Below are 1,146,030 nucleotides of genomic sequence, written 5' to 3' on the forward strand. Positions count from 1 at the left end.
TCGTCGTTGGGCTACTCGTCGCGTTCGTGGGTAGCATTCCTTCGTCCCATTTGGCGATTACTTCGGAGATAGCCTACCTACTTCAGTATAACAATCCCCTGCCCATTTTCAAAAAAAAAGATTCGGAAACAAATGACCTGTCGTTTGACTAGCGCCACTCAACCACAAGTTTAGCGGTTTACGTTTCCGCTGCAGGCCTGGGTGTTCTAGAGAATAGATATCGTTTCGTGTGTGGGATGGAAATATTGTCCGAATTATGCATGGTGGTCATCTTCCAGGAATGAACAATTAAAGGGTTAATATTTGTGCTAGTCAGTTGGGTTTGGGAGGGCATTCTTCCCACATCTTTAAAGATTATCTTCTGTAGGAATTTATGAATTTCCTGTTTTGAGGAATGCGTTTTTCAGGTATAAGTTGGGTCCATCTGGTTCTGTCTTCGTCGAGGACCATTAGGAATTACGATTTATGTTTATGGTTTTGAGCTGAAAGTATGAAATGCTTGATATTATCTGACAGTGAAAAAGAGACCACTCGGACGGTGTGTAGGCCAGACTGAATCGAGTTTCAAATAGGATTTCCTCTTGGTTGATTTTTCCCATATAATGTTGGATCGATGAGAGACTAACGCCGTCTCGTTTCTTATATGCGAAACGATTTATTGCTTATTTTAAATATCATTAACTTTAACTAAATTTAATTTAATATCTAATTAAATATAATATTTTGCTCGAAATATCCGAAGGCTAGATATTTAATTCCCCTTCATTAGAGATTAAGGCTGGAAATAATTTTGACGTTAGATGGTTGTATGAACAAATGTTTTTGACTGTGACGTCAATTTTTTTACCTCATTCAAAAACAAGAATGCGAAAATCATGTAGTTTTTCGATAGCGCTAAACTAATTTTGCTATTTATGCCTGATTTAGGATCATTTCATGATAATTCAGGAGATAATATCGCTGATTTCATGAGGTTTATCCTAAAAAATTAATATTTGAAATTCAACTTGACCAATGATCGTAATTAAACATTTCGGAATATAAAAATGAAGTATACGCATTTTTTAATAATTTTATTTAGCTTTTTCATATTTTGGGTTTGATAGTATATTAAAAAATGTATTTTCAAATGCGGTAAACGTTACACATTATAAACCAGTCTTTCTATTATATACATCAAGAAAATTCAAAATCAGTACTTCATTAAGTATAAATCAGTCTGATATTTTGTAAATAATTTCGTGGGCGCGTGTTTACACTGGTCAGTCGTCATTTATCTTATAAATGCCACCATTGCCACGCACTGTGAGGTCACAAGTGCCTTACTTAAAGTTCATTGGCTTTATTAAAGTTCGGGGTTAAACATCATCTTCGACCCATCCAATTATTTTATTATCCCAACCAGGTAATATATCATCGTCATGTAAAACCTGACAATGACAAAAAAGAAAAAAAAATACTTATTAATGACTAATTAATAGTTTAAATTAGTTTTTCGAAACATACCTCTTCTTTTACCATTCCATAGTCGGGGTCTAACGTTTTAAAATGGAATCGAAATTGCCCAGGTCGATCAAACAATATTTTAAAGTCTCTTAACGTTACATCTCCGATTCTGTTAATTGATTTAAAGAAAGGTTAATCATTAAGATTAGATTTAGATATTCAATCGTTAGTTTATTAGTGAAGGAATAGAATTGGTTACTTCTTAGGTACGGTGGTTATGAAAGGGGTAGTAGATTTATTGAAAAAGTAAATGACTTTGGTGTGTCTTTCGATGTACGTCCGAGACTGACCACCTACGCTACTTGCTCCATAAACAGAACCCTCTGAAGTAAAATAGTATATTTAGTTCTAAATCAATTTCTTTTTATTTTAATGTTTAAAATTGGGATTATTTACCGCTGGTTGGACTAGTAGGGTTTCTTCTGGCGTGTTTTGAATCCATGTATAACCATTCTTTCGGGGATGTCCCATCCATGTCCATCTTAAGTAAGATTAGGTTTGAAACTCAACTGTTAAAAATTAACTAATAAGGATAAAATACTTGAAATGAGTTGTTTGCAATGGCTTCGGCTATCGAGACCCGCTCTAATAGGGTTGCCATGCTTTGTTCAATGGTGTCCAGCGTGTGCTGATTTGAATCGGTTGAGGAGAAACACTTTCTCAAACTGGAAAGGGCGTCTCTGACTATGAGTAATTGGGAATCTTGATGACCCTGCATGTGAAAATTGATTTAGAGATAAAGAATTGTCCGTTTCTTGGATGGCGTCCCATTTCTTACTCGCGATCGATAGGGTAAAGGTAGTAGGACATCTTGACTCTCTGCGGCGTCTTTCTTTTGTTCGTCTTCGCCTTCGTCTTCAACTCTCAGTCCATCTGCCTCCTCGTGATGAGGAGAAGTTGTCTGTAAGGTAACCTGGATTTTAATGGGGTTTCGTTCGAACTTTATTTACAAATGGGGCTAATCACTCTTGGATTACACTTAAGGATTACATGTAATCATTTTAGTACAGGCTGAGTGATTGGCCCCTCGACTCGAAAGTTATTATATTTCCTAACTCCATTTTGGATCCCAGTCTTCTGATTGGTTTTCGTTTTAGTTTCACCTCCTTTATAATCTTCTAATTTCTCCTCTAGTAATTGAATTTCGTCCTGTGCAATGGCAAGAATGGTTAAATCCATTATAAAACTACTTGAGTCCCTTAGAAAAAGCAATTTCTTACCCTTAATATTGCAATTTGACTTTCTTTCGTTTCCACTTGTTTCGAGAGAGTTTCCTACAAGATGCGTTGCAATTTTGTAGAATTAATAGAGAAACATGGCTCCATTTAAGCAAGTTAATTTTACTTACGTTTTCAAACCTCAGTCTTTCGTTTTCTTCTAAAATATCGGCAATGTGAAAGTTATCGTCTAATTTCAGTGATTTTATACCCTGCGATAATTAGAGAAATATTAATTAAATGATAAAGAAATAGATTGGTCAGTGAGTGTAATTTGAAATTACCATCCGCTCTGATCCTGATATGTTTTTAACTTTTTCGTCCACACGTATTCTTCCAGGGTGTCGATCATGGGGTCCTTTATAACCACGCATAAGCTACGAATAAAATATATGTTAATTACTTTTCATAAATCATAAATAATTAAAATTCAGGTATTGAAGAAATAATTTCGAAATATCTCCACGTAAATTAAGATCGTCAGAAGTTAAAAAAAAATAAAATAATAAAAAACTAAAAATTTATTGGATAATTATAATATTCAAGAGAATATTTTTTTCTCTAAAGTGATAAACCGGTCCTAACTCCCTAAATACTAGTTTTTTTCAAATTGAACACGAAAATGAAAGTAGTTTAAACAAGCTTCTTAAATCTATAAAACACCCACGAATAAATTTTTGAACATTTCTGTTTTTCTTCTTTATAGTTTAACAGACGTCCGGTGTGGTATTAACTGCTTAAATGCCAAAAAAAAAAAATGCTTGTCAGAAGTTAGGCGCGACTTTATAGATTGGGATTTCAAATGTTTCAAGTGTGACAAGGCGCGTCCGTTTTAAATTTGAAACGTTCAAACTATATACTCAAAAGGAAGAACTGCCCAAAAATAATAGAAATTATTTTTTTTAGGGGGGCATTTTGATTCAAAGTGGAATGTGGGTCAACCACTTCATTTCCCATCATCAGATTAATATGGAAAATCAAATTATATTTAATAGCCTCATGAATTATATAATTATATATCAGATATTAATATATTGAAGTAAATTATAGTCAATCCATTTTTATAAAGGCTGTTTTCAACGCGCTATATATAGTAAATTTTATATCTTTGACATAATGATTTTTCAGTAAAAATTCAATAATGACAAATGTACCATCCAACTTATGCACTTCGCAATGTAGAATTAATGAATTATAAATTATTAGACGGTATACTCAACATTAAGTTTCCCCTTACCTTGTACGCTAAATGATGCATGACTTCTGTTTCTTTTCTTTCTTTTTTTAATCCAAGATATATTAAGAATTTTCAGTTAAAATTTCCTGATTTTGTTGATATAGAGTGAGCACGTTGGTATGGCACCACACTGGGATCTTATTTGTAATTTTATATAATTTTTTCATTCACCACTTTTTAGTCATGGAATTGCATACGCGAACTATGCAATCACTCTACACGAACGATCGGGTTAATTTAAATTAACACATCTCTTCACTACAAAATTCTCTTATCTAGGTAATTTTCCTATCGCTTTCCCATTTATCCACGCTAATGAGATAGCCTCTGGGTTGTTGGCGATCGGTTTAAGACTCGAAATGGGTCGTTTTCTGGCTAAGAACCGAGCCAAACTAAGACCCAAACCAAACTCTGGCGTCGTCCGTACCGTTTTTGGAGTAATGCCAGAGTATTGTTTGGAAACTTTTGGGGTTGGTTAGCTTAAAATTTCCGCTACGTAACATCCCATTTAACCGTTTAGTTAATATTGAAACCCGAGACCCATATAGCGCGGGTAAAAACGGGATTTTATTACATACTATATCGGAAAAACTTGAATTTTAGTTTTTTTTCCCGCCCGACTTTGGTATATACCTTTACCTTACTAAACTCGGCAATGGCTTGAACATAAGGAACCTTTATCGACGATAAAGTCGATGTTTGATACACCGAAGCAACGTCTGCCGTGTATAAGAACCGAATGGACTTTGAAATAACTGATAACGAAATGATAAAAATACAAAATACAAAATAAAATCTGCTCGAGTGAACTTCCTCGATGGGTGAAGAGTTTTTAGTCGCCCCAAAGCTCTTAACATCAACGTTTGTGTATTACGTCAAATTATGAGGATTCTCATTGGTTTAGAACAGAGACATGTAGGGGAAAGTTTAAAGTCATCATACCGTTATTCGAATTAGAAATAATAGGGGAAACGGTGGTTTTGGGGGATAATATAAAGGTATACGGAAGCTTCAGGTGCATTAGCTGTTATTTTTAAACACTTCATTCACCCTGTGTACGGTCGAACGCACGCGCCTCATTGTTTTAGATTTAATTTATAAGGTATGCTCAGAATTCAATAGAGGCAAAGGTGGGATAGTGTATCGATGTAGTTTTATACTCGAAGCAAACTGCGATTGATTTGATTTATATCCAAAGTTTTAGTTCAATAAAAGGTCGAGGCACTTTTACACGCTCTTAAACTTGTAATGATGCTACAAAATAGGTCTAAGTATAATACTATATTAAAGTTAGGGATTGTTAGGTCATTAGTAGATTGTGGTTGATTATTTATTTCATGATCCCTGGGTTGGATAATGCTTAAAATGGCGAGAAAAAGCATCAGTGCGTGACAGATAACCTTGGTTTTTCACAAGATGTGAAATTGCTGGGAAAAGTATATAAAATTTATAAATTTTCCCACCTGTTTCTTAGATGGATCTCTTAATTTTTGAAGTTATAATGGGAAATTTTCAGCTTGGTTTTTTGTATGATATGAACACTAAGAGCTTTACAGATGATTATTTTATGGGGCTTTAATCCTTTTGTGGTTATAGCTTTTGCAATGTACAACCGTCCGTAAACACCACGCTTGACTGATTCGTTCAAAATATTGAAATATTTTGATCGCTTTATGTAAGTGTTTTGGCCCTTAAGTTTAAAATGAATAATACAAATTTTGCAACACATCTACTATTAACAAATATTAAGCCTTGTCAGTATTATAATTGCAAATGCAACCTGATGCAGGCGTTACTGTTAAAATGATGAAATGGTTTGTGTGTTTTTTATTTTTTTTTGTTTTTTCCTGAAACACCTGGTCTGTAAAACCTCTTCGCATTCAACTGTCGTTTATATTGGGACACGTGGACATTTCTATTAGCCATTAGAATATATATTTGGTTTAATTTAAAGGGAATTTTAATGAGGTATTTATTCAATGACCTACTAATCAGGCATTATAAAACTTTCTTGGACATCATGTCAAAAATAAAAAAATAAATATCTAAGAGTAAAAGGAAGAGATGGGAGCCATTGTGTTTAAACCAGTTTGGTACTTAATTTTTATGAGAATGGTTTAATATGTTTTTATTTTCAGGTTTAGTAATAAACCTCTACATTGTATTTTGAAAGCAAGCTCAGGTGACGTAAATTGTTTGTAAAAGTCATGAGTGCAGGATTATAAGTTAATTTTTGAATTATTCCAGACAAAAATCATACCCTTAAAAAATCTATCTTTGGGCTTATGAAATTATAAAATCTAAATTCTGCCAACTTTCGTAAATAAAAATATAGGCCTAATTTTTATTTTTAAAAAAAGGAAAAAATCAGGTTTTCGTTAAGTACTGATTAGTTTCTATCTATACCTGTTTTTAAAAGAAAAATTCTAAAAACTCCCCCAATATCGTAAAAATATACCCAAGAATGCGGATGAGATTTCTAGATTCCTGCTTGTATCATAAACTATAACCATCCTTAAATTCGCATTTTCTGTTTCTCACCCTCTTCTCATGTAGAAAACACAATGAAAATGAAAGTATAATTTACTCGAAAAGTTATAAGGGGAATATAAAAATATAACCGGTTTTCAGATATATTTTAGCGATAACGAAGAATATCTATGCGCCTTACCAGGATTTTACATAACTTTTAATATAATACTCCTCATTCGAGTAAAAAGAAAAAAGGATCACCTTAGATAATAGCGTTTAATTTCTTCCTGAAGGGATATATATTTCCTCCCTCCTTAGAAGATTTCTCACGTGGTTTCGAGTTAAGAATTATTTAATTTTCTTGAGGGGTAGATTACGGGATAAGAAAACTTGTTGGTTAAGGGTCGACAAGTTTTTTTTTCTTTCTTCTTCTCCATAATAATGGATAATAATACGGATTTTGTAAAATGAGAAAATCACGCTTGTTACATAAATTGATGATTATCTCGTGACAATCGGATTTAAACTTACTAGGCTAATCGAAAAGGAGGAATTGATTTTTTTAAAGTAGGCCTATATACCATATTTCAATAATTTTCTATGGGTCACACTCACACAGTCCAATAAAATTAACCCCGTGGTCTCGGTTGTCTTTCTCTGGGGCCTGCTCAATTTTATCTGGCGACTCGATCAATTTTTCCCTGTTAAGTTAAATTTTCCCTCCGCATCGATCATCTTTCCCTGCATCTCAGTCATTTTTCCCTTGATCTTTATCATCTTTCCCCCTTGATCTTTATCATCTTTCCCCCTTGATCTTTATCATCTTTCCCCCTTGATCTTTATCATTTTCCCCTTGATTTTAATCATCTTTCCCTGCATCTCACTAATATTCCCTTGGTCTTATACATATTTAATATACATTATCTTCGTCTGCATTAATTTAACAGCAAACCCCGACTGACTTACTCGTTACCATTACTCTCAATTCTGAATGGGAATCATTCCACACGGATCATATCCTTCAGAATAATGGGTGTATAAACCTCGAAACTAGTTCTTAAATATTATATATCTTCCGTTGAATTGTTTAGACCGTGCATGTCAGTCTCTTAATGACGCGTGATTGTAGAATCATAGTGAGAAGGTCAGTATGCTTCTATAACTATTGTATAACAGAACTTAATCTATAATACCGGGAAGTTTTCCCTCGAGAAAATGTATTATCAAGCGTCCAAAACCCCTTTTATAAATCGCTTAGCACACATGATGCACTCCTTCTCAATCTTTGTACATACAAGACCTTTATAATTTATCGTACCGTGGAACGGAGTCAAGTTCAATTACTAGCGCCGCTTTAAAAGCCAAACAGCCACCGAGTTCAACGCTCCGTTTGCCTCGTGATTAAAAGGTAGACCTCCGTATTTGAAAAAAATAAAACTGAATTTTCCACTCCGAATAACATTTACTTTAAAAACCCAGACTAAACTGATAAAAATGTTTTAGAAAAATATTTGACTAGACCCTACCGTAACTTTGAAATATGTTAATATGTCGCCATTTCCTTTACAAGTTATGGAAACGCTCTAAATATTAACAGGGGGAAACAAAAATTTGCATATACGACAAACGAAGGTGACTAAAAATATATAAATATTTCGCTTTTCGCTTTCGGTTTACGGTAAATGCTTTTACGTTTTATAATACGGGCGATTGCGCTTCATCGAGCTTGTCCTATTTATAATTGTCACACCCGCCATGGTTGATGATAAAAGGGGGTATTTAAAATTTATACTGGACTTACCACGTCTCGTAAATAGAGCAGTTGTTTCCTAGCTTTGACAACATCTTCGGCGATGGACTTTCTCTCTTCTTCCCAAATTTTTTCTTGATTCGAGTTGGTTGTTTTGACACTCAGGGTAGAACCTGTTACGAGATGAGAGACGAATAATGTTTAAAAATAGCGGTTCAATCATAAGGAAAGAATCGAAAGAGATAATACCGTTTGCTTTGGAATGTTTTCCTCCGTTTAAGAGGCGACAGCAGTTCATGTCCCGTTCTTGGGATGATGGGGTTGAATTTCCGTTCCGGATAACTTGAGCGGCCGGATCGCGTCCATCAATTTCCGAACTTGTTGAGCTATCTTTTTCGTTTAGTAGTGAAGTAGTACTCCTTTCTTCTAACACGAGTGGAGTAACGGCTCGGCTCTTGGGCGGGGTTACCTTACAGCTAGTAACTCGTATGACGGTGGAGCTTTTCTGACTTATTGCAATATCGCCGCTAAAATTTTCGTTCGACTCGCTACGCTCACCACCAGGGTTGGAGAGAATTGGAGAACATATTGAAAGAGAAACGAAGTTATTTCACTTAAAACTCGTCCGTCGTTACTTAGTTCGCTATGCGTTTCGATTTGAAAATGAAACAGTCGCCGCTTTTTCTCCTAAGATTGATGTAAACTTTTCTTTATCCTTTAACATTTCGAAACCGGTTTCGACACACGTATTACATGGGCAAAATCGCTGAGCGAGAACAGTATTAAAGGTCGATTTACCGAAAGCTCTCCTTACCCCATTACCCCTCCTCTAGACTTTTATTACAACAGAAGCACATCAAACCGAAAGCCATCTCCGTCTTACCCATTAATACCCAAAAAATGTTTAACCATACATCCAATGGGCATGACGCGAGAGTTTCATTAAATGTTTAGTACTTCACGCTCATTCACTTTTGACTAAACAAAATTCGAGAGGTAAAAGCAAATACTCTAACACACATTCGTTCGCATTCCAGTCATGTATTTTCCACTTCACTACCACCCTCTTGTTTTGATTAATCGTTTCACGTGACCAAGTCAAGAATATGATGGTTTTTAAAGCCTAAATCACGATGAAAATGATTATAACAATTTTTAAAGAAATCCTACCCGGTCTGGTTGGTGTTGTTGTTGTTGACTTTGTTGACGACCCCGACCGGAAGTCGTTGTTGGGCCCTGAAGACTCCGTTAGGCTTTTCCGGTTGAACCTTTATGTTCGATTCTTGATTGGCGTTCCAGACGTTGTTGGGATTGATCTTCTTTTGTACGCTGCTGGGCTTGAAATGCGCTGCCACCGCGTGAATTAGTTGAAGTACTCGTCTCAAGTCTCCCTCTAATATACCTTTAATTCCCAGCGGATGATGAGAACTAGTTTTTTACCATAAATTATTCGAGGGTCATTTTAAATAACACTTACCCGCGGCTGAAGCTTCGGGGATATTCACTTTACTGTTCGTTAAATGGAGTATCAATCGTTCCACATTTTTTCGTCTGGCCAGTAACGTGCAGGGAGCTTCCTCGAGATCTGGTACTTTCTTACCCCCTAAAAAATATAATGATTCACCGTATATTCGAGAGATTTTAGAATTAATTTTTTCATTGTTATCCCCGGGTATGTTTCAATTATTGCAATTAAAGTTAAAGAGAGAAACCGGAAGAACGACTTACCAAGGATTTCGACTAATTGCGCTAGGGCAACTCCGTCCTGTAAATCCGTTCTCAAATCTAAAACTCTTCTGTAACCCGCTTTTTTGCGCAACTGAGAGTTCATCCAGGATATATAGGCTTGCAGAAGAGCCTGTGGAAGATACGTCATTGGTGCCTGCGCCTGTGTTTTACTATTATTACTCGAAACGCGAGAGAAGCCTGAATTATATTCCATTATGATATTTTATGGAGTGCTTAAAAGAGGCCTGCATGCTTAGGCTACAACGTTAAGGAAGGAAATCGTCCAATTACCGTCCATTCCTGCCACGACATTGTACAGGTTGCAGCCCCGTTTCCCGTCGCCTCCACAGCAACGTTACTCGGACTATTTTCCCCTTCTCGCATTTCTTCTTTTGGGAACCTTGACAAAAAACACCTGCTTGCTTTCGAAACAATGACAAACGAAGAAAAAAAGAAATCAAACAAGAATTCGGTATTAAACGGCGTCGTTGTAAATAAAATCTTGACACCCCTATAGCCAGAAACTCCTTGTTATTTCCTTTTGGCGCGAATCACTAGCTGGTACTATCGTTTAACGTAAACAAACGTCTGTCTCAATGACAATTTAATAGAGGAAAGTTTCCGCACTATATTTTCACGGTTAGGTTAGTACGTTTGGTAATATTTAAAAGAGTTCTAGGTCTTTTTTTAATAAAAACTATCATTGAAATCTCAATTTATGTCATATTTGACATGAACTGCAGGGCCATTGACATATTTACTTTCACCGTGGAGCATATTTCCGTTAGTTCGGATTAATCAAAACTTCTTCGTTAGAGTACCGTCTTTGCCATTTGAAGAATCGTCTTCAAACTAAGAACATATCATGCAGAAATGAGAATATGAACTTACTTGAAATGGAGCTCTTTTCAAACTGAACAATTAACTCGAATGTCTCTCTCAATTGGTATTTAACCGATTCAGTCCAACGCGCCGCGACTCTTAATCATAACGCACCACGAAACAATGAAAGCACGTTTGAAAAAAATCAGCCACTCATTAAATGGCAATGAAGTATTAAAGACCAAATAGCGTACGATATCGTTTAAACGTCTTCGGTAGCTGAGAGAGAAATGTTTTTAATTTTTCCCTCTTTGTAATTGACCCGTTATTCCACTTTGCTCCGGATAAAAAATGGAAGAAAACTCGTCCAATCTTCAGTCTTCAGGGTACTTGATGCTCTTCTTAAATGAAGAATCGTTTCTTATCTTTCGCCTCGGGATTATTTAAGTTCCGTTTCCAATGTATAAATACCGGTATTAATTATTGTTTTTAATTGCCAGTGTTTATGGTTTAGATTCCCGCATCTAATTCCCCCATAGCGGTAGGGCAATAACTAAAAATATCCCGTTTGTCTTAAGGTTATCACGTTAGAAAATCAAGGCATTCGCGCGTTTTACCGTTCTTGTCTATTCCCTAGAGCTACCGTGTCTTCGCACTCTTAGCTTCTGGAATAGAAGATGGGTTTGAGGATTGGAAAAGAAAAATGTCTTAGGCGATCCGACTTAATCGACGGTAGCACGCGAACGTTGCACCGTTTCCTCCTGACCGTAGTAGTAGTGTTTTTCTTTATATTATAGTTAAGTTTCATGGGATAGATTCTGAAAAGAAGGGAGGGTAACGTCATAAGTAATTCGACTCGGTTTCTTATTCGTAAATCGTTCATTCGCTCTCCTACACAAAAAGTAACGCGCTGTAAGTTTCAAGGTATAGAGTCTACACGCAACTTGAAGCCAAAAAAAAAAAATAGAAATTAGGTTTTGAGGAAGATACGGTTCAGTCCACCATCCGTGTACCGTGAAGTCCTTTTTTTCTTTACAGAACTTTTTTTATTTGAAATTTACTCTCCGTGGTGAGTTTAATCGAGCTGCGACGATATTTTTCAGTTTAAGTTTTGAGTACTGGTCAAAGTTATGTCGTATGGTTTATTTTATCTGATTGAAATTGTATAAGGAATACCTGGCGGCGTGACACAAGCTTAGATGTGTTTTTACTTATACCATAGTGGGTGGTAGTTCATTACGTACCGTAAGAATCCGTGGGGTAAGTTTGGATAGCTTTGGGAACCACCCAACTATATAGTATACTGTCGCGATTTCAAACAATGCATTAAGATGGTCTCTTACTACAAATCCTTGCGTATGAGAAGCCGGACGTCTTGACGTGCCGTTTTTAATATAAGGAAAAAATATTGTATTTTATTCAATGAAGACAATATAATTTGGTATCATTAGACGCCCATATATTAATGTAAAACATTCGCGAAGAATTTCTGGTACATGTTGTACAAGACGGCTAAGGTGACGCGCCTACATTGTAGTACACCAATACATGGCCTTCTGTTACTCATTACTTAAAAATCATAGAAACAATTTTTTTTTTTAAATTAAACCTTTATTTGAAATCCATTGTTTCGTAAATTGTCACAATTTTTCAAGAAAGTAATTTACGAGGAAACAAGCTTATTCGTGAAAAATAATTTAACGTTGTTGTGGGTGGAATGATGATAGATAGAACATAGACGCTACTGGGCGTTGCGCTTCACTTGCTCTTGACTTTGAACAGGAGGATTAAGTAAACAAGACACTTGGTGACAATAATCAGCGTTAGTATGCACGTAATGTCTCTGTACACATTTTCCTGTTCAGATAATGGACAAATATGGTTATTTAGTAATGGTTTCTCTTGTTCTCGGCTGATTATTCTATATACTTCGTAAGAATATTGTTTTAAAATATCTCTTCCGTTTTTGAAACACGTGGATGAGTCTGATGCTTCGCATTCTGTAAAAATGTTTAAGGCGTGTTAGAAAGGCTTTGTTTTGCTCGCAATAGGCATAAGATCATAAAATATGTTCGATAAGTTTGTCACTGGTTACTACTGAGAGCTTGTCATGAAGTGAAGTAAGTCATAAATTCGAGGTAAAGCGACGCCTGGTGAGGCGCTGTCAAAGGCTTAATACAGACTAAATAGGACCTAGATGGACTGCAAAATTAACAGGGTGTAGTCAATTCTCGGTTCCGTCGTTCTCGAACTAGCTCGAGCTGTAAGTCTCTAGCATTACGACGTATATGTAGCGTCATACTTATGGAACATATCTTATAAACTTATGATAATATTAACTGACTTATTGCCTGAACATCACTCCATTGGTTGACCATAATAGATTCAACAGCGTAAAATACGGGAAATAGGTATTTTGTCCAGGAGATATACCACGGAAATGAACTGAAAGGTCAAATTATTAATGATTCCATTCTCTATCCCAATTTTCTGAACTGTACCTGAACTTGATTGAATATCCAGTAACGACTCTTTGGTAGTTAAAAAACAGGCTGGCAGTTACGTTAAAAGCTCGGATTCCAGGAAACAGTGACCTTAAAAGATCGCCTGTTTCCAACGTGCAATTACAATATTACGCGTTATATAAAAGTCAACGCATTTAAATGGAGGCGCTTACCAGCTGCGGAACCCGCGAAGTTAGACAAAAATAGAACTACCACGAAGAACACGTGCTTTTCAAACGTTTCTTGAAGCCCTGATTTAAAAATTGATCTAATTTTTAGTCTATTTCGAGGGTGGTTAGTAGGTGTTTATACCTATACTCCAATAGATAATTGAGGTGAGAATTAGAGTATCAAAGGCGCAATAAAGTGCCTGAAAGCAATATAAATTAACTTATATAAACTGAAGTATTAGAAGAACAAATCATATTTTACTTTACATCAATAATGGTTTTAGTAATCATGTACGATGAAATATTGTAGAGTCTTGCCTTGTGATCGCTTATAATGACGGCTTCATCAAAGCCCTGAAATTGTTTAAAATTATTACTTTTTCTAACGCGAGTTTTTATTCAAATTTTCAGTCTTACGAAGCCAGAAATGATTGAAAATTGACTTCCCAATGTTCTGGCTACTTCACCGACGGCTCCTACTAGGTTTTTAGCACCAATATCCGTTAATTGTTGGTTCCAAAAGAGGCAACTCATACTCAGTGCGAGAGCCTATAACGAAACATATTTTAGTTCCTATTAATTTAAATTAACATCAAACTATCAAGCTTTGATCAGATGCTTAACCAGTGATCGATAGGAGTTTTTGAACATGTATTTAGGCGATCGAAATGTTAGGAGAAGCTCCTTCCACGTGAGGACTCGTATTTGGTTGAAAGTTGGCGTGAAACATTTCATTCTGAAGGAGATGTAGTGGTTGTTTTTTCTCTCATTAGTTTGATAGTAAACAAACTGCTTATGTAGACATACGTACTTCTCGTAGTAGTTCTCCTGTTCCATTGTTTTCACTGTCGTTTCAAATGAGTTAATCAGGTTTTGATATTCGTCACATATCATCTCGACTCTGTCTTTGGTCGCGACTTCATTTTCATTGCAATAACTCGTGTGTTTTAATAGAAAGTCACACGGGTTGAAACCGTTTGGACATCTCAACCCAAATCTACCAAACAAATTTAACGTTTTATTCTGTCTAATTTTCATTTCTTTCGTTGTTACCTTTCTTCAAAGAATCTCAAAGCTAACGGTATTTTTCCTTGGTACGCTACTCTCCCTAAAGGCGTTAATAGCAGGATTTCGTCGAGATAATTGAGAACAGTCGATGAAGGTTGGTGAATGCTACAGATTGCGCAAATATTCCTGTTTTTAACTAATTTCTTGAGGATTGAGACGCATTCTTTGGCGGCGAAACCATCTAGACCCGTCGTAGGTTCGTCCAAGAATAGGAACTTTGTATCGCCCAAAATCTGTTAAGACAAAAACGATGTTAGGCTAAAATCAAATATTAAATGATTGATGCTTCATTACCTCACTGGCAAAAATCAACCTTCTCATTTCGCCACCGGAAAGTGTTTTCGTGATACCATTCTCGCCAATTTTAGTGTTTTGAACGTGTAGTAAACCAATCTCTTCCAATAGGCTTGCCACGGAGTCGTTTAGATCCATATTTCCTAACTTGTTTTTGGGTACTCTCAGCGAAAACTATTTGTAATTGGTTTAAACAGAAGTTAATAGTATTTAAGATAACGAAAGTAGCGCTCTAAGTAGGGTATAACTACTCACTTGGTACCACAAGTACTCTTTGACTGTCATTTGCGGGATCAACTTTTTGTATTGTTTTAAAAAGGACGAGTTATTCCGAAGAATTTTTTTACCATCTTTTCCATTAACGGTAATGATCCCCTTTACGGAGTAACGTTTATTGATTGTCCTGGACAGGGCTTCCAATAGCGTTGTCTTTCCTGATCCACTTGAGCCAACCACGGCTAACAGTTTCCCAGATCTCGCTTCTCCACTAACTTAAATGTGGCATATTTTGTCTTAATCTGTGTTTGTCGTTGTTAAGGAAACTTATTGCCGACTTACCTTTATCAAGAATGATCTTTTTAACGTTATCTTTCTTAAAAATTGATCGACTTTTCAATGTAACCTGTACTTCAATATTTTTCCACGCGAGGATGTCTCCCTTTTCATTAACTAGCATAATGTTTTGTATCCTATCTCCACCGAGTTTTCCCGTCGAATGCCAATCTATTTACCTGTATGCTCTAGAGTGAAAGTTCTTCATACTCCTACATAGATGTGAGATCAAGCTACTGCTACCTATAAGCGCGGAAGACCTACTTTCACTTTTATTTTGAAAACTCTCATACGGCAGTCTTAAACGATAAATTACTTGAATTTTAGAATAATTTTAATATTAAAAATAATACTTCAATTCTTTTTATATTAAAAATTATATTTCAATTCTTCTATTATTGAAAAGTATGCTTCAATTCTTTTGATATTAAAAATTATGCTTCAATTCTTTTAATATTAAAAATAATACTACAATTATTTTAATATTAAAAATAATAATACAATTCTTTTAATATTAAAAATAATAATTCAATTCTTTTAATATTAAAAATGATACTACAATTCTTTAATGTTAAAAATTATACTACAATTCTTTTAATATTAAAAATGATACTACAATTCTTTTAATATTAAATTGCATTCTATATTTATTAATGTACAAGGTTTTTTTTTTAAATTCAGGTACTTTTAACTAAAAACGGGTGCAAACGACATGGCGCCAAATATTATTTGATTACTTAGTTGCCTTTATAAACAAAATATAAACTAACATTTTCCCGCACAAAAGTAGAGCACAACAACATTCAATATCGAAGTACAGATGTTTCTAAATTCACAAAATTTTAGAATTATTGGTCGTTTCCCTAATTTATTTTTAATTAATATTTAAACTCATGACTTACACCATCGAATGAAAATTTTCTTAAAATATCTGGACCACTCTTAAAACACAAACTATCAATTTTCTGTTCGCAACCTGAAATAAATTTTAATTAGTTTTTTATTATTTTTCTTAATTAATGAGAAATTTATTAATTTAAAATTACTCAATGATTTAATATCATTCCATTGATTTATCATGACGGCCTCGGTAGAGTAGTATATGTAAAATAGGTATTTTAGCCATGAAATATAAGGGGGAATTGAGCTGAGGGAAAAGAATAATGCATATTAAAAATATTGGATCAAAATTCAATTTGTTAATTAAATATTAAATTGAATAACTTGCCTTAATTCGATATAAAATCCATTGTATATTCGAGTGAAATATCCGCTGAATAATGTCAATTCTACAAAATGAGGGATATTTGGTGCTACCATCCGAAATAATTCTCCTGAAGCAATACGAATCATGAATTAAACTTTTAAAAACATGAATCATTTTGCGTTTACCTGTGGTGCTAGCGGTTATATTGGATAACACAATTATTCCTATGAATCTGGCCCATTTTTCAGCAGTTTGATCAAGACCTTAAAAATAGAAGTAAATTATTATATTTATTATTTGCGGTTTTAAGAACAAGTGTTACCAATGGCAAAGTAAATTGCGGTTGCTAGTACAACCGTATCCAAAATGCAATAGCTAATCTGTAGAAGAAAAAAAGGAATCCAATACATTTCGTAAGTTGGCAACTTGGTTGACATTTGCATATATTTACCTCGATGATTCCCCTTGAAATCATGTAGGAGTGGATAGAATATAATCTGGCTTTATGATCGTGTAATACTTTAACTTTATCGAGTCCCTAAAATGAGAAGAAAAAATCAACATTATGCAAAACGGTTTTTATGTAAAGTATTTCTTACAAATCCGCCGTTAAACATGTGTTGTAAAGCCAGTAGTCTGACTATTTCGCTGATTGCACCAGTTAGATTGTGAGCTCCCACGCTACTCAATGTCTGCTGCCAGAATATGCAACAAAAAGACAGTACAACCATCTTCATAGGAAATTAAAAATAAAGTCAAGTTGTGCCCTATTCCGAATAATACAAGTGAGATACTTAACAATAGTTCTGTTAGATTTTTTCCAAATGTCATTTGGAAATCGAAGGAACCATAGAAATTCCATCCATAACAATACTTTAATCTGGTTGATTGTCGACGTGGCATACTTCATTCCGTCCTTTTTCAAAAAGGCCGGGATCACGTTTGGTTCTGCACGACTATCTCCTTCATGTTTAAGAGTTTTTTCATACTCTCGACAGATAAGCTGATTAACAATTAAGAAATATTTACTAGTTAGTTACATTATCAAGTTAATTTCAAATTAACCATGCCTCCAATCTTCTAGAGGATTCCAAGTCTTTTCCATTCAGACTGATGTGTTTAAGAAAGAAATCGCAAGGGTTATAATTGTCAGGACATTCCAACCCGAATCTGTGACAAATTAGAACATTCTTGATATTTACTTCAGGGAAATGTTTTCCCCAAGTACCCTTACCCTTTGAAAAAGATCAGCGCTGATTGAACGTCTCCTTGAAAGGCTGGCTTTCCCAATGGCGTCATCAGTATTAGTTGGTCAAAATACATCAATGTCGAAGATGATGGCTGATGGATTGTACACAGAGCGCAGATATTTCTACTCGCGACTAGACGCTTTAAAATTGCGACGCATTCGTTGGCACCGAAACTGTCCAATCCCGTGGTTGGTTCGTCGAGGAATAAAAACTTCGGGTCTCCTAAAATCTAAAACAAAATTAACTCTAAAGACAACAACAATTGCCATCAAACACTAACTTCGCTCGCGAATGAGATTCTACGAATTTCACCACCTGACAAGGCTTTCACTTTGTCGTTGTTGCCTATGACAGTATTTTGAACACTTGTTAAACCAAGCTATAAAATAGGTAACATTTTTATCATCAGAAACTATCGCGCTACCGCACATTTACTTACTTCTTGTAGAAGGGTTTCAATTGTTCTGTTAGCATGGTCATCATCATCCCGTTTCGAAACTCGGAGGGAAAACTGTAGGATGGATATGTCCCTTAGGACCCTTACGATTTGAAAAATCCAAAAATCTTTATATTTACCTGGTACCACAAGTACTCTTTGACGGTCAGTTGAGGAATCAATGACGTAAATTGTCTTAAGTAGGAAGATTTGTTTTGAACTATTCTTTTCCCTTTATGTCCGTTAACAGTTATGGTCCCTGATACCGAATAACCTTTTGGAATTGTCCCTGATAGGGCTTCCAATAAGGATGTCTTCCCAGAACCACTACAACCAATTACAGCCACCATTTCCCCCGATTTAACTCGTCCATTGACTATTAAGATTTATGATTATAGTTTAGATACAACCGTCTTACTTTATAATATAAATTACCTTGGTTCAAAATAATTTTATTAATGTGACCATTGGTACTGTTTGTCCAGAAAAAGGACTTTTTGATTGGAGCCTTGACGGTTAATTCGTTCCAGCTTAGATCGTAGTTGTACCTTGTAGTCATTTCCTACCGTTTAATGTACAAATGGTAGTAAAACATGGAGATGATAAATGTACTAAAGTACACGTGAAGGTTTTCATTCTAAAATCCTTTCATTACCGCAGTGTAGTAGTACTAAATTTCAGTATCTCTGAGATCTAAATTACCCACATCTCTCCCGCCAATTCTTTCAAAACGGACAGGTTTTTTGTGCATGCATATAGCGCTCTCTGTTTATTATTACCAACAGAGTGTACTATTATTAAGATTAAAGTTATTATTAACTTAATTTGCGAAAGATACTGTAACGTCTGATTTAAGTTAAAAGAGAATAAGTTAAATATCGGAAAAATTAAAGAAAATTAATCGGAGCAAATAGATGTAGCTTTATACTTCTCGTTTTATCGATATTCTCTCAGCAGCGGTAAATTTGAAGTTTCCCTTGGGTTTTCGCTAAGTTCGGTCTAATAACTTGGGTCCGTTGGTGAAATTGAATTAAAAACAGTAATAATTTTGAGTTTAAAAGCTTTTATTTCCAACTCGACTTGAGGTTTAAACAGAACTCGTAACACTGGATGAAAAATTTAATAAAACGATGTTTAGTTCTAGACAGAAATGTAAATGTAATGTTTTTAGTGGTTAAACACAAGCTAAGTAGAGGAAATAGCTTTCATATTCGTAATATATGAGTTAGGAAAAGTCTGCCGTGTAGGTTGCAATGTAATTGTATCACAGATAGAAGAAAAGGGTAACCCACGCTGGATTTTGATTTAATGCTTGCGTACTATAGGGGGAAAGGAAATTGTTTTTCGTTGTTTGGCGTGGCTTTAGAAGAATTAGCGAACTATTTGACCAGTGATAATCGAAGTTCGAAACAGGATGGCGCCGTCTTTGACGTAACTTTGAAGTCTTTCAAGCGATACGAAAACGGCGAAACCGCAAGCGTTTTCATTTTGCACGTCCCTAGGTTTATCGAAGGCGTGTGGCGGACATCTCGAGTTACGAGGGTCGATGGTTTTGACCAGGTCAGTCCCGCTGTACGTCTGATCGACAAGGGTCATGAGAATAGTATGGGGGAAAGGCCATCGTAGGATCTCGTCAAATTTCCCTTTGAATATGGTGACGTACAGACCAACTACGAATTCTTCTTTGTGATTGGCTAAACTGTGTAACGGAGGGGCGATGGTATTGAGAGCGAGACTGACCCGGATGGCGTATCCCTGATTACTCGTGTAGAATAAGGGGCTCTCGATTTTCATTAGTTCTTTGGCTTTGAGCAAATCTATTCTATCAATGACGTCGTGAACTAACCACGAGTATTCCGCCGCTATGGCGTTTTGGTGGAAATTAATGGAAGCAACTTGAGGCGCGAGTTCCTTCAAAAAGACGGTGATTTTGACGCGTACACCACCATTCTTCTTGTACCCGCGCGTATTTAGCGTCTCGTGGCTGATCATTCTCCCTTCGCCGCAACTCCATTCGGCTAGTTCTTGTTCTGGTTTAGTAAAGGCCACTTCCGGGCATCCGCTGGACGCGGTTGAAGGATACGTGATCCTGGAGATGTCCAAACGCGGTTTCTTCTCGCTCTGGTCAACCATCGTTAACTGATATTTATACTTGAAAGGCCATTGTAAGGATTTGTCGTAGGCTCCTTTCGTCAAGACTGCGTAAAGACCGATGTATCCGTATGATTTCTCGGGATACAATCTGAGCATCATACGATAGCCGTTGTTCGTTACATAGAATTTTTCACTATCTATAAATTGAATTTCGCCCTTTCGCGCCCTGGCGATATGGTCATCGATATCTTCCAGTGTCCATTCATACGTGGATACCACGTGGTCGTCCTCTACCGTTAAGGTCCCGAAACGAGGAGGGTTAATTTCTTCTAAAAATATGGTCACTTTGACCAGGAGTGCCCCGTAGCGAATGTATTTTCTAGTGTATAAAGTTTCGTAGCTGACGGTTGAAGCAGAACCACATGCGTCGTTTCTACCAACTGGCCTCCAAAAAGACCCCACGCACGCGTCGTTCGTGATATAAGGGTTTCTAGGGTCGACCGAGAGCACTATGTCTTTTCCATCTCCGCTGGGTTGCTGGTCTATGAATTTCAGCTCGAATTTCTTAACGAATGGCCATTCCTGTAAGGAATCGTACTCGCCTTCCAGTAGCGTCAAATACAAGCCCAAGTGTCCCGTCGTAACATTTTGAAACTTTAACTGCAGTTGCATTAAATACCCCTGATGGTTGCTGTAGAAACGCTCGCTGAGAATGTTGTTCATCTTGCCCGTTTTGCCCAATTGAATTTTTCTCTCGATGTTGGGCACTCTCCAAGTATATTCGCCCACTAGATGTCCATCTTTGGCTCCGACGGCGGCGAAATTTGGCATCTGATCGAGAATGGCCGCGAATCTGACTAGAAGGTTGCCGTTCTTCTTGAAATTTCTCGATTCCAGCTGATGGAAACTCAGCAAGCGTCTGAAACCGCAAGGAACGTTTGGCTGATACTGAGGTTTCGTGAACGAATTCAACGAACAGATTCCAGAATTGGGGTCCACGAGACCTTTTCGGTCGAAAGTCAAATAACCGGGGGACTGATCCGCGATGGACAGTTCGAAGTTGTAAGCGAAGGGCCATTCTAGAGTGTCATCGAAGTCGCCCGGCACTAAGGTTGCGAAAAGACCCAAGTGTTCTTCCTCCGGATGGATAGATAACTGCAATACCATCAAATAGCTTTCGCTGTTGACGTAAAAGAGATCGCTGGTGATTGTGGAGAGAAAACCCTCCTTGGCTTGCTTGATTTTGATATCAATATCTTCGATTTCCCACAAGAATTCCGAGACGAGTTGATGACCCCTCATGTAAGCTTTCGCTCGTTTCGGGATTGCACCGCGATCCTCGAGGAAGACCGTGACGCGAATAAGAGCGCTACCGTTAAGGATAAACTTTCCTTCGTTCAATAAGCGATTGTGCGGCACGAAGAAAGCTTTCCCGCAACCGTCACCTTCCCTTTTTCTAGTTTTTGGTCGCAGGAACTGCTTTAGTAATCTACAAATGGCCGTCATTGGGTTCATGGACAAGTGAATATTGTCCTCTTCGGGGCTGTTGGACTGATCCACCAGGGTGACATTGAACTTATACTGGAATGGCCATTCGACCACGTCGTCGAATTTGCCACGAACCAAGGTGAACCAAACACCCATGTATTGCAGTCCGTCCGCGGGGTTGATTCGCCCGACTGTCACACCCATTCGAACTTTGTAGCCGGGTTGACCCGTGTAGAATTCGGGCCCCGGAATGGTCTCGCCCGCCGGTGAATGAGCGTTTTCTAAGATGTTGTGCATATTCGGGATCACCCATTGAAATTCCGAGACCAGAGTTCCGTTGCCCACTTCCTTTAAGAGGGCGTAATGGTCCGTGTCTTCTGTAAAAGTAAAAGTCGAAACAAAACATTAGCAACCTTTTAAAGAATTTTAATCTTGGGGGAATTATGTACATTAAATTTCAACTATAGTAACAATTTTTCAACGGGTATCTCTCATAAACTCGTTTATTATCTAGTTTACTTCCAAAACCCGGAAAAAGCTCGTTTGTTTTGAGGCTTGGAAGTTTATCTTAAGAAAAAAAAAGTGATTTAGTAAATGACCGGAATCAGAAAAAGTGGCCAAACTAGGCTCGATTCACTCGTGGCCTTACGTAATAAACAATAGAGTAATTGTTTAAGGAGAGAACCCAGTTTTCGCAATTAACTATTAGGTCATTATTTTTCGTTTAAAACGGGTTCAAAATTAATTTATTTTTTTTACCGCGGGGGGAACAAAGCATCTGGGAATTTTCCAAGACTTCTTTCTCCATCCTCTCTTTCTCTCTTTCCTCTCGCCTTTTCTTTAAATTCGCGTGCCAAATTTAAATTAACCGAAATTTTAATCAAAGGAAACAATTTACTTTGGTCTTCAACGACCCTAAAATTTAACACCCCAGGAAGGAAACTAGTAAATCTGGTTGTTGTTATTGAGCGAGAAATAATTTTAGATTTAAATATCGTACTGTGAAATTTTTATTTTTAATTAAACCTAATCGTAGTTAACGCGAATTCTTGAATAATTTCAAAGAAATATTTTCCCCTTGTTATTCCTTAAGACAAATTAATACTCCCATGAATATTGAATTGTAATTTAGCTGATAAACTGAATAAGTAGCTATTTAATGCTCGACTTAACACAAGGAGATATTTAAATTTATTCGTGTTGAGACTTTATGGAAAATAGTAGGCCTCTAATCATTTAAAAAAAAATAAAATAAATTGGAATAGGTTTTCCAAATACCGCTGGAGTCCTATACCACGTACAATTAAATATCTTCTTTTTCTGGGTAGTTTCAGTTTAAACAAATGTACAGTTAGATCTCTAAGAACGATATATCTCCGGTACCATGACCTAGATTATCTTATTTGGCGCTTTCGATTAGTTCACCAGTAAGGTATTTCGCCTCTTAAGAACTTAAGATTCCGATATACCGGTCTCAGTCTTAAGACGTCTTGTCTTGTCAGGGAAAAGAAAAATAATTTTATAGATGGACGCAACGGAAGAAAGTTAATTTTTCTTTGGGTAATTTTTCTTTTTTTATAAAGCAACCTTGACAATGCGAACCCACCCACTTTTTTAAAATATACAACATACACCAGTTACTCGTAACTAAAAACAAAGGCGAATATGGGATATACTTTCCTACGTTATTTTCTCGAGTTATATGGAAGACAAATTAAATCTCTTATTTCTTTGAAATTTTGATTTGTAAAGGTGTAGGCTATTGTAAATGAAGGACATTTTTTGCTGGGTGGACTCAGAGCAACTAGAGTCTCTCGACGTCATGTATTTTGCTACTTTTTTATAATTTTGCCTTGTTTCATTTTTGGAAACCATATCATCGGGTGTGGTCTATCATGATTATTTTAACTTAAATACGGAAATAGACAAGAGACAGGGGCGTGCCAACCTTTATACGGGAGCGGGGGCAAAATCCCACACTGGTAGGGAAAGTTGTGCAAAAAATTTTGCACTTGTGTAAACAATTTTGAGCCACCTTAACCTCTTTCCAAACTCATACAAGAGCAAAAATTATTTTGCAGTACTTCAATGTTGTTCCAAATGATCTAAGGCTATACAGTATCTCGCATGCACTATAAGTTACGAAGAGGTGCGCATGAACGTGAGAATTAATGCCTGACCAATTCAATACTCGTGGGATATAGTGGCTACGATTCTATAAAGTGCCATTTCTAGTTGAGCATACATTTTTCTCTTCTCGTACATCGTAGAAAATAGTAAAAATGCAAAGAAAATATGTCTTCTGCCTACCTATTCTTTCCAAATATGATAATACAATAATTTGAAGCGCTATCGGCTATACACCCTTTCTCTCTTGAAGCTGGCAGTTAATCAGCTCTATGATTAGCCACGTACGGTTATATGCGAAATAATTGCAACACTATACTGTATACAAAACCGTGGTTGCTATAGCTATTATGTCTATACAGTATGTGTAAACAAAAACTGGTGGAAGTCAGGTACGATATATTCTCGAGACTATCAAACAATGCTAAATTCTTCATTTCCAGGACTAGTTCAAAAATGATTCTACATTTTTACAATCTCTTAGGATATGTTTCACAATTCTTTTTACAACCTGAGCTTTATACTGAACTTCAAAAACGTCCTCGAGCACGATTATTGAACTATCAAAGCTGGCACTTTTACCAATCCCATTTACGATTGCAATATATATTTATAGAATTACGTGCACTGTCTAATCGCATGCATCACACTTAATAACTGGGACTCCATTGGTTATTACATAACTATGCGGAGTAAAAATTGAAGAACTCCAAATATATTTATAAATATTACGAACATGTTAATGATTAAGACCTGTATTTTCTTAATCACTTCCAAAAACTGACTTCCTCTCACAACAATTGTACACTGGGTAATGAAAATTTCACCTTCAATGAAATTTTTTACTATTTAGACTCAGTCACCAGAGCGGGGGCGGTGCCCCCGCTGTAAAATTAGAGCGGGGGCCTTTGCCCCCGCTGCCCCCGTGGTTGGCACGCCCCTGACAAGAGATGCCTAATTGCGATGCAAATTGTTCGCGTCTTAGTAGAAGGTAGACTGTTGAACAATGTCGCGTACTCGCGTCAATAACAGCTGCTGTTTTGGACTTGAATTGAAATGTCGTTCGTGTTTGTCGTAGTTTTGAATTAAATTTCGGGAATTGCGACATGCCGGTCCGAGTTCGTAGTAATATCTTCAGTTGAAAATTAATTTAAAACGTTTCAAATTTTAACAATTTTGCATCGCATTGCAGGGATTCTTTTTTAGAGTGTAATTTTATGAGCCTTAATATTTGAATTGCGTTTGTATATATATACCTTGAGAAACAATTGCCGTTTCGACGTATAAAACTGTCAGTTGAAGCAACCAAAATAACGAATAAATGCGTAGCTTTCTCGCCATGGCATCTCCTGCAGTGTTTGAGTTGCTCCGAAGATCTTTTTAAGCTCATTTTTTTTAATCCAGACAAATTTTCCAGACCAGCTCCTGCTCCCTTCCGCTTCTCTTCAGCAAAGTGTTTCCCATTAAAACCTATTCCAGGCCCAAAGAGAAAAGAGAAAAAAGAGTAGAACTATTAGAATCATTCATTTTCATAAAATATACGTCTAAATTGCCTTAATAATAGGTAGAAATGGCCTTTTCCAGATTGAAATACACAAACACAAAAGGATAAAACTGCGACATTGTTTTATGATATTATTTTTTTTTTTAAATTTCTATTTCAGTAAAATTTAAATATTCATTGCAAAGACAACATCGCATTATTTAAACTACGATAAATATATGGTTTATGGGGTAAGGTTACGCAAAAATCCTTGATAAAAATTGAAACTCGGCCCATAATTCAGTAAAGAAACAGGTTAATTTTTCCAGCTGACCCATCGTTCAAGGGACTTTCTTTTCGACAAAAATCCCAAGTACCAGTTTTAATTTTTTTTTTCGAGTAGCTATTTTCAATTTGACCTAAAACCCTACAGATACGTCCGCCATGCACGCTTTCAACTTTAGAAAATATTATATGTTAAACCTTCTCAAAGCGATTGAATAACAATCGAAACTGGTTTTAGATTAGCCTCTCTCTTTCTCTCGTAGTTTAGAAAAATAAAATAATCGGGAATCAATCTACACTTAATAATAATGTTATGAATTTTAAATGGGTTTTCTATACTTGAAAAAAAAAAATGCGAGACTTATTCGCATTAGTATACTGCATTTATTTCAAACTTCAGTGATAGTCTAGTATAGTATTATTTATTATAATTATACTAAAACCATCCGTGTTTTCTTTTAACCAAAAAATCAGAAATTTGTTAAGGTCCTTTCCTTGTAAGTTTAGGACAAGAGGCGAGGCTGTTACTATTAATATCAATGTTTTTGGTCCCCCGCCCCCAAAAAAGAACCGGGAATACCATTACGTTCGTAAATAAAACTGACCGGGTTTTTGCAAATTGATAGATGTTTTAGTTTTTTTTTCTTGTATTGGAAATCGACTATAAAAAGACGAAATTTATTATTAAATTTACGCGATGGCTGTGGACAATTTCAACCCTTAGGGTATTTTATATTTTTATCCAACAGACGTCTACGTGGCTCAGAATTTTTTTTACTTGTTTAGACGGTGAATAAAAAATTATAATAAAAAACTAATCTTCTAAAGGTTTGTTTACGCATGAATTTATTCAATTATCATTTGAGAAATTTGGGATCGCGTGCGTTTAAGAACACACCCTTTAGTTGCGGAAGACTTATTATAAACGTTCAGTATAATCATCGTTATTCATGGAAGAATTTGAATTCTTCATTGTTTGAGGAAATTGGAAACCATACAGTGTTAGAGAAAAGGGAAGAAAGAACTTGGGTTTAGGTCTAAGCAAATGAGACTTTTGTCCACCTCTCCCCGGCCTTTTTTATCGCTAAGCCTACCCGTACAAAAATTTACGGCTGCATTTTTGCTGTTAATTAGATTTTTTAGAATCTGCAATATATTGCAAATAAACTGGAATATTCTGGAAAAATACTGGAATAAACCTGAAAAATGTTCAATTTCAGACAAAATTAAGGTGATTCCAGAGAGCAATGCAGAACATTTTAGACGTTTTGCAGAAAAAATATCTTCCGTTGGAAAACTCAGTACAACAGTATACAAAATTTAGCAACTCTAGAGCCATAAAATAGTTACCTTACAGCTAGAAAACAGAGGGGAAATAGTAACTCCCGTAAGAAATCAGGATGTTTGTAGGCTCATTACAAGTACTGTACCTTCCAAATATATTGTATGCATGTTACAGTCAGAAATTGCTAAGTTTGTAGGATAATTGCAGGCGTGTTTCGGATACTTTTTACGATAATTGCAGACGCGTTTCAGATACTTTTCAGGATCATCACAGGCGCGTTTCAGATACTTTTCAGGATCATCACAGACGCGTTTCAGATACTTTTCAGGATCATTACAGGCGCGTTTCAGATACTTTGTAGGAAAATTGCAGGAGCGTTTCATATAATTTTCAGGACCATTACAGGCGCGTTTCATATACTTTTCAGGATCATTGCCGGCGCGTTTCATATACTTTGTAGGAAAATTGCAGGCGCGTTTTAGATACTTTTTTGGATCATTGCAGGCGCGTTTCAGATACTTTGTAGGATAATTGCAGCCGCGTTTCAGATGATTTGCAGGATCATTGCAGCCGCGTTTCAGATAATTTTTAGGATAGTTGCAGGCGCATGTCAGATAATTTTTAGGATAGTTTCAGGCGCATGTCAGATACTTTGCAGGATAAATGCAGGCGCTTTTCATATATTTCGTAGGAAAATTGCAGGCGCGTTTCAGATACTTTTCAGGATCATTACTGGCGCGTTTCAGATACTTTTAAGGACCATTACAGGCGCGTTTCAGATACGTTTAAGGACCATTACAGGCGCGTTTCAGATACTTTTAAGGACCATTACAGGCGCGTTTCAGATACGATAATTACAGGTGCTTTTCAGATACTTTTTAGGATAATGGCAGGTGCTTTTCAGATAATTTTTAGGATAATTGTAGGCGCGTTTCAGATACTTTTTAGGATAATTACAGGCTCTTTTCATATACTTTGTAGGATAATTGCAGGCGCTTTTCATATACTTTGTAGGATAATTACAGGCGCGTTTCAGATACTTTGTAGGATAATTGCAGGTGCTTGTCAGATACCTTTCAGGATAATTGCAGGCGCATTTCAGATACTTTGCAGGGTCATTGCAGTCGCGTTTCAGATACTTTAAAGGATAATTGCAGCCGCGTTTCAAATACTTTGCAGGATCATTGCAGCCGTGTTTCAGATAATTTTTAGGATAGTTGCAGGCGCATGTCAGATACTTTGCAGGATAAATGCAGGCGCTTTTCATATACTTCGTAGGAAAATTGCAGGCGCGTTTCAGATACTTTTCAGGATCATTACTGGCGCGTTTCAGATACTTTTAAGGACCATTACAAGCGCGTTTCAGATACGTTTAAGGACCATTACAGGCGCGTTTCAGATACTTTTAAGGACCATTACAGGCGCGTTTCAGATACTTTTAAGGACCATTACAAGCGCGTTTCAGATACGTTTAAGGACCATTACAGGCGCGTTTCAGATACTTTTAAGGACCATTACAGGCGCGTTTCAGATACTTTTAAGGACCATTACAAGCGCGTTTCAGATACTTTTAAGGACCATTACAAGCGCGTTTCAGATACGTTTAAGGACCATTACAGGCGCGTTTCAGATACTTTTCAGGATCATCACAGGCGCGTTTCAGATACTTTTCAGGATCATCACAGACGCGTTTCAGATACTTTTCAGGATCATTACAGGCGCGTTTCAGATACTTTGTAGGAAAATTGCAGGAGCGTTTCATATAATTTTCAGGACCATTACAGGCGCGTTTCATATACTTTGTAGGAAAATTGCAGGCGCGTTTTAGATACTTTTTTGGATCATTGCAGGCGCGTTTCAGATACTTTGTAGGATAATTGCAGCCGCGTTTCAGATGATTTGCAGGATCATTGCAGCCGCGTTTCAGATAATTTTTAGGATAGTTGCAGGCGCATGTCAGATAATTTTTAGGATAGTTTCAGGCGCATGTCAGATACTTTGCAGGATAAATGCAGGCGCTTTTCATATACTTCGTAGGAAAATTGCAGGCGCGTTTCAGATACTTTTCAGGATCATTACTGGCGCGTTTCAGATACTTTTAAGGACCATTACAGGCGCGTTTCAGATACGTTTAAGGACCATTACAGGCGCGTTTCAGATACTTTTAAGGACCATTACAGGCGCGTTTCAGATACGATAATTACAGGTGCTTTTCAGATACTTTTTAGGATAATGGCAGGTGCTTTTCAGATAATTTTTAGGATAATTGTAGGCGCGTTTCAGATACTTTTTAGGATAATTACAGGCTCTTTTCATATACTTTGTAGGATAATTGCAGGCGCTTTTCATATACTTTGTAGGATAATTACAGGCGCGTTTCAGATACTTTGTAGGATAATTGCAGGTGCTTGTCAGATACCTTTCAGGATAATTGCAGGCGCATTTCAGATACTTTGCAGGGTCATTGCAGTCGCGTTTCAGATACTTTAAAGGATAATTGCAGCCGCGTTTCAAATACTTTGCAGGATCATTGCAGCCGTGTTTCAGATAATTTTTAGGATAGTTGCAGGCGCATGTCAGATAATTTTTAGGATAGTTGCAGGCGCATGTCAGATACTTTGCAGGATAAATGCAGGCGCTTTTCATATACTTTGTAGGAAAATAGCAGGCGCGTTTCAGATACTTTTCAGGATCATTACTGGCGCGTTTCAGATACTTTTTCGGACCATTACAGGCGCGTTTCAGATACTTTAATTTGTACGATAATTGCAGGTGCTTTTCAGATGCTTTTTAGGATAATTGCAGGCGCGTTTCAGATACGTTTTAGGATAATTGCAGGCTCTTTTCATATACTTTGTAGGATAATTGCAGTTGCTTTTCATATAATTTGTAGGATAATTACAGGCGCGTTTCAGATACTTTGTAGGATAATTGCAGGCGCATTTCAGACACTTTTCAGGATAATTTCAGGAGCGTTTCATATACTTTGTAGGAAAATTGCAGGCGCGTTCCAGATACTTTTTGAGGATAATGGCAGGTGCTTTTCAGATAATTTTTAGGTTCATTGCAGCCGCACTTCAGATACTTCGTAGGATAATTACAGGCGCGTTTCAGATACTTTGTAGGATAATTGCAGGTACTTTTCAGAAATTTTTAGGATAATTGCAGGAGCATTTCAGATACTTCGTAGGATAATTGCAGGCGCTTTTAATATACTTTGTAGGATAATTGCAGGCGCTTTTCATATATTTTGTAGGAATATTGCAGGCGCTTTTCATATACTTTTTTGGATCATTACAGGCGCGTTTCAGATACTTTTCAGGATCATTTCAGGCGTATTTCGGATACTTTTTAGATTAATTGAAGGCTCTTTTCATATACTTTGTAGGATAATTGCAGGTGCGTTTCAGATACTTTGTAGGATCATTGCAGCCGCGTTTCAGATACTTCGCAGGAGCATTTCAGATACTCTGTAGGATAATTGCAGGTGCGTTTCAGATACTTTGCAGGGTCATTGCAGCCGCGTTTCAGATTCTTTGTACGATCATTGCAGGCGCGTTTCAGTTACTTTGAAGGATAATTGCAGGCGCGATATAGATACTTTGTGGAATAATTGCAGACGCGTTTTAGATACTTCGCAGGATCATTGCAGGTGCATTTCAGATACATCGCAGGATCATTGCAGGTGGATTTCAGATTCTTTGTAGGGTCATTGCAGGTGCGTTTCAGATACTTTGTAGGATAATTGCAGGTGCATTTCAGATTCTTTGCAGGATCATTGCAGGCGCGTTTCATATGCTTTGCAGAGTCATTGCGGGTTTTCCTATCAATTATTGTGAATCAGTAGCCTTATATACCCTAAATTTCCAAAAAAAATTAAAGAGGCTTACGCTTGAGTTCAAACGTCAACAATAGCTATGTTTAAAATGATTTTAGGAATAAAGTTTCTTAAAACGATTTAACTAGAATTAAGGTAAATTAATGACGATTAAATTAATAAATATCATTTATATTTATTTAAATATTTAAAAATAGCCTCTAAATTGCGTCTCGACTTGGAGAGGTTTATTTTGGATTCCCAACTTGTACTCATCTCTTACAAAAATATTAAGCTGTAATTCATCTGAATACACGCTTTTCTGACTTGCTAAATTAATATCTGAGATGGTCCAACTGTTTAGGTACATGTACATTAAGTTCTCACCACATCTAGATAAGAAGGTCTTTTCGTCTATCTAACATCCACAACATACACACTCACAGAACGTAATCGAAAAATTCTTTCAAACTTATAGCTAAAAACCGATTACAACTGAAGGGAAGGGTCCCGACAGGCTTGTTTTACGTCTATCCGCAACCAGGAAAACTGCTGTAAACTTATATGATAGCGCTAAAGTACTTTGGTTCGCAATTTCCTTCAGATTTCGAGCGCCATGGTGATAGTAGATCTTGTCTTAATCGGTTTCTATCCACGCTTGTTTTTCGTGTACCCGGGGCCACAAACACACACATGCACACAAACACAGAAAGCTAGGTCTGGTCTCAAAAACTGGAATAAAATCACTAAAATAAACTGAAATTAATTTTATTTACTTTTTTTGGATGAAAAATTGTTTTTCTACGACTTTTTACCTCAAATAGAAGTAACTCTTATTTTATTAGGTTTTGAATCTATAGAACTTGACTGCCAACACCTTTGAAAGCTTGGAATCCTTATGTTGTTAGTATTGGATACACCTTAAACATAACTGCATAAGTTCGTAAGATGTGTTCCATAAGTTTGTCACTGGTTACTTCATGAAGTGGTGTAGGTGAAACGTCATATTCTCGTAAAGCGACGCCTGTTGAGCCATTGTCAAAGGCTTAATAAGGCTAAATAGGAAGTTGGACTGCAAAACCGAGTGTATTCAATTCTCGCGTCATTCTCGAACTAGCTCTCAGTAAGTCTCTAGCATTACGAAGTACAGGCAGTGTCATACTTATTGAAACATATCTGATAAACTTATGATAACTGTATATACAATACTGGCCCATTTATGATCAAAAAATGTTTCAATTTTCTATCTTTTATGGTGGTTTAAATATTTTTAGGATCGAGACGTGACAGTATTAGATCAAAAGATTTTATTAAGATGAATGAGTAAAGCTTTTTTAAGATGCCTTTTTAGGCCTAACCAATTCTTTATTCAAATTTTAGAAAAATAAAAGCAGTAATATTAATGCCTAACAGAAGCAGATAAAAATTTAGGGTGCGCTCGAAGTTGACTTCCCGTACAAAAATTTTAAGCTGTAATTCATCTGCATACGCGCATTTTTTAGCGCTACCACGCTGTAATAGGTATACATTAAGGCTACATTTCTGCAGCTCAAAAAACGGGAAAATTTCACAGAAATTCTAGAACTGCAAATTGACTGCCATTTCTTCATTTTCTGTTTGTTAACTGTTAACTGTCTAGCCTGGCAGAAATATGCAGCGCAATTCTGCAAACGCTAAGCAAAAGTAGACATGTTACAAGTCTGAAAAAGTGATGGAAAAGTAGAAATCCAGCTGCCAATTTAAAACTGTAATTTGACCATATTTATAGACATGTTACAAGTCTGAAAAAGTGATGGAAAAGTAGAAATCCAGCTGCCAATTTAAAACTGTAATTTGACCATATTTATAGACATGTTACAAGTCTGAAAAAGCGATGGAAAAGTAGAAATCCAGCTGCCTATTTAAAACTGTAATTTGACCATTTATATAGACATGTTACAGGTCTGCAAAAGTGATGGAAAAGTAGATATCCAGCTGCCAATTTAAAACTGCAATTTGACCACATTTATACACATGTTACAGGTCTGCAAAAGTTATGGGAAAGTTGAAATCTAGCTTCCAATTTAAAACTGTAACTATTCAACATTTATAGACATATTGCAGGTATTCAAAAGTAGAATTTCCTACTTTTGAATACCTGCAATATCTCTCTAAATGTGGTTAAATTACAGTTTTAAATTGGCAGCTGAATTTCTACTTTTCCATCACTTTTGCAGACCTGTAACATGTCTATAAAAATGGTCAATTTAGGTCAAATTAAAGTTTTAAATTGGCAGCTGTATTTCTACTTTTCTATCGCTTTTGCACACCTGTAACATGTCTATAAAAATGGTCAAATTACAGTTTTAAATTGGCAGCTGAATATCTACTTTTCCATCACTTTTGCAGACCTGTAACATGTCTTTATAAATGGTCAAATTACAGTTTTAAATAGGCAGCTGGATTTTGACTTTTCCATCGCTTTTTCAGACTTGTAACATGTCTATAAATATGGTCAAATTACAGTTTTAAATAGGCAGCTGGATTTCTACTTTTCCATCGCTTTTTCAGACTTGTAACATGTCTATACATGTAGTCAAATTACAGTTTTAAACTAGCATCTGGTATTTCTACTTTACTATCGCTTTTGCACACCTGTAACATGTCTATAAAAATGGTCAAATTACAGTTTTAAATTGGCAGCTGAATATCTACTTTTTCATCACTTTTGCAGACCTGTAACATGTCAATAAATATAGTCAAATTGCAGTTTTAAATTGGCAGCTGGATTTCTACTTTTTCATCGCTTTTTCAGACTTGTAACATGTCTATAAATATGGTCAAATTACAGTTTTAAATAGGCAGCTGGAATTCTACTTTTCCATCGCTTTTTCAGACTTGTAACATGTCTATAAATATGGTCAAATTACAGTTTTAAATTGACAGCTGGATTTCTACTTTTCCATCACTTTTTCAGACTTGTAACATGTCTATAAATATGGTCAAATTGCAGTTTTAAATTGGCAGCTGGATTTCTACTTTTCCATCACTTTTTCAGACTTGTAACATGTCTATACATGTAGTCAAATTACAGTTTTAAACTAGCATCTGGTATTTCTACTTTTCTATCGCTTTTGCACACCTGTAACATGTCTATAAAAATGGTCAAATTACAGTTTTAAATTGGCAGCTGAATATCTACTTTTCCATAAGTTTTGCAGACCTGTAACATGTCTATAAATATGGTCATATTACAGTTTTAAAATGGCATCTGGATTTCTACTTTTCCATCACATTTGCAGGCCTGTAACATGTCTATAAATGTGGTCAAGTTGCAGTTTTAAACTAGCAGCTGGTATTTCTACTTTTTCATCACTTTTGCAGACCTGTAACTTGTCAATAAATATAGTCAAATTGCAGTTTTAAATTGGCAGCTGGATTTCTACTTTTCCATCACTTTTGCAGAACTGTAACATGTCTATAACTGTGGTCAAATTACAGTTTTAAACTAGCAGCTGTTATTTCTACTTTTGCATCGCGTTTGCAGAATCGCGCTGCATATTTCTGCCAATACAGACAATTAACAGATAATAAACAGAAAATGTAGAAACGGCAGACAATTTGCAGTTCTGGAATTTCTGTGAAATTTTCGCGTTTTTCGAGCTGCAGAAAATGTAGCCTTAATTTATACCTATTACAGCGTGGTAGCGATAAAAAAGCGCGTATGCAGATGAATTACAGCTTAAAATTTTTGTACGGGTAACCAAAAATAATAGCGGTTGCCTAGGAAATTGAGGATAAAAGCGGGGCCTTCTTTTCTATCCGAGATTAAAATGGAAAATCATCCCTAGGGGAGGATGACACCGGCGCCGACAAAAGAAAAGATCCCAAAAGGGAGAGAAAAAGGATCGGAAGAAGCTGGATTTGAAAAAATGGGCGTTTAGTTTTTAATTTTTTCTAACTCCTTCCTATATTATTGTATTCTGTACTTAAAAGTGTCTAAAGGGCGTTATTAGCTTTTAACGTTCATGTAGCTTGTCTAATAACGCGTAATTCGGTGGGGGTTTCCTTCAAATACAAAATTACTTTGACAGAGTCGAGACTCGAGAGAGAGACCCTCCATTGTCCAAAAGTTGAAAGACTAAAAGCTTTTGTTCGCGGAACATAATGGAGATTTAAACGATCCAAGAAGCTTTAAAGTAAAATTTTTAAACTTGGACGATTAAGTTACATAGAAATTAAATTAATTTCTAAGACAGAAGAAAAACTGTATGTCGTTTGAATGAATTAAGCAATCAAGTTTCACCAAGGAATATTTGTTTCGCTTGACATAACAATTTAGCTCATGGCTAGATCTTTGTATAGATAAGGGTAAAGATTTCTTCCTTTAGGGTAGAAGAACTGCATGGTTTATGCTAATTTAAAAAAAAAGTTGAAAAGAAGATGTCTTTAAAGAAGATACAGACGTATACGGCTATCAACATAATTTATGGTGGAATCTTTTTTATTTAGAATCCCCCCTTAGGTTATTTTACGATAAGAAGTGAATCTTCTTTCATCTAAAAAAATCTAACCGGGCTATTAGATTACCAAGAAAACATTTCTAGGATTTAAAGGTATCTTAATCGCTAGCTTGTAACCGGGGATATGGTATTTCTTTTTTTCCTGTATTTTTACCAGAATTATATTTTATTGTCAAACTATTTCCAAGAACCAATTTTACGTTATACTCTAAAATTGGTTCTTGCCTTGATTTACAACCTAAACCGTACCGACGATACCTAAGTGCTCTGCCCAATTACCTCCCATAACTTTACACTTGGTCCCATATTCTAAATTGCTTTCTCATGGCCTTTCTTCAAAAGAGCCGAATGTCCCCACTCTTTTTCGCATCCTTTTGTATCGCCTATCGGTTGCTATCTTCAACTGTATGCTAAGATGTTTTAGTGTGCCACTTAAGGAGGGCATTGCTGGTATTCGGAGCCCAAGCTGCAAAGACGTCAAGTCTTTGGGCTCCCTGTTTCTTTAAATAAATAAAAGACTAAATATTAAACTAAGAAAGTGTCAGTTTCTTGACTAGGAACCTTAGTTTTAATTCCCCGGCTACATAATTGGTGGAGGCGCGGGGCAATCGCAATAGAGCCTTACTTGCGCCAGCGAACGACACGATATATATATTTATATATATATATATATATATATAAAAAGAAAAGAGAGAAATTTGAATTAGACAAATTCATTGCATTGACTTCGAGATTCATCGAGTTCGAGGCCAGACAATCTCGTGGAAAACGTAACGAGATAACTATCTTCGAAGCTACCAGTGACCGTCGAAATCGGCTGTCTCAGAAATTTATCAACTTCGAAGTTCTCAGTGACCGCGAAAATCGGCTGTCCCAGAACTTATATTATTGGACAAGTTGATAGAAGGGAAGAAAAGAAAATCCATCCAGTGGATTATTCAGTGCTTTTACTTCAGACTGCTGCTCCGCTAGACCTCAGACTCACCGCTGAAGAAACGAACGCTACGGTTGGGATCCGGACAGTTTAATTCAAACTATACGCATCTTAGGACATCTTCAGCGAAAATTCGCATTCTTTCTGAACATTAATCCATAGAAAGCAAACTTTCTGAACAATTATTAACCGAATTCATAACCGCGTACGCCGAATTTCTGGTAATCAGTAAGTTGATAATTAAGTTTTCACTTTTATTGGACTAAAAGTCGTAGAGTTTAAGAGCCAATATGGCAAATAAAAAGGGTAAACGTAAAGTTGTTGAAGGGGAGGAATTAGACGAAGTGGCTTCGGGGAATGAATCTCCCGCTAATGACGAATTTATAGAAGCCAATGATCAGGAAAATCCAAACATGAATCTTTTACTAAATACCCTAACCACTCACATGACAAAAATGTTAAGAAGCGAGTTAGAAAAACAACGGGTCGAATCAGAAAAGCAGAGGCAAGCCGATAGGGCTCTAATTGAAAGTCTTAAGGAGAAAATCGATATCTCAGTCGCAGGTCCAAGTAATGTGCATTTTGAACAAGTTTCTCCACAAGCAGTGGAAACTCGTTCCGATAGTTCAGATACCTTATTATATGATTTGGGTAGAGACGGTCAGATTCTATCCGGGGGTGCCGCCCGCGGCGATTTATCCCTTACTAGAGAAAACGAGTCTTTGCCTAACCGAAACACAGGCACCCGTCCTACGGGCCCAGTTTCCTTTTCGAGCGACCATAGCCACTCAGCGACGTTCACACCATCTGAGTATCAAAACATTGCATTTCCCAGATTTAAACAGGGAAATGATCCCTTGGTTTTCTTAAACGAGGTTGAGCGCTACAAACGCCTACATAAATTATCGGCGTCGGATCTTTTTGCTAGGGTAGAACTTATGTTCGAAGGCGATGTTACCTTTTGGTGGGACCGTGTCGGTCCTTCTCTACGTGGTTGGAACGATTTTCGAGACAAGTTCTGCCGGGCCTTTGTTGGAGTAGATTATAAGAGACGTATTGATAGTAAAATCGCTGATCGTAGACAGACTCCTGATGAGACCGTTTTATCCTATTTATTGGAAAAAGAACGAATGTGCCGCCAGCTTGATCCAGACATGACTTCCACGGAAATAGCTAGTAGGCTTATGGATGGTTTAAACCCCCACTTGTTAGGAATTATGAAATTGCGCGAACAACCCTCATTAAATGAATTACACGAAGCCGCCCAGGATGCTGAACGTGTGCATGAACTCTGCAGAAGTTATCAAGGAGGTTACACTAACTATTCCAATAAACCGGGTAATAATGCTGCCAAAAGTAGGCAATGGGAAAACGATCCCCCTCCAAGACCCAATTTCAATAGGTCCTTCCCTTCGTCGTGGAGGGGAAACGGGCAGTATAGCGGCAGAGAGGGTACTAGCTCAGCGTACCCCCCCAATAGGCGAGCCACAGCTACTGGATCAGGTTCTTTCCCTACTCAAGACGCGAGATATAGCGAGAACGTTAGGGCAAATAGAGAACACAACAGATTCACAAACCCCACTCCCTCAGCTCCAGTTTGTGGTCAGTGTGGTCAAAAGGGTCATTCGGTTTCAAATTGTCCAGGTAGGACAAGGTCGGATACCAATAGTAGGTCTAATGTTAGACACATTAATGCACATGAAAAGGAAGACTCTACCGGGTTTCAGGAAAGTTTAGAGAGGTCCGAAATAGCAATACCCGATAATCAAGAGGACCATTCTTATGAAAGCATTTTGAATGCAATTAGTGTGGCCAATACCAAAGTTTCGGAGGAAACGGACGAATCTATCCGTTCTAGCGATAATTGGGAAATCATAACCGATCTTCCCCCAATCGAAACACCTGAAAAAAGGGCAAAATTAGACAGAAAGCGTCAGATTATAAATCAGGGACGGCCTAGGGTCCGAGCAAAAATAGGTGCGTGGGAAGGTATGGCAATAATAGACAGCGCGGCTGATGTATCAATTATTTCAAAAAATGTGTGGCTCGTAGCAAGGGGTAAAACAGAGTTGGAACCATGGTGCGGGCTAAGTGTCGGTGCCGCTAATGATAGTGAAATGAAGATGCTAGGCGAAGCGAAGCTTTCATTAAAAATAGAAAACAAATCTTGGAAGTTTCATTTTGGGATTACGGATAGATTAGGAATAGAGGCAATTTTGGGTTGGGATTTCGCCCTGTTTAGTGGCCTATACGTTATGGCACATAACCTATCTTATCGATTTGGTAGCGAGGAGAAAAGTTATCCCCTACTAGGGTTAGGAAACGAAGTTCAGAAGGACGACGAAATACAGACAAGAGAAATAAAAACTATTGCGAGTAATTCCAGCCTTAACGAAGCACTAAAGCTAACGCCTGAAATTCAGGCTATATGTGATGATTATCCCGAAGTTTTTACCGGCGAAGCAGGCCGAACTACTGTTGTCACTCACGAAATTCTCCTTTCAACCAAGGAACCTTTTAAATCCAGACCTTACCCCATGTCGCCTTTTAAGAAAACTATTGTTGATCAACAAATCAAAGATATGTTAGAAAAGGGTATAATAAGCAGGAGCCACTCTCCTTATGCTTCCCCCATTCTCGTAGTATCAAAGAAAGATGGAGGGTTTAGATTTTGCGGAGATTTCAGACGTCTTAATGAGATAACAATTACAGACGCGTACCCAATGCCAAATATTCGAGACCAAATAAACATGTTAGGGGGTGCGAACTATTTTAGCATTATAGATTTAAAGGATGGATTTTGGCAGATAGGATTAGAAGAAAAGTCAAAATCTTATACGGCCTTCGTTACTCACCAGGGTTTGTTCCAATTCAATGTGTTACCTTTCGGGTTGAAAAATGCACCCGCAACCTTTCAAAGGTGTATGGCCTTTGTTTTTCGCGAATGCCTGGGGAAATTCGTTTTAGTTTATATAGACGACATCCTTGTATTTTCGCGTACTTTGGAGGAACACCTAGAGCATCTACGGCTAGTTTTTAACCTTCTGAAAGGAGCGGGGCTCACGGTCAAGGCTTCAAAATGCAAATTTTTAAAGGATAAGCTACCCTTTTTGGGTCACATAGTAGGAGTAGACGGAATAACCGTCGATTCGGTCAAAGTGGAGGCTGTAAGACTTTTCCCTACACCTAAAACCCCGAAAGACGTTAGAGCATTTTTAGGGTTAGCTGGGTGGTACCGAGACCACGTTGAAAATTTTGCAGATATAGCTTTTCCGTTATTCGAATTGACTAAAAAGGGAGGTCAGTGGACTTGGACTGAAACGGCGAATGCGGCATTTGAGGCATTGAAGCTCAAATTAACAAGCGCGCCGGTTTTGCATTACCCGGACTTCAATTTGAAATTTGTGCTTCAAACTGACGCGAGTCAGGTGGGATTAGGAGCCGTCTTATACCAAGTAAATACCCAAGGGGAAGAATTGGTTATAGTTTATATGAGCAGAAAGCTCTCCGATGCTGAGACCCGCTACCACGCGACGGAAAGAGAACTTTTAGCTATCGTGTGGGCTTTGGGAAAAGTACGACAGTATGTCGAAGGTCTAGAGTTTACTCTAATAACCGACAATAGTTCCTTGACCTGGCTACGGCGAATGAAGGACTCTACGTCCAAACTTACTCGTTGGGCAATTCAACTGCAGGCATTCAACTTTTGCATTAAGCACAAGAAAGGGTCTGAAAATAAAGTCGCAGACGCGCTGTCAAGATATCCCGTAATTCAAATTGACGGAGATATGGATGACCCAACAAATGCCGAAAACTTTGAGTATTTAATGTGCCCTGATTTAAGTAGTAACGATAGACCGCATACTGATGCCGTAATAGCTGTGATTGGGGAACGAACTTCAAAGTGGGATAAATTAACCTTTCGAAACTGTGACCACTCCTTTGATAGGGACCTCTTTATTAAACAACAAGACGAGGATCTCGAAATAGGCGCATTAAAAAAATATTTGGCTGGTGGAGCCTTACCCACAATTAGTAAGCTAGCTAGAAAGATCAAGAAAAACGGTCACCGTTTTAGCTTGTCAGACGGTATACTTTACCGGTTGATAGAGACCAGACCTTGCCGACACGAAAACAAATTAGAACAACCAATAGCGTACAAACCAGTCATTCCCCCTACCCTGAGAAACGATATCCTTCGATTCTGTCATGATAATCCTACGGCGGCACATTTTGGTTTAGAAAAGACTTTGTGGAAACTAAAGTCTATCGCGTATTGGGACTGTTTATATTCGGATTGTGAAAAGTATGTTAAGTCGTGCGACGTCTGTCAGAAAGTAAAGGGGTGCAACCAAAGACCAGCGGGGCTCCTTCAAACGATTCCGCCGACAGAGCCTTTCGAGATCTTAGCGCTCGACCTAATGGGACCTTTCCCTAAAAGTTATCACCAAAACGAATACCTACTGGTTATAGTAGACCACTTCTCTAAATACGTGGAAATTTTTCCTTTACCGAAGGCTACTGCTTGGTCAATAGGAAAGAAACTCACGGAGGAGGTATTCTCACGATTTGGGGTACCAAGGGTTTTATTATGCGATAACGGTACTCAGATGCGTTCGCGAAACTTTCAAACACTATGCCTTGATTGGGGAGTTAAGATAAGGTATACCACTACTTATCATCCCCAATGTAATTATGTTGAGAGAGAAAATAAAACACTAAAAACGGCTATCGCTTGTTACGTCGAAGAAAACCACCGAAGGTGGGACGAGCGTTTGGTTTTATTGGCTATGGCCTTTCGATCTTTGCCGCAAAGTACGACGGGATATTCCCCACATTTCGTAATTACCGGAAGGAACATGAAAACCCCTTTGGATAGAATTTTGGCCGGGGGCGATCCGTCCAATGGCGTCAGCACCTCTGGTGACGTCATCGAGTATGTTGAATCTCTCAAAGAAAAAATAATACAAATAGAGAACAACGTCCAGAAAGCTAAACAGATTGCGTTTGAGAAGCAAAAGCTTCAATATGACAAAACCCATCGCGAAGTCACATTTAGTGAAGGGGATTTGGTCCTATTAAGAACGCACCCTGTCTCCTCGGCTGACAAATATTACACAAAAAAACTCGCAGAAAAATGGGAGGGACCCTACCGAATCTTGAAACAATTTTCGGAGGTGAACTACATAGTTGCAGACATCTCGAACGGGGCTATACAAAAAACCGTGCACGTTCAAAACGTTAAACCTTATTTTGAAAGACCTGATTATTTAGATAGGGCAATTGATGAAGGTAATACGAACCTGTCAACTTTTGTTTCTCGCGAAGATTCAGATATCGAGCCTCTTACTGAAGCTATAAGACCTCGCCGCTCTAGAAAAGAGCCCGTTAGGTACCCAAATTAAATAAGATGTTAATATTGTATACCTTTTACTTCTATAATTTTATATTTGTAACCTCATGAAAAAAAAAATGTGTATTTCAATTTGAAAAAAAAAAAAAAACCATTATCTAATTTCGCATGCATGCTTCATTTTGGTCGGGGGGAATTGTAACCGGGGATATGGTATTTCTTTTTTTCCTGTATTTTTACCAGAATTATATTTTATTGTCAAACTATTTCCAAGAACCAATTTTACGTTATACTCTAAAATTGGTTCTTGCCTTGATTTACAACCTAAACCGTACCGACGATACCTAAGTGCTCTGCCCAATTACCTCCCATAACTTTACACTTGGTCCCATATTCTAAATTGCTTTCTCATGGCCTTTCTTCAAAAGAGCCGAATGTCCCCACTCTTTTTCGCATCCTTTTGTATCGCCTATCGGTTGCTATCTTCAACTGTATGCTAAGATGTTTTAGTGTGCCACTTAAGGAGGGCATTGCTGGTATTCGGAGCCCAAGCTGCAAAGACGTCAAGTCTTTGGGCTCCCTGTTTCTTTAAATAAATAAAAGACTAAATATTAAACTAAGAAAGTGTCAGTTTCTTGACTAGGAACCTTAGTTTTAATTCCCCGGCTACAAGCTGCAAGGGTTGGGTTTTTTATTCGACCTTGGTTTTAACGAAAATTTCATCCCAAAAATCCTTGAAAAGGGTTATAATTTTTTTTTATTTATAAAATTTCGGCCTGTATCTATGAGAGCTCTAAGAAGAAGAATCTCACTTTTCTGCAGACTTTGCCTTTGGCATTTTTAAAAGTAAACCCCCATTAGTGAGTAGAGAGAGAAGAGGATGATACCAACGATATATACGCGAGATCATAATTTAGCTCGGGCCATTTTGCGTAGGAATTTAATGAGTTTATATATTATATTATTACGCACAGACATATAACAGAAATATATCAACATGACGTTATTAAATCTGTTTACATTAATGATAAGTATCTTATCTTTTAGAAAGCCTTGTGAGAAATGGAAAGCCAGTATCTTTAGGTTAATCTACTTTAGTATACATAGTTAGGAGATATCCTAGCCTTGCTTGGAATATATTCTCTATGGTATACAAGGAGAAGCGTCGCAAAATTAATTAAGACGTGCGAGGGATTCCAAACTACCTAAACTTTACTGCATATACCTATACATTGGTCATTATATCAGTTGGCAAGAAAAAAATTATATTAAACCCCATTTCAACCATGCAGGTAACCAAGCCGTCTAAGACGGGATCGTGAATGAAGTTTTCATACTCTCTCAGTTTGAATATTTTAGGCTAGGCTTTTCGATTCTCCTAAGGTCTATAACGGTCAATGTCCTTTCTTAGTACCCTCGGGAATTTAGTTCAAAATTACTCCATGGTCAAAACCAATTTTGTCTGCAGTTTATCAACAAATTCTAATGTTTCTGTAAAATTTCAGTTATTACTTATTGGGATTTTAGCTTCTAGTAAAGAGTTTACGAAAATGAGTCGATAACGTGTACAAAGCCGTATTATAGATCTTCATACTTTGTGCTTTTTATTATTCATTAATAATTAGGCTCGACTCGTGTATGCAAACTTCATCATTGAAATTTAAACTTAACAAAGTTAACCATCGAATGTCTAAGGATGCTTCACGTTTTCTTAAACTCCTTATTATAAGGTACAGAGAACAAGAAAAGTTAGATATTAAAACCAAATATTATTTAATTAAAAACCAATTGAACTAGCTCTCTTTAGGCCCCTACATGGACTTGACCATTCGCGAACTTTTAACTTATATTTTCGTAAAACTGTAAAATTAATTATTAACCTTGCACGAAGAACAACTTCAACTAAAACATTTTCACGACTTTTACCCAGAAGTTGTTTCGATCAAGGTTTTGTCTCTATACCCCCCCTCCCTGTTAATACCTCCCATCCTATATGTTTTTAAAAGAGGGATTATTATTGTTATTAAGTTCACGACAGCCTGGAACCTCTCATATAATCAGAGGCGCTTCCATAGGTAATTCTTCATTTATAATCAAGGATTTCTCTTTTGAAATTTTGGTAACAAAGACGATGATTTCGCTTCGGGCTAAGTGACCGATATTTTTCAGGGGACTAATTTTCATTAATTATTTTTGACGAGATAACGCTAACTTCCAATTTATACAATTATAAAATGAATATTGTATTGAAATACTTTAAGCTTTGCACTAATTGAAAGTTAAATATTCGTAGGAGAATTATTTTATTTCACGAGGGGCTAATCACGTCTCTTAGGTTCCTTATACACCCATTTCATTATGAACACTAATTTTGCAGAGTGGCTGGCCCCTCGTATATGGTATTGTTGTCCTCCATTCTCCAATAAGGCACCCATTATCTTTCTATCCCATCCAATTAAATCCACTTTTTTTAATTGCATTGTGTTTAAAAATTTTAACAGGTGGGATTTTTTTTTAATATCGTATTATTATTTTTTTCACGAATTAAATCACTTTGATTCCGGATAAAAGTTTTTCTTCTAATATTTCCCCTTGAGATCCGTCCTCGAAATGTCGTGTGACGCAGAAAGAATTCAGGGTAAACGGGCACACTATTAATCCGGAGAACTTTATTAACGAATGACAGAAATTTGACTCGTGGAAAAATTGGATTTTAACGATAAATATTCGAAATGATTTTTAAAATTTAATTTCCTTTCGGTTCCTTGGGGCGATTTTATTTTGAACATATATATATTTTAAAATAATGGGGAAAACTTTAAAAAACATTTAATTATTCATTATATATTATATATTAGATTTTAAGGGAAATCTTTAATTATTTATTGAAACATTACGATTTAATTACACCAACGTCCCTCGGGGCCACTTTAAGGTATTTATTTCGGGATTCAACCTAAATAATGAATAATAATATTCGATATAGTGACTGATAATCCTCATTATTGCACGCATTTAACGTAATTTTTCCTGCCCTTGTCCTAACCATATTTAAAAATATTTTGCTCCATATATTTTGCCTCCTATTTTTAGTCTATTTGTAACTTATCGATGCTAATCAAGACACTAATATACGCGTATCACTTTGGTTTTCCTCTTCGTGTTGCTATCATTATAAACTAAAGCGTTAAGTTACTTCACATTTTTATTTTTGATATATTTGGTTTTTAAAGAAAAGAAGAGATAATTTATCCATAATATTTTCCTCCTTTTGTTCCAGTGAATCTGTTTTCTATCGAAATTGCGTATTTATTTTAATCCCTATAGCTTTTCAATGGTAATAAATCACACTAAGATACTAGAATTCAATCGCACCTTGCGTAATCGCCTCCTAAATGTTTCTCTCTCATCTAAGTGGTCATGCTCAATACTGCATAGGTACTGCTGTACGAGAGAAGGGCTTTTTCAATCAGATTTATTGGGTCAGTGAAAAGGGTTTGACCCATAAAATGTTACGTAGTATAAGGAAAAAGTATAGACTCTATAGGAAAGTACCATCGTTACTTTTGCTTACAATTTCCGCAGATTTTAAACGATACACTTTCACTTTCTCTTACGCAATAATTATACAATACACAAAACTGTGCAGCATCTTGCGATATTAACCTATGGTTAGGTAATACTTCCAAAATCAATGCAGCAAACTTGTGAAATAAATATTGTAGTAGTTCAAAATAGTTCAATAATACTTAAAATCAACTCAACCGCGAAAAAACTACGCATTAAACTTTAATAATTCAACCTTCAACTTGTAAATGACTAAATTTACAAAGTGGGCGTATCCCTTATACACAATCTCACTCACTAAACATTCCTGTTTAATATTACTTTAAATATCACTGCCGAAATATTTCTTACGTTACGTTAAAACATATATAACCAGTTAGGACATTACTTAACAAAACATTCATTGTTTCACAGTATCAATGGCGTGAAGTGAATATAATTACCATAATCGTATAGAAAGAACAAAGTTTTGTTTTAGAAATTCGAGAAAAACTGGAATTTTTATATTCACTTAATGAAACATCTTCCGTTGACTTACCTTAACGGCTTCTTTCATTTCGAAGGAGATGGATGAGCGAACGAACGAACTTGAATCAATCTCGAACGAAGCCTTTTTATTTAGAGCCCCAAAATTGAAACAATTAACTCTTCTATTGTCCTTGATTGACGTATTCTTCGATCGCGCACCCCGTTTTAAGTAGATACTCCAATCAACGAGAGTTATATCAACGAGTGGTTATGTACCGTATAACGAAATTACGTCCGTCGTATCGAGATACTTAGGGGAGAAAGAATTGGAAAGAAAGCGAAGGTGATTCGGTCCTTCGTTTTCGTTAGGTAGCTAGCTCGCTACCTCCTCTCTAGTCTTTGCCCCTCGTGTGTATGTATATATTATTTTTAAGATAAAGCCAAATTCGCCACGACTAACTCTTCCGCCGATGACCCAAATAGACCCCCCATCATTTCTGAAAAACTATCGAGCCAAAAAGGATGTACTTTCCTGGATACAGCCCGTCAAAGACTAGTTTCTACTTCTTGTCTAGAAAGCTAAATCTCGTCCCCCGTTTGAATTATTTCACTCAAGTCGCACGTACACACCAACCGACAATTTAATGTTTTAAATACACACATTCCATTATTTCTCCTGGAAGTCTTTTAACTTTAGACTTCTTCTTCACCAAGCTGACTTGTCAAAGATCCATAAAGATCGAGCGACGTGTGTTGGAATGGGGACAAATTAGTATCCCGTTAATTGTCTTGTCACTACTGAGACACGCTGGCTGCCTTTTAAGAGGTCACCAGTATCACGGAACGTAGGAAGGAATTTATTCTTGACTTTTCACCTCTTTTAACCCGGTTTTTGTGACTTCACAGTTAGCCTACATCCATGAGGCTTATCTCGCCGTGGCTTCGTCGGTTTCTTTTTGTATAATCTTCGTATTTACCGCAACTTAGGAGTTAGGACCGGTACACCCCAGAAATTGATTGCTGTACGGCGTTATCTGAGACGATTTTTCAACTCTAAAATACTGACAAGCTATGTCCCATACTCATTCTAGTAATGATTTCACGGACCGATGGGTTTTGTTTTCTCATAGATTGTTCGCCGTTGATACTTGGGTTAAAAATCGTGCTAAGATGTAAATCGCGAATATTCGTTTGAAAATTACTCGGAGTCAGCTTCTGGTATGACGCATGAATAAGCTTCGATTGTTTATGCGTAGTTCTAAGGAAAATGACGCTTGTTACGGGTATAACTTTCACTAAGGCGGGGCAACTGAACACTGTATAAACCTACCTTAATTCAATTTTAAATGAAGTAGGCCTATGTTATTTGTGGTATCAAAATATACGCCTAACCTTGGTTGAAATGGTTATTGGTATTATTTAAACCGAAGAATCTGTGGTCGATTTTGGTGTTTATTGCTAATGGCTAGAACGTAACATTGTGTAATTTTTCATATAGGTTTTAATATTTTTCAGGGCTTTTATTGATAACTTTCCACCTTGTTAGACGTTACTTTTAATTTTTTTTAACAATATTAAATTTTAGGACAGGTTTATGTCGGCGCTGTAGGAAAATTTAAACTTTCACGAGGGGGAAATTTGGCCCAAAGCTCCGGGCTAGTTGAAAGAGAAACCAGTTTTGACGCCAAATCTTTAAGTTTAAAACTAAAGTTAATAATAAGGGAGGGGAGTCTATCTCCAAAGTTCTCTCTCTCTATGATTTTTCAAGCGATTTTCTTTTCGCTTAGCATTCTCTTTGGCTGTTTCCTTCGGGGGGTCACCATCTAGGGATGACCTCTCGGATGAATTTGGTGTACGCCCGCCACCACGTTTAAACGTGGTTTTACAGTTAAGCTTGTTTTGTTCTGTGCCCTTTTTGTTTTATTTATTTTTGTTTTAAAGGAAACCTTTTGTTCGAACCACTTTTAAAACGAGATTGTCACGCTAGTTCGTCTCGCTATAAGATTTCAATACACGCGTAGGTAAACGCTATACAATATTCAACCAAGGTGATTCCTTTAAGATGGGTATAGGGACTTTACTGGCTAAACAACTTGACACGAAATTTTATTTTTATTTTTCCGTTTTTAAATTTTATTTCTTTTTTACTTCCACTTGACGATCGAAGTAAGGGTGTTGTTTCACTTAATTCTTAAAATTTGGGAGCATTTAAGCAATCGCAAAAATAATATATGGAGGAATTCGTGGCGCCAATCACGTATCGCGGCTGATTCTCGGTCGTGATCTAGGTTAAAGGCTGGTTTTCGGACAAGGCCGCTCTCATTAAGTCCGAGATTTCTTAAAAAGTGCCCGTTCTCATTCTTCAAAATAAATATTACGGAATTTTCCTTTTTAAGTATTTTGACAAGGTATGTTAATCCAAACCCACTTTCGTAAAAAGTGAAAGTAGATTTAAAATTTTTTCTTTTCATAATTTAATCTTGTTTCTTTTCTTGTCTCATTTTAATCTCCATTAGTTAAAATTTATATTGACAGCTTAAACGGTTCCACGACTCGCTAAGTGGATTTATTAATCTACATCGCTATAACTTATCATTTAAAATTAACGCTAAAAGTTTTATTTACAAAATTTAGAAGTAAATCTGCAGAATGTTTAGGGGCTATTTTAATACAATGATAAGCCTATTTATTATTAAAAGAATGGCAGAAATAACTAGGTTACACCCCTTTAAATCGTCCAAGGTATTTTATAATCGAAACCCACACCACCACACCCCCCAAAAGAGATAGACACATGTCAGAAATTCACGTTTCCATGAAGTCACGCGTGAATAACCAGATAATAAAAACCAAAGGATAAATTTACGAGAGGTATAAATTTATTCCTTGAATTATTGATAAAAAATTTCGTATGCGTTATGTCTCGTTGGAGAAACGGGTCCGCCATTTCAAGGAGGATGTATAAAGGAGGAGAGGTAAAATAAAAACGAGGCAGATACTGCATGCAGTGACGCGCAAGCCTTTCTAGGAAACAAGGGATATTCATGAGGCTAGAGAAAGTAGGCTAGAACGCGTGCGCGAGAATGTACGCTCTCTTGCCGTGAGGGGGTAGCGGTAACCATGGCAACCGGCGAATGGCACAGTACCTTGTCAGGAACGAGGGACTACGTGCATTTTGTCTAACTCCGAGTCTCCCTTCTTATACATTCTCCTTGGCCATACGCTCGTTGTCTTACGTTATACCAGACCAGAAGTAAAATAATAATTTTATTTTTCTTCACGTTTTTAGCGGCCCATTAAAATTTTTAGGTTAGCTCTTAATATTAACGAAAGTTTGGACCTTGGCATTTTTAAAAATTGCTAGTTAAATATTATCCTCTTTCTCTTTCTCTCTCTCTCCCTCTGGTAATCGGGTTATATCAGCTATTATACAATCCTGAATATATAATACAGATTATACGTCATGAATATGTAATTATTACTGGATTGGTAGGTGGGGTATGTATGTACATTCTGTTAGTAATAATGGAAGCTGGTTTTATATCCCCCCAATTATTTTTATTGTGTGAAAAATTTATCTCGGGTAAAACGCGACTGGGAATCTCGTTGCAGCGTACTTCTCGGAAACGATAATTATATAATTATTATTAAATTGCAAATCGATAATTGAGATTAAATCGATTATCGCTGGTGAAAATAATGCCAAGGTGTATTGAAATATTCCTAGTAGAAAAAGCTAGTTTTTAATAAGAATATGGGACATTTTGATATGTTTATCATATACTAATTAAAAAATTAATCAAAGTTGTCGTGGTATTTAGATTAAACGATTTTTTTTTACAAAATTTTTAATTATAAATGGCCGGAAATGAGGTCGTAATCCATCAAAACGATTTATTAACTTTTTTAAAGCCAGCAGGCAATTTGAAATCGTATCGTTTTTACGTGATAAAACATTGTCAAATTAATTAATCGCAGACTGGTTGATTTTAATGTTAATTGACGACGCCCTGACACTCGTTTAACTCATTTATTTTTCTTTAGTTTGAATTCAAATCAAACTTTCGTTTTCACGATAAAGATTTACCGTAAGAAAATTCCCCTATAAGTTGATTTACAGTTTTTGCAAAAACTGTCTCGCCGTTTAAAAACGGATAGAGTGGGAGCAAAGGGATTAACGGTTCTCGTTTTTCTTATTGACGTATTACGTAGGAGCTGTCCGGGGAGGTGTTTCCAATTAATTCTTAGACAAAACGTTACGAAAGTCAACGCTGAAAACTTCCCCCAGTTTTCCATAAGAGAAAGAATAGAAATTGCGCATTTTTGTCACCACCAAAAGAGTCTAAAACAAAAAGAAAAGAAAGACGGAAAACGTTTGTTCGTAAATCATCCGGAAAAGGTGGCTCACGAAAGCCCGTGTCGCCTCTTTCGCGCCAATAAAAATGATAAATCTTATTCCATTCTCTAATGTTTTTGTCGCGTTTTCAACGTCCGCCATATTTTGATCGAACGCCAACCATTTACAATTTGCCACGCTAAAATACACCCCTAATCCCAAAAGGAAATCCACTAACTTAGGGTAAACTTCGATTGCCATCGAACCTTTCGTTTATCCAGAGAAAGAACCAGTAGAAACAAAGGCTAGAATGATAAATTTTGTATCGCATCCGATGCTTTCCAGTACATTGTTTCTAATTCAACGAACACCCTATATACACGTATCGGCTGCCTCAACGGGGATCCCTAGGAATTTGAAAAGTAATTCATTATAGATTTCCAGTATGAGAAATGAGTGAACGCGTAAAGACTACTAACTCTTATTTTAGTTAACCCAATGCTTTTAAGGTTTGTTTTTGCAAACTTTTCCTGATACGAAAAGGCTTAGCGGACAAGCAGGGATGGAAGAAATAAGGGCAGCTACTGTAGGAATTGGTAATTTTTCTTGTAGCGGGGGTATGTATGATTTACGAGGTACCAGGGGTCGGTCTTGCCTTACTCCGGAAATTGGGGATGGTCAGAAATACATTTTGACTACTACAGGAAGCTAGGAAGCTAGCTCGAAAAATATCACTGTCTAGTCCCGTATAGTCCGCCATGGTAACACTGTATACGCGTAATTGTTATACAATCTTTTACGATATGAAATATGTTTCTAATATATATTTATTCCCCATGCAGTAAAGGAAATGTAGTAACGCTTCGAGTCTCGTTGCGTTGTCACTTCCCTCGTTTCTTTCAATAAGTTATCACTAGGACACATTGTAACTGAAAACTAGCTTAAGATATTTCTTCAATTTTCGCTTCTGAATTTCTAAAAATTCTAAACCCTTTAAACCCCCTTTTTCAAATATTTCCTTTTTTTTTTAACTCTTACTAAGGTCGTGAAAAAATTTATTCTGAAAACAACAGAAACTTTTTAAATTACGGACATCAATCACTGACCTGTCGTCCGTTACTAGGGTAGACTCTCTCTGAAAAGTTACCAGAAAAATCAGACTAAAAAAAAATTTTAAGAGCGGGAATGACTAAAGATAAGGCAGCCTTTACTTTCTTCCTACATTCTTTTTTTTTTTCTTATTTTTGGGTTTAAACTTTAAAGGAACGAAGATTTGGGTTCCTATTAAATTACGTCATTCTAAATTGTCTCTTGGCTATTTATGTAAATTGCCTAAGTGTTTCGGCGGAATATTTTCACGCTTTCTTGGAGTTATAGAGTATTTAACGCGTTCGAAATACGTTTAAAATATGAATCTTTAAATACCATACGTTTAAATATTTATTGAAAAACTGCCTATATTTAATTAGTATTATTTTATTTTTAGATACGATGTGTTTGCGACGCATTCGAGTCAATTTTGATCGACATATCACATTCATTCACAACACTGATGTTTTTGAAGTTTCCGTGTAAACACACTGATAATGTAAGTTCCATACTTTATTTTTTTATATAGTATCAGCTTCTATAGCCATCAATCTGCTCCAAAAAGACACGCGATATACAAAATAACACAGTCGCCATCGTTTATTGAACTCCGATCAATATATACACTATATATATAATCGTTCAAAAACAGTATATAAAAAATATTAAAAGCTAGGATAGGATTTTATTTTTCATTTTCTATAGCGATATGGTGTGATTTTAACAATCGTTATTTATTTATTTTTTGCTGACGATAATAGCCCAATTCATTGCCTCCTTATACTGAAGGTAGATTACGATAATCTGAATCCGTATAGATTTATTTCTTCAAAGAAACTGTATTATAAAAGTATATTAACGCGAAGTGTTTTACGCATTTTATTTATTTTTTTTTTAATTTGGGATACAGGAAAGTCTATGCCTGAATACTTTTATAGGCTTGGATAACTTCGGGTTAAATTATATCTGAATCGAAGGAAATCTTGGGGGCATACGACGGAGTATTTCTCTTTTCTTGCTTTCTTGACGTGTATCGGGTTCACGTTATGGAAGATGCGACGGTAAAAACATATCCGAAAATACTTTCAGCTTTGGCACTTTGCACGTCGTCAAACGCATCTTCGATAATAACCATATAGTACACACTTTTCTGGTATTATACTACTTTCATTTTATTTCTTACGAGTTAGCTTAAAAAACGCTCGAGTTATTTTATACCTGAAAGTGTTTTTTAATCCTTTTATCGCTTCAAAAGCACCTTGACCCATCGGCGTTAACCTGTCCCTTTCTCAAAGCCCCTTAAATATCATCATCTCTCTCTCTCTCTCCTGTCTAAAAATCTCTGTCTCCCTAAAAATTGTTATGATTCCCATTTATAAAGGACAGGACCCTAAAAATAGCTCTAAACTTTAGCTCACTCGTCGTGTCTTCTAAGTTGTAATCGTAAAGTTATCAAATTTAAGTTGAGAGTTCTTGGTGCGTGGAGACATTGAAAAATTGAATTACGTCTAAAAGTAACGTCCGCGTAATTTGCTTCTGATGTTAGAATTTTTATAAACGAAGGTTTGAAGACTCGCGAGTAGGCGAGCAGGCGAGCACCGAGGCGAAACGTCGTCCGCTCCGATTCCTCCTCGTTTATTTATTTTTTAATATATATTTTTTTAGAAGCCTTCTTTCGCTCTCCTCATCCTCATCTTTTCGACTGTGTGTTAGGACTATGGAACTTTCTTAGTATATCGTTTTCCATTTAAAGAAAATATGATCGGGGCTTTCTCATATATACGGATTATTTTGAGCCGTTCGAGACTGAACTGATGCCAGTCGAGCTCTCCTCGCAACGCTACTCTAATAGCTTTTAGACTGAAATCCAATATTGGGAATTTGATTTCTTTTCAAACCGAGAAGGCCCAGCCCCATTCGGTGCGGTGACAGAATGGATTTTGAGATTTTCTCTGAAGAAGTATACGTATGAAATTTACTATTGGAAAAGGTATTTTAAACCCAGTTCAGTTCAGTGTTAAGTATAACAAATCTGAGCTCCTAAACTTATACACTATCCTATCTGCAAAACAAATATACCGTCTCTTCATTATGCGAAACTCCAATTTAAAAGTTATAAAATTCTAGTTACGCCTTCCAACATTTATTCGATTAACTGTCTATCCCTGAAACTTGTTTTAAAAAAATCTGAATTTGAAATAGGATCCTACAATTATTTATGCGTGAAGTACCTTCCTATCGAAATGAAATCTGCAGGGAGTTTCCGATTCTGAACAGGTAGTGAAAGAGACATTCTCGCAAAACTATGTAATCGGGGTATAGATCGACGAAGAGTGTTTTTGCCAGAAGATAGTTTAGTTGTTGAACTCAACGCGAATCAAGAAAAGGAATAGCAAACCCCCTTTCTCCGTTTCTTCTTTGTTTTCTGCTGAATTTCGGAATGTTGTGACCTCTTTCTACAGCGTATCTGTATTCTCTTTAATAATCTATAGAAGTCAGGCTGTCGCGAAGTCCCCTAGAAAGGTTTTCCCTGTATCATCTTTGTCAGGCCGCCCTTGTCTTCTTTCTCATACGTTATTTAGCAGTTTCGAGTCCCTGTCACGGTCGCGTGGACCTCCTAGATCCCAAACTTTTCGGAATTAGAATAAATCGGCTTCTCTTCTTTTTGCTTCGTGTCATGCAAAACAGTTTTACTTATTTTACGTAACAGAGTCATTACGGGAAAAGGAAGAAAATAAGGTAGAAGGGAGCTTGGAAAACACACCCCTCGTAACCTTTGTAGGCATTAACTAGGTATGGTTGAACAAAAAGTATTTTGGCGTCTCCGTGGAATATATTTACCTTTGAACTTAAGCCTAACTTTATCACAGCCTGATACTGAAAGTTTCATATACTTTTCATTATGTTTCTAAACTTGACGTTTCAAACTATGAACTTTTTATATGCTCAAAGGTAATCCTTTAATAATTTATAATGAAAAGAGAAAGCATTTTTTTTTTAAATCTTGGAGATCTTTCTAATGATAAACTAATTTTTGACTTGAACCTTTTTATTATTTTAAAATGTGTGAAGGGAATAGGAAGGGCTGTCAAATGATTGAGGGGAATGAAGCAGATGGTATAATTAGGTGATTATGATTAAATTTTACATTAATGACATAATTTAGCCTTTCTTCAATCGATACTGAACCTCGCTCGATCAGCTTCCATAATTTTTCTTAATTTCAAAATTTAAGCTATTAAGTAAGCCCGGGAAAAGATATTTAATGACTCCTTTGAAATTTAAATTTCCCTGCCCGTTTGTGAATTCTTTTCTTAGGAAATTTGAATAACTTTGTATTAGCATCGTTTCTTCTTAAACGTCTGAGCATCTTAATTCAGTGAAGATTTTAATGAATTGAATTACCTAAATGGAATGAGATCATCAAACTCGGCAAAATACCAGACTCAGCGAGTTCCGAAAGCATTTATTTTTAATCTAGTTTTTATTAAGATGTCTGGAGCTGACCGATAGTAGAAAAATATTTGTGATACACGACATTCCTTCCGCGGTATCTTGTATTAGCTTGTTCCAAGGTGTCCTCTTTTGGGGTTACTTTTTTTTACTTTTTCATATAGAACCGTGGGCGTTGCATCTCCTAAGGCGAGATATTATTTTGTGTTCAGAAAGATCCCTATTGTTCTGAACCGAGAAATTCCGGAATATATAAAAGTAAAAGAGAACCGGATATAATATATAAATAAGAAGATGCTGTATAGGCTAGAGTCCCTTTGGTCTTTTTGGGCGTCCTGTATAACCCGTCTTTTCTTTTAGGTTATTTCTTGGGGGGATGCTAGGCCGCGTTCGCTGTCGTGTCGGGTAAAGTTACAAATCCCATAGCGCCTTACGCTCTCAGCCTCATCCTTTTTTCCACTTTCGGGGATCTCTCGAGCTTCTTTTGGCTCGTGGTTACTCTTCTGCTTTCGAAAACACGTGTTTTTTTCTCGCTCCAGCGGCCCTTTATTTCCTTTGGTTCGCCTTGTTGGGTAGCGCGGTTAACGCAAAATTGTTGAGACAGATAACGCCACCAAGAATAGAAAAACGGAGGCTGTAGAGCGCGTGAAAAGAGCGAGAGAGAGCCCATCTTTTGTTATTACCCTGCACCATCCAAGGATGGAATCAACAAAAAAATACGAAGGAAATAAAAAGCTTTAACGTAGAGTAGGGCCACCGTGTACCCCCAAAAAAGGCTGCGAAATTCTTGACGTTCCTTTTATATTCTTACAGAGTGGCCTACTACTCTGGGGAATATTTTTGGCCCGTTTTATTCTCGTCTACCTTTTTCAAAAGAATTTTAAAAGGTATAGTTTTATTTTGGTTGGAAAAGGCTTACGAAGGAGTTGTATTACCTTACAGGTATTATATTGTGTCCAAAGAGCGTCGTATTAATATTTAATGAGCTGAATGTGGGTGTGTTGACGACCGATTCTTCATTATTTAAATACTCGTATTAAACTTCGTGTTATACGATGCCTTTATAAAGTATACGAGTTAAATTACAATTTTCCTTCCGATTTTAGCCTTAAAGCCTTAGAGTGCGAGGATAGATTTTCTCAGGCAATTATCATCTTGGTGGTGCGTTGAATATGAAGAAAGACAAAGGCTGATTTCCTCGCACTCTCTTTTAAGTTAATGTTAAGAGATGGGAAGCTTCCGTTGTCTTCGGGGTCTCGTGCATGGCGAGATAAGTGGTATGTCCGAATCAGGATAGACAGTGGAAGAAGAAAGAGAAGGGCTGTTTCGGTCCTATATCAACGTTCCCCATTTACTATCCAAGGTGCACCCTTTGTGGCCCGAGATCTCTACCATCTTAGACGACTACCCTCCTTTTTATAAGTGACTTATCAGTAACTGACTGCGAAGAGGCTTCTCCCCGATAGAAGCCTGAGGAGGAAATGGAGTAGCTTTTCTTCTGGAATCCTTCCACTGATAAGAAACTTCCCATCGTCTGATAGAGTTCGTCTTTCTCAGGGACCTTCCAGTTAACAGGGACTAGAATAGAATGGAAATGGACTCTTACTATTGTAGCAACAAAATGAGAACCTTTAGAAAGTTCTAGTCCGCATTTAGACTGAGATTCTTTGGAGATGCGCTGTGAAAATTGTGCTGATCACACGTATAAAGTCGTAAAAGTTATAAGAAATTAGGACGAAAGAGGGGAAATTGAATGGGGCTGTAATGGAACCCCCATGGCGATGTTTTTGGGCATAGAGTAAAGCCGTGATTGGATCACCACAGAATTACCCGAACTCAGACAGACTTCCCGTTGCGTTCTTTAAGTGGCTTCTCTCTTTGTTTTTCAAATCATCGTTCTTCCATTCTTATCTCACTTGAATTACGAGAGTTTTCTCGGTTTGTTTTCGCGCTACTCACGACACTTTAGGCATTGCAGCCTTAATTACTTTCAGCAAAATACTTTTATAGACCATCGTAAAATTGTTACCCAGACAATGAGAGCTAGCCTATATAGGCGTTTGTAGACCGAAAGCGAAATGAGGGCCCAATTTTGGTACCAAAATCCTTCTTCGGCATCCCTCGATTTGTAAGATTTAATGGGAGTTTTTTTTCTATCATCGAGTAAGGTTTAGTAGCCAGCGGTCATTTATCCTTTTAACTTGACCACGCGCCTAGTTTCCGGGGAAGGTTTAGAGTTGGAACCTATAATAATCGATCAGGGAATGTATGTTTGAGTTAGGAAACGTATATAACTTTCGTTCGGGGGTCCTGGTCTCGCCACCCAGGCTGCGCTGATTTTTTCTTTCCTCGTGTTAACCCTTTCTCTTGATTTTTTTTTTGTTTTCATTTTTTCGTTGGCTCGACGGTTGGATAAGAAATGAAAAAGACAGAAAACGGTTTTTCTACTTAATGAACCGTGTATCGGTGGCGAAAACCCTAAAAGATATATTTTTTTTCTTCTTATTTTTACTTTCTGCCAAGGAGAAAAAGCATTAGAGATCCGTGAAACTTGTCTCTCTGTAAACAGATAATAGGCGAACCGAAACATGTAAGTGGATTATACGCAAGAACGAAGCTTTTTCGCTCTCGGTTTGTATTAGAGAATTCCTAGTCTACTCTGACAGGAGAATCTCGCTGTTATTTTCGAACTATTTATATTTTAAGGAATGGTTTTTGGAAATTCATTCAAAAAGGCGAGAAAATGCCACTACTTAATACATTAATGCTCAGCGCGTGAAACATTTCTACAGGGGCAGATTGAAAATACATGGGGTTTAATCCGCCTAAATGTTGGCTTACCCCTTTAGCATTTGAGTGCAGCGAGTTAGACATTCTTAAAGGCGCTCATTTGCCCAAAGCCATTCCTATCATTTTTAGCAAACAATTTCATCCATTCAATAACTTTCAGAAATTATTGTTAATTCAATCTGCTATTGGACTTCCTTCTAGACAAGCCGTAATTGCTCTAGATATTTTTCTCGTTTTCTACCGCGGTATATTTCTTTGTTTATATCCCTTTGGTTATTGTCCATCAATTCCGCTTCATCCGTCCGAGTTGGCTGTGTTAGGATGCAATTTCGAGTGCAGCGACGACAGCCTGTAATGCTACTGCCAGGGAGGGAACGACTCCGTGTTATTTTTTTCACGAGGCTCTAACCTAATGGTAATTCCTTCTGACTCTACTCTGTCCCCACCAGTATAACACGTATTCTTTTATTGCCAAGGGTTAGGGAACTAGCGTGGTAGATCTAATGCTTTGGACTTCCACTAAGTTCGCTATTTTCTTATTTATAGGCTTCATTTGTAAGGTATAGAGAGATTCGAGAGACTTTTCTGATGCACTAGCTCCTCGAGATGCCAGGCCTAAAGGTCATTTTCTTACCGACTTACGTTTCTAGGAAGGGAAATAAGGGAAAAAAGGCATTCCTTGAGACCAAAGGAAAGAAGAAAATAAAGAAGGATATTGAAAAATGCGCTGGAAATGGAAATTTTTGAAAACGTATTTTTTTCCTCCCTACATCCTAGGGTTTTACTTCCGTTTTTCGGCAATTCGGTAAATCGATAGGACAATTTCTCCCGACATTGAAGTCGCAATTTTCTTTTCCGAGAAAACTCCCTCTCTATTTTATATTCTCAATGAAGAGATTTAAAAAGCTGCCCTATAGAAGAGATGTAAAGAAAGAAACCCAAATTTTCAGAGTTTACTTCGTTTTCCTTCGAAAGAATAAAGTTGTTTACATCAAGAGATGTCACAATTATAGTTAAATCCCATTTCAACTCACCGTTTTTCTACGTTCAGAATGTCAAACCTATACTTTAATCTTTAATTAAGAGACACTTTTATAAAATAACAAACTTTATTTGCAAGCAAAAATTAATTAATTTAACACAAAATAATATTATCCTTTACCCAAAGTAAATTAAAAAAGTACAGTGAGTAATTTTTTTCATGAGCTAAACGGAAAACGTATTTCAACCGCCAGCCATACAAAGCACCTGGCGTTACACGTTCACCAAAAGCTATACTAGGGTAATTTGCGAATGAGGGTCTTGCCTTTTCCACGGTATTACAAAGTTTTCCAGGAAATATCTGGAAAGAAATTGGGGATGCGAAGAGAGTTGAGAGGAAGATGGTCGAAGAAATCTTCAATTAAGCCGCAAACAAGCTCCCTACTTAACGGTGCGGAATACTGGAAAAACTCCCATCCGCAAAACTTCCATTTGGAAAGAAAAACAATGATTTTTGCTCCGTGCATGCTACTTCACCCCATCCTTTCTCTTCCATTCTTTCCCACTTCCATCTTTTCCGAGACTTTTTACGACGTTGCTCCGAATTAAGTTCATCTCTCTCTCTCTCTCTCTCGCTCTCTCTCTCCCTCTCTCTCTCTCGCTTTCCAAATCTTAGCCTATGCAAATGAAAAAAGGTGAATAAAGTGGATAGGTTAGTGTAATTTTTCTAAGAACAGAAACCTTCAAACTAACGTACTTAATTTTTCACGCTGAGATAACCTCGGATAACCGCCTTGCATACAATTAAATTGGAAATAGAATGATTATTTAATAACTTTACTTTATGGATTTCTGTTGCGTCTGGTAGTATAAGTCATCATTTCTTCTCTCAGCATGAACAAAGAGGTGGTACACGCGTGTATGTATGTCCCAGCATCCGGCTAATATAAATGTAAATAGTTTGCTAATGAGTTTGAGCCCGCGAGGTCCGGCTTTTCGGGATAAGTCTTTATTTAAACGTAGATGTAGGCGCGCGCGTATAAGGCAAAGTGGGAAAGCCTTTTTACTTTATTATTTTTTCTTAATCCATGCAGATCGAATATGACGACGAAACCGTGATACCAATCTATGTTATTCCATCGTACATTTTTTTCCCCTGCACTCTCTCAAAGTCCATTAATTTTTTATCACCTAGGCCTTTCCGTGAGTTCGCAATTTCCTAGGGGATAATATTAGCAGTTTAACGGAAAAGAAGGGTAGGCTTCTAGCGCTTTTTTGAGACTTTTATCGGCGAACTATATTTGCCATCAAGTGGGAGTAAATCATTGATGTTTAAATGAGTAGGGTCATACAGTACCCCCTTCTTCTCTCTCTCTCCCCTCTCTCTCTCTCTCTCTCTCTCTCTCTCTCTCTCTCTCTCTCTTTCTCTCTCTTTTGAAGTCTCGTGCCTGTAGGGTTATTTATCAACTGCAACGGAATTAAGAGCTAATAGATAATACTCCCTAGCTGCTCACGTATAATCTCAATAAGTGAATAACTTCGAATATCTCATTCGTCTCTGGTTGCGATGGAGATTGTAGACTGGCCCTGGAAAATTGTATAGTCATTTGCGTAAGCGACTATAGGCCATTTATTGAATTTAAATCTTAAGATTATTTAGTCTAGAAGATTGAGTAAACAGTATACATTAGATGTAATGAAACATTTCGAAATTATTCAGAAAGTATACAATGTTATTGATTGATATTATTTTCGTATATCGAATGGTCCTTTAGTTTCAACAGCTAATATAAGAAATTCTGTTAGGTTCTGTAATATCTATATATTGAGGAACCTTACTCGAGCCTTACTGGGAATCGACTTCGCACTTTGAACTTAGGTGGAAAATCGCCCTAGGACCTGGCGACAGATTCGCTCGTCGAAAGTTGAAAGAAGTTTTCTTTTCCACATCTTAACGTCATCATTTCTAATATCAACGAACCCTTAGGTGCTTCCTATACTATAGAAAGACTCCTTATATGATATTTTCGTTTGCGCTGCGCTTTTTCTTTGAAAGTAATACGTACGCTGTGTTTAAAGAAGGGATTTCGTTTCAATATTTCAGGACTGCTTTTTCTTATGAAAAATCGTCGAAAATTTTGAATAATAACAAATGACTCTATTACCTTATACTAAGGTTATAAGTATGAAGCTTCCCTCAAAAATGACTCCTCGCGGCCCTTTTAAGCCATTTGTTACTATTTCGGAAGCGATAGCTATTTCCGTCACCATGCCTCCGGGTTATTTATTCTTATCGAACAGAGAACGTAAAAAATTAGTCCTCGCTCTCCGAACAGGAAAATGGAAAACAGATTTCACTCAGCCTTTCTTCTCACATTTCAGAGCTATGAAGGGAAAATATCATATGTTTTATTTCCTCTCCGTTGTAGGTTAGATACAAAATAATTCGCCAGCCCGTGTTTGAAATTTTTGTTTACTATATTTTTACCGCCTTGATAAAGAGTAATCAATTTACGCAAGAGGAAAATTAGTAAACCGTAATCTACTAAAGTTTATGTTATACAGACAGGGTTGTGGAATAGATTGAACCAAGACTTATTTTGTCCGGATATACTACAGATTGACGGTATATATCGGTCCCTGACTCAATTTGGAAGAGTAAAACGAAGGTATTAGGGAGTAATCGCGCATGCAACTCCTAAATTTTAACGTGATTAAGCCCGGGTTCAGCAAAAGCCTCTGAAGTCGAAAGGTGTATAATAAAAATAAAGAGCTAGACAAATCTCGGAATTTTTCGGAAGCGATGGTGCGAAATGGAATTTGCTTCAATTTAAGCCTTGGACTAGCTAGGTCCGATAGTGCATGTTTGGACTACTCAGGCACCATTCCGGAAAATCGGAGAATTTTGCAATGTAATCAAAGAAGGTTAGCCCCTTTTATGTGCCACTTACAGTTAGCGACCTCGGATACTAAGTTTTGGCTCCAAATTCTGTAGGTAAAACCACCTACCTTTGTAAGTAAAAAATCATCGTTGGTATATGTACCACTTTTCTTCAGAAATAGCTTTAAGTTTTTCCTGGAAATTTTCCCTTGTTGACCGTTTAATCCTTCGTAAGCGAGTTAGTTTTAGAATATTGATTTAAATTTCATCCCAAGGGGATGCTCTCGGATGCTCTCAAAATTCGGGAACGGGAAATTGAGATGGAAATGCAAAAATCCAACTTTTCCGATTCAACGCGCCCTTATCCTCTTTCCCCTGGACTACAATTTCTCTCTCTCTCTCACTCTTCGTTTCGTCTCTTGGAGACGTATTCCTCAACATCTCCGTGTGAGAATCGTGGAATTTCTCTATCCTATTTTCTATTTTTCCAAGAGATGTCAAAAGCTGCTGTTTTCCCGCTGTGTTTTCTTTATAAGGGTGGATTTGCCTCTCTCTTGAATTTCTTCTTTTCATAGTCTTCCTCTTTTATTTCCTCTTTACTTCCATATATTTGAAAGTTCTTATAAGCAACGGGGGTGTAATATATCATTGTAAGAAACGCCTATAACAAGACTCTGATGTGTTATGTCCATCTTCTTTCTCAAAATTTTGATGATTTGATAAATATATTTGGCCTATTTCATGATAAGTTTCGATTTAATGATAAAACAATGTATAAGAGAAAATGTATAGAGAGAGAAATTTTTTTTTTCATTTTATGGATTTTTCCAAGCTGTTTAACTAAACGAAATGGGACCAAATTAGTTGATTTTAGGAGAGGGGAGTTTTTCCAAGAGCGTTGTCATTTGTTAACGAAGAATTTTTAAAGGCTATTTGCGCGTGAAACTTTGTAGTTACCCTGAAGACTGAAGAGGGAAGTGGATCGAGGAAGTGTTGCCAAAGGCGGGAAAAAGGGGGAAAGAATATACAGCTTTAGCCTTGGCAAGACGCGCGCGGTGCACCATGTCTTTCGTCCTGACTTTTAATTGAAATTATTCGAGAGAAACTCGGGCAATATCGTCGTCTCCACTTGGAAAGGGGGGATTTAGGAATTACTGAAGATAGTTGGCGCGAGAGGAAGGAGAACAGAGAGAGAGAGAGCTAATTAAATTTTACTCCCGAGTACTCCCCCCTCCTGCAGTCATTAAGTAATTTAATTATGAAAAATCGATATCGAACACCAACCCAATTGGAAAAACACACCCGGTACGTTTCTTCAATGTTATTTGAACCAATTAATCGGCCCCATCGTTTTTTCGTTCTCCTTCATATCCGCAAAGTTTTTCAAATCGTTTAACTTTAAATAAATATTGAATTTGAATTAAACTTTGCGTGCTGATACATTGTTCAAAGTGATGTGATATCCTTAATAAACTGAACTATTAATGTTAGAGAGTTTAAGAAACTGACCTAAAAACGTACTAAAACGTTAAGCCTAATTTTAAAACGAAAATGGAAGATATATCTCCCGCCATAATGGAAAAAGATACTTTCTCATGGGCGCTGCATTTTTTCGGTCAATTTATTAAATTCTCTAATGTTTTCGTATTATATTTTCGTTGACACGAAACGCTTCTATAGAATTTCTTTTCCCACCCCTAATCCCGTTAAATTTTAAAAGTATTTTCTGGTATCAATGTCAAAATCTAATCAAGAATATATCAGCGAATTTTGACATACCGTGTATGAGAAATATTTATGGGGCTAAAAATATATATATTTATAGGCTTCTAAACCTTTCGACGCGAAGAAAGAAATTGAGACGCTTGGATATGTCTCGGCGATATTCTCTCCCGGGAAATTTGCCTGGGAAGATTCTCCGTTCGTGATAGTATCCAATTTCTCGTTCTCAAAGCCTATTATACCACCGATCCACGCTTCTATCCGTGGAAGCATCTTTCCCTCCACCCCTCCCTTTTACCTCCCTTTTAAAATTCGACGCTTTCTGCTTCGCTATTCTTCATTTCCTCCCATCTTCTTCTTGCTTGAAATATTCATAATTCCGGAATAAGTAATAGCTTCTCGCATCCCTAAAAAAGAAAAAAAGAAAAAATACTTTTTTATTATTCCTTTTTCCTTAATACTTATGCTAAAAAAACAGACCTTAATGTACAAGAGGTTGGACACTTCTCATTAGTATTTCTAGACAATTTCCCTCAATAACTTTATTGGTAGAAAAAAAAAAGGTTGTCAATGTTTTAGGATGAAGTGGTTTGTGATTAGATTTATGTTTATTGTTTGTTTCACAGTTTAAAGGCCGACTTCCCGCGAAAAGGGTTCTAGCGAACTGAATTTTTGCTTTCCCCTGAAGGAAATTCTCTTACCCCAGCGGGGATTCGAAAATCGGCACGGTCGCTCCATTGTTAGTCTCGATGCTCGGTTTTCAGTTCGCTAGAACTCTTTTCGATGGAAGTCGGCCTTTAAGATGAAGTTGTTTTTAGAAACATAATGGGAGCGTTATATTCTTCTATTATTCAATGAGCGTGCGCTACATGTAATGTCAAAGGTGATTTATTAACTGCAATTTGTTATAATCCAATCAAAAAACAACCCTTATACATTAGAGGCAGTATGAAGCCTTATCTCAGGGAGCTACCTCTTCCTTAGAATTAAATATTTCTCTAAACATATTGCATGTAGGCCTATACAATCAAAGGCCCTCTATTTATTTTATATTAAAAAAATTAATAAATAAAATTATATAAATAATCGTTTCACTGCAAAATTTAATGATCGCAAAACTAAGTATCCAAACCCTCCTTAAAAACTCGAAAAAATAAGAGGGGGGTAGAATAACCTAAGGGGTTCGTTCATACGCACCTCTTTTCACGTCTGCAAAATCGTACTGTGTAAAAATCGAAAGATTTGGAGCGAAAAAAATATCTCTTTGAACTTCTATATTCTAGAATAGATTTCGGGAATATCACTTCAGTTTCCGGTGAAGAATTTCTTCCTCTACATTACCATTAATGTTTTTTTTTTTTTTTTTGGAATTTTTTTATTTTTAGGTTTCAAACGATGATACTCGTATTATATTGAACTCCGAAAGAACGTTTTTTCAAACCCTATGGAGTTCGTAAAGTAATTGGATATTCTCTTTGAACTTCCGACGCTCTCATCAGGTAAGTTTTTATATACCTTTTCATATTCGTAACAGAGAAAGCTTATAAATATTCTGGGGTTTTTTTTGCGAACTTAAAAGCTCAAAACACTGAGGTTTCTTACTTCTTAGTGGTTACTCGAATTGTTATTTTAATTTTAAAACATTCACCAAGGTTTAACTAATGCATGCATTGAAGCGCATTTATAACTTAATTCTCGCGTAACAGTTCCCGGTATTCCGGGGTTTAGCTTTTCTATAAATTACGGCCCCGTTGCTATGACAACCAACCATCCTTGATTAAAAACCTAAGGGCTTTCACGGCGATGAGCGTGACTCGAGCAACCTCTACAAAAATAAACTTTAAGCCTTGGTTAAATATTTCAACGACTCTCTTAGATTACATCCGTGATCCTTTTTGCATTCTCTTTTCCGCTAGACCCACGAAAATCTTGTTAAAATTCGAAAAATTTATGCTTGGGACGCGTTTCGCCTTTTAAAATTACAGTACTCTCGTAGAAAAGATGGGGTTTCATCTCTAAATTGAGACAAGTGGTCTCGTTTCTCCATGCTAATTTAGCTCAAACCCCCTCGTGAACGATGGCAACGTGCGAGTTGACCATAAATTTTAACTTTAGGCTTAGCGATACGCATGCAGTGAGGACCGTCCCAAACGATTTATACAAGGTTTTAGTTTTATTGCCGAGTTATTTTAATTTTTAAAAAAAGATTCCGGAGTTACATTTTCGTAAATGGCTTTTGTGTCTTAAAAACGTATGATGGAGAAAAATTAGGTACTTCATTTTATTTAATAGCCAGTCTATTAAGGAATCAGTGTAGTAGTACGCGTCAAGTAGAACGGATTTATTCCGTGGTTTAATGTATCTACCAATATTATTGACTTGTTGCGACTAAGTCGACGTAAACACGGCGAATAGGTTGTAGATCAAGGAACGAAAATAAAAATAACATCAAAGTTTGCTCTCCAAACAATCCCCGGCAAATAGAAAAGAAAATAAGTAGGGTTAAAAAAATTGCAGCTGTTGTTGTTGTACCTAACCCTAACTCTAACCTATAAGCTTTGATGCCAGTGGAAGCTTTTTCCCTTCAAAAACTTATTTATATATAGAAAAATCGTTATATACAAAAATTTCCAAGGAGCTACCTATTTCCAGGAACTTGGTAGGCCTAAAACTCGTATCGGTTATATTTTAATCATATTGATTCCGGGCTGGAAAATACACGCTAAGAGAATTTAGTTAATTATTCCGTGAATATTAAACTGATAAGCAGGGGAATGTGATTTTAATCTCGTAATTTTAGTGCATTAAAACGTTTAGTAGAAGACTTTCAATATTTATCGAGAAAATGAATAAATTCCGACTAACTTTCTGGTACAGCGCGAGAGGTTTAAATTTTCTAAAATATGCGAGCCCCGATACAACCGTATACTCCTAACACATTTACCGGTGGAAAATATGAGAAACAAAGTATTGATGTATAATTTATTTCTCTCCGAAACGCGAAGGTATACGTACGCACGTGAATATTACTATTCACTTTTCCGCGAAAACGGAACGTGCTTCACTCGATACGTGTTTACAAAACTATGAAGTGGAAACTGTCGCTTCTATACAGCGTACGAACAAACTCCTTTCTTATTCCATAGCTATATTCCCTCGACTTTAATAAACCAGGCGCGTTATCCAACCGTCGTCGGTAACTTGTTGAAGTTTTAGTCTCGGAGAAACATTTCCCGAAAGCCTATTAAGATAATGGAGGAAGCGAAGGAAAAGTTACAGAGATATACTTAGATACAGAGCGTTTCGTAATTTGTACGAAAACCCTACCCAAGAAGTAAACAGTGCAGGCTAAAGCGAAATTGTGAGATAAGACATATACACGTTTGTGAGCGTAGACGGTTGTAGAAGTTTTCAATTAGATTTGAACGTAATTAAGACGAGTGACAAAAAAAAAGTGTGGTGCTCATTTAACAAAAGGTTATTTCGGTTTCTATGTCGTTACTGGAAACAATAGCAGACATTTAGTCTTATTAAATCTTGAAGAAAGTATATAAAGGTCAGTTTCTGGCATTCAGGTCCGACTGTTGACAATTCCTTTATTTCCGAAATGTCTTTAAAACTACGTGTTTAGTGTTTAAATCGATTTCCCCATTGCGTTACCAACCAAACCTCTATTTTTCATTTTTTTCTCAACAAGTTCTTGCTAAAAGTTTTTATTATTTATTTTTTGGTTTATATCAACCCTGAAATATGTACGCGCAATTCTAATGATTTTCGATACGCTGCGCTGGAAAAGATCCTGCATGCAGCCAATATCGGGTATGGCGATAAATAATGCAATATAAGGCTCGAAATATTGCTTGCCCCTTAAGTAAATCAACACTGAGCAAATCCTTACTCAGTCCATGCACTCGGAGCAGGCGCCCAGAACAAATGGTTGATATCGTTTTCGCTCCGTGCCTGGACGGGTCTTACTCTCGACTCTGAGAGTCGAAAACCTTAGACGGGTTAAAGCCACGCTATTGAGCGGTTCAGTCTTGGAGCCGCTCTCCAAGTTTACTATATACACTCGCTGCTGAGATTCGAAGAACACCCATAAGAAAAAATAAAACCTTAGTGTCCAGAGTCGTCTCTTCTGATGTCTATATTGGAACATGGTTTCTACAATGAAAAGAAAACAGTAAGACAACCAAGTCTAGGAAAGAAAGAAGAAAATACTTCATACAAAGAAAACTGGACCTACGACAGGGACAGATTGTGAATTTCCCGACATTAGAAGCTTGAGAAGTTGGTCAGAAGAAGGAACCTTTTCTTTCATCCACGAACATATCATAGAAAACCCAAGATGAAAATCCATCGGAAAACATCATTAACGGAATCATAATATAACGATTCATTCTTGGAAACAACTCAATCAACCTCAAAAGGTAAGCCCAGATATTTTCGTACCATATATTGACATTTTTTCTCTCTCATGTAGTCTCTCTCGCTTTCAATATTCTGTTTATAATACGCGTTGATCATTAATTTATTAGTTTTAGTTTTAAAACTCGTAAGAAAGTTCATTATTACTCGGAGAACGTGTCTTTGAAATTGCTTTTAAAACTTTCGCGTTCGAAATTGCGGGTCAACTACAAGCTTTAATAAACGATTTAGGGTGTTTATGGCAAGTTTAAACTGAAACTTTGTAATTTAGAGAGGTCGTTTAATCCGCTTACATCGTATCGTAAACTAGAACCGGTACGAATCGATAGACATGGCTTTTACAGAATCAAATTAACCCGATATTATCAACTGGTTTTTACGTAAACATTCATCTCACAAAATAGGGTTGAATTTGGGGTGACAACTTCGAGTTAATATACTTTTTCTTAAAATGACGTTATGCTCTCTCGCGTCATAAATTCTAATAAACAGGAGTTTCCCTTCTTGTTACTTAACGGGAGATAAAGCTATCGTTGAAAACTCCATAGGCTAATCCAAAGATTAATTTCTCCATAAAAGGACGCGACTCTAATTAAAGGTTTATAAGTTTATTATTTTTTTTTTAAAGAAGAGCCGCGGGTGTTAGTGTTAACGCATTCTGAGTGAGATAGGTTTTTATTATTCAGAAAAGTTCTCTCCCTCTCTCTCTCTTTCTCTCTCATAAAAGGGGTCACTGAGTTTCTTTGTTTTCCAAAAAGAATGTGAGAGGATGGGTTGATTTATAAGCCGAATCCTCCCACTTTACTAAACCCTATCAGTCTCTATCCTTTTCCTCTCTCTCTCCCTCACTCTAACTCTCTCTCTCTCCTCTCTCTTTAATTAGGCTCGGAGTCCCTAGGTATTTTTGGAGAAAAGAAACATTCTCTCTGAGGTTTCTCTCGAACCTCCCTCTTTAGTCTTTGTTGAATCTTATTTTTGAAGGAAATTCTTTTGAAACTTCTTAATCCAAGTGTATAAAAATGGCTTTAATAATAGTAGCATACACCGTAAATATTTCCAGATCAGGTTAATGGGAGAATTTTTGTGAATAGAAGGAAAGATACATTGAAAACTTGAAAAATGAAGACCTTTCGTAGTTCCTTGTATGATCTTTTATAAACCAAGCCTCGCTTTGTCTGTAGCTTCTTTAATATTACGTTCATTTCCTTCTCTGCAACTAAACTATAGTTCAGATTTAATAATTATAAATTTCGTAATACAAATCTGGTAAATGTAAAGAAAATACAGTTATCTGTTTCTTACTCTAATTCCTCGAAGCTCTTAAAACACTTAACTACACAGACACACGCATAATGGAAGCTTATTTGTTAATTTGTTTCGTAGCTAAAAGCATTTATAAATTTTTAATGAGTCATACACTGACGATGGAGTAAATTTTCTCCGAAATTTTGAAACCTGTAGTTTGATTATTTTCGGTAAACAAAGTATATATATAATCTTTTTTAAATTACTTACTGAGCGAAGTTAAAAGTAATTTATAATTAAATATTCTACAAGAGTAAAGAAACATCATCTTATTTAAGAATAATTGAATATAAATTCTTAATTTGGTTCAGGCGCTCCGACGAAATTCGCCTTGTTATTCAATGTTCCGCCTTAAAATTTATTTCCCAAAGGTATTGTATCTTTTCTCGAGGCTAGAGTTTCTCTATCTCTTCTAATTAAATAAATAAATACACGACTCTCTATGGGGGGAAGCAAGGATATATGGTGTTTGAAAGCTATATAAACTTTCGATAAACTAGCTCGGTGATTTATGAGTTTACGCCAACTGGGAGGATTATTCCGTAGACGGTTTAGTCGTTCTTCTCTCCAAAACACAAACGCGGGGGATTTGCCAGTCGAATAATTACTCATTTGGTTGAAGGGGGAAATTAACGGAGGATTGCCGCGCGCTGCCGGGAAATGGGTATAGAGTCCATATTAGGAATGCTAATTGCGTTTGAACCCGTGCCCTGACCCCTTTTAAAACCGTTTCCCATGCGGGGAATTGGAGGAGAGAGGAAATTGGAATCCCTGTCGGTAGACCTCCGCGAGCGCCCCACGTTTTCGAAATGTAGAATTTTCCGACTTATCTTTACCCAGGTTCGTCCACGTTATGTTTAGCTAGTAGCTTGGGGTAAATAATAATCGAGTGTTTTAACTTAAGATGCCTCAGCTGGAAGGAAATGCGTTAAATTAGAAATGAATTAAACTATAAACCTTCGTAGTTTTTTACTCCAATGATTGTGGTAGCTTGAGCCCCCTCCCTTTCTCTTAGACGAGGTTTTTCAATTGAAATGAGGCGCCATCTCAGGATGTCCCTAACTGTCCTATAGTATTAGTGAATTATATCTCCTAGGCGTTAAGCTTTGTCAAACTATAAGCTTCCTAGACACCAAATTTCCAAACGAAAGGGCTAATTCAAATCAACCCGAGCTTTTCCTTATCCTCCCGTCCGATACAAATTCGTTTAGCAGTCGACAAATTTCATTAGTGACGTGGAATCCTCGTCGCGAACTCGCGATACGCCGAGCGATTTCCAAATCGGAGCTCCCTTCGAATTCAAAGAGAGAACCATTAATATTGAGCGACTACGGTGTGTAATGCGTAATCGATAGGGATTTTCCTACGAGTCCTCGGGACTATACTTGCAAAACTTTAATACCGTATTACGTATCACCTCCCCGCTCAAACCCATCCCGAAATCCATGTCCCTTTCCGTATGACGGTATATAAGGAAATTCTGTAATCTTGACTAGTAGAGGAAGCTAGAGCTTTGAAAAGGTTGTCGAATGTCGAGTACTTCCTGACTTTGCATCTCGAATTAATTCCAGTGTGGATCTTCCTTGCCTAGCAAGATTTAAATTTTAAAGTAAATTCCCCCGTATTATATAGACCATTTCGACAAAAGGTAACGCCAGACTTTGATCTCTACGTTCTGAGAACTAGAATCAAAGGCGAGAGAGAGATGTCTCTCGATTTCTCTCGAAATAGCTCATTCCCTTCCTGACGGATAGAGCTTGTTATTATCCGATGGGGATTGAATAACTTGAAGTGCATGGGATCCGATTTTTCATTGTTTTCCATTTTATAGAAGAGGACCTTAGTTTTGCTGAATTTATTTAAATGATGGGGTCACGGTTTAAATTTCAGTTTAGGGTTTTGTGATTTGAAAACTGATTTACAAGCGTAATTTCAGTGCACTTTGCAAGTATTTTCTCTTAGGCTGTTTTTGTTAGTAACGCATTTTCCAACGGTGCTTTTTTCGATATAACACGCTTCTACAAATGTTATATTCCATTTCCTTATAAATATATATATGTATCTCGCGGGTTTTCTTTTATGTTATTATTACAGAACGATTTTCTGAATCCCAAAATATCCGTAGTAAAGTGTATAAAAATAGTTTTTTATTTTCGCTAGCATATTTCTACCATTGCCGGGGATCAAAATCGTGCTTCGATTGCCATAAAACTCGCGCTAATATTGTATTTAATCGATGGCGCTCTTGTAGTAAAGCTCTTTTGTGGTTTTATAAATTGCGTTTCTTTTTTTTTCATCATCCCATTTTATTTTTTAAGAATGGTGGCCGCCTAAAAGAGCTTATTTCTTCTTGAATCTCCTCTCGGTTCGCGCCGTCTCTCCTAGTTCTCTGTTCACTACGTGACTCTAAAACATTTCGAGTCGTTTTCGGAATACCGAACAAGCAGTACCAACTCCAAACTAGCCTCTCTGAAAATTTCAACCTATCTAGTGAGAAAAGGACAGAAATATATATATTTCTCGCTAGAGGTTTCTAAAGAGCGTACGAGGGTTTATTTTTTAGTTCTCTTTTCTTTTCGCGGAGCATTTGGTCCTGAAATTACAGAAATCTCCCATGAATATTGAATTCTAAGCTTCCTGGCGACAAAGGACTCTTCTTTTACAAATATAATTCCGTATTCATGACATAAATGAATATATTATTGGGATGGGCTGTATACCCGGGTAGAGAATTTTTTTCTCTCTCTCTCTATCTTTAACTTCGTATTATATTTGTGGAATGAAGTAAAGTAAACGAAGACGCGTAAACATTTCACAAGAGAGGAAGAGACGCGATGAGGGTGGGATTTTAAGAGGAGAGAGAGAAAGAGACTAAGAGAGGATGAAGTATTCGTTCTTTTATTTAATTTTTCTCTGCCGTTTCCTGGAACTTTTTTGTGTGTGTCAGTCTTATGGGAGAGGGCACTAGGTTGGTTAGAACTTTAGTTTGAAAGAATCTACGGAGTAGAATTGCCCAATGAGATCTTTTACTGCCGTTTTTTTCCTATATATATTTTTCCGTTTCGCTAACGTTAGAACATTCTTTTGATGGTCTGGGAATGAAATTGGCCAGCAATTTCGAAAGAAAGTTTTCTACGTGATGATATTAAGCGTATCTTTTCTACGACTCAACAAATTCTTCTCAAAATTATTTTTTGTACAATCGCGAGAGAGAGAGAGATACTCCCGAGAGAAACAATGTCAAAGTTTTATCTTTTGTGAACTTCTCAGGATTTTCCTGGTTTTTAACTTTATATGATTTACTTGTTTAGGATCGAGTTCGTTGGTTTGAATGATTCAGCTAAAATGGTGGTCGCAGGTGTGGAGGATTGAAGAACGATCGAGGGAAGGAGGCCACTCTCTTCTATCTCCGGTGATTTTTAAAAGCTCGTTTTCCCACGAAGCTCTTCGCGTTATCTCCAATCGATTCACCGCCGACATCTTTGAATGGATGAAAACTTGGTTATTTCACCTCGAACATCAATTTTCGTTTGTGTAGAACGAGAACGCGGTTGGAGGTGACGCGCCCGGTCACCATGTCTGGTGAACGAAGGACGTTCGTGGTCGGGCCAGTAACCGCCACCCTTTTGCTCCACGGGCTGGTCATTTGCGCAGGATCTCTTTGGGAGATGTCCTGTCCTCACCTTTGCGTTTGCGTGGTGAAAGGATGGGAGTTTTTGAGGCTGGACGCCAAGACTATCAGTTGCGAGAATTTGACTTTTTCCTCCGTGCCCGAAAACATTTCGACCGAAGTGGAAGTGCTGAGTTTAAAAGCCAACGCCATCGGTCATTCTCACGACTACGCCCTGGTCGAGCTTCTTCACCTGCGAAGATTGATGATGCTGGACTTGAGTTGGAATCGTTTGCGAAATTTTCGGAGCGCCGGTAGTTTCTTAGAAAGTTTGCGTTACTTGAATCTGGGATACAATTGCCTGGTTCATGTCGAAACGGGCTCTTTTCGCAGTTTCGTCAATTTGGAATACCTGAGTTTACGTGGTAACCGTATCGGGGCCGTTTCTCCCATGGCGTTTGAATTACCTAAGCTGAAGACGATTGATTTGAGCGACAATAAATTGGCGGTGATAGCGTCGCACTTCTTCGCCGAGTTGACGGATTTGCGTCGCTTGCATCTGTCGGGTAATCACGTTAATAAATTGACGGAAGCTATTTTGACGCATATGAACGACGTCGAGCTGATTGATTTGGCGGAAAACAAGATTAGCCGAATCGAAAGCGAGGCTTTCCGCTTCGTGGAGAGAATCGGTGAGCTTCGGCTTTCCGATAACCATCTGCACGAAATTCCCCATCAGGCGTTAGAATCCGCGGCTTATCTCGGTCGTTTGGAAATTTGTCGCAATCCGCTTAGAATACTGAAACGAGGCTCATTCCGCAACGTCCGCGTCGAAGACGTCGTTGTTTGCTCCAACCGCGATCTCTCGGTCATCGAGAGAAACGCCTTCGAAGGGATGCCTCGCGTCCGCAATATCACCGTCTTCGACAATAGAAATCTAAAGTTCGTTGAACCGGAAGCCTTCGCTAATAATCCCTTCCTGGAATCCGTCAATTTATCGAACAATAGTCTTTACTCGCTTCGTGAAGACGCGGTTTCCGGTTATGACCGCTTGGATGCTCTCATTTTGAGCGGGAACCCGCTAAAGTGCGATTGCTCCTTACGATGGCTGCAAAACGTATTCGCGAACTCTTCTTCGTTAAGCAACCTCGACGAAATTCGTTGTTGGTTAGACGGTCAATATGTTTCTTTGGATTCTTTAGAACCATTTCCCGCAGTATGTCAGCCGACCGTCCTTCCTATCTTCCCGGAGACGGTCTCACTCTTACCCAGCACCAGTTTATCCGTTCACTGCTCCGCTTCGGGTCTCCCATATCCGACGGTGTTTTGGGTGGCCCGAAATGGCACCCCGGTAAAAAGTGAGGAATGTTGCTCGCGAATTTACTCCAAAAATAGTGTTCTTAACGTTCGCTACCTACACACGGAGGACAGCGGCGTTTACACTTGCGTGGCGGAAAATTCGTTGGGGATGGACACGAGGTCCTTTCTCTTAAACGTGAAAGACTTGAACGTTCGAATTATTCCAGTCACTGTTACTTCGACCTACGTGACCTTGTCGTGGAACTTATCGTCCGGTTTGGCCAATGATTTTGTTCTTCAGTACAAGACGCCGGAAGAGGACGTACTCTGCAACAAGACCATCTACGTGGGAATCAAAACGCACTCGTACACGTTGAGCGGTTTGCGACCGGGTCGGGTTTACACTATCTGGTTGGGCATCCAACGCGACGAATACGTCATACGACTGAGTAACGTCCGAGTGCGAACGAAAGAGCACGGCTTTCTATTGATGCTGGGAATCCGTACCAACTATTTGAGCATCGTTTTGGTGGCTGGATGCGCGGGAATGATCCTGACCACGTGTATCTGCGTGTGCGGGATACGAATCTTCAGATGGAAGATACGTAAACACACGGAAATGGTGTTAACCGATAACATGTCTCAGCGTGGTTTCGCCAAGAGCGAATCAGCCACTTCCGATCTAGCTTTTATGACATACGTTAATGTGGCTGACGAAGCCGTGCTAGTTGGCAACGACGATGAAAGTTACGAATGAAATATTCAATTAAACTTTTCGTATTTGATTAAAAATTCTAACGTTTATACGATTTCGCGTCGTGCTATGAATTTGCGTGATTCTCCCCATTTGGATAATGAGCTCTCTCGCAAAACCATTTTATCGATCCAGGTTTCTTTGTCATTAATACTAAAGAAGTTGAACACTGTCGAGAGAATTGAATAAATTCATAGTTATTGAGTGACGCGGGAGTGAATAGAAAATGGGAATTATTTTTATCACTCTGTACACATCGATTTTAGAGGTTACTGAACCTTGAATATACGATCAAACGTTTTAGCCCTCTCTCCCATCACACTTTAGAATAACGTACGTTTTTAAACCACATTCCAAAAATATACGAATGTAAAAAAAAACGACTGAAAAAATCACCGAACCTTAAATTTCACTTATTGACAGTAGAGTAAATCTTTTTTTACTTACACGAAAAAAAAGACAAGTTTAGAAATGACAGGAGACTGATATTCTTTGTATCTCGGTCGAGTAAGAAAAAAATGTATATATGATATGTATATATATATATAATACAGATTTCATTTCTCCTCTCCATGTATTTCAAATCTCAAATTAATTCATCGAAGCATCTTCAATTTAATATTTCTCAAAGATAAAACTTTCGCTTGTGTTGAATTTAAGCTCTCTACGAAATTGAAAAGCGAAAATAGAGACATTATTCCGCTAGGGCGTGAAAGGAAACGCGATAATGAGGTCGAGAATTTCGAAGAAGTCTTCGATAAAAGTGTTTGGCGGCCAAACAGAGGGCGGGGGGAGGGGAGGTTATGGCATGGTTCCGCTCTCTTCTGGAAGACTTGCCGCCGTTTTGAGATGATCCGTTGTTTTTAGATGAGCGTCTCTCTTTCTCTTTCATCTCTCTTCATCCTCCCCAACTCTTTGCCGAACGGTCCTTTGTAAAATAGATATCCCTGCTGGATAGAAAGTAGCCCCTTGAAAGCCGAATCTGTTTTCTATTTTGGTGGGAAAGCTCAACTATGGTACAAGCACGAACCTCTCGCGCCACTTGAAAGCCTTTTGCCCCTATCTTTAAGTCTGGAAAACTCCACGACTCCCTTTTCTAGAACCTACCCCTTCTTTTCATTCTTCTTCTCAACTCATCCACCCTTCTCGGAGGCTCGCGATCATTGATTTTAGGCAGCGATGACACCTTGATATGTCGTTCGTTTTAAGATCAAGTTGGTCCTATCCACTATTTTTACCGCCTTTTTTTATCTTCTAAGAAACTATCTATCCCCTATATTCGAACCGCGATTTATCTCTATCTGTTGAAATATCTTTATCTACCTCTGGAGAATTTGAAGATATTTTTTAAAATGGAGCACCACTCTTAAATTTGATAAAGAGTGGTGTGGAAATAATAATACCGCGTCTCTCTTTAAAACCGAATACGAATGTAAATCCCTTAAGCTTATTCGAAGGTGGAAAATCTTTTTATTCTAGAACCAATTTTAAAACCCTTCTAAACCAATTTCAAAGAGGCTTTTTTTACACCAGATAAATTGCTAAACAAAAATTTGTTAAGTACCGTCTAACGTGATGGAAAAAATAATAAAATTCTTTACGTTAAAACCCATTATTTTTTTTAAAAAAAAGGATTGGGAATGTAGAAAAGGGTTACGAAACTCGCATTAGCTCTCAAGGAAACGAGACTTACTTTATTGCAATGGAGAATGCGTTCAGCTTTTTGTTTAATAACTCATAAATTAACGCTAGCAAAAAATTGCCGAAACATTAACTCTGAAGAACACTTAAAGGCAATGTGAAGCAAAAATATTTATTTTGCTTATTTGATCCCACTTAAAGGAGTAGCGCTACTAAGAGTCCATAGATATTTTGCAAAGATAACATTGGATAGAAATTAATTTTAACGTTTCCTTTGGCATCTTCTCTACGATGTATTAAAAAGAAGAGCAACAGATTTAGTAGTAAGAATAGAAAAACGGAAGTTAATATTATTCCTTCCGCAAAGTTAGTTTCATTGATGAAAAACAAAATATGATTGATTGATCGTTAATGCGCAGCGTCATCTCTTCTAGACTCTCCTCCAAGCATACCTTATTTATAACGAAAATGTTTTTCTTTACCGCTCCATCTTCTGTAGATGATTTCCAGGGCCATTTTGGTCGCTACTCTCGCACTAGACCAATGGCTATTGTTTTATTTAGCCCTGACCCCTTCTCAGTCACCCTATTCCGGCGTAGAGTAGCGGTCTCTAACCCCTCCGGGTAGATGAGACAAAAAGTTTTCTATTTTCGGCCTCATCCTGAACACACACACTCTCTCTCTCTCCTCCTATTTATTCTCTTTGATCGAAAGAAGGGGAAACGGGGGAAGGGGATGAAGAAAAATCGCGACCAAATATTCGGTAATCAAGGAGAGCTAGGCTATCTTACGTATTGATCATTGTCATTGGTATTTTTCTCCTCTTGGAAACTCTTGTTCCTTTTTTCTTTTAGCGTTCTAACTACGCTCTCGGGCACCGCACCACTTCCGGATACATCGATTGGGCGCGTAATCACGTGAGTTATGACGAGATTCTGGTGATAACCATCAGGCTAGCCACACGATGAATAAAAGGAGAAGGGAGAGAGAAGTGACTGTTAGAGGCTGGAAGAGGATGGGAAACGGGGCAGAGAAAAATGTGCGTTGTCACGCTCCGTTCCGTTCCAGCGCCAATATTTTTCACCATCCTCGTCTTCCTTCTCTTTGCTTTCACCCTAGATACTGCATGGCAGTCTTTGAGAATTCTGCCCTCCAGCTTCGATAATAATTTTGACGAGTCGATCGCTTATGGCTCGCCGATTTCGCTCTTTCCTTCGTTTCTTCTTATTTTCATTTCATATCCTCATCATCTCAGACTTATGCCCTCTTACCCTTTCTCTTTGATAGATTTTTCTTTTTTTTTTCGCTCTGGGGTTGATTCGCGGTTGCTTTTTTTTCTTAACCACGTTCCCTTTTAATTTTTTCATTTTATTGTAATAACACCAGGGATTTCGTTTGTGGCGCACGTTTTTACCAATATGCAAAATTTGCATATATCTTTCAATCCCAAATTGCTCCATTTCTTTTAGTTTGCTTTTAAATAAAATTGAAATGTGTTTTTTTTTCTTCTAAAATTTCAATCGGTTTTCATTTCTGGTGTGTATTATCATGGGCTGGTACGTCACTTAGCAAAAATATCTTACTCTTTAATCAGTTTAATTTAATGATCACTTCTTTTGATAAGTAAGCGCTTTAATTGTTACGGATATGAGTTAATTAGGTCTTTCAGACTAATTACGGCTAAGTAAGGATTTTTTTTTTGGTTAAATTTTCATGTAGTAAAAATTACTGGCGTTTTTATAATTGTAATGTTTCTCAGTTCAAAACTTCAGACCTAAAGGTTGGTTATAGCTGGTGTCGAAAGGGTTCTCATTTTAGTTAAGCTCTTTAAGTCGTTTTTAAAAACAGTTGAAAGGCTAAGATACGACGGGAGCTCTCTTTTAGCTATAGAAACTTTCTTTCTTAATTAAAAGGAGGATTAAGCTTTAGAGAAAGTAAAGAAGACCAAGAGCATGCTTGGATGATGATGAGGGATGGAGAGAGATTGGAAGAGGAGAGGGTAGTAACGATTCTCGCAGACTGCAGTAACGAGCTAACTTTTTTCGATACTTTAAAGTATGCCTATTCAGCTTTAGAAATAAATTCAATCTATTCTTTTCACGAAGCTCGTTCATCTTTAATTGGTCCTTTTCTTTTCGTCTTCGAAAGGGATCATTAGAAAATCGGTTTTCAAAGATCAAAAGACTATGGAACTAAATTTACAAAATGAATCGATTTCTATATTTTTCTAAATTTCTATTGGTTCTAAATGATTTAGGACAACGTAACCTGTAATTTAGGTAGAATAGAATGTCTTTAATTTGACAATTAAGGTCACTCGAAATACGATAAATTCCAACCTCTACTTTCGACTTTTAATTTCCTCTCCAAACTGAAGTGTGATTGGATTAGTTTTCAAATGAGATTTAATCATTAAAATGTTTGCCCCTTTTACTGGAATTTAATTACGATCGATATTGATATCGGGAAAGATTAATCGGTCTGCTATAGATCGCGAGGCGTTGAAACTCTGTAATCCTTTAATAATTGGGAACACAATAGGCTTTTCTAAAACTACGGACGGAAATTGGAACATCCTCCCTGTTCAGTTTCGTGTTGTTTTATTATTTTCCCTTAGTCTTCCTCGCTTCCACTCCTGGGGGAAACTTTTGTTGATCTTATTCTTGGACAATCTTAGGCCTAACGACGCGATGGCGTGTGTTGCGTAGTTGGCTTGCCCAATCTCGGGTCTCAATCCAATTAAGGAACTCTCTTCATCTTACTCTTCTTCTAGTTTACTCTCAAAGAATCCTAGCTCCCTGTCTCTCTCTCTCTCTCTCTCTCCTCCGATAATCAAACAATCATTCAGTCCATTTCTTTTTGACGCCACTTTCCCCTTTGCCACCACCTTGCTGCGAATGACGTGATTTTCCTTCTGTATTGAGTAAATGGTCCTATTCAATTCCCCGGACGCGTGGCAGAACCGAACCAAAGCATCTTCTTTATTAAGTTGCCAAGGCCCAGATTCGTTTTATCCCTAAATCTGATATTTCCGGAGTAAATACTGACACCTAAGCCGTTCGCCTCTCTCCCAATTCTTATAGAATCCAGTGGAACTGTGTAAGAGGATCAATTCGTCAGTTGTCAGATTAAAGAAGGGGAAGTTATTTAAGCCTTATGTTTTCAATTATTTCAGATTAGTTGTTAATCAGTGTAAGATCAAAAATGTTCTTTGAAGAAAGTTATCTTTAGAGATTAATTTGTAAAAGTTTCATCTTGAAAGGTAAAGCAGTATCAGTTGAATTGTGACATGCAAAGTCTCTACACAAGAGGCTATGACACTGAATTCAGTCGCCAACGTTTTGAGTGAAGAAAATCAGTGAAAGTTAGCACTATATTTAACCTTCCTTTATATTGCGAATCCTTTTATACACACAAACCTCACATTCCTTCAAAAAGGTTGAAGAAAAAAAAAATCAAAATCGATCTTCATTGGTATTTCTCCCTGCACACATCTCTCTTTTTTTTTTCTTCTGACGTCCATGATGCGTTAACAATAAGCCGATCGGACCAAGCAAAAATATGTAGTAGGGGAGACTATAAAGGCCACCATACACTTCATTGATTCTCTCCGTTGCTCAATCTTTGCCCCATCCATGGAATGCGCTTATCCCGAAGTCCTGACAGTACTAAAGACTAAAAAAGACAGGGGGTATGTATTGGCTAACCCCAGTTCGACATAATTTGTCTACACGCCTCATATCGACCATCATATTGAAAAAGAATCCAGGGGGGAAAAATGTATTACGTGCGGTTCCTTCCTTAAGCTTCCTTCCTACTTTTAATGATGTATCAGATATGAATATATTTAATTATGAAATGAATATTCAAGTGATTTGAGAGCTGCAGATAACCATTGCTTATAAGTTATATTATACTAGATGATAAGGTGTGTTTGATTAAAACATTTTAAGGTCCATTTGGTAAGCGTTTCCTCTTAGCATTCAAATTCAATGACCACCCAATGTTAAATCTATTTTAAACTTTGATATCCCTGGCTCCGGTTGATACAGGTAAAATTACTTTTCACTGTTGAAGATTGGATAATTCACATGTTTTCTTTTATCTTTAAAACTACTACCTGCATCCCAAAGTATATTTTGCAATTATGAGCGGTAAATAATAATAGCTTTGTGTTTCAAAATACATTCTTCTAAATTTAGCTCGAATTCCTGTTAAATTTGAATAATTTCTAAGCTTGGTGATTAGTGTATTTAGCAATATTCCCGTTTGGCTAAAAATAGGGTATTCAAGAATTAATTAGGTCTCCCGCGGGTTTACAATTTTCTTTGTGTAATAGACCACTAGGCAAAGGATTCATTCCTCCCCCATCTCTCTAATGCAAATAATCGCGAAAGCCCGGATTTCCTTTAGTTTTACGAATATTCTAGCAGTAAACTTTAATGAAATCAAAGCTAAAAGCTTGTTAAATTGCACGGAATCTATTAAGGGATTTCCCCGTTTTAAACTCATCTCCTTAATTAAAGGTATAGCCACGAACGGATGTAAGGAGAACGATAGGGCAAAGGACGAACCATCCGCCTTCTCAGACTAATTAGGCTTCTTTTAATCGGATTTTTCCGTTTTTCCTCGCTAATTGCGACGACTCGTTTATTAACGAGTTGTTCGCCTCCGTCTTTCCGTTCCCCTTAGGCGGTATAATTATCAACAGCAGTACGCACTTCTTTACTATTTCGCGTCAGTTTCCAGCCTTCGTACTTCTTAAAATATTTTGTTGTTGTTAAGAATATTTATTTTCGACTTTCGCAAAGAAAACGTTAATTGGAGAAATGATCTTACTGAGCACCATACCTTCAACTATGGCATTTACAATTTTTCACGCTGAAGAATGATTTATTTTTAGATTAAATAATATTTTACTAAGTGATTATTGCGCAAAACAGAGTTAAAATAAGTGATCCAATGGGATTTTTTTCCGAGTCCCAGTTGCACAGTTTGTTTTGTGTATTTAGAAAGAGAGAGAGTCATTCCGTTTGAGTTGTTTTCAGTTCATGAAAGCTTTTTGGTCCCCCGTCTCTCAGTCTTTCAGTATTATCTTAACCTAAAAGGAAGAAATTGTTTGCTCTTTTAAAATCCCTTTAATATAGTTTTCTGTCTTAAGGGGATGTTTGGTTTCTTTTTTTCATTTTCTTTTGTTTGTTTCATGATGGCAGAAATCTCTAGAATAAAAAACAAATATATATGATTTCTGTGTGTATGTGTGTGTGGCTTTTGAAACGCGATTATGAAGAGAGTAGTTTTTGAACGATCAAGGAAGATGAAAAGTTAGGGTTAAGAAAAAATATATCTTTTCTCTCTCTCTTTGGTGATGTTGGAAAACAATGAAAATTGCGATTACATAAGGCGGATTCGATATGGCTTTTAAAAAGGAGGGCTTGATGAAAGAAATAAAGAAAGGTTTTGAAGGGGGTGCATGCTCGCAATCTGTCACTAAATGGGTGGAGACTTCTTTCTCTTTTTTTTTTATTTGGAAGAACTTTGCACGCGTATCCCACTTTCAGGAACCAGGAAACTTCCGATTTTTTTTCTTTGATTCCCCGACATTTCTTTCCCATCTTTTCTAGGACATTTTTTTTACTGTTCTTTAATAGAAAATAGTATATTTTTTTGGGGACATACAAAACCAACTGCCACCAAAGTTTTTTCTATATCTTATTTCTTCTTTTCTTTGAAAAATAGAAAATAATATACCTATAGTTTAAGGATGTCCCAAAGAAAAAAATTATATCTTTTTAAATTCCGAAGTAATGAAATGTGAAAGATTTCGTTATTTTTGATAACCTTAGTTTAATCAAATTCACTTCTTAAAATTTTAGAAAATGTGACATCAAAGAGGGGGAGTAGAGGGCTTAGCTGGAGTGTTCTCTCTTTGAAAATATTCCTCTAAGCTTCCGTTGTGCGCGCGCATCTTTCTCTGCTCTCTTATTGGTTGAAATGCAGTGAACCGAAATATTAGAAGGACAATGTAACAAATAAATAAAAAAGAAAGGCGAGAACTCCAAAAACGCCTTGTTAAAGTTGCTAACTTCAACTCCCCTTCTTTATACCCTCTTTGATGCCATAGATATTTCTGTTTTGCATGATGTTTACTAAGAGGAACTGACTTGAAAAATAAAATGCTCCATTGCGAAAGTATGTTCTGTAGATAAGGACATAAACTTTTCGTTCGTACATATCAAAAATCGGAAAGAAAATAAAAATTTAGTATTCCAATATCGTCTTCACAAAATTCTACTGGTCACAACACAAACCAATGAAACGTTTCCCTATACGATGTTTTTTTGAATACAGTAGTTTCCTAGTCCTCTCGAATTTAAAAAAAAATTCAGAGTAGAAAAAAAAATTTGAAGGATTTGTTGTATAAGTAAAAGCAGTATTTTTTTGTGAAAAAGGCGGTTACAGATGTGACTCGAAACTCAAACATGTCGGTAAGTTCCCTCCCTAAAAAACTTTTTCCTTCTTTCATTGTTTGATTTTTTGGTTAAAAAAAGGTCTACCGGCCCGAGAATTCTGAGAGTAAGAATGTCTTCACACTATATAAGAGTTGGTTCTTTTTTTCCTACGGCCTCTCCGGCTATGAAAGTCAGTCCACGATCGAAGCCTGAATAGAGTTACAACTACTATCTAGTGACACACTCTCTAACCAAGTCGACACTTTGATTCAATTCAGCCGAACTAAGAGAACGAATCGAGCGTGTAAAAAAACCAATTCTTATACTCCTTTGAATGTAGCAGCCGTAGAAGTGTTGGAAGAAATCCGAGGTGACCCCTGAACTCTGGCGGGATTTCGTTTTACAGGTATAAGAGGTCGAGGACCCTTTTTTTTTCTTCTCCTCTCCGCTCGAGAGCGCCTTCCTTCGCTTCGCTGCTTAAAAACAAATACGAAGGATTCCTGAGTCCAGGCGTGAGAGTCCCTTTTTTTTTGCTTCAGGTCCTAAGCCCGTAATATCGAGGGATTGACGGATCCGGCTCTGGGGTTAAATCTCTCTCGCTCTTTTTCTTTAAGAGATCTATATAGGAAAGACTCATCTTTCGGGACCTCCCGATCTCGGGATTGGCGCGCGAGCGACCCCTGGCATCTTTCTCTCACTCACTCCTCCTTCTCCATCTCGTTCATCATCCCACCTTCTTACAATCTTCCGTCTTGAGGAGATTTTTTCTTCTCTCTCTCTCTCTCTCTCTCCCTTTTACTGCTGGATATAAATCCCTAAAAATCCCCGCTTCCAAAAGAGAAATACATATAGAAACCAACAAAAGTATTCCGACCACCGAAATATGGACTAGTTCCCATCTGTTTTGTTTTGTTTATATATATCCTGTGTTGTTTTGTTTTTATGATCTATTCCTTTTCTACATACGTAAAAGGTTTTATGATTGGAGGGTATTTTTGGATCACTTGATACCATATACTTTGAAATATCGATACCTTCTCCATGTACTGAAAGTATGTCTCATAAAAATATTTGTTGTTTTATATCCCTGCATAGAGAAACATAACGAACGATGCTTGTTCGAATTTTTTACCGGATTTTATACTTCAAAACATTTATTTATTTTATTTATTTATTGGAATTGAGGGATAGGGTTGCTAAGCCAAATTGACTTATGTTTCTTCATTAATAACCCCCACCTATTTGTTTCTAATAAGCCTTTAATTTTAAATTGAAGAGAGAATTTGAACTAGATAGATTTTTTTAATTTAGTACCATGTAATATTTAAATAGTTTGTAGTTATATATTCATTAGTTTTGAACTTTACCTTTTTTATGAATAAATTAATAATTAAATGCGAACGGGACGTAATTGGACGTTGGTCCGGGCTCTCTAAGCGAGCAATATTCGTTCGTTTTAGTGGGTAAAAGTTTCCTTAGTACTCTCTTTTTTTCTTCCTGAGGGCATAGATCCTTCCTTATATACGTATTCCCTTCTCTCTCAGTTGGTCCTCTAGTCGTCTCAAAGATCGAGAGTGAAGAGGAAGATATTGGAAGGAACCCTTCTAAGTTCCTCATAATGGTAAAAAGGCGCGCAATTTCGGTTGGGGTCGCGACGAGGCTATGTTGGCACGAAATGGCCCCTAAAATGACGTGTCCGATCGTTCACCGCTCGCCTCGCGCGCGCCTACGACCAGACCCCTTCACGATAAGCGAGGTACCGTGGAACACGAGTCCCGCAACATCAATTACCTATTTTCCATCCCGCCTTCTCTCGGAGCTAGTCTTTCCCGGACTTCTATCATCTCTCCTCTTCCTCCACACGGTCTAGGAAACCAATAAAAATCTTTTAGGGAACGGGGTGGTATCGGTGTGATAAGTCCTTTTATTACATTGTCCTTTTTACTATCGATATTAGCCTCTTGGTTTATACCCGGATATTTATACCCTTTATTCACTTATATTATTTTATTTTGCATATGCAGTTTGGAGAAGCCGACAATTAGGGTGAAACTATCTAGTGTGTTTCTTAGCAGCGCCTGTTGAAATGTTTAACCCGCAATATAGTAATGTTTTGGGTGAAGCAACAATCCAGGGGTAACATACAGTTTTTATTTTAAAATTTTTGCTAAGTAAATAGAGACCATACAAAATTTTGCAATTAGGGAGCGAGGCAGGCTTAATATTGGTATGTAGGGTTCCATTTTGAGACACAGATTAGAAAGGAGCTCCTTCTATCTTCATAAATAAATACCCCTTTATTATTAGACTAAATTTAGGCCAGGACGTTTCTAGTTCACCCATATTTACTTATTTTATTTTTTTCCCCAATACATTTCTATTGATTTATTCATATTTTTCTTGACCTATTTTACGGAATTTATATCATTATAAATCGATTTATCTACTGACATGTACTTATTTCACCTTTATGGAGTATGTTCTCTTTTCAAATCAATGAAAACTATTGATTTTACTTCAAAACAGTAGTGGGCTCCATCTACACACCATCTACTCTCTACATTTTAAATCCAAAATGTTCCAAACCTCATGAATATTTAAATTAAATGTTAAATTAAAATTTGAGATTTTTCGTCTTTATGGAGAGACGATATGTAAATGAGATTTTGAGTTTATTATCGAAGCACCGTGCTTTAACCCTTTCGTCTCAAGGTTCAAAAATAATAATTAGAATGGCGAGGTTATTAATACCGTCAGCAGAAAAGTGTCTGTATTTTTAAAATTGGGCGTGGATCGTAAATATAAATCATTGTTGCCAAAATTCACTCCCTTTTACTAAACATAGACTGGTCAAACCCGGGAATGACCGCAACCCCATGAGACTATATTTAGACTGGGCTATGATAGATAAGATAGCTCTCAAATAATCATTATTTTTGTCACGATTCTTGGTGTAACTTTAGCTTTTAGTAAATTATTAAACCTAAAGGTCATTAAATGTTGGAGTTAGTTTAGACTCTAAGAGTTCTATTTTTCTTATTATACGGTACAAAGTTTTAAATTATATTCTAAGGCAAATTAAGCCATGAATTTATAAATTTCAACATGAATAATTACTAATTATTAATCCAGAAAACTTTAATGAAATAAATAATGGCTCTTTAATATATCTTGAAAGCTACAATAATCATGAATGAATTTAGTAAATTCTTTGTGAATTTATCATTTTTCCAAAACTTTGCTGTAACCAAGGTTAATCAATAGTTTCATACTGGCGAGCGAGACTTTGCATATTTCAGGTAAGCCTTTGTTCCTGACTTAGCTTGACTAGGTCTTTTACCCGCCCGCTAGGTTAATGATGTTTTACTAGAACATATTACTATTTAGTCTCACAAACTCTCTCCTCTCCTTTACAGAGCTTGTTATCGATTATATTTTTGGCTTAATTTTTTGATCGAAACAGCCATTATCTCTTCCATAAATCGTTTATTAACGATTATGGTTTTATATTTTCCACCGTAATTTAATCACTCTATCGTTATATTTCGTTGTTAGCGATCATTATCGTCTTCGTTTATAAATTATCTCTATTAAGAATGTCTATATTTGAAAGGTCAGGTACCGTTTATACGTAAGAATATCGCGTGATCGATTGTGAAAGGGGAAGTTCTCGAAGAAGGTTCGAAGTTTTTCTTTTTCTTATACATTTCTTTTTAATAATGCAAACGTTGAAGCCAATGTATAGAGAAGATCTAAGATGTTACGTTACATTCAGGTTACTGATGCGTTTTTATAAGGTCTGCCTCCAGAAGTAATGGTGATATAAGAGTAGTGGACTTAGATAATGGAGACAAAGAAAAGACGGTTAGACCTTTAAAGAGACGTGCACGAAGACTTATTGCTAATTATCTATCGGTTTTATCTAAATTCAATAGAAAGCGATAAAAATAATTATTGTAATTAAACGTAATGAATTGTTTGGTAAAATATTTACGTAGGTAATCGTGTCAGGAGTTTTAGTAACTTATAAGGCCCCGAACCAAAATATTTTCTCGGCAACTAGTACTTAAGTCTGTGGGTTAGCAGTGAATGGATTTCACAAATTTATATATTTTATATCAATATAATAACTTCTGCGTAGTTCGATTTTAGGTTTAGTCTTTATATAGGTTAATAAATAATTGACACAGTTACAATTTAACCTCTCGACATATAATAATGAACCTTTCAGGTTGTCCAAATCCAATTAATATTAGGACTTTAATTACCTTCTACATTATTCTCAACTGACTTCAAGGACATACCGTTTTGCATTTTCAGTCTGTCATTTCACCCTTCTGATTCTGACACCTTAAGCCTCCGCCTTCGCACGAAAGTTGCTAGGTCTAACTTTTCCCTCCCTTTAGGTTCTGGCCGATAATTTAAAGCTTGGCAATCATTTCATTTTCACGAGGGAAAATAATTAAACTTGTATAAGTTTCTCATTAACCTTGTGACTTTCACTCCTCCATAAACGACTTATGACTTACTATGAAAGAGTAGAGGCTATGATGATTTTTAGCCGGATTTAGATCATAAGGGACTGTTAAAAATTCACGCGTGATTAGAGAAGGTTAAGAAAGAAAGTATAGAGAAAAAAATATCGTTTCCGACCGGAACAGGAAGAGGAGGAACTTTGGAAAAGAAACGTGATATAGGGTCATGAATTTCAATGTTATCCTACACACAGTTAGTAATTAGGTTTCTAGGCGGGTCTATAATTGAACTCCCGCCCAAACCTTGAACTTTGTACTTTAGAAGTTGGTCACCTTTGACCTTTTTGGTCGTTAGATTGACCGGCTTAATATAAAATGCTTCCAAAAATAGAGAAACGAAAAGAGAAATCAGAAAGGAAAAAAATTAGGTAACTCCTTTTTCATATTCGACACTATACCGATTTTTATCTATTGATTCCAGGAATGTTTTTATTTATTCATAATACTTAAATGGATTTTTTATTATATTTATTTACTCGGTATAGACGATACCTTATAAATTTTTAGTATTTTTTTATTGTAGCAAGGGTTTACCTGGACTTGTAAATTCTTTATGGTTCTCTAAAGGCAAGCGCACACCTATCGTCATCGGACGGACCGCATGTATCGCACGCATCGGATTTTATTATTATTATCATTGTTTCAAATGAGAACGCGCTCATCTGTCCGCATCGTACGTATCGGATGTCGGCAATGCCGACGAGGATTCCCGATAGGGGCATACAATCCGTATGGTCCGTACGGAGCTAAGACAAAAATCGCTTTACGAATGCTCAGATTATGTGTTGATGAAACATAAAATGGCGCTCTTTTAAGATTAAGAAAATTTTCTAGGTTTACCACATTATTTCAAGTTGAAAGGTGTTTCCGGTTAGTAATTTAATCCGGGAAAAATCAGAAAAAATGCTTATTTTGCTAGAAAAAAAACACGCACAACTATAGCCACTATGTTAAGCCTAGTTTGAAATTTCGCGCATTTTGAAAATTCCTGAGTATTCCGCCGCGCATGCTCAATTGCTCATACGCACGTTCGGAAATCCGAATGCTCCGAATTTAGTGTGCGCAGTTGAAGAAAATTATCCGATGCGTGCGATCCGTGCGGTCCGTCCGATGACGTTAGGTGTGCGCTAGCCTTAACACCCAGATTCGAAATTTCGTTCTCATCAAAATTATTCACGGTTAATGATCAAGATTAATGGGATATTTATGTCGTTATTTAATTGTTTCGTACCCGCGATATACGGAAACGAACTCCATAAATTTAATTATGAATCATGCTTCATGTAGGATTAATGAATTTATGTAAGAAAAAGGTAAAGAATCACGACATGCAATAAATGCAATTACTCTCTTAATGCTGACAAAAACGTTAAGGGCACAGTAAAGTAAAACTAATTGTTCAGTCTAATCACTGAAAACTAACACGAAAACATTTTCACGGTAGAATAAAGCAAAATTAAGGCAACGCTTAGTTAGTTAAACTATTGTTTGGGTAAATACCGCGTCTATCCCGAACCTTGAAATTGAGATTGGGTCTTTGTTTACTTCATCGCTATTGTTTGAAGAAGGAAAATTAAGTTTCTCCCTCTAGCTACGCCCCTTCCACGTGACTCAATAATAACTCTTCGGAAAAATAAACACCATCGACGAATTATGAGTATACGCCGGTGACACTCGGTTGTCTTTCTCATAAAAATACCCAGTACTGGTGTCCGGTCCTAGACCTAATTCTAATAGAAACTACGCTTGGCAAAATGAAGTTCGATTTATTGGATTATGCTAAACAAACGTGAGACTCTCTCGCCGAGGTCAATTTTGTTTTGGAGAATAAACGACTCTCTTTATCAATCCCTTTTGCAATTCTTCATATTTTTTCCTTCCGAAAAGTAATTCAGATACGTGTTTATGGTAATCAGTCTTTCAAGGGAAACATGTATATATTCTTAGCAATAATCCTTCATTTTCTAGACAGATGTTCTCTATAATCTTATATTTCGTTTCCAGCAGAGTTTCGGGTGACTTTTAAGGTTTAGTTTTAGGTCATCTGGTTTAGGTAAGGTATTAATCTTACTTATCGTTCCCAATTTACGTGAAAATAGTGGATATAACGTAAAAATTATGTAACAACAAAAATCACGTGACAGTTGACTATTAAATGCAATTAAACCAAACGGGATATAACATAATTTAATAATAACAGGAATTACGTTAAACCCAAATGAACAAAACGGGATAAACGGTTTTTTTTTCTTCTAAAGTAAAGCAACTTCGACTTTTCCGACGTAGACTGAGCAGTTGAAACCATTACATGTCCATAACTATAATTATCAAACAAAATACGTGAAGTATTTTGTATATTTATATATATTTTACTCGAGGAATTAAGATCGACCGTGAAAATCCTTGAAAATAACTTGTGTAACTTACTTTGTTATGTGTTTCACCAAAGCCCTCAAGCGACTAGTTATTAACAAATGGCACGCTAAAGACTAATAATTGGTTTGACCACAGCACGTTATTATCTAAAAAGAAAAATGTAGCGCTAGTAATATTTAGCGTCTGATAAAGTTACAAGCGAAACTTGACCAAGCGCGAGATGCCGTTTATAGCTCGCCACTTTAAGCCGCCAAAATAGTTTTAATGAGTTTCATCGCGCGAATTGATTCATTTATGACTTTCGTCGAAATGAATATGTATTCTTAGAGTTGTCATTAATTATTAGGTCAATATTCAGAGGGTGTCTCAATAAATTCCTGACTTTAGCCTATGAGGAAATCATCTAAAATGAAAACTCTAATTAATGCACGTAAACAATTAATGTGAAAGCTATTGTAGAAGGTGGAGCTTTTTTCGCCTAATTTCCTTAAAAGTCAGTACAGGCCTAATGTTATTGACTTTATCAGTTTGTAGACAATTTTTTCTTTCATAAAATTTTATATCAATTCAGCACAAGTCTAGTAAATTTTCAAGTGTTGTTGTTATAACCTCGTGCGGTTGTTACAGCGTTTTCTTGGCTAAGGTAACAATCGATTGAGCGCGTTACAACTGGCACAAAGGAGCTCTCTCGACAATCTTTTATCCTGCGGGTGACAATTTTTCTTTTCAACACCTTTACGGGATTTTTAAATCAATCTCTATTATATATTTGTTTATTTATTTACCTATAGATACACCTCCTATAATAACTGAGTTGTCGTAATCCTTTCGTTCGCTGACAATTGTAATACAACATTTCACGCTTTACAAATCCATAGAAGGGCGATTCTTCTTACCATTATCTACAATCTGAAGCTTCATTCTTTCGTCGCTGAAATTTGAACTGGCAAACATAACCTTAATGGAAAGCACTCAACTCAAAGCGCTGTGTAAATAAAAATTAATCCAATAAGGGATTTCACCCTCTCTTTAATGACGTAACACAGTCATTCTAATCCCATTTTCTCTACATATACAAATGCAATACCGTCCTGGACAAGAAAATTTCGATATTTTCCATTTGCTAATTCTCCCTCGAAATAGACCTTTTAATGTATAGTAGACCTACGGAACATATTTAAATTTGCGTTGCACGTCATTCCGGTCATTTTCTCGTCGCGTGCATTGAGTGTAAATTCAAGGTTAGGAATGTCAAATGGGAGGAGTTTGATAAACTCCCATTTTCCGCCATTTTTGTTTATTTTGATGTTAATTATCTCGCGGCTATGGCTTCTCAAGGGGGGTTTTTAACATAGGACCGAATTGAGGTCGAGTTTCCTGTTGCCTCTTAGGGACTCGGACCCTGGCTTTTCACGGGAAAATTGAAAACGCTAGCCGTGAAAGATCAATAAAAATAGAGAATCTTATATGAAGAAGCTCTTCGCAGTTTATTTAAAAAATTCTACCTCTAGAAAAATATTTAAAACTCTGTGATCAATATCTTAGAATTCATCTGAATTGACGATCGTATCTTTTCAGCTACTTTTACTTAGTATGTTTTGAGAACTCCCTGGCAGTTCTTTAGTATAATTTTCCTTCTTGAAAATTAAGGGTTTTTAGAGTATGTTTTGGTGTGTTTCTGGGGTGTACGAAAATAAAAAGCAAGGTAGGGGTATACTCTCATATTGCAAATAGAAATGGCACGTCACGAACGGTAAACAAACTCTTATTTTTGTGTCGATTTCATTTAGCGGGAAAAGAAGGGGCGAGGGATTCTGTGGGAAGGGAAAAATTATGGCCGAAACGAACTCTATCTCTGACGTATTTCTATACTTAACGGTGTTATAATAAAATACACACACAAGGCGCTGTTAGAATCAATACGAAAACTCGCTTTTATTTTCGCGTATGCACCTTCTTTTTTTATCATGACATATATTTTACTATATATTTTTCTCTTTTACTTATATCGTACAATGCATAAACTAAAGTAAAAAGGAGGAAACGTTATTACAATAATTTACGGTATTTTTGGGTATTTTGAAAAACAGCTTATTTACAGGTGGACGGACATTTAAATTTTTGAAAAAATTTTAACGTTTAACGAGTTTTAAAATATTTTTATGTTTTATTTTATTTTGATTTTCTGGTAGACTATTTTATTTTGTACGCGTTCGCGAGTTACGCCGCGGGACATCGAACATTTAATGAAATCGCTCTTGGTTCGAGAGAGTCTTAAATACTGAAGTGACTGCACTGTCGCTGCTCGGACTCGAGGGTAATTGTCGATATGATCAGGAGGATAATTGGGATTCGATATCGCGATCTTCGTTAACCGAAGTCCTTTTATTTTCTTCCCCGGAGAAGAGCGGTTTCAATTTGCGCGGGACCGAATTCAACACTTGGGGTACCGAACTGTTACGGCGATAACTAAGTTGTTCTTGGGAGAGTATCAGTTGTCGCGATTTTAATTTGTTTAGCACTTTTTCCGCGCTCGTTTGGAGTAAATTATTATACGGATCTTCCTTTAAGGAAACGCTCGGCGATCGCTAGATAAGAATCCTTATTAGTTACTTAATTTTTTTGTTTGGGTTGGGTGGTTCAATTTGATTACCTCGTAATATAATGGCAATGTGCTCCTCTGTCGAGTGTATCTTCCATCACGAAGGGATTTGAGCGAGGGAGTCGAAGAGGAGAGAATGACCCCGGAAGAGTCTTGCTCGGGGTTGCTTTGAACTCTGTCCGGTTCGGGTTCGCTAACCACGACGTCGTCGAGCGTCGCGTTGACCGCTTCCTCTTCCAAGTCGCAAACGTATAAATCGCTGGTGGAACGAGACCTGCATGATTCCCAATAGAAAATAGCCATTTACAATGTTACGAAATTAACCGTATTGAAAGCCAAAAACCGTATCGTTTCGTACGGGTAAGTGGTATGTCGGAGAGTTTCTTTTTGGGCGGGAACTCGCATGCTAGTGCTCCATTTTTTTTTGTTATTTTCATTACTTTGGCTTGCAACTCGAAAACCCGTACAATCGAACACGCTTTTCTAATAATTTGCGAATGGCAGGGGAGAAGTCTTATTTAGCTAAAAGCCTAAAATACATGGAATATTGACTGCTATAGTTTATAAATACACGTAACTCAATTCATTTTATTAGTTATTGAATTTTATAGTTATTTTGACTATACATTAACTTATAGGTGATTCGTAACTTTTCAAACAGTAGCAGCTTCATTTATATGTATTGGAATTTTAACATTGAATTTCAATGCAATTTTTCGCAAACGACGACGCTTGGCGAAAAATGCCGTTTAGTATAGACTCTATTGTCAGAGATTCATAGAAACATACGAGAACCCGAAATTAAACCTAGGTCCAACTAAAAATAATGAAACCATATCCATGGTCAACGTTACCTCGTGATGACGTGAGTCCTGGCTCTGGTACTGCTCTTTTCGGGGTCGACACTACTATCGTCGGGAATATTGTCCAATTCCATGTCGGAATCGTGATTGTCCTCCTCATCGTCCAACAGAACCTCAACATCTTCCGCGTCACTCTCTCCGTGTCCTTCATCCTCTTCTTCTTCCAAATGTTGAATGTGGTCATTGTCATTAACGTCTCCTATCTCCGGGGTGCGCGAATCGGGTAATGTCACTACCATCGCCTAGGGTCACCATCCTCGTCGAGGTTCTCCATTCGAATAACGTCTCTCTTTGTCCCACTCGGCGGGGAACCTTTCAAACCCGCTGTTCAGAGGAATGCTCGCGGCCACCGGCTTCCGGTAATTTTTGGGTTAAACGCGTTAAACAGGGTGAGGTGACCGATCGTTAGTCCGGACTCGTTTACTGGCCGAAGCTTGAAGGCGACAACGCCGAATGGCTATCGTGGAACCCACTCTTCCACTGTCGCTATAGTCTCTCCGACGACGCGGATCGAATATTAAATTTTTTTCCAAAGTCCTTCCTTTTTCAAGGCTACCATAGGATTACCAAGTTTAGTATATTCGATCGGGCGTCTTCGTGTGTTTGAACGTCCCCGTTCCTCTATAATTTCAGTTCGCTCGGTACAGTCACTGCTTTATGATTCTTCCTTTTCCCCTCCAGGTTATGCTAATAACACCTGTCAGAGTACAGAAAGCTCCTACGGCTCTAGGCTACATTGAGAACGAGAAACACTAGATATTCCAGTAAGTGGGAAAATGAGGGAGAAGTAACCCTTATCGACCATTTTAACAGATCCTGTACGTTTTACGGCTCCATTTACCCAAGGGAGTCTTTAATTTTTTAATCTAAATGTTAAATTTAAGAATATAATTTTAAATTAGTCCTCGAATAAGAATTCCTAATTTTGCGTCGACACAAGAAGAAAAATTCAATTTTGAATTTCCCGCTTTGGCAAAAATCTCATAGATGGCGCCTAGTGCTTTAGCTGTGGAAAATTGACCTCGTGTTGTCACTTGTCAGCAGGCTGGGAAATAAGGATAATTTTTAAACTAGTCCTTTGGACCAGTGACCCCCTAGTGGCTGAAATCATTTACTGGTCTCCGGACTGGTCCCAGCCTTTGCTCTCCAATAGATTTGCAATTAATAAAAACTGGTCCCGAGGACCAGTAACCCCCACTTCTTGAATTTAAAAACTAGTCCAAGCAATTAATAAACTGGTTTTGGACCAGAGGAAGTGTGCTATTTCCCAGCCTGCTCGTGTTGTCACTTGTCAGCCATTTTTGTATTTTTTTCTTATTAGTTTCCATTAACTAAAATTAATTTTAATTAACCCATCAATTAAGTATTATTTAAGCCTAGCTATAATTTATTAACTAAAATAGGTGTAGTTTTAATTATGTATTTTCAAATAATAACAAAGACTTTTGATGTTAGCGGGAAATTTTATTTTTACAACCCAAATTTTGTCACCAAATACAAAGTAAGTTGTACATTTTATAACAATCTACTTCAGCTTCTTCTTTGGTCTCAAGTTGTTGGAGTGGCCACACTTCCGCTTGCGGCAGTTAGTTGCCTTTGGGTGCAAACGGGCATAACACCTGCAAATCAATGGATAATTTATAATTATCATGATTAAATAATTGTATCAGTTAATTTTTACTTACTTGCGGCAGATCATTTTGTCGCAGTTATATTTTTGGGCCAAAATTCTCAAACTAGGCTCAATAACACCACCTCTCAATCTCAAAACCAAGTGAAGGGTAGATTCTAGAATAATATTGATTAAGTTAATTATAATTCAACAATTTAATTAATGTTAGTCTCTCTAACCTTTCTGGATATTGTAATCAGAAAGAGTACGTCCATCTTCCAATTGTTTACCGGCAAAGATCAAACGTTGTTGATCCGGAGGGATGCCTATGAAATGAATTAATTAACATACATGATTTTAGTTTGGTTATGACTATGAGAGCAAAGTTTAATAGTTAATATACCTTCTTTATCTTGAATTTTAGCTTTAACATTCTCGATTGTATCAGAAGGTTCAACTTCTAGGGTAATGGTTTTACCAGTTAAGGTCTTTACGAAGATCTGCATCTTGGCTGTGAAAAAGAAATTTAACTTTTAATGAAATTCCTACCTAAGCCTTGGCTATTTAAGGCGGAATATCGAGTTCATTTTTATAAACCTTTATGATTTAAATTATATAGTCTAAAGTTATTTAAAAAAGTAGCCAGAGAAGTTCCCTCACTTATAATTTATTTAAAAAACTAATATCTATATTTAATATTAATTTAATGATCATAAAAATTGCTAAAAAAATTTACCAGTGCTCTTGCGGACACGCGGATGTAGAAAATGAGAGGGGGGTTGATGGGGAAGGGAACAAAATCTACGGGAGTTAAATATGTTAGATCAGGGGATGCGCTTGTAGCGCCATCTCTTCAATAGAGGTTTTGTTTATTCTTGTTAAATTTTAATAAATTTTATTGTTAAATTTATGGTTGAAAATATTTACTAGTATTTAAAAGTTTATTGAATTTAATATAAATGCGTTTATAATAATTTTATTAATTTTTATTTTTGGCACTTTCAGATTATGGAATATCGATTGGTGACGTCGGTTGTAAGCGGAGCTCGACCGCTAGAGGCGTCCGGTCGCGTTTCATTGGCTTTCGCGTTGCCGGCTTTCGCGAGGGAGAGTCGGAAGAAAATAATGTCGCCGACATTATTTCGGAAAGGCGAATGAATTTTTCTCGATAACGAAAAGGAAAATGTTCTGAGAAGGAGTTTTTCTCGAGTTTTACCGTTTCCGATAGTGATAAAATCGGTTTCTTCAATTCTAAATGCAGTGGACAAAGCGCGAATTAGGGACTACAGCGTATATTCTCTCGCGGTCGCTACAGTTTCGGTTCTACTAGGGAGAAGCCAGCTCGACGGGGCTTTTTCTGGTGCAAGGGAGCCGAAAGGGCTTTGCGGCTCGCGGACTACGCCTCCCCAAAGTCCGGCAAATGTGTACGGACATCGGTGACTCGCTCGCTCCACGGCGGATAACGATAAATTCTCAACGCCCGGTTTATCCCATCGAGATTAATTGCCCTTGATCATCGAAATTCGACGACACGCTGGATTTTGAGACACTGGAGAAGGAGCGGCGAACGTTTCGAATTTGGAACTCTAGATGAGATGATTTTGAAGAAATCATGCCAGCTGCTGGCTTTATTCTTATGTTTGTGGGCCTTCATTACAGGTAGGATTATCTTTTCAACCTCTTTATTATCCTCGGAAATCTCCTTTTAAGCCTTACCCCTTATTCAACCTTCCAAACGCTCTTTAACCCCATTTTCAGACCTCTCCTCTAACCGCCCCCGCCGTACCTTATTCCGGCTCCCCTAATCCTTAAGCCTACTTAGGTCTATTTTTGACCTATTTCTTTATAACTCGGTAGTATTTCGTATTGGTTCCATCGTATTTAACCGCAACTCAGTCGCATCATCACCTCATATGAAATGATTTTTTTCTTTCGATTTAAGCCTAAAAGGTGGTGGGAATAAGTTGCTATTTTCAAGGTGGTTTTTTCCACCAAAAACGATCGAAACTGTGGTTCTTACGTATTTTTAAATGGAAAAGCTCTCTCCGCTTGTCGCGGTAAACGCGCCGTGTACTGTCAAAAATTAGGCCTAGCTAGCTAGCTGCGGAACTGAGCCGCTGCGGCTCTGTAACTCTGATGTTGGCCCTCTTTGCCTGCCTTACCTCCTTTTCCTTCCTTCCTCTTCCAGACGATTCTCCTAAAAATCGATAGCTCCGCGAACATCGAAATGCCGCAGAAACTGAACTCCTTTTCTACAGATCCCAACCCCCGCAACCCCCACCCCGGTCCGAGCGTAAAGCCTCCTCGCTCCTTTCAAAAAAAAAAAATACAAGCGCGAAACAAACGGACTCCCCTTTCGCTACCGTAACCTCTATCAAGCAATTTACGTCGATAAAGGTTAAAACTAAGCATAATAACACCCCAAAAATAAATAGAACATCGAATAAAAAACTTATTTTAAACTAAAGTGGGATGGGAAGGGCGTTTTAAGGTCAGATGGAAGCCAATATCATATCAATATCTCTAGTTCAGTTGTAAATTGCTATAAAAATTGCGAGGCTTATTAAATTAAATGCCTGTAGGGAGCCAACACCAGGCAAGGGGGAAGAGATAGTCTGACGTCACACAGCCCCCCTCTGGTTGGCATTTTTGCGCGTAGAATACTGTTTCCAACCGTTAGGGGGGGATGAAACTCCAGTAAGAGATAGAAGGGTGTGACGTTTTAGGGTCAGAACTGTTAGCTCCCTATTAAATCGGATATTATGTTTGAACCCATAAAACGCAGGTTTACTTTAAAAATAATTAAATCTAAAAATTATCTGCAATCGGAAATTCTCTCTTAGAACATTTTTATGTCAGTAGCATCATGATCCATGTTTGGCACTGTATTTTTCATTTTTTTTGCTAGGCGAATTTTCATTCCCTTCTGCTGAAGTTTGGCCTCGACTGACCCGACGCGCTAACATTTTTTTCTTCTCTCTCTCTTCTTTTTCTTCTCAAGGTCTATTTAGCTTAGGTATACCTTTGATATGTGCCGGAGAAAGTTAAGGAACAATTTTTTTAAGGGGGAATTATAGGGGAGCGTGCATAAGATCGTAGAAGTACGCTGTGAGAGGGCGGGTACTTTTGCCCATGGCATTATTTTTTCCCATCATCCTGTAGAGCCGTTCTTGATTTCTTCGCGTAAAAATTTAGTGGGGGGAGGAGGGGGGCCTGAAAAACTGGTCTATATCATCGCTCGACTAAAAAAATATATATATAAAGTATATTTTTTTAAAGGAAGAGTTCTTGTTGCGAGTTTGAAATTTTAGACCGTGAGGGTGTAGTCTAGATTAGTAATTTAGGAAATTATGGAAGTTATCTGTAGACGTTACGGCTTAATATAATGTTTTTTTGGCTATAAATAGATTATACAATCAAGAAGTGATGTCTAGTTTATTAGGGAGAAGGTATAAATTCATTCATCCACATTTCTTGCTTTATCTCCAGTCCAAACGTATGGTAGGTCCGGAGTTAATCCCCGCCTCTAAATTACAACCAGCATCTCATTGGTTCTTGCGTATTTTTCGACTGAGGAGAGTGTAGCGAAATAGCCCGGCCTCCTTTTAGTCCCCCCTTGTATTTTAAAAAGGGGGGGGGGGACTGGGACTATGTCGAGCGAATACTTAGGCATCTTACACCTTCTCCCTAAGAAATTGGATATCACTTCTTGATTATACTGTTTATAAACCCGTGGACTGATAAACAATTTATTTAAAATTATAGAAATTCTTATAATTTATTTAATAAATATATTTTTTAAAATTTTATTATTATGAGACTTTTCCTTTGGGCGAGAGTATTTTGATTAGAAAAGAGAGCTCTATAAAACTCTTCGTTAAAAAAATCCGGCATATTTCCTTTATTTTTAACCTATAATACTAGTTCCATTGACCCTTATGTCGTTTAAATCGCATTTCGTTTATTAGGTATATCATAAGTTTATAAGATATGTTCCATAAGTGTGTCACTCGTTAATGAGAGCTTGTCATGAAGTGACGTAGGTGAAACGTCATGGATTCTCGTAAAACGACGCCTGGTGAGGCGCTGTCAAAGGCTTAGTACAGACTAAATAGGAGGATGGACTGCAAAACCGAGTATAGTCAATTCTCGCGTCGTTCTTGAACTAGCTCTCATTAAGCCTCTAGCATTACGAAGTATAGGTAGTGACATACTTATGGAACATATCTTATAAACTTATGGTATATATTATAGAAATAAAATATTAGTCCCCCATCCCATGGTCTTCCCTCATTAAGAAAAATATACACGCTAGATATGTAAGGATGGAGTCTTTCACCCATTATTTCCTGCCTTTTGTTTTCTACGGTATTTTTTATTATTATGTAAATTTCTAGTATTATTTTTTGATACAAAATAATAAGCTATCCCTAACATAATGTGTGGAATTATCAGGGTTCATAGAAACACCGGGAAAAAATGTGTAATTTTAAATGCATTTGAACTTGGAAATATCGAAGAAATTGGTTTGGGAATTTTTGTATGAACCCTAATGTTTATTTATTTATTTATTTATTTATTTATTTGAAAATTGAGCGAATGGAAATTAAAAGGTGTTGTGTCAGACAGTTTTAGCACCTTCTTACCTTTTAATATTATTATTAGGTACAAGTATTTACTATTAGGTGCCAATATGCTTTTCAGAGTTGTTGTCGGTATATGTGCCATTCTCTTTGATGTGGAATAACTTGGGAGGAATTTTTGTGTTTACATTTTTAAATAGTGTAAAGTTAAAGGAATGAATTGAAAGGAGGTGTTCGTTCACTTGTTCAAGGTGTTTGTAGGTTTAAGGGTTGCATGGGAGGAATGGGAAAAGGGCTAAGTTTTTCGTCACAGTCTGCTTATATCGTTTAGAACTCGCTTCCTTCTCGAATAATTCTCACGCAACGTTGCGAATTTTAGTCATGGTGGTTTTTAAAACTCTCACTCTCTTTATTTATTTAAAACCGGTTTATGTCTATTATGAAGGTTCGAGAAAGGAAAAGCTTCCCAGCTCGCCCAAATTGGGATTGTTTTCTAATTAATGAACGAGATAATGTGAGAGATTCAACGCTAATTATATTGAAGACCACCCACATTTTTGCACTTAAGATTTGCCAAAAATAACACTAATTTCTCACATAAATAGCGCTGATTTCACGGAGATTTTTCCCAAAAAACCACGGATTTTGCACATATTTATCCGATAAATAACACTGAATTCGCACATATTTATCCCATAAATAACACTGAATTCGCACATATTTATCCGATAAATAACACTGAATTCGCACATATTTATCCCATAAATAACACTGAATTCGCACATATTTATCCGATAAATAACACTGAATTCGCACATATTTATCTCATAAATAACACTGAATTCGCACATATTTATCCCATAAATAACACTGAATTCGCACATATTTATCCCATAAATAACACTGAATTCGCACACATTTATCCGATAAATAACACTGATTTTGCACATATTTATCCCAAAAATAACACTGATTTTGCACATATTTATCCCAAAAATAACACTGATTTTGCACATATTATCCCAAAAATAACACTGATTTTGCACATATTATCCCAAAAATAACACTGATTTTGCACATATTATCCCAAAAATAACACTGATTTTGCACATATTATCCCAAAAATAACACTGATTTTGCACATATTATCCCAAAAATAACACTGATTTGGCACATATTATCCCAAAAATAACACTGATTTGGCACATATTTATGAAAGGGTTTTAATAATTGAATTAAAATAGCACATTATTTTAAAACCCCAAATTTTATTTTCGGGTTAAACAATCAGTACACATTACATTTCCCGGGTTATTTAGTCCGTAACTAATTTTTAAATAATTACCAGTGTTTTTTACGGAATTTCTCTTAACAAAACGAAAATCCGAGAATTATTCTAGAACGTGAGAAACGATAAGCAGCACGCGATCACGAAATATTAGTACATAAAAGAGGCTTAACTATTCGTGAGGAATTTTTTCGTACCTTTCTCGCACGGAGAATTTTAAATTTAAAAAAAAGGGGGGGGGAGAGAAACAGACTCAGTAACTAAAGATCTAGCGATTGGAAGATGTTGGTTTTCCTGTTTTGCAAAATACTTGGGATTTTGAGGTTAAAGTTGTCGTGTTTTAAAGGCGTTTAAAGAGGTTATACGAATTTCAAAATATTTAAGTAATAGTTTTTTTGCAGCGCTTTTTATAGGCGTTTATTATTTTCTGTAAAAGTGGGTGGCTATTTCCGTTTGGTTTATGCAAGGAGCGATATCTAGTTTACTAGGGAGAAGGTATAAGATGCTTAAGTATTCGCGCGCCATAGTCCCAGTCCCCTTTCAAAATTCAAGGGGGGACGTAGAAGAAGGCCGGGCTATTTCGCATCTCCTCAGTAGGGAAAAACGTAATTTTCGTCATTCGCGTCGCGCTGACGTGCGTTTTCAAGAACCAATGAGATGCTGGTTGTAATTTAGAGGCGGGATTAAGTCCGGACCTACGTTTGGACTGGAGATAAAGCTAAAAATGTGGCGAATTTATAACTTCTCCCTAGTAAACTAGATATCGCTTCTTGGTTTATGTTTAAGTATACTTAAACCAAAGGGGTGTTGTTCTGTTTATTGCAAGCCATTCAAGGTGACTCAAGGTTGTTCTAGCGCGTGTCATTGAACGCTAATATATGTATTTAAATATTGAATTCTACACCCATTTCGTTATTTTTTGACTCTAGTTAATTCAAAATGAAAATGCGTGAACTTTATGCTGTATAAAGCTGGAGTGGAAAGATATGTTATGTATCTTCCAAGCACGTATATTTTCACGCGGGTAAACCAATCCATAACAGTTTCACTCTCTCTTTTTAAGTAAATCAAAGTTGTATTAAGAGGAAATGGAATGAATATTCGGCTTGTCCTTCTAGCTATACTTTTTATTGAAAGGTTCCATTATCGGAAATAAACAATCTGTTATACTTCCCACTTTTATTACGGAAATGGTATTTAGATATAAACACGAATTTTATCGAAACACGCCACCTTGACGTCCGCCAACTCTTGTTGTGGGCGTTTACGATTCAATTTCAACTTAAATCTTATGGCGCCAAAATTACGCGTTTTTTTTTACATTCACGTGGGCACGACGCATGCGCAGAGATACCCCCTTAATTGGAAAAACAATTTAAACATTTTAAATAGATCTGTAATCAAAATCAATCTTTCGTTAACTAATGTGGACTACGTCTTTTGACAAGTCAGTCGTTGAAATAAATACAGTTAATCTCAGTTAGAGGACTTTTAAGGCATAGGTTTTTTGTGTCTATAAAAATTAAAACCAGTTTACACAATTTTTTTATAGGTACTCTTTGAAAAGCCGGATTATATATATATATATATATATGTTTTTCGTCCCTGAAATTTTTTTTTGTCTGGTTTTAGTTTAGTGGCGGTGGTACGATAGTTAGTGTAATTGGTGTGAACCCCTTATTTTTTAAAAAAGTATCTTTATTATGAGCTCGCGTGAAGTTGAGTGTAAATATACCCATTGTATTTTTAAACCGTGCCAACGTTTCAATATAATAGATTTTAATATAATAAATTTTGTCATTTGAAATGAGGATGTCCTCGACCCTTCATCTTTATTTAGTTTTGTCAGTCACGATTATCGAATTGACAATAATGAGAGGAAAGAGTTGATACAGGAAAGTGTACGTCATTTCTCAGTCTGCAAGTTGAAGTGATTCCACCAACGTTTAACCTTAGTACTTAACTGTGGATTAGTGAGAGATAGCCTACACTATTGTTTATCGACTCTTACTGTACTCTTTACGAGATATACATTCAATATTTCCTGTGACATATTATTAAGTTAATGACAATTATTTATTCCTGGAATCAAAAATGGATGTCAAAAATGATAAATGATTTAAATTATTCGACCCTGAACTATATTGTTGGCAACAAATACCGTTGACAACTTAAGACCTATTTAGAACTGTACAAACAAATTGAACTGGACTCCTGAGAGATCGAAAAAAGGAGGCCACTTCAGAAGAACGTATATTGGTTCTAAAGGGTTATAGTTATCTCTCCTCTTCTTCTTTCTCCTCTCTTCTCGTCTATTGGATTCGATTGGCAGCCATTTTCGTCATTTGAATTGTCGATTGGGATAAAAACAAGGATAAGGGTAGAGGGAACGCGAGACGACAAGCTCTTGTCAATTGGGAAGTGTGCGTGTAGTAATGCTGTAAGGGTATGGAGTAGTTGGTTGGCCGGGTGAGGGGATTTAGTAATGGTGCCCATATCTGAAGGGAGACGCGCGCTCGCGAGAGGGGTACATGTCCAAAGGCTCCAATTCCTTTGTTAGCTTTAGCAGCTCGAGGTCTTGTCAGGGTAAGAAAGAGGGGGCAGCTATTATGTGGCAGAGGTGGAAGTGCGTGGCGTATACTCGCCCATCCAGAAGAGAATATTCTAACCGACCCCCGTGTCGACACCCAACTCGCCCAACCTAGCCAAGCCAATCCAATCCAAACTCTATATTGCCATAGTAATCTAAAATATATAGAACGATAAGAAATAATAGCGTAGTACTTCAGAGAGGAACGACAGTCCCGATATTTGTACTGGAGTTGGAACTTATGAGTATTCATTTTCTATTTTCATTAAATTTTGAATAACAAATGACAGAAATTGGCCGGTTGGGGAACTGGATATTTATTTCTGATAACTATGCGTTGATACCGGACGAGAAAGGAAAAGCCCTTGTATAGAGGTTCTTTTCTCTAGGTTTCCATTCTCGCGCCACCAAAGATTGTTCCTCCATGAAATATTCATAGGCTTCTTGGGTGCCGCCATTTTCCCTGTATGCCCAGTCCATGGCTCCGTACACACTCTGTCTCCACTTTTGCAGCGGGGCCTTATAGTCTTCCTCGTTACTTTATGGGGGCTTGAGTCCTTTTGGACGGTCTTCCTTAAGGGTTCCAGGCTAGGGGTCCCTTTTCGCCCACGCACCCTCGCTTTTGGGCCATCGCCCTATACTCTCCCCCTCACCCTTTATCCTCATTTTTTTCCGTGTTCCGATCTATTATCCTTTTCTCGTCGGCGCTCGATCACGCTTCTCCTCTCGCTAGATCAACGCCAGTTTGCATTGTTATCGAAGAGGAAAGGATTCTAGAATCCAGCAGCACCGCCGCCGCCTTTACAGAAAAGAACGACGATAGTCTTCATAGAAGAATGAACACCCTTCTTTCTAGAAAGAAGTTTCTTTTCACCAAGTTGCCGGTGCGTTCATGGTGTGTACTATACTTCTGCGCTCGCTAGCTCTATCGTATTAGTAATACCATCGAATTCTTTGTAAGATATTTAAGGTGCAACTTCCATCGAACTTGTCAAGTGCTCATGTACAATGTAGTCGAAGTTCAATGTAAACAAGGTTTTCATCCGGAATTAAGTAGAACGCGTATGTCCAAATATCTCTGATCGTACTGAGCCTTCAATCCTAGCTGAGGGGTGAAACAATTATACTAAACTTATTGTTTAATGAATTTCCAGGAATTCCCTAACGAATTAGGACCTTACTTCATTCCCTTGCGGTTTACTTGTCTCATTTCATGACAGAACTGGCATGATTTCATGAGATTTTCGTGAAGGTCGGTTGGACATCACCAACCTGAACAGTGTTTCATGGTTCCCTCCAAAAAATTAGTTAATTTACTTTCTACAATAGTGACTTACCTCTCAGCAACCCAGACAACATTATCATTCATTACAATTCCTTTCTACACCGAAAAATTAGTTCTCCACGCATTTTGATTATATTCTGAACGTACATGCAGAAAACAATTTAACACTCGATTCACTGAATTTCTTATCGGTCATTCTTCTTTGAAGGTTTTTTTCTTTTAGCAAAGATAAAAATAATATTATATGGTTTTGTAATGTATACCATGTAGCGCGCGATTATCCAGAAGCTAAGCTGACCACGCGGAACCTTTTTGGAAAGTATAATTTGAATTTTCTTTTAAGCTTGTTCGTGGGAAAATGGAGATTTTTCTTCAAGGAGCTATCAGACGTGCCGCTGTTTTTTAATAATATTATCGGTCATGCGTGGAAGGTTTTTTTATATAAAAAGCGCGCGTATACTTAGCCCGGAGAAAGGAGAAGATGAAATTAAGAATTATGTCGGTGAACTTTCTTTTGTGGATAAAATCGAGATGAGGATCAGTTGCCATATTTTGGTATTTTTCAATGTTTAAATCTGTAGAGTTTCCAGAGATTTTTTATGCTCACGTGTCACCCACCTCTGTTGATAACTTGATATGATACATTTCAGCTTACCAAGCAAGCAAGCAAGCTAGCTTTCTTTTTCTTTACTTAGGTTAAATTAAATTTAAAAAAATATTCCTGCTGAAAATGCATGGAATATAATAGCTTTTTCGAGGGTCAACTTTATTATTTTAAAGGATAGATAAATGACCATGTAAAGGTTGCAGTTTGGTTCCATGGTTCTCATGGCGGAATATACTGACCGCTGGCGAAAGTCCGGGCCCTGGTATGTTGTTGTATGAACCCTCCTGAATTTGTAACATTCTGTGAATGAATATCTCTCTATCTATCAGCAGATTCCATTGAGTTTAAAATTCTATAGTAATCCCTTTTTAAAGGGTTCAGACATTCTTTTCTTGGTTATTATCAGATTTCTTCTCACCTTTCATTTTCCCTTCTCCCATTTTCTTTTCCAATGTCATTCCGAGTTCTCTCAGTTTTTCTTTTTGTTCCAAGGGACGTACGCGATGACGATGCGAAAGATCCTTTATTTTAAAGCCATTTCGTACGCTGGTGGCTTCTCGAAAATGAACCCTGTAGTACCGTCATCGTAGAAGGTAAATCCCGTAGGAATTACCAACCACTCTCTGTAAGATGCTCCTCAGTCATCACACCTTTTTTTCTTCTCTTCTATATTTTTCTTCTTTGTACATCGTTCAAGGCGATACCTACCTTTACTTGGATGGGGAAAGTGTTGTAGTACGTTAGATTACCCTTGGCCTCCCCCCCTCCTCCGGAACCCTGTTTGCTGACCATTAAAAAATTTCCTTCCCCTCGATACTATCAGTATGGGATGGTTTCTGCAGCTATCTTGACTTTGCAGAACTGGAAAGTCTCTTCTTTTTATTTTTTTCTAGCAACTTCTTTTCCTCAAAAAAATCCATTTCTAAGTTATTTGTACCTTTAATCAGTTGTGTTGGAATGTCTGGAATTCCATGCCAGATTTTAATATTCTTTCTATTGAAGTGGGATATATTTTAAAGGGAGCGTGAAGTGTTGAAACAAGTTGATTTTGTCCGCTTTTAAGAATGGTGAATCTTTCTACAGTTCAGTTTGTTTATGATGCAGTTAATTTATTTCAAGACGAAGTGGGTTGATGAACTTGTCTTTGAACTTTGAACCCTCCTTCACGCTCCCTTTAAATACACATATTTTTTGGTGAGTCCTTAACATTCTCGGAATTTATACTCTAAGAGTCAAAGCGAGTGAAGAACGAAACAAAGTCGTTGCTTTGTTATTTTGACGCTGTTTCTTTATGTTAATCTATTTACGCGCATTTAAATAATGTCGAAAATTTAACAAGGAAATTCCATTGTTCAGTGCAATTCAACAAGGAAACAAGTAGACGTATTTCGTAATCCAAACATAATGGAGGCGTTTATTTCGAAGCGGAACCTTCACTGTTGAAATTGAATCAGTTAACGATTTTAATTATTATTATTATAGAAAGGCCCAAATTAGTTAAATTTATCATTAGTGTTTATTAACTGATATGGTATCGCTCGCGTTCGTGGAAAACCCGGATGTTTTGACTGCTTCTACGTGACGCGAATGATTCTTTTTGTTATTTACTTCACGCATGCCTTGGAACTAGTAGCAAAAAGGAAAAAACTTTAATAGGATTTCCTCCTCTGCTACTTTTTAACCCTAACTCGACCTTAAACCTGCCAGGCTTTTGAAGAATGAGTTTCTATTCTTAATTTTTATCTTAACGTTCAAAGGTAACGAATGCCTGTCGTGCTTGTAATGAAGTCGACCTTGCAGCTGCGTGTGTGTTGTACTGATTACGAAACCTTTCAAACGGTGCTATGCCATTTTTGACCCAAATATTGCTCAGGAATAATTTAAAAACCTATTTTTATACGCTTCCTTCAACGTAGTTTAAGGAACGCCACAATCTTCCTTTATTTGGCAAGGATATAAGTAGCCTTATACCATCCCTTAACTATGGTCGTTCTGAATCTAAAAGGATCGTTATATAATCGCGGAATATTTTTTTCCATGATGCAGAGTTGGAAATTTCCTATTCCCGCCTTTCTTGGCGTATAGTAAGAGTTAAGGACGCGCGTAGTAATCTGGATAGTAAAAAGTAGATCCCTTTTTTGGTATTTCTTATTTCCTTCTCTTTTCTATATCCGTATGCGAGCTCCTTATAACGTTTCCTTTTATATTATTTGCCCATTGGCCTCGACTTCTTGGACCCGCCATCATTTCTTCGAAGTTCAAAACGAAGTCGTTGGTTTCGTAGCGCAATTTCACATCTACCCATTTTCCAGTCGTTTCTTTGATGGGGTCGGATACTAAGAACGGTTTTAACCATACAGAAATGTAAATATTTCAGATGCAAAATCAAAACCAATGTTAAACAGTATAGTTTCAAATGATCCACTTTAGGAATGACTAGTTTCCCACCTCACGTCGTTTCTTATTTTTACTCCAGATGGTTTACTATTTTAGAAACATGAACCCTTGTACCCGTTTGTGCCTTGGCAGCGAAAGGTTATTCATTGGATGAAAATAAACGAGGGTTAGAATGTATATATATATTTTTTACCCTGCTGTTGAAATTTAATATACATAACGTATTGCATTGCATTGCGTGGTGGTGAAATTCTTGTTTATGTTTTTCATTGGAAACAATAGATTTTCTCACCTTTTCAACTGGTTTCTCTCATATTTGTTCAGGCCGATGTTAAACGTTATTTTTTTATAATAACTTTCTATTATCATTATTTTACATGCTTTTATTAAGGAGTAAGCATTCAGAAATTCAAATTCCTAATTCTATTATGTTATGTTATGCAAGATTTGTTTACATTGAAAATTAATTAAAACGCTTTTCATTGTACCGACGACAAATTTCTCGCAATGTAAAATCCAGAAATTCCTCCTCTTTCTATCACCAAGGCCTCTTAAATCCCTTTTACGTTCCGTTTATTTGAGGAAATTCGATAATTGCATTCGCCGCATAGCCACGTCTCTGTTTGTTCCACGCGATTGAAATTTAATCTTAAAACAAACACCACTAATTATTATACTCGCTTGACTTCCTTGAGCGATATTTTTTTTCATCCGATCCACTTTTTCCTTTGATGTTTTTCATCTCCCTCCCTCCCTCTTCTATCCATTTGGCGTCTCGATTTGATCGCTCTGCAGTCATTGATGTAACGTAAGCATAGGCATCCTCTTCTCTTCATCTCTCTCTCACACGGCTCGTCCTTTAGCGTCTTGGACTTCTTATGAGGGGACGCCTTTGAAGAGAGAGTTGAGCAGTGTTTGACGACACAAGTCTTATCCTTCGCCCCGCGGTCACTCGCTCGCTGATTCTGTTGACTGAGCCAATTGAGGAGAGGATCGTGCTAGTCTAGTCAGCCTCGCCTATAAGTTATCTCTTTCCTTTCATCTCCTCTTCATCCTCCTCGTCTAGCTTTTGCAGGAAAGAAATACCACCAAGTTCGAATTGGCATTGGTTTATATTATTGTTTATGTTGGTTTAATTTACGTTTGATTTCGTTACTTCAGTTATACTTCCTTTTACTGGATGGTTTAAATACAACTGATTAGTCCAATCCAGAAACCGATCTAGGCCTAGATGCAGTTTTAGAATTTGATCGAGTATTGTTACATATTCAAATTAAGCTGAATCCATGTTATTAATAGTAAACTTGAAACTTGGGTCAGGGTTCCACACTTATATTAACAATGTACGATGAAATGTCACATTTTTTTTGTGTCTCATTTCATTTTGGGAATCGCCCTGTTAAAATTATATCCTTCCGCGACCCATCCCATTTTACTCTGGCAAGCTCTGTGGAAAAATGCATTTGGCCCTGTCAGAATTTTAGGCCTACCGGCGACGGGCTGGGCTATCCGTGGAATAATATGGGTTTTAGGCGTTGTTTGATACGGATCGAACCCCGAGGCTTCGTCAGAGCCGTTGCTTATGCATGAGGGTATCAATTCTCTTCCGCTTGCCCTTTCCGCGTTCCTGGGAGGAAGAGAACTGAACGTTCGGGGTATCATCATCGGCTTTAGACTAGGGAGTAACGCTACCAAAAGGATACGCCTTGCTTATCCGCGCCTATTCTTCTCTCCTATAGCCTTACAATCCCTCGAAATGACGAGCTCTGTTGGATTGGGCTTATACCCGTGCACTAGTGCCATACCGTCACGCTGTACCGAGCAGCCAGCTCCCATTTTATATTTATATGTATATGTATAAAACTATACTTAAAATGTTTGACCTACATATTTGTATGAAAAATTGTTATTCAGTTGCAAACTCGATTCGAGCTTTTTCTGACGTTGAAAGCTAGGCAACTTTGTTTAGAATTTTAAATAAAATTTTGCAATCGCGAGACTTGATTTCAAAGTTATAGACGAGATGTGCACGGCGTATTAATGCAAAGGGAATATTGAGCAGGAGTATTTTTTAAATGTGATTGATGTATTCCTGGAATTTCTAGCTTCTGTTTAAGGACTACCATCAAAATTTTCGTCGTTTGCCAAAACCATTGTCCTATTTTAAAATCCATCTTGGTATAGACCTAATGATTTGTTTTCCTTATTATAGTTGAAGACGAGGTTCATTAAATGTGACCTTATCTGTTTATATAAATGAATAATTCAAAATAAATTCGCAGGTGTTTACCCGTCAAAACACCGCGTTGATGACGCGCTAACTCGTTCTTCAATCAAGTTCAATCAAGGATGGAAAAAATCCTATATTTATCCCCCATCCCCTAGGTTCTCCTGAGAAGTCGGTCCTCTTTTAAAATTTAGGAATTCGCGGCTAAATAGGCCGTGCCTAAAACTTTAAACTATCGGGGATGATGGTGGAAGGATGCTTAAGGCGAATTACCGTTTTAAAGGTCGGGGAAATCGCTTCCTCAAAGTTGAGGTGGTGGTGGGGGTGAGAGAGAAAGAGAGAGTGACGTGTGACATCATCATTAACCCTTTTCTCCAACCATCCCTCCGTCCGAAGCCAATCTTTTAAAACCGTTGCGGGGGCGACGACGAATTTAGAGCCTAACTTCTCCGCTATCCTTTCTCCGGCGCTGCTTTGCTTCTTTTAGCGCGCGCGAGGGTCAAGGGGGAAAAAACTGGTAATGATAAAGAGGGGCAATGATGAACCACAAAATATCTGGCCAGTCAAGGAAATGAGACACCCTTAATTCTTTTCCCTCCCCTCACCCTAATAGGCCGACGGTTCTCACCCCAAACCCTTTTATTATCTCTTCTCTTTCATCCCGCTCTTCTCTTTTTCGCTCTCCATCCTCCCTTCACGTGAAAGTGAGTCCGGGACGCACGCGCTAGGTCCCAACTTCTCTCTCTCTCTCTCTGCTCAATAACTTAAGCCTCGTATATGGCCAATTTTTTTTTTTTTTTTTTTTTTACTTCTCCTTCTCCGAAGATTTTAAACCTTTGAGCGTATTTTCTAATTATTTTTTTTTTGTCCTTTGGGAACTCTGAAGAATAACGATTTTTTTACAAGTATACTGGGTTAGAAATCCTTTTTGGCTTAGAGCCAAAAGACCGAGACAATGGCTATTCTATTGACAATAGGATTTTCGGGTGCGGAAAAGCTATACGGTGGGGGTTCCTAAAGCATCTCCATCTCGTGGAAGGAGGCGAAGCCAGTCCCGTTTTGGAAAAAGAAGGGATAAATAATATACTAGTCGATGGGTCAAATATCTCGTGTCTATAGTTTTATTAAACGGGTTTTGATGACCCCAATGTCTTTACAAACTATATAGTATCTACCAAGTTTTTAGGGTTTTATATTATTTTTTATTTTTTTCATCCATTACTTAGTAGCAAGGCATTTTTGAAGATAAAAGGGGTTGATGTTTAAGTTTTTCCAGGAACGTTTATACGTAGGAAAAGTATGCATGAGAAAAACGTCGAAGTTAATGGGGCGTATGTTCCCTTTAATATGGAGAAAGTCTTTTCTCGGGAGAGTTTATTTAATTCCGTGATGAATTTTGAATTGGTAACGGTATAACAATCGTAAACGTCCAACTGAAGGTATGCATTTAATTTTTCGGTAAACGAACGAATTGCTGCTGTCTAAAAGCAAGTTATTACGGTAATAGTTGCATCAAAATGCAAAAGTTTATAATCAAATCCGAAAGGCCATGTACAATCGCGGCTATTTAATGAGTATTCTTGGTTGCCTCGCCGGAATTCTGCATGAAAATGTATACCGTATTAAAATAAGGATATATCTTTTAAAGACCTCATTTTTTCGGTGTGGGTAGCGTACGCAAGTATGGCGTCGTTTTCGTTTCTCCAACGCAAGCTAGGCCGAGTTTACGCTAGATGCAGCAGCTAGAACTAGTGACTAGAACAGCCAAGGAGAGATAACGGGCCGAGGGATTCTCCATTGATTTTTAGGTCTTCTCTCTCTCACTCCTCTCTTTCACTATTATTCGTAGCATCATTTTTGCTTCGCACGTACTAAAGGCTAGTTCTGCGGGGGCTATAGCTATACCGTTCTCCTCGTTTCTGCCTTTACTTTTGACACTATAAAAGGCCGATCGAGTGTTTGCCGGAGGGAGGAGGGATTTCTCGTGCGATCCAGGAAAGAAAAGGGATGGAAGAGGATGCGGGAGAAGGATGATATACCGTATATATAGAAGAAGCATCGTGTTTCTCTCTTTTCTCCGAATTTCTCTCGGGCTAGCGCCTTAATTCCTTCTTTTTCGAGGTGCATGTGTGGCTCATCAACGAATTGCACAACATCCTTTGATATGTATTCCCCCCTCACCCTCTTTGGCCGGTTCTTTGTTATCACTATACGCCAATTATCGCGTCTTTTCATCTAAAAATATTTCGAATTCTAGTCTCGTAAAGCTTCTATTTTTCTTTTCTTTCTTCATCCTTATCTCATTCTTTCCTCCATCAGACTCGATCTGGCATCATCCAAACTTTTATTTATTTTATTTTTTTTTCTAAAGCCAAAAGTTGAGTTCATACAGAGGTCATTATGTTTTTAAGGACATGCTGGGAGTTTTCAGTGGTTAATTGTGCGCTGTTAAGACTTTAAACCTTGCTTTTAAACTTTTGCTTAGAGAAATACAGTGAATTAGTTGAATTGAGGTTCGAGCCCGGATATTCTTGAGACTTTGAAAAAAGGAAAACTCGGGTTCACGTGAATTATGGTTGGCTATAGTGGTGCGGCTTATTAATATCTGGCATGCGAGTACCGTGTTAAATTTGCTGCCGTAAACATCGTGTAGCTACTTTCACGAGATCAAAGAAACGTCGCGCGTGGCCCGATGCCATTATACACGCGATCGTAAAAAAGAAACGGGGGAGTAGCGACTCTGTAGCTTGAGCTCTGATTAGAGGTTTGCTCTATTCTCGCCACTCTGCCATCCGTTAAATTCTACCACTTTTTTTCCATATACAGTCATTATGAATTTACTTATTTCTACCCTTAATATCAATCAAGTAAACCTAAGTGTATTTTGCAAGGGTTATATTTCGTCTCAGTATTCGTGACAGAACTGATTAAATTCCTAACCGTACGATATATTGAGCTGCGGAAACGTATTGTATAAGAAACTAAAGTTTTTTAGCTATTTCTTTTATGAATAAAGGTTAACGCATAAATTGCCACCTGCTTCGTATATTTTGGGACTAAAAGAGAGAATTTATGGGTATGGTAAATACACAGTAGTATTTAGCGTGAGAAGAAAGTACTTTTCAAGGTGTATGGAAATAACGTAGCAACTTTGAGCGAAAAGAAAGAGAAAAAAAAAACACATCATTTATCAGGAAAAATTTAGGCGTTAAGCCTTTGTTCCAAGTTTCATAGACTCTAATTGATTGGTATTTTAACTGGGCGAAAATTGGCCTTTCGCGTTTGGCGCGAGACCAAAATCGCGCGGAGAGAGCCCGAGCTTATACATATATATAGAGAGAGAGAGAGAGAGAGAGAGAGAGAGAGAGAGAGAGAGAGAGAGAGAGAGAGAGAGAGAGAAGTATGTGCTTGATGCTGCACTCTTCGCGGAGAAGCCAAGAGTATATCGTTGCCGCAACTCGGAGAATGACCCAGAATATGTTTTGTCAAAATGGATAAAGAGAGAGGGAGAAAGAGAGAGGTCGCTAACTTTTTGCAGCCCCATATACCTGGGATATACCATGCAAGAAACGAGCGAATAGCGTGGCAACCAATTTTTTCTATACTACCGATCGAGATATACAGATTTTTTACCACTTTTCTTTCGCTGTACGCGTCCTGTTCCCTTTTTTTATTGAGTATTTAGGATTAGAACAAAAAGCTTTGATTTTCACGTGGTACGAAGTTGAATAATTCGAAGTTGTCATAACCCGAAACTTATTAACAATTAAGTGAAGCTAAATTAAATCTCCGGACAAGATTGACCTTAATCAACTTCTTTTGTGTTTAGAAAGAAAGGAAGTACGTCGTCCTGGGAAATATATTTAATGCTTAATTATATTTAAGTTAATTATGTCAAGGGGATATTGAAAGGCTATCTTAGAATTTAGGTAAACATTCGCGGTTGAAACATCTCTACACAAGTTTCCTGGAATTTTTTCTTTTCGACGTCATTTACATGATGGATTTTCTTTGGGAATAATATTTACATCCTTAGAAAATTACCCGTTAAAATAAACCATATACTTATAGGTTTCGATTCCGAGAAATTCGGGGAGTCTTAACTGGAATCTCCGTCAGCGCACCATGCTGCATTGAGAAATAGGGATATATATATATATTGGTTTATGGAACAGAAAATATAGTTTTAAGCCGCTTTGCCCCATTAAAAACCGTATACCTTCCATCACTTTCTGTCCATAGAGGATGAAAACTACTTCCCCTCCCTGGAGGAGAAATTCGTGGAGCGCAGGAAGTGACAGAGCTATAGGTCATATACCATCGAGTCGCGCTGTAATTTTTCAATGATGACTGCTACAAACACGGTGCGCCTGATAAGAAGAGGAAGCTATCCCTACGAAATGAATTATTAGGAAAAGGGAGGAATGGGTCATTGGTGTTCATTGTTTACGTGTTTCCTAACTTAACCGTTAGGTGGCGCGATAGATATTGAGTTACTTGTTTTTAAACTGGGGGTGATACCCCAAATGAACAGGGCGGGGGGAGGGAAGCGGTGTGTGCTTTTTTATTGATCGGCCCATTAGACAAGCAAACTTCATGGTGGTGCGTTGCTATAACTGAAATCGCCTATATATATATATATATATATATATATATATTTAGGATAGAAACCCTGGTTTGGGGGGGGGTGTCTAAATTATGGACCTTCAGTTTTGGAAGCGAGTAAGAAGCTACTTGATGGTTAAGCCCTGGAAAGGGTTAAGTTCCTAGCCGGGAAGAGATCCTAGAAGAAATGAAATGGTGGACGAAAATCATTCTATTTCTATTTCAGAGGTTAGTCCGCCACCTTAGACACGTATCTCTAGTAGAACCAGAGTTATGAGCCTCCAAAGTTGGGTGTAATTGCTGTTTCTATGGAGGGGGGTATGTTTGTGAACATTTTCCTCAATTACTTAGCCCCTGTTTACTCGATCCCCAAGTTGTTAGCATGGTTGGATGGCGGGCAAATAGGACTATGACATACTCAAAGGACATGCCCGTATCTCTAGTAGAACCACAGTTATGATCCTCCAAATCTGGGTGTAATGCTATTCCTATGGAGGGGGTATGTTTGGGAACATTTTTCTCATTTACCTGGCCCCTGTTTACTCGATTCCCAAGTTTTTAGTATGGTTGGATGGGGGCAAATAGGACTATAACATACTCAAAGGACATCCCCGTATCTGAGTAGAACTAGAGTTATGAACCTCCAAATTTGGGTGTAATGTAAACCTATGGAGGGTGTGTTTTATTGCACATTTTCCTTAATTACTTGGCCTTTTTCTACTCGATACCCAACTTTTTAGTATGGTTGGATGGGTAGCAAATAGGACTATAACATACTTTACTGAGCTCTTGACGTTTTTCTCTCTTTCCAAAACCTCTACTACTTATCCATAATCTAAAACCCCTTTGGAAACACTTGTGTGCAAGTTACTCCCATCTAAAATTTGTAATTGCTTACCCAGGGGGGTTTGTCCATTAAGTTTTAACGCGGGGGTGTAACCCGTCATGTAACATGCAGACTTAACTGTCCAAAATTTCCTCCATTCGTTACGGGATAAGTTATGGTGGTTTTGATATAAAAATTTAAATCTTCCCCCCTTCAGTTTTGCTAGCTCGTGGTTTGTATGAATTACAAAAAAGCTGGTAAAATTTTACTAGGCGTGTCAGTGTTCGTAGTGGCGCACTGTACATCACCGTATTAAAGCTATATCTGGATATTCAAGGGAAGGAGTCTTTTGACCCAACCCAAGAATCGACGAGCACGCTTGCGCCAGCCAGTAGTGTACCAAACTTCTGCATATAGTTTCCTTTTTTTGAAGGGTGTGTTGTCCATAGGCTACTGGGCGTGGGGGACTTGGACCCTCTAGCGACTATTAAGCTTCCGTACGTATGCAATGGGCAACGCCAAAAACTCTTACGAATACTATATCGCCGAGTCCATCAAAAATGACTAGACTGTCCTGAAATACTGTCGGTGTTTCTAATAAGTCTGCCGTGAATTAATTGGTGTGTAATTTGGGGTCAAACTTAGCGGATAGTGTCAAAGAACTTATAAGAGTCAACAAAATTTAGTTATAGATAGACATGGGCTCCCAAACATTGATTGGCCCCCCATGGTCACTCGTGTGGAGGAGGCTTCAATAGTCTTCCTTCAATAGTCTTCAATCTTAGAACGTTATTGAACCTTTATCTAGCGGAAGTGTTTATTATTACATGGGTGTAAGTGTGCTTTCGCTGGTAAAGTAACATGTGTGACTGTTTCCTTGTTTTACGGGCCAGTCAATGTTTGGGAGCCCAGAACCCATGCATGTTCTTCGATACTTTCCACTTAGTTTGACCCTAGAAACACACCCTTAAATTTTTGGCAGACTTACCAGTAACACCTTGTCTTCGGGTTTCGAGGATATAGAGGAATAACGGTTCTTAATACTGGTAAATATCCATTGCTTTAGGCAAAAACGGTGCATGGTGGTTCAGTTCAGTTAGGGTGGATCAATTCCGGGACCATCACGATTATGAAGCGTGACTTTTATCAAATTGTTATTTTTTATTCCTTTCCTAATGTCTCTTTTACTTTTCCATGGATCACTATAGCTTTCTAGAGAGCGAGCGGGTGTCGACCAGAATAAATTACCCGCGTTAATTACTGAGGGTTTATTACTGGCATAATCAATTTAAATTTTTATTAGACACGTTCCTTTCTCTGTCTCTCTCTTTTTTCACGTTTCGACCGTTGGTCCTTTGGCAAAAATGGACGGTCCGTACCGTACGCGAACTATGTATATTTAAATCGAATTTCGATACCTATATATGCCAATCGAAGATATTTGTTCATTTTTCTTTTGTGTGTGTGTCTAAGATGGTGTTATAATTTTATTACCCGTATAATAGAAGACTCGGGTTTATCCCAAGATAATAATGGGTAATTTTATAAATCAGATATATGGAATACCATTTATTACCTTCTGTTTACCCTGTTGTTACGACGTAAGCGTGCGAACTGTAATAACGCCGCTCCTTTCAGTGTAATTTTTAAAAAATTCTACACGCGAAAGGCGTTCTGCTTTTCTTCGATACGGGTTCGTATAAACGATTATCTTTTTGTCACGATAGTTATTGGGGACCGAGAAGTATTTCTCTACGCTAAACACTTTACAGCTGTAAAAAAAAAATAAAATAAAATGGAAAAATTTAAAATCGAAATTTTATACTCCCAATTTTACATATCATTAGAATATTATGCTAATTATGTTTGCCTATACCGTATTTTGTATGCAGTCCAAGCCTGAAATTTTCGTCAATATGAACTTCATATTCCGGATGAGGGAAGAGAAAACACTGAGAGAGAGGAAACCTATAACCTACTGCGCATGATCTTCCCAACTGAAAGGAGGTCATTCACTCTCTATCCCTAGTATATGGGATAATTCCCAATGCCCTCTCTTTTCATCCCCCGCCTTTGTAACACGCACGCTCCACTAGACATTTTTAAAAAGAAAAATTCCTGGAAATTTTATATGGGATATTATTCAAATTTATATTATACTAGTGTTGGGTTTTAATTACCGTAATATTATAGGGATCGTATCTTTTTTTGTATTTTTTATGACCTGTATCTCCTATAACTCTTTTTCTCCCTGGAGTAGGTAACTATGGTCGTAAAACGTTTCAATAGAGTACACGGGACATGTCCCGTAATGACAAGATGAGGTCCACTAAATTTACGACCTTTGACATCACTAAAAGGGACTCTGAGGCTATTTTTTCCTCTCTCTCTCTCTCTTGGATGACCGTCCTCCCCTATCTTCTTTCCGATTAGTTCATCCCTTCCCCAACTTTTTTGGTTATTTCCGGTCAGGGGTATCCTTTTTATGGACTGGTCGGTGAAGGTTTAGGAAACGTTGTATTTTATATTTATTTATAAGGGTTACCATTTTTGATATCAATCTTTGTCATTATGTAGTTTTTGGGGTCGCTGTTTACGATTTTTTGAGTTCCTTCCTTTGTCAGATGAAGTGATGGTAAATTGCAGATTACGTAATTTTACCTGGTAAATTACTAATCATTTTCAGAGCTCATGGCGTTACTGTTACTCTATATTTATAGTATACATTATATTGTTTCCCCAAAATTTGAATCGGCAAATTAGTTTTTAAACCTTACAAGATGCTTCAAAAAATAGTGCTAGGGTTAATCGTAGCAATATTGCACGTGCAATTTTTTGTAGAAAATCAATTTCGTTTTTGGAATTTCACCTGCACTCCGCCATTTTAAATGTGCAAATGAAAACAAATATTTACGTAAAAAAGAAGAGTGACGTGTTCATATATGGGCAGACAGTTCCACTTTCTAACAGTCTTTCCCGCGTTTTAAAAATTTTCCAGGCGACTTGAAGGATTCGGTGATATAGTTTTTCGCAAAATTTGATCGATCTGTTCATCTTTTACACTCTTATCTCTCTTACCTTGCGGATGCCACATATTTTTGCCTTACATCATGGTTTAGTTTTGAAATTATGATTTTCCGGGGATATGCGCGGGGGGTTCACGCCCGCTAGAAAATAATAATAATAAAAAAAGACTTTATTATATTTGCTTAAGATAGCGAAAAATACTGTTGCGGGTGGCTCATACGGACCTAGTCGAAGCCGAAGTAAAGAGCGAAGCGGTCACCTTTCTGCCTTTTTAATCCTTCACTTAATCCATTCGGTTATCAGCCAGTAAGGAAGGTATCTTCCTCCATTCTCTCTCTCTTTTTTATACTCTCTTCCTTTGCCTTCCTTTCCTGGGAGAAAGCCTCGGCTTTTCTTTGGTAATCCGCGGATATTCTCCTTAATATTTGGACGCGCTCTTCCATCTACTACAGCTTCTTTTCCTAGTTTGAACGAATATCAATGCCATATTTGGAGGAAGTAGATTACCTGAATCGTCGGAAACATTTGTTTTATAGAGACTGTTTGGAAAAGATCCACATTTATTTTCGTTATTTTTGTCAGCATGGAAATCTTTGTTTTGTAGACCTTTAAATAATAAAGTATCTCCTTTGATTTCACCGGTGATATTATTAAATTAGCAACTAAATTATTAATTATAGTGTATGGTATAACGCTTGAACGTTGCTTGGCTCGTAACTATTAATTTTATATTATGTAAAAATACTCATTTAAATGATAATTGATTGTTGAAACGAATTGTAGTGCTCCCTCTAAGTTTCATAGGTCTGCAGTTTAGTAAACGTATTTCTCCTCGGTGACGGTAGATCTCATCTGTTTCACAATTTATAGTAACAACTTCGGTTTTTACTTGCCACTTTACATTTCTCTTTAAATTTCAAAAGGGATACTTGCTCGCCTTGAGTTTCTCGACATAAATTGTAATAGGCGTCTATCCGCTTCGCTAGACGAAACTTTTCTTAAACCCGGGCCTTAAAAGTTGATTTTCCCCCCAAAGAAAAAAGGTCGCGCTGCAAACTCATTAACACTCCTTAATCCCCGAAAAAGCTCGTGTATTTTTGAAGAAAATGACGATTTTTTTTGCTGCGATGTACACGAGAAAGAGGCTCTATTAAGTTTTCTTAGTTTGGGAAAGGTTTCTTGGTGTTTTCTTTAGTACATATATAGTAGTTTTCACTCTTGCTTTAGTCCTTACTTCCCCTTTCGTATACTAAAAATTCAAAATGGATTCTTTTACGGTGGTAAATTGTGAGTCACCGCTGAGTGACATCGGTTAGCCAACCAACCTCGGTTTTGGGTCGATAGACAAAGCGAAAAGAAAACTGTCCCTAAAAACGCCATGTACCCCTTTTTTTTCTTTTCTCGCATACAGAGTCACAGTATTTTAGCCAGAATATTTTTTATTCTCTTTTCCCTTTTTTCCGAAGGGAAAACTAGGGAAAGAGATGGAGATTTGTCATTGTCTAGATCGCCTCATTCTCATTCTCATTCTCTACGAGATATTCTTTCTTTCTTTTTTATTTTTTTAAATATTATTGGGAATGGGTTCTTTTACCGGTTTTTGTTTTTTTTACTCTGACCAGGTTTTGCTGGAATTATTTAACTTTGTTCCTGTAAAAATGTTTAAACTGCTGTGCACTTGTGTTCTGGGTAATTCCCACGAAGGGTCCTTGCCATATTGGCGACAAGGAGGATACTGAACTTTGGCCTCTGTTGTACTGTAGTCTGTAATTGTTACCATTTCTGGTTTATATTAAAGAGAACTTATTTTAGACTAATCAGACGATTGTTTTTGGAACAAAAATGATTTCATAGTTCCAAAATCAAACTCCGGAAAAATACTCAGATACTAAAATTTAAAATCAGTGTTCTTTTGGATAAAATCCGAGTGGATAGTGTTGAAGACTATTGATTGGTTTTTATGATAAATTTATCCCAAACTTATTTTAAAATTTTTCCCGTACTTACAAATTTCCTCTCAAAAATACTTCATCCGAAAAATGAGAATTTTTTTTTTCTTACAATCCTATTAAGAACACCTGCATTTTTAAACAACTTACCCGTTAACTGATTTTTGCGCTCGTTGCGGGAAATATTTCCTTGGCATCCCGCTTCTCTATTTTAATAAGGTTGTCGTTACCTTAAAATACAGTTTAGATCTCTTCCCTAAGCTTAATGTCTCACGAAAGGCAGGCCCGAGTTACCTCATTACCCTTCCTTAACTCAATGCCTTTAATGAAACGTGAACGCCAGCTCTTCTATATAAAAATAGGATTTGTCAAAAGGTTTTTCGCTTCGTTTGGCACAAAGATACTTGTAATGGAATCGAGGAAAATGAGACCTGCCCGGGAGGGAGGGGGGCAAGGGGAGGACGGCGAACGGGATTATACATATCGGTCCTTTTAATTGAAATCTCTCTTTCTCTCGTTTGTTGATAATAGTTTGTATAAATTATCATCCGACGTTGTCGTTTTCCAGTCGAGGTATATAGAGCTGAAAACGGATTCCCCCTATATACCTAAAGGCCTGTCCAGACTGACACATTTTGCGAGTTCGCATCTTCGCTTTGCTTGTTTGAAAGATCGCGTTACTGTCCACATTGGGTTTTCGCTACTTTGCGTCCTCAACTCGCGAAGATACAAATTTCTTGCAACTAGGCCAAGAATTTCGCGCCTTCGCGAGAAAAGCACCAATCACAGACGAGAGGAAGGCAGGGCCGATTAGTTTCGTTCTTTTCTTTGGACAACGTCGATGGAGAAGGGCAGATGGCGCAATGATTGCTCAAACTTTATTGGCTCTCAGAATGGGAAAAGCAAATTTTTTGCGTGTATCAGAACAGAAGTGCAAATTTTTTTCGTGATCTGTTGCGAAGATGCGAATAGACGAAGGCGCGAACACGCGAACGCGAGTTCAATGTGGACAAAGCTTAAGACTCGAATCTAGTCAATACTCCCATGAATGTTGAATTGCTTTAGTTTTACCTTACGAGTAACGCTCATTTCTGTTTTAAATAAAAACAAAGGTTTTTATTTAGATTTATATACTTAAAAATATTGCCTTTTGTTATTTGATTGTTGTTAAAAAGAAATTACATCTAGCCCGCCCCCATTTTTATCGGTTGTTTTAAGCCTTACTATAACAGCTCTGATTGTAAGCTTTTCTCTCTGATAATTTAGCATCAACTGATATATAGACTTAGTTAATGTTATTACGAGTAAATAAACATAGATTTAAAACAATATTGATTAAATACCAAGAGCGAAAAATATGTATAAATAATTGTCTTTGTTTTCTCTGCTATTCAAAGGAAAATGGATTATATTCTGGCTGGCCTAGGGATATTATTGGTATTAGCTAAGACTAGATAGACTGGGATGGTTGGTCGAAAAGGGGAAGAGTGCTGCAGCAGCGTCAGCTATAGGGTTTTGGGAGGATGAATCGGTGTGTTTGAATGCGGAGGAAGATCCATAGTGAAGGGGCAGTCAGTTCAGCGGATAATAATGGAGGCTCTCGCTTGTCCGAAGCTGTTTTAATTAGCGGTCCGCGGTCATTTATTACCAGGCCATTATAATCGTTCGAGATGGAATTAGATTGTCCCCTATTCTCTCTCTCTCTCTCTCCCTCTTCCATCCTCGCTACTTTACACAATTCTGTCTCGACGCTTTTACAGACTTTAGTCTCATTTAGCTTGGCTTTTCGTTACCTCCCTCTCTTTCGCATTCAACATTCGCTGCTGGGTCTACCAGGCTGCTGTCCGCCGAAGCGTGTCTATTAAAGTAAAAAGTGAAAGCAATTATACGTAACATTTCGGAAGGTGCACGATGATGTTTGCCTTTACGTCTCGCCCTTTACCCCTTAAATCCTTATAAACCGGTTAGAATCTGTTCTTGAATTGCGATTGAGTGTGTGTATACGTAAGTCTCAGTTGAAGTAAATTAAACCAACGGTTTTAAGGTACCATCCACGCTTACAGCTCTATTTCTTGTAATGAAGGTCTAGTACTATTTATACTATATTTTTACCTTACACAGAAAGGGAAGTACGATGTCCACGACTCTTATAAACTCTACTGAGATATATGGGGGTAAAAATTAAAGAGTATTCGCCAAAAGAAAAAACGTTGGCCGAGTAATTACGGATTATACTGTGAAGATGAGGGGAAATATTACTCGTAGAAAAGCAAGCAGCTTCGGGTTATCGCCATATTCAAGGGGTTCCCAGGAACGTTGGAAAACGAGCGGCGTCATGCACCGGAGAGAGCTGGAAGAGAGATATTTACGATGCCAAAAACATTCCTCCTCATTATTATTATTTCGTCTCTCTCTCTCTCTCTCTCTCTCTCTCTCTCTCTCTCTCTCTCTCTCTCTCTCTCTCTCTCTCTCTCTCTCTCTCTCTCTCTCTCTCTCTCTCTCTCGTTCGCGTTTCGCTTTCTCTTATAAATTTTTTCCTCTTTCTTTATCACCGAGTCATTATTTCGCCCCTTTTGTGTTTTTAATCGCGTCGTTAATCCAAAAACGACGCGAAACAATTAACGCGTACCGGTTTAAGCTAAACCTTTGCCAGTCCTTTACCATACTCGAAATATTTTTTTTATAAAAATAGACGTTTCACCTTCGTTTGTAATTTAGGGAATTAGGATTCCAATCGCGTTTCGGATCTAAAGCTGTTAAAACTAAACTAGATTATCGTTATGAATATTTTAATAATAGTTTAAGTTATGTCTCTTAATTGAGAATTTTGGTGTTAACGAACTTAACTATCAAATGGAAACGGTTTCCCCGGCTTTAAGAATAACGTGCGGACACTTGTCACTAAATGATAGGCTCATTTTTAAAATAATTATAACGAAAGGAGAAAAAAAAATATCACTTCACGAAGAAAATTAAAAATAAATTTAAGGTCCTCTCTTAACCCTTTGAAGTGGAAAACGCTCGGCATCAGAGAATTTTCCAAGCAGTGTATTTTTATGTAAACAAGAGGTCATTTGCTCTCCACCGCGTCTTGCCTCGAGATCTCACTCAATATTTTAGTAAAGTGGCTCTAGTAAAATGTTCATCCTCGGATGATATTTTTTCTTTGTTGATTTCTTTAAAATTAGTGGCCGCTCAATTAAGCTTCTTTAAAGGTCGCCAGGCCGTCCTCCGGTCGTTAAGAAATACGTCCGAACTTTGTTGATAGCGAAAGGAAACGTCGTTGAGGGCGGGAGATCGTAATTAGCACCTTTAATGTCCCCTGTCGTCTTAAAACCCGCGACCAAGTCGGGACGGCCTACGGAATGTTTTACGACGTTGTAAAACTAACTAGGAAAATTGTCGTAATCGGCTTATACGATGCCAACAACAAACTTTCCTCTCTCCTTCTCTCACTTCCTCAAGTCGCGAGATCTTTCTTTGTACTTACTAGTGAAACTTTAAATCATCGGCCACCAAAATTTTCAAGGATATGCTGTAAAGATTCGCGACGTTTCAATTCTAAAAATGGCGGCCGTGTGTGTAGGGTAGCTGTTTTTCGTTGGTCGGTCGGTTGGGTTGGTTTAGTTTTTGGCTATATAGGCGAGTATTCTAGACAGTTAGACCGGTTGAAGGATGATTCGGTTCCGAGTTCGGGTCACTGCCGCTCTCACTCCTCTTTTCCCACGTTGGCATCCAGCCAAGAAGCCCGGGCCCCTCCCCCTCTCTCCCTTACAGAGTCAGACCATTCCTCTTTTGCCCCAGCTTCTCTTTCCAATGGAGAACATGCGTGGACTATCTTGCCCTAGTTACGGCGCGGTGGTCCCTGGTAGAGGAAATTTGCACCCGATCCTCGTCTCTCCCTCCCTCTTCTCTTCCTCTATAGACCTAAGATGTATTTACCAAAAGGCAGGAAGCGAGTTTTAAACCGATGGGGCTGTTTGGGGATCACTGCTACGGGCGATAAGAAGATATAAGCTTCTCCCTCTTCCACCGCACCTCTCTCTCTCTCTCTCTCTCTCTCTCTCTCTCTCTCTCTCTCTCCTACGTGTGTTCTATTACTATTCCGTATACAAATTGGAGAGCAAACTCCCCCCCCTAGCTCTGTCGCTTCGAATAAACATGCGACGGACGTGATTAAGACGCTTAAACAGTTTTTAAGTAGCCGGACCGTAATTTTAAAACAATAGCTGCTTGGATGCTTTTAATACGTTAGTTTTATCCATCTATAGTGATTTTCTTGCAACTCTCCTTACTCGTATGTAAATTAATCCGATGTTATTAAATGAATCTGTAGCTTCTCAAACTCATTAAACCCTTCTTATACTATATATATATATATATATATATATATTGAGACCATTATCTACTTCCGATCTGGTTAATTAGTCTCTCGCTATTTTTAAATAAACGAAAGACAAATATAATTTACGTCATTATTTGTGTGTTAAATTCTATTAGTGTTAGTTGAATTATTTATTTTCAATTGAATGAAAAAAGCTAATTAACGTAAAACGAACTTTTATCTGTGTACGAAGTATTTTTACTTCATTTAGTTTATATCAATCCTTTATGGTTAACTGGAATGGAAACATCCTCCGGTTTGGTTTGGTTTGGTTCGGGTGGAATGTTAGCTTAGAAACGCGCGGCTAACGATTGTGTACCGCCTTTTATAGTTCGAATGAAGTACACTTTGATTCAAGCTCCAAACCAGTACCACGCATCTCTCGCGCCTCCTATTCTTCCAAGAGAGCTCGTTTGTAGACGTAGGTAGATGTGAAATGCACGGGTTTTTCTTGGTTCTTTCTCTCTCTTTCGCTTCTGTAGATCTCGAGTCGTTGGAGCGAACCGTGTCGAAGCCCGTAATTCCGCCAGACTTCACTCTTATACTTTTACGCTAACCCCTCTCCTCTCCCCTTCACCTCTCTTTCCGGAATATTTTTTCCCTCCTTTTTTGGGGGCCCAAGCAATATCTCATCGAAAGTATAACATGCCACGAATAGATTCTACCCACTGAAGATGTCTTGCAAAATAGCTGTATTCTTTACTGTAACTGCGATGAATTTGAGAATTTTTGCTATTATCCCATGAGTATTACACGTTAAATATGCTCCCGTAACTTAAGCAACCATGGCTTTGTTTACAATTCAATATTCATGGATGATATAAATATTTCTTTTTTTTTACTCGGGGTAAATGGCTGGCTAGCTTGATCGAAGTTCAGTTCCTTACCTTCGCTGGTTTTAATCTATTAGGTATGTTTCTACCGTGTCACTTGGCTCTAAAGCCAGAAGCTACTTGAACCTCTTCTTTCATAGCCTATGAAGTCCACTATGTTTAAGACGTCTTTCCAAGGCACGCGTTTCGAATTCGGTCCTTCCGTAGGAAAGCTACTCTTCTTTCCAGGTTTTTCCCTACCACGATCACCCCTTTATTTTCTCTTAAAGCCCCTTTTTGCTAGTCTGGGGCTAAGATCCCCCGTAACCGTAACGTCTGGTACAAAGGAAAATCTTATTAAGTTATTAGGTTTTGTAGGTAACCCTTCTTGAATTTTGCGAGATTACTATATTCGTGATGTGGAGGCTCTTCTACCACGCGTCCTGTATAGAAAATCTTGTATGATCTAGAAACCCGGCTTGGGTAAAGCGAGGAGTTTCTTAATTTAATTACAGTTTAGGAGAGTAGCTCCACGCAAAAATGGAAGCATCCCCAGCATGGAAGGTTTAGTTTGACGGTAATTTTTAAAAGTGGAGGGAAAAGCGAATTCAAGTAAAGTTCAGTGTAGAAAATTATAAAGAATATATTTTATTAGTATAATTTTAAGGGAGGGAAATCTTCGTTAAAAATTGCATTTATTTTAAATGAATTATCTTAAATATCCATTTATTTTTACGCATTTTTAACTTTGTGAATGCGCCCTGCGTATCAAACGGGGAAGCTCACCACCAGGATGAAGCTCTTAACATTATTTTCCCATAGAACGCCTGTAGAAATGTTTACCCCGCAGAGCACCGCTGTTCAAGTGTAAACCACCGACCAGGGGCAATACTTTCAGATTTAATTTTTAATATCCTTTTTACGGATGAACTTTTTTTTTCATCATTGAAAACAGCTTATTTCAACCGAAAAAAAACAAGACAATGTTGCAATTGAATTCGAACTGTAACTATTTATCAGTGACCATGGTCGCTTTGATACCTATTTGATATTCAATCTAAACTGACTCCGAAAACAATTTTGGACCCGAGACTGATTTTCTTTGAATGAATTTTGAAGGTTCCGACCTCCACCTGTAAAAGTGAAGATATCTTTACCTTATTTTGCATGAAGGGAGACATTGCAAAGTCCCTCGAATCCGGAGTAATATTGTATAGGTATATAGTGTATATTGTGAAACAATTTCCCTTTTGTTATCTAGTATTATTTCGCCATGTTTTTTATTTATTTTGCTTTCCTTTCATCACTGGTGGCCAGCCGTTGTTAGTTTCTTTGTTCCTATCCGATCTTTTCGCTCAGTGTTCATCCCATCTTCTCCCATCCCTCCTACGGAGAAAGAGACGATAGGCGGAGACGAAGGTAGAGAAAACCAATTTTTTTTTTATTTTGTCGAAGCCTGGTCGACCTTGGCTCTATCCGTTTCATCCTATTCTTTAGATTCCACAGAGATTCTCCTTCTCTTCCACCAAAAAAGGGTTGGATGTAGAAAAATTGGGAGTTTGGGAATCCATGGTAGGCATAGATGGTCCTATACTCCCCCTATTTCTCTCTCTCTCTCTCGTCCCTATTCGCGCAGACTCAATTCGTACCACCACGCGTCTACCGATTCCAATGCAACCGTCTGACTCTGACCGTCTCTTGGTTTTGGGTAGTATAATATTTTGGCGCCCCCTTTCACTATAGCAACTATAGGAAAATATAACCGAGAAATTTAAGCATTCATTTTAATTATTTAACTTCCGTGATTTCTTTTAAGGATTGTATTATCAGAAAATTTGTTCGAAATTATTATTGTCGGTAAATGCGTTTATTATTTACTAGTACACTTATTTTAGGATTGGTGTGTATTTACTTATTGCGTCATAATTTGTTTATTTATACATACTTGGATTGGTGTAGTTACTCCTATAATTCGATTTTTCTATGGGAATGGGGGTCAGCTAGAAGATAAGGCCCTTGTTGTACCCCCCTTTTTTGGGGATCAAACCGGCCGGGTAGAGTCCGGATCAATATGAGAAAACGGGATGAGGATGGAGAGCGTGCGAGCGAGAGAGAGAAAGAGAGATGCTGTTTGTTCAACGGAGCCCCTTTCGCGCAGGTCTGTCGTTTTCTCTATCCCTCCTCTTTCATCCCTTCCTATAGTAGGTTCGGCTGCAATGCAGTTGTCAAATGAACACCCACTCCCTCTCGACTCGACGCTTCCTATTCTTATTATAAAGAGCTCGATACTGGCGTACATACAAGTCTATATACGGTTTTCTGTAAGGAGACTAGACAGGGTGTTTTAGCATCTTACCATGCGTATACACTCCCTGTTCTTGAACATAGCCGACTTGTATTAATAAATTATTACAAGTCGGCTATGTCTTGAAGTATGCGCTTCAGTTAGGGAAATAATGAATTCATTCATGAATTGAGATAGGTTTAGGGTTAAGATGTCGTCTGTAATTTATTTTAAATAGATTGATAGTTTAAAATCGAAACCCCGATAATAACGGTCGAGGAGGCTTATGAGGAATGGCTCTTATTTGAAGCTGGAATTCATTTTCACGGACAATCCTCCATCCTAAATTAAATTTATTTTCGTGTTTGAGACGATACGAGCGGGCGAAACAAACCCTTTTTGAAAGTGGACGGATCGATCGATTGAAGAATAGCGTGTTTATATTGTCAGAATTGACCGGGTATACATCTCTCTTTTCTCGTTGTATGAAATCATTTTTCCGTTCGTTTGCAAATTATTTTCTTTCGGAAACCCGCGTGGCGATTTTTGTTTCCCCTTCTGTAGCTTTATTGGTAATTCTTAAACCCCCCTCTCTCTTTCTCTCTCTCTCTCTTATCTGTCCGCGGGGCGTACACCCTTTTCTGATCGATTCCTCGTTATTGGCTATATACATCCGTGACGGTTCGACAAAGAGGACTCGTATAACGTACGTGTCTAAATGGCGAAATATCTTTTGCAACAGAAAGAGGCACCTACAAACATGGTATGGAACAAGAAAAGGGATTCGGTGTGAAAATGAATTAATGTATCGATATGTTCGTCTACCTACGACAAGGATAATATATTAAAGGAATAGGGGGTGGATATAATTCATACTTATATTCCTCGATGCATTTTCTATGATAGGTTACGTCAGTCGCTTTTTTCATTCCTTTCTTCCATGCCTATGTCTTTTCTCCATTGAGTTGTGCCCTACTGCGAGAGAGAGAGAAGGGGATCTAATAGGCTTTTGTTTGAACTTCGTTAAGACGTGGCCAACCTCCGAGTACCTACCAACCTACCTATATAGGCGCTCCTCGCCCCGTACCTTCATCCTTTTATATATCGCTTTTCTCTTAATGTAACTCGATCCTATTATAGGGCCAAGATGGGGGGTTCCTTCGGTGTACACCCAACGAATTCCGCCATCTGGAAATTTTTCGACGACGTTTCATCTTCATCCCCATCTTCTGGGAGGCGGCTGACTGTAGGCTATATAGGATTGAAGTCGATTTCTGCTCCATTTGCGCTTTCCCTTCGATAAGTTTTTAAAGAGATTAAAGGGTTTATAAATCCTTTCATTTCGACCTTAATAGCCCCCCCCCCCTACTGCTCTTCCCGCGCGCTCTACTTTTCGGTATGCCGCGTGGGCCTAGTAGCGCGCGCTTTTCAATTTTATTGATTTCTCATCTTTCTTTTCGTCTCTCTGTTCTCTAGACTAAATTATTTCTCGAGCCAGATTCGATTTGTTTATTCTTTTGGTGCGAATGAGACCCAGTTTAAAATTAGGGATACGAATGTAGGCTTCTTTATTCGCCAGGACATCGTCAAGAAGAATAAAAAATGGTGATGCCTCCATACAGCCCGCACCCGCCCTCGATAAAGAATTTAAAAATTCATCATCACTCTAAACGGGCAAAATGAAATGTCAAACGTAGTTGCGCTCTCTCTCTCTTCCGTCTCTTTTCCTCTCCAAGCCTTCTCTTCCTCACTATCTCTCTCTAATCTTTTCCTCCGCTGTAATTGATGTTCCATTTTTGGGCCCGCTTCGGCCTTTTTTTTTCCTTGCTTTCCACCCATCCATGGACGCCTTGTACCGTACGTGGTAACCTCAGAGTTCGTTCGCCAGTCCCGACCGACCGACCGAACGAACGCAATCAACGTGATTTAACGGAGGAGAACAAATTGGTTATTTTGAAAATGAGTCTAACTAGGCGCGTCACCTTTCTCCTATTTTCTATCTTTCCTTGTTAGTCACGCCATGAATTGATTCATTTTTCTCTATGAATACTGAATGTAAACTCTAATTGAATTTTACTTCCGCCTAGTGATCCCGAAAGCCTACTCGCTCCATATTCCTTAAGGTTTGAATAAATTCACGCTTACGGGAAAACCCTCCCGTAGAGAAAGGGTATACAGGGTGTTTGTGAAAGGTCCATCAATAATGAAAGGGCGTATTTATTGGGTCATTTTGAGTCGAAAATGTTCTATGACATTTTTCCGTCCGGGCCACTGTTTTCAAGTTATGATTGGAGTAATTTACGGATGACCCCCTTAAATTTAATTAAGAAATTGAAAGACAGCGCTAATTTAATGAAGGGGTCATCCCTAAAATATTCAAATCATAACTCGAAAACCGTGGGTCGGACGGCAAAATGTCATAGAACATTTTCGACTCAAAATGGCCCAATAAATACGCCCTTTCATTATTGATGGACTTTTCGAAAACACCCTGTATACGTGGGTAACCCCTCGAACCTGCCATGACCGTCTGCTGGTCTCATGCTCGCCCGGGAAATATTTTCCCCCGACGCGCAATTTCCGTTCGGACTAACGATTCTGTCTTTCCCAACGAATTTGAGTATGTATGACTCACCAAGCTATATAGGAATTCCATATTTTTTTTTTTCAAGACGACGCACCCTTCTCTGATCTAGCTAGCTTAGTTGTAAGGTACCGTTCGTCTTCTCTACCCGTTTAAGCCCTCTTTAGTGGTCCCCTTATTCGGGGTGGTGACCCCTTCGGTTTTTGAGGTCGTCGTCGGAGGAGGCCCGCCAAGAGCATTAATGCGGCTGGCTACAAACCAACCCTCATCTCCTCTTCAACCTTAAATGTATGGCAACCGATTGAGAGATCGTTCAAGAACAGGGAAGGAGTCCTCCTAAAATAGGGCTTTCCCCTCCCGTTTTTTTTTTTGCTCTTCTTCTCAATCCCATCTCCCTATACATCTCGCTCCGAATCATCGGCTAGCTAGAAACGTCTGCCAAAGATGGCCTAGGCTAAACTTTTCCTCCTCTTTCTTGATTTTTGATTTATTATCCTTTCCGAACTTTCAATTCCACCATGCACACTGTCACTAGAAGACCCTTTATTTTATAAATTTACCTAAACAAACTTGGTATGGACTTAAGGATTAATTTTTAGATCAAATTAGGCTTAGTATACCCTTAATTCTTTTAGCTATTCCTTTGGAAAATATTAACATTTGGTTACTTGAAACTGCAAGGGCCTCATTCTTCATTACGAATATTGTTCCTAAACTGTTACATGAACCATTTTTGAATGGACACGTTTAGTATTGCCAACTTTAGGGGACAACCTTCTCCATCTTTATATATATCTTTTTTTCTCATCTTTTTTTTTTTTTTTTTTTGTTCGGGGTGATCCTTTATTATCTATCTATACGGAGGGAAAAACGTCGAAGATCGCGTAGTGAGCTTATATATTTTTTTCAAAGGCTTTATATAGGAGTTGAAGGCGTTTTTGGCGGCGCAGTCTGTGACGCGTTGCTGACGTAAGGATATGAAGGCTTGTCTACGTTATTGATGAGCGAGCTAATGACCGTAGACCTTGACTAATGGCTCTTATCTCTTTCTCTCTCTTCTCTCTATCCTAACGCATCATCCTTCAGATTTTTCGCGAGTTTTCCGTAAAGCCGTGTGTATATGTGTGTGTCTATGTACGGGACACGGCTGCTAGCACCTGTTGTTGCGACTTCCTATAAAGCCCGCGTGCTGGACATCGTGCCTCCAATCACGAACAAAGGCTTAAAGCTAAATCCGCAGTTTTTTCCTCTCATAGATATCAGAAATAATATGTACCGAAATTTCAGCCTTAATACTTTCCACGTTTATGTTGTTTGCATGGTTAAGGAGATATTAGGGTTTAATTATAAATTAAACTTAAATCTAAAACTAGCATCCTCTAATGCCAAGCCTTGGACAACCCTTTCCCGTTGTGTCTCTTCTATCTTACCCTATGACTCCCTTCGATATATTTTTATATGCATCAACAAGATGTAGGTATGTACAAAAGAAGATGAAGAAGTACTGACGCGTTCTAGAATCTTCATTCAGTCTCGGCAAAAAATACGGCTTTAGAATATCGAACTTTAGCCTTGTTCAATTTATTTGAAACAATGAACTGATGGTGGGGAGGTTAGATAAAAGTTGCAGGAAGGTTTCTGGGAATCCCGCCCATTATAACGTCGTCAACATTGAACCAAGAACGATTGTCACAATCTAACTCTTTCGGGAATTTTGTCGCCTACACTTTTTTTGGGAAAGAAAAAATACTTCCCTAAAAGCATTCCCAAATATTGAGAATATATATGCGACCTAGAAGGAAAAAAAATGGTTTTCAGACGAAATAAAATTCATGGATGAGGAAAAGATAATCGAATTTGAAAGGATAACCTCTTCGCAGCATGCATGTGAAAAGAAATTTATAGATTTTTTGAAATGAAATTATAATTTTTATTTCTTTTCTTTGGCTTGGCATTCGTTAGTTAAAATTACAAATACATTTAGGACAATTAAAGCTTCGTTAGGCTTAGGTTGGCGTGGGTTAGATTTATATATTTATAAAAAAAATAGGCCAAAAATGTAGTAAATTGCATTCTCTGTGGTGGAAAGAAGATTTATCGGTGTCGTTTACACTGAACTGGGTTAAAGACAAGAAGCAAAAAAAAAAAAGGTTATATTTTTTTCTTTTCTAGTTGAAACCCATTGCTGTTTCTATAGCGACCAACCGAGTCTTCCTTATTTTCTGCACCGCGTTTATTTCAAGCTCAGTTTGCAATACAGCCAACCTAAATTTTCACAAGTTGAAAAAGGCCAAGGCTTAAGGTAGCATCCATGGAAAACTGAGATTGTTATTCTCTTTACCCAAAAAAAGTATCCTTAGAAAGCCAATAGTCCTGGGAAAGAAACCCCCTATCTTTTTGGAAAGTTTCCAATACATTATTGATGCCTTTGGACTCAATTGGCTCAGTTTTTCTAAACGAAATTTCTGTATATGTATAACCCCCCTCCTCCCCCTTTAATGTTCGTTTCTCTCGCTGCTGCATCCATTCAATTGCGAATTGTTTGGGGGTCATCAATGAATGCTTAACGTTTATATCATGACTCGCTTGTGATTGCGTTGAAACACCTTGGAAATAACCCGGGATTTTATTATTATTTTTTTTTAAGAAAAATACATCGACTATACTTAGCTGTGTAGTTTTCCGTAAAGAACGCGTGACCCATGGCAGTAATGATTTAGAAATTTTCACCAAAAATATATATATATTTTTGTGAAAGTAGATTAAACCGAAGTTACGCTAATCTTAAATACCAATTTCTAATAATTTATTTTCTAATCTGTGGTCGGGTTTATGTTCTCGAAATTTTAATCTTCATTAACTTCTGGATAATCCACTTCCCTCTGATTTTCTTCCCTTCTATATATAGAGAGAAAAAGCTTATGGATATTTAATGTTGCCTCCAATAATTCAGTCTATAAATATATACACGTATCACATGCTCTACCCTTTTTACTGGCGATTTTCATTAAAAAACTATTCTACACTTTTCATTTCATTTTTCGCTGAAAATTCTTGGATTTACCCATTCGAATACAATATATATATAAAGGAGACATTTTAAACTTCCGCTAGCACGCTACGGAACACTTAAAATTCTATTAGAAAGGTTGTCGATATCACAGCCATGTTGGGATGTTTATGGTTATGTTTACGTTTAGTATAGGGGTTTTCCCGAAAAACCGAAAACCAGTTGTCAGAGCATAATTGTTCTTCATAAATCAATTGTAGTTAAAACTGGTGGTGATGGTATAACATCACAACCAGGCCTTAACTATAGTTTAAGTTTTTGCTGTAAATTCTGTAATTTACGCCGTATTAGTGGAGATGTTATGGATTCGTACGTGGAAGAGCCGAAAATATGGTTTGTCAGAAGAGTGTTCCTATATAAAAACTTCTTGGCTATTTTCGTGTCAAAATACAGTTTGTTTCGGTATCAAACATATTTTTTTTTGCGCATCTCATTTCTTCCCTTGAACGATGGACGGCCTCAATATGAGTAATAATTTTTTCCTTCCGAAACTGAGAAGGATAGACCTTAAAGACTAAATTTTCCCGTTATGGCAGCTATTAAGCTTTATTTTTATATTATGTAAACAAGCAGCTGGCGTAAATTACGAAGCTGTTAAAATAAGCCACGATTTTTATACTCTTCAGTAAATTTAGGATATATTTATTTACATCACGAACTGTAATTTCACGAACTGTGAAAATACTATTGATGGATATTTGATAGACTTTGCGTCATATGATGACGAAATATCAATGATTTTTAATTATTTCTAACGTCAAGGTTCAATTGAAATAAATGGACGTGCGATGAGTCTTGTATGTATTACAGTAATAATATATAGTGTGGGGAAAATTTAGTGTTTTCTTACATTTCTTTTTGGAAATAGTTACTAATTACAGAAAATACCTAATTAGCAATAAGGGAACAACACTTGATTAACTTCAAGCGTTAACCCTTTGTTGTTAATCTTATATTATCTCTTAACTACTAATTAGATGATAATTTTTAACTATTGATGGATTGTAACCTGGCAAATTTACCATCTTGCTTATTTTTAATTGTACACGTAGTTTCATATATCGCGTTTTTCAGACAGTATAAGTATTCGGATCTGTATGTTTCTGTAAATTTTTCTAACTTCGTTGTTAATATAAAGCCAGGTGAATATTTCTGTACCCCTCGATGAATATTAATACTTAACAATTATCTTTTATTATCAATCAAGATGGACCGTCAGTCAATCGCGCATGCGTGGCTGAGTCTCCCTTAGCTTTCTTTTCTCCTAAAAGTCGTGAGTAATTTTTTGTAACGTGGCAGGTGTTACCATAGAGGCCTTTTATCTTAAATTTTGCCTGATAAGTTTAGGACTAGAGAAGTATAAGTCCCCGTTCTTTGCTTTCAAAAAATCTTGGATTTTTAATAACGCGCTTCGGGGAGGCGCGGTGAAACACTATTATTATATTCATTATATTTCTTCTCGACATATACATACATACATATATGTATGTACTCACTCTCCAGGGAAATTCGTGAAAAATTAATTTATAACGGAGTTGCAGGGGTTTTGAGAAGGAGTTTGGAAGAGAGAGAGAGAGAAGTAAAGGCTGGGAAAGATACGTGGATTAACTACTTCCCCAGGCTGCAAAAATGGAGGAGAAAAGATAAAAGTAGGCTTAACAAAACGCCCTTGAAACGTGTACAAATTTGCATTTTTTGGTATATACAGACTTAGCAGACGACGCGATTAAAACTTCCCGCGTAGGATGGGCTCAAACTTTGTACTCTATAATTAGGCCTAATAATGTAGCAGACGACGCGGAATAGAGGCCAACTAGAGATATAGGTTGCGTGAAATCGAAACTTACTGTTAAAAGTTTGTTTTTATTTTCCTCTCTTTTTCATTACTTTTAGGAACACGGGACATTAAAATGAATGGCTAAGCCTAAAACTAGTCCTTTGTGGGTGTTTTCTTTTTCTTTTGTTAAGCCTTGGCTCGGGTGTCCAGGGTATTGTTATTATTATGATCATTCCGTAGAAACTTAAACGTCCCAACAGAGTCGTACTAGGTATTTCTTTTTTTCTTTCTTTCTTTTCTTTAATATATCATTGGAGTGTTTTTCTTTCCATTCGGATGGGTTGTTAGGTTCGTTTTATTTCTTCTTCCTTTGAGGTCTCCTTATATATTTTCTAAACTGCTCCGGAATGGCTATAAAAAGTGCATCCGCTTCTCTCTCTCCGCGTGTCCATTCGGTCATAATGAATTGACCCTAAGTGCGGAATACAGGGAAAATATCAAAGGAGTTTCCACCTTTTACCGTATTCGTTCTTCCTTAGTGGATGAAAGTAAGCATTGTTATAGCGGGGGGAGGGACATCTATATGAAGTAGAGGAAAGCTTCTTGGACTATATCGTTAATTTCCTAAGGTTCTAGCTCTACTACTTGGAGGTGTTTTCGACAAAGGCATCAGTATTGCATGCTGCTGCTGCTAGTATAAGGGGGTGATTCCTCGAGCACTATAAACGGCCTTAATGCCGCCAAGTTCCACCTCATTTATAGCTCCATTATGTCTCCGAGCGGTACTCATTAGCCCAGGCTGGTCTTTTACTATATAACTTTTGCTTGGCTAAGCCTTGCCATCTTTTTTTCTAGCACCCGAAGCGTAAGGAAAAATATATACTATTTGGAACCATAGTATCTGCAGGAAGGCGTAAAAACCACTATGAAAGAATATTTGATCATTTGGGAGCTAACTAGTCGTATACCATCATCTTCTGGCCCTAACCCCCCTCTTGTAGTTATAGGTCAAGTTAAGTTAGGTGGCTTCCTAAGTTGAGAACGAGCTTCAGCATATTAAAACTTTATTTCCTTGAAGTCTTGGAAAACGTCAAGTTTAGCTGTAAGATCCTTGACAAGGCTTAACATCATGGTTAAATTTGGTAGAAGAGACTTTATACATGTACGGTTTCCCCTGATTAAATATACTAATGACTTTTAAAGTAATTAACGCTACATCACTTCCCTATAAATTCGCAGATCCCGAATTTTAAAATGAATAGCTATAAAATTTGTTTCTATATCGCCTTAGATGAGAGGGTACCGATATCCTATCCAGTAATTAAATTATCTAATCCAGTGAGGGCTCAATTCTCATAAGACTTTCTCGCGTTTTCCAAAACTTAATTGCGGGAAAAGGAAAAGAGGTGTAGGAGAGAGTGTGTGAGATGAAGGAAGGGATGGAGAGAGAGGTGAAAGAGTTCAATGGTAGAGTCGGAAAAGTCAGTCAGTTGGATTCCCTCCCCATTTGAGAGAAACATAGTTTTCCTCTCTTCGCCATCGTTTTCTCCTCCCCCATTTCGTTAATTAGATAGGGAAGCTTTGATATTTATTCTTAGCTTGGAGAGAGAGAGAGAGTAGCTTTGAGGCAAATGAGGGGAATCGCGCTTGTATATTTTTAAGCGACTTTCCTACGCGTATAAGTAGGCTTAGCTTCCTGTAAGCTCTGAGCAATTATTCTCGCTGGCTCTGGACCATTTCTTTAAATCGAAATAGTTTTCGCCGCGATGAACCTGCAGCATCCAACCTAGCAACTTGACCGTCTCCAACTAATATCGTGGTAGTTCAACCTGCAATGAAGTGATATTTGGGAACTGAGTTGAAAATATACGTATAGAGATTAGTTTTTATGTATTAACTCGGGTAGTCGGGACTGCTCTAATAAGAGGGATTAAAACTTTAGTCTCGTGAATGACTCCCAACGAATCATCGACGAGTTTATTTAATTCCAACAAGAATTACAGTCAAAGGCTATTCAATTCTTTCCGAGCTAGCTAGCTTTATATAGTTTTAAGGAAAATCTGTTAAATTCTTGTGGCTTTACTACACCACCCCCATGTCTTTGTTTGTGAAGTAACATTTGTATATATTACCACAAGTTTATAAGATATGTTACATAAGTATGACACTTCAATGAGAGCTAGTTCGAGAACTACAAGCGAGAATTGACTAAACTTGGTTTTGCAGTCCATCTTCCTATTTAGTCTGTCCTAAGCCTTTGACAGTGCCTCACCCACGTCACTTCGTGACAAGCCATCAGTAACCAGTTACAAACTTATGGAACATATCTTATGAACTTATGATATTTCGGAGAAAAGGTATACCCCGCTGTATTAAATCGTTCCTCGCGAATAAATTGCGCTAGCTTTTACTCTCGTAAATCGGATTGCATTCGTTGAAATTAGGAAAAGCTATTCTATACACCAAGCTCTATATCCTCAAAACCCAGGGCGCTCTTGTCTTATTTCGAATTAAAAGCGTGAGAGCAAGATGGGATGTGGGGCGCTCGTTAAGTCTCTCATCCGTTCCACCCTTTAAATGGAGAGCTCTTTCTCTCTTTTCTATGGAAAACGACACGTACATACTGTTTCCTAGAACGCCCAACTATCGAAGATTACATCTTTTCCAAGCTCTGATTATAGGGACGGACTAATTCTGTAGCGAGCGAGCGAGCGAGCGACTATAGTCATTCCCTCAAATTATTAATCGCTTTTAATTGAGCCAATTGTTCTTCCGTTTTCTCTTTTTAAAAAGCTAGTATACTTTTATAATTCTTGGAATTAATGAAATAGGGATGATGTAATTTAATTTGATTAACAGATTACGAGGAATTAAGGAAGCGGAGGAAATAAGGATATTATGTAATACGTCTCAATTTTATGACGTATCTGCATGGGAAAGAAAATATTCAGTAGATAGACTATAAACTGATCTACTTAGTGATAGATAAGACTTGTATGAAACATTTTCGAAAGTGTCCGCTTCCGGGGCCTCGGATTGGCCGACTTTGTTAAGGACAGGGGCGTCTTGAATTTTTCCCGTCAGTCTTTCAGATCTTTCTTTATATACGACAGAGTGACGTACGCTATAGAGTAAAAGAAACTATAGGAAATATATTCGGGAAATTCGTGGAAAATGTCGCTCATTTTTTCCCTTTTTTTTCTCCATCGTCTTTTCTCTAGATTATGATAAGCGAGCCGTTTCCTTTGAGCGTAAAAGCGTTATTTTGTCAGAAGGAATATAGGCTGGTCTAGGGATGGGGATGGGTCTATGAAGGAGAAGGCCCATATACGATTTTTGGAGTGGAGATAGACTGTGAGAAGAGAAGAAAGACAGAAGAAAAGAGGCCACATACATAAAACGATAGATTTATCCCGGGCCACGCTTCTATTCGGCCCCTCTCATGAATACATTCCATCCCCAAAAAAATATTGAAATATTCTAATATAATATACCCTTGGCGGTGTTAGGATCCCCAATTAAAGCCAGGTCATGCATGCAGTGATCCTCCCAAAGACATGTCCAGTTTTAGCATGGCCAGACCATTAGAGAACTTGTTCCTCTCTCTCTCTTACCCTACTTCAAGAAGTGATATCTAGTTCATTAGGGAGAAGATATAAGATGCATAAGTATTCGCGCGCCATAGTCCCAGTTTCCTTTCCGGGGAGGGGGGGGGGCGTAAAAAGAGGCCGGGCTATTTCGCCTCTCCTCAGTCGGAAAATACGTAATTTTCGTCATTCGCGTCGCTCTGACGTGAGTTTTCAAGAGCCAATGAGATGCTGGTGGTAATTTAGAGGCGGGGATTAACTCCGGACCTTCGTTTGGACTGGAGATAAAGCTGGAAATGTGGCGAATTTATACCTTCTCCTTAATAAACTAGATATAACTTCTTGCCTACTTTTATCCGGCCGCTCCGGCGCCTTCTTCGATTTTAGGATAAATATTCGTGAGAGAATTGAATAAATTTGGCTTCTACTCATACTCGTACGCAACGATGAGGGGAGTAGGCAGTCCACTTTTGCCTTTGCCTAGCTCGGAAAAGAATCTGAAAGCGAGAGAGAATTTCCGACAAAATTTCCGGAGACGAAGCGAACCATAAAATCGGGTTGTGTCGCGCGCTCGCTTTCCCGCCATAAGAAAAAGGGAACGAAAGTAGAATAAGAAAATGAAAAAAAAAAAAGAAAAAAGTAGTCCTTCTCTCGCTTGGCTCCGCGCGGAGTAAAGTCCATTCGACATTAACTCGGGAACCCCGCTAAAAGAATGGATTTACATCATTCATTCTCCTCTATCTTTCCTCTTCCACTTCTCTTGCCCCCCCTCCCCCTAAAATGTCCCGACTTCCCATCCCCTTCCATCATTCCGCGTCATCTTGAGCTTCCTTCATCCTTATTTCACATCCGCTCGCTTTTATCCACATTCTAGGTACTGGAAAGTACATTTTGTTATTTTATTTTAAAGCTATATGTTTATTTCAAAAATTGTTTAAATGGCGATACGTCTTGGGTAACAATTGTGAACCAATGTTATTTTTCTTTTTAACCTGCTAGTGATGTTGATGATTTTTTAAAGACTGAGAACAAAATACTCAAACAAAACATCCCCTTGCATTTAGAATTAAGTCATTTTGAATTAATTTAAATTTAAATTGGAGCTCTTGGTTTTACGCAAATTAAATATTTGAAAAGGCTTCTGTTTGCCACCATAAAACCAACCTTTTTATCAGAGTTAAATTTCAAAATTAACTTCTTCGATTAATACCACAGATGAAAATGCTTTCTTCGTTTTTAATTATGTTTACAAACATTTCAGACTTAACGTTTTTTTCTGAAACAATTTCCTCCCATCAAAAATCCTCTTAAAATTGAAGTAAAACCTTAATCTCTTTCCCCGATTAAGCCCAATCTTAAGAGTAGAATTATTAAGCCTTTTTCTTAATACTTTGTTTTTCTAAAACCATTTTTTTCTCTTTCTTTCTCTTTTGCAGGTAAGTCGTTTTGGAGTCCATTAAATCATCTTTAAAAAAAAAGGTCTCGTTTGTGGGTAAAGTGACCAAAGCTTTTTATTTATCTTGTTTTTCTCCATGAAAATAATCCATAGGTGTATTTTTAAGACGCAATGCCTCCTTCATTTTAAACTCCTCTATAAGCCTCTTTTTCAAGCTGATACCCCACAGAACTTAAAGTACTAAAAGCCATTTTAAGGTAACGGTATATTTGAAATTCTGCAAAGGTATCCTATAGGATCATTGTTCCTTAGGGATGTTAGCTTTTTGCAGGATCCTATATTGTATCCGTGTATTTGAAGCCCGACTGTATAGTCCAATAATGTTTTCTTGGTATTATTTCTTGAAAGATGTCAACATGGGTCCGTTTCTTCCTTGAGAATTTTAAGTGTTCAGATATTAACTGAATATATGCAGGTGAAAAATCGAGGGGTCGGTCATTCATGAAATCCCGTACGCTACCCGTGAAATCCAATTTATGAAATCCGAAATCAATGCTGATTTTGAAATCAAATAAAAAATCCGAAATCAGCAACGAAATCACAAAATCAGTAAAGAAATCATAAAATCAGTAAAAAAATCGCAAAATCAACGAAGAAATCATGAAATCAACATAGAAATCACGAAATCGAAGCGAAATCACGAAATCAGACGCAAAATCACAAAATCAGAAGCCAAATCAGTAAAGAAATCGTGAAATCCATTACAAAATTCACGAAATCCAAAATCAAAAGAAATCACAAAATCCGACGAAATCACGGGGAAAAATCTCAAATACCGAAGAAATCACGCGAAAAACCTCAAAATCCAACGAAATCAAGGGAAATATCGCAAAATCAGTCGAAATCACGGTAAAAATAGCACAATCCGACGGAATCACGGGAAAAATCTCAAAATTCGATGAAATCCATTGGATTTTATCAAATTCTGAAATCAATCAAAATCCGACTAAATCAAATGAAATCCGACTAAATCAAATGAAATCCGACGAAATCAAATGAAATCCGACGAAATCAAACGAAATCCGACGAAATCAAATTGGATTTCGAAATCCCGTACACTTTTTCCTAAACGTCCGACCCCTCGGGAAAAATGGATAAGCTTTATTGGCGGAATAATATGCCATGTTGAGGAAAAATAGTCTGGATTTTCTAGTAACCGAATTTTGCTTTCATACTTTGAAACGTTCAGAGTGGCTTAGATGTTCGATGCGTAAGGTTGTCCTACCCTTCAATAGGTATAATATGCTCAGCAACTTTCTTGTATTGAAGACTATTGAAGGCTGATATGTCTTACTCCACATGTGTTATTACTATTCCCTTGATTTAGGGGGCCAATCACAGTTTGGCAACCTATATATCCTTAATTAAGTGTTGTAGACCGCATGCATGTTCTTTGACACTTCTCACTCATTTTTAGACCCAAGAACACATGTTTTAGTTTAGACCTATCAGAAACGCCCTGTGTTGCTTTAAAGGTGAGAAAGTATCTCTTTCGAATAGCTAATCCATCCTGCGCAGAAAAAAGATGCTGGGAATGGTTTTAGTCCCAGTCCTCCGCGCGCAGTTTCTAAGTAAGATAGACAAGTAGCGTTGGAAAGAAACTTTATCCAAGTGCAGCGCGTGGAGATACTGAGATATGTTGGGTTTTTGTTGTGGCTTATTTTTATTTTTTCTCGCGCGTCCCTGGCCATCACCACTACCACCACCACCAGGGGAAGCGTGGTGTCTGGAAACGGATGCGGATGGGTTTTGGTTGTGTCACCATCGCCCCTATTAATCATTGCCTTGGCGAGATGGCCGACAGCTCCTCGTCTACTTGATATTCCGCCGCCACTGGCTCCATTATTTTACCATATAACCTTAGTCTATACTGTTTCTATTGCAGTATGCCTTAGTATATGCACGATATCAGCGACCACCCTTTTTCCAACAGTGCACCCAGTTAGAATATAAGTAAAAATCAATTTCCACCACCGCGTTTTGGAGTTTTTTTTTTTCGTTTCTCCCCTCCCACCCCTCTCTCTGCCTGCTGTTTTCACATGCACTCCTGCACAGTTTTAAGGACTAAGGTCCAGAAAAATGGCGTCTAAAGTCTAGACTTCCACTCCGTTGGGCGTAGGGAATTATCGTTTTTTTTTTCTTGGAAATTTCAACGGAATTCTGTATATACATTCTGAAAGAAAAAAAAAATGGAGCTTCAGTTTTCAATTATACTTCATTCCATGTAATGAATATATCTCCGATTGAGTATAGTTCTGGCTTATAATTAAAAGCGGATTAAATAAGAATCGTAATTATGCGCAAATTAAGATTTTCTCGAAAAAAGGTAAGGATGTTCAGTTAATCAATAAATTAAGGAGTTGATTAGGTTAGGTAACCCTGATCACTTTATAGAAAAATGTACTGTCGAAGGTACTTACTGTACTGTTAGTTAGGTTACGTTATAACGTGCTCAAAGCTGCATTAGCCATGGAACTAAAGTCGATTATGGTTAGAAAACTGGAAACCTTAAATAGAATCGAATTGAGGGTTGTTTTTTTTTTACATGAAACAGTAGCATTTTACCTACTTTAGTATATTTTCTACCTACCTGATGAGGTCATCGTTGCTGTAGGGGCGGGGTCACGTTGATTGGGAGGAGTTTTTCTACTCAACTTTTTCCCCCTGGTTTTTTTCCTTCTATATATGACGTACATATAGCAATTTTCATTTTCCCCACTAAAAGGTAATAGGGGATATATATATATATATATATATGGGAAAGCGTGTTAGGGTAAGGCGGAGATCCCGAAATTAATAATCCAACTTCGACCGCTTTTTATAACCGAAAAAACTTTTTCCAGTCCTTCCTTCTCCCAACACCCTACTTACTCAATGACCTTTTATCATTATTTAGGACTAGAATCGTGCCAAAAGTGCAAACCCTAGGTCCATGGAATCAATTTACCTACGAATGGAGTATTAAACCATTGGAACGTATGGATTCCAGTCCTAATACGGATTGTAGAGTCACTATATCTGAAATACCACTCCAATCGTGAGAGAAAAACGAAAGGAAAACCCCCTAAAGAAGTGGAGAAGAAGTAGAAATGGGAATGAAAGGAGGGAGACTCGAGGTATAAAAAAAGGGGAATGCTTTTCCGTTTGGATTAAAAACTCCGGACGGTATAGTTGAGAAGAAGGAATTGGTAGCTCTCTCTCTCTATTGAAGAGAGGTGGAAAACCCGGTTGTTTCTTCCCTTTGATTACGTATACTTTGGGTTTTTTCCTTTTTTCTTTTGCAACAAGGCGAGGCAATGATTTCCTTTTACCTATTATATACAACGAATACATTAATCACGGAATTTCACCCAATTTGAGAGAAGGTTATAATCTTACTCCGCTCAAGCTGCACTTGATAAATACTACTATGCGATTAACCTTGCGTTGCGTCCCATCAATTTACTAGGAAAAAAATTATAGCGTGGATGGCCCTTAATCAATCTCTAGGAATAAATGAAACCCTGTAATCTGACTGTCCAAATAAATAATGGCGGAAAGTAATTAAGACAGCTTTTAAGATGTGTTTATGTTATCTGCCCATTTTGTTTCTTTTTTTTTTTCGGATTCATTCAAATCTGATATCAATGTCAGTGCGGTTTTGTAATACCGATAAATCTTTGAATAACAAATCGTAAATTAAATTTATGTTCGATTAACTAAAAGTCAATCGGTGCTGCAGTCCATTAGCAAGGTTAAAGGTTATCATTTGTAGAGAAAGGTTTGCAATGTAGGGCTTCAGTTTGGGGATGACCAAAGATATACCTATATTAGTTATGGGAATTTCTCAAACCACAAATGATTAAACGCGTAAACGTAAACCGATTTAGGCCTAATATTTATTTGGTTTTATTAAGCCTAAATCTCATTGTAAGAACATTGTGGAATTTAGCAAATCTCATCTTTTTCTTTGATAATCTTTAAGAAAAATATTTGGATTACGCTTTTGAAGTTCCGGAGGAGAAGAAAAATAAATACGTTCTTTTTCTATGCCTTAGAGAATGAATAAGCCGCGAAAGAAAAAGGATATAGGCGTATAGAGTCTAGAGAAAAAGAATATGGAAAAGGGAAAAATACTTTTAAAGGGTGGGGTTAGTTTCCCCGCATTACCTTATAATAAAAATGATGGTTGCGACTCCTCCCATCTCGACCGGCCGACTCTCGTTCAATTTCGTTAAAATAATAGAGTTTGGCGTGAAAGATTGTAGTCACTGTTAATGATATCCCTCCCTTACATATTGTACGACTGCCGCCAAAGAATAATGGGAAATTCCAGATCCATTATTCTATATACGTTTTAATGGTAATTTTTTTGTTTCGATTTTATACCGCAGCAGGGAATGTATTTCTGGTTGTTTCGGTTTAATATACTTTTGTTTCGCAATTTTAGACTTATTTACGTAATCCTCTCGAGCTAAATTCCGTAAGTTTTAATTACGTTAGAATTCCTGAAATTTTGAAGTTGACTCTTTTTCGAGAAAAGCTCTTCCCTCGTAAAAGAATTGTTTGTTGCTGGGATAAATAGCTTGATTCCGTGTCTTTTGGCACTGGAGAAATTATCTAAGATTTGCCTCATTAGAAATAAAACCTCGGTGATATCCGCACTGACAACTGACTTTGTTAGCTTTGGATTTCTGAACCAGGGAGAAAAAAAGGGTCCATGCGGGAGATGAGAGAGCTCTTGGGGATTACGTTTTCTCTCTACCCTCCTGAATTTTCGTTTAGGTTTAAACGAGGAGCATGATGGGATGGAGGGGGGGAGGGAAAGGTTCCCCCCTCCTCGTTAAGTCTCATTAAGGTCTTATTCGTTTCATTATGAATTTACACGATACTCCGAAGAAAATTGGACTCTGCTTTAAATAACCTGATAAAAAAGAGATTGGATTGGATTAAATTATAAATATTTTACTATTCGTTGTGGAATCCGAGGCATTCGTAGTTTCCTACTCTCGGTGTTGGGTCGAAAGCTTCGGGATTTTCTGGCACTAATTGAATCCTAGAAATAAATATATTTCTGGAAAAGTTGGCTGCCCAGTGATGGGGGGCCAGTATCCCTAAAAGGAGAGGCGAAATAATTCTTTTTATCTCAGATTCGTTAGTTGTTTTTGGGGATGCTCTCTCATTAGCGCAAGGTGTTTCGTTAAGCGCGTCCGGCCGTAAATGAGCTATTATATTTCGCAATTATTATAATCTCATTAGTGGATGACGAATACTCGTGTTTAAACCCTTGTTTTCATCGCCACCGCACCGCGTGAAATTTAATCGCCAGTTTTGCGTGGATATGTTTATCTTAACAAAAGCTCCTAAGCCTTGGCAAAGGTATAGGGTTTCTATTTACGAGAAATACCAGGGGCGTGTCCTTATTTGCTAAAGGATGAAAGGTACCGCAGCCATGATTTTCAAAATTTTACCCGAAATTGTTTTGTTTGCCCAGCGTTTCAATTTTTAGGAAATTCGTGTGTTTATTCGTAAATATAAAGTAATTTCACTTAAAGCATAAATAGGTTTCCTTTTCAGTTCAGGATTTTTGAAGTTTCAGTTTTCCTTCAACCTCGCTCGCTCTCGCTTCGCATTGACCAGTTCGCCCGAAAACTTGAATATTAGATCGAAAACATGTTTGGGTTTTCCAATCCGTCTCCGATACTCGGACCTCCCGGGTTTCTTTCATCTTCGCAAACTTTTGCTTACCCCGCCCCCCCCCCCATTTTCTCTTTTCGCTAACCGGAAAAGAAGTATTCGCTATAACCCAATCAATACGCTGGAACGCGCAAGGCACTTACAGGAACCAAGGTTCCCTTGTACGCTATCATTCCATCTTTCTGAACGTACAAACTTCTAGAAGATGGAGATGGAAACGATCGGAGCTGCTCTAGGGCTTCTCTTATATTTCTCCCAACCGCTTTTCGATTCCAAACGTGCTCTGGACCACCCTGGAAATCTAAACTAACCACCTTATACTAGAAGTATATTATTTCAAAGTTTACTGTATAGTTTGTAACTGTTCGTAATCAGGTTACGTAAGTTTAACCCTTAAAGTATGGTTACTTCGAGTTAATACTGTTCTCCCTTATATAACTCCGTATAGGGCTTCTAACCAAAATTCAGTATATGTGTTTAGACGTCTGAGAAAGTTGACTTTATAAAGAGAGTTGTATGTACTTGGATTGTACATACTTATCCTGTCTAACCTTAGAATATGTTAAAATCCATAGGTAAAACCTGATTAGACTCGAGGGTTTCTGTTATATAAAGCTTTTTTGACGAGGGGCCATTCACTCTGTATCTTTAACTGTACTAAAAGTGTTCTGCTCAATCGGTATAAGGAGATTAACCCCCTCTCTTTTTATTAACATACGGTAAAGTATGCCAGAATCACGGACTATATATTATGTTTATTTCTACATCGATATTGAGATTACAAAATCAAATTACAATCTAATTTCTCTTCACCACCACCGTATATGAAATATTCATGATTGAAAATAGAGTTATAATATAGCAAGCCCAACTAAAAAAAACAAGAATAGAGTATAGTGTGCGGGTTTCCCTAATATAACGAACGCATTTACGAAGAAAGAAAAGTCGCCCTTCAAACTCTAATTTATAAAAAGAATCCTAATATACTTTGCTGCCCAAAAAGCTTGGGCCCATATGGAAGACAGTACGAGATGAGATGAAGGGAGAGAGAGAGAGATGGGGGATCGAAGAGAAACAGGGCCAACCCAAATGCAGTTTTCTAGTTTTCTCGGACCGTTATAGGCAAAAAACCCGGCAAGAGAACCCCCGAAAAATATAAAAAAAAATCCAGAAAAAAAAGAAGTCTTCCTTTTCTATACTTTTATAGTACTTTCTTCGCTTCTTTCTTCGCCGCTAGGAGGAGTGTAGCTGGCAGCATCATCTCTCTCTTTCTCTCTTTTTCTTCCATCCCATATACTCATCGTCCCTCGAAAGATTCCTTCCTTCGTAGGAGGCTGGAAGATAAAAATGTATTGACTAGAGGCCATCCGTGACAGCTTGCGTGTCGCGGGCTCTGGCTTTATCCATCGGGGACGCGTACGTCCGAGACATTACGCCTATAGCGCGCTACCATCACCTTCCTATATACGACAGTCCTGAAGGATTTTTACCAGAGTTCGAGTTAGTGTTTTATATAGATGTCCATATCTATGGGATAGGAAAATGCCAAACCCCCCCCCCCCTCTCTCTCTCTTCTTAGATTGACTTCTACTAGCTTCGAAGTAAGTCGAAGAGCCTTGGACTATATGGCAAAGGTTTCCGGACTTGCTCTAGTGTTAAGCTAGCCTACTCTTTAATTGGATAAAATAAACGGACAATTTGAACTTGACTGTAAATTAATAAGAAATAATTGCGAATGCCGAAGACGTTTCATATTTATTTTGTTTATTTACGCCCTTATTTATTTGTTGTTTATTTATTTATTTTTTTTCTTGGCAGTGCATGGTCAGAGAAGGACCTAAAGTTAATTATATTTGTGGGAAAGCCACTGGGATTCCTATATCCATAGCGGAATAAACACAGACACTCTAGAATCACAATCATGGACCTTGTCACTCACAGCGGTTAAGGAGAGTGCACACTTCCCTTGTACGTGACTTATTTCGACGAAATTCCATCCCCAGTAGTCGAGGAAATTCATCAAAAGACGATTCTATACTCCGAAACTGAAAATTCTCGGAATACAGATAGAGAAAAAGAAGACTTAGTGATCCATATAGTTCTTACTTATTTTTCAAAGCGACGAAACACTCTTATTTCTCTGAAATGTTTTGTTTTATTCAATTCTCCCTGGATTTTTAGGAAAAGCCAACAACCTGCGTTTTGATTCTAACATTAGTTTTCCATAGAACGCCTGTAGAAATGTTTTCCCTGCCGCATACCAGTGCTCAGGGTGAAGCGCTCCACCAGGAATCGATTTTTTTTAAATTTTTTAAATTCACCAGCGAGCTTCCAAGGAGGTTTTTCTCTATATAGTAATATTATGCTTATTAAATATTATAATATTCACGTAACAGTTTAATTGAAGCAAAGCAAAGTGAGTGAGCTTATCCGTTTTGGTATCGAGTCAAATTCACCGATGTTGTTAATGCTTTATCTTTAAATGACTTGATTGGTTTCGATAATTATTTTTAATTGTATTTAAAGACTTAAGGTCCGTGACGAAGACATATGGTAGGACCAAAATTATAGTAACAGTTTTGATTTAGCTGGAGAAGAAAATCAATTTTGTTTTTTAAAAGGGATGTGTCTTGGAAAACAAAATACTTTTTTTTTTAAACGAAGAGTATCGATCTTCCTTTGAATTTTTATCGGGACGCTAATTAGGGGGACACGTAAAGCTTTGTTTAGTTTGTTGTTGTTGTTGTTGTTGTTGTGCCTCCCGTCGTCTATCTTTTGATGTTCAGTGTTAAACGTTTGCCACCATGGCCCTTTTTTCCCATTTTGTACCTTATAAGGTCGTTTTATTGGTTGAAAGCTTGAATGAGAGGGAAAACTACAGAGAGAGAGAGAGAGAGAGAGAGAGAGAGAGAGAAAGAAAATGAAAATTGTTCTCGATCCATTTTCATTTTCATTCTCGAAAGACTCTCTTTCTGAGATTTCTTAAGCCTAATGGAAAAAAATTCGATTCTTGAAGTGACATTTTTTGGCCCGTTTTATACGTTCTTTGAAATCCAATATTATGCTTTTAAAAATTGATTTCCCGTAATGGCCTAACAAATATGAACTATTATTGTCCAACAATATCGGGGACCAAAATTATTAATAAATTTATAAGTATTTTTTTTTCTGTTGATAATGTTATAATCCAACCTTTTTCTATTTCTTGGGACAAACTGTAGATTTTTAGACCGATTTTGTTTGGTACGGATAAACGATTATTTTTCTTTTTCGAACTGTTTGTTTTGATAGAGAAAGGGTCCTTGGTCAAAAATAGATTCTTTAATTTTTTAACGTGTTTTATTTCCCTCCCTCTTCAAAGTTGTTTTTAACTTCTCTTTTTTTTTCTTTGGCTCGTAATGATCAGGAAGTTTCTCCTAGGCAAAAAAAAATAATATGGTGCTCGGCTTTCAAAAAAAAAAACGTTCAGTGAAATGATGACTCGGTTTTGCAATAAGCAAATTCCACTCTTGTTTTAATTGCGTTTCTTGTTTAGCAAGAATTCCTCGAATACTAAACAAGACTCTCGGATTTTTTTACGCCGCATATCCCTTAGATTTACACGTTTAGGAAGAGAAGTAGTAGTGGAGGAAGTCACTAACTTATTTGGTATTGTTTATTTTTCTTTTGTTTAACAACAACTGAAAACTGGTTTTAGTTTTACCTTATACTAATGTAAATAAGCTAATTACCTTATTGAAATTCGATTTAACTAAGATGATTGTGCCAGGTTAATATGCGGGTGGAACCCGTTTGTTCCTCCAGCTGCATGCAGAGCCGTTCCATAAAGTTAAGTCCCCCTAATCAACATTTCTTGTAGTTAACGTATTCCCTATATATACGTTTTCTCCCTTCTCTTTTGAAGTTATTAGGAAACGGAGGATTCTTTCAAACTCGTTTGAATATTAAATAGCTTTTTATCCCCGTTCTTTCTTCCGTTGCGAGAATTTTCTCTTCGCTTTCCCCCCCCCCCCGTTCCACTCCATCCCCTTCCTTTTCTCCTCCTTTCTATTTCTAAAGAACGCTCCGTACGTCTCTCTCCCTCGGACGCTCTCGCGACCTAACGTTAGGCTTAGCTGATCGATAACCTTAAAAGGCGTATGCTGGACGAACGGGGCCCTATAGCTGGTCTCTTCTAGGGTCGGACTTCCATTAAGTTTTCTCGGGGATTTTCTTGGCTACGAGATTCTCCGATGGTAATTTAATGTTTAGCGTCGCGTAAGCCACGCGTTCCGGAAATTGGACCAAGGCCTAGCCCCTTTTCGCGCGCCCGCGCCATCTTTTTCCTTCTTATAACTGAGACTAGCCATTACACCAAATTCGTTTTTATACGAGATGCGAGCTGCATGGCCCTTTTTCCTCATCTACTCGATCGACTTCGATTCGGTTACGCTTCCCAAAATATGATGAAGAGCCGTTCCCATTTGAATTTTTTGGCTTATCATACAAAATAGACCCTGTTGTAGGCATGGTTTGCAATGCCGAAACACACACCTATTGTTATTATTATTTGTTTTGCATCTGTTATTTTAGTTTTCTGTATCTTTTATACTAGAAGTTTCAGATTGTTTGTAGGTGTGAACGAGACGTTTAATTTGATTGGGACTTGGTTTGGGATGGCACATTTTTCCCCTTTCGTATATAACGCGTTTTCTCTCTTTCTCTTCTTGGCTCTCTATGTTCGTTTGGGATTCGTTAGAGCCGCTGCCGACTTTTAACCTTTTCCTTCTTATTTTTCTCAAAATTGGGAGAGCTAGGTTGGCCCCGGGAAGCTTCGTTAGTTTTGGAAACAACAATTTTTATCCTGTGCCGGTTTAAGCTCCGTTTGCTTCTTCCCCCCCCCCCGCCCTTTCCTGTGGAATTGGATATCTTTTTCTATTTCTTATATGGCACGGCTAACAACCTCTTAAAATATATTCAGTCACCATTGCAGAAGGAATAGGCTATACTATTTATTGAAATTTACTGGATGTTTTTATAGCTTTTCCGATTTTGAAATTGATAAATTGGGGATCTGATTTTTAGATCATTAATTTTTTGTTAGAATTCTTGCGTTATTTATATCCTAATTTGTCTGAAATGTTTCATCATCTTTGTTATAGTCCTTGTGATCTCATCTTTCTAAACCTTTGCACGTCCTTATATTTGAAGTTGATAAACTGTATCAACTGTATATCGTGATTGGGATTGCGTCCTTGCATCAATTGAGTTTCGAAACCACCCCTTTTCTTAAATTCCTAAAAATAAATCCTTAATAAAGATAAGATTTTCCAAATATCGTTCTTCACTTTTGAGGTACGTCTTCGAGAAAATATGTATTATAAACTCCTACACACGTTCAAGATCTACTTTACCTCGAGATACCGTATTCTGAAATCCAAAGCCGTCTTGAATTTTATTTTTATAAATTTCTTTTTCGACTGTACTTTCTTCGTGGTAGTCATCTTCTCTTTCACCGTCTTTATTTTGTCGGTATAAATATCTTTAGGGCCACTTTTTTGACAGGTTTTAAGTAGCCCTGGATAGGGGTAACCCAATTTTAATGTAAAGCCACCTAAAGCCTCTAAGGTAATCTTTACTCGCTTCTTCGTCTTCTTCTTATTTCTCATATTTTTTTATTTCTTTTTTTCTTTCTCCATCTTCTTCCATCCTCATCCCTGGCTCTTCCTTCCGACTTTAAAAAGATTTACAGAGTGCTATATCTTTTCCAGGCTAGCTTGAAAAAAAAGGGATAGGGACGTAATGGGGAGAGAGGTATGAAAAGTTGGAATTTAACTAAAAATAAAAAGAGAGAAAAATGAAATGGGGAAAAACTTTGCTAGAGTAAAATTCAAATTCAAGTCGTTGGTGCACGGTGCTGGCGTATTTAAAAGTGTGGAGGATGTAGAAGTATTCAGGATGAGAATGGGCATTCGGATGGACTTTGGAGAGAGATGATGAGGGGGGGGGGATAAGAAAGTTCAGACTTCAATTACTCAGTACTTCTAAGGCAAGGCTCTTATATTTAGTTCATCTGTTCATTCTTAAAAATGTAATCCCACTTTTCTTAAAAATCGGAATAATTTTAAAGTCTTGAGTGAAGTTTTAATTTTAAAGCAAAAATTCTCATTTATTAATTGCAGCCTTTGTTGCCGCAAATCCATTTCCGATTGCCGAAGAGCCGCAATGCCTTTTTAAATGGAATCGAAACATCATTAAAAATACTCTTGCAACATAGTATCTTATTGAATTACTTAGAAGTTACCCAAATGACAAGAAAAGAGCAATTTCTTTAATTTCCCAACGTTACAGTTAAGTATTCTCGTTTTCCCTTTGAAATCTCATTCGGGACTATCTACAGCTATCTAGTGATTTAAATCTACTGGGAGTTCCTGCGGGCAATCAACTAAGGATTAGTTTGAATGCAATCGTGGGACGAAATGAGCTAGGGTATATTCTTTAGATATTAGGTACCTCCTTCAAATTTTCTCCAAATTGGTCCTTTTTAGTTTTAGAAAAGCAATTAAAAGTGCACTTTCTTAAGTGCTGAAAAATGAAGTGAAAACCATATCGAAGAATGTATAAGAAACCGTATGGAAATACGTATAAATCTTGATAGGTCAATGGTCAAATTTCCACATCCTAACTACTATTCATTGAATTATAGAATATATTCGTGTATGTTCATACTGATTTATAGGATCCCATATAACCGTATAAAATCTTCTCTTCCAGAGAAATTTTTCTTGGTAAAATGGATTTATTGAGGTGTGGGAGAGAGAGAAAGAGAGAGGTTCGTTCTATTGTCTTATTGGTCGATACCCACCCTAATTCTTCTTCTCCTTTGAATCCCGAGTCCTAATAGTAACTTGAATAGGATAGAACAGGAGCAAGGACCTTTTACCGGTCAATAATTTCGCCTGGTTCAATTAAGGGTAAAGTTTCGGTATCCAACATACCGTGAAAAAAAAAAATAAAAAAAAAGAGTGGAAAATTCTATATCCCCGCCCTCCTAGAAAGAAGCCTGTCAATTTCTATTCAATGGGATCCTGGCGTATACGTTTATACCACGACAAAATAGCGAGCGCTACCAAAACAAAGGGTTTTAGGGTAAAGCGCTGAAAAAATACCCTTAAAATAGTATAGGATTCTCTCTCTCTCTCTCTCTCTCTCCTCGACCGACCATTCGTCGTCGTTTTTCAATATTTTTTTCTTCTCTCCTTTGTTTTATTTTTATATATTTCTTTTTTTCTTTTTCGGATAAAAAGGCCACTGTCGTAACCGACCCTATATATATTCTCTCTTCCTTCTCTCTCAGGCTTTCATTTCAAATTCGCATGCGAAGCTTATATTGGGTCTGGGATATTTTTATTTGACGTTGATTTTGCTTTTTTGAACGACAAATGGATAAAAATGCATTCTGCTCGCGTTCTTCTTTCTCCGAATATAGCCATCCATGAATTATGTCCATTTCTCTTGAATATTTAACGGGTTGCGCCACCATATGTCCTTGTTTGTTATATTTGTATTGTCGGCAAGGATTTATTGGATTAATACTAAGTATTTACGAGGAAGATTAATAATGGAATCAAACTCAGTCCAGATGTTGACCTGCATGATGTGGTTTTAGTTATTTAGACCGTGCTGGTGAAACTTTCGGACGTTCGTCGAAGTTTTGATCTGTGGAATTGGGACTTACCCTGGCCGCTCGGTTCCTGGCTACCATCCTGCCACCGCTCTTGGCCCTTTACGCGAACAGGTGGGGCCGAAATTGTCGTTAAAACCGATAATGAATTTTAAAAGCGGGCCGCCCACTCCGCGCAGTTTGTAGATGCCGTACTCTCTCTTAAACGATGATAATCTACGTTAAAAGTCTTCACTCCTCCTTCCCATACATATACTTGTTCCAGCTTTTCTATTTCAGGCCTCGCTGCTCGCTTAATTTTAAGAAAAGACTGAAGCTTGGTTGTCTTTTTCCACCCATGTATGTGTTTTAAACTAAGCTATAGGAAGAGAAAAAGAACAAATTGAAAGATTTTTATAGCTTGCCGTAACTATCTTTCTAGGTTGGAAAATTTTGCACCGCCATAAACGACTAGAAGGTTATTGAAGGTGGGGACCCCGCGTATACCTTCTAACCCTTTAATTTATGATTAATGAATACGGGGGGTTAGGGGGGGTAAAAGGGGGCTGTCCCGTGCGCCTTTAAAACGGGAGAGAGAGAATAGCCGCCGCCGAGGCCCGTCCGTAACTCTGTTATAATGTATAGAAAAGCGGCGTGCAAAAAGATGGCGATCATTAATGAGCCATTACGGCGATTAAGGAACAATTACGATTAAAAGCGCGCTGCATGCTTCGAACTGGGTGTGGTGGCTTCGACGCTGTCCCTCCCTTTTGGCTATAGCCTGTTTATTCAACGGGTGCCCTAACCAAGCCCAAATCGACGGGAGGGCCATGCACTAAAATGGATCCGTACCTGAATTTTATGAGGAAAATAATGTCCACCATGCACCACCTACGAAAAATGTTACGTTAACAGAGAGATCTCTCTCTCGCGTACATACATCAAGCGGGCGATTTAACCCTCGGGCGGATAAGGCTAAACGAAGGGTGGCGTAACGCTACTCTCCTGCGAGAGACTCGCTATAGCTTCTTTCATCTTCTTAGATCTACCCGGTCCCGTTCTGGAGAAGCTTGGAAAACTTTGGTGGCTCGCATCGGAGAACTCTTTAATTGGAAGCGAAGAGAGAGAACGGGAGAACCATGCAGTTAACTCCCTGCATTGACAAGCAACCCACCCTCTAGCGGAGCCGCCTTTATAGAAACACGCTAACTAGTTTCGGGTTTTTTATTTTCTTCTGTTCTTAAGACGGTTAAGCTTTCGTAATTAGCCGTATCGGTATACTCCTCCCCCTCCTCCTGGTAGTACACTAGCTTTTACACAGGATGTATTTGCTAGTTTTCTCCTTAGCTCCCTCAAGTGACCCAATGATGTACAATTCCCATCTTAAACCAAAGTTGGGAGGGCAACCGATAAATTACAGCGACTCCTAGCTCTAATAGCTAATCCACCCTTTATTGGGTAGGTCCCCTTCTTCCGAAACCGTGTATTTTATATTATGATATTCAGGCATTTTCGAGAAAAAATGTTTAAAAAACGCCGAATTTATTCATTTCTTTCGTCTAAAATTAACCAAGTTCAACAAGACTCTTTATACGAATGTGTATGAAAATTAGTTGGCATTACGAAAAACCTGAAATTGTTTGAAATTTTGTATTTTCTCATGTGAATTAAATAAATTCTTCTCATTGGAAGGTGAATACAGGCTGAATGATAAGAATTTTGGGGTTGCCCCGTATTTGAATTGAAATAGCTTTTGTGGCAATAAAAGGCTCGTGTGCGAGGGAATGAAAGAAAAAAATAATAAAGAAAATTCACGTGATTAAGGGGGTTGGTAAAAAGTGCAGTGAGTGGTAGCTCCAAGCTCCCTCTGTACCGACCGACCGACTGACTTCTTTCCTAGGGCTGATATAGCAGCTCCAAGCTCCCTCTGTACCGACCGACCGACTGACTTCTTTCCTAGGGCTGATATAGCAGCCTGATACGAGCTAGGAGGAGTGTGAAGGAGATAGTCAGCCAGTCCATTAAGCGAACTGTTCAACAATCTCTCATCTGAATGCCAAGCACGCTTAATCAAGTTTCCTGCTGCAGCGATTTGTTTTATAGAAGCAGCTGTTATCATCAAAGCCAAATTTTACCCGCTTTATTGGTTTTGGACCCTTTTCACCCCCCCCCCCCTTGAAAAGAATGAAGAAGCTCGGTCTCAGCTAGTTTCCGAGGTGTATATGATGAGAAAGGAACGCTTGATGCTGTACTAGCTTCCAGCGCTTCCCCTTATCAAATGTTCAACAAAAAAAGGAGAATAGCGCGAAACTGAAGTTGATTAATCCAAAAGTTTGGAATCGTGACACACATTCTCTCACCCCTGAGATTCTCAACCCGGAAGTGATAACCTACGTCACAAGAAACGAATGTTTTCGGTGTTTTGAAATATCGCGTCCACTTCAGATTCCTCTACTTTTGATATCTAGGAATAAATGAAAGGAGAGAAAGATTGCGAGAAATAGGGGAATGTACGTTCATCTATTGCTGCTTTTCATTCAATAGGTGTAAAGCTATGGGGATGTATTTCCAAACACATAGAACGGCAAGCCGCATTTTTCCTCATTCTCTATATATTACCTGATTCATAGCCAAAAGACAAGAACTATGAGTATGAGTTTCGTTTAATATAATATAAAGAAGTGAGATCTATGAATAGAAGTCTGTTTATAGATTTCCTCGTTTTGGTTTAGACAAAATAATTCTTCACGACGTTTCTAAAAAATAGTATACTGGCGTCGTCGTCATCGTGCTTTTCTCTTCATGGAGAAAATTCAATTCGCGTAAGCTATACTCTGGAACTTAGTAGAAAATTTAACTTATGGTATAAGCACACATCGGTTTATACTCGAACTTTACAAAGCCAATTCTACAACTAAATTACTATAAAGGAGGAGGCGACATGTATAATCGAATCTATCTCCATTAAGAGTGTCTCTCTCACTCTCTCTCTCCTCCGTTCTCTTCTACACCCTATGGCTCAAATTGAGGACAACGCCTCCCGCCAAATCTGCGCTTGGAATTCCAAATTCCAGCAGTATTCCAAAGCGTATCTAGTCTGGAAGAGAGATGAGTCGGCGGCCAGCTCAGTTGCGCGAATTATTGCAAGTGCAGGGGGAAATGCCGGTGATAGGATAAGGAAGGTGCGTATAGTACTGGCTGCTGCCGAGGAATCGATTCTATTTCTACACATCACCATATAGTTCCGACCGAACTTCCTTTCTTCAAATACCCGAAATTCGAAGCCTCGAAACCGGCCCGCCACTGTCCGATAGTCCGGTATAATCGCCTTTTCGTCGACTACATACGTTCTGCGTAATAATACCGGAAGTTTATCATTCAAAAGTCGACGCATTCTCTAAGCCTAATCGTAACTTATTAACTTCCATCAACTTATAATCGGAAATTGCTTCGTGTGAATGAAGTTATACGCGAAACCATGCAGCCACGGTGATGAAATAAGTTTCAACGATTTTTCCCCACTTTAATTGATGAACTTCGACCTATAATAATATATACGCGTATCGAGTTGGCGTTGTATATTCAGCGTCGGCGATGATCTCGAACTTGGAGCCTCAATTACCCATCCTCCGCACCCTCTTCTATCCATATTATAGCCACTCGGTTTCTCTCTGCACGTCCAATTCGCCGAAGTTGTCCTTATCCGTATATAGCTTTAGCATTCACGTTCATTGAAGGTACAATCGCGTTGTTTACCGTCGAGAGAAACAAACCGGGGGGTGGCCAGGGGAAGGGGGGGGGTTCGCTCTCTCGGAACTTGGGAAGCTCTGACCATTTCTCCTCTATATCCAATTTGTAGAGTATATCTGATGTTTTTGGAAATAATTAATCGAGGCCAAGATTCCCTAGCTTACTCTTCCCATCTGGATTTTGAGGAAATATAACGTAAAACGTGTGTTTACTCTTTAAAGAATTGATAAAATTACCCAATTGGTTTTAATTCTAGTTACGCGTCATTAAGCTCGAATTTATCTTTTAAGGTAGGGTATAATCCGCTCGAGTAATTTCGCCCTTTTCAAATTATTTCCGTTAAATTTGGATATAGGGTAAAGATAAACACGATCGAGGTATTTGCGACTTTCAAAGTTTCATTATTTGCTTAAAGTGTTATAGGAAACGTATACCGTGTGTAATTCTCGCGTATCTTCGTATTTGAATCTTTAAACGTCTTTTAAAGTTAGGGTTATCAAAGGTATTCGATTAAATATTTTGCGGAAAAATTTACTAGTAATTTAAACTCGTACGGATTCAGATATTTTTTGTTTAACCAATGTTTTTATTACTAAATTTGCAATAAACTTAATTTGTAAGCGTGGTTTTTGACAAACTTTGGTATCTTCAGTATAACAAAGAGGGAAACTTAGTGTTACACTTTAGTGGATAATGTTACATTTGCCTAGCTTTAACAACACGCATTGAAGCGAAACCTAGGGATTTTGCGTAAAGGTTGAAAGGGAGAATATCGACATATCCGTTGGCTCTTAGTTAAACCGAATCCTGGAGGTTGGGGTGGATTGAGCTCGATCTCTTTTAACCAACTAGTCGAAGCCTTCAATCGCCAACCAGAATGGGACTATATTTCTTTTACGTTTTTTTTTTTCAATCCCAAATTTTTTTCAAAGGTTTTTTATACTTTTTCTTTTTCTTTCCTTGGACCGTAGCATCCCATCACCGCGAGACTACTCGCAGCTGTGCCATCACTTAATCCCTCTTCCTTCGAATAAACTTACTACAAAGAGAAAAATCGAGTTTGTTTCCTTCTACTTACTTTCCTTTCTTTTTTTGTAGCGTACCAATCCCGCAGCGTACATGCACCCACTCTCGTTTTCTTTAAGACCCAATTCCTACGTTTTCTAGGCCTAAAAAGAAATAATAATAATAAAACTCATTCCTGCTTGGGCCGATTAAATTTAAAAAAAGAAAAATTAAAAATCCAGAGAAACTTTATGGCTATATATTTTGACCTAATTTGACAGGAATCGAGGTCAAACGATTTGCCAGATATTTTTTTTTTGTTTTCTGATCGATAACTTATATTACGAATGGGTTTTATTTTCGATATAAATTTCGTCTCTTCATGAATCAATCATTCTTTTAGGGGAATTAAATCAATTCTTCACAAAAAGTTTTTTAACAAAACTATACGAAGTCTTCATTTCTAAAGACTAGACGTTCTTTTGTCTCTAATTAATCGTTGAAACATCTCTAGCCTAATTAGTTTTTTTGTCTTGAAAATTATTTTGGTATGTCCCCTTGCGATTTTTGTAAACAACTCGAGTCTCGAAAGTGACCCTCGAAAATTAGATTGTGGGCTATAGAAAATGGACGCGGATGACGTAGAAGGATACATAATTAAAATTGAAGCTCTCATCGACCGCGTCGCGGCATGATTGAGTTTCTTAATTATTTTACGACGCGCGGTCTTTTCCAATACTTAACCTCGTCTAAATTTTTGATTAAGGGGATGCAACCAACCGATAGTTAGGCTTAGTTCAAGTGGCGTGTTTTTATCTAACAGAGAGTTTACTCATTATTCTAATGAACAAAGTGCGGTTGTTGTTATACCGAGCAATATTGTTTACAATGAAGATATGATCCAATATTCATGGAGGATTTAAAACACTCTTGTCTTTACTTTGAAGAAATTCACTTGGAATTTAATATCCTTTTCTTGCATATAAAACGCCATGGTTTGGGATAAAAAGGCCTAGCTGGCTTGTCACTTTTGCTAGCGCTCGCGCGCCACCGCGATATGTTTTTGCTGAAACGTTTTTCACCCTTCCCTTCCATCCTCCTGGCTAACCCTTGTCGCGAGAGCCAGCCAAGGCCCAACCTACCCGATTTCATTATCGAAATATTATTTTTTCGTAAGCCTTGGCAGTCTGATAATAAGGTAGGCTGACTGGATGCGGGTGAGTTTGGGGTCGGTCTCTTGATCGGAGATGTCGACATCCGGAGTAACGGATAGCTAGATATATAGGGACGTAAACACCCCCGTCCCCCCGAAAGATGAAAAGAGGGGGGGGGCGAGTAGAGGGTAGTTTATTTCCTCCCATATTTATTAAAGATAACATTGGATATATATATATTAAAAGTTGAATAGCGCGAAGTTACCACTCGATATTCTTTCCTTGAACTGCGTGGATAACCCGTTGTATCCATCCCATTTGGATTTCTCCTGCATGGGCCTATATTGGCTTCAATCTCATTAACTTCCGGGTATACTTGAAACTAAGCCTAACGTTTTCGCGTCGACGAAGGACGATTATACTTTGGAAGAAGGAAGGGGAAAATTTAGTGATGGAGGGGCTTTGGTTTTGGAAAACCTTCAATTTTGGAGGTTTTTGAGGGAAGAGACAAAAGCTCGACATCGCTTGGTGGGTTGCGCGTTTTCGCGGATGAGGAGCGTCTCCTTTCCTTCTAATAGACGTTTTGGGATGGAGGGGTTGTTCCCAGCCCTACGCCCCCGAATTTACTCGATCAATGTCAATCCGTAATTGAGAAGAAATTGTCCCCGATTAACTTTGTTATAGACCACCAGGCGCGGTGCTTTCGGTCGAGACGTCATCGTATCGTATCTTTTACTAACGCGTACCGAGTGATCCGCGACTTGAGAAGGAAGACAACGGAAATAGCTCCGATGATGTTCCACCCTTGTTTCTTCCTTTCCTTTCCTTTCCTTTCCTTTTTTTAGGGTGTGCTCTCGCTATCTTTCTTTACCTCTACATAGGACACTCCTCGCCAAACAACCAGGCAAAGTTTGACTTATAACTTGACGAATAAGTAAGCACTAAACAGAGAAAACAAATGGAGGTCCCACGTCTTAATTCTAGCTTGGGTATAAATTAGGGTTTAATTTACTTCAGACTTGAAATATCCTACACTATACTTTCCATTATTATCTTAACGGATCGATAAGAAACATTTCGATTGTGAAATGGGGATGGAGGAAACTCTGGGGTTAACAAAAAAATAAAAATATATAAAAAAAATTCAAAATCTTTATAGATCTCTCCATTTTCGCGAAAAACGATACTTCAAAAAAGACGTCTATTAGATGGCAAGCAGCCGATAAGCGCCCGGCAAATATAGAAAACCGTGAACGAGCAAAAGAAGGTAGAGAAAAAATACTACAATACTTCTCCATACAAACATTTCATAATACCAAAAGTATATTAACACTACGATGAGCGCAAGTCCACCTCAATATTTATTTAAAGAAAAAAATTAATTCCTATCATAGTTTGATAACCTCTGATTAATCTACTTTTTATAATACCCTAATATCGTTCTTTTTTCTCTATTTCTCTTTGCACTCGAGCTGGGATGGAAAAACGTAGAATAGGATAAAAACATAGAGATAGCAAAAAGGGATGAACAAAAAAAAAGTAAAAAAATCAACGTATGGCTTTTGCGATAGGAAGAGCTGCTAGAGAATGCGACGAAAAGGAGGGTATAAAACTTTTATTAATCATATTATTTAAGGGTACTCGCGTAGATAGGGTTTTCAATTTCACAATTTTCATTTTGATTCTCGCGTGCGGTTGAAACTGTAGAACCTCGAGGATCAGGAAACCCTTAGGAAGAGCGGGAATAGCGTATTCTACGCGCGACAAACTTCTTAATTTATTTTTATCGCCTTTTTTTTCACAGCCCCAATTTCTTTTTTATCAGGGTAAAGAGAAACTTCAATTCGACTCACGTTGTCCATCTTAAGTCGTAGATGAAGTTGATCGCCTCCTAGCTCTAGGGGCTCTTCCAATAAATATACTTTTTATGTATAGGGGGCCCATTCGTGGGCGTCAAGTTTCTTGTACGGCGAGTTAGGAGTGTAGCTCCCCTTTTAGTCGAAGTGCCATGGTTGGTACCCGCTGACCTTGCTTGTATCGAGAGGATAATCACCTTGCATTGTTGTAGTTCTAATCAATCGAAAGTAAACTAATTAAATGAAAGGTTTTTAATATTTCACATGATTCTTGCTCCCCTTGAGGACCGGCAAGTTGGCAATGGATAATTCGTTATTGTTTTAAATAAATACTGATCTCAACATAACCACTCATTCAAGCACTTTTTGGGCAAGGGGAAAAATCCGGGGCTCCTAGCTTTTCCGCACTCTTTAGTTGCTCACTCGCACTCTCTTCGGTCGGGGGCGAGAGTCGATTCTTTTTCTGTTTCTTTATGTCCACTATTTGGGGGTAGCTCGCCCCGCTCGGGTCCAGAATTCGTTTCGTTTCCTGCAACGGGGGTCTTAAACGAGTAGCCATTAAAGGGCGCCTTGTACTTTCGTGGGGGCCCTAATACTCTGGTGATCCCTAATACGCCTTCGATTCCGATCGCTCGACCCGTTATCGCGCCAAATCGCCTGCAGCGAATGACCACTCTCTTAGCTTCCTTACTAAGGCCCTGTACCCTTTCCTTTCTTCCTACACACTATCCCTCTTTATCTGTGGTACTTTTTTCACCGTCTCACCATCATATAGCCAGGGACTCCCTTATTTTTTGTCTGAGATCGGACGGGACTCCTCAGTTCTCACACGTGGCGGGAATGCTTGGACCCCCGTACTTTTTATTCCAAGCTGTCCCTCTTTTGAAGCTGCACGTACTAACGCCATAACTCTTTTTTTCTCTCTCTCTTACTTCCTTTCTTTCTTTCTTTTGGTTCCCCTTTTCTCTCTTTTTTCAAGGGGATCGCCATTAATCTAACTTGGAAATCCAATCTACGTCTCACTGTAACGAATACGTCTATGCGGAACTAATATATTTGCAATGTTTTTTTTTTCAGTTTCTGATAGGGCAGGTCACAATTTCACCTTTAAATAGGGAGTAACGTTTGTATCTTTTAAATTGTGAAAAGCAAACGATTTGAATAGCGAATTTCCAATTATGTGTTTATAGAAAAGCCAACATCAAGGGGGAAAATTCTCCGTGTATTTCCTATCGAATGAATGAATGAATGGTTTATTGACCCAATTTTTAAAAAAATCCCTTTTGAAACAGGGAGGAACCCTCAAAGGAGGGTTCACAGGTCCGGAAAAAAATGAAAAAAAACGAAACGGTGCAATATGCACTTTACAATGGCAAAAACTAATAAAAAAAAACTAATAACAAAACTATTTACAATACCACACGAGACTGAGTTACAATAATTAATCTATATACAGTGCTACCCTCTAAGAGGGCATGGGGCCATGGGAGCGCGCTTTTGCCCAATTTGCAAGAATACTTTTAGTGGTGTTAATAATGTCTATATTTGACCTATCTCCGAGAGACAAACTATCTGCTAGGGACACGGGCCCAAGCCTCTGGTACGGTGCTCTCGCTTTTTCTAGAGCCGGACAAAACAGCACTACGTGTTCGACGTCCTCTATTTCCGCCCCACAGAGGGGACAGGCACCCTCCTCATTACCTAGAATGCGTGAAAGACGGGCGGATGTTGCCAATGCCCCCGTTCGGGCCAGGAATAACAACCCACTGGCAAGGGAATTGTCGTAGAAAGGTTCTATGCCAGGGGTTTCCTTTAATGCGTAAAGTGTCAAGCTCGGATGGCCAGCAACATCCCTCCGCCATTGGGCTTGAGAATACTCAACAACAGCCTTATCTACCTTGGCATACCACTCATGTACCGATTCAACCGAGCTCCGGGACACTCCGGCACCATAGTTTTCGTGAAAAACCTCAACGCGCTTTAGCCAGGTAGTTTTCCTGGTCATTGCTCGAATATAGCAAAATACCCGCCGTGCAACGCGCTTTTCGTCCATGAACATCAACCGACCCAGGTAGCGGAGCTTACTTTTGGCCTCCCTCTCCTCGAAGGCAGACCAGGCCATTTCACCCTTCACAGCGGCGTAAGATGTAATAAAATTACCCCCCAACGCGGCCTTACCCACGTTAAATTGAGCCTGATTAAGTCGACGACTCGTAGTAGATGAGAAACACATAACCTCATTCGCGTAAGTTAACGCCGGAACCGCGACAGCCTTCCATAGTGTCCTCATAACACTGTACTTATTGTACGAGTGGTACCCCTTGTGCTTGATGGCACCAGCCAGACGGTTGGCCTTAGCCATCACACTACTTTCCTGGGGTTCCAAAAACTTCCCCCTATTCGATATCCTTACGCCTAGGTAGGTTACCTCAGTCACTTCCGCTAAAACGCAACCTTGCAGGAAAACAGAGGTGGACTCTCTTTCAAAAGGCAAACTATTTGCGAGGACTAAACATTTATCAGGGCTAAAAGTCAATCCATATTCCGCTGCGTAGGACCCACAAATATCCAAAATGGCTTGCAGCCCTACCCGCGATTCAGAAACAACAAAAATATCATCCGCAAAAAATCCACCCACTATCCGATAGTCCTGCGTCGCGCTGCCAGGGTAGCTAAGCGTAAAACCGAGGTTGGAAGCCCGTAGGGCCCTGTCTAGAGGTTCCAGATATAGTGCAAAAAGGAGAGGAGACAGAGGGCACCCCTGTTTTAAACCCACCCCACTGGACATGAAATCTGTAACCACATCCCCAAACCAATACCGGTACTTTACATCCTCATAAAGCCGAGCCAAGAGAGTAACAAAATGACCTGGAATGCCTAGGGTCACCAGTAACGCCCACAACCGAGCCCTACAGACGCTATCGTAAGCCTTTCGTAGGTCCAGAAAAGCGAATAACGCCGAACGTTGTTCAATTCGAGCAATGTCCAACAACTGGTATACTATAAATAGACTATCAGCCCCTCGCCTATCCCTCCTGAACCCGTTCTGTAACTCCCCTAAGATATTATTGTTCTCAACAAAATGTTCCAAGCGTGTTTTTAGAATTGCGACAAACACCTTAGAGACGCACTGTGATAGGGCAATTGGCCGGAACGAGCCCAGATCGGCGCCTGTAGAAATGTTTTACCTGCTGCACACCAGTGTTTAGGCAATGCAACCATCCAGGGGCAGAAAAGTGTAAAAAATAATATTGTTTATCGGAAACAGCTAGGAAGTAGTTTGAAGTTGCAGGCATTTCCGATACAAAACCATTTTCCCTCTCCCACTTTGACCACGTTCAAAAGACACTTTGCCGGCATATAAAGAGTAAATTTGTCCCTTTTTCTTTAGGCGTGCGCGTGATTGGTCTGCTGGTCTGCCGGGCGAGAGCTAAAACTGGATTTTTTTTATTTTTTTGATGCCACCGATTTCTAGGGCTAGGGTATCGGATCGTTAAATAGATTATGCTAGGAATTTAGGATGCGAGCTGCTGCCACGGACACATTTCGGTCATTCCAAATCGATGCGGCGTCACTGCCCTTATATTCCATCCCATCTCATCTCCATCCTCCCCCCCATCTTCTATGAAGAGCATCCGGACTCTGTCTATTCCCGTTTTCCGGTGGTTTGTATAATACAAAGTCCATCAGTCGAAGTAAAACGTGGCCTTTATTAAACCTAAATTAATTAACCCGCCCTCGCGAAAGTCGTTCAATCACATATTCCTCGATAAAGTATATACGATCAAGGCTGATTGGTTTAGAGCATGTAAGTAAGTTAAGTTTGAGGGATTTTAAACGTGGCCAAATTGTTCCCCCCTTGTTCTCGTATGGAATTACAAATATATCTACAACCATTAATGAACTTCGAAAGTTCAACGTCCCTATATTCCTGAATGGTCACCTTTTTGGGTGAAGAGAGGGGAGGACCAAAACAACCTCGGAATAGTTTGATCTATTAAATGTCAACCAGTACTAAATTTATTTCATCGCATTTTCGAATTGAGGGTAAGGTTCTTTTTTTTTCATTGGGTGCATGAGGCTTAGCCTAGGCGCAAGATAGGGTCCGGGATAACCTGTACATTTCTCAAACGTTTTTCCCGCCATTTTTGGTGGTAAAATTCCTGGTACCATGGCAGGTGAAACAATTTCGCATTCGTATCTATCATAGGTGGCTCGTTTTTTTTAAAGAATAGATGACCCTCTCTTGCAGGACAGGACCATTGCTTTTGGTGGGAACACAAAAGCGGTATGAAAAGAAAGGGACTCTTTTGTGGTGGGGGGGGAGAAGAGTAGAGGTTGCGCGGCCTGGCTAGAAATTCCCTGATTGATAATAGAAGAGCTCGTCGGGACTAGGAAAAAGCAATGTCCTTTACGAGTATTTTATAATGATCATTAACCATTCTTCGAAAGGACGGCTCGAGCCCCAAATTATCAGAGACACGATATTTTTTTGTTCTGATTCATTCTGTGGCCATTTTTATATAGGTGCCTTATTTTTCTTTTATTCCTATACTATATTTTAAAGGGAGAATGAAATTCCTTAAAACTGTGAATGGTTTTTCCGACATTAAGAATTTTTCCACGGGACTTAAAAATAGCTCGAACTAGGCCTATAGAATAGAATGAAAAAAAAAATCAATTTCTAAAAGTAATTTATAATCTAAAGGATCAAAAATCTAAGGTCCTCTTCTTCTTTTCTTATATATATATATTTTCTTCTCCTTATTCTTCTTTTTAGTTTCTCTCGCGTAGCCCGTAAAATATAGTTTGGCCAGCGACATTATATTTTTCCAACGATTTGTGACCTCTTTTCTTTCTGCCAGTATGAAACAATAAATCTTTTAGCGTTCTTAACTCGGTAGACGAACGCCGGCCCAGCTCTCTCTCTCTCTCTCTCTCTCTCTCCTTCTCTCCTCTTCTATCTTTGTCCTGACTCCCTCTCTCTCTCTCTCTCTTTGCTCACACGCCCGCGTTTTTTTGAAGAGCATCTTTTATACTAAACCTATCGGAGAAGCTGCGAGCAGAGTGAGAAACTTGGTCAGGGAAAAAAAGTATATATGGGAGCTGGCTGATGCAGCTCAAAGAATTTCAGGAAACCAGAGGATGGGGCCGATCAATAAATTCTCTTCATAAATGAGATTTATATCTCGTCTATTTTTTTTTTAAGAACTGGATGGAGCGGGTTATACTCCGTTGAACTTCGTGAGCCGCCCGTATGTGTGTACGGTATAGTAAAGATCAACTTACGTAAATGCAACAAATTTAACCTGAAAATCGTTTCTGTAAGAACGGATAGATGAACAGTAACGCTTCGATTTATGGCCTGGGTTCTTGTATATACCTTATTTAAAGTAATGTGAAAAAATATTTAAAATAAGCGTGGACTATTAAATAGAACACTTATAGCTACATGGAAACATTACATTTTTAATTTCAATTATTTCGAAACCTTTTCTATTTTAAGTAGAGTTGTTTTTGCAAGGTTCTTTCTTGTTTCTCTTAACTCCTTTTTCGACCATTAACGTTTTTGGGAAGGGTTATTTCGCCACTGAGAGAATCTAGAGGAGGGAAAACTGGCTCTTGCTTAGAGGATCGATGGCGACCTTTCTTTGGCCCCGTATAAACGTCACTCTTTGACGTCATGTTTCGAGGCGATGACGTCAAGACCACTGCGGGGAAGCTCATCTCCGGGCGGGCGCTGCTCTCTCTCTCTCTCTCGCACTCCCTGTGTTCGCTTTTCGGATCGCGTCTGTGCCAGCGTTTAAAATGAAGACCGGGATGGAGAAGAAGCCAGTTGAGATGGGATTGGAGTCCGGAAACGCTGGGACGGAGCGAAGGGACCCGATGGAAAAGATGCGAAAAGGAGCTAGCTATATAGGGTGGAGCGAAAGAGTTTATAGCTAGAGGAGGGGAAGCGTGGGGTGTAGAGAAATGAGATGGCTGTGAATCAACTTCTCGTTAATGGTGCTTTTCTCCCTGATATAAAGCCAACAACAGCGTGAACCCTTAGGAATATTTTTTATCATTCTTTTATTTTAACCCATTATTTTTTCCCTAACCCTTATTCTTGTATAGGGGGCAAAAAGAGCGTATCTGTTGCGAAAAGGATCAGTCCTCCCACATCGCTAAATTCGTCGCTTATATACTCTACTGCTTAAAAAGACCGTTGTAGATAATGCAACCCACGGTATAGCTTAAGCCTTGTTTTCAGTTTTCAAATATCACGTGCTTTTCGGATGCTCTAAATTTTCCTTAAGCCTTGGTTTCATATTTGAATTACTTAATTGTGAAAACAGGCACGTTTTAGACCAAACCGCGTCACTGTATAGGCGAAATTCTTACGTAATCTTCAGTCAAACTAGCAAATAAATACGCTTACATGATTATCTAAATGCTTGGGGTGGGGTTTTTAAACCTTCCTTCTGTTGCAGTCATAAAAATGCTAGATCATAATTTGGGCTTCAATCGAGAAAACGCCTAGCAATGCAATTTATGTCGATTGATTTTGGGGATAACCAATCGATAGCGTTAGAGCTCTATTGTTCGCAACGTGGGAGAAGAGGAAGGAGTTTGTCATGGGTGGGGAGAAGAGAGGATGAAAATTTGCATACAATCAAACGAGAATCTTTGACGCGACTGGAAAACGGGCCCGTTATATTATTATTTCCCTTTTTGGAGTTGGTTCTAGCTCTCGTACACGCGATATCGACTTTGGATGGAATGGAAGGAGAGGGGAGTGAAAACAAATCGGATTAAACCATTCGTTTATAATTTGATTTGATCATTTTCTGGTGTAATTTTAAGCGCCACCCCGATGTTCCTCCTTCGAATTGAGCGGGGAAAAGGGACGGATATATGAAACGTCTATATTTAATGAATGACGATCGAGAGCTGTTTTAATTTCAATCTCCCCCCCCCCACCCTATCTCCATCCATATCCAAAGTATTGGAATAAATTTTAGCGTTTTGAGCAGAATTAAAAGGATTTTAAGCTAAAGTAAACTCATCCCCGCATCAGCCCTCTCTGCTGCTGCGAATAAACCACCGCAGAAACCACGAAAGCTAGCTATAGCCGATTGTGAATTTAAAATGCAGACCTCAAAAATATCTCGCTAAATAATTCAAAAATGGAGAATCTTCAAACGACCGCATTTTGTACCATGGTTAATATAAAATAGAAGTTTTAGGCGTAATTAGTAGTAACTGAAATCTATTTTCTTGGTTTCAGACAACTATATCACTGTGATGCATGAAGTATACTTGCTTTTAGATACAGGGTGTTTGTAATAAGTCTGCCATAAATTAAAGGTTGCCTTCTTAGGGTCAAACTGAGTGGAAAGTGGAGATATGAGCTCCCAAACAATGACCGTCAAAAACAAGTAAATAGTTACAAATGTGACTATTTGGAGATCCCAAGTTTCTTAGCACTTGGATCTAAGAACGCATAATTTAGTTTATGGCAGACTTATCAGAAACACGCTGATTGTCTTTGAGAGATATATCTAGCTTTTGGCGTGCCATCGCGCGCTGTCACATATTCTTCTCCGGCAAATTGCTACTATTTCCGACTATAGCTTAGGACTAAGGAGAAGGGGGAACGTATGTTTTCCGGGGTTTTCCGTTTCAAATCTCTTTTTAGAGAAGGAAGGAGGCGAAGATAGACTTGTACGTATGACGTTTGTCTTCTTGAATGGTATCCAAAGCTAGAACGTTGCTCCTCCACTGGCGCTTGTTTAAGTAAATACATCGCGGGAATTTTTATTCTGTTTGCCCATTTTCTATCATTGGTTGGGGTAGTATCTCCCCTTATTTACCCCCGGAGTGTTTCCTTATGGTACATGTACAGCCCCTCTTTCGAGAGGTCGCCTACTTACCGAGTTTTTATATAAGTGGTAGACATTTAGAAAAAAATATAGCAAATTTGACAATTGTCCGACCAGTTTTCGATGTCTTCTGTCTGTCGTCCGTCAACGACTACCGGGAGTTAGAACCGAAGGTAATTAGGAGTTCTGTCTGCTTTACTGATGATTTTCAAGTTACCGTAGCTTATATAACCTAAATTGCTATTTTTAGATCATACCACATGCAATGTGCACTCTTTTCCAAGCATCAAAGGGACTCTAAAGTCTACTTTTTCCTTTCGTGATGTTAAACTTTAATTCTACAGGGCCGGTAGGCCCTTGTAGATATGACATGACACCCTTCCGTAATGTTAAAAGAAAATTCACAGTTTTTAGGGTTAGCGTCCCATAGAAAAAGCATTAAAAAATTTTCGGTTTTTTAAGGCAATTGTGGCAGGCCATACGGAAAAAGTATAGCGAAGTTAGTTTTCGGAATACTCCTAAATTAACAAGCATTTCTTAAATGGGAAACTTACGTGTTTCGATTTTTAATTAATGAATTCTAATTTTTGTAATTTAACTAATTAAGATAGTACGTCAAAAAATTACTTTTGGGTCAGAAGTCAGCCTAACCTTATAGCGCGCTTAAACCTATTTCTTCATTTCGTTCTCGTTGACAACTAGAAGGGCCTAGGTTTGTGGGTGCTAACAAGTTACGTTGACAAATTTCAAATGTTGGGTTTCTTGCTGATTTTCCTAATTTCTTAGCAGTAGACCCTAACCAATTACTTTGGTATTTCATCCGAGCTTGAGCACCTTTATATGTATTTTCTAATTAACTGTAGCACCCTTAATAAGAAATACGTCGTTATCAGGTCGAATTTTCGTCTAGAAAAGTAATTCAGGTAAATAATTACAGTTAATAGAGGTTTTTATATCATTTAAAGTAAGCTTTTCGACGTTCTTTACGGCCAAGGCTTAAGTTTTAGTTTGTCTATGTAATATAGTGTTTATAGTGTCTTTCCTTTTAAAGATTATAAGAAAGCTTATTTCCAGCACTGTTGTGGATTGGAAATTTGGAATTACAAAAATACGCAGTCTGCTTCGATTCATGCTACAAATCCTAACCCTAGGGCCTAGGTTACCGTTTTACGCTACGTAACTTAATACTGTATTCATCATGACTGTTTGTTGGCGCTTCAACATTCTCATTTGAGGACAGGTATACTCGGTTTCATTATTTGTTAATCTCACTAAAATGCTACTAATTGTGAAGGTGTGTGATATAATTCCTGAAACTAAACCAATGTAGAGGACCAGATTATTCGTTAAAACAATTTTGATCCTATTGAATCAGTCATACTGTGATGTTAGTCATGTTACGTTATCATTTTATAAACTATTTGTTACCAACAGTCGATTGTTTAATTAATAAGTAACAGTGGTACTGGTTAATGCAGGAGGAAAGTGTCGTTATATAATTTAATTAGTGAAATAATTTTCAGGTTTACAACACAGATTCTCTCAACGTAACCACGTTAGAAACGGAGGGTTACGTTGTTTGCTATTTCCACAGTCCACATTGCCGTTTCTTTATTGGTTTAAATTGCTATGAATTGTATAGGTATTTGATTTAATTACTGGTATTCAAGCTAAACTATAGAATAACATCATTCATTAACATATTGTATAGATAATCTTTACCACAAACCTAGCACAGGATAAAAATTGAACGCAATGTGTTGGAAATAATCAAAAACTCCTCTAAACATTAGAATTAAGGTGAATTAATTGTTGAAAGTCATTTTATAAGCTTAATGAGCACTGACGACAAGTTAATTTCAACGTAATTAAGTATAATTAACGTGAAATTAAACCCCAAATATACATTTTTTGGATGAAAACTCCGATAACTCTTAAATGATGTTCTTGATTAAGATTGTATCTACCCAAGCCGTTGGTAAAGCCCCATGTTTTCTCTTTCACACTCAATCTAATTTAAATTATCTCCAAAGTACCTTAATAGGCGCGAAATTCAAAAGTTTAGCGTAAAATGAGAATCGAAAACTCCACTAAAAATTGCAATTAAGGTGATGCATACATTTAAACTCATTTTATAACCTAAATGTACACTGCCAAAACACAATCCTACGTTAATTTTAACTCAATTTAATATAATTAACGTGAAATTAAACCAAAATATACATTTTTGGATAAAAGCTCAAATAACTTTTAAATAAACTGTTTAATTATGATTAAAACTACCCAAGCCATTGGTAAAGCCCAATATTTTCTATTTCACACTTAAGTTAATTTAAATTATCTTTAAAGTACATTAATTGCCGCGAAATTCAAAAGTTTAGGGTACCATAATGATGAATATATGGCAAAAATATTAAACTGCACTAAACATTGCAATTAGGGTAAAAAAATTCAAATAAATTTTAAGCTTAATCCACTCTCACGAACCACGCTCAAATTAAGATTAAAACCTCACAAGTTTTTCGTACAGCCACAGTAGTTTCCTATTTCACTTTCAAATTAATTTAAATGATCATTAAAATATATCAAAAGCGCATACTACTTGTATTATAAACTAAATCCACACTAGATTAACAAGATAAGCCGTTAAATTAAACTCGATCAAGTATAATTAATGTGAAATTAACCCAAAATACGAATGTTTTGGGTAAATTCATGGATACCTTATAATTAAACTAACAAATTAAAATTAAAACTACACTTATCTTTCACCCAGCCTCCACTTTCCTGTTTAATTCTTACGATTAATTAAATTGTCATTTAAAAGCATTTTTCCCCATTTTGAAAAGAGAGCCATTGAAAAGGAGCGATATTTAAAAGTTTTGGGGCAAAATAGTGATTGTTCCGCAAGAGTCAAACAGTCACGCCTCTAAAGTTTGCAGCTAGGGAGAATTTCTTGTTCAAACTCGTTTAATAAACAGAAATAAGACTAGTAAAAGAAGATAAGCCGTTAATTTCAACTTAATAACCATATTTAACGTGAAATTAATCGAAAACAATACGTTTTTTGGGTAACTTTAGATAAATCTTAACTGAAATAATAAAATAAGATCAAACTACGCGAGTTGTTCTTTCAGCCTAAATGTTTTCCTATTTAACACTAAAATTAATTACATTATCACTATAATACATTAATGGGCTCCAAATACAAAATTTTAGGGTAAGGAATGTGTCAAAATGAAACTTTTCCATTTAAATTTTAATTAGGCCTGTGCGAGTCCAGTTTTTTAGGGTTCGAGTCGAGTCTCGAGTCCTTAAAAAAGCTCTCATAGAATCTCGAGTCGAGTCTTTTAATTGGTATCGAGTCCTCGAGTCCTTAAGTCAGCTTAAGAACTAGGTTTCAAGTCCAGTGTCGAGTCCTGATAATTTATGGCAAGTATAATAATATAATATAATTTATGGCAAGTATAATTTAGTATGACATCTCCCGTTGGCAGTATTGGGGGTTTTACATATAGGAAGCTGTTGGTCTGATCTCGACCAGGCTTGGAAATAAGGTTTATTTCTGAACTAGTCCGCCGGACCAGTGACCCCTGATGTCTTAAATTTGAAACTGGTCCCGGAACCAGTGACCCTTCCCCTATTTATTTTTCTACTGGTCCCAGGACTTGTGGTCGTTCTCTCTTCTAAAAAAATCTCTCTCAGCTTAGGGTTGTATACACAACTGGACTCATGGAGTCAAAATTTATGTTAAAATGAAAATAATTAAAGAGGTCCCCATATCAATTTTTAATAAAAGTAGGAATTAATAAACTAGTCATTGGGACCAGTGACCCTCACGTTTTGAATAAAAAAAGTGGTCCAAGCTATTAATAAACTGGTTTTTGACCTGTAAACCTGTCTTATTTCCTAGCCTGGATCTCGACAACACTGTCCATATTTCAAATACCGTCGTTTTTAAACTTCTTTAATAAATAAAGTACAACATTATTTGCTTATCGAAATCAATGTTTTTGAATATAAGTTAAATGTAATTAACGATACTTAAGTACTTCTTTAAGCAATTAGAAATAGATCAACCCCAAATGTATGACGGTAAAGCAAAAATAAAATTATTCAAATTTTAATTACAAAAAGACTGAAGTGACAGATATTATAAAAAAACGTCTTGGTTTGGACCAAGGCCGAAAAAAACAAACGATATGTGTGAGGTTTATCATTTGACTGAAGTTTCAGATATTGCAATTGTTTTAGTTATTTTTATCCATTTAATCCTTAATCAATATTAAATTCAATCAAATGATTTTACTGTTAATCGATCTAGTCCCTCTAAATTAATTGAAAAAATTACATATCTACGCTTTTTCAAGAACAATTACATTTTCCGAAAACATTTTATCATGAAATTAATTATTTTGAAGGGATTTCGTGTCGTTGCTCACTAACTTGTAAGCACCTTGACGGGCATAGTTTTAATTGTTGCTGGCTTAACAAATTTTCAAGTTTGCACCAAAAAAGTTTAAATCTGTAGTAAGTTTCTGAGAAGACTGATTTTAGAGAAAATATGATAAAGAACTTTTTTTCTCAAACTAATGTCGTCTTCTTGAGACAAAGCAACAATGCTTATCCTGTGTGGTTTCGTTTAGTAGGTGGCTCTCTGTAGCACAGGAAAAATATGATATCGGCAATATCGGTATAAATATAACCAGCAGTAAGATAAGGGACTAGAATTAAAGTGCCCTAGCATTGGTAATAGAGCCTAGCACTAGTGAACAAATTTGACGATTTTATGCCGCTTCCATCACCAAGTGAAGAGTTTGATTACCTCGTTACTTCTAGTCCCTTCTGATATAACCAAAGGTAAGGGTAAAGATTACATAAAAAGAAATACTTCTCAGTACCAATGACTTGTTATATTCATTTCATGCGGAAATAATATGGGTATACACATTATTCATTACCAGTTATGCGAAGGTCACACTTTACTCCGACCCCCCTTCCTCTATTTTCCCAATATAAAAATTTTTAAAAGCACCAGTGGTTCAAGTGTATGGGTCATCTGAGCCGTCGCAACACACTCAGCCAATAATACCATATAGTTCGAAACCTTTTCACATTAGTGACTCTCCGGACTTGCCCGCCAACCTTAATAACCTAAAACTATAAAACATTCCTGTACATGAATGATTATGGTTGTGGCTTGTCACTCACTAGCGCCTGAAGGACCGATCACTCAGTGTAATTTGTGTACATTTGTAAGTAAGTAGACCATTTTAGAAATTACATACAGAGAAACTAAAACACAAGGGTGATGCCGCCATTGGGGTCTTCTCTCTCTCGCCTAGAAGCACCGCTATAGGCAGAGCGAATTGACTCCGTCTGGCGGTGACCCTTGGTGCGAGGGATAATACCCCAATGGTGGCCTCGCCCCTGTGTGTTTTCCGAAATGGTCTTTAAGCGTGCTAAAATGATTACGCGTAATACGTAACCGGTGTACAAGTAGCGCCAACAATGTAGAAAGGGGTGGTGACGTTTCAAATGAAGACTGAGTTATGACCAAGAAATTCTAAAGCACGGAGAGGAAAATTGCAGTGCAATGTTTTCTTCATAGAGGCGACAATAGAAATGTAGCATTTCGATTAAATTTTTACATTTTCCTTTCGAATTATGTCAAAGTTCGCTTGCTCTTTTTAGAAAGTCAATAGAATATTTCAAATATTCTATGTTGATAGCTCAACACGTACTCCCTTCAAAATAATTAATTTCATGATAAAATGTTTTCGGAAAATGTAATTGTTCTTGAAAAAGCGTAGATATGTAATTTTTTCAATTAATTTAGAGGGACTAGATCGATTAACAGTAAAATCATTTGATTGAATTTAATTCTACAGGGCCGGTAGGCCCTTGTAGATATGACATGACACCCTTCCGTAATGTTAAACAAAAAGTCACACCTTTTAGGGTTAGCGTCCCATAGAAAAAGCATTAAAAAAAATTCGGTTTTTTAAGGAAATTGAGACAGGCCATACGGAAAAACTATAGCGAAGTTAGTTTTAGGAATGCTTCTAAATTAACAAGCATTTCTTAAATGAGAAACTTACGTGTTTCGATTTTTAATTAATGAATTCTAATTTTTGTAATTTAACTAATTAAGATAGTACGTCAAAAATTTACTTTTGGGTCAGAAGTCAGCCTAACCTCCTAGCGCGTTTAAACTTATTTCCCCATTTTCGTTCTCATTGATAACTAGAACGGCCTAGCTTTTTGCGTGCTAACAAGTTACGTTGATAAATTTCAAACGTTTGCTTTTATGTGGAAAATTCCTAATTTCATAACAGACGACAGTAAGGCAACTAAAATTAATTACTTTGGTATTTCATCCGAGCTTGAACATTTTTATTTGGATTTGCTAATTATCTATAACACCCTTAAGAACAAATACTTTGTTATCAGGTCGAATTTTCATCTAAAAAATTAATTCAGGTAAATAATTACAGTTAATAGAGGTTTTTATATCTTTTGAAGTAAGTTTTTCGACGTTCTTTACGGCCAAGGCTTAGGTTGTATTTTAGTTAGTCTATGAAATTATAGTCTTTATAGTGTCTGTCCTCTTCAAAGATTATTAAAAAGGCTTATTTCCAGCTCTCATTTGTTTTGGAATTCTTTATATAGTCTGCTCCGTTTTATGCTAGAAACATTTCCTAACCAGGCTAACCCCAGGTTTTTTTTTTACTGTATTTACCATGTGCGCTTCCAATTTGAAGTAAAAAATGGCATATTTATTCAAATTATTAAGGTGTTGAAATAAAGATAGTGCTTTTCACCCTTTGAAAAGATCGAGAACTTCAAAATACTACTGGAAATGACAAAAAGTTCAATGTGTTTTCCTTACGGCAGTTTTAAGAGTCGTCGTGTTTACGTTAGCGCAGTTAATTCAACATTCTCATTTGAGGTATACAAGGTTTCATTATTTGTTAATCTCACTAAAATGCTACTAATTGTGAAGGTGTGTGATATAATTCCTGAAACTCAACCAACGTAGAGGACCAGATCATTCATTAAAACAATTTCTATACTATTGAACCAGTCAGTATGTTATGTTACGTTAATCATTTTAAAAACCATTTGTTACCAACAGTGGATTTTGTTAATTCATAAATATAACAGTGGTGCTGGTTAATCCAGGAGGACAGCGTCGTTATGTAATTTAATTAGTCAAATAATTTCCATGTTTACATCTGCGCAGATTTTTCAAACGTAACCACGTCAGCAACGGAGGGTTATGTTGTTCACTATTTCCACAGTTCACATTGCCGTTTGTTTATTTGACTAAATTGCTATGAATTGTTTAGGTATTTAATTTAATTACTGTTATTGAAGCCAAAGTTGCTAAACTATAGAATCACATCATTCATTAACATATGTTATAGATGATCTTTATGTTACCGAAAATTTAGCACGGGGTGTGATAAAAATTGAACGCAATGTGTTGGCAAGAATGAAAAAACTCTTCTGAACTTTACTGTAAAGGTAATTTGAAACTCATTTTATAAGCTAAATCAACACTGCCAAACCTCAATCCTTCATAAATTTAAACTTAATTAAGTATAATTAGCGTGAATTTAAAGATGAAATGTACATATTTTGGATGAGAACTCGAGTAACTTAAGATTTAAACTGGACAAGCTGTTGGTATAGCCCCATGTTTTCTATTTCACACTTAAGTTAATTTAAATTATCTTTAAAGTCCATTTATAGGCGCGAAATTCGAAAGTGTAGGGTAAAATAAGATTCAAAAGCTCCACTAAAAATTGCAATTAACGTGAAGTATATATTGAAAGTCATTTTATAACCTAAATGTACACTGCCGAAACACAATCCTACGTTAATTGTCACTCAATAAAATATAATTAACGTGAAATTAAACCAAATATATTCATTTTTTGGATAAAAACTCAAATAACTTTTAATCTTATTTAAAACTACCCAAGCCATTGGGAAATCCCAAGGTTTTCTATTTCACACTTAAGTTAATTTAAACTATCTTGAAAGTACATTAATTGGCGCGAAATTCAAAAGTTTTGGGTAAAATAATGACTGGCAAAAATGTTAAACTTCACTAAACGTTCCAATTAGGGTAAAAAATGCCAATAAATTATACTTTTAAGCTTAATCCACTCTCCCGAACCGCGCTCAAATTAAGATTAAAACATCACAAGTTTTTCGCACAGCCACAGATGTTTCCTATTTCACTTTCAAATTAATTTAATTCATCATTAAAATACATCGAAAGGTCTTACATATTTTAGGGTAATTGCAATTAAAGTTAATATTCTATCGAAACTTGTATCCACACTAGATAAACCGTTAAATTAAACTTAATCAAGTATAATTAATGTGAAATCAACCCAAAACACGAATGTTTTTGGGAAATTCATGGATTCCTTATAATTAATCTAACAAATTATAATTAAAACTACACTTATCTTACACTCAGGCTCCATTTTCCTGTTTAATTCTTACACGTAAATAAATTGTCATTTAAAAGCATTTTTCCCATATTGAAAAGAGAGCCATTGAAAAGGAGCGAAACTTAAAAGTTTGGGCGGGATGTTACAGTATTTGTGCCTTTTTAACAAGAGTATTGTTACAATTTTAACACTACCAGACTTAGAAATAGCACACGTCCACTGGTCCAAAACCAGTTTATTAATTGCTTGGACCAGTTTTTTAATTGAAAAAATTAATAATTAAGTTTTTTGATGGGAATTGAGGCGGGACCAGTTTAAAAATTCAAGCTTTCTTCCAATTTCTACTCTTAACTTTTCTCTTTCAAACACAACAAACCGTATCACTCTAGAGTTTAGACCCAAATGAAGGGCTTTGCCAAGTGGTACCAGGTTTTGGTAGTGGTATTAAGTTAGATTTAAAACTATACGGCAGTCGGCAGTCTCGGTACGATTGGAATTTTGAAGTCTCGCAGAGTCAATTTAGTCAAACCTATCATTTATGGTCAAACTACCTTGAACTTTCTCGCAAGTGGGCTAGCGCATATATATATCAACAAAAAACTTTACAATGGGACCAGTAGAAAGAATATTATGGTAAGAGTCACTGGTCCTAAGGACCAGTTTATTTTTTATAGACGTTAGGGGTCACTAATCCTGAGGACCAGTTTATAAGACCACGTATTTCTAAGCCTTAACAATACAGACCTTGTATTTCTAATGGGACCGGCAATACCGCAACACTGAGCCGAAAAACCAGGATGGTAATTGGTTGGGCCTATCGGGAGAGGACATTGAAGCACCAAAAACATACCGCGGTGTCACGTGTCGAAAGTCAAAGCAACCTTCACCACTATAAACCCCATGACCCGCTCAATCTGGCAATCTTTGAAAACTTTGAGGTACTTCCGGTCCCTTTTGATATACAGGGTCTTCAGTGTAGCAGCTAAGTAGTAGAATTATAGTAGTTAGTTTCGTTTCCTAGCAAAATGCCAACCTATTCAAACCAGGACAAATTGGACAAGATGTTTATTTTGGGTGAAGGTCGCAGTAACGTTCAACTAAAGGCAGTGCTTTATGCCGAACTGTTTCCACACCGACAACATCCGGTGCGAAGCACCTTTGCCGACATTGGCGAGCACCTTCGTGATTTCGGTAGTGCAAGATCGTGAATGTAGAAGAGACTGTATAGTCTGTAATGAGGATAGAGATTTTGACATCGTAGCACGTTTTGAAGCCAATTCATGCTAATAAGTAATAATAGAGCGGTGGAACAAGAAGTTGCACTATGCCTTTCTACTGTTTGTGCCAGTTTACAATGGCATCACTACCGGCATTATCATACCCCTTACATCATGCCTTAACGGACGAGGATTACCTAAGACGGCAATACCATTAGTCTTACCAGGCGTCATGAATTTACTGCTTGCAAATGTATTGCAAGACATGGACAGTCGTCTGCCTCAACCACAATGGTAGAAACGTCGAATATTTTCGTTGATGTGTTTACCAAACAGTTAAGAAGTTTTAATTTGAGGCCCACGTTCTAAGACCAATCGTAGGACTGTGCTTTAAAATATTTTGTTGTGTTCAGGCATATTCTCCAGTATTCTTTTTGTAACTTGTCACTAGCATATAATAATCATGAATTCCAGACATTTATTTACACGCTGTATAATTTAGTATGACATCAGCCGTTGGCAGTATTGGGGGTTGTACATAAAGGAAGGTGTTGGTCTGATCTCGACCACACTGTATATGTATAGAGTGTACGATACAAATAAACATTTTTATTCTATATTTTAAATATTGTAATTTTTAAACTTTATCTTAAATAAAGTACAAATTATATGCTTATCGAAATCTATGTTTTTTATATAAGTTAAATGTAATTAACGATACATAAGTTCTTCTTTCAACCCAAAATGTATGACGGTAGAGCTAACATAATTATTCAAAATTTAATTACATTAAGACTGAAGTGACAGATATTATAAAAAAACGTCTTGGTTTGGACCAAGGCCGAAAAAACAAACGATATGTGTGAGGTTTATCAATTGGCTGAAGTTTCAGATATTGCAATTTTTTTTAGTTATTTTTATCCATTTAATCCTTAAAAAGTATTAAATTCAATCAACTGATTTTACTGTTAATCGATCTATTCCCTCTAAATTAATTGAAAAAATTACATATCTACGCTTTTTCAAGAACAATTACATTTTCCGAAAACATTTTATCATGAAATTAATTATTTTGAAGGGAAGCACCTTGACGGACATAGATTTAATTGTTGCTGGCTTGACAAATTTTCAAATTTGCACCCAAAAATAGTTCAAATCTGTAAGTTGCTAAGAAGACTGATGTTCAAAAAAACATGATAATTTAAATTTATTTTGTTCAGACTAGTTAATAAACTAAATAACTTATGTCGTCTATTTAAGACAAAGCAACATCGTTTATCCTGTGTGGTTTCATTTAGTAGGTAGCTATCTGTAACACTGGACAAATATGATATCGGTATATAACCAAAGGTAAGGGTAAAGATTGCATAAAAAGAAATACGTTTCAGTTCCAAAGGCTTGTTATATTCATCTCCATTCATTACCAGTTAAACGAAGAAGGTCACACTTAACTTAACCCCCCCCCCTTCCTCCATTTCCCCAATATATAAAATTTTACAATTTTAATTGTATCTGAGCCGACGCAATACACCCAGCAAATATTACCATATAGGTCGAAACCTTTTCACGTGACATTAGTGAACGGTACATGACTCTTCGGACTTGCCCGCCAACCTTAATAACCTAAAACTATAAAACGTTCGTGTACAAGAATGATTATTGTTGTGGCTTGACACTCGCTAACGCCTGAAGGACCGATCACTCAGTCCAATCGGTGTACATTTGTAAGAGAGTAGACCATTTTAGAAATTACATAAAGAGAATTAAAACACAGGTGTGATGCCGCCATTAAGGTCCTCTCTCTCGCCTAGAAGCACCGCTATAGGCAGTGAAAGTTGACTAGCCTCCTGCCTGCAGTCAACTTTGTTACCGTCTGGCGGTGACCCTTGGTGCGAGGGAGAATACCCAATGGTGGCCTCGCCACTGTGTGTTTTCCGAAATGGTATTTACGCGTGCTAAAATGATTATGCGTAATACGTTACCGGTGTACAAGTAACGCCAACAATGTAGAAAGGGGTGGTGACGTTTCAAATTCTAAAGTACGAAGAGGGAAATTGCAGTGCAACCTTTACTTCATAGTCGCGACATTGGAAATGTAGCATTTCGTAGTACGAAATTAAATGTATGAATTCGTGCAACACCCTGCTTTGGAATCCACTTTTAAAAATTTACATTTTCCTTTCGAATTATGTCAAAGTTCACTTGGTCTTTTTATACAGAGTATTTCAAATATTCATTATTGATCCCTCAGCACGTACTCCCTTCAAAATAATTAATTTCATGATAAAATGTTTTCGGAAAATGTAATTGTTCTTGAAAAAGCGTAGATATGTAATTTTTTCAATTAATTTAGAGGGAATAGATCGATTAACAGTAAAATCAGTTGATTGAATTTAATATTTTTTAAGGATTAAATGGATAAAAATAACTAAAAAAAATTGCAATATCTGAAACTTCAGCCAATTGATAAACCTCACACATATCGTTTGTTTTTTCGGCCTTGGTCCAAACCAAGACGTTTTTTTATATACCGATATGGCTTTGCGGTTTAAAATAGATGCCCCTTTTAATTGGATTGGTTTAAGTTAAGGGGGTGTACTTGAAAGCTTATCAAAGTCACCGGTATTTCCTCTACCTTCGTATACTATACCTGGCACTTCGTGTTAATATTTCATAAACGCAATAAAGTCATGGCTGTAACCTGCCATTTCTCTTGTAACGTATATGCCCACCCTGAAAGTTCATTTCTCGTGACTATTTTAGGCGGCTTAACTATCTTTAATGGAGTGTATGCGGGGATGGTATAAATAATTCTGTACGCCCACTGACTTCTACAGTGGGACAGACCGAGGTAAAGGTATATTGATCCAAAATTTGCCCTCTGGTTTTAAAAATTTCCGTGGATACGGCTCCTAGTAACGGAGAATCTCTTCCGCCTGTATACCCTTGTCCGTAATTCTCAACTTAAAACTGGGCTTATCAGTTTTATAATGCAGAATTAATCATTTAATAATAGTAACAAATGATTGGAAGTTTTCCCTCTCTTTTAAAGTAGCCCAACTCCCCTTAAAATTTAATTACTATGAGAAAAAGCACCACGTTTTATTTATAGAACCGTATACCGTATAATTAATAATCATTTCTTCCTGAGCTTTCATTCTTCCCCGTAGCTTTTCCATTCACTCTTTATACGTCAGCTTGAAAAACAGAGCACGGAAATATTGGATTTGTATTAGATTGTTTACAAAAGGGTTGGGTTTTGATCGGTAACTAATTTGTAATCTAATGGAACGTTTATTAGCGGGAACTCGTTATTAATTCTTCCGTCGTATTTATTCATAAGTTCAAAACTTATAATTCGTAAGTGTGACACGTATAAATGTATTTTCCAGCAATTTCCTTGTAATAAACCAATCGTTAGTAACGCGAGTCTTACTGGAATACAAAATATAAAATCCGATACTTTAGTCCTCATTTAATTTTGACGTTCCTTTCGTCCGCTTCCTGGGATTTTAAATGAATCGTTTCTCTTCATCCGAATAAAGGAGGTTGGTTTTGGTCTTCTCGGTTCGGAGACGTTTGTTTGCATAGACGCCAGTCGAAATCTTACCGGTAACGCGTAATTAATTAAAATAGCTTCGTTCCCCTCGTCCTCCTCCATTTTCTAATTCGTAATTAATTTAGTTTCTGGGTCGTAATTACACGATAGGTCGTCAAGAACCCCTCCCCCGTCTCTTATGACGTTCTCTAGCTGGATTGCATTCGAATTGGGTCTCCTGGATGAGAGAGAGAGAGACACGAGGGAAGTACTGGTAAAAGATATTCGTAGAAGATGTACGTGACGCGCCTTCCGCCACTGGATTACTCCCTCCCCCCCTCTCTCTCTCCTTCTTTCTCGGACGAGGGTGTAATGACAATTTTGAGTGTATTCTTCTCCGTAACTTCGTATCAGGTGTAGAACGCTGCGTCGGACAAAGTTAGGGTTAAGTTCAGATAAGTCTTGTTGTAATCTGTAAGAAATAAGGGTGCGGCGTATGCTTAGCGTTGTTGAGGTCTTTAAAGTCCTTCAAAAGTAAATTATTTGAAGTGCAGCGTAATATAACCATTTGCGATCTCTATATTTATGCCCAAGGCTTAAGCAGTTTTTATCGGCGTGAAACTCGCGCATCCACAGATCGTTTCTTTTCTCAAGCTGCTTTAGATTTGGATTTAGAAACGTGGGAATAGAACTGTTTTATTTTAGGTTATGTATTTCTGTAGCGATGTGTCTAGTCCACTGAATCTTTTAAATGAAACGAACTGGTAGTCGTACGAATGTACTTCACTCTTCTCCGCATTCTAGTTGGCTCCCGTTATTTCGACGGTCACGTACCGGTAATTTTGACACTACGGAGCTCTTCAAAAGTTATATTTCACTGGCTAGTAGCTGGCACGAACCACGTGACTATAAGCTCGAAGCGTAGGGGTATAAAGGGGGTATTAGAGAAAGACCGCGCGTTCACTAGAGAGAATGTCGAGCGAAACGAACATCCTATCTCGAAAACCCATTTAGTAGATTAAATTGAAGTGGTTCCGTTTGGTTACACCTTTTCATCGGGCCGAATATTTCCTTCCCAGCAGATCCGCCCTACCTACCTACCTCGAGCACACTCTCCTTCAGCTAGGGACCTACTCCCGTACCTCTCTCTCTCTCTCTCTCTCTCTCTCTCTCTCTCTCTCTCACTCTTTTCCATACGAGGAGAGCTTCGAGTAATCCCTGGACGCGTCATTATTCGGAAGCTCTTGGGCGCGATATGCCTACTTTTCTAATACCCTTACAATATTTTTTTTTACTTCAACCGTAGCGGTATTTTTTTTATATATTCTCTGGTTATAGCATATACACTGTTACATAATACCGTATTACTCAAGGTCTAGTTGCTCGTAGTGTGATCGGGCATGTCTGTAAATAGTTCCTGGTTAGTGTATTGTATTTTATGAAATCTTTTAGCTACCTTTTGGTTTTTGGGTACATCCTAAGCCTTTGTCGCTTAATTTGTGTCTACAGTAAACGCGTACCGTTACGAGACGAGGTGAAAGATACCCGCTTAAAGGAAAATGAATGCTGATGGTAGAGGTACAAATCGAATGATTACGCCCAAGCTCTAAAGATATATCGTTGTCCAGAGTACTAGAAGATCGAAATGTTGGTCTACACTTCTCGTGCTCGGCTATTATAGGAAAACCGACTCGCGCACGAAGCCCGAAATCAATGGAAACGTAATTAGTAGAAGATGGTTGCGATATATATGTCCTTTATATATATTTTTCCGAATCAAAAGATCCGTTGCTTACACTACCCTATACAACTCCCATCGTTTTCAGGGAGGGTGGAAACAGGGCTTCCTAGATTAATAGCGCCCGAATGAGAATTCTGGCTGTTATTTCTCTCGTTAAGGCTTTGTTTCTCTCTCTTTAGCCCGCGTATTCGTTTATATATATATATAAGCTATAGAAGCTGCGAGCGAATATTAATCGTTTTCTAACACCCTCCTTTTAAAATTTTAATTCCAATACAAGATGTAATGAAAGAGAAAATGAGAAAATGACGTGGAATGGTAATTTTCATCGCATTTTGCTTTAGGGAAGCAAATTTTTCACTTGTCCGTGAAACGCAATTTTCCTGTTTCCCGCTCGACCACACAAATGCACTGTCAATCTAAGTAGACAATGAAGTTTATAACCTAAATGGTTCAGGCCTGTTTATCTTTTTCGTTCTTTGTTTAGGTCTACGTAAGGTAGAGAAGCGCGTATTGACGACGCGTGCATGAGAAGGCAGTTCAGTTCGACTCTTGAAAGTTTCATTAAAAATCAATTTCTTTTTGATGGTCCCATTGCTTTAGATATAAAAGGCACGGTAGTGCTAGCTTGGCAAGAGGCCCGAGAGATCCTCGGAGGAGAGAGAGAGAGAGAAAGAGAATGAGAGAAAGATCGTGGAAAAGAGAAATAGATGAAGGGGGACGCGGGAAGTAAGGGGGAGGAGGTCATCTGGCAACTGTGGCGATTTAAAGAGACGGCCAAAGATGGAAGAGATATTTTGCCACTCTATTTTTGGGTTTTGGAGGGGATTTCGAGCGGAGCCGCCCGCCACCGCTGATGGTGAGAAGCTAGAATGCTCCGACATTCGACTTTTCAGCCGCAGTGCGCGACCCGGACCTATAGCGGATGAGAGAGAGAGAGAGCTTCTCTCTTTCTCGTGGGGATGCTGCTGGAGCTTGGAGGATCGAAAGAGGCTGGGAAAGGAAAAAAGAATGGGAAGATGCGAGGCCATCTCGGTGTCGGTGTTTGCGGGAGGGGTAAAGGAGGAAGATGGGGAGGCCTGTCCAATTACTCGGCGCAGTGACAGGCATCAGCCAATTTTCGCGGAATTAGTTCTCGCTCTCGATAGGCCCGGCGCGGATTTGATGTGTCTGTGGAAGCGAATTTAAAGATAGCCAATTATTTTCGACGCTGTTTTTCCTTCTTTCCTTTTTTTTTCTAGTACCCCTTTTTTCCAGCTGTCTTTTACGCTATTTAGGGTGAAGAGGACTATCACGTCACCGGCCCAAAAAATAACCGCACCTTTTATTCTTCTTCTTTCTTCAAAATACCCGATCACGAGGTATATACCCATCCCCGAAAGAAGAATAAATAAATAAATAAATAAACAAAATAGTAAAATTGAGATATTTATTATTAAAAAGTATGCCCTGCACGGATTACCCTTAAAATATATATTTTTATATTATTATATTATAAAATATTCTTTAGTATTTTATTAATGCAGCGTATTAAGATGAATCTCTCCAACTGTTAGATGAATATTTAACTTTTGGGGGAATATATAATAGAAAGTCAAAAAGAGAATGAGTTTCCCAAGATACATTTCAGTATTCTGTAAAGAATGTTGCGAATTCTAGGGGATATTCTCTTCATCTCTCATCCCTGGCCCAGTTTTGTGACGCTTGGTCGAACTGGAACCGCTTTTGCTTTTCGTTTGTTGTCCCGGGAGATTCACGAACGCGTGCGATGCTCGAAACATTCGAACCAAGTTTGTGAATATCGCGAATGGGCTTGTTTTTCCGGTCTTCTTTTCAAAGGCTAAACTTTATTTATTCACTGTTCATTCGCGAACAGATTTTTCTCATCCCTCTTCTCTCTAAAAGCAGGGAAAGGGACGCGATCTCCAAATTTCCTTACTTGTATCTTGTGACTGGGGGAACTCTGGTGGTCTGGACTTAGAACCTCGCCCCTTTTTTTGCTGTATTGGATTAGAACGGCTTCCGAAAGCTAGTCCCCGAGTCCAGAGATCAAACCACCACCCTTATTTCTTCAAGGTCTTTTCGGGGAATAGATATACAGGGTGTTTTCTAAATAAAAGTCTGCTAGGTTTCGTATGGAACCTGTATAAGTTATAGAGATTTGCAAAATGATGGGAAAAGGTCAGGAATAAGTAAAATGACAGGGATTTCATTCTGTCTGTGGAGCAGCCCTTCAGGCAATGTTAACACGCTGATTAAGTGGGCCATGGTAAACATGCGGATTATCTGAAAAAGTCCAAATATTTCCTAGTACGAACCATACACAAATTGTTTTGATAAAAATCATTCAAAATCAATGAAATATCTTGGTTCTTTTCTGACATAGGATGACGCAAATTCTGGTCATTTATTTATTCAATCAATAGGGCAACATACCACCACACAGGAACACCCTGTATTGTAGCTGAGAGTTGGACAACGACTTCTTCAATACAATAATACTATTGTAACTTCCGCTGACCCTTGGGTCTCCTCCTGTCGAATATATCGAGTAGAGTTCGCCTTTTTCCGAGTCATTGCGTTTTCCCGACCCACGGATGTTTCTTAGTTTCGCCTACGCGAATCCACGCCAGTTCACTCGTCTCTAGCCATTCTACGTTGAGAATAATCCACTGTGAAAGACAGCGAATGGTCAAAAACGCTGTAAGAAATTTGTCGAATGTAGCTTTCGCTTTAGTATAAATTCTAAATGAAATTCCGTCCCCGACCACGAGACTTTCGGGTTATTGAAGCGCTTTTCTTCGACATGCCATACAGTCCGGTCACTACACTAACTTCTCCGCAATCTCAACCCCTAGAACTTCGTGTACGTTTATATGATAAACTGAATCTACGCATTTTTATAAGAAAATCTAGCCAAGGCCTGGCTATAATATTTTTTTCAATATCGACATTTTTTGGCATGGAATATCTTTCTGTTTTGTAGAAGGAAAGACACGTGGTGGCGCCGGGGTGCATGAATGGTTGGAAAATACTCGATCGGAATTGGCCCAGGTTTCTCCACAACAAAATCGCTGGAATTGTATTTTCTTAACCTTGCTGTTCTCCTTACAGCCTGAGGGGTTATAGAATTGAAAATGGAGGAATGAGAAGTAGCTGTGTGTATGTGTATATATAGGGTAAAAGGGGGTATCCTTGCGGAGAAATATGACTCTCGTAAACATTTCTGACGTATTTCTCTCTTATAACTTGCCCGTAAACGTTTCGTTTTTTTCTTTTTTAGAGAGAGAAGTTTTTCTTCTTTTCGCCGCTCTGTAATCCTTTCTTCTTGGTTGGGTTTTTTTAGACAAATAATTCCTCATAGAGGCAAACCAATATGAACCAAATACCGTGGAAACTAGCGTGTTTCTCGTTTCAGTTTCTAAACTATTAGTTTATGATAAAACTAATAGACACTGAAACTTACTCTTAAGCATACATGATCAAAATTACTCGGGGCGTGCAATGTTCTTATGAATGCATATAGTTTTTATTTTTTTTTTTCGCAAAAGCGCACCCTTTTCTATTGATTTTTCTATCTGAATCGAGTCTCTCTCTCTCTCTCTCTCTCTCTCTCTCTCTCTCTCTCTCTCTCTCTCTCTCTGTTCGTTCTTTCGTCGCGTGGGTGCTAGGGTAGCTTTGGGTCCAATAGATTCCTGATGGTAAGGAGAAAAACGGAGCGTGCCACCCTCACCAGAAGTTTATAGGGAAGGGCTGACTGCGGTTGCTTCAACTTTGGCCGTTATCGCCGCTCGCGCTAAGCGGAGCGTGCTCTAGAATTAATGTCGCGCGGCCAAAACAGCCCGAAGGGGTATTTAGAGTAAGAGGGACGCGTTGTACGCGGAAAGAAGCCTTATAAAAGTTCAGGGGACAAACCTCTCACAACCCGGACGACCATGGTTCCTTCTAAATCCTCCTCACAACTTTATATTATTCCTTGAACTCTTCTCTCTTCTTTTTTTGACAAAACGAATGTGTACTTATTCTCCATCGAGAAAAGTTTTTTTCTTTTAATGTAGCGAGTGTCAAAACAACCATTTCTACTCATATCCATATATATATATATATATGATTAAACAAACATACTAATTTCTAACCCAAACACTATTTACAATAGAACTAGCAAATGTGCACTTCGAGCTGTATTGTATTGCAAAGGAAAGAATGTTTATCGGAAGTTTATCAAGCGTCATTTTCTCTCAAAAATAAAAAAAAATCCAATATACTCAATCCATTCGCCAAGGCCTAACTGACTCTCATCCTTCTCCTTCCTTTAGTCTATTGTTATGCCTAGATAAAGTTTTTTTGGTATCGCGATAGATTCCTGAAAATTTACATAATGGTATTCTTGTCGGGGCTTAAGTAAAGACAAAAAGCGAAATCCCTTTACCTCCCATTTTCCGCCACCCCGGATTTACGTTTTTATATATATAATATAACTAGGAAGGAAGTCAACCTCGCTAAAGAAGATTTCTTCCTTTTTTATTTTTTCTGCTCTCTTCTGAAAGTCCAAGGAGGATGTAGGTATCCTTGGATAAGCTTCTTCGACGACTTATATATTCTCTCTTGTCTTCAAGGCGTTTCCTACTTCCACGGTATAACCCAACCCAACCGAGATAATGTATACGTAATATACTTGAATTATTTTCGCCTCTTTTCTCAGTACTATATATACCGTATATTGAGGTAGATCATGCTAGGTAATTATCCGAGACTCTTTCTTCCTAGACTATCAAGCGAGTAGTATGGTTATATTTAAAGGAAAGTGGCGCGATTTGATAAAGTGTCAATTTTCCCTTATATAAAAGCTTTTTAATCTAGATATATTACTTCCAAGGTTACTTTCGACTGTATTAATGTCGTATTTTCCCAATTTAAAGTTATTGAACTTTAAATTTGCCTTTAGTCAATATGATTTAAGAAATTGATTTGTATGAAAACTTCTAGAGAGCTCTTTATTAAATATAAGATCCATCAAATTCTTCTATGCATCTGCGAGTTAACTGTTACGTGTTTTTCGATTTTTGCCTTAAAATTAGGCTTAACGCCTAAAAGTTCTTGTGACCTTTGAACTTAACGTAAGTGCATACAAGTTTTTCTGGTATCTTATTAAAATTTCTTTATTTTTATCTCTACACGTCATAATTAATTAATAATAATCAAAAAATGAACCATGATCACATACTCTTAAGCCTCGGTTTTTGCTTTTAGGAGTATGCCAAGAACCTTTTTTTTTCCTTTTTTACCCTTCCGTATCCTGAAACTAGGCTTTATAAAAGCTGGCATCTTTTTACCCTACTGGGGATTGGAAGGCTTTTAAGTGTAATACGCGGGACTAAACCCGGTTTACACTGGAGTAACTTAAAACGGGTTCCATCTTTTTTTTTTTTTTTTACCTCTCTCTCTTATCCTCCTTTCTTTTCGTCAAATTTCTTTGAGGTTTTTAACGCGAATTTTTTTATATAGAAAATAGGCTTAAATTTGAGGTGGGTGGGATTTAATTTTTTTTCTACTCGCAAGAGGATGATGGGTTGAGAGCGGAAGGAGAGATTAAGACGCCTTTTTTTCTCGCTCCACTTGGTAATATTTAAAGGTACCCTAGAGGTTCTGAATGACCTGTTAAGAGATTTTTAATGTGTAGGGTTTATTCGCTTCATTCGTTTTCTTTTAAAGTTTGATTATAATTAAGTCCAACCAACATCTAACAAAAGTGATGTCTTGTCACCCAGAAAGCTAACATTTTCCTCGCACACTTGTGCTCAGCGGGTGAAACACTTCTACAGGGGCCGTACGAATAACATTGGGGTATTTCAGCCTAAATATTGGCTTCTCCGCAAAACGTAAATATTCGATTCTAACTCTAAACTGAAACGAGGGAGTAGGGTAGCTACTTCTTACGTACTTTGGTACTAGTTAAGTCTTCCTTATTTATTGCGGTACAAAGAGAAAAAATAAAATAAAAATAAAATGTAAAAGTAGTCAGGAAATCGTGTTCCTCGTAACAATGCGCGTATACCTTTTGATAGAGCTTTGGTTTTTATTCGTCTACCATGGCATATTGTACCTTTTTTCTTCTGCCCTTTTCCCATCCTTGGGGCTGGACGTTTTTTTAGCGTGGCGTTTGGTTACTAAGTACCTTTGGAAATGTCTTTTTTACGCTCTTTCTCCCCAATCCTAACGACTGGGCCTGGAGCCTTATTTCCCTTATTCACCTATTGTGGCCTGGGTTTTTTTTTCTATACCGTTGGATTCTTATTTCCAATTCCACTCGCATTTCCTAACCATTTTTATGGTGGCTTCGGGTTTTTTTGGCCAAAAACGTCAGCGTTTTGTTTTGTTTTTTTTCGGTTTTCTATGGAGCTCTTTGCATCTGTAGAATCAATAATAAAGGAAAGGAATCTTATTTAAAATCATCAACCCTTATGGTGTTGAGTTACGGTTGTTTATCATGTTTCACAAAAAAAGGGAGAATGAAGTAATGAAACATAATTGTCCAAGCTACTTGTTCAAAGCGAATTAATTGTATATTTTTAACAGCCGTTCTAATTAAGGTAGTTAAATATATTAGGTTTTTTTTATTATAGATAGGGTTAGAAACAGAGCCAGTTATTTCTTAGTTGACCTTATTTTCCGCTCGATTTGGGAATGATTCGCGCATCAGTTGATATGCCGTTTATAGAAAACGGACCATTTTCGCTATACTCGTTCCCCTCCTCCCGTGTCCGCGTCATAGCGTCATATAGAACAAGGTCTCTTCATCGATAGCCAGCCACCCTCTAGCTCGGTTGGCCGGGACCCCGGGAAGGTTATGGGCAAAGGCTTAGGAAGCCTAAAACCAAATAATAATACTTAGGGTAAGGGTGTATATACGCTTTTTGGTCCTCGTACAGTTGGTGGTGGTAGTGGCAATCGTGGCGGGGGGGGGGGACGACGCTAGCGAGATATTGCTTTGGCCTTCCCTCGGCCACCGTGATTGATGATTTCTGGCCCTTTCGGTCAACTCGGCCGGCAAAAGCGGGGCATCGTGCGTGCAGCCTCCTTCTTTTCACCCCTTTCTTTCCATCCCTCTAACGTCCCGAAAAAGTCTTCTGTACGACTTTGTTGGTCTTTTCTTTATCCAGCGTCGTCGTTTCGCGTCATATTTATATAGGAGTTATCCCGTTCCGCGCCTTCCCCCGCTGAGCCAAAAACCATTTTTATATTTCGTTTCTTTTTTGCCCTACATCTTTCGCGAGAATTTTTTTCCTTTTCTCCTCTTTTCTTAGGCTACTATTGATCTCTCTCGCTCTGCCTTCTCTGGATCTCTGCAGCAGCCAGCCGCATCTTCTTCCTCTTCTATTTTTCTCTCTTTCTAGTTGGCTTTCTAACCCGCTTCATTCGCCCGTACCTTCTCCATCTTCATCAATACACGCGTGGAACGCGCGCCGAAAAGAGAAGATACAATGTCCGTATGCCCCGCGCGTTCTGTTTTTCTTAGATATATATTTTATCATACTTTTTCTCTCACGGTATCGGATACTTTTAGGACCTACTACGAGAAACCGTGAACGTGGCCTAGTTATTGTCTCGTTTGTACCACGTGGAATCGACGATTTGAAACTGAGAGTATAAGAATAATGAAAGAGGATTGGGAGAGGCGAGTGGGGAGGTATCTTTTCTTAGCATTAGCCGCGACGGCTTTGTTTTACTTCGAGTTTTGTTTCCTGCCCTATATGAACCTAAATGGAATTCGGTCACGTCTCGACATCGCCACTACGTGCCAGCTTTTGATTGTTCTTTAATCAATTTGTGATTTTATAGCTTTACTTGCCTTCTTTTCCCCCTTCGATTTATGTTTGGGTAACTTCTCAGCTTCTAATGTATCTTATTACGAAAACCGGCTCAGTTCAGTTCAGATCAGTTCATTCAAAAAAGATAAGCTAGGAGAGATGGAAGTAAAATATTATACTAAATACGGATAACCCTTTTAAAGATAATAACAATCTCTACGTCGGGGTCGTTATAAGCTAAACTAGGCCTAGCTTTTTTTGAATTTTAAACGATAATAATTTTAAATAAGTTTAAGCGATCGAAAAGGGGATTTCAGTTCAATTTTATGGATGATACGATCGTCTTTTAACGTTTTTTTCTTTTCTCTTTTTCTGGATCACTTTTCTTCTCCATCACATCACATCGCATCACACCGGCAGGCGGATATTTTATTAAACTTTATCTATCGTTCATCCTATGTTTACTTTTGGCGGGGCTAAATTTTATTTCAACCGTTCTTTAATACTATCCAAAGGATTTACTTAAATTGCTTCTTTAAGATTACCTTCACAATTTTTGGAAGACCCAAAGAAATAAAATAAGAAAAGAGTACTATAGGATCTCTCTAGGTTTTTTTTTTTTGGAACTAGTGAGCCGACGGAAAAGTCCTTTTTTCTCCTTTCCTCTTTTATATATGAAAAACATCCTCACCCATTCTTTTGCCTCCACCATCTCGTTTCTAGGGAGCGTAGATTTTTCTCCGTTTTCCACGAATGCGCGGGGTTTCAACCGCAAGTATCGACCAAAGCTAGCTAGCTAGCTTGAGAAGTAGATGTGTTCTTATCCTTCCCCAAAAACTCTAGTTTCGGCTTCTGTATAGAAAAAGAGAGGATAAAATAAAAGCGGGTTTAGAGATAAAAAACAACTTAAATATTTTTACCCTTTTCAATTCGCTAGCAATCCCATCAAGGTTGGTTGTATACTAGAGTATTATTGGTCCACCCCCTCCATGAGTTTATTTCATTACAACGTGAATGTAAGAGTATTAATAATGCCGTAATAAGCTAACTGGATAACATTTTCCTGGGAAAAATCATTGCATTCTTACTCCTAGGTATAGAAGGATATGAGCTAATGCAATTTTTGCCGCCAGCTTTTTTTTTTTTTTTTTTCAATCTCCAATTTTCTCCGATTGCTTAAGTCGTATTTTGTCTATTTTTATTACCGTAATATTGTACCCGCACGGTCGTTACGAGCGACGTGTAACGAGGAAATCTATTGAAAGTTTTTTTTTTTTTTTGCACTATGCCCTTATAAAGTAAATTTTTCTGAAATCGTATGGTATAAATTACTTCTGATTTTCTGACGATTTTTATCAATTTTCTTTCCCTAAAAATAGGTCAGTTTTTTTTTTAACTTTTCAGAAATAAAATGGGGTGTTAGATGACTTTTCGATATATTTTTTTCGCTTATAAGGGTTAGGGTTGTTTCTGTTAATTTTTTTAGGTCTAAAATTGTACGGTCAAAATGATATTAGACATATGTAAAATAGAACTTAGATTCAATGTCTCTAACATTAGTTTCTTAGTCTTAGCAAGAAGTGATATCTAATTTATAAGGGAGAAGGTATAAGATGCCTAAGTACTCGGGCGCCATAGCCCCAGTCCCCCTTTCAAAATACAAGGGGACGTAAAAGGAGGCCGGGCTATTTCGCTTCTCCTCAGTCGGAAAATACCTAATTTTCCTCATTCGCGTCGCGCTGACGTGCGTTTTCAAGAACCAATGAGATGCTGGTTGTAATTTTGAGGCGGGGATTAACTCCAGACCTACGTCTGTACTGGTGATAAAGCTAGAAATGTGGCTAACTTATATCATCTACCTAGTAAACCAGATCTCGCTTCTTAGTCTTAGCTTATGTAAGAAATTTTCAAACCAATTTTAGGTTAACAACCCTTATGTCAAAAATAGCTTTTTTCTGTATTTTTACTGACTAATCCCTACTTTTGTCAGAAAACCACCCGAGAAATTGTTTTATCATCGCTTCAACGATAATATTTGCAAGCAAAGGACTTTCCACTAACTAAGTAACCGCTCGTTAAAGAAAGCAAGACGGGATTTTTTTTGCGTGGGAGGGGGTAAGAGTCTTCTAATTAGTTTCTGGGGCGATGGTTACTTGGCTGCTAGATATGATTTTGTTTTTTATTTGTTGTTATCCAATCCTCCACGATTTGAAAAACTATAGTCTCCCGTTAATTCCGAAGTCCCTTGTTTTTCGGAATCGTCATTTTATTTTTTCATTTTTTTGCAAACGCTTTTCGTTATATCTGGAGGGCTGGACTGTATAAGACGAGAATACCAACGGTCAAGGAGCGTAAAGTTCTATGGCCTGTAAGAGGATCGAGAATTTAGTAGTGGGTTTGAGTAGAAGAGAGAGAGAGAAAAAAAGGGTTGGAGAAGTGGTGGAAGTAAAAGATGCTTGTTTCGGATAATTTCGTTTGAGATCTTTCTTACGGTACGGGTGGGTCCTTGTAGAAACTTCCATAGCGGCCGAAAGAATAGCCTAAAGGACTCGAGAACGATTCTTTTTCATTCTTTCCTGGCTAACGCAGCGTTTTTCTTTCGAGATGAGAGGAAGAGAAATAAGTTAAACCCGAAGATATCAAGTTTATTACATTGATTGCTAGTTCGAAAAGGGGGTTTGAAGGGACGAACGAGATACATCTCTTAACTTTATAAAGTTATCTACTTTTAGAAAGAGGTTATTCCACTTTTTGGGCCACAAATTTCTGGTAGCTCTTGGAGAATGGAGTAGAGTTCTTCTTTCCTTCTATGGGGAATTGCGAATAAAAGGCGTAAAACCTGAGAACCTCCAGTTTTTAACGCGTCCTCTTGTCTCCCATAGAGGGAATTCTTTTTATCCCTTAGCAACGGTATTTTTTTTTCTTCTTTCTTCTTTTTTCGTTATGTAAGAACAGCTTCGAGCTCTTTTCCGTACTTCTATCCAACCCTCTTCCTCCATCCCGACCTTTTTCTGTGCAAGAGTACAGTGCAACAGCGCTCGCGCCAAATCGTCCGTGAGAAATGAAAATTAATCTCTAAGGCGTGTGCCTGAAACATACGCTGGCGTATGGCTTCGGCGGAGTTTCCTATCATTTCTCCATGTTATTTCGCTTTCTGTACCCTAGCCTTTTCCGTTACGGAGCGTGGGTCCATGGCAGGGTTTTTGCTCCCCATTTTCCGCTAACACCGAGATACGAACGTTTTTTTAAAAGGGGTGGGTTGATGCGACGGAAAATGCTAGGGTGTTTTGCGGATGGGACTCGGGTTGGTCTTGAAACGATAATGAATGGGAATTCTGGATTTTTGAGGTTTTTCTGACGTTTAGAACTGGGAAGCCAGGCATCTATTTCTACCATCGTTGTAGGTCAACTCGAAAAAGTTCTTATTTTGGCTTTTCCCTTTTAGCGACATGGTCATTTATTTATGTCACTTTGATAGGTGCTGAGAAAATTTGCTCCCAAGTCATTTAATTAGCAGCGAAGAACGACAAATGTCCAGCGCATAGATCAGTAACGAAAAGAGTGTTCAGGTTTTTAATTATCATAATTTTATTGGGTTTTCTCTACCTTTTTATGGTTCAATATTTTATTATTTAAATGCTTTTACCCACAAATAAGACTTTTCAAGGTTGAACGTTGAAGGAATGTGTTCCAAGTTTTAATTTTTGTTGTTGTTTTTCTGTTATTTTTGAAGGCTTCGTTCAGCAGGACCCGGTGTACGTGACCGCCATTCTGGGAGAAGACGTCATCTTGCCATGTGCCTTCGACTACCCGGAAGGAGTTCCGGTCCCTTACGTCATTCAATGGCAGAAGTTGGGCATCAAGATTCCGATCTACATCTGGTACGACGGTTACCCACCCCACGCGGGAGAGGGTTACGAAGGGCGCGTCTCCCTGGCCGACCAGGCTTCCCTCAACCTCACCGACACCAGGGAGTCAGACAGCGGCTGGTACGAGTGCAAAATCTACTTTCTTAATCGCCCCGTTTCCCCACCGAGAAATGGTACTTTTGTCCATCTCGACGTACACGGTAAGTTTAAAATATTTTCTTCTACCGTCATGGCCGCGAGTCCGTCCTGAATTCCCATACGTGTTTCTCACGTGACTCTGTGCGCCATACAGGCAAGAACACGCGTAACGGAATGTCGCCAAGGTAGTCCCAAGTCCCCATATATAACTAAAACGTCGTCTGCTAGAACATTTTAAAATCGATCAGTGTAGACTTCGAACCCATTACAGTCTATTTACAATTCTATTTCGCGAACGTAACTATAGCCGCAGGCGCTTCACTTTTTCACTCTCTCCGCCGTTTTCCCCAAAAATGTTTTTGGGTCCAAACCATTTTGGAATGTAAATATTTTAACCTATTCCCCCCTGGGACTCGTATATAGACGCTAAATTTTATTTTTACGAGGATGGCGTCGAAAAAGCGTAGCTATCCCGTCCGTTATCCATAATGCAGGACGACCCAAAAGGGGTATTACTTATAGGTCGATACCGTACTCTTCTCCCTTTTGTACTCTATCAAAATCTTTTACGATATAGTATACCGCTTGATATTTTTCACCTCTCCCTTAAACTCTTTTCTATACTATGCTCGAAATTTCCCGTTTCTATTTATACGAAACGAATGCCGATGTTATGGATCAAACAAAAAAAATCGAATTGTACATTCGGCTGTATAGCGAGAATTTACGCAATTCTATCCGTAATATTGAGCTATTAAAATACGAAAGACCCTGACTATATCTCTTAGTAAAGCTCTATGAGCTTTTTCAGTCCGGGCCACTGTTTTCGAGTTATAATTAAATTAGAAATCATTGCCATCCGTAAAATACTATGGATGCAATCTTTACTCGAAAACAGTGACCCGGACGGCAAAATGGAGATAGAAGTTACTTCATTTTCGACTCAAAATCGTGCACCCAAAGAACATCCGCCTTAATTTATGCTAGACTTATCAGAAAAACCCTGTTAAATGTTCATGAGAAAATTTTCTAAATTCAGGGAATGTGTAGGTAAGCTACAGCTATAGTAATCCCCAACATCTCCTTCGGCTGTTTTTTATATATACCTATATATATATTTTTCTTTGGGAAAACTAAATTTCGGATAAAAATCGACCAAGCGCATTTTCCAATACCTCAACATAAACAACTCCTCCTGGCATCTTTCATCCGCCTTTTCTCTCTCTCGTAAAATACTACTCCATACTCTGCCTTCCCTTTTTCTATACTCAATTTAAATTTATTTTAGTTAAAAAGGCAAAAATAAAACAATATATATTTTGTAATCAAAAAATCTTTAAAATTCCATCAAAGCCCCTTATTTCCCCGCTTCTCTCTTTCTCTCTTCTTCAGTTCTATTTGATTCCATTGTTTCTTGTACGTTTTCTTATTATAATATAATTAGACCCGGTGATATTTTATGTAGATGAGAAAGGCTAAATGTCAATCTTCCAGTAGCTCAACCAAACCTTAATTAATTAATTAATGCCATTTGGGAAATTTTAAAATTTTTATGTCATCTTGAATTAATAAAACTCTAGACCTAGTTTATTTCGCGAAATATGACTAATAGATGATGTCAATTAGCCAGAAGTAATCTTACTTGTTTTTTAAATTTATTTTCATTAAAAACCGACTACGTCTATATTTGGAGTTAGAGTTATGATATTAAATTTCAAGAAAAATCTCTATGATAACGTCGGAGTAATATATTTTGTTCTTCGTTGACTATTCTGGAAAATTCGACGATGTTTGCCTCGTATATGGATAAAATGGTGGTGTGTGCATGTATATATATACATATATATATAAGTTGGTATATAGTTTGTATAGGGAGTAATGTGTTTTGAGGAATAACCGTAAAAGGTGACTCTTTTCCGCTCGAATAAGAGTGTGTCGACTCTTTTCACACTCAAGCTCGCGAGCGATGTTTTGGGGCCCCGTAAGGATTTCCCCTGTAGAAGCGGAGGAACGTAGCTAGAAACTAGGAAAGTTGGGTGAAAGAGAAGGTGGGGATAGTTTCGCTAACTAATGGCCCAACGTACTCTAACAAGCCGAAGCTTTTCCATACTAATGGATACGGATTGTTCGGCCGCTCCAATGGCTCTTTTCCTTGGCCGATCTACCTGCCTACCTTTTCCTAGGATATACTTTTAGCTAGTCGCGTAACGGTTCTCTTTCACGGAAAAAGAGGAATTTTTCCTCTCCTTTTATAGTAGTAAGCGACCTAAGAATATTTTCGGATCTTCCTAGCTCTCGAAGTCGCGAAACCATAAATTATGAAGCCAGCTCGACAACTCTCGCCTTAAACCTCCAACCAACCTCTTCTGGATTTTCAGCTAGCTATACTCCACTGCGGAGATTTTTCTCTACAACAACTTTCTACTAAACTTTTAACTCTTCTCGCTTACTTTGCTCGTATTAAGGAGTCTTAGTGTGCGGAGGAGGATGTTTGCACCTTTAATCTGTACAGACTAGGCCCCTAGTACCAAAATCCTTTTACAGAGTCTTTCCCCTCCCCTATGGTTTGAGTCACCTTAATTCTTTTAAAAGTACTCGTTGACGATAGAAAACGTTACGGTTCCAACGGAACCTAATTCCTGGAAAAGCTCGTCCCCGCCCCGCCCCCTTTACTTACAAAACTATAATTAAATCTAGCTACAAAGGCGTAGGATTTAAGAAACACCATCTCTAAACAAATTGGGTGGCATTGTGTAATTACTTAGTGAACGCGAATTTTAACAGTATTTAAATAATAATATACACGGAGGAAAGTGATTTAAGCCTTTGCGAAACGGACAGAATTTAAGGAACGACCGAAAAACGTCGTGTAATAAGTCAATTTCTTGACGTTTTGAATAAAATTTAGAAGTACACGTGTTTTTCATCGAGTCATATAATTGAAAGCAACATCCATATAAGATGTACGTGGTTTTTGCCTTAATTTCTTAAATATTGTAATAGTTTCATTTATAGCTAAGAGTAATTAGGCTTATCAGTATAATCAATAATTAAACTCTTATAATTAAATGATAAAAAATCCCTTTAATTAATTAAAAAGGACTTTTACGTATTAGGAGGAGAATTTTTCGAAATTGAAGTACAATTTGCCTTCTTCCTTAATATAATCGCAATGTTTCGCTTCGTGTTTAATTTTCACGGAAAAAAAGAAAGCTCTGTTCTAAAGGATACATTTTCAATTTATAAGAGGAGCTACTGTACCACTACCACCACCAACTAGCCAATCTTTTTAAACCAACCATTTATTTTAATTTTAAAATTAATCGGTGCCTAGTTTTAATAAGAGGGGTGTGTGCAAAGTGGGCTGCGATGGAAAGAGTCATTCCTTTATTCCTAACCTAATTAGACACGTTCCTCTTGGCTCCGGAGAATGAATTTTCGAGTCACATTCGTGTACTAGAGGAGGACGTTACAAAGAGAGAGAGAGGGAGAGAGAGAGAGAGGAAGAGAGGACTAAGGAGAAAGGCCAAATATAATAATTCTAGTGTTGCGCGATAAGAGAAACGATTCTTTTGGTTTGTGTGTGCCATACTCTTGGAGTTCATGGGAGGGGGAAGAAGCGAAAAAAATGGAGTATAAGAACTATTTATTTTAATAAAAATATTTTTGGGCAAATCTCCAGATTAATTGGCTAAGCCTCTCTTTTTCGGGCCTTTTTCTCGCTTAAAGGTAAATGGTAAAAATGTCCTAGCATTGGACCTCGTACAGAAGTCACACAGGGTTCCACTGAACACGGTTAACCTATGGTATACTGTGGAACTGGAAGATAAAGTATATTTTAATTCCTTGCAGCAAAATTTTAGATTATCCCTTATGTTAACCCTTTCCGAGTTTATCTCTCTATCCGAGTATATTTCCACCATTGCTCTTGTTTCTGGAATTCAATTACATCGAGAAAGCGAGCCCGCTCGCTAAGAGAATTGTTTTTAAAAGGGGGAATGGCTGTAGCAATAGTAATAGCATCGTCTTAAAGAGAGATAAGAAGAAGGCAAGCTCAATATAAAGAAGAACAGCGTCTCCTTAATTACCTTCTTTTTTTTTAAGTTTTCTTTTTCTCTTAGTTTTAGCGATGTTTTTTGTCTTTTTAATCGTGACAAAAAGATCGAATTTTTCTTTTTACTTTCTTTTGTCGTCGTTTCGTGTACCACCACTACCACCACCGCCACTAATTTCTCGTTTCCCTTTTCCTCTTTCTCCATGGTTCCGAGTTTTCCTTTGTTTCTTTTCTGTTCTGTTATTCGAAGAATATATCTCCTTCAAGAAAAGGGAGGGGGAGGGGAAAGCGAGTATACGCCGAGCGTCGATTAATGAACGTTAGGGAATGATGAGAAACTGATTCGAATTAGGGTTAGCGAGTTATTAAGGAAATTGGCCCTTTCCAGACTGGCACGCGTATGCCGCGAACAATCGGGAATAATACTGGAAGGAATGTGTACGCAAAGTGCTAGTGAATGAACCGAGGCTTAGAAAAGAGAAGGTTGCCTTGTACTCGTTCACGAAACAACAGCGGATTCTAGAGAAGGGTGTAAAAAAAAAAGGATCAAGGCTCTCTCGCTTTGTTTTTGAAAGCGATGGCATGCATATACTCGGGCAAGGCTTCGCGTCGCTTTCTAAGGGTTGTCTTCCATATAGCTTATTATCCTTTTTTCTCGTCACCCCCTTACTTTTTTATGTACTATTATTCTTTCTTAATAAAAGCCCTTCCTGTGATCCCTCGTTATTCTTCTCGCATCCGCCATCTTCTTAGAAAACAGAGTATCCACCCTTCTTTTCGTGTGCTCATCTTCGTTTGGTCCAATACTAATTAAAAAGGCGCCAATTCTACCGCATTTCTATGTGTCGATTCGAATCGTCCGCCATGTTTTCAGTTCAGGATCTGTTTCTTTTATACTGTGTACCGAAGTGTTACGTGAGAGGCATGAGTATTTGAATTCGGTCAAGAGGGTTCATGGTATGAATGATTATAACTCTCGTTGTCCCTTCTATGTTGGGACCCTTAGTTTGGTTTGTCCCGCTTTAGGCCTTGGTGGAAGTGATGCACTGTTGTGTTTGTTAACAATAACAAATTCTGCTAAATAAGTTAAACACAGTTTATTGTCGTTTAGATTAAACTAATCCGCAGCTGTTACAAAAGTTTGCTTATATTTATACAATAATCTTACATAGTCTAGATTGGATAATATACCTAATAGCAGAAGTGAGGTGAGACTAGAAGTGAAGGGCTCTAGCATTGATAGTAGATCCTGGCACTAGTGAACAAATTTGAGGATTTTATGCCGCTTCCATCGCGCCTACGCCAGAGAGAAAAAAATTGGTCGAGTTCCAAAAACATTTCCTACCCCCTTCCCCTCAACCTAAAGCGGCCGAACACGGACGCGGCTCCTTGAATCTAGTTCGGCCGTCTACCACCGCGAGCGTCTCACGTTTTGGAGGGAAAATTCATAGCGATTTCCACTGACTGCACTAGAGCACTCTATGTGCACTCTCGGCGCGTTTTCGTCCGCCACTGGGAACACGAGTGCAACACTCGCCCAGAATCGCGTTTTCCACTGACCCCAAAAACTGCCCGAGAATTGCTCTTTGGTGCTCTGAAAAATTCGACGGAGCGACGGTGCTCGAGTATGACGTAATAAAATTAAAATGGCGAACCACGCGGTAGCTCATAGAAGACAGGCTCTCGCTTATGCTTATTTATTTCTGGAATCATCTTCTGAAAGTTCTGAAGATGAAGAATACGAGGTTTTATCATTACTTTAAAGATATTACGCCTCATCCTAAAACCAATAATTATATCAGAGACGTTGCCGATCATTACTCAAAATAGATTTTTTTTTGTAAATTAATTGGAATGTTAAATCTATTAATTGGTTTCAGCCCATTTGCGTCAAGATATACACACTTTATTACAATTTCGTCTCCGGCGCCAATTTTGATTATTCAGAGCGCGCTCGGACCTCTCGATCGTGTTCCACTGACGAAACTATTCTCTCCAAAACTCGCTGAGGGCAGTTACGTCATCCTAACCCTGAGAGCACTCTTTGGAGCAGTCAGTGGAAATCGCTATCAGAAACCGCTACTAGAAGGCCAACCGGTCTTGTGTTATCAAGAATATTCACTTTCGCCGAGTGAAGAATTTCGTTAGCTCAGTACTTCTGGTCTCATCTCACTTCTGCTAATAGTAGATCAGTTAGTATTTTATAAATCGAGTGCATAACATGCCCATACAAATTTGACAAACAGATTCTAAACGTTACAAGAGGGGTTGAACTCGACATCATGATTTATACCTTTCTTGGTTTGCACATAATACGAGGGCTAAATTCGGTCGTCCAAGACTCGTAGGACCGACAGTATTATTATATATTATATTTTAATAAAGTTTGGACGTCCAAAATTTTCCCTTAAAAAAAACATACACGGCCGGGGAGCTGACGACCTGACGTTGCCTTCGTACGTGTTTCATCCAGGAGTCGATTTTAATTCCAGCAAGACCTAAGCGCGCACGCTAATCTAGACTCTAATATTATGCAAATATTGAAAGAATGGGAGGAGGAGTATGTAGGAATAGTTCGGAATATAAAAATTCATTCCAAAATATGTAAGCCTAGTTTCCCCTCCCAAGTTCGATGTACTCCCTATACTCAGAAATTAATAACTCAAAGTAAAAATTTCTCCTTGGTTGGAAAAGGTATTGAGCGTGATGAATATTGGAAATTTATCTATCCACATTGTTGATGAAGATAAGAGCGCTTAAATTTGCTCAGGTGGTCCAATAAAATTTTATATCCCAAAATTTCCTTGTATCATCTTTAAAATAGCAGATAAACAATATAGTTCCGGTATCCAAAATATTCTTTACGCGGTTTCGAAAATAAGAAATATTCTAGTTTATCCTTTCCTTTTTAAATTTATTGGGGGTTTTACGCTATAGGGAAGGGAATTCTTAAGCCTACTTCGAGTGACGATCGTCTGCTATACGAAAATCTGTATCCATTTCGGCATGACGCCCTCTGGCCCTAAAACTCTGTTCTTTCAGAGTCTTTCGTAGCGAGATACCCCCTATCCTAGTTCACCCCCTTATTATTTTCCTTTTTGGCCATCATCGTCTCTCTTCCTCTCTTTCCTTTTGAAAGGTATAAAGGAATCTTCCTCCCCAATGGAAGGACTGTTTTGTAGAAAGAATGTTTTCCGAATTACATTGTCCGAAGTATTCTTATCGGGCGACTGGCTCGTGTTCTCGCATTTTTATCGCCAATCAATTTTTCTCATACTCTCTCTCTCTCTTTCTCTCTCTCACTCCTTTTTAGGCCTACTATCATTTCCTTCGTAAAAGAAAGAATAGAAAGAAGAGAGGAGGTTATAAACTTTCTCCTAACGACCGTATTTCGAGAGAAAATATCTTGATTCCTTTTTTTTGCACGCGCCTTTATGTATATCTGCACAGGAGTCGGTTGGGGCGTTAAGCCTATTTTCTATTTATTTTATTTTCTCTTCCTCCTTATTCTTCCACCTCTCCTCTTCCTCCGTTTCTGATATCATACTCCCAACTTTGATATTCCGATGGCTCTCTCTCTCGTCTTAGAACTTATAGGTGACGATCTATATTGAATGGAGGAAGTGAATAGTTTTAGATGGGTCTTGGCGGCGTGGGTTTCATATTTTCGTCCTTTTTACTGTCAGAAACGATTCAAAAATTTAATGTTTTTAAGCCTAAATTATTACCAATCCTTTCTGCAGTTAGTTTTTTTAATATAGAGTATAGAGTTTCTTCTGAGATTTTGTGAGTTTAGAAGATATTCCAGTGTGTGCTACACATTTATTTTTGATCAATTCTCTGTATGAGCCTATTTTCTTAACCAGAATACTTTAGTATGTACCGTCCACGATGGTAAAGATTTAGATCGTCCTAGTACTAGCGTAGGATCAAAATATCGCGACTGCGTAAAAGGATTTTTTGGAACGTTCGGCGCCCTTTTTTTTCTTGTTCTTTTTGCTTTCCGCTTGTTATATCCCTTTAGCCTCGCACGACCGTTTATTATTTTTTTCCCCTAGCTTCTTCCTTTCTCTCTTATACACTTCTTTTTTTCCCCAATCTCCTTTTCTATATGGATCTCTAAATCCATATAGATTCCTCTGAATTGGCCAGAGTCGAGGATGAAGGAGGCTGGAAATTCCTTTCGCTCTCTTCTCTATCGGCTTTACCGTCAAGACTTCATTCTCCTTTTCCTACGGACTTCATCTTCTTTTTCTTCTTTTCTTTTTTTTCATTGGATCTTTTTCTACTACTTCTTCACTTCTCTGGCTCTCTCACTCTCTAGCAGTTCGCAGTCGTCGTTTTTAGGCTCCGGATATGCGTCTTTTGGAACGATCCGAACATCCCCAGAACCATAAACCACCTACCTCGCTCTCTCTCTCTCTTCATCCTTCTTCGCCGCTGTCTCTTCCATTTTGTTTTTCTATCTTTGGTTTTTCCTTCCTCCCTTTTTTGATCCACCTACGCGCGTAACCCCTCCTACGCCATCAGATCTACTCGATCTTAAAGCCTACGCGGATATATTTCTCCCCTTGATGCGACGTTTTTTACCCCCCTATCCGATATTTGGCTTTCGAACGCGGAAACAGAAATGGAACGTAGTCTGACTTCTTTTTAGAGTTTGGGTGATGCGGTGGATCTGTGTCTTGTGTATAGATTTTCAGGGGAAAATATACATCAAGAGACGAGGAAAAAATATGTTTTGCCAAGGTTGGCTAGGTTCTGCGCTTCTAAATAAAAATAGGCCAAATTTGTTTGTAGAAGGTTTGACTCCGAAAATTTTTCTAGTATTAAATCTAGTTGGTCTACATTTCGAAGGTTTCTCCCTGTCGGTTTATTAATGTATTTTAAGTCCGTGTCACGGGGAGTGTACGTCGCTGTGAAACTATAGCTATCTTATATCAAATTAAAAGTACTACGCACTAGGGGGCTCTGTATTGCATCTAGAACATTTTTTTTTCTCTTAGTTTTTTCCCAAGCCAATTCTCTTCAGAACATTTTCCCCGTCATCTTATATCCCAACCCAAACTGTTTCGCCTGAGAGGATGCTAATTTAAATTTCATCATCTTAAGATGAAGAAGAGAGAAAGAGGAGAGGGAAGAGGTTACTGGAATGGGGATAAAAAAAATCAAACTAGAGACTTAGAGGAAGGATGTTGGGGACGAGGAAGATATGATGAAAATACGTCTTGAATAACCTTTAACCAATTCGTGCTCGCGGGGACATTCGTAACTTGAAACTCGTGCAGACCTATCTATATCGTCGAACCAAGAACTTATTCGGCTCTCGCTGGAGTGTACTTTTGATCCGTAACTCGAAACCTTACTGTGGGTTTTTCTACATCATACGAAGCCTCTGGGGCTGCCCCGCGTATCTATGATATGTTAACGTTTAAAGCGTAGATACTATATATTTTTAATGATAATGTCAATATTCACGAGCGGTCTGAATAATTCATGATTAATCTTTAGAATTTTGAACGAGGTTTAAAAATAACATACCGAGCTCTCTCTCTACTGATCTCTTATAAACCTCATACACCCTCCTTGACTTTTCATCATTCGATTCCATTGAACTTTACAGTCAGTAGCTCCGCGCGTTTTGTCGGGAATATGGCTTCCAACGATGATCGTTGATGGATTTTTCGTTTTCAAAGAGCCGAAAACCCGGAGAAATTGATGACGTTAGCCGAGTGGAGTAAAGAATAGAGGGTTGTTGGATTTAGAAGTGGAGGTGGGGACGGAGAAGGCTATACCCCGAATCGTTGTTATATTTGTACGGTCTTTTGATGTTCTCTCTTTTTCAAGAGCCAAAACGGAAGGAGAGGAGGTTTTAGAATGTTTATTGGAACGGTCGGTAAAGGGTGGTGCGTGGGTGAAAGTCTATATGGGTTATTTTCGCGACCATTTCAATATTTCCTTTCCGAATTGTTTGTCGCTTCCAGCGTAGCGCCCCTAGTTCCTATGTTTTTTCTTCCTCTCTCTTTTGATTTTTGGAATTTTTTCTTCGGAAACGTTTCGACGAAAAGGGGTAGTGCGTGCTGAGGAAGGTTGAAATTGCCCTTTTCCACACACACCCCAGGCCTCCCGATTTATTAGATTCGAGTTAAAATTTGTGTCCTGGTTTCTTTTCTGTCTCTCAGACATGGAAGTTTATACCCTATTTTCAACCTACCGTTTATTATTTCTGATAAAAACCATAATCCGAGTTCGTCATTATGATCCCACTGTTTCTCTTAATGGTAAATGTCAAAACGCTCCCTTCAGTCAATGAACATCGGAAATAGATCAGTATTTTTACCCCAAAAAAGCGTGTTAAAATTGAAGATGAACGTTTCGCGTTCTATTTTCAAATCAGTTGTATTCGCGAGCATCCTTTACATTGTTATACTTCTTGACTTTCTTCTCATGGAGAAACGTGACGGAATCGAGACTATTCGATTGAGGGAGAGTGAGAGAAAAGAAAACGGATGTTGACAAAGACTGTGCCAGTCAAAAGAAAACGGACGTGTAACATCCAGCGTTGCCGTTGCGTCCCTACAGCTCTATATCTCTCGGTCCACCCTCCCCCCGTTTCTTTCTTTCGGCGCAACCTCTTTAAGATTTTTTTTAAGAATATTTATTTTTTATTCTTAAGAATTTCGTCTTCTCTCTTCTTCGTATTCTTTATCGAATCGGTTGAGCTGAATTTGTTCGGAAAAAGGAAGATAGAAGGGTTGAATTCCGTAAGAAACACTTTCCCCATCGGGTGAAAACGCTTTTTCTCCGATGTTCCGCGCTAAAGACGATCAGATTTTTTTTTCTCTTTTTCCATCGCTGCAGTCTTTCGTCTTTCAAGGAAAATTTTAAAATGCAAACTCTTTTTCCTTTGATCACGTTTGAATGCCTGAACTCCTTTTCCCTCTCTTTCTCTCACTCTCTCGAACCTTTTCTTGCCTCGTTTTCGATTTCATCTTGGAACTAACACCTTGAAACGTGTGAAGATGCTCTTTTTCTTCTTTGCAATGGCCGATCGAAAGCTAAAGGTTTCCTTTTCTTATATAGCGTATATTTTTTTATTCGAACAATCCCTTTTTATTTTTTTTTTTTTGTGTGGGAGAAGAGATTGTTGAAGACCTTAACTAGTTTAGTTTAGGGGTTAGGCCAAGCGTCTATCGTTAGTAGTAGGCCTTGGTAAGGTTTTTTTTGAGATATTAAAAGCCAGGTGAAGACCTTTCCTCAATTCCTCTCTTTCTAGTGATCCGTTCAGGCCCCTTCAGGAAAGAAAGTGAGAAAGATGGTCGAGAATAAAAATAAAAAAATGGTCTGTTTTTCTATTTGCGTAGGAAAGGAGGGGGGTAGAACTTTCCTCTTTTTATTACTTTCTATCACCGTCGATTCCTCCCAAACGTCTACTTCTTCTCGAACATTTCGGGAGCCTGTCACTGTTTCTTTTCCTTTTCTAGTTCCTCTTCGTTCAGGCCGTCTTCTCTACACCCTTATATATAGGAAATAAAAATATATATTGGGAATCAGCGCCAAGTCGACTAAGTACAAAAGATCCGCTCAGGGCCCATCCTCACATACCGCTAGATCTCTTTAACTCGCCATTTCTTTTTTCTTTTTTTTTTCATCGTGATCTTTTTCTCCCGGGGCAATTCTCCTAGTGTTAGTGTATATTCCCTTAGCCGTTGTAAAAGGCAAAAGCGTAGCTCTCGGTGTTAGATCTCTGACTATAAGAACTGACAGGCTTTCGAGGCGTTTAATTCAATTTTTGTAACGCGAGCCTTGGCTGGATCCATAGCGTATAGCGCACCTGACATTTTGACCTTGGCCCGTTCGCACTACATTTAACCCATTCAAACTGACTGTAATCTAAGTTCATTCCAATATTAAATTTTTTGCTAACTAAAAATTCAGAACCCTGTTGGAAATTCTCCATCGGAAAAGTTTATTTATTTATTTTTTCACTGCTTCATCCCTAGATGCCAGTGAACGTTCACGCGACTTTCTTTTAGTAACGTAACAAATTGGATGTCCAATAAACTCCCCAATTATACAAATTTCCCAGCTGGATTTTAATTAGCAAAGTGGCGAGGATCAAAAATTTTACTCTCGTAACTCAATCCGGCGTGCATCTATTTGCGTCCCTCTTCCACCATCCCCTGTCACTGGTTTACTACTTTTCCCGACAACCAATCGACCAGGAATATTTTAACTTAACATTTTCCGATTATATATATATATATATATATAGTGTTGGGTGTGTGGAGTATGGTGGGGGACTAAATTGAAGTCAAAGGAGGAAAGAGAGCATCTTTTCGCGGTGGGGGAGAAAAGGACCTATGTAAAACTAAAATCCCCATTGGAATTGAGAATAACCAAAAGAAGAATGATCAATAAGGTCCTGCGCTGCGCGGCTAAACTTAACTAAAACCCCCCATTACCACCCTCGCTGCTTACAAGTTTCAATGCGCGCGAATAACATTTACCTAAGTTTCGATCTTTCGCGGAATCGAACGATCGAACATCCTTCTCCATCTCTCTTTTTTTTATCCAATACAGTCTCTTCCATCGTCTCTCTCTCTCTCTCTCTCTCTCTCTCTCTCTCTCTCTCTCTCTCTCTCTCTCTCTCTCTCTCTCTCTCTCTCGCTCTTCTTCGATTCTTTTTCCCGCGCCTTTCCTAACCAAGCGAGACCTTAGATTTATCATTTCAGTCGCACGCTTTTTTTATTGACTTTGGTAGGTTCTATAGAATAGTATACGGTACAACATCACTCGATCCACGCGCAGCATCCCAAACTAAAATTTTTGCCGATGAGGAAGCGCCCGGATGAAGTGAACCGAAAATCAACCATTCCCACCCCCTTTTCCTTCTCTATACTCTTTGGTTTTTGAGGACATTTGTTTTGGCTGTAGGATATCTGTATTTCAAGCTTAGTTTTCATCGTAGCCGAAGGGTATTCAGTGATCGTTCGTTCCCATCTTAAATCGCTTGGTAGATGAAGGTTTGGTTGGGGTTGCGCTCTTAGATGACTTTAGATTGTGTTTTCGTGTTCAGTGAAAATAGGACTTGGATGGGGAAATTTCTCCCTCATTCGCCGCTAGGCGTCTCTTCTTTTAATAGATCTTTTATATCCACGGACTCCGGTCGCGTAATTTCCCGCGCGTAACTGAATTTTCTTTGGTAGCCAGGGGTTTATCTCAATTTATTTAAAATCCTCCTCCCTTCATTTTGAGTATAGTACAGTTATATACGTTCATCCCTCCTTCCCACCGTCGTCTCTCCGTATAGAATTCCAGAGCCATCTCCCACGTGGATATTTTTCCGTTTTCTCCTCACTGTCTCTCTCTCTCACACTGGTTTCCTTGACTACCAACGACGGAGGCCGAGACGATTCCCGAAAGTTTTGGGAACCTCGGCGATAGAATGATGGTGGTGGTTCCTATAGGAGAGGATAAGAGGAGAACCGCGGGGAGAGGTTGGTGGGGAAAATGGAGAGATGGTCGCCCTAAAGGTCACCGTTTACGTTTACGTCACTAAAGCCTTATTGCGGACTGTAACTATATATTTAGAAACTTGGGACCAAGTTTCTAGCCCCTTGCTTGTTAGCGATTCTAGGGAAGGTGGACAGCCTACGCTTGCTTACTAATAAAGACGGAAAACACTGACCAATAACGCTTTAGAGGAAAAACATCGCATCAAGAACCATGTTGATATATTTCATGTGGGCTTTTCTAGCAGACAACATACGAATTAATGACCTTTAAAATGTATTATCTTTACCGTATGTGGGTCCCTGTAGATGCTATACTAGAAAAATAGCCACACACACACCCTGCTTCGAGTTTGAGTCTGAGATGCATTCGTATTGAAGATGGGAACGAGAGAAAACTAAATGTTGGTAGAAGCTTGGGAATGATAAGTAATTTTGCTGTCGAGAGTTTAAATTTCGGAGGGGTATTGGTAGAAAGGGGGTATACCCCATGGGTATAACTTCCAGAGAGCGATGGATGAAGAAGACCCAGGCTGGCTTCTATACATGTTGGGTGGCCGGGGGAGGGCACCGCCCGGAGAAAACGTTTTAACCGCTTACCAATCGGAGCTTGGGTTTTCCTATTCCTTCTATTTACTCTCTCTCCTTCTACTTACATCTCCCGCATTCCTCTTTCATCCTCGTTTTCATCTGGGAAAACGGAAAACACAATTTTTTATTTTGTTGCTCTTGCTTGGTCCTTCTTGCTTTTCCCAAATTCCAGGAACGGACTCGCTTTCTTTTTTAAAGTTATACGGTTTGCAGCTTATACGTGTACCTTAGATTGTTTTTTTAGTTACAATTTGAACTCGAACGTTTAGAGACTTCGAGGAGACTGAAATTGTTTACTAAAGTTTGTAGATTACTTGTAAAGTAGGACACGCGGTTTCAGGGTCTCTTTGTCGCCGTGTGAATTCGTTGTATTTCCGAATCTTTTGTTCACTTCAGTCCATTGGCGTATATATTGTTTGGGAATCCAGGTCTGGAACTAATTACCCCATAAAAGTTGAAGCTGTTCTTCCATCGGATAGAAAATAAAAACATGGAAACGCTATTAGGTTAGGTGTAATTTGACCAGTTTTAATTTTAAAGTACGTTTTTTACCGTGAAGTTCTTGAAATGCGCGTCTGATTCGTTGTCCCTGCGTACGATTTCCACTCCAGTACCTTTACTCTTCTTAATCTTTGGCGGATAATTCTTTGGAGTATCTATAGAGAAAGAGAGTAGAAGGGGTCAGACTAATGAATCGGTTTTCTTACTTATTCGGAACATCAAGAACTAATCCTCCTCTTTAATGGTAGTCGATAAGAAATTAGACGTTTAGGCCCATTTTTCATTCGGGAATTCCGCTTCTTCGAGGAAGATTTTTACGGCGGTGGCGAACGCTATCGCGGTTCTTCCCTGTAACTTATTCCGGAGCTTTTTCATCCTTAAGTGATTTTTCTTTTTTATCTTTTTTATGTACAGCTCCTCCGCATTTTAAGACTAAGCCTCCAGAGGTAGTGTACGTGAAAGTGGGAGAGTCCGTATCTCTACCCTGCGAAGCTGAGGGTACGCCAACGCCAGCCATAATTTGGTATAAGGTGAGTCTTCAATTTATTAGTCTCATATTTTCATTTATAGCCATAACGTTACGTTTGACGGGCATTATCGAACTGAAATATTCATAGCGCGATATATTGCCGGAGCGCAAACTAAAAAATACTATAGTTATATTAATATTTTAAATTAAAAATTAGAGAATTAAATAGATAAATGATAGATGACGAAATGCGGCGGTCTTTGAAAGGTAATTTTTGAAGCGTCAATCTAGAATAATTTCTCGCTCCATCGAGTTGATTCCGATGCTCGACGCCGAAAATTGGCAAATTAGGTTTGCGTATATTCTTGAATAAGGTAATTTATTCTTTTGGTAAAGGGTACGCTGTCCCGAAATGAATGGCGCTTCCGCCTAGTTAACCTTCTCTTATCGCTTCCTCCGAGACACCAATGCCAATGCTTATAGGTGAAAGTAGATTAGCTCTGAGATATCAGATCTTGGTGTATCAAGTCCCTTATATGAGGTGGAGAATATATTTGCTTTAACTTTCCGGTTAATATATTCTGTTTATATACGAGAGTGATAATTATTGTTCCTGGCCGCGGTTTGACGTCTTTCGTCTTTTGTCTTTGTTAGGATAACATGCCCTTGGAAGAAGGGACAAACCTTCATATCCTGCCGACGGAGTTACTGATGGCCAAAATCCAGACCACGGATATCGGCGATTACCTCTGTATGGCGAGAAACCGTGAAGGAAGCGTCACTGCCGTCTCCAAAGTGATAGTGGCAGGTATGTCTAGTCTAAACGCTGTATACTGGTAACTCTTACCCAACGCGACAGTGATTCATCTTCCCTCAAACCAAAACCACCATCGCGTTAACAGGAAGTTATACTTACCCCCCCCCTCCCACATCCACATCCCCTCGTCTGTCGCTCGCTATTCTCTTCAACAATATTATATACGCCATCATAAACTCAACCGCGTCCTTTAGTATATAAGTTTGTATTTCGTGACTTATTACCTTTTATTGGGCTGGCTCTATTGCCATATTTCTAATGACAAGTTCTCATTTTAATTAACGTAAAATTATGATGCCTTAATTCGCTCGTAAGTATATCCATTATTTTACCATGGAAGTTCTATTTTTTTTAACCTACCAGTTGTCGTCGAAAATTATGAACCGTTCCTATGCCTACCTGTCATGCAAAGTTTTCTAGCAAATTTTAATTGCCCAATTTTCCAAACGCTTGTCAACGCACGCCAAAATTTTACTCCTGGGTCTGTCCGTGGCAGTGCAAAGTTAATTTAGTAATCAGAAAAGGGAATGATTTAGTTTAATGGAAAAAAGTCAAACGTTTCGCGTAACCCAATATTTGCAATATGAATTTATCTTAATTTATGTAAACGTAATTTTTGCAAGGACCTCTTCAACCGCAGTGTCCTAATTTTCTCTTTCCCTATATAGTCACTCGCCGCCAACGGGATAGTTCAGCTTTTCGTGATTTCCTTACGCTCGAATTGGTATAACCACTTTAAAAAACCCTTCTTTTTTTACAAAGAACTGGTGGTGGCAATCCGTAAATATTTGCTCAGATTTCCCGAGGTCCACAATTTCCTCCGCGCAATTTCTCTCGCACCTCTTTTCTCTCGGCCATGTTTTCCGTAGCCCCTCGAGGATTAAGCTGTCTAGAGCTTAATAGATGATTTACTTAAGTTTAGGCGTTAGTTTTCCCGCCGAACTAGCTTTTGGCGGGGACATGGCTCTGATCTCGAAACGCGTTACGCGTTCACCGGACCTCGAATGACGCGCGAGAAGCCGTGAACTCCCGGAGGCGGATGCTGGATTTAATCTGCGGGAGTCGAGAAAGGTCAGAACGGCGTAATTTTATGCTAATACACCTTCAAACCCCAAAAACTTTTCATGGCAGGAAAGGCGGGTAACTTCGACCAGCGTTGATCCGCGATGAATTTATTCAGTTTCAATATTTATATTTGCTCGTTGTTTGAAACCCTAGGATTGTTTTAAGCAGCTTATCAATACTCGCGGGATGATCGTATACATTCGTGAACGTCCAGCTCGGTGTCAACATTTTATAGATGAAAATTGGGGCTCCGATTTGCTCCACCCATTCTCAATCTCCCTATGGGCCAACAACCTCGTTTTATATCATAGGACAACTCATCATCTTGAAAGTTAGGCTTCTATAAGCTGTTGCGTTTATTCTCTGGAAGGACCAAGTTTTGACATTGTCGGCAATGAGAGAGGAGAGAAGGGTGGTAGAAACTTAATCCTAACGTGGTACTTTTCCTAAAGAGTAGGAGTAAGCCTTAAATCTCCGGCGACTTTTGTGAAAAGCGGATTTTGAAACGCTCGTAAATTTTCCTTTTCTCCGTTAACTCCAGCAGAGGGCTCCGTTTATCCCCGGGGTCATCTCGGTCCCTCGGGCAGCGCCTTTCGGGTATTGCTTCCATTCCAAACCCGGAGTTTTAAAGCGAGGAAACGTCCGAAATTAAGTTATCAAGAGAAATTCTTTGACCGCGTGAGTCTCCTACGGTGATCTATTTAAACGTCGTCCAGATGCCCTTTCATTTCCTCTAAGACGAACGTAAGACGTCGTCTATTTTTAACCCCGCCCGATGACAATCTAGTCTTATTCTCCTATTTCTCTCTTCGGGCGACTCTTTTTGCGTCATTATTTATGTTTTCTAATTGAAGATGATTCTCCGCGTGCGAGCGAGCGTGATTAAGTAGGCTAATTTTAATTAAGCCCGTTCTAGGGCTACGTGAAAAATTTCCCTTTTCTCGGAATTCCGCTCCGATCCGTGTGGGTTTGAATTACCCTCACCAAACGCTCTGGGTTTTATTTTCAGTTATAGGGTTTATTGTAGTTCGTGGGTGGTGAATATTTTACTTTGATAACTCTTAGGACCAGCTGTGATTACCGTGCCTCCTCGAAACATCACGAAACTCGAAGGGGACAAAGCCGAGTTTATCTGCGAAGCGAAGGCGCTCCCTTCGAACGTATCGCATCGGTGGTTCCACAACGGAGTGGAAATTTCTCAGCTGTCTTGGCTGGAAACCAGGACGTTGGTGCGACGAGACGGGACGCTATTTATCAATCCGACGTCCTCCGAAGATTCAGGCCGATATACTTGCGAGGTTACCAACGGGATTGGCAACCCCGAAAGCGCGTCCGCCTATCTCAGTGTCGAATGTAAATATGCCAATAGGCTAACGAAACCAAGCTAATTGACGCGCGCTCAATAACCGTCCTTATACACAGACCCAGCTCGGGTGACGTACTCGCCGACTATCCAGTATCTTCCTCTGGGTTTGTCGGGAGTGGTGCGGTGCTACGTTCAGGCCAATCCTCCTTTTCAGTTCATCACGTGGACCAAAGACAGACGGCCTTTCGACCCTAATTCCACGCCCGGTGTGGTCACGCTCAATAACGGCTCTTTGCTCTTCCAAAGGGTCAGTCAGGAACACCAGGGCATGTACAGGTGCACCCCTTACAATATCCACGGAACTGCTGGTACTTCCAGCGTCATGGAAGTTCTCGTCAGAGGTCGGTACCATCCCGTCACGATTTTATCCGCCAAGAGATGCCTCACTCAATCAAATTGGTCTTTGTAGAACCCCCGATGTTCACAGTGAAGCCGAAAGATACCTACCAGGGAGCCATTAATAGCGAAGTGAAGATGCCGTGCGATGGAGTGGGACAACCGAAGCCAACTATCACGTGGAGACGAGTACGTATTCGTCTTATCTTAAACGTAACCTCCTTTAACGATGAAAACCTTACCAAAAAGGCCGATTTGGAGAAACTGCCTAAAGATCGAAGCCTACTGAGAGGAGGAAACCTGACGATAAAAGGTTTAAAGAAAGAGGACCATGGACGGTACGAATGTGTCCTCGAAAACGAAATTGCCACGCTGGTCACCAGCACCTTGCTCCTTGTCGAGAGTAAGTACCAATAATCACGTTCATTTCAGGTTTTAAACTAACGGATATTCACCCTAAGGTACGACTCCTCACGCACCTACGAATGTATCTGTCAACACCAGTGCCTTTGCTGCCACTGTGACCTGGCTTCCGGCCTACGACGGAGGCTACGAACAAAGCTACGTGGTTTGGTAAGTCTTAAGATGATATCAAACCAATATCGGGGCTTGGTTTTCAAATTACGGGGTGGGATAATCGCGGTAACAGGTACCGCCTAGCAGACCAGGGAGACAGTGAATGGCGAACGATCAAGGTGATTCCCGACGCTGCCACGACTATCACTTTATACAATCTTCAGCCAGATAGCGTCTACGAGTTCCAAGTGCTCTCAAAAAATGTCCTGGGCGATGGAATGTTCAGCGTCATAGTTAAAGCCAAAACTAAAAGTAAGAACCGCTCTTAAAAGAACAACCGTTTCTATCAATCAATAACCTTTTCCCATATTTCTTTCCAGCTTGGGATTTTCCTACAGACGCGCCCATCTATCCTACCGACGTCCACGGATCGACTTACATTCCAACTGTACAGAAGCCATCAGGTAAATCCATTATTTCTATACTAAACGCAACAAGTACCGTTGTCAAATAGACACTCGCAACTCTAAAAAAAAAAAAAAAAAAAAAAAAGTAAGTCAATTTGACAACAGAACTGTATTCAAAAAAAAAAAAAAATATTTTGGCCCACCCTATCCCGCACACGATCCAAACCACGCCGGAGAATGATGATTTGTTTTTGAAATTTATATTATTTATGTGTTTTTGACGAGTTGAGGCACGACGTTATGTTTGCTCTACAAAGTTTCAAAAATAAAACCAAACCACACGTTAATCCAAATACGTTTAAGGGTTTAAAGTTTGCGAGGCTCCTACTACCCTAATCCATGTCCCTTTCTTTGGTTATCATTTTGTCATGCATTCTTACGACTTTTTTTGCGTCCATCTTCAATAAGCCTTCTTTGTTTTTTATTTGAGTTAATGCTTTATTTTTTTCTATTTCTTTTCCGAGACTTTTGCCTCTTTTTTTTTAAACTAGAATTTACGTATTAAAACACAACTCGCTCTCATCTCTCATTTCTCGTCTGTATATATATATATATATATATATATAAACTTCTCGAAAATGAAACTTTAAAAATTGTCTTCGAGGCACAGGCAAAAAAAAAGTCTTTTTTGTTATTAGATTAGTGATCCCTTTTTTCTCTTATCTTAGGGTCTCTTTTTTGTTTCCTCCCTTCTCCCTCATAAGCAAAAAGAAAAAAAAATATATTTTTTGGTTCAGGAAAAATAAAGCCGCGGGAATAAAATGGAAATCAGCAAAATTAGTCTCTTTTTATAAGAGCATGGCTTCGTTTGAAATTTAATATTTTCAAGAATTTATTCAATTTTCCCAGGATTATTGTTAGCTAGCTTTATACAGTTGTAAGTTTTAGTTTCTGTCCACACGCGAGAAATTGGTAGACTAAACTCAAGTCCTATGAAACTCGGTGTTAAAATAGATCCAAACAAATCCTACATTAATTAGCCTTATTCCTGATCAGCGCCATCTACCCATAGCGGTGACTTTGAGAACTACTGTAAGCGGCAAGCCAATCAGATGTCGCTAAAATCTGGTGACGTCATTTTTGGTAAGACCCGAGAGTGCCAGTTAGTGACGTCACCAGATTTTAGCGACATCTGATTGGCTTGCCGCTTACAGTAGTTCTCAAAGTCGCCGCTATGGGTAGATGGCGCTGATCAGGAATAAGGCTAATTGCATTACATCACATGTAAGTACTCATTTAGATGATGACTGATAACTAATGGTGAATTCAAACTTCAAAGGAGTGTTTCGAATCGTATCCCTAATTATAGGCCTACATAAAATTTCGTAAGTCTGCGGTTTGGTATACCGATTTCTTCCGTCGGCAGTTTCGCGTTAAAGACATCTTTGGCATTGCGTATTCATGGGAAAATTGATTAAATATATGTGTTATTTTTTTCTTTCATTCATTATTATTATTATTATTATAATTTATTCTCAACAAAAGATTCTGATTCGGACAAAATGAGATCCCTTTCTGTAGAAATCAAATTGTAAAGAATTATATTCCCCGAGTTTTTTCCCTATCAACATCTTTGTTGTTAAGAAAAATAAAAAATAAAAAATTGGAGTTTACATTGTATTAAAAAATTGCTCAACGAAATACCCCGTGACTGAGTTTGCTTAAGAAAGATTAATATTTTGAGAAAACGGATTGGTCGAAGGAAAAACAAAATGGCTTCGCGAAATTAGAGTATGAGGCGGTTTTTAAGGATAAATAAAACGATGGGCGAGATTGTGTCGAATCTATCTCGGCGACAATGTCAGCCCGACATATCCCCCTTGTGTACAATGTAAACCGCAGGTACCTATGAGCCGTCTCCTACCGTCGTAGGACCGAAGCCCTCGCCTCCTCGCAATGTCACTATCATGAGAGAGAAAGAGGCTGTCAAGATTTCTTGGGCGCCACCTTTAAACATGACGGTGCCCGTCGCCTTTTACTACGTCGAGTGGCGGACCAGCGACAAATCTTGGAAAAGAGAAGGACCCATAAATGACGGCACTGAACACACTCGTAAGTTTAGCTTTTCACACTAAGGAGTTTCGAGTGGTTGGTCACCTCTCTAGAAATGATTTCGGTCCTTCCGTGTTGCAGTGAAAAAGTTGCCGGGAGGCAAATACGTGTTTCGAGTCTTTTCGTATTCCATATTATCGGTCGGCTCGGAATCAAAAGAAGTCACATTCGAAATCCCGGGTAGGTTTAAATTTCTAGGGTGTGTTTTTTTTTTATCTTCGAGAAAATTCGAACGAAGAACGGGGGTGAATATTTTACAGTAACGAATCACGAACAAAATAAAAGCAAAGCGATCACGGCAGGCGTTGTCGGTGGCATCCTCTTCTTCATCGCCGCTATCGTCTTATCTGTTTGCGCCGTCAAAATTTGCAATAAGCGAAAGCGGAGAAAAGCGGAAAAAGGTAACCCCCCCTTAAAATACACTTTCAATTATCTTTTGCAGTACTTTTACGATTTTGAAACTCTCTCGGTTCTTTTCTTTCCTCTTCATCCTTTTAAGCCTATATGATGGTGACGTGTCCTGTTCCTGATACTCGAAATGGAGGCCATTCCCATGGTGGAAGTCCCGTGCCTCTTAAAAAGTAAGCTTAGACTCTAGTTAAGCCTAAAATTCCCTTAGCACTCCAAAAAAAGAGATGATTTTGGTATAGACATTAGTTGAATAATTTAGAGACGGTACCGCACTAACCAGGGGAATGGGAGGATTTCGGCGTTCTTAAAGTAATTACCGCGTTAAGGTGTAGAATTGTAATTATTTGTGTCGTCGCTCCCTAAAAATGGGACACACAATTTGCCTCATTAAAGTCCTGGGCGAGCTCGAAAGAAAGATGGAGGAAAGCTTGGGAGAGGTGTAGGGTAGGGACAGAGTACGCGCTTTGGTAATTAATATTTGACCACTAGGGCGCACGAGACCTTAACAATTTGGGACTAAGGGGTTGTCGCGCCTCTGCGGGATGACCCTAATGACGCTTCCACTCGCGTTGAAATTTTTTATGAAAAATAATTATTCTTTCTCTTGATGGTGTTTGGGTCCTAAGTAATTTTATTATCTTTTAATTTTTGGGAACGTTGTTGAAATTTTATAATAATATTAATACGTTTTTTTATTCTTTCATTTTTCACTAACCGTGTATTTTTATCTTTTTTCTCTCTCTCCCTCTCTCCTTTGTATCTCTAATTCTTTCCTGACCCTTTATCACGCGCACCCAACAAAAACTACTATTTTTTTCTTGACCTTTGCTGTACCCTCTCGACCCCGCAACCACCTCAACCGTCGTTGCCGGTCACTTCACTCACTTAGGAGGAAAAAAGGTGATTGGGTCTTAATTTCTACCAAGTAACGTTTTAACGTGTCACCGCGACAATGTTTTATATTTCATTAAGCGTTTGTTTTTATCATTTGTATATTTTTCGCGAATGGCTTCTTAGATTTTAGTTTGTTGTCGATAGTTATAAATTTTTGGTTCGCGTTTTATACGTCTCACCCCGATGGTGTTTGTTCCCGAACCTTATAGAAATGCAAATGCTTCGCGAAAGACGCTAGATGAAGCGAACTTTTTTGACTCTTTAGGTGCAATACATTTATAATACTTTCGTTGTCAAACGTGATTTTTAATATATTTTGACCATATTTTTATTACAGTTTTCCCACTTACCGATTTTATATATTTTTAGTTGAATAAATTTATTTTCTTAGCCTTTTCAAGGTAGAAGATATTAATATGTATCTTTTTATTCATTTTCAAATAAGAAAATTTCTAATTTTCTCATGTTTTAATTATCTTTTTTTTTTTTTGCGCGCGCGCGAGTTTCTTTCGCTCTTTTTCTGTCTTCTTTCTCTCTCTCTCTCTGTTTAAGATTCTTTCCTCTTTCTTCTGGTAAAGGGTAACTCTTGTTTCTTCTTTTACTTCCTTATTTTCTTTCGCGAACACGCTGCAGCTCACGAGGAAAGTTGCGCAATAGGTAAGACCGTTTCTTTCCATTCCGGCTCCGTGAGAAACGTTTAAAACCAACTCTGGAAAAACTTGTTGTTTCCTTGCCTACCCAGAAGCCAATCCATATTTGTCAAAAACTCGACATACGAATTTTACAATAAAAAACGAAGTTTAAGACGCTAAATTCTCATTCGTGTTTTGATTGTTAAAACTCCGCGCGATCGAGGGAGACTCCACCCGTTGTGTAGAAAACAAAAGCAAAAAAAAAAAAAAAAAAGAAAAACATTGTCTCTATCTATCAATTCTCTATGATTCTGAATGCAAAATTAATCTTAAGAATGGCGTGGCAAGTGAAAGTCACCCGTAGACTGCCTACTTTTGGTTAAAAAACTGATTTAAGTAAACCCGAGTGGTAGAGCCCGGGTTGAATACTATTATACTCACTAATAACCCACAATATGTAGAGGCGTGCGAGTAGACAATCCGTTGACACCCTGTTCGCTCGTTTGCCTAGATTCCAGGAAGGCGGAATACCAGGTATAGTTTTCCCGAGACAAGTTCAACGAGTGGTTCGTCGTGTGGTTCGACTCCTGCGTTCTTCTTCCTCTTCGTCACCATCTTTGTCGGCCGCGCGATCGACCGCCGCCGTTGACCGTCAAAGGCCGAGCCGAAGTCGAAACGCGGACGGCTCGTCTTCTAGCGAATGGCCAACGCGCTCTTCGCCTTCCGCCCTCGCCCTCGTCGGCTGCCCCGGGCCTTCACCGCCCCGTAGTCGTCGCTTCCCCAAAGCCGTACGTTACAGCGTGGAAATGGAATATTCGCGACCGCTCGGTTGGATCAGTCGAGCGCCCGATGGGAAGTTTGTCGTACGCGGGGGTGGCGGAGGTCCCGCTAGAGAAAGCGCGGGGTTTTCGGCCAAGCAGCGAAGGCTGGCTACGGCCGAGTTTCCCAGAGATGCTCATCACCTCATTCCGTCCAGTCAGGCTTCCGCGGCAGGCGTCCGAAGCAGTCTTCGCAGCGAGGGCAGCGGTCAGAGCGCTCGTCAAGTCCTATACGCCTATCCTCATCCTCTAACTTTGGGAAGGATTTTGCCGGCCCGATCCGGCAACGGTCGTTGGGCGGGTCCCGCTCATCTCGCCAATCAAGTTTCCTTCAGCCCAGCATCGGCTGGTCACGCCGCCATTCCGACCGCCTACTCTCCTAGAGACCCTAGAATTAGAACGAGTAGCCCGGGACTCTTATCGACTGTCAGTCCCTTTGTTATCGAGGATCTGAGTTCCGTCAACATGCCTTCGTCGGTGGAAAGGTCTTTCCCGAGCACCGTGTCCAGCCCTTTCGTGCATAGCCTGAGCCCCACCAGATTAACGCACTCTTCGCGAGAGATCTCGTCGTCGAGAGCCTTTCAAGACCCACGCTTCCGCCATCAATTTCGACCCATTCAGCGCATCAACGCGGATGTGGGTCCCAAGAGACTGGCGGGAGTCGCGATTGGTCCTCAAATCGCTGGTCCCCAAACACCTCGAAGGCCGGCCGCTGATGTCACGCGAGAAGCTGAACTGGCTTCTTCGCGAGTTTATCTTCATCGTCCTCAATCGCGGGTCGGAGGAACGGGATCCGGAGACGCTCGTGTTTGGCGTGATGGTCGGCGTATTCATTTACCCGGCCACGTGCCCCTCCCGCCTAATTACGGGCCTCATCCGTCCAGAATGTCCCCCGACTCGCGAATAGCGGACGAAAGCGGCGACGACCCCCACCGACATTTGGAAGTTCCTCGCGTTTCGGCCATCCAAAAAGCTGCCATGACCCCTCGACAACGGGCGGTGTATCAGAGACTGCAAAAGCAAGAGCCTTCGCTCGGCTGGTACGAGAGACCTTTAGCAACTAGTAGCCCACCGAGAACGGACAGACGGGTAGCTCGCGTTCCGCCTTCCCCTGTAAAAAGCGCCGAAAGTCGAGCCTCAGCGGACGCGAAACCTAATCGTACAAGTGCCATAGACTCCACCCGACCGAAAACGGTGCGGGAAGACGGCGGCGGTAGCGAATCGAGTGGTAGCGACCATAGACCAATAACGTACACTCGAGATCGTTTAATCGGCGTCGTAGAAAGAGTGCGCAGCAGCGGGCTACATCATCAAGGTCGAAACGGCCAGCCCTTTCGGAACAGCGCTCCCGAACTGGCGACGGCAGCTCGGGAGCCGACCCAGTCTTCGCCGTCCCCAGTCACCCCATCACCTCGCGGTTCGCCGTTCCGCCGCGGAACAGACGGAATCACGCGTCACTCATCGGGCTCAAGTCCATCACGACGCCGCGGAACAGTCGCCTCCCGTACGCAATCGCCTCCACGACCACGGGCCTCGTCGGGACTGACGGAACCCGACTCGACCTACGCGAGCGACGACGCTCTTCGCGGTTTGGACCGTAGAACACTAAGCGCACCCTTCTCCGGACCGCGAAGTCGCGCCAGCGTGACCAGCGCCAGTTCCGGAAGAGGAAGTAGCGGTCGAGCTAGCAAGCTGTCTCACTCCAGAGGAGACAGTCTTCAGGGAGAGCTCGAGTTTACAAATAGAAGTAGTAGTAGCAGCGGGTTCGCTAGTCGAACCACGGCTCCGGGAGGTAATTCCGATCCTCAGTCTCCAAGGTTGGTAGATTCGGTCAGAGACGTTCGCGGCGCGGAAGAATTCTCTTTCGGCGGTCAAAGTGCCGCGTTAAACGATAGTCGGCCATCCGCTTTCCTAAATACCGTAACCGAACCAGAAACGTTAACTTTCCAGGCGTTGACCCCAGGTTCCATCGCGTCTCGTTTACCTCGCTCGCCACTCGACCTATCGGTGGACGAAAATTACGAGTTCGACTCCGCTAGTCCCCAACTTGAATGCCAGATCCTGGACAAATATACTCGACTTGATCCGGCTTCGTCCCGCCATTTTCGTCTTCCCTTTAATAACGAGAATCCCGTCGTTCGATCGAGTGGCGACCGTGGTCTTAGTGATAGCGAACTATACGCCGGTGTAACTTCGTATCCCAGACCTAAACGGCCTACTAAGTACACCAATACGGAAGCGCGTTGCGCCGCTCTTAAAGAGGAATTTTCGCGCTACCGTCGACGGCAACTCGATCTGGAAGATGGCAGCGACGAACTGGAGAGCGCTTGCTAACCATCGCCGCCGCCTTGCCTTCCCGAACGGACTCCTCACTCGAATTAAAAAAAAATAAAATGTAAGCGAGCGAATTGTTCTTCGCGTTTCATCGATAAACCAAACGCGTATTTTTATCGTCTCGAAATCCAAGACGCGTAATCCTTTTTCGAGAAATATTAGGACCCTTCGACCGGAAGTTAAAAATTCCTCTCCATCCTCTCTATATATCGCGGTTGTGGTTTGTTCCGGCGCCTCAAAAATTTATTCTCGACCGTCGCGGTTCCTATATAATCTTAAACCTCCGAAACATAAAAGCCCCTTATACAACTAATCAGTTTCCGTTTTCCGTTCGCGCGTGGCGTTGACTTTGATTTCGTAAAAACATTAACGAATTGAGTCTTCTCCGTGACGCTCCTCATTTATTCTTCGACGAACCACGCGATTATTGTCTCCGATAACGAACCGGTAGTTTCGTCAATCGTTTCTTCCGCCTCTTCTTCGCCCGGTATAAAAATAAAAAAAGGTATTAAACAGGAAACGCAAACCGCTAAACCTCTGTTAAAGGGAAACACAGCCGCCATATATTGCTCTCTTTCTATCTCTCTCGTATAATCGAATATCCACAGTTTCCCCAACCAACCGGCTTAAATTTTTAGTTAAAATCCACCGTGTAGCGAATATCTCTCTGTCAAGGATGAGAAACCGCGTGCTATAATGCTTCTGGTTAATTTTTCAAACCCCTACAGCTTCCTCAACCCAAAGCACTGATTCCCTTCATAGATAAAAGCGAAAACGTGGCTCCGATTTTCTCTCTAAAACCGTATCCCTATCCCAACTCCAAACTGATCCACAAAACCCCTCCGAAAAATAAAAAAAAATAAATCTCTTCACGCGCAACACACGTTCATATCAGTCTCAAGCTAATAAAAGAAGCTCAATTCATTTTCTATCTAATGATATAAAAAAATTTGAAAAAAAAAAACGTTTTCGACTCTTAAAAAAGTTATATTATAAAAAAAACGAAATTTAGCGACATTGGGACGCATTAATATATATGTTCACCGAAACAAGTACAACCCGTTTTTCTTATAGAATGTCAAATTTTAGATGTATTAATACAAACAAACGTGAAAAAAAAAATGCTTTTTTTTCTGTTTTCTATGATGGGGGTAAATATATAAATATATATAAAAATATCCGTAGAACTTTATAGAATCTCATTAAACCAAAAAAAAAACTGTGGTTCACTTCTAATTGAGTTTTTCAAAATTAAAGAGAGAAAAAAAAATGCGCGGCGGAAAATTGTGGTTCTCTATAAATTCAAATGGAGAAGAGGCAAAAAAAAAAACTAATGAGAGGGTAACTAATTAAAATAAAAACTTTAAATAAAAAAGCGAATAAAGCTCTCTGTTTTATATATACACTAAGTTTTTAGAAGTTTTTTCGTTTAGGAATATAAAGGTGTGTTATACGTTTCATTTTGCCTCGATCGTGAAAAATAATTAAAAATAATAAAATGGCGGATACAACAACAAACAGAGATAACAAATAAAAATAAAAAAAGGATCGTTCATTTTTTAACCGTTTTACTCCAAAAATTCTTTGTCTATGTAGCATGTGACTCCTTCAAAAATGGTCACTGCTTTTTTTCCAGTGCCAAAAACATAAAAAAAAGCGTAAATTTATCCGGAAACGGGCCTAGAAATAACGTTAGGCCTAAAAAATGGTGTCAAGATTACTATTAATTGAATACATAATTAATTAATTAAGAAAAACAAACTAATAAACACCTTGTATCTAAAAGCAAACAAGAAAACAAACAGTCTTTCGCGGGACCTTTGTGTAAACTAATTTACAGAAGAAAAAAAATATCGAAAAAGTGACCGTCAAATTCCAAAACCAAAAAAAAAAAAAAATAACCACAAAATAATTAACAATACGGTATATACATAAATATATATATATATATAAACAAATCAGTTTCTTTCTTCAAGAGTGCTTCTTCAAAAAAACAGAAATACAAAACAAACAAAAATACTCCCTGGTTTTCCCCCAAAACACGTAATATAGCGAAAGGGAGCCTTAGTAAATATAAAACTGCATTTCAACGGTATTATAGAAAAATTTCACGTTGAATAAAATTAGGTGTAATACATTTAAAGAAAAAAACAAATAATTTGTGGCGAGAAGAGAAAATAAATAACAACAAGAAAAACAAACAGTGATGTGGAGCAATAACTAAGTGTTGCTCAACCCTAATACGGATTTAAAAATAAAAAAATAAAAAAATATATATATAAAAATGGTAAATTCAAATTTAAATTGTTTTTTCATTCGAAAAAATTGGATTGAAATTAAAATAAAAATGACTGATGAATTAGGAAGAGTGAAAAACAAAAAAAAAAAAAGATTAAGATTTAAAAAAAAAATATACAAATTAAAAAAAAAACAAACGTAAATTTAAAATCGGGTTGATCGACTTCATGCTCATGTTAATCATCTGATAGATTTATTTTGCGAGTAGTTCGTAATCAAAGCGGTAATATTTGAATGAAGATGGATTGAAGAAACTAAGAAACCAAAATATGCATTAAATTCCTCTCCAAAAGAAAAAATAAATAAAGAAGTAAACATTCGGATGAAAATATTAATTAATTAATTAAAAAAATAATTAACACCTTCTCCCCGCCAAAAAGAAAAAAAAAAATATTGATATACCTCGTTTTGTAATTTATTTTTAATTTGCTCCTTTTCGTTTTGTTAATGTATATTTTATACAATCGGTTTAAAAAACTTTTTAACTAGAAACGAAGTGTACCAAGTGTTTTAACATAATTCAAAATTAATGTATGGTAGAAAATCGAGTTTTACATTCCATTTTTAAAATTAATATTGATAAATGTAATTTTATAAGTAATTTGTTATAATTGTTTGTTCCGTTTTGTTGAGTTTTTTTATTGACCTTATTTTGTATATATATTTTTTTATTCCATTTTAATCTTTTTTTTCAAAGTAGACTATAGGAGTTTGAAATTGAAAAAAAAAGAAAAATTCAAAAAGTGGTTTAGTACAAATATTTTTTTTTTTTTAAATTTCTAAAATACCGGTAGAAAAAAGATAACAATTATTTTGTTGAAACCAAAACGAATTATGGATGTTTTTTCGAGACTTAAGAATATCAACTTTTTATACAAATATATTTATTTTAACAACGGGTCTGTACACCGGTATTCTACGTATATTTATCTACTTCAATATTTCGTTGTTTTTGACAAATTTTTTTTGTTTTTTGTTAATTTCAAATCAAATCAAAGGGGAGAAGGCGATTTATGTATTTTATTTTGCTAAATTGGTTTTTTTCAAAAATAAAAAAAAAAATAAAATTATCCCTTCCCAGAAAAAAAAATGAAAATTGCTAAAAAAAAAATTAGGAGAATCTATATATAACGATGCCTGGTTCGAATGTATACTTGAAAGTTTAAAAAAAAAAATTATACTTGAGAGTTTTTCCAAAAACAATTATGGTTGGCGGCGTTGGTAAAAAAAATTTTTATTAGTGCCAGGACACGCAAAAAATAACACGTAAAAGAAATAAAAAAAAAAACACCGAAGATTTTTTTTCTAGCGGGGAAAACTCTTCGCCAATTTTATCGTAAAATTAAAAAGAACAATCAAAGATTCAAAGTTACGTGCATAGATATATAACGAGTTGTTTCTTCGTTTAATTTCGGATTTAAGAAAAGATCAAGAAAAAAAATATAAAAAAAAACCTCTAAAAATCTTTTTTAGGTTGTTTTAACGAGTCTGAACAGTTGTTAATTTAAAAAAGTCGTTTTTGAGTCCTTAAAAATCTTGTACAGAAACTACTATTGTTATATTGGCAAACGAATGCAAATAAAAAACCTGATCACTTTGAATAATTAATTTCTTTTTGTTTCGTTTCTATAGCGTTGCATAGGGAAGCCAACATCCAGGATGAAACTTTAGCATTGAATTCCCATAGAACGCCTGTAGAAATGTTTTTCCCGCTTTACATCAGTGTTCAAGGAGTAGACTAACCTATAATATAGAGTAATGGCAGCCCTCTGCCTTCGACTGTATTAATGTCTATGTGGAAATAACATGGGGTGCCATTAGTCTATAAGCCTAAGTCCTCGATCTTGCGCATGCGTCGTTATACGCGAACGTCGGGAAGGAAAATATACAAGGAGCATGCGTGATAGGCGGCCATATTTGTCTCGCTTTGTTGTCAATGAAAAGGGGCTCCCGTCTAAATTTAACACTAATTTTAACCCATTTCTTAGCGAATTCAACTAATTGGGTGAGTCTTATTTAATTTTTATTCATTAATATGTAGAAACAAATACAAATATCGTGGAAATAACTTCCGCTTGAAGATTCCCCTTTGTCCTTGCCGAGTTCATTATATTTGTAAGGGTGGAAGGCACCTACCATTTTTTATGGGGAAGGAAGGTAGTTGGGAACGTAACGTTACAGATGTTTTTACAAATGTCAAAAACAAACCGGACTGTTGTTGTACTTTAATATTCACTATTATATTTTTTAATTCTATTCAATAAAGGCGTTGGTAGGCTTATTTTTATTTTAGGCTTAACAATTGGTTAGGCAGCTTAGGTTTAATTGGGACGCGTACTATTTTATGGGCTAAGTATAAGTAGGCCTATGGCCTTCATCATCCATCTAAGTTAATAAGGTCAGGTCATTTTTTTGTCTTTTGAAATTAGGCCTATTACGTAAACGATCTTCAGTAATAGTAATCAATGTGATTGACGTACGTTTATACTGATTATAGTTTACAATGAATACACCAAAATAACTACTTTTATCGTGAAATGTCTAATTTGCCTGAACCATCGAGCCCCCAGTCTCCCACACATAGTAGATGGTCTAACCAAAATGTAGTTTACCATCATGTAAGTACTTAAACGCAATTTGAACCCCAACTAGTCTTATTCCAATCACAATTTAACAATTCATATCAGGTGGAGTTTGTTAGTGACAGCTCTGGTCGACCTCAATCGGGTTACAGCCCTGAGGAAGATCACGAGCATAGAGATGGACAGAGAGAGGAGCCCCATGAAACTAAATACGTTATCACTGAACATCCCTCAGAGCAACACGCTTCAATGGCATATCATCAAAGTTCACCTCCTAGTTACGTTATGGCAGAATCGAGTAATGCCTCTGATAATTACAGACAGGTATGTAGTCACGTTTTAAAGGAGAACCGTCACCAGAAAAAATTTGTTTAAAAACCATGAAAATATTTAGAGGACACCAAAAAATGGTTAATCTCCAATTTTCATCAGAATACGATAAAAATTTAATTAGGTAATTAACAACGAAAGATACAGTTTCACCCCCCCAAAAAAAGTTTAGTTTAGACCGCCAGAAAGAACCTACGTGTAGCGCCATCTCTTTCGCGTCGAGTTTCATTCCCGGTTTTCCGCTGACTGATCTAATTTCTATCATTCTATGGCGGCGGTCTTGTGGTATTAGGCCTCGGCTAATTTTTTCAATTATCCGTTATCGCTAGTTAATTACCTTTTGATCGAGATTTATTTTGCGATGCCTTACAATAAACGATGCGCGATTCTTGGATGTTCAAGTTGTTTAACAGAAAAAACTAACATAATCCGAAAAATTTCCCTTTACAAATCCTGTAAGCCTTGGCTAGACCCGCCGCGCACTCGCGGGAGCTACGGTCTACCTCCTAGAAATAAGCCGAAGTTACGATCAGCCGGCGTCGATAGTTACACTAAATTCCCTAGAGAGGCGCTGCACGTAGGTTAAACCTAGAATCTTTAAAATCTGAGCGGCTATCCTATACAATTTGAACTTTTTGTAATAACATTTTAAATAAATTTTTAATAATTAAATCCTTTAAGAGGGATAATATTTGATATAAAATCTATCACCCTGTACAGAAAACACGAATATTTTGATTCTGTTGACGGTGGTCCTTTAATTCAACCTTTCCTCTAACTTAATAAGAGCAAAAATTTCGTTAAAGATGGCTATACATTCTTACAATGGAGTTGATAGTGAGGCTGTTGCTAGTGGTTATTGCCAGTCTCCGGATAACAGTATGCGCCACTATAGTTTGAGGCAGGATAGTCACGCTAGCAGTAATTCTCCGGTTTCGTTAATAACACAAGTAAAGTATTTTTAATGACCATTAAAGGTAAAGGGTTTGAACGATATTAATATCGAGTTTTCAGGGTGCAGTTTCTCGCACACATTCACCAGCTTCATCTTCTCCACCTGATTCTGTGGCTCCTCACTCTTCAGTTTTGATCTCATCTCTGCAGAATGACGTCATGGATTCCCAAGAGATGGATGATGTTGGAATGGGTTCTTCCAGCTCCTTAGATAATCACCTGATTCTACATCCTTCGAGTTCTCATTTAGGAGGAATACCCATTGTTTTAGATCGTAATAGCTTAGCCACCTACATTGCCTCAGTTTCTCGTTCCGATCCCACCTTGGCTGGGTTAGACGCCAGTCTTCTTCATAGTCATAGACAATCTATTCCAGTGAGTGGAAGATGAAACGTTTGCTGCCATTTGTGACATTGAAACTAATTCAATGATGTTTGTCACTTAGATGCCTAGTCACCTTAATCTTTCTCAACGTAACTCTAACCTTCTTAGTGGTGGAGATCAGTCTCAGTTTCTCAGTAATGATACCAAAGCGGCCCTGAACCTAGCTCACTCCCTTCTTTCTCCTATCTTATCGCAACGAGATCTTCTATCACCATTAGTTACCTCGGCCCCTAGTACTTCCTCCGTTGTCACAAACAACATGCACAACATTCAACAGCAACAACAACAATCCCAAACGCAACAGGGGCAATCTCATCACAGTCATCATCAACCCCAATCCAGCCTCGTTTCTTCTTTCCCCATTCATCATAAACATATGTTGGCTCAAAAATACGCCGCCGAGTTGGAAGAAGGTCCTTCACCCGGAACTTCTTCTGATAACGATCAATCTCTTAGAGAGTCTCATCTTAGAAACATTGGTCATCGTCATCAAAGTCTTAGGGATCCCATTTTACAAGTGGTTCAAGATGATAATGATCTACGACAGCAACAAGAACAACAACAACAACAACACGAAGTTGAAATGGATTCTCACAGAGCTACTCCTTTTTCCGTGGCTTCGTCTTCGAATAATTTGATGGGTGCTGTCTCAATGTACATGGAACATCATGAAATGGTTGGAGTCTCTTCCGGGATTCCAACAAGTTGTACGCAAACTTTACCTATGGATGTTTATGGTTTGGAAAGAGGGGTAGCCCTTGTTAGCAGTACTCGAGATGGCCCTGATGATCTTATGGATGTAAATGATAAACGTGTTTTCGCGTGTATGAAAGATTTCTTATAAAAATAAAACTACTTTTCCTTAGCCATGCTTTTCCCAACAAGACGTTCAAAGATACAACTCTCCAATTCATAATCATAATCATCATCATCATCATCAAAACCCAGGAACTCCCGTTCATAGTTACGTTTCTTCAACCGAAGACTTACTCCCACAATCTATGAGTCGTAATCGCATCCACTTGGAACCTAAACTACACGGACAAGAGGAAGGAGTTGATAGCTCTGATAATTATCGACATCACGTTGATAACTCCGAGGAACTTCTTCATTCCACAACACAAGGGTTCATCAACAGTATCGAAGATTTGGAATCTCCCGAAGATGGTGCAAGTAGCACAGTGTTATCATCGCATTCTCAAATGGATTCCAGTCATGGAATGGTAGCTGGTAGTAGTGGCCATTTGATGTCTAACGCGCAGAGTTAGTTTCATATTAATGTATTATTTTTTGAATAAATGCGTGTTTTACGTTGTTTTTACGTTTTATTAGTGGAACACTCTGAAACCCTGGAAGATATACAATGTTGCGGCGTTGTTAGCAGCGCCTCACACCCTGATTCTGAAAGTATGCCAGAGGAGATAGAAATAATAGACGAGATGAAAATGGAGTTGGTAGCCATGCCGGGATCTTCTCAACAAAATGAAGATTCAAGACCCAGGAGAGATTTAAGAACTGGACGAACGTGTAATTTCAATTTTCCTTAATACTTCTTTTTTCTTTTTCTTATGAAAAAGATTACAAATTCATTTTTTCAAAATTGTTCAATAAGGGTGTGAAGATTGTGGCCAATTTTATGAAAAAGAATGTCCGCGACATCGAATACAGTTGATCTTTGATAAGCCAGTTCTTAGTAGAGCTTGGGCTAGTTTGCCAGCAACATACCTTTATGTTAACAAAATTGCTATCAGAGAAGAAGATGGAGAGCCCAGTTAGTGTTAAATCACTGTGTCTGAAAGAAACTTCTATTAATAAAAATGTACGCTCCCTTTTAGTTTATGGAGTTTTTGCCAAGAAAACTATACCTAAGAGAACTCAGTTTGGTCCAATTGAAGGTGCTTTAGTTAGAAGAATGGAAAAAGGGAAGGATGAATTCTTTCTAGTGGTAATTATCAACTTAATTGTTGTTAATTTTAAGTTCTAGGCCTAGTTAATTTGTTTGAAATTATCCTTTAGATTGATCAAGATGGAGAATCTTTTGTGTGTTTGGATACTTCGGATGAGAGTACTAGCAACTGGATGAGATTTGTTCGTCCAGCAGAAACATTCAAGGAACAAAATTTGATTCTGGTTCAACAAGGACAGCAACTCTTCTTCAATACCACCAAACCCATCAACCCCAAAACGGAACTTAGAGTCTGGTATTCGCAGGCTTATTCCGAAAAATGGAATTTAACAGTACTTGAACCTGATGGAGAAGAAAGAAAAGCTTTGGAGGAAAGGGATAACAGTTGGCCTTGCTTCGAATGTAACAAACGCTTTTCAACTTCGGTGGATCTTCAGAAACATTTAAATCAGCATGATGAAGAGGAAGAATCTGAAGATGGAAAAGCAAAATTAAAAGCTCGAGCTAAAAGTTTAAAGTTGGCCAAGGAAACTAAAGTTAAACCAACGCCTAAAGTAAATATGCTTCGTTTTAAACTTCATTTACTTTACTTTGTTTTAAACTTCATTTACTTTACTTTGTTTTAAACTTCATTTACTTTGCTTTGTTTTAAACTTCATTTACTTTGCTTTGTTTTAAACTTCATTTACTTTACTTTGTTTTACACTTTATTTACTTTACTTTGCTTTGTTTTAAACTTCATTTACTTTACTTTGCTTTGTTTTAAACTTCATTTACTTTTCTTTGCTTTGTTTTAAACTTCATTTACTTTACTTAATTTTTTTATCATTCCAGAGCGCTATTGAAGTTTTGAATGACGCGACACAAGCTGCGTTGGCGCGTAAATCTAAACCAAAACCAATCAATTTAGAAGTACGTATTGTCTTGGTATTTCCCCCCCCCCCCCTCTTTCTGTGGTTCTGGTTTAACACTTTCTATTCCCTCTCCTTTATTCCTGGGGCTAAATACTTTCGTTTCCTTATTTAATCATTAAGGAAGAGGAATCCTCAACCGAAATTAATGACTACACGGAAAATTCCAATTCCAATTCCTCTAACTCTAAAATTACGCGTAATAAAATCCTTAAACCTAATAAGGTATTACATTAAATGGGTTTCTTCCTAGCTTCTTTGAAAACCCTCTTAAAGGGAGGGTGAAGTAGAAAATCAAGTGATTTTTTTATTGATTCTTCTACTAATTATAAGACCAGTCTGCATAGTCAAACATTCAGGAAATACCAACTCCGAATGATTTTAAAATTCAAATTAGGTTCAGATTTTAAGGATAATTTTAAAGAAGGTCCTCCGACCAATCGCGTAACGCCTTGCCTTTTTATTAACAAAATTCTCGTGGCACGCTCTGTGTCTCGCGCCACGATTGTCACGTCGCGCGCGAATTTTATCAAATCTCGAGATAAATTTCATTCAACGCGGAACGTGCCACGAGAATTTTGTTAATAAAAAGGCAGGGCGTTACGCGATTGGTCGGAGGACCTTCTTTAAAATTATCCTTAAAATCTGAACCTAATTTGAATTTTAAAATCATTCGGAATTGGTATTTCCTGAATGTTTCACTATGCAGACTGGTCTTATAATTAGTAGAAGAATCGATAAAAAATCACTTGATTTTCTACTTCACCCTCCCTTTAAGCTTATCAAATTCAATGTTAATTATGACCCCCCCCCCTCCCTTTTACGTAATAGAGTGACTTGTCGCCTCCAAAAGAAGTATTTACTTGCGAGATATGCGCGAAAACTTTCCCCAGAAATTACAGTCTTCAACGTCACTTAATTCTACATTCTGGCGAGAAAAAATACAAGTGTCCCATCTGTAATATGGAATTTAGTCACGTTTATAATCGAAATAGACACGTACGTCGACACCGGCAAAGAGGGGAGAATGACAATGTGCAAAAAACAAAGTTGAAGAAAAAGAAACCAATTGTTTCTTGGAATTGTACCCAATGCAAATTAAGATTTAACGGAGCCATTATTATGCATCTTCACGCACTTTCTCATAAAACTGAAGATATTGGAGGTCTCCTTGGTGAAGAGGACTCCAAAACGCAGTCCAGTGTTAATGAAGAGAATATGGCGTCGCCCGAACCTCCCGCTTCTTGTACTAATGTTTATAAATGTCCCGAATGCGCGAATGTAAGAGATAAAAGAAATAATTAGGAAGTACTTATTAATTAAACTAACTCTTTTTAACAGGAATACACCAACAAAAGGCAATTAGTAGAACACGCGGGAAGTCACGGCATACCTAGAACAAAAGCTTTGACAACATTTCGAGGTGTTAGGGCAACATCGAGTTGTCCCCTTAAACCCTATAAATGCAATTTGTGTTATAAATCTTTCGCTACCGACGAACGATTGATTCGTCATTATATGGTGCACGGTAGCGAAGATACGAAACCTTTGCAGTGTAACATTTGTTCCAAGAGATTCCTTAATAATTCCGCTTTGGCTTGTCACATTAAAGTACATAGTGATGAAAAGAAGTTTTACGAGTGCCCAATTTGTAAAGATGGATTCCATCAGATTATCACGTTGAAAGAACATGTTCATAGCCATTGTAAGGATGGCATTTATACTTGTCCTCATTGCCAAAAAGTAAGGCGGGAAGGCGACTTTAAAAGAATTACAAGAGCCAGATATTTATAAACTATTAAACTTGTTTGACTTAACAGCCTTTTGAAGAATACAACCAAATTAGGAAACACATTCGAGCATTTCATTCCGATAGAAGATATCCATGTCCACTTTGTGAAAAACAATTTCCGAGACCTGACAAACTAAAATTGCATATGTTGAGACATTCTGATCATCGTGAATTTCTATGTTCGGATTGTGGCAAGCAATTTAAACGAAAGGATAAGTTAAAAGAACATATGAAAAGAATGCACGGACCTCAAAAAGAACCCAAAGTTGTCACTAGGCCTCATAAACCAGTTTCCTCCAAAAAATTCATTCCCAAAGTAAATAAAATGAACATTCAATTTTAATCCCAACTATTTTTCTAAGAAAATAACGCATCTTTAAGGTTTCTCCGACTGATTACCATCGTTTTATCTACAAATGCCACTCGTGTCTGCTTGGTTTTAAGAGAAGGGGAATGTTAGTTAATCATTTGGCTAAAAGACACCCCGATATTCGCCCTGATTCGGTGCCCGAGTTAAATTTGCCCATTCTTAAAACAACGCGCGATTATTACTGTCAATATTGCGAAAAGATTTACAAGTCAAGTTCAAAGAGGAAATCGCATATATTAAGAAACCATCCTGGTGCGGAATTACCCATGAGCAATAGAAGAAAGGCAAGCAAGGTTTAAATGATTTCCTTTAATGGAATTTAATAACTTTTATAGGTTTTTTTTTTTGTAACATTATACCCCTAATTTCGCTTTAATCAAAATAAAGTTAGGGGTGTGCGAGCCCTGAATTTTCAGTTTCGAGCCGAGCTCGAGCCTTGAAAAATTTTTCTTATCGAGCTTCGAGCCGAGCTTTGATTTTCTTATCGAGCTTCGAGCCGAGCTTTGATTTTCTTATCGAGCTCTCGAGCTTTAACGTTTAGTCAAAAATCGGGTTTCGAGCCTTATCGAGCTTTCAAGTTAATGAAAAATCGGATTTCGAGCCTTAAAAATGTTCTTCTCTTTAGATAAGGCGACTTTTGATTATTCTAGCTTGTTTCAGAAGGAACTCATTGCCTTTATTCTTGCTAAGACAGAATCACGAAAATAAATAAAAACAAGTATCAAACAGCCTTTAGTTTTTACAAAACTAAAGACTGTTTGATACTTGTTTTCGGCGGGAAAAATGGCGCCAATTTCCTCCAACAACGCGGCTAACGTTGGATGATGAAATAATTTCTTTGTTTTTAATCATGTTCATCATGCATGCTACGAACAGAACATGAACCTTCTATATTATGCTACGAATAACTCAAACTATAAGAGCCAATCAAAAGTCGTCTTATATATCGGACCTGGTTCTGTGTCACACCATTTCAAAAGCCAATAAGAATTAAGCTTAGATAAACCCCTGCGCAGATCGAAAAAGTAGGATTTCACGCAATCAGGGTTTTTGATAGATGGTTGGGAACTCAATTTTGGCTATCGAGCTTTGGGTCAAGGCTCGAAAACTTCTCGAGCTTTTCAAAAATCGCTTATCGAGCTTCGAGCCGAGTACTCGGCTCGAAGCTCGATCGAGTACTCGAACCTTTTCGAGTACTCGCACATGCCTAAATAAAGTACGATAAGGAATTATTTATTCCGGGTTTTTAGGGTGGAGTTCCCGAAGTACCTGGCATACCAAACCCTACATTCTCTCAAACAGTTGGAAGCGTAACTACGCATCCCCATCATTGCAATTGGTGTCATAAGCAATACGCCAGTAAAGCAAAGTTGTTGCAACATCAAAGGAAGAAGCATATGGACTTGCTGATGCAAAATAAGAATTTTGCAAAGAATAATGAAGAAAAGGAAAGGCAACAGCAACAAAAACCTGTATGTAGAGTGTGTCTCTGTGTGTGTGTGTGTGTGTTTCTTTCTATGTTGTTGTAAACATTTTGGTTTTAGGTTGAAGATCAACAAGAAGAAGCCCAAAATGATGATGATGAATTGAAATTAGGTTCATCATCCCAAATTATGTCGAGTTCTTTACAAAATTCGCAACAACAAGAAGTTTTGGCCCAACTTCCTGTACAAAATCTTTCTAATCGCATTACGGGTCCATTCCTAATTACCCAAACTTTACCCAGTGGGGGTTTAGCATCGGAAGGCACTGTAATCATCAATGGAATTAAGAGAAAAATACATTTTATCGAGAGAGATTCTTTAAATCCAACTATGGTAATTTATTTTTCAATGACGAAACTTACATTTCTAGGGACCATTTCTTTATTAATTTTATAAAATAGATTGCTAGTACCCAAGACAACCTTCCTTCCGCTGATCTTCTTACTCAGGCTATGTCAGCATTGACACATTCTGTGACTGAATTCGCAAATGGAGAGATTGTCACACGCATTAGTACCCAATCAGAAGCTGTTGTTGGTCTAATTCGAGCTTCCGCTCTTCCTGTTAATGATATGGTTGGACATCCCGAGTCGAATATACCGGTGGCATCTTCTAGTAGTTGCAATTCATCTACATCAGTTTCACATCAAGTCATGCAACCATTGACAACCAATGGAAGACCGCAACAAGTTGTGGCTACTGTCATTGACCAATCTGATCCCGAGTCTACAACTTTAGATCCTCATCAATTAAATCAGTTGTTAGCCCAATATCATCAACAACCACTTAGGTAAGTTTTCTTACTTAGATTTAAAGTTCCGTCACGTTTACTTTTGGGAATTCTCTTTCAGTCCTCAATCCTTAGCCACTGCAGTTACCACAAAGACACTAATTATGAGTAACGAGTCAAACTATTCGGATCGATGAGGGCTTTAGTAGTATAATTTGTAATTAATTTAATTTGCCCCCCTCAAAAACACTAATTACAAAGTGTTAAAAAGGGTGCCCCTGGGTTGGCTTTAGGGATATGGGAGAGAGATAGAACTTATTTTGTAAAAGTACAATCGCCCACCGTTATTTGTAGACTACTTCTGTGATATATTTTTGTATTTTGGAAAAAAGAGAAATTTAACCCAAAAAATTAAAGTTCGTGTATTCACCCTTACCTTCCCCCTCCCCCCCCCCCGCGCCCACAAAGTTTTAATTACACCATATTCATATTAATTACGGTATTTTGCATTTTTTAAACGCAAAAAAACTCTTTATATCGAAGGTCATTGTGCCATTTAGGAATAGTAATGTTCGCAAAAAGGTTTTTTTTTTAATGTGTGTGAAGGGGGTCATTTTGTATTCACCAAAGACACGTACTCGTTATATAAATTTTAATTAATTATTCATCATCGTTAGGTAATTTTATATCCCTTAGAAAATTGTGGAATGAGAGGTTTTGGTTGAGAAAGGGCGCGCATTTGGTACAGGGTACTTAAAAAAAATTTGGCTGAATATGTGGTTCATTTTTAGACGGTGAATTTAATTATTAAGTTGAATAGTTTATTTTTTGAATCAGGTATGAAATTTTTTTAGTTTTAAACGTGAATTAATGAATAATGATACTTTTTTAAAAGTTATTTTTGATACCACTTGGGAATGAAATGAATTAGTATAATTTGGAAGATTAATTAAATAATTAACTATAGAGTGAAAGACCTTTCCCGATGTTAATATTGATATAACTATGCATCATGGAATGAAAAATAATTTTTCATACGCTGGCTGGCGAGACAAATTTTATAATATTAAAATTATTGACATTAAATTAATAAGCTTGAAAAATCTTTAAAAATAAATGGGTTTTTTATAAACTGAATAATGTGCTAAAACAAGATGGTCTTAGGATGATATAAGACACAACTTTTGATCAAAGTTTTAGACAAAAAAATAAGAATCTGCCAACTTTAAAATTAAATCATGTAACTTGAAATTTTTTAAAATTAGAGGATTATTCACCAATCTTCTAGAATATTTCCGGTCAATAGAGAAAATTATATTAAGTCCAGTTTAGTTTTTAATTTAAAATATGAAATGAATACGTCACGTGTAAATACTAATAACTAATTTATAATAACAAATAGATAATAGTTTACCCCCCAACTCCGTTTTAAAGGTTTGTATTACCTTCTGAATGAATTTAAAAGGGTTCCTCAAGTGGGTTTCAGCTGCAATAAGCCAGCTTGCCGAAACCCTTTAATCCCATTTATACCGGTAAAAAGTACACATTGGCTTTGTTGTCAAAGGTAGGCAAGACAAACTTTTATATAATTATGTCTAAAAAAATCTTACATCCATCAACACTTTTGTAAGTGTATTGTTTAGAATATAGGGCTCATTTGAAGAGGAGCTATTTTTCTAAAATAAATATTAATTAATTAATTAGACTTGTAAAAATATTATAATAATATCATATTTTGGGGTAATATTTGATAGGATCCTGGTTAATAGAAGTGAAATTAAAAGAATGATGAAGGAAACAACAACATATCAAAGAAATAATTAGTTCAGCTTTGTAATATTAGAAGATTCCATTTTTTATTATTAGTAATTATTAATTACCCCTTTATTCAAAATTCTTTCAACTGGGACCAATAATTTATAATAGTTTTAATTAAATATTCCTGGTTTATGTTTAATTAATTTAGATTATTTTTGGGGGTCACTTATTTGTGCTAAAGAGTTTTTTTATGTCATTGTCGGAATAAATATAAAATTGATATGGTAAAAAAAAAATAATAATAAGCTTTAATATTGTATAATTAATTTAATTTAATTTAATTTAATACGATGATAAATAAGTAATAATTTTTTTCTGCTAATAACTAATTTCAATTAGGCCAATTAATAATTATAATTAATAACCTATAAAATTGTATATATGTTTTGTTTGTTTTGGCACAGGCTTTGTTCTGAAATTGTGATTGGTATCTTAATTAGTTTAATACCATTATTAATTATCTTTAATTAATTAACTTGTGTCCTGCAAAAGATTAATTTTTGGATTATTTCTGTTATTCAAGTTAAACTGTAGTTTGTTTGGGTAGTAAGGAGACGACTTTATATAAATCATCCCTTCTTTGCCTCCAGACTGGAATTTGCTCCCTAATTAAGTTTGATTCTTCTAGATCTGCGTAAATTTAGTTATTATTAATTATTAATTGAATTTAACTGTAATTAATTTTTAAAAAAAATTTACTTAGATCAACGAGGATTAATTTTTCTTCATGATCCGCTTGTGCCAAAATTTTTCCCCATGGATCAACAGCTAGGCTATGTCCATAGGCTATAAAAGAGCCACCTTCTTCACGAGCTGGTGATATGCAAGCCACAAAAACTTGATTATCCACAGCCCTGGCTCGACTCAAAAGTTCCCAGTGAAGCTCTCCCGTTGGTTTGGTGAAGGCACCAGGATAGATCAGAAAATCACAGTTTTCTTTTGATAATAAGAAGAAGAAAAGGTAAGTGAAAGTATGGAAAGATTTCTATGAGGGACAAAGGCTTAAGAATGCCTCCTTCCCCTTTTTCTCAAAATGGCAGAGAATGTTCTGTACTATGTACCCGGCTTTAAAAAAAACATTTCTATGTCATGGAGAGGACAAAGGCTTAAGAATGGCTCCTCCGCTTTTTCTCAAAATGGCGGAGAATGTTCTGTACTATGTACCCGGCTTTAAAAAAATTTCTATGTCATGGAGAGGACAAAGGCTTACGAATGGCTCCTCCCCCTTTTTTTTTCAAAATGGCGGAGAATGTTATGTACTATGTACCCGCTTTAAAAAAAATTTCTATGTCATGGAGAGGACAAAGGCTTACGAATGGCTCCTCCCCTTTTTCTCAAAATGGCGGGAGAATGTTCTGTACTATGTACCCAGCTTTAAAAAAACTTTCTATGTCATGGAGAGGACAAAGGCTTACGAATGGCTCCTCCCCTTTTTTTTTTCAAAATGGCGGAGATTGCTCTGTACTATGTACCAGGCTTTAAAAGACCCCCCCCCCCTTTACTTTCCCCTACATGGGAGAAGAGTTTTTAATACCTTGATGTGCGTAAACGTGAGCTAAGATGGGAAACCTGAGATCATAACAAATTCCAACACCAACTTTTCCATAAGCTGAAAATAAATTTCACATTAAATTCTTGACATTCATGACAAAAACATAGAAATAGGCTTTTAAAATGATGGAGATCTTTTAAGGATGACATACGAGTAACAAATGATCCTAATCTGTTCCCAGCAGTCAATGTTTCTGACTCTTTGAATGTAATTTTGTTTGGAATGTCAACATCAAAAAGATGATTCTAGAAACGCAACGGAAAATATTTGTGGGTTGATTTTGATAAGGATTTGTTTTTCGTAATTAGGTACTTTTCTATATTTCATAAGCATATTTCCATTTGGATCATAAGCAGTGGCAGTATTGTAAAGTTTGCCATTGTCAGACTCGGGGATTGTCCCTCCTAAGAGGTAGACTTTGTTGCTTTTTGCAGCTTCTGCTAAAGCTTTGGTAGTTTCTCCAGGAATACTCTCAGCGTAGTCAGGGAAATATTGATTTCCATATGGACTATTGAAACATTCCTTTGATAAAATTTTTAATATTCATCTTAAAACTAAATTTATGAGGGGGGAGATTATTTTAGAAATATTTTTTACAGGAAGGCAAATAAGTTGAGCCCCATCTTGAGCGGCTTTAGTTATCAGCTGACAAGCCTGAATAATAGGTTAGTTTAGGGGTTTAATCTTAGTTAAAATATAATCTTAAGTTCTTAACAACCTTTTGAATGTTAGCTTGTTTATCTTTGGTAACTGCAAGTTGCAAGAGAGCTAAGCGAAGCTCTAATTAAAAAATACAGGGGATTACTATATTTAGGCCTAGAGTAGTAATTATATAAGATTAATCTTAGACTTACTGGATATCTTTGACATTTTTGAAGAGTTTAATTTTGATTATTAATTAGATATTATTAAACTTCAGTTTACAGACTTTTCGCCTAATAAAAGTGACTGACAGGCTTTCGTTTACTAAGGAGTAAGGAGGAAACCTCTGAGATGCCAGATTGGGCGGGAAAACTGCCAATTGGGCTTGATTCGAAGATCAATTGCGTGGAAGATATGGCTTTGCCATGGCTGCATTTTGGCGGTTTTGAAATATTTTAGCCTTGGTGTGTGTTTTTTGGGCTACTTTGATAATCGGGTTGGCTCTAAAAATCAGTACCATAGACATAAGACATTAAAACTAATTGCTGCTCGTAGTCTCTCGACTGTCTCGTAGACGTAGATACTTCTTTTACGTTACAGAATATTATTTAATTTTTAAAATTTTAATTGTTTTTGACAGTCTGCGAGTAATTTTAATTGAAAACTTTAATGTTACGATGAATTCTTTGGAGAAAACCACCACGAAGCCGGTACCTAAAGATGACATATACGGGGATGACAGGTGGATGTGTATGGTAAGCCTTAGCTTGTAGGCTTAGGTTCATTTTCTGTCAAATCGGAAATCTCCAGTTTTAAATCGTAAAATTTTAAAATTTGAGTTGTAAATATAATATTTCAGCACAAAAGGTTTCTAATTGAGGCGAAAGTCAAAGAACCCGATGTTGTTTTTATCGGTGATTCTGTAGTTGCATTAGCCGCCCATTCAGATGTAACTTTTGTTTATGATTACCCTATTCCCAGTCCATCTTCAAAATTTTGCTAAAAGATGTGTATTTGCATATATAGATCTGGGAAAAATACTTCATTTCGATGCATTGTTTAAATTTTGGAATTAGCGAAGATAAAACCCAGAATGTCCTTTGGAGGATTGAAAATGGTGAATTAGATAACTGTTGCCCAAAGGTTGTAGTTTTGTCAGTTGGTAGTAATAATCACGAAGACAGTGTAGATAATATTGCGGATGGTATTATTGAATGTACCAAAGCAATAGTATCTCACCAGCCAACTGCAACTGTTGTAGTTTTGGTAGGTATCTATTATATTTAGCTTAACTTCTTAATACCACATGCCACATCTCTAATTATTATAATTATCTTTAGAAACTGCTCCCTTGTGGTTTATACCCTAATCCATTAAGAGAAAAATTTGCTAAAGTTAATGACAAGATAGATGCTGAATTAAGCGAAATTTCTTTAGTTCAACTATTAAATGTTGATCCTGGCTTTGTCAATCACGATCAAACAATCAGCCACCATGATTTGTACGATTATTTTCATTTAAGCCGTAATGCCTATGTCAGAGCATTTGAACCATTGGCTGACCTTTTACAAGAGCTTCTTGGTGGAGATCATTCTGAATCGGCTATAGCTAGAGCCTTAGATTAAAAAGACTGTGGTGTAACCATGGATAAAGGATGCGTGTGCGGAAATTTGTTTTCACGCTATAGGATCGGCAACTCCCTATCTCGAACGACAGAATATTCTGTATATACTCTGTTACAACGTCGGTTGTCAGCACGCGCAAAGCTATTTCTCTATGTAACGTAGCTTTGTCAAGAGACAAAAAACTTCAGGATCTTCAGGATTTAAAATATCCGCGAGTTTTTTAGCTCGAGTGCACGGACCTCTAGGCCTTAGTTTCAAATACGTGTGAAATTGCATACAGTCTACTACACGCATTTGAAACTAAGGCCTAGAGGTCCGTGCACTCGAGCTAAAAAACTCTCGGATATTTTAAATCCTAAAGATCCTGAAGTTTTTTGTCTCTTGTCATCACGTACAAAGCTACGTTACATAGAGAAATAGCTTTGCGCGTGCTGACAACCGACGTTGTAACAGAGTGTATACAGAATATTCTGTCGTTCGAGATAGGGAGTTGCCGATCCTGTAGAGTGAAAACAAATTTCCTCACGCGCATCCTTCATCCATGGTGTAACTGTCAAAACTATTAATTTTTGTTTTGTTTTTTTTTACACTAAAATCCTGTAAATATCTTATACTGTAAATATTACCCACAATTCAATTGTTGAGAACCAAAATGGAATAATAATAATAATAATAACCACTAGTTAATCTTTAAATTTATCATCAAGCCCGAGAAAAAGTCAAGCTTGATAATTCTCTTGTTTTTAACTCACAAAAATACAATCAAGGTCTGGTTATTATTATAAAATTTCAGTCGTCCATTAAATAAATGAATAAATAAATAAATAAATATTTAAATAATAAAAAAACAACGCTGTAGGCCTAATGAATGCATTATAAAAGGTGTGGAATATATATAATTTTTATACATGGCTTTGGAAAGAATTTACCCACCCAACCAATCATCACTCTTCAAAATGTTATAGGCCTAACAAAGGAACATTTTTTTTTTGTTCAGTTCAGTTCTCATTCTGAAAGTTCCTTATAGGCTAAAATTCCCTATTCCTTAAAACTATTTTTATGCCTAAAAAGGTCTTCAAAGAAACTTAATTAGGCCTAAAACTAATTGCATTATAAAAAGTGTGGAATATATATAATTTTTATACAAGGCTTTGGAAAGAATTTACCCACCCAACCAACCAATCATCACTCTTCAAAAATGTTATAGGCCTAACAATAGAACATTTTTTGGTTCAGTTCAGTTCTGATTCTGAAAGTTCCTTGTAGGCTAAAAATTCCCTATTTCTTATGCCTAAAAAGGTCTTCAAAGAAACTAAATTAGGCCTAAAACTAATCAAATATATTAAAAAACAAATTGAAATTAGGTTTAACTCATTTTTTTTTATCCATTTCTGTTTCAAAGTTATTTATTGATGTATCCACAGCCAAAGACTTTTGATTATTAAAATTGTGGAATTTCCATGTTTTTTTATTATGATTTATAAATGATTAATATAATCGTAATATGATATGATATATATGGATGGATGTGGGAGAGCGCTTTGCGTCTATGGGGATTGTCTTTTAGCACCATCAATTAGGGCGGGGGAGGAGCGTTTTCCCGCGAATCCCACCATTGGAAAGAAGCCCTTTCCCTTGTCAAAACATCGCCTTGCTTGCGGAAAAGGGCGGCTCAAGGGATAATGGGAATCCAGCCTTCTACATTGATTTCATATATATTAAATTATATATTGTATTGGGCCTTTTTCAAATTTAATCGCGTAACTAACGTAAATAATTAATTAATTACATCGTTCAAACGCGAATGCGATAAAAAAAATTTTATTAAGAATTCTTTTAATTTTTTTCAGGATCGGTTTCATCCCCGACGGTTCTCTTAACAACGTCAGCATGGGTGGGCCCTGATAGTTGTATCACGTGATACTCTGCAGGGCCGAGTAATGACGTCATATTAGAGGAGGAACGCCATTTTTGACGGACTTAAGGTAAGATGTCAATCAAACTAATTTTCATCCCTTTCTTTCCCTAAGAGTTTCAGTGGCGATAGGGATAACGATGTAACGCTTATCGCCATTACTTTCGAGAGATTAATTGAAAATATTAATTGATCGAAAGATTAAAACCATGGAAGTTCGATTGGTAGGCCTATAGAGCTATCTCAGAAGCCATAGTGTGACGTCACCCATGCTATTTTCCCGTAGAACCAAAGCGGTACCAAACATGGCCGCCCACTGTCAAAGCTAAGCCCCTGACGTTTTACCGAGGCACTGACGTCACAACTGAGATAGCTCTATTCTGTCCTGTTTTTTCATTGTTGTCAACTTGTGGGTTTTCCTTCCATTACTACCACGCTTTCCCAAGGGTGCTGGGCCTGTCCCGGACTCCCGGTGTGTAGTAGCGTAGCTTACCCGTAGTTTAGGCCGAGATTTGCCCGCGTAAAATATTATAACCAGTTATAACCACTTATGGGAGATTAATTTTATAGTTAATATGTAAATAAAGCTCTAAAGGAAGCCATTTTATGAAGCCTTTCAAGTTAAATTTTGTTTGAAGCCAATACACATATTATTACAGAGCACACACTCTTAGATTACATGACGCGAGTATGACTGCCTACCATAAAGGGTAATTAATAATTTAAAAACATCTGTAGGAAGTAATAAATAAATGCATTAAGACAATTAAAAAATCATTTGACCATACAGTAGAGTAGAATCCCCAAATCAGTTTTATTCATTTGTATAATTGGATAGCTTTAGAAAATGGTTTTGTTGAAACATAAGCTTGTCATACTAATTAGGTAAGCTTGTGTTGGGTATGTCAACCATTTAAAACAACCACACCCATTATTACAGGCATTGATTTACTTGGCGAGATTTGTTTTGAGGCACTAAATATTTAGATTCAGAAGAAACAGTGTCGCGATTTGAGGGTCTCTACATTAGGGGATTTTATAGAGTAATGGCACCTACTTGCCTTTGACTGTATTAAGCTCTATGGGTATTTAACATGGAGTGCCACTACTCTATTGTAGGTTCTGTTTCGATCATGCAAGAACCATCTCCTGGAAGCCCAGATACTGATTTTCACGACGACGACGAAGAAGAAGAAGATACAAATGAGGTGATGACGCAGTCAGCTGATAAAGACTCCGATGGGCAGGATGAATCTGATATAGTCATGGTGCCAACGGAGTTAAATTCTTTGGATGAGCCCTTAGATCCTCAGACTCAAGCGAGATTTGAGTCCGATAAAAGAGCAGTTTACAAGTAAGTAGACTTTAAATAAATTTGAAGACTTTAATTTTAGTAATAATGTACTAATGGTTTAATTTTAATTTTAATTTTAGGCATCCATTATTTCCATTACTGGCACTTCTCTTTGAAAAATGTGAGTACGCTACTCAGTGTGCTGAAATGTCTTCGTCAGAAAGCTTTAATCAAGACATTCAAGCCTTTGTTCAACATCAAGAAAGAGATGGGAAACCCATATTCAGTGACGATCCTGATGTAGATGGATTGGTAAGTTGACAGACTTTCACATTTTTGGTAGCACTAGTTGAAATTCTAATAGTCTGCTAAGTTTTGGCCAAGGCTTAAGGCGCTAGTTGAAATTTTAATAGTCTGCTAAGTTTTGGCCAAGGCTTAAGGCGCTAGTTGAAGCTCTAATAGTAGTCTGCTAAGTTTTGGCCAAGGCTTAAGGCGCTAGTTGAAGCTCTAATAGTAGTCTGCTAAGTTTTGGCCAAGGCTTAAGGCGCTAGTTGAAGCTCTAATAGTAGTCTGCTAAGTTTTGGCCAAGGCTTAAGGCGCTAGTTGAAGCTCTAATAGTAGTCTGCTAAGTTTTGGCCAAGGCTTAAGAAAGGTTGCGTATTTCAATTTCATTAGATGGTTAAAGCTATTCAAGTATTGAGAATCCATCTCTTGGAGTTGGAAAAAGTTCAAGAGCTTTGTAAAGACTTCTGTAATCGTTACATCACTTGTTTAAAAAACAAGATGCAAAGTGAAAATCTCTTGAGAACGGAATACCCTGGGATTCCTTCTAATGGAGATCCTTGTTCATCTCCATCTTCTAATAGCTCAAGCCCTCATTCCTTTTCGCCAGGAATGAATAGCAACAGTAATGGAAGCATTTCTCAGGTAAAAGAAATTATTAATTTAGTTAGGCTTAACAAGAATCAAAACTAATTCTTAATTATTGTTTTTTTTTCTTTTCAGGGAGGTGATAGCAACACTGGGAATAGTTTTGTTAATATTCAGCCTAGAACTACTCAAAGCCCTGTCAATTCAGTTTCCATGGCAACAGTGGGGCCTAATCAAATTGTCTCTGGATGCAAAGTTTATCAAATGGTTCAAACGCCCCAGGGAATAGTGGCTCAGCCTATACAGGTAAGCTTAATTGTTGTAATCATTTTGTTTTTATTTATTAATATAGATGTAATGTAGAAACGTGGGTTATGATTTAATTGAATTTTCCTTTTCTCTGACAAGGCTTAGGGTTTTTGACTAATTAAAATTCTTGGCACATTTCCCTCCACAATCACTCAAGCTTAAAAACAATTTTGATAAAATTCATTTGTCCTCTTGCGTCAGCGTTTTTAATTAATTAACTTTCCTTATTGGTGCCATTATCCATCCTTGGTCATACTTGTTTTCTGAGTTTGAATTTTAAGCGTAAGTTTGAATTATGGACGTTTTGTGACGTCATAGTGTCTCCCTACTATTATTGGCTATTAAAAAACGAATTTACTGACATCTATCATAATCCGGGAGAAGCTATGACAATGGTCACCATAGTGAATGTCTGACTATTACCGTTTTCATGACAATGTGATGTTGTTGGGAGAATCTATGTTAATCATAGTTAATTACTAAAGAAGCTATTAAAATAATTAGAAATATAGAATTAATATGTAATTCCATTCGTGTACAAGAGTTTATTTGACGTTTACCAATTGTTGTACTGTTTTTATTAGGATCCTTTGAATGAATACAAAAGTAGATAGGGGGGAAAGTAAAGCACTTGGAAGATCCCCGCGCCATGAAAACCTAGAAACCCTCTTTCCTCTCTCTCACAGTTCCTACCCCCTCGCGTAGGAGAGGCATTGCACATTGTCAGTGCCTATTTGCAACCGAAAAATAGTTCTGTAAACAGTTTTAAAAGGACTCCTACTAGCTAAGGCTTAACAAGATTGCATACGGATATAGGGTAAAGCAACATCTGTGAGTGGAAACGTTAAAATTAATAAATGACGATCTTTTTACCACGGACGATACTGGAAGTAGAATTAGAATATTTAACTGTATGAAAGGTAATGGATCCATGAATGAACTGTTATATGATATGATTTGTGATCTTCTTAAGTCAAAACATGAAGAAGATAGTAGTGGTTATTCTGCATTTCTTTTTGCCTGGACTATTAAAGGATAAAAATCAGCGCCCCGAATTTTTAAACGATGTAACACTTGGTTGATTTGAATTTTCCTTTAGAGCAGACAATGTCACCGGCTACTGTCCCGGGGCGCTGCCGTCGCTATGAACTACCTCTCAAAAAAAATCGATAAGGGGTTGGGGTGTTTTCTCGAACGTCATTGGCTAACTCGCATAGGAGGTAAGGGAGAGGAGAGAGAGCTTCTAAACTTAGAGGAAACCCACAGTCAAAGGTGGGGAACCATCCTCGAGCTTTACTTTCCCCCTATCTACTTTTGATGAATATGACCCGTTTCTTCAATGTTAGGTTTAACTCTGCTCTTTGAACTAATGTCGTGACATCTATCGTAATGCGGGAGAAGCGTGGTGGCTCTCTCACCATTACCGTTTTCATTGCAATGTTGCGGATGAAACGTGTTGCAAGGACAATCTAAGTTAATCACAGTTAAATCCTAAAGAAGCTATTAAAATAATTAGAAATATGGAATTAATATGTAATTCCAATCGTGTACTCTAGTTTATTTGTTGTTTGCCACTTGTAGTCGGTTTCATTGCAATGTGGTGCATGCAACGTGTTGTTAGAACAATCCAAGTTAATCACAGTTAAAACTAAAGAAGTTATTAAAATACTTAGAAATATGGAATTAATATGTAATTCCAATTGTGTACTCGAGTTTATTTGACTTTTGCCACTTGTAGTACTTTCTTTATTATGGATCTTGTGAATGAGTGTGTGACTCGTTTCTTCAACGTTAGGCTTAGCTCTGTCCTTTGTTCTAAGGATATGGAAGCCATTTCATACTTATATATATTTATCCGAATCAAATGTTAGTTCATCTTGAACGCGAAGTACAGTTATCCAATCCCTAAGTTTTCTTGATTAGTAATGAAATATTGATTAAGGATATGTCATACACTAAACTTTGTCGATTTTTAGATTAGGGTTAACTCAAGAAACAATTAAAAGAGTATTGATTTACCTGGAAGGTGTTTGTTTCGTTTTAGATTCAAACATCTGGAATACAGCCTCAATTAAGTGCTCATGTTGTACATGGTAGTACGCCATTATCTCAAATAGGGTCCACTGTGCCTCCTCTAGCCTCCAATAACCAGAGGATACAACCAATTGGTACTTGAAGAATATATAGTTTTTTTTTTTTTTTGCCCAAGATGGAGGAAGTGGTTTTATTGACACCTTAAGGGTTTTAACAGCTCCGCGAACTGCTTCATTGTTAGGTAGTGGAGACGAAGATGACGAAGACAATCTTAGTAAAAACAAGAAACAAAAACGAGGGGTTCTGCCAAAACACGCCACGAGTATCATGAAGTCTTGGTTGTTTCAGCATTTAGTGGTAAGTTGTTATATATGGTGACCCAATCCAATGACCATGAACAGGGTTCGTACACGACCTGGAAAAGTCAGGGAAATTGAAAATGGGCCTAAAAGGTCAGGGAAAAGTCAGGGAAATTGAAAATGGGCCTAAAAGGTCAGGGAAATTGAAAATGGGCCTAAAAGGTCAGGGAAATTGAAAATGGGCCTAAAAGGTCAGGGAAATTGAAAATGGGCTTAAAAGGTCAGGGAAAAGTCAGGGAAATTGAAAATAGGCCTACAAAGTCAGGGAAATGTCAGAGAAAAATATATTGGTGGGAAATTGATAGTCTGGATAACAGTATAAGGGTGACCAAAAAAAGTGTTGTCTGAGACTTGAGCAGAGCCCCAAATTCGCGGAGCTCGCTTCGCTCGCTCCGGTTATTTATGATTTACTTATGGTTAAATTTAAACGAATTAATTGACTTATCTTTATAACAATGACAACTCGTGCAAAAATGATTCGAGTGAATTTAGATTGGTTTTCATATATTTACGCCTCGTAAGTTATTACATATGGTCAGGGAAATTTGTGGAATTTAGTCAGGGAAAACCTGGAAAAGTCAGGGAATTTCATTCCAAAATTTTTGTACGAACCCTGATGAAGATAGTGGGGGTCCAGTAATTAAGCAAGTGTCAAGCCCCTTGTTCCTTGACTTCCTTCAATTCTGTTGATAATTTACTCCTTATTTGCATCGAGAAACGTTTTTGACCACTGGTTCTTTGTATTCCCCCTCCTCCCTTTTCCCCTCATGTTAACAGCATCCTTATCCAACGGAAGATGAGAAACGGCAATTGGCCACTCAAACCAATTTAACGCTGTTGCAAGTCAATAACTGGTTCATCAACGCGCGTAGACGAATTTTGCAACCAATGTTGGATTCAAGCAGCAACGAATCTAGCCATAAAGCCAAAAAACCCAAGAATCAGTCGAGTCGTTGCGTCCAAAGGTTTTGGCCCGAATCCATCGCCTCCATTCAACCTCAAGTCCCATCCAGCGCTTCTTCCGCCGCCTCCGTCACCGCCTCGGCTTCCTCCACCACAGCCAACGCCAATGCCTCAACAGCCAAAAAGACCAAACATACCAACGAAAGCGGTGAGTCGATAAACCTTTCATTTCTAAGCATGCCTATTTTTATCCGCGTGTTTTCTGCACGTAATTGCCTGAAATGGGGCTTTTTGAATGCAACTGTTTAGTTCAATATAGAGTGCTGTCAGTTGTGACGTCAGATCCAAGGTTAAACGTCACGAGTTTGCCTTTAGCAATGGGCGGCCATGACAGTTACCGTTTTTTTTCTTTATGGGAAAACAGCATGGGTGACGTCACACCGGCGCTTCTGACAGCACTACATTGATTTGAAATTTGAATTATTATTGCGCAAAAACCAGTTTTATTCCATGCATTTTTGCACGTAATTGCCTGAAATGGGGCTTTTTCAATGCACTTGTTTAGTTCAATATTGATTTGCAATTTGAATTATTATTGTGCAAAAACCAGTTTTATGCATGGTTAAATAGGGTTAATTTTGCAAAAACCCAATATAGTACACGGTTTTGCACTGATTTTATTAACTGCAACATGTTACACACACTTATGAAGTGTTTACACTTGGGTACTACCATTTCTAGCATTTCTTTAGGTAGTTTTGTTTGTGCTTGACTTATATTGTCAAAGTTGCAAATATTTTCATAGTAATTGTGCTACATTGTACTTATTTCGGACGCTTGCGTTTTGGTTGCAAAAATTTTGGTTTGTGGATGACGTTTGCGGGTTGAACTCACTCTCTCTCTCTGTCGCTCTTGAATGACAAAATGTTATGGCACTTTTTTTTTTTTTGGTTGTTTCATTTGAAAGACTTTGTTAGTTTTTGCAAAACTTAGTTGGGCTTTCTTTCTTTCCTGGCTGCTTGCTAAATATTCCAATAAGGTTAAATTACTTAGCTCAGTCTGTCAATGTTATATCCGCAGAGGACAGGTTTATCGACCATTGTAGCTCTGACGGTGCCATACTATTGGACTCAAATTGTAGCCTTAGCCCGGCGAGTACTGATCCTGGTAGCGACGAATCATTGAGCTTCAATGATACCAATAAGTGATGCTGAGTCTGTACTCGTTAAGAAATTCTATCCGTTATGTCTTATCAACTTTTTTCACTATCTTCTAAAAAAACGAAAACACCTCTTAGAACTTTTCTCTTTTTTCCTGATCGATTCTTCTCTAATCTCATTCCTTAATAAATAAAAGTTTTTTAAACTTTGTAAATAATTATGTATTATAAATACATCTCACGGTTTTAGCGAATATTGAATTCCATTTCGTAATTAAACTAAAAACACACACACGCAACCTCATGTTTTTTTTATTTTTTTTTTAAACTAAAGCAAAATTAATCAACGTAAGCAAATCTTTTAGTGGATTTAAAATCTGCAATTAGATTATTAAACTGAGGCGAAACTAGGCCACACTCCCGAATTTTTCAGACTTTTCAAATATTTGAATTTGAAAGAAAATGATGCCTGTACTTAATTAATAAGCAATAATTTTCTTATTTAATTAGCCATATGCCTGATCAGCGCACATGGGCATAGCGGCCAAAATTGGAACTATCATAAGGATGAGCTTAAAGTAGTGGCACTCTATGTTAACTCCCTATAGGGCATAATAATAAGTCAAACCCTCGGAGATGCCATTACTCCATTTTATACGAGCTTAGAGCAGAAAAACGTATTTTATAAATTTTACATCTGTAAAATCTTTTAAAAAACACTTGGAACTTGTATTTCTACTTACTTTCGAGGAAATACCACCGTTTTCTGAAGGTAAGAGTCTTTTTTTATACATTTATTAGTAATAAAAACATTTAAGGCGAGCTAAGCCTTGGTCTTGTAAAACACGGCAGATTAGCGATTCACTCTATGTGCAAATCTGCATTATGGCCATGACCAAGGCTTAGCTCGCCTTAAATGTTTTTATTACTAATAAATGTATAAAAAAAGACTCTTACCTTCAGAAAACGGTGGTATTTCCTCGAACGTAAGTAGAAATACAAGTTCCAAGTGTTTTTTAAAAGATTTTACAGGTGTAAAATTTATAAAATACGTTTTTCCGCTCTTAGCTCGTATAAAATGGAGTAATGGCATCTCCGAGGGTTTGACTTATTATGCCCTATAGGGAGTTAAAATAGAGTGCCACTACTTCAAGCTCATCCTTATGATAGTTCCAATTTTGGCCGCTATGCCCATGTGCGCTGATCAGGCATATGGCTAATTAAATTAGTACACAGTGAGAATGTGTACTTATTTTTCGTACATTAAGCAATAACAATATTCATATCAACGTCTTTCACGATTTTTTGGTACTGAAATGATATATTTAGAGTTTAATCAACTTTATTACGTGGCCGGTTTTGTCCTCAATAAAATATTAATATCAGAACACAGGGACACGTATCTTTTAATAGAAGGAAGGAATAAATTAGCTAGCACGATTGTCCAGTTCTGTTCAGTTCCGATTTCTCCTGAACTTAGGGACCAGAACAAGTGGATTAGAGGTAAAGGTTAAAAAAATTTCGAATTTATTCCTTCCTTTCTATTTTATGATATGATTCCCTGACAAGGCTATAGATATAGAGCAAAATATTACAAAAGTAGGCCAAATTATTGCCAATTTTTTCATCATCACGAAATTCTATATAAAAAATACCTGGTTTTTTTTTTCCTGTTAAACTGAACAGATGATCTTTTTCCAAACTGTGCAATACAGTGATTGTACATTGTATATTATTACATTGTACAAATTAACATAATAAAACCATTTGTTGAACCAATTTTAATTTAGCTTTTCGGGTTAGTTTACTTGTGTCATTTATATCACTGAGAGAGATTGAGAGCGGGGGTCTATTTGCAAACGTTTTCCACATCCAATCATGATTTTTCAATCCAATATTCAAGCCTTTTTAATTTAATCCATAGTGAGGGGTAAAATAATAAACGACGTATTTCGTGACCCTTAACGGTTCTGCGATCTTCATAACCTTTTTTTTTTTAACCTAATGGTTATATACAGCGACTTCCGGTCCCTAACCTGACTTGATTCCATTTGGAAATCGAAACGAAAAAGCGCAACATTTTTTGACGCGACCATGTTATAAAAGCTTTGTACTCAATTTCTTAATGTCGATTAATTATAGCTTCCTGGGAAGTGGTTAAAGAGAACCGCGGGAACCTTTCCTTATAGCTAAGAGAAGAAAAAAATCGCTTCCTCTATAAGGAACCTCTATTTTTTCTTCCTTAATTCTCAGTATTATCACGCTATTTCTTAATCTTGGTAATAAGCCAGGGTTTTTTATTTAGTCTCCTGGTGGTGACATAAAATAAGGGAAGGAACACTTACTTATTTTTCCGTGTGATATTTAGATTTAAAGGCGTTACTGTAAAGGTTCTTTCCGACCCCTTACCAATCTTAACCAAAATAGTCAAACTTGACTCAATGTATCAGTATATTCTTGTATAGTTTTAGAAACGTAGTAACGCTTTTGCGTCTGAATCCATTAGTGGTAAAAGATTTCAATCTTGTATCGCCACTTTTATTACAAGTGGAGTTAAACAATCAAGGTTTGAAAATCAATTATCGTACTCTCAGCGAAGTATCCGTTTCATAACGGTTTATCTTTTGTATTTGGAAATTACTTTTGTCCAAGATTTGGTATTCAGTTCTTATTTTTTTCCAACCCGCATAATTTTCAGTGTCTTTCCGCAACCAAAATAATATATCAACAGGACACTATGACAGTTATTAAGTTTTTTCATGCGTGTAATTTTAAATTATTCCCAGTGGAGTGTAGAATTGTTTGTTTACAAAATGCGAAAATGTTTTGTTTCGTTTCTTTTTTCATTTTCGTCAACTCATTTCAATTTAGAAAACATAATGAGAAAAATCGTAAAATGAGTTGTCTCAAAACAGAACATGTTTTCCGACCTAGCTATATGTTGCGCAATAACCCTATAATGAATAAGTAAGTTTGCTGCTTATTCCGTTGGGCTTACATAGTATCGGTATTGTCCCTTGCGACACAAATTAGACTGCTACTGCGCCGTGTTCGTTGAAATGTTGCTCCGTCAAAGTGGAACGGAATAGAGGCGCGGCGTATTGTGAACATAATCTTACCTTCTAAGTTCACTACGAGAAATGACTCCTATTATAATCAAATATCTTTTCAAACCATACTTACCTAGGGTATGGTATAGGTTTATGGTAGCACTTGTTGCTGAATACTGACATTTATATCTGCAATTTCCCCTTTCGTTCGACCTCACTCACTCCTCGCAAATCGTTAAAATTATATACGTTTTATCTCCATAGTGACGTAACTTCATTCGCGGGGAAAATATAATACAACGTCCCGATCGGTTTCTCGGCTTGGTATTTATTTATTTATTTATTTATTTATTCAGGGTGCGTGTTATCATATTCCTTTATATATCCGTATTATAACAACAACAGCAACATCTACGTAAAACCATTTTTGCATTGTTAAGATTATATAGCACGGTAAGGTCAAACCGAATTTTAAACCCCCTTGTTTGATCAAATGAATGATAAGAAGAACATGAGAAATTCAGGGATTTTTGACTTTTGAATATATGTGTTGTTTTACGGAGTTTTAGAAATTGAACGTAAACGTGTACGGAAGCGTCTAGCGTTTCTGTAGATGTAAGGTAGTTTCAAGGTTGAAGTGAGAAAAATGATTTCGTGTGCTTTACAATTTTCATTTCAAACTAACATTAAAATTGCAAGTTTTTTGAAACTTAACGAAATTAAAGGGATACTCTGGGCTACAATTTTTCTTTTATAATCGAAAGAGCGTATAAAGTAATTAATGTATCAAGTGAAAAATCTCTAGTCCGAAGTATCCCTTTAAAGAAACTAAAGTGCAACGCGTCTAAAATGTTTCTTTTTCGATAAGTATCTTAAAATCGCAAAAATTGCGAACCAATTACGTTCTTTTTATTTTCGTTCATTGTTATTTTTAGGTAACTTTTGTAAACTTCATCTCTTTCCCTATACACTTTTTCAATAGGCCTAACCTAACATAACACGTGTGAGTGAAAAACGTAATCCCTTTTCGCCCTTTAGCAACTACACGCGAGTTTGAATAAAGTTAGGGATAAAGAAGTTTTATTCTTAAGAGTTTGACTTCTGCCTTCTCTTATAGTTTAACTTAGTCTTCGTGTATTTGAATATATATATAGGAAACAAACCTTAAATCGATTTTACTCCTTGGTATAAAGATTAAGATCTCAAACTAGTCTCGGAGCTTTTATCGGCTAGAAGATTCCGAGTAAGGATAATATAAGACTGTGGGGAAACTCTTATATATATTTCGTTATACTGGCCCTTAGAAAAGACGGAAAGCTAGCTACACGGGGTACGGTGTATGTACGCTTTGGTACTCTTGTACCTTGGCTAATCCCTTCTCCCAGGGGTATTTCGAACCTCGTATAATAAGTCATAGCCTTAAGACACTGCAAATTCCCATCAGTTTGTTACGGGAAATGAAATATAAAAGGCATTATTCGTATATGCAAGCCCTCTTTTACTATATACTCTCTTTTGGATGATGCGTATTTTTCGGGGAATTCGACGTATCCTTCGGCTTCTCTTAATGCTATTTATTCTTCCTGCAGCTTATTTTCCAGGGATTCAGATAGATTTTTACCCATCATCCCCTTCACTTTCGAAATAAGTCGTCCCGTTTAACCTTTGACCTAAAATAGCAGTTTCACATGCTTGTCTACTATTTTGAATATGGTCACCTTGTTGAAGTGCCTATAACACGCAGCTAGGATGGTGTAAATATTTTTACTATAGAACGTTCATGATATCGAGTATGGTTTTTGGTTATATCGACCAAACATACAGACTCCGGGGCCATCTTTAATGATGGCGGTGAAATGTTCTTACCGTTTAAGCAATGGAAAGTAGCCGGTTTGCTACGTACTAGAATTACATACATACAAGTTCTTAAATCAGACAGACATTGCTTGGATATCTCATCAACCGTTAAATGAATTCACTTATTGTTAGGCCTGGTAGTAATCTTTCCGGTTATTTGCGTGCTGGGTGCCCGTGAAAAACGGTACTTTTCGATGATCTTACTACAATCTATATACTTTCCCAGAATCGAAGTAGGTTTAATTCCTACCTTTTTGGGGATAATAATGTTTGACTAGCAGTATTTGATTGGTGTTATATCCTTCCATTTACGGTTAATCCTTCGTTATCCCCGTAATTGAATCAAACGGGGCTTTCAATTAGGCTTAACGACGGTAGGCAAAATTGGCCAACTTCATAGTCTTTCTCAATTAACAATGACTATCTCGAAATTTGTAGGTTTCGATTAATTAATTAATATTAGCCATACTGTATAGTTATCTATTTCATAACCCTTTCTCTTACCAGTGATACTTAAAGAGTCGAACCGGAAGTAGATATAATCGAAGTTATTAAATTAGTTTTTGATTTCAAACGAGTTTGATAACTTTGGTTTCATTTTCTCAAATTATAAAGGGTTGGTCTTGTTTTCATATTACGTATAAGGTAAGAGGTCAAAGGTAACCGTAAATATTTAGGTATTATCACGAGTCCCCGATTGAAATTCGCAGTCAAAGATTGACTATGATGTTAGGCCCAAGAAGCTTTGTAGAACGCTCTCGAATGATGTAGAATTTCAGAGTGTTGTTGACGCGTAAGCTATCTACGACAGTTAAATTCTAGAATGGAATTTGCTATATATATAAGCTATTCGCCTGTAAGCTTGAATAACGCGCCATTTGCCTGATACTTAATAATATAACCTCTCAATAATTTACCGTGTTTGTAGTTAACGTTTCAAAACTATAAGGTCTTCGACCCACTCTCATTCTATCCAACACAATTCAGACTCAGTCGCTCACTAAACGCCGCTGTCTCTCTCTATAGGATAGATCTTGTCATAAGTAAATTAACTACCATAAGTCTATGCCTCTTCTTATTGTTATAGTGCTAAAACTCTCAAAATAACAAAATGGTTCTAGAAAAGACCGCATTAGATAATGCAATGGGCGCTAACATAAGTGTTTCCTCAAGTTGGTACTTGGAGACGATAATGTTACTTATGGTTTGTTACACAGTGTGTTGGGACTTCCCTCTTCGAGGCAACGACTGTAAATTTAAATTAAGTTCCAACACCGCGAAATTATAAACGCCTTCCGGCCATTCCCGCCTCTATAACCTGTAATCTAATAGTTTCAAATGCATTGCCAATAACGTGGTCAAATACTCTTGCATTTTAGCCACACAAATTCATCGCGCCGTGACCGTTACAAAGGGCCAAGCTCATTCTCGAGCTATACGTTGTTTTTAAAAGAGATATCGAACCTCTCTGCCGTAATGCGAACGTATCCATAACCGAAACGATATTGTAGATAGGCTTAACGATACTGAAGTCTTTTCTATTGATCAAAGTCAGCCAATTTTGGTCTTCCAATACATCGATGCGACGCTTGATCGCGTTTCTTGTCGGTAATATATTAGGCCAAAAGCGCGTGCCCCTTGTCAATGCAAGAAGCAAGCGGTAGAATGGGGAGAGGGTCTGGGCTTTTAGGTGATTAGAACGATTCTTCTCATGGCCTGCCATACACCGCTCCCTGTACCACCGGGTAAGAAGAGGACTAAGAGGGGCCATCTACAAGTTGTAGAAACCTAATACCCCTTTCACCATTTCCGAGCCGAAGTAACCCTCCAAGAATTGGATAAGTCGCGGCTTGTTTAGAGTTAGAAATTTCGACCCTACTTTGGTTCCGAATTGACCAGAGTAGAGGCAACTACGTCCGAGATAGTCTCAATATAGCGTTTTCGTTATTAAGGTCCTGGTCCGTCCCGAAATTAGATTGACTTTGGCAAATAAGATCACCTACACTAAGTTACCCGTAGGTAATTTTCACCTTGGAAAGATGGATTTTGTCTCTGTAAAACCCGTCTGCCTTGGATGTTTTGGTGCATTCCAAGAGTGTATATCATCATCTGGTATCTTATCGTCTACTGCACATGGCGACGGTTAATAGTTTAAGAGACTCGAAAGGAGATGAACTCCTTCTGTCGATACGAAGTCGGAATATTCTTGTAAACCCTTAGGTACACTTCCGTTAGAACTTAAATAATAATTTAATTCGATATCATACCCTTATTCTAAGAAGATTCCGTAACGTTTCAATAACTTATTGGATCTTCGAATTTCTTTTTTTTATAAAAGCCCCTGGTAGTTGTTTTTCCCCTGAACATTGGTGCTCAGCGGGTGAAACATTTCCACAGGCGCTGGTTGAAAATGCATGGGGTAGTTTTACCCTGTAAGGCAGCTATTTAGTATTACAACCCCAGAATTTAATTTTGTCTCCTAAAATTAATTAATGTTTTTTTCTAATTAAAGCAGAGGGAGATAGGGAAAGTTCAAGGTAGTAGGCAAGTTTGTGAAGTGAAATATTTCATACGCCATGGACTTAATTAAATTTTTTAGAGCAGTTTCTTTTAAGTGCGAAGGTGTTTTTTTGTTTGAAAGGAGGACAGATAATAAAATCGAAATCTTAAGGTATAATGCGTTAAACAAGGCTAAGAAGTTAAGTTGTCGTGACACTCGAGTTTCTCTCGTCCTTCCAGTCCTTTTCCTGAATTAAAATACCTTCTTCATCCTTATTTTTACTGAGTAACTTATAATTTATGCAAAAACTAAAGAAGATATCGTTTCATCTTCAAGCGACTTTTTTTTCTTCCCTCTTTCCCTTTTTGAATTGGTGATGTAACGCTCAAATACACGGTATGAAAAATTAATGTTGCAAGTAGTTTAAATATTTATTTCCATCAGATTAATAATTATATTATAAAAGTCACTTTCATCCTTTTTCTTGGCAAAGCCAAGTTGGGCGCTTTTTTTTCTTCTTACTCTGCAAAGTAAGTTTCGCGTTTTACCTCGATAGACATTCAGTCGATGAATATTGGAGGATTCCGGCTAGCCCCGAGCGGTTAATCTGAAATTCGGACCGAGGGCAAGCCCGAATGGTCGCTTATAGTTGCCCCCAGGTGCGATAAATTTTTGAGGGTCCCTGCATCTAGTCTAGAAGAAATATAAAATACTTTCGCTTAGTTTCTCTAGGATTAATAAAATAATAAAACAGAACTTCCAGTCACTAAAATTGATTAGCAATTTAAAATTTTTTTAAATCCCATATTGCTGTGGTAGACCGACTAAAATTTATGGATACTTCGAATTATTTTTACCCCTGAAAGTAATTTTTCATTAACCCTTAACCAAGGTACACTCGGCTCTAATTTATAATTGAAATTACTTATACATTATAAGCAGTTTTAATACATTTCTATCAAACTTATGTTTAAATAATTAATGCAAAATAAATTTTTAAAAAATGAGCTAATTAGAACTGGAAATAACTAGTCCCAAATTTTGTTAGAATTATAAAGAAAGGTCCCCCAGGTAATGAGATTGAACTTTTAATTTTAAAATAACTTTAATTAGACTCCCGTATAACTATATATAGCCTCGTTTGTTTACCAGGCAGACAGTGTACATTTTCAAATTTTAAATAGTTGTACGTGTAAAAATGGTAAGCTCTTTTTAGAATTTGTGTAGGGAGAACTGTTTATTTTCTGATTATGAAAACAAAAAATCTGAGTGGAAAATAACAACATTTATTTTGATGCTATATAAGCCCTCCTTTGTTCTTATATCAAAAATAAATCGGTAAATAACATTAAAAACTAGACCTCAAAAATATTTCTTTTGAGGAGAAAATTTAAGTTTTCTCTTCATAAAATTGAAACCAAGAGAACAGTGTTTGTTATAGCTATCTAATATCAACTTTGGGTTTTTAAATTCCACCAAAAGTATAAATATACGAATACTCTTGTATATTCTGCTATGGTCTATAAGAATAGCCTAAGTTAAGCGAATCTAAATTGGAAAGAATAGAGAGACTCATCCCTGAATTTTTGGCGGAAACCGCGAAAGCCATACCGAAAAGCTTGCCAGAAAAAAACATTCCGCTATTTTTTGTGGTATCCGGGAAAGAGTCTAGGCTAGGACTTCCCCTGCTAAAGAACCGACTTTTCACTTTCTCGGAGAGTGGTAGCTAGCTACCTTACCACTTATGGAAATGAAGGGGTTGCCGAGTTATATGGTTTGGTATATTATATGGAAAAAGAGCGCGGGAAAAGACCTCGCGGCTGAAACTCCGCACTTGTAACGGTTTGGCGCGTTTTTCTCGCGCCAATCTTAAAACTACGTTATACTTTTACCACACACTCACCAACTTTCCCGCCACTTTTCTACGGAAAAAGAGGAACCCTCCGCAACCAAGGCTTATAATGAAATTACGCGTTCTTTTTAAGCTAGATATCCCTATTGCTAAATGGAGGAGAAATTTAAATTTTTTATCTCCAGTCACTCCTCTCAAAAATTCTCTGATCAGCTAAGACTGGCGAATCTATTCCAGGAATATAAAATTTGTCTGTAACTAACTCTTAACGTAGCTTCACTAAAATGGCGCCATTTATAACTCGTAAAAGTTGGCGGCACTCTTTTAAGTATATTGGGTCTTTCCCGCCTTTTAATACTTAGGCCTTTTGCATCGTGTCCCCCATTTAGCGCGCGCTTTTAACAATTAATAAACTTTTCCATAGAGGAAAAGTTTTACCTTTTTAACCCCTTCAAAGTTATATTTAACATCCAAAGTGTCGCGCGCGGGTATGTCGCTATTTCCTGAAATTAGATTGCAGGCGTGAAAATTAAAAGTACGAATTGATTTTGATCCCTTATTTTTATAGCGATGGATTATCCGGGCGTGTCTCCAATATTATCTTTAAGTATGTCATAGTTGAAAGGACAAAACCTTTTTATTTATTAAATTATTAAATATAAGCTTTCAAGACTTAGTTTAGTTTCGCTACCTTTTATCATCAGTGTTTATTTGAGCGAGGGATTATTTTATTCGGAACCTATCAAGGAATTTTCTTCCAATTTTTTGGTTATTTGCAGAGTGGAAGAGGTTAGACCAACACTTATCTGAAAATCGAGATACAAACGACGAAAGAAATTGGAATGCTGAATTGCAGTGCATACTAAATGCAAAAATTTGAAATAAGCGGATTTTCATTTACAGATAATACAAAATTTAGTATTATCTTTAAGTACTAATTTAGCTGATAATTGATAATTACTTTTCAAATTACGTTTACATTCTCTTACTTTCATAGGTCTGTAGTTTAGTATATAGACTTTTTCCTGAGGAAGAATTGCGATTTCCTGACAAAATAAATGTCTGGTACGCTCTCTTCCACACTGTAATCTGAGAAAGCCGAGTAACTAAGGAATGGAAATAGTTTAAGTAAAGCTCAGAGAAAGGCGGAAAGCGCTCGCCCAATTGGAAGAATATAAACAAACGAGAGAGAGAGAGCGCGCAAAAGGAGATTAATTAATAAGTCCCTTATTTTACCCAAACGGTTATCGCCCGCGCTTTCTAATTTGAGTAATGTCTCGGAGAAAACATTTCAAACCTCTACGGTAACTACGACTTACCTATATACTTCGCTGCTAAATTAGACTGAACCCGAACCTTTCCCCCTTCGCGAGGTTCCGCCCCCCTTTTTGTTCCTTCTATAGTATAACCAATGAGCAAGTGGTAATGTTGACTTTTGTCCTCATATACTCATATATCTCATCTTGAAATGTCAACGCGAACTTATAAATTGACAAGATTTTTTTCTTAGAAGAATATTTCATTATTGATTTTTTTATATGATTATTTTATCAATATAAATCTATAATAATGGACCTTGTTTTTCTATAATGTAACATATGGGTATAATTTAAGGAAACGTTATATTCTCAAATGGTTTATGTCGTTTTTTAGACGATTCTGAAAATTCCTTTGGATCCTACACTATATTTATGTAAAATTTATAATTTTTCTGTGAATTTTAATTTTAGCAAAACTATGATAGGAATAGCCACGTTTTCGTAATTAATTGTCTATCACTCGTTTGACTTTAATACGGTGGTAAGAGGTTAATAGAAAGACTTGGAATAAAAAATGAGAGAGTCGACATTTACGGTCTTTTCCGTATCCGCCTTTAACGAATTCTTTCAGCATTAGGCCGCACTTATCTTAATGCTACGCTTTATATATATATATAAGTCCAGAAGTTCCATTAGATATTCCACTTTATATATTACAAGCTCCTTTTCTCCGTATACTAACAATGTTTTCCTCGAGTGTATAGCTTAGTTCAGAGCTTAGTTAACGAACCACAATCGGTTTGCGTTCCCAACCCTATTCTTTCTTACCAGTCTATTGTTGTTAGAGTTTCTTGAAAACCAAAGATGCACTTATTTTAATTATTCTTTGGTCGTTTCAAGCGGAGAATGCAATGATAACGAATGCTTTATAAATTAATGTAACTCGCTATTGGCGCAAAAATCGACCCCGATGCTAAGGAAATATTTATCACATCCGTGGAATAAGTACTTAGTTTAAATTATAGCTGCTACTTTTCGTCAGGGACATTCGGTTCTTGATCTTCGATGTTTAATTTCCATATGAAAGTTGATAGAATTGTTTATCTCGTGACCTGGTCTTAAAAAACTTTTGTCAAAGACCAAACAAGTCTTAGCAGAAGTGAGATGAGACCAGAAGTACTGAGCTAACCAAATTCTTCACTCGGCGAAAGTGAATATTCTTGATAACACAAGAACGGTTGGCCCTCTAGTAGCGGTTTCTGAATTTTCCCTCCAAAACGTGAGACGCTCGCGGTGGTAGACGGCCGAACTAGATTCAAGCACAGGCGTCCGTGTTTCGCGGCTTTAGGTTGAGGGGAAGGGGTTTAGGAAATGTTTTTGGAACTCGACCAATTTTTTTCTCAGTAGTGTAGGCGCGATGGAAGCGGCATAAAATCCTCAAATTTGTTCACTAGTGCCAGGATCTACTATCAATGCTAGAGCCCTTCACTTCTAGTCTCATCTCACTTCTGGTCTTAGCCAATATATGGGGAGCCAATTTTAGGGATGTCTCTTTCGGTATATACTTCCTTATTTTTGTTTTTGTTTCGTTCAGACGTTTTTATAACTCTATTAACTGTTTATGATATTACTCCAAATATACTTCTATGAAAAAAAGGCTTAAAAACTATAGTGTGTCCCATAGCGTGGAAGACTCATCTGAAGAAATATTTTATATCTGGAACTAGAAAATCGCCAGGTCTAGTCCTGCATGAAGTTCTCTACGGGAAAAAAATGTATAGAGAAATATTAAAGTTAGAAGACGCGCGTGCAGTTCGCGCCAAAAATTCTCGAGTATCGAGGACGTTTTCTTGAAAATGACCCAAGCGAGGATAAACTTTTTTTGCCCTTACTTATGGAGAGATGAGAACGCCGAGAAAGGTTTTTGTATTTTTTTCTTCTCTCTCTAGGTTATACCTCTAACTTCTTTTTCTGAAGCCATTATTATTATTTCTTTTTTGGATAAGGCATGTTCGAAAGGGTGAATCGCTCCCCAGAGTAAGGCACGTGCAACAAGGATTACGCGTTCTAGAAATTCCCCTATCCACCATGCGTCGTCTTCTAGCTCCCAGTTTCGTAACCTTCCGGACCTCTTTTTGTCTTTTTTTTTACTTCCGCCTACCTTTATGCTCCAATAAGCAATGAAGTAATACCTACACCGATCGTAAGGAAATCGCCTTGTTTTAGCCTTAAACCCTATTGGTTCTATGAAATAAATAAATCCTTAAGAGTTCATACCACGTATCGTGTACTCTACTGAAACAAACTTGCAATATTTCGCAACTACATTCCATTTATTTGGACTGGAATTGCCGCCAATTATTTCATTTCAGATTCTCACGGGTTCACTTATTCTTTGTAGGATTAAGAAATGTTACCTGATTCTGTGTTATAAACAACGTAATTCTAACAGAAAGCAAAGTCCCTTTTCAGTCTGGGTATGACACAAAGTCCTTGTTATATAACTTTCTCCCTCCGATTCGTTGCATTCTCCGCGTGGATTTCTCGCGCGAACTCCCCAATCCCAAGCTTCAAATGCAGTTCATATAAAGCTATAATCCCATTGAAATACTGGAATCATTGCTTAAATGGGAATGCCTCGTTTTATCTCGGTTGTACCTTGTACGTATATACCGAATGCACTCCCGAGATGAGATAACGTTTCTCATCCTCTTCACAGTAGTAGCTAAGAGCTAGTCGCCTACGTATACCTAGCTAGCTAGCTATCTCTCCGATTATTCTTTTTCCGGGCTCGCCTCTAACCGACAAATTTGTGGCTGTTTGGAAAGAGTAGACCATTACATCACTTTGGCGCTATGTTCTCCGAAGATGGAGGGATACCTACTCCATGCCTATTCTCTTTCCAACGCTTTTTGGGGATGGGGGAAGAGAGGAAACGTTTTTATATCTAACCTAGATGGCGTGAACGAATAAGAGGCAGCCTTTTTTTTGTACTCTCTCCCAGAATCGTCTGCTGTACTCCAGGGAACGGGCTAGCTCCTAACGACCCCCGGGTTGCGCAAAATGGTTTTCCGAATGGACAAGGAAAAGAGAACTACCGACGCTGTCGAAATATTTTGGACGAAACAAAAGCGAAATGTTAGAAAGGGAGTTTTATTATTCCGATGCTTTGGCCGCCTCCGTCACTCTAGGAAAAAAACAACCCCTGGCCCCTTAACTTACTAGTTTCCATTGGGATGGAGGGGTGGAGAACAATTCTACAAATGTTCACCGTTTCAAAAGAAAATTATCTCGAAGTTTCTCCAAGTATTTCCGATCTTTGTAACTCCACTAGAAGGTAGAGGCAATTAAGTATAGATGACTGAAACTAACCCATTCATAGGATGTAGATAATTTTCACACATGGAGGATTCATACCATTTTTACCAGAAGGCCAGGCTACCTGGATTTCAAAAGCAGACGGGTTTTTGTCCTCAAGGTTGCCCGGCCTCCTGGTGTAAAAGGTATGAATCCTCCATGTGTGAAAACTGTATATTGAAAATTGAATAAGATTTTTTTAATATTTTGGATTAATTTACTTCTGATGTCCTGTATACCTTCAAATAATGGATTAGACTTTTGAATCCCAACCAGTATTCCCCCCCTTATACGTCAACTGATATAAAATTTTTGGTGGTTACCGCGCATTGGAAATTCGGCTATAGTAATGACGGCATAGAGAAACGGCCATCGTCTGCATGCCTTAAAACTACAATCCCAATTTTCCGATAAAAGAAGAATTGTTTCGCAATCTTCTCTGGCGCTCAAAGTGGTGTAGATTTTTCTTTTAAACTACTTTTTGTTTTTTTCTTCCCCTTCAAATATTGGCCCTAAATTGTGGTATAGTTTAGGCTTGCTTATGTTGAAAATTGGGCCTTTCTTTACACCTTTGGGAATCGCAAATAGGATTGAAAATTCGCTCTCAAGTTTTCTCAAGTTTGATCGTGAAGAAACTACGTTTTCTTATAAGTCTAAACTTTGAACCAAACCTGTGTACGAAGTACAATCTACGAATTGATTTCTTACGATTACGATTACGAAACTTTCAAATGTTGAGCATTCCATGCATCCAAATTTTCCATACAAGTAAATTTAGCCCCCCCTCCACCTTTATATAATTCTTTAATATATTTAAAAATAATTTAATTGAAACCTGCTACGAACTAATACTTAACTGATAAATGTTTAAAAAACATCACTGTATATCGATAAATCGAAACAAAATTTCATTAGTCTGATGGATTTTTCAAGCGTATACGATTTCGCTTTTAGATTTCACCGCAACGGTAGTACCCGTTTAATAACCTGGAAGCTTTTGAAACGAAACAAATCTACACTAATAATCTCTATTTCCCCTCTTTAATCATCATTAACTCTTTCTACGCAAATGGAATTTGGACTCGTGTTCGAAACCGGGGGGGGGGGGGTTGATTTCTAAGCTGAGTTGGAAAGAACTAGTAAGGGGAAAAGGGGGGTAGGAAAAAAGCTAATTAACCAAAGTGACCCGTAAATTTTTACGGCTCAGATTTTTAGACGTCTGGGCGGTTTTTAGCGTAACGTCACGAAAGCTACATAAAGAAAATAACCCCCACAAGAAAAAGGTACTTAAAGGTTTTCTTGAGAACCTTTTTCCCACCCATCCTCTTTTATTCGGATCGATTGATAACTTATTAAAGTTACCGCTTTTGAATAAATTATGAAGGGAACCTAAAACGAGGTGGGGGGTTGGTAGTGGCAATATATAAGATTTCTTCCTCCCCCCTGCCCAACCTCTTGTCCCTTTTCCCGCCATTTTCGTTTCGGGAAATGGGAAGAGAACGAGAGAGAGAGAGAGAGAGAGAGAGAGAGAGAGAGAGAGAGAGAGAGAGAGAGAGAGAGAGAGAGAGAGAAAGAGGGGTTGCGATGAAGTCAACTCCCTCTTTGTCTATTCAATCAAATATTTAAAACATCTTTATATATGCCTCGAAGCCGGAAAGGCATTATCTAGTACGTGTTTGCAATTACCTTCAGGGGCCTCCCTTGCTTTAGTCTTAGCCTGAATTTTCGTCTCTGCTTTGAATATAGAAAGGATGGAATTAATTTAAAATTATAGCCCAAATGTATCAAAATTACGAGGATATAGGTGTCGTAGCTATTGCCAAATAATTTTGTCAACTTGGGAAATTAGTTTACATAGTCTTTGAGCGCCTTGGTTTGAGAGAAAAACATGACTCGAAGAGTATCATCCCTAATTTCAATTTTTCCAGCCAAATTTTCCTAAGATTCTAGCCAATTTGGCTATAATTTATCTAAAACTGACAACACATTCGCTCCGTGTTATTATATAAAATCTTTTTTAAAGGAGTTTCAAAGTGAGGCTCTTGTAAGCCTCGCACCACCACATATGGCACAGCACGGTGTCGATCCATGGGAAAGAAGTCTTAAAGATACGGAGCTAGGGCTCAGAAATCGCCCCACCCTAGACTTAATTACTCGAACTTTGAAGGAGAAACGAGGGTCTAAACGAGAAGGATAAAAATGGTTACACGCGTTCATAGTATTTTTGGGGGATCGAAATACGAGGAGTTTGAAAGTGGAAGGTTTTGATGCCAGCGAAATTGGGGGAGATGACGGGATTATATTACTCGGGCAAAAATCATTTATCATGTTTGTAAATTTAACCGTTCCGAAATTTGCTGGCCTCTGAGCGGACCAGGCCTTTGGTAGGTCCTACGGCTATTAAGAGCCATTAATTTAACACAATAATTGCGGAGCCCCCCTATTCTCCATCTACCCCTCTCCCTAAATATGATCTTAACGTGGAAAGGGTGCTGCGATTCAACCCGGATTTTCACCCGTTTTCTCATTTTTGATTTTTAATACTCCCTCGTGCCTTTCCATGGATCTCTTTTACTACACTTTTGCAATTTTAAAATCAGAATCACGAGAAGTTGTAGCCTGTAGTTGACGTTGTCCGGGGAACTGAAATTTAGGGGGAAAATGTAAGCCATTATATTAAAGCCCTAGTTCGATCGAAATTTAACCGATTAACTGTGTATAGATTTATACACATATATATATATATTCTCACCCCTGCTTTGCCCCCCCCCCCTCTTTACGATTTTAACCCTCTAAATAGCTTACGCCTCTCTTGGACTCCTGATTATACGGAATTCAGAGTTATATATCTAGAGAGAATTAGTAAAATTTGAGTTTAGATCATGCAAATTCGGGATGCTAGATCTAATTTTTGGTGGGGAATTTTATTAAATATTAAAAGTTCAATATAGTCAAGTATATATAATATTACTTTGTTATTAAGAAATATATCTAAAAATTGGTCTAAACCGTTTTATCGTAGATAAACTGTACTTTTGAGAGGCCAAATTTTGAAAGTTTTAATGGCTTAAAAGTTCTTGTAAAAAGTGTACTTAAGAAAAACAGTAAAACTTGGGTATACTTTCTCTAATTAAAGTGTAGGCCTTACCCTATTTATTTCCAAAGAAAACGTATAGTTTCTGTAATACATTATATGCATTATAAATTTGTTTAGCTATATCCAGGAAAATACCTAATTATTTTAGGTGTATTTATTTTAATTGTTATGCCTTTTATAGCAAACATTACGTAAAGCAACGGTCAATAAAATTAAGAAATGGGCGGAGTTAGGTAATTAAAACTTTCAAGAATTCTACGGTTTTATTCATTCTAGAGCGGTGCGTACTTGGATAATTTTACTTTTACTTATAGTACTAATTAAAATTCTAGTTAGCCATTTTAAGTAGAGATAGGAACGTCACGAAGTTGTATTGCAACATGCTTAATAATATTCAAACATAAGCCCCGAAATTATCAGATGTCGCCACAAACTCTGACAAAAATTGATGTTCCAAGCGTAATTTAGGTTAAACGCGGCTCTCATAATAACGACGAACCATGGGTCGCCTTGCAGCTATCACTCTTTTTTATCGCCCCGTGTTCAAGCACCGCGAGTTAATGAGACGAAAACTATAAGGGGTGCGTCTTTAAATCCTCATCTTGGGTACTTTACTCATTAACTGTAATATTACGAACATCTACCGAGTTTTTTTTCGTGTCTTTGACCCTTTCTGAAGATAAGGTTGCCAAACCATGGTCTCCATTATTAACAAGTAGAACCTTATTAGCAAAATTGAATGGGTGTACTTTGTAGTAACCAAAACCAAGGAAATGATAAAAAAAAGTCTCAGGCCTCTCTACTCCTGAAAACCGCGTCTCTCTCTGTACGACCACGAAGTCGGTAGGGCGTATCGGCCATAGATTCAAAAAAAAAAAAAAAAAAAACTTATTTTTAACATGATATCCAAAATCAGATATACAATGTTTCCAGCTTATATAGCTTGTTAAGTTCGTTAGATAGTTCCCCTGAGTAAACTTTTTTCTTATCATCAGGAGTAGTGTTAAGAATTTTAATGAATTTTTCAAGGAGTATTTAAGAGTTAAATTATAAATGGATATGGTTGTATATCTCCTTATGAGCAATATTCATGGATAAATTTATTAAATTCCGTGCCATCATAGTTGCTTTCATACTTATTGGATGTCTGGAGATTTAAAAAGAAAAAGAAATGTATAGATTCGATCGTGGGAGACTTCGTTACGCATCGTCTACTTTCGCTTATAGTATGTGTGTGTGTGGGAAATGGAGAAAAAATAATTGAAGAATGATAATAAATTTTTGTCTTTATTCTAAATGCTTTGACATCGGATGGTACCGCATTTAAATATAAAAATTATATATATTATATTTAGAAATTTTGAAAGAAACACAAGCAGAAATATACGCTAAGTATCAACTTATCTTAATTAAGTTCGATCTAAGATACAATTCCGTGTGAATCAATTTATATTTCGAGTCCATTAACCAGCTGATGTGACAAGAAAGTTAATTATACAGTAACTCGTTTCAATATTATTAAATTAAACTCAATCCGAAGATTCGTTGCCTTTTTAACATTCTATAAAACCAAATGAAACGTCATGGATCAGCCTGATCTGAAACTCCACAAAGAAAATTATTTAAATTTCCCCGTCATTTCTACGGCAACCTTTACCAATTATTTTTCTCTTCAAAGTAAAAGGGATAAAGAGAATGAGAGAGAATTGAAATAGAAATCCAATCACCGGACCTATACCATTCTTCCAAAAGATTTTCTATTCACAATAAACATCTTATTACTTCGTCGTCGGAGAAATGGAGAATCCGACGTCGATCCCAAATTTTCTCCGCTTTTTCTTCCACCATAAGTTTAAAAGATATGTGACATAAGTTTGTCACTGGTTACAAACTGGAGCTTGTCATAGATTCTCGTAAAGCGACGCCTGGTGAGGCGCTGTCAAAGGCTTAGTACGGACTATAGGAAGATGGACTGTAAAATTAACCACCGAGTGTAGTCAATTCTCCCTTGTCGTCCTCGAACCAGCTCGAGCTGTAAGTCTCTGGCATTACGAAGTATAGGAAGTGTCATGCTTATGGAAGGAGCATATCTAATAAACTTATGCTTCCACGTACTGTCTTTGGACTCCATCCTCGGAGAAGTTCCGCGACTCATCCCAAACCTAAACGAAGTCTTTCCGCTATTCTTTGCCGTCTTCTTCTTGTCCTAGAGAACTATATCGAACAGTAAATGTTCACCTCTTTTCTCTTTCTCCTCCTCCTTCTCTCTCTTTTCCTTCCAAGAGGAAATGAAAATTCCTCTTCCGGTTGCAAATCGGGTATAGGTAGGTATGAGGAAGAGGGTATATCCACCTTGTGTGTGTAGAAAGAAATGGCATAGTGACGACGAAAGCCTAGTTGGACGCAGAAGGAAGAAATGGGGGATGCGGAGTAATGTTGCCTACATTGCTAAAGCAAGCTCGACGTACGCGACCCGACCCCGAGAAGCTCTAGAGATCCGCCGGGAATTCTTTCCACCGTTTCGTTTCTTCGACCTCTTTCTTTCTCTCTTTCTCTCTCATCCTTTCCTCCACACTTATTTTACCTTTTCCTAGATCTTATATAAGGAAGACTCTTCCGTAATAGATGAGATGACATTCTCTCTGTCGTCCCTCGCTTGGTCTATAGTTCTTCTATATGACTAGGCTGTTTTTCCCGTCAGTTACTTTTGAAGTCTGTTAAACTGCAACATGTACCCCTTCATCTGTTCCTTATATTCGTCTGAGGTTTAGAATAGTTTATCTTTGTTTTCATTCTGAATCAATTAAGTTGGATCTTACGGCCAATGAAAGGTTTTAGAGATATGAAGGGATTTATACCTCAGCATTGCATGCTGGCTGTGATGCAAATGACGATGACGAACTTTTCAATTTGCTCATTAACAAATACTGGTCCTTGTTATAATTCATGGCGTTGTTTGTGTCAAGCAATTCTGAAACCTAATTCCCTATAGAATAAGGGAGATTAAGTTTGTATTACAATCAGCAAAAGTTACGAAGCGAAACGTGTCTTTGTCTATTCCATTCGCCTACATATATTTTGCATTCTAAACTACCTCTCTTTCGTTTTCCAAAAGTTTTAAAAGTTCTTCCTAGCGGATTTTCTTCGATTTTGATTCTTTTGAAAAGAAAAGCGTCACAACAACTGGGACCAATCGTCCCTTTCTTTCTTTCTTTCCTCGGCGAGTTTTCTCTCTGATCTTTCTGGGAAAAGGATTCGGGGATCCGAGCAAACACCTTAGTTTCTCCTCTCTCTCTCCTCTCCTCTCCTCTGCTATTCTGGTCGCTCGTTTAAAAGCTAAGCCTAACCGTATATGCGATGAATCATAGGAGAGGATAGGGTTAGTGGAACCGAACATTAGTAAGACAAATAGACGAGGAGCAAACGGGAAAACTTTTGGAGAAAAGCGCGAGCCGGTGCGGGACTCTGAGATCAACACTTTTGTTCTATTCTTTTTCAGCTCGATTTTCCATCAAAGATATTATAGCGCGTGAAATCCCGTCGCATCTTTTGAGAAAGTCAATACCCCCAAAAATGAGGTTATCATAAATTTTCTCTAAATGGAAATATATATTTTTTGGTTTTATTTTCGATATTTCCGGTGCATCGTCTCTTCTCTTGTAGATCCTCAAACTGTAGTCAGAAAAATATACGTTAATAACTTTTATACCAGTTTTTATGCCTTATAGTAACACATTTTATTGACACTAGCGGAGAGATGCACTTTGTCAAGGCTCATAATATTAATTAAACCAGGGATAGATTTAATTTTAGAAGTAGGAATGGAGAACAGAGTAATCCGGGCGCGCGTCAAAGTCCCGGACCCCCTTCCATGGGACGGAAGGGAATGAAAGAAGAGGCGGGTCATAGCGACAGAGGGAAAAAAGAATTGCGTATTTTTCGCCGTCCCTGTCAGCAACGTCATCAAAACGTAGTTTAAGTGAGCCAATAAGATAATTTAAACTTAACGTTGCGTGTTGGAGGGAGGGGCTCTATACTGGGCTATCAGTCGGACTGAAGTAAAACTAACCGTTCTCCATTCCTACTTCTAAAATTAAATCTATCCCTGATTAAACTAAGGGAGTTTTGTGGGGGGCATTATTTCCAGCTCGGTTTATTGGAAACTCTATCGGGGTATAACTTTAGTGAATTAAATCCATCTATACCAATTTCTCACAATCGATAAATTGCCTGAATGATGTTAAAATTTTATATCCTCCACACGAGAATGGAAGGGTTTTAAATTAATGTGGACACGTGGAAGACTATACGTACGTTATACCGTCTTCTAGCTCTAGGTGGTTGACGTCTTATTAACTGGTATTTAGTGTCAGTTGTCTTGTCCTTAATTGAAAAGCTAATTAGGAGGGTATAGTTTCTTAATGTCATTTCGGTAGCCCGCCCCAATACAATGGCTTCCAAAACTAAGGCCCGCACCGTAAAGGTGTCAATTCAAATTAAGGTTTAGTTTAATTTGTTTGTAACCTGCCTTTTATCATTTTAGATAGGGATAATATTAAATTTAAGCTAAATTTAACGCGAACTCGGCAATTTTATTATTTATTTAACGGGAAATTGCCTACGTAGAATGTTCCCTCCCTCCCTCCCGTATACAATTTTGAAAATGCTATAAAGTCACAAAGATTCCATTACTTGATTGGTATCTTCACCAGCTGTTTAGGAAATTAGAATTTACTTCAAGTTATTAACCTCTGATTGAACTTGGAAAATTTTGTACGTCTTTTTTTACTGACGATTTTTCAATTTGCAAAAATTTGCTTGACAGCAATATATTTTGGTTTGGGTAAATTAAAAAAAACCTAGTAACCCTAAACGTTTAGAGATTCTAAGGACTTTAAACCTTCCTCATCTTCCACCCGACTTTGATTTAAATAGAAGTTGCCTTCGTTTGGAAAAAAAAGCTTTTTTTTTCTTCAATTTCGTTTTCCAATCCTCGGGTCTGACTTCAATTTCCAAATTCCTATTAGGTGCATTCAAAATGTAGTGAAAAAAAATATTACGAAGAAGAGCGGGAGAGAGAGAGAGTAGGGGAAAAATATTTCCAATTTCAGTAGGAGTTCAGATTAAAAAATATTGGCCAATACCGGTTTTCCGTTGGTTATACTAGCAATCTTCTACCATGGAGCAATATTTAAGGAGACCTAGCTGCAATTTAAGGCACTTTTAAGCGACCCTTAATTTTCACTCCGATAAAATAATTCCATGGAAAATTGCATAAAAAAATAAAGTGAAAAGCCGAATTTTAGGAATCTTTCTCCGCATTGCCCGCGGTATTTAAATTTCGCGGATTTTTTTTCCCTTTCACATTTTTGCCCCTTGATCTGTTCGTTGAAATTAGCTTCCACGAAAATTGTGCTGAGATTTTAGTTTTTCATAATTTTTTTTTTGTTTGAAAGAAAGACACAAAATCGAATCCCGTTACCGTGTGCCCCTAGGGTGTCACACTCAAGAGTCACCCACCGTAATGAGCATTTTAAGAAATTCCAAATAGAGAATAAGGAATCTAAATTCTTACTTATTTAAAATTAATTTTAATTTGATTATAAAATGTATATGGCCCTGGGTCGTTGAGAATATAGAAGAATATTATCATAATCATATTGTTTACATAATTATCCTGTTTTTACGGCTTTGAAAAATGGAGGTATTTTTATTCGAAGTTATCGGGTCACTCGCTAGGAGGCCAATTTTCTGTTCCCTTCTCCGAATCCGAATCTCGCTCGCTTCCGGCTTGGAAGCAGTCAGCCAGTCACGCTCTAGGAGCGGTCTTTTACGGACGTAGCTCGTATTCTCTATACGCAATCTCTCTCTCTCTTTTCCCTGTTTCAAATCGTGGTGTAGCCCGCGAATTTTGTGGATTCTTTCCAACGGGTCCGTCTGACACGACTTGGGTGTAGTTTGAACGCAATTCTATCTGGATTTTAATAAATATTGTGGTTAAAACTGCAAAAAAAAGTGCGCGACGCAGTTCGCATAGTTTCGATTTTAACCGTTTATCAACTAACATTCTATGGTACATCAGACATAGGCTTATTGGACTACCTGTGGTGGTTCCGAAACACCGTTCTCTCTTTCCAAAAAAAAGGTAGGGCCATTATGTTATATCCCTCACCTGGGCTATTTTTTTTGGGGCAATGAATAAGCGCGTCCTGGGTTGGCTTCTCTTTTGTATCGTCGTAGGTCTATGGCATTGGCATGGCTTTGTAAGACCCAACCTTGAAGCCATTTATAAAGCCAGGTAAAAAACCGGTTTTCTAACAAGAAAATAAGGTCGTTTCAAGCTTGCGAATTTGAGTATATAGGTGACTAGTCGTAATCATTCGACGGAAACTAGTTTTTATCCAAAATTTAATTTTTTAACAACTTTATTGGCGTACTCTGAATAATTTAAAAGGTGGTTTTTAAAACCGGTTTTTTTAAATAATTTTTACGTAGAAGTTATGAAAACGTTTAATAGTATGGTATCGGATTAACTTTGTGAACAATCGGAAACTATATTCTGTGAACATATCTTATTTTTTCCCTTATCGTTCACTATCGTGTGGTTAATGGTAATACATTTTAGGCTCAATTTGAACCGAGAGTGATCGTGCCACGTTTTTTATTCGCCTCTTATCGAACTATTCTGATCTTTAAACTGTTCATGCCATGGCGAGTCGTGTGTCTTTATAAAAACAAGCTTCGCGCCACGACCAGTTTTACTTCGAGCTTCAAAAAAAAAAAAAATCTCCATGAATATTGAACTGAGCTAAACGTAGAGGCAAACGTGACGTACTGGGGTGTTGCGATTACCCGTTCAAAATTAATTTCCACGTGTGGTTGACACCAATGCGTAGTTTCTGCCTTTCTCCCAGTGTTGCCAGGCCCATGGTGACTCGAGATATTCTAGAAAAAAAAGCTAAACAGTTCAGTTTCAGTCTTTACTCACAGAGGGCTTGACAACACTGCACTGAAGTTTATAAAAGGCGTGGAAGAACTTTCCGTAGCCATTTTTCTGAAAACTATCTAATCACTTTCACATTTATGACATGGTGGAGTTCAATCAATATTCACGGGGGAATTGATAAATTCATTTTAAAAGAATTTTCTAAAAGAATCCGATTGTAAAAATCTAGACATTAGATCTAAAACGTTCTCCATTTTGAATGTAGGCGGTACGTGGCAAGTCCGTTATTTTATAGTCGGAATTTCCGAATTTTCCAGTTCAAGCAATCTGTACTACTACTACTACTATCCGAACGAAATATCTTCGGATAATATCAAATATACTAGAACCTTTTCGCCTCACAAATTTACTTTTATACGCCTTAGTATATTAAAGTCGTGACTTTTTGAGTTGAGCTTTTTGGTTTTTGGGAAGGTATAAAATAGTCCATAATGATGATATAAAAAAACCTTAGGCCTCGTTTGCCCTTTCTGCATTCGTCCTATGAGATAGCGGAGAAAAGCAATTCCACTATCGGTGGGCACACTCTTTCGCCAAGGCATTTCTTTTCCATACGCCCGGGTTCACCATTTCTTTTTTTCTTATTCAAAAGTATTTCAATAAAAATCCCTTTTCCTCGAAATTAAATTTTTTTGGAAGCCAGTCGAATACCTTTCATGCTATGGTACAACGTATTCTGTCCAAAATTTTTTTTTATCATGACGTACTCGGGGGGTAGGAATTGCCGGCGAGACTCGTATCGCATCGCGTCTTATGTCATATCGACTTTCATTTGTCGCCGGAAACGGGTGATCCTTTTTCTCCGTTCAGATAAAATGATATTGTACTTCCTAAACTTACTTATGAGAAAGATAGTAAAGTTAGATGATACCCATACCCGCATCCAAAGCAAAGTTCAGGAACCTATTCAACGACGAGAACCTAAAACGTATAGGCAACTTATACCGCAGCGTACAATAACAATATAAGTGTTTTGGGTGTTTTCTATGCTGAGCTGTACATCGAAAAGTAGACTATAATTGACCACACGCGGTTTTGCAGTTCTAGTTTCCTATTTAGTCATTACTGACTTTTGCCTTACTTAAACAGGCGTCGCTTTACTAGAATCTATGACGCGCTGAATGTTGTAGCTTGACGTTTTGCGCAAGTTATCGAACCGAATGTTAATCGTCATAGTTAATAGTCTACTATATTTAAACAGACTATCGCTGAAAGTATATAGCTATAAAGCCATTACATGTTGCTATTTTTTAACCGTCAAATGACTTAGTTTGAGATTATTGTGTAATGGTACGTAGAAATAAACAATGTAGTCAAAATATTTACATTGTACCTTCGGAAAGTAATTGTAACTTATCATCTGACAGTGTATTTTAAAAAACTTTCATAATGAGCATGTAGTAGAAGTTCAGCATTAAGGGGATTTATGTATGGATACAGTGGGTCAGTGAGTGCATTACGCAAATAGATATTGATGTAGAAACGCTGAAATGTTGTCTTAATTACAACCATTGTTTGATACGTGTAAGCCAAAGTCATGCGGGCGAGGAATCACGCTTTTAATCCGTTGTCAAGTTTGTCCCTTTCGTAATCAATTTTGAAGCGACAGGACGTGAAAACAGGAAAGCTCCGATGTGATTTGCACCTTCCGTATATAATTATAATACCAAAATTATACGCATTTACGTCATTTTCGAACCTAAAATTGCTAGTTTTGAACAATAATTTGTGTTTAAACACAAATCTCTCGATGCGCTTCAATGTTTCGTTAAAGAATTTCATTCTTGTCTTAAACTTCATTATAGTTATAGGTTAGTGTGTTGTGTTATACTTCTTCTTTTTAGTGACACAATAATTCACCCAATTTTATTTGTTCGTCAGTTATTTTTAGGAAGCCGTTATTATTAATAAAAAATCCGTAAATATCGGCAACGGAAGTTGATGTTGATTTATTTTAAATAATCCTTAAAACTCCTCAATGGCTTATCCCTGTTATAAACTCGTTTATGGTGGAACTTTTATATATATATATATATTTCTTGTTACGGCAGGGTGGGTGTGTTCTTATTCAAGCGTGACGTCGTCAGAAAAAGATTTTTTTCTGTGGCCAATTTCCTTGTTCAATTAATAATGTTGAATATATTTAAAGGCAGTCAGTAGGCAAGTATTATCCCTAGTTTCAACGCGATATTTCTACTCATTCATAAAGGTAGTGTGAACGAACGTTCTATATAGCGTTGAGTCAAGAAACCCTTGGTTGGTCTCCATGCACCATCACGCATTCAAACATTCTCCCCCTATGAGCCAGCCAGCCAGCCAGCCAGCTAGTGGTTCCAAGTGCACGCCGTCACCGTCCGTGTAGGTGTTCCCGTCTTACAGTCAAACTTTTCCCAGAATACAATAGTTTTCCCTTCTCCTTGCTTGGTTGATTTCTATACCTTCCGCCACCCCTCATCTCCCTTCACTCTATCTACCTTGAAAAATAAATACACCGGCGTCATGTTCTTTCCTAAAGTCGACAGTTGAGAAAAATCTGCCCCCCAAAAATTCGTTTTAAATTTTTTTGGCATTTCCTTCCGACTTCCTTCCTACGAAGTGTTACCTTTTCCAGCTGACATTTGTGTGTGTGGATCGGCTCTATCTCGATCGCTTTCAAACGTATAAACACGTGCGATAGTGTCACCGTGTCTTACTGGGAAAAGGCGGGAACCGACAGGTTCGACGTCAAATTTTCTTCGCGGTAAAATCAGATTTTAACCCTTAATAAATTGGGACGAAGGCCTCGGTTTAAACTTTAAAGGAATAGTTGAATTTTAACCCAGTTAGAAAAATTTGCATCTCCGTCTTTAAGTTAAAATGTTCATAGAGCAGGGTTGGTGCACGTAACTGATCTCAGAATTTAATTATTTCACTCTGTAACGTTGCCGTTTATTGTTCTCAAAAAATTCAGTTTACTATTTGAGATATTGTGTTGGTGTACCTTTACCTTTAAATGATAGTTTTAAACTAGTATTTCACCACCTTTTGTACAAGTTTCCATCTTAAAAAAATTCTTAAGAAAATGTGTTTTACTTGGAAATAGGCGCGTACGATTATTATTCGTAAATTGCGAATTACGAAAGGAATGTCGACTGAGAAACTGGTATATCCGAGTTGGATCCCGTTCGCACTTGCCGTCTTGCCCTCCTTGATTTGTTTTGGGTAGCTGGCTTTTATCCAAACCATTTTTTAATGATTGTAGACAATTATGGGTCGGTTATGGATCAGGGATGCCTTTAGATAAGAGGTATTATTTGGTTTTGAAGGGGGAAGAGGTTGTTGGTACATTGGCTTTCCGAGTAATCCATAAATGTTAAGCTTCTCTTGACCGCTTGGATAGATAAGCCTTATTGATCGCGAACTTTGATCCCGGCCGTCGGAAACTATTGACCATTGCCCACCATCCCTATCTCCTTCGCCCCAAGGCTAGCTTTTTTTATTCCAATGCCTCGATCGCCGCGTCTCGTCTAGCATCCCGCCTCCCCTTTTGGCATCATCTTCTTCTTTACTGGCAATTTTTTTTCTTCTTCTGCTTCTCCAAGAAAATGGTCAATGAACGCCAATCCAAGCTCCGTTTATCCGAAATGAATCCCCGTCTGATTATACAGAGTGCCAGTCAGTCTTTTCTCTTTTTTTTTATCTTCTAAGCAAAGGCCAGCTTTCCCTCTTTATTTTCTCTGGACCTTAAAGATGGCAAACGCTGCCGGACATTGGTCTCATATTTCTTGATTGATTATGACCGACCTATATTACCCTCTGGCTCGTAATATCAAAAGAATTCTACCATCCAAGTGTCGACCGCGGCTTTATCTTATGGTAGGCATATACGCGTTTACACATCTGTTATAGGGATTCATAATTAATTTATTGGCAATTTTTTTTAATATGTCAATTTTTTTCCCCCAAAGAATATGATAATTAAAAATTGGGATGTGTAAAAGTTGGGCACAGCTTTTGTCTTACTATTCCCCCCCCCCCAATAATTGGGCTAATTTTACTCAGAGTTAAAATGGAAATGGAACAAAATGGAATTTCATTTCAAATTTCGTATAAATTGACCAATTTAAATAAGTTTTCGCTTTCAAAAGTATATTTGTCCGCAGTCATCACTTCTTTCGGGGTTATAATTTCGCGTAACACATTGACCTTTAAGGAAATCGCCAGGAAAATTCGGGGGTAAATTCAATTTTATAAATTTGGACAGCTAGCTCTATTTAAAATTCAAAATCTTCTCTTTTTCTGAAGGCAAAATTACATTTTATTTCTTTCTTTTTCGTTAGCTTTTCTTTTTCTTCGGGTAAAATTTTGTCGATATCTCTTTGGTAGACTTGGTTTTAATAAAGCTTTTCAAAGAATAAACCCTCCGAGGTTAAGGCTCTGCTGGTAAGGCGAAAGCAAAGCGCTAGTGATAGGCGCCTACGCGTTGTTGGTCAGGCTTTAAACCGGGCTTTGTTAAGATATTCAAGCTAAAGTTCCGCGCCAAAACTTTTCTCGGCCTCATTTTCAAACTTCATCCCTTCACCCCTTCTCTCCTCCTCTCTCCATGCAGCATCCCTTTTCCATCTCTTTCTGACGGTGCTATCTGAATATTAGCATATTTTCCCCGTTTTCGATTCGAATTCAAATATCTGTCCCTGAGGCTTTATTTAGTCAATAAATAATGTATTCCTATAGAAATAATAATAATAATACTAAATCTCTTTCAAAAATTTTCACCAAATGGATTCTAGCCTGTTCAACACCCTCGATACCTTCGGTGTATGTGTGCATTTACATTGACGAAAACCGACCATACTTTTTCAAAAGTTCCCTGCAGCTCTCGGTGGCTTATTAATTAAAATATCACGTTTCGAATATAGCTTTAAAAATCGAGATTAAATTTAAATATTAAGGACATGTTCCTAGGATCGAAGTTTGGAACTATTGTAATTTATTCTACGTTCCTGGGGAATTAATATATTTTAGCAGAAGTGAGATGAGTCATCTCACTTCTGATTTTAGTTAAATGACGTTAAATATCAGTATTTCATTGCATATTTCTTTTCTTCAATGCCTCAGGTATCAGGTAGATATATTTAAACTAGGTCATGCACTCGGAGTTTCGAGTTGGTCTATCGCTACTTAGGAGGTATAATTCACAATGGTAAAGGTTCACTGCCTATTTTTGAACATCCCTAACGAATCGAATCGAATAAATTTTGGATCGTCGAAATATGGGGGAGAATATGTGATTATCGAACCAAAGAGGATTCGGTTTAATTCCATAAATTGGAAATAAAGACCATGCAGGACCATAAGCTCCGATCTAACGTTTTAGAGGAAGGTAAGGAGCGTGGTAAAAAGCAATTTAGTATCTGCCCAAGATATCGGTGTATATCATCGCCTCACTCGTTTAGCTCTCTCTCGCTGGCTCGCTTCAGAAGCTGGCACTTTGACTTAATTAATTCCTTAAAATCGAGATTCAGGGCCTCAAGTTTCATCTAAGCCTATTTTTTCCTTAAAGTTTCTTTTCTTCCCCATTTAGCTTATTAAAGGAAAAAGTCAGGTGACATAATATTGTACCTTTTAGAGAACGGACTTTTTCTAAATAAAAAAGAAATTAAATATTTAAAAAGAAATAAATGATCTCTTATTAAAAAATAATTAGCATTTAATTAGTCTTATAAACTATCAAGGACCCTTACCTCCTCTCTCAGCCTGTGAGAATTCGACCAATCCCGTAGGGATAAGAGGTTCGGGCTAGCAGACGACACTAAAGCAATGGCGGATGGCGCAGTGGTCTTCGTTTCTAAGGTTAATTAAATGCTAATAATTTTGTTTAAGAGATCATTTATTCTATTTTTTCTTTTATATTTAGAAAAAGGCCGTTCTTTCAAGGTATGTTACGTTACCTGAGCTTTTCCTTTTAAGTTCTTCGAGTATACCGAAACTCTTATTAAATATGGGAGCCATAACTAACCAATTAAGGATCAAAGACTTTGAAAACGGTTAAGTACAAAAGACCGTGAAAGTTTCTAGCTAGTTTTAAAAGCATGATTGCGTGTCTGGAAAACCAGTTGGAAAAACGAGTTTATCAACTTTAGAAGTGGAAGTTATTTAAATTTAATTACCGCCCAGTAAATCTATAACGTTAAGGGCCTGGTGTTTATAAAATTAGGAAAAGAGAAAGGGGTTAACGCCTTCTCCTTATCTTTTGGAAAAATCTAATCTATCAAATGGAAATTTTAATAAACGTCGAATTAGAAATTATAGTGGTCGTGAAAAATAATTATAGCTATCAACGTGATTAAAGATTTTACGCTATAGTTAATTCTCTCTCATAATATTCAATAAACTTTAAGATTATAGTAGAAGTATAGTTATCAACCGACTTTGAAGTATTTACTGTAATGTTATTAGGTGAAATGAATTCTAAGGACCCCCAGCATTTTGCATAGGTTTTTTGCAATACGCAATGATTAAATCCCATTAGAAATTTAATATTAAGTAATCAAAATCATTAAGTTTTAAAGTATTTTCTTTTCTTTTCGAGATTTGCGTAATGAAACAACAGTAATTTATTTAAACACGTCTGCTCCTTACGTATTCGCAGCAAAAGTGAATATAACTTCACATTAAAACGTGTTCATCGAAGCAAAGGTTGAGAAATCGAATAAAATTATCTCAATTTGCAATTAGTATTAGATTGATTACAACACATTGTATGGGCCCTTTAATTCTATCCCGCCAATTAAATGACCAAACGGGGTCAAAAGATTATATACGTATTTATAATTTTAAATATACTTATATATATATATACGATGTAATTAGCGAACTAGGTATATACGTACCTATATACATACACTTAAGCGAGGGGGAAACCACTTGTGAAATCAGGTGTACAAAATTTTTGAAATCACAATTGAAGTCCATAAATTGTTTTTGAAGTCTCTATAAATCGCAAAGTTTAGTTGAAATCTCGGAAATCTTAGGAAGTCCCTAGAGAATCCCTTGAAGTCATGCGAAGTCCTTGGAAATCGCTTGAAGTCAGTCGAAGTCTCTCGGAAGTCTCTTGAAGTCATACGAAATCCCTTTGAAATCTCTTGAAGTCTCTCTGAAGTCAAGAGAAGTCATACGAAGTCCCTTTGAAATCTCTTGAAGTCTCTTGGAAATCTCTTGAAGTCTCTCGGAAATCTCTTGAAGTCTCTCGGAAATCTCTTGAAGTCTCTCGGAAATCTCTTGAAGTCTCTCGGAAATCTCTTGAAGTCTCTCGGAAATCTCTTGAAGTCTCTCGGAAATCTCTTGAAGTCTCTCGGAAATCTCTTGAAGTCTCTCGGAAATCTCTTGAAGTCTCTCGGAAATCTCTTGAAGTCTCTCGGAAATCTCTTGAAGTCTCTCGGAAATCTCTTGAAGTCTCTCGGAAATCTCTTGAAGTCTCTCGGAAATCTCTTGAAGTCTCTCGGAAATCTCTTGAAGTCTCTCAGAAGTCATACGAAGTCCGTTGGAAATCTCTTGAAGTCAAATGAAGTGGTAGAAAAATCCCTTGAAGTCTATTGAAATTCCGTCTTTCATAAGTGGAAATTTCCTTTTCTTCAAATTTTATCTTCAATAGTCTTGATCAGGGCCGGAAATAAGCACAGGACACTGGAATTTTAAAATGTGCCATAGTTTTGTTAAAAACTAAGGGGGTCACTGGACAGTTTGACCAATAAAATTTTGGAAGTTTTGATAGCTTGACTATGGAGATGTGATACTATTTCTGCACACTACAGTGGACAATGTCCTATAAATTTTCCAGTCAATTTTCGGCCGTTTTCGGAGGTGCAATGCTACCAGACTCTTGTGCCAGACACTCTTCCCCAGAAATTTTTCGTTTTTGGACTTATTGTCGGCTGCTAATCATTCCGTTTTCAAGGAATATTCGTAAAAACGATATATTTTTGTTTGTGGCGAAGTTTAATTGGCTTAATTTAAACTACTATTTAACTAAATTGGGAACCTTCTAAATACAGCATACAAGCAGCCAATTTAAAAATTGTGTCTTCTAGTTCTCTGAACTATGAATTCGAGTATGAATCAGACGATAATCAGTTTCAAAAACCTGAGGGGTCGGACGTTTTGGAAAAAGTGTACGGGATTTCGAAATCCAATTTGATTTCTTCGGATTTCGTATGATTTCGTCGGATTTTGTTTGATTTCAAAATTCGATAAAATCCAACGGATTTTGCAATTTTTCCCGTGATTTCCTCGGATTTTTTCCATGATTTCGGCAGATTTTGGGATATTTCAATTGATTTCGTTGGATTTTGTGATTTCTTTTGAGTTTGGATTTCGTGAATTTTGTAATGGATTTCGCGATTTCGTTACTGATTTTGTGATTTCTTTGTTGATTTTGTGGTATCTTTACTGATTTTGTAATTTCTCTACTGATTTTGTGATTTCTCTACTGATTTTGTGATTTCTTTACTGTTTTGTTATTTCTTTATTGATTTCGGATTTTTTATGAGATTTTTTAAGTTGGATTTCGCGGGTAGCGTACGGGATTTCATGAATGACCGACCCCTTGCAAAAACTACTGCCCAAGCGCTCACTGGCGTGATTGAGTTAGCTATGCCACGACAAAAACTTCTTTCCGTAAATAGCGGCCGATCACGTGATCATATTTTCCCGCGTGAAACGTCGCAGAATTCTTGAGACATAAGCGACGATCAAATGGATCAGTATACTATCCGGGCTTGTATCTACGCCATATAATCAAGAAGGAATTTACTATAAGAAGGCCTAAAAAGGCGTCCGGTGCGCGCGTGATAGTCGACAATCCCCCCTCATGGGTGGGGGGAGGCTGGAAAAGAAGGCGGGACTTAATATTTTATCTTACTCTATGTTTCCACCATCTATCTCTTTTACCTTCTCGTTAAGCCTTGGTTTGGTTTTTGGAACTCACGAAATCATAAGTATAGTACACTTGATTCGATTTAGAAACAATTATAGAACGAACGATTTTCACGTAGAGACAAGTATTCAAAATCCATTAAGTTAGGTTCAAAACCTTTAACTAACTTGTTAATGGCAATTAAAAACCATTCCCTAACCGTTTCAGCACCGCTGGCAGCCTCCATTTTCTGCTTACTTTGCTAGACGTTTTCTTTCTCTATTCGGAATACGTCAATCGCGTCTGTATGACCTATTCCCGCGGGATCCAATAGGAAAGCGCAGAGCAATGAGGGACATGAAAGGGGTGGGGCTTACTTGTCCACTAACACTGGCGTAAGAGTAGAAGCGTAAAATCTAGTGACTTAGGCATTCTTATAGTAAATTAATTCTTGATATAATTCTGCATAGATAATTGCTTTCGGTTGCTCTGCACCTTAGTACTTAATAGCGAAGTACATAGATATTTTTTAATTATTACAATTTAATGAAGTCTTGAGAAAAAAATAGAAATCGGCTTTAGTCTATAAATTCTATTGAAGTCACTTGAAGTCTTTAAATTATGTTGAAGTCACTAGAAGTCTTTAAATTATGTTGAAGTCACTAGAAGTCTTTACAAATTCTATTGAAGTCACTTGAAGTCTATAAAATGTAATGAAGTCACTTGAAGTCTCTAAATTATATTGAAGTCACTTGAAGTCTTCATAAATTGTATTGAAGTCACTTGAAGTCTTTATAAATTATATTGAAGTCCCTTGAAGTCTTTATAAATTTTATTGAAGTCATCTGAAATCAAATACAGTTAGTGAAGTCTTTGAAGTCGAATGAAGTCTTTGATAGTTCAATTGAAGTCATTTGAAATCTGAAATCAGGTGTACAAAATTTTCTTAGTGGTTTCCCCCTCGCACTTAAGGTTTCAAAGACTGGTTGGTGAATCAACCATCAATTTGGAGATTCCAACTTCTAACGTTAAAGGACTTTTAGATGTTTGGCCAAGGCTTATTATGGTTTGAAGGTAATTGCGGGCTCTATGATAGAGAAAGGAAAGGTTTTCGCTTGATTACTTTTGTATTTAATCGACACAGTTTCTACTCTTTTCTAAATTAAATTTTAGAACTTGTGACTTGAATACCTTTACCCCTCCCCTTTCCCACCTCCCTTACTTTCTTTGAACAGGTTTTAATTGAGTTTATTTTTGGAAAAGAAAGACGAGAGAAGAGTAACACATAGGGGACTATTTTTTTTTATTTTTATTTGATAAGCTGTTGCTAGAGAAAAAAAAGGCGTACCATTTTTAATTCTCTTTTTCATAATATACCCAAACTTCTTTTGTTTATGTGACTGTGGATGATTTTTTCTACCATTTTCTTTGCAATAACTAAAAGGTTAATTACATAATTAATCTTTCAGTTTTAATTTCCCCCGAGAAGGTAAAAAAAGGGGGCGGTGGGAACCTAGAGTTCTGTTTTTAAAGTCAGGAACGATTTAAAAGAAAGATACTAAATTACGTTTCAGTTTAACTTGTTTTAAAAAAAAAATTAAAATAATAAAATAACAGAAATGGTAAATTTCCTTCGTCGAATTGTGACAGAATCGGAATTAAAAGCGTTAAAGCGTGATAAATGTTTTTTTTTTTTTTGACTTGGCTACGCTACAAAATGAAACAAAAACAAGATTGAAAAGACCAAAGTTAATGTTTCACCCACTGGAATTTTAAATTATAAACGAAGTACTAAGCCTTGGCGTTCAATAAAGGTTAATTAACGACAATTTTAATCACCATAAATATTTAAATAATTATAGGTTAAACACGCTAAAATGTTTGCCAGACATCATTTGGGGCTTTATAATAGGATTATTAGTATATATATATATACCTTTTTTATGGCCAATTTTCTCCATAGCTTTCGTAAATCTATTTAACTATACCTTTATTTTACGGTGTCTCTCTAGCCCCTCTCCCCCCCCCCCTTTCTTCCTATGATTCCGCTTGGCGTCTCTTGTCCAAAGTTAATCGTTAGTTTGTAAACAAACGGGACGAGTTTATCATTTTGGATAATGGTTAAACCATGGGGGCTGTAAAGTACAAGGTAATATTACTGCATGTCCTTTCAGAGGTTGCGAAATTTAGGTCTCCTACTCCCCTGTTCGGTCGGCTTGCTTGTCATGTTGTGACTTTGCTAGTCTCGCGTTTTGAGTTTTGACTCGTGCTATAAACGGAATAAAGACTTAATGTTCTTAACTGAAGCCTAGAAGTTATACCAGAAGTCTGGAAATTATGGATGCTACTAGGCCTTGGCTTCTCTTATTGCGTGAAAGTTTAAATAATCGTCTTATAATATAACTAATTTACAAGGAGACTGGCCGGTAATTTAAAGCCGGGAGATTACGTTAAGCCTTTTACGCCTCCTTACTCCTACCGTCAGGCTAATTCAATTAGAAAATCCACCTAGATTCAACTTACACTTTACTTCCATCCGCGCATCAAAAATTGGAGATTTACGTTAGCCCGTTAGGCTTACGTTCGTTGTAATCTTCACTTGGGACGGTATACGCGTTAGTTTTAAAGTGGAGTTTGTTCGAGAAAGGCGAAATGAGGCTGAGAGAATGGAGAAAATGGAATTATAGCTTCATCCGAGGCTTAACTTTGTTTCGAAGGAAAGAGCCGGGGTGTCAGTTTTATACTCAAAATTGTATTATACCGAAACAGTTTCCATTTCGACTTTGCAAACGCAAAATTTTCCGGGCAAGCTTTAAACAACGGTAATTAATTTTCATCGTGTTTGATTAGCGGAGGGGTTTAATAGTTTTATAAGTTTGGGGTAAAACGTTTCCTTCTGTAGTATAAGGCTCCTATAGCTCGCTTCTCTCCCGTTGTCGGGTTTCCATTTTCAGGATTATTAGACATTAAGGATATTATTATATTGACTGTTTTCCAAAACAAGGGGAGAAGTAAAATGGATAAAAGATTCCTTCCGAGTCTTGTATGTCATTATAATTTCAATGATTAATTAATAACCGGGGATAATTTAATCGTATATAGGCGCTCGAAACTGTTGCTAACTCCAAAGTAACTATTTGATAGTTTAAATTCCGTATGATTTAAATTGTGATTTAAGGCGGTAAATATACATTGTTTACATTAAATTAAATTGGATTAAATGATAGTTTAATGGTAAATATTCTCGACTGATTTTCGAATATTTGATTACCGTCTTGCATTCTGAAACTTGAGCCTTTGTCAATGGATCATGGAAGCTTAATTCATAGACGTATCAACGCTGCCCAAAACGAATAAAGACGCAACAAGGAGTAAACAAACAGGGGAAATATTTGTCCGAAAACTTTTTTATGTGACAAAACCGTGATATTCGTAACAAACCGAGAGTATATTTGAAAAAGACCATTCTTTTCTCTATTGTACGTCGATATATCATTTATTTTCCGACTGTATAGCTAACGTGTCGTACACGACTGTTAAACTGAGAAGCGAACCGCGAGGGGTTAGACTTTTAACGATTGACTGAGGAAAAAGAGAGAGAACAAAAATCGCATGTTCTTGTTAATTTAATCCATTTAGTTTGGTTCAGAGCTTGACTACCTTTATTTTTTTCCTGTATTTTTTTATTATTTCTTAGAACGCGACACGCACGTGTCTTTCAACAATCCTTTTTGATTCTATTTCCATTTGACCATAATGTTTTTAAATCTTTGTAAAGTGGTATGCTTTATTTCTCTAAGGAAGCTAGGTTTTTAATCTTTTTAAGTATACATACAGTCAACAAGTGCTCGAAACGAAAGGATAAAAATATATCATGTTGGAGTTTCTTATATTTGCAAGGTTCTATCTCATATATTGTATACCGTTTTTTTAAATTTTCGTTTTAAATAGTTTTGCAATTTTAATGGGGGTCATTTAAACGTAGATTTTACTGGGAAATTTGGGAGATTGGCATTGAACTATCCGATTTAGGTAGGTATATCTGTTAAGTTAGTCTAGCGTATCAATCTCATAAAAGAAATGATCGGTTTTTATTTTATTTCTTTATTTTTTTTATTTTAATTCCTGGTTTTTGTGGTCTAGCATCTCAATTTCTGCTAGATTGATCTTAGCTCCGTTAGAAATATGTTAAACTGAAGTTTTAAATTATTAAGGAATGTAATTCATTCCTCAACAGTTGTTCGTCTTCAGGATCGATTTAATATCGAAAGATCTCGCGAGGTATTAGTAAAAATTTGAAATAGGAATGTGAAACAATTTTTATTTCGTAGCCAAAATATTTTTGAGTTGGATAAAAATTGTTTTATGATAACTTCTCTGGCAAATTTATACTCTAGATTTTAAGAAAGAAAGAAGAAAAGGGGCTGAAGCGAACACAGTGATTAATTCCATCGCGTTTGTTCGTCCACGTTCGCGTTGTTAATCGAAAGAAGAACGAATATCGATCAAATTAATCGCCCTTCCCCCTCTTTTCTCCTTATTTTTTTAGTATTTTTCTTAAAACCACTCACTCTCTCTCTCTCCCTTTAGAAAATCTTACCAGGACCGTCTGTCTTTTATGCGCCCGTATAATTAATTACTCGATTGAGCATTTTGTTGTTTTCTCTTTTGGTATGGAAGAGGATTACATTTTTTATGCCCCTCGTTTCGTATAGATGATTTCTTTTCAAAAGAAGAGATCTTGTTTTTATTCGGCTTTTGTTATCAGAAGTGTACATTGCGTTGTCTAATAACAATTGATATAATAGCTCTTCAGTCATCTATACCTTTGATAGAACAAGAAGTTTTTTTTCATCGGTATTTAAGGTAGTATGACGGAGAGGAAATCGGAGAGAGTTGCTATATACTTAACCCTTTTCTGAGAAACAAGTTACGACAACAACAAGTATCCCTTAAGCCCTTACGAACAAAGTAACGAAACAATTTAGCTAATTCGTTGTTTGAATTCCACGTAAACTAATCAAGGTGAAACGCGCACCCGTATCCCTTATTCCCGTATGTTATACTCTGTTTCATCGACCGTAAACTTTTCTCAGCAGTTTTTATCGACCACCAAAGGTTTCTACAAAACCTCCTTCCTCTCCTTCGGCTTTGGCAACACCTCAATGTCTAATTACCTAGAATATCGATTAGGTGCTGGTCCTCCATTTCCCCCATGAAAATTTAAAACTTTTCTCTCTCTTTTAGTTTTCATTTTCAGGGAAAACGGGCCCTGTTTTCTCCTTCCCCGCCCCTTTTATTTTAACCCAAAAATTTTGAGGGAAGAGTTTTGGTTAGGCTTAGCTATTGACAAAGCAATAATGTCCCTCGATAAATCTGTCACCGACATCGGGTGTGCTCTGTATGTGTTAAAGAGTTTACGCGAGCACCCCTTTTCTAGTGACGAGAAATTCTCCCATTTTCAAGTAATATTAAAATTCTAGCAGCCTCTCAGTTTTGTTTCTAAAAGTAGCCCCCCCCCCCCGCCTTCAGGGTGACGCGAGCTATACAAGAGTTATTAGTCTGTTAGAATATATTTTGTGAATACATACTACCTACTAAATACAGAAAAAGAATATATTTTGTAACAAGCAAAATTATCAAATTTTAATTTCAAGGATGCATACAGCTATACTTGGAATCATTTCGACCCCCCCCCTATATCCTATGTTAATTTCTACTTTGAATTTTATGTGTACTTTCCGTCACTCGTCATTATTCTAACCCCTACTTATTCATTATTAGTTTTCATTTGGATGAAAAGTTTTTCGAGGGAGATATCTTTATTTATTAAATACTAACAAAATTCCCCGTACTTCGCTAATGGTTGCCAGTAATAACATACAAAGCTACTCTGTATAAATAATTCTGGTTGACTTTCTAGTGCTAGATATTAAAAGGTATACAGTGTAGTATACTTTAACAGTTAAAATATTTAAGGAGTAAGTCGATGACTAAAAGTAATTTCAAATCTGTTTAATAGTTTAGTTTATTAATAGGTAAGTCGACTTAGTTTATTATGTATCCTGTTTAAACAATGCATAGTTCAAAATATTTATGGCGTCATGCAGAAAGTTTTAGTATCTTTCCCCAAATAGCAATGGGATTAAAAAGAACTTATTTATGGTGACCATCTAGTACTTAAGATATTTAGTAAATAAAAGAAAAAATATATTGATTTGATCACTAATAAAATAAATTAACCCATTAAAATTAAAATTAAACAACGCGACTGACTGACTGACTCAGTCACCTAGAAATCCCCTATAGACTGTCACTTCTAAATACATCTTTATAAATCCAAATTGAAATATCTTTCTTTCTTTATTAATTACCTTTAAATTTTTTCATCAAAGGTTTTTTTTTTATTTAAACTGTTGTTATTAAATTGTAAGACTCAGGTAGTTGGATGGATATAAACTAGTTTTCTCAACGTAATAGCTCTACCCTCATATACATGAACTCGTTCGACCTGAACTTGATTCTTATTTCTCCTCCAAGAAGCATGCAGCATGGCTTCCATCTCGTTCGATGGTGGTTTGCCTCAAGTAAACAACGCCCAAAAAATATTTTTCTCTTATTTCGAGTTAGACTTGACTTTGGCTATACTCAAAAATTCATCCTTGGAAGTAGGAACTTCTTCCATAAAGACACCCTAAGTTTTTAGTATAAAATCTAATGGTTTTAAGAATGGAGTATATGTTATTTTTGTGACGAGTTCAACCTCAATCCATGCAAGTTCCACCAGACACGTGAAAAACCTGTTTTTCATCCCTTAGTGTTTTCTTATTTCTAGCCACCCCAAGTTCTTATTTTTCATCCTCCATGGCTAGGTTACTTACGTAACGACTTCAAGATCGCTAGGAATATTACGTAAAAAGTTTTTTTTATATACCTGTATATATATAGACACTAGACGTTAAAGGGACTGTAAAGAAGGCATCGGCGGGTGGGTAAAAATGATTTGAAATACGTCAGAGGCACGTGACCGAGGAGAGGCGTGGTTCAAAGAAGCTTAGTTCGTTTTGTTTCGAAAACTACCACTTCATGGAATTGGCGCTGCAATCTCGCGAAAAACAAGGACTAGGTGTCCAGTTCCACTTCATGAGGAGCCTTTGTATCTTGGCATCACGTGATGTCTGTGACGTATTTCAAATAATTTTTACCCACTCGCCGATGCCTTCTTTGCAGTCCCTTTAAGCCTTGGCTAGAAGGAAAGGAAGGAATATGGGGTAGCGGTTGAGAAGAAAAACTGGTTTTTCTTTTGCTCCACACATTTTCGGTGCATGGAACGCGCTCTACGCGTGGCTATTTCGTACACTTTTTAAGGGATAGCTATAGAGAAAAAAGAATTTAAGAAACTTTTTTTTCTTCTTCTTTTCGGAGTTCATTTTGGACATTAAGTATCCGTGATGTTATTTTTTTTCTTATACCACGTAAGAAACCTCGGTATACGAAGCCCTTTATAGTTGGGAGTGTGTATTTGATTTATATATATATTTTTTTTCTTTAGAAAAGGATTAGATTTTGTATTTTTCTGGTTTTCTTTTCAAGTGAAAGTGTAGTTGGTTGGTTAAATTTCTCGCTAAGCCTAACTTATCCGTTTCCTATGCTTGTATATAGGCAACTTATTTTGTTCTATCTTAACTTAACACACTCCTTGCCTCAGAATTCAAAATTTCGCCAATAAATATTCATGAATCAGAATGTAAATAAAGTTTTTTTTTATTTTGGTTCCTGTTATTATGCAAATACAGAAATTATATCTGTTTCATTTTGTCTTCTTCGAAACTTTAAAGGAGTTATTTTCATAGAAGAAAATATTCCTAGAACTATTTAAAATTTTAAATCTCTCATAATGTTTTTTTTGTCGTTTCTAAACTAGCTTGAAATCTTTAGAAATGTTCTTTTAATCTCTTTTATATAAATATATATTTTTTAGGTAAATAGTTCCATCCCTCTTCTTGCCTCCATCGCGTCTTTACTCGATTCAAATTTGACGATAAACTTGTTTTATAAAGTTTTGCAATGTTATTTTTGTATTCCTAAAACAAGCTGATTTTTTTTTATTTCTTTATTTAAAATCCGGTTTTCTGATTTTCCCCCTTTTTGATGAAAATAAGAATTTCTCATTTGAAATTTATCGAAGATAGATAAGCGTATTTAAGTTGTATAACTAGATTTATTTTTTAACCCAATTAACTTACGATGTAGTTGTAAACTTAATTACAATTCGTATATTGATTACTTTAAAATGAAAGTTAAATAATAACGCCATTATTATTTTAGTAGCCTCAAGTTTAATTAGTCTGCTCGTATGTAAATAATTTACTTAACTGGTTTAATTACAGGGCAGTTAATTATATTCTTAAAACAACGTGAAAAGCATGCAAGCATAGCGTTCGATTGAAGATTGTTCTAACAGAAGTAATTGAAAAGTAAAACTCTTTTCAATTGTATTTTTCACTATATAGCCTTGTGCAAGGACTAGTTTCTAGCTCTTTATGGCGACGTACTGTTAATTGTTCTGTCTTTCCTTAGTTCTCTAAAAGTTTTCTGTAGTTCAAACCCCCCGTTGCTAAGGTTAGTTAATTTTATTTGTTCTTGACCGCCCGCGGACCAAAGCGGATGGACGGACTTTGGTGGTACAGCTCAGACTTATCGGAGCGGTAGATCGACTGGGCAATTCGATTTTTGCGGGAGAAAGTCTTATTGGTATAGTTTGTTCGTATTTCCTCAGTCTCTGCCTTTTAGAGAGTAGTCCAGTTAGGTCTTTTGTCAACGTGGTTAGGGCTACTGTAGTCTCTCTGGTCCGGTCTTCTTCGTCGCTAATTAAGTCAACAAGGGGGCGGTGTCTCTAGACTTTCGGGGGACATTTTATCTCTCCACCCGTGTCTTGTCTTCCGCGTGAAAACCTTTTTTAAAAACTTTAGTCGGAAAGAAAAACATCTCGGCTTCACCTCTTTTCTCTCCTTTGAACGATTTTCTTCCCAAAGTCGAGATAAACACGCGGACCGGATAAAGGCGGTTTTCTCAAAAATAAAACTCTTGTCTTTCCTCTAACTGACCCCCAACCCACTATTTTTAAACCAGTTCAAGAAAATTCGACGACAAGTGTCGGCTCGGAATATTTAAAATACTAAGATGTCTCTAATCGTCTTTAAATTTAAGAATATTTTATCGTTTAATTTATGTCCTACAACCTCGAAACTTCTACTAATGAGAGTTAATTATTGGATGGTCTGGAGGATCGACTTTTTAACCAATTTATACTCCAGGCGAAAATTTAATGGATAAAACTACTCCGACGTAAAGTTTAAGTATTTAAAAAATATTCTCAACGAAATTCTAAAACTCCCTAAAGGCAATTTTAGTTCAAAGTCTTTGTAGGTAATAAGTCCACCCACTTACAAGCAAAGTTAATTGAACTTAATTGGCCTTTTAGTAGGTTTAAAATACCCATTATAGGTAAAATTTGCATTAAATTTTAATAGGTCTGTCTTTCTGTTAGTAACCTTTGATATCTGCAGAAATCTAACGTAGATGGCGCAAGTTTTTAAAAATATTAAAGTAAGATGTATTGAAATACAGTTTGTATTAGAGAAAGGATGCTTTTTAGCCATATCGTAGTATACGATAGGCTCTTAGTTTGACCCGAGCCGTAGTAACAGTAGTAGTAGTAACAGTAGTGGCCGGAGTTTTCGCTATCGTTATCGTTATATTTTAGCTTAAAAGGAACTCGATAGTACCTAAACCCACCAATAGGGGTAACTGGGCTTGATAAGAGATTTAATTTTAATTAAAAGTTTTTCAGGTCATACCCGGGAATCGAACCCGGGTCGCTGGCGCAGCAGTAAGGCTCGCTACCACTGAACCATAGAGACTTGAGAGAAACCCCGAGTTTTTTATCATTTATTTTTATCTCCAAAATGTCGGGGTGATGTGGGGTGGGGTACCTCTTAATCTGTGGGGTCGGATACTTTTGAATTTTTATCTGTGGGGTCGGATACTTATGAATTTGTATGTTTGGGGTTTTTATATTTATTTTCTTTTTATTTATGTGCTAATTAAATAGATAACGATTTACCCCGTTTCCTACCGCGCTCCTCGTGTGTTTCGTTCTCGTTCGGTAGCTATCGTCATCTATGTTATGTTTGACTGGAACGTTTTGGCGGTGAATTCAAATGCGGGTTTAGATAGTGTTAAATGAGCGTTATGCGTTTGATCATTTTAGCATTGCTAAAGGTAATTCGAGGGGATCATCACTAAAATGCGTAATCACTATAACTAAACTTTCTCTTTCAAAAGTTTCTGGGCATAAGTCCTTGTTAGAAATTTATAAGATGCGATAAGTGTGCATCGGCATAAGTCTATGTTGTAAACTCATCGAGGGGATTATCACTAAAAACTATCTGTTCTTCGATTCGCCGGAATATTAGAATTACAGCATAAGTAAATTTATGCGGTTATAATTTAATCACTGTTTAGAGTAGGGAATCGAGGGGCTATTCACTCTAATTTTATGCACAGTAAATCAATTAAGCAATGAAAAAGATAGCGCTATTCACTCATTAGGGTAAGGTATAGAGGGGTTATCCACTCATTAGGGTAGGGTATAGAGGGGCTATTCACTCGTACGATATGGCTACTATTACGAGCCCTTGGGCCGTCTTGTTTAATTTAGAATAGCGTTAGAGGAAATTCAGATCTATAAAAACAAGATCCGTAATATTCATTATTTATATCATTAAATCATACTAAATATTTATTTAACCTGAAAGAAATCCGTTTCGGTCACATTGTTGTTCCAATCAGATAGATGATCTATTTGTTATAATAATTTTTCAATGTTGTTTTTAAAGGAGAAACAGCTAATATATTAAGTTTATTAGCAGACCGTGGTACGTGCGGTTTTAGTTTATTTTTAGTCCGAGATGTTGTTTCTGTTTTTTTGTTTAAGTTTTTGTAGCAAGAGTCAATCTGATTTGGATGAATCTCGGCGTAACTAACGATATATAAATGCTTCAGAAGCTTTCTGGGGGGACACGTTTATCATATTTGTCAGAGGAAAGCTCGGGATTCCGTAACAAACTATGCATATCTTCGACCAAGCGTGTTGACTATTTTTATTTCTTTCTTTTTGCTTTTAGTGTACGTTCTTTGATTGCAAAAGGGTTTTAAAATAATAGGTTTCAATGTCAAACCTTATTTCCGGCGATAAATTAACTTACGATATTTCTGCAGGGGTTTGAAGGCTTCCATCGTAATAAACTAGGCTACCGGAATTGAATGGAATAAAAAAATAATAATAAAAAAGGGGATAGAAAAATTTGGCAATTAGACACATTTCACACGGGAATCATCCATGCGAGAGAGATACCCGATTCGCGCTCTCTCAACGCTAAAAGAAATAAAAAAACTGGATTAATAAACCTTTCTTTCTAGGCTCGGCGTGGTATCTATTAAGATATATAAAAAAATGCCCTTAGGCCATATTTATTATGTATATACGAATGTCTTATATTATGGTATCCCCTAAGGTTGAATCTCGGAATATATCTTTGTCGGTCTTTGTGTAATTTTCGCTTTAGAACCCGAGTTTTGATACTCCAACGGGAATAATAGAAGATACATACTTTTGAAGTAGCTTTTATCTTTATTTGGTGTATCTTTGTCTCCCAGTAGACTTCTGAAATATTCGGGAAAACTGGGAAATGAAATATATAAGTTTTCATACAAAGGCAGTTGTTTGCGAAAGCAAGTTTGACTTTACTTGCAGGGCGCAGGCTTTAGAATAAGGTGATTAAATAGAACAAACGCGTACTAAATTTGAATGAGTTGTAATTATTAAGTGTAGTTTAATATGTGATAACTTCAGTGTTAATTTATCTAACGTATATGCGCGTGGTGTCGACCGTATAATTTCTGGACTATCTAACGGACGTTAATAAAATTTTAGGAATAACTTGGTGGTATCTTTTGTAGTAATTATTAAGGGGTCGCGGCCTTTTCCTACTAACCTCTTGTCCCGCCAAACATTTGTGCGGTTCTTGGTCACATTTATTATAACTGGAAGCCTTTGTCTCAGCGTCTCGGGTGTTTGCTAGAATATAAACGATACATTTCCTCCCGAGGAGGATGAGGGCGAAGGAGGTTCGCGGAGAAGCCCCTGTTTCTGACCGCAGTTTTAAAACTTAATTGGAAAATGTTTTTCTTCTTTCGTATTTTCCTCGGTAGACCGACACCGCTTTTAGCTAGCGGTTTGTTCTCGGACAAGTTATCGCGACGCGGAAATACTGGTTGGAGGTGATACGAATACTTGTAAGGATTACGCAGTTTTCTCTTCCAAGTAGCTAGCACCCAGCCAGAACCTTGGTAAAGTAATGTTTTATCGTTGTCCCTTTTCTCTGGCGGACCTCGGTTGCTTGCGGTTTTAAAGAGTTTCCCCGTCGTCTCTTCTATCTTAGGGCTTTTGAAAGTTTCTAGGGGATATATTTTAAACTTCACTGAGAAAAATATGTTCAGTGAAAAAAACAGAAAACTTCTGGCAGCACGTGATGCCAGAAAATATCAGTAAAAATAACAGCAACTACGGTTTTCTCGATTTTCAGAACGGTTCTGTAAAAATTATAGGTTATTCGTTTTTCTCCAAAACAGAAGTTTTTATGTCAATTTTACAAGTTAAAACTGTAACCATATTCTGTAGTTTTTACAGAAATAACTATGAATACAACAGTTTTGATCTGTATTGAAAATCTGTAATTCTTACAGAAAAACTGTTTTGATCTGATATAATGGTCTGTGGTTTTTACAGAAATAACTGTGTAAATCGGTTTTGAAAATCTGCATTTTTTACAGATATAACTGTTTTTATGTGGAATTAAGTACTGTGGTTTTTACAGAAATAACTGTATAGATCTGCTTTCAAAATCTGTAAAATTCTCAGAAATAACTGTTCTGATCTAAAACTAATGCCTGTGGTTTTTTCAGAAATAACAGTATATGTCAGCTTTTAAAATGTGTAATAATTACAGAAACCCGTGTAAAGTCCATCGTTTTATTGGTGTTAAAAATCTGATGATTAAACAGAAACATTTGTATATTACTTTTTTGGGGTGCGTTCAATATCAGTACTTTAAACAGATGATATGATATATTTAACAGAATTATTCAGTGTTGAACCTGTAAATTTCACAGAAATGTCAGATCAAAATAACTGTTTTGCACGTTAACTCAATTTGCATCATTCTATGCAAAATTAATGTCTCCAATATTTGCAGAAACATTGTTTTTATTACTTGTAGGGCTATAAAATTCAAAAATTTTATCTAAGAACATTACACCCAAAGAATTAAAGACATACCGATTGTAGCCTGATTATATCCTGTGATGTGGGAACTTATTCATTGATTCCGTGAATTTCGGTAAAAGTCATTTTTGAAAACGAGTTCCCTTTGATAACGATTCATTATTTTAAAAATTAAAAAAAATTTTTTTTTAATATATGCAAAATTTTAATAAAAGTAAAGGCCAAACCTTTAAAAATTACAATGACTTTAAAATCCTTCAAAGCCAGCCAAACTCGAAAATATTTTTTAATCAAAAACATAATTTTTGGACTTACACCCTTTGCGATTTTCTGGGTTAATCTTCGCGGTGCATCTAAAGGAAAAATAATTAAATGATTAATATTAAATTAACAACAGCTTTTAACTACAAACTCTGAGTGCCAAAAAAGAGAAATCTTGCAGAAAAACAGGTTTTCAATGTGAGATTTTTGGTTTTCTACCTTTTTAAAAACTATATTAACATGGATTTCAATACACAATAAGGGGGAAATATGAGAAAGACGATTTTATACCTTTGGATTAATTCCTTATCTGTGCTCGCTTTTTCTGGATACTCGATATTTAAAACGAAATACAATCCAAAGAACGGTAAAATTCTCGTTGTTAGGTGTAATCATTCACGACATTTTGAAGACGGACAAAAAATTTTGGTTTCAGCTTCCTAGACTTTCACTTGACCTGTTCTGACTATTTCATTCTCCCTTTAAGGGCCAATGTAAAGCAATAATGGCTGATATTTTTTAAGCGGCATTTGAATTTCCGTAAAAAGTAAAGAAAAACCTATCTGGCCAAGGGGTTGCAATATTAGGGTCTATTTTAATATAAACAATGCAAATATGTATAACTTACTTGTTTAGTTGGCACTCGTTATGACGCAATAATCAAGGTGGTATTTCTATATTAATTATAGTCTGTAAACAAACATAAACATAAATTTGCGTTTTGGTTCTATAATAAATTCAATATATAAATGATCTAGGCTTTATCTCCTTTTTTTTAAAGAAAAACTGTTTAATTAACTCCAAATATAAGTAACCGATTTATGGATTTTCAATTGTCTTCTATTAAAAATAAACAGCAAAATTCACCTTTTATAACTAGATCATTTATCATACAGAATGCTGAAATGTATTTAACTTACTTGTTCAAATTGTGGAATCTCACTTAATGGGCGCTGGTAAACGAGGTTATATAATACTCAGTAAGTCGCGTTTCATTTCTAGCTCTAAAAACCACACCTGCATTACCCGCGTGGAGACCGTAGATATCGAACCTGTCCAAAAAAACCCGAACTCGACCGCGCACAATGGAAACTTTCTAGCCCAGAGGGAAGTGACAAAAAAGGGTTCAAGTCTCTCTCTTGACCCAGCGGAGCCTCCTAGTTTTTTCCAAAGAATTTCCCCCTCCTGGGGTTGCGGTTATTTTCCATTCTAAAGGTGGGGGCCGGTGAACTCTCTCGAATCCACGTGCACTCGTTTTTTAGCATTATTAAGTTCTTACATTTTATCTCGCGGCACCAAATGGGCTAATATAAATATTAACTAATTTGTAGAATATTTACTAAATCTTATAGAAAATGCACTCTAAATATAAACATCTCATGAACCAAAAATGTATAGTCTAGTCCCCTACACGATGAGTTAAAAAATTAAATTGACTAAAAAATGATGCATTTTTCACCTGTTACTTCAATTATATGCATTGATTTGCATCTCGTCGAAACTTTGGGTTTAGACTATATATTTAAAAGCTATACCCGTTCACAAAGCTATATTTATTACACATAAACCGACAAGGTGGAATTTGAAGATTTGCAACTCGAAAATTATATATTAGTTAAACCATAAATGATAGGAGCTTTTTAAAATTAGGTCTAGTATTTTTACTGTCAAACAGAGGTCGATTATTTTTGAGTTTACCATTGGTTAAAGAAGTGCGAGCAATTAAAAATTACAGAAAATAGTCTGTCAAAATTAATGTAGAAATTATATGGGTTTACCTGTAATTTTCCCAAAATAGGTACCGTAAAAGTTGGGGGAAAAAGTGAATGAAACATTAAAGAATCAAATCTTTTAGTTTTTGCAGTTTTGAAGCATTATTAAAGGTTTCCGGTAACACACGTATCTGAAAATTATACATAGAACATACTTTGCTTGTTTAATCGCCAATAAACTGTAGTTTTCACAGTTTGCTAGTAACGTTAACAAAGTCATGGTAGCACAATATCTGTAAAATTTACAAACGGCATCTGTTTTACCAATCAAATACGCAAATCTGTCATATTCACAATTTCGGACTTAAACTAACAGATAATACCATGAAGGTACAGAAAATATCTGCAATACCTACAAAACAGTCATTCTGTGTAATTTTTTTGCAAAATTTACAGAATGCATCTGTTTTACCCGAGGGGGAAACCACTAAGAAAATTTTGTACACCTGATTTCAGATTTCAAATGACTTCAATTGAACTATCAAAGACTTCATTCGACTTCAAAGACTTCACTAACTGTATTTGATTTCAGATGACTTCAATAAAATTTATAAAGACTTCAAGGGACTTCAATATAATTTATAAAGACTTCAAGTGACTTCAATACAATTTATGAAGACTTCAAGTGACTTCAATATAATTTAGAGACTTCAAGTGACTTCATTACATTTTATAGACTTCAAGTGACTTCAATAGAATTTGTAAAGACTTCTAGTGACTTCAACATAATTTAAAGACTTCTAGTGACTTCAACATAATTTAAAGACTTCAAGTGACTTCAATAGAATTTATAGACTAAAGCCGATTTCTATTTTTTTCTCAAGACTTCATTAAATTGTAATAATTAAAAAATATCTATGTACTTCGCTATTAAGTACTAAGGTGCAGAGCAACCGAAAGCAATTATCTATGCAGAATTATATCAAGAATTAATTTACTATAAGAATGCCTAAGTCACTAGATTTTACGCTTCTACTCTTACGCCAGTGTTAGTGGACAAGTAAGCCCCACCCCTTTCATGTCCCTCATTGCTCTGCGCTTTCCTATTGGATCCCGCGGGAATAGGTCATACAGACGCGATTGACGTATTCCGAATAGAGAAAGAAAACGTCTAGCAAAGTAAGCAGAAAATGGAGGCTGCCAGCGGTGCTGAAACGGTTAGGGAATGGTTTTTAATTGCCATTAACAAGTTAGTTAAAGGTTTTGAACCTAACTTAATGGATTTTGAATACTTGTCTCTACGTGAAAATCGTTCGTTCTATAATTGTTTCTAAATCGAATCAAGTGTACTATACTTATGATTTCGTGAGTTCCAAAAACCAAACCAAGGCTTAACGAGAAGGTAAAAGAGATAGATGGTGGAAACATAGAGTAAGATAAAATATTAAGTCCCGCCTTCTTTTCCAGCCTCCCCCCACCCATGAGGGGGGATTGTCGACTATCACGCGCGCACCGGACGCCTTTTTAGGCCTTCTTATAGTAAATTCCTTCTTGATTATATGGCGTAGATACAAGCCCGGATAGTATACTGATCCATTTGATCGTCGCTTATGTCTCAAGAATTCTGCGACGTTTCACGCGGGAAAATATGATCACGTGATCGGCCGCTATTTACGGAAAGAAGTTTTTGTCGTGGCATAGCTAACTCAATCACGCCAGTGAGCGCTTGGGCAGTAGTTTTTGCAAGGGGTCGGTCATTCATGAAATCCCGTACGCTACCCGCGAAATCCAACTTAAAAAATCTCATAAAAAATCCGAAATCAATAAAGAAATAACAAAACAGTAAAGAAATCACAAAATCAGTAGAGAAATCACAAAATCAGTAGAGAAATTACAAAATCAGTAAAGATACCACAAAATCAACAAAGAAATCACAAAATCAGTAACGAAATCGCGAAATCCATTACAAAATTCACGAAATCCAAACTCAAAAGAAATCACAAAATCCAACGAAATCAATTGAAATATCCCAAAATCTGCCGAAATCATGGAAAAAATCCGAGGAAATCACGGGAAAAATTGCAAAATCCGTTGGATTTTATCGAATTTTGAAATCAAACAAAATCCGACGAAATCATACGAAATCCGAAGAAATCAAATTGGATTTCGAAATCCCGTACACTTTTTCCAAAACGTCCGACCCCTCAGGTTTTTGAAACTGATTATCGTCTGATTCATACTCGAATTCATAGTTCAGAGAACTAGAAGACACAATTTTTAAATTGGCTGCTTGTATGCTGTATTTAGAAGGTTCCCAATTTAGTTAAATAGTAGTTTAAATTAAGCCAATTAAACTTCGCCACAAACAAAAATATATCGTTTTTACGAATATTCCTTGAAAACGGAATGATTAGCAGCCGACAATAAGTCCAAAAACGAAAAATTTCTGGGGAAGAGTGTCTGGCACAAGAGTCTGGTAGCATTGCACCTCCGAAAACGGCCGAAAATTGACTGGAAAATTTATAGGACATTGTCCACTGTAGTGTGCAGAAATAGTATCACATCTCCATAGTCAAGCTATCAAAACTTCCAAAATTTTATTGGTCAAACTGTCCAGTGACCCCCTTAGTTTTTAACAAAACTATGGCACATTTTAAAATTCCAGTGTCCTGTGCTTATTTCCGGCCCTGATCAAGACTATTGAAGATAAAATTTGAAGAAAAGGAAATTTCCACTTATGAAAGACGGAATTTCAATAGACTTCAAGGGATTTTTCTACCACTTCATTTGACTTCAAGAGATTTCCAACGGACTTCGTATGACTTCTGAGAGACTTCAAGAGATTTCCGAGAGACTTCAAGAGATTTCCGAGAGACTTCAAGAGATTTCCGAGAGACTTCAAGAGATTTCCGAGAGACTTCAAGAGATTTCCGAGAGACTTCAAGAGATTTCCGAGAGACTTCAAGAGATTTCCGAGAGACTTCAAGAGATTTCCGAGAGACTTCAAGAGATTTCCGAGAGACTTCAAGAGATTTCCGAGAGACTTCAAGAGATTTCCGAGAGACTTCAAGAGATTTCCGAGAGACTTCAAGAGATTTCCGAGAGACTTCAAGAGATTTCCGAGAGACTTCAAGAGATTTCCAAGAGACTTCAAGAGATTTCAAAGGGACTTCGTATGACTTCTCTTGACTTCAGAGAGACTTCAAGAGATTTCAAAGGGATTTCGTATGACTTCAAGAGACTTCCGAGAGACTTCGACTGACTTCAAGCGATTTCCAAGGACTTCGCATGACTTCAAGGGATTCTCTAGGGACTTCCTAAGATTTCCGAGATTTCAACTAAACTTTGCGATTTATAGAGACTTCAAAAACAATTTATGGACTTCAATTGTGATTTCAAAAATTTTGTACACCTGATTTCACAAGTGGTTTCCCCCTCGGTTTTACCAATCAAATAAGTAAAGCTGTATTTTTCACAGTTTCGTGCTAAAATTAACAGATACTTCTATAAAATATTTTTTGTAAAATATACAGTAAATGCCTGCAATGCCTATCGAGCAGTCACCCTGTAAAACATTTCTGTGGAATTCACCGATCAAAACTGAGGATCCAAAATTACAGAAACGAATGTGTAATTTTTACAGTTAGAATTAGAAATACCAGTTCAATCAGTGAAATATACAGATGTTTTCCGTAAAATAGTAAAAACGATTTTACTGTGTTTCTATTTCTGCAGAAAAACTCCGTTAATATTTTTTACATTTCAATATTGTAAAATACTTCTGTTCAAACTACAGAAATTTCTCTCAGTGTTCCTTTTAAATGTTGGGTAGGCAGAACTGAATTGAATTGAAGTTATCAATAAATTTAATCGATTGGACACAATTGAGGTGGGATTTGTTTTTCAATACAAAGTCAACTGAAGAGCATTTAAATCCATTTCGCAAGAATGTTTTTGTTAGTTTTAGAATTAATATGCTTTTGGTAAAAGGTGTCCGAGATAGGGTGACTCAGCTAACCACATTGGACCCCCCTTCCTTTATTTGACCCTCGTTTAACCCCTTTCACTCTTCCGGACTGTCCAACATTCTTTTTTTACTCTTTCTCCTCGACTTTAATTTAAACGAATAGGAAAAATTAATATCCGTACTTTTGTAGAAGACCGTTCTTGGTTGGGGTTTGTGAAGCCTTGTAAAATTGCGGTTTCGTAATTTCTTCATACCCCTGAAAGGTTTCTTGGCGGTTTCTCTAACTTTACTTCAGTTCATCTGTTTTAATTTATTGGAAACCTCCGCAGTTTCTCTTTCCAAGATAACATTTAAAACGTGATTCGTTTATAAAATATTTCCCAGTTTCAATTTGATTAGGTTGAAAATTTCGGCCCAGGGTCGAAGAAGAAAAAAAAATTGTGAAATAACCTTGGATGGTTGTGCATGGTGTTTTTGTGTATACTGGGAGGACTTCGTCCGTTATTGAACTTGACTCGATTGAGGTCCAACTCGTGATTTAGTCCCGAATCGCATCATCCTCTACAAAATTAGTACTTGGTTACCGTTTTTTTTCAAAAGAGGCTTTAATAAAAATCGTGCAATAGTCTCTGTCTGTTTTGAGTCGCGTCCCCGAATTTTGAATTATTGGTAGTGAAGTTTGATACCTTGTGTTGCAGGTTCTCTATTCATTTTATCGTTGATTATTTCAATTCAAATTTATTTTCACATAATAGTGGAGCAAACCTTTGGTTTTGATCAGACTTGTTATTGGCGCTATCCACGTGTGGTTTTTATACGGTCAATAATTATGTCTTGAGTTGGAAGATGGTAGGTTGGTCTATGGTAGAGAGAACTGTCTTTGGTGTGTGTGGTGGTGTTGTTCTTCTACCATGGAAGTGAAACTCACGATTTATAGCTGGATATAAGTCTAAGAAGCTAGCTATATGGTAGGCCTTGGTCATACACGTTCTTTCCGGTCTTTTATTTACGAGCCCTGATACCCGAACGTGTAATCGACTGTAATTTGTAATTTTCTCTACAGCTTTGATGCGTTTGTTTTAGGACCTCGGTCATGCTCTTTATTTCTTTTTCGTGCTATGCTGAAAGCCACGCCGAGAGAAGAAAACAAAAATTGGATCAATTTCGTTCCTCAAAAAGCCATTAAAGCTTGTCTTCTCGTCTTCTAAACAACGCGACAGAAAAGTGGCGATGTTCCCCGTTCGCACTTAAATCCCTATGAACAATATTATTTAAGTAAAAGAAAAAGAACCTTCCCACGCCTTTCAGTTTCTTCTTCCTCTTAGAGAGAACTCTATAAGCCTTTGAAAGGTCCACTACTCGAAAGGTGATGGAGGTAGAATCCCGGTTATGTAGGGGAAAAAACAACGTATACAGTTTTGCCAACAATAATATCCCGATCCGAAAAAGCTCTTTTACCCCGTTACTTTGGTTATAGCAGGCTTGTTCCGTCACTCCCCCGCGTTCTTTTATATATTTCCGCCCGAGATGTTTGCTCGTTGATTCATGGCCCGATCGCTTCCGCAAGCTGCTTCTAATTTAATCGGAGCTACTCTGTTCCGCGAGACTGTGGGGAATGTTCTGGGCGAGCGAACTCGGCGGTTTGCTTCGGGTCCGCGAGCGCCCGCGTGACTCTATTGTAATCGTTATTCTAGAATGTTTTCTCCCCAGCGGTCGGCTTCTCCGCCTCGTTCATTAGACCTTTCACGGGATCTTTTCCTTCTCTACCGCCTAATTTTCATAGTCGAGAAACGACCGTCAACCAAGCTGGTAGTGTACTAGTTCAGTTACCCAAGCATCCCCTTTAGTTTACGGTACAAATTTGGAGTGAAAACTATAGTCAACTCGGGTATTTGTCTATACCCCGTCTGTCCGTTTTCCTTTCCCTACTCGCGTACGTGCATTGTAACATTTATCCCATCTCTGGACAGCTCGGAGGAGAGGAAAGGGGTTGGGGATGGGTTTCCCAAAAGAGCGAGCAGACCGACCGACGGGCATACATTTTACGTTACGGGGATGTCTTAATTTCGGGGTTGGCTATTTGTTGTTTGAATGTATTCTAGTATACTGTTTGCGAGAGCGTTTTCTCTCATTCTCTCCGGGTCGGTAGCGAGTGCTAATGAAAAGTTTTCACCCTCTTCTCTCTCTCTCTCTCATCTTATCCTTCTTTCGCTCTTGGGCTTCCGTATTCTCCATCCCACCACGTTTCCCTTCCGAATCTCACGGTGTTCTGGATGCACCAAAAACGTTTTATCAGCTCGTCTCTTTCTTCTCCTCCTCCCATGCACTTTCTCCGAGGCTTTTTGAACTGATTCTCCTTTGGGTTTGCTCTTCGGTCCGTATACGTCGGACAATCTTTTCTACCCCCCCCCCCTGGCCCCTCTTTCCGACCACAAGACTATCAACGTTAAACCCGGGATTCCCGCGGTTTAAAAACTTCATTTACCAACAGCTGTTGCTATCCTTTTAAAAATCGTGTTTATTTTTTTTTATTTATTGAAATTTCGATATCAGCCCGTCACTAATACTACAAGTAAATAATAGCCTCGAACAAGTTAAACAAACGCTCCACCAGCTGTTGCTTGGTATGTTTAATCTACAAAAATTGTTTATTTTTTATTTATTGAATTTTCTATCCCAGCTCGTAACTAACTTCGTTTTTTACTCTAAATTCTGATTTATTTTAATTTAAAACAAGTGTGTTTTATTTTGAATTTATTTAAAAACAAGTTGGGAAAACCAAAATATTACCTCTCCGAGTCAAGAGGTCTACTACTACAAACTTATTTACCTAGATATGGAATTATTTCTCTTTTTTGAAGTAAAATTTATGAAATATTGAGGCAGTATTCCAAGCATAGCGAATATACAGCAAAGCAGACGACATTTTACATCCAATAAGAATAAATCTCGGGCACATGGAAATCAGTCAATGGGGAAAAGAACAGGAAATGAAGTCTACGCTTCAGCTGTTTACCGTTTATTCTGATAGCTACATTCACAACCGGTTTGCAGTGTAAACACTATCGTCTCGTCTCACCTCAACAATATTCTTAGTTTGCCAACATGAATGTTAATGTTAAATAACACCAAAGCTAAATTGTAGCTAGACGCACTAATAGTCAATGCGCACCATAAAGAGAATAAAAAGTCTGTAGCTATTACCCGTTTATCATTAGCCCTTTTACTATTCTAATTGCCACCATGATCTTTTCTTCTATTATAAAATCTCAACCTGATTATTTAAGAGTGTATTTAACTTTCGGTTCACTCTGAACCGTTAATGTCTCTCCATTATAGACACGAAAATCAAAGCCCAAAGTTTACTTCACCTCAGGCCTCAATTATTTACTCTTTGTTTCACTAAGCCTATTGCGGACAATACTTGATATACCCGCTGGAGTCTAGGTTTTAGTTTTCTTCATGAAATCACTAAATCAAGGATTATTCTATATACAGATGTAGTAAAGCTTAAGTAATATATAAACAGCCATTTCAAATAACAATATTAAAAAAAATCTTTGGAATATCAAAATGAAACAGAGCTTTAAAGCTACAAAAGTACTAAACGCATCATAATTACGAAAAATACTTCCACATATTCACTTTATATTATGGAAAAAGGGAATATTAAGGTTCTGTATGATTTCTTAACACATCAACACAAGGCTAACTGCTAACGCGACGCACTAGTGTAACAATGGACGGACACACACAGACAAAAACATAAACTTCTACTTTACTCTTTCCGTATTAATTCTGAGTTGAGAAACAGGATTATCTCGAATACTAAGACAAGGAAGGATTATAAAATATGAAACATGGAGTGGAAGCTGTATCCTTATTACTCAGTTTTTTATTAACTAACGTTATCATTACTTGTCCGATATTAGCTTTGCAAAAGAGTTTCCGTGGTTTGTAATACAATGGAGTAACGTCTTTTTTACTCGCTCTATATTGACTATGAAATGTGTATGGTGTTTCGACTTCATACGCAATCTTCATTACTCGTCCTATATAAAATTTGACTAGAAATTTTTGATTGATAGAGGTTTTTCTTAAACAATTTCTTAAATTTATTTGATATTAATTATTATCTTCGTCAGATATTTGCTTTAGTTATACTTACATCGTTTTAAGAAACTTTATTCGTAATATCGTTTGAACTTAAACTATTATTTTGGTTTCCCCGCTAGCGTACTGCCTTTGCCAAAGTTTTGGAAATCTAGGGTATATATAGCAATCGTCTCCCAGTAAATAATAAGAAAGTACGCAATTGCGAAAACCTTCGGTGGTGATCCCACCTTAGGGAGGCTAGACGTTTCTCGTAACCCTAGCTGATAGCCGCGTGTATCTTAACCCCAACGATGATGATGGAGATAAATAATAAGAAATAGCGCATTTGCGAAAACCTTTGGTGGTGATCCCACCTTAGGGAGGCTAGACGTTTCTCGTAACCCTAGCTGATCGCCGCGTAAATCTTAACCATAACAGCGATAATAGAGTAGAAGCTAGTGTTGCAGATTGGTGTCTATGTGGTATTGATGAAAGACCAGTTGATGGTGATGTTAGAAGCCAATGTTGCAGATTGGTGTCTATGTGGTATAGACGGAAGACTAGTGCATGGTGGTGTTAGAGGCCATCAAGTAGGGACAGTTTTCCGAATTTCTGTGAACTGCGAACGCAGTCCGGAAACTAACAATACGTTTGCTCCGATTTCCCAACTGCGAACGCGGTGACAGACACACACACACACCCACACACACACACACACACACACAGACACACACGTTGAGTGTAATACCTCTCCGTGACATACGTCACTCGGAGAGGTAAAAATTGAGACATCGCTTGGATTTTTTTTTTATTATTATTATTTTTTTGTGAGAAAAGGCTTGTTTCTTGGCATTGGTGTTTTCCAATTTCAGACCAAGTTTCACGATAAACACCCTTCAAATAATTAAAATCAAGTTTCGCGTTTCCATAAACAGGATCATTTGGATTATCGGAAATTCGTGTTGGCTATTCTTATTACATTTTAATTAAATTGTAAAGCACTAACGTACTGCACTCAAATAACAGGCAGGATTCTCCCAATTTTAAAATCAGTGAAGTGATATTGGAGACGACAACGTCTTCAACCTCTTGAAATTTGTAAGTTGAACCGTCATTTCTCGATTAAACCAAATATCGGAGCTAGTGAAGTGTAATTAAGAGAAATTCTAATCATGCGCTGTAAAATCTCTGAAACGAAATTAGACCTAAATCCCCCCAATTTCAGCGCGGCCTCCAATTAAGATCGGATATACGAATGTACCTGAATTTATGTGTAAGGGAAAACCAAAAACTTATAACAAGATTTTGGTAGTTTCGTTTCGAAATCTAAAGTTTTTAGAAAATGATTTCCCATAATTATTGTAATAGTCTAAAATATACTAAACGAAATCCCTGTATTTCCCCTAGTCCTCCTTCCCTCACCCCCTACCTGTATTTTGACCGCGGTGTAGCGGCTTAGAAAATTTTATTGCGAAGGAAAACATGTCGGTCTTATTGCCCATATTATAGTTATAGGTATAGTTCTTACTTCTCCTCCGTTTCATTAGTTTTGATGGTATAATCGCGTGCCCACATTTACCGCGCTCGCGCTATCCGGGTTACTACTAGCTCCCGCCAAAATGAAGTACAGAGCCAAAAAATCTTTAATATTTAAATTTCGTCATTAAGCTATTATGTTGCAAGGTTCTCCCCCCTCCCACCCATATATTGCATTGTCATAATTTCTGGCCATAGTCCAGATAATTTTTGTTCCTACGCTTGTGTTGCGTAGCCACTTACTTCCCTCGGGGTTGAACTGCAGAGTTGCGTATTCGCGAACAAAAAATAATGAAAATGAACCGGGAAATGTATGATACGGTTTATGTAGAAATCTATCACACGTGGTTGCAAAAAATCTACGCTCTTAACCGGTAATATTTCGCGGATTGTATTGATAAAGGGTTTGAGAAGGGCCAATAGGGTTAACGGAAGCTCTTAATTAACGTTTGGCTGTGCTTAAAAATAGATCAGACAGGTGTAACGTCTTTTGAAATTACTTGACATGATCAAATTCTTGCTTTACGTAATATCAAGAAGTGATATCTTGTTTATTAGGGAGAAGGTATAAGATGCCTAAGTATTCGCGCGCCATAGTCCCAGTCCCCCTTTTAAAATACAAGGGGGGACGTAAAAGGAGGCCGGGCTATTTCGCCTCTCCTCAGTCGGAAAATACGTAATTTTCGTCATTCCCTTCGCGCTGACTTGAGTTTTTAAGAACCAGTGAGATGCTGGTTGTAATTTAGAGGCGGGGATTAACTCCGGACTAACGTTTGGACTGGAGATAAATCTGGAAATTTGGCGAATTTATACCTTCTCCCTAATAAACTAGATATCACTTCTTGATGATATCTTCTAGTAATAGACTTCTGTTCGACTGAAGTATTAGATTTTTTCGTATTAATTAAGTCGTTGCGGATATCTGAGTTTCCATATGTTATTGTTTAGCGTTGCCATTTTTTTTGTTTGTAATCATAAAGGGGATATTTTTCTCTTGTTGCCGCAGCGTAAGCTCCGAAACACAGATACGCCAGAACTAAATGGCTGTAATTACTACCGCAGATAAGGAAGGGTATGGCGTTTCTTGCGTGAATTATTATTTTTCTTTTCTATCTCTCTGTATGGCTGCTATGTTATGATTATTCGTATAATTGCTGCACCGTTCGCTTGCTTTATACACTTGCGCAACAATCAATTTGGTTGGGAAAACGGAACGGGGTCCTGCTCTGCTATGAGTTTCTGGAAACCTGGTCGGTCCTCTTAGGTTTATATATTGGTAAGGGGGGGGGAGAGTATTCTATATTAAGCCTTGGTCAGAATCGCCCTTACTTCTCTCGGCCTTAATCTGTATGGGGTGTTTGAATGAGGTTGGGTAAAACACTGCAAAACTTAACTTTTAGATTAAAGGGGAAGACTGGGGAGTGGGAAAGGTTCAGGTCCAACATTTCTATTTATTATTCACTGAAATTGCTCTGTTAAATACCAACCCTTCTAGTGTATATTTTATGTATGTATATACAGGGTGTTTGTGAAAAGTCCATCAATAATGAAAGAGCGTATTTATTGGGCCATTTTGAGTCGAAAATGTTCTATGACATTTTGCCGTCCGAGCCACGGTTTTCGAGTTATGATTTGAATATTTTAGGGATGACCCCTTCATTAAATTAGCGCTGTCTTTCAATTTCTTAATTAAATTTAAGGGGTCATCCGTAAATTACTCCAATCATAACTTGAAAACAGTGGCTCGGACGGCAAAATGTCATAGAACATTTTCGACTCAAAATGGCCCAATAAATACGCCCTTTCATTATTGATAGACCTTTCACAAACACCCTGTATATATATATACAAAAGGGGTTAGCATTATAATAGTTACGTTCGTACTCGTGCAAACGATGGAATTTCAAAGACTCGGCCCGTATATTTTAGCGTAATTTTAGTCGCTAATTACCTCTGTTAATCGGTTTTCGCTAATTTCAAGTTTATTTTGGGAAAGTAGTATTAGTAGCATTTTCGAAGCCTGATCGGTAGCTTCTCTCTCGAACAGTAATGCTCGGCGGGTGAAACATTTCTACAGGAGTAAGCGTATGAAGTTGGCTGTTTGCCGAACATCGGTGTACAAAAATCAGCCGACTTCCAGGGGCCATTGAACTACAGAAAAAAAGGAGAGGCCAAATGCAGTTATTTTATTTTTTTTATTTTATGGTTCAATTTATAAGGGAATTAAATTATTATAAATGAAAATTTCAAATGTTCGTTTCAGTGTGAACGAGAATTTTTGAGCGGCGCGGAGAGTTCGTAATAGGGGAGGGCTAAACTATTACTTCCTATATAGGCCTATATTTTTAGTATAAAAAAATTTAGCGGGGTGTATAATAGCGTACCTCCCTTTTTAGTCACGCTTAGACGATGGCTGTCGACTTGGAATATGAGGCGGTATATTTCTAACCCCGTTGGGTGATGTAATCCTAGTTCATTGGCTCATATAGAGCGATTATAAAAGTTTTATAGTTATATATATATTTTCTACCATGGTCCATGGCCTCATTTTATTTTTTCCAAACCGCTAAATCCTAACACAAGCCCCCTGGATTCTAGATCGGGGGACCCTACCCCTAGATGAAGATTGAGTCGACGCTCGCTTCATTGGGAAATATTTTTGTTAGAGAGGGATTAAAAATGTTTTACGCCGGTTTATTCCAAATACGTTTTCTGGTCCATCCTCAGCCTCTTCCGTGGAATAAAGATGAAAGCTAGAGGGATGTATTAACCAACCCTACTATTACTTCAATCTGAAGGGTTTAGGCATCGTTTCATTCCGTTTTGTTTAAAAGTGGGACGCGTTTCAGTTCAGTTTAACACTCGTAATGATGGGGAGGATGAGAATGGAGGATGTAAATTCATCCTTGTTCAGCTTCCCGCGTATTAACAAGGGTGGAAGATGAACGTTTATTTCAGATTTTTATCCAGATCCGCGACTTTGCTGATTAAAAAATGGGTTTTATTCCACCCACAGCATTTTTTTGATGCGATTTTGCTTTCTTTTTTTCTTCTCTACTGAGAATACCATGCTATTGAACCTCACGCTTGTAACTTCTCTCTCTCTCTCTCTCTTTATCTTTATCTTTTTCTGACATGATGGTGGTCTGTTTCTTTGTTAATACTCCCGCACCATCTTTTTTTCGTCTGCTTAGGTAAGCAGGGTGCTCCCTATTGGTCTGTTACATCAGGAAACTACTGTACTACCCACAGTAACACCCACCATAGTTACTGGTGTTTATTAGTGGAAGAAATATAATGGGACGAACTAGGTACATAGCCCACGTCACCGATGAAATTCATTAACAGAACGATCCTCTAAAACCTAGCCAGCTCTTTTCATCCGATTAAGTTTAGTTTTTTTTTTCTTCTTTCGTTGTGGATAGGGGTTTGTACCGACCGTAGAGACAGAGAAAGATATATAGGGGTGTATCTTTTAGTGGAATAGTACCATTTTAAGTGCCGGATTAATACCTCTTTATAGTAGATCCTTTCTCCAGATGAAAAAATTTGTTTTGCTTTCTCTTTCTTCCATCTTCTCGGAAAACCGTGTTTTTATAAGGTCTAAAAAATTAAACTGATCTTTTTCAAAGAAAGTTTTTAGATCCACGTAATTGGTCTATATAATTTTTTCTTAAAATTAAAAGCAAACGGTTTTTAAAAGAAAATTTAACGCTAGACCTATTTTCGCAAATGAGGGTATTACATAAATACGCTGAATTAAATCTTTTAAACTAGTCACGATCTATTTTAGTAAGGAAACTCCTCTACCGAGTTTTCTTCGATTTTTTGGTACCCTTATTTGCATTCAAAATTGAGATTTGTTATAAGGGAAAATCGATTTAAATCAAAAATAACGAAACCAATTGATCTCCTAGAACCATTAATTGTCAATCAGGGTTAAACAAACATACTAAGCCTATAATAATTTCAAACGAAGCTCAAACATTTCCGTAACTATTCCTATAGCTTACTTCATTTTGAAAGTCAATAAATAATTTAGTAAGTCTTATCGCCGAAAATTGTTCTAGAAAATTAGCTGTTTTCATGAATAATAATATTTCAAAAATTAGGGTGATTTTATGAAAAACTAATTTGCCTTCAAAATTAATGGATTGCAAATGAATTATAGAAGCATTTTGAATTAATAATGCATTTATTAGCTTAAAAATTATTTTTATATAAGAAAATCAGCTGAGCTAACTAGAGAGCTATTTCATTGAATAAGTAATTAATTTATCTTTAATTACACTATCGGCGTTAAGGCGACAAAATTCTTATTATAAATACGTAAAAATTAACACTACGTATGACTAATTACTTAAACACTCGCTGTCTCTCCTTTAAAAAAAAATAAATGGAAAGATAAGATAAAATCTTCGCATATTAATATCTCAAAAGCCGGTGGGGGGAAGGTTAGTTTGTAAATTTTTAAAGAAAGAAAGAAAGAATGAAAAAGATCGAAAGAAATAAAAGATGAAGATGATACCCTGAGGACTGCAGATGGCCAAGATGTCTTCTCACTCATTATTATGTGCAATTTTAATGTCATGCCTTAGGGAATACTAAATATATAGATTTTTGTTTTCAAACTCCGCTTACAAAGTCTCGCGATTTGTTTTTCAAAAAACTCAAGAGTGTTTTTATTTTATCGTTTGTGCCTTGTGACTAAATAAACTTTTGCAATATGTTTGTTGCATGAAATTCGAAATAAACAACCACCGTATCTAGTATCTAGCCTGTGAAGTATACCAAAACTAGCCCCAAAATGTGTTCGCTCATTCCATTCGGAATTTACCACAAATCACATAGAAAAGTATATGCCCATTTAAGCCTTGGGCCTTTGGTCATGCAGAACCTTTACCATGTATCGAGGGATTGGTGCTGAAACCAGTTTCTTTCACATGAGTTTTTTTTATATTTCTTCTCTCTTCAAAGAGATAATAGGGCGTGGTTGCGTGCTATTAAGAGTGAAGTCAAACCAGACGTTGGTGATCTTGGCTTACGCGTTTAAACCACCAAAAAAATAGAACCTCAAACATTATTATTAGCAAGTACCGTCACCCTTCCCTGAATTACTGGGTATACCCAAGATTCTCCTTACGGCTTGAAAATACCAAACCAATACGAAAGCGCCTTATGTCAGGTGTCCCCTTGGAGTCACTGCAATGAAATAAAGCTATTAGTTTTATTAGTGAACTAAAATTCAAGGGGTAAGAATATTGGCAAAATCCAAATTGAGAATTGGTGTAAGGTGTAGTGTATAGTAAGGTCAACATATTCATAAGTTACAATTATCGGCAAGTGTTCGACCCTTTTAGGGACAGAGGTATGAAGGGATCGAGGAATGACTGTTTAAGATTTATAGTCGATTTACTTAATCACCTTGTCCTTACTTGAAACTATAACATAATCAAACCAAACGAGACAGAAATTCTCCAGCGATATCTTAAAACTTCCTAATGGTGATTATCCATCCGGTCTTTTACTGGTAACAGTTTCTATACTTAGTCCTTTCCCTAAATTTAAGTGACGTCTTGTTTACGAGTTGCGCGAGTACTGGGCCATCTCCACTTAAGTGCACCCTGAACATCTAGTGTTTATCTTATATTTATATATATCCAAGTTGAAAATGCACGATCATTTTCGAAAGTTTTCCGTAGTTTCTAGAGACGAAACGGAAGTGAGATAGTTTAAACTGACGGGATATGTCACTTTTCATTCGTAGCGTGCAATAATACCGACATTGAATACCTTTGATATGTTAACGATATAGTTAGGGACAAGGCTTAACGTTGGACGTTTTGCATATTGACTCACTCGAAACTCGCTTGCTTGATAGCCGCTTTTGGATATACGTATACTGTACTCGGAAACAATCCATAACTTTACGAGGCTATTTCCCCTTCCGTGACGGTTAAGGGGCCACTTTTGTTGCCTTAAAGGAGTAGGCGGATCTAAAATCTAACCTCCTGTTATTTTAATTTTTAAAAAAACAATTAAATCTATTAATAAAAATCGGTATGACATTCGGTACATAACAATTTGAATCCTACTGGCATATTTTTGGAAACAACTCAGTCTTTAAGTTTTAAAGGTTTTCAAAATATATATTATTCTGTTACATTTAAAGTTCTACTATTCCTTTAACCATGGGATATCTAAACTTTCCAGGAGGCTTCCGGCGTTCCGTATACTTATGTTTGGATTAAAATTAAAGACTGGTCCTTGACTTATCTTTCAACAAGGGTGTTTAGAAGCTGGTCTAAAAACATTCATTCCCCGTCCCTACCAAGAGGCTAAAGTTTTGAATTTTCTCATAGACAGTTTCGTGTTTTCAACATCGAGTCAAGCTCCTTTTAGTTAGTTGTACATGCACCATCTGGTTTTTTTTTTGAAATACCGCCCATACGCAACCATGGCGATGCATCATTGCGAATTTGCAGCGAGTAGAAAATTTCTCACCTTGGATCTCAGTGGAGATGAAATTTGGTTTATAATAGGTGTCCTAAGGCTAGGGGTGAAACTGTAGATAGACGGAATGCAGCGTCCATTGGGTCTTTATGGTGCTTGGAATTTACCCTGAAAGGGTGGATTGTATCAAACATCACTCGATACCAAAGGCAAGGCTTAAGGTATCCTCTTAGAGTATAGCACCTGCTATCAAGAAATTCCCGTCCTCGATATATAAAACTTTATTTTCTAATCTTAAAAGGCGACCTTTAAAAAGAAACCCCCCGCGACGAGGTCACTACCGCTTTATGTTTTTCTTTAGTTACGTTATTCTCCCTTGAAAACTACAGCGCCGCTAGCCGTCTGTTATGGCCCATAGAGATGAAGAAAAAAATCTCTACGGTTCAACATCTGTCGATCTTTATATACCAGTCAGATTTTATCCCTTAAGGTTATTCGTAAGGGGAGAGTATGTTTTCTTCGCGGTTAGGCCTAGTCTCTTGACAATCTTAAGTGACAGCCCGTGAAAACCCTTAGTGTTCAACCCAACACTCACTGCAAAATTCGATTGACTAAAAACTTTGATGGAAAACATCGTGTTGTGCATGAAGCCTCTCTTGAAATCCCTCTCTCTACATCTCGAGACTTAAAGAGGCCTACCATCTTGATTCGACCCAAATAAAGCCCCGAATCTTTTAAGAAAATATCTCTTTGACCAGTTAAGTTATACCCGGTACCCACGTGCCTCTGTCAGCGTCAAACACCTGGCATTTCTCGAAGGCATTTTAGTCCGATTTTATCTTAATTATATCTGAACGGAAATTTTTTGTTTAATATCGATTTAATGTCACCAATAGTAGGACAAATGATTTTTCTAGCCAAGTTTCTTGTCACATGAAAGTGAAATTACGTCTTACGCACCTTGTTTTTCGTCCTAGAGATCCAGTTTTTTTTATTTTTTTAAAGTTAGAGAATTAATAAGACAGGCGGCGGCCGTATTCTATCATGCAGGGAAATGCTTCCATCAGAATATTCCACTGGGTTTTCTTTTTTCTTGAAATATTCATAAGGAATGCGTAAATTTTTTCTTCTTTCCAATCCCAATCTCAATTCCTTCATATCTTTCTTTCGTCTCCAAAGCAATTTTTTTTGTCGTCGTCTTCCGAGTTTGGACTGAGGACGGAATCGGAACCTAGAGATTGCTTTGGAAATTGCATAAATATGTAGAATAGATGAATAGGTCATCTCTCTACACCTCTCTCTCTCTCTCACTCTATAGCACCCTCTTAAATTGACAATGGGTACCCCCACGTTTTAAGAAATAAATAAGAGGAATATAAGCCTTTAAATTGAGATATTATACGTCCTTCATTCAAGCAACGTGCGAAGAATTCAAGTTTTATTTTTTGTTCTTTATATTTTTTTTTCTTTACCGCGATTCAAGAACTAGAGGCCTGTTCATGGCTGCAGTCTCTAAGCTTAAAGAAATAAGAACGTTCGAACAAAAGATTGGAGGAGTATAAAAGAGAGAGAGAACGAAAGTTGATTAAACAAATAAGCCTCCAAGTTATCAAATGCTCAAAGAAGGACTTATTGTTTACTTTGTAGCCATAAACGCCTTTTCCTGTATATTTAAAGCTTAAATACCTTCCTCATTGCATCACTAACCCATCAATTGAATATTTTTGCTTTAATATTTTGCAAATCGGTAGTTAACATAACCTTAAATTAATTTATTACTAGTGAAGGGGTTAAAAAACTTGAAAATCCATCTCTGAACATTATTTGAACAAGGACCGAAATAGTGAACTGTTTTCTCTTTCTAAAAACAAATGATAATAAAAAATACAAATAAAAATAAAAATAAGAAATCTCTCAATCCTGCCGTGACCCATTTAGAAAAATAAAGCGAGATTATAAGACGGACAATATTGCTTGACCCTAGGAATAAGGGACACGGATGAAGGGATAAGCCTTGAGACGCAGTCTAAAGTGACAGTGGCTCATCTGAGTAACTGAGTATGTTCCAGAACCCATCTACTTTGGATTTATTTTCTTCGAATCCTTAAAAACACTAAAAACTATACCCTGTTATGGTATAGTTTGTTCACCTATAAAATCCACTCTTGTATCTTATTTCATGTTTAGTATTCATTTGAGAAAATTTCCCCTTATACTTTTTTGAACCTGAAAAAGTAGGCTTAAATAGTTATTTTGTTACAGTATTCTCAGTATGGGATGAACACTAGAGCAATACACTAAACTAACGTATAGAACGGTTACCTTTAAAGGCAAAAAGAGTACTAAAATAAAGGTTTTTAGTATTATTGTAGAGGGTGATGTTATTGCAGTACGTGCTTCTAACAATAATATGACTTTGAATTTTGACCACAGTTAGGTAGCTTCTATGGCATTATTACATACAAAACCATTGTCTCCGCATTTTTAGTTTTTCGCTCTTTAGAGGTGGAAAACTATTGTTACGTCCCCTTGCGGCTGGGTGCCTTTTCCTCTTCCCCCCTTTTTTAAGGTGTGACTCCTTTGGCCGCGCAGAACTGTAATATGGCCGGGGCCATCTTGTTCACCACTACTGTAATATCTAAAGCTGAATTTTTGACAGACACAACAGAGAAATTTAATTACCTGCCTTGTATTTAAGTTTAATTTCTATGAAGTTAAGAAAGATGGAGAAATCTTAATCCCATTCTTTTAAGCCTCGGTCATGTTTCAAATACACACTAAGCCTCGACTATCTACCCTATGCAATGTTGAAAGGATTCGCGAAAGAAAAGTTTAATAACTTTCCTCCCCTAGCCTTCTGATCCAACTAAAGTAAAGCCATTTTTATATATATAGATATTTCAGATCTTTGTATAAGTTAAGTGGGCTTTTCATGTCTATTTAAAAAAGCAAGCGATTGGGTGGGAAAGAGAAGGGAAGGGTAGTCGTTCACTTTATTATTATTATAGAGATCGAAAAATCTTTTCCCTGCCTTCACTGTTCGGTTTGATAATAAAGAGAGATTTCCTTCTAGTGTATATAGTACCGGGGTATCCGAGGACTAGATTGGGTCTTATATGTACTTTAAACAGTCCAGGATGGGAGAGGACACGGAGATGGAAGAAGAGTAGCTTTTGTAATGACGTTACGCCTAATAAAGATTTTGAGACAGCTCATCCTTATATAGATTCTGGAAAAAGCCTAAGTAGATCGCCCCAATCTACCCATCCCCAGTTACACCATGAATCTGTCTCTTCTCCTAGTGAATATGGATTGAATTTAAGGTGGTTATCTATTCTTATGCCGACAACTTAGTTTCTATTGAAATATTATTCAATATTTATGGGAAAAATTGAGAAAATTCATGGTACTGGTTGGTATATATTTGTACTTGTAAAAGGGGAGAGATTCCCGTACCCCTAGGACATTAAAAGAGGGAAGTAAACGACCATTTCGGATGTTACTATCCCGGTTATATAAGAGAGGAAACGGCTCGGGTCTAGATTTTTCTAGAAAACCCCCGATTTTGTACCCTAAACTACGTAGCAGTCAAGTGAACTCGGCTCATATTTGTCCAGTTGTATCTCTCACGAGTGAACATTTTGTCGTACGCAATAAAGCCCGCGAGTTCGGTTCCCACCTGTCTCCTTTTCGATTAGTTGATTGCTAATCCACTATTGCGTTTCAACTTCTCTCTCCCCAGCAGCTCTTCCCTTCCAAAATCAACCTTTCTCTGTTGAAAACTAGCTTTCGCCATTAAACGCGCAAAGTTTGGAAATTAGAAGTCTTATAAGACGACAAGACGTATCTCGAGACCCGCGTGCATCTAAAATGTCTGTTTCCTGATGGCGTATTGGAGCTAATAAATTAGTAGCAAACGCTGCACGCTAACAAACTTTGATGTATCGTCGTTGAAACTTCGTAAATGCCTCTCCAAAGCTTTATTCGATTAACAACTGCAATGTCGAAAACTAAAGTTAGGTGAATAGGTGATGATGCGAACTGGTCTTTCTCATTCTTGAGTTTCTGACGTAGTACGTACGATTGGATAAAAACCTTATCTATACCCTTGGCTTTAATGTCAAGTGACGTACACGCAACGCGTTAGGCTTAAGAATAATCTAAAGTTTCGTTTCCTTTCCTCGAAATCCCATCAGTATTTAGCCAAAAGTTGAATGGGTTACGGGATTTTAGTTTTTCCGAAGCCTTGCTACGTCTCAGTTTCAGTCTACGTTGGAGTCGTTTCTAGAGCCTCATTTAAAACTTTAGTTCGTTGGCCAACGTTTTTCTTACAGATTTTTCCTTCCGAAAAGAGGTAGTTGCGTTATTTTTCCTCTATCATCCGGCAGACTTTCATTAAATAGACCAAGCTACTTCTGCTAAAATGATATTTACTTTTTGAAAGGGAGAGAGTGTGTATACGGAAAATGTAAAATTCATTTCTTCAGACTGAAAAGTTTTCCAGGGTGCTAAAATATATTCTATTTCATCCGAAGCATTAGCTTCACTTTCACTCTTTACTAATGTATCTAGACTCTCTTCCCCCTTTGCAGAGAGAGAGAGAGAGAGAGCTACATATGTTCAAAACCAAAATTCCCTAAAATAAAAATAAGGGAAAAGAGGGTATAGAGTTTTCCTAGTGCGAAGCTCTTCGGGATTAACGCTATCTCTGTGGATGAGGAAGATGAGAGAGAGAGAAGGGATGTAGAGAGGGATGTTTCTGGCGAAAGGGTGGAAGAAGGATTGTGGAATTCTTATTACTCTTTGATAAGGCGCGTCCTATCTCTCTCTCTCTCTCTCTCTCTCTCTCTCTCTCTCTCTCTCTCTCTCTCTCTCTCTCTCTCTCTCTCTCTCTCTCTCTCTCTCTCTTTTCTAGGTAATTATTTTCTATACGTTAGGGTATTACCCACGTCACCTATTTCTACTGATCCTCCTTCTCTATCCTTTCGCTTTTTAGTTTTAGGCTTCGTGGAATGGTGAAACAAGCTGGAGAAACTCAAACACAACTCTTCATTTTTTCTTTTTCTTTTTCGTTGGGAAAAAGGGGCACAAAATCGTTATTTTTCCACGTTTCCCAAAATTTGACATCCCTCCTAGGCCTATATGATGGATTTTTCTTCCTATCCTTTGTATATTTGTTATCTATATAGACACAGAAAACTAAACTCGATGTTTCTCTAATATTATAAATTATTCCTTGGGAGCCAGCCCATTGTGGTTAACAATGAAGAGAGTTTTTTTTCATTTAATTAGTTTAATTTCAATACTATCTCTTCATTTATTTATTTTGATTTTGAGTCGGTGTTAATATATTCGAGATTTCTCGTTTTCTTTACCTTGGAACGTCAGACGCTTCTCGAGACGATCGAGTATTATCGTAAAGGTTTAAAGTTTTCTGAAATTGGCGCCAATCTGCTTTCCCCCTTTTTTCTACTTCCCACCCTTTTCTCTGGTGACCGTTTTTCGTTAAACCTTTCTATGGAAGTAATCTCAACAACCAAGTAATAAAACTTTCATAAACTATTAAGGAAAACGCCTTAAATATCTAGATCTAAAATGGAACATGTTCTTTTTTTATCGTACTTCACTCCTCTCATTTTAGAAGTTTCTCCAGATTCGAATTTCACTAGATGATATTAAAACTGTTCTCTTTTTAATGATTTTTTCCCAACATTTAACACACCTCTTCAACAAAACTGTTGAAAGTAGATTAATCCAGAGTTATCAAACTGTACTCAAGCACATATCAGAAAAAAATAATTATTTAAAATTGAAAATTAGCCTTATTCCTGATCAGCGCCACTAGGCTAGTGGCGAATTTTCGAACTATTAACTGACCATAGCCAATCAGAGGGCGCCAAAAACGGAAAGAAATTCTTTTTTACATTTCTGCTTGTTTTTACGAGTTAGCGGGCAAAAATCGTCGGTAAACGAGTTTTACGCGTGATTATTTCGTCCTAGAAGAGAAAACATCTTTGAAATGTCTGCTTTAAGGTATTTTTCACGATTAAAAACGATTTCAAATGACTGAAAATAAACTTTCGCCTTTAAAAACAGGAAAAAAGCAAGTTAACACGTTAAGCCTTGGCTCCATATTGACAGTTGAGTTGTCACAGTTTCGACCATGGACATTAGAATACTATAATGGTTTCGAGAAGTGGTTGAGCAGAGAAAGTAAAAGAAAGCTCGTATTTTTTCTCATTCAAACAAGACGGTGAAATTTAATCCTCAAATTTAGTTAAGAAATGTCAAAAAGAAACGCCGAAGAGAGTGTGAGGCCTAAGAAGCGAAGTGGACTTGTTGCTTCAACGTGTTTCGCTGAAGAATCTTCGAGGCGCTTATTCTGTATATGTAAGCAACCAAAGGACGTTACGCAAAAGATGTTACAATGTGGGACGTGCTTGGAATGGTATCATCCAAAATGCGTAAATTTAGAGGAAGAAGTACGACTTAATTTAATGCAAGATGAATGGTTATGTCAAGCATGTATTGATGTAATGGCGGTTAATCCAAATATGTCAAAAGAAGGTAGGGCAATAAATACGCCTAAAAGGTAATTGGTCAATTGATTATGCAGTTTTTTAATTAGGTTTGCTTAGACTTCAAGGCCGAGTAACGCCTAAGAATGGTTGGGGTAAAAAATTAGAGCTGACCGACTTGTCTGATGGTATAGCGGAAACTCATGCTACAACAAAGCGTGAGCAAAAGCAAGGGTTCATGCTTTATAAAGAGGACAAGATTTTAGGCATTGAATCAAATCTTCAAGGTTTGTATATAAAATAAAATGTGAAGTAATTTACCATAAATAATACTTACACATGCTTGTTTATATACATTGTTTTCAGGCTAGGAGGGTTCATACCATTTACAGGAGACCAGGCTACTCCGAGGAAAAAGTAGTCTGCACTTTTCTTCTACATGTAACCTTGTGCCAATGATATGAACCCTTCTAGCGCCAATGATATGAACCCTTCTAGCGCCAATGATATGAACCCTTCTAGCCTGAAAATATTTAGCCCCAAAATTATGAATAATGTATATAACACGATTTTCTGATTTAGGAAACTTGCTTTACTTCCGTGCAACTTGTGATGCTGATAGAAGACCAACTTCTTATAACTTATTTAGTTGTTTCGTTATTGATGAAGAGCCCAATAGACTCAAATGGATATCATGCTCATGCCCAGCCGGAACCAATGGTGATTGTAAACATTCTATCGCGTTACTTTATCAGTTACTGAACTGCGTAAGGGCAGGAGAAGAAACATTACCTCTACGAGGTGTTTGTACAACCCGCCTTCAAATGTGGCATGTGAAAAAACCAAGAACTGACGAACCTCTATTGTTCAATGATTTAGAAATAGTGAAACACGATCCCACAAAGCAAAAAAAGGGTACTTTGGGAAGTCAGATTTCCACTTTCAATGTTATGCCGGCTGACGCTAAGCCATTATCAAGAGAAAAATTAACAAATTTTGTAAAACTTTTCGAACAAATGAACATAAATTTACCGGTTATTGGCACCATTAAGTCAAATGGGTGCGTGCCAGTTCAACCAAGAATAAATCAAAACGGAAATATAATTGACAAACTGTGGGAGTGGATTGGGAAAACCGGTGAAAGGGAAAGGAACGCTAGTGTTTGCAACTTAACAGAAAACGAAGTCAAGGTTTTAAAGAGTATAGAAGTTGATTTGGCTGTTGCTAAATACATTGAGATTAAAACTCGCTTGCAAAGCAAGTCTCTTTATTGGCATAAACAAAGAAGTCACAGACTAACGGCGTCTATGTTTGGCACATTCGCAAAAATGAGAGAAACTACGGATGCGGTGAAAACCTTTTTGCAAAAGAGATCATTTGTTAAGGCCAAATCATTAGATCATGGGATAAGGCATGAATCAGAAGCGTTTGCATTATTTCTAGAAAAAATCCAAACTCAACAAAACACATCAGTAGGTTTGGTTGTAAACCCACAGTTCAGTTTCCTAGGTGCCAGCCCAGATCGTCTAGTAAGCATAGAAGATCAGCTCTACATTGTCGAAATTAAGTGCCCATACGCAATCTTCAAAAATAAGGAATGCATAAGGGACAAAGCGATTGCTGGGGATTTTTATCTTTTTGTGAACAATGAGACGAATGAAATTGAATTGCGCAAAACGTCTGATGTCTACCACCAGATTCAAGGCCAGCTCTTGATATGCAACCTTCCAGTGTGTTTTCTTGTTGTTTATGTGCCACCGGAGGACATGGAAATACTGCTCATAGAGAGAGATAACAACTTCATCAACCAGGAGTTATTTCCTAAACTTACCAGCAAATATTTTATGACTCTCTTACCCTATTTTGCAATAGAATTATTTAATAAGCCTTCCACAACCTCTAAGTGATGGTTGGTGTTATGTGTTTGTTATATCTTTAAGTCGGAGACAATTACAACCCGTCAAGCTAATTCAAACTCTTGACAGTCAAGTTAGATTCACTATCTACAGTTGCAATGTGGATATTGAGAAGCTAGGAGCATTTGTATTCCGTTTGAAATATTCAAGCGCGAATTTTTGATATATTGATCCTATGAACAAAATAAATCTTTTCTGGTTATAAAATACTTCTTTAATGACTGTTTATATCAACTTTGTCAACATATTAAAAGGTTTAGCATATGGGAGCTCTGTTTTGACATTATTTTGTACATTAAATATAATTTTTAAGCTATGACATTTTTTTCTTCATTTATTAGTCCACATTCGCTACTAAATGTCCTGTGAAGTTTGACAAATAGCTACAAACAATGTAAATTTTCTGAAGCATTGGTGCCAAGGTTAATGGAATGTCTCGTTTTAATATTTTGAACTCTCTAATCCTACCAATAGCTCTTTCAATGTGAATTCTGGCCACAGCAACGCTACGACTCTCAGACAGTTCAGTTGAAGTGAACTGGTCCCGTTGCCTAAGAAACTCGGGAATGATTAACTTAATTTTCTTTGCAGCTAGCTCTTTAGCAATGTCAAATCCACGGTCTGCCATTATAGCATCGCCTTCTTCTAGCATGTCTAGAACACCACAATGAAGTATTAACTTTTTATCAGATGTTCTTCCAGCGTAAAGATTAGAACAGTATGTAATATGTCCCGCGCCAGCTATTCCAATAAGAGCTTTCGCTGTGTTGCTGTGTTTATACGCACTGAACGACTCTCTCTGCGCTTCTGAAGCCGAAGGTCTTTGTAGAGTAAATTCTGTACAGTCAACAATGAGTCTTAAGCCTGGATATTTTTTTTTAATTTTCTTTGATGTTAGCTCGTTCGCTCTTTCTTTAGAAGCCCATATTGGTAATTGTGGAACACGATTAAAAAGAAACAATATCCAAGTGTTTATGATTCTAGAAACATAGCCTTGAGACAGGTTGTACAAATCAGCTAGGAACTGTTCCTCTATTCCTCGCCTCAGCCTTACTAGCGTCATAAAGAACTCTTCCATCGTATTCAGTTTTCTCACTTTACCCGGTTTCACCAATTCAAAAAACTCTTTATCACGGTTGTCAGTAGTTTGAGAAGCATCTTGTCCAACATAATTGAGTTTAGAACATTCTGGCAGTAAAAGTTGGTAAAATGACCAAAACGCATCATAAGAACCAAATCCCGTGTAGTATTTTATTGATTTATCACTATTAATAAACTTCGTTACTGTAAACTTCTCTTTACTACGCAATAACAATAACTCCAGTTCATTTCTTAGGAGTTTTTGTTTACGTGGTGTATATGGTGTATAAGTGGATTTCAATGATATTCCACTACTTGCGGTTGATGATGACACTGGTGAAATAACAGCTGCACCAACTTGGGGTTGAACTTCCGGAGTTGGTAGTGGTTCTTCAGGATGATTAGGATAGGTACGCAATTGATTAAGTTCCTCTGGATCAACATGTAATGCTCCCATTTCTTCCAACAACTGTGTTCTATCTTCTGGACTCATATGTCCAAATGCTTCTTTAGGAACTGTTTGGCTATCAGTAGGGGAATGCGGCATTGCATCCAAAACTTTTGTATTTTCAAATATTGATGGAATTGCGAATGGCTTGAGACGTTTACATTGAGAACCAATAGTTGGAAAATAGTCTGTCTGTAGAAAGTGTTTGGAGCAAATTCGTGAACTATTCAGGTCTAGTGGTTTAGTTCCTACCCCAGCTGCTATAGCGCCTAACCATTTCTGTCTCATAACTTTATCTCGAGGGTAGGCGTGGTAAGAAAGGTAACTTTGACTGTTTCTACAGGCTTCTATGATACAACGGTTGTTAATCTTGGACATTTTGACTAATCTTGAGTTACAACTACTATATTTAAACTAAATCTTACGAATTGTACATTATATAATGCAGTTTCTGCAAACTGTGGCAATATACTACACTGTGACAACTCAACTGTCAATATTGAGCCAAGGCTTAACGTGTTAACTTGCTTTTTTCCTGTTTTTAAAGGCGAAAGTTTATTTTCAGTCATTTGAAATCGTTTTTAATCGTGAAAAATACCTTAAAGCAGACATTTCAAAGATGTTTTCTCTTCTAGGACGAAATAATCACGCGTAAAACTCGTTTACCGACGATTTTTGCCCGCTAACTCGTAAAAACAAGCAGAAATGTAAAAAAGAATTTCTTTCCGTTTTTGGCGCCCTCTGATTGGCTATGGTCAGTTAATAGTTCGAAAATTCGCCACTAGCCTAGTGGCGCTGATCAGGAATAAGGCTAATTATAGGTGTATAATGAATTCTTTAATTTCTTTTGATAACTTAAGCTTAATCAACTTCTGATTAACAAATCCGGTACTATAATTTTATGGGGTTTCAGTATTCGGAAATATCCACCCATACTCGACGAATTTCCTGGGAAAACAAAGGAAAATTAGGAAATTAAGTTTGATGGCTTGGGATATCCAATACTTTTTTCCCTTAAATGGATTTTTATATATATGAATGGTCATTCTTGTGGTTGAGCTTTTTGACCAGTCGTCTGGCGCCACAATTACCGGTTCTGCCCCCTTTTAACCCTTTGAAATTAAGGCGTTACTGATTTTGTCGGGTAACTAAATTGGATGAACATAGGGTCAGTTTGGAAACTCTGCCTGGACGAATTAACGTTTTTATTTTTTTGGTTAAGGCGTGTGAATTTCAACTTTTGATGAAACATTTTACGAAATAGCATGTTGCACAGTATAGCGTTGAATATCTTGTTACTAAAAATTAAATAACTATAATGACATAATCTCTTTTACGGGGCTCTGAATCTGAAAGTAAATCCCAAAATCCATTTTTCCAAAGCTGTTAGCAATAACGAACTAAGAGAAATGTAGGATTATCTTTTTTTACGATTTCTCTCTCCATCATCAAAATTTATAGTTTTTCTCGGAGCTAAAGTCTTCATTTAAGGTCTATCTTCAACTTTTTAAAACCCCTTTTCGTTTCTCTAAAAAAGTAAACAGTATTAACCTACTTTACTTCCGCCAAATATAGAATCTTCCTTAATATTTTATATCCCATAAAGAACATTTTCCACTCGTCTGGACTGGCCTCGACGACACTAGTTGGCGTCGTCAAATCCTGGCAATAAAAATAAGAAATGAATTCTTAAATCGTTATATATATTTTTATCACATTATCCAGAGAAAATATTTATTTTTTATTTTTGAAGTGCGAGACTTGCTTAACTATTTGATATTAATAGGTATGAATTTCATATGCGTAAATAGACTTAGGTAAAATGAGGTTTTTAGGACCAAACTCGTAATTCTGGTTATGTGTTTCTATGCCTGTAGATAAAACACGCAATGCGTTTTCTCTCGCTTGCCTGCTCGCCTTATAATATGAGTATACCTTTGTGTTTACTAGCTGGTCGATATTCCCGCATTTGTTCAAGGAGTAAAGTGAATATTGGGAAAGCCTGGCTCTGACAATTCTCTTCGGTATTAATGTCCTCTTTTATTCGATGTTTCAAAGTGAACGAACAATAACGTAACACTTACTAAAACCCTAGCGTGTGTGTGTCAGTCGCTTTTTCCAGAATACACTCTGCCCTTTCGTTGTCAATATAGTTTACTGTCTTATTTTGTCCCCTACTGTTTAAAGCTCTATTGTCCATAATGCATTCATTTTCTCCATGAATATTTAATTAGTAATATTCTTCAAGAAGATTTAATTTTAATATTCTCCAAGAGTATTTAGTTCGAAATATTCTCCAAGAGTATTTAGTTCGAAATATTCTCCAAGAGTATTTAGTTCGAAGTATTCTCCAAGAGTATTTAGTTCGAAATATTCTCCAAGAGTATTTAGTTCGAAATATTCTCCAAGAGTATTTAGTTCGAAATATTCTCCAAGAGTATTTAGTTCGAAATATTCTCCAAGAGTATCTAGTTCGAAATATTCTCCAAGAGTATTTAGTTCGAAATATTCTCCAAGAGTATTTAGTTCGAAATATTCTCCAAGAGTATTTAGTTCGAAATATTCTCCAAGAGTATTTAGTTCGAAATATTCTCCAAGAGTATTTAGTTCGAAATATTCTCCAAGAGTATTTAGTTCGAAATATTCTCCAAGAGTATTTAGTTCGAAATATTCTCCAAGAGTATTTAGTTCGAAATATTCTCCAAGAGTATTTAGTTCGAAATATTCTCCAAGAGTATTTAGTTCGAAATATTCTCCAAGAGTATTTAGTTCGAAATATTCTCCAAGAGTATTTAGTTCGAAATATTCTCCAAGAGTATTTAGTTCGAAATATTCTCCAAGAGTATTTAGTTCGAAATATTCTCCAAGAGTATTTAGTTCGAAATATTCTCCAAGAGTATTTAGTTCGAAATATTCTCCAAGAGTATTTAGTTCGAAATATTCTCCAAGAGTATTTAGTTCGAAATATTCTCCAAGAGTATTTAGTTCGAAATATTCTCCAAGAGTATTTAGTTCGAAATATTCTCCAAGAGTATTTAGTTCGAAATATTCTCCAAGAGTATTTAGTTCGAAATATTCTCCAAGAGTATTTAGTTCGAAATATTCTCCAAGAGTATTTAGTTCGAAATATTCTCCAAGAGTATTTAGTTCGAAATATTCTCCAAGAGTATTTAGTTCGAAATATTCTCCAAGAGTATTTAGTTCGAAATATTCTCCAAGAGTATTTAGTTCGAAATATTCTCCAAGAGTATTTAGTTCGAAATATTCTCCAAGAGTATTTAGTTCGAAATATTCTCCAAGCGTATTTAGTTCGAAATATTCTCCAAGCGTATTTAGTTCGAAATATTCTCCAAGCGTATTTAGTTCGAAATATTCTCCAAGCGTATTTAGTTCGAAATATTCTCCAAGCGTATTTAGTTCGAAATATTCTCCAAGCGTATTTAGTTCGAAATATTCTCCAAGTGTATTTAGTTCGAAATATTCTCCAAGCGTATTTAGTTCGAAATATTCTCCAAGCGTATTTAGTTCGAAATATTCTCCAAGCGTATTTAGTTCGAAATATTCTCCAAGCGTATTTAGTTCGAAATATTCTCCAAGCGTATTTAGTTCGAAATATTCTCCAAGCGTATTTAGTTCGAAATATTCTCCAAGCGTATTTAGTTCGAAATATTCTCCAAGCGTATTTAGTTCGAAATATTCTCCAAGCGTATTTAGTTCGAAATATTCTCCAAGCGTATTTAGTTCGAAATATTCTCCAAGCGTATTTAGTTCGAAATATTCTCCAAGCGTATTTAGTTCGAAATATTCTCCAAGCGTATTTAGTTCGAAATATTCTCCAAGCGTATTTAGTTCGAAATATTCTCCAAGCGTATTTAGTTCGAAATATTCTCCAAGCGTATTTAGTTCGAAATATTCTCCAAGCGTATTTAGTTCGAAATATTCTCCAAGCGTATTTAGTTCGAAATATTCTCCAAGCGTATTTAGTTCGAAATATTCTCCAAGCGTATTTAGTTCGAAATATTCTCCAAGCGTATTTAGTTCGAAATATTCTCCAAGCGTATTTAGTTCGAAATATTCTCCAAGCGTATTTAGTTCGAGATATTCTCCAAGAATATTTAGTTCGAGATAAAGTCTGATGATTAATAATAGTATAAATTGCGTGAAAACATTGAATAAATTCATCCCTGTTAGAATTACGTAAACTCCCCTATTTTTCGAACCTACATAGATACACTAATGACAGTATTGTAGTATTAACTGTATTAAATTCTACAGGAACATAATATAGACTGCCATGAATGTATAATGATTATGGGGAAAGTCGTCGACCAGGGGTTTGAGTAGATTTTTCTCTCCCCTCCCCTCCCCTTAACGTTGAGTGAGCTAGTACAGTGTATGTACAAACCATTAGCCCTGGCGTTGAGGAAAAAAAAACTTATGTTTACCCAGTCGTCACGAATAACGTTTTTCTCTCCCTTGTTTATATAAGCCGAAACAAATTAAACGTTGAGTTAAATCCCATTTGTAGTCTAACAGAGTTAGCTAAGCCTAATGTACATTCTTATAGGAATAAGAAAAGAAGGGGGGGAAGCGGAATTAACAAAACACGTTTCTGTTAAGCCTAACTTACACGACAGAGAAAGAACATGATTTCTTAAAAGAAATTATATGTAACGAAGTATATTTGTTATTTATTTTCGGTGTTAAGTTTTACTAAAATAAGTAGTTAAATATGTAACCATTCAAATGGGTTTTCGAAGACCTAGCGACGCCGTAATCATAATTCAATATAAGTTTAGTTTTAGAACATACTTGATTGCAACGTGACCGTGGAATGGGTTCTGTCTTCTAATAACATAGGGGTTCACCTTGACCAACAGCTGTCATATACATTCAGTTATAGTTTTAAACGTGAATAATTTTATATACGTTCAGAAAATATATTGTGGTAGTTTTTAAACGTGATATACAAGTCTGTTTTGCATCATATCACTCAAAACTAGTGATAAAATAAATAAAAATTTAAACAAGTATGTTAAAAACCTGTTTAGGTAAATTCTTTCGCGTGCTGTTGTTGTTGGTGGTAAGTTCTTGTTGGTTCTATTCTTTCCAGTTAAACTCGTATTGTATGAGTTTTTTAGAACCTAATCCGCGTGTCAAATATTGTTTATCGAATTAGGAGCTTTAACCTCAAGTATCTGTCAATTCTGAAGCGGCTAAGTATTTTTTTCTTTTTCTCGTGCACAGGGCGGTTTTTATTTTTGGGTAACAATTCTCGTATTTTTCTCCCAAAATTTTCTGACGTAAATATACGTTCACCGCGTCAGCTTTGTTGCATAATGGGGCGCCAATATCCTATATAGCTTACTTGATTGAAGAGTCTAGTTCCCCCAGACGATTTCTCAAAAAAAAAAAAAAGCGTGCACTGACTGTTACCATAATGGATATACGGGTTCTAGGGCGTTATAAGCAAATTCGCGACCAGGGAGGTTTAGACAATAAGAAGATTGAATACTCGGGGGATAGATATAGCGTATACCTATACACATACACACACCAGACTTCTTTTTAAAGGTTAACGCCTAAACGTAGTCAAGAAATTATTATTTTTATTGTAAAAACTTACCTTTTTTATTTTTTTTTTTTGGGCGTCACTCAAAAACTACACTAACACCAATTTTAATTATTGAAAATTGCGGTGTTTTTAGTTTTATGTTAATGACTTGACGTTGGGTTTAAATTCTCATAGAGAAGCAGGTTTTTAGATGCTAATTTTGATCCCTTCCAAGCATTTAAACTGATTTGAATGATTTAAATAATACTTTTAAAAAGTTTGCGTCCCAAATACATATTGCGAAATTCATTAACTGATTAAATTTTGGTAATTGGTGTTAGACATATTTGGCTTGCCTCTGAATTGCTGCTGTTTAGAGATGAGGTTTGGGTCAGGTCAGGTTAGGTTTCGTTTAATGGTAGGGAACTGTTCATTCGTGCATTGATCAGTTTTGCAGATGTTTGAAGTAATAACGAACGATAAACAAACAAAGTTAGGTTAGGTTTTACAGTATTCGTGCCTTGAACGGTCTTACGGGTGTTTTGAACAAATACAACGATCGAGAAGTAAACATGCAGGCAACAGATATTTGTTGAAGCTCAAATATAACATATTAATCTTTGAAATTATTAAAATAAAAATGTAAAATGAAACTGGGTCGAAGTGTAATTTAAGACTAATGCAGTCTGCATATGCATATGGTTATACCAAACAATCCCCAAGCGCTCAGGCTGGTGTTTAGTGTTATGAAAAGCTCCTATATACCGTAGAGATTGGTTAATGATGGCCCGGGGTTATGGTCTCTCATTTCTGTATGTGAATATCTCTCATTTTAGTTTTGGCACTTGGGCTCGCCTAGATTCCCCACTGAGTAAATATCGCGTTTTCAATTATTAACTCTTTAATTATAGGCAAACGCCTGATGGCCAGTTACGTCCATGGACCCGCGCCTCTTGGAACGTACGTTATACGTTTCCAAACACGAGACTCGACCCCTTCCTTGGAAAGGGTCGTATCGTATGATATCATTGTTTGTCCAGGCCTTGCTAACCCTTAATTAGAAATTGCTACCTTCTCTCTTTCCTTCAGGCTAGAGCTGCGCCGTACTTACCTTCCTTATCGGTAGGAAAATGAACCTGTTATATTAAAATACACACTTACACACTCCTTTCACCCCCTTGATCTTTTTAATAACGTTCCAAGCGTAAGAAAATACCTAAATTACCCCGCAAAATTGCTCTTTTTCTTAATATTTTTTTTCTCTCGGTCCTAAGATAAAAGGTCGTCAAAGTTATTATTACCATTCTGTGTTTGGTTTGTTCGTGTATACTTGCATTAAACACTTTTAAGAAACCGTTATAGGTTAATTAACTGTTATATCGAATCTATTGTTTAATTCTTCTGAACGAACCCATAAAAATACATCGAAATTTACTATTAATTAAGGTCTGAAAGTATACACCCTAAAATTCAACCGTACCACAATGTTCCAACGCAAACGATGTATTTGGATCAGTTCCATGGTGGTTTTGGCTTGCGCGCCTTAATAGTAGGTCATAGATTATGCCCTAAATTTGATTTTAAAGTCAATTTTCCGGGCTATAGTTCTTGAAAGAAAATATTTACTATTAGCGCGTGTTGTTTGTATTTTCAAGATAAGAGCTCTGCTAGACTCGTGCACGCGCGCAAAATGTAGGTCTCGCCTAGATTACCTTCGTAAGACAAACCTTTTCTTTTTCTTAACTTTTAAAACTTGATTTTGAAAGGGGGTAGAGACTTAATGTACTCTACAAAATACCCCCTTCCAACCCTAAAAATGATAGTTTTTAACCGAGTGACGTCTAGAGAGAACACTCTTTTGTTTTCAGAACAAACTTGCTAAGATAAAGGGGTACACGCTGTCAGAATTGTTAGGTCGGAGGTAACGACAATGTAACAACTTATTCTTTAGAGAACCCCCTACTTAAGAGCGACTTCAGCACACAACTGGTTTCAGTATCGTATAGGTTGATCAGTTAGTTACCAAGTGAATTTTACTAATATTCGTAATAATGTTCTATGAAAAGGTGCTGATAATAACCCCAGCTTTCATAATTGCCCTAGAAATTCTCACAGGCTTGTCTTGTACAAGGGGCCAGGTATTTAAACTTACCTAAGCTTTCGTTAGCCAAGCACCGAGGGTCGCGTGCCAGTCACGATTGTGGGGGCGCAGAGCGCCTTATAATAACTATGCCCATATAGAAAGGGATTTGGCGGGAAAACTTGTTGTATTAAATATGGTTGAAGGTGGGGCCCACGTATATTTAGGCGTGGATTTAGTTTTTTTTAAAAATGCGAGTCTTTCTCTTGGGCTCGGAAGTATCTTAGTAGAAGTGAAGAATTTCTACCACGTCTTCGTTCTGATTACCGTATTTTTGTTGTTTTACATTAAAGTTTTATACTTCTGTAGTTAATCACGTGTCTAATCCGCGTTTAAAAACCGGTTTCTTAATATTATGTACGCTGCTTATATTCTTGTTCTGTAAAACACCCACACCCAGATCAAGAGGTGTTTTTTTTCTTCTCTCTGTTGCATCTATTGTTCGTATATCTGTTAATGCTTGAATTTATGAAACAGACTTAATACCACTGTCTCAAGTGAAAGTATATCAAATGCTAACGTATTTTAAGGTGTGGTCCTTTTTAATAAATCTCTCAAAGATACACACGCCATTTCTCAAGGAGCTTTCGCTTTATGGATGAAAGGATGGAAAGAGGAGGTTAACTTTCTTCGTTTTTTTTTTTTTCGAAGAAAATTGGAGTTTCGAGTCACGTACGAATGATTGATCCGTTTCAATTGTTCATTTGCAGATTTGGGAATTTTTTTTTTTGATTTTAACTTTATTTTTAGGAACTTTTTCTCTTGTCATGCAGATGTTCTTTTTTTCTTGCAATTTTTTTAACAGAAAGTAGATAAATTCAATAATTCAATAATTAGGTCTAATTCGAGAAAATTTCAATTAGTTTTAACGAATTTTCTCATAGTGAAAATGAAGGAAAGAGTGTTGACGTTTTATACTGAAATATTTTAGTATGTCTCTTTGTGTCTTTGTCTTTTGTGTCCATGATGACCCAATTTATTTGTTAAATGTAGGCTTGTCTCCTTTGGGGATGGACGACATAAGTGACATCCTGCCTGTAAGGACCAGCGAGCGAAATATTCTCAATAATAATAACAACCCCGTTTCAAATTGAAACAAGTGGTTTGTTTGTCCAGGATTTGTTGTATCCGATTGTTGTCCAGGATAATTAACTGGGAGTGGTTTAATGTCGACTCAAACTCCTTCTTGCGCGCCTGCTTTACTAACACTTCCACCACACCACCCGTCCCTTAAACCCTGGAATATAACTTATCTATAGTGTACAGCTCCACCATGATCTATAATAACGAGTAGGAGCAAGGAATACTTAGTCTGTATAGCTTTGATTCTAATCCCAATTCGTATCTGTCGCTTTGGGAAGTGTATAGGTGAAAGTGAAGGGACTATTCCAAGTCTTAGGCCTTTGCCTTGTATCTGAATAAGATTCGTATTAACGATTTCAATCGTTCTCCTCGCTCTATATCACAGCGGAGTATATAGAAGCTGCCGTGTTAGATTCGTAATTAGCCAAGGCTTAAAAAAACGGCTCACCCTCTCCCGTTATAGGTAGGCCTAATTCGAAACCGCTGAAACGGCAAGAACGTATTCGCACATATACTATAACGGAAGATATCTAAGCACCTTTCCCCTTGTTCGTTTGACGCTCCCCCAATGTGTGCTTAACGGGTTGTTTCGTCAGCTTGTAAGAGCACGAAGCTGGCAGTTACACCTCGTGTTAAAACTACCGCCGTGAAAATGGGCATCAAACCTATCGTTTCAACGAGCACGGACCTTGTCGGAATTGAGCATTTAAATCACTCGATACACACACTCTCTCTCGCTCTCGCTCGCTTTCTCTCCTACCCCCGTTTCTCTAGATCCACGCAGTCGTTTCCAACTCGTAATAAGCGACATTACGTGACTCTAATGTTAAAACGATTAAGGGCTTCCCCATTTTCTCTCGTCCATTTGTCATAACTCCAATAGGATTATACTCGTGAGAAGAAAATAGTAATGGAAGGACGTATGGAATCCCGGATATCTCACCATTTATCTTTGTTAAATTAAACCTATCGAATTCTATAGTATTTGTAGGGTTTTGGGGGTTATTAATACGAAGGATTGAAGTCGGAATTTTGATATATTCTAATGGATACAGCTAGTAGAATTTTGCAAATTCGAATAATTCTTCAAACTCCAGTAAACGAGCTTATCCTTTAGCACCACTGTGTTGCGTGGAAAACATTTTTACAGGCTGACGTAAATGTTTATTTGACTAAATGAAGTAAAATGCTACCTTTCATGGCAATGCTTGAAGAAAATTAACACACTTTTCACACCGTATTGTGTTAGTAGTTCATGAATTTAACATTTAATTTGTATTCCTAACTGTTAAGGTTTCCCACAGTTCAGTTCAAACAGTTCAGTTTTCGGTTCAGTTCAGTTATTTTCGGTTTCAGTTTAGGGCCTAAACTGATTTGATTGCTTCAGTTCAGTTTCAGTTTGCACATCTCCAAACTGATCAGTTTTCAGTTCGGTTCGGTTTATTTCTTAAACTGAACTGATAAAAACTGAACTGAAGAGATAGTTAAGTACTCTTTCGATCTATCGCGAGAAACGATATCAATACGCTCCCCCAAACATTAGTAGAACAATAGAAAACTGGCATCGTTTAGTATTGCATGCTGTATGATATTTTGGGGGATGTGTCGCGTAAAGATACCTTATTAGAGTCGCGTATATTTCATCATTTATGTCGCGTATATTTAATTATGCATAGAAATAAGCTATTAATTTAAGTCCCGTGATTAGCTGGGACCCTCTGCAGAGAGACACAGGCTAAAAGAATACCAATAATTAGTAACTAAAAAGGGTATCATAATTAGATAATTAGTCAAAGTTAAATTGTTCAATGTTAAAAATTAGTAGTTAGTGAAATAAACATGACATTTAAGGTATGGCACATCACAATTCCAAAATACTTAGTAGTAGTAGAAAATGTTAGCGGTTAATAGTTACAATCTGGGTATTTTGTGGCTCTGACACTGTATTTTTCTTCTTGATAATCTCTGAAGGGGTTTTCGGTTCAGTTCAGTTATAACTGAAAACTGAACTGATCAGTTCGGTTTCCTGTCCGAACCGAACTGATAATTTCAGTTCAGTTTCAGTTCTTGAAAATCTTAACTGAAAAGTTTCAGTTCAGTTTCAGTTTTAGACCAAAACCGATTTGAACCGAACTGTGGGAAACCTTACTAACTGTCGTGGGGAACTGTATTTTGTTTTCTCATCTTGTTTATTCCGGCGCCTTCTACGTAATAACCTAAGAATAAAAAGTAAACCGTTTAGAAAGGGATAAGAAATGGCGGCTATTTAGGAGCGGGGGATATGGCTATTTATCGACTAAAGAGAGGGTTAAATTTTATAGGAAGGAAAGCGGCGAGAGCTCTTCCTCATAGACCCTATATATCTTTTCTTTCTCTGCAGCATCGCGCTTTTGGAAGAGAGAGTAGTAGAGAGGCGTCGTCAGCGCTTCCGCTGGAAATGTATTGGGAACGAGGTTGCACCCCTTTTCCTAAAATCCTTCCTCTTTCCCTGCCTCTTTCGGATCAATCAAGCCGTAATTTGTAATGGCTTGTCGGCTTTCTCCTAGCGCCTCTTGTCAGCGGCAACGTCTGCTGCAAACTGTCTCATTCTCAGTACTCCTCTCACGGAGCTATAGCCTCGTGTGCCACCCTCGCGCGGTTTCTTGGGCAGTTGGATCAACGAGAGAAGGTTACGTTCCATCCCCGATTAAATTCGTCAGAACATCATCCCTTTTCCCACTATCGCAAGTAAAATAATTCTCGACTAAGTTCATAAGAAACGGTATCATTTAGCCAAGTCGTGTTTACTTTCATAAGTTTTTGCCTTCTTATATTTAGCTTGATTTTGAAAATTTTCCTCATTTCGTAATTGGGACACGGCAGTACGCGATAACCCCCTCCTACCAAACGTCACACCTTCCCTTACCCAATCATCTTTTCTACCAAAGCCTCTACTTCACAAAAACCTCCACCATGTAGAGGTAGGAGCCCTCAAATTTGCTGTTTCCCTGTACAACAAGCTTTCGAAACCTTCAAGAACTTAGTGAGGAGTTATTTTCCTTATGCCTTGCAGCAGCAATCCGACTTTAGTATTTGGATGGTGCATGGGCCGAGGCGCGTGACACGTAACGGTTGAACGTTCTTCTCGACTTCACTGTCTTTTAAAGATCTGTTACGAACAGTATACTGAGTAGTTCCGATGTGCTCTTTTAACTGGAACTTCGCGGCGCCTTGCCTCAAAGACAAGATGAGATTTTTTTTGGGCGCTGGAGAAACTCGATAAACTTTTAGAAAGATGTTTAAGAAGGTGTTGGACATTTGGAATTGTTATTCCCTAGAATCGTTACGTTAGATCTTGCTTTTCTTAGGGAAGTACTTGGCCGACATCTTGTCTGGAATTGAGAGGTTTTAGAGAAAAATAGTGGGAATGGCGCCACACACGCCTCGTGAGCCTTAATCTCAATTCGATGATTTTGTTTCTGCTGGTTAAAACAACTCCTTTGCTTTCGCGTTGGTTCAAAGACTAACAGAGGGTCACACTTAAACTCGACCATTTGATTCGCATTTTCTTATCTAAGTAGCAACGTTCACCCTACTGTCAACTACTAAAGTTGGAGGGCCCTATAACGTCACAATCTGGAATTTCCCGGTTTTTAAGTTTGCCAAAACGAATAAGGGCCGGGACATAAGCATATGGCATCTTAATGGGAAAATTAACAGGGTCACCTTTTGTTCCGTAGAATATGGAATTTTTATTTTGGATATTATAAAAGGGCCCGCTTTCAACATATTTCGGCAAGCGGCGTTCCTCCTGAATGGCGACCTTATTTACCTTATGTACTTTACACAAAAGGGGAAAACTTTCGCGCTAATTTTCGGGTATATACTGCTAATAAAAGACTAAGAACCGACTATATTGTGTGAATAGGCTTAAAACCACCGCGAAAGTTTGCGTTAACATATGGGTTAATAAGTTTAGTGGGAATTTTATGCCATTATTCGAACAAATTCTAGTATTTAGACGCAACGTTCATAGACCTCAAAATAGGTCTTTGCAATTAAAAAACAACGCGTTCATTCCATTTTTTAAAAGAATAGACCAAATTTAGATTCAGTCCATGCGCAATTATTTATTTTTACACGAAAGAAATATTATATTTATAAAGAAGCATAGACCTAACGCGATATAATACCTTGAAATGTAATAACTATAATTTCAATTCGTTTGTTTTATTTTTTATTCGTCGAGGTGGCCAATTCGTCACGTTACGCAAACCATTGATTATTATTATTTTTTGTGTGAATTTTATACGTGCGACAAAAGAACTACAATTCGCACGATAGCGTGTGTTAAAATCGACCCAAGTAAAATTTACGGTTATACCCCGTATCACAAACTAAATGTGTTTCACTGTTTGTTTCGAAAGTAATTATAGTTTATTATTTTGCTATGTTTTTGTTAAATACAACGTCAATATAACGCAAGTTAAGGTATTAATTATTAAATATATATGCATTTTTAAAATGAAATTGAAACAACACTAGCGACTTATAGCATAGGGTGTGTACATTTTGAAGGGAAATGTGAGGGAAAGTAAAGGTGTGTTTAATTTCGACTATGTTACCGTCGCTTTGTTGCCCAAACTTTAATCCAAGCGTGAATAATTTATGCTGTTTAATTTCAAGAGAGGATGAAACTTATATGTATAAACGTATAATTGATTCCTTAATCTTGCTTTAGTTACCATTATTTGTCTTAGGGTTTTAAGTAATTTATAAACTGTGAAATATTAAGTGTCGTCTGCTTTGTTGATTCTTGTATAGAGCAGAGGAAGACTTTTATTGAAATATAATTGTAGCTTAAGTAAAAGAAACTAAAGTGTCATCTATCCTTTAGTTTAGGAAACGCGGCCGGGGTTTGCAAATTAAATATTTCATTCAATATTTACAAATTAAGCTTTTGCAACTAATTTTCGTACGCGAACGTAACTTGACAAATCTTTAATTATATTTATTCTTTCAGATTAACTTTATGGTGACGAAGAAACCTCGTTAAAGGTAGAAGTTCCTCTTAGAATTAGGAAGGACCTTGGGTCGTTTTCATGACGTTTATTGAAATAACGCAATAACACCGACTAGTGAGTGTCCATGGTAAGTCTTTGGAATTATTTACTTTCTTGTTGTTGGTGAAATACGTTCGTTTTCAATTCAAATGGAATTGAGCAAGGGAAGAGGGCATAACTTAAGGGTTACTTGATACACGATTTTTCTTTCTTGATAAAAAATAAGGCTGAGGGGTTCTTTTAAAAGCCATTATAGTATTTTTTTACCCCGAAAGTCTATCTTAAAACTGAGATACGAATCAAATACACGCCATGGAATGATAGCTTTTGACGTTAAAAAGGTTCTAAACAAAAGGGAAATGTTTTTGGTGATTTTTTTTCTTCTCTCTTAAAAAAGATACATCACGTTTTTGTCTAGGGAGTATTTCGTGCTGCTGTGTGTCTTTATTTAGAGTTTTAGACTGATAGGGGCCGCTTTTCTCTTTTAACTTAGATATTAAGGAGGTTTTTGCCTTTGAAAATACCCATTACCCCTTTTCCTATCCATCCACATTTTTTTTCTTTTTCTTTATTCAAACCCTACAAAGTTTGATATCATTTTTCACTGAGATGTTAAAAGACATCGTAGACTACCCTATATCCTCATTAATGGGCCCCCAAGCTACGGGTGGAATTGGTAGCGGAAAAAGGGCGGTTTAACCCTGGCTCAAAGTTGGAGGTATCACTTAACGAAAAACGCGACGGAAAAAAAATACGCGAAATTTTATATTTATTTTGTGAGCAAAAAATTGGTCAATTTATGCATGGCTTGATTTTTTTCGAAGTTAGATGACAACGCGTGTATTTTAAATTAAACTATAGGCTAGCGGATCAGCATTTTACAAAGGCTTAGAAACCATACGTGTACGTTATTGAAAGGAACTTCTCGCTTTAAAAGCAAAAATTCCGTCGTGCTTAAGCAAATGGACGTTCTTGAGGCATAAGAAAAAAACGTCTACTGGTTTAATTTTCTTGGGACCCAGGATGGGATTTTCTTTTTGGTTTTATTTTTTTTCTGGACGGGATATAATAATAATAATACAACATATAAATCCCCCTTCTGGGCTCGAAAGCCTTGTCATTGCTCCGGTAATCTTTCAAGCGGCCGATTAAATTGGTTAGAAAAAGAAAAAGAGGTAAAAGGGTCCCGTACCTTTAAGCCTACCTGTCAACCCGTTCGGGATTTTTCACAAGATGGACGACTCGTCCTGTATCCAAAGCAAACAACGGCTCTCTTGGGGTGAGATGGGTTTCAAGAGCCATATAAGAAAAAAGAAAAGAATATCTTCCGCGAAGGACCTTCTTGTTTGTAGTTTTTTTTTCTTCTCTACATCCTCACCTTCTCTTACCGGACGTTTTTAAACTTTAAACCCCAAAGAAAAAAATATAGATTTATAAAATAAAAAAAAAATCTTGCGGATGTACCAGCGGGTAAACAAAGGTTTAGTCCTGGTAAGGCTCGCATCTTAGGCCATGGATGGTGTGTACCCATTTTTTATATATGGATCTCTCATCTCTCTCTCTCTTTTTGGTGAGGTGAAACACCTTTTAAGTCTCAAGGTGTTAAGGAATTAAGCTTTTTAAAAAGTAGATATAACCTTTTAAATAGAAAGCATCTTCCATTTTTTTTCCGGGGCTTTATGATGTCCTATAGTGTACTTTTTTTTGTCCGTTAAGTGATTTTATGTACTTTTCCTGTAGAGAACTTAAAGATTTGGGTTTGGAATATGTCGAATATTACGTCGCGTCCTTCATTTATCAGTTTGTGTATGGCGTTTCGTATTTGTTGCATCATGAATTCATCCAGGAAGGGATGAGTGTTTTTTGGACGGTCTTAAAGGACAGAGTGTCTCTATGACTGCCCGATCCATTTATTAAATAGTGGAGCTATGAAGATGAGGCTAAAACACTCCCATTTCTTTTTCTAAGTGTTCCTTTGAAGTTTTAAAGACTTTCTGTTGTGTTTTCTATGATGGTATTAAGGTACGAGAGATATCTATATGCCAAGTTAAAAAAAAATAGTTTTATAGTATTTGATATTTTCCATATAAGTCTTTTATACTGAAGGGATTTACGATATAGTTTTCTCCAAGTTTTGTGATGAATCTCAGCCTCAGGAACGTGCCGGAAATTCGCATCTAGGCTCCAAGGGTTATTGTTTGTCTTTCATCGACTCGAAACTAAACGTCTTTCGTTTATGGTAACGGTATTAGCATCTATCTATTCATAGGCTAAAATTTTCTACCCTTCAACCGAGCTGAGTTGAGTCTCGTGTCAAAGTTTTTTTTTTAGTTTGGCGCCTTTTCCTCGACCTTGCGTTTCAAAACTCTCTCAAAATCTATACATGTATCGCTAGATCTATACCGGATAGCTTTGTTCCTTCCATATTTGAAACTTTTCAGGAGCTATAAATCTATTAAAAGCGCGCTTCACTATAGGGGAAGAGTGTGTGTGTGCTGTTAACGTTAGCTGAAATATTTGACACGGAATTTTCTGCCGCCAATTTCCATAATAACAAGGACATTTGAGCGAAGAATCTAGCCTTCATCTTCGAAAGAGGAGAACATGCAAAGAGAGAATTTTTATTTAAACCTTCTCTATACCAAATTCTGATTTTTCAAAAGGGTAAAAATTTGGTTGGGCCTTTTTTTCTCTGTTAATATTTAAATTTTTAGCGTTCAGAACTCTTGGTATGAGTGGGTGGTGATTTTATTAAATTTTCTACCTAGCCTAATCTTATAGAAAATATTAAACCAGTATTTATTTTTCAAATTTTTAAAACAATAACGCCCATACTATACTTTAAGATAAGTGCTTTTAATTTTTAAATATTGGGTAATTTTTTTTTTCTGAAGAAAGAGAGAACGTAAGTCACGTTTTCTTTTTTGGCGCATTTCCTTTCCCGCCAAAAGTAAGGCCTATATCTTAATTTTACGCAGCCCATAGAAAGAAAGTAATGCGCGTGGTATCAAACAAACATACCGTAGACTATAAAAAAAAATCAGTATGCAAAATAACTTTTTGATTTAAAAAATAAATCTGGTATATAAAATACCCCATCTAAATTTTTCTCCTTGAGAAGACCCTAAAAAGAAATGTTGGGGCTAGAAGAAATTTCCTATCTTGCTAGGGATTTATCTCGGGGTCGCGTTTTTGATGCGTTTTAAATCTCATTTCGTTATTCAAATCCGTTGCTTCCCTTGTAAGATGGAGAAAGAGAGAGAAAAAATGAAATTCTCCGAATCCCCAACAATAAAAACTTTGTTGTCGTCGTAAATACGGATCAAGAAATTCGAGTTCCGAGTTTTATTCGTTTGTACTGAAAGTTTATTATTGGAAGTAAATTTTCATGCAAAAACGTGAAACACTGGGTTGAAATAACATAGAAGAACTATGTTTACTTTAAATAATAAACGTTTGTTCAGGGTGACGAATAGGAAATACGTGTTAGGTCATCTGCAATGATGGTCCATTTGATTTCTTGGTGTGTAACGTTTTATTCCTTTTTATTTTACGCTTATAAAACCCGCGCGGAATTTGAAATTTAGTAGTAAATATCAATTCACAGCCTTGTTGAGTTTGCTGCGTGGAAAATATTCCTCATACTCGAATCTATGTAGATATTTCTGATCGAATCGTAAAGTTTTTTTCCGTCCAGGATATGTAGAGAGCTGAATAAACAACTTCTAGTCTTCCCATTTCGAACATCAAATATTGCTACTATACATGAAGTTTCGAAAATGAATAATCTTTATACACAGTTGTGGATGAAAGAAAAAAATGTAATGTTTTTATTTTTATGAATTTGGATTGAGCATCCCTTGCCAATCCATGATTTGAAGAAAGTGTTAGTTCTGGTCTAGTAAAAAAAGAATCTCAACAGCTGTTCCGTGTCTAGTTTGCCTTGGTTATTTCGCTAATAACTCCTCCAACAACCTTGCTTCGTACAGAGTTTCCATTCCAATTTTGCATGCATTGAATCGACTATAGTTCATACAATTCAAGAAGAGAGGGGAAGGTACATTCTTTCGTTCTTTCTTATATACGCCTAGGGCTTATACTCTACACCAAAAAGGGGGGAAAAAGCTTATTTGTACCGGAGTCCTACGTCAGTGTAGCCATAGAGTAAGGTAACCTAGTCCTAAATGTAACCCGAGTAGTACCAATGGAAGCCATAGTTTCTCCAGCGCTGTCTAGACACTAAGTTGTTGGAGTATATCAGCGTGTACCCCGCGTATTCTCGGGTAAAAGGTGTCTATGCGTGTGAAAGGAGGGATAAATATATACGGGAAATCTTAACGGCGGCAGCTGCGAAGCGAACTGGGATTTTTTTCTTCTCTTCTTCTTCTTCTTCTTTCTCCTTTACCTTCTTTTCGTTTTTACTCGGGGCTTCTTTTCTTCAGGTAGCGAGAAATAGGGACGACTGGAACGTGCGCGTGGAAGATGGAAGAGGAGCGCGTCTTTTTTTTCGGGATGGAGAGCGAGATTTTAAAAAAGATTTTGTGAGGTTTACCGGTAGGAGAAGCGCCGTAGATAGGTACTGTACCTTGGAAAGTTGAGGGGTGAGATACATTATGTGAATAAGAGGATGAGGAGGAGGTGGGATGGGGTGTGGGAGGAAAGAAGAAAAAAAGCATCGGAGTGGAACGTGTTCTTTTGTAACGCTCGGACGCCGATTCGAGTGGTGTGGTGCTGGAGTTGCATGCTCGCAGACGTCGATCTCTTTTTCCCATATCCATAGCCTGGAGGAAAAGTCTGCTGCTCCGCACCGATTGCGTACTTTTCCCGCTGCCAAATTGTTTTCCATCGTGATTTTCCGATTCCATTAACCAAATTGTCTCGAAATAACTCGCGTTTAATTAGCTTTCTTTTTCGGGGACCTTGTTCGTCCCTTTTACCACCGTTGACCACCACCACCTCCACCACGTAGGTTCGAGTGCAACAACCCATACTCATCTGGTGGTGGTGGGAAGTCTCTCTCTTTTCCTTAACTGCCGTTTGTCTCTCTCCCTCTTTCTCTCTCGCTCTCGACTACATTTCGGCCTTGGTCTTCCACCACCAAAAACAACAACCTACATCTCGAAGAGATCAGTAACACCCCGCGTAACTTATTGCGTATCGGACTTAATGGATGATTTTTTCCGATCCGAAAGTTCCCAGTATATGTAGTTTGTTCTTGCGCACTGAAGAAAAAAAGAAAAGAAAATAATATAAAAGCATCCCACCACTTCGTACAAACAAGGTTTAGGGTTTCTGGGATGAAAGTTTTCTAGAGACAAGGCTTAACTAGTGTTTTATTCAAGCATTGCCCTAGGCTTAACCGTGGTTTATTTTTGTATGAAAATTTTTAAAAGGGGTCCAAAGAGTAAAGTAAACTAGGATTTTTTTTACTCGCTCACTCCCACCCATCCTAGTTTTGTTAGTAAATCACGCTTTGCCGTCGAACTTTTTTGAGTTAAGGAGGACCGGGGGAAATGGCATTGGGGACGATGGTAGGGGAATGAAAATAGTTTTTGGTATCGAAAGAATAAATCACTATCCGATATATACGGTGTGCGTATTCTTGTTTTTATTTTTCATCTTTTAGAAGTTTCGCGAGTGCGAAGTCTTTTATTCGGGCTTACTCTCGCTCGCTCGTCCTAGCTCTTTTCGAGTTTTCTAAATTATCTTCAGCCACGCATTCGTTTTATTTTAGCACTTTTTTATGTTTTTCCTTTCCTCTATACCGTCACTTTTTTTCGTGTCTGGAGGGTAAAGAGAAAACCGTTTGTCTTTCGCAGTACCGTTCTGCAGGTACCCATAGCCCATAGTCCAAGGGTAAGCAAAAAACACATCGAGGCTAGACCTACATGTAGGGCCTTGTCTATAGAAAATCAACGGTTTTTTTTGCGTCGACGGACTCTGTTCCGGTCCATGGGCGAACCCGCCTAGCCATACATCCTGTTGTTTAAAAAAAGGGTCATTTTCTCCTCTTTTTTACCGAAAAAGTAAGGGGAATGAAAGAAGAGGGGTGGATTCTTTTTAAAGACAACTGGGAGGCTAGTTTTCCTTCATTATTTCTAGCAACAGTTTTTTTATGTTGACTTTTAAGTAAATTCCCCCTTTCCCTTCTATTCTCTTTTCTTCAATTTGAGATAAAAAAATTCAACTTTCCATTTTCTCTGCCAACGAAGCGGATGGATTCTTCGCGCTCCACCTTTTTAGGCTATTACCACTCTGTTGAACCAGGGCATGACCACCCGCGAATACCACAAGAAATTTTAAAGCGCATCTTTTTAAAGGGACAGTAAAATGAATACAAGTAACAAAACCATGTCCGTCTGTGTTTTTATGGCTCTCGACCTCTAGCACATAATTTTCACTAACTCGGGATGAAATTGATTTTAAGAGTTTTTCCTAATTTTTCGTTTAATCTCTCTTTAATAACAAGCTTTCTAGTTGAAATTTCCAGGAAAATGATAAAGATATCCACTCCGGGTTGGGTTTTCAGTCTTTAAAGATTCGTCCTTGTAGCTCTGTTGGGATATTTTTTAACTGGGCGGTTTCACGAGGTTGGTGGTCATCATCATGGAGAGTAAAGAGGATATAGTGAGACGGTTTAGGCATGGCTTAGTGGAATGACGATGAACGCGCGCATTCCTGGGAGAGTTTCCTCTCGTCTTCTTTACTTCTTCTACTCCCTTCCTATTTAATGACTGCGCACTCCTCGTTCCCCCTTTCTCTTTTCCCATCCTCTACTCATTTGTGCGCCCACGATGGAGCAATCACTCGCTCGCTTGTCACCGCATTTGCTCGCCGCTCTCTCTTTTACCGAGGTTTTAGTACATACGCCTCCCAAAATCTCTTCCTTCTTCGCGCTTTCTTGGGTGGTGTAGTGTCCTACACCCATCGTCATTGTCAGAGAAAACTACAGGGATTTGAGATTTCTTCCCTTTTTCCCGCCAAAATTGTTCCATCCTCGTGCACTCTTCCCGCCATTTTCCCTTTCAGCAGTAGTGGATGAACAAAAGATGTTATAAAAGTTCATGTTGCGAAGAGATCTCGCTTTTATGTTCAGATAGTTATACTGGACACTTCGGGTTAATGCGCTTTAATGCCAGCTCAAGGTTAAGGTTTAGCGCGCGCTGCGCTAATGTTTGTACGCCCGCCTGAACAGAATAGCCTTCAAAGGCGCTGCTGCTCTTTTCTTTCACTCAACAAATTCCTATTACCGTACCAACGTTACCATGCGGGACTTGTTGCAGCTAGAACATGCTTTTTCCTTCGTAAATACAGCGGGATGTCCGGGATTAGTATGCTTTTATGCGGTATGTTTCATAAGGAATATGCCATGCCTTCAAAGACACCCTTGCAGGAGATTGTAAGGGCTGAGTTGAAGGTATTCCATGTTGTAAGCTGTACCCAGGACGCGTTTTTTAAGCGATTTCCATTGGGAATGCGTAACACTATGTAAGTTAACAATGTAGATCAGAAGCAGCAACAATCTCTTGTGGTACAGCTTTGAGTCGTGGTGTATTTTGCAGCCGAAATGTATAGAATGTAATCATGTTGCGCCTAGCACTTATGGGAAAGACAGGGATTGTTATATTGTCCTTTGTTGTAAATCACGCCCCAATCCAAAATGACAGTTGTGTTTGGTACCCATTCGCTAATGAAAAAAGTTTTGGCCAATTTATTTTTGCGAATTCTAAATTCCGGTCGAGACAAGCCTGAAATTTTGCGTGACAATTCCTTTGAAAGCTTTACCTGAAATTCCCCGCTATACTTCAAAGAAATTTATCTTTGATCTTTGAAAACGGTTTATATTAATTAAAGGTAACCATCTAAAAGCTATTTTCGTCGGAGAGCGTCTCTTTGTTAATGCGAAAGCTTAGTTTGCGGAGTTGGAGAAACTTTCTTCTAATTTTGAGTTTAATTAAACGAGGTATGAAGTAGTATACCAATACATTAATTGTCGAAATTTATATAACCCTTTGAAATTAGTACCAAAGAGAACCTACTCCAATATGCATTAAATTGCCGGATTAGATTTCATTTCAATATTTTAGAGTGATGCAATATTTTTAAAATGCAATGAAATATTAAAGATGCTAGGTATAATAAATGAAAATAGTTGAAAATATTGAGATGAAATTAAATTCCTTGTAACGAAAATCCTTGGATAATTATGAATTATCTTAAAGTGCCTACGGTTTTGTTACTCCTTTATAATAGTTCAAAGAGATGAGATATTTATGCCTATATAATTCCCATGTTTAACATTTTTTATTTCCTCTATGCTTTTCATAATGGAATATTTCAGTTAAAAATATATTTATTTTGAAATAACGTAAATTCTTCACTATAATGGTCTCATTGTCCCAAATAACGAAAAAAATTTAGTTATTAAATGCACGTTGCTTTCAATTCCTAAACGTCGTAACTCGCTTCGTTTCCTCCTCTCACTTTTCCTCTTCAGTTAATTAATTTGAGCTAGAGGATTAACATTTCGGCGTGATCCTCTTTCTTTCGGTTTTCCAACTCCATAACTCCGACGATTAGTCAAACGCGGTAATGACGGCCACCGATTATTATTTTTTCGCCCTTTGTGGACCTTTTTCACTTTCCCCTTTTATCCTGGCAAGGAAATTCACTCTGTCCGATTTCGAACCACACGGGCACGAACCAATTAGACGCGAGCAGCCTAGCTCTCCGTACGTAACAGTTAGCGAGGAACGCGAAGAAAATCGTATAAAATGATAATTGTAAGTGGCTTTGTACCGCCTTTAATACGAATGTATGTATGTATGTATGTATTATGTATTTTTTCTCTTCTCATTCTATAGTGGGGAAAAAAGGTGCCTTAGGGGTCTTGAATATACATTGGTAGCGTAAAAGAGATCGCTCGGACATTTCCTTCGCTAATGACGCGATTAAGTTTACCCGAGCGTAAGAGAAAATGGACTTTGTTCATTAAAAATGCTTTGTTTTCTACGTGAGCGCGATTCCTAATAGCTTTTCAAGGGGCGGGAGACTTTACCCCACAATGAAGGGGGTCGAAAAAGATCTCTCTGGAGTATTCTCATTTGGCCAACCGGTTCGTCCAAATGTATAAGCGATAAAAGCGAGTCCAATGCGTCGCTAAGCTTTTCTGTTTATCGAACCACCAGTAAAACAGAATTGTCGCGAGAGAAGAAAAATACATTGTGTTTTGCTTAACTAATTTCTCTCTCTCTCTCGTGCATGGCAAGAAGACAGTTATTTTGTTCCCTTTAGCTGTTCTTCTAACGTTTTGGATTACGAGCGAAGAACGAAACGACGTGACTCGCGCGATGTAAATTGACTCCCAGTTCTTTCGTGTCCATCCTTTGCACACGTTGTTAACTGTAGTATCCTAGTTCATTTAATTGTCTGGAGAATTGCTCGAGTCCTAGCTGAAGGGTCATTATTTCTAAATGAATTTTTAATTCAGTTTCCTTAATGGGTATAATATTTTGTCTTTAATCGAATACTTACGTATCGTTTCACACTGGCGTCTTTGATAAATTGAAAAAAAAAAAAAATAAATAAATAAATAAATCCGTATTATAAAAGATTTCTGAAAGATTTCGGTATAAAAATATTTGTACAATCGTTTGCGAAAGAAAAAAAGGAAATCTTCCTTAAAGTAAACTAGCGCGTTTCTTCCTTGGGACTTGGGATTCTGAAAGATCTTCTTCCTTCGTCTTGTAAGATAAAACCAAAGATTTCTCTGGGATGCGAAAGAGATAGGAAAAAGAAAAAATACTGTTGACAAAAAGATTATTCTTTTTCTGAAATAAAACTATTTGCCAATCTATTCCCTCTCTTCTTTTTTTTTGCTCCTCATCTCTGGTCTCAGTTGGTGGTTTTCTCTAGCTATAGTGTAGTGTTCGAGTATGTATACTTGCCTAGCGGTTTAGGTACTCGTGTTTTACTCCAGGAGCGTGTGTGTTTGCTCTTGGGAAACTTTTGTCGCCGAAGAGAAGATGGATACGGATGAAATAGAAGAAAAAAGATTTACTGAAAAATGTATTTCATTGCTTGCATTGCGCAAAAACGACGAAAAAAAAAAGAAGCTGTAGGAAACTAGGGTCGAGAAATCCGGTGAAGTCGTAGTAATGGTACTCGTGGTAATACTTAAGAATTTATTAAATTCCTATCCTAATATTGAACTAAGACTTGTTCCAATCGATATTTACGTGGGATAATCTCCTATAAGGCTTTGAATACTTTGGGAGAACTGTATTAAATTCAGGAGTTGCGTTATAACTCTAAGATCTTCGCATACAACAGGTACTTTAGGGACTGTCGTTTTCTTCCAATACATTATTGATGTCATCCAAGTTTTTTTTATATAAACCCATCTTCAAATTTGAGGGTCTGATGCATCTGTTGACGAAATAAAACTCTGCGGAATTTCATTATGCGAAGTTTCTTGGGTATATCTCATTCAGATACATCCAATACATACTCTTTGAATTGATCTATATTTTTCATGTCCCCGAATGTATGACTGGTTTTGGGTAAGGAGGGAGGGAGGGAATCCCTCAATGCGACAGAAGCTCTTGTCAGGAAATACCGCACCATATCAGCCAGTTTTCCATGGTTTATATCAAAAGAGTCGATTGCCGGATCTGTCTACAGACTACAAGGCCACTTATCTTCAAATCGTTTTGTTTTCTTCGTTGCTTAGCAGCCGGTTCTTCTGGTACGGTATGCTGTGGCTTTTGCCTTCTGTTGGTATCGTGATGTACCATTTAATGGGGTTGAAGGTTAGAGTTGGGGAAACTGGGTACATGGGATGTAGTTACTACCGTGTTCATTGGTGCCACGCGAACAAATCTTGGTTTCTATGGAGACCACACCCTGCAGAAGGCAGCTGGTGTGTGTGTGTGTGTGCCCTCTCCACACGCGGATGGGATCAACCCCGCCGTGTGCAGTCTGATCGAGCAACTATTTTCTCCCTTCGCGTATTATATCTCCTTCTTATAGCTAGATTTCCCTCTTCCTTCTCTCGCTCCCTGGTGGTTCAGTGTATATCAACTCCGACGTACATAGGGTCTAGTTATTTTTTTCAACAGGTGTCATGGCATGGGTAGCCCCCCTCTCTTCAGCTGCCGTATCTGCTGGAACGGAGGACATCTGCCACTGCTGCGAGGTCCGCTTTTTTCCACTTTTTTTCAGTATAGCTACGCTAGCATCATTCATCTGTAGGTTAGGTTATCTTGGATCCCGAGCTCTCCAAATTCGAAATTCTATTATTCACCTTCAGGGGTCAGTCGCTATTCAGTGACCATGGTTTATTCCCTTTAGTGATATCTTTCCTCTCTATTGTGATATGTCGGAGGAATCGTTTCGGTTCTAGTATTGAAGATTCACTCAATACGAAAGATATACAACAAATATAGGCCGTTCTTTGGCTCGATATGTTTGGCTTCACCTTTTCAAGATTCAGTTTTGAGTTAGAAAATTTTGTTGTTAGACGGTCTGTTGTTTGCTTAATCAAGTTTCAAAATGAACCAAAACTAAATTGATACAAAATATTGCAGCAAATAAATATACCTTGCACTGAAATAAAATGACCTAAAAAACTAGAATATACGTTGCATTTTGATAAACAAACACTTATTGTAAGATTACCCCAAAAAGTAATAAAAGTAGTTCATGCGGAAGCGGATATATATATGTATAGATAATATTTTTTCCTATCATAAAAGGGAAATAAAGCCGAGCCTAACGGATCAAAAAGATTCCAAACAAGCCATATTTTGTTGATCCCGAACAATGAGATGCTATTTTTCTATACGGCGGTCGATCCCCATCAAACTTTTTTTATGAGGCGAAAAAAGAAATTGTAGTGGAAGAGAAGAAGGGTATCTATTCATCCTAGGAGTCTGCAATGCCATAGTTGGGCAACCCAACCCAACCAAGCAGCGAACCCAATCCGGTATCCGCGCGCCTGGTATTTAAAAAATAATATTTTGCGCGAGAGATCGGTTGAAAGAATTCTTTTTCCTGAAAAATATCTTTTATCCTGGTGTCCGCTGGCGCAATTCCGTTACAGGGAAACTTACTGTCAAAGCCCTACCGTGGTCAACCTCAAAGTCCCTTTTGTATTTTGGGCAAAGGCTTATATCTGAAATGGACAAGAACATTATATACTTGTATCTTACCAAAAAAGAGAGAGAGAGAGAATGAAAATCTCCTGGTCCGACCTCTTAACCTTCTTTTTCTCCGTGGCCGCTAATCGATGGGTCCCCGAAACCTCCACGTCGATCTTTCCGGCACTGATTTATTGGATTTTTTCTCGCCCACGTTAACGCGATGCTCCGTACCTGCCTACTCTCGAAGACGAGAGAAAAAGCGTTGGCTGGCTCAGTTTCCCAGAGACATATACCTAGTTTTTCGACCTTAACGTTGTTTTAACAAAGTGGACCGAGCCATCCTTTTATATGCCTGCCTATCTTGTCCGTGGGCTCTTTAGAAAATTCGATAGAAGCAGCTCAGCTTTATAGGCCATTGCACTAACAATGTTTTTACTATATTCTGTAGGGATTTTAAAACCTTTTTTTTAGTTAGCGAATACGATATTTTCTTAATCTTCAGGCCCAAATAACCAAGATTGAAGCTACGACACATTCGAATCCTATCACGTGTAGAAAAAACAGTAAAGTGATTGGATTTTCCGTTGCGTTTATTATTAGAGGATCCTGGAGTGGTTCTCTCGCTGTGAAAGACTTGGTCATTAATGGTAGTAGAAAATAACAATCCTTTGGAATCTTCTTGGGGGTTTTGAGTTACTCGACCACGGTCATCCTATGCTCTGTTTTCCGGTTCTATAGCTTCTGCTGGACTGGGTTCCAGAGCCAGCACCAGCAGAGCTGCAAGGTTTTTGTAATATCTTCTTTTTATTTCTTTGAAGAGTCCTTCTGAGCTGTCAAAGTCTAGAGTCCCGTTAATGGATTAAGCCCATTATTTCCTCCAACCGAATATTTTTCAATTTATCCCCTGGGTGACATTTTTCGATCAAAAAAAAGTGACGTCTGGAGAAGCAAAAAATATCGGTGAAGACCCTTTAAAAAAAAACAACTCTTTTCCTCTGGCCTCCATTCTGCGAGCTCTTCTAGGACATGGACATAAGCTCCCACGTTTTGTTGCTGCGCTAACTTCTTTTTAGTGAGAGATTTTTAAGCGCCAAAACGTGTTACTTGTTTCCACCAATTCGATTCCTACATTCTAGACTTAGGGCTATTTTGGGTTCACTTTTTGTCGGAAGCGTTTCGTTCTTGTATACGAACGTAGAAGTAAAAGTTCTGTGTGTAGGCTAGGCTGTTTATCCGTGCATTGGATAATGGTTTTATTTTGGTTCTTTAGCTCGCTATCGCATCATACTGCAGTCTTCCCCCCCCCCCTCTATAAAAGTTAGAAAATCACATTTCGCATTCCAATATAAGTGACCCTTTTTATATAGTACGAAGTCCGATTGTCCGCCGATTGTGCCTTCCTTATCTGTATATTTATTTCTAATGGGACGCGGTGAACTTAAATTCCAAGTCCATTTCTTTTTCTAGAAAATGGTAGCAATTTTTTTTTTTGTGTTGAATGTATTGTTGGTATGAAACCGGGAAAACGTTTGCTCAAACCAAATTTAAAAATAATGTATCACGGTATTAGACCTGGTATTCTTTCAACTTGAAAATACCTGGACGAAGAAAGTTCACTATAAAACCCGGAAAGCACTTTACGTGATATTCAATTCTTTAGATTTTGCTCAGATTCTTCGCAGACCACTAGTGTATCGGGTTGAATTGTTTGTTCGACGTGATTTCATTAACACTGTGGAAAGGCGTAATGATATTAAACTCAACTCTGTTCATCAGCTATCCCCCTTTAGCCCGTATTGACTGGGACTTATCGAACGGAATGTCGCGATGTCTACTGGGTCCATTCAATCAGTTAAGGGAGGCGGCTCTCGATCTGCCATTTGGTGACCCATCTTCTCCTATCTGTTCCAAAACGAGCCTTCATTACTGTCAAGGCTACAGTGTTGTATTTTAAAACCGTTAGATATAGGTTACAGGACGTTGTAGATTTATAGTGAAATGGAAAAATAGCGTACCAGAGTCCCATCTTCTTTCTCTTTTAAAAGACATGTCCCATCGATTTTTCGATTTAAAAAATCTCCTCTTGAACTTTCAATTCCGGGGGTCCATATCCTTCTATCGAGGTTATATATAGAAGGACCCTCTAAAATCTTCGCTCGCGGGTTTTCTAGTACACTCTTACTCTTTTACGGTATTAAAATAGTAGCTAGCGCTTAAACCTTCCAGCGTTTCGTACAGTTTTCGTTAAAATCGAATTTCCACCCTCTCGAATATTAAGCATTCTTAAAAAGTCACCCTTTAATAAAAGAAACAGCCCTTGGAAGAGGTTTTCGAATTTCGATTTTTTTTTACTTCAAGAAAACCAACTTATACTCTTTTATTCCCATATAGCGATTCTTCTTCAAATTTTATTACCCACAATTTTTCGATTTCGCTTTACTCAAATATACACGATTGAGAGATTTATTATTTTTAAATTTAGTTTGCTTAAAGTTAATCGAGAAGAGCTATAATACAATAATATTTCAAGTTTCCTCGGAAATCTTCTTGAATTTCATTCGCCCATGCAGTTCGCTTCAAAACATTATTGACTTTTGAAACCAGTTATTCTATTCCGAGATAGCTAAGCCTATTTTTAACCTAGTCTACGTGTGAACGGAGACTTCCGTAGACTTCTATTAGAGCTTAAAGAAAATTGATAAGGGTTTTGAATAAATGATGAGTTGCCAACTAGAACTTTCCAACTTCCATCAGGAGCTTTTAACAATGCAAATTATAAGAGGATCCTAGGTATATTTTCCGTAAATGTTTTAGACCAAACGGAATACCAAATTACAAGGATATTGCGCTTTCCTTAGTGGGTTTTCCCTTGGGGGGGGGGCTTGCTCTAACAGAAACGCGACAACTAGGCCTTGGTGTATTAGAGAAAAATATGATGGTACCCTCATAATATTTGAAACCAGTTATCGAGCTTGCGTGCGTGCGGTCTCTGGGACGTTTCATTTCACCCTCATTCTATATAGTGTATACTCCCACCACCCTAAGACTAAGGTAAATATAACTATAGTTAAAGACGAAACAACGCCATACCATGAAAAAAACTAACGTATAATTAGACTTCAATACGAAGTCGGGAAGAAAACAATCATAAATTTATTAAATGTATCCTGTATTTACCGTAACTCGTTATTTGCGTTTGTGTATCGTGTTTTATTTTCTTCTTTCTTTCTCTTCGGATTTGGATCGTAGAGTGGACGGAAAACTTTAATATTCAGAATTAACAGCTTACTTTAGCTATACCCTAGACACCGCAACTACAACTGCCTCATTGATCCAAGGCTATTGAGGTCGATCGTTTGGATTCTGTTGCTGTACTTGACTATAACTACACACCCCTTGAAAAAGGACAATAGGTCTAGGCGAGAACAGATCAGAGCTGGAAACTTTCTCCACAGCACCGTGGCAACTAACTAACCCGCCTTTGCTTTTCGTGTAAGCCGCTACTTAAAAGGACAAGTCTCGTTTAATTTATAAAATTTTGTTGAATAAATCTCGCCCTTTTAAGAACAAGTAAAGTGGCTTAACCAGTATGTTGAACAATGGTTTCCTAGGAAAGTTTGATACGCCGTACGTGAAGAAAGTGGCTTCGCGTTAATTTACTTCTGTTTCTGTTAAAAAGGAAACGAAAACTGGGTTGTGTAATTTCTTTCTCTATTTAATCACTGTTTTCTCTCGTTTTCTTGTCCGCTAATCGATTATCCGCAGTAGCGACTAAAAAGGATGGGCGCAAAACTTCCTGAGAGAAGATTGAATTGAAATAAACGTGTTCCATGGAAGGCAAATGGGATGTTTCCCTCTTAAGTAGGGGTGTTTAGAAATTCGATGTAAAGGGAATTAGCAAACTGATTATTTTCAGTTTGAAAATTTTTCAAAGTAGAATGGCCTCGAGGTCGAGATTCCTTCGTCGTGCGAAGTGGAAAGAATTGTGTTTATCTGATTTTGGTACGTAATTTGCGCTATTGATTTAGGATAATATTGACATATGAGTGAAGAGTTATGTACTTTGACATTTTGGATGCCTGCTCATGCGTGGAGAAATAGTTCCAACATCATTTCCATCTTCATTCAACTAAAACATAAACATACTCTAGAAGTGTATACTGTCTCTCGCATTATTTCGTTGTCTCGCGTGAATTACCATAGGGAATTACGGCACGTGACCTGTCACAAGGTGAACGCGACACCCAAAGCGTACCCCATACGCGTGGTCTCTATCCTCTAGGAAGATTAACACCAAAAGATAAAGAAGGAAGGAACGTAAGCTCCCGGTCCGAAATAGAAGGGTCATGTCACTAGGAATTATTGGGAACGAGAGATTTTTGCGCCAAATGTCAAACGAAGGTGGAGAAGATCTTCGTTCCTATCGTTACTCGACCCACACGTATAACCAACCAAGCAACTTATCAAGAATTAGTTCCATGCCCTTATGAATATCAAAAGTGACCTTAGGTCTACAGGTATAAAGGTGACACTTTATGAAGATGAAGTATTTAAAGTGTTTGTTTATTCGTTGAAGCATTGAGTAAATTCTTGAAATAACGTAATCTACGTGTCTGGCTTTTTAGTGAGGCGCTTTGGGGTCATGCAAGCGCTATACGAAAATCTTCTTTTGGAACCATGCCCGAGAATTATGTCTCGGATATCGAAAAGTGTCAAAATAAAACGAGAGCGGACGGGCGTGTTTCTCTCTCTCTCTCTCTTTCTCACAACTTCTCTAAATACGAAAGAAGAGCGTGTAAGGAATTCTCAGCTCTGTTTTCTAATGACCAACTTGACACGCGTCTTGATTCCCAGAACCGAGAACCAAAACCCCAATGCATATACTACTTCTTACGAGCCCCTTTTCGTTCTTTGAGAGACAAGTTAAACCCGGAACCCAAGAGATCCTATAAAATCTTAGTGTACCTCTTCTGCATCGCCATGTTTTGTTTAAGCTGATGGGACGCTTTTAGCCGGACGTTTCATCTAAAAATAGGCCTACTGAGATTGTCATTCGGGAAAAGGAAAACTTTTAGAGGTAAAAGAATCACCGCCGGGGTCTTCGTTAGCTTTTGAAGACGTTTTCCTAGAATCGCTCCCAAAGGAGGTAAACCTTACCATTGGTTGATCCTTGTGACATCCTTGTGTGTGTGTGTGAGAGTGAGAGGGTGGGGATGAGGATGTGATGGAGAAAGAAGACGAAATGAAGATGCTTTCCAAAACGTTACGTATAAGACTCACCGAATGAGAGTATATCTTAAGTACCTTGGGAGTCAGAATGTCACGCCAACTGTCCATTCCGAGTCCCTCTATAGCCACACGAACTATTCTATTCTCTTAGCTCCCACACTAACTCCTACGCTATCAAACTGAAACCACTCACTCGGATTTCTTTTTCTTCCATCCTCCCCACAACAGCTCGAGTTTACTAAAACATATCTACTTCAAAACTTTCTCGATATTCCCCGTTTGACTATAAAAAAAGGTGGACTTTTCTTCCCTTTTCGAACTCGCATCTCTCTAAATGTCTTTCTCGGGGTTTTATGTTTACGAAACCAATTCGGTATAGAATATGCAATAGCGAAATGATACATAATGTAAATACTCGCGAATATAGAGTTATTTATTTTGAGTTGCGCTCCCAACTTTTGAGCCTGAAGGACTCCAAGGACAACTCTTATGAAATATTAATATCCCTAGTTTTTTATCCCCACCGTATAATATTTTCTCTCACTTGTAAGTCACGGTCTCTTACTGCGTCAGCGCGAATATTGCCTCTTTACAGTTCGCTCTACTGTTGATACCCAACAAACACACTCTTCATGTTTTGATAATTGCTATTATTTATTAGACAAGCGGCAATAAACCCTTTCCACTCAATGAATTATCGCGAATGCTACGCTTTGCGCTTTTGGCTTTGATATTTCATTCTGGTAAAGAATTTCCCCCGTTGGCATCTTTCCCTCGAAGCGGGACCGGCGATTGCCTAAAGCTTTTCTTTATTCTTTTAAATCGCCTCCGGCCAAGAAACACGCCATCGTCTAAATTGTCTCAAGAATATGGAACTGAACTTAGATACGTGCCATCATCCTTAGCGCGTGTTTAGTAGTTTTTATTATTCATGTTAGCGTTGAATCATTTTAAAGGCGCAAACTAAAATTGCCAGCCCGTGACTTTCAAAGCAACCTCTAGAGAAGTCGGGTATGGCAACAAACAGTACGTCGGGAATTAATTAAAACATTGTACAACAATAAGGAACTCGGAGGAGTATGCGAATATAACATATCCCTCCGTCAGGGACCGTTATAAACTTAGCTTGGGCATGCACCACCTTTAAATCTAAACCCTTCCTTACGTGTACACCATAAAATTTCGGGTCCTCCATCCAAAATATACCGTAATTAACGGATGAAAAGGGGGGAGGGTGCAGGAGGGTTGCTAGAACTCTTGTTCCATACATAACATAAGGTCTCTTTCTCTGAACTCTAAATTATTCTCTTTATACTATAGCCTAGTCAATTCAAGGTGTTGGATACTTGTACCAATTTCCTGATTTCTCTTTACGTCAGCGGGTTCGTGGTTGACCTTTCGACCTCTTGGTCCAAATTGAAGGCGAGAGTGTTAAGCAAGGTATACCATGAAATCGCTGAGCTCCGTGAAACTCGATTCGGATTTTCTACAATAGGATTCGAAACGATTCCAAATTAGCTAAGATGGGTCTCGAGCCAGGTTCCCCTCGGAGGAAGGAACCCTCAGTTCAGTTGGGGAGACTCGGAAGTGGTTCGCGAAATCGTGGGGTCTTGTTTGAAGGCGAAAACAACCTCCTTTCTCAGAATTCAGGATATTCTAGTCGGTGTTTGCCGAAAGATGTATATAGACGAACGCAAGCTGGCGTACCTCCGTTTTCTCGATCCATACACCCGCAGTATCAAAATCAAACTACAGCGTTGCGAAGTTCTTAGTTCGTTTCAGTTCAAGTCTTCCGTATCTACATTAACTTTAGGTATAGATTAATCAAATGAAATTGTAGCTATTTCGCGTGCGTTCACTAAGAACTCTGTTGCATATTTATATTGCAAATACGGCAAGTGGTGCGTGTTTCGACGGAGTCGCTTCGAAAGACCGTTAGTTTTCTTTCCCTCTGACAACGCTACGCTCCAGTATGCAATCCAATTTTCAATGCCAGAAATTCGCGTGCCTACTAAACGTCAGGATTCATTTTTTCGCCCTTTCTAAGTGATTGCCCCAGAATCTTCCCTCGTTTCTAACACAGTTTCGTTTTATATTGGTTTCCAAATTTGTTTTCTCACATCCCTCTTCTCTTATGAGTGGTCCATGAAACATACTAACGCAAAATTAACTATATGCGATTTGAAATTCTTCAAATATAAACATTAGATAACGTTAAGGTAACGAATAACCCTCGATATCTTTGGGTTAACTTACTTCAGGTGTTGCGTATATAAAAATATATATTTTTTTCACGCTGTACGGTCATCGTATAAAATAGGTTTTACAACCTCCTTCAATTTAGGGAACGAGCTGAAGTTATTTTTTTATTTATTTTTATTTTAGCTTTTATTATTTTTTACGGCTTGTTATTTTGGTACGGTAGTAGTTGGTCCATGTATGGTGTTTGACTTTAAACGTTGGCGGCGTTTCCTATATAGAGTTGTTTAGTCTGTTAAAACGTAACGAAACGGTATATACCATTGCCTTGTCACGCTCACCGTTTTTAGATAATTATTTTTTTATGGAGAAGTTATACCCTAACTCGTATTGTTTTAATTTTTCTTCTTGCATCGTAGCGTATGTGCGTGACCCCCTATGTAACAAATATATATATATATAAAGATACATCTGAAAAGTCACGTGACAGTTTATACACTGGTCTAGCACCCCTCATAATATTGACGTGAACGTGATCTGACTTCATTTTCAATTCTCAATAGAAATATACCACTAGAAAATGTTTATTTTGTAACTAATCATTATTGCTTGGTCAAACGTAAACCTTTACGTGTTTATTTGAGTTCAAACCTAGCTCAAATGAGAGAAACATTCACTAAATGTAATATGCAAATAGATATTTATTCAATTTTAATGAATGGTATAATGAATTTCAAATTTTCTGAATAGCTTCTTACTGAGTAAAGTCAACTAGAGTCGAGAACCGTTTCGCCATAGAGTAACGAAGCTATATTCGAGGAGGGCAAATAGCTTCAATATAGTCATTTTGTTTTCCACTATTTCACTCTTGTTTTGATGATTTCTAAATTCTCAGTTTAGATAGTTGAGCTATAAAGAAAACCACTCGATTATAGCTAAGCAACCCCGTATAGAAAAATTAAAGCGATATCGTGAATTTTTTGAAAATTTTAGTTCAAAGACTGTTTCATTTACATTAATAAATATTCCTCCTCACTTGTTCCTTTCAAACGAAAAAGCAAAACACTTTTGTAAGGGCAGTTTTAAGAAAAACCTAGAAGCAAACGGAGAATCTTTATTGTCGTGCGATGATGCTTTCAGATATGGGAGGTGCTTGCATAGTATCATTTTATTGACGTAAGCTTCACGAACTTAGTAGCGTATCTACCCATTTCTCAAAGTATCATCTTCACACAGTCACTTTAATGTTTCAAATGCTGCTGTTTCTGATCTCGGATTTGAAGGATAGTCGACAAATCGATTGACTATATAGCTATTATTATTCATCGATACATTTTTTCCCTTCCTTCGTCGCCTGCCTGACGAGTCTATTCACTTTTCTGAGCCTCCCCTTCTAATGTAGTCGGCTATCAACACAGTCTCTTCTCTTTCAGAATAGAAATAGGAGAGTAAAAAGCTTTTCCATCTACCTGATATCATGCGTATGCGTTCCATTCGGGAAAAGGGTATCGCGTCATCCTTCTCTCCCGCTTTTATATTCTCATCTCCGGAGGTTAGAAATAACGCCGAATAGTCGGGAACCATACCAAATGAAACCAGGCACGCATTGGCCCAAAATAAGCCATTCTCTATTTCCTTCTTGAGTTTATACAATTCTACCAAGGAAAAATAACATAACAGGAAGTGGAATTGTTTTAGTTAATTCGACCACGATTATTTAGTTCGCGAGGTAAGCGCTATTAGGTAAAGCTGATTCTTTTCTAATGTTATAATTTCATAATTTTTCAAAGACCAGTTATAGTTTTGTTTATTATTCTTGGGATATTTCAGTAGATTCTCGTTTTACCTTCACCTACCCTTTTCTCTTGGACTATTTATCGACTTGATGTCTCAGATATACTATACACTTCATTGGTATGTGGTGTTCGAACGTCTCGTTTCTCCAAATAGCTCAATAGCGTACTTGTACAGTGTTTAGTGATGGACAGTTTGTGGAGGTGAATCTTGGAAGATTTAGTTTCCCATCTTAATCTCAAGCCTGGTATCCCCTTCCCGGCTTAAATCTGTATTGATTCTAACTCAGTAGACAGGGTATAATGATATAGAAAACACCGGAAACGGTCAACGTTGTTTATAGACAAGAAGGAAGAATCCTCTTTCAGTTGGGAGTTTTTATCCGGACATTAATGGCCATTTTCCCATCGTCTATTGTGAGAGAAAACTATCCTTATACCTTACTAAGGATTACCAATAATAACTTTCGATGTTATGGCTATATATTTAAGAATTAAACGTAGTGGTGGGCCACATATTTCAACCCCCAATGTACAGAATTTTTTTAAGGTAAGATTTCACTAGAGTTTAAATGTCATCTTCTAGCTTACGAAGACGTATGGACCGTAACTAAAAGTGTGGTTCATTCTTACCCTGAGAATATTGCAGACAGAGGGCGAGTGGTAGGGACTTTGCACTATTGACGTGTTAGATATAAAAATAAAATACCTCTAGACTAGTAAAGCTGAAATGCGTGAAACTAGGGTGGAAAGCGAAAAGAAATAGAAGAAAACATACATCCATCCAACAAGGATTATCGCGGGACGGTAATAGGCTTAGAGCTCAGACTGTCGTAACGAGCGTTTCTGGGGGTTTTCTGGGTCTCATTTTACAGCCCCCCTCCCTCTTTTTCTTCTCAAAGGCCTCAGGACCCCGACCCAAGCTAGGCCGAGATATTAACAAGATGGGCAAGATGACTTAAACCTCCTCCTGTACAAGTACAAATACATGTTTTTGCTTCGACTGCAGTAACTAGCATTTCATCACAGAAAATCCATCATTTCAAGATTTCCAAAACCCATGGGGCTTAAAGTTCTGGAAAAAAAAATAACGTTGAACGTTGTCGTCGTCGTCAGTCGAGTCATATAGGAAACAAGAAGGCATTCCGCCCTGAGATATCACGAGGTGTTATGGTTTATGGCTTTGCAATATTTCCTCAGCGTCGAGACCCCCATGCAGTATCCCCTCTTCTCATGTTCTCCCATCACCACCAAGCTATCATCTCCGTCTTAGCATTCTTCTTTCTCGCTAGTAGATTGTAGCAAAGGCCAAAGCCAAGTACCATTAAAAGGGAGTTACCATTAAACCCATTATGCCTTGCCTTTGATACAAGTTGCAGCTGGGAATGAAAAATATGATGGAAAGAACGATTCCTTATTTTTTGAGAGGAAGAGACCCTCGTTTCATCCCATCTTCTCCTTCTCTTGGACGTTTCTGGGTCCCTGTTTAGCTTGCTTGGCCCAGGGGTTCCTCCTTGGGTTTTTGCTTGTTTTCATTACATTGCAGCCCCTCTAGTGACTACGCATTACGAAAAGGACTAGAATAGAGATGAGTATGAGCGAAGCGGACGAGGGATGGACTCGTTTTGTAGAAAACAATCCCCGTTGGCTAGATAGTCCATGGTATATGGCATTGAATGCTTGGAGAGAAAAAAAGTGAATTTTTCTCCTTTTCTTTCCGATCTTGTTTCGAAACGTCAGTCTCGTCATCTTTTAAGATGTGCTGATGGGAAATTGCCTGGCTAAGGTTTTTTCTTTCGTCAGGCAGCGGCGGCTTCTTCTAGTTCTCTGGTTCTCGCTTCTTGGTCTTCTTTCTTTCGGGAGGAAGGACGCTAAACCTATTTCCTTTTTTTTCGTATGGGTCCTCCGGACGTAAACGACATCGCTAAGGATTTATTTATAGAAGCTCCGATCCTTCCTCCCCCTATCTTTTCTTCTCTCAACCCCCCCCCCTCTCTTATTTTTCGGATGAAAAAGGAGAGAATCGCGTTTAGAAAAATAAAAAAGAGGCCACGGGAATTTTTTAACTTTTTTATTTATTTATTCTGGATGAGCCTTGTCACTTTTTCTTCCTCCATTTTCGGCTTTTTTTCTGTTTCTTCCATTTTTTTGGTAAAAGAAAAATACCACGTTCGGAAAAACCCGTAATGGGCTAATAAAGGTCACGTGATTCGAAAACCTTAACGGTGCCAAGTCTTATTTATCTATATAGTTCGTTCCACGACAAACGTGCAATTCCACCAAAACCTCCCCGAAGCCTAGGGATTTCTAATATAGCTTCGAAGTGAAATGGAAGATAGAGCAATTCGACTCAGAGTACGAGTAAGATGGTCGTTCCCTTTTTCAACTTTAAATTTCTCAAATCTTGCAGTTTCTACAGAAGCATATGGGTTAGGCAGCTCTTTCAGTAATCGCTCTCCATCCCGCCCATACTGACACTTTGTATAATTGCGAAGAAAGTTTCGTACATGGCGCCACCAACATTGGTAGAAAGACAAAAATATTGGACGGGGACAAGTTCTGGATGAGAATGCCTTTCTTTCTCTACTACGTTTTTCTCAACCCCTCCCCATCATTTTCTTTGGACATTCGTTATTATCTTTAAATCGCCGATGACACTTTCGGATCGGAAACCGGATGCTGTTAGCTCGACTTTTTCCTTATAAGACGAATTCATCTTTTTTTTACAACTATCTACTCTCATTCGCTAGTATACACTTGGCACCAAAAGGGGTGTATTTTTTATTCGAAGAGATATATCCTATACTCCGGATGTTTAGACTACGTAACTTTCTCTCCCTTCTTCCTCTGATGTGTTGATGAGGATTTGGAGAGTCCTGAGTTCCAGGAAATAGATAGGCGACGACGTCTATGTTTTTATTACAAACATTAAACTAGATTTATGGCCAATTAACAAACGTTGGAAGAGTGAGGTTCAAGTCTGAATATGTCAGTATATAAAAATTTATGAATTATTGCGCCTGAACCTTTTCATGACGTTAATACAAACACAAACAGTTCCGCATTATGGTGTGGCATGTCTGCGAGTGTGAGTGTGAGTCATCCATAACCCATGTTTGTTAGAGTACTTGAAAAACAGGAGGTAATGATGATGAAACTCTAGTTTTGAACGCTAAAACACGTGAAACTGTTAATTTTAAAAAGTAGCTTCGCTAAATGATTGCATATAAATAGGACATTCATCTGGTTTCAATACGGAGTTTATTTTTTCTGCAAAGACCATTTGAAACAAAGTCAAGCTTTTGATACATCACTATAATGGAATTTCCGCAAGTATTAGTATGTCTTGTTATGTCACCGATTGCCTCTAAGCAAAATAATTCCCTCCCAGACCATTTTTGACTGAGATAAGTTATCTTAATATTAGAATTAAGTTTCGAAATAAAAAAGTCATTTATTTTGCGTATACTTGATCGAGATGGTACGATATACCTTGAAGGCTTTATTAATTTAATTACACTTTTTTTAAAAGAGTTAACTGAAGTTGATGAGAACCTTTTAACCGACATTTTTCTACGCATCCCATAATTCACCTTGCGGGTAAAATATTTTTAAATATTGCCTGACTGGATTGAAATATGGTTAAACCTCTTTTTTCCATTTAATACCTTGGAGTACTTTAGCGTTAATAGGGGTAATATTTTAAGCAAAAAACTTAAGACGTTATACCGCGGGATAGGAAACTCATTTATATTGTTCTTCCGAGTAGAATTTGGTGAAAAAAAGTAGATAAAACCGAAGTTATATGATCGCATAGAAGTCTAGGTACTTTTATTTAAATTTTTTCCCATTCTTAAATAACAAAAATGTCATGATTCCATCTTATGCGTAAAAAAACTCAAATTTTAACTTTGGATTAATCACCTTCAGCTAGTTCTATTAAAAAATATGTGAACTCACTATGGAAAATTTTAAAAATCGTCTGCCCGCCTGAGTTGAAAAGCAATTATGCCTCTAGCGGAGCTTCCAGGAGAAATAAGTTTTTTTTTATCAAATTTTTTTTAAATAAACCGTTAAACTCATGTTGAGAAAAAAATTCGCTTTCACCATTGTATAGTCTCGCGTTTCAAGCTGACAAAAACAGCCTCGGCAACGATTTTTTTTCATCTAAATTTATCCGACTGGAAATGAGCACTTGATCGTCGCGTCGTCGAGTGCTGTAGTTAAGAAGAATTTCCTAGAGGGTGAGTGATACTGATTAACTTAAAACGAACGGTATATATTTTGTTATCACGACCTCCGTGGGTCCCTCGAGTGTCTCTTCAAGGTTAATTTACCGATACTCTTGCCCATAGTATCTATAGACCTGCCTACTGCTTGTCAGGGCGCCTTTAAGGTCAACGAAGCAAAGGTTAATAGGTTACTCTAGAGTTAATGAGGGTCAAGCGTAGGAACGTATAAAATTTTCGCGCTTTAGTACTTGGGTACGTTGTATAGTTGAACCACGTGTCAAAGGGCAAAGCTTCCCACTTTTTTATTTTGACCATTATCATGGCGCATTCACTTTTTAGTTTCATCCACGTGCATTTGCGCCACATTGGTGACGTCGGAACTTTTCTTACTGTACAGAGATGACCCACGTTTTGCAACCACAAAATTAGAGCGAGGAACTATAATTGTTCGCAGCTCGAGCAGAAAGCAACTGAATCAGTTGAATAATTTGATACAAATTTAAAGTAATGGGAATAAATATTTTGATAATTTATTTAAGTTTCGTTCTGAATATTAAGTTAGATACTTAGGAAGTAAAGGAGGGTGTGGTGGTAAGCTAGTTAGTCAGATATTCGTGTTTTGGAAATAAGTTTGTACTTCTGGAATAGGGTCGTCTTTCTCGTTGGGTAATTAGCTGTTATCGCGTTTGAAGAGAGCTATATTTGAATCTCTGGAGATAGAAGACGAACGGGACAAGAGAGCCAGGAATCAGCGTTTCTCCGAAGGGAGTTTCTAGACTTTCAATGGGAGATAAAGTTTAGGCGTATTTAACAAGTCTGGATTGAGACTATAGTATTGTTGGTTTCGAGGCATTCGCTGAAGTAAACCCCCTGGGAGGTAAAACTTCTTGTAATAAAGAGGACACTGTTTAAGCTGACTAGAAAGAAAACTTTAAAACTCAAAATTGGCGCTTTGGAAATTAATGCTCAGAAAAATGCCGTTGGAAATAACGAGCACCGGTTTGTATACGAAGTAATTGTCCGACACCCCGAGTGCGTCGATAGAACTTGCTTCACCAACTTAATTCTTGATTCATTCCCTCCCTGGCTGAATGCGCGCAGTGTCCCTGTTCCCAGTCCACTCGGCTGTACTCGAATTAAGTTGAAGGTGCGAGTCTAGGTAGGATTGTGATAATCTTAATCCCCGAAATTACCTCACCATCTCTCTTCAACCCCCTCTGAGACCATTCATCCCAACTGAGTGGTCCGGTACAATATGGCCCCAAGTTTTCCCTATCCATCAGAGGCTTTGGCGAATACTGGTAAAGGCGGGTTAGGCTATTTAGGCGATATGGGTAGGCCGCAATACGAGAGAAGGTACGGACGGTGTAGTCTGCTATGACGATAAGCAGATGCCCTACATTCTCAAGAGCTAATATAGAGAGGAGTTGGTTGGTGGTTTACGCGGTCCTTACGTAAATCACGACGCCAAGAATAGTTTAAAATTCTGAAATTCGGCGATATAGAAGGTGTAGGGGTAAAGGGATGGGTGAAAATTGTAATCGCCCCGGACTACGTGTTTACTTTGAAATATTTCGTTTTGACGCTTTGCCCGTAAGCCTTTACTATACTAGATCGTCTTCTCCTTCGCTGCCGGAATTCTGAATTCTGGTATCTATTTAACGAAGGAAATTATTATTCTAGAAACGCGATTGTGTCGTCCGGCCCTCTCTCGCTTCAGCCTTTTGAATTTGAAAGTATACTGTTCACGGTGGACCGAGAGATATGGGACGTATGTATAAATGTACTTAATCGTGTCCACGTGTCTAAGATGAATTAGGTGAAACTATGGAAGAAGAATTCCCAGCGATGATTCAGCTCGTGTTATTCTGACTTTTACCGTATTCGAATGTACCGCGTGGATAAACGTTAGAGATGGGAAGGTTTCCTTTTCACGATATGGGGCGTTTGTTTACGCGCCCACGAATGTAATCGCTTTGGGAATCCTTTAATAAGGAAAGATGTACCTCGTACTACACGTATCATAACGGATACTGCATGGCCTATTATTATGCAGCCCCGCAGATGTATTAAGACTCAGACCAGAGATTTTGTATTGCATCACCTAACTCCTTCGTATCCCGGTCGTATCTACATATTTGAATATGAACGAAAATAGAAGTAGATTACGTCTCAAAGTTGTCGACGAGTTAGGTTTAATTCCTCGGTTATTTACTACGCGTTGCTTGATAACTTTCGATTTAAACTTATTAACGCTCGGTACATCCGCAACGTATTAGCTGATCCAATATTTATTCGAAAAAGTTAAATTTCCTGTCGGTTTAAGCTAAAATGCTAATTTTTGGGTTCAGGCCTCCGATGTTGTTTACATTCTCACGAGACGTTTGTCTAATCAAGTTTTCCAAACTCGGCATCACCTGAAGTTTCTCAAACTTACTTATCCTTATCTCTTCGGATTTTAATTTAAAATTGTTCGTACTCTTTATTAATAATTCTTCAAGTGTAAATCGATATACGAGAAATATCAATATTAAATTACTTATTATATAATGTTTAGTCTAAAATTATTTTTGACCTCCTTTTTACCACAGTAGCCTCAGGCCCGCTTGAAATTTAATCATAAATTTTCGCCCAAACGTTTTAGTCTAAAAGATAACACTTACCTACGTTTTATAAAATAATAAAGTTTCGTATATGCGTTCAATTCTTGGTGCAAAATTCGTTGGTCAAAATCGTGAGGTAGGTGTAAAAGTTTCGATAGAAAAAAAGGGTTTTATATTTTTATATACCATTTTGTTATTTTTTCAATATAAAAATAAATCCTTTTTTTTTTCATCAAATGTTTGTAATCTGAAATTAGCGTTTGGGAAGCGGTATTTATTTTTATTTTCTTCAGAGCAGCGGTGTTTCTTTTTTTTAATGGCCCGAGGATGTTGGGATAGGTACAAAGACGGTCTAGATCTTTGTTAAACATACCTGCGGGGCTTATATTTACTTTATTTAGTTTAGTTTACTTCGTGCACCTTTCAACCAGAAAAAAAAATAGCGAACGAAGAAGAGAGGGCAAAACTTTATTGATTTTTTTTAGGAAAAGAAAATTGCGTAAAAACCAAAAATTTCCTAGAGACTCTCTACTACTAAAGTCTGGTTATGGTTAGATTCAAGAACCTTTTTGGTTTGGTTAAGGCAACAACGAAAAACCAAGGGTTTCCACGATTCTTCTCTATTTATCTTACGTGAAGGCGCATGAGAGGCCAAAGAACTCGTTAAATTTTTCATCAGGAGAATTGTCTGTAAATGAAAGTGTGGACCATTCGTAAGGTAGTCTGATTTCTAACAAGATGGGCCCCTCATAATGTTGTTTGGTGCCATGACATCGTAATTGCTTGATCGCATATCCCAATATTTAAAAACATCTAAGCCTTGCCGCCTAATTCTAGCAGCAAAGGCTTACGTCTTTTTGTATTCTTACCCCATGCAAATATGTTAAATCTTTCGCTCTGATTTTGTATACAATTACGAACGTATCTTTTTTGTCATAAGTCTGTCCATTAGGCTAAGTAGGCCTGGATTTTAACACAGATGGTATTTAATTTCTTTAAACGCTTAACCCTCGGCCTTTCAATTGCGGTTTTTTATTCCTATTATTCTTTCATCTCCTTCCATTAAAGAAATATTCGTAAATCCGAAGAGCGCATAAACGGCTCATTTTCTGGGCAGGAAGGCTTTTTCTATACGCCTTCTCTTATACGTAGATTCTAAAAATGGAATTCCAGAGATGCTCAAGGAATTCTTAATCTTTTTCCATACCCCTTTCTCCGGCTTAAAAATTTCTTGGCAAAACTTTACACCATTGATTTCCAAGCCCTTCTTTACCGTCAAAGGTAAAGTTTTAAATACGTATACACTCAAACACACCTTTTATCTACTACTTATTTAAAACACGCGCAAAAGTCCTGAAATAAAAGCTTTTAAAAGATTTGCGAAGAATTTTCATCGATATTAAAACCAACCGAGTGTTATAGGACTATAGGATTTTAATTTTAAAAGGCTTCTAAGGCCGCTGCTTTTAATAGTAAAAGGATATCCTTGATTTCTTGGTACGGTGCCGTTTTGAATTTTTATCTACCTGTGTTTAGTAATATATCCTCAACGTAGATTATGGGAGCGTATGTTTGTGGCCTTTGAAGTTCAGCTCATCAGATCGACGAAAAACAAGAAAGATCAACTATACCATTAAAAGATTTGATACAATTAAAGTGTTCGGAGCAAACTATGTGATGTTGTTTTTGAGGCTTAGATGAACGCAAGCAGATATTATGATATTACGTAATCGTAATTTTTCTTGTTACGCAAGAATCTACACTATTCAATTCCAACTCGACTTTGGTTCTTGTGTTCCATCTCAATGTCAATATTCAATGGGTACCAATTGTGGCTCTAGTTTAAATCGAGGGTGAATGATTTATACGTTAGTAATAGTGTGACAGAATTGTACACAAGGACAATCTCTGGTATGGTCTTGGGAGTATTTGAGAATCCATCCATGGCCGTAGATGGTGAGGGAATTTAAGAGGGAGAAACAGCGGGAGAGAATGGAGTTAGTTCTCGTGCCGATGGTGCGGTGCCTTCCACGACGAGCTAGGGTGAAGCTTCATTTCCATCCACAAGTAGTTTTCGACTGTAACACTCGAGCCGCAGGTGGCGCTCGCGTTCTGAATTATATACATAGGCACTAGGCAGTCGAGTCAGTTTGTTCCTTACATACATTGCCCGAGAATTGAAGAAATACGACACTTGGACTCTCACGGGTTCGGATCCTCGCCATCTGCCCGGCTTTACTTTTTTAAGCACATCGCCAACGCCAAGTTGACATTCCCCCGGGTACGGGTTTCGGGGGGCTCTTTCCCCGGGCGAACCTCTTCTTCTATACACAAGAGAAGTACGCGAATGAAGAAATTATGAATCCGATCATCACATTGGTTTCGAATTCGTCTCTTAACTTAAAAATGTCGTGTTTTGAATGTCTTCCGTTTATCTTACTTCCGCTCCAAGCGCAAAAAAGTCCCTCTTTGCTTCTTGAAAAATATTCCTTTTTTTTATTTTTTTTTTCTAAAAAACCCTGTCTCAAGTCTCATTCTCGGATAGCTATGCAATGAAAGCGGAGATTTTTCGTACCGCGTTCGCCATCCACGAGCCATTTTTACGCTCCATCTGAGACATGCCCTTGTTCTTCCTTGCCTCTTGCTATGGTACCGCACATATAGAGTGGTGCAGCATGCGCCCCGAGTTGAATTCCTACCATGTCAGCCTTGTAAGGTTGCAGGGGTGACGCGGAAACACGTACCAGGTTTCAAACAAACCCCCGTGTATAAGTTTCCCCATCAGGGTTGTCACCCTCCTCTTTTTTTTCTCTTCTGGCTGGAAATTGAGGATATGACTGTAATGATGGTATCCAAACCCCGCTTAAATCGAGCTTGCAGTCTGCAGAACCCCAAGATCAACTGAATTTGTGGGGTTGCCATAATACTGGGTAACTGGAACGGGCGCCAATATGCCGTTATATTAAACTATTGGGGGGACATTGAGGGTATCGAGTGCTTTTGTGCGCGAGTGTACTTTGAGTTGTACGTGTGTCCTTTTACTAGCTTCGTTTAATTATTTCTTTATCAATGACTCAACCTTGTTTGTTCCGATAGGGACCTTGTACTGTTAGGCTCGATCTACATCCTTAAAAGGTTAATCAGTAAACACTCCTTATATTAGGTTACAAAATTTTTGGGGATTAAATGGTCCACGTATGTGTAATGTGTCATATGTTTTCAATCGAATAATCTCATAATTTATATAACACCAGTTTTTAAAATTAAGTAATTCGGTTGAATTAACCAATTTTTCTTTCTTTTTCTATTGCAGACTTTTGTTGTAACGACAAGTATTCGTCCGAAGACTTCCAAAGTCTTGTAGAGATAGAGTTTAAAACGTATTCGTGAACAGATTGAGACAACGCAACGAGAAATCGATAATTCTTGTAAAGGATCGCCTAAAAGGGTGAGAATCAAAAATATTTATTTTTACTTAAAAGTTTAAAGTTACGATTTGGCAATTGAGGCGTATTTGAAATGTCGATACTATTACGGTTAAACTCCCATAAGGGTTTGCTAGAATCAAAACACCAAAACTTAGAGGCTCAGTTAAGTATTAACAAATAATTTGGGAATGAAATGGAAGTATAAATAACATCGCAACCACTTGGGACACACGTCGAAATTTGTGTTCTGGATTTTGTCTTTTGATGCGGAATTTTAAGAGGCTCTGAACCCCAAAGGAAGTTTTTGAGCCTGTTTTTCTATTTTTTATCCTTTGCTAAACCTCTTCACTTACCAAAGTTGAAACGAAATTGAAAAGTAACAAAGCCTTGGCCTTGGTGGTGTTATAAGCCTATTTATAGTTTCCCTAAAAGGGTAGTCGGTCGCCGTCGGAAATCGCGATATTTGCCAAAGAATTTCATATTACGTTTGGACAAAGTAATTTTTCGCGCATGACACTGAGATTCCATTTTTGGAGAGCTTCTGAAGTTAAAAGATAGTAACGGCTAACTGAAGTCTCTTGTGGCCTAAAGGCAATATTTCTGGATTTGTCTTCACTAATGTATTTGTTTAAGGTATACGAGAGTATGAGGAATTCCTGGCTAAGGGAAGCAACGTTTCGTTATGAGTGTAGTTTAAAGGGATTCAACTTAAGGGTACGAAAAGATACGAAGGAAACTGGGGAAGACGAAATTAAATATTTAAATTTAAACCCAGGGTAAAATTCTGCTTAAATCTTGTCAGTAACCTTTAACCGTCAGATATGTTTCACTAAGTAATAAGACGCTGCTAGTATACATTTCGTTCGCCTCATTTGAGACATTGAAGCGACTTAATGGAAGCATTAGGAAAACTGGAAGCCGGTTGTTTTGAAAACACACACGCTGTACCTTGTAGCTATTGACTCGAATTATTTGGATGTAGCGAACCCTTGCTTTAAGAGATGTTAGTATTTGGCGAACTTTGCTATTCTAAAATTTATTAAATTCTTAATTAACGACATCAAACGAGAGGAAACCCGTTTATCGGATTCTCTTAGGTATTTGATCTGCCGCTTTAATTTCGCCGGGTGGTCGGACACTTACTTCTCTTGCGGAATAAAAGAACGGATTGTTGGAGATAGGTGGTTATAATAGTCTTGTCTCTTGGACTTTGCATTCTTGGAAATAACAAACCATTACTTAGAAGTTAGAACTATACATAAGGTACAAGCGTGGATTCGTTCATCCTTTCAAATTACATAGTCTATTGGCCAGTAGTAGGGACTACCTAGATATGCAGACATCCAAGATGGTCGCCATCTTGAATGTCTACGTATCTAGGTAGTCCATACTACTCTGGCCAACGTCTTGGTCTAAATAGCTCCTAATTTCGAAAAGAATGAGAATATTAATCAAATATCCAAATATCAAAGCAACAGAGCTTTTTTTATTATTATTATTATTTTTTTATGTAGAATTCCCTTCTCCGACGTTGTCGCAAATTGAAATAAATTAATATTTCATTTTGTAGCTCTTATTTTTTGTATTTTTCATCTCGTGGGTAAACTTCACATTTTTTTCACAACGAATAGTTTTTCGCCAAAGAAAAAGCTCTTTATTTCTATTCACGAGATAATGAAAATATTTTAAGAGCGTTTTGTGTCTATAGGCCCCTTTTTATATAAAAATATCTTTACTTTTTTTGGGGGTCCGAGCGGCGGCACGGTTTATGAGGTTTGCAATCAAGAAAATGAGAAAGTGAGAGGCAAAGGAGAGGAAAATGCTAAGAGAATGAGAGAGGGTTAAGGAAGGATCCGAATTGCGTTTAAAATAAAAAGGGAGAGCGGTGTTAGGCTTAGTTCTAGCTTCTTTCGTTCATTACATAAATTTTTCTCAGGCGTAAAAATGAAAGGGGCTTTTGGGGGTACCTCAGAACGGTAAAAGAAGAAAAATACTAAAATAAAACAAAAGAGCTTCGTTGTTGCTTTCATTATTTTCGGCCATGTGCGCTCTTTATAAATTAAAAGAGATGAGGGAAAGGAAAGAGGGCGGTGTAGCGATCGTTAGCCTGAAAAAATTAAGTGGCGTGAACAAGTTGGACGTACTATACAATAGTTTCACGTTATTTTTTCTTAAGCTATGCAGGAGTGGATTGTCTAAACCCAGAAATGAATTTGCCAACGATAAATTTAAATTACTTGACACAATGTTATAAGTTCTCTTTGGCGTTTGGGCGAAACTAAATCTAGTCGGAGGATAAAAAAGAAGCGACAGCATCTAGGGTTAATATATGGTTGAAGCTAATATATTCATTTGCTCGGATTTTTGTCGCTACTTGCTGGCTCCATAGCTTCCTCCTCTACCACCTTCCACATCTTTCTGATTTTCCTTTTGTTTTGAGCCTTAGCGTGCATGCCCAATGACGGAAGCTAAGGCTTAACTATGTGGGTGGTGGTTTTCACCACCATCTCCGGATCCCGGATCAAACTAGCAAAATCTCCTCCCCCTTAATCTAACCTCTATTTATGATACTTCTTTTATTTTTCGGATGAAATAGAGCATCGTTTTTCGGAAGAGGATATTCTGGGCTCCAGAAGATTTTGAAATATCTAGCTCGTCCTGGTTTGATCCTTCGCCCTCGGTGGTGGCGTCCCGAGTTTTAGTTAAGCTCTAGAGAATTCATTAATTTTCTCCCTCTGGCCTTTTTCTCGTCGGAAAAACTCGAGTAAATCCTTTAACCGTCTTCATATTCTTCGACGCATTAGTTAGCCCGGCTATCTTCACTCTCTGGCTAGCTATCAAGCTTCTAGCTCTTCCTTCAATGCCCCTTTTTTACATAGAAAAACCCCTGGATTTACTCTCCGTAAATGTCAGTATAAAGTAGACGATAGAGAAACTTCATTCTTTAGAATCTTTTAGCGAGTTGCAAACTGATCCCCCCTCCATGCATACGCGCCCACTCCCCAACCTAAAAAAAAAAAAATTAACATTACAGGGATGGGGAAACTCGAACTGAAACTAAACTCCCCAGTTATTCTAATTATGTTTCCTTTGGCATCGTAAAACTTTTCCAAGGTTGGTTTTAAAATGGCTCGCTCACCTATGGAACAGAAATTTCGTTCGCATAGCATCAGTTAATAAAGATAAACCCTCGAAATGGGGTATTTATTATACCCCGAAATGTTTATCCCTTTTATTCATTAACGTCACGCGCACACGAGCTTGTCATCTGTTCGTGTTATAGTGATTAATTGAATATACGCCTAACTTGCTTGATTTTAGCTGTAATTTTACTACAACGTTATTCAAAGGAGCACCGCGAATAATATGGGTTCAAAGCCAAGCAAAAGCGTAGGGATTTGAGCAGCGCACCACTATATCCCCGAAATTCAATGATGCAAATTTTTCTTTCTCCTCTCTCAATCCCGCTGTCCTCCTAGATCCCGGGGTCCCTTCTTCAGTCATCCGTATGTCGGCTTCCCCTATAGTTTGGCTAATAAGAAAGAGGCACCCCTACTTACATACTGTAGGCGACCCGTAGACGAGCGGGTAAAAAGAATTATGTGACCAAGAGGTTATAGATAGAATATTAAAGCGTTTTCCTAGACCGGGGTAAATCTGGCCTGGGGTTAAGAGCTGCGAGTTAGATCGAAGAATTATTTAAATTCTCCCAATAATGTTGAATGCTACTCGAAGATCAAGATTATTACTGTATAGTGACTGCTTATATATTGTTTGAGGCAAGAAGTAAGGCATTTGGTTTTAGTCATAGTCGAATTATACTCGAGATCTTACGTATGCAAGCTAAAATAATCCATCGTTAAGCCTAATTGTTTTGAATTTGATACTTCGTGTGCTTTTTACAATTGTTAGAGAAGTTACGCATCGTGATTAGTGAATATGGTTTGTCGGTCGTGAGGAAAACATCGAGGGTGAGCCTGCGGTGTGAGATCGGGATCAATCAAAGCCATATTAAATAGTCTAATCTACATGAAATTCGTGAGAAGATTGAATAAACTCCGAGTTATATAGCCTTCCTGAATTTTCTAAGCCGAATTGGCCGAGCGAGTACTAATTGATTGATGAGATAGCTCCTCTCCCGAGAAGGGCGTGGATATTACCGCCTTTTTTGCCCCCTATTCTTTATCCCGCCTTTTTACCAAATCCTTCTCTGAAACTAACTCTTCGTCGGATCTCCTCCACCCCTACGATTTAGTCCCTTCGCTAGATTAAGTCGCCGAGATTTAAGGTCTCCTAACTTTTTTTATGTCTATATATCTCGGCTCTGTGTAACTGTGACTCCCCTCCCCCAATACCTCGAGTTGGTCTTTACTTCCCTTGAATTTCCAGAATACGGTTGCCCGGCATTTCTCCAGCTTAGAATTTTACAGAGGAAGATTTTTAATCGATCCCCGCGTTTCTCCTAGTTCCTCTCCTCATCGTGATACTCTCATATCTCTGACAAATTTATCTTCACCCTCCTTCTCCTCTTTTACGAATTTTAAAATTTTTGGGTGGAAAAATTTTATTCTGAAATACTTAAATGCAGGCAGTATCAGAAAAGGGCGAGATTTAGGGAAATGGAGTTAGAAACAAGAGGAACAAGTGATGTTAGTTTAAACCCAAATAATTAATATTTAAATGCTTCGTTAATAATGTCTACCATCGGTTTTTCTTTTAAATGTAGTAATCTGTTTAACTTCTTAATTTTTAACTATAAATTTAAATTTAAATTAATATATAAACAAACCAGACCAGACCTCGCAATTATAATAATAATAATAATCCGAAAACCTTTTCTTAGTTACGCATCTCAAAATTTTGAGTAGCGCTTGACTTGGTTGGAAACTTGGGCAGGCCTTATCTTTAAAGTAGTACGTCAAATCTGAACAATTCTACTCGGAAAGAATCGAGAGGCTCAATTTTTAAATATGGATTTATTTATGTAAATATTTCGAATTTTTTTTAGATTGTAAGAGGCTTGAAAAAGCTAACTTTAGCTGATTTTTTTTTTCTTTTTTCTTTTCACGGACACTCAAGCCCCGTCATTGATTTTTTTATCTAACTCATACATAATACATGAGGAGCTTACTATAATATTGATAGTTTCATTTTATATTGTAATAACGTTATCCTCTGGGGACGGCAGCGAGAAATATTTCTCTCATCTTCTACACACTCCTGCAGACTTACTCGACTAATATTATTGGACCGGGAATTCTAATCGACACAAAGTGGCCTACTATATATTGTCACTATCTCCCATATCACTACTTCATTCAAAATCCACTCAAGATATATCTAGTAATAACCAACCGAAACGGGATAGGTTCGACTGTCTCGGGCTCGTTTCATCTCGTAAAAATACTTTTTTTCTTGTTGTGTTTTCGTATCCCTTCTTTAGATTCGTCTATAGCGTTTTGTGTGAAGCGTGTAATAGCCCGTCCACACCAAAAATTCGCGTTAGCGCTGTTCGCTTCGCAAGGTTTGCAATGCTCGCAAGCGCCTACGCGTCTCGGCCACACATGCAAAAACCGCCTGTTTTACCTCTTGCCGAGAGATGCTTGCACTAGTATGCGAAGAGGCGCGAACCACGCGTTCGTATTGTTCAGCCAATCAAGGCGCGATAAAGTACCACGTGATTCTTCCTTTTTTAACGTTTCAACAGACGACACACAGGATATGGAGAGATTGACCGTGTTGATGCCAAGGCCTAAATAGATTAGTTTGATTTATTTGTGAAACATTTGGAATACGGGGGATACAAATAATGTAAATGAAATAAATGACGAGGCTTTGATAAATGAAGTAAGGGAATTTCCAGAACTTTGGAACAAAACTTGTAAAGGTTACCGGAACAACAGAAAAAAAGATGCCGCATTATTATTGAAACTTAAAATATTCTTCTGTTTGGAACACACAGGTGCCATGTTTAATTCCTACAGGAAAGTAGCAACCTCGATGACGAAATCATTTATGACGTCAAAATATAAGCGTACGTTATTGGTTGATCCTTTGCGAACAACGCAACACTTGCAAAAATCTTTGGCACGCCAAAGAATTTTGCTCTCTTCGCAAGCCTCGCTTAGTAGACGTTTTTTCTGGTGTGAACGAAACGCGACGGATGAAAGCGAACAATGCGAATGCGGCGAACGTGGCGAAAGACGCGAAAACGGTTGGTGTGGACGGGCTATAATGGTGATTATTCGCTCTACTAGGCCTTGGTGCCCCCTTTTTTTCTTTCGCTACAATATTACGAAACGAAATCGATAAGCTCTTTGAGCTATGACTTTTCTCGGTGTCAGTAGTAAATTTGTTTTTGTGTGTAAACAAGAAAACAAGTTCGCTACACTTCTTAAGGCGTATTTCCATGGAAGTTTTTGCCAGCTCGAAGCTCGATCGAATTGGATTAAGATTAAGCAAAACCGGTAAAGTAAGGTAGTGTCGCGAACTATTACGTTTAGATGCACGCACCTTAAGCGAAAGATGTATCGACTTTATCAAATAAATGCCTAATAAAAATGTCGCACTAAAACTAATGCACTTTTGGGGCCTAAGAGACTTGGGAATTGGAAATCACTTTAGCGCATCTATTTCCTGGAAATATATTTCAGTATCATGATAAATAATTTAGTTAGTGTAATGAATGATTAACTTACTTAAAGTGAAATTTTGTAAGCCATCGACTTGAAGGGATTTAAGAATCCATTTTGCTTAAATCTAGTTTCGTCTCATGTTCCAATGACACTATACTTATTCTAATACATAGAAAAAACTCATTATTTTTGTTTCCCAGCAGAGTGTACATACCTTTTTCTCCAATGGGGTTTAGATCCCATTGTAATAACATCAACATTAACGACTTGCGTGTGTTTCCTAGCAGTCTAAATTGGTCTACCACGAATTCTCCCGACCTTTGGGGTCAACCTTTAATATTGGATCACCCACACAGAGCAGAGCCCCTTACTCGGATTAAACTGTACCCAAGCTTATACATTTGGTGTCCTGGTAACGATTCTTTTTTACTGAGGGATAAATACGTTTAATCTAGTCCTGGCGTCATCCAGAGTTCTTTCATCTAGAATCACAAAAAACAGAACCATTTTTAAGCCTTAGTGGGTTATATGTTTCTAGGTTTATTGCCTTGATGGAAACTGGCCAGCATTTTGTGTTAAATTTAATATAATTAAGGGTTATTAGTAACTTAATTATGATAGAGAAAGATATAACGATATGTGACTTCCCAAACACATGAGGTTAGTTTTACCCATCTTGTTATTTCCCTGGTTCTTTCATGGAAAGTCAGCGCTTTTGCCTAATTTAGAGTAATCCTCCAACCTCGCACGATGTGCTCTCTAGATTGATGATGAAAGTTGCCCAACAAAAAGAAGAGAAAAGCTTAGCCTGTAGCATACGGATGTGCCACATTGCCTAAGCCAAAAAGAAAAAAATCCACTCCCTAGATGTCTCTCATCCTTTTTTTTTTTTGTTATTAGTATTCTTGTAACCAAGGATCTCATAAATCCTTCGCAGGGGATAGGAAAAATAGGCACAAAAACCACACCAAGAGCAAGGAGAGCGTATAATCACTAGAAATTGCACGCCACTAGTTAAAGATGTATTTCTAGCGAATAACAAAAATTACTCGGAAGTGTTATGCGCAATTTCGAAAGTATACCAAGTCCATGCCTTTTCTCGAAAATAATCAGATGCTAGAGTAAGGAGATAACTCCAAAAATGATACGGAGATGAGAAAAAGGAAACTTCATCGGCTAAAAACATCGTAAGCTCGTGTAAGTCGTAAAAACGAAAGATGAACCGTTTTTTATATTGAGATTACAGTCGGTTATAATCCTTTAGTGGATTTGGCAATATCTTTTATTCCTTTCTTTCTTTCATCCCCAAAACAAAACATAATGGTTCTTTTTCTCGCTACTTTTAATATTATATCATATTTTTGCGCTGTAACAACAATCACACTATAAATAGTAGTGATATTTTGATGCAAAAGAAAGTCAGGGATTACCAGATATTACTGAAAACAAGAGATAAATCGAGGGAAGCGATCATCTTTTTCCAGGGCCACACCCTGTACACGATACTTATTGATACTCAAACTATATACGCCTATACACATGCATGGGTCGATTATTTAAACGAGGTTCCAAAAGTGCATAGAAGGGGTTGTGGAAACAAAAGAACGGTATAATTTTTGCATACGTATAAGCCCGTACAAAAGCTATTCTTTCCAAGAGAAAACAGTGGCTAGCATAGCCTATAGCTGGACCAAGGAAAGATCAGCAGAGTGTATCGTTGGGTTGGGTATCGTCTGTTCAAAGAGTGCGAACAGAGCAAATATTGGCTAGCCCTGGATCCTCGCGCTGTATAAAAATATAAGAAGGAAACCAACTATAGGTCCAGGGCCATTGCATCGCGGGTCACCCGGAGAATCACGACAGAACGAGGCTGTCCTTTTTCCCGCCTTCTTTTTCCTACGCTTCAGTCTACCATCCCACTACTTACACTCTTTCGGTTCGAGACTCACCGCTGCTACATTTCTGATGGCCACTGCGGTACGTACCACCAGAACACTCTCGCAACTGTAGGCTTTCAGTGTACACACATGTATTCTCCAACACTAGCGTATATTTACCGCCTACTTTCGTTCGATCTCTCTCTTGTACGTAACCATGCTCGAACTATATCATATTGGTAAAAGTATATATGGAGTAACTCTCGTATATACATCAGGAGAAAAAGCGCCCTCAATCTCTGTATGGTTATAAATATATAGGAGAAAAAGTTCTATAGTACATATAATATTGTGGGAAGAAATCTAACCAGCCTGTTGCCCAGCAGCCCTCCAATTTTCTACCTGCAATTCTATATGTTGCTTCCGATTCATTCATTCGCATATATATATTTACTTCCGATTTCACATTTTTATCTCCCTTTTGGAAATAGTGAAGCCAGAGTTGAAATTAATGTACATCCAAGCTTTTTTTTTCTTTTCCTGCTCATTGTATTTGCTCCAGTAGATAATAAAAAATAGATTCTATTTCCTGATATTTTTGAGTACTAATATAAAGCCTTAACTATTATAGAAAAATTGGTTCTATTTCTGCAGAAGGCTCTACCATCGTTGGTTGCTCTTGTACGGAATCAATTTCAAAAGCTTAGTAAATATATATATATATAGACTTGAGATTTGGTGCTGGCTTTATTTCTAAAACATTAGAAATATCCAGGGCTCCTTTGTTCCATTGTTTGCACTTATTTTCCAGCCAAGGCCTATAGCTAGTATGCGTAAAAACATACGCAATTCCTATAGAAATCTGAGTTTTTGTTCAAAAAGAGCGGTCTTAAAGATAATCTTACATCCCTCCAGTTGAACAGATATCACTGCAGTGGGAAGGATGTAGTACTTCCATTACACGCGTTTTCGAGCAGGCCAAGAGGACCTACACAATAACAAATCCGGCTTCCATTTTATACATATTTCATAATACTTTCGGGTCCCTCTCCCACGCCCTAAAAAAATGTACGAACATTTTTTTATATATATCTTTTATTTTAAAGTAGCAGTAACTCAATATCTTTTGAATCCATCTTTTTGCGGGAACCGAGAGTGTTTACGCGCGGTTTGGAACTTGAATCTCTTTCTGTCTTTCTCTGTTTGTGTCTCTTTTCTCGCTTCAGGGCCTGGAAATGTATTTTTTTTTTTTTTTCATTTCTTTCGATGTCTTTTCTTATAGGAATGTATAAGTTTACTGTATCATGAAAATGCGTACACTGTAAAAAAAAATGTGGCGGAAACGCTCCTATAAAGGTATTTTCGACCCCCACCCCAGACGTACCATATAAGGTATGAATTCGCACCCTTCATATAGGGTATTAATGTGAACCCCTAGATAAGGGGCGTTTTTTTATACCATTGGGTAATTTTTCGCGCCTTAATAGGTACATATTAGTAACATAGTATTTGTCTTTGAAACAACAGAAGGGAATAAATATGTACCCTTCTTGAGTGATTGGGGTATAAATAGACTCCATATATGGTGCTTTTCCGGACAACAACAATTTGAATTAGGGGTGCGAAAAAGCGCCCTTTCTCCATTTAGGGGTGCGTTTTCAGACCATTAAAGGTATTTTCTTGGATATCAAAAATTCGAATTAGGGGTGCAAAAAGCGCCCTTTCTCCATTTATAGGTGCGTTTTCAGACCATTAAAGGTATTTTCCCGTACCTTAAAAATTTGACTCGGGGGTCCGAAAATATTATTTTTCTCCATTTTAAGGTGCATTTTATTACAATTAAAGGGGTTTAAAAGTTTGAGCAAGGAAATGTGATTATTTTCGACGAAATAGTTTTATTTCCATGAGGTATCTATTGTGATAATTCTTTAAAAGAACTTCAGTGTATAGTTAACTTTATCGGGGTCAATTAAGATTCGGACTAAAATACTTTAACACTTTGATTTATTTTTAAATTATTTATACTTCATTAATAAAAATTAAATTATAACTTTTTTATTGAACAAATAGCTACTTTAAAGCCGATAAATTAATTTCACACTACAATATGATTATTAGAACATTAAGCTTAAACCTGATAATCTAAATATTTAGTACTATGAAAAACTAAACACTTACCAGAAACTATTTCTTAAGAAACCAGATATTAAAAAACTAATGATATCTCACCCCCATATAAAAATTTAATTAATTTATACCATAATTAATCTTCTCTAGTCAAATCGAAAACAAAGATTTTTAACAATATTTTTAGAAAAAAAATATTTGATTAAAGAAAGATGACTTTGTTACATTTGTACTAAAATTTCCACCACAGAAACAGATATTATAAACCGCTTGAATAGTTGGTCGACCTTTTTTGACTTAATAAAGATTATTCAGTTGAAGTCATCACGATTAATATAACCCTGCAATGAAAATATTATAGAACTGATTTAAAATTATCTTAAAATATCAAACCGCCGTTTTTAGACATTTTCAAACTCACATTTAAATTTAATCCTTTCCTGTTACAACACTCTAGAACATTACACAACAAGAATCCATTTTAAAGGCATGATGTTATGACTGCTATTTACTGTATCTTTTGTAGGCATTCCATGAAATTTTACATATCAGGTTCATACAAACCTGGACATGTCAGGGAAATAAATTTTTGACTAAAAACTGAGGGAAATTTTCAGTAAAATTCAAGCAACTTCGTGAGGCTAGAAGATTACTCCACTCTAAAATACATCCTGAAACTATTACTCAAAAAAAAACCTGTGGAGTTATTTGGTGGTGCCAGAGAAATATATGGGGAAAACCTGGATTTGTCAGGGAAAACGGGACTCCAAAAGTCTTATCTTTATCATTTTTGACCAAATACCACAATTCTTTTCATTCACATCTTACGTGGAAAATACCTAAATTCATACCAACCTGGGTTTTAGCTGTTTCAAAAATTCACATCACTTAAGTTGTGATTCATGAACTAATCCATCAGTAATGATTTTTTGTAATGCTAAGTGTAAACGGAAAAGTTGCCTTCTGATGGCTGAAAATAGAGAATAAATTAAAATTAACTGGCCAAAGGCTTGCCTTACTTTAAAGGATGAGATCCGTTAGTCAGAACTTTAGTTTTTATGGCTCCTGATTCATACAAGTCTGAAATAGGAAACATTTTTAAAATTCACACAGTTTATATTAATGTATTACACATAATTATTACCTTGGTTGGACTTGTGAGCGTAACTAATTTTCAAATGGACGTAGTCGCTTAAATGAGTGTCGCTAAGCCTAGTTTGAAATTTTTAGGGTTAAAAAAATATGGCACGCGACGCGCGCGAATTTATTTCACGATGGCGCGTGCGCACGTGACTTTCAAGTAAAAAATTCCTTTTGAGGTATAAATAAACACCCTCCACAACATAAAATATTTACAAATGGTACAAAAACACACCAACAGAGAACCCTGAGGCTTGTTTTGACACCCTATAGGGTTAGAATAAACACCTTAAGGTGTTTTTTTAAGAAAATACCTTTAAGGGTACAAATACACCACATCAAAATCCAATTTTTTTTTTACAGTGTAAAATAACTCTATTGTTGAAACTGATTTCTCCATCTTCTTGGGTTACATGGAGGTTTGCTATTTTACTATTTTCTTTATTTTGGGTGTTCGGTCCTCCATGAATATTCATTTTAGTTCCTCTCTCGAGTCTTATCTCTCTCTCTCTCTCTCTCTCTCTCTCTCTCTTTCTCCCTCTCTCATTGAGATATTTTTTTTTATTTCATCGTCAAGCGTGAAATTTATTCCTTGGCAAAGATGCGTCGAATTATTTTCTCTAGCGGTAGAAACAGAAAGAAAAAATTAATAACGATTCCATTTTATTATATATATTTTTTATTAACCAGGTGGGCCTAAATTGTTCTCTATAAATTAAGCCCGTGTTTCCTGTATACATTTTTATACTTTTAATTTAAAGTAGTTTTTAACTAGCTATATTTTTAAAACTATAGGAATCACGCCCTAATTTATAATTACGATCCATTATTTTTTAAAAAATGAACACCCCTCTCTTAATTTTAAGCAAACTCTTCAGCCCCCTACCATCGTATTTCCCTCGTTATCTTCATGTATGTAAGCGTAGTAAGAAAACCGATTTAATTTTGCCTGGCTACCCTAACTTTGAAAGAGAGAGGGAGAGTGAGTGAATGTGCTATAGAAGCTAGATTCTACTCTTTGATTGAGAAATTAAATTTTCATGCTTTTAAATTTTTCACGAGTATAGTTGGTCCATGCCATGCAGGATTTATACTGTATAGACCTACCTACCTTTGGTTTTGAAAGATATTTCAACTTGCCTGAAAAGGAGGGGAGAAGAGATTGGAGTACGAGTGTAGTTGCTTGAAAATTAATTTAAACTCTTAATATATCAAAGTTATATAGTTTTCAGACTAGGATGATTGATACCATTTTACACCAGGAGACCAGGCTACTTGGCGTACAGAAGTATATTACCAAATAACATGGCCTCCTGGAGTAAAAAGGTATCAATCCTCCTTAGTTTGAAAACTATGTATAGTTATTTTCATCTAAGTCTAAATATGCAATTTAGAAACGTTCCCTACCTATTTTGCACCTTTATATGCCTTATACACGTGCCTTTGAAGACTGTGTTTAACTTAATTGAAGCAATGTTGCGGAATGAGAGCGTAATAATGATGAAATCCACCCTGTTTATATTTAAACGTATTGTTTGGAAATAATTGGACATCAAGACGGTAAGGAACAGGAATTCATATATATAGTATAGTATTTAATGGAAAAGAGGGGGCGTGGTGAATGCGAACAAGCTATACCTATGTTAAATTTTATTTTTAAAGTAATTTAAGGTGTAAGTCCATAGTTGTACGTATAAATTCAGTATATATATATTAAGCTAGAATCTATTCGTACAAGACTTCGCGCACAGAAACACGTTACCCCGAGCGAGAAATTTTGGATTTCAGGATAAACCCGTTTAGAAATATTTTTCATCATTGATCCGATGGTACATTTCGAAGTATAAATTCGGGAAAGGAAGCGAGGGAAAACGGGAATAGGCCCTCTCTCTATATGTATATATATATATATATATATATATATATATATATATATATATATATATGTATAGCTAGAATCCAAACTTTATGTGTTTATACTCGTAAAATAGGAAAACTCCAATTTTCGAGGCGATGCTCCTGGTATTTCGGATTTTCGCATTTGTTCGGACCTTGGTTGAACTTCAAGAATTGAAAACTGAGGTAGGCAGATTAACAGGGGCTTTCCCTGATGTATCGCATTTCGTAAAATCAGTTAAAGTGACTCCAAAGAAGGCAGTATTTTATTTGGGTATAAATTAATTTAAATATGTCACATGCACCACGTGACACCAAGATCCAAAGACTCGGTAAGAAATGAAACTGGACATCTGGTCCTTGTTTTCTTGAGATTGCAGCTTCAGTTCCCTGAAGTGCTATAGTTTTCATAATAGAACGAACTAAGCTTCTTTGAACCATGCCACTGACGTAGTTCAAATAATGTTTACACACCCGTGACCGTCGCTACCTTCTTTGGAGTCCCTTTAAATTGGTGTGCAAATTTTCGACTGTATTCAAGAAGGAAAGACTACACTGTATCGAAACTTCCCCAGATGCAATTCACGTATAGTTGCATAAGTAGAGTCGGTCGGCCCTTTTCGAACCAGTTTTAAAGTTTTCGGGAGAAATATAGGGCCGCTCTTGAATTATTCGAGAATTTCTAGGACTGGCTGCCGAATTAATTTGGGAGTTGCCCGAGGGCACCTTATAACTAATGACCCGAACTCTTATTTCCGAAATCCACTCTCATAGACTTCGTTTCAGAACGCTTAGGGTGCTGGATTTATTATGGAGAATTCCGAAGTTCCTCTAAACTAATTTTCTTTTGTCTTAAATCTTCTATCTATCTATTATTATTGTTATTAATATTATAATAAGTATCTCTACAATCCAGACTCGTAGAGAATCCCGAATAGTAAAACAGTTTTTTTTAGCAATCCCTGAGGTATAGCCCCCCCTTCCCCCGGCACGTTGACACTGAAAAAAAAATTTATTTAAAATATTTGAATTATTTATAAATCATGCATCCTTTTTCAAAGGAGATACATTAATTTTTTATAATTTTTATTAAAATTCATCATATTTATAATAAATTTTGCCTGATTTTGAGAAGCGGAATATTTTTTTTTACTCGTATTTAAATGGAAGGATGGATAATTACATGCACGACGGATGTTGATTTCATAATTTCTCTACTTCATTTCAAATTTATGAGGTGAAAACTAGTTTTAAAAACATATTTTCCAGCTGAGTTTCCATGCCTGTAGAGACGCGTATTATTATTATTAATTTATTAATTAAATAAATAAATGAATCCTAGACGAAGTTAAAGAAATGTTCGACAAGTAAATATGTGTATATTAATACATATTTTATTAGTTTTTAAGTAATTAAAGATTAAAGAGGGAAGGATTTGATGCAAGCTTGATTAATTAAAATGGTAGAATATGTAAGTTTTAAAAGAGGTTACGTAACAAAAGGGAACGTTCAGTCATTAGGAATTTTCGTAGCAATCTTAAAAGATGGAAACTGAAGAAAGCCTTGTTAACAAGCTAGAAAATTTTTTCAAGCGAAGAACAAAAGGAAAGCGTTTCACCCATTTTTTTTTTTAAATTAATTCTTTTTATTTCATATAATTTCTTTTGAAGTTTAACCATCCGAAGTTGGTTAAATTTATAATACTATGTATTTCATATATCAGATAAACCTTTATAGAAATTAAAATCGGAAAATGGTTTTCCTGACTTAAAATAACCGCGGCGAAATAATGTTTCCGCAGAAATATTAAACAAGAATTTCCTTACTTGTTTCGTATTAAAATTTCGCGACGGAATAAAATACCCCGAAACAATTTTATTTTCGCTTAGTACAAAACCGAAATTTTAAGTCCAGTGAATAAGAAGTGCAAATCGTAAAGGTCTCCAGCTAGGCTTGTGAGGGAGACCTCGTGCTTGGCTTTAAGTCGAATTCTGTCCCGCTGAGACAACAAATAAGATGGCTGACAAGTTAGGGAGGAATAAGGGATAAAAGGTTTCCCAGATTCCTCAGTCGGAACAGGGATCTTGCATGATAGAGGGATGAGAGGTGAAGACATGGAGTGGACGCCTAGCCGGTGTGCTATCGGTTACAACACAAGTTTATAAGATATGTTCCATAAGTATGAGTTCGTAATGATAGAGATTACTTAGAACTAGTTCTAGAACTACTCGAGAATTGACTACACTCGGTTTCGCAGTCCATCTTCCTATTTAGTCTGTTCTAAACCTTTGACAGCGCGTCATCAAGCGTCACCTCACGACAAGCTCTCGGTAATCAGTGACAAACTTATGGAACATATCTTATGTACCAATGAATATGCGTTGAAACAGTCTAGCTTCTAATCCGTCATCGTGAAAGATCCCTGGTCGGCCACGCTTTCCAAAATCGGGTTCAGTTACCTCGGAGGGAGCCCACAAAGAGCCTAGAATCTTATTTCGCTCCCGTCCCGAACCTGTCGTCGACTTATGTATTTTTCCCCCGGACTTTTTGAGTGCTCGGGCATCTCGCCGAATACATTATTTCGCGAAATTACGCTTCTAGTTTTCTCATATACGCGCGCCCCCGTTGAGTTTCTCGGTTTTCTCATCCATTTTGAATGTGGCATCCAAAAAAAAAAAAAAACGAAAAAGAAAAGCAAGCTATAAGGATGCGGTATCGCGTAACGCGACTGTACAACTAGGTGCTCTTGTTTCCGAGTTGTTGACTCGAAATTTGTAGACTGTAATAAGCATAGGTAGACTCAGGGTCTAGGGCGTATGTTTTTCGTGTGTAACGTACCTTGCAAAAGTCCCTTATTTAGGTTTGTTTTTATGCCGGGTCACGAACTGTTTTTTCTCTCCCCAGTTACTACGCGCGAGAAAGTTTCCCCAAAAGTGGTTTTGAGTTTTCTTTTCTAGGTAACTTTCTGCGGCGAAATTTATTCGATCTCTTTTAAAGCTATTCTTCAAATAAAATAGGCTTAAATAGCTCCCTATCGAAATGAATATATCTGGCCAGTAACAACAACAACTAGGACCCTTTTAAATTCTAAGAAGTAGGCTTAGCACGCATGGGATTACTAAAATAATTTGGAATAGAAATTGACGAAGGGAAGGGGAATTGCAGTAAGACGAACGATTCCGTCCTTAATTTAAAATAAATTTAATGAGGATGAAATAAGTTAAGCTTAACATTTAGACAATACAATACTAAATGATGCTCGAAATTACAATTAAGTTTCCGAGAATTAATCTTCAAAGGCTTAGGAAGTATCGAACGAAAATAACTCGTTTTCAATTTTGATCCTCTCTTGAGTATTAATCTTTGAACTTTACCCTTATCAAAAACGGATAAACGAATGGAAAAGCCGTCTTAGCTATCGTATACCAATGTCTCTGCAGGTAGTGACTGTTTTTAGGAAAACATTTAAAATTTATATTCCTATAAATTTACTATCTTGGGAATTAAATTGAATTGGGAAAAAAATTCTTATCGAACTTTAGAGGAAACAAAATGTAAAAAGAAAAATAATAAAATAAAATGAACTTTATATCCTTTAACCCGTCGATCTCGTCACCTCACCGATATCGCTTCAACTTCTAGCGTTACGTCTTCTCTTAACAGCAGCAGCAGGAAGTTGAAGCAATTTATTCGTAGAAAACACACTGCGAGGTCGATTGGGTTAGAGAAATTTCTCAGGCGTTTGGTTTGTTGAAGCGTAGTAGATATTTACTTATCGCTCGCAGACACCTTTGGGCTACTACCTACTCTGTAAATATATCCATTATTTAAATATCTATTTTAGAAGGTATATTTTTCTCGACGAAAAACTCTCCTCCAAGTTCGAGATAATATATTTAGGGGTAAAATTTGATTTTAAACTATAGCCCTAAGATACATGAATGGAATTGAAATTTATACCACAGAGAAGATATTCATAGCTAGATCGCAATATTCTTCAGTAAATTGAAAAAATTCACTAGCTATAGGAAGATAGGTTTTTCTTCACGCTCGGGCTGTATTCTTTTAGGAAGATAGGATCCGTTGGTTTTGACTGTTTAGGCTAAGAAGTTTTGTATGCGCTTTGGATTGCGATTTCTATACATGTATATATTCCTATATATTTTTTTGACTGAGGGCAGGATAAATTTCGCTTGGCAAGATGAGGTTTTTTTAGATTTATTTTTCCTGGTTCGTTCCTTCCTTCTTTCCTTCCTTATTTTTTCAAGCTTTCTCTTATTTCTCTACCAAAGTTTCTTCCACTCTTTCAAGGAAAGAGAGAAGGAAGAAAGGGTAAAGCGTGGATTAGGTTTTTAAAATAAGAAAAGAAAAATCTCAAGAAATGCTATTTATAAATATAGGAACTATACTATACGTTTTCAAGAGTGTAGTATGAGAGATAAACCTTTCTTTCAGTGAACCATCTAGGAGAAAATATGAGTTCATCCAATTCAGGAAGAGTGTAAAAATTCATTTAATAGAAACTCAGACAGTAAGACATTACTACAAAGCTAAATACACCATACTTTGAGATAGGAATGCTGCACATTTATTCAACAAATATAAATATATATATGGAATATTCAACTTGGGACGAACTTAACATCGGTTTCCATTACGTCTATTGTTCCTATTCTTTGCCTCGGATCAATTTCACTTCGAAACAAATAAAAGGAGATATTTCGATTTTTTTTTTCCTTTTTCTCTTCCGCTGTTTTTAGAAACATTTCCCCGAAACCACGGAACTACTGTTGCCAACCTTTTATGCCCCCCTGTAAGAAACACCATCTTCGTATCTTTAGGTGGTACATAGGGCATTGTATACCATATAAGATTTCAAAGTTTTGGGGTGGAAGAGAAAACCGAGAATAATTCATATAAGTATATAGAATACAACATTTACTCTCTCTCTCGAAGTGAGTATCCTGGAAGCTACGTAGTCCTACACTATCATATTTTCCAAAGTAAACCTTAACCGGGCTTTCCTATCACCTTACCAGGTTTGTATTTTATTCGGTTCGCCTAGTTTTTATGTTGAAAAACAAAGAAATCCCAAAAAAGAAATATATACTTTTTCTGATGGTTTCGTGCTGGTCGAAATTTAATTTTTTTCTCCGCTGTATTTTTTTTTTGGATAAAAAGTTGGTGGGGTAGTATTTTTTCAGTTGTCCTAAGAATATGAACACAGGGACTGGTATTGAGGTCAACGTTTTAGTCTACAGTTCATGGGGTTGCTTCCTAGACCACTACAGGAATTTTCCTCCGAGCCTTTTTAGGCTTCTTGATTCTGATTTGAAAGAAAAGGACAAGATTAGAGTCTAGGTTTGGTGATTGTGACATTGGTGTCGCCTTTACCTATCAAGGCTCGTGCATGGTCCTATTTCTAAAGGGCGACTTTGGGTTGTATTGGATTGTATAACTTTCAACCTATCTGATTATCAGTAGATTCCCGCGTAATTTGGATTACACGCGCTTTAACATTTGAAAACTGACGTCATTTCGCGAGAATAAACGGCTCCTCTATCGGTAAACAGTGTAGGACTAAGATGCCACTTTTGAAAACGGAAACAATACCATACACGGACCTTGATAGATAAAGGAGGCAGTGGTGACATAAAGTTGTTTATGTTGTGGATCTTAACATTCTTGGGAAATATGTAATAAATTCTCATAGGTAGTACAACTATGAATGTGTGTTACAAATAAAGGGAAAGGGGGGGAAAGCAATTTGGCGCTAAGGTGTTAAAGCAACTCTTAGCTGGCACGCTAGCCGCTCGTAAACTCATCGCGAGATAAATCTTTTTCGTTGTTGTGCGTGAAGATAAAAAAGGATGAAGAAGAAGAGAAAAAGTTCTCATCTTTTCGCGTTGGCTAGAAAAAGAAGCTATGGGGCGGTCGTGACGTCATTTTTATAACTGTTCCACGTGTGTTGACCAAAGGCGCGATGGCACTATACCTACCCCACGTAGATTATAAAAGAGAGGATGGAGTCGCGTGAAAAGGTTAGCATCAGTCCTTTGAGATTGCGCTTCAAAAGTTCGAGAAGAAGCAAGAACGTGTGGGACCGCGTGAGATTCATTCGTTTAGGCGTGGACTTTAGAGAGAAAAAAAAAACATAAACACGATAGCGCGTTTCTTCGTCTTGAATCCCTTGCTTGAACTCCTTCGAGCTTAGGTACCTCATGGCGAACCAATGGATAAAACTTTGATGTAACTTTTGGCGTGTTGTAACAATCTCCAAGATTGCTCTCTCGCTCTTCTTTCGAGTATAGCTTTCCTAGATGCCCTTCTTTTTTTCCGTTAGACCTATTTCTCCCACTCATCAAAGCCCTCCGCCATTCTTCCTCTTTTTCTAATATAAACTCCGCTAATGGAATTGAAGTGTTTTGCTTGGTTGGTTTGTGGAAGAAATGGAGGGGTTATATACTAAGCAGGTGGACCCATTTCCAAAGTTTTTTCTTTCTTTCCACATAGTTCTAACCCTAACCTGGCACGAAATAACTTTGTTTCTTTTAGACATTTTTACCCTTTCGTTTTTATTTCTTTAAGGAAGATAGGTGGTATTGCAGTCACTTTGGATAATATTTATCTACTAAGGCTTAGCTCGCAACATTTGTCCTTAGTGTTGTATAACCTTGTTTTATTTTCGTATTAACGTTACAAAGATCTTAGACAACAACGTCTGGAATATTTCTTAGAAATTCTTGAAAAAATCCAAACTTGATCTTGTCTACTTTAATCTATTTTATAAATTTTGAAACTTCTGATATTTTTCACTACAAAGTATTTATATTTTGTTACACTTTGATTTTAACCATTATGACGCAACCTGAATTTCACAGAAACCCTACTTAGAAACTTGCGTAACATATTAAGGGAAAACAGAGTGGGATAATAGAAACTTTCCCTTAAAATAATTTATTGCGAATTCTTTTGAACTGAATATCGTCTTATAGGATTAAAGATGAGAAAATAAGAGATAAAATGTTGTAGGCCTATATAGTTCTTCTCGAATTCATTATTAATTTGAAACTTTTCTATTGTTAAATCTTTTGATCTAAAAATGCAGTCTTATAAAGAATTAAAGATGAAAAGGAAGAGATTTATCGTATAGGCCTAGTTCCTTTCCAATTCATAATTAATTTTCTTTCAAATAAAATTCCCTTTGTAACAATAGTAGCGTCTAGTCAATCTCGGAATAAACTGAAGTTTAACTTCAGGAATCACGACCTTCAGACTCTTCCTGAAATTTGAGTAAGATATTGCAACAATACACTGGCCAGAGATTAAACAGTATATTTGTAACTGCCTCCTCACCACTAAATGGTATGGTCCTCCACTTTTGAAACGAAACTTTCTCTCATACAGGAAATGAGATATTTCATAGGTTCAAGACTGTCTAGTCTAGATAGAAAATAGGGATATTTTTCCCAATACCTTTTGTTGTATACAAACCCATTTCTATTCTCAAGTTTTGATACATTAACTAAAAGTTACCAACCAACTCCAGCTTCATTATTGTGTACTTTTGGCAGGTTCTACTTTATAAATGATAACTTCTACTTAACTCACTTATGATTGTAAAAGGTTATACATCGAAAATACTATAGGGTTCCATATTCGAATAAAGAGAATCCCAAGTCTGAAATTGGATTCAAGTTGAAAACTTTTGGCCTCTACGACGGAATCCTAAATTCAGGGACGTATATTGTATTGTAAAAAAGTATAAGGTGGATTGGTATTTTTTTTATAGTAGGGTAAAATGAAAGGATAGGCAAGCTCCCCATCCCAGTCAGTTTCCTTCTTGGATTTTTTTAAAAAAAAATGTGTTTACGGCTGGGAAGGTTTGCTTTTGGTTGCGAGCGTTTCTTGACCATGCAAACAGAGAATTCCATAAGAGGAAAGTACTTTGTACGCTTTAAATCCATGGATATGTTCAGGAATTTAAGGTAAACTAAGGATGGGATGGAGTATACTTGTGTACTTGCAGCTTCTGGATAGAAAAGATACACGAATTCATTCCGGGTTAAAAAATTCCACCAGCCTCGCAGCCTTCTCCTGGTTTCTCTCTCTTTTTTTCTCTGAATCTCCTGAAAAGTTACGTTGATATTATTGAAACCTTTCTTCTCAGAAGCATCACCGCATCGAGGGTTAAGTCACTCGCAAAATGTTGTAAATATCATCTTAGAACATTGATTTATTAAGTTCTTAGTTAAATCTACGAATTTACGTTAGTGAAGTCAATGTAAGCTATAAGCATTTTGAAATAAGTGATTTTCCCCTCGACCTGGATCTCCTCCCTCGTTTAAAATTTATCTTGAAGGGAGTTTTTTCCTTGTGCCTTTTTATGAAAAATTGGGCACTGGTTGGGATAGCGGCGGAAAGAAAGCAAAAGTAAGAAGAAAGGAAACCAGGGACCAAAAAAAAAAATGTTTTGTTTTTGTTCGTTTCTGGTCGTTGATGAAGCGTAATGCCCTTTTCTTTATGTTGTTTCGGTCTCCCGCTTCTGTCTCGCTATCTCGTCTCTTTAAAGTCAAAAGGCGCGCGAGTCTGATGGCCAAATTTGCCTATGAAACGGTCAATGGCATTCGGAGATAAAGCTGAGCAAGTTTTTAAGCTCGCCACGCTCCCGGCTACAGGAGCGTCTTCTAAAAACGTACCCATCCCCCTTCTTAAAAATCTTACGAAAAAAGGTACTGAAGAAGTGAGGAAACTGGCTTCCCCGGGAGGGTTCAAGTTCTCGCCCTCCCTTCTCTTAACTTATTTCCATTTGGATAATTTGGGGATTCTATCAAGACCATGGCTTCTCTTGCGAGGAGGACTATTCCATTTTTACCTATAGCTTTTTGGCGTTTGGCGGCGTCCGGCTTACCTGGAGACCGGAATATCTAGCCCCCCATCTTCTTTAATGGTCTTCAATCCCTCCCCTTCCTTACCTGGTGAGGTGCCTCTATCTCTTATAGAAAAAGTTTATAGTAAACGACCGATCCCGGACCAGTCTTTTTCAAGGTCGATACCATCAACGCGCTAGTGGTAATTATCCCAACCCCCTAGCCGCCGCGCGTCTTCACCAAAAATACAACGTCCCCCCTAACTTTTTTACCTACGATGGTGGTACACAAATCCACCCTCCCCCCTGTTTCCTTCCTTTTAACAACCTGACTAGCGGCCCTGGCAATGGTGCCTCTGGAGCGCCACGGGGCAAAGCGAGACACGGCGAAGCTTGCACGTGGGTGCAATCCGCGCTCGCTCGCACGCTGGTGCCTCGTTCTGGTTCTTCGGTGGTTCCAAAACTTCTTGTAGAAGTTATTGCTCCCCCTGTTTTCAAGCTGGGCCGGGTGGTTGGTAAGACGAAATATCCCCCTCAAGCTACTGGGCGGTGTCTCTAGACTCACGACTGGTCCATAACGAAAGAAGAGGGGCGATCGTTTCGTGGGGAATAAGAAAGAAATAGGTTTTTTTGCAACCGATGGCTGGTGGCGGATATTAGCGCGTCAGCCTTCGTTGCGTTACGGTTTGGAAGGTTCTTATCGGCATCGAGTTGCGTGTTGTGCCCGCTTCTAGCTACGTGTTGCTCGCAGCGGAGGACATCGCCGCCACGATCGTTCCCGGCATTTGTCCGATGAAAGACCACTGACGGGATAGTACGCTGCAATATTTTTTATAACTCGTCATTCGCTTTTATTGGATAAAAGGGTGCTTCCGTGATATTTCTTTCCCTCACGTGACGACTCAAGGTTTTTGTGACCCCATACTCGCCGCCGCCGTCAAAATTGTGTTTCGCTGGTCCCTAAAGTTCAAGGGGCGTATAACCGTACGGAAAGAAATGAAAGTTTATGGGTGTGTTATATCTTCAACTTTGTAGACATCGAATATAAAAAAGTATCTCGTCCCGTTTTATTTTCAACTGATAACGTCGAAAGTTTTACCACAATTTCTTTTTTTTTTACAAAATTGTTTTTTATGGGGTTCGTAGTCCCCGAACCTTAGTAGGTAGTCCATCGACAGTTCAAATCGAAATTGCGCTTGAAACTTGCATAACGTTTATTTCCAATATCGTGAAGTGATAAAATAAAATAAGGTATCGAGTTCGCTATTGGAATATTATTACCCAAGCCTTTCCTATTGGAATACTTCCGAGTGTTTAAGTGCGCGTTGAATATTATACTTCGATACTTTTGCGGCAAAATCAAAATGTTATAGGAGTTTACGCTGCAAACCCTGTGTGCTATAAAGCGGGAGTGATTTACAGTTTAGGAAAACCGTCCAAAACTCAGGTAATTTCACGTGAAAAGTTTTCATACCTCTTCGTAATTAAAACCTACCGAGGTTTAAGTTTGAGCTTAATGAAAGTAGGGGTTGTTTTCCCGCGTTTTGAGCGTGAGTATGACCGAGGCTTAGGCTTAAACATGGGGGATTTTAATTACTGCACATAGCGAAAGACTACGAAAATGCAAAGGCCTAGCTAGCTGGGGTAGTGATTAATCTAGCAACTGCTAAAAGTTCAACATTTGTATAAAACCCACTCTCTTTTTCTTTCTCTCCCTTTTTATTCATAATGGTTTTTCATTCCCTTTATTATATATTTTTTACCCACGGCAAAAATTCGTAGCTAGGGTAATTTTTCATCTTTTTCGGTTAAAAAAGTGCCCAAATGTTCGTATGAGCATAAGAAAAATACATGAATTAGAAAAAGTCTCTTGAATATCCAACTGTTGTGATGGACTAAAAAAAACTAAATTAAGTATATTTAGGTACATTTTTTAGAAATATTCCTGGGGTAATTTATCAAATTCGGAACGTAATGAAAAAGGTTTTATAAAATATAAGAGATTTCTTTGCTTCTTTTACTTTTAAACAAATGCGTATTTTACTGGATGCAGGATCTTGAACTAGAGCTAGGGAAGGCGTGTAATTTTTTCTCGCGTTTCTTAATTTTTTTCTTCTCTCTCTCTCTGAGAATGAGTGGTTGTTGGCGCGAGGGTAACCAGGTAGCGTGACGCGGTTAAAACATCTTGGAACTCTACCCTCACTTTCTTCCCCTTTAGTTTAATTAATTCTTTTTGGGGGAGGTGAATGTCTGCTAGATAAAAGGGTGGTTGAAACGTGTAAGTTAAAAAAAAACAAATTTAGGAAGATTTAGAGTGTTCGGATGGGTTTTTAATCTAAATTAACTTTGGGACAAAAATAGAATTCCCTCATCTCCCCCCCCCCTTTTTCTTTCAACAAATAAATATGCAATGGGAAAAAATAATAACCTTTTTCGAAATACTACAGTTTTTTTTAGTATAATCATTAAACCAGATTTAATATTTATTTGAAAATTTATTGTATCTACCTACCTAAATTTGTTTTATTTAAATTTCCCAAATGCTGTTGTAGTAGGTACAACATTTTAATAGCGGTATAGAAAATTCAATTAATCATATTTCAATCTTTCTCTCTCTCAGTAGAGACATTTTTTAGCCTCATTCATTTCTATACTTACGTTCTTTCATCTCAGAAATTCCTTTAATATATTTCTAGCAATAAATTCCTAACGTTAAATTATGTATTACTTATGAAGAAACCCCCAATGGCGATATAAAAAAGGGTATATATATATATAGTGTAGAGCGAGAGAGAGAGTTATACCATGTTATAATGTATAGGAAATTCTCCTAAGGGGGGAGGGTCGAGATGTTCTACTTACTGACTCCAACAATTAATCAAAGAGGTCGTACATCTGCCATAAACGCGATTTCTTTTTTATTCCGCACCGTCCTGTCCTGTCCGTCGCTTTGTTCATTCAGTCCGTAGAGAGAGCTGAATTTTTTCAGCAGTTCTCTTGGAAACCATTTTCCGAGTCAGTCTCTCTCTCTCCCCCCTTCTCTCTAGCCTTGACAAATGAAAGTGCTCCCGTTTTTCTATCCCTCATATTTTTATGTCCGAGACCGTACCAGAGTAAAGGCCAGGTATACCGTCTTTAAATACATATAACCTCGGCCTTCACCCTTAGTAAAATCTCCTGTCGAAAACGAGTCGACTTTCTTTCCATACTCGCTAGCTCATCATTCTAGCTCCTCTTAAAACCTTTTTTTTCTCTCTCTCTTGTCTCCCTATGCTGGGACCCCAGGGGTGGTGAGGCAAGATATACTGTGTAGATATATATAAAAAATACTTTTGCGGTAGCTACCGTTTGACCTTTTAGGATCTAGAGGGGTATACCTTTAAGAGCTAAGGATGCTGCTATAGATTGAAGAGGGATAGTGCATGGTAACCCTTGATTATCTGGAGACTCGGAAAAAGAAGGAGCGAAGCTCGATTCCTTGCCCTTCCCCTCTATGGATAAAAAATATAATTCCCTGTAAGATGTCGTCAATATTATTTAGTGGCATCCACTACTACCCTTTTCTTTTGGACCTCCAGTTTCGGGATTTTCTGTTCTACAACGAACTTTCGAGAAAGGGAGGGGGAGTTTCTTCCAATATACATCAGCTATCGATTAAACTATCTCTTCAATAAACCCCTCCATCCTCATCCTCATCATCCGCGATCTAAAGCTCTAAAACCTCTTTGGACCCCCTTTTCTTTATCCAAGCCCAATCTCGTGTTCAATAACTTCATTTCTTTCGGGGGACACACAAAAGAAATTCGATTTTCTTCTTTCCTTCATCCGAAGATTATATTTAGTTGTATGAGTGAAACTGAATTGACAATTAAATTGAAGAGGTATCCTAAAGAGGTATCCTAACCTTAATATAAAAAGATGAACGTTTGTGATGGGTTCGGATTTGGAGTTTATTCTTTAAAACATAATAACAAACCCCTGTAGGGCAATTTTTCCGTGCACCGTGAAGTGCAGTAGGTGAAACACTTTTACAGGCGTCTAATACAAAGTTAATGTAATCTCGTACGCCTGAATGTTGACTTTTTAATAAAAGAACATCAGACACTTATACAGGAAAAATCAATCAATTATTTTACGAACTATATTGAACGATTTATGGAAGCTAATATGATATGTAGTATCAATAATTATTCTGTACAAGGCTTAACGTTTTAGAGGGAGATGTAGATGAAAATAGCAATATTGTAGAAGCTATTGGCCCTCGAATAACTTCTAGATGAATTCCCAAAGTTCTCTCTTATACACGAGCAAAATATAATCTCATCCAAGAAAGAGTTGCTTATATTTTTTATCCCCTATACATTACACCCATATATATAGTTCTTTTATTACGTACACGGGGCTCCCTTCTCCTCCTGTCTTAAAGCTTGATGATGGCATTTTATCCTTTACTTATCCGTTGGACGCGAAATATTTCTTCGCCTTTCGTATACCGAAAAGTTATTTTTTCTTGCCTATAAATTTACTTTCGCGTATACCGTATAGGAGAGAGAGTGGCTTTATGGAGCGCCATTACATTTTCTCAAATTGCCTGCGAAGGTCTACTTTGTTACGTCAAGTGGCTGTCGCCTGTTTTAAGACCCACGGACGGTGGATAAAGAAGCTACCAAAGGAAGGGGGGGAAGCAGAAAAGCTTTACCGCCTACAAATTGCAAAGTTTCAAAAAAGAGTGCTAAAAAACTAGGATCTCTACCCTTAACGCTACGCGGCTTCTCCAGCTAGTTTGAAGAGAGAGAGAGGATGAAGAGCAAAAAATATTTTCCGGATCATATCAGCTCATTTGGAATATTCCGTGAAAGTTTAAGCTAACCCCTATCTATTTTACATTATACCTGAAGTTTTATGCGAGGGAAACGTACCTCAATGGTATTCTAGCCTGAAATGGACACTATAGTTCATTCCACCTGAGTTTCCCAGGCATATTACGCGTTATAAACTCAGGCAGAAGTTTACTACTTGATGTAAAATTATATGCATTTCATTAACGGTTGTTGTTTGAAATCGATGGCTACAAAGTTTTTAGTTTATGTAATGCCATTGAGGCAATGGATGAAACTTATCAAATACCATATTGGATTGTCATATACGTTACTTTACGTTATTTACTTCTTACCCCAAATTGTATTGGAGTTTACAGAATTCTTGAAATGAAACGGACTTTGGACTAAATAAAACTAGAAGGGGTAGGGAATATAGCGTGCCGTTCCGGAGCTTTTATAGTAACTCAGTGTATAGTACCCTACATAGTTGTACTGATACTAAAAGAATTTCTCGTTGGGCCAAGTATTTTGGCTTCGCTCGCGTTTAGGTTAGAAGCTGTAAGGGCCTCCGACCGACGGTGTTCTCGAGTAAATAAAAGTGGATAATGATTTTCCTACGCAATGCGGCGCGAGCTAGCAGGGCACCGCGAATGGCTCCCTTGGGAGTTGTACCTCGAGGCTCATGCACGACCACCACGAGCCCATCACCTGAGCCTTAGCTCTACCTTATAGGCCAAACGTCCCCTTATACCTGAGGTAAAAATGCCTTATGTCTTGAGACGCGTCCTTTCCATATACCCATATCCTCAAAAAATAGCCTTATATATTTTTTTTTTATGAAATTATGGTGTTGTCCAGTGAATATTGAACGAATATGTTGATGAAAATCAAAGCTGTTGGTGTAAACTACGCGTCGCGTTCCTTTTATACCAAGGGAACTTAAAATACTGATCAATATTCCTCGGAGACATTATTAAATTCTTAAGGCTTTAGGGAGGGTGCTGGTGGATTTGCTAAGGTAGGCTGGGACGCGCCGATGCTGATGCCATCGTTTTCCTTAAGGTGGTTGGGCTACCATCTATTCTTTTTTTGCACTAGCGAGTTCACTTTTTCCTAACGCGTAATCTTTTTCGTATTTGGCGAATTACCCGCGCTTCTTCACCGCGGTTTTCACCAAAATTTTTTTGTTCCGTCTTACCAATTTCTTCCGGTGAGTTTCAGACCTACTTTTTCGCGCGAAAAGGAAGGTTTTTTACCCAAGGGTATTTATGGGGTGGACTGTAAGACTTCTTTCTTTTTCTTTTTCGCTTGGGACTTGGTTAGCCTCCGCTTCTTCCCAAGAGCTTTGTTACACTAAAGCCCAAAATGAAAAGTTCTTAGACTCTTAAGGGTGTTGTGTGGGTATATAGGAAACTCTATGGCGTCTTAGAAATACCGGTGTATAACTCTATAGATCTTCATTTTAAGCTTGGGTTTTATACGTCGTTATTCGCCCCTCAACACCCTAATCAAATTTAGTTCTTTTTTTCTTATCCAAGATTTCGGTTTGTTGTTGTTTTGACAGATTTGTTTACTCCCTCAGATCCCATAAACGAGTCTCGCAGCTGCGTTCATTCACCATGATGTAACTTAAAAATAGACTATAGTTCACGTATTACTCGCTACTGGGAAATTCTTGATTATTTTAGAACAGTTGCTTGTATTATTTTTTTGACAAAGGCTTAGGAATTTCTACACTGCAAGGACTATCTATTCCGCAACTAATCAGACTACTGAAACTGTAGAAGCTGTGTATTATCGTGGCAGAAATCCCCGACGGGGTTTTTAAATTCGCTTCTCTTTCCTTTCTTACGTTATCGCTAATACACACTCTAGAGAGGATGGTTACATGGCGAAACCAATTACAGGGCTGATACTGAGTCACTTTTTTCACTAAAAGTTACTATTTTTGAAATTGGTTACTTAAAGTTACTTTTTTTGAATTTTGGTTACTAAAAGTTGATTAATTTAAAATTTGAAAGGCCATCTCTTAAAAAAATATGTTTTCCTTATAATTTCCGAGTGAATGAAGGGTGAAAAAACTAAAAAGCAATTTTTTTAAACGATCAGACATTTATTCCCATCGAGGTAGCCGTATTATTTCCAGCCCCTTTAAAAATCTGCCTGTGTGATCGAATGGGCTATGCTGCAGCTGAAGGACCAGCCGCGCCCGCCAGCGCGTTACCGTAGCCAGGGGGCCGCGGCCGTTTAGTACGTTTTTCGGCTTTCGCGCAGTCTGCTATTTTTTCAAGAGCGGTTCTAGTTACAGAATGGTTACAAGTCAGGGTACAATTTCGGTATGAGTGAATAAGGTCAAAAATCATTTTAGAGCAAAATCAAGCACACCATTCGATAGAGCGTAAAATTTAGATCTAAAATGGCCGCCGCTTTTTTCAAATTTCCAAAAAAAAAAAAACAAAAAAAAGTCTTATTCCTCATAAGAATTGCCACCTTTTCCAAAATATTGATGTTTAATGTTAGGCCGAATAGAGTAGTGGCACTCCATGTTAACTACCCATAGAGCTTAATGCAGTCAAAGGCAAGTAGGTGCCATTACTCTATAGGTTAGGTTAGGTTAGGCTACCCTAAAGTATTAAACACCTGTGTGTACAATTTTAAACTGAGTTTTACTTCAATTGTGCATGTTAAATATTTAAATTAAGTTACTATTAAGCTACTATTTAGTTACTATTTAGTTACTTTTTTCAAAGTAGTTGGTTACTATTTCAACTAAAATTCAGGCGAGCTCTGAGTATCAGCCCTGCAATTACTTTTCTTAAAATAAATCCTCCTCTTTTCCTTCTTTTTTCTATCTTCATCCTCTTCCTTCCTGAGCCCAATTTGCAAAAAACTAAAAGTGGAGGAGCTAGGCTAACAACGTATCCTTCTCAACGGCGACTGCTGCCTCGGCTCTTTTTTTTTTTTTTACCCTTACCCTCCTGAAGTCCTTAGGCCTTGGTCTTCTCATTTTCTTTATTAGTCGATGGTCCCCTCCCAGTACAGTCTTAGGGATTCTTGTGGGAGCTATTCCTTTATGCAGGTCTATTTTTTATTCCGTGGATTCCTAACCCTTAAATACCTACGTGTCTATTCGCTCGGGTACTTGTTTCCCCGCTTCCCGTATTTGGGAGGGCTTTTGCCCACGTAATTGCGCCGGACGTCGAGACTACAGTGGTCTTTTTTTCTCTCTCTGGGAAGTCGGGGGCCCAATGTGTACGATTTTGGGAGCATCAACCCTATTATTACCGGCCGACCATGCTAGATAGAGCAGTATTTATAGAATAGAAGAAAATCTAGACCTTACCGCAGCGGAAAGTTAATTATTAGCTATCCCTTGTTCTCCGCTAATAAAACAAGCCGAAAAGTCGAGCGCAGCAGCTCTGGTAATGATAGCGAAGCTCTAATTTCGTCTTTTTTTCGTTTACCCTTCTCAGATTTCGGTTATATAGCTTTCACGTTGGTCCAACAGCGATTAGTAGTGGCTCCGTTTTAATTGGATAATTTTCCCCCTCCCTCCCCATCTTCCTCTCGCCCTTAACTTAGGCGCCCTTGGCTTTGAACGACGGACGTTAAGAAGTAATTTCATTAGACAGATTACGTTCATTCGTTAAAAACTCTTTTGTATCTGCACGATGTGGTTGGTGGTACCAGACACTCCAAAGTGTGTAACGCTTTTAAAGTCTTTCACCAAAGGAGCTTAAGATTAAAGAGAGAACTTGAGAGATCGAAGAAAAAATTGTCTTAGTTCTTTACCGTGCGTATTCGCCATTGTACCAAACATGAAAAAGAATTTTTTCATTTGCGCAAACGTTTTTTGACTTTTTTCCTCCTTTAATATCTTTTCGAAGTTCGTTATTGAAGTAGACACTTTGTGTTTTATTTCGGGGTTTTCTTAGTGATGTACAACTTATTTTGTAATTACAAAAGAGTGGAGTAATGCAGTCACCAGTCAAACGAATCCGCTTCATACGCTAAAGAAGGGACTAGGTTATTAAGGGTAAAAGAATAATGCCTTGAAATAAAGACCCTTGATGCATCTAGTTCGCTCCCTAGTTCCTTATTAAGGAACCTAATTGGCCCGCTAGAGAATATCAACCCCTCTCGTTCCACCATTCCTTCTTTCTTCTATGGTACTAGTATAGTTGTTTTTCTCTTTATTCCCAGTTTTCCAACATCCATTGCTATGGATAGGCTGAAATGCCTTTTTGCATCATTTCTAGTTTAGGGTCGCTACTACTTCTCTCGCGCTGATTCTGGTTCCGATTCAAATGGAGTTTGCATCATTGTTAGTTCTTTTGTAAGGGATGTTTACCCAGAATAAACCAATAGCGATAGCCTTCCATGAGAGTTGCATTCTTGGGTTAGCCGATATTACCACCGCTAGAGAAAGAAACGTCGACTCATCTTGAAAGTTTTTTCTCTCTCTCTGTTCTTTGTGTCTCACCAGGGTAAACCCTTAGTTTAGGGTTAGGTTAACTCTGTCAAAAATGTGCCTGTCTGCGAAGCCAAGGCTTAAAGAACGCGTGATAAGAAGGTCAAGTGATAAAGGGACGTGATATAAAGGTATATACCAGTAACTTCAGCCTTACCCTGACTATTTCGCTTTACTTACACCTTTGGGCTTTCACCCAGTTGCCGTATCCTTCCTTAAAAGGGGGGTTGGATAAGGGTAAGGCCTTCTCTCGTCATTAGAAACCGTCCCGCGTCGGTTGGAAAGTTGAATCTTCTTCTTACGCCCGAGGCGCTTCTTCTCCCTTGATAAATTAAAGAAGAGGTCCCGCGATCCCTATAAAAGAGGGCGCTCTCTGGATTAAAGTCCGAGCACCAGTTCCCTTTAACGCGTCCCTTGTTTTTCCTGACCGAAGCTATAGTCAGTCGCTCGCTCGTCTTGCCAAACCTCGTAATTTTGTCCGTGGGTAAACTCGGGGGCCTACGTATGTCCTTTTCTTCTACCCCATCTTTTTACCCCCTCGGGTCTTGTTTTACCCTAGCTAATAAAGCCTTCTGTATAGTTTTAATGTTAAGCAACTCCTCCCGGTATTAAAAAGTCTTTCTTATCCGTGCCCAAAAAAGAAAGAAAGCAAAAAACAACGACCAACTTTAGTTGGTATAGAACCATCTTATTTAGTTGGGGGTCCAAATTTAATGACAATGAAACTCCTCTAAATAGGGTTTGTAGGGAGGAAGGGTCTTCGTGTGTAGCTAGGGTATTATTACATCAGGTCTGCGGGGTTATCCCCCCTTGACTGTTTTATATTCTATCCTCAAAGGGGCGCGTGCGCGAAAAGGATTTTCGGCTTAGGTCATGAACTCACGGGATGGTGTTGGGTTACTGTCGTTCAATATGCCGAGATACTTTACTGGATAGCACTAGGCTTAGGAGCTCGACTCACTCGAGGGTGATCAATTTGCAATTTAAAAACGATAGTAAACAAAGGATAATAAATTCTATTATGGAGGAGAGAAAAAAAAATATAGAAAAAGGAATTGTTTAAAATTTTACGGTTTTAATTATGCATTTATTTCATTATCTTTGTTCATTAAGTTTATTCAGCGAATAGCGTTAATTAGGTACTGAACCAACCGTATGGTAATCTGGCAGCTTCAGCCTTGACTAGGAATTGGAGAAAAAAATCCCCTACCTAACTCGGAGAAATTCCAAATAAAAAAAAAATTAATAATTGACCAAATTTTTCCATCCGAGCGTCTTAGTAAGTGCCTTATTATTATCTAAAATTTGCGGGATTCCCTTTTACCCTTTTAATTGGAGACGAAAAATAACTGATGGTAGTTATGCGAAAGGCGGGTGGAGAAAAATCCTTAATTAGAATCTTAATTAAGCTTTTGGAAAATGATGTTGGGAGAAAAGAAAAAAAAAGAAAGCCTTTTCCGAGTTTCAACACACCCTCAATTTCGTTCCCTTATTATTTCGAAATGTATTGAAAACATAACATAACCCATTAGGGTACCTCGTGCTGAGTTTAGAAGGTGCGCCGCGTGGTGGTGACGGGTGCTGGGTGAAACATTTTATATAAGTTTCTGAGAAATTATTACATTAATGGAGAAAGATGGGCTGGCAATTTTTGTTAAGCGATAGAGTTGAGTGCGAAAACTAGTTACTGTGGGTACCTCAAATTATTTACTGTGAAAACGAAAGTCGTGAGAAAATGTTTAAGATAAGAAAATAATTATAGTTTTATAAATTGAGTTTAAATATTAATAGTTATGTTTATTAAATGGTTCGAGACGAATGTGCCGCGTTAAAATGATGTTCAAAATTAATTAAAGACAATTTTTTAAATTATTTTAAAAGGATTTAGATATACTGAAAGTACTAACACGTTACTAAATTTAATTTGAGTTCGCTCCTGAAGTATCATCATTTAACAGGTAGATTTTGATCTCACTTTTGAATATAATTAAGTCAAAAACTAACCAATACTTCAAACCAAAAAGAGCAATATCAACGTTTATTTATAATCTGTATTTTTGTCAAAAACCTCCAGCACTCGGAAATGTATTTCTCCTCTAATTACTAGCTATTTTCTCGGCTTACTTAGTTTGTTTTCATTTTCGTTCAGAGGGGGTTTGCACTCGTATATCAGTGGTGTTTTGGTAGAAAAGATTAAAAGAGGAAATTGCGGGGTCGAATACGAGCCTAAAAGGTTACCGCAGAGTTTCGAAATCCTTCACAGAGAGTGAGAGAAGAGAAAAGCATTCGGCCATTAAACAAACGTTCGATTGCGGAGAGAGAGAGCGTTCGCTCCTGTAAGTCTTCTTCTTCATCCTTCCTTCCTCCTCCTGTTCGGAATCCCGAGCCATCATCATCCTATAGAGGCAGTCTCCTCCACGCCAGTACCAATTTCTCTCTAGCTCAAGCGCGATATGTCGTTAATATAAATGATTATTCATTATCCATCTCTTTCCTAGAGATATATATATATGTATAAAGGCTTCTAACGAAAGTCTTTGGCTCTGGCCTAACTTTGAAGGGACATGCTTATAGCGACGCTTAATTATAATTCATACCGACCTAGATGGAAAGCGAAATGGGGGTGAGGAAGAAGAATCTTTAGCAAGAGGAAGGATTTGTTTGGAAAGCGAGAGGGTGCTGCTGGTTGAGCACTATTTGACTTTATATTATATTAACCGATATTCCTTTTCGGGCTATTATCCTTCGTTATATCCCTTCCAATATCTACCAATATCCTTGTTTAAGTTTATGGTTTCTGGTGGAAAAGATGTTTAAACTCCCGGTTTTCCTTCAGCCGGTTAAACTTTCCCGTCCATTTAGCGTAAGTGAATAATTTCTCCAACCTTTATCTGAACGTAGGGGATACGTGTGGCGTGTTCTAATAACTGTACGAACGATTATAGAGCCATTGTGAAGAAGGGGGTAATACTTAACGATTTCGTACTAGAGAAAGAGCAGCCTCTTCCTCTCTCTTATCAGTTCTGGAACGTCTTCTCCTTACAACATCGCATCGTACTAAACTGGAGGAAAGATTTTCCTGACGAAAACGGTGCCTCCATCCTCTTTTCCTTATATGGACCATTTTGGTCCACTATCACGAGCCTTTCCGTTATAGCCTTTACCTTCACTAACTCCGAGTCAAACTTGTATAATAGCGAAACGTGAAAGTATTGTTTGATCGCAATTGTCCATGGAAAAACGGCAACGACCCGTTGCTTATTTCAGGCGCTTCTCTCTCGTCATGGCTGGTCTTATCGAATTTAAAAAGGGTCATTAAGAATTCGTTCAATACTAGCCAGAATATTAAACAGTAACCGAAGATAATTGTCACACACAAACAGACGAAAGTTTAATATTCCGTTTAATATTCATGGAGATTTTGAATGAATTGTTTTACCATGCTGGAGTTTTACAGTAAGGGAATGAGTGACCCCCTTTTAGTCTTTCTCGTTTTCTCTCTCTCAGTCTTACGGTTCAAAGGATCGCCAGGCTATTTTTGGATTCCCCGCCCTGAAAAGATAACGATATTACAAGTTTTGATATTTTGGAAAATGCTGTTTCAACATACAATTGTTTGACATCTTTGAGAATATAACCATTTATATTGCTCTATCTTTCGTTCGCTCTCTAGAGAGGTCAAAGAATACTTCCAATATTTTCATATAATATATTTCTAACGGAACGAAACGTTAGTTTGGCATAGATTTCTTTTGTATATTGAAAATCCATTCTGTTTTATTTTTGTTACTTTTTTTTTATATCTTGGCGCTATCTTTCTGTTTTTGACACCTCTTTCTTCTTTCTGCGAACGGCTATAGTATTATTATAACAGACGTAACAACGTCTCGAAAGTAGTGTATTGTCTGCACTTTTTCCCCCTTCCCCAAAGCTCTTTTCAAAGTTTGCAGCTTTTGTGTAAATTTAGAACTGCTTTGTTTCAGTTTAACACTGTCTGGGATTTTTGTTACGAAATTGAAAATTATCCCCAGGCCTAAGCAAGATTTTTTTTTGTGCGAAGTCTACCATTCTTTTATAAAGTTTAAAGTTCAAAAACACTGCGACTGGCTAAAAGGATTAACCTAACTTAATCTCCTGAAACTAAACTCTCTTGAGTAAATTTGTGATAATTTTCAGTCTAGCTCTCTTTGCTAATTTTAAAAATGTTTCCATTCTTTAATGAGTAGTAGACACCTTTCTTCTACTTCTAAGGAGTTGGATTACATGGATTTTATTTTTATCTACTTTAAAATGTAACCCATATATTTAAGTTCTAACTCATTTATGAAACTTGAAATGCTCTTCTATCAAATCAAAATTATTAATTATAATTCATGATATCGCACTTAAAATTCGCGTAAAATATTTAACGAATTCAAATAATTTTAATTAGCATTAAGAACTTTAATGTACGTTATGTATACTTAATTTTGAAATAGGATAGAACCTCGTTAAAATTCATTCCCTCATCTATATGCAGTCGAATTTTATTCATGGATGGAAATTCGAGATTAGTAACCTAACCTTATAATAGGAAAAATATTAAATCTGAAAATTTTATCAACTAAGAATAAATATTATATATCTTCATTAATTCCCAGCCTTTGGGTTTCTCGCCGGCTCAGTTAGTTTCTCGTTAATTCGTTTAGAGAGACCGGGACCAACTCGCGAGCTTTCTTCCTCCACCGCAGTTCTAAACCATTTTCTTGTTTCTTGTCCAGGCCGCGAGTTGTTTCCTAGGATTCCCACGATAATAAGAATAAGAGATACGAAAGAAGAAGAGCCTTCGAGCCTATCTCTGTTGTAATAATCAAGTTTTAACTCTAGAAATAATTCCTAAGCTCGTTGCGAAGTGGAATTAAAAATTTATTTCTCTTTTTCTCCCTCTTTTGCTTCGAATCTTCTAAGAGAGCCTAGGGATGAAAGTGAATTCGGAGATTGTACCTAGAATCGTTGAAATCTCTTATCTTCCTTTTTCTTATATTTTTCTCTCGTTCCGCGATTTCTCTTATCGAGCTTGTATTTAAAAGGGAAGGTGAAATCAATGACTTTAATTCTATTTACTGGATCAAACTTTAGTAGTATTATCAAGAAGCGATGTCTAGTTTATAAGGGAGAAGGTATAAGATGGCTAAGTATTGGCGCCGAGCCATAGTCCCAGCCCCCATTTCAAAATACAAGGGGGGGACGTAAAAGTAGGCCGGGCTATTTCGCCTCTCCTCAGTCGGAAAATACGTAATTTTCCTCATTCACGTCGCGCTGACGTTAGTTTTCAAGAACCAATGAGATGCTGGTTGTAATTTAGAGGCGGGGATTAACTCCGGACCTTCGTTTGGACTGGAGATAAAGCTGGAAATGTGGCGATTTTATACCTTCTCCTTAATAAACTAGATATCACTTCTTGGTATTATCAAGCATCGCGGCGACTCATTTCATCATCTATTGAATATATAAAAATATCTCGGGGAAAACATTAGCTTTTGCTGTATTTTTAAATATTCACGTATTCGATATTCCCTTAGCTCTTTCAAAGTTGTTCCTTTTAAATAAATAAATATCTTTGCATGTGTATCTATATCTATATAAATCAAAGTCCTGACTGACTGACTGACAGACTGACTGATAATCAACGCCCAGCCCAAACCGCTTGCCCTAGAAGGCTGAAAATTTGCAGGAACGTTACTCATAAGTAGTAGGCGCGTACTAAGAAAGATTTTTCCAATCCGCCGCCATCTTAAAAAATGGCGCCCAGAAATGTAAAAAATCTTCTCTATGCAATTAAGTACGCGCGTTTCAACCGATTTCACAAATATTTAGTGCACTGGTTTGCTTTAACCTTAAGACGGGCTGAATGGTCTTTCGGGTTCGATTTTTCGCCATCTTTTAAAATGGCGCCCAGAAATGTAAGAAAATATTCTCTATGCAATAAAGTCCGCGCGTTTCAACCGATTTCACAAATATTTAGTACAATGGTTTCCTTTAACCTATAGACGGGCTGAATGGTCTTTTAGGTTCGATTTGTTGCCATCTTTTTAAATGGCGGCCAAAAACTTAAAAACCCTTCTTTATGGAATAATGTCCGCGTGAAAAGTAATAAAAAATATCCCGACGGGCTGACGGACTGTGCCGAGTGCCTTCGCTCCTAGGGTGCTACAAAAATATTAGTCATCAGTAAAATCTACACATTCTTTGTATCATTTTAGATGGAAGTTCTTATTACACGCGAGCGACGCCGCGGGTAACGGCTAGTATATATATATTCTTGGAGAATTTCCGTCAAAACTCTTATATCATTTTCAATCCGGTTCACTTTTACGTATGTAGACATCCTAACGGCTTTAAGTCGAATAAATAGTTAATTACATTCCGTGTATTCGAATCCAGCTTAATACTTCTCCCCCTTTACTTAACGGATCAGAGAGGCAGCGAGCGTATAACGTTGTCTTTGCAACTCCGGTCGGGTGCGGGGGATGTATGGATACGAACAGGGTGTTATTAGTTTAAGGATTTCCGAAATTGATTCCGAAGGATATCTTGAAGGTTATCAAATATTTACCAATAAGCAGGAAGGATGCTGCGTCTATAAGATGTTAAGAATAGAGAAAGGGATTAAATAATTTTTATATTATTTTACGTTAAATTTACATAATTAAACAGCGTATCTATCACCTTCAGTATTGAAATATTTACAATTATTTAACTATAACAGTGTAGAGCGTCTGCATTGACCATGTTTTTCTTGTACTTCAATTTCATTTGAGTTGTGACGACTCACTAAGCCTACTTTTAGAAATCAAAACTTGATTTTTATTTATTTATCGTTTCTCTTATCTATTTTTACAGTTGACCCATGACGACCTTAACGCTGGTGGCCATTCTATTGGCCAGCGCGTTCACGTCATCACTAGCTCACGCGGCTGGAACCAAGGATGTTGTGGAAGGTCAAAGTTTAAGGCTTCAATGTCGGTTCGATCCGGCCATTATTTCATCCAACACTGTCTATTACTGGTTTCGACGAAACCAAAAGAGCGCCGACAATGCCGCCTTGGGTAATGAGGCTCTGGACTCTCACTACACTGTCGAGTTCGCCCCTAGCGAAGGGAAATACGACTTGGTCATCTCCAGGGCCCAGTATGATCTCGACAACGGACATTTTCAATGTCGGTTAAGGGAAAAAGGCTCCGGACTTCAGGTCTTCAATCAGAACTATGATGTCACCGTACTGAGTAAGTCGAACTGAATTTATTAATCATTTTGGTTGGTGTTCTGTTGGTCATTACCCCAAAAATATTATTTTTCCAAGGTAATATTTGCTAAAATACAATTTAAACGAGTTTACGGGCGTCTGATTAGGTTAATTCAACCATATTAAATTAATAATCTAAATATCAATGTTATAAAAATTTGCATGAATCAAGCGTCGTTAATAGGAAGTTTCTTTTTATTTCATCAAATAATTAGGTAGTCCATTCTCCGTAGGGAAAGCCCAGTGAGTTATTTTTAAGGTTTTCTTTACTCCATTTTAAATTTCTTAATACGACATATTTATTGATGTTAAAAATCTTCCCTCCAATTTTCCTTTCATCGCTCAAGTATTTTACGCGACATCGTGTGAGGTTTTTTCCTGACCCTCTTCATTCTTTCGTCGACATATAACTTGGGTAAACACCAGGGGGATTACTTTGTCCTTATAATTTCAGGCCAAATGTAAACGGCGCCTTGTATGTATAAACTGAAAACTAATTAGCTCTTTGGCGAAAGGGTAATTTCCATAAGCGCGTATCGCTCGACCCCCCCCCCCCACCTCAGCCTCTTCCATCCCTAGCATCCCTTCTGTCTTTCTATATTCAAAACGCTATCTTGGAAGAAGATGGGGAGAAGAGAGGTCAATAGATACACCGGCGCAAGCGGACTACCGCGACACCGGTGGACAGAAACGGAGAGAGAATAAAGAGGATTGTCTCAACAGTAACAAGATTCCTTTTCAAGATCTCTTCGTTTCTCTCGCAAGCATCTTCATCCTCAGGACCATCTCCTCCATCCTTATTCCATGGCTCCTTTAGTTGTTCCGGTCTAAATTTACCTTTCCGACTCTTTCTCCCTCAAATTCGCGTACCACCGGGTTTACCACCCGCCCCTTCGTTCTAGTTTCTCCATTATTCCGCGAAATTGACAATAGGAGATTTAATGACGTTTTCCTTTAATCTTTTACCCCACCAAAAAGACGCCCCATTAAACGGAGAACCGAAATAGCTTTAAACTCGAAGAGCTAGGAGGGAGTGGATAAGAGAAGGTTTGTTGTAATATTATTCCAGTAGAAACTTTGTCCCGTAAATTGCTTCTTCACTAAAATAGGGCCCCTTTCCGTTATCCCGCCCCATCCTCTCTCTCTTCGATTTTAATTCCCGATAATAAATTCAAACTACCTAATATAGATTTTGGGTACTTTCCTGGGAAAAGGTTTTGGTGATGGTGGTGCCTCTTTTGGTACGGGGAGAGAAAACACGGGATGGGTGCATCTTTAAACTTAAGGACCGAGACTGAATTTTCCCCAATAATCTCGATTTACCAGTAGTTAAGCCTGTAACTTAGATATTTGAAACCTTGTTTGCTAGAAGCGTTTCCGATTCTAAAATGTTTCCGGTTTCTTAATTATATGAAGAAAATTCTCCCCCATTCCCTTAAAAGAAATTATGTAAACGGATCTTAATATATTTGAAATTCAATTCCGGGGTTCGTAATATTTGAGATTTATTTTTCTGCCCCTCTGGTTCTGAGTATTTAATTCCAAATTATACTGAAAATACATATACACAAAATATTTTTAATGGTTCGGATATTTTAGAAGAACTCCCATTAAATTTTCTGTACCGTTTACATAATTTTAGACCTTCAAATATTGTAATTATATCGACAATATTTTTATTTATGTTTATTTAATTAATTGAATTTAAGATTAGTCCGAGCTTAATATACATTATTGATAGAATTTGGGGAAGCTCCCGTCTAGTAACGATTATTATATTCTGAAATATCAATATGAAAATCGTTATGTTTCTTTTTGGTACAATTTCTCCTGAAACTTGAGAGGGCGGTGTTTTAGGCCTTATTTAATAGTGTATCCATTATGCGGTAATACGAACCTGTCTGAATAATGCTAGGAAACCATCCACCTGTCGTTATCGAATGAGAAAATAATTGGGTGGTTTTAACGTTCATATTTCCCTCTTATTTGTCTTTTTGTTGAAAATCGGGGGAGAATCGTACGCGGTTCGATATAGTCCCACGCAGTTATGTTTGTCTTTCAGTATGACGTTGATTTGGATCGTCCTCTCTATTACGTAACTTCGATTTGTATTCAATTATTTCCGAACATATCTAATTTCCTCTTATTTTTATCAATAAACCCCTAACCCTTACATAATTCCATGAATATAGAACATTTATTTCAAACTGGACAGAAGGTTTGATAGTAATATATCTTAATAATATAATAATTGCATATTCTTGTGGGTATTTAACCAATTCTGTTATGGTCGCAATGCACAGTCGATCCTCCTGGATCCTTGGGCAAACTGTCCCTCGCTATATATTATTAGCCATCGAATAACGTGATCTTGATGGACAGATTCAATTCCGCTTTTGATAAATCGATTCTTCCTGTACGAATCGATCTTTGTTGCCCAATTTCGCCTCCTCTTTAAGTCTAACCCCTCCATGTTCTCTCCCTCCTTCCCCCTCTCTCTCTTCTCTTTGATTTTCTCCCTTTACCGCGAACTTTGCTAAGCCTAATGTCTCAAAAGTTTACGAGGCAATCACGTCCTAAGTTAATTACGGCAAATGGATAAAGTCGGAATACAAGTAGGCAAGAGAGGGTGGGAAGACAAAAGTCCCCGAGTTCAAATGAAAGGGAAAGAGTTGTCTCTTGTAATAAATAATAAAGGTTGTTGACTCAACCGAAGAGTAACAATATTGATAAAATGAAAACCAACAAAGAAGCTGCGTCTTAGTTTCTACCCAATCTCTAATTAAAACTCCAGTTTTTTTACATAGTTAGTGTACCTCTTAAGGGTGGCGGAAACGGTGCACCAACGCAAATAGCTTCTAAATCAAGTTCATTATTGTCTGGTGGCAGAATTTCCGCCTGAATTGCGCGGTTTATTTAGCTTTTGGGCGATATTAGTTCAACACCAGCACATTTGTGCGGTTTTTCTAGATTTTATTTTGCGATATTTAAATCAAAACCACAATCTTGGCAACACTGTTGGCGGCACTACGCCCATCCCAAAGATAGTAAAAAAAGCCCTGACACTAGAACGAATCGGGTGTATACCAGTATGGGTTGGGATGGGCCTCATTTTATTTTGGCAGTCGGGTCACGTTTCTCTTTTGTCTTTTCGGGCTTAGTTAGAAACACCCATAGCGTCTCCGGCGCCTTTACTTTTCTTTTTAAAAAAATCCCAAGCTATAGATCTTACTGAGAGCGACGAAAACATTATGCTAGGCCTTTTTTTCTACCATTCGTCCATTGGTTTCTTTTGTTCCTGAAGAGGCCAGGTTTATTCGGTTACCCCATGAATATTGAGTGAAACTAACGTTTATATACGGTATGGGCACCCGTATCTTAAGCTACAGGTTAATAACCCGATATTCTTGAAAAAAAGTTCAACTATTCTCACGAATAGAAAAAGCTCGTGCTGTAGAAAAAATATTTGGGGTCATTTGTAAAGGAGGAATGGAATAAAACCGTTTCTACTCAAGGTCCCATTCCGAAAAAAAATTTCTTATATACTTTTTAAGGCAAGGGGTCCTTCAATTATTCTGCACGGTCCCGCTCGTGACGCCTGAGTAACTTTGAAGAGGGCACCCTGAGCCTCCCATCTTCTTTTACCCGCCTGTATACCTACTTCAGGACCTCTCCATCGTCACGGATACTGACTTTGAATCAAGCAAAAGAGGGGGTACCCGTTGGGGATGGTTTTGTGACGAGAATAACTAAAAAATGGTTTTTTTCCCCCCACTAGCTTTCGCGACGCTTTTAACTTCTTGAAGAAATTGGGTGTAGGGACGTGTAAGAGGAAAGGGGGGAAATCATGGAGAGTCTCAAACCTTAGCTTCTTGTTGTCTCGTTTATTGTTAACGCGTTTTTAAAGGGTCGATCCAACGCTCATAGTTTTGATACGAAAATCTGGAGAGATGCCGGGAGGGAGGCAGCTTAATGGAGCTTGAAATGTTCGACTTTAAATTAGGTTTAAAAAGGTGTATGAAGTGTGTTATATTCGCCTTAAAACTCACAACTAAACCTGTTTTAAAACTTGCCTGTATTAGGAGTAGAATAAAATTGGTTCAAACTTGATTCGAGGCTCTGAAGCGAGTGGTTACATCAATTTCCATTCTGTCCTTAGCATCTATCTCAAGTCCTTTTTCTCAGTTCTTTTATATACGGGCTCTGTGATCAGTTTTTAAGAGATTTATGGGGTCAGCATCATGTAGAGCCAAGGCCTAGCTACTGCTTCTATTTCTAGATGGTTTTCTTCCATATACCTCTTTCTTTTTAACGGGTGGTATGGCTTGGTACGTCAATAGAGCGCTAGCTACTACGCAGGCTCCTTTCAGTTATACTTAACACGGATGTGTCTGGGTTCGGAGAGAAAGGGCACCCCTATATAGTACTTGACGCGAGACGTGACAACTCTCGACAGTTCAGAAATGGTTTTTATATAGTCTGGGGCCTTTTATTTTGGTTTTTATTTTATTTCTATCCCTCTATTTCTCACTCGTCTACGATTCATCCCAGGTTTTTTTACTACGAAGTTAGGCTATAGCTACCTAGATGTGGGTTGAAAGTCCATATTTTAACTTTAGACCAATCCCCAGCACCCTATTCTTGAGTGAAGCGTAAAACATTCACCTAGTTTCGCTGAGGTTTACGTGAGTCCATAGAAAGCTATTTTCTTTTTTCTTCTCAAGTCTCCAAGGTGGTGAGCCACTTTCTGTTCTGAGCTAGGCTCCAGGCCTTCGAGACGAATTGGAAGTCGACAAGAAAAAAATTGTCGATTTCCATTTTAAAGATCCTGAGATTAAGGGGTAGAAGTTTTTTGTCCCTTTTTTTCTATTCCCGCTTAAAAAAAATACGTCTTCCGGGGGATCTGGAGTCGTTTTTCAATTTTTTCCATTGGTTTTTGCTTGGTTTTTTGCATATATTGTCGATTATATCGCCCGGAGTGTAAGAAACTCTTTTTTTTTGAAGTACGACTTGAGTGTAAAACTGAAGGATTCGACTTTGTCAAAAGTATTATATTAAAATTATTTTTTTTTCTTTTTTTTTTCTGATGGAAGCTATTAGTTTTCACTTTTTAAGTCTTCTTATATCGTATATTAAAGCTATAAATTGCGTGGGATTCACCTTCACCTTCACCTTCTTTGAAAGGCGAGAAGCTCTAAGATGAAATGAAAGCTGTTCGTAACTAGAGAAACTTTAATTTAGTACATTTAAATCAGATTTTTCCAAGGTTAAAAATAGAAACTTATATACACTATCGTATAAATTTAATTTCGGTGTATTAAAGTTATAAAATTAAAATTAAAACAGGTCAAGATTAAGAAGAACATTCTGATTCTGAGAAATTCGCGAACTCGTATGAATGAATATTTTAGAAGAGCAAAAATAATCCTACGTAGTCTTAGATTTTAAGGTCTTCTGTTATTCCGAGAATATATCTAATTCATTAAATTTGGTCAATTTTAAACATCAAAGGCTAAGAAAACTTGTTAATGCGTTAAATTCAATTTTTAATTTGATACTTAGGAAGGATTAACTTTAGTTAAAATGCCAACCTAAATCAAGTCGTTGAAAGAATTCTTTGAAGTTTTTAGTTAGTCCTTTTGCTTTTATAAAATTGAAAATTTTAAATTTTAAGTACTTAATTTTGTTATTTCGTCTTATGAATTATACATTAAGTACATGCAATTTTTTAAAAGAGATCACGTGAGCTAGTATATAATATTTTCTCTCTTTCATTCCCTCGCATTTGATAACCGTGTTGATTTTGTTGGTTTTTAGATAACGGCCGTTTTATTATATAAACCCAGCAGCATCCTCTCTTTACTTTCAAACCATTCAATAGAATATATTTTAGCTTTTTCAGTTCTTTTGGACCATCGCATCCTATCTGTCATACCGAGTTTCGGTATAGTGCTCTAGAAATAAATAAAAAAAAAATCCTTTTTTTTTTCATCATTTTTATTCAATACCGAGTTTGTATGTCGATAGTATAAGCAGTAACAAACTTTTGGGTGGCAAAAAGAGTAGAAAATCGAATTATGATTCCTGGGCCCTGAAAACGACTTTGGCTTTTTTTTTACCTTTAAATTTTAAACCTTTTAAAATGTATAAGGTTTTCGAGGGTTGTTGTTTGCCCCTGATGAAATTCAAATCCAAAAGTTAGCTGAAACCTTTTCAGAGATAATTTCGTTTTAAATTAAATCTGAGTGAGGAATGTACTGAATGTAGCCCCCCTTTTAGCAAGTTGTTATTAAAGGTCACGTGATGTTTAAGTGCAGTAATCGCAGTTACAGTCGAGGGTACAGTTTTCTTATGATTGCAACTTGTCGATCTTGTTTCTCAAATCTCTTTTTCTTTCAATCGATGTTAGTAGACAGCGCGTCACTCTTACGCGTTATTGAAAATCTTATTTGATTCCCAGTTATAAATGAGATGGTCTACAAAATTCTTTTTATTCGTAAAGATTGAAGAAAGAGGGGGCTATATTTTTGGCGTAGGCTGGCAATTGGTTACCAGAGCACTTTAGTATAAAAGATTTACCCCTTTTTGCCTCTACTATAACCCGGAGCCAAAAGGATCCCCGCTTCTTTTCATAATGTCCAAATTCTTATTCAGCCCGGGTTGTTTTATCGCTCTATTTTGCATTTAGATTTTTGCAGAAGTTTGCAACGGCCAAGGCTTAACTTTTCTTCTATTTACTTTTCTAGACTATTCCTCTCTCTCTATTTATAGAAGGTTTACTTTATAAAATTTCGTTAAATTTAAAAGAAAAAAAAAATGAAATTTTCAAAGATTTTCGGATGCTACGAATAGAGTTGAAAGTTCAAGGGGTGGTTTGATTATTAATCCCCTTTACCCGCGTTCTCAGCTTCCCCCGTAAACTCTTCATTCCTGGTGAATACGCGAACAAATTGTATAACTTCAGGACGTTATTAAATTTAAACCTCGAAGGCATACTTCATCTCTTTTAGTCCTTCCGTTTCGTTCTTCTAGATTTTTATTTTTTCTTTATTTTCGAAGTTTTCATGGCTCGAGTAATACATATCAGCGGAAGTAGATTAACCTAAAGATTTTATAAACAATGCATATGCGTTTGTCTGATTACTAACTCTGAATTTTGGGAAAACTAATTTTTCATCTGATGGCGTTTACTATCTGAAAGGAACCTGAATTAATTCTAACTTAAGACTAATCTACTTTTGAATTATAAGTTAGTAGAAGAATAAGAAAGAGAATAAGACGGAAAGATTAGAATCGTTGAGCCGAAAGAGGTTTCAATTTACATAAAGAGTGTAGAAATTGGTAAAGCCAATATATCTCCGAAGCTGCATTGCCCATGAGTGCAAAAATTTTTCCTTTCCATATTTGGTTGGATAAAGTTTTTCTCTCGAGAAAAATCCTTTCTTATTCCATATAACTTCATTCCTTCCTGCAAGCGTTTTATTCAAATCAGAAACGTCGTCATATTTAAGACTTATAATCCCCAATTTCGATTGGTTTTATGAAAAATCTCCAAAAATAAATCGCCTAAACAGCGTTGAAAATTAATTTCAATGTAGACCAAGGCTTAAAATCCAATATTTTGAATTAGGCTTAGACTCTTAGTACGCGATAGTTTGAATTAGGCCTAACACCATAAATCAGTTAATTCCAATTTATTTTCCACTAAATAAAAGTTTTAAACCCGACATTAGTTTACTAATTTAACGGGTCATTACGGCCTGTCAAATTAATTTTCTTGGGGACTCGATCTTTTCTACCTTCACTTAAGAAAAAAATAATAAAAATTCTTTGAAGAAAAAAGGAACAAGCTAATGAATTCTTTTAATTGGATGCTCCTTGGAAAGTGTCTACTTGTACGGTGACTCATGTCTCTACCAATATCGGTATTGTTAGGTCTAGAAGTTTTTGTTATCCCAAGTAGAAAGACAAGAGATCTCCGAGATACATAGTGACAGGGGCGCGATAATAACAAGCCTTAGCTATAATGACAATGGTTTTAATGAGGTTGGGGCAGACATAAGGTTGTTTCTTTATAACTGGCGACGCCATGCAAAGACAAAAGGTATAGGGGTGAAAATAGGCCTTTACCCTATATATTTTAAAATAAAAAAAGGAACTCTTCCATTATTAAAACACTGCAAGGCGCGGAGGCAATCTTTTGTCTCGATCCCCTAAAAATAATTGCCCTTGAAAAAAGAAGTAACATCCTTTTTCCATAATTTTTCGCAGTCCGCGTCAGTGGAATTGGGAACAACAGGCTTAATTTTATTCAAAGGTCTAGTTTATGTACCTATAATCGTTCCGCGACTTCATTACCTATTATATCAAATGCATACGTGAAACTAGTCCTTTAATCCCATTTCCAATTTTAACAATAACGATAAGCTCCTTTGTTATTTTCTTAACGTACTGAGCTTAATCTATAATTTTTCACCTTGAGATCATCTCCCGTCATTGTTTTATGGTTTGCTTTTAATTTAAGAATGGGGTAATGACCTAAATACTAAAGAACTTTGAATTCTATTTAAGTCTTTAATTACTTTTTTTATCTAAAAATATTATTGAAGCGTTATCTTTGTTTTTTATTATGATAATGGCTTTAATAACTAATATTTTTATTATTCTAATTTAGTTTTATTTAATTTCTATTCTTACAGTCGCTCCAGGCGAACCCCAAGTGACCCCGAGTAATCCAATCGCCAGGGAAGGGGAACCTTTCGCCTTGACCTGTTCTAGTCAAGGTGGTAGTCCCGATCCACAAATACAATGGTATCGTCAAGGTGTCCCGCAAAATGGACTTATGCAGAAAGGTGGCTCACGGGACCGTCCTACGTCGAGTGTACTCGCTTTGACCCCCAAGATGGAGGATGATGCCGCCTTGTATCGTTGTATTGTATGGAACAGAGCTATCCGGGAAGAGATGAAACTGGAAAGTAGCGTCACACTTCGAGTACATTGTAAGTACTTTAATTTTCTTCTATTTGTTCTTGTGAAGATGTACCATATAGTCTGTACGGAAAATTGTTAAAATGTAATGATAGTAAGACGGTCAATTTCTAGTTAAACCATTGAATAATATACTTCAGGGACTCTTATCTAGTTGCCGCTCCAGGGCTGGCCTAATTAATCCATCCCTGCTAATAGGACTAGCTAGAATTACGTCAGAGGATTAAATTTATACCTATCAGTTTATGTCCTTTGGTTAGATACAGCTGAGTATACATTATTCCAAATTATATTAGGTAGTATTAGGCTTAACTACTAAGAAGAATGACATGATAAAGGCTTAAAGACTCTCCATCATGCGCACGACGCATTATCAAAGGCTAATAGCCCTTTAATCGTAAGATTTAACCCGTGTAAAGCCCTAGACCAGACTTCTGGTTGGTAATATTACCTCATTCTCTTTTTATCTCGGTTTTATAAACGTGCGTCTCGTGTTTTTGATCATATTAAAGTATACGAAAATGATATACGCGATTCCTTTATACACCCCATTTGTTGTTTTCGTGCAAATCCCCTCCTCCTTTTGCCGTTTTATTGATGGGCTTTCTGAAAGATTGAAAATCGAGAGACGAAACGTAACTTAAGCAACAGGTTTTTAAAGAAAATTCTCTTAAGCCTTGGTCCTTCGGTTTTTTGGTTGTTTTTTTTTACGTTTACTATTAAACTTTGCTATTTAGAATTAATTTATGGAAATGGTTTTGCGAAGTGGAACAAGTCTCGTAATTTAAAGGCGGAAAAACAACCATTTTTTTTTCTTTTTCTGGATGAAAAAATTTGATTTATCTTGTATCGTCCATTTTTTAAAATTGATGGTATAGCTTTAACAATTTATTTTTTTTTTCCGAATTTTAACGCCGAGGTTTCTGCGTGTAATTTAAGTTTTAAATTCATCCTTGTAACTTATTTCCCTCGCTAGTTCCGCGCTGTTAAAATCATAGGGGAATATTACAAGCTATGAAATATCTGTTTTACAAACAAAAATGCGTGTTTCTCTAGTTCTCTATGTCGTATTTATTCCCTTAGCTCGCTTTATAATATTCTGTATAGACGTAGAGACAAACAGGAATTTAGGCTATCCGCATTTTAAGCCTGCGGGAAAGCTAGCTTTTGGAAAACTAATAATTTTACTGGATGTATGTATACGGACGGGTCTTTGCTGCTGAATTCACATTTTCTACTGCATTCCAATTACACGACATTGCCAGCGTGGCGTAAATATTAAGCTACATATAAGAAAAAAAATTCTTTTTCGTCAACTCGAAACTAATACGAATGCATACAGGGTGTTTGTGAAAGGTCCATCAATAATGAAAGGGCGTATTTATTGGGCCATTTTGAGTCGAAAATGTTCTATGACATTTTTCCGTCCGGGCCACTGTTTTCAAGTTATTATTGGAGTCATTTACGGATGACCCCTTAAATTTAATTAAGAAATTGAAAGACAGCGCTAATTTAATGAAGGGGTCATCCCTAAATTATTCAAATCATAACTCGAAAACCGTGGCTCGGACGGCTAAATGTCATAGAACATTTTCGACTCAAAATGGCCCAATAAATACGCCCTTTCATTATTAATGGACTTTTCAGAAACACCCTGTATATTAAAAACATACCTTGTTCCTTCTCTTTCCAAATATAAAATATCTGGATATACATATAGTGTTTTATTTAGCTTGAAATTAATTAGAAATGCTGATTTATTAAAGATAATGTTTATACCTTCTAATATTGCCAGTCTCCGGGAGCGCCCTTAAAGGCAGAAGGAAGTTTATCCAACAAAGCTGCCAGAATATAAATTCTGGGTTCATAATAACAAGTAATACCGATTTCACAGAAAATATCTAAGAAATTGGTCAAGTTTTTAATGCAATTAAGTGCAGATCGTTTCTTATAATGAAATATGGATGTTACCATACGTTTATCAGGTATGTCCCAAAGTTTGTCACTGGTTACAAACTGGAGCTCGTCATGGAATGACGTAGGTTACAGATTCTCGTAAAGCAACGCCTGGTTTGTCTGTCAATCCTCGCATTTTGGCATCTAAATAACTTTGGGTAGTGAAGGAAGGTTACCAAGGCTTAGCGTAAAAACAAAATATATTAAAGATTTCATTATCCCTTTAATGAGAAATAACTAAATCGTTTGTTGATACTGGGGTTCGTACAATTTTTTTTATCCTTCGCTCATCTTCGTCGCGGCCCGTATCGATTTGCGTTTGGTTGTATTTTTTTTACCAAAATATAGGAATCTGAGCTTTAATTTCTTTCTATCCGGGTGTATAGGCTAGAGTAAGACCGTCAAAAAGAGATAATAATGATGATGAGAGCGACTGGCTGGGCTGCCTCCAAAAGAGAAATAGAAAAAATTGTTCGGTAGCAGTTTTTAAAATGACTGGTTGGGAAACATCTGCTCTTCATAAAAAAAAAAGCCAAATTATAGGCATGACCCGACAATATGACGAAGTGCAGATAGAGCTAGAATGAAATACAAAAAAATGTTACGTAAAAAAAATTCCCTATAAAAAAAAGTGTATCTTCTTTTGTAACCGGTTTCGCGACCCCAACAAACGTAACGTACAATTTCAGACCGTTTTTTTCTGTTACGTTTCTTAAAAGTTGACTGTCACAAGTTTCAAACGATTTATTTTTAAAGAGATAATGAAATGAGGTCGATATTGACCCATGCTAAACCTTAATGCGCATTAATAATGTTAAGTTTAGTGATAATAATTCTGAAACTAAAACCTTTACCGTATCTTAATAGGCACCTTCATGAGCATTCCATTACTTATTTAAAGAGATAATGAAATGATATCGATATTGATGACCCACGCTTTAATTGATTCATCTAAGCTTAGTAACAAAAATTCTAAAACTAAAACCTTTAGGGCACCTTCCTGAGAATTCTATTACTTAAAATTAACATATTGTTAAGATGATGTCGAAAGACTTGTTATATAGACTATTTAAAATACAATTTAGACCTATTTTTAGTGCATCGCACTTTTATTAAAAACTTGATTTCATCTCCCTCTTATTAGGTATACAACATCTATAACTTATAAATTCCTATACCGGTTGCCCTAATCAAAAATGCGATTTCTCGGCCGCCGCTCTATATATGCCCCGAGGCTTTCATTCCAATGGTTATGGCGAACTAAAATAGTTACCAAGCAAGCTGTAAGTCTAGTCGAATGATGTAAATCAGACTTCAGGGCATGAAGAGAAGAGAGAGAGAGAGAAAAAAAGCTCCAACTGGTTTCATTTTATATTATTTTTTTTTCATCTTCTGGTTTAAACATCTTCCGAAGTTCATTTCGTAGTTATACCTAACTTTTCGTTCTACGAAGGGGTCATCGTATAGTGGCGGTTAATTTTTTATCGGCTTTTTCCTATGTCGCTGCCCGTAAGCCACGGCCCTTGAATCTTTGAAGAAAAAAATAAGACTCAATCCCCCGAAGCTGAAATAAGAGGCGACGTTTTTGAGTTCAACAACATTCAGACTCCTCCTAGGCCTAGTCTTAAGCCATGTTTTTGAGTCTAAAGTTATTGCGCGTCTAGAGAGACTCGTATTCGTACAAAATAGGCTTAGCTTTTCAAAGATCCTGTCCGAAACGAAATGTATTTAAATTATGCAAATATGTTTTTTAAAGTTAACTTATTCAGTAGGAAAGAAATATTTCTAAACATTTTATTGGGGAAATATGGAAATATAAATATTTATTGAAACTGTTGAATTTATATAAATTTTATTTTTAAATATGAACGAAGCTAAATATATTTGATTCTAAGCCTAATTTGGACGAATTGATCAGTTTGAAAAACTCTAATCACGAGACATCGCATATAAAATGATGAAATAAGAAACCTAGGCTTAACGAATATTTTTATTTTCTAAACTGACTTCTACTAGTTAAAAGCTACATTCTTACGAGCTAATATTAGCTTTTCCATTAAATAAATATGATTCTGCTTCCCCAATATATATATCTGGTATGGATGGCATTCTATTCATTATTTATTATCGTGGGAATAAAAAGAAAATATGATTTTCATTTATAAAGAAGTATCTCATTCTTGAATCTTTCTTCATAAGATGAAGAAATGGGCCAAATCCAGATTTTTCTGATTACACCCAAGACGAGAATCCCATATTTTTTTCATTAAAAAGAGTCTCGCGAATCCAGGAATATCATTTTTAGATGAAACTAAAATCCCCTTCGTGATAGAAAAGTAGTTGGCTAACATCGGGTAAAGAAGGGATCCCCAAAAACATAGAGAAAAAGACATTATACGACCTTCTGATTACGAAGGATAGAAAAAAGTTGTCTCTTGTTTCTTCTTAGTTTCGTCTTATTCTCTAACCATTGTTGCTCAAACCCAGGCATGACCCAGGCTGCAACTATCCCTGTTACCGGGTACCCCTTGAATTTTTAAAGTGATTCATGAATATTGTCGATTTTCGTGTTGCATGCGATTGGATCGAAGATGGGCTTCGATTTACTGTCATGTTACATGCATGATCAAAGTACTAAGCCTAATTTGAATTTAGGCTTACTAAAATTTTTCTCGTGAAATGAAAAACACCAAGGGGCCAGGGCATTTTACTGTTCAATCAAGTTGGAGCTTTTGGGGCTTTCTTTGGACAATTTTAAGTTCGTCTGCTGTTCCATATATTCTCGGGAGAATTGAATAGCTTCTAGATCCTCGCGGGGCCACTAACCTTCTTTTCTCCGGATTCCGGCAGACTTTTCGGACGTATAAAAAAGTGAAACTCTTGGGCATCAAGACGCTCTAGGAGAAATAATCTATCCTCTCTCGGCACGGCGCAAAAATATATCTCGCTCGAGCGTAAAACTCCATAAAGAACGCGATAAATTTGGGACGTTACATCGTGATGGTATACCCTGATTAAAGAATGAGTGGGGACCCCTTATCCTCGCCTCCAAGGTTTTCTAGGGGGCCCACCCGTATACCACACTGTCTTTATTACTTTCAAAGAAGTTTTTTTTCCTTCTTTACGCATTGAGATTGCCATCCCAAAGTAATTGCTTTCAAGGGGCTCGACTTTAACCCAACGATACCACCACCTCAGTAAGAAAATCAAATTTTTATTAGCCAGACTGTTATAATTGTAGGGAATAAAACTTTCCGGGTTAGTTAATAGTTACGTATAGTTAACCTCTACCAAACTCCATTATAAATGAATTTTTTTTTTCATCAGATACGGGTTCAAATTAGATTATACGACCTTTTACGACATGTCAAACTTAGGTAAAATATGGTTATGTTAGATGTTAGATTTATCTACGCATAGTTAACCTTTTTATTATCAAACTTTTAGTAAAGGTGAATATATATTATCATCCCTGAATTTGTAGGTTAACATGCCATTTAAATTTTCAAATTGAAGTTCAAAGGTCATCATTGTGATAATAAAACTATTCCAATGGTTAAAAAACATTACAGCTATTCTTTTTAACTAGATTCTTTCTAGGTGTTAAACTTGTAAAAGAGAAATGGGAGTAAGATGGTAATTCGTGTATTAGACTTTTCCTCCCCTTCTTTAGTTCCATTCCATTTCTTTCTTTCTTCAGCTAGTACGTGTTATCGCAACCACTTTCGTTCTTTTAGAGCGTGTGCATGTCTTAAAGAATAAATTCGGTTATAATATATTCGTTTAAGCGTGAAAATAAAGCAATTCTCTCGTCGTCCTCGTCTCCTTTCTTCTCCACCCACTGATTTTGCCGAATAGAATCCCTTTGTTGAAGTCTGTTCATCTTGCGCGGTTGAATTAAGTTCCAGGCCCGAAGTGGCGCTACTTCTCTGGTATAACCCTTTCCCCATCCATCGGTTGTTGCTTAACTCGATGTTATGAAACGTTGGTGGACTTTGTTCGTACAAACCTAGCGGATATTATGGTGTAAGGAAATAGTTCTAGTTGCCATTCTTAGATAGCTATACGCGATGTACGAGGTTACCTCCCACTTCTTAAATGTTAGTAGTTTTTGATAAGCGCCATCTAGTGAGCGAATTCTGTACTTTGATTTTATTCCGTATTTTAAAAATGGCCGCGGACAACAACAGTCTTTATGACACAGAGTTAACCCTTTGTCAGGCCCCGAATAAAGTTTGTAAACGCGCGATCTCCACTCCCTTAAATCCCTATCACTACTTTTACAGCCAAGAACGGAACATGTTCTACCCCAACTTGCCACTTTTATTTTTCAAAACTTACTAATTAGCAATGAGAATTAAAAAATATGTTCAAATCATCGGATTCACCGAGCCAAAGGATTTCAGACGATGGTTATGAACTTCCTGCTTTTGAACGCTAGATGGCTTTAAACACCGACGTTTAAAGGGACAAAAATACCGAATTTTACGCTTTACTTCGACGCTAGATGGCGGTTTCAAAAACTACTAAGACGCAATGGCAGCCCCCTTGGAATTTGCCTGGTAAACGACGTATAGCATTGAAGGATTAAAAATGATTGTATGTAAAGAGACAACTTTTGGTGTCAATCTGTTTTTAGTAATGAAGATTCTTCAGGGCAAATTAATAGATTGTGGGATCGGGACTTCGTTCGATAACTTCCGTTAAATTTGTTTCCACACGCTTCTTCTGTTTCTTACATCCTAACCCGAAGCGAACAGAAAGTATATAGGAATTGAAATGAAGAAAGAGTTTTTTTTTGATTTCGTGGGATCTCTTTCCCCGATTTTTTTCCACCTTTAAAAACTTCAATCGGAAAGTTTCCATAAGCCTTTGCCTTTTTCTATTTTTCTTCGTTTCCATCTTCGCCAGCATCCCCGGTGACTGAAACCCTCGCCTCGATGAACCAACCCCTCTGTGATCTCATTATACCCTTTTTGTCACCCACTCTCTAACCCGACAGTAAAGCCCGACTTTTCCACCACCCATCCCAATCATGACTGAGAGACTTAGGAAACCTGATTGATTGAGCATGCGCCAACGACTCAAAAAATTACTCCTTCAGAAGAACGGGGAAGACGAACTATATACCGCGATAGAAAAATAGGATCTAGAAAAAAAAATTCCAAGCGCGTAATAGGTGACACAACCTACCCTTTTTAGTTGGGACTAACCCCGCAAGCCTCTTCTTGCCGAACCCCGGGTCTCCCGCGAGATGAAGCTTAGTTAGGGAAGGTTTTTCTTTTATCCTTTAACTAGCTAGCGTTTAAAGTTTTGTTGAAAGTGATCAATGTTAATTGCAACCCAAGATTTCAAAGATTATTGGAACTGATATATCGTATCTATCTAATCAAATACTTAGCTCTACGTACTTCATCCTATTACCAAAATTTCCATGTTGACCTCACCTGAACTGAAATGGTACTGGTCACCTGAATAATTTGATTATGATAGGGGTATATACCTCTTAATCAAATAGAGGCCATTCCGTTTTGATTAAGACATTCGGACATAACTAGTTATGAATCGCGAAACTAGTTAATAGCATAATAATTTCAATTTAGGGCCATTAATTTTTAAAGTACAGGGTTTATTATCGTTACTTAACCAACTTGTTCCAGTTACACATGCATATATAAGCTTTTCGTCGAAAATTTTGGGGAATGACATTGTCATTTCCTCACTAAAAAAAAGAAAAACCTCTTTTCTTTTTTTTACTAGATCGAGGGAGATTTTTTTGTACCACGCGTCTTCGTTGTGTTTAAACCTCGTCAAATGAGAAAGGGGAGGATTGCTATATGAAGCCCCTTCCTCTAAAGTTAACGTTAAAACTGCGCATTCCACTTCCCACACCCCCTCCCCTGGTGCCTCCTTATACTCATTTTTACGTTTAATCACTCGATAGCTCGTTAACTAGATTCATTTTTCTCTTCGCCAAACTCGCCTCTCTCTCTATGCTATTATAGAAATTTTGCAAGCCTGTGTGTGTGTCCCCCCTTGCGTTTGTATATATGAAATCGTATTAAATATAATTTTTTGTACACGTTGAAAGGGTGGAGAATCAAGAGTGAAAATCTAAGAGTTAGCCTTAGCTCCGACCCGAAGAGTAATTTCCTTCTCCCATGCATACCCTTCTCTTATGTAAGAGTTTAATTTTGCAGGAAATTGCAGTCTGACGTGCTCATTCTACCTTCTCAGCTTTTAGCGAACTCAATAATAAAATCTCTAATTTTCAAAGTAGGGAACTGAGAACGGATCTGGCTATTTTATAGCTAAATAGTAAACCACTCCTTAAGTTGATTCGGAAAAGTGGAACGATCTTTTTTATATTTATTCTGTATTCTTTATCGGGGCTTCGAACTCTCTCACTCCTTTCTCTCTCTCTCTGCATAATAGTCATTAACTATTAAACATTTATTTTTACTCATTGCATGCAACCATAAGTTCATAAGATATGTTCCACAAGTTTGTCACTTGTTACAAACTGGAGCTTCTGGTGAAATGACGTAGGTCATAGATTCGAGGTAAAGCGACGCCTGGTGAGGCAGGCGCTGTCAAAGGCTTAGTACAGACTATATAGGACCTAGATGGACTGCAAAGTTAACCGAGTGTAGTCATGCAATTCTCGCTTGTCGTTCTCGAACTAGCTCGAGCTGTAAGTCTCTAGCATTACAAAGTATAATACTTATGGAACATATCTTATAAACTTATGATGCAACTGACCGACTAAAAAGGGGGAATGTCTTGTGATTTTATGATATTCTTATCGTATCGTTTCTTCTCAGAAATCTGATTAAGTTCATGGATTTGAAATGAAATACTCTAATTTATGACTAACAGTTTCTATTTAATTTAACGATATAAATGGGTGGGGTTTATTGGTGTTGTTTTTAATGTAATAGAATTGATATGTTATACTATCTCTTAGAACTTTGACTCCCAACCCACGTAAAAGTCGGTCGTCTATCAACCATAATCGTGTGGGACGAAATATCCAAATTCATTTCGTAAGAAAAATTAGGGAGAGAGAAAAAGAAATAAAATTTAATGGCGAAAAAGTGTCATCGTTTAAAACATTCCTCCTCCGCGAACGAAATTTCAAATTTTCTAACATTAACTCAATGCGATTCTACGCACGTTATTAACATTTTAAGCATCTCGAATACCGTAAAAACCATCGGTACATGTACCTTACCCAAAATGTGATATGAAAACGGTTTTACGCGCCCAGAGTAAGAAGAAAAAGAAGAAAAAAAGTTTAAAAACGTCAGAAAAATGTTTCTCTAATTTCTTCTAGTTGAAAATTCTCGTTCCTGGGTCTTTTCGAGTCTTTTCCATTTTGGGTCCCGTTTTCATCACCTCGTACGCTTCGTTAAACCTTAATATTCACTTTGTAAAATATATATTTTTTTTAAACGAAAAATCTTCGATAGGGTACTTTCTTTCCATTTTCTTCTCTCATCTTGGGGAAAAATCCTTGGAGAAATAAAACTCTGTTCACTTTATTCCTGTTATTTAAAGAGATTTGAAGGAAGGAAGATACAAACCAGCTTGAGGGTAGTATCGTACATGTTGCATCTTTTAAGATGAACGGACTATTTGGAAGAGAAGGCAAATTCCGTTTAACCCTTCTCTGATAAATGGCGGGGCATCTCAGCGTGGTCTTCAACTCTCCTAGAAGTCAAATGACTTTGATCTGCTTTTTTCCCCCAACCTTAGCTTCTTCCTTCCTCCAAAATTTTATCTTCTCTGACTTTTGCCTATATGTTTTAGTGGGACTCTGTAGGCTCATTAGGGCTTCCCTTTCGTTGCTTGAAATCGCCAATGCTCTTTTTAATAATTTAACGGAGAGAAAGGAGAATGATATTATCATCCCTTCTCTAACCCTAACGCCCCCTTTTCTCTTCACTGCCAACCTTTGATGACTTCGATTAGTACCTTTACGTTTATTAGCGTGTCTGCATTTACCCTTTTTTCCCCCTTAGATTGTTTTTAGTCATCCGTAAAGTAGGGGTTGAGTATAGATGACTTCTTTAAAGTTGTATTCTGTGTAATATAGTCTAAAATTTTAATTAGGAGTTTGTTTAAAAAGTTATGATGAAAAGAAACCCAGGCTGTAATTTGGAAAGCGTTTTTAGCTTGGACGTACACGATATAGTCTTGACCGTCTTGTTGTTCCCAGCGTGGGTTGTCGTTGTAGTATAAGGATCTTTAAACCTTTAGGGCGTTGGTTTCTAATCCCCCTCCCTCATTTTCTTCCACTCTTATTTTTTTTTTTTTGCGTTCTTAACTTTCCCTTTCTTAATTTCCCCTGATTTTAAACCGTCTCCCCTTTCTCTCTCTCTCTAAAGATGAGAGGCGAGTTAAAAGAAGCCAGTGAGCACTGAGCGGGGAGAAGAGGAAACCTTCACCTTTTCGTCCTATTAATGACCATCATTTGATCCCTTCTCCTGTCCCCTCCCATTTCCCCCTTCGCCTAGAGCTTTTTCTTTAACTTTTCTGCATCGACGCACAGCCTGTAACTTCTTTTCGTCGTCGTCCGCTACGACTATGAAAGAAGAAGAATAAGAAAATAAAAAAAAGTTCGATTTTCTTAAAAGAGAATCATTTTTGTTAACATTCCTGCTCTCCTATCTAGCGAAGAAATCGATTTTTCATATATTTTTTTTTTTCATTTTCTCTCTCCTTTACCGTTTAAAACGCTTTATTACGAACGGAGCTGGGACTAAAAACTAAGGTCGTCATTTCTCCCCCTTCATTTTTTATTTTCTCCGCGAGATTTTTATGGTTTTTGATATATCTGTTTTATTTTTTTTTATTTTATGATTGCTCGCACCGTGAATTGTTTTATCAGAATTTGCTAATGGTTTTTTATTTCATTGACTCCTTCTCGATCAAGTTCATATCTTAACTATCTTTTAGAGTGATTATTTATCATACAGATTGTCTCGCCTTGGGCCTTGGCACTCTTAATTGATTTTTAAATATTAAATGGAGACTTAGATAAAAACACACTTAAAAGATTTTTCTGCCATTAAAATAAAAAATAATGATAATAAAAATTAATTCGAGTTTGATTTATTATTAAAGATGAGTTTGTACGTATATATTTCTAAGATTTTAATAACAATTTTTAAATTGAATTAATTTGTTCTCTTCTTTACAAAATTAAATTAAGTTTAAGTGACTTTTAAGAAGTTGTTTTGAAAGAAAAGTAGTAAAATTTCGTATTCAAAACGCTGCGAAATCTTGTTTAATAAAGTTGTATTATTTATATTTGACAAACAAGGGTAAAAGAATCGCGTTACTTTAGCCTTTCGTGTCTAGTAGAAAGTCGTTAATGTAAAAGTCACGTTTTCTCTCTTAACAATACAACACGCGTTCCTTACAAACATTATTATATACTAAAACCAATTGGTAAATAAACTATAAAACTCAATCATTGTATAAGCATATCGAGCCACTGTTTAACGAGTAAACAGCGTCTCGAACTAATGCTACGCAAATACAAGTATTTTAATGAATATTTAACTTATTATTAAATGTTTTCCTAATCTAAATTTTTTTGTTTATTAACTAATTAAACTAAGTTGTTCTTAATTCTTCTTTTTTTAGATTCACCTCGATTAACGGTTGGACCGTTTAATCCCCTGAAAGTTTTGACCGATTCGGACGTTACATTGACCTGCGGTATTCAGTCCAGCCCACCAGTCCGAAGCGTTCGATGGATGAAAAGTGGAATGATTCTTTCCAACACGCCCAATCATACTTTACCAGGCGCCACTCCAAAAGACAGTGGAGTTTATACTTGCGTTGCCGAAAATGGAATCGGAGAACCTAGTCAAGTTAATTTGGAGTTAGTCGTTTTGTGTAAGTCATTCGGTTTCATTTTAATATTTTATTATTACACAGTTTCGTTTCGCTTCGTTTTGGTGCCTGTAGAGATAACTGGGCTGCCTATCAGTGCTATGACTTTATATCTGAAAAAAAGGAAAGCCCTTCCATGCATTTTGGAGAAAAATTATTAGAGCGAAACTTGCCTTTTGTTGGACACATTTTTTTAAATAATAACTGTGGCAAAGGATTATATATGGAATTTGAGGGTTAAAAGGTCGTAAAGGTTAAAAAGTTACTTATCATTTAATTGTGTTAGAAATAGAGTTTAAATTAATGTGTTTAGAAAGATGGGTTTTTTTTTCGTTACTGAGGTTTAGTTATGGTTTTAGTCAAATATTTGAGTGAAATTATTGGCTCCTTTAGTTCAAAATACGACAGTTTTTACTGAAGAACCAACTTAGTTACAGCCTAGAGTTGTGTATTTTTCTATAGCTTTTAAATAGAGCGTTCAAGCTACGAAATACCAATTTTATTTAATTTATATTTAAAATAAATAATTCCAGAGCGGACCTGGATAAAAAAGTATGCTAAAAATCACATGCGCCATTTTTACCCTTAGAACTTAATTGCACAAGGGGGTATTCTCGGGGTAAAATTACAGTCAATTAATGTAGCGTAAATCCGAAACCCGCTGGTTTTGTGCTAAACCCCTCCTTCTTTAATCCTTCAGCTAGACGTTTTCTCTCTTATTATTTCGTGAGCTCTTTTCTAATTATTTTCAAAAAACATTTTTCGCGTCAACCAGGCTAGCTTTACCCTCTCTTCGTTTTTTTTTCTCTCCAAGAGACGTACGAATTAAAAAATTACGAAAGCTTCAAAGGACTGCAAAAATTTACCCTTTTTAATTTTTTTTTAAAGCAAACAGTACTAGACCTAGACTTACGTACGACGGAATTAATTTAATACACCGTCCAAGAAAAAAAAATGAGAGAACAGAGACAAATGATACGGGAGAAAGGGGACACTTTGCCTTAAATTAAAAACGGCTGTGTAGTACGAGAATTAGTCTTGTTCACATTTAATTTTTCCCACGGATACAACAGTTCCCCAGCAGTTTAAATCTGGTTTCTTTTTTTTTATGATAGCTGCAGGTTGAGATTATTAGAGTCGCCTTAATTTCCTCGCCTAATTAGTCCCCCAATTATAATTAATAATTATTGTACTTACGTGTTTTATGATTTTGCATAAATTATCTCTCAGGAGCGAACAAGAAAAAAATTAAATTTTTAATTTAATATTATGTAAGCCTAGATTTTTATAATTGTCAGTTATGTAAATTTTGCTGTCTTCTCGTAATATTTTTTTTCTTTTATATGAGGCTTAGTATAAAGGAGAGGTTGGTAGCTAGAATAGATGGGGAAGGGTATGGTTACCGAAAGGTTCATAGGTCATCCAGACGCTTCGAGTTGCCTTAATTAAATCTTGTATGAACGCCGAGCTATCTTTGTCTTGTAGTTTTTTTCTTAATTTGCCCATTATCCTAATAGCATCATTAAATAATAAAGTTTTTCCTAGTCGTCGTTTTGGTCTCAGGCGTTAATCTAATTAAAATAAGATACAGACGATTTAGGCTTAACACGAGTGTTATTCTCAGAGCTATTCTTATTTTCTTTAGTCCTTTGTCTCTTACAAGGCGTGGAAAAATATCACTTCGTTTAAAGAATTGTTAGCAACTTTGATAACTTTCAATATTTACTTTTGATAAATTTAGGATAAAACCCTTAATTTATGCTTATTAATTTTGTCGATTACAATTAATCTCTTTATTATGTTTACCTTATTTTTTTGACGTATAGCCTGTCACGCCTATTTACCTTAAAAGTCTATAAAGCATAAAATCCAGAGGGATGAAACGTTATTATATCATCCTGGCATTTAATGTCTCTTAGACAGATTAAAAGCGAAGCTCGGTTGTTTTGAGCAATTAGATTATACTGTTATAATAAACTTCCGGAGCTGTTCTCTTTCGTATATTTAGATAGATGAAGTTTGAGCTCTGGTAAAACCACTACTACCCCTTTTTTATTTTTATTCGCTAGGCGCTTTGTTTTGGTCGGTTATAAACTTCCCAGCTTTTTAATAGAGACGTTAGGCTTAGAATTGTTTTAGGAATGAGAATGGAACGAAGGGGAGTAAAAAAACTAAAATAAAAGCGATCAAATGCAGGCGGGATTAATTAAGGCCTACTTTCCGTGGCAGCCAGGAGAAATTATATTGCCAGTTGTACGTACGTACGATAGGACGAACGAAAGGGTAGATTAATGTCTAAAGAGCTCGGCAAACTAATTCCCTTTATGGATTAAGAGCCATCAACGAGTCGACTCGCGATTGTTAGCCCATTAAAGATTTCTGCTCACTACAATTTCCGACTAATCTGTTATCGTTAATTTGCTATTAACGATATTAATCAAGCAACTTATACTCAAATATTTACTCCCTCTCATACTAAATTATTTGTTTCGTATTCGTATATAAATTTAATGCTTTGTTTATTATTCGGTTATAATATTATTATAACATTTAAAGTTTATTGCTTGATTACTGGGAAGAAAAATTGACCTATCGTTGAATTAATTTTTATATATCATATTTGTTTAATATGCAGATGGACCAGAGGTTAATTTAGTGGCGGAACAAGAGGTGACGGCTGGTAACTCTTTGTCGGTCAAGTGTAACGTCGCCGCGAGCCCGCCTCCGTATTCCGTCCATTGGAAGAAAGACGATGATCCTTATTTCAGACAGAAAGGAGACACTCTGACACTGGAGAAGTTATCGGCCGACGACGCTGGACGTTACAGTTGCGTCGCTTCCAATATTTTACAACCATCGGGATCCCTCCTTCAACGAGAGGTGTCTGGAAATGCTAGCGTCACTATTCACGTCACTCGTAAGTTTTTTTACTCCGATTTTATCCAACGCCAATTGACATTGCGCAACAAGATAGTCTCTTTTTTTTTCCTACTCATTCCATCCCATCGCCTCATTCGTGGAGGAGAATTTATTAAACGTTTCCAAGTATATTGTTCCGTTGCCTTAATGTCCTAGACAAAGATAGTCTTTAACTGGATCTGTAGGTTGAGTAGTAGTAGTAGTAGTATAAGCTAAAGACGCCAAACAGTTCGGTGTTTATGAGAGAATTGAATAAATTCATGGGTCTTTTATGTATGGTTTAACTGGAGAAATGGTTCTTTACCAACGTTATAGCTCTCTCTCTCTCTCTCTCTGAAAATCTCGGCTGCCGGAATATAGGGTGTTTCGGATTTATATATATATATATATATATATATATATATATATATATATATATATATATAGAACGTATCCAAACGGTGCTCTGCTCTTCTCGTTTTCTCTATAGCCGCGTGCCTTTGACAACCATTTTCTTCTTTCCTCTCCTATCCTCTCCTCTCTTCAGCTTCTGATAAAGCGTTCAATGGCTCTTCACCCCACTTGGTCTCCTCTTCCCCCTCCGATGGATGCCGTTTCAGAAATGGCTGTTATTGCTTTTCCTGCGAAATCACGATCTCACCAGAGAGTCAGTGCAGTCTGTATATACCAACCAGTCTTATTTTTATAGCAGGTTCTTCAATTCCTCTCAACCAATTCCATCCCCTCTACATTTTGAGGATGCTTTTCCCGAAAAGATAACGATCCTGTATAGATGGCATCATCTCACCCCTTTTCTGTTCCCCATTTTAGAAACAGATTTTAGTTTCAAAAACTCCCCAGCAATTTCTACTTCGTTAAATTTTATATAGGTGAACACGTGGAATTGTTAGATGATTCAAAAACTTTACAAGTTAAAATTTTGGTAGAATTTGCTCTAAAAATATTTAATCTAGCCTAGTCCCTTCGCAAATATTGTTTTAATAAATGCACTTTTCATAGCGACTGTAGTTTTAATATTTAATAAGAAATGTTTTGCGAGATACCTTTAACCATTAAAGTAAATTTAACTGGGAAGTGTTTTAAAAAGATAGGCACTTGACTAAATTGAGATTGAATTAAATGTGGCGGGAAAAAATGTAGAATAGTTATTTTAGTTTAAATAAATGAATATTCAATTTCGGGAAAAAAAAGTGGCACAGTTGGTACTAGGTGGGTCGTGCATAGAAATGGCTCAGTCTGATATATATACAATTCTCGCCTCTCGCCTAGCTCTGTTTTGTCCGTTGAATAATTTAGTCATTTCTACAATAGGGACAGTCACTTAAAATACCGTATAACGGTGTCGAGACTTCTCTCACCGAATGTTTGCTCTTCTTCTCTCAAGTTGAATGAATTTATTCATTTCTCTCTTTCATTTCGTCCTTCGATAAAAACTTTTCATGCACCTTAAACGCGTATCGAACAGTGATTCCCTACAGCGGTTGTTTTAAGTATTCTTGGAGAACTTCACTACATTCTTAGTGGTAACTGTAGTACGCGGGGCTTTTTGGTTTCGACGCAATAAAAATTGCGGGACTAGCTATAGCTTGCTATAAGGGCTAATCTGTTCCACCGCGCTTAAGTTTCTCGTTTAATGAATTTCTGATGATAATGAAGAGTTTGTCCGGTATTCCCTTTTACTCCCCTCCCCCCGTCTCCGTTAAACTATTCTTCCTTCCCCTGGGGGTCTTCGTGGGGCCCCCTCTTTAGTTTGCCCCACTTCGAAAACTTCTCTTTTGATTCCCAGGGTTTAGGCTTAATATCGTTTTTGGGGTCCACACGCTTTGGGCACGCGTTTCGCTTATCGGAGAGCTCTAGAAAAAGCCAAGGCCTAGAGTACTTATTCCGGTACCATCAAGATAAGCGACGAAGGGATTTACAGGTACACTACCCGATTATTTTTCCTACATCGTCGTCCTATTAAACGTTGCGAAAGGGGGACACAAGGGGGTGGAGACGAGAAAACTAATCGCTGCCTTTTGACAATATAAGCGCGTGATGTAAGGCGCTACCTATGGGCATTAAGTAGGCTGGGCGCGTAGTTCCCGCGACGGGATTCTCTCTAACGACGCTTTTCCATTACAATAAAGCGGATGCCTAACAACCTTACCGTGATATAAGTCTCAGATTCTATACTTAATCCAAGAACTAAGGGGTAGAGTTGGGCAGAGAAGCGATTTCGTTTCGGACGTCTCTAAACTTGTCCGACCTGAGACGGTGAATAAATAAATCATTGGAAATATCTCTACCGATAAATAAAACAAAATGGAAGTATCTCGAACTCATTCTGAGAAGTTAATTTAAAAATTCGAATATTAAGTTATTACCATTGAAGGTGTCAGCTTATCTTGGTTAATGGAAAATTTAGAATATCAATCTTTTTTTTTTTTTCATTTGATCAATAAATCTATGATGTCAAGTATCTTCAGTTACTGCGTTTTCGTAATCGGGTATGGATACCTTACGCCAATCTTTTCTTTCCTCTTTCTTGATTCATTAGGCGTACTCGTACGGAATTTAATATCGCGGCCGGCCTAAGTCCAATCTGACCTATAGTTGATTCTTACTTTCCATACTTTTATAATAAGTACGGGTTTCGGAAGGGAAGTTGGGGAGAGGGGTGGGGCCTAGCTAGTTACTTAACAGTAAAATTTCATCAGGTACCCTATTTTTCGCTCATGAGACTTACATCGTATGTAATGATAGATTCGGTTGACGAGGTCTGCGTGCTAAAAGATTCCACGCGCATAATTTAAGTTGGTTCGGAGAATAGACCACCACCACCACCGCTATGCTTACCGTTTGTTGAAGCGTTTCGGCTATAGACTATTAACGCCGCTTTTTAATCCGCACAGCGACAAAACGGAAAACACATTTTTGCTGTTGGTAGATTCTATACGATGGTATGAGAGTAGTATGGGAAGGGGAAGCGAGTCTGGGTTATTAAAAAGCTATCCATCATAAACGAGTTAGTCTCGCTCGACTCATGCACGCGCTGATTTTAGCCAAGGCCTAACAAACTGCGTTCCCTTTCCTCCATTTTTATGGTTGTTGGCTGTAGCCCAGCCAATCTTTGAATTAAACATTTCCATTTGAATTATAATTAATATCAAACGGAATCTTCCGTAAAATGGTTAAGAAAGGTACTCGACAGTTAAGCGTATTACTAGTTGAACTTGGCTGTTGAAATAAAAGTAGTGAGAAGTTGGTTTTCCGCTCGTTATCGTGACGAACTGAATACTAATGAAAATGTCTGACTGTCTTTTCTTTTCTTTTATTACTTTTCTTTCAGATAAACCGGGAGAAGCCCAAATTCACCCTACTAACCCGGTTGCCATTGCCGGCCGTCCTTTTACCCTTTCCTGTTCCGCTCAACCTCCCGGATGGCCGCATCCCGAATTTCGATGGTGGCGAGAAGGTCAAGAGAATATCGAGCTAGCCAGGCGAGCCAATTACACGCTCATCTCGGCGCACGTTAGTCACGAAGGCCGATACTTTTGTCAACCTCACAACGCCCTAGGAGAAGGAAATTTGGCTTCCGTTTACCTGACCGTTAATGGTGAGTTGTTGAAAGCTGTAGCTCAATTTTCCTACCGACAAACGAGTTGTTAAAGAAAAAAAAAGTTAAACGAATTTCGCTTTGGGCGCCTGCAGAAATGTTTCACTCGCTTAGCAGTAATGTTTAAAGGATAAGCCTACTTATAGGCGACAACCACTTAATGCTTTTCCAATACAACGCCTGTAGAAGTGTTTCACTCTGCAATACACTTATGTATAGCTGAGAAGAAATCTTACAGGGGCTTATGAAATTTTGTTTCTGGTTTTTAATAGAAATCTCTTAATTTGTATAACGCAATAAAATCTAAATAAAACTACTCAAAACTAAATGATTTTTACCAAATTTTTTTCAAAGAATCTCCGACGATCAGTATCCCACCCAGACCTCAAATCATCAAGAAAGAAGGCGATCGAAACTTCAGTTTGACGTGTCGAGCTCGCGGTAAACCCAAACCTCAAGTCAAATGGTTGCACAACCAAGAAGCGATTGCTGTGGGCGATCATCAAGGAAGGCATAGCGTTACCGTGACCGATAACATCGAAGATAACAACGCCTACTCTGTCCAAAGCACCCTGAACTTTGACGGAGCGGCTAGAAGGGGCAACACACTCGACCCCAGCGATCGAGGTCAATACTCGTGCGTCTTTGATAACGGGGTTGGCAACGCCGCCGTCTCACACACTGTCGTTCATATTGAACGTAAGTCCGTTTTTTTTTTCTTTTCATCTTCGATTTTTGGTTCCTAGAATACCCGATGATGTAGCGAAATTTGTTCTCGTCGGTCCCTTCAGGGTCTTCCTAATGTTTTCTTAAATTTTCTTCGAAACTACCAAATCTCATTGGAAATACATAAAACATCATCAACTCTGCAAAATATATAAAAATTAAATTATACAGAGCGAACATGAGATGATATTATACACATAAAATATTCATAAGAAATGAAACAGAAAATTATTTAGAAAGGGTTTGTAGGAACATTATTTTACAGGGGATAAAAATGGGAGAAACTTCAAATAAGAAACTTAGGATACCGAAGAGAAGGCAATGATATATTCGAACTCATTTCTTTTCCGAGACGGTTTCAATTTCCAGGTAGAAATATACCTCCTATCTTTAAAGGGAAGATGAAAATAAATTTGTCTTTCGCGTATAGTATTCAATCAAAAGTTACTTTCTTCATCGGAATGCAATATTTTTGAAATTTCTTTATAAAAATAGCAGTAACATTTCATCCACTCTTTAAGAAATAAAAACTGAGAGGAATAAAAGTAAAGTGTGAGAGAGGGCCCACTTTTTATTCTTTTTATATTCACACACAGCGTAAAAGGGGTATTACTGAAATCGAAATTTCTTCTTCCTGCTGGGGCGTAACTTCACCAATTTCTATACTACTACTAGTAGTAGTCTAGAATTTCCCCGGTATATCGTCAAAGATGCCGAAAAAAAAGAAAATTTCAGCAGTCAGCTCTCTCTCTTCAGGTGATCCCTCCCCGTCCTGGTTTTTTTACGATCATTTCTTTGCGTAGAATGACCACTCAGCGGCGTAAACAGTGCCGTAAAAATAGGGTTTTCTTTCATCCTTTTGATTTTCTTTTCACGAGAGTTCTAGAAAGAGAGCGGAAGGGACACTTTAATATTTCGTTTTCTAGGTATACTCTTTATTTTTTACGACTGATATACCCCAAAGTTTGATCAAACAGTATAAACGTTTAGGTACAACTGTAGGAGTAGGCGTGGGTGCTTTAAACTAATTACGCTCTCAGAAAGGATTGGACGTTAATGTCAAAAGGGATTCAGAAAAGATGAAGGATAGAGAATTGAAGCGGAAAGCGTAAATGTTGTAACTCAATTTTAGGATCAAAAGGGGTTTAAGCTTAAATTTCAGGTGCTTCTCTTATAATACCTCGGGGCTAAGGTTGGTTTGTAAAGGATTCTAACGCTACCTTTTCTTCGGTATACATCCAATTTAATTATAAATTTAATAGGTTCATACTTTTGATTATGGTCAGGGGGAAGAGAGGGTGAATGTCTGAATCTGAATCTAGTGTCGTAAAGTATCACGCTTACTCTTAGGTACTTGAAATTAAAACGGTCGTTGGTACAAGCTGTTATTCACCAGACCGTCCTGCTGTATTCGAGCTCCGTGCCCTTTTGAAAGTAAAAAATAATATAACTTAAAAATATGCTTCAAATTATTTTTATTTTCTGGGTCAACACTCCTTTTGTTTTTCACTTCTTTTCAAATAGAACCAAATTAACCTGACATTTCTAGGACTATAAAAGAGATATGTGCACTAGTACTTTGTATTTTAATTGCAAGACTGAAACTCGAGGGTTACAGTAGCGTTGAATACTTTTAAGCAGTAGCTTTCAAAACAAAACAATCAAATCCTCGTTAATTGCGTATGGTCTGGTCTGGTCTGTTTTTAAAACAGGATTTTTTGGACGCCTATAATTTACACAAACGAAATTTCTTTGTTTTGTATGGTTTAATTTAATCTATAGTCTGCTTACCTGCCTGCCGGTTGTAATTTAGATTTTAGCAACAATTATTTCTATATAGGGTATTAGCAAATGAGTTGGGCGCGGACTGAATATTTCAACAAGCCTTCTGCCAATACCTTCCTACCCGTACCAACCATCGTTTTATCGTCAAGAGCTTTGGGCATATTTATCTTTTACCTTTTTTTATGGGTTTAACGGTCCGTCGTCGGGCGTTCGTCACATTTTAATTGGTCAATTTTTAATTCGCGTCAGGTAAAATGGGTTGATAGGGGGCGAAGGAGGAGGTCTAGAGGAAGAAGGGGTCAACTCGAGCATTTTAATAGCCCTTCGGTGCTAATATAATTTCCGCTCGACGACTCGCTCGGGTTAGGCATACAATTGAAGGACGTACCGGTGAGAGAGAGAGAGTCCGGTGAGCTTCAGGAAGAATAATTTTTAGGGTTGATCGCAAAACACGCGCGACCGAAAAATAATTATGCTCAAAGTTTCGTGTAAGGCTTTGTTTAAAATAGCGATAACAGCCCGCACTGCGCGGTTTAAGCCGTTAACGCTGGGAGGATACCCCTTCACGTTTTAACCTAGAAATATTAAAAAGAAGATTATGTTAAAGGGATGGTGGTCTTTAAAGGTCATAATCGTAGGATCATTTTTCGTTAGCCTAATCTGATACGCAAGTTCGCTTTCCCTTTAAAGGTAAAAACAAATGGATAAGGGAAACCAGACGAGTGGCTATTAATTCTCGATAATTTTCCCCAGAGTTAGTTTTTTTTAATGAAATCTGTTTTTGGGATATTTATTTAACTTAGATTCTCCCGTGGTTCGACACACGTACAACCGGGTCGCCTTCGACGTTGGGGAAACGGCCGTTCTCGTATGCAAGATGCAAGCTTACCCGGAACCAAATTTCGAATGGTTTTATCAATCGCGAAGCCTCGAATATCAAGGAGCCTATCAGACGAACGTCACTAGCCTAGGAAACGACCTTTTCGCCGGCGCTTTGGCTATTCGAGACATCTCCGAAAGCGATTACGGAGACTACACTTGTCGCGCCTGGAATCTGATCGGGGACGACGAGAAGACCATAATCAAATTGGTCAAGAAAGGAGCCCCCGATTCACCCACTCACGTCACGCCGGTCAACATTAACTCGAACACCGTCACTTTGCAGTGGGTGCACGGTTTCAACGGCGGTTACGCTAACACCGAGTTTTTGGTCAACGTTTTCGATACGTCCAACGGTCAAGTTCGTAATGAGTCCTGTCGGACGCAAAATCCCTGCCAAGTTACAGGTGAGAGAAGGCCGTACATCGGCTTCGTTTAAGGCCAAAAAGGCTTAACTTTATTGACACCCAGACTGACACCCCCATAGGGATTACTTATACCATCCTACGTAGCATAAATAATTCCTCCCTTCTCCCACGCTCGACATTTACTTATAATTATGTTAATGTTGTTCCCCTCCCTTTTTATCAAAAAGGATTGACGTCGAACACCAAGTACAAGTTTAAAGTTTTGGCCGTTAATGCGAGGGGACATAGCGGATACTCCGAAGAAATTACCATCTCGAGTAAAGGTAAGTTCACCTACCAGCGCTCTTTTTTAATCAAAAGTGGGATTAATTTACGTAATTAAGCGAGACATTTTCGACCAACCGTATTTTACCCGACTTGCCTCTGTACCTATACGTAGTCAATACGGTTCGATATTTAAAAAATATTTTTTGTAATTTCATTCCACGTTTGGTGTCATTTTAAAAATGGTAAAGGTGGTAATGGTTAAACTAACATGGTTTTTTATTCCCGTTTCTTTTTATTTGTTCATTCGAAACAGTCAATTTAAAAGGTGAGTTAATGTGACGTCGTGGTGGAAGTTCTAACACAAACATGAATGGCTCCTTCCTCCCCAAAACAAAAACCCTGGATAAAAATAATTAACACAATTTTCGTCCAAATTAACCAATTTAAAATTTTTAACTCCCACGTTGGGAGAAAGATTTGAGTTAAGCCTAATATTCAATCATTTTAATTCAGATATGCCGCGTGTCAATGCCGCCCATTACGACAAAGACACCCACGTCGTGACCTTTCAAGTCAATCCCACCAATCTCAAACTGTTCGCTAAGGTGCTTAATATTTATTTTTTTATTAAATCTCTACGCGTTAAACCAATTTAATTACCATTTCGCGTGCCGATTTCGGACGTCGACTTGTACGGGGGACCATTCTAATTGAGCCGTTATTTCGTCCCTCCCCCTTAACTATTCAGATCGAAGCTAGACCCTCCGACGTTGAAGATTGGAAACAAGTGGCCCAGGTAGACGAGGTGACCCCGAACGTGAACAAGGTGACCCTACTAGCTCCCGTCAGCGCCCAAGCCTACAGCGATGTCAGAGTTGTCCTGTGTCTCTGGAGTAACGAGTCCTGGTGCGGTGATGGTCGAATCGCTAGCCCTGATGGTTCGTAATGACCTTTGATAACCTCTAAACTTGTCCTTTATGGTGGAGGATTTTTCATTGTTTTATACTTCGCGATTATTGGTAAAAGAAATCGTACCGCGAGTTACTTATTTCATATACGTATTCGAACAAACACTAAGTTGTTAGTTTTCACAGTAATGCCTCTGCCTCGCAGACTTAGCACACAACATTATTTAACATGTTAGAAACCGTATCTAACATTAGCCTGCGTAGGATATTAGAGACCTATATCGAAAATCGAACGTCGTAGTGTTGTTTTGTCGCGTAACAAATCTCTGACCCCCCAGCATTTATGCACCGTATACAATCGAAGAACGAAATAGACGTTTTTGCTCTTAGGAAATAAGCCAATTCGTTACATTGACAGGCGCCAACACAACCAACGAACGAATGAAAGAAAGAAATAAATAGAACACCATAAAAAAGTAGTGAAACCACCGCCCCGTAAACATTTGTATAAGAAACCAATGACGAAAAAAGATGGGTAAATAGACCCATCGATCAGTGGTTGAATTTCTTTTTTGGCACTGAGCGTCGTGCACCCCTTTTTCTCGTCTCCTCTCGGACGCCATTTCCCCTTTTAAATTCGGTTTGACATTATGATTTTTTTGTTACGCGATGCATATAGATATATATAGACCGAGGTAATTTATCATAGCTTGAACATAACTTTCAAAAATGTTTTTGATCTTTCCCAAAAATTAGAATAGCGTCGTCCTTAACAAATAAGGATTCAGAGAAAATAGTATAAGTTATACCATGATACGGAAAATCTCATTAAGTGCAATGCGTCACTGGGAAACACACCCTCGTAGTTTTAGACATCCAAAGGTCCTATTAAAAAATCGCCTAATTTATTATCTTATTTGATCTTCTAGTTATATTAACAGGAATGCATACAGCTACTAAGAATCATAGTGTAATCATTTTCCCAATGTAACTAGGTAGATTTTGTGGGAAGAGGTAGGCTTGAACCTACTCGCGTGGTTAACAACCAATGAAATCACAGTTAGAAAGAGGCGTAACGGATAGTCACAAAACCCTGGAAGAAATGAAGATGGGGGATAATGGTGGCGCAATGATTCTTGTTAGCGGTATATATTCCTGATATTAAATACTTGGCTATATTTCCTAGGAAACTCCCTATCTCTGGTCATTTTATTTACTAGGGCATTGAGTTTAATTAAGTGAAAATTTATTGAAAGTTGTAAGTGACGCGAGCGTCTTTAGGATGAGTGGAGAGGAGGCATTTATGAAACCTAATCGATTCTAGACTTACAACGACTTGATATCGTTCTCCCGTCCGATGATTTAATTGAAGAGCTTGGCAACAAAGGAGAGATGCTAGTCTTCACTTTCTATTCACCCTTCGAAAGTCGATCGCGTAGTGGTTGTCCCATTTATTCGGTAGAGATACTTTGTCGCGAAATAACATCAAGGGCTTTCAAAATGAGAATGAGAATGAGGGGAGACCCAAAGAGTCGACGACGGTTTAGTTTTGAATGAATTGTTATTCGAAACCTAGTCTGAGAAATATGACGTGGTGGGTGGAGGAAATGGTTTTGATAGTGGAATTAATACGCGATGGTTATTATTTTTTTTTTTTTTAATTTATCGCGATAACCTATTTCTAGCCCTTCATTTGCAACAAGAGTAAATGTACAATAATCAATAATTTTCAACAAGGTAGGGTGACTAGGGTCATTATTAAATTTTGAAATTTTAATATCAAATTATTAGGCTTCGAAATGGTGCCACAGAATTTTTGTTTTAAATTTCACTTTAAAGGTTTGTTATGTAACAGTTTTTGAAACTACGCAAAGGTTTACTGTTTATTTAATTAAGTTTATCATTACTTATTTAAACAAAGCTAGGCTTTTTCGAAAGAAGATAAATTGATTTCAATCCATTTCTTGACCTAAAAACGGACTCTACTAGTAGTCTTCTATTTTGCATGACGTTTGATTAATTTAGATAAAAGTACTACACGATATTCTTTGGTAAAGTTTGCCTATTATTATTTAAATCAATCGGCTAATTCTCTTTAGGAATAATTAATAGATCAGGTAATAAACCTAATGTGTACTTATAATTTATACTCTTGTTTGATTGAAATAGGAAGGTGACCCAGAAGTTAGGACCGTAAAAAAAACCTCCCAACGATTGTACCATTCTTTTAGTCACACGTGCGAGATTAAGAATGCTTTGGTCCTTTTTTGACGTTAGAAGCGGGAACTAGCTAGGAAATAGACTTAATATTGAAAATGGTTCTCTATAAATAAGTAACGAGCCTTTATATATAACCATAAGGTAACGGCCCAGTCTTTCTGTACATCTGAAATAGATCAACATGAAACCGTTAAACTCCTAAATTTGGAGAGAGAGAAAAAATCCATTTCTTTGTTCTAAATTAATCCAACGTCAAGTAATGATGGTTCAAAATTGATTAAGGCATAGAGAGACTCAGTAAAGAAGTGATAATTACTTTAACGTCGGGTTAATCAACTTCTAATAGACCCCGTCGTCTTAGGTCTCGTGGTGTAATAAAATTGAATATATCCGTCCCTCGCGTGTTCCCAAATGTCTCCTCCCCTTCTCTTTTCTTGCTCTATAAGTTACTCTTTAAAAGAATTTCTACCAGCGATGGAAGTGTATGTGTGTGGAGGATACGGGGTGAAAAAAGAAAGGCAACTACGGATCTTAACTTCTTAAGAACACGTAATAGTCCTAGCACGTGCGGTGCGGTTCTTTTTATAAGGAAATCGTGCTTTTCTTTCTTACCTAGCTAGAGAGTGGGTGACCTTATAGGTGCAGTAAGACTCGGGGAGGTTACCGTGGTAAAAGAATAGGGTTTATATAGGGAGGCGATAGCTATCTGTCAAAGCCGTATCGAACCCCACCCTAGCTGTAATTCCTATCACCCGTACCCCTTTTTATTAGGAAATTTTCAACGTTAATACTTTAATTCCAAAGTAATCCCCAACAAAATTTGGGAACGAGGGAGTTCGGGGAAAAAAAGATCTGATGAAATTTCGTTCCAACTTATCTGATTGAATATTTTAATTTGAGAATGGTGGAACTTGTACGTGGAAGTGTGTGTGTCTTCTGTGCTTAGATTACAATAGACCAATTAAATCCGAAGCTACAATTCAAGTACTTCTCACGGTTCATGACCTTTATCTCTAATTAAACTATGAAATACGTGTATGTATACTTTGGCATGGGCGTTCAAAAGTCTCTGAAGGTTTTTTCTTAATCCATCCTTTTGAAACTAATCAGAGATATAATGTATATTATTGTAAGTTGCAATGTCATCTAAGAAGTTTGAAAAGGATGGTATTTGAGTGTCGGAAGTATATAGGAGAGTACTATTTTATTCTCTTGGACGTCCAATTTATTCCAGACACCGATAAATCTTCTAGTGAAAGGACATTAATCCAACTAGCACCGTCCGTATTCGGACTCAAAACCTAAAAGTAGTTCTTAGTTCTGCCGTAGACTTTTGCTAGAACCCATCTCTCTTTGGTACCTCGAAACCGCTTGGAGGAAAATTGATCCTCTTTGCTTCAGTCCCTTTTTTCGGGAAGAACTTCTCTCGATGATAGGCCGTGACTCGGATGCCCAAGTTATTTCCCTCTATCGAAAACGAATTAAGAAACGAACTCGACTGAATGAATCCTTCCGTCCGCCATATCCAAGCTTTAAAATACGCTTTCCTTTTCGTTGCTATAAGCCGGGAGGTCTGACACTTTTCAGTACCGAGGCGCTTGCTGGTCTAACTGAACGACAGTTAAATGGCAGAACCCTCAGTGGCCAAAAGGTCGAATCCCTCCCCGACCAAAAAATCCTAAAACTGTAATAAGGTTCGGGATGGGAATCTATACCTTTACGCGATACGAATTACGAAGTAGGGATTATGGGAGCCTCTCACTCACCATCATAGGCATAGTTTTTTAAGCGCGGGGGTTGAGCCCCTCTACCTTTCATTGTATTCACTTTATAAGATCGAGGGGCTTTTTTCATCCGCTCGTCTCGGTCGAGATCTCCCTCTCTTTCCCGGCATGCATCACTTTACCCCCATTAAGTCACCAAACAGTTCATTTGCATAGTTATTAAACTCTTCCCTTCTCTCTTCTTGTAGTAGTGTCCTGGTGCTCTCTCGACCTTTACCAGTATAGGAATCCTTGTAGCGATGTAGAACTGTGTAAACTGTCAGACTGTGTATAAGAGAGATCCTTTCTTTCTCCTCTCCTCCATATCGTTCCCTTTCCTCTAACCGAAGTTCATTATTCGATGCAAAAGCTATCCTATTAACTGGTAATATCTCCAAGTTCTTGTATTTTATTTCTGCCCTCAAGTCCTGTACTTCAGGTGAAATTTATCCCCGATCCTTCTGTGTTCGCCATGTTGCATTCCAATCAGGTGGGCCTGCAGGGATTTCGGCTCTCCTTTTTCTCTCTATCTCTCCGCTCTTTTTCTCCTCCAATATTTTGATTCTGGTGACGTGTTGGTGGTGGAGTTAGTTACATTTTCAGACGGTCCCCACCGATCGGACTCTATCCTTGTCGCTTCTTGTTTCGAGAACGATGTTTTGAATTATGAAAGTATATAGTCGTCCTCTTGTTTCCGTTCTATCACCAAGGGAGAGAATTAAAGCCTGAAGGTTTATTTGGAAATGTCCCTGACGTGAAATCCTAACACCGCCAGATTTAGGAAGAGAATATCCAAGGGGGCTATCTTTAGCTTTGGACTTTTAGCCTGCAGGAATATTAAATATGAATCAGCAACGCTAAACCGAAAGTTTAACCCTTGAACGTGGTGGAACTATTATTTGCACTGTAAGAGGGATGAACTTAGAACTTGAATTATAAATTTTGAGACTCGAGTCAGCAACACTACCAGCGATCTCAGGCTGTAATTACCTCGTAAGTTTCTTACGGGATAAAATGGAGTCTAGGCTTTTCACTCGACATAACTATATTAACTATGAATTTAATAAATCACCAAATGAATATTTATTATTGTAGCTAAATTTAATAATGCTTGTACTATTATTTACAACGATGGTTTCCTGCTTGCTCAGTTCGACTTTATTTGAACAATTGAATACATTCAACTCAAGAGGGACTAAGGGTCTCGATACTAGAGAGAGAGAGAGAGAGAGAAAATTGCTAAAATTCGAAACTGGCTTAACGTATTAATTATTCAAAAAGTCGCGTAGTGTATATCCGGTTCAGTTAATTCGTAAAGAGGGTGGAGAAACTTGGTTCGAACTACTCCTGGTTTGTTAATCATGGCAAAGCACGGATTTAACGATTTTAGTAAGCCTTATCGGTCCCACCTTATAGATTTATTTCGCTTCTCGTAAATAATTAAAAAGGTGATTTCTCCTTCGAGTCCCTACTTCAGTTTATACCTAGAAAGTTTTAGACATTATAGAAACTTCTCTCCGAAATACTGACGGTTTATAGTTTATTATTTATTGACTCCCGTTCACTTATTTGGGTGATGTTGAACACTTGATTTAATTAAATTGTCATAGTACCGAGAAACTACCCTGTTTCCATTGTAAAAATACATTTTTTCCTTGATTTATAATGAATAATGAAATATTCCTCATAAGATGATTAAAAAGAATTTTTAACAAGTTGTTGAAGCGGAAAGTTTGGCCTTGTTCACATACGCTATTGATATACAGTTCAGCTTGGTTTAAAGGTTGGTTCCTTAATCAATAACTATTAAGTTTTGAGAAACCCGGGACCATCCCAAAGGCCCGCTGTCTAAACTTTTAAGATTTAATTATTTTTAAACCCCTCCATTCACCATCTTCGTGTAGTTTTATAAATTCTTTGACTTTACGTTAGGGTTTTAATTTAATTAAGATTTCCTTTGAAGACAACTTTGAAAGTAGCTTGCGTACGTTAGAGGTGACTTTCCCAGAAGTTTTTGTTTTATTATTAGAAGTCACGCTAATTAACCATGACTTAAAGTTACTTCTCGTGTGCACTCATTAAGTGAATAATTAAAACTATACTGCAATATTGTTTTCATTGTCTATTACCCTTAATTGCCTTTTATTGGAAAGTTTCTTTACTGATTTTTTAGAATCTCCCAAAAAAATTTTTTATAATTTTCCATGCATAAGCCTATTTAATGTTTTATCCGCCTATAAAACTGATTGGATTCCTTTCTTACTACCATGGTCAGTCATCCCAATGCTTGACCGTTTTGTCCCTGATAATGTTATATCCCTTTTCACTCGTGCGGGGTGAGGTGATTGACTCCTAGTGGTTCTTTTCATATCACTCTAGCCGTCGAATGTCCCTAATAAAAAGGCAGTGCTCAATGCCGACAGATCAACCTCATTTCCCACAACTCCCTTATTCGAGTTCTGTGTTGAAAGAGATCTCTGCTGCCTATAAAAATCTTTTTCTTACTTCCTTTCCTACCTTCACCTCTTGACGTCGACCGCGGGACAGAATCGACACCGTCTTACCGCCTTACCGCCCGGTCATGATGGCATTGTCTAAAACGCTTCCCCAAGAAAACCGGGTGAACGGGGTAAAAGAGAAAACCGCAAGACGTTGGACATTTGCCGAGGCGTGTTACCTCGCTAGTCTGTTAGTCGTTAGTTTGAGGAAGTGACCGACATCTCAGCCCGAGGACGCATCGAAGAAAGAGTCTAGAGAGATGTAGAGAATAGTGGTGGCGCAGTTTCTGCTCTCTATTATTCTTGTTCTTCATCCTTCTCGGGCGCGCGCTTTATAGAAAGTTTTCGTTTCGGAGCTAAGCATAGTTGCGCGGTTGCCGCCTGGGGTTTGAGGCCTCGGAACAATCAGTCTATCGAGGCCTCTTGTCGAAAAGCGGGCAATGAGGTGTGAAGTTGACCTCACGGCTCAGCGAGCCCTAATGGAAAGGGGACCCTTCGCAGTTAACCCGGGGTGATCAATAACGCCAACTTATATATAAACTTACACCCCCTTGTCCACCCCCCCCCCTCGGTTCGTTTCTATAGCCGCGTACATGGGGTACCTACCATCCGCCTTTTTGATCGTCGCCATCCTATAACCTTCCAAACCAATTTCGTCTTATATCAGTCGAGTCAAAAATTCCCTGGTGATCTAACACCCACCATTCACGATACGTGTCCAACCTATTTCAGTCAATGGGTGCCAAACCGGATGATTTTAACCTCTACTCTATTTGTTTACCACATTTCTCTCCTTCCCTCAATTCACTTCACTAACACGAGTAGCTTGAGGACAACCTCAATGGCTGGAGAATTTGAAGGAAAAGCGACACTAAGAATCTACTAGGTTTTCATCAACATCAGATACGATATAGTGTGGGGAGAGAAATAGGTGATAGATGTAATATCTGGATGCCTCTTCCTTCATAATCTCCTTCTATAAAGCTCCCCGAAACGTGCCATATCTAGAATTTCCCCCAACTCTACCGTTCCGTTTTCAAAATGTTCGGTTGAAAAAATTACAGTTTATGTGATACTGTGGTTTATATACAATTGTCTGGCACTATCGTAGGAAGACTAGTGGTTGTTTTCCTCAAGTCGCGTCTGGAGTATTGTGACATGTCCTTACATCTGGTTTCCTTTTGTCTTTCCGTCTCCGTTGGTTTCTCTTATCGCGATAAGTCTACTCGGTAATAGAGGAGATGGGCGTTAAGAAAATGAAAATACAGGGGATGTGCTTTCAGGGAATAACAAACCCGTATCCATTCACATTCCTGAAAGGTTTATCCTTATTTTGTGCACCCTGTACATAGATATTCCCCATCCTCTCAGCTGGCTTCACATCCTTTGTATATAAACTGGATATAACCTATTTTTCTTATTATTTTTATCCGCACTGGCATTACATCCCCCCTCTATATTTCAACACACAACTGAAACCCTTTCATGCCGTGGATATCCGACAACGAAAGATTTCAACTCCCGTTACACCGAAAAAAGAGTTAGAGCTGAGAGATGGAGAGGAGGGGGGAAAAGAAACAAAACTCGTTCCACCGTTTAACGTTGTAAAGCCAATTTCTCAAAAAATAAAAAAGTTTATTTCCTTCTTTTTGATCCAACTCTTCCGCTCGCTCGCACGCACGGAGAGGAGTTTGTTACTATAAAAGAAGTATCGTTTTTCTCTCAGTCTACGTTGTGCCCAGTTGGCATTGAAGTACTGATAGAATAAGGATAGAGTTGGCTGTACTGGAACAAGAGTTGAAAAAGAAAAAAAATTGGAAAGAAAAAAAAAACAGCGTGGAAAAAATCGGTCACTCTTAGTTAAGAGCTGTCACGAAATGTGTTTCCTTCTTATACGGTCTTAGTTATAAACGAAATAGGCCCTTGTTTCTCCCTTCTTTTAAGAAATGTTTTTCTTCACGGCAAGGTTATATATACTTTCAGACCTATTACTCTTTATCAAAATTTTTGTTTGCATCCTGGCTAGCAGTTTAGATCCGTGACGTTTGTTTACACTGCTATTTTGTAGCCAAGTCCAAAACATTGAGAGTAGACTCGAAAGAATTCGCAGTCTAAGATGGGTTCGGTTTCCCAACTTAACTCCTTTGTAAGTTCTTTCATTTCTTAGACTGCGAGAGATGACCCTTTTGGTTTTAGCCCTGGCCTTTACTAACAACATCGTCGTTCTAGAAAAACAAAACCACGTACGTTCTCGGGTTTGTCCCTTCCCCCCCATCGACTGTCTCCTCTTTATCTTCTAGCCAGGCTCGCTCGTTAAGAAAGTCAATGGACATAGACAGAACCAAGCTCAGTTTACGAGCAAACCCTTCTTTTTACCCCATTCGCCGATAATCTTCGTATAAATCTTTTTACCCTTCTTCTGCAAACTGAGATTGGTAGTTAAGTTACGTTCACACTTGTGTCAATTATATTATATAGAGTTTGTTTACAAACTTCGAATAAACCGACACAATGTTAAAAATTGTTCTTGAATAGGAATACTGTAAATTTTCACCATGAAAGTAGGTCGTCTTGGCTACGTATCTTTTTAAGGCTAATTGATTAAGGTGTGAAATTATTCCGTGTGAACGTAGCCATATCACAGTCACCCGGGAAAAGGAGGAGAGGGAGGGGTAAGAGAAGAAGAAGGATAAACTTTCTTTTTTGTGAACATCGTTTTCTTTTTCTTCTTAGCTGTTTTCGGGTAACGTTCTTCTCCTCATTCTCTTCCAAGAGTTGTTTTTCCTTTTTATTTCATTAATTGACTATTGATAATTCTCGAGGCGCCCGATAGTAGTCCGCTAGAAAATCCTGACGAGAAGAGAGAGAGAGAGAGAAAACGTTGGTTGGTAACTCGATAAAAACAAATAGTTTCGGCTGCCGCGAAAGTTAGGGGCCCTGAAGAGTCTCTTTTAATTAACAAAAGGCGCAATAAGAAAGAACGAGAAAGATCCGCCAGAAACCTTAGCGAACTTTTTAAATGAAACTAATAAACTATTTAGAGAATACACTCCTAGCTCCCATTCTCTTTTTCAATGAAAGAGAATCAACTAACCCTATTTTAGTCGAGCATCTCTTTATTTTTCCTTCAAAGAAAAATAATCTTATTAGATTTTGTTGCGTGTTTACTTCCCTAGAAAGTTATTTGGATTTAATTTGATTTGAGGAGGAGGATTGCACTCAAAGACTGTTATTTACGATTATACTTTAAGTAACAATTGGTTCTTTTTGTTTTTTATTTTATTGCAGATGAGCAACCTTTTCCCAAAGAAGCTCGACCTCAATTTTTGAAGGAGAATTTGATGACGATAATAATCATAGTTGTTATTGTCGGAGTTGCCTTCTTCGTCGCGGTTGTTGTCGTTATATGTTGCTGTTGGTGCAGGAAAGGCAAAAAGGGTAAGTTTAATATATTACATTATTGGTTTAATTTTACGAATGTAAACATTTTAGTTTTACTAGTTCTTAACGGTAGAGAGTATAAAAAAATGTTCCTGATCTTTAAATTTATTGTGATAATATTTCATTGTATAATCATTCATGACTATATAGATTTTGTTTTCTTTGAATTAATGTTTTCGAAAATGTCACACTGCTATATTTTCTTTTTTACTTGTAGATAAATGTCTAGACTCTCGAGTATTTCCCTAATTTTTATTTTTATTCTTTCTTTGTTTTCAGGAAAGAAAGATTACGAAATGCAAGCTTCAAAGTAAGTTAAACAAATTTTTTTAGCATAAAATCTTTTCTCTCTAGAGGGAATTTCAACCTGGGAATTTTTTTGGCTTAATTTTATTTAATTTAAAAAAAAAATAGTACGCCAGTTTAAAACAAAAAATCCTTATAAAAACGCTCGACTTAAATTTAGCACTCGACCTGTGGCAGTCGCTCCTCCACCCTATTATTCCGATGGTGTCATGAACAAAGGCTTGGAAAATAATATCAACATGCACGAGGATTTGGCTAAACACGGTATATACACAACGGGATTGCCTAATTCTCATATCACCAATAACGTTCATAATGGTAAGTAATTTTTGTTTGCCCGCTTTAATTAAACAGGATATAGCTTAGATTACGGGTGAAAGGTTATAGAATCGGAGCATGCGTGGGGGGTCGGTGAAAAGATCTTAAATCCTCTTATAGTCTTGATTCTTGATAAATGACCGGTAGGAAGCATCCATCAGCGGACAGTCGCCGCTCGCTAACTTTATACCCTTCTACCACCTTCGCGCCAAAAACCCCGATAATTTATGACACGGAGACGAAGGCGAGACCGCAAACTGCAGATTGATAGCCTCAAAGTTTCGTAATTAAGCCTCTCTACCCCCTTCTTTTATCCCCCTCTCGGTACGCTGTTAAAATTAATTTATCAGATTAGAGCGGGACAATTCGTAATCCCCGGATCATGAAAATATTCCCTTTTATGAATAGATGACAGTGTTTGTTGAACGAGAAAATTTTGATACTTAATCGTAAGAAAATTTCTTTTAAAACTGGGTAGAATCGGACCACAATTTCAGCTTCTATTTTTCTCTCAAAATTCCAGTTGATTTTCAGAAACTTTCTATGATTTTTACCTTACAATCTTTAGCGAATGGATCTTAAATGTTAGGGTAGAACCCATTCATTCTCTTATTCCGGTGTAATACAAGTCCATCATGACTGATAACGCTACCTCTTAGCTAATTTGCTTAATTACTCGGGCCCTGATAGACGTATCTCACAAGTACGGCTATTATATACTCAATGGAGCTCTCTTGTATAGTATTTTGCTTATTTGCTCGAGCCCTGATTGTTATAACCCTGAGTATTAAGGATCGTTAGAAAGGCAAGAAATAGAGTTAAAGTTTATTTTAGCTTCCACTTGACACGCAAAGGGTTTGGCGAAGAAAAGAGTAAGGTAAGGTGCCTTTGCGAACAAACGGTTCGAGGTTTTAGTTGGACATAGACTATGGACCGGACGTTTTTGGGGCCTTGTCATTTTGGTGACCGAGGACGATTAATTCTCGGAGGCGACCGCGCGAAACTTTTATTAATGATAGTTTTTACGCGGATAATACTCGGGGATTTAAACGGGAAAGAACTACCGCCACTATAAGCTAGACGAGACTGCTTTATACGCCCACCAGCCATGTGGGCTACCCCGTATTACTTGGCGGGAAATGCCACCGAAAATACTATTTTTAGGATATGTTGCTGTAAAAAAGGGGAGTCACGTCGTTTCTTTTATTGACTGTGATTAAATATATGGCGTTTCACACTATTATTTTCCTTCTATTCTAAATTAAATTCGGTTACGCGGTAATTATTTAAATGAGTAAAGAGATTTCGCGTAACTGAAGCGTATAGTACGGTTACCTTTGACCAGACGCGATAGGTTTATAGTAGTATTAAACTCCGCTTCAGTAGGCTTTCTCATTTTCAACTACCATTTTTCTATCTTGAATAGAGATATTATTCAATTCCAATCTTGGGGGTAAATGGAAAAATAATACTTTAATCACCATGGCTAAAAGCTTTTTAACTGCCCGGAACCGGAACGTTAGGCCACAACCACGTACATTTTACGCTGTCTGGAGCCTTTCCTTCTTCTATTTGTTAAAAAAAAAAAAATATCACTCGCCGCGTTGTCGCTTCTATTACATTCCCTCCGGACCTTTTTGAAAGTGTACAAGAGATTAAGAGAAGAAAAATTCGCCAGTGTGGTTTAATACCATCAAGATTTTCCCCAGTTCTCGCGCGCAACTCGGAATGAAACTTATGACAAATCGTTGCTACCACGTTTTCTTTTCTTTTCTCTTTCTACTCCCGTACTTCTCTGGGTCTTTGGGAATGGGAGGGAGTGCGGAAGGGCGATCACCCCAGACCCAACCGGAACCTTTGCCTTAAGCCTAGAGAAAAGTAATGGTTCCGATCGAGGTTTTCTCTTTCGACACCGAGCAAGATTCTTTTAATTAAAGCTTCCCTTCTAAGTTGCTTACAGTCGGTGCCAGTTTGCGTTGTAAGAGATTTTTCGCCCAATATTTTTCTGAAAATCCCTTTTCATCGATTACGTCAAAAGTCCATTACTCGAAGTAATAAGAATCATTTCGTTAGATTTCAATTTATCTTTGTTTAGCGTAAGAAGTTAAAGAACGCGTGAAAGAACTAGCTAGAACCTACTTCGGGTTACACCAAAAGACTGACTGTTATTTGATACCAAGTTGCTGTAGTGGTCGTTATTTCGCAACTACGGTTAATGAATTTCTGATCTTGCTTGAGAAAGTTTTTTGTGTCAATCTCTCTCATGCCATGCCTTCCGTAAATTATATCCCTTGGAATTTTTCCTATCGCGAAAATCTTCCCTATGTACCTTGCCTTCTCTTGTGGGCTTCACCGAAACTGAATGATTGCTGCTCGACTGACGCTACATTTTTCACAACCAAAGGACAATTTTGATAAATAGATAATGGAAGAACGTTGGCTTTCTTGGAATAGATAGAATATTTATTTTTTTTACTGTTCTTTCTCGCTCATCATTCATTTTGTTTTTCTCTATTCTTTTAGGAATGTTATACGGAGGTGACCACGACTCTAGTCAATGCGGACCTAACGATAGTCAGTCAGACTTGTGGCTCAAAACGGACGCCGAAGTTCCACCCCCGCCACCGGCCAATAGTAGCTACAAGCCTTACGATAATGGAATGTCCAATGGCTATTTCTACCCCGATGACTATCAACCATTGACTGACGAAGTTATGAACATGAAAAATAGAGATCATCTTCGTAAGTCCAATATTTGATTGATTGGTTTAGCACTTGACAAAGATTTAATTGATTTTCAAATGATTAAGGACTGACCTTCGGTGTTTAGTGTTTTTTGAGTTGGTAATTAGAGGGTGGTAATTAAGGTTTTTGTGAAAATTAACTCCAAACGTTAAAGCTGCAAATCGATTAAATTCGATTATTCGACTTAATTAACTGTAATCATTTTTACTGTTTTTCTTAGACTCTCCTTATTACGATGTTAGTGGTCTGCCAGATCCCTACGCTATGGGTGACGACGAAAAGGCTCAGCAAGTTTCATTTGACGAAAGTTTGGAAAGTGGTTATTCCACACCGAATTCGCGGTCGAGACGCGTTATTCGCGAGATTATAGTTTGAAAAAGATTACAAAAAAAAATTATTTTCGATTCCTGGTTAGAAATGAATAATTAGGCGTCGGAAATTAAAACCGGAAAAAGTGAAACTGAACGAGGTTTTTAAAATATATATTGACGAACTCTTAAGTGAGAATATAAATGAAATTTTAAGAACGGTTAAACTCAAAAGACTGATTTCGAAAGATGATATTATTAAGTTATTTTATCGTCGAGTGCTCAATACGGTAAAAACAAGAACGCTTTTTAATTAAAAGAGTAAAAAAAATTATTAAACAAAACTCCTTGTTTTTATGTTGCCAAAGTTTAACATTATGAATGCTGATATAGGCGGCCATTTTTCGATACGAAAGATGAACTTCTTTCGTTCGTATTAAAATATTTAAGAAGAATAATTTTAAAATAATGAAATATTTTGTGAAAATTGTGAATTATTACGTTTTAATCAAAAGATGATGATCGCGAAACGCCAAGCTCTCTGTTTTGTTACTATAAGACGAAAAGGCGATCGACAACGCGTTACGAGTTCATCACAGTTTTTTTTAAATATTTTTCCAAATGGATCTCTCGAAACGAAAGTTTCGTTTTTCGTTCGTTCGCGTGATAGTTTTTAATTAATGACGGCGTATGTATAATATGGAATCCCCCTCATCTCCTGGCACCGTCAGTCAATTCACCGTATTTAAGAATGATATTTTATACCCATCATACTTAAAAAAGAATGATTCCCGAAGATAATTCGATATTTAAATACCGCGGACGATCCGCGTCAAAATAATCAAACCACCCCTAAGTCGCTGCCAAGCGAAGAAATGAAGTTGGCCCTAATCAATTTTTACCGAAACTACCGTAAAATTATTGGGAATTACGAAATGGTGGTTTAAAATCGCGTCTTTAATGGAACTGAAAATACTCAGGCCTGACGATTAAACAAACGAGTATTAATACCATCCCTAATATTCCAGGAATTTGCATCGTCATTTATAGTGCAATTTAAATTTAAATGTTTCGAAATTCGTTTAAGATACTTGGGCGAAAATAAAGAACAGTCTTTGATAAAATTCAGTTTTTCACCGAAAAAATAAAGGTTGTCAACAAGTGGCCATATAGATCTATATTTAAGAATTTCGAACGCTCTTTTACCTGAACCAATGAACGGCGCGCATTGAGAAAAAAAAATAACGTGTTTGACTTTTGAACGATGGCTAATAATTTGAATAACGTTTAACGATTAAACAGTGATGACTCGTCCTTGTAATATACAACAGCGCGCGTTTAAAACATTGACTGCTCAAAACTCTGAACACAAAGACTGTGAACGCGAATGAATTCTAGGCGTGAAACATAGCCAAAAAAAAATATTCATTCCGAAAATGTAATTTATTTAATAAGACTTTTGGTTATAATTTTATTTCTTTTTATTTTGCCATGTCGCTATCGAAAAGAAAGAAAAAGCGAAACTGAATTTATAAATACAGTGTATATCGTTTCTCCAATCTTACTTATTTTCATTTCCCCCATTGTAACAAACAAAACTGGGCTTTGAAAGTATAAGTCATTTGTATATACACGCATACATTCTTTTACATTCGATAAATAAAGCCTTCTTCAAATTGAATTTTTTTTATTATTGTCTATAGGGTACAATTCTCAAATTTGCGCTAATTAAAATCAATACTTTAATAGAATATTTTCTAGGTGATTCCAGTCCAATTTCCACGGTGCTCAAGGATGAAAACAATTTTAAATATTTCTTCTTGGTTTCGCCAAAAATTTCGGAATTTCCTCTTCTGATTTCGCGAGAAGCGTACGTAAAATGCTGTGACCCCCTGCTGTTACACTCTTTGTTTCACTAATACTTCATATAACCGCCGGAGTCTAGATCTTAGTTTTCTTCGTGAAATCAATAAACCAAGGATTATTCTATATATAGCTTAAGTAATATATAAACAGCCATTTCAAATAACAATTTAAAAAAATCTTTGGAATATCAAAATGAAACAGAGCTTTAAAGCTACAAAAGTACTAAATGCATCATAATTACGAAAAATTCTTCCACATATTCACTTTATATTATGGAAAAAGGGAATATTAAGGTTCTGTCAAGAAGTTATATCAGTATCTCAGAGAGAAGGTATAAGATGCCTTTGTATTCGCGCGCCATAGTCCCAGTCCCCCTTTCAAAAAACAAGGGGGGACGTAAAAGGAGGCGCCGGGCTATTTCGCCTCTCCTCAGTCGGAAAATATGACTGTAATTTTCGTCACTCGCTTCGTCGCGCTGACGTGAGTTTTCAAGAACCAATGAGATGCTGGTTGTAATTTAGAGACGGGGATTGACTCCGGACCTACGTTTGGACTGGAGATAAAGCTGGAAATCTGGCGAATTTATACCTTCTCTCTGAGATACTAGATATAACTTCTTGGTTCTGTATGATTTCTTAACTCATCAACACAAGGCTACGCACTAGTGTAACAATGGACGGACACACACAGACAAAAACATAGACTGCTTTTTAACTCTTTCCGTATTAATTTTGAGTTGAGAAACAAAATTATCTTAAATATTAAAATAAATATAATTAATATTAAATATTTTCTTCGTTAGTTGTTCGCCTTATTGAGCGTTACATCGTTTTGATAAAGAACAATTAAACATTCTTGAGAGACTTGACTAATATTGGCGTTTGAAATGAAGCATACGCCGGTTGCATCGCCTTACTCAAATAGGTAGTATATAAGGGTGTCGAACGGTTTGCTCCCAATTAACCCAAAACCATTTCTACGTCTAGCCTCCCAATGACGGGGCTTCCACCAAAGGTTCACGCAATTGCGCTGTTCTTACCTATAGCTGCGAATCGAAACCTTTATATACTACCTTTTTGAGTTAAAAATGAACTTTTCTAATTTCAAAGAAAAATACAAGCATCTGCCGCATTATGAGCCTATTCACGTCATCTTCCCAGTGCCAAGCAGAGGGGACGGGGTCGACGCCATTCAGTGATAAAGGAGGGCTTCTCATATCACACGACGCGAGCAAGTTTCAACGAAGTTTACTTTTTGTTTTTATATCTATATACTTTTGTTTATACTTCATAAATGTACTATAGAATAAATAAATTGTTCGTCGATTCAATGAATCTCATTTTTTATTCCTTTTCTGTCAATTAAGTTAGAGCAGGCATATATAGGATTTTAAAATGCATTAATTAGATTAAAAAGGATTGGAAATATGGGTTAATTATAGGTTCCCGGTAATCACTTTAGCACTGTTAAAGGCAGCGCGTCGAGGGGCTATTCACTAATGAAAATTTTCTTTTATTGGTGATTTTTATTCACGCTTTTAAAAAGGATAGGGATTCATTGGTGATTTAAAATGGATGGGGATTAATGGTTGCGTCTGGATTACAAGTAATCATCGAGGGGCTACTCACTAAAAACTCGCTAGAGATTTTAAACGGGATTGCGATTGTGGGTAACTTAGGGGCTACGGGTTGTTATTATTTTACTAGTTATGAACTGATTATTAAGCATTCACACATTTTCCGCTAGGGGCGCTGTGTACGTAGTTACGTATTTACTGACATCTAAAACATGATAAAATTCTGCCAGACATTCGTGTAAGCAATAGATAGTTCATAAATTGCCGCTAGGGGCGCTGATTACGTAGTTACGTATTTACTGACATCTAAAACATGATAAAATTCTGCTAGACATTCGTGTAAGCAATAGATAGTTCATAAATTGCCGCTAGGGGCGCTGTATACGTAGTTACGTATTTACTGACATCTAAAACATGATAAAATTCTGCTTGACATTCGTGTAAGCAATAGATAGTTCATAAATTGCCGCTAGGGGCGCTGTATACGTAGTTACGTATTTACTGACATCTAATACATGAATAAATTTGCCGCTAGGGGCGCTGTATTCGTAGTTACGTATTTACTGACATCTAATACATGAAGTAATTTGCCGCTAGGGGTGCTGTCTATGATATTATATAGGCCTAACGGTGTGTTTTTCTAATTTGAATTAGCGCCCACGTCACACTTCGAAGCGCCCCCAACGACGGAATTTACTATAAAACTCGGACGCCACTTGTCCAGGTTTCTTTTCTCTCTGCGCCAGCGACCAGTCAACATCGTTCCTTGATCAGCTCCTCGTAATCCTGACTTTCGAAGGCAGTATTGGATGGAAAGCCACGTTGTACGAAGATGGTGGGACGTGACTCTAAGCTCTCCGCCATTGAATGTCCATTAGAACGTTGAGATCAACGCGAAAGGTTAAGCCTAGTACGGTATGTGTTAAAGTCTTTCAATAATCCAAAGCCATCCAGCTAGCAATTTATTATTTTGTTTAATCCTAGAGTTTAAATTATTTAGGTAGAGTTAATTGTTAGTTAATTATGTTTATTTATTGAAAACTAACTACAATATGAAGAAATTTCCAGACACGAGGTCAGTTAGACAAGGCTTAACTTAGAACATCTTAAATCAAGTACTTGGGCTCATATTAGGATTACCTAAAATGAGAAACGGGGCCAGATTAGGTTGCACTAGGCTAGGCTAAACCTTTTATAAAAATTTATCCGGGCCTGGGACTAATCTCTAAGTTTTTACTTTATGCCGTCGTTTTAATTTAAATTAACGAGATTATTTTAGAATTATTACGCGCAAATTATAGATTTGAGATTCTAAAATTTCATTCGTGGCAGTATTTAATTATTTTAGATAATGAGCTACGGTCTATTTAATAAATTAAATGGTTTAAATTAATTAGGTTTAACTGTTAATAAGTTATCATTAATTATGGAGATTAAGTCTATTTAATAATTTTAAAACGCGAAGTTAAGGCTTGAGATTTTTAATTTATATTTACGGTAGTATTTTACGTAGTTTAAATTATTTTAATCTATGGTATTGTTTCCGTGAGTTAATATTTTGTTGGGACCTTGAGTAGCCGTTTAATTCTGATATGGACATTGCTTTATATTTAGTGCAATTCTTATATTATATTTATGGGAATATTTTACTTGGTTTTTTCTTAAATTATTATTTTACTAGGACCTTAAAGTAGCCCTTTAATTCTGATTTGGTTTAATATTTAGTGTGATTTTTAAATTTTGTTTTTGGGAATATTTTAAAGTTTTTCTTCAATAATTTACGGAAACAAAACCATAGATTAAAATTATTTTTTGTTAGGCCCCTCTAATTCTTATCAATATTATTTATTAATATATTTTCATTTTTAGACGCGATGACGTTCTTGGACATTCTGTTGCTGGTCATTCGGAGAAGTTTCCTAGAAGATGATTTCAACCTTTGTTAGAGACGCTCATTCCAGATGACATCTTCCTTGGATTTGCGATACAAGATGTTTTCAACCTGTGGTGGCCATGCAATCATTCTCTACAAAGATACGATGTACATCACCGAATCTAGAAAATTCAAATTTTTATTAGAATTATTTTTACAACTACTTAATTTCTTTTTGCACGTTCAAACTTCAATTTACGGTACACTTTATATTATTTTTTGTTGAAAATTTTTGTAAACACCTTATTTTTTAACTTTTTGTTCAATAAATTATGCCTTAAACCACTTTTTTTGTTTTCTTAAAAATTATTTGATTAAGAGGGAAGGTTTGAATTTTTTAGCTCTAAACAGATAGCCTATTTTTTGGGGACCCTCTTTTAAGCTTCTTTTAGCTTATATATAGAAAAAAGGAAGCTTATATCCAAAAAAGGAAAAAATTAGCTAAAAACGAGCTTAAATTGTTTAAAAAAGTAAAAAAAAGCCTAAAAAAGGGTCCAAAAATACTACCCCAAGTCCAGACCCTAAAAAATTCAAGCCATCCCCAACATCGAAACTTTTTTAAGAAAACAAAGAACGTGAGGCAAGGCAAAATTTTTTTATTGAGAAAAAAACAATTGAGGTGTTTACAAAAATTTTCTACAAAAAAATATTTAAAGCGTTCCATAAATTAAAATTTGACCGCGTAAAATTAAATGAGGTAGGCTAGTTACCGATTAAATTTAAGAAAAAAATTAAGTTAGTTGGCGGAAAAACTTCACGGTCCAATCAGTTTGAAGGCCTCGTGTTTCGCAAATCCAAGAAAGATGTCATCTGGATTGAGGGTCCTTAACATCGGATGAACTTCCAAGTCTACTTGAAAACGTCTCTGAATGACCAGCAACAGCTTATCCAAGAAAATCATTCGCGTCTAAAAATTAAAATAAATTAATTACAAATATTAAGGCAATGCCTAATTTTAAAATAAGTGCTACTTTAAGCCTAACAAAATAATAATTTACCGAAATAATCCCATATATTTAAATAATTAGCGAAATACTGGCGATATATGGCGAAGAATTTTTTTTAATAATCTAAGTTAAATTTCTTAAGCCTTGTTCAAATGTCTTAACCTCGTGGTCGTGGTTTATTTAATTTTAATTCAAAATTATTATTTAATAGACTGAATTTACGTAAATAATAATAATTAACTGCCTGTTTCATTAAAACAACTTAATTTATTAAAACAATAAGCTATTTAAAAAGGCTTACATTTGCTGCGCATTAACAAGTTTGTTCATTCCAACATGGCCTTGCTAAATCGATTCCAAAAGAACATTCAATAGCGGAAAAGAGCTCTAGATTCTGGATTTATTCCTTGACGGCGAAAAGAAAAATGGCTGATCGCCGGCGAAAGGTCTGATTTCCAAGAGCTGCGCAGGAAACGATCTTGACTCCACGAAGCCAATCAAAGAAAGAAATTTCGGCCGGTTACTCCAAAACAAAGGTCTCTCCCGCAAGATTTACACCCTCAAGGCGTTAAAAGCAGACGACACTAATTGGTGTAATTTCAACCAAGGAGTAGTACCGTTTTTCCGTTGGCCTATTCCATGGAGTAATTTTCTTGGATCGAGAAGGAAACTTTCTTTAAAATTCCATAAAATTTGTCTGTTTTCTGCAATATTGGCAGACTGCAGGAAACAGACAAATTGTAAGGAATTTTAGGGAAACTTTCATTTTCGCTCCAATAAAATTACTCCATGGAAAAGAACAATGGAAGGTACGGAGCAATATTTTAGGAGACACCAAATTTTATGGAATTTTAGGGAAACTTTCATTTTCGCTCCAAGAAAATTACTCCATAGAAAAGGACAATGGAAGGTGTGGAGCAATATTGTAGGAGGCACCAAACTTTATGGAATTTTAGGGAAACTTTCATTTTCGATCCAAGAAAATTACTCCATGGAATAGGCCAACGGAAAAACGGTACTACTCCTTGGTTGAAATTACACCAATTAGTGTCGTCTGCTTTTATCGCCTTGAGGGTGTAAATCTTCCGGGAGAGACCTTTGTTTTGGAGTAACCGGCCGAAATTTCTTTCTTTGATTGGCTTCGTGGAGTCAAGATCGTTCCTGCGCAGCTCTTGGAAATCAGACCTTTCGCCGGCGATCAGCCATTTTTCTTTTCGCCGTCAAGGAATAAATCCAGAATTTAGAGCTCTTTTCCGCCATTGAATGTTCTTTTGGAATCGATTTAGCAAGGCCATGTTGGAATGAACAAACTTGTTAATGCGCAGCAAATGTAAGCCTTTTTAAATAGCTTATTGTTTTAATAAATTAAGTTGTTTTAATGAAACAGGCAGTTAATTATTATTATTTACGTAAATTCAGTCTATTAAATAATAATTTTGAATTAAAATTAAATAAACCACGACCACGAGGTTAAGACATTTGAACAAGGCTTAAGAAATTTAACTTAGATTATTAAAAAAAATTCTTCGCCATATATCGCCAGTATTTCGCTAATTATTTAAATATATGGGATTATTTCGGTAAATTATTATTTTGTTAGGCTTAAAGTAGCACTTATTTTAAAATTAGGCATTGCCTTAATATTTGTAATTAATTTATTTTAATTTTTAGACGCGAATGATTTTCTTGGATAAGCTGTTGCTGGTCATTCAGAGACGTTTTCAAGTAGACTTGGAAGTTCATCCGATGTTAAGGACCCTCAATCCAGATGACATCTTTCTTGGATTTGCGAAACACGAGGCCTTCAAACTGATTGGACCGTGAAGTTTTTCCGCCAACTAACTTAATTTTTTTCTTAAATTTAATCGGTAACTAGCCTACCTCATTTAATTTTACGCGGTCAAATTTTAATTTATGGAACGCTTTAAATATTTTTTTGTAGAAAATTTTTGTAAACACCTCAATTGTTTTTTTCTCAATAAAAAAATTTTGCCTTGCCTCACGTTCTTTGTTTTCTTAAAAAAGTTTCGATGTTGGGGATGGCTTGAATTTTTTAGGGTCTGGACTTAGGGTAGTATTTTTGGACCCTTTTTTAGGCTTTTTTTTACTTTTTTAAACAATTTAAGCTCGTTTTTAGCTAATTTTTTCCTTTTTTGGATATAAGCTTCCTTTTTTCTATATATAAGCTAAAAGAAGCTTAAAAGAGGGTCCCCAAAAAATAGGCTATCTGTTTAGAGCTAAAAAAATCAAACCTTCCCTCTTAATCAAATAATTTTTAAGAAAACAAAAAAAGTGGTTTAAGGCATAATTTATTGAACAAAAAGTTAAAAAATAAGGTGTTTACAAAAATTTTCAACAAAAAATAATATAAAGTGTACCGTAAATTGAAGTTTGAACGTGCAAAAAGAAATTAAGTAGTTGTAAAAATAATTCTAATAAAAATTTGAATTTTCTAGATTCGGTGATGTTCATCGTATCTTTGTAGAGAATGATTGCATGGCCACCACAGGTTGAAAACATCTTGTATCGCAAATCCAAGGAAGATGTCATCTGGAATGAGCGTCTCTAACAAAGGTTGAAATCATCTGCTAGGAAACTTCTCCGAATGACCAGCAACAGAATGTCCAAAAACGTCATCGCGTCTAAAAATGAAAATATATTAATAAATAATATTGATAAGAATTAGAGGGGCCTAACAAAAAATAATTTTAATCTATGGTTTTGTTTCCGTAAATTATTGAAGAAAAACTTTAAAATATTCCCAAAAACAAAATTTAAAAATCACACTAAATATTAAACCAAATCAGAATTAAAGGGCTACTTTAAGGTCCTAGTAAAATAATAATTTAAGAAAAAACCAAGTAAAATATTCCCATAAATATAATATAAGAATTGCACTAAATATTAAGCATTTTCTATATCAGAATTAAAAGGCTACTCAAGGTCACAACAAAATAATAACTCACGGAAACAATACTATAGATTTAAATAATTTAAGAAAAAAACTACGTAAATATAAATTAAAAATCTCTAGCCTTAACTTCGCGTTCGTGCCTCATTTTAAAATTATTAAATTGACTTAAGTCAATTTAATAATTAATCTCCATAATTAATGATAACTTATTAACAGTTAACCTTAATTAATTTAAACCATTTAATTTATTAAATAGACCGTAGTTCATTATCTAAAAAAATTAAATACTGCCTCGAATGAAATTTTAGAATCTCAAATCTATAATTTACGCGTAATAATTCTAAAATACCCTCGTTAATTTAAATTAAAACGACGGCATAAAGTAAAAACTTGGAGATTAGTGCCAGGCCCGATAAATTTTTATAAAAGGTTTAGCCTAGCCTAGTGCAACCTAATCTGGCCCCGTTAAACCATACGTTACTCATTTTAGGTAATATAGTTTCGCGCCGTTAAATGAGACCTAATTTGCAAACAGTCGAGGTTTATTATTTAAAATAGAAATGGAATTTAATTTTCCCTAATATGAGCCCAAGTACTTGATTTAAGATGTTCTAAATTAAGCCTTGTCTAACTGACCTCGTGTCTGGAAATTTCTTCATATTGTAGTTAATTTTCAATAAATAAACATAATTAACTAACAATTAACTCTACCTAAATAATTTAAACTCTAGGATTAAATAAAATAATAAACTGATAGCTGGATGGCTTTGGATTATTGAAAGACTTTCACACATACCGTACTAGGCTTAACCTTTCGCGTTGATCTCAACGTTCTAATGGACATTCAATGGCGGAGAGCTTAGAGTCACGTCCCACCATCTTCGTACAACGTGGCTTTCCATCCAATACTGCCTTCGAAAGTCAGGATTACGAGGAGCTGATCAAGGAACGATGTTGACTGGTCGCCGGCGCAGAGAGAAAAGAAACCTGGACAAGTGGCGTCCGAGTTTTATAGTAAATTCCGTCGTTGGGGGCGCTTCGAAGTGTGACGTGGGCGCTAATTCAAATTAGAGAACACACCGTTAGGCCTATATAATATTATAGACAGCACCCCTAGCGGCAAATTACTTCATGTATTAGATGTCAGTAAATACGTAACTACGAATACAGCGCCCCTAGCGGCAAATTTATTCATGTTGCAGATGTCAGTAAATACGTAACTACGTATACAGCGCCCCTAGCGGCAATTTAGGAACTATCTATTGCTTACACGAATGTCAAGCAGAATTTTATCATGTTTTAGATGTCAGTAAATACGTAACTACGTATACAGCGCCCCTAGCGGCAATTTATGAACGATCTATTGCTTACACGAATGTCTAGCAGAATTTTATCATGTTTTAGATGACAGTAAAATACGTAACTACGTATACAGCGCCCCTACCGGCAATTTATGAACTATCTATTGCTTACACGAATGTCTAGCAGAATTTTATCATGTTTTAGATGTCAGTAAATACGTAATTAGGTACAGCGCCCCTAGCGGCAATTTATGAACTATTTATTGCTTACACGAATGTCTAGCAGAGTTTTATCATGTTTTAGATGTCAGTAAATACGTAACTACGTACACAGCGCCCCTAGCGGCAATTTATGAACTATCTATTGCTTACACGAATTTCTAGCAGAATTGTATCATGTTTTAGATGTCAGTAAATACGTAACTACGTACACAGCGCCCCTAGCGGAAAATGTGTGAATGCTTAATAATCAGTTCATAACTAGTAAAATAATAACAACCCGTAGCCCCTAAGTTACCCACAATCCCAATCCCGTTTAAAATCTCTAGCGAGTTTTTAGTGAGTAGCCCCTCGATGATTACTTGTAATCCAGACGCAACCATTAATCCCCATCCATTTGAAATCACCAAACAATCCCTATCCTTTTTAAAAGCGTGAATAAAAATCACCAATAAAAGAAAATTTTCATTAGTGAATAGCCCCTCGAAGCGCTGCCTTTAACAGTGCTAAAGTGATTACCGGGAACCTATAATTAACCCATATTTCCAATCCTTTTTAATCTAATTAATGCATTTTAAAATCCTATATATGCCTGCTCTGACTTAATTGACAGAAAAGGAATAAAAAATGAGATTCATTAAATCGACGAACAATTTATTTATTCTATAGTACATTTATGAAGTATAAACAAAAGTATATAGATATAAAAACAAAAAGTAAACTTCGTTGAAACTTGCTCGCGTCGTGTGATATGAGAAGCCCTCCTTTATCACTGAATGGCATCGACCCCGTCCCCTCTGCTTGGCACTGGGAAGATGACGTGAATAGGCTCATAATGCGGCAGATTCTTGTATTTTTCTTTGAAATTAGAAAAGTTCATTTTTAACTCATTATCGACATAAACACTAGTATTAATACTTGGAATGCTTTAGTTAGCACCACAGAAACTACAATAAAACACACAAAAACCACAATAAAACGCACAAAAACTACAATAAAACACACAATAACCACAATAAAACGCACAGAAACTACAATAAAACACAATAAAACAGCATAGAACAACATAAACCACAGTAAAACAGCATAAAAACACAATAAACAGTATTAAACACAATAAAACATCATAGACACACAATAAACAGTATTAAACACAATAAAACATCATAGACACACATTAAACAGCATAAACATACTTTAAACAGCATAGAAACACAATAAAACAGTGAAAACAGACAATAAAAAAGCTTAAATCAGAATAAAACAGCATAAAAACACAATAAAACAGCATAAACACAAATTAAACCGCTTAAAACAGAATAAAACAGCATAAACACACATTAAACAGCATTAAACAGCATAAAAAAACAACAAAACAGCATAAAACCAAAATAAACAGCATAGAACAACATAAACCACAATAAAACAATTAACAAACAAATAGAACAATAAGGTAACAAATTAAAAAATAAACGAGCAAATAAGAGAATAATTGAATCCAAAAATCAGATAGATAAAAATTAATTATGTTAAATTGGACAAGAAAAATCTACATTCTTCACTAGAACCCTATAATCTACTTTTGAAAAGAGCTTAAGGTTATATCCAGCCCTGGCGATACCTTTTTGTACACCGTCACGTGATTACTGTCACGCGCTTATTTCAAAATCAAGTTAAGCCTACTTTTTTACCTCTCCGAGTGACAAGGACTATATCTGAGCATAATTTTCTGTTATTCAACGAAGGCGATGAAGATAAGATACTCATTTTCGGAACTGATCGGATGGTTGGGAGAATCTGTACTGCTCAACGCATATGCATGGATGGAACATTCAAAGCTTCACCAGCACTATTTTATCAACTCTTTACATTGCACTGTCTCGTTAAAAAAACATATTACCTCAGCTATTTGTATTGCTACCAGATAAATCTCGCGAAACTTATGATCGTATGTTTCGCGCAATACAAACAATCGCCGCAATCCGTGGTTTATCTTTCAGCCCTGCAGATTTCATGTGGTGCAAGAACGAACAATGATTGTGAAGGCACACATAACAAGTGGAACAAAGCGTTGAAGGTCCCTCATCCCAAAATTCCCAACATCTATGAACTCATACAGTTCATGAAAAGAGAAGAGGTCCACCAAGAAATTGAAATAGACTCCATGAGCCGTCTTCACTCTGTTAGACCACCTCTAAAAAAGTTCCGCGATCTTGAGACATCAACGGTTCAGAGTGAGCCGAAAGTTAAATACACTCTTAAATAATCAGGTTAAGATTTTATAATAGAAGAAAAGATCATGATGGCAATTAGAAATTTAGAATTGTAAAAGGGCTAATGGTAAACGGGTAGTAGCTACAGACTTTTTATTCTTTTTATGGTGCCTATTGACTATTAGTGCGTCTATCTACAATTAGCTTTGGTGTTATTTAACGTTAACATTCATGTTGGCAAACTAAGAATATTGTTCAGGTGAGACGAGACGATAGTGTTTACACTGCAAACCAGTTGTGAATGTAGCTATCAAAATATACGGTAAACAGCTGAAGCGTAGACTTCATTTCCTGTTCTTTTCCCCATTAACTGATTTCCAAGTGTCCAAGATTTATCCTTATTGGATGTAAAATGTCGTCTGCTTTAATGTATATTCGCTATGCTTGGAATACTGCTTCAATATTTCGTAAATTTTACTACAAAAAAGAGATATAATTCCATATCTAGGTAAATAAGTTTGTAGTAGTAGACCTCTTGACTCGGAGAGGTAATATTTTGGTTTTCCCAACTTGTTAATATTATATTAACGGGACTCGAACATACCAGCCTCTGTACTCCACGACTCAACCGTTTTACCGACTGAGCCACAGAAGCCATGCTCTAAGCGATAATCTTTTTTACCATGTGCTTTTTTCTTACCTATGCTCAGGGGCGGACTGGCCATAGGGCCCCAACTGCCACTAGAACCAAAAACGGATTTATAAATCTGGGAGCACGGCAGTGCTCCCAGCCAAGTCGAGCACTGACATCCTTTTCTCGAAGCAACTCGTGGCACTTTTAAGCCCACTGTAACTTCGTGATGGGTACAGGTAAAAGCCTGAAATTTTGCTTGCCGCGAGGACTGTCAATCGTAGCTATAGTTTCCAAATTTCAAGTTCCTACACTATATACTTTTCGAAATATCGCAGGTGAAATATACCTTATTTTGTCACTCACTCACTCACCGATCATCAAAATTCTAAGGTACTTCTAGAAGAGATAGAAACTTAAAATTCAGGATTTAGTTTTCATTTATTTTATAAAGCACAGAAAAATTAAAACATCCCTAAATTTTTATAAAATTGTTCTTTAGTTCTTTATTTTAAAACTAGATGGCGCTGCCGTCTTTTCAACAGAAATAGTGTGTGTTCTTGATGAAAGGACGTAATGGTCCAAAGTTAACCGAAAGTTAAATATATATTAAAGCTACTAGGTGTAGTAGTTTAAAAGAAATGTGTCGTAACTGATGCTACATTCTTTTATTGGGATATCGCGTACAATCTTTATTGCATATTCTCTGCGGGTCGAAGGGGTAATTCAACGTAAATATGGACAAACGTTAGCGATTATATTGGCAAACGAAGTACCACGAGAGGGTCTTGTTTTAATATAACTACCGAAGTATAACGAGAGGGTCTACAAAAAGAAGTGAGATCCTATGAAAAACATTAACATGTACAAAAATGGGCCAAGCCTCGCTTCGTGCCCTCTCCGCCGTAAAACGTTCTGAGATCCCATGTAGAGCCAAGTCTGCCTTTTGTTCTCATTCAATCGCCAATTGAACAATTATGTTATAAATTAAGTCCTTTTCCTAATTAATAACCAATATTCTTTGACTCTATCATTATTATACATCTTTGTTCGTATCAAAAATATCGTGACTTGGCAAGCGCAGGTGTACATAAGGTTATGCATAACTCGCCTTATAAACTTGTACATAGGGTTGTGCATGACTCATCTTATAAACTTGTACATATCCCCTCGACCATAAACGATTTAGTGAATATCCCTTTGATTATTTTAAAATCGGCAACGATTTAGTGAATATCCCCTCGACTTCCTTTTAATATTACTTATTTGCGATTGCCAAGTCACGATATTTTTGATACGAACAAAGATGTATAATAATGATAGAGTCAAAGAATATTGGTTATTAATTAGGAAAAGGACTTAATTTATAACATAATTGTTCAATTGGCGATTGAATGAGAACAAAAGGCAGACTTGGCTCTACATGGGATCTCAGAACGTTTTACGGCGGAGAGGGCACGAAGCGAGGCTTGGCCCATTTTTGTACATGTTAATGTTTTTCATAGGATCCGTTTTTGCTAGAACTAGTTCAGATACCAGGGCCCCCAGCCGAATTTTGAAAATATTTATAGGAATTATAGGACTTTTATCATGAAAATATAGGAATTTATAGGACGTTTTTCCAGAATTATAGGATTATATAGGACACTAAAATATTAATTTTTACTTTTTTTGAAGAACCAGTACCTACTGCAAACAAAGACCGAGTAATTAAACAAAATTTTCAAAAACATACCCTCCATAGGATAGCATAACACTATACTTTGCAGGCTCGTAACTCTGGTTCTACTAGAGATACGGGGATGCCATTTGGGTATGTTATAGTCCTATTTGTCCCCCATACAACCATACTAAAAACTTAGGCCTACGACAAACAGGGGCCGAGAAATTAAGCAAAACGTAAACAGACAAACTCCTCCGTAGGAATAGCTTTAGACTATACTTTGCAGGCCTATAACTCTGGTTCTACTAGAGATACGGGGATGTCCTTTGAGTATGTTATAGCCAAATTTCTCCCCCATCTAACCATACTAAAAACGTAGGGCTACGACAAATAGGGGCCGAGTAATTAAGCAAAGCGTAAACAGACAAACTCCTCCGTAGGAATAGCTTTAGACTATACTTTGCAGGCCTATAACTCTGGTTCTACTAGAGATACGGGGATGTCCTTTGAGTATGTTATAGATCAATTTCTCCCCCATCCAACCATACTAAAAACGTAGGGCTACGACAAACAGGGGCCGAGTAATTAAGCAAAACGTAAACAAACAAACCCCTCCATAGGAATAGCATTAGACTATACTTCGCAGGCTCGTAACTCTGTTTCTACTAGAGATACGGGGATGTCCTTTGAGTATGTTATAGTCCAATTTGTCCCCCATCTAACCATACTAAAAACGTAGGGCTACAACAAACAGGGGCCAAGTAATTAAGCAAAACGTAAACAAACAACCCCCTCCATAGAAATAGCATTAGACTAAACTTTGCAGGCTCGTAACTCTAGTTCTACTAGCGATACGGGTATGCCCTTTGAGTATGTTATAGTCCTATTTGCCCCCCATCCAACCATATTAAAAACTTAGGGCTGTGACAAACAGGGGCTTCCAGAATAATAGAATTATATAGGACACTAAAATAAATGGCGGAGCACACTGAACGTTCTGTTATCAGAACCATAATATACCGAGCTATTTTTAACTAGTTAAGCTACATACGAGGGAAACCATCTCCATTTCATGGTTTTTTTTAGACCCGAATCCTGGTTTAACCGATGGTTTGCTTAGAATTCGCCTAAATTTCAAAATTATAGGATTTTATAGGATTTTTGGTGATTTTAACCAAAATTATAGGATTTTATAGGACAGTTTTAAAAATATAGGATTTTATAGGAATTATAGGACCTCTGGGGGCCCTGCAGATACGGATAATTTGGTTTGGTTAAAGTTGATTATTTGAACTCAATAGTATTAGGTCAGGTCAGGTTGGGTTGGGTTGGGATTTAGGGGGTTTTTTTTTCGTTTGGTTTGAGTTAGGTTGGTTATATTTTGGAAATAGTGTAACAATGTTACGCCTTTTCCAAAATATTGTTGTTTATCTTCATTGACTTTCCAATTAATAATATGCCTTTCCCAAAAAAATTAGGTCACTTTACCAATATTACGCCTTTTCCAAAATATTTTTATTTTTCTTCATTGACTTCCCAAATAATAATAATATGCCTTATCCAAAATATATGTCACATTACCAATGTTACGCCTTTTCCAAAATATTGTTGTTTATCTTCATTGACTTCCCAAATAATAATATGCCTTTTTTAAAAAATTAGGTCACATTACTGATTAAATGATCAATGAATAAACTAACATAAAAAACCAACGAACATAACTGTATTGTTAAGAAATGCTCAAAACTCAAGACAAACACTGCTATTTCTTGAAGAGCAGTTTTGATTAACGCCGCTGTTTTTTTTTTTTTTTTGAATCGCGGTCGCTATTTGATATAATTTCGAGAACTGCTCTTCCGAGAATTGCTGATACGAGTTACACCCCCCCGAGAGGTACGGGCCCCGGGAAAATGGACCGAATTGCCCCCCTCTCTAATCGGCCCAGAAGATGTTGAAGCTTTTCCGTGGCCTATTGCGAGAGAAACAAAACTTAAACCTCCGTTTATATTTTACTTTCATGCTTAGTGAGAAAAGGGGAAAACAAGGGACTGAGAGCACATTAAGAGAAGGCTAAAGTTTAAAAACTCCTACTCTTCATCAATTTTTGAATTTTACTGTTTAAGCTCTAGTTGAAGATAAATTTATTTTTAAATTTTATATTTATATTTTTACAGCCATTATCCACTAGAATAAACCAAGGTCGAGGCCCGGCCGGGCCCCCGAGAGGTACGGGCCCGGGAAAAAGGGCCGATCTGCCCCCCTCTCTCGATGGCCCTGTGCATTATAACGACATACTTCCCTCTCATTTTAGGGATCGGCTTGGGGGACCCTTTTTAAAACGGTGGCAGATGGCTGTGCAGCTTGCCAGTCCGCCCCTGCCTATGCTGAAGCAACTATTTGCAGCATAAGTCCCATCATAGGATGATTCGAGCTCTTCGACAATGGTGTCACTACACAGAACATCTCGACTTCTGTATAAAAGCTAGCCTTACCCAAAAAATATAATGACTAGAATTTTTGAACTGATCCCTCCTGAATTTTCATAAGAATTCTTAATTAATAAACTGGTCCCAAGGACCAGCAACCCCCCGCCCCCCCCCCGGATTTCAAATAAAAAACTGGTCCGAGCAATTAATAAACTGGTTTTTGACCTGTGCACCTGTGCTATTTCCAAGAGGGAACTTGCAGCGATAGGAGAGAGAACGAAAGTATCCACGAGCTGTGCTGAGTGGGAGAGAGAGGAATGGGATGGATGTAGAACCGGTCCGAGCGGGCGAGAATTCTAGAAGCGCGCTTTGGAAATTTTTTGGCTTCTTCTTAGCTACAAGGTATCGATGGGACTAATAGTTTTACCTGAGTAGTAGTGGTAAGTAGTAATATTATTAGTAATTTAGTAACGGGCGTTGGCGATATTTGATTCTCTTTGCCAAGCAGACATTGAAAAATTATTCCCTCTGACCGGTATATTTCACTAGAAGTATATTTATTGTAGTAGGGATAGCGAGAGTACGTAAACGATGTGGCTTAGGCAAGTAGTCCACTTAGCCTTGCGTAACCGTATCGTTACCGTTTTAAGTTCGTAAATCATCCGAAAGAGGGCGCCCATTACCTAAGTCCGAAGGCATCGTTTAAGAAACGCTATCAGATGGCGTTCTGTACGTATTTCGATACGTGACGTTACGGTTTCACAAGGCTTAGTGGACTACTTGCTTTAATTATGGGCTAGACCATCTTGTTTTTCCTATGGAAGATGATTTTATTTTCGGAGCGCTCGGATCACGTCAAAGAAAGGCTATTAAGTAAACCGTAAACGTCATGATTCAGGCAAAGCGACGCCTGGTGAGGCGCGGTCAACGGCTTAGTACAGACTAAATAGGATGATGGACTGCAAAACCGACCGAGTGTAGTCAATATAAACTAAATAATAATTTTTAAAAGAATTTTAACACTAATAAAAAACATTCTACAGTTTTATTGGATTCCATTAATTTAAAGAGAAGAAAAATCTTTACAATTTCGCAATTAATATCAATTGAAAACTATGAGGCATAGATATTAAATTAATTAATTAACATTATTATTCACAGCACCTGATTGGTTATTAAATTGGCTACATAATTAAATTTATTTCTCTCGCAGATTTGTATTTTTTTTTCTTTTTTTCTTTTTCTAATCTTGTAAAATCCGTCACTCTTACAATTAAAAACAACCACGCAAATCATATATAAATGCAATATTACTTTTAACCTTAATAAAATAGACAATGTCGAAAAGAGTAACGCAAGCGTTATTGTCAATGAGCCATAAATAAGGAGGAAGAAAGAGTTAACGGGAGATTTTTTGGGGGGAAAGGAAAGAAAAAAGGGGGATAGGACCTTAATTAACAATTGTTTTTTAACACCAGTCAGCCATATACGCAAAATCATGAAATAATATCTGCTCCTCGGAGGTTAAAGGTCGCGGTTCTTTCGGTGGAGTCAAACTAGGCTCTTCCGAAGTGAACTCTTCATCAAAATTGCTGACATCCTCGGGAGTTTTCTGATAACACACATATCAAAATAATTATTAATTACCTTAAAAATTAAACTAAAAAGTGTCTTTTTTTTTTGGAAAAAGTGTCTTTTTTTTTTGGAAAAAGTGTCTTTTTTTTTTTGGAAAAAGTGTCTTTTTTTTTGGAAAAAGTGTCTTTTTTTGGAAAAAGTGTCTTTTTTTTGGACAAAGTGTCTTTTTTTGGAAAAAGTGTCTTTTTTTTGGAAAAAGTGTCTTTTTTTTTGGAAAAAAGTGTCTTTTTTTTGGAAAAAAGTGTCTTTTTTTTGGAAAAAGTGTCTTTTTTTTGGAAAAAGTGTCTTTTTTTTGGAAAAAGTGTCTTTTTTTGGAAAAAGTTGCTTTCTTTATACATAAATGAGAAGTCAGTAAAATCTTAAAAAGTTAAAAACATATTATACTTACAACAGTTGGTACAAAAGGTGGTCTTATCTTCCTCATCAAAAGATCTTCCCAATTTATATTCTAATTAAGTAGAAAAATCAGAATTTATAAGACTATTAATTACTTGAACAAAGAAAGAAAAAAAGAACGTTCGAAAATAAATTCAACTTACTCTAAAAAAAGCCTGCTTTTTTACATCTTCAGCGTCCCTTTCACTGGCGCCCAATCTGCGATCAGGATTTTTCCTTAGCAACTACAAATTTAAAGCAATTTAACATTAAAAATAAATAAGAGGGAAATATTGAAAATTTAAAAAATTAGTATTAATTAATTAATTACCCTTCTCATAATAGCAATAGCCTCTAGTGAAAGATACCTCGGGTATCTCACTTCGTCATTGACTATACTATCAAAAACCTCCTCTTCATCATCACCGGGAAAAGGAGACTTGGAAAGAACGAAAGAAAGATACAACAAATTAAATTTCAATCCAATCACTAATGATGTTATTAATAATTACTAATTATATAAACGTACCTCTCCAACAAGCATCTCAAAAATGAGTACACCGAGTCCCCACCAATCTACAGCTCGAGTGTAAGATGTTTCGGTTAAAACTTCAGGTGCTAAAAACTCAGGAGTGCCGCAAAATGTTCCTGTTCTATCACCGTAACCGATACCTTCTTTACATAAACCAAAATCGGCTATTTTTACATAACCCTCTGTGTCAAGCAATAAATTATCGAGCTTAAGATCTCTGAAATGAAATGAAAGAGAACTCAAAAATTTTAATTAAAATTATTTATCTTTAATTTTGAAATAGATAATTAGAATAATAATTACCTATAGATAATTTTATTGTCGTGTAGATACTGTAGGCCTAAAACAACGCACGCGGCGTAAAATACGGCTCTCGGTTCAGGGAAAATAGCTGTGTGAATATGCATCATCAAATCGCCTCCACACGCGTATTCCATAACAAAACAAACGTGGCTCTACACAATAATAATAAAAATAATTATTAATAATTAATAAGTTTTAACATTTAATAAGAATAATCTTACGTTTGTTTGAAAGCAGGAGAATAAATTAACTAAGAAAGGATGTCTCATTGAATTGGCCACTTCAAATATTCGTTTCTCAGCCATCAAACTTTCAACTTCATCTCTGGCAATAATATCACCTTTTTTCAAAGCTTTTATGGCAAAATATTCTCCAGTATTTTTGTATTTGCTCAATATAACCTTAAAACGCGGAAACAGAATTACTGTATATCGCTACAAACAAATTTATTGAAAGGAAAAGTCACATAGCATAACATTATTCCTTAAAAGAATGAATAAAAGGAAAAATATTAAAAAATAAATAAATGATTTCTTATTACAAAATAATTAGCATCTAATTATCTTAAAAACGAGGCCTACCGCGTCATTAGCAGGCTAGGAAATAAGACAGGTTTACAGGTCAAAAACCAGTTTATTAATAGCTTGGACCACTTTTTTTTATTCAAAACGTGAGGATCACTGGTCCCAGTGACTAGTTTATTAATTCCTACTTTTATTAAAAATTGATATGGGACCTCTTTAATTATTTTCATTTTAACATAAATTTCGACTCCAGGAGTCCAGTTGTGTATACAACCCTAAGCGCCGAGAGAGATTTTTTAGAAGAGTGAACGACCACAAGTCCTGGGACCAGTAGAAAAATAAATAGGGGAAGGGTCACTGGTCCCGGGACCAGTTTCATATTTAAGATATCAGGGGTCACTGGTCCGGAGGACTAGTTCAGAAATAAACCTTATTTCCAAGCCTGGTCATCAGCCATTGTTTAGTGGCGTCTGCTAGCCAGAACCTGTTACCCCTACGTGATTGGTTGAATTCTCAGAGGCTGAGGTAAGAGGTCCAGGATAGCAGACGCCGCTAAAGCAATGGCAGATGGCGCAGTAGTCCTTGATTATTTTTAAGACTAATTAAATGCTAATAACTTTGTAATAAGAGACCATTTTCTTCTTTAATATTTAGAAAATGGCCGTTCAGTTCTCTTAGAGTATAATGTTACATTACCCGTCCTTTTCCTTTAAAATTTGCCAAAAGGCAGATAGAAACTTACTTTTCCAAAGTGTCCTCTTCCTAATACGCTTAAAAACTGAAAATGGTCCAAACTCAATCCGGAGGTTAATATTGGTTTGGTTTCATCTTGAGGCGTGAGTATTTGAGGCGGCGGCGGCGGCGGTGTTATTTTTTCTTTTAATTGATGAGGTGGTACTGGAGGAGGTGTAGGTGGTACTTCGGGAACTACTTGATCTAGGCGATTATGCTGTTGTTTGACATTTTCGCGATTAGGAAGAAGAAGATGATGATCATGATCATTACTACTAGACACATTATTAGATACTGGCGCAAAGTTCGTTTCTTCCTCTGGAAAATCTATTATGGGTTCGGGAGTCGAGTGGCGAGATTTTAAATCGTTGTTGATGATGAAAAGCTGCCCGTCTTCGGAAGCATCCGTTATCTGTACAGTCGAGCTGCCTTTTGAGTCATTTAGGAATTCAAAGTTGCCCAATGCCTTCTAACATTGTCAGAATGTATCAGAATATTAATTATAAACGTCCACTAAGAGTTAAAACAAAAATAATCACCAAAACATCAGCTTCTAATACGTTTGGTGTTGTAACGATGGGTCCATCAGCTTGGTCACTTTGTTTTCTGTCTTTATTGTCTCCCAATATAGGTGAGGAGTTATAATCTAGTCGAGTTGGAAGACGTTCTTTATCGTTTTGCGAGGAGATTGGTGTGGCCACCGATTCTATCAGGCAATTTCCTCTTTGAGGACTGGCTGAAGAAGGTTCCGATGTTTGGGGCATGGCTCTCTTCATCAATCGGCCCCATGTTGCCACATTGATATTCATTTGACCCGGACGCAAAAAGTTCTTTCCTGAAATTAAAGTTAAGTTATTTTTAAAAGAAACCCATCTATATCTATATAAATCAAAGTCCTGACTGACTGACTGACAGACTGACTGACTGATAATGAACGCCCAGCCCAAACCGCTTGCCCTAGAAGGCTGAAAATTTGCAGGAACGTTACTCATAAGTAGTAGGCGCGTACTAAGAAAGATTTTTCCCCCCAATCCGACGCCATCTTAAAAAATGGCGACCAGAAATGTAAAAAAATCTTCTCTATGCAACAAAGTCTGCGCGTTTCAACTGATTTCACAAATATTTAGTACACTGATTTCCTTTGACCTATAGACGGGCTGAATTGTCTTTTGGGTTCGATTTGTTGCCATCTTTTTAAATGGCGTCCAAAAACTTAAAACCCTTCTTTATGGAATAATGTCCGCGCGAAAAATAATAAAAAATGCATCCCGACGGGCTGACGGGCAACGCCGAGTGCCCTCGCTCCTAGGGTGGGCACTACAAAAATATCAGTCATCAGTAAAATCTACCCATTCTTTATATCATTTTGATGGAAGTTCTTATTACACGCGAGCGACGCCGCGGGAATAACAGCTAGTATTAAATAATAATAATAAAAAAAAAAAAACTTTATTCGAACCATTTTGTCTGAAAAGTCTCCTTTGACGTTGTAATTTGGGTTTCCTAGATATCATGGGGTTTACAAACTTCACCTATAAGAAACATTAATACATTGTTACGTCTATAGCATTGCTTGCTACGAATTTATGGCAGCGAATTACTTCAGCAAATAAAAGGCCTTGAGGTTCTAAATGAAGAGCCAGACCATGCCTATTATCATCTACAAATTCCTCCAGTCGTAATATTTTTAAAGCACACATGGAGCGCCAATCTTTCCAATAAATTTGAATTTCTAACTCCCGTGACTGCAAAATAGATTAAACATGACTAAAGGTCCAAAAAGGCTTGCGAAAATTAACAAGGTTTGTTCTTAAAGGGAGGGTGAAGTGGAAAATCAAGTGATTTTTTATCGATTCTTCTACTAATTATAAGACCAGTCTGCATAGTGAAACATTCAGGAAATACCAATTCCGAATGATTTTAAAGTTATTTCAAATTAGGTTCAGATTTTAAGGATAATTTTAAAGAAGGTCCTCCGACCAATCGCGTAACGCCCTACCTTTTTGTTAACAAAATTCTCGTGGCACGCATGTTACGTGTCAAATGAAATTTATCACGAGATTTGATAAAATTCGTGCGCAATGTGACAATCGTGGCGCGAGACATGGAGCGTGCCACGAGAATTTTGTTAACAAAAAGGCAGGGCGTTACGCGATTGGTCGGCAGTCCTTGTTTAAAATTATCCTTTAAATCTGAGCCTAATTTGAATTTTAAAATCATTCGGAGTTGGTATTTCCTGAATGTTTCACTATGCAAACTGGTCTTAAAATTAGTAGAAGAATCGATAAAAAAAAATCACTTGATTTTCTACTTCACCCTCCCTTTAAGGCAACTTTTGACTCGGTTAGATCAGTCAACTTGAGTTGAATAAACTAGTTGGGTTGTGTGACCCATTTAGTTAGGTCAAAAGTTGTTGTATCATCTTAAAAGGCGCCCTTTACTCTATCTAAATCAATGGTAAAGCGTTGATCCCATGACTGTTGACTATAAGGTTTCCAAGAAGTTTGACCGACAGTCACGTTGTCTAGCTTCAAGATTGCCATGATTTCATCTAAAAATTGAAACAAATTCATTTATAACAGAGTTAACGTTGCCTGAAAAGAAGATCAAAAAGCCTACTCGAAGTCTCTTCTTTAATATTATAAACCCTGGAAGATCCCCTACTGGTTAATCCTTTACCAGTGGCGCGCACCAAACTTCGAAAATCACCAGGGCTTAAGTGAACGGCATTCTCTTTTGTTCGAGGAAGACGACCCGGAACATCTTCAACCAAATCTTGGCAACCCATGAGCCTAACTTCCAATTTGCCAGTAACCGAAGCGGGTTTTGACAAAGAAGTCTTAGCGTACATGGAAGATGGTGGTGAAAATTTGCCAGGATCATTTTTAATGCCATAAGGATGAATAGTAGATGGGTAAAGTACGGGGCTGGTGGCCAAACTGTTCTCCAATTCTTGTTTAAGAGCGTCAGATTTTGGAGAACAAGTTGGTAATTCCAGCCGTCTTAACTCCAAGGAACATCTTAATAAGTCTAATTTCAAACTAGATTCTAGAAGGTTTGATTGCGCCTGAAAATAAATATCCCCTTGTTAAACATAAATACCGGATGCTAGCAGGGGTGTGCGAGTACTCGTTAAGTTCGAGTACTCGGTTCGAGTATCGAGCCGAGTACTCGACTCGATACTCGATAACAACACTTTGAGATACTCGAGAAAGATTCGAGTAGCTTTTTAACATTTTAAATACTCGAATGAGTCGAATCCAAGGCTTACAACTATAGCAGACGATGAGCTCATGAGCATTTATTTTGAAAATCACCTGTTCAATGTTTAATTGATCACTAACAATCTTTTTGAACTAGTTAGATATTAGATAATTGAACATCTTCGTTATTTTTAAGAAATTTACAAAATTGCTACTCGACAAGTCAATATTTGAGACTCGATAATTACTCGAAAGAACAAACAAAATTTGACCTATCTAAATACTCGATACTCGAAAGTATTTTTGATACTCGGCTCGATACTCGATAAGAAATTAGTTTCGATACTCGGACTCGGCTCGAAACCGAAAAAACGGGACTCGCACACCACTGGATGCTAGTTAATGAAAATATACCTCTGTAAGTGTTTTTCTATCAGTAACTTTTGAGTTTTGATACAGACGAAGTACATTCTTGGCGCCTTCAACTACAGCACATTCCACTTGTAAACGATGCCTGAGCTCTTCAATACGCACCTCCAGAGGCGACATTACTTCAGGAACTTTAGCTGAAATTGAATAATTACAACAAAAACTTGTAACAGGGCCCCCAGCCGAATTTTGAAAATATTTATAGGAATTATAGGACTTTTTTCATGAAAATATAGGATTATATAGGACGTTTTTCCAGAATTATGGGATTATATAGGACACTAAAATATTAATTTTTATTTTTTTTAAAGAACCAGTACTGCAAACAAAGGCCCAGTAATTAGACAAAATGTTCAAAAACATACCCTCCATAGGATAGCATTACACTAAACTTTAGAGGCCTATAACTCTGGTTCTACTAGAGATGCGGGGATCTCCTTTGTGTATGTTATAGCCCTATTTGCCCCCCATACAACCATACCAAAAAATTAGGGCTACGACAAACAGAGGCCGAGTAATTAAGCAAAATGTTCACAAACATACTCCCCTCCATAGAAAAACATTACACGCAATTTTGGAGGTTCATAACTCTGTTTCTATTACTAGAGATACGGGTATGCCCTTTGAGTATGTTATAGTCCTATTTGTCCCCCATCCAACAATACTAAAAACTTAGGGCTACGACAAACAGGGGCTTCCAGAATAATAGAATTATATAACACACTAAAATAAATGGTGGTGCACACCTGAACGTTCTGTTATCAGAACCATATATACCGAGCTATTTTTAACTAGTTTTAAACTAGTTAAACTAGTAGTTTAGCTACAATACGAGGGAAACCATCCTCATTTCATGATATTTTTTAGACCCGAATCCTGGTTTAACCGATGGTTTGCATAGAATTCGCTCAAATTTCAAAATTATAGGATTTTTGGCGATTTTAACCAAAATTATAGGATTTTATAGGACAGTTTTAAAAATATAGGATTTTATAGGAATTATAGGACCTCTGGGGGCCCTGTTGTAAAGCAAGCCCCCCCCCCCCCAAAATTATTTACCAGTTCCAGTTTCATTGGAATTATTTTCCAAGCCACTCCATGGTGGACAATTCAACACTGATGAGTCTTTATTCTGTTTCACTTTGCTAATCATCATTTTGATGTAATCTATTTTAGCTCTAGAATCTAGTAAGAGTTGCTGCGCTTCTGCCAGTAATTTCCGGTCTTTAGAACCACTATACATCTGAATCATATTTTCAGCACCTTGCTTAACCTTCAATTCAATATTTAACTGTTTTTCGAGTAAAAGTAATCTTTGACTCGTGGCTGAAATGGGAGCATCTGGATAGCCTCCATTTGGATCTTCAAATTCCACCGGAGGAGTTACTACATCTATTGAAAATAAATTTTCAAAGTTAACTTTACCAACCAAAAATCGCGGAATTTTAACAGGGTTCGTACAAAATTTTTGGAATGAAATTCCTAGCTGACTTTTCCAGGATTTCCCTGACTAAATTCCACAAATTTCCCTGACCATTTGCAATAACGTACATGACGAACGTATATGAAAACCAATCTATATTAACTCACATAATTTTTGCACGAGTTATTTTTATAAAAATTAGCCAATTAATTCGTTTAAATTTAATTTAAAGTAAATCATAAATAACCTGAGCGAGCGAAGCGAGCTCCGCAAATTTAGGGCTTTGCTCAAATCTCAGACAAAAATTTTTCTGATCACCATTATACTTTGAATTTCCCTCCAATATATTTTTCCCTGACATTTCCCTGACTTTTTAGGTCATTTTAAATTTCCCTGACTTTTTAGGCCCATTTTAAATTTCCCTGACATTTTAGGCCCATTTTAAATTTCCCTGACTTTTCCAAGTTTTCCAGGTCGTGTACGAACCCTGTTTAATTCTTACCCGGTGTGCTTGGAAGATAATCGGTACTAGCATTCTGACTTTGAGAAACTAATATATGAGCATCGAGGAGCTGTAATTCTTGTTGCAATTCGTAAAGCTTCCCATTGGATTGCTTTACAATAGAATTGACATCAGATAGGCATTTTTTATCCGTCGTTACTTTGATGAGTTTCTCCGCTCCCTCTTTAATTTTGAGCTCTTTACGTATTTCCTCCTTTAAGTGCCTTTTAATGGCTTCAAGATGCTGTACCGAAGTCTCAGACAGATCCGGCTGAAGGCCGTATCTAGCTGTCACATTGCCAAGAGCCTGACTACTGGTCATCTTGATCTATTATTGGTAATTGTCAGTTTAAAAATTAAATTAATAAGCGTATAAATGAACAAAGACTAAATTCAGGAACACGGTGGTTGATATTTTAATCAGACTATGCTAACCATTTTGTGGTAGATCTTAATAAAAAAACATTGCCCGACTAGGGCTCTATGGCTGAGAGCTTTGCAAGTAAAAGGCAGCGGATTTAGAATTTATACACCAACTATGGACGCGATAAGGCGAAAAAGAGTATGACTAATTTATTATTACAAAATTAACTAAGCCTCCCTTCTCAAACAATAAAAACAACAACGGCTTCAGTTGATAAATCAGTGAAATTAGGCAAAGGCTTAACGTTTGACTTTAAATTTTCCAAAAACACTTACTTTAGTTTAATAAAGTGTTCCAACTCGAATAAAAACGGTTAAATTAACTACATAGCGGGAAGCAATGTGTGAACTTCATTATTTATTTTTATTAAGGCCTAAAATCTGAGACCAACTAATAATTAAACTAAAAAAATTAAAACAAAGCTTGGACAACACACAAACACCATTAAAATGAGTAAAACTGTAAAATGACAAGAATTCGGAAGTCGGTTCAGAGCTGTACATAAGCTCATAATATTGAATCTAAAATATTAAATAGATTTATAATTGAAACGTAAATGTGGGTAAATTTGTGATTTCTAGGATTTTAAGTTTAATTCCTTATTATTTCAATTAATAAATTTTACGATAAATATATTTAAAATATCCACCGTAACAGTACTTAATCATATGTACAGCTCTTATCAGGGAAACTTCTTAACCAATCAAAGCGTGTAATTTGAAATAAGCCTCACGAGGTAGTGACGTAACAAGCACGCGCGGAATTTGAATTAGAGAAAGCGAGAATTTTTTTTAAAACTTTCAGGCTTAGAGAATTACTCAACTTTTTCAAAATTACAGATTCAAATTTAAATTTATAAAATAAGCTATAAAATATGGTCGTACCTCCTCCTCCACCACCTCCTCCTCCGCTACCACAAACATCTTCTAAAGACCAACAACTCAATACGCCAAAATGGAGAAATAGGACTTCATCTAGAACCAAGAGTAAAAGAACCTCAGAGTCGCCCAGTTTGCTTGTAAGGCCATCGGTTTCAAGTTATTACATTTGACTATAAAGGTTCTCCCTTAAGATAATGCCTAAATTTTAGGGCGAACTGAAGGCTAAATTGGGTAGAAAAAATGAAGACGTTCAAGATGTGACGAATCCTCAACCGTCTACGTCCACGAATGAACAAGGTCCTCCACTTCGAAAGGGTTCATCTAAACGTAAACTATCATAACTTTAAAGATGATAACTTCAAATATAAATAATGATACACAAATGTTCGGCAGGAAATTTATCAACTCAAAAACCGACTAGCAGCAAACTATCCTTAGGAAAGAACAAAACGACCTACCCATCTAAAGTTCAAAGAGTTAACAGTCAAACCAAAGACGTAAAGAGCAATATTACAAACGGGATTAAAAATCCCGTGGAAAACTTTGGTAGAAAAGCTAAGAAAGAAGTTGAGGACCAAACTCAAGGGATGAAAGACTTGGCAGAGGAAAAGACGTCTGGATTGAAAGACAACATTAAGAGAGGATCTCAAAGAGTAATTAAACGTTGAATCGTAGTAGACTAAATTATCATAAGATGTTAATTCTTAGATCAAAGCTAAGCTAAAAAATGCCATGGCTTGTTGCGTACCCAAGAATGAAAGTGTATCCAACGTCCCAACAACTTCAAACGTCACTCCCACCGCTCCACCAAAGTCAGAGAGTACAAGTAGTTTTCCTTCAGCTCCACCTGGTAAATTACTTAACTCTATAACAAATTATAGCGCAAGAACTTAATCAAGCCGGTTTTTGGAAATTAGCTAGCTCTACAAATTCAAAAATTTCCAACAATGTTATTCAAGTACGAATATATATTTTATCATTACGCTAACATGATAACTTACTTGATTGAAATCCGACTTTCACAGAGACCAGCAAAATCGGAGGGCTTTGATTGATTCTCGATTAAAATTGTACATCAAACCAAAAAAATAAAAATCTAAATTTAAAAGTTTAAAGCGATGATATAGGTCTAAAGTTCTAAACTAAAATAAGATTATGAAATAAAACAATTCAAAATTATCTTTTTTTTTTGATTAAAAACAGTATATATTTGTCTTTCGATTATACATTGAACATTGATTTACATTGTTGTACGTCATACGTGTTCACAATCGCCTTATATCGGCTTGGGATTTATTCTCTCATATCTCCGTCTATATAATAATTTATGTATAAGGGTTTAATACAAAATATCTCATTAACGCCGTTAATCTCGAAATATTGATCGTGCGTACCCATAAAAGTTGATATATAGTTTGGTATTTATAAGCTTGTATAGGCCCTTGGTTTATCTAAAATACCGTGACTGAGTATTCTGTGGTTTTGTTTTCATACTTTATCGTTTAGTGAAAGGCAGATTGCGAATAGACGATATTATAAAATTAACAACTTCATAAAAACGTCTATACGCCGTTCTAGACTAGACATACATTGCGGGCCATCAGTGCTTACATGATTTTGATGTAGAGTTACGTTCTAACCGCTTACCAAAAATTAATGTCACTTTAGAAAATTTTGAAGTTATCGCATGACGCGCTTAGAATGATAATTATGATTTCGGGTCAATAATTTTTCTTCTAATTGGACATGTAAATACGACAATTAGGCTTTTTCTTAAGGATCGAGGGGATTGAACTATCAAAGAGGCAGTTTCCACGGATGAATGAAAAAATATCTTGTTTTTTTGTTTTATTAACATTTCTCGGGTAATTTAGTGCAAAGCGAAGGGATGAAACTATACCGTATGATATAGGCTACACGAGACTACCCTCGTTACGTGACCGGCAGCTTTTCATTACTTTTATTATTTTAGCGATATCTCAAACTCGTGATTTTTCTGCCTAACGTTGTTATCCGCAAGCGATAGGGTGGCTATCGTGAGAAACGAGCTCTTCATAAGGGCCACGAAGAGAACCCCGGTCACCAACCTCCCTCGGACAACTATACGTTAGCGCGCTTTATTTACGAGCTAGTGTATCGGATAGTCGTCTGAATAACGAGATCTCGTTACGGCGAATCGTGGTGACCGTGCAGAACGATGTCGTCTAAACCGCGCGGTTGCTCTTCCTCGTGGGTGATTGCGCTAACGTCTTCCTTTAATCCCAAACCAGAAGAAGTCGAAGGTACGGCCGGATGGTGTTCGCGAGGATTGACCGTAGAATGGGAATGACAAAGGGTGAAAGGAAGGCGCAAGGTCAAAGGTCGATCGAGGCAACTCAAGAGTACTTTGACTTTAACCTCGTAAACCACGGAAACCCCGTACGGTGTTTTGTCCTTAGGAGGTAGTCCGGTGGTGGAAGCCAAACAGTTGTACTCATCGTGGAATCCCGTGTCGATAGCTAAGGCAACGGCGTATTTGGTAAAACTGAGGGGTTTGACCGCAAATTCGCGATTAAAGTCGGTGTTGGGAGGTACGGTTTCGCCATCATCCGTGGCGTCCATACCAACCACGTTCTTAAAACGGCCGTTCGTGAACATACAAACGTTGACGAGTTGAACTAATTGAACTTTGATCTTGTGCACCGTCTTGTTGCTGTTATTCTTGATGACAACGCGAACGACCACCGTTTCGCCGTGCAAGTACGTTTCACGATTCAGAGAAGCTTCGATCTCCAGTCGACCGGGACTGAAAACGAAGCTTTTGGAGAGTTTGTCACAAACTGGATTGCTTCGGAGACTTATCACGTCCGCGGGCGCGTAACGAATGCATCTGACGGTCATCCGAACAGTGCTACGCTTATGGGGACGCTCATCGATTCGGTCCGCTAAAAATAACAAAAAAATTTGATTGAATTTTTTCGATTTAAATTTCAAATGTGCCTTGTTATTTATTGCAACAAGACAATATATCTTTGGTACCCAGTAGAATGCCCGAACCACAGAACCCAAGGACGCTGTTTCGTTTTAATAACAAAAATTAATGATTCTACGCAAACTAATAAAACACAACCGAATGCCAATTCAGCAATAAAATAAAGGAGCCGCGTTTCAATTTTTACCACCAGCGCAGTATTTTAGGAAAGACTGAATAAATTATTGACGAAAAGAGAATTCTCTCACTCACCAAGGACACCATTTATCGTTTCTTCCAATGAATAATGATTTTTATCTTAAAGCCGCGAAGGAAAAAAAAAATTACGGGGCCCATATCATCCCAATTTCATCCTAAAGCCTAGGCTTGGGTATGAAATCGATTTTAGAGGTATTAAAAGCTTTATCGCGAGGAAGGAGTACGCGTAACGCTGGCATAAATTTCGCATTAGTAGAACAATAGAGAAACACCGAGAGAATACTGACCAACGTGAACCTTCAGATCGTAATGGACCCCTAGAGGTTTGCCGTTATACGTGCGAGCTGGTTTCAGTCTAACCGACGGAGGAGAGTTTGGAGAAATCTTTAGGTTCAAAGAGTACGTTTCCACTCCTAATTTACGTGCCAAACTTCTTTGCAACGTAGAATAGGCTCCCGTCTCCGAATCGACTTCAATCAGAGGTAGCTGCGAAAAAAATATATTAAATTACTTCTGTTATCGGCCAACTAGCCACAGTTTAAGAAAATATATTTCAAAGTGGAGCAAAAATTAGCTTTCAAAGCTAATAAAAATAACGCTTATAAAAATTTAACTTAATTCAGGAATAAATACAACTAATAAGAATCCTTGTTCCACATATCCCATTATGCGGACAATTTTGACGTTTTTCTAAACATGATTTCATTGGTTTTTGTACACTCTTAGGATCAAAAGTATAAAAAATAAACTCCAGAATTTCCAAGTACTTCTTGAAGCGTTTGCAAATAACAATACCCTACGATTCCTGAATCGATTTTTTTCCATCGAAAAAGAAAAATTCTTGGGCCTACATTAAGTTTGTTTTCTTTATTTATTCGCCTGAGATCTAAGTCATATAACCATAACCAAATGGAATAACGAAAAATAAACAATGTATAAATATTTATTCCAATTTCATTTTAATCTCCTGAAGGGTTCCATCATCCCATCAGTCACGAGGGGAAATTGAAGTTGGGATGAGGAGGCGAGGATGAAAAATATCTTAACCGTACCTGCAAGGCTTCATTGTTAATGATAGAATTTGTAGCATTTTTAAAGAGAAATGCGATCAATGGCTAAAAATATCTATAAAGCCGTATAGCCAAAGGACTTGATCCGAAAACATTTGCGGAGTCAGAAACGTTTATTAAGCTTTTCACCATTTGCTCCCTATACAGAACTGTGAAGTGTAGGGATCAAAAATGGCCAAGAACCACTTAAAATTTCGAGCTTCTACCATTCTGACTTAAGATTCCTACTTATTTCTGCGTCTTCCCAATCATACATATAATTGATCGAGAATCCCTGTCAAAAATTTAAAACTTAAATTGAGGAAGGAAAATATCCAGTCTGGCGTGATAAATTATAGAGTACTAGCTGTTACCCGCGGCGTCGCTCGCGTGTAATAAGAACTACCATCAAAATTATACAAAGAATGGGTAGATTTTACTGATGACTAATATTTTTGTAGCATCCTATATAGGAGCGAAGGCACTCGGCGTTGCCCGTCAGCCCGTCGGGACATTTTTTATTACTTTTCACGCGGAAATTATTCCATAAAGAAGGATTTTTAGTTTTTGGCCGCCATTTAAAAAGATGGCAACAAATCGAACCCAAAAGAGCATTGAGTCTGTCTATAGGTTAAAGGAAACCCGTGTACTAAATATCTGTGAAATCGGTTGAAACGCGCGGACTTTGTTGCATAGAGTAGAGTTTTTACATTTCTGGGCGCCATTTTTTAAGATGGCGGCGGATTGCAAAAATCTTTCTTAGTACGCGCCTACTACTTATGAGTAACGTTCCTGCAAATTTTCAGCCTTCTAGGGCAAGCGGTTTGGGCTGGGCGTTGATTATCTGTCAGTCTGTCAGTCAGTCAGTCAGTCAGGACTTTGATTTATATATTATAGAGTATTTTACCAAATTAACTTCCAAATTTTGAAATATGGAGGTACAGTACGTGTTTTCCATAAAAGGTTAAATTTCGCGATACTTAATGGTTGTATACTCAATGACTGAGTTAAGTTCAGAAAGAATTTAGAAAAATATAGGAATTAAAGTGGTAAATTGACAAGCAAGGGGATTTGAATGACAAGTCAGAGGTAAGTACGATAAGGACCAGAGCTTGTCAGTGTCACCAGAATAGAGAGGCAACTAAAAAGGAGGAATATTTTTATGGGAGCGATTACTTCAGACCTGAAAACACGGAGCATGATCAATATTTTGCGCTACATTTTGTAGAGCAAGACCCCAAAGCGTTGTTACTACCTTTTTTCGGCATCTTAATGTTAAAAATTTACCTAGGAGCATTTTTGTATTACTTTCCATCCTCTATTCCATCTCTTTCTAAATTGAAACTCATCCAAAACTAATTTTCTAAACCTTCTACCTTACCTGTTATCTTTAATTAGAAGGACTAGGGAGAGGAGGAGAGGGATTAATCCAATTTAGAATTTCCCTGCATCAGAAAGATCTAACCCGCACTCCGCAACTTCCCAAAATTAATTTCAAATTTATCCTAAGGCGGTTTACGAAAACCAGAGTTTACTTCTAAACTTTCGATATACACGTACAGTTCCGATGACAATAAAATATGTTCGGGTCTTCTACGTTAGGAGAGCAACATCAAGCATTTTTAAACTAATTCAAATAATAATAATATTGGGATTTAGTTCGAAACATTGTGTCCAGAATTGTTTATATTAAAAAAATGAGTATTTAAAAATTATTAATTAAATCAACTTGGTTATTTACCTTGTAATTATAATAATTAATAGAAAAAGATTAATAACGAGGCTCAACTCATCCTTGTCAAAATTTAAATTATCCACACCTTTAGCTTGGAGTCATTAAAGAAGCAGAATTCAATATTATTTAGTTCTAGCCAAAAAATGCTGATCTTGAGAGAATTGCCTAGTTGAACACCCTAATATTTTTGATCCAAGGTAAGATGAAGCAAGCGTCTCATTAACTAAATAAAGGCTTATTTTTTATGCCCTTCGGCTTCACTATGACAGAAAAAAGGCTACCAATTTCGTTCCCCAATTTTTTTCTTCTTCCAGTTGGTAGCATTCTCTGGTGAATAAGGCAGCTAATTAGGGCACCGCTCTGGAGGTATCATGGTAGCCTCTAATTATAAAGGTATCCTAGGTTAGGTATGGCCATTCTTTAGTTACAACGATTGGTCTCTCTTTTTTCCCGCCTTTACACTGTAAGGGGGAGCATTACCATTGTGTTTCCAGACTCAATACAGGAACGGTACTCACGCCAAACAACTCCAGGGTAGATTAAGAATGAGGGATGATGATAAGAATTGGGAATGTTACTATTCCGAATTGAAGATTTCTCTCTCAATATAGTTGCATGAGTTTGGATTGGACTCATTTCTATCGTTTAGAGGAGCCAAAGATATAAGACGGTGTTGCAAAATATGCCTTCGAAAATTAAGTTCTACAATAACTAAAATGCATAATTTTCAGGGATTTACTGGCCATTGTGTCAAAAACAGCATAACAGTCACTAGACCTGGGTTCCAGTCAATGGTTGCCCTTCCTTCCAGAGTAGAACTTATGTACAAATTAACCCATATGGAGACGATGTCTGTTGACTCTGAGGCTTGCCAATCCGTCCTAGTTAAATCTTTAGCTTGCATGTCACTTGCACCAACTCGACTAAAGTTATCGTATCAGCTTCGATAATTTCCCATATAAAATACTAAATTTCCATAATCATCTGATGATGTGAGTGCCCCTTTAAAATGCTGCCTATCTTCCTTGTCAGCATAGGAAATTAGGAATAGAACATTCTTCATTTAGGATTTCAAGGCAGCAAAAGCAAGGCTTAATACTAATACAGAACTAAATTGGTGGGTACGATCAATTACCGGAACTTCAAAATCGTGATGAGAATAGGTAACATAACGAACAATAAAGTGAAAAGCCATCATTGTACTATAGAGAAAACACGAACCTCTTTGAAATCGAGAATGGCTTCCGTGTAGAATTTGAGCCCCATGACCTCTTCGTCCTCTCGTCCGTAACGAAAAGTTAATACCAACATGGCGAAAACCTTTCTACCTTTCAGGTAACTTTGGTCCACTGTAACGACTCTAAATTTAAATAAAAAAAACGGTGTTTTATACAATGGGGATGTTAATTTTAACGGACAATATCTGAATTTATTATCGAAAAACGTACCCTTCTAAAGGAGTCAAATCACCATCTTCGTAGACCAAATCTCGGGAACCAAGAAATACGGTGACGTGATTGTTAGGAGATTGTTTCTTAAAAACTCTGTATACAAAGAAAAGATAAAAACATCAATTTTGCTTTTGAATATTTACCAGGGCTTCAGGCAATTTGCTCGCATCCTTCCATTCAAATTACAGTGATTAAATATTTAAATTATGGAATTTATAATTATTTGCGTCAATATTCCCTCTTAGAATCGTTTACAATAGATTCATGAATATTATTAAGGGACCTTGTTGCGATATTACAGTATTTTAATATTCATGAATGAATGGAGTGAATTCTAAGAGCTTCGAAATGAGAGAGATACGTGTACGAGTTCTAAGCCTGTCTGGTTGCAAAGGACCTAGTGATAAGTGCGATGGAATTAGTGAACGTGTTCTGAATATTCAGTGAAAAGGAGAGTCTGATACGAGTGATAAACCTAGCCCCTTTCCTCAGTTTCGGTAGTTTATTTTAAAACAGTGCACGGTTATTGCTATTATCTTCAATCTTAACGATTGTCCAGAAAACGTAACATTAATATTAATGGACTGATTAAAAGGCCGCCAGACTGAATTTTCGAAAACAATAGCTTGATTTGAATGTATTTTTTAATGGAATATAGTTAACTATTGCTAAAATTGGTATATCAAACGATTTATCAAGGATTGACCGGTTTACATTGCAATCCGGGTCGTTGTATAAATGGTTTCAATAGCAATTGAAACTCCTTCAAATTTTAACCCTGCTTTCCCATTACAGGTTTTATGTGTCCATTTTAAGCAAGATATGTGAGATATTAAGGTAATTTTAAGTAGCCTACGTGTTAGGACTATCTGTGAAGCAGTTAAAATTCGGATATAAAATTATGTTTCCCCCATCTCCTTCATAGATGTGCCTAACTTAGTAAAGTAACTTAATTTCTCATATCTTCTTAAAAATTGTGCAATAGACATTTTATTTTGTAATCCAATATTTTATATATATAAAAAAAAGAAAAACTTCATTAAATCTAGCTATTTCAGAATATTTCGTTCGATTTATATCAAAAGAAAAGAATTCTGGATATGCTATTTATATAGAACTATGACAAAATTGGATTATAATAAACCTAATTTTCAATAACGAATAACAAACCTCTCGACATCCATACTTGGCGCTGCTTATTTCCGAATTTTTTCTTTTCCTTCTAAAATTGCATCCTGAAAGCCTAAAGCTTTTTACTCTCCAAATTTTGTAAATTGAGAAGAGAAGGAAATATTAAAAAAATAAATTTTCTCATCTTATATTTTTCTTCCGAAAAAAAACGGTATTAAGTTGGAAGTTTTCAGATATTTCAATAGAGGTAATCAAGTTTGAAGTATGGGACACAATTCGAGACTCTTCAAGAGTGATTTAAAAGCATCCAGTGAAAAGAAATCACATTCTAACGTAAACGAATTAATTTACACACTATAACAAAACGTTTCTATTTTTTTAGTCCCAATTGAATTTGAGAGTGATATTCGCGACTTCTTTCGAAGAAAACGAAATTTAACTCGCGAATAAATACGGCGTTAAGTCTCGATGCAGAAATGACTACAGAAGACCAAAGTAAATGCGTTTCGATTTCGTTAAATTCATTCAATATTCTCCCACGGGGATCGCAACGAAATTTACTTTGTAATCATGAGAAATAACGACTAGGGATTCGGGCGATAAATAAAACATCATCTCCTCGCGATTCACTATCGGGGACTAGAAACTTTGGGAAGATATTTCTCCGCGGATGTCTTTCTTTATGAAGATTCGCTAAGCCTTTATACTCTAACAGAAGTAAATACATCCAAAAGTTATTAAATGATAGATCCTGTAAATCCATCGAAACATTTCAGTGACAATCAAAATGTCGTATGCTATAATAAACCAAGCGACTTTGATATTTAAAAAGATTATTAAAAACCAGTACAATATATATAATTTTTTCAATAAATCTTTGAGGCAATAAAAGGTATTAGAACGATTATGGTCCTAAAAGATAGCTACTTTGTGTTTACCTATTTCAGGAAGCGTGTATTCAATTTATACATTGTTCTTTAACGTTCTAGATCTATTTTCCCCACGCAACGCTAAGTGAAAGAAAGATGGACAGACCTCCGTGATGAAGCCAATGCTCCGCCTTCGACTTCGAGTCAATAAAGTTTACTACCGTATGGGAAGACGTTGTTAGAAGAACAAAAAGTTTCTACCTATATTTTTAATACTGCCTTCGTGACAAAGTTCAATTTAGTTTTTCGTTCTTTTCGACGAATTTCCTAACCGACCTAGCATGAAACACCACGCCCATCTTCTTTCTTTTATCAATTGAAAGGTGAAAGGGAAACTTTTTGTTCGTAGACGAACTTTTACTTAAAGTAACTATCAGCGCAAGAAAAAGCCCCTTGAAAGTTTGGTCTTTCTGCAAAACATTATACCTTTGTAATAGAGCGAGAAAAGGTATTAGCGGAGGACTTTATTTGAATATTTTACACCATCTTTTTCAAACTAGCTCGAGGTCAAGGAAACTTTAAAGGGACTCTCTCAGGAACCAAAGATTATAGGGAACTGAAACTGCAGAGTTCTTTGGTACTACAACAATAACGTCAACATTTTCAAAAGGTAAGCGCACGATGATGACGCATTCCTCCACAGATTTTAGTTTTGCTCGTCCTCTTTAGAAATACATAGTCTGTGCTGAAACCATTATTGTCCCCTTAAGCGGAACAGCACCCAAGATTCCCAGAATCTTCCGACCTCATTAAAATTTTGGGAAGCGCATCATCAGATGCGGAATAAATTTTGACGTTTTAACTCCCAATTTATCTCGCTCCCATTCTCTACCACAGGTAAGATGGAAAAATGTTTCGCAACCTATATGCTAAAGACGCGTGATTATTCGAACATTTTCGCCTAGGTCCCCATGAAGAATTCATTTTTACACAGAAATTCGTGTTTAAATTCTTAGTTTCATACATCCGGCACCCTCAGCGACGGAATTTGAAAGTTTCTTGGATATCGCGAAAAGTTTTACAAAGTAAAACAATAAAAATAATAAAAATCCCTTCCCGGTTCAAGTCAGAATTGTGAAATTGAGTTATACAAATAGGCCTAGGGGATGATTGTAATCACATCCCGTTTGCAACCCTTAAAAGGAGAAAGATTTAGACAAGGGAACAGTGTTTTTTCCTGTAAAATTTGATATTTTCTAAGGATAGTAAAGAGTAAAGGGCAGAATACCCGGGAGACGCGACCTAAATCTTTTTTTATACATTTTATACACAAGAAAAGGGACGGAGAAATCCACTTCTCCCGACGGAATAAAAAGAAAATCTTGTTGGCGACCTGCGACGTGAATTGCAGGTTTAAAAGACAATTAAATATTTCACGTGTTTTCTCCTTCGCAAGAATGAGGTTAAGAAAATAGTGGAAATAAAGGAACGGTGGAGATAAAGGGGGGATTTCTACCTTGATGTCTTGTTTAAATATTCCAGGCTCTTGATAATAGAATTCGGTAAAACTAACCGAAATAAATATTAATACGAAGGAGATTACAAAAACAAACAAGTACCAATTCATCTTAGGTGAAAAGTATTAAACCTCGCCATCCTTTTGAAAGTCCCACGACAAGCTTTCGGAACTAAACCGGATGAAAAATTATGGTAACAGCTCATCTAAAGAAAGTAGTTTCAGGCAAGCAGAATATTAAATAGCTACGTTTGTCTATTAATAAATACCCTAATAAGATGCGAAAGGCGCCGCCCTGGTCGTCCAGGATGTTGTTTTAAACTATATGAAAGACTTTGACGTAACTTTCGAAGAAAAGGTCAAGGGAGTGTAAATATAATAATCGATAACTCCTTGTCCTTCTTGCTTATGATTCCCATCACTTTTGTAAAGCTACACCTGTCCAAGAATGATGATAAAGAGCTCACCCAGCTCGGAAGAAAATCCACCAAGGTTTATGAAACGTTTCGTAATATTATTTTCGAGTATTCTTGATTGTTTACTCCGGCAACGCAGCAAGTGAGTTTTGCGGCTTCGCGACATTATTTTTAGCGTTCGGGATTTAATTACAGGTCTACATCCCAAGGAATCTTGTTAAAAAGACTCTCTGGAGAGAGCGGGTTTCTCCTTTCAAATTGATACGTATTCTGGAAACATCTTACACACCCAACCATTCTTTGAACCTCGGGCTACTTCTTTCAGTTCTAGTTTTCCTCTGGGGGTTTCTTGCCTCGATTCCTAATCTTCTTTAGTTTCTTTTTTTTTCACTTAGTTTGTAATTAATTAGAGCTTTGAGGCTGGAACCGCGAAAGAGATTTTGATTAGAAACGCCTGTTACTAGCCTACGTGGGATTAGCAAGCGATTACTGAAAGTTACACGGCCCTGGGGACACACTTTTTTTATTTCAAGTTGTTAAGGTTTCAAATACTCTAGTCAATTGAATTTTTGGTACCAAGGGTTAAGATGAGAAGGGAAATTGGGGTGGAAATATTAAATATCTTATTATCGAACGTGATCCAGCTGTTTCGGGGTAATCAATTAGACTTTGTTTATTTCAAAGTTTATTATTAATTAAGGGTGCTAATGAAAGACGAACAACTTTTGTTCATCATTCTTTAAATAACCTCAATCTACTCGAGATATTTTTGGGAACGATTGATTTTTCCGATTAACAATTTTAGTTTTAACTATATTTTCCACGGAATTATAATTTGCTGACGGATTTAAATTATAATCTCGAAATCACAATACCAAACGTAACATTAATCAATATAAATAACCCTTTACGTTAAACAATGTTTATCTTTCAAAAACAAAATATTTAACTATGAATCTGGCAGGAAAGAGAGAGAGAGAGAACACCACAAGATTTGAAATATAGAGATATTCAAAGTAAATATATAATAGCAAATAGAGAAGTGTTAAACAAAACCCATAACAGTTTTGACAGATTGAGAATACTAAAATGTCAACCATCGAGTTTTGGTCCAAAATGAGAGATCCCAACCGTAATTTACACCATTAACAACGCAACGACTGTGGTTTTCTATCAAAGACATTTCAGTGTCGTATTCCCCCTTGTGAACTAACTTTAAATCGGAAGGTTATTGAAACCGTACAGATTCGAAATCAGCGGACCTTGGTTATTGAAATAGCAGGGAGATTAAACAGTCCAAGATAGAGTCTCTTTGTCAATATAATAAGTGTTTTCGGTTCTCTAAACTATATACTATAGGGATAATGAGAGAGAGTGGAAAGAGGGGATTTAATAATCTAGACGTTTCGAAACTAGAGGCGTCTGAGTGTAACAGAAAGGACCTGGAATATAGACCGGGCATATACGGTGAAACCAGAACACAATTAGTTAAAACCGTCCCATGCCTGGAGATATTCAATGGACAGTATACAAGTTAAAACAGTCATTTGCCTCCAAAACTCCAAGAGCGAACCAGAATTGCCCCAAAATCACTTCACTGCATCATGATGCAATGACATCGCGCCAAAATCTCATACTTAAGGGTATTTAACCTCTAATCGAACTGAATATAATCCAAGGTTCGAGGTCATAACGGAAAATTACCTGAAAATGTCAAGTAAATATTCTAAAATTTCTTATATGCCTGGGAATGTGTTGTCGGATAAGTTTAACTTTGATTTAATCTATTCACAAGCTGTGACGAGGATCCCCGTTGAGAACGTGGATTCGATTAATTTATTAATCTTAGTGGAACTCATTTTATAGCGCGTGGCAAATAGCGAGAAAGCATGCATGGCTGGTAAATGGCTGGAAGCGAAATAGGCCTAGGGAATGGCGGGAAAGCGAATTAGGCTTATGGAGTGGCGGGAAAGCGAATTAGGCCTAATTAAATTTCATTCTACGATGCGAGGGATCAATTTAAATTTTGTAGTAGATTAAAACAGGTATAAGAGCACGCGTCCTCTTTTTCGGTTTAATAGTTTTTACAAATTTTGTCTAAAATATCAAAGAATTTGTATTTTAAAAGAAGATTCTAAATGTATTCAGCTCGGAAATGATTCAAACGGGAGTATTTTCAATTACGGCGACAGAGATTTCGCTATCGGCATAGTTAATTGAATTTATCATTTTCATTTTAATCAGAGTATATACCGTTTCCCTTTCCAAATATACGAAATTGTTATTACATTTTTTGGCTTTAATACTGAAACGAAAGAACATTGGTTTTTAGACCTTAAGGCAAAATTATCTATCGTTAGGATTAAGATTCAATTTGTAAATTTCGGGGAAAATACTCTCAACTAAAATAGCCTGAAGGTTAAATTTTTAAATTCAATTTAAAATAAGAATTAATCCATGAAACAAGGGAATTTAAATTAAATTGGCTTTGTTATTCTTTAAGCCCCTGGTATAGATCTAGAACTTTAAACGGAGTATATACTTTTCTATTTTTAATTTCCGATAGATTAAGACGTTTGGAAATGGAGATAATTTACACGAAGAAAATAAAAAAAACGCCAACTTTTCCAGACGTTCGAAAGGTCTTCGACGAATCTTAAGTAGTTGGAGATTTTGGTAACAGATTATCGATTTTCAGTTTCAGGAAAATATGCCCTCTAGGTTGGGGGGGGGAGATTTTGGAAATGGGGGATAAAGTAATATTGGAGAGTACCTTTAAAACAATACGCTTTCTGTGGGATAAATATCGACATACGCTATAGTGACACGCAAAACTACTTCCAAATATGAGAATAAAAAATACCATAACACTCACATATTCAAAAAAAATACCATAATACTCCAGCAAAAAAAAAATATTCAATAAAATTTTAACAGAAGCAAATTAATTTCAAAGTTATTGAAAAAGGTACATATTATATTGCCTTAGGTGGTAGTTGTAATTAATTAATTTGGAAATACGGTTGTGGTTTTAAAATTATAATTTAATATATTTCTGTTAAAGAAAAATTACTTTTAAAATAATTCAATAACTGAACGAAAATAATAATACTAAGGAGTAGCCATCTTACAGGATGAAATCATATAATGCTATTCCTATGAGCGCCTGTAGAAATGTTTTTCCCTCCGCACACCAATGTTAGAGAGCCTTCTTGCAGGAGGAAAATACGAATAAGTTTTTTTTCCAAAGTTCAAGACACCTTAAAGGATCAAACTTGTATAATAAACATTGAAATATATTTTAAAGTCAAGGACAAGGTACAAATATTAAAAATACTTTATATTAAATTCAATTTTAGTATAGCCAAGGGCCAAGTTCTCATATATCAACAACTAAAAGACCTCCTTTTCTGCACGGTTTACTAAGCAAAAAATATTAAAAAATAACCTCTAAATTTTCCAATTTCTTTGCTTGTTATGACAAGGCGAGGGAAGTTTCGAGAGTGGTATTAAAAATAGGAAACGGAGTTTGCGTTTTAGAAAATTCATTCGCGATTTAAAGCGCAATGGAGGATAAACTAGTGTTAGAGGAGATTTCCCAGATGCGAAACTTCTTACTCTTTATTCAAAGTCTCGAGTAGAATTAGTAACTAGAAGTTCAAGCAATATCTAAAAGCACGCGTTGGCGGAAAGGCGCGAGTTAGAAAATAGTTTTTAAGGCTTTCTCCTAAAAGATCCACTGAGCAGAGTCGAGACCTCCCAGTGTCGCCAACTCCCAGGCCTGATCCGGGGTCCCTAGACCCAAAAAGTCCGGATAATTCGACGCTCTCGACGACAGCAAAGTTCGGTGTGGTTGGTACCAGCCGCCGTTGCCACATTTATAAAAATAAGAAGAAAGAAAAAAGAAAAGTTGACGATGGCTCTTTAGAGAGATTTTCCGACGGAAACGTGGACTTCCGTTACGGAGTGTCTCGCAAAATTCGAGACGCTCAGAACCCCCTTTTCCTTTCGAAGCTTCCATCCTCGCCTCGATTCCCAAAAGCCAAAACTAGCTTTTACCTAACTGACTGACTAAATGTAAAAAGATCGTAACTCGAAAACGAAAGGTTTTAGTAAATTAAGCGAGAGGAAGGTTACCTTTGAACGAAAGCCAATTAGAACCCCTCGTCAATTTGGTGTTAATGAAGTATTCAAAATTTTAAACATCAAACAACAGCCAATGAATAAACATTTGCGTGGACTATTGCGGGCTAGTAAAAACATTACCCACTAGGAACATGGGGTTTTCTTATTGGCATCCGCTTATACCACGTGTCGAGGGATGCGATGTTAGTAATGTTTAAAAATTTAGTTTTAACAACTAAGAATTAAAAATTACATTCGTTGCTATGTTAAGGGTTGTTGCAATTCAGGTAAATTTTGAGATATAACGTTTTGGCTCTAAGTTTTAAAACTCTTTCTGTTCAACGAAATGCAACAAAATTGGGATAAAAGAAGTTGAAGGTAAACCCGAAAGTGTCATCAGTGAAAAAAGTCTCGAAGATAAGGGAAGGATTTTTGTTTTCTAGATTTCTTATTTTTTGATGGAGCCGGAGGGTACACCGAAGATAGTACCTAACCTACCTGCATTATTACAATGTATAAAATTCTTTAAAATATTCCACCATGCAAAGCTCTTTGATGTATTTCAAATAAAAAAGACGGTCCTATAAGATTAAGCCCAAAATATTCAAAAATCACGGACTGGAAGTTTTTAGAGTTGACAATAAACATGGTCCCCCGATATCTAACAAATGGAACTTGGAAAAAACTTCAGGGATTAGGTCGTTTCGGAAAATGGTAAAAACAGTATTACGCGGTGGATCACTCTAGGACACGTATTGATCAAATTTCAAGTACCTTACGGCAAATGATATTTACGAAGAAGCAAGGTGATTTTAAAGTGTTCAAAGCAAAACTCCGTAGCAACCAGTGTAAAAAAACAGAATTTGTAACTTAAAATAGCTTAATCCTCTAGGCGCTAGGAGCGTTTTTAAGTTGTAAACTTTCAAAACAAAGGTTTTCTGAGAAGAAACTCGCTATTATATTTCGTAGAACACTCACTCTTATCCCCGTCTTCAACTATTTCACTCAAAAGTCAGATAGGCCTAGTGTCCTTTTAAATTTGACGTTGACCTCGCTCGCGACCACATTGATCGTTGATAGATTGATACGAAGAAAAAGAACCTTTCTTTTCTCTGAGATTGAATTGAAATGTACACGGTAACAAGAGGGGATTGAGAACAATGCGAAATTGAAGAGATACCTAGAGCTTTCGATTTTTTTTTTTTTTGTAGTACGAACGTTGGAAATCAAGAACACAAAAATACCTAAGAACGTTAAAAGTTGGAATTGGGCTGAGGTTTTTCCCTGATGCACCACCACCATAACGACTTATGATCTCGTGAAAACCTAAGAAGAAGAAGAAGACGTTCTCAGGCTGTACATATGGGTTCTTGTGGAAATACACATGGTTCGAAAAGGAAACTATTTGATAGCCTATCCCTATAGGATGTCTGACGATTTCAAATCGAATTTCTTTTTCTCTTGGACAAGACCAAACGGTGATTTTAAGCATTCTACTGTTAGATAAAGGCAAAGAATATATTTTAGGTATCTTTCTTCCATGCATATATAACTTTAAATCCTAAGATATCATGGACCTCTATACTTTCGACGGATTCGTTTTAAAACGAGATTAAAGCGAAATTCCCCTGAGAAAAATCCATGGAATTTCTAAGGCTTAACGACGCTTGAATAAATAAATACGGAATAAATATGAAAGCATCAACTTTCAAAGCGATACCGTTAAAAATATCCACTTTAAAACGCGTAAATTATTAAAATATAGAAATTTCGTTATCCGAAGTGTTATATGCGCATTTATATGCAGAATTGATTTAAATTAGAATTTCTGGATTTAAAAATATTGAGGAGGAATATTTTATCATAATGAAAGTTTAAATTTTAATGTATTTTGAAGAATTTTCAATATTTCACAGCACTCTAGTATTAAAATTATCACTATCCAATAACATAGAAAAGCAAAACAAATCAAAAATTCATACTCAACAAAATATTGCAAACATTTTAAAACGTTGTTAAAATTCTAACAACAAAATATTCGTTTATTTTCCTACAACGATTTCATAAATATGCAAATTTCTGAAAATAAAAATAAGGCGACATGGTACCCGGTTGTTTATCGCTTTTAGCTATCCCATTTTCCCCAAGAAATATATCAATAAATCCATGAATATTGATTGATCTATTGAATACGTTTCAGAGAAATACATTGACCCTATTATCAAAATGTTACGAAAATAATTTACTTTTTGATTTTTTCAAATTATTAACACTTGTAAAAACGTACACTTTTTTGACACAGAATGATGAATATTCATGTCAGATTTAATACATCGACGTATGTCCTATGCTTCCATAGATTCGACGGGGATTCAACCGGTCTCTTTTGATATTAATGTTTGCCTAAAGATTTCAAAAAGTCAATATCTGTCCCGGGAATGCGTTCAGCTCTGCTAAAGCTAAAAGTTTCATCGTCGGTACCATAACAATATTATGGGAGGGGGGAAAAATAAAAATGAGAAAAAAATAAAAACCTCATTACGAAGTTATTAAGGCTAGAGAAGTTTTTATTGTGTTGTACGTCACCCCGATGGTTTGGGATTCAGTGCGACGAAATTGTGCAAGGGGAAAATTTGAAATAAGTGGGTCAATTTTATGTGCATGAACCAATCCCGTTGCATTGTCACCGAGGGGCTAATCACTCTGAGATTCTCTACGCACTCTGATTACGGGTTACGTGTAGGTATTTATGTACATTAAAGATTACGCGTAGTAGTAGTAGGCATAGCTTTTGTGCAATTATAACGTGTAAACCGATTACACTGAGTGACTAGCTCCTCGGTAGTACGTTACTGCTTTTGTAAAGTATTATAATGAAGTCAATATTTACTTATACTGTATGCTTTTAATTTGGATATTAAGCAAGCAACTCTCTAGGATTTTAAGGTTATATGCTTATAATTTTAGTACCAAGAAAATCCTCAGTTTTTACTGTAATGTTTAGTGTTTGAACAAGTGAAAAGATACGAGTTTAAATTGGGGTACTTAATAATAATAACAAAGTATATTTGTATATCGCGAATATTATGTTATGAAGTCTTTGGGCGTAAAATATTCAATACAGGCACCGCTGTCATCACGTGCTCGATGACGTGTGTGTGGGAATTTCTCTAATAAGAGAACTGTCAAAGTTTAACGTGGCTATAACTCTAACCCTATACTCGGAATGATTATAAAGATAAGTGATATGGAATGAATGGGATCTCTCAGCTTCTTCCATGGAATTGGAAGTCCAAGAAAGGCGTTATCCCCGAGATCACGAGAGATTCTTCCGTACAAATTCGCCCCTAGAGCCAGCCTTCTCTCATGTACAGTACTTTCGTACATCTGGCAATGACCGCACGGATCATCGCGTTAGAGAAGCATCATGAGACCTTGGAAGGAAATTTAGGAGCCTTGAAGATATTATGAATTTATTATAGTATTCCGATGAATACTAAAGACTAGGCCTAACTGAAGACAAAAGGACGTTGTTGATAAAGAAATCTAGATAAATAAAAAAAAAAAAACACTTTGAAACCGTGGAAGAACTGAATATATTCATGGGACGGTTACGGGACAAGCCAAGGGCACAAATGATTTAGAAATGAAACCACGAAATAGGGAAAGAGTAACCAAACCATTTCTTCGGGGAATAGAGTGGAAGATGAAAAGTAAATTATCTAAAAGTCGACTCCAATAAACCCCGGGTTTCCGTCGAGTAATTCCACGATTGGTCGCGAAACGCTTTTCGCATTTAAATCCCTGCAAACAACGAAGGTTATGTCGATTTATTAGATCTGTACACTAGCTCTATCCGCCTTCGGAACGTCCCGGGCAAAGAAAAATATGTTCGGGGACTAGAGTGGAAGATGAAAAGTAAATTATCTAACAGTCGACTCCAATAAATCCGGGGCTTCCGTCGAGTAATTCCGCGAATGTTCGCGAAACGCTTTTCGCATTTAAATCCCTGCAAACAACGAAGGTTAGGCCGATCTATTAGATCTCAACACTAGCTCTATCCGCTTTCGGCACAAACGTCCCGGGCAAAAAAAAAAATGAACCGGAAATTGATACAAGGAACAGTGAACGTCCTAAAGCCCTTTCATTACCACCGCTCGTTCAACTCAGATTTCTTCCCTTTACCTCTAGTCTCTCTAAATCCCCCAACTTTGATAGCTTCGTACGAGACGTTGGACAGTTGTCAGTTTTTTTTTAACAAGAATTTCCACAACCACTTCAGAGAGTTCAGATAAGTATGTAAAGGATTTTGAAAACAGTCCGACCCCTTGGGTTTACCGGGCCGCGCAGGAGAATACAAAATCGACCGGTGGACTGGCTCCTTCAATCATAATACTGGCGCGACGAACTAGTACCTTGTTGTTTTGTACAGAACTAGCTTTGGTACCGTCGTAACTCTCGTTTCGAACCAATAAACAGCCTATGCAATTTTATACAATGGTCATAAACTATAAAAGAACACTGGATAAGTTTCCCTGCAGTTGCAAATACGGAAGGATTAGACCTAATTATTGGGTTTTAGATAGTGGGTTTTAGTTCCAAAAATAACTCTTCGGGACTTTCATCAGACAATCATTCATTTCGAAATATTCTTCCACGATTTCTCCTCAATAATCTTGTGTAAAGAGAGAGATTAGAGAGATCAAAAAATTTACCAAAACGTGTAGAGGTTATGAAGTTTGGAGATTGAAAAATCAAAAGTGCTTTTAAACTTTCATTTCGACTTAATAAAACTGAAGTGCGGAAAGTCGAGGGTACTACACGTTTTAGGGTCAATTTCTTAATTCCGAAATATTTCCTCAGTTATTTTCTCATAAATCGAGAACATGTAGTTTTAGCTTGACAATATTACAAAGGCTTATGAAACGCTTCGAAGGACGTCTCTATTAGTTCAGTTTTTCGAGAAATTCTTATCGTTCTATGATCGCTCTCAATTTTGATCAATATAATACTGGCAACTTTAACAAGACCCCCCGCACTTCCCGTGTTCACATCACGTGACAAATAACTTCTGTACCTTGCAAAAATACCTGGCAAACAAGGAAACTTTCTTCGTAAGTATCACAATCACTTGAACAATGGCGAAGCTCCTGAACAATATCATTCCTCGAAACTAAACCATCTAGACCAGCGGTAGGTACAACCTTCGAGAGCTTTGGTGGAAACTACTTGAAGAATGAATCAAGGGATTCAAGGATCGAAATCCTCTGTTCATTTCTAGGACCTCGAGTGTATATGTGTGTGTAGAGAAAAGGAGGCGGCGACCAGCAATTAAGGGAAACTACCAAACTATCTAAGATTAACGAGCTAGAATCACTAATAATAAAAATATCGTGGAGGATGGCATCTCAAAGGACCAAAGGAAGAGACCTCTGGGAGAGTGTATCTTGGACTGCCTAACTTTATTCCCATAGATATATATATATCGATCCAGGCTTAACTAGAATAACGCGGTCGGAGTAAGGTATGAGTCTATCCTGACAACGAAGTCGCCTTTTCTGTACGGCTGGACATTATATAGAGATTACAGAATCCCTTTAAGCTCTAGGAGAATACACCTGCCATTTTTCTACGTTAGTTCCTGTAAATGCGTTTATGGGTTAGGTACCATCGGTGCTTATTGGAAAACAGTTCTTTGAAGTACTGTACAACCCAATGCCTTATTTCAATTATTTTACTTCTGAGGGCTCTCTCGTAGAAAACAAATCACCGTGTTCTGCCATGGCAGAACTCCCATTTTCCCATAAGTACTAATATACCATGAAAAGCAGAGAACTGCCATTACCCTACTGAACCTACAGCGTAAATGGCTAGGTATATTGAGGAAAAACATTTCTTTACCTTTTTTTCTTATAGCAGTGTAGGTCTACATTATTTCTAACATTCTTCGTCGTATAACAGTTTTTTCTCCTTCTGTTCAGGTAAAGTTGAACAATGAAATTGAAGTGTCACGAGGATGTGATAAGGGTTATCAGGGATGGTATACGCGATTCCACTCTATTCCAGGTTTTAAGGTGATCAAACATTTTTATGAATAATTTAAAAGGGTAGAGATCAGACGAGAAAGTTACTCTGAAAGAAATCTGTACGTTCGATATTTGGCGCGAGGAAAATCTGCTGGAGAAAAAAACTAATGGCAAGCAATGCCTTTGGCGGCATTAAATCCAATGTAAAAATAAAACAGGGTGTCAAGGCGGTATAAACAGGGTCAAAGAGAGTGCATGATGGTGCAAAAAGGATCGAGAGAGTCCAAGTCCTCCAACAAAAATGCTTGGTATCGTATAAATTTATAAAATACGTCATAACAAAATATAAATGAAAATGTAATGCGAAGAAATATAAGGAATTTATTTAATTCGTTAAATAATATTTAACTTTTTCTCTCATTCGAATGTATGACACTTTTTGCTATAACTACAATAATTTCGTTCAATATTTATGGGAGAATTGCAATAATTCACGCATTCGCGTGTTTGCGAAGAAATTGCGTATACAAACTTTGGCGTTTGCGGGAAAAACTGGAAAACTTCCATATAATACAGATTACAATGGAGAAGTGGACTCCGTAGAAAAAACGCCTTAAGGTTTTTTAGTGAGAAAGAAAAAAAATATTGAAGACTTCGTTTCGAAGAATTTATATAGGAAGTCGGTACGTCGGTTGAAATGTCATTTTGCTGGATTTGTTTTCATGACTTCTGGATAAAAAAGGAAGTTTGGAAGATGATAAGAACATCAGAGTCATTTCCCAAAATTCTATATTGAACTCTGACTTAATTAAAAGCTTCTTTTTTTGAATAAAAAAGGATCAAGGGATTCTCCATAAACATTATTCTATAGGGAAAACTTCGGGGGTTGCGCATGGCAAAAGTGTTGAACGGAGTATTTTACGGATAACCCCTTAAATTTAATTAAGAAACTGAAAGACAATGATTTCTAATTTAATTAAGGCGTTAATCCCTAAAACACTCAAAGCATAACTCCAAAAACAGTGACTCGGACGGCAAAATTTTATAGAACATTTTCGACTCAAAATCGTTCACCCAAACAACATCTCCCTTAATTTATGGCAGACTTATCAAAAACACCATGTATATAAGTTTCCCGCTATTTTTCCACCCTGTAGGCCTAAATACTTCAAATTCTACTCGCGTCTTCGAACTCATAATCTAGAAAACATATTGTATGAAATTTCGATGGAATAAGTTTTATTCGACAAAAATCTATCAAAATTACTGTCTGGTTTTTTCCAATGGGAAGAAAAGAGAAAGAACCTTACCAGGTTGTCTCTGTCGAAAGATTTCGTATCCCATTGTACGAAAGATTTAACGCTTTATTCTCGTGCTGTTCCTTTCTCCCATAAGCCAGCTTTTATCGTGCGCTCGAATAGCGTGACTTAAAATCTGGAGCAAAATCTTCCTCCGAACTATTTATGAGCAAAGGGAAAGGTAACGCGTTCGAATACCCAAGGTTAAAAGTTACCAGAAAGAAAGCAGTCTCGAATCGGGCGCTTGAACATCAATATAGCCCAATTACGGAACGGGACATCGTTATCGACTGAAAAATCGTATTGGGGGGATTTTCCGAATCTTCCGCATCCAAGTCCTGAACTTTGACTTTAGATCACTTTCTCTTTAAGCCTAGTCGGAGAAGGAGCTTCGAGTTAACAATATAAGAAACTAGAGTTGAATTGTCGAGTATGGTACAAGGAATAGTGTTAAATTTAGCTAATTTTATTTACTCTAAACCCTTCAGGAAAAAAGTCACGTTTCTACACGTAGCTTCTTCCGTGTTCAAAAATACATGCACATTAAGATCCGATTAAGCTGGAATTTAAGCTGATTTCCCTTTTTCTAAAATGGGATTGCAATAAGAAACTTCACGAGGCTAAATTTAGTAGTCTTATCCTTTCAAAACAAATAAACGTTATCTACCTTCTTAACACTGTATTGAAACCGTAGCATTATGAAATCGTTGCAGTTAAGAGTTATACGATTTAAACTGACGTCTATGGAAACTAAACAATTTTTATAACAAGATTACCGTATCTTTACAACCGAAATACCTGAATTTCTCTGCCTACGATTTATTGATGTTGAGGTATAGAAGATTGATTCCATGGACCTACGTTTCAAACGAACTACAAAAACATCTCCCTCTCCGAAAGCTGATAAATTATAATTATAATCTTACTATTCTTGGCCCATGCTTAAAGCGACCCAAGAATTCCCAGATTACATCTAAAAAAATCCAATTTCATTTTATCAAACTGATAAGTAAAAAGGTAACGGTGTAGACATTTCAGAAACAGAAGTAGATTAAACTAAAGACTACGGAACAGACAATATTTTAATCATTGCGGGGGATAGAATTATCTTTCTTCGTAGCTTCGGTTAAAGTTACTTCGAATCTTAGTAATTTCGTTAATCGGATTTACTTACCCCGAAACCCGTACCCTTAAAAAAACACTGATTCCCCGGGAGCATCAAAGGATATTTTATTAAAAAGTTTAAGGGGTTAGAGGAAAGCCCATGCACTCTCTCGTGAAACAAGATAATTTTATGTTAAACATTGACAATCTAGGAAGGTCAAAGGTTATCACTTAAAATAGTGTTGAGACTCAAGAGAACAGAAATAAATGGTGTGGTTACTTGTTATATAGATTGTTTGGAATTCATAGTCTAAAGCTGACACAACCTCCCCCTAGTTTGGGACATTGTTTCAAAATAACTATCTACAACTCTAGAACTTGTAAACAATTTCACGAGTAACCCTGAGATCAGAGAATAAAAGAGCAACGGCTTAAGTAAAGCAGTAAAAGTATTTGAACAAGACCCGCGCGGTCGCTTTTATATTCGATTCACTAATCGATAAAAAGAGCCGTGGGAAGATAACGCAAACCTATTGTCGATATTTTTCCCTAAAGGAAATCCCTTGTTTAGTACACCAGGTAAGCAAATACTGGAAATTGGGAACAAAAAAGAAAATGAAATAAACACCGTCCGTTTCTCTTTGTTTTGTTCATTTGATCGCAAAACCATTCGAAGCATTCTATCAAAAAAAACTAACAGTATGAAAAACACTGACACAATGCTCCAGAAATAAGAAGAAAAAACATCTTTTCTGGTCTACATCTCTTCTTTACAAGATAAGTTTTTTTTATCGAAAATCAACACCACCTGTTGGATTGATTTCATATACCGAAAGAACATATCTTTTGTTCGTCTCTCTCAAGACTGAAGGTTATGGCCCTTAGGGCGCCCTACATTTTCGATCCATATACTGTGTTCCCTGTCTTACACGGGTTTAAGGGCACATGTACAGACAGAAAAATCTCAAACCCAATTTTCCAAGCAAAGTTTTGCAAGCTAGGATAAATTACAGCCAAAAATAGAAGACACTCGCGTTTGAAATGAGTCTACTTTTAGCTGCCGTACCTTTGATTCATATCTGGTTAGGGAATTAACAATAGAATCAAAACGTGAGACCCTGCTGTAATTCTAAGAATTGAGAATTCGCTTTCAAAACTTCAATTAGTCTCGTGCAAATAAGCAGAAGTCCACGTCGTTACCTAAGTAATGGAGTAACTAGAATGAAGCTACGCGAAAATTAGAACGCTAGCTGTTACGTAACCGATTCTAAAGCTTTAATGTTTTTAACTCTATACCTTAAAGGTATTTAAAACTTAAGGCTGAAACTTTTATGGTTTCCCAAAATTATTTTGAATGGATAAACTAAACGTAACAGAAGCCATATTTGCCTCGGCGTGGGTAGAACAGTTAATGGTGAAGACAATTCAGTTTTGAAGTATAACGACTCTACAAAACACCAGACAACAAAAACAGAAAGACTTAACTTTTAGAACTAAAATTTTAATTTCTAAGAATTCTCTGGAGAATCTCAAGCTTTTAATTAGAGTGTACTCTAACTTAAAGATTAAAGTATCAAGTATACTACAGTCAGTTTAAATGGATTTTTAAAGAGAAATGGAAGGAGTTAATACGCTCTACAATTATGATCTCCAAGGCTGACTCTTCATAACCACCTACTTTTCTAACGGAGGAGTGATATTATGTGTCCCTCCACGTAAGCTTAACTTCAGTGCCATCAATGTCCAATGACGAAAGACTCGGATTATTTCTTAGAACGGCATCATTAAAAAAAGTTTTATCAGTGTAAGATATTGTTTTCTGGGAAGAAGAAAACCCTACCCACACATGCACTAAAGAAGAAAATGATCGTCCAAGCATTATTAACTTTAGTACAGAAGAGATCTGATACCTCATTAAACCTTGAATGTTGCCTCTTCTTAGAAAGGATCTTATACTTTCCATTAAAAAGATGTTACAAACGAAAACGGTTTTCTAGCTTGATAATAATGGCGGAAATAATGAACGGTATGAGAGGGGTTTAGTAGGAATCCTTGTTCTTTCATTAGATATAGTCAAAGTCTTTTTTAAATACCTTGTTTTTGTCACTTTCCCTCAAACAAAAATCATCCCAAACCTTTAAATTCACCAAATTCAAAAAATACCGCCAACAGCTATATTTCATCCCTGGTTGTTGCCATATGTTCAGCCAGTAACGAAAGAAAATAATCCAACTGATTCTATTTTTAAGAACCTAAACGTGCAACTAATAAAGCGAAAGTTATGGATAGGTTTTCAAGGAGTGATTATGGCAGCTTAGACTGCTTTGAAGTCTTAGCTAACGCGCAAATTATCACTTTCACTACATCTTGGGAACAGTTTCAAAATTAAAACTCGGGGCGATAGAGTCATGGAGGGGGAAAGCGATTCCAGCTGAGACACTTTCTAAAGAGATTGGGAAAGAACGGTTGGAATTCGTCAAAGGAAAAGACAAGTTAATTTAAAACCTTGTTCCTATTCTCTCCATTAGTCTTTCACGTTTCCCTCTAAAAAATCTCAGAATTGAAATCAATAGAGATTTCTAATGGTTACTACCTCATCTATTCTCAATTTAAAAAGGATGGAAATTGAAAAGGAAATTCAATTTCAGGTGTGGAGAGTCGCAATCGCAACAGGAATAAAATAATTGCGGAGGAAAGGTTTCGTTCATATTACACATTTTTCGCTTAAAAAGTTATGTCTAAGTGAACAACATATATTTGTACTTGGCGCAAATGAATAAACTTACACAGAATAGCATCAGAGTATATATTTAACAACTTTCGCGTTCACGCTATACACGAGAATGAATGTAAACCAAGTAATTTGGGATTAAAAGTGTAATGGGAACGGGCCTAGAGTCAAACGAAAAAAAAAATGAAATTTCCAGAAAAGGTCTAGATTAGATTAAACGAATTTCTCTAATTTTCTTCCCATTTTCATTATTATAAAAAGGAAATATTTTAAAAATTCTACTCACTGTAAGAGATAATAAAGTCTGAACATTTTTAATTTCATTCTTAAGCCTAATAACTTGGGCATAAAAAAGGACCCACTAAATTCCTAAAGCTATTAAAATGAATAATAGGAATAAAATAGATTCTTTGAATGAAACCCCCTTTAAACTCAAACCTCGCCAGGTGTTCCCCGAAACTAATCTAAATATCATTGCGACCTATTTTAAGCATTATTTTGACATTTCCTAACTTCTCAGAAGTTATATATATTTTTGGGCCTTACAACAACAATGCAAGGCTGAAAACTTAACCGAGGCCAAAGCGGTTCCTTCTCCTCTTCTTCCCAGGAAGGAAACACCCCCTCCTAATGTCTTTAACGATTTAAAAAACACTTTAGCCTTATCGACAAGCAACAGGGACCAGGGACCAGAGTTCAGGGTTCACAATCTTTTACGAAAACCACCATAGTATGTTAGCATCTTTTAAATCAAGGAAACATCGCTTGCCATCGATATTCAATCGAGTAAACTTAATTTATATAAATTTTGTACCAACGACGCTCTTTTAATGAAAATAAAATGACCTTGTCTTAAGTTCAATGCTCTTTATAAGGTGCTAAGCAACTATAGTCAATTCTAGAGCGTTAACGATAGGTTAGATGTTTGTCTTTACGCCATGCCCGTTAAGTAATATCCCCTAATGTAAACAAATTACAAGTAATAAGAATTCGGCTGCGGCGGCGGCGGCTATGTTAACTACCAAATTAGAAGGGTTAGGAAACATTACGAGTGAACTACGCCGAGAAACGTTAATATTAATGAAAGAAGAAACCGATGGGCGAGTCCTCGTCTCATTAGTCACCTCCGCTCATTATCTCTCTTCCCATAGCTTGGTCAATGATTAATTGGCAAATAACTTTACTATCCGTTATCTCTATTCAAACTCAGCGAGGCGTACTGAAAGACTCACTCTGTTTTCGACTTTATAAACCTTGTAAAATCCCCTCTATTTTTCTTTTCAATTAATTTAAAATAAACATTCATATTAACGTAAAGTTTGGAAGAGTCTAGGGAATTACGCATGGCCGCCGTGTGGAAAAAACTTTTATACTAAATTGGAAATTTTCGATTAAAAATATCTCGTTCCCACTAATGCCGCTGGCATATCCGAAAATGTGCTCAGTTATGATGTTTTCTACACAACTGTCACAGCAGCCCTCAATGTGAACGTTGTCCACGTTTTAGTAATATGGTTGTAGTTAAATAGAAAAGGGCGTTAACTTAAAAACACTAACGAAGTCGGGTAAAAAATAACAGGATAAAAGCGAGGAATTTTACGCAAGGATAAGCGTCCGACAAAACAATATTCGTTCCCCAAAACATAAAGCTTCTTTTGTTCACCGTTCAAACAACAAGTTATATCAATGTGAAAACCCAATTGAAACACTTACGCTATGTGGATTGTAATTAAAAAATTCAGGCTTACGTCGACGGTATTGTATCTTCAGTAACATCCTCATTTCCATGGTCCACTACTTCACCCGTTCCGTTCTCGACGGTTTCAACCACGGCCACGGGTCCAACCATCCCCTCCTCCTCGGGGTTCTCCACCACAGCTGGCGTGATGATGGTCAAATCCGTACCCCCGTTTGACACTAAAGGTTACCGCGGGGTTCAAAGTCACCGGACACGCGTTCGGTTTGACAACACGACACTAGAGTTAAGGATAGCTACAGCTTAAAGCTCCGTATAGAGGTTCGACTTCTCCTGTAAACGTCGAAGAAGATTCTCTCTCGGACACAGGGACACTGGGTGTCTCTCTCCAGAGTTTCTCTCAACACCGTTTCTGGGACGGTACGTTTAGTTGTGATCGTTTCAAAACGTGGAGAAGCAAGGATTGAATCCAGAGAGAGAAACGCGGCCTTTGGTGACGTCATAGGTCCCATATTTCATTCCGCGCACGCGCAATCACCTATTTGCCCAGAGAGTTTTTGTTCGTATTTTTCACATTTTTTACGACTGTTTTAAAACTTTTAGAGATTTTACCGATGTCGATAAAAAACCAATGAAAAGCCCTAAAGATACTTTAAAAGCAGTAGTCGGTTTACGTTTTAAGGCCTAATGGAAGTTCCGTTTGACTTACGATGCCAATATTGGTTTGAAATCTCCCCTCCCTCCTATGATATAACCCCAAAGAGCCTTTTTGTGTCATTATTGACCTTTTCCCACCGTTTCACATACTTAAGATTGGTTCATTTGTATGACAAGTGCATAGTTTATCTTGAAAAGAAACTGTTATAGGTCATGCTAAAACTCATATTCAGAAGAAAAAATTTCAATCCTTAAATATTTCACTTTTGGACCGAAATTCTCTTTGAAGAATCAGTTTTTTAAAGGCATTTAATAAATTTTTCCATCACTAAACATTTGGAGTATTTATGAATCATTTATTACTACAATCATAAATTTATTACCATTACCAAGGAGGATAGCTAAGCATTACTGATAAGCAGCTTATAATATACTATTATAAAAAATTTCTCCTGAACTTTGCCATAAATCTGAATTATTTCAAAAATGAAAGAGAATTCCACGTGGATATAAAATAAAAAATTTCCCGCCTTTTTTATTTAAACCACGTGCATCTAACTAGCCAATCAAAATACAAATTTTCTACTCGAGTCACCCACGTGTTGTCAGAACTAACCCCGGTAACCCGCGTCAAACGCTCGGGTTTATTTAATTTTAAAACGTTAATATAATTTATTTAAAACAATAAACATGTCAGATTCTGATAGTGTAACAGAAACGAAGGAAGTTGGTAAAAAGAGAAAGTTTAAACAACCCAAAAACAAACAAAAGGAAAAACAGGTAAAATAAAGACCAAGGGTTAGGATAACTGTATGGAATATTGAATATAGAGTAATGGCAGCCCTCTGCCTTCGACTGTATTAAGCTCTATGGGGAAATAACATGGGGTGCCATTAGATAGTGTTAATTTTGTTTACATCTTCTTCAAAGGTTTGCGAATGGAAGAAATGGAGAGTTGAAAGTATTTGGAACTTATATTAAACATTATAAGCCATATTTATAGTTGCCTTGAACTTATTTCCATAGAAAAACAACAACTTAAAGTATGGAAAGAAATGAAAAGCTTAAAAAAGCTCAATAAAACCAAAACACAAGAGGAAGCTAATGACAATGAACATTCTAAAAATGAGGATACATCAAAAATAAACAATTACACTATAGCTATAGCAGTTCCTGGCACAATACTAGACAATGCCCAATCCCCTGAACTAAGAACTTATTTAGCTGGTCAAGTAAAGTTTAAAATAAATCTAATAAACACCCCAAAGTGCCAAGAATTAATATTAATTAAGAATTAACCCACATTTAGATTGCAAGAGCAGCTTGTGTTTTTTGTGTTGATGAAATTATAATATTTGATGATACATGCTCATCTCTTAGAGATGAAAAAACTACCGAAGGTGAATATCAAGGGATTGGAAAAAAGGGCAATGCTAATATTCAAATGGCTAGGATACTACAATACTTAGAATGCCCCCAATATCTTAGAAAATACTTTTTCCCAATGCATAAGGATTTACAATACGCTGGTAAAATTTAAAGGGAGGGTGAAGTAGAAAATCAAGTGATTTTTTATCGATTCTTCTACTAAATATAAGACCAGTCTGCATAGTCAAACATTCAGGAAATACCAATTCCGAATGATTTTAAAATTCAAATTAGGTTCAGATTTTAAGGATAATTTTAAACAAGGACTGCCGACCAATCACGTAACGCCCTGCCTTTTTGTTAACAAAATTCTCGTGGCACGTTCCGTGTCTCGCGCCACGATTATCACGTAGCGCGCGAATTTTATCAAATCTCGTGATAAATTTATTTAGGCATGGCGCGTGCCACGTGAATTTTGTTAACAAAAAGGCAGGGCGTTACGTGATTGGTCGGCAGTCCTTGATTAAAATTATCCTTAAAATCTGAACCTAATTTGAATTTTAAAATCATTCGGAGACTGTATTTCCTGAATGTTTCACTATGCAGACTGGTCTTATAATTAGTAGAAGAATCGATAAAAAATCACTTGATTTTCTACTTCACCCTCCCTTTAACGGGAAAAGAAACCAGAAGGCAAAAACATTACTGACCTATTTCTAATTAGGTTTATTAAATCCTCTTGATGCCCCTCATCATTTAAGAGCTGATGATATCAGTACATTCCGTGAAGGAGTAATAGTTGATCGTCCAGTTAAAGAAGGCAAAGGATCTTATGTCAATATCGGGTTACAAAAAGTAACTTTAGGATTAATAATCTTAAAATTTCCTCCAAGTTAATTAAATTATTTGAAAATTAAAGGACATTAGAATTGATAAAGTGATACAAAGCGGGGTTAGAGTGACTGTAAAATTAAATGAAACAAGTACAAGTATGTTAATAAATTAATAGAAAGATGGAGCCATGGATGAAGGATGTGCGTGAAAAACATTCGACGCTCAACAGGATGTGCAACTCCCTATACTAAAAAGTAGACAAGTCGATACTAGCGCCGCCTGGCTACCAGCGCTGGAAACCCTCGCGGGAAAAATAAAAAATACTGGACAAAAGAAAAAACCCCACTGTTTTGCTTCAAGCAGACGACGCTAAGGAAAAAAATTGACGGTAGCGCGTGTTTTTTTCTTATGTCCAGTATTTTTTATTTTTCCCGCGAGGGTTTCCAGCGCTGGTAGCCAGGCGGTGCTAGTATCGACTTGTCTACTTTTTAGTATAGGGAGTTGCACATCCTGTAGAGCGTCGAATGTTTTTCACGCGCATCCTTCATCCATGGATGGAGGGTATAAGATAATAAAGGGGCAATGCAATTTTTCTTTAAGAAAAACACCAAACTGGGATAGCAGTTTCTCCGTCAACACCTAAAGAAGAAGCTGGACTTTACTGGGGTTATTCAGTCAGACTTGCCTCAAATCTTAACGAAGTTTTTAAAAATTCCCCTCATGAAAAGGGTTATGATTTAACTATGGGAACGTCCGATAAAGGAGAAAGTATAGACAAGATAAATCTGAAACCATTTAAGTAACTTAATTAAAAAACTTCCGGAGAGACGGAAGAAAGTGTAGAAATAAAGTAAACTAACTAATATAAATATTCTTTTAGGAACTTATTAATTGTATTTGGAGGATTAAAAGGACTTGAATATCCCATAGAAGCTGATGAAGATTTGGATGCTAATTCTCCTTTAGAGATATTTAATTATTACGTTAATACGTGTCCTAATCAAGGCTCTAGGACAATTAGGACTGAAGAAGCCATCTTAATCACTTTAGCTTCTTTACAGTTTAAAATTGGTGAAATAACAATGGCCAGTCTATGATTGACTAGATTAATCCAGTTTTTTATGTTAACATGATGTCAATAAAAGTTTTATAAAACAATGTCACTCGATCTTTGGTTTTAAATATCAAAATACTATAGTGTTTTAGCATGGATAAAGAATGCGCGTGAGGAAATTTGTTTTCACGCTATAGGAACGGCAACTCCCTATCTCGAACGACAGCTTATTCTGTATATACTCTGTTACAACGTCGGTTGTCAGCACGCGCAAAGCTAAGTCTCTATGTAACGTAGCTTTGTACGTGCTGTCAAGAGACAAAAAACTTCAGGATCTTCAGGATTTAAAATATCCGCGAGTTTTTTAGCTCGAGTGCATGGACCTCTAGGCCGTAGTTTCAAATAGGTGTGAAATTACCTACAGCCTACTACACGTATTTGAAACTAAGGCCCAGAGGTCCGTGCACTCGAGCTAAAAAACTCGCGGATATTTTAGATCCTGAAGTTTTTCGTCTCTTGACAGCACGTACAAAGCTATGTTACATAGAGAAATAGCTTTGCGCGTGCTGACAACCGACGTTGTAACAGAGTGTGTATACAGAATATTCTGTCGCTCGAGATAGGGAGTTGCCTATCCTGTAGAGTGAAAACAAATTTCCTCACGCGCATCCTTCATCCATGGTTTTAGGCTTGTAAAATTACTGGTATTAGAGTCCTTATATAAATGTCACCTCTCTATTTCTACAACACACTCAAGTACTTTTTCCATTGATTCTTTTAAAAGCATTCTTAGGCAGTTTGTCAAAAAATAAAAGACCCGCTGATCTTTCAACACTTTCTATGGGTACCTGGATTAAAAATATTCATTGATGACTTGAGGAATTGGTTTATAAAGTAGATTATACTTACTAGAAAGGCTGATAATGGCACAGAATCATCAATAGCTTGATTAGGCATAACGTAAGATTCCAGGTGAAACTCCTTAGAATCATTTTCCGCCACTACAACTTTAAAAAAATGTGTAGGGACAGCTACATGGTCATCTCCAATAACTTGGTATTTGACGTAAATTTTTCCATCCGGTTCTTTCCTATAATGAAGAAAAATTCATGTGTTCAATTAAACATTCATGGAAATTTACACATGCATACCTTGGAAGATAAAGAGGCCCAGTACACACATAAACATTCTTATAATTCTTTGTTAACTTCCTGACGTACTTCTCAAGTTTATTCCACATATCGCGATTAAAACCCTTTCCAACCTAATAATAATAAAGTAATTTGCTAATTTCACAATGGGTAATCAAAAAAATAGATCCTAGTCATAAATACCTGAGGTGCGATATTACTAAGGTAGAAGGTCTGATCCATTATTTCCTGAGACATTGTATGATTTCCGGCTGCTGCCAAATGTCCTCTATCAAACCCACTACTTTTATAATCTTCATTTTGGGCGCGAAAGAGGGAATGTACACCGGGATCTGGTTGAAATTGGCATTTAGCACGATCTACATTATCATTAGGTTTGACTGACGCGGCAGTCAAGTGTTCAAAGACCCAATTGGCGGTTCTATTCCGGCGATCATATGAAGATACATAATCACTAAAAACGCGAATGTTATCCGTACTTGGGAACCCGAATCTTAAAATTTGAGAGGTTCTAGACGCGTCTTTTGAGGGTTCGACCGGTATTAGACTAGATTGAGTCGATATAGTCGCGGCATTTACTTTACCAATGCGGTATTTTTCATAGAATGTACCACCAACCCAGCCCACAAAACCAACTGCAGTAAATCTAAGGGCATTCATAGTGCAATAAACAGATAGCTAAGCCTATTTTGCTTGGATTACAAACGAATAAATTCGTTAAAAGTCGATATAAAATAACATAGGCCTACTAATGTCCAAGGAAAATTGCCAAAAAGTACATCAGGAACCAAGCCAAACTAAAACCACATTTACTAACAATGTTTGAGTCTTTGTCTCTTTGATAGGACGAACAAAGAAAAACAAGAAGGAACTCTACTTATGCCCTCTGAAGGACGGCGGCAAATTTAAAATAACGTTTATTTTTTCCCCATTATAAGTTTAAAACTAAAAAATAAAAGCCCTATTCACAAAATTACGATGCGTGCGCCCAAGGCTTACCAGTTACCACAGAATTGCGCCAAGGCTTATCACAAAATTGCGCCAAGGCTTATTACAAAATTGTGCCAAGGCTTATCACAAAATTGCGCCATCACAAAATTGCGCCAAGGCTTATTTCAATAATGATGGAACCCATGAACAAAATAAATAATAATCAGACTTCGCTGGAATAAACTTGATAAAATTTTATTCAATGTGTAATATGTGTTGTTCTTTTTTCTTTAAACGTCGTCTCCTTTCTTTAAATTTATGAGAAGCATCAGTAAATAAGGAAACTTCTTCTCTTTGGTCAATTTCTCTTTGAATGTATTTTAAGCCTGCTAAATTAAACCCTACAGTGTCCTTTTAAGATATAAAATAATCAACACAAATTAAATGTTAGTCAATACCAAAAAATAGATAAATAATTTGAAATAAAAATAATCATTACCCTTAAGTTATTAACACTTATTGTGGCCCATTTCCTGAGTCTATCAATAACTGGAATTAAACTATGCGTGGCTATAATTTGATTACAGTGAACCCTAATATAAAAATTAGTGTTAGTCATTCATAAAAATAGTTTGAAGGAAAAATAATGAAAAATGTTACCTCATTAAGAAAAACAGGCATCTATTTGATAGTTCCGTTTCCCAATCCCTCTCCAAGAATTTACTAAGAATATGTAGAAGATCAGCGACATAAGTAAATGGCAGAACTAATAAGGCCTCTTCAATTTCACTCGATTTGATTCTTCTTATAACTTCTAAAACATATCTAAAAGGGCATGTTGTATTGAAGGCTTCCATCAATGGGTTTACTTCCGGCAAAGGGATTTCTTTTTCAAGTCTTTTGCATTCCTCATCATGTTCCTCTTTTTTAGCTACTTCTTCATTAAAAATTTCTATAGCTTCCATTATTTTCTCAGCCTATTTAAAAAAGAGTTAACCATCAGAGTTAACCATTTAATTGTAAAATTAAAGTTAACTTACAGCTGCCACAGTTTCTAAAGTTTTCTTCCCAGCTAATCCAGTTTCTTTATTTGTTTCCCCGGGAACTACTGGTTCTTCACCAACCGCACTCTTTTCATATTCAGCTTCTCTTTCCTATATAAAAAACAATCAATTAAACTAATTGGCCTTATTCCTGATCAACGCCACCGAGGCGTAGCGGCGACTTTTGGAACTATAATAAAACGGTAACCAATTACAGGTGGCGCTGGAGTCGACGTACTGTGATGGAGAGCTGTTATTTTCTATGTTTTGATTATTACCGCTTCAACTTCAAAAAACATGTTTTAACTAATTATTATTAACCTAATAATTTCCAATTTGAATGACTATGTAGATATTTAATTTGAATGAGTAGGGTGATTTGAATGGGTCATTCGAATCACGATTGTCATTCAAATGACCCATTCAAATCACGATTGTCATTCAAATCACGATTGTCAGTCAAATCACGATTGTCAGTCAAATCACGATTGTCAGTCAAATCACGATTGTCAGTCAAATCACGATTGTCATTCAAATCACGATTGTCATTCAAATGACCCATTCAAATCACGATTGTCATTCAAATGACCCATTCAAATCACGATTGTCATTCAAATGACCCATTCAAATCACGATTGTCATTCAAATGACCCATTCAAATCACGATTGTCATTCAAATCAAATATCTACATATTCATTCAAATCAAATATCTGCATAGTCATTCAAATCAAATATCTGCATAGTCATTCAAATCAAATATCTGCATAGTCATTCAAATCAAATATCTACATAGTCATTCAAATCAAATATCTACATAGTCATTCAAATCAAATATCTACATAGTCATTCAAAGTCATTTAAATCATCTTAATCAACAATATAATTCAAATAAACGAAGTAAAAAAATAATTCATATCACCCCAGTCATCCAAATCACTTAAATAAGCTAACTCATAAGCTTTCTCATGTCGTACGTTATAACGCTAAGTGACGACTCCGTCGTTAGAGATTCTTTCTTACTCAAACACCTCCATCTAGTAGATTTCCTAAACCAGATTTTCCCAATTCCCAGTAAAAATCATAGATGGGCACTATCATATCATTTGATAGTTTTACCACTTGATACGATAGAAAACTAAATCTGCCCCTATCAAAGTATCAATTTTGATAGTTATTTTCGAGAAAAATTTGAATTATAATGATCGATTGAGTTTGATAGCTTAGAAAGTGCACTCGAAGTTGATATGATTCATTGATTCGTTGAAATCTTCTAGAGAAAAATATCGATTCTCAACGTGATCTGGCTACTAACCCCATCTTTTAGAAATCATAAAAAATGATAGGCATTATTCCTTGAGAAATAAATTGATTCTTTGAGTGAGTTTATTTGGCGACATCTGTTTTCTGATTTCATTTTAAAAAATTATGTGCTAATCTTTGATAGGCAATTTTGATAGTTATGAAAATTTCTGGAAAGATAAGTCGTTTTTTGAATGATATCGAAGTTTTTAATATATTTGAACGTTAGCAAGTGTAGGTTTATTCTATAAGAAGATTCTGTATTTGGTGGTCGTTATAACCCTCTCAAACAAATAAATAAAAATAAAATAAACGATGGTTCAACAGTTCAAACTGTGAAGACGGAGCTTCTTGTAAATAGAAGCTCCGTGTCCGTGCTGTCACTGATATGAACGACTTCTCGAGGAGGAAGAACGATTCCACGAAATCATCCAAACGTAGAAGTAGATAAATTAAAGTGTAGATTTTCTGATTTTTATTACCCACAGTTATTAATTGCAATTTTTGCCTTTAATTATTATTAGTTAACCGTTTATAGTAGATGGTTTAGATTAAATCGAGGGCGAATAATTTGAAAAAGTTTGGATAGTAGCTAACTATAGACAGTTAAAAGTCAAACTTGAGAAATGAGATTATGGAAATTATATGAATATATGAAAATATTCGAAATTCTACAAAATCAGGAAATATCAGGAATCGATTAAACAGAGTAAAATTAGGTAGAGACCAAATCAGTTTGATCGAAAACAATCAAATTTAAAGTCCGGAGATTAAATGATCGATTAATTTAGTCGTTGCTAAAGATTTCAATTTGATTTGATAGGCAAAAAATCTATCTAACAATGAGAGCCAATCTAACATATTGAAGGAAGATTTGATAGTTTCACCATCTATGATTTGTTGAGAGGGAAAAAATCTATCTAACAAATAATGCCAGTCTAAAATATAGCTAGAAGAATTGATAGTTTCGCCAAATATGATAGTTTGAGAGGAAAAATATCTATCTAACCAGCAGTGTCAGTCTAAAATATAGTCAGAAGAGTTTATAGTTTCGCTATCTATGATAGTTTGAGAGGAAAAATATCTATCTAACCAGCAATGTCAGTCTAAAATATAGTCAGAAGAGTTGATAGTTCCGCCATCTATGATGGTTTGAGAGGAAAAAAATCTATCTAAGAAGGAGTTCCACTCTAAAATATAGCCAGAAGAATTGATAGTTTCGACATCTATGATAGTTTGATAGGAAAAAAAATCTATCTAAGGAGGAGTGCCCAACTCTGGTAAAAATTTCATGATAAAAGAGGACTTGACTCGCTCTCTAAAAATCACTTTCAAACTAATATAATTTTCATTCTCTGAGTGAGAGTGAGAGTGAGTGAAGTTCTCGAATTTTTTATATTTAAAAGTCCTTAAGAGTGATTTCGTCTCGACTCATGAAAGTCACTCCCGACAATAGAAAGAGGCATTGGTGAAAGAAACCTTATCACTCTTTTGGAAAAACATTACTTCGCGAGAGTGAGATATTGTAATTCGCGTGTATGAAACTCTCAAGCCACGAGTGATAACAAGTCACTCATTCTTGTCTCACTCTTTCGGCGCGAGAGACTTCTTTAAGAGAGACGAAAAATCTTTCGCAATGCGAGTGACATTCGCGATTTGCCCACCACTGAAAATAACAGATCTCCATCAGAGTCCATCGACTCCAGCGCCACCTCTAATTGGCTACCGTATTATTATAGTTCCAAAAGTCGCCGCTACGCCTCGGTGGCGTTGATCAGGAATAAGGCCAATTAATTTCACCTAAATTAGTAAATTAGACATAGGCATAATTAATAAAAGTCTCTAACCAGTTCTTGTTCTTCTTCCAAAACTAAAGGTTCTTCAGTTTTATTCCATATCCTTAAAGACTTATCATGAGAGGCGGTAATGACAGTATTACCACTTGGACTAATTGCCATAGCCCAAATTTCTCCTTGATGTCCCTGAAAATATTTTAAAGGTCGACAAGGTCAAATAACATAACATTATCCCTTAAAATAAGGACCTTTTTCTAAATATAGCATTTAATTAGTCTTAAAAGCACTGCCTACTGCGTCGCCATGTTTAGAGGCGTCTGCTATCCAGAACCCCTTACCCCCATGGGATTGGTTGAATCAATCAAATATGGGTTCTGGCTAGCAGACGCCTCTAAACATGGCAAGGACTAAGTTTCTATTCCTACCTCAAGTGTAGTAATTTTCTGAAAATTATCAGCATCCCACTGATTAACCTTCTTGTCTTTACCAGCACTGAAGAACATGTGCGTTTTAGGAATAAATTCCAGACACATAATGCTATAAAAAATTAAAAACCAATTTAAATAAATTTAACTTAAAATATAATTAAAGAAGAAATTAAATTAAATTAAATTAAATTACCTCTCATCATGAGCAAATATAGACTTGTGACAATCTCCAAAATCCAAACCCCAGATTTTAATATTTTTATCAGCGGAACCAGTAGCTATTAGAGTTCCATCATCGGAGATGTCCATGCAAAGGACGGGGAATTTATGGCCATAAAGTGAAAGGAAAAACTGCAAGAAGAAAGAATTAAATTTAATCTTGGGAAAACTTTAATTACTTATTATTAGTTAATTACTTTAAGAGTGTCCATGAAGAAAACTTTCACAGTGTTATCCAAAAGGGATACGGCTATTAATCTTAAATCTTTACTAAGATTTAAATGAAAGATTAATTTATTAATTATAATTAATTTATAATTCACAGCTGAACAAAATAAAATAATAAATTAATATTAGTAGTACCTAACACGAACACACAAAACCTCTTCAGTCATTTTAAGTGTCCTTTGATGAACTAGAGTTAACCTTTTCCTTAAATAGTTAAAATTAAGTGAGTAATTAATTAATGATCAAGTATTTATTTAATTAATTAATGATCAATTATTTATTTAATTAATTGCTGATCAATTATTTATTTAATTAATTAATGATCAATTATTTATTTAATTAATTAATGATCAAGTATTTATTTAATTAATTAATGATCAAGTATTTATTTAATTAATTAATGATCAATTATTTATTTAATTAATTGCTGATCAATTATTTATTTAATTAATTAATGATCAATTATTTATTTAATTAATTAATGATCAAGTATTTATTTAATTAATTAATGATCAAGTATTTATTTAATTAATTAATGATCAATTATTTATTTAATTAATTGCTGATCAATTATTTATTTAATTAATTAATGATCAATTATTTATTTAATTAATTAATGATCAAGTATTTATTTAATTAATTAATGATCAAGTATTTATTTAATTAATTAATGATCAAGTATTTATTTAATTAATTAATGATCAAGTATTTATTTAATTAATTAATGATCAAGTATTTATTTAATTAATTAATGATCAAGTATTTATTTAATTAATTAATGATCAATTATTTATTTAATTATTTAATGATCAATTATTTATTTAATTAATTAATGATTAATTATTTATTTATATAATTAATTAATGATTAATTATTTATTTATATAATTAATTAATGATTAATTATTTATTTATATAATTAATTAATGATTAATTATTTATTTATATAATTAATTAATGATTAATTATTTAATTAATGATTAATTTTTATTATTATTAATTAATTACTGTTTATTAGAAGAATCCTCATCATCTTGATCTTGATCTTTAATTAATTCAAAATCCCAGAATTTCACATCATGATCGGCACTTCCAGAAACAATTCCTCTCTAAAAAAGTTAAAAACTTTAATTAAAAAATACTTTAATTAGTTTAAAGCATTAGTAAGGTTAAACTAACAAGGTCAGAGGTCATTGTTATGGACCAAACTTCTTTATCATGAGCCGCAATTGACTCCAAAAGTTCACCAGATCCAATATCAAAGATTTGTAGCTTTCCAGTCTAAATTTTAATTATTGTTTAATTAATTATCTTACTAACTAATAACTTTAACAATCAATCTTTTCCTTAATTTATACCTTAGTAGCTATGACACAATATTTATCCCCAGGAGCAAACATCGAACTCAAAGCATAATCGCAATGCATTGTTCTAACACATTGTTGGCTATCTCGGTTCCAAATTTTGACAGCTTCGCTACTAGCAGTGAGAATTGACATATTATCTGATGATACAGATATAGTTCTAACATCACTGCGATGCCCTGATAATCTGATAGAGTTCAGGAGCTGAGGTTCACAATGTTTCGCTTCTACTTGAAGTTGATGGAATTCAATGCTGTTATTATTTAAAAGACATAACACCTAAAATGAAAAATTAGTAAATTACATTAAAATTCCTATTTTACTGTTTCTCAAATCAAATTAATCACCTTAGCTTTGTTTTTAGTAATTTTAATATCAAATGCACGTATTTTTCCTGATGCTTTGATAGGATTTAGCCTTTTAATTTCATCAGAGAGTGTTAATTTGACTTCAGCATCAATATTTTCACTCTTTTGTTTCTTCTTTTTCTTTCTTAAACGTTTACTAAGCTCTTCTTCATTGCAGATTTGAAATAACTCAAGAAGAGAATCAGATCCCTATATAAACCTCAATTAAAATTTATATTTTAGGGTTTTAATCAGGGGTGTGCGAGTACTCGGTTCGAGTATCGAGCCGAGTACTCGACTCGATACTCGATAACAACACATTGAGATACTCGAGACAGATTCGAGTAGCTTTTTAACATCTTAAATACTCGACAAATACTCGAGTCCGAGGCTTACAACTATAGCAGACAATGAGTTCATGAGCATTTACTATGAAAATCACCTGTTCAATGTTTAATTGATCACTAGCAATCTTTTTGAACTAGTTAGATGTTAGATAATTGAAAATCTTCGTTATTTTCAAGAAATTTACAAAATTGCTACTCGACAAGTCAATATTTGAGACTCGATAATTACTCGAAAGAACAAACAAAATTTGACCTATCTAAATACTCGATACTCGAAAGTATTTTTGAGACTCGGCTCGATACTCGATAAGAAATTAGTTTCGATACTCGGACTCGGCTCGAAACCGAAAAAACAGGACTCGCACACCACTGGACTTTTAATTGTAAAAATTGATGGCATACATGACACGCAATGACTCTCTCCGTGTCATCAACTTTAAGGCTATAAACTCTGTCCTTTCCTTCTCTTAAAATAGTACCTGCTTTTGTACATGAAAGTATACTAGTCTAAAAAATTATACAATTTTAATTATTTTTATTTTTATTTTTATTAATTTTAAAATTTAAATATTTACTTCATCTTCTTCATCAATTTCTTCAGCAGTTTCTCCCGTTTCAGGTCTAACTCTTTTAGTTACGGGAGGTTCATTATTGATTGGTTCATTCTGTATTTTTATTTTTTAACGAGCTTAAAGTTTTCTGCCAATAAACTTTAATTCAATTGACTTATAAATTACGAACCTCGGCAAAAACTATATTATAAACCCTTAATTCACTGTCTCCACTGCCAGTTATAAGTCTGGAATCATTATTTAACAAAGATAAACTCCATATCTATGGAATTTCATAATATGTTTATTTTAATTCATTTAATTTCTTTAAATTAGACTAATTAATATTTCTAGATCATTACTTCAGTTCTGTGCCCAACTAAGGTTTTAAAACAATGCTGGGTATCCAAATCCCAAAATTTTATTAATGTATCTTTGGACCTTAAAATCATTATTTATAATTAGTAACTAATTACTAATTGAAATATCTATTTATATCACAATCAATAATTATTAATTACCCAGTGATTAAAATATTCTTTTCAGTAAAAAACTGACAACAAGTTATGACACCCTTATGACCTTTTAATCTAAAAAGACCTGCTTCATTTATAACATCCCAGATTACCACCTCTGTATCCTAAATTATTACATGTTAAATTTAAGAGCCCTTCATTCATAATTCAAAAACACCTTACTTTTCCACCAGATGCTAATCTCATTCCACTTTCGTCATATGCTAAGCAAGAAACTGCAGCTTTATGGCCATTTAAAACAAGGTTGCTTTCACCTGAATCAAGCCTGAAGCAACTTATTGAGCCATTTAAATACCCAACAGCAACTACAGCTTCATAGGGATGACAACATAATGCTGTGACAGCGTCTTTTGACCCAGCGAGTGTTAACTCCTGTTAATTAAATTTAAGTGATATTAATATTTTTCATACGACAATGTTTAATGTTTCTAAATTAAACTTACTTTGTTCCCTGTTCTGGAATCCCAAATGATCACATTTTCACACGCTGCTGTTGCAATGTATCTATCGCGTGTTTTCTTATACTCTACAAAAACCGAATCGGCATTTATGCTTCCTATTACTCCAAAGGTTGCTTCGTGAACGTATCGAAGATATTGTTTAGTTATCCCCATTTAATTAGATTATTTAAACTAATTTTCTAAATAAAATCACCTAAGCCTAAACGCACATGGCAAATGGCACTTCCAAATTTATAAGCAGATGACGGTAAAAATGCAGGGCTGATGATAATCCAAACTTTTGAGTTTTAATACCAACAAAAACAATTTTCGGTAATTCCGCATTCGAGGTTATAACTTATAACAGTTTTCCTCTCACGTTTTACTAAAATTAATAATATTAAAATTAAAAATAGGCAGAGGTGAATAAACTTAACTTGGAAACAGGCTAGTTGGCCTTGTAGTTCGTTGTCAAAATGATCTGAATCAAGGAGTTGATCTTAAAGATTTTATGCCAACAAAAATTTCAAAACAAACATGGCGTCTAAGGGATTGAACGTTAACGTAATTGATACGAGAAATGAACTCGCCGAACTGGTTAAACGACGGGTGGATATCGCTGTAAGTATGATTTTATATTAAATGAACTATTATTTATTACAGAAATATATATTAGAAAGACTAAACCAGCGCTAGAATTAGGGAAGGTCTAGTTTAAATTGCGTGCATTGCTAAGCCTTGGTAAAACCAAGTTTTTTTAACGAAAATGGCGGGAAATATAGTTGCGCAATTTCAGCCTATTTGCCAGGGAAATTTAAAAACGTAATACTGAAGTGAAAACTTATTTTTTCATAAGGAAACATTAGCAAACCTCGAAAGACAAATATACGCTTTTGAAGGCAGTTATTTAGAGGATACCCAGCTCTATGGAAATATAATAAGAGGATGGGATAGATATTTAACTACAAATAAGTATTTCTCAACCAACCAACCTTTATATATATATAGTATGTGTTTGTGACACTACTAACAATGAAGTTAATCCATACATTTCAGAAACACAAATAGCAAAAATGATAAACGGAATAGAAAGTTTAAAGAGGCTGAGAGGTTATTTTCTAAATCATCCATAACTTCTATGGCTGTAAGACCTAAATAAAAATATCTTTTAATAAATAGAAATAATATTATATATATATATATATATATATTTTAGGCTGTTAGTGGTATAATTGAAAGAGAAGAGAAAGGTATATGAATATTAATTTTCAAAGACTATATAGTTTTATATTATCATTTTATTTTTACTCACAAATATAAATTATACAAGTTCCCACAGATCCACATAGTGAAACAGAATCCCAAAATGCTGCTAGTGGCGGGGAAGAGAATGGACCCCCTCAAGGAGTAATAGCACCTAGTGTGGCTGCGGTTCCATTACCTTCTTCAAGCAGTAGTAGCTCTAGTTCATCCAGTTCAAGTTCAAGCTCTAGTTCTACCATGAATGGCAATCATTCACCCCCAAGTTTAGGTAATCAACCAACAAAAATGGCCAAAACATCCAGTGGTTCCGCTTCAGTAACGAGGGTCAAGAAACCTCCCAAGAAGTCAAGGCACAAGTATGCCTTCAGTCAAGTTTCAAATTTACATTAAAAATTGGGAGGGAATTGTTCAATGTTATTTTTTTTTTTTTTTTATCTTTAACCTTTTTAGACTTGAAGCAAAGTTCAAAAAAGGTCGAGGTAAAAAATTGGCTTTTTTTTTAAGTGTAATTAAGGTAAAAGGAGAAAAATAAATAATATTTTTTTTTTTTTTTGTTTAGGTTAAAAATTGTAAAATTTTATCACCGCTAAAAATAAAATAATGTTCATCCAAATCATTGATGTATTTTTGCCTTTCCATATTTTCACTGTAAAAAAATTCTCTTTAAAAAACAAAATTGTAAATCTCCACTATTTGTAAATAAAATTTTGATTTTTTTGACAAAAAGAATAAAAGTTTAAAAAAAAAAAAACGATCCAAGTTTCACATAAAAATTATTTAGTTTAAGCTTTAAGGGTGGAGCCGACTTTTAGGGGAAAGTGCTCCCATGCTATTCCAACGAGCGCCTGTAGAAATGTTTACCACGTAGCACACCAGAGTGAAGGGTGAAGCTACCTTATAGGCGCGGTAATATCTCCTATTTTAAAAGTCACCGTTATCAAAGGCTACGAAACCCTTGCCACTCCATAGTCTTGGTGTCAAGTAACATTTACAATATAGTGTATATTATAGAATCCACATTATTATTATGGTGATGAGCTTATATTTTTTATCGTATATTTCCCCGAAATTTAAAATGAATGAATTTATAGTAGAGGTTTTTGTACGCGCCGAAATTCTCTTGGGGTAATAAATAAAGTTTATATAGAACCACAGTCGCGGGCGGAAGTATAATTGGTTTTTCATTATCAAATTTTAGCCGGTGCTGTATTGAGGCTGTTATTTTCAAAACGGCTTTGAAACCTCATAGAATTAGGAAAATTCTTTTCGGGGCTATTTCTATTAGATTTCGAAATGCAAAAACACAATAAGTATCTTTTAAAATAGTTCCTAAACATACTCGAGACCACGGTTAGAGCGATAGGATTTAGACAGGAATTGACGAATGACATGACGTATCTATTTATAAATGAACAAACAAAGAAAGGCAATAAGAATTTTCTGATAATTAAATTGATTCCTTACTACCTCAAACTATCATGGATGAAAGTTAAGATTCTAAAGTATAATTAACAAGAGAGAGCTAGTCTGGATAACTAAGGCTGAGTCAATTTACAGTCTGAGACGTTACCTCATCCAACGGTCAGTGCCCAAGGACACCTTTTTCTTTTCCTAAATCATCTCCCCATATAGCGTCTCTGTCATCCTGATTTTTTTTATTTCTAAGTATATGACGTTGACGCGTTTATTTTAAACCTTTCATGACGGTTCCTGTCTACTCTTAAAGTCTTTCACCCTCAATTTCTTTTTAAAACCCTTTTATCCTTTCACAAACCCCAAACAAACCAGAATACTCTACAAAACTCACCCCATAATCTTCAAAACGTGCCAAAATTGGTTATAGTTTTCTCCAGCGAGGGGATAATAGTAATACCACAACATAAACACCTGAAAGAAAACGCGTGTCAAAAAAAGATTACCTCTTTGAAAACTCCGTTACGTGTGAGGGTGGCTTAAATGTCCCCAATCTTAAAATAACGTTAAAACCTTTCCCGGTTCAACGGTGAAATCTGACGACGCTATTTACCTTAATGGCTTAAAACGACACTGAATACCTTTCATCGCTAAGTTTTCCGGTGATTTTTACGTAAGTTTTCCGTTTAAGAAGAGCGAGAAAAAAGCACTTATTTACGAACAAAAATCTAGCTTTTTTTAAACTTAAAATAGAGTCTAGACAAAATAAGCTCTATTTTGGGATTTGAAATCTGTTTTGATCACGATTAAGCTTGATGATCTATCAGCACGGGCTGTCTATATTAAACGTATAGGACTAACCTGATTGGGAAAGAAGCAAATGGCGAAGATGAGGACAAAAGCCAATACGACTTTGGCAACTTTAGTTCTGGCACGCATTTGTTTCATTTGACTGTCATTCTGTTGGCCGAGAGACTGTCTCGAAGCCTTTATCAAATGCCAAGCCATTAGAGCGTAGAAACTGGTTATCAGTACCAAGGGAATTAAATACAAGAGAAGGAACTTAAGTAGAACCATCGTCTTGGGATACCAAGGCCACATATTTATGGGGAATGGGTAACAAACGTAGATGTAACGTTCAGGACCGATCTGATAGAAGAGAAAGAGAGAGAGAGAGCGAGAAAAAACATGCAGATTGCATGATTAATCAGGTTTAAAACATCTGGCGTTTCTCTCATGGTATGGATATACCCCCCTGGGGAGAGGTAGAACTTTAGAGTAATATATTAGAAAAATCAAGCACTAGTCTTCATTTTTTCCTACTTTTACCTCCTTATTGCCTCCACGTTACCCTTGCTAAGAGGTCCGTGGGGAGATATTATGAAAAATACTCTAAAGTAGCCGAAAGTGGCCCTTTTATTGGAAAATGGCAAGGTTTCCTCTAAAGGGACTCTACTGTAATATAAATATAAAGTACCTTGACTTCCCACAGGAAAGAGTAATATGCACCAGGAGTGGCAATTGCCGCAGATATGCACCAAACAGTGATGGCCAAAGCGTAGGTTAATGCTATAGAATAAATACTACACTAGTGAAATCACCAAGTTTTAAGGACACCATCCAATGTGACGTCAGAGATGTGTATAGTAATATTCTCTGGATTTTTATTACTCCTCTGACGTCAATGGGATTAAGTATCTTATTTATTCGCTCCTACCTTTTGTTCGTTTCCCGGTATGCTTCCGCATGGGAGATGCAATAGCGATGTATCTGTCCAAACTCAACAGAGTTAATGTTAGAACGGTCACCCCTTTAATATAAACATTCCAAAGGAAAAAAAAGGTATATGGTTAGGGCGATAAATTCCAATCGTGGTTTTTTCGCACGATATTAGAGACCAGGAGTTAGTGTAACTCGACAAACAACCCGCCCCGGAAGGTTTCGGAAGTTAAATCCGCTTTATCAAATTCTCCGAGGGTTCGTGCGAAAGACAACTGTCCAAAACACCGGGTTCGTTTGTTGACACTGCATAAAATATACCAAAACCACGCTTAGAAAGTAGAAATAATCCAAGCTTTTAAAAAAAAACTGATAGCTTTTTTCGCGCTTTCTAACTTCTAAGAGTGGCTTTGGAAACTTTATGAAATAAGTCTTAGTGCCAAAGGCCTAAAAGTATTCGCCAAGAATCGATTAGCACTCTAGCTAACTCTATGTCCCTTTCAAAAGAAACGTGGGAATGAAAAAACGGAGAAAAAATAACCTATAGAAACGTCCCGAAGGAATTCGGACAATTTACAGAGGAAGATTCCATATGGCCAACTTTCGAAGGTGTAGATAGTACTGATGAAAGGAACTGTGCCAGCTATGACGACGAAATCTCCAACAGCCAAACTCATAATGTACGTATTGGGGACGTTACGGAGACGTTTGTTGCGGATAAAAATTAATATTAGGGTGCCATTTCCCACCAAGCCAACCAAGAAAATGATGGCGAAGACGGCTGGCACCACGTAAGTCTCTAATCGTTCCTCGTACGGGACATACTCGGCGCTATCATTCTCCATCTTAAGAGTCGTGATAGAGAAAGCAAAGTTTTAGCTCGAACAAAGAAAAACGATTAGTGTAGAGAAAGTTTCCTCATCAAACTCATTGAAAAATCGATTACCTTCATATTTTCAAGGGTCAAATTAAATGGTTCAGCGCGATTGGTCCAAGAGGCGGTTGGAAACAAAGGAAGAAAATCCTCCAACGTCGAGAGATCTTCGACCATTCTGGCTGACCCCCGTTTATAGTCTTTCGATCTTCAGCGAAGAACAGATCAGACTAACTCTCTTCCATCCCTAATTAGTTTGAGGAAAGATAAAGTTTTCAGGGTAATGGGGCCACGGAAGTGTTAAACCTCGTTAAATTTAATCACTGTAGGTGTGACTACCGAAGAAATTGAAAGCTGTACTTTTAATTAAGTTCTCTCAGTTCGTATAAACCTGATTTAATTTTGGTTTTTTTGCTAAACTTTGGGGAAGTTACACGTATATTTATTTCAATCCGGGAATTTTATTCAAACCAAATGTTTTGTTTACTTAATTAAAAAAAACAAGTCAGACTAAAAGAAAGGGACTAGGGTTTCAGTGATGTAGTACCTTTGTATTAACCTGGGTCGAAATAAAGGTCACAAAAGGCAGAGGTTTCGTGGAATGAGCCGCAGCTGGAGATAAATGTTTGGGAAATAAAAACGGCATCAACACCATGCAGGTTTACAATACTTTCTTTCATCTTTTACCAACTCTGCAAAAAATAAATTTGTAAAAAGAAACCTTTTCTAGCGCTAAGTCTGTTACAAATTGGTGTGGTTTTATTTAAACTAAAAGAAAAAGGGTAGGTGATATTCGCATTTCGAAAACTACGTGAATAAATTTAGAAATAACATAATTTATAAAATGGTATTATGAATATACAACAGTTATTCTTTCAGAATCTTACAAGCGGAACGTTTTAGAGTAACAAACGGAATACTAATATAGCGGAATATATCCCCGCGAGCCTTACGGTAGTAAATTATATACCCCTAATAAGATTTAAGTTTAGGGTATAAAATTTAGGGTATTGTATAAGTTACAGGGTAAAGGGTATAGTTCTAAAAGTAACATAATCCAGACCCTCAATTATTTATTGACGGCCCCTAAAAGAAGACGAAAATAAGAAAGAAGAAGAAAGTTCCTAGAGAGTGAATCTTCTTTGGACATTAAATCCAAAAATCCACAAAGTGGTAGGATGCGACGCGTAATAGCTAAAACACATCCTGACATAAGCTTAGGCTACATTCCCGCCCAGAAGATGCTATAGAGACGAAAATAGGATTATTTCGGTCAAGGATCAGAGATCCTTCTTTGCCTTGCTAAAATATACTGAAATAAAAAGAGGTATCTTCACACGGACCAGTGTTTTCTTTGCAGACTTTTTACCCAAAACGGATTTTATATAATGCTCTAAAATATTTAAATATTTTGTTATATATTTCAAAATAACCTGAACCACGTGCTGAAAATAAAAATATTCTGCCTGAAGAAAAATTTCCGAACGTGTCCCAGAAGAACATTTATATTTTGAAGGAAAAATAAGTTTTTGGATTACTTTTCTTCGATACAAATGGAAGCGATATTTTGAAATTGTCCTTTCAAAAAAAATCTCGAAACCTAGGGGCGAATAAAAACGTTTTCTGAATAACTATTTACATTGGTTTGAAAAGCATGCCTACACTAATGTGGGCGGGCTGGGATTTGCCGTAACTGCCTTCTATGATATGTATCATAAGTTTATAAGATAAGATGATATGTCGTAAGTATGACAATACCTATACTTCGTGATACTAGCGACTTACAGCTCGAGCTAGTTCGAGAACGACAAGCGAGAATTGACTACACTAGGTCGGTTTTGCAGTTCAGCTAGATCCTATTTAGTCTGTTCCTTAAGCCTATGACAGCGACTCACCAGGAATCTATAACGTTTAACCTACGTCACTTCGTGACAAGCTCCAGTTTGTAACCAGTGAAAAACTTATGGAACATATCTTATGAACTTATGCATGCATGTTTAAGGAAAATTAGGTAGTAGGATCACGTTTCTATTCGTACAGTAAGATGTTTGAGATTAGGTTAGACGTAGTCTGGCACAATGCATTTGTTAAACACGCTAGAAGGAATACAAAAGCCTCATGGCTTACCTCATCAACTTAAATTCGTGATACTTCACGAAAGCGGAATGGGAATTAAAGAGGAAACACTTATTAATTCTACCCGAATACCGTATTTAGAAGGGATTAGGTTAAGGGTTTACCTCGGAAAGTGTATCGTATAATCCGTTACATCATGGGCCTTAAACCTCTATCGCATTATACTACCCTCCAAGGACCTGAAGTTATTAAGTTGCGTAATCAGGAAAGATAAAGCTATAGGTCGAACGAAAATCTGCCAACTTTCAGCCATTAACCCTCTTAATTAAATCAGAAAAGACTATAGTCAGGCTCTCATTTTAGCCTCACTCCCCTCTTTATTAGACTAATTATGAATGCACCAATATTTGGCGCGAAAAAGATTGAAACCCCGGAGCATGTAGAGCAATTTTCCGCTAGACGAAAAAAAAGAGCACCGGCCCTTCTGTCAATGTCCAGGCCAAACTCTCTCTATAGTTTGACATTGGCAAAGGCTTACAAAATACATTGGTAGCGGTCTATATTTGGAAACAACAATAGGGTATGACTTTTATCACTAACACACAGACTAAGAAAGGCGAACCTTACAATTTCTAGGGCATAAAAATCTCTACAAGAATAGGGTTTCTTTCCCGAGTTTATACAGGGTGTTTCTAAGGGACATCGGTTTCAAGTTATGTTTGGAGTATTTTACGGATGATCCCTTAAGTTAAATTAGCATTGTCTTTCAGTTTGTTAATTACATTTAGGGGTCAAAATGTCATACAACACTTTCGACTTGAAATCGCCCAAAGAACATCCCCATGCACAATTTCTTAAGAAACACCCTGTATAAGAGTGACATTTCAACCCCCAAGGACAACTTGCGAACAGTGAAGGGCTCAGTAACACTATACCTCTTTGGTTTCGTGTTTTTATTTCGTAGCTATGTTAACGTAGGCTACGTTCTAAACGAAACAGAGTTAGTATTTTAAATAATGATAATAATAAGATTCGAAGGGAAGACTAATTTTCTATTTGATTCAACCGGCTTTTCTACTTCAAAGAAAAAGGGATTTTTTCGTATTAAGAAATCTTCAAAGTAATTCCCACCCTACTATCTAAAATTGCATTAACTGGGTTAAAAAAAAATTTGAATTCGCTAATAGAAAAAGACTGTTTTTCCGGGATTTAAAAGTACCCCCTAATTTAGGCCTTCGCGACTCAGATGAAGAACCTCTAGACAACAAAGTCGGGATTAGGCTTAGTGCCAGGATATATTTTTCTAATTAATTAGAGGGATTTTTTAAACAATGTTTAATTAACTGTGGTTCAATGATTTTGTTGACTTAACCTAACGCTTTCATCAAAGGATAAGCCCAATTTCTAGGGTTAATATCCGCGGTGTTATTTCAAGGAGCTCATGTAGAAATATTTCAATTCGCCCGCACTTGCGTTTAGGGTGAAGTCAATATTTACGCGCTGGTTTGCGTAGATCGAAGTTAAAATATTCTTTTAAGTACTTTTATTTAAAAGCTGCAGATGCAAATAGTACTTATAGATTCCCAATAAGTATCTGATATTCTGGAAGAACCATCGAGGTTGTGTACTTAAGTGATTTTCGGAATGATTAAACATTTCAAAGGCTTGCCTGACATGTTTTATCTACTCAAATATTGAAGAAAACAAGGGTAAAAACTTTCACGTTTCTAGAAAAACACACAAAACTGATATTTGTTCCGTTATCAACAAAAATCGATACAGTGGCTTGTATCGATAAAGTTTGTATCGATTTCCTAATCAATTTTATCGTGTCTGTAAAACCAGGCGTGATCGTAGGCCTTTTATTTTACAGTATTTTACGGCTGAAGTTATCAAATGAAAGCTGATATTTATACTCTATGCCATCTCCCCCAAAGTTTCTTGATACTATTTTTCATATCTTTGAGTTAATATACTTCATTTACCACAACCGATAAAAAAACAAAGAAAAAGAGAATATAATAAAACTTTGACATTTTTGTCAGGAACACAAAAAGCCATAATTTATCAAAAACACAAGAGTGGAAAAACAAAATGAGGCATGGTCCAATTATGAAGTATTTTGGGACAGGCCATGAATGATTAAATGAATGAAGTGAGTTTCTGTCTCTATTTTCTTTGGAACATATTTTTTCGAGTTATAAGAACATAGCATTATACTTTGAAAAGGAATGAGAAATCATAATTCACAATTGTCGTTTTTGAGCTAAAGGAGCAGAGATATGCGATGAAGAAAAGTATACCGCGGTCTCATTTTCTCGATGATAAACTATCGTGATATAACAGCATAGTACTTATAAAATCATAGGTTAAACCGAAAGTATCTTCAGTATTATGTTGCAATTTTGGTCTAAAAATAGATGTTATGAGGATCTCAAGAGATATAAGATACCCCTTTATTTCCCAAGACATTTATGACGGGGCTCTTGATACAGGATATGTTTTGTATACACGCGGCTATAGCCAGAGGGATACGGTTCCTTTGTCCATAGCGTGTCTATGGCAACTCTAGTCTTTCCAAAATTAGGCCTTGGTCCGAATTCGTACATTTCACAAATTAACTATATAAATATATTTAAGGTATTGAATTTTCGATAAACGATCTGTACGCGTGGGCTTAGGATCATATAAGAACTTAATGATTTAATCTATGCCCGGATTCATTACAACTTAGGCATAATTTATAATTGATGGAATAAATTGGACTTTGGTCTACATTGAAGCGATTTACAGAGACTGGATAATTATAATAATATTAAATATATTATAGGGTGTTTGCAATAAATTAAGAATGTTCTTTGATCGAGATTGAGTCGAAAATGTAACTTCTATCTCCATTTTTGGCGTCCGGGTCACTGTTTTCAAGCTATGATTTGAGTGTTTTAGGGATGACCCCTTATTGTTAAATTAGAAATTATTGTCTAAATCAGTTTCGTAATTAAATTTAAGGGGTTATCCGTTAAATACTCCATCAAATCTTAACTTGAAAACAGTGGCCCGGACGGCAAAATATCATCGAACATTATCAACTCAAAAAATCCTTCAAAGAACATCTTCCTTATAACAATTAATAATTAATTTCTATATGAATGCTGAATGATTACAGAAATTCAGTTCTCGAGCAAACAGAACGGATTGAATTAAAATCACATCAGAATTATTAATTTCATGTAAATGTTTACCTCGTCTCAACATCCAATTCATACTAAAGCTACTATATGAGGACAGAACCGAAAACTTTTTGGTGGAAACCTTTGACTTTTAAAGGATATTAGAAGCAACTATATATTTATCAAGAATAAATTACCATAAAACTCTGACGTATAATGAGTTGATAACTTGTCCTATAAACTTTCAAATCCTTAGAGTCCTATGCGCAGTTTACCCCTTTACCGAGTGATGTAACTTTTATATTATGGAGTTGTATTGAATAAGCCAATTTTGACCCAAGCAAAATCCAATTTAAATTTCTTTTTTTGGTACCGTTATATAAATGAAACTAAATTATCATAATTTAATGAAAGTTCTAACAGATCGATTTCCTTTTAGAGCATCTTATAGCCTTTGGGTATCTGAAAAAACATCGCTAGGAAAGGGATAAACCAATTCGCCATTATTCTACTCCATCATTGTAGTATATTGGATTTTCTTCTTCCAAGATCTAAAGCTCCTTTTAACTTAAGAATCCCGGCCGTTTGTTTTTCATCATTATGTAACTTCTATCTCTCTTAGTGTCAACACACCCGTCAAAGTTATGATTTATGGAATATGTTGGTGTCACTTGAAAAGAGAGGTCCTCACACCATTGCTATAGCTTTTTTGACCTCTTTTGGATGGGTCAAGAGGTTAGGCCTATAGCTGTATCTATAATAGCAGCCAATCTAACCGGATGCCATTTCCGGAAATCATTCTTTCTTTCGACCAACATAAAGGTGTTGGCAGAAGAAAACCATAAGTGAATCAACACTATATTCACGAAAATGGGGTGAATTTACACTTATCCGTAATATTTGGTGCCATTAATCAAACGAAACTTAACTAATGTACATTTTCGAGGGGCTGATTACTACGAGGATCCCTGAACGCTTTTGATTACGGGTTATGGATTTTAAATATAACGAGTGTATAATCCTAATAATACAGTCAAAGGTACAGGGTGTAAACCGATTACGCCGAGTAACTGACCCCTCGGTTAATTTTGGAAGGCGGGTAAGTGTGCTAGCGATAAAGAAACCTTATTATTCTTGACACAATGTGACAACATAAAGGCAAACACGCCTGTAACTGATACAGGCCGGCTGCTATACGACGGGCCTAGGGCACTTATATAATAAGGGTCTTTACGTGCATGGGCCCTTATTTTGGGAACCGGATACAATATGCCTCATATTAAAAATACTGCACTTGGCTTCAAGGAAAAATAAGAAAAGAGTTATTGTTTTAACTTACGCCACAGAGAATATAGTAAGAGGAGTAGAAGCTTAGGCTTGAGGTAGTTCTCTACTACCGCGGATAGGAATTTGTTATAAATACTATACCTTTTAGTTCCTAATTATATAACATAACGTAAGTCTATATACTTAAGTAGAAAATCAATAAAAGGCGCCTCAGATAACCATTAAGTAGTTCTCTAAAATTCAAAAGATCCTTTGGAAAGGCTAACCCTTTTGTTCTGTTTTCTATGGTTACGTGGCTTTTATTACAGAACATATTTTGGGACTTGGCGGGATTCTTATATTAGTCTTTTGACGGTTATATTTCTACGAATATCTTAATGCAACTTGAGCTAGATGGTCGGGTCTGGAATTTCGTCAAAGGAAACCTTCTCAGATCAAAGGAGTTTTCGAGGAAAATAGAGAGGAATGTCTACAACAACATTTTTCTTCGCGGTTTCAGCGTCATGAGGCTTTCACATTGCCTCAAGAATTGCTTAGCTACACTAATTTAATCACATTCTGAAACTAGGCAATCCGATCTCCAATGAAAATAGATAAATTTTGAACACATATATCGGTAAAGATAACATGAAGTTGCGGTTTATTTTCCCACAGGGTTTAGATAATAAGTGGGAACAGGGCTTTTATAACGATTTTGAAACGAGAGATGTAATCGATGAGAGAGAAATAAGAAGATCTGTAATTTAGCGAAACTAATACACATATGAGTTTCAGTTCATCATTTGCAGTTAATATCAAATTAGTTTTTTAATGCCTGACTAAGGTATCCATTGCGTATTTTTACTCTACTTTGGGATCCGTTTAAATTCCGAGATCCCACATTCCTAGCAAGGGGTTGGACAGTTACCAAGATTACCCAAATTTTGCTCAGAAATCTATAGAGTCTTTAAAAATAATTTCCATTTTCACTTTTATGGCTTTTTTTTTGGAAGTTAAAAGCTATTGTGAAGCGAGATAGTACCGCTCGTATATGTAATTAACATTAAAATAACTAAAGAATTAATGTCCTATCTCTCGTCATTAATTACAATCCTCTCTAGAGTCGTGTCCTAATTAGATTGGCAGGTAAGTTGGCAGGTAAACGAACATAGATTAAAAAAAAGCAAAACAAAAAATCCACTGGGAGAGCTAGCTGGCATGCTACGGGCGTTCAAACTTCAACAGTAGCAAAAGGTAGTTATAAGGATTAAGGGACTGAATGAAAGGGAAATGACCCTTCTACTTAAGCCCACATCTAACAGTCCCCGGTCTCCCAGGGGTCCAAATAAATTATCATCCCCGATTTTCGATATCAAAGCAAGGGATAATTTGATTCGTTTCTAAATCCCGCAATTTGAAGGGGAAAATGTTTGGGCACTGACCGACACGGAATCTAATAAGATTATTTAATCAAAGGGTAACGTAACGTTAAATAATTATCGTAATTGAAACCTTTAATCGGATTCACTTCAACTATCCTTAATACTATATCACAAATCTTGTTATTCCTATAAGAACATAAGTTAAAAATATTGAAAAATTCTTACATTCGGAAGTCGCAATTTAGTTTCCGCTTGTCAAATATTCCACTCCAGGGAGATGCGGGCTATCTCGAAGTACGTATTCTTCAATTTACACTCTGACTGAATAGCAAATAAAAAGGTTTTAAAACCGGCCGTCGAGAGTGGTCGTATCCCTTGAATATATCTACATTTTTTAGTAGAGTTCAGTAGATAAACTAGGGGGAAACGGCTCGTAAATGACGAGGGAAGAAGTCTCGAACATCCGATCTCAGTTAGTCCAAGAAATCGTTTGGATTTGACAGCCGAGTTACCGAGTAGCGGCTAGCTTCCGTACTACGACTGGTCCGACGAGAGAGAATTTTCAGTGATGCATACGCTCCTGACTGGTGGGGGCTAATTTCCCTTTTTCCCCTATTTCCGCCTGTTGCGTCCAGTAGCGGATACGAGCGAAATAAGCGACCCACGACGGTGGACTATCAGAAGCCTTTCGGCTATTTTGAGATAGGATTAGGAGGCCAAATGACAATGGACTGCAGTGTGTCCTGAAGCAGTGATGGTACAATTTTTTTGACCGAAAGCTAATATAAAACAATATCTGTTGTTCGCTGAACAATTCAGTAATCCTCTCGAGCTTCAAGCACGTTCCCATTTCTGCTTAAATGGGCTTCAAGCTCTAGCCTACAGGGTTCTTGTTAATTTTTCTTCGATAAAACTGCGGGCTTGGAAATGAAAATAGACCCGAAATGTTTTTCAAAATACGTCTGAACTCATATCTCGCGCAAATATTAAAATATTTTTCCATAGTATAGCACCTAAGCAATAAACTTCTCAATATTACAAGATAGTAAATAATGAGAAATTTACGCAACGTTTGATACGAGATTGTAAGTCCTGCAAAATAGTAAAGCGAACTCTGCTAGTGTATAAAGAAAATAAATAAGCGCAAAAAGGCAAGATTTATGACCACAGCAAAAGCAATAGCGAGTGTGGCTTTATCTATAGACCTACGCGGAAAACCTAAATTTGCAGACATCGATTCTGATATCAAGGTATACATTTACACAAGTAACATAATCGAAGAAAATTTATCCAAAGTTATCACCACCATAAAATATAAGACAGTGGTCGAAAAGGTCTATTATTGCAGTGTTCTGACCATTTACGGAAATCATTTAACCATAAGAATGGTGACCTTTCACCGAAAAAAATATTTGATAGCTTCGTTTTAGCCTACTTCTGTCTTATGTAAGAGAAAGAATAGGTTTACGCCTTGAATCTACAAGTCCACGAGTAAATTCTGTATTTTAAAATTTAAAATAGCTTTGCTCCAAAAGGTGACAGGGATATTTGTCATGACAATATCCAGGAAGTTTGCGAAGCAAATAAAGTCGGAAGAGTGATAGGAAAATCAGCTAGGAGATGCGGCCAAAAGGATTGTTCAATTTTAAAGCGAGAACAGAGCGCAAACAAGGCATCCTGCTTATAATGGCTAATCTATTTTTTATTTTATTTTTTAAATTTAAAATTGGAATTTGAGATCGAATGGAATAGTTTTACAACTTTCATAATAATCGCAAAACATCTTTTACAGATGTTTGGTTTTATTTTCCAATTTCTTTGCATTATACGAAGTTGAGATATCTATCGCTCGTTACGATAGGACAAGATTTAAGCTTGATTTGATGGGCTCTCGTGCGTGTGGAATGTTAGTTCGTCTATCTTAATTGCTTCCCATTCCTGAAACAGTCCCTGGCCTCTCCGCGTCTACGAGTAACGGCGAGGACCGAATGGTTAAGGCTTAGAAGCCAGATAGAATGAGAGAAACTCAGTTCTATTAAGAACCAACACAATATCTGAGAATATTACAACATAAAATTGAGTTGTAGTGCCGTGATCTCCTGTATTTTTTATTCCACTATTTCCGATTGTTTCGTGCATCGCCGCCAACTGTCAAGTGTATAACGACCCAAATGCAAGAATTTGAGTTCATAGAAACCCTAGGTTCTCGGGTCTTATGTGAGTTCTTGGTTCCATACGTCTCTAGATTCAAACGGAAATCAGCGACAGCTAAAGACAGTTATAGGACAGTTAAGAGCTGGGTGGCGATTAGGAGAATCTTACAACCATTTCAAAGATTTTGAAGGCTGCTGAAGGGGTTTTATTGCGCAGCGTGATTTTTGAGGTAAGCGACATAGGAAATGGTCGACATGACGAAATTATACGTCCTCCTTAATGGGAAAGGCAATATTATAGTCAATTAAATGACGTGGATATTTATAACTATCGGAGCAAGAGATACATCAGAAGTATATACGATTATCAACCGGGCTATTTGCAGCTTGAAATTTTAAGTACAACCGCTGTAGGGCACGTTTCCAGACAAACAAATGGTATTGATTTAAGATTTAGAAATAAAACTGAAACTGATTTTGTATGGACAAGGATAGAGTCAACTCTGGTTCTATAAGAGCTAAAGGAACTTCCTCGAGTATGAGAGCGCTCTATACTTCCTCCTTAATTCCGAGATACCTAATACTTGGGGTTACAACATTAAGGGCTGCAGTAATTAAGCAATATATAGCTTTATTTCTCCTCACCCAAATCCTTATTACGCCTCCACTTTGAACCGGGAGCATAACAACGTCAGTGACATGTCTAAGCATTTCGCGATGACATGCATGATGGAAGTTTCGACGCGCTTATAGTAGAAAATAGGTCATGGAATACAGTCTATTAGTTTACTTCCAATTTACTGCCAACTAATTCCTATCTTTAAAACTTCAATTAAGGTGTTCAATAATGTTTCCTAAGAACATGTACGAAATTGTCTAGGGCCAAAAAGCTCTTAATTTCAATTTCCTTAAGCCTAAACTTCACAAGAAGTTGTATTAGTTAAGCCTAATTTCAAAAATGAAAGCATGGGTGATTTTCATCGCGCCAATCTTAAAAACATACGCTAGACGTTTATGTACACGTTTTTCTGCGAAATTTCTTAAACTTAATATTATTCTGTATGCCTATATAGTTTTCAATCAAAGGAACGTCGCGAATATTTTTAGATACACGGTCATCAAGCGTGTGACGTAAATATAGCAAACTAGAACCTCTTGTAAAATTTGCGTCCAAACTTCAAAAGTCATCTTTGAAGGAGCGAAACTGTCTAGAAAATAAACATTTTAGAATAATACTATGTATGAGTTGAGCAGTCCAACGACTCAAGATGAGAAGCTATTCTGAGGAAACGAAGACAAGTCGTAAGTTACCCCGTTTCCACTAATGCCTCGTATCTTTAACTTCAGTACATTCTTTGAGTGAAAAATATATGTAATATGTAAAGTTTAAAGTGCTACGATTTACAAGTGTGCGGGCAATCACACTTAAGAGGTTTATATGCATGTATAGAAGGCATCAACGTTGAAAGACGATGTCGGGTTTTCGGAAACTGTTGGGAGTTCAGAAGTTTCTAGTCTGAGTTTGCTTGATAACAGAAAATACTGTAAAGGAGTATGAAGTGAATCTACTTCTAGGGCTTTATGTTCAAAAGGAAAGAAATAATCTAATATTTTAAATTCCAAATTCCTCCAAAAGTTCGTAATTTTACGAATTGAAAGTAAACTAATTTCAATCCCCCGCGATCTTATTTGTTCTCTTAAATTAATTTATTCATAAGAAATATTCTTTTCCTAAATCGGGTTCGAATTTCATTTTCCCAAAATGGTATTTTAGCAGATTCCATCCATTTTAAAATAAAAACATCTTACGCGCATTTAAATAAATTCTAAGAAAACTTTTGTTTTAGAAATTATTAAACATAAAAACTTTTCTAATAATTCAAAATTACTAAAACTATTTCGACTCTTAAATGTAACAAGAAAGACTGAAAAAATCTTTTTCTTTCCCATTGGAAAATGAAACTTTGATATCTATGAATACAATAGAAAAGAAAATCGAACTTTGTTTTTGGATTGAGAGGAAAAACCTCAAAGGGTAAGAAAAAAAAATATATTGAAAATTCTGAAACGAAAAATTACTTATTGATCATTTCACCCCCTTAAGTAAAATGTCAACGAACATCATTTCCCATTGTGAAAAGTGCAAAGAGAAATAAAATACGGGATGGTTCAGACCAACTGAATATTTTAATAAATTAAAATTTATAGGTATAACAGGCATGCTCTAAACTGAAGCCCAGATCTTATACGGGGTGACCTTCAACCTCAAATATCTTAGAAGGAATTTTTGAAATCGAGCTCCGTCATGCACAATTCAGACAAAATATCTAATTAAAAAACAAAGAATTGTCGAAATCAATCAAGTCATCTTTGAGAAACAGATTTGGCCACATTATCTCATTTGACATATCCTCAAAATATGCCATACCAGTACGTGACTCTGTACTAACTACTTTGACAGATTCATGACTCGAATGGACAGTAAACTGAACTTCAACGTGAAGGCTAAGGGCTAAGCAAGAGGCGTGAGTTAGGTCTAATTGCACTCTGACATTTCAAGCAGTGTCTTTACGAAATATACCTACTAAAACACAATCGATTTTCTCCAAGTGCAAATTGAAAATACACATTGTTTTCATTTCTATTCGACAAGAATTTCAGTTTGAATTTTAAATAAATTTCAAGTTTAAGATAAATTTAGCTGCTACCTACCTCCATTTTGTTCTCTAGGTTACCCCTATTTTTTGTTCAAAAGTGCATATATTTATAACCGAAAAATTGTCTATGATCATTCAAGCCGAAAAATGAAAGGCATTTACAAGAAAAAGGCAATATAAAATATATCTTTTCGGAAACTATATATGCCAGTAAGGAAATGGAATTTTTTCAAGTTAAGATATGGATTAAAATTTCGAAAGAAAAAGGAAAGAAGTTCCGAAAAACGTATCAGTTTCAATCATAGATAAAAATATTCGATAGGGATTGTAATTAAATTCCAACGGAAAAAATATATTTTCAAATTGAAGAAATAATTCGGAAGTAAATGTTTTTGTAAACCGGAAGATTCTATTTCCAAAACCTAAGATGACAAACGCGTCACGGGGGGATAGTTTCTTCAAAGGTGTGTCCCTATGGAATATTTTTGTCTATAAGGTATATGTCTACGCCTGGCAAATCGTTCCGAGAACATATTTTATCTTTTCAATAATATATCAGAACAAAGACGTTACTCTGAATCTTACAAGCTTAACGACGTATATTTTGGGAGCGGCACAAGCCATTTTCGTTTTAATCCACTCAAAGGATATTTTTTGGAGCTGCATGAAACGTTAAGCGCAAGTATTTTATAAAAGATTTAGGGACTCGAAATTGAAAGAAAAAATGCAGAATTGCAGATATATAAATAATATGAAAAGAAATGCGGATAAATTTAAATTTTTTAAGCCCTATTAAAAGATCATTGGATTACTATAAACAAGTTTCTTTACACAGCCTTTTTCCGCCGGCAAAACCCTCCATAGAGAGTATATTTATTATTTGAATTTTTTTCAGGTATAGAGCAGTGGCAACTCAGTGTTAACTACAAAATAAAGCGTAAATGAAATAAAGTCAAAGGCAGGGAGATGCCATTACTCAATATTGCACAACGTTATTTACGCTCTAAAAACTTTGACTTTGTAATTAAAAATGAATTAATAATAAATCATTCTATTTATAGTTTTAACAGCTAGCTAGGTGACAGATTTTACCAAAATATGTCGAGGTTTCGCCTCAAAATTATCTCCTGATCATTATTTTTGTTAGAAAGGAAAGTTTATAAAAGGTAAATTAAGATATTGTTATAATTAATTTTTGATATAATTTAGAGGAAATTTAAACATTACAATGCTTGACAAATTAATCCAGTTAGGCCTTGGAATAAAATAAACACATTGAATATATGTTTAAACAAATGTCTCTGCAGACGGAATCCCTCGATTTTCTTTCTTTACATAGTTTCGGAAAATATGCTTGGACCCTTTTAACAAGATTTTATTTAACTTGTCAGTTTAGTTTGTTACTTGGGCTAAACTTTGTAATCAAATTTAAATCCAATTTCACGTACCCGAGAGACTTGAAACTTTACCAACGTAGTTCTGATGACAATACAAAATTTTCTTGAATCCAGTTTCCATCAAAAGCGAAAAGTAAAACTATGCAGTGTCTCTTTACATATTTTCAAACTTGTTTTATAAAAACATAATTTTTAAAATTATTTACCCTAATTGTTTATTATTTAACATGGAGAAAAAATATCGCCTTTCTTGGAGTTTTTTAGTCATGAAAACTCAGTCCATACTTGTTCTTATACCTATTGAGCACGACTAACACAGCACCATTTACTCATCGTAACTTATGATCCAAGTATTTACAGCTAATACTCTTTGGGAAGATAAAACGGTTCATATTTATTATTTATGTAGATCTAGTTTCGCGCGAGTTTTACGAAAATATACCTAATCTCAGTTTTGTTGTGGGAAAAATCAATTCCCACGCGCGCAAAAACCCTACACCGTATTAAAAAGCACGTTATATAAACGAAAATCGAAGCTAACTCCAAATGTAGCTACGTACGGAGTTGACTTCAGTTTCCAATTGTAGAAACGAGGTTCAAGCGCTTTTCCACCGGGAGCGAATTCCTTCCCAGGATCAAAATATAGGTGAACGAAAAATGTTAAAATTTTTGTTTCATCTGGCAATTCGTGGCAGTATTTATCGGAAAAACTTTTTGGAAAGTAAGAAGCGTTCCAATAATCGATTTTTTTTCTTTCCAGTGTTTTCTCTTTCGTTTGGCACTTTTTTTTTATTTTACTCGCAACGTACCTTAGCTTTCCAAATACGGGAAAGTAGATTTATTTTAAGGACTGAACAAAACCGGAAAGGATTAAGTTGGCACAAAGTTTTTGTCGCCCTAACGGAGAGTAATGAGCGAAAATTCCACCACATTTCCGTATTTCAAAATAAAGAGTTGACTTTATTGTTTAACCCCATTTTCGAGGGGTTAAGTAGTTGAACCATATAACCTTAGGCACCTTCTACGCTCAGATATGGCGTTCATTCTTTTCAAACTCGGTTTTCAGCCACCGAGAATGGACGTCTTTTACGGCGTTGTATCCTTGGAGCTTGGCAGAGAATACTAACGATTCTCGAGGGCATCAAAGGGACGACGTATCGCCCCACAAGAAACATTCATATACGAGTGGCGCTATACGTCAAACGCGTAGAACTGCGAACGGAAAAACTGCGACCCGTAAAAGTTCGGGGACTACTACTGCCTCCTTTGACGACGTCGCGGTAACAGACGCGGAACAAGTACCTGCGAAAGTAATTGCGGTACACTCCTGAAATGGTGTACAACGCCAAAGGATTCAGACACGAATTGGCGAATGATAACACGTATCTGAGAGAAAAAAAAATGGTCGACACCGTAATATTAATGTCAAATAAGAACTCATTGAGCGCCTTGGTTCAACACACATATCAAATGAAAAACAGGGAAATAATAAAACCACGGCGCTCAAAGTCAATAGCGAATAAGGCGAACGCTAATGTTATCCGGCAGATAATAGTTTCCCAAACAAACCAGCGTTTGTTGATCGATACAACATTAGTGATACGGAGTTAATAAAACTAAACTGTTTATATGTCGCATTCACTCGCTGGCACGATCGAAGGAACTAAATTAGGGGTTTCGACGTATCCTTTGTAGATGAATCGATCAATTACCCAACCAAGCTTCTTTAGCCCATCTCATTAAGTTTCTTCAAGGTTTCGCCAAGTTGAAAAGAACTCTAAACTATAAACAAGCTTACCCAACTATCTTCCAGATGTGCCAGAATTGATTATAATAATTTTCCGGATCAGGATGAAAGTAAAACCTTGGAGGATTTAAATCAATTAGTTAACACGTCTATACTTCCTAAGCGGTAGACAAAAAAGAAAAATCTACGTGCCATAATAAAAAGAGATGAGATGGAAAGAAGCAAATGGCAAAAATGGCTACGAACACCAAAACTATCTTAGCCACTTTGGCGCGAGCTCTCATCTGCTTCCGATGCGTATCGTTCTTGCCAAGCTCGCTTTGCGAAGCCTTCAAGAGGTATTTGGCCATCAGGATATAAAATGACGCGATGGTGATGAGCGGGATGGCGTACAAGAGAAGAAACTTGAGTGAAATCACCAGTCTGGGGTACCAGGGAGGCATATCCAATGGAAATGGGTAACACACCTATTTCCGATATAAAATGATGATATGAAAATATTCCCTATAGACACTTTTTCCATTCATGCTAAGATTTCGTGGTTGCCACATGATCCACATCCATATCCATTGAGTAGAAAACGAAAAAAATAAGTGCAATTCCGACCTATTACCGGAGTTAGGAACTAGATCATGTTTTGAGCAACACCGTAAAACATAGACAAAAAGAATACTCGGAAACCTATTATATTCCCATCAACAAGAACCATTCCAAAAACAAGCGATCAATGTATCCAAAAACCATTATGCATGCAAGACACGTGAAAAATTATTTGAAAGAGAAAAACAATTCATTTCAAACCATACATTAAGGTGAAATAGAAACCCAACGTTTAGAATAAAGAAATAAAGGTAGGAAAAGGAAAAGAAAGAACCTCTATTATTTTCTCGCTGGAAACGTTGACTCGTAAGATATAAGAAAAATAGGCTCCTGGTGTGGCGATAATTATGGAAACCAACCAGATGCACAAGGTCACGACAACGGTGAAGGTCTTGGCGTTTGGTCCCGTATGCTTTTGAATTGGTAAGACTATGGCTCGATAACGATCGAAACTCATCATGGTTAGAGATAGAACCGTCACTCCTGAGAATATAATATTCGCCGAAGATAAAAGGAATAGAGAATATAGGTAGTTCCGGTGAAATATTACTCGAGAAAGATATCATAATAATAATAATATGTACAAAATTGAATTTTAGTTTGGCGAGAAGGGGTAACTTTTTTATGTTCAATACATTCTAAACCATATTATGTGGATGTAAGAGCTTCTTGTTTGTCTTATTCTTATAACATGAAAGAGAATAATTTACACCAATTATTTCAAAGTGCGTTCCTCTACACGATCGTGGTCTATTGGGATACCTAAGAAAGTTAACTGGAATACTTAAGTTAGGAATCAAGAATTTGAAAAGGCTTTTGCCCTTAACAACTTAAGTCCAGGGACTTAAGTAGGATTAACTTTTACCGGCCATAAGTGGCATAATCTTTCTTTGAAATAAAAGTAGGCGATTAAGTTCTAAACAAACTTTCCTACCAATGGGGACGGGTCTGGATAAAGCTTAAAAAAAAACGGATCTACAGCGTCAAGATGACCGCGTTTTCAAACCAAAATTCAATAAAGTCCGCCGCTATCTCAGTGACTACCCACAACTTGAGAGAAATGTATAAATTACAAAAATATAGTTTCAGATTTGTAAGTGGTGATAAGTCCAAATTAACTCGTAGCATTTCATTTGTCCTTTAAATGAATTTATGCAAAAATGTAATCATTAAACTAATCCTTTTTTCACAAAGAAACTTTAAAGGCCTCTCAAATAGCAAAAAGATTTAGAATGAAACTAAAATCTTCAGGACTTCCGCATACGGAAACTTGACTCCCAACTAAAGATGGATAATAAGCCCTTGAATCTAAAGAATGAAAGCGCTCTGGTCTCGTAAACAGCATTGTAGTTTAATATATTGAAAAGGTAAGGCCTATCTTTAGAAGTCACATCAAAAAGTCATCTTAAATTTCCCAAAGTATGCCTTTTGACAAGAAGACAAAAGACCTTCGCTTGAGACGCAATTTTAATTGCACACAGCTGGTGGTAATTACTTTTTGCATACCTGTACACCTTAATAAGATACTCCTTTTCATTTAATGTTAACTACAAAGAAGCCTTTGCTAGGAAGATAAATAAAACAACTTTCAAGTTTGCTTTGGAATTCCAAAATAAATATATAGTAAAACTCAATCTTGAAAGGTGGAGATTTTAACATACAAAACAGGTTTTATATATTGACAATATTTACCCTTTCTAATGTTGGATAAACAACTATAGAGGATGTTTCATGATATTATATAAATTATTTTAGTTTGTTCATGAAAAATAAATTAATACGAGGAAACTTATTTATCTCGCTAATTTAGCAATAAAAATGTAATTAGGCTCTCTTTGCACCCTATTAATTATCTGAAAGCGAATTTAATAATTGTCAATGTTTTATTTTTAATACTACCTCTTATATACCCTTTCTAATTAATAATACCGTTTTCCCTATAACTTCCTATATACGAAAAGGGTTTGAAATTCTAATGACTTTCGTCATCCGATACCACCTACGCCACAAAGTCATTGTAAAGATTTGAGTTCATTTCATACGGACAATTCCGCATTAACGAAACCGGTTCAATAACTAACACTTTTACAGTTTTATATCTACTTATGACAGGGTTTCACTGCAAACTCTTAGTGACATAACCTATAACAATTCCGGAAATTTTCATTTCTATACTCTGCAGCTTTCTAATTTGTCTAGATTTGTACAAACGGACTTAAGCATACATATTAATCGTTACCCTTAAAGCTGATAAGACTGACGAAGGTATAAAATTTAAAGGCACCTTTTGATGATGAATGATATGGTAATTTTTGGAAAAATTTTAAAACTCACCGACTGAAGTGTCTCGAATCAGTTCAGAAATCTTGCAGATAAATTCTCCGTAGGGCCAACTTTCGAATGTATATATCGTGCTAATGAAGGGGACAGTTCCTGTCATTACCATAAAGTCGCCTACTGCTAAACTCATGATGTATGTGTTTGGAATATTTCGCATAGACCTTGAAATAAATAGAAGTCTATAAGTCACTACTTCGCTTAACAGACCTTGGCCTCAAAGTGCAACCATAAGTTTATAAGATATACTCCCTAAGTACGACAATACCTATACTTCGTAATGCTAGAGACTTACAGCTCGAGCTAGTTCGAGAACGACAAGCGAGAATTGCATTACCGCACTCGGTGGTTAATTTTGCAGTCCATCTAGGTCCTATTTAGTCTGTACTAAGCCTTTAACAGCGCCTCATGCACCAGGCGTCGCTTTACCTCGAATCTATGACCTATGGGTATACGTCACTTCGTGACAAGCTCCAGTTTGTATAACCAGTGACAAACTTACGGTGAACATATCTTATGAACTTACGGACGGTGCAACTAACCTATCGCGAGGTACGTGAATGCGTGGGAATGATTAAAAGTTTCAAGCTCACCTATTACGTAGAAATATGAAGATAAGGGTTCCATTTCCCATGACACCCACGAAGAAAATGGTAGCGAAAACGCACGGAACGATATACGTTTCCGGTCTGTCGTAGTATGGAATATATTCGTCCGTCTCATTCTCGAATGTCACGTTATCAAGGAACATCTTGTCGCAGCGATCGAGTTTAAAGAATTTTCGAATTGCAGAGACGCATGTTGATGAATCTATAATGAAAAAAAATATGTAATAAATGGTAAAAAATATCAGTTTTAAATCCTACGCACGTATAAAAAATATGAAGCAAGAAATATTTTCACGACACAAACAAGTTAGCTAGCTAGACCTATTGCCTAAGATACCAAGGGATTTCAGTAGCCAGTCTGACAAATATCGCTTTTTCGTCAAAAACAATGTTAATAGGAATATATACAGCGAATAGGAATGAATAATTCCGAATCCATTTCCTCGACGTATCTAGGGGGATTTTGTGGGAAGAGCTATACTAATCATTATGTATAACGAATAATCTATCTTGCTGCACGATGCACGCGCACGCCTTGAAGCTCGTGAGGCTGCCAACCAATGAAATCACCCTTATAAAGGCGCGTGTCGAATAGCACTCAAGCCCTGTTTACAAAACCGGCGTAGAAATTATCATGGAATATACGGGGCCACAATAATTCCAATTAACTATATACATTCCATACCCTAAAATTATTTTTGACTAGAAATTTTAATACCTTTTCAAGATTATATATATATATATATATATATATATATATATAATCTTGAAAAGGTATATATATAAAGATTATATATATACTATCTTCTATATTTTACCCTTGAATTACAAAAACCCTTAGCTATCCGTCATTTTTATAACTATACCTAAAAATACTCGCGTTTGAATAACGGTTACAGGGTGGTCACGTATCTTTTACAAAATCCGAAATCCATCTCAAAATGGAGACAGAATGTGCAAAGAAAAGGAAAAATATTCTTTAACCCTTCATCATCCTTTATAAAACAAGACGGCCCAAGGGCTCGTAATAGTAGCCACATACGAGTGAATAGCCCCTCTACACCCTACCCTAATGAGTGGATAACCCCTCTATACCATACCATAATGAGTGAATAGCGCTATCTTTTACAATGCTTAAATGATTTAGATTTACCGTACATAAAAATCAAGAGTGAATAGCCTCTCGATGCCCTACCCTAAACAGTGATAACCCTAATACCGGTAGAGGCAGAGCGGAGCCTCAGCCAGTCGCGGGAAGGGGAAATATAACAAGCTATACCTTTCTTTCCATTTACCTTTTAAAAATTTAGATTACTAATGGTTATTTTAAGAATTTAATGAAGTCTGGTGGAGTATACGACCCCAAAGATACAAATTCAGAAGTATCCGACCCGAAAGATACAAATTCAGAAGTATCCGACCCGAAAGATACAAATTCAGAAGTATCCGACCCGAAAGATACAAATTCAGAAGTATCCGACCCGAAAGATACAAATTCAGAAGTATCCGACCCGAAAGATACAAATTCAGAAGTATCCGACCCCAAAGATACAAATTCAGAAGTATCCGACCCGAAAGATACAAATTCAGAAGTATCCGACCCGAAAGATACAAATTCAGAAGTATCCGACCCGAAAGATACCAATTCAGAAGTATCCGACCCGAAAGTTACAAATTGGGAAGTATCCGACCCGAAAGATACAAATTCGAAAGTATCCGACCCGAAAGATACAAATTCGAAAGTATCCGACCCCACAGATTAAGAGGTACCCCACCCCACATCACCCCGACATTTTAGAGATAAGAATAAATAATAAAAAACTCGAGGTTTCTATCAAGTCTCTATGGTTTAGTGGTTAGAATATCAGTCTACTGCGCCAGCGTCCCGGGTTCGAATCCCGGGGCTGACCTGAAAAAATTTTAATTAAAATTAAATCTCTAACCGAGCCCAGTAACCCCTATTGGTGGGTTGTGATAATATAAAGATCCTTTTAAGCTAAAATCTGACGATAACGAAGCGAAAACTCCGGCCACAACTACTACTACTACTACTACTACTACTACTACTATTACGGCTCGGGTCAAACTAAGAGCCTATCGTATACTACGATGTGGCTAAAAAAGGGTGGATGAAATTGACGAGCTGTAATAAAAAAAAAACCTATTTCCGCCGGAAAAAAAATTAAGATTTAGAAAAAGGCAAATAAAAATTAATTTTCTGGGTTTGCCAACCATTCGCAAATATTAATTATGGAGATAAAAAAGTTTTGAGAATAATTGGTTTGCAGAAAGAGTAATTAACAAGGTGAGCGAGTCAATTTAAAGCCCCTAACACATTAATTTCAATATTTCCCTTATTAAATATTATTATAGTACAGAGCAATAAGTCTGAAAAGCCTAACTGTAACCTTGGATTAAAAACTATAAATAACAACCAAAAAGAAGTTAATCATAAAACTAACGGATAATTTAACGATTCATTTGATTAATTAAACGGAAGGGCACTTTATTTTATTCGTCGTTTTTCTTTCAAAGATAAGAAGGAAAGGCCGAGGCTTATCTCTTTTGTTTGATGATCTCACCTTGAGATATTACCATACTCACGCTCTCAGTACAAGGCTTAAATAACGGAAGGCTAGCTTTGAACTTGGTAATATTTCAAGATGAAATTACTAGTCCTTATTAACGAGTTCGGATAACAGGATTTAATTAAGTAGCTTCGTTGAGAAAACTTTGTAATATGAAATCTACGTATCTAAAAATAGGTCTAGAATAAAACTCATTTCTTACATAATCTGGTTGAAAAATTTAATCGACTTAATAGAGAGGAAGTTTGTTTTTTCATAGACTATGCATAAGTTTATAAGATATCTACACGAGACACTTTGAAACCGTTTTGAACCGTTTTGGAATGTACAAAAAATAATATTAAGTTGATGAAACGAGAGATCTTTCACGAGAAAATGCAAATATTATTTTTTTAAAAGTGTTAGGCCTTTCCAAAACGGTTGAAAACGGTTCCAAAGTGTCTCGTGTAAACGCGGCTTTATTACTCAGAGCTAGTTCGAGAATTTACTACGAGCAGTTTTGCAGTCCATCTTCCTATTTAGTCTGAATACTAAGCCTTTAACAGCGCCTGAACAGGCCGAGAATCTATAACGTTATCCTACGTCACTTCATGACAAGCTCCAGTTTGTAACCAGTGACAAACTTACGGAACATATCTTATGAACTTATGACTATGCGATAAATGATATGCAGATTTTATTTTTTGGTATAAATCGTTTTTTAACACAAATTCATTTTAAAAATCTAAAATATTCAAATATATATATTTTTTGGCGTCTCATAGGTGTATACTTACAGCGAGGCAAATATTATAATAATTATTAGTATATTACACGGGGAAAATATTTTAGCATATATATTAGCGGGCGTTTAACACGTTCCCTAATTGCGTAATTAGTTTTAGGGTTCATTTGCATAAATTAATAATAAAGGAGGCCAAAAATTAAAGTCACTTTTTTTTCCTCCACAACCAATAACTATACCAAAACGATAATGATGAATCGTTTGAAAAGGGGAAATTAACATAAGAAAACAACGATTAAATTCATAAAATGACCGACGGAAATTACGTTGTCACTTTTATTTTATGATAATGGTTGTGTTAAGTTATCGTGACTGTGAATTTGTTGTAGAGGACGATTATTAAAAAGTGCTCACGCAATGTCATAATTTTCCTCCAATTCTATATATATTTTTTTACTCGTATTTTTCTACATTTTCGCCTTGTAAAGTGACAAAAAAAAACGATTTACATCATTACCTAAATTATAGTCCAATTGATCGTAAAATTCTGAGTTGATTTCTTTTTTTTTTTTAGAATATTTTATGTAGGTATGTTATATTTTTTGGAGAAATTTCTATTATAACAATTGCGATTTAAATTATCTTTAGTAATATTCTGAAGAAAGTGAGGTGGTTGGGACGTCGCCTTGTTGTATTAGTTACGGGATCATGCAATTATGACATCACATTGCCTATTTTATTTCCCATAACAAAACTAGTTTAATTAACTTAATCCTTACATTTCAGTATTTAAAACTATTTAAACTTGCAATTAGACGTTACTGTCCCTTGAATTGATACAAATTTGAATTTTTATCGAGATGGCGCGAAAAGGTCTTTGGAATTTCCTAGTAACTTATATCCCCCCATCCTAGGAAAAATCGATATGTAATCGATTAGACCAGGCGTAGGGAAAAGTAATCTGTTATCCAGTTAAATAAAACATTTAGAAATAAATCGAGAGCTGGCCCTGTCTATTACTTAAAGATTACGTCAAATGTCTAACGTACTCAATAAGATTGTCCATTCGAACGTAAGAAATGATGGCGTCAACTTATACGACACCAGATAATGTATGTCTTTTTCAGAACGCAGAAAGAATTGCTTGATTAGGTGTACGTGCCACTTGACTTGATTAAAATAAACAAGATAGGCGAGATGATATGGTTCATCTATAACCCGAAGAATCTGTGTACACCTGTATATAGAGCAATTTATCGCGCACTCTGAAGTAAACCAATAACCCCATGAACCTTTAAGTTTTGTAAGGGATTAAAAAAACTTGAACGCTTTCATCACTAAAGTGGTTAACCGTCACCACCAGAACCATTGGATTTGCACGTGCGGGAAAAGCAGAAAGAGCAAACATTCTCGTGGGGCAAAAAGAGTAAATATCTGAAGCATTCATTCAACACGAAGATGGTGTAAAGAATAAAAATTTATATTCCGAAACATATAAAATACGAAACGGAAAATTTTACCCTTTTATTTATATTTCTACCACTTTCGAATAGTTTGTTTAAAAAAGATATTTATTCTTCCGAGAAGAAACTAAAGAACGGTATAAAATTTTACAATTTTCGTTGGTTTACTTGAGTCTATGACGTACATCACCTCCATACTCGACTAGCTCACTGTAACCAGTGTTGAACTTATGGAAAAAAACTTATAAACACTTTGATTTAAGCGAAACCTCCTTGAAGTTTCAGTTTGAAAAGATTTTGTAAGATCCATCTGGAATCAAGAACAAAGTGCTTTTTGTCGAGGTTTCCACATCAAATGAAATAACTAAAATCGCTGACTTAAAATTACGTACCCACGCAAATCGCCATCAAAGCAACTAGCGATTCTCCCTTTTTCATCATATTAAAAGAAATTCAAAGGAAAATAATTTTTTGACTGCCTTTATTCCCCTATAGGTTTTCCCAGAAGCCATTGGAATCCTGAGCTATTCTAAAAAATATTCCGATTTAAGTATTATCAGAAGTGAGATGAAACTAGAAGTGAAGGGCTCTAACATTGATAGTAGATCCTGGCACTAGTGAACAAATTTGAGGATTTTATGCCGCTTCTCACGCGCTAAAACTAGAGAGAAAAAAATTGGTCGAGTTCCAAAAACATTTCCTACCCCCCTTCCCCTCAACCTAAAGCCGCGGAACACGAACCCGGCTCCTTGAATCTAGTTCGGCCGTCTACCACCGCGAGCGTCTCACGTTTTGGAGGGGAAATTTTGAAACCGCCACCAGAGGGCCAACCGTTGGTGTGTTATCAAGAATATTCACTTTCGCCGAGTGAAGAATTTGGTTAGCTCAGTACTTCTGGTCTCATCTCACTTCTGGTATTATAGGTCGACAAGATCCACGCATCAAGTCTATATAGGCCTATATGCTTTTTTGATCTGAAAGACTGAAATCATCCCCTACTATGGTCTCTCTCTATCTCTACCCATAACCCGACTGAACCAAAAAAAAAAAAAAAAAGATAAAACACAGTAGGCCACTTTGGAAGAGAAACTGCGTCAGAAACCTTTAAAGGAAGATTTGCAACAGCATCTTTAATTTTCTTTCACGCGAACAATGCGGATACCCAAAGTTCCTAAGACATACCTATTAATCTGAGACGAAATATAAGATGGATTGGAGCTATGAGCGATAAGACAAGCTCAAGGATAAGAAGATATTGGCTTCCTTTTTCTTTTCCCAAAGGATTCTCTGTCAAGCGAGTAACACAAACTCTATTAGCAAAGGGACAGTACGTAGGGACTCGGGAGTATAGTCTTTAAGCCAACAGCACCAAAATTCTTCAAGTTATAGCGAAACCTGGCAACGAAAGTGCTTTCTTTTTTTTATAGAATTTTCAAATCCCATCTGGTGTAAGGGATCGCTTTTTCTAATCACACTCGAGTAAGCCCTGAAACCAAAATTAATCCTTTTGTTTTTACAGCGTGGGAAGACGATACGAGGTGACACTAATGTTTTTGACTTGATACACACGCAAAAGCCTATCTTCGATGTATTTAAAAGCAAGAAATGTTAGACTTACTTCCACCAAGAAGTAATATCTAGTTTATTAGGGAGAAGGTGTAAGATGCTTAAGTATTCGCGCGCCATAGTCGCAGTCCCCCTTTCAAAATACAAGGGGGGACGTAAAAGGAGGCCGGGCTGTTTCGCCTCTCCTCCGTCGGGAAAATACAAGTAATTTTCGTCATTCGCGTCGCGCTGACGTGAATTTTCAAAAACCAATGAGACGCTGGTTGTAATTTAGAGGCGGGGATTAGTTCCGGGCCTACGTTTGGACTGCAGATAAAGCTGGAAATGTGGCGAATTAATACCTTCTCCCTAATAAACTAGATATCACTTCTTGGTTCCACGTACGTTGTTAATTTCACAAACTGTTTTAGCTTTTTTATTACTGAACCTAATGGCTTATAAAACTAAAATTTTAATATGTACCGCTAAGATTTATTTCACGTTTATGGCTAAGAATAATTGGTTTATTGCTAAGCCTAATTTAACGTTTTAATTAAAGAATTTACAACTTCTTCACCATCCCTTTAAGCAAACCCTGCGGTTATTAGCAGAATATAGTTACGGTTGGAATATGACCGGGGTAGGGTTTTCTCACGACATTCCAGTAAGAGGAAAAGAAAATACTGAAAGGCTATTAGATCGTCCGTCGTCTTTCTATAGCCTTCAGCCTTATGAGTACTTAGGTCTTTCTGAAAACCATGGACGCTGAAAGAATCGAAGAAAATCCTAGAGTGGCGAGAGTACCAAGGATGACGTTTCACGACGTTACATCATTTCCATTCTTCTCAAACCCAGGATACGACGTTAATTGCGTTTAAAACAGAAAAAAAGTCTAACGAGAGAGGTAGGGTGTCTAGCTTCTTTGATAAGCTACTATCCAAAAATTTACATATAAATCAAATCTTTCGCAATTAGATGACTGAAACCGACAAATTGGAAATTCCAACTAATTTAACTTTGTGAGGAGACGTCATTCATTTGATATGCAATAATGGCTTCTAAAAATCTGTAATTTAAATACAGTGTAAGTATTAACCACTCGGAGTCCTTTCATACAGATTTTTCGTGAATCTTTTAACTTTAACCCTATGCTTTGAAGTTTGAAAAAGTAGGCCTAAACTTCAAAAACAAAAGTTTTAGCTCAATTTAAATAAAGAAAAACTATATTCACTTTTGGCACAGAAAAAAAAACGCGTAAAGTTTGGTGTCCATTAAACTGTGATCAGCTGTTTCTATCCTTTGGTCTATTTCGTTAAAAATAGATATATATCCGAAATCCATTCAACTATAGTTAACTTGGCCTTGGTCTACTTACAAAATAAAAACAAAACACTATAGCAACGCGTGTTGACAATGGCCTTACAGTGTTCGCTTTTGTACTTTAAACCTAACTTTTACAGAAACGAGGCGTTCAGTGGCTAAATTTCAAAATGGGAAAACAGTTTTTTGTGTGCGTTTTTAAAATTTCTTTTAAAGTGTAAAGATAAAAGATGCCTAAGGGAAATCAAGAAACATTGTTTATGAAAAAAAGAAAAGAAAAACACATCAAAAATTGTATCAGAAATTCAGAACAAACGCAGACTTTAGCTTCAGGTGAAACAATACTTGAATTCGAGCGTGAATAGAAGTTGGATGAGATCATGAGTGGAGAAAAAATGAACGAGGATCCATTTCCTTCAGTCATAAAATTAAAGGGATACTCTAAGCTTGAATGTTTTCTTTTTTAATCGATAAAGCGTATAAAATAATGAATATAGCAATTGGAACCATGTTTCCATCAATAATATTAAAGAAGATACGAGCAATTAAGTTTCCGTAATGGCGCGTAATGGACACTACGCGTAAGGCTTTTCCGCGAAGCACTCGCAGGGAGTACCCCTATTGGACGCCTAGTATCACCTGACAGATTCGTCCAATAGGGGTACTCCCAGTGAGTGGTTGACAGGAAAGCCTAACGCGTAGTGCCCATTACGGATACTTAATTGCTTGTATCTTCTTTCATATTGTACATAGAAACATTATTCCAATTAATATATTCATTATTTTATACGCTCTTTCAATTAATAAAAGAAAAATTTCTAGCCCCGGAGTATCACTTTTAAGACGAAATATCATCTTGACTTTCGGGAAAAGATACGGTATCATTCTTATAAAAAAACTCAAAGAAAGATTTTTAAATTTGCATTTGAAAAACAGTTCTTTAAATTTAAACATTACGTTTACTATCTTCTCTTGCCAAAAATCTTTGTCAGATATTAAGGGAAATTAAATTAAATGGTTATTTCATGCTTTTTCCTGGACCAGTTATTTCTTCCTTTCTTTCCTTTAAAGCGAGTGGCAGATCAATTTGGGAAAAAACCCCGAGTAAATCCCGTGTAATTTCTCACGGGAGAAAAGAAAGATATATTTTTATATAACCAATATAAAAGTCAGGAAACAATTAAGTTTCTTTGCGCGTAACCAAAGAGTTAAAATCCCTTTTCTCTAGAGGTATGCGCTCAGATTCAATTTGAAAGTATCGAGCGGTCTTAAACGATAAACTGTTACGTCATTTACATAAATTTAAATTGGTTTCCAGGCTTTGGGTCACGCAATAGGTCATTATGAAGCGAGAAAGAAAAGCTAGCAAAAATCCTTTCTTTATCGACTTTCCGAGAGTACATCTCTCTAGGGGATTTATTGGAAGAGAGGTTGGGTCACCGTGACAACAAAAGTAGAACAGATCACGATGGTGACAACTTGACGATCACTTTTGTAGCAAATTAATAAAAGGGAAAAAAAATCTATTTTAAGGTCCTTAATCTTGTCTAGTTGTCATGGTTACGGAAAGTAGGCCAAAATTAAGGGTTCGAGATTGACGTCCGAAACGACGATAAAAATATATTGAATAACATTTTTATTTTCAAAATAAGTCGCTTATTAAAAATTTTCTATCGATAAACACGAGCTATGGAAAATTTTGATATTCAGGTTTAAATAATTAATTCGGAGAATTGCAAAATTATTTAGGCCAAAAAACTAGGGGTGGGACGTTTACCCGTGGTAACATTTTACCAATAGCATCATTAGGTAGTGTGAAATTTTCATATACATGATATCTCGGTTTCTGGGAAGGTCAAAGGTTCTTAATACAGCCGGTAATACTACGACCTGTGTCAAAAAAGTCGCGTCTTTTATTGGCCATTACTAGAGATGGCCGATACCAGGCTTAACCCGATACCGATCGATACCGGTACAAACTGAACCGATACCGATCGATACCGATATGGTATCGGTTCATCCCTACAGGCGCGTACTAAGAAAGATTTTCGCTTATTAGCTGTTAGATAAACTGAATTCAGGTACTTTTTATATAAATGAGAACTTGTCACGATTGAAATTCATAGAAATGAGATATTATCACCATCATTACGTTACTAAAGGACCTAAAAATGTCATGTAGCGCCATATAACGCATTTTAAACGAGTATCGGTTTAGTATCGGATTAAACCAACCGATCCGATACTATCGAGAAACCCCGAGTATCGGTGCCGATACCGATATGGTATCGGTACCGGTTCATCCCTAGCCATTACCAAACTCACGATAAATTGTTTCTTTTAAGTCACTTAAGCTGAAATTAACGCTGTTTTCAGAATATATAGCACTTCAAAGAAAACGTTATCATACACACCTTAAAAGTTGTTTAACGACTTAACCATGTCAAAAAAAATGCTGTAAAACTTTAACAATAAATAATTATTATTATTACCTAGACCTTTCTTTGATATAAATACGACGTATTTATCTATTAAAGATATCAAATTTACACGTAAAACGATAATTCTGCTTTCGTGTTGCAAATTAGACAATCATTGCGTTCCTCATTCAACCTCGTTGACGACTTTTCAATTATTATTAACTATGCAATTTGGAATCGTTAATGTCGCGTAGGACATAGGATTAAATTTAACAGACTCAAAGGGTTATTGCGGATTCGTAAACAGCCCATTAGGCTAGAAACCTAATTACTAAAACAGAGTTAATTCGGTAGTTATCAAGATAGCCGGTGTATACGTATTGATAGAACTCATTCAATTCAGGAACGTTTGGAATTTTGGGCGAGAATGTACCTAATCCGATTATGCGAGTTATAATCAGATCAATACACGCTTCATAAACCAATAATGATTTATATTTGATTAATACAGGGTGGAACAGCTCAAAATGCAGTTGTCACAGGCCTGATATTTATAACACCGACAATTATGACATCGGTAATACAGTAACATCTTACTTCTCTTCCGTCACACCCTGAATACATTTTATACATCGTTCGGCATTCAAATCGTTTATTTAATATTTTACTCAAATCCTTTTCCTATACTTTTTTGTTCAAACCTTCTACTTCACTTCGTTTCTTTGTCAATTCTTGAAACTAATACTAATATCAGAAGTGAGATGAGACCAGAAGTACTGAGCTAACCAAATTCTTCACTCGGCGAAAGTGAATATTCTTGATAACACACGAACGGTTGGCCCTCTGGTAGCGGTTTCTGAATTTTCCCTCCAAAACGTGAGACGCTCGTGGCGGCAGACGGCCGAAAGATTCCAGCACCCGCGTCCGTGTTCCGCGGCTTTAGGTTGAGGGGAATGGGATAGGAAATGTTTTTGTAACTCGACCAATTTTTTTCTCTCTAGTTTTAGCGCGTGGGAAGCGGCGTAAAATCCTCGAATTTGTTCACTAGTGCCAGGATCTACTATCAATGCTAGAGCCCTTCACTTCTAGTCTCATCTCACTTCTGCTAATATTAATATTTCTATTTATATTCAAAGATAGTGGAGGTGTCAGTAAGTGAATGGAAGGTTGAAAGAGAATATGTTTCTTTTCTTGGTCCTTCTTAAAAGAAACCCAAATAAATATTCAGTATCACGTTTTACATGGAAGGGAAGAAGTTGATCTATTATATACTAAAGGATTTCCCTAGATCTCTTATAACATGATCCATCAAAATTCCGAAGACCCTGATTGGAAGTTGCGATACAGTACCAGGGTGACATAAAGGAGGTGCACGGAGTCGGTTTACTAATGTTTTTTTTTTTTCAAATAGCCTCGTTTAAAAGAACCTAAAGTGTCCAATGTCGAGATGTAAGGAAGTATTAGGCTCAAAGGACTTCCAAGAATCTCTTAGAAAGGAGATATATTTAACCACTTTATGGTTTGTTTATAGAGAACAGTTTCTTAGACATAAGGGAAGTGATCCGACAGGGATCAAATAAGCTGGCACCAATCCTTTTTACGAGGTGCGCAAAAAGAAGGAAAATAACAGAGTTCACCGTAAGTTGAGGTATAACGCGTTAGAAGGACATTCAGTTGATCAGGGTAAGATCTTCCACGAGAAAATTCACAGAACCCTGTCTTTTTAAGACGCTTTAAATGACACGGTTGATGGCTTTGACATCAGTAGCAACTCAGAACGAAATAATAGAGGATACATATCGCTCCTTTTTCACGAGAAACTATTTGCGCGCAAGTCCACTTTGCATTTGATACGGTGGTCGGCAAACGGTTGCTACACCTGGAGAGAGAACCTATACACGTTTGGTTAAAAAAGGATATAGAAAAGATATTCCATACATTTCCAAGAAAAAAAAATAAACTGAATCGGGATTTCTACAAAGGTTACTGTTTTTAGCGTTATTCAATAAAGGACACCAACAAAAAAAAGAAGGTTCGTAAAATCTCCTTTTGAAGTATGGTTCTTTAAAATCTTCTAGCCAATACCGAACTAAAACTCCATTCTTTCAACGTTCTCTTTCTTTTACAGCAAAATACTTCTAAGAAGATTATTACGAAACTTCTAGTTTAAATATTGAAAAATTCTAATGTAACTTCAGAAAAGAAATTGTATTTGAAATGCAGCAACATCAGAGATAGAATTTCACTTTGCGAAAAGCGTCCTTTCAGTTATGCAACTTGGCAAATAGCAGTAATTCATAATGCATCGTTGTCGTATAAACATTTCTTTGAAATTAGAGTTAACATATTAAAAAAAAGAAATTCGATATGAAAAGAAACATTCTATACTTAAGAATCCGCGGTAAAAGCTCAATAAGAAAGTTTTTTATTCATCGGGCTAAATATTTCGACATTCTGATCCTCTCTCTTTACTATCTTGCACTAAAGGTCATCCAGATTATTTATTAAGTAGTCAATTAGCTTAGCTTCATATACGTTATTTACTTCAATAACAATTTATATTTATTATCGAAACACGGGAATTTCGCTAGTCCTTTACTAAAACAACACACCGTATTTTCCACCTATTATAATCCCATAACTTATCGGATAGAAATTATCTTCCAGATAATATCCTCCAATTTCAATCACGAGATAAACTCATGAATAAGTCCATCAAACTGTTAAAATTTAATAAACTCGCATCGCAAATGACACAAGCCGGAAAGTTTTCGAGGACACCACTAGGCCTGGTCAAAATCAAAAAGATTTATGCCACCTTTAGCCCGCCTTCTCCTTCCCATAAATATACCTTAAGTACGTCTATCAACGAAAAAAGGGAAAGGAAGTCAACCACACATGATTGATACGAATATTGTCGGCTTTCAATATCCAATCCATGAATTTATTCAATAATCCATGGAATAGTAAACCGAGAAATTGAATCAGGGCCAAATTTCAAAATGATAAATATTAAACGCGATATGTAACCTACGTTTTGTAAGCCGCGTTTAGTTCAGGGCATTTCACGTCATACCTACAATATTCCTGGAGTACTTGACTGACATCATACCTACCACTTTACCCTGTTGACCCGCGAAGGAGAGCCACTTTCTTTACAAGTCAAACAGTAAGTATATGAAGAAAAATATTGGCTCTTATGGCGTGGTGTATTTTCTCTATCAAAAATTTCACACAAGATAAAAACAGAAGGGTTGAGTGCCAGCACGTGTCAAAAAATCGCCCATGGCGTTAAAAACGGTATATTGAAAAGGAGAAATGTTGATAAACATAATATACAAGGAAAAATTGCGTTTAAATTGCGTTACGAAATGGCCGGTCCTTACAATTTAGCAAATATGTTTTCGATCGAGGAAAAAAGAAATTCAAATTCCCCTGGCGACAGACTAATAACTTGGCTCGCGATTGGGGAGAAAGGTTTTCACAAAGCGGAAAATGCCAACGGAAAATGATGAGGAAATATTACCGCCCTTCAAAATCCAATTGTTACTGATTATGAGATGGAAGATCTCGAACAAAATATTGATGTTTTTTTATATTATCCTTTCTTGCGGTTTTATTTATTGGCATTTTTTTTTTCCGACACGAAATTTAGCTTAATAAAATTCCCGGCTTTGAACATTTACATTTGTTAAAAAAAATGCTTTTCGCAAAATGTTTCCTCGTACCACCCTCGTTATAAGAAAAGTTTGAGTGACAACTTTTGTGGAAAGGGGTATTAAAAAAATTTGTTTAAACTTTCCGAGTTATTTTCTGGTCGATAGTAAAAACCGTACAAAATTCTTTACTAGCTAAAGACATAAGGTGATCACAATCTCCATAAGTAAAGGTCGAAAGGATATTGCTAAAAAAAGGGTGGGCGTTTCTCGTAGAGGGGCGTTTGCTTGTGAAACAGAAACCATCTGTTGTGTAAAAGGAACACTGACTATTGGTCTAATACGACGTTGTTACACCATTTCATACATGTTATCAGTATCGTTCATTGCCTATTTTTGGTCTACAATTTTAATATCTCAAGCACGTCTATTAAATGTTTTACAATACGACTATAAGCCTCTAAGAAGGAAAGACACGGGGGCAAAACGTTGAATTCCATCTAGCTTTTTCGCGCCTGCGCTCTAAGCGTTTTGGATCATGAGATTGCGCAGAAACGGCAGTGGATCAACCTCCTTGTATGTCCCGAATACTGAGGATTTCCTACCCCATTTTTTTACACATCGAAACATTTAAACGAATGTCGCAGCAATGTTGTCGCATGGTTAATGCCTCAACAACAGACCAATACTTATTCAATACAGGGTTATACTAAAGAGCACGCGATAAAATTAATAGCAAGTTTGGTCATGTGAATAAAATCCATCCAGAAAAAGTACTAGGTAGCTCTTGAAAGTAAATGCCACAATGGTTTGGAGCTAAACATTTTTATAGGCTAGTTTATATTTTATTCGAAAACGTCACGCTCGAAATCTCAAGATCTACTACACTATACCTGCATGGGTTCGAAATCCCTCTTCACCAACAGGAATGGAAAAAAAGAATTTCATTCCATACCAAATGCTCCATTTTTTTAAGGAGTTTTTAGTGCGGTGGTCTCCGCCTCGCGGTCATATTTCAGAGCACTAGAAATTTTCTAGAAGCCGATTTAGATAAAAAAAAAATAGAAAAATTTGAAGAAAACTACTTTGCGTAAGAATGAGCTTTAAATCGATCTCGATTTGAATAAGTATTTCAAATAATAAATTGCGTTTTAAAATAATATCCCAATTTATTTTGTGCAGGGAAACCAAGCCTATTTCATGGTAATATAAACCCGTTTTCATTGAATAAAAATGCATTCATTTTATTTTAATCGGTTTTGAAAGAAATTCTACTTTAAAGCATCCAAATGTTTTTGACAACCAAATAATTATCACCGTTGCATTAGTATTTAAATATTATAAGATGAACTAGGCTACTTAATGGAAATTTAATTTTACTGATCATCGTCTATCTATAGTCCAATACCACGAACTTTCTCGTGACGTCACACCGTCTTATCTCTTACCTCGGTTTTGGCGATCATATTAGAAGTCATCGGCTAAGGCCATACAATTTAAACTACCAATATTGACGTAGCTCCTCTCGATCCTCTCAGTACAACCCTATACATACATATTTGTGAAGCTCACTCCCTCAATGGGTTATCTCCAGAAGCCCTTGACTTAAACGATGCTCAACATAGTTTTGTAGGGGTAGTTTGATCTTACACTGAGTCTTAACTAATAGACTAACTAACTATAATGGATCATACGGTATGTCAATCTAAAGACATTATATATGGCTTCAAACCAAAGGACTTTGATGCAGGACTGGGAACCTCGAAGGGGAATTATGCCCTATCTCTGACGTCTATGGATCTACATACCGCGTGTCTCGTCTTCACCATATGTCAAGCAAACGATACTGCAACCCCTTTTTCAAAAGGATATATTTCCCTGCTATTTCAGGGTCTTCCCTACTTCCCATTTCCGTATGACTTCCGAATTAGATATTAATATTATAAGTTACCCGTCTAAAACCATCATTAAATTAATTTGAAACTGCTGCATGAATTTTACATTCAATCTTTCTCTTTTGATATATTAATCAGTGATAACGGTTTGGCGAAAAAATATTGTAAAAGCAATAGAATTAATTAAATTCTTCCAAGAATATTCGGCACAGAACTATAGAACATATTTTATAAATAACGATCGAATAATTAAGTTGTTAGTCAATCGAATGTAATGCCGAATTTGAGAGATAACGGAATATATTCGTATACTAAAAGAAAGTTAGGGTTAAATTCCCTTTCAAAATAAGAACAAGGATGATAAAGAAGAAGTAAGTCCCTGAATGCGAAATTAAAAATGAAAAAACTTTTCAGCTTAGTAACAGGCCAATTTTCACCGGATTTGGAATGATAGCAAAAGGGATAAGAGGAAATTTCATTTTTAAAGTATTACTCCGAAGCTTTCTAAGGACGAAAAGGGATTAATTCCTGACCTTCACCTTACAGGGAATACGTACGAGATCAGGTGCATGATTATTTTATTAGATTCATTACTCTAAAAGTATTTTTCAGTTTTTAAATTTTCGATTCGAGTATCGAGAATTCGGTTACAATCAGGAACATTTCAAAGTTTAATTTGGTATTTAATAGGATCCCTCGAGAGATTTTTCTCCTCTCCTAAGCCTTTGCGCAAATCTATTCTTACGCCTAATGATAGCGTCGATATTATTAAGAGCCATTAATCTAGAATACTTCGTGTCTAAACATATACTTTATAACCAGCTTTCCTAAAAATACTTTCCTTCAAAATTAAAAAAAGGGAGTTTAAAGTGATCGAATCGATTTGATAAGTTGTGGTTATAATTAAATATAAATAGCTCCTGGCTTAGCAAGTGTATACTGTATATTTGGGTCTTTAGATGCCTATTAACCCCAAAATGTACCGAAGATCTTTAAGAAAATAACTTTGTACTATACTTCGGACTGCGTTACAATCCTTAGCAACTTCCCAACCACAAATATAATGGATAGTTATTAAGTGACTTGGTCTTTCCTAAACTTCCAATTGCTTTTCAAAGCGAATTTTGGAAAAAACCATGGCCCTTAACAGCTACATAGTTCGAGCTAGGGAGCTAAATATTTGGGGAACTTTTCAATTATAAGGCTCGATCCGTCAGACTTTGGGAACTATATCGAAAACATTTTGGTTTCCTAGGAAAGAAAGAGTAAATTAGTTTCGTTTCCTACGGTATCCTAGGCTTAAAATGTCTGGATCGAGGTGGTATGTATAATAGAAATTTGTCCAATAGATGAGGAAAAGAAAGAGAAACGAAAATTGATGTTACAGTCAAGAGAGATAAGGAGTATACGCTATAGTTACAGAGGTAGCTCCGTAATAATCATTCGCTTGTTCAAATGTTTGAGTTTTAGACCAACGTACGTAATGAGATTTAGGCAATCATTGAAGGGTGTCACAAAGAGTGAATTTGTGTGAGTTTAAAACCCACGCCTATTCCGACAACTGTCCAGTTACATTAAGCCATCGACGCGCGTAAATTAATTAGCAAAAGTGCAGATTTAAATTTAATTAAGGAAAATTTACCACTTTAGAATTTTAGAACTAAGCCTAACTACTTTTCTGATAGAAAGTAGGTAGGTCTTTTCATTGTTAAACTTCACTATTTCTAAGGTCAGATTTCTTTTTTTTTTTATAGTTTTGCAATAAAAGTCTACTTTTTCCTTTTTAAACTTCACAATTTCTGTGTCTGGATTCTTTTATACCCTTAGGGAAGTTAGAATCGTAGTCAAATCAAGAAAATTCAGTAAGATAAAACCCTTTTGTTGCGTCAAAATCACGTAGGATCTACTCGCAAAAATCCCCTCCCCCCAACCACTTCCCCCAAAAAAAGAAATGTAACTGAAAGGCTCCGAGAGGTTCCCAAAAAAGATGGTGATCCGAAAGAAAAAAAAGGTCAAATTCAATCACAGGCCTGAATCGGACATGATTTGTAAGATTCCATGACCTCGCGTTTCATAAAGAAAAAACTAGGAGGATCAGCGCGATTGTCCCATTTATCGTGACCATTGTCATGGACCACCGAATGTATCGTATGTATGAAAAAATCGTTAGTAATAAGTCCAAGCCATTCATGCCAGTCCAGGATATGAAATAAAAAAGTTCACTATCCGTCCGAGATATTTGTGATATAACAAAAGTGACCTCAAAGTTCAAAGGGTGTCTTAAAGAATTGAAGACACCAATTTGACCTCTGCTCCAACTTAAAGTTACAATAGACCATCTCTTCACAATTCTTTTCGCCTTGATTTGTAGTCAAGTAAGTTTGTCGCAAGGAGTATTTTTAAACTATTAGTAAAACGTAGATTCGGAAAATTTCTCCGCTCGCCTTTTGCTGCAAGCTCTGACCTTTTTGACGATTCTAAACAAGCATGTAAAGGCAGAGACTATAGAGCTATTTCAATTCGGGGGGGGGGAAGGAAAGCTTTAGAGGCGGGGTTTCGCCAGTCCCCGCCATATTGTGCGGGAAATTTAGCATAGAATTCTTCAGCGGCCCGCACGGAGGGAGGGTGAAAACCGGCTCCGTCTATTGGCAGGCCCAACTGTGACGTTTCCCCCCCCCTTCAACCAGAAGTTAATGACTTCTTATCCTGGGAAGTATTGGACACTAAGGTTTTATATAGTATCCATCCATGATAGTCAAAATTGCCTATGGCAATCGTAAAAGAGGGTCGAAAGTTTCCTCCCCACTAGGAAAACTATCTAATCTACTGAAAAAAATCCCACGCCGAGAGGCTGTGGCACTCAAACTGTGGGGCGTGTTTAAAACTTCTTCAGCGCCAATCGTTGAAAAGCCGTCTGGCTAGAACTCTATGGAAATCCATTACAATCCGTGGGCCTAGGACCCCACACTAGTTTTACCGGAATTTCTAGCAAACTTTATTAAAACAGCTGTTCTTGTCACCGTTTCTGATTCGTTACCTCAAATCACAGGACACGCCTTAAAGTTTCGTTTCTTGCCCGCTGCTGGCGCGCAAATCAGCCTGCCAACTCAAAATGAGGGAAATGCCGTAGGTGGCGCGGCGATCGGACCTAATAAGAAGTTGGCTAACAGAGATGGTTCCGGATATGGTTAGAGTCCAATACTTCCCAGGATAAGAAGTCATAAACTTCTGCTTCAACTGATATAGCCCTATTTATTACAAACTTAGTGTATCACAATATAATTTAGGCCCTTCATACTGAAACTTTTCAATTTCAATAACAGCGCATTAGGTTAAAGGATAATTTGTTTTCCATTACAGGGTCATATTGTCTTTTAAGCTACAAATATACCACAGCTGGGAAAAAAGCTCTTATACTAAACGCGTCATTGTCAAGTAGAGTTAACGAAAAAAATTTCAATATTCTAAAGTTTAAACTAACATATTTTTCAGAGAAACTGCCATGGCAACAATGCCTTTAGATGAGAACTAATATAATACCTGAGAACATAAGAGATTTCCACCAGCTTATACCTTTGCAGTTTGTTTGCAGCGTGTCCTTATGCTTTCCAACATGGAAGCGATGTATTCGGGAATAATAGTTAAACAAAAACGACAAAACAATTATATTTTTGAACGTTATACGGACTTATATGGGTTCTTAGTTTAGAGCGAATAATCCCTTCTCTCGCTATAAAGTCACAATAATTATAAATGTACATAACAGGTGCGTGACTATGAGAAATGAGATACAGCGGGGATTAAATGATTTTCTAGATCGCTTCTATTCGCTAACAATTAAATGTGGAAACTTTATATTGTCATAAGGTTATAATTTAAAGTGTAGCGTTCTAAAGATAATAATAGAGGCGCCTTTGATATAAAGCAATGAACGCTTCACTCATTGTGTATTCAATTGATGTACTTCTGACGTTTGAATAGACCTCGGGGGGATAATTATTAGGCCTTCTGTAACTTCCATATATACTTGCGTAAAGTTTAAGGTAAAATTAACATTTTAATGGATTAAATTCACCGGGAACACGAGTTTGTAGTTCTCAACTAAAGACCAAAGGACCATTAATTAGTACTAGCTTATTAACGATAAGCTTATAGACCCGAAGGTATGAATTAAAATGACAAATTGACGCTTGACTGATTTCATATTGGTTCCCAAACAGAATTTCCGCGTAACAGATGGGACTTTTATTTTGAGACCGAGAAAAAAATTAGCCTCATTAATTGGTATGATTAAATTTAATTAAATTATGGGCTAAATTTATCCAATTAGGCAATGACCAAATATGAAAGAGGCAAGAAAAATATATAAGTATACAAACTGAAAAAAAAAGTTTGTCGAGCTTCCTTTGATGATTGAATACACATATATCTATCTTATAATTACATGGAAAGTAATTAAAGTCGCTAGGCGGAACGAGATACTCCTTAATTAACTAGACTTATACTAATCAAGCTTTTCATTTAAAATTTAGCATCATTGAGTTTAAAAAAAAATTCAAAGAGAAGATCAAAAGAAATTAAAAACGGTTAATTCTTCTGTAATTTGCATAAAATAGTGGACCGTATTTCTCAAACTTCAATCAGAATAATTAAAACTTTTAAGGGTTAGTCTTGTACGAATACGCCCCGAGTTTTAACATAGCAAACTCACAATAATTTTTTTGTTAATAGCTTGAAAAGATTTTGGAGTTCAGGTCGAACCTTCACGTAAGTTATTACAGTTAATTCGCATCTCAATATACGTCACTAAATCTTATATTTTAATCTAAAAATTAATGATTTATATCGACCCGATTGAACTTGAAACTAATACAGTACTACGTGTACTATTTATCAAAAGTGACACGTGCATTTTAAGAACAGATCAAAATTCACGCGTGTCACAACAAAAATATACCAAGTAAATAAAAATTATTACAGGCAAGAGAATAACCAACTCCATAAATCCTAAACTGTACAATTGGACCTAATTTATATTTATAAACTTTGTACCTGATTCAAATTCCAGAAACGCTGTGCGCAGGGGAAAATTCAAACAAGTTGACACGCAATGGCGAGTTAGGTAATATCTTTTAATAAAACTATAAATTAAGCCCAAGAGATGATGAAAAGATATTGGAGAGAAAACTTTAACTAATCCCGAGGAAAGTAACTTGGTAGTCTAAAGTGTGGAATGAAACTCGGGGGAATGTTTGTTGGACTGTCCATCCAACTCGATCCTCACTTCGTGCTTGCCGAAAAAAGGGGGATAGGGGGAGGGGGGCCGCCACAGTTCAGAGCGCCGCTTGACGAGCGCACTTGGAAACGTTATCGTATCGCACCTTCCTTCTATGTTATGTTCAATTTCCTCCTCCTCCTACCGGTACCAGGACGGTAGTTTTAGGGAGATTGCCTATACTTAACCATAACCCAAGCGGCCCAGCCTCTTCCTTCCTAGGATAAGCAAGCTGACTCTTTTAAAGCGAGCAAGCGTTTCGCGTCATTGGAACAAAGCGAACTTTGTAGGGGGGAAAACTTTACCTAGAAAAGATAAAGAGTAAGAGAAATTATTTTCCGGAGCTTTTATGTCAGTTTCTATACTCTCCTAGCGGGGAGACTATACAGTTGAGTCTTGTTCAAGAATGAGGGAAGGAAAAAACGTCAAGAGAGCGTGCCTTGCGTTGTACCAAGAAGTGATATCTAGTTTATTAGGGAGAAGGTATAAGATGCCTAATATTCGCGCGCCATAGTCCCAGTCCTCCTTTCAAAATACAAGGGGGGACGTAAAAGGAGGCCGGGCTATTTCGTCTCTCCTCAGTCGGAAAATACGTAGTTTTCGTCATTCGCGTCGCGCTGACTTGCAGTTTTCGAGAACCAATGAGATGCTGGTTGTAATTTAGAGGTGGGGATTAACTCCGGACCTACGTTTGGACTAGAAATAAAGCTGGAAATGTGGCGAATTTGTACCTTCTCCCTAATAAACTAGATATCACTTCTTGGTTGTACTTTACGGTCTTCAGTGATAGGGTAGCGGTACCCATCAATTCATAACGGGGGCTTAGACCGAAACCTCCCTATACAGAGTCTCCCTGCTCTTAGGAAATTGTACGTTGTATTGAACAAAGATTGAAATCAAAGGAGAACAAATTAAGGGTGAGAATGCTATAAACAGCTGCGCGTGGGGCGGAGATTTTAAATTCATTACATAAAACCACATAACATTATGGATATAAAATATTTTCATTACACGTAAAACGCCTCTTTTCCCGGGATTTATTTCTAATAAGAACGTCAATACGCGCTTTATAAATCAGTTAGGCTTCATATGAGAAGCCATAACGGTGAAGTGTTGTGTTTACTAGTAACATTTTAAAAACTTATTATGCAAAGCAAGGAACGGAAGAATTCGATTCCGGTAAGAATGAAAAAAGTCATCCTTGGAGAGAAAAAAAACAAACATTAGTTTGATAGTTGTGGCAATCATTATCTGGTCCTTAAGATAACAGTATATTATTACAGACGTCCATTAACGAAGGTAAACTATTTATTGAAGCCTGGGACATCATTTGAAGAGACTTTGAAAGTAATAATACAGATGAAAAAGCTGTATTATTTACATCAACTACTATACGTCTACCCAATTACCCATTAAAGGAATCGGTTTTCGGTCGCCATAAGCAGCGGCAAACCCTTTCCTTTTGTCTTACATACCCATCCCCTAAATGTTTTGCGCGCTAGATAAATAACCATTACTCCTTCAGACGATCGGATTTTCACCCTAAACAACGGTGTAAAAGACAGTTTGTAACTCGGGGCCTTTACAAGAGTATACTGTATAGGGTAGGAAATTTTCGGTTCGATCTCTGGACGCTATTTAGTGTAATTAGATCGTAAATAACTACGAAGGGAAGCGTACAATGTCAAATAAAGTCATTAAAGAATGTTTATAATTTACAAAAGGATATTAAAATCGACCTTAGAACCAATTTTAACGTCAATATACAGGGTGTTCCTGAGAAGTCTGGAGAGCATAAATGAAGGGTGCATGATTTCGAGTCGAAAATGTAACTTATATCTCCATTTTGTCGTCGGGGTCACTGTTTCCAAGTTAAGATTTCCCACAGTAATTAAGAAACTGATTTAGACAATGATTTCTAATTTAATTCAGGGGTCATCCCTAAAACACTCATCTTAACTCGAAAACAGTGAACCGCATGACAAAATGGAGATAGAAGTTACATTTTCGACTCAAAATCATGCACCCAAAGAACAGAAATCCCTTAATTTAATTACAGACTTATCAAAGACACCCTGTATATGGTGATTTTCCAGAACTACAAGATCTAATTTAACCAACTCTATAGTTAAATATCGATAGCTTATAATTTAAGCTAACAGATCCTGACAGCTAGTAAGTTTTGCAATGTTGGAACTGCAGCGAAAAACGCCTCGAGGTTTGTAGGATTTCTGTTACAATATTGGAAAACTGTATTGTTTAACTTAATCTATTTTAAAAACATTTTTGTTAGGCGCAAAAATGGAAGTGTTTTGTTATATAAGATAAATTGGAGAGAAAACAATTTAACTCAATAATAGAGGGCATACATCATTGTTGAATTCGCGCTTCGAGGCGAGAATCGCCCGCGATGTTGAGTGTACGTCGGAAAAGGAACCTTTTCATCACCTAAAAGTGTTGTTACTAAGATCAACACTAAGGACCGAACCAATAGTATTAAAAGCAGCGCATTGCCCTAGCTGTTTACAACTACTATCGTGTCTCAAGCCCTACTCCCGGGAAGATATTCCAGCTATACGCGTTGTCATGGTGAATTCTTTTCATCGGATAAATTGTTTTGTTGTTATGTCGAACCTTTTTCTATTCTAAACATTTTTAAGAAATCGGAATTTTTTGCTAAACATCTCTCGGAACAAATTGCTTAAAGATTTCAATAGATAAAAATGTTTTCGCAAATATTTCGGGAGTGCGAAACAACCTTGGGTGTCTGGATTAAAATTTTAAATTCAAAACATCTCCTTATAGCCAAGGTTCCTGGAGAACATATTAGTCCGGGCTAAAGTCGCAATCTGGGAGATAAAGGAGGCTTAAACACAATGTATTATCAGGAATGCATACAGCTTTTAAGAATCATTGCTCCTCCATAACTCGGGTTTTGTAGGCCGGGCTTGAGTACTATCCGTCACGCCTCATAATTTCTGACGGATTTATAACTGTGATTTCATTGTCATGCGTAATTAGTCTAGCTCTTCCACACAAAATCAGCCTAGATACGTTGAGAAAATGGATACACAATGATTCCAATTAACTGCATGCATTCCAGGTATTATTATTAAAATAAATTTTAGTCTAGATCTTCACAGGCGTAATCTCTCCAAAAACGAGCGGACAGCACTCAACGTAATCGTTGTAGAACCTGTACTGAAATGATTACGGGTAACCCTTAATGAGAGTGATTAGCTCCTTGTAGAAACCACATTATACGCTCATATTAATTTGGCAACTTAACTACGGTTAATATCTACTAACATAGAGTTGGAATAATAAACAGCAAGAAGATATATAGAGAAATAATTTTAAAACTTAAAACTTAATCATTGGCGGCGCTAAGGCAAAGGGCCAACGTTTGTTTTCATAATGTTCTATTGGAAGGTAGTTCTTTCCCCGCGCTTGCCTGTACTGTGAACACACTTGTAATAACAAAATTAACCGGGGTGATGATGGTAACGAAGAGAAGGAAGAATTAAAATGCTGGAGATAAGACGATGAGAAAGTTCGTTAAGAAAACATTAGGAGTGGGGCAAAATTTAATAGCATTTCGCGACTCAACTCAAGAGAAGATTAACGGAGTAAGAAAACTTTAATAACACGCGTCGAAAAGTCAAGTAAGTTACTAATTAAATTGTACGTCTATATGCTAAAACAAGGAACAATTCTTACACAGGTACGAGCGATAATTAATTTATGTTTCATTAACACCATTCCAATTTCAGGTCAAAACGTAATGAAATACCAACCACCGCTATGCATCTTTGACATTTGTCTACCCATTGATCCCTTGTATACTTAATTAGAATCATTTTACTCCTTTTGAAGTAAACCTTTTTTCTCTAAAATGAAAGAAATTCTTGACATCTATTAAAACCTTTAAAAAAAACGACCTAGTAAAGAAAAAAAAGCACTTTAACTTTTGATGGTACGAAAACTCGACTTGCATTACGATGAATGAAATTAAAAAAAAAAACCTAACCCTTTGCTTCCTTAGGCCTAACTAGCTTCTAAACAACCGAAACATAGGATTCTCTCAGCGGCTTCATTTACGAGTGCAGAATGAATTTCAAGTCGAGTTAAGAAACTCCCATTAGGCCTGAATATTTCCCTGTAGAAAAGGAATTCCTATTTATAAATTCAAGGGGCGATTTCAAATTCAAATAAGGTCCTAAGCACTGATGGTACCAGGAATTGATACAGCTACTCGGAATATATTTGTACCCATTTTCTAAAACGTATCTCGCTGCGCCTGACCTCGCGTTGCAAACTACCCCAATGAAATCACAGTTGGAAAGACGTCAGAGTTATGAGATATGACGGATAGTAACTAATCAAGCCCGGCCACCAAAACCCGCGTAAAAACTAACATGGAAGATATGGGGGCGAAATCAGTCCTGTTATCTGTATGCATTTCTGGTGGTACTTTTGGTGAAGCGAAAATCTCCCATTATGAAAAATAATCAGGTCTACCAAAACACGAATCGTTCGCCTAAATTTAGGCTTCGCTTGAATTCATTCAGTAACCCGTTCTTAAAAGCAACGATTAAGTAAATTAAGTTGAAGACATCAAATTTAGAACAAAGCCAATTCCCACGCTGCAATCTCTTTATATTGATGAGAAAAACATCGTGTTTACCAACTTCTGATAGAACGTGCCTCAATTGAGTATATATATTAAACAATTACAAACAACCTGAAGCTAAATTATCACGTTCGGAAGAATTTGCTGATGAATTCTCTGGTTCTAATTAATTATTATTCTAGATCCTGATTTCGCGATGATTGGAATCATTATTTCAGTATTTACTGGAAAGGTATATTATCTATGGTACGTCGAACAAACCTGACTTGAATAAACAAATTCGTACTCTCGATAATTAATTATTAATGAAGGGCATTTTAATGAATATGGGAAACTGCTCTGTTTCCTAATAAATAAGAGAAAAAAATTATACGGGATTCCATATAATATTCAAATAAGTAGGATATGATTTTTTTAAAAAGTTGTAATGAGAAGTCAGAAAATTCTAAAAAACAGAAGGATTGAATTCAAAATTCACTTATTAACATTTCATTGTTCAGACGCCCTTCGCTTTCCAAGAATCATAAGGTTAATGAAAAAACATTAATTTCAAATAGTAAGTTCCCTTATAATGCAACCCTATAAAAACCTAAAATTACTTTCAAAAGTCGTTGGTCCTACTATGAATTGAATTAAAGCAAGACCGTCTTACGCAATGGGTCAAATCAGAAATGTATAATCCCTCTCTTCGAGAGAAGTGCACCACAAAGCGGGGTAATTGTAACATGATTCTTCCCAACAACATTTTACATTTGGAGCAAGGTTACTAAACCGAATCACATACGCGATGAATAGTTCTTTCATCATTACTCTATTAGTGTTTAACTATTTCCCAAGGCGCGCTTATCAAGACGAGGTTTATGGGTTGATTGCTGAGGATTTACAACCAAAAAGCTATAGAATTCACCCCATAAAGCGATGCCCATCTGAAGTTTGACGAGCGTGAGAGCAAACAAAAAGGTGTATGAGCCTGGGAAGAATCATGTTACATAACTAAAGCATTGAGAGTGTCATCCTTCTTCTATTATCCCCTTCTGGTCAATCGCTCACTTGCCCAGGGGCACCAAGATTCATATATAAATTAAATTGAATACGTGGCTCAGTCTACTGCAATGCCACGGGGGCCTTTAATTCTGTTAAAACGAACCCTTCCCAAACTCCGCCATTATACGCTTTCTTGGGCACTGTTAACGCATCGGCAAGCTGCTAAGCAAATAGGCTTCTATCTCTATACGTGGAAATGATGGAGAAGTCTCCTAAATCTAAGGGAATTGGACGTAGATTTGTTGCTAATATTAAGAGTAATACAGAAACATAATCGTTCCATTAAAAAAAATTCCTAAATTCCGCCGCTGGATGTATATTTTAATTTAATTCAACTAAGTGAGAAAAAAATTCACTTTGACTTTTGTTTATACCAGTTGAGAAAGAATGAAGATTTTAACGTCAACAAGGGGCTAAAATAGCTCATATACTTCAAGGATTAACCCCGTTTCCCATGGGCTGCTAATAATCTGCCACCATGGAGAAATATTAAACAAGACTTAACCGCAATGTAATGCACTTTCAACGAAACTTCCGTTCTCACTCTAGTTAAATTACTCCATGGAAAATGCGCGTGAAAAACGGAGTAAATCTTCATTATTTTATCCACCCGAAAAAAGTCTCGTTTCACTTAGAAAATTAGGTTGTAGTAGGCGCTTAATTAAAAAATATCATAATTAAAAAGAGACTGATAAAAAAAACCCCCTCGACGATGTTGGGCAATTTCATTTAAAAGCACTTCTAATAACTTGAAGATGAAAAAGAAGAGACTACGTCATTCAACGTAACAATCGCGATTAATATAAGGTTTCAGTTAAAATTAAAATTAGAAATTCAAGCTTACCATATTCTCTAACTCAAACATTTTTACAAATGAGCGTGACACGTGACGAGGATCTTTGTTTTCTAAAATTCGTTCGATCGTGGCGTGCCACGTGACTCGGATGTTGGTTTTAAATTAGTTCGATCTTTGGAGAAATTCTCATAGATAATTATTCATCCGTAGTCGGGTCTAAAAAGAAAAAATTTAAGTAACATGGTTCAAAATAGTCCTTATGAAAAATTAATGTTTATAAAGAAATTAAGGTACATGAAAAATATATGGGTTTCAATAAAATTACAAATTGCATTCTCATAATAAATTTTAATGAAAGGTTTTTCTTTTTCAACATTGGAAGTTAATTAGATGATTATAATTAAGAATTCTAGCGTTGAACTTAATTCTCTCTCCTCTTTTATAATTTGTTCTTTTTTAACTCAGCCCAAAACTAGCTCCATTTGCAATATTAATTTTGGTGTGAACTGAGAGTACAAGCAAGCCGTTGAAAGACTATAGCAGCCACTGCTAAGGACTTCTTAAAGGGTGGATGAAAAGGAATTTTTTATCGATTCTTCACTTCTATTTGAGGTGCATATTTCCAATTATCTTTGAATACTCAAACTAATTTGAATTTTAAAATAATTCGGAGGTATTTCCCGGATTTTTCACTATACGCAAATATGTTTTATAATTATTAGATGAATCGATAAAAAAATCACTTTATTTTCCTTTTCACCCTCCCTTTAATAAATTTTGTTCACTCTTGACATTTAATGATACTTTGGAACTCGCAAATAAATCAAAAAGTTGAAGAAAACAACATGAAATCGATGGTTTTCATTAGTTTTATGGGAAATGACTAAAAGCTCTCGTCATTAAAAGCTAATTACTAGACAAATATTTTCAACGAATAACTCAAAAATTAAAAATTTATACTTTAATTTCAGTTTGATGATTCCAAAGTGCTTTTCAACAAAATCGTTAAGGATCGATCGCCTTAATTTTCAAAAAATAATTTAATTGCGACGTCATTATTATTTTGTAAAAGGGGTTCAGCGATGAGGGTATAAACCTGACCTCCTCTGACCTTGGGTGGCTGTACAACCCCGATACTGGTCAAATATAATTTACTAGAAACAACGGCGTTTGCAAAAAGCGCTGGCAAAGAATACTAGATACAATTGCAAAATTGCTTGCAAAAGACGCTCGCAAATTATATAGTAAAGTCAATCGCAATTTGGTCAGACATTACAAGTACAAACAATTGCAAAATCGACAGACTACGCTGGCAAAAATTGCTGGCAGAAACAGATGTCAAAATAAAAAAAAACCAATAAAGATGTTTAATTATTTTCAGAATTACTTACTTTAGTCTATTTCTAGAAGCAATTAAAAAAGAGATAGAAAATCACTTTCAAGAGTTAATAGAAATAAAACAGCAAATTAATCCATCGATCGCAAATTCACAATCGATCCCTTTTTGCATACTATCAGTGTTCCCTCTTGCTACGAGGAAAAGCTATCAATCAATACATGATCAAGTCAACATCCACAAGTAAACCACAATAGGAACTAAATCATAAATTAGGAACTCTCAAACGCAATTACGAGAAACAAAATAAAAGTCATATAGTCTAACTTGTAATAAAATTCCAATTTAAGTAGAGCCGTTTCGCGAGAGATGCCGCTTAGATCAAAAAATCGTTTGGCGCCAAAATTTGAGCAGCAACAAGGGAAGAAGCACGCGCGACTAGATTAAGGTTAGGACGGACATAAGCCGTAACTATGGACTTGGAAGTATAACTACGACGGGAGAAAGAATCCTGGATAGAGTCGAACGAGGGAAGTAGGGAAAAATGGTTTAAGAGTATCTTTCTATAACTACAGTCACGGAGTCTCAGTCCCGTTCAAGAGACCAAAGTGGAAAGGTACTCACTCCACTCCACTTTGATCATCTCGGAGCTAGCTATCTTGATCCATTCGTATCAGCGGGGACTCTTGGGTCGGGGATCAAAAGCAAACAAAGTTCGAACGAATAGGGAGGGTGATATCGTTAACCGCGTGGTTGTCCACCAGACGACAGTGAAAGGCGTCGGGGTGATTTTTAATTAAACCTTACTCGGACTCCTACGCCAAACCCAAAGAAGGACCAGTAAAATTATTAACGAAGCCCCGTAAGCGATAAAGTGTGTGTCTCGACGTACGTGGACGTCACAAGCACTTTTCTTCTTCACCGACGTATTTTGGTGGGTTAAAAATTAGTTAATTACAATATGGATATTACCGTGGCAACAATATATTGCTCGAGAATTCAACAGATCGACCATAGACGGATTCCGTGTTTTAAAAAGGTGAGCGATAATCTTTACTTTTCCACTTTTGACACGTTAGGCTAGAGGGAAATTGTCTACGGAATTATAGCTCGATAGGTCTAAGACAATTAAGGACAATGGATGAGTTAAGTCGTAAAATTGGCGCCATTTTATGTTCCTATGAATTTTCCTATTAATTTTCGTCTAAGCTAGCTTGATTAACCCAATCAGATAATAAACCCTAAGCAATGAAGATAAATTTATGATCGCGTATAGTTTGTTCACGTTTATTATCATTAATAAGGTATTCCTTTATATATTTATTAAAATGCTTGAATTATGATATATTTTCAATAGTTCAAAGAAATTTATATTTATAATTCTTCAAAATAGTTCAAAGAAATTTATATTTATAATTCTTCAAAATAGTTCAAAGAAATTTATATTTATAATTCTTCAAAATAGTTCAAAGAAATTTATATTTATAATTCTTCAAAATAGTTCAAAGAAATTTATATTTATAATTCTTCAAAATAGTTCAAAGAAATTTATATTTATAATTCTTCAAAATAGTTCAAAGAAATTTATATTTATAATTCTTCAAAATAGTTCAAAGAAATTTATATTTATAATTCTTCAAAATAGTTCCAAGCATTTGATAAAATCAATATTTTGGAATGCGACTCAACAATTCCGATAGAACCCTTACTTATCGACAATAGCGGATGAAAGAGGTATAAATCAATGTGATTTCAAAATAGAAAAATCAACGTCATTAGCGTATGTTTCTGAGAATTTCAAGTCGCCAATTAGCGATTGTCGAATCATAAAGCATTAGAGCCGCATAAATCCAGTCTTATTGAGTTCTGTTATTGATAGATTACGAAATTTTGGGGAATAATTATACTATAGTAATGAAAAGTAATTAACAATGGAGGTTCCCGATAAGACTGAAAGAATCCAATCAAGTATAAAGGATAATTATAAAATTGCCAAATTTATTGAGCAGGGTTAAGGTTATAGAAAGGGCTTAGAACAGAGATGCAATCAAACTATAAAAATACAACTACGCCATGAAAGGCGGTCAAATTCTTTGCAAATCTTAAACTGCGCTACCCTATCTATAATTGGAGAGAAAAGAATGATCTGAAACTTGATTGAACCCTATAGTTCGGTCCTTTTCATAAGCTCCTTATACCGAATTTAGTTTCTACAAAGGACCAAAGATACTTCTACCATGTCTTTATCCTGTACCATTACAAACAAAACTTTATTTCACTGTGACTTGTTTAGGTGTAAGATTTTTGATTGCACAAGCCATACCTTGAATCAGAATGCAGCAAAGGTATATGTAAAGTTACTCTATGATCAGTAAGAGACAATTTTAACGGCAGGAATGCCACAAAAAACCGAACTATCTTAACGGAAAACAATAATGTCATAAGGTAGAGCCCTGATTGGTCGATCAAAACCAAGAAATTGCGTCATACTGGGCACTAGAGAATGCTATCATCCACCCAAGAACCTCATTTTATGTTATTTATGCTTACCGTTGCCTGTAATACTCTTTTGTGAAGATATATCGATAACGAACGGATTGTAAGGAAATACCATTTCGTATACCCGGTTTGCTTTCTCTTTCATAAATAAGCCGGTCGTATTGGAGCCCGATTTCAACATTTTCTAATATAAAGATACGCGTTTGAAAGGCTTCGATGCGAAACAACACGATGCAATCAAAATCCAATAACACCCAGAAAAAAAACCCCTACGAAACCCAGAAAAAAACCCTCAAGTAAACCCAGAATAAAAAACCCCATGAAACCCAGAATAAAAAACCCCATGAAACCCAGAATAAAAAACCCTATGAAACCCAGAATAAAAAAACCCCCAATGAAACCCAGAAAAAAAACCCAATAAAACCCAGAATAAAAACCGAATAAAACCCAGAAAAAAAACAATAAAACCCGAAAAAAACCCATAAAACCCAGAGAAAAAAAACCCAAAAGCACTCACGAAAAACATGGTGGGCTGGATTTATATTATAAAATGAAATCCGGGTTTTTTCGAACCCTTGTTATTGCAATAATTTCCAAAATGTATCTTATTAGCTTGGGAGGCAATTAGTTCGGGCGGGGAAAAAATATTAATTAAAGCCAAAACATATTCTCAATCAAGCGGCCCATCATATCGATTATTTCAAAACAGAGGAACTTCGCAACATTATAAACCTCCACCCACCTTTTAACCTTTATTACATTTTTTCTCTATTTTTCTAATCGATTTACCAAAACCCAATAAAAGTCCCATTGTTAAAGTTTTAATAGCTAATGTCCTCATCTAGTTTCTTTAGAAGGCAAAAACAATTTCCTCAGTTTTTATCATTCAAAGACACAACGCTGAAGAAATTTTGACCATATTTTTCCATTTCCGCTTTATATATAGTTTCTATAAAATTGCTTTAGAATCATTTTTCAAATACAAGAAAGGATTTTAACCTTTTCCACAATACTTCGATCACCTGTCAGTTTGCGCAATGATAGATGATAACACCATTCGTCTTTAACTTTAGTGACAACCGAAGAAAGTTAAAGGGTATAGGTCATATGTCATTGCGGTCATTTCTAACTAAAAATAAATCTGTTTTCATTTTATTCCTTTCTCTTTCAGATGATAAGTTGACGTAAACGCAAACTGGTTCGTGAATAACGCATACGTCAAATTGCGGGATTTGACTCGTCAAAAAATATAAAGACTTAAAGGAAACGAATATGACGCCTTCAACCACGTTTCGATTTTCTTGAAAAAACATATTTTGTAAACTTCTTAAAAAGAATGGATGACACGTACGAATTCAATTCAACCTATAATGGTGAGTTCGAGGAAATGGAAGATATTTACCTCAACTTCACCAACGGTACTCCGTCAACTGATATGGCAACCATGGCGCCTTATTCTCAGAGACCAGAGACGTACGTGGTCCCAGTTGTCTTTGTTATAATGTTCGTCATTGGTGTAGTAGGTAACAGCGTTATAGTTTATATCTACGCGAGGTATCGCAAAATGCGAAGTTCCCCTAATACACTGATCACCAGTTTGGCAGTCGGCGATTTGATACTGTTCTTAGGAACCGTACCCTTCATTTTCACCATCTATACTTTCGAAGGATGGCCGTACGGGGAGTTCGTTTGTAAAATGTCAGAGTTTATGCGTGATTTATCAGTCGGGGTTACGGTTTTCACTTTGACCGTACTGAGTTTCGATCGGTATTTGGCCATCGCTTGGCCTCTACACCGTCACAAGAGCAAGTACTCCAAGAGGTTCACCGTCATCATTATCGTCGTCGTTTGGACTTTGTCCATTTGCGTGGCTACACCCGGTGCTTGTTTCGCCAGAGTATTAAGGGCACATAGTCGTGGAGGCGAAATAGAGGTTTGCTATCCCTTCAAAGTCGAGGATTATCCGTACTACCCAAGATTGATGGTGATGACCAAGTTCGTCATACTCTACGCGATACCACTGACAATCGCTACCTTGTTTTACATACTGATGGCCTTAAATCTACTTACGTCTCGGAGGTAATGTAACATTTGATTAAAAAATACGTTTTTATTCTGGCCCAATCCTTAACTAAAATATATACGTCATTTCTTTCGTTTCTTACGTTATACGTATCTTTGACCTTTTGAACTTTAGAAGTCCCTTTATGCAAATTAAAAATTCATTTTCCGTAAAAGTACGCGAGCTTTTACCTGAGAATTTAATAAACTAACCGCGATAAACACCCACGTGAACGTGTTTCATTTCAGTAAGCCTGCAATTTAATTTTGCTAAGTTTAAACTACAGCAGTTAGTTGTAGGCGTTGAATTTTAATTTAAAAAATGGAAATTTAATTCACGTGCGCTAGTAGTTTTAGAACAATTTCTTAAACCTTAATACGAAATTAAGAAAATAATCCAATAAAGCAGAATATGAAATGAAATAAAATTTTATACGGTTAAAGTCATTAACCTATGGAATTTAGACTTTCTAACCAAAACTTTATAGAATAACAGTTAAAATGAAAAACATAATAGAATTTACGATATTTACATAAAATATTATCAAGAGAAAACATCACCTAACAGTATTTTCGCAGCAATGTATTTACCATGGTGAGCCAAGAGGATTTACCTACCAAGTAAACAAAATAAAAACACGGTCCCTGATAAAGGATTTTTTTTTACGTAACTATGGTCCCTGAAATACCTATTTATGTTTTTTTTATTCTTATACCCAAGGGTAGAATACGTATAAAAAACTTTACGCTCCACGATCTTTATAAGGAAAATTGGAAAAGGATGGGTTCGGAACACCTTCGTATTCTAAAAGGATCAGAAAATACGGCTCCTATAGTTCGTCTTGTAAAAGTTTAACGCAAAATATAAACTCTACAACGTCAACTTTCAATTGGATAGGGGATTTTTTTTTCTAGGGCATGTCAAGTTTTCCGGATTATTAATTTTTTAATGAATGAAAGAAATAATTAACCATCCTTCTAATGAATGGTGGTGATATTGGAGGTGATTAGACCTTTCATTATACCGCAAGCTGGGGTTGCTTAGGTCTAAAGGTGCAAGGAATAGATTAGTCCAATAACAGTGTCGATAAATAAACTCGAAGGACAAAAAAAAAAACCGAAACGTAAATCTACTTTGGTCCTTCCCCAATTCTCCTAAATTTTTTCCTAGTTAAAACGTGACCTACTACGACACGAGTTCAATAAGAAGCGACGTAGGGCATGTTTGGTTTTAATCAGGTTAGGAAGTTAAACCGTGAGACTCGAGTTGTTTGCAATAACACGACAAACCTAACCCATACAACACTCGTGTCTTCGCATCCATAGAGTTAGAGGGGCCAGTCACTAAGCAGAATTTCACAGCCACGATTATCACATCACGCGCAATGTTTTTCACATCTCGTGTCAAATTTCATTCGACATGAAGCGTGCCACAATAATTTTATTAACAAACAGGCAAGAAGTTACGCGATTGGTCGGAGGTGCAATTTCAAATTATCTATGATATCTCAAACTAATTTGAATTTTAAAATCATTCGGAGGTATTTCCTGGATGCAGATTGGTCTTATAATTAGTAAATCGATAAAAAATCATTTGATTTTCCTTTTCACCCTCCCTTTAATGAGCAAAAAAAAAATTAGGAAAATTCTGGAATGAAGATTTACAAGATTATCGAAGCGGAGATGATAAAGTCTCTTGAATCAAAAAGAGTCCAGAGACGCGTTTGACATTTTGAACGACACTTAATAGATGATGTATACCAACTTGTACTTTGTTCTTTACAAAGTTATTATAATATATGCTAAGATAATCTATATAAAAATTCACTAAAGTTTCACAGTGTTTACCCAGAAAACACGCTACTTATATGGATGGCAATATTGGTTCCTGGTCAAGGTCTTTTCGGGGTTTTTCTAATTTTCAAACCAAAGGTCTTATATCGTTTGCTAATTTTACTTTCTTATTAGATATTTAAATGAACTTTCTTTATTAACGTAATATTTCAAAAAGAAGTTTGAATATATTTTTAAATTACTTTCGGCTTTTTCTTCTTTTATATTTAAAAAAGTTTTAATTTTTTATCAAACTTTTTTAAAAATAATTTTCTCTGAAAAGAGATGAAATCATATAAGACTTGGAGATTAACTTTGATAAAAAAACATATTTTCGAAGCGAAACTTTACCCATTCAAAAACTGCAATTTATTAAACTCGGATTACAAACCCAATTCAAAAGAGGCGAAATAATGTATCAAATTTTCAATAACGGCCAGAATTTTATTTTTTTTAGTCAAAATGTTAAATTAAAAATTGCATGGCCTCTCTTTTCACTTCATTATTTTTTCTTTTCTTTCGCAGTCCTATTTCATTGGGAGTCAACGACAGCCAAGCTCATTTGGTTAAAGTGCGGGCGAAAGTAGCTAAAATCGTCCTGGCATTGGTGTTACTGTTCGCAGTCTGTCTACTACCTAATCACTTGTTCCTGTTGTGGTTTTACTTTTCTGGTGACGGAGCCAGGCAATACAATCAGTTCTGGCACGTTCTTAAAATTATGGGCTACGTAATGGCCTTCGCCAACAGTTGCTTGAACCCGGTAAGTACATTTGAACAGTTTCCTAACTAACAAGATGAATATTCTCGACCATAAACATTGTATGAGCTTAAAAAAATCAATATGATGACAACAACCCTATAATTTGCATAAAAATAGGTGAAAACCACTAGAATACAGTAGAATAATACTATAGACCGGATCTCGAATTGTAAATCCATTCAAAGTACGTTCTACTGGGATAACGTTTAAACGTAAACTGTTTGATAAGCCGATTATACTTTGTTGTTAACGACTGAATTATTAACCATTGCTTTCTAATTTCCATAAAAATATTTAAAAAAACATAAGGTTTTTTATAATCTAGCACCAATGTTAATACAGAAGGAATAATAATATTATAGTACCAATGGAAAGTTCGTGTGGAGTTTTCCATTGGGAAAATTAACAAGTTAGCTTAAGTTAGAAAGAAATAAGCTAGCACGTTGAGATCTCAAGTGAGCTCTCGATTTGACAGCTAATTTTCCAAAGTGCTTGATACACTATATTTTACTTAATCACCAATTTCGTTTAGGTTGTTCTATACTTTATAAGTGGCGTCTACAGGGACCACTTCAGGCAGTGCCTTTTCTATTGTTGCTGCCCGCCAAAACCAAAGGGATTCAAAGGAATTCAGACTGGCTACTCATCCCGAACCTTCTCAAAAGTCACGGCTATCTCGCGCGTGTGACATTGGCCCGTCAAATGGTTCAAAGTCACTAACAATCCGGCCTCATTCGCCTCTACTACGATAAACGCTTTAACCGTTGCCAAAGAAACCCAGGTTTAATTACAGTTTTTACCCAAAGGTCAAATCCAACGAAACTTCTTCAACTAGAATTAAACTAAATATTATATTGGATATGACCTACGACCTTAAACGTTATCGTCGCTTTATTCCGCGAAAATACAATATTAGGGAAAGTTTTCCTTAAAAGCTTTATCGATCAGTGTTAAGTAATAATGGACTTATCTTAATGGAACTATTAAATATTCAAGCTCGCATTGAATATATTCTCAAGAGGATAGAGTGTAATTCTTGTTCCGCCACCAAAACTAACGGAAACTTCGCTAATAAAGTTGTGATTTCAAGAACTCTTGGCTCTTCAGAGTATTAGAGATCGTTGACAACCGGAAAGAACGTGAAAAATTTATTAGATCGCGCAGGCTGTGATCGAGAGAACGTGTCCTGAAAAATTAGTTTGTGGTAACCGCACTGAGTAGTTCTGGCTTTTCTATCGCGAGTAGTTCTAAAATAAATTGTAATATTAAAAACGCTAACCGAGTTAATGGATAAAACGCATCTAGTCAAATTATTTCCTGCATGTATATTTATGTATCTATTTACATAATTCGCTAAAGTATATTAACGAAGCCAACTACCTTTTAGTCGGATCTATCATAAAACGGTTTCCTAAACGAGGCGGTCTTTTAGAGTCATTAACCTACTAATTAATTAACGAACAAAATTGAGTCCGGGCCTTAAACGTAACCAAAGATATTCCATAAACTGATATATCCTCTTAACTAAGCTCGAGTAGAAATTATAAAGTCATGAATTCGCCTTTTAAAAGAGAGGACACGAAAATTAAGCGTGTGTTTACAATTTCGGTTAAAGTTTCTTCAATTTAATAACTTATTAACGGATTAAGTACGCTAAAACTATCCACTTTTAACTCGAAGGGATATTGGAACTTTCGCAGGTAAAAGTAAGTTAAAGTGCTTAATTGCTCACATATTCTTTAATATTGTAACAGTTTCAGTTATCAATATTTTATACGCTCATACGAAGATTTTGAACAGTCTATTTTCGTGTTTATAGTATATTTGATGTTTATTGCTAACAAGCAACAATTGATGTATAAGAAAGAAAAATTGTATATTGTTATTTATATCCGAATTGTGATGAAATAGCGTAATAAAACCATGAAATTATGAATAAAGAAGTACATATTTGTATACAAATAAATGCTATACGTACGATATTTCTTCTTTATAAATTGCACCCGGAAGTTATTGTATTTCCAATTTATTATTTGCGGATGCATAAAAAAGAGTTCCGGCAGATTAAAGCAGTTCTTCAGAAGGCTCAGGGATTTGAGCTTAATCCGCGAAAATACACACCCACCTAAGAATAAAATCTAGTACTTCTCGAAATCCACGAGTGTTTTCTAATTAGAGCCATGGTTAAAAGGAATATATTTGTCTTCCTTCTTAATGAATAGATTAAGATTGTAATTTCAGCCTTTAACTTACTTAAAATGTTATTCTAAAGCGGATAAAATTAGCCTAATAAAACCTTTTCTTTAGCATTTATTCCATAAATTGACGAAAAACTTTATGAATAGTATGAAATTTCGAAGGAAAGTAGGTTTTTCTCTTTGAATATTATTTCCCTAAAAATTCCAAGTAAACACCAATGTTATTCGCGGTAGAGAACAAAGACTTATTTACTAAATACATCTTTGTGTTAAATTACTTCTATCCTCTACGAACTAACTATAACTCCGACCAAAAAGCAAATATAATATCCATAAGGGAGTATCGTTTCCCCGGAACAATAAAGATGTCTATATTTACGGTAAGTCATAAAGGGTTAGTTTCAATATAAACTGCGTAAAAGAAGAAGAGCTAGTGTGTCTTTCTTAGAACGCAATTTCTTGACGCCATGGCTCCAAGGCGTTCATTCGCAAATTGCCTCGAAGATAAAACATGTTCACCACCGAACACCATGCAGTGAATCTACGAATATCGGATTCCAACTGAAATCGAGCTCCGTTGAAAATAACTATTATCCGTATCCGTACCATTGAAAGCTGTATCATGAACAAATAGTGAGGTTTAAGTGTAGGCCTCGTTTTCGCAAGAAAGGATAAAATGAGAAACTTTTGGTGGATTTTGGTATCTATAAAACCATGAACTCTATGTATGTGCTTCAGTAGTTTGTGACTTGGGATATACAGCGGAAGCTTCCGTTTATAGATAAAAGCAATTTCCGTTTGATAGCTTGAAGGCAATGTTTTTAATAGCGTCTTTCATGAGAATTCCGGATGAGTTGGGGAAAGTAAACTTAATCGATATTATTTAGATGCATGGAACGGAAGGTTTAAATTGTAATACTTTATAAAAGAGCGCTTCATATGGAAATTAAAGTGACTCTATAAATTTGATGTTATATTCGTTTTGAAGAGGAGTCATTTATGTAAAATTTAAATATTAAGTTTTTAAAATGGCTCGAAATTCTCCTACGGATTCCGTTTCATCGTTCGTTTTAAATAATCAATTGAATTGAATTGATCAAAATCCCTTTGAGCTACGACTGAAGTCGAAATTTTACCACCTTTTAGAACACAACTTAAAATTTAATTTCGCAGATTTGAGTGTCGTTTAACAAAAAAGTAACGAAAATTCCTTGAAATATAAAACCTACCATATTAAATAAATTTCAAAATAGTCATGAAGTTGGTATAAAATTCCAAAAAGCTAAAAATGAACAAAAACAAAAAAAAAAAGATTCCACGGATTAAATCTGAGAATGGGAAGGAACGAACAGTTTACTGATTGGACGAAGTCAAATTTTTAATTATATTTAAAGTCTAGGGCTTACATGCTTCGAAAGAATCTGACCAAAGTGATTTTCATTGTTTCTGACAAGACAAATAATCGCAATTCTTGTATTTTATTGCCATGGGAAATTAGACGCAAATGTAGTGCTCAACCTTTTAACCTTGGTTTTTGGAAAGAGTATTTGGACAATATTAAGTGAATTCCCCAAGTCGCTATTACCTTCAAGAACCATAAAATTCCATTCATTCTACCACCGTTATTAACTGCAAAACAAAGGAAAAACCAAATATAGAAGATAAGAAGGATATATTTAGTAACTTAGCCTACAGACAAGCAACCCCAGCAGTCTGAACCAATAATGGTTAAGAATGTAACGTAGTGGCCAAATGGTCACATTAAAAATAACGTCATTCAAGTCATACTTCGTACACTCTTTCAAACGGTAAAAAACTACAGGTTAATTCGATTGGTTACTTGGATGATCGAGGTAAGAAGCATGTTATCTAATTTTCTCTATGTAGTTGGGTTATATCAGAAGTGAGATGAGACCAGAAGTACTGAGCTAACCAAATTCTTCACTCGGCGAAAGTGAATATTATTGATAACACACCAACGGTTGGCCCTCTGCTGGCGGTTTCAGAATTTCCCCTCCAAAACGTGAGACGCTCGCGGTGGTAGACGGCCGAACTAGATTCCAGCACCCGCGGCCGTGATCCGCGGCTTTAGGTTGAGGGGAAGGGGGTAGGAAATGTTTTTGGAACTCGACCAATTTTTTTCTCTCTAGTTTTAGCGCGTGGGAAGCGGCATAAAATCCTCAAATTTGTTCACTAGTGCCAGGATCTACTATCAATGCTAGAGCCCTTCACTTCTAGTCTCATCTCACTTCTGGTTATATGGATTATAAATATCAAGCAACAAAGGGAAGGAATTTGTCTAGCTAAAATCGCGCCGTTAATGACAGGAACGTGATAATTTTAACAATTTCTATATGTCTGTTTCAAATGATGATTTAGAAAGGGTGTGGTAATCTAAATTCATTCGTACAGAGGTGGTTTCTTATAGTACATATACATACAGGATATTAACCCTTTTACTTATGGAAAGCTTTGGTACAGAGGCAACTTCGTCATTTCGGCCGCAGTCCGAGATAATCGAATTCTAATTATCAAATTGTCTCATTTGCTCGAATTGAAGTTCATCGAAATTAATATCATTCAAACATAACCTAGTCTATAATAGTGTTAAGCGGTTCAATCGAACGTCTTTCGATAAATTCAGACCGTGTCATAATTTTAACTCTGTTTGCGATCTCAAGAGAATATATCAACTTCATTACCAGTATAATCAAACTTTTTACGAGCAACTCTTGAAACGAAACATTTCCCATTCAAATATGTTTACAATATATCCTTTCCCCTTTCTACCGGAGATTAAACAGAAACTTCTTTCGTTCACGGTTTAGATTTATTCAGCTTTTTTAAATAAACATTTCCTGACTAATGGTACTTGGATCAGCGATAACAGCGAAATTTAAAGGACACTCATACACGTTCAAACTCAATTTATGAAGACTACTTTCTTTCTTATACGAGTTTTAGCATTGTTTGTTCATCCGCCGCATTCCTTACAACATTATCAAGTAAGATTGAAAAAAACTATCATCTTGTGAAAATTTTCGTCTCACTTAAAACAGAGCATAGACTGTTTATAGACTAGCAGTGATTGATGATGCAAAAAAAAACTTTAGATTTTGTGTTTAGTTAACAAACAACACGTGTTACGTGACCTTGTTGAACTTTAGTGACAAAATTCCGAAAATAAAACCATTGTCTGCGTTGAACAAAGACCATTCTACTAAGAGCTTTTAATTAAAAAATTTTAAATCGATAACTCTCGAATATCTTTTTCTTTATGCTAGTCGTCTTCAAGACGATGAAACACAAAGGCTAGAAAACTCATTTATAATCCTATCTTATTAATCAATATATTATTTTAATCACACTTCAATGCTAGAAAAGAAATTAAATATTTAATTTAAAAAAATGGCTTTAAAGTACCCGTCTTAACTTTAGGGTTACTTCTTCTGGCAAATATAATCCCAAAGAAGCCAAATCCCATTGTTTCAATATTAAAAGGGGCTTTTCTCTTTGGATAAAGCAAAAGAGAGAATGAAAGAGAAAAAAAACTAATGAATTTTATATAACGAACCTAATATTTAAGAGGTAAACATTTGAGGAGAAACTGAGGCGGATCTTTTAATTACACGTTGTAAGGCAAAGGTTTCTAACAAGAAAAATATCTTCAATACAATCAAAAGAAGCGGAAAGATAGAACATCATCCTTGGTTGGCCATCAATGGATAGTTAACGTTAAACGTTAATTATTAGACCCTAAATGACGAAAGGACTTAGTTGAACATGGCAGACATTCGAAAGAAGTCTTTTTGAAATAAAAGCGAACTAATGATACCGAAGGAGACTTACAATTTGTGTTTATCTTCCTTCGTTCAGGGATTAGTTTTTAAAAGAAATTGGAAAAGGAGTATAAAAGATTGACTCTTTTTTCATGATGGAAGGTCGAGCGAGTTTCTTAGGATTTAGAATGAAAATAATTTTTTAAGAGATCTTACTTTAATCTTTTTCTGAAGTAAACTTAAGGGGTCTATTTCAGACTGCATTTATTTTGCAATAAGAAAAAGAAATGTATTATCAGCAATTGTCCTGCAAACATCTAGTGTTGAAATTCCGAGAATTGTATATCAGTGAAGGTTGAAAAAGTTCATGTTCACATTACGCTATTATTATTCATTGGGCTTGATTTTCTTAGACGATTAAACGTCACGTATTCATACGCTTCGATTTAGCCTAATATATTTTGTAGTGCCTAGGACTTAGGAATTGCTCCTTTTCAACTCAAAAATCATCCTTGCATCAGTATATCCCAAATAAGGCATCACACAATAGAATAATTAGAGTAGAAAAAGAATAGGGGAAATCCCAAAACGGGAATGGATTCCGCTCAAGAGTTTTTTGGTAAATGAATTATTCATAAGTTTCTATGCTAATGTCAACTTCAAAAACATACAAGTAGCTAGGAGGACATCAAAATGATGGATCCATAATAATTTTTTTATAAAAATAATAAAAACAAGTTGGGAAAACCAAAATATTACCTCTCCGAGTCAAGAGGTCTACTACTACAAAGTTATTTACCTAGATATGGAATTATTTCTCTTTTTTGAAGTAAAAATTTACGAAATATTGAAGCAGTATTCCAAGCATAGCAAATATACAGTAAAGCAGACGACATTTTACATCCAATAAGGATAAATTTTGGACACATGGAAATCAGTCAATGGCAAAAAGAACAGGAAATGAAGTCTACGCTTCAGCTGTTTAACCTATATTCTGATAGCTACATTCACAACTGGTTTGCAGTGTAAACACTATCGTCTCGTCTCACCTCGACAATATTCTTAGTTTGCCAACATGAGTGTTAACGTTAAATAATACCAGAAGAGAATAAGAGAGAAGGGACACACTTTATATCTCCATAATGCTTTACACTCGTAACAACAGTCTTACTAACCTCAAATCAACTACCCTTCACTGATTGCCTATCTAACTTCTGTCTTAGCTGTGACGTCACATAAGAAGGTGACGTCTCGGTTGACGAATAAAAAGTAGTTTTGTTTACAACTTTACATTGAAGGAGATAAAAATGGCCGAATTTCATGTTGATAAACGAAATCAAGCTGTGCAATTAATTTAGATACACGGGAATTGAGAACATACCAAAATCAGATAATTTGAAAGTAATAAATAGATGAAAATTAATTATTCTGAATTAATATTAAAAAATAAAAATTATTTTCAATAAAATACATACTTGATGTTATAATTACACAAGAACGAAACATCGACAGCCCTAAGCCTTTGGAGAATGAAAATCTAGCAGACAAATAGGCCGCCTGATACCGCGGAGAACTTAAAGAACTATATTTGCAGTAAATTGGTTAAAAGCTGTGTACTTGCGCAAAGTTTTCGCGGTTTTCTTGAGGTTGGTCGGACTCTCGTTACCAAAGCAGGCTCTAATGTCTCCCTTCTCTCTTATTCCCTTCTGATAATAACAAAGCTAAATTGTAGCTAGACGCACTGTTACTCAGTGCGCACGATAAAGAGAATAAAAACTATGTAGCTTAGCCCTACTAATCTAAATGCCACCATGATCTTTTCTTCAATTATAAAATCTTAACCTGATTATTTAAGAGTGTATTTAACTTTTGGCTCACTCTGAACCGTTGATGTCTCTTCATTTCAGACACGAAAATCAAAACCCAAAGTTTACTTCACCTCAGGCCTCGCTTATTTACTTTTAATTTCATTAAGCCTATTGCGGGTAATACTAGATATACCCGCCAGAGTCTAGATCTTAGCTTTCTTCATGAAATCACTAAACCAAGGATTATTCTATATACAGATGTAGTATAGCTTAAGTAATATATAAACAGCCATTTCAAATAACAATATTAAAAGAAATCTTTGGAATATCAAAATGAAACAGAGCTTTAAAGCTACAAAAGTACAAAACGCATCATAATTACGAAAAATGTTTCCACATATTCACTTTATATTATGGATAAAGGGAATATTATGGTTCTGTAGGATTTCTTTACACATCAAAACAAAACGAACTTCTAACGCAGCGCACTAGTGTAACAACGGACGGACACACACAGGCAAAAACATAGACTGCTTTTTAGCTCTTTCCGTATTAATTTTGAATTGAGAAACAAGATTATCTTAAATATTAAAATAAATATAATTAATATTTAATATTTTCTTCGTTAGTTATTCGCCTTATTGAACGTTACATCGTTTTAAAAAAGAACCATTAAACATTCTTGAAAGACTTGACTAATATTGACGTTTGAAATGAAGCATACTGCGGTTGCTCGCCTTACTCAAATAGGTAGTATATAAGGGTGTCGAACTACAGCTAAAAGCAAGAACAACCGCAATTGCGAAAACCTTTGGTGGACAACCCACCCTAGGGAGGCTAGACGTTTCTCGTAACCCTAGCTGATCGCCGCGAATGTCTTAAACCCAACTATGACGATGGAGTAGAAGCCAGGTGTACAGACTGGTGTCCAAGTGGAATGGACGAGGACCAGAAGATGGTGGTGATTAGAAGCCAGGTGTACAGACTGGTGTCCAAGTGGAATGGACGAAGACCAGAAGATGGTGGTGATTAGAAACCAGTATGTAAAGACTGGTGTCCATGTGGGATGGACGAAGACCAAAAGATGGTGGTGAATAGAAGCCAGTATGTACAGACTGGTGTCCAAGTGGAATGGACGAAGACCCGAAGATGGTGGTCATTAGAAGCCAATGAATACAGACTGGTGTCCATGTGGGATGGACGAAGACCAAAAGATGGTGGTTATTAGAAGCCAGTAAGTACAGACTGGTGTCCGTGTGGGATGGACAAAGACGAGAAGATGATGGTGTGAGAACTCGAGTAAAGGAGCCATTTCCGTGACTGTGAAAGCAGTTCGGAAATGGCGAACACGTTTGCTCCGATTTGGAAACTGCGAACGCGGTCACGTGGGTGTAACAACAGACACACACACACACACAGACACACACACAGACACACACGTCGAAATTAGAACCTCTCCGTGACATACGTCACTCGGAGAGGTAAAAAACACAGACTAGGCCTATTGTAGGCGTAACCATAATTTAACAAATGAATAACAAAATATCATACAAGCTTCGCGGTATTTCTTTTTTAAACAATTACTTGTCTAGAGGTTTCATTTTAACATTTCGATGTAACTCTATACTGCAGGTAAGGAATTATTTGCTTCAACTTTACGACAGCTCAAAATAGCTTTTAATGGTACGGCTGGTTTTGGAATAACTATAGAAGACGAGAAACTTGCAAAGAAAACTAACGATTTTCTGACCAACGAGACTTTTCTTTTCAACATTTAACGATTCCATTCACGAACGTCGCTTATGGTGAAGAAAAAAAAGCAGTTCGGTTTCAAGGATGTAGGTAGTCACAGATGTGGATAACGATCTTTTCATCGTCGTGTAAAATCGGCAAAGGAAAATAGAAGACGAGCTAATTTAGCGGGATGAACCCATTCCTCCATAAATATTTATCTGAAAAACTCATCTTTGAAGAGAGAACACGGGTATTACGCCATCTTTAAGGTTTACGTCTTAACCAGTTACGTCAATAGTTGATAAGTTAATATCAAGGCGTAGGACACTTCCAAGAACTTTATAGCTACTTTATTAGAGAAGGAATTTGAGATTTCCGTCAACAAGTGTCCGACCCATCTTTTAGTCTCCGGTTTTGACGTAGGACAAAGATTATCTGTGTTTGATATATTGGGAGGACTCGCTTTCCAGTCCGTGACATGTTCTATTATTACAGGGGTGTGGTTGGTATTATTGACGAGGCCTAGAAAAGTGGTTGACAGTCGGAGAAGAAATGGAAATTCACAATGAAACTCCCGAGTTGTTGACAATTCCTTGGCTTAAAAAAAATATCGTCAAAGATTCTCGTATGGTCTTCAAAAGAGGGAGGATATTATTTACAGCCTTTTTCCAGAGTATTATAGAATCGATTTTTATTCTTGGTTTTTCTATTCTCGCGCTAAATCTTGGGCGTTTTTAGTGGAAACTGGAGTAGGTTTCTATTTCAAGTTGAGAGGCTACTATGTACGGAGCTTGCGAGGTTTCCTTCTCGCTTTCGGTGAGTTGACTACAGAAAGAGAAATGTCAGCCATTATCAAAGGCGCAACAATAGCTAATGGCGGCGCCCATGGAAATGTCTCGCGTAAAAGAAAGATAAAGACCAAGGCACCATTCTTGTTAGCGAGTCGGTAACCATATCGGGTAAATATTTGGTTACCTGATGCCCTGTTGCCCCGGTTGGAAACTTTAAAGAGCTTCTGTTTCAACCAATATTGTGTAGTAATTAAGAGGCTCCACGCCTAAGTGTCTACCGAATAAACCTAATTAGATTTTCTTGATTAACGAGGCATCTTTATAAAGTGATTAAGCCGAATTAGTGGAGCTCAAATTTTGCGCTTTTTAGAAGAAAAGTGCAGCCCCCCCCCCCCCAATGAAAGCTGCTTTAACTTATCCATTCGCCTCCGGAGCAGGTTTTCTAGTAGTTTCTTAAAATAGAAATTTATCAAAAAACCACAACCCCAACAACTTGGAGGTTGATCTCGAAAACACGTCCAAATGGATACGCCTTTTATTTATTTTCTCCTTTTGAAGAAAGCATCTTATTTCCTGGAAGCTTTTTCTTTCGGGCTCGACAGTTATATTTGAGTTTTTCAAAAGATCTCCCTCAGTGCAGTGATGGGTTAAGTAGAAAAGTAGATCATCGATATATATTTTTGGTATACGTCTAACAAGCGTGAAAGTGAGAAGCATCGCGGTTCAAGCCTGGAAAGGTCTAATTGAGTTCTATACTAAATCACCGATCAAATGGTGGAGCGTGGCATCTATGGAGAGATCGATTTCACCTCTTTCTTTTTCTCCAACACTACTATAGCATTAACAAACCCGCAAACCTTTTCAAACTGTAATTGCATTAGAACATCGAATGGCGTCTAAATTGTGTTAGAACTGCGTGAAAGATTTATTTATGGCTTAAATGAGTTGAGTTAAATAACGATATGGGAACAAAATCGGGCGTTTTTGTCCATCATTGCAATAATAAACTAATCATAATTAGTTCTATCTTTAAAACAAAAAAAGAGAGGAAAGTCACTTGGATAATTAAAGAAGTAATTAAATTCTCTCTCGGCAAGTTATTTCAAACCTTCACAAAGATTAACAATGCTACAGGCTAAATGAAGATACTCTTAAACAAACACTGACTAAATTGGCGTTGTTATCTATGTCCTATAATCCATTCTTCTTACGATATTTGGGAGGAAAACGTTTCAAAAGTACCACAGAACTTTGGTATTACTTCGTGGCTACAACTATGTTTACAGTTTAAGCCTTACTCCTTATCTGCTAATGTAACAGCTAGCATTGTCTTGAAGGGACAAAAATTTTCTACTAAGAGATAACGGCGTGGTTTTTCTTATTATTCTCGTAGCAGATTACGTACCTCGCTTCTTATACAAAGTAACAAAACGTCATTAATTTCGCTAAAAATCACGACAGGAGCATTTTTTCTTATAGGATAAAAAATATGAGGCTGTAGATTGTTACTAAAAATGGTATAGCGAAGATTGAAGAAGCGACTTTTACGGATAAAGAAAGACAGGTTATTTCCTAGCCAGGCTAAAATGAAATTCTTGACGTCTTGATGTTACGTAACAGCAGCTAATTTCAAAAATATTCCAGCGTTAACTTCCTTAGAGTTGAAGGTTCGAGTGGAAAAATACTATAGTATTGACGAACATATTCGAATTGAAAGCAAATGCGTAAAATTATTTGACTAAAGTCAAAGTTGCCCTAGGACACAGATTCTAATTTCTGATACAGAACTAACCACAAAAATATCCCGTATCTTTTTCCATCGGCTATTTTGCGTTTCCCTGGATGCTAAGGAGAAAGAATTTACCACGCTCCTTCCACAGAGGCGATAATAACTATCAAGTCCAAAGCGACTAAGGCTTAGATTATTTTAATAGATTATTGGGGTCAATCTGGCCTTTTATTCGGTTACGAGTGACTCTAGTTTGAACTATAGAGTTTGGTAGAGAGGATATATGGGAAATTGGCCCTGGAATTAGAATAGAGATCCCGGAATGGTCTGACTCGTTTTCATAGCCTCGAGGGATCAACGCCATCCCCATGCATGCACTTCCTTCTTTTCGACGTTGAGTAAACAAAAGAGAATCTGTCGCTTCCAAACCTTTACCCCTGACATCCTAACCCTATATTTCAATCTTCCTAGCGCCCGAGATAGAGAAAAACAATATACTCACTATTAGAAGTATATTAAACCCAAGTTAACAACAAACGCGACGTTCATCTGGGATGTAATTAATTAAATATTTATCACATTGCCAAAAAATTCAAATCCTTGATTGGCAAAGGAGAAGGGCTTATCACTGTGAAATCCCTGAATACCAAGTACGGAATGTCTGGTATACGTTATTTCAGAAGTGAGATGAGACCAGAAGTACTGAGCTAACCAAATTCTTCACTCGGCGAAAGTGAATATTCTTGATAAGACACCAACGGTTGGCCCTCTGGTAGCGGTTTCTGAATTTTCCCTCCAAAACGTGAGACGCTCGTGGCGGTAGACGGCCGAACTAGATTCCAGCACCCGCGTCCGTGATCCGCGGCTTTAGGTTGAGGGGAAGGGGGTAGGAAATGTTTTTGGAACTCGACCAATTTTTTTCTCTCTAGTTTTAGCGCGTGGGAAGCGGCTTAAAATCCTCAAATTTGTTCACTAGTGCCAGGATCTACTATCAATGCTAGAGCCCTTCACTTCTAGTCTCATCTCGCTTCTGGTTATTTGTATGTGGTATACCTTATTTTTGTCTGTGAGACTGCAACTTCAATTTAATCTTCTTCTAGTGCAATCCCGAAAACCTTTTATAACATGTATCTCAAGAATGCGTTATAAAATATTTTGATTCTTGGTTCGCGGATAAGATCTTGAAACGCGGTTCATTTTTAGAAAACCCATTTTACAACGCCTTCGCTCGCTTAACCTTGGAGTCGACATTTGATTGGGGTCAATATTTTGACCATTTTCGTTTGGCCCAACGAAGCGAGATAAAAATCTGCCTCGAAGTCATTAAGTTCATAGTTCAGAGGGGCTCAAGAGATGTAATTTTAACGAAGGTCATAAACTAACTCGTTATATAAAAAGAGTTATGAGCTGGGTTCTAGCTAGTAGCTACAACAAACTTGACTTTAGATAAACAAACCCGTGATTATCAAAACATGCGATGCTTGTAATTAAGGGCGTTGAAATTATTATGGTCGATAATGTATATAGGTTAGGATGTTTTTAAAATGACCTCCTAGTGGCGTGATACGAGGTAAAAATTGGTCTATAATAAGTCGTAGGCTACCAGGAATTAATACAGCTTATAGAATAATTGTGTAGGCGGATTTTGTTAGAATTGCTAGACTAATCATTATGTGTGACTTATTTTACCTCACGAATAATCTATCTCGTTATCATCCAATTAAATCAGAGGTAGAAAGACGTCAAAGTTATGAGACATGACGGACAGTACTCAAGCCTGGCTCATAGAAGCCGCATAGAAATTAACGTTGGGGACATAATGAATCCTGACTATATGTATTCCTCGTTGAACATAAATCCTAAGCGTGTGCCATAATTTCTTGTTTTTGATATAAAATAGGACGCGAGTATGACACTTGATGTCGAGTATTAAAAATGTTTCACCATAGGTTTACGACGTTAATACGGAGTTTAAGTGACAACTGTTCTTTGTTTTTGTTTTGTGGTTTGTGTATACAGACGTCCATTAAAATTCATATAAAACAATACTCAACTGAATTGCCTGCCCCCTAATTATAGCTCAAAACACAATTTCTCTATAAAATATTTCTCCGTTTGGGTTTGGAAAAACTTAATTGACATTTAAATTTGATTTTCATCAAGGCAGTAGGCAGTAATTTAAAAACATTTTACCCCCCCCCAAAGGAATAAAGGAGCATAATTTACCTTCTATTGTGATGAGAAATCCAAGGTTTCCAGATAATGTTTCAAGTTTTAAGATCTCGTCGGGATTTAAATTAAACTTTCCCCTCTCATTTTTCACCTTCGTTTTTTTTTTGTGGAACACGTTTATTTTGGAAAAAAAGGTTTCCTAGGTTGTAGAAATTCATCTCACTAGCACCATCTGCAAAAGAAAGTCAAATAAACCATACATTAAATTTTTATAATTAAAATCTAATTACGCGACTTATATTTGAATAAATTAAGATACTTTATATGGTATTAAACGTAATAATATCAAAACAGGAATATTATAATACATTTAATTTAAGTTATAGTGTCGGACTATGGGGCTAAAAACCTGTTATACTGATCAATATATTGACTTTCCTATCGTTAGTGGGTGGTGGTGATGTCATTCTTAATTTTAAAGAAGATTGTCAATGTGGTCTTCCCTTTAAAACGAATCTTAATAAATATAACTTTCTCATATTTTTAAACAGTTTCCCATTAGATTTAATAAATCTTTTAAAGTAATTAAACCAAATACAAACCAAGCCCAGATTTCCTCGAGGTAATATAATATACACTCAAAGAATAATTAGTTTATGCCGTTTCCAATTACTATATTGCACGGAGTATCTTTATGGGAGTGGTAAAATCCTTTCAGTCTCATTTAATATTTCTCTATGGTAATATTTAATAATATCAGGAGTTCATAATAACCCCCCTTCCTGATAATATCTAGCAGCCAATGGAAACGTGGTTAATTTTAATTTTAAAAAGTAGTTCAAACCGAAGTTATTAGGCCTATCAAGTATAATATTTTAAATAAAAAGACGTACATGTGCGTTTTAATCTACAAGTTCAAGTAGGTGCTTTAATCAATTTTAGTAAAGCAATGAATACAACGTTGTTTGGCAAAAATAATAAAAAAAAGTCAAAGTACATTTTTGTTAGTATAAATATTTATGGAAAAAGAAGACTCCAAGTCTCCAAGGTTTTATTTATCTCTAAACTATGTAATGGGGTACCTGCTTTAGTAATTAAGAGAGAAGTACAGGGTCCACATCGTCACTTCACTTTTCACGTTTTTTTTTTAAAAAAATAGTAGGAATTTTACTAATAAAAATATACGCGTTGTTAATCATTATAAAAATTCTTCAGTATAAAAAATATTGACTATATTTTCTGGCGTTTTGTCATGGATAAAATTAGAGATTGTGTGGATATCCTAGTTTGTTCTTGGCTTCATATTCAATTCTTTCAAACCTCCATCTCGGCTTCCACGTCCTTTTTATCCAAGGATGAGTAATTGAATTTATTTCTAACGGGTTCAGAGACGCGTAAAGCCAAAGACTGAACTTGTCGACGATTACGGAACAGAATGACGGCTAAAATGACAAAAGCCACGATGCAAATCAAGCCCAAAACGACGTAGGACACGTGCAAATGACCGCCAAAGTCGTTACTGGCCGTCAATTCGCACTGAAGGTCGTGAGGGTCAATTTCGAAGAGTCGTTTTCCAATGTTGCTCTTCGGGTAGCCGTCCATACATCTTAAATCCTCCTTGTCTACCACGTTGACCATATTCTTTAATAAGTAGAGATACGTATCCGTCATTCTGCAGTCGCATTTCAATGGATTCCCTGATAGGTTAAGTTTCAAACCGGGTATATTGCTTATGGAGTTAAGAGTACCACGTCGCAAATATGGTATTAAATTATTGCTTAAATCCAGAGATTTTAATCGAGGTAGCAAAGCGTGATCAACCTCGAAGTTGGACATCTTATTGTTTCTCAAGTTAAGTTTCTCCAAAGAGGGCAAGGATTGAAAGAAAGATCCGTTTTTAAAGTCAGAAAATCCATTTTCAGACAAGTCCAAGCTTTTTAAATTAACCAAAGTACTGTCCCTGAAGGTTTCGGCGATGTTAACCAAATACAGCTCGTTCTTATCTTTGACATCTTTGTCCGAAAAGGCGTTTCTCAATTCCAAATCTTCCAAACTGGCGAAATTACTAAACATGCGCGGGTGAAAGTCTTTTCCCACAAGGTACAAGTCATTGTCGTTGAGTATTAATTTGCGTACAGAGTTGACATTGTGAAAGGTCCGGCCTTTGACAGTCTGAATATGATTATTTGACAAATCTACAACGTGTAGTTTACCCAAAGCGGAGTCATGACCGAAAATGTTAAAGTGAAGGTCGTAAACGTCATTCCCGACAAAGATAAGGACCTCGCTCTCGATGGGAATGTGTCGCAACATGTCCGAATCTTCAAATTCCTGATTAGTACAATTGGTGACGTAAGTGGCAACGCGGTCCGGTCCGTATGGTACGATTCCGCAATGACACATGCCTTCAAACTCTGCCGGACAACCCGTCACAAGATTATGCGCGATTGGCCTATCCGGCGACGATATTCTCCCGCGAGTCATAGCGACAAACGCCATCAACACAATTGCAGTTACTTGTCCTTTCATAATGGATTTATATCGAGCGTAGTAGCGTGCTTTTGAAAACGGATAAGGCCTAACACGAAACTAAGCCACACCTCAAATTCCTCAGCGCCATTATTTCTTAATAACTCCTGGGTCAAATCTTCTACTTATACAAACACAAGACGCGCTAATTATTTAAACATTAATAAACGTAAATTAATATTAATAATAATTAACTTTATTTAAGTATAATATTACAAATCGCAATGGCGTAGCTCTGAATGCAGGACCAACGCCGAACCACAAAAGTGGAAAGAACGAAACGAAGGGCAAAAAGAAGGAGGAAGGAAGGCGAAGGTATATAGAAACGTAGAATAGGTAAATAGGTAGGGAGGGTATCGTCTGTACTTTGCCACCAGCCAGCAGGTAAGTACCGAACGACGCCAGCCAGGTATAATATAAGCGGTCCGACCCGCCGGCCCACGTTTACGCTTTGGTTGCAGCACCCCATGTTTTCCCCCATATGGGAAACCAGTTCCATCATCACCATCACCGACGTTACGTGCTCGTAAGATATTAGCATGAATTGAATCAAACCTCCAATGAATAAGGAATAATAACTTCAGGTTTTGAAATATAATTGAATAAGAACTCGTATCAGACAGTCAACTTTAATTTGATAACTTTTCACTAGCAATGAAGCTCAATTTTAATCTTTTTTCGTTTATAAGATCGTCAAACACTGTCGATCAGTTTAAAATATTCTACTGACAATTGAATACATTCCTAAAGTATTATTCATTCTCCAATCTACAAAATTCCAGCCTTTACGGGGCGGATCACGTGTTCTCAATTTAATTGAATGCTGAAAATGTATTATACCAATTTAGCTAAATCTTACTTTCTCTTTTCGCGGTTGGAGAATTTTCCTCCAATGAATTGAAGGTAATTTCCCGAAACTAATTTAAAGATGATATAACACTGTATCTAAAATTGTTGTGATTGATTTGGGAGTGGGAGTGAATTGTTGCGTGTTATCTTCACTTTAAATACGCTTTACCTATATATATGTATACAAAAGCGCAGTCGGTTTAGGGCCTACTTTCCCCGGAAATAAACGTCCGACCCGTGTAGCCCGATCGATAAAAACTCGATGTTCTCATTAAAAAGTTCTTTCCGCAGAAATTCCTAAATTGAATAAAACAAGCTTCGTTTAACTTAAAATGTCGCGCATTTAAAACGGCAATCCAAAAACCACGTGCGCTCATTAAGTTTGCCATTTTAATTGGGACGTTCTCACTAACTTGAATGTGTTTGTCAAGTCTCTTTTAAACGTGGGCGAAACTAAAGCGAAGATTCAAAAGAGTTTCGCTAAAAGTATACCAAGCATAAGGAGGAGCCAATGCACTCCCTAACTTAATTGAGTTTCGATGGACTTAAAAGACGAAAGGCAACTAGCTGAAACCTTATATCTAAGACAACTTAGACAAGGATAAACTAGTGGGACCCAGGCGGAAATTGCTCAGATTTCATTTAGCTCGTACGTGTGGTTTGGTTTTTGCAGGTTTTAACTTAAGTAATTAAAGAAATCTGTGACAGGATGAGTAATAAACTCAAGGTTAAGGTGTTTAAGCATCGGAAGTTTTATAATCCAATAATAAGTTTATCAGTCATATGTTGAAGCTTGGTTTTTTTTTATACATATCGAATGAGTCAAATTCCACACACTATTCTTCGCTATCCTTGCTTTTAAATTTATGACGTTCTGGTTCAACTCCATCCTTAACCCTTCTTTCTTTTAGGTTTTATAACATATGAACCTATTTAGGTATAGCCTGTAACATAACCTCTAGGATTCTGCGCGGCAAAACTATAACATTAAAAGTTACCATATAACAAATCAATTTTGCAAAGCTTAACACTATCAAAGCGTTACTAACAGATGGACAGATAAAACTGGGTCTTTATTATTATTATATTAAGACAGCCATAACTAAGCAAATTCCGAATGGCTCGTCTTAATGGTCAAACATCGTTCTAATGGTGTTGGATTCTCTTATATACAAAGAGAGCAAATTGACCGAGGCGGAATTTGGTTACATTTATTTTTAAATGACCCCATCATAAAAGGTTCGGTAGGTAATTAATTTGGCGAAATAGTTCGTATAATGCATCTTAATATAAAATAGGTCAAACGCTCGTAAACTTTGATGTGAAAATAAATCCAATGAGAAATACATTAACGCGAAATTGACTACCAAATATTCAAGCGTCAGGGCAATTTGCCCACGCGAACTGAAGGTTTGTCTCCTAAATCCCTCAAAAGCCTCAACAGTTTTATTTCCTCAGGGTATTATGTAAATAACTTAAGGTTAATCTATTTTTGCTTCCCTTAGGCTGCGTTAACATATTAATGATCAGTAAAAAAGGACAAGTATCCGTTTAAAAACAATCTAGTCTGTGACCCCATTCCTGGTCCTTCTCTCTTCATGAAAAGCTAGGTCCCTTTATACAAGAGCGTCAATATTTAACCCAAATTATTATTACCTTTGGTGGTATTTGACCCCAATCGTAAAAGTCTCAAATCCAGACGTTTTTCTAATAAGCAAATGTAAATTTATCGTATAAGGAGAGGGTCAATTACTTTCCATTTGATTCCAGTCACAAGATATACCTTTCGTCTAAAACTAATTAGCAAGCTATAGTATCCGACGCGTCCATACTTCAACTGCAAAGAGGACATCGGCGGGTGGGTAAAAAATTATTTGAAATACGTACAGACATCACGTGATGCCAAGATACAAAGACTCCTCATGGAGTGGAACTGAACATCTAGTCATTGTTTTTTCGCAAGATTGCAGCGCCAATTCCACGAAGTGGTATTTTGCGAAATAAAACGAACTATATAAGCTTCTTTGAACCACGCCTCTCCTCGGTCACGTGCCTCTGACGTATTTCAAATAATTTTTACCCACCCGCCGATGCCTTCTTTACAGTCCCTTTAAAAATAATTCCGAGAAAATTAAACTAATAATAAATTTATAAGGGATTTAATTTAAAGCTAAAAATGGGAAAAGGAGAACGACGTTGTTTGAAGAAAAGTAAAGTGAAGTATAGTTTAAAATAGAGTAAAGTATAGTGAAGAAAAAATAGACTGTTCAAAGGCATCACAGAGAGAGAAATAGAGGTGTCTTCCTTCATTAGAGAGTTTAAGCATCCCCTATACGCGTACGTGTAGCCACCTTTGACAATGCATTGGTCTAATGCACTGTGGAAGGTAGCTACACGTACGCGTTTAGGGGATGCTTAAACTCTCTAGTACCATTTGAAAGCCTTGATAACTCGAGAGTGTAGCTCGTCTAAACACACTGACGCTAGCTATTTGAATGTATCTTCAACACTTCTTGGTCAATTTTAATAATCTCCATAGAGAAGTGACGCCCATCGTAAACTTCTCAAAGCTGCTATTGTTCTATAAGGTGTCTGGACAGAATCCCGACACAAAGAATCCCGACAGAAATGATCCCGACACTAAAATCCCGACGAATAAAATCCCGACATATTAAAAATCTCGACGGAAAAAAATCCCGACCCCGAAGATCCCGACACCGAACACCACTTTAATTTTTTAATTATAAATTAATAGAGATTAGATCTAAAGGTGAAAGTTGGTATGGTCCCATTTCTCCCAATTCTGTGTTTCCCAAAATACATATTTATCCCAAACTTTCCGATTCCCAGTTCTCCCAATCTTATATTTCCCAATCGGAATTTTTATCCCAAACTATTCAATTCTCATTTCTCCCAAACGAATGGTTTCGTTTAATATTTTATGCTGCAAAGGGTGGCTTTCAAACGACTTTGATTATTTTTAATGCGAATAGGCAAATAGGTTAGGTTAGTAATATTTTATAAATCATTAAACTATGGTACGCCTTTTCCAAAATATTGACGTTTAGCTTCATTCACTTCTCAAATAATATGCCTTTTCCAAAACATTACTGTTATGATAGGTTAGGTTAGGTTAGGTTTGGGTAGGTAAGGTTAGGTTAGGTTAGGTTAGGTTAGGTTTGGTTAGGTTAGGTTAGTAATATTTTATAAATCATAAAACTATGGTACGCCTTTTCCAAAATATTGACGTTTAGCTTCATTGACTTCTCAAATAATATGCCTTTTCCAAAATATTATTGTTATGAAAGGTGTCGGGATTTTTATCCGTCGAGATTTATAACCTATCGGGATTTTATCCGTCGGGATTTTAGTGTCGGGATATTTGCTGTCGAGATTCTTAGTGTCGGGATTATGTCCATGACTCTTCTATAATAGACCATCACTTAAAGTGACTATCGCCGATAGAGTCTGCAAGTTTGATCTATTTTTTTCCAAAAACTAAACATATTTCATCTAAATAGTATTTTTCTTGAGGGAAACTAACGCCCCTATCAAACATAAGCAATCAATGTTAAGGCAGGTGGAAAAACGAGTGTAAACAATTAATCCAGCTTAAGAAGGAACAAATAGTTTCAAGCTTTTAATTTGTTTTTTGTTCCGCAAAAAAAACCTCCGAGGGATTGTGCTTCTTTAATATATACCCAAGAAATTGAGTAAATCTTATTTTCATCCGGATCAACTTTACTCGGATCCCAGCATCCAAGGAGCACGCGCATTAGATCGCTTTTCCCAAATCACGAGGCTAAAGTCGCTAGCAAGTTCTCTTCGCTTTTCTGATTTTTGAACTGCCGCTTTCCATTCAAGAGGGTTGTGGTTTGGACAAGTGGACAGACTCTATATACCCGCTACACGTCGAACGTTATTGTTCGCGATATTTTAATAATCTTCATAATATATGGTGAACTCTTTCTCGAATGACATCCACGATGAAAGGAAATATCGAGTAGAAACGAAAATTTAATTAAGCGAGCTCTTCTCAAATAAGTTTCCCGAGTTTTGTTCGGAGGGTTTCTCGTTCGATTCAACAGTTTAGCGGTAAGTTCTAACAAACCTTTTTAACTAGAAAATTTGAATAATGGATAGATTCCGGAAACGGAACGGGGTTTAAAAGCTATTTGGAATTTTAAATTTAACATGAATAGGAAAAGTTTTGCTGTGTTTTGTAATGAACCTTATGGCATTGGAAAATTTTCTTTTATTCATTATGTTCAACTGAAGTTCAAAAAGACTAGTGGAATAGTTTAGACCAATGGTCATTTACTTTGTCTGGAAATAGTTTAGACCAATGGTCATTTACATTGCCCGGAAATAGTTTAGACCAATGGTCATTTACATTGTCCGGAAATAGTTTAGACCAATGGGCTTTTACATTGTCTGGAAATAGTTTAGATCAATGGTAATTTATTTTGTCTGGAGATAGTTTAGAGTAGACCAATGGTCATTTACTTTGACTGGAGATAGTTTAGACCAATGGTCATTTACTTTGTTTGGAAATAGTTTAGACCAACGGTCATTTACATTGTCCGAAAAATAGCAATACTGCCGACAGAATAAATCGGTATACTAAAGTAACTGCACAAATATGAAGCTGAAAGCGTGGTATAATATCAATTATCATCTAATAGAGTAATTACAGTTAATTCAAAGTTGAAAATAAGGGGACAACGCCGGAAAGATTTACGTGATGCCGAACTAATTCAAATGCTGTCCTCTTTTAGTTACGACTGCACATATGGGTCAAGAAAATAGAAAAAAAAACTTATACAAATTCCTTAAAGGAAACACGCCTGACCAACTGTATCGCGTTATAAATGCGCCTTAAGGAATTGATACATAGCCTATATAGTATCATCTATCAAATGATATTAGGCCTAAATATATTAGGTTAAAGCGCAAATAAAACATTCTTTTAAAAAATATTTACATAAAAATTCCCTAGAGGAGTCAACAACGACAAACTTTGGAGCTATGTAACTCATGCATAATAAAACATACGGGGAGGTGTTTGGAAGGTGTAATAGTTTTAAAATATCATCTATTGATTGATACTAAACATATTTGACTAAAACACACAATGCTAGAGAAAATGAGATTTAAACAAAACAAAAAAATTATGATTAGTATAGCTACGTGTAGTTAGCCTAACTCTTCAAAAATCCGTCTCTATTACCTATACATACTTCCTAACAACGAGTAGCTAAAATAATCAATTTAACCCAGGGATGTGTACATAAACATCATTCGTGAAATAATTTATTTAGACGAGTGTCGAGCATGGAAAACATAATATATATATATATATGAAGAGGCTTTTAGTTCAACTATAGAATAAAGACAAATATCGCTTTGAACGGAGAATATTCCGAACTAATTAATTGGTAAACATTGAATTATTGACTAATAATACTTCAAGACATAGAGCTATAAGATGAAAGCATTTACCGCGCCTTCAAGCTTTTCTTTATTAAGTATATGGTTAGGTAAGACGTTGTGTATATTTTGGCTTTGAGCAAATTGTTCCTATTGTTTCAACCAAAGGCAAAATAGACAATCTCTGTTAAATCAAACAAAAAGATTCCGAAGCGGTCCGGGGTCCGGTCTTAATGAACTCGGTATCCCCAGGCCGGTAAATCGCTTTCAAAGATTATGTAGGTGGAAAAGGTTTGCGTAGAAACTGGGATAAATTAATTAACGACTAATGATTAGGAAAAATAGAAGAAATTTGGCATAATATCCAATTACCCGCGATTTTTCCAGTCTAGGGATTAGATCGTGGCAGTAAGTTGTTTGGCAGAAGCGGAAATTGGGCGCTTGTTATTGAGAAGCCGAGATTAGGATTCTAGCTTATCAAGTTCGTGAGCAATTTCACTGCATTGGGATACATTTTTTTCCAAAGCATCTTTACTACTTCGTTCGTCCCCTTTAGGATTATACGAAGTCCATTAAATCTAGCGGTAACGCTAAAAAAACCTTGAGACTTCTGCCAGTTGCAGATTCTAGACTCTTTAATACCTCAAGGGACATAGGACAGAATTAGTTGGATGCGGCACGAGGAAAGTCACAAAAATATACCTAATCCTTTGATAAACCCAAGGTCTACGACGCAACTACTCTAGCGGAAATAGCGTCTGCTGGGAACATTATCTTTCTAAACATGTATTTTTGTAAATATAAAAACATAAATATAGACAACATTATTATAGGTGTCTAGGTCTGGCACACTAACCCGATTTCGATAACGATACTAGGGATTATTTTTTTCTCGGTATGTCCTAATTTTACCTTGGTCATTATCTCTTTTTTCTTCAATTGTCGCCGAGTTAAAAGGACATCAGAAAACTAAACGAAAAATAATACTAATGCTTTAAGAACTGTGAACTATTTCCACTTAAAAAGAATTTACTGTATGTTTCAGGTAAGGATTATAAAAAAGACCAAAAATATTTCTAAACTTAAATTTTGAAATCATATCATGTGGCAGATGATTCAATAATGTGTCTAGATGACTTTATTGTCAACCCTTCTTTTACAAATTACAAGGATAATTAAGATCATTAACTACATGATATCAATTACATTTTTGATTTTTTTCTATTCAATCGTTTCAGGTATAAACTAATCCGATAACTTAGAACGAAGTAATTAAAGAAGTATACTTCCGGGAAAGGATGAGATGATGAAACTGATGATAAAATGCGTGCGCATTTTGGATAACTAAGCGTTGATTTTAACATCGTATAAACCCCAGAAAAATGCCATGCGAAACCACAATAACAGTGATGAGCAGCAGTACCACGATGATGTCCTTTTCATTAAATAACTCGATAAATTCCACAATCTCAAACGCCACAGATGACAGTCCATCGATCGAGTATTTACCGTACGATAGGCGCCCGGAAACCTACATAGTCCCGGTTTTATTCGGTATCATCATGCTGGTTGGAACGACCGGAAATGGAATACTTTTATTTATCTTCGCCAAACAAAAATCATTGCGCAGGTCAGTTTCTTCTCATAACTTATTATTTTTATAAACCAAAGATCATTGACACTTGTTGAAACTTATCAACAGTTAAACCAAACTTGTTGATATTCAATCAAAATGATAGGCAAATTACGGTTGACATTTGAAAAACATCGTGACTTATCAAAAAAACTCGCTTCGCCAAATCTATTGATTAGAATTAATTACTAAATTCTTGGAATAATATCGAGAAAGTTTTACGGATTCGGTTTTTAATTGAAATAAAATTATGTTCGAGATGAGAGGTTGTAGAACTTCTCCGTATATACGCAATTCTACAACCTTACAGTCTACCAGGGAGAAATGAAAGTTAATGTATACATTTTCCTGATACGTTACTTAAAACAGTACACCAAATTTATACATCGCCAATCTCGCGGTGGGCGATTTAACAGTAATTCTGGGCACCGTTCCTTTCATCGGTACAATCTATCTTGTCGAGTCGTGGCCATTCGGTCTATTTCTATGTAAATTATCCGAATTTCTAAGAGACTTATCCATGGGAGTCACTGTCTTTACCTTAACGGCTTTGAGCGTGGAAAGATACGCTGCTATAGTAAGTAATTCGTCCCTTAAGTAATCATTTTAATTCATTCGAAACGCAATGTCTAAATTTCGATTCAAATTAAGGTACTTCCCATGCAACGTTACCCCAGACAACATTCCAATCGAGCAATTGTCACTTCAACAGTCATTTTCGTTTGGATAATATCAGCTTTATTGGCTTTCCCCGGTAACTGTCAATTTTAATATAAAATTTAGCTCCGTATTAACTGATAATTTCATGATCTTTCAGGCGCGTATTTCTCCTTCATCTGGGAAGTACCGGTAACGGTGAACGGTCACAATGAAACTATATTGGTCTGCTATCCATTTCCGGAAGATGCGTGGCCTTGGTATCCTAAAGCGACGGTCGTTTCAAAATTCTTCCTCTTTTACGCGATTCCATTGACCATCATCGGTACTTTATACGCGCTAATGGCCAGAAGCTTAGTTAGGGCTTCCAGGTTAGTCATCTTTGAATTGGCGTTAGCGTTATAAGAGATGATTAAAATTAAATTATAAAATTTCTCTCTTTAAATGATGTGTGGCTTCTATTTCTCGTTCAATACAGGAACGTTTTAGCCGTAGAGATTACCAATCACGCGCGTCAAATTCGATCTCGATCCAAGGTGGCTCATATGGTCTTGATCCTGGTCATTTTATTCGCCGTCTGTCTTTTTCCCAACCAAGTCTTTCTGCTATGGTTTTACTTGAATCCGGATTCGGAGATTGTTTATAACGACTTCTGGCACACGCTAAAGATTTTGGGGTATCTTTTGACCTTCGTCAGTAGTTGCGTCAACCCGGTGGCGTTATTCTGGGTCAGCGATATTTTTCGGACATTCTACAAGCGATACCTGTTCTGCCTTTGCTTCGGTCGACGACGGAGAAGGTACGCCGGAAACCAACTTAACACTAACACAAACAGTTCTTCTCCCACAACACAATACGTCGGGACACAGATACTTCGAAGCATATCGCTCAAGTCATAGACCAGAAAAATTGTATATATCAGGCATGATAAATGGCGGCCATCTTAGAAGATGGCGGTTAGAAATGTAAAAACCTTCCTTAGTGAATAACCTCCGCTTTTGACTTAGTATTCCGTTTAATACGTCAACTTATAGACAGGCTAATTTATATACGCCTCCTACGGATGAACTTTACATACGCCGCCATCTTTTAAAATGGCGGCCAGATAAGTAACGGGCTGAAGGACAACGCGGGGCCCATTTGCCACTAGTATTTCATAAATGTGATGTTAGTTATCAATATACCATCCCAGATTCCACGTCTTCAAAAACGGAAACTTATAATTTCGTGATTTTCTATAAGGATTTCATCGAATTCCGAAGAAAAAGAGGACCAACTGCGAACTAGAGCACAATCATACGCGTAATGAAAAATAATAATAAAGACAGAAACTATATAGCAGTAACATATATGTAATTATATCGATATACGTTTCGTCACAAATACAAATAAATAAAGGTTCACACCAATAATCAGAAACGCGGGTAAAACCATTGATACACACTTCCCAATTTTTTTATATAGTAGATAAACCTATATTGATTATCTAATTTTAAATACATGATAAAGAAATTGATATTTTTAGTTAAACATGTAAATAGTTTTGACCATGAGTTTATGGAAACGTCAAGTTTCTGAGTATATATTGAATAAATGTATTATTAAAACACTTTATAGACAAATTTCGAATTATTGAAGAAATAAGGCACTTAGTTTAAGATTTGACCAAAAAAAAGTAAAAATCTTTCAAAGTGTTGATCAGTTTTCATTTTAAAATTAGACTAAACACTTTTTACATATTTTTCGGTCAATCTCTTAAACTCTGTAATAATATGCACAAACTTCCGTTATTATAATTCAACTTTTAACACTTTTTCAAGGTTTAAGTCTAGATTTTTGGTTTAAGAACGGTAAGTTCCCTTAATTAGGCGTAACAAGGACCCCCTAAAATATTTACATAATCACGGAGTAAAGTTAATTGAGCGTAGAATTTAACGATCGTATTTGACATTAATATTAACAGTTCATCTACTTTACCTTTAAAAGAGAATGTATAACGAGGCGAGAAAGGTAACTGAAAGTGAATCGCGAAACTCTCTACTTAATATTAAATATGTGTTTCTCTTGAACAACCGCGGTAGAATCAAATTACCAACAGTGAATATTTCAAAACCGTTGCGATATTTGCTGCAAAAATTTAATGAAACATAAAAAAAAACTAGTTTACCAAAGTGAAAAGCTAACCGTTATTACAGAATAAACTGGCCAGTAATATTCAGAAATTGAAAAATTTGCATGTATGCTTCTATTTTCTAGAATCGCGAAGAGAAAACTGAGAAGTATCAGAAGTGAGATGAGACTAGAAGTGAAGGGATCTAGCATTGATAGTAGATCCTGGCATTAGTGAACAAATTTGAGGATTTTATGCCGCTTCCCACGCGCTAAAACTAGAGAGAAAAAATTGGTCGAGTTCCAAAAACATTTCCTACCCCCTTCCCCTCAACCTAAAGCCGCGGAACACGGACGCGGATGCTGGAATCTAGTTCGGCCGTCTACCGCCACGAGCGTCTCACGTTTTGGAGGGAAAATTCAGAAACCGTTACTAGAGGGCCAACCGTTGGTGTGTTATCAAGAATATTCACTTTCGCCGAGTGAAGAATTTTTTTAGCTCAGTACTTCTGGACTCATCTCACTTCTGGAAGTATATATAGAAAAACAGCCCGAAGCCAAAAATATTTCATTCTGTAAATACAGTAGCAAATTGAGCTCTGCGTTACATTTTTTTATTACCAATACCAACAGCTTACGTAAAACGAAATGAAATTCTCGGAAAACCTTTCTTTTTTTGTGTTTATCTAAGCCTATTTTATTTGATTTCAAAATATATTTCGAAACATTATTGCAAAATGATTCGACTGATGCCCTGCAGACAAGCTTTACAATAAATATCGTAGAGAGTCTTGAATGAAGAATTATACAAGGAACGCTAGGACTAAGGGGGTGATATGGTAAACGGTATCGACATTTCAAAAGTGTCAGGTGCACCCAAAGAATACTAAGACGCAAGATTTGAATTAGGCCATGACAATCGATAGATATTAAACTTCGTAAGGGAAAACATTCATTAAAATTAAATCCGAGAGGTCGGTCATTCGTGAAATCCCGTACGCTACCCGTGAAATCCAATTTAAGAAATCCGAAATCAAGGCGGATTTCGAAATCAAATAAAAAATCCGAAATCAGCAACGAAATCATAAAATCAGTAAAGAAATCACAAAATCAGTAAAAAAAAAATCACAAAATCAACAAAGAAATCACGAAATCAGAAGCGAAATCACAAAATCAGTAAAGAAATCGTGAAATCCATTACAAAATTCACGAAATCCAAAATCAAAAGAAATCACGAAATCATGGGGAAAATCTCAAAATCCGAGGAAATCACGCGAAAAACCTCAAAACTCAAGGAAATCAAGGGAAATATCGCAAAATGCGTCGAAAACACGGTAAAAATAGCAAAATCCGACGAAATCACGGGAAAAATCTCAAAATTCGATGAAATCCATTGGATTTTATCGAACTCTGAAATCAAACGAAATCCGACGAAATCAAACGAAATCCAATGAAATCAAGCGAAATCCGATGAAATCAAACGAAATCCGATGAAATCAAACGAAATCCGATTAAATCAAACGAAATCCGATGAAATCAAACGAAATCCGATGAAATCAAACGAAATCCGAAGAAATCAAACGAAATCCGAAGAAATCAAACGAAATCCGAAGAAATCAAACGAAATCCGAAGAAATCAAACGAAATCCGAAGAAATCAAACGAAATCCGAAGAAATCAAACGAAATCCGATGAAATCAAACGAAATCCGATGAAATCAAACGAAATCCGAAGAAATCAAACGAAATCCGATGAAATCAAACGAAATCCGATGAAATCAAACGAAATCCGATGAAATCAAACGAAATCCGAAGAAATCAAACGAAATCCGAAGAAATCAAACGAAATCCGAAGAAATCAAACGAAATCCGAGGAAATCAAACGAAATCCGATGAAATCAAACGAAATCCGAAGAAATCAAACGAAATCCGAAGAAATCAAACGAAATCCGAAGAAATCAAACGAAATCCGAAGAAATCAAACGAAATCCGATGAAATCAAACGAAATCCGATGAAATCAAATTGGATTTCGAAATCCCGTACACTTTTTCCATAACGTCCGACCCCTCGATTAAATCCCAGACAAGAGGTTCATCCCCGGTAGATCCAGGCAAACCTGCACGACGCAACAGGTCCAGTTTAAAAGTAAATTCAAATTAATAGTTTTATATAAGTTATTGATTGATTTGGAATATTAGTAGGGATGGTTTTTTTTTGGTTTTTTTTCTTTTCCAATTTTAGATTTTTTTGGTTTCTTTGGAAACGAGACCGTAAAATAAAAATGTTTCAGGTAACCTAACCTAAGTGATAAAGGGCAAGTTCCCTATATCTTTATATAGCGGAATCAATACTCGGGAAGGTAAATCTCCAGGGTAACGTGTTGCAGAGTCGTTAAAAATAAAACTTTAGAAATGAATTCAAATAAAACCCCAACGCAAAGAGTGGGTATATAGAAAAGATAAAACAAGATAATCAAGACCATTTCTTAAACGCTAACGAAAACTAATGAATAACTGTATCAGAGATTTTTAGATTTAGTTGAATCTATGATACCATTATTGGCTTGTGTGAGATTAAGTGTGGGCTTCTTCAAAAATTCTGAACTACGAACTTAACTTCACAACGCATTTTATCAAACAAAACTTGGGGCTTACTGAAAATTTGAACTTATTAAATTGAAAATAAACAAAAGTTATGTCGTCATGCAAATTTTTATAAAAAATTAGGTAATCGAATAATCCTGATTAGCTAAGCCCAAAATTCTAGCGTCTTCATATCGAAGTGAGCAAGGACTGATATGATATGGGGGAAAAACTGACAAATAATCACAGCTTTCACAGAAATAAACCCTAAAACCTTTGGAAGACTTCCCCACCGCTCTAATACTAATAAAAACGAGAAGAAACTCAAATAGAAAACGAACTTATATTGCTCGTGAGAATAAAATTGAGACGGAATACGATCAATCGCTTGATGAAGAAAAGAATTCACGGATAATAGGATTTTGGTTCATCTTCTTTCCGGAAAGTAGTTCGAAAAAAGGCTCTAGTTACGTACGCGTAAAGCAGGTACGTATGCTCAACAAAGACTATACGCAAATATCTCATCTCACCGGGGGCTTAGTTCAAAAAAACGTGTCATTCGCGCCTTGGAACCTGTCATAAGCAGAATCTTCCCAAGTTGGTATAATTTTTCTGGACGTAGGAGCTTTGGCATGGATGAATTTGCTCATGGCGTACATATATAAAAAGGACAGCAGCGTATCGGACGGCGATATCTCGTTAAGAGATACTGTTAAAGATAAAGAGATCCCTTCCTCGGTGGATCAAGCCCCGAGCCGTGGAAGAATTTTCAATATCAACCAATTACGATGCATTACGACTAAAAATAACTGCCTGAAAGTTTAGATGGAGACCCATGAATGCCTAGAACGAAACTCTAGCCAGAAATTGAGATTGTCCGCGGTACAAGGTTTCCCAGGAAAGGATAATAAAACGGAAATTTTCCCAATTAGCAACGAAATTGTAGCGGCATACCTTATAATCGTGGGTAAGTCGATATTAACGATCAACTTAGAGGTACCATAAAGGCATGCCATAAGTTCATAAGATATGTTCACCATCCATAAGTTTGTTACTGGTTACAAACTGGAGCTTGTCGTGAAGTAACGCCGGTCATAGATTCGAGGTAAAGCGACGCCTGGTGAGGCGCTGTCAAGGCTTAGGTCAGACTAAATAGGACCTAGGTGGACTAAAAAATTAACCGAGTGTAGACAATCAATTCTCGCTTGTCGTTGTATAATTAGTGTCATACTTATTTAACATGACATATCTTATAAACGTATGGTATAAGCTCGACGTTTATAAAAATCTTGCAACGTTATTTTCCACAATTCTTTTTTTTATATAAATCCCTAAATACCTACAGTGTCGATCAAATAAAATAAAAATAAATTTAGAAAAAGGTTCGATGGCGTTACTCGAAATTGTTATTTTATCACCATAGAAGCTATCACGTTTCATCTGGTAATTAGGCCTAGATAGTCAATGAGTAAATTAAATTAAATAGACGTAAATAGGAGCTGTTGGTTAACTTGAGTAGAAGCTAACTTAAAGTTCAATAGGCAAATTAATATCGAAAGTAAATAAAAGCAACAATGTTGTTTAGGCATTATAACAATAGTTGCTTTATGGTTAGAAGACACTGACTGCACTAAGTGAGTGAGTTGAATACCCTATATATTTCCTCCTGCGCGGAATTTTAAAGCAAATCCCTCAAAGGTTCGACCGGCCATGGTCTTCTTTGGAATTTTCACATTCTCATGGCCAATTTCTCAAAAAAAAAAAAAAAAAAAAAAAAAAAAAAAAGAACCCAACCTAGGCTCGCGAACCATCAGTCTAAGAGAAAAAAAAAACGTATAACGTTTCTGTGGCAATATAAAAACAAATGTTTTCATCTTATTTTTGTCCAAATCACTTTGTGGAATAAAAAAAAATCCTTTAAGCTCTAAACCGTAGGATGCTTTTAGCCTAGCGAGCGTAGAATACTACCTAGAGAAAAGGGTTAATGAAACCACGGTCACATTCAGTTGGAAAAGGTCACCTGGGTTAGTTTCTTAATAACTAAAACGCCTGATACTCCAGGGAAACATAAATTTAACAAAATTCTCTGGATTTTGTAAGAAAAGTATCAGATCTAGTGATTCTTTCAACACATTTTGTTGACAAGGCGAAAAGGTTTCTATATCCCTAGAGGTTTGACTTTTGCTCGAAGCTTTTATAAACTTAATTACGTGGGTTGAAACGAACATGAAAGGATTCGGCTCAAGCCATGTTTTTAATACGCAAGGAATTGAAAGTTTTTTCTTCTTTTATTTCTTAAGAGTTTTCTCGCTTTGATCTCAAGGATAAGTAGTTTTTCCAAAAGTAAGTCAGGCGTCCAATACCCCTCGCGTTTTAATTGACAAGATAAGATAAGATAAGATTTCCAAAGACAAGCACTTTTGATCTTAAAGTGCGTGTGCTTTTGTCATTTAGAATAATCGAAACTCCAGTTTCAGGAATCGTCATTGCCAATTCACTGGTCATAGTGGTATTGATTAAAAGGCGTCGTAAACTAAGATCCTTTCAAGTATGCGCGATGGCCTTAGCCATCTCAGACATTCTCTTCGCTTTGACTATCCATCCAATGTCTATCAGTACAGCCCTAGGATCTGATCCCAAGAAAATGTTCGACGATAATGGTATAAATATTTAAATGAACCGTTGTGATAAATTAACCATGGACGAATATCAATTTGAAATTACAGGTTGTCTATACTTTGGGATTCTCGCTTTGTTTTTCGGCACCTACGACATGATAATTCACGCCCTGATATCCGTAATACGATACGTCAATTTATGTAGAAGCCAAAAAGGTGATTTCTATTTCAAGTGTCACCCTAGGCAAGCTATAGGCTCTTGGGCAAAAAGAAAAGTCTGAAAGACTTGCCAATTTTAAATGAAATCTAATTATCAATGGTCGAATAACGTTACTAAAGGTTTCTTCGTAACCCACTATCTTCTTTCAATTAATTATAGCTATAGAATGGGTTGGAACCCGAAACGTACGTTATTTTTTATTGGGCGCAGTAGTCTATTCCTTATCATGGTCAGTTGGTCCGGCTTTTCATTGGGGACGTTACCGGACCTTCGAATTAGGCTGCACAATCGCCTTCGAAGACGATACGGTGTCTGGTCGATCTTTCGTCTCGTGCGCCTTCATTTTCGTCTTTTTCTTGCCCTTAGGTAAACCCAAGTGCCCAAAGTATCTCCCAAATCAGATACTTTTTTTATTGCTTATTGGATACAACTATAGGCCTTGAATTGATATTACACTACTACTATCCATTTCCCTCGGCCCGTTCTCATTACAGCGGTATTATGTTGTTGCTATTTTCTTATCGTCTTAGAGGCGGGAAAGCAAAAAAAGTTCTTAAATAAAACGGGAAGCATCAGTACCGGATCTAAGAAATACACTATCAGGGGAAGATCGTTCCGCACTTACGCCGTACAAATTAAGCTAGTCAAAGTAAGTTGCTCAAATTAACGACGACGTTAAGATGATGGGTTGAACCAATAACGGAGGCGGGAGTAAGGGATTTAAAGGGATATTCAAATTCTAAGGAATCTAAGCGAAACTCGTGGTATAATGATAAATGTCAAATACTTCAGTTTCGCATCCCCTTGATGTGGGTCATTCGGGCGCAAAAAACATTGATGAATTAGAACTTAGGGCTATTAAAGTCATTCCTAAGTGCACTTTAGCTGCACTCGGAATTTTAATAATATAAAAAATCTTATAAAAAGAAAATAAGAATCTGGGGAAATATCGTAGATTGTGCAAGGGCGGTTCAGCTCTTCTCTTGAATGGACTCGAAAATAGCTTTCAATGGCGTTCGTACGGTAAACGTGACTTCTCTGGATAACAAAAACATTTGATATTTATGGCTTCTTACATAAAAGCTGTCGGCAATAATCGCCGCTTGCTACGTGATCGCTTGGTTGCCTTACGCCACCATCAGTTTGCTCGAGACCTTTGGTCATTTCAAGGGACATTCTTCGCAACCGGACACGATACGCACGATCGCCTCGCTCTTTTGCAAAAGCGCCGCTTTTTACAATCCCATTCTTTATCTATTCCTATCAAAAGACTTTCGTCTCGAGACCAAAACGGTAAGAATCTTAGATCCTACATACCAGATTATCTGTACGTACATGATGTTTACAAATAGATATTGTTTTCAATTAGAGCAGCAGCGCTTAATGTTCATTGCAACAATGTCAGAGCCTTCCTATACGTAACCCACCCCAGATCTAGTCCCCTTAAAAAAGTTAGTATAAATCAAATATAAAAATTTTCTGCTAAAATTTCTGTAATAGCTGACCAACCTTTATACTCCCTTTAAACACTAAAAGCTGTCACTAACTTACAAGCTTGTTGTTTTTCTATATACAGAAGTGTCTAAGTAAATCCTAAAATGTCATATTATTTTTTTTTTTGACGAAAAAACTAGCCCTAATAAAACAAACTACAAAACATAAACAACGGCATCCTCCTTTCTCCCTTTAGGTTTTGGGTCAACTGAGGGACAGCCTACGGTTTAAGAGAACGGCGGGAAGTAAACGTCCTCATCCGTCAGTGATTTCTCGAACGTCCAGTTCCAACCGGACTTTGTCAACCAGAAGCTTTTCTAAACGTCAGTCTTCGGTCAGATTCAGCCGTCAGAAAAAGGAAATAGCCAGTGACAAATCGCCACCTCAACAGAGAGTAAACTGCCACCCGTTTAATTCTAACGTTCCTAATCTAACGAGAATGTCCGTCCGTCCGGGAATAACAGTAACGGAGAAGAAGGAGATCGAATACACCTAATTTAATAAGAATTCTTATCACGAACGCCGTTAGTGGTTACAATCAACGATCGTCTCAATAGCAGAGTGCACCAGCGTAGTTCCTTGTTAAGTATATAACGCAATATAGTCTTAGAGTGCAGTATGAAAACCTAAAGACTGTAACGAATCCAATAAAAGACGGAGAAACAATTTCCAAAGGAACTAGGCATTAGAAATTCAAATTTATTTAACTTGGAAAATAATATTGAGATCACGTTTTCTATTGCGCAACGACAACAGACGCAGATGTAGGTTATACCAGAAACATTTTGTTATTTGGAAAACGCATCCAAAGCGAAATAACGGCACAAAGTATTCTTATCGCGATTACCGCGAGTGTGTTCTAGCATCCCATGAATTCTAATCTAAGGTAATATGTAAATAACAAGAGCTAATAATATTGTCGTTAGTCAGAAATATTCATTGCGGTATTGAATAAAGGGTCATTTCAAAATGGCAAGGCCTAAAAGCACGACTCTGATACATTTTCTTACTAAGCCTAACGAGTTTCCAAAGAACAGAAAGTTCTAAAATTGATACTTAAGCCTTAAAACTAAATAATTTACCTACAAATATTTACACGAGAAGCCAAATTCTAAAAGCTTTTTATGTAAAAATTTCAAGTTTTTTGTTTTTTTTCCTCAAGCTTTTAATCCTTGCGAACATAAATCCTAATAAACTTATAAGTTTGTAGTATAAAACTTTTCCTATTCATATGGATGTTTGCTGTAGGAAAGGGGTACCCCACTTCAGATAGTCCTTCCTACCAAGCTTTTAAATAAATAAAACGTTGGGGTTCGTCGTTCGTCTCTTCAGTCATTTCAGGAAGGGATGACGCGCGATGGGAGAGTCATAAACAGGATCGCGATAGAAAGAAGTCAAAAATTCCAGAGACGAATATATAGTTCACGTCGTTTCTAGGATACCAGGATGGGAAGAGAGAGAGAGAGCCTGGACGTACCAGAGACGCGTATTGGGGGAAAGTCGCTGTGGCTTTCGTATCTATAGTACTAAAGACGAAAGCGACTTATAGGTTAAACAGAGTTCGTACGCGTTCTGGATAACAAGTTTTCAGCGACTAGAAAACTGATAGAAGAAATATTTGTCGCCAATTTTCTATTAATTCGGGATTAGCTTTGGATTGGATATTATATTTAAGTTTTATTATTAATTTGCTTCACGTGATCTACAATGTAGACTTTGGTTCTTGTAATTACTGTTCGCGTCGCGATACCATACGTAATTTTATTCCAAATGCATTCGTGAGGCGCACCAAAATCACGAGTTCTTTCTCATACCTACCCAATCAGAGCTCAAGATAAATAAAACCTCTGTTATCTCTGTTAGTACCTTATTTTGTAGGGTGGAATTGGACTTGTTTCTACGGTTTTCCAGGTGTGGGTAAAAACCCTGTTTAACATGTGGGATAAGAAGAGGGAAGAGGCACTCCGGATCCCGGAAAGCGACGCACGACGTCGAAGAGAGACACCACAGAGAGAGAGGAGAGAGGGAAAGTGATAGAGAGACGGAAGAGGAAAGGATCAGAGGAGTTATAGAGGGACGTGGAGGGAGAGGGAGAGTGAAAAATGCGCCTGGAAAGGCGCGAGGCATAGACGCGATCGTAGGCTACGGTAGCGTCTTATATAATCGCGGAGCTGGGCTGCTCCCAAACGCGAAAGCTCGCAGCCTCCGAGAATCCTTTTCTATCTCTCTTTCCCCTTTTCGGCGTGGCCCACCCGCTAGGCCAAGATGGCTGCCCGTCTGTACCGAGTGCTGTTCCTATTACTCCTTTGCCTCTCGGGGACGTATTGTAAGAAAAAAGTTCCGCAGCCTCCGCCCGAGGAAGTGATCGAAGAAATCGACGGCAAGAAACTTGCGGAACTGCTAGAAACCGAAGAGTATTTGGCCGTTTTCTTCTGTGAGTACCGTGCTCCGTTTATACCGTCCGTATTTCCCACCGCCGCTATTCTCAAAAATCGTGCCGAGCGCAGACCCCCGAAAACTAAACGCGTCTGCTAGAGAGAATCCTTAACCGAGGCTTAACCGTCCCTGCCTCTAAGAATCCCCCGTCCCGCGAAAGAAGGACAAACTTATTATAGGCATCCATCCCCTCCCGCCTCGAAATTCCCAGCGTAAAAAGTGGCGCGTACGTCCCGGGCCGTAAGAAATCCATCCCGCCAGAAATATGTCAAAATAACCGAGTTATCAAAGCGTATATTTTCTTAGAAAAACCCTTAAATTTTTAAGGAAAGAAGCGGCCATTTCCATTTAGCTATTATTAACTTTCAGCGGGCTTGAAACCGCGCGCTTTCCAAAAATGGCTCGGCACTAGTTTTACGTCTCGCGCCTCTCTAAAAGTAAAACCCTCGTTTTTGAACGCGAAGAGGGAAGCGATTACGCTACGAAGGAACAAAAGGGGGTTTCGCTGACGTCTCAGATCCCTTCTTGAATAATTAATACTAGAGAACTAGATCCAGGGGCAGACCTAATGCATTTTTAAAAAGACTCCGCTTGTCTTCCTCCCCGTTAAAGTTAATGAAAAGCGTTTAATCTAAAAGGTGTCTACCATCGTTTCTTCCCGCCTTTTCTAAACTGTAATTTGACCTAAAGCAGACGACGGAAAAGAAGGCGCCTCGAGCGGTGACAGTGAAAACCACGGAAGAATTCCTATCCTCGTATCCCCCAGGGACGAGAACTATAAAAGCCTCGCGAGTATAACCTAATGGGGATGTAATAGGAACCCTGATACTTACACTACTTGTTGATTCTTTCAATAGGCCGGGCCCCGCTAAGCTAAGCAACGTAGCCAGCCTACCCGCTTTACATTTAAACGCTAAATCGAAATTCAATATTTTTATCCCTCTAAGCGCCTTTGCAACACGTTCGATTAAGCTCCTAAATACACCCAACCGATAATTGATACTGAGAGAAGACGGGCGATAAGCAATCGTAATATCTAATATTACGTGTGTATAATCCTCATTAGATATAATGAAGGCAATTAGGCTTAACGTTGACTTGTCAAAGCTATACAATTCAAAGGATTTAAGTTACAGTGAAAGAGGCAAACCATTCCCAATAATGAATAAAGATGTTAGCTGACGATTATTTTTTAGCTTCTAACCATAAATTCTAAGGCAGGGTGTCACAGTGTTTTGAATTCATTTTAGATCCAAAATGAGTAAAGATTAACAAATGAAATATAATTTTAGTGGTTTACGTAACCGCGTTACAAAATTGCTATGCTCTTTATGGCAACCTTTCTAATTAACGTAATTGCTAATTATAATTAACTTACAAATATAAATACGGGTTTTTAATGTTTTACAGACACGAAGTCGTGTAAAGATTGTGACAAAATCCTACACGAACTCGAACGCATAGACGATGAAGCGGACCAATTCGGCGTGGCGTTCGTCAAGATATGCGAAAGAAGCACGGCCAAGAAATTCGGCATCACCACATTCCCTCAACTCGTCTATTTCCGTAACCAACAACCTACTTTCTACGATGGTAAGAACCCCTCACCTCTCCCCCAATAAACTATAACCTAATCCTACAATTAAATTACATAAAAAGTTAAAAACCTGTTAATTCCATAAAAAATAAACCCCCAACTCTAGACTGATAATAATTAAAATTGTCATTTGTCAAAAGAGTCATTTAGAGAGCGACAAAAATTAGGCCAACTTTTCAAAGTATATTAATTAGTAAGATATGAAACCAATTAAGTATTATAAGGGTAACTACAATAATCGAAGATAAGAGAAAAATCGCAAACAAACTTCTTAATTACGCAAGTCACTCGAAAAAGAAAATGAGAAATACCGCTACATTTACACAAGAAAAAGAAAGTAGATTAGAAGGATTTTTTTTATTTTACATCTACCTTTAAAGAACAATGAACAAGTGTATACATTTACACGAGTCTTGTTCGCAATTATAAAATACAGGAGTCATATACTAAATGCTAAATTAACGCTCTTCAATATAGGCATACACCACACCATCCGTATTTACTAATCATGTGACATTAAAGTCTAAAAATTGTTAAAAATGATTGATAAATGTTTTTAAAGTGTGGGAATATTTTCATAATTCCAAACAAACTTTTAAAAGAAAATTTTAATTAAACTCTAGATAGACCCGTAAAGTGCTTTACTAATAGTTTCTAATTACGTCAGAGTTTAAGTTTTCGTTCATTCACTAATTAGTCTATTATTAATTAATATCAGGTGACATGATGAACGAAGAGCAAGTCTTAGATTGGCTGACAAATCTAGAAGCTATGGAATTACCGGATAAAATTGAAGAGGTCAATGCCAAGATTTTACAAAACATCATAGATGAAACAGACTACGTCGCCGTTCTATTTTGTAAGTAAACTATTTCAGCAAAAGAAATTTTCCTTTCCTAAACAGTGCACTCCTTTATTTTGGCGAAAAGTTTTTTGTCTTTCAAAAGAGTAGGAGTATTGTAACAAAAAGTAAAAATGGGGAAACGGAATGAAAACAGTCGAAAGTTAAAAAACTAAAAAATCAAATAGATCGCGAGCCAAAACTTCCTAGAGGTCATCCCCAAATACTACTTTGAAATAAATTTAACTAAACGCCATTTTAAAAATAAAATTTCTGTCAAAAAAGTCCGTGGTATTTGGGATAAAATACAGGGTGTTTATCATAAGTATGCATGAATAAATTAAGGGGGATGTTCTTTGAACGAATTTCCGTCGAAAATGTAACCTCTATCTCCATTTTGCCACAAGGGACACTGTTTTCGAGTTAAGATTGTTCAGAGTATTTTACGGATGGCACCTTAAATTTAATTAATAAACTGATTTAGACAATGATTTCTAATTTAATTAAGGGGTCATCCATAAAACACTCTAATCATAACTCGAAAACAGTGGCTCGGACGGAAAAATAGAGATAGAAGCAAAAATAGGCAAACTAAATTGAAATTGGGTCTATACAATTAGAAATAGCAAGACACCTTTGATTTCATAATTAATTATCATTCTATAAATAATTACATATATATGCAAATTTAACCATAAGGTGACAAGGCTTGAAAGGGTTAACTTAGAAGGGTATTATCTGTAAATACTCATACTGCTCAAATCAAATGCATCCAATCTAATTTGACAGCCAGTTTCGTAAGTCTGAGTAAACAAATTCCTTCGGAAGGTATTGCAAATTCCAGACTAAAATATGTGAGCAGTGGTTTCAAATAAACCGTATATTTAATATTGACTTAACTAAAAGGTCAATATTCTTGAGACATATGAAAAACCGATTACGAAACGTGACCAAGACCTCAACTTCAGAATTGCGCGAAAATTTCGGTCAGACGTTTTTGAGTTTGACACTCGGCTTAAACGAGAGAACCCCCGAGTATATTTCTCCTTTGTATTTGACTCGTTTTAATGACGTCAAAATGTTGAGAAAACAAATGTAAGGAAGTAAGAAAACAGGGCGGAAATAGGAATGGGAAAGGGGGGTGCAAAGTGACTTTAAAATGTTTAAGGAAAAGGTCCACCACCCCACAGTGCCCTCTACCCCTTAGTACACCCCCTCACTCCTTTATTTTTAGAAAATTGGACCGATAGTTCGGTAAGGGATTGAAGACAAATCCTATATGTATACCGTTTGGCAAAAGCCACCGTGTATACTCCATTAGCACATTGAAAAACAAATATACTTATTTCTCCCAATAAAACGTACTCCTCCAAAACGTATATGCCAATGTGCTAAAGGACTACACAATCAATAATAAACATAGCATCTTAACACAATCCATTGACACAAAACCAGCCTGAATTTGCAATAAACTCAAGGCAATACAAACATTATCTCTTTAGAGACTAAGTCAAAGGGATTTCGGCTTTGTAAGCGTTGCAAATTTCATTTGAAGCATTCTTTACAACAACTAAGCAATAGCTTCTACGTTTTCTTCAATATTACTTTTTGGTCCAACGAGCTTTTGGTCGATTTCGCACCTCGCGAGACAAAAACAGCCTTGAGATATTGGGGTATTATCGGAAGTTGATAAATCAGAGGTAATTTAATGCCATAGATTTTACCGACAAAGGCAAACTAAAAATATTTCGGTTAACAATTATCCGCGCTTTGGTAACTTCCGTTTGTTTTTAGCTTTGTAAATCTTTTCAGGCTATTCTAGGCGATAAAAGGCAATTATGCGAACCTCAAAACATCCGAGGGTGCAGCGAGAAAACCCTTAGAAATGCTTACAATAAACGAAGGTGTTTGGGGGTAGCCCAAAAAGGAGGCACGCGTGTTAGTAACAAAATCAACGGTGTCAAAGAAATTCCAATTAGGCCTAGTATTCCCACGGTTAGTGGAAGAAAATAATTAGGAAACTAACGAGGGTCTGTTCAAGCATACGCCCGCGCGGTTTCTGTATTCATCTTCCTCCAGAATCAACATATATTTAATAAGACACATTTGATTATCATCTCTTCTCTTCATCCCTTCCCGGCATAATTTCATTAGTTTCATTTGCATATGGTACGTAGTGAATCTGTCTTGAATAAACCCTCGAGGAACTCTTCAAGGCAAGTCTCTTTCGAGAGAGAAACTAGAGTTTAACAAGAGTTCGGGACATTTAAATTCGTGTGTTTTCAATTTAAATTCTTTAAATTAGTTTATAAAATTTGTAGTTTCTTCGAATGGACAGACAGACAATGTGGCATGTCCGGGTCTTCTAATTGTAATTTCTAAATAATAAAAGCGTATTTAAAGTATAAGTAAACACAATTAAAATGTTAAACTTTGAATTTCCTAATTACACTCTTTCGCAGCAGCAAATTAGAAAGTGTCTTATATACATCACTCTAACAGCCAATTAAGCTATACAAAATCACAGACGGGTCTGTTGTCTAAGATAATTTCAAGATACGTTACCTGATAAGGGCATGCGGATACAATCAAAGCAGACTAAATTTATTATTGGATATTCTGTTGATTTTTAAGTGAATATTTCATAATTAAAATTTAACTTGGAGAGCTTTTTCCATTAAGGCTAAAGTCATTGCTCCTGCTGGCCTCCTACCATGCACGATTTAGATCTGATAGCGAGCTAGAGTAACTAAAAACCGTCCTAATGACTTAATCCTCATTTTAAACTTAAGTTCGTATCAACTATGAAGTTCAATAGAGGGCTTTACAATAAACAAACCCTTGGTAGATATAAAAGTTGCGCAAACTCAAAGTGAGACAGAAAGACTTGAGTGAGCTACGACGCAATGAAAGAATAGCGCGCTAACCAATTAAGAAATTTAGATTCTTAAGTATCCTAAGTAGAAGTTGGAATAATGTCAAATTCTTTTATACTATTACTGAAGTATATACCCGAGTCTGTCTACGTTTAGGAGCGTCTGGCTGAATTATAATTATAACATTAAGTCTAATACATTTTTAAAAAAGTTTTTCTTTTTTACTCGCTTCAAGTTAGAAAGTTTGTAAAGTATTGAAGGCAATTACATAAATAATGACACCGCGGAGAGTAATGATTTCTGTCCGGGTTTAACTCGACCTTTAACCTTTCACTCTCTTTAAATAACCATGCCGGTATCGACTCCGCGGTTGAATTATTAAAGACATTCACAGGATGGTTTATCTAAGGGTGCCAATAACCTCTATCCCCCTAAACTATAGTGGTTTTCCCCTGTCGAGTGAAGAGATAATCTAAAATTTTGGTGCGGACAGTTGTTTAAAATTCACCTGTTTCGTAAAATATTCAATATGCGATAAAGTTCAACAGTAAATATTTTAAAAATGCCAGATTTTTGGGATGATCAGATTTCGATAACGTTTTAAAACATAAACGTATAAACAACTTCCTTAATGTAAAAAGTGACCAAAAAACCAATTTTCAAAACCTGATATACAATAAATATAATTGATAACAAAATATGTAACCTACAGTGTCAGTTGCGCTACAGTTTAGCGCATGCGCAAAAGAACACGTCTATTAGCATAACAGAAACTAGCTAAACCATCCAAAATAAAAAAAAGACTATACGATTTTATTTATTTTTTTATGAAATAACGAAATTATATTTAAATAATTATAATCAATCACTATATTTTTACGTTTCAGACAAACAGAAATGTAAAGAATGCGACTTGGTACTCCATGAACTGGAGGAGATTGATGATGAAGCCGACCAAAATGGAATCGCATTCGTCAAAATAATCGACGAAGCGCTGTCAACGGAATACGGTCTAGAGGAATTACCGGCACTCGTCTATTACAGGAAAAAGATTCCTCTACTATACGATGGTGAGTTCCCTCCTTCCCGAAAAAAAAAACAGTACGTTTCTTTCCAATCCGCGGAAGAGATTACTTTCAATTTAGTCTTATAGGGGTCATCAAAGTAAATGGTCCGAGTACTTTCCCCAAATCAACATATATAACTCAAATCGGAAGTTGATTAAAGTTGAAGTAAAATTCGTGAAAATTTTATAAATTTCCATTTAAAGATCTTATAAACATAAGAACCCCTTTGTTTGTGTTTATCTTCGAGTAACAATGTTTTACTTCAATTTTATTTACTTCTGTTGAATTATGATAAGGTAATACAGACGTTATGAACTAAATTTAGTCTATTATCGAGTCTGGGAAATATAGAGCTGTACTACCATATTCGTACATGCAAATGAGGCGAACCAATATAGTATTAACGTCCGGGAGTTAATACAAGCAACGTAAGAGAAATAGCGCCCGAAAAAATAGTTTAATTATACTATAATCTAGATACAAACAAAACTATTTAAATCCGCAGTCATATGAGTTGCTCAAAAAAGATATCCTAACCAGGGACGTCATTGACTCATTTCCATATATTAAAATCTATTTTTAGTAACAATATCGTTGAGAAATTTCCCTATTAAAATGGAAGAGACAAATATGTTGTTGAAAGTTTCAATATCCTTAAAATTAAACCACATTATTAATTCTACTTCAAAAATAGCTACATTAAAGGCGACCTCATTCTTTTGACAAAAAAAAAATAAAAATAATTAAGTAAGTCTGAGTTGGTAAAGAGACGATGGAACATAAGTCAAATTACTGGCATGAATGTCAGACCATGAGGGAAAGCTCAAAAACAGGCTTAATAATCCTTATGTTATTCGTACGAGCCCCTGTAGAAATGTTTATCACGCCTTACACCGGTGTTTACGGGAAAGATGCCTTACAGGTTCTCAAAATTTAATGAATTTAAATAAAATCGTAAATTATTTTAATTTTACAGAAAAATATATCTTACATGCTTTAATAATAATCAGAAAATTAGGGAATACATAATAATAAACGAGAAGAGATTGTTAAAACCCAAGAAGAACTTTAAACTGTCAGATAACATGGTTTAAAACCTAAACTTCACAATAATCCTCTCAAAGGATCCCCTAATGCGGCGTTCCACTCTCATAGGTCCAATAAACTTGTTACTCACACTGAACACAACAAACCCCTTCTTTTCCCCTTTTCTCTAAAAGCGAATTTCATTACCATTAGTCGACTCTTCAATCTAGCCTCGCTGATAAGAATTAACTAAACTCATTATCATCATTCTTATTAAACGCGTCAAAGAAAAAAACGAACGGAAAATTTTTTAGTGAGAGAAGACATTCAGAATTTAAAAGAAAATTCAATTAAATCCAATGGGAAATCTCTACACACGTCATAGATTGAAGAAGAAGAAAAAAATTAATTTACAAGATTCCCCAAGCGTTCAAACGCCAGTAAATAAAAGAAAATCGTCTGTAGAAAGAGCTGTACTAAGAAGAAACCAGATAACGCGTTTGAAACTCGACAAGAAAAAAAAACCACTTCTTAATATCCCAGGGGGAAATTAATAAAACATTTTGACGCTACATTTTAGCTTATGGATATACGTCAAAGACATGAACGTCTCAATTTGTGACAGGAATATGAAACGCTGTGTATTTGTATCTTTTTCTACCTCAATTTTTTATTTGTTATCAAACGTCATTCTCTACTCACGCGAGTATTTCAAATATTCCTTAAGAAAAAAAATTTTATAAATCGTAAAAGTTTTTCCTTTCTTTTCCGGAGCTCTGAAACTTTTAACTTTCTTACATCCGAAAAAATCGAGGTTAAAGCAGCTACCGTTAGGGGGTTTCGATCTTCAAAAGTCAACTTTAGATTTCAACAAAAAAAAAAGAAAGAAGAAAGTAAAGTCTATAAAACTTGGGGACTCGCGGGGAAACACGCAAAGTCCTAGGTTCTAAAAAAGAATGACGAGTAAAGGAAGCTAGGCCCGCGTCATGTCTGGTTAGAAAAAAGGTTTTCTTGGGTTTGAGCCAACGTAACCTGACGATAGACGAAGAAACGGCGAACGTTGTTGTCCTTCACGTGCCTGCCAAAAAATCTACAACTGGAGTTTTAATCCTATAGGGTTGTAGAAAAAGCGCCATGCAAAAGTACTACAAAGATGCTTCAATTCTAAACGAGATAAAAAGAACTGATTTTGCGGTAACAGTCACTTTCACGATTCGAGTGAGACTGAGGTGTTATACGGGAAGTTGAACAATTCTCATTGGAATATTTTAACTGCCGCTTTAAAGGGGTGTAATCTTTCAATCAGTTCTTCAATTTTCGTGGGATAATTGTATTAATTCACTGTGTTGAGAACTAGGGGAAGGGAGATGAGTGAGAATGGTGAACCAGAGAAATTCGGTCGTTGCCATAGGCGACACGCCATCCGTGGAAACGTTTTATCAGACCACTAGTGGATTTTAATATTTTTTCATTCCGTTCCCGCCTTTATGGAACGAGAAAATTAATTTGGAAGGTTCACGCAGTGATTAGTTATCCATGGTTTTTAAGATATTTATTCGAGTCATTATAGGTTGAAACGGTCTGACATTTTAAATAAAATAAGATTTTTTAGTGGAAACAAATTAACAGAAGTTTATGAGCCGTTATATAATTAGTACAGCCACATTCGGCTTCGTTATATACACGCTTAATTACAATATTTATTCCACCTTATTCCCGATGCGTATGATAAGGCTTAACGAGCGATTTTAAATCGAAAATCTGGGTCAAAATGATGCGTCGTCTACTACAGAATTGAACATATTGAAACGTTTCGACTGAAAAACAGACGACGCATCAACTTGACCCAGATTTTTCAGTTAAAAATAGCGAGTTAAGCCTTAGCACTCGCATCGGGAATAAGTAAGTGGATTAGTATAATGTCACATTCAGGTTTTCGTTATAAGAATGGAAAGAACTAATAGGAAAACTAAGTAAGGCTAATTAAAGTATACATAGTGGCAGTATTCTAATTGTTTACTCGTAAAAATAATGAATTTTAAACCCAATTAGCTTTTAAACGTTAATTAAATTGTACACAACGACAGTAAGCTAATTATTTGCACATTATATAGCATAACCCTTCCTACAAGTTTCTCAAGGCTTTAAAGTGTAGTTTAGGTGTATTGATTTATAAGGGTCCTTGTAATCGTACTAGGGGATTTAAAAAACCCGGGAGGTGCTGTTTTTTAAATCAATAAAATTGGGAAAACGAAATACGAACGGGGACATTATACTTACATATCATTTTTTGTAGAAAATTTATAGCTTTTCTAGCAAAAATATTCGCGATTGAAAGCTGCACATAGAAATATGAAAGTTAATGATAATACCAAGGCCTAAAGCTAGTAAGCTACTTAACTTGGTGTAAATATTTCTGGGATTTTTTTTTTACATTAGTGGGAGATAAGATAATAAAATCGAGAAGCAAGAAACTACTTAGGTTAATATTTAAAGAGATCAGAAATTACTTGAAAGTCTCTATAAAAGGCATATTGGTATTTATAAACAAAGGTAATATCACATGACCGGAGATTTAAAAAAAATAATAAATAAATAAATAAGATAAACTTTCCTACAAAAAGGTTTCAGTATCGTTTTCAAAAAACATATTGTAGAAGAAATACTTCTCTTACATCCTGTATTTTTTCTCAGAAAAAAACCCACCTTCTTTTCTGAAGAGTTTTTGTTGTCAAAACCTATTATTTATTACTGAGCATAAACTCCACGGAGATGTTGCTAGGGTATTCTGGAATTGGATAGAAATCTCACATCCCAAAGAAGGGATTTCAATTAAGGTTCTTAAGGTTGTCCACGACAGCTTAGAACTTTTTTATATTAGCCTCTTTTGTCAAAAGAATTCACGTTTAAGGAACAGATGTGTTCGTTGAGCCAAAAAGAAAAGTTACTAGGGCTAATCCCTCGAAAACCTTTCTTTTTTTCTTTCCTGTTAATTCATAATAGGAGACCTAATGAACGAACAAGATGTCTTAAGTTGGTTGAACGAGTTTAAAGACATTGGCGAAGAAGGAGACGTAATAGAGGACGTTTCAGCCAGTAGATTAGTATCGCTAATTGACGAATCAGACTTTTTGGCCGTTTTGTTCTGTAAGTACAAGATTTTTCCTTTCGTATTGAGCGGGAAATTGGGGTTTTTGAAACAGGTAACAAAATTTGAACGAAGAAAAGTGATGCAATAAATTAAAGGACGCGTTCATAGGGTCAAACTGAGTTGAAAGTGCATCGAAGAACATGCATGTGGTCTACAATATTTAGTTTTAACGAGAAATGGGCTTCCAAACATTGATTTAATTTCCCCTAAAACAAGGAAATATTCAAGCATGTTGAGTAAGACATGTGAACGTTATTGAACCTTTATCTATAGCAGAAGTATACTATTAAATGTGTGAAACACCATGGTATACTTTCGATCAATGAGTCATTTTTTATTTTTTTTCCCCCGGCTTTTTCTGATAGATGACAAGGATGGTAAAGAGAGCGATAAAGTTTTGGAAGAGCTTGAAAATATTGACGACGATGCCGAAAGAAACGCCATCGATTTTGTCAAAATTGACGATGATCGTGTCGCCCATAATTACGGAATAGAAGAACTACCGGCTTTAGTTTACTTTGAAAAAGGAGTACCAAATTTCTATGAAGGTAAGAGAAGAGTGGCCAATGAAAATCCCTTACAAAGTAGTTTTAAAGAGAGGATGAAAAGGATAGGAAAAAAGTGATTTTTATTTTTATTTGAGTGCATAGTAAAAACATCGAAAAACATTCATATATATTTTTTTTTAAAAAAAATATAAAAATAAGCAGACGAACTGTTATTGGCGTCTTACCGTTTAATTTTCAAGTCCCTTTGGATAAAGGAGCCTCGTTTATCAAATTATTAAACATACTATATTATACTATACGCATTTCAACACCATAATCAATAAAAATCACTTGATTTTGCACTTTATCCTCCCTTTAAAGAAGAAATAAATTTCTCCTCGAGATGATTCACTGGAGGTGATCGGGGAGATATAAGAGTCTTAAGAGTACTTTCGGGGTCTCGAGGGGTAAAACATTATGATAAAAAATAAAAGTATATATTTGGAGTGTTTTAACTCTGGTTCTATAAGAGATACGGGGAGCCATGACAAGTAAATATTATAACAAATATTCGGATCGAATTCTATCCGGAAATCATCATCATGTGAAATGTATACAAGAATTAACCACAAAAACATCAATAAGAGAATGTCTCAAAATTTTAAATAAAGTTTGCGCGGTTTTTGTATAAAGAGTTACTTGCCCCCCGAATTCGAGGAAAAGATCTTACGTTGGAAAGGATTAGTAGTAGATAAAATTGTTAAGAATGAGAGTAATGGAAACATATTGCCTTCCAATTGAAATATAAAAACTTTACCATCAATGGATAAACCGAAAGCTCTCAAAATAGGCATTCTCTTATAAAGGGTAGAATAGGTGGTTGATAACTTCAGTTAAATTTGATGGATCGAGTACGTTCTCAACCATCTCTCCTATCACACCATTATTTCTTAGAAAAGTACCCGGAAAAAGCGCGAACTAATTTCGTGGTTTGTTACTTTCCTAATCTCTTCTTCACACTGCTGAATTTGCTATGTACCTATCTCTCTCCCTCTCACTCTCCTCTTTTTTTATTACGATCCCCAGGAGATTTAACTTCGGAAGAGGATGTTCTCGACTGGTTAGTGAATCAAAAAAACACGGATGAGATCGAAGACGTCTCCGACGAAGCGTTAGATATCCTAATTAAGAAGAATTCTCACGTCGCCGTGCTTTATTGTAAGTTTTTTCCTCCCAGGCATTCATTAAGAAATGAAATGTATCAGAAAATAGATTCAAAAGGGAAAAGCAAAAATAAGAGATTATGCAGGGTCTTGATTAAATATCCCTTTTCTAAAAACAGATTCCAAGGAAGATAAAAAAAGCCAGCAAGTACTCGAGGAGTTGGAGTCAATTGACGATGATACGGATAAAAATGGCATTCTATTCGTCAAGACAGACGATGATGAATTCGCTAAAGAATACGATGTTGATCAATTACCACAATTAATTTTCTTCGAGAATCAAGCACCCACTGTTTACAAAGGTTAGTAAGAAACACGTGATTATATTTTAAAATCTCAAAGGAAACCCAGTAAAGTCAAACACTTCTGAGACAGGACTTATGCTTTTCTTTCCATATAGTAACTTATGCAAAAATAAGAAAACCCATTTAATTTCAGATGATTTAACGAAAGAAGAGAAGGTACTTGAATGGTTAGTAGCGCAGAAATCATCGGATGAAATCGAAGATGTGACGCCTAAAATCTTGGAACAGATGATTGAGGAAAATGAGAATTTGGCGGTTTTGTTTTGTAAGTTAATTACGAACTAAGAGTAATTAGCGAAGATATAAGATAATAAACCTAATTAATTAATAACAGATGACAATGATAACATCGAGAATAGGAAAACTCTGGGCGAATTAGAGAATATCGACGACGATACTGATAAACATGGCATTCCATTCGTCAAAATTGACGATGATAAATTGGCGCTTTCGTACGGCGTTGATGAGCTCCCCGCTATGGTTTACTTTGAGAAAGGAATACCGAATTTCTATCAAGGTACTGTACGATAAAGGCATCGCGGAATTTAAGAAACTGACCGATAGTGTAACACTCTTTATCCCGTAGGTGATTTGAAAAACGAGGATGAAGTCTTGAAATGGTTAATCCATCAGAAAAACTCTGACGAAATCGAGGACGTTTCCGACAAAGTCCTAGAGAAAATCATCAAGAGAACGCCGCACGTTATCGCTCTCTTTTGTAAGTAAAAGTCAAGTGTTTTTGTTATTTAACGGATTTTGGCCTTCATAGTCTCTTTCGATACTCTTTATTCAATCGTGTAAATTCCCAAAACGCGTCTAACTCGTCTTGTTAAAGCAAGGGTAACATAAGCTTTCAAAATGTGTAAAAATAGTCGAGGTTACGAAACCCCTATTTATCTTTGTTCGCCGAATAACAAATTTTGAATATATTTCCCAGACGACCGCGAGGACAAAGAAAGTCAGAAGGTTCTGTCAGAACTTGAAAACATTGACGACGACACGGACAAGCTGGGAGTTCAATTTGTCAAGATCGATGACGACGACATGGCCAAAGAATACGGAATCGAAGAATTGCCGCAAATAATCTTTTTTGAGCACCAAGTTCCCATTTTATACGAAGGTAAGACAAAGAAAAAAAAATTCCATTTGTCTGGAATAAAATTTGAATTTCGTTTTTTATTGCATCGTGGTGGCTGATGTTTTTAGGCGATCCAAAGAACGAGGACGCTCTTTTGAAATGGGTGGTAGAACAAATGGAGTCGGACGAAATCGAAGATGTCTCAGAAAAAGTCCTTGAACAGCTCATTGAAGATTCTGACTATCTGGCAGTTCTTTTCTGTGAGAGAAATTCGTTCCTTCCTTAACACACCCGACCAACTCCCCAATCGCTTATAGATCGAAAAGTCTCGTTCACACTTCTTAGTATTTTTTTAGCCCGCTTTGAAACACTTCAGCGTGCGGAATAATTTAGTGTAGTGTGAACGAATCTTCTATGGCCTAAAGTAGTTCCAAGTTTATATAAGCGCGTTCGTTTCATTGATTTTTACCCTTTGGGGGAATGAAACGTTTCTCCCTGGCAGATGATAGTGACAACCCGAAATCGAAGCAAATCATCAAAGAGCTCGAGAACATAGACGATGAAACGGATCACGCCGGAATCCCATTCATAAAAATTGACAGCGACGAAGTGGCTAAAGAATTCGGAATAGACGACGAGCTACCACTTTTGGTTTATTTCGAGAACTCAATCCCCAGTGTTTACAACGGTAATCCCAGTTACAAAGATCATAAATAAATCATAACAGATAGAAATAACGGTAAAAATTTCATCTTTCGATTGATAAAGGGGATCTAAAGAACGAGGAAAATGTCTTGGAGTGGCTCTTGCACCAAAAACAATCCGATGAAATTGAGGATGTGACGGATAAAATGTTAGAAATGCTTATAGAGAGTCAGGAACATTTAGTCGTTCTTTTCTGTACGTCAATTATGAACCGATAATTTTAATCTTCGTTAATTTAAATGGTTACCGTTTCACTTTTAGACGATAAGTCGAAAGGTAGCGAAAAGATCCTAAGAGAATTAGAAAACATAGACGATGAAGCCGACCAAAATGGAATGGCATTCGTTAAAACCGACGACGTAGAATCGGCTACTAAATACGGAATCGAAAAGTTTCCAACGTTAGTTTTATTCGAGAACGAAATCCCCAATTTATACGATGGTAAGCTTGGCACGAAGCCTTCCTGAACCCATCGAATTTGATCCTAAAACAGATATTAAATATTTCAGGCGATTTATTGAAAGAGGAAGACGTTTTAAGATGGTTGTTGGATCAAAAGGAAAAAGACGAGATTGAGGATATCACGGAAAACATGCTGAAGAACTTGGTGGAAAACACGCATGCATTGGCTGTGCTTTTCTGTAAGTTTTTCTTGCGACGAAACGTTTGAGAAAATTTTGACCTCTCATCTCTATCTAGACGACAAGGATAACGAAAAAAGCGCCGCCGTCTTGAAGGAATTGGAAAACATCGATGACGATACGGATAAACGTGGAATTCCATTTGTTAAGATCGACGACGACAGCATCGCCAAGGACTTTGGCGTTGACGATGAGATACCAGTTTTAGTTTATTTCGAGGACCAAATTCCAAGTGTCTACGAAGGTAAGGTTTCTTGACCCTCAATAGAACGCCTAGCCTCAGTTCTAAACGTCTCCTATTCGGAATATAGGCGACCTACGCAACGAAGATGAGGTTTTGAAATGGCTAATCCATCAAAAGGAACACGACACTATCGAAGAAGTGACTGATGAGATTCTGGAAAATTTGATCAAGGAACGCGAATACGTTCTCGTCTTTTTCGGTGAGTTAAAGTAACAGCTGCGTGTCCGAGAAAATTGCAGAGCTCTAAATTCACTTTTCATCAGCTCCGGATTCTTGTTCGAACTGCGACAAGATCCTGGCGGAGTTAGAGCATATTGACGACGACACTGACGACCACGGAATTAACTTTGTCACGACTGACGACATGAATTTCGCCAAGAAGAAGGCTGGTGTTACGGAATTCCCTGCTCTGGTTCTATTCAGAAACGAGGAACCCATCTCTTACCAAGGTGAAACGATCGAATCTTCAATGTGGTATTTATTTGTCAATTGAAAAATGCGGCTTTCGAAGCACGTGCGCCGCTTTACTCGTTAATTTTTTATGGTTTTTTAATATAATCATTTTTGAATCGTAAAGGCTTACAATTTTTTGTCTCTGTTGGCCTTAAATATTTCTTATTATTGTTATATAACGGTACTATTGGAGAATCCCTTGTTAAATTCTCTTTCGGCCACTATAGGGGATTGGAGTAAACAAGAACTGAAAGACTGGCTCATACCATCCGCATTTAGAAGCAGCAGTGAGTCTCGCGATCTACTATAAACATTCCAAGCCAGGCCTATCCCCCATGCACCAACTCTATCTTTTCTTTAAATTAAAACTGTTCAAAAGAGTTATGCTATTTCGAAACAAAATCCCCGATCACTTTGGTCGAAAACCAACCATCCATGAGTTCATCTTTAGCGCACAGTTTATGTCTCTCAGTGTCACTAAAAACACCAATTTAGTGATTCAAAAATATCTGCATCCTGGCATGGGAAACTGTTATACTTTTATTTACCAAAAGAAACTATCACGCCCCCCAAGATCTGTTCCTAGCACCTTTATCGATAGTTTTACTTGTAAAAACCAACGTTTAGGACTTTACACGACAGAATTGACACTTCTCTATCCCTTTTAGACGTGCATTGATTATTACGTCGAAAAAAGTAACATCGTTGACATTTTTTTCCGTATATTTTTTGGATTCGTACGAACCACTCAATTGAAGCCCTTCGTTTTTTTTGCCTTTTCAATTTTATTTTATATCACAAAATATGGGACATATTGGTCTCATATACTTTGTATGTAATTCAACCTCGGTCAAAGTATTGATTTTCTATAGTAAAAGGTTGAATTCATCGACAAAGAATAAAATTGAAGACAGGTACCGTTTTAAACATATTTTTGTCTTTTTGCGCGTACCGCTGTTTTTAGAACTGCCTTTTTTATGCATGGAATTGGTTCTTTTTCTTATTATCTACACAATGGTTTATCTATCTATCTATTCCCATCTCTACTTTTTTTCTATGATATGAATGTATACTTTCTTCTGAAGCCTCTTCTATCTTCTTCTTTTTCAACTCTATTTTTGTTACATTTTCTTATATTCTATTTTCATTTTCTTTCGTAATAAAAAGGTTGCCCAAATATTACGAATCTCAAGTAACGAAATATATGATATTTTCACAAACATTATGAACCTCTTAAGTCCATTTTGAAGACTTAAGAGTGAAGACTAATTTTTGGGCAACTTTTCAGAATAGTCCTTAGCATCTACATTAATTCCTCCTTAAATTTCCTTAAAACTGCAGGCGATTTAATTGACGAGGATGCTGTCCTAAAATGGGTCACCAAAGAAGAGACTTTAGATGATCCGGATGAAATTGACGAAGTCAACAGCAGGATGCTGCAAAAAATGCTGGATACGAATCATTTTGTGGCTGTACTTTTTTGTAAGTCTTTCAAATGTAGCAGATGTTACCAAGGGGGAAATAAATTACCATGTTTCCCGTATTGCAGACCAAGAAAAGAACCCCGAGTGTAAAAAAGTACTTCACGAACTGGAGAATATCGATGATGACGCCGAGCTTTCCAATATCGATTTTGTCAAAGTGTCCGATCCGGCTGTGGCCCGAGAATACGATATAAGGACATTCCCATCACTGGTCTTTTTCAGACATAAATTTCCTCAATTTTACGAAGGTGAGTTATGATCTAAACTAGAAAAGGACAAATTTCGGGTGTGGAAGAACTTGTATACATACATTTTCTTTTATATAACAGGCGATTTGAAAGACGAGGAAGAAGTCTTGGCATGGCTCAACGAAAAGAAGAGCGCGGGAGGTGACGTGATTGAACAAGTGGATAAAAAGATGCTGAAGATGTTATTGGAGGATGCTGAAAGTGTCACCGTATTTTTCTGTTAGTTTTAGAACAAAACATAACCTTTAAGTTTTTGATGGAAACTTTAAAATTATGAAATATGGTAGACGATGACGACTGCCAGGATTGCGACACCATCTTGGCGGAATTGGAACATATTGACGACGACACCGACAAACTGGGCATTCATTTCGTCAAGACTGACGATATTGATTTTGCCAAAAAGTTGGACATCACCGAATTCCCATCGTTGGTGTACTTCGAGAATGAACAACCAAGCTTATATTTCGGTAAGAATTTGTTTTCCTTTGGTTTATAGTTGTACAAGGGAAGTTTTTGGGGAATTTTCCAGGCGACTTGATGGACGAGGAATCGATCTTGACCTGGCTAACGAAACAAAAAACCGAAGATACGATCGAAAACATTAATCGAGACATGTTAAATCGAATGATCGCCGAAAAGGATTATTTAGCAGTCTTCTTTTGTAAGTTTCCAAAAACTGCAATCCCGTCGCGGAGCCACAATAACTTTTAATCATGGTAGATGTACCGGGTGATCTGGAATGCGACGAAATTATCGAGCACTTGGAACAAATCGATGACGACTGCACGGATTATGAAGTGACCTTGGTCAAGATGAGCGACAACCTGATGGCTAAGAAGTACGGTATCAGAAAGCCACCGGGAATAGTTTTCTTCAGGCATGGTAAACATATCAAATACCCCGGTGACCTCTTCGACGAGGAAGAAGTATTGGAATGGTTGACCAACCCGGAGAACATGGAATTGAGCGATGCCATTGAAAGGGTTAATAAAAGAATGTTTGAGAGAATTCTACCACGTTACGAGTACATCGCCGTCCTGTTTTGTAAGTTGTTGACCTTAATTCAAATCTACCAATCTACTAAAATCACGTTTTCATAATTTAGATGGAAAGAACTGTAAGCAATGTCCGAAAGTACTCGAAGAACTTGAAAAGATTGATGACGAAGCGGACGCTGCCGGAATTCACTTCGTCAAAATGGATGACGACGTCATGGCCAAGAAATTTGGTTGCTTCGCCTTACCAGCCCTCGTATTTTTCCCCAAAGGAGAACGGGATGTACCAATTATTTACGCTGGTACTACTTAATCCACATATAAACCCAGGCTAACTGTAACTAACACTAACACGTCTCTAACCCAGGCGATTTGAGAAACGGCGAACGTATCTTAGGATGGCTTTTGACGCAAAAAGATCCTTCCAGCGACCATATTGAAGATGTTGATGGCGAGACACTAAGGGGACTTATCAAGAAATCCGAATACTTGACGGTTTATTTTTGTAAGTAACTATAAGATTCTCGGATTGAATAATACTAACGCATTAAGCCAACAGACGCGCGTACAGCCTTCGAAAGAAACTTACCCTAAATGTTGATCAAAAATCGTTCTAAATTAATATAAGACTAAATTGCAATGCCTAGATAATATGGTAAGTCCATCAGCGCAAATGTAATGAGGAAAAAAAAAAGACCAAAACGCCTTACTAAAATTTGCTAAAAATTGACGTAAAATTTCGAAGCGCGAAGCTCAAGGAAAAAATATTAGGGGGTCCACCTTCCTTATGGTTTCCTTCTTCTCTTTTGATTTCTCTTTGCTTGTAAGGAAAGTAATGTTTGTTTTGTTTTTACATTTGTCTCCCTTATTGGGGGTCTTAATATTTAGATGACGAGCAAAAGTGCGGAAAATGCGACGACGAAAGCAAGAAGGGTACGTCACGTGTCAGACGCGAAGGGCAAATATAAGACAACTTATATTAGATTCGAGGAATATTAGTCTTTATAAATTCTAAAACTAATCATAAAAACAAAAACGCCCCCATTCAAATTTCCACATCTTCGTCTTTTTCTATGCTTGCGCAAACCCCTTTCAAATAGTTCTGCCTCTGTCAGTAGATCTCTATCTTTATCCTAACATGCCATGGTTCTTTTACACTTTCTTCGAATATTCAACTTTTCCGTTGGTAAAATTAAATTATCCAATGTAAGAAGTTGGGAATAGTGTAAAGCTTTAAAAAATAATCGTAGTATTCTAATTTAACGCTTAAAAATATTAAAAATTAGTTTTTATCTTAGTAGTAATAGATACCTAAATGTAGTAGCGATTAATTAAACGCAGTAACAATTTTTTCTAAGTTACCGGTAAGGTAAATAATAAAACGGGATACGGTATTTTACTATTTTTGGAGCAAGGGAAGCAAAGAAAAAAAATATGTTAATTTTTGCGTCGAAAAACTAGCTCGGGTTGCGATTTTTCATAACGCCTATCATTTTTGCTGCGCATATTTTGTATATTTTTACATACGTTTTGATTCTTTTTTTTCTTCGTTTTTCAATTTTCCATTTTCCACTATTCATTTTTACAGGATCAGCAATATATATTTTTGGTTTTCTTCAAAAATTCCCTTTGGTTTAATTTATTTTTATTTTATTTTAAGCATGATTATTATTATTATTTATTTTTCTATTATTTTTAATTTATGCTCGATTACTTAACAACGAACCTTTCTAACTTGTTTTAGGTTTAGGAGTTAGTATCAAGGAATTTTAGTATAGAATAGAATAGAAAGAGAATCAATAGACAGTAGTCTAGTGTAGAAATACTTTAAATCTCGCAGAAAACCTAATATTAAAATAACTTTGAATCTGTCTAAAAATCAGATGATGCCGACTGCGAGGAATGTACGGCTGTTTTGGAAGAGCTAGAGAATATTGATGACGACACGGATAGGCACGGAATTCAGTTTGTTAAAACGAGTGACCATACAGTGGCGGAAGTTTATGGTATCAATGATTTCCCAGCATTGCTCTATTTCGAAAGGAGAATTCCCAGTGTTTACGAGGGTATATCTTAAATGTTTAATAATTCGCTATATTTCGTGAATCTCTAACATTATTTTATTTCATTTTTGAAAAGGCGACCTATTGGCCGAAGAAGAAGTTTTGCAATGGTTGGTACACCAACGTTCCGAAGATACTATCGAAACGGTTAACCGTAATATGTTGGAAAAACTCGTGGAGGACACTCACTACTTAGCAGTTTATTTCTGTAACTAAACCGTTCTTATTTACGCGAAATTTGGACAAAAATCATGGATATTTATTACATCATCTCGTTTAATTAGACAAACAACATTGCAAGGCTTGCGACGCATCTCTTGCCGAACTAGAGAATATCGACGATGATTTGGATCTTTATGGCATTCAAATGGTTAAAATCCAGGATAACATTCTTGCCAAACGTTACGGAATCAAGACGTACCCCGCATTGGTCTACTTCAGAAATGGAAACCCACTTTTATACGATGGTGAGAACGTCACGCGAGTACCTCCCACTAACCCACTAAACTCCGTATATTTGATAACGCTAACGAAAAGGATGGAATAATGAAAATAATAATAATAACGGTACGCAAAGTGGCCTTGTTTGCGCCTACCAATCTAATAAATATTTTTTAATTTACAAATGATGGGTGGGGGATTCGTGGCGATTAATAATTGTTATTCATTCGTTTAAAAGGCGACATTCGCAACGAAGAAATGGTTCTGGAATGGTTAATTGATGATGAAAACAGGGAATTGGCCGATGAAATCGAATCCATCAACTCGAGGATGTTAAATAAACTTGTGGAAGAATCGCCATTTTTGGCTGTTTTCTTCTGTGAGAATTAACTTATTAAGATACGATGGTTTACGATATATTTTACAAATATTACGAATCCTAAATAGACGACGAAACTGCGGAAGAATCGATAAAAGCCCTGAAAGATCTGGAGAATATTGACGATGAAGCTGATGTCTTTGGTATAGACTTTGTCAAAATCAGCGATCCAGAAGCGGCCATGAAATGGAACGTCATGAATTTGCCAACTCTGGCTTATTTCAGGAAACAAACTCCGGTATTTTTCGATGGTAAGATTTATGATATACTACTCCATTGACTATTCCAAGAGTCAAATGGTCAATAGTCATTTAAATTCAAACATGGTGGGAACTAAAAGAGCCAAGTGCTTTTATTCCCTCAATAATAAGGTGAACTGAGCGAGGAGGAAAAGGTTTTGCAATGGCTGACCAGTCAAGACGTTTTCGAAATCAAGGACGAAATTGAGGAGGTCAATCGAAAAATGTTGGACAAATTATTGGAGGAAAATGAGTTTGTGGCCGTATATTTCTGTAAGCCTTCATAAAGTTTACGCATAATTTTGAAGGCACGCTATATTTGTTAATATTTTATCCTATTTCCTCAAAGACGATAACAACTGTCCAAAATGCGAGCTGGTTTTGGAAGAACTTGAACATATCGATGACGAAGCCGATGATTTGGATATCATGTTTGTAAAAATTAAGGATGTTCGATATTCGAAAAAATACGGCATTAGTCAAGTTCCCGCCTTAGTTTACTTCCGAAGGAAGTTCCCGTCTATTTACAGAGGTACATAACTAATTAAGAAAATCCCGTCAGGGATTTCTATTTATACCGAATCCGAAATCGTAATGTTAATCTCTATGGAGCTTAACATTACGAGGTGGATAGTTTTTTGCGAGTTAGACCCAAGGTTTCGCAACCAAGGGGGTACACTTTTTTAACAACCTAACTTTACAGCACTAGCAAAGGCTGAAAAGGTATAGTATCTCATGTCTCGTAAAGTTATAAGTACTACGCGAGTAACGTAAATAGCGACTAGGGTAAGGATGGCCTCCATTTTTCAAGATGGCGGCGGATTACAAAAATATTTCTTAATGATCATCTACTAGTTAAGAATAACGTCCCTGCGAAATTTCAACTCCCTAGGTAAAGAGGTTCGGTCTGGGCGTTAAATTATAAGTCAGCCATGATATAATTGTGGATGGAGCTAAAAAGGAAGTGGTAATCTTTCCGCATTCCCAAAATAGTCGGCTTCTATTGTGTCGATCATTTCCCGTACCATTTTTCCGCATTCTCCAATTGTCGGTCTCTATTGTGCCTATCTGGGGAATGCTACATTCTTGGGGAAAACCCTCCTGAAGGTGGTTCCCAACCCGTTGGTATGTAGTATCTACACTGTTAAATCGGCATCCTTGAAGTTTACCAAGCCTCGCAGCTGGGAAACCCCACCGCGCCGGCGCTCAGACTTCAAAGCTCAAAGGTGCCGCCGCGCGTTCCCTTCCGAATACCGAGGAATCCCCGTGGAGTATATATTTGGGAAATATTGTTAGTTGACCGTAAAACCCTATAAGAAGTTGATGATTTAGGCCTTCGCGTTAGAGACAAGTTTAACGGGAATTTTGCAAATAACAGTATATTTTTTTTAATAAAAATAATAAAATTGTATCGTAATGGTGGAATTCATAATAAACTTCGTACGAAGCGAAATTTATTACTATTATTATTATATTGCGCGCAACGCCCTGCCTTTGCCTGTACTAAATTGCGTTGCGTTTGACGTTTATGAGTTCCACCTTAAATCTATATCTACTTAGCCCGTCCGGGGTCCGTCGGAACGTTTCTGTTAGTTTTGGGTTAGCAATAATTATCAATCATAAATGTTAACCCCATTGGATTAACGTGAGACTATTTACACAACTTGGGGGCTCAATTATAAGAGATGATTAGTCTGTCAAAATTAAATTTTACGTATTGACAAAAACTATAGTCGCTGTTTACCTTAATGCGCGTCGTTAACTTATTGAGAATTATTATCTACTTATGAAGGGAAAAAATGCGTGTTTTAAAAAGTGTCGCCAAGGGTTGTGTATAAATGCAGTTTTTAAGGACTTCGAAGCAAAACTCGTTTTTGTATAGGGAGAGGGCAAACCCATTCTTGCTACGTCATAGGCTTATATCTCTTACCTCGATTCCGTCCCCCTAACGGGGGAATTTCAGTATCGCGCCTACAAACGCTCCCCTAGGTAGAGGTATAAAATGACGTCGGATGTTCTTTTCCTCCCTGACAAACGCCCTCTCCCTATAATTCATTTATGTTCATGTTGATATGACTGTATTGACTGACGGCGCGTTACCGTAATGCCTTAAGAAGGCCATGTAGCGTTTCAATATGGCTTGTTCAACGCAAATAACTAGCAAACATACCTAAGCCTAACACTAAAAAATTAAAGAACCAATCAAGGCTTACCCATTTCTCGATCGCCAGGTGATCTTGAAACCGAAGAGGAAGTTTTGGAATGGTTACGGAAGAACCGTTATCGTCATCCAGAGCTCAATTTATTCATGTACATCTTGGTGGCGATCTCGCTGGCCTTTGTCTTCTACACACTGTTTCTCATGTTCTGCTTCAATAAGAACAAGGAAAAAACGCAATAATCCCACACATACCGCCGAACGCATCTTCTGGAAATATGAAAAACAAAATACCCGAATGACTCCTATGATCACGATTGTATCGTGCTATAAACTATTTTGGTAGGAAATCTACCGAAGACGCCACAAAGAGCTTTTTTTTAAATAACCATGAATAGTTTTAGCACGGGCCCCCAACATGTCAAGGCTTAATACGTATTAAATTCAAAACAAGATTATTATACAAAAATCCGAATTAATTAACAACTTCAACATAAACTTACCATAGTTTTGATAAACTCAAATGTCGGTGGAATGCGTAATTACAATGAAACATCAGAAGACAAACACTCAAAAAGAAACTTAAATTTGAAACCACGTGTTCTCATAGTCACGCCGACACCCGACTACTGAAGTTGAACCTTGAACCGCTGCTTGAATCTCACGGGGGGAGGGGGGAAAGGTCATAAGTCTGACTCCTATAACGTCACTAAAATTATGGTGGCGTGGGAAATTTAAGCATTTGTTTTCGTTAACGTGAAACAAATTATAAATTAACTAACTTCGAAGCCTTGACGTGTTTGGGAAAGAGTGTAAATGGGAGGTTAATTGTTGGGGATGTCCTGTTTTCGCCAGTTCAAAAAAATATATATAATAATCTTCCATCGTCTCGGAAAAAAAAATAATAATTGTGATCTTGCTCACGTAAATCCATCTTTTAAATTTTTAATTCTACCCACTTCTCAATCGTTTTTGTTTTTTTCTTTTTTTAATTTTTGGAGAAGGTCAAAAATGTGACGTCGGGTTTCTTTGTTATATTTGTTCTTGTTTGTTGTGAGAAAAAGAAATAATAATTCGTGGTTTGTTCTTGCCACTCTTTCAATGTTGTCTTTCGATTTTCCTAATTTTTTTTTTTCGCACTATGCAAGAAACAAAACTTACACTCGAATGCAAAAAAAAAATCGGTTTTCTTTTGTTATTTCGCGGCCTATTAAACAAGATTTTAACTGCCACTTTTTCCGTTAAAAAAATTGAACTTTCTAGTGCAACTTACTTTCTTTATATAGCGATAAAAAACGTTTTTTGGCAATAAATCTTTAAAAATTGTTAGGGACACGGAGAATGTGTTACGTTTGAGCATATGTGTGTTCACAACGAAAGGATTAAGGAATAAAAACATATCTGATTAAAATTATTAAATAATAAGGAAAAATTTGAAATTTTAATAAAAATATTTTTGCGCCAGATTAGGCCCAAAACAAAAACCTGATAATAAACATTAAATTATTTCTTTTAAAAGGGAATAAAGAGAAAAACTTTTCTTAATTCTAATTTCTACGCAATTGTTAAAAATTTTAAACTAATTTGAAATTATTATATTTTGAGATGAAAAACATATTCATCTAAAATATTTGCATTGTAATAAATGTAAGATAAAGATTAACTATAAATTATTAAAATTAAAAACCGCCCACTGTAAAATGAGTTTAAAGGAATACCTCCCAGATAAACCAAAAAAAAAAAAAAAAATAATAATAATAATAAAAATATTTATAATGGTAAAAATCCCTTATTGTACCACTTAATTCTGATTGATTTTTTGTCCCATTCCGTCCAGGAAATAACGGTATTTTTATTTGACTCCTATTTTTGGGCCTATTGTACAAATTAAAACCGGGAGACAAATAAAGTAAAAGTGTTGCACTTTCTAGTCAAAAAAATATATAAGACACTCATTTTAAAAGGATGTACAATGTGTTATGTCAGGGCCAAGGCTTTCGAATATTACATGCAGAGAAACAAACTTCCAGGGGCAAGCCGCCATTCTGAATAATTTCTCTCCCGCCACGAAATACCACTAGAGGGCAGCCCAAGCTCACTGCGTGTTAGAGGCTAGCAAGCCCGGTCATGCCTCTAGCGATGTCTCCTGGCGTGAGGGAAATTATTCAGAATGGCGGCTTGCCCCTGGAAGTTTTTTTCTCTGCATGTAATATTCGAATTGGTCTTGGCATGCGTGAATATCCTAGCATTGGGGATGGGCATCGTAATTTCCGTTGAATCTATCCGCCAGTGAAGCACGCTTAGTCACGTGACATAACCCAATCACTACTCCAGGAAATAGTAACATTACTACTTAAATATATAGTTCATGCCCCCTTCTGACATAACACATTGTAAATCCAGTAATTACAGATGGAAATGCAAGAAAGGTGGAAAGTTGTCAGGGCCAAGGCTTATATCAAACTTATCTTTCATCCAATAGAGCTCTACTGGGCATGCGTGAATATCGTAGCATTGGGAATGGGCATCGTAATTTCCGTTGAATCAGGCGTTGAATCTCTCCGCCAGTCGCTCCACGCTCAGTCACGTGACCTTGCCCAATCACTACTGTTGGTAAATCGTAATATTACTTCAAAATATAGTTCTTGACACGCCCCCTTCTGACATAACGCATTGTAAATCCAGTAATTACAGATGGGAATGCAATAAAGGTGGAGAGACAATGGTGTGATGGATGATTCTTCATATCAGTTAATTTGATAATTAAATTAATATTCGTGGAAATAAAAAAACACACTCAAAATATAAGCCAAGTGATAGATATTTATTTATTTATAAAAGCAAGTATATTACATATTCATTTATAATTTTTGTTTGTATTTATTTTACCATCTCTAATTTTTTCATTTAAATTCATAATTTTATTAGCAGTTAAGCATTGGATTTAATAATAATAATAATCACAGGAAAAGAAATTTATATCATTCCAACTCCAGGAGATAACGAATAACGAAGAACTACTTCTTTTTCTTCAAATCCTCAAACCTCTTTGTAAGTTCATCAAAATCCAAATCTTCAGAGTCAGCTCCAGCAGGACCTGATCCAGGCAAATTAGTATCAGGAACTGAAGGCAGTTCAGGCAAAAAATCCAAATCAGGGGCTACATTAGTAGCGGCTGATGGCTTGTTCTTAGTTTCATGATTCATGGCTCCAAAGTCTGGATACACGGAGGCGGAAACAGGGGGTTGGTTTGGAGAAACAACAGAGTTGTAGGATGGGACCGAGCTTGATCCGATGTTGTCATAAGCTGGGGGTAAACTGTATGGTTCGGGAGGACCCGGAGGACACACATTACCAGGGAATGGCCGTCCACTTGGAGGGACACTGGGTAAAGGTGGTGGTCCAGAAGGATTATTATCATAACCTCTGGGTGGTTTTTCAGGAGGATTAACCTGAAATCATATTTTAGATAATTAAAGGGAGGGTGAAGTAGAAAATCAAGTGATTTTTTATCGATTCTTCTACTAATTATAAGACCAGTCTGCATAGTGAAACATTCAGGAAATACCAACTCCGAATGATTTTAAAATTATTTCAAATTAGGTTCAGATTTTAAGGATAATTTTAAATAAGCCCCTCCGACCAATCGCGTAACGCCCTGCCTTTTTGTTAACAAAATTCTCGTGGCACGTTCCGTGTTGAATGAAATTTATCATGAGATTTGATAAAATTAGGCGCGCGACGTGATAATCGTGGCGCGAGACACGGAGCGTGCCACGAGAATTTTGTTAACAAAAAGGCAGGGCGTTATGCGATTGGTCGGAGGGGCTTATTTAAAATTATCCTTAAAATCTGAGCCTAATTTTAATTTTAAAATCATTCGGAGTTGGTATTTCCTGAATGTTTCACGATGCAGACTGGTCATATAATTAGTAGAAGAATCGATAAAAAATCACTTGATTTTCTTCTTCACCCTCCCTTTAAGGGATGCGAATTTTTATGTAATTCAATAAATAAATTTGAATTTACCGGTGGTGGATAATTGAAGGGGGTAGTCATTGGTTGAGGCAAGGAAATGGTTGGATTGCCACCACCGGCTGCCATTCCACCTCCTCCACCACCGTAATTGTGAGGTGGTCCACCTCCAGGTGGTACATTAGGAACATTAGGGAATCCGGGAAAACAATTTGGATTCTTTTCATCATCCCCAAAATTGATCAGTTCATTATTGTTCGATAATGCCAACATGTCACCAGCCAACATTTCATCTTCTTTCAAAACAGACTCATCAGGTTCATAAGGGACATTGTGACTTTTTGCAATCTCTAGTAAATGTTTCACAATTGTTATAGTACGTGTAGATTAATTTAGCTTCAAGTCTTTTGGTACCAATTAAGTATTTTTCAACTAGGACCCTTGGAGGTGCTTGAACACTGAGCTTGGCCATTAATTTTTCATTTACACTTTGTAGTGTGTTCTCCCTGGCTGCTTGAGCATAGGGTTTGCCATACTTGATTGCAAGTTGTTCAGAAACAACTTTTAATTCAGCTACATCAGCTTGAAGTCTAGGTGTCACCCAAATGACACTAGAAACAGCTTCAGATAAACCTTCATCTAAGGTTCTATTTGTTAAGTTAAATAAATAAATAAATAAATAAACGTGATATTTTAATTTCTAAATCACTATAAAATAAAATTTTAAAGTTGATAAATCATAATTAAGAAGGTGACTTACTTCATTTGTTGAATGAGTCCAAATCTAGCCAGTAGTAGATCACAATACATTTCAACCAATTCCATGGCTTCAACTAAGTAATCTTCCCTGATAATATGCTCGACTCTAATTCTAGCTCTTTCAAATTTTCCATTAGCTATGAAATCGGCTATTTCTCTTCTAGCTTTTTGGGCTAATTCCGTTTTCTTCTTTTCTAAAAGTTTAAGCCTACTTACGACCAAACGTAAATTGGTCTTCAACTTTCCGTAATTTGCTCCTGACACAAACATTTTTCGATTTTGAATGAATCTCAGTCGTTTAATTCGACCGTCAATGCAAATTTAATCCCAAACAAACTCCCCTCAAATAATTTTTAATCAAAAATATATTACGAAATGTTTGCAATCACGACCATTACTCACAGTAATAATCGCGTCACTCACTCCGTACCTTTATGCGTATCCCCCTCCGCTTTGGTCCCTCCCGCCAGTTTTCAGCCTACATAAGTCGTCGTCTGCTAGATAATAGCATAGCCCCACTTGATCTTGCGCTCATGGACGCAAGGTGATCGCTCAATGGTTTAGCCCCCTGAAATAAATAATTCCAATTAAATTAGTACTAATTAATATAGTTGTGTGATTTAAACTCTGTTTACTAATAATGATAATTGTAGTGATTTATTATCAGTTTAGTTAAATATATTTTACCGGAACATGATGTTAGGTCTATCCATAGCATTTTTGCCATCATGAGTTTAGCAGACCTTTTAAGTTGTTCATATTTCTAGGCGGGAGAATAGGATTCATAGATATCAGAAGTTTGGTGCGCTTAATTTCACTTTGATAAAATTTAAACCTCACGTCGTAGTTTTAAAATGTATTGTGAATAGATTAATACAAATAAGGAAAATTATAATAGTTTATAAACTTAAGGTTTAAACTTACTTCATTTCCAAATTACAATTTCAGAGGTTGGAAAAAAAGGGAAAATTCGAAAACACCAAAAAGTTGGACATTTTGCCCTGACCTTAAGGCTTGAATTTGAAGGTTGTGTTCGAGGGGTCGGACATTAAGTCGTGTTTTTATTTTTTTTTTTTACTACTCAATGTAGGCTTCAAGAAAATGAAAATGAAACAATATATCAGACAAGAAAAAAAAAATCGCTTTTAATATCTTTGAATTGTCTCTGTTTTATGTAATTAAAGATGGTTAAGATCAATCTTCTACAAAAATAGTCAATTCACATTTGTTAATTTCCTTTTTTTTTGAAATTTCTCCATTTTGAAAATCATAAAATATTCAGTTTTGGTTTGAAATTTTTAATTTTGTCCTTACCAATAAAAATGGTGTAAAAATAATAAGGGGAACGTGCATCTTTATTTTATTTTTTTTTAAGTACCATACTGTTGTCCAAAATGTTTACCAATATATACCTTTTCCTCTTTATTTATTTAATTGATTTAATTAATTAATTAGTTTACGAAATAAATTAAAGTATTTAATAATAATAATAATAATAATAATAATAATAATAATAAAGAAAAAATAATGCCATTCTTAATTAAATTAATTTAATAACATTTTTTTTATGTTATGTTTTTAAAGAGAGAATGAAATGGCTATTAAAAACTGGTTTCCCGGGAAAGCCATTTCATTCTGCCTTTAATTTAAGGGAAGGGATTTTTTTTTTACACTTTGGTTTTAATTTAAAGTTTTAAACTAATTTAATTTTTTAATTTAACCTTTAATTTGGTTTTGGTATAAAAAAAGCCAAATATTTTTGAGAGAAACTCTTCGCAGATGTAAAAAAGATCTCGGTAAGTTTCTTTTTCCTAGTTTCAATCATCATCATCATCCAAACCGGAACTCAAGTCCGAGTCTTCAACGGCACTATCCTCGTCATCTTCTTTGTCCTCTTCCTCGTCAGAAATGTGATCCCATTGACTGTTCTTCTGGTCTACTATCTTAGCCTCTTTTACATCCAACTAGAAAACAAATGAGAGAAGAAAAACATAAATTAAACACTTAAATTAAATTAAAATAAATAAAATAACTTATTTACTTTTATATTCTTTATGAGGTCAAAATCAATGTAAGAATCACTTCTAACTATAACTGAATAATTATATAAACCAGATTTATTAGGAGCCGTAAATTTCAGGTCCACCTATAAAATAAAATAAAATTAATCAAAAAAATATTAGAAATATAAAAATTAATCAAAAAATATTAGAAATTAAAAATTAATCAAAAAATATTGGAAATATAACTCAAAATTAATCAAAAAATATTAGAAATATAACTCAAAATTAATCAAAAAATATTAGAAATATAACTCAAAATTAATCAAAAAATATTAGAAATATAACTCAAAATTAATCAAAAAATATTAGAAATATAACTCAAAATTAATCAAAAAATATTAGAAATATAACTCAAAATTAATCAAAAAATATTAGAAATTTAACTCAAAATTAATCAAAAAATATTAGAAATATAACTCATAATTAATCAAAAAATATTAGAAATATAACTCAAAATTAATCAAAAAATATTAGAAATATAACTCAAAATTAATCAAAAAATATAAGAAATATAACTCAAAATTAATCAAAAAATATTAGAAATATAACTCAAAATTAATCAAAAAATATTGGAAATATAACTCAAAATTAATCAAAAAATATAAGAAATATAACTCAAAATTAATTTAATTTAATTTATTTATAATTGTTCTTACTTCCTCTTTTTCAACTAAATTGGTCATAAGATAAGGAACAGTGATTAAGGAATGCTTTTTTCTATCAGCAATATAAATCCACCAATATTCTTGCTTATCCTTAAGTAAAAGGGATGAAAAATTAATGTTTAGATTCAGTTTTGGGGGGTGAAAAGTAAAACAATAAAAAAAGTAACAATACAAACCTCAGGGAAAAAGGGGCAATGTACAGTATGAGACCTTTTAGACTTTGTTTCCAAGACTTTCTCCTTCTTAGTCATTTTTTGTTGTATTTTGACCCATTCAGCTTCATCTTCCTCTCCACCTTCAACTCCGCCTCCTTTACTACTAGATTTATTTTTATTATTTAAAACCTCCTCTTTCGCTTCATCAGCATCCTCTTTCTCATTATTAGACTCGGCTGATTGACTACTACCACCACCATCTGACTCTACATCACTTCCATCAGCACTTTCATCATCCGAATCCTTATTTTTAGTTTCCTATGGGGGAAAAACAACCCTAACACTTCAACAAAAGGGCAATGTGTCTCTAGATCCGCATCCTTTACATCAGCGTTGCCAGACGTACGATAATTATAGTACAATGCGATAATTTTAAGAGTTTTTTTGAAGTGTACGATAATTTTGAGGCTGTACTATATAGTACGCTAAATTCGATAATTCGGCTAAGGCGTACGATAATTGTACGATAATTTGGAATTCAGCGGGAAATTGAAAAAATCTGGCCGAAAAGTCTCGCAAGGGGTAGAAAAAGACGAAATGGGAGGCAGCGATTCATGTTCATCCCATAGTAATAATGCACTTAAGACCAATGGCAGGATGTGAGAAACGCTTGGAGACGTTATTACCCTATCTCCTTATGACCCTTGTACTGATTTTAGTATAAAATCAAGGTGTATCAGAACACTCGCATAGGTTTTACTGCTATTTTGGAGGCGCTCAGAGCGTACGATAATTTTTGTTGAAAATCGATAATTTTTTGGCTTTGGTAAGATAATTTGGTAATTTTTATCTGGCAACGCTGCTTTACATCCAAAGGACAGGACATTCTCTCAAAAAATTAATTTGTAATGTGTTTTTCATACCTTGGTATCGGAGACAGTATTCTCGGCAACACCCTTTTGACCCTGTACTGGTTTCCTGGTTTGAACTTTTGCAGGTTTCTTTTTACTTTTGCCACCGCGTCCTTTCTTTTTTGGTTGTTTTTGCCAAACTTTTAATTTTGATTGTTGATTAGAGGCTGGGGGTTGTTGGGCTTGACCTTCCTCTTTTGCCTTTAATAAAAAATTAACCATACAATACGCCAATTTAATTATTAAAAATTAATTAACCAAATCTTCTCATTATTATTAACCTCAGCATTTCCTCCATCATCTTGAGCTTGAGATAAAGCGTTAGAATTATTCTCATATTCTTGCTCAAAAATGGTAGAGAAATCTTGACGAATTAATGTAACTGAAACAGTTACAATAGCACCGGCGGTAATGGTACAAGAATCTTCATCATCCAAAACTAAAATTAATTTATAACAAATTAATGAATTAAAATATTAATTAAAAGTAATTAAAAATACTAAGTCTTTTAATTTTACCCTCTGACTTGACTTCCATTTCTAAAATAGGCATTTTACTAAGAACATTCATAATATCATTGTACTGTTCATCGGAAAGGCTCCTAAGCATCGATCTTCTTTCATCAGCTTTCATGCAACTTAATTGCTTAATGTTCTTAATATTTCTCTATTAATTAAATAATTAATTTAAATAGAACATCAGCATTTAATTAACTTAACCCACGCAAGTAGCCAATTTACTTTTCTAGTGTTAAAATGTCTAAGCATATCCTCATTAATATGAGGTAATTGAAGAAGAGGACTCTTATTTTCCCATAAAGCTTGTACTATCATTGGGCAAAGTTTCATGGCATTTTCCATAGTGTCTAAGCTTGGTTGACGAGCGACTGAAATGATTATTTATTTATTTATTTATTTATTTATTTATTAATATATATAATTAACATTAACAGGGTTCGTACAAAATTTTTGGAATGAAATTCCTAGCTGACTTTTCCAGGTTTTCCCTGACTAAATTCCACACAAATTTCCCTGACCATTTGCAATAACGTACATGGCGAACGTATATGAAAACCAATCTATATTCACTCAAATAATTTTTGCACGAGTTATTTTTATAAAAATTAGCCAAATAATTCGTTTAAATTTAATTTTAAGTAAACCATAAATAACGTGAGCGAGCGAAGCGAGCTCCGCGAATTTGGGGCTTTGCTCAAATGTCAAACAAAAATTTTTCTGGTCACCCTTATACTTTAAATTTCCCTCCAACATATTTTTCCCTGACTTTTTAGGTCCATTTTAAATTTCCCTGACTTTTCCCTGACTTTTTGGGCCCATTTTCAATTTCCCTGACTTTTTAGGTCCATTTTAAATTTCCCTGACTTTTCCCTGACTTTTTAGGTCCATTTTAAATTTCCCTGACTTTTTAGGCCCATTTTCAATTTCCCTGACTTTTTAGGTCCATTTTAAATTTCCCTGACTTTTTAGGTCCATTTTAAATTTCCCTGACTTTTTAGGCCCATTTTCAATTTCCCTGACTTTTTAGGCCCATTTTAAATTTCCCTGACTTTTTAGGCCCATTTTCAATTTCCCTGACTTTTCCAGGTTTTCCAGGTCGTGTACGAACCCTGATTAACTTAATTAAGGTATAATTATTAATTACTTCTTCCAGTTAAGGCCAACATAGTCATTTGAGATACACATTGAACAAATTCTTGAAGCAAATACGGACATTTTTTAACAATATACAGTCGATCTTTAATTGAATTTAATTAATTTAATTTAAAATCAATTAATATTTAAGAAGATTAAATATAATTAATATAACTTTAATTAAAGGATAATAAAAACAACCTTGATCAAGGGTATGAGGGTTTAACTCCATTCTACTGAGATGAGCGTGTAAAAGAGCCCTGGCTTTTATGCTATATTCAAAACACAAAGGCCTCTCCTTATTTTTCTCTGATAAATTTGGAAGCTCGCGAATCAACTGCATCATTTCAATATTATCACTCGGTCTTTTAACTACTTCACTATTGTGACTGTGTTCAAATTCCAAGGAGGAAGCCAATATCATTAAAACTCCTATTAATTAATTAATTAATTAATTAATATTATAGGTCATTAAAACATTTATTAAACTTAAATAAGCAATGCAATTATTTAAAAGTTTCGTTTACGTTTTAAAACCATATGGGAGGTTTTATGTATGAAATAATAGTAAAGTTGAGTAGTATCAAGAAGTACTTGATCACCACCAAATTTTACAGATCTGTACCACCAAATACCCTGACAATATACATACATCATTGTTAAAAATGGTTGTCAAAGTTTAACAATGACTGAATTAGCATTATTCCTGATCAGCGCCATCTACCCATAGCGGTGACTTTGAGAACTACTGTAAGCGGCAAGCCAATCAGATGTCACTAAAATCTAGTGACGTCATTTTTGGTAAGACCCGAAGAGTGCCAGTCAGTGACGACACCAGATTTTAGCGACATCTGATTGGCTTGCCGCTTACAGTAGTTCTCAAAGTCGCCGCTATGGGTAGGTGGCGCTGATAAGGAATAAGGCTAATTGGCCATATGTCTAATCAGCGCCACTAGCGGATGGTCTGAGAACTATTCCCATAGAGACTAGGTATATTTAAGAGGGTTTGCAGAATCATAGCCAGGTGGCTCGAACGCCGCGCCATCTGACGGAAATTCTGCAAACCCGCTTAAATATACCTAGACTCTATGGGAGTAGTTTTCAGACCATCCGCTAGTGGCGCTGATTAGACATATGGCCAATTATACTTACAACTCCAACTGGTAGAGCCACCATAAAAACTAAGGCATATAATCCTAAAACCTATCGATCAATCAATAAAAGCCATAATTTAATTTTAATTATAATTATAATTTTCCAGAGCAAATAAATAAATAAATAAATTAATCTGAAAAATTAAATTATTTTACCCAAACAGAATTTTCTTTTTCTACAATCCAAGATGGTAAAGCAATACCAAAAGAGGTAGCTCCCGGTCCATCAGGATTCCCATACATTTCCCAATTTTTCCGTGATTCATCATCAGTTAGACTATTATATAAAGAACCATAAGAAATTTTACTCTATCCTTTTACTTAATTAATTAATTAGTTTAATCAGAAGTGAGATGAGACCAGAAGTACTGAGCTAATCAAATTCTTCACTTGGCGAAAGTGAATATTCTTGATAACACACCAACGGTTGGCCCTCTGGTGGCGGTTTCTGAATTTTCTCTCCAAAACGTGAGACGCTCGCGGTGGTAGACGGCCGAACTAGATTCAAGCACCCGCGTCCGTGTTCGGCCGCTTTAGGTTGAGGGGAAGGGGGTAGGAAATGTTTTTGGAACTCGACCAATTTTTTTCTCTCTAGTGTAGGCGCGTGGGAAGCGGCATAAAATCCTCAAATATGTTCACTAGTGCCAGGATCTACTATCAATGCTAGAACCCTTCACTTCTAGTCTCATCTCACTTCTGGTTTAATTAAAACTTTTAAATTTATTTACGCAGCATAAGCTTTAGCTATCATCATAAACTTTTTCTCATCTCCAGTGGCTTTATCAGGATGGTAAACCAAACTGAGCTTATGGTAAGCTTTCTTAATTTCAGACATTGATGATGCCTTTTTAACAAATGATTAATAATCATTAAAAAGGGTTAAATTTAAATTATAATATATTTTATTTTGTAAATTAATTACAGGATCAATTTGGAGAATTTCAAAAGGATCCCATGCAACATAATCATGTTGTATCTGAGTTACTTTGTAGCCAGTGGCCATTAGAGCCAACCATCCCAATACCAATAAAAATTTGCTGAAAATTTCATTAATTAATTAATTATTAAATCAAAATGAAGCTTGTATAAAATTTAAACTATATTTATTACTAACATTAAACGGTTTTTGGCTTTTCTCCATGGTTCCCTAGCACGTAGCCTACTGATTTTTATACTACAATGATGACAATGGCAAGACTTTTTATCCCTTCTTTCATGATCTATAGGTTTAAATTTATCATATATTTAATATATTTTAATTGAAAGACAGATAATGAACATTTCTGAACATAATTGACAACTATCAGTAACTAGTCTTATGCAGGGTTCATACAACTTTTGGAAAACAAATTTCCCTGAGATTTATATCAGGTTTTTCCCCATATACTTCCCTGAGTTTTCCAGGTTTTTCCCCTATATGGAGTGTCCTATGGAGCAAATGGTAACGAAGGAGGGGGGGGGGATAAATTGGACTATAACATACTCAAAGGACATCCCCGTATCTCTAATATAACCAGAGTTATGAGCCTCCAAAGTTTAGTGTAATGTGGAGGGTATGTTTACGAACATTTTGCTTAATTACTCGGCTCCCTGAGTTATCCAGGTTTTTCCCGTATATGGAGTATCCTATGGAGCAAATGCTAACGAAGGAGGGGGGGGGGCAAATAGGACTATAAAATACTCAAAGGACATCCCCGTATCTCTAATATAACCAGAGTTATGAGCCTCCAAAGTTAAGTGTAATGTGGAGGGTATGTTTACAAACATTTTGCTTAATTACTCGGCTCCTGTTTGACACAAATTTCCCTGATTTCCCTGAAATTTACTAAAAATTCGAAATTTCCCTGATTTCCCTGAAATTTACTAAAATTTCGAAATTTCCCTGAATTTTCCCTGAGGTTTTTGTCAACTAGTTATTTCCCTGATTTTTCCAGGTTTTCGCGGTTTTCCAGGTTTGTATGAACCCTGTTATGTTCATCAGTCAAAAGTCTTCACCAATAATGGGGCTGGTTATAAAACACTCCCTCTGAATGTTTTAACCAATAATTACAAGTTCCTTCCAAAAACAAACAACACTAAGATTTTATTTCCATCAATCTTAAGGGGTTTAAAATAGGGTTCAAGTCCACTATCATGATATGACAAAATCAAAGCAGGATTACAGGTTTTGATAAGGTAATGATGGAGACTATACTTTATTCTTTACAGTTCAAGATAAGATAGTGAAATTGTTTCTAAGAACACCTACATGTGTGTAATATCTTAGCACTGACGCAACATTTTTAGTTACAATAATACACGTCATAAATTTAATATTAGGTAAATATCACTATAGACTTAAACCTGAAGGGTCATGCAAGTTCATAACTTCAGATAGTGACAAGTTGTGACGTGTTTTAACTGTATTCGAAAGTTAATTGTAACACAGGGAACTCATTCGCTTTTTGACCACGTACACAGACGAATGAAAATTATATAATTTAACTTTCAAGAGTCAGAAGAAGATAGACTGATAATAAAACCCTATGGTTGGTTGGTTTTAAGAAAGTACCTTTCCTAAGCCTTGGTCACGTTTAACTTAACTTAGAAGATAACTTACCATTTTTTCCATCGTCGGGCCAGAAATAATAAGTACAGGGAATTACAATTAACGCGAGAAATGATAGCAAAAAATAAAAGAAAGTTCCGCCACTTTCGTCATATTGAAATTTGGCTCCTGCCATTAATATTATAAAACCTTAACACGCGGCACAACTACGAGCTTCCAGGGTTTAGGATGAGTCTCTCTATCATAGATATCAGAAATATGTATAAAATATAAGTGATAATTTTTCTAGCTGCAGGCAATACTGTATAGTTTTCGCATCCACCTTTATTTTTTAGCCGTTAATTTACCACAATACTCTGAAATAAACAAATATACAACTCGAATAAATCAATATCCGACCCATCGAGTTAAAAACTGTCCAACCCCTCGAAACTCGCTATGTAACCGGCGAACAATAATGCTTTTTTTTTTTTGCTCCGTTTATTGTCGAGCTAGGGCTAGCCATACAGCTCCAAAAGAGAAGGTACAAAAAATAACATTAAGTTAGGTACAGAAATAGTGGTGGAACAAAGAAGATACACGCCCCAGGAATGGAAACTGTAGCTTCCTCTAGTGTAAATTTTTGTCTCTCCCCTCCTAGTACGCTCCAAAGGCAGGCTCGGTTGACGGAGGTATTTCCGGCTACTTTGAAATTGCATAGACCGGAAGTTCCTTGATCAGCCCAACCCCGAGACATACCTTCCATTCCCGGAGCGTATATTTTCTTTGGGTGGAATTACAAATAAAATATACAATAATTTTTTTTTTTTTTAAATTTTAATTTTACAAGGAGTAGTTTAACTGTAGTGAAAGTGAAAGTTTCCTTAAAGGTGCCTTCCTTACAGCTACGTCTCCTCATCCTTTTCAATGGTGGCAGAACGCTAGCAGTCAAAGGCAAACGGCATAACTGACATATTGCGATATGAGAACGCCAGAAATACCTATAACCATTTTCAGATCTTTTAGCGAGAGCGGCATGCGCGTGATCGAGTCGGCTATAACTATGATGACAATCGGTGGAATCTTGGGAGGGAGGAAATAGCCTCGTATCACCAAAGAGAGTATAGGTGAGGAGTGGAAAGAGGGGAAAATCTTGTTGCTCTTTTCTACCGCGCATCTTCAATGTGCAGTACCGAGGCATTTCCGTTTGAGACATTAAATGGTATCGTCGGTGGCGCGACTGAGCCGAAAACTCCCTCGTACCACTACTATAATTTAGGGGCAACATTGTAATTTAGCTTTGTGGAGCGGGGGAGTTTCCACTCCTCCCCTATACTCTCTTTGGTATCACGTGATTTTTATGGAAGGCCAAAGGGCTCGTGATTGCGATTACTATCCTTGCAAAGCAGTAGAGTCCTTGGCTCCTTGGAAATAGCCAAATAAACTCAGCGGAGAACTGTCAAAACATTATAGGCCCCCAAGTTTACACTTTAAAAAGAATAGGACACATGTAACGGTTGTAAACGGAATCGAGATGTTTATTTCGTCAAATTTAGTTAAATTTTATTTACTAATTAGTTTGTTTTGGTGCGCGAATTCTAAGGAAGTTAGGCCTATCTCCGTGAAGGAAGTAAGCAACGCATTGGGGAACTCTGGTTTAACAATATTGCGTGGGTCAGTGGACCCTTTAACAGCTGATTTTGACACAATATACGATGGTGCTGTTAATAAATCCGTCATAGTGCAATACAAATACAGTTATAATTACACAAATAATCAGGTAAGAGTAAGAAACTATGCTCTTTCTCTCCTACTTTCCTTGCAAATGGTATGGTATATGTTACATTCAGGCATGGGCTGTACGTATATCAACTACTTCCTTAAAATCAACTGAAAATTACCCAGTATTGTTCGCTGTTAGACAAGAAAGGGGGATATCCTCATGGCAAATACCAATGATTTTTAGAAATACGTAAACAAATAAGAACATTTTCATGCCTTTTTTCTCTCAAGGACACTTTCTAAATTTCCCTCACAACTTTTTAGATACAAATATAAAACTGTTAGTAGAACACTATGTCCATTACAAAACTATCAAGGTGTAACACCCTTTGAAGGGCCTCAAGAAATATATGTAGACATTACAACACAGTCCACCAATTCTTTGCCATTTACTTTACAAGCAAAGAATCTGACTGACTTTTTAATAGGGTGATTAAATTAAATAAAACTTTTTTTATTAATTAAGGTTTAGACTCGATAGGCTTATGTAATTGTCCCATATTTAAATATAGTTCTGATGAGGAAACTAATTTGACCCTGACTCCATCTGAACCCTACTTTGTGCAATATAACTTCCCTGATAATGTAGACGTGGTATTAATCCAAGCTACATCCGAGGATTCTAAATGCGCTGTATTATCTTTACAAGAAATCCAAGTATTTTTAAATTGGCTTACTTAAAGGGACTGTAAAGTGGTCGTCGGACCCTTGAATTTCTTTTTTTAAAAAAACTCACCCCACCCATCCTCCCCTGTCTTGTGATTGGTTGTGATCCGCCCTTCCCCAGTTCTGACCCCCCCCCCCCGAGAGTCCGAGACCCCCGCTGCGTTTGCTAGAAGGAAAGACTCGTTTTGCTCACCCACCCCCCCCCCCCCGGGATTGTGACGACAATAGAGTGCTGTCAGAAGCGCGGGCGTGACGTCACCCATGCTGTTTTCCCATAAAGAAAAAACGGTAACTGTCATGGCCGCCCATTGCTAAAGGCAGACTCGTGACGTTTAACCTTGGATCTGACGTCACAACTGACAACACTCTATAACGACGTTTTCAAAAAATATTTCCAATGGTCCGCCGACTTCTTTAGAGTCCCTTTAAAACTGGACTAGCAATTAAAATCTTGATTTTAATCATAGTGTCCAGTTTATGACATGGATAGAAATATTGAATTCTCGGGTTATTATCAAACTATGTCACGGCAAGCGGGAATTACAGTTTCTGTAAATATCTTCTTTCCCCAGTTTCCCCTTTCAGAACTGAACTGATTTTACTCTAATAATAATTTCAGAGAAGTCAAGATTTCAAATCGGGTAGTTTTTACATTGTTTTTGTATTAAAACCTTACGATAGAGATTGTACTGGATTTGAAAACATAGTCCCATGTAATTTATAATTAAGTTAAATTATGTTAGCTTAAATTCTAATTAGAATTTGGGACATCAGGTACTCAAGGAAAAGATTGTAAAAGAGAGAAAATTGTTAATCTCAAAGTTACACCAAAAATAAGCAGTATGTTCCTTAAATTAATGTTTCAAATTTAATTTCCCAAGTTAATAATTTATGATGAATAATTTATAATAACAGGGAATGAGTATTATGTCGCTGTTTTTGGGATTTTCGCAATTTTCGCGCTATTTTACATTTTCTCTATGATCCTAGCTGTAGTCTACTTAATAAGGTGAGTGTAACTTAGCTTAAAGGAAAAGTTCAGGCAACATAATATTATATCTTAAAAGAACGGCCTTTTTCTAAATATAAAAGGAAAAAATAAATGATCTCTTATTACAAAATAATTAGCATTTAATTAGTCTTAAAAACTAGGACTAGGGCGCCGCCATTGCTTTAGTGGGTATGAAACCACGTACCTCTAAAGGGATTGGTTGAATTCTTACAGGCATAGCCCACTCGATCACGCGCGTAATAGGTTCGATTTAGCTTATTTCCGGCCATGCCTCTTACCCTAACCTCTCTAAGCCTGTGAGAATTCAACCAATTCGTTATGGGTTCGATTTAGCAGACGCCACTAAAGCAATGGCGGATGGTGCAGTAGTCATTGATTATTTTTAAGACTAATTAAATGCAAATTATTTTGTATTAAGAGATCATTTATTTATTTTTATATTTAGAAAAAGGCCATTCTTTTAAGGTATAATGTTATGTTACTTGCACTTTTCATTTAAGTTCAAATTATAGGTAACCAAGTAAGTAAAATTTAAACATTTTAACAGAGAACTGCGTAATCCTTCAGAACGCAGTTTACTAGAAAGCCAAGGTACACACCCCTTAATAAATTAGCCTACTATGTCTAGCTTTTAATCCTGACAATTTTTCCTCTTGTTACAACAACAACAACAACAACGCAGATGTCCAAAGACCCCTCCAAAATAATCAAACCATGGGTTATGGAACCGTTTCTCGTAAGATGTATTGCAATTGTAGTGCACAAATAACCCTTCCCTTTCACTTAATCCCAGCGCAAAATTGTCTTTGCTTTGGTGTTTGGGTTCCCTCAACACCAAAATCTTTAAACTTCTTACCTTTAGCTTCTCGATATCCTTATGATTCGCGGTTGAAAGATCCAACTCAAAGTTTTGATGACCCTACCGGTTCAGCAGACACTGGAAGTGTAGATGAAGGGGATGGAGATTCCTTAGACGAGACTGACGTTGATATGTTGGATGACGCTGATCACGAGAAGGATGTTTTCCGCACAAAAGTGAGCTGGGTTCCTAGGTAGCAGCATAGCCACCCCACGACCATGCAGCTTGCCTCGTGTTGCGCGTGATCGAGTTGGCTGTGGTCGCAGCTAGCGGGATTGAAACTAAAGTTTTTCATGATTTTTTTTAATATTTGCAGACATTTTTGTTTGTGGCTGATTTAGCTCGAAAGAAACAAAAGAAACTGAGAAAAAAGTCTGCCCTCTACACAAGGTAGGAGATATTTTAGTTGGAGTGAACTAATTAGCCACATCGTATGATGGACATCCGCGATGTGGGTATTATTTTCGCATGGGATGGAAGTCCAGGTGTTGGGGGGGGGGGGCTAAATATCTGTGGTTGCTAAGTCGGTTGGAGGGTGGTGAGGGTGGGATGGAAAATTTTCAGACCGTTCCCTCTACTCCCTTGGGGGCGGGGCAAAGCAACAGCGCCTGCTACCCCCTCTAGTAGGTACGGGAGGGATGTGTTGGTTTCCCTTTTGATTCTAAGAATTCTCTTCAAGTTCATGACAAGGCCTATATACCCATTCGAACTTGAAAACATGTTCCTTTGTTCGTTATTTGAAAGGGAGATTGGAGATATGGTCCATTGGAAGGGTAATCATTCCTGCACTGCAGCGGATGGAGGGGCTACTCACTAATAAGGGTTACGGGTAGTAATTCTAACACTGTAGCGCATCGAGGGGCTACTCACTATTAAAGGTTACGGGTAGTCATTCTAACACTGTAGCTCATCGAGGGGCTACTCACTATTAATGGTTACAGTAATAATTACATTGTAGCTCATAGAGGGGCTACTCGCTATTAAAGGTTACAGTAATAATTACATTGTACCTCATAGAGGGGCTACTCACTACTAATGGTTACAGTAATAATTACATTGTAGCTCATAGAGGGGCTACTCACTATTAATGGTTACAGTAATAATTACATTGTAGCTCATAGAGGGGCTACTCACTATTAAAGGTTACAGTAATAATTCTTACATTGAAGCTCATAGAGGGGCTACTCACTATAAAAGGTTACAGTAATAATTCTTACATTGAAGCTCATCGAGGGGCTACTCACTATTAAGAGTTAAGGGTAACCATTTTATCACTGTTGCGCATCGAGGGGCTACTTACTATTAAGGGTTACAGTAATAATTACATTGTAGCTCATCGGGGGCTACTCACTATTAAGGGTTAAGGTGCCCTTGGGTCATCTTGCTTCTTTTGTTTTTCTACTACAAAAAAATAACACTTTTATAAAAAGTTTGTTTGTTTACTTAAAAGAATATTATTTTTTATCTGAATACTTCAGAAATATCTTGATTATTGCGATATTTTATGGCATACCTGTTGTTCAGCTAGTCTATACATATCAGAAGGTATTTATAAAACGAAGATTTTAATAAAGTATAAATTCCGCTCCGTAAATTAATAATTACGGCGCTAATTAAACTTAATTAGGTGCTTCACATTACGGGTGACCAAGATATATGTTACTACAACTTCCTTTGCGCTCATCCATTTTCAGTCTTCAGCGATTTTAATCATGTTTTTAGCAATGTTGGATACGTTCTATTAGGTATACTCTTTTTCGGCTTAGTTTGGAGAAGAGATATCATGCATAAACGAGCCTCAAAAGTTAATCCACGTCTTGACAAAGTAATTAAATAAAAATAGCTATCCCCCCTGTTGTCTTTAATTTAATTTAAAATTAAATAAGATAATTTTAATAATAGTATTTTGGAATTCCACGTCATAATGGATTATATTATGCCATGGGTTTGGCATTAATTATGGAAGGAGTTTTAAGCGCGTGTTACCACGTTTGTCCAAATTATTCCAACTTCCAATTTGGTGAAGTTATTTTCGTATTAATGTCTATTTTAGGCCTAAATCTTTGAATCTAAGCCTAATAATTTATAATATTCTTAAAGACACGACTTTCATGTACATTATCGCCAGTTTGTGCATGTTAAAAATCTACCAAAGTCGACATCCGGATATAAATGCCAATTCACATTCGGCATGCTTTATTTTTGCAATTGTGGTTTTAGTAGGAGTTATTGGAGTTGTAAGTTAGTTTTAGTTTGTTAACTTAGAGATGGGAATGTTTTAAATGAATGTTAATCATATTTAATATTGTGTGTAGTTTGATGGGGGTTCTCCATATTTTTGGGTGGCATTCTGCTCAGCTGAAGCGTTATGCTGCCTATTACTCAGTATACAGGTGTATTACATGGGCAGATGGAAATTAAGTAGGTTAAGCTTAACAGGGATAGATTTAATTTTGCTAGTAGGAATGGAGAACAGATCGGTAATGTGGGCGCGCGTCAAAGTCCCGGACCCCCTTCCACGAGACGGGAGGGGTATGAAAGAAGAGGCGGGTCATAGCGACAGAGGTAAAAAGGAATTACGTCACTATTTTTCGCCGTCCACGTCAGCAACGTCATCAAAAACGTAGTTTAAGCGAGCCAATAAGATAATATAAAATTTTCGATCGTTACGTATTGTAGGGAGGGACTCTATACTGGGTGGGCTATGAGTCGGACTGAAGTAAATACTAACCGTTCTCCATTCCTACTTCTAAAATTAAATCTATCCCCGATTAAGATTATGACGTAATATCTGCTGGGATTTTCCAAATTTAATTATACATTAATTTAACAGACTGGGGTATTTTCAAACGAATCTATCTGACTCTTCGTAATGACCTTTGCACTCATTTTACAAGACCAATGTACCCTGTACGTTGACTGTAAACTATTACTTGCAAGTTATGTTAATAAGCATACCTTTTAGGATCGATTGGCTCTTCTGTTGATCGCAAATGGCGTAAATTGGGCTCTCCTGGCCTATGGTTTAGTGGTGCAACTTCGTGACTTTGGAACCTTCCTCTTAGCCATTTTTATCGTTAATCTGATGTTGTACATTTGTTTTTACATCATCATGAAGTTGCGATACAACGAGAAGATCTTCCCGCAACCACGGTTATATCTTATACTGGCATGTTTTACATGGGGAGCGGCCATGTATTTTTTCCTCCATAAAAACATCTCCTGGCAACAAACTCCGGCTCAATCGAGAGAGAAAAATCATCCATGTATCGTACTACATTTTTACGATGTTCATGATATCTGGCATTTTCTTTCAAGCGCCGCTTTGTTCTTTTCATTCATGGTCAAGTGTTTATTATCCATCAAATCAAGAAATGTTTCAATCCATGTTAAATAATGATTTTTTTCATCATTACAGGTGCTTTTAACCTTAGACGATGACCTCATTTACGTTCCAAGAGAAAAAATACCAGTTTTTTAAATTCTGGTAACGAAGTTGATGATAGCAGTTGAAATTTATATTTTAATTTGATTGAAAGGTTTCAATAAAAAAAAATATTAACATAGAATCGTAGTAGTAGTAGATCATGTAGTGGTGACCATTTTCAAAGTCACAGTGTTTTAACATTATAAATAGATGTTATAATTGCATCCAAGTAGTCAGTAATTCACCCCCATTTCCTCATTAGTTTTAAACCCACATAATAGTAGTATAATAATACCAACCAGCCAAAAAACGTACACACATGGAATTGAATTGAATTTATATGCCTATACATGTATCGTATTTCGAAAGCAATTTCTCTTAAATGGAAGAATGACTTATTTTTTGAGATATGTACAACACCCTTTTCCCCGTTAAGAAAAACTTACTCCTTCCAAGGATGATAGGGGGTATGATGCGAAATCTGAGATAAGTAGGTGCGCGAACTGTGGAACGGCTCAGTTTGGGTGGGACGCCAAAAACGGGGGAGGAATAGTCGGGACGCATTAGTAATTGCCCAAGAAACAGCAAGGGCTATAAATAAGATAAAAATCTAATAGGACAGTGTCCAGTGACGCCCAGGGCCGGAAATAAGAAAAACAAATGATAGGACATGTGTCCAGTGGTACCCCCTTTGACTGGAAAATTATAGGACATTGTCCACTGGAGTGCGCAAAATTGCGTCGTGTCTTCATAGTCAAGCTGTCAAAACGTCGGAAACATTTACTGGTCAACCGTCCAGTGACCCCCCCCTACTTTTTAAAAAATTTATGGGACATTTTAAAAATTATTGGACAATGTCCAGTGTCTTGTGCTTATTTCCAGCCCTGGTGACGCCCCCTTTGAATTAAAATTTTTTAAGACATTGTCCGCTGAAGTGTGCAAAAATAGTGTCCCATCTTCATAGTTAAGCTATCAAAACTTCGGAAAATTTCAAGAAGGGCTACAGACGAACCAATTACAACTGAGTCCGACTATTTCACCCCAATTTTTTGGCGTCCCACCCAACCTGAGCCGTTCCACAGTTAGCGCGTCTATTTATCAACCTCCCCTATCATCCTTTCTCCTTCCCCTACGAAATTAAACAAAATTTAAAGAAGCTTTACGATTGTTAAATTAATCTATTAATGTAGTAAAGAACGAAAAACTGCTATATATGGTATGTCAATGTAGAACGAAAAAAAAAATTAGGCCTACGCTTTACAAACCTAACCTAACGAATAAAAAGTGGCTTAGTAATTAAGAAATTATAATTTTAGTTTTATAAATTTCGCTTTCTTAGAGATGTTTTTTGAATATATAAATCAATGTTTCAATTAGCCTAGTAAGTGGTTTAATGAGATGAAATTGTCTGTGATAATTGAATTGTTTTATCATTTTATAATTTTTTTTTGTAATATTTGATTTTTATGAATTGTGACTTTTATTCTAAGAGTGAAATTTTGAAGCTATGAAATAAAATCGAAATTAGGCTTACGTTTCTCTTAATTAATATTTAAATTTGTGAAGAAACTTAATTGAAACTGCCGAATGTGAATGATAAGATATGTCTATTTAATGCCTAATTATACAGGGTGTTTGTGAAAAGTCCATCAATAATGAAAGGGCGTATTTATTGGGCCATTTTGAGTCGAAAATGTTCTATGACATTTTGCCGTCCGAGCCACGGTTTTCGAGTTATGATTTGAATATTTTAGGGATGACCCCTTCATTAAATTAGCGCTGTCTTTCAATTTCTTAATTAAATTTAAGGGGTCATCCGTAAATTACTCCAATCATAACTTGAAAACAGTGGCCCGAACGGAAAAATGTCATAGAACATTTTCGACTCAAAATGGCCCAATAAATACGCCCTTTCATTATTGATGGACCTTTCACAAACACCCTGTATATCTGTAAATAAATATATTGTATAGATATATTTTTGTTTTCAATTATTAAAGTGTTGACTTGATGAAATACCTGCTGCGTTTCTTTGTTTAATAATTTTTTCAAAAACAATTACGGTATAGGGAGCGTAATTAATACTTTGTTAATTTTATTCAAAGTATTCTCCAAAACATGCCCTACACGATTACATTTTCAATTAAACTCTAAGCCTTTTGATACGGCTAAAATAATATACACAAAGGAATGTGGGACCTTTAGTTTTCCTATTATTTCAATTGTCGTAATTTTCACATTTCGAAATAGGCCTAACGTACGTGTTATTTTTAATTTTAATACAACTAAATTTTAACCGGTAGATAAATTAATCTATACCTTTTAGCGTCAATATTAGCCAAAGAAGTATAATTATCAACGATAAAATCTTTAGATATATTAAAATTAAAAGACTTACGTTAATTTTACAACGAAAAGTTTCTCCCACAAAGGCTTAACGCCAAAGACGCCAACCGAAATTCCCGAACTTCACCCACCCGAGCGCGCGAACTTTAATAGGTGGTCATACGTTTCGTGATTGGTCCGCGCGGTTGGTATTTTTTCATTCGATATCCATCCGCGCCCGCTTTCAATACTCGCGTTTAGGAAAACTACTTTTCCGACAACCTCTCTTTGGTCTTCGTAAATTATACTTAAAATGAAAAAAAAATTTTTTTTTTACAAATCATAGAGACAAAAAAAATTGAAAAACAAAAAATAAATTAAAATTAACACATTTTTAACTTTTCGCGTTAATTTTTTGAGTTCTTTTGTTTACCGGGTTTTTTCTTTATAACCAAAATAAGTTCGTTTCGCGCTTTTTTCCATCAACAACAACAAAACGATCGGCGTTATAGTAAATTTTGTATAATTTTGGTTTGTTGTATATTATCTTAAACATCGTGTATAATAAATTCCATTCATAAATTAATTTATTTAATTTAATTTAACCCTTTTTGGTATATTATTTCATTATTTAAGGCACGAATTTTGTAGATGAATTTTTAGCTTTAAGTTTACAAAATATAGTATATTTTGTAAAAGGTTTTTTTACGAATAGAATTGATAAATATCTTGGATTTAAAGATACGAATTCTTTTTTTTTACAAGAAAAAGAACATACATGGGTAAATTCTTTAAATACCCCAAAATACGACGGAATTTTGTTTTTTCGTGTAAATAGACCTAATTAGAATATAGCGCGATCCCAAAACGTTTTCACCACGTGACCAATTTATTTTTGGTTTCAGTTCCGGTGATATTTGAAAAATCGAATTAAAAAAGCTATACGTCGCGGTCACTGTCTAGCTTTTTCTTCGCTTTCATTCAAGAAAAAAAAATAATATTAATTAAAATTGTTCCTTAATTAGTTCTTCAATTAATAGTCCAGATCTATCTGAGGGAGAAAAACGACGCGACTCAACAGATAGAGTGAATAGATCAGAAAAAAGATGATAAGACGAAGACGGTCAATAGGCTAAAGAGACCGATTCTGACCGCAACTGGTTCTGGAATAGCAGCGGCGTTGTCACCATTTTCTTCTCGCTTTGAAGGAGGTTCGACTGCTATACGCGACGAAGTGGACACTTAGGTTTAATATCTTAGTTTTTAACAATAATGGCCTGTTCATATTACAGAGTGAGAATGAAACGTAATCTTTTAAAACCAGAGTTCATACAACTTTTGGAAAACCGATTTCCCTAAGTTTTCCAGGTTTTTTTCCACATATATGGAGTAAAACAACAGGAGTGGTTTATTTAATAGTTTAAGCAGCCCCTTCTGAGCAAACTTACTCGAACCTCACAAATTTCCCTGATTTTCCTAAATTGTACTAACAATTCTAAATTTCCCTGAGTTCCTTGCCAACTATTTATTTTCCTGAGTTTTCCAGGTTTGTATGAACCCTGTAAAACCCCTTGAACTTATGCTATCACGTCACAAAGTCCGTTTCCCAGGTTTGTATGAACCCTGTAAAACACCTTGAACTTATTCTATGGCGTCACAAAGTCCGTTTCCCATTTCGCTAGTATGCCTCAAGTTAAATAGGTAACAAACCACAGTCAGCTTATACTTTATCTTATACTCCCATTGATATATTTGTGCCTGACCAAGAGCTAAGTCATTTTTTTCAGAAGGGAAACAAACTTTGGATATTTGGTCAGATAAATATACGTTTCATCCTTCCTTTAAATCTGCTTAACCCCATCCTAAATTAATCACAACTCAAAAACACGCAATCAAAGCTCGATATCAGGGGAAATAAAAGTATTAGATTTTAAAAGCCAAGAATGGATAGAGTTCGTGTTAGTGCGTTAAAGATAATGAAAATAAGGCATTCATGCAAAACTAACCATCCTTTAAAGTGGAATTTTCGTCACCTTGTTCAGCGGCCATATCTGATGCGTCCTCGAAGGGTTGATTCGACGTAATTTCTGTACCATGGGCCAAAAAAAGGAACGGGGAAAAATGGGCGGGGGAAAAAATGGAGCCAAAAAAAGCTAAAACTTAATTCACAACTTCACACACTCGTGCTTAAAATCTCAAAAAAAATCCCAGTAAAATTTGGGTTGAGAGGCAAGCGCTAAATGTTAGGGCTTGATTCGCATCACCGTGGATCGAATTAAATTAATTATAATTAATAATTAAATTGCATTACCTCTTCCTTGCGTGGCGAAAGAGAATACGTTGCTTTCTTTATTTAATCCGTATTTGTTATTAGCTTGCATGATGACTTCGTATGACGTAGCCGGTTTTAAACCAGTAATAGTATATTTTTGAGATTGCATTAAACCAGATTGACTTTCGGCGGGAATAATTATTCCTTCACTCCATTCGTTATTTTCTTCGCCATCCTAAAAAAAGGCGCGAAAAAAAACCCGCCAAACTTAAAAAGTTATTAAATTTTCATGAATTATCTAAATTAAACGCGAATATTTTAAGTAGAAAAAATGCTAGAGGGAATGCCCCCCAACAGGCTGAAACGTTAACATTAGTTTCCCATAGAACGCCTGTAGAAGTGTTTACCCCGCTAGACATGGGTTTCGCGCGGGAAAAACCTAATCACGTGACAATCGTAAAAGCGCGCGCGAAATTTCAAAAATTTAAAACGGAAGGAACCGATTGAAGATTAAATTTTAAACTTACAGATTTTTCTCTGAGTTTTAAAACGTAGTCGATGACCCCGCTGTAGGAAGTTGTGCCCCAAATAAGATCGTACGATTCGAGTTCATTTCCGTTTGGATGACTCTTAAAGACGATGGGTGTTGCTAAGCCTAAGAAGCAAGAGAGTGTTACTTCTCACTTTTTACTTTTCTTTGTTTTTTCAGTGGTTTGTTTATTTTACCGGAGAGTTCAATGGGCTGTCTGGAAGTTCCTAGAGCGTTTTTGGCGACGCAAATGTACGTTCCAAAGTCTTCCGGTTTCACTCTTTTAATATGAAGAGTGTGTCTGATATGGGAATGCGTGGTGCGATGATGGTCCGATGTTGTGATCTTTTTACCATTCTTCTCCCAGTACATGTGAGCATTTGGGTCAGCGTGAATTGAACAACTTAATTCGGAACTGACACCTTCACCGCTATGAACTACCGGATTCTCAACTTCGATATCCGGGGGATCTGCGAGAAAACCGTTAGGCTTAGGAATTCCAAATAGAAATAACTTAAACTTACAGAGAACGTGAACTTTGACATTGGCAATGTCTTGCATTCCGATTCCATTGTTGGCCATACATTCGTATTTTCCAGTGTGAACGCGTTTAGCTTCTTTAACTACAAACGAACCTCCTTCGAAAAGTGGGCTACCATTCGGAAGTGGTGTACCTTCCTATAAGTAAATAATTCAATTAGTACACTCCGTAATTATTTATTTAATTTATTAACTTATTTTGATTTAATACCAATTTCTTCCAAGTAATAGCCGGTGGTGGATTTCCAGTTGCTTCGCAAGTTAAGTTCAAAACTTGATTCTTTCGCAATGAGATTTCGTGTTTGGGTTTACGAATAATTTTCGGTGGTACTAATACATTAACGTGATGAACTAATCTAATTTTTGGTTCGGAACTGATAGAGCAAGTATAAACTCCGGAGTGATTCGCGATCAGGTTCTTAATAGTGAGTGAACGATCAGCTTCTCGAGTGAAACTTGGATCAGTGGTGATTTCAATCGCTTCGGCGAATAGGATTTCATCAACACCTTTCTCCCAGACAGTAGTATAGGAACCTATTAACGTTTTGAAAGATTCAGTGAGTAAAAGAACTTCAATGTAACATAATCAAGGTATTTATATACCTATTTTATCTACGTCACATCGAAGGTTGACGCTTTCACCTTCCTTTTTCGTAAATGTTTTAGATTCAGTTGTAAATACGGGGACGTGCGTTGATGGAGGGTCTTCAGATTCGTCGTAATAATCCGGAGTTGAACTCTCAGCCGCTTGTGCTCGAACTGAAATTAGAGAAAAAAGGGAACCTTTATTGTCAAATTGCTGATAGTAAACGCGATATAAACAAAACGAGTGAGCGTGAGGTAAGACAAATCTCGCGCTGAAATCCGGAATTAACTGGATGCTATCGCCCCCTATAGTTTAAGTCGTGAATATGAAACTTAATTTCTCCCGCTTTAACGAAATACACTGGCTCTTATGTTAATTGAATTAATGAAATACACGTGGGTTTTGTATCATTGGATATCACTGGCTCTTATGTTAATTAAAATTATTCAAACCCTTGCATAAATCACCAGTAACATTTGTTATCAACTTATCAATAGACAGAGAACAGATTGTGAGACATCGTACACCTCACAAACCCATGGTTCTTGAAAACTACAGAGCTGCTTATAATTCACCCCAAAAGTACAATGGAATCAGTAGCAGCCTGCGCTAAAACTGACTAAACTAATAAAACCGTTAAGAGAATTAAGGGTGTCTCATATGTACAAGTAGTAGGGAATCTCTTTAGGATCCACCCTCGTATAGTGACAGACTGCTCTCTACATTGTGGTCCCAAAAATAAATCCAGAAGCACCCAGCAGGCTCGGAGTCGAGTGTTTGATTACTAAACTCTTAAAACAGACCAAAATAAATCCTTAAATCTTCCCCAAAATCCCGCAAAGTACTTGAGAGGCGCGTTTTTAGCTGACGTATTTGTTTCTTATCACAATATAAGGATTTGTCTCTTTTAGTCTAGTTTCGTCTTTGACGCAAAACATTATTAGATATAATGAAGATTCAATCCTAATAGGCCTATATTCGCGACAACCTTGCTATGGTTCGTTTCCTGGCCTTGTCTACTGGGAAAAACATGGATAGCAAAGATGCAAAGCGGATATTATATTAAAAACTATTTTTCTATTAATATATTTGACTTGTCGCATTGTTCTATACCGTAATGGCACCTCTTACCTTTGACGGTATTTAGTTTATAACGCAAAACCAACACTAATGCTGCCACGTGATATATTTATACACTACGCCAGCTCTAAGTTGGATCAAGATATTAAGGGAGATTTTTTATACAAGAGGGATTATAAGGGTACATTATAATCTTGACATTACACAGATGCCAAAGAACTATAGGAGCTTTTGGTATGAGTATAAAAATATTAAGTGTATATAGTACAAAGGGTCTGGCCCATGAAGGAAAAGAGAAAAATAATTATCTTTAGCTTAATTAAAGATATAAATCTTCTTTATAATTATTTTTGTCGCTTGTTAGGTTTGAAATTTTGTGAGAATAAACTCCCTTATTTGTTACGGGGTGTTTTCTTCAATTCAGAAGGTCACGTGAAGTACATGTAACTATCAACATAGCCTTCAAGAAACAAACCTACGCTTTGTTAAAATATTTTTTACATAAATAATTATAAGAGAGCAATTAAAAGAAATGTAAATGATCGGAAAATCCCCGAATTTCTTAATAATTTCAGGTTCACGCCTATAATGAAAATTTTTTAAATTGTGCACTCAAACAAAGGATTTATTAACTTAATTTAATTTAATTAAACCTCTTTTATGAATGATGCAATGACGCCTAGAGGGTTTTGTTGACAAGAAGATTTAATTAAAATACTGGGAAGATGTTAATTTGTAATTAGCGTTTAAAGAGGCCAACTCATCTTCTAAAACTCTACCCCTATACTTGACTTTACAGTTTGACATCAACGCCTTAGCGTCTTCAAATTATGAAACCTAATTAAGGCTTTTTGAAATATATGCTTTGTAGAATTAAAGGGTTGGTTAACTAGCCCATAAAAGTACAGTTTTATCCTATTGAATGCAGTTTTTACAATTTTACAAAGAGTTACAGATCACTTCCTGGATATAATGACGAACCCTTCAGCTAATTAAAATAAATTTATTCGTGATTAGATTGATTAATAATTAACTTCGTTTATAACATACGCGATGAGCCCTCGTTTCACTATCGAATAAGAGTAAAAATGTATACCGCATTCAGTTTCATCCTCCCTTTACTGAGAAGGAAGGAGTTAGGTGGAACATTCGTTTAAAATTTAAATTACATCCGACAAGCTCATTCATATAAAGACATCTTTTAATACAATAACCGCCCACTAATAAAGCCTCATAAAATATTTGATTCTTTGAGAGCTTTTGTCGGAAGTTACTGCGGAAACAACTACACACTTGTAAATTTCCCCAAAAGACAGAGAGAGAGAGTAAGTCGAGAGACCCGTATGCATGGCGCCCTCTAAATTCTCGAGGGAGTCATCCAGTACAAGAGAGGGGGCCCCTCTAAATTAACCCTCGGACTGGCAGATGAAGAGTCACTTCCGGCGTTACGATATTTCGTGATTGATTCCATTTTGAAGGCATGACGTAAATAGTGTCGCGTCATTAAAAGGACGGACCATGACGTTACGACCGTAGAGTTCATAGGAGCAAACGTAATGACTCATTTTAAGAAACGTTTTGAACACAGAAAAAGTTCTTTAAATTTGAAAAGGCCCTAATTATTTTACAGAAAAAGGGGCGCACCTGAGTAAATTTAAGTGTACCTACGTCAGGTATAATTTTTTTTTGTAGGGAAACTACGCCTCACTAACCAGTTATGTTAAGCCTCATTATTCAAAATCAAGGGAGTCTCTCACTCCTTACTTCTTAAGCGACTCTAGTGATGAAATCAGAACTTTGACAATTTTCAAAGGGCCCCTATCCCTTCACTACGAAGAAAAATACCGCTTTTAACTTTTGCCGACCTATAGCCCTCAACTTCAAGTTTAATCTCATTTTAAGTAAGCGTTCAACGTCCGGGATTAAGCATGGAAGCGGAATCTACATTCACTCTTGAAGACAAGCTTATTTGTTAAAAATAAAGAAAATATAAAAAAAACTCGAAATCTTAACTTGATGAAAATTAGGCTTAAATGATGTGGGTGTGTGAAACGAAACGCGTACGACCCAGCCCCCTTCGTGTTTTACCGAAAGTTAATTAATATATATACCATTGCTAATGACAAGAGTGGGTTGTCTTATCTGAACTGTAGCTTTTTTTCAAAGAAAAATCCACCGACAATCTTTCTTTTTTCTTTTAATTTTCAATTTTTTTCACTTAACGAAAACGGATCTAGAAAACATCTTTTTATATATATTGTGTTATTTTTAGGGTCCCACACATAACATTCTTATACGTAAGATGAGGTACCCCATTGCCTACGTTCCAATAACCTACGCAATTAACTTTAGCGATGTTAAAATGCGATTAAGTTTCTATTTTAGATCCTTTTTCAGAAGGTTTAAAAAATAAATTTGACAAGGCTTAAGAAAATAGGCCTAAAAATTAAAAGACAAATTATGGCGTGACTGGATTACTAAAATCCAAAATAAAAGACGTGATATTTTGAACTTAAACCCGAGAGCGTCGTGTCAGATGGGGCGCGCAAAATGTCATCGACGTAATGGTTATACACGCCACAAGTTTTAAGTTTTAGGTCTCTTGGTTATGCGTTATGCCAAAGCATGCACGCTTATAACCCCAAAGATATCACGAAAGATTTCGCTTGCATTCTAAAAAAAAATTCCCTGGAATGTTTCCTGAAAGAACTTAGTTAAGTCTAAGACGAAACTGAAGGAAGAAGTTCCTTATATTTCTACACCCTTGACACTCACCCCTCGAACTTTTAGAGGGTTATAAAAAAAAAATAAAGATGACGTCAACATTTTCGTTTATTTCGCCGCCTCAATTTTTAAAATTCCACCGTAGCAGCTAGCGAAGGGACCCCCGAAAATTACTTATAAATATCCGCCCACACAGCCACGCGACCCTGTCAAAAAATATTGAAGAGGTAGGCCTAGGGTAAAATAATTTTCGATATTTTTTTTGCAAAATCACTATAAACCAAACCTTGATTTAAACAAGGGGCCTTTGAGGGAAAGAGTTATCCTTAAAACTGTTAATTATTATCCGAAAAAATATGTGTTTTCTTATGGGTTAACAAGAAGTAATATCTAGTTTATTAGGGAGAAGGTATAAATTCACCACATCTCCAGCTTTATCTCCAGTCCAAACGTAGGTCCGGAGTTAATCCCCGCCTCTAAATTACAACCAGTATCTCATTGTTTCTTGAAAACTCACGTCAGCGTGACGCGAGTGACGAAAATTACGTATTTTTCGACTGAGGAGAGGCAGCGAAATAACCCGACCTCCTTTTACGTCCCCCCTTGTATTTTGAATGGGGCACTGGGACTATGGCGCGCGAATACTTAGACCACTTATACCTTCTCCCTAATAAACTCGATATCACTTCTTGGTGTTAACTTAATAAGATAGTCGGCGATTTCACGAATGATTCGCTCGCTAATACTGCCTTTACAATTTTGCTTCGGCTCATAATTCGAACCACTTTAGATAATAAAACATTATCCAAACATGAGGTACCGTATCCTCCGTGGCTCTCAAAAGCTCCAGTTAGGATTTTTTTCTTCTTCCAAATTTGACATTTAAGTAATCATAACAATATTGCACTTTTTTAATGAATAGCAATATACACTTTGAGTGCATTATCACTTTGAAATTAATCAGTCGGAAATTGACTGACAATTCGGATATCCGATACTCCAGTCAAGATAAGAGAGACGATGGTTATATTTGCGCAATTACAGACTCGGTTCAAACTATGACGCGTATTTTTTTTTCTTCTAAACTTGAACCCCATAGATATAAAAGTTTAAAGAAAAAAAAATGTTACGACCCATGAAGGGGAATAAATCCTGACAAAAATCGAGGGACAATTCACTATCATAATAAAAACGCTCCTCGGAGTAAATAGAGAGGAGAGGAGCTACGGTAACGTGACGTTAATATTGGTATAGTCTAAATTATATGACCCGAGCTGACGACTTACAATATGGTCGCCAAAACCCCCAAAACCGAGGTAAGATAAGAGATAGGAGGGTGTGACGCCACGAGTAGGTTCATGGTAGCAGACTATATGGTACAATCTAACTTTGAGGAAACCAAGTTATCCGCCTCTCGGTTACGGAGAAGATGAAGATGGGTACAGTACCGACGGAGATGGTTTCAAAGGATTAGATCATCAAATATCCGTGGGAATAAAACCGGAAACGAAGACAACCGGCAAGACAACCCGCCGTGTCGTGAAATAGCGCGCTTATCCTTGCCTATAGTTGTCTGCTAACTAATTTCTTTCATCTTCATTTCCTCCCCAATGGTGGTCCCGGTTTAAATTTACGGTAGCATTGAGCAAACAAAACGGTCCTAAAACTTTACGGTCTTATTTGAGTAATAATAATTTAAACAGGGGAAAATATATTTGAATTTTTATCGCGTCGTTTCAAAGTTCAAAATTTTTCAACTGAAATATTTATCTAAGTATTGATAAGATTGCGGGTTTTGTTTGGGTGCCGGAAAATCAGCGATGAAAGAAACGTACGTGGTAGAGTGGCCGAGTGGTCTAAGGCGCTGGTTTTAGGCACCAGTCTCTTCGGGGGCGTGGGTTCGAATCCCACCTCTATCAGGAAAATAAATTTTTTAACTAAATTATATACAGTCGACAACACGTCGAGTTTCCGGGCCATTACGTTCATACCCTACCATCACTCGCAACTATTACGGATTACAATTTCAAATTAGTCTTAGCGAAAACCGCATGGAACCCTTTTTACTCTATTACAAAAATTATTCTTCAGAGAATGAGTCTCTCCAGATTATCTTGATAAAGAATATAAAATTGGGGTCAAGAAACTAGCTATAGCTATTTCTAAACGAAGTATATAAGATAGGCATCGTGTCGCTAAGGAATGTTTTTTCCCGCGCTTTTTTAAAAGGGTTAATTATTTAAGAACAACGAATCTCATTGAAACAAAGACAAAGGATTATAATGAAACCGAGTCAGGCGACTAATCTAAAACGACCGTAATTAGAATTACAATTTTATAAAACGATTTTGATTACGTAATTTAAGTATTTAAGGAATGTTTGAAATGTTAGAGTATAAAGGGTTGCGCATTATGATTAAGGTTAGGCGTTGGTGGTGTTATTTAGTCTGGGTATGTTTTCCATCAAACCAGAGACCACCATAAAGAAATAAAAAGCCACTTTCTCAACCCACGGTGACATTTTTTTAATTGAGATCATAAAAGCCGTTCATTTTTTTTAGGAGCCATGCAGTCATTTTAAAATGGGTGTCAAATAGCATGATCATGACGTCAATAATACACCCCTTGCATAACTCGGTTCAGAACAAAAACCTCTCGAGTTCATATATAGAAATAATTATAATTCAATCGTTAAGTCATTATTATGACGTCAGAAATAATAATGTGTGTCACTACCGGATCTAAACATAAACACGTTTGACTAATACTACCTACACTTTAATAAATAAACCACAAATTAGCAAACATTTTAAGGGAGTGTCCGGTACTGTTAAATCTGAACACGACTTCATAAAATAAAAATTTGACAATCCCAATTTAGAAAGTGACGTTACTGTTTAATAAGGGGATTTTTTTATGTAAAGAAAAGCCGTCATTGTTAACAGAGGCAATGAACAACCGTGTTTTCATAATAAATTAAAAGAAAGGGCCGGGTATGTACGAGTTTATCCAACTACGCCCACTTAACAGGAAGTTAAATATGTATGATCGAATTATGGCCTAAGGGTAGCAATTATTTAAGTAAATAAATGGATATAGGACCCTGAAAAAAAATAAAAAATAAAATTACCGTCCAATAAAAAAACAATAAGATATCTGTCATCAACAGGGGTTTATATTTTGAGCTATATAGACGTATAAGCTTGGGTCCTTTCCCGGTATGTGTATATGCATATACCCAACTCATTTTCAAAAACGTGAAGAGAAAAACAGCTGGATAAAATAGATCCTCGCCTTCGTTTGGTGCAAAAAACAAAGCCACAAAAGTCAGCAATGACTCTTCATCAAAGTGATGGGACAAGAACTGCCTTTGATTATATTATTAATTTCTCTTTCTAGTTTCAACAGAGCATCAGAGGATTTACAGATGAATAGTAGACACTATAGCCTTTACCAATACGCAAGGGAACATCTCGCCAATGTTAAATATTCATTTCCGGTTTTTTCCCTAATTGGGTGATGAATTTCTGTACAAGACGTATCATTATTGGTTGAAAATTTCGTCCACTTCACTGTATATCCTCTATGGAGGTGGAGCTGATTAGACCAAAGTAATCATGTGTTTACCAATAAACTGAGTGCCGGAAGTAACTCCAAAAAATTTAACAACAAATATCAACTCCTCTAGAGTAAATCCTCTATGAAACCTTACGGGTTTCCACCCAGAAATGATAAGCAATTCTAGTCCCTCTCTAGTATCGTTGAGAGAGTCCCTGCATTAACCGAAAAAGAACCCTGGCCTTCTCCATCTTTTGCGGTTTATGGTGCCACTATCCTATCTATTACCAAGCTGTCTTCTTCAGAGGATGTTGGGAGGGTGAAAGGAAAGAAGATGGAGGAGGGGGGAAGAGTTTTTCAATGTAGAGATCATCGACGCGTAGTACAAGTTATTACGCCGACTGAATTAAAATTACAACAACTATCATCTTGCCTATAGTAGAGGAAAGAAATAACTTAAAGTGTGAGAGAGACATTGCCAAATTCGTGACCGATAACTATCAGAGCCTTTTTCTTTTTCCTTTTTTTCTTTCAAGGGCAAAAAGATTATTTAATATTTGAAAAAAAATCAAAATCAAGAATGAAATCGTATCTTAACTGTCGATGGATGAAATCAAATAGTGTCGTAAACAAGAAATCAATAAACTAAATAGATAATAATAAAACTTGGCAGAAACCATGTTTTTTTTAAATAGAAAATTATCGGAAATAGTTACAAAAAAAGTATTTCCGTTTGGTTCCAGATTAGATTCAAGTAGGCCTATATGAGTTGTTACTGTTTTTGAACATCTAAATTTTTGGCGCGCTTCCGTTTCCGGCAGATGAGTATATGGGAAGTTACGACGCGGCTGTGTTCTAAAAATCGGCCTCGTCACTAACATATTTTGAATGGTTGTTCACCAAAACTTTCCATCGCATATTTTCTCATCACATCGTTTGGGTAGAGTTGAGTCAAGTCTATGCCTCGGAATTCGTCCAATGGTTTTGTTTTACTTCTCTCTTGTCGTTGAACCGTCATTCCTTACTATTTCCCTCAAATTCTAAAAGTCTTACACCCCTATAACAAGTTAACTATGCTGGTGACACTTTACTTGGATAAACCTCTCTCTAGCTGTATTTTTACAGCGATTTAAAAAATCTCGAGTCTTGTTTTTTGGCTGCAAAAACGATTGCCGAATTTTAGGGATACGTCGGTGTCTTTTGAAGTTAATCTAGGCTTACATGGATTCTAAGTCTTAACCCCAAAATTAAAGTCGAAGTCTTAATTAAGTATAATCCGATTTCGAAAACCAAAAATATTATTACAATTTGCGAAATTAACATTTTTCTTAATCGCTTTCCCGAATAGTTAAGCCTATTTTTAGAGCTAACTTATGACGTTTTTCTCACCCTTACACCAGTAACTCAAGCTAAAAGTACACTCGAATCTAAATCCGTTTGAGTTTAAAACATTCCGAACAGCTTGAGCTCGTCTCGCCTGATCAAAAAGTTAAAATAAATTCCCCTTTTAGTTTCAAAAAACTGTTAAAAACAAACCGTGCAGATTCTAATTTTAGTGATTTTTCTCTGTACATGCAGCTAGACTTTGAGAAAACATCACCCATATAGTCGGTACATTTTATAATAATTATTTTTTTCGCCCCGCCGAAGGTTAGGGTTAATTAACAAATATTTAAGCCAAAAATTTCCAAAAAGAAAACGCAATAGGATAGAAACCTTGAATACTAATTATTACTTGTAAAAAAATTAAATATTAGCGAAAAACGGGATAATTTTATATTTTTTTCTTTTTAGCTTAGTATTGCATAAGTTGATAAGATATGTTTCACAAGTTTGTCACTGGTTACAAACTGGAGCTTGTCATGAAGTGACGTAGGACATAGATGAGACGCTGTCAAAAGTTTAGTAATGCAGACTAAATAGGACCTAGATGGAAGTCCTGCAAAACAAACCGAGTGTAGTCTGCAATTCTCGCGTTGTCGTTCACGAACAAGCTCGAGCTCTCTCAGTAGCATTACGAAGTATAGGTAGTGTCATACTTATGGAACATCTCACTTAAAAACTTATGGTATTGGGTGTGAAATTGATTCCTTTATCCGCGGGGCGAAATACGATTTTTCAGTATTCAGTACTAGTTTGCGTTAATTGGATTTGTTGGAGCCGCATTCCTAACAAGAATTTTCATTTATTGCCAGCGAACTACTGTAGGAAATTAACGTCAAAATAAAAAAATAAAAAACCACCAGGAGGAAAATCTAGTCCAATTAACGAGAGTAGTTTCGTTTCGTATACATAAGTCTTTCGTTTTTTTTTCCTTTCACCCACGCTACTTAAAGTAATTAAGCAATTAAACTAATTTAAAAACTACATGCCTCGGAAAAGAAAAAAAAACACACACAATTTAAGTAATGTTTCAATGTCAACGAGTTAATGGTGCGTGTTAGATTGAATTGAATTTATTATTAATCCAAGTGTTTTGTTAACGGTTAACTGTGTTTACTAGTTGCCACCGTATAGAGAGCTTTCAGTTGGGGGAGGAGCTATGATTTGTGAGATAAACTAACACGACCATATTGGTGGGTTGCATGCAGGAGGAAATCTGAAACCCACCAATATGGCTGCCAGAACTGAGGAGGGTCTGACGTAGTATTCATCCAACTGAAAGGTCTCTATACTCTGAATGACTATACATTAAGACCTGTATGTAAAGCAGACATCAGTCAGGTGGTACTATTCGTCCAATAGAATTTTATAGCCCCCTAAAGGTAATCTGCTTCACAAAAATAGGTATTATACATTAACTCAAGTGCTACAAACCACCTTCTTCAATTTTGAAGATAGACAAACTCCTTCAAGGGAATAAAATACATCTAAGCTCGTCTTAAATCATTCAAATCACTCAAAATCAACGAAAACCTGATCCTTAACGAGTTTCAAAAAAAACCTTATACCCAACCCAACCTATGGTAGGACAAACTTCAACAGTAAAAACTGATTTTCTATGCAAGGGGCCCTCATCTTTAAAATCAGAAGTGATTTCATACACATATAAAAAATACTCGTGCTTTTCTTATCAAAAGGATTCAAGGAAATGGGAGAAGAGATAGAAAGGAAATAGGTACAGATATGGGGGAGATGTTTAAAAAGATGTAATTACCTATTAAAACCCAACCCTATAAGTAGGGGTTGACTGACTGGCCTTAAATTCTTACGAGGTCTTTAATATAATAAAAAAAAAATACTGGTTCTGGTTTGCACGCTGAGATTGCATGATGGTACAAGCAAAGTGGTATAGTGTGTTACGAGAAGAACAGGTTTGTTTTTATAAGTTTATAAAATAATTCTTTATATCGTGGACGCGTGCCAGAATTAAAAAATAAAATTGCCTTCAAATTCGGAAATACGATTGTAATTTCTGTAAAAACTTTCTCTCCCAATTAGTAATGGTATTGCTGTATTATTCTATATGTAGGAGTGTTGCCAAATCGTGCTTACATTCTGGAATAGTGTACAGGGAAAGGTGAATCATGAGTGAGACAGCTTGACGACATTTTACTAAAAATACTAGTTTCTCTTAGAGAAAAATTCAACCGGTTTTAATTTTTATTTGTTATTTTTAAGGCGTTAATAATTATTATAAACAATTATGATTTGAAGTAATAAAAGTATGCCTTTATATGCTGCTTTGATTTAGAATTATTTTCGACTCTCTCTCTCGCATATACCTCGCAGCGTGAAGAAAAAACTAATTCAATATAAGCGACTATGTTATTAAAACGTTTAAAATAGTCTAGAAAGATCATTAAATAATCCATTAATTATAATCCGTTTAAAACTTATTTTCGTGAAAAAAAAATAAAAAAAACACAGTCACGAAAATATTCTTATCCAAGCAAACTGAACTAATACCTGCAAGGGAAGTTTAATTTATGAAAGTATATGAAAATACCGCTTCTTTACAATTGGTTCATTTATAATAGGTATTGTGTTAAAAGGGTAGAGATGGATGGTTCCAATGGTTAATAAGGGGAAAACACGAAGTCTATAATTTAGTTTTTCTTTTTTCATTATTAAAGATTAAGAATCTGTAAGGTCAACGTTTGATATATTAAACTAGTTTAATCGTTATCCCATGAAGACCGCCAATTTAGGGCTCACCCCTTTTTTATATCTAAAAGTACACCTATATTAAAAATACCCCATCAATCATGGAAAATCTAGATCTTAGGGAATTCACTACAAGGGACTTTCCACCTTATTTTCTATGATCAAACTCCTCACCATTTAACTGAAAACATGCTTGTAACTGGTTCACGAGCATGTTATTCTCATGCTCTTAAGGAATTCCAAAATTACGGAAGTTTACGTGGCCCTTGCTATATAAATAAAAAAAAATTTTGGAAGATGAAATAAAATATCAAAATTGCGCCAAGAACACTGATGAATTCTTTTTAAGTTTTTTTTTTTAAAGTTATCTTGAGTCTCTTCCTGGTCTAAGTCTGAGAGATTATTTTTAAAATATCGCCAAGTATAATATAAAACTCGTAAAGTGTCAACGAAACCAGGGAGCTAGGAGTTATTAGTCCCGGTGATCGTGACACGGAAAGGTCCCCCGCGTTCACTTCAGTCCCGAGTTAGAAAATAAAAGGGATTTTAAAAAGATCTGCTTTGCTTGAGGGCCATCTTTTTCAAACCGTTTCCGAGAACTAGAAGATGAAGAGAAGCTCAAAATAGAAACGAATATCGTCACCCCGCTTCCAAAGTTTTATTCCGGGAAACACCCGTGGCGTTAACAGCGCCCTAACCAACCCTGGTGCCAACACCAACTCGAGAATTCAACTCATTGAACCGCTTAGCGATACACCATCACATCTTAAAGGGAATATAACCTTAAGAACATTTCCTCTTCGCAGTTTCTGATGAGACTTTCTATATCTTCCCACCAAAGTCAGAGGTCATACTACCTTTAAATACAACAACCAAAACACAATCTGATCGAGTGACAACAGTTCATATTGAATCCTAGTACCTTGTAAGACAAGATATGATTGAAAGAGACAGAGGGTACTTGGAACCGCAGCTGGTTTTCATGTTGAACTCTATTAAGTTTAAAACATGGAGCGTGTGCTGGGTCTTTGATGTCAGGATCAATAGGGAAACGGCAGCTAATAACCTTCGATTGTACTAGACAGTATGGGAAGACACGACCTAGTGTCAACACCCTAAATGCGTTTCAGGATATGATAGATGTTTCCTAAGTCTGTTTACACTGCGGTGTTATTGGGGTATTTAACAGGATATAAGAGAAAACGAGGACAAGAGACGATGAAGATGAACTCACTAATCACTAGAGTAGGAAGTAAGATCTACTTGACGCAGTGATACGTCCAAGGACAACAGACAAGGGATTAAAATATACTTATAGGAGCGATGTTTTATAAAACTGTTTGGAATCATTCCAAAGACAATCCGGAACCGGGTATAAAAACAACTTATAAATATTCGACAATGGTGTGAGCTTGCCATAGCTAGCTATATTTTAGAACTTCATTCTTATATAGCGTACTTGAAATAAAAGAACCCTTAATAATTCAACCGCGCAAAGGAACACTGTTTGCGCAAGCGACAATAAAAGGTGTACGAACGTACTTCCGTTAAAAGGGTATATTTCCGGTGGGCTAAATGATAATAAAACAAGAGAGAAGGGGGTAACCATATTAATCAAATCGTGTTTTAACAATGGGGACGCGACGCCTAGCTCGTTAAAGGACTGCATGGTGAAGGAGGAAAGAAGGTTCAATGCCTCGACGGACGGTCACGTTACGCGACCAGCCGTATAACAAATATTCCCAGTGTAGCTATAGAGCTATCTTAATAGAGATGGGTGCGAAACTCTCTTCTAATGTTTGGTTTCAGCGTCAACGTATGACGATATGTAATTTCACCTTCAAAAAACCCTCCTTGACGTGCAAGTACAACGCATACAATTAGAATCATCGGCGAATGAAAGCAATATAATTAATCAACTTCTACTGCACTAAAGCTAATTTGACTCAGGTTGGATGGATAAAACTATCAACTAGAAATTGTATTCTTTTCTTCAATCAAAGACATTAAAATGAATGTTTTAAGAGCTCTTTCACATAAATAGACGTGCAACTGCGTAGCAACGTGTCACAAAGAAGACATTGGCGGCGAGTGGCTTGACCTGTATGGCGTTTATTTGCAATGTCAATTATTATTAAAGAGAGTCCGGCAGCCCGCAGCGTATTTTATTTGTATTTCCGCGCCCAACTATACAACTATAGGGACCCGGAGGCCGGGTGTGGTCGCTTATTATAGCAACTGCTACAGAGAAAGAGGGTCAGGCATCCGAACCTCCTCCTCTCCATCTCCCCCACAATCTTCCTCTCGGATATATCCAAAGCCATGGAAGTATACCATGGTGTTTGATGACAGACGCCAGCAGCTGGCCCCTAGCTGCGCATGGCACCCCGTGCAAAAACATCTACCCCTGCAACTGTAGGGCCCTCGTATTTGTAACAGTGGGATAGTTAAGAGGCTGATATCGTAATGAAACATTCGGAACATAGAACGGAAGAAGCTAAAATCGAATCGAAAGGTCTAGGCCCTATGGCTCTCACTCATTAAAAAATATTATACACCAGAAACTATGCCTATATGGGGAAATTGTTCCTGCGAAGAAACTTAAGTTTATGGGCTTCTGACGACAGACTTAGTTTATACCGTTTCGGTCGTAGATAATTCAATGATAATTAAGATTAACCTAATGACACCTCAATAACCTCTATAACTCTGGTTTTATGAATACAACGGATACATTTTCAACTTCTTCCCTGTCAAGGCTTTTAGTTACAACTGGGCTCTAATAATTAATCAGACGTTACAGTAGCTTGACAGTTTTTTGATTAAAATATAAATAATTGACTCTAGATCATTTATCTTTCAACCCATTCGTCCACACCTCATTCAAAAGGCGTCTGTCAATTTGTCTTCCCATATATGTAGATATTTTCCCACAAAGGTAGGCATACGTAAATAGAAAATTTGGTGAGATTACGACAAACGGAAAACGGAATATTAAAACATTACAAAGAGTTTCCCGTACGGGGAGCGAGAGCATGCACACACTCCATCCAAATCGAGCGCTTTTCAGGTTAATATTTACGTTATTATGAAGGCCGTTATTAAATCTAGGGGGGGGGGACTGCAAATGTATAGTACAAAACACACGGGGTTTTAACTGAAGAGGAGGAGACATTCTCTTTTGTCCCGACTGTCATTAGAAAGGCATTACAAGGGATTTGGCTGTAATTTTCGAAGGTACGACCAACGTTCTGTACATAATAAAAACTCACGAGGTCGACTTCGGGTTATGTAAAACACGATTGAAGCCCGCAGGCCGTATCCTCCCTAACGATTAACTTTATACATAATAATTTCTATTAAATCAATTTTCAGAAGGCGTACGTGGATGGACATATTTGGCCTCGCGCATTCAATAATTATAAAGATAAATTCAGTCATGTAAAGGGAGGAGAAAGAGATGAAGTTGAAGCTTTTTTCCCTTTATTTATCGCTAAACTTGTACGAATTCATGCGGGATTCATCCTCTCTTTGAGGATAAAAATTCCATGGGTGACAGGATCGACGAACCGAATCCCGATAAATGCTATTCGATACTTAATTACTTTAGCAATAAAATAAACGGACTGGACAAAAATTAGAGATTCAAAATTACAGAGGATATTAGCTTTTCGAAGTCTCCCATGATGAAGTATTTTTCAAAGTGCAACGTAACTTATAATTTGTAGAATTTCATCAAACATCTAGAATGATTTAAACTGGTTTGATTATTTAGATTTCTATTATAGTAGTAAATACTAAACACCTATCATATCGTCCACGATTATCAAAGTCACTCTGAATATGTTCTCAGGGCATTTTATTCATGATAAACAAACACCAGTAAGAAACGATTTGATGTCGATTTTTCATAGAAACGTTAGCAATATTTTTGGAAGTCGAGTATTCAGGCAGTACCTAGACCACATATATTTAGAGAGGGTACCCCAAAAATGTACAGAGGAAACGTCGCAGCTAGTCTTCACGAAGCATATCGTTTTTAAAAGTTTGCTGAGGGAGAAATTGCAGCGCTATCAATATGGATTTAAAGACGTTAAAAAAAATGTGAGCTAAGTTAGAAACCGCGCGATGGGTCGGTGACCTTTCTTCCCTCTTCCACCCCGACCCCTATAAGAGTTCAAGACTAAAAATAAGTAACGCGGGAAAAGATTAAAAGAAATATTTTATATTGAAACCTCAAGAGCTGAACGAACATAAGAAAAAAATAAAAAAAATAAAACCCAGAAAATTCCGATTCTCACACTTACAAAACATTTCTTTGTAAAACTTTTAACATCTTGTTATTTCGAGTTCGAAACAAAGAGTCGTTGATTGACAAGCGTTTCTAAACTTTTCTGACTCAAAATATCATCGGCTTGTTTTCATTTTGATATAAAAGTGTAACATACTATAAAGCAGCAATCAAAAGGGTCCACCCTCTCGTATGCCTTAAAATAATAATAAGAAGACCCAAATAATACTGGGAGGCTGTTTAAAGGTACTTGGACTGACACACCAGCACCACCACCCATGAGAGATAAAACAGGCGCCCCAGAAACGATATCTGTTGGGCGAAACTTAGTAAACCGTGAAATAACCAGACCTTTTTTTAAAAAAATAAAAAAGAAAATGAAGTTTCTTCTCAGGAGGCCCAAACCGAAGACTATGGGGGTTATATAGGAAAAGGAAGAGTTTGGTTTGGGTAAAAATAGACGAAAACAAAAGGCTGCCATCTTCTTCTTCTTACCCAGGTCTATTCCCCCTAAACAACAAGAGATTGCCGCCCTCTAATATACGTTTATACGAGACTGACATAATAATATAACCAACCGCGTGTACGAGAAGATACACATTGTGTACATCGTCGAATTAGATGGCCTCTTAAGTAGGGGAGAATCAAAAATAATACTATACATGACCTCCAAACTAGGTGGAGATGTATAAAGGGATGCTGATAAGATGAAGATGAAGATGAATTTTTCCTCTCAAGTATCCATCCTAAAATGCTTGGTTTTCGTGAGGAATTATTTTTTTCATTCCACATCAAATTGATCAATGCTAGGTGTCGATAAAAATCGAGCATCAAGTTGAATGGTAGACCCATTTTTACAAACGAAGGGTGTTTAGAATTTTGACTAAATGTAATAATGTTTGGCAGATTCACGATTTTTTATGGTTTTCTTCTAACATTTCAACGGATGACTAGGGTAAACACTACAGCATTTGATTCACACAAACTTAAACTCTGTTTCAATAATTATAAATTTTTATCCATTTTAGAGGGCGAAGTGAACTTGTCACTTATAGCCCATTAATGTTAATTTGGCTTCTCACATTTTCCAGTTATTAAGCATTAGCCAATGACTTTCATGCCTTCATACCACGAGAAAAAAAACGAAGATTACGAGTAATTTCTTCTCTATTTCACCATCACTTTAAATAATATTTTAAAGTAGCTACACGGTATTCCATGCAGCTCAAGGGATTCAACTCCAGGGAGGTACAGATCGAGTTACTCAACTGAAGTCTAAGCATTTCATAATAACAAGCTTTTACCTCAAAAAAGGTAGCGATCATACCGCGATATGAAAAGATACTAAAAGACACCCAACAAATTTTTTTCCAAACCAGATATCCTAATCCACAATAACAATTCAAACCCGCACAATAAAGCGTATTATATTTTAAAGAACGCGGGGGATTTTGGGCGGGAGATATGAAAAGAAACACGCCGTTTCAATAAATCTGACCTCAAGCATTCCATTAGGGGTCTGGCAGAAGTCTAACTTATAAATAATATACAGTTACAAATATCATTTATACCAAGCTCTGACACAAAAATATTTCATATCGGAATGTCTCTCTAAACATTCATTGCAAATGCATTCATTACAAAAGAAAATAAAAATAAAATTAATTAAAACTCTCTTAATTAAGACGTTTTTATCTCTGGAAGCGGTAATTACCAGGACGCGTTTTCACTAATGAGGTGGGTGTTGGAATTTTCTTTTTTTTTTCTCTCTCAAGAAGAAAAGTGGTTGGTTATTCCACTAACCTTAATGTAACCGTACGTATAGTTTAATCTTGTTTAAGAAATCAGGCATGCAACGTTACGCTAGTCAAACAATTAAGGTTAAAGAAAAAGAAAAAACACTTCACCTTGGAAGTGTATAAAGTTAGTTTCTCATGATGCAGGCCGGGTGTTTAAAAAGAATCAAGATGAGGAAAATTGAGAGGCTTTTAGGTTCTCAAACAATACAAGGCAAAATTTAAGTCGAGTTCATATTAAATATTTGAATATTTTTAGTTTACTGGAAAAAATACTAATATTTTGAACAGTTAGTGCAGAGTTACTAACCAAAACCCTTACAGGGATAGTTAGGGAGAACTTTTAAGTCATTAGTTGTTTTCCTTACTCTTTGCCTGGAGAAAGGTTTGGAGAAATCGAAAACAAACCTTACTAGGCCTAATATTTTTAAGAGTACTTGTAAGCTTTGTTTTCATTAGAATAAATAATTCACCTTCATTCAAAAATGTTTACTGCTTCGGAGCCAAGTTAAATTTCCAGGGAAGGTAAACTCAATGCGAACATAAAACCTTAGAAGGATGAGATGAGAGATAAGATTATAAGATAAAGAAAAGGAAAAAGCGTGTGTATATATATAAAAAGGCATAAACTCAAGATGCATGCCCATTTGATGGCGTTAGGGATGGGGATGAGGGTCAGAGGGTGCGAGCCCACTATTTCAACGTCATCCAAGCTTCATCTCGATCGAGTCCTTGGGTACATACACACCACTCGAGGATAAATAGAGCACCAGGGGGTGGGGGAATAGAGGATGGGTGATGTAGATGACGTGAAAAGGCTCTAATTTGAGTAGTTGAAGGGAACCTCAAGATGGTCACGCTAGTTAAAAAGCTTTCCCTTAAATTTCCGAATACCAAAGAAAAAAATAAAAAACTACGTTGAATTTTTTGGAGGCACGAATATTTAGTCATCACTTAACCCAGATTTGACTTAATATTTTTTTTTCATGAGTTTAGGAACATGACCGGGTTAAAATTTAATCAAGGGGTAGGCCTAGTCTGCTACTTGAAAATTGAAACACGTCCAAAATTATTAAAAAAAATATTCCCACGATTTCCTTAGTTCCTTCGATCGTTTGTGCCTTTGAAGTCTCAATTTACTTGTTGAGCTATACAGTGGACATTAACTGCTATATAAAAAAACCACCCAAATATAACCAGGCGGTGTAATAAAACCAGGGAACTCTCAAGTAGGTACCTCCATAAATTGCTCATGAACTCGACGCGAAATTAATCAAGAGATCTGTTGAGAAATTATATTGGTACTTAAAGAAAACCTATCCAGATTGAATTCTTAGATCGCCCCCCGACATCGACATAGCACGCAACATGGGTAAGACCATAAGTTTATTTATAAGATACGCTCCATAAGTATAACACTACCTACACTTGGTAATGATAGAGACTTACATCTCGAGCTAGTTCGAGAATTGAAGTCCTACACTCGGTGGTAGTTAATTTTGTAGTCCATCTAGGTCCTATTTAGTCTGTACCAAGTCTTTGATAGCACCTTATCGCTTTACCTGGAATCTATGACCTGCGTCACTCCAGTTTGTAACCAGAGATTAACAAAACTTATGGTGAACATATCTTACGAACTTATGCTAAGACAAAATCGTAAAAAATAACAGTGACTCGGTGTGGCGTGCGGGCGGTTTGGCGCGAGAATTTCAAGGGTCGTTACTCGATTTAAAGCGAAAGATTGGCCAGAAATTGGCGCTGATGATCTTTAGGCAATAGAATATAGAGAGATCATAAAACCCATCATGACTTTTCACGGGGGCCCCTTAAACCTATACGTAACATCAAATATTTTTCGGTGCATTTGTTCCGCTAGAAACCACCAACCAAAAGCGACCGGGGCCATCCATACACAGTTAGAGCGCGCTAAAAAACCACTTTGGAGGGAAAATATTTTGGCGCCAAAAAATTATGGTGGTTGGTGGCGAAAAACGCGTAATAAAATGGCAGTCAGCGAATAAGCACGATTTGTTTGTTCTAAGGTTAAAGAGATCAAGGATATTTTATTTTTTTTTCCCTCATTGATAGCCCACCGAAGTTTATTTCCCAAAAACCGTTTAAACACGTAAGGGAGATTGGGAAAAAAATTGGGCATATAAGAAAGATTTTAAGTCATTTCCCATAAATACGTTATTTGACTCCCACGCAGTTAAATAATCTCACGCTTACATGGAAATGCGGGAAAACGAGAAAGTATATATCATAGATAAACAAGATTAGCAACCCCCAACTTGCCCTTGAAAAAAAATGACCATTTTCATTGCGCCATCATGGTTCATACATTTGAAAGTGGTGTAATTAATGAAGAGAATTACTTCTTTAAAAGTTCCAAGATGCCGAAAGACATGTCATTTGTAACTCAATTAATAAAACAGTCGTACATTCATAGCTCCAGACAGAAGCCAGCAAAACCTACACTCTCTTAAGGCTTAAAAAAACTGGAAATCCTTAAAAACTATAATATGGTTATCGTCTTCCTTTCAAGATCTTCGACACCATCATTCTCACCACCTCCCAGTATTTTGAACATATCCCAATCTCATTCTCCTAAGCCTTAGAGGCCTGCTGGAGTCCTTTACCCGAAAAAGACTAGACGTTTGCACTTTCTATTTAGGGAAAAATCATCCTTACACCCCGAAATAAGTCGAAAATTACAACCGGGGTTTTTGGTATAAGCTAGACTGAATAAGCCTTTTAAATCTTTACCCTATGATGGAGTCGTAACTCATAGGGTTGGATACGCTTTAAGGAAATGGGAAGTCTAGATTCACTCGACGCGTGGGGGCCCCTCATCTATGGCCCAACATTGTAAAGTATACCCCCTTCTCTTCCCCGAAATATCCCGTTACAAGGAGACCCATAGAGTTTGGGAGAAAACGGGGTCATCCGAGGAGGACCTGATCCCTGACGATGGAATAGATATTTCGCGGTGAAAGTCCCGACAGTACCAGGGGTTGTATGGAATGAAAAACATGCAAAGTGTATAGGGCCTAACGCGGCGAGGGAAAAAGTAGAGTAGAAATTCTAGGATGCTTCGACCCCAACCCCAAGGGATGGCTATTTTGAAACGAAGGGTATTAGACCAAGAAATGAAAACAAACACATTCGGTTTGACACCCTATATAATGGTACGGATCATGGCTATTGGCTCAAGTAATGGTATATTTTTGTTCTGTTGAATCCGTATTTAAGAAATAGGGAAATAATTCATATGAAAAGTACACCATTAGACCCTGTATTCTGACAATTCACACACAAATTCCTGTATAGCTCATAGATGAATCATCACGCGTGCATCTAAGGTGTAAGTAACAACCAACTAACAAGATTGGAATTTGACATCGAGCGTGTAACTCTCAGCTTTCCTAAGACGAAGAAAAAAAAATAAATACTTGGGTATAAGAAATATTTCTAAAAAATATATTTTTGACGTCTCCCGTCGTTCGTGGTTCATTTAGAATTGTAGAGAATGTAGAAGACTAAGATGGGGCGTCGACCCCATACTGATTTTGACAAATAATTCCAAACGCAACGCAACTCTTCCCCCAACAGGAAAAAAAAAATAACTTCCAACAACCACTCCACCCATGAATTATGCAGGTACCATCGATTCTTAATGAGTTTGTACCAAGATTTTAACATAACTAGTATACCTATAAGATACTTATCTTGTAGCTAACTAAAAGGCACTTCTGTTTCAATCAGACTTTAGATATTATCAGTTCGAATAACTTATGCATTGCTGGGACTCTGCATGGGGAAGATTTAGGTTATAAGATAAACCATTTTGAAGGTTAATTCATCGTTTACTATGCGAGATTCCGGATTCGAAAGATTTCCCGCCAAAAAAATAAGGCGGGAGAAAAACCACTCAGAGATCAAGATTACGCTAATTACTATAGCGGTAAATATTACTGAACAACACTAAGATTAACTTATTTTAATCTGCTTTCAGGCCTAACCCCGAATGAATCCATTGTAAATCATTTTACCATGATTATCTTTTGTTTTTCTTTCAAAGTTGCTTTTAGTTCGAACCTTTTTTAAAAGAACCCAGAGTATTTAGCATCATTTGTAAATAGGACTTTAATATACACAAAGGACTTAACAGCATCTCTGATAGAACTAGAGGTAGATTCTTAATCCATCGGAGAGGACAATTATGAACATTTTGCTTAATTACTCGGGCCCTGATTGTTGTAACCCCAAGTATTTAGTATCCTTGGAAAGAGGAGAAATAGGACTATAACATACTCAAAGGACTTCCCTGTATCTCTTATAGAACCTGAGTTCTGTCGTCTCAAAGTGAAGGTGACAAAACGAGATGTTTATGATAAACCCTTATAGCACCACTTTATTTAGGGTTTCAAAGTCACTATACGTACCATTCAAAGGAAGCCGCTCTGTTAATGAATGAATGTAATTTTCACTACAACCCGGGCCGATTAGGGTCAAGAAAGGTTTACGGATATATGACGCGTAACACAGCCGCCAAACAAATTTTAATTTTTTTCCCCCCAAAAAGAATTTAAGATGCTGCATGAGCGGGTTCTTCTAAGGATTTTTTTTACAGTTTTCTTAAGTCTAACAAATAACATAAAACGTCGGTATAGGCCTAGCCGTGAAAATATTAAACGCCTAATTTATCCCAGAAACGGGATGAAAAATTAAAGAACTGTATACAGAGAAAAATGTTTTAGGCTTAAGTCAAGGGTGTTGGAATTTAGAAGCTTAGTGTAAAGGGATTTCTTGAACTTGATCTTTTCATCTGAACTTTCTTAGAAAACGTGTAAACGTAATGACCTTTTCGTATATACTTGTACAGAAACTATGGCGTAAATTCTCAATAGGAGCTTTTACTAAAGCTCAAGGCTATATGCCATCGTAAACAGTTTCAGGCTCAAAATTCATAGTTGGCGACTTTGTCATATAGTAAAGGCAGAGTGTGAAAAATTGTTATGTAAGATGTTTGGTGATTAAACTAAGGAATCCGCTAGTTAATAAGCACGGAAAAAGTCATTAACTCGACGTTAAACACGCTACACCCCTACCCTAACTGTATTTTTCTTGTCACCCTCTATAATCAATTACCAAGGATGGAGTTACAATTTTTTTTTTCTTTTTAAAAACACAAGAGTTTGCGCAAAAATTGACGACATCTTATTGAACTTTATCTTTCTGCGGTTTCACTCTGTGAACTAATAAATCAATATATTTTCCTCAATTTTCTTGAAATAAGATATATTTTTTTATTTTCAGCGATTTCCGTTCGTGATTAGGTCTGTGTCATTTTCCGAAAATAAATTTCAAATAATCGGTTAATTTTCAGTTAGTTAAACGAGTGGTAAATTACCGAATACATAATTAAAAATGGAATATTTCAGTCTTTTTGGGTGAAATTTACGAAATCTGCATGAATATTCAAAGTATATGGGGAAATTTCACGGAATATGTTGCAATACCAAACCCGAGGAAATTTAATAAAATCCTACCACGTGACTGAACAACTTCTGAAAACAATCCCCATTCTTCATAATTTGACCCTAGAGTATTGTCGATATAATTAATAGGTTCTTATAAACCCAGCGCATATTATTGGAAAAAATAAACTGTTATTTCGTAAGTAAGTTTTCTTATTTGACCGCTTAGCAAAAACCCGCACAGCAAAACATGTTTTCATTATTAATTTTGGGGCAAAACCAAGCCCCTCAGCTCATAGACTATAGCATGCGGGGAACGATGGAAAAATCCTTATGTACAATGTCATTAGGGCTTAATTACAAGTCGGCGACTTTTTTCTTTAAACCTCCAATGATTCTATGAATAAGGGAACATTGAGATGATGTCTCTATAGAGGGAACAAGAAACTATCTTTTTCAATAGCGTAAAATGGAATAGGAAAAAACAGAATAAAATCCGTCAGCGACCGTGTCCAATTTGTATCGAGAACTAAAAGGAAAAAAAAGACGCCAGGAACCCAGGATCAACCTTTTGTTTGTTTGCGACGAATCGAGAGAACGGCACGGGGAAGTAGTAAACAAGATAAAATGCAAGAAACACTTGCTATAGAAGCAACAAGCCTGAAACCTCTAGAAAATACTTAAAGAAAGAAAAAAATGCGCGGAATCACCGTGATATCACTACACGTCAATGGTTGGTCGGAATGGTTCAAGATAAATAACATATCCCAAGAAGTAAAAAAATCATCTATAACCAGACCGCACAGGCCGAATTTTGTGCTTTGAAATGTGTTCTACCAAAGCCTATCGAACTCGTAAAATATAGTGGCTTTTTTTCAGCCGGCCAGCGGTAAAGGTTCAATAAGCGCCGTTAAGTCATGGTTTATCGACAGGAGGTCTGCTGGCTCTCAGACGTAAAAACGTCAATGGAAGCTGCGATTACAATGATTTGTATTGGTCTACTTTAATCCGCCTATTGTTGTTCTACGGATTGAGACGCGATTCTCATCAATGATTTCGAGGTTTGTTCGCATTCAGTGGTGGGAAATTGTTTACACGAAGAGCGTTAGAGCAATTGGCATCGGTGCAGAACACGAAACCGACGTTTTCTTGGTACCTTGATCGTCCTGTGGTCATTCAAGACGGTTCGTAAACAACCAAGAATGACCCGGATGAAAACGAAGGGGTGGTTGTGTTCGTTTTTTTTTACTGACCATGTCATAAAACAATAGTTTTCAGATTCGAATTGATACCTTTCATACCAGGAGGTCCGGCTACTTGGCGGACAAAGTGCAGTACAAATTAGCCTCGCTAGCCTGGCCTTCTGGTGTAAATGGTATCAATCCTCCCAGTCTGAAAAATAGGTATACCAAATCCCAAAATTTCAAAGTTTGGTCAGCTGCGTTATCCAAGGCGATACGTGGATTGAATCTTTTGAAAACCCAGTTTTCTTGACCCAAGTCTTTAGTATAACAGTACATATTACAAATTGATCTACGACATCCCTAAAGGCTTTTACAATTTGACAAAAGACCTAACTCATAGTGCGAACACAAAAACCAAAAAAAAAAATATAGACAAAATTTTGAGAAATCCGTTACCTTATTTTATAGGAATTTCATCCATATTCACTTCAATTTTAAACATAGAGGGTTGTGATTTTCACGGGGAGTCGCTTTAAATCTTAAAACTGAGGGATGACTGGTTGTGTTTTTTAATAATCATTAATGTCTTCATCGCTATAGCATGATTACGAGGTACCATGAAAAAAATTTAAAGAGCGTTTGTAAAAACCGAGGGACCACACATTTCGTTTTCAGTCCCTGATGATGAAAAAAATAAAAAATTAGAGGGGCTAAAACTTTACAGCTGTAATTTTTTCCCTCCATAGTCTTTCTTAATTGTCTCTTTTTCACCGTGGGATTATTTTTCGCACGAGTCTTACGCCTAGGCTATAACTTGGTATAAAGACAGAAATAGATTAACTAGAAGTTATCAAATCACCTCTAAAATAGTTTGTTTTGATTAATTTTCAAAAGGTGAAAATTTAGCCATCAAGGAATGCTGGTTAAAATAAAACGATAAATAATATTACTACTACTATTACTTTCCGTTTAATTTACTTCCGGATTATGAAAACGAAGAAGATCCTTTCTCAACTATCTTAATCCTCTTTCAAAAACTTCGAGAAGAAAAAAATACTCAATCTTGTAGAATAGTATTAAAAGTAAGTACTTGAAAAATAAAAAGGAAACCGAAATTGATACGTGATAGATTTACAAAATATCTAATTCCATTCAGTCTAATAAGTGAAACAGAGATAGAGATCGTCTCATTACATAGCTTAAGGGTTAAAAAAACATGTTAATTACTTTATGGATACCGTATTTTATATTAAATTGAGTGTACTTTAGTGTAATTAATTACGATATCAAGGGCAGTGTAACAAGTATCGCAACGGTAAAAATGTAACACTGTATAGAATATAGGCGTAAAATTTCTAATTTTAAAATAACAAGATATGTCATTATAAAACAGGTTTTTCCCCTTCAATTTAGTAAAAATATTTGATTTGTAATATCTAACTGCCAATACTAGAGATAACACCAACACATTGCTATTTTTGTCACTTATCATATTTGTGACGTAGACAAGACGTTCACAATTATTAATAAATAATAAAATTCACATCAATCTCCCTTACATGTATTTCTGCCCTGACTGATCATCTATAGTTATTGAAAATAATCGAATTTAAATGTTTTAATCATTAGCTTCCCCCCTCTGAAGCGTTCTGTTGCATGTTCGATAGCATTTTAACACGTGACACCCTCGAGAAATTTTAATCACACCAAGAAAGGAATTAAGGTTACCGCCTAAATATTTTTTCTTCTCAACGCTTCAAGTCGTCTAAGTATCTTTCTTCGCTAATAAGTTTAAAAAATACTAAAAGTACAACAAAGGTAAGGAATCCCATTTCCGTTTAGGCTTAAGAAAGAGATACAATACAACAGGTGTGGGTGTAGTCCCCGTTAGAAAATACCTACACGAAATTTCTGGTGAGGGAGCTATAGGCCTAGGCGATTGGGGAACCTCAGAAATAATAAAGAAAATAAAGGTCAAATGTTAGAGACACTCTCGAAAAAGAAAAAAAATCGTGTTTACATTAATATCGTTTTGTATAAAACATAAAAAAAATTAGGTCCACGCCCTGTTGGAGATATTAGAAGATTCTCCCGCTCTATAGAAAGAAGTAGTAATAGCGGCTTACGTTATCTTTTCATAGACACAAACATACATAAAGGTAGATTAGTGCCAACATCCCGCTCTCTAGCGCATCATTCATCTTCGCTTTTCAACCAACAAAAAATATTGCATTACAACGCCATAATCTTCTTGAAAGGTGTTTCTTATTTTTTTCTTTTTTTCTTTTGTGAAAATGATACCTTCTTAATAGACCTATCCTAGACAAAGGCTTAGAGGAGACTTTTGTAGACATGCTGGTATATTTAATGCCTATTTTTTTTTTTTTTTTTTTAAGAAACGTGTTCTGTGAAATTTTAATATGACCTAGTTTCATTTAGAAATGATGCGATGCTCAGACAAGACCTATTTAGACTTCTAAAAACTTGGCTTGTCAAACTGAATTTTTAATTTCTTTTTCTGCTGTTGCGTATATGTTCACTCAAATGTGTTTATAGGATCTAGGTTTTTACCTTACCAAATTAAGGCAGGCGTGAAGGCTGCCAAAAACAATTTGCTTTATATATAAATTCGAAGTTTTTTGTTTAAAGAATAACAAAGTTGGTAAAGGGAAGGCAACACCTTTAAAAAAACACGATCATCTTATACAAGTAAAACATTTCGACGTGACATATTTTTATCCCGCGTAAAATGCTGTCAGTAATTTGGGCGATTACGCTAATTAATCACGGTAATGATTACCTTTCATCCCTGAACTCTATTTTATAAAGGAAGTTTTCCCAAGCAAACTGGAGTGAAAGAAATTGTTTTACATTTTAGGCGGTATTAGGCTTAACGTTTCCGAAATTGGCAGTTCAAAGTACAAGTGCGAGCTCCGTTGCCATGGAAACAAGCAGGAGATGAAAGTGATTGTGATCCCCCGATTGGTAATACCAAAAGCGGATTATGCTTCACACATAAAGTACGTATCATGAACCTGGGGGAGCTACACGATAATTTCGAAGCGCCTCGTCTAGGACCTCCTCGCGCGCGGAGGCAAATAGTTCGGTCACACCATGGTAACGCGGCTCATTCCGCTGTTAACAAGGAACCGATTTACTAAGTACAAAAATTTCATTGGCTAAATTTTAAGTGCAGGGCTGGACATTTCTCGAAGGTAACTCGCTGAAATATATGTGTCGTCTGCTCTAGTTTCGTGAAAGGTTTTTTAAATTAGGCTTAAAATGTCCGAAGTCGCCGATGTCGGAGTAGGGTCTGTAAAATATTCATTACAAGGAATTATTTATAATTTTGAAGAGGATTTTTTTACAACTGACGCCTCAGGAATAAGGCGAAAAGTTGTACAGAAACTAAAAGATGATGGGAAGCTTGAAAATATAATTCTAACGATGGTTGAAAATTATTTTACCCTAAAAAAGTCTTCCAAGGCAGAGAAAGGTATTCGTGGCAATTTCCCCTGTGTTTGGAATACCTGGCTTGTTGAATATACCTTCGATACTACAAATTGTATTGCGATGGAATCTAGTGAAACTGAAAGGGCCCTCATCATTAGATGGATAGCTAATAAAGTAGAGAACGAGAGTGCAAGGTTTGAAAGAGCTTTGGACATAGCTAATGTATTAACTAAGCAAACCCATAAACAACAGATAAAATCCACATTCGAGAAAAAACCAGTACGTAATATTGAAACGGACAGGTTATATACATTGTGTAGGTTAGGTGGAGGATGCTTAGGGGAAATGTGGAAAATTAACAAGCAAAATATGCAAGTATATTCGAAGATTAAAATGGGCAAAAAACCACTCACACAGGATCAGCGAGACAAAGCTCATTTGCTTTATAAAATTAGCTTATCACTTCGTAATATGGATCAGTATCCGCGAGATCTCCCTCCGGCGTTAATACACATTAACAAAGGCGGTTTGCTTATTCCTCATGTAACGCTATTGGATTGTGTTGGAAAGTTAAGTGATCTTGTAGTTGAAAATTGGATCAAATGGACAACTGGAACAGATCAATCCAAAGAAGTGTTAAGTAAGCTTTGGTTTTACGTTATAACTAGAAAATCTTATTAATGATTTCTTTTCTTAGAACTAACTATGTTAGCTTTAGCTAATAATGAAGAAATTAAAGCCTCATTCCATAGAGCTGCATCCCAAATTGAAGAGGTGATAAATAGAGGATTCTCGTACGAAGACTTAGAAGAATTTCGTAAAGCCTGGCACAGAAAACTAGGTCACGCAAAATTAGGAGATCTATTTCGACAAGCAACTCAACAAAGAAACGACCGAAAGGGAAAACGAGGCATTGGGGGTCAAAATCTTAGGTGCTATCTCTATAGAAATACACTAAATAAGGGTGGGAAAAAACTGAAATGTACACAAACCACCTCTATCAAAGCCAAGAAACAAATTAAAGTTTCAACCAAAACTGAAGGAGAAAGTCTTGCGACAACTAAAGTTCCTAAGACAACTAGAAATGTTTCAACCAAAAATGAAAGTCCTACCAAGAAATCTAGTAAAGTTTATGCTAATAAAATTCCATGTCCTATCAAGAAAAACGCTTCTACGAAAAAGAAAGTTCCTATCAAAAAGACTAGTCAAGTTAACAAAAACAAAGCTACGGAAAAAAAAGATATCACAACCGAATCCAAAGGAAAAAGTCTAGTCGGTACAAAAACCAAAGGAAAAAATCTAGTCACTACTAAAGGCAAAGAAAATAGCAAGGTACAAGCTGCAAAAAACCTTAAAAGAGCTGGGACCACTAGTTGTACCGAAGGGAACAGTCCTGTTAGAAACAAACGTGGCAGAATTTTTGGCAAAACACTTATTAAATGAAACTTCAAATGTGATATTTTCTGTAAATCAAAATTCATGAATCCTCAAGTGTGATAAACTATTTGATGTATTTGGCTGTTAAACAAAATATGAATTTAGGATGTGATATTTCTCTTCAACTATTTGGCTGTTAAACAAACTGTATGAAATTTCAAATATGATAAATTTCAACAAGGCCTATTGTATGTAAACAAACTATATGAAACAGATTTTTTATTATTATTTTAATATTTGATGTAAACAAACTTCAAATTTGATAATCACGCCCATTTTTTTTTATTTAAACAATTTGGTCAAAATAGGAAGAAATAAAACAATCTTTGTATTCTTATATAATTTTATTAATTTGATATGGAGAAGTTATTTGGAAACTTGGAATATATCCAAACCTATTTTTCGGTAATTACTTTCAGCATTTTGAGAAGTTTTTGTACAGTTTTTTATAAGTAAAGCCCGAACCCCAGGAGCATAGTTCATGCTTGTTAATTTACTCCCAGAAATATATTTAAGCTGACTAAAAATGGTTTCGATAGCGGAACCATTTATTCTTACTGGATAAATGTATTTTGACGGGTTACGCGTAATAAAATCTTCTGCCAATCCACAAAAACCAAAAACACAAATGCGCAGAAGTTCCCAAGTTTGCCACGCTAAGAATTTTTGGCCAGTCTGTATTTTCAAGTTTTCTTCGCAGAGAAGCCTTTCAGTGGCCCAGCATTCAAAAAATTCTAATCCTTTCTTCATCGACTTTATAGGCGCAGCATCCATGGAATCCACCTTATCGTGAGATAACAATCCTTTTTCAAAAATAAGATGGCAAGCATATAAAAAGTCATGACATGCCATCACAGAATCACGGTCATCAGGAGGCGATTCAGATTTCGGGTTAGCATAGTTGTAAAGCTCTCCCAGGACTTTGAGATCTTGCATTATTTTGGCAGGTACAACATTTAGTTTTGTCCAACTATCCCTTTCAATGTATGACAGACATAAACCTTTTACTTGCGCTAGCTCGTGGGAATCTCGTCGACTTACTTCTCTATCATACATATTTATTATCTGTTCCCAGCCAAATTGAATATTTCCCAAAATTGTAAAGTCTTTGGAACCCCCAACTTGCGAATGATGCAGTCCATTAATCATGTTTTTAAGTTGATGGGTTGGGCAAACTATCCAGTTTATAAATCGGTCTTTCAGGAATGGGTGTTTAAATTTTGGCTCAATGGTAAAATTAAATGACCCATCTTCGTTTTCAGAGTTACCAAAAGGTGTGTCTCTTCCTAACGTGTGTCGTAGTGCGGTGACGTTGCAACTACCACCATCACATACTAGCGCACTAGTCTCCAAACCCACACTTTGGAAGGCCCAAAGGACTTTGAACAAGGTGTCAGTTATCACAGAGGCCGAGGCCGGCTTGGATAGCATGAAAAAGGGGCCTATGATATCAAAACTACCCGCAATGCACCTCCACAAATATTGTAAGACATACTCCCCTTCTAGCGTTTCAGACAGTGTGTTTTCCTTGTACATGTCACCAATGGAAGGCAAGTCATTAGCATCAAGGGCACATCCAATAAACTCGTTGCTATTTGAGTTCCAAATTACTTTACCGATTACTTTTACTTCATCAAATATAATTGCTCCTTCCGCAGGTGGTTTATTGATCCCTGGATAGTTAACTGCGTATTCTCGAAAATTGTCGGCTTCACACTTGAGATGCTGTAGATCAATCCCTTGCTTCATTTTAATTTCACAAACTTTACTGCGAAGTGTATGCACGCTAGGTAATTTGAGAACTTCGAAAGAAGCCAGCGCCTCGTAAGCAGCAGGTGATCTTGAAAACACACTAAGGGCAATGCGATATGTTAACGTAGACCAACGGTTCCCGCGAGATCCTTTTTTATTTCTCTTTTGGTCATTTTCAAATTCATTTCTCTCGGTGTCTAACTTCCACGCTCTCTTTAAGGCTATCCCGAGTAATTTGTTATTTTCGCCAGCTTCGTTAAAAATTTGTTCAAGTAGTTGTTTATCCTTGGAATTAATTGCGGCTATTACATCTTGCATTTTTTTATGTTGCTCCTCATTCAGATGCACACTGGCTTCTACAATCTTGGCTTCCAGTTGTTTTATCTTCTTGTTAAGTTTACCACGCAGACACCGATTGTTGTAAAATCGTTTCGATCTGGATTTCGGCGATAAAATGCTTATTTTACAATTTGATGAAGCTGAAACTCTCTTTAATTTGGTCCTGGGTGTAGTGTTGGTTTTCCTTCTCCTTTCTTTCAATATATAGCTACAATTAAACATATTAATTAACCTAATTGTTTGATTATTATTAAGATATAATAATTTTTCATAACATGTGAAATTTAACTTGAGGCAAAATATTCATATTATAATGTTAATTTCTTTCAAATAATTTTTCTAAGAAACTAAATGAGCTTCCCAAAATTTTGGATCACCAGCTAAGAATTATTTTCTAATATATAATATTTAAATTTTAATAATTTAGAATTAAAATTTTGAGCCCTTATAAAAAGTATGTTTTCATATAAATAATTAATTCATTATTGCCTCAAATTGACTCCAAATGGTAAGATAATTGATGGTAATTTTGTACATTTACCTATTTAAAAGACGGCACTTCCCACATTTATAAACCCCACTTTGAATGTTATCTTTGGGTGAATTGGAAGGTGGTGTAAACCATACACTGCATTCTACAGATTGATGCCTTTCAAATGGATACTTGATGTTCTCTAGGTTCTTGGTGTTAAAATTTCTGCAGTCTTCCTGAGATTATAAACCAAAGCAAATTGAGTTAAATACGTAGACCAGCCATGTTAAAAGAATGATTTTTTAAGAAAACCATCCAATTTCGATCATGTTAACTTTGAAATGTTTAACAAATTACCGCAGATATCCCAGGGCAAAATACGTGGTCAGTACTTAATGATGACAATGCTTTTTTGACTATCTCGAAATCCACCTTCTTATCTTCAGATGTGAAGGCTATATCTTGCGTCGCCTCTTTAAACAGAATCGCTTTTGTCATGAACCCGCTGATAGAAAAGAGAAGCTTTATGGGGGAATATAAATAATTGGACGAAGCTATCATCGTGTCGTCTCTAGTCACTTCTAATTGTGATAAGCATCTATCACGGTCCCTCGTAATAGAAATATTAAATCCAGCTACATGGAAAATTTAAATGTGATTAATCTATAGACTGTGGTTTATTACAATTTTAAAAAACTTACATAAAGTCTTAATATAGTCTTCAATTGCCTTTAACGCTGTAATTTCATCGCTTTCTCTAGCAATCTCAAAATTAATTATGCTGGTCGAGTCCGTTTCAATTAAACCACTAATTTCAGCAATAAACCTTTTGGGGGCTAAATTAGAGTCGTCCAAAAAAGTTTCATCACCTTTTCGTTTTAAAGTATTAAGGGGAATTTCATTTAACTTGTGGTCATTATGAAATAGCAATTCTGGCTCAATTTGAGTAAATCTTGAGCACATAGGTTTTATGAAAAAGTTGCATTGTGCTGCCACATGTTTCACGTAAATTGGCGGTGGTAAAGGTTCTTCATCGTTGTCAGAAAAACTTTGCGATTCAGTTTGAGACGAACGACTCTCAGTTTGAGACGTACGACCCTCAGTTTGAGACGCACAACTTTTAGTTTTAATCTTTTTTTTTATTTTAACAGTTTCTAATTTCGACTCTGACACTAAGGATAGATCAACTTGAGATCCTTTTGATAACTTTGGTTTGAGATAAAAATCACACTGAGTATATTTATGCTTGGGCTCTTTAAGAAGCTGGGCATCAGTTTTTTTGCGAGGCATTTTTGGGCCACTGGTCAGCCAAGGCTTACCGTCAATGTATGTAGTATAGCTTTAGATATGAAACGAATTTGCAGGGAATAGCGCGAACTTTCCGTTTAAATTTAATAAAATATATTCATAATAATAAGGCGACACGAAATTGTTAGAAACTTACGATATAACCGTTCAATATTTATAAAAGAATACCGAGCCAAGCCGCAAATTCGCCATTAGAAATTCGGAGTTTGGTCGACTAGACTTTTCTACGAAAGGAGGGAGGTCCGATTTAAAGAAAATAGTTTTCGAGCCGTCGTTCATTGGAAAACGTTTTTATAGGTTAAGGCTTTTGATTGGTTAAACGCTTTTTCGTTCGTCTGCTTAGTTTTTACTTCGGGAAAGTCATGAAATCCATGGCCAAAGCTATGGAAAAGTGGGACTTACGTACTTTATGTGTGAAGCATAATCCGCTTTTGGTAATACTTAAAAAAACTCTTACAATTTTACGAATTTGTTTTAGACCTAGGCTTAACACGTTTCTGATATTGGCCAGTTCAAAGTTCACGCGCGAGCTCCGTTGCCATAGAAACCAGAAGAGTTGAAAGTGATTGTGAAAGATTGGAAATATTTAAAAAATCTCTTACAATTTCACGAATTTGTTTTTGATCTAGGATTGTCAAATTCTAGTTAAGAAGTAGGCATAGTGCTATTACAACTCTACGGGATATAAAATCGTGCTGAAAAGGCGTGGTATGATAACATTTCGATCACCCAAAAAGGGTCAAAACTCTTCAAAACCACTCGAGTCAAGAAAAATATAAAAACGAAAGGGCGGGAAATTTACAAAATTGAAAATTCACTTGTAAAACATGTATTACATTTGTAAAATATAATTCATCACCTTCGTTTAAAAAAAACTGGTTGTAAAAACTCCCGGTATTATACATCGTAATATAAGGGGTCATGACCCCATTTGAAAGAAAAAAGAAAAAAAGCCAGTTTGAAACTCCCATCATTTAAGATTTTTAAGTACATTCGATGGATTCGACGGAGTAAAAATGTTAGGATAAGAGGCTTCTTTCAGAATTTAGATCCGAGTGCGGAATATTTAAAAGAGTGCCTCTTTGACATTGCCAAGAAGGCTTGCATGCAAAAACGTAGAGGAAAACTAAATGAAATCCCATTCTGAACCTCACAGTATACGTATCAATGTTAAAAAATGTTATTTTTGTTATTTCCCTCTTGTTTATGCCTCGAAAAATTAGCAATCGCGATAAAACAAAATTGTTATTTTCAAAGGAAGGTTGACACGTTCGATTATAAAATTTCAAGTTTCTCGGCGATGATTTGACCGATTTCGATTATTATAATTTTAATTAAAAATATTTTAAGGTCTGGGTCGTCTCCAAGTGTTATTTGTAATATTTCCTGGGACATTTGAGGTCAAAGGTTACTCCATTTTTATGGCGAAGACATTTTTTACACGCAGTTCAGGTATAATTATTTTAAATATAAACTAAACACAAAAAATACGAAGTAATTAAACCGTTTACCATGGAGAAATAATATTGGAGTGAGAATAAGTTTCCTTTAAAATGCCTTGCATTGCATTCTGGCAGATTGCTAGCAGCCAATGGGAACTTGACATTTCATTAGAACTTATCATCACATCAATTCTCACGGATGTCACAACCGCAATAAAAAATAAATAACTAAAATTAAATGTTTCTTTCAGGTTCATAAACCCTCAAATTTCTCTTTGAAACGCGTATAACGAACGTGCTTGGCGGTATTTTGTTATTATATTATTTTTTTTTAATATATAAGTGGCAAAATAGACAAGGCCTATAAATTGTCTAACAGTTACAGCAGGAAGGAAGAATCTGTTTTGAAAGAAGCGAATCGAATTTGTTAACCGTCCGTATTTTTTTTTTATCTCCTTGCAGAAAAAAAGTGTCCCTCGCTAAAAAACAACCAAGCATCACTGGCGAAACTCCGTGTCACTTTTCCTGACTAAAACAATTTATCAATTGATCAAGTTTACACGCTATGTGCTAGGCCTGTTTTTAATAGACTTAAAATACGGATACCCATTTTATGCCGAAGAGAGAGAGAGAGAGAGCGATTATTAGAGATTATTAAGTTCAATCGCCTTCCTAAAATGGTTCATACACACGATGCTACCATGAATTAAAGGTGTTTATCATGAATTTTTAACTGTAGGTAAACGTCAAAGTAAATCTTAGCAGGTTTCTAAGGTCTACCACAAGTTATTAGTGGCGAAATAAGATCACTCTCTTAACCTACAATTCAATATTATAGGGTGCCTTGAATAAATTCTTATCAATACGGTATTTCCGCAATTGACCGTCAAAAAGTAAACCTATTTACGCGATTGAAAGCTTGGCTAAGTGCCTGTCAAGTTTGCGTATATCATATGATCAAATTGTATCAAATTTAATAAAAAAAAAATATGTTTCAATTTTCTTTCAACCTAACCTTCGTCTACTCGCCTATACATTAAAATCTAGTTCTATCTAAATACATCGAAAAAGTTTTGGGGGTCGTTCTGAGATTTAAGGGCGCAAAATAGGCTTAGGAAGAGTTGGGGAAGTTAAGCTTAAGAGGGGGGATTTAGGTCTAAAAAAGAAATCGCGATCTTCTTAGTTTCAAAACAGAAGATAGCAGAACGTTTTTAAGTTCTTTTAAGTGGCATTCTTGGCAACGTTCCCTTTGCAGGGATAAAAAGAAAAAGAAATGAAGACTCTTCTCACCCCAGCTTGGATCTTAGCATGCAGAGGGGCAAAGTGGGGGATTTTTTCAACGCTGGATTTCTTATATTACGTGACCGACTTGGATCAAGTTAAAATAAGGTATAATTACGTCATAATCTAGGGTATATTATTGTACAAAGGTAATAAAAATGGGCGTGACCCAGCCAAGTTTTGTAGGAGTCTAGGAGATCAATGAGGTGTGAAAAATAAACACTCCTGAATTGTCGTTTTAATGGGTTAAACTATGTAAATACTGATTACCCATCTTTAAACACCCAAAAACTATTAATAAACTACTAATTAAGCGTAAAAACTCACCGATAACAGCCAATGCGAAGGTGAAAATCAAAATTAATCGTCGACCCATGTTGACCAAAAATCCGGAAGTCTATGTCAAAGTTAGTTTGAAAAAAATTGCGCGCACAATTAGGACCAAGTTCTTGTAACAATATTTCAACAACCTATTCAAAATTTAACAGTTACAAAAAAGAAATAGGCGCCGAATCAACACGAAAGCCGAAATTGACCGCCGGTCTAATTAAACACGCTATCGTTAATTAATTAACCAAATAAGCAATCCGACTTCGCGCGTCCGATTCGTACCGAGTTCTATTCCAAAGTGTTGCCTGATAATGCTGGAAATAGTCGAAAGCCGGGGAAGGAGAGCTCTGCGGCGGCGCTGGATAGTGACGTAACAGGCTAAAAAGTTTTCTAACTTTTCTCTATCTCTCCGGGACGTTAGGTCCGCGGAGTGCTCTCAGAGAAATGTCGGAAGAGGAGAGAATTTCCTTTTCCAAGGAGATTAAAGAGGAATAGATGAAAAAGCGGGGAGTAGGCATAATAGTACTCCCATTTTAAGAGGCTCTGTGGCATACGTAAAGTTGTTTAATTTCCTCCCATCCACTCCGTCATAATTATAGGCCTATTTTTTTCAATTTTTAATAGCAATTATTGGTAGTTCTTTAAGAATAATAGGTCAAAATACGTTTCTAGACTTCTATGATGCTTACCTCTAAATTTTGAGAGCTTCCAAAGATGAGAAATGAGAAAACTTAAACTTGGATAGCAGAATTTAGTTGTTTTTTTTTAAATGAAGTTTTGAAAGAGAAATTAGTTTTTTGTTACATTTTTTATCAACTTGTACCATTTTTGGGCTTGTCAAGAATATTTTTTATTCCATTTCAACCTTAAAAATTAGACTAAATATTGTTTTAAAAATTTGACAAGATTAGTGTAGACAAAATGACTATAATGAAAGAGTCCTTTAAAAAATGAATATCGTATCTTGTTTGTATAAAAAATGGACGGAATTCACTTTGTACTATTACTCCATTATTAATTAAAGTATTGACTGGTGAGCAAATATTCTTCAGTAGACTAGATAATAGATCACCGGAATTTCGTCTCTTTTAAGGTAAACGATGGAATTTGCTAATTAATGATAATAATTAAAACTTCCTTGGGAATGAATTTCGTTAGAGGGAAGGCTGTCGTTCCACAAACATCCTCCGGAAGAAGCCTCACGAGTCGTCGCCATAGAAGGGTTATTGACCTCGTGGCTGACCGGCACTTGAGATCCGTGACTGGTCAGCATAGACGTGGATGTCGTCAATAGAGACACGTTTGAGGAAGACGACGAATGGTCTACCGGAATCGTCTAATTAATAAATAAAGGACCATACATTTTCGAACTTCTTCATTTCACGAGAAAAGCGTTGTTAAGCCTATTTTGAACCACTTTCAAATTAGGCTTAACGCGTCTGATGAGGACACCAATTTAACCATGATTAAAATTATTTCAAACCACTTACTGATCCGTTTTTTACCCACGAGAACCCTCCGGTACCAGAAGGATTCCATATTCTTGGGTTCTTGCCTTCTGACACTGGCAGAGTTGGTACTTGAAAACAAGAGGAAACGGAACTCTGAAACTCCGGATCGGTAGCGTCCGGATCATTCAATATGTTCTGCAAATGGTGGATGTATCGAATGGCCGCTCTGTAAGTTAACAGACGGAAAAAAGAGGTTTACAACACCTGTAGCTATTCACAATGGAAAACTCGTTAGACCATGCTGTACCTTATGCCTGTCGCGTGGGCCTTGGTTAATTATGGTCTAGGGGTTGGACAGTGAACGGAGTTTTGTAAAATTGATTTACGAATCTGACCTTACAACTACTAATTAACAATTGAACAAACATCATTATTGGGATGAAAATACTTCTAAAAGTCAAGTTTAATAGTCGATCCTCGCAATTTATACACTTTATTAATAAACTGATTGTCCAACCCCTTACCCGTATGGAAGATGGGGACAAATTTGTGTATCCAGTCGTCCATTTAAAAGAATAATAATAGCCTCTAGCTAGGTTCAATCGATCGGCAGCTGGCTATTTAGAGCGGGAGAAGATGACACGACACCCTTTCCCATTTATCCCGCGGAAAGAAGGAGCGACTATTTAAGGGATAACACCTGTGGAACGTCGCGTGTTAACCATTTCTCTTGCCCACGTTACCTGTTCGTGGTTTCTTATACAATTCATCAGAAGGTTCGAGCGAATGCTTTAAATTTCATTGCGGGGAAAGTCAGTTATTATTCAATGGGTCAACGCGAACAGTCTTATAAATATATTGACAGCTATCTTATATGTACGGGTAGCTTTTTTTGTCCAAAAATTATTCGCAAAAAAAATGTATTTTACAATTAAAATGTAGGATTCTGAGCAACAAGTGTTTGATGTCAATTAATTCAAAACCGTTTCTCTTACCTGAGTGATTCAATTTTGGACATTTTTTTGCCGGACGGTTTAGTGCATGGAAGTTTGGTTCTGAGGAGATCGAATGCTTTGTTCATATCCCTCATTCTCCCCCGTTCTCGATCGCAGGCGCTCCGTTTTTGCTCCTCTCGACTTAAAATCGTATTTCGTCCTGAAATAATTGGTTCTTTAATTACGAACAGCGATACGCGTAACAAGAAGATTGCATTGGTATAAACTCTGATAACGAGAATAATAAGGAAACGTGAAATAACATCATTTCTCCCCATCTATACCTCTATCTCTTCTTCGCCTTCGAACTTGTCCGAAAGTTAAAAGTACCGATTCCAAGTTCTTATCTCGATAGGACATTGTTCCTGGTGTCGATCCATGTCCGAAATTTAACCGGGAAAAATCGTTCAATAAAGATATATCGTTTCTTGTATTAGTTACTTGCGAAATCTTATCGGTGACCCGGCGATCACCCGGTGAGTGATTTTGCGCGAGTGCCGCGAAAAACGCGTCCTCATTCGACTTATAGTCGTCACCAGTTGTCCATCCCATGGAACGAACACTGGACAACTGGACGGTGTGCCTCTGTTCTTGAGGAAGAACTTCATCTACCCAAGGATCGTCAAAATCGAATGAGACAAAGGTACCGTTTTTACGATCGGATTGAGGCAAATCTTCGGAACGTCGCTCGTTCTTGACCGTTCGAGACGCGATGATACTAAATAATTGAGCATCCTCCATTGGCTACTGTTAAGTTGACTAGAGTATAGTATAAGCGCGGAGAACGTCGCGACAATGGAACTATTGTACAGCGATCCCTGGGCAATAAGAACGATCGTCTCGTGTGTTGTCGAGGTTTGTTGGATTTTGAAAATAAATATGGGATATGAGTTTCGTGAAATTATATCGCTTTCTCTTCTTCACCGCCAACAACAGTCCAATAGAATTCGCGGAGTATACCCGAAAAGGACGCCCGTGCCACGCGCGCGACAAACGGATGGGGGGAACGGACCGCGTCGGACAGACAGCTTGATTGCACGACGAGGTGTACAGCAGACAATTAATGAGAGGAAAACAATGTTGGTCCAAAAAACGGTATACATCCCGTATATTATATTTATATTGTAACTAGAAAAGGGAGATGATGGGAGGAGATAAGGATGGATATATAGAATAAACTAATATGCTAATTTACTAAATGGTAGGTAGATGAATCGAAACATTACGTCCACACCAACTGTCACACACCTTGCAAAACGGTGCTTTAGGCTTAATCATGTCGTTACCAGTATCTAGAATACTATATAGCCTAAACTAAGAACCAATATAAGACCTGAGAAAATATTCGTACCCATATTAAGGGTACGTTCAGTAACGAAAATCTCAAGGAAATCGCTGTTTCCTTGATGTTTGGTTGATGGGCTCGAGACGTCACAGTGACGTAGAAGGTTGTTGAACGGTAAAGTGACATTTTGAAGTTAGCACTGTCTTCGAAAATGGACTTGGGGAAACGTATTACCCTCAAAGCGCAAATGGCTCGTCTCAATTATTAACAGGCTCGCAAATTATGCATTTTTTCAAGAAAATTATGTCTATTTGAATGTTAGAAGTAGTTTTGTAAAGAAAACTAATACAATTACTGTAGGAATAGCATCATTGGAATTTAAAATCAAAATCCAGCGCCAAATTTTCGTCTGTCAAGTGTTCAACAATCAAGCGCTACGTCACGCCATCAAAAAAACCATATCGATTTGATGGTTTTTTTGATGGGTAAGCGCTGAGCATCATGACGTCATAACCGGAAACGCGAAAAAGCGTACAGTAGGGAAAATCTGACATCGCTTAGTAAGCGCTGTCATCAAAGAGGGTTACTGAACGTACCCTACGTTTCTACGAGCTCGTACTTTGCACGCTTGTCAATATGGCGGCGATGCAAGAGGGAAGCGGGAATAGTAGGGGGAAACAGTGAGATCACGGCACTACAGTCTATCTCTAACTTTGAACGTTCTCAAGTTTTAAATTGGTTCTGCACTAAGCCTATTTCATAATATTCTATAGAACTGAAACACGAGTAACATGAATTACAGGTTTATTACTATGAAGATAGTTAAAATTAGAGAATTCATTTATTTCTGGTGCGGTTATGCGGTTTTTGTAGGAGGGTTTTCCAAGTTATATAGAATGCTCAACCAGCCACCCACTTAAAAAATGTTAAACAATACTTACTTCTACTTCTCCTAGATCTGCTTTGGCTTGACTTCTCACTAGATTCCATATCGCTCGTGGGATTCGCGTTGGAATCGTCGTTCTGATAATAATGATCTTGACGATTGCTGACTGTCGAAGAATGGTTACTCAAGTCGTAATCGCGTTCCCCGGCGGACTGGTAAGAGTCCTCGTAATCCGGATAGGGACTGCTGTTGTTAGTCCTTGACAATGAAGAATTAAAGTCCCGATCGTGTAAGCGTTCTCCAACTCTTTCCCTTTGTCCTTGGTCTAGTGCTTGCACTTCGTTGGGTTTAGTCAAGTTACTAGCGAAATGGGCAAAGGTGAAAGGATTGACCGGGGCCTGGAACGCGGCGTATCTGGGAGGCTCATCTTGTGGTTGAACGGTGTTGATGTGATGTCCATTTTCATTCGCGGAGTACATTTCGGAAGGTGCGTGATGGTGGTGTTGCTGATAGTAATCGTTTTCATAATAATTATGATACGAAGGAGCAGTTTGTAGTTCGGTATATGTCTCCGGGGGTGACGGGGTATCTCCGAGCTCAATAACTTCGTTTTCATGATGTTGCACGACTCCTTGTCCAATAGGAGACCTTGAATTTATTCCTTCAACCTCCTTGGAGTAATTTCGGTGTTCAGTGGTTAAGATCGCGTTTGGTTGTTCGGTGCCACTCATAGTACCTTTCTCTATGGAAAAAATCGTTTGATAAGCTTTCAGTTATGCAAGTACTTCGATTTTTAGAGAATTATAAGGTGGGTGAATGGAATTTAATACCGCGGCACTCTCGATTGGTTTTTCAACAAGGATAGGATTCAAGTGTTGTTAACTCGACTCATAAAAGTGTACCGGTAAACGAAGCGAGCGAAGGATTTTCTAGCGAGGATAGCGTGCATGGTGTAGAAGTAACAACCTTCTATAGCGTTTACCAAAACATGTACGTGAGTTTTAATACCAAATGTGTTTTCGAAAAGTGGTTAAATGTGGCTTTTTTTAATACAAAGATATTCTATAGCCCTTGTATTCACGATCGTTGTAGAATTCATATAAATATACAATCATAGGTCCTATCTGGTCGAAATAAGTGTAGATTTAATAAAATTTGTTGTGAACAAACTAAAAAAGAATAATTTTAATTGTATTATTTTTATTTAACACGTGGTTGTTGCACGTGGGTACTTTGGTTAAGTTTCAAGAGCGCGTGAATGCGCTCCCTTATTGCACGAGATAAATTTCAAATATTCAAAGTCACTAATTTCTCAAGTTTTAAGAAGTTCGGGTGCAAAATTCCAGTAAGATCTAAGATGGACAGACTAAACGTATCACAAATAACTATAAGTACTTTCAACGAATCTGGATCAGAGTCAGATGTAATTAACATAAACAAAGAATTGGGACTTAATTTGGTCGCGCAATTACCAACAAACCTGATTAGTCGGGAAGGAGTCAAAAACAAGAGAATGATCGTTCCCGAACCTGCTACCGAGAATCTGAGCTCCGTCAAGTATCTACCACTATCACTGATGCTTAAATCCAAGACATTGATGCCTCAACTGAAGAAGCCGTTAAACTTTGTTCGTGTGACTATCTGCGACACGGTAAACAACCATACCTTGGTCGGTTTTAAAACTCAATCAGAAACGACAGATTCAGAATCCGATTTCATAGACCACGAGACATTGCCCGACGTCGAACTCACTAGCAGTTCCGATGATGAAAGTGAAATTATGTCCAAAATCAACCTTCAAAACAGTATAATTAAATCAGACACCAGCTTTTTATCCTGGCACCAACCCCAGCTAAATTCGGGAAAGGTACGAGACGAAGATAGTCAGTTATCCTTGGATACTTTGGAACGTATTGCTGATAATCCTGGTTTGTTTTTTGCCCGTGAATACGCCCAAAAGAAAGATGTTGGTCAAGATTCACATTGCAAATCTTCGGGTTCCGAAGCTGAAACTATAAAGGAGAGTAGCGCCAATGCTAGTGAAGACGAAGTCGACTTAATTGATCTGTCAGACGAACCTTCGACTTTCAATTCTGTCGCCAGACAAGTTGCCGAAAACTTAGCGGAGGAAATGCAAGAAAGAGAAGCCGATGGAGTTGCGAAAGACGTTGCTTTCCTTGAGATGGTTCACAATATCGAAAAGAGCGCTGAGGGAGAAACTAGCAATGAGTTTTGTCAACAAGTGTTGTCAGAATTAGTCGATATTGTTTCGCAGAATAAAGAGTCCGATAAAAGACTAGAAGATGCTATTGCTCAAAGCGACGCAAACGTCCGAAATTGGTACACGGAGGATATGAACAATAAAAGAATGCTCAAAGACGCTGTGGACCAAAGCGACACTAACTTTCAAAATTGGTATACCGAGGGAGATAAAAGTTCGACCAATTCGGAAGAGTCCGACTTGGATAAAGTCAAGATGCGATTATACTTCGGCGAATCGTCGTCCGAAGAGGAACGCGCAAGATACCGGACACCCACAAGGTGGCAACTTCCTTCATCGGATTCAGACAATACTGACGGTCATGGTACTACGACTCAAAGCGAAACTACTATTCGAACGTTGCAAAATTCCCACGACTTGGACTATAGTGATCTTGAAGGGGAAGAGATGCCAGAGGAATTTTCATCGGACGAAGAATAAATTAAAGTTTTCACGGCTTTATCTTAATTGAGATCAAAATTCATTTTTACAATAAATTAACCCTTTCACGAGTAGAACAGTGCACTTTTTTTCCCAATTTAATTTTTAAAAAACACATAATCAGTGACTTACGTATAAGTTGACCTTCCTGACATTCTCCCGATTTCACATTAAATGACATTAATTTCAATTTCTCGTCAAGTTCAATCTCATGACCGGATCCATTGGCACTTGACTGGATGTATTCCAGCCACGGCATCTCGCTTAAACCTCGAATTGGTATTAGCTCTGGAATTTTGGCTTTCTGATTCGGTGATAGTTCAATTGTTTTAAGTTGTCTTGATGGCGAAGAAAATTGTGACTGTAGGACTGAGCTACTCTCAAACGTCGGTACTGATGGCGACAGGGGATATGTTTCTACAGAATTGATAGTAGGTGATTCTACTTTAACGATATTTCTTGCAGGATCACTGTCTTTTGATCTCGGTAAGTTATTGGTACCACAACTAAGACCGGGTAATGGCTCTTTGTTTAGCTTAACAATTACTTCCTCATTTCGATCATTTACAATTTCTTCACCGCTGATTTCCTCTTTAACTACTTGCGGGAACGTTTCTGCTGCCTCAATCTTGGGTTGAATGGCAGTCTGAACTATAGGTTCTTCATTTTTGTCGGTGGTACTACTAATACTTGTGATAGAAGGTTTGGTTTCTATAGAGAGAAGTGACAGTTCAATATCATCAACCGAAGATACAGGTGGAGATGAAGGAGGTGAAATTGGTTCTGTTTTTGGTTTAACCTCATCAGGAGCAGCTGGAGATTGAGTGTCAATAAGGAGTGGATTTTTGAACTCGTAATCGATAGTAAAAGTATCGTTTTTCTCGTCGTAGGTCAGGCTATCTTTGACAGGGGCATAACAACAGGCCAACACAACACCCTCTCGAACTTCAACTGGATACGCCGCCATGTTATTCCATTCGCCATGGTTTAAGACATGTTTCTTTGAACTGGCGACCTCTCTTGAAACCATTCTAACAGTCAGTGTTGGCTTTTGAAAGTTTGTGCACTCTTCTATGAAAAACAACTTGGCCTTTTTTAACGATGATTCAAGCACATGAACGCGCGTAACTCTGTCTAGTATCACATATTTATTTATTTGGAAGAAGGATAAGGCATCATAATTATTTACAAGTTGTTAACTACACTTATTTCTTGAACTTGCAATGAAGCTCACTTTCTTAGGACTCAACCGGTAACCCTTGATATCTAGCGAGCGGACACCTTTTCGAGTCAAAAATATTTTACATATAACGACTAAAGTTGTTATTCCAACGTTTTGTACAGGTATATATATATATATATATATATATATTAGCATAAGTTTATAAGATATGTTCCATAAGTGTGTCACTCGTTAATGAGAGCTTGTCATGAAGTGACGTAGGTGAAACGTCATAGATTCTTGTAAAGCGACGCGTAGTGAGGCCTTGTCAAAGGCTTAGTACAGACTAAAGAGGAGGATGGACTGCAAAACCGAGTGTAGTCAATTCTCACGTCGTTCTTGAACTAGCTCTCATTAAGCCTCTAACATTACGAAGTATGGGTAGTGACATACTTATGGAACATATCTTATAAACTTATGATATTAGAAATACGTAAAATCCAGATGTTATGAATGATGCATACATGCATTTTTCTAAAAAAAAAGGTTGCAAGGTAGAATTTTCAATTCAACCCTTTACCATTCAATATGGTAAAACCCAACCCATTTTTTACTTATTTTTTTCCTTTGCTAATTATTATACCTAAAGTTGTACCGTTCAATAAACATAAACCTATAATACTCTCCATAAATAAGGGAATACTGTACCTTTCTATATTACTGGCACCGTCGCCACGAAATATATTTTCGACCCATGCTTACAAAATCATGATTAAATTAGGATTATCATGATTATGCTATTGATACGCCGTTTACCATGAAGTTTATATCATCTGTGGCTACTGGAAATGTTGCAGAAACGTGCTCATGCAATGGTAAGCATTGAATAAGTAAACATTATTTCTTGAATAATAAAAATTACTTTATTCGATAAAAATTCATTTAGATCTATTAAATAATTAAGATCTATCTTCCAAAGATGTATAAGAATATACAAATAAAAAAACTATGCTTGAATACAAAATATTGAACAAAAACTAAAGACGTGTTTTTGTTAAATTCTAAATCAGTAAATAGAGTAAATACTAAATAGAAAAATAATGAAGAGTAGGTATACGTTAAAAATGGAATGAAATTAAACTTAATTAAGACGCTAAACCTATTCCCCTCAGTGTGTGTAAAATTTGGACGGAATAGTTCATGTGCTTGTATATTAATATTATTATTTTTTTTTGTTGTAAATGGATGGAATATTTGTTTTTCACCGTACAATCCATACACCGGTATTGTAGTCACAATTTGTGGCTGAGATTCTTCCCTAAATATTACTAATAGACACCGAAAAACTGTGCTTGTGACACAATTAAACCATAATTAAAAAGTAATAAGCTGCTTCTTGAAGAAACTAAGGTAATTAAGATCAAGTGATGAATAATAAATGATATCTTCTCAATGATTGTGAGAAATTTAAAATGATATTCGATTTCTTTTTTTTTTTGTACTAATGTCTCTTAATCATCAACACAACTATGCCGAACACAACTGCAACTAAAGAAGCTGCAACTGCAGTTTGTCCACCAGCATACAAACCAATACCACAAGCGGGAGGACATACAACATTAACAGTTTCTAAGAATTAAAAACAGTTAGAAATCGTTAATTACGTCGATTTTACATTACACAAATCTCACCAAATAAATCCACAATTTTTGAATCAGTTCCCAATTTATTAATAGCAACGCATGTATAGTTGCCATATTGCTTTTTCTCAATGGTAATTATGCGTAAAGTGGTGTCGGTAAACTCGTCAGCGGTTGCAAATAATGATATGGCGTAATGTTGATTATCATTGAGTTGAAAGTCATCCTTTTTCCAAAATATTGAAGGTGAAGGAAAAGCTTCAACATGACACGTTATATCCATATCATACTGCAATGCTTGACCGTATCGTGGTCTATCAACTGTAACTACCGGTGCAACTACACACAACGAAATACATCTTTGTTTAAAAAGGATTTCTAATCAAATTCCTTTCATTTTTCTTTACATTCAACTTCAACTCCAACATTTCGTCTGGCACCTTTCCCAACACCATTATCAGCGATGCAATAATAAGTGCCTCTGTCATCTTTTGTAATATTATGTATCGTTAGTACATTTCCTCGATATACAGCACCACCAGTTGGTAGAAGATCATTATTTTCGCGTCTCCACGATACTCTTGGAGGGGGATAACCATTAGCATAGCAGTACAATGTAACTGTAGACCCTGAACTGGCTATAGCGGATCTTGTACTGTTATCGGAAATGACCGGAGGGACTAAAATTGACAATATCAATTTGAATATTATATTCTCCTGAACTACATTTTAAATTTATAACAACAGCTAGCGTACTTCGAACGTAAACATTAACATCAGATGTTAGTTTACTAGCTGAGCCTATTACGACTTGGCATTGATAGACTCCAGCGTCTATCTCTTGTAGCTTAGTTATCTGATTATTTAATTAATTTTTGAATTTTATTTAATGTTAATTTGCCATTATGTTAAGTGGGTCATAAATTACTTGAAGAGTATAGGTGCTGCTATGTTTATCATGCCTAATTGAAAAACGTTGATCAGGTACAATTTGAGAACTTCCCGAGGATATAAAAAGAACGTTGGATGGATTTTCGGGATTTGTTTTAACCCATAGCACCTGAAGTATACACCTGATTGTTTAGAAGTTGAACAAACACAAAGAGTAGGAGGAGGGAAAATCGAGGGGGTAGACGCTCTATATCTCTGTGTACACCTGAGTTTAAAAGAGTTCAGCTTTGACAGTGCATTGAGTTCAAATCCTTCGGAACTCAGAGTTCAGCTTTGACAGTACATTGAGTTCAAGTCATATTGTACACCTGAGTTCTCAAGTGTCTTCCCCCTCGGGGAAAATTCGAAAAAAAGACAATTTCAAACCGGGTAATCTGCCGCGTATTGCACAGAACATTGTAGATCAACAGTATCTCCAATGTTTACAACCCTTTCCTTTGTTATGTACGATATTGTAGGATTTTGTTGAGCATTAACTAAAGAAGATACAAGATCGAAGTTTAAATTTTAAATAAAATAATTTGGTCACGTGTCCGGACTCCCGAAGGGTCCATTGATAGGTGAGTCTAAGGTGACCAACAGACACAACTTCGCCAACGCCTATGTTGTTAAGCCTCGGTCAAAAATACTTACCACTAATTAAAAACGAAATGGTTAAAATTGCCGCGTAATTCATCGAATTATATTTTACATAATACATTAAAACATATGAAAAATAATAAAGCAGCAATTGGGAATTGGTTTCTAACTAATAAAAACGAAATTCTAACGATTTCCGTTTAAAACTACAAAATGGATTAGGGGCGGGAAGCTTTGTGGCAAATTAGACACGTGACACCAATCCACCAATAAGAGACGATAATTCAATAATTCAATTCAATTCATCCACAAAATTATTTATTAGAAATATAAAACTAAACATAAGAAAATTTGCGAAAAAATTAAGGGAAAAAAATAATAATAATTATTTTAAGACCAGCGTAAACATCATTGGTTTCTAACTAATAAAAACGAAATTCTAAAGATTTCCCTTTAAAACTACAAAATGGATTAGGGGCGGGAAGCTTTGTGGGCGGCAAATTAGACACGTGACACCAATCCACCAATAAGAAGAGACGAGAATTCAATTCAATTCATCCACAAAATTATTTATTAGAAATATAAAACTAAACATAAGAAAATTTGCAAAAAAAAAAAATTAAGGAAAAAAAATATAATAATAATAATTTTAAGACGAGCGTAAACATCATTACAATTTCATTAAACAATAAATTTATACATACTTTATAATTTATATTTATACTTCATTTGTTTGTTTGTTTTTCTTTTAATATTGTACATAAGCCACGTAATTAATTACATTATAGAATATATCTAAATTAATTTAATTCCCTGTCTGGCTGCGAGCAATTAGGCTTAATAGTATTGATTTATATATATATATAATTAGCAGTTATCGGTTTTATCTCTCAACTGCAATATTTGGTCTTTAATTAAATTGGTAGCTTTGACCGCTTCTGGAATGATAAGCCTGTCTATGGCGGTCACTTCAAAATCACCGGTGTTTTCGTGAACGTGACCGTATTTGAAGGTTATAACCTTGGCGTTCTTCCTTTTACTAGTTATTTTAATGATAGACGATAAAGATCGGCGGGAAACAATAAAAGCATTGCCTTTTTTGGAAGAATTATCTCGGAGTACGAATAAATGTGTCGGATGTACGACTAAATGGCTAAGAAACAAAATAAATTGGTTTAATTAACGTTAAAATTGGGATTAGATAAATTAAAACAAACCAGGGATGTATTTGCGCATTATCTTTAAGTTCATCACACTTAAAATAGGCAAGAACTTCTGGTTTCTTTAAAAATTGTTGTAAATTAACTTCTTCGATAATTTCATCATCGGAGGCGAAGACTACACCATCTAAATTACAAGTAAAAGAAAAAGAAAAAACTATTTCCAATTAATCTTATAATCTTTTGTTTTACGGATTAAAATCAGTGGTGTGCGAGTCCCGTTTTTTCGGTTTCGAGCCGAGTCCGAGTATCGAAACTAATTTCTTATCGAGTATCGAGCCGAGTATCAAAAATACTTTCGAGTATCGAGTATTTAGATGGGTCAAATTTTGTTTGTTCTTTCGAGTAATTATCGAGTCTCAAATATTGACTTGTCGAGTAGCAATTTTGTAAATTTCTCGAAAATAACGAAGATTTTCAATTATCTAACATCTAACTAGTTCAAAAAGATTGTTAGTGATCAATTAAACATTGAACAGGTGATTTTCAAAATAAATGATCATGAACTCATCGTCTGCTATAGTTGTAAGCCTCGGACTCGAGTATTTGTAGAGTATTTAAAATGTTAAAAAGCTACTCGAATCTGTCTCAAGTATCTCAATGTGTTGTTATCGAGTATCGAGTCGAGTACTCGCACACCCCTGATTAAAATATTAATTAATTTACCTTCTTGATCATCGTCAATACTAAAAATGGGTGCCATTCCTCTGTAGCGTTTTCTCGTTCGATCAGTACTACTAACATGCCTTTCTTCTACAGGCATATGAGGATTTGTAATATATTCAACCAAGATATCCTTCATCACGGCTGATCTGTTTTTCACTGCAATTGCCAACTTTAAAAGAAAAACAAATTAGCATTAGTCTTCAATTAATCTAAAAATTTAATAACAAACTTTATCAATTAAGGAAACTTCATCTTCTTCAGTTCCACTTGCGCTACTGGAAGTTGCTGAAGGATTACAAACAATACAAGCCTTAGGATTATGATTTGTTAATCCTCCTAGGGCATCTTCGAGAAGTAATTCATGGAGAGCTACAGTTAAATCTTAAAATTAGTAAAGACTAAAGAGTTATTAACAAAGATTGTTTTTAAGGGCGTAATTACCAGCATATCCTCCTTTGGCGATGCTAACGTACTGCAGGTGCTTTTGAAGAAAACTAGCTATTACCATATGTAGGTATTGGTCCTCTTCTTCTCTACCACTACCCATAAAACATAAATGTTCACCACCAGCTACGGACCCTGCAGAAATGGCTTGTCTTTGTGCAGCCAATAAAGCTTGAACCGCTGTTTTAAAGGCTGTTGGTTCTTGCAACATCTATTCAGGAAGATTTTTTTAGAATTTTGATATGAATTCAAATCTTCCAGAAGATCTTACAAGGCTGGAATCTAAATGGAATGCGGTAGAAAGATATCCTGCATTGTACTGTTCAGCTGGTCGGCAATCAACAACAAAAAAATGCACGTTACTGCCCTTAATTTTAAAATACAGCGTTAAATTTGGGGGATTTCTTTGTTAAGAAGATGATCATCTTAATTACTTTATCAACATCAAGACGATTGTTCAAAAGCAATTCGTGAACAGAAACAGGTAAACACAAAGCCTGCGATAAATTCACTTCATCAGCTTTGTTAACCGTGTCAGTGCCAAAAATTAGAACATGGTAATCTTTGCAAAATGATTGAGGTGTTCTAGAAGCGTAAAACTTTGCCAAGCTGCAAAAATCCTCAATATCTTCAGCTTCTAAGGCACATGGAGCAGATGCCAATATGTCTAATATATCATAACATAAGTAGATCGAGGAACTTGTTTTATATAAGATTTTTTTCACAAAGTTAAGGCATGGATGAAGGATGCGCGTGAGGAAATTTGTTTTCACGCTATAGGATCGGCAACTCCCTATCTCGAACGACAGAATATTCTGTATATACTCTGTTACAACGTCGGTTGTCAGCACGCGCAAAGCTAGGTCTCTATGTAACGTCGCTTTGTACGTGCTGTCAAGGGACAAAAACTTCAGGATCTTCAGGATTTAAAATATCCGCGAGTTTTTTAGCTCGAGTGCACAGACCTCTGGGCCTTAGTTTCAAATAGGTGTGAAATTGCATACAGTCTACTACACGCATTTGAAACTAAGGTCTAGAGGTCCGTGCACTCGAGCTAAAAAACTCGCGGATATTTTAAATCCTGAAGATCCTGAAGTTTTTTGTCTCTTAATAGCACGTACAAAGCTACGTTACATAGAGAAATAGCTTTGCCCGTGCTGACAACCGATGTGGTAACAGAGTATATACAGAATATTCTGTCGTTCGAGATAGGGAGTTGCCGATCCTGTAGAGTGAAAACAAATTTCCTCACGCGCATCCTTCATCCATGGTTAAGGCTCAAGATTGACTAGTTTTGTTTACCAATTATTTCCTGATTCCCTACACCTTTCATGGAAAGGATTTGTTCCCTTAAAAAAAAGGAAGTAAATCTGTCTAAATTTAATTTCCTGAATATATTTCCCGTAATATTACATACTTGGCATTGACTAGAATTACAAGCCCTAAGAAAAATATGAAAAAGGGATCTGCTAGTTGAAAATATATGTCCCACATAGTAAGTATGACATTTAAATCGCATGTTGCTGAGAAGAGAGACTGGAACTGTTAAGTGGTGGTTAGTTTTGAGCGTCATATAGTTTAAGGTGGATAAAATGTTACCCAAGCAATTGAATAAGCTTCAGGTGTTATTTTTTTAGTATCTAAAAAAGAGCATAGCTCCGGATCATGGTATAATAAAAGTAATCTCAAAAGGTGAAAGAGATGTCCATTTTTGTCACAATATCTTGGAATGTACATTGATTGGATGGCGTAGAAACAGTTGTATAACTCCCATTTTGATAGTCTAAGAGCTATCAATGGTTCAATCACTTCTAACCATCCATTACCACTGTCATATGATTTTCCAGTAACTTTACAATAGTTTGTAAGTACTGATTCAAGATCACTGATCACTGAAACTTTGTCTTCTTCATCATTACCTAACCTATCTTTATTTTGCATTATAAAATAGGTCTCTTTAGTATTACATTTAACTCTTTCGCGCGTTAAAACTTACCAACTAATTTTTGACAGTCTGCGCGGATGAGAGTTTGCTCGGGAAGGTTAAACATGTCATCCCAATACATGGTTTTATCCAGTTTCCCTTTAACCCCCAGGCAAACTTGCCAAAAACTTGGCCTGAGGTTTTGTGGTACAGGTTTGCCATTGGTAATTTTTCTCACCACATTAAAATCGCTGTCCGTGAAAAGAGCCGTTTCTAGTTCTATTAACCTTGGATTTAAATAAAATTAAATGAAAATGAGTGTAGGACGTGTCAAGTTGTCAAAAAGGTTATCATCATTTAGCTCTCTTAGAAATATAGCTGAGCTAAGGGTTTAATTAACCAAGGCTTAACAAATTGTTCATTGTATGCCAAAATCTTATTGAAATTTAATGTTTGAATTGTTTTGTCAGTTTTCAGGAATTCTTAACTAGATTATTTAGCATCATTGATGGCAAAATAATTAAATAATCGTGCAAATTACGTACCAAGTATTCTCCGCATCCACTCCCTCGGCCATTTTTAAAGCGTGACGTCGACGGCTTCCGCAAGTTCCGCGAATGTAATCCTGGCTTCTGATTGGCTAATATTAGGGAAGGCAGACGAGGAACCACGCATAAAGCTATTAGGCCTACTTTTCACGTACCTATGCACGTACTACGAAACAGTTACAGTACGAATACGATGGTCGCGAAATCAGTCGCTCGTCCGTCGCGCGTTTTGCGGGTGTGATTTATGAAAAATGATCGTGATTCGTGGTCGGTTTCGAGTACGAATTTTAGCGAATGTTCGTGAATTTCGATGAAGTTGTTAAAGATCGTTTTCGAAATAGTTTTAGAAGTTGGTTTCGTATCGGAGTCAAGATGAGCCGCCGGCGCGCTTCCTGTCACAACCCACCGCTTAGCGTTAGGCCTAGCGGACAGGAAGGGCAAGATGGCGGTGAGTAATTCTAGATCGAAGAACGTACAGACTATGAACTTTACGTCTTTTATAAGTCGTATACAAGGGGCATTCTCCGACGCCATGGCGCCCCCGAAATTTGTTATCGATAAACGTACTATCGAAAAAACTTGGAAACTAATGGATAAAGTGGTGAAATTGTGTCAACATCCCAAAATGAACTTGAAGAACAGTCCCCCCTTCATCTTGGACATCTTACCCGACACCTACCAACATTTGAGGTTAATCTATGCAAAACACGAGGATAAAATGTACATTTTGAACGAAAACGAATACTTTCGAGTCTTCATTGAAAACCTTAACAGAAAGTGCAAACAAGCCATCAAACTCTTCAAAGAAGGCAAAGAAAAAATGTTTGACGAATCCAGTCACTATCGTCGAAACCTCACAAAACTCAGTCTCGTCTTTAGTCATATGCTTTCCGAACTAAAAGCCATATACCAGAATGGAAATTTCGCGGGTGATACATTTAGGATAACCAAAAGTGACGCCGCTGACTTTTGGAAGAATGCCTTTGGAGATAGGTAAGAAAGAGATCACTTTTTTTGACCCCTCTTAAAGCATGCCTACAAAGTACAAACCAATCATCCCTAGCTTGTTCTCATGGTTTCTCATAAATCAGTCAATTTACTTAAGTGCCCTTTATACATTAAAATTTCTAGGAGTAGTACCAAATCTCATGAATATTCTTATCAATAAAATATTATTATGAGCCATATGCTCATGGAGGGAAACAGTAAAATCTTATCAGTTTATAGATAAAAATTCAATTGAACAAGGCGTTTTTATTGGGAAAAGAGGAAAGGAAATTGTTTGATGATAGAAAGATAGTATTAGTAATCTTAGCCACCCTGTAAACTCTTCTCAACTCTCAAGAATCATTCTCGATATGATAATAATATTCCGACTTCATAATCTAAAGGTACTCTTGAGAAAGAGAAAATAAAGGTACAAAATTCCTTTGAAGGTCTTTTTGGGTGTACAATCGGCATCCTTGTAAAATTCAAAATTCGGTACTTAACTCCGTCTCCATCCCAAGAGAATTACTTTAAGCTTCTTTTTTTTTATATATATTATTTTTAATGGCGATAATGCTTTGTACAGCCCCCCTTTTTCAGTTACTAGAATATATTTTATTACCCCTCCTTGGTTTGGACTTAAGAAGAATGTACAGAATATCCCAGCCTTCCCAGGGTTTTCTTTCTTAGCTAGGTCATGGTACTGAACCAAAAAACCCGTTTTGTTTAACCATCATCGCTGTAATAATGGGAGCCCAGTTTGCTTTTAAGACGCTCTGAAGAAAAGATATGATAAAATATAATATAATAATAATAAGCGGAACGCACCGTGTCCTTAATAGGAATTTATTTCTTTTTATTTTTTTTTTTCACGGGAACATTTTTTTTTTCTTATATTTTCGCCAAGTTTCTTCTTAAAATTTCTCTACAAAATGTGGTGATGACAGTGCCTACGTTAAATTATTAAGAAAGTGATATGAACTGCCGTTTCTCTTTCTGTCGAATCTGATATAATGAATGATATATTTCCCCCTTAATTTAATTTCCTTAAACGTGAAAATCGAATCGAAAATCGTCAAAATTTAATGATTTTTCTCATTAATAATTTTTTCCCGGTTTCTAAATTTAGAGTCCGAGGGCCTCTAGTAATTACCAAATCTTTAATTATTGTTTTGGTGTAAAATTTAATAATAAGTAAAACTACTGGAGAACAAAGAACTCTCATTACTTTAGTCGAGTTTTTGTTATGCAAATTAGGGGGAAAAATACAGGGGCAAAGGTTATTATATTTTTGAAAGCGTATTTTGTTATATTTCATCCGTATATAAGATATAATTAGTTATTAGAAGCATATTTCTTGTGACATTTCACGTTTACCCGTATATATATTAAAAATATACACATTATGGTAATATCCGATTTGTGAAATATATTTACCAGATGTTATACTAAAGGGAGCATAAAACAAATCGTGTGCTATATGAATATTTCTTGTTTGCACGTTAATGTAACTAGCACAAAATTAATTCACCTAAAATTTATTAAACACCGTGTCAAAATATGATAATTTAATGATGCACCCCAATTTTGGGTCCCTTTAAATTAAATCCCTAAAACTCCAGGGTTCGTACGGAACCTGGATAAGTCAGGGATATGGAAAATAGGGGGAAAAGTCAGGGATTTGAAACTTTTTACTAAAAGGTCAGGGATTTCGTTTGGTATATTAAGCTATTTTTCGAGCAATACTAAATATGAGACAGGTGTGACGAAGTGGGCTCTGGTAAACACCTTAAAATAGTCAGGGATAACCTGGAAAAGTCAGGGATTTTCAATGTAAAAATTTCGTACAAACCCTGAACTCTAAATTCTAAAACCCATCTCCACATATCACTTTCCCATAAACCTTACTTTACATCAATTTTATTTCAATAATTCGCTACGTTTAGCCTATATCTCCTTATATTTAGAAAGTAGATTTATCATATGTAAATACCCTGTTCGTATTACATTTCTAGAAGCTGATATAGTCATCTGTACAACTATTAGTCACTCGTATATAAAAAAAATATTTCCAGGTTAATGGTGGGTACCCCAACGTGTGTTACGTAGGCGAGATAGGCTGGGAAGCCGACAGATTGACCAATCGTTTTCATTCCCCCCCCCCTTTACTTTAATGTTACCTAGTTTGCTGTAAGGTTTCCGTTTCGCAATCATGGGGGAAACTGTGTGTAGGATAGGATACGTACATACGTACGAACAGAGAGAGAGAGTAGTGGGAGGTTGAATTATTTTCCCACCGTATAGTCGTGAATGAGCGGAGTTTTGAACCAATCAATGAAAATCGTGCGAGGGTGGCAACCAACCAACGGGAACGCGAATCAATTTTCCATATAGAACCCCCTTGCATGCTGCACGGTTTCGCTGTTACGTGTTTATATTCATTTAAAATGCATACACCTACTACTGCGTACGATTTTACAAAATTTTAGTTGATTTAAACTTTTCTGAAATAATAAAAATTGTTTTCAATATCAAAGTTTTATATTAGTACACGTGATGGGTGGGTATTAAGGGGGAATGTTCTTTGGGTGTATGATTTTGAGGCGAAAATGTAACTTTTATCTCCATTTTGGCGTCCGGGTCACTGTTTTCGAGTTAAGATTGTTGTTGGAGTATTTTAAGGATGACACCTTAAATTTCATTTAATCTGAAACTGATTTAGACAATGACAGGGTTCATACAAACCAGGAAAACCTGAAAAAATCAGGGAAATAAATAGTTGAGCAAAAACCTCAGGGAAAATTCAGGGAAATTTCGAATTTTTAGTAAAATTCAGGGAAATCAGGGAAATTTGCGTCAAACAGTAACCGAGTAGTTAAGCAAAATGTTCGTGAACATACCCTCCATAGGATTAACATTACACCCAGTCACCCAACATTTGGAGGCTCATAATTCTGGTTATATTAGAGATACCGGGGTGTCCTTTGATTATGTAATAGTCATATTTGCCCCCCCTTCTTCGTTAACATTTGCTCCATAGGATACTCCATATACGGGAAAAACCTGGAAAATGCAGGGAAGTAAATGGGGAAAAACCTGGAAATCTCAGGGAAATTTGTTTTAATTTAATTAAGGGGTCATGCCTAAAACACTCAAATCATAACTCGAAAACAGTGACCCTTGTGACAAAATGGAGATAGAAGTTACGTTTTCGATTTAAAATCGTGCACTCAAAGAACATCCCCCTGCAGAATTATCAGAAACAGCCTCTATTAAATTCTAAAAATTGTTAAATATGTTATATTTTTAATATTTACTTGTATATAATTTATTTCCTTGTATCAAAAATCTCTGAAGATATAATTATAATTATTCTACCATTTATCTATCCTTTTGTTGTGTTGAACTATTTACTCTAATTTTAGAAGGTATTTACTGTTTATTTTAGTATAAATAGTTGTTTATTTTATCCGAATAGGCTACGTCATTCAGATTATAAAATTCTTGTTTATATTCCTTTCAAAAAAATGAAGTACCCTTTACTTTCCCTTTCCCGCTCGTGCATGCGGTTAATTGTTAAGAGGTGTATGTATAGGTGTAGGCCTAGGTAGTAATTCCTCGTGAATTACAAAACTATATTGAGACTTTGCGATTTTACGGTTTGTTTCACTTGTCGAAAGAACAAAAAATATAGACCTATCTCGAGAGAGAGTCCTCGACACAAACACGGAGATAGCTATAGCTTAACTTGAATGAAATTTGGGTTCTTCATTCACAGATACAGCCCGGAAAAGAGTGAGTGAGAGAGAAAGAGAGACCACGTTTACTGTTTTTGACCTCCTAGAGAAGAGAGAGACCTAGCAGGAGAGCTAAGAACGATTCGCTTTTTTACCCTCAGTGTAAAATAGACCTTCGAAGATTCTACCTCCCTCCCTCTGTCTCACTGTGTAATTAAACCAATAATGCGAAAAGGTGGTAACTCTCTCTTCTCTTCTCTTCAATTAACTGTAAATTAAAGAAATTAGGATTAAGATCGTTATTGGAAATAATTGGGAATTTAAAAATGGGCCGGAAAAGTCAGGGAATTTTTAAAATTTCAGCAAAGTCAGGGAAAAGTCAGGGAATTTGATTTTAGTTGGTAAAATTTCTGGGGATAAGTCTTTATTGAAAGAGTAATTATGAAAGTTTCTCCTCATCCTCTCTTAACACAGAAAACTCTAGAGCAATCCTTAAAAATGTCTAGAATTCTTTTTATAAAGTAAATGCCTTTAAAAATCTCTTAGACTGTTATTTATAGTTAAAATATTTCTTATTCATTTTGGTGCGAAAAATATTTTGGAAAACTTAATGTAGACAGTTTATTCAATTATAAGCACTTAAAACGTGCTGTAAACATTTACACTTTCGTCCTAAAAAGGTCAGGGAAAATCTCAGAAAATTCAGGGAATTTGGTTCTGAAAATTCCGTGGCAACTCTGTATTGTGATTTTTGGTAATGAAGTTCACTCTTAAAGGTTTGTGAATCAGATCACGACTGTTGATATTACTCCATCGAATTTATGGGCCTCTAGAGGGGAGTGAGGTGCTATGATTATCAGAAACACCCTGTATATCATTTAAAAAATCTGGAAACTATAGGGAAATCGGTTTATGAACACAGAATATAGAAAATAAACAATATTTATTGCTATTATAAAAAACTTCTACATAAAATCTAGTGACCTATATCCGAATATTTCGATCAAAATAAGTCAAAAACCTTTCAAATTTGAGGATAAATTAAGATGCTAGGTTTTTGTATTGATGTTGGTACAAGTTCCTCCGCATCCATTTGAGTTGTTGCCAGCTACGAACGTACCTCGGAAACGGTCGGAGAAAGGAAGTATAAAAAACAAATTTATAAAAAGAATAAAGAAAAAAAGAAATTCCATCATCCCTCTACTCTCGAGTCGACGTATCTCTCTCGAGATCCATCCCCTCTATATTTTTTATATATTATATATATATATATATAAGTTGGTGTTTTTTATAGAAACCTCGGAATTCTAATAAAAGCTTTTTTGGACGTCATTCATGCTCGTAACAATGTCGCGCGCGCGCTCGCTCGCGCGGTTTTTTAAAAGATCCCCCCCAATAGCGTCTTCATCCAAAAACCGTCTTTATCTCTCTACGTCGTAAAAGATGGGGAAAGAAGCTCAGGAGGATTTCGAGGAGATCTAGAAAACCGAAAGGATGTGGGATGGATGGGCTTTATTGAGGACGGCGGCGTTCAGCGTCGTCTTGCACACGTGTGTTTGTGTGTGGAAGAGATCAGGCCTTCACTTATTTAGTCTTTAAATCGCAATACGGAATAAATCTGTATATTATTAAATTTATGGCAGTCTTATCTATGAAAATGGGCGTGTGTACAATATAAGAATATTCATGGGGTGCCTTTGATATTTATCTTCCTTGATTTCAAAGATACTTTTATGTGACTCTAAAGGAAATGTACGCCTTGAAGGGTACCTATAAGCACATTACGCCAATAATTTTCTCTTAAATGAGGCTTACTGTTACGAGACACACAAATATTGTAACTTTCAAACATTATCCCTATTTGCTAAGTTTTTTTTATAGCTGTAATACTCATTTAATGGTAATTTATTTATGACTACTAGTGAAATGAAATGAGTCTTAGTAAATGGAGAGCTTACGGTTGGGGGAGGAGCTATCTATGAATTGCGAGATAATTTGCGCTACCATATTGGTGGATTAAATGCACGAGGAGAGCTGAAAGCCACCAATATGGCTGCCAGAACTCTGGTAAGACGTAGAAGGGTCTGAGGTACTACTCACCAATTACAGATAGGTCTCTGTACTCCTTCCGTCGGTAATCCCGGAATTTTTAAACCCCACCACAGTTTTGGTAGAAATATTGGTGGTTTTCACATGTCCTCGTGCATTCAATCGACCAATATGGCTGCCAAAACTGTGGTAATACGTAGATTCAAAGGGACAGAAAAAGTCTCTGTATTTCTTCCCCCAAAAAAGTGTTTCGTTGACCTCTTCCACACTGTATATCTTCCTCGTTTCGCGTATAGCTTCGAGTCCCCACCCCCAACTTTCGCTCGATCCTCCATCTCCATCCTTGATATCTTTCTCAGCTTCACCTTCTTTTTTTTCTTCTTCTTATTATTTTTCGAGTATCTAAGGAGTGGGAGCGTTTGTTTATCGAGTGAACGGTTTTGAAAAGTAATAATCGCTTCTACTATTCGAGGCATCGGATATTCCCAACCTTTTCCATGAAATAAGAAATAAAAATTTACATTAAATCGATATTAACCCAAAGAATAGATGATTCTATACACCCAAAATAAACACTTAACTAATTAAACCTTAGGTAAATGTTTAACCCTCGCCTACAATAAAAAAGAAACGAAGCCCACGTTACTTTTATTTTTAGTTACCTCTGTATTACTCGTGGGCGATTATAGATTATGTATTGTAGACCTAATTTAATTAGGGCAGATTATCAAGTTTATTTCGAATTGCGTATATTTTTTTTAATATTTTTAGGGATTGTAATTAATTGCCTTTGCAATACTTGATTATCTTTCCTTTTGTACGTGCCAATTACTTTAAAGTTTTGATATTTTAATTAAGCGCGCATCTCTCAATATTCTGTGTATTTTAAATATTAATTCGTTTTATTTTGATTCTTTTAATATATTAATAAATAATTCCGCATATTATAAGGGAATATTGTTACTAGATTCGATTAATCCCTCTAATATTCCAACGAGGGAATTTATGTAAATACGGTTAGGATTACAAGGGTTTATTCCAAATTCCGCCTCAACGTTCTCTTTTTTTTCATCCGAACATAAGAACATCAATTGGGAATAAGAGAGAATGAGAAATTCTACCTTCTTCCCCCTTCTCTCTCTCTCTCTCTCTCTCGTTCTCTTTCCGAAATTCTTGAGGATTTTGTCGGAATTATTTTTTTCTCTCTTTAGTACCTACATGTCTCTTTCTTAAGATCGGTATAATTCCATGAATTTATATCATCTTTTCACGAGTATATTCATGATTTTGTTTAGTAATTTTTTAGTATAAACTTACATACATTTCTGGAAGATTTCTTGGATTTATTTATATAATCATGGGTTTCTTCAATATTCTCGAAAGAATAAAAATAATTTCACCTAAGTCGTTTAGGAGGAAGCTAGGGGCAAAGTATTTTATTTTTGGCCAAATGTTCTATAAAGAGGATCGAGCCGCGAATGAATGTTGACGCTCGTTTCCGTCGAAGGACTTTACTCTTGGGCTTCTTTTATATCCCGCATCCACCTTCTCCCTCGCGCGCTTCCCCATCTCTCCCTTAGCGTGCATTCATCTCTTTCTCTCTCTCTTTGACGGTTTTTGATAGGTGTGGTTATATAACATACCTAGCTTCGCTATACCGTTTCGTGTGTGTGTGTGTGTGTGTCTGTCTGTGGACCCCGAGTACACGAAAAACAAACGTAGCCAGTAACAGCTTCAAACTATTATTGGGAAAGCAAGAAATTGGAATTATTGCAGTGTTCACTTTGCTTTTTATGTATAGTCCTTCAATTCTGTACTATTTTATATCTTATTCTATAGAATGTAGGCCTAGGAACAGATCAACGCTCATTATTTCAGGGTTCATACAAACCTGGAAAACAGGGAAAACCTGGAAAAATCAGGGAAATAAATAGTTGACAAAAACCTCAGGGAAAATTCAGGGAAATTTCGAATTTTTAGCAAAATTCAGGGAAATCAGGGAAATTTGCGTCAAACAGGGGCCGAGTAATTAAGCAAAATGTTCATAAACATACCGTCCATAGGATTAACATATGGGGAAAAACCTGGAAATCTCAGCGAAATTTGTTTTCCAAAAGTTGTATGAACCCTGTTATTTATAAGTTTGTTTTTCAATAAGATTGAGTTTAAAATATAATTCTTTGAGTAAGAAATTAATTTACAGCAACCGTTAGGCCATCTCGCATATTACCTTAGCGAGTTATAAAACATTAATACTGTACTACGTCAGCACATGAAAACTAACATGCCCTCTCCACCAACAACCACGCCTAGCTAATAGGAAAATCTTGATTTTGCGTGACTTGTTCGTCTTTAAGCTTTTATACTAGGTTAATTGGTACCGTTATTTTAACACGCGTAGTGCTCTCACTATGATCTACCCCATGCATACCACCCTCACTTTCCTTTTACAAACGTTTCCCCCATCCTCTTCTCTCTCTCTCTCTCCTCCTCATCCTTGGCGTATTTCTTTGGATAGAAAAGTGTAACGGTGAATGATGTTTTTGAAAGATTGGGTGGGTTATCTTCGACGTAGTTGGGACGAAAGGAAACGAACGAAAAACGAAAATAGAACGCGATGGCCCCGACCTCTCTTCTCTTCTAACTAAGAGTGCGTCTCTCCCGAGTTCGGCAAACCCTACTGCGCGCATGTCTGCCTGTACGTTGAATTAGTTATATTTTTGGATTATTTTACCGTTTCTAACACAACCTCAGTCGAGAGTTTTATCAGAGGGGGATAATACTAGAAGGATGACACTGTGTATTCTCTTAATACTTCAGTTGTGTAACATGATTCTTCACAGGCTTATGCACCCTTTTTGTTTGCTTTTCTGCTCATCAAACTTCAGATGGGTATCGTACCGTGCTAGGGTGAATTCTATAACTGTTTGGTACTAAATCCTCAGCAATCAACACACAAACCTTTATTGACAAAAATCCATGGCAAATAGTAAAGCGCGAATAGAGTAATGATGAGGGAACTATTTATCGGTTTAGTAACCTTGCTCCAAATGTAAAATGATGTTGAGAAGAATGATGTTGCAATTACCCCGCCGCTTTGTGGTACACTTCTCTCGAAGAGAGGTGATTATATACTTCTGCTTTTATCTAGAAGTTATATTTTATATTTACTCGGCAAACATAGGTATTTTGTTCCATTAAGAGGTCATATTTTCCTATAAAATTTGCGGAAAATGTTCGAGATTAAATTTTATAATTCGAAACTTTTCACTGGAAATAAAAGTATTTCGACTCAGTTTTGAGGTTTTATTTCACGCGTGTTTACGCCATTATTTCCCCATTGGGGTCAACCTACGTCACTTTGAATCATCTAGATGAACTATAATATCCCGCCAAATAGGGGGTCTGTCTATATCCATAACTTCCTCTTGTTCTTTTTTTATATAGGGTTATAATTGGTGCGCTAGAATTCCCGCCTCGTGAGTAATCGTGAAAAACGGACTCGAGACCACGTGCTCTTCTCTCGTCTAATGAGCTTATCCTTATTATTTTTTTTTTCTTTCTACAAACACAGCAGCGTGAATATGATGAATAGGGTGTTAACTATACTAAATAGGTTAATTTAGAATGTAATTCCGACACTTTCACTTCATTCATTAAGTTAGAACGAACGTAGAAGTTTTCTTTCTAAAAACTCGTGATTTCACGGTTCGTACGCCGTTAGGGTACTTGTGTATTGTAGCCCCCATTGTCAGCCCATGATGATGAGAAATAATTAAGCTCTGACGCGCCCTATTTGGAAACGTGAAAGATGCTTAATTCCACTCGAATTTTCTTCTTAATCACACACTTCCCCTATTTCTTTCGCAGCAGTCTAAGACATTTGCGCGTTAACTCAAAGCTATCAAACATGGCTTCTAGGCGAGGGGCTAACCACTCTTAGCGTCTCCATACGCCGATTCGTGTAATCATTTAAGCTTTGTCAAGAGCAGGAAACGTAAAGATTACACGTAATCTTGTTCAGGGATTACGCTAAGTAAGTAGGCCCTCGCTATAGGGTATAAATTTTATAATTGATATTTTTGATCATACCAAATTCAAACATTTTTGATAACTTCTGGTTAATCTTCTGGCTGGTATTAAGTCAGGACACGTCGCCTGTTTTATTGTTTTAGCGGTAAAAGTGATAAAGGGGGTTTTCCTAGTATACGCCTTTTAAGCTCTGAAAGACCACTCAACCCTCTTATTACGTCCGTGTCTATTCTTTTATTGGTCGGGGGTGTTAAACTCTTTAACGAAACAAAGTATAACATTTTTTGTTTCTCCTTCACAGGAAATATTTTATTTCAGTGAAATTTAACATGATTTAATCATACCCCTCAGACTTCCCTATTTTGTCGAAAGCGCTTTAATTAGTATGTAAAGGTTAATTGTAATATTTTAGAGTCTAAATGTTATCTGTTTAAGGCTAGATTTTTTCATTCTAAAGAGCATTATGAGTATTGGAACTGTATCAACAATATTAATTAAATATGGTTTTGAGCACTTAACTTATTGGACCAAGGATTTTTCTACAGTTTGTATGAATTAATTACGTTTATCTTCATTAATATTAATAGGCCTAGCATTTTTACAATGCGAAACTAATAAACATTAGGCTGCCTTAGCACTTCGTTAATTATTCTTTGTTTTCTGAAATTCCGTAGGTGTAGTTAGTATCAGTACGTCTGGTACTTTTTCTCATTTTTTTGTTGTTGTAAATTTCAATAAACGAAAGCTGTAGTTTGTTTGAGAATCCGGAAATATTTAAGCTTTCTGTACATTTGCAACACAAACGTCTGAAGGATTATTATTGTACTATTAGACTTTGATTGAGGGGGCGTATATTTCAACGCGGGATGACTCGTTAAGTGATGACGTCATTTTCTTGAATATTAATTTTTGCAAAAGAGAATTGTGATAAGTTACAGAGAGAGAGAGATTCCCTTTAAATTCTTTATTCTTTTTTGGAATTTTGAAAGAAAATTTACGAAACAAATTCTTTAAATTTTTTTTTGAGAGATGTCAACATCATTTCAGTTTAGACGCGATATCATACCAATTTTTCTAAACAATTCTTAGGAAATAATAATAGGCCTACTATCTTTAATTCCTAGAAATTATGACTGAGGAATTGGACCCTAATTCTTAATACTAAAAATTGTTTTCAATAATAATCTTTCCTAAAAATATAGAAAAATATATTTTGACATTTTACTTTTAATCTATATTAAGCTTTTGTCAATTAATATGAAGCCTAGGAATTTCCGGAAACCTTTTATCGAAGTGGGTTTCACTGCAATTCACTAATCTTATAAAGACTTTCCATTAAAGTTGGCTAGGCAACCAGTACCAAAGGCAGATATGGTCAAAAATATCTATTTTCGGATATTACTTGGAATTCCACTCGGGAATCTGATATATATATATATACGTTTGATTCTAACCTTTGACCTTTTAACTTCCCCCTATCTCCATCCGTGATTTAATGACGGACGGAAAGTTTCTCGTGTGTTTATTTTTTTCTTTTCGCGTGCGATATTCGCTAGGAATAAAGCCGTGTTTACACGAGACACTCGGAGGAAGCCATTTTCAAAGGTTTTGGAAAGGTCAAAACGTAATATTTCGCGCTGTTAAAAGCGGAGATAGATCTTTTATAGGAAAAGGCAAGGGCTGTTCTTGAAAATGGAGGCCTTTCCTAAACGGTTTTAAAGTGTCTCGTGTCAACTCGGCTTGAATCACACCGCGTAATAGATGTTCAAGTTAGACCTTTGACTGTATTAAAGGGTTTTATACGTAATTTTTAAAAGATCTACAATGATTGACATTGCTAATATTATTACAATGCTCCTCTGTTATTTTAATATTTCTACGATTATCAAGTTTCCGTTTTATTTATATTTATATCCTTATGTAATTTAATTTTTATTATGTTAAATCTAATCTTAGTAATCTCCAGATTTCCGTATCACCGGAAGTTTTAATTAACCGATGAAGACTCATATTAATCTTCGATAAGGATTACTAAACTGTACGAATAGCTATTTCCGGTGATTTTAATTTCTCTAGAAGATTAGGCTAATGAATGTGCGATTAGGCTTAGCAATTTCGCAATAATGAATACGTGATTAGGCTTAGCAGAGTTATTTAGGCTTAACGAGTCGCACGGTATTAACAAAGATCAAACTTACCTTCCCTTTTTTTGACTTCGAGTCGGTTGGTTAAAATATATATATTTTTATTTTTTCGCCTATTTTAGGGAGCTGTAGTATGTCGGCATAAGGCACCCGGCACCGGAAGCTTTCTAACATCCCGTTTCCGGTTTAGGCCCTAACCAAATAAAAAATTGTTCCCCTCCGTTTCCTATTTTTGGGTAACGTTTTCGCCAGCCGTTACTCCGATTCCGGCGATTAGGGTCCCTTCATGACCTTTAGAAAGCCTAAAGAGTATTCGCGATCACACTGTGAATACAGATTAAACGTAGTATTAATATTACTTAGAACGTACTGTTAGACCCTCCCTAACTATTCCTGCCCCCCCCTCCCTTTCTAGTATGTTTTCTCTAACATGAGTGGGAGCTAGCGTGACGTTTTATGACGTAGTTTTACCAAGAAGCGATATCTAGTTTATTAGGGAGAAGGGATAAATTCGCCACATTTCCAGCTAAATCTCCAGTCTAAACGTAGGTCCGGAGTTAATCCCTGCCTCTAAATTACAACCAGCATCTCATTGGTGCTTGAAAACTCACGTCAGCGCGACGTGAATGACGAAAGTTACGTATTTTCCGACTGAGGAGAGGCAGCGAAATAGCCCGGCCTCCTTTTACATCCCCCCCTTGTATTTTGAAAGGGGGATTGGGACTATGGCGCGGCGCGAATACTTAGGCATCTTATACCTTCTTCCTAATAAACTAGATATCACTTCTTGGTTTTACCAACCCTCTATTCACAAAATCGCCCTTATGTTGTATAACGGTTCCACGAGTCTGAACCAAGTGCACTTGTGGTATTTCCATGACGTGGGGTTCTCTTAACGAACTCTACTGGGAATTAAGCCTAGACCACGCTGTAAACATTTCATTGAAACTCAACTCTCTTAGCGCATTCATAACTGTTCATTCATCTAGTACGAGCAGGGGTAAATAACGAAAGGAGTTAGAGACGCTAGCTTCCGTAGTGTAGAATACAGTGGGACTTTCAAACGTAGACACAGAAAAGAGAAAACGCCTCGGTCACGCCGTCTATAATTCAAAATAAGTATGATATTTTCCAACCAATAGCGTGGCAGCAAAGTTTCGAAAGTCATACTGGGATATCGATTTTCTCCTGTCTGCTAGTTTTCGTCTGCTAGTTTTCGTCTGCTAGTGTTCGTCTGCTTACGACTGAGTGACAATTAGGCTTAGAGTAAAGTTTATTCATTAAGGTGCACTTGAATTAGAAACATGCAACTTTAAAGTTGGTAAATTTCTCATTCGATAATGAAATGGAATTAAATGTCGTTTTTGCATCCTTCAATACAGTTTTAGTTGTTTTAATTTCTTTAGTCACAGATACAGTCGATGATCCTGATCCCACAGTTCCCACTGGCACTAACTCGGAAAAATCACTAAGCCTTGGCTCACTGGGCCGACTCTGTAACCGCGCACTTACGGCAAAATAAGTTTGAACACATTTTGAGGACTTCCCCGGCTTCAAATTGCAAATTGTTGACTTATCTTTCTTCTTTAAATCGCTGTTTACTCGCGATTGAATATAATAATTATATTGGGTTGATTTATGAGACGACTTCACAACATCGACACCCGCCATTTTACTTTACCCAGAATACCTTGCGGCGCGAGATTTTAAGGCAAAACTTTTAAGGTTCTGGTCTTATTTACAATACAGTTCCAAAGATGGCACTACGTTAGTTAAAAATTCTATGACGTTTCAAGGTCCCACTGTATTCTACACTACGGAAGCTAGCGTCTCTAACTCCTTTCGTTATTTACCCCTGATACTGTATATATATGAGTCGCTTTTGAAGTTTTTGGAGTGGGCGGATATAACTCTACACTTTATAATAGGAAATAGGCAAGTATCGAACGCGTGATAGCGAATCTAAGCGAAAGCTTTTTTATCATTTTATTTTCTAAATATAGTAGAAATAGAATCTGATATATTATACTACCATATAGTACCGGTCGCGCCCTCCCACCTTTGTGTGGGTGCCTTTATACTAGATATACCGTATTATAATGAAGTTATTTAACCACACCTTGAATATTTAAAGTGTTGAGGGTTTACATTGCAGCTTAGCACTTTAGGTAAATCACGTTACAGTTTGTCGTAACCCTAAGTTTTTAGTAATGGGGGGCAAATAGGATTATAACATACTGAAAGGACAACCCCGTATGATCTCTAGTAGAACCAGAGTTATGAATTTTCAAAGTTGGGTGTAATACTTTTCCTATGGAGGGAGGAGGGTACGTTTTTGAACATTTTGCTTAATTACTCTGTCCCTGTTTGCAGTACTGGTTCTTTAAAAAAAGAAAAATTAATATTTTAGTGTCCTATATAATCCTATAATTGTGGAAAACCGTCCTATAAAAATCCTATATTTTCATGAAAAAATTCCTATAATTTCTATAAATATTTTCAAAATGCGGCAAAAAATGCCCTGGTCCTATCGAGGAGCTTATATTGATAATTTTGGCGAGGGCTAACAACTCTCGATTACCAGCTGTGAAATTAAGGTTCTAAGCTCTAAAATCTGATATGGAAGAAATTTTTTGAATTTTAAACTGTTAAATATTTTTTCATATTAGTATTGAAAATATTCATGATCATCATATTAGATTGTGTATATTGAAACGGGAACCGACAGAACGTTACCCAAATATAAAAGTTTACGCCGCTATAGTTCCCTTATAGCTAGTAGTTTTTTTCTTCAATCGAGGATGCTTTGGTGTCAGGTGATATAGAAGGATGATATTGTAGTGCTTGCGTAAACAAAATAAAAATGAGGAAACTTTTTTCAATTTCAATTTTTTTTCCGTTTTTTTTTTTTCAATTTCGGAAATTGTTGCGTCAGGAGCTATACTGAACTGCCGGAAATATATTTTTTTATCGTTTTTATTTTATTTATTTTTTTTAATGTATACTTTCTCTGGAAACGGAAGAGATAGGCACATACGAGGCCTACATCTAAAATACGAAAGCTGCACATTTTTTTTATTAATCTCCAGGAAACACGTGAATAGGGAAAACCAATGTCAACATCGTTAATTATTTTTTATTATTTATTGTGAAATATATTTATTCCGCTTTTATACTTTAGTTTATTTACCGGTGTATATTTTTGAACTTTTGTTGCATTGTTGGTTACTTTTGCTCGATAGATAGAGTTAATAGATATATATCGTTTCCTATATTTATTGCAAAGGTTTTTTCATTTTATTTGCTTTTCTTTTTTTGTTTTGCCATGAGTCAGGTTACTTAGGGCTTATTCCGCAATTTCCTTTGCATTTTTTTTTTTTTTTTAAGATTGAGAAATGTCTCGTTATACTACGTCAGTTGCTTATCAGACACCATATATGGGTGTAGATTAACGCAGAACTAATATATGACGGAAGTCCCCTGATTTTAATTTTGAAACCAAGACTCAACTTGTCATGTCATAGTTCCTTCTATGGAAATATTTTTTTCAAATTTTTGTCTTGCCAAATATTTTTCTTTGTTATCTTGTTTCTAAGTATAAGAAGATTAAGAAGAATACGTTCATCTGAAATCTGTGTTTTTATAATCTTACGAACTAGATAACGTGACCTTTATTGACCTTTCCAAAATGAAAATCGTATATTTGGAAACATTTCAGGCTCAAATATTTATATTTATTTTTCACAGGACGATCGTGCAGTGGAAAATCTTCCGACAAACATTGCATCAAGTTCACGCCATAAGTTCGGGTTTGGAGGCGATGGCTTTAAAATCGACGATAGACTTGACTTGCAACGATTACATATCCAACTTTGAATTCGACGTGTTTACGCGGCTATTTCAACCGTGGGCCACGTTACTCAGAAACTGGCAAATCTTAGCCGTCACGCATCCTGGTTACGTCGCTTTTCTGACTTACGATGAGGTCAAAGCTCGACTTCAAAAGTACATCAATAAGCCCGGTAGCTACGTCTTTAGGCTTAGTTGCACGCGTCTTGGTCAATGGGCTATCGGCTACGTCACGGCTGATGGAACTATCCTACAAACTATTCCTCAAAACAAATCCCTGTGTCAGGCGCTATTAGACGGATACAGAGAAGGATTGTAAGTCCTATTGTTTTTGTAACGCGGTTTCATTGAATTTGATCAACGACGGAATTTACACGCTGACAGGCGTATGATTGGTTACTTTGCAATTTTTAGTGTTTAAGTTCACCCCCCATGTTTCCCATAGTCAAACAGTGAAGGGACGTAGATTCTCCGGATTTAATATATTTCCCATAAAATGTTACTTAAAATTAAATTTAATCAATCAGGGAATTTGCACGCTGACAGGCTTATGATTTTGGTTACTTTGCAATTTGTAGTGATTAAGTTTACCCCCAATGTTTCCCATCGTCAAACAGTTAAGGTCATAGGTTATCCCTGTGTAATATATTTCCTATAAAATCTTACTTAAAATTAAATTAATGAACGACGAAATTCGCACGCTGACAGGCTTATGATTAGTTACTTTAAAATTTGTAATGATTTAAGTTCACCCACAATCTTTCCCATTGTCAAACGTGCAGTTAAGGGTCGTAGGTTATCCCAATTTAATATATTTCCTATAAAATCTTACTTAAAAAAGATATTTGACTGGCATACCCACGTCCACTCTTTTTTTCTCAACGATTCGCCAGTCTAACATTAGCTGCAAAATCATCCAGAAACCCTAAGGCGTCACTTGAGTTCATAATGCTCTTTTGGGGTTGATAGTAATGAGTTTTTGGAAGCATTTAGGCTATATTTAAAATTTGTCGCAATGTTGCGTGGTGGTAAGACTTGTAATTCCGTTTCGTTAGCTACTTATTTCCCGACGGAAGAAATATCAATCCGGATCTTAGTTGGGCGGTGCAGGCCACGCCGGAAGACCATATCAAGGTCACGCAAGAGCAATACGAACTCTATTGCGAAATGGGATCCACCTTTCAGCTATGTAAAATTTGTGCCGAAAATGACAAAGACATCAGGATAGAACCCTGCGGTCATCTCTTGTGTACGCCTTGTCTAACGTCTTGGCAGGTAATTAATTAATTAAACTAAGCCTCCGTCCCATTGTTCGTCTGCCTACCTAATCAATTTCGGAATAAATATCCAACTCAAGTTCTGAAAACTTAAAGCTTAAAAAAAACTAATTATTCTTCAAAGGATTCCGAAGGTCAAGGTTGTCCTTTCTGCCGCGCGGAAATCAAAGGAACCGAACAAGTAGTCGTTGACCCATTTGACCCCGCTGGTAGAATGATCAGGAGGGATGAGGTTCATCAATGTCACTTAGCCAGTCTAGCAGATTTGGATGACGACGATAATTTCGAGGTATGTTTCGTACTTAAATTTAATTAGGAAAAGTCGTGGTTTTGTTTTGTTTAATATTCGTGTTAGTATCAGCTTCAAAATGAAACCAATATGGTCAAAATCGGACCAAAAATATAAGAGTTAAAACTAAAAACCTCCGGAAGTTATTTTGGTTCCCCTGTAAGCGAACTATTCATTGAGCACCAATGCTCAGCGGGTGAAACATTTCTACAGGCGTTGTATTGAAAATACATTAAATTTGTTTCGCCTATAAGTTGGCTTTTCTGTTACACAAATGATGCACTTTATTCTTATAGAAAGATTTTATTATCTTCTTAAAAAACCACGATTTCTCCCCTTTAGTTTCTATTATAAACGTTAATTTACAGGTGTGCATTTTTTACCTTATTAAAACCCCCGTTAATTAACCTTACACACTGCATGATTAGTGCCAAAAAAAAGCGCTTTCAAACACTGAAAAATAAATAGCTCCAGTCAATTTGATTATACTTTGCAGGGCAACCGTTTGACTGTGAAATGAACGACCAATTTTTCTGGCTTGTATCGTGCGTGCGTGCAATTATAATTTATGCAAATATATTTAAAAAAAAAAACAAAAAAATAAATAAAAACAATTGCACTAGTAGCAAATATATTTTAAAAAACCCGGATGAAATGCATGCGCATGACTCACTCGTTATACCTCTAGCACGTGTGTTCCAGGACTTCAGTCATGCAGTGCGCCTCGCTTAAAATCGAACAATTTTAAATATAATTTTCACAAAATCGGAATACCCACCTTCCATGATTTTCTGTGTATATTTTTTGTGACTTATTTTTTGGAGTCCCAGCCTAAAAAATTATTTTAATTCCTGATTGTTTTGTAAAAATAAAAGTTTAATTATTGCGTAACGTAAATAATTTCAAAACAAAAATCGCCCCCCTTTCCTCCTTGGTTATGTAAATAAGTTGTTCGTAATTAGCTAGCTTTAATTTATTTTTAATTATTATTTTTATTATTTTATACTCTTTTATTTTTTTCTTAAAAGAGTTATTAATTATTCCAAATTATTTTAATTTTAGAGTATAAAGATTATGACTTAATATATTCACTTTTAAGTGAGTAATATTGTTCAGAAGAGAGAATTATTATTATCTTCTAATTGATTTAAATTAATCCCGATTAACTTTTTAATTAAATTCTGCCCAGTTTTTTTCTTATGTAGAATATAGTCATTCCAATCTTTCTTATTAATTAAATCCTTACGGTATTTTTTATCGCGGTAAACTTCAAAAGAATCAAATTAGAAACTTCATTTTTTTAAAGGGAGAGTGAAATATTATATTTTTTCGAAGAATTTAGCTTAGCTAATTCAAGAAGTTATATCTAGTATCTCAGAGAGAAGGTATAAATTCGCCAGATTTCTAGCTTTATCTCCAGTCCAAACGTATAGTAGGTCCGGAGTTAATCCCCATCTCTAAATTACAACCAGCATCTGATTGGTTCTTGAAAACTCGCGTCAGCGCGACGACGCGAGTGACGAAAATTACAGTAATATTTTCCGAGGAGAGGCGAAATAGCCCGGCGCCTCCTTTTACGTCCCCCCTTGTATTTTGAAAGGGGGACTGGGACTATGGCGCGCGAATACTTACTTAGGCATCTTATACCTTCTCTCTGAGATACTGATATAACTTCTTGCTAATTAAAGTATTTTAATTATTTCACTCTCTCTTATTCCGTACTAAGCTCCGTTTACAACAGCTTTTTGCTAAAGTTCTACAGCGTGAAATTCTAAAAACGTAAGTCGAACAGCCAGCGAACTGTGAATGAAAGAGGTTTCTTTATTATTTGGTTGAAAAGTTATTGCTTGTTTTTTTTTATTTTTTAATTTAATGATCGAGCTTTTTTTATGAAGCATGATACTTTGTTTTTGGAAATGTTACACCAGATAATTAAAAAGGCTTCCAGCTCAAAATACAGTACACAGTATGCACTAAACTGTATTGTATCACGGAGCTGTATTGTAGAAGGAGTAGAGACTAGGCCTCTAGGGCCTAGACATAAGCGTACTAGTGCTCCGCGCACAATTTTCGCGCATACCGAGCCAATGTAAACAATCTCTGACGTCACGTGTTTTAAAGAAGGCGTCCGTTTTCTTCTTTCCCGGCTTAATTCTTTGAATATTTTCCATATTATAGTTAATATAAATAGAAATAATAGTAAAAATAAAAATTTAAATAAGATTTGCAAACGCTTGAGAAACTCCCGTCACCCGGACTCAATACACAAAAGACCGAGGCTTAACTCTCCTGAACGTTCGTAACTCGCGGCCATCTTTATTGTTTACATTGGCTCGCCTAGGTTTGGAGGGAGGGTCAAAATTCATACCCCCTTTTTATGGACAAATAAGGTCTAGCTTTTTTTAATAGAGGGGAAGCTACGAGTCTCTACTCCTACAATACAGCTCCGTGATTGTATGTACTTGTAAATAATTATCCACAAACCTGCAATACAAAATTGAAAATATATACTTCTGCCTCAGGAACTTACATATAGCTTTTTATTTTAATTTTTTTTTCTCTCCGAAGACTTAATTTTTTTTTTTTAATTATCTAACTTATTACTACCGCTATACAAGCCCTTATAAATAAATATACGGTTGGTTGATTATTTGCAGTAGTACAAATTACAAATTCTGTCAGGTGTTAAATTATTATTAAAAAAAAGAGTGTTTTCTTGCCAGCCAACTTGGTTAAAAAAAAATAAGTTTCAAAATCATCCTCCAACCTTTATTAATTAATTAATTAAAAGTCTCGTTGATTTAATAATTTTTGTATAAAAGAGAAATTTATTAATAAAATTTTACTGTTATTTCCATGAAGATGTAGAAAAGGTTACCTACTATTTTGATCTTCAGTGTTTTTTATTATCCTTTTCTTTTGAATCTTACTGTCTTAGGACCCCAGTACTTGGACGTCTTGTCTTCAAGCATTGGCACTATCGCCTAGATCAGATACGGGTGATGGAAGTCGGGTAAGACCCCCCAAAAACCCATCCGATTTGATAAAAAAAAAAAAAGAAATGTGAAATTTAATAGCGACATTGTTTCTTAATTTTTAATTAAAAGTCAAATAGTCGATCACCCATGGTCTCCCCACGTAGTTCCCCTCAGTCATTACGAAGACCTCCAAACTGTGTGCCTCCCCCTGTGCCTCCGCGACGAGCTTCACCCGCCAGTACCCCTGGAACATCTCCCGGTACTTCACCTAGGTAACAGAACCGACCCCAAGTACTTTCGTATCAAAATCAATCCTAAAACTTTAGTTACATTGTTTCCACAGACATTTACAGAGTTCTAATTCTTCCGACGAAGTTATAAGTACTACTAAAATTACTATTACGCCCCAAGAGTCACCAGAAAACTCTGGTAAAAGTTAGATGTTAGACATGGAAGGCTTGGAAGATTGTCTGATCTTTCGTATTCTCTTTTAAGGCGGAAGTATATCATATTCCGAAATAAAACACGAAGTTCCCATCAAGATGTCCCCTCCCTTACCCGTTGTAAATTGTAGTTCTGGCGCCCCATCGCTTCCGAATAGTTTAAGCGCTTCCCCAACCAGTTTCGGTACTTGGCCTCGATCGGGTATCACGCTTTCGCCAATTCCATCGTTGTCAACGTCAGCGCCTTCGACGTCCCTGACCACCTCGACTTCCATGATTGTCGGGGGTCCTCCATTAATATCGGCACATCCGTCTCCAAGACCGACCAGGGCCAACCCCAAGATACCGAGCCCTCCTATTGGTCCGTCGCCTTTAGCCATCTCATTGGTGGCTGGTGCTAGCGGGACAACCGCGCAAACCATTCAGTACGCCGAGTTAGCCGAGATCAAAGAAGAGCCTAGTTACGCCAATACCGAAATAAGCACTGGTCAGTACGCGTAACAGTGACTTTTGTCAATACACGCGAGATCTTGATGACACCCTCTTTTCTAATAGGCGTGTCATTACCGGCTGCAGCCAGGCCATCAGAATTGTCAGACATTCCAATTGTTCCTTTCTCCGCATCTCCAGCATCATCTTCCACCCATCACAGTCCAACTTCGACGAATACTTCCAAAAATGACAAACGGTAAGCTTATACCTTTATAAACAATACAAAGGTTTGGGAAAAGTGTAATATGTCTTTATAAACAATACAAAGGTTTGGGAAAAGTGTAATAAGTCTTTATAAACAATACAAAGGTTTGGGAAAAGTGTAATATGTCTTTATAAACAATACATAGGCTTGGGAAAAGTGTAATAAGTCTTTATAAACAATACAAAGGTTTGGGAAAAGTGTAATATGTCTTTATAAACAATACAAAGGTTTGGGAAAAGTGTAATATGTCTTTATAAACAATACAAAGGTTTGGGGAAAAGTGTAATATGTCTTTATAAACAATACAAAGGCTTGGGAAAAGTGTAATAAGTCTTTATAAACAATACAAAGGTTTGGGAAAAGTGTAATATGTCTTTATAAACAATACATAGGTTTGGGAAAAGTATAATATGTCTTTATAAACAATACAAAGGTTTGGGAAAAGTGTAATAAGTCTTTATAAACAATACAAAGGTTTGGGAAAAGTGTAATAAGTCTTTATAAACAATACAAAGGTTTGGGAAAAGTATAATATGTCTTTATAAACAATACAAAGGTTTGGGAAAAGTGTAATATGTCTTTATAAACAATACAAAGGCTTGGGAAAAGTGTAATAAGTCTTTATAAACAATACAAAGGTTTGGGAAAAGTGTAATAAGTCTTTATAAACAATACAAAGGTTTGGGAAAAGTGTAACATGTCTTTATAAACAATTAAGACAAAGTGTAATATCTTTTTACACTTTTATAAGTTTAAGGACTCTTGTCAAGCCTCTTGGTACTAGTCTCTTGGAGAATAAGGAAAACGATAGGGTCAGCTACGAGAATTTACACATGGATTACATCGCGGAGTTAACTTCCGAAGGTTATACTCAAGAAGCGGTCATTCGGGCGCTGGGAATCGCCAGGAACGATCTACAAATGGCCAGAGACATTCTACACGAGTTTGTCACTAAGCGAAAATAATATTTTCGGAAAAAAAATTGAGAACTTCTCGATAGTAAGTAACATTAAACAAAAACACAAAATAAATACTAAAACGAAGCGCACCAAGGTTATAAAAAAAACATGATGGAGTCTTAGTAAACAAACAAAATGTTTTAGGCAGCTCACTCCAATCAAGTTACATATAAACAATTATAAATGAAAACAAAAGTTTCCGCGAGAGAGATAGAAAGGGGGGATGAAACGAATGTTGCTTAAAAAATATATATATTACGAAACAAGTTTTCCTTTTTTTCCAAATTATGGAAGGAAAACATTATCCAGAAAATTGTACAAATAGCGGGTACTTTTCAATCCACGATTTTCAAACCAAATGATACAAGTGTACTAGTCAGATAAACAAAGAAACGAAGCGTCAACAAACAAATAAAAACTTACCTACCGAAATATACTCCCATAAACAATCAAAGAAAGAAAAAAAGGTAAATACTAAATACGTCACTTTGTAGTTTTCGCGTGTAAAAACCGAAAAAATTACAAAATTTAAAATAATCACGCAATTTTCCCAAAAATTTTATTTTGGGATTATTAAAATTTCAAATATAAACACTTTACTCCCGTAAAAGGTTAACAAAAAAAAACAAATTTGAATCAAGATAATTAATTACTTAATTATCATCAATTATCGCTCTCCGTGAGATTAACGATGCAGGTACAAATTAAATAAACAAATAAATAAATAATTAATTAAATACTTCTCGTTTAAAAAAAACAAAAACAAATTAATAAATTTCCAATTTTCGACTGTGGAAAATCATTCAAAACACAAAATACTATTTTCCAGCTGTCTTTTTCAAAAACGTACATACATTGGGGATTATTAACGAAATATATATATATTAAAAATATACAGTAGAAACTTTTTACGGTGGACTCAAGTTTTTACATTGAGAAAACAAACAAACAAACAAATAAACAAAGAAAGAAAGACGACGTTTTTTACAAAAAAAAATATAACCAACAAACATTGAAAAGCAAACGAAACAAATTTTTATTTTAGAATTTTCTGAATTTCTTTTTTTTTTCTCTCTTTCTCTCTCACTCAATTTCTTGTAGAATAAAAATTTTTTACAGGGGGGGAGAATGTTTTTTGGAAAATCCCGTACTATAAACTATTTTTTTAATTCATATTTAATCAAACAAACAAATAAATAAATAAACAACACCAGTGTTCTAATAAGCTTCTTCTGTATACGGAATTCTAATGAAATTTAAAATTAATAAAATAACACTGGGGAAATTGGGGGGGAGTTGATTGTTTGATAGTATAAATAATGGCTGGTGTGTGAAAAACAAACAAACAAACAAACAAACAAAACTCGGAATAACTAATAATAATTAAATAATATTAAATATGTGTAAATTAGGATTTTTGCTTTAATACCGTACATTTTTTTAATTTAAGAATTTTAATATTAATTTTTAAGGAGTGCTATTATTATTAAGAAATGATAGATTAAATAATGATGAATTTGTAAATAATTCAGGTGCTTAGAATGTGTAAACAAACAAACAAACAAAACCTTTAGTTCTATTCTGAATTTGGTTTTATTTCTACTATTTTTTTTTTTTTTTGGCTTTCTTTTTGTATAATTTTGATTCTGAGTATAATTTATTGTCAAAATCCAACAAACAAACAAACAAAAACCACCAAGTGTTTTTTAAGAAGAAGAAAAAAAGGATTTTATTATTGTAAGTGTACAATCTTATTCGAGCGACAAGTCTGTGCCATATTTTTAGTTTAGAAAAAAAAAGAACTAAAACAAAACAAAAAACAGATTTTTGCCAGCCTTTTTCCCTTTTAGAAGACAAAAAAAATGTTTCATTTTTACAAATTTAATAAACAGGTCACAAAGTCTGCACGAATAAATTTAAAACAATCTAAAATTTATCGTTTACAGTTATTTTACGTGTTCACAACTTTGTTAAGTAACAATTCATAAGCCTAGGGGAGTTAAGGGTGAGGCTAAAAAGTATTAGACTGCATTCGGTGACATTAAACAAAAAGACCGGTTTAATTTACTAAATGCATCGATTTGTAGCGCTGAACGCACTATAGTTTCGCGGTATTATTACAGATGGGGCAACTGTTGCTGAGAGATTTGTCCTTTTTTATATAAATAAGATAAGACAGACGTTTCAAATATTAAAATGAACTGAAACCCGATTTTATGCATATTTTGTTTAATATTTGATGGTGAGTTTGGTTTATTTTTTAATTTAATTAAATATTAAAAGATAAATAGTTTTCAATCGAGCCAAGGCTTAAAGGTAGTTTTGTATTTCGTAACGTTTGACTTCCCCAGAAAGGATGATTTCCGTCGATCTTAGAGTTAGAGGTCAGGCCGGGTCATCCTGGGGTCACATAGATTTTAACGCGTGATTAGGCTTAAGTAATCTGGTTGATATCGTTATGTAATTCTAATAATTAAGGAACTTTCTCAGGCTATTAGATTTTAAATAGAGAAGAAGCCAACCTTGAAAAACTATTTGGAATAAAATAAAAAAACGTTTCAAGCAATCGTAACTTGACTAAAAAAGAATAATATTGCCCCGAGGGCCGGCGAGATGCGAAAAATGGTCGTGCCCGAAAGAAATACGCATTTCTTTTTTTCAATGAAAAGAAAAGTGAATCCCACAACAAGGACATCACTAAGAAAAAGAAAAAAACCAATGCCCAAAGCCAAGATCAAAGATGGACAAAAAATGGAAATGCTGGAACTGCCTCTTTTTCCATTAATATCACCCAAACTACAAAAAGAACTTAAAGATACACCAAAATTACTGTCGCCTTGGGTCATGGGAGAACATCTACATTATGGGTAAGCAAAACTTTATTCTACAATTGATTACAATACAAAATAGTATGAGGTTATTTAATTCGGCCCTTATGAATGAATAAGTGCGTGTGATATACCCAAGCTCATAGTTAGGCCTATATTGTACTACAATATTCTTGGAAGAGATGAACATATTCCCTTACTACAGAGTTAAGATTTTTGAGCCTTCTTACCTAATACTACCGCAAACAATAGTTCCCTTGGGTCCCGAAAAATGGGAGGGGTTGCCCATACAGCTTCAAGTCTATTCTGTTAAATCACAAAGTGAAGAAGGAGTTCTACTCCAACCCACTGTTTTTATGCCCTGGGCGAAATATCGTTTCTGTAAGATTGAAGAAGGGATAGGGTCCATCCAGTATAAAGAAAATGGCCATGGATTTCTTGGCATCCACGCATGGACGCTTTTAGGCAATTTTAACAGAGATTGCACGCGCCATTCGTGTAGGGACCCATTCATAAGGTTGGTAAGGTTCAAGTAGAGGGGGACGGACCCACACGCGTCTCGCGTACGTCCAATCTATATCTTAACAATAGGGATGGAAGCCAGGAATTGAGGGGTCACGCTAAATAACAATGGAAAAGGTCAATTATAAATTGGCACCAACGTATATCGCGGATGTTATTGTTACTCAAAATGTCTGGACGAAAATTAAGGTACTTCGTAATTATACTTCAGACCAAACTCATTACGGACAACTTATCGCGTTTTTTTAGTTTCTTTTAAAAGGTTTTTATGGGTGTTTTAAATAATCCTATTGTGTAAAATGGTTCAAATATACCTCTAAGGTAGCTCACGTTGACTCTTTAATCGTCGTATATTTAAACAATGGAACGTGAATGGGATTTTTGAGAGCACGCATGCCAAGCTTCTGTGTTTCCTACTAAGCCTTGTATGTCCTTCGAAAACCTAAACTTAGCCAATAGAGTATCGGGATGAGTCAATATCCATGAATATGAATTTTAGTGTCTTTAACTTAAAATTGAAAAAAGTTATGACTTCCCAAAGTTTATGTAAACCTTATTATGTCCAGGTATGGTTGATCTAGGCCCGAGAAATTGGTACCTTTGAACAGATTGCAATTTTACTTATCATATACTCTTTAGCGTTTAAATTTGCCCAAGTAATTAAATCGTTCAATAAAATAAGTCAGAAATTTAAATACCAAATCAGTTCGTTTTTTTGACGCGCTGTTATTGTAACAGTTCACTGATTATTCCACGCATAATTTTTGCGAACGCGTTTCGTTGAACTAAACCATGCAGAAACTATTGTCTGCTTATTATAAGCGAATCCCTTTAATTATATCTACAACCCCGTGTCCGCGCGTCGAACGTAAAAACAAACGGTTAAAATTTCCACGCATTTCACCTGCCCATACACCAACCAACTTGTTAATATATACCCCCGCGTGGCTCAAAATTAGAGGTGGCAAGGGAGCCTAATCCCATTTTGATTCCCAAAAAAGAAAAAAACCTCATAACGATGCAAAGAGTATCTATGCCTACTTCTTTTCTGCTTTCATACGATTTATTCAATCATGCCATGAATAATGAACCAGGTAAATTATTAACAGCGAGATCGGTCTGTTAAGAGAGCTTAATTCCCCTGTTTTTAAGGGGGCTAAACAATATTTCATTATTCTTGAAACGATGCAATAAATTCGAAAGTCCAGACTACTTAGGTTAGGTTGCCTGATGAAAAAGGGGGCATTCTAAGGGTCGAGATGCAGGGGCTACCGTTTTAGCATATAAGGATGGAGGGAAGATGGGGATGCTTTTGAAAGTTCGCCGGCACCGCGCCGAGAAATTATCCCAGAGAGAAAGAGAGATGGGAGTCAAGAGAGCGCAGCTTCAGAGTCTAGGAGCAGGTGGAAAAAATTAAATAGTCTCGCTCCCTTAGCTCACCAAAGCGTTTAACTCCTACTGCCCATGATAGGAATAGCTTTTTTATCCAAGCGGAAAACCAGTGGCCGTTTAAATGGATACCAAAACAAATCCGTTTTAGTTAAAATCCGATACGCGTGTATTTGTTTTCGGCAATACTGTTATAGAAAGAGAGTATTTTGGTGGTGGCCTTCTTAAGTTGTTTACTGAAAATTTCATTTGGAAATTGGAAACTAGCCACATTTCTGTAACCACGTGAAAATATCTCACTTTTGGCAATCAGTTTTATTGATTTTTCTTATTTTGATTTTGATTTAATCGGTAATGAATTTTAAATTTGCGTCTCAATCCGAGTTTCTCAAATTTTACCTAATTTTAAATATAATGGTTTTGTTTTAACTTAAAATTAAAACAGCATTAGTCACATAATTATTAATTAATTATTTATTTAATTACAAAAGAAGTAGAGAATATTATATTTTAATTAAAGTACCCTGCGAGATTATTGATCCGGTGCCAAAACATCTATATACATTATGAGGTTGTTACCTTAAGTCGCGTCACGAGAAAACCTTGAATCGATAAAAAAAAATCTGCCAAAACCAATTTAAAAGTTTTAAACCAATCTGAAAAATAAAAAAAAAAAAAATAAAAAAAATTGCTTTTTGGATGGAACCATTTTGGGATTAACATTTTTTAGCATCTTCCGGGCATCACGATTCCAAGTCGATATATAATTCAAGAATCTATCTAATCATGATGATGACGTTTCCATCCTTCGTTATACCTCTGTCCATGGTCCGAAATTGCGTTTTAAGATGGTTTCTTTCGACTTATACTTCGCACGTGTCGCGTGGTGAATTCGTTTCGTTCTCCAACTTATCCGTTTTGACTTTTCTCATTAGTGATGTCTTTTCTCCATCCCCCCTGGTTATCCCTCCCCTCTTTCTCTCTGGTCTCTTCATCTCGCTCCATTCTCATCCCTTACGCGAGTTGCCTATCAATAAGTACATTGTCGTGGATAAAAATTGAAAAAGAAAAAACAAAAAAAAAGAATTAAGAAAGAACGATACGAAATTAAAGCTCAGGACGGGGGGGTTGATATCAAAATTGTGGGAAGTCAGTCTCTGAAATTACGTAGTTGGTATTATATGGTTGCGCGGTGCTTTCGTTCTTAAAAGTAATGGTAATATCGTAAAGGGGAGGCTGGTTTACGTAAGATCTATCTAACTTTTTGGCTTCCCCCCTCCTAAAATTTTGAAAATCCACACGCGGCGGGCCGGGTCAGACCTATAGCGACGAAAATTTTAACGTTGATCCCCTCGGGGAGTAGGGTGGGGCCATTGGCGGTGCCAATCACCTGCCGCTAAGAAAAAACTAGAGCCAAGGACTGGTGCTGCAGCGCAGGGGTCGGATGCGAAAAAAGATGGACCCAGAGGCTGGGCGCCACTTCGGGCGTCTTATACACCACTTCGAACTCGCTGTTGCCGCCGATATCCCTACGGCTTTCTCCCGCTGGAAAAATAGATAGCCCACGCTCGCTTGAAGTCTTCGAATCTTTCGGAGACCGTCAGTTCTTCTCTCCTCTCTCAATCCGACTATACTCCGTCCGTATCGGATCGAATTAATCCCCCCGCGACGTAACAACCGAACAGGTTCATCTGGCTCCGCCGGGATCTACAATATTTTATCCGCGGGCTGGACCATCATCCCCAAAAAAGACTCTTCATGCACCATCCTTTTTCCGAACCTTATTGGCGCCAACGCCGAAGGGGTCAAATCGTTTAATATAGAGCAATTAAAATGATATTTCCCCGCTCGACTTTGGATTCGGAACGAGAATTTTTGCATCGTATAAACGAACCCCATCGAAAGTGACAATGTTGTTGTAAATTGGAATTTATCAACGAAACTGATTTGATTTGATTTGATTTCAATAATGACCCGACGCCACCTCTTTGACCTCTACTTTGAGTTTGACCTCGCGAAAACGTTCGGAGAAGATATCTGAGCTAGGAGGATAAAAATAATGAGCAGAGAGTGGGAAGACAGAATTTTGACCAAATTTAGGATTTTAATAATCGCCTTATCGAACTCTTTAAACGAAAAGACTTGATGATCGATGATGAAGAATATGACCTCTTAAGTGATTAGTTTTAAACCAAAGGATTATCGTTAAGTATCGTTTATCGCGTGTATTCGTTAATTTGACTGTTAATTAATAAACGCGAGAGAATTAAGAGAATGGAGACGTGCGTTTTAATTCCGTCCGAATTCAGTCTAGTCCTGATACCCTCAACGACGGACGCCAACGCCAATCGACTCTACGAGATGGGCGTCCGAATCTGGAGCAATCAAACGGTGGCCAAAGGACGGAGGTTCTCACCTTTTCAAGGAACTATCCGTCTCGATAGGCTCGAAGTTTACAGTCTTCTTGACGATAACGACGTGAGTTTTCATGTATTTTCATCATCACTTTGACGAGTTGCGTTCATCCACCCACCTACCCGCGCACGCTCTCTTGTACCATGCAGCTCTTTTCCGGTACAACCCCGGGGTAACACCTTTAGGGTCATTCCGCGCACGAGATTCGTTATGGTCTCTGTATATATATTGATCTGGTTTGAATTTAGAATTAGAATCCGAGCCGCCTCTTCTACTTCCTTTTTCTTTTTCTTATTCTTAATTCAATTGAAAGTGTAAGGGAGGACGGACGCGCGTATCTGAGTTTATGTCACGAGATAGTGGATAAATATTTGTATGGAATTTATTTGCGTTGGATAATTTTGAGGTTTAATTGAAAAATATGGAAAGGTTTTGCGTGGATTGTGAGGTAATATTTATTTATTTGTTTTTCCGAGGCATTAACTTTTCTAGGAATATTATTTTATTCTAAGAAATATGAATTGCACTAGACGGTTATTTATATTTTGAAACGTTGGTCATTAATTTTTAAATGAATGAAGTATATTGCCCATTTTTAAAAGTGTCCGCTAAATAATAATTTTGAGCCGATATGCGCCAATCAAAACATGGGTTTTAATTTTACTTCATTTCGTTTTTTGCTATAAACGGCCCGGGGAAAGTTCTTAGTTATCTTCCACGGGGCAACATGCCACTGATATTAATACTATGTAGCATTGCGTGACAGCTTAAACCGCAACCGAATTTTCCCAACCTACATGTCTAAAAGCTATAGCTCCCCAAATTTCAAATTTTACATCATTTGCTTTTTTGCTAAGTTAAAACTGATGAAAATTCTCAGTTATGTAAATCTTCCACGAGAGAGCATGCAACTGCTAATCCTTCGTAGCATCGCGTGACAGCTTAAACCGCAACTTCCCAATTTACCCAGCCAACATCCTCCCCAAATTTCAAATTTGAAATTTCTTATCAAAAATCTGCGATATCGTGAACGAAAAGACATTACATTACGTATACGCTATCTGTAACTTTTTTCAAAATACAACCTTCCTATAGTAGTGTAGTTTCTCCGTCTGTCAGAAACATCGCGCGGTCAACCATCTGTCCGAAGAAACTCCCTCACCATGAATCCATCTTTCGTACACGATAAAGAAAGTATATACGGGAGTCCTTTTCTTTTTATTGGATTTTCATTAAAAGAGACCCTCGTGTTACGCCATCCGCTCCGCGTGATAAACTAGGTATTTTTTTCGGATGAAGTAACACCTTGATTGAAAGGCGGCGTAGATGGTATTAGAATGCTGTTTATTTTTGTTTGCCTTATGCCTTTAACTTCAGTTTATTCTCAAATTGAGAAAAATCATAGAGACAATATAAAATGAAAAGTGCATATTCTCTTAAAGCTTTTGAGGTGTCTTTGGTGACAGAAAAAGTCCAGATGGTTTCCGAAAAATTCTAGTTTTAAGTCATTATATATTTCACGTATTTACTATATCTTTCGCGCCTTCCGTATTGCTTTTTTCACCACTTATCTTCCGGTTTGTCTTTTCTCTGTATAGATGAGGGTCCATACGTCCCCGCATGAAACATTTTTCTCAAGGTTTTTAATCTTAATTTTATTTTCGTGAATATAAATTACCGTTTTTATATCGCGGTGGGGTTCTATACCGTCACCGTGTGTTTTGTGATGGGGCTCGAACGGTTATACGTTAAGAGCCTTAATTACAGGGGCATTTAATTGTTTAATATTACGGGAAAGGGGCCAGAAAACCGCGTAAAGAGCCTTTTAAGATGTAGTCGTATATTAGTTGGCGAAATGACAAGATTATATGGTGGTTTTGCTGTACGAGGGTTTAATGGTCTTGATCTATAAGATGTTGGCTTAATATTACCCATAAATCACCTTAGTGGTTTTTACCAAAACTTAAATTGCAATATAGTTAGTTTTTATTGATGAATTTTCTGCGTAGTTATCTCATATTCGAGGATTTCGTATAAATATCTTTATACTACATGCAGATACCGGCGAAAATTGTCTAATTATACAAATTAGATATTATCTAATAGTTGAAGTCAAGAATATTCTCTTCTGGCCAACTAAAATACTCAAAAACAAAACAAGCTCTAAATATTTTGCGAATTCGAGCAGCTATAGATAAGAAATATAGAAAGATTCAGTCAGTATCCCCCTTTAGGCGTGCATGAGTATTACCTTCCGTTATAGCTGTTCTTTACCAACGAGGCTTAATCTCTCTATTACTTAGGAAGTCGTATAATTCTAGGGTCAGTTTTTTGAGATAAGGCTAACCAGAAACCTCTAGTTAAAGAAGTAAGTAAATGCGGTGTTACGTATAGGATCGGGTCCGACGGGTCGATATCAAAAAGGTATAACTCTCTGTTAGACTGATAGTGTTTTATCTCTCTAATAATCCTCCTAGACCATGCATGCTTTTTCTTCAACCTTTAGGCCTATTCCTCTGGTATAGAATGGCACAAGTAGCCTATACTATATCCAAATGAAAGCGCTGTTTTGTGTTTGACTGTCGAAGCGGAACGCGCATCTTACAGTCAGTCTGCTCTTCTCATTCTTTCTCTCCCCATCATTTGGAAAAGAAGGTTTTTTACATTCGTTACAGCGCATCAGCTTCTCCGAATCTATAGGCCTATAACTAAAGTAAACTTAAGTGATGAAGAAATGAGCGCGTGTCGCCGATGCTCCAGGTGGATGGAGATTCTAAGCCGTACTTATTTCGTGCCTTCTTCTTTTTGTTTAAAATATATATATGTATATTTCGACTTCTTTTTAAGTTAGTCGGTCCCATCACCTGTCTCCTCGAGCTAAAAAGTGAGCTGGACATAAGCCCCCAATCTTCAATATATACTTACTATACTTTTCTTAGTAAGTCTTTGGTTGCCCGGGAGATCTATGGATGGGAAAGAATGAATGAATGGGGTTTTTGGCAGAAGCCAGGCGTTATTAACACTATATGGAAACAGAATATTATGGATTTTATTTCATACTTATTATTGATGAATATGATTTGTTAATACGAATGTTTAGCGAAACTGTTTACTTATGAAGTAAAATTTTTATTTGGCATGCAGCTTCGGCACCGTTTCGGTTGTTACGAAGAGATCCAAGAAGTTGAGGATCAAAAGGTTCGTCACTGTAACTGGATTCGTTTCCTACGTTTTGTCACATCACCGCTCTCGCTGGACGTCAATATGGTAGCTGTCCGAAGCTTGGACGGCGACATTTTTTACGAAACAACCCGGACGGTGGAACCCAACACCGAAATGGTTGTCTTCTACGGTGACGTCTCGGCGGCGGACAGACTCTCGCCTTTGACCTCTACCCCAGTCTCTAGTCGCTACGTCAATGTTACATTATGGCGCCAAAGAATCGAAGACAGTCCATTGGATTTGTCAATGTCTCTGGTCACTACACCACCCAATAACAAGTCATCCTCTCTTCGTTCGTCTTCCACGGACGTCTCCTCTAATTGGACCAATTCCTCAACCAGCGGCTCTAAAATTAACAGCAGGTTTCTAACCCTCGATAAAAGCGTAAGTTGTTTCTTTTTTCTTTCATATAGAGTATATACGAAATCGCCAAGAGACTAATCAATATATCAAATTTTTAATATCTCCTATTTATAGACGTTACCTCAATCCGAACCTCGTAAGAAAGCCAGGGAACGCACGTTGCTACCGTGTTCTTATTGCGGCAAAGCTTTCGACCGACCTTCCCTTCTAAGAAGGCATATGAGAACTCACACTGGTAATTACACTGACAATTTTCTTCTTCATTGCCAAAAAATCTGGCGCAATTTTGTGATAATAACAGTCATTAACAACCCCGTAAAAATATATCTTTAACACGGCGATTGAAATTTTAAAATCAGATACGAAAATAGATATTTAATTCAATATTTTTTGGAACTTAGAAAGTAAACGTAGGATGAAAATAGGTTTTTAATTATGAAAATCTTATATTGAATAGGCGAAAAACCTCACGTTTGCGACGTATGCGGCAAGGGTTTTAGTACGTCGAGTTCCCTAAACACCCACCGTCGAATTCATTCGGGCGAGAAGCCTCATCAGTGTCCCGTATGCGGTAAACGTTTTACCGCCAGCTCAAATCTCTACTATCATCGAATGACGCACAACAAGGTAAAGAACATTTTCATTTTCATTTTGTATTATATTATATTTCAATTCAATTCGAAGTAGATTAAGCGAGAAGTTATGGTTCATAAGTTTATAAGATATGTTCCCATAAGTATTACACTTCCTATATTCTTCGTAATTATGCTAGAGACTTACTGATAGCTAGTTCTATGGAATTGAAGTCCTATACTCGGTAATAGGTCCTATTTAGTCTGTATACTAAGCCTTTGATAGCGCCTTACCAGGCGTCTCTTTACCTTGAAACTATGACCTACGTCACTTCATGACAAGCTTCAGTTTGTAACCAGACATTAACAAACTTATGGTGAACATATCTTATGAACTTATCCGCGCCGCGAATTTTGGAGCCGTAATCATAGTACCCTAAATCTTGATTTCCGTTAAACCAATTCCTTTGATAACTCCGAGTTTATTTACTTTATTTCTTCTCTATTATGTCATTATCACGCGCGGGGTCGCGTAAGCGTGGCACGCGGCGATCTCCCTAGCTTACCTAATAACCTCCCCCTTATGTATCAAAAGATTTCTTTCATAGATGACCCCCAACCCTCTTTTGCGTTCACTGAATCGTTTAACAGCTAGTTCACGCTCCGTAGTGTATGTATATATTGAAACTCGGGATTAGGTGGGCCTAATTTGTGTAATTCTGTTAGTGTTTTTATACATACGGAGGGTTTTAACATTGACGCGTGTGGTCGATTATGACTCGAGTCACAAACCTCGATGCTTAATTCTGTGTTGCGTTTTAGAAGTTCTTAATTTAAAGTACAGAAATTAATTGCCAAAACTTCATAGCTTTTTCTTAGTAACCAAGAGGGGAATTAGGTATTTACATCTATTACTATACTATATATACTGTATACTTCTGTCGTTATATATATGGTTTTATACGATTTTACTCTTAATCCCTGTAACTGAAAGGTATGAAATTGATTTGGGTATTTTACCTTCCGTGTAGAGCGGGAACTGCACGGGGACTTTTTTTTTTAAAGTTAATTCTAAGACTTAATCGTTTATAGGGGTTAATCGAAATGATACCTTTTTTACTTTTTTATTAATGCGCGACGCGGGTAATTTTATTTAATGAATTTTTACGTATAATCGTTAAGTAAGGTTGCGCAAAAAATATTTTCTTATTGAAATCCGAATCGAGGTTATATAGATATAGTTTTAGCGCTATTACCTACATCAAGTAATTTACCGCGCTCGATTTTAGTGGCTTAGCTAAATTGCGATTTTTCGATCAATTTAAATTAATGTGGTTGCCATAATAAAACTAGATTATTTTTGCCACGTTTGTAATTAACTGGTATTACCCGTATTAAGGGTGAATTTTAATGATTGATTTTTAACTAAATTATTATCTTATTCTTAATTGATTACGTATTTTATAATGAAGCTTAACTATTATGAAATTTTAAAAGCTAGCAAAATGAAGCTGTTCGATTTGGTCAAATAATTCTGGGGTACTCGGATGTGTTTATTTAAGGATGAAATCACCAATTTGTTTTTTAACTAAATGGTTCTCTATTATTAATTGATTACTTATTTTATAATGAAGCTTAACTATTATGTAATTTTAAAAACTAGCAAAATGAAGCTATGCTCGATTTGGTCATAAATGATTCTAGGGAACTTATATTAGATTATGTTCACGTGTTCAGGATGAAATCACCCAATTAGTTTAAAGAGAAATACGATGACTTAAATTCTTATATTAAACCTAAAAATTTCTCAAATAATTATGATAATACGCAACTATGCTTTTAAAAGATTAAACCACGATATAGGTGGTCACTAATCAAAAGAGAATTTTTCTTTTTAAAGTCGTTGAAATCTCGGTAATGCGAATCTCCCGCCAAAAAGCCATTTGTGGCTATATAGCTCCATAAAAACCTCTATACTACACGGGGAAACAAACGGTACCGCCAACAAATAAGCCAAATGAAAGAAAGCTCGCTCTTTCAGATCATATTGAAAGTCTGGATCCTAGAGAGCGCATGCAGGTATCTTACGAGAGGTTCGTCACTCTGAAAATAAACTTAATTGTATAGTTGCCTTCGATAAAACTATTAAGGTGTTTCTGATAGGTATGGCTTTAAATTAAAGGGTGTATTCTTTAGGTGAAATTGAGTGAAAAGTGTCAAAGAACATGCATGGGGTCTACGGAGATATGTGCTACCAAACATTGATTGGCCACACGTGTTGAGTAAGACAATTCATCCTTCAATAGTCTACAATCTAAGAACATTATGGTAGCTTTATCTATAGCAGAATTGTATACTATTAAATGGGTAGAAGCGTGCCTACGCTGCCGTAGTACATGTGCGACTATTTCTTTGGTATAGGGCCAATCAGTGTTCATTAGCCCAATCTCCCTAACTAAATGTTGTAGACCCCCATGCTTTTGACCCTTTCCCCTCGGATTGACCTCAAGAATACACCCTTTAATTCATAGCAGACTTATCAATGTCCATGCAAAGTTTAATTCAAAACATATAGTACGGAATCAAAAATGTTCTACTGTCGAACCCCTCTGTACACGACCCCAACCAAGTATGCCGGGTTTTATTTTAATCGTAAAAAATAACGCTAGCCACAAGTTGAAGTATAAGGTAATCTTTGTAAATCACTGTAATGCCTTAAAAGATCCCGAACCGAGCGAGCGAGAGAGCCAGTCCGAGCTTTTTAAGGTAGTTCTTTGGCGACTTTACTGGTGTTTTGTTCAAAGACACGTCGTACTAACGCGCGGAACGCAATTTCGCGATATTTTTTTCCTCCTCTCCGCAATAAAAAGGGACTTGCACCATCAGTCTATTGTGCTTTGAGGTTTTTTTGAATAGATGGTTAGAGACCATCCATATACGCTTGGCTGAAAAAACTATCCAATAAATAATTCCCGCGCTCAGGTAAAAACTACGGAGGAAAAGAAGACTCGGTTTGTGGCGCTCGACTTCGGAATCTCGCTCTCCGAGGCTGAGCTCGCGATAAAACAAAACGCTAAGCCGGGTGCATCTTTGGGTTTAATCTGTTTTGACACGGGGTACAAAATACGGTTTCCCCTTAATACATAAATCAAGAGATTTCTAACCTCCAAAAAGAGGAGTTGCATGACGCCACCGAAAATGTATTACGGAAAGAAAGATAGGTACGAACTTATATTGCATTGCGTGTAAGGCATAAGTTCATAAGATATGTTCCTTCCATAAGTTTGTTAATCTCTAGTTACAAACTGGAGCTTGTCATGTAGTGAGTGAGGTAGGTCATAGATTCGAGGTAAAGCGAAGACGTCTGTTGAGGCGCTGTCAAACTAAACATTAAGATGGACGGTGCAAAACCGAGTCTGAAGTTAATTCTCGTGTCGTTCTCGAACTATAGCTCGCATTACGAAGTATCGGTAGTATTATACTTATGGAACATATCTTATAAACTTATGAGTGAAGGCTACTTTGCCCGACGAAGGTACGTTTCTTAGTGTGAGAAATGGTTTCAAATCGGGTGTTGATCTCTAGTTTTTTGAATTCGCAAAATTCGAATTCGGTAGCTTTTCGCCTCGATTTGAAGTTTAGATATACCTGTGATTTTTCTATAGAAATAAATTCATTCTGGAATTTTTGTAAGAATGCTAAAAGCATGGTTGGGAAGTTAGTACCAGCACCGGGGTTCTTAGGTAATGATATCAAACGTTGAAAGATCTCCATTCAATACAATACTAGAGATTGAAAGAGCCGATGAATTTGTCAAAGGAAAAACCCTTGGAGCCAAATACCGAATTTGAAGTATAAAAGTATACGAAAACATCTTATTTTGTAGAATATCTTCGGGTGCTATAGCCACTCCCAGATCTGTATACAATGTATACGAGTACTATTTGACTCTCTTAAAATATATTTTTAGAGGGTTAGGTTGGTTGAATTTTTGCCGCGCGGAGAAAGTTAAAAGTTATCTTTTGGTCATTGTAGTCTATAGATATAGATTTTCTTTTATTACCGTTTTACGTAACACTTACAACAGCAAAAAGCTATATAGGAATTCCCATGAACTCGTAGCCCGAGGGGTGACAGGGTCACGCCACGCGGGGAAGCGATACCCACTCAATGCATCGCGTCCTTACGTAAGATCCACCGTCCATCCTCTTTTTTTATGGCTTTTAGATCTAGAGAAACAGTTGGAATACGCTAGAGATGCGCAAGTAACTGTTCTGTTCTGTTCTTTGTCCAGCAGTCAAAGCCCGGGAGAATTATAGATGTTTGAAACTAAAAACCATTTGAATCTTCACAAAGCTATATCTGAATTCGTAAAAATACTGCTATCGTTTCTACGATTCTATTTATAGGATAGTTTCAAAATTTCTGTAACATGTGACGTAGAGTTGAAGCGATAACATTGTCGCCTCAGGTCAAATATAAAGCTGCATGGAAAAGTCAGGGAACCCAAAGATGTATATGCTTAAAAACACAAGGGATACTCGCGGAATTTGGGAAAATTTGATCTAGCGATGACCCTTAATTAAATTAGAAATGATTGTCTAAATTAGTTTCTTAATTAATTAAATTTAAGGGGTCAACCATAAAATACTCTGGACAATCATAACTTGAAAACAGCGACCCGGACTCCAAAATGGAGATAGGAGTTACATTTTCCACTCAAAATCGTGCACCCAATGAACACCCCGCTTAATTTAATTACACCCTGTATAAATATACCATATTTATCGATATACAAAAGAATAATATTGAAATGAAATTGAAAGAGGAAAATTAGAATAATATATAATATTCAAAAGCGGAAAATTCTATCTCGATCCGAAAATTAATAGTTGGTGACGCTGAAAAGTTCGTTGCCTGTAATGTAATATCATGAATTTATTCATTTATAACACGAATAATGAATTTATCTATGCCTTGAAATTAACTCTACCAATGAGTTGAATATCTGTCTTCGATAATACTCTTGGTAATTTCCAAAATCTGATGCCCAAAATTTGTTAAAAATGCTAAAGCCAGCCGCGAGAATTTTTTTTATTGGAGATTTGCGCGTGTTTTAAATTTTTAAGCGGTTTACCAGTGTTTCCCTGTAGAGGTAACCAAGTATTTTAATCCCGGTTTTGCTGGCAAAAAGGAAGGGGTCTTCCACATCTAGCTATGTATGATCGGCAAAAGAGAACTTTTCTTAAAAGATGATCGTGTGGTGAATTTGACCAAACTATAAATCGGTCGGTGTTAATATACAAGAACTCCTCTGGTTTTGCCCAAGGCAAGGGCGGACAAATTCAGTTTTTGTACTCATCTCTTTAAAACCTCTCTAGATAGATCTCTTCTTATACTTTGCTTGCGTAAAGATTTTTCAAAGGTAAATTGCATCGCGTAATCTTATGTTAAATTAAAAGATTCTTTAAGGTAGATGGATTTCGAACTGAATTGAACTCATATGAAACATTTTTTTATTAATAGAGTAGAGTAATCAGTTTGTGTGATAAAATGTCGCTCTAATTTTCTACTATGTCTTTATTTAATTAAAAACGAACCCCCATTTCATCAATTCGATTTATGTCCAGAGATGTATCGGGTCAAAGTTCACCCCCCTACAATATCTTGGCCGAGATTATTTCAATTAACAAATTTTTCGCTCATTTAGATCAGAAATAATAATAATTTTCTTCGATATAAATAAGAGTGAAAGATGTAGGGGTAAAACTTTGCCTTCCATATTCGCTTTTCGGCGCCTGCGTTGTAGGTGTTTTGGGTCCAGAGAGTGCGCAGAGATGGCAATGGATCAGCCCCTTTGTATGTCCCAATACTGTGGGTTGCCTATACCTCTTTCTTACATTGAAGAGACTTATTGTTTTAAATAGAAATTCGTCTTGAATTTTTCATAATTTTAACTTAAAAATACACAAAAGTAAATTTTGATGATTTAAAACCAAATTATGATACATTTTCCCTTTGAAGAAGCTCGGTCCGCGCTAAAAAGCTTTTTTTTTTATTATTTCTTCTTTCGTTTACGCAATAAGCCGACTTGGGCGTGGTTTACCCCACCTCGGTGGTATGAACCTTCTTTTTTTAAAAATATATATATGAGTTCCCGATAGAAGAAAATCTCAGTAAAACCATTATGGACTTGGCATTTTATGACCTGTTCCGTTTTAGCTTATTTACCGCGATATGTATACGTGGTTTGAGCTTAAAACATTTTTGTTACATAATTAAAAGACAGACCGTAATTACAAAATTTCACCACGTTTTATTGATTGGGATCTGCAAAATAAGAAAACAAAATTAATTCCGTAGATTTTTAAATGGGAATCGCGATACTGATGACGGAAGAAATATGTATACTAAACTACAGACCTATGAAATAAGAAAGACTTCAATTAACCCCCTCCATGTTAGTCAAGTACTGATTCAAACTGAACTGCTGCCATTTCCGCAACCTCTTGAGTCTTGGATAACCAAAATAATCTGACCACGAACTGCAAAGAAACAGAGGGGTTTAACACTCTCAGAATCTCTGTACACCTATTACGGATTATTTGTAATCATTTAAGCACTGTCAAGGGCAGGAAACAAAGATTACACGTAATCCCTTAAGTACAGTCAAAGGTACAGTCGTGTACACGGATTACGCTAAGTGACTGACCCCTCGAAAGAAATCACTTTAATGAAAACTATGTATACCACAATTTTATAAATTATATAATTATAAAACAATTTTTTCCCAAAACTAAATTTTCCCACGAGTGCGAACAAAACCTTGACTTTACCAAACGCGTTTAAGATCTAATGTTTCAAAATATTTTAAATGTTTTTTCATAGCATCGGTGCTTTATTATTCCCAGGGCCCGGTATGCTATGGTATGGTATATATTAGATTTTATCCGGCGATATATCCCTAGCTAGACATACTGAATAATTCCGACCGCGTATGCTACGCAACTTTTTATATATATTATACATATATATATTTTTTTTCGCTCTCTCTAAATATGACCCCGCCCCATACTATATACTTTATATACCAGCACATCTTCTGCAGTATAAGTTTAGCTTCAGCTTATGGCTTGGCAATTTTTTTCTGGTCAATTCCACTCGCGTAATATTGTCTCGCTTTATAAAACTCCTTAGGGCAAGACGCATAAATTATATGATATACAAAATACATTTTGCCATTTTAATTTTAATAATTTTTTTTTAATGCTAGCTAGTGTTTTGTAAAAGATAAAAGATGACTTCGTTAAGGGGAGGGAGAACATATCATTAAGTTATTTAGGCGAGTTCGGCTTCTCCTTCAGAAAGAATTTATTCTTGGAGAGGTTGTATTGACCTTTTTTGATGTATGTTACCTTACCTTGGTTAGATTGTGTAATCATGCAAGACAGGTCATTAAAAAGTTAAGATTTATTTAGTAGTGACATTTAAAAGTCGTGAAACATAGTGGACTGCATTATTCGTTAGCGCGAATCGTACTTCTGTTTCTATGTGCGGTTTCAATTCTTTATATCCAAGAGATTGGCCTATTCTTTATAGTCAATGTCTATTTACAAACTGCAAAGACAGGGGACTGTGGCACTACTACTACTACAGGGAAGGTCAAACTAAGAGCCCCATCGTAGATATCCATCATACGATGTGACTAAAAAGGGATAGGCAACCCTTAGTATTGGGACATACAATTTTGTTGATGCATTGCCATTCGTCTCTGCAGGCGCATTGTCATGATACAAAACCACTACAGCGCAGACGCCAACACCGAGATGGAATGTATGGTATTACCTCCCCCCGTGTCTTTCCCTCTATATAGTTACATCGAAATGGTCTATTAAATTAAATAGACCATTAAATTTTACATTCTTAGCTCTAGAGTTCAGTTGTGGTTACCAGTACAGGAGAGGATTTTGGGTTTTTGGCCCACCTCGAACCATTTTTCCGGTATCCACAACGGAAGAAAAAAATCAAACCCATAAAACACCGGATATCTTCAGTTTGCCGCGTGCCTTTTAACTTATTTACATAATTATTCTTAATTTTTTCATACTTAAATATATCAAAAAACATGTTGAACTTCTTCTTCATCGTCCCTCAGAAAAATAGAGAGGAAGGAACTCTTCTTAGTTCCCTTTCCATATTCATTTCTCTATTATATATTTTTAAAAAGATGGAGTAGAGTATTTAGGTATATAACAATTAATTGCCGGAAGGTGAAATCAACGCTCTTGTAATCGTTGTCGCGCGGCATTAAGACAAATAAAGAGCGCAACCGGAGTGTCTAGGGGGCCCCCCTTCAGTTTAAATTGAAGTAAAAAGAGCCGAAAAACTGGAAATCAGAGAAATAAAGACGAAGACGCGACTTTAATTTCTTTTAATAACATTTGTTAATTAAATTGCTTTCGGGCGAGAATATCCGACGGAATTGGAAATTTCGTCTCGTAGCCTAACGGTCGCCATTCATATTTATAAAAAAAAATTTATATAATGAAGTCGGGTAATTTTAGTGACAAGACAATGTGGATCGTACGTATCGTCTAAGACGCTTCCTCACGCGGAAAGCCGGAGACGCCACGCTTCTTTAATAATTTATTAATAACTACCCCTTAAAGTACGAATTAAAACGATGAAACTGGATTAAAAATTGCCTAAAACGATATTCGTCCCCCACGCCTTGAAAAATATATACCTTAATATAATTTGGTATTTTTTTTTTAATTTTATTTTTCATTCATAATCATTATATTCCTTTTTACTTGACTCTTAATGCGAGCTATTTTTAATTACAATATTCCTTACGTTTTCTGACAGGGAATATTGGGTTCAAGTATAGATACTTGGATGATTTTTATGGAGCCTTTTTGGTTTTAGTATGGCTTAAGGGTATTGGAATAGTATTTCGAACGGTAATGTTCCCTAGTATGATATTAGAGTATAGAATCTCTCTCCCTGATTCATCTCGGGGCTCTTCTCGATCCAGACGTTTTCCAAAACCGCCGCCGTCTCGACGTAATATTATGTAGTTTTTTTTATTTTTTTTTTAATTATAATTACTACGATATAGTATGGGCTTGTATTGTCGATCCCCCTGTTAATTACCATTGAAGTCAAAAAGAATTACCGCGGGTGTTGTTTCTTAATAGTTGTTTAGGAAAGTTTCTCTCTCGGTTTCATCCTTTGTGAGGAGGGATGCGGATGAATCTTCAGGAGAGAGAAACTTTGTTATTTAATATGATGAGGTATTCTTTAACGCTTACATATACGACTACCTCACGTGTATTGTAAGGTTTTTAATACAGTCATCGTTGCAAAGTAATTATGGGGGTTTAGGGTGCAATATTGCTCTTCTGAAAACATATAAAATCATTTTGGTTTGGAGAAAGAGATAGAGAGGATTTTTTAAGAATTTAATGAGATGTTACGAGGTTGTTTTAGATCAAACGCCTACGTGTACGGCAGGGCTACCTTTCAATATATGCTAGCTCTGAGAATTTTGTCAGGGTTACCCTAGCAACGATATAATTCTGTTTCCTTAATTGTTTTTTTCCTGAGACTATAGTTCATAAACGGTTCCTGCATGCACCAATCATATTCATATACCTTCCTGGTTAGCGGGTAAAGGCCATATTAATTAAACCAATTCAATTGATCCGAGTGTCCTGGTGTAAACTCTCTTCATCATATCATTTAGGTTCAGACCTGAAGGGCATGCCTAACAAAAATAATATTTATTGACCTAGGAAATGGCGGTCTTTCCGCACAGAGATGTACGATTTCCTGTACGCGAGCCAATCCCAATATTTCTTCTTAAGGCAAGGGCCCGTTTGCTGGCAGCGCAATTTTAAACGTGCATTTTGAATATATTAAAGTTATTTGGAATGAAATCAATAACATTTTTGATCGGGCTATATTATATAGTAAAATGATGGTTCCCGAGGCTAAGCGGAGTTCATCAATGGGATGTATATGGTATACTCGAGGGTGCGCCACTATAAGGAGATATATAGTCTTCCCCTAAAAGCGTTTCTAATTACGATTGGAATTTGATCGGGATAAATTATACAGCATCCCCTCGCTAACATCCTCCCTAGCACGCTTCCCTCTTGGCGTAGCGCGCGAGCTCAGGAAATTACAGTTAACCGTTAACGATTTCTTAATGACGAGCGAGTTTTAGTGGCCTCTTCTTCTTTTAATTGAAGATTTTTTTCTTTCTCCTTTTTCTTGAATGAATGGACTCGATTGGTATTTCCTCTCTCTTGTCTGAATTCGCCCCTTGGATACGAACATACACACTACGTATCGCAGGAAAAGCCTCATAAGTGTGGCCTCTGTTCCAAGTCGTTTCCGACGCCTGGGGATTTGAAGAGTCACATGTACGTTCATAGTGGCACGTGGCCTTATAAATGCCACGTTTGCAGTCGAGGATTCAGCAAACAGACGAACCTAAGAAACCACCTTTTCTTACATACCGGTAAGAATCTTTAATGATCAATTTTAAATTAACTTACTATATCCTTACTTACTCTATCTATCCATCCTTTATGCCTTAAGGGCTTTCGGTGGTCGCGCGATTTCCGTTTCTTGAAGCATCTTCCTTTGGTCGCGTTCCTGGATCGTCTTGAACGCGTGCCCCCTTTTGTTTTATTTTATGAATAGGCAATTTACTAACTTTAGGGTTTACCCTCCAGCTAAAACTTTAATTCATCTCGATCATATTTCTATTTAAAAAGAAAAACATCCACTCTTGTAATTATATGGGTGATTGTCCTAGCTCACACGCGCCGCATCAACCTATTACAAAATTTTCGTTTTCCATAATTTCTATTTCCCTTTGACCTTTAACCTTTAAATTCAAAATGAATATACATTGTTAAGGAGAATTCTATAATATCAGGGACAGATTTAATTTTAAAAGTAGGAATGGAGAACGGTTAGTATTTACTTCAGTTATTCCGACTCATAGCCCAGTATAGAGTCCTTCCCTCCAACACGTAACGAAAAGTTTAAATTATCTTATTGGCTTACTGAAACTACGTTTTGATGACGTTGCTGACGGGGACGGCGAAAAATACGTAATTCCCTTTTCCTTTTGTCGCTATGACCCGCCTCTTCTTTCATACTCCTCCGTCCGGGACTTTGACGCGCGCCCAGATTACTCTGTTCTCCATTCCCTCTTCTAAAATTAAATCTATCCCTGATAATATTGATTAAAATATTAATTAATCTGTTATTAAATAACTATAGAAACACCGAAAGAAAAGTGTAAAGGATGCAAGAAAGAGTTTCCAGTCGGTAGTGGTCTTATTAACTACGGTTTCTGCAAAGATTGCGGTGATTACTTTAAAAGACAAAGTATCTCAGTGTCGGCACCATCGTCACCGGAAACGACCGCGGGGACACCGAGACTGGAAGATACTGGCACGTGATCTCAAAAATGATAATCCAAAAAAAATTAATTTAGTAAACTATGTGCTCTAAAAAGAATCCATCCAAGCCCAAATAAACACCTTTTACCCCCATCTCTCCAACAACATTCCGTGCGCGCGAACGCTTTTGCGTTTACGTTTTTGTTCCAACAATTTTAAATGGTAAAAGTGTTTGTGCGTGAGTGAGTGAGTGTATCGCGTCTGGTAACGGATGAGGGCCTCGTTAATTCCGAACTTCAACCGCGTAAAATCATTAAGGATAATTATACCGAGTAATATCCGTCCACCTAAATAACAATTCAAGATTCTACCAAGAACAGTTTTATTATTAAACATTCTTCGTCGACCGACAATGTTGTGGTTTATACATCGGCGCGATACGGTCTGTTGTGATTCTTTTTATATAAATTGACACTTAAAAGCAAAAAAAAACGAAACATATTTTTCATACAGTTTTAACTTTAATATTAATAACGAGTCATCCATCACAAGTTGCCGTGTTTTTATAATATAATGATTTACAAATTGTATTATTATTATTTTTTTTTTTTTCAATTTGATATGTATCTTTGCACGCAGGAAGATTTAAGCCTATTTTAGGCCTACATTTGTCTTTTATAAAGAAATAAATTTTTGGACCAAAAACAATGATGCGGTGAAAGAATTTCTTCCCCATGCCCTCCTGGATCTTTAGGCAGGTGTCTTTGACTACTTCTTGTCCTAAGTGTAAAATAAGGAAATTAAACCACATTGAATTAAGTGACCTCCGATGACCTGAACTTATGGGTCCCTAAGTCACCTAACCTAGCTGGACCAGTTCAATTTTACTTATGAAGATCATCTTTAAATTCAGGTGTGTTTGACTACCTCTTGTCCTAAGCGTAAAATGGCGAAATTAAACCACCTGGTAGTGACCTCCGATGACCTGAACTTATGGGTCCCTTAGTTACCTAACCCCCCTAGCTGGACCAGTTCAATTTTACTTGTAAAAATTATCTTTAAATTCAGGTGTGTTTAACTACCTCTTGTCCTAAATGTAAAATTACAAAATTAAACCACATTGAAGTGACCTCCGATGACCTTTGCCTGAACCTATGGGTCCCTAAGTCACCTAACCCCCTCCCTCTGGACCAGTTCAGTTTTATTTATAAAGATTATCTTTAAATTAAGTTCTTTGTGAGAAACGATATTGAATGGTGGTTTCTTTTCCACCGGAGAGACAGAGAGAGGGATATAGTCAAAGAACCTGGTTTGTGGTTTATATCATTAATTACTGGCAAATACTCCCAAGAATTTAAGAGCGGTGACTTTCTTTAAGCGTACCGTAATCCTATCAAAGAAGGTGGAATATTTATATACCTTCTTTTAATATTTTTTAAAACGTCCAATATATTTTTTTTGTGGTTGGGTACTTGGGTCTTAGAAAGAGCCCATATAGGTCCTGGGAACGTTTATCGGTTCCCTCATACATCACTGCCAGCGTATAAGGAACGACCCAACATGTGAGCTCAGCTCATGGAGACTTGTTCTCATGTCATAAATGTGTTCTTGATTTTGATTTTTCGTTTACTCTCCGAGTAGGAATTTATTCAATTCAGGGGATTATAATATTTTGTGTAGTGTGTACAGGGTGTTTTGATAAGTCTGAAATAAATTAAGAGGGATGTTCTTTGGGTGCATTATTTTGCGTCCAAAATGTAACTTCTATCTATGACATTTTGCTTGCCACAAGGGACACTGTTTTCGAGTTATAATTTGATAAGTCTTTTCAATTAAATTAGAAATAATTGTCTAAATTAGTTTCTTAATTAAATTTAAGTGGTCATCCGAAAAACACTCGAATATTAACTCGAAAACAGTGGCCCGGACGCCATAATAGAGATAGAAGTTACATTTTCAACCAAAGAACATTTTATGGGAGACTTATCAGAAGCACCCTGTACAGTCTATACCGGTTCGGTGTAGGTAACAATCTATACTCTATGGAGGATATATAAAAAGTAGTTTTATTACAGAGCAAGTGACTGCTGTCGTCAAAATATGTAATCTTCGTGTTTACGCGCCTTTGGCTTGTGCGGGATTGAGGGTATGTTATAAGATTCCGTGACATGTTGGGTACTTTATTTTTTAGTTTTTTTTTCTCTTGGCCAGGGACAGTTGGTATCGTATCGGGCCTAAGGCCAAAAGGTGTGGTGAACGCTATCTGTGGTGCTGTATCTCTAGAAAACAATTTTTTTTATTTTTTTTTTAAGTAACATATCCCACCTTTTTCGTGAAGGGCCAATTATTGAAATATTTAATCAAAGCATGCTGATGGTACGTACGTTGGTATATCTAGTTCAACCACCTCACGCTTTTATGGCTTTGAACTTGAAATTGAACTACCTGCATCGAAGCGAGTTGGTGGAAAAAGTATAGATTTATTTTTAAGCTCTCCTTAGAAAGAGAAAGGTGCTTATATGAATTTGACACTAAAATAATATAGACGTGACACCTGGAATACTTACGGTACCGTGCCAGGAGCCTGTATTGACGTTATCACGGCAAAAATATCGTTAGTACACTATAGAATGCCCGAAAACGTCTTCACCTTTCATTCTTACATTAAATGAAGAAAAAGATTCTCTGTGTCACTTCTATTTATTGCCCTCCACGAAACTTAAAAAAAAAAAAATCCGAAGGCTATAGTGGTTGTATTTCTACTAACGCATGCGCATTTTGTTTATTAGGCTAAAAATGAATATGGCGGACATATTTCGGGAATAACGGTGTAGGACCTTAACATTAATTAGGCCTAATGTTAATTAGTCACGTTCGCCAGCGGTTTTCAACTTGCCTTATTAACCCGATCGCGCCATTCGACAATATTTCATAAAAATCCGGTTTTTAAAAAAAACCCAACGAAAACAATACAATGGAATCTCTATCAAAATCTAATCAAACTTGGCCCGAAGGTAAGCGATTTTTTCTTCTTTTTATTTCCATAATCTTTTGTTTAAATAGTCACCAGATTGAAGTTAAAATATCGTTTAAACTTTTAAAATATCGGGGCGGTTACTCGCCCAAATAATTTTTAGTTTTTATTGTTAAATTATTGTCAATTAGGTATTTCTTAATGTCTTTCTTTTACCTGGATTCACGGTATAAAACCAGTCACAATGTTTTGTGTCTCGTGCTGGTTCAAAGAGGTCACGTGCTTCCAAAGGGGGAGGGGGGCACATACACTATATTTTAAAGTGGTCTATAGGGGCTTATAGCTATTTGTTCGTGTGGTTCCAGTTAATTAAAGTTAAGGAAGGTTGTTTGGGTTGTGTCTTAGGGAAACCACCCAACCAGGTAGGTTTCAGTCTATTGGCATCTTCCCGCACACCGATTTAACACCTTTTTTCCTTAATCCCTGGTAATAATGGCCGTGGTATGAGCCTCTTTGGTAGTAATAAATTGGCGCTTTAACAAAGTTACCAGACGAGTTCGTTGGCGCCAATTTTTACACCATCCATAAATGGTGTTGGTCTTTTATATAAAAGCCCGATCAAAATCTTTTACGCTTGTCTTTTTATATGTATGGGAAAATTTAGCTAGTTTATTGATCAAATTATACCCCCTAATCGTGTATAGTTAAAGAGCTACTTAACGTTTAATTTAAAATTTTAAAGTTTACAAGAGAAAATAAATCTTAGACCCTCCGTTAGGAACTGCGATACCTTGGCTCTGAAACAGACTTGGAAACCAAGGTTTTTATTTAGATAGTGCGCTGACAAGTGTTGCAAGTCATGCATTTGTGAGGGCAATTCAACCGCTATCTACCACAGACTGAAAAGCTTGTAGTTCTATTCGATTCACTGATCGTTCAATTCGAAACCTGCAAATTTCTGGCAACCATGACGCGCAATTAGAGTTGAAAAATGGGGAGGAAATTTCTCCAGCTCCTTTATAACATACACACTTCTTTCAACTCCATTAAACATACTCCCTGCAAATAGGAAAATAATTTTTAAAAAATCCACACTTACGCTATATACCTTACCTTCTTACATATCACTTAAGAATCAATGAAAGTAGAGCTCTTCTAATGATGAAAGAATGAATGAATGGATACCCAAAAAGAATCCCACGATCTGTTTAAATCTGCTTTTGGGTTGAGAGAAAAAATGCACCCAAAAATAACGTACTTAAACGGTAGTAAACAACGATTAAGTCGTATAGTGGTCGTTGAGACGGTTGTTGAACTGTTACCAATGATCGGGCAGGTGACGAAGACCCTGCAAAAGCTTTTAAGAACCACCATGGCGCAGTCAGTATACCATCAGCTCATGGAAAGGAAATTTGTTGAATATAGTTTTGGCAATATATAATTAAGGCAATGATTCTTTCCCGTTCAAAGAGAGTTCTAGAAAAATATATATACACGATGCATCCGTAGCATCCTAGCACGCGATTCAGGTTCGCACGATGAATTATGCATCACGTGGGTTTTTTTTTCTTCTTTGGTTTCCGAATGACCACACCCCCCCGGCCGGGTTATAATTGACGCTTATGGCCCTTAGCTGAGCCCATATTTATAAATATGACACGTATATATATACGTAAACCGATTTCCCATAGTTATACAAAAGATATAAGAAGTTATTTACCATTTAAAGGGAGAGTAAAATAAGCTACCTAACTTTATTTCGACTAAAGTTATCTCAGAAGGGGATAATGGAAGAAGGATGACACTCTGTATCCTCGTAATGCTTATGTAACATGATTCTTCCCTGGTGATGTGCCCTTTTTGTTTGCTTTTCCTTCTCATCAAACTTAAGATGGGCATCGCTCTAAGGGCTGAATTCTATTAACTGTTTGGAATAGTAAATCCTCAGCAATCAACCCACAAACCTTGATCGTCTTGACGTGGGACAAAAATCCACAAGCGCATACACCTTGGCAAATAGTTAAGCGCTAATAGAGTTAGGATGAGGGAACTATTTATCGTGTACGTGATTCGGTTTAGTAACCTTGCTTGATGTTGGGAAGAACTTAGGGAAGAGTGACGTTACAATTGCCCCACTTTGTGGTACACTCCTCTCAAGGAGAAGTATTATATATACTTCTGGTTTCCTACAACAAAGGCAAACCCATGAAAATGTACAAGTACGACCGAGAAACCATGACACTTTATTTTGACTTTTACTATAGAGTTGTAATTAATTAGTGTCGGCTTCCCTTTAAAGGTAACTTAGGTAAGAGACTGAGATAATATAGAGTGGAAGGCGCTCTTATTTCAGTCGATTACATCTCTAGCGCGCATCGCCATGCAGTCGAGATTGCCAGTCCAGGTGGGTCGAAAGGAAGTTGGACGATCTTTCGGGAGGTTTTTAACCTATAAAAATTGATAATTTTTTAAGAGGGGACATCTTTTATAATATACTCTTGGTAGTTTTAGTTTTGTACTGGCAAGGCGGAACGATTTATTTTTTTAATATCACGATGTCTTCTGAGCGAATAGATTGTCCGAACGTCGAGCTATAATCAAATTCAGCACCTGCGTATGTATCCAGCGATCGCGATATACCATACCGGATACGATATATTTTAATCATCCAGGACAGTTTTCTTTTAAGGGGGAATTAATTTATTAGATCGAGGAGTCATTACCGGTGGCTCGTTTAATGATATTAGTAAATTAACGTATGCCACTTCCCGAGAGTTTTGGGGGCCCATCAAGAAGTGATATCTAGTTTATTAGGGAGAAGGTGGCCTAAGTATTCGCGCCGCGTCATAGTCCCAGTCCCCCTTTCAAAATACAAGGGGGGAGGGAAAAGGAGGCCGGGCTATTTCGCTGCCTCTCCTCAGTCGGAAAATACAAAGTAATTTTCGTCATTCGCGTCGCGCTGACGTGCATGAGTTTTCAAGAACCAATGAGATTCTGCTGGTTGTAATTTAGAGGCGGGGATTAACTCCGGACCTACTATACGTTTGGACTGGAGATAAAGCTGGAAATGTGGCGAATTTATACCTACTCCCTAATAAACTAGATATCACTTCTTGGGCCCATACAATGGGATAACAAAGTTTAGTACCATAATACATGATGGACTGTTAAGATTTCAGTTTTATAAGTTAAATCATACCCTTTTTTCGAGTTATGACTTGAATGTTTTAGGGATGACCACCTTAATTAAATTAGAAATCATTGTCTAACTAAGTTTCTTAATTAAATCTAAGGGATCATCAGTAAAATACTCAAATCATAACTCGAAAACAGTGGCCCGGACGGCAAAATGGAGATAGAATTTACATTTTTGACTCAAAATCGTGTACCCAAAGAACATCCCCCTTAATTTATCATTTCCAGACTTATCAGAAACACTCTGTATGTATAAAATAAAAGCATATTAAATGATTTCAAAAGGGGGTTAATAGGTTAATCAGATTAAATATTATATAGAAAAAAAGAGGCCCAATTTAAAAATACATAGTAGTAGTTTTATACAGAAGTTAAATTGGCCCAGATATCACCGAATTTATTAAACTAGTAAGCTCAAAAATTCCGCCAAAGTTATTTGCCCAACACACCCGACTATCTTAATCGCTTAAAACTTGGTAATATATAACAATAAGTATCTGATCGATTAATTCTTATATAAAAAAATTTAAAAACTTCAGGTCCATAAAGGCGTATTACTCCTGACATACAGGAGCCTGCCAAACTTAAAAGAACTTTACGAAAGCATTTAAAAAAGTCTCTGTTATCAAGAAAGGTGATGGGGATAATTCAGCTTTATATTAGGGTGGGGTTTTTTTGGCTTCGATACAAAACAAGACTTAGATTTATAATTTATTAGCACATTGAAGTTATATCGAATTACGGAAAATATTATAAAGCGTGTTTCTGATAAGTCTGCTATGATTTTCTTTGGGTTCACGATTTTATAGTATTCATAATCTTCCTGTAAAAGCCTATGATATTTTTTAAGCTTTCCAAGGCGCTAACGGACTATAAAAACGTTCATTGGAACATTTTATTAATGTATCTACACCGCACGTGTCGTATACCAGGAATTATAAAAGTTACATTATCGTATATACATTATTTTTTTTCTTGAGAAGAACTTTATGGAGTTAAAAATTTTTTAAAAGCTCTGTGAAGTAAGTAAGGAAGGAAGGAGGAGGGGATTTTTTTGAACGGGTATGGCTCCTACGATATATTGGTAAAAATATTTTCTGCATTATAACAGGGTGGGGTTTTTACCGATGGTCACACCTGGCCCCGCGGGCTTATTTTCTCTCAAGAAGGCATCCTAAATATATAGGTCCCCTTTTAAGAAATTTATACTAAGGTACGAACCAACCACCGCAGCATCTTTTACAGTATATACCTTCGAAGACTGTCGCGCTCCCAGTTTTCAATGAGCTGAACCTAATTTTCAACTAAATCCATGTTCAGACGGATATTATTTGAAGTAAAACCGTATTCGCCAAACAGTTAATAGTCAGGGTAAATAAAGGTGACACTGAGAATCCTTAATCTCAACGTTTCTACTGTGTTTCTCACGACAATGTTGAGAGTCATTTGCGAGTCAAATTCAACCACTATCTACAACAGACTGAAAATCTTGTTCAATTCAGATCATTCAGTACCAAATTATTGGCAACCATGTGAAACGCATGCGATTAAACTTAAAGAAGTTGAGCAGGAAATTGCACAACATCTATAAGTATCATAGCGACACCATATACCTAGTATCGCTTCTACGTTTTCCTGATATAACTCATACATAAACATACATGAAAATGGAAACATGATTGTGCAAGAAAAATTAGGTAGAACATCGACTTTGCCATCGAGTCTTTTCCGAAAGCTCTCGTAATATTTCACTTTAACTAATAGACTTCTATTAAACATAGACTTTCGACCAAACCCAACTGAAGACTGAGTTTGAAATGGACTATTAAAGCCCGGGCCTAAATTGAAGCTTTTTATTTTTATTTCAATTTGGTTTTTTTAAGTTTCTTTTTTTTTAACTCGGGCCGGCCGCGAGACATGTCGATCTCTCTCTCTCTCTCTCTCTCTCTCTCTCTCTCTCTCTCTCTCTCTCTCTCTCTCTCTCTCTCTCTCTCTCTCTCTCTCTCTCTCTCTCTCTCTCCATCTCCCATCTCTCGCCTCTCCCAGGTATACTCTTATAGCGAGCTACTCTTTACTTCTTACCTGTTAATATTATTGGCAAACCACCTTTTCCCACGCCCGATACCCCTCTTAAAAGAACGGCTTGTTGGCTTCTCCGGTGTTATTGCGGTGTACTTTATGGAGTGAACGTTTTCTTTTTTTTTCTTTCGGTTTCTTTGGACACGTACCTGAGGTGAATCATGTAATCATGCATTTCTTCCCTTAAACGCGATTCGAATTTAAAATTAGACCGATGTTGCAACCTATCTTCATGGAGATTTGCGCAATTAAAAAGGCAAACCGATTAAGAACTGACTGATGTTGGCGTAAGGAAGATGATTTGCAACTTACGAGGTGTCGAAATAGGCGAGAATTTTATTTACTTGAACTCGAGGTCAAAGTTCAAATAAAGATAATGTTAAGAAGGTTAATTCAAATGGTCAGACCTTCGAGAAGCCCGATGTGTACTCGAATTTTGCTTTACATATTTTACAGACAAGAAGGATTAATACCATTTACACAAGGAGGCCTGGCTTTAGAATCACCCAGACAGTAACACCTGAAGCCTGGCTTCCCTGTATAAATGGTATTCATCATCCTAGTCTGTAAACTATGTATTAAATGCTCAATTTAAAGACAAACTCGGACAACTTGGATCAAAGAGTCTCTTTTTCAAGACAAATGGCAAATGGTGCGGTTCAATTAGGTGGTTTCCCTATATCCTAGTCTTCCACTTTAATCTATAGCTTCCATATCCAAGTATACATCATTACATCATTTCCTGAGCGACAATGTTTTTGACTTGATATCATAATATCTAAATCACGTGCCCATGAATGATACAGTTCTATTAATAGCTCTTCGTCTGAGACCCATAGATAAAATTAAACTAACTCGCCCAATTCCAATTATTGCCGTTGCTGATGCACTAAAAACGCTCTTCACTAATTGGTTTTGGCAAATTCCAACACCATTATTTCAAGGTGCTTGAAAGGAAGTCGTACGTTTACTGGCAAAAGTAAAAAAATCCCTTAAGAGCTTCTTGAGTTGAGTCAAGAGATGATTAGTGTTCTTTGGGGAGTGCGCGCGTAGGGCAGGTAGCTGATCTCGTAAGAGAGAAAGTGAGTGGTGGAGGGAGCATTTTAATAGTCACGTGTCACGACTTTTTGTATGGACCATAGTCTGTAGTAGAAACAGTACTAAAGGCGCGCGGTAATCAGTATAAAAACTATAGGGATTTAGACTATAAACTCCGGCGTGCGTCCTCGGGGCACCTGCGCTGCCAGGAACGTTTTTTCACAGACAAGGGTAAATTTGGGGCTACCTGTATTAAAATTGAACTATTTTCGAGCGAGGGTATTCCTTTCAATTGGCGATTTTTATCAAGAGTTACCACTTCAGTCGGTTTGGAGTAATCCCCTTTTTATTTTTTATCGTGTTTTTGATCTTGAAAACATTAGAGTACACTGTACGGATAATTGGCTAAATTTTGAACAAGGTTTGAATTTTAGAAAAGGCCCTTTTAATCAGTGTTTTTGGTCTATTTGAGGTCGTGTTTATAAGCTTAAAAATGTATTAAATTTAACGCCTTGTTTTGATACAAACATCTCGGAAAAAATACTAATTTGTTTCTAGTTTCTGATAAGCATCTTTCATCTCATTGTCATGTTTTTCTTTCTCCTGAACTCTGCATGAGGAGTCTGTTCTGTTTATAAATGATTTAAAAGTCACTGCATGGGATATCGGTTGAAATTAAATTCCCACTGGCACCAAAAATCATTGTCTCCTTTGAGGATCGTGTGCTGATGAGACCACGATGCACTGCACCATGCAGATGTTTTTTGGGCAATCAACCATTTTTCTTAACAAAGGTGACTAGCTAGCTCTAGCTCTCTCTCTGATTGTGAAAAATATGATAGAAGAAAAAGGCTACCGTTGAACACCAAAAAAAGCCATGGAAGGGAGAAAAATAAAATCAAAACATAAAATGGTATATCAGCATGCAATAAGGCTCTGTTGTTAGGAGTATATAGTCAAGAAGTTGCATCTGCCTTTTGGGCTTTGTTTCGGACGACACGCGCGCCTTTTATAAAGCGAAGAGACGAGTGTGGTAGTAACATCACCTGCCACTTCTGGGTTCTTCCCAAACCACCATGGGACTTTATTCTACAAAAAAGACAATCCCCAAAAGTATATTTCATGATTTTAAAATATCCTTCCTTGGTTATGAATTGATTCGTTAGTAAAAACATCCTGAAAGTTCATCCTAGCTTAAGTTCTCAGTGGACGTATTGTTAACTGCGTAGTGCAAATGAATTGCGAAAGGTAGTCTGGGATGAATTAACGAAAATGAGATCAAAATTGGCAAAGAGTTTTATCTCCGATTATAACGATAATAAAATCAAGCAAACTCCATTAGGAATTGTTTCTGAGAAAATGTAACCGTTTTTACGGTTCAAGAAGTTTTAAAACCGTTTTTTATTTCCCAAGGACCCCGAAACGGTTAAATGTTTTTCTTATCATATTAAAGTTATTAACATCAACGCGAGCACGATCGAGTTAGGAGTCGTCATCCTGTTCTAGTCAATTTCGGAAGAGAACTTAAGGCTACGGAACAAATGGCGGAAGTCGCTGCTACGTTGAGCTCCATTTCATCCCTTCTTTCGAGTTATTAAGCCTTTTACGCGTCGATTAGTTTAGTAGCATTTTTGATTCGTTTATTTTATACCCCACCCCCCTCCTTTGAGACTCAGGGACAATCTCGTGGGAATTGGTGCACCCTCAACCCTTGAGATAAATTTCAGTTGCGAAACTTGTCCAAGTCTTCTATTAAAACATGATTATACCATTTCCGGAGAATTCTCTATTATTATTACATTAGTTAAGATGGGGATTAACCAGGGGCATCTTTTTTTATGATTTCCAACTTTATAACGGTTTTATTACCCAATTTTAGTCACGCAAAGTCGCAAAAACTGTTTGTGATGATCCTCGGGATGTATTTACACGTTAAATTTAACTTTACATCCATTATTATAGTTAGCTTCATTGGCTTTAAAAGTTTTTTTGGGAAAAAATTAATTTTAAGCCCTTTCAAATAATTAAAGTTTGCCCATTTCCATTATTAGGAAAGCTACAGAAAATGTACGGAACTTTGCGTCCAAAAATCTAAAACTTTTCGCGGGCTAGTTTTGAATTTTTATCTGTTGACGCTAAAGCGGTGGACTTTGGAACTAAACTACCGATTCTTTATCGCCATCTATTGAGCGGTGCCTGATGTACTGATTTAGAAATTTTCGTTCCTCGTGCGTTAACGTGTGAAGTACTTAATTTGCTTAAGTATTTTGATTAAATTGAAATATTTACGATATTTTAACTTAATTATTGACCGAATTATTGTTTTCTGTACTATTGGGCGTAAGTTATTTTAGGTTTGACGTGTGGTCAATCGAAATGTTTTTGTTAATGATCAATTTAATTTTTTCCTATCAGCTTGAAAGCCAAGGCTTAGTATTTTACTGTAACTGGATTCTTCATCACCTCATTGACAAGACGTTTAAGCCTTGGTTTACGTTATAATACTGTGAATGTCTTCAGGAAAGGACCGCGCTGTATCTGCCAAAACATTAATCTGCCTTCTTCAAGGACTTATAGGAGAAGTGACAACTGTCGAGCTTCGTAATGAAACCCATGTCACTGGAATGATTCAACATGTGGATGGGTGAGTGACCGAGTCTTCATGTTTGTCCGCTGTCCTTATTTTAGAACTGCATTGGGCGTGTTTGTAGCAAGCTTTACAAACTGAAGTAGTTGGCTTGCCATATAATTTACAAAAATTAACATAATGCTCCAGCACCACTAATTTAACCCATTGTCCCACTTTGAACCTTACCACTCTGCCACCAGTTGTGTCACTAGAAGTTAATGTGGTTTAGCAAGAGTTACAAACCTTGTTTGGGCTGGAAAATTGCTTTTAAGCATTCATATTTGCATAATGGCACTGTAGAAAAAATGCAAGGAACATCGCACTTTAAGCCTTTGTTCGTGGTTTAGTGCCACAAAATCCCTTGGTTGAATATTTGCATCAGTTTCCTTGGTACCTTAATTCCTTTGGCTCTCCTCTCTGTGGCTTCAGTTCCTGTTTAGTTTTAAAACTAAAACATGGTTCCTTAATTGTTTAAGGAATATGAATACCGAAATTAAGGATGCGACTATGATATCACCATCTGGTGAGCGTCATCACTTATCAGACTTTTTTGTGCAAGGGAAGCAAATTCGATTTGTACAAATCCCAGAGCACATTGATATTGTTAAAGCCATTGAAACTCAATTGGAAGTGATACGTAGACCTCTAACATATCAAGAACGACTTAAACCTCGAATAAAAACTATTTCAAATTCGTAAATTTTTGTTCAAAAAACTTTAACCAAGGCTTATCAAAAACTTAAACCAAGGCTTATCAAAAACTTAAACCAAGGCTTATCAAAAACTTAAACCAAGGCTTATCAAAAACTTAAACCAAGGCTTATCAAAAACTTAAACCAAGGCTTATCAAAAACTTAAACCAAGGCTTATCAAAAACTTAAGCCAAGGCTTATCAAAAACTTAAGCCAAGGCTTATCAAAAACTTAAACCAAGGCTTATCAAAAACTTAAACCAAGGCTTATCAAAAACGTAAACCAAGGCTTATCAAAAACGTAAACCAAGGCTTATCAAAAACGTAAACCAAGGCTTATCAAAAACGTAAACCAAGGCTTATCAAAAACTTAAACCAAGGCTTATCAAAAACTTAAACCAAGGCTTATCAAAAACTTAAACCAAGGCTTATCAAAAACTTAAACCAAGGCTTATCAAAAACTTAAGCCAAGGCTTATCAAAAACTTAAGCCAAGGCTTATCAAAAACTTAAACCAAGGCTTATCAAAAACTTAAACCAAGGCTTATCAAAAACGTAAACCAAGGCTTATCAAAAACGTAAACCAAGGCTTATCAAAAACGTAAACCAAGGCTTATCAAAAACTTAAACCAAGGCTTATCAAAAACTTAAACCAAGGCTTATCAAAAACTTAAACCAAGGCTTATCAAAAACTTAAACCAAGGCTTATCAAAATTCACTTAGACTAGAAACTGAAGGTATCAAATGATTTTGGTATCAAAACATTATAGAATTTTACTTTCTTTCCTTATACTATTTACAAAGGCAAGTATGGCCTTCTTATACATATACAACTCTTGGTTTTAAAACAAAAAGTCAAAAATGTTTTTTAAAAAATATTTTCTTATCTCGTGGTTAAAAATTGATTTTTCTTTGTCTTTCAAATTTCTTATTTGTTAAAATTGACCAGCTGCCATTCTGGGCCTATTTTTAAAAAATATATACACACACACGTAAAAAAGGTCATCCAATTTTGGTAATTGGAAGGTTGTAGCTGAGATTACTGGGGGAATCCAACTGTATGGTTGTTTTTTTAAATTATTTATGGAGACTAGAGAGGCCTAATGCAGTAACTCTAACGTACCAGTACCGAAAACCCGGAATACGCGGTTCCTATTTTATGGTACATTAAGTACAAACATTATTTGTTTAGGTACATCTTTTTCGTAAATATCTAAAGAATCTTATTTACATTAGATGAATTGTTCAAATGAAGAACTGCATGGTACAAAAATTTTAACATTTCTATGACAAAAACACTATACAAAATAGACTAGCAAATCTAGAGACTAACTTCATTAACGTATCTTTCTTATATATTTACACAATGTATGATTCGTTAAAAATATTTCTAAAAATATAATCTTTATCTAAAATTTTGCTCCATACGCGGATTAACACCAAGAAGATTTTGGAGTATAGCTCAGATCTACTCCGTTTGATAAGGCAGATAGAGTTGATATTCCGCTGTTTCTTTTACTTTCATTGTCCAAACACGTACTAGTCGACGCTGACGATAGAGACCAAGTGTCGCTACCGTTTTTACGTCCCTGATATAAACTGTCGTTCAACCTACATGGATTATCTAATGTTCCACACCTATGAACACTAGGTGTGCACTGTAAACTCACAGATTGCGTGGAATTGTTTCTATAAAATGGGTTTTTCGTTTCGAGACCGTTCATGTCTTCGTCCCCAATATTATTATTAATCCGTGTCTCTGAAACCGATGGTTTGAGCAAAGCCGAGGTGACCATTGGCGAAACCGAAGTTCTTCCGTTTTCTAACGAACTTACTGACGATTTTTTACCCCTGATGAGATAATTATCGTTTGTGGAAGGGCTTTTTGTCACGGGTCTGTCCGTAACTACCCCGTTTATCGCGGGGACAATTGGTGAAGGATTGTTTGTTGAAGATCCAGCCGTAAGGCACGTAGGAGGTAGTTTGATTCGTCGACTCGTAGGGCTGGTAGGCGTTAGATTTTTAGTCAAGAAATGGTTCATTTGAGCGTACTCTGAACCGTTCGGAGTTGTTGAGGTGGTGGTACTCTCTTGCCTTTTAAGTCTTTCTAAGGCAACGGCGGATGGTAAAACTGGTAATGGCACTTCGTATCCATTCGTGTCAGTTGAGAAATCATTGTCCGGTAAAACTTCGAGGTATTTTGCCGCGCTTCCACTAGGATTTTGATGATTAGACATAGCTCCGTTCTCTAACAGCGACGAAGACTCTGACGTTTCAGAACCTCTCATGGAATTTCCTCTTCTCACTCTATTGTCGTTAGCTCTCGTCTGTGAAAGTTTCTGAATATTAATAGGCGTACAAATAATTCCCAGTTAAAAATATAGTCTTACCGAAAGTAGCCCTCCGTTTGGACTGTTGGCGTTATCACTATCTGTAGGTCTGTCCGATAATAACGGATGCTGATCAGCTAGACTATCTCGTATCTTGGCTAGCTCTTCTACGAGAAAAGAAAAAAATGAAACCTCCATTATTATACCAGTCGACTCTTTTCATATTGCTCATCAACCGTTTAGATCCTAAAGTTGCCCAAACATTCTTCATGCGTAACTTTTGTGAATATACCCCCATTTCGTTAAAGTTAAGGTTTAATGAGCAACAATGCTCATTGAATATTTTTACGCGATATTCTTGTAGTTTAGTTTTATAGAATAAAAGAAACCACCACCAAACCAGCATCAGTCACAACAAAGAAGTATTTATCCACCACCTCCTTAAATTTTTTTTATGTAGAGTTTATAGAATTTCAAAGTCAAGAGTAGATCGTAAAAAAAGGAGTGTAGATAGATTTTGTTTGAGAGAAAACACTACCCATTTTCTGGGTTTTGTTTGCAAGGTTTTTTATTTATTCTACCTTGTGACTGGGGTTGTGTGAGGTCTTCGCTGTGATACGCTAAGTTGTCAAAACCTGTGCCGATAAAATGTTTTAGAATGGGTAAAAACTGGACCAAGACATACATTTCTAACTATGACAGTTTCTTCAATGGTTGTTGTTGTTGTAAAATATATTGAAATGGTTTTTGCATTGTTAGTAGTGAAACTTACCATCATAGTAACGTCCTATATAGTTATGAGGTATCATTGGCGTATTTTGGGCTGAATTTTTATGTTTTAGGTCCTCTAATGTTTCTAAGCAATAGGTGAATGTCGGCCGGTTTTCCGGGGAGAAGTTCCAGCATTTTAGCATGAGTTCGTGCCTAAGGGGATTTAATTAATAGGGTTGCGTTTGACGTTAGTAATTCTAGATAAACTCTTGTTAGAATTAATACGTACAAGTCATCGGGACAATTCCCAGGTTTATCTAGTCTTCCTCCACCTCTTACGTGATGCAGAACGTCTAAGTTTGTTCTAGCGGGGTAAGGTTGCTGACCTAGAGTCATGACCTCCCACAATAATACTCCAAATGCCCTGTGAATTTCAAGGAACACATTGAATATTGTCTCAGAGTGTAACTGTGGTTTTTGTTTAAAATGCGTCAATTTACTTACCATATGTCCGACTGACTTGTAAACACGCCATCTACCAAAGATTCAGGTGCCATCCACCTTACTGGTAACAATCCCTCACCTTCTTTTCGGTAGTAATCATTTTTATAAACGTCTCTGGCTAATCCAAAGTCACCAATTTTGACTATTCGTAAAGCCGGATTGTGACTAGACACTAAACAGTTTCTGGCAGCCAGATCTCGATGTACAAAATGCATTTCCTCCAAGTACTGACAACCTTTGGCCACGTCGACGCAAATACCCAATAAATCGTCCAGAGTTAGAGAGTAGGGGTTGATCTGTTGAGGAGTGTGTCAGTGTACTTTGTACTTAATCCGAGAGATACGTAATAGCTGACTGGTACTTACCGCAGTTGGTCGGTTTGACCTCAAGTAAGATAGCAAATCACCACCTTCCATTAGTTCAAGTATGATGAAATTAGGGTTGTTGTTAAGACAGATTCCCAAAAGTTTAAGGATGTGCTCGTGTTGAAAGTTGCTAAGGAAATCAATGTTTTAAATATATAATAATCCTGGACGCAACCAGTTACGCGGTACATACCTCATTAGTTTGGCTTCCTTGAGAAATTCCGCTTTCTCTTGTTCAGTCGCTCCTTTTCTTAGTGTCTAAAATTACCCACCAGGGACAGCATCGGTTAACTCAAATTATATTTCATTTGTAAGCGACGATGTCTTACCTTGATTGCAACCTTGATTACAGGCGAGGTTTCATCGTGTATATCATGCTGCGTTCCCTCAAATACTTCGCCAAAAGCCCCACTTCCCAAGAATTTCGTTAAACCTATTTGTTTCCTACTGATATGCGGGATTAAGGCTAATTCTTCATCGGTTGGGATACCACTGTTAGACATTATATTGGCGTTAAATACAAGTTTCCGATTATATTGTTTTATTTACTTACTCGACGTTATACAAGGCATTATCTTGCTCAACGAAGTTACCACGTCGTGGTAGTTCCCTTAGAGTTGCCAACTCAAGATCAGGTCCATGGACAATTTGACCATTATCTTGTATCGCTTTCTTAGAATTATCTCTTCTTTTTTGCACTGTGGTTTAAAATGTTGCTAATGAGTTGAAAAAGCGGTTTTAAATGGAGTAGTGATGTGTCGAACTTACCAAAGTATAAAGCTACGAACAACGACACAACTACTAGGGCAGAGGCGGATAACACCGCTATTAAAACCACTTCATTATGTTCACTGGCTGGTTCAGTTAACGCTCCCGGTTCTGGCAGGAAGAATTCCGCCCCAACTTCGCTGAAGTTACTAGCTCCATATTCGGTTATGGCTCGAACTCTAAATTCGTATTGGGCTTGTGATGGTAGGTCATTTATAAACCATTGATTCTGGGATCCGTTATAAATAGTTTGCCATTCGGGTACTCTGGGTGTCAATGTTGAGAAGAGGGTTGAGGACTGAGGTGAAGATCCGTTCCAAGAGCTTAGGTTTTCGTAGTTTAGTGCCTCGGGTTCGAACTTGTATTGCAAGCTTTGCGAAGTTTCGGTGTGAGCGACGGGTCTGTAAAGATATCGTAGGACTTAGCGTTTAAAGTTCCTACGAGTTAGCTAAGACTAACTTACAAGAATTGTAATTCGTAAATCAAATCTTCTCCTCCATTCCTATCAACTTCCTCCCACCATACTTGATAAATGTCTTTGTTGATGACTTTAATTTCAGGAGCACCCGGTACATCTGGTAGGTCTCCTAACGTTTGAAAGACAAACTTCGGTCTGTCCCTCGGTGGCCAAGTGAACGTTACGTTCGACGTGTAGTAGGATAATTGCAGCTGCACTTCGTACGAGGCTTTCGGTTTCAAATCGGTTAGGTCGAAGGAATAGGTCTTACTTTCCTCGGTAAAAGCGGCTGGAAGTGTTTTCCATATTTGGGTACCAGTTTCCAAATACTCCAACTTGTGTTTGTAGATTTCCTTTTTGGGTGGCGACCTCCATCTTAGGCTAAGTTGCCTTGATGTTACGTTTTCGAGTGTTACGTTATTTGGCAAGTCGAAAGTGGTGACCGACACCACGGTACTGTCACTAGAGAGATCCTTAGCTACTGAATACGCGCGAACCAGTATGATATACTCTGTTCCTGGTTCGATTTTGGTCGTTAAAGATTTAACGTGCTTTCCTCCGTAAAATTCGGGTTCCAAAGTGTGATGAGCGTTTTCTTCGTCATTCCTCTTATTGCTTGGGTGCCAACGGACTTCGTAGGAGATATTCTTGCCATTGGGCATGATTGGCGGTTCCCAAAACACGTCAATTCTCGAGGGGGAAATTGGTACGGCCGTTACCCCAACTGGTGCGGTCGGAGCCCCTTCTTTAGTTTGGAATATTTCCATAGGTCCTGGTATTGGTTCACCCACGGTGTAATAATTACTGACGGCTACTTGTACAGTATAATAAGTGTAGGGATCCAAGTTCTTCAGAACTATCGTGGTATTGTAGGACTTCTGTAAAAATAAATCGTATTTACCACTGATCTCCGAGTACTTTCTAGTTTTATTTACCTCAACTTTACAGTTTTTCATCAACATTCTGTCGCATTCTTGAGTACCATTAGGGTGTTTTTTACCATAATATACAGTGTAAACTATGGTCGACATAGATATACCCTCACACCCTCTGAACCGTTCAGCGTCTCCTAGTGTCAGCGTAATGCTATTGGGTGTTCTTGTTTGAACCATGGGTGTGTACTTGTAATTTAATGGTGCCAGGCATTGATGCTCGGGATAAGGTTGTAAATGATCCCCAATAGCTCTGATTTCTCTTATATTCGACACGGGTTCCGATTGAAGGTTGGCGCGAAGCTGAGAAGGCGTTGGTCCATGTCTCCCGCGAAATTCGTGTCTCGATTCCCGTCGTACGCTACTCTTATCGATACTAAAGAGGCGATCCAGCTCCGCGTTTGACCAATATATTTTACTCTTGTCCGCGGTGATGGAAGTTGGTGGTAATCCTGCAATGTTGTTAATGGTTAGCAAAGGAATTAACGCGCGTCAGTTGATCGTTACCATTATATTTCGAGTTGTCCAAGGCGTTAACCACTATCCGGCAGAAGCAACCCCGCATATCCGCCGCGTAAATATGTCCAAGTTCCGCGTCAACCCATAAGACTTCCGGTTCCTCTGGCTTGGATCGATCTATGGTAATAGCGTTCCCGACGGACAGTCTTAGAGGGCAGTTACACGTTTGTTTGCCACGTGATCTTCTTTTATTCGAACTTCTTTTTCCAATGGGATGGTAGCGTAGATTTTGACTAAAGAACATTCTTGGATTCTGTCCTTCGACGTTAATTGCTTTTAATAGACTCTTCCCACTTTTTCCAATCTCAACGTATATAATTGTACTGGAAAACGGATCGACTTCAATGGCCCCGATGTATTCCGTGGTGTTAATAAGGACTGAAGGATCTCTGGCGTTGTTAAGGTCCATAGCCCAAAGGACGCTGTAAGATTCTTCCCATCTATCCGAAGCGTGTCTTTCAGACCAGAATAAAGATCTGCCAATCCAGTCCAATGCCATGCCTTTTCCCGAACCAGATATAGACTTTACCTAAAAACAGGGGGATTAGTCGTTCAATTATGGTCAAAATATAAATTTCTAAATTATGTTACTAACCACAGATACGTTGGAACTGGGTTTATACGGGCTAAGTTGGGTAGACATGACTCCAGCGTCCTCCAACCAGTAAACTCTCTCGGTACTTCCTTCGTTTAAGAACGAAATGGCCACGGGTGAGCTGACTTTATGCGACTGGAGACTTTCTTCATTCGTGTCAACATCAGCTAGGTATATCGAGTCTGTTCTGGCCAGCAAGAGTTTAGGTACGGGATGCTCTTCTGTTGTCTTGGCTAGAACAACGTCGCTGTAATTTCCCGCGCCCATCGCTGTTTTGGTTCTAACCTGTTGTTTGGAATCGTTAGTTATTGAAATACAGAATGCGCAATATGATGTAATCGATTACCTTGAAGTGGTAGGATGCGTTAGCTTTTGCAATGTATCTAAAACTCATTTTTTCTTCGTTGTGCCAGCGATCCCCACATAAGTTAAACATGTTATTTTCTTGCCAGCAGAAAACTTGATACCCCTCGATTTTTCCATTTGGTTTTTCTGGGGGAGACCATCTAAACTCGATTTCGACCGTTTTTGCGGTGCTCAACGGGTAGTTTTTGAACGAAACGTAAATTCTTGGGTTCGTTGGTTTCGAAGGAACTATAAAGACAATTTTTATCTTAGTTTATTCCATATCTGTGCATACCTTTCAAAGATCTAATCTTACTGTGTTCGGGTGTGGTCAAGTTGACCACGGTTGGTCGAGCGGACGCCCAGTAAGTGTATGGTCTTATAGACAGGGTCAAACGACTGCAAGGGTTCATGGGTTTTGATACATTGAAGAAGTAAGTGGGATGCGTTGTAACTAATGACACCAGTTCCTTGGAACTTTCCGATTTGGTCTGGTAAAAAACCACTTCGTAGAAAACTGTACCATAATTGACGTTAGTAACGGGTTGCCAATAAATTGTAAAATGATTCCAACGTCCTTCCAATGATATTTGACTTTTCTTAATCCTATTTGGTACCACGTTAATTTCTCCGGCTGATTCGTGCGGTAGTGGTTGCAAAGATGGGTCGATGACAATTAGTGATCTTAGGCCGGTTAAACCTAATCCCCTCAAAGTAGCTACGTTCCCTCCTTGCAAGTCGCTGACCATTGCCTCCTTCCTTTCATGCAACCAATATAAATGGTCGCTGAAGTACCATAATGGACCTTTCCTATTTTACGCAATTACTTAACGTTAGTTCTTGAAACTTAAACTAGTGATGTCATACGTACACGTCATTTTCTGGCAGTGTTCCTATTATTTTAATCGAGTTATTTAAGTCTGTGCAATCATCACAATCCTTGTTGGCACTATATAAGAATGCCCCTTCGTGGCTACGTACCATCCAATATACCTTTTTGGCGTCGAAGTCAAGGGTTAGCCCCATTACTATAAAGTAGACTCTTCGTGTTAGAAATATTAACCTAACTTAACCAGGTATCGAAGTATTTGAAAGCTTACCGAGTTTTCCGGAAAACAACCCGGTTTCGAAGTAAATATGAATATTTTCCCCGTTGAGTTTGGAACACTGGACACTGTGAGCTGTTGCCCAATATAGCCGACCTTGAGGGGAATCGATGGCCAGTTCTTTGGCCATGGTTTGAATTGGTAAATGTTCAGAGTGACTACCGTCCAAATTAGATCTCGAAATCTTCGTTATTATAAATTTGGTTAAATTTAAATACGATGACGTGGGACAATTTTTATTGTAAGTTAACTATACCATCTCGTGAATTGGACTTGACCGGTATAGTTTAGGAGCTAACCAATCGACGGCGATGCTGACAATGTTTGTGATATTCTCCAGTCGTTTTGGGGAACCGTTTGAGGAGGACATATCGTATGTAAAGATATGGCTGTTGTTTGTGTTGAGAAATACTGTATCTCGGTACCACGACATGTCTATTTTTAATTTAAGTTTCATTAGTTTAAAGAAAAAGGTACTTGAGACTTTTTGAAACCTACCAGTTATGTGTCCCTGATTGAAACGTTCCTTATCAATTAATTGTTCAACCTCTTCTCCAAGAAGGTCAGACTTAAGTATACCCTTTCGAGCGCTCCAGATTATGTAGGGATATCCATTAGGTGAATCTGTGACAAAACAAATATGGTAATTAGGGCTTACCAGATGGTATCATTGAAAAGAAGTATATACTCACTCGTACTGTTTCTAACGGTTTTTCCCGTGATATTAGCAGACCATGGTCCCTTTCCTCCGACTGAATAGGCCCGGACTCTTACCACGTACGTTTTATTGGGCAGTAAATTGTCCATGGTGTATTGCGTACTACTAATTCCGTTTCTTTGAATGGTTAGGGATCGATTTTCGGTCATATCAATTAAATTGACTTCGTAACTCCAGTCTTGATACGCGCCTTGTCCTAACCCACCCAAAAGGCGCGGTTTTTTCCAATGAATTTTGCCCATATCTTCTTTGAAAATTGCTTGAACTTCTTCGACGGGATTGAATGGAACTATATTACAGGAAATAAGTTCATGGTTAATGTCGTTGACTTCGTAATTTGCGAGGGAATCTTACTGGGGTCAGGTTGAGCCGATTTATGGTAAACTCGGACAGTGTTGCACGGTTTATCGTCAATGTCGAATAGAAAATCGTTGTGAAAAAATTTGGAATCGCCTTCTTTGTAATCTTCGCCGTAAGCGTACATTCCATTTGTCCAACATAAAGTTCCCCTTGGTTTATAGAAAGCCACGCTTTTAATGTTGGAAACGTCGGGCGTCACCGAGTTTTTTCTTATGTCCGTCCCGTCGGACGCGTCCAAGTTGTAAGACTTGAAGGTACGGTTGTTAGTGTCCGGTAGAAGTAACCTCATGTTCTCGTAGTCGATCGCCAATGAATAGAGATTAGGGTCTTTCTTGACTAGTTCCGCTTCTCGGAATGACATGAAGGTGGACTTGACTTTTTCCAAGTCTATTCTGTATAGTCCACCCTGTTGGTCACCTTGACTCACCCAGTAGAGATACCTATATAGGGATAATTATAATGTTAAACTAAAAATTCAAACAACTCCAAACATTCTCTTATATACCCATTAAATGGATCAACTTGAATATCACTAGGAATTGCTGTTATTCCACTGATCACTATTTCGTAATTTTCACCTCGAAATGAACATCTGCTAATCTGCAAAGATTTAATTATGATTTGGTTTATTTTATTAATATTTAATCATTCCCATATTTGATGTAACTTACCTGGTTCTTCTCTACGATATACAATTTATCATTGAGCCAATCCACGGAGAGCAACGTTGGTGAGTTAGTTTTAGCGATATTAGATAATATAAAATCTCTCCTGGATTTTCCACCCTCGAAATTAACTCGATGGATACGTCCCAAAGAATCGGACAACCAGAATATTTCGTGTTTAGCGTGAAGCGCGAATCCTTGTTTAAAAATATTACGGTTAATTGCCTGTAGAGATTAATTAATTTAAACGAGATATTTACCTTTAATTATAACTGAACTATTTTCAGTTTGATACATGACTGAATGTTCGTTGAATAAATCGTACAAATCCCTTTTGTAAATATGGTTTTTCGTTGCGAGAATCATTTGTGGTGGTGGATCGCCATTTTCTATTGAGAAATTTTTAAATATTTATTAAATTTAATCTACCTTTTTATATTTAAAGTGTCAGTGAAATAATTACCTCCTCTATCGGGAGTTTTAGTCCATCCTGTTGTTATCTCTCTATGGGCACTGGGTCCCATTCCTTGACTATTTCGTGCTTTTATCGATATATTATAGGACGTTTTAGGCGTCAAGTCAGTGAACATGTAGTGCAGTCCGTCATTCGGTTGAAAGTGCTCCTATTGAATTAAATAAATTATATTATATTAATTGCCCCCTGAGTTAGGCTCTAGAACACCCCAGACACTTCTATATGGTTTGAGTTTATACACCAATTATTTTCCCTTCCGCACCATCTCTCAATTACCTTAATAGTCCTGGATCCGGTGCCTATATCAATCAGTTCTAGGTCATAGGCCACAATGGGTCCATTGATAAAATAAGGGGGTTCCCAAGTGACGGATATTTTTGTCGAACCCACAGCTGCCAGACTGGTGATAATGGGTGGCGATGAGGGAGCTGAATTATATAAAAATAACTCTTTTAATTGGCAGGGGGAACTGTACCGGAAAAAGGAAGGGGTACTATAACCATTTGACTATACTTACCACCGTGAGGGTTAGTCGAAATGGATACACTCTCGTCTGATAAGTAGACATTGGATCGGGGTAAAAGGATCCACGCTACTCTGAACTGAAATATAAGTAATAGGAGCTATGTATCTGCATGCCCCCCTTGAAAAACTATTCTTAGTACGAAATTTCTGTTGGAATTACCTTGTACTTTGTGTAGGGATGAAGTCCTTTGATTTTTACTTTATTGGTTTTAAGTAAATGATCGGCGTCGTAATATTCCCAATTAGAACTGCCCTGTTCGTATTTCCATTGCACCAGGAATGATATATTGGAATATGGTGATTTTTCCCATTGTATCGTCACTGAATTATGAGTTTTGTTCACTAAATGCGGTGCAGCTGGCCTCCCTAGCTCGTCTATAAGTTAAAAATAACGCCCGTTATTACACTTTCAATTTTATCAATTTAACCCTTTTAAATATTGAAGATACCTTTGAGATTTTGTACGTAAACTGATGTCCCGATAGAACAACCGTAGGTGCAAAGTATACTCTGTTTTTGCGTACTTGTCGCCGAGTTCTGGACATAGTTTAAATTAAAGTGTCAATAGATTAGATTAATCTAAAACCTTTTTTTAAAAAAACATCGATAAAAGATCACTTACACAAACGTTCTGACAAGATGTACTGGTTGCTTCGCTCCACAATGAACATCCATTGAAACACTATTGACAATATAACACAAAACACCCTTTTGACATTCTATTCAAAATAATATCCATGCACCCCTTTTTACAAAAGGATTCTTTAAATTCTTTACACGTACCAAACGCGACAATAACAATCTATTAATTTATTAACACTTTTAAAGAGACTTAAAAAAATTAAAACAATGTAATGCGATACCCAGCTTTTTCTAAACATATTAATGATACCCTTTACATATAAAGTAAATGAGAAGGAAAAATATTCTCAGTAGCTGAAAATTGTTATTCTTATTTCTTGCTAACTTCAACACCCTTATAGAGAATATTCGTGAGCAGCCTTTGAATATAGGCCTAGTTGAAGCGTAATCCGTCTTAATTTTTAACCCCTTTATGAAACACGAATATTTTTAATCAACCCTGGAATATTACGACGCGTGTTTTTGTAAATACTTCCAACTTTATATTGGCTTGATTCAGAACTTTATACGCTGAAGTAAAAGTAACATTTTCAAGGAAGAATTAATAAATTCATGTTTTAAAGTAACTAATTAGCTTTAATTATTTCATTTTCGTTGCAGAAAATCGAGTTTATTAGTAAACTAAGTTTTTATAACTCTATATCAAAATTTACTCTAATTTTTTCTTTCTTTTTCGTCTTTCATATAAGCAATTCCCCCTTGTAGCTAATTGGATGTAAGGGTTTTTAGTTATTCCAACGCCTCGTTCCAAAAATGATTTCAAACGAAGCGGAGAGCGAGAAAGATATAATAATAATTCGTAAAAGTGTGGAGAAATAGGACCCCTATCTCCCCCCTAGTTTAAGGGTTCTGGTTAGGGAGAGAGTCAATTAGCGATGGAGAAATGATCCCTGTATGGTTTGACTCGCAAGGATACCAAGTGAATGTCATCTCTTGGAAATATAAACTCGAATGGGTGGGAACTTCAATTATGGCTCTCCACGAAAAACTATCCAAGCATTGCGTTTAACGGTTTACGGATGAGATATCCTATATTCCGGTTATTATGTATATCTTTATTATTAGTTATAGTCTATATTCTCGTTCCTAATTGATTTGTGTACGCCACTTGAATAAATCTATCGAAAAAACGTTGTAATGACGTTATGGTTCGCGTTAAAATTTTACTTTAATTGAGATAAACTCGTACTATACTTGTACCTAATTATAAGGTAATTGGCGTAATTAGAGGAAAGATGTTATTAATCGTTTTTTATGTTTTTACGACGTTTTGGTTTCGAATATGAGGGAGAAGTAATTTTTATAATCTCGTGGAAGCGGTTATTAGAAACAAATTGGAATTTTAATTTGTAGTTGTACCGTAGAAAAATTCCGATGCTTCGCTATGCTAATAGTTTTACTAAATATAAATGTAAATGGTTATAATGGGGTTTTTGATTAGTCTGCCATGTATTAAAGGGTGTGTCCCTTGGGTCAAACCCAGTGGAAAGTGTTCAAGAACATGCTGGGGTCCAAACATTATCCCCTAAAACAAGGAGATAGTTATTTTGCAGTCCGAACCGTATACCTTTTTATGTATTATTGAATCCCAGGAAAAAAAATATCATTTACATATCAGTAAGAATTCTTAACAGATGTATAGGTATAGAGATCAGTAGAAAAAACCCTGCCAAAGCTTATCGCCTGTTTATAATATCTAGTTATTGACATTGTTTACACTTAGCTGCGATTGTTTTGGAAACAATCTTCCTTCTCTTCAAGGGATGTAAACTGATTGGAACTTTCAAAGCTAACTAATCAATTTAAGCATCACCCCCGCCTACTCAATTTCTGTTATGTGTTTGTACATTTTTTTCTTCTCCACGCGCACATCTTTACAAAAATACACTGAACGTTATCCAGAAACCAGAACTCAAAAAAAAAAAAAAAAATAAGAGAGCAGATTTCAATCCATCATGTAACACTGAGCTCGTTAGCTCTGACAAATATATACGGGCCGGGACGACAAGAACTGGGTTCGTGACCCTTGACCTGCCGGGTCTTCCATCCCTCCTTCCTCTCCTTTACTATGTTGGAGTGGGAGATACGTCTAATTTTTCCGATTTGATAATTTTTTATATTTTTTTCACGATCAAATTATCATTATAAATATTGATAGGAGATAAGGGGTTTTTCCGTTTTACAGATAGACTAGGCCCGTGCCTTTTTTTTTTGGTGTGGGGGTTCAGATTTGTCTGGAACCTCAGGGTCCCTCGTCTTGTAGACGCCATTACGGTTAGTTATAAGGACAAGAGGGGAGGGGGCTATTTTTGACAACTTGGTTGGTTATGTAATTAATAATAGGATGATGTTTTATATTTGGCTTCGCGGAAGTTGGCGTGGAAATAGGTCTTGGTTGCAATGCTTTTACCTAAGGGTGCGCTTGTAATTTGGCGAGATGTATTGCTTTTTTAGGCCATGTTTCTCACTTTTGGAAGTTATTTGTTTGTTAAATTTTTGGGAGCCCCCTTGGTAGGTACTTAGAATGTAGACCCATTTATATTCGTAAAGTTTATGAACAATATGCAATTGCTAGTTGACAAAATTCTGGGAAGAATTATCTTGCGTTTTAGCCCAATTGCATAATTTCAATTGATGACTCTACCATTTTATCATAAATTTGCATTAATATTTTTATTTTTGTAAACATTTCCCAATTTCCCAAGGTACTTTAATGCTAAACCCAAATTATTGCGCAATGACTAATTAAAAACACAGTGGTTTTTTTAATGCACCCTTCACGAAAATTCATTTTTTCCTTATTATTGTATCTCTAGAAACTAAAGTTTATCTCGTATAAACTAGCTTAGTTTAATAATAATACCCAGGGACGCCTCAATTAGGACTTCATTGGCTGCAAAACAAAAAGTAGAACCCGGGGATTTGGAATTTATAGTTGGGGTTACCCATGCCGCTTTGCATTGGGTGTACTATCCAACTGCTGGATTGGCTTCGTATTACACTAAGATAGCTTGGTGTACAACCGCAACCATAATCTAGTCTAGACACCGGGGCCCTAGTTACGAATAAAAAGTCCCTGGAATATACTTTATATCGCGCTGACTCTTAACAAACGTCCCTAATCAAGCGCATCCACCAACGAAAGAAACTAAGGAGGGGGGAGGTCAAAGTTAATCGCTCATTTCCTTATTAACATCATATCCCTGTACCCGAAATTTTGGCCAACTGGGCTCTAGAGCGCGTGCAAACTAAATTAAGCCTCTAAATGAAATATTCTCCCCAACCCTCCTTGCGTAATTGCAAGGTTTAAATGCACCACGAATAACTCCAGTACAACGTGGGTTTCTGTCCTTTACAAGGCTGCAAATTAATATATATATACTTGGCGTTTTTATTATATACAGTGTGTTTGGCATAAATTATGAAGGATGTTCTTTGGGTGCACGATTTTGAGTCGAATATGTATAACTTCTATCTTCATTTTCAAATTGTCCGGGGCACAGTTTTCGAGTTAAGATTGGTTATAGTATTTTACGGATGACCCCTTAAATTTAATTAAGATACTGAATTAGACATTGATTTCTAATTTAATTAATTAAGGGGTAATTTTCCATAAAACACTCATCAAATCATAACTCGAAAATGGGGATGGCCCCGGACGCTAAAATGGAGATGGAAGTTACTTAATTTTCGACTCAATATCGTGCACCCAAAGAAAATCCCCCTAATTTATGGTGGCCAGAATTATCAGAAACACCCTGTATATAAGTAAAACTCGCAATGAATTCGTGGTAAAAACGGCCGGTTATGCGTTAACTTTTCATTGTAATACTGCCTGCATACGATATAGTTTGATAAGAATTGTTTCGACTTCATCCCACACTCTATATAGCTCATCCCGTTACTTATACAAATATTATATTCCGTTTTATACTTGATATCATGCCACTGGATAATGTTAATCTTAATTATCTTTATTAATTTTCATTGGAAAAGTCTTTTTTTAACCTTGCGAAAAAGAAAGAATTATCATAATACGGAATTGTAACTATTACAATAGGTTATCTAAATTTGGCGCGAAGAGATATACATAATGATACGAGTCCCTGATGTTAAATAAAATGGGCGCCAAATAATCCTACGCAAAAAAAAATTAATGTTACTTATCACGAGGGGTTAAGTTTTGTATACTACGTTTTCTTGTTTCTCAGTTTTATTTTTCTTTGGTGTTATAAAACTCGATAATAATTTTTTTCCGGGGGTTATCTTACTTTTCTCGATAGATAAACTATAAACTGGATAAATTCTTTTTTTTAAAAAAAAAAAAAAAATTCCTGGATTTTAAAATCTAGGCTTCGAGGTCGCCGCCAGTAAAGTTATTTCTCCATAAGGATCGTGGAATTATTTATTTTTTATATCTATGAAATAATAATATATTACATAAATAATTAGGGGGACTTTGATTAGGTATATATCGATGTTTAATTATTTCTCCTCACTCGGTCGCCCCAATCCCTTTCTGTTTATTAACCTCTGAAACTGGCGGGGTCAAAATGGGTCCCAGCCAGATAGATATCCCCGGGGAATGCGATGTCGAGTAAACACGATCGAGTTGAGTTACGGGCATATTTTTGTATACGAATGCAATTTAATAGTTTAAAAATTAAGCTATACTAAACTTTTGCAAAATAATGAACTTTAGAATTTAATTTTAGTTTTTGTATTTTTTTTTTTCAAAGCACGTGTATAACATACACCAAATCACGCTATCGGTTTTTAAGGAATTTTGGTAAAGGTTGCCCGGGCCCAGTACTAACAACTATTACAGATGCAGATCAAAGCATATTTTTTATCGATTGCTTGCTATATTTTATTTGCTATGATGATTTATTTAATGTCTCTTTCTCTTCCCCCCAAAAAAGGAAATCATAATCATAATCATAATCCCCGGGGAAGAATTTTAAATCTTCTGACCTCGAGTTGAGAGGATCCCAAAATATTAAATTTTTATCAAACATAAAAAGCATCGCGCCTGCCTATATCAAGTATCTCAGATTATAACCTAACCGCCACTGAGAATTAAGTAGATTTTGATTATTATGTTAATTTTAATTTTTTATTCACTCAGTTGCTTCTGTATCTGCATGCCAAAGGGTATAGTTTAAACGTAATTAATTAAGGTGCATACCTGTTGAACTTCGCAAGGTCCATTGCATTCGTATTCGGCTGATATGTCTTGAGTCTGCAATGAAATAAAATTAAATGAGAAATATGATAATTATAATGCAATATTAATTAATTAATTAAATATATTATAAGTTTCTGATTTAATTTTCACTAGAAGATAACGCGATACTGTATTTTAATGAACTTTGAACTGCAATATTCTGATATACGCATTTTCTCCAACCAAAAAAAAACTGCAAATATTTCTTTTGTAATTGAAACTTCATTGATTCTTTCTAGTGAAAATTATGCATAAATTAATATCATTACCATTACATTTATTATGAATGCAAGGAGTATTAATTTGGCCTCCGCTTTCATATTTTGTTATCTTGGGTAACCCCGAAATCAGCTCTAAGCTCTACTTTTCGTATATATCAAGCCGTTAAGAGTGCGGTGAAAGATCATATTATAGCATATTTCCCCCTTAATATTGCTAGCTCATAATCTCGTATGGAAGTCATCTTCCTAGGCCATCTCGGGATTCTATCCCGGCCAGCATGCAGACTTGGAGATTTTTTTATCCCCTTTTTTTGGCGCGACAACTCCAATAAAGCGATCTCTAGCTTTTCTTCTATATATTCCTAATCGCTTATGGACCACAAAATTTTCGTTCATATATATAATAGACGTCATCAAGGGGCACCCGCACCACGTGATACGAGTTATGTTTGAAATGAAAAAATAAAAAAATAAAAACCTTTAGAGGGATTATTTTTAAAGTTATAGTAATATGATGGTGTGTGTGTCCCCCTTGCATTGTACCCCAATATGGCCTTTTATCTACACAATCTCATCGTCTGCTTTAATAGAAATTTAACACTGTATGTGAATTAGTTTATGCAAACAGATATTAAAATTTTTAATTCAGTGTTTCATCATACGGATTGATATTTTTTTCCTAATTGTTGGAACATAAATGTGGTCGTATGGGTTGAGCAGAGAAACACACGTTTAAGGGCATGCCTAATATTATGGGTAATGAAAGAAATAACACTTATAGCTCTAGATGGAGCCAGAGAGGATTCTGAATCCCCTAACCTCTTTGCATTTGCCCTACTCTCGCGCCATCCATCAATGGCTACTTTTGGCATTTCTAATATTTCCTCTGATAACCTTCGTATACCACTATGCATAGTGTGCACTGAAGGGACTACAGAAATTTTAATTGCATGCGCTTCAAGGTTGCCAGTATTTTGTTATTAGAGCATCTCCTGCAGGTTTGGAACTCAATGATCAGAATTGAACCAAACATAACTACAAGCTTTTCAGTCTGTTGTCGATACCAGTTGAATTGCACTCACAAATGCATCAACACGTCTGCACATTATCTATAAGCCTGTTTCTCTGTCCTGAAACATTGAGCTTGCCTAAATATAAATGGAAGGAAATAATTCCGCAGAAGTAGGCCTAACTTAACTCAGGGTTCTTACGAAATTTTTACATTGAAAATCCCTGACTTTTCCAGGTTATCCCTGACCAAATGTTGCCTATATCCCTGACCATTTTAAGGTGTTTACTAGAGCCAACTTCATCACACCTGGCTCATATTTAGCATTGCATGAAGAATGGTTTGATATGCCAAACAAAATCCCTGACATATCCCTGACTTTTTAGGAAAATGTTTTAAATCCCTGACTTATCCCTGACTTTTTCCCCTATTTTCCATATCCCTGACTTATCCAGGATATCCAGGTTCCGTACGAACCCTGTAACTACATTTTAATCGAATTAAAGAATCAGAGACTGCAGGCGTGTTTATGGATAGACTTTTTTAGGAGATATCTCCGGGAATGAAGCTTACAAATTAATAGGAAAACTATATCCTAGTGGATGATATCTCTTTTTTTTCTCTACCGAGAAGATAAATGTTAATCTTTATTAACTGATACTTGACTAGTGCGTAGTAGATACGCCAAGTCAGGGACTTGAAAGGTTCTGGAGGAATGATTTCTTATGGTTAAAAAAAAACGAAAATTAAGATAGTAATGCCCCCGATCATCGACCTCGTCGTATTTTCGGGTCTCTTCTGTTTTTCGTTACGAGTCGTTCGGGAATAGGACAGCCCCATTCGATAGCCTGGGACAGGGTCACGACCTTTTCTTAACCGCGCACACGCACGCTCAAGGGGATGAAAGCGATTAGGTCCATGCCACTCGCTCGCTCGCCCTAGGGTTGTAACTTGTTACTGGGGCGCCTCACGGTTACCAACCAAGAGACTGTGATTTATCAGGAAGGTGCAGTAGGCCTAACTGAAGTTACAAACAAGAAACAAGCTTTCTTTCTTTCCTTCTCAATGCACCAAGGAAATTCGCATTGACAAGGAGTTAAGGAAAATACTACCACGAGGAGGGATGCTAAAATGAATGTTTTCACGATTGAATCGTAGAATTTTATCCTTAACGAAGTTCCTTCAAGTTTTGCTAATGAAATTGATAGATACTCAACCAATTTGCTAGGACCAAATGTTAGTGAGAGATTGACGGAAATTTAGGCTTAACACTTGGATGTTTTACTATTCCTTTAACAATGTTTTATATCCCTTTTCTTAACGATGCCTCAAAAAATGTCTTGTTAAATTCATATCGGCCGTGAAGCCATTAGCACAGTGTCGACGGACAACTTTTTAAATTTTTTGATACGCTATCAAAAATTTCTCACGTTCCTATTATTGTATAAATTCTTTTGCTAAGACAATCGACTTTGATTGTTTAAGTTTTAGGAAACCCAGAACACACACACTAAAAAAAGAGGACTAACTATTTTCTGCAGTCTCGTAGTCGGTCTGGTTTGCTTATTCTCATCTTTAAATGTCGTAAAAAATAAATCTTGTTGATCGAGAAAAAGCATTTCTTCTTACCCACCACTACCACCCATTAATGACCATAACAGAACCCTGAACCCCGCAGAAAATGGAAACCCCTTATATATATTTTCGCCCCATTTCGCGCCCAAAACACAACACACTCTCCTGGCGCTGCTGTCCTAGCTGGTTTACAAATCGCTGTTCCTTTTGGTTTAATAATATCGGTGATTTAGGGATATGTTCCCATTATTGCGTCATGGAAGTGTTTCAACTATAAGCCTATGATGAAACTGGATGCAAAGTCTTGTAATAGACCATTTCGATGTAGCTAAGAGGGAAAGACACGAGGGTGAAAATTTGCCTTCCATCTTGCTTTTTGGCGTCTGCGCTGTAGTCTCTTTGAGTCATAACAGTGCGCAGAGACGACATCCAGTACTGAGGGTTGCCTACCACCTTTTATTACGAAGAAAAGGGGCTATTCAAGTCCGAATAAGACCCCAGTCCCTAGCCTTCTAAGAAATTGTAACCTTTAAGCCTACGTCAGGGCGAAACCGGGCGGCAAAAACACTGGACACCCTGGCATCCACCCCTGAATCTGCAAAACATATAGGGATGTATCGCGTTACCAGAGCACTAGGATCATGATGGCAAGGACTAGTTAGTTATAAGTACGTGGAAAAAGACCTTGACGAGTACCAGTGGCTTTGATATGTCTGTTGGGGATCAGCTAACGCTCTCCCTTGCTGTCTGAGGCAGAGCCCCTTTTTGTTTTCGCGCCTTTTTTTCTACCCCCCCCCCCCCACCACCAAAATGGAATTTATTATTATGCATCGCGGAGAACAAAACATTCAAAGTATAATGAAATTATACTTTATTCTTTTCCGGGAATTGAAATGAGTCTGTAATGTAAAATAAACTACTTTATGAAATTTGATTCCAATAAAAAAAGGGAAATTGAGTTGGGGGGAAAGAAATTAAGTTTATTTGGTAGAGCGCATGCGCGGATACGCTTCTTTGATTCTATTATTATTATTTTATAAATAACGTAACGTTAATTGTATATAAATGTACCGGTATTTTTCTATGCCAAAGGGCGTTTTTTTTTTAATATATTTAAATTAGAAAAATTTAGTCTAAATTCCACGAGGGTTTTTTAATGTTTCATTTTATTGGAGAATTGAAATGAATTTATACACTTTTTTTCTTTTTAATCTGTTCCCTTTAACTTACTTGGAATTTTAAACCGTGGAAATTTGAGTCAAAGGTGTTTTTTATTTCGAGTCTGTATATGAAACTTCCTGAACCGGAATATTAAATTTATGACCGGAACAGGACGGATGAAATCCAATCGATAATTTTTAATTAATTTTATAAAATTTCTTATTACAGTATCATCAGATTTATTACAAATTATTTTTTTCGGTATTTATCTAAAGTACTAAGCGAAAGAAAGCCTATACTGAGGCCGCATAATATGCATAAAAACAGAACCCCCATATAGCGGTATGGGTATGCCTATCTGTTTATTTCTTAAAATTCGAAGATGCCTCTATTTCATGATAAGAAAGTTACTGACCTCTATAAAAAAAAGTATTCGCATTTTTTTCTATTTTTTTTTTCTATCTAAGCCATATGCCCTCCTGTCTTGATAAATATATATATTTTAGGCTATAAATATTAATAGTAAATTGCCCTGATTTTTGATTTTGAAGGTTGTCTTATTATTAAAAATTAGGGATTTAAACCTGACCCCCGAAATTCCAGACCCATACGAAACTTATTACTGTTTTCGTTTGTCACCTATTCTTGTAAATGTCCGCTTAAGGAGGCTGTTTTGTTTTGGGTTGTCGCTAAGTTTGTTTTTAACCCATTTTAAGCAATTAAGTCGTTAGAAGTGAGAACAATGAGTCTTTTTAAATTATAGTAAATTAGTTCAAATTAACCCCGCTTTCTAAAAATTTAAAACCAAACTAAACGCGGTACAATCCGCTATTCCTTTGTCTCGACCTACGAGCGTCGACGTCAATTTTAATCAAAATTGTCAGTTTCAAAATAATAACCCCTCCCCCCCCCTTACAATTGCAAAATCTAGCCCTTGATACAAATGACCCCGATGTCAATAAATTGAAACAAAAAAAAAGAATTGGCATCAAAATTTTTATAAAATACTTCAATTTGTATTAGGAATTTGACAATATTAATTCAGAAAAAACAGAAACACTCTTTCAAGAGTGAATAGCCCCTCGTAGGAAAACCCCCCTTGTTGTACGGTTAAACACAGGATGTGTCGGATTAATCCGAGTAGCAAAAAATACATTAATCTCATTCGTGCTTACGCCGACCGATCTGCGCGTGCGCGATGGATGCTGATATAGTTTGCAACAGTGGTTGTAGGGATGAAGAGAGAGAGTGTGAGGGGAGAACTGTTACAGGATGAGGAAGCAATGAGGAGAGAGTGTTATAGGCCTTGTTCTTTCCTCCTCTGATCCTGAAATGTATAAAGAGCTAGCTAGCTACCCTTACAAAATCGGATTCGGGAACACACTCGAAGAGAAGTTGGTTGGGTACTTGGATAAAAACTTGGTGGTAATTCTTTCCCACGAGAATTGGAGCAATCCATATCCTTTCTCCCCGGCGGCTGATGCTAACTATTGTACGCGTTAATCCCTATGGTTGGGGTAGAAGATAACTTATTTATTATTCTAGAGCTATAGAGGAATCATTCCAGACACGATGGGGATAACTTTTGTTTTTATCCCCGATGGGGATGGGATGAGGAAAGAAAAGACGATTTAGATTTAGGTAATTTTCTTATTAACTGTTAGAGCTAAGTGTTCTGATTTTTTTTTTTTCAAGAGTGGTGTGCCTCGGGCTTAAAGATAGTTCTGTGGGTATAAAGCTGCCTGTTTCAGACGCGACTCGCGAGTTGTAATTTGCTTTGGGATAAATTGAATTAAGATGGCATGGGAAAAAATTATTCAGGGAAAGTGTTATAGCTATATCTATATATCTATATATATATATATATATGTATATGTATTAAAAGGAAGTTAACAATCTAAAGCAATATATTGGTCGTAATTTTTCTTTTATTCTTTTTTAGATTGTCAGCTAGTATTCAGTCAGTATAGATTTTAGGGGAGGGTGTGTTGATGTACTTAATGAATTAAAGAATATATTTGTATATGTATATTTGGGTTCGGGAAAAGTTTAACAAGAAAGCCTTTTTTTAATATATGGGAAAAATCTGGAAATGTCAGGGAAATCGAAATCGGGTTTTTAAAAGTTGTATGAACCCTGGATATGCTATAGCAGTTCAGTTTGAATCAGTACTTGACTGTAGTTAGACTTAGAGGGCAAACTGGACGTCGTGAAGTGAAATCTGAATGATTAATTTCGTCCTAACCCTTTTTGTGAAATCTGTCTATATTTGGTTAAGTATAAAAAATATAATTTGGTCGTCACAGGTTATTGGCAAGGCGTATAGTGCATTGATATGTAATCTGCACTCGAACCTTGAAGGGTTTAGTATGAATTTAAAATTCGGATTAGTTCTAGGCCCTATTTTTGGGGTCCGTTTTTTCCAAGCACGTGACATCATCATTGTATCAACTCTGACTCCTAAGTATGCGCTTTGACGCTTTGAGATCCATCGATTCTGGCATATATTTATCTGGCGACGCCGTAGACACTGGAGGCTCTCGAGCGGGGGTCCCATCAAAAAGCCAATCTGGCACAGTTGCCAAACTTGACGTGAGCGCGGGCGACGCGGCGAACGTGATGGCGGCTCGGTTATCGAAGAAGCACGCGCCACGACGCCACTTGTGTTTAAGTGGTGGAGGGAGGCAATTTTTTATTCTTTCTTCTCTAGATGAGATCGATTTGACAGGTGTACTTTAGTTTAATGGGAGTATAGGACTTACATATTGCGGAGGCAACAGATTGTCTCACAGACGTTTTCAGCTCGGCCAATTACAGACATACAGCTTCTTCTTCGGGTTCTTTTTAAGATATAAAGTGACGGACGGAGTGCTTCAAGCTAGTGGTTTTTATACACGCAAGGGTGGTTTTTGAATAATCTCTAGGGTTTGCCCGTGTTTGATTTATTATGGCTTAGGGTAACCTAATTTAAAAAATTTTTTGACGTGCATCATACGCTTCAAAGTTATCCTTGAAAATATAATTAACTTAATTGCGTGTAATTAACTTGTTACTTAAACAATGCCTTTCTTAAAGGGATACTCCGAGCTAGAAGTTCTTCAAGTTTAATCGAAAGAGCGTATAAAATAATGCATGTATCAATTGAAACCATGTTTTTATCTACAATATTAAAGAAGATACTGGCAATTAAGTTTCCGTAATGGACACTACGCGTTAGGCTTTCTGGCGAAGCATTCACTGGGAGTACTCCTATTGGACGAATCTGTCAGGTGGTACTAGGCGTCCAATAGTGAGTGCTTCGCCCAGAGTATCTATCCCTTTAACACAATTTCATTTTTGTGTAGGTGCCCGTTTGCTATTATACTCTGAGTCTCACTTAGTCATAACTTCGCTAGAATCATTTCTATTTGTCTTTCTGCAGTATATCCGGCGTATACTATTTCAATTCTTGAATTTTCTTTGTGAAAAAAATTCTTATACCATTGAGAAGATGTTTTTAACATCCTTTTCCGAAAAGTTTTTATTTTCACGAGAAATTCGCCCCTTTGATAAGCTATAGTGAAAACGCGTCAAAGATTTAGAAGAAAAAAATCCTTATTTAGAAAATAGAGGGAAAGTATTTTATGATTTTTCTAGAATTTTTTGGATTCTTATTATATTTTGGGCGTATAATCAAATATCAGAAAATTCCGAAAGATGTTCTGCCCAAATCCAGTTATATTCGTAACGCATTGAGAAAATGCTTGTTTTCTCCTAAAATTGCAAAGTTCTGCTCAATCGGTTTTAAACATATCCAGTTTCGAGAAGAAAGAACGATTTGTCAATAAAAATACATGGGATAAATAAATGTGGTGTTTTAAGTTCATCTCAAGGGATTTTTTCCACGGGATTTGGTTTCAGTCTTAGCTTTATATACTAGTGAATTTTTAAAGTGGGATATCATAGATTTCACAGTCTACGAAAAGGTTTAGCGCCCGACACAGCATTCCAAGGGTTCTCCTTTACGAATCCGCCCACATCTTTGAATCTTCATTCTCCTAATGTATATATTTTTTTAGGTCGAAAAGCTAATGGAGATCAAAGACGGGAGAATGCTGTAAAACCCGCTTTAAATATCATTAGGAGACCATTAAGAATGGGTAGCGTCTCCCAATGAAAATTCCCAAACTCCTGCAAGGACCTTCCTCGCGTTATTTTGGCGCGCTTTTCTTTCCCGCCAATATACAAAAACCACCACCCTCAACATCAACAGTATTTTTTTCACGAGCCGAGAGTCACAGACATTTCTTTTCGGGGTCAAAGTTGGGTTGAAGAATCTCGCGCCAAAAACAAACGATTTTAACAGGAATGTTATATGTTTTTCTTGGGTTGGTGGTTTTTTTTTTCTTTGGGAAGGAGCCCGTAAGAAAACTCCCATAAAAATGCTCAAAGGCGTCTTAACCACCTAACTTTTTAATCGTTCTTGCGTCTAGGGCGAAATATCCAATCTTTGAATAACAAACAAATTTGTATTTTTTTTTCTTTCCCAAAACAGACGTGAATGATATAAAATATGGCCCACCCATGGCTTGTGCCCCTTGCTAGGGCGCTGGTGGTATCAATTTAAAGAGATAGGTGCCCCCTGATATAATAATTTCAACACCCTTATAACAGCAAGTTCAATTCCAACTTCATACTCCAGTTTAAAATCTACATATCTCCGAAACACTGCAGATAAATATCAATGGTGGCGTGAACAGATTTATTATAATGCCTGGAGTTTCCGTTATGGTTATGAAAAGATATTAAGTTATAAACAAAAGTGTACGAAAATGATCCGGCCTACATTTTACTAAAATATCAAATCGTGACCTACAATCTAATATTTAATATATATTTTTGTTGTTGTGAAAAAGGCAAAAACGGATCTTTTCCATATCACTTCCCAAAATATTAATTCACTCACACAACACCCTATGGCTAGCTATCTCTCCCAATCTTAACAATACTACCGAGCTCTTATACTCAAAGTGGACCAGTGCATGTAAGATTGGGTTCAACGGAAACGGAAGTCAAAAAATGCTTCTCTCTATGCCCAAATACAAGTTAGCCCACTGGGGGGGAGATAGTGCATATCCCCCCGAAAGTAATGGCCCCTTTGTACTGCGGAAGTTTGTAACCGACTCGCACCTGGCTTCCTTCGAAGCTACAGGTATGATAATACATACAATGTCGGTATCCCGAATATTCCCCCCTTATGTCGGTCTAGTATATGAAATCATGAAATCAAAGCGTTGTTATACTGAAATCACGGCAAAGGCTTGGATTTAAGCCTATTTTGCGCAAGTTTTCAGTGTCAATTTTGATAATAGCGTTAAATTTTCAATCAATAGAGTTTGGTAACATCTTCCTCGTGATTTTTGGTATGGGTAGAAAAGTTCGACTTGTATTGGTACATGATTTTGCGTAATCCAAGCGCAATTCGGAAACTTAAGAAACATCCAAGAGTATAATAGCTAATTAGGCAATTAATATGTCTGTACTTAATTGTACGCGGGATTGACTCGTAACCCCTCTACCGTTTAAGCTCCTAACTTTAATAATCGTGCCAAGTCTTTAACCCAATCGATTAGTTCTTAATATATTCAAACTTTTTCATCTTTAATTAATCAAAATACACCAGACGTTTCGTGCAACTCGATTTGCTTCACGGATCGTCGTGGAATTTTCATACTAATTAAACTATACAGGGTGTTTCTGATAAGTCTGGAAATCATAAATTAAGGGGGATGTTCATTGGGTGCACGATTATGAGTCGAAAATACAACTTCTATCTATGACATTTTGGCGTCCGGGCCATTGTTTTCGAGTTAAGATTGCATTCAGAGTATTTTAGGGATGACCCCTTAAATTTAATTAAGAAACTGATTTGGACAATGATATCCTATGAAAAACATTAACATGTACAAAAATGGGCCAAGCCTCGCTTCGTGCCCTCTCCGCCGTAAAACGTTCTGAGATCCCATGTAGAGCCAAGTCTGCCTTTTGTTCTCATTCAATCGCCAATTGAACAATTATGTTATAAATTAAGTCCTTTTCCTAATTAATAACCAATATTCTTTGACTCTATCATTATTATACATCTTTGTTCGTATCAAAAATATCGTGACTTGGCAAGCGCAGGTGTACATAAGGTTATGCATAACTCGCCTTATAAACTTGTAAATAGGGTTATGCATAACTCACCATATAGTTTGTACATAGGGCTGTGCACGACTCATCATATAAACTTGTACATATCCCCTCGACCATAAACGATTTAGTGAATATCCCTTCGATTATTTTAAAATCGGCAACGATTTAGTGTATATCCCCTCGACTTCCTTTTAATATTACTTATCTGCGATTGCCAAGTCACGATATTTTTGATACGAACAAAGATGTATAATAATGATAGAGTCAAAGAATATTGGTTATTAATTAGGAAAAGGACTTAATTTATAACATAATTGTTCAATTGGCGATTGAATGAGAACAAAAGGCAGACTTGGCTCTACATGGGATCTCAGAACGTTTTACGGCGGAGAGGGCACGAAGCGAGGCTTGGCCCATTTTTGTACATGTTAATGTTTTTCATAGGATCTCACTTCTTTTTGTAGACCCTCTCGTTATACTTCGGTAGTTATATTAAAACAAGACACTCTCGTGGTACTTCGTTTGCCAATATAATCGCTAACGTTTGTCCATATTTACACTGAATTACCCCTTTCGACCCGCAGAGAATATGCAATAAAGATTGTACGCGATATCCTAATAAAAGAATGTAGCATCAGTTACGACACATTTCTTTTAAACTACTACTCCTATTAGCTTTAATATATATTTAACTTTCGGTTAACTTTGGACCATTACGTCCTTTCATCAAGAACACACTATTTCTGTTGAAAAGACGGCAGCGCCATCTAGTTTTAAAATTAAGAACTAAAGAACAATTTTATAAAAATCTCGGGATGTTTTAATTTTTCTGTGCCTTATAAAATAAATGAAAACTAAATCCTGAATTTTAAGTTTCTATCTCCTCTAGAAGTACCTTAGAATTTTGATGATCGGTGAGTGAGTGAGTGAGTGACAAAATAAGGTAAATTTCACCTGCGATATTTCGAAAAGTATATAGGGTAGGAACTTGAAATTTGGAAACTATAGTTACGATTGACAGTCCTCGCGGCAAGCAAAATTTCAGGCTCTTACCTGTACCCATCACGAAGTTACAGTGGGGTTAAAAGTGCCACGAGTTGCTTCGAGAAAAGGATGTCAGTGCTCGACTTGGCTGGGAGCACTGCCGTGCTCCCAGATCTAATTTAATTTAATTTAATTTAATTAAGGGGGCATCACTAAAACTTTATTTATTCCAGAGTTATCAGAAATACCCTGTATGTGTTTAAAATACCGTATAGTTTACTTTTTATTTGGTTTGAAAACAACTTTGGGCTCGTGACTTGATATCAAAAATTGTTGTATGTCGTAACCCGTTTGACTTATACGAGAGGGGTTAGCAGGTGCTAGATTCAATCACGTCTGTCTATCTATAGAGTTTTAGTGTCGCGATCGACAAATTTATTAATGAAAAAGAAATAACCTTAATTCCACCCCAAAAAAGAAGTTTAAATTTCTCCAAGCGTCGCGATTGCATTCATGCGTTTAGTTGTTCGGCGACTTTTTTTTTGGGAAAATATAGTTAAGCGAAAAACTTTAGCCACCATTATCATTATCTGCAGCCAAATGAGAAAAAAATGCTCAAAATACCACCGGGGCAAAGAATTTTATAACTCCAAAGACCTAGTGACACACTACATGAGTGTTTGTGCACTTTCTTCGATTTGCTTGAATATTTTTCCACATATTGCCAAGTGATAAGATCAAGAATTCCTTTTTTTTTCTTCAGTAAACTTCTTATTGTTTTAAGAAATAACTAGACCCTGATAAGTTTTTTTTCCTGTTATCGAAAGTTAGGCTCTTACCCCGTTGAATTCTTAAGTACTTGCATGGAAACAAAGGTTATTTATTAAGTTATTTTACGCTTAAATAAGCATTTAGAATGGGTTAATTTTGTTATATCTATTTGATTTAAGTTTGCCTAATAGAAAATGATTTAAACGATCAAAGAAAAACCAAACTTAATTATAATAAATAAAGTTCATTATAATTGAATTTTTTTAGGGTAGTGTCGTTGGTTAAATTGTAACTTTAACCCTTTCTTACGACGTCTTACTTCCGATAACATTTACATATCTTAATTATTAAACTCAGGAACTAACTCTCATTCATATCTTTGATTGTTATTATTATTTGTTCTAGGTTTAATGCGCAAAGTCATCTAGTTGGGTGGACACGAAACTAGCTAGAATACTTGAAACTCAAAAATCTGGAAGCAGGCGGCAGATGGCCACGGTCCGGTGCCTGGGAACCGCCAAGTCGTTGTTTGTGGATGAATGCCAGGAGGGTAAATCGAGGAAATAGGAGGTGAAGGGGAGAAAGAAATTGGGGAAGTCCTTCGGCTTCAATTTTACCAGCAAAGTAGGTAGGAATAAAAAAGTACTTTTTATTTTTTTGGCACGAACTTTAGCCACGCTCGCGATCTTTTCACGACGACACACGCTTTTGGGTTTTGATTTTCATATTTTGAAAATGCGTATTTCAAAGGGCGAAATGCGCTGGTACAATATACTTAACACTGGACCACTGGCCGGTGTTGTTTGGGGCTGGTTTTAAAATAACAAAATGTGATATTAACCCACTTTAACATGTATACAAGAAAACGTGAAAAAATTCACATCACAGAGTTTGGTTGGGTATAATTTGCAATTTAAAAGGGCGTTTCTTTCTCGTGGTATACTTAAGCTATTTTAGATAATTAATCTTGACCCTCATCAGTTCAGTTTTGAATAGAGTTAAAAAATGTCAGTTCCGGCATACAGATATTTTTGCTAAATATTTTGCTAGGACCATGCAACTAAAGTGTTTTGTACTTGAAAAACATTAAGATATACCTTTTTTCTTGCGATTTTATTATGAATCGTGAGAAAATTTTCTTTAATTCAACTTTTCTTTAAGAACAATATAATATATTCTTAAGACATTTAAAAAGAAAATGTCGTACGCTATTCCGTAATTTCGCCGGGTAGTAATTTTGGGTAGTTTTTCACGGTCCTGTGATTTTGTAATAAACTAACTATAAGGGGTTAGGACCTTTTGATATACTACAACCAGTCTTGTTCTCGGACGGTATTGTTCTTAATGGTCGGTCGACATTGAAATTATAGCGCGCGCTCATTTTTTCCTTCTACAGTCCGTCCACCCTTTAGATATACCGGAGCAGTTCAGCTCAGTTAATTGAGAACGATCGGAACCAAAACCGGCCGGCATTGAACCCAACCAACCTCATTCGTTAATGATTCTTCCGTCGTAAGAAACAATAGTTATTATTTCAAACCCTTCCATTAACGAAAATATACACGGTATGGTGTTTTGGGAGAAGGGGGCGAATATTTTTACTAATGGTCAAAAAATGAATGAATTTAAAGAAACAATGACCTTCTCCTAGTCCGTGTTTACGTAATTGTAACGGGTCACAATCAGTCATTAAACTCTTTATCTCGCGATTTATAATAGCCACTAAACGCTGTTACGTTTTGAAGTGAAGAACTAGGAAGTTAACCAACATTTATTTGTTTTAAACAAATGTTTTGATAAGGATCATTACGAAATTGATACACAAGTAATTTATCTCTATCTTGATATCTCTGCATTATTTTTTTTTGTTCTGTTTTTCTGCTGGACCGGATACAAAAAAAACCACATGGTCTCGTGCATGCTCTTTCAAAAGCGCGGGAAAAAAGCGCGCGTGGTTTCGGGTCGCGTAGATTGGCCTGAGTTACAAACAAATACCACCACTCTTTCTACAAGGAAAAAGAAATCTTGAAAATTTTGTGAAATGAAAAATGGGTAAGTCCTCTTTCTCTCTCTGCGAGGGTGGCTATTGAATTTGTCGTGTAAAATCGTCCTTGAATCGAAGAGCTCTCTTGTATACTCGAAGAAAATGACATAATATAATGCTTGAAGGGACTCGCCTCTTATCTAGAGTCCTGTATTGTCTCTTATTTTTATCCGACGTTTTCTCCTGTTATTAACCATAATGTCTTTCCGGCCGCCGGTTCCCGCTTTTTTTGCGCGCGACGTTATTTGTAAAGGACAGTTAAAAGAATTAAGAGGAACTTAAAGGGTGGGTGTGTAAATTCTAGCAAAGTATGCCATGTACGATCTCCTGCAGGCTGCAGTCTAAGAGAGGTCAAAGTGCATCGAGTTACGTTGCTAGAGCGGTTTGAGGGGTTTTACGAATGGTTCAGGAAATTCAGGGCTTAACGGTTTCGAGGACTCTGTCCCAATTGCCCCTGTACCTTTAATTCAGGACGTATTTCTTCTGTCAAAATTGATCCTTAGCCACGTTTTATCCACAAATGTCCATGGTAAATCGGAGGGTCCACCTGTTTCAGTCAATTTCATTTGCAAGTCTGGATCGGGATTCACATGCAGTTGCGTTGCGCGTCATAGTCGCGAGCCGAACGCGTGTTTGTCTTTGACAACCTTTTTCCCAACAAATCGGCATAGCTTCAACGATGGCCTCCTCTTCTTTTCTGTCTATTATTTTCTCTTAAGTTCATCAAGGGGTCCAGACCAAGACAGTTTTTTATTGAGTCGATAATGCCTCAGGCTGCCTAGCCGACGCGGTTTGCCATAGAAGTAATTCGATCATACCAGCTAGTTTTACTCGAGAAATGTTCAGGACGTTTAATAGAGTGAAGCGACTTGTGTCGTCGAAGTTTATCATTCCGGGGCTTCCCAAGTCCCTTTAGGGTCTTATAAGGGAGGGCAAGTACTTGTAATTTATTGACTTGAAGTTTATTAGAAAAACCGACCGCCAAGTTGTCTTTGAAAATGCAACGCGATTCCCAACCTGTTATTAGCTAGCGTCACAACGAAATTTCGTACGAAAGTTCTCGGCATATAGAACAACTAGCTGTTACCCGCGGCGTCGCTCGCGCGTGTAATAAGAGCTACCATCAAAATGATACAAAGAATGGGTAGATTTTACTGACGACTAATATTTTTGTAGCATCCTAGGGGCGAAGGCACTCGGCGTTGCCCGTCAGCCCGTCGGGACATTTTTTATTACTTTTCACGCGGACATTATTCCATAAAGAAGGGTTTTTTAGTTTTTGGCCGCCATTTAAAAAGATGGCAACAAATCGAACCCAAAAGAGCATTCAGTCTGTCTATAGGTTAAACGAAACCCGTGTACTAAATATCTGTGAAATCGGTTGAAACGCGCGGACTTTGTTGCATAGAGAAGAGTTTTTACATTTCTGGGCGCCATTTTTTAAGATGGCGGCGGATTGCAAAAATCTTTCTTAGTACGCGCCTACTACTTATGAGTAACGTTCCTGCAAATTTTCAGCCTTCTAGGGCAAGCGGTTTGGGCTGGGTGTTGATTATCTGTCAGTCTGTCAGTCAGTCAGGACTTTGATTTATATAGATATAGATTTAATGATAATTTTTATATAATATATGTACAGTGAGTTTCATACGGAATTTGCCACGTTATGAAGTGTCGGCAGTCCATTTTTTACTACGGTTAACAGAATTGGTAACCATCTAAAAGGATATTATAATTTTTGGTAAAGTTTAGCTTGGGTTTAGGTATAATCCGAGTATAGTTTTTAATTTCATTAACTTAGAGATTTGGATGGACACAGTGTGGTTATGGTTATGTAATGCAAACTTGGAATGGTTGACAATACAAGCCTATTTTATTCAGGATGTAATAAGCAGTATTTTTACAGAGAGCAGAGGGAGGATGGGGAAATCCACTTATGTATCCTGGTTTTATATATATTTAACTACCACGACGGTTGAAAGTTTTAAATTAACGTTAATAGAGATAGCTCGCCTTCCCGAGTTCGTTACGAGTTCAACCACTATGAAATTCTCATATCTCATTCCTTTTTTGGTGTTTGAAAGTCAGAAAGTTTTAAAACATGGGTCTAATCTAATTTAAACGCGGTGCGGTTTAATGCGTTACCCATGATTCCATTGGTTTCTTTAAATTTACTTTATAAAAGGGTTTAGAAATTCGTGGAAAGATTTATATTTCATCGTTTGGCATGAATGAGTCCTTTTTCTAATGAAAGTGGTTCGCGTATTTGAAAGTACAATGACGTGTTTAAATTCATTAAAATGCTTTTAATTTACATTTTAAAAAAAAGCTGGGTTATTTTTAACGTATACCGGTATTAATTGGATCGCGATACGTCTTCCCTCTGATAGCATGAGGAGATGAGAAAAATATCAAGGGCGACTATGGCCTAAGGCCTTCCCGAATCTCAGCGAGCGAGATTTAGTCTCATGTACAATTATTTAGTAATGAATTATGAACTGGGCACCATTAATTCCAAAGTATTTTAATCGATTCCACCTCTTTAGTGACATTTGAAGGAAACTTCCAAGCCATTATAGTCTATTACATATAGTGTAGGAACAAGTGGTCATGTTTCAAATACAGCTAGAGAACTGCGGAGAAAAAATGTTTGGGGAGCGTTTAGTTTGATAGGGTTGACACATTTAAGTGCATTTATTCTTGAAATTGGGTATGTTAAAAAGTAGCAAATTTAGGTTGAAATTAATCGTATTGGGTCAGTTAGAGGCCGTGAAAAAAATTTAAGGCATGAATATGTACCTTGACCTATTAGCTTCAAGTGCCATTATCCGCGTCTGATCACCGTCTACTTGCCCAATTACTTTCTTAAACTAGCTATTCACGACGCGCGTGTTCAGTGGAAATAAATTTGGCCACTTCATTGGTCAGTTCGCATGCTTCCCGCGTTAGACACAAAATGCATGTTCATGTTCATAAAAGCATTTTTGCAAAAGAGTAATTATTGCATTAACTTACCATTCGATTCTGACACTCTTCGTGGCACTTTTGAAGGACATTGTCGGTAAAAATCCCATTGGTCAGTATCAGTACCGACAAAATGAAAAAGTCAATAACGAAAAAAGTGTTTTTTCGACCCGACATTGTCACGTAGTTGTATGTCCATCCATATTGAGTTATCCCTGACTTCTGAACGCGAGTGCGAGCATCCAGACCGCGGAGAACCATAGAACTACCCAACTTCTCTCTAATCTATCTCTCTACTCACTCTCAGACACTATGTTCCCCTCTCTCTGGATACATGGGGAGGGATATCAAAATTGTATTGAAATTCTCGTAGAGGATGGTTGGTTGTTGTACTATAGTTATATAGGAACTTTGACACAAAGGTTTTTGATCCAGTAACTCGGCATTACGTCACGGAAGGTTACGCTTGATATGATTGGACACCACCCGGTTCAGTAGCAGACGATTTTGTACAGTGTACAGTAATCGCGAACGTTCATTGGATGGGACGGAGCCCGATTAAATTTAGATATCATATTAGTTTCAAATTAAAAGTTAATTCAATTCGGAAGTAACTTGTGGTAGTTGTCTGCGTGGTATCTGTAGAGTAGAAGACTAAGAATAAATGGGATAGTTACTTCTTTATTTATAGAGATTAATGTATATCAGGATTTAATGTTAAATTTAATCTTCAAATGTAAAATTATGTACTTTAAGTTAACGAGCAGCGGAAGTTAGTATTGGGAAATCCAAAATGACAAGTGTTTTACACTTAAAAATGTATAAACTCAAGTTTTTGTTTAGAATAAGAGGAAATATACGATAAGACATATTGAATCGAGTACTGGCGCAAAATGTGCTTGATAAAGTCGTACGTTGTTGTTCCAGTGTTTCTCCTCGCCAAAGGGTTAGATTTCCCAATTATACATTTCCGACTATCATCCTCTCCCAGTTTGAGGTCAAAGACTCGATAATATTCCGAATAAACATACTAAACGGCGTTTTAATTATATATATTAATTAGTTAACTATAATACTCACGTAGCATTGCACGGGAAACTTGCTTGAATTTTTTATTGGGTGTGTGAAACGGATTTTCCAATTTTTATCCGACTGATTTTATGAATGAATTTGTAAATTTTATATGTAAACGCCCAAAAAAATTGTTCGTCTTCCCCTGAGATTCCCTACACCGTTTGAATCTCATTATTTAAGATGATTTTCCCCTCTTTTTTCAAAGGGATATCAAAAAGGGATAGGGTAGGTAAAGGTAAGGGTCTATCGGAAGTGATTTTTGAATGGGATGTTGGCTAGCTCCGGAAGCGATCACAATGGCCCCGACTTCCTCGCGGTGGCTATAGGATGTGATAAAAAGGGACCCAACCCATACGCCCGTTCATGGACGTGGAATAGAACTACTACCACCAGAGAGCGGAGATACCTTTTTTTTGTACCTTACTACCTAGTTTTTAATGTCATGGGAATATTTGTGGGGAAGCCATTTTATGATATTAATGCAGGATGTTATATTTTAGAGCGTTTAGAGCCGTTAGTATTCAGTAGGAAGTGTTAATATTTATATTTATATTTATATTTATATTTCGTTTCTAATATTGTCAGACTTTTTAGGGTCTTATTGATGACGAAGAAAGTTTACAAATCTATAGACGAAACTCTTATCAGTTTAATAATGTATGAAATTCTGAGAAATTAGTCAATTTTGCTTTTGAAGTAGATTCTGGTATATATTGTTCCGTTTTAGTTATCAATTATTACTAAAAATTTCCTCGTTAAAATGATTTGTTTCCCTGAAAAGCTTATATATTTCGCTCGTCCACGTGTTTTTCAGTTTAAATTGCGCGCCTTTTTTCGCGCCAAAAGTTTTGGTAGGTGTCGCCGTCTGGTGCTCAAAATGTAAGATTTCGAGGGAGAAAAAATTGGAGATATTCCGCGTCGGCGCCTCCGCGCTTAGCCTTTTCTCTCTCTTTAGAATCGTCACCACGTGTACGAAAAGCTGGCGATCATTCCAGTCTTGAAAGCCGATTAATTCAATCTAATATAAAAAGTAAGTTAAATTTAAATTTATTGAAATGTTTGCTTAATTTTCCCATTGTTTTATATAAGCAAGATACGAAATATATTGTGAATTTAGGTCTATTATAATAGAGCATGTCGGGCCTTAGCCCTAACTTTAAGTTAGGCCTTTGCTATATAATTCTATGGGATAGGCTTAATTTCTAACCCAACCACGTTTCCATATTTTAAAAAAATTAAGTGTTTTAATATTAAAAATGTTAAAATTAGGATCATGGCTGTTGGAAAGAATAAGGGATTGTCTAAAAGTGGAAAGAAGGGAGTTAAGAAGAAGATTGTTGACCCTTTCACCCGTAAGGATTGGTATGATGTGAAAGCACCTTGCCAATTCACCGTCAGGAATGTTGGAAAGACCTTAGTAAATCGTACTCAAGGAACCAAGATCGCCTCGGAAGGTCTCAAGGGCCGTGTCTTCGAAATTTCCCTGGCTGATTTGCAAAATGATGAAGTTGCTTGCAGAAAGTTCAGATTGATTGCTGAAGATATCCAAGGACGTAATGTCTTGACCAACTTCCATGGAATGGATTTGACCACTGACAAATTAAGATCCATGGTCAAGAAATGGCAAACCTTGATCGAAGCTAATGTTGATGTTAAAACAACCGATGGCTATCTTTTGAGAATGTTCTGCATTGGTTTCACCAAGAAGTTTAACAACCAAGCGAAGAAAACCTGTTACGCCCAACACACCCAAGTTAGGGCTATCAGAAGGAAGATGGTCGAACATATGGTCAAGGAGGTTTCAGCCAGTGATTTGAACAACGTTGTTCAAAAGCTGATTCCGGATAGTATCTGCAAAGATATTGAGAAGGCTTGCCAAGGCATCTATCCTTTGCACGATGTCATGATCAGGAAAGTCAAGGTCCTGAAGAAGCCAAAATTCGATTTGATGAAATTATTGGAGTTGCACGGAGAAGGTTCGGGAAAGGGAGCCGTTGTTGCTGCTGCTCCTGGAGAAGAGGGAGTTAAGGTTGATAGACCAGAGGGTTATGAACCTCCGGTTCTAGAAAATGTGTAAAAGATTTTTCTAAATAAAATAAAATGGAGAAATGTGAATGGGTTTTTTCTTTTTTGAACTGAAGCTCATTTATTTCATAAATTGACACATTTTTTTTTTTTACAATTAATAATTATATATATATATATCTTTATAAAATTTTCAACAATAAATTAGGGTTGTAATTGTAATTAATTTTACATAGGAGGGATTTGGCAAGGAATACTTTCTTAGAAATTATTTATTTTCACAGGGAATTTAATAACTAATTGTGAGGATGGAGACTGATAGTTTAAAGGGAGGGTGAAGTGGAAAATCAAGTGATTTTTTATCGATTCTTCTACCAATTTTAAGACCAGTCTGCATAGTGAAACATTCAGGAAATACCAACTCCGAATGATTTTAAAATTCAAATTAGGTTCAGATTTTAAGGATAATTTTAAACAAGGACCTCCGACCAATCACGTAACGCCCTGCCTTTTTGCTAACAAAATTATCGCGGCACGTTCCGTGTTGAATGAAATTTATCACGAGATTTGATAAAATTCGCACGTGATGTCACAATCGTGGCGCGAGACACAGAGCGTGCCACGAGAATTTTGTTAATAAAAAGGCAGGGCGTTACGCGATTGGTCGGCAGTCCTTGTTTAAAATTATCCCTAAAATCTGAACCTAATTTGAATTTTAAACTCATTCGGAAGTATTTAGTGAATGTTTTACTATGCAGAATGGTCTTATAATTAGTAGAAGAATCGATAAAAAAATCGCTTGATTTTCCACTTCACCCTCCCTTTAATGAGGGATACAAAATGAAACTAAATTATAATTAAATCAAATTAATCTCTATTTGTAACCCTTATTCATTTTACTCATCATTGGTTCTACATTTTTCTGGTCTGACATCTTTCCACCAATCATGTGGGAACAAATACTTTTGAATTTCAATTTCCTCTTTAGGAAATGCAAATTTTTGCTCTAGGAAATTTGTAGTAGGTAAAGGAGGCTCGACAAAACGAGGTGCGAAACAATGTAGGGTATCACAAGTATCGGGTGGTAAAATTCTATGTTTCCATCCTATCCTTCGGTAATGCCCCATTATAGAGTCTTTTTCAAACAGTATTAACTCAGCCTGGGTGCTTGGGTCACCTTCTATGTGAGCCAAGTAAACTCCCACCCCTGATTGATATGAGAGAGCAATTCCGTAACGTTTAAAAGTTCTTATCAAAAATCCTTCATCAACTTTGGACACTTCCTCGTTAAATAAACATAACTGGATTGTTTTGCTCCAAGGTAGAGGTCCATTTGACTTTAAGGCACCCCAGAGAGAATTGTAACACAGAAAGTGAGCTAGATTGAGGAATGTCAAGGCTTCTTTAAGTTTAGCGGCTAGAATATCCAATTTTGTTTGGTCTTTAGAAGATAAGACGCATTCGTCACTGGTGGGTGGTTTGTCAGTTGCAAGCAAATTGGAGGGAAGTAAGGTGAATAAAAGACCAAGAATCGTTAGGCAAATAATAACGACTAGAACTCTGGATCTCCTTAATCTTTGTCTGATTCCCATTATTTATTTATTTACAAAATGAAGGCTCTGTGACTCTGTCCTCTCGGAAGAAAGTACCTGTAAGTTGTAACAGGGGTGAAAATTATTTTCAGCTTTTCTTTACCAAAAAACAATAACTTTACCTCGTTTTTAAAAACGTATAAATCTATACATAACATAAATTTATCTACGAGAGAAATTAATTGCATACTTAAATAAATTTTAATTTGCGAGATTGATTAGTTTCCACACAAATACTACATACTTCCATCGTTGAGTTATGCATGCATGTGCAAGGCTTGGCAAAATTCTTAAAATTACCGTATACAGCGCCATCTATCCGCAAACAAACTAACTAAACTATTGATTAAAATTTTTTAATAAAAAATAATTATCGTTTATAAGATTAATTAGTTTTAAATAAACAGTTTTAATCAGCAATTTTTTTAATTATCTATGTCACATTATCTTTAATGCTAAAAGCGACCTTAATTTTGAGGACAATGACAGCCCTATCAATCACTTCTACACTCTTTAGTAAGATAACGTGAAATACCAACATCTTAGCGATTATACACGTGATATGTATAATTCACCGTCCATGGATTATATAATTCCGGCAATGGAAAGGGATTTACCGTATTTAATTAAATCTCTTTAACTATATAGTTTCTCTACCTTTGATGTTAGTGTAAGAGTATGTCACTTCGGATTCCGGAGATGTTGACATAGCGTTAAAATTTAATCTTATATCCATAGTAACGCGTGGGTCTGGTTATAGTTTGCTATGCGGAAGTTCTGTCTTTAATGAATTTTAATATAGGCGGAATATCTTTTGAACCAAGAAAACTAAAACAAGCAAACAAACACTCGGGAGCTTCTGTTTGAATTAAAATAAACTTTGAATCTTTCTTTTCATTTTATAAAACTTTATTAAGAACTTTTGGTATCTGGGAAGATTATGTTGTTAGGTTTAAAAGTCAATTTTACATTTGTGAAATTATTCTAATCCCCCGAATAGAGCTACCAAAGCTTCCTTGAGATCGTCCTCAACGGCGTTGACAAAGTAGTTTTTGATTCTCAAAGCGATCTATTGAAAATGAGAATTAATTTCACGTAGCCATGAATAATTAACTAATAATAATAATAAACAATAACGTAGTTTGTTTCTTACGGGGTTGCTAGTTTCCAAATTACTAGCGTAGTTTCGGATGACGTTCAAACCGTCTTGGCTTCCAAGCTATAAAGATAATACTTTAATAACGAATACCATGACAGTTAATTTACACACGTTTTTTTCCTTACAACAATATCTTTGACTTGCAAGAAAAGTTCCCTCAAATCGCTTCTTTCATCTATGAATAATTGAGCATAATTAACTCATTTTCTATATGTCAATTATTTCAAATACACCTACCGTAATAACCGTAAAAGTATCCCACATTTTGGAATAGTTCGGTAAAAAGTTCTTTCAAGTCATCATCGCTAGAGTATTGAAGGTATCTCTTGATGAGAACTACCACCTGTTATAATCTAATCATGTAAGGTAATCCTTGAAATTTAAAAAACGGTATATTTTGGCGATCTTACGGGATGGGTGGACACTAGTTTTTGATGGGCGTATTCTCTGAGGACGGCTATACCTTTGTTCGAAGACAAAATCTGCAGGAAAATAAAAATATTTTGACATGTTTTTTGTTTTTGTTTGTCTCCTGAGTAAGCTTAAAGGAAAGCTTGTAGGATTTTATTTTAAAACTTTGTACTTACGACTTGCTTGATGCGAACAAACAGATCCCTAAGTTGAGTGGTAGAGTCATAATCTGAAATAAACAGGGGACCGGAACCTTTCAATTTCCTAAGAATTTTGCCGCGTCGAAAGTAAATATTTAGACGAAGAAGACTTACTTCCGTTAGAGTTTTGAATTCCGGATAAGAGTTCGTCCACGACTTCCCTCAAATCGTCGTCTTGGGCGTTAATGACGTAATTTCTAACGCGAACTACGATCTAGACAACCCAAACCCCCCCGCCGGAGATTAGTTTACTAATTAATTTTCCTTCAATTAAGCCCTTTATGATTATTGAAAAGAGGCCGTCTTTATAAGTCTTACTGGATGTACTGCTTGCAAATCGCGGAAATATTGCTTGAGGACAGCTAAACCTTCATCCGTCCTTAACTACAAGATATTAATAATTTACTAAACCATCTCTTCGCGAATTTATTAAATACTTTCATGAATATGGAGCTGTTAAGGATGAGACTTACCACTTGGTGGGCTCGTACGAATAGCTCTCCCAATGCGGAATAATCGCCTCCTTAAAATATAGGAACTATTTTAACTTAATCTTTACTTGCAAAATTGGCATTTCAAATTTACGGTAGTATGCTAGGGAATCCTCCAAACCCGAAAGTAATTCGCTCAAAACCTCACTAACATCTTCGTCCGTGGCGCTTCCAGCGTAAGCTTTGATTAGGAAGACAATCTACAAAATTAAAAGAAAAAGAACTAAATTTTTCGAAGGCTTATCTTCTACAAGGCTTCGTGTATTCTTACAGGGTGTTCAGTTGCCAAGGAACGAAGGTACCCTCGAACTTCCGTGATGACCTTTGGCGCCCTCAACTATTTTAAAAAACAATATTATTACTGAAGCATAGGGGGATAAAATAGCTTTAAGCTTATACATACCATGTTCCTTAGTTCAGTGAATATCACCCCTAGTTCGAAGTCGGCGTCGTAGTTGACACTTTTCGAGGGTCTTTCTGTTATTGAGTGTAAACAGTAAACGGGGGGCTTAGTTCCTCCTTATCATCCAACGTTTATCGTTTACCTAATGTTGACATACTTGACCCCTCCCTGTCTTGTTGGTGGACTAGAATAATAAAGAGGCTTACGTTTGAGACGACGCGTGATCTCAGCAGAAAGGTCATTGATTTCACGGCGTACTTCCGCCAAAATATCACCGGCCTTGTCAACGGACAAGTCGATGGTGCTTTCGATTTTCTGGCGAAGTTCTTCAATCTATGTAAAGATACTTATCTGTACAGATTTTTGTAAACGGAAAATGCCATTAACTTAAGTATGGAAGGGTCATTACCTTGGCACCAATGGTGTCTCTAAGGTCATCCCTACGTGAAACGAGATTTTCAGCTTGGTCTAAGAAGCGGTTTAGAGCTCCTCGGACGGCTCGGAGAATACCCAATTCGCTGTGAATGATAGCTTCTGCTTAGTCCAACTTCTTAAAAGCCTATAACATATCATAAATCCGGCACTTACTAGTTTGAGTTGTCCAAAATATCATCAACGTAATGTAGAGAATCGTCTATAACCAAATAAGCGGAAGAATTTAATATATTATTAAGCAATGGAGATCATTTCGTCCATCACTCATCTCCAAGAGAAGTTTTACGCTAAGGGAAGGGGAAATGGGGTCTCGTTAAATCAGCTAGGGATAAAGAAAGAATTGCTCGTTACTGGGTTGGAATAGGGTTGAACCATGGAGATGGGTTTTATGATCCATTATGGACGATAATCCTATATTGACTAATTAAGACGCTATTAAAATCTTACGTTCGGACGAAGCCACGACCGCCAAACCACAAAGAGCAGCTACTAAAAGGAACTTCATTCTTAATTTTAATCCCTATATAATTGAAAGAATGTGAGTTAATTGATAAAAATATATTCAAAAGACTTTCCAATTAAGCGACAAATTTCGACCTTTTTCGAGCGTGTAATCCCAAGTATGACTTAATTTGGTACTTCTCTTTAGGCCTTTTATACCGATTCGCCAGTCGAACCGAAAATTTTATTTAGTATCTCTTTGTTATCTAATAAATTTCTAGACGAACATCTGTTGTCTTTCCATCTAAATTTGAGAAATTTGCCTTTAATTAGATGGAAAGCTTTTATCGTAAATTTAATGAGCAATCGTAAATATGGGAATGAATTTGAATTTCTGTGGGAATTAAGCCATCTTGTAGTTCGCTTTATACCCAGTTTCGTAAGAGGCGTACCCTTTCATTTAAACCGTGACAAATTCCTAATGAGGTGTCTTAGAATATTCTAGCAATTATCGATTCGCCAATAATAATGAGTTTACGGCTTACATTTGTGTAGATATTTAATTATAATTGTGGAATATATTTTGGAATTAGGAAATTTTCCTTTGACTTTTCCCCATCGAGAATTGATTGCCTTAAATTCATCTAATCAGTTATTGCTTAATAATTATATGTGGAAGTAAGGCAGTGAATACAAGTATTTTTAGTTAAAAGTATTTATTTATTTATTTTTTATTTGTGTTTTTCATACATGCTTTGGGATATTTATTAGATTAAAATAGTTAAAACTTATTTAATGTTTTTAATCAAAAATAATATTATAGCTGTTGGCCTTGTTGGGATTAGCCTTGTAACTCAAATTGAAAAATTTCTTCTTTGAGTTCGATGAGAGCGCGTAGTAAGTTGACGAGTCCTTGGATAGCTTGTTGGCCGGATTGTTGGGCTAGGATTTGCTGTTGAGCAGTCAACCGGGCCAACTGCAAGAACAGCACATTTTAATATTACATTTCCATATCTTTATACCATATCTACATACTTGTTCTCCATATTTCTCTTGAAGCTGGGAGTTCTGGGCTAATTGTTCCTCAAGTTGAGCAATTCGCTGTTGAGTTTGACCAAGGAGACGTTCTTGGGCGGTCTTTTCTTGCTGACTCTGGCTGTATCTTAGTTGGTCCAACGTGAAAAATATGAAATTATCTGTGGTTGCATTTGAGTTAAAGAGATCGGTACTACTTACTGTTGTCCTCCTTGTTCGGATGAAGAATAATCACCAGCTAAAATATTGCGTGAATTAAATTCTATGATGTTAATATTGAATTGTAATCATTACGCTGAATCTCAGAGGAAGTGGGGTCTCGTTAAACCATTCAGGGAGGAGGAAAGAATTCCTCGTTTTGGGGTTGGGATAGGGTTGAACCATGGAGATGGGTTTTATGATCCATTATGGACGATAATCTTATATGAACTAATTAACACGCTATTAAAATCTTACACTCGGACGAGGCCACTACCGCCAAACCACAAAGCGCGGCTACCAAAAGAAACTTCATTCTTGATTTTGAGTCCTGTCTTATGAAAAAATGAGAGTTAAATACAAAAGACTTTCCAATTAAACGACTTTGAATGGGTTGAAATTTCGACCTTTTTCTAGGATGTGTCCCTAAGTATGACTTAAATTGGTACTTCTGTTTAGGCCTTTTATACCGAATCAAAAATTTTATTTAGTATCTCTGTGTTATCTAATAAATTTCAAGGCGAACGTCTGTTGTGTTTCCTTCTAAAATCGGGAAATTTTCCGTATTTAGATGGAAGCTTTTATCGTAAATTTAAAGAGCAATCCAAAATAAGTCTTTGAATTCCCGTGGGAATTGAGCTATCTTGTATATACCCCGTTTCATAAGAGGCGAACAATTTCATTTGAAACCGTGACAAATTCCTAATGAGGTGTCTAAGAATATTCTCGTAATTATCGATTCGCCAATAATAATGAGTTTTCGGCCTACATTTGCGAAGATATTTAATTATAATTGTGGAATACGTTTTGGAATTTGGAAATTTTCCTTTGACTTATCCCCAGTGAGAATTGGTAGGTTTAAATTCGTCTAATCAGTTATTGCTCAATAATTATATGTGGAAGTAAGAAGGCAGTGAATACCAGTATTTTTCGTTAAAAGTATTTATTTATTTTTTTGGGGTTTTTCATACATGCTTTGGAATATTTATTAGATTTAAATTGTTAAAACTTATTTAAAATTGTTGATAAAAAAGGATATGGTCGCGTTTCTCGGGTTTCGTTGGGTTTCTTTTAATCGAGTCCGCCAAGAATTCGCTCGAGGACATTGAAGTAAAGCTGTTCAATGTTTTGAAGGAGGGAACGAAGGCCTTGAATGGCTTGCTGACCGGATTGTTGGGAAAGACTCTCGGCTTGAGATCTCAAAGCAGTAACCTTTTTTTATAGAGATTGGAATAATTAAATAGTTATTTAATTCAATTTATGGGAGGATCACTTACTTGTTGACCGTATTCCTGTTGAAGAGCGACACTCTGAGAAACAGTAAGCTCAAGAAGTCGAAGTTGGTCTTCAGCAATCAGTTCTAGTTGTTGCTGTTGACCTTGTTGGGAATAGTTTTGTCCGGATTGCTGTTGGGATTGAACCACGGCTCCCTGTAGTTGGATAAGAGCGACCTGCAAGTAGATGAGTCCATAGATAGCTTGTTGGCCAGATTGTTGGGCAAGTCTTTGTTGTTGGGCAGTCAGCTGAGCCAACTGTGGGGAGAGAATGTCAGTTAGTTCGTTAAAAATTTGGTTTAAGAAGGTTTTCCCTACTTGTTCTCCATATTGCTGTTGCAATTGTGGGTTCTGGGCCAACTGGGCTTCAATTTGAGCAATTTGCTCTTCAGTCTGACTAATTAGTTGTTGTAGTACCTGCTGTTGACCTTGTTGGGAGTAACCTTGTCCGGATTGCTGTTGGGATTGAGCTACTGCTCTCTGGAGTTGGACAAGAGCGACTTGCAAGTAAACGAGTCCTTGGATAGCTTGTTCGCCGGATTGTTGAGCTAGTCTTTGTTGTTGGGCAGTCAGTTGAGCCAACTGTGGAAAGAGAATGTTACTTAGTTCATGATTCGTTAAGTTTGGTAAAGGTTTCTGTACTTGTTCTCCGTATTGCTGTTGCAATTGTGGGTTCTGGGCCAATTGAGCTTCAATTTGAGCAACTTGAGTTTCAGTCAGACTAATTAGTTGTTGCAGCCTTTGTTGTTGACCTTGTTGCGAATAACCTTGTCCGGATTGCTGTTGGAATTGAGCTACGGCTTTCTGGAGTTGGATAAGAGCGACTTGCAAGTAGACGAGTCCTTGGATAGCTTGTTGGCCGGATTGTTGGGCTAGTCTTTGTTGTTGGGCAGTCAGTTGAGCCAACTATGGGGAAAGAATTTCAGTTAATATATTGAAAATTTAGTTTGAGGATGCTATTTGTACTTGTTCTCCATATTGCTGTTGCAATTGTGGGTTCTGGGCCAACTGGGCTTCAATTTGAGCAACTTGCTCTTCAGTCTGACTAATTAGTTGTTGTAGTCTCTGTTGTTGACCTTGTTGCGAATAACCTTGTCCGGATTGCTGTTGAGATTGAGCTACGGATCTTTGGAGTTGGATAAGAGCGACTTGCAAGTAGATGAGTCCTCGGATAGCTTGTTTGGCCGATTGTTGGGCTAGGTTTTGTTGTTGAGCAGTCAACTGGGCCAACTACAAGAATAGCGCATTTTAATTAATACTTTTCCATTTCTTTATATTATTACTACATACTTGTTCTCCAAATTGCTCTTGAAGCTGGGAGTTCTGGGCTAATTGTTCCTCAAGTTGAGCAATTCGCTGTTGAGTTTGACCAAGGAGAAGTTCTTGAAGGTCTCTTTGTTGCTGATTCTGGCTGTATCCTAGTTGATTGGAACCATCCTGGTTAATTTCTCTGGCAATCTGTTGAACTTCAGCCTGTAGGAAGAGGAGACTTTGGAAAGATAGGGTGTTGTCTTGAAGGGCGGCCTGAATTTCAGCAAGATCTTGTCCGTATTGAGCTTGAAGGGCGGAGTTTTGAGTTAATTGGTTCTGCAATTGCTGAAGGAGTTGCTGAGTTTGGGAGCGAATTTGTCGGGCAATTTGATCCAGCCTGAAAAAATATGAAATTAAAGTGGTTGCCTTTGGGCTAAAGAGATCAGTACTACTTACTGTTGTCCTCCTTGCTCGGATGAAGAATAATCACCAGCTAAAATATTACGTGACATAAATTCTATGATTTTAAAATTGAATTGTAATCATACTATTACCAGAAGAAATCTGGATTAGCCTTTGGGTAATAGCTTGGAACAGGGACTGGATTTGTTGGGTCAAAGTCTGGACTGTCTGTTGGATTGGGCCTCCAGACTGTTTTTCCAATTGATCTAATGAACTTTGAATAGCATCAATCTAAAACCGAAAAAGCCCATCAGTTTTTAAACCAACAATAATTTAAAGTAACAGGCGGCTCCATTATCACCCCTAGCATGCTGGCTAATCTTCTGGACACGAATTTTACCTTGCCAAAGGCAGGAACCAATCAGACCTAATGCACTAGGTCCCATTGGTTCCTGCCTTTGGTTTAACTAGCCTTTGCCAAGCTTAGCCAACGTGTAGCAGAAAAGGCATCTTTCAGGGGCATCAACGAAGTCTTACTCTTTGTTGGTTTTCTCTCTGAACCTGCGGTTGTTGTTCGATCAATATTTCTTGGATTTCGTTGACGTAAGTTTGAACTAATCGGCGTCCTAGTTGTGTAAGACGGTTGATGCTGCAAAATATGTCAAAGTTAGCTCAATCTTAACCGATTTCATGGTTAATCTTACTTTTCTAGACGCGATAAACCCTGAGAAGCATATCCTCCTATAAAAATGGTTAGATTTAGGAAGTACTTAGAAAACCGGCCTATTATTTAGTAACCCTTACGTTGGGAACCTGATAGTCCACCCAAAATGTTTCCTAGCAATCCCTCTAAAATATTACCGGAGTAAGATCCAGGAGTTTGTTGTCCACGCTCTATTAGTTGCAATAAATAATAATTAACTTATGAACTTATTTAGCTCAGATTGGGTAGATACTAACGTTGCAATTGCCGAATAACTAGCCTCAAGAGCTGGCCAACTTCTTGACGCAGTTGTTCTAAAGCTTGTTGGGCTTGTTGCTGTTGTAAAGCGGCAGTAGCGCGAATTTCATCATTCAGCTCTTGAATCTTCGTTAGTGTTTAATTAAAATTAATGTGATTAATCAATCTTGGGTTAAGACTGTGAAGTAATTGTGGTACCCTATCAATGTTCGCCTCCCGAATATCCTCGCTGATAGATGCTAGCCTTTGAGTTAGTTGCAAAGTAAGATCCAGAACTTGACGAAGGGTAGCTAAGGCATTTCCTTGGCTATAAGGCGGTATAAATATTTAAACCTCGCCAACTAATTGCATTTTTCATTTTATTTAAACTTACGCGGCCGAACTTTCCAGTAACTCGCTATTCCTACCCAGAGACTGATCTAAAATTGGTTTATAATAATGGGGTTGAAAATTAGTATAAGTACTTGATATATTTAATTTTAAGGTCTTACATCTGGCCGATACGTTGAGGCACAGGCCGGAGAGAACGACTAATAATAGGACTTTCATATCTAAAACTAATTAACAATCTAATTAAACTTTTTATACACCAACCATGGTATAATTATGGTTTAAGAGTAGTTTTCCAAAGATTTAGAGAAGAATGTTTTTCTACTTACCTTTACCGGTGGAAGATTTCCAATGCTTCAGTGTCCGAATTGATGGCCTTTTATACCAAAATTTAAATTCTTCGTTTGACCCTTTATCTCTTCGTTTATCGCTATTTTGTCTCTTAAACCCATAAACCATCTGTCTTTTCTCAAACCTATTTTAGAAACGTATTTTTGGAACGCGTTATGACTCGACATATTTCGAAATAAAAACAAAAAAACACAATTGATTTGAATAATCACTAATTTGGTGTCTGTAAGATAATAAGCGAATTATAACTAATAAGGAGTGAATGAACTCGATTCTTTAGCCTATTTTAACTCGGACAGAAGGATTTTCCCATGGATTAAGATATACTTAGTATCGTTGATACGTACTTCACGTGATTGTCTAGAAAACTAGACAGGCATTAATGTTTTTAGTAGCACGTGCTAAGTGGATGGAGATTTCGGTGTGGGTCAATTACCTGTATTGATTATTAATCTGGAGACTTGTTGTTCGTCTCTGAAAGTCTGATTGTGTGACATTATTTGTGGTGATGACTAATAGGTTAAACTAGCACAAAGTCATTTATCTCTTGGAAAGACTGCGAGACGGTTGTTAGGCGCAATAGTGGTAAAAAGATCCACTTCAAGAAGATGGTTTATTTCTTTGTCGTGTATGAATGAACGATTCATTTTAAGCGTGAACACAGGTGTCCAGGTAATTGTCAAATCAATATGATAGTTAGAAGCTTAAAAATATGTAGCCGAATTATTACATGATACGCACTGGTTAGACTTAGAATAAGACTAGTTAACCCTTTAATGAGAGGACTTTCATCAGGGAAACGTACACGGTTTCATCTTATTTTGGAACTAAGGGACTAATTAGTCTCGCTCATTTCCAGTTGAATTAAAATATTGTTGGTTTACTTAGTGTTTGTGTTAGAGTTAAGAGAAGTAGAAAAAATTGAGAAAAATTATGTTCAGGCATGTTTATTTTCGATCGAATTCATCGTTTCATACAAATAAGTGTTTAATAATCAATTCCACCTTCAATTCGGCTTTTAACTGCGGCTTGGACGCGTTTAATGGAGTCCTGTAGCGCAATTAGGGTACGTAGAGCTTGGTCAATGGGTTGTCTGGAAGCGGCCTGTTGTTGGGATCTCAAAGCGGTCACTTGCAACCCAAATTCTCTGGAAAGTACTAGGCTACTCGTAGCTTGGGATTCCAATAGATCCAACTGTTCCGCAACGTGATTACGAAGTACCTTAACACGCTCTTCACTAACGATAGAATTAAGAATGAAATCGTTAATCGCAAAATTAGTAGTTTGAACGTTGTAAACACTACATTTGTCTGTCGACTTCTTCCGGATCGACACCGGTGATTTTTTGAGCAACGTCTCTGGATACCCGACGGGTAATGCCTTGCACAAAGAGATAGCTTTGAATTTTTCCGGCATCGCACGCTGGCTTCTTCGAGAATTCGACGTATTGACTTCTAATTTGTTTTACTACAGCCCCGAATAACGATTCCAAATCGGTGCTTTGTTTAATTTGTCCTTCCAGAGCCATAAGTTTAATCTCAATATCGTCTCTTAACTCATGCGCAGTTTCAACTAAGCTATATTAATTTTGGCAGAAAAAGTTACCACTATTTAGAGGTCCCAATATGTTATAATTGACAGACTTACTCGTGCCCATTTTCATTAAGAAAAGAACCTATTTTCAAAGCAACAGCGTCGATGTTTTCGTGCACCTTTGACATTATGTCGTAAGCCACTTCAAATGGTAATTGATTAACGCTTTGAATTTGGCTTCGAATTTGGGCGATCTATCGAGAGTTATTAGTATTAGTTGTAATTTTAGTTAGTTGACAAGCTGAAATCCCTCACTTCGTTGTCGAATTTAGTAACATCTTTGACCTTGACGAAGTCTTGGACCACTACTAAGTAACTGGTCATGGTTGATACTTGACCAGCTATTGTTGTGGGACGACCAATGCCATCACTGGATTGGGCTAAATTTTAATTTGAAGGAAATGGGAATTGTTTTAAGCTCTCGTGGTAAAAATCTCATTAAACTTATTTCTTACCTCTGCCCAAAGAACTGACACAGATACCACAGAAAAATGCTAGCAACAGAAACTTCATGATTTAAAATTATTTATGGAATTGGGATTGAACTATAATGCGTGTTTTTTTCAAGGTGGACTATCGTTTTCTAAACTGTGAACGTGGAAGAAAACTTTATTACTAAGTCATTCATTATCTCTCATTTCTTGTGGGAAAGTACAGATTTTTCATCTGTAATCGATAATATTTGCAACAAAAAAACATGTAATTCTCATTTTCAAATTGACCTTCAAGATATTTATGACCAGTAGATCAATTAGGCGATATTTTTGATTTGAGAAATTAATTAGTAATAATAATCTATTACTAATCATATTTTGCAAATTAAACGCCGTCACTGACTGCGTTACTCGGTGTTACTACTATCAGGTAGGCGGATTAAGTTATGGAAACCTTGCAGCTGTGATATGCCTATTTACAATATAATTACAATATTAATTGTTTTGAATTTCTGAAGGCGTATTATAATTTAATTTTTTCGGGACTCTCTTGTAAACCAGATTCTATCTGAATGGGTTATGGGGTTTATCCCTAATTAAAGCTTATGATTATATATTCTCGCGGTTGGTTCCGTAAAGGGTCCTCAATATTATGGCGTGCACTTTAACCCCTTAAAACTGCTGTTGAAAAACGTCATAAAATGATTAAATACGTTGAGTCCTTCATTTCTCAATCAAAAAAAAAATTCATCTTTATTGCATACACTTCCTGTTACATTAATTAATAAGACTTTAGTAAGAATTTCAATTAGTTCTTGCCGATGAGACCATTGAACAAGTCCTTGATGACGTGTTTTATTTCGTAATCGTTGACGCTTCTCAAAATTTGGAGGAATTGATTGACAAACTTTATATTTAACCAAACGGTAACAATGTTAATGAACACACTGAACTGTTTGCAAAACGTGAAAAGATTTACTTGATAGTTGGATTTAACTCCTTGGGCGAAGTTTTTGGTTAATTTTACACCTTCAGGGGTATTGAGCTAGATAATCCCGCCAAAATTCTAAGATCTTTTATAGAGTCAAAATAGACTTATAGTTACTTACAATATCGCGAGTTCGTTTGAGACTGGCTCGAACGTCACCTGCAGGAGGAGCGTCGTCGAAGAAAGTCGTATCCTTAAAGAGGTCCCCAAGGATAGCCCTCAAGTTGGCGTCATTTTCCCCGTTGACGTAGAGCTTGAAAAAGTTGACGATCTATCGGAAGAAAAGAAAATTAACAAAACCCGAGGAATTGCGCGACTGGTACTTACCGGGTGTTTAGTTCGACCCCAGCGAGCGAAGTCACGGACATTTTGGAATCCTCCTGGGCTGAGGACATACTTTTGGATAGTACTGAACAAAGCCGGTAGTTCTTCGAGTTCATTTTCGATACCATTTTGGGCGTTGGCATCGAAAACCGTAACTAAAACAATCAGCGGCGCTAGAACGTACACGAACTTCATTGCATAGCTGCGACCCATCAGATTTCAAAACTTAATTTCATTAGACAACTGCACAATTCTAAGCGTACATGTATACCTATGTAGGAGTTATACGTCAACTGTTTTTCCTTGTAAGAGCAGTTCCAAGTGACGTGGCTTTCCACCAAGAATGGTATATTTACTAAAGTACCTCAGTTTTACTTCATTTAAGCTATTTGAATTCTGTCCTAAAAAGTGGTATCACGATGACCAGTTTAAATTTCCCAATATGAAATCGAATCATTGGTTACTCATTGATCTTTATTACAGACACTTTTTACATTAATTAGACGCGTAAAATGAAAAGGTTATTAGGCCTAGTATCCAGAAATAGCCTTGTTGATTTTCCTTTGTAGTTGGATAAGTTCCACATGCACGTAAGTTAGCTCTCGAAGTGATTTAGGACCAACTTCTTGGGAAATTTCGACGAATTCATTCATCAGTTTGACCAACTAAAATAATATTCCTGTATCAGTAATTATATTTCTTTTTCCACGTACAAACCGATATAAGTTTTCTTACGTCCGCTCGAAAATGTTCGTGTTTTGGGTTTTCTCTCAATTTTGTTTCGATATCCAGGACTTGAGCGGTTATTTGAGTGGTGAGCTGTTCTGTTAGTTCACGAATATGGTCGTCGTCATCCGCGGCGTAGCTGCTGGATCCTGCAAGATCGTTCTTGACTTGTTGTACCAATTCTCTAAGTCTCTGGCGAATAGACTTGATGACTTCGACGGCCTTAGCTCCGGTAACTTTTCCCAATTCGACGATCTTTTGTTGAAGTTCGGAAATCTGAAATAGTGTTAATATCAGTTAGAACAAATCCACCAGAATCTAATATGGATGAATAGGGTATACCTTTTGTTTGACTTGCTGGAAAAATTCTTTGTGGGGAGCGAGGCGTTCCTTTATTTTATTCAAGGCGCGTTGAGCCAGATTACGAATACCGTTTATGATGTTTTGGAGCACGGAAGTTTTGACGCTATTGATTAGAAATTAGTCATATATCTTATAATTAAATTTTTGTATCATTACTTACGTGGTAGTTTCTTCGGATTCGTAGAAGTAGGCTTCTATATATACAATATATCAAAAATATATATGTAACATCCATTGTTATTAGAAAATAGTAGTAGGTCATACCTTGGTACAATCCGCGTCCACTTAATCTCTGCAAACTCTCCAAGATACCTTGACGAATGAGTTGGTATATGTGGATAGCCTTTTGACCGGCTTCTTTTGACAAATTGTTGATTTGTTGTTGGAGGACTTCAATCTGTTTAATTTTAACGGTTCTTATTTCTTAAGGTCTATTTTAATTTTTTTATTAGTTATACGGTATTTACCTTCTCTTTGAGGGCTTGGATGACATCGCTTGAAATTTGCTTAGCGCGACTGACGCGGACCTTCAAATCGTTTAAAGCTTTTTGGGCCAAATCGCGGAGACGTTGTCCAATGAGTTGCAAAAGGGATTCGCCTCTGAAAATTAAATTTAAAATTTATTTAGGGATTCATTTTCAATTGCAATATCGATAACTTACTCGTAATAGTCGGCAAGATCTTCATCACCAAGGCTTTGGTCTTAAGAATTACAAAATAATCTAAGTATATACTTATTCACTCGATATAATAGAAGAAATTAGTACTTACAGTTGTCGCCAATGAGTCCATTGAACAGTTCGGTGATGACGCGGGTTAATTCAGCATCAGGGACGGTTCTCAAAAGATTGACGACTTGAGTGACAATCTTTGTATTTAATGAAACGTTTATTAATTAACATAATTAACTCTTTGTGAAATGTGAATCGACTTACTTGATGTTCGGATTTAAGTCCTTGGGCGAAGGTTCTGATTTCTTTGATGCCTTCAGGGGTGTTGAGCTAAAAAAAATCGTTCCTAATTCTAGGATTGTTTAAAGCCTTAATGACATTTCAAATACTTACAATATCGCGAGTTCGCTTGAGAGCGCTAAGAACGTCGGCTGGAGGAGTGCCGGCATAGAAAGCCGCGTCCCTAAAGAGGTCTTCGAGGACAACCCTCAAGTAGGCGTCATTTTGGCTGTTAATGAAGATCTTGACGAAGTTGACGATCTGCCAGAGGAAAATAAAATTAACAACAGTCTTAATGTTATATCTAAGGAATTGTGGTAGTGTTACTTACTGGGTTCTTACTCTGGACGCGACGGGCGAAATCACGGAAGTATAGGAATCCTTCATCGCTGAGGACGTACTTTTTGATGGTACTAATCAAGGCTGGTAGTTCTTCAACACCATAGTAGGAGTATTGGTTTCCATAATAGACTATATAATTTATTAAAAGTACCTAGTCAAGGTAACGTACTTAAATCACTCTATGAAAGTAATTAGTACTTACAGCCGTCGCCAATGAGTCCATTGAACAATTCGGTGATGACACGGGTTAATTCAGCATCAGGGACGGTTCTCAAAAGATTGACGACTTGAGTGACGATCTTTGTATTTATTGAAATTTCACTTAGTACTATTATTGAACATAATAAACTCTTTGCGAAACGAGAATCAACTTACTTGATGTTCAGATTTAAGTCCTTGGGCAAAGGTTCTGATTTTTTTGATACCTTCAGGGGTGTTGAGCTAAAAAATAGTTCGATATTCTAGGATTCTTTAAAGTCTTAATGGTATTTTAAATATTTACAATATCGCGAGTTCGCTTGAGAGCGCTAAGAACATCCGCGGGGGGAGCGGCGTCATAGAAAGCCGCGCCCTTAAAGAGGTCCTCAAGGACAACCCTCAAGTAGGCGTCATTTTGGCTGTTGATGAAGATCTTGACGAAGTTGACGATCTGCCAGAGGAAAGGAAAATTAACAAGAGAAAAATGTTATATCCAAGGTATTTTAGTAGCGGTACTTACTGGGTTTTTACTTTGAACGCGACGGGCGAAATCACGGAAGTATAGGAATCCTTCATCACTGAGGACGTACCTCTTGATAGTACTGATCAAGGCTGGTAGTTCTTCAACACCATAGTTGGAGTATTGATTTCCCTTAACGGCTGATGGGGTATAAAGCAACTCGTCAAGATCACGTGTTTAATTAGTCTAGTAATTAGTGTGAAGTACCATCAGCGATCTTTTGTTTAACGTCCAATAATAGTTCGACCAACGATTCACGTAATTGGTGGATTTTATCCAAAGCGTGGATTCCAAAGTCCTTTCCAACTTCTTTCAATTTCTCTTGAAGTTCGGCAATCTTGTCCTTGACTTGTTCCAAAACGTCCTTGTAGGTAGATGACAAAGTTTCCTTTAGTCTGTCAATTCCATTTTGGAGGAGGTTGCGAAGACGTTGAACAATGCGTTGTATCAAACTTTGTTCCTCACTGCAAACGCGGGATATTTCGATTTAGAAATATAATCGATTAAAATTGTAAGACTTAACTTACTCGTCGTAGAAAGCGGGCTGTTGTTTCAGCTTAGCGAAAAGATCCTTGACGATAGCTTGGAGTTTCTCACGGATTTGCTGAACGACTTGTTGGACTTTAGCTCCTCCTTGCTTAACCAAGTCGCGGATTTTCTGTTGGACTTCTTCGATCTGTATCCATTTAATCGTGTTAGTTATCTAATGACTTTAGCATTAAACACTAATACGCAATTTTGTTCATACTTTGCCACGGAATTGTTCCAAAAGCTCTTTGTTATCAGCTAGTTTGGCTTTGACCCTGTCGACAACTTTTTGGAAACCGTCACGAATTTTGGAAACGAGTCCATCAAGGGCGTAGTCACTGTACAATATGGGATTAAAAATCATCATCATCCCCAAGTGTTTGTTTAAGACTTACCTTTGGTCAAGGGTGATTAAGAGTTCCAATTCTTCGAGTTCATTTTCGATACCTCGTCTTTGGGCGTTAGCACCAAAAACGGTAACTGAAGCAATCAGCAGCGCTAGAGCGTACACGAACTTCATTGTAGCTTCAACTATAAGAAATAAGAAACCAAATCAAATAAGTTTATTAGTTTTGTAATAGATCTTTTTTTTAATTAAAACTCACCAGCCTGGACTGATGAACAACACTAAACGTACGTGGCATGCGTATCTGGGTTTTATACTTAAATGTTTTAGAGAACACCTGTTTAGGTTTTTGTGAGAATCAAACATATTTGGGGATAGATAAACATAATGGATCCGTTTTTGGTTTGAAATCATTTAAAGACGTAAATCTAATTATCAAAAGATCAAGATAAGACGGTTGTAGGCGGCTTATAATTAGTAGTTTCGAGACGGTTTTATCGTAAATATTTTAACGACTCATGGTTCGTGTGAAATACCAGTCTTCGTGGTCGCGTTTCTCCGTGACATAAACATATTTATTAAATAATAACTTGTCCTTGAAGTGAAATAGAGGACGCGCACTTTGATGAATGTTTTTCATTTAGATAACATTTAATTCTCACTTAGCTAAATGTACCATTTCATGAAATAGCATCCATTTTATGAAATTGAATGGGGTATCTGATTTATATTTGCCGTGATATCCATACAAATAAGCCGTGACCTTTAACCTAAGGTTGAAATTGATGTTCCTTTAGTAATTTCAGGGCGTGAGCCGTGTTTGGCCGAGGCCATTTATAAACCAAAACTCCGATTAAATTTTCGTTTGTTATGGCTTGGCCTAATTTACTGATTGTACTAAGGTAAAGCCGAGGGGCTAATCACTATCAGATTCCCTGTATACCGATTACGGATTACGTGTAATCATTTTAGCACCGTAAAGGGTAGGGCTTCTAAAGATTACGCGTAATCAGTTTAGTACAGTCCAAGGTACAGCCGTGTACTATGAGTGACCAGCCCCTCGGGAAAAGCGTTACCCTCAACAGTGCTAAAATTTATATTACGTAACCCGCAATAGCCGTACAAGGAATCAAAGTGATTAATCCCTCGAAATAATATTTGAATTATGTGGTTTAAAGGTTTTAAGTTATTGTGGTCTTAAGAAAATTGAATTACTAAAAAATAATTCAACGGAAATTAAATAATTTTGATTTTATAAATTTCTTAAATTCTGATTATTAATTAGAACTTATAAACGTAATTAGTGTAACGTAATCCGTATGTAAATGAAATGTGATTGGGGCACATGCGCAGCAACAAATTAGGTATTATTTTAGGCTTAGAAAGAAATTCAAACAAAGATTTGCAGTGTCGTGTTTTTTTTATTGATACATATAACAGTAAAATATTCGAATATTTATTAAGGCCTAATCATTTCTTTAAATTGTAGACAAGGTATTGATTTAAATGTTTCCCAAAATTTCTGTGGCTACTATGAGAATGACGTCATTGGAAGCCTGTTCCACGAGCGCCTTCAGACGAAGTACCACCTGAAAGGTAAAGGAAAAATTTCCAGTTAACTTTTCTTCATGTGGAATTGTCTTTTCTGTTTTATTATTTTACTGGGTGGGAGGTTTCCAAATTTCCGAAATAATCCTTGAGTGTCTGGATACCCTCTTCACTCAAAATCTAATTAATGAATAATTAGAAATTAACTAATAGTCAATTAGATTAACGCCGAATTAAGCTATTAATTAGCCTCACGTAGTTCTTGATGTTCTTCAAAGAGGTTCTCAAGTCCACGTAGGTGGCTGTAAAGTGGGAATAATTTAGTTAAGTATAAATGGTACTTGTAACTCGTAGATAGTTAATTTGGTACCTCCATCGTAGTAAGACACTTGAATCAACTCGTTAATCAGTTCCCTGAGCTCGTTGTCGTTAGACTCTAAAACATAACTGCGAACCAAAATGGCCAGCTTTTTTAAAGAATTAAGTATGTGTTAAATAATCGGTTTAGATTACTTGTAGACATGGTACTTGGCTTACTGGATGACGGGGAAGAATGGTTTTTGCGTAAGTACGAAGCTTGCCAAGTCCATCGTCGGTTAGAAGCTAAAAATATCTCGATTTAGTTTACTAAGTAATAACCCTCAACCATATAAATAAGCCCTACTTGGTCTTTGACTTGTTGAACGAGGGATTTTAAGTCTGCTGGTGGGGCAGCGTAGTCTTCCGAGGCTGTAAATATAGTACCAGACTTTTTTTCAGAATGCGTAGGCTTAGCATTTCAGTGTTTGCGCCAATTTACGCTTGAGGTAAAATAAACTGTACATAGGTTTATGTCACTTATCGAATTGATATGCCTGGTGGTAATTTTGGATAAATATGTAAATTGATGCATTTGAGATATTTTTTATATATGAATCATCTTTATTTGTTTAGTTTTTTTACAAAGTTAAATGTTTAAGCTGTTGAAAAATGAAATGAATTTTGAGTGAGAGACTAGTCTCGATTAAGTTTGGAATTTTGCGCCCGATTACTTACGAATTCCGGAGAGAAGCTCGGCGATGAAAGCCTTGATGTTGGCAGTTGGGCGGGTCTCCAAGGCGATCTTGATTCGTTGAACAATTGGGTTTAGAGAGTCGATGCTCTTAGCGTAGTCCTTCAGCCTTTGGATGCCAGCGTCGGTCAAGAGCTGAAGAGTTATTTTTAACAGTTAGTAAACGTCTTCAAGAGGTATCGGCTTGATTATTAGTCACTAACCTCAGCCTTGAGTTGACGACCGAGTTCGATAAGTTCGGTGTTGGCGTCGGCGAGGTGCAAGTATTGGAGTCCGCTGAACAACTCTTCCAAAAGGTCGAGGAGGTCATCGTCGGAGGTACTTTCAACGTAGGAGCGAACCAAGGCGATGTACTATTAAGAAAGCGTGGTTAATTTTCTAATAAGAACCATATTGGGGGAGATAACTCACGGGGTTGTTGGATTGAAGTCTGTTGAGGTAACCCTTCAAGAGTTGAACACCAGCGGCGTTGACAAGCTGTAAAGAAACGAAGATTTTAGTAATGTTGGTTTCGTGAACGGATTTATTTCGTTGATGTCTTACTCTGTCACGGAGTTGAACAACGATGTCGCGGAGATCGTAGTTGGAAGAATACTCTCCGGCGACGCGGCTAGCGATATCCTTGACTAAGTCGCGGATCTTTTGACGAAGGGCCTTAGCGGCGGCGATGGCTTTCTGTCCGTGTTCCTTGGCGAGGGCAGCCAGTTGCTGGGTGACTTCGGCAAGCTTAGCCTTGACCTTTTCGAAGATGTCCTTGCGTTTGGAGAGGAGGTCCTTGACGCGTTCGATGACCTTTTGGGCAACGGCGCGGACGCGTTGGATGATGCGTTGGACAGCGGTCTCTTTTAGGCTGCTGTTCATAAAGAGTTACGTTAGTTTATGGCCGTGATTAGACAAGTAATTATTTTTAAAATTTTTCGCTTACGGTTCTTCGATTTCATCTTCAACTTCGTAGAAAGAAGCTTCTGTTAAGAAAATAGTGGGTTATTCTAGTGGAAGCCGGGAGATAATTGGTTATTTTTACGACACTTACGTCCGGTAATGCGTTGCTTGATTTCCTTGAGGAGAGCGTAGACCTTCTCGCGGATCTGGGCGACGGATTGCAAAGCTTGACGGAGGGATTTCTTGCTCAGTTCCTTGAGTTCGCTGGTCAGTTGGTCAATGCGTTCCTTCAAGTCTCCCAAAAGTTCCTTGCCTTGTCCGATCTTTTCCTTGGCTTGTTCAACCAATTCTTGGACCTTGGCCTTGACTTTCTCGATGATTTCGCGAATCTTTTGTCCAATACTATATTCAATTGTTAATTGAGTTAATTAATTTAGAATAAAAAAAGAGTTTCTCTATTATTACGTACATATCCTTGATGGATTGTTCATCCTCACGCTCAGCATCGTACAAAGCTCCAACGTCTGTTTATAAAAAAATAAGTTAGTTGCAATTTCGTGAAACGGTAGACTTAGTGAGGCCACTTACTTCCGGTGATCCTTTGTTTGATTTCGCGAAGAACTTCGTAGATCTTTTCACGGATTTGGCTAAGAGATTGAAGAGCTTGACGAAGGGATTGCTTGCTCAATTCCTTGAGTTGAGCGGTCAGTTTGTCGACGCGTTCCTTAAGGTCTCCCAAAACTTCCTTTCCTTGTCCGATCTTTTCCTTGGCTTGTTCAACCAATTCCCTAACCTTGGCGCTGATGCGTTCAATGATGGCGCGGATGCTTTCTCCGATACTATTGAGAAATTTATGTCATTCAAGAGGTCATTATTTTTGAAATTGTAAATGAAAACTTACAGATCCTTGATAGACTTGTCTTCTTCTTCTTCTTCGGCTTCGTACAAGCTTCCGGCTATTTCAAGAATAGAAAAATGTTAGAGAAACGGAAACAAATAGAGCGGTGTAGCATTTTGGAACTTACTGACGACTTCCTTAATGCGGTTGATGACTTCCTTGTTCAATTCCTTAACTTTCTCACGAAGTTCACGAATAGCATCCAAAGCCTTCTTTCCGGTCTTCTTGGCGATTTCAGCCAATTGGGCGGTGACTTCATCGAGTTTTTCTTTGAATTCAGCGGCGAGTTCCTTGCTCTGGGCCAATTTGGACTTGACGACGCTCAATACCTTCTCGACGATGGCACGAACACGTTGAGCGATCCTGGTGAACAAGCGAGTCTTGCTGCGAGTACCATAAGCCCCGTGGTTAGTTTCAGTTTTAGTTTAGACTGGGGTTTGTACTTACGTGTTGTCTTCCTCTTCTTCGTCATCGACGAGTTCATCGGCTTCGTAGAAAGCTCCCTCTGCGTTGTAAATGACGATTATAGAGACAATTTTAGTATTTAGCTAGTATAATAATAACTTACTTCCGGTAAGGCGGTCCAAAATGGCTTTGTTCAAGTCTTGAACCTTCCGGCGGAGGGCACGAACGGCGTCTAAAGCCTTCTTTCCGGTCTTCTTTCCGACTTCGAGGAGAGCGGCGTTAACTTCATCGATCTGTGAATAAAATTTAGTTAAACTAAAACCAGACTATTGAGAGATTAACCTAATTTTAGAGTGGTGACGCACCTTGTCCTTGAACTCAGCCAAAAGCTCCTTTTGGGTAGCCAAACGGTCTTGGATTTTGTTAACGGTGACTTCAACGAGGCGGCGGATGCGATCAACCAAACGGTTGATGAGGGAGGGGTTACTAATGGGTCAAGATTATGTAAATAAGTGATCGATCGATTAGGCTTAGCATCTAGCTTGACGTACGTTTCGTCATCTTCCTCTTCATCATCGGCAGCGTAGCTGGATCCCTTAAGAGCATCCTTAACTTGTTGAGCGAGTTCCCTAAGTCTGAGACGGAGAGCCTTGATGACCTCAACGGCCTTAGCTCCGGCAGCCTTTCCCAATTCGACGATCTTTTGTTGAACTTCGGTGATCTGTTTGGAAAATTGTGTTTTTATCATTGGTATCGAACTTTTTTAAGCGTTATGCAATATTTACCTTAACCTTAAGTTTGTCTAAGGTTTCCTTGTGGGGAGCGAGGCGTTCCTTCAGTTTGTTCAAGGCACGTTGGGCCAAGTCACGGACGCGGTTGATGACACGCCTGATCAAGCTATCGGGTTTCCTATAATGAAACAATTGAAATTTTTGATAAGTCTGTAGCTATGTATTTATAGTTGCATTACTTACTCTTCAGTGACTTCGGATTCGTAGCTGACAATTCCGGAGATCTTGGATTTAATTTGTTCCAGGACTGCGGCAACGGCTTCACGGATTTGTTGGAAGATGCGGATGGCTTGTTCAGTGGTGGCCTTGCGGAGTTGGTCAATTTGTCGTTGAAGAGCGCTGATCTAAATTAGGAAATAAATCATTGTTATCGGACCATGTTTTTACTTCCCGCCGAGACGGACTTACTTTTTCCTTCCAGATGTCCTTAATCTCCTCGGAAACTTCCTTAGCTTGTTCAATCTTTTCTTTCAAAGTAGCCAAAGCGTTCTCGGCCAATTGGCGGAGTCGTTGGGCAACCAATTGCAAGAGAGACTCACCTCTGAAAATTTTAAAATTAACTATTTGTTGTATTTAATTTAAAATAATGTTCTGGAACATACTCGTAGTAATCAGCAATGTCTTGTTCGTCGATAACTTCGTGGAGAGCGTATTCGCTTCCCTTGATGCCTATAATAAGTACATTCGTAAGTAAAAGTACTTATGTTTTAATTACCTAGTTCACTTACGGTCGGCAATCCTTTGCTTAACATCGTCGATGAGGGCACGCAATTTTTGACGGAGTTCAGCGATCTTTTCGACAGCCTTGACACCGAAGTCTTTTCCGAGGTTGGTCAATTTCTCTTGGATTTCAGCAACCTTATCCTTAACTTGTTCGAAAACATCCTTGTATTTGGCCAAGCGTTCCTTCAAACGGTTGAGACCTTCTTGGGCGAGTTGGCGAAGACGCTCAACGATACGTTGCAAAAGAGTTTTCTCTTCTCTGTAATCAACCAAACCAAGATTGTTGACTTTGTCCCGTTTCGTAAGGATGTCTTGAGTGTTAAACTTACTGCTCAGCTTCGTAGAAAGAGCCTTGTTGGTTAAGTTTGTCGAAAACAGCCTTGACGAGAGATTGGAGTTTCTCGCGGATTTGCTGAACGGCTTGTTGGATTTTAGCACCCCCTTGCTTAACCAAGTCGCGGATTTTCTCCTGGACTTCTTCGATCTATTTTCATCCATGAATTGTAATTAGTTATCTCGTTTGGTAAGAGGTACTCTTAATTTTCATACTTTAGCACGGAATTGCTCCAAAAGCTCTTTGTTATCAGCTAATTTGGCTTTTACCCGTTCAACGACTCTTTGCAAAGCGTCACGAACTGTGGAAACGAGTCCATCTAGGGCGTAGTCACTGGAACAAGGACACAATGCAATTACAAGGCGTCGTTCCTCAATGTTTGAGTCAATACTTACTTTTGGCTTAGGCTGATCAAAAGGTCCAATTCTTCTAGTTCGTTCTCGATACCACGTCTTTGAGCGTTAGCACCAAAAACAGTAACTGAAGCAATCAGTAGCGCTAGAGCGTATACGAACTTCATCGTAGCTGAGAAGAAGCAATTAAAATTATTAATTAGTTTACCAAGTTTCTAATAATTATCTTCGATATTAATTTCTCAAGTCACTCACCAAGGGAGAGTGAAGATTAACACTGAAAATTGATGGTCCAAGCCTCCCATTTTATACTTAAGTTTTACGTGGACATCTGCTAACATTTTTATGGGAATGTAACACATTCGGATTAGATAGCGAAACGTTTCATTTTTGGATCCGTTTTGGCGTATGCGAATTTCGCTATCTCGTCTATTCCTCGAAGGTGAATACCTAAAACTGTACAACGTTTAATTATAGATAATCTGATAAAAGATAATTCAGCGGTAATGGCTGCAAATCCACTAATTAATCGAAATTTTGAGAAATATACCAACTCATGGTCTTCTATTTTTTTCTTTTTCGAAATGAGGCAGCAGTTTTGTATTTTTGTCATAGTATTTTTTCTATCTTTAGAACATATGTTTATAACATTACGGAAGGGTATCAAGTCATATCTATAAGGGCCTACCGGCCCTGTAGAATAAAGATGGAGACGAAAATAAGACTTATAAGATCATGTTTTCCATTTCACTTGAATTGTTTATTTAAAAGGGAGCTAAATTTTCAATCAACTTGGCTTGCGAATCCAGTTTATGAGCCAAGATATTTGCATTTTCAGTGACGTTAAGGTATCCTCCTTCGTGGGAAGTTTTGTTTTCAGTTCCTCCTTGAAAACAAGCGAGGAATAAAATTAATTTACAAGTTTCTAAGATTACAGGAAATTTAAAACCAAGCGACAATCATCAGGTCGAGTTTCTTCCGGCTATGTCCTTCTCTTGAAAATTAAGTCCATCTCAGCGAATAGATTCAACGCTCGGGTCACCTTAACTAGAAAGCCCTAGAAAGAGAGAGAGAAGCCCAATTGTGTATAAATTTCCGTTTAAATGTTTTCGCATAATAAAGGTAGTCCTCTAAACTCGTCTTTCATGACGTTGGAAATTCAAAGTAGGACAAAATATAATTCCTCGGAATTAAAACCTAATGTGATTGTGATTTATGACGTGGGTGAAATATTTACGACGTCCTGTGTTGTTTTAAAACAAATTCTCTTTAAACATTTTATTGGAAATGGCCTAAGCTTCGGAGATGGTAATAGTTTGACCTACAAAATCATAGAAGAGTGTCTTTGTCAGTTAGTGAGAGCCTCTAATATCCAGGATAAAAGCAAAAGTGTAACGACTAGAAGCGTTCCCAAACTATAGCCTTGGCGCGATATAAAGAAGCAAAAGGCGCCAACTCTGTAACTTTTGTCGCTGACGAATGGGTTTTAATATATGAAAGAGTGAGAGAGTTGCTACTATGGTTTTGACTAACTTTCTAGAAGCAATGTGTTTAGAGCTTGCAATGGGCGCGATTATGGGTCCCCGTCCAAGTTCGCTTTATTAGCTCAAGCGAGTAGATGCTAAAGAGAATCCCCTTTCCGCGTCCATCCTTTTGGTCTACCTCTCCTCGCATCTCATTCCTCTTAGTAATTACCAACTCGGCGCTATTAGGAGGCGAGGTTTCAGGCGGATGGCGAAAACTTTTGTTCGTTTCCACGCTCCGCGTTCTCCCGCTTTTCCTCTCAACCCGGCGTTTGTGCCGCTTAAATTTAATCTCTCTCTGATAAATGCAAATTTTCTTGGCCACTGCCGCGCCGTGAGCATGCAATATTCATAAGTCGACCTCCTGACCCTCCCGTCACACACTGCGCTACTAGCTGTAACTCTTGCCATTCGCGATTTAGTAAGTTCCCCCGTCAGCTTTACCTTATTTTTGCTCTTGTACTTTTAGGCCTAACTATTCTTCTAATGATTTTCAATCCGTCAAATATGCACCCCGAAATCTAGGAGCCTTTTGTTTCAAAGTTGCAAACTTCTGGAATTTTAGTCTTCCTTTCCCGCTACGAGTAGCGTTCGTTGTCCTTTAGAAATTTAAACAAATATTCTCTACTCGCATGACCGAAGTATGTCACTATAATCCCGAAATATGTATATACCCTTTCAACTTTAATATTTAATGTTTGTAGACGTGGAATATCTCTTTTTTTAATATATGCAAAATTTATCCAGTTTCCGCTTAGGTATATCAAAGTTTCATCTCCTACTCCGGACATTTCTTGAACTATCTTTACATTATGACTCGAGTCAACTGACATTGAAGCCAGAGTCTACTGGGGCTATTTCTTTGTGGGTTTTGATGTTAAGTGATACCAGGATGTAGTATACAATAGGGGACCGTGGTTAAGGGAGAATGCATGTGGACTTATCAAAAAGTCATACGTCGTTATCGACAACCCCTTATCCAAGTAACTAGTAAAGGGACTGGACATTAGCCAGTTTCATCTGCAGAAGTTAGGATGTTTTAGTTAGTTTTGGTTTAATCTGATTTTGGATTAGTATCCAATCGACGTTTCTCAAGCTCATGGGTAACGAGCCAGCTGTTCTTGTCAGAAGACCTCTAAAAGCAGTTCCTTCTTCTTTTTTAATTAATGAGGCTAAACATTTCGCTTTGTGCTCTTCTTTTTTTTGTTATTTATTCTCCGTGTATACGATCCAATCAAGGGCGCTATTTATACGCTGCAGCTCTTGACCAATCGTACATCATACCGCATTCGTTCCACGATGATTCCCATCATTGGAAAAAAATATATATAAATAATGTTTTTTATATAAGTTTCTTTAAAAACAAGTTTGTTTATTCGTAAAGCTTTTATCAGAACTTTTTCACAATAAGGTCTAGATAATGATTTGTTTACGAATGTTTTGAAGGTGAATTATTAATGGTTCTTTTACTGGACGCTGTGAATAGTAATCAATATCGTTTGGAAGTTTAGTTTTTATACGTAAAAGTTTAAAGGGGTTGTAGCACGTTGGGTGAAAATCTCTTCTGACTATAGGCAAATCAAACAATTCCAGTATTTGCAGTCAGATCAATTCAACCTACCTTTGAAAGTAATTTACGTATTGATCATCACTTACTCATTCCCGGCCCTTTTATCTTCCCGGCAAGATGAATTAACATCGCCCATTTTACATTCATTTAGCTATACGGCATATATCTTTGATACCAAATCGATTAACATTCTGAGAAATGAAGCAAATTCTATCTCGCAATCAGAAATGACGTTACAGCTAGCCCATGTCGTCAGTACACCACACCCAATGCGCCCTTGGCTTTAAGTCCAATTCGAGAATACCTCCGGCTGGATCAAAGCGAAGGCGTTTCACGTACGTCTTTACACCCATAGTTTTCTATATAGGAATTGCAATGAATAATGGAAAAGAAAGGGCTGATTTGTCGTTAGAGGTGGCGGACCTATATTTGGCTGGGGAACCAATAATGGTCGTCATGGAAATTAACAAAGAGGACGAGAAATGAGGATGGGGAGGGGGCCTTCTTTTGAAACGTTAATTTCACTGACATTCCAATTCTTTTGACTAGTGAACCGATACCGCTGTAGATTTTTCATGGATTTAAATTTGACATTTTAAATAATTTGTTCTCGAGAACTGAGTGAGAATCACCCTTCCGTTCTTAACCTCTATAGTATGATATACCCTGATTATACGGGGGTGCCTTACCAAGGAACCTCGAGGGCACGAGACTGTCTGATATTGATTTAACCATTAGCATATATTTTCTAAGCTCATAACACACTGGCTCATCTCACCATCTTCAACCGTTCTTTTTCGTATAACTTCAAAGAAATATTTATTTCCCTCGCCCTGAACTTAGTGGGTATATTCCTTGGTAACGATTTTCTGACAGTTCACGTCGCTGTAGTTTTGGATCTTAAGGTCAATTTTTAGGGTGAAGCTAAAATGTAATGAAGCTCGTATCGTTATAAATGTTCTAATGGTTGTCCCTTTCTCGAATACATTTCCTAATACGTGCGCTTTCGACCCTTACGTATCCTTAGCAGAATTATTTAACTTGATAATGGACTTCTTGGAATTTCTTTAGACCTTAATGCATCCTTAATCAGCTTCAAATATTTAATTTTCTAACTGTAAACTTTACTTTCAGCCTGTGCTATTAAATTTTTATGCCTTTATCAAAGGATAAAAGGGGGAATTACCATTTAAGGCCCACGCGTAAACAGACAAGCAACTAGGCGCCTTAAAATTTGATCTTTTAAGTTAAAAATAAGCCTTTGTAACGTGAATAATAATAGCATTTTCTCGGAAATTCTAAAATTAATCCGTTGCAAATGTTTTACACTCCTAGGTCTTCATACTAATTTGAGTATCATATACAGAGTATTTGTAAGAAGGAATATGCGTGCTCCCTACAGAGAGTACTTCCTCTCTGATAAAATTCATTTGTAACAACGCAATTTTGTTTATACTCTCTCTCTCCACTATACTTACTCCTTTTGGTCCGCGGGTCTGGAGGTTTTGTCCCAATTAGTTATAAAGGTTACTCTTTTCGTTGCCAGCTCGTTTCGCCTTCGTACTGTTTAACCTTTTACCATTTATTCTTCTTCACTCTGTATATTAGAGGGATTTTTGATGTTCGTCTCTATAAGGCTCGAAGAGAGAGATGAAAGAGACTCTCCCTTAATTAAAAATCACCTCGAGCGTATCGTGCCATATACTCGTGCGCTACCTACCACCAAATTATCTCTCTAAGCCCCCAAAAATTTGGGGGAAAGACTAAAAGGTTCTAATTGCGAAAGGATATAGCTAAAAATTAACTCTCCTCGTAGCCAGGGTTACCTAATGAATAAGGGCATTTTCTATTGTATCGGCCTTAGATACCCGTTTTCATTGCTTCTATAGACGCGTGGTATTTATAGTAAGAAAGACCTAGCTACAGTTTAAAAATCAAGGATGGAGATAGGACTTTAATATAAATAAAAATAGCGTGGGAATTTCACTCCAGGTATTTATATTTGTATAGTAAAATGTCATAGACTCGGAATCGTACAAAGGGAACATTCTGACAGACGTTTCAGAAACACCCTGTATAATTCAACGTTAAATGAAAAATTTCAGGGACTTTACCTACAGGTTTTGACATTGTAATCTCTTAAAGATAGTCGTATATATGAAAGAATAATGCGTAAAAATGTCATGAATGATTCCTTATATAAAGAATAATGACAGATTTCCTAATATTTCCCCGTAAATATTCCCCAGTGTGTCGTTTTTCACGTATATACGTTTCACCCTCGCTCAAAAACTAAATAGGCTATAAGGTGAAAAGAAAAAAATTATTTCCTTCTCGTAACATTAGAGGGGTTACACCCCTTGGTATATATGATGGATGGGGAAGACTTTTATGTAGCAGAAACGAAGGAGAAACTCTCTTTTCTTCCTTCAAGTTTTGTTTCGTTTAGCCATTGGCAAAGGTCTTTTAAAAAGGCTTTACAAATACAATTTGTTTTCGTATTTCTCCACTGAGTGCATCTCTTTGTTTTAGAAACTTTATTCTTAGCAGTGTACAGGGTTCTTTCTAGCAGTGAGCAAGTATAAAAAGGAGACTCTTGAGAGACAGAATTCTCCATCAGCCCCCCGCCCCCTTTTAAAACCGGTACCGAGCTGTACATGCGCATTCGACGCAACAGAGAGGGAAAACAAAAATCAGAGAAGTTTGTTTACGGCCAGTAGTTTAACGGATCACGTGACGTCTGGCTCCTCGGCTGTGTGTCGATGTAGGTGCACGCGTGCCGTTATAGTTACCATCCCTCTTTTATTCTCCTTCTTATCCGTTCTCACTGGTTCTAAGAATCGCTCTAGATATAACTAACAACGTAGGCTATTGGAACGAAATTGTTTTCTTGTGTTTTAAAATATTAACTTCCGGAGCTATGCGCCATAATGTATTAATTGAATTTCGCCATGTGGGCATTATACGAATGACCCTTGACATTTGACCCAACCCGAGAAGCAGCTACGCGTTCATTAATAATAGTATAGTCACGTGATAAGACGCGTCTCGAATCACCCTGTAAATTTGTAAAGCTAGTAAAGGGAAAAAGCCTTGGTAACGATTAATAAGACTTTAGATTGTCAAAAACGAAATACTCCTTCTCCGGAAAGCCGTTGCAAAACCGTTCCGAACGTGGTTATTCTCTTTCCCTCTCTAAGAACTCTAATCCCAGCCATTTCCTAAGACTTATACCCCGCACTCTTAAGACTTAAATCCATACTTGAAAATGAAGAAAGAGGAGAAAAAAATAAATTGGGACCATGGAGGACGGACGTGATATTTGTAGTCTTATCTGGCGCGAAAGACTCCCTTCCAACGGTTAGATAGCCTCTCATGAACTAAAGGACTTATCTGACGGGTTACTCAGCTCAGGTATCCTTGACACCAACCAACTTCGGGAATGGAAAAACTTCCAATATACTTTACTGTTCGTTTCGCCAATCGCGATTCGCGTCAAAGAAATAATGGAAGAAAGTTTAGCTTCGTGTTAGCCACGTTCCGTCCAAAGGAAGGAGAAATAACCTTCTTTTTTTCAAACATTTTAAGCCTTTGTAAAAAGTACTTTCCCGGATTTATTGCTATGAAACCAAACCGGGTTATCTAATAGTACTAGCTTATTTATTTGTGACGAACGGAATATCTTGTAAAGTTACAGAGTATTTCCGCGGAACTTAAATGTGATGTCACGATTGGTGGCCATGCATTTATGGAAAGAAGATTTCTATATAGTCTACCCCATTATTGCAAAGTTCTTGTATAGATAGATATATATAAGTAACATTTCGGTGTAAAAATGTTAACTTAAAGAATTATAAAGTTGCGACGGTGGCAACATGTTTAAAAGGTTTTATCCTAAAGAAATGTAGACTCTAAATTCCCTTGGCGACTGTGGCAGATTTTCATCCTCAAAATGGTTTTCTAGTATTCTCTTAAGACCTCTCTGTGGTAAAAAGACCCCGTAAAAAAATATATCTTAAAAGGGTAGGCCTATGTCACACGATACGATTCAACTGAAGTTTTTGTCTACGGATCAGTGTGACACCTCTCTTTCTATCCTTTCCTTTTCGCTCTTTTTAAGAAATGATAGAATTCCAGACACGAGGGCGTCCCTTTTTATGTCTAGCCCTTTAATCCATCCTAGTTATTTTCCCCCCGATCTTTTTGTTTATTTCTACAGTTTCTTCGAGATATTTCTAAGAGAGAAAAAGGGGAATTCAATTCCCAAGTCTTGAGGCAAAAAGAAGAAAGGGTTTTACAGTTTTCTTTTCCACTTATAATGATTCCGAAACTTTTAAAAGGGTTTCTTTGTGTTTAAACTCACGTTTTATTTTAGAAGGGCACAAGGATATACCCTGTGACTCATAAAGTCAGGGTTATTACATTTTATGTTTAGACGAATCCTAGACTATATCGCCCTCATTAAGCGCTGCTGTTCAGGGGCAACAATAAATGTTACATTTCACACGTTCTAAGTTACGTAACAATATTGAGTAGTGTCGCTGTGGGTATGGTTAGGCCTAACCGCGTAAGATGTTTTAAGTCGCGTTCTGACCCAATTAAGGTTTAAAGTATGCCGATAAGCACTTAATTCCGCTAATTAAGGAGAAGGAGAAAACCATTAATTACGCCGCGACCGAGGCTTAGGTTTTACTAGAATTGGCGGAACCTTAATACCACCCAAAGTCTTACTACTTCTTACAACGTAATACTTCCAGAAGGGGTTTTATTCTTTCTTCTTTTCAAACTAAAGGCTTTTTTCTTTTTTTATTCGATTGCTTTACTACATCCGAGCAGTGCTTTCTCTCGTTCATTTCAATTCCATCGTGATTCTCGAGTTACTCGCCTCTTACACTCTTCTTCTCTCTCCCCCCCCTTAATAGCAAGGTACATGTCAATGACAATTAAGAAAATTAATCGAAAAACTTCCGGTGAGTGATTCTGTATAAATGAACTATACTCGGAGAAAATAAGATTATTGCCTTGAATTCTGGGACGACGAATGAGAGAAAACCAAACCTATGAGAGTTTCTTAACAGGTTCCTATAGTTTATATTCTATTAAACAATTTAGCGTTCTATAAAGTGAATTTAGTAAGCTTTAATTAATGTTTTATTCCAATCGACTTACAACATCATATCTCTGACTTGAAACCATGCCATGGATAAAATATCCGTGAGCAAAAAAGACTTGATATGCAACTCCCCACACTAAAAAGTAGAATTTGAATTGAAAATACTCGCGTGAAAAAATAAGAAGTAGAGGACATAAGAAAAAACACGCACTACCGTTCATTGTTATTATTTTACGTCGTCTACTAGAAGAAAACAACGGATTTTTTTCTTATGTCCAGTACCTTTTCTATTTTTCACGCGAGACTTTCCACATTCCAGGCGACACTAGTATAAAAAATTATACTTTTTGGAATAGGGAGTGGCGCATCCTATAGCGAGTCGAATCTTTTTTTGTTCGATCATCCTTAACCCATGACAAAACACTGAAAAGAAAGAAGAAAAAAAAATTCTCAACACTAAGCCTTTGTTCCAATTGTATCAGTTTAGACCCCTTTAACTCTGAGGAATGTCGCATTCAGACAGGAAGGAAAAGAGACTAATAATCTTTTATTGGTTTCTGATTGGTTTTTGTGTCGGGCGCCGGCCTTCCTCGATCCCTTCGCGCCTCAATGATTGTCTTAGGGTTAAAAAAAAATACGGAGCGAAAGGAATGATTACAAAATACCAGCTAGGCCTTCTTCCGTCACATTTAACGACCCCTTGAATTTATCGCGAGCCCTGAAGACTTTCGTTCTTCCGAAATTGAGAAAATTACTTCTAAAAAAAAATAGAAGGGTTTAAATATAGTTAGAACTTTTTACGAGGCTCTTAAAACTTTTCCTATCGTTGTAGACTAATTAGTTTTATCGAGTTAAATAGGCTTAGGTTTGTTTATTACTTTTCCAGCCTTAAGGCAATGCACGTAAAGCAAACAATGGTAATTGAAAAAGCGCCCTTCAATTTTATCTAAGGTTCGATGTTACTGGTGACCATAATCAAACGGTGTGATACCATTTTATCTCTCTTACGTAACATACAGGTAACATCGAATATACCGGCGCTCCACCCGTTTTTAAAAGCTTTTATATTGTATACCCATGAACGTAACGCTCTTGGCACCGAAGTTAAATTTTTATATTAGCTCATTCTTTAATTTTATTCGGGGTCAAGTTATATTGGTTGGGTTATAAAAAGAGCAAGGGTTCAACGATTAATTTCGTATAATACCATCCACCCCCTTAGTCTCGTTTAAAATAAGTTTTAGTGTCCAGATATAAGTTCAGAACGTGCTTGCTTTAAAGCCTCGGATTATAAAATGCGCGGAAGCAGAAGGGGAAATAGTTTAATTAGAAGTTACCGCATTACTTCAATCTGAATATCAGGAAAAATTCTGCATCATACTATACAACACATCTTCAGGATAATCTACTTCTGACTGTAGAGATTAAAAATAAGATAGTGTGTAATATATAAAGGTTTCGCATTAATTAAGCGAGTTATTTTACCGTTGGCTAGGGCTAAAAATAAAGGTTAGGTTTATATCTTTAAAAATATCATAGAGGTGTGTTTCAGCTTGTTACGCCTAGTAGTTGGCTTTTCCCTGGACACTGGTGCGTGAAGTTGGAACACTTCTATACAGGCCCTTCGGTTGTGTCTGACAATTTTTGTTTCTATCTCTAGAATGTTAAACTAAGGACTTTGTATTTCGTAAAAGGACTAGCAACAGTGAGCTTAGAGGAAAACATCTCATTTAGTCTCACCACATGCTTTGCTTTAAACAGCGCTGTGAAAATGCCAATGACCTTGGTATACTAGATATTAAGCTATCCTTGCTGGTCTTGAATTAGTAAATACTTCATAGGGGATGTGAAAAGGGGGCCTTGACGCTACAAAATGCTACTAGAGCGTTCACATCACTGTTTAAACGCACTTTATATTTATCAGAGATAGATGAGATACGCTCTCTGTGCTCCGAACTCCGATATATGCTCGTCCTCTTTAGAAATACAAAGTTCATGGTTAAACCACCATAATTTAGACGCCCCTGGCTTTAAATAGACTGACTATATGAGCGAGCGTAAATGGCATTCAGATTATTTTTACAAGCGTAAATTTCTGTATAACAAGAATGAATTCTGTTGTTGTTAATGGAATATTTATACAAAAATTTTTAAAAGAAAAATCCCAAATCAAACGGCGTCTTACTCTTACCCCTGGCTGTATATCCACCCTGAACACCAATTGTCAATATTATTATAAGAAAAAAAAAAATAATGTCATCGTCTGTTTGTAGCCTAGTAAGGTTTGTTTAGGTATATTTTATAAATTAGGTATTCCTCTGGCAGCTGCTGGGGATTTGAATTGCATGGTTGTTGAAGTTTTGTTTTGCGACAATGTTTTTTTATTCTTCACTTCTTTCGGCCCTCGAGCCCTTCTTTTTCCTTTTATTCAAACAGGGCCTTTTCGGAAGCTTCTTGTTTTATTTTTAAATGCCAAGAAATAAAGGCTCCCATATCTCACCATTGTTATCTTTAACCGTAAATCCTTTGCCTTTATCTCACCCTTAGGTTTCATTTCGAAAAAAGGTTTATTTCCAGTACCAAATTTGAATCGCGTTATCATCCTTTTGAAATGAACTTTTTGATTTATTCTCGCTTTCATTAACATAAACACTGGAGTTTTCATCATTTTATTTTTTTTCCAGTCAGGTTAGCGAATTTTTTTTATCTTCATTCTGGATTCAAGCTCTTTTCTAGCTTTGAAAGGATTTTGTTTTACCTATTTATGACATCTCTGGCAATTTTTGCTTTTATTTTATCATAGGTAGAGAGATACTCGCCTCAACGATTCAGTTTAGTTCAGTTCCATCAATTTTGGGAGGAAGATAATATGATTTAGTTCCGGATCTAAGAATTGTTTCCCTTTCTTCTTTAAGATAGGCCTTTGGTATCTGATATCATATGCCTTCCGGTACTCTTAGACGCGTTCGGAAAAGGTGACCGGATTAAACCCTTTCGCTTCTGGCGAATACCCCTAATGCTCCTCCCTTCTCCCATCGTTTCCCAGAACGTCGATAATTAAATATAAACTAACCCTTGGGATACTCGTGTCCTGCCTTAAAATAGGCTTAGCGAAAATGAGGTCACGTAGTCCACAACCACCACCCACCCATCCTCTGAGGTCCTTAGATCCACTTGAATTGGCGTATAGTGTTAATAATATTTACCTTAGTGTCATACTGAGCCCCTAACAGAAATATGTTAATATAAAGTCATCAAGATCTCCATCTCTCATGACGTTTCTGACAACTTAATTAGAGCTAAACGTAACATCCCTGTCTGAATTTAACAACAACCTTTTATTAATATACTTTTAAATATGTTAGCCGCAGAACTACTTCAACGCCTTTTGGGAAGAAGTATGGCTGGAATTCATACAGCTACTAGGAATCATGTGCCACTATGTATCTCATACTAATTTCTAAGCTGGTTTTGTGGGCCGGGCAATCTGTAGCGCATCATAATTCGGACGCCTTTCGCTAGGTGAAATTCGTCATACATACTTTCTCACAAAAGGCTACACAATTATTCCTCGTAGCTGTATGAATTCCTGCTTATAGTTATTATAAGAAATTAATATTTAAGGGTTATATTATATTTTTATTATAAAAATATTTGCGTTACGAAAACTTACGAAAACATATCAACGTCACAGTGGACTTGTGCTCCAAGTATTATTCTTAGGTTTTTTGTTTTTTTTTTTACTTAGCCAAGGCTTAAGGAAAGAATATATCGAAGGGATGAGGAAAAAGTATAAAAGCCTTCATCGATCTAATAAATGTTTATCCCTCTTTCCTATCTTCCCTCTCAAAAATATATATATATATATATATAAATTTAAGATATATTAAGCTCAGGTTTTTTTCCCTGAGACTCAGATTCCATTTGGGATATCGGGGTTTACGCGGGTTCCCATAAAATATATAGTTTCTATAAGACAAATACCTCCCCAGATTTATAAGGTTTCAAATTTTTATACAAAAAAGAGTGGGTGAAATGGAATATTGGTTGCGAAAAAATTTCGTCTGGATTTTTTATTTTTATTTGCGAGTAACTTGATCTCGAGGAGAATTTCACATAATCATTGTGAAAGAAGTGTTTAAAGTTAAAGGGAGAATATTGTTGCGTTTCAACCTCTCTTGAATGGATGTTAGCTTTAGCAAAATTGAAAAGGTATTTATTCGGTTGAAGGTATCGTCATCGATTTCTCCTCAAGTCCCTTTCGATGGTCGAAAAAGATTTATTCTGGATCTTTTTTTAAAAAAAATCGGATGAAAAAACATTCTATATTATATTTTCTAATGTTACCAATGTACGCAAACTTAGAAGAGGTTTCAAGATGCACTTATATTTCATACAAATATTAGAGTACGTTCGTGTCAGCCACGTGCACCCGGAATTTTGGAGCAAACCCACCCATAACAATCTTAAAATCGAAATATAAAATATCTGTACACGGAAACGAAAACGAGAAAAGCAAATTTGTTATTCCGTGCAATATTTTTCTTTTGAAACAAAATATCCCTATGGGGTTGTTTAGTAAATCGAAAGGTTTTTGGTTTATTTCGAATACGAGTCTGGTATTGTATTCCTAATGTTTGGTTTACCTCAGTTATTTATTTTTTCCTTGTTATTTGGCGAATTTATTATAACAGCAAAACCAATATTGAAAAGGTAAAGCTCTAAACAACTCGTAAACAACGTGATCGACTGCTTGCCTTATTTATGCAAAACATGCATTATTTCTTTGGCAGGATTTGAATCGATCATATCAAGCTACCTACCATGTTTTCCAAAACAATCTCAAATATATATTTAAGTTGTATTCCCCGAAGTATATGAGTAAAATGTAGGACAGTTTTTTATTTATTTATTTCAATGGGAATTATCAGTCCAAATTTCGTCTCCAAAATATCCACTACCGTCAAAAAAAAACTCACGCTAAGTTCAATTGCAACCACGAATCAAAATGTGGTATGTCTAATAAGCCGAAAACGCTGCCTGTAATATCCTTAATTATGGGCCCAAATCTACTTCAGAAAATATTCAGCTTTGAAGCTTTGAGCAAAAACATACCGACATCAAGTTTCTAACTTATTTTAGTCAACGAGACGTTTCGAATTCAAGTATATACAGAGAAATATAAAGTTATTCACGCTTATACGACAGCTTTCGTAAAAACTAAGATGTTTTCCTGGTAGAGCTCTTGAAAATTTCATGGAATTTTTATATTTATCTCGTTCGCTTAACTTCAACTTGGCTTATGGCCTCTGTAAAAAAATAAGGTCTGCCCAGGGTCGTAAACCCATAGAAGTGGTCTGCGGACAGAATGCGGTCTTTTTCCATCGCCGTCTAAGACACCGGAAGGTTAAACACTTCCTTTTCTTCTCCCCACTCCCCAAGAAAAAAGAGAAAAATGTTCGCTAGTTTTTATGTCAGAAGTGCACTTTGTTTTGGTGCTGCTAGCTGGTCAGTCCAGGGAAGCCTAAGCATTTTTCCTAAGCTATTTCGTTAGGGTATACCCCGAGACTCCAGAAGTTTTATAACCTCTGAGAATCAAGAGCAAGAAGAGTTTGCATCGACTGCTTTAATGTTTATGGCGTTATACATGGGGTGTCAATCCGCCACAGCTTTTGGTATTTTGCAAAGAGGAGTATGATATAATAATGAAAAATATCTCTAGGAAGATATATTTTATGCCCAACGTTTGTAGGGCGCGAGTTGGGATGGATGAAATATTCATGTACAGGGTGTTGCGTATGCTCAGAGATTTTATATCAAATTCATAAGCCATCGTGGTATGAATTTAGGTTCGTATTATATGGGCCCCCTAAGTCCGAGTACGTGTCCTCAAGACCTAACAATTGTCTTAACTATTTATATGAAAGTGATTCTCGTTGCATATTCATGTAAATGTTTACGTATCCGAACATTTTCACGTGATTCTTGGTCGTTTATAAAGCATCTTAAGGCCTACTTCAGAAGAACCAGGCACCAACAATAACACCCTGTAAGTAAGTGGATGGACAGAGAGTTAGGAGTCAGTATGGTATACACTACTAGTGTACTGCCAAGAATAATTTTCTAAATTTCACGTTTCTGTCACTAGCAGGCTTCGGGGCAAGGCACATTCGAGGTTCTTGACGTCTCCGTTTCTTTCTCTTATATTCTTTTTCCTTTGTTCGACAAAAAACGGGACAGTTCTAAATTGCTTCGTACGCTGCTGTGTCGTAGACGTCTCCCTATTTCCTTTTTACCATCCTTTAGCTGTATACGTCACATTTCGTTCTATCACCGAATCCCTCGTATGTCCGTCCGTCTCCCCTCCTCCGACGGATCCCTTTTTTTTACGAGGCCGTACTTGTTTAATCAGTTTTATTTCGCGGTGTATGTACTCTTTTCCAATGGATTGAGTTGGAAGGCCTAGCTCGACTAGATTTTTCTGGCTGGTTTGTTTGATCAGTGAAAGGGATGGGCCACACTGGGTTGGCGAACTTGTAAAAGAAGACGTGTACAGGAGGATGGTAGTTACTCGGAGTCAGAGGTAGTTGGGTTGATTGCCGAAGTCGTCTCTTTCCACTTAGTTGACGAGTTCATCCTACTCGACTCTTTGTTTTAAAGTTTTAAAGAAACTCCGAGAAGTGAAGTACTCAAACTTGAATGATATTATCGACAGAAAGACGAACAAAATTACTAAAAAATCTCCCAAACTCTTTCTCTCTTTTCACTTTCTAAAGGACGTAAATGAAACTCTATTTAGGCTCGACACGGAGTCTCAATTAGCAAACCCTATTTTTAGTACAAGATGTCAAAGAATGTAAAGAGTAAGGAATGGAAACTCCGTGCACTGTATAAAGAAAACATTGGATCTGCAGTGCATAGTTACTTTGTGAAGTTTTTTTTACTCCGACGCCTGGCATTGATTGCTAGTGATTGGGCATTTCAAGGATTTTAAAACACGATTGCCTTGATATTATTAGTCTAAATTTTCTTCTAATAGACTTAGTTAGGGCAAACAAAGCTATACGTTCTTTTATCACGTGATTTTCATTGGTCAGTTTGAGACAAACTAAGACGACAGTGGCCACAGTTTCTATTCCTTAATTACCTTTGCATTCTTTGAGGGTTTAAGATTGAAAATAAAAGAATTAAGTGAAAATCTAAATGAGCCTGCAATTACGAAAGTGTCCATTTTTATTTTATTCCTGTTCGGGTTGATATGTCCCTTAGCGTATACGTCACCTTCTCAGCATCCCTAGATCTTTTTTTTTTTTTGAGTCCCCGTTTCATTAGGGAGGCGTGTACCTTAAAAAGCGTCTTTAAGGAGTTTAGTTTGTTACAAGGGCGTGTTTGAGAGAGAGAGAGAGTGGAAGCATTTCCCGCTCTATCTAAAAGAATCCATAGGAGTTTCACGAAAAACGTCCGATGAGGACGACCGACCGTAGGATTCTAAAAATCGATTCTCGGAGGATGCAGTTTCTCGTGCGTCCTTTCCCCCCTAAAATTGAATCTACTCTAGTTTATTAGATTTAGAAAGCATCGGTGCGGTATGGGGAAATACTAGGGGAAAAAAATCAATTTGGAACCATTTTTTTCTTACTATTTTTACACCGTCCACCACCCAGAAGTTTTTCAGAAAAGAAAGAAAATTTTTTTTTTCTTTTTTCATATAAACAGAACTAAATTAGCCCAAAGCTATAAGAGGATAACACATTCTTTCCCTATAAACTAGCTGCTAGCAGCCATACAGGGTTAAAGTTAGGCCACCTTATTTGTGACTGCAATTCGCTTAATTAAAAATTGTGTTTAACCTAGGACCAAATTAAACCGGTTTTTAATTTAATAATCTTAAAAAAACACCACCAGAAGAAATGAGCTTCATTATTAGGCCTAAATGGAACTAAATTGAAAATCATCTTCTTCTTGTACCGGAACCTTTATTCAGATTTTGATAACTTATAGATTCTTATGTTCTGATATGTAGAGAGAGCGTCATTTGAAGGAAATAAGGGTGGTATCTCACGCTAGAAACGCATTAGGGCGGTGCTGTAGAGGGATGCCGGGATCCTGAAAGAAGTTCCAAGGCCTAAGCCTAGTTCTGGACGCTCTCATTTCTGCGTATACATCGCGTTGCGGTAATATATCGCTGAACGCGTTCCGAATCCCATTACGATGGTTAGGAGGAAAGTGGGGGTAAAGCAAATTTTCTGTTTGAACTGCCCTTGTCCTCTTTTGTGTCGTCGTCGTAGAAGTATGAAGGATATGTCCCACTCCCCTCGTCTACTCTGCTCGTCCTTTAAGACGTTACCCATTTATGCCCAATCGACCGTAGAATGCAGAAAACCCCCATATACGTTTTCTGATACGTCGCGACTATACTCCGAATTCAATATGTTCCTATCTTTCCTCTTTTCGACAACTGGATTCCCTTCCCATCGAACTTGTAATTCATGGTTGCCAGGCAATGTTATAATAAAGTAGTAGCCGTAAATCTATTTATAAATAGCCGTAGTTAAAGCAGTCAGGTTTAATTATATGCCAAATTAATTTACAATTAAGGCTTATCTTTAAATTATTATGAGTTTTTGTGCCGTATAAAAGTATAGTCTTTCGAAATAGCAGCTCAAAAATTGTTCGTAAGAAACAATAAAATCAGAGTAGGAATTAAAATGGCATTTAAAATGATAATTAAAATTAAAATCACATCTTGGAACTGTATAGTATTTAATGAGGGCGCCTGCGCAAAAGTTTCACGTAGCAATACAATTAGGTTCAGGGAGAAGCCCAAATATAGGGGCAAAACGTTAGCATGGATTTCCCATAGAACGCCTGTAGAAATGTTTATCACGCCGAACTTTACTGCTCAGGGTGAAGCTATAATACAGGGGCAAAATGTATTTTTTTGAGATTATACAAGTATGTAATGAAAACCCGCGGAAAAATATTTGGAAATCGCCCAAATGGCAACACTGACTTGTACAATCCTAGTATTTTCCTGCCAAACACTATAAATATAACCCATTTCAAGGCGAAGGGAAGGAAAAGAAAGTTGTTTTGGGAGTTCACGGAGTTTCCATTATTATCGGTAGTTTTCCCATATAGGGAAAAGTTGGTCTTTTCCCTGGCTTTTCTGATATTGGCTTATCCCGCACCACGTGAATAGAAAAATATATATTCTCGATAGATTCTCTCCTCTCTCTTTCTCTTTCTAAGAGAGAAACGGAAGAAAAGATAGGAGAAGAAGGAGCGAAAGAGAAAAAATGATTAACTGTTCGGTTTTCTCGGTCGAAGTTGGCGGGTAGTGGTCGCTTCTTTTCCTTTGATAAAAATCGTTTCTCTATGCTTTTTTCTCTCAGCGTATCCCATTGGTTTATTTCCAAACTATAGATCCAGACTGTAGTTCATCCTCTATCTACACTACCCCCCCCCCTCGCCTAGAAAAGTGGTCTATTCGAGGTCAGACTGGAATTTCTATTTTATCCGTTTACAGTTGATGAATGTGTAGTAACATGAGTTGATATTGGAAAAAGGAGCCCAAGTTATTGTTAGTAATCTTGTTCGCTTCTATTCATCGGGTTGCCACGATTTAATTTAAGGTATTTCGGGAATGTTCTGTGAAATGAAAATCGTGAAATTTTGATTTGGGATGGGATGGGTTGAAATTCGATACGGTTATCAATGGAATGAAACTTAAAGTTATTATTTGATTCCACAATCTGGGTGGTGTATTGCAGATTTATTTGCTATGGCAAGCACGCTCCAAACTATAGCTAAACTCGCCTATAATAGGCTATTGCGTTTATAGTTCATAACCTTGAAAATAGGCTTGGGACAATTCGATTTCAATTGCTTATTTCTATTATAAAAACATTACTTCTAAACTGCGCCAACTAAAAATATGTCAATTCAATTTTCCACTAGACATTGCACAGCCCGGGTTGACCTTTTGACCTGATATATATATATTAAACAAAAAGAATTATCGAAAATGGTCAAGACTAGTAAACAGTATTATCGACATTATCACATTTTTCCGCTTCGGTAATAGTTTTTACGTCAAAACCAATTTAGGTAAATCCTTAAGACTTTTATTTGACGAATTGAAAATCCTTTGAAGATGATAAAAATCCATCTTGACTGTACTTACCACCCTGTTATACTTCGTCAACTCTCAGGAGACGTTCTTGATTGGTTCAGACTCGTAACTCACGCCCATGGACGAAATCGGATATATTTCTTTACTCTTACGGTATTTACTTTGTCTAAAAAGTTGGATATAATATTAGGAAAGGCGGGTAGTGTAATATGAGAACCAAGAAATAAATTATGGAGAAAAAACCTTTTATCCATTGGTTCAATTACATCTACTATTTTGAAGAAATTTAAGCCTTTTTTCTATTATTTTCTGGGACCTCTACGTAAGCTTCTATTAATCGAAATAGTTGTTAGGAAATAAGGGGCCCTTTTCGTGGTTTTTTTTATTATTTGAAAATGCAACGTCCTCAACAACTCTTTATCCATCCACGTCAAGAAGTTTTTTCTTCAAAATAAAAACGACTTCAATAAAAAATAATTGGAATTCTTTTTGGGGGAGGCCCGCTCTAGGCAATATTCACCGCGAATTTTTTTTCTTCAAGCAACAGTCTGTCTTATTTCTTCTATCTGATTTCCCGCTTTTTTTATTGCAATTCCGCATTTTTCGGTTCACATCCAATTGTAGAATAAATTAGAAGAGGTTTTCGGAATAGTGTTGCTTCAAGCGACAATCAAAAATGAATCTGAAGCAATATTTTTTTATTTTTTTTCAAAGACGAATTTATTATTTAAGTTTCAGTTAAAATCGAAAATATTACTTTAAAACAGAATAATTTAATTAAAAATATTTCTTTTTAAATTCAAATTTATCCAGAAAATGTTACTTCAAAGAGCCTTTATTTTATTTTAAATTAGTTCTTGTTTGATTTCCAAAAACGTATTTATTTTAGATCTTATTTACATTGTGAATTTATTCGATTATTCTATGAATATTGAATGAAGCGTATTTTGGTAAAATTGATAATTAAAGACATTTTAAACATCCGCGTCGTAACCAAGTCTAATTATCAAAAATTCAATCTGTAGCCTGGGATATTTGAGGCTAAAGGTTACCCCTATAATCAACCTCTATAGCGAAATTCGTTAATGATAAATATTTAGCACGTAGCTCTTAACTAATTGAGCACTTTAAACATAAACAAACTATATGGTTTGAATTCCTTTTTTTTTTATCGTAATTTTAAGGTAAAACCGAGGGCTAACCACTCGGGGAGCCCCCTGTACACCGATTACTTATTACTCGTAATCATTTTAGCACTGTCAAAGGTAGACTTACGAGTAATGGGTTTAGTACAATCAATGGTACAGTCGTGTACACCGATTGAGAACGTGCTATACACCTAGTAAATCTGCTCTGCAAACGGTAAATTACTTAAGCATCAGGGTAAAGATTCTTGGAAGAATTAAAGGAGGATTTTTGTGTGGGCGAACTCATTTTGATTCCATTAACAGAGCAAATTAAATCTCGCGATCTAGCGCGTCTTATATAATCAAGGAAGCTAGAGAATCCAAATGAAATAAACGAATCCAATTATCATATATAAAGACGAAGCCTGAGAGGAAACAGATTCCCATTTCCTCTCGAGCACTTTACGGGTGTATATGGAATAACGCAAAAAAGCCCCCACTCAATTAAACCCGCATCTCGCAAACATATCCGAGTAAGAAAAAAAAATTCATCATTTAGGTTTAAAGGTGAAAGAAAAAGAGAACAGATTTTATTGGGCGTGTCTGTCTTCTCTCGTTTGGAAGTTCAAGAGCCTGTTTTCCGTATGAAGATAACGCGTAAGATACTGAATATTTAAAACCATGGATATTAAACGTTATAAGGGATAGGAAAACTAGGCGCTTTGTCCCTGACACAAGGTAGACGCGTTAGAGGGGAAAATAAATTAGATGTCTTCCACTAGGGGGTATAGGAGAGCCTCGATCTGACACCCAAAAAATGCACGGGACAACACCCGGTTAAATGTTTAAGGTTTTTTTAATGTAGGGACTTGGCATAGTACGTGGCCCACTTTGCGCTTTGGAGGGTTAAGGAGCTTTGCATGCGGGCTCCGGAAGAAATTATCATTATTTACAAGTCTGAGGTGGAGTCGAAAAAAAAAATACTCTTTGCCGGTCCTATTTGAAAGTCCATGTTTCAACTGAGATGGATGGAATTTAGGAAGCTCGCACGAATTCCGCGTGAAAAATGAAAAGTCTCGTTCCTTTCCATTTTCTTTCCCCGCGAGCTTTTGTGGAACGCGATTGTTCGTTTCATGTAAGCATTGCCTTGTCAGTGAAAATCTAAACTGATCACGATTGATCCGAATCCGTTAAGAGAAAGACTTCACCCTTTGCTTGCCTCTCTTCTTATCTCTTCTTGCCAGCTACAGTCTCTTTGGACTTGATTCCACGCTTCCGTTCTCCGTTTCCTCTCTGTCTCTCTCTATCTTATCCCTATATCTTCTCTGATGGCGTCTGTAAGGCTTGATTGTTAGCCAGTCACGTCTGTAACTGAGGCCCATTCGCTTTTTGCCCTCACAATTTTTTCGGGTAACGGTTTTTAGCCCTGTTACAAATTTTTTCCGAGCTAGTGTTGTTTATTATGTAATCGAGTTTTTCTGTAGAATTTTGTGAGAAAAGTATTTGTGAGTCTATGAAGTGAAATTGTCCTTATATCACCTGTAATTAAATTGGAACGTTCAGGAGTCATCGGTTTGTGGGTAGGTCAGCCCTTCTTAGGAATTAAAACGGTTTGTGTCCTATTTCACCGTTTTTCTTATCAACAGCGGTTTCTCGTGTGATCAATTGTCAATATGAAAATCCAAAACAGTCATTTTTGGTAAAGCGGTTTTCATAATAGCTCATCTATGAAAACGCCATACTTAACTACTATTTTATTATTGGAATTAGTTTGAATCCTGTTAAATTGTTCCAGAAGCAAATAATTTATAAACGTGAACTGAAATTAAAATTAATCTACAAGTTGGCAGTACTTCTAAAGAAACCGGAGAAACGGGTGATGAATGATTGATTGGAGAAGAGTTTTAGAGAGATCAATGCACGCTTTGTTTCGATTCTCGAGTATAGTGGTTCGAAATAGAGTTCAAAGATAAATTTCAAGTTCAAATAAGGTCAAGGGTGTGTGTGATTTCTATCAATTTAAATTTAAGAAGCAACCTACTTGTTCTTTATCTTGGAGAAGTTGCTTTCTTTATCTCTTCAAAATCCAGTTCGTCTCCACTGAGCCACGATTTCTAACTTTTTCCATCCTCCTCTTGCTCTTCCCTTCTTTTCGATCTCGATGGAGATGGATGCGCGTTCGGGGGTTTGGCATCTTCACGGGATCCACCTTTAATTGAGCTAGCTCGAGGGTGTGCGGAGTGGACGGCGTCCAATCATTCCAACGATTTAGAAACAAAAAAATCTCTTTGTTCTTTATATATAAACTTCTTGAAGTTCTTTTTTCTCTCTCTCTGCTTTCGTTGTCTACTCTTGATCACTTCCCGTGCGCCCCCTCCCCCGCCCCTCTTTTTGGATCCAAGGGGCGGTTGGGGAGGAGACCAAGTTCCAATTTTCGACATCCCCTCCTTTTCTCTTTCTTTCTAATCACCGTTTTTTGAGTTTTCCAATTTAAAGCTTCGTTGGGTTTAATGAAGCGTTTGTCGCTTCGACTCAAACGAGCCACGTTTCGTTTTAAATCCAGTTGGAAAAGAAAATGGCAGTGATTACTCCGCGCTACGCTACACTGCGGGGTTAGTTCTATTTTCTTTATTTGTCTTATATATCATTTTAGAAAGTAAAACATTAAAAAAAATAATAATAATAATAAAAGAAAATAAAAAAGGCAAGCCACCGTTTCAGATAATTAAGATTTTGCTTTTTGTTCCGCCACACGAGACGCGACGCAAAAGAGTCCCCAATTTTAAAACCTGCTAAAAAAGAAAGGAAAGAAAGAAAGACGTGATGGGTCGGTTTAGATTATTATTCTTTTAGTTTTTGTTATTTCACTTTTAGAAATTCTTCCATGGGATTTTAAATAAAGCAAAATTTAGAGCTAGGCATTGTTTTTGCGCGATACTTCGTATTTAGTGTAGGTGTGAACGTGGCTAACTTTTGCTTCTTAATTTCATTAGGGCTAAATTTCGTGTGACAGCTAGCTGGGGCCAAAGCTATATAAGAGCCATTTTTCTCTCGCGAAAATTTATTAGCCAAGAGACATTTTGATCCTTCCCTAGAAATGCTTTTTCTCGCAAAATTGTATTAGGGAAGGTCTCGAAGTCGGCGGCTCTCTGACGGACGGACATAAGGTAACCCTTCTCTCAAAGATATAAGATTACAAGTATGGCGGAAAATAATTAAGTGTAAACGACGTCGTATTCGCTATGGCCCTGTTTAACACTTCCTTTCATTAATGATACAATCCGGCTTTCTCTCCATTAACGAGCACTTATCGAACACGGTGTACCCAAAACATAGATCCCATTTACTAAGGAGCTCGCCTTGCAGCTACAGGGAAAACACTTAACAATTTTGTCGTATGAACCTTGGTATACTCAGTAGTTCGACGGGGGTGCCAATTGTTTATCTGCCCTTGGTATATGCTAGACGAAATTCAAAATTTAGAATATGGCTCCACCATCGCGCTATTCATCGAAGGAACGAACTCCGAGATTCCCTGTAGAGACTCTAGCTCCCATATCTTTTGTTTTTCTCTTCGGTAGAACAAGGCACTCTATAGGGAACTTCCTATCTGCATTAAGTTTAGCACTCAAAAGTGTGTAGAGAGAACTCAGAGTCCCTGGAGGGGGCCTTCACCTTTTCCAATTCAATTTAGTAAGCATTTAAAGAGGGCCACGAGATGCACTCTTTTTAATATCATAATTCCGATCTCTTTTCTTGAACTTTAATCTCAACCTCTCAGTTACTTCAATTAAATTAAAAAAAAATAGAAATCGGGAAATATTCTTAATTAGACTCCTAACAACTCCTTACAAAACAACATTGTGTTAAGCCTAATTTAAAATGTAAATGTTGGAACTAAGGATTAAAGCTTCCATCGACCCGAGCTGCAGTTACTTCAATCGCCATCCATGAAAAGGGGTTAATAGTATCTTTGCATTTTAATGAAGGGTTTTTAGTATAGCGGTTTATGTCAAACTTAACCATTAGAATCTCCCCTAAAAGTGCATACATGCTCTTTACAGACCTAATAGCCAACAGGAAAATTAGACTTGCTTAGTTTGTATACTGTAAAGATAACTATTTGCCAACCTGTTTCGAAAATGTATACACGTCATTGTTTTTGCCTGACGTTTAAACGTGTAATGTACGTAGGTAATGGAGTAGGGACGTTGCTAAGAGCTTTGTTATTGTGAAGTCTACAAGTCGCAAATGGACTAAATTTAACCAAGGTAAATAAATAATGTAAAGACGCATTTAAGAAAATGAGGTTTTGGGGGGTAAACTTGGTTAATGCAGTTTTGACGCGACCGACTTTTGCTGCGGTTTATCGGTTATAGATTCCGGGGACTTTACATTTTACTCTCTCGTAAGTAATGGGAAACTGTAAATTGTAGAGGGAAATTTTGCTTGGGTCGTTATTATTTGTAAAATGTTCGAATTCCAATGGGTTTAATTTGTTTGGTAAAACGATAATATTAAATTCAATAGCTTCAAATGGGTACTGTTTCATAATATTATCTAGTAATTGCTGCAAAGGGAAGCGGGTGCTTAAAATGTACGAACGTAAGGTTGTTTAGGGTTTAGTAAATCGGTATGCTTGATGCCATGCAGCGATTGAAACCTTCTGAGGTTATTCGGATTCCGAATGGAAGGGTTTTTTTTTATACATTTCTGTCCACGCTCATAACTTGCCCTTAAAGTTCCACCATATCAAGCTTCAGTTTATATATTGCAAATCTTTAATCGTATTTATTCAAGTTTTTACTCTTGTTTCACAAACGATGCCAACTGTTCAAATAACATTTTGTAAATACGCTCCGAGCTAGCATAACTGCATTTTTTATGATAGCTATTATTTTAAACTAAAATTCCTGAAATACAATTTCGTATCTCTAGAGATTTCGTACGTCGAATGAAAAAAAATAAAAAGCAAACTCCGTTTGCTGTTTTATTTTTTCAAAGTTTATCGAGAGAAAGTAAATATATCATGTTGGTTTTCAAAATATGATTCCCAAGGTTGGACCTAATACTTTTTATAATAGCCTGTATATTTTTTCGAGGGAGGGCCAAATAATATTTCAGAAATGTGTATTTACTATTTTTAGTAACTTTCCCAGTTCGGGAAAACGACTTTTCCCAAAAGAACTGAAGTGATTCTCGAGTAATAAATAATTCCGTATAAAAATGATAAAATGAATATTAATGGCAGGCTTGCCGAGTTTCTATCTCGTGTTCAAAGGAAATTGATTAACACTACTTTCTTCCCTACGGTGGTCAATATTGAGTATCCATACGCCTTAGTTAAGTCTCAGTTTTATCAATTGCACTTGAACTTGGTATAATAGCTCCCAGAAGGAACATAGGACTTGGTTTGAGGGAGAGTTAAGTCAGCTTATAACCCAACCAACCAAGCTAGCAGCTAGGTCCAATATTTTATCCTTTAATAGCGGATAGCCAAGATGGGGTATAGAGAGAGATGGAGAGAGAGAGAAAGGGAAGAAAACTCATTGTATCAGAGAAGGAATGACGCTTATATCCTGACTCTTCGTCATTATTTTGATCTGAACTAAGAGATCTAACCCTTTGCCCATGCAGGTACATATACCTTATTCACGTGTATACGATTCGCAATTTGCAATAAACTCGAATTACTATTATCCAGTAATGGCTTAGATAATTGAGACCAATTAGAGCTCTTCTATTTGGGGTAACATGCAGCAAAGTGCACTGCGTTTTACCGGAGAAATCCATTCCTCTCTCCTTCAAGGCCCGAATGTAGCTTAAAATGTACGAACTCTATCTCATTCTCTCTTCGAGATGTTTAGAGTTAGATTTTAACGTTTTGGTAGATCGCAATTATTTCAGAGATTCTTGAAATTCCTTTAAAGTCATACATACATACATATATCCCTAAAATATTCTAACCGTACCTTTTTATATTGGAGGCAAGCTCTGACTTTAAAATAGTCCAGTATACATGCGTGGGAAAGGATTATGTCAAGCTTTAAAGTCTATAGAAGAAATGTCTCAAGCTTATGGTCGTATCTATATATTGGTTGTAAGTTAGGTAGCTCTTCGTCCCTTAAGGGGTAATTTTATCCGATTTTCATCTTCCCGGCGGTTCGCCTTTTTTCCCCCACATTTTTTTATTAGATTTCGACGCTACGGTGACGATGAAAAGGGAACAGGAGGAGAATTGGAGCGTTTGAAAAGCCGGAAGACACGCGTACCCCATTCGCGAATGCTCAATGAATACGGGATAAAGGCTTCCAAAGGAACAAATTTGGATTAAGAATCATTCCATTGTAGGCTTCCAATCAATTCCTGGTTTCTATTCATACACGCTACTAGAGCAAGAGGAGGGAAAATTATTGGTCGATGACAGGTCTCCCAGAATCGCGCGCTGTCTAGTTGCTAAGCAACGGCGCTTATAGAAGAGCTGGGATGAGGAATATTTTTTTTTATTCTTTTTCTTCCTCTGGCTCATCCGTTTTCTTCTTCACCGCTTTCGCTGATGTCAAAGCTAAGTCGAGAATCAGGTGCACTAGCCATAAATGAGTGAGGAAATACCGCGTACCGAGCGAGCTAACGTCACCACCAATGGGTTAATAGAGAGGTTAAGATGCCTTTTATTATCGAGATAAGAATTTTTGAACAGAGCTAGGTCAAGGTACGCCCACTTCTACCCATTTAATACCCTAGTACACTTTCGCTATAGATTATAAAGTAGATATTGAAGTCTGATATGTCTTATTCCACATACGTGACTGTTTCCTTGTTTTAGGGCACATTGAATCAATGTTAGGGGCCCATATCTTGGTAACTAAATGTTGTAGATCCCTGTAAGGTCTTTGACACACCCTTTAATCTATCATTACTTATCATAAACACCCTGTATAGCTTTAAATTAGCGCTATTTAATCTACGGATTTTCTTAACCTCTCTTGAATATATCACTGGGGAGATCCGCCTTTTTATGTTTTTATTATTTCTTTATTACGGAAGGAAATTCAGGGGCTAAATATTCGCGCTGTGGTGTATAGCTGGAATTCGTGTTGTAATGGTATGTACACGTAATATGGAAACGAGGTTTACCCCGTCGGACCAAGGTTTTCGACGTCAGACCTCGCGTCTGTTCCTTGTCTTCTTGCCCTTTTTCTATACGTAAATTGCAGCGCAATGCGGAGTTTTCCAACACGATTCTCCTCTCTCATTCCTTTTTATACCTGTCTTAATTTTTTTCTTTTTAATTGTTGTTTTATGCAAGAACCACTTTCATTGGGTAAAAATGCTAGCGTGTTTTTCAGACGTTTGTTTGGGTTCGAGATTAATAATTAAACTTTTAAGGCATGTATTAAGGATGGCTAAGGCTTAAAAGGAACCTCCGGGACTACGTTAATCAAAAGAGCACGTATAAAAAACTGAATATCATGTTTCTATCTGAGCAAAAACCTTCATTAGACACGACTTCACCGGGCACTTCATAGGCACTGGCATTCAATGGCTCTACCAACTAAGCCATGATACACGATGTTGGAACCTCTTTGAGCTAATCTAGATGTGAATTTAAACTAACGAGCTTAAAAGAATTTCTCCGCACCCACGTGGTTTCGAACCTGGTGCCTTCCGCGTATGAAGCGGGTGAGATAACCACTACACATCAGATACATATGCAACTGCGTACGGTTTGACTAAATCTTATTTGAATTAAAAACTAACTATAAAAAAATAACTTTGGTATCTGAGCACGGACCTTCATTATACACGACTTCATCGGGCACTGATCCACTGTGGAATACTGACCACTTCGGGTACTGATCCACTGTGGGAAACTGACCACTTCGGGCACTGATCCACTGTAGAATACTGACCACTTCGGGTACTGATCCACTGTGGGAAACTGACCACTTCGGGCACTGATTCACTGTGGGATACTGACCACTTCGGGCACTGACCATCTTTGAAGATTGATCTTTTAGGCACTGGCATTCAACGGCTCTACCAACTGAGCCATGATACACGATGTTTTAACCTCTTTGAGCTAATTTAGTTGTGAATTTAAACTAACAAGCTCAAAATAATTCCTCCACGCCCGCCAGGTCTCGAACCCGGGGCCTTCCGGGTGTGAAACGGTTGAGATAACCACTACACAGCAGATACATATGCAATTGGGCATCGTTTGACTAAATCTTATTTTAATTAAAAACTAACTACAAAAAAATTATACAAAACCGAGGTTTGCTTCCATAGAGATTAATAATACGATTTCGGATTTAGTATAAAGAGAAAATACCTGACGGGATATTCTTAATATTGTAGATAGCAACATGGTTCCAATTGATATATTCATTATTTTATAGGCTCTTTCGATTAAAAAAGAAAATAATTCAAGTGCAATTACGGTTTTATTCAAAAAATCTTTTCGAAATTATTGTTGGTAATGCCACTTTGCATCGCGTCTAACCATTCTTGGTAATTTAAGTGATGAAGAGATGAGAGAAAATTAAATTGAAGATTGTGATGGAAGATCTATATATTTTAAATTAAGGAATTTTCGCTCGAGGCTTAAATATTTGAAATTGAGAAAACTTTATCTCGATGATGAAGATTGGAGAAAGAAGAAATTTCGTTTTCTCTTTCCCTGCAATTTCCAGAATTGGTTTGCCAGTATTTTAAAATTAAAATCTTTAACGTCTCTTTTCGAAGAAAGTTTAGGGGGAAAAACAAAAGATTCTTGAATTTATTTTAATTTAATTAGTAATTCTTGGTATCTTATTTTACGGTCTGGAAAATTTAATTAGACTTTACTCTATTAATAATTAATATAGCGCAGAATTTAGAACTGAATTAGGCAAATATAAAATTATTCGTGATTCGAAATCCCTTTGGAATAATCATATAATAATTATTTAGGATAAAGTTATATTAAAATTTTGTTGATTTAATAAAGACCCCATTTTTTAAATAACAAAATAATTTTTATCGTTAAATTAAATCCTTCTGAAAAAAATATGATAACAGAAAATCATTAAAAATTTGTTATGAGAAATTTAAATTTTAACTAAAAGAAAAATGTTAGAAACTAAGTTTCTTGAATATTTAACCATATCAGTTTTATTAGACCGAAGTAGATCAACTTGAAATTATTAAGCTTTCGTTAACTTTTGGCCCTAATGATACGCGTTCCTCGTATTTCTGATCTGTATAAAAAGAGTATAATATTAAATATCGTAATTAAGAGAATAATTAGTGTTTTAGTTGCAAATTAATTAATTTTTGAACCGGCTGTAAATGTATTTAAAATATCTTTTAATTTCACCCACGTGACCCAGAAGTCTGTAAAACCTTTGAGCACTTCTTGTAATAGCTACTTTCGCATATTTTATTTCACTCCATAAAGACAAAACTAGGTCTAAAAACTCGATAAAATAAATCCAAATGTACTTTCCCTCTCTCTCTACCACCAGATCTGCACCATCATTCCCAGAAAACGTTGTATAAGAACTTTCGAAGCTTACGACTTTGGCGATAAAAATTGACGTTAGGGAAAACTCGAGTCGAGTGTAGTATAGTCGTTTTGGGAATAATAATGTTCGAATTTTAGACCAGGATCCCTTAACTGGTTCATACAGTATCGTTACAAGCTGCTGGAGTAACTTTATCTAAAACCCATTATTATATTCTTGTAGGGGTTTCCCTAGCTCGAAGGGAATTCTGATAGCACCACGCTGGCTCGAATCCCTAGAACCCTGTTTGCTCTCCTCGTATCGCCTATGCTACATTAAACCATAAACCTTTAGGGATAGTTTGGAAACATATTTTGGGCCATGTCTGATATGAAGAACGCCCGGGAACTAGTCAAGACTCAAAGTATAGGAGCTAGAGTCGCCCCGAAGGCAGGGGATTGGAGCCTGCTTATTTCGGACACATCCATCTCTCCAAAGAGTCCACGCTCTGACGATAACTTGACTGATCTCAGCAATGGATAAAGGTTATAGGCTAGCTATCGATCCCCACGTGACAAGAGAGAATCCTCGAGGGGGGCCCAAGCTTCCACAAATCTTGACTTAGCACTAGAAAACATCCACAAGATGAAAATGACAATACTACAGTCTAGGTATGGAATGCCTACCCATATGGACTGCATGACGTGCGTGCCAAAACGTAGAGTCCAAATATTTTCTACTTTTAAAAAATAGGCCTCACGCGTGACATATTTCATCGCAAAAATAGACCTACAAAGCGTTGTAATCAGAAACAGTGACATTTAAAAAGTAATTTCCATTCGGTTATCTCGAGTTGTAAAAATCCGCCTTCAGAGAGAACTTTGAACTTATGTTTATTTTATTATAGGGAAATGAAAAATATTTTTTTTGAGATAAAAATTAACATTTAAATCGTTTTAGGTAGCGATATTCATTGTTCATAGGGTTTTAAATAACCCATATTCCATTTTGTATTGTATTTTAAACAAACAAAAACGTGTAAATTAATAGCTTTATTATAATAAGACGCTAAATTGGATTTTTATGCAAAATTTTAAATTTTACGAAGTTATTAATGCAGTCAGAATTTAAGTTTTTATTCCATTTTTCGTTCTAGTGTTCCAGACATGTTAGCTGTGAGTCTGTGATATCACGCTGTCCATTAATTGGTAAGTTTATATCTTCTTGGTCATTGTTAAAAATAGGCTTACAATTTCCCCTGATATTTTGTTACTAATCACCAAAAAATATCGTTGTAAGGGAATTTAAAGAAAATACAGAAAAAAGCCCTCCCTACAGGTTGTAGATGTTTTTCTATAGGGAGTCAGCACTCCTTGTTAACTTCCCGTAGAGCCCAATACATAAAAGGCGTGGAGCTGTCGCTATCCTATGAATTTTTTTCTCCGGGATTAAATTTATATTCCATCCACGATTTCTTTTTCCTTGTTGGTTTCCGAGAAGCCTAAACTATTTTGCATGATTGTCTTTTTCAATGCAAGACCTTCTCTTTCTGTTTCTTCCTAAGCTGGTACTCGTAGTTTATTTTGAATTTCCGGGTGGGTTTAGTGCCTCTATATTTTGCCTAGCGCGACATAGATGGCGTTACCGTGTTACTAAAATTACTAACTAGGAACGCGCCAACTTGTTTATGTCCCCGGCACGCGTCAAGGGGCGGTAAACCGTAAAGCAAAGAGGCACAGTCTGGTAAAAGCTGTTGTAGGAACGTCGCGTAGTTTCGGCTGACGCGAGTTTGATACCTGAATTTTACTAAAGGGTAAAGAGCCAAGTCTTAGATAGGCCCTTTTTAACTTCAAAAGACGCATATTTGTATATAATTTACCATCCCGATCTAAGTAAAATGCGAACTTTTACGTCGTCATGACAACGCGGGTCGATAGAGGACTTCGCTTAAGAGATTCGCCGCAGTACCCCGCTTGACGGCGGCGTTCGCGTTTAGTTTATACCGCTTTCTTCCCTTATCTTTCGTCGATTCCATCTTAAGCCTCGGTTGGTTCTCGGGCACGCGACTAGACTCTCGTGGACGAACGAGTGGCCCGTGGTCATCCTAAATACAAATTTCGCGTTTTCCCGCACTAATAACATCGGAAAAGATGGGTTAGGTCACGATAAAATCGTTTCCGATTCTTCAGTTTTCGCGAATATTTATTAACCCTAAAAATTAAATTTTTAAAGGTGAGTAGGCCTTGAATATGACGTCTTTGATTTCCGAGCCTCTTGGTTTTGTTATTTTTTTAATGCACGTGAAATTAATAGAACCTAAAATTAGAGGGAGTCGAGGTCACACTCGCGCTGCTTGAATGATTGTTATTTATTCAATTACCCTTATTTTGTTATGACGCAATGTTTAGAACCAATTTGGAGCTACGGGTACATATTTCATAACCTGAATTATGTGATTCAGGGTTTTTACCACGATTTTTGTTAAGATTAAATTCCATATGTTTATCTGGCCATGCATTATCTTGATTCGTTTATTAACGTCTGAACGTCGCCGTAAATCGGCATTCGCCCTTGAGGCTCCAAGAAATATTAATGTTAAGTTGTGGGAGAGTTATTGAAGCCAAATTCTCCCGATATGCCAAAAAAAAATTAACGTCAGAACTTAGTTTCGCGTATGTGTCTGCCTACCCCATAATTTAGATAATATTATTTTTTTAAATTATGAAGTTTTTTTCTTTTTAAAAAAAACCGGTCTTCTTTCTCGGGCGGTCTATGGTTTTCACTTTTTTTTTTTAAATCTGGTAGTTTCAAAATTCAACCTATTAACAATGGGTATTGATACCCTGGTAGTCTATGGAAAGTTACAATTTTAAATGGGTCAGAACGCACCAGTCGCAACTAGACTGGATTTTTTTGGTAACGGAGACCCACCTAAGATATTTTTTCATCATTAAATATTTTTTTACGTTTTGTGTAATTTAAGTTAAAAGTATGAAAGCTTCAATGTGGGTTTTGTTTGAATTTTTTTAGAGTTAGTTTTGCTTCGCGGACTTACCAACGTGATGTTACTTATTCTTCAAATATTAGTAGATTTTCCGGTTTTATCTTGGAAGTTTTTTAGACATATTTTATAAGTAAATGATTAAGAATTTTTTTTACTCGATTCCATAGAGTCTGGCGCACGTTTGACGGCGATCTAGTCGCCTAAGAAGACCAAACGGTTGGTTGTTTGGTGGAAGGACATGTTCGCGTTGAACCCCGTAAAAGCCGTTCGTGTCAAAGTTCCCTTAGTAAGACCAATGGTGCGGTGCTCTTTTAAACGCGTTTTGAGGACTATGCCCTCGGTGGTCCTATTGGTTTTCGTCGTGGGTCTTATTTTCTTGACCTTGATGCAGATAGCGGTCATCCACGCTAATAGACGCGCTCTCTACGCTACTCGCGAACCGTTATCCGGAAGCTCGGTGGTATCTAGCGGTAGTTCGGCGTCAACTCAATCAGTCACCCCTAAACCGGCGGTTGTGGTCAAAACGCCGGTTGCCAAACCTCGAACGCCGGAAGTCATGAGAATCGAGGCCGTAGTGGACAAGAACTCTCCGACGGTAGAAGCCAATATGGCCGCTCTGCAAACGGAAATAAACGTGGCCAAAGTGAAACTAGCTCTCGAATCCGTGGTGAAACGATTAACCGTTGAACCGGTTAGGTTACGGAAAACCGCCGCCAAAAGTGTAAATATTAGCGGGAATGTTAGTATTAACGCCGCCGCCTCCGCCGCCCGAACTCAACAAAAGGGACATTTGGCCGTCCAAAGGATAGCGGCCAGTCTCGAGAACAAAAACGAAGGTACGGCCGCCGTGACAAACGCCCAAGAAAAAACCTCCAACACTTTGACGTTGGACTTGTCCAAAGAGAACATCAACGTTGATAAGAAATTAACCAACGATCGGGAATCAGCGAGGGTTGACGTAAAACCCGCTGACCTTTGTCCGCCCGTCCCCCCGAACCTGAGTAAGTCTTTATTTTTCTATCACTTACCATTATTGTCAAGTTCTTCTTGCTGTTGGGAAATTTTCTTTCTTAAATTTCAAGTGTGGTTTTATCTTTTTTTTTTTCTGAACGAATAAACGTCTTTCGGTTATCTTAAGGGGGTTCATTCAAGAATGATCTTTATACTGGGGGTCAACGCGTTTATTTTAAATCCTTTATGGTACTTAAATAATGCCAGGAAATTGATATTACGCTCTATCCTAGCAACAAAATCCCTGATCCAACGACAGTCAAAACATTCCCCAAAAATAACAAAACCACGATTTATAAAAAAAAACAGCACTTTTAACAGCGTAGCGTGTCCTTGAAATGACAAACCACGCATCGTACTTGGCCTTGAACCTGATTGTCTCGCTCTTTCTCTCTTTCGTTCCAACAAAACTTTAAGCAATACGGTTGCAGTTTCTTATGTGTAGAAACTTCTAAGAAATCCAGAACTTTAAAACGAACACATGCCTTTAAAATATTTGGCTCGAACCCGTGAAATCCCAGTAGTCGCTTATATTAGTTAAACGAGGACAGTGTGTGGCTTCGTAGTATGTTAGTAACCATGGGCAAATGTAGAATACAACCAAGGGAGTAAAGTGCTGAGATGGAGTCGAATCTCCATACCTTAGTACCCACATCTGCGGGAACGAGAGCCCTATCACCATCGTATGGTATTGGTACAATGTCCCCTGTGTCTGTCGAAAAAATAAGAGGCAAATTCATGAGAACTAGCTTAAATTTTTAAATGGCGCTTTGCGGCAGCACTTAATAATCCACTACCAAAAGCAGGGCGTGCGCAAGGTACTCTGGGATACTTTCATAGCCCACACCTCTTTACTAGAAGATACTATCACTAGAAAAATAAACGGAACGAAGTGAAACGGTTAATTCTTGTGGTGACTCGATGACCTTTAGAGATGCCTTTTAAAATATCCGTTTATTAACGACCAAGTCCCACCAAGCGCCGCCGCGATTGTACCCCACCCACATCTCTCAAAGCTTCAGTGTCACTTCTATCTTTTTTTTTCCCCTGATGTTTCTCCTCCTCGAATAAGCAAACCACCCTTTGATTCTCATCCAATTAGTCAAGGACATAATCGTATAGCGCGCGCGTCATGTCATATGACGAACGCATTCTGCTATCTAGATACCACCGAAGAAATATTTATTTTTTGCGCCTGTAGCCACGAGGTTACCGGGTCTTTTCTTGAGACTCCTTTCTCCTGCATCCATATTCGAGCCTCTCTTAATCCCAAAGAGCATTGGGATCAGACTTGGGAGGATTGGGAGTAGCGTGTTTATGCTCGGAGAGGTTTTCGCGGTTTTTCAAAGCTTTTTTTTTCTTCTTATTTCTCCTTCGGCTTCCTGATCCCTTTTTTTCTCAATACATCGTCAACCCCGTTATGTAAACAGGCGGGGGAAAAAAGCTCGCGAGCTTTTTCTGGTGTTGTGGGATTCGCGGAAACCAGGAGGAAATAGGAATTATATTGGCCTACTGTGGTCTCCTTCTCCTTTGAGCTAAGCCTATATATGGTCTTAGGGGGGGGGGCGGGCTTTTTCCTTAACCGCCAACGCCAATATGTAAACGTCTTGCGTAGACTTTTACGATGGTGCGTAAGAACTGATCCCAATAATAAAACGGAATTGCGTTATCTCTTGGTTATATTATAAAGACTTTATAGAGGAAAGCTTTGACTCGATTCGTTCATTTTGAATGATACAATTTTTGCCTGACGTGGGTTGAGAAAATGAGCTTAGTGAAGTACTTAACAAGTTTTTAAAATTTAAATGAAAAAAAAAATTGGTACCGGTTTAACCTAAGTGGAATTACCTTTAATCTTATTTGAAAACTCTCCACTCATAATTTTTTTGGCCGAAATCCCGCACCTTGAGACAGACTAAACCTGGCAACACTTCACTTATGCTTCTCTATAGCCCCTTTTGATACAAAAAAAGAAATAATAACTTTGAGGGGGAAATAATTTTTTTTCCGAAAGATTTTTGCGCTAAGTATCTTTTTATATCACTCTCTTTTGATTTTTTTCCCCTGGACTAAAAATATCTCTTTTTCTACATGTTGAATCCTTTTGATCTTCGAAAGGTTTCGAGCGTCGTTGTATACGTTTGCTTTTAGAGTCAGTAAATGCGGATTGAATCGTACCCTTTATTTTGTCACGTTGCTATGATGACGTATCGCAGGGTAAAATTTTTAATTTATAGATGAAATCTGAATCTTTTTGATTTAACGATTAGTAGAATAATCGACAAAAAAATAACTTGATTCATCCTCCCTTTAAAGGGAGGGTGAAAAGGAAAATCAATTGACTATACGTTTTTCTACTAATTATAAGACTATTCTGCATTGTGAAACATCCAAGAAATACCTCAAAAATAATTTAAAATCGAAATTATTTGAAGATTCCATGGATAATTTGAAATTTGCACCTCCGACCAATCGCGTGAAGCCTCGCCTTATTGTTAAGAAAATTCCCGTTAACAATGAGACGTTAGATACCTCTTGAAAATGGTTTTATTCACTTCCAAAGAAAGAACCTTCTATTCCAGTATATTATTTTCTCTGTTCTGATTTTGGCCTCTTTATCATTTTCTCGTAATCATACCTACCTCCCACCTTGATGATGTCAAGATAGTTGTATTGCGTAAAACGTGTATTTTGGAAGATTTCCAATCGTATATGCAAGCTTTTGAAGTATCAACCTATTAAATCTTGAGGATAATTTTAGTGTAATGACTTTAGTTGTAAAAGAAGTACGCGCAACTCTTTTATAAATGTTGCACTTGAAGTGGAATTATGCAATCTTATCTTGACTTGAAGTGCCTTATTTGATTACGATAAAAAGGTGTGAAAAACTACCCTATCTTAAGTTATAAATAAGGGAAATTTTCTATAGTCTTCCAGAAATTATTAAGAAATTAATTCTATATAGTGATTGGCGCCAAAGTTGACTCACTTAAAGGACAAACTGAATTCAAGTTTTCCAGGAAATAATTTAGTCTTGGGTTTCATTTGTTGACGTTGCACCGGTGGACAGATGCGAATGGGAAAGTAGTGTAGATTATGGAACAGATTTTTGGGTGTTTGTGTGTGTCCGTGTTTGTTTGTTTGTTTGTTTGTAGAGAAAGCCCTGCGATACGGGAAAACAAGCTTGGTTAAGGAAAGGTCCGCGTTAAAAGCCCTTAAGTTTGTCAATTGAGAATGAATGCAAGGGGTGGTAGGATTGCAGCGTTCACCCCGACGTTTGCGGTGTCCCCACTTCTTGGGTAACATTGTACCACATTCCCTGGTACGTCTATCTAGTCGTATTGTATCGTGCCATATGAATATATTAATTGTAAATTTATAACTTCGCGACAAAATCCATTAAAAACTTCTTCCTGAAATAACAAACAACACCCTTCGCCTGCCTTTTGATGTAAGGAGGAAACAAAGGGAAACTTATTATTTTCCCATTTGCTAGACTATAGTGGACGATGGACCTTCACGGCTAAAGTAATATCTAGGTCAACTCTTTTTCCAAACTTGCCAGTTATAGATCCCCACGTATTGGATTCAATCAAAATCGAACGTAAATCAATAAAGGTATCGATTTCGGATATATTTTCTTTTTATTCACGACCTGTAGCGGACAGCCCGGGGGAAGGGAGGTGGTCCTCTTTGGCGTGTGTCCAGTGATAGGGAAAAAGAGTTTTAGAACCTTACTGGGCTGCAATCTGGCCACCGCAACCCTATAGCAGACTGGACACGGCTCACCGGACAATCTAATCGCTCAGAAGCGTCGACAATTTTTCTTTTTCGTCAGTTAGGCCTAGGCTTTTCGGGGGTTTTCCCTTTTAATACTTTCTTTCACTAGTGATTACTGAAAGACTGATTGAGCTATTTTATCCCTGATATATATTATCAATTTGCGAAAATAATTGGAAAAGTTTTCACTTATAGACTTGGGGTGGAGCACCAGTTGATATTAAAAATATATATATGTATCTGTAATCGATAAAAATGGTTCCTAAAATAGTGTACTATGTAATTAATTAAAGGGTAAAGTTCACTGCCGAGATAAGCGAATTTGAAGGAGCTTTCAAACGTAACGTAGACGTTTATTTTTAATTTATTTTTTTGTTTCTATGTGATATAAGTATTTTTAGTTAGCAGCTGTAAGCAATTTAGATTGTTACAGGCGTCTGTTTACTTTTAACTATGTTTGTTGTCGTAAATAGTGTGGTAGAGACAGGAAAAATGCTCGGATGAAAATCTCCAGGATAATTAGAGCAATTTAATATTTTTAATTTTGTTTTTGCAAACGTTTTATTAGGTAGTGCTATAGGAGATAAGTTTGAAACAACTGAGCTGGGTTTTTTATATCATAACCTAAGTTTTCTAAACCCGACGTACTCTGAACAAACTGAGAGGGTGCTTTGTACATAATAATAAAGAAGCGATATGGAGAAGGTATAAATTCGCCACATTTCCAGCTTTATCTCCAGTCCAAACGTAGGTTCGGAGTTAATCCCCGCCTCTAAATTACAACCAGCATCTTATTGGTCCTTGAAAACCCACCTCGGCGCAACGCGAATGACGAAAATTACGTATTTTCCGACTGAGGAGAGGCGAAATAGCCCGGCCTCCTTCTACGCCCCCCCCCCCTTGTATTTTCAAAGGGGGACTGGAACTATGGCGTGCCCCTAATACTTAGGCATCCTATAACTTCTCCCTATTAAACTAGATATCGCTTCTTAATATAATCAAGCTGTGTTTACTTTCCATACATAATCTTTTTAAATATTTTGACCTTACTGTAATCCATAATAATCCCTCATAATCAAGACAATGTTTGAAATTTTAAATTTAAGCCACCTACCGACATCCTGAAAACAACCTAAACCTACCTTTCAAACCCCCTACTATACAATAGTATACTCGTATATCAAAACCTGATTATTATCGAGGCTGAAATGTTACACTCCGTCGCTAACAACCAACGGGGGGAGGGGAAACGATGTTAGTGAGTGTATTATTCTTCCATTATCCTTAAACGGTTCGAGCGGAAATGGATAATTTTCATTCGGTGGTGATACGGGCCTTGCCGTCAATAGAAGTGTTTCGCCATAATCAAAACTTTGCTGACAGCAAAGTCAAGGATTTAATTTCTGATATTGAGATGAGAGGCTATTTTAGCGTAACCTTGTGCAATCGGGCGCGTTTTCGCACGTGTTTGCCATATTACGAAGGGCTGTTATATGGTTTCTTTCCTGAAGAATGCCACGAAGCCAATATAAGAAAAAGCCAAGGGTTAAATGATCTAGACTTTCTGATGAAACTGTAGCAGAACACTTTGATCTCTAGCTAGGCCTAGGACGCTAGGAGACGCTTCTTTTGAATTCGCAATCATTTCTCCGCTCGTTTCGTTTAGGTTTGGTTGGCTATTGCGCAAGCTCAACCTAGAACAAACCAAATATCTCTAATTTCGGGAAGGAATTTATCGGTCCAGAGAGATTGTATTTCGTTAGCGTTGATGCACCGGTGGCCTTCGATTACGAGACGCTTTCTCTGGTTCTTTCTTTCTTTCTTCCCCAAATTCGGAATTCTCCGCGTCTCATCCGCAGTATTCAATTACAACACAATCAGGATTATTAGGTCTTAGTGTTATGTGAAGAACTTGCAGTCAGTTCGTCACATGAATATGCAATCTCATGTGCATTTCAATTTTGTTAAAGGGATACTCAGGAGGCTAGAATTGTTTCGAAATAGCTTAAAAGTAATCAGTTTTTATCAACAATAATAAAGAATCCCTTTGTCATTATTTTTGGTATAAATGCAATGAAATACCAGTTTAATATTCTTGTGAAACTCGATTAAATTCGCAACCATACGCGTTCATTCCATTGAATAGGGTAGATGGGACATTCGCAATGGTTAGGTCACTTCCGTCCGATCCTATTCAAGCAACCCTTTTCTTTTGGTCATCAGTCCGTAAGGCAAGGATTCTAGAAAGGTTTTCCCCTCTCTTCCCCCCTCCCCGTATTAGCTCATTTGGCGGTGATATTGCGAAATGTATAAAGGCCTAAAAGGGGACGTGCATGGTGGTATGAAGCAGTCACTTCACTCCCTTCTCCTCTAATGAAGTGCGAATTCGGTTAGAGGTTAGGGTTAGGCTAGTGTTCCCCCAGAGACCAGCAGTTCGGTTCCGTTGATTAGGGACCAAGGATATTTCCCACGAATAGACGGGTCTGCTCATCTTGGGGTAATGACGTACCGTATTACCACCTCAGGATTGTTTGGTAAAGTTTTGTTGTAGATCTTCCAGGACTTTTATGGAATATTAAGAAATTGTTCAGGTACCACATGACCTATTCGTCCAATAGAGGTAGCCTAACGTGTAGTGCCATCCATTACGGATTCAACTTAATTGCTCGTATCTTCTCTTAATATTATAGATAGAAACACGGTTCCAATTGATATGTTAATTCTTTTATACGCTCTTTCGATTAAAATATAAAAAACTCTATTGCGAAGCATCCCTTTAATCGAAAAGATATAATAATCAGAAATGTTTTCTTCTGAACTATTAATTCTCCGAAGAGAAAATTAATATTTCACATTTACATTTAGTTAAATATGAAAGGGTTTTAAATATTTAGAATCATTTTTGTGCCGGGCGTCCCCAATCTTCTTTCTTAGTTTTGTTTTCTCTTATGAAAATGTTTGTCACTGTTGTCGTTATTATTTTAGTGCGTGTGCATGTTATTATTGATTTTAAAACTTGTTTTTAAAAGTTAAATTCCGAAAGCAACCTTACCCCATTAGTATAGTACTTAGCAAAATAAGGCATATATATACGGTCGCGTATTAGCTAGTCTCGCACGAATTTTACAAAGTTCTTTCTCGTTAATGCTTGTTTTCAGTGACATTTATCGTTATGACCTTTACCAACGACGTTAAGTTTTAACGATATCGGACTTCTTTCTCGCGTGTTTACCTGTATGGGTCGCTTTTAAAACCATTGTTTCGTGGCTTGGATTTCTAAATACACTAATTCCCAATAAAATATACAATGTGTTTATGATAAGTCTTAAGTCTTACGTAAAATAAAGGGGGATATTCTTTGGGTGCACGAAAATGTAACATCAAGAAGTGATACCTAGTTTATTAGGGAGGAGGTATAAGATGCCTAAGTATTCGCGCCCCGCCATAGTCCCAGTCCCCCTTTCAAAATACAAGGGGGGACGTAAAAGGAGGCCGGACTATTTCGCCTCTCCTCAGTCGGAAAATATGATTGTAATTTTCGTCATTCGCGTCGCGCTGACGTGAGTTTTCAAGGACCAGTGAGATTCTGGTTGTAATTTAGAGGCGGCGGGGATTAACTCTGGACCTACGTTTGGACTGGAGATAGAGCTGGAAATGTGGCGAATTTTTATCTTCTCCCTAATAAACTAGATATCACTTCTTGGTAACATCTATCTCCATTTTAACGTCCGGGTCCCTGTTTTCGATTCCTATTAGCAGAAGAAAATAGGGGAAGTGGGTAGCTTGGGCAACTTCGCGAGGCGTCCCGTTTACGGATTTTTCGCGCCATTTCCCTCCCCGTGGGGGTGAAGAGAGATAGGATTTTTACGCGCATTAACACACGAGTGACGTAATTCTGTGGACAGTACGGTCCTACGCCTTCCAACTGACTAGAGGCGTCTGCTAGAGGCAGTGAGGCACTCAGGCAGAATGGCAGAGGCCGGAATCGAGTGGTAAGTACAAAATTCATAACTTATTTTAAAATATGTCTTTATTTTTAAATACAATGGTATTTCTAAGTTCCAGGGAAAAAATTAACTTGTCCGAAGTTTTAAACTGTGATAGGGAAGAGTTCAAAGCAATAAAGTTGTATCCAAGTTGTTGTAGTTTGATTTTTAACATTGGGATTGGTTTGGGTAGATCTTACTTTTCCTTTCAACACAGCCTGAGTTTTCTTATCGGTAGTTTCCTTGTACGTTAAATCACACTGCGTACTCTTAACGACATTCATTTTATTAAATAACCGAATTTTCGTCCTTAATTAAACCAATATCCGCATTAACCCGTTGCCTGACGTAACCCTAACTCAAACTGAAGCACAGCAGAAATATAAGCAGACTACACAAGTTAGTTCCACAGTTCGCTACATGGTGGCGTTCGCAATGAAATCTGGTACTATTTTATGCTTCGCGCCGATTGGCCAGATTCAAATTTTAAGGGTGGTAGGGGAATCGACCATTGTAAGTGAGAATCACTGGACGACTTGTATGGCTCAAGGCTACGGCTACCCACTTCCCCTATTTTCTTCTGCTATTAGCTATATTTATTCCTAAAATTACGTATTAGAAAGGGTTTTGTTCAGTGCAGTGTCGTAAATATTTCTTAGAAAAGCCTATTTACCTGCGTGTTCAAGTATGGTTTGCAATCCATGTTTACAGTTTTACCTTTATCGTTATGGAAATAGATGTATTTTACTCCCCTCTCCGCCTTCTTTGTTTGTTTCTGCAGTGTAAATTTAACGTGGCATAGAATTTATAGTTCATTAAGGTTGTAAAGTATTTACGATTAGCGTTTTATGCTAACAATGGATCGCTAATGATTAGGGGAGAAAAGCTGGTATACACGTGATGAGTATAGTTCTTGGCGTTTTTTATGAACGCCTGTATAAACGTTCATACCTCCTTATACGCTGATGTATAAGTAGTGGGGGTAGATGCCGAGATTGTATAACAACGTAACCATGGCTCGTTAAGAGTAATTGTACTGAATAAATATAAATTGATACGTATGGAATGAAATAACAAGTATGGGTTTACTTGGTTGATAATTCACTCACCTAACCTTGGACTTATAATAGAAACTTCGCTTCCTGGTAAAGCTTTATTTAGTCCAAGTGCTCACTATTATCTTGGTTCTGAAAGGGTGGCCCAAAGCGTGGTAACAGTGAGCATATATAGGATACTCGGAGATACAGTGTACTATATCCGAGTGCAGTGTGTTCTCTTACGTAAGCTCCCGACCTCGTCCCTATGTTTGATCTTCCTCCTCTACCTTAACCAATTACATATAAGATCAAAAATAGAATAACTCGAACTAATCAATTTATAGAATTCCTAAAATTTGATTAAATGACTTTGATAGAAAGTTCTGGAATGAACGCTTATCATTTAAGCCAGAAATTTGAAATATGGTATTAGCAACTTTTAAGTGTCCCCCTGCCTATCATCACTTATGATAGCGTGAACCTCAAAATTATTGGAAATATGCTTATGCTTCTTTCTATATCAGTGACGTATAAGGTCTCTATCTCACTTCGGTTTTATTTACTTCCGGCGAAATGCATTACTGATTTTTATAGTTTTCGAAAAATGACCTTTATCGCTCGGTTTACTCTTATTTATATTTTTTCTTACTTTGACTTATATTTTCTTTATATTTATTCGGATACGTGTCGGGGCTTTCTGTAGTTGGCTTTAAAAACCTCTTACCTTATAGTGCTTGCTCTTTTTGGCGGTGTTTTTATATATCGATTTTCTATTTCAAAATATATTCCTAACTGTTCTGTTCTGTTTTATTTTAAACTTCTGAAACGCGTGACACGGTATTCAGATTCAAATTAGAGTTCTTTTTGATGATGCTTATTTTAAGCTGTTTATATTCTATTTTAAATACGAGGTATCATTCTTTTTAGGTGCGAGTGTACTTGCAAATTTTCCAGTTTAATCTGTTAGTAACGCTCTGTATTATTTATTTAGCTAAAGCAAAACATATTGATTTTTAATATTATCAAATAATTTACCTTTGACTTGGCCCCCAGGATTAGAACTAACCGAGCTTACTACTGTATAAAGGTACTCTTAAAGGGATAATCAGAGCTGGAATTTTTTTTCATTTGTAATCGAAAGAGCGTAGAAAATAATAAAGGTATCAATTGGACCCGTGTTTCTATCTATAATATTAAAGAAAATACGAGCAATTAAGTTTCTGTAATGGCTTTCCCGCCAAAAACTCACAGGGAGTATCTCTATTGGACGAATCCGTCAGGTGGTACTAGGCGTCCAATAGGGGTACTCCCAGTGAGTGCTTTACGGGAAAGCCTAACGCGTAGTGTCCATTTCGCGCCATTAGGGAAACTTAATCGCCTTGTATCTTCTTTAATATTGTTGTTAAAAACATGGTTCCGATTGATAAATAAATTATTTTATACGCTATTTCGATTAAAATAGGAAATATTGTATCTCGGAGTATCCCTTTAATCTTACGAAACCATAAATTTCTGAGTTACGCAATTACCCTCGCAATCCGTAATCTCTTAATCTCCCAGAACACTCCAGACTGGGAACCTTTTTTTAATTTCGCAATTTTAATCTCTCTCTAACCGTAATCGCTTAGTAATTTAGGTATATCTTCCATTTGTTCAGTTGATAATTTTTTTACCTTTACCTTAATCCTAACTAAAGAGATGGCGAAACCGCAAAATTGAGATGCATATAATTTTTTTTATGGAAAGGATACAAATTGAAAATGGAAAATATATCATTTTTATCGGATTAAATTTGGAAATAATGTACTTTTTTTTTAAAATATATATTTATTTGAAATGGGGCTCTCTAAAAGGTATTCTAAAAGTTTTTGTCATCGTTTCGTTTTCTTCTAGAATAAGATGGATAAGAGATTGAATAGAATATAATGGAGATGGCTTAGAGTAACCATACAAAATCCATTGTTGGATTCTGCAGGTTCCTTTCAGAATCCATTTTGTTAAAAACGAAAGAGCTGTACCTACGAATAGATATTTCGATACCGAATACCGCTCTCAAACTACCATCGTATCTTCCATTCGATTCTCGGATAGTTTTTGTCCCATACTGAAAGTTCAACATTAGTTAAAGTATCTCTTTCTCCTAGTATATCCGTTAACGTGACGCAACTCTCTTTGTGACGTATAACCGAGGCTTATATTCCTATTAGCTCTGTTTTCTTCAGTTACATTATATGATGTAGTCAGTAACAATCTTGCTTTGCATCTAAATGCCCTTGAAAACTAGAGATGTTTTCACCCATACCAAGTCTGTAACTTTAATATAATATACTTTTCTCCGTCCGGGCTCTCTCTCTCTTCTCTCTGTGTTACTATTTTGAGACGATTTTTCTTTTCTTCCGCTTTTAAGATTGCCAATATAAAATAGCTAGGGGGCACCAACCAAAGTTTATAGTAGTGTTGTCTGCTAGAGTTTTCCATAGTGATCTGATGGGGAAAAAATAAGGAGAATCTTCTATTTTCTAGAGGAAGAAATTATTTCCGATCTTCTCCCTGCATGCATTCATGCATCTATATAGGCCTTTGTAGATATTCAACAAAAATTCGATTCTTTCTGTGCATTTTTTTTTTTGCTATTTCCGCCTTCCCGAGTTTTAATGATTTTTCTTTTTTGTTACACTCAAGTGTCTCTCTCTCTTATATCACTTGAAGAGAGACTTCTATTTTGAGGGGGACAAGTACTTTTCATGGCTATATCCAGGGTTCTTTTCTTATCAGATAAGCATGTATATTTATACATTCGTTTAAAAAACTTGTGTCAAATGGAATATTTTTTTATCCCTAATCTGTAAGGACGGCTCCTAAAATCAATGGATATTATTAACCAGGGTTCGTACAAGAAGCGACATCTAGTTTACTAGGGGGAAGGTATAAAATCGCCACATTTCCAGCTTTATCTCCAGTCCAAACGTATAGTTACTATAGTAGGTCCGGAGTTAATCGTCGCCTCTAAATTACAACCAACATCTCATTGGTTCTTGAAAACTGACGTCAGCGCGACGCGAATAATGAAAATTACGTATTTTCCGACTGAGGAGAGGCGAAATAGCCGGGCCTCCTTTTACGTCCCCCATTGTATTTTGAAAGGGGGACTGGGACTATGGCGAGGCGCGAATACTTAAGCATCTTACACCTTCTCCCTAGTAAACTAGATATCCCTTCTTGGTTCATACGGAGCCTGGAAAACCTAGATGAGTCAGGGATTTAAAGGTTTTTTTTTTTCTTAAAAAACAGGGATAGGTCAGGGATTTTTTGGCATATCAAACCATGCTTCGAGTAATGCTAAATATGAGCCAGGTGTGATGAAGTGGGCTATGCAGGTAAACCCTTAAAATGGTCAGATGTAACTCAGCGGACAAACACTGTACCAAGTAGCCTCGCCTCGTGGTGTAAAGGGTATCAATTCTCTTAGTGACACAACTATGTATACTGTCTAGCCTTTTCCCCGAGTTTCCCATATCTAATAACAGGGATAGATAGACTTTTTTAAGACGGAATTCCCAACGGTTAATATTTACTTCAGTCCGACTCATAGACGAGTACATAGCCCCTTCCTTCAACACGTAACCAAAAAATTAAATTTTCTTATTGGCTCACTAAAACTACGTATTGGTGACGTTGCTGACAAGGAGGGCCAATAATACGTAATTCCTGTTTACATCTGTCGCTATGACTACGACCCCTCTTGCGTTGTACCAGAGCCCACTCGATCCGCGCTCCCGGACGCTGCGCTGCTCGCGCTATATAGCGCGAGCAGCTTACGTCGTGATGCGCGTGATCGAGTGGGCTATGGTTGTACAGAAAAGCATCTTTACAGGGGTTCAAAATGAAGCTGTCTAAAAGCAAGGGTACGGAAATTATTCGGGAATTGTTTTTAATAGCAATTAAGAGGTAGGGAATTTATTGCCGGTGTTTTGGATTTGGAGTACATCTGTAAAGGGTGAAAAGTGTTCGCTAATTCTTTCTAAAGCCAATCATGTCTACTATCCTCATAATTTTGTAAGCGAATTTGATGAAGTTAACCAAGGCTTAGTGAATGGCCAGGAGTTTTGTGAGCTTAGTGTTTGGTTAAAACCTGTTCGTGTTGTAATATCTATGAAGGCTTTTAAAGCATCACTACAACTTCATCAAAGAGAAATAAATCGTATTTCAAAATGTGTTTTGGTTTCAAGCCCTATGTCTTGTGTTACTTCCATTTTTAAACAATGTTCTTTCAAAAATTACAATCGGAGCCCAATCCATTCCAACTTGGCAGACGACGTTTATTTGACCCGGATATACATACAACGCCATAATGAAAATAAGACCCGCCTCTTCTTTCATACCCCCCGTCACGGGTAAGGGGGTCGTGGACTAGGACGCGCACCCGAATAACCCTGTTACCCATTCCGTCTTAAAAAAGTCTATCTATCCCTGCTAATAATAAATGCTTAATAAGAATTTAAATTTAAAAGGTTGTATGAACTCAGCAGTACAAGATATTACAAAGCTGTTCAATTGTGCATGGTAGTCCCATATGTTGCGTAAAGTAACGTTGTCGTTTAAACAATTAAAAGGAAGGGGTTGTCGCTATTAACAAATATTAAAGAGGTCCATATAAATTACTCGTATATACCCGGAATTAAAATTTAAAAAAAAAAAAAAAAAAAAAAAACAGAATTAAAATTTTAAATTTTATCGCTTAGCAGATTTTATGCCATAAATTTTCGCTTCATTTACTTTAAGAGTTTTATGTTTTGTTAGGTGTGTTAAGGTACTTTATTTATTGTTCGTGATAAATGTGGGTGGGTTTTTCCCTTACACTAATTTACATCCTCTAGAAGAGCTGAGCGCGTGTCTCTTTCACTGTATTCCATATAGTCATCGTGTGACGTTGCACTAATTATTTATTGTATTGTAATTATATAGGAGGGAAAATGTAAGTCTATGAGTTCGAAAGTTATCCTTGTAATGTATGTTGCGTGAAAGAAAAATTATAGACTAATCTATAGACTTCTCCTTTTGAATTCGTAATTATTTTGAAGTAATGTCTGTTTTCTAATTTGTAACGGAAGGAAGGTTATACACGTCGGACTTATTTGGGCATCGAAGTCAATAAATGTTGGGTACAAGACTGTCTCAGAAGAATTTAGGAATTTTTATTAAATATTTAAGGTGTTTAAAAATGTAAAACTTGCTAAGACTTAATGGTATTGGGACTCTTGTTTGTGCCATAAAACACTTGTTAAATGCGCGTTTACGTTTCAGGTATCTAGGCCTATCTATTTTCGTTGATAATAATAGGCACCCTGTGTGAGAAAGTAGTCCAGCTGTCGTGACAAATGGATTTTATAGTATGGAAGAAATCATACCTAACAATAGCTTGATTTGTTTGAAAATCGCTGTAATATATTGATACAATATACCTGTATAGTGAACTGAACTTCATACCAGCGAATCTTTTGATTACGCCATTAGTTATCAATTAACAATTAATTTGATTGCGTGTAATTACAGATAATACAAATTTAACAATAAGGTGACACCATCACATTTTTTTCTAACCCGGAACTTATTCCTTTAATTTTAATTTTCTATTATCTCTAATTACTCATTAATAACTAATGGATGTCGAAATCAACTATCCCCTTTTTTTGCTAATTAGTAATTTCTAATTTAACGACAGTTTCAAAGGTTTATATTGCTATTTACGGAGAAAGTTAGTGTTGTAAATACAGTTTAACTTATTTACAATTTCACCTGTAGCTTGAATATAGATATGTCTTCCTTTGTTCGTAATATGATGATGTCAGTTAAATTTTGTACGTTACGTACTATCGCACGTGTTCCCCTTTGAAATAATGACATAGACCTGATGCGCAACAACTTCGTGTATAGTCCTGAAGCCATTCCATCACCGTCCAAAGTCTTGATAGATAATCTTTTTTCTCATTGATTATTAATGTACTTCTGATGATGCTTCGTAGAAAACAATAGGTCATATTTCACGTGTTTGACGTGATTTACGTGCAGGACAAAGAACCCGAAAAAGGCGTTGAAATGTTATCATTTTAGTGATAAATGTTTATCAAAAAGTTGGAACTGTTTGAATCGTATCGCTTATGTATACTGTACTCGTGAGTGAAGTTTCAACTTGGCCAACTAGATAAGTTCAGACCTTCCTGTGACATAACATTTATGTTTGTATTGTCATATCTTCCGTTATTTGTTTTTCGTTGCCTTTATCAGCATATCATTACGTAGGTTATCATTGAGAAAAATGAACACATATTTGCATAACTTATTCTGTATAGAGCTATCTCAGTTGTGACGTCAGTGTGCCTAGGTAAAACGTCGCGGGCTTAGCTTTCCTTAGCAGACCTTCCTGTGACATAACATTTATGTTTGTATTGTCATATCTTCCGTTATTTGTTTTTCGATGCCTTTATCAGCATATCATTACGTAAGGTTATCACTGAGAAAAATGAACACATATTTGCATAACTTATTCTGCATAGAGCTATCTCAGTTGTGACGTCTGCATAGAGCTATCTCAGTTGTGACGTCAGTGTGCCTAGGTGAAACGTCGCGGGCTTAGCTTTGGTAGTGGGCGGCCATGTTTGGTGGTACGTCACACTATAGCTTCTGAGATAGCTTGATTGTATCTTGCTCGAAAGATACATCGTTGCGCGAACGAGACCCATTATTCTGACCAATTAGAAATGAGTTTTAGTTAATAATTCCGCGCTATACTTACAGTACGTCGCAATTAAACTACCCCATTTAATAATAATAATAACAACAACAAAAAGCAAAACCTCTTTTGTTATTTTTCTGTTGGGTGGCTTGCTGACTTACAATTACGCTTTGAAGAAACGAGGCTTGGTCATTAATTCCGATTAAAAAATGTCTCATTTTGGGAAATATAACTTTCTCTCCCCACCATCTCTTTTTGCGTATCCCGCCAGCATTAGTAGGTCCAATTTGCTTCCTTTTCAGTCCCTGTTAATCGTCAAAACGTTTCCTGTTCCGCCCCGAAGACCTTCCTTATTATGTCTAGCGAGTTTTATTGCATGCCAACTATGTTTTGGTTAGGGTTAGGTTTAAATTGACTATACCGTTCGTCGTTTGAAAAGCAGTTGATGTAAAGGCAAAGGCACAACGAAAGAGATTAGTAACGTTGCTATTACTGTGTTTTTTTTCTCCTATGCTCCTTATAATTTCTCCCTGCTTTATCTGTGTCCGGAAATAGTTCGTTGTTAGTTTTTCCATCCCTTTATACCACCCACAATATTAGATCTTACAATAATATCACGCCAAGTTTTGTGTCTGCGAAAAATCTTTTAACGGTTACATAAAAAGAATTACTGCTTTTTTGGCGCAGTACTCCCGACGACTCGTGTTTAAAGGGGTTGTGAATTTGCAAAAAGACTAACACTAGGGATACAAACTGACTTGTGGGGCAATGTTCTTCTGTTTATTTACCAATAGCCCGCCCTGGATATAGGTCTAGTAAAAAAAGCTAGCATGCTGAGTTTGAATGTTTTTGTATCTTTTTACTGGGTTTGCGATCTAATTTCGGTTTCAGTGAAGGCTTTCCCAGTTGGCAGATGTTTTATAATAAAATTAATCCTTGTAAATTTTACGTCATGCAGGGTTATTGAAACGTCATTTCCTGGAAGCCATCTACGCATTTACACACAACGAAACACAGAACCTTAGTTGTCATTCAGCAAAATTAAAAATACCACCACGTTTTTTGTTTTTTTTTGTTTTCAATGGTTGAATTAGCCCTATCCTTCAGCTGACAAACTTTGGTATTCACCTTATGTCTGCGATGAAAGCGTGTGCCATTTTTTGGCTAGGGTACCTACTGATAACGTCAGACCTTTGTCTAATTCAATCACCTTTAAAAGCTGTATTGAACTATATATGTACGAGTTTATAGCCTGAATGATAATGGTATGGTTCTTTCTAGCGCCAAAATTTTAAGATCTTTTCGTCTACAGCACGTTTTTCGGTCAATATCTGAAACTATGGTCTTCGTGAGAGTAAAAACGCTCCCTGTTTCAATTGAAAACATTTGTTTTGGCGGTCTGAAGGTCTAATCGATATGGATTAAATAATAATCGATTATTCTCTTAGTTCTTTCACAACCCCTTTGTCGATTACGTAACAAAAATAAGTACGTTTTGGTCTTATAAGACGACCGTAAAACTTTCCCGCCATACATGTTCGCACGCGATCGAGTTTTGCAGTACTCCTTTTTCCTGGAAAGAAACGTCAAAGTAAACCATTTAACATTTATTATAATAAAAGTTATCGAATATTGTTTCCCACCCCTCTTATATATAGTTGTCGTTTTGGAACGACGACACTTTCTTGGACTTTTTCTAAATTTCTCTCATCGCGAATTAGGGTCATAAGGTTGGGAAGGATTCTATTTTTTTCTTCACTAAACCATACCCATTTTTCCCGCCCAATTGAGTAGTAAGAAAAATAATAAATGCTGCTGTTCTTTGAGGCGAGGGTTATACATGACGTTGATTTTAAGCGCCAGGCTTGAATGAATAAAAATAATCAAGAGCTATAGCACCCTTTACTTTTTTGATACGTACGAAATCCGACCTCGTTGTTTAATGTTTTTACCAATTTTTTTCTTTCTCTTTCAAACCCAAAGACGTCATCTAGTTTTGATTAATTGCCCTCATATTTCTGACCCCCAAGTCGAGGGGCTAATCACTTGGATTTCCTGTACACCGATTGTAATCGTTTTATCACTGTCACGTGTATGGTTTAGTTTAAAGATTACGTAAAGTACAGACTAAGGTATACAATCTGTGCTAAATTAAGATTATGTCGAGTGATTAGCCCCTTGTTAGTAAATGTTGTGTTTTTAAAGGTTTTTTTGGGTGTATGTTTCTTTTTGAAATGTATGTTGCCTTCTTATGTTCGCAACATTGTACATTTCATTTTTATTATATAATATTGCGGACAGTTCAGAGTTAATATATGCATATTTTAATTGAAATTTATGGCGTTTTTGTTCTCAAATTATTAGTAAAATAATTCTTAACTAATTTTGCATAATCTAATGTTAGCATTTATACCAATCCTCGTGCAATTAACATTAAGCACCCAACTAATGCATTTTTCAAGTTTAAAAATGTTAAATAAACATAACTCGGGCTTCTTCTTGAAAAATAAATGGATTAAGGGGAATTATTTTAAATCCCTAAAATGAAATCGCGTAGACTCCTTCCCTACTAAGTAATTCCGTTATAAAACTAGAGGACAACGACAACGACGGCTGAGTTGTTATGGAGAAGAGGAGGCAGAGTGATCATAAATAATCCCTGTAATCTATGAAAATGGCTAGCTTGGCACGACGCGCCTATTTGGTTTAATGGAACTTTCCTGTAGAGTTCGCCTATTATCGTATAACGGGATGTCTTCGTTCGTCGTGGATGGTATTAATATTCAACGTCCGATGTCTCCCCCTACCAATATCCCAGTCTATTTTACAGACTTATTATTCCTTTTCCCATCTAAATTCAAGAAGCGTGACGTTTTATTTAAATCTCCCTCCTCCTCCAAAAGAAGTACCCAAATCTTCGCTAAAACTCTTTTTATTTGACTTTTGACATGTGAAGGACCATTATCTCGCTAAGAAATGTTTTAATGCTTACCCTTTCCCGAGATTCTACCCATCTTATTAATCGCGAATCATCTTTTGTTCTTGTTTACTTCTTATAGAGGGTCGAGTAAAAGTCAATCTCAGCCTGAAGGTGTCTTGGGAAGATATTCACAAGGCAAATCCGGAGATTCTTATGGGCGGCTCTTGGTCACCCAGTCAATGCAAAGCCAGGCATAGAGTCGCCATTATCATCCCGTACCGGGATCGCGAAGAGCATCTGGCTGTCCTACTATCTCACCTTTTTCCTATTTTGCAAAGGCAACAGTTACATTTTAAAGTATACGTCGTTGAACAGGTACGTTACATATACATCCTAATTACTTTTAATGTACGTACGTCCATAGACAGCTTAACAATATGTCGTTGAAGAGGTACGTTACCTATACATCCTAATTTCTTTTAATGTACGTACGTCCATAGGCAGCTTAACAACAATAATTATGAGACGTAGTTGAATAGTTTTTTTTTCATTAAGGCACGTTTTCGAGTATTGAAGTTTAAGTCATCCTTGTTGAGGCATAACCAATAGTTGTGTTGTATTTGAATGTGTTGAGAATTGCCTGAAGAAATTAGCATTATGATGTCATACTTACAATTGTTACGCTATCAAAAGCGGATCGCGAAGCAATTTTATTATAGTTGATAGGTTGCGAGATAATTTACTTAGACCTACTTGATAGCAAACTTTTCATTTAAAACTTTATAAGTGAAAGAAAGGCCGCTTTAGAAATAGCTCTTTTATGTTCCTTCTTTATGTATATTTTAGTTTGGCAATGACACTTTCAACAAAGGCGTCCTGATGAACGCTGGCGTTAAGGAGGCCCTTCGAGAGGAAGATTATCATTGTTTCGTCTTTCACGACGTCGATATGATCCCGGAGGACGACCGCAATATGTACTCCTGCCCTCCCAATCCTAGACATCTTTCCTTGGGTGTCGACAAGTTCAACTACACGTGAGTACATTCTCTCGGGACACTACGGGCTTTCTGAAAGACAATTTTTAAAGAACTCTTTTCTGTCTCTTTCTCTCTTTAATAAAGGTTGCCTTATTCCATGTTAGTCGGTGGTGTGTTTGCTATCAGAACCGAACATTTCGCTCTAGTCAATGGATATTCTAATCTTTATTGGGGATGGGGTGGCGAAGATGACGATATAGCTTATAGGTACGTGGGTGTTTGTTGTTAAATATATATAGGATGGTAAACACCCTTAAGATGGTGCCGAAACCCGGGAGGTGGGCGGTAGGTTTAGCTAATTAAATTTATCGATTGCGTTCAACTACATCACACCATCATCTCTGATGATGTATTGAAGAGCGTTGTTGATGTACTGTAATTTAAGAGTTTTTGGCAGTAATGTTTAAACATTCGAGACGGAAAGTCTAATAGAGATCCAGTTGGTACGTCCGAAACTTTCATGTCCTTGAAATTAAGCCCCTTTCCTCCGAAAATTTAACTAATTAGTAAAAATAAATAAACGAATATTCTTTAAACCCCCTATATAATTTAATTTACCAGTGTTTGAACTCCGGTATTGTACTAATCTCGTGACAGCCCCTGAAATTTGGGAGAATAATGTAAACGTATGGTTTTAATTGCTATATTCACAGGATAAACTATCGCAAATTGCCGATAATACGTCCCCCTGAATCTGTGGCAAGATATACTATGATTAAACACGATCATAGAGCCGAGTCTCCAAGCAACGTTAGGTATGGAATTAAACTCTTTTTTTTTGTGTGTGTGTCATACGTTAATCTGTAGTTGCTATTGCTACTAGTACGTCTCCATAAGTCTCTTGCCAATTCTAATCCCTTGCTTCCTTGTCGTATTGCCGTTTCATAACGTTGGGTTAAACAAAAGATATAAAACATTGTATTTTTTTGGTGATAGGTCAGCCTTATTGCGAATGTCAAAGCGACGGTCAGCTAGAGATGGTTTAAACAGCGTAAAATATAAATTAGTTTCTAAAGTCAGGCGTATGTCCTATACTCATCTTATGATTGATATCGGACCAAATCATAGGTGGAAATTTGTACAAGGCAAAAAACTCATCATTAGTTTTTGAATCGTTTTAATTTTTACGTGAAAATACATACATAGCTTTAAATTATGAAACTACAAACTACGAAACGTGTTAAAATCATCGGCGAGAAAGATAGAGAGGTGAATCAAAAGTAATTTCAAATTATTTAAATATTAAAATAAAACCCAACAACAATAGTCAAGGTGATTTGGAAGGCTTTACGACGTTATGACTAAACGGAAGCGAACTCGAAAACAAAATATTTTCGTCTTCCAAACCCGTACGTTAATGAATTACGATAAACAATTATATATATATATTTAAAAACAAAACATTTCATTTATAAGAAGAAAAAAAATCAAGTGATATCTAACAAATTTTTGCGTGCCAAAAAAACAAACTAAATATATGAAGAAAAAAAATAATAAACCAAAGAATTTTTTTGGGGGTATTTAAATAAGCATTAATTAATCTACATGGAAAGGAAATATACTAAATCAATTTTAAAAAAATATTATTAATTATTCATCATGATTACGCAACGTTTTCGCGGCTCAATCTTATCAGAGAGAAAAAAAAAATCGCCTTTTGAAAACGCAAAACAAGAATTGAAGAAAGAAAGAAAGGAAATGAAATCGGGAGTCATCATTGTGTTCTTAATTTTAAAAATTATTATTTAATTATTTTTTAATATAATTTTATTTTCATCGTTAGTTCTTTTTTTTTTTTTTTTTTTGTTATTCGTCAATTAGTTTTAGACGCGATACTTAAAATTTAGGGAAATTAAAACCGTTTTGTCCACTTCATTTTGTTATTATTATTATTATTTGAGAGTCAAATTTGAAAAATTCCTACCTAAGCCTTTGGTGTGGTTTAAATGAACCGCCATTTTGTTATAAATTTCATTATATTATAGATGTTTAAGTTTTGAAGTAATTTTAAAATCGTTAGGCCTTGTCTGTAAATTATGAGAATTAAGTTAACGAATAATGAATAAAGGTATAAAGGTCGAGCTAAGCTAAGCCTAATTGTGGGGAAATATTTTCGATAATTCATCAAATCCCCGCCTTTTTTGTACTTATAACCTCTACTCGAAAATATCGTTAATGTCAAATTTAATTTTTCGTTAATTTCAAAATTGGCACAGGTTTGTTATTATTACACTTAAGATAATTTTGTATAAAAAGTAAGAAAAAAACAACCTAGGCTTAACAATTAATGAAGGTGATCATGATTGATTGTTTAAAAAAAAAAGAAATAAACCAAAAGAAATAAACCAAAAGAAATATAATAAAATATAGTTCTCTTAATTAAATTAATTCTAATTGCGCATCAGGAACCGTCCGTTGTCCGAGTAATTGTTTGTATATAGAAGTGTAAAAGGCTAAAAAAAAAAACTGTTGAGCGAAGTGTACCTACGTCTTTTACAGATCTGAATTGTGAATTTAAAAAAAAAATTACAACAAAAAAACAAAAATGAGTGTGCAATACATCTAAGAGAACATTTTTGAAACATTCCGGCAAATAAAAATGTTTTTCAAAGAATGGTGTTATTTAATTAATTTTAATTGCATTTTAAGGAAGGATCGGTATTGCTTGATGAAAGTGACAAAGGCTCCTAAATTTCGAATTTGCTGGTAATGTGGTTTTGAAAGTATATGCTCTTAAAATTATTTTAAACGATATTGCGAAGCTTTTAATTTATAGAAAAAATGTAGTAGTATAAATTGCATAGTTTTATGGGTGTGATGCAAAAGGATTGGTAAAGACTAAAGAGACCAACGCGAAGATGTTAACATCCTCCGTCTCCTCCCATGCCACGATTCCCCTTTGAAAAAACCGCCAAAGATGCCAATACGAGTGTCGTCATTGCGCATGCGTACATTTTCGTAGCGGCAAATATTGGTATTGTTTGCGCATATTCCTTGAATCGTTATTTTACCGGCGGTCGGGACGTGTGGGAAACAGTTTCCTACAATAATAACTACCTTTAATTATACTTAAATAATTAATTTAACTCGAATAATGTCTGTAAGAACGTCTATTTTAGAATTTCGCGTAGATACAAACCTTTTTTCAACCAAAGGTAACGGCAAAAATCAATTAAAAAGACGTAAAATGTAGCCTTTTTGTGTATTTAGTTCCGCATTCATTTTTATCATTCTGTTCCAGGTTATAAAGACGATATCGCTAAAAAAGTTGAAAATGCCTTAAAATGTTTTAATTTAAAGATGCAGCAACAATTTTTAAACGGTCCTAATCTTATCACTTTCTACGGAGACACAGATAACCACAAGTAATTGCTGACCAAGCTATTTACAATTGAAAAAAAAACCTAAGACTCAGTTAAGTATTGAATAACTTAGTTCTTTTTCTTAAATCCTGTATAGTATTTCATGTATTTTAAAAGTATTATCAACTGGAGTTGTTACAATTACAATTGATGAATGGAGCTCCAATATTATACTTACAAACCAGGTATTATCTAACCATAGCCCACTTGATCACGCACGCTGGCTGCACGCGCTCTAGAAGCCCGTCCAAACGATTTTTTTTACATGTTAACTCGCGAATACGGCGCGTCACATAGGTTCGGTCTAAACTTTCAAACCCGTCTGTTTTTAATTTAACATGGGCGTCTATTGGAGGGGACCAGTTTTTTCAACGTTTTTGACAATATTAGTGCATCCACTGGTTCAAATCTCTTGAATTTTTAATGAGACGTGCATTGAAAGGTTTGATATTATCCTGTAAAATTTAAAGTCTTCAGCTATAATAGTTTTTTTTATAAAAAATAAAAATCATCACATAGTAGAGAAATTGAAGGGGCAAAATTCTCTACTATGTGATGGTTTTTATTTTTTATAAAAAAAACTATTAAAGCTGAAGGCTTTAAATTTTACAAGATAATATCAAACCTTTCAATACACGTCTCATTAAAAATTCAAGAGATTTGAACCAGTAGATGCACTAATATTGTCTAAAACGTTGAAAAAACTGGTCCCCTCCCATAGACGCCCATGTTAAAACCAGACGGGTTTGAAAGTTTAGACCGAACCCATGTTATTCTCATTTTTAGGGTCGATTGAGCGGGCTTCTATAGCGCGTGCAGCCAGCGTGATCAAGTGGGCTATGATTTAACTTATCGTAAATGACATACCAGAGTCCCCTAAGTTAAAAATAATAAAAAATATAATAGGCATCTGAAGACTTAAGAAAGAATCTTCAAAACCTTCTTGAACTCAGAGTTGAAAGGTTAATTAATGCATTAAATTAGTTAATAGTTAAAACTCTTTAATTAACTCATTAATTTTAGAATCCCTGTACTTAAGCACGGCAATAGAGGACTAAGATACTTTACCACTTCCGATGAAAGAGTATTAGAATACGATTTTGATGAATTGATCGTGGATGTTGATTCCCCCTTTCAAAATATCAAGATATTTCACTCACCAACACTCGGCAATTGCCTATTTCTTGATGATTTGCAAAGTATTAAATGATTTTGAAGCAAAAATCATTCATTTGGTGATGGAAGGGTTGTTTTAATTATTTATTTAATTGCTTAAACAGATTTAGCGGAGAAAGATTTAGCTTATACTCAAGGTTTAATGAATTACGGTGAAATTTCTTATACTAACAAGGATATTCTAATACTTGGTGGAGGTGACGGTGGATTATTGCATGAGCTTTTAAAAGAATCCCCAAAATTTGTCACTATGGTCGATATATCCTTTTTTTTATTGCGTAATTTTAATTGGTGAAGGGCTTTAAATTAATTCCTTCAAGTTAATTAATTAATTAATTAATTAATTTAATAACTTTAAAGACATGTTAAAATAATCTTAACTTTTATTGTAACTTCTTACATTGATCAAAAGGTCATTGATCTTTGCCGTATTCACTTAAGAGGGGCTTGTGGGGATTCCTTGGACTCTTTGCAAGGAGTTAACTATGATGTAATTAATTTAATTTAATTAAGCTTAATTTAATTTAATTAACTTTAATTAAAACACAATAAATTTTAGGTTATAGTTGATGATTGTATTAAAAAGATGGAGGAATATGGCAGAGATCAGAAAACATTTGATATCATCTTTAATGATTTAACTGATATTCCAATTGGAACCTTTCCACAAGGTACTATTAATTATAACTTAATATATTTCTTTGTTAATTAATTTAATTAATATTAATTTAAATCAATTTAGATGAACTATGGGCATTCATAGAAAAAATCTTAACCATGTCTTTGAAGATTTTAAAACCAGATGGAAAATATTTAAACCACGTAATACTTCAAAATCAAAATCAAAATGATTAAATTTCTAATTACAGGGTTCGTACACGACCTGGAAAACCTGGAAAAGTCAGGGAAATTGTAAATGGGCCTAAAAAGTCAGGGAAAAGTCAGGGAAATTTAAAATGGACCTAAAAAGTCAGGGAAATGTCAGGGAAAAATATATTGGAGGGAAATTTAAAGTATAAGGGTGATCAGAAAACGTTTTTGTCTGAGATTTGAGCAAAGCCCCAAATTGGCAGAGCTCGCTTCGCTCGCTCAGGTTATTTATGATTTACTTTAAATTAAATTTAAACGAATTAATTGGCTTATCTTTATAACAATGACAACTCGTGCAAAAATGATTCGAGTGAATATAGATTGGTTTTCATATACGTTCGCCATGTACGTTATTGCAAATGGTCAGGGAAATTTGTTCAAGTTAGTCAGGGAAAGCATGGAAAAGTCAGGGAATTTCATTCCAAAAATTTTGTACGAACCCTGAATTAATATCATGAGTAATGTTTTGTTAATTAATTAATTAATTATTAGGCTACCGGTGAAAGTGCCGTAACTGGTTTAGCTTCATATGAGCAGCTTCTTCAACGCCTTCCAGTTAAAGTGGACTTTAAAAGTCATAAAGCTTTTGTTCCATCATTTATGGAAAAGTATCCTTTAAAAAGTTTTAAGGAATAAATAATAATTTAATAAATAATATTAATTTTCTTTAACTTTTTACTTTAGCTGGGTTTTTTATGAAATTTGGAAGGTGGCACACTGATAGTTTTTTAAAGGGGATGGGGAGGTTAAAGGTTATTTAAATCATCGTAATCACTCTCTAAACCCCCAAAATAAAAAAAAAAAAAAAACATTTTTCAATTTTCTCCTCAAAAAAAAAAAAAAAAAAAATTTCTTAGGGTTTTGAAATTTAAAATTTAAAATTAGGGCAGCACAATTTTTATTTATTTAATTATTAAATAATTAATTAATTAGTTAATATATTATAATTTATTTGGTTAGTTGATTTATTATGTTATGGGTTTGTTTTTATTTAATTCCTGTAATGAATACCAATTAATGAGAGATTACCATTAATTAATTAATTAAGATAGATTTAATTGGTTTATCCGGCAACTCTTCTTTTATGATTTTTTTGATTCCCTATTAGAATTAATTAATTTAATTAATATAGGGAATATTAATATTTTCTGATTCTAGTCCTATTTTGGTATACATACAATCGCGTAAGTTTATAATTTTTTTAAGTTCCTATTATACTCTTGTATAAGATAATCGACGCGTGTTTAAATAATGATGATGGAATATTACAAATTTTAGACTTAAAAATAATTAATTACTTAGCAATAAAAGTGTTCCATAATAGGTGAGACATTCAAATTGGTCAAACAAATGCCAAGTTTTCCTTTTCATCCATATTTGGAAAATAAATACTGTTGGCCATAAATTAGTTGTGTGTTTACTTCTTAATTTATTATAAACATACTAATCATTTATTAAATATTATAAATAATACGATTCGGAATCGGATTGAATTTAGCGCCAATATTTTTCATTAACAGGTAAGTGGCTCCACCTGGTGTTTATGTTTTAATGAGAAATTTAACTGTGTTATTTATGAGTGCTTTAGTTAAATAAGAACGTTCGAAAAAATTAACTGAGTAATTTAATTAATGTACTCAAGGAAATAACTAATCAATTATAAACATACTAATCATTTATTGAATATTATAAATAATACGATTCGGAATCGGATTGAATTTAGCGCCAATTTGTTTTTCTACAGGTAAGTGGCGCCACCTGGTGTTTATTTTTTAATGAGAAATTTAACTGTGTTATTTTTGAGTGCTTTTATTAAATAACAACGTTCGAAAAAATTAACTACGTAATTTAATTAATGTGCTCAAGGAAATAACTAATTAATTACACTTAATAAGATTACAAATATTTCCGATTTTCATCCTTGCACATGGCTCCGTATTCAAAATGTTTAAATTGCCGAATCGGTGAAGCTGATTGGTTTGTGCAAACAGGCGGTTGGGGTTTTCTAGCCAATAACCTGTCGAGAGGCGAAAGCTCCAAGGCGGCAGGAGGTTTATTCTAGCGCCGACCACGGGAAAAGGTGAGCGCGTTTCTCGGAGACGGCCGAGGGAATTTTGTGAGGTATTTAAGTTCAGGTAGTAATTTCAATCTTTGTTTAAACCCAAGTTCAAATCTAATCTGAGTTAAACCCTAACGATAATAATACGTAATTGGGCTCAGACTAATTTTAAGAACATCGATTATTTATCGGCGAAAGATCGTGTGAAAATAAACATCAAAACAAGGGCCGTAAAAGGTAAACTGTAATTCTCATGCCAAGGCTTAAAACGGCGCGAATACCTGGGCCTACCTGAACCCCGTCCTTCCATTGAAAGAGGGGGTAGGCCTCAGTGGTGCACCAGTTACATTACCAACCGCCGCAAACCGCGAGTGTTTCCGAGTTCTTTCAAGAATCGCGTATTTAATTTCGCAATTGTGAACCGCCGGTAATGTAATACTTAATATCATTCCGTCCTCAAAAGAGCAGATGATGAAATTCGCGAAGATTAATAACGCGAAAGTGCCTGGAGTAATTTCAAGAAATATCTGCTAGTATCATTGCTCAAGAATTACGAAGGAATAATTAATAAGTGCGCGTCTACGGGACCAATTTTATAAAAATATACAAGGCTACAGTGATACAAAAAAGATCCGAATTTGGAAACACGAAAAACAACGATGAAAGTAACTGTCAACTTCGACAATGTGCGCGTTATTGTACCATGTGGAGATGGTGACTTGCTAGTCCGGGATCTCATGCAATTAGCCATCACAAGATACAAGAAAGCCACAGCAAAGGTAATAAGATTTTATTTATTATATTACGAAAACTTTGAACCAACCAAGGGGTAGAAGATATGGTTGACATTTTTTTTTAAAAATGGTTCCGATTATTCACGGTACCATGAAGTACATTTATTTCCTTTTGGCTTGGGGTATGGTACTACAAAGCTCTATTGTAGAGCCCCAAAATGCCCAGACTAAAAATATACGGTTGGTTCGATCGGGGAATTTATGGAAGGAGGAATTCTCTCTCTCTCTCAATACATAGAGGATTATTTACAAAGGGGGAAAGGAGGGATAAAAGGTGCCTCGCGGGTAGGACGACTCCAAGGCATTTTTTTTTTCAGTGCTTCTTATTCTATCCATACACAGTCCCTCCTTATATTTTTCCTGTTTCTATCGGGGTTCGTTTCGTTTCGTTCTTTGGCATTGCACTCTCCCCCTTGGAAAGGTGAATCGAGAATTTTTTTTTTCTAAAAATGAAGCCAAACAACTTCGAAAGAAAAATTTAGCCGCTTTGCTTAGGGCAAAGGGAGAAAACGAAACGAAATTGCAATCTTCGAAACACGTAACACACACGCTAAATATGAGTCAGAGAAGAGGTTAGGAAATTAATTTTTAAATTGAAAATTCCAATCACAGATTTAACGATAAACAACTGTTTAAAAATCAAAACAACTTGTTATTTTTGTATCCATCCCTAAAGAGCGTGCTGTACCCTTTTTTTTAATTGGTTCCGCTTTTAAAGCGTTGTGATAAAAGAGTTCAAATCATTCTAAAGTAGTTATAGGCCTAGACTTAACCATTCGTGTCATTAAAATTATTTCCACTCTACTAGTAAAATAGTTGCCCCCGCTTTGACAGCAAATCACAAGAATGCTGCGCATTGAGTTAGTTACCTAATGCTAATCGGTGATTCCTTAACCGAAACTAATCGTATGTAAATTGATTTAAATTCAATCTAAAAGCGGCAGCGCCCTTCCCTTCCTCTTGTTTCTATAGCAACAGTTTGACCCCTTAGAGTAAGGCACGAGGTTTTTGAAATAGGCTTAGCAATATGAAACTATTCCATCTGTTTCAAATGACGAATTATGAATCAGCTGTTCGACCTAGTGCCCCCATGATTTAAAAGTGAGATAATTCGGCACCGTAAATTGATAATTTTGTAACCCTAGAATAACTTTTTTTTCTTCTTTCTCTAAGAAGCATCAATTTTCCAGATTGTTGAGAGATACTTTAGCCATAATGTTGTGTCTTTTAGAACTTAAGACACACACGTTCGTTCGTCTTTTAAGCCTAACATGCTTGGATGAACGTCTAAATTGCTTCCTTCGGGGTCAGATTACTCCACCCCCTCTTTTTCTTAGTTTTTCTTTCCTTTAAAAATATCTCTTTTGCCTAAAATGATAAGAGTGGGAAATTTGATAATATATAAAAAAAAGTGTCAAATAAAACGGAGAGCTCCCCTCAAAATAAAAACACAACTTAAAGTTTTTCCTGATTTTTTATTTGGAATAACATTTTAGCCTCTCAAACTCAAAGCTTCCCAGTAATAAATCTTAACTTAAAAAAAAAAGTTATACTAAAATAAACCAGGTTTATATAACTTTATATTCGTGATTTAAACATTCAATTCATGCAATCCTACATCTTACCAAGGATTAAGAATTTTATTTTTACTTCTATATGCTAAATCTAGTTTTAAATTTAGGTTAGGAAAGTTAATTGCTGATAATAAAAAGACGAAAAGAAAAAGATAAATGAAACGGATTACACGTTAAATTTCTTAACACAGTTATAATGACCCCGACATCTTGATTTAGCATGACTTAATATTTAAGAGATGTCGTATGGTCCCTCCATTAAGATTTTTCGTTTATTATCTACCTCTATATTTATATATCCACACGTAGTTAATGGCCCTGTGGGTGTTTGTTGGTTTGTAGCTGGATTTATAGCAAATTTCTCAAATAACCCTGCCGAAATTCCTCTTCTACGGGCCTGTTCTTACTTAGTGTTGGTGCGATTGAGGTTTTCTATTTATTAAATCCAAAGTTAATCCAAAATCTCTTAAGGTGTATCTCTATAAAGATGTAATATTGTTTTGAGTTACGAGATCACACGTAGCTTATTAATATTAGGTAATATTTCTTGTATCATTTTTGGCTACGCACCACTGATCACTTTCCGTTTTATTTGAAACTTGAGATGGTGAAATAACTTACTCGTGTCGACGTTTAAATAAATTATAAGTCCATTAAAGACCGTCCGTCGGGGAGATTGTTTAAATGAAGAAAAAACGAATAAATTAAACAAAAATTCCGATGCATTAGAAAAGAAGCTAGACCTAGACCCTAATTTGACTAATTAAGCAATATTTTTAAGCGGATTTATGCGTGACAGTTACACTCAGACCGTTCTATACATTTTTCTAATGTCTAGAAAGAATTCCGAAAGCGTTATTTCTAGACGTTGGAGACGAACGTCAACTTGGAAATTCTTAACTTTTATTTGTCAAAAGTGTATTGGCCAATCACGCCTATTTAGTATAATAATTAATGCAGTTACTTTTTCATTAACACTCTGACCTTCAAGATACGTTTGGCGTTGACGTACACGTTTAGTTCGTAGCCAACGTGACATAAATGATTATGTAACTTAATGAATGCAGAACAAAACTTTTGGAAATTAATCTTTGTCCTTGACATTTTTTTATTTGCATCTTTATTGGACATTATTATAGTTCTTTGAATTTTTTCTAGACGTTACGTTTAGACCTTAGACGCTATTAAATTATCTTTACCAATTATAACCCCCCGAGTCACTGACTGAAGAAATACTTGAAATTCCCTGGTAACCTTACGCCTAAACCTTATTCTTATCTTTATTTCGAAATGAGATTTGTTTTGAATCAAAAGAAATAATATTTAAGTTGCATTCCATCCAATAGGGGCCCCTGTCTATAGTCCACAAATATCACATACCTACCACCTGTGAGTCAAGTTTTTTTTCTTCTTCAAATTATATCTGAAATCAACTTGTCAGTAAAACATTAGCCCAGATGAAACTAAACAATTTTGATATATCTCTGGGGGTCAAAAGCTTATATAACCATTACCCTCGTAAAGTTGAGTGAAAGAAGAGGTGCCACTAGCAAAGTTTTATTACAAATATTATCGCACCCTGATCACCCCCCATAAACGTAAACAATTCCTCTAATGTTTGTCTGCCCCTTATTGGGAGAGAGAGAGAGATAGAGGGAGATCAAATATAAAAGCTCTTATTCTTTGCGGGGAATTTCTTTTTTCTCGGTCCTCTTGAATCCCTCAAAACGTTTAGCTTTATTTTTTGAGATTGTGTAAGTTTTCAGATCTATATATAGACTTGTGGCACTCCACGTTATTTCCTCATAGACCTAAATAATGGAAGATGAGGGAGCTGCCATTACTCTATTAGCATTAGTCCATTGCTCCTATAAAAACCTATTCACTGATAATTTAGACGAATTTTAATATTTAGTAGTACCAACCGAAAAAATCGTAGTGTCCTTATGGGACGTACTTGGTTGGTCCAGTACTGGCCACGTGTGTGTCCAGTCCAGTTCAATTCAATTCCTTATTTTCTTTCTAAGTTAATTTTTCGAAAGTTTAGCAAATTAGTTCTACAGCCACCTATACAATATTATATTTTTAGTATTATAATATCCTATTAACAGAATAAATATAATTTTTTTTCCTATGAGGTATTTTAAATTTCTTGTTTTATAATACGTTTATTTAAAATTTTCTCTTTCGTCACGTTGGTAGCTTAACGGGAAATGAATCCCCACCTTTCACTACCAACCCCAAAAAAAATTCTCCTTTCTCTCCCCTCAATAATGGAAACTGTACAAAGCAGTGTACCCTTCCATTTCTATAAACAATAGAATTGGTAAATTATAATCCATCTTTAGAAATTACGCAAGAGGCGATTTGAATATAATTAAGTTAAGGAATTTAAACGAACTCGCGACTCTCTGTTTTTTTTTAAAGTTTCGAAATTCTTTATTTTTAACACACCCCAAGGTTAAAGGGATACTGAAAGCTATAAATTTTCTTTCCTTTTTAAAAGAAAGAGCGTATAAAGTAATTAATAAAAAAAGATGGCCAAAGTTTTTGGTTCGTATTAAAACTTAATAACCCCCTTTATATGATGTAACTAAAAATAACTTTAACCATTAAAATGGAATAAGATCACGTACCGTACACAATTTTAAATACTAGGTATTTTAGATATTGAACTCTAATATATAACGTTTCGAAACACTTTTTTGAATAAATTTGAATATTTGTAATGATTTTAGCGCAACAAAGTATCCTTTTTTTTTTTTTTTGGTAATTCTTATGATTAAAACCACTCCAGGAATTTAAAATCCGCCATGGTATTTTCATTCAACCCGGGGTCTCGTCTAATTTAGTCTGTAATTATCTTTTAAATACTAAGTGTTACTATATATTAAGAAACGATTCGATACATCCCCAGGAGAGAGAGAGGCCCCTTGATGCATGCTGAGTAATACCTACCATCCCACTACACTCTTAATTCTACCTTCGTAGACAACCTCTAAGCACCGTGAACACAAGCAGTGATCAAATATGGAATGAATTATTTTTTTTTTTTTTAGAAATTAAGATTAGGGGGATTCGAGCCTATATTCCTTCCCTAAGGGGATTTATAAATCCCCCATGTAATAATAAATAATGGAAGAGTCGTGGAATGAAAAATTCCCCCCTTCGTATTACTGTAGTAACATGCCGATTCGTTACTTAGGGTAATGGCAACGCCAGGGTTTTGATAGGGTTAGAAAAATTGGTGAAAACTACTGGAGTGCCATGTCACCATTATGTCATTAGTTGTTTCGTCAACTTTGCATTGGGGACTCTCGGGATTGGGCTGGGACGGTGGAAATGTACTTTAAATCTTTTTGGAAGGAGACTGAAGAGGAGAGAAATCATTCTGATGGTGACGTAGAGGGAATGGATAGTTGTCGTAACGAAGTTTGTTAGGGAGTATATTTTGGGAAGCAAACTTTGGTGTAGTTATCCATGGACAAAGCAATACAGTATTGCTTTGTCCATGAGTGACCGACCCCTTTGATTTAAGAGATATCTGATTTTGTTGCTGTATCCTCCTTGACATGGACGCGTTGGGGAAAGTGGTGCGGTGAAGTTCGGAGCCGTGTGGTGCAGTTCCGAGGAATTCGTGTTAGGGTTTGCATTGGATCCGCATAGGGTTGGTTGCCTCTTCTCCCTGGCCTTAATCTCCCTAAGGCCTCCATCCGGCAAAATTACGTGAATTAATAATATCCGTAGAGACGATGCCCCCTTTTCCCCGTGACCCCCAACCTCTCTCTCTCTCCCTCTCTCTCCTTCATCCATCTTTTAGACTAATTTCTATTTCCATCTTTCCTACGTACATTCGACAAACGTTTCACTTAACTTTTCATTTTTTTTTTAAATCCGGAATTTTTTTATATTTTTATTATTCGGAATCTAGATTATAGCTAGGGGTGGAAGTATGTCACACAGCGTTCCAAGTCGAAAGTCTCATTTACTATTTTAGTTGCAGTTTTTACTTGAACTCTTTTTCATATTTCTTTTTTTATGAGGCAGCTGGTTGAATTTATTCAGTCTATACTACAAGATGGCGTAACATACTTTTTGACAGTTATTTAAGTTGACCCAGTATGACCCCGGACTTTTAATTAAAGATTATCATCCCAGAATAGATCTGAAGTTTACCTTTTAAATAATGCCAATAAAATTCGCAGTTTTATTGAAAATGCAAATATATTCGGTGATTTATTGACCCCCTCTGACCTTGAGGTCAAAAATCAATTATTTTATATCAAAATCACTAAATCAGATGTACCCGCAAAGAAGAGTTCCGTATGAACTCGAGAAAATTATTAACTGCAGAAGTTTTATTATTTAGTAATTAGACTATACTTATTTAATAGTCATCAATTCCCATGTTAATTACGTTCAAATGATCATGATTTAGTATGTTGACCCTTGACATCTCAAATCAAATTTTGTACCATGACGACGGTCGAGTGATTTTTTTTTTGGCAGGGTCTATTAAATAGTTAAAAACATTTTAATTTTTTTTCTGAAATTTTAAAAACATCTTTTTTACTCTGTCTCTCTTGCGAATCGTCAAAGACTGCAATTAAATTTCTCCCCTTTATTTTCGTTCAATTATTACCCAGGGTAAAAGTAAATGCTTCATTTAAAAAAAAGGCGGAATTTATTTAGGAATTTAGCAACAACAAAATATTTACGAGGGGGAAATCCATTAGGGATGGCCCCTTTTTTTCCCCAGCCATTATTCCATTCTTTTGTATAAATCTCCTACAAACCCAGATTATTTCTTTTATATAGCGTAGCGATGAATGGCGAATAAAATCGTTCAAAAACAAATTAAGCTTCTGCTTAGCTGGACCCGCACCCCCATTATGTTTGCTTCTATGGTAATAGTCCGAATAATTTCCAAATAAAAAAGTAGCCAAAAGTTTATTTAAATCCTTCCGCGATTGAAAATAAGCAAGAAAAGTTTCCGGCGATTTATGAATGCTTTTGTGTACAGGGTGTTCTATAATGAGTTGTAGGACCGAACTTCACCAAAGTACATTGGGTTATATGGGAGATTTCAGTTGAAAATGTATAACCTCTATGACATTTTGCAAGTAATGATCGGAATGATATTTTGAATAATGAAACATCAGGGAAAATTGTAAAAGAAAGTATCAGGGAGAACCTGGAAAAGTCAGGGAATTTGAATCTGAATATTTTGTGGTAACCCTCCTGAGTAGACTTGTGGCACCCCACGTTATTCCCTCGTAGACCTTAATACAGAAAGATGGGGGAGCTGCCATTAATCTATTATTCTATTTTGATCGAAATTGTCTTATCTATTTTGATCGAAATTGTCTTATCTATTAAAACGAAAATGTTCTTATATGTAATTTTAGTGAAAGGGGATAGGAGTTCAGTTCGAATCAGTACTTGGTTATTTTATTACCACATATCCTCGCAATACTGCGCTGAATTTAAAAATGAGAGGAAGAGAAATAAATTAATAAATCTTTTTGCTTTAGAAATGTAACAATAAATTCTATAATTCTTATTTTTCTTTCTTACGTTTTTGAAAATAACGATTCGTATATATTTAATAAATGCGTTTCCCGCGTGGTTTTAAAGTAACAACGTCCCACCCCCTAAGTTTTAGTTTCCATTAAATTAGCTATAACGTTTAAAAGTTTGTACCTCTGTATCGTTTTGCTCGCTACCTGTTATAAAACATTGTACCACCACCACAATACGCCCCTAATCCAATTGAATTCCTTCTCTTGTTGTTAAAATAATTAGAAGAAACCCTTCGTGATCCTATAGAGAGGCATTTAAGCCCCTCTAATTGTTTTTCAAAGAAGAAATTATACACCGGAGAAAGGTATTTGAAATACCTCGAATTACAGAACTCCGCTATGCCAGTTCATAAGATATGTTCCATAAGTTTGTCACTGGTTACGAACTGGATCTTGCCATGAAGTGAGAGAGGTAGGTCATAGATTCAGGGTAAAGCGACGTCTGGTCAGGCGCTGTCAAAGGCTTAGTGCAAACTAACTAGGATGGACTACAAAATTAAATACCACCGAGTGTAGGACTTCAATTCTCGAACTTGCTCGAGCTGTAAGTTTCTAGCATTACGAAGTATAGGTATTGTTATACTTATGGAATATACTTATGCTACACCTTAATCGAGGTGGAAAATATAACTCCTTATTTTGTATGTTGGTACTAAAAATAAAAGCAGGCGAAAAATATTTGAGTAAGGTTTATGTGACTCAGGGGATATTAATGCTCCATTTAAATTCTTTCTTAAATGGAGAGCATTCCTTTGGCGTTACTTTATATTAAGGGGTCGCATAAAATACCCTAACTTCACCCCTTAACTTGAAGGAAAAGGTGAGGTTAGGTTAAATTAAGAAACAGTTCTTTTAAAAAAAAATTCTTAATGCCGTTGAACTCTTAAGGCAAATTTCTTGAAAGAAGTTTATTTTTTATTTATTTTTATTTTTCTTAACTTTTTACAGTTTTGTTGCTTTTGTGTGAAATAGTTCAATAGATAATGAATAATAAGCGAAGATCTCTTTTGGAGTTAGAATCTTCTAATTCAGGGTTCGTACAAATTTGGTAAATGTCTGGGAAATAAATTGTTGACTAAAAGGTTGTCTGGAAAAACCTTGAACTGTCAGGGAAATATATGGTTATTGGTAAAAAACTGGAAATATATGGGAAAAATCCTGGAAATGTCAGGGAGATGTATGGCAAAAAACTTGGAAATTTCAGGAAGATACATGGGAAAAAATCCTGGTAATATTAGTGAAATCGGTTTTCCTAACGTTGTACGAACCCTGTTGTAATAAGCGAAGGTACTGGTAGAATCTTCTAATTTGTTGTAGAAAAGAAAAAGAAAGAGGCTCGTACCATCTATAGCTTACCATAAATAATGTATAGACAAGAATGGAATGTGTTGGGCGGGCGTACACCGTGTAAGACCGCATACCATCGCTCCCCGTTTGGCCCTAAACGTGTAGTATAAGACACACGCCATTTATTTTAGTTGTAAATGCCCTTTTTTTCACGCAGGGCGGTTGTTTTAACAATATAGTTATATACGGATGCGAAGGAAGCTATACAGCTACGTTTCTGTTCGGATTGCTTCTTAACTCTAAGATAAATTAAATTTGAAAAGATTTAATTCATGGAATTACGCTTGATTAACCTCAAAATATTGACTCTATAACCATTATAAAAGAATCTATAGATAACTTCAGCGTGATAATCAGAATTTACGGTGAAAAATTAAAGAATATTACGCAAATTTTATAAAAACACTCATTGTTTGAAGCCTTAAGTCCATAAATCCGAATTTTTGAGGTTCAAACATCTCACATTCTATGTTCGCGGTTTCTATATCGAAATTTTTAAGATTTTATTTCAAGAATTTCACTTAAATATAATCCAAACATGGTTTTAAATGCGAAATTGTAATACAATTACAACCCCATTAAGTTTAAAGGCCTATTTTCACTGGGCAAAAACGCGGCGCAAATTTATTTTTTTTAATTTGCCGGAAACTCGGCGACATTTTGCGTCGGTTTGTATTTGCCGGCTTTATTTATTTTAACGCAAACTCCGCGGAAGGTCTTTTAGGACGAGTTTTTGTCCAGTGAAAACAGGCCTTAAAAAGCTTGATGTGGGATTTTTAGGCGTTTTGTTTGTAGGCCCGTAACGGAAGCCTTATAACTGTATATATTAAAAGTTATCGAATTTGGCTTAGACCTGGATAAACCGAGGGGCTAATCACTCTCGAATTCCACGTACACCAATTACCGTGTAATATCACTGTCCAAGGTTAAATATTACACCCGAGTGACTGACCCCTCGAGTAAAGAAGCGTATTTGATAAGAACTAACTTACTAACTAGCTTGGAGCTTGGATATCGTCTGAAATTTTTTTTCTTCTATTTTTAAATCTTGGGAATTAGACACCCTGGCCCGTTTTAGTGGCGTATAACTTATACCCCCTGCTAAGAGTGCCCAGGTGGTTTCCTAATATTTTAAACAATCGTTTAGGGTTCCTTTTTAATATTCAATTACCCCCTCCCCCCTGGGCCGATGGTGATGTAATTTTAAACTGCTTAAGGAGACGTCTTCTGATATTGGTTTCCAAGGTTGAAACTGTAATAATATTCCGTGGGTATTATAACAAGGTTAAATATAAAATATAGGGGTTCGATTTTGCATAGTAGTTAATAAAAAATACGTTAATTCCCTTATTAGGTTTCGTAAAACACATGCTTTGCGGATTAATATAATTGAAGTATTTATTTTATCTATTTGTGCCATCTTTAAGCCTAATTACATCGATTGATGCTATGGTATTAAGTTACGTGCATAAAATTACAACATTCTGAAATAAAAATATTGGAACTTCCTTTGATGATAAAGGCCTATAAAATACTAATTATTTCAAATTGGAACTATAATATAATTTTCTACAATATTAGGTTAGTTTACGAGTAATTAATTTTACATAATTGAATGTGCTCGTTAGATCACATTTGTGAATCAAACTCAAATGAGTGTGAAGAATTCTATTGGGTGACACGGTGAAACTTTGTCACGTGGTACTGGTACTAGTCGTAAAATAGCCTTGCGTGTCACCGGTGTGGCCCAAGGCGTAGGCTGCATTAAGTCAACTTAATTGCTAGTATCTTGTTTAATAATACAGAAGGATAAGTGGTTCAAATTTAAAATATTATTTATTTTATACTATCTTTCGATTAAAAAGGAGAAAATTCTACTGCTTCCTTTAGCCTCCTACCTTTTAAAACGATTTCTCTATAGTTTAAACTACCTATAGTTACGTCAACAGTTAAGCCTATTTCCTCCCCCGCGCGCTGATAGATTAACCCGAAAACAAATTTTCCTTCCGCTCTGTTGAATTTCTTTCCCTTGACACTTTTTTTTTGTTTGAGGAGAATTTGCGCTCGTGTCCTCAGTAAAATGCTGGCCGGCGATTCGAAGGCCATTGTAGTAACAAAAGTTTGCCGTATCGAGGAAGTTGGATGAATATTTATTCCGGGATTGTAAGCCAGCCATCAACAGTTTACCACCAAGAATGAGGGTTGAGGTTTTTCTCTTTAAAACCCAATCGTGCGAGCGATTCTTTCCCTATAAACTAAAGAAACCACCATCACATACACACCTCTAGACGTTTAGAAATAGCGGAGAGAGAAAAGTTTGAAAATGTTTTTTTCTTTCTCTTTCTCTATTTCCTCCGCCTCGTGACCTCAGTCTGTGACCCCGAATGTTCGAGAACGTTTCTCTTTTTCTTTTTAAAAAAATACTTATTATTATTATTTTTATTTTTTTTACTAATGGTGGGGTTCACCTTGCCTCTGATGTTTGGTAATAAATACCTTAGCCTTAAAGGCCGGATTTTCTGCTAGAGGGTTCTCCTGGTGCAGAAAATGACTCGCGACCGAGTAACAATAGAGAAGCGAGTCGTCTAAAAAATACGGTTCTCCTGGTACAGAAAATCGAGGGATAGGGGTTCTACCGGTGCAGAAAATTGAGATATGGTATAGTCACGTTAAAATTTTGGACCCCCCTTTTCGCCCCTAAACTTGGGCGCCCAATATTTCCTAAAGTACGGTTCTTCGGGACGGGTACAGAAACCCGAGCAATAAACATTCAGCAAAAGTAAACTATAGCTTTGAAGCTCAAGCAATAGCTAATTTAATAATCTTCTAAACCACAAATGCGTTTTGTTGAATACCATGGGGGTTAGTCTCGCCAATTGTTAGCCAAAGCAACACCAAACTGTCAAAGAATCAGTGGCGAAGTGTACTTTTGAGCAGAGGTATAGAATCTGAATTCAGTATAATAAACTAGTCTTTGAAAACCTTAAAAGCCATTGAGTGAGGGCTATGGCTATATCACTATGTTGAGAAAAAATGAATTGTAGGCACATGCAACCCATAAGATAAACTTGAGGATTTTTGCCTATCAGGAGTGAGGAAATTAATTCTGCACTTCATTGCAATTGTTTAAAAAAGTACATTTTAAATTAAAAAATAGAAGAAATTTTTTAATCAATCGGCTATATAGATTTGGATTCAGCGGAGTATTTTCTTTCAAAATCATATTTTTCCATCTCAGTTTTAAAATAAAGGGAAAGAGTTTTAGTAACATCCGAACTAGCAGTAGCACATTCGTGCAAGCAGTTTTTTTCTGAACCATCTAGCGTTAGTTGGTTTCATGAACATTCCATGGCAAAGTCTTATACGAAACAGTTTCTAATGAAACGATGGAGCACTACTAAAATATTTCGAACCAATATCGTTAAAGCCGTACATTTGGGTAAAACTTCTAGTTTTACTGTTAAAAATCTCCCTCTCCCAGAGAGCTATATGGTTCCTAGAAACGTTTGGACATCCCAAAGAAATACTCTATTATGTGACTCTAAGGGTAAGCAAATTTTCTGGTGTCTACATATTCTTAAAACTCCCCAACCCCTGAGGGGGTTGTACTAGTAAAGGTGAAAATCATCACTATACTCCCGAGAATATAGAAAAACTATCCAACTTCTTCAAGTCACGAGGTTTCACTTCTGTTAAAAATCTACCTTCCAAATATCCAGTTCGAAGAAGTAGTAAAATCAATGCTGTAAATTTTAAGAATATAACGGGACTTTAGAGGTTTCCGCCCCCTTTTCGGAGAGTTGTTCTGCCAAGGCTACGGAGCGCGTTCGACGACAGGGAATGTCAGCCACTAACTAAAGGCCGCCGACAGGTTATGGCAGCGCTCACAGAAATACCTCTCGTAAATCCCGTATATATAAAGCTTTGTCCACATTGAACTGGCGCTCGCGTGTTCGCGCCATCGTCTATTCGCATCTTCGCAACAGATCACGAAAAACATTTGCACTTCTGTTCTGATACACGCAAAAATTTTGCTTTTCCCATTCTGAGAGCCAATAAAGTTTGAGCAATCATTGCGCCATCTGCCTGTCGATGGCGACGTTGTCCAAAGAGAAAATCGGAACTAATCACCCCAGCCTTCTTCTCGTCTGTGATTGGTGCTTTTCTCGCGAAGGCGCGAAATTCTTGGCCTTGTCTCAAGAAATTTGTATGTTCGCGAGGTGAGGACGCAAAGTAGCGAAAACCCAATGTGGACAGTAGCGCGATCTTGCAAACAAGCAAAGCGAAGATGCGAACTCGCAAAATGTGTCAGTCTGGACAGGCCTTAACAAGGACTGCGCCAAGTTCGGGACCCATTTAGTGGTATTTCTAGAAGATTTTTGTCCTTGCACTGAAAGAGCATCTCCCAAAAAATTTCTGGGGTCCCCGCTACGAACAATTGTAGAAACCCATTAGCGACCGTGCCATATTACTTTAAACCCCCGCGGGTGGTACCGATACTGTTTTGACCCATTACTGTCACCCTCCTTTTTTACCTCGACAACTTTTCCCCGTATATCTTTTGTAATGAACGTATAGACTATAGGGAGCTACAGTGCGAGAGAAAAGCCATGTGACGTGACGTCATTTCTGGGGTCTTAAATTGTATTGCCAAAGCTGATGACTTCCAATATGGTTGCCAGAGCCAAGGTAAGAGATAAGAGGGTGTAACGTCACGACAATATTCCTAGTAGCACTCTACTGGTTTTCTGTTCTTAGACCTTTGGCACGGGTAAAATTTCAACTGACTTTCTTGTTCTTCGCGAAGTGGTCTCACAAAACTTAGGACTGCTGAACAGATTACTTTGAAAATGAATTCCAAAGTGTATGTATATGTTTATTGCTCGGGTTTCTGTACCCGTCCCGAAGAACCGTACTTTAGGAAATATTGGGCGCCCAAGTTTAGGGGCGAAAAGGGGGGTCCAAAATTTTAACGTGACTATACCATATCTCAATTTTCTGCACCGGTAGAACCCCTATCCCTCGATTTTCTGTACCAGGAGAACCGTATTTTTTAGACGACTCGCTTCTCTATTGTTACTCGGTCGCGAGTCATTTTCTGCACCAGGAGAACCCTCTAGCAGAAAATCCGGCCTTTAAGAAATCCTAGAAATAAATTAAGTCGATGTTGTGAAAAGCATACGAAAACTTTGTCATAGCCCTCAGTATCTGGGTTGATACATTGCCGTCTCTCATCTTACAAAAAGATAACAGCGCAGGCGCCAAAAAGCGAGGCAAGTGACTGGGCTTTGAAGTGAGGACGCTAAGGATTCAAAATTACTTAGTTCATTTAGAATGATAAAATAGGCTTAGGAATGTTACATTATGTTTAAACTTGTGAAGAATTAATTTGCCTTGATTTTTAACCGATTTATTGGACCACGGTGCGTTTGATTGATAACGTTTAGTTCGTCGACTTCTTTCTTCAAGTCATCACCGTTGCAGACTGTCTTTCTAAGAAAGACGCGTCAGAATCCGTTACTGTTTACTTCGCGATTCTTCTAAAATTGTGACGCGGTCATTATGAAACTGTTTAGGAATTTTTCGACTGAACATATTTTTCACTACTAATCGTTTTGTATTGAAATTCAGCGAACGGCCCCCCTTATTATAAAAACCGGATACGTACGGTCGCCAATGACTCACTCACTCTAACTGTATAGTCTTTTGATTTCTGAAGGTTTGATTCTGTTACCGAACAGAAACGGTATTAATTTGCATCATGGGGAAAACCCTTTAATACGGGTTTCAAAAAAAAAAAAAAAAAAATAGATAACGTAACCGAGATACGGTAAACTTTTGTGTGAATGGAAAATGAACGATTAGAAGTGGCGTAATCATGAGGAAAAGTTTTTATTTTTTTAAATGAAACGTCTGGGAAGGAGGGAGGTTTTCAAACATTATGCAAATTCAATTCCTTTTATAGATGTACCTAGAAATGTGAAAATTCTTTTGTAACCGATAAGTTTGTGTATGTATACTGTATTTTTTTAAATAATGTAAGTTTTTTCCTCGATACCCAACGACACAGATTTTTCCCACGCTCGAACATTCCTTGTAGCCCACGATAATATTGGTTGAGGCCATCTGGGGTAGGTAGGGAAAGAAGGAAAGTAACCAACCATTTTTATGTCGAGGAAAAACTATTCACTCCCTTGGAAAAATACTTCTAGAGATGGCGAGAAATCGAAAGATGCCCTCGAGATGGCCATGATGGTGGTGGACTGGTGGTACTAACTTTTTCCCTTTTTAACCCTCCTCCTCCTTACAACTTTTCCTTTCTAGAAACTGAACCTCCCCTACTTGGGTACCAGTGGCGGTACTTACCAAAACGGGACAGGGAAAGGCGACAGAGTTCCCGTTATAAATCGTCCACCCTATCTCGTCTCCCACCACCCAAGAAGGTCCTTATATCGAAACCCTGACGGCTGGTTAGCGTGTTAAGACTATCTATTCCACTTAGTTGAAGAGGGACTTCCGTGTGACACCATTAGGCTAGCGTGGTTTGGTTGGTACAAGAAGGGACAGTGGTGAGAGAGCTTTCTTCTTCTTCTGGGTTATGTCAACAGTGACAGGTCGAAAAGAAAGATGATTAGGTTACCTGCTAAAAATTATTCAAAAAATCCTCGAGGATTCTAGACAAGGATAATGGCTCTTTAATTCATAAAATATTTAAGTTCCCATAATTTTGTGGTTTTTGAAGCGAAATAATCGCTCTACTCATATCCTTGGTCTTTTTTTATGTAAAATAGCATCTCATCAACTGCGTAGTTTGGTCTCTAATGCCCAGTAGAATTATATTCCTCATTTCGCGCGTTATTTTTCTTTCAAAAGTTCAATAGGTTCAAGGTCAAACACCTTCGTGTCGACACATTGGTTGTTGGTTCTTTCAAAGACCATGAACTATACAAACCCCATATGAATGTGGGGTAACGGGCGCTGACTCTTGAGTTGACTTCTCATGAACTCTTGATTTTTAAATGACCATGTATGTTACTGTGACGAATTCTAGAACACACTAAAACGAATTTCGGTTTCCTTTGAAATATTAGAGGGTGCGTCTTACCCTTCGATATGGTTATCAATTCTAGGGAAGTTTCTAAATGCACTGTTTTTTCGGTGCAAGTAGATTTTGTACAGGCTGCTACGCCGGGGTGGGTGGACTTCGAATTTGATTCCTCGAAGTGGGAGAGTTGTTCCCTCTAGTACTTCTTTTTGGCCCAGATGTTGGGAAGGTTCGGATTACTAAAGAACGTGATGTGGTATCGATGGAACTCTTCATCATATCCTCCCCCAAATCGACCACCTTGTACCATCTACGCATGCCCAGAAATAAAACTGAACTTCGGATGGAGATGGACAGAGTTTTGTCAATCCCGCTGAGATTGTTTTGCTTCGTTTTGTTTAGTTTCCTTCTGCAAGAATTCGGAAGTTGGCGCATGTTGGTCACTCCTATGTGTTTTAACACCTACCACCGTGAAGCGTAGCGGTAATGACGTAGGGTGTAACTTTTTCTAAGTCCTGAAGTATTATAGAACGCCGGGAACTGTCATTTGTTCATTTGTTACTTCGTGGTTCATTTCATGTGGAAAAAATAGCAATTCCATGTGTAATAAATATTTCATAGGAGGAAGGAAGCTCGCTAGTCACTCAATTATGGGCTGGTACTTATCTAAACAATGCTTGTAAATAAACTAAAATAATGTAAAAATAACAATTTCCCCATGTACCGTGAAAAAAAAAAATAATTCAATAGAACTTTTTCAATAGATTTTTTCGCCCTAAAATCCCCAAAAACTTCTATCCTCCTAACGTCCCACATCCACCTTCAAGGCCGGGCTTCCGTTTTCGATTTTTAATGATGGTAGCTTTAACTTTTAGTTTGTCAAAGAGTCGGGGAAACATTTTTTAGTTGAAATCAGTAAAATAAAATAAAATCAAGCAAGCCCGACACCCTTTTAAAGAGAGAAAATTCCGGACCACGCCCAAATACGAATTGACCTCCCCCCTCCTTATCGAAATATTTGCTGACCCCCCCCCCCCCTGGTACCTTAATAAATTAAATTGCGGCGGCTTGGCCCATGTATGTACCTACACGAAAATCCCACTGAAGAAAAAAGAAGTTAAATTCCAGGAGGTGATTTTTATGCGGTTATAACTTTCCATTTTATCGAATTTCGCGTAAAATCGTGAGTTCAAGTTGTTTTTTTAAGCAAAACAACCTTGACCGGGTGTAAGGCACGAATTTTTCATAGTGGTTTTGACCCACCCGTTTTCGTGCTTTACCAGTGTGGTAGAAGAAGCTTTAATAGGCTCTTGACACCCTGTTTTAGTTTTCCATCACTTCTTCAATGTCGAAGGCAGACGTTTGCCATTACCCCCTGCCAAATACGTAACGTCTTTTTTTCTGGCCACCGTTTTCACCTGAGTATGCTATAAACGATACCTGTTATATTAAGGCACCAGTAGCCTTGACCTGTGCAGAGAGAATTGTAACAGTAGGAGTAAAAATGTCTCTTGTTTAATTCAACCGTGGTGATCTAACAACAAGGACTGCTTTAATCGGGGGTTGCTACTCCTTGCCTTATTATTCTCTCTCTGATCTGGGAGACCACCGTACCACACGATCTGAGTTCTCCTTGGTACCAATCTAATCTTTAGTACGAAGTTAAGTTGAATTTTATGACGACGTTACATACGATTAACCACTTCTCGTCTTTATCAGACCGTAGCGTGCGAATTGTCAGCTGCTGTTGGTATGGCATGCATGTCTCATGATCCAGTATAAAAAGTTCCACAACGGTCATCCCCCACCGTTATAGGAGCAGATTCTGAACATTATTTTTTCCACCTACTTTCCTTCCTCCTGGCTGTAATTTCCCCCTTGACAATTATTCTAGCAGCTGTCACTATAGAGAACCCCGTTGCTAAAGCCTTAGAATCCTGAACCACCAGTTTCCCGCCATTGGACTGCCGGTCCTGGCTGGTCTCCCGCGTAAAACCCTTGTGAACCCATTTTCCCATTCCTCCTCTTTCATCACTTTTGTGCCCCGCTATTCCGATGTTTGCCTGACATTAGTGGCAGATTTATGCCTTAGACACTGTAGGAACTATTGATGTATTACATTAGGTGCCGTTACTCTTCCATAAACCCTCCTTGGTGCTAAGGGTCCTCTAACATTCCGAGTGCTAGGTTATTTTGCTCGAAATTTCACTGAAATCCCCTTCAGTAAAGGCAGGATCAGAAAATACAGAGTCCTTGCCATTCATGGTTTTGAGACGATCAACGCCACTTGATACTGGTACCATGTATCTTAAATGTATTTCCCTGCTTTTGGTAATGATCCCAAGTGGCATTGACCTCAACTGCTATATTTTGTGGCTAGCAAGAATCTAATTTGAATAATTTCTCCATAAAATTCCTTGACCGTTATCGACAAGGGAAATAATGATCCTCGTAACTTTTAGCACGCGCCTTTAACACCAAGGCTTAAGAGTAATTTATAAACATTTGTTTCTATGTGATTTCATTAATCTAATCACAGATTGTAGCTGTTTTAGTTAATTCCCGGTGTTATTTTTAACCTGGGCACGATCTTCAGGCTCTAATCGACCAATTTTGCCTTAATATTTCCGGGTTAAGGGCTAGGGGTCGTTAGTTTCCTTGGTAACCTTGTGTTTGGGTTCCTCTATTTTTCTTTGCCCTCTAATATTTTAGAAGATGAATTTAATGGGGAACACCCACAAAAGGTAGTATTATACCATCCCTCCTTTTGTTCAATTGTTATCAATTGCTCTTTGTAATACGTATGCATAACGTAGGAGGGACAGTTATAAATGGATTTGTTTAGCAAGAGAGGCGTTTCGAATTTCCCGCCAATCCTTTTGTTGTTTTTTGAGAACCATAGCCGCTGAGTTTCAGGCGCCATCTATGAGGATTTTTTGAACTTTATATTTAACTTTTTAATTATTTGTAATTAAATCTGGATGTATTAAAATTAATAACTAATAATAAACTAATTCCATAATTTTAGTTTTGTTTAATTTGAAATTTTAATTTAATTTTGGTGTTGATAGTTGACACTAGGTGTCACCACCAGTTTTATATTTTTATGACGTATTAGTTCCTTCTAGGAAGTAGGGAAGAGGCGGGGGGGGGGAAGTGAAGGAAGGAGTACGTTTGTAAATATCTATGCGATATGGGGGGGAGTAGGAGGGTGATATTTAACACTTTCTCTTCGTTTAGCTAAGAATTGGTGCAGAATTTTTCCTTTTGTCTTTGTCCTAATTAGACGCTTAGAAACGTGTAAAAAATTTTAAATTACCTCCAGACTTTTAACCTGTAAACGTCGTCATAATTTTCTTTGTGTTATTAGTAGTTTTTATTTATTCACTCTTTACTTTTCGTGGAAATTTTTAGTTGAAAGTTTCTAATCAATTATAAGTTTAATTTGATCTCGTACTTGAATCATTAATTAGCCAAATATTTATATGGGTTTTTTTTTTAATCAAATAATTTCATTTTACTGAAAGGGGCGCGGCTCCACCAAAATTTCCCTTGTCTTGATTCTATACTTCTATACAAACTTCAATATTTAAATGCTTTGAATTAAATCCGGTTTTTCAACAAATGACCTTTATTATTTAACTAGTTATTATTATTATTTTTTTCTGTCAGAACAACGTATTGAAAATTTTAATTCTAAACTTCTAAAACATTATTTTTTTTCTCTCGAATTTGTATAAAAAAGTTTATATTTCAAAATTAAGTAACCAAAAAAAAACATTTACCAAACCATAGATATAAACAATATCATAAAAATTATATTATAAAGACATTGAACTCCGACGATAAAAAATTCATTAAATAATATTATAATAATCATAAACGTTTCAATACCTTTCCATTTAAATTATTGAGCCGTTACGTTTAAATAAGCAAAATTCCTAAAATATTTGAAACAAATTTTAATTTATTTATTTTTTAAACCTTCAAATCAAAAGTCGACAACCCTTCCACGATGCACCCGCCAAACTTACACGCTTATTACGTATGTTGTCTCTATTTACAACCAAGCAAATTTTGTTAAAAGCCTACGGTCCTTTCTAATATATTATATATATAAGAGAGATAAAAATTAAGAAAAGTTGTTGAATAACTTTTTTATTTTTTTTTCTTTCATAATCATTTGAGAGAGAGAGAGAGAGAGAGAGAGAGCTTGCTGCCCTTTAATAATTCTAGGTACCCATTTGATGTTAGTCCTAAAGCGAAACTAGATGATTGTTAAGTTAGTGTAGCTATTCGGGCTATAGTAGTTTTACGGCGTCTTATTGGGTCTGGTTCGAAACTGAAATTCCGTGGGAATATCACCTTTAAAAATAATATATAAAAAAAACTTGCTCCGATTGAGTTGAACATTTTTTTATTTCTTTTTAAAGATCCCGATTTATAAATTATATCGGCATACGGTACTATAATAAAAACGGTTACTAAAATCGTGTAAGTTTCGGCCCTTTAATATGTATATATAAATTTTTTTTTAATTCGGATTTTATATATTTCCGGAAGTAAATTTGTTCCTATGCCCGTAGCGTGTTACTTTTAAAGTCTTTCATCAGGTGAGGATATCTCGGAATTATCCTCCGAACCTTTCCCTAATTATTTTAATGTATGTTTTATCCGAGTGCCCTCTCTCTCCCATATTCTTTCTTTCTTTATTTAAAAAATAAATTAATTATTCCTGGAGCCACAATTAAATTATTTTTATACTGACTCGCGTGGATGTAATGAAGATTTTTTTAAATATTAATCCGGAAAATATTTTTCTTACAAAACTTTATTTAATAGATTGTTTCTGTTTAGTGTTTATTGGATTATCTTCTAACTCGTAATTTTTATTGTACCTTAGGTTAATTAGGGATTTTATTAAGTCCTGGCTGACTGACTAATTGATAATCAGTGCCACGCCGGGTGCCTTTGCTGCTAGTTTGTGTACAAAACTTTGTTGTTATTTATTGAAGCTTCAAAGTCAATTTTAGGTGTAGATTATAGATCCCTGCTAATGTTTATACGTCACTAAAACGTCTCTAGAATTTAGATAGACACACCCAAAATTCTAAACTACGTCACAAATAACTACTATATTTTTAATTCCAAAATTATTAATGAAACCTGCCTAATATCCTAGTTCTAACCTGATTTTCAACTGTCAGATTGAGTTCATATATATACTAAAACCCATAACCAACGACTATATTTTATAGCAAACACGTCGACATGCAAAACAACTAACTCCCCAGTAGGTGTACAGTACTTCGAGTATAGGTGAATACAGTGTTATTGGCAGAAAGTTATCGTATCTGTATTTTGTTCAAAACAAGCCTTGTTTTAGTTCGGTTCAGGGATCCGTGTAGCATTGCAGGGGGAGTGAGTTGTTCGTAATCTTTTTTTTAAAAAAATTCCTAAGATTATAAAATCCCGGGATTTTTATATCATTTAAATGACACATCCCCAATTTTTAGGTAATCTCTCAGGTAGATAACTAGACTGATATTTGGAAAAGTGTTATTTCGCAAAACGTTTAAGGTGTTTGTGTTAAATTGGACAACTTAACAACTTCGTTGCGTTGAGTTTGTAGCGAATATAACCTTTAATTTTCGACAAAAATCTCTTATCTTGATTGCGAGTTAGTCGGGTATAATAACTTCGAAAATTGTGGCACCGGAAATTAAGAAGTAAACGCTACCTGGTATAATAAAACTGAACGTGTAATAAAATCGGATCGGTGTTATCCGTGGTTTCGTGGTTTGAACATTTCGTTCAACACTCCCCTCCCTTACACCTGGTTGCTTCTGTTGTTGACCCGCTACGTTATTTTAAGAGTCGACGTCCTGTGCCGCTGCGTGTTTCGTCTAATTACCATTAGCATTAGGAAAAATCGGGATGTGGAAACATTTTGTAGCATAGGATGTGAAATAGAGAACAGCCGGCGACGTTCGTTTTGTCTGTGTGATGAAACGCGATATCTTCATTCCGGTGGTAATATTTCAGTGCTTTGGATGAAAATTCTGAGTTTGTTTGTTTTCGGTGTTTTTTGTGTAGTTTTAGTGCGTTAAAGTGAAGAATTCTGTGAATTAGGGTTAGTTATGGATGTGTTTCGACAAAGTTAGGGTTAGTTATGGATGTGTTTCGACAAAGTTAGGGTTAGTTATGGAAGTGTTTCGACAAAGTTAGGGTTAGTTATGGAAGTGTTTCGACAAAGTTAGGGTTAGTTATGTAAGTGTTTCGACAAAGTTAGGGTTAGTTATGGAAGTGTTTCGACAAAGTTAGGGTTAGTTATGGAAGTGTTTCGACAAAGTTAGGGTTAGTTATGGAAGTGTTTCGACAAAGTTAGGGTTAGTTATGGAAGTGTTTCGACAAAGTTAGGGTTAGTTATGGAAGTGTTTCGACAAAGTTAGGGTTAGTTATGGAAGTGTTTCGACAAAGTTAGGGTTAGTTATGGAAATGTTTCGACATAATTAGGGTTAGCTGTGGAAGTGCTTCGACATAATTAGGGTTAGCTGTGGAAGTGTTTCGACAAAGTTAGGTTAGCTATTGAAATATTTAACTACTTTTGATTAAATTCAAGACCTAGATTCCTAGAAGATTAATTTAAAAAATAGTAATTGAAAATATAGCATTGAAGAACTCTTTATTGTAATAGCCGAGCCCTTATCAACAAACTAAAATAGAGTTTTAGCTATAAAAGTATTCAACAAAATTAGGGTTAGCTATTGAAGAAGAGTATTAAACTAATTTTGATTAAATACGAGACCTAGAAGATTAATTTAGAAAAAAAATTACAATTGAAAAGGGATCATTGGATAACTCTTTTTATAATTGCCGAGCCCCTATCAACAAACTAAAATAGGGGCTGTAATAGGGGCTGTAATTCTAAAATCGGTGTCAGACTAGGAAAAAATAAACGAAAAACCATCGGTGTATTTTCCTCCATAGACCAATTTATTGAATGCGCTATTTAAAACATCGTTATAACCCAGTTCACGCTTTTTAAGACTTTTTTTTTTTTAAAAAAAAATCGGTAAAAGATATCCCAAAAGAATATAAAACGGTATCCGTTAATGAACTTGATTTGATTTTTTTTATTATTTTTTTTTATTAAAATTTCTTAGAAAATCCACGAAAAGAATTAATAATACGAAGCATTTAAAATATATATATTTAAATAAACTTCCTAAGTAGGGCGTAGGTTCGTTCCTTTCGTAATATCCTCGAACTTTACTTTCGGAAAAAAAGAAAAAAATGTGAAAGATTTTTAGTTCTCTTTTAGACGCGAGTACTGTAGAGTGTAGACTTTGACTAGAGTCCAAAAATGCAAGTTGGCATACCGGTATATATTCTAAAACGAATAGAACGCAACGCAACGAAACGCTTCGTGTGGTCGTCATTTCCATAATTCGAGTTTTATCGTTAACTTATCGTTTCTTTCTTTCTACGTATCTACTACGTTGCTCAAAGAGCAGAGTACTAAAAGCCCTCCCTCTCTCGCTCTCGAGTTCCTTCCTAACTCTGTCGTCTAAAGTATTTTAAGCGTAATCAGGTTGTATTATTATTATTGCTTTTACGTGAATTTATTCAGTTGTAACGAGAATATTAAACTACCCAGTTGTCGTAAATAGAAAGCACTAAAGGGGACTAGAGAAATTTCCTTACCACCCGTTTCTTAACTTAAACCGCGCCTCGACTTAGGATTGCCAGTAATTTGTTATGAGAGCATCTCCCGCATGCAGCAGGGAACTGAATGATCACTGAATCGATGAGAACTTCAAGAGACATAGTTCAGTTTGTTGTAGGTAGCCGGTTGAATCGCACTCAATAAATGATTAGCGACGTTTGGTCCAAATACTGAATGTCGGACCCCTCTTTAGACAGTCCGCCGTCTTTCTCAGCTATCCTCTGTAAAAATCTCCGCCATTTTGAGGGAAAGTTGAAAGTTTAGTAGCCATTCTGTCCCCTCGCTATAAAAGATTATCTCTACTTACTAATTAACCTAACAAACGAGCGATTCTATAACTATTCGACATCATTCTAAAAACGCTCTGTAAGTTACAAAAAAATCTGTTTATACCGCGACAACCATAGCTTAATTTTAAATCGAATTTAGCTCGAATCGTGTATTTTTCCAATTAAATCCTCTGCCATTAATCGTTGCAACGCGATAATTGCCATGTAATTTTAATCGACTTCGGAAAATATTAAACTTCTTCATCCCTGATAAATAATTCGGCTTAGATTCAGTATTCGAGTTAAGATTGAATATATTATTTACCCAGCTCGCTCCTTGAATAAAAAGGTAACGTGTATCAAAAGGTATAATTCGGTACGATATCGTGACCCACTTTGAAATTCTTAACATAACGGGGGGACGGCAATGGAAAGAAGAAAGGCATCCCAGAAAAAAAAAATAAACCTGATGGCATGGCCACCACCACAAACCATCACCATCATCATAACATATCTTGTCTCAGTCGAAAATAGCGCGGAAGTGTAACTTGTACTATCTAGCTTCAATTTAGGTTGCATAAGCAGTCGCGGAGACAGAATTGAAGTATTTTAACGTACGTTATAGGGAAAGAAACTTCAACCAAATTTAGATTTAGTTTTTTACGCAATAATTCGCTTTTTGGAGATGAAGAAAAAAAATGTAGATGCTGATAATGGATAAGTTCGAGTTCGCGCATCATTGAATTTCCCGGGCTAAATTAGAATTTTATTCTAGAATTTTTTTATTACCATGTTGATGACGGTGGTTTGGTAATATATTTTTTTTTCTCGAGTATCCAAGGTAGCTTCGCTTCTTCGTTAAGTCGTTCTTTGTACAGAAGTCATTCTAGAGCCTAGCTAGCTCTTTAATGGAATGTTGCGTAGCGTTGTATATTAGTTACCCCGTCCTAGGGTGGCTCGAACATCCACTAAAAAATAACCCGCGGTATTTTTTCCCTATAGAAGAATTTTGGCGTTCAGTAAAAACTAAGCCAGTTTTTAATTTGACAACGTGGCATCATCATACATCGATGGCGAGTTTTAAAGTTCTCCTAAACACGAACAAAGTCTAAATAAAAACTTAAAAGTGTAATAAGGTTTTTGGCGCGATTGTGCGTGCGTGCTTGTGTGTGTTGTGATCAACATGACAGTGTCCTGAGGATTTTGATTATATTACGTCATCATGTCGGATACGTTGGGTCGGTTGTTTGGACGATCGCAAAAATACAATATTAGTAAAGTAACCAAGAGCGCTAACCTTACAAAGGTAAGAAGACAACGTGGGTTTTCTTATCGTGGGTTTTTTGAAATATAAATTTTGGAAAAAGACGGAGCCGGTTGCGGTTGGTATAGTGGGATGATAATTTCAGTTGAATCGTGATTATTACCTTCTTCAGATCCCCATTGTTTGGGTTTTAGGGTGTTTAAAACGTGTTTCTAATAATATGGTGTTATAATATTCATACGCATTTACGGAGTTGCCAAGGGGTCAGGGAAAACCTGGATTTTTTTTAGTTTGGGAAATGAAAAATGGGTCCCAAAATATTTAAAATAATTTGATTTTAGTTTGGAAATTTTCTTGGGTAATTTATACCTTGATTTATAATTAGTTTCTAAAATGACCTCGCTTTTGGTTGGGGGTGATCTGTATGGAATGCGTTTCCATCCATTCCAAATGAACCAACCGCCCACGCTCTAAGTGAAACAGAAGAGATTCAGCTGACCTTGGACAGGTGTAATAACTTCTCAACGCCTCGCGCTCGGCTCCCGAGAATCGTTTGAAAATTACACGCTGATATTTATTCCTGGGCGCGTTTCTTAACTTGGTTTTCAACCTATACCTTGTTGGGTCTTAAAAGGATTCGTTAGCTAGTAGTTAGGCAGATGTGTTCTGTGATTGGATATAATATGCGTGGAAAACTCTCTGAGTAAGAAGACCTATAGCTAGCTAGACGCATTTGTTAATTACGATGCTCAAATAATCATTTCTTTGACTTTCTCTACTATATTATCCATAACCCGTTTCAAGATATATTAATTACATCCTCTAATTAGTAAAAGTTATTTTTATTAATTAAAAAATAAACCAGTATGAATCAATTCGAATTGAGTCATATATACGATTTCCTGTCTTAATCAATATTTCAATTTAAAAATTTTGTTTTTAAATTAATTAAAACATATTTTCGTCGTATCCAGCAGGGTTTAGGAAGCTCTTTTTAAATATATTAAATTTTTTTTCAAAAGCGAACCCCAAATTCTGGAATGCTAGACCTAATCCTTTTAAATTATGTATATATGATATATATATATTTTTGCAAGGTCAAAATACTAGTTTTTCTTTTTACCGAGTTAGTTTGAAAATGTTGAGCTTCAGTCGTCTATGTTTATATATAACGTACAGGGTGGAACAGATAAGCGTTGCTCCTACTGTCGATGGACAAATAATCGCTATGATAAATGCCATAATCAGACTTATGATACCACATTACGTTTAAAGTTTGTACTAGTTAGTACAGCGACATTTTATTCTCTAAAATATGTGTTTCTTTGCGTGATCTATTCCACACTGTATATTTCTAAATTACCATGTCGAGTTAATTTGCTCGAGCTCCGCGCCTTCTGAAACTTGTATCCTGTTATGTACTATACACCTAAGTAACAAAATTGGGGGCCTGGTTTTTATGTAAACTTTAATTACTTATCTTGTCAAAGTTCTTTTTTTTTACCCAAGAATTTAGTTTAGCTACCTCCTTGGCTTGGCTTGTCAAATACGGTTTAAAAAGTTGATTAAAACTAGGGTTGAAATGAATTTTGTTGTGCTGTGTTTTTATGTTGAATGGTTACCTTTTATAAGGAGGTCATTGCAGTTCTCACAGTGTTGCCAGACGGTTGGTTAGCCATGACTCCGTGAGAGAATGCTAGCAGTTCTGTTTGAATCAGTTCAATATTTGACGATCTGGGAAAACCTGGGAAATAGTTGGGAAAAATTTTAAATGAAAAATCTGTGCTGACCCAGCTTTTATCCTATTGGCATTGAATAGCTAACCCATTCTGTACAAGGATATGAAAATTAATTACACAACGTGATTGTTTGGGAAACTCCCTAATCTAATCTAGCCCTTTGAAATGAAATGAGTAATAAATGATTTCTTAGCCTTTTCCTCCAATGATGAATGTCTTAAGATCCGAACCGAGCGTCGTTCAACCGTTAAATACTTAAAGTATTATATTCGACAAACAAATTAATTTGATTGTTACAATTCTATTGTATATTATCCTCTATTTTAAACGGAATTCATCGTCCCATTATTGTATAATATCAGGATACAATTTAAATTTCGTTCTAAATTTCTTATATTTTTTTATTCCAGACTCCTGACGCTTGGGTTGTTATTCATAATTTAAAGTTGTCCAGTGATGGTGGAATACTTGACCCCGATGACCGACTCAATGACGTAGCGGATGACAGAGAACAGGTAGGACTAAATTTTGATATGATTGCCCGGTTTCTTTCTTTCTCCATTTATTTATTTATTTGTTTGACCTTATTCCCACGGAACGGACGAACCTAGTGTTTAACCTAAGCTTAACTTAATTGATGCTGTTTAATTATTCAAAATATTAACCTCGGGCTTTGAACTTTCGTGCGGTGATAATTTGCATATTACTAAACAATACTGCAGGGTATAAATCGCTTAAAGCTAACCGCGACGGGGCGATTGAACTAGAATTTTGGTTCTGAATGATTGAATAGGGTAATGTTGGTATAGAGAGGGGAGTTGAATGTGTATCCCCTGCTTTGGGGGCACTTTTTTTAACAGAGGATACTGTACGCTCCCGGTAGGGGATGACACTGACGTAAGAGATAGAGCCATATGACGATGTCATATATACAGGGTGTTTCTGAAAACTCTTGTCAGAATTATAGGCGCACTCTTTATGGTAGTTTTAAGTCGAATTAGCAAAGAACATTTTCGACTAAAATCGCCACTTATAATTTTTGGTTGAAACACCCTGCATACAGGGTTGGCAAAAATCCGGCAAAAACTGGTTTTTGCCGGGACACGTGGCAAAAAGTGGAAAAAACCGGCAAAAACGGAAAAAACCGGCAAAAAGTGGCAAAAATTGGCCAAAACCTTTCCCTGATTAAAATGTCAATTAGAAATAATAACTTTGGCTTTGTATTTGTCATTCATGTTATTATAGGTCTTCCAACTGCTAATATGTCTCAATCTTAATCAGTTTTATAACACTTATTTTGTTTTAAACGTTCGAGCTAAATCCACTTTAAAATTGCAACTTTTGAAATTTTTCTCACATTCGAATGATTCTGGTTGCCTCGCATTTGATAGCTAAACAATAATTTCGAAGCAGTTTCCAGATTTAATCTGTTTCGAAAATTCGAAGTGAACCATATATTAAGGTGAAGATCAAACTGAAAATGCAAAGCTACTCGGAAATGTTTCACTGTTACAAACTCTCTACGAGTGCTAAACTGAAACTTAGCGAGTTGCAAAAAATAGTGTTGATCGAAAAATAAGAACTGATTTTTCATTTATTTGTATAACAGGCCGAAACGTTCTTTGCCAAAATTGCCACGCGGTTTTTTCCTGCATATTTATACAGAGAATGTAACCCAATTCATGATTATGGCAGAATTTTGGAAGTTTTATTTTCATTTCAAATCCGAATTTTCTTATTTTTAAAATTTAGTTCGTTATTTCCACATAAAGTGGAAAAAACCTTGGCAAAAAGGTTTTTGCCGCGCGGTTTTTTCCACCACTGGCAAAAACGTGCCAACCCTGCCTGCATAGGTCTGAAATTTCTATGAAAAGCTATCCCGCTTATTTTGTCCTGGCTTGGGGAGAGTTCCAAAAGGGGGGGGGATGAGCAGCCTTTTCTTCTTAATCAAAAGACGGTATAGACAGACCATTGAAGACATTTCGTTTTCGAGGTCGATCTCAAATGATGCGTGTATCGCCTCATCTTTAAAGGAAAGGGTTATCCAGATTTATACCCTTTTTTAATTTGAAAAAAACATGAATTGTTGAAAATAAATACTGAAGTATGTGTTAAAGCGGAGACATACATCATAAAGATTAACTCTTGTCTTTTGCTGGTTTATATTAATCAATCCAGCTCAAATTTTTCTAATTAGTTAATTTACTTACCTGTGACTTCGAAAATATCGTACTCGGTTCTAATACTTAATGTTTTATTCTGAATTCGACCTTTCCTTTAAAACTAAACTTGGGAAAGCCCATTGACTTGTCTGTGATGAATTTATCATCACGAGTTTTCATCGGGGCTTTAATTTTCACACAGGCGTCAGATTAATTTGGTTTTATTAAAAGTTTCATAATTGATAGACCCTCCTTCTTTCTTTATTGTTGTATTTTTATCTCTTTGGGTATCTGTATGTGATCATATCTACTTTGAGATATATTGGGGGTGGAGGCCATTCACGGACACGTATAGTAATATCAAGAATCTATAGAGGAAGAAAAGCTTTTGTTTTAAATCGCTGAACTGGAACCGCTGCATTGTTAATTTTAGTTCGGCGTATCGACAAATAATTATTATACACCGGTGGTTTCTCAAAACAGAGCTGCTTACTTGCGCCTTCCTACCTTATCTGATCAATTTATTGAAACAAAACTTTTGAGAAATATTATAGGCAACCCCTCTTGAACTTTTAGCTTATACAAAAACATTATGAATGAATTCAAGCAGTCAATATTTTGAAGTGAAAAGTATTTGAGGAAATATACTGAAGTTGCCAATGTGTGCTTTTTCTTCCCATGAATGTTCCATTATATTTTTAGTTTTATATGAATATAAGTTCATAAGATATGTTCCATAAGTATAACGCAACCTATACTTCGTAATGCTAACTATAGACTTACAGCTCGAGAACGACAAGCAAGAATTGAAGTCCTACACTCGGTGGTTAATTTTACAGGACTTCCACCTTCCTATTTAGTTTGTACTAAGCCTTTGACATCGCATTACCACTCCAGGGGTCGCTTTACTTCGAATCTATGACCTACGTCACTCATTTCATGACAAACTTATGGCAAACATATCTAATGAACTTATGGTTCTATATAAATAATGCTTTTAGATTTTTGTGTAGTTATCGGAGTAAAGGAATTTATTCGGGTCTGCCTGTAATATTTAACTTAAATTGTAGTAGGCTCCGAAAACCTTAATGTTAGATTTGACTTTATATTAATCTCTTTAATAAAAAAGGGGGTTTTAAATTGAATTTATATTATTCGCGTTGACAGCTAAGGGTTAGTTCTTCTTTCTTATGAAGAAGAAGAAGGGAATAAAAAATTAATATAAATTTCAAATTGAATAAAGCCTTTTGAAGTTATTAACAAGCCGGTGGCTGTCCTCCTTGGCATACTTCACTTAATTTCTTCTCCCCCTCAATCTCGAGTGGTACCTATGGATTCTTACAGAATAATGTGATGATTTTAATGGGATATGGAATGCTGCCTAACCTGTGTCTCACGATTAATATTACGGATGGAATTATATATACCTATTTTTTCCGTACTAAGAGATTTGGAGCTCACTGAGAGATGTTTTTTCAAGCATCTAGGCAGGACTCGTTTTTCTTCCTTTTCAAATTTATCCTTTTAAAAAAAATGTTTTTGACTCTTAAAAAGGTGTTTTTATATTAATATATTAAGAAGGGCGCGAAACATTTACATTTGGGATGATATCCTAATACACCCTTTACGAGTTTTTATATTTTCTTCCTGCTTAGGTTTATTTACCATATTTAGAGTTTTTATGCGTACGCCTTTTTTTTCTATTTTATGATACACCCTGTATTATACATGCCCAAATGTTAACCGCGATAATGTGCTTTACGTACATATATAGTAGAATCTAACCTTGGAAATGGTAGAGTTTAATGTGAGATAATGGGGGTTCTACCGGAGAATTTACCCTTTCTATATTGGAGTGTGTAATCGGAAAACGTAGGATTTTGAAGTGCAAGATGTGAAAGATATTAATATGTTAATATCCATTGAGAGTGAAGTCATACCAATCGGTGTAAACACGCAACTTGCGTCTAATGTTTAATACAATCAATGAACAGAGAATTTGAGTGATTAGTCCACTCATAATGGCGCAAAGAAAACAGTATTATGGATAGCCTCGTGTAAAGGCAAGAAGATTCGCTAAGGTTGTCCACGGAACATTGATTTAAAATGTATTATACATCTTTCTGAATTGCAAAAGGATCATTAAAAATCTTTCGACCATTTTCTTTTATTAAAATCTTAACAAGAGACTTCAGAAAAACCCACAGAAAACACTTTCATATACTGTAGAAATGGAAGGCAGTATGTTTTTTACCAAAATAAAATTCTAAGCAGGGTTGTGGTCCAATATTACTTTTGTATCTACACGTATTCAGACAGTGTTGTCGATGTCAAAAAGCGGATAATGACCGGAGACATTCCACATGAGCACCCAGCCATCAACTTATTTGTTGTGTTCTTCAAATGCTTGGCTACCTCTTTTTACACCCCCTCTTTCTCTCTCTCTCTCGCTCTGTTATAACAAAAACCCAATTTTTATTTCAAAAGTTAAAATTTTTGTAAGGTTTTTTTTTACCCCCATGGTAACTTGATATATATCGTTTCACAGGCTTTTAAACCGCCTGTATCAATTTCCTTAACGTTTCTTAGACATTAATTTAATAAGCGAGTAATTGTTGTCATGGCCAGTTTTGCCTGGAGCCATTAAGTCTCAAGAGTTGTTAAAAAAATATATAAAAATAAATACGTATTCCAACGTTCGACTTCGAAACAGGTGGTTCTCGTTTTTAACAAAACGGAAATAAGAGGTCTAATTTTTTATTTTTACTTCTATCCTATTAAAATTGGGTTTTAAAGTTCCTAGTGGATCAGAATCTAACCTTACAAATTATTAGGTTTATGGTGGCATAGCGTGCATGCTTATTCAGTAGGCCTCTATGCCCTCCATATGTTGAAGGTAGGAGCTGAATAACTTTTTTAGAAATTTTAGTTGAAACGGACATTGGGGGTTTTTTTTTATCTGGAAAGACACAGTCCGGACGGGGGGTGTCTATTGTCGGGTGGGGTTTTTTTTTTTTTTTTTTGAATTAGAAAGGAAGCCGTTCATTATTTCAAAATAGGCCTTCTGGCTGCATTTTGATTGTTGTCACGCCTGGGTGATCACTGACTCTGACTCTTTCAGTAGGCCCAGCTCCCCTTTTACGTCGTCCCATAGTACTAGCAGTGTATTAGTTGCCGCCCATTTGCGAAATCTCGCTTATCATTTTTTGCGTAGTATTGCTTCTAGACAGTGTGGTGTTGTGTTGTGTTGTGTCACCATGGTTAGAGTAAGAACGGTAAGATTGACCATTTCTAACTTTTAAGATATTTTTAATCTATTATCGGTGGTTGAAATTGATTTTCGCGATATTTCGTAATCGGTGTTGTCAGGGTACACCATGAGTCAACGTGACCTTGGCGACGTCCGTTTAGTACGCGCCATTGGGGTTTAACTGTCAGGCGCCGTGTTTTACTAATCCTGGCTTAACTTACGCTGGCTATTGCTAAATGTTTTTGCGGTTTTTGTTTATACGTTAAATTCAGATAATTGCCATATACGAGGAGCAAACTTCTCCTTACCATCACCATAACGGAGGTGATGGGACAAGTGCCAGCTCTGTCGGTACCGAAAGTCCGGATTTATTTCAAATAGAAGTCAATCATAACACCTTGCCAAATCCAAATGTTGGAATTAAAGTTAAAAATTGCGATTATAGCGATGTTGAGATTACTGGAAACCATATGCCAACGGGTAACTAACTAAACCCTGATTACTCGTGGTATATCTAACGCGGGGCTATCTATCTGTCTTCAGGTATCACCCCTCTGCAGGTCAGAAGGGGTAGTGAACCCGCTTTAAATCGACTCTCCCCAGTGTCTTCCAATCCTGATCCAACAAAAAGGTGGTCCGCCGCCGTCATTGTTGGAGATACGTGCGATGATGCCAAACCGCCTCGCATCAGAAGAGTGAGCAGACATTTTTTTGTTGTTGTCTATAAAATGGCCCTGGTCTGTGTTTAGTTGGAATTGAGGGTTTTTTTGGTTGTTATCTCTTCAGACTAACAGTACAGGTCAGTCTGAAGATGATGAGGAATACGACGATGATTCGAGGGGAGAAGGTAGTGGGGAAGAAAAATCTGTTTCCTCTCGGTTGTCAAGAGGTTCTGGTAGATTGTCCATTTTGGGTAGCGGTAGTGAAATGGCCAGATGGGCTGAAGCCGCTGATAGGCAACTATATAAAGTACGTTTTTGCGCCTCCATGTAACGCTGTAGTTTTTAACCAACTTTACCCGCCATGCAGAGTATTTATTCCGAAATGCACGATGGACGAAGGGAACCTTTAGGTAGTTCGGGAACCTCTCCGGACCAATCGAGAGACCCCGAAAGCGAAACTTCCAGTTTAGGAGAGGATAGGGAAGTGGTGATCATACTTAAAAACGAAACGGGGCCTTTAGGAATTCACGTCGTGCCTGATTACGATTCGAGTGGCCGGGATACCGGTTTGGTCATTCAAGGAATAGAATCCGGTGGTCGAATTGACCGTGATGGTCGCCTGCAAGTCGGCGACCGTATAGTCGAAATTAGCGGACGAAGTTTAGTCCACGTTAGTTTTCAAAAAGCTCAAGAAATCTTTAAGGACGCGTTGAAGAATCAGGAAATTAAGCTCAAACTAGTGAAATGTCATGGACATAATACGGACCAAAATAGTCAAGGAACACTGGACTCTGTTAGTAGCAGTGGCGCGTCTTCTTCCAGAGGCGGCAATCCACCGCCTCCTAAAAAACCACCACCTCCCGTTTATCCAAAACCAAATGGTCTACAGAGTAGTATGAGAAAAGAAAGAGAACAGGATGGTGCCGCTTTAGTTGAAGGTGAAGAAAGAGGTATTTTAAATATTCTCGCCTTTACAAATTCAACAAGGAATGGTTTTTTAATGTACCACTTTAACTAGGAGGTTTAATAACTAAAGTCGCGACCGTAACACCCACTAAAAAAGTGCCCGCGACATCAAGACCAGTTTCCTCGGCACCACTTGCCTCAAATACTAGGAAAATCGGGAGAAAGATAGCCATACAATTAACGAAAGGTCCAGAAGGACTGGGTTTCAGCGTTACTACTAGGGACAATCCCGCTGGCGGGAACTGTCCTATTTATATTAAAAACATCCTACCCAAAGGAGCAGCCATTCAAGATGGTAGACTTAAACCTGGCGATAGACTCCTGGAAGTAAATGGCTTCGAAATGACCGGGAAATCGCAAACAGAAGCAGTTCAATTACTAAGAAATACACCTCCAGGAGGTCTCGTGGATCTTGTCGTTTCTAGACAAGAAGTAGAAATTATACCAGCAGCGCCCTTACCAAGGAAATTGGTAAGTTCCGAGTTAAAGTGGCAATGAGTGAAGTTGAAACATTTCTACCCTTCAGCCACCTGATCAGTCCGATGGAGATGGTATATTTCCATGGAAACATAGAGAAGTTTTGACATTTGACATACCACTAAATGATACTGGTTCGGCCGGACTCGGCGTTAGTGTAAAAGGAAAGTCAACAACTGGACCAAATGGTCCGGTTGATTTGGGGATTTTTGTAAAATCAGTTATTCACGGTGGTGCCGCGTCAAAAGTAATAAATTATAAACCAAACATATTCTTAGCAGTACTAACTTTGACTTCTTTCGTAAAGGACGGTAGATTATGTACTAACGATCAATTGGTCAACATAAACGGTATATCCCTCCTTTCAATGACAAACACTCAAGCCATGGAGACATTGAGGAGGGCTATGACGCAGGGCGAAGGTCCTAACGCTCTACCCAATGCCATAACTCTAACTGTTGCTCGAAGAATACCTTCCTCTCAAGTTAATGGTACAATGAATGGGTCTGGTGACGATAGTAGTGTATCTTATGGTAGTCACGACAGGAGTGATTCTGTATTAAGCAGTGGGTCTTCTTTGGGTAAGTCTAAAGTTAATCTATCCCTTAATTAGTTTTAAACGAGATTTTTCACGTGTAGACAATCTTCTGTGTTTAAACTCTTCCATTAAACAAAATGGTGTTGTTGCGACTCCTGACAATTCGGCTAGCGAAACGTCAGAAACGACTGTTATTTTTAAACCTAATCAAACCAATGGCTCCAACGATAGTTTGAACAATAACAAATCTATCAATAATGATAGAATACAAACAAACGGTACAAACGCGGAGGAAGGTTTAAACAAACAAATGTCCAACAGAAATCCGGTTGTTGATAGACTCATGAGCCAAAATGGCGGCGGTGGTGGTGGCATGAACAATAACAATAACGGACTTAGAAACGAATCTTACTTAAAAGCGAGTCATGAGAGTTGGAGCGGAGCCCAATTGCAACAAGCCATTTATGGAAATAATGATCCAAGGTACTTTCTTCTTCTTTTTTTTTTCTATATTAGTTATTCCAGCATTACACCGCAATTGTTATTTCAAATCGTTAAAGGTTAAGAATGCAAAATGCTCAGTTCCCTAATGATAAAGTAGTGATTGAGGATGAATACAGCAATTCTGTCAGACCAAAGCAACGAAGTCGAAGTGTTGAAAGAGTTCTAGAATCGCCTCATCACCATCCACACCATCCAAATGAAAAGAAAGTTGATGAACCAGAGAAAATAGATGCTAGCCAGTAAGTTACGATTTTTTAATTTAATTAAAATTCTAGGGTATAATTGCAATCTTGCCGACCTTTTTTTATGAAGATTATCACTTAATGATGAAGAAAAAGACGCTAATTTTTATCGAGATGGTTTTGGAAGGCAAAGTATCTCTGAAAAGAGACACGCTCAGTTAGATGCTAGAAACACGGATACTTATCAGAGGAATAAGAAATTGAGGGATAAGGAAAAGAAAGGTTCTTGCGAAGCTTTAGATATTTGTGGTACTGAAGATACTACTGGTATGAACCACCAAGAACCAATTACAACAACAACAACATTGCCAAAGAAAACTGAAGTTGAAGAACAACGCGTTCACTTATCGCCAACAAAACAAATTGAAAAGACTGAACCGAAATCGCGAAGCAGTTCACACGGTTAGTACCTCGATTCTTATTACGTAGTTTTAACCAACTTTAAATCCCAACTACGTCTTAACTAACCCAACTAATTGACTAACAATTAACGATAATTATGCATTAGTTACATGCAAATCTCCGTCCAAAAGGAAATATTCTCAGACAGGTTAGATGATTAATTGATTACCATTTACCAGCAATCAAAATATTTTATAGATACTTAGATGTGTGCCATAAATTTTAATTAAAAAAGTAATAAAATTGAACAAGTTTGGGTTTGTTCTAATTTCAGTTGGAAATGGAACTGTTTCGCTAATTAGATCCAATTCTGCCGAATCTCTACTTAGACCTCACGCCTTTCATAAAGCTGGTAAGCAAATATTTCTGTTGTTATCTTTAAAAATAGCTACACTCTACAGTATATGGTTAAAGTCTTACCCAACTGTACTTCCGAGGGTATCCTTACTTTTATTTGGCTCCTTTTATAATTTTTTATTTATTTTTGTATAAAAATACCAAAAGCACTATCGGCCTATCGCTGGTGTATATTTCTTTCTTAAAGAAATAAGCTTTGTTTTCCGTTTAGTTTTTTTGTGCTTATTTTATACGGAAAAAAAAAATCTCCCATCATATTGTTTTAGCCAAAAAGTGTCAGAGCAAACCTATCGGCCGAATACAGAAGAGTACGCTGTTTTTCTATCCAAAATGTTGCTGTAGGTTTTGACCGCTTTAAATTTAGAGGTTGTTCGCACTCGTGTGACCGCACTACCCCCTTAATTCCCGAGATAAGAATAAGCGTAAGGACTTAGGGTCAGGGAATAATAAAACCACTCGCACACTGCACAATATGGGTTATATCATATTTTAAAATAAAGCATTCGGTAGTAAATGGGACAGATAATTCCTTTAAAATGCATGGTTAGTTTAATTATTATTTAATTTTAGTTATCCATTTAAACCCATCACTAAGTTTGCACTGCACTATCATCCCAGCATTCTTTTAACGTTCTAATAGATAATTTTTATCTTTCTACTTTTCCCTTCCTTTAATTTAACTTAATATCCAAATCTACGTTGATTCCTTTCAACTGATCATTGGGGTGTTTGTCTGCGAACTATCTACTACTACTACTACCACCTTCTTACAATTTTAACAAATAAAACAACGCAAAACTAAAATCAGGGAGCTGTCAATGTCAATCACCCGGTTGCCCCTATCACTCAGTTTCGACCGGCGACAGTACTAACAGTAGTCGAGGGACTGACGAAGCCACCCAAACCTTCTCCAACTGCGTCACGACCAGTTCCTCGCAACTCGGTCCTTCTCTGGGAATGCGTAAGAGTAGCAGTCTAGAAAGTCTTCAAACCATGGTTCAAGAGTTGGCTAAAGAAGCGACGGGGCACTTTGGAACCAAAGGTTGTAAATCTGGTAGTAACGGAGGTGTACCAAACAGAGGTCGAGGATGCAATGAGAGTTTTAGAGCCGCTGTCGATCGTTCTTACGACGGACCACCTGGTGTTGTACCCGATGCTTGTATGGAAACTGGTAAGAATAGAGTCAAGAGCTTAGCTTCTTCTTCTCATCGTGGTTTTATTTAAATAAGGTGATGGTCTATTATCATCATTTTTAATGCAACCCTTTTTTTCTTGGCTTATCCATTATTTTTGTGCAGTGGTCGATTTGGTTTTATTATAATTTTTTTGGGGGGTTTTCGGGATTACTGTTTATTATTTCCGGATCCGTCATTCATTTCTTCCGGTGGTTATTGGCTTATTTCTTACGATGTCTATTTAGCTAATTTTGGGTTGGATTTCTTATTACCTTAACTTTAGTCGAAGAAGAGAGTGAAAGTGGTAGCTCCAGTCAAGGAACTCATCAATTCCAACGCGGTGGACCACTCGAACTTAGTTCGCGGCAACCTTCCATTACCCACGAACATCCTCTTCACGCGTTGCAAAGGAACTCTAGCGATGACATGATTCACGCCTACAATCGGAAAGATCCCATGTTGAAAAGTGTTAGCGCTGGTAGTAGTGGAAAGAAAAAGAGTGGATTGTTGAAGGGACTCGGTGCCGTGTTTAAGTTTGGCAAACATAGAAAAATTACTCAAGAAACAATTCAAAAGTTGACGAGGGAACAAATGGAACAGGAAGCCGAAAGGTTGAAAGCCAGGAAAGCTGCGCAAGAAGAACAGGAAAGGTAAGATTCGTATCCTTATCTTGAACACTTTCGGAATCGAAGAATACCTGTGCAACTCCTTGTGAAGCAAAAATTTAATCGCGTCGAGTTCTTTGTTCTTGTCGTTTCAGGATACAAGAGCAGTATAGGAAACTCGTAGAGCAACAACAACGCCAGCAACAACAATCCCAACAAACTTCGCAACAACCTATCAAGGAAGGTGGCAAAATTCACGTCCCGACTTCGCTATCTCAAACTATTCCTCCTCCCCCTCTGCCGCATCACGGACACGGTCCTCCTATGGGGCAACATCAACATCATCATCATCACGCTCAAGCTGCCGCCGCCACCGCAATTGGCAATAATAACAACCCCAATCATCAAATTCCGAATTACGCCGGCATGTCTCCCAGCAGGCAAGAAAGAATGCAACAACTAAGAGCTCAACACCAAAAGAAACATCAAGAAAGACACGGACACTATCCTAAAGATGAACAAGAAGAATGGTACGAAAAGGACCTGAAGACTCGTATCGACAAGCAACAGGTATTGTCCACTTTGGTTTTCTCTTAGTTTTAAGCTTTTTGGGAGCTTGGTATTTTAATAAAGTCAATGTCGCGGACGGTTTAAGGTAGGCTTTTGTGGGATATCATTGTGGTTTTAGTTATTCCTTAAGTCTTGGGGTGATTGTGACTCTGGTCAATTTACGAGATTTTCTTCCTCCAGCAGCAGAGGCCATTACCTACACCACCTCCTCTCTTGTCTCTATCTCCCAGTCATTTCCGATCTCCCATTAAAACCAATAGACCTATCGCTAATTCCGGTGTCGGTAATTACATTTACCATCATCCCAAAACAAATACGAACATCAATAACAACTATATCTACGCTCATTATCAATCACCAGAAAGAATATCAACGCCTCCTAAGGTGCGTTAGTGATTGGGGTTGGGGTGTTATACATTATTCACTAAAACTACTGCACAGATTAGGAAAAGAAAAAAAAAAAATTCTTAATGATAACTTTCCAGCACTCTTTGTTAGTTTAAAAGAAATTTGTAGTGTTCGTTGGTTTTTAGAGGTACATGTAGATTTCTTTATTCTTCGCTGTCATTTCCAGATGTTCACTGCTCACGCTGTTTTGCGGAGAACTTACAGTTTATACACTCGGCAGGTTTGTACCCTGTCATTCTAGGCACAAAACCCTCGTGTTTAATTAGCCTTATTCCTGATCAGCGCCATCTACCCATAGCGGCGACTTTGAGAACTACTGTAAGCGGCAAGCCAATCAGATGTCGCTAAAATCTGGTGACGTCATTTTTGGTAAGACCCGAGAGTGCCAGTCAATGATGTCACCAGATTTTAGCGACATCTGATTGGCTTGCCGCTTACAGTAGTTCTCAAAGTCGCCGCTATGGGTAGGTGGCGCTGATCAGGAATAAGGCTAATTTAAGTTGTTTTTCATCTTACGTCACAGAAACCCCTAATCAGCATGGTCCTATGTTATAATCCTTGAATTACTTTTATTTCTTGCATGCACATTGTATGGTTTTGTTTCGTTCATTCATTTCAAGCATGCGAATGCAAATTTCTGTTGAATTTTTTTAAGTTCTTACTAAATTTAAGTTCACATATCGTGTAAATTACAAGACGGTTAATGATAATGGTAATTAATCTTTTAGCGACCACATCATGAAACTGAAGAAAATCATATTCGATCAAATAGTTTTGATATTTATAAAGAAATGGAGAGGTAAAATATTATCGCGTTTATTGCAGACTTGCAGGTGGGTTTGTAATTAATGTTTGCGTTTGTAATTAATTGTTAAGACCCGGTAGCCGAAGAGGTATTGCGGATCCTAGTAAATATAGTCACTATGTAAATTACAAAGAGATACAGCAACATTTAAGGCAGTTTAAATCTCAAGAACAACAAGTTCCACCTCCAAATCAACAACCCCAACAAGTTCAAAGACGACAAAATCAATCTGACGCAACTACAAATGGGATTCAACCACCTCCTCACCCTCATCACCACCAACATTTCAACGGTGGTGGTAATAACGTGGTTCAATCTCAGAATCAAACCAAAACTGTTAGTTCCCAACAGCAACCTGCCGCTGCTCAATGGGAGAAAAGACCAATCTCGAACTATTTTGAATACGAGAGTGTTCAAGCCTTATACCACGCTGGTCAACAAACGACGGAAATAAATACTAGTTCACTACCCAGAAGGACTAATCATAATAATGGTGTGAACTCCGTGCCAGTTACTGTTGCTAATAAACAAGGATCTCTACCCCATCCGTCACACAACCAACAAAGTATGCACGGAGCCAGAAGTAAAATTCAAGCCTATCATCAGGCGGAAGTTAATAACTTTATGAATGGGGCTCATCACCCCAGGACTGTTACTTCTCAACACTTAAATGGAAATAATCAACATATTTCGAATCATCACGTGAATGGTCAAAATTATCCCTATAATCAACAGGCAAATGGGAGAAGAGATCCTATGGTACCAGGGTCCAAAGTATGATTGGTGTCTCAAGTAATTTTGTAAATATAGCTTGTACAGTATTTTAGTTTCTTAGTTTATCGAACAAGGTAGGAATTGTAAAAAAAACAAATCGTTTCCTTTTTAATTAATTAATTAATTAATTAATAGATCTAAGCCTTTTTTGAGCAGCTTTTTATTAAGCTATAGTCGTATAACCGCGACGAAAAACAATTTTTAAATAATTTTAACTCGAGAGAAAAAAACCGAACTTAATATACGTCCATTTTAATAAGTAACAGAAACGTCCATTTTACCATAAATAATGTATTTTTCTATATATAAGAGCTGTGTTGGATTTTTATTCCAAATGAAAACGAACATTCCATTTTTTTAAACTTAGACAAGAGAACTACGTTTCTCTCCACTCAAGTAACTTAACCACCCCTTTACCAAAAAAAAAAAAAAGAAAAATATGAATTTCGTGAATTTGGTCCTATTTGTTACCCGCTAAGAGTAATATAATTATTCCATGACAAACAATAAACTAATGGCGAAATAATGTAAAATATAATTCCTGTTCAATCTCATATCATTTAATAAAGATATCTTATGATATACCACAGAAATATTTCAGATTCTTTAAAAAGTGCGTTCAAAACTGTGCTTCGTTAAAAAAACAACTGGAAACGGTAAGTTCTAACTCCGCTTTGACCTAATAATGTCTGTATGTTAAAATAGGCAAAGGCTTAGGGTGGTATACAAGGTTTTCATTGGCTTTTTGCATGGAGTAACTTTCCTGAAGTAATAATTAAAGATCTCTTAGAGGACCATTAAAATAAAGCTTGATTTTATTAAATATTACTCCATGGTGGCAGAAAGCCAGCGGCCATTTCTTTTTAACCGTGCAAACACGTGGCCCTTTGTCTCTTTAAATTTGGCGGGTCGAAGTACGTAACCACCATGATCCCGCAGCTCGCTGCTGCCATAGAGTGACAAGGTAATTTTTATTAGTAGGTAAATCACCTCTTTATAATTCTAAGCTAAAAACTTGGAAATATGAGTAATAACGGATATATGTAAATTTAAGAGTGTTTGCTAAAAATGGTTTTTTAATGCGTATCAATTGAACTTCTCAGCGTGAGGGAAGCTTACTCCCCTACTTTACGCCCTAGTGTGAAGTTTGTTTGTCGTGTGACTGGAGTCCGACCCCTGGTGCCAACTTTTATCATGATAGTTAGTTTTTGCATACGACGATAAAGTTTACGATCGTAGAGATCTGAGAGTCAGAGCGGAGTGGTTCGTGGAAGTTTGTAAGATCCAGAAATGTATTTGTTGCAATTGATATTATGCTCGTTTTTCATCGTATTTATTCTACCAAATCCAACGATTGGATCTTATAAAGGTAAAATTAAATTTTAATTACGGTTATTGCTATGAATTTTGAATGTGAATTTCTGTTAAGCCTTGGTCTTAAAAGTGCGTGCAGCATCGTAACCCTAATGTAGTTGTAGTAAAATTGATAGTGTTTAGATGCTTTTAGGGGGATTAAATAGCTGGTTTATAGTAGTATTGCAGCGTGGGTAAATATCTTTAACAGATTCATCAATTTTTTAGGTTGAAAGTTTTAGGATATAGTTTGTGAAAGGGTTTTAAGCACTTAGGGTATATTATATAAGTACCATATGCAATGCCATCTTCAGTGCCTTGTTAAATTGTTTTGGATTTGTTTCCTGTCCCCAAATATTCCTAATTACGGTAAATTGGTTATTATCTCCAAACATTTGCGACGTGTGAGTCATACCGTGTCGTTGATCTTGTAATAGTAACAGAAAAAGCTATGGTTAATAGGCATTTTCGGGTATCTTACTTTTTGCTCTTTGAACTTTGATTTCAAATAGAAAGCTTAACAAACTAACAAGATTATCACTATATATATTGCAAACATTTCTGTGGAAATTTTAACCTCGGATTGGTTATCATTTTATTGTGTAGTGATAGTTATTTCTAAACATAGTGTGTTTGAAAAACAGAAGGCAAAAACTTATAGAAAGGTACCAGGTACCATATAGGGTATATATGGAATCTATTTTTTATAATATCATTGCCCAAAGTGACTAAATTCTCTGAAGCGTAACTAGTCTCCCAAAAAAATAATAAACATATGGATATTATTTTTATTGCTAAAGTATATACTCAAAAACAAATATAAAATAATATATTGGAAAAAAATATGTTTCATAAAATTGTTTCACCTAAAAATTATTGCCCACAAATTTATCAGTATCACCCTTGACTCTAATCACTTCTCTGGTTCTCTAATCTTAAGATCATGACTGTATTGTTGTATTATAATCAAGTGTCAGGAAGTAAAACTTTCCTGTATTATGTGTCTATCTATGTAGACTGTAGTTTAAAGACAATATAACCTATATATAGCTGTCTTCAAGGAACTGAAATTTCAATGATTTTGCAATGCTAACAAACTGAAAGGCTCTAGAGAAATTAATTGCTTCATTGAATGCAATAATATCACACCAGAAATATGTTAACTTGAAGCTATGAATATAGTTTTTATAAACAATCAAAAAACGGGCCTTTTATTTTATTATTTGAAAACTTTTTATACTCCTTGTGGTTATGTAATTACCAACGGAGTTATGGGCTGATACTCGGTTATTTAGTTAGTTATTTAGTGTGATGCACGCGAAAACAGTGCACACGATACCATGCCATGGATATTGCAATCGTATAGGGGACTGGTAAAAGTGACAGCTTTTATAGTTCAAAAATCGTGGCGTGAAAACGGTTTTGAACTTCGGTATAAAGATGGGGTTCTAAAAGAAAGTGTGAAACATATCTTACAAGAATTTGTAGAAATTTAGAATCATTTTAAACTTTTCCTGGAAATGAAGAATTTTTGTTTGTTAGTCCCTTGTGAATATATATAGTCCCTGACCCACTAGTTTTACGACTTCAGAACCAGTTTTCCTATATTGTTAAAAGCTCTTCCCTCACTGGGATATAAAACGGAAAGAGAAAAAATGTATGTTGAACTAGAAATGTCACCTTAAACTGTCGTGGTCACTGTACTCCGCCAGTTTTGAGTTGGGCATGCATTTCTCAAGTTTATGTGGCACTCTTGGTAACTTTATAGTGTTCGCGAGACACTGTATCACTTAAGATCGTTGTTATGTGCTGTACATCCTTAGCACATTAGAAATCACACGGAGTATTGATTTTTGCCCTTGTTACTAATCTATTATTGATAAAATCACGTTTTAAGCCACTGAAATACCTTTTAAGTTAAAGATATCCGTGTAAAAATTAATTTCAGATGAATACTTGATGAGTGATGGAGAAAGTTTTGAACTTGATGGTCACGATTTAAAATTTATGAGATTAGAAAAGAGAGAATCACCCGATTATAAACCAGACGCGAAACCCGTAATCCTTAAGAAAGGAACTACTGAAAAGAAACCTGTAGTTAAAAGCTCTGCAAAAGATGCCTTAAAAGACAATACCACCACCACAACATCCCCCATACCTGCTGGTGACACTACCACTGAGAGTTCTAAACCAATAGACACCAATACAACTAAGACAACAACTCCTCAGCCTAGCAACTCTACTTACGAAGTACCTGTTACAACTGACCTCCCCGATCTTCCAGATGATTTACCCAAAAATTATACAGAGGGAAATGTCACTGTAAATATAATTAAGTTTCCCAAGAAAACGAAATCCCAGACTAAAATAATTGGGTTTATTTTTTGAATATAGGCGCATTATATTTATTACAATTCTACATTCATTCAACTGATTGAGCCCAACACGCATTGGGTTGATTTTAGCTTATTACCCAAAAATAAAGTCAAGACTCACGTCATGCTATCAAGTTCCCATCGCAGGGCAGCCACTGTTTCTTTACCATTTGACTTTCCATTTTATGGACATAAAATTCGCAATATAACTATTGCGACTGGAGGATTTTTATATACTGGAGATTATATGCATACCTGGTTGGCGGCTACCCAATACATAGCCCCTCTCATGGCTAATTTTGATACTAGTATTCATAATGAATCCACCATTAAATATGCTGAAAATGGTAAAAAGCTAAATAGTTTATTCAATTCCCTCATGAATAAATAAATGTTCACATATTCACGAGGGAATTAGCCTTATTCCTGATCAGCGCCACCTACCCATAGCGGCGACTTTGAGAACTACTGTAAGAGGCAAGCCAATCAGATGTCGCTAAAATCTGGTGACGTCACTGACTGGCACTCTCGGGTCTTACCAAAAATGACGTCACCAGATTTTAGCGACATCTGATTGGCTTGCCGCTTACAGTAGTTCTCAAAGTCACCGCTATGGGTAGATGGCGCTGATCAGTAATAAGGCTAATTGAAGACTTCGTGGTGGAATTTTCCTAAACACTTGGTATCCTATTTTATAGGAGATAATTTCACTGTTCAATGGGAAAAAGTTTATTTACAAGATAAATCTCAAGGTCAGATTGTTTGTTAAATTATTCTTCACATGTTTTTCTGTCTTCTGTTTGTTAATTTTTATTGGTATTAGTTTAAGATAATTAAGATTACTTCCTTGATTAATAATTATTTTATTTCCTCGAAGAAGGCCCATTTACTTTTCAAGTAACTCTACACAAATCAGGGGACATAGAGTTCGTTTATAAGACTGTCCCCATTACCATAAATCTCATTAACGACGAATCTCATCCAGTTAAAGTTGGACTTTCTGACGCTTATATTATGGAAAAAATGGTTGTTTGTAAGTGGAAAAAAAACACCAAAAAAAAATCTAATACAAATCAATTTAAGTTCGTATACTTAACCGAACTTTGTTCATAGTTATTAGAAGGAAAACCATTTATGAATATCATCGAGCTGATGTATCTCATTTTAACATTCAAAATAACACCTGCATTTATTTACTGCCCTTCCTAGTACGTTTTAGTACATTTCTTACAACAGGGTTCGTACACGACCTGGAAAAGTCAGGGAAATTGAAAATGGGCCTAAAAGGTCAGGGAAAAGTCAGGGAAATTGAAAATGGACCTTAAAAGTCAGGGAAATGTCAGGGAAAAATATATTGAAGGAAAATTTAAAGTCTGGATAACAGTATAAGGGTGACCAGAAAATGTGTTGTCTGAGATTTCACCAGAGCCCCAAATTCGGGGAACTCGCTTCGCTCGCTCCAGTTATGATTGCTTTACTTAAGTTAAATTTAAACGATTTAAATTGGCTTGTTTTTATAACAATAACTCGTGCAAAAATGACTCTAGTGAATTTAGATTGGTTTTCGTACATGTTAGCTATGTACGTTATTGCAAATGGTCAGGGAAATTTGTGGAATTTAGTCAGGGAAAACCTGGAAAAGTCAGCTAGGAATTTCATTCCAAAATTTTTGTACGAACCCTGTACAAGTTTGGGGGTATTTTAATAATTTTAATATCATCTAACGTAATTTTTGTTAATTAAAGCCTGCCAAAACTTTTCCACTTGCGAGGATTGTATTAGTTCTGATATTAATTTGAATGTTCGTGGTGTGACACTGTTAGTAGGTGCTCTACTGGTTTAGATAGACACCGCCAAGATTGGATTAATGCCAAATGTGATGAGGAAGTAATTATATTTGTAATTAATTAGTTAGTTAATTAGTAATTACCCAAATTTAATTTAATATATCATATTTTTTTTTTTTTTAAGAAACCATCTGATTATAAATGCAAAGCCCCAACTCCCGCTCCTATTCCCACTAAACCAAGTACAGATAAAAAGCCTTTACCAGTAACTACCCCTTCTTCAGCAACCAGTACAAATGTTACGTCACATCCTTATTCTTCAACGGAATCAACTGTTACAACTTATACGACCGTAACGCCTAGTGTACCGCCTAAATTGGTTACTTTACCACCGGGAAAGAAGGGAGAAGCTATTTCTATTGATCCTGCTGCTGCCAGAAGTAAGTTGAATTGGTTTAGGAGTAATTTTAATTGGTTTAGAAGTAATTTTAATTGGTTTAGAAGTAATTTTAATTGGTTTAGGAGTAATTTTAATTGGTTTGGAAGTAATTTTAATTGGTTTAGGAGTAATTTTAATTGGTTTAGGAGTAATTTTAATTGGTTTGGAACTAATTTTTAATTGGTTTAGGAGTAATTTTTAATTGGTTTAGAAGTAATTTTAATTGGTTTAGAAGTAATTTTATTGGTTAGGAGTAATTTAATTGGTTTAGGAAGTAATTTTAATTGGTTTAGGAGTAATTTTAATTGGTTTAGGAGTAATTTTAATTGGTTTTGGAACTAATTTTAATTGGTTTGGAACTAATTTTTAATTGGTTTGGAAGTAATTTTAATTGGTTTGGAAGTAATTTTAATTGGTTTGGAAGTAATTTTAATTGGTTTGGAAGTAATTTTAATTGGTTTGGAAGTAATTTTAATTGGTTTGGAAGTAATTTTAATTGGTTTGGAACTAATTTTAATTGGTTTGGAAGTAATTTTAATTGGTTTGGAACTAATTTTAATTGGTTTTTGGAACTAATTTTAATTGGTTTGGAACTAATTTTAATTGGTTTGGAACTAATTTTAATTGGTTTGGAACTAATTTTAATTGGTTTGGAACTAATTTTAATTGGTTTGGAACTAATTTTAATTGGTTTGGAACTAATTTTAATTGGTTTGGAACTAATTTTAATTGGTTTGGAACTAATTTTAATTGTTTGGAACTAATTTTAATTGGTTTGGAACTAATTTTAATTGGTTTGGAACTAATTTTAATTGTTTGGAACTAATTTTAATTGGTTTGGAACTAATTTTAATTGGTTTGGAACTAATTTTAATTGGTTTGGAAGTAATTTTAATTGGTTTGGAAGTAATTTTAATTGGTTTGGAAGTAATTTTAATTGGTTTGGAAGTAATTTTAATTGGTTTGAAGTAATTTTAATTGGTTTGGAAGTAATTTTAATTGGTTTGGAAGTAATTTTAATTGGTTTGGAAGTAATTTTAATTGGTTTGGAAGTAATTTTAATTGGTTTGGAAGTAATTTTAATTGGTTTGGAAGTAATTTTAATTGGTTTGGAAGTAATTTTAATTGGTTGGAATAATTTTAATTGGTTTGGAAGTAATTTTATTGGTTTGGAAGTAATTTTAATTGGTTTGGAAGTAATTTTAATTGGTTTTGGAAGTAATTTTAATTGGTTTAGGAGTAATTTTAATTGGTTTAGGAGTAATTTTAATTGGTTTAGAGTAATTTTAATTGGTTTAGGAGTAATTTTAATTGGTTTGGAACTAATTTTAATTGGTTTGGAAGTAATTTTAATTGGTTTGGAAGTAATTTTAATTGGTTTGGAAGTAATTTTAATTGGTTTGGAAGTAATTTTAATTGGTTTGGAAGTAATTTTAATTGGTTTGGAAGTAATTTTAATTGGTTTGGAAGTAATTTTAATTGGTTTGGAACTAATTTAATTGGTTTGGAAGTAATTTTAATTGGTTTGGAACTAATTTTAATTGGTTTGGAACTAATTTTAATTGGTTTGGAACTAATTTTAATTGGTTGGAACTAATTTTAATTGTTTGGAACTAATTTTAATTGGTTTGGAACTAATTTTAATTGGTTTGGAACTAATTTTAATTGGTTTGGAACTAATTTAATTGGTTTGGAACTAATTTTAATTGGTTTGGAACTAATTTTAATTGGTTTGGAACTAATTTTAATTGGTTTGGAAGTAATTTTAATTGTTTGGAAGTAATTTTAATTGGTTTGGAAGTAATTTTAATTGGTTTGGAAGTAATTTTAATTGGTTTGGAAGTAATTTTAATTGGTTTGGAAGTAATTTTAATTGGTTTGGAAGTAATTTTAATTGGTTTGGAAGTAATTTTTAATTGGTTTGGAAGTAATTTTAATTGGTTTGGAAGTAATTTTTAATTGGTTTGGAAGTAATTTTTAATTGGTTTGGAAGTAATTTTTAATTGGTTTGGAAGTAATTTTTAATTGGTTTGGAAGTAATTTTTAATTGGTTTGGAAGTAATTTTTAATTGGTTTGGAAGTAATTTTTAATTGGTTTGGAAGTAATTTTTAATTGGTTTGGAAGTAATTTTTAATTGGTTTGGAAGTAATTTTTAATTGGTTTGGAAGTAATTTTTAATTGGTTTGGAAGTAATTTTAATTGGTTTGGAAGTAATTTTTAATTGGTTTGGAAGTAATTTTAATTGGTTTGGAAGTAATTTTTAATTGGTTTGGAAGTAATTTTTAATTGGTTTGGAAGTAATTTTTAATTGGTTTGGAAGTAATTTTTAATTGGTTTGGAAGTAATTTTTAATTGGTTTGGAAGTAATTTTTAATTGGTTTGGAAGTAATTTTTTAATTGGTTTTGGAAGTAATTTTTAATTGGTTTGGAAGTAATTTTTAATTGGTTTGGAAGTAATTTTTAATTGGTTTGGAAGTAATTTTTAATTGGTTTGGAAGTAATTTTTAATTGGTTTGGAAGTAATTTTAATTGGTTTGGAAGTAATTTTTAATTGGTTTGGAAGTAATTTTTAATTGGTTTGGAAGTAATTTTTAATTGGTTTGGAAGTAATTTTTATTGGTTTGGAAGTAATTTTTAATTGGTTTGGAAGTAATTTTTAATTGGTTTGGAAGTAATTTTTAATTGGTTTGGAAGTAATTTTTAATTGGTTTGGAAGTAATTTTTAATTGGTTTGGAAGTAATTTTTAATTAATTTAACATAATTTTATCTAATTTAGTCGCTGGCGATGAAGATTCCGAAGAAATTCATAAACATTCTGTGGGTGCAGGTTCAGTAATTGCTATTTTGATCATTGTTTGTTCTGTTTTGGGATTTGCATTGTGGGTCGGATACGCTTACAAATATCCTCAGTCACCTTCGGGACAACTTCTAATTAGAGTAAGTTAAATTAATTAATTAATTAAAATGGGGGGGCCGGGGTGATTTGATTTATTAAAACTATTAAATCCCTAAAATTAGTACCGACCAAGCCAATGGAGATGGAGGCACGGAGAAGCTCGTTACACTGCTGCATCAATTCATATTTGATAAGTATAATTTTAAAGAGAAAATAAATAGTATTAGATTAAGAGAGTGACGTTAAAAATTATAACGTTTAATTAATAACAATTAAAATTAAGTAATTAATAAGTGGATCTGCACAAATGACAACAAAAAAAACAACTCAAAAAGTTGTTTTTTAAATTTTAATTTTAAATGACATATTGTATAGTAAATACAATAATATGTATTTTAAAAACAACAAAACAAAAATTTAAATCTTTGTATGTATAAAAAAAGGGGGCGAAATTAGATTAAAAAACAAAACGGAGCAATAGGAACTACTTAGTTATATAGAAGGAAGAGAAAGACCCATAAAAAAACTGCTTATGATCGTACAAGATTAGATTAACTTTATTAACTCCTAAAGTTAATAAAAGTTAATAATAATAATATTAATAAGAGATAAATAAATATGCACAATATATTCCGTTTTTATATATATATTCCGAAGACATTGAAAGTGAGAGAACTAACTATATTGTTAAAAAAAAAACTAACTAGTTTTTAATGGAATTCATTATTAATAACACAACAAAACAATAAGGCTGCATTTTTTAACCTTTTATTTTTTTCCCCAACCAATATTCTCCTTAAAGTGAGGGTGAAGTAGAAAATCAAGTGATTTTTTATTGATTCTTCTACTAATTATAAGACCAGTCTGCATAGTCAAACATTCAGGAAATATGCACTTCCGAATGATTTTAAAATTCAAATTGGGTTCAGATTTTAAGGATAATTTTAAACAAGGATTGCCGACCAATCGCGTAACGCCCTGCCTTTTTGTTAACAAAATTCTCGTGGCATGTTACGTGTTGAATGAAATTTATCACGAGGTTTGATCAAATTCGCGCGCGACGTGATAATCGTGGCGCGAGACACGGAACGTGCCACGAGAATTTTGTTAAATGGAAGGCAGGGCGTTACGCGATTGGTCGGAGGACCTTCTTTAAAATTATCCTTAAAATCTGAACCTAATTTGAATTTTAAAATCATTCGGAAGTATTTTATTTCCTGAATGTTTCACTATGCAGACTGGTCTTATAATTAGTAGAAGAAACGATAAAAAATCACTTGATTTTCTACTTCACCCTCCCTTTAAATAAAACCCCTATTCTTTTTTCCGTGCCTTAACAATTTGAATCTCGTGAAGAAATCCACCATTAAATGTCTTTTTTCAGTAGTTTTTGTAACTTTGTATGTATGATAGGGTTAAATGGGAAAAAAAAATATTTAACTTAGAAACAATTAATTAAGTCACTTTTTGCATGCATTAATTTTGCAAAAGATGACACTACCCCTTTTTTCCTGTTAGTGCAATGCGTAGAATGAAATTTGAAATTTTCTTTATTCTAAATTAAAATTAAACATTAAACATTAATTTTTATATTCTACACTCTTTGTGTATGTGTGCATGTGTGTGCAAAATATTATATTTTATAAATGCAAAATAAAAAAAAATGATTTTCAAAATGATAACAAAATAATAACAAAATAATTTGTACAAGTTTACTGGGCAGTTTTATATAAAATATTTTGTACAAAATCTTTCAACATATCTCTATTTAATGGCACTCCTATTTTATTAGTGTGACAATTTTTTTTTAGCTGGTTAATTAATTAGTTTAGTAATTAGTAACGCTAGATAGTATTAGACAAATTAATTAATTATTCATTTTAACAATTTATTCTGTGAATCTCATTTTTTCAAATCCGGTACATTCCAATTTCCAATCAATTGATGGTTTTTTTAATTAATTAAATGTAAACATAACACCAAGTTAATGTTTTCCCCTCAAAAAAAAGTAGGAGTTGTCTGTAAAAAAAAAAATGAATAAAAAAAAATCAAACAAAGTCAAAATGACGCAATGTTTGCTTGTAATTTCTTTGTATAGTATAATTATTAATATTTGAATTAAAAGCAATTCTGAAATTAAATAGTTTAATTTTTATTTTATCTTTTTTTTTAACAGAATTTGAATCAAGGTCCACTTTCCGCATTTTATTAATTTTAAAACCAAAGGGGGACCAGTTTATTATGTTGGATGATATCGGGCCACTGGTCCCAAGGACTAGTTTAAAAATTAGGCTTATTTCCCAGCCTGGTGCATCTGCAGTCTGGGAAATAGCACACTTCCTCTGGTCCAAAACCAGTTTATTAATTGCTTGGACTAGTTTTTTAATTCAAAAAGTGGGGCTTACTGGTCTTCGGGACCAGTTTATTAATTGCAAATCTATAAGAGAACAAAGCCTGGGACCAGTCCGGAGACCAGTTTTTTATTTCGGACCCTAGGGGGGTCACTGGTCCCTAGGACTAGTTTAAAAATTAGGCTTATTTCCCAGCCTGGTGCATCGTGGCTCGTGCGTTCTGGAAGCAGACGACGGAAAATTATAGACATTAAAAATTGCATTAACAGGCTTTTATTTTAAACAGTTTTTGCAATAATAATTATTATACAAATTAATTTACAAAATGACAGACTATAAAGAAGAACAGATCAGCGAAATTGAAGCGTTGGAAGCTATATTTCCATCAGAAATTGAAGGTGAATATTACTATATTAGCACGTTTAAATTTTGATAGCCAAGGCTTAGCTCTCATATCCGGAATTTCTCATTAACAAAATGAAAATGACACATGGAAATAAATGAATGATCTAGTTTTAGAAACAGAACCCTTTCATGTATTTACGGTCTCCTTACAATCTGATGAAGTCCATGAGGAAATTGAAGAATGTGATTCTAGTATGTACATCCATTTCTTCCTCTATTCTATGGGAATCCAATTCTTTATGATCAAATCTGATTGGTTAACGCGATTCTAGTGGCTACTGTACTCAAATTCACCTACACAGAAAGATACCCTGATGAATTGCCAATTATTGAAATAGAATCATCAGAAAATTTAGAAGAAGAAGATGAAGAAAAACTTTTAGAACTCTTACAAGAAGAAGTGAGTGCTTAATCTTATTTATAATTAATCAAAATTATAAACTAACCTTTTGTTTAATTAATTTCAGGGATCAATTAACTTAGGAACTGTCATGGTTTTCACTTTAGTATCCTTTGCCATTGATTGGTTAAAACAACATGCGGAGAACACAAAGAAACGGAAGGTTATGGAGGAAGAAAACCGCAAAATAAAGGAAGAGGAAGAAGAGATGGTAACATTATTTAATGATTATTATAGACTAATGGCACCCCATGTTATTTCCCCATAGACCTTAGTACAGTCAAAGCCAGAGGGCTGCCATTACCCTATTGCCAGCCATTTTTAATTTGACAAAAAAAAAAAAAAAAAGAAAAACTAATATAATTTCAGAAAAAATTTGACGGTGTTAAAGTTACTATTGAAAGCTTTTTAGCATGGAAAGCTAATTTTGACGCGGAATTAGCGGAAATGAAAAAACTCCAAGCCAAACTTGAAAAAGGAACGGAAAAGAAATTGACAGGAAGGGAACAGTTTGAGAATGATAAGACTCTTAACGAATCTGATCTACAATTCTTACAAGAAGGTTTGTAATTAAATCTAATTATTTTAAGCTTATACTTTACTATAATTATGACTTTTATTTGTTTTAGGTGAAGAAGAAGTTAAAGTTGACGAGTCTTTGTTTCAAGAATTAGAAGGATTAGATATAGACGTGGAAGAAATTGGTGAAGATGACTGAATATTTAATTTATTGGCAATATAAAGCTGATGGTAAATTTATATATGTACATTGTTTGTATATCAATCACGATACAAAGAGTAATTAATAAATTGTTCTTAAGTCTGTTTGTTTGTTTTTTTCTTTCTTTTTTTGTTTTTTTGCAAAAGAAACAAGCTTAATGATGCTTAGGGGGGATTATAGAATAATTTTATGGAATGTTATGCCAATTTTAATTTTAATTTATTAATCTTCACCAGCTGGTACAGCATCTTCTAGTTTCCTTACAAATTTAACTTTTATTTCAGTCACACTATCTCCGCGTAATTGATCTTGCATAAACCAAACTATAACTTCCATTTGCACCTATATCAATCAACTTCATTAGTTAATTTTAACTAATTATCAGTTAAAATTTAATTTAACTTGTATACCATTTCCAAAGCCCCTCTGATAACACCAGCCAATATATTTGAGTATTTTAAATTAGTGTGACCTTCTGGTAATTCAACAAATTCCGCTAAAGGATTTGTTTCCAAAATTAATGAAAACTCGTCACTAGCTGGGCTCCAATTTGTGACGGTTGGATTCACTCCTAAATAGAGTTTAAAGGCCATCTAATGATGGGAATAATATGAGGTTATATAAAACATTTTTTAATTTAATTTAGTGACATATATTTGTACTTGGACTTTATCAGCAGTGTCCCTAAAGTCCAAACATTTCCCTGAATTTGTTCTGGCTAAAAAATCTTCAATCAGACGCAAGCCCATGTTATAACCCCTATAATTAATAATTACAAATCATTTTATAATTTTTTTTTAAATAGAGGTATCTCAGAAGCCTTATTGTGACGTCACCCATGCTATTTGCCCATAAAACTAAAGCGGTACCAAACATGGCCGCCAACTGCTAAAGCTAAGCCTGTGACGTTTCACCTAGGCACTGACGTCACAACTGAGATAGCTCTATAAAATAGGCCTAATTATAGATTTATTTACATTCTATCAAGCTGCTTATTGACATCATCGTCATTCTCGTAATCTTTCAGGATTTGAGCAACAAGAGCACCGTAGGTTAACGTAAATAATTCAGAATTCTATAATTAATTACGCAAATTAGTTGTGGTAATGGAAAGAGTCATTGTTAAGCCTAGTTCTAGAGATGGGAGGTTTTGGTTTTGATGAAAAACGGATTTAATAATAATAATAATACTAATAATAATAATAATAGCAACTCTTACAACTCGTTTAGAATCCGCTACTCTCGTTTGTCTTGACATTTTAATTGAGATTACACTAATTAGAATTAATAAATACGGAATTACAATGCTTTGATACTTCAGCAGCCACCTTAACCTTTGACCTCGTTTTGTTTACTACTCACGCCCATGAAACCATAAATATATAAAGTATAAATCCAAACTGCGAAAATCCGCAATGTTAAACGCGAGTAGTTCCATAGCCCACTTGATCACGCACGCTGGCTGCACGCGCTCTAGAAGCCCGTCCAAAATAAATCCTTCAATTTCTCTACTATGTGATGATTTTTATTTTTTATAAAAAAAACTATTATAGCTGAAGACTTTAAATTTTACAGGATAATATCAAACCTTTCAATACACGTCTCATTAAAAATTCAAGAGATTTGAACCAGTAGATGCACTAATATTGTCAAAAACGTTGAAAAAACTGGTCCCCTCCCATAGAGGCCCATGTTAAAACCAGACGGGTTTGAATTTTAGACCGAACCTATGTTATTCTCATTTTTAGGGTCGATTGAGGATTTGAGGGGGCTTCTATAGCGCGTGCAGCCAGCGTGATCAAGTGGGCTATGGTAGTTCTTAACTGTCGTTGTTTTTGTTGCTTATGTCTATGATACGGATGACGTCACTGACTTAAAAATTGGCCAATGACCGATTTAGACCATTCTCTTTCCTTTGTTTTTTGAAGTTTCCCGACTCCGGAACTGTTTTTATATTTATTTATCTTAAAAAATGCCCGTAAGAGCCGAAATAATCCCTCCACCACCTGCAAATTCAAAACAACCCGGAGTTACGCAGTCCCTTCTTTATAATGGATCAAGATTTCAGGGTCACCAAAAAAGTAAAGGCAATTGCTATGATGTTGAAGTCGTTTTACAAGTAAGCCTTGGCTATTCCGTTATAGACTTGTAGTTGTAGCGAGTACTTAAAGGGAAAGATTATTCATTTTAATTTTTAATTCCTAATTAATTTAATTGTAATAAAGCACGTAGGTAAGGCCAATTCTTACTTGTGTGGTTACCTAAAAATTAAAGGTCTAACGCAAGTAAGCCTTGGCTATTCCGTTATGTTGTAGAGACTAGTACCTTGAGGGAAAGATTTTAATGTTAATTTTTAATTAAATCCACCTTTTTTTTTGTAATTAGCACGTAGATGAGGCCAATTCTTACTTGTGTGGTTACCTAAAAATCAAAGGTCTAACGGAAGAATATCCAACATTAACAACCTTCTTTGATGGTGAAATTATAAGTAAAAAATACCCATTTTTAACGCGGAAATGGGATGCGGATGAAGAAGTTGATAGGAAACACTGGGTATATAAGTTACATAGCGTGTTTATTGTTTAATTGAGTTGTTAATTAAAATTTAACCTATTTTAATTCTATCCAGGGCAAATTTCTCTCATTTTATCAATATGCCAAAACCTTTAATACTGATACTTTTAATTATGATGAACTGAATAATACTGATTATGTGTTTATGAGGTGGAAAGTAAGTACATTAAATGATGTTATTTACTATTTAGACCATGTGACTTATTTGATAATAATAATAATGATTCTAGGAACATTTTTTGGTCCCCGATCATACAATAAAAGATATAAATGGTGCCTCCTTTGCCGGATTCTACTATATTTGCTTCCAAAAATCTACAGCTACAATAGAAGGATATTATTATCATCGAAGTTCTGAATGGTACGAAATTTTCAAACGGTATGAGAGTTGTTTTCTCTAGTAATAATAATCTAATTTCTTTTTAATTCTCATCATTTTCAGGTTTCAATCTTTAACCCTGACTCACGTTCGTGAACATAGCTTACAGATTTATGAATTTCGTTAATGATAAAGAAAGCCTGGTTTTAATTGCATAATTGAAGAAGAGAAATTAAAATTAAAAGAAAAATTTATTAATTAAGATAAATCTGTGAAAAGAAGTTCTTACATAATTATATTTGTGTAAGGGATTGTAAAGTAGGCATCTTTTGGGCCAAAAAAAAAAAACCGGTTTTTTCAGATTTTATAAATTTGATTCAACTATGACAAAATAATGGAAAAAAACAAATTAATTAAATTAACTAGTTTTAATTTTTAAATTTAATTTTTTTTGCATTCGTTTTTAAATTTTAACGAAATATTTTTCAGTGTTGAAAGTTTTATTTTCTTTTTCTCCAGGAGCTTCTTTTTAAAAAAACTTGTCAGACATTTTGAATATATTTTTAAAAATTAAAGACGGTTCAGACAAAAATCTCGTGTTTTTTTTCTTCATTTACTAAGTCTTAATTAATTAAGTTTATTCCTTACGTGGGAAACATATTCTCCACTGTTGTTTATGTAAATTTACATTGCGTCATCATGAGGTGCTGAAATTGCGGTATAATACGTAGTGTCAAGTGATACGGGGTTTTGCGGCAATTTTCTATCTAATAACGTGTATGTCCTGTCAGTAGGTGTAAGCTTAGGAGTAATGTTTATCCCTAGTGTCAAGTGATACAGGGTTTTGCGGCAATCTTCTATCCAATAACGTATTTGTCCTGTCAGCAGGTGTAACCTTAGGAGTAATATTTATCCCCAGTGTCAAGTGATACAGGGTTTTGCGGCAATTTTATATCTAATAACGTGTATGTCCTGTCAGTAGGTGTAAGCTTAGGAGTAATATTAATCGCTAGTGTCAAGTGAGAAACGTTTTTTCGTGTAATTTCTACTCGATAACGCGTTTAGCCTATCACTACTGTGAAGCCCTAGCCCATGTTATGATCATATATCCGTCGTCATCATTCGAGTCGCGACTCGCGAGTATAATCATGGATTCCAAATCAGCGAGGGGTCAAGGATTAGAAAGAGTTTTGGGTAAATTAAAAACCAGCGTTGAAAATGGAAATTACTACGAAGCGCATCAGATGTATAGAACTTTATATTTCAGGTAAAATTAATGTTATTACTTATTTTTAAATTAGAGTTAATCGCGTTGTAGAAGTTAGAATCGGTTTAGTCCTAAGCCTTGGCTTCCCATAGTCTGCAATATTCCCCCCTTTCCACTATACTGACAACCAACATTGGTGAACATGTTGTAAATGTCAAACCCCCTTTGGACCAGGTGTCCGAAAATATAATTATAATAATTAATAAAGCGTACAATTTTAATTATGACATAATAAAGGTTAATTTCTTATGTTAGGTATTTTAGTCAAAAGAAATATAACGAAGTTCTAGAACTTTTATATGATGGTGCTGTTTTATTCATTAAACATAACCAAGTTAGTATATACTATTCCCAAGAGAATATTTGGTATAAAATGACCATCCATATCTAATTAGTTTAATTGCATTGCGACTTATAGATGGCCAGTGGTTCTGATTTAGCCAATTTATTAGTTGATGTTCTAGTGAAATCAGGTTCCCAAGTCACTGATGAATACATAGGTAAAATATTAAAGCCCCCGAACACCTCTTTTTATAAATTCCTCAACATTTTACCTGACAAAATTTATTACAGACAAGTTAGGTCGCCTTTATAGTATGATGGAAGTAGATTCTTTGGAAAGAAACTCGTTTTTGAATGCTGCCATAAGATGGTCAACGCGTGGAGAAAATGGAGAAAGTCTCCATCCCACTGGCCATCCTAGGCTTCATCAACTTGTGGCACTATCATTATGGAAAGAAAAAAGCTACGCACAATCTAGATATCATTTCCTACGAAGTGCTGATGGTACAAATTGCGCTTCTATGCTAATAGAGTACCACATAACAAAAGGCTATCCTAGTGAGGTTGATCTCTTTATCGCTCAGGCTGTTTTTCAGTGAGTTTCTTTTAACTCTCAAGGTAGTTCAGGGTTCATACAAACCTGGAAAACAGGGAAAACCTGGAAAAATCAGGGAAATAAATAGTTGACAAAAACCTCAGGGAAAACTCAGGGAAATTTCGAATTTTTAGCAAAATTCATGGAATGCGTCATTCAGGGGCTGAGTAATTAAGCAAAATGTTCATAAACATATACATCCCCTCCATAGGATTAACAAACTTTGGGGGCTCATAACTCTGGTTACATTAGAGATACGGGGATGTCCATTGATTATGTAATAGTCCTATTTGCCCCCCCCCCCTCCTTCGTTAACATTTGCTCCATAGGATACTCCATATAGGGGAAAAACCTGGAAAACTCATGAAGTATATGGGGAAAAACCTGGAAATCTCAGGGAAATTTGTTTTCCAAAAGCTGTATGAACCCTGTAGTTACATCAACAGGCAATTAATATTCTTTTAAATTAGATACCTGTGCCTTAAAAACAAGTCTACCGCCACAGTGGTGTTTTATTCTTATACAAAACAACATCCTGATGTTAATTGCGGTCCCCCTTTCCTTTTACCACTCTTAAATTTTCTCTATTTCCTCTTAACAGCTCTTGAACAGTTAAGTTTATCAAAAATAATGATTTGACTGACAGCTTTACAGAGTAATAACTGATGTTAACGTGTTTTAAACAGAGGTAAATTAGCAGTGTTTACGGTACTCTGCGAACAATATCAACCTTCCATAACTCGAGATCCAATGTATCATGAGGTGATTTGATTTAGTCATAAACAAAGCTCGATCCCAATCAGTGGTGTGCGAGTCCCGTTTTTTCGATTTCGAGCCGAGTCCGAGTATCGAAACTAATTTCTTATCGAGTATCGAGCCGAGTCTCAAAAATACTTTCGAGTATCGAGTATTTAGATAGGTCAAATTTTGTTTGTTCTTTCGAGTAATTATCGAGTCTCAAATATTGACTTGTCTAGTAGCAATTTTGTAAATTTCTTGAAAATAACGAAGATGTTCAATTATCTAATATCGAACTAGTTCAAAAAGATTGTTAGTGATCAATTAAACATTGAACGGGTGATTTTCAAAATAAATGATCATGAACTCATCGTCTGCTATAGTTGTAAGCCTCGGACTCGAGTATTTGTCCGAGTATTTAAGATGTTAAAAAGCTACTCGAATCTGTCTCGAGTATCTCAATGTGTTGTTATCGAGTATCGAGTCGAGTACTCGGCTCGATACTCGAACTTAACGAGTACTCGCACACCCCTGCACCCAATCCCGTATATATTGAAATAAATAACCCTTTATTTTCAATACAGTATTTAGATCGTATTGGTCAGTTATTTTTTGGCCTACCGCCACCTCCAAAACAACAACAAGGAGGTCTTTTCGGTAAATTAAGGCCTTAAAGTTTATTCCCTTAAAATGTTTTATAGAATTTAGTAAAAATTAAAAATGAACTCGAATGATTAATTGATTATATAGGAAATTTGATCCAGTCGCTAATTGGAAGCATAGATGATGATATAGGTGACGAAAATGATGAAATTCCTGGCCCTTCAACAAGGCCAAGCCTTCAACCTGTTGTTCAACATGAGGAGTTAGATTAAAAATAAAGCGAAGAAGGAAGGCTTTGAAAATAATTAAAAAACATTGTATAAAAGACAGTCTATAGATGAAATAAAATGAAATGAAATGAAAGGCGGTCTAGGGGAAAGGGGGGGGGGATAATATTCATAGATTGTGCGTATGAGTAGCTTTGATCTCATATGTTCATCTATAGTAATATTAATTAATAACTTTACTTTGTGTTTTTTGTGTTTATTTAATTAGTTGATTAATTATTAATATTGATAAGTTTTTGACAATATAATTCCAGATTCAGATTCCTTAAAAAGTTAAAATTAAAACAAGCTCAGATTCTTCTTTACTTAAAGGGAGGGTGAAGTAGAAAATCAAGTGATTTTTTATCGATTCTTCTACTAATTACAAGACCAGTCTGCACAGTGAAACATTCAGGAAATACCAATTCCGAATGATTTTAAAATTATTTCAAATTAGGTTCAGATTTTAAGGATAATTTTAAAGAAGGACCTCCGACCAATCGCGTAACGCCCTGCCTTTTTGTTAACAAAATTCTCGTGGCACGCATGCTCCGTGTTGAATGAAATTTAGCACGAGATTTTATAAAATTCGCGCGCGACGTGATAATCGTGGCGCGAGACACGGAGCGTGCCACGAGAATTTTGTTAACAGGAAGGCAGGGCGTTACGCGATTGGTCGGAGGTCCTTCTTTAAAATTATCCTTAAAATCTGAACGTAATTTGAAATAATTTTAAAATCATTCGGAGTTGGTATTTCCTGAATGTTTCACTATGCAGGTTGGTCTTATAATTAGTAGAAGAATCGATAAAAAATCACTTGATTTTCTACTTCACCCTCCCTTTAAAATAGTTAACGGTGCAAAAAGAAATAGCTAAAAATATAAACCAAATTTTTCTCCTTTCTTTTTTATAAATAATAATAACAGAATTTATGATAAGATATTTTTCTAGCTTTAATTCATGGATGGTTCTAAAAAACGTTATTTGAATCCAATATAAGCTACAAAATTAATTAATATTTTTGATGGAAACCCGACGATTAATTGTTTAATTTCTTTGCCTAGTAGGCCTACACTTATGCAATTAATTCATTCACTTATATAAAGTTTTTAGTTACAGACACATTTTTTCTTCCCATTTCAAAACAAAAAAACATTTAATACATTTTTAGCTGAAAAAAAAAAAAAAAAAAAACAATGTTTAGTATGAATTTTTATGTTTGAGAGCTTTATTATTATCTAATGTACATATATATACTCCGCTGAAAATTTAGGTTGCTACTAAAAAGAAAGATAAAACGTTAAAAAAAAAAATACATAAAACCAGCGATCTAAATTTATTGTTCTTCATATTTTGTAAAAATAGAAGCTCAATAAAAATTTCTACTCTATAATTAATTTTTCATTTATTTATTTATTTATTTTATAAGGTAGTGGCATACCTTATACTTTTTTCCTTAGGTTAATAGGGGGAACTGCCAATACTCCTAAGGTATCCATAGCAACGGTTTGTTTACATATTTTCAAATAGAAATGCGGAGGTGATAGCGGCGGTGGTTTTGAATTAATATCGTTTAAAATTACTTTTAATTTAAATAAAGTAGGCTTATCAGTAGTTATATAGTTTAAATATAATCATGAATCAAACAGTGCAACAAGATGACGATGATTTATATTCGGGTTATAATGATTATAACCCGTTGTTAGACGTTGAAGTTCGTTTTTTTATATTGAAATAAATTCCTATTTATTTTCCTGATGATTTAATTAAACCGAATTCTTTAGACACTACAAGAAGATGAAGCGTTTCGAGAAGCAGTCAGGACCAGTTATGAACGTAGACCACCAGTATGATTAAGCTTATAGGTTTTTTTCTTAACTTGTTTCTATAGTTAAGAGGTTTTGTTAACTAATTTTTCCAGGGGACAGCTAAGATTCCTGGTACATCCAGAATTGGGGCCGGCGTAAGATGTTGCGACTATATTTAAAATTATATTTTTCGTAATATGAAATGAGTTTGTCTCTAGTTTAATCGTGGTCAAACTGGGTTGGCTTCATCCATGGGTCGACCTACAACTAACGCGGTTTCCAAGAACCAGGATGCGAGACCCATGACAGCAGTTCGGGGTGCTGGATACACCTCAACTGGAAACAGAGGTAAAGTATTGATAATTAAGTTTTTTGATTTAAGTTGAACCATGCACTTGAATTGTATTAGGAAACAATGTCTTTGATCCAATGAACCAGGCCAGACATACTGTTTCCCCGTTACAAAAGAAAGAAGAAGCCGGGTAATTAAAATTAATGTGTTTCAATTAATTAAAAACTAATTTGCAAGGAAATTTATTTGGAACAGCCCTGAAGATCGTTTGAAGGAATTGGAAAAGAAGGTGACGCAACTGGTTGAAGAAAGCTGTTTCGCTGCGGACAAAAGAGAATTTAAACTTGTAGGTGTTCTATTAGATTTGCGTAATTACTTTTGTTTAATTGTAAATCTATTAATAATTCAAGGCTTTGGAAAAAGCCAAGGAAGCCGCGTCCAAAGACCGAGCTTTGACCCGACAACGGGACCAATTGGCCCTGGAAACACCCGTCAACATGGACTTGACATACTGCGTCCTCTTCAATCTCGCCATGCAGTACGAAAACAACGAGATGTACGCCGAAGCTTTGAATACTCTGTCCTTAATCGTTAAGAATAGAACATTCACAAACGCTGGTCGGTTGAGAATCAATATGGGGAATGTATGTTTCAAGCAAGGCAACTATCCAAAAGCCATCAAGTTTTATCGAATGGCTTTGGACCAAGTGCCGCAAACCCACAAGGAAATGAGGTATGTTCGCGCCTATATCGTTTATCATTCATTTCTAACGTATCATCTTGGGTTAGAATCAAAATTATGAAGAATATAGGTCTGGTCTTTGTAAAAATGTCTCAATACACTGACGCTATCACGTCCTTCGAGTATATTATGACGGAAAAACCCGATTTTCGCACGGCTTTGCATTTAATTCTCTGCCATTTGGCTATGGGAGATAAGGAGAGGATTAAAAGTAGTTTCGTGAAGTTGATCAACGTTCCCATCGAACATTGCGACGAGGAGGAGAAATATAGCACCACTTCCGAAGACCCTCATTCCAATTTGATCCTCGAAGCTATCAAGAACGATTCTCTTCATAGAATCGAGCGACAAAGGTAAGTTTACTCGGGGATACACCGGTTATCACTTGGCTAAGTGACCTACCACAGGAAACAGGAAGCCGAGTGGTGTATTCTGACTGCCTCAAAACTGATAGCGCCAGTTGTATCACAGTCCTTCGCCCAAGGGTACGAGTGGTGCGTGGAGCAATTAAAAGCTTCATCGTACAATGACCTAGCTAATGATCTGGAGATAAGTAAAGCCGTGACGTATTTGAGAAAACGAGAATTCAACCAGGCGATTGAGACACTGAAAATGTTTGAGAAAAAGGAGACCAAAGTCGCCAGTACCGCCGCTACTAATTTATCTTTTCTGTATTTTATGGTAATTAAGCAGAAATGTCACCATTCTCCCAAGCTACAAAATTCATTGTTATATTCTTTAAAAGCAAAAAGAATTAGAACAAGCAAACGAATACGCTGACAGGGCAGTCCTAGCCGATCGATATAACGCGGGAGCGCTGGTCAATAAGGGAAACTGTTGTTTCGCCATGAATGAATTAGAACGCGCTTTAGAATTCTACCGCGAAGCTCTTTCAAATGATTCCAGTTGCGTGGAAGCTTTGTATAACTTGGGATTGGCTTATAAACAATTGGGCTTGTTCGAGGAAGCCTTGGATACTTTTTACAAGATCCACGCGATTGTTAGAAACCATCCACATGTGGTTTACAATGTTGCTAGCATGTAAGACAATAAGAAGTACCGTTCATCTTGCTTTGAAACTATAAAAATCCAAATGATTATCTCAGATACGAAAGCTTGGGTACCTTTGACCAGTCCATGGAATGGTACCAGCAAATGGCGACTTTAATTCCAACAGATCCTCACCTTCTATCAAAAATAGGCGAAATTTGCGATAATGAAGGAGACAAGCAACAAGCCTTTCAATATCATTCTGATGTAAAATAATTAACTAAAAATCTTCAATTCGCAATTTTCATATAATACAATATTAATTCTTTACTTTAGTCCTATCGCTATTTTCCTTCGAATATTGAAATTATAGAATGGCTCGGAGCTTATTACATTGATTCTCAAGTTTTTGAGAAAGCTACAAAGTTTTTTGAGAAAGCCGCTATCATTCAGTAAGTTGACAACGCGCCCAACGTGTCTTTCGCCCATTCTCTTCTATAATGTTTTGTTATAGACCAAATCAGGTAAAATGGCAACTAATGGTCGCCAGTTGTCATAGACGTAGTGGAAACTATCAAACAGCTCTGCAGACTTATAAAAATATACATAGAAAATTTCCAGAAAACATAGAATGTAAGAACTTGAAGTACAAAAGGATTAAATTGGACTTTTAGTTCTATTTTAATGTCTTAATTATTCTTTAAAGGTCTCAAATTTTTGGTTCGATTATGTATGGATTTGGGTTTGAGAGAAGCCAGCGATTATGCTGCTAAGTTGAAAAAGGCGGAAAAAGCCAAGGAACTGAAAGAACAAAGAATTTCAAGCAGCGGTAGTCGACCAGGAAGTAGGAGAAGCAGTAGTCGTAATTCTAGAGAGAGTTCTGCCAGTTCATGTAAGTTTTTATCCTTTATTTTGGTGTTAAAGTGAAATTAATCGGTATTTCTTATAGATCATAGTGCACGGACAGGCGGTAGAAGTACCAGCCCGAAAGGTCGTCAAACTCCGTTGGCCCAAACATCTCAAGGTCATTTTAGCAACGCGGCATCGAGGGGAGCAATTTTTGAAAGTGATGAGCCTTATAGGCCATCCAAAAAGGAGATAGGTAAGTTCTTGCATCGATTTTAACCCCAACAAATAAATAATAATAATCTTTTTTTTATGGGTTTAAGACGCTTCGTACGAAGATCCAATCGGGCCCCAACAAGAAAGGCCTAAGACAGCCGCGAGAAGACATGACCAAGATGACGGGTTTGAAAACGAGGAAATTGGAGATGATCTACTACCAGATTAGTCACAAAATAATCTAATAGTGTCCACTAATATAATAGTATTAGATTGTCTGTTAAAGATCACAATAAAATATTGAAATCGAGCATAAAAGACACGCCCTCGAGCAGTTTTTAAATATTGCGCGCATTTTGAGCCCCTGGCGGTCGTACATTTTATTTCCGTCGTCTGCTTCTTTGTTGTTGAGGTTTTTTAATTAATCCATTCTATTGTTTGGGCTTCTCACGTTGGTGTTTAATTTATTTAATTTTAAATGAAATCTTCTTTTAATTCGAGTTCTTTGCGGAAAGGTAAACAAGTTACCCAGAGTTCGGATAACTCGCTTTCTACAAAAACAGAAGATTCCAGCGAGGTAAGAATTTTCATTTATTTTTGTCTGTGCAAGAAGCCAAGGCCTACGTTGAAGTTTTGGCGGGATAGATCATTTACATATGAACAATTATAGACATAATCTTGGATTTATTTAATTCATTAAAACTGTTTTAATAATGAACTTAAGGACGAGACATCTAGCTTAGAAAGCGCGTCAACAGCAGACAATACCTCTAGAAGTGATACCCCCACTAGTGGTAGGGGACGTAGGAAAGGAAGAGGGGCTAACAGTGGAGCTGCTGGTGGACGTTGGCATTACAAACACAATAAGTTAGCCTTTAGATGCGTAAGTCACGTTAAAGAAGAGCATGGTCAACCCATATTTGGAGTCCAATTCAATTGGCATCTTCATGGAAGCCATGATGTCTTTGCATCTGTTGGAAGCAATAGGGTATGTCCTTATTCCTCCTTTTAATTTTAATTAGGCTTAAACTAAATTCAGGCACACTCTATTAAGATTACCATATATGAATGTGTACAAGATAAAAAGGGTCTCAAACTTCTACAAGCTTATTCTGATCCTGATGTATCCTTTTATTTATTAAATTAAATTAAATTAACAAGTTGCCCAAATTAGTTACTTTCCTTAAGTCTTAAGTAGTCTGATGAAAACTTTTATACATGTGCTTGGTCATTTGATGATGTTACTGGGGAACCCTTACTGGCGGCAGCTGGGTCTAGAGGCGTTATTCGTATAATAAGTCCAGTTAGTTTACAATGTATTAAGGTAATTCAAACAATTAAAGGGAGGGTGAAGTAGAAAATCAAGTGATTTTTTATCGATTCTTCTACTAATTATAAGACCAGCCTGCATAGTCAAACATTCAGGAAATACCAATCCCGAATGATTTTAAAATTCAAATTAGGTTCAGATTTTAAGGATAATTTTAAAGAAGGTCCTCCGACCAATCGCGTAACGCCCTGCCTTTTTATTAACAAAATTCTCGTGGCATGTTACGTGTTGAATGAAATTTATCACGAGATTTGATAAAATTCGCGCGCGACGTGACAATCGTGGCGCGAGACATTGGAGCGTGCCATGAGAAATTTGTTAATAAAAAGGCAAGGCATTACGCGATTGGTCGGAGGACCTTGTTTAAAATGATCCTTAAAATCTGAACCTAATTTGAATTTTAAAATCATTCGGAAGTATTTCCTGAATGTTTCACTATGCAGACTGGTCTTATAATTGGTAGAACAATCGATAAAAAATCACTTGATTTTCTACTTCACCCTCCCTTTAAGCGTGTTAAACTTAAGAAGTAATTGTAAATATGATTGTAGCACTTTATTGGCCATGGAAATGCAGTAAATGAACTCAAATTTCATCCTTTAGATAGTAATCTATTGCTTTCAGTCAGCAAAGGTTTAATAACATTATTTGGTCTATTGTTATTTTATTTTTCATCTATTAATCTGATCATCTTATAGATCATGCTCTCAGATTATGGAATGTTAAGACTGACCATTGTATAGCAATCTTAGGAGGTGTTGATGGGCATAGAGATGAAGTTCTCAGTGCAGTTAGTCTTATTTATAAAGTTATTTCACTTCAAAAGTTAAAAAACAATTTTTATGATAAATTTAAATTATATCAAAAGGATTTTGATCTCTTGGGTGAAAATATCATTTCCTGCGGAATGGATCATTCCTTAAAAATCTGGAATTTGGATACCGATGAAATTAGAGATTCTATCCAGAAATCTTATTCTCACGGAGCTCCAACTTATACCTCTAATAATTCTAGAGTTAGAAATGGAGCTGCGGGCTCTCTATCTTTCGCTACATCTAAACAGCATTATCCGAGTCTAACAACGAGAGACATTCACAGAAATTACGTTGATTGCGTTAGATGGATGGGAAATTTAGTTCTTTCCAAAGTAAATTTATATTTCTTTGATATAGATAAAAATTAGCATATTTAACAGGGGTGTGCGAGTACTCGTTAAGTTCGAGTACTCGACTCGATACTCGATAACAACACATTGAGATACTCGAGAAAGATTCGAGTAGCTTTTTAACATCTTAAATACTCGGACAAATACTCGAGTCCGAGGCTTACAACTATAGCAGACGATTAGCTCATGAGCATTTATTTTGAAAATCACCTGTTCAATGTTTAATTGATCACTAACAATCTTTTTGAACTAGTTCGATATTAGATAATTGAAAATCTTCGTTATTTTCAAGAAATTTACAAAATTGCTACTCGACAAGTCAATATTTGAGACTCGATAATTACTCGAAAGAACCAAAATTTGACCTATCTAAATACTCGATACTCGAAAGTATTTTTGAGACTCGGCTCGATACTCGATAAGAAATTAGTTTCGATACTCGGACTCGGCTCGAAACCGAAAAAACGGGACTCGCACACCACTGCTAACTATTTAATTTATGCATATAGATAAAAATTAAAAATTAGCATATTTAATTTATGCATAATCCTTAATTTAGTCCTGTGAAAATTGCATTGTTTGTTGGAAACCAGGACCCTTAGAAACTGTAGAAGAATCGGTTAAAAGGAGTAAAGACCAAGCAGAAGATGGTTCACCAAATCAAAGACCACCTAAAATCATTCCACCAACTGATAATAGCGTTACCATCCTTCATAGATTTGAATATAAAGAGTGTGAAATATGGTTTATGAGATTTTCAATTGATTACGAGCAAAAAGTATCAAATTAATTGTTATTTAATTACTTTAAAATTAAATTTAATATCAATGTTTCGTTTTTTAAGATCTTGGCATTGGGAAATCAAGTTGGAAGAACGTATATTTGGGATTTAGATGTAGATGATCCAACAACATCGAGGTAATTAATTTATACAGATTTTCTTTAACAATAATCTTTATTTTATTATTTTTTAATTCTAGGTGTACAACATTAACTCATCCTAAATGCAACAGCGCAATACGTCAGACCAGTCTTAATAAAGATGGTACGATACTTTTATGCGTTTGTGATGATGCATCGATCTGGAGATGGGACAGAATTGCTCGTTAACTCTTTTTCTTTTTTTTTTTTAAATCCTAATTTTAATTGTTTCTAAAGAACCTTTGTCATGTCATGTCATGTCATGTCATGTTTAGACTGTTTTTTTTTTTGAATAAACTTATTTATATATTCAATTTGAGAGTTGACTTATTAATATTCTTCATTTAATAACTTAAGTTATAACCTAATTTTTAATTAAGAAGACAGTTTTTTAACATCCGATTCGTTAACATTTAATAATTTATATTTCTGATTCGGTTTCGAATTTTTAGATAAATCTTCCATTGTTAATAATCTATAATGTGCTAAGATATCCTGCGTAGTTTTAAGATCAATTTTATAATCAGTGGATATTTTAGACGCGTTCCATTCATTAGGGTCTCTTTGGTGATTCATTAAGGCTTTTAAAGTGTCACTTAACGTGATTTTGCCTTTGTTAGCCATTTCAGGTTCTACAAAACCCATTGCTGGTAACACAACTGGTTTTGTAATTTGAGGTAAGGTTTTGGAGGATTTTGATTGAGTTTCACTTTCACTCGGGATCTATAACAGAATGTAATTGTTATTATGGGAATATAGAGTAGTGGCACTACATGTTAATTTCTCATAGAACATAACGTAGCCAAAGGCAGGGAGGTGCCATTACTCTATACTGATAACCATTTGTCATTTGATAGCTTACAGCAGTTTTATCAGCAACTTTGACGATTTTCAATCGATTTAATAATTCCTCGGGTTTATTTTGTTGCTCTTGCATAAATTTGTCATCTAAAATCGGGATAAAATTGCTTGATACTGACTTTAAAGGTAACCCTAACTTACCCTTGGCAGCTTCCTCCATATATTTTAATGTGGATGGATGTTTAGGAGCTGCAGCAGCTTTATTCTTTGAAATAACGCTCTGCGCTCTATTTTCTACATTAAAATTCTTTACAGGTCTAGAAACCGCATTAAATAAAGATGAAAATGTTTTTCCCATGACGCTAAAGTGTTTTCAAATTTCAATTAGTTTCACCGGTTGATTGGAGCGAATGTTTGGTTGCCTAGCAACAGAGAGCAGCACATTCGTGATTCGTCACGTGTCTCAGGAGTCAGAAGTGACGTATGTCATAGCTGTTAACCAGAGTCGGTCAACATTTGTAGGCCTAATTTCTTGTAAAATATAATTAATTCTGGAAAAGTTTTACATATAAATCTATCTCATTAATATAAATAATATAAATATTCTATTTCGATAAGAATTCTTATTATTCTAACTTTCTAACTTCCGCCCTGTCCGCCGGGCCCGGCTGTCTTCCGGAAGCGGAATGTCTCTTTGTCGTCTGCTTTTTCTTTTTGACATTTACTTTGGATAAAAGAGGTACACTTTTCTGGAAAGATGAGTATAATTTTAAAACGATTTTCTCGGTTTGGTAATGTTTGTCGGGCTTTTAATAATGAATGTCTGAATAGTTTAACAAAAGCAACTATTATACAGAAAGTTATACAAAGAAATTATCCTGGTAAGATTATTTTTATGGGGCTGTATTTTATGGTTTTATTGCTAAGCCTTGGTCAAGTGTATGCCGGAGTAGCCGTACTACCGGCAGGGCCGGAAATAAGCACGGAACACTGGACATTGTCCAATAAAATTTTAAAATGTCCCATAATTTTTTTAAAAACTAAGGGGGAATCACAGGAAATTTTTACCAATAAATTGACTAGTATGAAGATGCGACACTAGTTTTTTGCACACTCCGGTGGACGATGTCCTATAAATTTTCCGGTCATAGGACGGGGGGGGGGGGGTAACTGGACACATGTCCTGTAAGTGTTTTTCTCTTATTTCTGGCCCTGGGGCCCGTACTATCGGTGTTTGGCGGGTACGGCCACGAGACCAGCGCGAACCTGCCTCCTGCATGGGTTATTCCCTGCATTACATTTTTTGACACAAATTAATGAATTAATAATTATACATAATGACAGCGTTACGGTATTAATTTTAAGCCTATATTGATGGTTTTACAAACTGGTCCACAAATATGTACGCATTATTTTAGCTCCAAGGAAACGTTTTTATAAGAATGTAACTATCGCGTCCCACAATGGTGAGAATTTTTTTTTCAACATACAACAACACTGTGTTTGTGTATGAAATGCGTACAAGTTACGAAACAAATTACAGGTCAATACGAAGTAAATTTAGACCAACGTAAACTTAAAACTCCATTGGGGAAATTACTTTTACTCCCTAATGAACCTTTAGCAATTGCTGTCGCCACTGAGTGGGACAGTCAGCAAGGTATCATTGATGCCTCTAATATGCACATTGTAAGGACTTTAGTTGTAGCTACATGTAAACGAGATTTATTACAAGACACGTTGTTTGTTATAGACAAGTTTGTGCAACACTGCTCTAGATAATCCTACAAATAGGAATAAGGATGAGAATATTGACGCAGTTTTGGAGTATTTAGAAAACGATACTCTTTGGTATTATATCGAATTTTAAAAGCATTCTTAGCCAAGGCTTATGACCACGTGCCACGTGTGTGTGCCAAGGCTTAAAGTTGCTTTTAAAATGTTTCATCGTTGGAACGTGTTGCCTTAACACTGAATATTAACATAATCTAGTTATCGAATGGACTATCCTGAAGAATTTGTAGCTCTTCAAAAGAGTCATTGGGACCCTGTTTTATTTTGGTTTCAAGATAGGTCCGCTACCTTTGTTCTTTCTTTATTTCTAGTAGGCGTTAGGCCTAATTCTTCTAGACTATAACAGTTTGGGCCAAGGCCTAACGCAAAAGTTTTACTTTCTGTTAGGTATAATGTCGAAATCGCGGTATCTGAAAGCGTCAACGTAACAGTACTGTCAGAAAATACAAAAGACGTTCTAAGCAACCATTTAAAATCGTACGATGACTGGGCACTACTTGGGATTTTATTTATCACCGAAAACTTAAAATCGCTACTCTTGACTCAAGCCTTGGTAGACAGATTCATCCATGTGGAAAAAGCTGTTTCATTATCGAGATTGGAGTTGGAGTATCAGGTAGGCCCTTTTTTGGTATAAATTTTGGGGGTTTTTAAGTTAAGAGATTATCTGAAGTTTGTTGAAAACTTTAAGATAAGCCAATGGGGTAATGTCGATTGGTGGCACGATGTGGACCTATTACAATTGAGAGCCAGAACAGCGGCTGGTCTGTTATTCACGCATTTGATAACGGAAACTTCTCACATTTCTCAAAAAATTAAAAGAGAATTGTAATTTACGTTTGTTAAGAAACAAATATTAAAAACAGTAGTATTACATTTATGCGCATCTTGAATTGCTGAACGCAACTAAAAGTACTATACTTAACGCAAAAACATCGCCACATTTTCACGATTTTGGCGATATTCCTTCCATTTCAACTGGTTTGATAGCCCTTCGAACCAATTGTCAGCACGGGAATTAATTATGCTGTTCAATTCATTAATACTTTCTTGGGTACATGAAAAGTCGCTGTCACCTTGAGTTTCCTTGTCCACCTATAATTTGAATAGTTGCCCACCATGCCTATTATTGAAATAATAATAATAAAAAAAAACATAGCTAAGCCTAAATGAGCTCTTACAAATAGGCCTATAGCTTGTTGGTTTAGAACTTCAGTGTTCTCTGAAATTGATGAGATGTATGTTGCAATGTGTTCAGCGAACTCCGAAAGGTTTTCGAATAAACTTTTAAGCAGCGAAGTTGTCAAAACCTTGAATGTTATGTTACAAAGGTAAGAAACGTGCGTAAGAAAAAACTATAGGCATATTTTTAATTTATTTTCGCACTTTTATTTTGTCACCTCTTGCCGCTTCAATTTCGTTTAACTTCATCCAAAACTGAAGTTTTTCACTCTTAAAAAATTGTAATGATTTTAACACTGTTATACTTATAAGTACTTATTGTTAAGGGGCTTTACTTCTACGGGAAGATATTTTACTTCACGTTGAATTTCGTTACACGTTTGCGCGTTTATTGTTGCACACGCTCTCTCAAAGTCGCGCAAAAATTTAAGTCTGCGCTGATGCGAATCTAAAGCAATCTCAGTTTGTTTCAAACTTAATTCATTAATGCGCTCTACAACTGTTTAAAATGCGTCAAAGAAAATTGACCAAGTACAAAAGGTATTTTCCGATAAAAAAGGATATTGTTTAAATACAGTGTCTTCACTACGGAAAATATTTTTGTATGGCAGTAAAATTGATTCGCAGAAACGGTTTTCATATAATTCTGCGATGAAAGCCGCCTGTTAATGACAGAAAGAAATATAGGTAGACTAAATTTGACCAAGAAGAGGACTTTGCATTTACTCTGTAAGATTCAAATTTCTCTTGGGCTTCCGCGGAGATTTTATCCCTTAACCTATCTCTTTCTTCCATCTCTTCAACATCCTTCATTTTCCATCCGTATTTATCTCTTGAACTTTGAACCTTTATGAAGTTACGCACTTAAACCATAGTTCCCGTTATACAAAGGAACGTTTAACTTACTAACCATACTTTGAGTGACAATTTCATAGTCTAAATACTCAAGAAAAGGCAAACGAACTAAAACTTGTTTCTGGTAATTGTTAATCTCGTCATCTTCTTCATCAATAAGCGGATTCCCCTCAAAAACCAGACAGTTTAAGTTCTTGAATTTTCTTAAATAAACTGTATAAAGAGCTCGTGAACTGAGGGGTCCCGTTAAAGGTACAGTAAAAAGGTAAAATTTCTTCATCGTGCAACAGTGCGGATTGGCCAACTGCTAGGGTACGCGAACCACTTCCAACTTTGTCGGTATAAAGGTTTCGAATAGGATTGCTAAATTAAATCAAACTTACTTAATTGATCGTACGACTCGATGTTATTGTAACCAATAGAAAACAGTTCCAACTGTATCAAATTATCCATGTTTTTCAGGATACTAATTCTATTCGATTTTAGACTTAATGTTCGAAGCGATTTTAAGGAATTTAATCCTTCAATTTCCTTAATTTTGTTGTAAGATAAGTCTATGAAAAATATTTAAAATGCGTAATAAATAATAACTATTATTTTTTATTACCTATCCAAGTTAGATTGACTAATAGTTCGAATCCTTCGATTTTTTCAATTTGATTATTTTCTAATTGAAGTTTAGTTAAGTTTGTTAATCTCCATAGATTATCTATCCGAAGAATGTCTTAAAAAATGCGTAATTAGTTAATTACCGCCTTACCTAATCTACTTAGCGCGAGGTTCTTACTTTTAAAATCCAATTTTAGTTCAGTAATTTCTTTCGAGGTCGGAGGGATTACCTCTCTTAAGAGCTCGACCGTTAAAAGCGACATTTTTGGCTTAGTTTATTAAATTATGACCATGAATTAACGTAATTATGCACCGAAAGTGGATGGCATGCTTATGCCCCTTTCCGTTCTTTTACAAAATAAGCGCTCAAATTTTGATTCTGTTATCTATCGCGGTAACTATGGAAACCATACATATTTCCTGTCCGGAAGTCCCTGGACCAAGAGTAAGGGTCAGAAGCGAGTCACATTGTGAAACTAAATCAATAATTTTTGATTGTAAGTGTAATGAAAGTGGACCAACACTTGATGATATGGAGTATGCGTTTTAATATTCCTGAAGTAAAAATGCTGGGGATATAGTTCGCATCCCCCCCACCCGGCCCCCTAAAGAGGCCCCACGTGAAGAATATAACATTCAAAGGGATGTATACAGTATAATAACATTTTCCCGCAATTTTGACGTCACACGGATTGTCATGAGATGAGATGAGATGGGGATTTATAATTTTTTTGTTTATTGTTGTAAAGATTGAGATGAAAACCGTACGAGACCAATGGCTAAATACAATTTTAAACTGGTTTTTCTTGAAGATTAAGTTTAGGCTTTAAGTATATGGTTATGCGCCTCTTGCCGAGGGGCTAATCACTATCAGATTCCATCTAAACCGATTATAGTAATACCAATCTGTAGATGTCTGTTACCCCTAGTAAGTGGCCCCTTTCTCTCTTTGCTTCTGGGCAACCATCTGGGTTCGCTATAAAGTATAAACACTTGAAAATAATGACATTAACATACATCGCATTCGTTTTAGCGCCTAAACTTTATCATTTCTTGTGTTTTTATTATTATTATTTAATGATATGTAACTAAATTCAATATAAGTCATACATAATTCACTTATGGTAGATAATTATATTGTTTGAGAGGCTTTGAAAACAGCAGTTTCCTTTCCTGCAAGGGCTAGGAAAGGCTAGTCGCCTCCTTTTTTCAATGCAAAAACCACAGAGTTATAAACACGGTCATAAAATCGAAACCGGTTTGGTGTTTGGGAAGTAACTGAAAAACTCGGGATTGGGATTGAGACAAATTTTCAGACGTAGGCTTAAGGTGGAATTCATAAACGTTGGACGCAACGCAATTTAGTACAGGCAAAGGCAGGGCGTCGTGCGCAAACTTCCGCTTTTTGCGCACGACGCCCTGCCTTTGCCTGTACTAAATTGCGTTGCGTCCGACGTTTATAAATTCCACCTTTAATCTCATTGACAACCGTATCCGAAAATTGAAAATGGCTGCTGTTGGATTCCAATGCCAAAATTCAATAGGTTTTACTTAAAACATTCCCACGCTACGTTTTATCTCTTCTCAAAAAAAGAATTAGGTATTCAGCTTTTCCCAGATTTCTTGGACAAATTCCAATTGTTAGAAAACTTCTTCCCAAAACTTATTTAAATTCGTTGTGTTCCGTCTCTCATTTCCGAGCAAATGATGGAGAAACTCCGTGGGTTTCCTTAACGCAGTTAAATTTGCATTTTATTGAATTTGTTAGTTTAACTAAATCTAAGAGATTTCTGTGTGTGTTTATTAATATCTTAAAAAAAAAAGATGAAAGGTTTAGGGTTGGGTTCCTAAGACAAGGGTTTATGTTAAATGACCTACTTAAGTGAAATAAAAAAATGTTTCGCAACGGAGTAAATTTGAAAGATAATGCCAGTCTTTAGATTTTATCAAGCCCAACCCCTTTTTCTTCAATAGGCCTAACCCAATCTATAGATATTTTGCAACAGTACTTAGGTATAGGCGAAATAATACATAATGCTAAATTTCATCACGATGAAAGTAGAGCGTTTATGAAGTCCCTTATGAATACGGAGTGTGCGCGTGACGTCAGTTTTGCCCCCCCCCCAGTGCAGCGGCGGCCATTAAGCGTACCAATTCTGAAGGGGATGCAGGATAGTGTAGTGAAGGTTGTGCAACATCCCTTTTTCTGCCTGCTGCGAATGCGATACCACACCGATCTTCCTTGGCCACATTATCTCCCACTCATACCACAAATCATATCAAAAGTGAGGCTGAAATACTATAGCTACCAATTTAAAATTTAATCATACGACGATGGGTACAGGGGGTGGAACTAAGCGCAACTAACAACTTGGTCTGAACCATAACTTTTAATTAATAGGCCTAAATTATTTATTGTTTACCATTCACTCTTTAAATTCGCCAGAGGAATTCCTTAAATTGAAATTATTTGAATATTTATCTGTACACAATTAAATAATAGATAATCCCAGAATTTAAGAGCTCACGAAATCCGGAACACTCGGAAGGAATTTTCCATAAACTTATTTTGAATTTTAATTAAGTCCCGTAATTTATTATGCATATTTGAAATCGTTATTTGCATTATTTACTGTTTACTTTAAACATCACAACAATTCAAAAATCCAATAAGGAGGAAAGATTATTTTCTTGTTTATTTTAGATCCGAGCTAAGCTTTCGTATAATTCAAGATAATATTAAAGAAAAAATTTTCTCCTTTAATATTATTATACATTTGGGTTTAAATAACTTGGTTTCCGGGTTATAACACCGTTAAAATTAATCTTATTTAGTATTTAAACTTAATTTTATTTATCTTTTAAATTGTATCCAACTTGGCCCATACGTTTTGAAAATCTGGGATAACAGATAGTAAAACATAGCGGATCTTTCCAAGAAAATTTTGTGTTTTATGGGTCGTCTTTCAAGGCTCGTAAAATCGAAACTAAAAGCCCCCAAGTTGAACTGATTGTTTTGACGTATAGCCGAAATGTAAATAATCATTATAATTAACTTTAATTACCCCTAGATTAAAGAGTCCTTGTTTACTCGAGTTCTAAACATAAATATTGCTGATTTTCATCGAAGTTTGCACCGTTAAAAACGCTATATCTTCTTTTCCAATTAACTCTCAAATTTGACACCGGTATCAATCGATAGCCCTATTATCCCTCTTTCCTTTAAGCCTAATTTTGTTTAAATACGTTCATTAGTTGAGGTTTTAGGGGTGATTTTGTAAATATAACAAGCACATCCTATTTGATTCCGAGGAGGAATTTTCGCTAGAAGAGCGGAGAAATTGGGAGTGTGACGTCGAACTCTATGTGACGTCGCCTCTCATCGCGCCAGGCCTCGCGCATATAAACAGAATGGCGCGAGGTAGGAACGGTTAGAACTTGATAGTTTTTAGTAGCGGTTGCAGGCGCTCTTTTCGAAGCTCCGTAAATTTGAATTTTTGGGCCTAATTTTTTAAGTTGTCAGTCAGTTCGTGAACCTTTTGAGTTAAAATGGAAGCTGAACCCGTTGCGGATGCTCCAGCTACTGCCGTTAAAGCCACGAAAGGCAAAGGACGTAAAGCGAAAGCGACTGGAGGGGTCAAGAAAGCTAAAACCCCGTCTTCTCATCCCAAGTACTTGGATATGGTGGTCAGCGCCGTTAAGGAGTTGAAAGAACGCGGAGGAACCTCCCGTCAAGGCATTATTAAGTACATTCAAGCTAATTACGACGTCGGCAAGGATCCAAAGTTGGTTAACACTCATTTGAAAATGGCTTTGAAACGAGGAGTCTCAACGGGCGTTTTGAAACACGCCAAAGGTCAGGGAGCTTCCGGATCGTTCAAGCTCTCCGCAGCGACGGAACCCTTACCGCAAGCCACCACCAAACGTACCAAAGCGGCTGCGGCCAAGAAAGCCAGAAAGCCCGCCTCCCCGAAAGCCAAAAAGGCCGTCGTCGCCGCCGCTCCGAAAGCTAAAGCCCCGGCAGCCAAACCCAAAAAGGCCGCGGCCGCCAAAAAAGCCAAGCCCGTTGCAGCCAAGAAAAGCCCCAAGAAGGCCGCGTCGCCCAAAAAAGCCAAGACAGCCAAGAAAAGCGCCAAAGCTAAAACCCCCACGAAGTCAGCCGCCAAGAAAGCCAAGTCCCCCAAGAAGAAGGCTACTCCGAAGAGAGGAAAGAAGTAGAAATCGTGCCATGGAGAAGAAAAGAAAAGAAGATCTCATCAACGTAGAGTAGTTCATCTACCACGTCATCATTATCACAAATCGTGTAAATAAACATGAAACATGTTTTTATTGAACAATATTCGTACATTTTCTATAAGATTTTAGATAAATGTCACAAAATTTCATTTTTGTAAATAATTCATATTTTCCCCCCACACACATTGTTATAAAGTACGAAAGAAGAAAAATATATAATATTTATGTTGATGAAAAAATATTCTGTGAACATTGTTTTAACTTTTTTTTTTTGCAAAAATAAAATTTTAAACCATGTTTGATCTCTATTCATTTTAAATTATTCCCATATACATCTGACTAGTACTTGTCTGTCTATATTATAGAATATAGAGAGTATAGCTTTAAAATAAATCGGGCGATCATGTGACTTATCCGACCAATAACGCCGGAGGTTTGACGCTCCCCAAAATATTTTGAATCGTGATTCTGTAGTGAGTAATCGATACATTATAGATTTCTATTTCATTAATGATTTTATAAACAGTTATACTTGAAGAAATTTATCTTCAAAAACTCAAAAAGATAATTTTATCTCTCTTATCTCCCACTTTTCTTTCGGAAGAATGTTAAGCAATATTATCTTTGGTAGATGGCGGGAACTGCACCGTTATTGGAAAACGCGCCAAGATTTCCCGCGTTTTACATAGGCGTCGGCGGCATCGCTGTAGTTCTTAGTTTCTTATCGCAAGTTTAACGTAAGACCCAAACTAGAATATATTAATTAAATTAATCAGTCGCAGAATTAACTGTTTGTCTTTAAAATAATGTAATTAAAACTGTTAATTTTAACCGGAATTTTTATACAGTGAAATGAACTATTTAAACCGCTTATGTCATGTTTCCGCAGCCAAGCTCGCATTCAGGAGTAAGTACTCCCAGGTTTAATATGATTGCCTTTTTTAAAACACTAGAGGTAGCGCATTTAGAAAATTACAAAAATTTACAAAACAAAGCCAAATATTAACAAAACAAATAGAATGTTGAAAGTGTTTTGGGAAACGTGAGCCCATACATTACTAATCACGGTTTGCAAACTAATCACTCTGAACAGGGTTACTAAAAGACATAAATGTTGTTTTTACACAATGTTAAGTTTGAGGGTGAACCGAAAACGTCAAGTGACGGATTATCGTGCTAGATTATCTTTGTGTTTGTTCGCGGATATAGGAAAGCTCTTTCAACGATGTCTCCTTCCGTTCTTACGCGTTCTCACATTGAAGGCAAAGGCTTACGGCTGTTTTCTAAGCTTCCACATATACTCAAAGTCTATTTAAGACAAACTCTCTTGTATCCATACAGTCATTCCAAAGCCTTCACTTTCCAAGCTTATACAAAATGATTTTGATTTGAGCAAATATTTGTCTATACGGAACTTGACTGAGTTGTTCTTGTGTCAAAAGATGTCAGCATTAACCTTGTTCTCTATGAATATAGGATAATATTTTTCGCTTTGCAATGTAAACGCGTCTGAAAACAATAATATCGTCGGTCTTATAACTTATAATCGAGAATTTGATCTTGAAGGAGAGTGGAATGGAGTAGAAACCTCCATACCTGTTACGTTGCAGTCTGTACCAACATCTAAGGCAATGAAGTCCTCCCAGTATGCTCAGCGGTTCGGTAGGGTAGTAGGATGCCTAGTGTGTCTCAAAAAAGGAGTTAGTTCCACATACAAATACAATGGCGCTGCACTCGACAATCACCTACGGAAGGGCAGGGGCGTACGCAAGGTACACTGGGAGACTTTCATTGCCGCAGGTCACCCATCAACATTACCTACCACTCCATCGTACCTATTTTCTCCCTGATTTGATCCGGTAGCCGATAAGTCTTGTATTTGTGATTACTACATTTTCAAGCAGTCCTTTATTTGGAAGGGACGATCTTAATTGCATCCATCATCCATGTCTAAGGTAATTGGTCAAGAAAACTTTACCCCCCTCCCCCCCCAATATGGTGGACCTTAAGAACTAGTTTATTCCATTCACCAATGGATACCTGAGTAGTTAAGGCCTAATTATCTTCATTACACTTTACAAACTTGTCACAGAATTGCGTATGAAGATAGCGTGTTTAACTAAAAAGTCAAAGCACAATACTTTCTTTAATTAGAGCTCTTCGTGCATTGGATCTGATTTTGGCGCGCCATTTGGTCACAGGCAGGCAGGCGTGGGGTGTGCTGTTATAATCCTATGTGTATGTGTGAAGTAGCGGCTACTTCCGGCGTTTTAACCAAAAGCGTGAGAGAAATGATGGTAGGGTTGGAGGGAGGGGGGGCGAAACGATCGTAACAGGGGGGATGAAAATGGCTCGCGACTCTCTTGGAAAAACGGCTGGCACTCGCCTCGAATTCAGAGAGCGTTTGATAGGATCGAGGGCGGTAGTTGGTTTCGGTCGGCGCTTTTCTTCCTCCTTCAACTGGACTCTCTCTGTCTTTGCAGTACGATATTTAGTCCTAAAGGTTTACCAGCTTTGACACCTTGCAAAACAAGTGTTAATTTGACGCTTCCGCTTTGATTTAAGTCGGTTAATAGGGTCCCAGCACACGTCGTTGTCAAGTGTCAACGCTATAGTGACATCATCAGGTAGCTCATTTATATCACGTGTTTGTGTACGTTTATTGAAAATCTATATAGTATAGTTGTATACGACGGTATACAGGAAGGAATTTATGCCTAGTATTACAAGTTTACAACATTGTTGTTTTAACCAGATTTTGAAACAAACAACTTAAGTGTATATTATTAACATTCGAAACGCGTGTCATTTAGTTTTAAACGTAATTTTGTCGCGCGGCGGTCACCGGGTCCGGTTCAATGCACCTCCCATAATAATTTTAATGCCTTTAGCGTTCGCGGTGTCGCTATTAATACGTTAGAGCCCTGATAATGCCTCTTAATAACCTGTTTAGTACTCGTTTGTTACTCCTTCCTCAATTACACCTTTATTCAAAGATACGCAATTGTAATTTCCGAATTTTAATGTCTTTTTTTTCTACCTTGCGGTTGGAAAATGGGTTATGGTACCCCATAACTTTAATTGAAATATTTGTAGGTAATTTTTTCAGGTGTAATTTAGGCCTTTTTTCGTACGTCTGGTCTATTTTTCTCTCATGCAAAATTATTGCTAACAAAGTTTGGATTTGAAAAATTGTGGCCAGATAATATTACAAAACAAACTCGCCTACTTTTTTTCCTCCAGTGGATCAAATAAATTGCAATATATAACGGCTTTATAGGTACTTTAATCATCGTATTTCTAATTAAATCTAGATTTTTATCATTAATTATTACTATACCATCCACGAATTACTTTTTATTTTCTTGAACCGAGTAAAAGATAACTCAGAATTATAAATACCGCGCACCGTGTCAGGCAGGTAGCTTTATTTGTTGCCAATAACTGATGTACAGGGTGTTTCTGATAAGTCTGGAGATAATAAGTTAAGGGGGATGTTCTTTGGGAAATCAATTTTGAGTCGAAAATGAAGCTTCTATCTCCATTTTAGCGTCCGGGCTACTGTTTTCGAGTTATGATTTGATGAGTGTTTTTAGGGAAATTACCCCTTAATTAATTAAATTAGCAATCATTGCCTAAATCAGTTTCTTAATTAATTTTAAGTGGTCATCCTTAAAATACTCCGGACAATCTTAACTCGAAAACAGTGGCCCTTAGGAGTCCGGACAATCAAAATGGACATAGAAGTTACACTCATAATCGTGCACCCAAATAACATCCATCCCCGGCCTTAAGCTTTCATCTTTATTAGAAACGTTCAGGAATTTTTCAACTTCAGTTTTAACTTTAAACTGCAAAGTTCAATTCTAAAAACGGACCACAAACTAGTTTCTCTATAGTCTTTCTATATAGCAATCTTCCATCTTACTTTTTTTACAATATTATATTATATATTACGCGCTGATAAAAAATGACCATAAGACTAAACCTGTTTTACTCCCCTCTCCCCCCACTACAGTTTACACAAAATGATTTTTTCGTTCTTCGTTTTGCAAACGTCAGAAACATACCCTCTGTTATATTCCCCAGGAATAAAAATTCGATTGAATTTCGGAAAAGGATCTAAAATATAACTCTTTCTCCACTTTTTTCTTTATTATTTCTTACCTTCTCTCGAGGGGTAGGCCATTGTTTTACGAAACCCCGCCCCCCTAAGCGAATTTAATCGTGATTAAATTGAATAATTCTTCAATCTTGGTTTTATTGGTTTGTTTACATTCAGGGTCGCCACGGGTCAGGGAAAACCTGGAAAAGTCAAGGAATTTAAAAATGGGCCAAAAAGGTCAGGGAAAAGTCAGGGAATTTTAAAAATTTCAGCGAAGTCAGGGAATTTGATTTTAGTGGGTAAAATTTCTGGGGATAAGTCTTTGTTGAAAGAGTAATGAAAGTTTCTCCTCATCCTCTCTTAACACAGAAAACTCTAGAGCAATCCTTAAAAAACGTCTAGAGAATTGTTTTTGTAAAGTAAATGCCTTTAAAAAAATCTCTCAGACTGTTATTTATAGTTAAAATGTTTCTTATTCATTTTGGTGCGAAAAATACATTGGAAAACTTAATGTAGAGAGTTTATTTAATTATAAGAACTTAAAACGTGCCGTAAAAATGTACCCTTTCGCCCTAAAAGGTCAGGGAAAAACCTGGAAAAGTCAGGGAATTTGGTTCTGAAAATTCCGTGGCAACCCTTATTTATAGTATGTTTTGAACTCTATAACGCATATCCTAAATTAAGTGGTCTACCCCTCGCCTTGGCTCTTATATATATTTGTCGGATGGGGTCGCGTAGCCTAAAAAAATAGAATCTTGAGAGAGAGTGAGAGAACGTTCGGGAAGTTTCCTGGGAAATTTCTTCAATTTTTTTTGGCGGGAAAAAGACATCATACGGTTTTCATTGTAAAATGATACTTATAGGAAGTCTTAAGATTACTGATTGAAATGTCACATTCCTGCCTTTATCTTTAGTATTGTTTTAAGTTGAAAATCGTCTTTCTTTGAGACTAAGGTATGGGAAGAAAAAATGCGAGGAAAATCTGGATAAGAGGAATTGTCTATAGACCTACACTTCCAAAATCCCTGAAATGGAGACCCGGAATACTTCTTTTTTTGTCATTTGAAATGTTTGAAAGCAATTGATTTGAATGGGGAAGTCCGTCTTTTTTCAGTCTCTATCATCTCTTTCGCATCTCTCACCCCCCATCATCTATATATTGTTTCTACTACGTCAGATATGGAATGTAATCTGACCCAAAAAAGCTTTATAGGAACACAAAAATGTCCAAAATCAGCTATAGACTTTACTGCAAATACACGAGCCTGCAATATATATTCTTTTTTCGATTGAGTTTCACTGTCTTTCTTTGCCATGACCTCTGCAAGTGTACAAAACAATTGCATTTTACACCAAAATATTATATTTCTTTGCACTTATCAAGATGCTCAGCCTCTGATTGGTCTTGGACGTTTAGACACTTTAATTATCCACGTAAAAGAAGTCCTTTTATTACGTATTTTTTTCGATTGAGTTTCACTGTCTTTCTTTGCCATGACCTCTGCAAGTGTACAATACAATTGCATTTTACACCAAAATATTATATTTCTTTGCACTTATCAAGATGCTTTGATTGGTCTTGGACGTTTAGACACTTCAATTAATTATCCACGTAAAAGAAGTCCTTCATTACGTATACAGAGTGTATTTAGTTTTCTAAAGGTTTGGCTTAAATTCATCCTGGGGTTTATGCTTAAGAATAAGTCATGGATGGCCTCAAAGCAACGGTCTCCTTTTATTTAGCTTCTTAATTCATAGTTTTGTTTTTTGACTGCATGCGGTCGGTTGTTGTGGTTGAGAAGCGCATGCACCGCATCAACTGGCGAAATTTGTCTCCGTATACCAGAAAAACTCTGTATGGAACAGACCAAGCAATTAAGTATAAGTTGTTCTGGTAGCAATTACGGTGACATTAACGTTTCGTTGTCTGGTTTGCGGTATTCTTCTTGACACGAGTATCTCCACAAAGCAATATAGACCTTTAGAAGTTTGTTTTTACCCTCAAGATGACTTGTATAGTATACAATGTGTTTATGAAAGGTTGTCTGAAATTAAGTGTGCACGATTTCGAGTCGATAATATTCTAAGGGACACAGTTTTCAAGATATGTTTATAGTGTTTTAAGGATGGCCCCTTATTCTTCCAGTGTCTTGACCCCTTAAATTAAAGGGGTCGTCCGTAAAATCATGGTGTCCCTTTGGGTAAAATGTCATAAAAGTCACATTTTCGACTTGTAATCGTCCAAAGATCACTCTGCCCTCAATCGCTGATGAACCTTTCAGACACACCCTGTATCGAATGAAGCCAGATGATGTTGACTTCAGCCCAAATTTGTGTTTACCAGTTTACGCTTATTTTTGCCGGGTCTGGACTCTCTGGACCACTGATTTCGAAGGCATTGAAGATATACCATCCTATAGTAGGGGGGGATATACTTGGTGGTGTGTGTCTGTGTATCCCTGGTATTAAGGCTTATATCGATTCAGAAGATGGAGAAGGTATAGCTCTATTTTTTCTCCCCGGGAGATTGGGACACTCAATTTGGTGGTGCTGTGTGGAAGAAACCGACTACACTGCTTCTGCAGAGTAAGAGTATAGAAATTCGTGGTGCGCGCTATACTAGGGCTCACCCATTTTCGATTCGATGTACTATACTGTACACGCGTGGCTCGGTTCTAGATTATACCATAGTGCACCCTATGGTTCCCTACCCCCGGATTGAATGAACGTTTTGTCCCTGTTTTCTCTTACCCTAGCTCGTGACTGTCGGAGCAGGGATGCCAGTTCATTGTTATTCCCGCCATACCATTTCCCGCCAAAACTCCCATTCAAAAATAGCCCAATCTCGTATAGTAGGTATAGGTTACTATTTAACAACTGCTATCTAATCTAAGGGGTTGATCTCCTTACCAACGTGCTTGCTTAAATCAGACGACATTTGAATGCATAAACAACCTTACGCCACAAAAATAGCAGACGATGTCTATTGAGAATAATTAGGTATGCATAGCTGTTATACTCTCTTCGAAAAGAGAATGATTTTAACATGATTTTCTACATGTGATTTTAATTAATTTCCAAGACTACGCTCTGCACTTTGAGAAAGATAGTGAGTTCACTTATCATTTGTATGTTCTTTATTTATCCATACCTGGCAATGCAATTTGAGTGGATTTATCTTTGATGAAAACGTCAATTAAAGAAGTTAACAGCTTGTTTCTCATTCTCAACACTGGCAATTCTTCTTAGCTCACCGCAACCTATCATATTTTCCGCCAAAACGTTTCTAGACCCGCCAATTCTGGCAACCTTGAAGGATTTAGTGTTCGGTGCAGTACATTGCAGCGTTAGTATGGGAGTGTAAGGCTTCTCTTTTTTTTCGTGAAGAAGAGTAATAGATTGTATGCTTTGGTTCCATCCGAAGAAGAGGAAACTAGATGAGGATGGGGAGAAGGAAAAGGAGGGATGTAGAGATGTTGGAATTGATGCGAAGGGTGCGCTCCCGGGAAGAGAAGGAACCCCGAAAAATATCCCGAAAGAGCTAAGGATGAGAGGGGGTTGCCATAGCAACGCCCGTGAGTCATTTTCCCCTTCTCCCAATTTCCTCCCGCTCGCACGCGCCACCCACATCCTTGGCTTCTACTTCCTCCTCCTACCTTCCTCCTTTTAAATCATCCTTGAATTTCTCCCCCACTTTGAACGGGACCAGTCTGTGTAAGTGTGTTTCTACTCCCGTTTAAAGATTTGGGTCCGATTGGGACTGGAGAGAACCAAGGAATCCCCTATCCTATCCCGAAACTCTCTTTCGCTCTCTCTACTTGTTTTAGAGATTTTTCCTGAATTAAGGATACTTTTAAAACCCTTATCTACTAGTAAAGATTCGTTCAACCGTTTTATTTTTAATTCTTTTAAGGATGATAATACCCCTATTGCTTTTGTCTTTGTAATTATTTGAAAAATCGTTATAATTTTCCAACCTGGAGACCTGGTGGAGAATTTGGGAAAAATAATTGGGAGATAATTAACGCATCTGTACTTTTTATATTTTTATGTTAGTAAATACGCTACGACGTTATAGGCCTTGGGTTCTGTCTCTTGATTAAAAGACATTTTTTATACGTACGAATTGAACGAGTTGAGGGAAAAATATCTCGTATCTCTCTCTGAAATGCAAATCCTGATTATACATATTACATTTTATGTAAATTCGTTCATATGTATTTTAATTCATTAATACATATGTACGTGATGTAGTTCTCGTGTGTACACACGGTCGTAAGTTATAAACGCTTTCGTATAGTTGTGAAACGTTTAAGTTACGGTGCGAGTCACGAAAAATCAATATATTAGGTCTAATACATGCATAAATAATTCACTGTTCCTTTGAACGTGTATATTTTATATTTTAAACGTTTTTAGCACGCGCGTGAAAAAAGGGTTGAAAATTTATCCTTTATATATATATATATATATATATATATATATATATATGAAAGTGCACCGACATCTGGGTGGTTGCCTATTACGCGCCACGTTTATTTTTGGCGGGAAAAAGACGCGTTTTCTTTCATTTCCGCCCAAAAAAATCTATCCTTCTAAAATGGGAAGCGAGTTGTGGAGAGTGGCTCGTTACATGGTCTGCCACTCTCGATTTAACCTTTTTCGACCCAAAAGTAAAGCCTATTTCTCCGTCAATTCACCTCGTTTCTCGGTTTTCTACGATATACTGTTTTAGCTCTAAACGTTTGCTTTAAACGAAGCAAGCCAAGGCCTAAGTTTATAGTTGAAAAGACACGCGCCATTTTGTAACCACTTTCCGTCTTGAGATCACCCACACACACAAGGCAGTTTCCACATTTTTTTTTTAGCTCTTGGGAAACAGAAAGAAAGCCTCTTTCCTAACATACTCCATTAAGTTTTTATTATTCCGAACGCATAAACAATTTTATTTCTCCCCAACATTCCTCGGTGTGTTTTTTTTTACTTCTGTTCCCTTCGCTTGGAATAGACCATTTCGATTGGGTGTTTGTACAATAAACATTCGCCCTTACTCCTTTACTAAATTACTGCCTTGTAAAGGCCACGCGACTTCACGCATCCGTCTGTAGTACCTTGGATAGAAAACCAACCAGTGTTGAATTCCAGAGAAGTAAAAAAAAAAAAGAAAGAAATTCTCGTTTCCTAAAAAAATCCCAGAGAAAAAAGGATGCATAATTTTAGATCCGTCGATTTTTATACTACAGCTTAAAGGCCGACTTCCATCGAAAAGAGTTCTAGCGAACTGAAAACCGAGCATCGAGACTAACAATGGAGTATAACCGTGCCGATTATCGAATCCCCGCTGGGGTAAAAGATGGAAGGGTTCTCGCTAACTGAAAGCCGTGCAATGTGGTTCTAGCGAACTGAAGATGAACAATAGAGAATTTCCTTCAGGGAAAAGCAAAAATTCGAGAGGAAATAAATTTAAAAGTATTTCTATTGTTCATTTTTCAGTTCGTTAGAACCACATTGCACGGCTTTCAGTTAGCGAGAACCCTTCCAACTTTTGACCCAGCGGGGCTTCATTGATAGTCTCGATGCTCGGTTTTCAGTTCGCTAGAATCCTTTTCGCTGGAAGTCGGCCTTTAAGCCCTTTTTCTTTCTTTTTTTTCGTTGCCATTGTTGGGAGAAATTTAGAAACTCTTTTAAAAGTTTTATACCCTAATGGCCAATATGTAAAAATCTATATATTGAACTCGGTTGTATTTTAATACTATTTGTAAAGAGCTTATGATGTTGTAACTTTTTTTTTTTTTGCTAAATTTTCCGAGTTAGGGAGGTTATTTCCAGTATTACATGTTAGGGGAGGGTAGTAAATTGTTTGAGTGCTATGCATTTGAATTACTTTAATGCCCAAAAGTAGTTTTTAATGGAATCTAAGCTTAATATGTTTTTAGTGGACTACGTGTTTTTCTAATAGCATTTTAGTGTATTTAAGGTTTCTTTGTTTGTTTGTAGCCTGTCACGTGACGAATCACTACACGAATGTTTTCTTAATTATCTTTGATTTCAAATTTTATTATGCGCTTTTTCTATTCCTAGCTTTATAATATTATAGTTAACTTCTTAACTATTAAAAATTAAGTATAATAATAAATAAACTCTATCTGAGTGTTCGTTACTAACAGAGTGACAGACAAAGCTGGAACTTAATCTTAAGTCTTTATAATTATCCCTTAGGCGAAAAATAACCCCATAATTCTTAATTAAAAATGCTCAGGGATAAGCTGTAAAAGTCAGGGTTTTTCAATATAAAAACTTTGTCCGAACCCTAATTTATAATCCCAATTGTTTAACCTCAAGACTAACTAACATTTAATGCAATTAAGTAACAAGAGGTTCCCTCTAGCGTCTAACCCTTTTTTTTAGTGTCTGCAACGATGCTTGGATAATTATATGCAAATTCCCATCTACACCCCCTCTTCTCTCCTTGCCTTTGATTCGACTCAGCGCGCTTGATTTTAATAATGCAAATCACGATTCGCCTGTTGTGTTTTAGGGTCTTTTTTTTCTTACCACCCTGCAAAATCCCTCCATTATTCATAAATTTTAAAATAAAAAAGGAAGATAACGGGTGCAGCGTTTCATTAAATCAATGGCCGGTTTTATTTTTAGGCCCGCATGCACTATCACATATTATTATTATTATTGAGTGAAATTAAGGTTAAAATCTTAACCCAGAATTTTACCTACCGCGTGTCCTGGCTTGTGTTCACCTAATTTGCGTCGCGGATGTCATTAATCTTCCAAATAAGTTAGTATGTACTACCGCAAGCTTGTATATTTAAGCTAGGCAATTTTATTTCGGCCTAGTTTGTACCCCATTTTCCTCACCGTTAGGGTAAGGTTAAGACCGAAGTTCATTAATCGGAAGTTAAATAGTTCTAGTGTTGTTGTACTATGGGAAGATCGCTAAGTGTCGGTCGGTCAATTGGGATGAAGAATGGGCCGAATCAATCCCAATAAATTTACATCAAAATTTAGCTATGCCTGTACACGAGCTTCAATATATCCCATTCTACCGCTACTGGCCGAAATAGTAAATATTGCTTGGGTCAATTTGATATTACGCTAGCTGAAATCGTGTTGTTCAATTGTGTTTATCATTTGTTGATCACAAGGTGCATTCGGTCTTATGAGACGTCGCGAATTTTGAAGTGCCCTTAACTTATTATTAACCTACTTCTGTTGGTGGCTGTTATAGGGTAAAAGTTTTGCCTAAGTTTTGACATAGCTAATAATAGGGTTTTATACATTAATATCCATCGTTGGGGCCCCCTTTATATAATATTAAGCTTGGTTAGGCTTAGCGCTCCTCCTTTTATATATTGGAGTAGACGTTAGATAATGCGTCTTTTTAAAGACAGCTAGTTCGTAACTATATAGAGTTCTGTTGACGAGCCATGCGAGGCTCGTAAAACGGATATCCGTTCTCTTTCAGCCATCTCCAGCCCGCGGAGAGATGCATGATGGTTTGTCCGCCTTTAATATACTTATAACTTAGCTAGTCAAAGCTTAATACTCCTCACGAAATGATTTTAGTAAAATCTCGCTCGCTCGCTTGCTCGCCTTGTGGCACTGAAGGATTAGGCTTAACTAAAACCGGTATGTGCGCATCTATTTTTTAAATACCAAAGAATTAATTACGGACTAGGGTTGACTGTCATTTGTGTGTGAAATTCAACCGTTATCCACAACAGGTTGAAATTCTTGTAGAATTCTGTTCGATTCAGTTCCAAACCTGAAGGAGATGGTCTATTAACAAATTACTGGCAGCCCTGCATAAAGCGCGGTTAAAGTTAAGAAACTGGGGAGGAAATTTCTATTTTAAATTTATTAAACTTGTGGAGACAATACTTATATTCAGTTTTTATTTATTTTGAAAAATCAATTTCAAACTAAAGGAATTTGGAAGTTATTTACCTTAACCATAAAAAAAATAGGCTTTATATAAATTTTCAATAAATATTTAGTAACGGGATAATACTCCGTAATATGAACCCGGGCCATGTCTGATTGAATTTAATCAACATTTTTAACTTCCAGGAAACAGATTTTTTTTTAGTCTTCATCCTGCTTATTTGAAGTTCGTTTTCTGGAAGGGATTTTTTTTATCTTTAATATTCATTTCACAATCTCTTCACAGTAATTCAGAGAGGCAAATAAAATAAAAATCTACGCCAAATTCGCTCGCGGGATTTTAGAGTAAACAGGACGTTTTCCTCATACATACACGTACATACAGTGTGGGAGAGATCGGGTATCGCCGTACTGATGACGGGAAAAAACGATACGCTTAACTTCGGACTATATGAAACGGGGTGTAATTATTATGAACCTTTGATTTCGCCTGTAAGATAGTTGTCAATTATCAAATTAGGTAACGAGTATTCAGATGAATACAGATAAGGGAGCGACACTTGACAGACCACAAGAATATCGTGAATTTTTAGAAATCCGGTTTAGTGTACCTATTTCCAGATAAAATAAGCGTTGTACTTACCCTTCCCACACTGTAGAGTTCTCTAGCCTCGCATGATATGGTTTATATGAAATTTTCTTGAAGTGAATCTTGTTTATTTAGGCTAAACCTTAAACTGTCTTCTTTGAAGAGTATAGCGCCGAACGCGCTTTTCAGAATCATACCAAGAAATTTAAGTTTTTTTACCTAGGTAGTGGTGTAAGAGATAAAATGGGATTTATTATGGAATATTCTCCAGAGTTTTTAGGGAAAATCTTCTTGGCAATTTTCTAGATGCGAGCTGCATTTCTCATGAATACGTAATTCGAGGGGATTCGAGGCTTCCTAGGAAATATAGTATAGGTAACTGACGAGGGGGTAACCACACGTAATTTATAATAATTTCGGTATTACTTCTTACGCCAAGTATACAGGGTGTTTTTGATAAGTCCGGGATAAATTAATTCAATATGTTGACGTCCGGGCTACTGTTTTCCAGTTAGAAACACCCTGTAAATCCAGTTCCACTTTACAAGAACTTTGCTTATATAAGAGATTCGTGGAAATCCTCTGAGTACGTGATTTCTCTGCCCAATGATACTGGGATTACTTGAAAAAGAAAGTAATTAGATAAACGATAAAGCGGTTTTCTCCATTCCAATCATTATTGACACCTCCCTTTGGGATCTCGTTCCGAGCTTCAGATTTATAAGTAAAGAGGGATATTCCTAGATTGTTCGATAACCCTATATATACTTCTTTCTTATCTAAGGATACTAAACACTTCCGATTATTTTAAACCGAGAACTAATGTCTAAAAATGAGTGAAATAGCCATGCATGAACTGGCAAATAAGATATATTTCTTCGAAACATTTACAACATTTTTGCATCCAAGTTTCTTTATGAAAGATTATAAAGAATGTATTAGCCATTAAGGAACAAATATCTTGGCATCTTTTCCTGACCTAAAAATGTGGCCCTTAAAATAAAAAAAGAAAGAAAGAGAAAAAGCTCTGGATAAAAGAATATTAGGAATTTAAAGATGATGATTATACATCCCTTGGAATGTGTTCTAGTACAGTATACAGATCCCCTTAAATAACCATCATTCTTATTCACAAGCCAAATGAGCTGAGGCACTTCTAAGGGGTACGTTTAGAATAGGTTAAGAGCTATAGCCTCTCGTCGTCGTCTTGTTCGTGTTTACATCTTGAAAAGAGACGTTTCCGGAGAGGGGGTACTCTATAGCCGACTGTGATGCAAAACTAAACTTAAGAAGAAAAAAAGGGGGGGGGGGTGGACGAGGCTTAAAAGATATTTCCATCTGGTATCGCGGACCTTGGCTATAAAAAGAATTCTGGGAGCGAGAGAGCCCTAGCTTCAATTGACAAGAATCAAACGAAATAATAAGACGCGATTTCGGGATAAGTTTGTTATAGGTCTAGAGGCGTAAACTGGAAAGTTTTGAGAGTGCTCACCAACATGGCATGGCATGGCACTAACATCTTTCATATCAGGAATGTCATTCTTTCTTAAGGTGTCGATAACTTTGATTGTCATTTTTTTGATTTATGGGATGGATATAGGAATGAAACTGGGGGAAATACTTAAGAAGAGCGCGGGGGGGGGGTGTTGGAGTTTTGGGAGACTCTGTCTAATCCCTCCCCCTCCCTCTTCTTCATCCTTTTCCTCCGTGACTGAAAGTTTGATCGTTTTTGATGCGAAAGTTAAAAAAAAAGTTTGTTTTTGTTTTCTTTAAAGGAGTATCGAACTTGAATTTCTTTTTATTTTTGTTGGTAATTTTGGATGATGCATTTTCTCTTGAAATATGACTCTATGATAAGGGATTAAATTTCACTACGACCCCTTTAGGGGGAATTATGACTGAATTAAAAGTAATACGTCTGCTGAGAACGTATGAATAACCATGCATTATGAAACTCCACGAGCTCATACTTTGCCCTGAGGTCGTTAAGCCGTTGTATGAGGGTAAGATACGCGATGAAACTGGTAATAGTAAATATGGAAAGGAACCTGATATATCAAGCCCAGTTCTATCCTTGAATTAAACGTTCTTAGGTCATGTATGGGTTCTGGGTCGTAACCAGGGGGGACTGCTTTTCTCTCACTCATTTTCCTTCACTGAAGGGCGTTTATTTTAGTTTCCCTTGAAAAAAATCTTTAGATATATAACTTTTGGAAAGGGGCGTATTTTTCTAGCTAACGTCAAATGATATGACGGGGTCAACGCGTTTCGTGTCAATTTGGGGAGCTCTAAAGCGTTACCTCCCTTCGAATCTGTCTATTTGCAGGGTCGCGTTGTCGCTATAAAAACATTGGATCCAGGCATTTCTGTAGCTCGTCAAGAATGGAGGAGTCAAGCTTCCGCCGGCCATCATCTTCCTTTTTCTATTAACTTGGCATTTATTGTTATATATTTGGGAGACCAAGGCCGATCTATAGGTAGAGACTCTGGCTGGCTATCCTTATTTGTTCCAGTTGTTCTATCCCCGGTAGACTACGACGGGGTTCCTTATTATGATCGAATGGGTATTTGTTTGGGCTACAGAAGAACGAAAAAAAAAGTTTTGTCTCTCTTGAGGGAAAATCTTTCCGCGGTTCTTTTGTAACTTCACCTGGTTCCAATGGCCGCCGATCTATGAGAATAAGGAAGAGGCTATACACTGTCTTTCATTTTTACCTCTTACCTAAAAATAGATTAATCTGAAGTTTCAAGTTATTTTCTTTTATCAGCACTTTTGAAAATTATAACCATATTCAAATGCTAATAGAAAAATCGGTTAGATTAGGTCGTCACCATAAAACCTTTGACTTCCAAAAACCTCTTCTCTGATTGGTCAGTTCCTGTAGAGGTTTAGAGGAAGATTGTTTTGTTAGCCAAGTATACTTTTTGTGTTTAACTATGAGCTTTTCATTTGAGTATTTATATTAAACAAGGATGGAACAAAATGAAGTTCTAGCTTGTGAAGGAAAAAATAAGTTTTGCTCCAAGTTTAGATTTTTTGTTTAAGCCCTTCATAACTTCCTGTTAATCTACTTCAATTGTTACTTATCCCGAACTATTGTATTTCTGTTTTTCTACTGGATTCTCAGGCCGTATGAGGGAAAAATTGGGACACCCCGCTATGGTGGGAAAGGTGGGAAGTTTATGGGAGCTCAACAAACATGGTTGTTATGGCAACTAATTTAACCGATCTAGAGAAGGGATAATGATGAAAGGCTTTTTACACATTACCGCCATGAGGAGCGTCCCTCAAAACACTATACCAACCCCTTATTCCTATAGTTACCTGACTCATTCGGTACCAGAAATAACTTATCTCTATATAAAGTTACCTTAAAAATATTATTATTTATAGCGTGAAGGGTTCAGACAAGTTCATTCTGCGTTATAATGATAATAATAGGTTTAGAAACATTGATATTATACTTAAAAGATCCAGAATAAATTTTCCCAATGTTACAATGAAAGATAATGACACGGAAAAGCGTGAAAAAGGGTTCAAAAACAATATTACCCTTCATGAAAATAATACTTTGTTCGTATATATTATGTTTCCTTTAAATATTTACCTATTTTCTCCCTTAATTTCAAGATAATTCCTATTTTAAGTGATTTTAATCTTGAAGTTTCCCTTGAAAGTGTTTAAAACGTGCACGTACAGGAAAGCTTCCATACAGGGTGAAAGCATATAATGTTATTCCTACGAGCGCCTGTAGAAATGTTTAACCCGCAATACACCAGTGTTCAGGGAGAAGCGTGCCTATAGGCGCAATGACTAATTTTATTTTACTAAATTCCGAAATACTTTAAGCCTAGTTTTATCTTTGGTAATATATCTAAGCTTCCTTTTTAAGCCTGGTAGTAATGCTATCTAAAACACATCTTTTATGAAGTACCTGGTTTTGTACATAATTGAGGACATATTCTGTTTAGTAAAAGAGATGGGAAGAAGTTTCCCGGAATTCATTGTAATAATGTGACCTGTCCGCCTGATTATTTCTATTCTTTCCATTCTTAAATGAAGTAAATTCAGGGAGCCATATCTTAAAATAGAAGGAAGGAATAAATTCAACCCAATGTTTGGTTTTTTTTAATTGGTTTTCTTAAACCAACTTTAGAACGATTGGAATGACAAAAATTACTGGATTATGATGCGAATTCATTCCTTTTATTACAAGATATGGTTCCATGGTAAATGATACAATGAGATGAAGGGGTTGTTGGGGAGATGAAAGAAAGAAAGAAAGGGAACGCGTTAGATTTTTATACCTCTAGCGTGTCGTAAAAACGGTGCGTTTTTGTAACGAGAATTGCGAATTTTGAGATTAGAATATGTAACGACCGAACAGGGGGGGGGTGGCCTTTGGATGATCTCTTATTTTACAGAACCAAGGGAGTCGTAATTTTTATACCAACTGATAAGCGTTACTCCTTTTTTCTTTTCTTTTTAACCCCGGAATCTAATTCTCTCTCTTGTTGAAGGGAATTTATGGATTTTTTATTATGGTCTCGTTATTTTATCGTGAAGTCATTTATTTCTCCCTTGAATAACTAATTATAAAATCCGGGGTTTTTTTTTCTTTAAAAATAATCACGTGACTAACAATTCCCTAGACAGTTCGCGAATTTTCAAAACACCGCAACGAGATTTTCATCTGATTGTATAGAAGGATATAGTCGAGATAAAAGGGCTCGTTGCATGAATAATTAAACTTTTTCCTGATAAATTGAGTTTTTGGTTATCTGTTAATTATTTGTCCCACTGAGCATATAGATCTGGTCGAGAACAACGCCTCTACAACTTTTACCGCCTTTGCATGCGATCTCCCGCATTTTTAAATCCAGAACTCGCTGTAATAATCAAGGTTTCCCAAGTTATAATTTGATTTAAAGAATTTTTTCATTAATTAAATTAGAAAATAATTAAAAAGAAATATTTTAGGCTACTTCGGGGTTTAAAAATTAATCTCTTAATTTGGAGAAACTTCCTCTTCCCTCGGATAAATATATTTCTTTCACTGATAAACTTTACTCAAATCCTGTTTTTCTTTTTCTGGGTTCAAAATTGAAATGTGAAACCAAGACTTAAAATCTTAACCCAAAAAGCAAATAAAAAAATCTTGATCAAGGTTTCGATTTTCAACTATTTACACTTGCTTAATTAGATACATTTCCCTTAAGACTTGAAATATTTTAAGCTCCCCCCTTTTTTGCGTTCAATTCTAAGGACTTATTCCTCTCATCACTCTAATGGAAATGAAAAAGAGAAACGTATATAAAAAAGGGAATGCCAAAGAGATAATGAGGCTAAATTAGTTTCGTTTTTTGGGCACCAATTTTCCCTCATGCAGTCTTCTCCGACCGTTCTCTCTCTCTCGTTCCGAAATTTTCTCTTTCCTCTTCTTTCTCTTCCGCCAATACTGACTAGGGTTCACCGCTTTTTGCGAAACTTTCGTTTGATTGAAGTACTCCTGCAGTTTACCGAAAGTCTAGAAAAGAGTGAAATTTAAGATACTTGTGGGATTTATACAGTTGCTTCGTTTTTATTTTTATTTTTATTAATATTATTTTTTTTAACCGGAAAATTGTAGTGGGTATTTTTTGTCTTTTATTCCCAAGGTATAGAATTTATAATGCAGGGTGTTTCTTATAAGTCTGGCATAAATTAAGGGTGATATTCTTGGCACTGTTCTATCAGAAACACCCTGTATATCAAACGAAAACAAGCCACAATATGAATTTCCATATACGATAAAAACAGAAACAAATAACAATGGACCTTGCACTATTTACTAATGAGTTCTATGTTGCATGTATGCTTAATTATCCACGTCAGTGGAGAAGAAGTTGATATTAAACGCTCTAAGAACATTTATTTCTCATTTTAATTGTTTCCAAAGGGAATTTATATAGTTTATTTTATGTAAATATTTTTTCTTATCGAATTTTTTCTACACAACTCATATTTTGACAAAGGATAACGAAAATAATATTCCCTTTAAGGGTGTATTTACCTTGAAAGCCGAATCTCTCCCTTATACCCCCAACATAGCCAAGAATCGTTGGAATAGCTAATACAGAGACAAGAGATGGTTGGTTTTTTATTCCATATTTACACTACGTGTCAACTTAAGGATCTCCCTGGACTCTCTCTCTCCCTCTTTCACTCTCTCTCTCTCTGCCTCTATCTTCCGGGATCTCTCCCCCCCTCTCTCTCTCACTCTCGTCGCATACCCATACTAGATTAATATCAATCGAGCTGTATTGTGACTCACCGTCTGCAGAGAAAGAAGCAGAATCGATCTCTCAGACTTTTCCCTACTTTTTTCCATATAACCTAAAAGAATTCTGTTGAGAGTTTCGAACTATGTATACCTAGGACTACATTCGGACTTGTACTTGCAACTTTTTTCCTGTTTTCTTGAGGACTGAAACTTTGAAAGTCAGTAGAAGTTTAGGTTCTATTGTTAGGTATAACTTTTTAACTTGACTCAGAAGTTTTGCCCGTTTAAGAAGGTTTAGTATAGTACATTTGATGGAATAGGTTGTCTAACTTGGATGATATGTTTGCGGAGATATTGAATAATAGCTTTCTATGCTCCAATTTGAAAAACTAGTATCCACTAAGCCCTGTGTATTTAAGACCTATTATTAAGTGTGTCCTATGTTTGCAACGGTTAATCTATATTAATTTGATTAAATTGGATTAAAACCGTACAATCTGATAAATTTAATCAAATTTAATTCCACTTATATAGTGAATAATTTCATCCAAGACATTTAATACTATTTGGATTAAATATTGTTTGACACAAATTCGGTTTTGATTACTACAAGATCCGATGGAATTCCCCTTAATTTTCGAATTCAAGATCTCGTATGATCACGAATGGTCAAGTTCCATAATTTAATCTAGTTGCTTCGTAAGGGTTTGTTGCGTATAATTTAACTAATGCAAGGGATAGGCCCAGTAGTGTTTAATTTCAACTACCAGACGTGATCACACGTGTCATAATTTAACTATTGATTTATCAAAGGTTTTCCAACTCCTTCGAAATTAAACTTCAAAGGTTTTCCCTTAAAAAAATACTTCCCAGTCTGAACAGATACTTCTCTTTTTATTTAAAAAAAAAGGTTTGGGGGGAGGGAAAAAAGCCAGCTCCCTGTGTATACTCCCATCAGAGTTCCATCAAAATGTATCTTTTTGATATCATCGACCTCTTCTCTTTTTCCCCGGTTTCGTTTTAAATCTCTAAAACTCAATACCGTCAGCATCTCGGCACATCAACATACCTAAAGTATAGCCAAGGAGAAAAACCGATGGCGGTGAAGAACGCCCCACGAACCCGAATTTATTCAATCTTCCCATGAACCTTTGGGTTAAGGTCGCTAAAATCATCATAAACAGTGAATGTTCGTTGTGGAATTGAGGTTAGGACCAATTGTTTCTTTTTAAACAATCGAATATTTAAGGGTGAATGGAAGAAATTCTTAACTTGGCGTAACCGGGACCGGGGTTTGAAAAAAGAGAGAAAAGAAATCGAGAATGAAAAGACGCTACTGTATTTCATGAATAAATGTGTCGTGGGGTTTAAGGAAAGGAAGAAACCCTCTAAACTGGGTAAACTCCTGGATATAAAAAAAATACCAAGAAAGGTCGTTGAAAACCGATATCCTGAGTTCCTGGTCCCACAACTGGAGGAATTGGAGTTGACTGTATGTTTAGGGAATGCCCGCTGCACCTCCATACATACATACATACACCGTAACGTTTCTGTAACTCGATAAGTTGACCTTTTTCTCTCCTCTCAAATCTTGCTCTCTGAACTCACTTCGCTCCTTTTGCTCCTAGCTATTTTATCTTCAGCCATCGTGCATGGTGCGGTTTGCCCATATAAGATAATGTAGTCCGCTTACCCCAGGACATAGTTGGCTGTCCTTACTCTGCCTACATCTCAAACGCGGTTACCTAAAAGTCAGATTGTCTTCGATTGGTGGTGCGGTATTTTAAGTGTTGAAACGCCATAACTCGAGGATAAGAAATAGCTAAAACAATGATAGGTATCGCTGGAGTTAAGACGGTTATCCGTTCAATACATCTTCGGAAAAAACCAAGACATATCTATCTCGCAATCTGTACTTATACTAAGTTACCATCTTTTTCTTCTTCTTTGGGGGAGAGGGTGGGATGGTGGGATGGATATTGAATCACTAAAACAAGGAGCACGCTCTAACCCTAGCTCCTCTGGAGTCCCTTTTGCCTTCCGTAAGAGAATGGACCAATGGAATATAGATTTCTTCGTTACTACGTTAAGCTTAACCGCTGATGGGGACCAATGCCGAAGGACGGATACTTTGCTATCCGGAAAGGGGGAGAAAGGAAGAAAAAAAATGCATTAGGTTAAACGAGTCATCCTTCAAGTCTGACCTTATTTCTCTAATACCCTCATCCCGTTTTGAGAGTTCAATAAAAGAAAAGGGGGATACCCATAATCAAATTACGCTATTCTTATTTTAAAACCAATGAAGTTTAATAAAATATACGTGGAATTTCGCCATTGATACGAAGTTCCCGAAGTACATTCTGTTCTCGGACGATCCCTTAAGAAGTTAAAATGAAGAAGAGAGTGAGTGAGGAAGGAAGGGTTGTAGGGAAGGAAGTAAAGGGTTTAGAGGAAATAACAGGTGTTATTGGAAACTCATTAGTATTGATACTAAAACTCTTCTCCTTCTTAAAGGAACCACCAGAAGTTGGATGAACGTGCAAAGACCGAACGGCTAATTTGATATGTACGCCCCCTCCTCCCCTCTTCTCTTCTCCCCCCCTTCACCATCGACTTATCACTTCGGAAGTAAATTATCCTGAAGTTAGAAAAGGTAGTGATTTAGTTTAACTTAGCAATTTGAACTTAAAATTTTCCATTTAATTATTATAAAATATCTACTGCACTGGATGCATTTTTTTGGCATGAAAGGACTCTAAATTTTAATTATATTTGGATTAAATTGTGTAACTTATAGGCCTTTTAACTTCTAGATAATCAACTTCCGGTGTGATTTTATTCATTTTCTTTCAAACCTTCCTCTCCCACGCTTTGCTTTAATGATTTATTGAGGGTGGCATCCACGCGGTATCTTCTTGTTTTTAGGGGGGTGGTGTATTGAACCTCCAGAGTATATCTCAGAGACCCGTTCTTTATTTTTGGATAAATGAGGTTCTTGTTTACACGCTTTTAATTCGACCATATTTGTCAGTCAAACGCCAATAATCTTTTCCGACCCTCTCCCCCGTCCACCTCCGTCAGAATTAATTTTAACCTCATGCTCCTTTATACCTCGTTTAGTTTGAGGTTCAGTCCCGTCGTATACGTCCTTATCGATCATTTATTATTGATAAATGTCACTTGGCAACGTTGCCAGTATTTATTATATTCCTCTACAGTTTGAATTTTGGTGACAGGTGACTCTGTATTGCAAATATTATATTCGTTTTACCACGCTCGCGCCTTACGGCAATTTTAAGAAAATTAATGCAAACTCAGCCGCTATCTACTCTCCATTTAAATGTTAAGCGCTTATATTGGAGAAAGTGGATTAAAATTTTAAAGTTGTTTGATTTGTTTATACCGGGTTTTAAATATCGCTAATGCTTTTAAAATATAGCGAGGACCACGTAAGAAGATTTAATATAGAGCTAGGGTAATTGCATGGATGCAATTTTAAAATAATTTTTCCAATCAACACCTTTAAGCTTCTATACGAATATTTTTAATTTTATTAAAAATTTATTTGATTTCAAGGGAATTTGTTAGCTGCGGCGAACAATAATTAAAACTTAAAAATTCATATAGGCCTAGTTACTTTCGTTAAACTTTAACCCTTAACAGTGATTTTTTTCCCGTGCTTTCAAATTTAAGTTACCAAAATTAATTATTTCCACGGCAATTAAGTAAGTTAACAAAATTAATTATTTCCACGGCAATTAAGTAAGTTAACAAAATTAATTATTTCCGTGGCAATTAAGTATGCTAACAAATTTAATTGCCAATTAAGGAAGTTAAATTTAATTAATGAGTAATTAGATACCGGTATAGGTTTTCTGTTTAATTAAGCGGTTTGGTTGAGAAACAATCGATATTTAGCTTCCATGTCTTTCTAAATAGAAACACTAAAATACACGTTAAAATAAAAACCATGTAGTAAGACGACGTTGAATTATAAATTTCCTTTCAACAAACATTTTATCCGTCGCTATCTATTTTTATTTTTGCTTTTCACGAAAGTTGGAAATTTTATACGTAGACCCTTCTGGCTGGCTGGCTGGCCGGCTGGTTTTCGTGTGACCAAGCAAAAGAAGCCATGATAGCCCGAATTTCAAATATTAAACACGATCTCGGGGAGGGGGGTCTACACGCAGTTACCAAATTCCAGTGATAACGAAAACCTGTAAAATGTGTTAAACCATCTTGTTTGAAGAACACTGAGACTTTAGAGAAGAAAATCTTTATGGAATGTTTTCTTTCTCCTTTTGAAAACCATTTATCATTTTCCCCCGGATTTTTAAAGACAAGGGCACGGAATATTGACGAATTTCGGTTTATTTCTAGATCATACCAAAAAAAAAAAGAAAGAAAGAAAAGTAATGTATATAAAGAGCTGTAAATTTTTATTATCCCGGCATAGGACCAAGTTATAAAGACTTTATGATAATAAGAACGGTACAATAGCAATTCTCTTTCTCTGTCTCTCTCTCTTACTCCATTATTCCACCTCAAAAAGAAAAACAAGCGGAAAAGAATAGAAAAGAAAGAAGTTGGGGGAACGTCGAGGAAAGGGAGGAGGTTTTTGGCTATTGTGAAGCCGAAGAAGTATTTCTCTTTTATTCAAATATGTGACCCTTTCGTCGCTTCTTTTTCTTCTTTAAGTCGGTTTCACATGAATGGAAAACACTCTTTCGATTCTGTGGCCCCAGTTTAAGAATGAATGTTCGGCAATACGTTTGCATCCCGCTTAAAGAGAAGCAAATATTCCAATTTGTCGATTGAGAACTTGATAAAGGAAAAGAAAATTGAGGTAAAAACTCTTTTCCTGAAAGTGTCTTTTCACGAGTGTAATGCGATAGGAGATTCCAAAGGGTGTGTGTGTGTGTCTACCGAATAGGTGGAGCGTGGTATTTCAAGGCGTTAATTCGAGTTTGCAGAATAAAGAGAGAGAGATAGATAAAGAAAGAGGTTTTTTTTTATGTGGATCACCTTTTTCTGACAATGGTATTTAGTTTAGTAACAGTTGTATACAGTATTTTAACAAAATGGTCGTGCTAGAATGGGTTCTTTTTAATTTAAATTAAAATTATGTCCGTTTTAATGAAGATACATTCAATTAAGTTAAGTTACTGTTGTCTATACGATTAGGACTATGTGCGAAGCAGATGATGTTGATATTTTAAATTCTGTTAGAGTCAAAGACGATCGAGCTTTGAATATGTCCTACGCCATATTTTAAAATGGCGACCAGAATAGTAACCAAACATCCTGGCATCATAGAGTCCTTAAATTTTAAACTTTCCTCGGGGAACGCCGATCTCCTTTGTTAATAATTAAAAACAGTAGCGTAAAATTAACAAAGAAGAAATTAATAGGACGTCAGATTTCAACCCTGGGGTATTTTCTGCACTGTTGTAGTACCAAATAAGCCAATCAGCGCTGCTCTAGTGCAACCCAAGTTGGTTCCTTTTCCACTCTTGTTTAAACTATAGCTCCTGATACTCTCCAAACAGAGACGAGGGAATATGTCGCGATGGAACTACTCTGAATCGATACAGACTTGGACGAACAATAAGTTCTCTCTTCGCATGCAAACACACGATCTTCATTCTTTAGCTCCGGGGTATAGAAAAGGCGGATCTCTTTCTCTCCTTCCCAAAAAAAAATGAAACATTGTAGCAATTTTATTCGTCCATCGACGTTAGTTAAGGCAGAGTTTAAGAAATCGACCGAAAAACGTGTGGGAAAAGTTGTTACAAGAAGTAAGATGTTTCGAATTTGGCGCGAGAAAAAAAATCACCCGCTCTTTTTGAGTTTTAATTTCAAGTTAGGCTTAACACAAAGTAAATTGCAATAGGTCTAGGACTCTAGACGTTTTTCGCAAAGTTCCTTAAACTCTTTAATATATAATAACGTACGAAAACGGGAGAATGCTAGGAGATATCCTAGGAGCTTTAAAATGTGTGGAATGATGAGAAAGAACGTTGCAACAAAGGTTTAACAACGACTTCGTGAGTGTATTAAGTGTAGCTACGTTGGTGCAAGATAAAAATTTATTTCTGTCGCATAGGCTTATATGTACCGTGTTCTATTTTGCACGTTCCAGAAAGAAATACCTTAGGAAATGGGTTTAACCATAAGTTTATAAGAGCTAGTTCTAGAACGATGCGTGAATCGACTACACTCGGTTTTGCAGGACTTCCTTCTTAATTCCAATTTAGTCTGTACTAAGCCTTTGACAGCGCATTACCAGGCGTCGCATTACCTCGAATCGATGACTTACCTAGGTCACTTCATGATAAGCTCCAGTTTATAACCAGTGACAAACTTATGGAACATATCTTATGAACTTATGGTTTTGACCAAGAACTCGCATAAGACCCTATAGAACGTTTGAATATAGCCATCATAAGTTTCTGCGAGCTCGTAATATTGCACTGATCGTCCATGCAATCGCGAAGAGTGCATGCATGGTAGGATAAAACCTGAGATCATGCATGGCAATACGCCTCTGTTCTTTCTTTGAACGTTCTCAACTGTTATATGGGTTCTTTGTGCGTGTGGAAAGAAAAATTTAACTCCGCTGGTCTGATAAATAAACAGTTAAAAATTGTCTGAAGCCTTTTAGATGGTTCTGCCATTCTGGTTTAGTTTGGGTAGACTTGTCTTAGAAGTAGAGTGAAAAAAACACCCTGTCAGTATTTGGTTCGAGAAGGGACACAGACTGATGTCTTTAGCAAAGTAGACCATTTTCTTATGTTTTGCCAAAATATATAATCTTAGAGTTCATCCCAGGACAAACACTTGAACTTTAGTTACAAGGGTTCCCATCTTTATGTTTACTGAGTTTTCCCACTGAAACCCTTGTTTCTAAAACCTACCACCATACTTGCCCTGCAACCAACTTTGAGTGGATGGTACTTGAATACTTTTCCTAGGTCCCTTCTTCCTCTCCACCCATCCCCCCAATTTATGCGTATTCCCCTTTGCTTTCGCCTTACAGCTTCTTCAGGACCAAAATGGAACTTTCTAGCCCTAGTTTTTCCAAAAAGAAAAAAAAAACCCTACTAACCAAGAAACGTCTTGCAGTCCGAAGATAAACCTTAAGCTTTTTTACCTCCACACACTTTTGGACATTTTTTTCTTACTTAAAGGGGTAGTAGTGTTTTATTTCCAACATCAAATAAGGTTTTAGTAGTTTCAAATATTTTTGAAAATGTGAAAAATAAATAAGCCTGACACGTTTGTTTTGGTATTTTAAAAATCTAAAATGGATAGTGTACAATATTGGCATTTTGACTTTGATGACGTCGCCTGCCTTCTGTTAGGAAAGATCTGCTGTTTTCTCTGTAAGATTTACAAGCTACTATCCCTTTAACTGAGGGAGGGACATTATTTTTTTTCTTTTTTGAACTTTTTCTTAGCTGTTCTCGAAATTCACCTGCTTTAACTGTAAAAAAACTAGACCACTATCCTTCTGGAGGTTTTTTAAGGTTGGAACTTAAATTTAGAGTTAAAATATCCCTTGCGCGCTTTTCCACCATACTCTCTCTCTCTCTTCCTGAGAGAGAGAAAGAGAGAGAAACTCGAGAAAATGTTTCAGAGAGAAAAAAAGGAAAAATCTAAGAGCAAGGATTTTAAAGCTTTCTTTTATTTTGTAAAAGCTGGTTGAGTTTTTTAAGATGAACAAGATGGCCCAAGGGCTGGGCCTTAATAGTAATTTTACACGGCTCACGTGACCCCCCGTATAGTTGACAACTAAAAACATTTCTGAAACACAATCGTGTATCCCTTTAATTTCTAATAACGTCACATTTCAAATAATATTAATGAAACTAAATTGTGCACCCCACTAAAGTATAATTTTTAAAAACCATACGAATCAAATAATGTATTTAAACAAAATCCTGGATCCCCTAAACCAGAAATCACTATGACCGTAAGGCGTCCCCTCTATTTTACGAAACCTAACCTAACCATCCAGCATAATCTCTGATGTATCACGCGCACAAAGTGCAGTAGTGCACGAAAATTATCATCTTGTTTCCCTTCACTCAAAAAAGCCCGCGAGATTTAAACTACCTTTCTTTCCTCTCTCTCCGAGCGGGATGCCCCCTCTCCCTCTTCCCCCTCTCACTAATACACGGCTCACGTGACCCCCCGTATAGTTGATTTCCAATAAATCGTACAACTAAAAACATTTCTGAAACACAATCGTGTATCCCTTTAATTTCTAATAACGTCACATTTCAAATAATATTAATGAAACTAAATTGTGCACCCCACTAAAGTATAATTTTTAAAAACCATACGAATCAAATAATGTATTTAAACAAAATCCTGCATCCCCTAAACCAGAAATCACTATGACCGTAAAGCGTCCCCTCTATTTTACGAAACCTAACCTAACCATCCAGCATAATCTCTGATGTATCACGCGCACAAAGTGCAGTAGTGCACGAAAATTATCATCTTGTTTCCCGCGAGATTTAAACTACCTTTCTTTCCTCTCTCTCCGAGCGGGATGCCCCCTCTCCCTCTTCCCCCTCTCACTAATATACCAGGCAGGCAGTTCTCTCTCTACGCGGAGCTTCGTATCGCCACCGCGTACGCTAGCGATCTCTCTCTCTCATCGTAAGCGTACGTTTCGCGGACGCGACCGGTTTCCCTCTCTCTCTCATCGTAAGCGTTCGTTTCGCGGACGCGTCCGGGACAGGGACAGGGACAGGGACAGGGACAGGGGTTTTGGTGCCGTTTCTTAAATTTTACCGTAATTAAAATTACGTGTAAAATTAAAAAGGAGGAGGTTTTTGAAGATTGGGGCTAGCCTTCAAGTTTTAAAAACATTTAGTTCGGTTTTTATCGCGAGGTTTTGTATGAAACGTGTATAAAAAGACCTTAGAATTGAGAAAAATTTAAAGGAGGTCATATACCAGAAAAAAAAAGAGAAATGAAATTTTTTTTCATCCCACTCTTCCTGAATATGTCTTTTTTTTTCGGATGTAAAAGTGGTGGTTTTTATGAGGGTTTTTCTCTCGATAAGGATTCTAGACAAGTACAGGTTACCTTCATTTTAATTGAGTCGGTTATAAGTGGCAAGACTGACGCGTATTTTGATTAAAATTTTAATTTTTAACAGATCCCCTTTTTTATAATTGCTTTTTCGAAGGTGTATGTAAAGAAACGGATCCAATTGCTGTTATTAAAAAGGAACTTCATACTCGAGTTTCGTAATTATACCAAGAAAGATTCAACTTCATCTTCTATTTCGAATGTTTTATCTTTTTCTTGTAAGAATGTAGTGCTCATCTTTATCGCGGTCTATAGCCTTATCTCATCAGTGATATCTTTTTAATTACGTAGTTCTTATTTTAGCCGAGCCTTCTCTTTGTTTATGATTTTAGTCCCCGAACGCCTGTTGAACTAACTGTTCCCATTCTTTGTCCAGGCGAGTAAACTAAAGTTTGGCTTCTAGGCGTAAATTTCTAAGCGGCTGTTTGTCAGGTCGTTACAAACACCTTGAGAGAAAAATCTCTCTTTATTTTTTTGCAACATCTCTCTTTTTACCAATAAAACAAGACATTAAGGGTATATTGCCCCTTTTGGATCTATCGCCCGATAAATATAAAATACTCAAAATAACAAAAAGAAACGAAAATAAAGTCCTTTAAGCGTTGAAACTTTTTCAATCTCGATCTGATCCCGAAGGAACTTTTTTAGAGGAATGATAAAGAAAATAAATATTTTCGATATAAGATATACTTCGAAAGAGAAAATACTTTGCTCTAAAAAAATAAAGCTACGCGGAGGGTTATGTAACGTGTTTTTTCATTGATAACAATAATATTAGAGTAAACACACGTGAGTTGGTTTCAGATTGTTGTTATCCATCAGTTTTTTTTAAGATAGGGATAAAAATAATAACAAAAAGATTTCGTCTTTGAAACAAATCATTCAGAGTAACATCATCGTACGTCGCCAAGGGCCGTCCGTTTCTTTGTTAAAAAATTTGCAATCTTGGAAGGGATAAATATCACTGCAAAAATACATATATTTTTAAGCCCCTTCTTAGTTTGTAAACCTCATTTTATTCCTCCACTTCTTTGCTCGTATAAGCATCATCAGAGAAAGTCTTAAAAACTTTTTCGATGATGTTACGGACCAAACCACGCGTCAAAAATATCAAAGTAATGCCGCCCCTGGGCTAATAATTTTGATAGAGTGTCCTCTCATGACGATAGGGTCAAAGGTCATGAGAGAAGAAAAAAAATATATATCTGAAAACGAAAAAGGAGAAAAATTTACCCAACTTTCCCCGGTCGTAAAAACCAGAGATTCTTCGCTTATTTCCAGCATCCACTTCAAAAAAAAACAATACTGTAAGCTTAAGGCCGAGTACCCGACTATACGGAAGTGGTTAGGAGGATGGTTGGGTAGATTCAGAAAAAAGAAGAAAAAACAGAAACCGTTTCAGAGTTCCCGCTCTTTCCTCTTCTCTTCTCTACGCACTTATCAGTAAAAGTGGCGTCATTTTTCCCTCATCCTTTTATACAGAGATAGAGAGAGAGTTGGGGAAATAATAGACGAGATGCAGCACCCTGTACTGTTTCCCCATCATCTCACGCGCTATGTAAAATCGTCAGTTGCCAATACCTCATACTCGTAATCCATCTCAGTCCAAGTTTGCGTAATGATAAAATCCGGACATCAAACGAATTCGTTCCTCTTGACTTTTAAGCCTTGGTCCTTGCATGTATTGCTAAGAGTAGGCTTGGCCCTACACGCGCGGCGTTTGCAATTTTCATTTATTATTATACAGAATAACCGGAACTAGATTAAATTCGGAAGTTGTATGTCAAAATGATGATATTCGTTTCCAATTTCGATGCTTTGGAGTTTTTTGTCACAAACGTTATTATAACTTCGGTTTAATTTCCTTAATAGAAAACCACGCCAAATCAATATATACAGCGTCTCTATTTTTCGAAAATGCAATTCTAGCTTATTCTTATCTCAATATTAAAAGGTACAAGTGGAATACGAATACTGCATAAAGAAATTCGAAACCAACAAAATTGTCTGAACTGTACCTATGCTATATACTAGTTCAGTTATTTTTCTACCGACGCTTCAGATTTTAAGATTAAATTTTAGAGTGTCTGATTTCAAATTAAAATTAAGTTCCGAAACCTTTCATAAACTTAATTCATCGAAGCGGGTTCGAATGACTCGTTATCTTTTTTTTTATTATTTTGAATATTGTACGCGCGGGAAACTCGTCGAACTTTAACCTTTTTTATCTTTATCTTTTTGAAATTGGAGCTTTTGTATGTATGTTTGTTTACCGGATTCATTTGGGCTTCTCTTTTGTTTCGGGAGACGTTAAGGTAAAGAAGTTAAAGGGTTTCTGTTTGTTGTTAGAATCTAGTTTGGAATTTGAAAGAAGCTTGCGCTTCGATAGAGAAAGCCAAAAGCGATAGCGAACGCCCGAGTGCATGATCGCTCCGTCGGCAAACTACAAAGCTTCTTTTAATGGATAGAACCTGCTTTCGCATTCTAATAAGAAAGTAAGAATCTCTCGAATTAAGGATGTTGGTAAAGAGAACGCGGTAGAAAGGAGGAGGGAACAATGGGTAAATATACAGAGTGCCAGAGATCCAACCAACACTGTATACCAAGAAGTGATATCTAGATTTTTAGGGAGAAGGTATAAGATGCCTAAGTATTCGCGCCTCGCCATAGTCCCAGTTCCCCTTTCAAAATACAAGGGGGGACGTAAAAGGTGGCCGGGCTATTTCGCTGCCTCTCCTCAGTCGGAAAATACAACGTAATTTTCGTCATTCGCGTCGCGCTGACGTGAGTTTTCAAGAACCAATGATATGCTGGTTGTAATTTAGAGGCGGCGGGGAATAACTCCGGACCTACTTTTGTTTTGTACTGGAGATACAGCTAGAAATGTGGCTAATTTATACCTTCTCCCTAATAAACTAGATATCACTTTTTGTTTATAATTTGTCTGAAATTCGTGATACTGTGCCTATATACCGGCTAAAAAAATCGATATACTAAAGTAAGCGAGGTCGTACACCTTTGATTTCATCAGTAATAATTAATTATCATATAATCTAATGAGTAATTACAGTTAATACAAAATAACCAATAAAGAAAAAATATCTTAATTGTTAACTTACTCGTTCTCTTATTGCGCATTTTGCAATATAATTACTCAATAGACAAATAATTACCCATGAAATTAGAGGTGTTGTACAAACTGTACACGCTGTTTCGTACAGGTTTGCATGTAGTTTAGTATACCTATTTCTTCCTTCGCCAGTATTACAATATTGATCTATTCCACTCTGTATAGCTCTAGTCTGGACTCGCGTTGAATTAATTTCGTATTAAGAATAGAAGGAAAACTTGAGTATGGAAAAAGTCAAAAACTTTATTCTTGGCCTAAAGGCGTCTGTCTCGGATTTCCAGACTATATTGTTTACCAAAATCAAATTTCGAAGAAAACCTGTAAAACCTTCAACGCTTTGGCGAAGTTCCACCAACTTTTAACCTAATTTTCCCGGAAGTTTGAACCGCAAACAGAAGGGGAAAGACGATTGATTGTTATAATTGTATAAAAGCATATAGGAAAAGTAGCAAGAAAATTCGAACAGACTGCGAATTGCTCATTGCCCTGAAGCTGGAATCAAAATCGAATTTAAGCTGGGCGTCCAATATTCGTCTCGTCGGAAAACTCTTTGGATAAGATTAAAAATCCACATAACAGAAGCCTAGCTGTACCGCACCTACCTATACTCTTTTTCCCATGTTATACATCTCAAAGTCGTATATGCGAACTTAACGTAGCGTGTAATAATAAAAAGGCCGTGGGGCGGGTGGTGGGACGCTAGGGTGTTTTGGGAAAAGAAGAGTTTTAGGCTTGGCGTATGTATTAGAGCGCCAGGTGATTCCAAAATGAGTTTTCATTTTTCCTATATACGGATCTAGTTCTGGCCCTAGATCTAGTACAGGGTTCATACAAACCTGGAAAACAGGGAAACCCTGGAAAAATCAGGGAAATAAATAGTTGTCAAAACCCTCTGGGAAATTAAGAATTTTTAGTAAAATTCAGGGAAATCTTGGGAATTTGCGTCAAACAGATAGGGCCGAGTAATTAAGCAAAATGTTCATAAACATACCCCCCTCCATAGGATTAACATTACACTATACTTTGGAGGCTCATAAGCCTGGTTCTATTAGAGATACGGGGATGTCCTTTGATTATGTAATAGTCGTATTTGCCCCCCCCCCTCCTTCGTTAACATTTGCACCATAGGATACTCCATATACGGGAAAAACTTGGAAATCTCAGGGAAATTTGTTTTCCAAAAGTTGTATGAACCCTGTAGTCTAGCTTCTCTGCCGAGACCAGCCATGCATGAGCATCCCGAACGACTTAGAAGCTATAGTTGCTAGAGAGGATGACTCGAAATCGTTTTGGGGTAGTTGGGGCAACGTCGTATACTGTAAAAACCCGTTTTTCGCTATTCCAAACTGTGCCTAGGGATTTAGACGAAAGTCATTCGCGGTTACACTTTGAATTAAGGTTAAACCGGGAGGAGATGTAAACCGTGCCTAATGATTTCTTCGAGTCTTACCTTCAACATTATTAACAGGGTAAAGATGAATGGTCGATAAGATGGCGATGTATCCGAATTCGAGGCTTTTCGAACCCTAAAACTTATGGAAAATCAGTTGGAATTTGCTTTAGGGTTGTAATGTTTCCTATTAGGATTATAGTTCGAATAGTAGAGCAAACTCTGGTGGGATGAGCGAGTTTCGAGTATATTTGAAAATGTATAACCATAATCCACTTTCTATATAGCCGCTAGATCGTTTTAGTCACATGAGTACCTTCCGGCGGCCGTTTCGGAAGGATAACTTTTAAGTTAACGATAATCGGATGATGGGGGTGGGTGTGGGGGAGATAAGGGTAGAATATTTTAGCAAGGTTGAGCGTCTAAAATTGTTAGAAATGTATAGTTAAGTCCGTCGCGGCTAATACAACCGGAGCTAGCCTAAGCCTTGTTTTGAATTTTGAAATTTCGAGTACTTTAACATTTGTACTGGACAATCCACGGTGTTCTGATAAATTAAAGAGTTGTTGTGATCTGAGGGTCAAACTGATTGGAAAGTGTCAAAGAAAATCCGGTCTACAACATTTAGTTAGGGAATATTTGATCCCAAACATTGGCCCAGAAAACAAGGATATAGTCTGCACGTTATAGAACCTTTCTCTGTTATTTGAAACTTTCCACTCAATTTGACCCAAAGATGTTTCGAAAATAGCTCCTTATTAAACTCGATCCGAAAATTAGCCAAATTTAATACGCTAGTTTTGAATTTCGTTCTTCTGTTGTTAGCTAAGCAGCTTACCTTTACCTAGGTATGGCGTAAAAGGGTTTAAAATAAATTAGTTTTAAAAGGTAAAATCTGGTTGATTATTTTTCAAAAATTTTCTCTTTTAGAAAAAGTGTCTTTCGTATGAAATCTAGGCTCTTATAAATATGAGATCTGAGCGAGAGGAAATATATAGGCATAGAGATGATTAAGCGTATATTTTTACATAATTCTAAATTCGAAAATCGTTCATCTTTTCTCCTTATAATACCCTTCGCCCTTTGCAGTTTCCAGGTCTTTTTCCCTCGCGGCACCATCGTCAAATTTTAATACTCGTGCCTTTTAAAAGAGTGAGAGGGCTTGAGGAATTATTCTACAGGGTGTTTCGTAATAATGTTCCAACTACAATGAGTTCCAACACAGCCTGTAGTTCTACAAACTACCACCTTTTGCATATCTTGTCAATATCACGGTATACAAATCATGAGATCGTAACCGTATTTCATCTTTTAACTTTAGAATAAGGTGGTACTATCAGTAGGTTCAAAACATATTCAGTCTGTTATCTTTGAACCATATCACAACTACAATGAGTTCTAACGCAGCCTGTAGTTTACAAACTAACACCTTTTGCATATCTTGTCAATATCAAGGCGATGTTAGGTATACAGATCATGAGATCGCAACCCAATTTTATCTTTTAACTTGAGAATTATGTGGTATTATCAGTAGTTTCAAAACATATTCAGTCTGTTATCTTTAAACCATATCACCCTGTACACAACAAGAACTATATTGGACTGAAGCGCGGGCTTAAGCCTGGACATCCTTCTTCAAAGCCTCATATCCTGGGGAAAAATACGTGATATATTTGAGGTATAGGGAAATGGGCTTGTATATAAGAAGTAGATTGCGCTTGGTCCCTCTCTGTACGAACCCTGCGTGAAGAACTTATGGTGAATAGGATAGGGATATTGCAGCCAGATTAGGGCCAACGAAGTCCGCACACATACACATACACATACACGCTCTCTCTCTTTTTGAATGTTTGAACCATTATCTGTCAGTGTCTAAAAACACCGAGCTGCCCTGATACGTATATAGAACGTTAACCCTCCACCCCCAAACGCTTACTTCCCATAAATCTTTAGGGAGGAGAAGAAAAGAGAATGCAAAAAATCCCTACTGATCAATAAGGTACCGTTCCGTTTTCCAACAGTCTATGTTGATACTTTTTCAGTTTTTACTACGAAACAAAGGTGAGCTTCATTGTTATCTTACGAATATGCTGTAAGAAACATTCAGCCTTTCAGCGAAATACACTCTTAACTTGAAATGTATCATAGTTATCCCACATCTTTTTTGGGGCACAAACCCCGGGATTTGAAGCGGAAAAAAAATCTAACCTGTAAAAAATTCGCTCCATGATCCAGAGAGCAGAGAAAAACTATATGGAGTGAATACTGTATAAGAAGTTGGGTTACTTTTTGGGGGTTTGAGCTTAGCCTAAATCTTATGGAAGGAAATGGAATACAGCTTGGATAATTAATTTTTATTACTCTTTCTTTATCGAACGCGGCTTGTAAAATATTCCATTTTGATTTTAAACACTAGCTATTATTTATTTTAACATAAGCCTATCATATACTCTCCATAAGTATGGGTTGGTGAAAGAGCTTTTGTTTCCTATGAGCACCCATACTTTATAAATAGGTAGAGGGCTTCTCCTGGTGGCGGAATTTCCGAAAACAGAAACAATGGTATTACGCGTTTTTTATCACTACCCTTAACCCAATTCAACCAAAGATTAAGGATAGCACAGTAGGCAACGTGGCTCTATTTTGTACCGACAAAGTTGTTGCTTGTGCCGTCCGTTTTAATTAGGAAAGCCGATACTGTAACGTGCATGGGCCCATAACTTAGACGTTAAAGGGTTATGATTTTAGTATTTTTCATGGTTAATTTTTATTATGAAGGAAAAATGAATTGCTGAACGAAGTTGGTAGGTAAGCTTCTCTAGCACTTGGTTAGTGAATTAATGGTTAATTAGCTATTCTCGCGAAAGACTAAAGAATTGGGTGTTTAACGAGGTGCCGAATAATCGAGGGCCCTCAGACCCCCCCCCCCTCGCCTTGCCTACCTAGTACCTACCTAGCACTTTTCTAGGGGAGGGATACCAGTATACACAATCGCCTGACTAATTACGTCGATTTACGACCCTGATTTTTAGTCATTACTGCTTGGGCGTGTTTCCCCCTTAGACATTTTTGGCACGAAAAATGCCCGGGCTTACGACCCACCACGCGCTCGGCCCGTTTTAGTAGTAGATTAAGAAGGGTTTAAGTTTAAAAAATGGTAGGCATATCTAGAGAAATATTCGGTGGGTCTTTTAAAACCATTAATCTTTCGCTAAGTTCGTGTTGGCCATGTTTCACCATAAGTTTAATAAATCTCGTAAGTTTTTTTTTTTGTAAACGCTGTACTCACAGCCTCGTATAGGTTTCGTCAGGACGTGTCTAAACCTTGCAATGGCTTACATTTAAAGTTATGAACTTAGAGGATAGTTATTTATTTATGATTTTACTTAAAGGTTATATACGGTATTCATAGTTTATAGTATTTTTCATCGTGAAAAGTTACCGACGTTGTCAAATGCTGGCTTTTTAGAAATGGGTTTTTAAAGACCCTTAAAGACGTGCTTTTGTCTCTATCTAAATTGGCTTTGATGGTTAAATCTGTACCATTAATCACTTGCTAGGATGAATTATGATTAAGGTTGTAACAAGTTAGTCACTTGTAGACTATGTATAATGTATACTGAACAATATGGTTTAGTTAACAGGGACGCACCGTTGACCATCTCTTTTTTTGTTTGTTGCAGGTTCTTGGGAAGTGAGAATTGGTTCCCATTAGCATCTTTATGTGGCTGTCCAAGTACCATGTTGTTTTCCATTGAGGAAATCGGTGGCTTTTCGAGATATCGGGTATCGCAGTTGTGTCTTCGTCAGGGGACGAAGAGGGAGACCCGGGGTCCTTGCGTCAGAGACTCCGGGACCGTCCCGGTATGCGTTGGCCCGTTTCCCCGCCGGCGGGCAGACCGCCCAGTAACGGGGTCATCAGCAACGGATCAGCCCCCAGCAATGGACGTCTCAACTCCTACAGTAGCAACTCTAACTCGGACCAGCTTCAAGACTTGAGCTACAGTTCCGAAAGCAGTTGCCAACAGTTCGCCTTACACGAGGTAGGTCATCCACCAATCAAGGTTATTCCTATTCCGTCTGTCCTCTGGCACTTTGTTCCAAGTCAGTTCAATTGGTTCAACCAGAACAGTGAGAATATCTATGGCAAGGGTTGGCACCTATAAACAAACCACTTCTCAAATCGGATGCAAAAATACTTTTTACCTAATCCGATTATGCGTTGAAACAAGTGTGTCATCAGTTTCTATACCATATATAAACTCTTCTTTATATAAATGCCAATACAGCTATAGTTGCCATTCCTCTTCTTTGTTTTTTGTTTAGTCCTAACTCGTGGCGGAAAACTAGAAAGCGAATATTCAACAAGCTCCCCTCTCCTCCTCTAAAAGTGCCGAGTCTTGTCATCCTTTTTCCTATTCCAACCTTATATCCACCATCCTCTTCATCCCCGAATCCCTTGCACATTTGGAATAAAAGCTATTCGCGCTGCGGTATACCCTCTTTCATTTTAGCCTCTTATAACCTCTCCCACATCGATATCCTTTTGTCTTTGCATACACACGGTATCGAGAAGGGCTTTAGAGGGGTATACAGTTCCCTAAATAAAGGATTAGTGAAACCATTTGTACTCTAGAACAATAAAATTTTGGAGAAAAGTTCCCCCAATGTCCACTTGAAACTATACTCAACATTTCTGAGGGAAAACGTGCCCTATAGTATAGAATGAGGTTTAAAATATGCTGTCATTGCCACTTTAAAATATACCGTTACCATAAGCGAATAATCCTTTTTAAGTATCCATCATTGAGTATGGTGGAACGTCTCCTGCCCCTTCCTTTACGTCAGAGCCTAAGAGAAATCGGACTCCAAAAATACATACAAGAGATACTTTTATTTCGCTAGTGGCGCCTTAAGAGAGAAGTATGTATGGGATGGCCTGAATCTCATTGGTGGTAGTGTCTTGGTGAGACTAATTATATCTTTCAGGCAGACAGACTAGTCCTCTATAGATCCCATTCAGACATTGAAACTTAATGGTAGGTTATCAATTTATGCCTATACGTAAAGCCATCCAGCAGCTCGTGCTCTGAAATTCCATGGGAGCATCTCTCTTTCTCTTTGAAATCGATGCTCTCTCTCTCTTTCTGCTCTCTCTTCTCGTTTGAATACATCGGGCGCAAACACTCATTTCAATATCATTTGTCATCCCGACGTTAATATTTATTCTATACATCTTTTTTATTTTTAAATATTTAAATTAGTTAGTTCTATCCAATGTGGGCTTTTCAACAAAGAGCTCGGTCGACATGGAGAGGGAGAGAGGGGATTGTTTTCTTTATTGATTAAGCGTTAATCATTTTTACGTCAATTTGAGGGTACCGCCTTTTTCGTGCCCGACTTGTATTCGAGGGGGAATCGCCTGTCAAGCCGATAAAATTGCCTCTTTAAAAGTTTTTGGAAACCCTTTTGGTTTTTAAAAATAGAAGTTTAAAAGCTGTTAACTTTCGAATTTTTGGTATAGTCTGCTAGATAGGCTCTAACCCTTTGCAGATAAGCCATACTCAATAGCCCGCATTTGGGGCCGCGTTCTAGATGTAACTGTTCTCTTTCCAAGCTTATTTCCTCAACCTCTATGAGGAAGTACAACGACAATTTGAGCTAACTTCTCATTTTCCTCGAGTTGTTAATATGACAAAGTAATGGCGTTACATAGATGGTCAAACGTTTAGATACACGTGAGAATTTGACGAGTATTTTTTTAATATTGGCGTCAATGGAGCTTTCTACCTTATTAAAAACGGTTTCCAACTGTCGTTCCCAGTCTGCCTGACTGTCTGATGGTTCTGTAAATAATTAGTTCTCCCCGGTCACCCTTTGGACTCCCACGGGACCTCGATTGGACATAGTACATAGCATGCGCTGAAAAAATTATTTTCAAATGACGACGAAACGACGGTAATAACGTTGGGAAAGAAAAATTAAGCCGTTTGATGATGATTTCGCATGCCATATAGTTTTAACGCCATACTAATACCCAAAACGTGTCGTATCGTGACGTGACAGGATCCTGAGCCTTTGCTCTTATTTAGATTACTAAATGTACTCGCGTAAAGAGAAGCTGAAACATCATCGAGTTGAAACTGTTTCCAAGAGACGTTTCCTAAACCCATACATAAAGGACGTAGATCAATCAATCCAATTATGAGAGAAAGACAACTACTTAAATTCCGGATATATGCCTTAATTTCGGCTACTTAGTCCATTCTTTCACCTTCTATTTGCAAATTTCTTCCTCTTTTTTCCCCAATTGCACCTCCTTCATTTACATAGAAAGGGATTAGGTAATTCTTTCCTCGGTACTTTGAAAAATCTTTAAGAGCTTCGAAAGGGGAGTGTTCCAGCCTGTAACTAAGAGCCTAAAGGGTCGCGTAGCGTACCAAACAGAGAGGCTTAGCGGCTGAACTGTACCATGTCTTAGACTTGAGAGAGAACGATATATGAGGGACGTAACTGGATCTTCCGTTAATTCGCCGACAATATCTTCTTTAATGTTCTAGATTGAAAGAAGGGAGGTAGAGAAAGAGAGAAGAGAGAGGCCAAGGTTGAGTGGATTGGAATAATTTATGGGTCTTGGCCCTTTTAATGGAGAAAGAAGCCTATATACTCATTTTACAACCTTTTTGGAAGGCCAACATCTCGGTCGGTCAAAGGCTTAGGTATAACAACATTTACCGCCTTTAATTAAGGTAAAAGGGGCTTTTAATTTTCACACACGGTGACCGCGCTGACTGTTACCGTTGCATCTGTTTAGTCTTTTCAAAGACGACCTCGTAGAAAGATGCATGCAACATTGTCGTTTTCGTGTTATATCAGCACTTTTACGTTTATGGGTTGAACTTCAAAACTTTGTTTCTCGAAAAGATGAATTTAACTTTAGTTAAGGATTGCAGCCTGAATCTAACAGATGCGATAATGTAGTGGGGTCGCCATTGCACCCTGTTGTCTAAATGATTAATGCTGGCCCGTATTGTTTGGAAGCAAATTCCGGTTGACCTGACCCGAAGTATAAATGGAGGTCGTTTCTTATCGGCGTAATTACTTAACGAGTTTACCCCCGCCCCTTTTTCCTCAGTTAGGCCCTGTGTCCCTTTGTAGAACCCTAGCAGGACTCTCAATCCCCGCTATTAGGTAACGTTGAATAAGATGAAAGAATTTGATTTCTTTTAAAGGTGAGCGTGCGTGCGATAGACTGGGCCTAGCTATAGCCGCATGCAGTTGGGCCTTAAGGGCTGTACCTGAACTCGTGCCTGAACCCTTACAGGAAAAAGGAGGGGGGGGTTTGGCTATTCTTTAATCTCGTGTCGTGTGTCGGGGCTCGAAACAATTTACTAAAGCTCTTAAAGGGTTGGAAAAACATTCAAAAACCATTAAAAAAAAAGCGATGTCACTGTGTAGGTTCTTTCCTACAACGTAAGCTCTTTATCGCCCCTCGACAGGCTTACGCTAAAAAGGTCTATGCTATTATGTACTACAGAAAGTCCAGGCCTTCTCTCTATTCTTACAATAAGGATAGATATAACCTCTTTTATAGGCCTGCGAAACAATAACAATTTATTCGCTAGCAGAATTATTACTCTTTGTGAAAAGAAAAATATTTAGTTTTATTGAGTCTTCACACGGTTAGGCTTAACTTCATATTAACGTTTCTATACGCTTTTTCAAATGGAATAACGTGACTACAGCGTGCTACAGTACTTAATTCGGTTTTAAAGTAAAGATTGTTAGGCCTTTGTCGCTAAGCTATACGACTTAAATTTCCCCAACCCAAGGTGTCGTAAAAGGTATGTTATCCCTGGCGAGAAACAATATATAATTTACCATAATCGTAATATATGCCTACTTATAGATATACAATCATACTTTTGATAACAATATTTATGCAGCGACCTAATCTACATTTTTTTCCGTCAATCGATTCCACACTTGCTGCAGTCGATATAATCTCCTATTCTGGCAAATTACAGCGTGACACGCGTTTTCCCCGTGTTTTGTCACTATATCTACCCTATTACATATAAGAACCGAATACGTTTTTGTATAAAATGGAAGGGGAAAAGGGGGGGACTAATACCTGGCAGGTAATATTAAGCCAGAGGGTTGGGAGTACGGGTAATCAATAAAATTTTACCGGCGAAGCGAAAAGTTAACAGATTACGACATGAATAATTCAGTCCCCGGGCTAAAGTTTTCTGATTGATTTTTTCCCATTGGATTTTTTTTTTCTTCTTCTCTCGTCTAACATTTTGCATGGGTGCTAGTGGCGATGTACCTCAGTTCCGGTCAACAATAGCCAAGCACGAAATTCAAACCTCGTTTTGGTGCTGTCAAGGGCTTAGTATAGACAAAATAGGACCTAGATTGACTGCAATTTTAACCACCGAGTGTAGTCATGCAATTCTCGCTTGTCGTTAATTTTCTCTCTCGAACTAGCTCGAGCTTTAAGTCTCAAGAATAGGTAGTGTCATGCTTATGCACATATCTTATAAACTTATGCTCCTCCCTAAATGCAGAGATTATGTTGACAAAGTATAGAGAAACGTAAGCGTGATTTGAGTTACATTTAGATGAAAGGAATGTTTCTAAAATCGATAAACTCGGTCTATATTGACTAAATCGAAATAGCGTATTTTTTTTCTCCCGCGTTTGTAATAGAAAATAAATCCGCCAACGCTCATCAACATCATCATTTGTTCCGCTGTCGCCTGAGAAGTATCGCGTGCTTCCTAGCTAGTTCAACCCTTTTCGGAAATTCGGACTGCCCCTTTTACATTTCCGAGATTCCCTATTAAATGGAATGGCTGAATTTTAAATAACATTCGACCAAGACCTGCCTTCCACCTCCCCCCCCCATGGTTTTTCCTTAATGACCAAATTACGAAACTAAACAAGGTGTTTCTGATAAGTCTGCCATAAATTAAGGGAGATTATGTTCTTTGGGAAATCAATTTTGAGTCAAAAATGTAACTTCTATCTCCATTTTGCCACAAGGGATACTGTTTTCGAGTTATGATTTGATGGGTGTTTTAGTGATGACCCCTTAGTTAAATTAGAAATCATTGTCTAAATCAGTTTATTTATTAATTAAATTTAAGGGGTCATCCGTAAAACTCAATCTTCTAAATAAATATATTTTTCAGTCTCGCGTTTAGAAAAGATGACAATGGAAAAACGCCTGGAAAATTATGGATTTTTTTTTGTAATAGGGTTAAAGGTGTTTTAGATATACTATAGAAGTGGCCGAAATTCAGGCGCTTCAAGCTACTCAAAGACTATTATTATTACCTAAAATCTTTACTAGTTGACAAGATAAAGTTAAACCAACTGAACTGAACCATGAACACATATAAGACTTACGCGTCTATTAAAATAAGTGAACTGTTTTAGACTGGTTTCCATCTTGTTATTTATTATTACCCCCTTTTTTTGCGAGTCAACAAAACCTGGTTGCTTAGTGTCACTGAGGGGCTAGTCACTCTCTCGTATTCCAGCCTATACCGATAAGGGCTTTGACGCCATTACGAGGAGTGACTTGTCCCTCGGTGCATCGGCGTCAGTACTTAAAGTGAGTAAAGTGACTTTTACTTTATCATTTTTCCAATTTCGAAATACAATATAGAAAAAGAGATTTAAGCGAAACTGAGGTAATGGATCGTAAGCAATAATCATTAGGACAGTCTTTCGAGGCTTCGAGAAAATTGTTGACAAGGCTTGGATTCCATTTTTAACCTCCGTTCCATCGAGTTTTACTCCTTTAATAAAAAATATTGATTAAGCCTAATATCCTTCTCTTCTTTTCCCTCCCATTTGTTGTTTGTTTCAACCCTTTTTTTAGAGAGAAAATTCTCTACGTTATTGTTTTGCGTATATACGTATATATTTATGTAATTTAAATATATATATATATAGAATATTTTTTTTATAATACCAATTTTTCTTTCTTTGCAGAAATGGAGGCAGCTTTTCGACAAGGTAAATCGCAATTTTTTATATCAACTTGCTTTTTTTTACTGATATCTATGGGCCTTTTCGATGAAAGGCTGTTACTGTTCCCAACTTTGGGATGTTTCCGTTTAAGTATATGCTATAGTGGATACATTGGATTTTCATCGAATTGGTCCATCCTGCCAGGGCTAGCTGGCGCTTCTCCCCCTTATGCAATTTCCCGGTTTTTTACGCTTGTCGCTTCTCGTGAAACCCCTTTTTTGCTTCACTCAACGTTACCCGACATAGTTGGTTATATGGTACGAAGTATTGAATCTCTAGCTATTGGAGCAATTACTTTTACAGTCAGGTGACGTTGAAATCATTCAGGATTTACATGGAAAGAAAATAATGGAATGGGCATATAAGAGTTGGGTGGAGGAGATGAAGGAAATTTATATATTTCACAGGGAAACCGTTTCGTCTAAAAATATGGGTCCCGTTCGAGCTTTACGAAAGCGGAAGTAGCTTCTCGAAGAAAAAACCCATTGCTTAAATCGTTAATAAAAAACCATGTCATTAACCGCAGTAATTATCATGAAATTGGAATTTTAGCAAGCCCTTGAAGTTCGCTTTTCAGGGTTAGCGACGTCAAACCGGATACTAGAAATAGCCAATAGAACAACTGTGGGTTTTTGGGTTGACCTAGGCTTACCAATCTACAAAAATAGACCAGTTTGGCCAATTTTGAAGGGCGTGTACTGTCACCTTTCTAAAAGGTCACTGATTCAACTTGGTAATATTCTGTAACCCCTATAGCTGAAAATTATAACGAGCTCAAAAAAAAATTACCGAAAATTATTATAAACGATTTTACTCTTAATTAATGTTGCTAATGATTTTTCTACGATGTCACTTAATTGTTTTTGCGCCATTATTGTCGCGGGTAAAAATCGTTTAGACCTCAAAACCAAGCTATAACCATAAAAGGGATTCTAGAAAATTCGTGCCGTTCCTAAAGCCTATTTAGAGCCTAAAATCTTTACAGTAATAACGGTAATTGCTTTATAAACAATTGAATTAATTAAAGTCCCATTTTCCATCTGACGTCCATTATATCACTGGACTAATTTAAAGGAAAATTTAAAACTATTAAGTTTAATAACCTCATATAATTCGTGGAATTAAAGCAACGGTTGCCATGGAAACCGTTTCAACTGGGATCCTTACACTAAGCTAAGATTATAATGTTAGAGCCTAAGAGGCCAAGACATCGGACCATTTCACTTAATTTAGTCAGTGTCTTTATAATTAAGAATCTTCGTCTATCCCGTTCCCTTAATTCTTCGTTCGAGTTTTGACCCAAATTTCATAATCTCAATTCAATTTCATTAGAACTATGCAAAACTGTCCATGTTCCTCCAGAACTCTGAACAACCATCCAAAACTCCCGAACTAAATTTCGTAGACACCATTTATAGGCTGGCCTATAACTCGGACAAGCCACATAAAACTATTTTAATTGCTAAGTCGCTAATGGGAACAAACCTCTCTGATCCCTTCTCCCCGAAAGTCTTCACGAAGGATACGGAAATGACAATTACGGACTTGGCCTATTCCAGGGGAGCACGAATGAGAGACTAAGGGGTCGAGAAAGGTTGTCTGATAGTTGATGGTAGATGCGTGCTAGTAAGAGGGCGGGCCAGGTTTTAGGAGGAGAGCCGGAGAGAATTACTTCTCTGACTTCTGAACCATCTTGTTGTTCCCATTTCATCGTCGTAGAGCTAGAAGAGAATCCAATATGATTAGGAGCCTCTTTTCCTATCCTACACTCATTTTACCCCTCTCCCCCGCGAGTTTCGCCATTTTCCTCTTCCTCTTCCCACTTCTCTTCTCTTTAAGGATCGTGTATTGTGAACCAACGTCGAAGAGAAGGGGCTAAGTAGTAGTCCCAAGGGGTTTTCTACCTTAAATCGCGAATCCTGGCAGGTCCCGAGCTTTATGGCCGAAGTGGGGGTCCCCCCTCCGGAGTCACCTCTTCCGTTACTTTCTAGGGGGGTTCTCTCTTTGGCCCGGATAACTATTAAACCCGAGTGTGCCTATATTATCTCGTCGGGACTTGGCTAAGGAAATGGTTCCCTGGATCCTGGATAGAAATAGACTAAACCGAAAATATGAAAAAAGCTGAGTGACACAAAGAATTAGATCCCAAAGTGAGAGGGTAGTTGCTCAAAAATTGATATGGTTAAATTAAAGAAAAAAAACTTAGATAAGGGGATTGATTATCCAAAGTTCGTGCTGTTTATCTACTTCCGTTCAGTTCCGGAATGTTGGTAACACTGCATAGCTGGCGTCTAAGGGCGGTTGCCCAGTTCCTCGCATGCAGGGGGTTTGATGGAGGAAGGGGGTGTCTCGATTCTGCCATTAGGGTCAATTGCGAACCCCAGATGGCGAAACTCCTTTCCGGCTCTAAGTAACTTTGCCATCTTGATCAAGCTTAAAGATCACTCTGCTCTCGGCCGTTTTGCTCGATCTTTTGGCCTTGGTGGAGTTCCTAACACCCCCAAATTAAGGGGATCTATACCATTAAGGCGACGCTAACTTACCCCCTGAGACGGACACAAATTGATCCCTAAATTATTTTAAACGTCACCGAACAATTTATTTTTAGGCCTAATTTTATTATCCCTCTTCCTCTGTAGGACTACCAGTTCCTCCTGCGTCCTGCCCTTAACAGTTAGAAGCGCCTGTAGAAGTGTTCCAACTGCTGCACTCCTGTGAGCAGGGAGAAGCCAACAAACAGGAACTGTTGTACTATTTCTCCAAAAATATTTGCGTGGCAACAAAACTAAAACCTACTGTTAAATAACTCTAAAACTTCAAAATAGCTTTAGGCTTAAGTTCTGTTGATTAATTTTGCCCCAATTAGTAACAGATTTATCATCTTTTTAGTCGTAAAAACTTTTTAAGTCGATCAGGTTTCAATTAAAAGCTTTAAATCCCCTCTTAAGGTTTAGTTTTCTTGAAAGTACGATGTCTAATGGATATTTTTTTTTTTACTTTATTTCTTTCTTTTTCTACAGTTCGATTCGGAGGGATTCGGAGAAATTCCGTGGGAGGATTTTCTGATCGCTTTAAACAGCCCCGAATTTGTGGCCCATATCGACCCGACTAAGCGAGCCTTGTTAGCCGCTAAAGCCAAAGAAAGTCGATCAACTTCAATTACATTTCAAGATTTCGTCAATGTGGTAAGTACTGATTTCTTTTTAATTACGATTAGTGTACAATTTAAAACCGATTTTCGGCGAAATCAAAACGAGTCTGCCTTGGACTTTATAATTATAAAGAGGACCGGCAAACAAGTAATTATTTTACAAGCTCTTTGAAGGAAGCTCGAGTGTCGTTGATATACAAGCATAAGTGAATAATTAATTAGTTAATTATTCACTTATGATACAAGTAATAAAAATACATATCATCATTCAATAATCCGCGAGCTTTTCTTATCCCGTATAATATTTATAAGATCCATGCTGAACACCTTTCACCCCCCCCCCCGTAACGTAAATGAGGGAAGATATTCTTTTAATTAATCGCGAACATAATTTCTGGAAGTTTACCAAGAAAGAGTAGAGGATGGTGTAAGGTTCAGGTTCGAAGAAAAATGGTTTTTCTTGAAGCAAAGCCTAAGGCTACCTTCCTAATTCAACCCCCCCCCCCCAACCCATCATTCTTAGTTTCGGATAAAACCTGATAGATGGCGGGACCTTATCGTTTTTAGTCTAAAAAGTTTCTTTCTTTTTGGGTCTCGTTCGCATTAGAGTATGCGAAAAGTTCAAACATTTTAACGATATGTTTGCGTGATAATTTTTTTATGTTTAGAGTAATAATAATTGAATTAGTATTAGTACGTACAAGGAAACTAAATACAAATAGTAAAATTTAATTGAAAATTAACTTGCAAAATCTTGAATTTATCTTAATTGGCTCTATTATAGAGTAGGGGCATTCCATCTTAACTTCCCAAAGAACGTTATGCAGTCAAAGGCAGGGTGGTGTCATTACTTAATAATTAAGGGTTAAGGCACCTTTAGAAACGCTGAAAAACCACTTTTTGACGCGAAATTAGGTAATTTTCCAAACTTATAAAGTTCAATTCAAGTCCCATAGACTATAATTAAAAAACTTCACTCATTACAGATAAGTAAATTGTAGATCTATGAAATCTACCCTTATTCTGACTCACAATTTATAATTATAACAATAAATATGGCATTTAACTTTCTTGTACCGTAAGGTCTACAGTACTATAAGGTTTACTCCTGGTATCATCATATCCATGGATAAAATTCACTTAGTAGTGCGAACGTATCTATATAAATCACCCCCCCCCCCTCGTTCTCGCGGATTCGGAAAACGAACTAGGCTGAAACGCGTTTCCATTGAGCTCCTACCTCCGTATTAGGCCGCGCTTATTATAGGCATAAAGAATAATAATATAGTATGTTAAAAATAAGTTCTTACAGCCCGAAGGTAGTTAAAGAAAAGAAGCTTAGACGCGTTTACAGAACCAAGTATGAGAAAAAGGGGAGATGAAATATAAACTACCATTATATTTTTCTCTCTTTCTCTTCTCTCTCCTCTCTCCTTTCCTCTCTTGGCAAACTGGAGTATAAAAAGGCCTTATCTTCTGGCAGGCTCCGGTTCAAATTTGTTTGTGTAACGATTTTTTATTCGCTAGGCCTTAAGCCTTATGTAAGCCTGTAGGTTAAGGCATTTTTTTTTACAAGTAGTCAGTCCCCTTGCCTTTATCGAAGAACAATATTTTTGTAGGAAGGGGAGGGGGTGATGGGGATTCATACTTTCGCCATGTGTTTCACAGATATTAATATGGAAACGAGGTTGTGACGTGTTGTAAGGAAAAAAGGAAATGAATCAATATATTTTTCAGTTTTCGATTTTTAAAATTGAGTTTTTAGCTTGAGAAATAATATAACGTTTATTATCAGGCCATTTACGATATAGCTCTCGGACGGATTAAATTCAATATATTTTATGTAGGAATTTTTAGAGTGGGTTAGAATATGCAAAACTTCCTCTGGGAACGTCAGAATTCTGCAAATTTAAACGTAAAGTGCATGGGAAATCCCTTGAATATATGATAGACATGAACTGGGGGTCACGGAGGGTCAGAATATAACCTTTACTTGTTGCTTGCGATCCTGCATGATGTAGTCTGTGACGTAATGCCACCTAGCTCATTATGGCTTTTAAATTAAAAACAATTTCATTTATTATAATAAAATGAATGCCTTTTGTCTGAACACATTTCTCTGAAATATAGGCCTTAATGGAGACCTAAATAGACCTAATTTAGTAATTTTCAAGGATATAAACGAAGCGTCGTGAAACAATGTCAGAATATAACCTTTACTTGTTGCTTGCGATCCTGCATGATGTAGTCTGTGACGTAATGCCACCTAGCTCATTATGGCTTTTAAATTAAAAACAATTTCATTTATTATAATAAAATGAATGCCTTTTGTCTGAACACATTTCTCTGAAATATAGGCCTTAATGGAGACCTAAATAGACCTAATTTAGTAATTTTCAAGGATATAAACGAAGCGTCGTGAAACAATGTATAAAAATCCCCATTCTAACTGTCCTCACGAAAGGCAATAGCTTTAATTACAAAACAAAAGCACTGCTATAATCTTATTTCGGCCAAAAACTCCTATTAAGTTTTATTGGGCAAGGAATTCCGGGGCGTTCTATCGCGAAATAAGGCTATAAAATAATAGTCTCCCCCCCCCATCAAAGACGTAACAATTAAACCAAATGAGCCTCATTTATTTATTTCTTTTTTTTTATTCTTCATTAAAAGAATCGCGAGCTCGTTCCTTGAAAAGAAATATCGCAATCTTATTCATTATTAACGTAGGCCTAGGCCTAATTCTTATATATATAAAAAATATATTCTAGTCTATTCTTTACTGATAAAAGTACTTGGCGTAATTTTTTTTATCAACACTCCTCTTCAATGAAGTTACGATTAGAATTTAATAAGGCAAATGATTTCATTGTCGCTAAATTCCTTGGGACATTGTTTTTTTATTTTATTTATATTAATTTCTTTTTACGTTGCATGGTTGTAACGCTCGGTGTCAGACGCGACGGGCTAATAAAATCTGCAAGGCGATCTCCGCTGCCTCCAAAGTCTTCATTCATTCATTAATTTTTGCGCGCCACTATTTCGAAACAATGCTAAAAGCCTAAATTAAACGCGTGTAAGAAAGAAAATAATTATTCAAGCGAAACGATGTCGTTACGAGCAAGTCGTGACCCGCTAGCGACACGAGGTTAAATTCGGTTGGTATATTAGGCTTAGCTTTAAGCCTATTTTTTGGCGGGCTATTTTTTTTACTCATTAACATATCGGAATCATCATCAGTAGACGCGAGAAAGAAAAGAAATAATAAAAAAAAAAACATGCAACATTCCTTTTATCTCGGCAGGACGTGTACATATACGTAACATCTGTCGAAATATAACCGCTATTTGAATAATTGGGTAACTTTATGCCCATTGAATGAATGTATGCCATGGATCTTCGTCAATATTTATCGTCTTCACCCTGGATACCTTATTTTTAAGCTGAAGAATCATTAGTATCTTCATTACCAAGCGGGGGATAATCGATTAAATATTCGCCCTTATTCTATAGCTTGAGGGTTAACGCTGTTATTTATTGGGATTTTTGGTGACCCTTATGCCACTAATTGAATTAATATTTATTTGGTACTGGTTTACCATAAGTCACGTGATATTATGATTGTTAACAATTTCTTTAATGGTGACGAGTATATTCGTAAGTTCATAAGATATGTTTCATAAGTTTGTCGCTGGTTACAAACTGGAGCTTGTCATGAAGTGACGTAGGTCATAGATTCGAGGTAAAGCGACGCCTACTGGTGAGGCGCTATCAAAGGCTTAGTACAGACTAAATAGTACCTAGATGCAGTGCAAAATTAACCGAGTGTAGTCAATTCGAGTCACTTCTCGAGCTGGTATAGGTAGTGTTATACTTATGGAACATATAATGTTTTTTTGTGACCTTTATTACGTCCTGTTATGAAGTTTTTGGTGACCTTTATTACTAATATTTTGTGACCCCTGTATCGTGAGTAATTTCATCCATTGTCCCGAATTTTTTAGTCCTTATCTTAGCCAGACACTTTTCCTAAACAGTTTTTTTAGCGAGAAGAAAAATTAAACTAATTTCCTCCAAAAAGTAATCACGTCAAATCTAGAAGCAAAAGAAAAAAAACTATGAATAAATTAGCCACATCAGTTTCTTAGAAGCTTGGCCCGATTTAAAAGAAAAAATAAAACTGTGTAGACTTTAGGGTCACTGTTAAAGTTTACGATTAATGTTTTCTAGCAAGTCAGGGGTCACTTTTTATTTTTACACCCCCCCCCACCCTTCTTTTTCAATTAAACTTTTGGAAGGAAGTTGCTAATGAGTTAGTTCATTAAAAGACATCTTTTTTATTGGCTTCTGAATTCCAGGGGGACTCTGTTCTCTGTTAGATGCTCGGTGTCTTTTGACCCCATAAACAAAGTCTTAGGTTCCGAATTCATCACTGTTTTGTTTGAGTACAGTCATATGAGTACGCCAGTTCATGAGCAAACTAATCAGAGTCGCTGAAATTCCAGTTTGAAAGACCGAATTAATTTAAGCTGCAAACCCTAGCTCTTGTATGTCAATTACGTACAGTTTCTGACAGTGTACGTTGAGAAAAAATATACCCTGTAAGGGTATAAGGGTTAAATAAAAGTAGATCAACGCGAAGTAGGCATGGGTCAGGCGAGAGTTCGAAAGAACTGAGAGGGTTTCAATATCAGGAAAACGTAGAAGCAACACCAGGATTATTTTGTTGCAGCAATGATACTTTGAGATGTGGGTGGAACTTGTAGGGTCCCCATCCCATATCTCGAGACAGTAAAAATTCCCTACGCTTATACAGTTTTTCCTTCCATTGCGCAGTTCGCGTATGCGCGGTAGAGAATGAGGAAACGCTGTCCGCGTCTGTGCATTCATATGGGGATAGTAAGTAACTCTTTGACGACCTCGAGTTAATTAAACGACCAAGGTTGTGTGTGTTTTCAACTTTGATTTTTCTCCTTCCATCTCGTTTTCTAGCTAACTCGGTCCCAAAAATAAATCAAAACAACAAAGGGGTTAAAGCTGGCGTGACCGGCGGTCTCTAGGGATCCCAAATTGCTTTTCCGCCTCGGGTTTCGAAGCGGACTGACTTCTTCCAAAGACTCCCAATTCGGGATTATAAAAATAAAGAGATAAATAAAAAAGGGGTGGGGGGGGGTATAAAAACGATTGAGTTGACTCGACGGGGCTCACCACGAGCGTCACGATTAACTTCCGGGCGAATATCTGTCAAAAGAACGTTGGCTATCCCTACCACTTACCTGTCTTCTATCTAGAAGATTACCTTTCCACGCAATGCCTTTAATAGGCACGAATGGGATTTTTGCTCGCGTTATAAGTTACGTGAATACGTGCCACCTTCATGTCCCAAAGAAAACGAAATGCGAGGCGGGAGGAGCCGAGGAGGTTGACGTTACTTGGGCACCAGATGTCGACTTATCATTTCGCATTGTGGCACTACACGCGCTCGTGTCTTATAGAAGTTATACTTTTCTACCGCCCACTGCAGTCCTCCTTTCGTTGGGCATTCCGACAAAGCGCCGTTTTCTTCTCGTATTCCACACTTGGACCGATTCCTTCCATTTGGGCATTTGCGAAAGGGGACAATTGTTATTTGAACTATTCTAGGGCGGCCAAACGGTGTTATTGCGTGTTTAGGTAATGGAAAATAGGAGTGGAGTACAAGGCTTTAGGTGCTGGTAAGAAAGGATAAAGATGCCACCGGAATCCCGGTTTCGTTGTTGGGAGTAAAGTGTTTTTCTTATACTTTTCTTTGGGGAATAACAATCTTAAGGTATAAATCTATTCGGACACGCGTTCAGTTGGATAACTTTGATAGAAACCAACAAAATGGATACCCGACATGGAATAACCCGAGGGGAACAACACTTTGATGATTTAAAATCATTTTCTCGAAGTGTACCCCCTCGGACCATGAACCTTAATACTAACTTCTTTGAAGGTTGAAGATTAAACGAATCGGTATTCGAATATTGTATAATGAATATAACTTTAAATACTTTTCTCGAGTAGAAAGGATATCAATTGATAAATTAAAATTTCTCCCCTCCCAATCTGCATCCATGGATCTCAATAATTTTAGAGAGAGATCAAAGAGTGAAAAGTATGTCTTGAACCAGCTAGCAACAACTAAAATATTTACTTATTTTTCAGTTTCCTTTTGGCCGCTGGCAACTCTATACCGCTTTTAAGATCAAAAATTAAATTTCAACTGAAAAATAGAATTTTTCGAGCTTTACTTTTATTAATTAAAAGTTTTCCTTTCGGGTCAATGGAAAACTTGACACGTACAATATGGACTCGCGGCCCATATAAGAAGGGAACAACTGGATGCCTTATTTATTCCCGGGAGTCATATTAACGGTGCAAAATCCAATCGACATATTTGCAATTAGTTAAAAGCGATACGGAGAGCGAGGCGAATGAGCGAGCGAGATGCAGCTGAATATCGTTAATATATCCTCGAAAATATAAACCCCCAAAGCTAATGTTATCATTTTGACAATTTCCCGATGGGGAAACACACCATCGACAATTTCGCCGTGCCTTTATAGCATCTCTGGAGTATAGCCAGCCAGCTATAGCCTTTAATATACTTGCTAAGCGCTCAAATAAGCATTGATTTTTAGTTCCACCAAAGTTTTCGACCTTTATCAATTCAATTTTACCGATAATGGCAAAGTCTCGACAACTTTTAAGGGTTCTGTATATACGAGACTAAATAGCCCGATTGACTTCCGAAAAGGACCCGGCCACACGACAAGGGCTATAGTTTAGAGAATTAGGGTTTGAAGTTTCTCTCGATTCGGATGGGAAAACACGTCGTTTAAAGGGATGGTGAATCGATAAGAAATTGCTCTAGATTTATTAGCTGTGATGTCTAGTTTATTAGGGAGAAGGTATAAATTCACCACATTTCCAGCAGCTTTATCTCCAGTCCAAACCTAGGTCCGGAGTTAATCCCCGCCTCTAAATATTACAACCAGCATCTCATTGGTTCTTGAAAACTTACGTCAGTGCGACGCGAATTACGAAAATTACGTTGTATTTTCCGACTGAGGAGAGGCAGCGAAATAGCCCGGCCTCCTTTTACGTCCCCCCTTGTATTTTGGAAGGGGGACTGGGACTATGGCCCGCGAATACTAAGGCATCTTATACCTTCTCCCTAATAAACTAGATATCACTTCTTGTACATACGTTATGAAGGAAAATTAACTAGCCTAATTTCCTAGTGACAATTGCTAAATTCTTCCTTTAATTTCAATGACTTTTCATCTTTCCTTGAATTCCGAGTCGGAAATCTTTACTCCCTCGATCTCAATGTTAAATTAATGAATGGCTTAGCTGTTCATAGCTTACAATCGCGGAGTAACTAAGTCCGAGCTAGCTCCTTGCAAGGAATTTCTCCAAACAAGGCTTAAGTTTCAATCCTCCTCCCTAAAGGCCTTGTGTATTATATATAGGAAAGATTTTCAGTAAAGATTAGAGATAATCGAGTAATATACCTACCTCCAGTTAAATTAAGGATAGATTTACTCCGTCCAGAGTACCTACCTCCTTAGTCCTTATGCAAATATTTTTATTTTTGTTTTGAGCAGCAAAGGCTTAATGACGACAATAGCTCCAAAAGGGAATCAAGTTAGGACTAATTTAGTTAATATATCTGGCCTTTCTCTTTCTCTCTCTCTCTCTCTCTCTCTCTCTCTCTCTCTCTCTCTCTCTCTCTCTCTCTCTCTCTCTCTCTCAACTATAGATACTTAAAATCGGTATTTAATAAACGAAACTCGAGATCTTTAATTACAAATTGATGAGAGGAATTGATATTCTGGAACGGAGGCGGAAATAATTTATAGTTTAATAGTTTCGTTATTGAGAAGAAATTGATTAAAGTAGGCTTAGCGATTTTTGCATAATTAACGTATTGTTAATGATGGAAATTAGGCTTAGCATAAATATTCACACTTAATATTACGTATCCATGCATTGACGCTTGCTTTTTTCTTAATTCCTAATTTATCGCGTGATGAGTTTTAATATTAATTTAAAGTCTAATTGTGGTTTTCCGTTTTCACCCTTTTTTTCGTCAGAAGACACCGATAGATCAACTGGAGTTTGCAACGCGTAGAAAGGGGCGGTTCTTTCACCCCGTCAGGTTGGGTGAGGGGTTATTAGAACGCTGTCAGTGGGGTATTTTTAATATAATTGGCAATTCAAATATAACATAAATTGTTTAATTTTAACGCCAAGACCTCCGTGGATGGGCGAAACTAGCTCGGCCCAAACGTTTATGAATGGTCTTTTAATTGTTCTTCGAAATGTATCTAGGATGTTAATTTTCGGACCCCCGGTTTTCTAACGCCCCATTTTTAAAACTTTGGCATTTAATTTCGTGTGTCTTAAATGTCCCCGCGCTTTGCCATGCGTGTCAAATTATTCTCGAGGTATTCCTAAAAAAATATCTTATTGCATTTCCAGAGAAGCGATTTTAATTTTAACATATGGGAAACACGCCTATATAATGTACTTTTCTCGCGTTTCAATTTTTTGATTTCGGCTATTGCTTCTTTCGGCTCTCGATTTAATTAAAACTTAATATAGCTCCCGGACAATCCCCCTCTTGCTCTCCCCTACGGCTTCATTCCAACCTATAACCGAAGCCCACAAAGACAAAACATGTTAACTGTCCGTTTTTAAAACCGAGAGAAAAATCCATGTTCATTCATTTCATTGTACAAACGAATTTTATTTTAGGTCAAAACAAGTTTGGAATTTTAAGTTTGGTTTTTAAAGTCTATATTCTATATAGGTTTCGGTTATGCAAATGAAGAGCTTTAGAATTAAAAATAAAAATAAAAGTTTTAATTTTATTTAAAAGTTTAATTTTTGAAATTGTTCGAACAATTATTATAAACTTTTAATTGAAGTGAGAAAATTAAACTTTTATTTTATAGTTTAAAATTTAAATATTAGTTTTAAGCTTTATTATTGTTATTATAGAAAGTTTACGTAATTCTTTTCAGAAATTAATGTTCAGAAATAACTTTTAGATTTAATTGTTATTGGGAGTTATTATATTTTCGCTCTAAAGTTGCGAGTTTGCTTAGTGTCAAATGTGGGGCATGAAATATCGGGCAAAACCAGTAAAGATCCTTTTTTTACTTTTCTTAAACGCTATGGAAATGCACCCATCATAACCCTCTAAGCTACGGAAATTCCCAATCTACTTTTTAATGGTAAATTTCTAATAATTACATATTAACGTGAGAATAGAACTTGATATTGACGAAATAGTTCTTTTTATTTTTTTTTTTTCAACGCGCGGCCCTTAATTATTATTAGCTCTCATTCAATTGAACAAATTTTTTATAGAACGTTTTTTTTTATAAATATAGTGTACCATCATTTAAAAAAAAATTATTTTTTAGGGGTAACGTATACTAGAAAAAATTCATTTACTATTCTATTTTTTATTTTTTTTTTTCAACCCTTTCTTTAAAGGTAGGGTGAAAAGGAAATTGGAGTGATTTTTTTTATTATTATGATTCTTCTACAAGACTAATCTGCATAGTGAAATATCCATGTAATACCTCCGAGTGATTTTAAAATTCAGATTAGTTTTAGGTTTCATGGATAATATGAAATTAGCACCTTCGACCAATCGCCTTCTTGTTAAAATTCACGTGGCACGCTCTATATCTCTGCCAGTCACATCGCGTGCAATTTTTATCAATTCTCGCGCTATTTCATTTAACATTGAGCGTGCCGCGAGAATTTTATTAACAAAAAGGCATAGCGTTTTGCGATTGGTCGGAGGTGCTTATTTCAAATTATCTATGAAATATCAAACTAATTTGAATTTTAAAAGCGTTTGAAGGTATTTCCTAGATGTTTTATTATGTAGAACAATCGATTAAAAATTCATTCGATTTTACTTTTGACTCTCCCTTTGATTATAAGCGATATGAATTAATATTAATTCACCACAAAAACCTAGTAATTATAAAATCCAGAAATATCCCGGGTATGTAAAAAATAAAATAGTTTTTCTCATCGTTACCTTACCCTGCAGAATTAGCTTAAAAAATTAACTTGCAAAAAAAATATTAGGTTATAAAAAATCTGTTTAGCATTTTTTTTAAATGTTCAATATCAGATTAATTTTTTATTCAGTTTTAAACTATGTTAAATGGTTTTAAATTGTTTTATAATACCCGGGTTATTTAAGAAATACCTCCCAGGTTTATTTTATTTTTTTTTAAAGGTGCCCGGTGAAATATGGGAACGATATGAATGAATCGTTTTCTGGGAATAAGTCAAAATAAGATGTGTTATAAATTGAAATTTTAATGTTAAATTTAAAATTTTATTAACTATAAACACCCTTAAGGATTTTTTTTTTTATTTTTTGCAAATTTTCTATTGAATATTCGCCGTGGGAGAGATTGGGCCAATACTTATTTTTTCCGAATTTCGCGATACTGCCGACGGAAGAAATCTGTATGCTAAATTGCAGACCTATGAGACTGAGTTAGGACCAAGTTCCGAGAAGCGCAATTTTTAATTTTTACCATAGGTTAATTTTTTAATAGCTTTCTTTGTATACCTTTTATGTTTTAAATATTCGCGCTTGATTTAATCAAGTTGGCTGAACAGGGTAAGCTGAGGCGGATGAATACGCGATGCTTACTCTCATAGAAAAGAAAATAGTGTTGATTAATTATAATGACTTTTAAATTTTTTTTAAATATTATTATTAATTAGGAATTATCGTTTTAATATTTGCAAGCTAGCAAATTATCTTTTATAAATACGTCATGTTTTGGTATTTTTTATTTAATCTTTATAAGCTTGAATGAAGGTACAATAGTGAAGGTTTTCTATCATAGACAAACATTCGAAACGGTTCAGTGGTTTTAAATTAATATAATAGAATCAGTAGGGAGGGAGGGATGATAGGAGCGTGATCACGAATTCGGCTCTTTTTTAGTTTGAAGGTATTTAATTATAACTTATTAGGAGGGTCAATAGATATGTCTATTCTCTGTAATCATGCTTTTAATCCACCTTATTCCCGACGCCAAGGCTTAACACGCGTTTTTTAACTGACAAAGCCGGGTCAAAATGATGCGTCGTCTGCTTCATAGTGAAAAATATTAATATTGAAACGTTACGTTTTATACTGTGAAGCAGACGACGCTTGATTTTTGACCCAGATATGTCAATTAAAAATCGCCCGTTAAGCCTTGGCACACTGATTAGCGGTAGAAAATAATTTGCGGGGTTTTTTTTTGCATTCGTTTTAAATATGAAAAATAAAAAAATCAGGGCTGAACCAATTATTTTTATTTTTATAATTTTTCTTTTGCTTGAAAATAGAATTGAATAAATTAAATTTTAAATCCTTATTCGTTAAATTGATAGATTTAAATGAAAACCCGTTATTTTTAAATAAACAACCAATTAAATCAGTCGAAATAGTTACATTTCAAGGTGTTTTTCTTTTTTTATAAAAACAAATCAAGGAAATGATTAACTGGTCTGATTAGTTTTATAAGACGTCTGTCTTTTTCCCATCACAATTTGCTTCCGTTTTAAGTTCTGCTGGGCTTTAACGAAAGGATGTAGACGCCCATTTAAACTTAAAAAAAAACCACCCCGTTAACAAAATAATAAGTAAATTATATTACAGAAAATCACATGAATGAAATTGGAAAAGTTAAAAAAGAAAAAAAACCAGATATTTCTTTTCTTTTGCTAGCGCTTGTTCTTGATGCTATATAGCCTTGAAGGCTTTTTATTGGTCGAAATTCTTAATTGGGGGGATTTGGCGGGAAGGCATATGGAAGAGCACCCCTTCAAGGCCTATCTATACCGGTCTGTCGGAAACGAAGAGGGGATGCTGCAGTCAAAAGAAAGAGGGTGAGAATCGGATACAGATAGAGTTGTTTTACCTGTTCATTCCGATTTCTTTTTTTATATACTTGTATGACAATCGGTTGTTGCGGGCGATATAGTATAAAGAGATACAGAAAGTGTTCAAAATTATTTGGTATTTATTTATTTTATCCATATGAGTAGGTTGTGACCTGTTTAAGATATTTTGATGGTAATGAAAATTGATACACTTTTGTCCGGGAAAAAGTTAATGCTACGTTTAACGTGATACTTCACTTGAAAATTCAGGGACTAGCAATTAAGGTAGAAAAGACAGAGTGCTGCATTTCACGTTCCCTTTTAATGAATTAAATTATAGCATCATAAAGATCGTAATGACTTGGTATGTGTGTCTGAATTGGAGCAATATCTTTTACGATGCCAATTTTTAGAGTAAAAGTTTCCCACGATCTTTCATTCATGAAAAGCGATAGTGTCTTCCCCATTTCCCCTTTACGCGTACTTTGGAGCTTTAATGCCTTGTTTAATTATTGTTTTGACGATTGCTCAAACTCAGGACATCCTCACACCCTTAAGGCTCCTTTTCAAACATCGGAGAAGTCGAAACTTAACAATTTTACGAAGGAAGTTTACTGTCTTCCCACGTTAAACATAGAACGACTTCCTTTACCCTTTTCAACTCATAATGTACCGATTTTCATTATTATTTATAATTAATTGGGGAAAATGGAAAATTCTTTTGGAGGGGGGATGGAGTTTAGCACTGACTAAATATTGAGAAGGACTGTAAAACCGCGTCGTTCTCGAACTATAGCTCTCAGTAAAACTCGGTAGCCCATTGAGTTTAACCGAACCTTTCAATCAGGTATAATAAATTTAGTTTGGTCAGCTTGCTAAATTGACCTTTCAAGTATAGCCCTTAAGTTGGGAGTCAAGGAAGTCAAAGTATAAATCTTAAACTGAACTCTACAGAAACGGAAGTGAAGAACCGTAAGGTGTGGAACATTGTTTCCAATATTTACCCTTTCGAGAATGGAGGGGGGGGGAGGGTCAAAGAAACTGTCAGTAATTGCTCCTATTGATCTTTGAATCGTGTTTGATCCAATTGTAATTGAAACTTCTTGACCAAATTTGATGAAATTAAGATCAAATTTTTGTTGTTAAAGTGTCCGACCACTTTAAGTTCAAAAGAATGACGAGGTAACAAAAAAAACGTCAAACAGTGAAACTCTTCTCTCGACATCAGCAGGTTTCTAAGTGAAGAAAAACCTATAGAGGAGAAAGAAAAAAAAAATATAAAACAATCTAAAATGAAATCCAAAGAATAAAAAGTCGGTGACCCAGGGAGTTTTGGGCCCCCTCTATTTCCGAGATGTCAAGGGGGTCAAACCCACCAACGTAAACATCTCTCTCTCTCTCTCTCTCTCTCTCTCTCTCTCTCTCTCTCTCTCTCTTTCTCACTCACTCACTCACTATGTCTGTGACGAAATGGAATCATGACGTAGGTGAAGGGACAAGCACCCGAAAAAAAATAAAGGCCACGCCCAATTTGGCGCCATACTTTTTTGTTTTTACGTGGGTGAATTTGACGAGTACCCGCCAAAAAAAAGAAACGAAATCTCTCTCCTCGAATTAATACGAAAAACCTGCGTGGGAAAATCTAATTCCTTAATATCGTGTTTATTCATTTTTTTCTTCGTCTCTGGGTTTGGCGGATTTATTTGTATTTTGAATGTATTGTAAACGACTGATTTACGTAGTGTTTTCTATACCGCCTTTGACTAATGCTTATTTAAAGTTTATTTACATAGTACCTACTCCCTTCGCATCTCATTTTCAATAGAAAATCGTAATGTTTACTGAGGGTGAACCTGCCGTGACCTTATTGATTCGGTACGCCTCATCCTAATGAATTGTTAATTAATTAATTAGCATATCAAACGCTCTCCTATACCCGTTCTTGACATTATACCGGCGTATATGAATGCGAGAATGTAGTAAAAGATAAATAAATAAATAATTCTTCCTGACTCAATTTTCAGTGTAAGGTGTAAAAGACCCCGCTATTTCAATATACAATTTTTGCAAACTCCATTAGAGTCATAACTCGCTGTTTATATTTTGCAATTAAAATGAAATGAATATTTCTGGGCAGAGGCTTAAAATTTTACTTTCAAATTTATATTCAGCCTTCATTTAAATACTCAACTTCAGCCTAATTCGTAATTCCTCTATGAGCAGACTGTCCATGCGTGACTGGCAAATCGGAGAGTTCGATCATCCTCTAATTCGTCGCCAATCGAATCTCCAGAGAGGTGTATATTCAAAACATACCTTCCACGTCTAGTTCCTCATATTTTGAATATTAATACTGAATTACCTTAGCATCCTACGGTTTAATTTCAAACCTTCATTAACTCTACGTTTATTTGTCACTTAGCCCTAGGGTCTTCCGCCTGAACCGACCCTAAGCCTTTTAACGTCTAAATACAGACACAGAACGAGAAGAGAGGTTTTAGATCAAAGTTTATACGATCCATTTAACAAAGGCCCGTTTTAAAAGCCCCTATTAATATTATAGAAGCCGAGGCCCGAATGTTCCTATTTCAACTTCAAAGGTGCCCTTTATGGGTCATTTATTTCACCAAATATATTCCGATTCCGTTAAATATTAAATAAATATAACAATAACATCTGCGTACTCGGAATTTTTCCCGCTTAGATCCGACCGTTTGAAACTGGAATAATATTAAACAACTTTGAATCAAACGTCAAAGACAAGGCATAGCTTTGGTTCATATCTCATCATGGTTTCTCAGTTTGATTAAGGTTGTTTATATTCTTTATTTACCCATGGTAGTGTAGTGTTGCTTTCCAAGGAATTATTATCTCTATATACTGACTTTACTAGCGCCTGTAAAAGTGTTCCAACCGCTGCACACTGAAGTTAAAAGGAAGAGCTATCTATCAGGGGTTTTCCTAAAATTCCCAAAGGCAATGCTAATTCGGTAAAGCTTTCCAATGTTATTTCAAACGTTTAACCGTGTTTATATAAAGTTTGTAAACTAAGGTTTTGAGTTTTAAACGACTTTTATAAAACCCTTTTGTTATATAAGAGTAGGAAGAAATCGATATACCTATCTCACATTAAATAGTTTTGGTTGGGATTCTTTCTGGACAAATCTACCCTTTATGCGTAGTATGGTCAACTTAGTAAGCGTAGGGTATACCTAACTGCTCGCAAAGGGTGTTATGGTGTTATTTCTAGTGAAATGAGCTGTGTATAAAGTATACAAAAAAGCAGGATTTATACTTCTTTGTCCTTCAAGTAGCCTGGCCCCCTGCAGTGTAAATGGTATCATTACTCCTAGCTGAAATTTATGTCTACTCCCACCTATATTTCTCCGGGACTAATTTCAATTCATAGATAACTAGGGTTGACAATGGGTTCCCTTAATAGCATCTTTGAAATTATATATATAGTTTCCCTCAAATTCGTAAACCTATGTACATCGCGATTTGCAACGTAAATACGTGATAGCCAAATTTATTCTAAATCGTTCCGGTAACGTAACGATTGTAAAAATTTACATAATCGCTGACGTAACATTACTCGTCTATTGTAATACGTTTTAAAACTCATTCTTATATCAAAAATCCACGACACCAACCAATCCCGGGCTTTTAAAACATAGTATACCGTTTTCGTTGTAAGCGGTTTTATAGTTAGTCACGGACGAACAAAACCGAATCGAATTAGTTTCTATGCCAAGAAATGAACTCAGGCATCTGTCGAACATTAAAATACCAACTAGAAATAGAGGTTTTGGGGGGAAGAAATGTTTTTTTTTTCTGGATGATAGTAAGATCCCCACGTAATCTCTCTCTCTCGCGCGCCAGTTCGATTTTAGATTTCTTTCGTGTTCGTGCGATCTCGCTTATTTGGCCTATTTGCCAGAATCCGAAACGCTTTTCGCGGGTCTTTTCACAAAGCGTTGACGCGTGCCTGTAATGGTAGACCTCCTTTTACCACCATCATTTCTCCTTCCTCCACCTTCTCTTCCTCCTTCACCCATTTCCATCCCAGAGACGTGTGCGGAGATGTAGAGAGAGAGAGAGAGAGAGAGCGAGAACGTATACTAGTGAATAGTCGTTCGTTGGCCACCTGTTGGCCCCCCCTTCAGTTGCCATCCAAGCTCTCCCTTTACCACCCCTCTTCTCGACATCTTTCATTCTCCATTTCATCCATAAGAGAGAGAGAAAAGAAAACGCTTGATCCTTCCTCCTCATCCTTCTCTCCTCCATCCCAATCTTTTCTCTAAGATCCATCCACGAGTCCCGCGTGCAATTTTCACCCTCCTGCATGGTTACAGTAGCATATGCCCACGCGAAGAAAAACGCTTGTAATAAAGTGAGTTCACACTCGCAACAGCTAGCTAACTGTATCGCATTTCTTTCTTTCTTTCAAAACGTTTTTTCTTATACCCAGGATTAATGTATTTTAGGACTATTTTTGGAGAACTGTGCCGCTATATTATATATGTGTATGATTTTCACAGGGCAAGGGCAAGGGCCCCTTCTCTGTTTTCTTATATACACAATAAATAATAATACTGCATTAATCTTGTACCTGTACCTGTAATGTTATATTAGCTATAGAGTTATTTCATATAGTTTTTCTTTTTATGTATGGGGTCATATTTCTGAAAGAATTGTGACCTAATTTAAATTTTAGGTTAGAATTTTAGTTATAGTTTAAAATTATTTAACTTAAAATTGCATTGAAATCATAGTTTTTCCATAGAACTATTTGTTTTTATTGAATTTTAAAATTCATTTGTTAACACTTGGTTTTGTTTGAGTTCATTGCACTTCTCTTTTTGACTTTTTATGTAACCACATTTATCCGTAATTAAGAATAATCGCAGAAACACGAGATTTTAAGTGTAGGTATATAAGATTATTAGAAACTTAATGAACCGTTTCAATTTCTTCCTGGGTAACACGCAGAAGAAAAAAAATGAATCCCACATCCGATGTTATCGAGAGAAACGCGTCTATTCGTAGGAAATAATCACAGATTATCCATTGGTTTTCCTTGTATCAAAATTAAATATAAAAAAAAATATTGGAGAAATTCTAAGCCTACATAAGCAAATTCCCGGCCTGGGTATATAGAACTCCGTTTAAAATTTTGGCACCTATTTGACCTTTTAAATTGTTATTTTTATCAAAATAATTTCCAGGAATTTCAGGAACCCGGACCTGATATACAGTATAAAAGCCCTAGGGCTATTGTATACTCGCCCCAGAATGCCCTTCGCGTACCGGCAGGCATTATTAAACGGTTGCAAACTAGGGATAAGGTTTTTTTTTCTTTACAATTTATTTTTTTAACCCCTCCCCAATAACAATAATAAGAAGCTAAGTTTTTTTTTTTTTTGAAAAGTCGGCTAGTGTAGACACGCTCCAAAAGTAGAGAGGATCCATCCTATTTAGAGCAGTCTGCTCCAATCGTTTCAAAAAGAAAAATAGGCCTAAACTGGGACGTATGCAGAGGAACAGTGAGTAGGTAACGGTGCCCCGAGCAAATCCTGGTAGAGAGGTTGGATATATACATCACGGAATTATTTCAAATATGCAGGGGGGTTGGTTATAAATGTTAAAATTGTAATTGTCCATCCCCTCTACCTCTAGTTGATGAAGAAGCCGGGAGCCGCTTTGGAAAAAGTCCCAAATAAGAATGGGTATCGGTAAGGGGGCTCGAATTGGGCTCGAGGGTTTATGAGCAGCTGTCGTGTGGGATACACGCGCCGGACACGCGCTTCTGACCTTTTTAACCTTCTCTTTGCCTTTAGTTCCCCCTCTAGAGTATTTCCATTTCATTCAGCCGGCTTCCCTTAGGGCCCATGCCTCGCTTTCAGACATCTTATCCTGTTAGCGAAATACGCTCTCTCGTTGCTAAACCATCTTAGAGATAACTTAACATTCAGGTCATATCTTTTACCTTTAATTGGCTGGAATGCCGCTATATATATATATATATATATATATATATATATCGTTACACTCTCGTTAGTTATTTATTCTACTGTATACTCCGGTCATTGTTTCGCGTGCCCACATCTGTGTCTCATTTATTAGAGTGCATTTTTAAGTTTTTTCCCGTTAATGACTTAGCTCTTTTAGTTGTTTTTCTTTTTTGACGTGCTCTTATTATTTTTCAACGTTGAATCTTGATATACAGTTTATACACCTTCTTTCAATAATTTTTTCGTTAAGGCACCGAATCTCGAAAAAACGATTACCTTCTCTTAAATGGCTTTCTATACCATGGAGGGGCACGTGTTGGTAGTTAACCTTTTTCTCTACCTTTGGAGCGCGAAACGGTTGAGGGATGCATGGGCAGCCCTGACTGGCTGGCTGGCTCCGAGCAAATAAACAACAATTCGATAAAATGTGGTGGAGGGAGTATAAGGTATAGGTCCAAAGAAGGGAGCTTTCTACTTTCTCGTTAACTTGGTCCTCTAGGGAATTTGAAACCCGGGCTTTTCCGATCGGATTTTTAACTTTTTTTTACCTCTCCCTCTCTCATACTCCTCCTGGATCTTTTAACCGCCTTTTTCCTTCTTGGCTTTAGCTCTCTCTCTCTCTCTCGCTCCCTCTTGGGTTGGTAAACGGCGGCAGATGGTGAATACAAAAATCCTCTAGGTGTGCCTTCAATTTTTTTATTGCCATATTTAGTTTCGATGAAGTTTGTATTGAAAATATTGAATTCGGAATTGTAACGGCTGATGTAGACTACACATTTAAGTGGGAAAATGTATGTGCAATTGAGCGAAAACCAAGGTGACAATGAGCGTAGAGTTCCAAATTGAAACACACAACGTTTTTCAGTCGATTTCTTAAAGTGTTTTCCATTTGACTTCTCTGAGAATGCTCGTGATTTGGTCTATTACGCCATCCTAGATTTCGGGTCGAGCACGAGCTAGGTTAGGAAAACGAAAATCCGAGCGCGAGCTGATCCGTGGCCCACTCGATCACGTTTGCTCCTAGCGCTGACCAGTGATCGAGTGGGCTGTGGCTGATCTATACCAGAAAACTGTAGCTCAAACGTTTCAGATCGCTCCTAGGGAATCCCAGAGCAGTAAATAGAAAATGTTATAAAACTCCCTATTACGTTTTCTTGATAATGTTAACACCCTGCTATAGCGCAAGAAAGTGATTTCATTCTCAGCTTCTATGCATTCAAAGTAAAACAAGGTTTCTTTTCCTCAAGTTTTCCATCAGTAAATTCAAATTATAACATCAGCTTTATATAACCAATAAGCAAAACCAATCGTAGGTAAAACTATTACATCACTTTATCCATCTTGTTTGTTACAATAGCCTCTTTCCCCCACCCCCCAATTCTCCGTTAACTACTAGCGTATCGAAGGGAAGGCTACCGTCTTTTTAAATAAGCTACAGCCTACAGGTCATGATCGGAAGAATAGACCTTATGCTGTTGAATTTTATATGGATGGGGTATACCCATACCTTCTTATTATGTTATTTTTTTGTACACTTTTTTTTGCCTTAACCAAAGAGCCACGCGTTTGGCATAACCAACCCCCCTTCTTATCTCTTCTCTTCCTCTATAGCTAAAGTCGTGTCGCCAGATTTATTTATTATAATAAAGTATTTTTTTTTTTTTTAATATAACAAGGCCCTGGAAACCTAAATCTCGAGCGCGAGTCTAGACTTGTTTGAAAGTTTTTTACATAACAGTTGTTACTGAAGTGGATTTCTTTTTAACGCGCGCAAATGAAGGGGGTTTGGAGGAAGTGACGTTTTAGTATAAAGAGTACGTTTTAGCAAAATAGATCCCATCGTCTCTTGAGTGGCGATTAAACTTAAAGCAGTCGAGATTGTTAAAAACGCGGCCGGTATCCCGTTTGTCTTATTTCGCCGACTCGTTTTGAAAACGAGCTTGTTAAAAATTTTCAACTACCCTGACGGTCTTGACACGCGTCGCCAATTGGAACCAATTTAATTTGAACGGAACGACAGTGTGTGTATGTGTGAACTTTGTTTAAATATACGTTATTTCGGTAATCGTTTTTGAAGTTCGTTTAAAGGATTAATTATATCGTAATTGACGTGAGTACTTTTTAAAATTGTAATTAATTTCAATTTTCGGAAAGAGAGAGTGTGTGTTGCGTTTGGTATAATCGGAAGTTGGGTTTTAAGTGTTTCGTAATTAAACCACAGTTAAGGGAATTGGGGTCAAAGTTCAATTACAGCCGTTGTTGAATGTTAAAGGAGAAATTATCAAGGGTAATTAGTTTTGTGTGGTTGTTCAGCACTGTTATTGTAAAAGCGTGGGTCAAAAGGTCACGTTTTGGTATCTATTTAAGCCTAATTTTGGCGTTTTGATTTTGATAATGGTAAGGATAAGCGTTGCTATAGTCGTGTATTGTAAAATGAAGGGTCAAATTGCTAAGATTGCTAAGGAGGTTCTACTACCAACAGGTCAAAAGGTCAAATCGTATATCCTCTAATATTTTATAGGCCTGTATGGTTTGGTCAAATTTGATCTGTTAAAAATATGGTAATGATTTGCCAAGTTAAACGGAACGTACCAATACTAAGCCTAATGACTAATCACTTTCAAATTGGAAATTGGGGCATATGATTATCATTAATCTAAGAAGAGAAAAAAGCTTTATTCGTAGAAAACGGGTTTTTCCAAATGACGATTACATTTGACATTTACCGGAGTTCTGAATTAAATTGTTACCCTTCGTCATTACTGGGCCAAGGAAAGTTTGTCGCGGTAGGGATCTTCTAGCCATATTAATTGTCGCTTTGATATTTGATCTTAAAAAGTCGTATAAAGGCCCCAACGCTGTATATAGTTAAAGACCTCAAATTTGTCGAGGCTATATTTTATAATGTAACAAGGAGAGGTTTCTATATTCGAGTTTTTAACCTCACGGTGTATTTACTCTCTCTTATTCTCGGCCGACCTTGAACTATGTCGCTAATTAACTGTCATATATTAAAACTTGTATTAATTTATATCAGGGATAGGCTACCACACGTAAAGTATTAAATTTTTTAGCCTAGTCAGCGCAATATGTATATCTATATCTATATAATACATATATATATATCTTTGATAAAAAGCATATTTCTGAAACACACCCTAAAAAAGAACTTGTATATCTTTAATAATCTATATTATTTTCGGGTCATTGATAATATATTCTTGTATTGGTACTTAATTCATCCCTTTTTAAAGGGATTTTGAAAGGGAAAATATGTGCTAAGCCTAGGCCTAGTTTTAAAAATCAATTCAAACTTTAAGAGCAAAAGCGGTTGTCACAGGCCCTCTGGGAGCAAGTTGGTATAGTCAAGTACTGATTCAAACTGAACTGAACTGGCTGCTAGCCTTTCTTTCTTTACAATCTCTTGACTGACTCACTAACGGCCTGGCAACACTTTGGGAACGGTGAAAAAAAAAATAAAACCTAAATTATTTTTCGTAACTTAAATAGTTAAAGAAACTTCAAACTCTTTAATTTGAAGATACATTTCATTTCTTTTTTAAGGATTTTGGAATATTTTATATTATACATTGGGAATAACCCTTGAAAAAAAAAGAGGCAAAACTTGCAACGTCATTAGAAATCGGTTCCAAAATAAAAAAAAAAAAAATAAAAAGTTAAGGGCGGGATACATTTTTTTATTTTTTCATAAATATATTTCGTAGCGAGGGATTCGATATATTTTAACATATTTACATAATTTCCCATCCCTCCTTTGCTTGAACCTTTTTAGCATACGATATTGCATCACGATATCATTTAAATCCTAGTATGACGACGGTGCGGTGTAACCCCAAGATGTTGTTGGAAAAAAAAAAATTAGAAATAAGCGTCTTGTTTTAAACGAAATATGAAATATATCCTGACTCAACGGGTTTGGAATTTATACTAAAAAGAAAAAATGTGGGTTTGTTTTTCCTGCTCAAGCTAAAAATTCTAAAGGGAATTTTTTTTCGAGAAAGTCCGATTTGAACCAAATCGTCGTATCCTCTCCTACTAAGAAAAAGGGTTGTTTTAAACGGAAAATATGTTAAATATTCTAAACATTCCCATAATTCCCTTCGGGGGCCAAAATGCGTATATGCATGTACAGTTATACTGTATATCTCTCTTATCACGTCTGTAGAATTTGTTTGGCATCTTTTGACTTGACTCAACTTCGTGGGAGTGTTACTAGTACATTTTGATCGAAGTGTATATATTTTGAAACAGTGTAAAGTCTTTTAGCTATATTTTTTTTGTTCCTATTTCGATAAGATTGAGTGCTTTTTTTATCAGATTTTAAGTGTATTTATTTAAACGTAATATAAACTTCCATTATATTTTTCAAGAGCGAAATTAAATTAAATCTATATCTGATGTAATAGTTTAATGTAGAGGGTGTTTCTGATAAGTCTGACATAATTTAATGGGCGTGTTATTAGGGTCAAATTGAGTGGAAAGTTCATGTCCAATGTCCAAGAACATGGGATCCCAAAACAAAGGGCCAGTCAATGTTTGGGGACCCATGATTTAATGTTGTTGTAGACCCTATCCATGTTCGTGCGTTTGACCTAAAGAACGCATCGTTTACTTAATGGCAGACTTATCATAAATACCCTGTTACCTGTATTAAATGAAAAATTATAACGCCATTCGGAATTAAATTAAGACTGCCTCGACAATTTAATTGCAAAAAGAAAAAGATCTAATATATGCACAAATTAGGCTTAGGTTTTAAGAGAGTTGAAGAGGAAAAATTGCATTTGAAAGTAGTTATTATAATTTGAAAGCTCGCATAAGTAATGACATATGGTAATTCGGACGTTTCACGCACTCTAGCACGCGCGCATTTCAGACAACTTGTCCGTCCATTTTGCAAGTGCAGTCTGCAATTTTTTTTTTCTGTTCTCCCGGACGGTTTCGCTCTGTATATTAAGTTTTAATAGCTAATTTTCTCCATCATACATAAAAAAGTGCCGCAACATTCGGGGCCAGAACACCTGGATGCTGATTTTTAATGGAGTTCATATACACAGATATTTTTTTTGCTTTCTTTTGCTGGAGAAAGCTGTTAGCTGCAGCTTTTCTGGTAATGATTGTGTATATGACATGGCACGCGCTGTGCCCGCAGGTAAATTTACCTTGGTATAGGTAAAAATTTTCGTGGTCGACATCCACGCTTTTGCATTTTTTGATAATAAACCCTCTAGCTCCGTAAAAATTGTTTTTAAAGCACATTTCTTCTTGAAAATGTCCATCAATTTTTAGATTATAATTAAGTCTGTATAGACACTGTAGGAAAGAAAAAATAATTGATAAATTATCGTGGTTAAGGACACGTGATGATGCTTGATGAGATCACTTTGTTTTCTTGTTGTTTTGTCAGCTTTAATTTCCGTTTCGCTGATGACGAATTTGTGTGATGCTTTTTCTTGGTTAAAAACAGCAACGCGATGAAGAAGTCTGCAACAAGGACATAATTTTTATTAAAAGGCGCGAACTCTAGACGTACCTACGTCACTTCCTTTTAAATTATTTTTCAAGATTATTGTTGGTATTATTAGACGCTACAGTCTCATGGTGACAATTTCCGGTGTGATCCTCTAGCTGTTTTTAAAGATAAAATAAGTAAATAAATACTGAAAGTCCGAAGGAGGAGCTTTAGAGTCTAGAGAAGCCGGTGGAGGAAGTCACGTTTGTATAGTTTAGTTTGAGCTTATCCAAAGTAGGAAGTGATACCATGGAAGAAAAGGTTATGGCGGAGTAATCTCCATTGCAAAAAAGAAGAGCTCCATATAGAAATGAAAGTTGTTTGCTTCCGACTTGACGACGACAACTCGAGTTGCGTATTTCTGTTTTGGATGAAAAAAAAGCTAGTCAGATGTTGTTTAGTTTGGTCTTTCGTACATCAAGCTCCGTATGGACACACGTGCGAAGGGGGCATCTCTTACTCGAGTATATCAGTCAACCCCGGTCGGAGCTAGCCGGACCTAGACCGGAAACGGTTCTCTTCAACTTCCGCTCGGCTCGGATGTACCCGAGAGAGGAAAAAAGATTTTTCTGGATACACTTATAGCTAGCTAAACTATAATCCCAACTTTTTATTTATTTATTTATTTATTATTTTGTCTGTTCTTCACTTTTTCATGCACGGGTTTTGAAATTGTATTACGTTTATCTAAATTATACGCTAGGCAATTTTGTCAAGCGATACAAAAAGTTATTGTGTATGAATTTTGAACCGGGAAATGTGTCTAGGTGTAGTATTACTTGATCCTTTCATATCCCATGCTCTGATTAAGATATGCGTTGAATAGGCCTAGAGTTTTGTACAGGAGAGTATAGTATACAATGCGAAACACTTTTGAAATGGATTTTTATTTTTCAATTATACATTTGCTAACGCAGACGGCGCATTTTTCGTTTTGTAAATTCAATTTCAAGAATTATTATCTTTTGAAAACCCGGCCTGCAGACGTAAGAAATCTTTTAAATGAACAAATACGTACAGTACGTAACGTCTTTAAGTTTTTGGGTGGTATAAATTTTTACCATCCATTGACACGTACGAATACCGCCCTCATTTAACATTTTTGGCGTCGACTAATCGCGTTTTGAGAAGATTATAAGCAAAACAGGGCCCTTGAATGACACTTCATAACAAGAGGTGAATAAATTGCTTCCTTCGATTTTCTTTCTTCATATACACGAAAATATTTAATCTGCTCGTCTTTTGTGCAAATCTTTATATGTATATATATATATACTTGTATGTATATGTATGTATGTATATATATATACTTGTATGTATATATATATATATCGGTGTGTGTGTTATGGCATTTAGGGTGGGCGCTTGCGGGTTTTGGAACATTTTCTTTTCTCTTGTATTCTTGTATTCCACATAATAATCTCGCCTACGCCCGTTCTGACCTTTACGGTTGAACCCGGGTCTCCGCGAGCAACATTGGCTTATAGTTTTTGCTTTGGGGGCCCTATTCGCATATACCGACTCCCTATTCTCACGCTCTTTGCCATCAACTGCTTGGATATATAGCCCGAAAGATTGGACATTTATCTTTAATAGTTCCTTAAATTAGTTCGTAATTTGAACATGCTGGTGTCTCGTTGATCGAGATTCGAAGCAAGCCAATATGAATTTAATCATTTATATTTAAACTCCATACTTGATCCTCCTTTCTCTTCATTATAACATTTATAACAACACTGACTCCTTTCTTTAACATTTTTTAAACTAACCCTAAAAATAAAACTTTAATCACATTTCCATTAGTCTGAAACTAAAAGATGAAGCGTTACTAACAGACAGACAAATTTTATTAATTATTTCGACCAATTAATAAATGACGAGTGTCCGACCTCTCCCTGTTTCAAATTCAATTGAGGGGTATGGTATATTCAATCTCTCGGAGTTTGCAACGCCTACGAACGTACCATCGATTACTTAAGCTTATCTTACATGGACTTATTCCACCACCCCCATGATGCAACAAGGCTTAATCGTCCTCCTCTCAAATTAAACCTAAACGAAGAAGTATAAGGAAGGGGAGAGTGAGATGGAACATTAATTCAATTAGTGTCGGCCAATTTTATAATTTGCCTAAGCCCAAAACTGTAATCATTAATCCTCTTATTCAAATGTCAAGATCGTAACCCCTTGTTATTTCTTCCCCTCGGTTTCTCTTCTCACATCAGTTAAGTTTCATTACAATTGCTACATACACTCCGTGTCCCTTAAGAAAAAAGGAAATTAAATGATTTGTTTAATAGGAATATGTGTTAGCGTCTGTGAGAATATTTTGTAAGATGTTTATTAAACAGTTATAAAGAGGGGGGAATTTTGTTTGTCATGAGAAATTTTGGCATTTTTAAAGTCATGTTTGGAATATTTGGACGATTTAAAATTTAATGGGATATTAAGAAACTGTTTAATTAACATATGTTTACAAGTTCAAGTTCAAGACAGTTTTCTCGGTGTTTATTTATTTATTAGTGTTTATGATGCGAACCAATCCTTATGTTTGATATTCTCTTTATTATCTTAAATGTATGCATACTTTTAAAGAATGCAAAATTATTTTTTCTCTCTCTTCTTTTCAACCCCTGATGGTTGGCGCCGCGTGTAAAGATTTTTTTCTTCTCTCATTCTTTTTGTTTATGTTTTTTAATTCTCTTTCAGGGTTCATACAAATCTGTAAATATCAGACACATAAATTGATGACATTATTTTATTTATTCTTACAGAGAAAAGTTTCAAAAATGTTTATAATTTTTTAGTAAAATTCAGAGAAATCATGCAGTAAGATTTGTAAGGGTGTTTCTTAACTGCATTGCAGGCCCCGGGCACTGCAATACATTGATCTCCATATTCAATTTAGTAAATATCTTAAATAGAGCCTACTTCACAGACTCTGTGTCTTGGGCTCCTGGGCCAGTATCTATCAGGCACTGCTGCACTTGGTATTATCGTAGTGAATTATCTGTTTTTCCAGAAGTTGTATGAACCCTGGTTGACTCGAGTTCCCCCTTGAATACACGGCGAACAAAAAAAGGGGAGAAATAGTAATTGAATGTATACTTTGGAAATATTTTTAATCTCCGCCCTGCTTTGGAATTCTCGCTTTTGAGAAAATGCGAGAAAATGGTCAATTAAACTAATGGTTCTGCATGCATGCATGGTGTGTGCGGCGGCGGTAGTATATGAGAAAATTCTTTCTCAAGACATCCCTATTCAATTGTTCAAGAGGAGATTACAATATACGTTTAGGAGTATCCTAAATTCTAATTTAAATAATTCTTTATTGTAGCATACGCATTTTTGTACTGCAGAGGTTATTATTCGGAAAATACCGCGAAATGACCTCCTTCTTTTTCATTTTATTATTAATGATAATGGAAACCGTGTCTTTAAATACACCCATTAGGCTTAGTATATATTCGATATAAGATAGGTTTCTAAGGATGGATCGGGGCATGCAAGAATTTAAAGAAGATGATCTTTTATGAGGAGAGAAAAATTCCTTTGTATTTTGCGTGGGTATTTATGAAGGGCTAATTTAGAAAGTATCTGTCTTTACCAACGGGCGTCTATCGATTTTCTTTGGGATAATTTTTGCAGCTAGTCGATACAGTCTAAAAACGCTTAGTGACTAATTTCTCTACTTTTTAAAGGAATTGTGAAATTCGTTGAAGATACTTGTACCCAAAGTTCATCTAGATAAAAACCAAAATTATTCTTCATTTAAGCTTGCTCGCCCAGTTTAATATGAGAAAGAAACACCCTTTACCTCTCAATATAGTGTCGACCCCCTCTGCGTATGATTACATTTACGACCGTAGCACAGGGAACGTGCGTGAATAGGCTCCTTAAGTAGCAGATGCTAGCTCTATAGTACCAAGACTAAACGTTTGTATCGTCACTATATAGAGTACTATTTTCTATAAACCTTTGCCCTTGAAAAACCTCTTCTCTGATTGGTAGGTTCGTGTAGGGGTTGAGAACCTGAGAGGAGGTTCTACTGTCAAAGGATGGGAACCATAAACGAAGTATACTTTGTTTTTATCCATGAACGTTTGCTTGTATGTACATACGGGTTCTTTTATTTCACAGTTCCTTAAATTTAAATTTTTAAAAAAACCACAACAAAAGAGGCCCTAGAAGAAGTTAAAAATTGATGACTGGAAACTAGCGTAGGTCTAAGCTACACAGACGCTTTCGTTTTATTTTTTTTTTTTTTTTGTTTGGGTACCTTATGGCGTTCGTCATTAGGTAATTTAATATAAACCGCCTAGAAAAGTAAGCCTGTTCATTACGTGACAAATAAGGCGAAGGTAGTAAGTCCTATATTGAAATGGAAGGAAACTTTCCCATGGATGCTCGACCTTAAAAACACCTATGTTTAGAATGCGGACTTTATTTTTAACTTCTTTCTTCTTGCATATATACATATATCAAACTCTCTTTCTATGGCGGGGGTGGAATATGGTATGCCCTGATGGCCATGGGAGAAGGTAGAACGCTTTCCCGGGGATCCTTTAAAAAACTTGAACCGGGATCTTTACGAGCTTCGGAATGTCGACCACCCACGGGACACCTTCTTCTGGACAACACGCCCATGGATTCTAGGTTGACCCCTCCTGTTGTATCTTCTCTCACTACCCGCAATTTTTTTTTTTTTTTTTTTGTCAGACCGTTAGGTTGTTGTTAGCTTTTACAAAGAAATGGCATTTTTTACCTTAAATTACACTAAATTTAGCCAAAATATAACATTTGGTGCCATTATTCTTATAATCTTTGTTTCCCTTTCATCTTTACGGGTGGGAGTGGCGCTTTTCAATCCCACCTTGAACCTACAAGAAACACACCTTGGTAAGAAACTTGGGAAAGAAATAATAAAGATCTTTAAACACAACTACCTTTCGTAGTACGATTATGAATTATTTATATTCTCCCAGGAATATAACCTCTCGGTGTGTATTTTGTACTTAAATTTGATGCTGGTTTGATCTATCTATATATACTTCGTATCAAAATTCTTGAGAAAATTTTATAAATTCGTGGTCTCACAGCTCTGTTCCATCAGTTTTTACGAGCTGGGCCCCTGGATTAGATTGAAGGCCCCGTTTATATATTAAGGTCAAGACCTTCCCGGGGATGGGACCCCATGTGGTTCTGTTTTCTTAAATTTAATTTGTTAAGGAATTTTTTGGTGTTTGGAATTTTTCGCTTAATCCGTCGCCTTTTAAATATTCTCGCGTGTTGAATTGAATTGAACTTTTTTTTCTTTCCGCTTCTGCATCCAAAATAATAATATAAAAGTATCAGTCCGAACTTGACCTCTAGTTATCCAGGCTTTCTTTTTTATACCGCCCGCCTCTTACGGTGGTATACAGGTATGATATTGTCCTGACTGGGTAGTACAGAACGCGCGGCTTTTCGGGGAACATTACTGGCCTTTAACGTTTCTGCGGATCAAGTACTCTATAATAGAGTCTTGTCAGTATATTTACCACACCCTTCTTAGCGAGATGAGACGAAAAGTGCCGAAGAAAAAAGGTAATAAAACAAGATAGCCCCTGAACCTATATAGTTTTACTTGGGTGGTCAACCGTTACAAGGTTTAAATCCGTCTCAAGAGGAGAGGTGCGCGGTTATGCTTAATTCTCAACAAAGTAAAAAAGCTACGAGCTTGTTCCCAAGACGCAGCTCTCAATATCCTTTTAACAAAAGGTGATGAAGATCCTTCCATACCAGTCCACTCGATGTCTTCGATCCATCATTGTCCATTTACTCTCGAGGGGCAGAACTTAGGGTCACCAGTACCTCAATTGAAATTGTAACAAATGCGTGGGGAAGACTTCTTTGCGCCTGCGCTGTAGATTATGTTGGTTCACGCAGAAAGGAAAGGACGATGTATCAACCGTCGCAATATTTACTAAGTTCTTAATGCTTATCATGAATGAAAAAATACATAGATCTCAAATGCTTGTGTCCTGCACTGGACCAACTGCATCATTCTCAAAGTACGCTCCTTTTGGGATGAACACAAGCCAGATCCATCCCCACTACGTAGGATCATGAATGGGCTAGTTTAAGAGGCAATTTCTTTTGTGAGAGTATCTCCTAGATTACAGGTAAAAAGACAAAACGAGGTATTTTCGGAATTCTTTCTAGAAAATGTGCACTTGGCTTTTTCCTTTCCCTTTTCTTGAGCCTAACTTTAATTGAGACGTAAATTCAGTGAACTGTTGGAAGAAGATTATCGAAAGACTGTTTTTATCTTGGGGCTTTTCTTTCTTTTATTCCACCGTCATTTCATGTTTTACCTTACCTTATAACCTTTTCTTCCACGCACGGTGGGCCACCTTTTTTTCATCCATATATACCTTTTTGCTCAGACAGCGACAGACCTAAAAATGTAGAATGTAATAAAAAAGAAAGAGAAAGAAAAGCCGGCGGCCGTCTTCACTGTCTTTTATATTATCCATACCACCCACGAATTTAACTCACCGGTGACTAAATCACCACCAAATCTATCCCTGGTGTAACTTAAATAAGATTATGCCAGTTCGTACCAATACGAGAGACGAATGTTAAACGAGGTTTGGTTTTAAACGCGACTTGTTAATTCTTTGTGTTGCATGCACAATCACTTAACTGTAAAAACGCAGTGGGGTGTATGAGATATATAGTATTTTTGACAAAGTTGTAAACCATGTTTCTTTCTCTTGATGAATGATTGAAATCCATTCACAATGTTTGAGGTAATACGTATGGTGTCTAAAGAATGCCTATAATACCTTGGAGTTATTTTTAACCCAGTTTCTATACTCAAGTTCATTGAAACGGTGAAGTTGAACGGAGGTAGTTATATTTGCGGAAGGAGAAATGTATTCTGCATAAAATTATCGTAAATCCTTGGTTATTTTTAATAGTTCAGGCTGTAGGTATAAGCTGGAATCAGAAGTATATTAATGCAAAGTTTCTTTTACATAGTTTTTAAACTAGGATGATTCACACCATTTACACATGGAGCTAGGCCTGGATTTTGACTCCATCTGTGAGTCTGACCTCCATGGGAAACTCCTGCACCTGAGGCCTGACATCCTTGTGTGATTGGTATGAATCAGCTTGGTTCATTTCATAGCGGGGAAAAAAAGAGGAATTTTGAATACTTCGCGTTAATTGAATATTCCTAAACAGATAATATTGTTACATAGTTGCGTTGGTGTAATTTTATCTATACGTACTCTGTGTGCAACACGAGTGAACCGTGTATATATTTATTCATATATTTTTACCTGTCCTACACGCGTCGTACATACATGACTGGCGCATTACCCGACACGAGATTTACGAGCTTCATACTTGACCCAATTTGCTTTTTATTCTAATTTCCGCGCGTTTTTTAGCATGCTCGAAATCCCAGCGTTATTGCGCTCTTCTTTATTTTAACCTTGATAAAGTACCATGGCCATGCACATCAGTAACCCTGCGAAACTTGGCGACTCGTACCTTAAACTGTACTATAACTTCATCCTGAAAAATAATCTCTTCGGAGTTACGTACGCTAGTAATGAACCTTTATTCGCGACGACTGTCGTTTGCCATACCCCAAAAATAACCTAACTTCTCTGGAAAATACGAAACGGGGGGGGGGCTTGTTCGGTGAAAGGTGCGCTGCTGGGTCTTTCAACAGATTTTACTGACATTTGTGGCTGTTACTCTCTGAAAATAATCATATTTTTGGGCACCCTCTCTACGACGAGAGAGCTAGGCGGGGGAGTGTTTGAGTCGCTGCATGCTTGTGCCATTTCGAATGCTTGGTCTCTTTGGTGGAACGCAATTTAGGAGAAAACCTCGAATATTCATTCCAAATGTTCTCCTCATATCTGGAGCATACTTTGCACGACCGCCATTATGGAGGCTTTCCCGCGTTGGAAGAAAAATATTATAGCACGTGGAATCGTGAGAATTTGACGTCACCGCTGCTCAAATATCCTATAAGATTGAGGGGGAATTGATACTAAACTTAAGTTTGCCGTAGGGACAAATCGAGAAGAAGTTATAGCGTATAAGTCCCAAAACTGCGGCGGGTTTTTATAGTCGGTACCAGTATGTAAGACGCTGAGTTTCCTTTTATCTTTCACAGTATTTTCGAAGCGAGACTGACTGGGTTTTAAAGCTTATTATACCGGATATACCCGAGACGACCTTATAAGCATTTATTTTTTAGTACGGTTCAAATATATGTGTATAGTTTACAAAGTTTCCGTCCACTATAAAATATTTTTTTCTCTCTCTACCCACGTGATACACGCACCTCTCTCTGTTTATTGATTTGCAGGAGTATAAGGTAATTTTTCATTCCTTTGGGAATAAAAATAGCTTCCAAAAATGCTTTTATATTTTTTATATATTTATATATACAGCGGTAATTTATTTTATTATAAATGAACTGTAAGATTTATAACAGACGTTAAGTATATATAAATAATATCTTAATATCAAAAGAAACGAAAGGGAAGAATATTTGATAAAGAGAAACGTGGACTTACGTTCCCTGCATGGGATGTGGATGAGTAAATAATTAGGGATCAAATTTAAAAGTCTCTGTGAGAGTACGTTCTATTTATCAAAGATCCCTGAACCCCCAATTCCCAGAATAATCATCTCTTTGTGTATCACCTGCCAGAAGTCCATTGTTTGGAGATACGTTTTTATATGATTTAATTCCACAGTATCAGCAATTGAAAAGGCAATAAACGAAGTCTAGAAAAGTGTATGTACATACTTCAGTAAAAATACTACGAACCACACACATACACGTGCATTGTATCTATCCATTATCCACAAATTGGTGGATAACCGATTATTTATAAACAAAGTTGTGGATTAAAGTACGATTTAACATGTAAGTACTGTGGATAATTTTCGAGTATGGATAATGATAAAATAACGTGGATAATGGATAGATAATGCCGAGCTCTACGTGCATGCAACACAAACTTCAAATCATTAGAATATTTTCTTCTCTTAATAGACTATACACATAGTTTTCTGCCTAGGAGAATTGATACCATTTACACTGCGGAGACCAGGCTACGTGGTATTGCACTTTGTCCGTCAAGTAGCCTGCAGGCCTCCTGCAGTGTAAATGGTATCAATCCTCCTTGTCTGGAAACTAAGTATATATAAGCGTTTTCTCAACATGTTTCAGAGTTTTAAAACAATGAAAACGAATGTCCGAATCGGCTGCTTTCCCTTTTCAACGCGAAGGCGAGATTAGGAGGAGATAGAAAGTCTTAAGTGAAGCTATGGGTTATATAGGTTTAACGTTTATTAGTCGGAATTCCGCTTTGTCTCTCATTCCCCGACGTTGGTTGGTTGCATTTCGCTTTTCCGTCGAACATTTCGCCTCGCGCTCCTCCTGATAAATTAGTCCGGACCGGGGCTAAATTTCCCCTACAAATATATCGCGCTGGCCAACAACTCCTGATTCCGTTATTTGGCTATTGGGTAACGTGGAGACGGACGGGGCTTTTCGCTATCAGGGGGAAGCCGCACGAGGAGACTTCAGTTCCGTGGCGCGCCTTGAGCCCTTCTCTTAATAATTCAAGGAGTATTATTACAGAGGGCCGCATACCAGGCGCGTGCCACGGGCCCCCAACCAACACTATATATAAGGTCTCTCTCTCCATAACGATCGATGGCCTGAGCGCTGGAAACCCCTCTCTCCTTCTCTGCAGTCTCTTTTAACTCTTATCATTCCTGTTCTACCATGAATTTATTTCGTTATCTCGTGAAGAATAATTATAATAGAATGATAAAAGCATGATTATACATAGTTTACACGCAAGGAGGATTCATACCATTTGCACAAGGAGACCACGCAACTTAGAGCGTAAAATAGCAGACGATTTTACAAGTGCTCTTAAGTCGCTTGGTCTCCTTGTGCTAATGGTAGGAATCCTCCATGCCTGTAAACGATGTATTTGACATTTTTGAACTCGGAACAAATCTCAATAGAGGAAGGTTCATACAATTTACACCAGGAGGCCGGGCTATTTTTGTCCTCTAGGCAACCCGGTCTCCTGGTGTAAATGGTATGAATCCTCCATTTGTGTATCAACTATCTATTTGAATTTGATATTATCCTTTCATTATTCTGTTGGGAACCTAATAAATTCACGGTATTATAAACTATATCATATTCCAAATGTAGCGTGCAACAATCTAAAAGGGTATAATCCCTTCAATTTCAACAGCGCTTACAATCCTGGATGGATTAAGTTACTTCCTATATTGTAAATGAAAGTTGGGATGAACTATTTTATATTCATTCTTGCGAATACCCCCTTGTCTTTTAATAATACAAGCTGGTAAAGCATTCACTTTCTCTCCGTGTTATATTTTTAATGCCTTTGGAATATCATAAGCCTCCCCTATTTCGTTTCGTTTCTATTCCGGAGAAAGAATACATAAGCGCGCTCCAAAAGGAAAGATTTGGGCGCGGAAAGGAAGACGCGGGAAATCCCTTCTCTCTCACACCTCTCACACACACTCATACATCCTAAAATGTATTTTCACTTTGAAAGAAATCCGCGGAAAAGGCGCGAATTGCACGCGTGACTCGTAACCCTTAGTTATGCTTTATTATTATCTCAATAAGAAAAACTCAGTCGGTTTTTGCGTCGAAAATCCCAAAAATGAGGATGGAGATTTCTTCCATGATCCTATAGCTGCAAGGTCCGCGAGCTGGATTATTCCAAGAGTCTATGTTTGTCTCACAGATATATATATTTTTCTCTTTAACGACTTTGTTTTCGTCCCCAACAACCTCGTCCTTTCAGTCTCTCGGCTGGAATGGGGATGGGGAAGGGCACGTTCGAGTTGATCCCCAGTCATCCCTTCTCCTTCTCTTCATCCCCATCCTCTACGGAGGGAGACAGTATCATCTTCATCCCTTTTCTTTCCGTCATGGTCTTCCTTTTTCTTTTTTTTTTCTTCGCCACATTAGCCGCACGTGGCGGATATCCGCGTCACTCTCTCGTTCTAGTTCCACTCTTCTCCCCCTCTTCCTACATTTCTTAGTGATGTCTATAAGTTCGACAGGAATAGTACCAAAAAGGGCATCGTATCCTCCCACTGATTGGCCGGCTATTTCTTACCACGTGGAACCGAGCACGAGCTTTGCGAGCTTGAAGATTCTTTTCTTAAAATGGAGCATTGTCTTTTTCTTTTTATAGTTTTAACGATGATGTAGTTTTAGGGTGTTGCCATGGTACGCGGGATTTATGTTAGTTGGGCGGGTTTTCCCGTGATATTGGGCTGGAAACGATTAAATTAATAATTTACTTTACGACAACTACTGTTTTATAAATAAATATTAAATACCATGATTAATTGCCCATTTTTGTGTAAATATCCTTAGCGTTGAGTATGTTTAGTTATATTTGGCCTAAATCAGCGGGTTTTCTACAACAAATATTTCGACAAGTTTCTGGGAATGTCTGGATGCCTTTTCTTTCTTTCGGATATGCTTTACCGCGTGGAACCATTCGTTCTAGTCTCTCTACGATCTAACTAACACTCTTGGGTATTTATTTATAGTTTACTTGACTATATAGATAGTGTGTCTTAAGAGAACTCGGGATAATAATGATGGTATCGGATTTCGCGCGTCCAAAACTTTATACTTGGAGAAAAGGGTCTTATAAAGGGGCCTCTCTCTCTAGATATAATATCCTTATTGGAGCCTAGACTGTATTCTCATTCCTTAGTGTTTAGACACGAATCACTCTCTGCTGGTATAATATATAAGAGTCGATAATTATATAATGAAACATCTGGCGTATTTCGTCACGGCATGGCATTTGACGTATTACAATGATGTATGGCACTGTCCGTGGCGCGCGCGTGTTTGCAGCTATGGTCCTCCCAGTTGCGGAGCTGCTGAGCTCTGCGCACCACGGAGATTGAGACTATATTCCTGACAACAATGCGTTGCTGAGCCAGCGGTTCTCGTTCCCTCTCTCAAATCTCTTCAAAATATACGACAAAGTCAATCATGATCATGCACCGTGTCAGGCAAATGGCGATTGAGTTATCCGCCTGAATAGTCAACTATTCTCCATTACTGTCTCATTATTCGATCATTTCCATTAGGGGGAATGTTAATTTAAGGACAAAATTTATGTATTTGAAATTAGGGAAAGAGATAGGGTTATTGATACGAGTTCTTACCTCTAATTGAAGGGTCTGTGGTTCAATTACTTAGTCAATATGTTTCGACGCATGCTTGGCTCTTACGTTAAGAGTTTATCTTGGTTAACTATAGTAGTGTACTTAGTTAAATACAAGGGGGGGGGGACAAACACTCGAGTTTAATTTGAACACAGTGAGTGAAGTAGTATTGAGACTAATTGGTGTATCACGAAGATAACGTTAATTTTTTTCATTTCCACTCTCTTTAAGCATACTCGATGTTAAATATTAGCTATTCTATAATGAGAACTGTCCATTTAAGAGGCTACTAAAATTTCCTCCCCCTCCTTCTAATATTGCAATGTTGTCAGAACGGATTGAAGTTCAGTTTGACAATTAAGTTTGGGTTCTGCAGGGACAACATTTGAACTGACAAATTAACTTGTTTATGAAATTAGGAAAATTCCTTTGATCATATTCCATGATAATATTTTTTTTCTCCGCTGTCTCTCGCTGAATTATTCTAATTTAAAGCTAACCCCCATCATTAAAACTTAAAAGATCAAGAGGTCAAGGGTGTAATTAATATTAAATCAATTAGTTTATCTTTGCAATGCAATGAAATTGAAACGCGTTTCAATTAGCATCGCATGCAGTTCAGTGATCTTAAACAGAAATAACTATACGTCAGTGTTTGAGTGTAATAACCATAAACCTATTTAATCCTAATTCATTTGCAGTAAAGGGGGGGACTAAGGAACCAAGCAAGCACATTTGGCACGCAAACTATACAGTAATAAAAAATATAAAAGAAAAAACCCTTCCCAACATTAAATAATTTCAATACACGTATTCCAGTAGCTAAAAATACCGTTATGCAGACTGAAAACATTTTTTCTTTCCTTTTGTCATATATATATAATAAAGAATAAAGGGTCTTATGAAAATGGTCTCCTCGTCGCGTATAACAATAGAAATTTTGTACCAGCGAGGGTGTGTCTTCTGACTCTTCTAATACTCCTTTTTCTTTTTTTTTTTAATCGACTTTTATACCCGGACGTGACGTATATTATGGTTTCCTCCCTTCTTCCTTTAACTATTAAAGTATATCCTAACCACGCACGTTTCTTCCGGGGACCGTATACCAAGATGGGTGGGTCTCCGGTTGGTTCCCCGGGATAAAAAATGGTATATTATGAATGTCAGATAACAATAATTTGAAGTAAAAATATTTAATTTCTCAAGAGTGAATGTGTAGATTGTCTTAACGAGAAGATGAACGCTGCTAATCAGACATGGGGGATTCACACCATTTACAGCAGAAGGCCAGCAGGATACCTGGAGGACAAAGGCAGACTGGGTTCTGTCCTCCTGGTGTTAATGGTATGAAGCCTCCATGTGTCTAAACTATCTTTATAACGGAACCCTAATCATAAAGTGTTTTTACTTCAATTTATGAACTTCCGATATTAAATATGTCAAAATGACCCCCGGTCTGTCTTTACCTCCCGCCCTTCTAAGTCTATGCTCATTTTTTTACGTCATGAGCGCTGAAATGGCTTCAGCTTTATACTATAAACTACATTTACCAGTGTGTATATATATGTGCCACGAAGGACTAAATCTACTTCTATCCCGTTGCGCGTTACTTGTAATCGTTGGTACGTTTCGTCAGTCAGTCCTAGCGGAGGGACTAGACCTATAAGGGTCATTAGAAAAGATGACGGACTTGGGCGGTTGTGTTGGGCTCGCCTGCATTATGCACAGTTACCGTCGTTGCCTAGGTTAGATACACCTTTACCCTCACAAAAAACTTTGCGCTTGCTTTCGCTCTCTTGTCTCTTCCCTTGCAAGTCACCTAGTGTTTTCACTCCACAGCGGGGGACGAGATATGGAAGATTTTTTTATTATATTATATCCTCGCATCGTCTCAGAGATAAAGAATAAAAAATAGGTTTGAATCTCCACTCTCTCTGGTCTTCCTTGGTTCAGAAAGAGTAACACCCACACTGAATAGTGAGTGTTTTTCACTACGTTCGCCTTGTTTTCGAGGCAACGCGCCTGGCTTCTGCTACTTGTCAGAAAGGTAAGGTATCTGAATTCTTTCTTCTCCTCATTTAGGGGTTAGATTTTAAAGCGTCTATTTGATCTCGCTGGAATTATATTGTGTTTTTTTCTGTAAATTTTGAAGTTCTTCCTAGATTACGATTTAATTTTTATTGCTCGAGAGGGTTGTTTTGCCGAAATAATCCGTTTTTAGCGTGAAGTCTCAAGTTTTAAAAAAATATGGGGGTCAGAGTTTAAATCTAGGGCCTAATACTAGTCATGTTATGATTAATCCTTCCTTCCTGGGAATCGTATATAAATTATTTGTGCGAAAGAAAAGCATAGATATACATTATCAATGCGAGAGAAGTTGCAGTATTTAAGTTCGTGACTGGAAAAATAACTTCAAAGAGATGCCTCCGTAACCTCCTTCTTGGCTGCTTTTAGTAGTATGTGCATGAGTGAACGACATAGAAGCATTTCCATAGCATGCACTTTTCCACGTTTATTGTCGCTTTTTTAACATTGAAAGGAAGGTTTTTGAAGACATTCCAACGCGTCCAGTCCTTGGAAATAAATATAAAATTTCAATGAAAAGGTGAGATTCAAGTTTTTCATAGTGAAATAAGAAATACTCTTAAGGTAAAAGGTTCGAGACTGTCCCCTAAGGCTAAGGGTTAACCAATTTTTATTCTAAAGAAGAAAACCGATACAAAATAGTCACGTGACAACCCACCGTCGAATAATAATACACTGGATACATTTTGACCCGAGTAGTTTTCGACTATTCGGTCTTTGCAGGAATGATCGGTTTTCGAGTCTCTAGATCCATTCATTTTAAAATCGAATTGTACTTTGGATGACAAGAGAAGGCGGTGCATGTCCTTGTCCTCTCGCCTTGGTCCTTTGGGTCCCCTATGGCCACGCTTAAGGCCTCTGAAATCCTTTATTTAAAATACGAAATGGGTTCTCGAATTTTCCAAAAACGCCCGATCGAGTTTTATGGAGCAACATTTTTTTTTGTAGACGAAAATAAGTTTAGAGTTCGGGCGCCATTTAGAATGACCTTAACCTTGACATCAGGGTGGTCTCTTCGCTAAAGGTTTCTCAACCTAAGATGTTATAATGCGCGCGCATCTTCTCTAGAATTGGGGATGTAGTGTAGGTTTCGGGATGAGTTCATTTGCCAGGTATTATGATGTATACCCACACTGTTTTCTGTATCTCCATCCCTAGTTTTTTTTTTTCTTTCTTTCTTTGTTAACAAAAGGTTCAAATACTTTTTTACCTATGGTAATTAGGTTTTCTCTCTCTCTCCCCCCACAGAAGTTTTTTGGAATGTTTAAAGATATTTTTCTTTTAATTTATCTACTCCTTGGTAAGGTTGATGTGGGTTTCTTTTTTTTTTTTTTGCTAAAAAAATGGTGTTGAAAAATAATCTAAATTCTTTTGCTCTTAGTTCATATTTAAGTGGAAATGTTACACCTAATTATAGAGATTACGGTAATCAAATTAGTGTCAATTTTTCAACTCAAAATAAGTTATTTTAACCTAATTTCCTCTTTAAAAATCGTCGTAACAATTTAAGATTAAATTTTTTAAACAAAAACTAGATTTAAAGAGCTCGAAAATTGGTATATTCTAGAATTTTCTATTTCCTTGATATTTTTTAAACTAATATGAACTTGAAAACTGATAAAAAAATAAAATTATAGTACGTGTTTATAAAAATGGTTGCACAAAGTTGCCTCTTAAAACTTAAAGCAACCATAAATTCTCGTGATAATAAGTTAGGAACCAGATTTAAGACATGACGTAATCATTAGAAAACAAAGGAAGTAACAAAACCTTTTGTTTGCACGTGAGTTGATCACCAATAATTGCGACAACCAGGAAGAGAAATTCAATAACTTGTCCTGTCTTATATACCTTTTAAGATAAAAATATATATAAAATAAAAGGTAACCTAGCTAGCTAGGTCTTCCCTCAAATACATGGATGAATAAAATAATAAGTAACAAATAGATTTAAGTAAGTTCTTTCTCTCTTAGCTTCAGTGCACACACGTTGTCATGCAACCTCGTTAGTCAAGTCAAGTATTATCGAGGGACTATTTGAAATGTGAGAGAATTAGGCGAGCTAACTGTGAAACGCCTCAGGTTGGGTGGGACGCCAAAAATGGGGGAGGAATAGTCGGACGCATTGGTAATTGGTCAAGAAGAACCAATTACAATTGAGTCCGACTATTTCATACCCATTTTTTGGCGTCCCACCCAACCTGAGTCGTTCCACAGTTTGCGCGCCTATTTCTCCATTCAGATTTCACATCCTTCCCTACCCTAATCATCCTCGGTCAAGTACTGATTCAAATTGAATCCTTTCTTTCTGCCGTCTCTTGGCTCACCAACGGACTATGTATACTTCTTAACAAGATATTACTTTTGTCAAAATAAAGTAGCGGAGAAACAATTGGGTTCTCTTTCTTCATCGTCTTCGTCTTCGTCTTCAAAGTAATTGTCCTCCCCCAAAAATGCTCGCGCTTTTATAAACAATATTTTATTGCTTGAATAATCTTTCATTGTTTTAGTATATATCCTAGCTTCCTTATAATCCCCCTTTTGAAAAGGTTTTCTACCTAAAAAGACGGCTTAAAGGGGGAAGTATAGACGCGGGTGATGATTATAATGAAGAATTTACGGAGTTCGTTGTGTTTTTATTTTTTTCTTTCTTGACTTTCAAAAGAAATTTCGTCCCCATAGCGGTCCCGGGTCGTTTCGTCGTTCTCGCGAGACCCAGAAGCTCATCTGAGCTGAACGGTGCTGCTATGATGATGTCTTTATATTGTTTTATTCCCAAGCTAGTTTCGTTTGGTGCACATTCTTGTGTTCACCAAAATGTGTATAGAAAAGGGGTCAAATATTTTTTAAAAACAATCTTTCTTTCTTTCTTTCTTCAAGGCGCTTAGGGAAGAGTAAGTGAGTGAGTGAGTGAGTGAGAGAGGTGTATTGTTTAATCCTTCAAATTCTATTATGCTCTTCTAAATTGAGTGTAAAAATATCTTAACTTTGAAAAATAGTTTTCCTAGTTCAGTGTTTAATTTTAATTCGTAGAGGGATTCGATCAGAATTAATTTAAATTAAATTAATTATTTATTTATTTAAATTTCAAAACAATATTTTCTCATTTAGTATTTAATCTTAATTCGCAGAGGGATTCGTTCAGAATTAAATTAAACTAATTATTTATTTAAATTTCAAAACAATATTTACTGAGTCTTAAATTATGGCGTTCGTAATTACTAACCGTTATTTCATCCCAAATTTTCATAGCCATTGTTTCTTTTTTCTTTTAATGTACCCCACATTTTCTTTAATTCTTTTGTCTATACGTCCTTCGCTGCATGTAATCCACCATCGCTTATTATGGAATAGGCGCCAAAAATGGGGAGCCTGGAAATAATTTCCCGGGCCCGCGCGCGGGATCAGCTGGTGGGATGATCACACTCTTTTTCTCAAGCATCTTTTTCCTCTTGAGCTTCCCAACCTTTTCCTTCTGATTAGTCTCACTCTCAAAGAAGCGTCAAAGAATTGTAAAATACCTACTTGTTTTTAAAAGTCTAGCCAAGAAATTCTTTGTCTTTTCTCAATTTTTGTCTTTAGGAACATCCTTTGCTTGTTTTAAAATTTATTTTTTATTAACCCAAAAGTTTGTTCTTTTTCTGATGCGGTTCCGGAAGTTAAAAATGCTTGATTACGGTTGAGTTGATTACTGCTCGAGTGTAACCACCTTCGACTGGATGCAATGATTCCAACCATTTGTTTAAAATCTAGTTTTTTTGTTTTGTTCTTCTAATTTTCTTCCTTCCCTCACTTAAAAGATTTTCATCTTTTCCTTGTAAATTTTTTGTTTTACTCCTAGGCCTAAATGTCAGTGTTTTGAAGGTTACAATTTATTTTTAGAAGAAACATAAGTTTTGTAACTCATTTCTCCCGCCCAGGTGTTTCAGTAAAGTTACTTTACGATTTTAAAGCCACAGTTTATAAGTACCTGTACGAGTAAATGAAATATTACTTAAGTTTTAATTAATTATGGAATCTAATCCACCTTATTCCCGCCAAGGCTTAACGCGCGTTTATTAACTGACTAATTTGCGTCTAAATCATGCGTCGTTATTAACTTCAAAGCCGAAACGGTTGCGGTTCAATATTTTCGACTCTGAAGCAGACGATGGATCATTTTTACCCAGATTTGTCAGTTAAAAATAGTACTTTAAGCCTTGGCTCACGCATATCGGACATCGGTTAGGTTACTAGATAGATTGCATCATCTACCAATTAGGTGGATTCAAATTAAAAGCAAAAGTAATCCTAATTTGAATATAAAGCTCTTTGAAATATTTACTACGCTTTAAACTTTGAAGCCTTGATGCGTGTAGCTTTTCGTCTAGTCTTAATTATTAGTAAGGAAGGGGAACTAATTAAGCCTAATTAACGAATCCTTAGAAACTCTTGGACGTTAATCCTTTGTAGATTGGCAAGGTGGATGTTTTCAAATTAGGCCTTGGCCTACTTTGAGACGTTTGTCCAAGATGTTGCGATGCGCGAGTCATTGTTGTGATGTTGTGATGTATTTAATTTCGACAAAGGGAGACCATTATCCGACCCTCGCGTGTCTGTTTCCAGCTGTTATTCTTACCATCTTTTTAATTCGAATGTTTTTCTAACGATGAAGGGAGGTATAGGGTTAACGGTGAAAGTGTGTCAATTTCGCGTGCTCTCTTAACTTTCTCTACGAACCGGAAGCGAAGAGTTTCTCATCACCCGCCGCCGGAGTTTTAAAAATAAAATCAGGTTAGGCTTAGCGGCATCATAGTGTGTATAATTATGATGGCTTTCTCTAGCTCTTCCCGGGATTTTTCGTATGGAGGTTAAACAACACCCCCTATCATTCCTACAAACATATCCTGTTAGAAACATAGACGGCGGTAAGATAGACTATAGCTCAGGTAGAAAAAAATAAACCTCCTACATTTATAAATACTCTTTGGGAAAAAAAGGCCCCAGATAGTTCTTTTACGACTGTTGGGTGAAAGTAACAGCTGAATAGGGCGTAAGAACCGAGTATTTTTGCCATAGATATATTGTAATCGTCGTGTATTTTCGTGTTCTCTCTTCGACTGAATACTTGTGTTAGTTCTAAAATCATTATTAGTCGTTCGTTAATTTAAAATACTTTTATTGTCATTAAGACTAAGTCAGGATTTATATTTAAAATTGTGATTGTTCATACATAAGCCGCGTTACAACCGTACTCCATAAACCGAACTCCAAAACGATACTCCCTAATCTCCTTTCTTTCACAATACAGGAAACCTCTTATCAGTAGGCTAATCTATTTTTTATAAGTTGATCTTTGTCTAAATTGGCCTATTAATTTATTTTTTTACATTTTTAGACTTTCTATTATTTTAACGCTTACATTCGGCCATTCTGATGAAATTTATCCCCTGATATAATTAATACACATTACTAAATTATAATTTTTTTTTTACATAAACTTCCAAATTTAAATTTACCATTATTATAGCGTAAACTAAGTCAATTTACTTATCGCGTTCAGTACCTATTCGTTTAACATTTCTTGACGGTCTACGTGTTTCGTTACCGGAATCGTGTCGTTGGTCCGTAATTTGTCTCGCTGGAGGTCCAATATCATCGTTTGGCAACGTCAGGGACAACCCAACGTGGTTTTCTTCAGTGTCGTGTTCCTGAAGTCGTCGAATAGGTCTCCCTTGTTTTAACGCGTAATCTTCGTGAATTCGAATTTCCTTCTTCGTCAGGATAGGGCTGGCGTACGGTGACGTTGACTCTTCAATGATCTTTGACTCCAGTAATTCCGAAGTTCTAAGTCGAACTTTATCCCTTTCGTAGAGCGAACGTCGGTATGGTCTGTAAGTTACTGGTTCTGTTGTAGTAAGTTCGATCTCCATCGTAGCTTGGTTCATCCTACCCAACTCAGCAAAGCACTCGTGATATTTGTTGAGACTTTGACGTAGTTTGTCCTTGCAATTTTTGGTTACTCGTAGTCCCGTGTTCCTTTCGCCAATATCTATTGGTCCTAGCGCCTTTTGGAATTTGTGGCAAACATTTCCGTGACCTTTTTCCAGTTCCGCTTGACATTTATCAGCTCCTAAGATCTTCTGTCCGGTTTTAATTTCAAGTTTGCTTTGGGAGAGGTTTACAACTGGAACACGTGCATATCCTTCTCGGCCAATAGCGTTGATGCCTCCCGGAATATTATATTCATTCCTGGGTTGCATTCGAATTTGTCTATCCATGGATAGGTCTTCTTCTTGGTCGATATTATTCTTCGTAATCAGGTCCATATATCCCACGTAGTTTGCCGGAATTACTGACGCTTCCTTGGCCCAATCGTTTATAGTTCGTGGTGGTAATTCTGGAATCTGAATACCTCGCAAACAATTGTCTTCAGCATTAGATTTATTATTTTCTTCAAACAACCGGATGGAATTTTTACGTTTCACCACCGTTATATTAGGCAGTTCCGTGAGCGGTTGTCCAACGAGTAGGGGAATTTCTTGGGCTTCGTCTCGTACCACGATAATCTCTACTTCCGCGCTGGCTTGATCGACTCTGACTATTGCTTTTGTAACTCCCAAAGGTATAATTCGTGTCACTCCTCCATAGCCTCTGATGGAGATATCCTCGATTGGTTTCTTATACGCTAATCCGAGATCAACCGCGTTGCTTTGCCGTAAGGTGACACATTTGCTTCCCATGTCCAGGTACGCTTTGATCGGTTTATCGTTGATAAATGCATCCATAAAATATTTCACATTACCATCGTCTTTGCTGTTGTCGCTTTCCACGTGCATAGTTACTCGGTCTGTATTTGTTGTTGTTACCCGACAGTCCTTAGTTTCATGATTCGTCCGATTGCATACTTCGCACCGTTTCCTTCGCTGTGGTTTTGGACAATGTCTCGAAAAGTGTCCGTACCCGTTGCAGTTAAAGCACAGTACTTCATCTCTGTCGTTGAGCCTGGGCTTCTTCATCCTTATTTCGTTAGTCGTTGAAAGTGAATCGTTGTCGCCACGTTGTTGTAATCCATTCAAAAAGCCTTTTGATTTCTCGTACGTTGCTCTTGACTCAGACGTTGTGGCTGTATCGTTGGTTATCGTCAACCTTCCTTCAAGTTGTTTAATGCATTTCAATAATTCCGATGGCGTCTCAAAGTCTCGCATGGTTAGTGCCGAGATTAATTCCTTGTCATTTAGTCCCGTGATTAGATACTCTATCATGGCTTCGTCGTTTAGCCCACAGAGTCTCGCTTTAACTACCTTTTCGTGGTAGTATTTTTCCACTGTTTCTCCCGGACATCGTAGACGCCGTTCCATTTCTTGGTGCATTCGTTGGGTATTCTTTGAAGTTGGAAACCACTCGACTAACTTGGCTTGCCATTCTTCCCATGAGTGTACGCTCGTTTCCAATCCCTCAAACCATGTCTTCGCTGAACCCTTGAGTTTCGACAAGGCATTGTTCAGGATCAGTCGTTCGTGCCATCCATACGCTTGGGCTACGTCGTTCACTTTCTTGATCCACATTTTAACCGTCTGATGTGGTGCGTTCTCAGGATCGAAGTCCGGTAGTATGTGACTTGTCTCGCCGTAATTATAGTATGCGTTCCCGCGATTATTCATACCGTCAGCTGCATGGTTTTCTAAGTTTGCAGCTTGATGATTTACGTTGGGCATTCGGTTAGCGTTGTTAGCGTTCATTGCTGCCATGGTTTCTTGCACAGCGGTTGATACTGCAGCTTTAATGGCTTGTTGAAAAATGTCCATGGGGATGAATCCCGGTGTTGCTCCCGCCGATCCTTCGTTCTGATTGCTCGCGTTAGGCATTGCGTTACGTCGTTGCAGAATCACGTCGTGGATTGTTCGTTCACTTATCGTCTGTTCACTTCGTACACTTTGCTCGAGACTGTCACCGTGACTTTCTTCGTAGTAGTCTGAATTACTTTCATTAGAGTCTTCGTTGCCCGAACTAAGTTCGTTTCGGTTTTCGTAGTCGTAATCGTTGACTTCCGAATCCGTATCGTAAGTGTCCGTGTTTAATAAGTCTTTCTTATCTCGTAGGTTTAGCGTTACCGTTTCGTTTCGTGGGGTTAAACGTTCGTTGTGGTTAGTAATAGCACCCGCGATACTTTCGTTACCGTATACGTTCGCGTTACTTTTACACGTGTTGCATCGTTCCACCCGTAGCTTCGTTGAATATACCGATCTCACTCTTTCGCTGTATCGTACGTGAGGGCAATTCGTCTGTTCTTGCATACGGTTACCGTGTGGACTTATCGTGATCGTGGCGCGTAAGGTTTCGGAACATTCGTGTTTCTTAAGAGCGTGTTGACTAGGCCAGTCCGAACTATGGACTAGATACCGAGTATCCCACTTCTGAGATGTAATCGTCGTGTATTTTCGTGTTCTCTCTTCGACTGAATACTTGTGTTAGTTCTAAAATCATTATTAGTCGTTCGTTAATTTAAAATACTTTTATTGTCATTAAGACTAAGTCAGGATTTATATTTAAAATTGTGATTGTTCATACATAAGCCGCGTTACAACCGTACTCCATAAACCGAACTCCAAAACGATACTCCCTAATCTCCTTTCTTTCACAATACAGGAAACCTCTTATCAGTAGGCTAATCTATTTTTTATAAGTTGATCTTTGTCTAAATTGGCCTATTAATTTATTTTTTTACATTTTTAGACTTTCTATTATTTTAACGCTTACAATATAGTATACCCTATAGACTTTTAATTTTTTGGCTCATCGCCCGTTAGTTAATTTTTTATAGTGTGAAAGTCGGCTTAAAGGAAAAGTAGATTATTCAAAGGAAATACTAAAATATTAAAATATTAGTTCAGATTATTGGACTTCTTGAAGAAAGGGTTATGCTATTAAAAATATTGTTGTCTCTACAATATTAAACGAAATAATAGAAGTTAAATTAATTTACTGTAGCCAATTAATAGAATGTCGTCTGCTTCGCAATCACATTTAGACCTATCGCGTATGTTAATAGCTCAATTGTCTTTTAGAGTCCCATGCGGATATAGTTCCAGATAAAAAGGATTTAACCTTTCCTTTAAAGTGAACTCTACGTTCAATGCTTTTAGTTCACATCGCTTCACTCTCCCGTTAAGGCTTGCTAAATTGTGAGGGATGTTTTTAGTTAAAAAAAAAAGAGTATAAGACAGTTTCTCCACTCCTGTCTGCATCTCTTAGTTTTTATTTCAATTTCAATCCACTAGTAGAAAAAAATAGCTACCCAGGTTAAGTCCATATAAGATATCGAAAAATACCATGCAGCTTATACCCTGGTATCAGAAATTTTGTATCCCACGCGCCACTTTTTCTTCTATATCCATATCTTATTTTTATTTTTTTACGAAGGAAGATAGATTTTTTAGGGATGAAGGTTACTCGGGGATGAACTTGTGGGCAGATCTCGTTCTTTCAGAAAACTTTCTTCTTAATTCTCAAGGACGTTTTCAAACTGGAAAAATGAACGACCGTAGCTAGACTATCTTTAAAATGTAGATTTCTTATTATATTTTAAGGCCTAATTATTTTAAAAGTTATATGAAGTTAACTACCTCCAGGATATACTCTAAAGGTTGTTTACCAACGTATGTAAAACAAAAAATTTTTTAAAGAATATAAAAAATTGTTTCAAAATTATTATAAATGTTAACGCCCGCTTTTGAAATTTTTATTTCAATATGAAAAATATTTTCGCCTATTTTTGACGTGGGATGCGTTTGAACTGAACTGGAGTGACGTAATTTTTCTTTTTTTTTAAAAAACACGGGGAAGGTATTTCGGTTTATAAAATCAATAGAATATGGAATATTCAAAATTTTTTAGGCTTAAAATACAGAATATTCCGATGTTTTCACCCAAAAAATGCCTGAAGACTCTAAATTTTCAGTAAACTTAGCAAACCTATTTATATATCCCGCACCCCGTGCAAGGGAGTCAAAAACTTTGCGTTTTGAAAAACGTTAAGGGGGGGGGGGAGAAGGGTGTTAGCTCAGGGTGCTCTGACTCTATGGCAATGCTCAGATCAGCGGCGGTCTGAGCTCTACTCAGTCTTTATGGCGTCGACTATCAGGCTAAATCGGAAGCCAACACGAGAGACGGAGAAAGAAAAAAAAAAAAAAATTCTTTTTCTTCTTTACAAGTCTACTACCTTCAGTCGTTTCGTTTCAGACTTTGTAGACGCGTGGCAGTCGTTACACGCGCGCTCGTGCAATGGGTCTTTAAAGAAAAAGTCCCGACCCCAACACATTTCGCGCGTGCCCTTCTGTCATCCGATCCAGCGCGCTCTCTCTCTCTTCGAGGGGTTGGACGCGAGCGTCTTAAATTGGTTTCTCAAAAATTCCTCTTCGCAGTTCGAACTTTATAATAACAGCTAGCAAGTTTACATATCTCGTTCTCGAATGACGTAGCTCTCGCCTTACCCAGTTAGATTACAGAAAAGTATAACGACGGGGCTAAACCACGCCTTATTAATACCGCCACATTTGTTGATAACGCGTATGATCTGAGAACAGATGCCGTAGTTATCGCCTCACCCATTTAGATTACAGAAAATTATAACGACGGAGCTAAACCACGTCTTATTTATACCGCCACATGTTGATGTTAGCGCGTATGATCTTAGAACAGATGACGTAGCTATCGCCTGACCCTGAAAATTAAAGGATCGCGATAAACCACGCCTCATTTGTCCCACCACATGTTGTTGTTAGCGCGCATATATTTATATATGATCAGAGAACAGTTTCCCTGTAAATTATTTTGAATAACGTACGCGCTCGTGTCCGACCTATCGTTTGTGTACTCCCCTAGCCAGCAGATGCAAGTCGGAGGAATCGGGGATGTACTTAAGAACTGGCCTTTTTTTTCCATTATTATACCTGAGAGTATGGCTTTGCCTATAGTATACTATACCCTGCCACTGAATTACATTAAAAACGACGGCGCGATCTCTCTCTCTCTCTCTAGAGGGAATATAAAGTTTTTAAGCGGAAGTTAGGAGGGGAGTTAGTATCCTCCGGGGTCTGTAAGAGATCCTGTATTCCTACTTTGGGACGTTTTCTCTCTCTCTCTGCTGGTTCCGTTCCTACCTCTCTTTCTCTCCTCCTCTCTCTCTCTCTCGTTCGCTCTCTGAGTCGAACAAACTTTTTGCGGGACGTTGTGTGTTGAAGGAAAAAAAACTTTGTTCAATCTTCAGTCTAGAACGAAACTCCGATCCGTGCTGTCACGCGAAATATTGCGCGCGCGGCTGTGTACTCTGACTTCTTATCACGAGAAAAGGTTTACGTGTTTTGTTTTTTATAACTCCGATCGGCGCTCCTCTGCATGTGCCAGGTAGGATCAGTTGTTCTCCTTTTTGCTTGCTTGTTTCCAAGTATTTGAGGGTTTTTGGCGCCCTAATTTGTGAACTTTAAAGAAACAACAGGTTTAAAATTGTGATTGAAGAGCGTGACATTTGTTTTATATATTTAAAGGATTGGGAAATACTAAGAGAAATAATTAGACAGGAGTTGATGATGGGAAGAGAGATTTTTTTGTTTTAAAATTAGTGTTTTTGGCTTCAAAATTAAGGTTTAAATTTAATTATTTATTATTAATTAATGGTTTATTGTGTACTACAACATTACGTGAAAGTAACGAAAGGGTTATGCGTATCATTAAATTATTACGAGTTTTAATATTAAAACGGTGAAAATTATAAGCTATTTTATAATCGCGGAAATAATTGAATAACTAATTACTCAAAACTACGAGAATTTAATTTAAATTTAAATGGTTTCGCAGATATTTTCTCTTTAGTTATGTGGGTGAAAGTTTAAGAAATTAAACGTATTGGGGTCTACGTCCTTATTTTTTAATTTCCGTAAAATTAAAAGAAAGATATGGGTTTTTATTTTCGAATTAAAATCTCATCTTCCATTTCAAGAGTGAAGAAAAAAAAATTTTTTTAGAAGATTTTTTAAAAATTTAAATTCATCATCTTAAGATGTAAACGAGCTAAAAATAAGTTCTGGCTTGAATATTCGGAACTTGTCTACGAAGTCAAGGATAGGAAAACCCACACCATGTTGCAAATTAATAGCGTGGTAACGGGAATTCGCCTGTACTGGAAAAAGAGCATGGGGAGCTATAGCGATTACCGCACAGTACTCTAGACAGACTTCTTCGCCAATTATATTTAAACTATATATTCAGCGCATTAGCCTCAATTCGTGAATTGAATCCTTTTTACTAAGAGTATTATTATCATCTTTAAATTCTTGTTTCCCAGTTTTTTGGCTGAAGATTCGAGTGTTTTACAATGCCTGCATTGTCATGTGACGTTTATGTAATATACCTTTCATATTATTGAAGCCAAAAACCAGAGGATTTCGTAATATTCTTGGAATAATTCGATAAATTCTTTACTGAAAACCGAATGACGTTAAATTTAAGTCTAAAAAATCTCGGTGTGGTAGCAGCTAAGGAAGATGATGTAGTCTTGTAAAAAGAACTATTCGTGAAAATGTTTTTGAACTCTTTGCTGCTAGCTGGAACCTCTACAAGAAAACGTTGGGATACAGTCATAGTAGAGATTTTTTTTTGTTTTTCGTTTTTTAAACGACACCCGTAGGCCAAGGAACTCTTATTTTTAAGTTTCAAATATCATACGGAAATAGATACGAAGGTCTAGGTTTATCGAGGAAGAGACGGTTAAATTTAGTTGCCAAAATCGGAACCTACTGATTTCTTGCAAAGAAAAAAGGATGAGAAACATTGGTTTACATCTACTACTTCCGAACCTTTTTCTTTTATAATATAATATAATGACTTTATTTGAATATAACTCATCATTATTCATAACTTTACATTCATCTTTTCATCATCATTATACCGTAATTTAAAAATTTTTGATCGAATTAAAAAGGAAATATTCAAAAATAATGTATTTAACCATGCACTAAATAACACCAATTTATTATATCTTTATGTGAATTTTATAATATAGTTCTTTAAGAAAAAAAAAGGCCGCAAGCCCGCAACATCAACTTAACTAACTATATATATAACCTTGAAGTTTTAAAAACCTCCCAAGATCGAACTGTGAAACGGTTTTCTAAAAAATCCCGCGCGTTTGATCAAAATAAAGAAAAAAAAATGCAGCACCAACACCAATCGATCGTGATCTCGCGGTTATTTATTATTAAATGGCAGCTAAATTATCAAATATTTTACGCTCCAATTTTTGGTATAGACGAAACGAAAGGAATTCTTTGTGCAGAAAAACCAACGATTTATCAGAACTTATTTTTTAGTATATTTTTTTTAAACCATATTTATATTTTTTTTAAAAAAAATAGGAAAAAATATGGCTTTGGCAAAATTCTGAATTCAACGTTTATTCTGTCTATATTTTAAATAAGAAAAAGAGACAGAAAAAATATAAATAAATTTAAAATTGCTAAATTCTCTAGAGGGGTAAACTGAAATTGAGGGGCACGAGGCTTACATATATTTTTTTTTGAAAGATGCCGATTTTTATCACCGCGCATCTTGAGCTTCTTTTTTCTCTATTGGCCCATCTTTTTATTTATCCGCCTCTCTCCTCTTTTGCGGATGAAACATCTTCTTCTTCCTCCCTAGACGCGTTTATTTTTCCATCTCTATATTTTTAAAGAGTGACTAAATATTTCAACGGATCACTTTACCACGCACGGTAGACTTCAAATTTTTTGGGAAGGAAACGCTGGCGCATGCATCGGAGTTGCTTTTAAGAATTCTTCTGACGCGATGGATTCTTGCGGTACAAAAAGGATTGAAATTCTAAACTATGCATTGGTTACTAGACCGAAACTAGCTTTAATACCATTAAAGGCAAATTGAGAAAAGTAAAAGCTAGCGTGGGTTATTTTTAAATATTTGATTACTTTTAAGCGCTATTTATAAATAGATAAAACCTCGTTCACTCATAGGTGTAGGTGGGTCTGATATTTGTTTCGTTATAGGTGTTGAAAAAATTTGTTTGAAAAGTTAGTTTGAAAATGTTAACAGAGTTTTAGACCAAGTACCACTCCATTAAATTGAGAGTGTTTATTTCTCAGCTATAGCTATAGCGTCTCTTATCTTTGTCCCCCACCCCCAAAAATATTTCTGTGTTATATTACCACTTTATTTGCGAGTATAATTTACTTTTGGGCTCTCGTGACCTTTTTGAACTCATCTCATCTCATCTGGGGCCTAGGATTGCTCGCGCTCGACGGCGCTTTTGTATTATTTTCCTAGAGTGGTTGGTGTGTATAGAAATTCGCGCGTACTTCGCTAAATTAAAGATATACATTCGCGTGCATTTTTAGCGCCATCGCTAAGCCTAACTATTAGCTAACTTCTCTCGTTGTCGCGACGTTCCTCTTTTGCGTGGCTGGGTGTTATTGGCTCACCTTTTATCTTGGCTCTGAAAAATTTAATTATTGTTCCACGCGTCGCGGTGTATATACTCTGGCGAATTCATTGAAACTGTGAAATAAATTTTTCCCCTTGGTTGAAGCTTTGCCTCGAGTCTCTATAATTTTATTTTATACCTTCAGTCCCATTCCCAGACGTTTGGTGATAAAAATTTTTGGTGGTCTCTAACTTTAAATTTCACTATCCTTATCTAGAGTAATTGGATTTAATAATATTTTAAAGCACTCTTCCGAGGGTAGACAGTCAACCAGAGTGGTCTGAGAGTTCATTTCAATACGAGTCCATAAGGCTCCCATCCTTCTATATGCTTTTAGATTGGACCAGAACGAATGTGTCTATTTTGGAGGGGGTTTTAATTAATTCGGTAGACTGGCATGGGACTTTATTAGTGGTACATTAAGGAAAATTTGGTCAGATGAAGAATGCAGCCTGAAATATTTGCATAAGTTAATTGAGATTACCAAGCATCGTTGTCTATGTAGAATGTTGTTATATCTTCTTATATTGAATTTAGAGGTTGAGATGGACTTTAATCAATTAGTCTACGTAAGGTCTAGTCGATTTCGCAACGAGGGTCTGATGTTTTTAAGAATATAATGGTTTTGAAAAAATGCTTCACTCTTTGAATCTAAAAATAGTTCTACCTTTTCTGTTTTTTATTGTAGTTGAGCGGTAAACGAAGCCTTAGTTTCAAACTCGCCGTTCAACAGCGAGATCGCGAATTGTGGAGTCACCCGCCTTGCCACCGTCAGCACCAGTTTCCATGTCGGAGTTACGACCGACATGATCGGCGTCCTTACCGACCTGACGAGGACGTGTACCACGAAGAAGACGAAGAGGAATATTACGATTATACTTCCTGTTGCAACGTGACTCCTTCCGCCGGTCGGTACGGGGTCACTTCCGGAGGCGGTAGCGGAGGGGGAGGACCGGCGGTCACCTTCGAAACTTCGCGCCTTCAACATCATCAAGAGAAGGAAGCGGACGACGAGGACGTCACCGGTGGTCAGTGTTTGTTGACGCCCGGTCATCGAAGTGGACAAGGATACCCTTCGACTCAAGGAGTCCTACAATCACCTTCTTCCGTTTCCGGGGGTTCGAGTCGTTCTCGCGTTCCCGGCGGAAGTAGCCAACACCAACGAATTTCGGCTAACGGTCGAAAAGGACGAGTGGTCGCCGCCGCGAAACGAAGACCTTTCTTCGGCAAAATGGTTCGCGCCGTCGCGAAAGAGTTTTTAGCTGACGAAAGGGACCGAAAATATTACGCGGACAATTACACGTGTTGCCCGCCACCCTTATTTGTCATTCTGGTCACCCTAGTCGAGGTAAGAACGAAATTCTTATTTTTTAAAAATGTAATTTTGTTACCTGTCCAAATTGAATAGCCTCTCGATTCTTACATACCGCGTGACTTCCCAAAGAAATTTTTCCATGTTTATTAATCACATATAGAATTTTTCAAGATTTGCGATTTTGGTGAAAAAAAGAACCCCTTATCGAAACCCTTGATTTTTGACCTACATTTTTCAAAAGCTTCCCTATACTCGATGATTTAAAATTCCTGAGTCAACTTTTGGCCAAGGCCTATAAATTTGAATATTATTACTAAAGGTCTCGAGATTCATCTGCCAATCATATCCCCCATTTTACTTAAACCCAAGATATCTGTCAAGCTGCTGTTAGATATTTAGACATTCGTATTCCATCCCCATATCAAGATGTTATACGTCGACCGCGAGTTTTAAATTTATTCTGGGATGTAAACGTCTCATTCCCGGGGACTTGGATTTAAAAACGTCTGAGACTGAGAGAGAGAAAAGGAGATTAGGTTCAAATAGAAAGGTCGAGTTCGGGGTGGTCTCCCAGACTCCAGAAAGAAAAGGGTAAAAATTATTTTTCTCTACAAGAGTTTAAGGTCATTTTTTTTTTTTCAATTTTAGGGCTCTTACTTAGCTGCCTTTTTCTTAATAGCCATCCTACATACTTACCTTCTGTACAAGACAGTCGGGCCGATTTAAAGAAATAGAAATTTCTCGGCTAGTATATAGGAGTGGGAAAATTACAAATAGAAAAAAATGAAGTCCAAGGTTTTTTGAACAATCTCTCTCCATCTTCCTAAACTCAATTGCTCCACATCCACATCCTCGCCGGCTCTTCCCCGTTTACCAAAGCTGATTGGTGCGGTGATGGTTTAACACAGCATTGGCAGCTACGCTATTTAGCCTTATAATTCCAAATTCGATATTAATATTCAATGCCACGACTCGATTGTGGTCGCGGGTATACTGAAACCCACGCTGTTTTATATTAGACCATCCACTTATACTTATTTATTCCTTCGGAAGTTATAGTAATGCCATTTTACCTGTAAATTTTGTAACCTCTGGTATAACCTTGCACGTTGGACCCGAGATCTGTGTGTGGGCCAATTTATCGCATCGCATTGCGCGAAGGAAGTCGTATATACGTAGCGTATTTCCGTAGAAAACTTTAACAGCAGCGGCATCGTATGTAGTTTGCGGTCCAATAAAAACAATTTCTTCGCGTATACAGGTGTGGTCTGTCAAATGGGTATACCTATATATTTTTTATCGAGTTTTATTTTTATACGTGTTGATACGCGTGGCGGTGGTATATACGTAATCAATGGAAATTCTTTTAGCAATTCCGTGTCTCGAGTTCACTCTTGGCTTGCTCGACTCGAAAGCACGTACCTTGAATGAATGGCATAGCTCGTAACCTTAATTGTTGATAGGGAGAGTTATGAACCTAACAATTACTACCTGCAGCGAAGATAAAGCGCGTGGTAAATAAATAAATAAATAAATTCGAGGCAGAAGTTGATTAACTTAGTGTAGGAAATTTAATAATATTTAACAAGAATACCGGCGGATATGAAAAGCGTAAATACGCTACAATTTCCCCAGTATTGTTTTATTTTTAACAAATGAATTTCCCCTCCCATTTCCTTTTATAATATTATGTATATATGAGAAAAGGATGCCAATATATACCATGCACCTAACCTTCCTCCATCACCTTCGCACGCGTAGGTTGTTCATAGGCACCTGATTAACTCGTCCGTTGGCAGTAATACCTTCTATCCTGTTAACAAATCCGTGCGTAGTAAATGCTTAAGGTGCTGATAGTATACTGTATTGCATGGTTCGAATAATCCTAGCTCGATTCGGCTGCACGGCCAAGAGATTTTCTGAAAGAAGAAAGGTTCATGGTGCGTGGCTTTTGTTTTGGCGCGATTTTGGACGCGTGTCTTGGGGATCCTTGGCACGGGCGGGTCGCGCTAGGGTGCACGAGGGCCTCCTCCCAAAAGTCACTCGAATATGGTGACCCCCGAGGAAATCTTTCGGCTTGACCGATCACGCCTAATTTGAGAGAATCTTCTTCCTCGATACTTCTTCTTTTTGGCCCCCTATAGATAACTTCGGCGCGATATTCCCTCAACCTTAATACTAGTAAAAAGGTGCATTGGATAAGGTAGAGTCGAGATTATCCCGGGTCTTATATGGAAATGCCCTAGTTTCCTACACAGCTCTATCCTGATCTTAGTTTAGATTTGCTTCTCCACCCTCGATTCTTTTTTTCCTGGCTTGTAGCTCTAGCTGGCTCTTAGCTGATTTGTTGCAAGCAAGGAAACCCTTGCAAAAAACCCTCTAGGTACCCTTCTTTTAAGGCTTCAGTTTCATCCCAACGCGAATTTACATCGCGAACAGCCTTACAATTGATAAGGATTCCCTATCTTCTTTTGGAACACCGTATTCGAAACGGTTTTTAGGCCTGATGACAGGTTGTATTATTTTTTACGTTAGGCTTAGTGTGAAATAGGGCGGAGAACTGCCGTGACTCCATTTTCATAATCATAACTGTCGAAAGGCTGGTTGAAAGGCGAAAGGGTGACTCCAATTTAGTTCCATTAAGGCTTCGCCCATGATAATCGTACCAAAGCCTTTTCACATGCAATCTTTAACGTAACTTATATAAAATATAGTAATATACCCTTGTACGAATTAAAATATACAATATTTCTTAAACTATGCAGCAGTAAGCCCCTTCTATTGTTCTAATATATCACGTTGAAACATATAATACAGTCCTCGATATATCTTTACACCATTTACAGCCCTTAATCAATTAAAAACAATCATAGTGACATGGGGGTCTATTCTTTCTAACTATATTTTGATGCAATATTGGGAGGGGGTGTCTGCCGGTAAATTCTTTATATTTTCATTTTTATTTCACCGTCTTTATCTTTTTCTATCCAGAAAAACCTTTTTTTTTCACAGCGCAATTATTGGTATGGATCTAACGAGGCATGCAACTTTTTTTCTTTATTATTTTTTTTTTTTTTTTTCTACGGAGTTGTCCGCTTCCCATCTGCTGCCACCATCCTTTTCCAAAAAAACTTATTTTTCTTCTTTTTTCTGCTCTTCCTCGATTCATCTTGGATCGAAAGAGAAAAAAGTATTTTTCGATGGTATAGCATCCTCCTACGAACGTGAAAATTGTTTTTATTAGGATGTCGTTATTTTAATAACGGCCGATGACTTCAATGATTTTTTTTAAAAAAATTCTGAAAAAAAAAAAGAAAAAAAACCATTTGGGGTTATTTCTCTATTTAATAACTGGGAAATTTTTTATTATTATTATTTTTTGTTATTCAACAAATTAAATTATTTTGGGACTTTACCGACAATAACAAGTTGAATAGGACAATCATCTTAGATCTATATCTGTCCATCAACTCTTGTTTTTTAATGGAAAGTTCGTCTTTGAACGTTAGAAATATTCTATTTTGAAAACTCTCTTAGGATATTCAGAATGAAAACTACGTATAAATTGATCGAGGCCCTTTTTGTCTTTCAACGTTCTCAGTTCCTATATGGGTTCTCGCTTACCCCGATTACCTGTTACGTCAAGCTATTGTATGGCTTTCATAAATAAAATTTAGAGGGTCTTAATATCTGTAACGAACCTTAATTAAGTATAGAATTCCGTATTTTACCATTACCGTAGCCATTTTTCGTTGCTAATTCTGAGCATTCGTTTTTAATTAATAATTACATAATTCTGAATTTGAAATTAGTACGAAATAACCTTTAATTATTGTTATTAAAACACGAAGCATACGTGTATAATTTAAAAAAGAAATCGTCTTGCGACCGGCGTATGTTCGGGATGACGTCTAAAAACTGGTTACGAGAAGTATTTTAATGGGTTATTTTCTCGGTATGTCTAATTTTTGTTTAAAATCGTCTAACGAATTGTCTACAAAGCCAATTAACCAAAAAATAATCTTATACCATTCGTCGTATAGCCCCGGGTTTTAAAATTATCAGTCTGCAATTTGTACCTTACTTTTAGGTTTCCCGTTCTTTTATTGGTCAATTAAAAACCGACGCTATATTCTGATTGGTAGATTAGGTAAAATACCCGGGACTTATGGGTAGTTAGTTATTTTTGCAACGTAATAATCCCGCCTTCAGTTTTAATCTTCGTCCATGAAAGTTTTATTAAATTCCAAAAGAAAAAAAGAAATACTTGAAAAGAATTCTTATCATTTAGTAATTAGAGAAGTTATCAAAGATTATACAAGCGGGGATTAAAATAAAATTAAAAATAAAAAAGAATCCGGTCGTCCTTTAATTTTGAAAAATTCTATTTACATAATTAGGAAGTCATTAAAACTCGACGTTGAAACTTTTATTAATGAAGTATATTCGATGCCGTGGAATTAATTAATGTAAAGGGGTAATAGGTATAAGATAACTTCGTTTATAAGACTTATATTATATTAACAAATGCCTAACGAACAATATTAGGTATTATATTGGGTGAACTTGCAATATTTTAGAGGTGGTTTTTGAAGGTCTATCAGAAATTAAGGGAAACTTGTTCTTTGGCCGAGTTGAGTCTAAATTTTCTATGATATTTTTGCCGTCCAGGTACCCATTATCAACTTATAATATATTTGCAATGTTTTACCAACAACTAGGCCTAACTTAATTGCTAGTACATAATTTAATATTGTAAATAGAGACATAGTCCAATGTTGATTACTTTACATTCTCTCTCTCTCTCTCTCTCTCAAATAAAAAGAAAAATATATATTATACCCTTTCTTCTAAATTTATTCCAAAACTATAGTAAAATTACTTAGAGGCATGAAAGATAAGAACAGAGAAGAGAAGCAGTTTCCTCCGCGGCTAAAGAAGGGTTAACGCATTCCTAATGACATAAGAAATACCTTAACCGAAGCTTTAATAACGGTGCAAATTCAAACTGAAAGAGTATAACAGAAATAAAAAAATTCCTTACGCGCAATTTGTAGTATAAAAAAAAAATAAAAAGTAAATTCCATCTTGTGTGCTAGCTAGCTAGGGTAAGTCAGAGAAGAAATTTGAATAGCAAATTCTTTCTAGGGAGTATACTCCGGTCCGGAAGACGTTTCAAACTTGTAAGGGAGAACCGGGGGGGAATTACCCCAAAAGCACGCTTACCTGACATACCTTTTACATTATTTTACATACTATCGGGTAATCACTTAAACAAGAGACAAAGGTGTCAGGTAAGATTGAACCTGAAATTGAGGATATTAGCGGGGGATCTGGATGCAAAAAGCGGGGGTGAGTTTCTATACAGCGATGGTCGCCGCGACTTAGAATAATAATTATAAGTAGGCATGCATGCTAGGGCCTAGAAGAAAAAAAATTGTCTTTTAAAGGAGAAGCCACGCGAATCGCCGGGCACCCTCCCTATCTTTTCTTTTCACGATTTAAGAACAAGAACGACTCAGAATTGAACGAAAGAATGAAACGAGGAAAGAGAAAAATTAAAAATATGAAAACGAAGAAGAAAAAATCATTGGTGGGGCCCCGCCCGTCTCTTGTGTTTTTTCGCTTGGCGTTTCTGATTACCCCTTTCTCTCCTTTCATTCATCAAAACTTGGTGCGCGACTAGCTAGATCTTTTGTTGTAACGTTTAGATATTTTTCATTCATTCAAGAAGTTTAGAAACTTTTCGCCTTTTCTTAATGCGGCGGAGTACACGCGTGTCCGTGGTCCGTAACGATGGCGTGATGTCCATGAACGTCACTCTTTAGAAGTAACAATGTTGCTAATTATCTTGAATTAAACGAGAATTATGATGTATCGCTTTTAGAGGTCAGAAGGTCACGATGTAACTTTAACGCAAAATTTAACCATAGGTGGTTTAAAATTTGAATCGTTAATTGTACAGTCTTCTAATTCGCCGCTGTGACAAGTTCGACGCAAACTGGGGTCACACATGGGTTTAGTTCTGGTCTCGCGGAAGGCAAACGGCTATTATTTTTCTTGAAGATGGGCTATTTCTTTTCGTTTATGCGGTCTGCCAACGTAAATAAAAAGGCCACCGCTTTTCGTTGCGATAAGAACGTTTAGGGATCGTTTATGTTAGTGGAAATGGGTCTTCGTCTTTTTCCTACATTGGTGTCCAGGGAGAAGCCGTCAAACAGGGGCTCCATCCATTCATTCATTCATATTTTTTGAGGGTTTTTACCACGACCTACGTACACGCTTATAATCTCAATGAAAAAGAGAAGAAAATCTCCTAAAATTTAAATAATAATGAATGAATGAATAAACTATGTTCTTGATTAACCGGTTAGGGATTTGTACAAAACGTTGTTAATTGCCGCGAGAAGCAACTCTTTTTACGTCGAGTTCATTGATAGCGTAAATTCGCCTAAAGCTTAGGAAGTAGTAAAAGTTTTTCTTGAATCCACAGGGGAAATTTTTACTTTTACGGGATTTTTTAATATTATGAATTTTTTTAAATATTATTATTTAAAGATACTCTTTATAAAGATTGAGTGAGAGTGTGTTCTAAAACGGAAGCTGCTATTAGTAAAATTATAATTATAATTACAATTTTATTTTCAGTATTTAGCCTTGGGAAGCGAAGCGACGTAAAAATATATTGCTTTGAGGGTTTTGTGTATTTTATGCTAATAGTGGCGTTATCTTATTTTTTTTTTTAATACAAAATTTAATCGAAGTCAACCGCAATTTAGCCAGAGTTAGAGGTTACTGTTTGCGTGTTGCTGAGAGTTCAGGTGGCTTGGTAAGGTAGCTAACTCCGGTAAAGGGGGAAAGGCGTTTTTTCAGAAGATAATTAAAGGTTATTTCAGGGATTTTTCGATTTATTTTTTAAATGAGGTATGGGAAAATTTTAGAAGAGGTGAATTTTCGACATTGTCTTTTAATATGAAGTCAATGTATCCAAAGGTATAATAGGTTGAGATATTGTAAGGTCACCATGGGGAACAAACACTCTTTTGGTTGGTTATATTGGTTCTTGGCTAGGGTGGAAATGTCTCCACGCACGGTCAAACATCGCATCCGGGGAGATTTCAACCGCACCAAAGTGAGGAGGGAGTATGTTTTCCTGCAAAAATGGCAGATGCAAGCTTGTATTGCTACAAGAAGAATGGACCATGGTATCTGGCTGGCGATAAGGGGCGGGGGAGGTTTAGCATTAATTTTTTTTTTATTTTGGGCGAGAGAAATTATCAGCCAAGCAGATATATTTGTTTGAAAGCACACGGTTACAGTAGACCGAGAAATCTTTGAAATGGCTTCGCATGACGAGTCGCGTGGCTGACGCGAGCGGCGCCGAGGCTTATCGACTTTTAGGCCTATTTTTCACCAACCCCCCCCCCCTCTATCCCCAGCCCCTTTCTTGTTTAAAATCTTAACGCAGCAAATCCTCCTCCTCCACTCTTTAATAATAATCTAAACAATCAACTTGGAATGAAGAGTACAAATTCAGGGCCCGGTTCTATCCAATTAAATTTCTAAATTGAGAAGAGGGGAAATAAGAGAAGTGATGAGAGGAGGGGAGAGGATGAGGATGGGGTTTTAGGAACGAAATCACGCGTAAAGTTCCACCTTTGCTTGTTGTTTGTTCCACTGGAACTTCCCATCTCCTGTCCACCCATTTCCGCGCAACGACCCAAAATACCTCCCGCCATCCATTATTATCATCAAAATTAAAATAAAATAGCAACGTCCGTTTTACGGTTACCGGGGTTTCAATGGCCGCTGTGCAAATTTTTGACTTCTTTTATTCTTTCTATTAAGGTCTCTAAAGGTAAATCCCTGAAATTAGGCCTAAATAGAGTTGCTCGAAATCAATAGGTACCTTTTAATATTGCCTAACTTAACTCGGAGAGCGGGAATTCATAATTAGGAGTCGGGATGAATTGAATGACGACTTGCGTCTCAATGGGGGTATGGCCCTGGTATCCTTAATGATTCCTTGGTTAGTCCAAAGAGGCTTATTGCGCTCAGGAATGTATGTAAGTCACTGATGAGACTCTCCCTTGAAAACCATAAATAGCAAAGCCAAGGCTATACCGTGTTAAAAAAATCACGGTATGGGGGAAAGAAGCTAGGGCACACGCTACGTATTTGGGATTCCGGATGTACGGGAGGTACGTTTCCGGTCCTTTCCTATATATATTCCTATAGCTTTTGTAAAAGCGCGGAAATAGAGAAAATTTCCATCTGCATATATATATATAGGCCTTAGCTTGTGCTATAGGGATGGATGAAAGTGCATGCATGCGCCAACCAAGTATCTATCTCTCACACACACAGGATAACGTTTGTATTTTTACGCAATATCTTTTTATTATTCTATTTGTCGAGCGGAAACTGTCCACCATATTCATTCATTCATTCATTCATTCATTCATAGTTTTATAAGCCGCCTTTAGTTAAATACCGCCTTCATTCATACCTAAAAAAATCAAAAAAAAAATCCAGGAGGGAATCTCAACAACCTTCCGTTTTTCTTCACCCGTCACTCCCCGCTTTTTTTTAACGTTACTTGGGTTAAATTGGCCATGGTTGTTGAAACAAGAAGTCACCAAAGGGGTTTGTTTTTTGCTTACCCCCTTTTGTAAAATATTAAATAAAGAATCAAGAAGTCAACCGAGATTTAGACCTACTTGGGTTTTGGTTTATCCAAATGGTTAAATACCAAGATGTAGCAAATGTTTCTATCGGTTTCTACTTCTTGGTTAAAATGTGTATAATTTGAAAATATATTTCTTATTCCCTTTAATAATGGCCTGGTTTGTATAAATAAGAAAATGGGGGTTACGTACGTCCTTCTTTGATAAAGTAGGCTTTTAACGCTTCCGAAACGCGTTAAACGAAAATATGAAAGAAAAATTTTTGAAAACAAGATTCGTTGCTGAAATTCTTTTTTGTTTTCTATTGAATCCTTAACGAGAAATCTCAATGTTTATAAATAACACCGTACTTAAGCAGGCATTCAAATTGATAATCAGCGGGGAAAGTTTTTACGGACAATTTTAAAGAATAATAATTCAATTCGCAATTACTTACTAGGCTAAGTACTGTACCATTACCTTAAACTGTAAATAGGGCATTATAAATTATTCGGAGGATAAGAGTTAAAAGAGGAATTCATGTTTTGTTAATGAAACTAGGTTTTCTTTTGATGTTTGCCTCTTTTTGAAGTTTTATTTATTTATTCAGTTTTTGCGAGAGATACTTAAAGTTTGTTTTTCTAAATTTGTCTTTACTTAGCTTGGCTTCTTCACTTACTATACATTGTCGATGGGTCAGATCACAACGACGGGACCAGTCCCCATCGATAGTCTTTTTATATACAGACCGGATAAGAGGTCTGAAGTATGGAGATTCGTCTTTTACATGGTCCTACATGCGGGGTAAGTGTTCTTTACGTTGTACTATCTTCAATTCCCGCAAGATTGATGGCCTGTTTAGGTTTACCCAAGCTTCACCAACCGTAATACTAAGTTGTCCAGGGTAGCCAGCCGCGTGTTCTGGACTCTCAATGAGTACCTATCTATCCTGGACAGTCCAGTTGATGGAGCGTGGGTTTCCAGGGGGGCAGGGGTGTTAACTTTGACCAAGTGAAGGGTTGGAATTAGAATTTGAATATTGTTAGACCTCTTAAACATTTTCATAAATTTAATGAATGTATTCGATGTCTTTTCAGATGGATCCATTTACTTTTTAATCTACTGGTCCAAGTTCTGGTCGGCCTGCCACTAGAAATGGTGCACGGTTCGTTAAGAATAGGGACTGTATACATGGCTGGTGTACTTGCTGGTAAGTCTCAATATTATTTATTTTTTGGTCTATTTTTAGCCTATTTTAATGTATGCTTTTTTTAAATGATAGGCTCTTTGGGCACTTCCATATTTGATACCGAGGTGTACTTAGTCGGAGCATCCGGCGGTGTCTATGCCCTTTTAGCGGCTCATTTGGCCAATGTTTTACTAGTAAGTAATTGATATATCTTGACCTAAATTATAACATACATGTTTGTGTTGCGGAACGATGGCTTAACCTATTTCTTCTTTTTTTACTGTTTCAGAATTATCATCAAATGGAGTTTGGTCTAATCAGGTTGGGCGGAGTTTTTATAATAGGTGAATATTGTTTGGTTTTATTTGTTTGTTCACGTATAGTGAAATTGTCTTCAGTGTATTTGACGTGTTTCTTTGTTCTTTCTTTTGACAGCGAGCGCGGACGTTGGTTTCGCGATCTACGACAGGTACGCGGCGGCCCAACATGGTCCACCCGTGTCATACGTCGCCCACTTGACAGGGGCCTTAGCCGGACTAACGATAGGCCTTTTAGTTCTTAAAAACTTTGAACAAAAACTCCACGAACAGTTATTGTGGTGGGTGGCGTTAGGCGTTTACGCGGCCTGTACTCTATTCGCGTTGTTATTCAACGTCTTTAACTACTGAACACGAGGGAACAAGATTACAAGAAACATTCGGAATCGGAAGTAAGGAAAAATCTCAATCTTCCAAAAAGAAACCGAGGCTTAGTGCGCGGCGGTGGGTCATCATGGCGGCGAGAAAAATCTAGTTGGGATCGAGTTTCTTTCAAATTACCAAGACGAATTTGAAGACAACGGATGAAGGAAAACCAAAAATATATAATAATTAGAAACTCAGGGAATTATTTTTACAAGTATAAACAATTACGTCGAAGAAGAATTGTTTTAACAAGAGGATGAATCTGGATTAAGTAACGACACACCGATGATCGCCGAAACAAGCATTGAAGCCGTATTTGCGAATTTATACGTAAGAAGGGGAAGAAATGAAGAGAAAGAGAGAACAACACTTTAATTTGAAGTTTCGTAGTGGGTTGAATTTATTTTGGTGAGTTTACTCAATTACTATAATTACTATACGTTTGAAAATAAAAAGTTGGTTTAGTTTTTATTTTTTATTAAGATATTTTCCACTTTTTTATAAAGAAATATTAAGAGAAAAAAATTTAGTAACTAAGCAGTTTAAGGGTGTTACGTATAATATAATTTATCAATAACTATAATTTATTTTTTTCCGAATAACTTAATTAAATTACTAATTCTTATTATTGGTAGAGGCCTTTTTTCCATTTTTCGAGGTCCGTTTTTTTGTTTTTTTATTTAAATTAAATTAAATATAGGTCTATACCGGTAATTTTTTTTTTAAATTTGATTGATTTATTAGGTTTTAATTATCCTTTAAAAACGTTTTGAGTTCATTTTTTCGTTGAATAATCAGTGCCTTGCAATGTTTTTAATAAGAATAAGAATAATAATATAAGGAATATCCGTCTATTATCATCTTAGAGACGTGTAGATCATTAGATTTTTCAGCTATAAATATAGGTTATTTGAAAAAAAAAAGGGGGGGGGGGGGAAATTTTTACAAATTTTATTTAATTGAAGTCCGTTTGCGTCGATTCCACGAATTTAGATGTAAAGAAAGGGTTAACACTTTCATTATACCGAGCTTAACATTCTATAGAGCTATTTCAGTGGGGGAAAAATTTCGTCTGCTACGAAAATTGGGCCGGCGGACATTTTGTGAGGGTTTTCTCTATGGGCAAATAGCATTGGTGACGTAGCCATTGCCCCCTCTGAAATAGCTCTATTCATAGTCTTAACGCAAACGGATCTACCCCCGAAATAAAAATCGTGAGATTGATATCAAGTTATAAATTTTAATTTTCGGCAACCGCGTTTACGATTAAAATGTAATGAATTTAATTTCTGATTTAATTGGTACACACAAGTACCCTTCTTCGTAGCCAGAGGTAATTTTTAATCACTTTCCGCGCATAATCAGGAAATAAAGGGGATACGAAATGATAATGAAATATCCTCCCCTTTCTCCGTTGCACTGCTTAGTACAAAAAAAAAAAACATTAATAATAATAATAATAATCTTTTACGAATTCTTAAAAATAAAATTAAATAAAAAAGGCTGAATTAAATAATAATAAAACGAATCTTTAGGTTACGAATGTTTCAAAATTTCACACAAAAAAAATAAATTAAAGGTAGACTCCCATTATTACTAACATCTTTCCCCCACTAGAAAGTTTCAAAATAAATTATATTGTTTTAAAGTGGTTGTGATAAGAGTAACGAAAAACGTACGTTTCACTATCACTTTAAAAGAAAGAAACAAACGGAAAATGAGAAATTTGTATTATAAATATGATATTAATGAAAGATCGTGAAATAATATATATAAAGCCCAAATTAGTTCTTAAATGTTAAAAATTAAATATGTACAGCGCTTATTTTAAAGACGATTGAATAACTAACTAACTAACTAACTAACCGACCAACTGAATCTATAATAATGAAAAAGAATAATTAAGGATTAATTAAATAACATGATTTAACGAGAAAATGCTCAAAATATTTTTAACTTTTTTTGTCACTGGTTTAATTTTCCAAACGTGTTTCAAACATTTGTACTACACACTCCAAATCTGTGTTTTAAAACTAAATAATTTTTACATTTAATGTGTGTTTTTCTAGTCACTTAAATGCTTGTGAAAAAAACAAAACAAAATTTATTGTAAATAATTAATATACCTCGTGTTTTTATTTTTAATTCCCTTTGCGCGAAATATTATAAAATTAAAATTTAAATTTAAATAGAAACGCCCCTTTTATGAAACCAGTTTTAAAAAACTGTTAGTTTTTAAAGAAAAAAAATATGAAATTAGTATCAAATTAATGTAGGTTTAAAATTTAGTCATTATAATTAATTTTAATTTTAAGATAATTAGGGACTGTTAAAAACAAACGTCATTCCGTTTGGTAGCAAAAATAAAATTAAAAATAATTAATTCCAGAATTTTTTGCTACCGACAATTTAAGGTTTTTAATTTCCCATTTATCTTAAAATTTAATTGAAAATTTACGAAAAAATTTGTTTTTCCAGTTTTGAATATTTAATTTTTCCGATCTAAAAAATTGAAACCTAGCTCAAATTTTATCTTCTAATCATCAATTACTGATGTTTGGGTATGTTTGTTCATTCCAGAGAAAATAAAAAAACAACTAATGAAACTACAGATAAATAATAATAATAATAAGAAAAAATTCCATCTTAAAATATTTTTACCGTAACCAAAAATCTAGCTCTAATTATTGCTGGTCAAATAAAAATAGGGTCGTATTTAAAATATTATAAATGCACTTAAAAAAATAAAAATAAATAGAGCTCAGAACGTACAGGCTAAAACCAAGAAGTTATATCAGTATCTCAGAGAGAAGGTATAAGATGCCTTTGTATTCGCGCGCCATAGTCCCAGTCCCCCTTTCAAAATACAAGGGGGGACGTAAAAGGAGGCGCCGGGCTATTTCGCAGCCTCTCCTCAGTTGGAAAATATGACTGTAATTTTCGTCACTCGCGTCGTCGCGCTGACGTGAGTTTTCAAGAACCAATGAGATGATTGCTGGTTGTAATTTAGAGACGGGGATTGACTCCGGACAGGCTACGTTTGGACTGGAGATAAAGCTGGAAATCTGGCGAATTTATACCTTCTCTCTGAGATACTAGATATAACTTCTTGCTAAAACTAAATTTCACAGGAGTGTTTGTGTACAGGTATATGGCTTGAAAAAAAATTGAAATTTTTTTTACAGTCCATTTTGCAATAAATTATTTGTGTATTATAATAACTATATACTTTTAAGCGAGCGTTTTCTAAAAATAATTGCCCCGTAAAATTGTACATTAAGTTGATTGATTTAATTTTGTTTAAGAAAGAGATGTATGTACTGTACACATTGTTGCTTTAAAAGAAAACAAACCTAAGATAAACAAAAACAAAAATCAAACTAAAGTAACTGTGTGTGCGTGTGTGAGAAGAAAAACAAAACTAAGAAATAAACAAACAACAACAAAAGAATTTAAGTTTTTTAAATGTAAACAACTTGTATTTATTTATTTATTTATTTATTTTATTCAATTACGAGTCACATACTGTATATTTAATTACAAAGAAACTAATTAATATTTATTCCCAGCCATGCATAACTTGAGCATACTCCTCTGGTTCGATAAAAGGAGCATCAACTCTTCGAATCATCAAATCACCGCAATATGGGCATTCGGACGCGATTAGGTCATCAAGTTCAGCCTGAAATGATACAATTATCGTAAAACAAACGCGTTTAATCATAATTACCTTAAAACTTTACTAATAATTGATCTTTCATTCCCATTCCAGCACTGTTCGATGATAATGAAACAGTATCGTCTCTTCCAGGAGCTAATACTTCTAAGTGACGTTGAATTTCGACAACTCTGTTGCCTTTCTGAGGAGTAAGGCTTGAAAATACCTGCGTAATATTAATTAACCAAAAACCCCGTTAAGATTCGATGGAATTAACTATAATAGTTAACTTTCAAGAGTCTATGGGGAAAAGTACCTCAACTACGAGACAATCTGTGTGGAAAAGGTGTCGACAAGGAAATAAATAGAATGGTTTAGACATAACACCGTAGTTACAAATAACACATTTGTCCTCGGCAGCAACAACGGCGTATCTTCGATCAAAATGAATTAATTTACATATTACTAATAGTTAGTTATTTAATTAATTAAATAACTAACTTTTTGCGAAAGGAATGTATCTCATTTCTAATTTCTTGCGCGCTTTGTGTCGCTTCCTCCATTTCATTTTTCAACCCTTCAATATGCTGGTTATAAACTTGTAACGAAGAACAAATAGCTTCCTATACATTTAATAATTAACCTCATTAACCCGTGCCTTCCGTTTTAATTAATTAATTAACTCATCTAATATTATTAATTACTTTAAAATGATTTATAGTAACAAAATTCGGAAAAAATGGTAAAATATCTTCAATCTTTAAGAGGTCACATTCATGCAAGAAATCCATGGCTTTCTTGATGTCATTATCCTCATTAACAACGTGGCAAGCTAATTAATTAATGCGATTAACCCAATTATAATTCCAGTTTGAAGTGATTTTTAGTAACGCTTCTTTAACCAACCGATTTGTAACCATAATTTTTTCCTCAACTCTTCATTATCATCTGGTTTATCGGCATTTTGTTTTGCCAAATCAATATCAAACTTAAGTGCTAAATTAACCGCTTCTTCGTATAATCCCATAGTAGAACAGATATGAACGCAAGCCCTATCTAATTTATGATCTGAACATAATCTCTGAGCGTATTTCAGATCATAATTAACTGCGGAAGGATCCTGAAACGCAACAAACAGATCGAACTCGGTCCCGAAACACTTCAAAGTGTATCGAAACACTTCAAAGTGTCCCGAAACACTTCAAAGTGTCCCGAAACACTTCAAAGTGTATCGAAACACTTAAAAGTGTCCCGAAACACTTCAAAGTGTCCCGAAACACTTCAAAGTGTCCCGAAACACTTCAAAGTGTCCCGAAACACTTCAAAGTGTCCCGAAACACTTCAAAGTGTCCCGAAACACTTCAAAGTGTCCCGAAACACTTCAAAGTGTCCCGAAACACTTCAAAGTGTCCCGAAACACTTCAAAGCGTATCGAAACACTTCAAAGCGTATCGAAACACTTCAAAGCGTATCGAAACACTTCAAAGCGTATCGAAACACTTCAAAGCGTCTCGAAACACTTCAAAGCGTCTCGAAACACTTCAAAGCGTATCGAAACACTTCAAAGCGTATCGAAACACTTCAAAGCGTATCGAAACACTTCAAAGCGTATCGAAACACTTCAAAGCGTATCGAAACACTTCAAAGCGTATCGAAACACTTCAAAGCGTCCCGAAACACTTCAGAGCGTCCCGAAACACTTCAAAGTGTCCCGAAACACTTCAAAGCGTCCCGAAACACTTCAAAGTGTTTCAGACGAAGAATTAATTACCTGTCCTTGCCATGTCAAGTATTTCATTAACTTATCGCTCTTTAATTGAGCGTAGAGAGACAAGAGGTAATTATGAATGGATTCCTCTTTATACCCTAAATCATACACGACAAATTCCAAGTATCGTAACGTATAATTTCCTTTTGAAGCACTTTTTGTAAAATCATCTTGAACCATTGCAGGAATCAATTTAACTGGGTTTAAATTTTTTCCTTGCGATATCCAAGTTGCAATTGTTTTTTCAGGTTCAGCTTGCATTAATGCAGGACTGAACTGATAGAATAAGTCAGCCTGACTCTGATGAAAGTAATTAACCATTAATCAGTTAATTAAAAATAAAACCTCAGATAATAACAATAATACTTGATTAGCGAGAACATCTAACGCTGCAGAGTAATTTTTGTGTTGCAAATGATAACGAATAACTCTTTTATAATCTGCAATCAATCATAAGGAAGAAACACGTTGCAATTGCATGCAACTACGTATATTACCTGAAAGAAGATTAATTAATGATACCTTTCATTTGCATAGCAAAATGAATCAAATTTTCTTCATCTCCGTGACTTGCAATTAAATTGCAAACTACTTCTTTATTTTCTTTCAGACAATCCTTAAAAATTAACCCACCATTTTTAATTACGCAAATTAGTAACTAATTAGTTACTTTTTATTACTTGAACTTTATCAATAGCTAAAAAATGGTTCAATTCCCCTTGTAGCCTTTTATGTTCATCAGTTTTTTGATGTGCGGCTTCGTGTCGATGAAACCCAATCCTTGTTAAGAATATTTCAAGTAACCATAGAACCAACATGGTTATTTGTGTTTTATCTTCCTTATTTAATCTAGCTAATTTTTCCCTAAGGAAAATCTTTAACGCATCTTCTTGTTTAGCTTGCAAGAACTTAAGAGAAACTTCTTCGAAGGAATAGTGTGTTTGAGCGAATAAACTAGCACTATCTTCGTATTTTCCACCCGCAAAACAATCCTCAGCCTCTTTCGTGTATACTTTATCGAGTTTTGCGGGATCCCCCTATAGAAACATTCAAATTTATCGTACCTTTCTTTTCTAACACTTTTTAACGTAATTATTATATACTTTGCAATAATCCCTGGCTAGTTTATAGTTCTTTAGACTTAAATATGCTTCCCAAACGTGTCGATCTTCCCTGATAACTTTATATCTGTAGATTGCCATGTCTGAATACACCCAAATGGTCCCTTTCATTACGTCTTTCGTCATACCAACCATGTTACCCGATCCGTAACTCTTTTTAATTTTAAAACAATACGCGTTAACGAATTATAACAACAATTAGCGTTCTTATTCCTGATCAGCGCCATCTACCCATAGCGGTGACTTTGAGAACTACTGTAAGCGGCAAGCCAATCAGATGTCGCTAAAATCTGGTGACGTCATTTTTGGTAAGACCCCGAGAGTGCCAGTCAGTGACGTCACCAGATTTTAGCGACATCTGATTGGCTTGCCGCTTACAGTAGTTCTCAAAGTCGCCGCTATGGGTAGGTGGCGCTGATCAGGAATAAGACCGCTAATTAAGACGCTTTTCCTAACCTCAGCAAAAACGTCTTCCAAAACTAATTGTTTTTCCTGATCATCGTATAAAGTACAAAAAGCCCTCAATCTATCTTGAAATAAAACTAGAATATGAAACTCTGTTCGAACACAAGCTAGGGGTTTTTGATCATTCATTTTGTCTTGAGAGAATCTGGAATTATGTTCATTTATGTTCATTTTTTATGCGTGTCTTATAGATTGCATTATTTACATTATGCAATCGGCCAGAGGTTCATTTCCGGCATTTGCATTGCCATCTACTTCTCCATAAGACACGCCAGGTTCTATTATGAGTTGTGTATGATGTAAGTAATGTGCAGAACGTTTTCGCAGTGCGATAGAGCTATCTCAGAAGCCTTATGGTGACGTCACCCATGCTATTTGCCTATAGAGTGCTGTCAGAAGCGCCGGTGTGACGTCACCCATGCTGTTTTCCCATAAAGAAAAAAAACGGTAACTGTCATGGCCGCTCATTGCTAAAGGCAGACTCGTGACGTTTAACCTTGGATCTGACGTCACAACTGACAGCACTCTATAGAGAGCTTTCAGTTGGAGGAGGGAGGGGCTGAGTCTTGTGACATAATTTACGCTGCCATATTATAAGAGCTATATCAGTTGAAGGGGGAAAACGTCACAGTTGGGCCTGCCAATAAACGGAGCTGGTTTTCACCCTCCCTACGTGCGGGCCGCTGAAGAACTCTATGCTAAATTTCCTACACAATATGGCGCCTAGACGGGGACTGGCGAAACCCCGCCTCAAAAGCTTTCCCCCCCCCCCTGAATTAAAATAGCTCAATATAGTGGGTTTAAAGCAGGAATGAAGCTGGCACCACCCAACCAATATGGCTACCAGAACAGCGGTAAGACTTGGGAGGGTGTGACGTACTACTATCCCATCTGAAAGCTCTCTATAGAGTGCTGTCAGAAGCGCCGGTGTGACGTCATCCATGCTGTTTTCCCATAAAGAAAAAACGGTAACTGTCATGGCCGCCAATTGCTAAAGGCAGACTCGTGACGTTTAACCTTGGATCTGACGTCACAACTGACAGCACTCTATAGAGTCAAGGTTAAACGTCACGAGTCTGCCTTTAGCAATGGGCGGCCATGACAGTTACCGTTTTTTCTTTATGGGAAAACAGCATGGGTGACGTCACACCGGCGCTTCTGACAGCACTCTATAGAACCAAAGCGGTACCAAACATGGCCGCCCATTGCCAAACCTAAACCTATTACGTTTTACCTGGACACTGACGTCACAACTGAGATCAGAGGTGGGCATTTCACGGAAAAGGGGGGGGGGAATTGTACAAGCTTGGTGTGAAACTCAGAAATTTTCTATGAAAAGCCTAGCTCTGACTGAGATAGCTCCTTTAATATTACCAGTCATCCAAGCAAAGGTTTTTGGTAGTTGACCAGGTGTGGGGTAAAAAAAACTTAACGAACTATAACCCAAAGATCCCGGGAATTGTTTATAGTTATCTATAAGATTAAAGTTAAATATTTTTGAACTTTATAAATAAGTAATCCCAGAGTAAGTGTACGTGTTATTAATTAATGTACCAATAACATTGGCATTGTTTGCAAAAACGCCAATTAAAAAGGGTCCTTCCGTAGTTTGTGTAGCTGACCCTACAAGTTGATATAATCTACTCGGTGTAGTCACCATTATAAAATAGCGTTTATCATTGCCACTGTTAGGGACTTGATGAAACTCTATGGCGGTAATGGGACCCTCATCAACCAAACCCGGTACTTTAGGGTTTTCATTTTTAAGCTGAAAATCAAAAACAGGTTTGCAATATTTCTCAAAATTAGAGAAAAAGTGCCGGTCTTCGCTCCCAGTTAGTTCGGTTTCAAAAACGAGTCCTAAAAGTACTTAGAAGATTAATAATATCAATGAAGATTGGTTTCTTTTAGTTGTTTTAAACCTTTGGTTGTGCCCAGTAGGATAAAACTAGACGTGGAATCAGATTTATTCGCAAAATTCCATCCCACAGCGCTTATTACATGTCCCTTCATTTTGGATAGCTCTTGGGCTTTATTAGTTTTAGTGTTCCAACCAGGTCCAATGTATAAATTACTAAAGTGACCCATATTAGAAGAATAAACGACGCTGACAATAAGATGTTGGCCTCTGGGATCGATAAATAGTTGATACACTTTGGCCTGGAAACTTTTATCAGGTAAACTTCTGGTTAATTCAATTTCTGTTGAATGGGAATTAAGTTATATAATTATAATTATCTTAATATGGATTTATTTTTCTGATTAATTATTGTATACCATCTGGAATTTCTGGATTGGGACCCTGTAAATCAATCCTCAACACTACTTTGTTCTTCATGGCAAAGACAACAATGTTGCTGGCAGCTACAAGATGGCTAACTGGACTTGTTGGACTAAAATTATAAATAAGGTTATGTTTACTTCTTTAATTTTCATTTAATTCAAACTTTTAATTTAGACTTACTGGTAATTAATTTTTTGTTTTTTAAATATTGGTGTGTCATCTTCCAGTCTGGCATTTATTATTCCTCCAGAAGTCTTGGAAGAGCAGGTGGTATTCTTCAATTTAGCCCACTGATGTTTAATTAAATTTGTAAAATTCTACATACCATTTCAGGAAGTAAAGGACGTATTCCTGGTACAAAACCCGCGGATATTGTTGCTTCTTTAGCATATTGGTCGAATATATTTGCCATTTGATAATGTTTAGATGCAATCTAATCACTTAAATTACCCCCAATTAATTTTGTTTCTTGAGACTTAATCAAATATATGATTAGAGATATGATATATCCTAGGAGCTATCAACACCAATCTTCTATATATATTCTTTGATAACACTTCAATTTATGACATTTACTCAAAAATTTGCCCTATGCCTTTGTAACCGCAACTAACTCTTTACAAACAAGAACCAACAGTCAAAAACTTCATCCTCTTAAAACCACCGAAACACACCTTGTGACCTTTGACACCAGCATGTGGCGGTACCTAGTGAGGAAAATCTGAACTTTTAAAGCAGACGATGGTAAATTTGTCTGGTGTGTTAATGTTACTTAAGCCTAATCCCAGGTCATAGTTTTACTTTTTATGTTTTTAATACTAAATTAATATATCTTTGACAGTAATTTATGTTTTTTTAAATGATAATTGACTATTAATAACGTGTTTTAATTATAAAATGATAAGAAATTATAACCCCATCATTCAAGCGTTGTTAGGAACGTTTCTAACATGGGGTCTAACTGCTGCTGGTTCAGCTTTGGTATTCGTTTTTAACTCGGAACAGGTAATAATTAACTATTTAAAATTGCGCAATAATGTGTAAACATATGTTTATTAATTAAGCCTCGGTATCTTAAATAATTATTTATTGTATTTACAGAGAAAAATCTTGGATGGAAGCCTTGGCTTTGCTGCTGGAGTAAGTTTTGGTCAAAACTAACTTCCAACTTCTTTATTAATTTATTATGTAAGCAATTAAAAATGTTTATGTGTAAACAGGTTATGCTGGCGGCTTCTTTCTGGTCGCTGTTAGCTCCAGCAATATCGATATCAGAAACGCAATATGGAAGTGCATTCATGAGTTTAATTCCAGTAGCAAGTGGGTTCCTTTTAGGAGCTTTATTTGTCTACATTGTTGATCTATTATTACCTAGTTTGGTAAGTAATTAAATTAAATAATTCTGGTAGCTAAGAGATGACAAAACTCAAATTAAATTAAATTTAATTAATTAATTAATTAGAGTCCAGCTTCATTTCAAAAAGGTTTAAACCTTGGTGAAGGTTTAAACAAAGTTTCTGACATTCCTACAATTAGGATATCTTCAAATTCTAGTTATAATTGTAAGTAAAATGAAAATTTATTATTTAATTAAGATTACTTGTATAAATTGGTAATTAATTTTTAACTATTCAGCCCAATATACCCAAGACACACTTAGGAAACGCGTTTATAAAAGAGAGGATAGTTTAGTAGATGATGTATGCTTGAATAAAAGTGTGGATGAAAATTCTTGGAGGAGAATTATGCTTCTAGTCATTGCTATTACTGTACATAATATTCCAGGTAATTAGCGGCGGTTTTAATTGATTATTAATTATACTTTTAGCAAAATCTTTGCTCTTTATGGTGGTTTTCAGAGGGTTTAGCTGTAGGAGTGGGTTTTGGAGCTATCGGAAAATCAAATGCAACATTTGAAAATGCAAGGTGAATATCAAACTTTTTTTTAATCTTCTTAGGGATTTAGAATAATCAGGGAATTTGAGAGAATGTTTTGAAATTAATCCCACAAAAGAAAAAAAAAAGTATCTCATTAGTCTATAATTAAATTTCTTTAAACTAATTGAGAAAAGGTTAACAGGGTTCGTACACGACCTGGAAAACCTGGAAAAGTCAGGGAAATTAAAAATGGGCCTAAAAAGTCAGGGAAATTTAAAATGGACCTAAAAAGTCAGGGAAATGTCAGGGAAATTTAAAATGGACCTAAAAAGTCAGGGAAATTGAAAATGGGCCTAAAAAGTCAGGGAAATTTAAAATGAACCTAAAAAGTCAGGGAAATGTCAGGGAAATTTAAAATGGATCTAAAAAGTCAGGGAAATTGAAAATGGGCCTAAAAAGTCAGGGAAATTTAAAATGGACCTAAAAAGTCAGGGAAATTTAAAATGGACCTAAAAAGTCAGGGAAATTGAAAATGGGCCTAAAAAGTCAGGGAAAAGTCAGGGAAATTTAAAATGGACCTAAAAAGTCAGGGAAATTTAAAATGGACCTAAAAAGTCAGGGAAATGTCAGGGAAAAATATATTGGAGGGAAATTTAAAGTATAATGGTGATCAGAAAATTTTTTGTCTGAGATTTGAGCAAAGCCCCAAATTCGCGGAGCTTGTTTCGCTTCGCTCGCTCAGGTTATTTATGATTTACTTTAAATTAAATTTAAACGAATTAATTGGCTAATTTTTATAAAAATAACTCGTGCAAAAATTATTTGAGTGAATATAGATTGGTTTTCATATACGTTCGCCATGTACGTTATTGCATAAGGTCAGGGAAATTTGTGTGGGATTTAGTCAGGGAAAACCTGGAAAAGTCAGCTAGGAATTTCATTCCAAAAATTTTGTACAAACCCTGGTTAAGTTAAATTAAATTAAATTAAATTGTTAATGATCTGGTTGGTTGATGTTGGTTGAGGTTAGGGAAAGATTTTCAAATATCAGGAACTCAGGGAAAGAGGATTAACATGTTTCCTCCCTAAAAAACAAACCTGATTGTAATAAAAAAAAAAAATAATGTTATAGACTAATGGCACCCCATGTTATTTCCCCATAGAGCTTAATACAGTCAAAGCCAGAGGGCTGCCATTACCCTATTAGAAATATTTGTATACTAAAAGATACAAAAGAAAATGTGGCGGCAGTAGTAGTAGTAGTAGAAAAAGTAGTAGTAATGGTAGGTAAGGGGATTTCACCCTGAATGTGCTATGAAGCCAAAGCTATGGGGTTTTATTGGTTATACTGGTAGGGAATTGAAGACTGGGGGGTGTTTGGGTTTGAGATGGTTTAAGAGGGAAGAGGAGGGGGGGGATGGGTGGTAGAAGCCCGCGTTCTTGAAAACGTGTGCGGTCTATGTGCCGGTCGTCGGACCCGCGATTCCGAGAAATCTCTTGGAGCTTTCGGCCTTGAGGCCGCCTAAAGACGGGCCCAGAGAAAAATATCGCGGATGGAAAGGGAGGAGGACAACTAGGGTGGGAAAACAAAAAAAAAAAAAAGAATTCTGAAATGATTATGCGCGCACATTCTTCAGTGTACCGGTAGCTCCTTTTTTTTATAATACCAGTTACAAAAAATTAGTCTCAATAATATGGCCCGTCCCTAAATGATCTTAAGTATTGTTTAAAACTGTTTTCTTATTTTCTCTCTCTCTGTCTCTCTCCATCTTCATCTGAATTTTCTAGCGCGTTAATTTTAATTTTAAGGCGGTAGAGCACAACTTACGACAACAAAATCAAAAATTGAACCATAATTTACACTCATACGTCTATAAATGAATCCTAATTGATCGTTTAGGCCTTGGTTTCTACATGAGTGGTGTAAAACGCGCTTACTTCCTTGAATTTGCACTCATACGTCCATAAATGAATCCTAATTTATCGTTTGGGCCTTGGCTTCTCTATGAGTGGTGTAAAACGCGCTTACTTCTATGAATTTGCACGCATACGTCAATAAACGAATCCTAATTGATCGTTTAGGCCTTGGCTTCTCTATGAGTGGTGTAAAACGCGCTTACTTCTATGAATTTGCACTCATACGTCAATAAACGAATCCTAATTGATCGTTTAGGCCTTGGCTTCTCTATGAGTGGTGTAAAACGCGCTTACTTCTATGAATTTGCACTCATAAGTCTATAAATGAATCCTAGTTGATCGTTTAGGCCTTGGCTTCTCTATGAGTGGTGTAAAACGCGTTTACTTCCATGAATTTGCACTCATAAGTCTATAAATGAATCGTAATTGATAGTTTAGGCCTTGGCTTCTCTATGAGTGGTGTAAAACGCACTTAAATACTTCTACTAATTAGCTTCTGGTATTTAAATAAAAACCAATTAGCCAACTTGTAATCTCTTTAGAAATATCTAGTTTAATTTTTAAAATATTGTAACGCCACATATTTGCAAATTGCAAAGCGTACACTGAAGTACAAATAGACCAAAAAAGTTATTTTTTTTTTTTTTTTGACGTTTCACTGCATTGGTTTTGAGTTATTTTTGACATTTAGATCGCCAATTAAATGCTAAGTTAAAAAAAAGGGTTAGAAAAATTGCCTGTGGCCTGATTTTATAACGCGTTTAAAATATTCTTATGTACAAAAAAAGGATGCGAGTTGATCTATAGACGAGAGAAAATGAGTTATAAAAAAAAATATAACTTAAAAGAATCTAATTTAACTAGCGTTAAGATATGCTACGCTCGTTTAAAGATAATAATAATTAAAGAAAAGGATTCTCTAGAAACAAATTAGGGCGACGGTCGGTCAGGTTGATGAGAGAAGAGAGAGAGAGAGAGCGCGCGGAGTTTGTCTTTGGGGGTGCAAATCTACCTTTTCATTTCGTATAATTTTTTTAGGCGAATGGCCGGCGCATTGCTCGGTGTAAGGTACCCCCCTCTCTTTTTAAACCCTTAGAACTCGTAGTGGTTTCGAGTTTATTGGTCTGATTGACATTGGCTGGTACCCTTTGCTAAATTTTATTTTTAAACTACAATCTAAATTAAATTAGTTTAAATTCCTTGGCTATATTTTTCTTTCACCTTGTCTAACTTAGAGGAAGAGTATAGTATGCCCCAAAGTATGTTTTATGTTCTTTGTAAAGCGGCACTTTTCCCGCATTTTTCTTGCTCCAGAACTTTTTAGTCATGATTCTAGGCACAAAGTGTGTTATAACAATAAGCCTTGCCATAATGCCGAGTGTCTTAAAGGTTTATTCCGTTGTTAAAGACGATATTAGAATAATCAGTGAATCTGTTGTTATCTAAAAAATATCGAAAGACCAAGTTTCGTACTGAGCACTACGTTTTGGTGTAAACTTTTCCCATTATCCAACGAAAAATAGTTTGGTTTTTGCAACGCATTCGGGCCATTAGAATAGTTTTAGTTCTTGAGAAATTATCATAGATGTTGTAATGCAAACGTATCCGTACGCATAGTTCCCAAAGCCGTGTTATGTTTGGGTTGTCCAACTTGTTCGGGTTTTTATTCCTACGGGCGCTGCCTCATTGCTCCCGCAGCTCTCCGGTGGTGTCGATCCTTGGGAATGCTAAGCTCGTCTGGAATGCGTTTCTCGTCCCCCCCCCCTTTAACACTTTTGGACCCCCATCTTTTTCGTCCCAATAAGGGAAGGGGATTTAACTGGGAGTAGGAGGAGAGGAGGGGAAGTGGCGATAGCTTTTAGTGATGGGGACTCTAAGAGACTGGGCGAGAGAGGCTGGGGGGAAGGAAGAGAGTACAGAGGAGTAACCTATGTCGGGCAGCAATGAGAGAGAAACCTGCCGGGCCACATTGTTTACAAGAGCGTATTACGGGGGACCATTCCTTTAGTCTCATCATTTACCAGTTACACTTTCTAATAGTATAACCCCCTCTTCGTCTAGCGCTCTTCTTAACTTCTTCCTCTTTTAATTTATACGGGAAATTAACAAAGAAAAGTTTTTACCCTTTTTATAATCACTTCCGGTCGTTTTGGCGCGTGGGTTACGACTTCTACAGGCACCCACCACCACCTTCACATGGATGGCGCATTAATTATACCCCCGGTTTTAAGTACAGGACGGAAATCGGTTTATTATACAGTAATCTAGATAACCGCCGTTTAGTCTTAATTCATATGAAATGTCGAGAAGGAATTTCTTCGTGTACTATTGAAGGGATATGAACTTTATCGTTAGGTCACTGTTCTCTAACATTCTCTTCAACATCATTCGATTCAATGTGTTTTTATTTTAAGCTTGAACACGATGTACTTATAATTAAGGCGAGAATAGACTCCGACAAATCGGAGAAAATTATACTGAAAACGTCATAGTCACTCTAACCCAATGAATATCGTCCCCCACCAAAATGATTATATTTATCTCCTCACACTGCTTTTTTGCTGCCTGAAGTTTAAAACTTTGCGCTTTATCCCCTTTTATCTTGTCAGCAGCATCGTTTTCTACCCCTACATATCCACCCCCACGCCATGAACAATTCTAGGCTCCGCCTACTTAGACTCCATCATCGCGCTTTTAAATTTATAAACGACCCCTTCTCTCTTCGTAACTTTTTTAAAAGTTTGAGAACGGAGATGGTTAGTAGCGGTGGGAAGAAGAATTTTTTCCCTAGCCATACTAAAAAAAAAGAGAGGCAGTTATGGGTGTTTGATGTGTGCCGCTGTGTGGCTGGTGAAGTTTTTTTTTTAACGCGTAAAAATGGGAATATCTTGAAGAAAAAGGGGGAAAAAGGAGGGCTTTGCCCCCGAGCTATTGGGGCAAGTAGTGTTAGGGTAGTTGTGAAAAGTGGACGGCCGATTGAGCGTTGAAGCCAAGCCGAAGGGACTCGGGGAAGGCGGGAGGGGGAGACACCCCCTTATTTTGGAATTCCTCTTTGGGGAGGGATGTTAAGAAATTGTTAAAGAAAGGCTACGAGACGATGGAGGGGGAGAGAGGAGAGAGATTTTTTCTTGGAAAAAATTTCGAAGCGGAAGATGAGATGAAACCTAATCGGTTAATCGTAACACTCCCGACTACGGAGTCGCGATTAACCGTGAATTTATTATATGTATATTTTTTTCTTTTGGGTTGAGTTTATTTTTTTTATTTTTTATTTTTATTATTAGGTCTAGTCTTTCGTCTTTATGTCTGGGTAGTCATGAGGTCGGACATTTGCCTTAATAAAGTTTAAAACGATGTTAAAATACATTTACATATTTTCACTTAATTGCGTTTTGCCATTTCCTCGTTATTGCTAGACTATTTGGGTAATTTGAGAGGAAGCCTAGCAGTTCAGGCTGACAAAATTGCAATATATCAAAAATTATCGTTGTATGTCCGACACCTCCATTGACCAATGAAATTATACAAAGTTATTAGAAGGTGTAATTTGAACTAAATAAACAATTTAAGTGAAGAATAAAATTTATAAAAATCTGTTATGATCTATCTACAAAGATTTATTTATTTTAAACCATTTCCGAAATCTATTAGTCAAATTTAAGGAATAATTTAAAAAAGTTTAACATTAATCTTATATAGCTTAAAAATGATTTTTATAAATTATTAATTCGAGGAAAACTTTTTAAATAATGGTTGTCATTTAAATAATTTAACAATTTCTGTATTAAAATAATACCGAATATTTTATGAAAATGAATTTGAAAGATGTTGGAAGTTAAAATTTATCCGGATTTGGATCTAGTTTTACGTATAATGGTTATGTTTCTATAATGTTATTTTTTTTTATAATATATATATATATATATGTATGTATGTATTTTTGAATCACTCTGCTCGCCTGGGAAAGGAATTTGGCGCTGGGCATTGGCATCCAAAACTTCCCCGAGGGTTTGTCTGTCAGTCTACCATTGAGACGATGCGGATTTAGTCTCTGGAAGTCATTTTGGTGGGGTCAACTCAGCGGTTTCGTCGAAATCTTCGCCGGTTTAGCCGGAGCTGCCGGGGTCACCTTGATGGAACCCTTGCTACCCTACGCCTTATCCTTTGCCGCTGGCGCCATGGTCTACGTCGTCGTTGACGATATCATACCCGAAGCTCATACCAGGTAAAGTACATTGATGGGGGGGGGCAGGGGAGGGGTGAGTTTAATATACGGCGAGTAATGTCCTTGGACCTTGCGATTTATGAATGAATATAAATGGAGTTTTAAAAAAATCATCCGCCTACCGACAAGTGGCGGAGGCTACGGTCGTGTCGTGTCTTCCTTAACTCGATCCATTCTTTAAAGGGAGGCTTTAATGTTAACAAACTATGGGTTGCCACCGCTCTAAGGGGGGGGGGGTTAAAAGGTCAACGAATTTGAAATGAAAAAAGCGCGAAACGGGTAAACAGAATTTTTTTTAAATGCCTGGAAGTTTAAGAGATTTTCATTTTGATTCGTTTATTTCCACTAAAGGCTGTTTTTTCATTTTCAATGTCCCCCATGCAGTGTTGCCAGACTGTTGGTGTATAGAGGCCTGACAACTCTGCATTGAAGTTAATTGTGTGAGAGAGAGGGGGGAGCCATTTTCTCTAGCCCCATATCTAAGCGTTTATAAGTTCATAGTACAAGTCATTTTAAACGCCAGTAATAGGGAGCTAACAACTGGCTATGGGGAAGAGATAGTATGACGTCACGCAGCCCCTCCTTGGTTGGCATTTTTGCGCGTAGAATACTGTTTCCAACCGTTAGGGGGGGGGATGAAACTCCAGTAAGAGATAGAAGGGTGTGACGTTTCAGGGTCAGAACTGTTAGCTAAGTATTGTGAAAATTACCTTAGACTCTCATAGATAACCTATTTTGAAATTAAAATGTGTGGCGACCCTTTATAACAAATCACGTGTCCTAAACTCACATTAAGATCGGAGATTTTTAGCTCCACCCATTCTGTCTACCGAGATCGTGATAAGAAGTAATGCGGGTAAATGAAAATTATTGTACACTATATGCACAGCCTCCCTTTATAAACCACCGTGTCATAATTGAACTATTCTCGTAATAGTTCAGTTTATTTACTATAGAAAGGAACTTAGTTGTAGGCTGTTGACGCGTTTTTTCTTGCACCACCTGTACCCTAAAATACGCCCTCAACTATAATTTTACGACGGATTACTTATTTCCAAGTCCGAAGACAACGACGAGATCACGAGCGACGCTTAGCTTCATATTAATAGATACACTGTATAACATTTAGCCAATTGGAAGACAACCAATATTAGGGTAGGGTGTATAGTGATAACTGCTTGGCGCTCTTTTAAGTAAGATCTAACCAGTAACCATGCAACCCAGAACTTAAAAAAAACTTCTTCTACACTATACTCTCAGCTTCCCAAATCTTTTCTCTCTTTCTCTCTCTCTCTCTCTCTCTCTCTCTCTCTCTCTAAAGAGAGAGAAAAACATCTACATGGCTATTATGTAATATATATTTAGCACTCCCCTACAGTCTCCTATACGAGTTGGAGCCCTGATATCTATTTCAAGAAAAGTCCCGCGTCACTCACTCTTTTACCCTTGGATATAGAAAAAAGAGAACAAGTTGAAAATGTCAACTTTTAACAACCCCCTATATGAGCTGCACTGTCCATGTGCTTTTTACGATTTCTTTCAAAGAAATATGAACTGAAGCGATATCTAGGTTACTAGGGAGAAGGTATAAATAAATTCGCGCCACGTTTCTAGCTTTATCTCTAGTCCAAACTTATAGTAGGTCCGGAGTTAATCCCCGCCTCTAAATTATTTACAACCAGCATCTTATTTGTTCTTGAAAACTCACGTCAGCGCGACGCGAATGACGGAAAATTACGTACAATTTTCCGACTGAGGAGAGGCATCGAAATAGCCCGGTCTCCTTTTACGTCCCCCCTTGTATTTTGAAAGGGGGACTGGGACTATGGCGCGGCGCGAATACTTAGGCATCTTATACCTTTTCCTTAATAAACTAGATATCACTTCTTGCTGTTTTTTGAAACTGCACTCTCTAGAAAAGCACAGTAGGTATTGTGCATCTTCGAAATTAGTTTTGTAGACCTATCATTATGTAGACATAAGACAAATCGTCCTTTTCCTATAAGAGCCTTAAGGATATAAATGCAAGGCTTGTTATCCTATTCAGTGTAATAAACCCCAAAACTTCAATAGTGTTTTTTTGTTCAAGGTATAAATGAAAATAAGAGGAAAATTATCAGGGTATGGAGACAAATTTATGAAGACTAGAAAATACGTAATTTTTGGCGTTTTGGGATAATACATACGCGCTTACATTGTAGTGACCTTCTAGTATACTAGAATCGTAATCTCCTCTTACTCTTTCATATCGTGGTATTTTACAAATGAAGTTTCCCATCCCCTTTTGGTGTTTAAGATCCATGGTTTTGGAATATATAGCACCATCCATGACTCCCTGATTATAGAACTTACTATACGAATCCCTCCTTTACCTTTTCTTTTTTATACAGGGTGTTTGTGAAAAGTCCATCAATAATGAAAGGGCGTATTTATTGGGCCATTTTGAGTCGAAAATGTTCTATGACATTTAGCCGTCCGAGCCACGGTTTTCGAGTTATGATTTGAATATTTTAGGGATGACCCCTTCATTAAATTAGCGCTGTCTTTCAATTTCTTAATTAAATTTAAGGGGTCATCCGTAAATTACTCCAATCATAACTTGAAAACAGTGGCCCGAACGGAAAAATGTCATAGAACATTTTCGACTCAAAATGGCCCAATAAATACGCCCTTTCATTATTGATGGACCTTTCACAAACACCCTGTATATTTGTCCTTTGTACTGGTACTATAAGGTTATTGCGAAATTCTTAACGTACGGTTTTACTAAGGCTAGAGAGTTTTAGTTACCCAAGACAAAAATCTTCGTGTCTTGCGACAGACATAAGCTAAAGGTTTTTTTCCTTTTTTTATTTTAAAGATTTTTCTGATAGATAATGGTCATCTTTTTCAAGCCGACATTGTTTAAGTTCTATCTATTCTTTTTCGGTAGACTAATGACCCTCCTAAAGTCACAGAGCATTGTCAATATCAGTCATCTTTTTCTTCTTAAAATTTCAATGTGATGTTTTTAAAAGGCTTTTTAAAGGAAAGGGCCATGCAAGAGTTTTGTATTTTTTTATTCATATGGGTTAGAGAAGATTTCTACTCTCTTAACCCGTTTATTGTCATTGGATTTTCATATTTGCCTTAACATTGAATTGCATTGCATTGCATCGCATCTTCTTAACTATTGCTCCATGGTGGCAGATCGCTAACAACCAACGGAATAGAGAGCTTTCAGATGGTATAGTAGTACGTCACACCCTCCCAAGTCTTACCGCTATTCTGGTAGCCATATTGGGGTGGTCTCAGCTTCATTCCTGCTTTAAACCCACCAATATGGCAGTGTAAATTATGTCACGAGACTCAGCACCTCCTACAACTAAAAGCTCTCTATAGACGTTGTATTGGGACATACAAGGGGGCGGTGGTAACATTGCTGTCTCTACGTACTCTCATGATACAAAAAGACTGTAGCGCATGCGCCAAAAATCGAGATGGAAGGCATCTTAGTTACATAGAAATTGTCTATTAAACTTCAGTGCAGCTATATAATTCAGATTATTTTCCTAATTACTCAAGAACTGATTTAAACTGAACTCCAAGACGTTCTGAATCAAACTCTAACCCGTCTATTTTTAGGCAAATAATTTAATTGAGGAATGAGTATGTATGAGTTGTTCTCGAGAGTAGGCATGCATGCACCAGACTTTTATTGTATTTAGATTACAGACCAGGGCGTATTGCAATGTTAAATGAGGTAAAGAACTAGTTTATACCAAAGAAAAATCGTTAAATGTCTGACCCCGAAAAACTCCTTCGAAAAAAATAGAAGTTCTCCGCAGCAAACTCCGAAGCTAAGCGAGCACCTTCCAACCAACATTGTAAAAAAACTCTAAAAATAGAAACTTTTTATTATGCATTTTTTTTTCTCTATCTCTCCCTCTCTCTCTCCTCTCTCTCTCGGTTTAAAGAAAAAGAGAATCCAGTCTAGGTTCCCAAGAAGAAAGAAGTCTGGGACTCTGTTCTTTTTTTTTTTTTAAAATAATTTTTACCCCTTTCTGACTTCCTTGTCTAGAAAATTTGACTTGTAACAAAAACTCAGACTAGCGTATCGTATTTTCGCCTTTAAATCTCACGAGTACACATTCAAGAAAGTGATACCAAAAATAGATTAACGCGAAGATAATTATTAAATCGTATATAAACATTGATTCCTTATCCTTAAAAATGTGCCCTTACCCCTTCACGAAGTGAGTTATGGAGTAATTTAGGTTGATAACATCAATTTAGTTTACTTTCAATGCCCATACAAAAAATACTTCGAGTTTCTTATACAACATTTAGGATGCCAATTTTTCGGCCTCTACCCCCTTGAGATCTAAGTTTAAGAAATTGGGTTTCTGTTATTAAGGAGGAGCGCATCTAGGTTTTTTGCTAGGTGTGGTTGGTTATATAACATACCTAGCTGTGTGATACTGTTTGTTTGTGTGTGTGTTTGTCTGTGGACCCCTGGTACACGAAAATAAAACAAGCTTGGCCAGAAACTGGTAAGTTAGAGTTTCAAATACGCTGCATAGGTTCTATTGGTATGCATGCAGACTTTTATGAAATACCTTTTCAATTGCATGTAGGAACACAGCAACCTAGCTAATTGCGCTAATGATTTGTCTGGTTTTAAATATTGATTGAGTTGTAAACTTAATACTTTGAGTAAATGCTTCCCATTAAGTATTTAATGTACACCAACCGTTGTGTCATCTCGTATATTACTTTAGCAAGTTAGAAATCACGCATACTGCACCACCTTAGCAAGCACATACTTGACTAGCACGTCCTCCCCCGTTTCCAACCACACCTAGCTAATACGAATAACGTGATTTGCGTGACTTGTTTTATAAGCAAATCACGAGGGATCGTACCCCGTCTAGAAAAAGTTTAACCTTCGCGCCTTTTTTTTTGGCGCGAAGATTTTTGAAAAGGGAAGAAGAGTCGGGGGCTTCTCATGAATCCGCGCGTGGGAATGACCGCGCTTTTAGCATCTCGCGCCTAAACCGTCCCACATTTTTCTCGAAAAAGGCTATAGCATCATGCATGGGCTTCTAAGCCTGCCACAGAGCTTCCAAAATAAGGAGGGCCGGAAGTGACCGAAGAATAGAGAGGAAATGGATTTCATCACTCTTTTTTTTCTTCTCTTCTCTGCCCCTTCCCTCCTTTTCTACGTTTATATACTATATTCTTTTACTGGGGACCCTCCCTCTCAAATGTCTACACTTGTCCAATATCTTAAAGTCGTCCCCTATAATGTCATATTTTTTTAAACCCAAGTTGTCACATAAAATGTCATATTTTTTGACCCTAAAATCGTTGAATAAATTCCGAAGCGAATTTTGAATTGTTAAAAGCAATTAATAATGCATTATTTTCGCTCAAAATTGACTAGGGAATAATTTTTAACAGTCGTTATATTTCAAACTGTCTCGAGACTCGACTAGTTTTTCTTGAAATTACTTTTCGTTAATTTATTCAAAAGTTTTATGGTTTTTATTTCACCTCTGTTTACCTGTATATTTTACTCTTTTTTTTTTTAAACTTACCTGACATGTACAGGAATTTGTTCTTTATATAATGACATTGTCTTATCATATTGTCCATAGCGGAAATATAAAATTAACATCTTGGTCAACAATTTTTGGCTTCGTTGTAATGATGGCACTAGACGTTGGATTATCCTAACTGAAGCCAAAAAATACCACGTGCCAATTTTCTTCAATTATAGGACTTAAAAAAAAAAAGATTTTTAACTTAAAAAATAAAAATTATATTTTTGACTACGTAATGCCAAATATTTTGGCACTAAATTTAATATTTGAGAATGTGTTGTTAAATTTATTTATATATAATATTATTATATATAATGATATTCGCTTATTGTTTCTTAAGAGCTATTTATAATCCTAAATTATAGGATTAAATTTAATGGTTTTTTTTTGTTTTTGTCGATTTGTTAAGCCTTTTTGAAAATAGGCCTAATGACTCAGCAGTCTCAGCTTCGTGTTCGTCATGCGACTGTGATTCTGAAACACTATAAGATTAGGCCTAACGATTCCTTTGAATAATAAAAGAAAGAATCCGTGTGAAGCATTCATATTTAAATTCTCTAAGCCTAATCAATCAATCAATCTCTAAGTAAATTTATTAATTTAATTTAATAATCATTAATAAATTTTAATATCATTGGTGCCATTTTTAATTAGGCTTAGGAAAACAATCGAAATATTTATTTTTTTTTTTATTTTTCACGCCTGACAAGGCTTATGAAGTTAAGCAGGTTTCAGGAAATAACTTAGAGACTTTTATCGTCTGCTATTATGTCTGAAATTTAGGCTTAAAGTGGAACGACTTAACTTCTTCTGCCTCCCCCGTATTTCTTCCCAAAAATAAAAATCGATGATTTTTTTTATGTGTGGATGCAATGATCTAAATTTTTATTAAAAAAAAGTCGATACATTTTAATGGTATAAGCGTGCTTGTATTATAGATATATAATTAATCTTTTCAAAATCTTTTTACTTTTTTTTTTTTTTAACCAAAACTTGTTATCGTGTATTAAAAAAAAATTTCGATTCTGTCGGGAGATTTTTAAATGGAGAGATGTTAAACATTTTGAAACCCTTAATATATTTTCCTAACTTGGCAAATATCCAATTTTCAAGTATTTTTTTGGCGAAAGATCAACTGAAGATTTAGCAAAAAAAAAGAAGTAATAATTGAGAGAGGAAAAACGTAAAACTTTTTTTTTTAAAAAAGGCATAGGTTGTCTCGGTATGTTTTGACTAGGTTTTGTTTTGTTAAAGGTTACTTGTCTAATTGTTTTTAGTCAAAAAGTTGTCGACTCCTCATTTGAAACTTTTGAATGTCTAATTCCCCATCCCCTAGATTTTCATTGGTCTATTTTTACACAAAATAGGAGAAATATTTTTTTTTTGTATAAAATTCAAAGTCTGTTATAAATGGGTGATGGGTGTGGAGTTTCGACTCCTCTTTTTTATTTTGTATTCTCTCTTTTTACAAAGCACCCTTTAGGAATAAATTCCAAAGGCTATTAAATAATTTTTCACCAAGATCAGCCCTGGAATTTAAACTACGCGGAAGCACAAGGCTTGCTTGCCTGTGTGTGTTGGTTGGTGTTTATTTGGTGGATCATTTCTACCCCTAAAAATTACGCTTCATAATTTTTTTTTTTTTTCACGAGAGTGATAGGTTTATATTATTATCACGGATTCGAAAATAGACTAGGAGGATTTATACCATTTACACCAGGAAGTCAGGTTACTTGTGTAGGAAAAAGTGCAGTGAAAAGTATATCCTGGCCTACTGGTGCAAATGGTATCAATTCTCGTAGTCGTATATAAATTGGTCAGTTATACGAAGCTCAAGCTCCAAAACGGAAGTGAAACAACTTCCGGAAAGCAAGTCGTTCAAGACCAAGACCAATTTGTTTTATAAAGCTAGGTTCTTAAAAACCTTGAAAGTTTTATCTTTTTTTTTAATTGTAAAATTCATGAAAATATGCTCTAAACGAGTTGCTTCAACTTTAAGAGCAAAAACGACTCAATCATTTTTTGAAATCGCCTATTTTTTCCCTACTAGCGCCTACCTACTCCATGGCAATTCAAACTCATTGGTTGGTCTTATGACGTAATTGCCTAGTAGCGGAAGCGCGCCAAAAACGTCCCCACAAGGTGTTATTATGAGAGTATTTTTCACGCAGAAAACCCCTTAATAATTTTTATTTTAAAACCCTTTTTCGAATGAAACTGCGCTTTTAAGTGTCTGTTTAATTTATATTTCCCGGTCGCTCTTTGATCAAGTCCGCGAACTGAAAACTACCCAGAAAAATTCAGTATTTTTTTTATTTATTTTTGCCTGGAGTTTTTAAAAGAGAGTCCCTGATTTTTCAAGTGGATCTCTAGGATATATATTTTAATATTTTTGCGACGGGAAGCGAACTATTTATAACAACAGCCAGCGCTGAGCCACATGCATGCATGATGATTTTTTCGGAAGCTCAAAACTAACCAAAACCAAAAAGCTTATAGACGCGAGAAAAGAAACACTTGTTATATCAGCGGATTGAAGCTGCTGAGCGGGAAAAAAAAAGAATTTTTGGTTTGCCGCGGCAAGGAGCAGCCAATACGACTCGGCGCTTGCGCGGATGGGCGGCGACTTTTGCGCTAAAGAGAAATTTTCTCCGCTCGTTCATTTCCTGCCATTGCGTACTACTCAACGGTGGCGTATACTGCTTTTTCGGAGCTTTCGAAATAACCAATTTCCTTACCGAATTCTCTCCGATGGAAATCAACTTTCTTAATTACGTAAGTCAATATTTAATTACGCGTCTTTTATTTGCAATTAAAAGAAAAGAGTGAATTTAATTAATTATCAACGGAGTGAAGAATTTTCGTATTCGGATTTGTTTTATTCTACGGAGTACGGACAACGTTACGTAGTAGGGATAAATAGGTCTCTTCTCGCGCGCTATTCATGATGTATGTAGAGGCGCAATTTCTCACGCGCCACTCGTAGCAGCGTAGTACTACTATGAAATATCGTCTGCTACTAAATGCCTCATGGTTCCAAATGCGTCTTTTAAACATTTTAGTCTATAATTTTCAAGATGAGTGTGGATACGGGTTGTTTTTACTTAGTGAATCGGTAGATTAACGTGTTTAACTATTTTCATCGTTAATTATATGTAGGTTTACTGTTTACTTAATTTTTTTTATTTATTTAATTGTTAAGCCTTGGTTAGTAGGGACGGAGTGCCTTGTAGTAGTACGCCTAGTACCAGGAAGAATGCGCCATTAACTAGATTTTTTTTTTTCTTTTTATTTTTGCAGCGCGGGCAACAGGTAGAATTCTGAATTCCTCCACGGATAGCGAGAGGGGAGGCAAGGCAATGTTGAAATAGACTTCTGGGGCAAAATTCCGAAACCCCGTCCACGTCCATATTTCTTCGCCCGAACTCCGGAGTCGAGGCGGTAAATCCGCAACTTAAAAGGACTTCATCTTACAGTCGAGTTGAACCACCCAGCGAAGAAAAGGTAAGCTTGAGAATTTTTTTTTTTTTTTCTTACGCCTGCCTTAGATCCGGGTTCGTAGTAGACTCTTTCCCACGGTGGTCTCTATCCCCCTTTTAACTTTCCGACCCCTTATCTCAAGCTATTTCTTAGCTACTATCCTCCCCCCCTTTTCATGCCTCAATACCACCCTCCCCCCAAGTTCGCATACCCTTAATAAAAAATACCTCCCGTCTATATACCAAAGGTATGGATAGATAGATATAAAAAAAATACATAGGGCCTATAGGAATTTTTTTTAAAGGCTGAGAAAAAAATCTTTTTTGGTATTAGGGCCAATTTTGCCCCCTCCCTCGGCAGCACTAGCTTTAAAATTGAGTGGTCAGGCAAAAGGTGACAAGGGATTATTATTATTTGTTGTCCCCTTTTCTCTCTATTTTTTTTTCAAGCCCCTTTATGAGGGGGGGGGGACCCCTTAAGAAGTCAGGGCAGGGAAAGTTAACGTTTATGTTTTTTTTTGTTTTTTTGTTAAGAATGGTTTCTGTACTGTAGCTTTTAATTTGTAGTAGAAAAAAAAAAGACCGAGTAATTTGCGAAGTAGACCAATTTCCTTTTACCTTAATATTATACACGCGATTCCGTAAATCTGTCTGTACAGTCTGTTTAAATATACTCAGATAGAGGTATTTAAAGAGTGAAAAAGAAGCTTCCGGTTTCATACGTGTATCGTATGGAGAAGGTAGGCGCGTGGCCAAATTAGGCCTATTTATGTCACGGTTAATCCATAATCTCCCTCTCTCTCTCTCTCTCCCGCCCCGAGTAAGGTATTCTATGCCAAAAAAGTATATATATCTCTCCAATTACGTAATGACGAAGCCCTTTTTAACGGTACTCAAAATTAGACACGAGGGTGCTATAAAATTCATATATGTATACTTGGTTTCCATAGCTCGTGAACTATGTACGCGCGCGCGCGCGTTTCTTTTTTTTTTTTTTTTGTATATATATGTTCCAGCCCCCCCGCCTGTTTAAAAAGCTATTGACGCATGCGTGGTTAATACGTTGTATCAGAAGACGGTCATTGAACTGGGTTTGACAACCCCCTCCAATTGCGTACGCCACCTAAAAGAAATCGCGTTGGTTAGGGTAAAAAAAAAAAAAAACTTAGCATTCCATAGAAATTAGGCCTTTATAATACTTAAATGTATATATACCGATATTATATTATATACGGGGAAGCCGACGAGTTGAAATGGGGGTCGACTTTAAAGGGGAAAGATGTCCTGAAAAAACTTCATACCTCATGGCCTTGGAAAAATTTTTCTCCGTCTCTAGACTTAACCCTGTAGGCATTCCTAGTCAATTTTTTCTTACCCCTTCGGCCCCAAATCATAATAAATACTTGGAAAAAGAAGTTAAAGATGGAGGGGGGATGGTGCAAAAAGAAAAAAAATTTTCACATTCCAACGTCGTCTTTAAATTTAGTTCGCCATATTTGAAAAGAAAAACTGGGGGTGGAAAAGATATAGTCCGTCCGCCATGTCTGTTTTATTTTTTCCTTTTTTCTGTCGTCTGCTCTTTATTTTTTGATTGAAATTTAAATACAATACCCTAAGGAAAAGGTGGTTGATTAGTTCTGAGAAATATTTTGTGTTGTAGATTTTATGTCATACGGTAATGTTGTCTTTGAAGTTCACTAAACCCTAACACTAAGCCTAACTAGGCTTAACATATTCTTCTTCTTAACCAGCTGGGGTGAATGAACAAACTTGCATGGTTTTACGCGTGGGGTCGTCGTTCAAAAAAAAAAGAAAATTCTCTCTCTTATTCTTCCCAATTTTAATTTCAATCAAAGATTAAAGTAAAATCAATGAAGTGTAGAATAGGTTTCTTTTTTCCCGTATCTAGTTTAGGGTGACCAAATATTTCCGGTTCATAAGATTTAATAGAAAATTCGCGTTTTTATTATTTTATTTTAGTTTTGGTTTTGTTTTATTCAAAACTATATCCTTTTTTTTTCTTTGACAATGATAATCATGACACGCACCTTAATATATATTATTTTTACCTCGACTTTCCTTTTGTTCAAAACAAAAAATAATAAATAAATTAAGGTATTTCATAAAAAATTATTCATCTGCTTTTTATAATATTAAAAAAAAAAAAAAAACGCGATACCAAAATATCTTTATTGTAAGAAAGAAAAAAAGAAATATAAAATAATAAAACAATCAGCCAATCGTCGCGCCGCAAACAAACCCCCTCTTTTTGCGTTTCCCCCTGTTGGCAAATATATATACATATATATTGTATAGTGTGTTTTTTTTTACTCCACACTGCTCGTATGAACGAACTCTCCAGTCTTTCATTCATGAAACCTCTCCTAAATTTTGCCCCTTCTGGCGCCCCCCCCCCCTTATTTTTATTCCCTCCTATATTTTCCACCCGGCCATTCTCCCCCTTAACTTCCTATGTATTTGTACAGAAAGCGGCTTTTTTGAATGTCCCCCAATTCCTAATCCCCCATGTTTGGTGGCGTAGTAGGAAATATGTGTACCCCTAAGCTCTTACGTACAGCTTGCTTGTATCGTGATGTTAGCGCTTACGGACTCGCGAAGAAGCTAAAAGTGATAGACTGTCGCAGAGGCATATCAATATTTAAAGCATAATTATTTATAGCAAAATTAATAATTTTACTAATTGTAAACACATAAACACTTAAGGGGGGCATCGACATAAGAACTTGTAGCAGCTTGAAAACATAAATAAATTAGGCCTAGGCTACATTCTAAACCATTGATATGCCTTTGCTTTGAGGCTTCATCGCGAGTTCGTAGTACGCATTCGGGCCTTAATATACTGCCTTGCCGTTGGGGGATCATTACTAAAATATGTTATGACGGTTTTACAAAAATATTTTCTTCGTTTAACCAGTTTACAATTTCCAGGAAAAAGTATTTTTTATTATTTTTTTTTTCACCCTAGCTTGGGGGTTATATATTTTTTTTACAAGGTTAAGGAAATGAGGCTAAATTTCAACGGATATTTTTCAAAAACTGGACCCTTTAAAATAAAGTAAAAAATGTTTTGACTCCCCCTTCCCTCCCTATGACTTGTAAATTGGATTTTTTTTTTCTATTCTTTAATCAAAAACCGGTATTATGTTTGGAATAAAAAAAAAAGAAATCCTCTTTATTCAATGAATTTAAAGGGCCATGTCCTTTGGCGGCGGCTTCGGTAAAGTTACGTTAATAATAGGAGCCGACCAGTTTTTGTTTTATTAGAACTAACTCCGTTTCTCCATCTATATACGCAGCCAGTTTTTTTATATATTATATATATCACAGTTAAAAAAAATATTTCTCGGTACTCCCCGTCCGAAGCCCGCGTTTTGTGGCCCGGAATCTACGGAATGCCAGCTATGCTAATATACCAAGGGGGGGGGGGGGGGGGTAAAAAGTCAAGTTTTATCCACCCCCTTCCATGATGTTAGGATATTTTTTAGGAGGAAAAACTCTAGACGTAAGAGAAGAAAACTCTGACTAGTCTCCCTTGACCAATGAGAGTACTCGTGTTTAGTCAATAGAATGAACAGATTCGGGAGGGAAAACGGCCGCTAGTGTGTTCCAGAATGGGAAAAATGATGCTAGAGAGCTTAGCTACTTCGTTCCTAAAAGGGGGTGCGCAAAGAGGTACTACAGTTTTTTTCTCTCTCTCTTTCTCTCTCTCTCTCTCGGAGAGAGATCATTTTTCCTGGAAAAATGCTGTTTTACCAGAAGTTTACGTTGAAGTATGAAAGTTCGTCGGTATCAGATCAGTGTAAATTAGTTAACCCTATCGTGTAGTTGAAAATTTTTGAGTGTTACATCCATGGACTTGTAAATATATTTTTGGAAACGTCTAAAATAATTAACGTAAGTTTGCATGATTTTTAAAGTTCGTTACTTTGAGGTTAAAGTTCATTTTAGTTCTTAATTTATTGTGATGGTATTTTCTTTCTCTCGATTTTGTATCTTCTATCAAATGTTTATAATCGTACACGTGACGTGTTTTAATCGTAACTAATATTCTAAGCCTTGTCAGGCCAAGGCACCATCTATTAATTGGTCAACGTGGGTTTCGGATATAGTTATTTCCGCGTAGATCTAAAATAGACCTAATTAGGGAAGTTATTGTAATAAATGCCGCCTTTCTTAACGCAATATTTTTCCCCCTACATATATGATTATGTTGCCGATCGAATGATTGGCCACTTCCGGCTCAAGCGTAGGGGGCGCTTTTGGAAAAAGAGAATTTGAGAATAAGAGAAGAGGGGGTCATCTATAAAGAAGGAAAACGATTACTAAATAGAGAGGATGATGGGGAAAGGAATGTTAGGGAAGAATTTGCCCGTAGAAGTCAAAATAAGTAGGGGGTTGACACGCACATGGGGGTGGTCTGACTTAGGAATAGAAAAAAAAAGCTTAGAGGGGTGAATTTGAACAGGCCATTGACATTGGTGGAAAAATACCAACACCACCACCGTGATTACGTATACGCCGAGCGTGAACTGTAACGCCGCCAACTCTTTTTCTCTCTTCTTTTACCCTGCATGCAAATTTTTTTTCTCTCTCTTTTTTTCATTGAATAATTCCAGTTGCCCTATTTAATCCTTTTTTTTTACGTTTGTCTGAACCACAAACCCAGCCATGTCTGGAAGGAAGTGGTGGTGGTGTTCGAAGGTTTGTTTTGTCATTTACGGAACTGATTGTTGTGACAAAGAGACAGACAGACAGAATAAAGTAACACCCACCAAATTTTTCTACTTCTGTTAAATTATTTGATAATTTAATTGAAGTATGAATTGATAGCGTCACGTGTGTGTAGATTGTTGTTAATTGCTATTAGTTACTAACCTTACGGCTTAACATCGGGTTATAAACTGGACACTGGTCAAGGAATTTTAAAAATATGAGTATATAGGTTTAAAATGTTTTAGGTCCTTTATTAATTACTTATTGTTTAGTATTTACTTAAACCGTTGGTTTATAAGTTATGATTGATTGGTTACTGTCGTTTTAGTGACGTAGGTAAAACGTCATAGATTCTCTTCAAGCCCCTGTCAAAGGCTGTGTGGTCAGTTATGAACTTAGGCTGTAGATTTTGGAAATTTACGTCTGTACCTGTGAATTCATTATCTAGGCGCCATTTTTAATGATTCTTAATAATGAACTTCTTATACGCGGATATGAAACGGTGTACATTCTGAAATAAGTTCATTATCTGATATAATATAGTAGTGAGTACTCCAATTGAAGATTTTTACACCCTCTACTCTCCGTTATCTTGGAAGAAGAAGAAGAAAAAATAAAGTCCCATAGCAACAGTGGAAATAAATATAAAATTACATTTCTTCGGGTTTAACTTTTATATCCTGGCTCAGTACATATATTTTTTTTTTTAATTTCTTGGGTGGGTGGCCATGGTGTAGGCATCCAAATCAGTCTCCGTTTTTTTTTTCTTTTTATTGTTCTTAATTAGTTAACACCATTTCCCTCGTGTTTTGTTTCGTTTTAGTAGCGATAACCATAAACCCTTTTCTTAAAACTTTCTTATCGAAGGATTAAAATTGGAAAAATTAGCTAACTGTTCCGGTCGCTGGCTGCTGGATTTTAAAATTTGATTACGGATACGGAATTTTCTTCCTCTTATTGAGCTCTGTACGAAATTAATTTTAATTGTTCATTAAGCTAAATAAATACGATAGAGAGGTTTCGGTTGGGGGAGGAGCTAAGATTAGTGAGGTAATTTAAACGGCCATACTGGTAGATAGAAAGGTGATACCCAAGGGCTGTCATAATTGTGGTAAGACTTAGGAGGTTGTGACGTACTACTCATTCAACTGAAAGAGCTCTCTCTATTGGGTTGAAGGGCTGCCATAACTGTGGTAAGACTTAGGAGGATGTGACGTACTACTGATTCAACTGAAATCTCTCTCTATGGGTTTGAAGTTAATTAAATTTACTAAGGAGTAAGTTAAAGTCGTATATTGACCTTAACGTTTAGTAATTAAAATTAAATAAATTAAACCTTTGTTACTTATTAAGATATTTTTATTTAATAACAAACGCGATTAATTATGTATTCATTCATTTAGATTTAATCGTTAGCTATATTATTTCTGTTTATTTAGGCCTCGGTTATATTTGAAACTTCCTAAAAATAAACTTGTTTTCCCGCTTTACCTTTAACGAACATACAACTCCAAATTAATGAATGCTTTCAGGGCCGGCCTTAGGGCTGGGCCAACAAGGCCATGGCCCGGGGCCACCACCTGACAGGGGCCGCCACTTGAGTTCATGTGTTATAGTAATTATCTTCAGAAAGGGAGATATAGATTAGAAGATTTTACATATTTATTTTTCGTGGAAGGGCAGAGCTCCAAGTTCTAACTCTAAGAGCAGAAGCTGCAGCTTTGTCAACAAAAGCTTTTCAAAGCGACTCTACACACTTGCAGCATTCAAAAATTCCCGGGAGCCGCAGCTAGCGTGCTGGGAAGGAAACTTAGCTATTTGTTAAAGAAAGGGGCACTATGTGAAATGCGAAGAAACAAGTTGGGCCAGCAACCATAACATTTTTGCACACCCAATAATTTATAGGACATTGGTCCAGTGAGGGAGTGACCCCTATAAGTGTCTCGAAGTTATCTTATTTCCGTCCCGGCTAAATAGAAAACCGACACAATAGGCAGGTTTCATACAACTTTGGAAAACAAACTTCCCTGAGATTTCCAGGTTTTTCCCGTATATGGAGTATTCTATGGAGCAAATGTTAACGAAGTAGGAAGGGTAAATTGGACAATTACATAATCAAAGGGCATCCCCGTATCTCTAATATAATCAGAGTTATGAGCCTCCAAAGTATAGTGTTATGTTAATCCTATGGAGGGAATGTTTACGAAAACTGAAATTAATAAAAACCTATTTACGTTCAACGATGACCCAGGAACACTCGAACAGTTTAGCTTTAGTCTCAATTGAAAGAGGTACTGCACCTTTATTGGACTATTCCGAAATGATCAGAGACTTCGCGAATATTAAAGCTCGTAAAATAGATTTTATGTAATGCAATTGTACTTAAGATACTATTTCCACGTTTCACTAAATAATACTAAACGTCCTTTCACTGCTCATATTAAAAAATTATAAAAGTTATCTAAAAATTTTTTCTCGCAGTTGGGAGGCCACCATTCTGGCTTTTGGCTCAGGGCCTCCAAATCTTTAAGGCCGGCCCTGATGCTTTAATAATTAAAAGGTTTTACGATATTTTATTTTTTTATTCCTCCTCCTCCTCCTCCTCCTCCTCCTCTGAACGATCCTTCTGAGTTTAATCTCACACAACTCTGTGACCCGTAAAGATCATTCAGTACTGCAGTCCTCTCCCTCTCTCTCTTGCTAAGCCCGAGTATTTTTTATCCCTCATTGATAAAGAAGCCAACTGCGTATGTATCTTAATCGTACGTAGCCTCCTCATCCATTCAACTTCTTGGAAGAATCACCATAGGCGCTGCGTTCTCTTTATTCAAAAATTCTCCTCTTCCCGCCTTTTTCACCGCTCGCCTTCAAAACCCCCTATGGCCCTCCGACCATTTCTCAGAAATACACCCCCGTTTGGGGAGGGGGAGAAGGAAATTCAAGGGGTTCGCTACTAACTTCAATAGAACGTTTCGATATAACTAAGAGGGGAAGACTCGGGGGTAAAACTATGTGATCTATCTCGGTTTTTGGCGCCTGCGCTGTAGTCGTTTTGTACCATGATACTGCGCAGAGACGGATGGCAATGTATCACCCCCTCCCTTGTATATCGAGGATTGTCTACCCCCTTTTTTACGTTGAAAAGGTCTATTCGCACTAGAGATTACGAAAGCAAAGAGCATTACAGTACGGAATTGAAACTTTGGCCAAAGGCGCATCGGTATTTTAGTTTGTCTGGAGATGTTCGGTTTATAAGATGTGATGGGGTTTGTTTATAGTATCGAAACCCCCGCTACGAAAATCTAGACCAATAACGTTAAAGAAAAGACAGTTTTTCTTTCCCTTGGAATGACCAGACGCAACCTGCCGAAATCGCGACGGAAAACAAAACCCGTCGGATGCTGCTTTCGTCACACTCAAAATATATTTAATAATTAGTGTTGAACCCCTCGGTTAAAGAAAGAAAAAAAAAACCCCCTGTTTAAATATTTAGTACCGCCGCAATGGTACCACAAAGTTTTACCAGTCCAATCTCTAAAAAATTTTATTTTTCTTTTTGGTCTTCGTTTTAAGTTCAAAAAAAAAAAAACTTTGGGGAATTTTACTTTTTCTTTAAACGTGGGTGGTTTTTTTAAGAGATCATAGTTTAGTACGTAATGTTTTAGAAAGTTTAGGTGACTCTTGAATGAATATATATATTAAGGCGGGACACGTTTTCAGTTTGATTTCCTGTGATCATATATAGCGTTCAACGGATGTTTATACAATTACGCAGTTTGATTGAGATCGAAGTAGGCTAAGTTAAATATAGTTGTAAAAGTACTCGGTACCGCGCACCTAAATAGGAGGGATACACGCTCTTTTCATTGGAAGTATTTTATGGATGACCCCTTAATTAAATTAGCGTATTCTTTTAATTTATTTTTAAATTTAAGGGATCATTAGTAAAACGCTTAAATCTAATAAATCTTGACTTGATCAAAATATCATAAAACATTTTTGACCTAAAATCTCCCATAGAACCCATAGTACTTCGGTTTTTGTAACACACCCTGTATTTGCTAAATAATATCTACATAATTATATAAGCCTATAGTTAGGCTAACACCTATAAATAATTAAGGATATTGCCATAAATGGGTCAGAATACATACAACCTGAAAACGTTGCGGGTAAGCCGCGATTCAGGCGTCAAAATACAAAGCGCTTTTCTATGAAACGCCTGTAAAAGTGTTGTCCCTGCCAAACACCGTCTATCAACGCATTTAAATTTGAAAGCTAGGGTTTTTATTTTAATCTAAAATCAATTTAGAATTGAATTTTTTATAATATCATTAAATCTATACCCTTTAAACGTTAGTTACAAGAGGCGTAACCGATTCGAATGTTTTTAAAAGTCAGCTATGACGCGTTAACAAAATTTAAAAGGAAGAGAGAGAGAGAGAGAGAGAGAGAGAGTTGGTAATAAAAATGCTCTCCTTCACTTTCTTGCGTCATTACTCTGCTACGAGAGCCGTTCGTAGTTTACTCACCATAATTCCATTTCAACACGAAACCGAACTGATACATTTTCAAGGCTGACTTTTTTTATATATACTTCTTTTCTTTCTTTTAAACTTCTCCGATTTTTATCCCATCCCCCTCCCCATTTTCTGTGGATGACCTTTTGACTCGCCAAAAAACTCCTCTTAGGGTACGAAGTTTTATTTTTCTCAATTTCGAAATAAAATGTTTAGAAAGTTGAAGTTAGGTACTTCTTTTTTTCCCAGGAGAAAATATTTATCATTTCATTCAGTTTTGGGGCATTCATTTTGAGTTTGGTTTACTAGATAACATTTTATTTAGTTTTTTTTTTATATAAAATTGGGCCAATGTTCCCCATTTTTGACGTGTTTTAAATTCCTGGAAGGGAAGGCCGAGTATCAGAACTCGGGGTTGGTTTTTTTAGCCTAAAGAACCTGAAATATTTTAAACCTCTAAAGGTGCACTTTTATTTTATAGTTAAATACCCCCATTCCGCTCCAATAAAATGGACTTTTTCAAACCAATTAATAGAGGCCGATTCATTATTTTGAAATCTTTATAATGGCGCACTTTAATTTTATAGTTTAACTAATTTCCCCAATAAAATATAATTTTTCCAGTTAAATTTTAGTATAATAATAATAATAATAATTAAAACCGTTAGCTGGAATATTTCAAATGACATATTAAGATGGGCGTTTTTAAAATCAATAAACAGTAACTGGTACCATGTAATTAGAAACCAATATTGTATGTATGTAAGGGGGCGTATTTTAAATAAATGAGGTCAATCCGGGGTCATTTTTAAGACAAATAATATGTATAAATTTGAAATCTTCCTGCTGATTTCAATTTGAAGGTTCTCTATTACGGTAAAATAATATTTTAGTGAATTTGTAATCCCCCTAGTTCCACTCCTTTCTAAAACTCTTATTAATGGATAATGATGATATAACGTTGGAATTCAAAACCTTTTTGATTGGATCAGTGCGAGGTCTCGGTTTTGTGGCGTGTCTCAGGCGCTAAATATTTTTTTTTTTCTTTTATAAAAATGAGCGCCAAAAAAATTGTTGAAACATGACTCCCTATTTCGCGCCAAAGGCAAAAATTAGGTGGATTTTGTCCCTTTCCCCCTATAACCCCCTCCCTTTTCTCTACTTTCTTTATTAGAGAACATGTAGAGTGGGTGGTTCCTTCCAAGGCAAGGGGATTTAGAAATCAAAATCTGATTCAGAGAGATTTTGTTTAAAAGGGGGATGGCACGGAATTAGGCTTAGCGAGATCTGTGTGTGAGAGAAGAAGAAGAAAAAAAAATTTAGGGGGTGGTGATACGCGCGTAAAGATCTTTAAATATCGCTGATTACAGCTACGGGATATTATAGTAACTATCAGAACTCAAACCGTTAGGATGTGTGCCTCGTATAGTTAAACAATCAATCTATTACTGGTGAGTTTATAATTATAATTGCTATTAGATCTAGTACGTTTTAAAGTTGCTTATTACAACGATTACAGTTTATAATTTATTTGTGAGGGTTCTCACTTCAGAGTTTCTTGCAAAATATACTCCCAATATTCTAATTTTATTCAACTTAGTTTATTTGTTCAAAGTCTCGGTATATATATATATGTACCTTTTTGTATATTCTAGTTAGGCTTTCAGATGAATTTAGTCGTTGAAAAATCGTAAAAAGTGGTAGCCAGATGCGACAGTTCTGTTTACTTAAATCTGCGAAACAAATTTCTGCTTATGACTAGGCCTTGTAGGAAGCCCTTTCTTGGTCTATCTCTTCATCCTTCAGTCTGATCCTCTAGGTGAATTAGTTATAAATAGAAATTTGTTTGCTTTTGTTTATAAACTCGGTGATATCTTTATCCTGAAAGAAATCCACGGATGCTTTTAAAACTTAAATTTAGGAATAGCTAAACTCGCTAAATTCACGAATCACCCTAGCCTGAACGTTTTAGAGTTTTAGGCCTAACTGATCTTTTGGCAAACGATGAGATGAGAGAAGATGGTATAACAGTCTCGTGTTCTCTTGTCTCACTGATGTTTAAAAATACTACCATACTTTTTTATTTTGAAATTTAAGGATATTATTATCTTTGCAAAGGTTAGCGAAAAATCGTTTGGGATAAAAGGTATATAAGCGCTCTAGGAAGTAAGTGAGTTTTTATCTAAAAATATTACGGTTATTTTTAAACTCAACGTCCCAGACTCTATTTCTTACCCCCCCTCTCTCTCTAGTCCCATTTTGGTCGACGTCACGTTGACGTATTAACGTGACGTTGCTAAAGAATATTGTCGACTGCGTCTTTTTATTTTTTTTATTTTGTCGCCATCTATGATGGAGAAAAAATATTACGGAGACATAAAAGACATAAAAACGGAAGATTAGCTCCGCCTTCGTCGTCGTCTCGCCTTCGCTCTCTTTAAACTACTCCAGAGCAATGAGATAGAATATATATATGAAACCTAGAGTCACAACGTGAGATCTCGAGATCGACGTTTCGCAATACACCTTTTATCGAGCATGAATCTTTATCAAATACGGGTGGCGCCACCCTAAGAACTTTTTTATTAACGTCTGCTGCTATAATCTGTGTAACAAGCTGTCAAGATAGTTTTTAAACTAGTTAAATAAAATACGCATACGCGAGTATTTGAATTGTAACTCTATCTATCTCATAGAGATCTATCTCATTGCTCCAGAGCCGCATTGTAGCCGTAACAGGCTGAGAAATAAGGATTTTTTTTGCTGAGCACGTGATCGAGTTGGCTTCGTTTGATTTTTGCACATAACGACTTCTAAAGCCTTCCGTTAACGGTAATCAAACTTAATTTTCAGTGATTTAAACTATTTTTCGTGTTATCGCCGTCTTTTGGTTTTACCTACTGGCAGCGTTTTGCCATAGGTCTTGGAAAAGCTCGTATTGTTTGTTCCTCGGGACTCATGACGGGGCTTTTCTATAACTGTGTTTGAGACCTTACTAAAAATACCTCCACTATCATGTTTTCGCTGTTATTCTTTGAATTTCGGTAATTAAACGTGCGGACTCGACATTTTTTGTTGCTCACTGCATTCCGCTAACGGTGTTTAATTTTTTAATTCGGTTTCATCGTTATTTGGCTCATTTTCGCCGAAAGTGACGCTGTAACGCCGACGTGGATATTGCCTAGTCCTTGTCTCAGACCGTCCTAAAAAGTTTAAAATTCATTATGCCGTCTGCTAAACACTATGATCTCATTTAAATTGTGCGGAAACGTGTTTTAAACTAATATGGGTCATTCCAAGGACACGTGTCTTTTGTGTGACCTCTTTATGTTCGGCTCCCTGTCATTATAGCCGTAACAGGCTGAGAAATAAGGATTTTTTGGGGTTTGTTGTATCTCGGCTTTTGTTGAGGAGATATTCTTTATACGATTTCAATATTAATTAGCAATGTTACTGTATATAAGTAAGGCATTAATTATACAGTGCCTAAATATAGTTTTTGAAATAATTATCCTTTGCTATTATATCAATATGGAGTTCATTATACATTGCTAAAATACATTAGAAAGCGCGACAAAATTGTAAGGGTTTACTTGTAACCTCTTGTTAAAGACGCGACGACCACATGACGCTTGCGTTTATAATAGCGACAGGTGCTACTATAGCGAGAAAATTGCTGCAAAATATATGAAGTAGATAAATTCAAAGGTGTCACCCTTACTGCCCCCCTTGTGAAAAGGTTTAATTGAGCCTGGTAACTTCTTGTTAATTTGTTTTTGGTTGAAAAAGGTTTTTGGCAAAGGTCTTGGGTTTTTGGTGTCTCCCCTTCCTACAAAGAACCTTTTTCTGATGATCCATTGATATCAAAACGTTTGCTAACTCTAATGGCTGTAATTAACCAAGCTTTTATTTCCAATTCTCGCTGGCATTCGTCCAAATTGAAGAACGCGTCTGTTTCTACCGCAAAACGTATCCGTGTTTGAAATGTCTCTTTTCCGCGTATAGTTATAGCTAAAATTGTCTTCTTTTTAGACGAATTATTTTCTAAAAATTGGAGTCAGTTTTTCTTAGAGAGTCAATACGTTCGTTTATTGAAAACCGTAGAAAAATTTAGTAAAAAGAAAGATTTATTCTCGTTAAATTAAATTAAATTCACTTCTTCTGAGAAACTCTACCCCAAGCCTCGAAATTCCTTTCTTATCCCCAAAGTAACTTATGTCGAGGTTGTTGAAGTCTTTGAAGATGTGACGCATCTTTTGCTCGGTTTTTATTTTAGAAGGACGCTCGAGTAATCTTTGAGAGAAAAGTCATAGTATCATAGCTAGTACGCGCTTCTCGATTTACGTTAGAGTAATACCGGAAGTTGATAAAAAAGAATCCATAAACGAAGGCGCGCGGGTATCGCTCCTGATTAAGAAGTACAGTGTCTTTATGAATTGGTTATTTTTTCCCCATAATATTGAACCAATTGGAGACTGAGGTATGTATGTATATATGTATGTATGGCGGACTTTTCGACGTCGGCCTAATTTGATTCTTGGAGATATTAAGTGAATTCTAAGTGCAAGGGCCTTTTATTATCGCCGTTTTTTTTCTTCTTCTGCTATAGTGTTGAACTGATAAGTCTTAGCGTGGGGTAAAATAGCTAAAGAAAGTGTTCTATATATTACGTATTAGGTTAAAGTGTAGAAGAAAAAACGTGCATAAGAAGTGATAAACTTTATTTTTGTTCGCTGTTCCATTCATTGGATATGGATTATAGAATTCCGTTTCTATCCTAATCTTTTCAAGTTATTTTTTATTTTTTCTTTCAAAAGAGTGAGTGCTTTACGATATCGGAGTTGATATTACAATCAAATTCAATTGCGAAAAGAAAAAAAAAATCCGATCTCTTGAAAAGGAGAAATCTTCTCTTTCTCAGGGACATTCGTAAGTCACTGCTTGCTGCGAAAGGAAAGTTGCGTAATTTTTCACCCTGATATTTTCCCCGGGGTCAAATCTAGGCTTTTGAGCATGCGCAAATGATTATTATATTAAGGAATGAGAGAGTTTTCCCGCAGTTTCCCCGGGAACTTGGGTTGGTTGGTATGGTTATTCTTGGATATCAGCTAGCTTACTAGAGTGAGACCTCTAGTGGTTGTGAGCGAAACTAAAAACCGGAAATTATCAATAAAATATATGTGATGTATGGGTTCCTTAGAAAAGGGCAAAAGGAAATCGAGTTTTTTTTCTATTGCAAGCGTTACTTATCATAATTAGGAAAACCAAGAGTTCCTTATCTTATGTCCGATGTGGGAGGTTATTTGTTTGAAGGTTTTGGTTTGAATAAGTTAGGTATTTTCCCTAAAATTGGAAGATTTTATTTGAGTTGGGTGAGTTCAGGAGTTAATCGTAATTTAAGGTACATAATTGGTTATTTTGACTCTAAAAAGTAAAATTAACGGAAATACAAACGTATTTATAGAAAAAACTTCTTTTGAAGAAAACTTAATCGCCTGTAAAAGTGTTCTGCTCTCAGCGCGTGTCAAAGGAGAAGCTATTGTACAGGAGTCCATAGTCAGATGGGGGGGGGGCATAGTTGTCTATAATAACGCCTTTTAAACACGATACTCTCGCGCCATCTTTCGGGATTCTTTTGCACTTTTCGGATTTTGTTCCTCTAGTAACCGAGAGAGGGCAGTGCACCCTTTTCTCCTAGTCTCGTTTCAAACAAAAAAAAAGGAAAAAATCCCGCCAATTTTATTTCTCCGAATTTCCGCGAACACTTGAGCTCTCCCTCTATATTCTACCAAGAAAATTTATATAATTAACTTCTGACATTGTTTATTAATAAACTTTTCAGTTAACTAGTATTTAACCGACGCTGTGTTAAGTGTTAACAATGATTTCTGTTAAATGTAACCTTATTGATAAATTAACGCTCCACCATTTTGTTTTTCGTCTGCTCAAATTAATTTCATAAAGACTTATACGAACTAAACAAGACGTTAGGTTACTTCAGTATGGGTATCGGACAAAAATTGAAGGGGTTTTAAATTTTCTCAAGCCATGTGGTCCGTATTTCCCCCCTTCCCCCTTCAATTTGAAAAGGGGAGGATGTATTATGGCGTTATATGACAAAAAGTATTTTATAGAAAGGGGGATCGAGATCCAATTTTTTTTCTTACTTTGAAACTTGAAAGGGTTTTACCGGCATCATTAAAAAAGGATCTCCTAAAATATGCCTTGTTTCGAATTCGCCAATGGCTGGTTGCCTTGGTAGAAGTGGTGGCGAGGTTGCTCTAGGTCCTAATATGGACGACGTACTGGGGTTTAATAATAATAATAATGGCGTCTATAGTATTTTTAAGAAACGATATCCCCTTCTTTTTTTTTTATAAAGGCGCCGTTTTTACACTCCACCCCATCGCGCACCCCTTTGAAAACCAAACCCAAGGTGGTTCTTTTTTTTTTAACTTGTTCTACTCAGTTGCGATAATTATACGTAACACTTGCGATGTAATATTGGAAATACTTAATTAGATAATTCCTGACATTCCTAAGGAGTTATATATACATATATTACGCCATTTTATTTTTTGGAACTTTTCTTTTTAACTGGTGCCTGTTATTACAAGATGGTCAAGCTAATAATAAAACCACATCGTGCATTAACCTTTCTTACTTATTAACCTTACTTCAGTGATGTCTAATATTTCTCCAGTAAACCTGTATTGTTTCCTAACTTCAGTTGATCTATTTCTGTTGTAGAGTAGCCTTTACTTCCTCTTCTTGGGTGGTAAAATTAACTTTAAAAAAATTCTTTAAATTTGGATAATTTATATTCGAACTTTGCGCTTATTTTACTTATAAATTGAGGTAGACCACCACCCTTGTAAATTTAGTTGTTTTCTATAATACATATAGACACTCTGTAAAATTTTATAACCTTATTGGGAGGTCTACTGTCTATCGTGTTCAAATACCATATTTTTTCCTCAATAGAAAATTACCCATTTTGTTAATTATTTATAACAGATGGGTTTGGTGCGTTTTTGCATGAAATTTACCTGATTAAGTTTAACTTTATTATGTTGTTTGTTTTTATCTAATTAAAGAGATCAACAGGGATCAACTCAAAACTAAAGATGGTCGCGTTTTTTTGGACAAAACTGGTTTTCACGATGATCATCCAGATGGATTTTAGAAATCTGAGATCATTGTGAAAGCTGATTTTGTTGTTATGTCAACATACGTTGCGAAAGAAAAGTTGTCGAAAATGAACACGTGATGCGGTAAAGTCGCCCAACAGTGGTAAGAAATTTTGACTTAAATTTCTTTGCTTTTCGGTTTCGGGCTGTGTCTTGGTTAAATTGCATGTAAAGGCGGGAAATAGTAGGTAAATTTCGCATGCAATCGTATTGAATATAAAACAAGATGACCCCGGCCAAATTAAGCTTTTGTATGTTTCATATTTACGTGCTACTTTCTTCAAAAATCTTTTTATTTTTACTTTGCTGGCTATAATAGTATAAAAAAATAGTTTTATTATATCCCGATTTTAAAATCTTTTAAACCAATTCCTCGTTGAAGTTTTTTTTTGTGTGTTTTTTATATTAATTTTATACACAATTTTTAACATTTAGGACAAGAAATAAAATAGTACATAAAAATATAGGATTGTTAGTGAATAATGAGGTATATCGATTGAGAATCGAGAATATTTTGTAAATATAAAAACCTATGACAATATCTACAAGTGTGGAAAGAAAATAGAAAATAAAAAAACAAGATTTTTGATTTGTTTTTAACTACTTTAAAAATTTTCTAATTCCTATAAAAATAACGTTATTGATATTTTATTAGCGACCAGCGCTAATTTTATTTATTTTTTTTGTTAGTGGTTAATTAACTTGGTTTATCGTATTTATTTTTGTTAGTTAACGAGTTTTAACCATTTATTGGGACGTAAAGGCACTTATTATAACACTTTTATTGCATTTTTTTAAACGTTTTCGAAGTTTAAGGCGCATTTTTCTATTTAAAATTAAAAAAAGAAGAGATCAAATTAAGGTCATAGATTCAAGATGGCTGATAATTTCGCTGCGTCATCATGGATGGCAAGGCCGCTAGGCTTAACAATTTGACCATGGTGAAATCCCTAAGCTTATCTTGATAAAAGTATTAGTGTCCTTGTAGAGAATTCAGCGTTTGGTGTTAGATAGTAGCAAGTTTTTTTTTAAGTATAAACAGTAAATAATCTGAGATAAATCTCGATTTTAAAAAATAATTTACAAGGCTACTAACATAAATTTTACTTTAGTATAAACAAATGCTTAATTATTAATTCCGCGTATAAAAATATAATGTGGGAAATGAATTTACATATCTTTTTTTCACGATAAGCGAAAGTTTGTAGCATTTTGATATTTAAATTTTATCGCCGCTTAAGAAAGTTTTTATTTTAATTTATAGCAACTATTTTTAAGCTCAAGCGTTTAGGTTCACTTTTATTTTATGTGGAATAACCGGACCAACCATTGGGATCTCCTTGTAAGCCTTGGTATTCATTATGATCGTAGTAAGGCGTTGAAGCGTAGGCTAAAGCGTAAGCGCTATAGAACGGTTGATTAGGCGGGGTCAACGGGGTCAAAGTTGACATGGTTGACGGCATATCCTCCGCCGGGACGCAAGAAGCGAGAGTAGTTGGTCCAGGACCTTCTCCGAGGTAATGCTCTCTAGTTGCAGTTGGACGTCTTAAAGGTCCTCCATATCCTGACAAGGTCAAATGCGTTGACGTTGGCGCTGACCAATAAGATGACGAGGATGAACTCCCGAAGATGTTGGAATTGGCTACTGTTAATGGCGGTGGAGGAGGAAGAGACGGTGCCACCGGAAGTTGGGGTGGTGGTGGAGGAGGGTTTTCGTTGTTTAAAGTAGCAGTTGCCGCGTGATTGGGATCCGGGGGTAAGTACTGATCCAGTTCAGAAGTATCGACCGCTTCCAGAGCGTCCGAACTTAACTGCGTCACGTCCACGTGACTAAAATCTATCGGTTGGCCCGATGCTTGAGATCCAGCGGCCCCTGAAACCAGAGTGTCTTTGTAACAACTGCATGGTTTTAGACATTATTCAACTTACCACCTCTCTTTCTATAAACCCGTCTCGTCCGACCTCCACGAACCACTTGGAATTGTCTATCGGCCATGGACGAAGTGCCGTTGGACCTTTCAGTCTCACCCTCTTTCTTGACGTCGTGTCCAGCGGCGTTGTAGTTGGGACCATCGTCTCTGGGCGTAGTTGGTGGGGTTGGTGGACCTTGCGGAGATAAGGAATCGGACAGACCAGCCATCCTCGACTCGGAAACTCCTCGAGACATTCCCCTGCAAATCATTTAAGAATATTAAGCACAAGTACTCTGTGGTATCAATTATAGTTTATTGGTGACGTAAATAGTGACCTAGATGCGCTACAAGGTTTTCGAACCACCCACTTGACTTTAATTTTAATTGTGAAAAAGTCGTAACCATTTTTCCTTTCGCATCAAACCAACCCATTTCCCTTTTTAAATGCGCTTATTCTTGTTCCTGCCAATATGGTTAATGCAGCGTAAGGCGCGTATTAACATTCAAACCACAGGCTTCATACTCTGAATTCATTCATAATCTCACTTCGAACACGCGAGAGAAAGCTTCCTTACGTAAGGGCTTGGAAAATATAAAAATTAATTAAAAATCTAATCCCCCCGTTTTTGGAAAGCAACGGAGGGAGGCTTTCATATTTCTTTTGAAGTTGACCAGATGTCTCGGATGGCCCAGGCGCGCGCCTTCGACGAGAAGCCAGTCTTTTTGACGACGTAATATCACTTTTACTGGTGGTGGTCCCTTCACTACCTTTACTAAGTACTAAACTCGTATGATGGTGCAGTTTTTTTTTTTTTTGTAATTCTTTTCCACGATGAAAAAAATGTACAACAGTATCTGTTGGTCGTCAAGGGTCCCCGAGAGCCGAGACTAACCAGGAAAAATGCTTTTCTGCTAAATTCTTAGGCCTCGGACTGACATTTTTTCGTCGTGTTAACGTTAGACTTGGCGCAATTTTATTTTATTCGCTTTCTGGAGCGTCGTAAGTAACTCGATCCAACTGTGACGTATTTTTTGTAGGAATTTTGACGCTCGGCTCGACTATTATGGCGCACGCGCCTCTAGCTCTCGCTGTATCTTTATTCTAATCTTTCTTTCTTTCTCTTTTCGGTCCTGTAAGTCTAGTTTAGCGAATTTATTACTAAGGCGGTTCTAGCCTAATCCGCGATTGGAAACTAAACGAATTCGATACGCCTTAGCGAGACATAAAGTAAATAAAAAGAACGCGGCAAGTCTTTTTACTCTTTGGGCCCCCAACGCTTTCTCTATTTGATTTATAGCAAAGCTTGCTGAGATTTCAACGTATTAGATAAGAGGAAGTTTGAGGATAGGATCAAAATACTTTTTTTCTCCCGTTTGGCAATTGACAAGAGACAGTGACGTTTCGAAATCAGGCCAAGTTCTACGTGTTGAACTTTTTTCTCCTGATTCCGATAGTCATCTCTACAGTCTGTATGTCACCCCAAGTCCTTCCTGTCTGTCTAGCTATAGTTTTCTCGAATTTTATAAAAAATATCGAAGCCCATATACCTGAATGTAGTTGAAGTAGATTGATTTTTGGTCTGAGAACATCCTTTTTCGTATTTTCCCTTTTGATTTTTGCTCGTTTTGCCATTGTTAGGAGGAGGAGGAGTGTTGCTTCCGTGATTATTGGCCGTCTTTCTTCGACGTGGTTGATACTTGTAATCCGGATGTTGGCATTTGTGAATTTGTCTAAGTCTTTCGGCTTCCTTCACAAACGGTCTCTTCTCCGATTCCGTAATTGACCTGAGCAAGAAAATGTTAATCTTAATTAAAACAAGAATTTCGTCATTGAACTCGTAAAAATTCTCAACATTTCTGTCCTTTGACGGAGGACACCCTTTTATCTCGTACCATCTTGACACGTATTCCCGGGCCGGGCCCAAACAAACTTCCCTATAGTGTAAAGATAAGACGTTTTCTTTGGTTTGTAGCTTACTTTACTGGGATCTTTGGGAAGATGCCCGAGTGAACGGTTCAAAGAATTTGCGTTCTAGAATGTTTGAGAGAGAGAGATACGGCGGAGAGAGGGACAGGAGCCACCCTCACTAAGAGGAACAGAAAGTACTTGGCGATAGTGAAGGAATCAAAATTGACGTTATCTTTCAAACGTTGATGCGTTTTAGGGTATCGCGATTGGCCCAATGTGTGGGATTACGCGTGTTTCGCTTGCTGTTGTCAATCAGCCAAACTGAGAATCCCATCCTCCCCCTCCTCTACACTCTTGACATCTTGAAGATGGATGCCGTGATATCAACGAACATACTATAGATCTTGCTTTTTCGATACATTCGGGGACATTGATTCTCTTAGCACCTTTAACGCACGAACGGTTTATATATACAATAACATTAATAGAAAAAATGACTACACACGATGTAATGTCGATGTTATTTTCAAGAAATCCTAAAACAAATCAAAATACTAGCTGGCCAAACAAATAGGTATCAGAGCAACGTTGAAATCCTAATTCTACATAAGAGAAACCGCAAAAAAAAAAAAAAAAAGTGAAAACCTCGTGTTGGGAGGGCCAGGTTCGGGTCTTAACCTAAAGATTAAATTTATCCCTGAACTCGTAAACGTAAAATTTGTGACTCTATTTTTAATCCTGATATACTTTTGTCAAAGTAAATGTCGCGGTTACATTAAACGAATCCTGGTAGGGTGAATTCCCCCTTCAGGAAAATTCGCAAATGAGATCAGGATTTTTGAATCCCCCACTAACTCTGGCGTCGACCGCCAGATGCGCTCAGCCGACCGCGAAACGCGAAAGCTACGTTACTCGGTCGTCTTTAAAATTTCTTTCCTTGCTCATCCTCCTCTATCTTGGCTTCTCTGTGGTACTTGAAGGATGCTTTTAGGGATCTCTTAGCGGAGAGAGAGGGAGAGAGAGAGAAGCCAAGGAAGGAAAGGGTCTCAACAGGTGATTCACGGGGGATACCTCCTCGTAACATCTTTCTTGACGGATTGGGAATTTCTTTTGAAAAATACCGCCCCGTTTCTTATTAGGGAGTTAATCTTTAAATAACTAACTTTTGCTCCCGAATGGATGGGGAGGTTTTTTAAAATTATGATTTTTCACTCTCTTATAGCCTTATTTGTCAGAAAGTTAGACCCTAAATTCAACCAACTAAATTTGCAAGCACTTTCAGGAAGCAATAATATATTAACTGGAATGCATACAGCTCTGAGAAAAATGGCTACACAAGGATTCTTAGTAGCCGTATACATTCCTAATATTATAAAAAAAAACCCTTTGCTCTATTAGAATATTGTCTCATCGTAAGGCATCGAACCAAAGAGGCTGTATGTACAACCCACAACGATCAGGTCCTTCTCTTACGAAAGATAATTCGCGCTTCAATTAGACTTAAGGCGAATTTATGTCTATGTACACCCAAACCCAGAATGAAGACAAAAGTTAGTAAAAAAAAATTAGGCAATGTGGAAAATGTTCTTTTTAACAATTCCGTCCCCTGTCCTCGCCCCCCAATCCGAAAAGGTCAAATTTTTTAACAATATTGCATCCCTGCATGCTCACGCATAATTCTTTGACTTTTTAAGGGTCGGATAACGAAAAAATCCAAGCAAGACCTTAAAAAAATTATGACTGGTGGTTGGGTTGAATGACTAAGAATTTACAGAGCTCGCGCCAGGCCTCCTTGAAGTTTGTAAAAGAGTGATAGTTGAAACGGCTAAGCCTAATCTTAACACGCGTTTTATAATTAAAAGACTTTCGGTGACGAAGTTTCCAGTATTTTATTGTCGGAAGCCGTTTA

General features: G+C 36.6%; 67 protein-coding genes, 17 long non-coding RNA genes and 1 other non-coding gene across 153 annotated transcripts in view; 41 read left to right on the forward strand and 44 right to left on the reverse strand.

The window, feature by feature from the left end:
• Positions 1-1,076: 1,076 nt before the first annotated feature.
• On the reverse strand, positions 1,077-10,317 carry LOC149661624 (dixin-like). Its single transcript, XM_089843868.1, has 15 exons — positions 9,911-10,317; positions 9,660-9,785; positions 9,353-9,584; positions 8,432-8,730; positions 8,234-8,355; positions 3,008-3,100; positions 2,855-2,935; positions 2,727-2,780; positions 2,563-2,655; positions 2,285-2,407; positions 2,048-2,218; positions 1,903-1,987; positions 1,706-1,829; positions 1,507-1,615; positions 1,077-1,430 (listed from the first exon to the last, which is right to left on the reverse strand). Exons 1-15 carry the CDS (start codon positions 10,122-10,124, stop codon positions 1,359-1,361), a joined length of 1,998 nt encoding a protein of 665 aa, XP_089699994.1. The 5' UTR covers positions 10,125-10,317; the 3' UTR covers positions 1,077-1,358.
• Positions 10,318-12,454: 2,137 nt separating this feature from the next.
• LOC149661625 (protein white-like) lies at positions 12,455-15,446 on the reverse strand. The gene is made up of 14 exons (XM_089843794.1): positions 15,327-15,446; positions 15,024-15,259; positions 14,769-14,942; positions 14,460-14,707; positions 14,218-14,403; positions 14,031-14,142; positions 13,824-13,955; positions 13,674-13,760; positions 13,549-13,606; positions 13,410-13,487; positions 13,234-13,339; positions 13,077-13,177; positions 12,662-12,732; positions 12,455-12,589 (listed from the first exon to the last, which is right to left on the reverse strand). The coding sequence occupies exons 1-14, from the start codon at positions 15,442-15,444 to the stop codon at positions 12,491-12,493; spliced, it is 1,806 nt and encodes a 601-aa protein (XP_089699920.1). The 5' UTR covers positions 15,445-15,446; the 3' UTR covers positions 12,455-12,490.
• Positions 15,447-15,956: 510 nt separating this feature from the next.
• Positions 15,957-17,506, reverse strand: LOC149661626 (protein white-like). The gene is made up of 9 exons (XM_089843869.1): positions 17,327-17,506; positions 17,127-17,258; positions 16,979-17,065; positions 16,850-16,907; positions 16,713-16,790; positions 16,549-16,654; positions 16,367-16,467; positions 16,223-16,296; positions 15,957-16,146 (listed from the first exon to the last, which is right to left on the reverse strand). The coding sequence occupies exons 1-9, from the start codon at positions 17,435-17,437 to the stop codon at positions 16,054-16,056; spliced, it is 840 nt and encodes a 279-aa protein (XP_089699995.1). The 5' UTR covers positions 17,438-17,506; the 3' UTR covers positions 15,957-16,053.
• LOC149661627 (protein scarlet-like) lies at positions 17,464-18,772 on the reverse strand. The gene is made up of 7 exons (XM_089843795.1): positions 18,649-18,772; positions 18,354-18,589; positions 18,217-18,288; positions 18,058-18,156; positions 17,762-18,006; positions 17,593-17,697; positions 17,464-17,530 (listed from the first exon to the last, which is right to left on the reverse strand). The coding sequence occupies exons 1-7, from the start codon at positions 18,770-18,772 to the stop codon at positions 17,464-17,466; spliced, it is 948 nt and encodes a 315-aa protein (XP_089699921.1).
• Positions 18,773-19,259: 487 nt separating this feature from the next.
• LOC149661628 (uncharacterized) lies at positions 19,260-45,925 on the reverse strand. Its single transcript, XM_089843870.1, has 3 exons — positions 45,687-45,925; positions 25,179-25,392; positions 19,260-22,172 (listed from the first exon to the last, which is right to left on the reverse strand). The coding sequence occupies exons 2-3, from the start codon at positions 25,261-25,263 to the stop codon at positions 19,585-19,587; spliced, it is 2,673 nt and encodes an 890-aa protein (XP_089699996.1). The 5' UTR covers positions 25,264-25,392; positions 45,687-45,925; the 3' UTR covers positions 19,260-19,584.
• An 18,339-nt stretch (positions 45,926-64,264) lies between these two features.
• LOC149661629 (uncharacterized) lies at positions 64,265-226,150 on the forward strand. 2 transcript variants are annotated; one of them, XM_089843128.1, is made up of 17 exons: positions 64,265-64,367; positions 95,348-96,001; positions 195,137-195,472; positions 210,486-210,601; positions 211,195-211,348; positions 213,488-213,775; positions 213,845-214,129; positions 214,198-214,313; positions 214,374-214,527; positions 214,586-214,697; positions 214,774-214,952; positions 215,021-215,104; positions 216,950-217,159; positions 217,241-217,339; positions 217,420-217,560; positions 217,659-217,740; positions 219,608-226,150. In XM_089843128.1, exons 2-17 carry the CDS (start codon positions 95,938-95,940, stop codon positions 222,246-222,248), a joined length of 5,061 nt encoding a protein of 1,686 aa, XP_089699254.1. In that variant the 5' UTR covers positions 64,265-64,367; positions 95,348-95,937; the 3' UTR covers positions 222,249-226,150. The 2 variants fall into 2 exon arrangements, with proteins under 2 accessions (XP_089699254.1, XP_089699255.1); XM_089843129.1 differs by having other exon boundaries at positions 64,268-64,367; positions 216,980-217,159.
• LOC149661630 (uncharacterized) lies at positions 66,949-74,838 on the forward strand. Its single transcript, XM_089843871.1, has 2 exons — positions 66,949-67,295; positions 71,910-74,838. Exon 2 carries the CDS (start codon positions 72,174-72,176, stop codon positions 74,262-74,264), a length of 2,091 nt encoding a protein of 696 aa, XP_089699997.1. The 5' UTR covers positions 66,949-67,295; positions 71,910-72,173; the 3' UTR covers positions 74,265-74,838.
• Positions 91,538-94,044, reverse strand: LOC149661631 (uncharacterized). Its single transcript, XM_089843185.1, has 3 exons — positions 92,722-94,044; positions 91,919-92,141; positions 91,538-91,853 (listed from the first exon to the last, which is right to left on the reverse strand). The coding sequence occupies exons 1-3, from the start codon at positions 92,967-92,969 to the stop codon at positions 91,599-91,601; spliced, it is 726 nt and encodes a 241-aa protein (XP_089699311.1). The 5' UTR covers positions 92,970-94,044; the 3' UTR covers positions 91,538-91,598.
• RpL40 (ribosomal protein L40) lies at positions 94,174-95,156 on the reverse strand. The gene is made up of 5 exons (XM_089843193.1): positions 95,079-95,156; positions 94,746-94,853; positions 94,582-94,668; positions 94,416-94,518; positions 94,174-94,349 (listed from the first exon to the last, which is right to left on the reverse strand). Exons 2-5 carry the CDS (start codon positions 94,846-94,848, stop codon positions 94,256-94,258), a joined length of 387 nt encoding a protein of 128 aa, XP_089699319.1. The 5' UTR covers positions 94,849-94,853; positions 95,079-95,156; the 3' UTR covers positions 94,174-94,255.
• LOC149661633 (uncharacterized) lies at positions 168,973-171,747 on the forward strand. Its single transcript, XR_016368953.1, has 4 exons — positions 168,973-169,551; positions 169,703-169,868; positions 170,152-170,270; positions 170,340-171,747. It is a non-coding gene; the product is annotated as an uncharacterized LOC149661633 (long non-coding RNA).
• Positions 174,517-179,583, forward strand: LOC149661634 (uncharacterized). 10 transcript variants are annotated; one of them, XR_016368944.1, is made up of 5 exons: positions 174,517-175,111; positions 175,301-175,580; positions 175,635-175,718; positions 175,875-175,980; positions 176,059-179,583. It is a non-coding gene; the product is annotated as an uncharacterized LOC149661634 (long non-coding RNA). The 10 variants fall into 10 exon arrangements; XR_016368945.1 differs by lacking the exon at positions 174,517-175,111 and having other exon boundaries at positions 175,118-175,580; positions 176,059-178,037; positions 178,121-179,583; XR_016368948.1 differs by lacking the exon at positions 174,517-175,111 and having other exon boundaries at positions 175,118-175,580; positions 176,059-177,732; positions 178,121-179,583.
• A 229-nt stretch (positions 226,151-226,379) lies between the features above and the next one.
• On the forward strand, positions 226,380-238,395 carry LOC149661635 (uncharacterized). Of its 3 annotated transcripts, none has more exons than XM_089843127.1 (20): positions 226,380-226,551; positions 227,044-227,164; positions 227,234-227,452; positions 228,265-228,408; positions 228,473-228,787; positions 228,858-229,595; positions 229,663-230,059; positions 230,129-230,323; positions 230,418-230,567; positions 230,632-230,741; positions 230,813-231,256; positions 231,537-231,614; positions 232,445-232,894; positions 232,955-233,356; positions 233,434-233,721; positions 233,787-234,068; positions 235,026-235,247; positions 235,320-235,592; positions 235,661-236,049; positions 236,111-238,395. In XM_089843127.1, exons 2-20 carry the CDS (start codon positions 227,084-227,086, stop codon positions 236,184-236,186), a joined length of 5,253 nt encoding a protein of 1,750 aa, XP_089699253.1. In that variant the 5' UTR covers positions 226,380-226,551; positions 227,044-227,083; the 3' UTR covers positions 236,187-238,395. The 3 variants fall into 3 exon arrangements, with proteins under 3 accessions (XP_089699253.1, XP_089699251.1, XP_089699252.1); XM_089843125.1 differs by having other exon boundaries at positions 226,384-226,551; positions 230,409-230,567; XM_089843126.1 differs by having other exon boundaries at positions 226,386-226,551; positions 230,409-230,567; positions 233,787-234,059.
• On the reverse strand, positions 236,628-240,352 carry LOC149661636 (omega-amidase NIT2). The gene is made up of 8 exons (XM_089843181.1): positions 240,214-240,352; positions 240,078-240,139; positions 239,957-240,013; positions 239,672-239,881; positions 239,511-239,604; positions 239,342-239,416; positions 238,507-238,743; positions 236,628-238,437 (listed from the first exon to the last, which is right to left on the reverse strand). The coding sequence occupies exons 1-8, from the start codon at positions 240,227-240,229 to the stop codon at positions 238,331-238,333; spliced, it is 858 nt and encodes a 285-aa protein (XP_089699307.1). The 5' UTR covers positions 240,230-240,352; the 3' UTR covers positions 236,628-238,330.
• On the forward strand, positions 240,324-243,085 carry Paf-AHalpha (Platelet-activating factor acetylhydrolase alpha). The gene is made up of 5 exons (XM_089843186.1): positions 240,324-240,465; positions 240,642-240,756; positions 240,861-240,950; positions 241,028-241,267; positions 241,342-243,085. Exons 2-5 carry the CDS (start codon positions 240,679-240,681, stop codon positions 241,624-241,626), a joined length of 693 nt encoding a protein of 230 aa, XP_089699312.1. The 5' UTR covers positions 240,324-240,465; positions 240,642-240,678; the 3' UTR covers positions 241,627-243,085.
• A 199-nt stretch (positions 243,086-243,284) lies between these two features.
• LOC149661638 (homeobox protein PKNOX1-like) lies at positions 243,285-252,254 on the forward strand. Of its 5 annotated transcripts, none has more exons than XM_089843148.1 (10): positions 243,285-243,395; positions 243,477-243,611; positions 244,661-244,895; positions 244,976-245,147; positions 245,511-245,762; positions 245,841-246,011; positions 248,059-248,182; positions 248,266-248,405; positions 249,185-249,518; positions 250,391-252,254. In XM_089843148.1, the coding sequence occupies exons 3-10, from the start codon at positions 244,675-244,677 to the stop codon at positions 250,516-250,518; spliced, it is 1,542 nt and encodes a 513-aa protein (XP_089699274.1). In that variant the 5' UTR covers positions 243,285-243,395; positions 243,477-243,611; positions 244,661-244,674; the 3' UTR covers positions 250,519-252,254. The 5 variants fall into 5 exon arrangements, with proteins under 5 accessions (XP_089699274.1, XP_089699278.1, XP_089699276.1 ...); XM_089843152.1 differs by having other exon boundaries at positions 248,290-248,405; XM_089843150.1 differs by lacking the exons at positions 243,285-243,395; positions 243,477-243,611 and adding an exon at positions 243,638-243,765.
• Positions 252,255-268,724: 16,470 nt separating this feature from the next.
• LOC149661639 (uncharacterized) lies at positions 268,725-271,153 on the reverse strand. The gene is made up of 3 exons (XR_016369116.1): positions 270,300-271,153; positions 269,557-270,235; positions 268,725-269,483 (listed from the first exon to the last, which is right to left on the reverse strand). It is a non-coding gene; the product is annotated as an uncharacterized LOC149661639 (long non-coding RNA).
• Positions 271,154-273,255: 2,102 nt separating this feature from the next.
• On the forward strand, positions 273,256-456,820 carry LOC149661640 (cell adhesion molecule Dscam1-like). 3 transcript variants are annotated; one of them, XM_089843202.1, is made up of 19 exons: positions 273,256-273,586; positions 338,454-338,581; positions 370,006-370,140; positions 408,838-409,220; positions 417,940-418,239; positions 429,839-430,093; positions 432,726-433,007; positions 436,341-436,607; positions 436,962-437,306; positions 439,922-440,404; positions 440,593-440,688; positions 440,946-440,957; positions 441,146-441,237; positions 441,381-441,570; positions 451,310-451,459; positions 451,742-451,772; positions 451,929-452,086; positions 454,610-454,828; positions 455,052-456,820. In XM_089843202.1, exons 4-19 carry the CDS (start codon positions 408,845-408,847, stop codon positions 455,204-455,206), a joined length of 3,411 nt encoding a protein of 1,136 aa, XP_089699328.1. In that variant the 5' UTR covers positions 273,256-273,586; positions 338,454-338,581; positions 370,006-370,140; positions 408,838-408,844; the 3' UTR covers positions 455,207-456,820. The 3 variants fall into 3 exon arrangements, with proteins under 3 accessions (XP_089699328.1, XP_089699327.1, XP_089699329.1); XM_089843201.1 differs by lacking the exons at positions 273,256-273,586; positions 338,454-338,581; positions 370,006-370,140 and adding an exon at positions 393,113-394,111; XM_089843203.1 differs by lacking the exons at positions 273,256-273,586; positions 338,454-338,581; positions 370,006-370,140; positions 440,946-440,957 and adding an exon at positions 393,114-394,111.
• Positions 296,423-299,080, reverse strand: LOC149661641 (uncharacterized). Of its 5 annotated transcripts, none has more exons than XR_016368964.1 (6): positions 297,870-299,080; positions 297,578-297,639; positions 297,241-297,508; positions 296,916-297,179; positions 296,743-296,831; positions 296,423-296,561 (listed from the first exon to the last, which is right to left on the reverse strand). It is a non-coding gene; the product is annotated as an uncharacterized LOC149661641 (long non-coding RNA). The 5 variants fall into 5 exon arrangements; XR_016368966.1 differs by lacking the exon at positions 296,423-296,561 and adding an exon at positions 296,566-296,685 and having other exon boundaries at positions 296,916-297,164; XR_016368965.1 differs by lacking the exon at positions 296,423-296,561 and adding an exon at positions 296,566-296,685 and having other exon boundaries at positions 296,916-297,168.
• On the forward strand, positions 320,553-323,465 carry LOC149661642 (uncharacterized). 2 transcript variants are annotated; one of them, XM_089843196.1, is made up of 5 exons: positions 320,553-320,745; positions 320,809-320,925; positions 320,990-321,279; positions 321,341-321,517; positions 321,813-323,465. In XM_089843196.1, exons 3-5 carry the CDS (start codon positions 320,997-320,999, stop codon positions 323,135-323,137), a joined length of 1,785 nt encoding a protein of 594 aa, XP_089699322.1. In that variant the 5' UTR covers positions 320,553-320,745; positions 320,809-320,925; positions 320,990-320,996; the 3' UTR covers positions 323,138-323,465. The 2 variants fall into 2 exon arrangements, with proteins under 2 accessions (XP_089699322.1, XP_089699323.1); XM_089843197.1 differs by having other exon boundaries at positions 320,553-320,925.
• Positions 323,338-325,484, reverse strand: LOC149661643 (uncharacterized). Of its 3 annotated transcripts, XM_089843199.1 has the most exons (3): positions 325,273-325,484; positions 325,100-325,209; positions 323,338-325,021 (listed from the first exon to the last, which is right to left on the reverse strand). In XM_089843199.1, exon 3 carries the CDS (start codon positions 324,960-324,962, stop codon positions 323,484-323,486), a length of 1,479 nt encoding a protein of 492 aa, XP_089699325.1. In that variant the 5' UTR covers positions 324,963-325,021; positions 325,100-325,209; positions 325,273-325,484; the 3' UTR covers positions 323,338-323,483. The 3 variants fall into 3 exon arrangements, with proteins under 3 accessions (XP_089699325.1, XP_089699326.1, XP_089699324.1); XM_089843200.1 differs by having other exon boundaries at positions 325,100-325,484; XM_089843198.1 differs by having other exon boundaries at positions 323,338-325,209; positions 325,273-325,483.
• Positions 351,636-355,820, forward strand: LOC149661644 (uncharacterized). Its single transcript, XR_016369117.1, has 3 exons — positions 351,636-354,128; positions 354,202-354,497; positions 354,574-355,820. It is a non-coding gene; the product is annotated as an uncharacterized LOC149661644 (long non-coding RNA).
• Positions 375,924-379,943, forward strand: LOC149661645 (uncharacterized). Its single transcript, XM_089843204.1, has 2 exons — positions 375,924-376,007; positions 376,083-379,943. The coding sequence occupies exon 2, from the start codon at positions 376,088-376,090 to the stop codon at positions 376,430-376,432; it is 345 nt and encodes a 114-aa protein (XP_089699330.1). The 5' UTR covers positions 375,924-376,007; positions 376,083-376,087; the 3' UTR covers positions 376,433-379,943.
• A 4,270-nt stretch (positions 456,821-461,090) lies between the features above and the next one.
• On the reverse strand, positions 461,091-462,001 carry LOC149661646 (uncharacterized). The gene is made up of 2 exons (XR_016369118.1): positions 461,763-462,001; positions 461,091-461,421 (listed from the first exon to the last, which is right to left on the reverse strand). It is a non-coding gene; the product is annotated as an uncharacterized LOC149661646 (long non-coding RNA).
• A 430-nt stretch (positions 462,002-462,431) lies between these two features.
• LOC149661647 (uncharacterized) lies at positions 462,432-464,252 on the forward strand. 2 transcript variants are annotated; one of them, XR_016369120.1, is made up of 3 exons: positions 462,654-462,791; positions 463,133-463,329; positions 463,918-464,252. It is a non-coding gene; the product is annotated as an uncharacterized LOC149661647 (long non-coding RNA). The 2 variants fall into 2 exon arrangements; XR_016369119.1 differs by lacking the exon at positions 463,918-464,252 and having other exon boundaries at positions 462,432-462,791; positions 463,133-463,463.
• Positions 464,253-466,526: 2,274 nt separating this feature from the next.
• On the reverse strand, positions 466,527-468,870 carry LOC149661648 (uncharacterized). The gene is made up of 2 exons (XR_016368967.1): positions 467,587-468,870; positions 466,527-466,753 (listed from the first exon to the last, which is right to left on the reverse strand). It is a non-coding gene; the product is annotated as an uncharacterized LOC149661648 (long non-coding RNA).
• A 4,957-nt stretch (positions 468,871-473,827) lies between these two features.
• Positions 473,828-483,381, reverse strand: Pkn (serine/threonine-protein kinase N). 2 transcript variants are annotated; one of them, XM_089843206.1, is made up of 17 exons: positions 483,191-483,381; positions 482,487-482,814; positions 481,621-481,953; positions 480,547-480,698; positions 479,549-479,996; positions 479,371-479,480; positions 478,531-478,674; positions 478,389-478,461; positions 477,469-477,764; positions 476,940-477,398; positions 475,895-476,074; positions 475,674-475,825; positions 475,368-475,587; positions 475,170-475,277; positions 475,003-475,083; positions 474,852-474,911; positions 473,828-474,440 (listed from the first exon to the last, which is right to left on the reverse strand). In XM_089843206.1, exons 2-17 carry the CDS (start codon positions 482,806-482,808, stop codon positions 474,297-474,299), a joined length of 3,282 nt encoding a protein of 1,093 aa, XP_089699332.1. In that variant the 5' UTR covers positions 482,809-482,814; positions 483,191-483,381; the 3' UTR covers positions 473,828-474,296. The 2 variants fall into 2 exon arrangements, with proteins under 2 accessions (XP_089699332.1, XP_089699331.1); XM_089843205.1 differs by lacking the exon at positions 483,191-483,381 and having other exon boundaries at positions 476,940-477,395.
• A 403-nt stretch (positions 483,382-483,784) lies between these two features.
• LOC149661650 (uncharacterized) lies at positions 483,785-484,685 on the forward strand. The gene is made up of 4 exons (XM_089843796.1): positions 483,785-483,928; positions 484,001-484,118; positions 484,185-484,444; positions 484,500-484,685. The coding sequence occupies exons 1-4, from the start codon at positions 483,785-483,787 to the stop codon at positions 484,683-484,685; spliced, it is 708 nt and encodes a 235-aa protein (XP_089699922.1).
• Positions 484,686-485,626: 941 nt separating this feature from the next.
• Positions 485,627-512,977, reverse strand: LOC149661651 (arrestin homolog). The gene is made up of 5 exons (XM_089843874.1): positions 512,160-512,977; positions 491,193-491,288; positions 490,966-491,104; positions 487,248-487,446; positions 485,627-486,715 (listed from the first exon to the last, which is right to left on the reverse strand). The coding sequence occupies exons 1-5, from the start codon at positions 512,258-512,260 to the stop codon at positions 485,958-485,960; spliced, it is 1,293 nt and encodes a 430-aa protein (XP_089700000.1). The 5' UTR covers positions 512,261-512,977; the 3' UTR covers positions 485,627-485,957.
• Positions 512,978-513,348: 371 nt separating this feature from the next.
• On the forward strand, positions 513,349-516,124 carry LOC149661652 (28S rRNA (uridine-N(3))-methyltransferase). 2 transcript variants are annotated; one of them, XM_089843216.1, is made up of 8 exons: positions 513,349-513,544; positions 513,695-513,725; positions 513,791-513,996; positions 514,074-514,293; positions 514,857-514,987; positions 515,052-515,121; positions 515,567-515,765; positions 515,847-516,124. In XM_089843216.1, exons 1-8 carry the CDS (start codon positions 513,455-513,457, stop codon positions 516,061-516,063), a joined length of 1,164 nt encoding a protein of 387 aa, XP_089699342.1. In that variant the 5' UTR covers positions 513,349-513,454; the 3' UTR covers positions 516,064-516,124. The 2 variants fall into 2 exon arrangements, with proteins under 2 accessions (XP_089699342.1, XP_089699343.1); XM_089843217.1 differs by having other exon boundaries at positions 515,052-515,115.
• On the reverse strand, positions 516,064-518,193 carry LOC149661653 (endonuclease G, mitochondrial-like). Of its 2 annotated transcripts, XR_016368969.1 has the most exons (5): positions 517,355-518,193; positions 517,172-517,284; positions 516,930-517,110; positions 516,702-516,868; positions 516,064-516,165 (listed from the first exon to the last, which is right to left on the reverse strand). XR_016368969.1 is itself a non-coding variant. In XM_089843219.1 (4 exons), the coding sequence occupies exons 1-4, from the start codon at positions 517,829-517,831 to the stop codon at positions 516,773-516,775; spliced, it is 867 nt and encodes a 288-aa protein (XP_089699345.1). In that variant the 5' UTR covers positions 517,832-518,192; the 3' UTR covers positions 516,064-516,772. The 2 variants fall into 2 exon arrangements, 1 of the variants encoding a protein (XP_089699345.1); XM_089843219.1 differs by having other exon boundaries at positions 516,064-516,868; positions 517,355-518,192.
• Positions 518,194-518,330: 137 nt separating this feature from the next.
• LOC149661654 (WD repeat-containing protein 3) lies at positions 518,331-526,976 on the reverse strand. The gene is made up of 20 exons (XM_089843213.1): positions 526,703-526,976; positions 526,422-526,631; positions 526,245-526,363; positions 526,086-526,164; positions 525,914-526,006; positions 525,748-525,837; positions 525,575-525,679; positions 524,826-525,035; positions 524,473-524,757; positions 524,294-524,395; positions 524,123-524,223; positions 523,251-523,319; positions 523,085-523,157; positions 522,862-523,019; positions 522,666-522,777; positions 522,292-522,426; positions 519,142-519,255; positions 518,762-519,078; positions 518,601-518,694; positions 518,331-518,512 (listed from the first exon to the last, which is right to left on the reverse strand). Exons 1-20 carry the CDS (start codon positions 526,871-526,873, stop codon positions 518,357-518,359), a joined length of 2,793 nt encoding a protein of 930 aa, XP_089699339.1. The 5' UTR covers positions 526,874-526,976; the 3' UTR covers positions 518,331-518,356.
• Positions 526,977-527,198: 222 nt separating this feature from the next.
• Positions 527,199-528,713, forward strand: Eaf6 (chromatin modification-related protein EAF6/MEAF6). 4 transcript variants are annotated; one of them, XM_089843221.1, is made up of 6 exons: positions 527,199-527,320; positions 527,556-527,671; positions 527,756-527,843; positions 527,916-527,949; positions 528,030-528,441; positions 528,522-528,713. In XM_089843221.1, the coding sequence occupies exons 1-5, from the start codon at positions 527,237-527,239 to the stop codon at positions 528,350-528,352; spliced, it is 645 nt and encodes a 214-aa protein (XP_089699347.1). In that variant the 5' UTR covers positions 527,199-527,236; the 3' UTR covers positions 528,353-528,441; positions 528,522-528,713. The 4 variants fall into 4 exon arrangements, with proteins under 4 accessions (XP_089699347.1, XP_089699349.1, XP_089699346.1 ...); XM_089843223.1 differs by having other exon boundaries at positions 528,039-528,441; XM_089843220.1 differs by having other exon boundaries at positions 527,556-527,667; positions 527,749-527,843.
• Positions 527,978-540,300, reverse strand: LOC149661656 (neuropeptide CCHamide-1 receptor-like). Of its 2 annotated transcripts, none has more exons than XM_089843215.1 (8): positions 540,088-540,300; positions 532,041-532,215; positions 531,636-531,939; positions 531,093-531,185; positions 530,853-530,944; positions 530,237-530,524; positions 529,770-529,849; positions 527,978-529,360 (listed from the first exon to the last, which is right to left on the reverse strand). In XM_089843215.1, exons 2-8 carry the CDS (start codon positions 532,143-532,145, stop codon positions 529,150-529,152), a joined length of 1,173 nt encoding a protein of 390 aa, XP_089699341.1. In that variant the 5' UTR covers positions 532,146-532,215; positions 540,088-540,300; the 3' UTR covers positions 527,978-529,149. The 2 variants fall into 2 exon arrangements, with proteins under 2 accessions (XP_089699341.1, XP_089699340.1); XM_089843214.1 differs by lacking the exon at positions 540,088-540,300 and adding an exon at positions 532,516-532,653.
• Positions 540,301-547,244: 6,944 nt separating this feature from the next.
• Positions 547,245-647,869, reverse strand: LOC149661657 (neuropeptide CCHamide-1 receptor-like). Its single transcript, XM_089843218.1, has 9 exons — positions 647,737-647,869; positions 601,475-601,652; positions 578,769-578,936; positions 551,347-551,563; positions 550,751-550,917; positions 548,691-548,899; positions 548,009-548,283; positions 547,868-547,933; positions 547,245-547,455 (listed from the first exon to the last, which is right to left on the reverse strand). The coding sequence occupies exons 4-9, from the start codon at positions 551,502-551,504 to the stop codon at positions 547,245-547,247; spliced, it is 1,086 nt and encodes a 361-aa protein (XP_089699344.1). The 5' UTR covers positions 551,505-551,563; positions 578,769-578,936; positions 601,475-601,652; positions 647,737-647,869.
• LOC149661658 (uncharacterized) lies at positions 558,171-558,801 on the forward strand. Its single transcript, XR_016369121.1, has 2 exons — positions 558,171-558,585; positions 558,657-558,801. It is a non-coding gene; the product is annotated as an uncharacterized LOC149661658 (long non-coding RNA).
• Positions 580,534-588,997, forward strand: LOC149661659 (neuropeptide CCHamide-1 receptor-like). The gene is made up of 4 exons (XM_089843875.1): positions 580,534-581,095; positions 583,727-584,634; positions 586,975-587,209; positions 587,742-588,997. The coding sequence occupies exons 2-4, from the start codon at positions 583,892-583,894 to the stop codon at positions 587,895-587,897; spliced, it is 1,134 nt and encodes a 377-aa protein (XP_089700001.1). The 5' UTR covers positions 580,534-581,095; positions 583,727-583,891; the 3' UTR covers positions 587,898-588,997.
• On the reverse strand, positions 602,317-604,311 carry LOC149661660 (trophoblast glycoprotein). Its single transcript, XM_089843207.1, has 2 exons — positions 604,166-604,311; positions 602,317-604,094 (listed from the first exon to the last, which is right to left on the reverse strand). The coding sequence occupies exon 2, from the start codon at positions 603,947-603,949 to the stop codon at positions 602,735-602,737; it is 1,215 nt and encodes a 404-aa protein (XP_089699333.1). The 5' UTR covers positions 603,950-604,094; positions 604,166-604,311; the 3' UTR covers positions 602,317-602,734.
• Positions 611,518-613,466, forward strand: LOC149661661 (neuropeptide CCHamide-1 receptor-like). The gene is made up of 5 exons (XM_089843797.1): positions 611,518-611,858; positions 612,231-612,438; positions 612,513-612,615; positions 612,679-612,889; positions 612,997-613,466. The coding sequence occupies exons 1-5, from the start codon at positions 611,611-611,613 to the stop codon at positions 613,415-613,417; spliced, it is 1,191 nt and encodes a 396-aa protein (XP_089699923.1). The 5' UTR covers positions 611,518-611,610; the 3' UTR covers positions 613,418-613,466.
• On the forward strand, positions 619,664-622,480 carry LOC149661662 (melanopsin-like). The gene is made up of 6 exons (XM_089843876.1): positions 619,664-619,868; positions 619,935-620,042; positions 620,206-620,412; positions 620,541-620,695; positions 621,130-621,339; positions 621,737-622,480. Exons 1-6 carry the CDS (start codon positions 619,766-619,768, stop codon positions 622,034-622,036), a joined length of 1,083 nt encoding a protein of 360 aa, XP_089700002.1. The 5' UTR covers positions 619,664-619,765; the 3' UTR covers positions 622,037-622,480.
• hlk (hulk) lies at positions 623,555-647,924 on the forward strand. Of its 5 annotated transcripts, XM_089843208.1 has the most exons (38): positions 623,561-623,974; positions 625,387-625,569; positions 626,292-626,432; positions 630,178-630,360; positions 634,387-634,530; positions 634,900-635,082; positions 636,109-636,240; positions 636,365-636,547; positions 636,684-636,815; positions 636,885-637,067; positions 637,137-637,268; positions 637,488-637,670; positions 637,757-637,888; positions 638,131-638,316; positions 638,397-638,528; positions 638,595-638,774; positions 638,843-638,974; positions 639,033-639,218; positions 639,286-639,417; positions 639,482-639,667; positions 639,899-639,958; positions 641,013-641,153; positions 641,221-641,403; positions 641,485-641,622; positions 641,691-641,873; positions 641,936-642,067; positions 642,127-642,450; positions 642,512-642,703; positions 642,769-642,906; positions 643,290-643,334; positions 644,285-644,467; positions 644,541-644,672; positions 644,749-644,931; positions 645,144-645,284; positions 645,353-645,535; positions 645,656-645,796; positions 645,873-646,055; positions 647,755-647,924. In XM_089843208.1, exons 1-38 carry the CDS (start codon positions 623,806-623,808, stop codon positions 647,922-647,924), a joined length of 6,066 nt encoding a protein of 2,021 aa, XP_089699334.1. In that variant the 5' UTR covers positions 623,561-623,805. The 5 variants fall into 5 exon arrangements, with proteins under 5 accessions (XP_089699338.1, XP_089699334.1, XP_089699335.1 ...); XM_089843209.1 differs by lacking the exon at positions 643,290-643,334 and having other exon boundaries at positions 623,562-623,974; XM_089843210.1 differs by lacking the exon at positions 639,899-639,958 and having other exon boundaries at positions 623,562-623,974.
• Positions 647,925-649,982: 2,058 nt separating this feature from the next.
• Positions 649,983-650,397, forward strand: LOC149661664 (uncharacterized). 2 transcript variants are annotated; one of them, XR_016368974.1, is made up of 3 exons: positions 649,983-650,021; positions 650,094-650,294; positions 650,367-650,397. It is a non-coding gene; the product is annotated as an uncharacterized LOC149661664 (long non-coding RNA). The 2 variants fall into 2 exon arrangements; XR_016368973.1 differs by having other exon boundaries at positions 650,094-650,290.
• Positions 650,398-650,484: 87 nt separating this feature from the next.
• On the reverse strand, positions 650,485-652,863 carry Ist1 (increased sodium tolerance 1-like protein). The gene is made up of 4 exons (XM_089843242.1): positions 652,417-652,863; positions 652,071-652,303; positions 651,711-652,006; positions 650,485-651,133 (listed from the first exon to the last, which is right to left on the reverse strand). The coding sequence occupies exons 1-4, from the start codon at positions 652,683-652,685 to the stop codon at positions 650,699-650,701; spliced, it is 1,233 nt and encodes a 410-aa protein (XP_089699368.1). The 5' UTR covers positions 652,686-652,863; the 3' UTR covers positions 650,485-650,698.
• A 672-nt stretch (positions 652,864-653,535) lies between these two features.
• On the reverse strand, positions 653,536-661,801 carry Sec63 (translocation protein Sec63). Its single transcript, XM_089843233.1, has 17 exons — positions 661,615-661,801; positions 660,130-660,235; positions 659,938-660,052; positions 659,744-659,859; positions 659,172-659,292; positions 659,014-659,064; positions 658,389-658,497; positions 658,063-658,293; positions 657,872-657,964; positions 656,950-657,095; positions 656,728-656,875; positions 656,491-656,648; positions 656,222-656,410; positions 655,320-655,616; positions 655,135-655,233; positions 654,457-654,561; positions 653,536-654,379 (listed from the first exon to the last, which is right to left on the reverse strand). The coding sequence occupies exons 1-17, from the start codon at positions 661,736-661,738 to the stop codon at positions 654,233-654,235; spliced, it is 2,355 nt and encodes a 784-aa protein (XP_089699359.1). The 5' UTR covers positions 661,739-661,801; the 3' UTR covers positions 653,536-654,232.
• A 1,149-nt stretch (positions 661,802-662,950) lies between these two features.
• Positions 662,951-670,819, forward strand: LOC149661667 (SID1 transmembrane family member 1-like). Of its 3 annotated transcripts, none has more exons than XM_089843229.1 (20): positions 662,951-663,322; positions 663,393-663,514; positions 663,589-663,753; positions 663,837-663,981; positions 664,458-664,541; positions 664,610-664,703; positions 664,765-664,830; positions 664,906-664,999; positions 665,550-665,593; positions 665,685-665,738; positions 665,865-666,037; positions 666,178-666,251; positions 667,340-667,406; positions 667,489-667,686; positions 667,764-667,881; positions 667,962-668,098; positions 668,177-668,282; positions 668,695-668,771; positions 668,827-669,204; positions 669,280-670,819. In XM_089843229.1, the coding sequence occupies exons 1-20, from the start codon at positions 663,077-663,079 to the stop codon at positions 669,340-669,342; spliced, it is 2,505 nt and encodes an 834-aa protein (XP_089699355.1). In that variant the 5' UTR covers positions 662,951-663,076; the 3' UTR covers positions 669,343-670,819. The 3 variants fall into 3 exon arrangements, with proteins under 3 accessions (XP_089699355.1, XP_089699356.1, XP_089699357.1); XM_089843230.1 differs by having other exon boundaries at positions 665,898-666,037; XM_089843231.1 differs by having other exon boundaries at positions 665,937-666,037.
• Positions 670,820-671,354: 535 nt separating this feature from the next.
• Positions 671,355-711,954, reverse strand: LOC149661668 (protein amalgam-like). 5 transcript variants are annotated; one of them, XM_089843238.1, is made up of 9 exons: positions 711,572-711,954; positions 675,558-675,713; positions 675,166-675,488; positions 674,939-675,092; positions 674,612-674,884; positions 674,413-674,540; positions 673,925-674,120; positions 673,647-673,700; positions 671,355-672,830 (listed from the first exon to the last, which is right to left on the reverse strand). In XM_089843238.1, exons 1-9 carry the CDS (start codon positions 711,618-711,620, stop codon positions 672,709-672,711), a joined length of 1,455 nt encoding a protein of 484 aa, XP_089699364.1. In that variant the 5' UTR covers positions 711,621-711,954; the 3' UTR covers positions 671,355-672,708. The 5 variants fall into 5 exon arrangements, with proteins under 5 accessions (XP_089699364.1, XP_089699362.1, XP_089699363.1 ...); XM_089843236.1 differs by having other exon boundaries at positions 671,355-672,833; positions 673,620-673,700; positions 711,572-711,953; XM_089843237.1 differs by having other exon boundaries at positions 671,355-672,833; positions 711,572-711,952.
• TRNAL-UAG (transfer RNA leucine (anticodon UAG)) lies at positions 681,182-681,263 on the forward strand. Its single transcript has one exon. It is a non-coding gene; the product is annotated as a tRNA-Leu (tRNA).
• On the forward strand, positions 692,207-692,903 carry LOC149661670 (uncharacterized). The gene is made up of 4 exons (XR_016369122.1): positions 692,207-692,255; positions 692,329-692,455; positions 692,525-692,614; positions 692,680-692,903. It is a non-coding gene; the product is annotated as an uncharacterized LOC149661670 (long non-coding RNA).
• LOC149661671 (uncharacterized) lies at positions 702,753-704,970 on the forward strand. 3 transcript variants are annotated; one of them, XM_089843227.1, is made up of 4 exons: positions 702,753-703,256; positions 703,345-703,407; positions 703,466-703,853; positions 703,911-704,964. In XM_089843227.1, the coding sequence occupies exons 3-4, from the start codon at positions 703,559-703,561 to the stop codon at positions 704,654-704,656; spliced, it is 1,041 nt and encodes a 346-aa protein (XP_089699353.1). In that variant the 5' UTR covers positions 702,753-703,256; positions 703,345-703,407; positions 703,466-703,558; the 3' UTR covers positions 704,657-704,964. The 3 variants fall into 3 exon arrangements, with proteins under 3 accessions (XP_089699353.1, XP_089699352.1, XP_089699354.1); XM_089843226.1 differs by having other exon boundaries at positions 702,753-702,975; positions 703,036-703,853; positions 703,911-704,970; XM_089843228.1 differs by lacking the exon at positions 702,753-703,256 and having other exon boundaries at positions 703,274-703,407.
• Positions 704,976-709,289, reverse strand: LOC149661672 (uncharacterized). 2 transcript variants are annotated; one of them, XM_089843225.1, is made up of 5 exons: positions 708,658-709,289; positions 707,915-708,552; positions 707,571-707,848; positions 707,283-707,449; positions 704,976-706,949 (listed from the first exon to the last, which is right to left on the reverse strand). In XM_089843225.1, exons 2-5 carry the CDS (start codon positions 708,501-708,503, stop codon positions 705,017-705,019), a joined length of 2,967 nt encoding a protein of 988 aa, XP_089699351.1. In that variant the 5' UTR covers positions 708,504-708,552; positions 708,658-709,289; the 3' UTR covers positions 704,976-705,016. The 2 variants fall into 2 exon arrangements, with proteins under 2 accessions (XP_089699351.1, XP_089699350.1); XM_089843224.1 differs by having other exon boundaries at positions 707,915-709,289.
• Positions 711,955-712,688: 734 nt separating the features above from the next.
• On the reverse strand, positions 712,689-716,922 carry LOC149661673 (uncharacterized). The gene is made up of 4 exons (XM_089843628.1): positions 716,247-716,922; positions 714,021-714,180; positions 713,065-713,251; positions 712,689-712,910 (listed from the first exon to the last, which is right to left on the reverse strand). The coding sequence occupies exons 1-4, from the start codon at positions 716,920-716,922 to the stop codon at positions 712,689-712,691; spliced, it is 1,245 nt and encodes a 414-aa protein (XP_089699754.1).
• A 4,029-nt stretch (positions 716,923-720,951) lies between these two features.
• Lac (septate junction protein lachesin) lies at positions 720,952-723,480 on the reverse strand. Its single transcript, XM_089843243.1, has 7 exons — positions 723,279-723,480; positions 723,012-723,121; positions 722,623-722,754; positions 722,451-722,550; positions 722,102-722,374; positions 721,746-722,033; positions 720,952-721,683 (listed from the first exon to the last, which is right to left on the reverse strand). The coding sequence occupies exons 1-7, from the start codon at positions 723,343-723,345 to the stop codon at positions 721,556-721,558; spliced, it is 1,098 nt and encodes a 365-aa protein (XP_089699369.1). The 5' UTR covers positions 723,346-723,480; the 3' UTR covers positions 720,952-721,555.
• Positions 723,481-723,772: 292 nt separating this feature from the next.
• Positions 723,773-728,164, reverse strand: TBC1D23 (TBC1 domain family member 23). 2 transcript variants are annotated; one of them, XM_089843235.1, is made up of 12 exons: positions 728,024-728,164; positions 727,551-727,765; positions 727,154-727,482; positions 726,972-727,096; positions 726,857-726,903; positions 725,989-726,221; positions 725,826-725,921; positions 725,552-725,765; positions 725,340-725,479; positions 725,111-725,279; positions 724,442-724,571; positions 723,773-724,377 (listed from the first exon to the last, which is right to left on the reverse strand). In XM_089843235.1, exons 1-12 carry the CDS (start codon positions 728,053-728,055, stop codon positions 724,092-724,094), a joined length of 2,016 nt encoding a protein of 671 aa, XP_089699361.1. In that variant the 5' UTR covers positions 728,056-728,164; the 3' UTR covers positions 723,773-724,091. The 2 variants fall into 2 exon arrangements, with proteins under 2 accessions (XP_089699361.1, XP_089699360.1); XM_089843234.1 differs by having other exon boundaries at positions 724,442-724,601.
• A 304-nt stretch (positions 728,165-728,468) lies between these two features.
• On the forward strand, positions 728,469-753,399 carry Cbl (E3 ubiquitin-protein ligase CBL). Its single transcript, XM_089843232.1, has 10 exons — positions 728,469-729,019; positions 744,723-745,139; positions 745,880-746,099; positions 746,226-746,390; positions 749,329-749,403; positions 749,498-749,640; positions 749,712-749,797; positions 749,864-750,298; positions 750,367-750,499; positions 751,260-753,399. Exons 1-10 carry the CDS (start codon positions 728,469-728,471, stop codon positions 751,471-751,473), a joined length of 2,439 nt encoding a protein of 812 aa, XP_089699358.1. The 3' UTR covers positions 751,474-753,399.
• Positions 753,400-757,581: 4,182 nt separating this feature from the next.
• On the forward strand, positions 757,582-774,909 carry LOC149661677 (uncharacterized). The gene is made up of 6 exons (XM_089843241.1): positions 757,582-758,684; positions 761,766-762,227; positions 762,321-762,441; positions 762,664-762,833; positions 773,141-773,306; positions 774,080-774,909. The coding sequence occupies exons 1-6, from the start codon at positions 758,481-758,483 to the stop codon at positions 774,259-774,261; spliced, it is 1,305 nt and encodes a 434-aa protein (XP_089699367.1). The 5' UTR covers positions 757,582-758,480; the 3' UTR covers positions 774,262-774,909.
• LOC149661678 (uncharacterized) lies at positions 774,858-780,285 on the reverse strand. 3 transcript variants are annotated; one of them, XR_016368970.1, is made up of 4 exons: positions 778,289-780,285; positions 776,586-778,234; positions 775,621-776,480; positions 774,858-774,981 (listed from the first exon to the last, which is right to left on the reverse strand). It is a non-coding gene; the product is annotated as an uncharacterized LOC149661678 (long non-coding RNA). The 3 variants fall into 3 exon arrangements; XR_016368971.1 differs by lacking the exon at positions 774,858-774,981 and having other exon boundaries at positions 775,044-776,480; positions 776,586-776,697; positions 776,769-778,234; XR_016368972.1 differs by lacking the exon at positions 774,858-774,981 and having other exon boundaries at positions 775,044-776,480; positions 778,297-780,285.
• A 5,707-nt stretch (positions 780,286-785,992) lies between these two features.
• On the forward strand, positions 785,993-904,358 carry LOC149661679 (beta-1,4-galactosyltransferase 4-like). Of its 4 annotated transcripts, none has more exons than XM_089843260.1 (9): positions 785,993-786,131; positions 816,351-816,573; positions 879,393-879,444; positions 881,408-882,241; positions 900,847-901,082; positions 901,554-901,741; positions 901,829-901,951; positions 902,398-902,499; positions 902,681-904,358. In XM_089843260.1, exons 4-9 carry the CDS (start codon positions 881,479-881,481, stop codon positions 902,853-902,855), a joined length of 1,587 nt encoding a protein of 528 aa, XP_089699386.1. In that variant the 5' UTR covers positions 785,993-786,131; positions 816,351-816,573; positions 879,393-879,444; positions 881,408-881,478; the 3' UTR covers positions 902,856-904,358. The 4 variants fall into 4 exon arrangements, with proteins under 4 accessions (XP_089699386.1, XP_089699384.1, XP_089699385.1 ...); XM_089843259.1 differs by lacking the exons at positions 785,993-786,131; positions 816,351-816,573 and adding exons at positions 871,225-871,360; positions 878,480-878,907; XM_089843258.1 differs by lacking the exons at positions 785,993-786,131; positions 816,351-816,573 and adding an exon at positions 871,215-871,360.
• sev (receptor protein-tyrosine kinase sevenless) lies at positions 787,555-821,588 on the reverse strand. Of its 2 annotated transcripts, XM_089843244.1 has the most exons (34): positions 821,002-821,588; positions 804,012-804,065; positions 798,804-798,863; positions 798,631-798,718; positions 798,342-798,556; positions 798,174-798,258; positions 797,933-798,084; positions 797,645-797,804; positions 797,442-797,570; positions 797,188-797,378; positions 797,022-797,116; positions 796,511-796,956; positions 796,131-796,445; positions 795,937-796,062; positions 795,695-795,873; positions 795,433-795,622; positions 795,204-795,360; positions 794,649-795,142; positions 794,334-794,581; positions 793,988-794,272; positions 793,381-793,921; positions 792,877-793,325; positions 791,948-792,819; positions 791,485-791,885; positions 791,270-791,414; positions 791,046-791,208; positions 790,910-790,974; positions 790,717-790,846; positions 790,352-790,647; positions 790,137-790,271; positions 789,909-790,060; positions 789,718-789,771; positions 789,197-789,303; positions 787,555-789,133 (listed from the first exon to the last, which is right to left on the reverse strand). In XM_089843244.1, the coding sequence occupies exons 1-34, from the start codon at positions 821,209-821,211 to the stop codon at positions 788,240-788,242; spliced, it is 8,283 nt and encodes a 2,760-aa protein (XP_089699370.1). In that variant the 5' UTR covers positions 821,212-821,588; the 3' UTR covers positions 787,555-788,239. The 2 variants fall into 2 exon arrangements, with proteins under 2 accessions (XP_089699370.1, XP_089699371.1); XM_089843245.1 differs by lacking the exon at positions 789,718-789,771.
• On the reverse strand, positions 819,839-820,894 carry LOC149661681 (uncharacterized). Its single transcript, XR_016368977.1, has 2 exons — positions 820,786-820,894; positions 819,839-820,619 (listed from the first exon to the last, which is right to left on the reverse strand). It is a non-coding gene; the product is annotated as an uncharacterized LOC149661681 (long non-coding RNA).
• On the forward strand, positions 822,896-824,139 carry RpS3A (ribosomal protein S3A). The gene is made up of 2 exons (XM_089843264.1): positions 822,896-823,054; positions 823,294-824,139. The coding sequence occupies exon 2, from the start codon at positions 823,298-823,300 to the stop codon at positions 824,099-824,101; it is 804 nt and encodes a 267-aa protein (XP_089699390.1). The 5' UTR covers positions 822,896-823,054; positions 823,294-823,297; the 3' UTR covers positions 824,102-824,139.
• On the reverse strand, positions 823,339-825,948 carry LOC149661683 (uncharacterized). 2 transcript variants are annotated; one of them, XM_089843267.1, is made up of 2 exons: positions 825,832-825,948; positions 823,339-825,698 (listed from the first exon to the last, which is right to left on the reverse strand). In XM_089843267.1, the coding sequence occupies exon 2, from the start codon at positions 825,639-825,641 to the stop codon at positions 824,946-824,948; it is 696 nt and encodes a 231-aa protein (XP_089699393.1). In that variant the 5' UTR covers positions 825,642-825,698; positions 825,832-825,948; the 3' UTR covers positions 823,339-824,945. The 2 variants fall into 2 exon arrangements, with proteins under 2 accessions (XP_089699393.1, XP_089699392.1); XM_089843266.1 differs by having other exon boundaries at positions 825,764-825,901.
• On the reverse strand, positions 826,099-829,599 carry LOC149661684 (uncharacterized). Its single transcript, XM_089843262.1, has 17 exons — positions 829,338-829,599; positions 829,188-829,260; positions 828,894-828,939; positions 828,715-828,823; positions 828,512-828,638; positions 828,306-828,379; positions 828,174-828,239; positions 827,997-828,102; positions 827,885-827,934; positions 827,730-827,795; positions 827,526-827,625; positions 827,388-827,440; positions 827,211-827,282; positions 827,038-827,143; positions 826,926-826,975; positions 826,795-826,860; positions 826,099-826,710 (listed from the first exon to the last, which is right to left on the reverse strand). The coding sequence occupies exons 2-17, from the start codon at positions 829,243-829,245 to the stop codon at positions 826,621-826,623; spliced, it is 1,239 nt and encodes a 412-aa protein (XP_089699388.1). The 5' UTR covers positions 829,246-829,260; positions 829,338-829,599; the 3' UTR covers positions 826,099-826,620.
• Positions 829,881-830,860, reverse strand: LOC149661685 (uncharacterized). 2 transcript variants are annotated; one of them, XM_089843877.1, is made up of 5 exons: positions 830,822-830,860; positions 830,673-830,745; positions 830,418-830,454; positions 830,217-830,343; positions 829,881-830,157 (listed from the first exon to the last, which is right to left on the reverse strand). In XM_089843877.1, exons 2-5 carry the CDS (start codon positions 830,728-830,730, stop codon positions 830,023-830,025), a joined length of 357 nt encoding a protein of 118 aa, XP_089700003.1. In that variant the 5' UTR covers positions 830,731-830,745; positions 830,822-830,860; the 3' UTR covers positions 829,881-830,022. The 2 variants fall into 2 exon arrangements, with proteins under 2 accessions (XP_089700003.1, XP_089700004.1); XM_089843878.1 differs by lacking the exon at positions 830,822-830,860 and having other exon boundaries at positions 830,673-830,749.
• On the reverse strand, positions 831,775-833,696 carry LOC149661686 (uncharacterized). The gene is made up of 9 exons (XM_089843799.1): positions 833,685-833,696; positions 833,494-833,632; positions 833,396-833,432; positions 832,979-833,336; positions 832,655-832,918; positions 832,331-832,594; positions 832,007-832,270; positions 831,866-831,946; positions 831,775-831,792 (listed from the first exon to the last, which is right to left on the reverse strand). The coding sequence occupies exons 1-9, from the start codon at positions 833,694-833,696 to the stop codon at positions 831,775-831,777; spliced, it is 1,437 nt and encodes a 478-aa protein (XP_089699925.1).
• LOC149661687 (uncharacterized) lies at positions 838,779-843,050 on the reverse strand. Its single transcript, XM_089843879.1, has 20 exons — positions 842,555-843,050; positions 842,345-842,480; positions 842,170-842,287; positions 841,949-842,097; positions 841,629-841,885; positions 841,422-841,561; positions 841,206-841,352; positions 841,079-841,144; positions 840,906-841,002; positions 840,693-840,832; positions 840,476-840,622; positions 840,347-840,412; positions 840,183-840,279; positions 840,074-840,113; positions 839,879-840,011; positions 839,676-839,808; positions 839,572-839,605; positions 839,391-839,514; positions 839,058-839,324; positions 838,779-838,987 (listed from the first exon to the last, which is right to left on the reverse strand). The coding sequence occupies exons 2-20, from the start codon at positions 842,467-842,469 to the stop codon at positions 838,853-838,855; spliced, it is 2,415 nt and encodes an 804-aa protein (XP_089700005.1). The 5' UTR covers positions 842,470-842,480; positions 842,555-843,050; the 3' UTR covers positions 838,779-838,852.
• Positions 843,751-849,582, reverse strand: LOC149661688 (uncharacterized). The gene is made up of 29 exons (XM_089843257.1): positions 849,536-849,582; positions 849,323-849,452; positions 849,143-849,260; positions 848,923-849,077; positions 848,599-848,852; positions 848,473-848,539; positions 848,279-848,411; positions 848,054-848,214; positions 847,865-847,988; positions 847,631-847,800; positions 847,445-847,565; positions 847,243-847,372; positions 847,122-847,179; positions 846,802-847,058; positions 846,678-846,732; positions 846,365-846,615; positions 846,246-846,300; positions 845,928-846,178; positions 845,820-845,859; positions 845,438-845,747; positions 845,306-845,371; positions 845,098-845,247; positions 844,879-845,029; positions 844,508-844,572; positions 844,381-844,446; positions 844,214-844,310; positions 844,099-844,145; positions 843,958-844,023; positions 843,751-843,884 (listed from the first exon to the last, which is right to left on the reverse strand). Exons 2-29 carry the CDS (start codon positions 849,445-849,447, stop codon positions 843,798-843,800), a joined length of 3,630 nt encoding a protein of 1,209 aa, XP_089699383.1. The 5' UTR covers positions 849,448-849,452; positions 849,536-849,582; the 3' UTR covers positions 843,751-843,797.
• Positions 868,315-871,188, reverse strand: LOC149661689 (uncharacterized). Its single transcript, XR_016368975.1, has 2 exons — positions 870,790-871,188; positions 868,315-870,684 (listed from the first exon to the last, which is right to left on the reverse strand). It is a non-coding gene; the product is annotated as an uncharacterized LOC149661689 (long non-coding RNA).
• Positions 879,276-881,370, reverse strand: LOC149661690 (uncharacterized). The gene is made up of 2 exons (XR_016368976.1): positions 880,617-881,370; positions 879,276-880,552 (listed from the first exon to the last, which is right to left on the reverse strand). It is a non-coding gene; the product is annotated as an uncharacterized LOC149661690 (long non-coding RNA).
• Positions 904,359-904,739: 381 nt separating the features above from the next.
• Sms (spermine synthase) lies at positions 904,740-908,557 on the forward strand. The gene is made up of 11 exons (XM_089843263.1): positions 904,740-904,899; positions 904,986-905,109; positions 905,204-905,291; positions 906,013-906,068; positions 906,130-906,305; positions 906,387-906,541; positions 906,683-906,772; positions 906,842-906,953; positions 907,025-907,104; positions 907,645-907,760; positions 907,837-908,557. The coding sequence occupies exons 1-11, from the start codon at positions 904,839-904,841 to the stop codon at positions 907,871-907,873; spliced, it is 1,095 nt and encodes a 364-aa protein (XP_089699389.1). The 5' UTR covers positions 904,740-904,838; the 3' UTR covers positions 907,874-908,557.
• A 640-nt stretch (positions 908,558-909,197) lies between these two features.
• LOC149661692 (partitioning defective 3 homolog) lies at positions 909,198-951,044 on the forward strand. 11 transcript variants are annotated; one of them, XM_089843246.1, is made up of 21 exons: positions 909,198-909,990; positions 936,965-937,069; positions 942,239-942,446; positions 942,510-942,661; positions 942,753-942,935; positions 942,996-943,578; positions 943,647-944,065; positions 944,121-944,318; positions 944,379-944,652; positions 944,711-945,092; positions 945,170-945,352; positions 945,426-945,757; positions 946,032-946,109; positions 946,381-946,452; positions 946,923-947,285; positions 947,573-947,939; positions 948,050-948,464; positions 948,645-948,848; positions 949,039-949,092; positions 949,601-949,671; positions 949,749-951,044. In XM_089843246.1, the coding sequence occupies exons 1-21, from the start codon at positions 909,871-909,873 to the stop codon at positions 950,455-950,457; spliced, it is 5,472 nt and encodes a 1,823-aa protein (XP_089699372.1). In that variant the 5' UTR covers positions 909,198-909,870; the 3' UTR covers positions 950,458-951,044. The 11 variants fall into 11 exon arrangements, with proteins under 11 accessions (XP_089699372.1, XP_089699373.1, XP_089699374.1 ...); XM_089843247.1 differs by having other exon boundaries at positions 948,648-948,848; XM_089843248.1 differs by having other exon boundaries at positions 943,650-944,065.
• Positions 951,045-951,652: 608 nt separating this feature from the next.
• Positions 951,653-961,444, forward strand: l(1)G0289 (plexin domain containing lethal (1) G0289). Its single transcript, XM_089843800.1, is given in 12 exon segments — positions 951,653-951,820; positions 953,753-954,126; positions 954,199-954,526; positions 954,878-954,931; positions 955,057-955,212; positions 955,293-955,370; positions 955,373-955,387; positions 955,925-955,969; positions 955,972-956,066; positions 956,151-956,406; positions 959,184-959,344; positions 959,426-961,444. Coding segments are annotated over 12 exon segments (1,710 nt in total). The 5' UTR covers positions 951,653-951,741; the 3' UTR covers positions 959,495-961,444.
• Positions 961,445-961,869: 425 nt separating this feature from the next.
• LOC149661694 (RWD domain-containing protein 1) lies at positions 961,870-963,284 on the forward strand. The gene is made up of 6 exons (XM_089843265.1): positions 961,870-962,052; positions 962,168-962,251; positions 962,332-962,459; positions 962,527-962,670; positions 962,829-963,021; positions 963,089-963,284. Exons 1-6 carry the CDS (start codon positions 961,980-961,982, stop codon positions 963,175-963,177), a joined length of 711 nt encoding a protein of 236 aa, XP_089699391.1. The 5' UTR covers positions 961,870-961,979; the 3' UTR covers positions 963,178-963,284.
• Positions 963,165-964,557, reverse strand: Bet3 (blocked early in transport 3). The gene is made up of 5 exons (XM_089843270.1): positions 964,400-964,557; positions 964,158-964,255; positions 963,843-963,939; positions 963,591-963,773; positions 963,165-963,522 (listed from the first exon to the last, which is right to left on the reverse strand). Exons 1-5 carry the CDS (start codon positions 964,436-964,438, stop codon positions 963,403-963,405), a joined length of 537 nt encoding a protein of 178 aa, XP_089699396.1. The 5' UTR covers positions 964,439-964,557; the 3' UTR covers positions 963,165-963,402.
• Positions 964,558-965,061: 504 nt separating this feature from the next.
• LOC149661696 (glucose-induced degradation protein 4 homolog) lies at positions 965,062-966,665 on the forward strand. Of its 2 annotated transcripts, none has more exons than XM_089843268.1 (5): positions 965,062-965,299; positions 965,566-965,733; positions 965,810-965,911; positions 965,985-966,133; positions 966,197-966,665. In XM_089843268.1, the coding sequence occupies exons 1-5, from the start codon at positions 965,153-965,155 to the stop codon at positions 966,258-966,260; spliced, it is 630 nt and encodes a 209-aa protein (XP_089699394.1). In that variant the 5' UTR covers positions 965,062-965,152; the 3' UTR covers positions 966,261-966,665. The 2 variants fall into 2 exon arrangements, with proteins under 2 accessions (XP_089699394.1, XP_089699395.1); XM_089843269.1 differs by having other exon boundaries at positions 965,067-965,299; positions 965,985-966,115.
• A 490-nt stretch (positions 966,666-967,155) lies between these two features.
• Positions 967,156-971,217, forward strand: LOC149661697 (Golgi to ER traffic protein 4 homolog). The gene is made up of 8 exons (XM_089843276.1): positions 967,156-967,340; positions 967,596-967,674; positions 967,759-967,840; positions 967,914-968,217; positions 968,688-968,828; positions 968,904-968,979; positions 969,540-969,612; positions 969,706-971,217. The coding sequence occupies exons 1-8, from the start codon at positions 967,171-967,173 to the stop codon at positions 969,828-969,830; spliced, it is 1,050 nt and encodes a 349-aa protein (XP_089699402.1). The 5' UTR covers positions 967,156-967,170; the 3' UTR covers positions 969,831-971,217.
• Positions 971,218-971,614: 397 nt separating this feature from the next.
• On the forward strand, positions 971,615-975,099 carry nompB (intraflagellar transport protein 88-like protein nompB). The gene is made up of 13 exons (XM_089843272.1): positions 971,615-971,980; positions 972,042-972,114; positions 972,180-972,270; positions 972,335-972,657; positions 972,714-973,019; positions 973,074-973,347; positions 973,412-973,707; positions 973,773-973,923; positions 973,993-974,108; positions 974,171-974,289; positions 974,363-974,548; positions 974,606-974,758; positions 974,826-975,099. The coding sequence occupies exons 1-13, from the start codon at positions 971,884-971,886 to the stop codon at positions 974,945-974,947; spliced, it is 2,307 nt and encodes a 768-aa protein (XP_089699398.1). The 5' UTR covers positions 971,615-971,883; the 3' UTR covers positions 974,948-975,099.
• A 9-nt stretch (positions 975,100-975,108) lies between these two features.
• Positions 975,109-978,448, forward strand: LOC149661699 (polycomb protein eed-A-like). The gene is made up of 10 exons (XM_089843275.1): positions 975,109-975,295; positions 975,443-975,706; positions 975,773-975,841; positions 975,917-976,042; positions 976,600-976,681; positions 976,747-976,838; positions 976,917-977,195; positions 977,773-977,991; positions 978,058-978,131; positions 978,194-978,448. Exons 1-10 carry the CDS (start codon positions 975,197-975,199, stop codon positions 978,321-978,323), a joined length of 1,434 nt encoding a protein of 477 aa, XP_089699401.1. The 5' UTR covers positions 975,109-975,196; the 3' UTR covers positions 978,324-978,448.
• Positions 978,150-979,384, reverse strand: LOC149661700 (NADH dehydrogenase [ubiquinone] 1 alpha subcomplex assembly factor 4). Its single transcript, XM_089843280.1, has 3 exons — positions 979,137-979,384; positions 978,997-979,082; positions 978,150-978,857 (listed from the first exon to the last, which is right to left on the reverse strand). The coding sequence occupies exons 1-3, from the start codon at positions 979,291-979,293 to the stop codon at positions 978,510-978,512; spliced, it is 591 nt and encodes a 196-aa protein (XP_089699406.1). The 5' UTR covers positions 979,294-979,384; the 3' UTR covers positions 978,150-978,509.
• A 236-nt stretch (positions 979,385-979,620) lies between these two features.
• On the forward strand, positions 979,621-981,605 carry l(2)k14505 (ATP synthase mitochondrial F1 complex assembly factor 2 homolog l(2)k14505). The gene is made up of 7 exons (XM_089843278.1): positions 979,621-979,816; positions 980,354-980,401; positions 980,479-980,624; positions 980,689-980,786; positions 980,928-981,008; positions 981,117-981,345; positions 981,421-981,605. The coding sequence occupies exons 1-7, from the start codon at positions 979,693-979,695 to the stop codon at positions 981,559-981,561; spliced, it is 867 nt and encodes a 288-aa protein (XP_089699404.1). The 5' UTR covers positions 979,621-979,692; the 3' UTR covers positions 981,562-981,605.
• On the reverse strand, positions 979,641-982,031 carry LOC149661702 (uncharacterized). The gene is made up of 2 exons (XR_016368978.1): positions 981,911-982,031; positions 979,641-981,824 (listed from the first exon to the last, which is right to left on the reverse strand). It is a non-coding gene; the product is annotated as an uncharacterized LOC149661702 (long non-coding RNA).
• A 4,753-nt stretch (positions 982,032-986,784) lies between these two features.
• LOC149661703 (putative histone H1.6) lies at positions 986,785-987,908 on the forward strand. The gene has a single exon (XM_089843279.1). The coding sequence runs from the start codon at positions 986,925-986,927 to the stop codon at positions 987,591-987,593; it is 669 nt and encodes a 222-aa protein (XP_089699405.1). The 5' UTR covers positions 986,785-986,924; the 3' UTR covers positions 987,594-987,908.
• Positions 987,909-989,979: 2,071 nt separating this feature from the next.
• On the forward strand, positions 989,980-1,100,950 carry LOC149661704 (rhomboid-related protein 2-like). Of its 2 annotated transcripts, XM_089843273.1 has the most exons (10): positions 989,980-990,238; positions 1,023,782-1,024,141; positions 1,030,107-1,030,130; positions 1,033,166-1,033,330; positions 1,086,311-1,086,970; positions 1,096,265-1,096,407; positions 1,096,701-1,096,813; positions 1,096,886-1,096,986; positions 1,097,082-1,097,136; positions 1,097,228-1,100,950. In XM_089843273.1, the coding sequence occupies exons 2-10, from the start codon at positions 1,023,965-1,023,967 to the stop codon at positions 1,097,458-1,097,460; spliced, it is 1,671 nt and encodes a 556-aa protein (XP_089699399.1). In that variant the 5' UTR covers positions 989,980-990,238; positions 1,023,782-1,023,964; the 3' UTR covers positions 1,097,461-1,100,950. The 2 variants fall into 2 exon arrangements, with proteins under 2 accessions (XP_089699399.1, XP_089699400.1); XM_089843274.1 differs by lacking the exons at positions 989,980-990,238; positions 1,023,782-1,024,141; positions 1,030,107-1,030,130; positions 1,033,166-1,033,330 and adding an exon at positions 1,081,993-1,082,537.
• Positions 1,055,527-1,057,279, reverse strand: LOC149661705 (uncharacterized). Its single transcript, XR_016369124.1, has 3 exons — positions 1,056,996-1,057,279; positions 1,056,664-1,056,908; positions 1,055,527-1,056,593 (listed from the first exon to the last, which is right to left on the reverse strand). It is a non-coding gene; the product is annotated as an uncharacterized LOC149661705 (long non-coding RNA).
• Positions 1,100,927-1,107,434, reverse strand: dor (vacuolar protein sorting-associated protein 18 dor). Its single transcript, XM_089843271.1, has 19 exons — positions 1,107,097-1,107,434; positions 1,106,952-1,107,025; positions 1,106,765-1,106,880; positions 1,106,410-1,106,688; positions 1,106,042-1,106,347; positions 1,105,862-1,105,960; positions 1,104,693-1,104,765; positions 1,104,479-1,104,632; positions 1,104,005-1,104,175; positions 1,103,582-1,103,938; positions 1,103,424-1,103,517; positions 1,103,268-1,103,341; positions 1,102,905-1,103,201; positions 1,102,040-1,102,253; positions 1,101,838-1,101,965; positions 1,101,635-1,101,756; positions 1,101,450-1,101,567; positions 1,101,219-1,101,359; positions 1,100,927-1,101,157 (listed from the first exon to the last, which is right to left on the reverse strand). Exons 1-19 carry the CDS (start codon positions 1,107,181-1,107,183, stop codon positions 1,101,035-1,101,037), a joined length of 3,027 nt encoding a protein of 1,008 aa, XP_089699397.1. The 5' UTR covers positions 1,107,184-1,107,434; the 3' UTR covers positions 1,100,927-1,101,034.
• Positions 1,107,435-1,107,513: 79 nt separating this feature from the next.
• Positions 1,107,514-1,121,902, forward strand: Zip48C (Zinc/iron regulated transporter-related protein 48C). The gene is made up of 8 exons (XM_089843277.1): positions 1,107,514-1,107,776; positions 1,107,873-1,107,911; positions 1,107,992-1,108,150; positions 1,108,234-1,108,333; positions 1,108,407-1,108,556; positions 1,108,631-1,108,697; positions 1,114,534-1,114,791; positions 1,120,431-1,121,902. The coding sequence occupies exons 1-8, from the start codon at positions 1,107,669-1,107,671 to the stop codon at positions 1,120,507-1,120,509; spliced, it is 960 nt and encodes a 319-aa protein (XP_089699403.1). The 5' UTR covers positions 1,107,514-1,107,668; the 3' UTR covers positions 1,120,510-1,121,902.
• Positions 1,121,903-1,141,018: 19,116 nt separating this feature from the next.
• Positions 1,141,019-1,146,030, reverse strand: part of LOC149661708 (uncharacterized) — a 6,788-nt gene continuing 1,776 nt past the window's right edge. Inside the window, exons 3-5 of the mRNA XM_089843281.1 lie at positions 1,143,761-1,143,997; positions 1,142,229-1,142,470; positions 1,141,019-1,142,172 (exon numbers count right to left, since the gene is read on the reverse strand). Of these exons, the coding sequence (XP_089699407.1) occupies positions 1,141,604-1,142,172; positions 1,142,229-1,142,470; positions 1,143,761-1,143,997 (1,048 nt within the window). The 3' untranslated portion in view covers positions 1,141,019-1,141,603. The remainder of the gene's footprint in view (positions 1,142,173-1,142,228; positions 1,142,471-1,143,760; positions 1,143,998-1,146,030) is intronic.

Source organism: Phalangium opilio, unplaced genomic scaffold (genome assembly GCF_054372755.1).
Source record: "Phalangium opilio isolate 3A_F unplaced genomic scaffold, DU_Popi_V2 ptg000070l_1, whole genome shotgun sequence".
Classification (NCBI taxonomy): Eukaryota; Metazoa; Arthropoda; class Arachnida; order Opiliones; family Phalangiidae; genus Phalangium; species Phalangium opilio.

What these genes read in the sequence shown, in the direction of transcription:
- LOC149661660 (XM_089843207.1), bottom strand. Translation starts at nt 603,949, where the DNA reads ATGAAAGGACAAGTAACTGCAATTGTGTTGATGGCGTTTGTCGCTATG.
- Pkn (XM_089843206.1), bottom strand. Translation starts at nt 482,808, where the DNA reads ATGACCAGTAGTCAGGCTCTTGGCAATGTGACAGCTAGATACGGCCTT. An exon ending in GACAATAAAATTATCTATAG is followed by an intron (nt 475,588 to 475,673) that starts GTAATTATTATT and finishes ATTTCATTTCAG; the next exon opens with AGATCTTAAGCTCGATAATT. An exon ending in CACCTTTTGTACCAACTGTT is followed by an intron (nt 474,441 to 474,851) that starts GTAAGTATAATA and finishes GTGTGTTATCAG; the next exon opens with AAAACTCCCGAGGATGTCAG.
- Zip48C (XM_089843277.1), top strand. Translation starts at nt 1,107,669, where the DNA reads ATGATAAGAAATTATAACCCCATCATTCAAGCGTTGTTAGGAACGTTT. An exon ending in GCCTTGGCTTTGCTGCTGGA is followed by an intron (nt 1,107,912 to 1,107,991) that starts GTAAGTTTTGGT and finishes ATGTGTAAACAG; the next exon opens with GTTATGCTGGCGGCTTCTTT. An exon ending in TTCAAATTCTAGTTATAATT is followed by an intron (nt 1,108,334 to 1,108,406) that starts GTAAGTAAAATG and finishes TTAACTATTCAG; the next exon opens with CCCAATATACCCAAGACACA.
- LOC149661659 (XM_089843875.1), top strand. Translation starts at nt 583,892, where the DNA reads ATGGATGACACGTACGAATTCAATTCAACCTATAATGGTGAGTTCGAG. An exon ending in AATCTACTTACGTCTCGGAG is followed by an intron (nt 584,635 to 586,974) that starts GTAATGTAACAT and finishes TTTCTTTCGCAG; the next exon opens with TCCTATTTCATTGGGAGTCA. An exon ending in CCAACAGTTGCTTGAACCCG is followed by an intron (nt 587,210 to 587,741) that starts GTAAGTACATTT and finishes AATTTCGTTTAG; the next exon opens with GTTGTTCTATACTTTATAAG.
- LOC149661671 (XM_089843226.1), top strand. Translation starts at nt 703,043, where the DNA reads ATGTCCGAAGTCGCCGATGTCGGAGTAGGGTCTGTAAAATATTCATTA. An exon ending in TCAATCCAAAGAAGTGTTAA is followed by an intron (nt 703,854 to 703,910) that starts GTAAGCTTTGGT and finishes TTCTTTTCTTAG; the next exon opens with AACTAACTATGTTAGCTTTA.
- LOC149661650 (XM_089843796.1), top strand. Translation starts at nt 483,785, where the DNA reads ATGGTCGTACCTCCTCCTCCACCACCTCCTCCTCCGCTACCACAAACA. An exon ending in CAGAGTCGCCCAGTTTGCTT is followed by an intron (nt 483,929 to 484,000) that starts GTAAGGCCATCG and finishes CCTAAATTTTAG; the next exon opens with GGCGAACTGAAGGCTAAATT. An exon ending in TTAAGAGAGGATCTCAAAGA is followed by an intron (nt 484,445 to 484,499) that starts GTAATTAAACGT and finishes GTTAATTCTTAG; the next exon opens with ATCAAAGCTAAGCTAAAAAA.
- LOC149661642 (XM_089843197.1), top strand. Translation starts at nt 320,997, where the DNA reads ATGTCAAAAAGAAACGCCGAAGAGAGTGTGAGGCCTAAGAAGCGAAGT. An exon ending in TCCAAATATGTCAAAAGAAG is followed by an intron (nt 321,280 to 321,340) that starts GTAGGGCAATAA and finishes TTTTTTAATTAG; the next exon opens with GTTTGCTTAGACTTCAAGGC. An exon ending in CATTGAATCAAATCTTCAAG is followed by an intron (nt 321,518 to 321,812) that starts GTTTGTATATAA and finishes TTTCTGATTTAG; the next exon opens with GAAACTTGCTTTACTTCCGT.
- LOC149661653 (XM_089843219.1), bottom strand. Translation starts at nt 517,831, where the DNA reads ATGAATGCCCTTAGATTTACTGCAGTTGGTTTTGTGGGCTGGGTTGGT. An exon ending in GGGCCTCTTTATCTTCCAAG is followed by an intron (nt 517,111 to 517,171) that starts GTATGCATGTGT and finishes TCTTCATTATAG; the next exon opens with GAAAGAACCGGATGGAAAAA. An exon ending in TGCCATTATCAGCCTTTCTA is followed by an intron (nt 516,869 to 516,929) that starts GTAAGTATAATC and finishes TTTTTAATCCAG; the next exon opens with GTACCCATAGAAAGTGTTGA.
- RpS3A (XM_089843264.1), top strand. Translation starts at nt 823,298, where the DNA reads ATGGCTGTTGGAAAGAATAAGGGATTGTCTAAAAGTGGAAAGAAGGGA.
- LOC149661692 (XM_089843246.1), top strand. Translation starts at nt 909,871, where the DNA reads ATGAAAGTAACTGTCAACTTCGACAATGTGCGCGTTATTGTACCATGT. An exon ending in ATCGCGAAGCAGTTCACACG is followed by an intron (nt 945,758 to 946,031) that starts GTTAGTACCTCG and finishes TTCTAATTTCAG; the next exon opens with TTGGAAATGGAACTGTTTCG. An exon ending in GCGCAAGAAGAACAGGAAAG is followed by an intron (nt 947,940 to 948,049) that starts GTAAGATTCGTA and finishes TTGTCGTTTCAG; the next exon opens with GATACAAGAGCAGTATAGGA.
- LOC149661631 (XM_089843185.1), bottom strand. Translation starts at nt 92,969, where the DNA reads ATGGTAGTGACATTACCCGATTCGCGCACCCCGGAGATAGGAGACGTT. An exon ending in AGGACTCACGTCATCACGAG is followed by an intron (nt 92,142 to 92,721) that starts GTAACGTTGACC and finishes GGAATCATGCAG; the next exon opens with GTCTCGTTCCACCAGCGATT. An exon ending in CATTGCCATTATATTACGAG is followed by an intron (nt 91,854 to 91,918) that starts GTAATCAAATTG and finishes ATTCTTATCTAG; the next exon opens with CGATCGCCGAGCGTTTCCTT.
- LOC149661652 (XM_089843216.1), top strand. Translation starts at nt 513,455, where the DNA reads ATGTCAGATTCTGATAGTGTAACAGAAACGAAGGAAGTTGGTAAAAAG. An exon ending in GAAGAAATGGAGAGTTGAAA is followed by an intron (nt 513,726 to 513,790) that starts GTATTTGGAACT and finishes TTATTTCCATAG; the next exon opens with AAAAACAACAACTTAAAGTA. An exon ending in ATAAATCTGAAACCATTTAA is followed by an intron (nt 515,766 to 515,846) that starts GTAACTTAATTA and finishes ATATTCTTTTAG; the next exon opens with GAACTTATTAATTGTATTTG.
- LOC149661630 (XM_089843871.1), top strand. Translation starts at nt 72,174, where the DNA reads ATGTCTGGTGAACGAAGGACGTTCGTGGTCGGGCCAGTAACCGCCACC.
- LOC149661654 (XM_089843213.1), bottom strand. Translation starts at nt 526,873, where the DNA reads ATGGGGATAACTAAACAATATCTTCGATACGTTCACGAAGCAACCTTT. An exon ending in AGAGAGTCATTGCGTGTCAT is followed by an intron (nt 525,036 to 525,574) that starts GTATGCCATCAA and finishes AGGTTTATATAG; the next exon opens with GGATCTGATTCTCTTCTTGA. An exon ending in ATTGTGTCATAGCTACTAAG is followed by an intron (nt 524,396 to 524,472) that starts GTATAAATTAAG and finishes ATTAAAATTTAG; the next exon opens with ACTGGAAAGCTACAAATCTT.
- LOC149661704 (XM_089843273.1), top strand. Translation starts at nt 1,023,965, where the DNA reads ATGCGTTGGCCCGTTTCCCCGCCGGCGGGCAGACCGCCCAGTAACGGG. An exon ending in TTCTGGTCACCCTAGTCGAG is followed by an intron (nt 1,086,971 to 1,096,264) that starts GTAAGAACGAAA and finishes GTCTTTACTTAG; the next exon opens with CTTGGCTTCTTCACTTACTA. An exon ending in TACATGGTCCTACATGCGGG is followed by an intron (nt 1,096,408 to 1,096,700) that starts GTAAGTGTTCTT and finishes ATGTCTTTTCAG; the next exon opens with ATGGATCCATTTACTTTTTA.
- LOC149661643 (XM_089843198.1), bottom strand. Translation starts at nt 325,052, where the DNA reads ATGTCCAAGATTAACAACCGTTGTATCATAGAAGCCTGTAGAAACAGT.
- nompB (XM_089843272.1), top strand. Translation starts at nt 971,884, where the DNA reads ATGGGTCGACCTACAACTAACGCGGTTTCCAAGAACCAGGATGCGAGA. An exon ending in ACAAAAGAGAATTTAAACTT is followed by an intron (nt 972,271 to 972,334) that starts GTAGGTGTTCTA and finishes TAATAATTCAAG; the next exon opens with GCTTTGGAAAAAGCCAAGGA. An exon ending in AGAGAGTTCTGCCAGTTCAT is followed by an intron (nt 974,549 to 974,605) that starts GTAAGTTTTTAT and finishes TATTTCTTATAG; the next exon opens with ATCATAGTGCACGGACAGGC.
- LOC149661628 (XM_089843870.1), bottom strand. Translation starts at nt 25,263, where the DNA reads ATGGCGAGAAAGCTACGCATTTATTCGTTATTTTGGTTGCTTCAACTG. An exon ending in AACGGCAATTGTTTCTCAAG is followed by an intron (nt 22,173 to 25,178) that starts GTATATATATAC and finishes TTACTTTTACAG; the next exon opens with AAGACACGGACCATTACGCC.
- LOC149661627 (XM_089843795.1), bottom strand. Translation starts at nt 18,772, where the DNA reads ATGACTACAAGGTACAACTACGATCTAAGCTGGAACGAATTAACCGTC. An exon ending in TTGAAACCCTTCTACAAGAA is followed by an intron (nt 18,157 to 18,216) that starts GTAAGTAAATGT and finishes CCTATTTTATAG; the next exon opens with CTTGGTTTAACAAGTGTTCA. An exon ending in GAATCTCATTCGCGAGCGAA is followed by an intron (nt 18,007 to 18,057) that starts GTTAGTGTTTGA and finishes ATTTTGTTTTAG; the next exon opens with ATTTTAGGAGACCCGAAGTT.
- LOC149661694 (XM_089843265.1), top strand. Translation starts at nt 961,980, where the DNA reads ATGACAGACTATAAAGAAGAACAGATCAGCGAAATTGAAGCGTTGGAA. An exon ending in TAGAACTCTTACAAGAAGAA is followed by an intron (nt 962,460 to 962,526) that starts GTGAGTGCTTAA and finishes AATTAATTTCAG; the next exon opens with GGATCAATTAACTTAGGAAC. An exon ending in TCTACAATTCTTACAAGAAG is followed by an intron (nt 963,022 to 963,088) that starts GTTTGTAATTAA and finishes TATTTGTTTTAG; the next exon opens with GTGAAGAAGAAGTTAAAGTT.
- LOC149661673 (XM_089843628.1), bottom strand. Translation starts at nt 716,922, where the DNA reads ATGAGTGGCACCGAACAACCAAACGCGATCTTAACCACTGAACACCGA. An exon ending in TCCAAAATTGAATCACTCAG is followed by an intron (nt 713,252 to 714,020) that starts GTAAGAGAAACG and finishes GTTAACTTACAG; the next exon opens with AGCGGCCATTCGATACATCC. An exon ending in CGTGGGTAAAAAACGGATCA is followed by an intron (nt 712,911 to 713,064) that starts GTAAGTGGTTTG and finishes TTTATTAATTAG; the next exon opens with ACGATTCCGGTAGACCATTC.
- Lac (XM_089843243.1), bottom strand. Translation starts at nt 723,345, where the DNA reads ATGTATTATGTAAAATATAATTCGATGAATTACGCGGCAATTTTAACC. An exon ending in AATACGCGGCAGATTACCCG is followed by an intron (nt 722,755 to 723,011) that starts GTTTGAAATTGT and finishes TGTATACTTCAG; the next exon opens with GTGCTATGGGTTAAAACAAA. An exon ending in TGTTAATGTTTACGTTCGAA is followed by an intron (nt 722,375 to 722,450) that starts GTACGCTAGCTG and finishes TGTCAATTTTAG; the next exon opens with TCCCTCCGGTCATTTCCGAT.
- LOC149661667 (XM_089843229.1), top strand. Translation starts at nt 663,077, where the DNA reads ATGTTTATTTCGTCAAATTTAGTTAAATTTTATTTACTAATTAGTTTG. An exon ending in ATAATTACACAAATAATCAG is followed by an intron (nt 663,323 to 663,392) that starts GTAAGAGTAAGA and finishes TGTTACATTCAG; the next exon opens with GCATGGGCTGTACGTATATC. An exon ending in TTAATCCACGTCTTGACAAA is followed by an intron (nt 667,687 to 667,763) that starts GTAATTAAATAA and finishes TTTTAATAATAG; the next exon opens with TATTTTGGAATTCCACGTCA.
- LOC149661656 (XM_089843215.1), bottom strand. Translation starts at nt 532,145, where the DNA reads ATGGTCGAAGATCTCTCGACGTTGGAGGATTTTCTTCCTTTGTTTCCA. An exon ending in CTTTCCTGTGGGAAGTCAAG is followed by an intron (nt 530,525 to 530,852) that starts GTACTTTATATT and finishes CTCTTCTATCAG; the next exon opens with ATCGGTCCTGAACGTTACAT. An exon ending in CACGTTTTGAAGATTATGGG is followed by an intron (nt 529,361 to 529,769) that starts GTGAGTTTTGTA and finishes ATTTATAAATAG; the next exon opens with ATACGTCATGTCATTCGTCA.
- LOC149661651 (XM_089843874.1), bottom strand. Translation starts at nt 512,260, where the DNA reads ATGGTTGGACCCGTGGCCGTGGTTGAAACCGTCGAGAACGGAACGGGT. An exon ending in GAAGATACAATACCGTCGAC is followed by an intron (nt 491,289 to 512,159) that starts GTAAGCCTGAAT and finishes CTTTGTATACAG; the next exon opens with AGTTTTTAAGAAACAATCTC. An exon ending in CGATCTGAAGGTTCACGTTG is followed by an intron (nt 486,716 to 487,247) that starts GTCAGTATTCTC and finishes TGTTATTTTTAG; the next exon opens with CGGACCGAATCGATGAGCGT.
- LOC149661624 (XM_089843868.1), bottom strand. Translation starts at nt 10,124, where the DNA reads ATGGAATATAATTCAGGCTTCTCTCGCGTTTCGAGTAATAATAGTAAA. An exon ending in AAAACATTCCAAAGCAAACG is followed by an intron (nt 8,356 to 8,431) that starts GTATTATCTCTT and finishes ATCTCGTAACAG; the next exon opens with GTTCTACCCTGAGTGTCAAA. An exon ending in TGCTCTATTTACGAGACGTG is followed by an intron (nt 3,101 to 8,233) that starts GTAAGTCCAGTA and finishes TTTTATTCGTAG; the next exon opens with CTTATGCGTGGTTATAAAGG.
- LOC149661635 (XM_089843125.1), top strand. Translation starts at nt 227,084, where the DNA reads ATGTCTAATTTGCCTGAACCATCGAGCCCCCAGTCTCCCACACATAGT. An exon ending in CGGTTTCGTTAATAACACAA is followed by an intron (nt 228,409 to 228,472) that starts GTAAAGTATTTT and finishes TCGAGTTTTCAG; the next exon opens with GGTGCAGTTTCTCGCACACA. An exon ending in AAGTTAAACCAACGCCTAAA is followed by an intron (nt 231,257 to 231,536) that starts GTAAATATGCTT and finishes TTATCATTCCAG; the next exon opens with AGCGCTATTGAAGTTTTGAA.
- LOC149661640 (XM_089843202.1), top strand. Translation starts at nt 408,845, where the DNA reads ATGACGACCTTAACGCTGGTGGCCATTCTATTGGCCAGCGCGTTCACG. An exon ending in CGTCACTATTCACGTCACTC is followed by an intron (nt 433,008 to 436,340) that starts GTAAGTTTTTTT and finishes CTTTTCTTTCAG; the next exon opens with ATAAACCGGGAGAAGCCCAA. An exon ending in TACGAAATGCAAGCTTCAAA is followed by an intron (nt 451,773 to 451,928) that starts GTAAGTTAAACA and finishes ACTTAAATTTAG; the next exon opens with CACTCGACCTGTGGCAGTCG.
- sev (XM_089843244.1), bottom strand. Translation starts at nt 821,211, where the DNA reads ATGGTTCTCCGCGGTCTGGATGCTCGCACTCGCGTTCAGAAGTCAGGG. An exon ending in ATATCGTAGAGAAGAACCAG is followed by an intron (nt 797,117 to 797,187) that starts GTAAGTTACATC and finishes AAATCTTTGCAG; the next exon opens with ATTAGCAGATGTTCATTTCG. An exon ending in TGAAAAACTGTAAAGTTGAG is followed by an intron (nt 792,820 to 792,876) that starts GTAAATAAAACT and finishes TTATTTTTACAG; the next exon opens with AAGTCCTACAATACCACGAT.
- LOC149661668 (XM_089843236.1), bottom strand. Translation starts at nt 711,620, where the DNA reads ATGGGTCGACGATTAATTTTGATTTTCACCTTCGCATTGGCTGTTATC. An exon ending in TGTCAAAGTTCACGTTCTCT is followed by an intron (nt 674,885 to 674,938) that starts GTAAGTTTAAGT and finishes GTTTTCTCGCAG; the next exon opens with ATCCCCCGGATATCGAAGTT. An exon ending in ACAGCCCATTGAACTCTCCG is followed by an intron (nt 674,541 to 674,611) that starts GTAAAATAAACA and finishes CTTGCTTCTTAG; the next exon opens with GCTTAGCAACACCCATCGTC.
- LOC149661687 (XM_089843879.1), bottom strand. Translation starts at nt 842,469, where the DNA reads ATGAAGTTCGTGTACGCTCTAGCGCTGCTGATTGCTTCAGTTACCGTT. An exon ending in GACTTAAATCCGAACATCAA is followed by an intron (nt 840,280 to 840,346) that starts GTAAGTCGATTC and finishes TTAAATACAAAG; the next exon opens with ATTGTCACTCAAGTCGTCAA. An exon ending in TGGACGCGGATTGTACCAAG is followed by an intron (nt 839,606 to 839,675) that starts GTATGACCTACT and finishes TTGTATATATAG; the next exon opens with AAGCCTACTTCTACGAATCC.
- LOC149661700 (XM_089843280.1), bottom strand. Translation starts at nt 979,293, where the DNA reads ATGGGAAAAACATTTTCATCTTTATTTAATGCGGTTTCTAGACCTGTA. An exon ending in TATGGAGGAAGCTGCCAAGG is followed by an intron (nt 979,083 to 979,136) that starts GTAAGTTAGGGT and finishes TCCCGATTTTAG; the next exon opens with ATGACAAATTTATGCAAGAG. An exon ending in AAGTTGCTGATAAAACTGCT is followed by an intron (nt 978,858 to 978,996) that starts GTAAGCTATCAA and finishes ATTCTGTTATAG; the next exon opens with ATCCCGAGTGAAAGTGAAAC.
- hlk (XM_089843208.1), top strand. Translation starts at nt 623,806, where the DNA reads ATGGCTGCCCGTCTGTACCGAGTGCTGTTCCTATTACTCCTTTGCCTC. An exon ending in AATCCCCAATTTATACGATG is followed by an intron (nt 638,775 to 638,842) that starts GTAAGCTTGGCA and finishes TAAATATTTCAG; the next exon opens with GCGATTTATTGAAAGAGGAA. An exon ending in ATCCGCATTTAGAAGCAGCA is followed by an intron (nt 639,959 to 641,012) that starts GTGAGTCTCGCG and finishes TTAAAACTGCAG; the next exon opens with GCGATTTAATTGACGAGGAT.
- LOC149661629 (XM_089843128.1), top strand. Translation starts at nt 95,938, where the DNA reads ATGATTTTGAAGAAATCATGCCAGCTGCTGGCTTTATTCTTATGTTTG. An exon ending in CGCCTATCTCAGTGTCGAAT is followed by an intron (nt 213,776 to 213,844) that starts GTAAATATGCCA and finishes CCTTATACACAG; the next exon opens with ACCCAGCTCGGGTGACGTAC. An exon ending in AGTCACATTCGAAATCCCGG is followed by an intron (nt 217,340 to 217,419) that starts GTAGGTTTAAAT and finishes AATATTTTACAG; the next exon opens with TAACGAATCACGAACAAAAT.
- RpL40 (XM_089843193.1), bottom strand. Translation starts at nt 94,848, where the DNA reads ATGCAGATCTTCGTAAAGACCTTAACTGGTAAAACCATTACCCTAGAA. An exon ending in TAAAATTCAAGATAAAGAAG is followed by an intron (nt 94,669 to 94,745) that starts GTATATTAACTA and finishes TTCATTTCATAG; the next exon opens with GCATCCCTCCGGATCAACAA. An exon ending in TGATTACAATATCCAGAAAG is followed by an intron (nt 94,519 to 94,581) that starts GTTAGAGAGACT and finishes ATATTATTCTAG; the next exon opens with AATCTACCCTTCACTTGGTT.
- LOC149661699 (XM_089843275.1), top strand. Translation starts at nt 975,197, where the DNA reads ATGAAATCTTCTTTTAATTCGAGTTCTTTGCGGAAAGGTAAACAAGTT. An exon ending in AAACAGAAGATTCCAGCGAG is followed by an intron (nt 975,296 to 975,442) that starts GTAAGAATTTTC and finishes AATGAACTTAAG; the next exon opens with GACGAGACATCTAGCTTAGA. An exon ending in TTAGTTTACAATGTATTAAG is followed by an intron (nt 976,043 to 976,599) that starts GTAATTCAAACA and finishes ATATGATTGTAG; the next exon opens with CACTTTATTGGCCATGGAAA.
- LOC149661688 (XM_089843257.1), bottom strand. Translation starts at nt 849,447, where the DNA reads ATGAAGTTCGTATACGCTCTAGCGCTACTGATTGCTTCAGTTACTGTT. An exon ending in TAGACAAACTTAAGGTTAAG is followed by an intron (nt 847,801 to 847,864) that starts GTAAATATTGCA and finishes TTTTCCAAACAG; the next exon opens with ATCACCGAAGTTCAACAAAA. An exon ending in TTCAACAAGTCAAAGACCAA is followed by an intron (nt 844,447 to 844,507) that starts GTAGGGCTTATT and finishes AGATATTTTTAG; the next exon opens with CTTCTAACCGACGATGGACT.
- LOC149661697 (XM_089843276.1), top strand. Translation starts at nt 967,171, where the DNA reads ATGATCATATATCCGTCGTCATCATTCGAGTCGCGACTCGCGAGTATA. An exon ending in TATAGAACTTTATATTTCAG is followed by an intron (nt 967,341 to 967,595) that starts GTAAAATTAATG and finishes TTCTTATGTTAG; the next exon opens with GTATTTTAGTCAAAAGAAAT. An exon ending in GAGATCCAATGTATCATGAG is followed by an intron (nt 968,980 to 969,539) that starts GTGATTTGATTT and finishes TTTTCAATACAG; the next exon opens with TATTTAGATCGTATTGGTCA.
- Eaf6 (XM_089843220.1), top strand. Translation starts at nt 527,237, where the DNA reads ATGGCGTCTAAGGGATTGAACGTTAACGTAATTGATACGAGAAATGAA. An exon ending in GGATAGATATTTAACTACAA is followed by an intron (nt 527,668 to 527,748) that starts ATAAGTATTTCT and finishes GTTAATCCATAC; the next exon opens with ATTTCAGAAACACAAATAGC. An exon ending in CATCCATAACTTCTATGGCT is followed by an intron (nt 527,844 to 527,915) that starts GTAAGACCTAAA and finishes TATATATTTTAG; the next exon opens with GCTGTTAGTGGTATAATTGA.
- LOC149661683 (XM_089843267.1), bottom strand. Translation starts at nt 825,641, where the DNA reads ATGGGAATCAGACAAAGATTAAGGAGATCCAGAGTTCTAGTCGTTATT.
- LOC149661645 (XM_089843204.1), top strand. Translation starts at nt 376,088, where the DNA reads ATGTTTAATTCCTACAGGAAAGTAGCAACCTCGATGACGAAATCATTT.
- LOC149661686 (XM_089843799.1), bottom strand. An exon ending in AAGAGCAATTTGGAGAACAA is followed by an intron (nt 832,919 to 832,978) that starts GTATGTAGTAAT and finishes CTATTCTTGTAG; the next exon opens with TTGGCCCAGTTGACTGCTCA. An exon ending in AACAGCAATATGGAGAACAA is followed by an intron (nt 831,947 to 832,006) that starts GTAGGGAAAACC and finishes CTCTCCCCACAG; the next exon opens with TTGGCTCAGCTGACTGCCCA.
- LOC149661662 (XM_089843876.1), top strand. Translation starts at nt 619,766, where the DNA reads ATGGCCTTAGCCATCTCAGACATTCTCTTCGCTTTGACTATCCATCCA. An exon ending in GAAAATGTTCGACGATAATG is followed by an intron (nt 619,869 to 619,934) that starts GTATAAATATTT and finishes TTGAAATTACAG; the next exon opens with GTTGTCTATACTTTGGGATT. An exon ending in TTCGTCTCGAGACCAAAACG is followed by an intron (nt 621,340 to 621,736) that starts GTAAGAATCTTA and finishes TTCTCCCTTTAG; the next exon opens with GTTTTGGGTCAACTGAGGGA.
- LOC149661696 (XM_089843268.1), top strand. Translation starts at nt 965,153, where the DNA reads ATGCCCGTAAGAGCCGAAATAATCCCTCCACCACCTGCAAATTCAAAA. An exon ending in ATGTTGAAGTCGTTTTACAA is followed by an intron (nt 965,300 to 965,565) that starts GTAAGCCTTGGC and finishes TTTTGTAATTAG; the next exon opens with CACGTAGATGAGGCCAATTC. An exon ending in TGGTACGAAATTTTCAAACG is followed by an intron (nt 966,134 to 966,196) that starts GTATGAGAGTTG and finishes CATCATTTTCAG; the next exon opens with GTTTCAATCTTTAACCCTGA.
- Cbl (XM_089843232.1), top strand. Translation starts at nt 728,469, where the DNA reads ATGGCGGTGAGTAATTCTAGATCGAAGAACGTACAGACTATGAACTTT. An exon ending in AGAGTCACCAGAAAACTCTG is followed by an intron (nt 749,798 to 749,863) that starts GTAAAAGTTAGA and finishes TTCTCTTTTAAG; the next exon opens with GCGGAAGTATATCATATTCC. An exon ending in CAATACCGAAATAAGCACTG is followed by an intron (nt 750,299 to 750,366) that starts GTCAGTACGCGT and finishes CTTTTCTAATAG; the next exon opens with GCGTGTCATTACCGGCTGCA.
- LOC149661626 (XM_089843869.1), bottom strand. Translation starts at nt 17,437, where the DNA reads ATGAAGTATGCCACGTCGACAATCAACCAGATTAAAGTATTGTTATGG. An exon ending in GAATGATATTAAATCATTGA is followed by an intron (nt 16,297 to 16,366) that starts GTAATTTTAAAT and finishes AATTTATTTCAG; the next exon opens with GTTGCGAACAGAAAATTGAT. An exon ending in GAAAATTTTCATTCGATGGT is followed by an intron (nt 16,147 to 16,222) that starts GTAAGTCATGAG and finishes TTGTGAATTTAG; the next exon opens with AAACATCTGTACTTCGATAT.
- Ist1 (XM_089843242.1), bottom strand. Translation starts at nt 652,685, where the DNA reads ATGTTTGTGTCAGGAGCAAATTACGGAAAGTTGAAGACCAATTTACGT. An exon ending in GGACTCATTCAACAAATGAA is followed by an intron (nt 652,304 to 652,416) that starts GTAAGTCACCTT and finishes CTTAACAAATAG; the next exon opens with AACCTTAGATGAAGGTTTAT. An exon ending in AGTTGAAAAATACTTAATTG is followed by an intron (nt 652,007 to 652,070) that starts GTACCAAAAGAC and finishes AACATTTACTAG; the next exon opens with AGATTGCAAAAAGTCACAAT.
- Bet3 (XM_089843270.1), bottom strand. Translation starts at nt 964,438, where the DNA reads ATGTCAAGACAAACGAGAGTAGCGGATTCTAAACGAGTT. An exon ending in TAGCGGATTCTAAACGAGTT is followed by an intron (nt 964,256 to 964,399) that starts GTAAGAGTTGCT and finishes AATTAATTATAG; the next exon opens with AATTCTGAATTATTTACGTT. An exon ending in AATAAGCAGCTTGATAGAAT is followed by an intron (nt 963,940 to 964,157) that starts GTAAATAAATCT and finishes TATTAATTATAG; the next exon opens with GGGTTATAACATGGGCTTGC.
- LOC149661677 (XM_089843241.1), top strand. Translation starts at nt 758,481, where the DNA reads ATGGAGACGTGCGTTTTAATTCCGTCCGAATTCAGTCTAGTCCTGATA. An exon ending in TTCTAACCCTCGATAAAAGC is followed by an intron (nt 762,228 to 762,320) that starts GTAAGTTGTTTC and finishes TCCTATTTATAG; the next exon opens with ACGTTACCTCAATCCGAACC. An exon ending in ATCGAATGACGCACAACAAG is followed by an intron (nt 762,834 to 773,140) that starts GTAAAGAACATT and finishes TACGTATCGCAG; the next exon opens with GAAAAGCCTCATAAGTGTGG.
- Sms (XM_089843263.1), top strand. Translation starts at nt 904,839, where the DNA reads ATGTCTGTAAGAACGTCTATTTTAGAATTTCGCGTAGATACAAACCTT. An exon ending in ATGGAAAATATTTAAACCAC is followed by an intron (nt 907,105 to 907,644) that starts GTAATACTTCAA and finishes ATTAATTATTAG; the next exon opens with GCTACCGGTGAAAGTGCCGT. An exon ending in GTTCCATCATTTATGGAAAA is followed by an intron (nt 907,761 to 907,836) that starts GTATCCTTTAAA and finishes TTTTTACTTTAG; the next exon opens with CTGGGTTTTTTATGAAATTT.
- LOC149661625 (XM_089843794.1), bottom strand. Translation starts at nt 15,444, where the DNA reads ATGCTAGTTAATGAAAAGGGAGACATCCTCGCGTGGAAAAATATTGAA. An exon ending in TTACTAAAACCATTATTGAT is followed by an intron (nt 13,607 to 13,673) that starts GTAAAGTAAAAT and finishes TATTGCTTTCAG; the next exon opens with GCACTTTATTGCGCCTTTGA. An exon ending in CTTCGCGGGTTCCGCAGCTG is followed by an intron (nt 13,340 to 13,409) that starts GTAAGCGCCTCC and finishes CGTTGGAAACAG; the next exon opens with GCGATCTTTTAAGGTCACTG.
- TBC1D23 (XM_089843234.1), bottom strand. Translation starts at nt 728,055, where the DNA reads ATGGCCGAGGGAGTGGATGCGGAGAATACTTG. An exon ending in AGACTGTCAAAAATTAGTTG is followed by an intron (nt 727,483 to 727,550) that starts GTAAGTTTTAAC and finishes TGCAAAATAAAG; the next exon opens with ATAGGTTAGGTAATGATGAA. An exon ending in AAGTTTCCTTAATTGATAAA is followed by an intron (nt 725,280 to 725,339) that starts GTTTGTTATTAA and finishes TTTCTTTTAAAG; the next exon opens with TTGGCAATTGCAGTGAAAAA.
- LOC149661661 (XM_089843797.1), top strand. Translation starts at nt 611,611, where the DNA reads ATGCCATGCGAAACCACAATAACAGTGATGAGCAGCAGTACCACGATG. An exon ending in AAACAAAAATCATTGCGCAG is followed by an intron (nt 611,859 to 612,230) that starts GTCAGTTTCTTC and finishes TACTTAAAACAG; the next exon opens with TACACCAAATTTATACATCG. An exon ending in AGCTTTATTGGCTTTCCCCG is followed by an intron (nt 612,616 to 612,678) that starts GTAACTGTCAAT and finishes ATGATCTTTCAG; the next exon opens with GCGCGTATTTCTCCTTCATC.
- LOC149661657 (XM_089843218.1), bottom strand. Translation starts at nt 551,504, where the DNA reads ATGTTCCTTGATAACGTGACATTCGAGAATGAGACGGACGAATATATT. An exon ending in GATTCGAGACACTTCAGTCG is followed by an intron (nt 548,900 to 550,750) that starts GTGAGTTTTAAA and finishes TTATATTCTCAG; the next exon opens with GAGTGACGGTTCTATCTCTA. An exon ending in CACATCTGGAAGATAGTTGG is followed by an intron (nt 547,456 to 547,867) that starts GTAAGCTTGTTT and finishes TTTTTCTCTCAG; the next exon opens with ATACGTGTTATCATTCGCCA.
- LOC149661672 (XM_089843225.1), bottom strand. Translation starts at nt 708,503, where the DNA reads ATGCCTCGCAAAAAAACTGATGCCCAGCTTCTTAAAGAGCCCAAGCAT. An exon ending in AGACTATATTAAGACTTTAT is followed by an intron (nt 707,849 to 707,914) that starts GTAAGTTTTTTA and finishes TTTTCCATGTAG; the next exon opens with CTGGATTTAATATTTCTATT. An exon ending in TTTGCCCTGGGATATCTGCG is followed by an intron (nt 707,450 to 707,570) that starts GTAATTTGTTAA and finishes TTATAATCTCAG; the next exon opens with GAAGACTGCAGAAATTTTAA.
- LOC149661685 (XM_089843877.1), bottom strand. Translation starts at nt 830,730, where the DNA reads ATGAAGTTTCTTTTGGTAGCCGCGCTTTGTGGTTTGGCGGTAGTGGCC. An exon ending in GGTAGTGGCCTCGTCCGAGT is followed by an intron (nt 830,455 to 830,672) that starts GTAAGATTTTAA and finishes GCAATATTTTAG; the next exon opens with CTGGTGATTATTCTTCATCC. An exon ending in TCCGAACAAGGAGGACAACA is followed by an intron (nt 830,344 to 830,417) that starts GTAAGTAGTACC and finishes GGACCAACTAAG; the next exon opens with ATACAGCCAGAGTCAGCAAG.
- LOC149661638 (XM_089843148.1), top strand. Translation starts at nt 244,675, where the DNA reads ATGCAAGAACCATCTCCTGGAAGCCCAGATACTGATTTTCACGACGAC. An exon ending in GATAAAAGAGCAGTTTACAA is followed by an intron (nt 244,896 to 244,975) that starts GTAAGTAGACTT and finishes TTTTAATTTTAG; the next exon opens with GCATCCATTATTTCCATTAC. An exon ending in CAAACATACCAACGAAAGCG is followed by an intron (nt 249,519 to 250,390) that starts GTGAGTCGATAA and finishes TTATATCCGCAG; the next exon opens with AGGACAGGTTTATCGACCAT.
- LOC149661703 (XM_089843279.1), top strand. Translation starts at nt 986,925, where the DNA reads ATGGAAGCTGAACCCGTTGCGGATGCTCCAGCTACTGCCGTTAAAGCC.
- LOC149661636 (XM_089843181.1), bottom strand. An exon ending in ATTAGGATCATTTGTTACTC is followed by an intron (nt 239,417 to 239,510) that starts GTATGTCATCCT and finishes ATTTATTTTCAG; the next exon opens with CTTATGGAAAAGTTGGTGTT. An exon ending in TCACGTTTACGCACATCAAG is followed by an intron (nt 238,744 to 239,341) that starts GTATTAAAAACT and finishes TATTATCAAAAG; the next exon opens with AAAACTGTGATTTTCTGATC.
- dor (XM_089843271.1), bottom strand. Translation starts at nt 1,107,183, where the DNA reads ATGGCAAATATATTCGACCAATATGCTAAAGAAGCAACAATATCCGCG. An exon ending in AAACAAAAAATTAATTACCA is followed by an intron (nt 1,106,881 to 1,106,951) that starts GTAAGTCTAAAT and finishes TTATAATTTTAG; the next exon opens with TCCAACAAGTCCAGTTAGCC. An exon ending in TAGATGTTCTCGCTAATCAA is followed by an intron (nt 1,103,202 to 1,103,267) that starts GTATTATTGTTA and finishes TACTTTCATCAG; the next exon opens with AGTCAGGCTGACTTATTCTA.
- LOC149661684 (XM_089843262.1), bottom strand. Translation starts at nt 829,245, where the DNA reads ATGAAGTTCCTTTTAGTAGCTGCTCTTTGTGGTTTGGCGGTCGTGGCT. An exon ending in TCACTGAACTAAGGAACATG is followed by an intron (nt 828,240 to 828,305) that starts GTATGTATAAGC and finishes TTTTTAAAATAG; the next exon opens with TTGAGGGCGCCAAAGGTCAT. An exon ending in TGCAAGTCAAAGATATTGTT is followed by an intron (nt 826,861 to 826,925) that starts GTAAGGAAAAAA and finishes TTATCTTTATAG; the next exon opens with CTTGGAAGCCAAGACGGTTT.
- LOC149661679 (XM_089843260.1), top strand. Translation starts at nt 881,479, where the DNA reads ATGTTCGCGTTGAACCCCGTAAAAGCCGTTCGTGTCAAAGTTCCCTTA. An exon ending in AAGTATACGTCGTTGAACAG is followed by an intron (nt 901,083 to 901,553) that starts GTACGTTACATA and finishes TGTATATTTTAG; the next exon opens with TTTGGCAATGACACTTTCAA. An exon ending in GAGTCTCCAAGCAACGTTAG is followed by an intron (nt 902,500 to 902,680) that starts GTATGGAATTAA and finishes TTTTGGTGATAG; the next exon opens with GTCAGCCTTATTGCGAATGT.
- Sec63 (XM_089843233.1), bottom strand. Translation starts at nt 661,738, where the DNA reads ATGGCAGGAGCCAAATTTCAATATGACGAAAGTGGCGGAACTTTCTTT. An exon ending in AAATTCTCCAAATTGATCCT is followed by an intron (nt 659,860 to 659,937) that starts GTAATTAATTTA and finishes TTTGTTAAAAAG; the next exon opens with GCATCATCAATGTCTGAAAT. An exon ending in ACCTCATAAAGAATATAAAA is followed by an intron (nt 654,380 to 654,456) that starts GTAAATAAGTTA and finishes TTTGTTTTCTAG; the next exon opens with TTGGATGTAAAAGAGGCTAA.
- Paf-AHalpha (XM_089843186.1), top strand. Translation starts at nt 240,679, where the DNA reads ATGAATTCTTTGGAGAAAACCACCACGAAGCCGGTACCTAAAGATGAC. An exon ending in CATTAGCCGCCCATTCAGAT is followed by an intron (nt 240,951 to 241,027) that starts GTAACTTTTGTT and finishes TTGCATATATAG; the next exon opens with ATCTGGGAAAAATACTTCAT. An exon ending in CTGCAACTGTTGTAGTTTTG is followed by an intron (nt 241,268 to 241,341) that starts GTAGGTATCTAT and finishes AATTATCTTTAG; the next exon opens with AAACTGCTCCCTTGTGGTTT.